We start from the raw sequence: 1,139,326 nt of genomic DNA on the forward strand, positions 1-1,139,326 counted from the left end.
CACACTGCAAATTCCTGGAAGAAAACAAATTTAATTTTCTTTGCCTTTTACCACATTGCTTCATTGTCAAAAGGAACTTCTTAAACGAAGGCTCATGAAATGGAAAACTGTGCCTCTGCATTATCAAATGTCCCTCCATGGAAAAATAAAAATACTTGCTTCTTTCAGTGGTACACTAGTTTCCTTTGCTAGAGAAAGACAAAATTATATTTTTGTTGCTTTTTAAATTAAAGAAAGTCTAAACTGATCTTTCAGGAGCTTGTTTGTAGGGTTGTTTGACAATGGTTTGGAAAACAGAGCCGAGCAATTTTTGCTCAATTCAAAAACTCATTTTCCCAGAGAAATCAGTTTTACAAATACGGCCTGCTCTTGCTGAAAATATGGTTTGGTTTGGTGCCAGACGTTTCTGGGAATAAAAGTGTTTTTAATGTATTTGGAAGAAAGAGACACTTAATTAAAAAAGGAAACTTTAAAGGTAACTCTGCTGAGCACCACATGAGCTTGATGCTAGTCTAAACTGAAGCTAGCATTGGGAGAAAACAGAGGAAATGAAAAAGAATAAGGAAAAATTGAGGGTGGAGTTTATCGTTTTTAATGTCAAAGTCAATTTAAGTGCTAAATAGAAACAATGTCTCTAGAGTGAGAATATAAACAAATGCTATTAGCATAGAGATCTAACAACAAAACTCTTACGGTCTGACAGGAGACAAGAGAACATCTGGTCAGTCCTGTTCTATCTCAGTCACAGATAAAATATATAGTTATAGTATGCTATATAGTTCAGAGTACCTGTATATATCCCATCATCCTGAAGGGACACACTTTTTAATGGTACATCTAAGCAGCTCAACTATGCTTTTAGTTCTTTCCATCAAGAAACAAGCTAAAAACTCAGAGCAGGGTTGACAAAAATCATACATGAATACCAGAATTCCATTAAGCAGCAATCCCACAATGAAGAAAATCTATAAAAGAACTGGAAAAAGCTGAGGACATTTATACCAAAATATAAATTAATCCTCCTGCCTCACCACTGGCACATTATATTGGAAGAGAATGTTCATGGCAGAAGAGCATACCAGGCAATAAATAGATTTTGTGGGTTTTTAAAGACTGAGCAAAAATGAGATGCTCAAAACATACAACTCCAAAACCACCAACATTACTCGTTATACAAGACTAAAAGATCCAAACCACAAAATGGAAAGTGGTGGGATTATTTTGGCTTGCAAAGGTTTGAAAATTCTGTGCCAACACAGACACAATGACTCACTTCAGAGATAGGTTCAAAGCACAAATAATTATCAGAGAGGGGACTAACAGGTGTGTGAAAGTGGCATGATGTGATGGGGAATCGTAATGTTAAAAAATTCCTATTTGTTTGTGAGGAAGGATGAGGTAATTTATCTCAGCTGTGGCTGACATACTTTTTTTGGATATTTGAAGTTCTACAGATCCTGTTGCTCTGCACTTTGAGAATTTCTCACATGTACTCTGCTATAGGTTAATCTTTCAAATTCTTCATGTCCCAAAACTGGGGTGAATAGAGGCCTGGGTGGCTAGTAGATGTAATAAGAAATCTAGAATATATAGATATCTTTGATCTATGAAGCCTCAGAGGGCAAGATCAGAGAGAATGCGAGAAGGAGGGGTGTAGACTGATAGCTTCTAAAGAGTCTTTTTTTGGCTCAGCAGCATTCTACAGAATAATTGTCCATGTCTGGGAAGTATACATTCACAACCCTGCACTTTGTCTGTGAGAGTCTAAACCCAGGGACAATTGGTACAGATCTATTTCATTCTTATGTTACAACACTCCCTACAATGGTGGCAATTAGAGCTAACAAAACTGGAAAATGATGTAATTTATTTATTCACAGTCTGAGAATAGTGAAATTAGTTGTTAATTTATTTGTAGTCTCTTGCCAATGTCAACTCTGATGCTGAAGGTTCAACCCAAGAAAGACAAGGCAGGTTCCATGCTACTCAATAGGTCCAGCAAAGATTACAATTGTCAAGGGATTTTTGTTTGTTTCTTTTTAAATAAAAGTTTAGTCTAAAATTTTCTACCTCTGTACTTGAAGTTAATCAAAGAGCTCTGTACCCAAAACTTAGTCTGAATTCCACTATGCTAAATAAATGTGGTAATCAGCAGCCAGTGGTAGCTGATGGCTCATGAGCAATATTCCACATGCAGAGCACCGCTACTAAGCACTATGAGCCATGACACCTAATAAAATGTATCACGTAATGTCCATGCATCTCCAATAAGAACCATCTTGATTTCAGGCTATGGGGGCAAACGGTTTGGGGAGGGAATACAGGAGCTAACATGAGAAAGACTGAAGATGGGTCTGGCGATAAGAAAAAAAGATAAAATTGCCAAAGTTATTCAACTTTACAGGAAATATATCAGAAAGAAGAAACATTTCTTTTTTTCTCTGTCAAGTGTCTGCTGTTTTGTAGCCACCATGCTATCTGTTCCTTCATGCTTTTAGCCCAACTGGTATTCAGAAAGAAATTCTTTCAAGGTTAAGCAGTGTGATAGATTGATATACAACTCATTATATCATTATGTTCAAGCAGAGGAAAATCATATTTGACTTGACTAACTCTGACTTGTCATCTTGTTTTGCTCTCGCAAAGGTGTATTAGACCAACAGAAAAAAAATTCCAGGTCGATAAACTTGGACAGTAGATGCTCCAAAGATCATGTACTTCAGAAGAAATATCAGTCTTTCCTAATTATTTTTGCCAATGACATCAATATTGTGTGTAAAAACAGAACCTCTTTTTCCCACACGGGCAAGCCCAGTGAGATGTGGAGCTTTTGCTAAGTCACATGGACTGGAGATTAGAGGATCCTGGTGATCACAATGTGAAAATGCTCAAGATTAAGAAAAAAAGCAGATAATCTGATCAAGTTACAAAGGACAAGTAGGACAGTTAACACTGAGATGTAAATTACTAAAGCAAGAACCAATGAAGAGTCAGATCAAACTACAATAGTTACATTAATTTTTTTCCATGAAGATTATGAGAAAAGTGTATAAGCGGCTTTTTAAATCCTTAGTTGAACACTGTAGTCTATTATTTTCTTTGAAATATTTTTGACTGCAAATTCTCATTTTTGTATTGCTGAGTCTGATCAGCAGCATGCCAGTGGTCAGCTGTAATTCTGCTTTTCTAAACACAAACACCACATTTGACAAATTTACAATAATTTTTGTAGAAATTTAAGTAAAACTTGAAGAGTCATCTTTGAATTAAGCAGATAGTTATCTACTTGTCAAATTGGAAGCTTGACTAGGAATTTCCCGCTTGGAACATAGATAAGAAATGACAATTTCGTAACTCAACAATTCAAGTAAAGTCAGAATTAAATACAGCATCCATGAATTGATTTGTTTTTATCATGAGGGTTTTTTCCTTGTCATACCAGGTGATACACATGCCTGTTACTTCCCTAATCTATTGTACTGTATGTACTACAGCCGAAAATAAGGGAAAAGTCGGACACCTAGTCAAAATGATTTAGAAAACAGCTTATCATTTACAAAGGACTATGGATTAAGAATAATTTAAAAAAATAAAAACAATCTATTTTCCCTAGTGATGTAATAAAGATCATCATTCTGTTTCCTAATCGGTGCCTTCAGGTAACAAATACTTAATTTATATTCCTTCCAGTCTATGGTTCATATGCCATTTTTGTATTCCAATCTGGCTCTGCCTTTTATTTCCTTCCATTCTCCTTTCCTTGGTTAGATTAAAGAGGTAGGGTGTTAATGGGGGACTTGATATAGATTGAAGATCTATTTTATCCCCCCGGAGACCAGCCTGATTTGAACAAATTGAAGAGAGTGAAGCAGCCCCTTTGTGTCCTTGGAAAGCCTTTTCCATTTCAGCATTTCCAGCTGGCAGGCATGGTCCCCTTTGTTCACTGAGAGAACAAGAAAAAAGGTGCCTGTACAAGAAGGTTGTGAATAATTTCATATAGCATCATGGAGACTGCAAAAGCTCCTTTCCACTCTCCTTTATGGTTGGTGAGCATGTGTACGTGAGGTGGATCCAGTGAGGGAGTGCAAAGAACTGGTGCTTGAGGCTCGAACTGGGCGAGAAACAAGCTGTTGTGTGCCAGTGCCCAGTTCTGCTGTTGCCACTTCCTCGTTACCCTCTTCCTTGTGGGCACTGTTTTGTGCTGGACACTCAAAATGCACACAGTGAAACACCTGGGGAAAAAAATGAAGAGATAAGCAAAACAATTAACAGTAGCGAAAGTGTGAACAGAACTAAACAACACCTTCAGTGAAGCATGCAGGCAACGTGCCAGTGCCAAAGGGCTGATCCAAGCTAGAATGTTTCATCGTGGGCTTAACAGCCTGTGTTCAGAACCCACAACTGTTAGGGTTGAAACAAATGCGAGTAACAGCCATGTAGGGGGAGAAGGCCTTAGCCGATAAGCCTTTATGTCTGGTAGCCTTTAGTTTGAGGTGCTGAGCCTGAATTCAGTCAGATAGATAGTTCTGAGGCATATGAGGACATTTTGGTGATTTGGAAAAATCCTTTAGTTTGCAAAGCAGCATATCTATAATCTAAAAGCTATCAAATGACAATGAAAATGACTTAATTAAACTCCAGAAAGGCTGAACATCCACATTATCTATGAATTAAAGTGACATTGTAATGCAGATGATGTTATCTCATGACTGCCCTCTACTGTATTCAGCAACACCTCAGCAGATGCAATATTTTGCAGTACACAGAAATACAGGATTTGCCAGGTCCAAGGAGACCATTGCTTCATCAAATGCAGAATTCTGCTTCAAGTAGCAGCCAACAATTGATGTTTCAAGATGTGATCATTGTGCAAGCAGTACATAGGGGAACTCCTTCCAGACCCTGCAGGTGATTATCTTAGGCCCTAAAACAGGAAGATTTCCCTTTCAACATTTTTCACCATATTTCCTAGGTTAGTATAGCTGCTTATAGAACACCTGTTCATGTAGCTATTCAGTGGGTCCTTATAAATGCCACTAAACTGTTTGCTTCAATGATTTTTCCATGACAGTCAATTGCACAGGTTTACCACCAACTGTGTAAATAAATCTTTCCTTCTATTAATTTTAAATTTGCTGCCAATCAATTTCATTGAGTGTCCTCTTGTTCTTCTGTCATGGCACTAGCTGAAGAGGGATGCCTGCTTAGTTTTTACTAATCCATTCATTATTTTGTATGCTATCATGCTTCTTCTTATTCTCCTCTTAAACAGTCCAAAACATTTAAATCTCATCTCATAGCCACATAAACCCACTGAAACCTCTTCAAATCTTAGCTGTCCTTTCCTAGGCCTTTTAAGTTCAGCAACATCCTTTTTGAGGTCAGATGACCAAAACCAAACAAAGCACACAAAGTGTAGACAGATCATTGATTTATACAAGACCAGTATAATATTATCTATTATTTTCTACCCTGTCTTTAATACAATTTAGAATCCTATTAGTCTTTTTCACTGTGACTGCACATTGAGCAGACATCTTCATTGAACTATCTACAGTAACCCCTAGATCTTTTTCCTGAGAGTTGCTAGCTAATTTAGAACCCAACAGCGTGTATGAAACCAAGAGAGCTTTATTCACAGTCATGTTCTCTGTAGCTCTCTTATTATAATTTCTTGTGTCTTTCTTGGTGCCAGAATTCTTGCAATTTTTTTTTGTTGTCTGCTCTGTTATTTTCTCTCCATTTCTAGGTGTGATATATATAATGTTAGCTTCTTTTGTAAACTCATCTCTGCATTTGCAATTGCATTGCTGTGCTGTCTTTCATTAAATAGATTTCTCAAAGACTGTGATTATTTGCTAGGCTTTAAAGTTTTGAAGGTAACAGCCACTGCCATTTTTCTAGCTTCCATTACAAGTATCAGGATTTAAGGGAATGGACTATAACTGATCAATGCATCTTTATAGTACACTGCTTTCCTAGCAAGGTGGTATGGTCAAAATGGGTAGGGCACAGGTCTGGAAATCGAGACACTCCATGCTCCCACAATGTCCTATGCAAATAGAGTTTCTCATTTAAAATTTCATCTTATATTTATATAGTGATACATCTTTTTATACAGTAGCTATTACTAACCATTAGCTGATATCAATCTATAAAATCAGAAAAACTTGTCTCCTAAATTATACCTTTCATTGTTACCATTTCTTTTTCATACCAGGCTGTAATGTTCACCTCAGAAGCTGCCACATTGACACTACTGTGGACTCAAGAGGTGTTTTATTATTGTTTCACTTTAACATATATAGAGCAACACTGCTGAAGAGGGGGGAGTATTCAGAAGAACAGTCCTGGATGTATCAATTCCACTCAGTATTTGATTTATATATGTAACCACAGATAAAGTAAAAACAAACAATGATGCATGTGCTTCTTTATAAAAGCAGGAACCAAGAACTCAGTATTATCCTCTAATCTGAGGATTTCTTGTGCTTCTCTTGGGAAATTTGATGAAGTTCTGGCATCCAAATAAGGAGAGCCAAACTCCCCTACATTTGTTTGAGGACAAGAGGCCTCTTCCAGCAGACATGGCACTGGTCTATCAGGGACATCATCCAAAACTTTCAGTCACAATAAACCAATGACAAAAAGACCTGAGGAGAATAAATGTTCTTTTTTCTTATTTATAAAAAAATAGAAAGACTGACAAGTACAAGGAAAAAAGCCAATGAAAACTTTTTGTATTGAAATATACCAAAACCCAATATTTCATCTGAAATTTATGTTTTTCAATTCTGTCAACAAATGGAAAAAAACACAGGAATGGACAGAAGAGTTTATAATAATTAAATAAAAACATTTACAAAATAGTTCAATGTCACCTACCAACTACAAAAAACACTCAACCATCCACTGCCATCCTGAGAAAAGTGTGGAAAAAACACAGATTATGCTCTAAAAGTCATAAAATCCAAGCTCTGACAGACCAAGTAGGGAAGTACATCCTAGAGTTGAGGACTCCTCATTGAGAACAGGCTGTCAGCAGCCCATTTTGTTTAAAATTACACTGTTTCAATCAAGAAGTCTACTATTTACGGGCAAATAAATCTGGTCATCTGAAAAAGAATGATACACAAGCGGCATGTGCCCAGATTAATTTCAAAGCATGTGCCCAGATTAATTTCCTATGTAACTGAGATAAAATATTCTGAAGGAATAAAATGAAAGGAGCAGAATAATTTATGGCTTGAATATAGATATGATAAAGGCAGGAAGTGAATGGTAAGAATTTTCCAAAGAGCATCTGATCTGATTGATTAAAAGGATGAGGAAGTCATGTAACAAATCAAAAAAGATTTGTGAAAAGAACAGAACAGTAACAACGAGATACTGCTGTGTATCAATAATCTAAACAAACTGGGACACATTAAACAGGGGGAATAAACTGAGTAACATATTTATATACACTATGATAACAGCAGCTTAGATGTGGCATGTTATGTAAAGGAAGGAAGTAGGGACCTAATTCTTCTCTCTGTGAAGTCAATGGGAGTTTGGCCATCAGACTTCAAAGGGAAAAGAATACAATCCTTTAAGAAGAGCAGTCATTGACTTCTGAGTAATAAAAGGACATGATAAAAACAGAATAACAAATTTTGGAAGACTGTGGGAAAAGGCTGGTGAAATCGGATCAAATAAAAAAAAAGAAAAGACCACAGGAGAAATGGGAAGTTTTCAAAAATATATTAATGTATGCCTGCCATCTAGTGATAAGCACAGTAAGAGTAGAAGAAAAATGCTAACATGAATGAACATGGTGGTATAAAATAAAATCAAGACTAAAGGAAGAGAGACAAAGTCGGTGAGATATACGATGTCAAATTCAAAAGAGGATTACAAAGTGAAATTAGTGGAGAGATTAAAAATGGAGGTAGAGAATACAAGAAACTTTTAATAAGAAGTTAAGATAAATGAATGGAAGAGCAATTCTAAGTACATCAGGAACAAAAGGTCAGTGAAAAAGGTATTAGGGCCTCCAAGAGATAGCATTAGGGGAATTTGACAGAAGTAGTAAATTCTGCTAAAAATTTAATGAATTAATTGCCTTATCGTTCACAAAAGATGAGAGCCAGAAGTAGACACACATTTCCCAGAGGAAGCAGATACAATGCTGAAGGAAATCAGGATCATGCTAAATAGGTAATTAAAACAAAATCTAACGTCCAAAGAGTAAAAAAAAAAAAAAAAAAAAACTTTACAGTCACATGCTTATAAAGACCAAAGCTCCAAAGGAAATGGCAAATATTCATGTTCTTCAGACATATCTCAAATCGTTTGGAAACAGGGAAGGTAGTGGCAGATTGGAGAGAAGCTTGTGCAATACCTATAATTAAGCAGGAATCAGATTCTTTATCTTTTAAGACATCTTACTCAAAACATACAGGTGGCAGCCTGGCTTGTACCAGGCTGCAATTCAAATTAGAGCATTCTTGAGCTCATAAGAAGTTGCATATCTTTGTATTTGTGCAACATTTTTTTACTTAATGCTTACTAATACATAGCATTTTACATTTTTTAAAAACATTTTATAAGCACTAACTAGGTAATAATCCTTACACACTTACCTCACAGGTATGTAAGTATTATTTACCCACTTTACAGATGAGGAAAACAGGAAGGAAGAGAGTAACTTGCCCAAAGCCACACAACATGGAAAGGGTAAAGCTAGGATTAGAACACATGGAATGAACTCCCAGCCCCACTGAAATCAAAGGCAGTTTTACCACTGACTTCCATGGGGCCAGAGTTTCATCTACCAGCTCTCAGCTCCTTTCAGGAACAAGGAATCCCAGCCTGCTCACCTGCTAGGTTAACTCCCAGGCAGTCTAACCAGTGCAGCTAGGCCCTAACAGAGCTGCCTGATTGGCCAAACCACCCAACTGCCTGAAGATATCAGCAGACATGCTCTTAAGACCCACAGCAGCAGCAAGGCACTAGCTGCTTAATGCATCCACTCACGGCTGTGATCGCTCCTTAGCCTTCTTGTTCCCATGTTCTAAACTCAGATCCGGCCCTGCTCCTGCCATGGACTCAGCCTTGCCTCACTCCAGGTAATCTGGCTCTGACCCTCAGCTCCAATTCCTGGCCTGACTCATGCTTCAACCACTAGATCTGACTCTTGCTGCAACAACCAGTGTTTACTGCCTATTTCCCAGTCCCTAACTGTTTGATCAGTCCACCAAGAGGAACCCATCAGAGGAAAAGGGGTTCAGTTCTCTCTGGCTTAGATCCCACCATGACAAATGTTTTCCCATCACAGATAGTGGGTGCAGTGTAGGAGCTGCAGGCTCAGATTGCTGCCCTGCAGGTGTAGAATGTGGCCTTGCAAGCACAAGCTGCACAACTTGCAGCTCTGTCCCCTGCTCCCCATGAACCAAAGATTCCACTGCCAGATAAATTCAACAGTGACTGTAGCAAATTCTGTGGATTTCTGAATCTGTGCTGGCTTCTGTTTCTGTTGCAATGAAGAGCACTGACCAAGCCAAAGTAGAATTTATCATCCGCTTGCTGACTGAGGAGGCCCTGGCCTGGGCTTCCCCTGCTCATGGAAAAATCTAGCCCTCTCTTGGGTCAGTTTGAAAACTTTGTGCAAGCCATGGTGGTAATCTTTGATGACCCAAATCACATATGCACAGCAGAGGCTGTGCTTCAAGCATTGCGTCAGGGGAGCTGATTGGTTGCCAAGTTTGCCACAAATTTTCAGGGCCTGGCAGCAGACACAGAATGGAAAGAGGCTTGCAGTGTTACCACTTCCAGCTTGGCTGCCATGAAAAAAACGAAGATGACCTGGCACAGATGGAGTCCTTGCTTGGCCTGGACAGTATAATAGAACTGTGCATTAAGAGTGATCACCGTCTGACGGAGCACTGCCAAGAGTGAAGCTCAGCCTCTTGTGGCCCATTGGTTTTCCTAACCCCAGTTTACTAACCACAGGCTTTGTCCCCACAGACTGCCCATGCCCAGTCCTCCCTTTCCAAGGCTGAAGAAAAAAAAGACATACAAAATGGCAGGTTTATGCCTGTACTGCAGAGAACCAGGACACTTCGCATTGGGCTGTCCTGCCCCAGCAAATTCCATGTCTCAGCCCCAACAAAGATGCCTGGGTTGATGTTCTTCCCCTCCCCCGAGTACTTGATATTGATATTTGTCTGCCAGTACTTTGGCAACAGCTAACCAGAACCTGACACATTTCCGATTCTCCCTCTAACTTTGACACCCCACCATATCTGAGGTCCGCCTAGAAGCGCTGGTTGATTTGGCTGCTTCAGTAATTTCATGGACTTGGACTTTGCATGAGCACATGCAATGCCCATCCAGGTGTGAAAGCTCTCCATACTCGGTGGAGTGTATCGAAGGGACACTTCTCTTGTAGGGCCTGGTTACCCACCAGACTGCCCTCTTGGAGGTTACTATCCTCCAGTTTGGGCTCATCCAAGCACCACACTCTCAGATTATCCTCAGCATGCACTGGCTTGCCACCCACAATCCACATATCCATTGGCGGGCAGATGCAGTACATTTCAGCTCCCTGCATTGTCAGCAATCATGTCTCCCAATACTCAGCCCTGGACCAGAAGATCTCTGTGCTCACTCTGCCTCCTCAGAAAATCTGAGGCCATTAGTTCACAGGGAATCTCTGTACTCTCTGCACCCCTTCCTGCCACCTCAGTGATACCTGCTGAATACCAAGAATTTATAAGAAGAATGTGTACACCTTGCCACCCCATCCACTTATGACTGCTCCATTAATCTTTATCTGGAAGTGGAGATCTCTTTTGGTTATACCTACTCTCTTTTTGAAGCTGCCTTCAAAAGAACCTTCAAAATGATTTCATTCATCCATCCATATCTCTGGCTGGGGCACTGACCTTCTTTGTAAAAGAGGTGGATGGATCTCTAATGCCCTGTTTGGAATACAGCAAGCTAAACAAAGTTACCAAACAGAATTGGTAACTCCTGTCCCCTATCAGGGAATTCTTTCAATGACTTAGCTCTTCCATGGTCTTCACAAAGTTAGACCTCCATGGAGTTTATAACCTGGTAAGGGTTAGGAAGATTGACGAGTGGAAGTCCACCTTCCATACCGGGTAGAGACATTTCAAATAGCTAGTTATGCCATTTGGCCTGTGCAATTCCCTGGCAATCTTTTAGCATTTCATCAATGATATCTTCAGGGACATGCTACACCATTTTGTATTATCTTAATCATAGAATATCAGCGTTGGAAGGGACCTCAGGAGGTCATCTAGTCCAACCCCCTGCTCAAAGCAGGACCAATCCCCCCCAATTAAATCATCGCAGCCAGGGCTTTGTCAAGCCTGACCTTAAAAACTTCTAAGGAAGGAGATTCTACCACCTCCCTAGGTAACGCATTCCAGTGTTTCACCACCCTCCTAGTGAAAAAGTTTTTCCTAATAGCCAACCTAAACCTCCCCCACTGCAACTTGAGACCATTACTCCTTGTCCTGTCCTCTTCTACCACTGAGAATAGTCTAGAACCATCCTCTTTGGAACCACCTCTCAGGTAGTTGAAAGCAGCTATCAAATCCCCCCTCATTCTTCTCTTCTGCAGACTAAACAATCCCAGTTCCCTCAGCCTTTCCTCATAAGTCATGTGTTCCAGACCCCTAATCATTTTTGTTGCCCTTCGCTGGACTCTCTCCAATTTTTCCACATCCTTCTTGTAGTGTGGGGCCCAAAACTGGACACAGTACTCTAGATGAGGTCTCACCAATGTCCAATAGAGGGGAACGATCACATCCCTCGATCTTCTGGCTATGCCCCTACTTATACATCCCAAAATGCCATTGGCCTTCTTGGCAACAAGGGCACACTGTTGACTCATATCCAGCTTCTCATCCACTGTCACCCCTAGGTTCTTTTCCGCAGAACTGTGGCCTAGCCATTCGGTCCCTAGTCTGTAGCGGTGCATTGGATTCTTCCGTCCTAAGTGCAGGACCCTGCACTTGTCCTTGTTGAACATCATCAGATTTATTTTGGCCCAATCCTCCAATTTGTCTAGGTCCCTCTGTATCCTATCCCTACCTGCCACCGTATCTACCACTCCTCCTAGTTTAGTATCATCCGCAAATTTGCTGAGAGTACAATCCACACAATCCTCCAGATCATTTATAAAGATATTGAACAAAACTGGCCCCAGGACCGACCCTTGGGGCACTCCACTTGATACCGGCTGCCATCTAGACATGGAGCCATTGATCACTACCCGTTGAGCCCGACAATCTAGCCAACTTTCTACCCACCTTATAGTGCATTCATCCAGCCCATACTTCTTTAACTTGCTGACAAGTATACTGTGGGAGACAGTGTCAAAAGCTTTGCTAAAGTCAAGAAACAATACATCCACTGCTTTCCCTTCATCCACAGAACCAGTTATCTCATCATAGAAGGCGATTAGATTAGTCAGGCACGACCTTCCCTTGGTGAATCCATTCTGACTGTTCCTGATCACTTTCCTCTCGTGTAAGTGCTTCAGGATTGATTCCTTGAGGACCTGCTCCATGATTTTTCCAGGGACTGAGGTGAGGCTGACTGGCCTGTAGTTCCCAGGATCCTCCTCCTTCCCTTTTTTAAAGATGGGCACTACATTAGCCTTTTTCCAGTCGTCCGGGACTTCCCCCGATCGCCATGAGTTTTCAAAGATAATGGCCAATGGCTCTGCAATCACAGCCGCCAACTCCTTTAGCACACTCGGATGCAACGCATCCGGCCCCATGGACTTGTGCACGTCCAGCTTTTCTAAATAGTCCCTAACCACTTCTTTCTCCACAGAGGGCTGGCCACCTACTCCCCATGCTCTGTTGCCCAGCGCAGCAGTCTGGGAGCTGACCTTGTTTGTGAAGACAGAGGCAAAAAAAGCACTGAGTACATTAGCTTTTTCCACATCCTCTGTCACTAGGTTGCATCCCTCATTCAGTAAGGGGCTCACACGTTCCTTGGCTTTCTTCTTGTTGCCAACATACCTCAAGAAACCCTTCTTGTTACTCTTAACATCTCTTGCTAGCTGCAGCTCCAGGTGTGATTTGGCCCTCCTGATCCGCAAGGATTTCACTGTTAAGCCAAGCTGGTCGCCTGCCATATTTACTATTCTTTAGACACATCGGGACGGTTTGTCCCTGTAACCTCAACAGGGATTCTTTGAAATACAGCCAGCTCTCCTGGACTCCTTTCCCCCTCATGTTATTCCCCCAGGGGATCCTACCCATCAGGTCCCCGAGGGAGTCGAAGTCTAAGTCCAGGGTCCGTATTCTGCTGCTTACCTTTTTTCCCTGTGTCAGGATCCTGAACTCGACCAACTCATGGTCACTGCCTCCCAGATTCCCATCCACTTTTGCTTCCCCTACTAATTCTTCCTGGTTTGTGAGCAGCAGGTCAAGAAAAGCTCTCCCCCTAGTTGGCTCCTCCAGAACTTGCACCAGGAAATTGTCCCCTACATTTTCCAAAAACTTCCTGGATTGTCTGTGCACCGCTGTAGTACTCTCCCAGCAGATATCAGGATGATTAGAGTCGCCCATGAGAACCAGGGCGTGCGATCTAGTAGCTTCTGTGAGTTGCCGGAAGAAAGCCTCGTCCACCTCATCCCCCTGGTCCGGTGGCCTATAGCAAACTCCCACCACTACATCACTCTTGTTGCTCACACTTCTAAACTTAATCCAGAGACACTCAGGTTTTTCTGCAGTTTCATACCAGAGCTCTGAGCAGTCATACTGCTCCCTTACATACAGTGCTACTCCCCCACCTTTTGTGCCCTGCCTGTCCTTCCTGAACAGTTTATAACCATCCATGACAGTACTCCAGTCATGTGAGTTACCCCACCAAGTCTCTGTTATTCCAATCACGTCATAATTCCTTGCCTTCACCAGGACCTCCAGTTCTCCCTGCTTGTTTCCTCATCTTTTCAGAAAATCAGGCCTTTTACAATCATCACGTATGCAACATCCTAGAGGGACTCCTTCAAAATTGTCTGTATGCTAAGCCTGAGAAGTGAGAGTTTGACCAAGATACAATTGAATTCCTCAGGTATATCATCTGACCCAAAGGGATAATCATGGACTAAAGATCATGGACTAAAGAGGCCGTAGGCAACTGGGCCTCTCCAAAGGACTTCCATGGGGTACAGCAATTTGTGGGCTTTGCCAGTTTTCACAGGAAATTTATCAAGGGCTTTCCTAGTTTAGTCACCCTGTGATTGTCCTGCTAAGTAAGGGAGCCTGGTTCACCTGGTCCCTAGAAGCCCAATCCAACTTCAAGCAACTAAAAGAGAGCTTCACTATGGCACCCATACTGACCCCACAAAACTATTTACAATAGAGGCCAAAGTGTCAAACTTTGCTCTGGATGCAGTGTTGTCCCAGCCAGCAGATGACTGCACCCCCATGCCTTCTAGTCACATAAGCTAATTCATATGGAGAGAAACTTTGATATAGGGAAAAGGAGCTGATAGCCATAAAGGCAGCCTTTGAGGAATGGCACCGTCTTCTAGAAGGGCCCAGGTTCCCTGTACAAGTCCTCAGAGATCACAAGAACCTGGAATACCTTTGGACAGTCAGGCACCTTAACCAATGAGAGGTCTGCTGGTCCCTCTTGTTTGCCTGGCTCAATTTAATAATTACCTGTCATCCAGTGTCAAAAAACCTGTCCTGCAAGGATGAGTACCTTGACTCTGGCAGGCGAACTCCTTCAACAGTTCTTAAGGTGTCCAATTTTGTTAATGGGACAACAGACAGCAACCTGATGTCTTCCTCTATTCCTTGCAGCCCAATGACCCATTCACAGCTTAGATCCACCCATTCCTTGATGATGCCGGTACCCAGCCTGTTGCAGAGTTTAGAATACAGGATGATGTCCTCTTCCAGAAAGGCTGTATTCATGTTCTGGGGGGACAGCTTAGGCTTTAAGCCATGAATCACCACTTCTTGGTCACTTTGGCCACTTCAAGACCTGTAACTTGGTGTCAAGGACTTTCTGATGGTTGGGCCTGCACACCTCTGTCAAAAAATGATAAAACACCCTGCAATCTTGGTGCCTGAACCAAGAGCCCATGCTTGAAACTGCTTGCTCTTCTCCAACTCCATCATATCCACTGTGGATCACTATGTCCATGGACTTCATAGTGGAGCTGCCTTGCTCTCAGGGGTACACAACGATCTTGGTTGTAGTTGATCTTTTCATCAAGATGGCACAAATCATCCCGTTTTGTGCCATCCCTATTGCCCCAGAAATGGCTTGCTTTTTCCTAGAGAGAGTTTTTCATTACCACAGATTGCCAAGAAGACCAGGGACCTCAGTTAATCTCCAGTTTCTGGCAGGAGCGTCTAATGCTCCTGGGCATAGAATCCCTCATCTCATCTATATACCATCTGCACACCAACTAGCAAACAGAATGGGTCAACCAGATCCTTGAACAATACCTTTGCTGCTTTTGAACTATCATCAAGACAACTGGGTTTCCCCTCTTCTCTATGTTGAATTTGTGTATGATAATGCCTCCAGCCAACAAAGTCCCTTCTTTGCCAATGATGGGTTTCATCTTTGTTTTCACCCAGATATTCCTGCAAAGTCTCTTGTACCTGCTGCTGCAGATTTAACTTCCCACCTATGTCAAATACACCAAGAATTGAAGGAACACCTGACATCTGCTAAGGAGGCTTAAACCCCATGCCAACCAGGATTGCCAGGCTACTCCCACTCTTGCCATACACTACAAGGTTTGGCTACCCACTTGGAAACTTAGGTCAATGCGCCCGTTGGCTAAATTAGACCACCAGTGTCTGGGTCCAAGATTCTGGAACAGGTCAATCCAGTGGCATTCAGGTTACAATTGCCTGAGTCCCTCTGGATCCACACAGAGTTCCATGTCTCCTTCCTCAAGCCTTATATCAAGAACCCATTTCTGCCCTGGTCCACCTCATCACCCCCACCTATCACTGTCCAGGGGCAGGAAAAATATTTGGTTTGACAGATCCTTGACTCCCGACACATCAGAAGGAAACTCCAGTACTTAGTGGACAGGGATGGTTATGGTCTGGATGAATGATCCTGGGAACAAGTGGAAAATATTCATGCCTTGAGCCTGCTTGCGGGAATTTTACAAAACCTTTCCTGACAGTTCTGTCCCTGATACCCCTGGGAAACGCCCTTCAAGGAGGGGATACTGTCAGGAATAAGGTCCTGCAGCTAGCCTGTTTACCTGCTAGCTTAACCCTCAGGCCATATAATGAACCAGTTGAGCCCCAAGTGAGCTGCCTGATTGGCCAAACTGCCTGATTGGCTGAGGCGATCACCAGACCTACTCTTAAGACCAATAGCAGGGTGCTGGCTGCTCAAACATTTGCCCACAGCAGCTATAGCACCTACACTTGCTTGTTCCCAGACTTGATCCTGCCCTGTTCCTAGCCTTGCTTCACTCCAGCTAACCCAGCTCTGACCCTCAGCTTTGATTCCTGGCCTGACTCCTGCTCAAGCCACTAGACACTACTCCTGCTCCAGCCAATAGGCAAGACTGCCTACATCCTGGTCCCTAACGGTTCCCAGTCTTTTGTTCATTCTACTAGGTCATTCTGCTTCCTTAGTTTGTTGCATTAGTCTTGTACATTCACTTCAACACCATAAAATATAATCATTTTGCCATTTTCACATGTTTTCCAGTAACATGGAGTATGACTGCCAGTTCCGACGGTGTCATGTGCAGCAACATGCTGTTGAAAACCTTAAACCAGTCCTACTAATAATCTAGGAACTATAGATTTGAAATATTAAGCTTCACAGTGGAGAAAAATAATGGAAATGTGAATCAGAGAGAATATGAGAACACCTGGAAAGGTGTGACTTAATGAAGTGTGCATCCATTCACAGAACGAAGATCATGTCAAACAAATACTATATTGTTTTGAAGAAATGAAATAGCTGATGGGGGAAAGGCAAACAGTAAAACTAATTTTTTTTGGTCTTGAAGAAAAGTTTCTGATAGAGTGCAACATGAAAGAGCCAGTTTACGAAGAAAAGTTCAGAATGTGAGTGCTTAACATTTTCTTTCCTGATTTGTAACCATATGTAAAACACGGTACGTTAGCGGCTTTTATGAACTAAGAGATTAAAATAAAAGAAAAAGGACCTGATTCTCATTTACACTAAGGCCCATTTATATTGGTCTGGGAGCATAAAGTGGCCCTAAAATGGATGTAAATTGTATTTGTGGTCTTAAACTTCGTGTAAATATAATTTACTCCCACTTTAGGGCCACTTTACACTGTCAGAGCAGTGTAATAGAGCTGTAGTGTAAATTAATATTAAGTGCCAACAATTAAGGTATATCCAAAAGGAGACAGTTAAAGGTAGATGGAGGAGGCTATTGGGTTAGAGGAATGATTTTACGCACTATACTGTATCTGTGACTTAGACAATTCATTGCATTTCAGTAAATGCAGAGACATTTAAGATATGAAACTCAGGAGAAAACCAAAAAAGATTACAACCTCAATGATCACTGAAGATGTGGGGTAGTAGACAATAAGACTGTAGATCCTGTTGCATATGGCTTTACAAAAAATAAAACAGCGGGATCAAACACTATATAAATAAGAGAAAACTGCTTTGGTTTTTATTGAAGAGACTATTGAGGCTAGCTTTGGAATACTATGCAATGTTCTGGCCATCTTATTATTTAAAAAACAACATAAGGGCTCACATCTTAATACTAGTGAAGAGGCAGGCAATAGGGAATTTAGATGGGATTCTTCTGAGCAGTTACTTAATATATAGCAAAACAACCAAGTGGAGTGATAGGTGCAACTCTCATAATATTGCTCTTGTAGAGTTTAACAGAAATAAAATAATTATTTGGAACAAAGTTGACTTTGGAATACAGTTCTTAGTGTCAAAAGAGGGAATGACCTAAATGGGCACCACGGTCTCTTTCCGACCTTTATAATACAAGCTACAGTGTGGAGAGCCAGAATGTGTAATGAATTTGCACGTACAGAAGGAATTTTCACCCCAGGCAATGTGCTCTACATAAACTACTATACAGCTCCTTAGAAATAGTACCAATTTCTACAGAGAATTGCACTAAAAAGCCCCCTGAGCGTCAGGTCTTAACCAACCTTTAGCTATTGGGGATCAGGATGAAACTTATCCTATGGGCAGAATAGCTCATAAATGCCTATTGCACACTTTCTTGGCCTTCCTCTGAAGTTTCTGATACTGGTTACTGTTGGTGACAGGATACCACTTAAACCGATCTCTGGTTTGATCCAGTACGGCAGCTCCTATGTTCCTAAATTACTGCAAACTTCATTTATGGTTTGCGGAGAATGAGAGTTATCTGCTTGATATTAACCTTCTGAAATGTCAGGAATTAAATCAAAGGAGTCTGTAAAGAATGAAACCCATAGGGAACAAAACAATGGCAAAGAGAAGGCTCCTTGAGGAAACAATGGGGGGAATGATGAACTGGAGAATATCCCGTCTGGCTCCATCCAAACTAGAATGGTTAACTCTTTCCAAGGCTGGGCCTAGGATCAGAGGGGATCCTAAACCTCACAAATGTTAGGAAAGAAAGGAGTGGTTACCCAGGTTGTGTCAGTGAAAGCTGACAGATGGACTGAGGCACACTGATACATAGCCTGTTGCTGCAGGATTGGCTGCTTTTCCTGCCAGAAAGAGAGGTAGGTGGCCTGAGAGGAATTCATAAAAGATGGCAAGGAAAGCTGAAGGTGTAAGACAGATCCATTTGTGTTGGCCTTTTATTGTTTTTAGCCTTTGCTTTTCTTGCTTTTGTACCTTAAAAGGAATGAAAACATAATGTCTTGTTTTAGGTGCTGTTTCTGTGAACGTACAAACGTGCACTATCACATATGCTCCCGAAGAGAAACTCTGACAGGTACAACACCAAGTTGGACCTGTGTCACGAACATGATTGGGAACCAGGGAGATTCCAGACCAGAAATCCAATCTAAGAGTGGTTGGACTGCACTGTTCCTCCCAGAGTGAGGTGCAAGAAGCCACGCCTGTCACCTAAAGGGTGCACTCCGTGAGGAAAAAAGGGGTTTAAGATGCAGTTTTCCCTGTAGGCAGGATACTGTGCCTTTCATTGAACAGCTTTGTAAAACTGGACAAAGTATTCAGTGGTGAAAGTGAAATCAGTTAGAAATAAAAACAAGAAACGGGTATTGGAAATGATCATCCAAACTTATGAAATATTCTTTCACAGATACTCAGTCCCAAAACCAGGACATAATCACAGAGTTGATTCACAGCTTTAAAGTAAATTCTGCATCTGTAGCTCATCTATTGCTTAGTCACAGGAGCTAGTACAGATGAATTTTGGAGGGAAAGGGAATTGATCTAACTTTTATCACCATTTCAGGTGCAGTCTCCAAGACCAATGTAGTGTCACATTTATAATGTCCCCAGAATTCTAATGTTATATGTATAGGAATAAATTTATATTAGTGATCTTTAGTAAAGAGATGACAACCAAAAGAGACTGACGAGTGTAAATATGACAGTCTACATAAAGCAGAAATGGAATAAGCTTTCATGGTGTACTTTCAACAAATCCACGGGAGGCAGGAAGATATTCTGGCTCCAAATTTCGGAGAACTCACTAATGAAAACTGAGCTTCACAACAAGATGTAAATTTTTAAAACATTTTTAGTGTTTAAAATATTTTTGATCTTTGTTTCCAGGGTGTACTTCTTCCCATTTCAGTCTCTTGCTCATTCTCTTTCCAACCTTCTGCTGAGTGTTGGCAGTGCTGATTGCTGATTCCGAAAGGTATGCATGATAGCAACCATTGCCTCAGCCATTTGTACTGACTTGACTTGTGAAATTTCACTCTATATACCTTCTGTTGCCTTGCCTAGGACAAACATCCCCATATAGTAAATAAAATCAGAAATCTTGACTTCTAGTACCACTACAGTTGCGAGAGTCCACCTGAAAGTCACATAATACACTTTACTGATTACTTATTATTATTTGAATCACCCCAGGAGCCCGTCACGGACCAGGACTCTATCATGCTTGGCACTGTACAAACACAGAACAAAAAAGACCCAAAGAGGTTACAATGTAAGCACCGGACAAGAGACAACAGATGGATACAGCTAATTGGCACAGGAGAACAAGACAATATTGATCAACATGATAGGCAGTGGTTTCAGCACACCAGCAGCCTAATCATTGTCAATTTTTTTGAAGGCAACACTGCAAAGGAGAGTTGGAAGGAGGAATCTAAAAAAAAATAATGAAGTGGCTTTGCAGATGTTGACGGGGAGCTCATCCCAAGCATGAGGGGCAACATGGCAGAAAGCCTGAAAGTGCTTGTTTGAAAATTTAACAAGTAAGTGATAGTGGCTGACATCATGGACTGATTGGAGGCAGGAGTCAACCTTACAGTACTAAATAAGAGATGACATGAAGGGTGGGGAGAGACTGTGAAGGGCCTTGAAAGTGAAGACAAACGGTGTATGTTTGATACAACAGAGAAGAGGGAGTCAGTGAAGGGATTTAAAGAGAAGGGTGAGATGGTCACAATGATGGGATAGGAAAACGATCTTTGCAGCAGCATTCTGAATGGCAATGAGTGCTACAAGATAGCACCTGTCAAGTCCAAAAAACAGAATGTTGCAGTAACTGAGACACAAGATGATGAGAGCCTGGATGAGAGCTTAAGCTCTGTCGATGGATAGGAAAGGTTGTATCTTACAAATGTTATACCAAAAACATCTGAAAGACTTAGGCCTTGTCTACACTAAAGGGAAAAGTCGATCTAAGCTATGCAATCTGAGCTATGTGAATAGCAAGTCTTAGAGCCTGGGGATCATGGCATGCCCTGGTGACAAATTGGGGGGCGGGGGGAGAGGGGAGGAACCCACCGTAACTGAAATTTATAAGTGAACTAACTATGCTATCCTAACCAACTAGAACTATCTACAGCAAAACCCAAAAGTACTGCTAAGCCGCTTGATGAAGCAGAGCAAGGGGAAGTTCCAGCTATCGTCACTGGCGGTAAGAAGGAATTGAGGGCCCTTTACTGGGTGCCATGAAGGCACAACTCCAGGAGGTGCCCAGGCTGACCCCACGGATGTTGCTAGGGGAAAAATATTCCAGCTACTGTGCACATGCGCACGCACACACCTGATTCAGAACTGATATGAACAAGTACTCAAAGAACTGTTTCTTCTTCAAGGAGTGTCCCTATGGGTGCTCCACATTAGGTGGCTACCAAGCAGTTCACTCTAAGGTGGGTGTGGTGCGGGGTGCTTCAGAGTTGATTCCAGTACCAAAGAAAGCACAGCCGAGCTGAACACTCAGAAGCAAAGTCATGACTTATTGAGTAGTGTTCAGCAAATGTACGTATAGATGCCCTTACATATTTCAATAATGGGCACATTTTTGAGGAATGCTGTAAAGGTGGAAATGGACCTCGTAGAGTAAATACATATGTTCAAAGATATTTGAATATTACAAGACTCGTAGCAAGAATTAATGCAGAAGGATATCATCTTGGAAAGACTTTGATTAGAGATTACAGACACTTTTAATCTACCAGCAAGCAAGACAAACAATTTCAGGGTCTTTCTATCCAGATGGAAGGCCAGGGCTCTTCTGATGTCAAGGGTGTACAACTGTGCTTCTTGATTATCGAGGGGAGGCATAGGGTGGAAGAATGACAGGTGAAAGAATGGGTTGGTTAGTATGGAACTGGAAGAAATTTTAGGTATAAACATTTTGGATGGGGTCGCAGCATGACCTTGTCCTTAAAAAATACTGTGAAAGGGGGGCATGCCATAAGGGCCCCTACTTAGCCATCACTTGGAAATCAGGAATGTTGTTTTCACTGACAAATGGAGCAGTGAGCAGGTAGCCATCTGTTCAAATGGGGGTTCTTGTGAGGCATTTAGGTATTAGATTAAGGTTCCAAAGAACAGTAGGGTGCTTGACTTGCAGATCAAGGTTCCTCAGGGAACTCGGAAATCTCTCTGTCATTGGGTGGGCAAAAATGGAATAACCCTCCATTGGAGAGTTGAAAGCCCTGATGGCTGCTAGATGGTCTCTGACAGAGTTCAGTGAGAGTACAGAACTTTTTAGTGTTAGGATATAGTCCAGTATATCTGGCAGTGATGAGGTCATCGTTGGAATATATCTGAGGTCACACCAAAAGAGAAATCTTGTCCATTTTTGAGAGTATGTGCAGCGAACAGACACTTTCCACCTGTGTAATAGTACTTTTTTTTTTTTTTTTTTACACTTCCTCTGATCAGGTGGGTCTCTAATCCCATGAACCATCGACCAACCATGCTTTGAGACAAAACACTGTGAAACTGGAGTGAAGGATCTTCCTGCCTTACTGGGAAAGGAGATGAGGAGGGCATGAAGAGTGATCGCGGAGCAAACGGCCAATTATATTAAGTAAGGAATACATGTTAGTCTGGGCCACGTCAGAATTATTAAGATGACTCTGACTTTGTCTCTTTTTATTTTGAGGAGAACATTGGCTATTAGAGGAGTCTGTAGGAATACATACAGGAGATCCGACAACCCAATGAAGGTGAATAACATCCCTCAAGGAACAGTGACCCAGTCTGTCTCTCAAGCAAAACTGGGTACATTTCTTGCTTAACTCTGTGGCAAACAAATCTGAGGAGTGCTGCATTGATGGAATATGTGGTGTAATAAGCTGGGGTCTATTTCCCACTCATGGTCTTTGAAAAAGTGCCTGCTAAGTGCATCCACAGTCACATTTTGAACCTCCAGGAGATAGGCTGCTGTGATGATGACCTAGATGCGTATGCACCAATTTCAAAGCTTGACATCCTTTGCGCAGACAGAGGGAGGGTTCTTGCTCCGCCTTGCCAATTAATATAAAACACGCATAATATGTTGTCTATCATGATCTTTATGTGTTTGCCCCTGATTAGAGGTAAAAATTGGAGACTCGTACCTGACTGCTCTGAATTCCAGGAGGTTGATGTGCAGCGTGGTCTCTTGCAACATCCATTTGCCCAGGGATGTGCAAGCATCTAGATGTATTCCCCACCCTAGTAGAGAGGCATCTGTCATTATGATGACCACTGGGAGAGGATGTGCAAATGGGACTCCTGTGCACACATTGTGATAATCTTTCCAGCAGTTGAGGGATTGTTTTACTCAGGTGGGTATGGAAAGAAGCACATTTTAACTGTGTTTGTTTGGTGAATAAACAGCCTGAGCCTAAAAGCAGTTCTTGACTGGAGTTTGGGAACTGAGTTGCATTGTACTGGCTATGTTGGAAATGGTCACAAACCTGTGCAGAGAAAAATAGGCTCTTCCTGTTAATGAACTGAGATGAGCCCCTAAGAATTCTAAGTTTTGCAGAGTGGTCAAAGTGGACTTTTGAATGTTGAACTGTAGGGCCTATTTGAGGAAGAGATCTATGGCTTTGGAAGTTGCCTGTGACGTTCAGGTAAGGGAATACTAAAATATATTTCCTGCAGTGCTGTGCTGCTACTACTGACATGACTTTCGAAAAGACCCTCGGGGCAGATGACAGGCCAAAGCGAAGCACCTGGTACTGAAAGTGGTCCTGACTGACAGTGAAACATGGGAATCGTTTGTGGGATGGATGGATCACTATGTGGAAATATGCATCCCAAAGGTCAAGGGCTGAGAACCAATCCCCTTGCTCTAGTGATGGAATTAGTAGCCTCAAATCTAGGATAAGTCTCCAACTGCCATTCTTTGCTGGTACCAGAAAATACCCAGAATAAAATCACTTTCATCTGTGTTGCATGGGAACTGGTTTTATAGCCCCCAAGCATCGGACAGAATCTATTTCTCGATGAAGCAAGCTCTTGTGACGGTCCCTGAAGAGCGATGGGATAGGGGGTTTGTTGGTGGAAGCTTAGTAAAGTGGATGGTGTGCTCTGTGGAAATAATCTCCAAAACCCACTTCTCTGTATGATTAAGTCCCCAGCCCACCTGAAGCAAATGGAGGAAAGCAGGTGAATTGGTGCAGCTGGTAAGGAGAAGGAGAAGGATGGTAATTCAGGCCGTCAACTAGCCTGTCAAAATTGCTGCTTGAAGGTGGAAAGAGAGAGGTGGAAGGCTGAGAGGTGGATGGTTTCCTTTTCTGGAATCGATGTCTCTTCTGATGCGGTTCATATGACATCTGGAAGGTCAGGCATTAAGCAAGATGGGATCTCCAAGCCATCTGGGACTTGCTGAGCTTTCTCTTGTGGGCAGGTGTATAGATACCAAGAGAATGTCAGGTAGCCCTAGAGTCCTTTAACATTCACAGAGTTTCAATCGTGCTGTCCACAAACAATGCAGACCTATCAAAAGGGAGGTCCTCCACCTTATTAGAATCATAGAATTGGAAGGGACCTCGAGAGGTCATCTAGTCCAGTCCCCTGCACTCAAGGCAGGAATAAGTCTTATCTAGACCATCCCTGACAGGTGTTTGTCCAACCTGCTCTTATCCCCAGTGATGGAGATTCCACCACCTCCCTAGGCAATTTATTCCAGTTCTTAACCGCTCTGAGAGTTAGGAAGTTTTTCCTAATGTCCAATCTAAACCACTCTTGCTGCAATTTAAGCCCATTGCTTCTTGTCCTATCCTCAGAGGTTAAGAACAACAATTTTTCTCCCTCCTCCTTGTAACAACCTTTTATGTACTTGAAAACTGTTATCACGTCCCCTCTCAGTCTTCTCTTCTCCAGACTAAACAAACCCAATTTTTTTCAATCTTCCCTCATAGGTCATGTTTTCTAGATCTTTAATCATTTGTGTTGCTCTTCTCTGGACTTTCTCCAATTTGTCCACATCTTTCCTGAAATGTGGTGCCTAGAACTGGACACAATACTCCAGCTGAGGCCTAATCAGCGTGGAATAGAGCGGAAGAATTACTTCTTGTGTCTTGCTTACAATACTCCTGCTAATACATCCCAGAATGATATTTGCTTTTTTTTTTTTTTCAACAGCATTACACTGTTGACTCATATTTAGCTTGTGATCCACTATGACCCCCAGATCCCTTTTAGCAGTACTTTAGCTGATGGCTAGACATCCATGAGCAGATGTTAGAGAGATAGACTGAGATTTTAATTTGGATAGAAGAAGACAGCGTAAACAACAAGCACGAGAGGTGCTACAGATCAATCACAACATCGCTAACATGGTAGGAAACTGCTTTTCATGCTTGAAATACAAGCCATGCCAAGAAGCAGAGCCACAGAGTCTTCGTCCAGTTCCACAAAGGCCTTATGAAAAGGTAGGCACTGACTTATTTACCTCGCACTCAAAGGATCATTTAATAGTCACAGATTATTATTCTCTGTATTCAGAAATTTGCACACTGCACAGTACTAATAGTGAGTAAGTGACAGCCAGTGTGAAGGGTATCTTGTCCATACATGGAATTCCAGATGAAGTCTTTACTGATAATGGACCACAATTTTCTAGTGCAGATTTTAGGCAACTTGCAATAGATTGTGATTTTCATCACAGAACATCAAGTCCAAATTACCCCATCAAATGGATTTGTGGAAAGGTCTATATGGACAGTAAAGAGCCTTATGAAAAAGACTTTTGACAGCAGGGGTGATTTGTAGAAAGCTTTACTGGTTTACCAAAGTGCACCCCTGGAGAATGACTTTTCTCCAGTACAGCTGTTAATGGGAAGAAGGATCAAATCTAATTTACCAATTACTGATAACTTGCTGAAATCTCAGAACAATGAAACTATAAGGAAGATGAAATAAAATCAGAAGTGGAAGCAGAAATATTATTTTGACAAAAGTACCCAGTATCCCAGGTGATAGAGTGTGCCTGAGGAATCACACATGGAATATTTGGGGCCAAATGGGTAACATTAAAGAACAGCTGTATCCAAGGTCATATGTAGTCCAGACAGAACAGGGGACACATTTCGATGTAATATAAGGGATCTGTGAGTAAACCTAGAAAGTTCCAACACACTGACAGTACATGTGGACTCTGGTATTTCCCATCTGACTGATCCTTTATTATCAACACACAAAGGAGAAACTGTCAAGGAACAAGAGAACAACTCAGATTCTAATGAAAGAGTGATACTGAGAAGATCAGAGTGGAGATTAAGCCTCCTGAAAGACTCATAGAGACTTGCTAACCTGCCTGGAGAAGTGGTATTTGAGGAAAGTGAGTGGTAAAGACACTCCAGAGTGATGTACTGGTAACCTCTCCTCTTTAGGTAGTTGACAAATTGGGTTTATGGAAATGCACGACATGGGTAGAGAATTTAATGCATGTGTTATTAGATAATTGTTAGCTCTTTTTATATATGTGTATATATATGTGTATATAAGAGTTAATTTGTTTTTCTTTAAGATGAAAGATGTAGAGATGTGTTTGTAGAAGACTATAATTTAGAGACTTTCCCTCATAAGTGACAATATTATGAACATAGGAATTTGGACATGTGCTCTGGAGGCGGGGATTGAGAACACCACATGGCTGTGTGCAGCAGTTTATCAGAGACACTCTCCAGTTTGTTTTATTAAAATTTTATTTCTTTCTCATTCACTGGTTTGTTACTTAATGAACCCCACATTGTTAGTGCTGAAGACAGCTGACAGGCCAAGGACGATGAGGATGGAGTACTGATTCTGAGACTTGTCTAGAAAAAGATAATTTGAGACTTTGGTGAGAGCGGTTTCAGTGGAATGCAATGGGCAGAAGGCAGACTGGAGAGAATCAAGGATGGAATTGAAAAGGAACTCCAGACAGTGATTGTAGACAACACATGCAATGAGCTTAGAGATGAAAGGGGAAGGGGTAGTTGGAGATAGAAGTGGGGTCAAGGTTGGTTATTTTTTAAGATGGGAGAGATTAAAACATGCTTGGAAAGAACCAGACAAAAGTGAGAGGTTAAAGAGAAGATTAAGGGAGAGGATGAGAGTGGGCACGAGAGTGATCAAGAAATGTGTGGGATGGATTCACGGGGCAAATAGAGGGATAGGAGCTGGAGAGCAGATAAACTTCTGCATCCGTGACAGTGGAGGAGGAGAGTTGTCCTGGGGAAGGGAAGGGAAGCTGAGGGGAGGGGGAAGGTCACATTGTATTTTCTCTTGAGAGAAATCAGCAAGATCCTGTGCTGAGAGAGAAATGGAGGCAGGAGGAGCGGAGGGTTTGAGGAGTGAGTCAAAGGTGGCAAAAAGGCAGCTGAGATTGTGGGTGTGAGATTCACTTAAATTGAAGTTGTTTACCTAGGAAGATGGCAGAACTGAAGGAGGAGAGAACTAATTTGCAAGGGAGGAAGTCAGACCAGTCACAGGATTTCCACCAGAGATGCTCTGCAGTGTGAGCACAGGAAGCAGATGTTGGGGGTGGGCTGGGGGTTGACAGAGGAGATCTTGTGATGGCAGAAAGGGGCAAAACAGTCCAGGGTGGAGGAGAGTGAAGCATGGAGAGAATCAAAAACCCCATCAAAGGAAGAAAGGGAAGAGAAGGCTGAGAGCAGGTGAGAAGTTATCCACACTGATGGCCTGGAAGTCACAGAAAGACTGAGTGACAGGATGTGGGGAGTAGGGGGACTGATGGGTGATGCTGAAAGAGATCAGACAATGATCGGAGAAGGGGAACTCAGCAACAGGAGATCAGAAAGAGAGCGGTGCTTGGGCAAGAACAAGTAAAACGAATAGCCATTTTCATGAGTGGGACAATTGAACCGGGGCTGCAGGTCAAATGAGGGCTTGAGGGTGTGGAAACGTGTAGCTAAGGGATCGGCAGGATTGTCAACATGGAAGCTGAAGTCATCAATGTGGAGTGTGGGAGACTGAGAGGAAAGAAAGCAAGAGAGAGCAAAGAGTTGAAATCAGAGAGCATGGCTGATGGGGAGGAGTTCGGTGGATGGTAGTTGACAGTTAACATGGAGGGGGACAGGAGAATAGTGTCGGATGCAGTGTTGCTCAAAAAAGGCAAAAGGGTGGGAAGAGGAGGTGTTGGAAGTGGCATGAATGGAAGAGAAGACCAATACCTTCACCATAGTCTGATCCAGGGAGTGTAAAAATCCTCTGTAAGAGAGGGCAGAGGAAGTGTCTGAATTATAGCTGTATTACAATAATGCTGAAAGGGCCATGAACACAATCAGAACCACATTGTGTGGCTCTGCAAACATACAGGAAAACATGGTTCCTGACCCAAACAGCTTACAATCTAAGACTCTGCTAAGACATACACATGTACTCACTTAACTTTACACATTTTGAGTGGCACCCCAAAGATAATTGCAGAAATAGGGTCTGATTTGAGACAATATGTAATCAGAGTCTCAAACTAGTGGGGAGGAGCAGGGTAACAACAGAAAGATCACATGGTTACATACTGCAGGGTAACTAGTGCACAACTTGATGTTTCTAAATATTCTGAATTAAAAATAAATAAATAAATAAAATCAGCTATCCTGATTACCACACAACATAGTCATTGCTGACTGATTGCTTGGCTCACTGATTTATAAGTAGAATAATCCTATTTATACATGATCGTCTTCTGGAAAATGAGACTTTTTATTATTATTTACAGGGCATCTTAATATTGTGTAATAAAAAAACAAGCGATCAGAGTCTATATTGCTTCCCCAATGCATTTATAATTGTGTGATCATTCCTAAAAATAAACATTTGTATGCTAAGTATTACTTCTAACTTACAGCAATGTTCAACAATGCCATGATGAAGGCCAGACAAACATTTTGGGCTGGTCTACACTACAAAATTAGGTCGGCTTAACTTCATCACTCAGGGCTGTGAAAATATTCACGCACTGTTGTGATGTAATTAAGATGACCTAAGCCCCATTGTAGATACTGCTAGGTCAACGGAAGAATTCTTCTGTCAACCTAGCTACCGCCTCTCAGAGTGCTACAGTGGTTTTTACATTTGGCTGTAAAGAAACCTGTACAGTCTGGAAAGATAATGACAAAGTGACCAAAATACTCTTCATTACTAGATTGCTAGAGCAGCAATAAACATAGGTACATTTTAGGCAGCATTAGCAGTTTACTATGGAAATAGAATGAAATCTGTATATTCAGCAAGAATATAATAGTTTTTCCTCTCTTAAAAACTGTCCCATACCTCATTAGCTGTGTTGTGAGTTCCAACTATTCTGATGAAGGATGCAGGTTGTCTGTCAAAAGTTATTGCTTGCCAAGATCTACAAAAGAAAGCAGAGGGACATACTGTATTAGGCAGAGTCACCATAGGTTGCAGTGAAATACATAAAGAATCCATTGAAGTGACAAAACTGGCTGGCATTTAATGGGACCAGAAGGGGGACACACTTTTCACAGCCTGAATTTCCAGCAGTCTTGGTTCAGTTTAGATTTTTTAAGTGCCTTGACTCTACTTAGGTGTACTCCACACACAATTCAGTGCAAAAATTCATACAGAGAAGTTAAGCTCTAACTATTGTTAAAGACCTTTAAGAAAAATTGTAATAGAAAAAAATATTGGTCAAAATTCTAAAGCTCCTTTGAATAAATTTCTGACAGTATCAATAATAGAAATATACAGGAGGAAATGGATGCTCACATTAACTACCTGTAGAGACCAAAGGAATCACCAGGGCTGGATTAAGGCAAATCAGAGCTGTAGGCACATGATGACATGAACTCCCCACCTCCTGCATGGATCCATCCTGTGGCCTCACCCCCAGTGCTGTGGCCTCATTCCCCACTTCAAATGGCAGTAGTGCCACCCTCCCTTTCTAAAGGCAGCAATATGGTGTCCCCTTCATTCAGCCAGGAGTGACAAGAGCAACTCCTCCCGCTGGGAACAGCAGGCCCCCACCTTTATCCTCTCAGAGGGGCAGGAGCTGGGGTGTAAACATTGGTTAGGTGGGGAAAGACTGAGTTCACTGTACTCTTTTCCTGCCACACACACACTCCTGTTTTGGAGGGTAGGGAAGAAACTGAGATGCATAGGTTCTCTGCAACCATAAGGGCTAGAAACATTCTTCTGAAGTGATCACATGATTCAAGGTGCTGGGGCCCTAATATTGGTCGTTAGTACCTATACCTTTATCTGGCCCTGGGAACCACCCAAGTCTTTCAGGGTATGTCTCCACTGCAATTAGACACCTGTGGATGGTCTGTGCCAGCAGACACAAGCAGGCAGGGCTAAGGCTAAGGGGCTGTTTAATTGCAATGTAGGTGTTCGGGCTGAAGCCCAAGCTCTGGGACCCTCCCACCTTGCAGGATCCTAGAGCCTAGGCATCAGCCTGAGCCCGAATGTCTACACCACAGTTAAACAGCCTCTTCACCCAAGTCAGCCCCAGGTTTTTAATTGCAGTGTATATACACTCTTAGTTACTCTTTGCTTGGTTGTTAAAAGTTTCAATCATTTGTCTGTGCATTTTTAGTGCATCCATGACCATGGTACCTTGGTCCCATAAATCCTTGATTAGTATAATGATTATTGCAGTTTACACAGCATATTTCTAATCAGTATGTTGGCACCCACAACCGTAAAAATCACACAGTATTTTTATCTAAAAGATTTGCAGTCCATAATTAGATTTCTTTCTTCCACATCAGATAGTTGCAGACACATGTTTTTCAGTGATTATTGCTAATTACAAATGAAAGATCAAAAATTATTTATATTTAGATTTATGTCAGTTCATTGTTCTTTGGACCCTTTACTGAATCCTCACTCTATAAAGCAATTTTATAGAAAGAAAAAGACCACTTATTCAACATGTTAACTTAGTACTTATTCTTCATTATAACAAAGTGAAATATATCAGTTATTAAGAAAGGCAAGAGGTAGAAAATCATAGGGTATGTCTAAACTGCAGTTGGGAAGTGTGACTGAAGCACACTCACACATACCGATACTAGCTTTGATCTAGCTATATCAGAGCTATCTCGAGTTAGAATAGAAGCGGCAGTCAATGGAAACAAGTTACTCTCATCTCACTTTTAGGGATCCCACTCATTACAAAATCTCAGAGAGATACAGTTGCCTTAGTATTATGTCAACGGTTTTATATGCAGCAAATTGTGTAAATTGGAACCTTAGTCAATTTATATTTTGTCCTCACTCTTAATCCTGTACTCCAGATGGTTTACTTACAACAATTAATAAAGAAACAATTGCATGCAATAGGACAAATTAGCTCCCATAAGGAAAGAAACTTTGTTTCAATTTTTATGATATACCGTAAAATCATCCCTGCATTGTGATTTTTAAAAAGAAAATTGCTTCCTCAATTTACTGCCTTGAAGTCTGACTTTTACATCATAATCCTTTTCTTGAACAGGAATATTTGATTTGCAAACAGTGTGGGGGTTGTAATGTTGTGTAGCAGACTTTGCATGGGATTGTGAAATCTCTACCTCCTAATAAAATAGAGCTGCATTACCCCAATAAACAAGACGCAAAGCACTCTGATTCCCACCATTCCCTCAAGCTCACATATCATGCTCAAAGTGAAAGAGGAGGAACAGGAAAGAAAAATACGATCTGAAGGTCTCAGTTTAAGAGCAATCTTCCATTATACTGGATTTCAGAGAGACAAGGTGAGTGAGGTAGTATCTTTTATTGGACCAACTTCTGTTGGTGAAAGAAATTTTCGAGCTACACAGAGCTCTTCTTCAGCTCAGCAACACTGCAAACATCATACTGGATTAACACTTAATTGCATTCAAATTTATTTTCAATAATACAACCTGAATGCTAGATACAAAATTAACCTTAATTAAAACTACTGTTACAAAGGGATTTGAATGATAAAAAAGTAATTAATACAATTTGATGAACTTCCCGAAGAGAAAAAAAAATCTGACATTTTCCTGAATTTATTCAGAATAACTTCAAATGTTATTCATAGAAGAAACAAGATAGCAACAGAAAAAGTGACAAGCACATCAGACCCTCCCAGTCCCTTATAACAGCTTTGCTGCTCACAGGGCCATTTGACTTGAACTAGAGTTCTATCCTGATAGTAAACTTTCGATCTCTTCTTCACAAAGATGGTATTACTGTGTCTAGGTTTTACTAGTTTTATTATCATGAGGTTGTATTAATTTAAAGGAGACTATCAATCTCAATCTGTTCCAATTTACACTAGTTTTACTGCATTGACTTCAGTGGAGTTATTTATGATTTACGTGAGATATGAATCTGTCACCTCCCCCCCTCCCGAGGTACAACATCTATCTGCACTCATGGCCTGCACATAATGTATTGTTTATTTGTATTCCTTATGGGGTTTGGGTCCCTCCTATTGTAGAGATCTGACTATCTCTTCATGATCTAAATCAGTGTTTCCCAAACTTGGGACACCACTTGTTCAGAGAAAGCCCCTGGCGGGCCGGGCCGGTTTGTTTACCTGCTGCGTCCGCAGGTTTGGCCAAGCGTGGCTCCCACTGGCCGCGGTTCGCTGCTCCAGGCCAATGGGGGCTGAGGGAAGTGGCGCGGGATGTGCTGGCCGCCCTTCCTACAGCCCCCATTGGCCTGGAGCGGCGAACCGCGGCCAGTGGGAGCCGCGATTGGCCAAACCTGCGGAGGCTGCAGGTAAACAAACCGGCCCGGCTCGCCAGGGGCTTTCCCTGAACAAGCGGCGTCCCAAGTTTGGGAAACACTGCACTAAATGAACATGAAATCAGATAGGACTCTTTCACTGACTATCCCTATCTTTGTACGTCTATGGGAGTGCAAGTATGTTCTCAGTGGGGTATCTTTGCTTCTTGAGTTTGCTTCCCTTATTAGTCTGACAGAGCCTGAGTCAATTAACGTTCAGGGCCTATTGCAAGTCCTACGTATTCACTTATGCTTTTGTATGAGGTGCAAACTGCCAAAGTTGAGTTTCTGTTTTATTTTGGAGAGTTGTGGCACTCTTACTAGTAATAACCCATCACTTCAGTTTGCATTAATGTATGTGCTTGCACATATAGGTATATGCAATTCATGTACTGAAAAATAAATATTTCTTTTTACAGACTGAACACTAAGAGAAGAAAAAGTGATATGGAAAGGCTAAATCTGCCTCTCACCACAGTGATCTGGAAAATATTCTAAAATTATGCTATGTGAAGGTGTTTAAATTGCTAGGAAAAGTTATTAGGAAGGGGCTATGTCTTTGTGGCTTCCCAAGTTAGGACACTTGTAGTTCTGGGACCAGGAAAAAGTTAGTTCAGGGATCCTAGTATACAATGTAAGTAGAAATATATCTATTTATAGCAATTCTGAGCACAGGTCAGATAATAGTGCCATCCTTCAATACAGATTCCCTGCAAAATGGGAATAAGTAACACAGACTGTCATCTCTCAGATGAAGAGGAGACAATGGGGCAGACGCATCCACCCAGTCATGCAGCAGTGGGATATGACTGATATTAAAAGGCATTGAACAAGTGGTAGAAGTCCACTGAAGATCCTTTCAGTGACATTTTATGCAACTGCTTCCTGCAGATACCTCACAACCACTGCCATCACTGGCAGGTAGGAGAATCCTTATTGGCTGCCACAATGCTGTGATTGGAAAAGTACCACAATCACTTCTTTAATCATATTGAAAGATGATGCAACAAATCTGAAGATTTTCTTGAGGATTTGAGATGTGAGGGGAGACAGGGTTTTTAACTTTTTATTAAAGTTGGTCCAGAGCATCTTTACTATTTTTTGGTACATACAACACCTATTTCCATGCTCGTTCAACACTTATTTACAACATTAGAGAATAAATTTCATAGTTATCAAACAACCTCCCAGTATCCACCACCATTTTTCCCCTAACCTACTGACAGACTCTAACACTGTGTGGCTAATTATAACTGGGAGGGCTGGGATAAGGATTCCTCCAAGGTAAGTTACTAATACAGTACAATCACTCAGCAAGATTCAGTTCCAGAACTGATATAAGAATCTGCTGAGCACGTCACCGTGGTGTGTTTCCTCTTTCCTCCTTGTTTTTTAAACTTTATGGAAGTGTTGATCTTTTTTTACTCTCGCACAGTGTCTGACTGGTTGACTCATTTTAGATTTTCTGCTCAAGCTGAGGCAGTCCTGGTCATCACTTTAACAGTAGACATAATCATTACCTCCAGCTGAGGTCTACAGCTTGAAGAAAAGACTAGGGACCAGCAACATACACTGACTTACACTAGGGTCCTCAAGCTGAAAGGCAGCAGTGCAAGTTGCTTGGTCTGCGGAATTCCCCTGGTACCATTTTTAAAAAGAAATTAGCCTTGTTACAGCCCTAAGGTGTTTTATTTAATACTCTACATCTCACCTCAGCCACACACCCCCAACTCTCTCATACTGCCTGACTCCCCTAAGGAGATGCAGTAATTGATAATTAGCATTCCAAAGCCAAGCTTGCATCCTGTGAGCCCGTCATATTTAATTACATTTTAACTATATTCGTCTTCAATAATAGCCCGAACATAATTTAGATAATTATCTCTCACTCTCTTATTCTCTTACTCTGTCTGTCTCACTTAAAGCTCTTTGCAACAAAAATCGCTTTTTCTGCTCAAACACACAAACAGACTCTCAGGCCAAGTGCTTTCATCTCTCCAACAGCAACAGCTGTCACTAGAAAACTCAATGGCTTTGCACATCCAACAATCGACTCAGGAAAAAAAAAATCTTCATGTTTCTTCCTACTTCTTTATTTACTGGGGCAGGTGGGAGAAGAAGAATGGAAGAGGCATTACTATCCAGACAAATTATAGCCTGTATCTCCATTATGGCACTTTACCTCTTACAAGGTGTAATGGCTTTTCTCACTGGTTTAAACTCTTGCCTGGTAAGTCATCTGAAAAGGTGCAGTCTTTCTAATATGATTTATTGTACATAAATAATGACCTTTCCCCTTTTTGTGTTTCCCTCCAGAAGAAAGCAAGTTAAGAAAGAGGGAGAAACATATCTGTTACTGAGGTTTTCTAAGGATCCACTGACACTGTGAAGAGCTACTATATGACAGGATCTACTTACAACACAGTAGTGCTGGACGTGGTTAAAACCCAATTAATTCTTGTAGTGTAGAAAGGACTGAACTATACTTCAGAATTATGCTCCAACCGGGCTAATTCCAAGAGTTTAGCATGACACAAGAACACTTAAAATATGGTTTGGTTCTTGCTACACTGCAAGACCAAACCTATTTTAACTGTGTAAGATACTACCATGTTATAAGGAAGTCTAGCATTATGCTACCTTTCCATAACACAGACAGGGCCCAAGCAACAGCATTAATACACCTAATTTCTACGGATATCCACTAGCACAAATTCCCCTTTAAAACATGAATGAACACAAACTGAATTTACATCAAACAGAGTTCTTTCATGGGTCCAGCTTATTTGCAATCTACGGTGCTAAACTTGAAATCCAAATTCTACTTATTCTCATGGAGGCAGGACAGAGGCAAAAGTGCCAGTCCCCAGGCTAGGTAGCAGTAGTGGGGATGGCAGTTTCATATGCTCTTCTAGATGGTCTCTGGGATCACAGGGAACCAGCCTCAAAAATTTGATGACTGAATCAATGATTGTGGCTGAGGTATGTACAAGTAGCTTCTACTGGAGTTGTGGTAATAGGGAGACTTAATGGCAAAAATGGACAATAGGATGAGTAAAAATTTCAAATGGCCTCCTGTCTGTGCACACATAAATCTGATAATTGCATTAACATTAAATTGGTCATCAAGCACCCAACTAGTATGTGCAAACTGCCATTTGTAAACACAAACATGTGTGTATCACACAAAAGACAAGCCCATTGTGTCTACAGCAAGCAATGCAGCATGTTCTGCACAAGTAATATTCCTCCTGTATTATAACCAATACTATATCAATTTCTACTATGGAACAACTACAAAATTAACATGGATATGTGTATTAAAAATGCTATGAAAACAGTCATTGCAGTTCAACAGCAGCTAATTTTCAAATGTTAATAAGTTGGCAGTTTTTCTTTTCCTTTTTTAAATACCAAAAGAGACCAAACCATTTTATAGACAAATTGCCCGTAAATTTCCAGTTTATAAAGAAAGCTCATTTTCAGATACAGTGGTGCCAAAATAAAATAAAATAAAATAATCCCCAATCTGCCCACCCTGGGAAATCTCTAATTTAGCACTTTAACGTAAGAACAGGGGAGATCCAGCTAGCAGCTGCATGACCACATAAGGCGCCCAAGTTAAGGAACCAGCTCAGTCCTCTTCTCTAGGGGACCAGCAGGGACTGGGTTGGGGCATAGGGAAAGGAGAAAATACTGTAAAGGGACCTGCATAATAAAAGCTAAGGCCATTTTAATTTTATTTTTTTTAATTAAAGTAAAACTCAGCATCCCTTTTCTCCTCACCTCCCTCAGTTAAGGACTATGAGAGCTTCAGCTCAGATTCCACGCATTTGTGATGTCACCGTTACAGTTTTCCAAAGAGCCTGGCAAAATTCTCCCACAAAAAGAGGACTGTCAAACCTAGTACTTCTAAAGGAGCAATAAGGATGCCAGCTCAAGTAGTTGTTTTCCCTCTGTAACTCTCTTTTCTTAGCCTCTCTTTGGTTAATTTATTTTTAATAGAGACAAAGCTAAAAGACATCTAATAGTGCATCTTTGTTACATTTATGTTATATTCCTTGATATGATAGTAATGAACAATGAAGAAAAGTAGAGCAAGAGGACTTGAAATGGCAATAGAAGTCTTTGAAGAAAGATACCATGAAATCTCTGAAGTAAATGCAAGAAGAATAAGCACTACACATTAGTCATGGCGATATCTGTCACATAACTGCAGTATGTATTAACAAACAAACATGTTACCCTCTTTATAAGAAGTCCCTTAACTTTAAAATACATAAATACAAATTAATTAAAAACACCAACAAGACTGGCATTCCAGTAAACATTATACATCATTCCTCAGTGGCACTCCATCCAGGATACCAAAAGATCTATACTCCCTGAAGAGTTACCAATTAGCCTCTCTTTAGATAATTTATTTTTAATACACTTTATCGGACTCATGTATTGAGGCAGCTGTCTGTGTTTAAAATACTCTGACAAACAACACAGGAAACAACGTTATTTATAAATGAACATAATATAAAAGCAGTCCACTAATTATCACTGGAGTATCTTTTCATCCAGAGTTCACTATGGCATTGTGAAGTGAATGAGAATTACTTCTGGGGGAATCCTGTGCCAAAAAATTAAAAATTCTGTGCACAATATTTTAAAATTCTGCATATTTTTGGTCAATATAACACAATATAATCAAGGCGGTTTCAATTATTTTGGTAATTTATTTAAACTACAATACAATGTATGGAGAATGGCAGTGGGGAGCACTGGAAGAAATCCCCCAACTCCCTCTGTCTAATAGTAATGTTGCTAGTTGACCCTTTACTTCTAGTTATTAGTCAACAAATATATGCAGCTATATGCTCAGTGTTAGATCATAGGCAACTGAAGAGCAAGTGAGGGCTGGGGACTCAAAGTCACAATTTATATTGGCTACTGAGCATCTCCAAAAAGGTCAGTAACAAACAGTTCATGGAGCACATTTTGATAGGATATTTTTTCAGTCCAAAAATTTAGACCAGGCTCTAATCACTAAAGAACCACAAGTATTTATAAGGCCATACTGCCCTTTACAATAATGCTCCTTTACACCACTCTAGCAATGTAAAGGGGACTTAAAATTTGTACACCTGTTTTATACTCCTGGGGGAATTCACAAAGACAATGGGAACAATTCCCTACATTCTGCTCTGCCTGAGGGAACAGAGCCTGCCCCACGCCTACCTCTTCAGAAACACTGCCAAGCCCTGCCCCTACACGCTGAGCATGCCGCAATAGTGAGCGAGAGGGACAGTGTCTCTCTCTCACACAAGTATTACTGCCCAGCTCCTCCCCCCATGGTGATTTATGTCTCTACCAGCTGCTCTGGGTGCCCAAACTGACCTGCCTGCACTGCCAGGGAAGCGGTACATGACTGCTCTTGTGGCTTCCCTTTGCTTTCCCGTCAGAAGTAATTTTTCTGCGAAGCACAGAAATCTGTGGGGGCCATGAATTCTACGCACATGAAGCAGAATTCCCCCAGGAGTAGAGAATGATGTGGGATGAGATGTTAATACACTCTGGACCTGGCCTAAAAAAACTGACAATACTGGACCCACACTTCTTCAAATTTTTACTTTTCTGCACATAGACTTACTGGATCCCAGGATACAAGTGTTGTGTGCTACATTATTTACATTTGAGGCTTCAAAACCAGAGGGTAATCACAAAACAGACAACCTAATTTTGGCATTCTGTCCAATATGAACTGGGCTTTCTAAGATTAAGTTACTGTGATCATTTCCTTATGGAGAAAAGCTTCTGACAATCCCCCAAAAGGTTTTTATTCTGAATATTTTTCCCCTGTGGAAGACATGCAATCCTGTAAGCATTTGCACATGTATTTGAAGCTATAACTCCTATATGAATTAAACAAAACAAAACAAAAACATCCCCAACTATTAACAAGGGATCTTTTAATGAACTGATATAAAGTTTTACAATGTGTGATTTATTGTAGTCATAAAACACCAACTTGATAATGCATATTTATTACAATAAAAAGACTGACTTATGAAAGAGATTTAACGAAGTCTATACTGACTTCCTGACATCTTTAAATGCCGCGAATGAAAAAAATACATCTCTTTTTAACGTAATCTCTCCTTTCACAACTTCAGTGTAACATACAACAAAATAATGAATATTACAATAAAATCATAGAATCATAGAATCATAGAATATCAGGGTTGGAAGGGACCCCAGAAGGTCATCTAGTCCAACCCCCTGCTCAAAGCAGGACCAATTCCCAGTTAAATCATCCCAGCCAGGGCTTTGTCAAGCCTGACCTTAAAAAACTCTAAGGAAGGAGATTCTACCACCTCCCTAGGTAACGCATTCCAGTGTTTCACCACCCTCTTAGTGAAAAAGTTTTTCCTAATATCCAATCTAAACCTCCCCCACTGCAACTTGAGACCATTACTCCTCGTTCTGTCATCTGCTACCATTGAGAACAGTCTAGAGCCATCCTCTTTGGAACCCCCTTTCAGGTAATTGAAAGCAGCTATCAAATCCCCCCTCATTCTTCTCTTCTGCAGGCTAAACAATCCCAGCTCCCTCAGCCTCTCCTCATAACTCATGTGTTCCAGTCCCCTAATCATTTTTGTTGCCCTTCGCTGGACTCTCTCCAATTTATCCACATCCTTCTTGAAGTGTGGGGCCCAAAACTGGACACAGTACTCCAGATGAGGCCTCACCAATGTCGAATAGAGGGGAACGATCACGTCCCTCGATCTGCTCGCTATGCCCCTACTTATACATCCCAAAATGCCATTGGCCTTCTTGGCAACAAGGGCACACTGCTGACTCATATCCAGCTTCTCGTCCACTGTCACCCCTAGGTCCTTTTCCGCAGAACTGCTGCCTAGCCATTTGGTCCCTAGTCTGTAGCTGTGCATTGGGTTCTTCCGTCCTAAGTGCAGGACCCTGCACTTATCCTTATTGAACCTCATCAGATTCCTTTTGGCCCAATCTTCCAATTGGTCTAGGTCCTTCTGTATCCTATCCCTCCCCTCCAGCGTATCTACCACTCCTCCCAGTTTAGTATCATCCGCAAATTTGCTGAGAGTGCAATCCACACCATCCTCCAGATCATTTATGAAGATATTGAATAAAACCGGCCCCAGGACCGACCCTTGGGGCACTCCACTTGATACCGGCTGCCAACTAGACATGGAGCCATTGATCACTACCCGTTGAGCCCGACAATCTAGCCAGCTTTCTACCCACCTTATAGTGCATTCATCCAGCCCATACTTCCTTAACTTGCTGACAAGAATACTATGGGAGACCGTGTCAAAAGCTTTGCTAAAGTCAAAAAAAGTAAAGTAAAAATATTTTTTTAAATGCAGCAAAGAATGTTTTATAAAATAGTCAAAGTAGAGCAATAGTAAAACAGAACCAAGTCACTAGGGAGCAGATTTTCAAAGATATTCAGACACCTAAAGATGCTGATAGATGCCTGGTGGGATTTTTCAAAAGTGCCAATGAGAGTTAGGTACTTAACCTGATTAGGAGCTTTTAAATATCTAGTCTGGTGTTTATCTGCATCTTTAGACACCTAAATACCTTTGAAAATCTGGCCCTAAAACCTACGGTTCCTGATTATGTAACTTTGTTAAACAAAACACTGGGAGTCAAATTTTCCAATATTGCCTCAAAACTTGTGCACACAAAACGTACGTATACACCCACTTGGGTGTCTGCAAACACAAACATATAGAGTGAGTATCCATCTGATTGGCACACCCCTGGTGCACACAAATTCTTGCAGGCAGAAAATTTGCAAGCACAATTTTGGAGGGTAAGCAGATCCCATATTGAACATTTTGTTGTATATATTTATTTCCACTATTTTGATGGTTTGTGTACCTGTAGCCCATGGTTGTTCATGTAACCATTAAAAGTAATGAAGGGCTCTAATAAGATCATAATATATGCAGTAACACAACGAATGAACAGGGTGCTGCTTATGACTTTTCATCCAACCCCCACTGTGTGACCAAATCTTGATTATTTAACTTTTCAGATAACTTTAGAACAGAAAAGTTGATTGACAGAAAATTAAATAAATAACATTTTGGTGTGTGAGATAGAATCATGTTCCCTATTAATCAGTTCCTTTGTGGTGTGCAGGGTAACATGATATTTATCACTCTACTCTCACATACTCCTTTGGGGTGTCATTTCATGGCCTACCCATAAAAACTTCACATTTACAGGAACTGGCCCTCTATTACTGTCGATAACATCTAATTGACATGTCAAACTCCAAAGAATGTAGTAAATTGTAGTATCACTTCAAAGATGAAAATAAACTGGTAAAAAGGTAAATCATTATCTGTCTCTCTGTAACAACATACAAACATGCTAGAGATTGATAATTAAGGCAGAAAATTCTTCTTCCACTATTCTCACCACACCGAATTAGCTATTAACCTGATCTTTGGAAACAAGGCCACTCAGCTTGTAATTCAGTCTTGTGCAATTTGAACAGCAAAAACACTGACCCAAGTTCATAGTGATTCAAATTTGAACTATTTTAGACATGAAATATGGCTGTCCAAAAAAATGAGCGCAATTTTTGGTTTGCATCATGTCAGAGAGCAGGGAGATGATAGGTTATCTCCGTATGATTCTGGTGAGACTAAACTTTGAATACTCATTCAACTCCCTGCATCTCAACACCAAAAAGATATAGACATATTGGAGGGAGTTCAGAGAAGATGACAAAAATGATTTAGAGGCTGGAGGGATTGATTTATGAAGAAAGATTAAAAACTAAATATTAGCTAAACTTGTACAACTAAGGTGGTGGGAGAGACAGAATGACTGTCTATAAATATGCTATTTGAAGAGTGTGAAATTCAAGAAAGGAGAGTGCTTGTTTAGTGTGATATAGGGGAAGCAATTAAGTGAAATTAGATAGGCACATTCAGACTGAATATCAGGAAGGATTACTAATGGTAGAAATCTACTAAATTGGGGAGTAGTTACCATCAGAAAGGGGTGAAAGCCCTGTCACTTGAGTCATAGGAAATTGTACTGACTGAATATAACTCTAGCAAATATACTGTAGGGAACAATCCTGCAGCAGCCCCCAAGGGATGAACCTGAAGACTTAATAATTCTGCTCCATCTCTGATTTCTATGATTCATGTATTTAATTTTTCCGGTACAAACTTTACTTGGAATGAATCAATAGTTTAATATTGTGAATGCGTTATAACATTTTGTGCCAGCCAAGTGGTATTTTCAATGCTATAAAAACTACACATGATTTGGTCAGCCAAGGCAAAATTGTGATTTTTCAAGGGTGTAATGAAATTAGATCCTGCATGTCAGCAATCTAATTAGGACAAATCTTTTCGGAAGAGAACAGAAATGCCACCTTTAGCACAAGATACATTAACCTTTGACTTGGTTTGTGTCTGTACAAGTGATTCTAACAGTCACTGTGGTTTAATGGCCACTTCTATAACAAAGGGCAGCTGCAAACACTAGCGGCACCAGGCATGTGAAGAGCAACCTATCACCTAGTTTGTGAACATTCAGACAGTTTCTATTAATTAGATAGCTAAATGACTATCTTATACAACAATCAACTCCACAGCAAATAAACACTACAATCAAATAAGAATTGCAACATTAGGTAGGCCTTCCCTTATACCACAGGGTAATCAACCCTCTCTCATAGGGAATGCCTGATGTTTGGATTATTATTTTGTGGTAACAATTACAATGGCGTTGGTTATGGGGGTATGTGTATTTATTTATATTCAGATGAAAAATATTTATTTTCAGAATACCACAGCTCAGCAAAAGCAGTTTCTCAAGATATGGTTGGCCATGAGATGCCTTACAGATCCAAATTTAGCCAAAATGTCATTATTTAAAATATACAACCATGAAATGGAAGAAGAAAAGAAAAAAGTGTATTCATGAAAAAAGCCAATGATATAAAAAGACTTTTTAGGTCACATCCAGGCCATTGTCCCAGGGATCAATGCAGGATTGTTTCTATTATATTTTCTAGTGTTTTGTCCAGTGTAGTTTTGAAGATATAAGAGCAGGAACTCCATTCAGTACTTTTCCAAACATTCAAATATGGGCAGGCAGTCACCAGTACTCTCCAACCCCTGTTCCACCAACTGTGAGTGTGCCCTTGACAAGGGGATGGGAAGCTGTATTAGTGGAAATGGTGTGTTCAGGTTTCAGGTGCATAGGTTTCAGTAACACGTAGATTAGTTTAGCAGCCTATTAGTATTTGTTAGGTTCACCAGAGTTGGCAATAGTTGCACAAGGTTTAGCAGACATCTCCAGAGCTGCTCGAGGCTGGGAGCCAAACTGAAATGTGATATGTTAAAGGTGCAACATACAAGTCAGTAAGATTCATATATTCATAGACTTTAAGGCCACAAGGGTCCACTGGGATTGTTTAGTCTGATCTATTTTATAGCACAGGTCATAGAAGTTCCTTGAATCTCCAGTATGATGTCATGATAAGTCCATGAGTCTAAGTTTCTAATGTACATACTTAAGGGCCATGTGATGGGGCGCCTGCCCTGCACTGGCCCTGATAGGGTTAAAACCCAGCCTGAAGGGTTGCAAGGAACAGCCAATTAGGGCAGTGGCTAGCACCATGAACAGGGCTGCTAGGGCTTGCAGGCCCAAGGCCCTGGGAGGAGGGTGAAGGAGCCAAAGGCAGGAGCCAAAGGTGTTCAGGCTGTGGGGAAGTGGCCCAGAGAATTGAGACAGATTGCTGGAGAAAGAAAGGAGGGGCAGCGGGAAACTGTTGTTTACAGGCCCAGAGTAGTGGGTGGGCCTGGGCCTTGGTCTCCCCCACCACCGGTGAAGAAGTGGCCAGGCTATGGACTGCCAAGCCACTGTGAGGAGCGGCTAGACTGTTGCAGAAGGAGTCCCCCGGAAGAGGGGAACCCGGATTGTGACATGGCCGGAGGGCTGTGATACAAAGCAGAGGCAGTGAGACTGGAACTGCAGTGGGTCTGCAAGTGGAGACGAGGACGGGAGAGCCACCACCACTGGAGGGCACACCCGCTGACCGGCGCTAATTCCGAAATGGCCAGCAGGAGGCGCCAGTGTGGTGAGACAGGCCCGAAGGTGGTATAGGTCCCTGAGGCTCCTTTACAGTATCTTATCCACGATCTCTAGATTTGGTCCTATGACTGTATTAAACAGTAAGGCAGGTGCAAAAAAACATAGCATGGTGGAATATTAAATTGATGGACAGTTGTGCCCTCTACAAAGCAAGCCCCAATTGAAAAAAGAATTTCTATAAAGAAATATTACTATAACTACAAACAAGAAATCCTGGACTAATGTATAATTCCATTTATTTTCTTTTTACACACAATTTATTGTAAGAATATTACAAATGTTTGATCAAACTGGAGATTGTCAATCACTAGCTATAGAGAAAAGGAAAACTAGAAAACTTTCTAGTTCAGAAAAATAGATCATGTGAGTCCCACGTAGGAGGAAAGGGTAGCTTAAGTGAAAGGACACCACCACAATAGTGGAAAGTCACAGAGGTATGGTACAGCAAGTCAACTAAGTTATGAAAACCAAGAGTATAGTTTTGAATTGGCTTTGGCTAAGGAGCCATCAGCAATGATGGAAGATGGCAAAAATATCTTGTTTCGAGTAATAAGAGAATAATCTGGCTGCCACACTGTGGCATTCCTGAAGTTGGAAAAGTAAGGATTTAAAAAAAAAACATAATGAGGTAATTGCAATAGTTGAAATGAGAGGTAATTAAGACATGAATATAGATTTCTTGTCAGGACTGAATAAGGATAAAATCTGGTAATATTCAGGAGATGGCAACAAGCAGACTAAAGCAGGAAAGATATGGAAGTATAAAAAGGGAAAAATCAAGGGTCCAGGGCTGGGTCCAAGTTTTCTAATTTTGGGAGTAAAGTTAAAGTCTGAGGCACAGCAGAATCAGATACACTGAACAAACAGGATGCTCTTTCTCAGTAGGAAAAAAAAAAAAGCAACAAGTTTTTTAAAGCCAATTTATCCAGAATAAATGAGTCAAGCATCTAATTAATGGCTTTTAGTCAGAGATGGCCACCATTGGAATAACCACAGAAATTAATGATTTAAAAATGTCTGAGATACTAACTTCCTTATCAAAAAAAAATCTTCCATAACAAAAATATAGAAAAGAACATTGACAATGAGGAAGTGACTAGACATTATAAAATAGCTATTAATAAAATGCAATTAGGAAATACGTAGAAAGTTTGAACACATACAGAACTGATTAATTTACACTAAGGCCCCATTTACACCTCATTGACAGTGAGAATCAGATCCATAAAAGTCTGGGTAGTCTATATCCTAAGCTATTAAGCAAGTTAGCAAATAAACTTACTACACACTACTAGAAATTAGTTTTGAAAACTACTGAAAAAAATGGGAAGTACCAAGAAATTGGAGAAAAGCATATCTAGTACTAATCTTCAAAAAAAGAAAGGATTCTAATTTCTGTCTTCAGTAAACAAGGGTAATGGGTGTGGTGGGCAAGGCCCCCTTACTCCCAAATGATTTCTGGGTGTTGAAATGGTCTGTTGGGGTGTCAAGGTTCCTCCCCCACTCTGAACTCTAGGGTACAGATGTGGGGACCTGCATGAAAACCTCCTAAGCTTACTTTTACCAGCTTAGGTTAAAACTTCCCCAAGGTACAAATTAATTTTATCCTTTGTCCTTGGAATATCCACTGCCACCACCAAACTCTAACTGGGTTTACTGGGAAACGCAGTTTGGACATGTCTTTCCCCCCAAAATCCTCCCAACCCTTGCACCCCACTTCCTGGGAAAGGTTTGGTAAAAATCCTCACTAATTTGCATAGGAGACCACAGACCCAAACCCTTGGATCTGAGAACAATGAAAAAGCATTCAGTTTTCTTACAAGACGACTTTTAATAGAAATAGAAGTAAATAGAAGTAAAGAAATCACCTCTGTAAAATCAGGATGGTAGATACCTTACAGGGTAATTAGATTCAAAACATAGAGAATCCCTCTAGGCAAAACCTTAAGTTACAAAAAAGACACACAGACAGAAATAGTCATTCTATTCAGCACAATTCTTTTCTCAGCCATTTAAAGAAATCATAATCTAACACATACCTAGCTAGATTACTTACTAAAAGTTCTAAGACTCCATTCCTGTTCTATCCCCAGCAAAAGCAGCATATAGACAGACACACAGACCCTTTGTTTCTCTCCCCCCTCCCAGCTTTTGAAAGTATCTTGTCTCCTCATTGGTCATTTTGGTCAGGTGCCAGCGAGGTTACCTTTAGCTTCTTAACCCTTTACGGGTGAGAGGATTTTTCCTCTGGCCAGGAGGGATTTTAAAGGGGTTTACCCTTCCCTTTATATTTATGCCATGGGGCCACTGACAGCTGATGTAAGTTGCCCCATTTTATGTCGGGGAGCATCCTAGTGCCAAAACGTCTCCCCAAGTAGAGGCACGCACAGGTGGCTTAAAACCACCATTGTCCAAATCTCTCAAGCTGTGCCAAGTGCTCTTTGGCCACAACTCAGTATTTGGGCCTAAGTGTCCAATTAAAAAAGCTAGAATTTGACATTTCAGTTCATTGAGCCCATACAGAGTATTCTTCATAAACACTCTATAGAACAAGAATTATTCTCCAGAATTATTCAGTGAATATTTCTGAAAAATGATGAATTGAAGATCATAATCTGTTTATGGACTATTTACAAAATGAAGAGACAAAATTCATTTTCTACATTTTTCTATAGCAATTATTCACTCAGATTTCTGATATATTACTCCTAAAAATTAATTCCACTTGGCCTGGAGAAAAACACTATCACATGGATTGGAAACTGGCAAAAAGAAGGTAAACAAACAGTAAATGGCAAAATCTCAAGAATGGAAAAGGTTTCTTATGGAGTACCCCAGAGATCCATGTTTTCTCTGACCTTGTTGATGATCATGGGGTGGACTTTAATAGCATGTTAAGGAAGCTCACAGATTACATCAGTTTGGGAGGAGATGCCAGTACCAGTGATGATCAATATAATACATCTATGGAAAAAATAATGCCACACATATATGTTTCCTGGGAAGGAACAGTGATACCAAAAGAAAACCAGGGGCTTGTCTACACAGCAAGTTACTGTGCAGAAGCATTTCTTTGCTCTTGAAAATGATTTGGTTGCAATTACAATCCATGTGTTGGTTGCATATAAAGAGATCACATCATATAATGGCTCCACACTGCACACTTTGAATATTGCACTCACTCTGGACATCTTGTTAATAAAGATATACTAGCAAATTGGAGAATGCTTACAGAAGAACAACAAAAATGTGGAGCTGGAGGGTTAGATTTTTGAGGAAAGATTTAAATATGCATAGCCTGCCAGAGATGACTCAAGAGTGGAACATGGTAACCACTACAAATATCTGAAAGAGAGAGGAGCTATTATTTAGTATGATATATGGGAGTATAACTAGAAGTAATGGAATGAAGTTAAGAAAGTAAAAAACTTACAGAAGGCAAATTGTATTAGATGACAGAAAAGTCTCTGAATGAGAACTAATGAAAATACCAACACTTAAACACATTTAAAGTAAACTGGCCACTGAAAATAATTCTACATCTTGAAAGACAAAATCAGTGAAAAATCCTGGGCCATAGTCTGATTTTAGTTTAGTTTTGAAAGACATAATTGCTGCCTGCTCATAAAGTGACCTATGAGTCTAATCTGGCTAGCACAATACCCACGAGACTTAGAAGATGTATTCATAATTTATGGTCATCTTCAAAATACCGAGCTGTACATGCCAAAAAGAGTTACGTATCCCACAAAAAATATGTAAAGCTCTACCTGACTGGCTATAGGCTAATATAAAAGGGAAAGAAGTATTCATGATGCAATTTACAAGAAATGTACAATTCCTTCCACCTCCAGATCACAAAGTACACTTCTATGAATTTCATATTTCTCCACAGGAGTGGTCTGTCCAGGTGGCCATATCAGTTTCTCAACATCTTAATTCTTTAATATCTGCAGAAATGGCCATATATTAAATTTCTCTGCTTTGCACCATTTCTTCAATATCCTTAAATATCTTTACCAAACTAGGCATTAAGGTCTTAACTACATTAAACCTCTGAGTAACATCTACAGAATGTTGATTTTAAATATAAGCCTATTCTCTAATGGCCCAGAACTGTGCAATGAGCAATCCTGAGAGTGATAAAGAATTAATCCAGTACTGTAAACCAGAAGAGGTTGAGTGCAGCAACACATTCAGCTGGGAGGGTGAGTCTTTCGCCCTCATTAGCTGATTAAGAAGCAAAATTGAGAGGATTAAATATTGAGGGGAAAGTTTTTTAAAAAAATCTCATACATCTTATTTTCATAACCATGGAAGAAGATCTAAATAATTAGAGTGAGAGCTCATACAGCAAAAAAAGAAAATGATGACTACAATAAGCTCGAAGTATTCTAAAATAGACCATTTCCCTACTCCAGCATTTGTTGCACAGAATATATAATGTTTTGAAAAGCCTGAGAGACTGCTAACAACTAAGTCAGAATCTCTCTGTTTAACGACAGATCAGCTGTACATCTGGCAGTCAGTGCATTAATCTTTCCTTCTCTAATGAACTGTGCATGCTACTGGCCATGATCTCTTGTGTGTCAGCACAAGTCATTTCTGCTTTCATATAGTTCTAATTCTTAGGTTATATTTATAAAATGGGAAGCTGTCTGGCAACAATGTGACATCTATAGCTCCAATGGACACCATTGTGGGAACGCTATATCCATTTCTGCTGAATTTGAACTAGATAAGAATCAGTCAAATATTGGACTGATTAAAACATCAGGATATTTCCTTATTTCTGCAGTAGCTTCTGATTTAAGTTTTTGTAAAATCTAAATTTTAATTCAGAAAAAAATCTACTTTAACCAATTAAACAAATTCTAAAAGGGTGTGTGTGTGTATATATATATATTATATATAAACTATTTATTTATTTAGGAATTTTTAACAAGCTTACAAATTCTTGCCATGTAAATATCAAAAACAAAACAATCATTACAACAGTTGTTTTTGTTTAAAGAAACATTATATAGGGATACAGTCATCAGATCTTTCTATTTAATGAGGTGTTACCACATTACAAAGTGAGCATCATTATGACACATATGTCACTTCAGGGATTTTATTGAGTGAAATCTCAATATACACATATTAACAGAGCAGGCATGTCTATCAAATATTATTATTCAAAAAAATTGACAGGTGTGTTGTGTTTTTTAAGGTGAATGTACTATGTCTGAGTATTGAATAAAAATAACTAAATATTTAAGTATCAATGTCTGTTTTGCTCAGTACATAGTTAGCGTATTAATTTTTCTATAACCACAACCTCCCATATTTTTTGAACCATTCCTCTATAGTTGTACTATTTTTCTCTTTCCTACGAGAGGCTACCAATAGTTGACCGGTTACTAGCAGATGAAAGTAATTTTTCATTTCCTCTTGTCACCATTTCCACTAGCAAGCCCAAAGAAGATTACCAAAGGATCATTCGGTAATAAATATCCAACAATTTGTGATATTTGGTTACAGATTGCATCCCAGTACTCTCTAATGACTTGACATTTCCGCTATATATGCATTAATTCTCCTCTTTCACCACAATTTCTCCAACATGCATTCCCATTCCATCTATATATATATTTAACCTAACTGGTGTGAGATACCACTGAATCAGAATCTTATTATTTTATTGTGCTATCTATTAAAGTTAGCTTTCCGTATAAAAAAGAAAATTTTTTAGAAATTTCTCTCTCTAGAAAGCTAAGAAATATAATGCCTGACTCAAAAGTACTGGAATTGGCAAGAATGGGCCAGTTGTAGCTAGTTTTGCTCTCTAATTAAGTTGGAAAATTTTACTGAATAGCTAGTCAACTGTGAGTGCCCATGATTCTCCCAATCTTTGAAGCTTTCTGGTTTGTGATACGGGTTAAGATGTGGATTATTAGCGGTAGGTGTCACTGGCAAAGGAAAAGAACTGATCTTATTTCTATCCCAAACCTACAGAGTAGCCTTTGTTAAAGGATGTGTGTAAATGATGTGTGGGCATGATTTTTTTTATTAATCCATACTAGCATAGTGATATTTACACTGCCACAATTTTCTTGTTCTATGAAGACCCAGTGTTTGGCTGGGTTAGGGCATTCCCACTCCACTTCTGCTTAGAGCTGGCTGGCTTGGGAGTACCATAGAATATTTGGAAAAGCTAGTCCCCCATGTTTAATGGGTCTGTAAAGGGGAGATATTTGTCATTAAATGTGCTATTGTAATGTTACCCAATTACAGAAACAGATTTAATCAGTAGACAAACATATGTGTTTCTATATAGTTTCAGAACAGCCAGTATTTTCAGCTGAAATTAGACCGCTTTCACCATCTTCCAAAGCTCTGGAAGCTTTATATGTATAACTGAGATTGTTTGATATGATTACGCACTCAAATGTTGAGAAATGTCAAAGGTAAGGTTATATTTGCAACTCTAACCATGCCAAAGAGAATCATGGCATACTCATGGTTAACTAGCTATTCGGTAAAGAAACTTTTCTAACTTAATTAGAGAGCAAACTGACTATAACTGGCCCACTCTCCCCTGGTACCAGTATTTTCAAGTCAAGCATTATGTTTCTCAGCTTTCTAGAAAAGCTTTTTTATACAAAAAACTCAAATAAAGCCATATATCCTCCTGAAGTATTTCCAACAACCTAAGACATACATGAGTAGCATCTTGTAATACCATTCATTCTTGCGTACTTTGCTTTCATTGTCATAATGGTCCAGTGTATCTTTATTGAGTTACACTTAAAATTCTCTTCTCTCTACAGTATTACATTTTAATAATTTACAGTTACAATGTATATGCTTATGCAACTTTAACTACGGCTGCTGCTGCTACATCTGCTAAAATAATCTAAAGAGAAAACAGGTTAAATCAAGAAATGAAAAAAAAAAAACAAACCCAGTATGAAGAGATATTATACCCCTTGAAAGCCTTTTTAACATTTTGATCTTCACTGTGGATACTTCAACTTCAAAAGCCTCATAATTTACATTGCTTAACATTTACAAATATCAAAAGAACAAAACAGAAGATAAAAGGTTGTAGGCTATATTTTCCAAAAGATCTGCTCATGTTGCAAATGTAAAAGCATCAATTATACCTTTAAACGGATGTGTGCAAGTTGCATTTAGGAGTGCTTTTAATTCTCTTCAGGTGACATTTAGTAGTAAAACTACTGTAACCCAAAAGAAGAAAGTAGAAATACGTGTGGGGAGGAGAGGCTGGGAACTGTCTATTTAAACAAATTACATATTTCAACCTTTCCCAACTGTGATTAGTCATTGAGTACCCAAATTTAGTTGAGGCTTCTGCATACATAATTATGATTTATTTAAAAGCACTCGTGGTAATAGTTTGTTCTCCATCACCTACAAATGAAGTTACTGAGGGAGACATTTGATTCTGAAATTGGAAAATGTTTTACTCATTATGATATGTAGTAAAGATAATCAGAAGGAGGAGACCCCCACCCCCTTTTTTTTTGTGTTAAGAGGGCAGTCAGACACTGGGTTATTTAAACTTTCAGGAGAAGAAGTTTCATAGACAGAAATTTGGCAAACTATACTTGATAAATATGAAAAGTTAAAAGTTGATTTGGTTGGAGGGGACTGTTTACATTTTGATATCCCTGTAATTAACGTATCAGCCTCTGAATTAATAAAATCAGGTTTTCACATTGTACTGATTTTCCTTTAGTCACAGAGACACTTGACTGAGTGAAGCGGACACCAAGCTGTAAAAAGTGCAAAGAGGAGAAGCCAAAGATAATCCTGTGGTTAAAGCACAGAACTAGGAATGAGAAGATCACGGACTTTCTGTGAGAAATGGGGTATGTCACAACCTCAGGGTACTTCAGCATGCCCATCTATAAAATGCAGATGATAATATTTACATACCTGACAATGATACTGTGAAGCTTAAGTCATTTAACAACTGTAAAGTAACTTGAGGTCTTCAGGTGGAAGGTGGTAAAAATGGGCAAGTACTGTGTTCTAGTGAGAGAAGAGCAGTGATCAGGATGCAACTCTCTGTGTTAAGTTTTCTTCATCTATTTCTGGAAAAATACCCATGTTACTTCACATATGTATCTGAGCACCAAATATGGGGTCATGTTCTTTAGGCTAACAGAAAAGTATGACTATTCTATATACTTGAGATATAGCCAAGAATTTCTGAATTCTTTTCAACATATTTAAAAAATAAAATCACATTGATATGAAAGACTACAGCAGTCAAATAGCCATCTTTCCATAAAAACTGACAATAGTTAGTTCATTAATAAACATCCATACTTATTTCAGGTCAGTAATAACATAAAACATACTTTTTTAGAGGGAATAAATATAATTTTAAAAATATTCAGGAAGACTCTCCTAGATACCACTTTTGTTAGGGACCAATTAGTGTATGAAACTCATAATTTTATACAGTGAAAGATTAACCTCTTTGCTCTTTTTCAATGAACGATCTTTATTAGCCTCATGTTTGAGAACCTATTGCTCTTTAAAGGAAATGAGACCCTCAAATTTGAGATTTCTTGTTATACCTAAAATTTTCCCAGAATTACAGTTTGTAGATTAAATAAGCCATTTTCTTTGTGATAAAGGGAAAATGTTGCCTGGATGCATCAAGATTCTAACTTCCTCCATAGAAGGCTTTGGCTCTTTCATTTGGCCAAATCCAACAGTCCTTTACTCAGGTCCAGCTCCCAGAGAATTCAAGAGTTTTGCCTGTATGAAGATGGCAGTACTGACAAAGGTTAAAAATCACGGTCCTAACCCTGGAGTGTCTACTCATACAATATTTCAGACTTCTATGAGCGTTTTGTCTGAGTAAAGATTGGAGAATCGGTCTCCATATTTGTTGAAAATGGACACCTCTTCTGCTCTGTGCCTGCACTGAACATATTTTAATAAAAGATAGTTACCTTTTCCATAACTGGTGTTCTTCGAGTTGTGTTGCTCATGTCTATTCCACAATAGGTGTGCGTGCTCACCATGTGCACTGGTGCCGGAAGTTTTCCCCCTAGCAGTACCCATGGGGGGGAGTGCCCCAGCAACCCCTGGAGCGGTGCCTCTATGGCGTGGTATAAGGGGAGCTGTGTGCTTCCCCCACCCTCAGTTCCTTCTTGCCAAACTCCTCCAACAGAGGGGAAGGAGGGTGGGATGTGGAATAGACATGAGCAACACATCTTGAAGAACACCAGTTATGGAAAAGGTAACTGTCTTTTCTTCTTCAAGTGATTGTTCATGTCTATTCCACAATAGGTGATTCCAAGCTATATCTGTTGGAGCTGGGTAGGAGTTCACAAAAATTCTCGGGATGGAGTACAGCCCTGCCGAACCCGGCGTCATCCCTGGTTTGGGAGATGATCGTATTGTGTGAGGTGAACGTGTGAACTGAGGACCACGTGGCAGCCTTACAAATGTCCTGGATGGGGATGTGGGTCAAGAAGGCAGCCGACGAGGCTTGCGCTTGAGTCAAGTGCACTTTCACAATCGGTGGCAGGGGGATACTTGCCAAATCATAACAGGTACGGATGCATGAAGTGATCCGGTTGGAGAACCACTGAGTGGAGATCAACCGACCTCTCATGTGCTCAGTCGAGGCGATGAATAGTTGCGAGGACTTTCTGAATGGCTTGATCCGCTCGAGATAGAAAGCCAGCGCCCGTCGCACATCAAGCATGTGGAGACGGCACTCCTCACTGAATGCGTGGGGCTTGGGGCAGAGGACTGGTAGAAAAATGTCTTGACCCATGTGATAGGTGGAGACCACCTTCGGGAAGAACGCAGGGTGTGGGCAGAGCTGGACCGTGTCCTTATGAAAAACTGTGTATGGAGGCTCAGAGATCAGGGCCCTGAGCTCCAAGACCCGCCTGGCTGACATGATCCCGCCACCAGGAAGGCCAACTTCCACGAGAGGTGGGACCAGGAACAAATGCCTAGCGGCTCAAACGGGGGCCCCCGTGAGATGGCCCAACACCAGATTCAAGTCCAACTGCGGGACCGGGGGCCTAACATACAGAAAAAGACGGTCCAACCCTTGAAGAACCGGCCAATCATAACATGGGAGAATACCGTGTGACCCTGCACCAGCGGATGGAAGGCTGATATGGCCGCCAGGTGCACCTTGACTGATGAGGGTGCCAGGCCCTGGGATCTAAGGTGGAGAAGGTAGTCCAGGATAAGCTGGATTGGGGCGGCCACTGGGGAAACGCCCCGCTCATCCGCCCATCTGGAGAACAGAGACCACTTTGCCAAGTAGGCGCGTCGCATGGAGGGCCGCCTGCTTTCTAGGAGGACGCGTTGAACTCCTTCTGAGCACGTCCTTTCTTCCCTACCTAACCACTGAGCAGCCACGCCGTGAGGTGGAGAGCTGCTAGGTTGGGGTGGAAGAGGCAGCCCCAGACCTGGGAGAGCAGGTCCAGGCGAAACGGCAATGGCCACAGTGGAGCAACCGCCAGGCCCACGAGGGTCCCGTACCAATGTTGCCTGGGCCATGCTGGGGCAATCAGGAGGACCCAGGCCTTGTCCATCTTTACTTTCTCCAGGTCCTTGCTGATCAGTGGGAATGGGGGTAAGGCATAGAGAAACTGGCCTGACCAGGACAGGAGGAAGGCATCAGAGATAGCGCCCTGTCCCAGTTCCCCCCTGGAGCAGAATCTGGGATAGCGCCGATTCTGCCGAGTAGCGAACAGGTACACCTGGGGAGTCCCCCACACTCTGAAAAGAAGCCTGTGGTGGAGAGACCACTCATGCTGAGAGAAGTCCCTGCTCAAGCGATCCGCCCGTGCACCCAGTAGATGGAAGGCCTTTAGGCAGATCGCGTCAGCTATACAGAAATCCCACAGCCTGAGGGCTTCGCGGCAGAGGATCGGGCCCCACCTTGCCTGTTGATATAGAACATCAAGGCTGGTGTTGTCCGTGAAGACCCTGACCACTCTGCACTCTACGCACGAGTGGAAGGCCACTCACGCCAGCCGTACCGCCCTGAGTTCCTTGACATTTATGTGTAGGGTCAGATCCTGAGCTGACCACAGACCTTGGGTCTGAACGTTCCCCACAAGGGCCCCCCAACCCAGGTCCAAGGCATCGAACACCAGTTCCAGTGACAGGGCCGTGTCCCTGAATGGGACCCCTTGGAGCATGTTGCTTGGGGCGGACCACCACCGTACGGAGGCAATCTCTGAGTCAGGTAAGGTGAGGACTTTGTCATCCTGTCCCTGGCCTGGGAGAACTCCGAGGCCAACCAGAGCTGAAGGGGCCTCATCCTGAGTCTGGCATGACAGACCACGTACGTGCACTCCGACATGTGACCCAAGAGCTGGAGGCACGCTCTGGCTGCTGTCACCAGGAACCTTGTGGCCGTGTCGATGAGCCCCTTCAGGGTCTCGAACCTGTCCGGTGGGAGGGAGGCTCTGGCTGACGAGGCATCCAGGAGCGCCCCGATAAACACTATGTGTTGAACTGGGACTAACGTGGACTTGGTGTTGTTTACCAACAGGCCCAAAGCGGTATACGTGGACAGGAGGAGCATCACATGATCCCTCGCCTGCGGCCGAGAGCTGCCCTTGACCAGCCAATTGTCCAGAGAGGGAAAGATCTGGACCCCCTTGGCGCCTGAGGTAGGGCGCTACCACCGACATACATTTTGTAAATACCCTGGAGGCAGTGGACAGGCCAAATGGGAGGACCGTAAATTGGTAGTGTTCCTGCCCCACCACAAAACGGAGGAAGCGTCTGTGCCCCTTGAATATATGAATGTGGAAGTATGCGTCCTGCAGATCAAGGGCAGCGTACCAGTCCCCGGGATCCAGGGAGGGGATGATGGAGGCCAGGGAGACCATGCGGAACTTGAGCTTCACCATGTACTGGTTCAGACCTCACAGGTCCAGAACAGGCCTGAATCCCCCTTTGGCCTTCGGGATAAGGAAATAGCGGGAGTAGTACCCCTTGCCTTTGAACTCCCTGGGTATCACTTCCACAGCTCCTAGACCCAGGAGCGGCCCCACCTCCTGCTCGAGCAGAGCTTTGTGCGAAGGGTCCCCCAGGAGGGACGGGGGCATGGGATGGTTGGGCGGGGAAGAAGTACACTGGAGGGTGTAGCCCTGGGAGATGGTGTTGAGGACCCATCAGTCCGAGGTCAGCTGCAACCGCTCTGGGAGGAAAGCACACAACGGATAGGAGAAGGGAATTTTACTGAGAGTGCATCCCTGATGAGAACTGGCAGGGTGCCCCCGAGTGTCCTGTCAAAACCGCTTTTTCCCCGCCTGCTTGCCCTTGGAGGACCCAGGTTGGGGGGCAGGCCGAGACTGCCTCTGAGGGCGCCTCTTATAGTTCCACGACTTCTTATAGGAGGCCTTGTATTTCAGGTGGGTGGCCTGAGTGGGAGTCTGTTGCAGCTTTAACTTAGATTTAGCCAGAGCTGGAACACAGAGACCCAGAGTCTGGAGAGTCGTGCGGGAGTCTTTCATGCCATGCAGCCTTGTATCCTTTTGTTCCACAAACAGAGCTTTGCTGTCAAATGGGAAATCCTTCATGGAGGTCTGTGCCTCACTGGACAGCCCAAGAGACAGCCCAGTCCCTTGTCATGGACGCCATGGAGGTCATGGACTGCGCAGCCGTGTCTGTTGCATCCAAAGCTGCCTGTAGGGTTGCCCTGGCAGCCACTGTACCCTCCTCCACCAGCGCTTTGAACTCCTTCTTATTGCGCTCCGGGAGTGAGTCCTTGAACTTGGGTAGGGAGCCCCACAGATTGAACTCATACCGGCCCAGGAGAGCCTGGTGGTTTGCTACTCGTACCTGAAAGTGCGAGGACGAATAAATTTTTCTTCCAAAAGAGTCCAGCCTCCATGAGTCTTTATTTTTCAGGGTTGGGGCTGGCTGGCCCTGCCGTTCCCTGTGGTTGACTGACTCAACCACGAGGGAGTTGGGCGCCAGGTGGGTGTATAAGTACTCGTGTCCCTTGGCAGGTACAAACTAGGTGCGTTCCACCCTCTTAGAGATGGGGGCCAACGAGGCTGGTGTTTGCCACAGGGCATTTGAAATTTTTGCCACCCCTTCATGGAGAGGCAAGGCTACCTTGCCCGGTGCCAAAGAGGACAGCACATTAAACAGGGAGTCCAAGGGCTCCTCCATCTCCTCTGCCTGGAGATGAAGGCTTGATGCCACCCTTTTTAAGAGTTCTTGGTGGGCCCTAAAGTCCTCCTGCGGGAAGGAGGAGGGCGGGGCCATAATCGCCTCATCTGGGGAGGCCGAGGAGGCCGGTGCGGTACTCTGGGTGTCCATCGGCACCAGAGTGTCCACCACCTGGTGGGTCTCCAGGCATGGTGCCAAGGATGTATGTCCCACCGACTCCTTCCTCGGAGGTCTGGAGAGGGAGGCCGATGGTTCTTCTGAAGCTCTGGCCACCGGGGGCTGTGTCAGAGGTCACGGTGCCCACTGGTACCATTGGGCCGGCCACTGGGCCTGGTGCCCCTGCACCTGCTGTGGCACCAGCAGAGCCAGTTGTTCAGCCTGGCTGGCATAGCCCATCAATGGACGACTACGAATGGAGGCCGCGCTGACGTACGACCTGCCACTGTCCCTCGACCAGGAGGAGCGGCAGTGCCGGAAGTGACATCAACCACGGGACCATGATCGTGACATGGAGGACCGGTACTGTCGGTAACAGCTGCTCTACGATTGGCTCTGACGGGTGTACCTGCAACGGCAGGACACCGGCGATAGACGCCCGGGGCTGTGGAGGCGATGCCTTGGCGGGATCTTGGAGCGGGATTCCGAGTGGGAATGGCATCAACATCCATGCCATGACTGGCTGCAATAACCCCTCTGAGACAAGGACCACTGGCGAGGTCTGCCTCGGTCCCGTGGGTATTCGCTCCTTGAGGTGGCGTGGTGCCGGGAGACTCGGTCAGACGGAACCCAACCAGTCTGGTGGGAGTCGAGGGCAATCCACGTGGACTTTGCCCTGAACGGTCGCTGGGTGGCCAACGAAGTCGGGAACATTCCCTCGACCGAGACCAGTACTGAGCCAGGGGTGACTGCTGAGATCCCAGCAGCAGCTTGCCTCTGGAGCATGGAGCTGACATTGGCGGTGCTCCTGGTACTGTCATGGACATAACATCCCGGGCAGCCTGCAGGGCCTCAGGCGTGGAGGGCATCCGGACATCTGGGGAGGCCTGCTCAGAATGGGCCAGGCTACTCCATTCGACCTGAGTCGGAGACCTAGAGGCCGGTGGGGATTGAGGACTGCCCGACATGGGTGTAGCCTCTGTCCTGGGTTTACTTCGGTGCTGCTGTGAAGAAGGCATCTTTCTAGCCTCCTTGGCATGCCCCGTGGATGGGAAACAGTGTCAACTGGTCGATGGCGCCGGAAGGTCGCTGCGCACTGATACCGTGGTACCCAGTGCCGACTCGGAGTGGCGCGCTGGAGTTGGGATCAGCGCCGACTCCATCAGAATGGCCCGGAGCCTAATGTCCCCTTCTCTCTTGGTCTGAGGCTTAAACAACTTGCATATCTTGCAACTATCGCTGATATGGGCTTCTCCCAAACAGCACAGACAGTTCACGTGCGGGTCACTCCTTGGCACAGATCGCCTACAAGTGTTGCACGACTTAAAACCTGGGGCGTGGGGCATGCCCTGGCTCAGGTGCTCTAACTAACTGAACTAACTAAACAGCTAACTAACTACAGGTACCAACACTGAATGAACAAGCAGTTCTGGGGACGAGCTACAGAAAAGCTGGAGCAGAATAGTTTCGACGCACCTTCACTGGTGGCAAGAAGGAACTGAGGGTGGGGAGGGCATGCAGCTCCCCTTATTCCGCACCATGGAGACGTCACTCCAGGGGTCGCTGGGGCGCTCCCCCCTTACGGGTACTCCTAGGGGAAAAACTTCCGGCACCTCTGCACATGGAGAGCACGCACACCTATTGTGGAATACACATGAGCGATCACCTGAAGAAGAACCTAATTTATTTTTCACCATATATATTATATATTGAGATTTATTTTAGTGGTCTCTGTATCTGAGGTCTGAATGACTCAACATCTTGGTCTCTCAGCCTTTCACCTTTGCATTTCTTATTGCAGCCATTGCATAAATCAAAGATATCACAGAATAAGTGAAATGATCTAAAATGCTGAGAAGTCTTCCCTCAGACGTAAAGCATCAGAAAGCAGGTTGGATAAAATCCAATGACTTTTTTTAAGTGGGGGAAAGCTTTTATAAATTTAAATAGGATTTTTTAGATTGAAGTTAAACACATTTTCTTTGTAAAAATAAACCTATTTAAAATTTAATATGAAATTATGACAATCTATGTTAAGGCATAATTTTACCTCAGTCTATTAAAATTATTTAAATTGAATAAATATGTAAGATTCAAGTAGTACATGTTTGTTGCTGAAGTTTTAAAGAAAGTCAAACTACTGCGCTGGAGAAAGTCATTGTCTAAGCACCTGGAACCAGAGTTTGTTGAAGAGCTAAACCAGCTTTTGACAATAGTAGCTACTTCTACAGTGCAGAGAGAATATTTTTTTCATTTCAGCTCATAGTTGAGAAACCAATTGGGACTAGGCAATAAAGCTTGTTCTCTTCTTTCCATCTATGAATAAAAATGAGGTGTGAGAGGATGCAATCTACTAATTCTAAAATCTTGGAGGACATGGTGACTAGAAATAATCAGTTCAATTCACTATCTACTGATAACACTTCTTTTGTTTAATAAATCAGTTAGTTTTAAATGCAAATCATGTTTTGATAATCTTGCTTTTTCCCCTTATGTATCACACATGTGTAATTTAGTTTTACATATTTAATTAAAAAAAGTTTAAAATTCTGGTTTTGTGCATTTTTAATTGAATTTAAATTTCCATCCAAATGCAGCCTGACACAAATCATGAGTAAACAAAATCTAATAAGCAATACATCATTCACCATTTTCTAATATAATATAAAAATGTAAAAATCAAGAATCTGAATGAATATATGTTCAGCTATATAATTGCTTAAATAAATGTGTATAGATGTCATGAATCCTTCTGATTCACAAAAAGTAGTACCAATTTAGTATAAAGCCTATATTTAGTTGCAAATCAACATGTTTTAATGGTTATCAACCAGTAAGAATCAATCTTTCTTTTGGAAAATAACTAAAAAGTACAAATGCAAAACAAGATTAAAATTGATTATTTAAATCAATACACCTAATGAGAAAGTAGAAAGAAAATGGAGTGAGGAAGAAGGTGGACATCCTGAAACAGCATAGATAGAGGAGAGTATATAAATTTGCCTAATGTAGATGTGGACAGTATAGTGAGAAGCCTATAATATGGTTGGTATCTCACAGCTACAAACAAGTCTATCTTGTATAAAATCAAAGGCATAAGAAATACAATTGGTGAAGTAGTTTGAAATAAATGCAAATTCCTTATCTTATTTAAGAAAACAGAAGAGAAATCATAAGTCTCATAAAACTAACAAAAAAGCTGTTCTTTAAAAGCACCTGAATTCAGGCGGTCAAAGCAGAACTCTCTGCTGAATTATGAGTTTGAGAGAAAGTATTTAATCCTCACTTCTGTGGACAGTGATTGAGAAAAGTCACTAAGTCTGAAAGGAAGATAATGAGCCGTATACAAAGAAATAATAGAAGGAACAAGTTTGACTCTATAATCCACGATTTTGCTTTAAAAGGTTATCAGCAGAACATGGCCAACTCATACAAATTCAACGGATCAACTACATGTTGGCATAATACTTTTAAAAAGTCACAGGCATCAAAACAGCAGGCAAGAAATCTACAGGAGGGCCATGTACAAGACAGATAAACGACAGCAATGGCTTGTGATGAAAGCACCATGGCATCTCATCTCATCATCATGATTTACAAGACTTACAAGGTAGCACAAAATCAACAATTCTGGCAGCAGCTGGCCTTGTTCAAACCCAATAGGGATAAGTAGTTGCAAAGATGAATATATATATGTGAATGAATGGCTAATGCAGAGTGTGGCTATCTTGTTCTCCAACCCCTGACTATGTCGTAGGGTCTCAGTTGTTTTACAGCTTACACAAAGACATAACACTCCTTTTCTATTGCAGAATAATTCTGTTCGGTGGGAGACAGTTTTTTGCTCAGAAATGCAAAGGGGTGTTTCTTGTTATCCTCCCCAGTTTGCATCAATACAGCTCCAAGATATGTGCTGGGTGCATCAGAACACAAGTCAAACTTTTTCTTCAAATCTGGACTGGCTAAAATGGGTGTCTTTGATCAAATTTGTTTCACTGCATCAAAACCCTTTTGACAGATGTCTAATCAAACCACTTTTTCTGCCTTTGTATTCTGGCATAGGTTTGTAATAGGACCAATGCTGTTAGTGAAACCTCTCACAAATTTTTGACAATAGATCTATGAAAGATTGAACCAGTTTTTATTTTTGGGCCAATTCACAATAGCTTCCACTTTCCCGAGATCTGGGTAGATTTGGCCTCCACTCACCCAATGACCCTGGTTAAGAGATCTTTGCTGACCCCACCATACATTTTGACACCTTCACTGTGATGCCTACCTCCTCAAGATTTCTCAATACCTTTCCCTACTTGTGTTTTGTGTTCCTCTCAGGTGTTGCTAAATAGAGCAATATCATCTATGTAGTTTATAGCAAAGTCCTGGAACCCACATAATATCTGATTATGCCTATGGAATGTATCCCCTGCATCAGTTAATCCAAAGAGTAGTATCTTAAACTCCAAAAGTCCAAAATCAGTAATGAATGCAGACTTTTTCTGTGACTCAGTATCCAAGGGAACTTGCCAAGATTCCTTGGTTAAATCCACAGCGGTTAAATACTTAGCTAAGTGTATCTAACATATCATCCACACAAGCATCTGGGACTGTAACAGCATTACATTTTCTATAATCCACACAAAACCTTACTGTACAGTCTTTCTGTGGGACACTAGGATAATGAAGAAAACCCAGGGGGGCTGTCTGAGACTGCTACAATTTCCATGTCTAGCATGCTGTGCATCTATCTCCCCCTTGATCTCTTCCCTCATCCCTGTTGTCCTGTAAGCCCTACTGGTTACTGGGTGTGCTTCATTGGTGTTAATCTGATGTTCTCTCACGTGAGTCAGGCTAGATTTGTTAGAAAACACCCCTTTCTGACTTTGTAACACACTCATGACTTCTCTCTTTTCTAGTTGGGTTATCCTTTCACTTCAATTAACACTCTCTAACGGGGTCTCCCCCTTACTCTCAAACATTAAGTCTAAGAGAGGCAATACTCTGCAGCCCTCATCTGCATAGCACATCATGTTTACTATAGCCTCCCTATTATATTTTCAGTATGTTAATGTGAGCAGTTTGGGGTAAGCCCTGACGGTAGGTTTCTGTACATGCACTTAATTTAGTCTCTTTATCACCTCAAAGGATCCTCCCATGAGTTCTGCTCTTTTTCAGGGACTAACACCAGAAACAAATCACCTGCATCAGTGGTTCTCTACCTTTCCTGACTCCTGTACTCCTTTCAGAAGTCTGATTTGTCTTACGTTCCTCAAGTTTCACCTCACTTAAAAACTACTTGCTTACAAAATCAGACATAAAAATACAAAAGTGTCCCAGCATACTATTACTGAAAAATTGCTTACTTTCTCATTTTTACCAGTACTGGAAGAAGCAAAGACTTCAGTCCAGAAGTTGACTAATGAAGGCATTTATATTGAATTCTTAAGTGAACAGGACAAGAAGTGTTTGTTAAGACAACTGAAAAAGTACACAGACTTGATTCTTAAAAATCTACAACAGCGACTTCTAGATTCTACTCAACCTCTACGTAGCTTTTACAGATCCCTGTCCTATAAAACGCCGACAGTTGAGTGGAGTGAGGCACTACCAGCAATGGGGCTGCCATGTGCTCAGGACAGAATAGAGAATTTGAACACAGAGTGGAATATCATACGACGAATGAATGAAGATTTGACTTCAACTTCTTTTTTTATCATCACTAGTAGCTTGACCTGATCTTTATGCTATGTTTCCTGGGCTGAAAGAAGTAGGAATTCATCTCTTGCTACTCCCAGTCACAACAGCTACAGTTGAGCGTTCTTTTTCATCATTGAATAGAATTTTGTGTTCTGAAAGAAGTCGCCTTCTGCCTGATCACATGAATGAACTAATGAGCATACTAACTGAAGGAATGGAAGTACTGGACACACGAGAAGCCACCAAAGATTAATGCATTGCATTCAAGAAGTTAATTAACAGAGTTGTGCAAAATTATAACAAGAAACCAAGAAAGATGTAGAGCTTCATAGAAGGCTTGAGTAGCCAATTTTAATTTGTGTGATGATTTTAAAATCTAATAAAATGATCATGAAGCATTTTTCAGTTTTTACTATGGTGCCATACAGCCCACCTTCACCCTCACGGTCTCACCCCTCATCGGCCCTGACCCCCCTGCCTGTAAATCTGAACACCCCCCCCCCCCAATTTCAATTCCTGGGGAAAACACTGGGCTGGGGAATACCTTTCTGCTGCTCTAGTACTAAGATCTGTATTTCCTGTGCCTTCATTTGCCGCTTGTATGTTCTCTCTTCTATTTTGATCGCTGCCATTTGTCCTGTCCCTTGTAGTTGGCCTTGGCTACCTAGGTCGCCTCCATTCACCACTGGTGAACCCGCTCCTCTGCCTCATTGTTGGCTTTGGCTGCCTCGATCATCTCTAAGCACCGTTGGTGATATTCTGCTACCACTGCAGCTTTTCTTTTTTGTGCTGCAGCTCATGCAATCATCTCTCGGATTGTCATCTTTGCCATCTGCACACACAGGCCTCTGTCTCTGTGGAGCTGCAATTTGGCCAGCTCTACCTGCACAGCTGTCTCCTGCAGGGGTTAATGTCTGGCTGGTTTCCCAACCCTGGGTCACCTTCCTCTTCCTCCTCCTGCTGCTGCTCAAAATACCGGATGAACAAGCTTCTCAAATCCTCTGCTGATCTGTCTTGCTCCGGAAAACCATATTTCAAACATTGGCTCCCAAGCTGCTTTTTATCCACTGCGTCCAAGGAATCTGACTCATTTCCCTCCTTCTGTGTTGCATTTCCCTTAACCCAAAATAAACAAAAGAAAATAATAAGCCATAGTTCGTACTTTGCTTCTTCATTTTTGAATCCATTGGGGTCTGCTTAGCAAGTGTTTGGAGTGTGAACCTCAGTAGGCTGATATTGGTGTGCAACTCCTATAATGACTATACCACTATGACATTTTGGAGATCACCCAGACTGGGAACGGTTTTTCATACAGCCTGCCCTGTAACTTTGGAGTTCCTTGGTGCCATGAGGCCACAATTCAACACCCTGACACCAGCAGCCTGTTTACAAGCACAAGGTCTCACCCTGGCTTCCACCAGCCTAGTTACTCCTTGCAAGGTAACACCAACAGCCCTTCCAGTCCCGAGTCTTCCTAAATCCATACTCCCAGAGTTCTTAACTACCAGATACTTGGACCATTCCTCTCTGGTTCATCATTCCTGACAGGGCAAAACCAGTCCCCCAGTTATCAATTCATTTTGTGTCACATACACACACAACATGCAGTCTGCACATCAGAGACCTGTTTCGCATAAAAATAAACAAAAAGTTTATTTAGCAGAAAAACCACAGATCTCAGGTGAAATAGTGAGGGAAAGCAAACATATACATGTTACCCAGAAAATAAACAAAGACGTGACTTCATGCTTTACCACTTTCATATTAGATAAAATCTCTTTTCTATTACAAGTTACTTATTGCCTTAAAACAGTTCCACATTGTACCCACTAGCTATAGGGCAGGATCCAGTGTTCACAGGCAGTGTCCCACTAAGTCTTTGTCTACACCAAGCAGCTTTTAGTGACATGGCTGTACTGCTTATGCCACGCTGCTAAAAGGTGCACAGAATAGCTGCTGTTTGTCAAGCTCTCCTGCCTACAAAAAACTTCCAACCCCCACGCGCGGCAGCAGCTTTGTCAACAGGAGAGCGCTCCTGCTGACAAAGCGATGTACTCACCAGCGCTTTTCATTGGTAAAATTTTTGTTGTTCGGGGGTGTGGTGGTTTTTTTTTTTTAACACTCCCGAATGACAAAAGTTTTGCCGACGAAGTTCCAGTGTAGACAAAGCTTTAGAGGCTGTCCCTCAGTTTCTGGATGAAAACTTCACTTTCAAGCCTCCTTTTTAACAGGATTTCTCCACCTGCACCCACTTTTTTTCCTCTCCAGGTATGGTGACTCAAGGTTATTCAGAGTGGGATAAATTCTCTCTTGAGTTGATAGCCAGGATTTCTCAATGTCCTCCCATTCACTTTAATGGCCCACCGTTGTCTTTTTCTGGGTTGTACGATGGATTGTTACTAGAGTGCAGTTTTGTGTAAATATGTGTCATGCGAAGTGCCTCTCCCTGTCTGGTCACTCATTGCCCTGCCTGCAATGAAGTCGAGCCAAAGATTATGGACGCAGTTCTCTAAATACACAAATACAAAAATTCATAACCACAGTGGGTATACATAACTCAAAATGACCTTGAAGTTCAGAACATTACAAGCTTTCATAAAAGACCTTACTCGATATACTTCCATAGTACAATAATATAGCATTCAATCAATCAGTTCAGCTGCTTATTTTTGGGGCCTAAACCTTCTGTTCTCCCTTTGGGATGTCTGTACTCTGATCATCACAAAGAGTATGCACCTATAAGTACTGCAGACAGATACCAAAGAGAGCAAGAGAGACAAACTCATGCATATTCAAAACATGAAAAATAAATTCCTCACTACTCAAACCAAAGCATTATTATGCTTTATGAGCTAATGTCTAATAGGAAGTCAAAAAAGAGAAGAATGAGGGAGAGGAACAGAGAATGCATTTGTGTATGAGCAATACAATTAGGTCAGTATAACTATGTCTCTTAGGGGTCTGAAAAATCCATACCCCAGAATGAAGCAGTTAAACTGACCTAAGCCTCGGTGTAGACTGTGCTAGGTCGATGGAAGAATTCTCCTGTCAACCGAGCTATTGCCTCTCAGGGAGATGGAGTACCTACACCAATGGGAGAACCCTTCCCGTCTGTGTAGGTAGTGCCTTCACTGAAGCAGCGCAGCTGCACCACTATAGTGTTTTAAGTGTAGATAAGCCCTCAGCAGGCGCTAACTGTGGAGAGAGGGAGATAGTTTGTATTTAAGATATAATCTCTTGTAGTAAAATAAAAACAATAACTTGAGAGTTTGCAGTTTTATCATAGTAGCTGTTGAGCTGATCTTCAAGATTCATACCCCATGAGAGGCAGAAAGTCAAAGCCACTAGAGAAAGTTAAAGCTAGTTTAAGAATGTATAAAATGATTTAATTAAAAACATCTCCCCCTGAATATTTTTACTTTGTTTTTAAATGCAAAACTAAGCATTAGACATGCTGGACATATTTAAACTTAGCAATTTCTCATCAATCTTTGCAAAACATAGATTTAAAAATTCAGAATATTAGATGAAAAAATGCATAAAAATCTGATCTATTTACCACCACGGAAAGCAAGTACAAACCTCTTCTTATCAAAGACAAGTGGAAAACTACCAATTATTCTGCAGTATTACAAACTAAACATCCTGCTTATCCTGTTGCAGGACTACAACTCATTCAGTTCTTCCGGATTCATGTGGCTAAGGTTATTTTTGAAACAACAAAAGTAACAATAATGGCCCGTGGATTGATTCGATATTGTAAAAGCAATGTTGACTATTACCACAGAATATTGAGCTGTTAGAGGGGCCCTGGGGGTTTCACTCTTGTGGGTCCAGAGGAGGAACAAATATCATTTTCCCCAGCCAGTACAGCTGCACTCACCCCAGCATCTTTTTTCAGTGGTGCTGTCCTGGGTAAATAAGTTATGTTCTCCTTTCCTCTGGGATATTAACTAACTAAAAGTTTGCTTTTCGTCATCAAAATGGAGTCCTTCTAAAAAAAAAATTCTGTGAATTTCAGTTCATGCACATTCCTTGTCATGAAACATTAAAAAAAAAAATGCATCCAGCCCACTTTCAGCTGTGATCTTGTCAGATTTTACAAGCTTGTAAGGGTAAGCCCAGGTCAGTGCTTGGGTGAGAGTAAAATCTAATACCTGCAGGAAATTGTATTTCTGATTCAGTCAAGGGCCCTCTTTTCTCTGAGACAATATTGGACCAATACCCCAGCATGGTGCTAGGGTTACTGTGCTGTCTTTCAGAAGAGATATAAAACCAAGGACCTCACTACTTTTAACGGCAATACTTTGCACCTTTATGCTGCCTTTTTATACTGCGCTTGCAGAAAACCCAGAAGATTTTTGTAGCTGAACAGCAGCAATCAAGAGTATTGGGTAAAAGCAGGCAATGAAAAAAACAGCATCTGAGACTGACCAGGGACTGGAAAACCTTTTCCGTAGCCTCTCTAGGTCACTGTTAGAGGACACAGAGAAAAAGAGCTAGATATTAACCACAACTGATTAAAATAAAAGCTATCAAATGCAACTTTAAACACAGAATATTCAGAATTCTGAGTGCCTCCTTAAATACTGAAATGTAATACAGGTCTATTTTTTATCTGTGAAACCTTATTATAGAATACCCTCTCCCTTTAATATACCAGGTACTTGAGGCTGGTACTCATTTTCTTTCCTTTTGCTTCCCTGAGAATCCTTTACAGTGTGAACACATTAGCACAAGGAACAGTAGTTCAGTACTCTATTGTTCAAGGATCTTATGTTCAATAATTAAACAAAGTGACCCCTTTATGCCTATCTGACTTGTTTCAACACAAACACTGCCAGTGGTGTAATGAACAGATTAATGAGAAGACTTTTTTATTCTTGTCAAGTGAGACTTGAATGTAAGCTAAGCACTGGGACAATTTCCCAGCTGTCTTGCTATAATTTGTGCTATATTTTTTTTTTCATTCAACAAACAAGGCTAACAGTGAATCTTCAGAATCTTGGGCAACACATTCTGGAGAACACAATACTGAGGTGAGGATAATTCAATGCAAAAAAGACATAATTATGCTCAAAACCTACAATGTTTGACTCCAGAGGTCCAGGGCAGTTCCTCCTCTCCTGCTCCATTGGACTATAAGCCATATATGAGAATACATAACACACATGCAACACATGACTCTGAAACATGGATATCTGGGCTGTTTGTCTCCCTTTTCTCTGCAGAACAACTGAATTCATCATACCAAGTTATAGATTATAAATGCTTGGCAATTTTTGTTTAGAAATTAAATCCAAAATCCAGTTTTCAATAAAAGATATGTAACTAATAAGTATTTTTTTCTTCTTCTAAATATTTGAACTACCTGAAAAAGGCCAAACCATGTTTTTTGAAATATGGTTAAAAATTATGGCTTTTAGCCACTGACCTTTCTGCATTTCTTGACACATGATGATTTATTATATGGGGGAAAGGACAGAAAAGTGGAACACCGTAGATGGACAGATAACTTCATTGGGAAAAGTATACTTAAATCCCACTCTAGAAAATGTAAACTACAAAAATAATTGGACTTATGAAGTATCCTCCTCCCAACAGATTTTTACATGGGATTCACTGATTCAGTCCTAATGGTGGCAGTACAAATGGCATCTACATAGGAAATGAATGCTGGGAGATGAGCTCAGAATTTGGGAAGTGGAATAGCTATGGTAAGCAGCATGCACATGTTGTAATAATAAAGAGGTCTGGAAACTTTTGAACATGTACCACCACAAAGCACTCTAGTATGGAAGACAAACAAAAGTCAAGTGGGAAAAAAAGGTAAATAACGACAATGTGCCTTTAGTTTTGCAATAATGAAACAGTACTTTCCGTTATGAAAAAGATAAAACTGGACTGAAATAGTCACACAGATAATTGGTGTCAAATTTCTAGGAATTGCATATGCATAAGCCATATGTTTGGTCTTATCTACAAAATAATTCCATGGATAGAATTTTCCACGGGGAAACCGAGCACTATAAAATAAGTACCATAGATTAGAATCCATTTCACAATAACAATACAAAAGAGAACTTCAAAGATCAACATTTCAGGTGATATTAATCTTGGTGATAGTCTGTTTTGTTTTTTTTTAATCATGGTACTTATTTTATCAAAAGTAAGAATCATTAACCCAAGGAATGATTCCTTCTGGCCTTTGGTTTCTTTTCTTTTTAATATGAATTCTAGACTTCTTGTCAGTAAATTCTTCTAACAAGTACACGTCTCTATTGTTCAAAACTAACAAACTCAAGCAAACTTGTCACAAATGTCTGCCCTTTAAAAAAACAAAAAAAAACAAAAAACAAAAAAAACCCCAGAACCTGACTGGTTTTCATTACTGTCATACTGCGTAGAGAAAAACAGGGTTTAGTTTGAAAGCCGAAAAAATTTGCCTACATAGAGCATCTTTAAAATGACAATTACACAATCAGTGTGCATTAATTGGCTCCCATTTAAAGACAGCAAGCGTTCCCTGTGAAGATAACAACACCCCGGCTTCTCTTCCTCGATCCTCAGCCTTTTGAGACTGAGTGAGAGAGAAGAGGTTAGGAATAGCCTGTCACTGGAGGCTTTGAGCACTGAATTACTAATTCAGGCAAAATACTACATTAAAATACCATTACCCTGACCAAAGGCAACACATTCAGAGTTTAAAAGGAATTTTCACACTTGGGTAGACTATCAAATACAGTATATGCTACTTGAACAAAATTCAATTTACTTTCCCTTTGTTTCTTATTATTTTCTTTGACATTCTTACTGATCATCAAAGAAGTCTGCTGAAGTTTGAGTTTGCTACCTTTATAGTTTGTTCTACTCCTCCTGCTGGGAATCCAGCAGGCTAGTTTGGGGACCTCACAATCACTTTCAAGACAACAGTCTACAAAGGATTAGAAATTCAGTACAGGATTAGGCAGACAGACAAGCCAGGTTGCAAGGGAAAAAGCTCTTATCCAAGCACATCTTTAAGAACAGCAACAGGGATACAGAATATCTCTAGCAAAGTAAATTGTTTTGGTTTAAACATTCACTTTTTTTCCAACTCTGCGAGTCTGTCTGTCTCTCTAAAGCTGAATTTCATCCCTAATTCTCCCCATTTTCTTTTGCTATTGCAACATATGCTGCATTGTAAGAGACATCACTCATTTTTCTACGGTTCACAATAGAGAACAGTATTAGCTGTACAACTTGTGCTAAAGACAGTAATTGGAGAATTTCAGACAACCATGAACATAAAACGGTTATATTATATAAAGCTTTCTGTAACTGTTATTCTTTGAGATGTGTTGCACATGTCCATTCCAATGTAGGTCTATATGTGCTCTGAGCACAGCTGCCAGAATTTTTTCCCCTAGAGGTATCTGTCAGGTTGGGTCCGGGGCCCTCTGGTGCCGTGCGCTCATAACACTGGTATAAAGGGCCCTGCTAATCCACTCTTCCTCAGTTTCTTCTTACCAACTGACTCCGATAACAGGGGTTGGAGGTTGGGTTTTGGAATGGACATGTACAACATATCTCGAAGAACAGTTACAGAAAGCTTAATAACCATTTTTTCCTCTTCAAGTGCTTGCACATGTCCATTCCAATGTCGGTGACTCACAAGCAGTTGTACAGGAGGTGGGCTTGACGTTCAAGGACAGGCTTACTGCAAGACTGCACGGCTGCAGCTGGAGTCATTTCTAGCCTGCCGGGTGATGGCATAGCGCATTGAGAATGTTGCTGATCTGCAGATGTCCTGAATAGGAACTTGCGCTAGGAAAGCGGCCGAGGGGGCCTGTGATCTTGTGAAATAAGCAGTCATGTTAGCAGGGGCCAAGAGTTTGTAACGCCCAGATGCATGAAGTAATCCAGGATGAAATGGGAAGGCCCTTCTTTCTCTCTGCAAATGCTATGAACAGCTGAGTCAATCTGTGGAATGGTTTGGTAGTTTATATACAGAAAGCCAGAGCCTGTCTAACATTCAAAGAGTGTAGGCACTGTTCCCCTCTGCTCGCATGCAGTTTAGGATAGAATACTCAGAGGAAGATTGCTTGACTGCAGTGGAATTGCGAAACCACCTTTGAGAGGAACGACAGGTGTGGATTCAGCTGAATCTTATCTTTGAAGAAGATCATACATGGGGGTTCCAACGTAAGGGCCCAGATCTCTGAAACCCTTCTGGCCGGAGAGATGGCTACTAAGAAGGCCACTTTCCAGGAGAGATGTAACAACAAGCATGTTGCTAGTGGCTCAAACGGTGGACCAGTGAGTTTTGACAGGACGAGGTTTAGATCCCAGGGAGGAATGGGTTCTCTAACCTGGGGGTATATCCTCTCCAGGTCTTTAAGAAAACAGATAACCATCTTGTGCGAAAAAATGGATCGGTTGTTGACCTTGGGATGGAAGGCTGAAATGAACCTTAAGTGAACCTTGACTGAAGAGAGGGACAGACCTTGTTGTTTCAGAAGCAGAAGGTACTCCAAAATGAGCTGTAGTGAGGACTGCATAGTTGAATTCTCTGTTGGTAGGACCAGATGGAGAACCACTTCCATTTTGCAAGGTAGGTGGCCCTGGTGGAGGATTTTCTACAGCCCAGTAGGATTCTACAGACTTGCTCCTCATGATTCAGTCATGGAGCTTCCAGGCCACCAGATGAAGAGAGCTAAGTTTCAGATAGGAGCTGCAGGGTTGGTGCATAGGAGTCAGAAAAGGGACACGCCTCTGCTTCTGGGAGCTGCTTGAAGTAAGAGCTGCCTGGAGCCTGCACCCCTGAGCCTCTCCCCGCGCCCTAACACCATTCCCCCAGCCCTGATCCCCCTCCTGCCCGCCGAACCTCTCGATCCCAGCTCGGAGCATTCCCCTACACCCCAAACTCCTCATCCCTAGCCCCACTCCAGAGCCCGCCCCCCTCCCCGCCCCCCAAACCCCTACCCCAGCCCTGATCCCCCTCCTGCCCTCCGAACTCTTTGGTCCCAGCCCAGAGCACCCTTCTACATCCCAAACTCCTCATCCACAGCCCCACCCCAGAGCCCGCCCCCCACTACTGGAGCCCTCATCCCCCCTCCCCCGCACCCTACACCCCCACCCCAGCCTGGAGTCCCCTCCCGCACCCTGAACTCCTCATTTCTGGCCCCACCCTGGAGTCCGCACCCCCTACCACAACCCAACCCCAATTTTGTGAGCATTCATGGCCCACCATACAATTTCTATTCCCAGATGTGGCCCTCTGGTCAAAAACTTTGCCCACCCCTGCTTTAACTAGTACAAAGTATATGCGCTCTGTATGCTTTGCCATAGGAGGGAGGGAGGCAGGGGTTTGCCACAGTGCCCTGACTGGGTCCATAATGGTCTTGTTGAGTGGTAGAGCAACACTAGAGGGACCTGCCGCTGACAACATATCTAGAAGTCTGTGGATTGTCTCCTTGACCACCTCTGCTTGTATACCCGAGTTTGAGGCTCCCAGCTTTACCAAGTCCTGATATGCCTTGGGTTCATCTTGCGGCGGGGAGACCCCTGCTGCCACCATTGCCTCATCTGGGAAGGAGGAGGAAGAGGCGATGACCGGCTTAGGAGCCTCTGTCACTTCCTCAGCGTCAGCCGAGGCCTGCGGGACTTCTTCCTGAAGGTTGGTGTGGATTTGGTACTGGAGTCTGGGTTGGGGTCTCTCAACGCAGTTCTGGGGGTGCCCTGCTCTCTGAAGCCACAGAGTATGATCGCCTTGAGAAGGTGCCCTGGGCCGGGGAAACCCCATGGGTTCCAAAATGGCCATTGCATAGGCACTGGTGCCCATGGACCTGGTGGCCAAGTGTTTGGCGGCACCCCTGTACTTGGGACCACAGTAGTATAGGATTGGTCCGGGGAGCAGTGCACGTGGCTGTGATGATAGGGAAAGTAAGACCACAGTTTGGACTCTGATGAAGAGAATGAACTGCAGTGAGGAGACAAAGGCGGTGCCATTCCCTTCAGTGCCAGTGATCGTCATCATGAAGAAGATTGTGCAGGTGCTGCCAAATGGGGTTTCCTCTAGAGGGCGGTCACCATATAGGGCAAAGTCCAGGAGATGGCTCTCTAGCTGCTCAGCAGGTACTGGCACTGCTGAGTCTTGAACATCCAGGGACACAAATATCAGTAGGGAAAGTAGGTCCATGACCACTGCAAATACCTGTGGAGTCGACAGTACCGCGAACTGGCCAATATATTGTCCGCGTGAGGAAGATGCCAGTGTCAGCGGAGCTTGCAGTGGTACTGAAGCTGAAAGTACCCGCTGCGATGGTGGGGAGGAAGAGCGGTCTGACGTGAGTCTCGCTCTATCCCAGTCCCCCTGCCTGCTTGTCTTTGGCACCGGGGATTGGCTCTTCTCCTGGTGCTTCTGGTGTTTCTTCTAAGGCACCGAAGAAGAAGAATGGTGCCCGGACTCTCAACTGGTGAGAAGAGCACCCAGCACCGAAGCTGAGGTGCTTGATGCTGAGTCTGAGCATGGCTCCAAAGCAAGGCTTAGGGCTGCCTCCATGAGAAGCACCTTCACCTCGCTTCCCGGTCCTTCTTGGTGCAGGGTTTGAAGTCTCTGCAAACCTGGCAGTGGTCTTTTCTGTGAGATTTCCCTAAGCACCTGAGGCAACTCAAATACGGGTCACTCAATGGCACTGACTTGCCACAGGAAGCTTGAAGCAGGGCTTGAAGCCTGGCAACCAAGGCATGCCCCAGCACCGAAATGTGAACAGCCTTGCTGACTAAGTGCACAGGCATTCAAAACTATCTATTAAAAATTATTAAACTATTAGAATTAACTACTAACTACTACAGTACAATAACTATTTACACTAAGAGGTAGGAAAAAGTCACTAGGAGAAATTCCCTGCCCAGAAGTTCCAGAAACCATCACAGGTGGTAAGAAGGAACTGAGGGAGAGTGGGGTCGCCAGCATTATGAGCACATGTATACACCTACACTGAAATGGACATGTGCAAGCACTCAAAGAAAACCCTGCATTTTGCGCATGTGTTCTCTCTCTCTCTGTGTGTATATATACACACACACACACAGAGATTGTGATAGGGTGCTGGGCAAAGGGTTGCAGATTCAGCCCTCTGTCATGCCCACTCCTCATTAGAGGAACGAATTAGAGTGGGCTGGAGGTAACCTGGCCCTTATTGGGGACAGCAGGAGTAAAGGGAAAAGGCAGGGAATGGAAGCAGGGAGATAGCTCTCCCCTCCCACCTGCCTGCAGACGGTGAAGAGTGACTTGTACACGGTGAAATGGTGGTGGAAACAAGCCTGAGAATAAAGTGCACCAGTGATTACTAAACCCAGGCTCTCCCAGTAACTTTGTGAACCTAGCAGAGGCAGAAGCAAAGGGGGCCCTACCAGGCTCTGCTACACGTGGGGGCTCGTCCGGGATCTCCTGTGCCAAAGCAAGTGTTTGGCAGCCCAGAGATGGAGGAGACTCTGCAATAGCTGGTCAAGCAGCAGGAGGAGGTGCAGAAGGCAATGCAATGTTTTCAACAAGTCCACCATCTGGAGAGACAGGCCTTGCTCACCTGGCAGACAGAACAGCAGAAGAGCCTGCAGGACTTCATTTGGGAGCAGGCTGGCATTCAACAACAGCACCTGCAGAAAGTGGTGAATCCCACGGCAGGGGATGGTGCTTGGGCTCCAGGCCAAGGACTATGTAAAATGGGCCCGACAGATGATGCCAACACCTTCCTAGCTGCTGGAGCTGGACGGAACAGGACAACCTGGGCCGGGCAACTGGCTCCCTACATAGCTGGCAAAGCCCAAGCAGCCTACATGGCCCTAAGTGAAGGGCAGGCCAGAAATTATGAAGTAGTGAAGGCAGCCATCCTGGACTGGGTGGGGCTGTCCGCGAAGTACCAGCAGAAGTTCCGGGCAGCGAGGTGAACGGCGGGTTTGCGGCCCCGGGCATTCACCCAAAAGTTAATGGACTGGGCCACCCGCTGGCTGAGGTTGGACACCCAGACTGTGGGGGAGATCACAGACAAGCTCGTCATAGAGCAGTTCTTACAGGGCCTTCCCGAGAACATAAAGGTGTGGGTGAGGAGGCACCAACCGAATATGGTCGAGGCAGTTGTGAAATGTACAGAGGAGTAGATGGAGGCATCCTTTCCCAGGAAGGAAGGATGGCCAAGCAGGGATGTGGAGACCAGGAGAAGGCCCAGAGAAACCCCGCCTGGGAAGGGCCTGAGAATGAACGGGAGGACATGTGAGGGGCTCTCCTGGGGTCCTGACCGGTGGTCTGCTTGCAGTGCGGACAACTGGAACACAAGAAGGGGGACTGCCCGCACATGAATTGTGGATGGGCAGAGTTGTGTGGCTGGGCAAACACTGGAGGGCAGGGAAAGGAGCAGAAGCTGTCCACCATTCCAGTGATGGTGGGGAGGAAACTCCAGCAAGGGCTGGTGGACTCAGCCTCAGCCTGCTCCCTAGTACAAAGGAAGCTGGTGAGGGTGCACTGGTAGATTCCCAGGGCGAAGATGGATATAGAATGTGTCCACAGGGATAGGAGGCAATACACTATGGCCCAGGTGCCCCTTGAGGTTTGGGGCAGGTTTAAGTGGCAACGGGTTGGGGTAGTAAAGAGCCTATCCCATGGTAGCGGGTATGGACTGGGACCCCTTCCCAAAAGGGAAGGTGGGCAGAGGGAGAAGCACAAGACAGGGAAAAGGAGAGATTCCCCTAAGAAGGGGCTAGAAACCCCCGAGCAGAAAACCTCTAGAGAACAGAGCACGAGAAGGAGAGGGAAGCTATGGGCAAGACATCCACCCTAGGGCCCTTGACTGGAGAGCAAGACCCGGTGGAGGCACTTATTAGCAGACCCCCAAAGGAAGAGACGCTGGCTCTGTTGGACAAGCGTGGGGGACAGGAAGCCCTGAGTGTCCAGGAGGGGGCCAGGACCAACCCCGAACCCTGATGGAAAGGAAGGGGGGGAAAACAGGGTAACACCCAAGGGGCTGTGAATCGTGCGAGGACCTGTGGGTCACGGTGGAGCTGTGGGGCCATCCACCCCCATACAATGTAGTTTCTGTGGGTGGGGGATGAAGGAAACCCACATGGAAAGCCCTGGTATTGACCTGAAAGAGGGGAAAAGATCTCCCCATAGAGGGCTCCCCCCTCCCCCAGGAGAGGAAGGAGAGGACATGGAGGTGTGAACCTGGCAGTTCGAGAAGGGGAGGAGGTGTGTGACAGAGTGCTGGGCAAAGGGTTGCAGATTCAGCCTGTCATGTCCGCTCCTCGTTAAGGGAACAAATTAGAGTGGGCTGGAGGTAACCTGGCCCTAACTGGGGAGAGCAGGAGGAAAGGGAAAAGGCAGGGAATGGAAGCAGGGAGGTAGCTCTCCCCTCCTTCCTGCCTGCCTCCGAGTGACTTTGTGAAGCTAGCAGAGGCAGAAGCCAAGGGGGCCCCACCATGCTCTGCTACAGGGATTTACTTATTTTTAAATGTAAATGCTCTTTCAGAATGAGAACTGATATGCCAAGTTTCAACTGAAAGTAAATATTTACATGTAGTTAATAATATAATACACCCTCGCTATAACACCCACTGGAATCCAAGTCTTTTGTTCGTTATAGCCAGGGATTCATTAGACTGAAAAAAAAAAACTATCAAAACGAATGATAAATTACTGGAGTAAGTTAATGAAGTTGCCTTGGATAAAGGCTTTATCATTATTAATTAATTAAGCTAACAATAACCATTTGTGACATGCATCCAGTATTTTGTATTAATTCACTGAAGAACACAGCACAAAAAAACTCAAATCTCAAATTGAAATGGAACATTCAAAACCAGTCAAATATGAAAAATTTAAAAGTGCATCAACAAATTTTCAGTTTTGTTTCAATTCAAAAAATAAGAATGCCAAATGTTGATTTAAGTCTCAGTTCTAAAAAATTAATTAATTTTGCTTTCCTGCGCCGGTTGCATGGAAGCCGGTTGCATGGAAGCCAACATCAGCATTTGATGGAGTTGCAGGATTTTTACTGCCTCAACATCCTGTGTTTACATCAATGCAAAAGCAGTCTCTAACTGAGTTATTGCCTCAGATGCAAGTGGGGCAGGGGATGCTGGTTAGTCTGCCTCATCGATTTCATTTTCTTAGGCATCTGACCTCCCAAACACGTTGTTAATGATGTCTTCATCTGTCAGCATGATGGTAACTGCACACTCATCATCCATGTGAAGCCAGTCATTCACAACAGCTTCAGGATTCTCCACTCCATTTGGCAAATGAAGCGTCTGGACATCCAACAGAAGTTGCTCATTGTCGTCATTTTCTAGTTGGAGCACTTCTGCATCATGATTGACAGTTGGCAGGGAGGACCTTAATGTCTTGTTCCAAATGTTTATGAAATTTCCTGAATGAATATCGGACCACGTGTCAGCTGCAAGATATATCAAATCTTTCAGAGTGAAGGATGTCAAAAAAGTCAGATAGCTTATATTCCTTGTGACTAGGATTTCTCTCAGTAGCCTTTTTCTATACTGCTAATTGAATGCTGCAATTATCCCACCATCCATCAGCTCGATTTTTGACGTTGTGTTTTTAGGTAAGTAGACAATTTTTCTGGCAGATGTCACTAACTGGTGTGCAGGGAGTGCGCTGGGCAGTTGTCCAGGAGTAACAGGACTCTTCCATCTTAATGCACTCAACGTTGACGTTTCTTAACAGTAGGGACATAGTCCTCAATATACCATGGATTAAACATTTCCCATCATTCAGGCTTTTCTGAGTTCTTGTAATTCAATGGAAGTGACTTCATATTAACGTGATGAAAGCATCGTGGCTGTCACGACTTTCCAATGAAAAGTGGGATAATTTTGGAACTTCCACATTTGCATGTTAACAGAACAGAAACATCACCCTTTCCTTCAGAATTCTATATCCCTGCACCATATCTGTTCTCTGGGACAATGTCCTGTCAGGCACACATGTCCAAAACAACCCTGTTTCATCGGCATTGTATATCTCATGGGTTCTCAAACTGGGGTCACGAGGTTATTACATGGGGGGTTGTGAGCTGTCAGCCTCAACCCCAAGCCCCGCTTTGCATCCAGCATTTATAATGGTGTTAAATATATAAAAAAGTGTTTTTAATTTATAAAGGGGGGTCGCACTCAAAGGTTCACTCGCTATGTGAAAGGGGTCACCAATACAAAGGTTTGAGAACCACTGGTATATCTGCTCAAGCATATAACCTCCTTCTAACAAAAGTTGCTTTAGCTTTGGGAGAAAGCTGTCTACAGCCTCATCATCACATGAACAGGACTCACCAACAATTTTCAGTTTCTGAATGCCATGCCTTTTTTGAAATCCCTGCAATTTTTTTTAAAATTAAAGATAATTCAAGGGTTTTTCAGCTCTCCTGTGACTGTTTGCAAAAGAGAACTTGACTAAATGACTGAGTATGCAGGAAAGATAGTGAACATGATTGTACACAATGTCAAATACAAAATAAATTAACCGGAAAAAAAAACCAGAAAAAATATTGCCCCTTCCCCCGTATTTAACTTTTTCCATGTATATTGATGTTAGGAGTTATTTGTATCTATAGTAGGTACAAACATTTCAGACAGAAAGGAGATTTTTCAAGTTGATGGTGTTTCTTTAAATGTTATTAACTCCATTGGATTGTACTGTTTTTGTATCCACTGTGCTTTTGTAAGTTTGAGCTTTAGGGCAGAGACCTTTATTTGTTTAGCACAGATCATTATCAGGGGAGCTGATAGAACTGTCTATACTTAATGTTGCCCAACACTTCCCATTACATGACCTTTTTTTAGTTGATTATACCATTGCCAAACTTAAAATTATTCAGGCTGATATTTTCCATGCCAGGTGTCAGCTTCAGGTTGATGATTTCTTCTGGAAACTTTCAGCAAAAAAGGTTCAGCAGTTTCTGAGCATGAGAGTAGTGAAAAATACCCTGTTTAGCCCACGTTAAAACAATAAATCCATTTTTTGAGAACTTCTAGCACTTCTGTCCTTTGCATCTCGGGCTTGAAATTGAGTGAGAGGGGTGCCATGGAAGTGCCATTTGCTATTTCCATGTTAAAAAAAAAATTCCAAATTTGGCCAAGCTATAAACTTTTTTAAAGCCTCACTTCAAACATGTTCACTAGAAACTTTGTTCAAGTTTGACAGCTAATATATCTGAAGATTCTGCTTGCTCTGACCATGGTCTTGCACAGTAGTAGTTCTTTCCTTGCAATTGCTCTTTCTGGCTGCTGTAGGGCTGCGTGGTGGCACGCACAGAGAATGAGAGCAGAGAGACTGCTTCTTCTGTGCTCTCAGTCTCTCAATGCTTCCCTTGATGGTGATCAAGCAACATGGAGGATGATGCAGCCTGTCATGAATGCAGAGGGAACAAAAGCCAGGCCTGGGAGTAAAGTTGCCAATTTGGTTGGATGTAGTCCTGGAGGTTTCATCACGTCATATAATCTTTAATTAATCCTGGTGGGTTGGTAACCCTAGCTGAGAGCAACAGGTTGGTGGCAGAGGGAGTAGATTGGGATGAGGTACCTGGGGAAGGAAGGGGGGTGGGTAGGTGATAGGGAAAATGGTAGCAGATGGGGGGGGGGAAGACTGGGACTGAGAGCCAGCAGGGAACTGGGAGTTATGAGTGGGGGGAGGAAGGAGACTGAAATCAGATGCAGAACTGGGGGCACTGGATGAAACTGACTGGGAGTGGCTGTGTCCAAGGGGTGAAAACTGGAATGAGGAGCAAGGAGCAGGACACAGGTCTGGGAGAGGGACAGACTTGAATGGTTTAAGAAAAACAGTATGTGATCATGTAATTAAAGACTATCATAATGCATATGCACAAGGGGAGAAAATTAAGGTTGCAAGAGCTTGACCTAGCAACCTTAATATTCTTTCAATGTAGTTTTAAAAATGTAATTTTGGTAGAACAGTAGCTACACTGTAGTTAAAGTTGTGCTACAAAGTTCAGATTTAATAGAAATTTTCAATCTTTATTTCGTAAAAATTGCAGTGAAATGGCAAAAACCTTAACAGAATATAAACTTTGAGCACTATTTACATTTTTTATGGTGATTTGATGAAAAATGAATTGATATAGAAAGAATAATAAAAGTTCAAAAATCACCCTTTTTTTTCCACTGGATTGTTCTCACTTTCACCCCTTTTAGAGGAAACACCACACACTGGGACTCATCCTTTGGCCACTATGTTGCTCCTCATGTGCTCATTCCAAGAATATCATTTATACATTTTTACCTATCACAGAAAATATGTGAGCCAAGGTGAATCTACCAAATTTTAATTTGATGACAAATTTGCTGTAGCATGAATGCTTGCACCCTCTCTCTCTCTCTCACACACACACACAAGTTTCCTGAGCTACAAAAGAGGAGACCAGAAGTTCAGATCTCACTTCTTCTAAATGCTATTCTCATGCAATTCGCTACCCTTATTACTGACTACAGCCATAAACTCTTATCTAGAAGACAGGGAAGAGATGCTGATCTCCCTTCCACACCCTTTTTCAAAAATAAATTAGCAAAGATATTATGCAAGATCACCGCAGGCAGAAAACCCAGGTCTCTAAAATGACAGTAACCAATCTAATCCACTACACTAATCTGCCTTTTAGAGGGACTAAACCAGTTTTAGTTATTCTTTCACTAAACATTATAAATCACATCCTCTATCCCAGAGCCAGGCATAGACTCCAGGATTCCTGATCACCAGTATTCTTCTGTTGACTAGTAAACAGTTATGTAACTCACTGTAAAAGTGTGTGTGAAATCCCCCTACTGTGTTAGGTCTAGAAAGGGTCTAGCAATTACTTGTGTAGCTCAAACAGTAAGGGCCTAAGATAGGGATGTGTAGGTCAAGGAATTCAAACCCTACTGCTGATTTATGTGGCGGGATGGTATGGTTGCATGTGATTCACACAGTGAAAAGGCCACTTTCAAACAGGGGTTGTAATTAAGAACCATCACATGACACGAGCAACATTAAGGCAAAATACTTTCTCAAATGCACGGATTATGGGACAGTCAAATGTGCTGATCTGTTGATATAATTGTTATAAAAACATATGAAGTCACTATCAAGGTGTTGCATTATAGGGTAAATTAGATTAAGCTGTGTATGGCGTATGTGTATCTGTTGGAGCTAGAAATGAAAGCCTATGGAACATTGGAGTGTATTATTGACTGTGTGTAGGCAAAAAGGTAGAAAGGAATGTACCAGTCTATCCCTTTCTTATTTCCATGTGTGACAGATTGTGGATATATCTTTATCAACTTCTAAACTTCAATTTGTTTTGTGAATCCTATTTTGGTTCAGAGGCTCTACTTTGTATTGTAACCTCCCTTGTGTATCCATTTTGTAGCCGGATGTAATGGGGTTTACAAACCCCACAATAGGCCTGAAGGGGTTAAAAGGCAATACTGGGCCCAAGTAGACCTGCTCCTCCAGGCCTGCTGAGCATGCTCCTACTGGAGAAGTGGGTTGAAAGGAGCTGAGAAGCCCATGCAAATGGTGATGGGAAGGAGGATGACTCCTCTGGGAAGCCAGACAAAAGACTGCCTGAGAGGGCACATAGATCGGGTAAGGCTCATAGACAGTGCCTTCTCCAACCACCACTCCCTTTGAGGTCCTGCAGAGCCTTGCTCCTTTGGTCTCTTTATTAACTGATTGACTGGTTCTAGAGGCCATGCCCCAAACTGAAGGGACATATAGGTAGGAAGTAGCTCAGGGCAGTGGACTTAGACTTGCTGCAGGGAGGATCCTGGTCTGGGACCCAGTGGAGTGGGAGGGCCTGGGTCTGGATCCTCCTACCACACCACTTTAAGGTCTGTTGCCCAGATGTGGGTGGAAACCAGGAGATTTCCAGCTTAGAGTCAGGAACCAGGCATCTATACTATCCTGAAAGAGATGCAAGGGGCTGGAGGGCCAATGGCATACCTGCTAGGCTGTCTGGTCTTCCAAGTGACCTATCACACAGGGGCTTGAGACCTTTGTCTGAGAAGCTATGACAGAACAATCAAGGGTCAACAACATAATGACTATTCCCTACTGGGTTTTCTATGGGTAGGGGCCCTGACTCTCAGCCCAGAAGCTGATAGGGGACATGGAGCCTGAAACTTTCCTAGGAAGAAGCACATGGGTAAATGGAGGACACAGGCTGTTTTAAAAGGGTGTTTTTCTAAGCCAGAGGCCAGACCACAATGACTGGCAAGACCACTGGGCTAAGGAGGGCAGAAAGGGCTACCAAGCCTAAGGATGCAGACCAAGCCTCAGACTCATAGGAGGGCATAAGGTCAGGCTTGGGGAGTGTGCTCAGGATTTTGTTGTTTTTCAAAGATCTGTAACTCTCCAGCATGTACTTTATTAAGAAGCAAGTGGTTAAGAAATTCTTTTGCTAGGCCAGTGTTCCTTGCTTTCCTGTACCTGAAGGGCTAACTGAGAAATCAGAGCTCCCACAGCCTGAAGGGATTGTGGGGGAAAGCATCTAATCAAGTGGGAGCTTGGGAGTGTTGTCAGACACAGGGTCTGTTTGTGGGAGTTTGCTGGAGAGACCCAGAGCTAGAAAAGTGATCAGTCACTACCCTGAATAAAGGGCTCTTAGAAACTTAAGAGCCCAGAATTTGGGACCCATTACAACAGACTGTGTCCATCCAGAAAGGTAGCTGGGCCAGGTTAAGACACCTTGCTTGTCAGGTTTTGGGTAGACAGAGTGTGTCCTACTGCAACCTTAACTGTAACTAAACATTGTTTTTGTTTGCTAATAAATATTACATTGCCAAACCAGTCTGGAAAAATGTGGAACTGGCTTGATCGGCAGCATCCACAAAAGTTGGTTTTGGTTTGAAAGAATGTCTCTTCATCTACACTTGAAGTCTCCACTCCCCAAAATCACATTTGTTGGGGTCTAGTCTCAGTTATTTGCAAGTTATAGGTATAATTCCAACCAGTGTTAGTGAGACGTAATCATGTAAATCTCACACAGATCAATGGGATAATAGTTTGCTTAGTTTCTCCCATGGGCAAATAAGTGGAAAAAAATTAAACTCACTTGCAGGAAACTTTTGTTCGATCAGCCACCATCGTCCATTGCTGCTGATTAGTGGAAACCTCAATGTAGTAACTATAGCTCCGATCATCACAGTCCCAGAGAAGTAACCTGGATAGGGAGAAATAGAATATAGAAGTGATCAGTAAAATTACCACTAAACCAAGCTGCTCATTATTTTTTTTTCAGTCTTTTCTATCTTCTTCTTAATCCTTATTTAGCTAAACTCTTTGGTCTACAATGTGCCTCTAACAATCAATGTTCCCTGTTGATACCCTTTTCCTTTCGCACATTATTTCGGGTATTCCTCTGAGTCCCAACTATTCACACTACTTTACGTTAACGCCAACAATCAATCTATAATATATTCCCTATAGTCATTCTACAATATTCATACAGTTTATTTTTAATTTATTTACTAATCTATATATACTCTATTTCAATTGCCAGGTGGAACTGCCAGTGTATCACTGACTTGAAGATCTGTTCGGATAATGTGGCTGTGTACAGAAAGCACAGCTCAAGGGCTAGAAATAAAATAAAGCAGATCCTGATTGTGTGGAATACTGTCTTCTTGCATATATTCTCTTATTGTGGTGCAAACACAAGGATTACTCACTAACAGAGAACTCAAGGCCTGCATATGAAATGGGAATTTCTCATCTCTATGGATCAAATTGGCAAAGAAAGAAAAAGTAAAACTGGCCTATTCAGGTCAGGTCAGGTCTTAAGAAGGACCCCTTCCTCTACTCATACTACCTAATGAGTGTGCTGTCCTTCAGGAAACACATTAAATGCATTGTTAAGGAGCTCCCTTCACCTTATCTTGGTTTTCCTGCAGTGTCCAGGACACAAGGCACCAGGAATATGGTTTAACTGAGCTCCAACTTTATCAAATGAGACATCTGGGAACTATACGGCAATAGCTTGTCCAGAGCAGGTCATCCTTCCATTGTAACCTGTGCCACCTGGAGGGAGGTGGCCTTCAGCCTCCTACTCCTAAAAGTGTCATATGCTACCTCTGTGATTATTTGTACTGCATTTATGCCTCCTACTCCTCTGTTTCATCTGCTGTAGGGCTGTTGTCAGCTTCCGTTAACCTGTCTCGGAACCATTTCTGGGACTCCACTGCCCTTCCCTCCCAATATGAGGTTTAAAGGAGTGGGAAAGAGAGGGTCGTCTCCTCACTGTACCAAACATTAGAAGCCCCATCCCCATTTCCCACCTTCTTTATGAGATGTGGCTTCCTATTTCTCTTCTAGGTCTGGTTTATTAGGTAACTGAACCCCATGCTCAACAATTACCTGCACTGGGCACCTATGAAAAAAAATAATTTTACAATCTAACCTACCTACTAGGTCCCTGGGCTGTTCACAGGGAGATGAAACCACACCCATCTCAGCCCAATCTGGCAGTGAGATAAATTCTTTTCCAGCACTAAAAAGGCAACTAGCATGATGTCTACAACAAGGTCCACAAGCCCAGTCCTACCATAATGCCAAGGGGGGTGAGGGGGTGGAGCAGGAGCCCCCCCACCCCGCTGCAGAATGGTACCCTCAGACAGTAGGAAAGATTTATAGACCTTCCCCGTGGGTGCATGGGAGTCAGTAGGCCTATGCTGAACCCTTGTCCAACCAATGAGCCACAGAGCTCCGCCTCCTTCACTCTTCAAGCCTGAAGGAGCAGAGGGCGTGTATGCAATCCTTGAAGGAGCCAAGGGTTTTCTTTCCCCTGATATTCCAGACAAAATTTTCCCAAGTCTTGAGGTGGAGTCTATGCTACAGGGACTAGTACACCATAGCTATGGCGCCATAGCAATGTCAGCATAATCCTGTAGTGTAGATGCAGGCTACAGGAATGGAAAGGGTTTTTCCATTGCTGTTGGAACACCACCTCCCCAAACAAAGGTACTGAGGCTGCTGAAAGCATTCTTTCATTGACCTACCTGCGTCTGCATTGGGGATTAGATCGCCATAGCTATGGCTCTTGGAGTGTGCTTTTTTTCACAGCCCAAGTACTGTAACTATGTTAACCTAAATTTTAAGTGTAGACCAGGCCTGAGGCTTGGGGGTGGTGGGAGGGAATCTCATTACATATTTTTCTTTAGAAGCAGTGAAGCATTTTTAAAAATTGATTAATAGATGTGATTTTGTTTATATCTTACATAAGTGCCTGGGCTGGCTGTATACCATTGATTAGCAGGGGTTTGGTTTACAACTAATTGCTTTCTTTGCTGTTGTTTTGATACAAAACTCAATAGCAAGTATGTTTTCAAAACTCTTATCTTTGCTGCTTGAGTTAGGAGTGACTGTAGACAAACTCAACAAACTGCACTTCCCTTTCTTCAAAATAATTGCTCTCTCTTCAGTCTGTGAACCAAGTTTTTAAATGGTAATATTCTAATTAGAAAGCCTGCATTATGCATGTTATGGCAAACTAGATTATGCTGAATGTGGTTTTTTTTATCTTCTATTCATTTCCTTAAGGGATTAATTCTCTATCAGATTAAGAGTTACAAAGATTGAAGTCCTTTGCTTATTCACTGAACTGGGTGCCCTTTAAAAGCTCACAGAAAGTGCCTGCTCCATATTGTTTATGCAGTATGCCTAAATTTGTGCAATACACTAGTGTAAATATTTCAGCCTTTGTGATAATTTGGCTAGCAGATTCTTGTCAGCAAATGTTGCTAACACTAAGGCTGGTGCACACTAGGAACTTATGTTGGTATAACTCTGTGGAAAATCCATACCCCTGAGCAACACAGTTATACTGACCTAATCCCTGGTGTAGACAGTGCTATGTTGACAGATCGCTTCTCCTGTTAACGTAGCTACTGCCTCTCTGGGATGTGAAGTACCTATACAGAAGGGAGAAGCTCTCCTGTTGGCACAGATAGTGTCTTCACTAAGCACTACAGTGTCACAGCTGCACTGGTGTAAGTGCAGACAAGCCCTAACTGTAATGAACATTTGGTATATTTTGATTGCACCTGCTGTCTGCTATGAAATCTAGTGGGACCTGTTCCTACCACAATAATCAGAGCACAACTAACCAATCAAAAACAGCTAGAACTACATTGACCATCTAAATCACTATAAGTAGAGCTAAACATACAAGTAAAAAGAAAACTGTGGAATCTAGTTAGCACAATTAACAAAAGGGGCTAGTCAGGGTTCTTTCCTCAACTATGCACAGGAAACCCTTTTCAAACTACAGTGGGTAAGGATTGTTGCCTGTCACTGAAAATATCAAGAAACATCCAAACTGAGCCAGCTAAATTCTAAAAGAAAATAAACTTGGTCACATTTAAACACTTTTCCAGGAGCAAACTATCAAGCTTGTGTGTCTTTAAGGATCTCTTACCAGAATGCTTAAGTCTCATATAATTTCACTCTCCCCAGTGAGACAATCTTTCTTGCTTTCAGTTGCTACCTCTGCTGTGACAAAAATTACTGTTTAAAAATTATTCCACTCTTCAGAGTTAAACAATGCTGCTGGTAGAGAGGTGAAAATGACCTAGCTGGGAGCTGAACAAAGAGCCCTTTTTCTTATGGGAAAATGCTGTCCATAGCTAAGCCTGCCTTGCTTTAGGAATTCATTTACTAGGAATATATGGGTCCAATCCCTGACCCAAGAATAGTGCTAAGGCCTCATGCTTCCATGATCCTGTGCAAATCAGAACCTGGTAAAACTTTAGGTTTAGCATTATATTTCCTATTTCTCAATCTCAGAAAATTTGGGCTCAGGTAGGCTGAACAAACAGATTTTACAAAGAGACTTCAGAATCTCTCAACTCAATCCCAGACCATTAATATTATTAATAAATAATAATTTAAGACACTAAAATAAAAGGCTTCCAAAAGAAGCCTTTTAGCTCTCATTAGTTCTGTCTATCTGCAAATTAAAAATTCAGAGCTGATTCTGTCAAATTCCCAGAGGCATCTTTTCAGGACTTGGTCAGAAGAAAGATTCAGCTATGAGAAATTCTGCTTCCTCAGATCCTCACTCACCCTGCTTTTCTACAACTGTTAAGGTTGTTTGCCAGCTCAAGACAAGACAGACTTCCGTGTTAAAAGTCTGACAACGTAAGGGTAGAATCCTAGATGTGATGAGTACTTATAAACAACAGATACTGAATCTATTTAACAATTTCTAATCGTAGGCTAAATCTTCTGAAGGATTATAAAGAGGGAAAAAGGCAAAAACATATGTAAATTGTTTTCTTTTATAAAGGCTGAAAAAAAAAGTACCTAATTACGTTTTTCAATGGATTTCTTTCATTATTGGGGACTCAATGCAGTTTCCTTGTGCCAGGTCTTCAAAGTTTTGATCAGGAGTTTAAAATTCAAATATTTCCAATAGCACAGTGGTAATTATAATTATTCTAACCGCTAAATGCTCTAATTAAAACACAAGTGGTGTGGATTGAGAGCAAAAGACTAAGTGGACATATCTCTTTTTTTGAGAGTTGCTCTCATCTCAGCAGTACTTGGCCCAGGTTAAACTACTTGAAAGAGGACATGGCTTTGGGTTATCATTAACAAACAGCGTATTAATTTAAGCCACTCCCAAAGAGATTTAACATGAATGATAAAAATAGACACTTCCTCCTTTGGGATTTGTGAAAGATGCAAAATAAGAATTTGGCCTTTGCCTCCACATTTTTTTTAAGAACAAAGAGAGAAAAGAAATACACCCTGTTTGGAATTTATTCGGCAAGAGCTGTCTTTTCAGAGAAAAAAAGCAAAAGCCTGCCAGGCACTTGCATGAATATTCACCAGTGCACACTGGGCACAAGGGCCACTTTTCATGCCACATGCACTAATCCTTCCAACGTATTCCAGGCAAGCTACTAGGGTAAACTTCTATAGAGGAGCTGTACTTTGCTGTGATGAATTTGGGATGGCTGAAAGGAGAATGTCTAACTACAGAAGGCAGACCTGCGTACACAACAGGAATACATCAGTCATGGGCAAAGCTGATGATGATACTGGGGCTTCCCATATTAGAATAAAATGTTACATTAGCTTTGATTAGTAAATCTTGCCCTGTGAGCTGAGAGAGAAATGCTGAGTGAACTGAAGGTTCCTGCAGCTCATTCCTTGCAATAGCAGGAGCATTAAACATTTGTTTCTCTTATATTAACATTCCCAGAAGCCCAAGGCTTCCCCTATTAGTCACTTAACCACTAGTGTTTATTTAAATTACAAATTTGATAACACACTGCACTTTATAAAGTGCATTTAAAATACAGGTAAATATTTCCACGTTACAGGTGGGGGAACTGAGGCATACACAGATTAAGTGATTTGTCCTAGTCCATGCAGCAAAACCAGGTCAAAGCCTGGTCTAGAATCCAAGTGTCCTCTCTCCTAGCCTTGAGCATAGAGTAACCATGTTGCCTATCACATTCAGTAGCCCTGATATTCACTTGCAGCTATATGCAACATTCACTACTGGGTGTCTTAGCAAATGGCATGAGTCTGCTATGCCTTGTCCTCTAGCTCAAGAAATGTATATTGTAAATACAGTTATGCTGGAAGGTGTTAATGGCTGCCACCAAGCAGGCTGTTGATCTACAGACAATCACAGACCTGGTTAAAGCTGATATATATGCTAAGCACCCTTCTCTCAGGAGCCATAAAAAGAGCAATTAAGCCCATTTATGTAGTGACATAGCTGGAAACAGTAGAAGCTGCCACTCAAGGCAATGGGTCCTATGTTATGGCCTGATACTAAACCTACTAAAGGGTTCCCTGATTGCAATTGTAGAGGTACACACTTAGTAAATAAACAGCATTCCACCAAAGAAATAACTGAGTTGTATCATCAATTTCTCCTCCTAATGGAACAAGCGTGCAAGGCCCCAAATATTGGCTAACTATACAGGGCAAAAGAGGCAACGATACTTTTTTTCAAAACAGCTAAAAGTGTCATATGCTACCCCTGTGATTATTTGTACTGCATTTATGTCAGTATTTTACATTGCTGCTGCTCAGATTAAAAAAAAGCTGGGCATGTTTAGTCTTGAGAGGAGATGACTGGTGGGAGACCAGATAACAGTCTTCAAATATGTTAAGGGCTGTTATAAAGGGGACGGTGATCAATTACTCTCTGTGTCCACCAAGGGTAGGACAAATAATGGCCTTAATCTGCAGCAAGCGAGATTTAGGTTCGATATTAGCATAAATTTTCCAACTATAAAGATAGTTAAGCACTGGACTAGCCTTCCAAGGGAGGTTTTTAGGAACTGGTTAGACCAGGGGCGGGCAAACTTTTTGGCCTAAGAGCCGCATCGGGTTTCTGAAATTGTATGGAGTGCTGGTTAGAGGAATCATAGAATATCAGGGTTGGAAGGGACCTCAGGAGGTCATCTAGTCCAACCCCCTGCTCAAAGCAGGACCAATCCCCAATTAAATCATCCCAGCCAGGGCTTTGTCAAGCCTGACCTTAAAAACTTCTAAGGAAGGAGATTCTACCACCTCCCTAGGTAACGCATTCCAGTGCCTCCCCAAACAGCCAGGCATGGCCCGGCCCCTGCCCCCTATCTGACCCCCCCTGGGACTCCTGCCCCATCCAACACCCTCTGTTCCCTGACAGCTCCCTGTCCCAGTCCCCTGACCACTCCCAGAACCCCTGCCCCTAACTGCCCCCTGCCGCCCCATCCAACCGCCTCCTCCTTCCTGATTGCCCCCCCAGGACCCCTGCCCCATCCAACCACCCCTTCTCCCTGACCGTCCCCAGACACCTCACCCCAACTGCCTCTCCACCCCATCCAACGCCCCTCTCTCCTTCCTGAGTGCCCCCCTCCAGGACCCCTGCCTCCATTCAACCCCCCTGTTCCCCACCCTCTGACCATCCCGACCCCTATCCATGCCCCTGACCACCCCCCGAACTCCCCTGCCCTCTATCCAACCCCTGCTCCCTGCCCCCTTACTGTGCGGCCTGGAGCACTGGTGGCTGGTGGCACGGCTGCACCAGGACAAGCAGCCACGCCACGCAGCACAGAGCAACAGGTCAGGCCGGGTTCTGCAGCTGCGCTACCCAGAGCATTGCGCCGGCGGCAAGGTGAGGCTGTGGGGGAGGAGGGACAGCAGGGGAGGGGCCGGGGGCTAGCTTCCCAGGCCAGGAGCCGGGCAGGACGGTCCCACGGGCCAGATGTGGCCTGTAGTTTGCCCACCTCTGGGTTAGACAAACACCTGTCAGGGATGGTCTAGATATACGTGGTTCTACCTCAGTGCAGGGGGCTGGATTAGGTGACCTCTCAAGATCATGAGCAGCCCCATAATTCTGTGGTCCTACACTTCCAATCTGTCAGCTTTCTGGGGAGGGATTTTTGTTCCCTGAACAGTATGTTCTGAGTGTGGTAAATAACTGGGAGCTGAGAAAATACTTAATAATAACGCACCTCACAAGAACATATCCCCTTCTTGAATACCTTAAAGGCAGTTCATGACACACAGATACCAGATTGTAATATGTCCATACAGTATGTGCAGTTTGCTAGAAAACTAGGTGTAGTTCAGAAAATATTCAAGCACAAGGTAACAACACTCTTAAAGAAAAATGTAATGAGCAAGCTTTAATAAACAGAATATTTTCATGGAAAGACACTTAAATTACCTACAGTTTCTGTAATCTCCCTTTCTGTTACTACATTTATTTGTGTTTGAATAGGTTTTCCTGCAGCCAACCAGTCGCTTTGCTGGATCCTGTAGAGGAGCCATAACCCTGCACACTTGTTTTGTGCTAGTATCATCCTTATTTAGACTTACGACTTCACTGCAGGATCAGGAAAGCAGAGAAGATTAGCAGTAAGGGAAGAAAGTGATAATTAGCAAAAATTGCATGGGATAATTGGAAATAGAATACGTGTCTGGGATGATGAAATACAGAGAAAATATTAACAAATTAATTCAAGAACCTTTAATGTCAGAAGGTACTTTGAAGATGAAAAGCACCATATATGTGCCTATTACTATTATTAAAGAGGGACAAGTAGTTAATATATGTTTACAGAGGTATAAAATAAGCCTATTTATTTTAACATGAGGAAGAAATTAAGATGCAGGCAAATACCATATACACTGTTACAAATTATGTACTTGTGGATTGTCTTTTCTTCCCCTTTGGGAAACTGTAGAAAAAAATCTATAGGGTTATCAGCCAAATACGGAACTATAATATCATTAAAATCTCCAATTCAAGGATTGTTACAAGAGAGTTACAGCTACTCAGCTGATTTTGATACTGCAGCACTTTCATTACTAAAAACAATTTTAGCAGCTAAATAGGAAGGCACTTGCATTGCGTTTGCCATGTTAAATACACAATTTACCACATTTCTGCTCCTCATGGGATAACTTTTTTTTTTTTGTTACTGATAAGGACCAACCAGAGGGGAAAATGTGAAAGACATTTTTAGTCCAAGTAGAAAACAGAGTATGAGAAACTGGCTAAAAGGGACGTTTTATGTTCTGCATCAGCTACCTGCTTCAACTATATTATCTGCCACGTGTGAGCCTTAACTTTTTCTTAGATAAACTTCATAAATGATAATTTTGTATTTTCCTATCCAAAATCTAAAAGATACAAATAAACTCATTTTCTTCTTTAAAAAAAATTCAAAATGTTTACAGGTCCTTTGTTGCAATGGCTGCTTACTATGAAAATATTTCTAAGCTTGTAATATTCATTAGAATTTCTTGCTAAATGTTTACATCTGGGAGTAAAGTGCTTCTCAGTTTATAAACAATCATTTGAAGGAGACAAATAAATTAAATCTGCAGTAAATCACAAGCACAAAACAGGTTCCTAAACTGTTTAACCTTCTGCATTTCCAATGCAGATAAGTTTCAACAGCCCTTCTGTTGAATTTAGTTGCCATAGTAATTTGCCATAGTAATTGCCATAGTTGCCATGAATTTAGTTGCCATAGTAATACTTTCTAACCCTGAAATATGACTTTAATGGAATTCCTTCCAGTTTCTGTAGACTACAAACATCTACTATCCTTTTTAAAGAATCACTGTTCTTGATCTCTTTGGATTTACCACATAATCTGAATATAGTAATGCTTATGAAACTCAAAACATATTTTCATTCCTAATCAATAGTTTAGGGCCCAGCCCATTGGTCTAGTAACAAATTCAGCTTCTGAAGGGAGGAGCAATTCACTCTATATTGACTCTCTATAGCCTACCTAAGAGAAGTGCTGCTGAACTTTGGAAGGATCCTCCTCTCCCAGCTGAAAAAATGGGATCACTCAAAGTGCCTTGAGGGAGATAGCTAAAGAAGAATAGACAAAGATTGTGGAGGATCCTCCATCTTTCTCAAAAAAAATGCAGGTTTAAATGAAGGGGAAGCTTAACTGACTGAATCTCTGTACTAAATTCAGCTTAATTCTGGTTTCTCTTTCGGGGACTCCTGATAATAGCAGCACCTTTGACCTTTTAGGTTTTACACTAAGGGAAGCTACTAGACAGCAATAGCAGCTAAACAATATGAGAACGGACAGCAATAGTGTAATGCTGATGTAGAAGAATGGTAACAAAAGAAGGCCCTCCACAGTCTATGTTTATAGTTATAGTATTTAGGGACAAGACACCTTCACTAGTGACTAAGGCAGTATTTTGCTTCTTCAGCATTTGAGACTGAACATTTGTCTGTGGTTGCCTTGCATTACTTTGGGAGACAGTAATTTTTTTCGCACTTGTTTTAAAAAGTCTGATGTTAGGTTTAATGCTGAACATTCATCAAGAGGTTAAAAGGTTTATGAACTGTGAAATAAATGCTGCTGTCCAGGGTGACTGAATGGACATTTCACTGGAGGCTGCTGTTAGGGCTGGTGAATCTTCCTGCAGTAGCAAATGCCTTTACATAAGCTAAACCCATATGTATCTGGTTTTAGTTTGGTCTATAAGGAGGCAGTGTGGTTTCTTTTGTCTTTTAAAGGGGGCGGGAAGATGGGAGGGGATATAGGTGGTGTAGCACTACCTCTTTAACGCTACACTACTCGAGGGTTCGCCTCTCTCAGAGGAATCCCTGGATGCCCCTTTAGAGTAGCTTTCCATCTGGTTTGTTCTGTTGCAGCAGCAAAAAGCTGGCAGAGTCCGAGTTGGGAAACTGATCCCATGTTTTCACAGTTCACTCTCATTACAACTGACTAATAATTTTATAATATGGAATAATATACTTTATATTTTAATTTACGCAATTACACAAACCAATTATATAACCATCATTTTCTGGCCCCAAAAGCTACCATTCATCTAAAACTGTTTAATAATGAGAATTATTAAAATTGGTTCTGCTGGAAGACAATAGAGGGTGGCACAGAGCTTAATTACAGAAAATAGTCAATTTCTTGCACTAACCTGAAAATATTGAAAAGGATATAATGATTAGCCAATTGAAAGATGATAGGCAAAGGAACTATAAACTTAGAAAGTATATAAATTAGTGATTAGTCCCCTAATCTTTTATGTTGTCAGGCCTCTGCAGATTTTTTATTCTTAAATTTTAATGTTTTTTAATTGGTATGAAAATGATGTAATTACTTCTCAATCACCAACTTCTAAGACATTCTGAGTACTGTATTTTTCCTTTTTCTATGTAAGCTGTGATAGTTGGTTGAGGATCTAAAAGCCCAAACTGAAGAGTGTGAACTGTTCACTGTACAAAGGTACTGACCGTAATATCATTGCTCATTGAACGTTCACCAGCAACATCTCTGGACTCAAATTCAGTGCAATTTCTATAGCAGTATTATCATAATTGCTAATGTTATGGTTAAGAATCTGTCAGGGTGTCTAACCCCTACACAGCTAACTTCAGTTTTATAATAGACATAATAGTTTTGTAGTTTCAACTTGTAACAGACACAAGTTTATCAGGAGGACAATAAATATTCCCTGAAATTTATAAGCTGCAGGAGTACTAAACTAAGTGGTTCACCAATTCTGCACTCATCCAAAAATAGCTCCACTTCTAAAAAATGCAAATGTACAGACAGTTAGTGTATAATGTGAATAAGAGGAGGACAGGACACAAGAGAAAATCCTTAAGTCTCAGACCTTTTCCTTGTGCTTTTACTGATATTTTCCTTCAGGTTGGATCAAAGTCTTAAATTTTGTTTTAATTAAAAGAGACAGAAAAAAAGAATCAATTGTTGCAAGGAGTTTCAATCTCACTGGCTAATCAGTCAGGTACCTGTCTTAACAGGGAGAGGGCACAGATCTAGTTTCTAGCAATACATGCCTGACTTTGTAGATCAGGTTTCAGAGTAACAGCCGTGTTTGTCTGTATTTGCAAAAAGAAAAGGAGTACTTGTGGCACCTTAGAGACTAACCAATTTATCTGAGCATAAGCTTTCGTGAGCTACAGCTCACTTCATCAGATGCATACTGTGGAAAGTGTAGAAGATCTTTTTATACACATAGAGCATGAAAAAATACCTCCTCCCACCCCACTCTCCTGCTGATAATAGCTTATCTAAAGTGACCACTCTCCTTACAATGTGTATGATAATCACGGTGGGCCATTTCCAGCACAAATCTAGAGCCTTGGTCTAGTTCAGCATAATCCACTTTGAAAGTAGAATAAGAAACAGGAACAAGGCACTCTTTTTCTAAAGTGCAATAATTATTCCTGAATAACTCCATTATTTTGGAATAAGAGTGCCTTGTTCCTGTCTCTTATTCTACTTTCGAAGTGGATTATGCTGAACTAGACCAAGGCTCTCTTATTCTGGAATAAGAGTGTATGCACATGGAACTATCCCAGAATAGGTATTTGGAATAATTCAATATATAGACAAGCCCTAAGAAAATCAGGTAGTGTTCTTGTATGTTGTCAGGAACTGCATTTGTGTCTTATATGACATTTTATAAGAGAGGTTTCTAAATTTACAGTGCTTGTGGATGAAGCTGGAAATCTTGGCACCCTCAGAGGTTAGCAATAGCTGATCTACAAAAAGAAAAGGAGTACTTGTGGCACCTTAGAGATTAACCAATTTATCTGAGCATAAGCTTTCGTGAGCTACAGCTCACTTCATCGGATGCATACTGTGGAAAGTGTAGAAGATCTTTTTATATACACATAAAGCATGAAAAAATACCTCCTCCCATCCCACTCTCCTGCTGGTAATAGCTTATCTGAAGTGCGAATACAGACTAACACGGCTGTGACTCTGAAACCTATTGCACTTTAAATTCCCACCCTATCTTAATCCAAATTAACTTTCACATGTAGACAATCCCTTCGTGTGAAAACAATCAGCTCAATCGGGTAAATCTACACTGTAGGTAATAGTAAGCCTCCCACCCTGTGTAGACAGAGTCAGGCTAGTGGGGCTTGAGCTAGCGTGCTAAAAATAGCAGTACGGACATTGTGGCTTGAGCTTGAGTTCAGGCTCTCTAGCCTAGGGTGCCAGAATCCATCCTAACTCTGCAGTGAAGACATACCCTAAGAGTGGGCATATAATTTAAAGATGACTCTCTCCTTTCTTCAGTTGCTGCTATCATTTTTATCTAATAACATGTGTATTACAGAGCATCTAGCTGCTCCATAGTTAATGCTGAAACTAATTTTCTGTTTTAATACAGTAGACTTTTTTTCTGCTTTTTATAACTTTTTTTAAATCTTACTTTTGTATTTTGGTGCTATCCATACAGATGTACAAGGCAGTCATTTGACATCATTGACAGGTTTCAGAGTAACAGCCGTGTTAGTCTGTATTCGCAAAAAGAAAAGGAGTACTTGTGGCACCTTAGAGACTAACCAATTTATTTGAGCATAAGCTTTCGTGAGCTCTCAGCTCACGAAAGCTTATGCTCAAATAAATTGGTTAGTCTCTAAGGTGCCACAAGTACTCCGTTTCATTTGACATCATGTAACTTTTACTTTTGTTCTGATATTATATTACTGTATTTTGACATAGAATTTGATAGATGTTGAGAAATTAAACATACTATGTTACATTGGAACAAAAATAAAAAACAAATAGATAAATACTAAAATATCCCCAATGATACAATTACTGACCAGGAAATGTTTCACATTTCAGAGTTGATTTACAAGAAAGCAATTTTATCTGTAAGGCTGCTGAAGCCTCATTGCTACTGGGTCTTTAGAGAAGAAGAATCCCCTTACCGTATTGATCCAATCATGAATGGCTGTGCTAGCTGTACCACAATAGCACCACTGCCTAGCTGATGACACGTGTACCCGGAATCCCAGTCATAATTCTTTGTATCTCCATTCAACAAGGCATTGCGACTTCGACTTACACCCTCAATCACACTGGCACAATCTGCAATTGTTGCAACATTTTCAGCGGGAACTGTAAATTAAAACACAATGAGAGCAAACGTGATCAAATGGACAGCAAATGAGTTATCCAGTGTTAACAATTTTTATTTCTGGTGAAGAATAAAAAATAAGCATAGAATTATCGCTAACACAGGGAGCTATGGATCTGTTTCATAGCATAAATTAAAAACACGTGTGATCTCTGAACCCAAGCAGTAAAATTTTTACAGCACTGATTCCAGCGTAGTCGTGTGACAAAATAAGAATTGATAACTAACATTCGGGGATAACTAACATTTGGGACATCATAGTTGGGACATTAACATTCTGCTTCCTTTCCTGTTGGTGTGAAAGGACCCTGTTGATAGTTTCCGCTAGACAAGCATGCCCAGGCTCAGGTAGCGTGAATGGAATGCCAATAACAGGAGCATTCCCCAACTAATCAAGCAGAGGCAGGTAGGGGCAAAAATAAAATCCTGCACAGAAGTTATGTCTCTTGGCAAGGAGAGGAAAAAAGAGACCATATGGACCTTAACTTAATGAGAGTGGAGGAAAAGAGAGTAGATGCTATTTTCCCTCCTGGGGGTAGTGTTGCAGTATTATGAGATTTTTGTTTTCTTTTTTACACGGACTTTTATCCAAAACTCATTTTGGATCATGTGTCCATTTATATGTGACTGCAAAAATGCCACTGCACCACTGCTATCAAAAAATAAAAGAGTTTACTGGAGAATATGGGGCCCAGCTAATACAATAATTATAATTATTAATAAAATACCTATCTCTTATGTAGTAGAACTGCAATTATTTGAATGTCACAGCAACTGTGAATAAGTTCAAAAAATTGAGGAAACCTTCATTGTAATGAATGGATGACTGAGATGACAACAGAGAGTTTCAGATAATCAAGGTTAGACTGCAATTCTATAACAAACTAAAAGCTGGAATTCAAATATTTTCTGTAATGTTTTTAGAGGTTTAGGAAGCTTACAAACTCATTTGTGTCAGAATAAAACAATGTTTGAGTATTAGGGGCATTTTCCTCTGATTCAGGAAAGACATCTTCTTAGAGATTGTTCCTTTGCATGGACTGGTTCTTTTCCTACTCATTCTATTCTGTTTAGGACTGCATGCTCAGTGGACTCCAATCTGTTTCATCCTTCTGAAACAGCTTCCCCACCTTTCCAGAGCAAACACAGCTCATTACAGTAATAGTTTATTTATGGGTAGAGGCCATTTAAGCAATTTCCCCAAAGATCAAAACAATAATAACGTGAAGGCTTTTAACTCCTCTCGGAGCATGTTGACAGGATGGGGTGGGCTTGTGTGTGCACGGGTGCTTTTCTCTACACTGTGTTCTACAAAGTGCTTTCACAAAAAGCTCTTATTTCTTGAATTCCCCAGTATTTACCTTAAGCAACGGTTAAGCGGGTATAGTGCTCTCTTAACTAGTTCCTTTCTATAATTCATTTGGCCTAAAAGCTGCTGTCAAGTTTTCAAACTTCATCTTGACAGTAAAGAGACAAATACATACACTTTTACATTTATAAAGATGGCAGAAATCCCTTCATTAAAGATACACTATTCAAGTCCAGCACCTTCTTAACAGTCGACACAGGAGTCTTAAGATATTCCTTCTTTCTTTAGCTAAACCTTTCATATTTTTATCTAACACCACTGCAAATGCAAAAAACAATGCTAAAGGAATGCCTGGATTGCAAAATGAAGCTCTCAAGTTTGGAAATGCAAAAATTAAAGTTGTTTGCTGAACCGTAACCATTTGCATGTATGTATTATGATACACAGTTTAATTATATGATAATATATTATTTTTGACAGGGCCATTGCCTCCTTTAGTATGCAGATGAGATATTACGCAGTGAATAAAGCAGCTGTTCAGTTTTTTATTTTATATATATATAGCCTCACTATATGAATAGGTGGTGCCTTGCCTTATTTACTGCACACAAATAACCCTTTCCCTGTTTTGCTACACTCAATCTAACATGTACTGTGAGTCCATATAATCCTGCATCCCTTCATAAGCATTTTCACTTATTATACAGCATGACGAATGCCTCTTTCCATATTCATCTTCATATATTAGTCCTGTCTTCACTGTAGTGTTAGCTCAACTTATCAACACTTGAGATAACTCCTCTTGAGTTAATCAAGCTCAACTGAGAGTGGTCACACTATAAAACAGCACTCAAATTGCACAGTGTGTTTAGATTAGCAGAACAGAGCAATTGTCAGCAGCTCTCAGCTTTAACCCATACTTTCTGAGAGGCCAGCTAGCTCAAGTTTAAAGCATCACTTAACTCAAACTAGAGATTTTTGTATGTGAAAAGGGGTCACCTTAGGGGGCAACATACTGAAGACTGTTCCACTGTATGGAAAAATGCTGGGCTTCTTCACATCCCTGCCTCATTCCACAAGTACCCTCACAAATCGTATTCCATATGTACATACACATTTAAAATAAAATATCTCCACCTGACTTTCTTACATATTCCTGTGCATAAGCAATTGTTCAGAGATCATGTACTGCCTGAAAATTTTCTAATCTGTTTACATACATGTGTATGTGCAGTGCCAATAATAAATAATAGAAAGGATGTGGACATACACAAAATAAACTTTGTTAACTCTTACAACTAAAGCAAAGCAAAACTGACTTTTCTCAGACCTCTAAAAGGCACATCATGACCTAATGTCCCATTCAAGTTCCTTTTTTTTTTTTTTTTTTTACCAGCGCAGGCTGAAGTACTATACCTAAAAAAAAGGGGGAGAAGGGTGAAATGTTTCATAATGGCAAAAGTGTACAGTACTTCTTCAGTACTGAAAACAGTTGAACCATTTTTGCTCAGGCCTTCAAAACAAAAATTCAACCCAACCTATTCCCAATTCCTCACACTAGAACTAAGAACAAATGTGCAAAATTTCAACCCAAAGAGTAAAAACTAAAGTTATGAGCAAATGAAAAAGATCCTTTAGAATTGGACCACTAGTGTAACTATTGTAACACCACAACCTTAACTCTGCCCCACTAGGAATGCCACCTGTTCAGTGCCACCTTTTCCAAATTACCCCCTCCCACCTCAGCCAGGTACTCCCCTCCTCAACTTTCCCTCCAGCATGCTCCTTTCCCTCAAGTATCAGTTCCAAATATTATTAATTGTGGGTGTTTTGTATAGGGGGTACTGGAAGGTTGGTGTCCCTAAGGAGACAGAGTTAAGATTGTGGCTTGTGATCGGTAGCATATTTTAGCTGTGGTGGTACTAAGATGTGAGCTTTGGGCGGAGGAGTAGAGGTTGGCTATCTTTTCATTTCCTTGCTTTTTTGGTTTTGTGAGGTATATTATGTGTGTAGCAACTGCTTAAAAATGAACAGGATCTGGCGAGGCCAAAGTGGCAAGTGTGGATTGTGGTTGGAGATATGAGGAAGGGCAACCCCAAGTATTGCCAAATGCAAGCATTTAACACCATGAAACAGATCCCCCAAAACTCATGAGACTGGATTAAACTGGTAGATGTATATTTATTTATTTTAAATCACATTTTTTGTTTGTTTCCTCTTTTTGAGTTGAGGACTATGTCTTCACTGGAGTGTTAACGCTGGTGGTCAGCACCTGGTCCTAAGTACCCACACTACAAAGCCACAACTGAGTTACTTGTCCTCACTGGTGCTGTGTACACACTTGTATATTGCTAGGATATTTGGGAGGCGTATCCCATGTTACTTTGCACTGCTGCAAGCTCAGCCGCCCTATGATACTTTCTCAGTGAATTGTGGGAGCCTTGTCTGTTTTTCTGGGCACATGAGGGGAATTAAGGGAAGGCAGTGGATGACTATCAGCTCTCAGCTGATTTAGCCTGCATCCTCTCTGCAAGGTGGGCATGTTGCCTCACTTGGGCTTTAACTGATAGCCTCAGATGAGCCAGCAAACCCAGATTGAAAACACCACCAAACTTGGCTGAGAAGGTGTGGTGTGTGGACAGGAGGGGAGGGATCAGTGCAAAACCGAAGTAAAAACTCTGCAGAGAAGACATAGCCTGTAGCGAGAAGTACCCACCCCCAGTGAGTGTGGGATCATTTCAGGCTCAAAAGCCAAGTTTAAATGCATTAACGCAATCCTCCCTGTTGGCTCCTGGAAGGGGGATTCAATTTACTGTCTTCTAATTCTGTCCTTCTACATCCCTTGTCCCTATAACTGGTTTCAGAGTAACAGCCTTGTTAGTCTGTATTCGCAAAAAGAAAAGGAGTACTTGTGGCACCTTAGAGACTAACAAATTTATTTGGGCATGAGCTTTCGTGAGCTACAGCTCACTTCATCGGATGCATTCAGTGGAAAATACAGTGGGAAGATTTATATACATAGAGAACATGAAACAATGGGTGTTACCATACACATTGTATTGAGAGTGATCACTTAAGGTGAGCTATTACCAGCAGGAGAGCGCGAGGGGGACGGACCTTTTGTAGTGATAATCAAGATGGGCCAAGTTGTCAACTGCTGGAAATGGCTCACCTTGATTATCACTACAAAAGGTTTCTCCGCCCCCCCGCCCTCCTGCTGGTAATAGCTCACCTTAAGTGATCACTCTCGTTACAGTGTGTATGGTGACGGTGACTTAAGCCCAGAGGTAAGTGGGGAAGTGGGACACCAGGAGGAAACACAAGGAGGAGGGTGCAACAGGGGAGGCTCCTGATTCATACTGAGAAAGTAGGGCAATCGACTAGTTATCTTAGATGCTTGACACAAGAAGCCTGGGAAACAAGCAGGAAGAATTGGAAGTCCTCGCACGATCAAGGAACTGTGATTGGAATAACAGAGACTTGGTGGGGTAACTCACATGACTGGAGCACTGTCATGGATGGGTGTAAACTGTTCAGGAAGAACAGGTGGGAGAGAAAAGGAGGAGGAGTTGCACTGTATGTAAGAGAGCAGTATGATTGCTCAGAGCTCCAGTATGAAAATGGAGAAAAGCCTGTTCAGAGTCTATGGGTTAAGTTTAGAGGCGAGACCAACAAGTGTGATGTTGTGGTGGGCATCTACGATAGACCACCAGACCAGGAGGATGATGTAAACAAGGCTTTCTTCGGACAACTTACAGAAGTTTCCAGATCGCAGGCCCTGGTTCTCATGGGGGACTTCAATCACCCTGACATCTGCTGGGAGAGCAATAAGCAGTGCAGAGACAATCCAGGAAGTTTTTGGAGAGTGTTGGGGACAACTTCCTGGTGCAAGTGCTGGAGGAACCAACTAGGGGCCATGCTCCTCTTGACCTGCTGCTCACAAACAGGTAAGAATTGATAGGGGAAGTAGAAGTGAGTGGCAACCTGGGCAGCAGTGACCATGAGATGGTCGAGTTCAGGATCCTGACAAAAAGAAGAAAGAAAAGCAGCAGAATACGGACCCAGGACTTCAGAAAAGCAGACTTTGACTTCCTCAGGGAACTGATGGGCAGGATCCCCTGGGAGGCTAATTTGAGGCGGAAAGTAGTCCAGGGTAGCTGCCTGTATTTTAAAGAAGCCCTATTGATGACGCAGGAACAAATCAACAGAATATGCAGAAAGAATAGCAAATATGGCAGGCGACCAGCTTGGCTTAACAGAAAAATCTTCAGTGAGCTTAAACACAAAAAGGAAGCTTACAAGAAGTGGAAACTTGGACAGATGATTAGGAAGGAGTATAAAAATATTGCTCAAGCATGCTGAGATGTAATCAGGAAGGCCAAACCAAAACTGAAGTTGCAACTAGCAAGGGATGTGAAGGATAACAAGAAGGGTTTCTACAGGTATGTTAGCAACAAGAAGGTCAGGGAAAGTGTGAGACCCTTACTGAATGGGGGAGGTAAACTAGTGACAGATGATGTGGAAAAAGCTGAAGTACTCAATGCTTTTTTTGCCTTGGTCTTCACAGACAAGGCCAGCTCCCAGACTGCTGGACTGGGCAGTGCAGTATGGGGAGGAGGTGAAAGAACAAGTTAGGGACTTTAGAAAAGCTGGACATGCACAAGTCCATGGGTCCAGATCTAATGCATCTGAGGGTGCTGAGGGAGTTGGCTGATGTGATTGCAGAGCCATTGGCCATTATCTTTGAAAACTTGTGGCAATCAGGGGAGGTCCCGGACGACTGGAAAAAAGCATATATAGTGCCCATCTTTAAAAAAGGGAAGAAGGAGAATCCAAGGAACTACAGACCAGGCAGCCTCACCTCAGTCCCTGGAAAAATCATGGAGCAGGTCCTCAAGGAATCCATTTTGAAACCCTTGGAGGCAAGGAAGGTGATCAGGAACAGTCAACATGGATTCACCAAGGGCAAGTCATGCCTGACCAACCTGACTGCCTTCTATGGTGAGATACTCGCTCTGTGGATATGGGGAAAGCGGTGGACATGATATATCTTAACTTTAGCAAAGCTTTTGATACGGTCTCCCACAGTATTCTTGCCAACAAGTTAAAAAAGTATGGATTGGATGAATGGACTATAAGGTGGATAGAAAGCTGGCTAGATTGTTGGGCTCAACGGGTAGTGATCAATGGCTCCATGTATAGTTGGCAGCCGGTATCAAGTGGAGTGCCCCAGGAGTTGGTCCTGGGGCTGGTTTTGTTCAACATCTTCATTAATGATCTGGATGATGGGATGAATTGCACCCTCAGCAAGTTCGCACATGATACTAAACTGGAGGGAGAGGAAGATACGCTGGAGGGTAGGGATAGGGTCCTGAGTGACCTAGAAAAATTGGAGGATTGGGCCAAAATAAATCTGATGAGGTTCAACAAGGACAAATGCAGAGTCCTGTACTTACGACCGAAGAATCCCATACATTGCTACAGGCTGGGGACCAACTGGCTAAGCGACAGTTCTTGAGAAAAGGACCTGGGGATTTCAGTGGACGAGAAGCTGGATATGAGTCAACAGTGTGCCCTTGTTGCCAAGAAGGCTAACAGCATATTGGGCTTCATTAGTAGGAGCACTGCGAGCAGATCGAGGTCGGTGATTATTCCCCTCTATTCGGCACTAGTGAGGCTACATCTGGAGTATTGTGTCCAGTTTTGGGCACCCCACTACAGAAAGGATGTGGACAAATTGGAGAGAGTCCAGCAGAGGGCAACGAAAATGATTAAGGGGCTGGGGCACATGATTTATGAGGAGAGGCTGAGGGAACTTGGCTTATTTAGTCTGCGGGGAAAAAGGAGTGGGGGTGGGGGGGATTTGATAGCAGCCTTCAACTAACTGAAGGGAGGTTCCAAAGAGGATGCAGCTAGGCTGTTCTCAGTGGTAGCAGATGACAGAACAAGGAGCAATGGTCTCAAGTTACAGTGGGAGAGGTCTAGGCTGGTTATTAGGAAACACTATTTCACTAGGAGGATGGTGAAGCACTGGAATGGGTTACCTAGGGAGGTGGTGGAATCTCCCCATCCTTAGAGGTTTTTAAGGCCTGGCTTGACAAAGCCCTGGCTGGGATGATTTAGTTGGGGTTGGTCCTGCTTTGAGCAGGGGCTTGGACTAGATGACCTCCTGAGGTCTCTTCCAACCCTAATCTTCTATGATTCTATGATTAATTTATCTGAAATAGAAAATTTTATGTGCCAGCCCCTGATGAAGGACAAACTTTCAGTGATGAAGAGTAATGGCAAAATATTGTCCTTTATGCTAAATATTTATTTTCTGAAACTACCCTCTGCACTAGATCTACTCAAAATTCATTACTTTACCAATTTTGTGTAGCTAATAGTGGGGGGGGGGCTTGTGTCCCCCCCTACCCCCCAAGAAATCCGTTGACTAAAAGGCTAAATGGTCAAAAATAAATTTCTCTTGGAGACCAATTTCAAACACTTCATATTAAAAATGTGTGAAAAGAAACCAAAGAAGAACTACACAGAAAATTCTGAGGGCATAATAAACTAACACTGAAATTTCACATGGAAAGACCACTAGAAGGAGGTAAAAACAGAAATTTATGCTATTTTAAGACCATGTCAGAACATACACAATTATAGAGTTGCAACTGCTGCTTCTATAATGTTCTTTTAAAGTACTGCATTGTTTGAAAATGGTTGAAACACAGTCATGTGAAACTTGAGAACTACTCATGAAACTCTTCAGCTCTAAAAAATCATTGAGATCAATTTTAAATGAAGAGCATCCCTAGAATACCATTTTTACTATACTGCTCATGGTTTTCATAAAAAGGAGTGGGAATATGGCTTTTCTTATTGCTGAGACAACCTACCATATGCTGCCGAGACAAAATCAATCCCTATGCCAGAAAAGCACTGCACTAACCCAATGGTCCATGACAGAAAGCTACCAAGTACCATCTCATCATGTGCCATATCAAAAGCTACCAAGTGACCATACATGATATCCAAAAAACCATCTGGTCCTTAATGCCTGAAAACAGTTATTCACCAAATTTCTGATTTATAAGTAAAATAAATAAAATTGTGGCAAACATTGGAAATGTTTCAATAGGAAGGACTCAAAATGTGTTACTGTGGATAGACATGACAAAGCCTTGGCTGAGATGATTTAGTTGGTGTTGGTCCTGCTTTGAGCAGGGGATTGGACTAGATGACCTCCTGAGGTCTCTTCCATAGAATCATAGAATATCAGGGTTGGAAGGGACCCCAGAAGGTCATCTAGTCCAACCCCCTGCTCAAAGCAGGAGAACCCCCTGCTCAAAGCAGGAAAACCCTCATCTTCTATGATTCTAAGACATGAAATTGTCCTTCCCCCGACAGTAAAAACTGCAAGTGCTGGCACCAAAAAAGAAAGTTCTTTGGCTCTTCTTTCCCCTCCTTGCCTTGCAGACAGAGGAAAGACTTCCTTGGAATTAAGAAAACATATAGACTGCTGCTTTCAGTTTAAGGGGGAAAACTACTGACCTTTAGGTTAGAAAAGGGGTAGTGGGGCAATGCCAGTGTAACGATAATGCTTTCAGTTTGTGGTTTGAGGCTTTATATCCCATTCCTAGACGTTTTGTGAACTGTGCAAGACATTAATTTAGCATTGCACACCTCAACTCTATTCAAAAATTTACTTGCACACACCAAGCCCTACCCTCCCTCTGTTACACTGAATGATTTTTGAACTACTCCACAACCTCCTCACTCCTAAAAAACTATTACCTTGCCAAGCTGAACTTCCCAATAATTGCCCAGAAACCTGTCTCACTACACACCGAATGCAATACTGTGGTCCTTTTTATAGTGGTAAATTAAACAGTGACTCTAACTGCAACACACAGAAGGTGCCATACTGTTTTTGCTCCCAAGGGGAGTCTGCCACTCCCCATTTTGAATGTTCATTATCATCTTTCATACCCGCCTGATAAATTTATTAAAAACACCATCTGGATGGGACTCTGCTCTGTGCAGTATTTTCAGTCTTCTGGCTCTCTTCCTTTTCCCCCCTGGAATTTCTGCCTCAATTTGTGTCATTTTGTTTACAAAAATGCACTGCCAAAAACAACAGTCTAGTTTCTATCTATTTCTGTGTTTCTTTTTCTATGCTTCAGCTATCCAACTATTACAGTAACCCAAGCTGCAAGAAAAAGCAAAAGAGGAATGACTACATGGATGGGAATTACTTTTTTCGCCTTCTGTGCACATAGCAATTTTGCTCAGACAAATTTAATTTGCTGTTATGGAATGCAAAGAATGCATGTTAACAAAGTGTGAGCATTCAGTAAGCAAACAAAGTAAAAAATGACTCTGGCAGTGGTAACAGCAAGAAAATACTTATCTAAAAATGATTTTACTGTTCCCCACTCTTATGTTGCAGCATGGAGTGGTCAACAGCTTGCCAGTACATTTAAGGGCAGTGTTATTTCCAGGACATGAGCTGGGGGCCACCTATACCAACTATGTTTAAAAATAAGACTGACATGTTATTTAACTACCTTCCACCTCCGAGAGAAAGTGGTAGAGAAAAATGTCAGTCAGATATGTATATTTTCCCTTCTTTTTTATTTGGAGGTATTCTTTTCTTAAAAAACTATTTTTAACACTCAGTGTTTTCTGTAGGAAAAACTGGTCCCTAAGGTTACAGTTCTACTCTGAAAAGTGACTTTGCAAAAGTAACACTGTGGATTTCCATATTTATACCTCAGTGACTTCCACAGATGAGACTAAAGCTGGGTTCTTTCCATCTCAGGCATCACCACCAGTAATAAAGTCTGTTAAGGCCAAATTCTACCCTCAGTGAAACCAGTACGTCTTTATTGCCTTCAACTGGCTAGCATGGGTGTAAGCAATTGGTAATTAGCAATGTTGATGAACGAGAAGAAACAGATAGAATTCACCTGATTTTTGTATTGGCTCTCAGGGCTAACAGGAGTAATAAAAACATAATGTAGTTAATAAAATAAGTAGATATGACTCATACCCAGAGAAAGCAGATACATGTAAGAAGGTACCATTTTTATATAATCTATTTTCCTAAGAGAACTCACTTTAAGATACTGCAGACTTTATCTGTTGGACATGTTTCTGATGAAATCTAGGCTTTCCTTTCAACTCAACAATCAGGGTTTGAGGCTAAAAAGTTCAGTTAATAGAATGGATCACTCAGATTCCACAGAATTGTGCTGCTGATTTGCAGTCAGGAAGGTACACAAATGCTAGCAGGGGTTTCTCAGAGACAGTACCTGAATACATTTCAACCCATTGCAGATCTATTATTTCAGTTAAAAGAACTGTATGACTTTATTTCTCCACAGATTGGAAGGACAACAATCAACATCCAATCACACTAGAGGAAAGTGTTGCTTTTTTTTAAATGTGAAGTGACCATTCTTTCTCCTTCCGTTGCCTGTCAGACTGCCCATTTACCTTCCCTCATATCAGTGGCAAAATTATATTTTCTCTCTATTCGGCAGTAGGTTAAAGTTTCCTCACTGGCAAACTACACATGTAAACACTTAATGCTGAGGGCAAAGAAAAAGAAAGGAAATTAGGGTTGCTAACTGCTGTAACCAGTTTTGCTCTTTCCTATTATGTTACTTTAATTTTTTTCCACTTGGCAAACATAGGGATTTTTACCACTATTTTGGGTGGAGATTAAATGAACATCTCTTGTTCATTTTATTAAAAAATAAATAACATTAGGTATCCAGACTGTACATTTAACTACTGTATGAAAACATGTGTTCCTGTTGCTGTCACCCCCATCTTTCCTGACTCCCACAAACAGGATTTTACACCCATCTGTTGTTACATCTGGTCCCTATTAAGATCATAAGCTCCTTCAGGCAGGCACTGGAGGATATGTTTGTACCTCACCCAGCACAACAGGCTCTGGTTGGGGGAGACGACACGCAGCAGTCCCTGGAGGAATTCTGCTTAAAAGCTGTTGTGGCAGATGGAATATATCCAGGACACTGGGAGAAGGTGCTCAGGAACAGCAATGATCACATTCTTTTAAAGGGTGGAGTCTCTATTTTCTCCACCACACACAAACTTACTTCTCAGTAATAGCTGATGCAAAAGAGGCCAGGGTGCTGTCCACATTGTACCCAGCCGTACCCCTACTGAAGTGTGATATGCCATTCTAGTCTGCTTCTTCTTTCAGTCCAGGAATGTAAACACCCAAATTATGGCTGCTTCTGAATTAATTGAAAAATCACTTTAGTGTCAATCAAATTGTTCCTAAGAGAAATTTGATGTGGTCCCTAAAGCACACTTGAAACATACCTTGCAACCACACATGAAAGTGTACTCAAGAGGGAACAAATGTTGCAACCAACATTTAGATTACACTTGCTTAGAGCAAAGTTCAGTACAGTGTGGTCCTCAACTATGCCAGTCTCCATTGTGCAGTGCCAGTGTGAGCAGAGATAGATGGTGTATTAGTCCCAAGAGAGAAGCAGCCAGGAACTTGGGTAACAGAAGGGAGGAACTAGAACTACTGATGCAGGAAGTGAAACCAGATGTTACAGGGATAACAGAAACATGGTGGAATAGTAGTCATAACTGGAGTACAAGTATTGACGGCTAGGTACTGTTCAGGAAAGACAGAAATACAGGTAAAGGTGGTGGAGTAGCATTGTATATTAATGACGAAGCAGACTGTAAAGAAATGAGAAGTGATGGAATAGATAAAACAGATTCAAAATCACTTTGAGGAAGAAAGCTACCAGAGGCTCCCCCAGGAAAGTGCTTGAGGTATGCCACAGACTCCCCCCCAGGATCCAATCTGGATATGGATGGAGACCTCAGATGCTTTTAATGAAATAAATACTACTGGGAATTGTGTGATTACGGGAGACTTTCATTTCCCAGATATAGATTGGAGGACATGTGCTACTAATAATGGTAGGGCCCAGATTTTCCTGGATGTGACAGCTGACAGATTTCTTCACCAAACAGTTACCAAATCAACAAGTGATGATGCCATTTTAGATTTGTTACCAGTTAGTAGTGGGGACCTCATAGAAGAGCTGGCTGTAGGGGACAATGTTTGCTAAAGTGATCATGAGCTAATTCACTTACAAATAAATGAAAGAATAAACAAAAATAGGTCTGCCAAAAGAGCAGACTTAAAAAAATTAAGGGAATTATTGAACTGGACTAGACTGAAGAACTCATGGATCTGAATATAGAGGAAGCTTGGAATTACTTCAAGTCAAAGTTGCAGAAACTATCTGAGGCCTGCATCCCAAGCAAGGGGGAAAAAATTCAGAGGAAAGAGTTACAGACCAAACTGGATGAGCAAGCAGCTCAAACAGGTTATGAAAAGAAGGCCTACAAAGAATGGAAAATAGGATGGATCAGTAAGGAAAGCTACCCCCTTGGAAGTCAGAAAGTGTACAGAAAAAGTGAGAACTGCCAAAATCAGGCAGAGTTGGACCTTGTAAAGGAAATTAAAACAAATAGTAAAAGGCTCTATAGCTATATAAATAAAAAGAAAACAAGGAAGGAGAAATGGGCCCACTAAGCACGGAGAATGGGTGATTAAAGATAATTTAGGCGTGACCCAAAAACTAAACAAATACTTTGCCTCAGTTTTTAATAACTGTAATGAGGAGTTTAGAGATAGTGGCAGGGTGGCTAATGGAAATGTGGATACGGAAGTAAAAATTACCATAGCTAAAGTGGAAATCAAACTCAAACAGCATAATGGGACCAGATTGGGGGCCCAGATAATCTCTGTCCATTAATATTATAGGAACTGGTATATGAAATTGCAAGCCCAAGAGCAAGAATTTTTAATGAATTAATAAACTCAGGGGTCATACTGGAGAATTGCTAATAGAGTGCCTATTTTTAAGAACGGTAAAATAGTGCTCTGGGAAACTATAGGCCTGTTAGTTTGACCTCAGTTGTATGCAAGGTCTTGGAACAAATTTTGCAAGAGAAAGTAGTTTAGGACATAGAGGTCAATCGTAATTGGGATTGTCATAAATATACAGCTAAGGGTAGCATAAAATCCCTCCTTACCTGTAAAGGGTTAAGAAACTCAGACAACCTGGTTGGCACCTGACCAGAAGGACCAATGGGGAAAGAAGATACTTTCAAATCGGGGAGGGGGAGCTTTGTTTGGTGCTCTGTGTGTGTTCTCCCCAGAGACAAAGGGAGAAACCAAGCAAGTAATCCAGCTCCGACTGAAATGATACATCTAATATTACAGAAATAGTAAGTAATAGCAAGGAAATGCGTTAGAGTATCTTTTGTTTTAACTTGTGAATTGTCCCTGTGCTAAGAGGGAGGTTTATCTCTGTTTTTATAACTTTAAAGTTTTGCCTGGAGGAGAAATCCTCTGTGTTTTGAATCTTTTTGTTACCCTGTAAAGTTGTCTTCCATCCTGATTTTACAGAGGTGATTCTTTTATTTTTTTAAATAAATTCTTCTTTTAAGAACCTGCTTGATTTTTCATTGTTCTTAAGATCCAAGGGTGGGTCTGTGTTCACCTGTACCAATTGGTGAGGATATTATTCTCAAGACTTCCCCAGGAAAGGGGGTGTAGGGCTTGGGGGAATATTTTGGGGGAATAGGACTCCAAGTGGTCCTTTCCCTGATTCTTTGTCTTAATCACTTGGTGGTGGCAGCATAGTGTTCAAGGACAAGGTGGAATTTATGCCTTGGGAAAGTTTTTAACCTAAGCTGGTAAAAATAAGCTTAGGGGGTCTTGCATGTGGGTCCCCACATCTGTACCCCAGAGGTCAGAGTGGGGAAGGAACCCTGACAGGGATAAAATAAAACATGGTTTTATAAGAGGTAGATCATGCCAGACCAACCTGATCTCTTTCTCTGAGAAGATAACTGATTGTTTAGACAAAGGAAATGCAGTAGACCTAATCTACCTGGATCTAAGTAAGGCATTTGATACAGTTTCATATGGGAAATTATTAGTTAACTTGGAGAAGATGGGGATTGATATGAGAATTGAAAGGCGGATAAGGAACTTTGTAAAGGGGAGACTACAAAGTGTCATACTGAATGATAAACTGTCAGGCTGGAGGCAGGTTACTAGTGGAGTTCCTCAGGGATCAGTCTTGGGACCAATCTTATTCAACATGTTCATTAATGAATTTGGCACAAAAAGTGGCAGTGTGCTAATAAAATGTGTAGATGACACAAAGTTGGGAGGTACTGCTGATATGGAGGAGGATCGGAATTTCTTGATCTTGATGACCTTGAAAACTGGAGTAACAGAAACTGGATGAAATTTAATAGTGCAAAGCGGCAGGTGCACTTAGGGACTAACAACAATTTTTTTCTATAAGCTGGGGACTTATCAGTTGGAAGCGACCGATGACAAGACAGACTTGGGTGTATTGGTTGATCACAGGGTGACTGTTTCGCCAATATGATGCAGCCAAGAAAAAAGGCTAATTCAGTCCTAAAATGCATCAGGTGAGGTACTTCCTGTAGATACAGGGAAGTGTTAGTACTATTATATAAGGCACTGGTGAGACCTCATCTGGAATATTGTGGGCAATTCTGCTCTCCCATGTTTAAGAAAGATGAATTCAAACTGGAGCAGGTGCAGAGAAGGGCTACTAGGATGAGCAGAGGAATGGAGAACCAACCTTATGAGAAGAGACTCAAAGAGCTTGGTTGTTTAGCCTAAACAAAGGCTGAGGGGAGATATGATTGTTCTCTAAAAATACATCAGAGGGATAAATACCAGGGAGGAAGAGGAGTTATTTACATTAAGGGACTATGTTGACACAAGAACAAATGGATTTAAACTGGCCATGAACAAGTTTAGGCTTGAAATTAGATAAAGGTTTCTACCCATCAGAGGAGTGAGGTTCTGGAACAGCCTTCCAAGGGAAGCAGTGGAAACAAAAAACCTAACTTTACTTCAAGACTGAGTTTGATAACTTCGTGGAGGAGATGGGATTATGAGACTGCCTAGAACGGCATGTAGCTGAGCTGTGACTGCTAGTAGCAAATATTCCCAATGGCTGGTGCTGGGACACTACATGTGGAGGGTTCTGAGTTACTACAAAGAAGTCTTTCTCTGGTGAATGGCTGTTGGGCCTTGCCGAAATTCTCAGGGTCCAACTGACGGCCATATTTGGGGTCTGGAAGGAATTTTCCCCCAGGTCAGATTGGCAAAGACTCTGGGCGGTTTTCACCTTCCTCTGTGGCCTGGGTCACTTGGCAGGTTTAAACTAGAGTCAATGGTGGATTCTCCGAAACTGGAAGTCTTTAAATCATGATCTGAGGGCTTCAATAACTCAGACAGAGGTTAGGGGTCTATTATAGGAGTGGGTGGGTAAAGTTCTGTGACATATAATGTCCAGGAGGTTGGACTAGATGATCATGATGGTCCCGTCTGGCCTTTAAGTCTGAATTTATATCTGTGTAAACTAGATCACACCAATTAAGAGCTCAATGAGACTATTATAAGACACAACCTTTCTTCAGAAGTATCCATTATTACTGAAACTTAGTTTCCTCTAGAGTATCGATAAAGAGGGAGATGTCCAAAAGGCACAAATGGAAGTTTAGGGCCAAGTATCTGATTCCCATTGAATTTCAGTGGGAGTTAGATGCTTAATTCCCATTTATTCCTTAACAAATATCACCCCAAAACCTTACATTGCACTTAATAAAAGGCAGTTTCATTTTGTGGACAGAAGACCATACTCTGTGTCAGGAGACCTGGATTTTAAACCCTCAATGTGCCAGTGATTCACTGTGTGACCATGGGCAAGACACTTACTTCTTTGAGCCTGTTTCCTCATCTGTAAAATGATATTTAACCACCTACATAGAGCTCTTTGAGATCCGTATTAAGTGCTAATTATTATATTAGCAGTGTTTATTAATACTTAGCATGTATGTAACATAAATCCTCAACACCGTTTGAGATAGGTATGTGTTATTTGCCCCATTTCACATGAGAAAAGACACGGAAAGATTAAGATATTTCTCTAATGTTACTCAGTGAGTAAATGGCAGAATTGGGATTAGAATTCAGGAGATCCTGGCTCTCAGTCTTGTGCTTAAGCCAGTAAATAATGTTGACTTTTTAGATTGCCAACAGTCCTTCCTACCTTTAAATATTGAAAACCCAAGGTCTGACAAATTATCTGCTGTAGATGGCAATTTTTATGTTTACCATGACTAGTAGTTAGACAAGCCAGTCAGCACCCTGGGTATTACATGGGAATGTAAATTTTCCCATACACTCCTACGTAGTAGAATTTGCTACCTGGAAGAAAAGAGGGAGGAAGTTAGAATCAATAAGGTTTCTACTGACCTGAGAAAAACTAGTAACACTTGCTAGTGTTGCATGCAGTTGGCTGGTTTAGAATAACAAAAGAGAAGTCTGCTTTTTCTGGTCAATATCTGCTGGGGCTTGCTGTTTCTGACCCAACAAATCAGATCAAGATCATTCAAGTAATTAGAATGAAACAGACTTTTCACTAACACCATAGTGGCTATAGAGCTTTCATTAAACATGAGGCCTTCCTGCAGCCTGCTTTCAGAAACAGCAATTGCTTCAGAAAAACTTAGGAAATGAGCATTGTTTGCCGCAGCATTGGAAACAGGGAAGAAAGAAAACCTAAACCAGTGGAACAGATCTTTAGATCTACAGAGAAATGGGCAGCAGTAAATAAAACTAGGCATGTGGCTGTTTTTTTACTGTAGAGGGAAAAAAATTCCCAGCAGTATTTAGATAATCTTAAAATTTTCATAATTTCCTAAGGGTATGCTTAGTGCAAAGCTGACAGATGTTGCTGGGAAAACCTGTTCAACTTTGAAAAAAAGCTAACCTTTAAAAAGGGGAGCAAGAACAAGATACGACAGCTTTGTGTAGATTTGACATTAAACTGGACAAGAAAACAGCACCTCTCACTGCTTCATCATGGGGGAGAGAGAGTAATATTTCACAAAGCCGAACTGCATTACTAGGAAATTGATTTGGCTATTTTCCCTTTGCTATATGCTTAAATGATTTTTTAAATAACTGCCATTGAGCAAAAGACAAGTGAATGATTATTTATTCCATTTCTTTCTTTCCTTCCTTTTTTCTTTAAAACAATTTCTCATAAGGTACAGGATGGTCTGCAAATGAGGGTTCACAATGATTCATAAGTTTTGAAAAGCATTCCCCAGAGGGTAACCAAGGGCATTCTATCTTTTATATCCATCTCCTACTCTTTACCCATTATTCACTGTTTTCCCCTGTTATGTTATGTAGAAGTAGAAAGATAGGCTGATAAATTGAGACAGGCCTGAAAAGCCAGAGATAAGTACAACATATAATATAGGCTTTTCAGATTGTACTCCCAATGATCTGGACCAGACCTCAAGGTGAGGTGAGAGGTTGCTCCTACCCCCATGCTTGCATAGTCCTTGACATTCCCTAAGCAGAAGATGCCAATAGTGCCAGATTTGAGGATTTCAGTAACTCAGCCAGAGGTTAGGGGTCTGTTACAGGAGTGGGTGGGTGAGGTTCTGTGACCTGCAGTGTGCAGGAAGTCAGACTAGATGATCATGATGGTCCCTTCTGGCCTTAAAGTCTATGTGTCTAGTACAGCAGGGATATTATAACACTGACTACTGTCTCCTTGGACTGAGTTTAGGTGATCAAATTCTCTTCACTTCAAAGCAGAGAAGGGCAAAAGGAAGCTCCAAGACAAGAAAAGACAACAAATGTATAAGGAAGCTCCTGACCTTTTGTAGTAGGCCCTTGTCACGGGGTAGTTAGAGAACTCTAGCAAGGTCATCACATCGCAGGGTCCTGACTCTGCATCCAAACTAGTAGTTCTGTCATTTGCTAAGACACTGGTATATTTTGCTTTACATTTATAAATAAAGTCTCAGACATTACGCTGTTCAAAATTTTTGATGGTGAAATTCATGACAGCAATCACCGTGTCTCTTTTTTAAATTTTATGTTCTTGTTAAGCAAAATATTTATGTCAATACTATAAGGATGTATGTAGGGCTGTTTAACAATCGTATGCATTTACAGACTAACAACATGCCATAAGGAAAATTAAACCTCAGCCCAAACATCTGCATTGGGGAACAATTTCACAAGATCTCATTCATTTATATCACTTATCTTGTTTATCAGGACAATGAATTATAAATTGGCACTAAAACAAGCGGTGCTAGAAAGAGCAATTCCATCTAGCTTTCCCTTAAAACTGCTAGACAACTGCCATTAGAGCTTTTTGGATATTGATTACAGTACCTGTTTTACATCTCTCTTCTCACATTAACTTTTAAATGTCATACGTTGGGAGCTAATGGTTTTGACATGAAAATGTTGTATGTAAAATACAGTGACATAAAATTGCTATTATCAATCTACTATATGAAATTACACTTCACTTTTATTACTTGTTTGCCAGGCTCCTAATCTCCACTTTACAGCGATGGCCATTATGTAGACACTACACACTTGAAAATAATATGTCTGACAAATGTCCCTCCCTGTATGGAAAGCTACCTGATCCAATTGAATAAGTCTAATAAAGAGATTAAATAACATAGACTATATGCAGTTGCATGAGAACCCCCAAAAAGCATCTCTCAGTGACCCAATTTTTTTGTTATTCCTTTGATTGATGCTTTAAATAAGAGGTCCCTTTTGTACCATTCCTGGCAATTCTCCAGGAAGTTGTTAAAGATCACACAGCTCTTCCTAAAATGGCTGTGTCCCCCTGATGGACTAGCCAACATGCATTTTCTCAGTAAAACAGGCTCTTATAATGACTGCATTGTAATCTCTTGTAGTATTTAATGGCTGCCACACTGTCTACACAGTCAATGAAGTAACTGTATCTAAGAGCTAGTCTAAATAAACAGTGCACAGCAAGATGGGGTGTAAATCCACAGTGCACTAGCCTGCCGCACACTAATTGTCCATGTGGACACTGCTATCATGCCCTAAAAGTTCCCTAGTGCACTTTGAGCTACTCCCATATTGAAACAGGAGGTCATAGAATCATAGAATATCAGGGTTGGAAGGGATCTCAGGAGGTCATCTAGTCCAACCCCCTGCTCAAAAGTAGGACCAATCCCCAATTAAATCATACCAGCCAGGGCTTTGTCAAGCCTGACCTGAAAAACTTCTAAAGAAGGAGATTCCACCACCTCCCTAGGCAACGCATTCCAGTGTTTCACCACCTTCCTAGTGAAAAAGTTTTTCCTAATAGCCAACCTAAACCTCCCCCACTGCAACTTGAGACCATTACTCCTTGTTCTGTCCTCTTCTACCACTGAGAATAGTCTAGAACCATCCTCTCTGGAACCACCTCTCAGGTAGTTGAAAGCAGCTATCAAATCCCCCCTCATTCTTCTCTTCTGCAGACTAAACAATCCCAGTTCCCTCAGCCTTTCCTCATAAGTCATGTGTTCCAGACCCCTAATCATTTTTGTTGCCCTTCGCTGGACTCTTTCCAATTTATCCACATCCTTCTTGTAGTGTGGGGCCCAAAACTGGACACAGTACTCCAGATGAGGCCTCACCAATGTCGAATAGAGGGGGACGATCACGTCCCTCGATCTGCTCGCTATACCTCTACTTATACATCCCAAAATGCCATTGGCCTTCTTGGCAACAAGGGCACACTGTTGACTCATATCCAGCTTCTCGTCCACTGTCACCCCTAGGTCCTTTTCCGCAGAACTGCTGCCTAGCCATTCGGTCCCTAGTTTGTAGCTGTACATTGGGTTCTTCCGTCCTAAGTGCAGGACCCTGCACTTATCCTTATTGAACCTCATCAGATTTCTTTTGGCCCAATCCTCCAATTTGTCTAGGTCCCTCTGTATCCTATCCCTCCCCTCCAGCGTATCTACCACTCCTCCCAGTTTAGTATCATCCGCAAATTTGCTGAGAGTGCAATCCACACCATCCTCCAGATCATTTATGAAGATATTGAACAAAACCGGCCCCAGGACCGACCCCTGGGGCACTCCACTTGACACCGGCTGCCAACTAGACATGGAGCCATTGATCACTACCCGTTGAGCCCGACAATCTAGCCAACTTTCTACCCATCTTATAGTGCATTCATCCAGCCCGTACTTCTTTAACTTGTTGACAAGAATACTGTGGGAGACCATGTCAAAAGCTTTGCTAAAGTCAAGAAACAATACATCCACTGCTTTCCCTTCATCCACAGATCCAGTAATCTCATCATAGAAGGCGATTAGATTAGTCAGGCATGACCTTCCCTTGGTGAATCCATGCTGACTGTTCCTGATCACTTTCCTCTCATGTAAGTGCTTCAGGATTGATTCTTTGAGGACCTGCTCCATGATTTTTCCGGGGACTGAAGTGAGGCTGACTGGCCTGTAGTTCCCAGGATCCTCCTCCTTCCCTTTTTTAAAGATTGGCACTATATTAGCCTTTTTCCAGTCATCCGGGACTTCCCCCGTTTGCCATGAGTTTTCAAAGATAATGGCCAATGGCTCTGCAATCACAGCCGCCAGTTCCTTTAGCACTCTTGGATGCAACTCATCCGGCCCCATGGACTTGTGCACGTCAGTGCGCACTAGGTCAGTGTGCACTAGGAAACCTAACATGGTGGCAGGGTCCACACAGACAATTAGTGAACGGCAGGCTAATGCACTGTATATTTACACCCCAGATTGCCATGCATGAACTGTTTGTCTAGACCAGTGGTTCCCAAACTTTTTACCTCACGCTCCCATTACCCCTATCTGCTCTTCTCCCCTGCCCCCAGAGCCGGGGCCGGAGCCAGAAGTGGGGCTGGCAGGGGGGAAGGGGACGCAGACAGAGTTATGGGGTCTGAGGCTGGGGCCATAGTTGGGGGTAACGGGGGAGTGGAGCCAAGGTCGGCAGCTGGGGCCCCAGGCGTCGAGCTGGCAGCTGGGGCTGAGCCAGGAGTGGAGCTGGGTGGCACTCTGTCCCTGACCAGGCCCCAGCTGTAAACCCCCCTCCCCGAAATGTTCCTCTGTGCCCCCCTAGACAAGCCATAACACATTGCTTCTGTAAGATATTTGAGAATGCAAGGTGCTATATGTAACCAAATTCTTTTCTAAACTATCCACTTTTAGCCTTAGTGCCCTCACACAGTTCTCAGAGAATAGTTCTTGTGGGGTCCTTCACACTCTGAGTTACTTGAACACTGCAATATCACTTAGACAAGTGGGAGGCACTGAGAGATCTTCATTAAGCAGCACAGAAAGAGCTAAATCCTGTGCCAGCTCTCCCACCGGCATCACAAAGGCCTGGATCCACACAGGGACTTAGGCGTTACAATGCTGAGCATCAGGGCACGTAACTTTTAGGTGACTAGAAAATCATTGGAACACACAAATTTAAAAAGCCTGAGTCAGATGCCCAGGCTTTTATACAATGAACAGGGAGAGATGAGTGCCGAAGAATGTAATGCACGTAAGCCAGCACGCTAGGTGGAGAGATGCCTAAAATAGCCAATGGGAGATGCTGACAAGAGAGATGTGTCCTCAGCCCCTCCCCCTCTCACAGAGTTAGGCACCTAGCTCCAGGATGATGCCTATCTCGCTAGTGATCCACAACTAGGAACCCCTCCTCTGAAGTCTGGCAGCTTAGGCGCCTAAGCTGTTTCTTGTGAGAATGAGTTAGGCACATGCCTAACTTCACACAAAACACTGGAGGCAGCAGCAGCGACCTCCTTGTAACTTCTAGGCTAGTGGTTAGAGCACTCCGCTGAAAAGTGGGAGAATCAGATTGAATTTCCACCCCTTGGGCTTGATAGGACGAGAGGAGGCCAAAGGATTTGAACAGGCATCTCATATCTCTCAAGAGAGTGCTCTAACTAGAGCCCTGCAAATCCGCGGATATCTGCGGACCATTTTTGCAGATAGTGGATCGGATGCAGATAAAACCATGCAAGGCTCTACTCACCAATGGCACCTGGCCCACGGCATCCGGCTTGAGCAGCCTGGGGAGCACTCGGGGCCAGTGGCCGGGAGGCAGGTTGGAGTCGGGGCTGCCCAACATCCACTCACCATGCCACTTCCTGGCCAGCAGTTCGGGCTCCTCAGACAACACCAGTGTCCCCACCCTGGCCGTGCTCCCAGTCCTGGGCCCAGTCTTCCAGCTCCTGGGCAACAAGGCCCACACCCGGCCATGGGGATTGGAACACGTGGGGCCCCAGCACCCTACCCCTCCGCTCCACTGTGATGCAACACGTACTGCTGCTGCTGTGTGCTGTCGCTCGCAAGCCCCTGGGAGCAGCACAGGATGAGACGCCCCTTCCCCCCAGTTGCCTCCCCCCATGCTGCCCCTTCCCCTCAAGACCCTGCCCCCGCGCTTCCCCTTACCTCCAGTCCTCACCCTCGTGCTGCCTCTTCCTGCAAGACCCTACCCCCACACTCGCTCCCCTCTCCCCCCGCGGTCACTAGCCCTTGTGAGATGGCTTGCTTCTGCAGGTGCGGATACAGGTAAAAGACGGCTAGCGGATCGCAGGTTGGATCACGAGTTGCTACTGGCGGATGTGGATCCACATTTTTGTATCCGTGCAGGGCTCTAGCTCTAACCACTGACCTATGGGATAATTTGATGAGGGTGTTTCTCAGTCTGTGAAAGCTGTTGCACTGTGGATAAATGCCTAAACAGTTATTGAGAGAAAGAGAGAGAGAGAGAGAGAGAGAGAGACTGGCTCTCTAGCCTTGTGATTAGAACAGCTACCTGCAAGGTGCAAGACCCAAAGTCCAGTCCCTCTGCTCCAATCATTCTTTATTTATCAAAAGTGGAACAGCTTCAACAGGAAAGACTGAGAAAGACCCATATCAGAATATCTCATAGCTCAATGTTCAGAGCATTCTCCTGAGCCATGTGGGAGACCCTGTTCAAAAACTGTTTCCCCTTACCTCAAGCAGAGGGGGAATTGAATCTGGGTTTCCCACATCCCAGGTGAGTGCTCTGACCACTGGGCTAACAGTTATACAGTGGGAAACACCACTTCCTCCTCTGGCCAGATATTGAATGGGGCCTGATCCAGTAGGCAATCTCTGAGCCTGGGGCCCCAGACCCTTCTGAGCCTGGGAGATCATAGACAGGACCAGAGGTGGGCTTTTAAATCTGCGATGACATAATCCATGGGCTGTTACCCAGACAGAAGGGGAGTGGGGCAGCTGCAGGGGCAAAGGAAACGGTGTAGTTTCCTCTTCCTCTGCTTCATTTCAAAGGACTGGAAGGCACAATCCAAAAACTTCATAAAATCTGGCCCATGATTTCTGTAATGAGAAGCAGAGGACACATGATTGGGAAAGCATAAAGGAGCAGGAGTCTAAGCCTGTCCCAATGGATGCAGGAGAGATGTATCATCTGCAGAGCCTTCTGACTGAGATCTTACTGAAAATCTAGCCATCTTGAGCTCTGTGTTAAACTTAATTATTAATAAGATGCACAAATAAAAACCATCAAATTGCATTAAGTCACCCAGCTCTACCAAAACACACAACTTAAGTTAGACAGTGAGAGCATGTCCCCACTGTTCCAATAAAGCTTAGAAGAAAGAGTATGCAAATATGATTTAAATATTTCTGATTGAAACTTTAACATTTTTCAATGTTTTGTAATATAATGCATTTCAACAACCCTAAGAGATTCCATGGAAATTTGCAAAACATTAGAACAAATCTCAGGCTTCCTATGGTCAATATAAACATTTACACTTCAATTTATTGCACTTTCAGTTTTGTCTTATAACAGTAACATGGAAAACAAAGTCAATAAAGATCAGGCTAGTTATTCCTGTTATCATCAGGCTAGAATTCAAATAATTTCCTGGCAGAATTCTGTCATTTATATGCTAATTGTATCACAGATAACGGCATGCTTTCGACATACTGTTATTCTTTGCTAAAATCTAACTGTAACTTTAACAGGGTAACTTACCATTTAATGTTGCTATAAAAAAGATATTTAAGTCTTTACAACCTTTAGCAATGGAGATTGAGCAAAACCAAGAGTCTCCACCACTATATTTAAACTGAAATGCAACGGCTTTTATCAGGCACCCATTGACATGCAACTGCTAAAACAGACAAAGAAAGCAGCAACATGTCACACCAGAACTCTGCTAAAACCAAACCAAGCGTCAGAGAGATATTATCTGAAAGACAAGTGAATTAGGATTTAAGCTCACATGTATACCCACACACCTTGACCCCCTTATTTGTTGGTCTGACAAAGTAGCCTTTAAATATTACAGCTCTCACCTCACAAGTTGAAAACAGTGTTACATGTGCCCTAAACTATAGATTAAAAAACCCAAAACAGCACCCTAAGTAATTCTTAAAATCCCAGCTCTACTAATACTATAATACACATGTATCTATTACTGATTTGCACACAGTAATAATATGGCTTTATATGAGTGAGCACAAGATTTCTGCACCTTAAATTAGCTAAGACCGTATATATTTTAAAAGTATTTACTCCAACATGCTGGGTACTATTCTCTGTTGAGTAACTGCATACTCTTATTGATATTGCACTTTTTCTTTAAATGCAATTCCTTCCTACACTGCCTGGATACAGTACCTTGCTGACATCAGATATGAGATTATTTTGTGAACTCCTTAGGGCACAGATAAGGTCTTTTTATCTGTATTATGAGGAGCCCTGCACACTCTTGAACCATGTCAAATAAAATTTAGAAAGACTTAACTTGACCTTTCATATATTTTTGTGACTGGCCCCTTTAAGAAAGAGTGGGTGTCCAGTGCACCTGTGACTGATTAGCTGTTACTCAATTGGGTTTAATTAAGTCAAGGCACATGGGCCTGAGGAGACGGAAGACAGGAAGAGGAAGGGGAGAACTGCCTGGCAGAAGCAAGGAAAGGTGTAGGAAAGAACTGCCTGAGAAATACATAGAGAATAGCAGGTAAGAGCTACCTGGGAGGAGCAAGGGATAGCTGCCTGGGAGAGACAGGAAATTTCTGCAGGTATTACTTGGAAATAGGGAGGAACTGGCTAGGAGGCAAGTGGAAAGGTTAGCCTGCTGACCTTCCTGAGCTGGAGAGCCAGTGATAGGAGGCTGAAAAGGGTTCAGTCGTTGGATTGCGTTTGGGCAGAAGTGTCATGAAACTGGTCACTCTCAGGTGGATGGCCAGGAGACTGGAGCTCTGGAACAAGAGCAGAAAAGAACTGGGAACTGAGTGCTGGTGGACTCAGAGGTGGATGATCTAGAAGTAATCTCCCTGAAAATGGGAATGGAAAATTGTAATACATTTCTATGTTTTACTGTGGGTATTGACAGAACGGTTTTAGCACGAGGATTCTATAGATTATTGCATGTATATGTGAATAAAACGTGCCCACAGGTGGGACTCTGAATTGGACAGTGAGAGGAACTGTGCTCTTATTATGGCTAGACCAAGGGGAAACTGAGACAGCCATACTTGTTCTGCTGCAGCCTGCTGCAAGAGGTCTCCACAGGCAGGGGCTGCCTTCTCACATACTTACAAGCCTAAAAGGAGATTTTAAAAGAGATTTTGTGGTAAATCTTATGAGATGCTGAAGAGTGACTGTGAAATTACCTTGTTTCTCCACAGTACATGGCCAAATAGAGGACTGGAAGACTCAGAGACTAGCTCTTCACAGTCAAATCTCACAAAAGAAATTTAGGAGAGAATTTTTTCCCCCTTTTTTAAAACTATTTTTCCTTCACCTTCACTGCTGCATGCATAAAATTTAAAAATTCTGTGAATCCTGAAAGGCCTCCTCTGAATTCTGAATCTTACTATCCTAAGAGGCACTGAAATATACTACAAGAAGCAGTGCTTCTTGTCTGGTATGGAGCATACAAGACGATTCTTCAAATGTTGTCACACAGCAGCTACAGGAAGTCTCAAATAATCTTTATAAAAGACTATTTTCTAACAGTTACTCTAGTAATTAAGCATAGTAAGTGTGACACAGAGGCCTACTGGTGATTCATTACTGTGTGTCAGGTCTGACTTACTCACTACACTTAACATAGTGTTATCATGATATATACCCAGAAGATGGCATGTGATATATCACTGGAAAACTAATAACTCACTAAGCATTAATATTCCTGCATGATGTATGTATGGGGTGTGTACAAAGAGTTATAAATATGTGCTAGAATTACGTTCCTAAAATGTGTTTGGCAAGCGATGCATAAGCACAATTTGTCCTTTAACCAAAGGAACGAGTATCTGCTTGTCTGTCTAGCCTTGTCATCAGCCAGACACAGTGAAAGTATATTTACATATAAAGTAAACAAAGCTATCAAGCTAACAAGCATGGGAGAAGGCAGCAAGGCATCTATATCACATCAGGAGAGAGAAACTTCATCTAGAGATACACCTCAGAAGAATAAATTTCAAAGGTTTATTGAGTTATAAAGACAGGGCTTTTGAAACGCAACTGATAAGTAATTGAATCAACTGATTGTATACAATATTACTGTATTATACAAGTGTATTGAGTAAGATCTTTTATGAAAGCCTGTGACACACAGTGAATAATATTGTGAAATGTATGCGTTAACACTGTATGAGGAATTATGGATACTAGCTGATATTATGCTTTAAAGTCTGTGACCAAACACAGGGAGAAACAGGTTTTCTCCCAGACAGGAGGGAAGGTAGATATTTACCTGTCTCCAGTGTAAATTAAGCATTATGGAATCAAAACAATGGAACCCCTATTTACATATGAACCTGCAGGGGGATAGGAAGTCAACAGGAAGGGAAGAATAGCAGGTAGCTGTCTCTTGTAACAGGGTCAATGAACTTTGGAAGGTATAAGCAGAAACAGAAAGCCATTGTGGTACCCATCACTTGGGGTATTAAAGGGGCCAGGGTTCCTGAAATCACAGAATGTTGAATCCTTCAGCCAAGGGGCTTGACGTCTCTGGGAACTGAGTTTAGGTGAGAAACCTGCTTAGGCAAAGATTGTAACTTGCTGAAATTAAGTTTAGTGGTAGAAGAGTATTTTTCTTTTGTTTCCTTATAACTTTCTCTCTTTTCCCTTACATTAAGTATCCCTTAATCTTATGTCCCTTTGTTAAAATAAACTTGTTTTATTTTACTATAAAGCAAATCAGTGCTGTGATTGAAATAGGAGCATTTGTCAAACCCCAGTAAAATGAATGAGCTACAGAATATTACCTCTTTAAAGGATCAACAAAATTAACTTCAGTAAGTGTTCAGTGAGAGGAATGGACACTGCAGAGAGACATCTCTGAAGAACTCAGAATTTGGGGCTCACTGTTTGTTACCTGCAAGGTAAGGTTTCAACTGGCAGAGTCCTGAAGAATTTGCTGACAAGACAGACAAGCTGGTGTGTCAAGGAGTTGTCACACAGCTTAGCTGTAGCATAACTCTCATTTTCTGAGGCTTGAGAGGGATAACATATGAGATATTGAACCCCATAATGCTTTATGGGAATATGCTTATGAATGTATATATGACATAACTGGAATATGTTTTATGCTACATATGCCATGTAACATATCTCTATAAAGGTTATGATCTACTGAATATATTCATTCTATTTGTATGCATGTATCATTTTTGTATTCAAAGTTATCAATATTGGCTATGTACTTGTTTAATTTTAAGTAGCCTCAGTGAAGCAGTTGGTCAGCTTCCTGAGAAAAATCTATTCTCAGTAAGTGCCCAATCAAGAAACACTTAAGCTAACAATGAACTTGGAGATGCCAATCCACATGTGAGTTTTCCCAGGAATGTGGCCTAGCTGGTAACGAACTCAATCATGCATAGACATGTGACTCGCCCATGTGACTCCAAAACTCCATCTTGGAGCTGAATTCTGGATAGGAGAGAGGAGGGGGTCTGCATCACAAAAGAAAGTCTAGTTAAGCCCCTGGGAGATCCCTCCATTTTGTCTTCAGCTGGCTCAAGAGGTAGCCTCTCCACCCCCAAAGGATACCTGAAAGAAACTGGAACAAAGGACAGTAACCACAGGGGTGTGAGTGATTGCTGGACCCAGACTAGAAGGAGGCTAGTCTGTAAAAGAAACTTATTGGAACATCTCTGAGGGTGAGATTTCATCTGTAATTACTTTCTTACTGTATTAGGTTTAGACTTGCGTGTTTTATTTTATTTTGCTTGGTAATTCGCTTTGTTCTATCTGTCATTACTTGGAACCACTTTAATCCTACTTTTTGTATTTAATAAAATCATTTTTTACTTATTAATTAACCCAGAGTATGTATTAATACGGGGGGCGGCGGCAAACAGCTGTGCATATCTCTATCAGTGTATGGAGGTAACAGCCGTGTTTCAGAGTAACAGCCGTGTTAGTCTGTATTCGCAAAAAGAAAAGGAGTACTTGTGGCACCTTAGAGACTAACCAATTTATTTGAGCACGGAAGCTCATGCTCAAATAAATTGGTTAGTCTCTAAGGTGCCACAAGTACTCCTTTTCTTTTTAGTGTTATGGAGGGCGAACAATTTATGAGTTTATCCTGTATAAGCTTTATTCAGGGTAAAAGGATTTATTTGGGGTTTGGACCCAATTGGGAGCTGGGCATCTGAGTGTTGGAGACAGGAACACTTCTTAAGCTGTTTTCAGTTAAGCCTGCAGCTTTTAGGTAATGTGGCTCAGACCTGGGGCTGTGTTTGTAGCAAGCTAATGTGCCTGGCTCAAACAAGGCAAGGTTCTGAAGCCCCAAGCTGCCAGAGAAAACGGGCTCAGAGGTAGTCTCGGCACATCATTTAGAGGGTTTCTGTGATCCAACCCATCACAACACAGTAACTCACAATGCTGAGAATCCCAGCAGACAGTCACAGTAAGTCTTTTAGACTTGGCCTCTACTCAAAGCTTGAGGGAGCATAGCTATTCTGGGCAGAGATATGAAAAAAACACACCCCTGACTGACAATTATGGCAACAAAAAGCCCCAGTGTAGACGCAGCCAGAAAAGTGCTTCTGTAAGCACAATGTTCTTTACGGAGGTCATATTCCTACATTCGCAGAAAAATTCCTTCTGTCAATGTATGCTGTGCCTACACAAGGTGGCTATGCAGGCATTGTTATGACACCATAGGCTCTGTAGTGCAGACACATCTTTAAAGTCATGTAGCCAACCTACAATGGAAGCAGACACAGGAATGTTCTTACAAACAAATGGGCTTTGCTTCTACTGGTATGAGTGGAACCCTAGGGTTGCAAAGACAAGATGAGTTCAGGCAATGAACCTGAAATGACTGAGAAAAAAAGTGTCTTTAGTAATTTACATATAGTAGAGATAACTATAGAATTAAAAAACAGTTGTATTTCTTACCTATAAGACCTTTCTCAAGAGTGAAGGTTTTGTTGGTAAACATGCATTCAAATGCCACAATATGGAAAACTTTGTTCACTGTGTTGTGGGTGCCAACTATTCGGATGTACCTAAGAGAAGAGAGAAAAAACAAGTTAAAGACAATGAAGACCCACTTCCCAAGTTACCAATGATTCATTAGGACGCTGTCAGTGCTCTTGCCTTATCAAAGTATTTTGCCCAGCCACAAGAACCGGAGAATTGTTAAGAAGATTATGGATTTGACTACAGATATTGCACCTACTCAGAAATTCTGGCTCCAACAGAGCTTAGAAGAGTTACAGCAAATTTAAGAGCTGTGAAATGTATCAGAATTTTACAGGATTTGGATTAGATTTACCAAGAAAATCAAAACAAGACATCATCCAGCTCAAACATCAACTGTTTGTCCATAATACAACAACATTTGAGAACTAAAAATAGCTGCCTGATTCTACTAATGGCTATACAGGCTAATTGACAACTTTCCACCACAATGAAAGATTTCATACACTAAAAATAAACTCAATAAATCAATGTTGCTTCCCTACAGAAGCCATAAATTCTCTTTTATTATAATGCTGCTTCTAATTCCAAATTGCTAAATTAACTCTTGATACATCAGACACCAACTTCTTTCTTGCAATACCTTTTATTAATTCCAGAAAAGTTATTTGAACAGTCAGGCTTCTGGGTTTCACTCTTGGTTATATAGCTTGCACTTCTGAACGCTAACGCAAAGTCACAGGCAGTGGCTGTTGAACAAAGTGGCCTATTCACCCTCTGCATTACCTTGGAGGCTTCACCTTCTACAAACAAGTATTAACCTTGAATCAATCTGCTCCCCTCATTTTCCAAAGGGATCTGACAGTTCAGAGGTTAATGAACAGTTGAAGTCATTATTATGAGTTCTGGAAAATCCCAAATGGGATACTATACGCTGTCTTGGTGGATCTTAAAAAACAACCAGGAAAATGACTTGAATAGATAGCATTTCTCCAATTATGAATTATCCACACTGAAGGAAGGTGCATATTAAATGAACAGATTTCAATTAAGAGAAAGTAGAAGCTGTAAGACGTTAGCAATATCTTTCCCTCTGCTGTGTAAAATAACCTTTCATTTATCTAATGTAATTTTAGTTCTAACCTAATGGCTGTTCGCTAATACAGTAAGCTTGTCTCACGTTCATCATCACTCCAAGTTAACTAGGTAAAGTAAATGATGATTTTTTTTTAGCCCTTAACTAAGAAAGCTTTTTGTACTTAGGGCTATTTTCCCTTCTAGTTTTATTTAGGTCCCATCTACATACCAAAATGATTGTGTTACAGGCACAATTCTTAAAAACTGCTGTTGATAAATGTTTCAACTAATACGTATTTTTCATTAGTGTAGGCAGAGCGGAATTCTTTAAAATGCTTTTAAAGAAGTGGTTTACGAAATTTTTACTACATCCACAAAGGTGGCTAAACTATGTAAGCTGAAAACATTTGAAAGATCAACTTTTAAAATAAATCTCCTAATGTGATTTTATGTTGCAGACAGAATTTTAGTCTATCTTTAGGCAGTCAGCAAATACATTTATTTATTTTATCTGCTGACTGTTTCAAAGTGTTGACTTACTTAAAATTTATTACTAAATACACTTTTTGGCCAACTTATGTGACATGCTAAATCATACTGAATTTATGAACTTTCTCCAACAGGGAGCTGTAAGCCTCTACCTGCGCTACACATGATGCAGAACATGTAATGTTAACTCTTGTGAATACCACAACTTTGGCTCTTGCTGCTGGCAGTCCTGTAATGACAAAAAATTCAGTCATGTGATTTTTGAGGGAAAGAAACTCCTTCATACAGGGAAGGTATACTATACTGCATGCCTAGAGACCAAAGTTCTAGTCCAAGTTCTTTCACTGACTGCTGTTAATATTTCTGAACCCTTCACAATCCTTATAATGAATCAAGGCTTCATGCCAGTATGTTGGGGGGAACTATCACTCACCCATTTCACAGATAGATACCTGAGAGTACACACACAGCTGGGAATAGAATATAACAGAGCCAAATATTATACACTTTGCCTCACAGCATTTCAGAAGATCTTCTAGTTCTTTAGCTTAAGCGATAGAAGTTCACGCTTTTACATCTAGCAGTCCCAGGTCTGGTCCTTTCAGATTACCCAGAGGTATTGTTACATTTGACTTTGCTGACGACAACTCTCATATCACACTGCTCCCAGAGCCAGAGCCAGAAACCAAAATACTGTTGCACAGAATTTTACTGTAGTCTCAAAAATACTTGCAAAGTGTATGTTGTCTCCCTGTATAGGCTGGTCCCCATAGAGAACAACAGAATGCTCTTTTCCTCCACCAGTTACTCCTAAAGTATAGTAGGAGAGGTCAGTGCTGTGAATCTGAAGGTTGTCAAACCCTGCTTATGACCCATGTGGAGGTGAAAAAAACATATACATATATGTATAAAAGTTAGTGAAACAACCCTGGAGTAACTGCTGGCATGATTTTATATTGCTAAACGTATTTAGAAGTGAATTTGGGTGTTGTATTGTTGTATTTCTGGTGTTTGTATCTTTCCCTTTAAGGATAGGGCGTGGTACTCTTCTGTAGAGTCTTTCAGATTGAGACCAAGGGGCAAGATATTTTGCTGGTGAGTCTAGAGAGGGGAAGAACCTGCCTCTGCAAACTCCAAAAAATTCAGAACTTACAATAAACCTATCTTTCAGAAGGCAAGCATTATTATCTGAAGTGTAACATCAGAACTTATGGGGGACTGAATATCTCAGGGCATTGCTAATGAACAAAGCTCTTCGCTGTTGGTATTTACTGATTTTCTCAAAAAAAATTCCGGGTTTTGAAAAAGCCAGTATTTGGGTTTTACTGATTTTCACCCAAATTTTGGCTTTTTTGGGACCCATAAATGTTCTGTGGAAGAAACACACAGGGCTATGCTGAAGGGCCAGGGTTAGGAGGGTAACGGAAGGCTGCACTCCATGAGTACTGATCCCCCACCCATAGACTGAGGCTGACCCCAGCCCTTCGGCACAACCCTGTCTACTTCCCAGGGCCACGCGGAAGGGCTGGGGTCAGGAGTGGGTGCTGTCTGGCAGAGGAAGCAGATGGGCTCCTTGTGGGTGGTCTCTACTGCCAGGACCACCAGGCTCCCTGCCCATCTCGCTCTCCAGTGGTGCAGGTGCAGCAGCCATCAACTGGCAGTTAACCTACTCTGTGCAGGAAGCCAGCAGGGACTCTGTGAATGGGGAGCTGAAGATAGGACCCTGGAATCTGTGACAGGATGGTCAATGCTTCTGGCCCTTTAGCACAAACCACTCTGCTTCCTCTGTGTAGTGAGGGAGCGAGAAGAGCAGGGAGCCCATTTCTGGCAACTGAGACCACAATCACATCAGTAACCCCTGCCCCAGGCAACCCTTCTCTGCCCATTGCCCTTTGTTTTAGATTACTTACTTTCTCTGTTTTTAAAATTTAGAATAAACACTAATACATTCCCAGGAAATTTTGAAAAAAAATACCATAAATATCCAAAATGAAGGGCCTTACTAATGAGCTACCTAGCCTTTCACCTGCAGGTTGTCAGTTTGAATCCTAATTTTAATTTAATTTAATTTTAACTTTCAAAGGGCAAATTCATTGGTATACCAGAGCACTGCAAAGCAACCAAACTAATTAAGGTTCCAGAGTAACAGCCGTGTTAGTCTGTATTCGCAAAAAGAAAAGGAGTACTTGTGGCACCTTAGAGACTAACCAATTTATTTGAGCATAAGCTTTCGTGAGCTACAGCTCACTTCATCGGATGCATCCGATGAAGCGAGCTGTAGCTCACGAAAGCTTATGCTCAAATAAATTGGTTAGTCTCTAAGAAACTAATTAAGCTGGGTTTACAGCTGCTTCGTATCTCTAGAGAGACACAAAGCTACTGAAATCTACTGGTGAATCTGGCCCTTAATTTGCAACTGACTAAATGTTTGAGAGAGCAGTATTACATACACTGATGCTGTGTGAAAAGAAGGTTGCTCGGTGCCTCATCCATAGGGTCTAATGTCTCTGTGCTTTAAGGGGTAATGTCTCCCTGTTCTCCTGGCTCATTTGTGCTGCCAGTGGACCCAAACTAGCTGGGCCCTGGGGAACCTCCCAGCACTGATGCCCAAGTTACCATACGGTGAAGGAATCTTTAAAGAGCAATGACAGTTGGACAAGCGAGAACTCTTCTCATCTGTTCTGTCTCCCTCAGATCACTTACTGATTACAACCAAGAGAACTGCTGTGTGCAAATTAGCTGAAGATGAAGGGTGGTGATTGGTTGAGCTACCTCTAATGTCACAAAGATCACACTTAAAAGCTACTTAAGCAGTTCACCTTACCCTTTCTGTAGCTTACTTAAAAGCTTTTAGATAAAAAAATCAACAATAACATGGCTTAATTACAACTAAATTTCTTCAAATATAGCCTACGCACAGGATTTCAATTAATTTTAACTAAGTGGAAAGTTTGGAAAGTTATTTCAGTATGAAATAGTGTTTCTTTATGTATGAAAAAAACAGTGTCTCATATATATATATATATACACACACACACACAGTTTTTTTAATACATAAAGAAGCTGAATCCCAGCCTTAAATGCAAAACAGAAGTCAACCTTAACTATGGAGTCACAGTCAGTGCCTCCAGAATACGTACAATATATTATACAAAATTTGGAAAGCTCTTGAAAATACTTCAAAATGTAGAGAGATATATAAATGAAAGATATTAAAGTATATTACCTTAAATGCATATTCATACTACTACACTCACCTACGTTGTGAATATAATACCTATATTGGTCCATGTTTAATTATTCACCTTTAAAATTCACTGTAATCTCAGGAAATTAAAATGTAAAATTCACAAAATGACGTATTTTAAAATAACTTCCTCCGTAAAAATAGATAAATACATCATTAATCCTTCACCAGTCGAACTGACCAAATGGAAAGAATATTTTGTAACTTGTCCAGCAGGAGGTGCTATATGAAAAACATCATCTCCATAAAAGATCAATAGCATCCCCACTGAAATATAGCCAGCCTATACAGCTCAGCACCTGAGATGCAAAATTCATGCCAGATCCCAAGCCTTCATCAAAACCTAAGTCTCATTATCCATTTACCCCTGAAATAAACCCATAGGTAACTCACAGCAATCAATAAAATGGTCTACATTTATTCTTATTATACAATTTACAGTAAAAAGAATGAATATTTTCAAAGCTTTCTGTTCTATGTCATGGCATAGGAACAATGACAACAGATACCACACTTTCTAGACAATTATTTTTGAATGAAAGCTGGAGGTTTCACTTGTTTCTCTTCCCCTTTCAATGTCATTTCTCAAATACATAGGAGGCTGAGATTTAAGCTGATAATAAGGGCACTGCAGATAACTGACTTTATTAAGTCTGTAGAGAGATACTGCTGGAAAAATAGAATGGACGTTCCTCAGTATCTCTAAGGTCCTCTGCAAGAGCTTAGCCAGATGGAAGATAATTAAAACTTAAATAGGGATAGGGAAGATACACATGCAACAAACTGACCACCTCTGATGCAAATGAATGCTAAGGGCATAAATCCTTATCTAGCTATCCAGAATTACATCTTTATCTTCCTCTTCTTTAACTAATTCTACACAATAACTAGGTTCGGTGCACACATGAAGATTAGGGCAGGAAAAGAATACAGTTCAGAGTAGACAAAAAAAGAAAGAGTGGACAGCACTTGAACTTTCAAGCTAGTTTAAATTATGAGGGGCACAACAAAGTGAAAGTTGGAGTATCTAAATCACAGGTCAATCATCCAAAGACACATGTACTTATACTTCTCGCAGCCATATTAGTGGCTGCCCCTTCCCTCCCTTAACAGAAAGCCTCTGTCTATGGTGTGCCATTTTGTAACTTCAGTCCCTGCCTCCTCCATTCATTAGTTTAAGCTCTAACATAAAATGTAGCTTTGCTTATCTAGGATGAAGACTGTGGTTTGGAGCAGCTCATACTTCATTACAGTTGAGATTGTACACAAAGTGAATGGAAAGCAGTGGGCACTCGTACAGATACTGGAAAAGCTTAAGACCCCCTGATCTAAGCACTGGGAGGCCTAGACTACAGGCATCTCTTTGTGAGCCCAACATGCAAGTCCTAATGCAAATGTTATCATCAAAGTCAACATGGAACTAAAAGTGTGCCTGCCCTGCTCTGCACTCAGTAGTAAGCTTCCCTGTAGTCTGGAGGAATGTTTAGCTCTGGGAGTTGTGTTACATTTCTGCATATTAGCTTGAGCCTCTCTCTGGGGAATTACAGGTGCATGTTTTTTTGTACAATCTTGCAAATCAGTTTCTCTCCCAATTCACAAATACTGACACACCCCTTTACACAGGAAATAAATATTAGGACAATTACTCATGAAAATGACTGCCTATAATAATTTAAGTGTTCTGTATTCACTGAGCACTCAACTTAGAGTTCAGCAGTATTAGGGCTTCAATGTGGTTGCAGTGCACTATTTAATCAAACACATAGTCTCAGCAATGTAATCTTATAACCTGCAATCCTGAAGTGAAAATAACTGTACCTACTAAAATGCAATTCAAAAGTGTCACATTTTACATTTAGCTCGTGGAGGGGGAGTAATGCAGCACACTACCAAGCTGAAGATCTAGGTCCAGGGAGTGACCTTGAAATTCTTGTCCCTACGCCAAATGGAGATTGGTATGTTGCAGCTACATCCAACTCTGTCTGTGGGAAGAATGTGGCAATAGGCAAGAAATGAGGCTTGTACAGAATCCTCTCTAGGCTCATCAACAGAGCATTACTAATTGGGATAATCAGAAACCACAGATTCTGCTCCTCTGTTTTAAGAAATCTGGGAAAGGAAATAAACTAAACTAAAATAAGAGAAAAAGATTACATTGACATGAGATACTGCTTCACATAAACATGAAAATCCTTATTCTGTTTTAATTTCGTGCTATATAATATTTATCAAGCAATGCCATTAGTCAAACCTGGCAAAGAAAGGGAAAAACAGAGAAATTTCTTACTCTTTATTTAAAAATATCAACTAAGTAAGCAAGAGAACCTCATACAGTATCATGCCACCAACTTTGAAGAGTTTGAGATAACAGCAGCAGCTTTAATATGACCCAAGAATATTCTATAGAACACAAAATAAATGGTTTGCAGTGTTCTCATTTGACAAGGGATAGGAACATATGTTATAATTACACACCAAAGAACGTATCTTATCTTGAATAATAGCTAAAAGTATTTCACACTAGTGATCATCTATAATAAAACCTATTCCATCAGCTAATAACTATATATTTCTATGTTAATCTTCATAGTTAGATTATTTAAATACTATTATCACAAAAGGTACTTACTGTGGTATTACTACAATAAGGAATTAATAATATAAGAACCCAGCCTTCCTCCCAATAAATCCTGTATTTTTTCCCCTCGGGTTTCTCATTAGGTTAAAAAGCAGCACTATTTCCTGCCTTAATCTTGCATTCTTTCATGTGGTAAGAATTTATTCTAGATATAAAATCATTAAATGCACAGCTTTAACAATTTACTCTAGCACCCTGATTTTTAAAATCATATTTTCACCTGAGGGGTATAAATTAAAGTCTATGTTTCATTTGATCCAAATGGCAAAAAAATGTCATTGCCTGACACTGGAAACATGATCTCCCTCCAAGCAAAGCAGAATGGATTCAGAATGTCTGGTACATCTTGGTAATGGACAAAATAACTATGTCTGAATGATAAATACCAACAATACACAGCTATATTCAATAAACAGATAGGCTTAAAAGCCTCTTATGAACACTTTTCAACCAGTTACACTGAAGAAATTTGCTTTCATATAAGTAATTGTAAACAATTGCCTAAACACTGGAGAGATGGTTCAGAAATACATCAATGATAGTGTGGTAATGCAACCATAGTTAAGGTTTCACAAAGATTTCCATTTTAAGAAGGAAAATTAAATTCTCTAAAATCTATTTAGATCACATTTTATAGTTAAAAACATTATCATCAGTAAATTATGATGCAAGGCAAGAAAATACAGTGGTTTCACATTTTGATCATTTGTCACATTTGGATTGCTCCTGACATACATCATCAGAACTGAAGTTAAGTCATATGGTACTGACAACATAAGTTATGATGACAGAATGTCACAGTTCTTTTTCTATAGGACTTGAAAAGATGCACTTGTAACCCACGCTAACACAGTGGTGGTTTTGGTCCTTTAGCTCAAGCAGTAAAGCTTCAAGTGGGGGATAGGGACAGGAGCTGGGATGGAAGGAGGTGTAATAGCAGAGGGGTGTGAGAAGAATAGCTTAAAAGGATGGAGACCCAATATATAATTTTTAAATTTTATATTTCATATGATAGTTTCATCTTGATAAGCTTTAAAGTAACTTTATCAAGATGTAGATGTCAGAAGATAAGATAGAAAGGTTACTGTAATTGCTTTGTTTCCAAGAATAAGAAACTGGAGGTGATGACACTGATCATAAGTTTGAACTTATTTTTAATTTAATTGATGAATGAATATCGAGTGATTGGATGTATCAGGGTTTTTTCCAATTAGCTATTTTTATAGGATTTTAATATTGAACTTTTCATAAACTGGCAACATAATATTATCTTAAGACCTTTCACTCGATAAGTCCATACTAGCTTCTTCAAAACTGGTCTCATGTATCTGGAATTTTCATATTTTTGGGAGGTCACAGATAGGGGCGTCCACATTCTAGCGGCACCTTACCTCTCTAACTGTGTACAACACAAAGGTCAGCTGTAGGCAGGGGGCGCCCTGAAGATGCTGTGCCTAGGGTTGCATAAGGGGTAAATCCAGCCCTGATGGCACAGTCAATGAAGTGTGCAAACTATAAGGATCAAGGGTAAGGCCAAGAAACTTCACCTACTGGATCAGTGAGCCATGTGAGGGAAGACTGACCTTCTTGAACCTCTAAGGCTAGCCACCTTGTGGAGAAGCAGCCACAACATCAATAAAAAAAGCTCTTGATTTTATTTTTGTGTGTTTTAATAAAAGTTATAAAAGAGATACTGAGTTAATTTCCTATGTTGCTTGATGAAAGAAATGTAAGGGCCTGGGGTGAATGCCAGCTGGTCAACCTAAAAGCCAGACCAGCTCCCGCTAATTAGTCTTTGGTGCTTGTAAGCAATCAGAGACAGGCTTGGGGAACAGGGGCAGAACAATCTATAACTGCTAGAACAAACACTCCCCTCTAGGATCTGGAACTGAATTGCGAATTTCCGAGTCTCAACAATCCCCTGCTCTCAGCACATAGCTGTGAAAGCCACCGGGAAATCGTGTCTCTTATCTACCACTAGTGGCTGCTCCACACAGAGGGTGGCAACCTGCTACCAAATACTCAAATAGCTCAAGTGGCAGAGGTCAGTATTGTAGATCTAAAGGCTCCAACTGGGCTGATAATCTATGCTGGGGTCAATATGGCTCCCCACCCTAGAATTTCAGAGGATGGGTCAAACTTGTTGTTTGAATCTGTGTGTTTTCTTTGTATAATTTCACATTATAAGAATATTAATAGGTTTGCAAAGTCAAGCATTCAGGTTAAGAAATAGAAGAATTAAGGTTGCCTATACAACTTAAATGCCCTCGTACCGCGCCCTTGTGCATATGCATTTAGGATACAGTCTTTAATTAATTATGTGATCATATATCATTTTTTCACAGAATTCCTGCTTCATTTAGTGCACAGAATGGATGTTGCTCCGAGAATGAAATCAGGGTTGTGTTGTGAAGGAAGCTGTTGTCTGTAAATTGGAAAGCGTGTGGTTAATGGGGCAAGGAACTTTAGGAATAGAAAGTTTGGGTCTTGTGGTTAAGGAACTGGAATGCCATCCTGGAGAACTGGAATCTATCCTTGCTTCTGCCACAAATTCCTTTGTGATGCTGGGCAAATTGTTTACATCATTTTTTTTTTTTACTGGTGTCCTATAGTTCTGTATCCTTCATTTTCTGGGTGCTCACCTTGAGACATCTGGAGGCAAATTTGCAGAAATGCTGAGTGCTCACAACTGCAACTAAAGTTGATTAGTACTATGCTTTGAAAATATAAGGGGCTATAAAAATGCTAAGTACTCTGAAAAATCAGGCCCTAAGTGTCTGCCTCAAGTTGGGCACTCAAAATTAGTGGTCACTTTTGACTATTTTAGCTTTAATCTCAATGTGCCCCTGTTCCCCTTATTCTGTAAAACAGGGATAAAATACCCTCTCTACCTTATAAGTGTGTTATGAAGATAAATTCATTAATGTTTGTGCAGTACTTAGATACTATGTTGGGAACATCATAGAAAAGTCCATGAAGAAAATAATGTTGCATTCAGTGGAAGGATCGGATGGTGAGTGGTAAAATAAGGTCAGGGGCAACACATTGAATGACGTGCATAGAAAGAAATACTGAATGTCGACTACCCACTAGGTGAGCATGGTCCATCCTGTGCACTGAAGGAAGCTAGACGTTCTGTAGGGGAAAACAAGTATGTGATCATATAATTATAGATAGTATCAAAACGCATACTCTCAAAAGGGCCCAATTAAGGTTGCACAGGCAACTTTAATTCTGGCATTTATTAATTTTTGAGAACTTGATTTTAAAACCTTTAAAGTTTCTTTTAATGTAGTTTTTTTGTATGTGATATACATATAAGATATACGACCTAACATTCAAATACACTGTCTTGGAAACAAAGTTTATTTTTGCTTAACTTTCGGTATTTCATTGATTTTCTTTTCTGTTTATTTTGGTTGTTTTCTGCATGGAACTTGGAAACAATAGGTGACAAATAAGCAGGGGTGGGAATGTTGGGGACCAATAACTAATCCCTTTTCTGTATCCATTCTGTGCTATTGACAACAAATCTATCCATGTGGGAATACATTAAATCTTTTTTTACTGTTCAAAATATGTTTGAAACAATCTTACCTATTTTGAAGACTAAAAGTAAAATGTAAAAAGTTCAGTATTTGCATTTTTTTAAATTAATTACACTTTCACCAACTTAAGTATTCAGAACAAAAAATAGGTTCAACTTTAAACGAGGTAGCCTTCCCCCAGCTTATCAGATACATGTTTGCATTTGTTGTAGAGTTTTGAACTATAAGAAACACTATATTTTTAATTGATGGCATGGTGCCAGAAGTCTGGGACAGGTATCTTTTATCCTGCTTAAATCAACATAAGTTAATAGGTGTATTAATTATCACCTGTATCCATGCAAACTCATTTTTCTGCCATTCCCCATGCTTGATGTGTATCACTGGTTAAAATTTTCTCTCTCTCTTTGTACACAAGATCCTTGCGTAGACTAACTTGTGCATCCTGAATCATATGTTCCTTTAAAAGGTCTGATTCAAATGAGAATCCTTACACTATGTGCTTGTGTACTCGAGAGTCATGTAAACTTGGGCATAACTGATTTGGTCTATGAGACAGGAATGGTAAAGAATGGAGTGTGCAGCCAAAAACCTGAGGCCAAACTGAATTTGAATGATGTCTCTCTCTTTCAGAGCAATGACAGACACAAACGAGGAGTACAGACACTAAAAACACTACAGGCAGTTTTCCCAATGAAATTAGAAATTGTTCACCTTCCTGTCAGAAATGCAGCATTTACATACAGAACATACTTTCTATAAATCTTCTTGTGGTTCAAGGGGAAAAGAACCACAGTTCAAGGACTGTATTAGTTCTCCTGTCAACTAACACTCCCACCCCCATCCCACCCCAAATACAAAGAAAAAATACTTCCTTATAAAAGGAAACCTGTATCACTTTGGCATTTAAAAGATGTTTCTGTAGTGAAGGGAACTGTACTGAACAACTAAATCTTTGCCATTTGACAAAACATTTAATTTTGCGGTTTGATCCTGTTTGAGAATAATGGATACTTCTAGCTGCCTATAAATTATAAAGGTTTTGCTTGTATTTTTTTCAGACTCCTCTACTCCTAGTTGGTCATGTTCCATTTTTTCCACCAATTGCTATGACAGCAACGCCATGGAGGTCTGCTGTTAAAACTTTCCTTATTTTAATAAAACATTTGTTTCATGTTAATGTGAATACAATAAATAAGGTTTTATTTTAATTGCACAGAACAATTAAAGTGGTCTTCTGGCCACGTGGTAGAATATGTATCCATAAACAACTGAATGGACTACATGAACCGATATACACATCAGTGGTAGGAGGACAATCCCCTCAACTTTTACCTCTCACCCAAAAACTGCACATGCAACTATCATGACTTGCACACTTTATTGCAGATACAAATGCTTCTGATATTTTCCTAAACAACTGCACTGCATCTTACTTCTGCTGCTTTCATTTGTACAGTTGACCCATTTCATTCCCATAACAGCTGCTGCTGAGTACACTATAGATTAATTTAGCTGCAGATACCCTGGAGGACTTCTAATGCCACACTTCAGTCAGCTGCCTCAGAACAGTACTTGGAAAATGTGTACTAAGGCACAAAAATGTACCTATTGTAGATCCCCTTTAATCCTTAGAGTAGTAACAGCAGCAATAAAATGGAGACAAACGCGAGTATTGCTTAGGCATAAATTCTAATCCCCTAAAAACAGTGAACAAGACGACAATCTAAAAAGTGGAGGAATATCTTGCATCAGTATCCCTTTCTAACTTACTGGCTAGTGCACTGAGAGCAGATAAAGTTTTGTTTGCCTTTGACAAAGTGGGTTAATGCCAAAGAAAAATAAATTTGATACATATAAAAAACAGGTCCAAGTCAATTTCGGGTTTCATTTTCCATGCATGGGACAATTTATGGAAGAATGCCACTACCAGGACCTAGCTCTTATCCCTTATAACTATTTAGGAACAAGTAGCATTCACATTCTGATCATTACCTTTCTTATCTTACAAAGCTCCTGCTTCAGAGGTGCTCTTCAGCTTATATCATGTACAGCCCAACAGACAAGGGCATTAAAAGGTCATTGTGTGTTTGTTTCTCACTAGAAAAGGAAACAGTGTCATTCACAATCATCTACACTTCTTTTTCTTGGCAACTCTGTCACATGCACAATCCTTCAAACTCACACAGCTGAACCAACAGACTCATGGCAAAAAGATAAAAGAATATAAGGGGGAAAAAGGCTTACTAGCCTTAAACAACGTGCAAAATGGGAACATCATACCTTAAAAAGGTATGAAGCAGGAACAAATGTGAAAACAATACACTTGGAACAGAAAATCTTAAAAAATACACCAAGTCCATTTTACCTGACTGGAAATCCCTGCTACACAGATATGAAATAGCTCATAATGGCAGCGAACCACATAAAATGCTTACACAAAACTCAACCATTTAACACTTGCAGGCAAAACATATCTAAACCTGTAAACGTTGCACAGGACCAAATATATTTTCATCGAAACAGCTGTTCAGATACAAGCAGCAGTCTAATAGGTGGTTTCATTAACCTATGCATTCCTCCTAGTAGATTCACTACACTGTTTACCCCAACCCTTCATATTGCTGCTGTTGCCTGGATCAGTTAAGGGAATGAAAACATTGATGCAGTTGTGTGACAGATACATACAGTGTGTAGTTGCACAAGAAGCTACACACTGCATTTAACTGTCACCACACACTGTGCAACTGACATGGTTCTGGAGATATTTAAACAACTGAGCATCTGCACAGACAGAAGCATAATTAAGGGACAGAGAGTGGCATGACATAGTTTTCCATTTCCAAGTCAGAATGATGAGCTTGCAGGGAAATACAATTTTTAAAAGAATTCTTCATTTCTAACTTTAGATTAATTTTCTAAATAGAAAAGAATAAACCTGCCAAATACAAGAGATAAGCCCAAATCATGCAATTTGCTCAAAACTGAACTTCCAAATTGTGTGTGAGAGCGTATGCATTGACATTCAAATCCTCAGATCTGAACCTGTCTCTGGCATTTTAGTTTCAGGTAAGATCCCAAAATGGAATGGACCTGTTCTCCTAATAACCTTTGGATGTGGACCAAAGAAGCAGAAGTCCTGTAACATCAGCTGATCTCATGTGACTTTTACCATTTGGGTGCAGAAATCTTGTAAAAGTGGCTAATAAGATCTGTATTTGAATCATAGTTCTGGTTCAGCACTAATCCTACATATAAAACCTCCATAACAGGATGAAATCTAACACAAATGCATCGAGAAGATACATATAAGATAGAAGGTTTTATGTGTGCACCAGCACAAAGTTCATGCACACAAAGCGTATACACACTACAAATAAAATTGATGCATAACAAGTTTATGTGCATGGCACAGAGCACATAAAATTTCTCTGCTGGTAACAGCTGGCACATAAATTTTCAGTTACGACAAATAATGGCTTAAATGACCCAAAATTCAGACATTAAAACCCCCCTACATGTTGCACCATATCTACTGAGGAAACACCTCTCCACTAAATTTTTTCTAATTAGACTTTTTTTTTTAAGATATCAGTAAAAACGAAAGGTTGGATTGCCAAGGACATATTTCAGCCAGAGCCCAATTTTAAAAAAATCCCATTAAAATTATGAAAGTAATTAAATTAAACCTACAAAAAATTCAAAGGGTACAAAAAGTAACACTGTGTGAAATTTCATACTGATTGGCCAGCTAGTGTTGGATGGGAGAGGGGTGCAGGGAGAGGAACCAACCAACCGAAAAAACCCCAACCCTTCCTAAAAAAATCAAATTCCCCTCCCACTCCCTCCAAAAAACCCACCCAAGAGATTGTATCCTATTTTAAGCCCAGTTTTGAATACATCTTAATGATGAAATTGGTATTAGGTTCTATAAAGTTAGGTGTCACTTCACACTAGCCCATATCATGACTGCAAAAAGACTCAGATTATTATAAATTATATTAAACAGGCAATAAAATCTCAGGAAACTGTACCATACTGTTAAGTGACTACAGTTATCAACTGTACCAACTAAAGATGGGTCAAAGTCTTACCATGGACTTGGGGGGGGGGGGGGGGGGAGATGGGGCAAAGGTTCAGCCAAACACATGCTATGAAGTCACACTTTAAATTTACAAATCCCAGAATTTAGAATAGACAGTTGAAAATGAAGTCCATGCTCTTTGATAGAATAATCTGAATTTCCACTAAATACAACCTATACCCTGATCTCTATAAACTTTTTAAAATGTCATTAATTTATTGTATGCAGCGTACTTGTAGCTGTGTTGGTCTCAGGATATACAAGGTGGATGAGGTAATATCTTTTATTGCAGTGTTTCCCAAACTTGGGACGTCGCTTGTTCAGGGAAAGCCCTTGGCGGGCCGGGCCAGTTTGTTTTCCTGCCACATCCGCAAGTTCGGCTGATCGTGGCTCCCACTGGCTGCAGTTCGCTGTGCCCGGCCAATGGGGGCTGCGTGAAGCAGCGCGGGCTGAGGGACGTACTTGCCGCTGCTTCCCGCAGCCCCCATTGGCCAGATACAGTGAACAGCGACCAGTGGGAGCCGCAATCAGCTGAACTTGCGGACGTGGCAGGTAAACAAACCGGCCGGGCCCGCCACAGGCTTTCCCTGAACAAGTGGCGTCCCAAGTTTGGGAAACACTGTTTTATTGGACCAACATCTGTCGGTGGGAGTGAACTAAAGAAGAGCTCTGTGTGGCTCAAAAGCTTGTCTCTCTCACCAACATAAGTTGCTCCTCTAAAAGATATTAGCTCACCCACCTTGTCTCTTTTTTGAACTTGTATGAGTTATATTACTGTTCATAAAGTACATTGCTTACTTATTTTCTCATTTTATAAAGCACTCATGTCCAGGGCTCTGTATTTTCATAATCCCTCCCTAAAACTGTGTATGCTAAGAAAACAAAAACAGTAACTGAGTGCTTGTTTACAAACATAGACACACACGAAATTAGCTATATATAATTTATTTTGGTTTTGCTTTTATCTTTTTACCTCAGCCTTATTTTACCCAAGTTATTTATAAAAGTGTAATACAAATATTAAAACCGCCAAAGTCCTCGTTTCCTATTGGTTGCCATACACCATCTCTGTGATACTGTGTAGTTTAACTCTTTATTGTTTGTTTCTATTTCGTATAGCTATTTTTAAGAGATTGAACTAAAGTTTTCAACTCCTCCAATAACTGCCAGTAAGTACCCTGCTTGATGGCCACTATCTCTTAGTAATTTTTTTTTTAAAAGCCCCAGTGCTGTAACTGAATTTACTTGGGTAAATTCCTATGCCTGTAGAGAGACCCATCATTGAAGTCAACAGGACTCTGCATGAGCACAAAGGTCTACGTGCATGGATCTGATTTTAAGACTAGGGCCTTAGTTTGAATTAGGACAAGAACTGTATCTACCTATGTGTTTGTGCAGCACCCAGCACAATCATTAACCAATCTTGAATGGGCCCTTTGGGAGCTACCCGAATAAATAAATAATAAAATCACAGGGACATAACATTTGTTATTGGATCAGACCAATGGTGAAACAAGAGGTCTCAGACACAGGCCAGAAACATGAGCAGCAGAAAAAAGTAAAAAAACACTGTTAAGGGCAATTTTGGAGTAACCAGGTCGTAGGGGAAGTTCTTTCCAATGCTGGTCAGTCTGCGGCTGTCTTATACTCTGAAGCATGGAGGTTATATCTATTAAGTCAACACATGGAGGGGTTTCACTCATTTAATGGTGGACCTGTTCTGATGGTGGGGCTGATTATGATTTTTGAAAACTTAAAAAACAGAAAGAGCATGAAATTTGATAACTAACATCTTGAGACAATGAATTTATGATTTTTTTTTATAAACTGGCTTCTTTTATTGTTATCAGATTGGATATTAGCAGCTTCATGGAAGAAATATGTAGTTTTGTACAGCTCTCCTTCAACAAAGATTTTTTCACATTTGCAGATGAAAGCTGACAGCAACATGGAGCCACTAAGGAACCTCTTCAGTCCACAGCACTGCAGTTACCAGCCTTATTGACACAAGCAGGATGTGACGAGAAATTTTGTCCCAGAAGTGTGTCAAATACATCCTGTGTTTCCTGGATGAGACCAGGGAGCATAAACCCAACATTGAGATTTCTTAGACCAAAACAACTGTGCTGAAGACTATGTCCTGCCTTAAAAGACTTATTTACAAGCCAATATTGTGACATTTTCATTCACAGAAGATGTCTATAATGCAAGTGCTTATGGTATGTTTCCACCAGCTATTATGCGGATTACCCTGTAAGAAGAATTTTTAGGAGAGTCTGACTGAAGTGTTTCTTGCTTCTAAATTGCCTGAGATGAACTCATTGATAGAGCAAGGTTGGCCTACTTTTCCATGAGGGGAGTAAATGAATGAATAAAAAAAATAAATAGAAATAAAAAAATAAAAAGCAGAGTCATAATACAAAGATTTCATTGTCTCAAAATAGCCTTTCATTCTACATGCAGTTTTAAATTTTCATCTCTGATATGTTTTTAACTACAGAGTAATCTTTTCTTAGAAGTTCTAAGAGAGTATCTTATCCCAGTTTGTAGTTAATAAACAAACCAAAGTCTAGACATTTTGTATGGCCATTTATGGTAACAATGGTAAAGATCTCTGGAAGTTTACAGGGAAGATAGTCATCTAAGATTTTTCTCAATAGATTATTGCTTTGATTTTGTGAACTTTTGCTGTAAATGATCATAAATCTTGTACAGATATAGTAAAGCTTTTTAAAATGAATTTAATACAGACAAATAATTTCACACTTAACGAGCTACAGTGTCTGGAAAGGCTGATCTTGCTTTCCCCTTTGCAGAACTTGCTGCTTACAGGTCAAACTCTCGCTGAAGGTTTTGGGTTTTTAAAACACAAAACGATCCATTAAAAAAAACAACATACTAACCAGATTAACCAAATTTGGTAAATCTGACTTTTGTTTTTTTTAAATACAAGTAGTTTAGAAAAGGATTAACAGAGGACTCAAATATATATGGAAGTATACATTACACACTGTATAAAATGGAGGCAAAAGTCATTATAAGCTATAAAAAGCATCCTTTTCAGATAAGCCAACCTATCTTTAAACTTCCAGAAGTCCTTAAAAATATATAAAAGAAAATATCAATTAATTCTTCTAGAGCTTTGAACTTCTGTGCCTTATGAAAGAAATTTGGCATTATAGCAATTTGTAAAATCATTGGCTACCTGTCTATAGTTTCTATTCCAGTTAATCAGTAAGTGTTTTGTAGTCTGTATTACTTTCCCAGTACACTCAAGAACTAGCTGCTAATTACTGCGGGTCTGAAAAAAGCAGCGCACAAATGACAAAAGGAATACATTATTTAGGGGGTTATTCATCAGATTCAGACAGTGCATTGGATTCAACCTTGAAAGTGTCATATGACCAGTTATTTTTAAATCAAATTGTATTTTACTGGAAATAATAAAGGTGGCATGGCAAAAGAGTGCACTAAATTCACATGAACAGTAGGTCTATATTAATCTGCATCAAACATTTCCAGTTACCACAGCAAGAGCAGAAAGATGGCTGCATCTTCTTCCCAACCAGAAAGATGGCTGCATCTTAAGAGTTTGTGAAGAGCTATATAAAACCCTTCCAAAATCCAACTCCTGGAAAACAAGTTGTGTGTGTTCGTGTGTGTATTATTACACACGATCACATATGTGAACACACACACACACACACGTGTGCGTGTGTATATATATATATAAAATACACACGTACATAATTACGTGTATTAAAGTATTCTTCAGAGCACATATTCAGGAATAACAATTACTTAACATAAAAGACCCTTGTCCTTGCTATTTATTTCTCTCAACTCAAATATCTCTCTTTCTCTGCTGCAATTCCTTTTATCTGTAGAACAAAATCATGTTTATCATCTACAGCTCATCACATTTCTCTTGCTGACTGAATGAAGGGTCAGCAAAAAAAACTAAGTTGATGAATACACAAAGGGAACAATTGGCACTGCCTCACCAACTTAGTGGATTACAATGGATATTCTTTCATTGAGGGGTTACTCACCAGGCTAAAATAGTTTAGTGTTTTGTGTATTGTACATGAGATAATTTTCTTTTGCTAAAATTCAACTCTGTGTCTCTACAACTCTAAAATATTCTAGCATTAAAACCATTTTAACAACATGTAGCAGTGAAACATGCAAGCACAGAGGTAGCCGACTCAAGTTCAGGAAGCACCTATTATCATAATCTGTTTGTATTACAGTTGCACCTAGATGCCAGACTGAGATTGGAACCCCATATTGTGGTAGGTGTTGTATACATTGCAACAAACAACCCCTGTCCCAATGAGCTACTGATCTAAATAGACAAAACCACCAAGGGGTGGGGGAAAAGTTAGTATCATCCTGGTTTTCCACATAGGGCAATTTACCTAATATCTCTGTTCCTCAAGGAAATCTATGCAAGAACTAGGAATTAAACCCAGATCTCCTGAGTCCTAGAGCAGTGCCTTAAGCAAAAGATCATCTGCTCTCTCTACAAGCCACACCAATGTTATACCAACTTCACATGGCCAAATATTCTAAGAAAATGTTTTTAATATGTCATCAATATTCACTTAATTGTGAAGGAAGGGAGAGACCAAAAGGACTATTAATCACTGAAAAAAAGGGAGAAAGAATTTTTGACCAGAACACTCCTGTTTTGTCTGTAATAGGAAATAAATAAATTTCTTAATTTTCTAATCTTTCTATGATTTGTTCACCTGCAGAATAATTACACTCAGTTTGTCCCACTTCAAATGTATATTAACATCACCCAGTCATTATCTAAATAAATTGGTATTGAGAATTAGCCAGACAGTTTCAGTCCGTTAAAAACATGTACTATGAATGAGAAGAGCAGAAGCTGTTAGGTTTTTATCAAAATTATGAAAATTAATGGAATACCTACTTTTGGAAGTCAGTTTGCCCTTGTCTGTGTCCTTGGTTGGCATCTCTTATTTTTTAAACTAATCACACACTTCTATTTGGTACAAATCTGTTGTTGGCCACAACTCAGGTGAAGCAAGACTGAGCATCTTTACCCATAGGTGCAATAAAGCATCAGTGAAATAAATTAAAATTTCACATGTAACGCCACATTAACGTAGCCTCCCTCAAACATTTACCAAAAAGCTTTTACTAACTCTGATAATGCATGCAACTCAACCCCTATAAGCCCATCTGTTACCAAAGGCACTTAGAAAAGGGAGCCGAATGAACAATTCCCCTTTCACTGTCTCTAGGCATTAAACCACAGAATTTCTGTTTGATAGTGTCCCTGTACAGCACTCATTTCCACTGGAAAATCGGGAAGTCTGACATTTCACGGAAGTTACAATATAACTTTGTTCCCTGTAAAAGAGGCTGGCTTAAAGAGTGTCACAAATTATCACCCATGTCACCAGAAAAGAATGTGACTCCTTTGGGGCAAATGCAGTAATTTGTCACTTACACCAATGGTTCCCAAACATTTTAGTACTGTGGCTCCCTAACAGCTATTTTGAAACTTGGTGGCTCCCCAAAACCAAATGCTGGGTTGTGTTTTTTGTTTTTTTTTTACCAACTCACAACATTAGATTCAGGAGTTCAGAACACCAGAGTTTGGATGGTTTTGCAACTTTATACAACTACATACACTTTATTAAATTATATAACCCAATGTATTCGGGTTTTTTAAATTATCATTTGAAAATAAGGATTTTTTGGCATGTTCAGACACAGTTGAAAATTTTAGTGAGAAGAATGGGCCTGTTTCAAACTGCATAATTGCGCAATGTTTGGTTGAATCTCTGATAGCACCACATGCAAGTTGCTTCCCAAGTTTAAACGATGTCTGTGTTTACAGTTCACAAAATCATTACTGAAAACCAAGACACAGAGATAAATGGAAGCAGCACTTTCATAGTGTCATCACAGAGTTCTTTGTATTTTTCTTTAACAGAAATCCAGAATTCCTGGCTTGTTAGATTTGAAAACTTGGTCTTCAGCATGTGATCAAACTTGGAATAGAGTCAACTCTTTGCCAAGAACGGGTTTTTAATCCAATTGGTACCTGGAAAATCCTGTTCCACTCCAGAAAAAATAGTAATCAAAATAGGAATACAATCCAGACAAATGAATTAATATTTGGTCTTTAACAGCATTTCTATCATTTTCACTCTGTTCTTTTAAAGAGGCTGATTACACTGGAAATATCTCGGTAATTCCCTTTTCAATGTGGCACCTCCAAAGCCAAAGCTTCTTCATTAATCCCCCGATTCTCTCTTTCATATCTAGTATATTTGTATTCCTACCTTGAAATTTTACATTCAGCACATTCAGTTTTCTAAGCGTGTCCACCAGGTAAATTAACATACTCAAGAACTCCACATTACACATGTAATCTGTAAGATCTGCTTCCTCCAGGAATAAATTCTGATTTCATCATACAATACAGGATGCATTGTAACACTTTCCTACTAGATAACTTTTGCCTGACTTCACTGAGAAACGGAAGCTGAGTTTGGTCAGAGCCTATCTGATTGTACAACATGCTAAAACAATGTATTTTCACTGCCTGAGAATTTATAAAACTAACAATTTTAATAACTATGGAGAGGGCCTCATGCACTTCAGATTGCAACTTCTTTAATGCCAAAAATTAGCAAATAGTCATATAGTGTGCCCAAATTGCTGCTGGTGCCATTTTCTTACTTGTGATGCAACCTCACTGCTCTTTCTGGTCATGTCTCCTGCCCCATCAGTGCACAGCCCACACATGTAGCCCAGTTTAGACCTTCATCTATCATGAAGATATCAAGGATTTGGTTATTTCCTCACTAGTTGTTTGGGTTGGGATTTCTTTGCAAAATAAGAGTTCTTCAACTATTGTACCTTCTTTGAAAAATCTCACATAACACAGAAACTGAGCTATGTAGGCTACATCTCTGGACTCATCAAGCTTCGCTACAAAATATTGACTTTTCCTAACTTGTCTCTCACCTGGTCCTGGATGTTGTCTGAAGGTCACCTGTGCATTAACAGATGGTATTATTTGACATAGGAATGGTTTTCAGTACCATGGTTACTTGTTTCCCCAATCATAATTCTATACATTCACTGCTGTTAGAAGTAGAAGGGTCTTACCAATGGTGTGTGCTTACCTGCATTTTGGAATTCACATGTCCACAACCTAAAATGCTTCTAAGGCTTTTTGAGGAACAGCTAGTTCTCTAGGTATGACTTTTTTTTTTTTTTTTTTTTTGCTGTTATAATTCTTCTGGTTTCTGAAGGAAAAAATTGTGGCTTTTGTTTATGAATTCTGGGTGCTCGATTTCTAATTGTCTCTGCAGATTCCCTGGCTTCACATTTTAATTTACTAACACCTGAAAACAAATGACACATTGTGGCTTTGGAATTTCTGTAGTAATATCAAAACATGAAAATCCAAACATAATGTAGTTATAATTATTTTGTCTACTTTGTATCCTTGTCTGGTTAACTTTATTACAATCATCATCCTCTTCAGCTGAACGTTTGCTACATACAGACTTAGCATTTGGTAAAAATCATTCCGTTATAAAGATAAGACACACTGGTCTCTTCCTCAGACCCCTTCTCTTAACTCGGGGGCGGTCAAACGTTTTGGATGAAGGGCCACATCTGGGTATAGAAATTGTATGGTGAGCCATAAATGCTCATGAAATTGGGGGTTAGGTGCAGGAGGGGGTGAGGGCTCTGGCGGGGGGGTGCAGGAGGGTGGGGCTGAGGGGTTCGGAGGGCGGAAAGGGGATCAGGGCTGGGACAAGGGGTTTGGGTGCAGGAGAGGGTCGGGGTGCAGGCTCCGGGTGGAACTTACCTCAAGCAGCTCCCAGAAGCAGCAGCATGTCCCCCCTCTGGCTCCTACACAGAGGCACAGCCCAGCAGCTCTACACGCTGCCCTGGCCGCGGGTGCTGCCCCTGCAGGTCCCATTGGCCCCATTGGCTGACCAATGGGAGCTGGAGGGAGGTGCTTGGGGCAGGGGCAGCGTGAGGAGGCCCTGGCAGCCCCTACACATAGGAGCCGGAGAGGGGATGTGCTGCTGCTTCTGGGACCTTGCGGAGCAAGCCCCCGACCTCAGTCCCCGGCAGGAGCTTGAGGGCCGGATGAAAACACCTGAATGGCCGGATGTGGCCCTGGGGCCATAGTTTGCCCACCCCTGTCCTAACTGCTAGTGCTGCCACTGTTGCTACCGGCACTGAGAGGCTCTCTTTGCCCTCTGCACCAGCAGGAGGCTTTCAGCCAACAGACTTTGTGCTTAAAGCTCCTTCTAGCAGGGAGCCTCTGCAGGAGTGGAGAGCACAGTCTCCTGGCCCCAGCAGCAGCATAAGACACAGAAGACTTTTAAGCCTCATTTAATAGTCTCTTAATTTTGGGGGGGGACCCCGAAAACAGCATATTGATTAACAGTTTTTTCTCCAAATACTTATGGCTCCTTGACTTACAGTTAAGGAAGCACTGGCTTACACAATGCCTTTGGGTAGGGTGACCAGATCGCAAGTATAAAAAATTGGGACAGAGCGTGGGGGGTAATAGGCACCTATATAAGAAAAATCCCCAAACGTCGGGACTGTCCCTATAAAATCAGGACATCTGGTCACCCTACCTTTAGGTTACCATAGCCTGACATGATATGCCATAGCATTAACAAAATTTTACAAAATATGTTGCAGTGGAGTGCACAATCAATGTGTGAACCTTTAAAAATAAAATATTACTAGAGTACCAAGCCCAGATAAAAGGAATCAAACTGCATATTTGTGTCAATAATATAAAGAGGTCCACCTTGAATGATTTCTTTAGTACTGCATATTTCAACAGTCTAGCTACACAGTGGCAGAGCCCTATGTAAAATCAAAGAGAACATTAATAAAGAGCCACTACCTGCCTGTACAGAAATATACATACAACTTTAAGGATGATTATGACGACTGCAATGAAATACTTCTGTTTCATGATAACTGAAAATACACAGTAATCATTTCCTTCCTCAGACAGCATAAACAATTAATTCCAGACAAAAATTATATATCCATTGTGAAAGATATGGCAATTTTGTGCAATATCCTGAAAAAACCTTATTGAATTAAAATAAACCTTACTGAATTAAATGTAAGTATCTTTGGAATTCATTTTATTAAAAATGCAAATGTTTATGTATTACTGTGGAATTGTATGTAACATGTTGTGTGGGGGAGAAGACCTGAGTAATGTAAATACTGGGAAACGTCGAGTAGGGCACTATCAAATTCATGGTCCATTTTGGTCAATTTCATGGTCATAGGATTTTAAAAATCTTAAATTTCATGGTTTCAGCTATTTAAATCTGAAATTTCACAGTGTTGTAATTGTAGGGGTCCTGACCCAAAAAGGAGTTGTGGGGTTGGTGCAAGGTTATTGGGGGGAGAGGGGGGCTTGTGGTACTGCTACCCTTACTTCTGCACTGCTGCTGGTGGTGGCCCTGCCTTCAGAGGTGGGCAGCCGGGGAGCAGCGACTGCTGGCCAGGAGCCCAGCTCTGAAGGCAGAGCCACTGCCAGCAGCAGCACAGATGTAAGGATGGCATGGTATGGTATTACCACCCTTACTTCTGCGCTGCTGTCTGCAGAGCTGGGCCCTCAGTCAGCAGCCGCCACTCTCCGGCTGCCCAGCTCTGAAGGCAGCAATGCAGAAGTAAGGGTGGCCTGGTATGGTATTGCCACCCTTAGTTCTGTGCTGCTGTTGGCGGAGCGCTGCCTTCAGAGCTGGGCACCCAGACAACAGCCACTGCTCTCTAGCTGTCCAGCTCTGAAGGCAGCGCAGAAGTATAGGTGGCAATACCACGATCCCCTAAATTAATCTTGTGGCCCCCCCCGCAACTCCCTTTTGGGTCAGGACCCCCAATTTTAGAAATGCTGGTCTCCCCCATGAAGTCTGTATAGTATAGGGTAAAAAATCACTCAAAAGACCAGATTTCACGGGCAGGACTAGATTTCACAGTCCGTGACGTGTTTTTCATGGCCGTGAATTTGGAGGTGCCCTAGTTATGAGCTTCAAAGGATTACTTGAAACAATTTACCAGACAAGAATAAACTTTTAAAGTCAAGTGGGTTTTCCAGAAATGTCTAGTGGGAGCTGTATGCAATTGTAACCCCTCTGGTTCTGCAAGAACTCAACCTTTTAAAGCTTCACCCTGAGGTGGGGACCTTTCTCTGCTGATCACTTGTTATATGAGGACAAGATCAGAGGCACAAACTGTATAAAGGAGTGACTCTCAGATTCATGAGTGTGCCTGTTCTGAGCAAAAGGCGTTATGAACTCATAAGCACAGAAAACTCCTGCGTAGGGTTTGAAGAACTGATTCCTACCAGAGCACTTGTTGGGGGTTGGGTGATTTCTGATAAGTTTATTAGCATGTGTATAGGTTCTTTTATTGTTTTAGTATGTTTTCTCCTGTATTGCTTTCACTTTAAGAATAAATGTTCTTGTTTGAGAAAAGCTGTGTGGTACCTTATAATTGTGGGCAATTACACTATTTATAGCCTCTGAGGAGAAAGCAAAACAGTGCTGCTTATGTGGCTCGACTTGCTGGGGTATTCACAGTGCAGGCAGTGAACTGTGCAGTTTGGAAAAATCCCAGTCAGCAGGGAGAGAGACGTGTGTCTCTATCCAAGAGAGGTGATGGCTAAGGAGCTTGGATCCTAAAAGTGGGTGCCCTTGCTAGACCACAGGGGGGAAAAACAGGTGTAGTTCCCTTAACTGTGACACCCATCACAAAGAGTTCCAAGCAATCAAACAAATTTTGGCAATAACTTTTTCAGATGTTTGGCTAAGAAAGTAGTAATTTCAAGCAAAAGAGGAATGATTAAATTAACAGTGTTTAATCACTCAATACCTGCAACATTTATGACTCTGGAAATCTATATCCTCAAACGCATTAAATATAAGTTTGTTATGATATGACTACTTTGTTTAAGCGAGTAAAAACAGAAATGGCAAGATTCCCTTCAGACAGGCAATGACATCTAATACTGAAAGAATACTTTCGGTAAATTCCTGAGCGGGACAATCTTAAATAGAAAAAAAATCAAACCAAACCCTGTTTAACACAAAAGCAGTAATTTGTCTCAGCTCTTTATTTGGAAATCACAGCTGGAATTTTGTCTGGATGCATACTGTCAAGAAAGAGGGATTTGTAAACAAGCACATAGTAAAAACAAAAACACTGCATAATGACCACATCCTTACTCGGACACCACCCTCCACAGCACAAACCCAACCCTAACATGATAATCTAGTGGAGATGCACTGTTACAATTGTCTTTAATGTGTGCAATGTCATAGGTACAAATAGAGTGTCTCACTATCCACAAAGAACCCTGGGATACCATGCCTGAAATGGCAGCGCTAATGTCACATAGCAGCAGCAGCAGTATGGACACAAGTATACACATGAGCACAGCATTAGAGCTGTGTCCAGCACAACATAATGTGGGGAGCACGCACGAGCATGTGCATGGTCCAACACTTGAGTATGTGCGCCAGTGCAGACATAGCCTAAAAGACTTATCACAAATCTGTGCAAATTTAGAGTCTGTGGACTTCACCTTCATTAACATGTCATGTCTATTTTTCTGAATCTTCTGTATTACTTTTTTATAACCATCCTATTCATTATAGTGAGTCCACAAATTTTAAGTTTGAACTTGGTACTGGTTTATTTCAATATATAGATAAACTGAAGTAGAAGAGTTCTGTGCCTTGTATTCGTGCATATTAATTATCAGAAGACACATTTCAGCGGGCAGCTATTCATTGTTGTTTAATGTTTTATTCCCAGTGGTAATTGATGTCAGTTATGACAAGAAGACTATTATGAGACTACCACTATCTTTTCCATTGGAACATTATTCTCAGCCTAATGAAAAAATCCCTCCTATCTGAGTGCAGAGATACTCAATATTATTTATTGCCATATTTTGAATAGCTAACAATTACAGAATAACACTGGATACATTTCAGAGGGGTTATAAAGTTGTGATCAGATTATTCTTTTACTTCAGAAAGTGGGACCACAGCCCTTCTCTTGCTCCATCAGCTTCTTTGGCTTCCTATCTATCTCAGTGCCAGCTCAAAATTTCAGTTTTCATTTTCTGAACTCTGACTTGGTCTACTCTACTCCTCTGAACCCATGTCCAGTTCCTCTACCCTTGGCTGGTCACTTATCTCCTATGATCTCCACCCTCTCCTCCCAGAATGTCAAGTGTAAAGTAACGATCAAGCAAAGTTATCAAGTATCAAGCATAGATGATATGGTCAGAATGAATTATCTCACATCACCACCTTATATTAAATTTTGAGGTCAGTCTGAAGTTAATGTTTTACTTGTGTACCTTCACTATAACATTTACTAGACCCATTGCCTCCAAATTCAGCAGTTTCATTCTTGCTATGAAACCAAACCAGTCTAGTGTTCACAACTGTATGATTCTACTGTACCCACCTCCTCCTCAATTACCTAATCATAGAACTCTCTCAATCTCCACCAAATCCCTCTGAGATTATATCCATCAGCTCTCTCACTTCCCAATTCCTTTCATCCATGCTTCTAATTTTGTCTCCCTCTATCACCTCCCCATAATGTTTCACATTAGGGTCACTCTCAGTTGTACAGTCACATGTGTTTGGAGATGCCACACAATCCTCTGGCCCAAATGAACCAATTTACCTCTTTAAAATGTCTCATTAACATCTTCCTATTCCCTTTAGTTTTCAAGATGTTTGTAGAGAGACTCAGTTGCAATCTAGCATATTAAACTATACACAAACAAAAAGCATTGTAATGCATAATATTTTTACTACCCTTCTACTGTATTTAACTTCTAGTACTTTGAACTCCTAGGTTCCACATTTTGTATCTTCTGCCTCAATGAACAGTTCCTTGTTATGAAGAATTCAATAAAATATTAAAAAAGATAAAGATTGCTGTCAAATATAAATTCATTTTTTATGTTTTCGGCAAACCCATGGCCCTTCACAAACTGTTCTATTATGTCTTCACTAGAAATTCTATCTAGTAGTGAACAATCATTCTTTTCCAAGTTACGAATTCTTCATAAGTGATGATGCTGGAGTTTCTCTTTGCTGATGAATTAAAATGTGGTTAGGAGTTTTCAAAGTGTAAAATGGCTGTGATCTCATCCAATTTAAAAGGTATAACCTTATAGCCCTTTCTTGATCTAGCTTTTCCTGTAGAAGAGGATCCTGAACATAAATTCCTTTTATTGTCTCTAGAAAATTTATATTCTTCTATCTGAATTGTTGATGGAAACATTTTAAATCTGGTCTAAAGCAAAGATTCTAAAAGATTGATCCATATCTGAAGGGCATATGTCATTGTAAAATTATCTACTCTGCCTGTGAATTCAACAGTACTTGATTTTTCAAGGAGAATCAAGAATTACTTGCGTAGCTGGATCTGGACAAATTTCAACACCAATACTTCTGTATAACTGGAATAGTAACAATCATTTATCCAAAGCATGATTTCTATCTTCTGTAATTATTTCAATTATCACTTTATACAGCAACTACTAAATGAAAATGTTTAAATAAAATCTGATTTAATGGGGTATATCTGTACGTAAGAAGCTCTTTGGGAAAAAGCATTATCCATTCTGCTGCATGTAAGTAACTAAAGAACTAGTGACTGTAATAGACACGTTATCTATTAAAATATCAGAGAAGGTACCGGTCTTCAAAATTCAAAACAAGGAAATAGAATACAAAGAATCTGAAGTGTCAGAAAAAGGAAAATCCCACCAAGACTAAGCTTTGTTACTAATCATGTTTGTTATGGTAGTGCCTAAGGGTCAACCAAGAATGTGCCCCCCTTTCACTAGTTACTGTACAATCACAAAGGGGGTAGACAGTCCCTGCCCCAAAGGGCTTACTATCTAAATAGACAGAGGTGGGGAGGAAAGAGTGAAACAAGCAGAGTAAACAATTTGGTGTAATGGATGTCCACAGCATTCCAAATTTCTCAGTGCCTAGGAGCATAGCTTTTATTTTAAAATACTTATGGTCCATATCATCTTGAGTTTATGTACTTGTCCCTTTCTCAGACATCCTTTCTGATAAACATTCAAAAAGGCTTGTGTTTTAAATGAAATATAATCTCAATGTTCAAAAGTCAATCATGGAAAAAATATTTCCCCCTATTTCAAATGAGATCTGATTTTACAGTCCTCCTTTGCAAAAAGTGACATTTTGTTAACATGTTTGGCTTTAAATTTTCATATGTTTACAGAATTTTGTGAAAAAAAGCCTTTCAGCAGAACTGTTTACCTCCTTTGGTACCTCCATTACCACAATCACCTAACATTTCACATTTTATTTGGTTGGAACCCACGTGCTGCGGGTAAATCACATATGTAGACATTGAAGGGGCATTCCTATACTTCTTTTATTCCTTATAACATAATAAAAACAGTTGTTTTCCTGAACCAGAAACGGAGTATAATTTGTACAATACCTGGACCAGACGTTAACAGTAATGTTTATCTGAGAAGCACTTTAAATATTTTTCTTATTACTTAGAAAAATCTATAGCTATAGAATGATAATTTGTAACAGGGAAAACCCTATGTTGACACTTTGATTTCTGCACCTACTGTTCCAGTTTTCTGCCATCTTTTCACTGCATTCATAGTGCCCATATATAAATAGAAAAGGAAAAATATACGGAATTCCATATAGAAGGGGCATGTGTTTTGGTCCACTATAACTGGAGAACACTGTAACTGCATCTACACTATTGCTCAAAGCTTATATAGTCTTTTTATATGAAAATGCCTATTCTACCCCTAAAACTTCAACCTTGAAATTATGCAGATTCTCATAAATACTACTCCCAAAGGCATGAGAAATATTTAAAATGGAATTCAGAGTAAAACTTTCCTGACTTTTGAAATATTAAAGCGTCGTCATAAAAAATACATTTTAAAAGGGATTACATACGTTTTATTTTATGATGCATCCTGGTGTCCTTTCTAGAGAGTGAAATTCCTGTTTTGTATTTTAGTAAAAGGTTTGAACTATAGATGGAACTTGCTTAAGCAAAGGCTGAGACTGGTAAATTAATGTTTTCTTTGGCCTGGGAATATACCACTCTTACTGATGTTGGAGGTGCAGTCTGAACTGCTCTCAACTGAGGAAGAGTTCATGCCTGACTAAATTGTCTGTCTCCTATTAAAATTATATAGATTAATACCGGAAAGGCTTCTAAACATATTTTGTACCCATTTTCTCTTGTATTTAGAACAGATTTAAGTAGTACAAGAAGACCACCCTCAAATTCCTCACTATGAAAGCAGAAAGAATAAATTTTATTCCCTTTAATGTAGCCAATTAAATATGCAATGTTTGGCTTTTCATCTGCCACGGGAAATCTGTTTTATATCATTCTTCTCTATGTTAGAATGAATCACTGTTACTGTGATGCCGGCAGACCAGGTGCCTGCCAAGGCCCCTAGGTTTCAACTGAACACTGACCAATACATAGCTGTAGACCCGTCTGGCTCACCTTTGTGTTAGCATTGTTAAAATAGATGTTAAGTTTATAAGAATGTGTTCAGTGTTTAGCCGTGATGAAATGCTAGTAGGATGCTGCATGTAGTAATCTCACTTATAACATCTGTACCCCATGTTATAAGGTTATATTGGGTTTTTGCATTGTAAAACTCTAATTGTGTGAGTCATCAAACAGGTCATCAAATGTAAAATGCTGGCTTCCTACAGAAGGTTTAGGTCCTGCCCACCAAGAAGGTCCACTGAAACCAAATGAGCCACTGTGAAACATCAAAGTACAAAGACTTTGCTAGTTGCTCTCTCCCCACATCGATGAAGGGGAGACATACAAGTGAACTCATACCATCAGCTTGAACTCTGGGGAAAGGAATAAAAATCCCTGACAGGAGGAAACTGGATCTCTGTGCTGCTTGGACTTCAGGAGGGCAAGATTTCTAAGCACAAACAAGGGATTCCCCTGCTGCTTAGCCTGAGGTAGCCCTAGAGGACATACAGAGCTTGCATATTACAGCAGCTTCTATCATCTTTTGAAACCTTATGGCTGACTTAGAACCACGCTTCCTCAGCTCTCATCCCCTAATGCCCCTACTCTACTTGCGTTACATTGATGACATCTTTGTCACCTGGACCCATAGGAAGGAGGCCCTTGAGGAATTCCACCAGGGTTTCAACAATTTCCATCCCACCACCAACCTCAGCCTGGACCAGTCCACACAAGAGATCCACTTCCTGGACACTACAGTACAAATAAGCGATGGTCACATAAACACCACCCTATACCAGAAACCTACTTACCGCTATACTTCCCTACATGCCTCCAGCTTTCATCCAGACAACATCACACAATCCATTGTCTACAGCCAAGTTCTAAGTTACAACCGCATTTGCTCCAATCCCTCAGACAGAGACAAACACCTACAGGATCTCTATCAAGCGTTCTTAAAACTATAATACCCACCTGGTGAAGTGAAGAAACAGACTGACAGAGCCAGAAGGCTATATATATATATATGTGTGTGTGTGCTATATATTCTGCTTATTGTATTTTTCACTACATGCATTTGATGAAGTGGGTTTTAGCCCATGAAAGCTTATGCCCAAATAAATCTGTTAGTCTCTAAGGTTCCTCAAGGACTTCTCGTCGTTTTTGCTGATACAGACTAACAAGGCTACCACTCTGAAACCTGTCATTTGTATTATGTGTTTACCTGCGTTACACTTGTAAATAACTCTTATTTATTTTTCTTAGTTAATAAATCTTTAGTTAATGTATCACAGGATTGGCTACATGTGTTGTCTTTGGTATAGGATCTAAGGTGCAACTGACCTGGAGTAAGTGACTGGGAGTAACCCGAATATTATTGAGATTTTTGGTGTAAAGGGACCATCTATCACAAAGGCAAGCTCACCTGGGTGGCAAGATAGAATAGAGTACCCAAGGGGACAGTCTGTGACTCCATGCCAAGGCTGTTATAGTGCTTGAGGAGTTCACACTTGATACTTGGTTGGGGAAATGTAAGTAACACTCATAACCAGTTTGGAGTTTTTGCTCTGCTTCTTAATAGTCTGTCCTGAGGTTGGTACTCACACTTCTGAGCCACTCCAGACAGCATGACAGCCACATCATTAGTTCACAATTAATGCAAATGATCCAATGTTCTTACTGTATGTCAGATATGGTCTGAGAACTAACATTAAAATAATCCCTCTTCCCACAATACTTGGGTAACTGTACAGACTTATAAATATTGTGTACAGCCTTGGAGGTTAGTGTGATATTACATCTTAAAATGATGTCATTCAGGACATTTTATCACAGTTAGAACTCCACCTTCTAAATAGCAAATTCAGATATTATAATACAAAAATGTCCTTATAAAAGGAATCACATTTGCTATTCTACCTTAAAACAGAACATTTACAGAAGATTAAACATATATAAGCAGAGAGAGAAACAATAGTACATTACAGACTAGACTACAACTGTGGCTCACTGTTGCACAGGGTGCACAAGAGCAGGAAGAAGGCTTCTTAAATTCTTCTCCCTTCGAGAATGTAGATTAACTATAGTCTAGCTGTGACAGGTTTCAATTGGTCCACCGAGCCACTGGGGGGTGGTGAGGAGCTACTGCCTCACTGGCAGGCCTTGGTCACACCTTTCTGTCACTAGGGAATTAGCGGACGCGCCGGGGGAGTGCGGGCAAGAGTCAGTGGCACACCCCACAGGCAGGGGGAGTGCCGGCAAGAGTCTGTAGCGCATCCCTCAGGCAGGGGGAGCACCAGCAAGAGTCAGTGGCATTGTCGGGATTCTGCTACCCGAGGCGGGTTGGCCGGGGTAGGGGAACCCAGGCCCACCCAACTCCACTGCGCTCCAGCCCAGGGTTCTGATGCTGCCCTGACTGGGTTAAGGCCCCCCGCCCTTTGTACTTCCTGTTCCATCCCCTCCCCTTCCGGGGGTCGGAGTAAGCTTGGTCTGGCCCCGCCCACTCAGGCTGAGAGAGTGGCTCTTTATCTTCTGGTTTGGAGGGAAGCCACCCTGGCTCCCTACAGTAGCCCACAGACAAGTATCCTCATAAACCACTCAGACTTTGCTCTCATGCTAACAGTAAGGTCCTCAGAATCACCAGATATATTTCTAGTCATATTTCACAAAATGTTCCTGAGTTGTGTTTATTTTTGTTTAAATCACACCACTGGAGATTAGTTTCACTGGGCAATAGAATTGGTTTAATATTTTCCTTTTCATTCTGGAAAAGCTTGATTATGCTCAAAGAGGACTTTTTCAATCTAAAATAAAAAGCTCCTGTGGCTTTAAAAACCAGTCACAAGGACTTGTAAAAAACAACAACAAAAAACCAACAGTCTAAAATCCAAGATGGCATGTGTGAACTACAGTTCCGAACCTAAGGAGTTCAAATGGGAGTGGTAATATTAGCACACCACTCAACTATGCAGTTTCCATGAAAAATCAAAACATAAGAACGGCCACGCTGAGTCAGACCAATGGTCCAGCTAGCCCAGTAGCCTGTCTTCTGAGAGTGGCCAATGACAGATGCTTCAGAAGGAATGAACAGAACAGGCAATCGAGTGATCCAGTCCCTGTCATCCACTCCCAGACTCTGGAAAACAGAGGGTAGAGACACTCAGAACATGGGGTTGCATCCCTGACCATCTTGGTTAATAGCCATTGATGGACCTATCCTCCATGAACTTATCTAGTTGTTTTTTGAACCCTGTTATAGTTTTGGCCTTCACAACACCCCCTGCAATGAATTCCACAGGTTGACTGTGCATTATGTGAAGAAGTACTTCCTTTCATTTGTTTTAAACCTGCAGCCTATTAATTTCATTGGGTGACCTATGATTCTTGTGTTATGCGAAGCTGTAAATAACACTTCCTTATTCACTTTCTCCACATCAGTCAAGATTTTATAGACCTCTATCATATCCCCTCTTAGTTGCCTCTTTTGAAAGCTGAAAAGTCCTAATCTTTTTAATTGCTCCTCATATGGAAGCTGTTCCATATCCCTAACCAAATTAAAAACGTCATTAAAAAAATGATATTGGGGTCTTAATCTTTCTAAAGACCACATGTACGCTAAAGGACATTGGACACGTACAAAAAAAAAAATCCTACTGCATAGCTCTGAGGTCCTGGAGGGAACAAGACTATAATTTTCTCCAGTGTCTCCAATGACATTATATCATCTGACGACATCCTAGTTGTGAAATACAAAATTTTATATTGTTGGTCAGATATTACAGTCAGAGACACATAAGAAATATAGTTAAGATAGTTAGAAATATGGATTACATGTAGGTTTCTCCGTAGTTTCTGAAAAAATACAAATTGGTGGATTCAGAATGCATGAATTTTATCACAGTACAGATGTATTAGTTTCTTCCAAACACACAGGGAGGCATAAATGGCACATCCTTTCATTTGATATTGTGATATAAATGTTATTGCTAGCTAATGTCTAAGTTCAATAAATTCTGAAAGCGTAGATGATGTACCAGAAGACAAAGTAATCAATCACCTTGAGTTTCACATAAGTTAACTCCATCTTCCCCAAAAATATGTTTTGCCTAGACTGAAATCCCAGAGGAGAAGGATCCCTTCATTTAAAAAGAGCATCAAAACTAACAGAAAAGTTTCCAGATACTCAAGCTCTTTGTCTTCCTTCACTCCCACTCACATCTGAACATATCACAGTGAGCCAATTTAAGGATTGTTTACTAGGATTTTTTTTCAGTTAGATGCCTAACAATGAATGGTGTGGTGCAGCTGGACAGTGAGTAAGACTTTAATAGTGTACACTGGGGTGGGCAAACACAGGGCCAGGGCAGGCAGGGAGCCTGCCTTAGCCCCACTGCGCACTGCTGCCACCCCGAAGCCACTCAAGATAAGCGGCACTGGGCTGGAGCCCGCACCCCTCCTGCGCCCCAACCCCCTGCCCGAGGCTCCTGCCACACCCTGAACCCCTCCTGCATTTTGCAGCCCAACCCCTTGCCTTGAGCCCCCTGCCATACCCCTCCTGCACCCCAAAACCCTGCCCTAAGCCCCCTCCCGCACTCCTCCCTGCACCCCAACCCCCTGCCCTGAGCCCCTTCCTGCACACCGCACCCCCTCCCACATCCCGCACTCCCTCCTACACCCCAACCCCCTGCCCCAGCCCTACATGAATGAACATGCATGCAATTTCCCCACCCAGATGTGGCCCTCGGGCCAAAAAGTTTGCCCACCCCTGGTGTACACTGAGATTGATTACTTGGAAAAAAAATGTTCTGAAAAAAGCTAGTGTTAAAATTTAAAGCAGACTCAACTCCTCCAAGTACGTACAGTATACAACAATACATGGAAAATCTTTGTCATAGAAGCAGGACCCAGTGATTTTCAAATCTAAGGAAAAATAGTAAAGATCTTCTGATTCCTGATCTCATGAACAAAGAACATGATAATGATTGGTTCTTTTCAACTACACTTTTTTTTAACCCTACCTTCAACATCAATGTTGTTCTGATTCAATTCAAAGTCTCTGGCCTTCCATAAATAAATAAATAAATAAATAAATCTTTGCACTGCTGAATTTAATTGCCAGAACAGCGTCTGATCCTAACAGGTCAGCATTGATCTCTCTAAACCAATTGGCTCTTTCATTAGAGAGAAAATGAAGCAAAGAGAAAAGGCAAGTGAGCTCTTGCACATGCAGCTGGACTTCATCTTTTTTTACCCAGCTTCTCCCTCATTAACTAGCAGCCAATCGATCAGGAACCTGCTCAGAACCCAGAAAAACTATTCATCACTTCTGACACAGAATGATTTTAACATGTCACTAAAGTAAAGAATATTTGGGGTATCCCAACTCTATCTTTGCAGCCTGCCCCCTTTCACATATTTTTTTAAAGAGAAGTCCAAATTCTATATCCTTTAACAAAGTCCAAATTTAAGCTCAATGTAGCACTCAGAATATGTCCCTATCAGTTAATTGTCCTAAAACAGGATTTTTTGGAGCAGGGCACCTAATCTGAAATCTTCTCTATAGTGAAGAATTCAGTTTAATCAGGGAGAGAACCACATGGGGAAAGGCAAGAGAGAATATTCCTCCACTAACCCCCAAACTCATCACTGGCCTCACTATTCCTTACCTCAGTGCTTCCCCGGAGTGAAGAGGGTCGTGAGCCCCTGGGGGTGGGGGGGCAAAGGACGGGTTTAGGGGTGCTGCAAGTGAAGGATGCAAATTAGGGGTGGCAAGCAGCAGGGCAACTGCCCCAGGCCCCACAACCAAGGGCTCCCACTGCCCTGGGCTGAAGCCCAAGCCCAAGCCCCTCCCAGTGCCTGGGGCTGAAGCATGTAACTTAGGTTTGCAGGGACCCCTGTGGCATGGGGCCCCGGGCAATTGCCCTGCCTGCCACCCCTAAGGCTGGCCCTGAATATTACCCATAATTTACTTAATGATAATAAAGGTATGGGGTCTCAGTTTTTTCAAGTCTTAGTGTGGAGGGGAGGGGCGGAGGGGTCCACAATTTTTTTTAAGTCCAAAGGGGGTCACCAGTACAAAAAGGTTGAAAAACACTGCCTTAGCTGATCAAATTCAAGCACCCAATTCTCACCTGCAAGGCTCTTCACAATCTCACTTCTAGCTACACCTCTGCTTTCATATTCCTTACACTACTACTTGCTCCCTAATACTCATCTCCAATTATCTCTCATCACCACTCCGTTGTTGTTCTTCTACTCCCAGCTCCATGGCTTCATTTATTCTGGCCCCATGCTTAGAAGAGTTCCCGGCATTTTATCTGCTAAATGCTCTCTAATTTGTCAAGTCACTCTTTAAAAGCACATTTCTTCCACAGATTTTACCTACACTAGGATCTTCACCGTTTAAAGCTCTCCACACGCTTTTACTTAAGCTGTTGTCCCATGCTTTGTCTTCTCTATATCAAACTTTAAGGTCTGCAGAGTGTTTTGTCCCTTTCCTGTGTTCCCTAAAGTGCCATGCATATGCATTTCATGCAGTTCTCAATTCATATTCATACCAGCAAGACCACGAGGAGGGGAAAACAAGGAGACTAAGCATAAGATTGTACAACAGGAAGTAAAGGAATCAGGAAGAAAGAAAACTAAGGAAACAAAAAGTGGAGTAAGGAAAGGAGAAGAGAGTACGGGGAAAATAAAGGTCAGAATAGACAACAGATAACAAGGAAAAATGGAGTAAGACCACCACAGGAAAGGAATGCTGCTGTGGATTATAAAAAATTTCCAGTGAAAGAAATCGACAGTGACTAGACTGGGGAATATAGAAAGAGGAGGAGGAATGAGTAAATAAAACCAAAAGAATGAAAATGGAATAAGGCAATGGTTCTCAATTTTTTCTCCCTTTCCACACCAGAACTCCTGCCCTATTTAGCCAGAATATATACACAACAGTCTTCCAATTTAGCAAATAGGAAGGACAGGGTGGTCACGACTCCCTGACACCTGTTCGTCACACTCTACCCCATCCCCAGGTCAAGTGGGAATCTGTAGGATAGAATGGGAAGAAACAGACACTGAAAAGAAAAAATTATAAATAAAAAAACAAAAGAGAGAGAGAGAGACGAGACACAAACCATGTAGGGTAACAAAAATATTTTTGCTTATAGTGTTAATGGCTATATTCCATTGTCTGTCTCTGGAATGCTACCCACATAACTCTATTAATTTTGGGGATCCTGGAGGTGAAAGTATGTTGTCAAACTTCTGTCCCAACTGTTTAGCCTATAACTAGATTTACTGGGTAAATAACTCTCCTCCCTGAATTTTAATCTCTGACAAACACAACAATGGTTTACATCTCATGTGTCTGTAAAGTTCTCTTTTCTGCAATAGAAGCAAAACACAAGAGAGAACAACAGGCCCTTGCTAAAATTACTGAAAGTTCATAATGAAATCAAGCTTTTTACAGTTTTAAAGCCTCCAAGCACTCTGAATGCTGAACATCTGACTGATTTCTGGGAGTAGGCAGGTGATAGCTGGAAACAAGCACAAAGCTGGTACCCATACGCAGCCATGTTTCTTTATTACTATTTTGATCTTCCTTGTTTTTTCCTAACACATCCTCATAATGCACCAAACATTATGAAATGTGCCTTTGAGATCTCTCCAAGGACATATCCACTTTACAGAAAGAAAATGAGAGAGAAGAAAGGGGATGAGGGGAATTGTCCTAAAATGGAAAAATTAGAAAAAGATGAATTTTCACATATTAACCTGTGTGCAATGATTTCCTTTCACTTTTTGTAATGCTTGCTTGGTATTACATCACTGATCCTTTCCACATGCAAGCCCAAAATGGCAAATTGCTTATCTCTAAGTCTAAGCGTATTTGTGCACAAACACTACATTAAATCCAATACCATAAAAAAAAAAAAAACACACACCCAACCCAAACAAAACCAAAAACAAACCCACAACACTCTTCTACAGTATACATCTAAATACAATAAATTCTTCGTCTGTATAGTCTTTCACATAATGGGCCAGCCTGACTGATGCTACCTACTTTAGTTCTGTCCCCAATCACTTATTTTTAATGAGATGTATGTTCTTTTGTTTTGGGCTTTTAAACCTATGAGTGAACCTATGACATAACACTATGTTTAAATAAGTTTAATTCATCCCACTGTGACTCATGTGGATGGCTGAAACATAACAGTGCAATGAATGTGACAGATTTCTAAGCATAAAAAGAGAACTGACTGCTCCAACTAACTCTCAATATTTCTTGTTTGAACAGAGAGTAAGTTATGTTTTCTAAATACAAGGACAGACAGAACTACTGCCATTCACTTTAGCAGAGGTGACATGTCGGGAGGGGGGCAAGCAGGGTCAAGTGCTTCCCCTCCCTCCCCCCCCAGCTGCTGGCCTGGGCAAGGAACGGAAGGGGCAGGATCAGAGCTGGAGCCGAAGGGGCGGTCCAGAGCCTCTTCTGCCCATGCTAGGATGCTGCCCAGTGCAGAGCAGCAGCTGCCTGGGAGAGCACTGGCCACGGCAGGCTGCCCCCCACCCAGGCTCGGCTTCCTGGCATAGCGGCTGAGCAAGCCAGAGGCTCCCCACCCTCCCAAAATGCTCAGCCCCTGTCCCTGGAAGTCAAGCCTGGGCAGAAAGCAGGCTGCTACTGCTGCCCCTCTCCAGCCAGGCTCTCTCCCAAGCAGCTGGCTATGCTGCACAGAGCAACTACCGGGAGCAGCTCTGTCCCACGCCCCTCCTGGGCCTGGTTGCCAGGGAGAGCAGCCGAACATTGGCTCCTGCCCCTCCCGGCCCCCGCAGATAACATGGGGTGGGGTGGAGGTGGGAAGAGCACAGGGGACCCAGGTTGGGGAAGTCATGTGTCCTCCCCTTTAACTGGTGCCCTCCCAGTATGGGGAGGACCAGTCAGCTATGCTGAGTTTAGTATCTATGACACAACTGGCTAACCAATTTAATTTTACAGTCAAGAATTTAGGAGTTGTTCACAACATACCACAGCAATGGTCCATCAAGTTGAGTATCCCATCTCTAACAAAAAGAACAGGAGTACTTGTGGCACCTTAAAGACTAACACATTTATTAGAGCATAAACTTTTGTGGGCTACAGCCCACTTCATCAGATGCACAGAATGGAACATATAGTAAGATAGATATATAGATATATACACACATACAGATAAGTTGGAAGTTACCATACAAACTGTGAGAGGCTAATTAGTTAAGATGAGCTATTATCAGCAGAAGAAAAAAACTTTTGTAGTGATAATCAAGATGGTCTCTTTAGACAGTTGACAAGAAGGTGTGAGGATACTTAACTTAAGGAGACAGAGTCAATATGTGTAATGACCCAGCCACTCCCAGTCTCTATTCAAACCCAAATTAATGGTATCTAGTTTGCATATTAATTCAAGCTCAGCAGTTTCTCGATGGAGTCTGTTTCTGAAGCTTTTCTGTTGCAAAATTGCCACCCTTAAATCTTTTACTGAGTGGCCAGAGAGGCTGAAGTGTTCTCCTACTGGTATTTGAATGTTACGATTCCTGATGTCAGATTTCTGTCCATTTATTCTTTTGCGTAGAGACTGTCCAGTTTGGCCAATGTACATGGCAGAGGGGCATTGCTGGCACATGATAGCATATATCACATTGGTAGATGTGCAGGTGAACGAGCCCCTGATGGCATGGCTAATGTGATTAGGTCCTATGATGGTGTCACTTGAATAAATATGTGGACAGAGTTGGCATCAGGCTTTGTTGCAAGGATAGGTTCCTGGGTTAGTGTTTTTCTTGTGTGGTTTCTGGTGAGTATTTGCTTCAGGTTGGGGGTCTGTCTGTAAGCGAGGAATGCCTCCCAAGATCTGTAAGAGTGAGGGATCATTTTTCAGGATAGGTTGTAAATCTTTGATGATGCGCTAGAGAGGTTTTAGTTGGGGGCTGAAGGTGACAGCTAGTGGCGTTCTGTTATTTTCTTTGTTGGGCCTGTCCTGTAGTAGGTGACTTCTGGGTACTCTTCTGGCTCTGTCAATCTGTTTTTTCACTTCAGCAGGTGGGTACTGTAGTTTTAAGAATGTTTGATAGAGGTCTTGTAGGTGTTTGTCTCTGTCTGAGGGATTGGAGCAAATGCGGCTGTATCTTAGAGCTTGGCTGTAGACAATGGATCGTGTGGTGTGTCCTGGATGGAAGCTGGAGGCATGGAGGTAAGTATAGCGGTCAGTAGGTTTCTGGTATAGGGTGGTGTTTATGTGACCATCACTTATTAGCACAGTAGTGTCCAGGAAATGGACCACTTGTGTGGATTGGTCTAGGATGAGGTTGATGGTGGGATGGAAATTGTTGAAATCATGATGGAATTCCTCAAGGGCTTCTTTTCCATGGGTCCAGATGATGAAGATGTCATCAGTGTAGCGCAAGTAGAGTACGGGCGTTAGGGGACGAGAGCTAAGGAAGCGTTGTTCTAAGTCAGCCATAAAAATGTTGGCATACTGTGGGGCCATGCGGGTACCCATAGCAGTGCCGCTGATTTGAAGGTATATATTGTCCCCAAATGTGAAATAGTTGTGGGTGAGGACAAAGTCACAAAGGTCAGCCACCGGGTTTGCCGTGACATTATCGGGGATGCTGTTCCTGACGGCTTGTAGTCCATCTTTGTGTGAATGTTGGTATAGAAGGCTTCTACATCCATAGTGACCAGGAGGGTGTTTTCAGGAAGATCACCGATGGATTGTAGTTTCCTCAGGAAGTCAGTGGTGTCTCGAAGACAGCTGGGAGTGCTGGTAGCATAGGGCCTGAGGAGAGAGTCCACATAGCCAGACAATCCTGCTGTCAGGGTGCCAATGCCTGAGATGACGGGGCGTCCAGGATTCCCAGGTTTATGGATCTTGGGAAGCAGATCTCTAACATCGGCCAGCAGCCAATGCTTCAGAAGAAGGTTCAAGAAATTTTTCAGGGGATAATTAGAGAATAATTAGCAGCCTACAGGAATAATTCTCTTAACTACATCAGTTAGTAATGGACTTGTGCCCATAGCATGAGGATTTATGGCATATCCATGTTAAATGTTTAATCCGTCTAATGAAATTGTGGATGTTCTCCCTATGCATCTATATAAAGGTCTCTTTTTAACAACTACATTTTTGGACTACAATATTTAATGGCAATGCATTCTACAGGTTAATTATGCATTGTGCAAAAAATTTTCCTTATGTTGCATTTCAACTTCATTAGCTCTGCATTGTCTGCACTAAATGTCAGCCAGCCAGGCATTATCCCAGAGGAAATGGTTTGGCACTTGGTAAGCAAGAGAACTGGACCAACCAGATCCAATGATACAGAATTTAATTTAATTCATATACTGGTGACAATGCTACCCATATTTCCTCACTGACCCTACTAGTGGCCCCATATACAGTAGAACCTCAGAGTTATAGATACCTTGGGAATGGAGGTTATCCGTAACTCTAAAATGTTCTGTAACTCTGAAGAGGAGGTTACGGACTTCAGCCACACGGGGGGTTGGGGCTGCAGCCAGGGGAAGGGGGCGGTCAGGGCTCCGGGTGGGAGGGAGTCGGGGCTTCTGACCCACAGAGTGCCAGGGCTCCAGGCAGGGGGCTCGGGGTTTTTGGCCCACAGGAGCACTGGGGGACTCAGTGCTTTAGACCTGGGGAAAGTGCTGCGGCCTGGGGCTTCAGGGCCGTGGCTCTGCTCCCAGTTTCAGCCTCGTGGGGGTGTCAGGGCTCGGGACTTTAGCTATGGGGGGGAGTGCTGGGGCTGAAACTAGGGCTTCCCTTGTAGCGAAAGCCCTGAGCCCCAGCACCCCATGCGGGGCTGAAGCCAGGAACAGAGCCATGGGGCTGAAGCTCTGAGACCAGACGCCCCCACAAGGCTGAAACCGGGACTGGAGCCATGGGGCTGCAGCCCCAAGGCCCAGCACTCCCCCAAGCCTGAAGCCCTGAGTCTTGGTGCTCACAAGGGTCAGAAGCCCCTCACCCCTCACTCACACTCTGTGGCTGCAGCCTTAAGACCTGAGCCTCGGGCCAGTACAGTAATTGCTGCTTTTTTTGTGTGCATGTCTGCACTGCTGCCTGATTCAGGGCTTCTGGTTCCACAGCATGTCCAGTTGACCAGCAAGTCTGTAACTCTGGTGTACACATCTTTGAGGTACTACTATACATGTTGAGGGAGGAGTAACAGAACGGCAACCTGAATGATACGCCACCCAGGGCAAATGAACAATTGCCCGTGGGTTCTCATAAAAGGAATGGAACCGCTCTTGACGCCATCTACAAATTCATATGCAGATCAACAATACCTCTAGGTCCATAGTAAACAGTACTATAGAAAACTGATAGATCTTAAAAGTAAATAAATAAAAGGTCACCTGATCTTCATTCATCACCACATGAGATCAGGGAATGAAGAGGTATGGGGCAGAGCTGGTAGAAAAACAATTTTGTGGAAAATTTTAGTAGTTGTTTCTGTTCCACTGGGTTTGAATTTATTCTTTTTCTGTTTTTCATTATTTTTTAATATCTGTTTTTATATTTTACAAAATATAACATTTAACAAAAACCTGGTTTTCACTAAGAAAATTCATTTTTAGTACATTAAAAATTTCAATAACAATTTAGAAAATGATTGATAAAATTTTAATGCAGATATGAATATGTTACTGACAGCTTTGTGAAACAGAAAACTTTGATTATGACCATTTTCATTAAAATTTTCATTTTTTTAAAGAAGCCATGTTTCAATAAATCATTCTGTGCTAAAAATTTCAACCAGCTCTAGTAAAGAGGTTTAACAACTTAGTCCAAGTGGAGAAGACTTGGGAATCTTCTCAGTCAACAGAAGACTTAAGAAAGGGGGCAAAATGAGAGCAAGTGGAGCAGCAGAACCTGGTGGCATAATTACTTCAGTTGTAGCTCTTTATAAATGGCCATATCCCCCAAATATGGTTATTGTCTCTCAAGAGAAGAAAAGAACAAATTAATACTGATAATTATTTCAGCATGAACTGAACACACAGGAGTCACGGAGTACAGCAAACAGGAGTACATATCCATATTTTTGTTTTCTACATAATAGACATGAATATAGGAACCATTATTTCATTATTATTTCAGTTTAATGATATTTTCTCTTTTATTTTCTATTTATAGCCATTTACTATCACATCTATTAATTACAAAGTAAAATGAAATTGCTGGAGATGGAGATCTGAACTGATTCTACAAAGTGTTAGTACTTGCTCCCACTTCAATAAACCTCACAGCAGAAGACTAAAATGAAAAATAATGTGTTAGGATATAGATATTCAGGCCCGTCTGCAAAGGCCTGTACTTTAAGAATTTAGGTGTATTCTTATCACTTGGCTAGTTCTAGAGGTATAAAAGAAAGAATCAAAATCATTGTCTGGTGGTGTAAGGGCCTTCTCTTACTGTGACAGTTTGAGGCCCTGTTCGTAGGCTAAGGCCTTTGGCTAAGCAGCAGAGGCAGCCATAAGCTAGGAAGCGAACAGTCACATCCTCACATTCCAAACTAGTCACATTGAAATAAGGTGCTATTGGGCTGTTAGGCACTATCAGGACAGGATTGCATTCCTATCACCTCCAGAGAGAGGGAAGTGCCTAGAAAATGTAAAAGGAAACTTAGTTTGATAGCATCCTGTTTGGCAAGAACTCACTTATCAATAGCTGGGATGTGAAATCCTCACTTCTGTATTGTCTTGTCATTATAGTTCCCACTTTGCTATTGTTTGTCTGTATAATCTCTGTCTGGTTCTGTGATTGTTCCTGTCTGCTGTATAATTAATTTTGCTGGGTGTAAACTAATTAAGGTGGTGGGATATAATTGGTTACATAATGTTAGGATTGGTTAGTTAAATTTCAGGAAAATGATTGGTTAAGGTATAGCTAAGCAGAACTCAAGTTTTACTATATAATCTGTAGTCAATGAGGAAGTGAGTGGGTGTGGGTGGGAGAGATGAGAACAGGGAATGGGGGTAAGGAAATTGGAATAATGTTTGGCTAAGGGCAGAAATGGGAACAGGGACACAGGTGTAAGGCTCTGTGGTGTCAGAGCTGGGAAGGAGGATACTAAGGAAGGAAACTGGAATCATGCTTGCTGGAAGTTCACCCCAATAAACATGGAATTGTTTGCACCTTTGGACTTCGGGTATTGTTGCTCTCTGTTCATGCGAGAAGGACCAGGGAAGTAAGTGGGTGAAGGAATAAGCCCCCTAACATAATAAACATATTAAAAAATACTAAATATAGGAAGTTTCAATGGTGAAAATCAATTATAGGGCCTGATTATTTATTTTAACCCTTGAGTAACTGTTGTAGTAACTCTCCTCAATCCATTAGCACATACAAAACTTCTGAAAGGACAACAGCCTTACTCAGAGACCCCATCTTCTGCATATCATAACAAAAATGGAGCTTGGTCAAGAAATCTTCCATCTGGAGCCTGCATTTTTCATTTAGCAGTTGGTTATTTATTTTTTATTAAAGAATTGCAGCTGTAATTCAGGCCAGAGTTTAGTACGGAGGAAGGTCACTGTCATAATTAGGACACATTTCACTGTGCAAAAATGCCAGCACTTGTTTAGGGATATTTTTCATTAAATAAATTAAAATCTAAAAAGCCCAATTTCCTGGAGTTTTCAGTATTTGTCAGTACTTCACACTATGACTGTTAGCACTACATTACTGCCCACTTTGAAACGGGTTAGTTTATCCAGATTTTTAAGGAAGAATATAAAAACAATCAACAAGCATCTTGTAGGGTATAAACACCAAGGAGGAACTCCTTAGTGGTTTCCACTGAGGTAGAATCAAGACTAATGGAATGAAATGAAAGAAATGAATATATTAATTCACAAAAGAGTTACTAATGGTAAAATCTATAACACTGTACTAGGATAGTCACGAAAGTCCTATAAATAGAGTTATTTGAAACTCCACTAGAGAAAATATTGTAGGAACCAATCCTGATTCAGTCTCCCAGGAATGGGCCAGATGACTTAATGGGTCATTTCCAACTTGTGATGTGAAGCTGAGAGGGTGTAGAAAAGAGGAGCATCAGAATAGGTTTTGAGGAAGAAGAGATGCAGGACACAATGTCTACTGACAGTGATTATTCTTCAGCATGCTGTTACCAGAAATTATCAAATATCAACCTCACACCAAAAAGCTCTGTAGACATTCTACTGTAAGATATGATATCTATTTATTTTTTATGGTCCAAACTAGTTGCTATTATATCTAAATATTAGACCAGATGCTGTTTAATTTCCTGGGACCCAGCTCTATCACTATGTATTTTTTAATTACTATTTTTGCTTGCAAGAAACTGGTGGCTTACACATTCCCTCTCCCATGCCCCTCCCATCTCTACCATCAACAGTTCTTTGTTACTTAATAGTAAGATACTTATGGAATTTATTCAGAATTTGTAATTTTTAAATTTTATATTATACTATCTAGAAAAATAATTTAATATCAGCTGCAAGTAAATCATGAAATCCCTCTTTGTTCAAGTAAATGCTAAACATGTAAATTAGTATTATTTAGGAACAGAGATTGACAATAGTAAAAGTATACACATTTCAAAACAAATGAGAATGGCTATGCCCTGAAGATTACAATCTAGAAGGCACAAACAGGTATAGAACAGATACCAAGAAGAACACATAAAGTATCACTGTGGACTATGTTTCTTTTTAGGAGTGACTTGAAGCACTTACTATTGTAAAGGAGACGTTTCAGTGAGAATCTTCTTCAACCTGTGGTAGTAAAACCTGGCTGTATGAGCCAGAGGTCAGAGCAAAGGACAGATCTATTCTAGATCAACCTGAGACCCTGACCTCAATGTGCAAGACTGGTTTGTGTCAAAAAATTCAAGTGCAACCCAAATGAAAAACTGAAGGAGGAGGTGGATGAAGGGGAGAGTACCTTAACTGAAAACTACATACTGCCTTCAAAATATGCTTTCCAGGGAAATATTCCTCCCCACAAAAAGACACAGAGCACTCAGCTATAAATACCAAGAAAAAATTTCTGCCTGTGAGCAGTTACCTAATCATTTGAAAAACAGAAATAAGCAAAAACAGACCAATCCTGAAAGTCCACCACACTGGCATGGACTACACAGAACAGTCAATTACAATCATATTCAGCAATGATGTAGGTTAACTGAAAGCTCTGGAAAACTCTACAGATGACCTGTTGGCCTACATGAAAATATATTTGTAAAGTTTATCCACCATTCATGACAGAGTTCATGTTTTCTGCCTACAGACTTCATTTTAGGGCTATAGAATGCTGTACTGTATTTCAAATAGTCATTTCACACTTTGCACAATGGTGTTGTATGGCACATTATAAAAAGCTTGTAATAATAATACTTAAAGCGGGTTATTAAAAAAGAGAGGAAATTAGTGGTGGTGAAGTAATATCAAACATGCAGTACCCAGAATGAAACCATTTAGCTATGTAACCTTGATTCATTGTAAAAGAAACCAAACCAATTATGGTCTGGGGAAACTGTTCCCCTTGGAAAAGCCAAGGGTTGGGTGGGAAAAAAAGAGGCAAAGATACTTTGTTGTGTTCATTTGCCTCATGCAAATACCCCCATGTTCTTCTCACTGCAATTTCAAAATTCAGGGGCCCAACTGTAAGGAATGAACCCAAATCCTTGGGCTGTGCCAGTATAAGCAATCATTCCTTTTTCTATGCTTTACAACCAAGAATCGTGGGAGGCTTCACTTTTATTGATGCCACGTAAAAACACATTTAAAACCAGAATGCACTACAACTATTGAGTACCAGCAAATTGACTCTTACATTAAAGTACATCCAAAACATACAAACATATAGCTGTACTCATTTCATGTTAACACATATGTAACATCTGGGAAAGAGAATGGGATGATTATTAATAAAGTAGTAGATAAATAAATAGTAATAAAGGCTACGATTTAGTCATAGGTATTTCTAATAAAAGTCAAGGACAGGTCAAGGGCAATAAACAAAAATTCACGGCCTGTGACCTGTCCATGACTTGTACTATAAATACCCTTGACTAAATCTTAGCTGGAGGGTGACTGCTTGGGGGGTGGGGGGGTGGGTCCCAGCGCGAGCTGCTGCTCCGGGAGGCTGCTACTTGGAGGTGCCCTCAGGGGGCAGCTGCTCTAGGCAGGGTCCAGGAGGCCAGCAGCACCAGCTGCTGGGGCCCACCAAGCAGCAGCTGCTCCAGCCGCCCCCATGTTGCCCACTTGCCATTGTTTCTGCCATCCCAGGGCCAGCTGCCTGGGGCTGCCCGAGTAGCAGCTGGCCCTGGGGCAGCTCCAGCAGCGGCCAGTCCATCTGGGTGTGGGGCTGTCCGAATGTCTGGCTGAAGAGCCGCTCCAGCAGTGGCCAATGTGGCTGTTCCTGGCGCTGCCTGAGCAGCTGTTCCTGGGGCCAACTACATGGGGGCCCTGGGCTCAGCCACACTGGCTGCTGCAAAGGTCACGGAGGTTGCAGAAAGTCATGGAATCCATGACAGACATGGATCCCTACCAATAATGCATTTTCAAACATAGTAACTCCTCACTTAAAATTGTCCTGGTTAACGTTGTTTCGTTGCTGATCAATTAGGGAACATGCTTGTTTAAAGTTGTGCAATGCTCCCTTATAGTGTCGTTTGGCAGCTGCCTGCTTTGTCCACTGCTTGCAGGAAGAGCAGCCCGTTGCAGCTAGCTGGTGGGGGCTTGGAACCAGGGTGGACCAACAGCCACCCTATCAGCTCCCCATTCCCTTAAGTTCCCTGTGCAGCAGCCACCCAGCAGGCTATCAATTGCCAGCAGTTCAGTTGTCCCTCCCCCTCACTACCATGTGCTGCTCCTGCCCTCTGCCTTGGAGCTGCTCCCCGGAGCCTCCTGCCTTGGAGCTGCTCCCCGGAGCCTCCTGCTTGCTGTGCTGTGTGTGTGTGGGGGGGGGGGGGGAGTAAGGGGGGTTAATGTCAGGGTGCCCCCTCCCCCCTTCCTGCACCCTGCTTACCCCATCTTCAATAGAGCAGGGGGGGACACACAACAGAGCTCAGGATGGAGGGAGCTTCCTGGCAGTAGCTGCCTTCTCAGCTTGCTGATTAACTTAAAACGGCAGTGTAGTTAGAGTGGGGTCAGTGTACTTAAAGGAGCAATGCACATCTCTCTCTCACACACAGGGGGTGTGTGTGTGTCTGCCATACCGTCTCCCCTCCCTCCGTTCATTCTCCCTTGTAGAGTGTGAGGCTACATTAAAAACGAGTTAACCCTTGAGGGCTCAGCCAGTTGCTAGTTCTTCATTTAGCAGTAAGGTATCCCCTGGGAAATATCCTCTTGGTTATATCCTTAGTTGAGGTGGTGGCCAACCAAGCTTCACAATCATCATCGCTGTGTACCAGTATTAAATTGTTTGTTTAAAACTTATACTCTCTCTCTGTGAGAGTGTATATTATATAGTCTTTTGTCTGGTAAAAAAAAAATTCCCTGGAACCTAAACCCCCCATTTACATTAATTCTTATGGAGAAATTGGATTCGCTTAACACTGTTTCACTTAAAGTCACATTTTTCAGGAACATAACTACAACATTAAGCAAGGAGTTACTGTATATGTAGAAAGAGAAAAAAATCCAAATGTCAGGTATTAAAAAGGCTGCATACGATTTATGGATGCATAGTGTGTATGTTCTCTATTCATTAACTTATTTCAATGCAAAGATAGTCTGACTCTAAATCGTCATGTCTTAAAACATAGGATCGTCCTCCAAATCCCTAAAATACTGATAAAAATAACAGAATATCACAGAAATTAAAGTATATACACACAAAGTCTGCATTTGAATGAAGTCAACTTAATTTTTCTATTTAAAGTTAGAGTTAAGCATGAACATGCCATATGCTCTGTGTCTGCAGAATGTCCATCAACATTTCTAAGCAATAGCAGACACAGAGAAAAGGAAATTACAGTAGCAAGAAACTCTTTTTCATTGTCATTTCTAACGTAACAATCTTTAATATTGCTTTAATAGATACACAAGATTTATTATGCAACTTTTGCAAAGAAATATTGTACTGTATTTTTTTGTACATAGGTTATCTATATCTGCAAAGCAAAGGCTATAAAAAAGGTAGGCAAACTACGGCCCATGGGCAACATCCGGCCTGCAGGACCGTCCTGCTCGGCCCTTGAGTTGCCGGCCAGGGAGGCTAGCCCACAGCCCCTCCCCTGCTGCTCCCCCTCCCCCGCAGCCTCACCTTGCTGCGCCGCCAGCGCTCTGACCTGCTGCTCCTGCTGGGCAGCGTGGTGGCGTGGCTGGCTCTGGCTGGGTGGCGGGGCTGCAAGCTCCTGCTACTCTGAGCGGCACGGTAAGGGAGTGGGGGGGTTGGATAAAGGGCAGAGGGTCCCGGGGGGGCAGTCAGGGGACAGGGGGCGGTTGGATGGGGTGGAGGTTCTGGGAGGGGGCAGTCAGGGGATGGGGAACAGGGGGGGTTGGATAGGCAAGGGAGTCCTGGGGGGGGGCTGTCAGAGGGCGGGAGGAGGATGGATAGGGGTCGGGGCAGTCAGGGGACAGGGAGCAGGTAGGGGGTTGAATGGGGGTGGGGTCCCAGGGGGTTGGTTGGGGCAGAGGGTCCTGGGGAGCAGTCAGGGGACAAGGAGCAGCGGGGGTTGGATGGGTCGGGGGTTCTGAGGGGAGCAGCAGCCAGGCTGTTTGGGGAGGCACAGCCTTTCCTACTCAGCCTTCCATATAGTTGCACAACCCCGATGTGGCCCTCGGGCCAAAAAGTTTGCCCAACCCTGGGCTATAATAATTTTTAAGAAACTGTAATGTGTGTGGATAGCCTATAATGTGGGAAGAAACAAATAAGCAGGAACATAAGAGGAGTAATTAGAGTGAAACCTGAACTTCGAGTTGTAACCATTTGTCAGTTTTCACATACGATCAGGCCAATTATTTTATACTGAGCAGGCTGATAGCTTAATTTTATGTCTGAACATATTCACGAAGTAAATCAAATACTTTTAGGAAGCTTAAAGTGTAATTACTGAATAATTACTTTTTTGAGCAGAACATTTTTTGTTACTATGATAAATAAGATAATTCCACGTTAGAATTATAAAGTTATTTGTGGTGATGATTTGTGTATGATTTATGAATTCTAGTTGCTATTATGAAGTTATTGCTGTGAAAACTGCTGTGTCATGTAATGCCTTCTGTGTGAATCCACCATGGACTGACAGGACCTAGCATGTATTCACCAGACTAGGGACAATGGAGATATTTAACTTTAATGAACACTTTGACCTGCCAGTAGATATGCTAAGGATATTTGCTGGAACTGGGAGATTTCCCACTTGTCTGCAGGAAGAGGAAAAGGAGTAAGTGGAAAGTTACCAGAAATAGGACAGACAGTGGTGACAATGGAGGGGTTTAAAGAGGGCTCACAAGGGAAAGGCTCAGGGACACACAAAAAACATTAGGCAGGAGAGAAGGGGATGGACCAGTCAAGGTCAGAGAAAGTGAGCTGGGCTAGAGAAGGCTCCATGTTTCATAAAAGTCATGCACTGCAGCTGAAGGATCCTGGATGGCTCCAGATGACTCTGATACCACACCAAAGAATGTGGTGCAGTGGTGAGGAAACTGAGCCAGGGATAATGTGTGTAGGGTTTAATATTTTTGAAGAGAACTGTGTATTTCTTGTGCTATTAAAGCAAGAGAAATACCGTTGTAGAATTTTGTGTGAAGTGCCTGTGCATTTCATGTGTTACATTATTCATGTGCTCCTTGAAGAAGTAGACTGTAGACCCAGAACACCCCATGGCTGGAATTCTGGGAAAGCATGTGTTTAAGTTGGGGGAGGGGGAGGGGAAGGGAAGAAGGGAACCTGAGGACTCAGCACAAGTGCTAGAACTGGGTATGGAGCTGTGTGGTCACAGCTCTCTGCAGGGGGGTACCAGATAGAGGTTCTGCACTCCAAGAGTGTGCCCCGAGGCCCTAAAGACAGTGGGAGTGAGTCGGCTCCATTCAGACGCAGGGGGTTAAAACACACAGGATCCAGCAGAGGGAATCCCCTCACAATAGTCTGGTGAGTGGCCAGAAGAGGTGCTCGGCTGGCTCTTTGACATTTGCACCCAAGAATCCATAGGTTAATAAAAAAAACCCATATGCGAGATTCTTGACCCAAAACCACCGCAAGTGTAAGAGAGACCCAAACCACCAAATATGTAAGATTTTAAGAGAAACAATAAAAGTACACCTAATTGTTCACACATTTAACCAAACACTCTTCAGTGTGTAAAATGAAACTAATGTCTAGAACTTCAGACATGACATACTGTACGCTTACTGGTAATAACATACGTCACAAATAGCAATATATAAAAAAATTCACAGACTAAGATCTCATCTTTTCTTACATTCCTTAGAAAATGACTAAGTACTCATTAGTAAGTCTTATCTTCAAATTACACATTGTATATTGATAGCAATAGTCACAGTAAAAGAAATATCAATGTTTCACTGAATTAATTCCTTCCAACAGGAGGAGTAGTCAATGCTTCTCTTATCTAAAAAGGGTTTCACTCGCTCTGTAATCCTGTTATTTCGTGTTCTCTCCGTCTTCTCTGTCTGGTGCATGAATCTATACATAAATTTCTAGGAACCCAACACAATAAAATGCTATTTAAAAAAATCAAAGCTGTAGAAAAAATGTTTAAACATAAAAATATCTGTTTAATCTGATGGCCTAACAGCCGTGTCCTATACCATAATGAAGTATATCTGGGTTTGTTTTTCTTGCACTGAAGACTAAGACTGCCATAGAGGCATGGTGTTTAGCCCTTGGGAAAAGGTAAATCTTTACATCAGCATCGCCAAAAATATGACTGAGGAGTAACTTTGAAAGGCTTTGAAGGGTAGTCTGTCTAGTCCTCTTCAGAGGGAAGGATTGTTGGTGAAACACACACTGATGTAGGGTGTGGATTTCAAATGAGAATAAGAGAAGAATATCTTTTAGGTTCCATCAGGATGCAGTGCACTACTCAAAACTAAAACAAATTAAAACATGCAGACAAAACTGTTCATCACCTACTTTATTATCAAGCTAAACCTGATAATCCAAAAAACTCTGGTTTTAAAAAGTAAATTACAAAAATTAAGTTACCATTGACAGAGTTTTAAAATAACTGACTCAAGAGTGGTCACTGCTAGGAACTTCAGCCAATTATTCTTATAATAGTAAGTGGAAAGAACAAGATTAAACACTGTAAACCAAATGTCTTAGGCAGAAGACAATCAATATTTTTAGCCAATCAATAAACTGCACCAAAGTGATGCCACAGAAAGAGTTCTGCTGATAGATAAACAAGTCAGCGAAATACATCTCATTAATTCATGGTGTAGAACTTGAGCCAGTCTATATAACGTGTTGCTTCAGCTCAGCTACTAGTAACTGGATCAAAGAGCCAAGACTAGGCTCAACGGACTTCTCAATCAAAACTATAACTAGCACCAAAAGGCATCAGAAACAAATAGTTCCAACCAGGGAGGAAACAACTTAAAAGTTATATTCTGAAATTGTGTCTGAGCTGATTGAAAGTCCAATGGTATCCTTATGCCAGTGAAAAGGCATCAGAGGAAGAATAAACAAATGATGTAACAGACAGGAACAAGTTAGTACAGTGCTGGGGGAGCAAGGAATGAAAAATTCAAGGACAACTTTCAGTACAGATTACTTACAATACAACTCCACTCTGGCACCATCTCGGAGAGCTGGGCATCTTTTCTGAGGGGCCTTAGTAACAGGATGAAGGAAAAAACACCATGCAAAACAATGCTGGGAAAGGGAGAAACACTACCACCCTCCCTCCTCAGAGGGGCATCATTCTGCAAAAATCTCACATTGAGCTGAGATTCTTAGTATTCCAATTCTACTGAGGGTATAATGCAGTTCTGCCAACTGCAAAAGCCAAGAAAGAAGTACAGCACATAAAGCCCAGAACAAAGCATACTGAAGCTCCGCTGGGCTTCACATAACTTTAGTTCAACAGCCCTGAATTTTAAGGTTACCATATTCTATATTTGTTTCATATAATCTTCTACAGAACTCAAATTACTTAAATTTACAGAATTATTCGCATGGAGTTAGCTGCTCCTATCTAGACCATTTACTGTGGAAGTGAATTCTAAGCACAGGACACACATACAATTAGCACCTTCAAGGTTTACACAGTCACTGATAATGAAACTGAGCAAGCAAACAGAAAGAAACTGTCTCTCTTTTCTCTTATTGACTCCTGATCTGTTTACAAGGATCAATTTGCACATTTTGTTCACTGTAACAAATTAGACCAAGCATAGACTTCAACATCTTTTATGACAATGGTTCCCAACCTTTTCAGGCAACCATTAATTTACTAGACTAAAACTTTGCTTGTACCAGCCAGCCAGGCAGCAAGAAAATGCTACAATGATATCACTACTAGAGGAAAAGGGGGGGGAAAAAGCTATGTTCACTAATGAGAACTTGGGACTTAAATCAGGCCAAGAGAAAACAGGGCATTGAGTCAGACATGGAATTCCTACATATCTCTGTATAAATGAAATATAGCAGTTCACAGCAACACATGCATTATATTGGGGCTTAGATGCTAAAGTGACGATGGGCACCCATCACTAGATTAGATAAATAAAGATATGTTTCAGATGAACAATGAAGATTCTTGAATATGATGAATCTGCTGGTCACCCTGATACCTGATCATTTTTCTAGATACATAGATCATTCACCATATAAGGAAATATTTTAGTGATGAATACTTAGCTCTAGCATGATGGAGGAGGTTAATTATGGCACACTAGCATCAGATCAAAGTACACTTTTGCAGATGCGAAACAGCTGGTTCTTACTTCTCAGATGGCCTTGAGAAACTTCTCAGCTGGCCTTTTTTATTATTTTTTATTCCCAGCTAGCTGTTTCTTGCTGAAATGATGAACTCTTTCCTCTTATCAGAGTTTACTAGTTGACAAGCCAGCTGACGGAGCTAAAGTGAGAGAGACGGTCGAGACTGAAGTCATCAAATGTAGAGACACTCAATCTTCCTGAAATTCTGGAAAACTTAGAAGGACCCTGCTTGTCAATGATGCAGCTACCTCAGACTCCTTTTTCCTTTGATTTAAAGCAACAAAAACTCATGAAGGATTTTATGTAAATTATTAGAAAAGAACCTGCAATGAACCTGTCAGTAGTACACAATCCCTCCCCACCACCTTCCACCTTTCCTTCAGTCATTTTGTTTTATGGGGAAATGAGATAATAATTCAACAACACATGCCACTTTTTTTCTCTCTGAACACACACATGAATTTCTCAAGAGAAATCTTAACATGACACGCCTGAACACATTTTACCACTAAGCATTCTCTACACATTTCATAGTCAAACTTCACTCCTTTTCATATATAACATCAACTGAAGGGGCCTGAATAATACACCAACTGTAACATTTTATAAAATAAAAAACATTAAGTAACAAATTAATACCTTAGAGAAACACTTTCAAATAATCTGCTTGACAAAAAGTTTAAAAAGGAAAATCTCTAGAGATGCATTGACATTTTATGGAACTATTAGAGACACCAACCAAGTCCAGACTATTGAATTAAATGATATAATAAGTCCACTCCCTACATGAGATTCTGAAAAGAACTTTATGAGAGTTCGATGTCAGTGCTAAAATGAATAAAATTACCTAGCAAATAACTTGGAAATAATACCCAATTAATACATCCTCTACTGGTCATTTCTTCTTCCCCTGCACCAAACAGGGAAACTGAACAAATTCATTAATAGCCTATCCAGTATTGGGGTTTACTAGTAATATTACCTTTTTAATCTGGAATAAAGTCTATGGCTTTGATGTGCTAAAAGATAGATCACCAATTAATTTCTCTGGTCTGTACCTATCTTAAAGGTCTCTTTGTAATGTCCATCAAAATATCACCTTACTACTGATGCCTAGACAGAGACAAACCAAAGTGTTAATACAAAGTTCATCACACAACTTTTAGCAATAGGTCCCATTTACTGAGTTCCAGAAACACAGTACTTTGTTAAGAGTTTCCTTTTTAACTGTTCTTTCCAGGGAGGGACAAAAAGAAAGCGGGATTGCACTGCTTTTTTCCAAATACTTCTGTATACGTGAAGCTGATCTTTGATCCTTCTTAGTGTTATGTCCCAAAAGAAATTTATTTGTAGCTTCATTGTAGCACATATCTTTAAGCATTTTTAATTGTATTTCACAAGAGATTTCCACCCCCCAAAAACGATCACCTTTTTTTGTGTATATTATTTTGCCCTTACATAAACCCCTCAATTCTGCGAGGTGCTGCTGACATAATAGAAGTTGCTGGACCACCCTCAAACAGTATTGACTACATTGGGTGAAGGGAGACTCAGTACCTTTCAGAAAGTGCTCAGCTCTTCACAGAATCAAGCCTTTTATGAAAGGCTAAAAGCAACATAGGGATGCATAAGACAAACAAAGGATGCATCCACATTGCTGCTATACTGATTTACAGTTATAGCCATGAAACTTTGGTAGAGTTTGCACACTAAACAACAGATTAAATACTTACTTGAGATTTACATGTTAAAATAAGAAGAAGAAAAAAGAATTTCTAAATGTTAAACTAAACTGGTTTATTTTCTGAAGGATATACATTTAAAAAAATCTAATTTCAATGCAGCATTCATATTCATCAGGATATTTCATAAAATCCTATGTACCACCAGAATGATGTGAGGTTAATTGGAAAGTCTGTGGAGAAATTCCATATTTTTTAAAAATATAGTTTGTTATCATGGAATCATAGAAATGTAGGACTGGAAGGGACATCCAGAAGTCATCAAGTCCACCCCTCTGCACTGTGGCAGGATCCAGTAAACCCAGACCATCCCTGACAGGGGTTTGTCCAACTTGTTTTTAAGAACTGGTGGGGATTCCACAACCTTCCTAGGAGTCTATTCCAGAATTTAGCTATCCTCATACTTAGAAAGTTTTCCCTAATATCTGTCCTAAATCTCCCTTGCTGCAGATTAAGCCAATTACTTCTTGTCCTACCTTCAGTGAACATGGAGAACAATCGATTGCCATCCTCTTTATAACAGCCATTAACTTATTTGGAAAGCTGTACTAGGTCCTATCCCCCACCCCCCTCTTCTTTTCTCAAGACTAAACATGTCTGTTTTTTTTAACTTTACCACATAGGTCAGGTTTTCTAAACCTTTTATCATTTTTGTTACTCTCCTCTGGACTCTCCCCAATTTGTCCACATCTTTCTTAAGAGAGGTGCCCAGAATTGGACAAAGACTAGCGCTGAGGCCTTACCAGTGCTCAGTAGAGTGAGACAAGTACCACCCATGTCTTACATATGACACTCCTGTTAATATACCCCAGAAGGATATTTGCCTTTGTCGCAGCTGCATCGCATTGTTGGCTCATGTACAATTTGTGATCCACTATAATCCCCATATCCTTTTTGGCAGTACTACCAGCTAGCCAGTCATTCCTCGTTTTGCAGTTGTGCATTTGATTTTTCCTTCCTAAGTGAACTATGCTGCACGTGTCTCCAATTAATTTCATTTTGTTGAATTCACACCAATTCTCTAATTTGTCACGGTCATTTTGAATTCTAGTCCTGCCCTCCAAAATGCTTGCAACTCTTCCCAGCTTGGTATCATCTACAAATTTTAAAAGCATACACTCCACTCCATTATCCAAGTCATTAATACAAGTATTGAATAGTACCAGACCCAGGACTGACCCTTGTGAGACCCGACTAGATATGTCCCCCCAGTTTGACAGCGAAACATTGATAACTATTCTTTGTGTAAAAAGAAAAGGAGTACTTGTGGCACCTTAGCGACTAACCAATTTATTTGAGCATAAGCTTTCGTGAGCTAAGCTCACTTCATCGGATGCATACTGTGGAAAGTGTAGAAGATCTTTTTATATACAAACAAAGCATGAAAAAATACCTCCTCCCACCCCACTCTCCTGCTGGTAATAGCTTATCTAAAGTGATCACTCTCCTTACAATGTTCCCCTTGTTTTTTCCTACCCCCCCGACGTTCTTGTTAAACCCTGAATTTGTGCTGGAAATGGCCCACCTTGATTATCATACACATTGTAAGGAGAGTGATCACTTTAGATAAGCTATTACCAGCAGGAGAGTGGGGTGGGAGGAGGTATTTTTTCATGCTTTGTGTGTATATAAAAAGATCTTCTACACTTTCCACAGTATGCATCCGATGAAGTGAGCTGTAGCTCATGATCTTATGCTCATATAAATTGGTTAGTCTCTAAGGTGCCCCAAGTACTCCTTTTCTTTTTGCGAATACAGACTAACACGGCTGTTACTCTGAAACCTATTCTTTGTGTATGGCTTTTCAACTGATTGTGCACTCACCTTATAGCAATTTCATCTAGACCACATTTCTCTAGTTCACTAATGAGCATGTCATGTGGAACTGTGTCAAAAGCCTTACTAAAAATCAAGATGCATCACATCTAGCGCTTCTCCCCTATATACTAGGCCAGTAACCCTGTCACAAAAGAAATTAAGTTGGTTAGGTAATATTTGTTCTTGATAAATCCATATTGGCTATTCCTTATAACCCTATTATCTTCAAGGTGCTTTCAAATTGATTGTTTAATAATTTGTTCCAGTATCTTTGTCACTAGTATTCAGTGAATCTGCAGATTATTGTTGATCCTAAGAAAATCTGCCTCATTATATGGCTTATACTCACTTCTCTGTAAGAAAATGTACACAGAAAGCAGAAATAATATGGTAGTGTGTAACAGAGGGAGGGATCACCCAGCTCACTGAATTATGATCTTTGCTTTTTTTATTTTTAAGATATTTCATCTATTTCTGACCTCTTAATATCATAATCCTAAAATTGAAGCAAAGAGTTATTATTCATGAGTATGAGTAACAAGGTATGCAATAGGTGTTAAAGAAAATCTATCACTTCCTCACACTGCTCACAAAGAAATTCCGTAAGAGAAGCATTTCTTCTTTGATCTTTGTGGTAACAGCTCCTCGTAAAGTGGAAATAGCCCTTCCTCTCAGAATTTCCTTTGCTATACCATTTGCTGCAAGTGTAAACTTGTATACACTACCTGCATATAACATCTGTTCTTCTTAATGCCAGAGAGAACTAACACTAATTATGAGAACTGTGTGTCCCCTGCTCCTCCCCACCCCAACAATGCATTGCCTCTGCATACTTGCTACCAGGAGAGTCTACAAGGAGTCTTTAGCTGGATTACCAAAACCAAACTGGTTGTTGTACTTTATGCATGACAAATAACAAAGAGAAGAACCTTGCTGCAAGCCACAATATAAACACTTATCTTGATATTATCCAATAGCCATGGGCTCTCCTTTGATTATCTCTGTACAGAAAAGTTGGCCAAAATGTGGCCACTGGAATTCCAAAATGCTACTCATATTCCTTCATCATTCATGTTGAAATCTAAACAATAAAGACTAAAATCATAGCAACGTAATCTCCATTTTAGGCTGCACTGCAAGTAGGGACCTGCAGTCTCTATTGCCTCAACAGCCGTATAAAAGTAATCTGCTGTTTTATACAAATTAACTGCAATCTTGGCAAATATCAATGATGCCCTTGGTTGAGAAAACTTCAGACATCACTGCTTTAATGCTTCTAGAAGGCATGTTTCTGCTACCCTTATACTTCAAACCCTCTTATTCTGCAGCAAGGGTGACTAATGTGGCAGAATTGGGTCCACTAGGGAGTCACACACTTTGTTGCTACTGTAGGCAAAGCTCCTATCACAAACCAGGTGTTCCGTCATCACTCCATTCTCCTCCATAAGCTCCCTGTGAGCCACCACCCCATCTGCTTCTGTTTTAGGAAGTCCCTACAACCCTGCCCCTCCCCCCACACATTCCAGGTGCTCTGTGTGCCTCCCCATTTCCCTGGTCCCCACTCACCCCCTTATGCCAGGGACTCTGTGTGCCCTAATTTCCCATGTTCCCCATATGAGCGCTCCTATTCCCCCATATGAGGGGGGTCTCTGTGATGCCCTCATTCCCCCACATGCCAGAGTCTGTGTGTGCCACACTTTCCATGTTACCAGGTTTACCATGGTACCAACACGCCGGGCGGGCCCCCACATTTGGAAGGGGCCCATAAAGAGACATCTCCAGCCCCAGCGTCTTGGCCGTGGGTCCGACCCCCAGCTGCTTCCATCACAGACAGGGCCTCGGCTGACCCCATAGAGAGAGAGCCCCCCACCCCGGACTTCTCCACACACAGCTTCCCGGGGCCCCCCAGCCCAACCATCCCAGAACCCCCACAAGCCTAGCCCCACAGAGACCCACTGCCCCCAGCCCAGCCCCTCAGAGAGCGAGCGAGACTGGTCCCCCCACCCCTTCTCCCCACACACCGCTCCCTGGACCCCCCCCAGCCCAGCCCCACAGAGAACCACTGCCCCCAGCCCCCACCCCCTCCAAACAGCTCCCCAGCACAGCCCCACAGAGACCCACCACCCCTAGCCCCACACGAGACCCGCCCCCCAGTCCTCACCTCCATATAGACCCCCCTCACAATTCCTCCCCCCTTGTGCCCTATTGTCCCTGGCTGGCCCCTTGCTCTGGGAACCGCCTCTGCTCCCCCCGGTGCCATGTCCCATTGCCTCCAGCAGGCCCCTTGACAATGGGGGTCCACAAATATGTTTGGTGCCAGGCCCACAAAAGGTTAATCCAGCCCTGACTTTCCCCCATACCAGGGTAACCCATTCTCCTCTCCATCATGGGCTCTGAATGCCCTCCATCAGAGCTCCATCATTCTTTCCCTCATGCATGCCAGGGCTGGGTGCACCTCAGTTCCCCCCCACCCCCCATCTCCCCAAGATAGCTGAAGCAGATAGCTCTGCTAACCAGATGCCATGGGCTTCATGCGTTCTCATTTTTCCCCTCTCTTGGCTTTTCCCAAAATCAATATGGTTCTGCCCATTGAGATCTAGAATGATCCCTGAAAGTTTTGAATTGTTAGGATACAGCATTCTGAAGTTATGGCATTACACCCAGAGAAATGCCATCAAGTTGAGCGTAAGCCTCGCAAGCTCGACCAAGTACTATCACTCACCATGTTTAAAGTCCAGAACAGACCCTTCCCATTTCTTACTCTTTCAGAAGTAAAAACAACTTCAAAATGCACAGAAAAGGAATTAATGCTCAAAATAGTTGAAAACAGTTTGTAGCTACACTTCCTATTCTTTAAAGCTGGCCACACAGAAAGATTGGAAGAGACCTAGTGTCTTACTCTTCTGTCTAGAGCACAGAAGACAGTAGTTCCTGTTTTAGTTTGTGCACTTTCAATATTACACAGAAAAATTCATCAAAGAACAGGATGGAGCTATGGGTGATTCTGGATAAATAATTCTACTAATATAGGGTCAAAGTCAAGCCAATATTAGCATCAAACTGTGCTAAAATGATTCTCCCTCATTTATTTCCTTTTCTCTGAATGGTAGCTCTTCTGAAAAGCTCCTGCCTCAAAAAGACTAACTAAAATGCCAGTGGGTAACAATTTGAAATCCACAGCAGAGAAGTATTACAGTCACATTTAATTATATGATTCACTGCTTCTTCTTTAACATGCAATAAACAAGGCAATAAATTAGAAAATATTTTCTACAGTCTGTTCAATTAAAATTATTTTCTTTTTAAGCTTTGTGTCAACAAGAAAAATTCATTATTTCTATGGCATTTTAGTACTATTGAAACTTGCAAGAATATTACAGAACAGATTTATCTTTCATTGTTATAAATGTTTAACTGGAAACCAGCTGTGTGGATGTCAGTTTTAAGACTTCAAATTTCTGTATTATAGATTTAAAATAAAAAAAACCCTATGTTAATAAAATGTTAAGGTTGAAAGTTTAAACATAATGAAGTCTGGAACTTTTAATGTATGGTCCCCACAGTAATCATAACTCATCCCATTGCATATAGTATCAATCTAATTGGGTACTACTTTATTCTGCATAGAACTATAATGTGGCTGAGTTAACACTATTGTGGGAGCCATAACTTACAAATTTCCTAATTTTTGTGTATTTAAATTCTCAACTTCACTCTGGCATCAGCATACTTTTTAGCACTGAACTATCTTTAAAAGCAACTATGAACAAGAGAAAAGGTCTAGTATATTAAATGTAAAATGAATTCATATCAAAATGTGTGTTCTCCGGTGCCTCCTTGAGGTTTGTACCTGAGGTTGTAGGCCTCATGGGTTACCTATGTTGAACACTTTATGCAAGGAAGCTTAAATTTCTCAAGTATCATGCATAGTATGAGATCATGTCTGTGTCATAATATATATGAGCAAAACAGTCAAATTATGGTTGCACAAGCAACCTTCATTCTGACATTTTCCAACTTCTGACTTTTTCTGACTTTACTAATTTTCTTTTAATACTGTTTATGTGTTCGTAATTTCCTACATTTAAAAAAAATCCTAACTGAAAAAAATCAAATTCCATGATGTGGCATCATATTGACACCCACATGGGTCATCAGCAGGACTGGAACCTTTAAATCCATTGCACAGCACTCCACTGCTTGAACTAACGGATTAACTGATAGCAGCAGTAGGTTATCATCATTTATGTGGACCAGATCTAGAGGCAGATGGGACTGGGAATGCCAGTGGAGTTTCACAGATATTTGCCGAGAGCAGAGGAATTGTGAGACTCTGGGATCTTGGGTTTCATTCCAACCTCCGAAGGGAAAAGCCACATCTGCCATTCCCATTAAGCATGACCTCTTCTGCCCAATCCACTCCACCCTGTCCTTATCCCAGTCTTAGGCCTGCTCTATGGGGTTAGGTCGAATTTAGCCACGTTAGGTCGATTTTAAAATGAATGCGTCCACACAACCAACCCTGTTCCGTCGACTTAAAGCGCTCTTAAAATCAACTTCTGTACTCCTCCCTGACAAGGTGAGTAGTGCTAAAATCGACTTTGCTGGGTTGAATTTGGGGTAGTGCAGACGCAAATCGACAGTATTGGCCTCCAGGAGCTATCCCAGAGTGCTCCATTCTGACTGCTCTGGACAGCGCTTTGAACTCTGATGCACTAACCAGGTAAACAGGAAAAGCCCTGGGAACTTTTGAATTTCATTTCCTGTTTGGTCAGCGTGGTGAACTCAGCAGCACAGGTGACCATGCAGTCCCCCCAGAATCGTAGAACGTTTCTATGCTCTCCCTATCATCTCCGACCCTGAGGTTATCGCAGATTAGAAGGTGAAAAAAACGCACTCGCGATGACATGTTTTCCAACCTCATGCAGTCTTCCCACACTGATAGGGCACAGCTTAATGCATGGAGGCATTCAGTGGCAGAGGCCAGGAAAGAATTAAGTGAGTGTGAAGAGCAGAGGCAGGACATGATGCTGAGGCTAATGGGGGAGCAAACGGACATGACGAAGAGTCTGTTGGAGCTGCAGGAAAGCCAACAAGAGCACAGACCCCCGCTGCGTCCACTGTATAACCGTCTACCCTCCTCCCCATGTTCCATAGCCTCCTCACCCAGACGCCCAAGAACGCAGGGGTGGGAAGGCTCTGGGCACCCAGCCACTCTACTCCAGAGGATGGCCCAAGCAACAAAAGGCTGTCATTTCAAACAGTTTCATTTTCGTTGTGGCTACAATAGGCAATGTGGCCTTGTCCTTCCCTCCTCCCCCACCCCACCCGGGCTACCTTGTCCGTTATTTCATTTTTAAAAAAATTAATAAAGAAAGAATGCATGATTTCAAAACAAATAGATACTTTACTTTGAAGGGGGGAGAGTGGTTGGCTTACAGGGAATTGAAATCAACAAAGGGAGCAGGTTTGCATCAAGGAGAAATACACACAACTGTCATACCGAAGCCTGGCCAGTTATGAAACTGGTTTTCAAAGCCTCTCTGATGCGCAGCGTGCCTTGCTGTGCTCTTCTCATCACCCTGGTGTCTGGCTGCTCAAAATCAGTTGCCAGGCAATTTGCCTCAACCTCCCACCCCACCACAAATGTCTCCCCCTTACTCTCACAGATATTATGGAGCACACAGCAAGTAGCAATAACTATGGGAATGTTGGTTGCGTTGAGGTCTGACCTAGTCAGCAAACAGCACCAGCAAGCTTTTAAACATCCAAAGGCACATTCTACCACCATTTTGCACTTGCTCAGCCTATAGTTCACAGAATCATAGAATATCAGGGCTGGAAGGGACCTCAGGAGGTCATCTAGTCCAACCCCCTGCTCAAAGCAGGACCAATCCCCAATTTTTGCCCCAGATCCCTAAATGGCCCCCCTCAAGGATTGAACTCACAAACCTGGGTTTAGCAGGCCAATGCTCAAACCACTGAGCTATCCCTCCCCCCAGCTGAACTGCTCCTTACTACTATCCAGGCTTCATGAGCCATGGGAGCAAGGGGTAGGATTGGGTAGGTGCGATTGTGCGGTGCTGCCGACTGGGAGAGCAGCCTGAGGCAGAAGCCTCCAGCTCACATGATATTCCAGGCAGGACTGAATCTCCATATGACGAAACTTAAAGAAGAGAATGACCTTGAGTCTCTGGCTCCCATTCGGTGCTCTAAGAGGAGACTAGCCATGTCTGTCCAGGTGCCCCTGATCAACCTCACTGAGGTCTGCCAGGAGCACCCAGGAGACATACGACAGCTATCAGTCCTACTGCATCATCTGCCATGAAGGCAAGGAGCTGCTGCTGTGTAGCAATGCAGTACCACATCTGCCAGCAGCACCCTGGAGACGTACGGTGACAGTGAGCTGAGCGGGCTCCATGCTTGCCATGGTATAGCATCTGAACGCCAGGAAAAGAGGCACGAAACGATTGTCTTACGTTGCTTTCACAGAGGGAGGGAGGGGGGCCTGATGACATGTACCGAAAACCACCCGCTACAATGTTTTTGTTCCATCAGGCAACCAAGAATTCCAATGGGCAGCGGAGACTGCGGGAACTGTGGGATAGCTACCCACAGTGCACCGCTCTGTAAGTTGATGGTAGCCACTGTAGTGAGGATGCACTCCACCGACTTAATGCGTGAAGTGTGGACATATGCAATCAACTGTATAAAAATGGTTTCTAAAAATTGACTTCTATAAAATTGACCTAATTTCATAGTGTAGACATTCCCTTAGTTCTCTTTCCCATCCTGGCTCCTTGTCCCAGTCTTACTTTCTTCACCTAGCCAGTCCCCGTCTCCACCCCTCAGGCTTCTCAGTCCAGTCCCATCAAGTCCTTGTTTCACCCCTTTGGACTCCCATCCCAACCTGGCCCCCACTCTCAGTTCCAGTCTCCTTGTCAAGCCATTCACAGTTTCCTTGTAACCCCTCACATCTCCTTGCCCCCAATTTCCTTACCTGACCACTGCTAGTTACCCCCCAGCCCCTCATTCCTTATCCCCAGTCTAAATCACTTCTAGTTCCAGTTCCTCCCAGCCCTGGCTCTTGATCTGATTCATTTTTCCCAGTCATTCTGACCTCCAGCCGCCCACATTCCTCATCCACACTTGCTCCTAGTCTACCTCTCCATGCTCTTTGTTCTGTCTCAGTGTCTCCCTACTTGACCCTGGCTCTTGTCCCAGTCTCTTTGCATAGCCAGTTCCAGTTCTCCACCTAGTAACTAGCTCCTCATCAAACCTGTGTCCCTCCCCACTTACCTTCTTCCCCCATCTGATCTCAGCCTCCCTCCAACCTACTGGCTTCCAATCTCCTGCACTCAGTTTCCCTCTCGGCCACCCAGTCTCCTTGCCCAGCCAGTCCCAGCCTCCTCCACCCTAGGACCCAGTGTCCCCACATCCTTAACATCCAGTCTCTGTTTTCCCCTGTGCCTCATAGACTCCTTCTCCTGACCTTCCCAGACCCCCAGCAGATCTGGCTCTTGTTACCTCTAAATTCAAATCAGGCAGCTTTTTCCTATGTTTGTCTCACTGTCTGAGCCCCCTGCTTTCAGTTCAGACACCCAGATCCAGCATGGGCAGTAGCAACCCACAGCTGCAATTTCATGGAAAGTCCTGCTCAGCCTTGGGCTGGAACATGCCTAGTGTAGACAGAATCTTCAGTGAATTTAGCTGTAAAGTTCTAGCAAGTCTCTACTAAGTATGGGTGGACTGTGCTTTTTCAAAGGTTTATAATTTGGTCAAGCTTGGGCAGATTTGTATGAGAAGAACAAAAAGCAGATCGCTGACACAAAGGCCACCCCTCTACCAAATTGCAAGTCTCTGCTCCAAAGCATAGGAACTCTAGAGCTTCTCAAACAAAGATTACCAGGATAGATATGAGGAAACATGAGGAAAACATATTTTTTCCTAAACTTGTTCTCAGAAATGACTGAACCATTTTGGCAGAAATTCTCCAAATATTTAGCCTGAAGCAGACACCTAATATGGAATATTTTACCCCAAATGGTTAATTTTCAAAGTTATAAGCAACTGAAAACAAGACCTTATAATTGGAAGTGTTGGGCAACCTTAATATCAGATGGTGCTACCAGCCCCACTTATAACACAGGTCTTTGAATGCAAGAGCTAAAACACGTGTGTCCACATCATTCTGGTTAGCCTAAAAGGTCTTACACAAATGGATGGGAGAAATAACCTCATGAATGAAATCCTGGATCGTGTATGTACATTTCTGATATGTCTATATTATTTTATTACATATATGAGGGGTCATCAGCTCTGGAATAGGCTTCCCCACCGTATGAAATAGCACAAGTCTATTGACCATGCAGTGTACACCGAAATCCTATTTACATGGGCTGCTGCAAAGATGGACTTTTGAGAGAAATCAGAATTGTGTGTTCTGAGGGCAGCTTCTTTTTCTAATTTAGGGCAGGGATGACTAGAGCCTTGAGTAGGATCCTTGTTGTTCTCTCTCTAAATCTAAATAAATAAATGAATGAGAAAGATCATACAGTAAGAGATGCTTCCTTTGTAACTTCAGTAAGGTCACTCTTTGTTTTTAGAGGAAATGGTACAAAACAAACAAAACTGATTTACAAAACTTTGTGTTATTACAGATTTAGATTCAAAATTACCAAAAACTAAAGTATTAATCTTGGGGGGGGTTTTATTTTTGTTTTTTAGGTGTTGCTACTGTTAGGGTATTTTATCTGAATTTTACAAAACTGCTAAAGATAAAAAAAATTGACAATTAAGGTCCTGATCCTGCAAACACTTAAAGAGGTATTTAACTTTATTCCTATGAATACTCCCATTGAGTTCAATGGGATTACATATGTATATAAATGTTTGCAATATCAGGGGCTAAAACTGTATTTTTATTTAAAAACAAAACACTTCTCTCAGTGGCATAAAATTTGGCACCTCAAAACAAAAATGCTTTAATGTTAACAATGAAACATTAGACTTTCAATACATGAACAAAATTACTGTGAACATTTTTAAACAGAACAACACTTTAAAAAATAGAAGCTGAAAATTAGGCCCTTCAGTCCATTTTTAGGCACCTAAGAGTGGGATTTTCAAGGGTACCTAGGTGACTCAGGAGCATATATTCTATTGTCTTGAAACTGCATACCCTGATGCTGGTGTATAGCCTGGTGAAAGCATCACACATTTCTTCACTTCTGGGATTTTAATACATAGGAAGGTGTTGGGTTGTGGTGTTTGCAAATGCAGGCTGGGCTATATGCTTATCAAATTTTATGTTAAGAGTTTGTGTTTTTCTTATAATAAGGATGCTAAAGAGGGCCTGGATTTGTGTTTTTTCAGCAAAAATTAACATTTTATGTGCAAAAATTCTTAGTAGTAAAAAAACCCTACATAAAATCTGAAATTCTATGAACAATTAAAAACTAATTAAAGAAATAAAGACAAAACATCCATATAATCAGTTTGAGACCATAAAATGGCAAGCAGAGAAATAACATGAAAATAAAAATCTGATTTAAATTTAAAAAAATAGATTTATAAAAATAATCTGATTTAAATACGGAATCACAATTTTTAAAAATCAACTACTTTAAATAAACTTCTGCAGGTTATTAAGGCAAATAAGATTATTTTAAAAAAAATCTTAGTAAAAATGTTCATGGAAATAATAGTCAGCCATGAGAGTAGATGGGATAGAAATCAAAGGGCTATTCATACTTGGGAACATACACTAAACACCAACTGGAGTCAAGAAGAAATTCTCCCCATAGATTATTGCAAAATGAGGAACAATGCATGAAGTTTATGCTTTCTTCTGATGGGCATTCTATAGGTCACTGCCAAAGACAGGATATCTAACTAGACGAACAATTGTTGTGGGGAAGCAACTATGAGGTTCCTGTGAAACAGACAGTAACCCACCACCACTTTTAAGACAATAAAGAAAAATTTTACTAGAATAAAATTGCCTACAAATAGTTACACTGCACTCTAAAGAGTTAAGCTAGGCTTTGATCAGATGGTTTTGCTCCTTTATATTAAAATAAAAGAACAGCAATTAGTACGTTATTTAAATCCTGTTTGCCCTGATACTGTCCACATTACTTGCATTTCATGTCTTGCCAACATCTTTACAGAGTAAACTCCAATCTTATCAAGAGACTGGCCCGAGGGGAGGTGTGTGTGTGTGTGGGGGGGGGGCGCAAAGGAAGCCTTTATGCTGAAAATAATGAAAATAACAAAGGAGCCATTTTACTGCTGCAAACTCTGACAATTTCCTCTTTGCATTAAAAAAGATAATAAGTGTCAAGCCTGTTATTAAAGCATATGACAGCTTTTAGAAAAAGGACAGCATACCCAACTCTGCAGTTATTCAGTGTGGACACATGGGAAAAGAGCAAACAGTTTTTCTAACAGATTTTTTTGTATCAATGCCAATATGGCAACTAATATGAAAATGTTATTACTGTACTTTAATTCTTCTTCCAGCCTTTTTAATAACATTTTTCTCTAATTGATTCTGAGAAGCTACTTTGTGGACAAGCAGAAGTGTTTCTAAAAGATGCGGCATTAAGGACAAAACATGAGGTCAAATCAAGCTCTGACAACTTTTCAGACCCTTAAAGAACAGTTACACTGCTCATGGCATATCCTTGGGACTCATTTGCAGTCAGTGTAGCAAAGCACTATTCTTAGGCTATGGAATGCGCCTCCCTGAGGAAATGCCAACCAATCTTGAGGAAGATGTTGTTCCTCTGCTGCTCTAATGTTTTGGGTTGAACAACAATTACAATCACTCCCACTCAATCCCAAAGTCAGGAGAGGACATAGTGGCAGCAAGACTATGGCGGCTTCAGGAGATGGTTCTAGAGACTCATTTCTCTCATCAGCTCCATCATTATGAAGTTCTGAGCAAGGGGGGGAAGTGAAAGGATGAAGAGAAAGTAGAGGTACTCCACCAGCCTCTTTAACAGAGGGTTTTACAGAAAAGTGAGTTAGAGGAATTTCCATTTCCTTTGATAACAAGGCTCCACATATATCATCCCAAATTTTATGTTGCTATTGAAATTCTGGGCTAGCTTTTCCAGTGTAACTGGACAAAAAATACCCCACACCTTCAGAAGCATCAGCAAGTCAAATTCTTCATATGAACTTATATACAGCCTCTATATCACAATGAGGGAGAGAAGTTAGAAAATAAAAATGTAATGGGGTTGTCATCCATTGGAGAAAAGCTTGCGATCATTAAAAAAGGACAGTTAATCTGAGTTTTTAAAAAATGGTTATATAAAAAAATTGACATTTTAAATAGATAGCATACCTGGACAGAGAGAGAGAGTATGTGTGTGCGCACGCATATGCATTTTAAGTTAACGGTTTTTCTCTACACCTGTTTAGAAGGCTCTTTGGGCAGGTAAAAGAGAAACACAAAACAACATATTTAAGGCCCACCTTCTCTCCCTTCCCTTTTATCTCTGCACACAACTATCTGTGCTGCTTGTTTAGTTTCAACTCTGCTGCTCCTGCTTCCAGTGAAACAGGACCTGGGGAAAGATGTGCATCATCTACAAAATGGTGAAAGTGGATATTCACAAAGGAATAGCAAACATACAAAGTAAACAAAAGTGATGAAAGAAAAAATAAAAATGTTCACATCTATTTCACTTCATAAGGTTTATTTGTAACAACAGGTAGGTGCAAAGTTTTCAGATGGAAATGTGATTTTTTTTTAGTTGACTGTATACCTTTAATTAAAAGTAGGGAAAAGTAGATGCTGGACATACACTCACCTCACACACAGCCCCACACCCCTTGAGACATATAATTCATATATCATGAGAAAAAGAGTCATTGGTCAAGTGCTTCAACAGCTAAAGGTGACTGCTTATTCTCTAGACAAAAAGAACCCAAAGAAGCTAAATTAATTTGGTTGTGTCTTGTAGGGAGGAGGCAGGACTGCAATCTGAAGACATTTTCAGCATGGAAAAGCACAACATTAGTCACCAGTTAGTCAGATATGAAACTAGAAAAGTCATACAGTACAGTGAATGGACCTGGGAGTTCATCCTAATAGAGAAGACTAGAGAGTATATGTGAATCATGTCATGAATACTCAGGTAGACTCAGTGGGGAAGGGGGTAGACAGCAGCAAGAGAGCAGCTGCCAATGTGGCATGGATGTGAAAAAGGCTAATGAAACCCTAGGATGCAACAGGCAAGATATATCCAGTAGAGACAGGGAAATGTTAGTACCATTATACAAGGCACTGGTGAGACCTCATTTGGAATACTGTATGCAATTCTGGTCTCCTATGTTTAAGAATAATGAATTCAAACTGGTACAGGTGCAGAGAATGGCTATAGGATGATCAGAAGAATGGAAAACCTCCCTTATGAGAGGAGACAAAGAGTTTGGCTTGTTTAGCCTAATCAAAAGAAGGTTATAGGGAGAGAAGATTGTTGCCCATAAATACATCAGAGGGATAAACACTAGGGAGGGAGAGGACTTATTTTAGTTAAGGCTGGTGTTGGCACAAGAACAAATTGATATAAACTGGCCACCAGCAAGTTTAGGCTTGAAAGTAGATGAAGGTTTCTAACCATGAGAGGAGTGAGGTTCTGGAACAGCCTTCCAAGGGGAGTACTGGGGGCAAAAAACCTAACTGGCTTCAAGAGTGAGCTTGATAAGTTTATGGAGAGAGAGGTGGTATGATTGGACAGTGTGACGCTCTGTACCTCGGGGGAACACCTTACACCCCTATGTTCATCTTTATAAAATGATTGTGTGGTATCCAATGCAAAGTTTGTCATGTTGGGTGTCTTTGGAAGGCTCATGATGCACTGAGCATGGTTATTATAGTGATGTTATAGTAATTGTTACAGTAATGCTATACGTGATAATTTAATGTATGTAGTTATGAAGCCGAAAACATATCCTCATGGCTTAAAATAAGCCCAGGCAAAAATTCTCCAAGAGCAGAGAGGTAGTTCACATCTCATCAGGGCAGGTATGGGACAAACCTAGCCCAGCAAAACAAAAGATGTTGGCCTAGGCACCAACAAAAGAAACTGTTAGACTCTCCAGTGAGTCACCTCCCTTTCCTTTGGTCAGTTTGGAACTGCGATGAGTTAATGCTCACCTGACTCTGAAGGAGGGGAGGCCAAAGCCAAGAGGAAAGAAAGGACATGAAAAAAGGGAGAGACATTTTCCATGCTCTCTCTCTCTTCCACCTACATCTACAGACATCACCACCACCACGTGACCGAAGCACTGATTAAAGGGGAGAGAACCTGGCTGAAGAGCAACCAGCCAGCCTGTGGTGAGAAGCATTTAAGTTTGTAAGGGCACTGAAAGTGTTAAGACAGCTTAGAATGTGTTTTGCTTTTATTTCATTTGACCAAATCTCACTTGTTATGCTTTGAGTTATAATCACTTAAAATCTATCTTTATAATTAATAAATCTGTTCGTTTATTCTACCTGAAGCAGTGCATTTGGTTTGAAGCGTAACAGAGACTCTCCTTGGGATAACAAGCCTGGTACATATCAATTTCTTTGTTAAACTGACGAACTCATATAAGCTTACAGTGTCCAGCCGGCATAACTGGACACTGCAAGATGGAGGTTCCTAGGGCTGTGTCTGGGACCGCAGATATTGGCTAGTGTCATTCGCTTGCAAGTAGCTGGGAGCAATTTACATGCCAGAGGCTGTGCATGAACAGCCCAGGAGTGGGGTTCTCACAGCAGAGCAGGGTAAGGCTAGCTCTCAGAGTCAAGGATTGGAGTGACCTAGCAGATCACTGGTCCATATAACACAGAGGGGAATGTCACAGACAGATGTGGCCAATCCCCAGCTGCTAGTAGTGAATATTTCTGCAGTGGTCAGTGATGGGACACTAGATGGAGAATGCTCTGAGTTACCACAAACAATTCTTTCCCAGATGTCTGGCTGTTGGATCTTGCCGAAATGCTCAGGGTCCAACTCACTGCCGTATGGGAGGCTGGGAAGGAATTTCCCCCTGGGTCAGATTGGCAGAGACCCTGGGAGATTTTCACCTTCCTCTGCAGCATGGGGCATGGGTCATTTGCAGGTTTAAACTAGTGTAAATGGTAGATTCTCTGTAACTGGTAGTCTTTAAATCATCATTTGAGGGCTTCAATAACTCATCCAGAGTTTATGAATCTATTACAGTAGTGGGTAGGTAAGGTTTTGCAGCCTGCAAAGTGCAGAAGGTCATACTAGATATTCATGATGGTTGCCTTCTGGGCTTGAAGTCTATGTGTCTATGCGAAAGGTGGAAAATCACAACAATGGCAATGTCTCTAGGTTAAAGAGAGATTAAAGAATTATAAAGCCCTTTACCGGTGTTTTTCCTGATAAGGTTTCTCATATAATATTTAATGGAGGCAGTTAAAATAACCTCTGATTTTGATATACCTTATACACAAACCTCCAGCTACTGTGGAACATTAATTTCAATGTGCATGCTGGGATGATGCTCGAACAGTCCTTTATGTCAAGGGCTGCTTTTAACTGCAAGCATATTTTTTCATGCAAGGCAGCCAGTATAATGTTGAGAGAAAAACTTACATTTTTAATTTTATGGCAGACTCCACGCACACAGTTATCTGTTGGCGAGAGCTATTGGACACTTGTACATTCAAAGGCCCCCTTTTCTTTAGGCTACCCTTTAACTCAGTCCCTTCATCATGAAACTTTTTCTCTAAGACAGCTTTGAAACTGTTGTCAATACCTCTCTACAGAGCAGGAGGGACAGGGTGTAAGTCGTTTTCACACCATATTTGATATATAGTAGCCTGGAAAATGGTAGCCATGAAGTTGAACCCAGATCTCCTGGGTGACAGTGCAACATACTGTCGTTCTATATAATCAACTTTAGATATCATTTCTTCTTCAGTAAACACTTCCATTACTAGTGGTCCTGTTTATTTTCCTTGATCTAGCTTTGATCTGTTTTAAAGTTCATGACTGGCAAGATGTCTTCAGCTACCTGTTTACAAAACCTTATGTAAACAAAATTTAGGAATTCTTTTCAGCCGTAATTCACTTTGAAATAAATTCATTGTCTACCAACAACTCTTACCAGCATTTAAAAATCTCTTCTCATTTCTACAATAAGAAAACTTGTCATAGAACTTTGATATGTCAAGACACAAGATTTCCAACAGTTGACAAGAATGTCTGAGGAACAGTGGGGCGTGGAGGAGGGGAATAAACATGGGGAAATCATTTTACTTTGTGTAATGACCCATCCACTCCCAGTCTCTATTCAAGCCTAGAGTTAATTGTATCCAGTTTGCAAATTAATTCCAATTCAGCAGTCTCTCGCTGGAGTTTGTTTTTGAAGTTTTTTTGTTGAAGAATTGCAACTTTTAGGTCTGTAATCGAGTGACCAAAGAGATAGAAGTGTTCTCCAACTGGTTTTTGAATGTTATAATTCTTGATGTCTGATTTGTGTCCATTTATTCTTTTATGTAGAGACTGTCCAGTTTGACCAATGTACATGGCAGAGGGGCATTGCCACCTGCTGAAGTGAAGGAACAGATTGACAGAGCCAGAAGAGTACCCAGAAGTCTCCTACTACAGGACAGGCCCAACAAAGAAAATAACAGAACACCACTAGCCATCACCTTCAGCCCCCAACTAAAACCTCTCCAACGCACCATCAAGGATCTACAACCTATCCTGAAGGACGACCCATCACTCTCACAGATCTTAGGAGACAGGCCAGTCCTTGCTTACAGACAGCCCGCCAACCTGAAGCAAATACTCACCAGCAACCACACACCACGCAACAAAAACACTAACCCAGGAACCTATCCTTGCAACTAAGCCCATTGCCAACTGTGTCCACATATCTATTCAGGGGACACCATCATAGGGCCTAATCACATCAGCCACACTATCAGAGGCTTGTTCACCTGCACATCTACTAAGGTGATATATGTCGTCATGTGCCAGCAATGCCCCTCTGCCATGTACATTGGTCAAACTGGACAGTCTCTATGTAAAAGAATAAATGGACACAAATCAGACGTCAAGAATTATAACATTCAAAAACCAGTCGGAGAACACTTCAATCTCTTTGGTCACTCAATTACAGACCCAAAAGTTGCAATTGTTCAACAAAAAAACTTCAAAAAAAGACTCCAACGAGAGACTGCTGAATTGGAATTAATTTGCAAACTGGATACAATTAATTTAGGCTTGAATAGAGACTGGGAGTGGATGGGTCATTACACAAAGTAAAACAATTTCCCCATGTTTATTCCCCCCCTCCACCCCACACTGTTCCTCAGACGTTCTTGTCAACTGTTGGAAATGGCCCACCTTGATTATCACTACAAAAGGTCCCCCCCCGCCCCACTCTCCTGCTGGTAATAGCTCACCTTAAGTGATCACTCTCTTGTTACAGTGTGTATGGTAACACCCATTGTTTCATGTTCTCTATGTATATGAATCTCCCCACTGTATTTTCCACTGAATGCATCCGACGAAATGAGCTGTAGCTCATGAAAGCTTATGCTCAAATAAATTTGTTAGTCTCTAAGGTGCCACAAGTACTCCTTTTCTTTATGGCATGAAAGTACTTCTTACTCCCATAGAGAAAAAATATGTTAAGGTTGAAAGTTTATATCAGTAACTTAAGGCTTAAATACATTACAGGTATGTTCTAGTAATTCAAAATCAAGCACTGCAAATTCAGAATGAAGGCTATACTTAACAAAAATGCAGAATTAAGGCACCCACACAACATTAAACTTTGTCCTGTATTAATGTCATGCAATAACTATGCAATTATGATTAAAGCAGTAGTTCTCAACCTATTAATCATTGTAAGCCAAATATGCAGCCCACAATGTGTTACCCGGGCTGCAGGTTGAGAATCACAGCACCCTTCCTCCCAAAACCTCCCCTCACACCACTATGTCCAGTGCCCCCAGCCCAGAGACCTCCTCCACAGAGTGGGGCCAGGAACAGAGCCCCGGTGGCGGGGCCAGGCGGCAGGGACCCCGGAACCCATTGTGAGAGGCCAGGCGGAAGCCCCGACCTGACCCCAATGCCAGACCTGACCCCAAACGCTCACTGTGTGGGGACCGGGCAGCAGCCCCGACTCTGGATCTTGCTGTGCAGGGCCGGATGGCAGCCCAAACCCGATCCCGCAGCCAACCCTGATTGCTGCTGTATGGAGCTGGGTGGCTGCCCTGTCCTTGACCCCGGACCTTGGTGTGTGGGGCCAGGTGACAGTCCCAACTCCAACCCTGCTGTGCAGGGTGTGTGGCAGCTCCGACCCTGACCCTGCTGTGGGGGGCTGGCAGCAGTCCTGACCCTGGGCCCTGCTGTGTGGCAGTCCCGGCCCTGGACCCTGCCACCCTTTAGCATACAGCTGGGTTGCATCTGTGTGCTAATTAAGCCACATGTTGCCTGTGGGCTGCAGGTTGAAAACCATTGGAATAAGGTATAATAATGTTTATGGCCCAGATCCCTAAGCCCCCATATTTTAGCTCTTATGATATTCCTATATCCATAGTGGGAATTTCCTTATTTTTAATTATTTTTTAAAAACTATCTTACATGAACACCAAACAAGAAACTGAAAGAGAATGTTACCATGCAATATTTCTAGTAATAGGATGATATGTAGTATCACCCTTAAATATTTTTTTCAAGCTTTAAACAGCAGATTCAATGAAGCACTGCAGTGTTGCCAGAGTGTCCGAGCCAGATAAATTGGATTTATAGCTGCTTTGCATTGCCAGTGCTGTGGAAGGTAGCTGAAGCATCTGGCAAATGTGGCCCTTAATATTAATTTACTTATAGATATAGATGGCTACGTTAATTAGCACAATGTGAAGAGAAAACCCCATCTCCAATATGTTTGTTCTTTATGGGTTTCCCCTGCACATCTGCCCCAGTTCCCCCACCACTGCCATCTCAATGCACAGTGGAGCCAAGGCAGTAGGGCCACAGAGAGCCTTCCAAGCACTGATAGTCAAACTAGTATGTGGACACAGAATCTTTAAACAGCAGAGCCAGTTGGGCCAAATAAACTACCAGTCAGTAGTCTTGAAACATGTCCAGTCTCCTCATATGACTGATTCATTACAACCAATAGAAATGTTGCACACAAATAAATTGTACTGAAAGGGTGGCAATTAGTTGAATTACCTCTGATGTCACAATGGTCCCATTTAAGAGTTACCTGAACCAGTCTGTAGCCTATATAACCAAAGCAATTATATACAACAATAATTAATAACTTAGTTTAATTACAACCTAATTTTTTCAAATATAGCCTATGTGTACAATTTCAATTAACATTAACTATATGGAAAATTTTAAGACTCTGCCTTATTATTTTAAGATGGTTTGGACCAAAGGAAAGACTGACAGATGCTAAATTACTTAGACAATTATAACTAAATTTTTACTTCGGGACTAACAAATTTACTTGTAAAATCTCAGACAATTCAATCTGTACCCAGTGTAAGTGCTGTAAGTATGGGGAGGAATACAGTATTTTTCATACAAATAAGAGATCGTATCACTGCTTTAAGTGCAAATTAGAGCTCAATCTTAAACCTGGAGTTGTGCTCAGTGCCTACGTAATAAGTAGTACAAAGTAAATTTCATTACCCAAAAGTTTGGGAGTGAAGCCCCACTCAAAGGAAATTATATCAGTCATTCTCCCTACAATCCCTTTGTGCATTGAAGGCCTACTCATATTAATTTATAGATCTTCTGCATTTCCTCTTGCCCCCCAAAAGGTTGCATCCCACACTTTGGGAAATGCTGGACTAAACTTATACAACATGATAGACAACAAAACAAAACAGCAGTGAAAACTTGGTGGCTTACATAGGCTAGTTCAGAGCTAAATTAACTTGAAAGTTAACTTCCTTATCCCCTGAATTGGAATATTGCAGGGGCACTGCTGGTTGAAAAGAAAGCACATAGTAAATAGATGAATGCTGACTGAACTATTATAATACCAGATAGATAAGGGAACTTATGTAAAATGACTATGTCAATAAACATACTATAGTATTATAATAACAAATAGAATATAATTAAATAATGAAAACAGACAGACATTACAAAATATTACAGATATGTACTTGAAGCTGAAGAAAACATACATGATGTTGTATTGTATTATGTAAGAAACAGCATGTGAAGATACAATTGATGATTGCCTTGTAATTTTTTTAATGTATACATTCAGGGGGGCTTGAATGCTTGTACGTTCAAGCACAGCTTTGGTTTTTCATGATGAATAATTAAACATAGAAACAATACTTAAACATAATATTATCCCTTACCAAAAACTACCACCACCTTTTAGTTTTCCTTTCTTGTTACCACTTCAGTAGCTGTGTATCCTATATCATTTCAGTCCTGATTAAAACATAAAATGACTTTAGGAAATGTTACATCCTAATTTACCGCTTAATTTAATCTTATCGGTCAAACACTGCTAACACTGCATCTCTTAAACAGAACAAACTTATCTATTATCACACACCAAAAACCACATTAAAAGGAACCTTGCACTTCTGACAGAAGATAGTAAAAGCAAGGAAATTTACAGTTAAAGAAGAAATACATCATACATCCTCCTGATACCTAATCGCAATGTGTTGCTTTAAGAGAACCATTACAGTGATGTTCCATAGTGCCTACATATGGGAGGACATATGACAAGTTTCACTCTTATCTTTGCTTTTATTATTTTCTCTCGATTCTACTTAGCAGTCTTTTAATATAAGGGGAAAGAAACACAAAAGGTCGTGCTGCAGTGCCCTGAACTCCTTGATGGGTGGGGAGACTACACCTTCATTGCTCAACAATGACCCCCTGCAGTAAATTAAAGAGTGACACTGATTGGCTCCAAAGGGAGTTCAGTAAAGGAGAACTTGAAAAACAGATGATGGTTACCATTTGCGATCTTGAGAGTAGGGCAAAGGAGGATCCCTGAGAATTCTGATAGGGAGAGGAAAGACATTTACCGGAATGGGTGAGGTCATACCAAAGGTTTCAGCAAATGGGATAATAAAGCCATAGAGCACAGATTAAAAAACTGCATTTGGAAATTAATATGTAATTTGGCGATCAAAGATTCACCTGGAGAGGCTAGAGGATTGCAGAGGAAAGAGCATATGCACTTAGACCTTTAAGAAGATTTATGTTGGGGGGCAAGTTACTGCAAGTAATTTCTTTAAACTTACAAAAAGAAGAAAAAAAGCATTATTTTTACCTCCATGAAGGAGAGCATGCAGTTAGCCAACATTACAGCGTGGATAAAAATCAATGACTTTTAAAAATAAATAAATAAATAAATAAATAATCCGATTTTTTTGATAAAATGCGTTTTGAGAAAAAACCCTATCTAAAGATAGTTTTAATTAAGATACATTATAGCTCAAAGATATCTCATCATGGAATAGGGATTATAAATTTTAATTCTATAGTATGAGACAATATATTCATGTAATGTTTAAGAAAAGTTTTGTAAATGAGTTCCAATAGCTATTAGATTAGGGACCCAATCTTACGGGGTTCCAGAGGCTTCTGTATAGATTATTTAGGTTAATCTTTTTATCTATCCAATGGGACTCAGTGCTCAGTCTACACGGTACCATCAGAGATGCTTAGTTTTGCAGTTCTCAAACTGTGGATTTATGTCTCTAGAGATAACATGTTTGTTAACAGCAAAAACGTTTATAAAAAATTATATATAGAGGTGAGAAATAACAGACTTCAACTCTATTGTCCCTCTACAAATTTGTGTACACAGAGTCAATACCTTACCTCTCTCTAAAAATGCAAAGTTTCAAAAAGTTCAATGAATAGAAGATTGCTGGGGGCGGAATAGATCTGGACAAGGAGTAAAAGTCTGGAGATAAATGTGAGAAGGGAGTGACAGGTAGCAGAAACAAAAGTGAAATTGTTTGAGCACCATATTCCAGATGTCTTGAGGTCTTTTTGAGTGTAGCCTTCTTTGATTTGAGATCTACCATACCATTCTCTCACTAGAAGGGAAAACCTATAATGGCAGCAGGCCATAAAAGAGACCCAGTTTGAGAATATTTTAATGAAGTTCCTCTACTTGTGGGTAAGACAGGCATGCATGCAAAATGCAAACAGTGCAACAAAGAAATGCAAGGCCTACTTGCCAGAATGAAACAATCCTGAGAAGTGTTCCTTCTCAGGAGGAAGCTGCTTTGAAGATGATGAACGGAACATGTCTGAATATGCAGGATCTTCAGGCTGGTAAACTTTTTTTATTTCATACGTCTTTCTTAAGGACTGCCTTTCTTCCTTCTGGAGTATTCTTGAATTCTCATGTTTGAGCCAAAAATATAGTTGTTACTCTATGGTACTATCATTTTAGATGCAGTTGTGATAAAAAAATAAATAGCTGAAATAGGCAGATCTTCCTTTTACAATTTCACCTTTAAAGTAATACTGAGTGTCAGTGAATGCCATGAGTAATACTAAATTGGCAGTATGGTAATTATAATTAAATAACTGCATTGACTTATTTTGTTTAGAAGAATCCATCCTCAACATACAGGATTCTGAAGGCTATCCACCTTCAAGATCACCATCATTTTCTATAGTTTCAGAGTTATTATCTTACTACATGTTCCATTCTATGCATCCGATCAAGTGGGCTGTAGCCCACGAAAGCTTATGCTCTAATAAATTTGTTAGTCTCTAAGGTGCCACAAGTACTCCTGTTCTTTTTGCAGATACAGACTAACATGGCTGCTACTCTGAAAAACCTGCCAATGATAGTGTTTCAGTCACACCATGTATGTCACATAGCCACAGTATATTACCTGTAGCAAAAAGAAAAAAAAATCATTATCCAGAAACAACAATAGATAAGTTTGTGATAAGAACCAGCAGATTACAAAAAGAGATAATTGATGAAAAAATTGCCTGGTTTGTTGATGCAACAAACTCTCCTTTCTGTATGATTGAGAACCACACTTCATTAACATGGTTCAGTCATTAAGACCAGGATACAGTCCACCCAGCAGAGCAGATGTCACAGGCAAATTGCTGGATAAAGTATATGAAAGAGAAATTGAGCAGTGTGCAAAAGGTCTAGAGGGTAAAATTGTTAACCTGAGTCTTGATAGGTGGAGCAATGTCCACAATGATCCTGTTGTATGTGCTTGTGTGACAACAGAAGAAGGGAATGTCTTCCTTACAGAAACAATTGATACATCAGGAAATGCACATACAGCATAATACTTACAAAAAGTAGCAGTAAAAGCTATAACAAACTGTGAAAAAAAATTCAAATGTCTAGTATGAGCTTGGTCACAGAGAATACTACAAATGTATCCAAGATGAAGAAATTTAGAAGAGAGTCCCAAGCTAATAACATATGTTTGCACTTCTCATTTGATGCACCTCCTAGCCAAAGACTTCAGTGTTCCAGAAATAAAGGCTAATGTTGTTGAAATTGCAAAATACTTCCAAAACAACCACTTTGCAGCAGCTGCTCTGAAAAAAGTGGGAGGGACCAAGCTAACTCTCCCACCAGATGTGTGATGAACTCAGTAGTGGACTGTTTTGAGCACTATATCAAGAACTGGCCTAATGTGATGACAGTTTGTGAACAAAATCGTGAAAAAATAGATGGCACTGTCTCAACCAGAGCTCTCAATATTGGGCTTAAAAGAAACGAACACATGCTAAGTACCCTGAAGCCTATTTCTGTAGCCTTGAGCAAAATGTAGGAAAATAGCTATTTAATTGCTGACACTGTTGAAATTTGGAAGGAACTGAGATAGATCTTAAAAAGAGAAATATGCAATGACAGAGTTAAATTACAAGCATTAAAAAAACAAATGGGACAAGCGCTATCCCCAGCTCATTTTCTTGCAAATATTCTCAATATTTGGCACCAGGCTCAAACCTGAACTGCTGAAGAAGAGGAGTTGGCTATGACATGGACATCCAGCAATCATACCTCCATAATGCCAACCCTAATAAACTTCAGAGCCAAGGATGAACCATTCAAGAAATATATGTTTGCTGATGATGTTTTAAAGAAAGTCACACTAGTGAACTGGTGGAAGTCACTTAAGCACTTGAATTCAGAGACTGTTGAAGTGATAATCTCACTTTTAACAGCAGTAGCTTCTTCTGCCGGTGTAGAAAGAATATTTTCTTCCTTTGGACTAATTCATTCCAAACTGAGAACTCATTTGGGACCTGAAAAAACAGGAAAGCTTGTTTCTTTTCCAGATTATGAAGAAACAGGAAAAATGAAGGTGAAGACGACTGAGTTAGCTGCAGAAGCCAATATTTTAAGTTTCTCATGTTGACCTGGCTGACACAGTCTGTCTAATTTTTTTTTTAATATTTCATTTAACTACTTTAGTTTAAAACAATTTTAACAAAAACAAACCTGATTTTAAAAAACTTGAATGTTTAACTAAATTCAAAAATTCATATGCTTGTTTTGTTAAAATATTATATGTTTGCTGTTAAAGAAAAAAATCCAGAATACGTAACATTGTTGTTTTAGTTAAATAAAACAATTTAAATGTCTGTCTGGTGATGTTCCCCTCCTAATACAGCATGGCAAGAAAATCCTCCAAATATTAATGATTAACCCGTTGAATAGGAGATAGTTCACCTCCCAATGACTTCATAAATATCTGCTTCAATTACCTTTGGTAAATGAAATAACTAAACATTCATTTTCTGATATAGCTGTTAAACTAATCTGAAAAGTTTTCAAAATAAATCACTTTAAAAATGTACAGTGTGTACCTTCTAAAAATGAAACCTACATCTATCTCCGAGTTGTGAAGAATATGTATTAAGGTTAACAACAACCAACAAGAATGCACTTTTATGTAGAAATCCATGATTAAATCAAGTCTTCCTGACCAGTGATTTAAATCATGATTTAAATCAATTTGATTTAAATCAAATCCACACTGCCACATTATAATTAATGGTTCCACACAAATAAGCATCTTAAGGATGCAACATTCCTATTGGCTAAAGACTCATATACAAATATGACATCTGTCAAAAATGAAATTTTTAATACAATAGTTATGATCTCCTGAAAACAGGATATTGTAATAGGAAGTGCTGAAACAACATTAACTTACTGCATTTCAAATACCAATACAATGGTCTTAGTTGGCTTCTCTATCACTTGTTTTATTTCACAGGGTAAGTTCAGACATTTGAAAACTACACAGTAAACTGCATTTGTACACCTTATATTATCTGGAATCTGTAACATATACAGCAGCAGCGCTGATGAGGTCTCTAAGCTCTAATGCTAAAGTTACACATTTTGTGACTGAAGAGGACAAATAAAGAACCACCATTGTTGGAGAAAGCAACACTTTATTCCCCTTATTTGGTAGTTACACTAATTTTGATATTTCAGTCAACATAGCATTTGCTTCTGTTCCACAGAAGGAGCACATAGATCAAAAATGTCTACAATTCTGCTTTGCAAAACTAAAATTTAGCAAGAAGGGAGGAAGGGAATCTGCAGTTAATCAACCTCTTCCTGAAATGGCAGCTGACAGTCCACTGAAACAGAATTAGTTAGCAATATAGAAAGGCCTTGGAAAAGGGAAGGGGGAAGGAAGAGAATAATTTATTCAATCAGAAAGTTTATTTAAAAAAAATCTTCAAAACATGTTTAACTTCAAACTTTTTACCCAAATAACCTCTCATTAAGAATGATCACAGAACTAAAACCACTGAGATTGGCTATACTGTTTTAAGTTTAATTAACCACATTAATTAATGCTAAAAACAATGTTAACAGTGTATTATTTTGATCTAGTTAAATAAAGGATTATACACATTTCAGTAAATTATACAACATTAAACATTTAAGTAACTTGCAATGAAGCCATTACTGTCATTCAAATAAGTTTCCACAGTTAAAGGCTGCATGTTATGTATGAACTGATTTGGCATTACAAGAATATGAATCCTTTATCTGCTTAGTGAGAACATGGAATGAAGAGAGAATTTCTGTTCTTGAGTGAGAAGAAGTTTGCAGTTGCATAGCACACTCTAGTGGCCAAAGGTATTCAAGATAACTAAGATCTCTGAAGTAAAATGAATAATTTGTTCACGTTCAGACTGAAAATATTGTATTATTTCTATTGAAGTAGTACCCAAAATGTGTTCGGTGCTTTTCAAACAGACAGGAAGATACCCTCCCTGCAATGCACCTTTTCTGACCATTTCAATACCGAATTCTCAACATCAGCTTTTGTTTTTCTCGGTGAAGGTTTACTAAATTTTTTAAATATATTTTAAACCATTTTTGCTATTTTCTACCAGGGCGAGTACATCTTCCCTTTCAAACCCAGCATAAATGGCAGAGCAGAAAGAATTTGTGTTATTAGAGTTCACATTCCTTTTCTTCATCAAGCAAAAAGCACATGTATAGGAACCTCACTGAACCACTTGAAGACAGCCATGATTATGAACTGGTCTGTTTCCTTCTGATGCACACACTCAGCACTATGAATGAGGTTACAAAAGGTTACAGACTATGAATAAGGAATTGGACACAAATAGGTAACCAACTTCAGCCTTGTAATGTGATTATAGGGTCATAGAATATCAGGGTTGGAAGGGATCTCAAGAGGTCACCTAGACCAACCCCCTGCTCGAAGCAGGACCAATCCCCAACTAAAACATCCCAGCCAGGGCTTTGTCAAGCCTGATATTAAAAATTTCAAAGGAAGGAGATTCCACCACCTCCCTAGGTAATGCATTCCAGTGCTTCACCACCCTCCTAGTGAAAAAGTTTTTCTTAATATCCAACCTAAACCTCCCCCACTGCAACTTGAGACCATTACTCCTCGTTCTGTCATCTGCTACCAAGGAGAACAGTCTAGATCCATCCTCTTTGGGACCCCCTTTCAGGTATTGAAAGCAGCTATCAAATCCCCCTTCATTCTTCTCTTCCACAGACTAAACAACCCCAGTTCCCTCAGCCTCCCCTCATAAGTCTCGTGTTCCAGTCCCCCAATCATTTTTGTTGTCCTCCGCTGGACTCTTTCCAATTTTTCCACATCCTTCTTGTAGTGTGGGGCCCAAAACTGGACACAGTACTCCAGATGAGGCCTCACCAATGTTGAATAGAGGGGAACAATCATATCCCTCGATCTGCTGGCAATGCCCCTACTTATACAGCCCAAAATGCCATTGGCCTTCTTGGCAACAATGGCACACTGGTGACTCATATCCAGCTTCTCATCCACTGTAATCCCCAGGTCCTTTTTTCAAGAACTGCCACTTAGCCAGTCGGTCCCTAGTCTGTAGCGGTGCATGGGATTCTTCCGTCCTAAATGCAGAACTCTGCACTTGTCCTTGTTGAACCTCATCAGATTTATTTTGGCCCAATCCTCCAATTTGTCTAGGCCCCTCTGTATCCTATCCCTACCCTCCAGGTTATCTACCTCTCCTCCCAGTTTAGTGTCATCTGCAAACTTGCTGAGGGTGCAATCCACACCATCCTCCAGATCATTAATGAAGATATTGAACAAAACTGGCCCCAGGGCCAGCCCTTGGGGCACTCCACTTGATACCGGCTGCCAACTAGACATGGAGCCATTGATCACTACCCGACAATCTAGCCCAATTGAGCCCGACAATCTAGTCAGCTTTCTATCCACCTTATAGTCTATTCATTCAGCCCATACTTCTTTAACTTGCTGGCAAGAATACTGTGATACATCATATTCCGTGTGTATATAAAAAAATAGTTATTTCCATTAATCTGCTTGAAAATGCTTTGAGCTATGGAAAGAAGTTTAATTATAAAACAAATTCAATTTGTTTTAAAGATCATCATTTTTCTTTATTAAAAATCATGCTATTGTTGCTGTACACATGATACACAAAAATTGTTTGCCTCATTTGGGAAATGAGAGATATAACACTGCAAGAAAAATAAGTACATTTTCTGATTTCTGCAAGAGTCCAATAGAGGTATCTATCTATCTTCAAATAAAGCCTTGCCTTTTTTTTTTTTTTTTTTTTAAAGGTAGATTTTCAATTGGTGCGCCTCATCTCTGTCATGAAGCTTTTCCATTAAAGATGAGGGCCATACAGATAAAACCCCACATACAGTTTTTAAACGCAAGACCAAACCTCAGTGGCACAATTATGAAATAAATTAAGTCTTGTTCCTTTCAGTCTTTAATTCTAATGCTCTTGAAAATAAGTTTAATATACCTACACAAAACAGAACACACATCACCAGTCTATTATATTCTGTGCTAACTCATTAAATAATGGCCCAAACCTGTTAATTTGCTTAAAGTTTATGGTCAAAAGTTTTCATTTATGATATAATTTTAGCCCAACACCGCAAAATTATACTTGGCTGAAAGAAGCAACTTTTCTGATGGGAAAGCAAAATATTAGGTTTTTTTATTATCACAGTGTAAGAGGGGGGAAGTAGATTTTATACCTGGGTTGATACATTTTCATGACAATTCTGCAAAGGTGCTTTAAACCACACTTTAAAATTTCCAGCCATTTAAATAATTTCTTCTAGTGTAATTAAATCACACAGTACACTCACTTTAAAAATGTAATTTAAAAAAAATAGAATACCAGACATTGTAAGCTTATCTATCTACCAGTGTGGTGGTGGTGGTATTTATTTTGTTTTTAAGGGGGCGGATTTCTCTTTCGAGCCAAATCATATATATTAAGCTGTACTGTCCATAAAGTTCATGGTACAACAAGAAAACCCAAAAAATATAAATCTGAGCTATGAAGGCTGATGAAGAAAACCTTTCCAATAAGACATCAACAACAAGACATATATTCTGTGGACATATTATCCTTTTCAGAAATTATTTACTGAAAGTGAATGTGTGAATTTATTCTCTTGAAATACCATTATGACAACAAACAATAAGAAAAAAGTTATTTCATTCTCTTTTTTGCAGGGTTGATATGGTAGTTTCATAACTTAATCCTGGAAAATGGTATATTTGTAGTATGGTGATGCTAACTGGACTATTACACCTTAAACTTACATACTGGGAAAATAATTACACATCTTGTGCAATCCAGCATTACTTTTCACTTATCTTTATAACAAGGTGCATAATTATAGGCCACATTAGAGGACACACTACGGAAATGCGACCTAATGCATATCCTTATCTGTCTAAAATTCTACATATAAAGATACAACTACAAGGTCATGCCACAGATTGACATGAAGATAGGTTATCTTAAACTAGAATTTTAAGACTAGAGCATACAATTGTGCAGGAAAATCCATGGAAGAGGACAAAATTCCCAGGGAACTGCACAGAGTCTTCTCCTAATGCTCTCCATAGGATAAATGACCTGGGAACCACAGAGAGGGATGAGATGTTGCTTCTTAAACCTCTGAAGACCAGGGACCAGTAATGAAATTTGTTCTCAACCTGTCACCATAGAGCCCTCTCCATCCTGGCAGAAGGGTTCCCTCAAAATCCACACCATGATTGGATTCTGCCCACTTACTGCTGCTTTTACCAACACCGCCTCTTGTTACTGGCCCTCTTCCCATGTTCCCTGCCTCATCTCCACCTATTCAATTACTGTAAGGTGGGTGCATACCAGTTGAAACACTGTACTCAAAGTGTAGATATCAACAGTTCATTGTCAAACTTGGGGGACTCACCTATTGGGATCCTGCAGGGGTCTGCGCTGGATCCAATACTATTCAACATTTTCATTAATGATCTGAATAATGGAATGGAGAGCATGCTTATAAAGTTTGCAGGTGACACCAAGCTGGGAGGAGTTGCAAGCACTTTGGAGGACAGGATTAGAATTCAAAATGATCTTGACAAATTGGAGAACTGGTCTGAAATCAACAAAATGAAATTCAGTAACAGAAAATTCAAAGTAATTCACTTAGGAAGGCAAAATCAAATGCACAACTACAAAATGGGGAATAACTAGCTAGGTGGGAGTGCTGCTGAAAAGCATCTGTGAATTATAATTGATCACAAACTGAATATGAGTCAACAATGTGATCCAGCTGCAAGAAAGGCTAGTATCATGCTGGGGTGTATTAACAGGATTGTCATATGTACAACATGGGAGGTAATGGTCCCACTCTACTAGGCACTGGTAAGGCCTCAGCGGGAGTACTGTGTCCAGTTCTGGGGACCACACTTTAGGGAATGTGTGGCTAAACTGAAGAGAGAAGAAAGCAACAAAAATAATAAAAGGTTTAGAAAACCTGATCTATGCATAAGTTTTAAAAAAACTGGACATGTTCAGTCTCGAGAAAAGACGGAGGTGGGGACCTAATAACAGTCTTCAAAATACGTTAAAGGAGGTTATAAAGAACATGGTGATCGATTGTTCTCGATGTCCACCGATGTTAGGACAAGAAGTAATGGGCTTAATCTGCAGCAAAGAAGATGTAGGTTAGATACTAGGAAAAACTTCCTAGCTATAAAGATAGATAAGCTCTGGAATAGGCTCGATGGGAGATTGTGTAATCTCTGTCATTTGAGGTTTTTAAGAACAAGTTAGAAGGCCTAAATATATGTAGTCCTGCGTCAGTGCAGGGGTGGACTCGATAACCTCTCAAGGTCCGTTCTAGCCCTTCATTCCTATGATTGTATTATTCTATGATTTTATGCTTCCTTCTATTTCCATAGTGGAGAATGTGGATTCACCTCTGCTTCAAAGTTCTCATTCCTCATATAACAAAATAAATAGACTAAACAATAAACTGACAGCAGACAATGGATTATATCAGTTGCTAATGGACATCTAGGATGCTGAACAACTATCTTGTGCACAGCATTCAAGATTATTATGTAAAATCAGAGCTCACTACGTTTCTGGAGGTGCATTTTAATCCTTAAACAAATGTTGGCTACAGCATGCACCCAACTGAAGGTCAAAGCAACAAGTTGTATTGAACATATTTCAATGTTCAGGAGACTGGCAAAATTTGCTGGAAACTATTTTGAGATTAAGGTTTTTTGATTATGATAATTTCAACATTTGATCTTAATTTTGTCAGTTGAAAATATCCTCGAACCCCCCCCCCACACACACACACACTTTAATATCAGAAGATTTGAAAGCACTACAGATTCAACAACTCAGCAATTCTAAATTGTTACTATCACCGTCCACCTTTTGATTATCACAATGTTTAGGAATATATTCTTTTGACAAAATAAAAACTAAGCATCTGACAATCCTTTCTGGAAAAATAGTGGGCTGTGTAATGTACCTATCTTTATTAGCAATTATTTTACACATATTATGCTGAAATATTGAATTTCTCAAGGTAACGGATCTCTTCTAAACTGAAACGTTTTCAACATCTTTTTCCCTCCTTATTAACCATTATGATTTTGTATTTTATTGTACTTTCAAATGGTCTTAACATGCAATTTATGCGTCTTCTTTCCAGTCTGAAGCCTCACTTTTCAAACAGACTTAACATTCATCTTTATTACTTGGTCCTTTATCCTTTCTAATACAGATATTAACTGTGTAAACACTGGGATGAAGTTTGCATGAAATCTCTATCCATAGCTTTTTAACAAATCCTATCTTTATAACTTGCATTATCAAAATAGATATTTTTTAAGGGTCAGTATATGTGTGGTACCTGATTAATTAAATTCTCAACATTCTCAATTTTTTCTTAATTTTGTTAAGTAGATTTTTTGGGAAGTGTTTTAGATTAACACACTGCAATGGGTAAAACAAATTGTTCATTTCACTTCTAAAGAGCCTTTGTTTAGTCTTCCTGAGAATATGTTGAAAAGCCTTATACATTCTTTTTGCTCTCACTGTACATAATGCTCACACATATAGACTATTCTGCATTCACCATAAAAATCACTCTCTCTTGCCAGAAACTATGGGGAGGGGAGAGGAGGGAAAAAAATTAAGAAAAAGAATCAGAATCAATTATGTCAAAATCTTGGGATATTTTAATTCTATGGTCTTTTCTGTAAAACAGTGGTTCTCAACCAGGGGTACACGTACCCTGGAGGTACGCAGAGGTCTTCCAGGGGTACATCAGCTCAACTCATCTAGATATTTGCCTCATTTTACAACAGGCTACATAAAAAGCACTAGCAAAGTCAGTACAAACTAAAATTTCATACAATGACTTGTTTCTACTGCTCTATATAGTATACACTGAAATGTAAGTACAATATTTATATTCCAATTTATTTATTTTATAATCATATGGTAAAAATTAGAAAGCAAGCAATTTTTCAGTATTAATGTGCTCTGACACTTTTGTAATTTTATGCCTGATTTTGTAAGCAAGTAGTTTTTAAGTGAGGTGAAACTTGGGGGTACACAAGACAAATCAGACTCCTGAAAAGGGTACAGTAGTCTGAAAAAGTTGAGAGCAACTGCAGGTAAAACACAATATGTTGCCTTTGGAATATTTAAAATTTAAACCTCATTACTGGACTGTACCACACTACATGGGCCAGCAACAAGTCAATGCACAGCGCATTTAACTCCATTTGTCTGCTTATCCATGAGAGAAGTAACCATTTATATTTCACATAAACTGATATTCTACAGTAGTTTTATAAATGGAATAAATAACTTTTTCATTCCATTTATCTTCCAAAACACCTTAGTTAGAGTAAGCGTATGCTTGGCCCTGTGCAGGTGCAGCCTCCTGTCTCCTTGCATCATGATGAAAGGTCAGGGACCGACACGGTCCTTGCACTCAGGATTACAAGGACTATATGTAGGGCCCTACAAAATTCATGGTCCATTTTGGTGAATTTCACCACAGTCACAGGATTTTTAAAATAGCAAATTTCATGATTTCAGGCATTTAAATTTGAAATACCATGGTGTTGTAATTGTAGGGGTCCTGACCCAAAAAGGAGTTGTGGGGTGGTTGAAAGATTATTGCAGGGGGGGGTTGCAGTACTGCTACCCTTCTGTGCTGCTGCAGGCGGCAGCACTGTCATCAGAGCTGGGCAGTTGGAGAGCGGCAGCTACTGGCCGGGGCCCAGCTCTGAAGGCAGAGCCGCTGCCCACAGCAGCACAAGAACTAAGGATGGCATAGCATGATATTGCCACCCTTACTTCTGCGCTGCTCCCTGCAGCGCTGGGCCCTGAGTTAGCAGCCACCACTCTCCTGCTATCCAGCTCTGAAAGCAGCAGCGCAGAAGTAAGGGTGGCATGGTATTGTATTGCCACCCTTACTTCTGTACTGCTGCTGGCAGGGCGCTGCCTTCAGAGCTGGGCACCTGGCCAACAGCTGCTGCTCTCCAGCCACCCAACTCTGAAGACAGTACAGAAGCAAGGGTGGCAATACCATGATTCCCCCTAAAATAACTTTGTGACCCCTGTGCAACTCCCTTTTGGGTCAGGACCCCTAATTTGAGAAATGCTGGTCTCACCCATGAAACCTCTATAGCTAATGGTAAAATCACACAAAAAACCTCCAGATTTCATGGTGGAAGACTGGATTTCACAGTCCGTGATGTGTTTTTCATGGCCGAGAATTTGGCAGGGTGCTAACTACATGATGCTACCACCAACAGGGATTGAAGTGAGTGAAAAAGAGAGAGGGCAGGAGGGCTAACCCTACTGCTTCCCACCTCATCAGCTAGTGAAGCTCCCTACAGTTCCAGGAAACATTTTTTCAGTGTACTTGCAGCACAATGGCTCCCAAATCTCCTCTTGAGACATTTATAGGCAGTCACAAATGCAAGATTATGCCTTTAAGAGCTCAATCGTGCCTTTATTCATTTTAATTTTATTAGCAAGTATAATAAATTATCACATACACATTCCCTTTTGCTGCAGAAATTCACTGTATACCTACACACTTTACAAACCGTAACAAGTCTTATGACTCTTCTGTAGTCCCATTATATACATCCTGTATTATTGTATAGTCTAAAGAATTCCATAGATTACTTCTGCTTGCAGAGATGCTCTTAAAGTATTTTAATAGGAACAAGAACTTGAAATAGCATGTGATGTCTCAGAAGTCAACATAATATTATATTTACTCACACATCTTTTCCCTACTTTCAAACAAATGGATATGTTACATATGAACTGTCAGAACAACAAAAACTACATCAGTTCTCATGTCTAAACAGCTCTAAAATGGGAATACAGGCATGATGGGACTCTGTAATGTATATTTTTGTATAACACTGAAAGAGTAGCAATTTTTTTATTTGCTATATTCATTTCTAATCAATAAGCAAGTGGTATAAACACAACAGCTTTTATACTCCTAGCCCCTATACTCCTTTCCATGTGACAATGCAAATGGCCCAAGTTCAGCAGAAAACAGAAAGGTGTCAAAGAAAAGAGATAGAAACCCTTTCCTGAGTCCTTAATGAGGTCTCCAGAGCCAAAGGCAAACCAATAACAAATTGTACTTTCTACATAGTGGAGTAGGGGGGGAAGGGGGACGGGAAGGAAAGAAAAAATTAGAGCGAGAGAACCCTGGAGCATGTCATATGAAATTAATTGAACTTAGCCTTGCCAAGAAAACATTGGTAATAAACCCTCCCCACCTAAATTAAGTTTTTACACCAAGAGAAAAATAAAAATTTATGGCAGTAATTTCATCTTGAAAAACCTAGAAGTGCTTGCTGATTTTCTAGCACTCAGTAGAAAAATCCCAGAGGAGCAATGCAGACAGCAATAAGGCAGACTTCTAAAAAGATACCATTTAATTTCTCACTCCTCCCCTTGCATTATTACCACTATCCCACTTCTTTTTAGCTGACTATTAACTCTCTCACTGCAATATGCTTTCGTCAAGTTTCCAGTCATAAAGACTATAACCTCCATGGACTAACAGTTCAAAAAGAAGAAACTATATCTTTGCAGGTTCATCAATCATTCCTGTTATTCCATGAACAGCCAAATTATGCTAGACTTCGGATTAATTTGGGATTAACAAAAGGTATCATAGACCAAAGGCAGGGACTCAAAATATTCTGTCTCAACATGGGCTAGAGGATTACCTTCTGCAGAACATCCGACACCAGATTTCTTAACTGTTTGTTCCTTACATGCTACAGAAACAAAACCATCTAACATTTGTCAGTTCTCTACTTCCACATCTTCATTCCCTTTTTTCGGTCTTGCTTCACCTTTATTTCCTACTTACACAGTATAGCAACCCATACTTGCCACTCTTCTATTTATTAGATGGTTTTTTAGCCTTTGTTCATTTGAGTACTAGAAGTGAGAGTCTCCTTGTTTTGACTTGCTTTGTCTTAGTCTCAGGCAAGTTAGTATCTTTGTACCTCCATTTTTCCCATCTGCAAAATGGGGATAAAAACAGTTACATACCTTTTCGTAACTATTGTTCTTCAAGATGTGTTGCTTATGTCCATTCCATTCTAGGTGTGTGCACGTCCACATGCACAGTCATTGATGATTTTTGCCTTAGGGGTATCCATAGGGTCGGTTATGGCACCCCATTGAGTGCCATGCTCATGCGCTGATACTAGGTGCCGCTGACCCTACGCCCTCTCAGTTCCTTCTTGCCAGCAACTCCGACAGATGGGTAGAAGGGCGGGTAATGGAATGGACATGAGCAACACATCTCGAAGAACAACAGTTACAAAAATGTAGGTAACCATTTTTTCTTTGAGTGCTTGCTCATGTCGATTCCATGCTAGGTGACTCACAAGCAGTATCTCTGGAAGTGGGCTCAGAGTTCACAGCCTAGCAGCTTGCAGCACAGCTCTACCAAAGTCAGCATCGTACTGGGCCTGTTGGGTAAGTACGTAATGGGACATGTGGATGAATGACCAGGTAGCTGCCCTACAGATGTCCTGGATTGGCACCTGGGCTAGGAAAGCTGCTGAAGAGTTTTGTGCCATGGTTGAGTGAGCAGTGACAATCGCCAGAGGGGGCACCTTTGCCTGATTGTAGCAGCAGCAAATGCAGGCAAATTGATCCAAGAAGAAATTCTTTGAGTGGACACTGGACACCCTTTCATCCTGTCGGCCACCACAATGAACAATTGCGTCGACTTCCAGAATGGCTTGGTCCTTTCAATGTAGAATGCTAGTGCCCTCCTGATGCCGAGGGAATGCAACTTACGCTCCTTCTCCGACTTACGTGGCTTTGGAAAAAAAACAGGTAAGTAAATGTCCTGGCCTGTATGAAACTGTAAGACCACCTTGGGCAGGAAAGCTGTGGCCACAGCTGGACATTGGCTTTGTAAAAGACAGTACAGGGTGGTTCTGAGGTAAGCACCCTAATCTCAGAGACCCGACAGGCGGATGTTATTGCAACGAGGAACACGATCTTCCAGGAGAGAGCAGAAAGCCAGAGGTTCAAAGGTAGGCTGTAACAGCACAAGATTCAGTTCCCATGGAGAAACAGGGTCCCTGATGTGAGGGTAGAGGCGCTCAGGGCCTTTGAGGAACCTGGCAGTCATGTCCTGGGTGAAAACTGACCTACCCTCAAGCGGCGGGGTGCAAGGCTGAGATAATGTCCAAGTGGACCTTGATAGATGAAAGGGACAGGCCTCGGAGCTTGAAATGCAGAAGGTAGTCCAGAATTAACAGCAACGAGGCCCACTTGGGCTGAAAGCCTTTGTCCAAAGTCCAACAAGCAAACCGCTTCCATTCGGCCAGGTAGGTTGCTCAGGTGGAGGACTTTCTACTGCCCAACAGGACCTGCTGGACAGTGGCCAACCACTCCTGCTCCTCCACATTTAACCATGCAGCAGGAAGCCGTCAGATGCAGTGCCACCAGGTTCGGGTGCAGAAGACTCCCATGGTTTTGGGACAGCAGCTCTGGCCTGAGCGGTTGCTATAATGGAACAGCCACCAAGAGTTCCAGCAGCATGCCGAATCAGTGCTAGCGCGGCCAAGGAGGATGAGGATCACCTTCACCCTATCCTGCTTGATCTTCATGAGGACTCTGAATTAGCGGCACTGGGGGGATGTGTAGGGAGCAAACAGACTTGACCAACGACCTTGTGTGCTGAGACTGCCCAGGTGAGCTCCCCACCCAGGTCCGAGGGATCACCGACGGGGACAAAGCCGGAACGGGAACTCCCTCCAACAACATGCAGGATTCTACCACCATGTGAGTGACAATAGTACTTGGCCCAGGACCCTGACCAGAGTGTCCATGCTGTGACTGTTGGGGACATAGACCAACACCAGCCACGCCTGCAGGGGCTTGAGGCGGAGCCGCGTGTGCCGAACCACATAAAAGCAGGCTGCCATGTGGCCCAACAATTGCAGGCACGTGAAAGCAGTGGTGAGAGGGTGGGCTTGCATGCACAAGATCAGGTCTGCCATGGCTTGGAACCGAGCCTTGGAGAGGAAGGCTCTAGCCTGAGTTGAGTCAAGGACCGTCCAATAAACTCTATGCATTGCACTTGAATTAAGGTTGACTTTGTCTCATTTATCAATAGGCTCAGGTCGCGACAGGTGGAGCAAACCAGATCGAGATGCCACCGCACAATCCCGGGATCAGCCCTTTATTAACCAGTCATCAAGGTGCAGATAAATTTGCACTTCTTAGCGCCGCAGGTAAGCAGCCACTAGTGATATGCACTTCGTAAACACCAAACGGCAGAGCCATGAATTGGAAATGGTGGTGGCCCAACATAAAATAGAGGAAACGCTTGTGCCCTGGGAAAATGGAAATATGTGTCATTTAAGATGAGGGTGGTGTACAAGTCTCCCGGATCCAGGGAAGGAATAATGGAGGCCAGAGAGACCATGCAAAACTTCAACTTTTGTAGAGAGTTGTTGAGGTGGCACAGGTCGGGAATGGGTCTGAGGCCCCCTTTTGCTTTTGGGACTAGGAAATAGTAGGAGTAGAACCCTCTCCCCTTCAAATCTGGAGGGATCTCCTCTACCGCAGGCATAGGAGGTTCTTGAACTCTTGAATGAGTAGTGGCTCACGAGAAGGGTCCCTGAAGAGGGATGGGGGAAGGGGGTGAGAGGGAGGGTTGATCACGAACTGTAGGGTGTAGCTTGCAGATATTATGTCAAGAACCCAAAGGTCCAAGGTCAGCCACGACCAGAGGGGAACAAGGCAGTTGAGGAAAGAGCCGGGGGGACGGGGTGGATGGATGGATCCTGGGAAGTGACTGGGGCACCATCCTCGGGAGCACCCTCCAAGAACCAGGCTGGGCAGAGGAACAGGAAGATGAAGGGTGACGCCGTTTAAATCCTTTGTCTCTGTCCTCCTTCCTGTAGGAGCTGGACCAGGGGACACCCCAGGACCTTGACAGAGGCTGAGGGGGATGGAATGGCTTTTTAGCCTGCTTAGGGGTGTGTAGGCCCAATGAACGGAGCGTGGCATGGGAGTCTTTAAGGCAATGGAGCTGTGCATCGGTCAGCTCCATAAAGAGCCCTGCTTACTCAAACGGGAGGTCTTGAAGGGTAATCTGCATCTCCTGGGACAGCGCAGAGGACTGTAATCAGGAGCTGTGCCTCATGACCACAGCAGAGGTGACCACCCTGGGCACTGAGTCCGTAGCGTCCCAGGCCATCTGGAGGGTGCCTGTTACCACTGCTTTACCCTCTTCCACCAAGGTGGCAAACTACTGGGCTCAGTCCTGAGGAAGGCTTCCTTGAGCTTGCTGATGGAGTCCCACAGGTTGAAGTTGTACCTGCCTAACTGGACCTGATGGCTAGACATCTGAGCTTGCAGGCTCGCTGTCAAATACATTTTCCTGCCAAACAAGTCGAGCCTCTTGGCATCTTTATTTTGCAGCGTGCTGCTCACCTGGCCCTTTCGTTGACAGTGGACACAAGCAAGGATCCTGCTGGAGGGTGGGTATACAGGTACTCAAATCCATTTGCCGGCACATAGTACTTCTTTTCCACCTTCTTGTAGGTAGCAGAATGGAAGAGGGGATCTGCCACACAGACTTAGCAATTTTTAGGACCCCTGGGTGGACGGGTAACGTGACTCAGGCCAGGGTGGAGGAGGGTATGACATTAAAGAGGTCGTCTGACCAGTCCACTTCCTTAACTAATTCCTTTAATTTTTTTAAATTTTCCCTTTTGAAATCAAGAACCCTAGTTGCAGACCTATTTTTGTTTATCCTTCCATTTAGTTTAAACTGAATTAACTCATGATCACTCAAACCAAGAGTTGTCCTCTTCAACCAGTTCTTCTATGAGGTTCTCGCTACTTACCAATACTAAATCTAAAGTGCCTTCACCTCTTGTTGATTCAGTGACTATTTGGTGAAAAAAATCTGTCAGCTGTCACATCCAGAAATATCCGGGCCCTAAAACCATTAGTAGCATTTGCCCTACAATCTATATCTGGTAAATTAAAGTCTTCCACAATCACATAACTCCAGGTAGAATTTATTGCATTAAAACAGAGGTCCCCAACACAGTGCCTATGGGCACAATGGCACCCTCTGAGGCAGTCGTGTGTGCCTGCAGGACACTGCGCCGCCAAAATGCCACTACGGAATATGCCTGCCGAAGAACCGCCCACCGAAATGCCGCCGAGAAGCGTTGCCGTTTCTCGGCAGCATTTCAGTGGTGACGCTTCTTGCCGCTGCCGCATCTTGGCGGCAGGCTGTCTGGTGCCCACTACAGTCTTCTGGGAATAGGAATATGCAATTCCCACAGAAAGGTTGGGGACCACTGCATTAAAATATTAAAGAAATCTCTATCCATATCCAAATGGGATCCTGGGGTTCTGCAGAAGACCCCAAGGACTATCCCAGTGGAGCCTCTGTTACCCTTCTTCCCCAAAGTGATTCTGACCCAAACAGATTCCATTTTAGCCACCCCATCAATTTTAATTTCTTTATACTCTACCTTGTCATTAATATACAATGCTACTCCACCACCTATACCTTTATTTCTGTCTTTCGTGAACAGTACATACCCTTCAATAGCTGTATTCCAGTCATGACTACCATGCCACCATTTTTCGTTATCCCTATAATGTCTGTTTTTACTTCTTGCCCTAGTAATTCTAGTTCCTCTACTTTGTTATCCAGACTCCTTACACTGGTGTACAGACATCTTAATTGTTTCTGCTTGGCTTCACCCAGATTCTTCACTCGATTAGGTACAGTCATTTTACTATCAGCATCGCCTACCTGACTGTCAGTAACAGCTGTACTGACAATATCTTTCCTCTTGTTCATTCTCCTACCCTCTGTTGTTCCTTTCTCCATCGCTGCATCTTCTAATCAGTTGTGCCAACCTCCATTCCAGAAGTTTATTTCCCTTCCTACTCAGGTGGAGTCCGTCCCATGAGAACACTCCTCTATCTGTGACTGCCTCCCATGCAATGTTCGACCAACATTCCAAAGCCCTCCTTACAGCACCATTGCCTGAGCCATCTCTTGTCCATCATAATCTTGTCTCACCTTCTCTCTCCTTCTCTAGGAACAGAAAGAATCATACTGAAGTTCACCTGAATCTCTATTTCTTAAAGCATCTTCCCCAGCCTAACAGTCTTCCTTGATGTGTTTAGGCAAGAATATAACATTAACATTTGTTCTCACATAAAGGACAATCAGAGGATTCTTTCCTGCTCCCATTAGGATCTTCTTCAGTCTCAGGTCCACATCCCATATTTTAGTCCCCAACAGACAACACACTATTCCATACTCCAGATCAGCTCTAGTGACAGGCATGTCTGTTCTTCTTACTAGGGAGCCCCTAGTCACGGAAACCTGCCTCTTCTTAATAGTGGTGTCATTCTCCGGCCTTCCCGCTTCTGTTTTTTTCTAATTGAAAGTCTTCTTGCCTTTTCTTCTCACTTGCAATCTTCTGTGAGTCATCTTCTATCTTCCTGCAGCTCCAAACTCTGACTATCTCCATGTGTCTTCCCCTTTTCTTGTAGGACTAGCTACTCTTCTCATCTTCCTGGCTCACTCATCTTCTGTTACTGCCTGCCTTTCCCCTTCATTTTCAAACTCAGCAAACCTGTTTTTCAGCTCTATTTCTCCTTCCCTAACTGGTCTTTTCCTCTGCCCTGATCTCATAGTCACATGCTTCCACTGGCCCATTTCCTCATCTAGAGGTCTACCCTCACAGTTATCTGGTCCAGCACGCATCTGCAAGTGTTGGGGTTTCCCTTTAGCCTCTTCTCTTCTTTCCTCCGTCATCTGCTCAAATCCCCTTCGAAACTTAACCATAGTTTCTAGCTGCATTTCCAAACCGCGGATCTTCTTGTCCATCAGATTCATCAGGCAGCACCTGCAAATGAAGCACCTTTCAGTTACCCTCTCCAGAATAATGTACATCCCAGGCCTTCCACATCCAGTCACCTTCACTGTCTCTTCCATTCTTTGGGTCACTACCACTTCTGCCTCTGTAGCTGTCGCACTCTTCCCTTCTAACCTCCCATCAAGAAGGAAAAAACAGAAACAAAAAAACAGCACCCAAAACAGAAACCCCACATATATCCTCCCCCAAACTTCTCCGGTTTTCAGCTCATGTATTACCACAGTGCCTAGAAGGCTCAGTCATAGACTGGGACCTCATTGTGCTAGGTACTGTACAAACAAACAAAGATGGCCCCTGCCTCAAAGAGCTTACAATCTAAGTAGAAGACAAAGACAACAGATGACACAGAGAGGGGTTGGGGGGGCAAGGAAACAATGAGGCAGTACAGGTCAGCATAATAGGCAGTGCTATTAGCGTGTCAGCAACTTAACCATTGTCAAGTTTTTTGTAGGCATCATGGCAAAAGTATTTTAAGGAGGGATTTGAAAGAGGATAATTAGATAGCTCTGCAGATGATTACAGGTAGTTCTTCTCAAGCATGAAGGGCAACATGGAAGAAAGCAAACAGGTGCTGATTTGAAATTTTAATAGGTGGGTGATGGATATAGAGCATTATCAGAACCTCAGTGAACAAAACTCTGACAAAGGCCAGTATTGCATTTTCTTCCTCTAGAAATAGCTCTGCCAACCCAGTCTAAGTTAGACTGACTTTATCCAGGAAATGTAGGACATCAATCTGCAGAGGTAGATGGGTGATGGTAGTGATCCCAAATTTGCCCTTTGAAACCCGACAGAGGTTAAAACACATGGACTACAGTTTTGGGTGGAGCACCACATATGATATCAAATGCAAATTCAAGTGAGCACCCTCAGTTCTCTAGCCTTCTTTCTTCTCATGGTGAACAAACCACCCAACTGAGGAAAGATGGCTAAAAAAGGAGCCTTCTAAATTTCTAATAATACAATACTCAGGATGATGTGTAAATCATGGATAACTGTTAACAAGGTTACCCAGCCTTGCTCCAAATAATATGAACTGCTGATTATGGTCCTTGACCGTTAATGCCTTGGGCTCTAAAAGCAAAACAACTAGAACTGGGAAATATTAATGACCTGTCTAGAAGATGGTTTCTTTCTACCTGGTCTCTATATGCCTAATACAGAGACTGAAGAGCCCAAACACCTGAAAATTGTCCCCTAAATCACCATCAAAGGTAGCTCCACTCAGTCCTGTCTGCCACTGTACAGTGGATATGAAAATCATGTAGCTGGCAGAGTTTAGCACACAAAGACCCCTTAAGGTAAAGGGAAAAAATATAATTACAATAAATATCAGGAGCCTAACTCATACATTCTACATTGTGACAGGATGATGCAGCCGCTGTCATTTACAGCTCCCTGATTCTCTGCCAGGTTCCAAGGAACTGTTCACCAGCTGTGGATTGCTGAAGTGTATTGTCCTCCAGGCATGCTGCTGAGCCCAAACCTCCTTGCCATGACAAATTTCCTGCACCAGAGGGCTGTGGGAAGGATTATATAGGAGTTGGCTCTTTACCCATTGTGGAATCCCCATGTTGGAGGAATCCCAAGCCAAAGGGTTCCAAACACACTCTAATACCTTTGTACTGCTCAGATGACCCAGAAGGACTTATAAGGCAACTAGAAATGTCTTGTTATGTAATTTCCCATTGTACAATGGGATAACGTGGTTTAAGAAGTCTGGAAAAATAAGGGGTTTTTTTTTAGCAGTAAAACAGTAGTTTTTGTGAAAATGATTAATACTTGACTTTTCCCTGAAAAATTACATGAAAGTTTTGTGCACTCCCATTCTTGACTGTAATTCAGAACTCATGAATATGTTTTTGCCTACTGTTGATGATACAATGTTCTCTTATTACTAATCTACAGTATGTCAATCCAGAGTAAGGGATAAAATATATTTATAGTTTTTAGTTTCAGACAAGAGAGAATTATTTAAATTTCATTCATTTTCACTCCAAAAATAGTATAAATTTGCTGTATTGCAACAATTTGTTCCCCCTTCATTCACACGCTTATCTGTGAAGGTGGAATGAAGTATGGTGTTGGAAAACATCTCCCTTTACAGCCTGTTATGCAATAATTTCTTCTCGTCCTTCACTCTATTATAGATTCATAGATATTTAGGTCAGAAGGGACCATTATGATCATCTAGTCTGACCTCCTGCACAACGCAGGCCACAGAATTTCACCCACCACTCCTGCAAAAAACCTCACACCTATATCTGTGCTATTGAAGTCCTCAAATAGTAGTTTACAGACTTCAAGGAGCAGAGAATCCTCCAGCAAGTGACCTGTGCCCCATGCTACAGAGGAAGGCAGTTGTTTCTATTGCGGTTTTCTAATCAGATTTTACCAAAATATATTATAAATCCTTTTTTCTGATCTTTATAAGAAAAATGAAATCTGAACAGAAAGTGGTGCTTTTGTGTACACATATATACAACCTCCCACCCCCATGGTAAACTTAGGGCTTGTCTACATGGTATAGCAATGTGCACTAGAGGAGCATGAATTCTAAAGTGCACCAATGTGTTCAACACTCACTGGCTTGTGTAGACCCTGCTGGTGTCACCTAAAAGTTCCCTAGTGTGCACTGACAAATTAAGAATACTCAAGTGCATTTTTATCAATATAGTGGGGGGAAAGACATCAAGGAAGTCCCCACATTGACATTACACTAAATTAACATGCAAAAAAAGGTCAGTTTATAATCCCTCCCCCGCCAACACTATAATGCCCACACACTCAGCTGCCCAACAGATTTGTTCTTCTAATGATACTACAAGGGGAATAAGGTTATTAAAAAAAATCCAAACAGGTCTTTAAAAATTAGTTTTACCTGGTAACAAACATACTAATACACACGAAAGTATAATTAGTTATTGCCTGGCACCACAGAGCATAGCTAAGTTTGTCTGGGTGCCTTAATACTACATTGCCACACCTTAACATGTTTGGATATGTAAAATTTCAACAGTAACTCTGAATTTCTACAATTTGTAACACTTGTTTTGGGATAATTAAAACACCCCTGTGATTTTTTTTACCTGTATGTTACTCATACATACTTTGAATCTTAACTCCATTTAAAGCAAGGTTTTGTTTTATTTTTGGTTATCTGAGCATATAAAAATAGGACCAAGTTGATTAGGAAGCTAAAATAACTTCCCCCATGTACAAAAATCCTGAAGATTTGGAGAATGAAATGCTGCAAAAATTCCTCTGAGTCTGCAGAGAAATCCTCAAATATGCTGTCAAAAGTTCCTGCAGATTTCTTTTATCCATGATAAAGCTCTCCACATGACTGGTTACAAATAACCAAGAAAAAGCTTTCCCAGTCTTCAGATGAAAGGATAATAAATACACAGGATTTGAAAGAAAAATAATAACGAACTTCAGAATATTCCATTAATTTTTAAGTGATCTACTGTCTCCCTTGCTAATTAAAAAAGCATACAAAATGTACAGCTCAGGTTTTTAAAGACATTGTTACGCAATGTAAGAGGATATATGGATAATCTTAACAGACTGAGGTTGTAGAAAAAATAAAAATCAATAAATCACAGCTCTGTAAAGAACTCCAGAGCATCTACCTTTATAAACAGTGCACTGAATTTATCCAAAGAAATACTCCCAAATCCTGTTTTTTAAACTTAAACATGGTAAGAGTTGTGCTAAGGCTTCCAGTCTCTTGAAGGTCACATGACCACCTAAGTCCAGTAACTTCAGGAAACTTCAGTAGCCAAAGCAATTCTTCAGTTTATAGAGCACCATTAGTGCCAGAAGAAAAATGTCATCAGGTCTACACAGACACTATATATCTTGCTTCTAAGTAGCTACGAAAAGATCTCTTTAGGGCAGCACATAAAAAAACACTGGGTTTTAAAAATGGTCGTGCAGTTGCTTTTTGTATGTATCATTTAAGAAATGTTTCAACATTAGAATCAATTTGTGAGAGCTATGTTTTTAATTGAGTTTCTATAAGCACACACAGAATAGGAATAAAGATATTTACATTATAGCAAATTGAATATATTAAGGCAGCATTGTACAGGTCTTCCATCTAACCGATTAACTATTTTAAAGGGAAAATATACTCTAAATCTTATGTCAATAAAGAGTTCATAAGTTAATTAACCTCTCCATCTTACAACATGATAAAATTCCAATGTACAAATTGAATATTTCAGGGTTTTGTTTTTGTCTTTTTTAAAAAACATGCCTCTTGAATGAAACAGTGATTTTAATGCCAATGACTAGTAAAAAAATCTCATGATCTGCAGTAAAATAAGAGACCAGTGACCCACATTGCCACCTAGTGGAAATATTGGTTAACTAAGAACATTTGAACTGTAGCTCACGAAAGCTTATGCTCAAATAAATTGGTTAGTCTCTAAGATGCCACAAGTACTCCTTTTCTTTTTGCGAATACAGACTAACACGGCTGCTACTCTGAAACCTAAGAACAAAGGAACAGCCTTAGAAGATCAGACCAGTGGTTCTATTTAGTCCAGTATCCTGTTTTTAGCAGTGGCAGGTGCCAGATGTTTCAAAGGAAGGTGCAAGAACCCACTTGTTGACAGTTCTAGAATAACCTACCTATAAACAAACTTTCTTCCTAATGTCTTAGTCAGTGGTAGCTTACATCCTTGAAACATGATGGTTTAGATTCCTCCTTTTAAAAAATGTTTATTTACCTCTACCTTATATAAATAATAACATCCACAACTGCATTAAAGTCAAAAACTTTTCTGAATTATTAGCATCTTATATCCTCAATTATATCTGTGGCCCTGAATTCCACAGGTTATTATGCAATATATTTTTAAAAATCAGTTAATCTTATTGCCATTTAGTTAGCTGAATGTTGTCTTGAACTCATATTCTGAGACATGGCAACTGGAGCACTGATTTATCTTCTCCATGTCTTTCATTATTTTGTACACGGAAGCAAGCAGGCAGCAGCTCACTGGCTGGGAAAGTAGAATAAAGCTCCCAACAACCTCTCCAGCATTCGCAATCCCAAGCATTCAAAAAATAATGTTTTAGGCCCCCCCAAATAGAGTGGAGACAGGCTTAAAATCAGATTATCATAAATAACAAATTTGTGTTCTTTATATTTGCCTTTAGTTTTGAATTTTTATTACAGACTTGGGTCACATATTCAAGCTTGTATCTACAACCACAAGGGCTAGAATCATATATACATCCATTTTATGAAAGCTGAAATCATGCAGTAATAGTATTCCAGAAGTCAGTGTTTTAAGAAAAAAAACAAACATCATGACAAACCTCACAAAAAACAGAAGAGCATTGCATCTAGTTCAAGACCCTTTCTTCAGGGCTAGTCTTATTTTCAAACAAAAGCCCAAAACAAGAGCACAAACTCAAAATGCTAGATGATCATAATGGTCCCTTCTGACCTAAATATCTATGAATCTATTAATCATCTCAGGCTTTTCCAGCTTCCATTAAATGTGAGGAAAAAAGACATGTTCTCTCCCTGTATTAATCCATTGTGGCTAACATGGAGACTTCCATACTAAGACTCTGTGATCCCAAGCCTATCTGTTGCCACTGCCCCAGAAGCAAAGAGCCTGATACTTGGTTTCCTATAGATCACGCTGGATCCTACTCAAGTGCCCTGCAACTACAGCTCCAAGTTTTAAAAGAGAGCAAGGCCAAAACAGGCACACTGAGATGTTCACATGCCCTCAAGGCCCACCGCCCTGTTACAGTATCTATCAGATCTTTTTCTTGCATGGTTACACCTAATTTACTGCCTGTCTACATATGGAGCTATTCATGTACCACTATTCCTGAACAACACTGCGTGTAGACACTCTTATGCTGGAAAAAAAAAAAGGCTTTGTTCCTGTGTAGATTAAACTAAACAGGATCAAGGCCCCGCTGTTCTAGAATAAGAGTGCTAACAGGCAGAGATATTCAGGAATGCCTGTTCCTGAATAACTCCATGTGGCAACAAATCCTCAGAACCCAGTAAAGTATATGAGAAGTTCAAGTTAGTCTTTCCAGTGTGCGTTATGTTGCATATCACCACTGAATTTCATCTGCCATCATTCTACCTATTCACTTAGTTATGCTAGGTCCCTCTGAAGTTCCTCACTGCCTTCTCGAGTCTTAACTAGCTTCAATTTTGTTTGTTGGCCAATTTTGCCACCTCAGCATTCACCCCCTTTTCCAAGTCATTAATAAATATATTAAAACACCAATCCTGCCGAGCATTTCACTGTTAACCTTTTGCCATGTTGAAAGATGACCATTTATTCCTGCTCTGTCTGTCTGTAATCCATGACTGTACTTTATCTCTCACCCCATTATTTTAGTTTACCTTTGTAGATGATTTTTATCAAAGACTTTTTGAAAGTCCAAATTAAGTCAGCCAGGTATTGTTTATCAAGTATATTGTTGCCATGCTCAAATAGTACTATCCTAGAGAAGCACAATTTTCCTTTATATAAATTATTTTAATTTGCCTATTCATATAGAATCACAGAACAGGAAGGGACCTTGAGAGGTCATCTAGTTTAGTTCCCTCCACTCATGGTAGGACTAAGTATTATCTAGACCATTCCTGACAGGTGTTTGTCTAACCTGCATTAAAAATCTCCCATGCTGGAGACTCCACAACCTCCCTAGGCAATTTATTCCAGTGCTTAACCACCGACAGGTAGGAAACTTTTCCCTAATGTCCAACCTAAACCTCCTTTGCTGCAATTTAAGTCTATTGCTTCTTGTCCTATCCTCAGAGGTTAAGAAGAACGATCTTTTCTTCCTCCTCCTTGTAATAACCATTTATGTACTTGAAAACTGTTATCATGTCCCCTCTCAGTCTTCTCTTTTCCAGACTAAACAAACACAATTTTTTCAATCTTCCCTCATAGGTCATGTTTTCTAGACCTTTAATCGGTTTTGTCGCTCTTCTCTGGACTCTCTCCAATTTTCCCACATCCTTCCTGAAATGCGGTGCCCAGAACTGGACACAGTACTCCAGTAGAAGTCTAATCAGCGAATAGTAAAGCGGAAGAATTACTTCTCATGTCTTGCTTACAACACTCCTGCTAATACATCCCAGAATGATGGGTTGTTTTTTTTTTTGCAATAGCATTACACTATTGACTCATATGTAGCTTGTGGTCCACTATGACCTTCAGATCTCTTTCTGCAGTAGTCCTTCTTAGGCAGTCATTTCCCATTTTGTATGTGTGCAACTGATTGTTTCTTCCTAAAAGGGAGTACTTTGCATTTGTCCTTATTGAATTTCATCCTATTTACTTCAGACCATTTCTCCAGTTTGCTTATTTAAGCATGCTTACTTAAGTATAGCAGAAACCCATTTATCTGGTCTAATAGGAACAGGGCCAGATCAGATAATCAAAACTCCAGATAAACCGGAGAATAGGAAAATGCAATGCTGCAGCGCCATCCACCAGCCACAGGAGAGATCACCTGCTCTGGCACTGGAATCCTGGTTGTTCAGTAAATGCAGAGTTAAGGGAGGGTCAGATAAATGGGATTCTATGATATTTTATAGTTCTATTGCTTCAGCACATTTTCCTCATATTGAAATAAGGTTCTCTGGTTTCTTTTTCTCAGAATCACTCCTCATGAGCTTTCAAAAGACAGGTACAACTTTCGTGAGACTCCAGTCCTCTGGAATAGTAGTTGATTTTAATGAGAGATTATATATTTTTGCTAGTAGCTCAGCTACTAGCCACCTTAAGTTTCTTCACAACTCTTGGATGTACCATCCAGACCTTGTGGCCTGTTGCTCTTTAATTTAATCACTTTGTTACAGCACCTCAGTCTCGACAGTGCCTAATCTTTATTACCTGAAAAGAGTTTAGAGAAAATCTCCCAACATTCTGTGTGGCTTTCCATTTGTTTAGGGGTATGTATACTTTGTGATTCATCATATACCAGAATGGCTTCTATAACCTCCTGATTTTTAAAATATCCTTACTTTTGACTGTTAAGTTTTGACAGAGAACATTTGCGCTAGGGGTTAGCACCCTAGTCTAAAACTTGATAGACATGGGTTCAAGACTGTGGAGCCCCCCACCGAGTGGCACCTTCATGGCGCTCTATATATGGTCCTGCCGACCTGACCCCCCTTCAGTTCCTTCTTGCCGGCTATTCAGACAGAGGGGAAGGAGCGTGGGTATGGAATGGACGTGAACACCACCTCTCGAAGAACAACAGTTATGAGAAGGTGAATAACCGTTTCTTCTTCACCTCGATTCCAATCAGGTGACTCCCAAGCTCCACCCCGGAAGTGGGGATTTAAGGAATAGTTGATTGGAGCACCGCTCTACCGAACGCTGCACCATCTCTGGAGTGTTGGGTGATCGCATAGTGCGAGGTAAACGTATGTATTGATGAACATGTTGCTGTCCTGCACATCTCTTGTATTGGTACTTGGGCCAGAAACACTGCTGCTGAGGCTTGTGTCCTTGTGGAATGTGCCTTAATAGCCAGGGCTGAGATTGGTAGACCTTTCATCTGGTCTGCCAATGCCACGAATAGTTGGTTCGACTTCCTGAACGGCTTTATGAGCTTGATATACAATGCTAGCGCCCAATGAACATCCAATGAGCGTAGCCTCTGCTCTTAGGTACTGTTGAGGCTTAGAATAAAAGATGGGTAGAAAAATGTCTTGGCTAGTATGCAATTGTGACACTACCTTAGGAAGAAAGGCTGGGTGGGGTGTTAGTTGCACCTTGTCCTTGTGGAAGACCATGTATAGAGGATTGGAGGTAAAGGCCTTTAACTCTGACACCCTCCTAGCTGATTGATGGCCACCAGGAAGGCTACGTTCCACAATGGATAGAGAAGGGAGCAAGTCACCAATGGTTCGAATGGGGGCCACATTAGTCTGGAGAGGACCAGGTTAAAGTCCCATGCAGGAACAGGCAGTCTAACCTGTGGATATAGCCATTTCAGGACCTTAAGAAAATGTCCTATCAAAGGATTAGCAAATAGAGAATACCCAGACACTCCTGAATGGAAGGCCGAGATGGCCGTGAGGTGTGGATGACGCTGCCAGGCTTTGTTGGTTGAGGTGCAGAAGGTACTCCAGGATGAGTGGTATAGATGCCTGGAGTGGAGGTGTGTGTTGCTGGGCACACCAGTGAGTGAACCTCTTCCATTTGGCTAGATAAGTGGCCCTGGTGGATGGTTTCCTGCTGCCAAGTAGAACCTCCCTTACTGGTTCTGAGCACAGGAGCTCCATGGGGTTTAACCATGAAGCTTCCAGGCCGTGAGATGGACGGACTGGAAGTCTGAATGGTGAAGGCAACTGTGGTCCTGAGTGATCAGATTGGGGTAGAGTGGTAACACGATCGGGGTGTCCACTGACAGGTCCAGAAGCGTAATGTTCCAATGTTGATGGGGCCATGCTGGGGCCAGCAGAATTACCTCTGCTTTGCCCCTGCTGGATCTTGAGAAACACCTTGTGCACGAGTGGTACTGTGGGAAGGCATACATGAGGCAGTCTCACCAGGGTAGCAGGAACACATCCATGACTGAACCCGGGCTGTGTTACTGAAAGGAGCAGAACATTGGGCACTTTATGTTGCTCCAGGTAGCAAAAAGATCGACCTGAGGAAACCCCCACTTTTGGAAGATGGAATGAAGGACATCCAGATGGATGGACCACTCGTGGTTGCAAAACGATCTGCTGAGGTGATCCACTAGTTCGTTCTGCATTCCTGGGAGATAGGACACCTCCAGGTGAATGGGGTGGTCTACGCAGAACTCCGATGGGGGGAGGAACAGGCTCCACCCTGCTTGTTGATGTAAAACATAGCAGTTGTGTTGTCCGTCATCACTGCCATGCACTGGCCTTGCAGCTGGGACTGGAAAGTTTGGCATGCTAGTCGCACTGCTCTGAGCTCCCTGATATTGATATGGAGGGAGAGCTCATCCTGCAACCACAGGCCTTGTGTTCAGAGATCTCCCAGATGCACCCCACAACCCAGAGCTGATGAGTCCATTACTAGGGACAAGGAGGGCCGTGGGCTGCTGAAAGGAACACCTTCACATTCCATCTGACGGTTGAGCCACCAATGTAGGGGCTTGAGTATGTGTCCTGGCACCATCACTACCAAGTCCAGGCTGTCGCGTCCCAGGCAGTATACAGACGTGAGCCATGCTTTAAGGGGCCTGAGCCTCAGTCTGGCATGCTGGACCATGTAAGCGCAACCTGCCATGTGGCCAAGGAGATTCAGGCATCCCTTTGCAGTAGTGGTCGGGTACCGCCTGAGGCTTTGGATAATGTCTGTCATGGTTTGGAATCGGGTCTCCATCAGGAATGCCCTTGCCTGTACCGAGTCCAGCACCACTCTGATGAATTCTGTTCTTTGGGTCGGTGATAAGGTTGACTTGTTCATGTTGAGAAGGAGTCCCAAACTCTCGAAAGTGGATCTGACTAAGTGGACCTGAGATTCCACCTGCTCCCTGGTATGCCCCCTGAGCAGCCAGTCGTCTAGTTAAGAGTATACCTGCATCTGCCTCCTCCAGAAGAAGGTTGCTACAACCAACATGCACTTGGTGAACACTCAGGGGGCTGTTGACAGACCGAAAGGGAGGACCATAAACTGATAGTGTTTGTGGTCAAGTACAAACCGCAGAAATCGTCTGTGCGCAGGCCGAATGGCTATGTGAAAGTACTTGTCTTTCATGTTGAGGGCGGCGTACCAGTCTCCCGGATCCAAGGACAGGATAAAAGAGATCAGGGAGACCATGCAGAACTTCAACTTTACCATGTTCTGGTTGAATCCTTGCAGGTCTAAAATGGGTGTGAAAACTCCCTTTATCTTGGGGATTGGAAAACAGTGGGAGTAGAATCCCTTGACCCTTCGCTCCCAAGGAACCTCTTCCACTGCCCCTATGGTGAGGAGTGACTGCACCTCCTGGATAAGGAGTTGCACGTGAGAAGGGTCCCTGAAGAGGGACGGGGAAGGCAGGGTGGAAGGGAGGGGAGGAGCAGAATTGGAGAAAATATCCCACTTCTACCATGTGAAGAACCCAGTGGTCCGATGTTGTAAAACCAGGCAAGTTTCTAGACAAGCTAATGTACCCCCAAGAGACCTCTATGTATCCCTAGGGGTACACAGACCCCTGGTTGAGAACCACTGATTTAGAACAAAGAATAGAATATAGCAACTCAGAACACAGGCTTCACAACGTTCTTTTGTTCCACAGAAAACATGAATTGCATAAAATTCTGCAAGCTACACCATGGGAATTCTACGCCTGTGAGAGGACATGTCAGATGAAGAGGAAGGATTGTTCAATGGTTAGGGCACGAGACAGATTCAAAAGACCTGAATTCAACTCACCATGAGCCACAGTTTTCCTGGTGTGATCTTGGGTAAATCATTATTAATTATTATTATTATTAAGTCTTTGTACCTCAGTTTCCAATTTGTAAAATGGGTATAATACAGTGGTCCCCAAACTATGGGCCTGCCCCCTAGAGGGGCACAGTGGGTCCAGGCCAGCCCCATAGGAGGCGGGGAGAGAGTGCCACCCAGATCCACTGTACCCCCAGTTCCGCTCCAGACCCATTCCCAGCAGCCCAGACACAAAAAGTCTGGTTACCCACAGTAGGAGAGGCACAATGTAAGTAATAACTGATTCTTTTTGATGAAGTATTTGCCATGTGCTGCTTAGAAAAATATTTACTTTGAGGTGAGAATGGAGATTTCAAAAATAATTTCTTTATGTTTTAAGTCCCAGAAAATACACCACACACTTCCCTCTTGATTATGCACTGCTTTTCTTACCACAGAAACACACAGTACAGTAAGCTGCAAAACCTCTGACACCAGTTCAGCTTTTGTATGTTCCCCACACTACAGAAGAGGGTGTGAAAATAAATCAATAAATTAACATCTGCCAAGAGAAAGAGCCAAGTCAATTTCACAGCATAACTGAATACAGCCAGCTGGGAATGCGGGTGGGTTCTATTCTTATCAGTTCTAAAGGCTTTCAAATGCAAAAGTAGGCCACAATTTGAGTGTATACAACTATGGAAGGAGGTGGAATGATGAGATTTGTGGGATCTTTCAAACTTAAATCCACACTGAAGCTCTGTATGAAAAGAGAGTGTAATACAGATTTTAAAATCAATATTTAATGCACTTACTGTATGCAGGGGTGTCAAAATGGGCAGGGACAGAGCCCTGTCACCTTTTCAGCAGGAGCCTCGTACCCTTCCCCCACGAAGGCCCAGCCCTCCTGGCCAGGCCGGCAGCTGGAGCCCGGGCAGCTGTGGGTCACCACACTGCAGACCTTCCACATGCCTGGGGTCGGGGGGTGGTGAGCAGCCCCCGGCCCATGTCCCAGCCCTGTGGGCCCTGACCCTGCCCAGGACAGGACGATCCGCGGCTCCCCAATTCTGCCCGCGCGCAGCTTTTACCTGGACCCGGTTCCGACTGGGGGGCTGCAGCCCAGCCATGGTAAGAGCTGCACGGACAGCCGTGGGGAGCTACACCGTGGGGAACACAGGCCAGGGACTGCTCTTGACCCCCCCCCACCCCATTCTGGGTAGGTGGAAGGTCCGCGACATAGCTCTTACCATGGCTGGGCTGCAGCACCCAGCTGAAGCCAGGTTGGGGTAAGAGCCAAGAACAGTGGTGGGGAGTCACAGATCCTCCTACCCTGGGCAAAGGGTCCGGGGGGCAGGACATGGGCTGAGGGCTGTTCTTGGTCCCCCACCCTGGGCAGGTGGAGGTTCTGTGACTCCCAGCCCGCTGCACCTTCCACCTTGGCCGGGGATGGGGCCTTGGGCGGGGCCTCAGGCAGACAGGAGGGGTGGGGAGCCATGACCCCTGACCTCCCCCACACTTTTGGGCAGGCTCTGCTGCCCTTGATAGTATGTACAGTTATTCTCTCATGTGAACAATTAAGAATAGTGTACAGTGAAAATTTGTTAAAGTCACTGGTTTAAGTGTTAATAATAATATTCCATAAAACTTCCATAATAATGAAGTGCCTTATAAAAATAAAAGAATGAATTTACCCTCACAACATCTTTATGAAGTAAGAAATTATTATCCTCACTTTACAGATGGAGAAACAGACACAAAGATTAAATGACAAAGGTCACACAGAAAGCATGGCAAACAGAAACTGAACCCAGATTTCTTAAGTCTGAATCCAGTGATTTAACCAAAGATAATCTTTCCACTCCCTAGCAGGATACTGAAAGTACCAAACAAGTTGTTTCCAGTGGTAGTATGGGAAAATGATAAATTGTGCAAGGAAAATTTCATCGCGTTAGCCCCCTCAACTGACCCACCCCCATCTTTAATATTCTATTCCTTTTAGCATTTTTCTGTAACTGAAAGGGTATGTTTTAAGCTAGCCTCGGAGAGGCACTTGCGCAAATCCTCATTATAACTGATTATTTTTGTTAAAGTATTTGCCATGTGTTACTTAAAAAAATATTTACTTCTGTGGTAAGAAATGGCATTTTCAAAACTAATTTCTTTATGTTTTAAGTCCCAGAAAATACACCACACCTGGCCCTCATGATTATGCAGAGCTTTTTTTTTTTTAACGACTTCCTATGTTTCCTTTATGTTCTTCCTTTTCTTCCGTTTTCCTTTCCCACACTAGTTTTCTTCCGTTAGCTGTATACCCCATAAATTTTTCATCCCTTTTTTCCCCATTTCCTAAACACTATAGAAAGGCAAGTCTTATTGTTTTTTTCATTTTTATTTCTCTATCTTTCGAACCTGCTCCTTTCTCTGACTTTTTCAGTGTTCTTTCCATTTCTCTTCTCCCCGTAAATTTCACCATTCTTCTTTATCGTCTTGCCCCTCAATCCCACCTCCTTTTTCTTCCTCTCCATCATTCCACTCACACTCGTTGTCCTCGCCCCAGGGAACACGCACACATGTATTCCCTCACCCCCATCTTCACAACAAAAGATGAATCCTCCTTCTGCATCTGGAGTGCAGAGACATTCAGTTCAGTTTGCAGGCCAGGTGGACTGATTAGTTCAGTCGGCTATCCTTGGTTTAGTCTGAGACAAGAAAGAGTGAGCCAAACTTCAATTACATGCTCAGCATACGTTCTGCCAGGACTAGGAGTGGAGGAGAAAGTTGTGGCAGTAATTTAGGGAGCTGCAAGGAGGATATGGCAATAGAGCCAGTGAGAGGGAATTGCAGCAAAGAGTTTTTTATATCCTCTCAGTAAAGCAACCTTAGACAGTCATATGGTCTTGTATAAAGTGGAGATAGCCCTCTAACCCAGGGGTTCTCAAACAGGGGGATCATGACTCCTCAGGGGGCAGCAAGGTGGTTACATGGGGGTCACAAATTAAATACATTTTAAATTAAATAAAATTTAATTTTTATTAATTTATTAATAAAATTTAAATTAACCCTCCCTTCCCACCATTTTTAATTTAGAAGGGATGTCACACTGAGAGCCTTGCTGTCTGAAAGGGGTCAGCAATACGAAGTTTGAGAACCACTGAGTCTAACCACTACACTATTCTACAAGCGGACATGAAAGAAAGTGACTTGATACTGTGCTAAACCAGACAGCACTACCTAATCTGAACAGAGAAATTAAGAGCAATTGTAGTTTGTCAAATCAGGATTAGACTTCACACAAATGACACTAATGAAATCCTTAGAAAGTTCTGCTTCAAAATCTGTAGCAAGATTATAAACTCATAATCCTGTAGATAGCACTTTTCCAACTTAAACCACTATAATATGATTTTAAAATGCAGCTGATTTTCTATTCAAGGGGAAAACAAACAGTCAAGTTGAAGTTTCTTGGGAGGAAAAAGTTTTGTTGTGTGTTACAATGCATTTAATGTGACACTCCTATTCACCATATTGGTTCTACCTTAAAAACAAAGAAAGGAATATATGTTTATACACAGAATGTGCCCTGACCCTTCCCAACAGGGAACCAAGTTTAAACACAATGGGCCAAATTTACTCCTAGTAATTATATCGTTAATGTCAACTGAATTACACCAAAGATGACTCTGGCCCAACGTTAGTTGACAGCTGGCTTTAAAAAACCTGGATCCTGAAACTGAAGAGCAAATCCACATCAATGTATGCCTCTGTTTTTGCACGTAAGATTTGAATATTCATAACAATCCAGAAATGGAATCGTTATCTGCTTTGCACTTCAAGTGTGATTTTTAACTGTGGTATAGTTTTAGATAAACAACAAACCATACCCATCATCTGTTTAGAAATAAGGAAAAGCATGTTTGCTTTAGACACTGACATTAAACAAATTCAACAGATGGCCCTCGCTGATCAGCCAACTGAAGTAAACTAGAATACTTATGAATCCAGCAAAATAGATTTCCTTTATAAAATTTTTCCTGTAAAATAATTAAATTTTAACAGAAACATCAAAACCTGTGACATACTGTAGAATTCTTAATATCTACAATATGTAAATTAATTCATTGGGTAACTAGAGGTTACTATACAAAAACTGATCATTTTGGTCCATATCACATTTCTTTTTCGGTTCAAATGGTCTAACAGATGCTACATTTTGAAGATTCCCAATGAATGCTCACAATTCCTATGAACATTAGAAATGAAACTCACAGCTTTTCATCATGCAAAATATGTATGGACTACATCATTTATAAGAATAATTATAACTCATTACAGTATAACCTGAAACATAATCAGACATAACAGAAAATAGTCCAACTCTATTTCTTTCCTAGATAAGACCCACCAAGAACTCTGCTGGTTTTAATATGATACCTTGGCCAATGGAAGTCAAGTATTTTCACACCAGCAAATCTATTTACAGACAATCTTATTTTCACATTGAAAGATTAAAATTTTCAGAAAGCGTACAGCCTGGCACATTGACTAGAGCTTTTGATGATCAATATGCAAATTGGTTTTTGTTCCTCCCCCGAGCTGACCATGTGTCAGTAAGAGCTCCCTCTTCTAAAGTATCAGCATAAGTTATGATGTTGGTTGATAAGGGACCTGACAAAGAAATCCTGAAGAAAGTTCTTGGTGATTGTTTTATTAATTATGATCACAGGCTTCAGAGAAATCTTCTTTTGATACCAGTGAGGTAGAAGCAACTCATTTGGAGCAGAAATTGAAAGACCAAGCCAAATATCAAATGTACACAAGAAGTCAGATGAACAAAGATTTTGTAATCAGTGAATACTTTCCTAGTCAAGGCTGTAACTTGCTTGAGCTTGTGGGTGTTTGCAGGGAGTCACTGTACCAGCTTGAGGACTGAGGCTATGTCATCACTAGGGCTCTGCGTCTGTCATCGAGGTCACAGAAGTCATGATTCTGTGACTTTCCAAGACCTCCAAACTTCTGCAGTGGCCAGTGTGGGTGACCTCAGGGCTGCCCAAGCAGCTAGCTCCTGGGCCAGCTGCTCAGGTGGCCCTGGGGACAGCCACTACTGGAGCAGGGCCCCACAGCCAGCTGCACCGACCGCTGCTCAGGCAGCCCTGGCAGCTGGCCCCGGGACTGCTCAAGCAGCGGACAGTGTGGCTGGCCCAGGGGACCACCGAGCAGCAGTCCCAGGGTGGTCTGAGCTGCTGCTGCTCAGTGGTCCGTGGCAGCTGGTGCCATTGGTCTCGCCCCCCCAATCAGTGCCCCCCCGGGCAATATTTGTTTATTGACCATGACTTGTCCATTACTTTTACTAAAAATACCCATGACTAAACTGTAGCCTTAGTCATCACCTTTGTTTTTCAAACTAGTTTTTGCTTTCTTAATGCTGAGATGGCAGGATGAAAAATAATAAAGTACTTACATAGTAGTCAACACATCCAAAGCACTGAACAAAACATAAATTAGTCTTCAAAACATCCATGTTTAACAAGTAATTCCCATTTCACAGATGCGGATACTGAGTCAAAGATGTACTGCCACCTGTCCAAGGCTCCAAGGTGAGTCAGTGGAAGAAAGACAACTTTGGTAAGCCTTTGAAGAAAAGTACAGGATTCCAGTGGCTGGAAAGACTAAGGCAACTGGGAGACGAAGGCAGTTAGCCAGCTGATATCGGGGGACTTATTCTTATTGCTACTGAATTAACTTGGGCAACAAAAGTCCTATGGACATTAATGACAAGCCTTTATCATAAAGCTTTTAAAATCCCTTTGGGCTGTTTTGAGGTCTTAGAGAGCGCTCCTTGCCTGAAACTCCATTCCCATGTTTTTCAATCAGATCACAAATCTTCTAGAGAGGTACTATAAATTAAATCAAATCTCTTTTGGAGTGCTGCATATATTTTTCAAGTAAACACCACTTTCTACAGAAACAAATCACTTGCTGAATGTTACTAGTGCTATATCATTTTGTAGTCACTGCCTTCCTCCCCAAATTCCAGGTTTGTTTTTAAATGCTTATAAAAGGTTCTCTAGTCCTGTGGAATTATTAGCATCCCTCAAAATATACTTAATTTGAACCATTTTCTTAATGCCTGAATATAAATTATCACCACTCTGATTATCCACTAGGATCATTGTACTAAAATTATGTTTGCTATACTTAAAGAGTACGAGAGCCCTAGAGATAAGAATGAAAGTGAAACATAGCTTCTTGAATGATAATTGCTTTGCACTGGCTCCCATAAGTAGAAGGAAAAATGACTGCACTTCACTGCAGTAGTTTCAGAACCTTCTCTGAGGTTGTTTGTCCAAGAACAGAAAGCATGGGGGGGAGGGCAAGGGGGGGGTTACACTTCCTTTCTGGTCCATTCATAAAAGCCACAGCTTTTCACTGGAGGATCTGCACAGTAGATAAGGAACAATTACCTGGCATCCCAACAGTTATCTGCGTTGCTACATAAGTATTTGCATCCCTTTCTATTTTGTTCTCTCATCTTTCTTTTCAAGGCCAGGGGGAGATAGAACATGGTCTTCCACTTAACTCATCTGTTGCAAGGCTGGGGCATAAAATGATTATTGGGGAATAAGCTGTGGAGGCATGAGACAAAAAATTCTTAGTTCTTGTTGGCCCATTTGTCTCATAATAAGGAAAGGAATGGAATTTCCGGTCAGTGGATGGATAGATTCTAATTTTTTAAATTTCAATATTTTAAAATTCAATATTTTGTCAGGTCATTTGCATTGCACCCATTGCCATAGAAGCTAAGTACCTTAATAAGAAAAATAAATCAAGTACTTAATCATATGACATCTCCAAACCATCTGACATTTCAAAAGAAAAATAGCAATATTAAAAGAGATCAAAATCTAAATAAGTTGTCAAAATATGAAACAAGAAAAGCACATTTAAAACTATTTTCTGCAATTACATTATTTTCCACAACTGTCTGCATGCCATCCTTCAGCTTTTGTTTAATAAGGGCTTTAGTTATAGGACAATACCTATATAGAAATAAAGAAAGAATATTTACTTTCAATTTATAATCTGTTAAGCCATGTTTAAAAAAAAATCAGGAAAATGCTCAATACAAAAATGACTATTATATGAATAAGGCAATAAAATAGCAACATGATGGGGAGGAGGGAGGAGCAGGGAGACATCTTTCTACTTAACACAAACCTTTTTGCAGAGTCCAGAATTTCTACAAAAACTACACTATTTTCTATACTGTAAGTTTGTCCACTAGGACAATTACTTTTTTCCACCTTTTTTTTTCCAGTGTAAACTTTATTAAAACCCCCAAGATAGTATTGTATTATGTTAAGAGAAGGGTCTGATAAATACTTCTGAGGATTTCATGCTGCCCTAATCTTCTGTCTCAGCCCTTTCTAATTTCCAAAGCAAGAGGACAAAAACAGAATGATTTTAGAAGGCTCTGAAGTCTAGCAAGGAAGAACCATATACATACAATAGTTTAAATACACTACTACATATACACATTTCAAAGGTTTCTGATCAAAAACAGTAAAAAGCAAACTACAAGTGAAAGAAAAGGTATACGATAGTGACACCATGTGGCTACATTTTGCTCTGAATTATTTTGGGACATTACTCTCAATACATTTGTCACTGTCTTATAGTTTTCTTTTAAAAATCTAAACCCCAACCAAATTTCTTGCAAACCTGTGTGACAGAACAAACTAAAAAAACTTGCTTACAAAACATAAAAATAGAGATGGATTGAAGAAAATGCAATATCTTAAAAGGTGAAGTGAGTTGCTCTGTTTTAATCAAATCATCTATCCAAACTCCAATTCCCAAAAAATTTTGGACCACCATATACGGGATTATAGAAGAAAGTGAAAGTACATTAGTGTTCTGTCTGTATTTTGTATTATTTCCCATATCTATAACTAGGAGATGATTATCCACCAAAACAACAAATACTTACCTTGTATTTTATCCTGACCTAAAGCCTTACTGAGAAGGATCCAGAATACTGGCTACTGACACGTGGCACTGGATACTTTTTTTGCTAGCTTTACAATTAGCTTACTTAGAAAAAGATATTAGGCCATGTGTAGTAATTTGTAAGGTCTCTGGCATCTAATAATAGTTTTTTTAATACTAGTCAACCACTGCACATTGCAGCATGGATAGCAGGTTTTCTTTAAAGGATAAGTTGACAGTTTCTTTGTAGGGGTTACAGGTAACCTCTACTCCCTTTTTCCACCCAGGAAGAACACTGGGTCAGAATCACAGGTGCTGGCCCTGACGGCATCATTGCTTCCATAACTACTGAATGTGAGAAGGCCCTACATTTTTGGAAGAAAGTCATTGCTCCTGGTCCTGTGTTTGGCTTATTGGCCTCACAAGCCAATAAGAATACCCTCAATATAGATCCTCTCTGTGAATGTTGTAACAATTTTTCAAGATGAGATATGAACTGAGCACTGCCAAGAACATGGAGCAGACAAGGACCCTGCCCCAAGGAGCTTCCAATAGAACCAAAACAGAATTCCTCTTTTTTATGTGAATAGCAGCATTGTTTAGGGTACTGAATTAGTAATAAGGTGTGTAATAAGAATTTTGAGGAGAGATATGAAGGAGATAATAGAAACATTAATTTCTCAAGCAGAAAGAATGGATTACAAAAAAGATACCCACTGCACAAGTCTTCATGCCCAGGGATTTCTGCATTCTTTAACTGTTAGTAGAGGGAACTGTGAAACAGGATATCTGGGTTCTATTCCTAACTCTACCATTGACTCTGTTGTATAACTGTGAACAAGTCACTTAACCTGTTTTTCATTTCCCTGTCTTTGTAAAGACCTCACAGATCCGTAGATGAAAATGGCGATGTAAGTGCAAAGTATTATTATGAAATGGAGACAGAGATTGCTTGTTCTCAGGGAGAAGGAGATAGATTATTTAAAACAAATATCCCTATAGTGTATTTCCATTCTTATTTGCTTTTCTGCACAGTAAATGGTACATCTATACCACCTAAGTGAAGGGGATTGAACAAGTAGCAGTTAAGGGGTCAGAAAAAATATAATTATGGCAAAATGAGAAAAACTCAATGATAGTAAACAAAGAAAGCTTTGTATATGGTGACATTTCCCCAGTGCACAATCTGGATAGTTGAATAGCTGCGTACCCTTAATTCTCTAGCCGGTGGTGCCTTTACACTACTTTGCTGTCAGAACACCCACCCCTGGCCTGTTTACAAAGCCTTTAGAATGCAAATTCACTCTCAGCAAAACACTGAGCACTCTGACCAGTCACTCATGAATTACATACAGGGAGTAAATTCTTAGTCCTAGCATTGTCCTCCCAGAAATGTGCATCTTGTACTGCTCAGTACCCTTCTGAATTGTACAAGCTCATAGGAAGTTCATCATTTCATCAAGGGAAAATGATAATGCACAATCCTTGTTATCCCAAATACACTTTCCCACATACTTTAGACCAAACACCCTGGTTAAGATAAAACAAGAACTACAGAAAGATAGATTTTAAGTGATTACAAGTAATAATGCATAAAAGTCAGGATTGGTTACAAAAGAAATTAACAAGTAAAACGCAAGCTAATACCTAACCTAACAAGCTAAGTGAACTTAAGAGCAAAACGTTTTCCTCACCATACTCTGCAGTAAATGTCACAGGTTGGGTCTCTTTCAGCCTGGAACCCTTCCCCTTTACTTTAGTTCTTTGAGAGTCATTAAGGTCATCAGCAGAAATGAAGGGAGAGAGAGGTGAGTTGGAAACCACGGTCTCTCATTCTTATGTTACTCTCCCTTCTTTGAGGATTACCACCAGCTGGGGTGCAGGCAACAAGCAGTTTCTTGTGGACGTGAGATTTAAGCTATCTGTGACACACTGTGCCCCATGTAATGCCCTGTACCCACATATTTACCATTGTAATACGATTATGTTTTGAACAAAAGTATGCCTTGTGAAGTATCATTTGAAAAGTCATACTTTGCTAATCAGCAATGTCCTGTTAAAATGTGTGTATTATTGCATATAAAGTTATGAAATTTTGCTATATATTTGTTACTGGAACATGCTGAGAGTCTGGGAAACACCCACAGACTAGCTCCTTAGAAATAACAAAGGAACTATAAACAAAGGACTTACACATCATCCCCAGAGATACCTCAACTAACACGTAAACAGAAGGCGCAAGCAAGAATTTGCAATTCATATGAAGGAAACTTGGCAACTCACATACGCCATGGAACTGCCCGACTCCCATGACCCAGTAGAGACTTTTCCAGTAAAAGGCTCAGAGTATAAAAGTAGGGGAGAGAAGGGTCTCTAACCACCTCTCTCCTCCACCGTCTGTACTGAAACAAGATTGCTTGAAAGCCTTTGAACTGGTGAGATTGGTCTCAAGTTGGGAAAGGATCCAGCTTGTGTACTAGAAACTGTGAACTGCCCGTTGCTCAAAAGTTCATCTTGTACCCTGGTGATGTCACACTGTCCCTGTGATGAAATGTAAATTTCTTATTCACACCGTCCCCTTGCTGGAGAACGGCCACTTAAGCAAGTGATAGCCCATTAACACCTGGTTGGGGCCAGTGTGTCTTTGCCTCTGAAAAACTGGTTTGTGGGTGTTATCCAGAATTACAGCATATTTCAGTAACAATCATACAGTAGAATCTCATAACTTCACATATAGCATCGCTACACATATGTAGGCATCGTTTACTGGGGGGCCTCTAAACTTAACTGGGAGTGTTTCACTTGGGAAGATCCTTAATGCTGCAATCCAGCCTTCAGGACTACAACTCCCATGTTGCCTTGGGGAAGACAGAGAGAGACTTCCTTTACTAGGGAATGCAGGGAGAGCATGTGATGGGCTCCATTTTGGAGAGGAGCTGAGATTGCTCTATGGAGCTCTGTCCAAACCAGAAGCTGCTGCTAAACTGCTGCTAGAAAGCCAGAAGCTGCTGCTTAGAGTCTGCTAGGGCTTTGATCAAGCAGGGAGCCTCAGAGGCTGTTGATGGGCTTCACTGGAGCCAGGGCAGAGACAGTTGCTGTACCCAGAGCTGAGTGAAAGCAATATGGGTAACCACCACCTTTGTCTGGGAAAGTACTTGCAGAAAAGAGACTTTAAGGAGTTATCTGAGTCTCAGAAGAGGGAAAGAGGTCTTGTCATCTAACCAGAATCAGGGTTGCTGACATCTGCTTAAAACAACTCCAATCTTCAGAGGGGTTGGGCAGCTTGGAATGATTCCAAATTAGAATTGTTCTGCCCCTTGTTGCCTTGGCTGGACTTATTTACTGGACCAATAGAATGCTGACCCCAGCTTCACAATCTTCAAGCACACCCATGCAAGCATTTAGAACTCTGAAATCCAGGGGAGTGTACACTCAGAGGTGGGTAAATGGTGACACTGTAAATGCAAGTTAAATATGTTTATTAATTGATTTATCCAACTGCCCCAGCTGATCTAAATTAGTAGCGACATTTAATCTCAGTCTACTATCCCACGTTTCCTCAAATTATTAAGTAAATGTGTGTTAACTCTAATTTAAGTGTATACTGGGTATATATTGTTTATAATTGGTATTTTAGAGTTAGACCCATTGCACAGATTAGTTTAGGTTTATTCCTGGAGTCTCCAAAGGCTTGCCAGTGAGAGTGTACAGGCCCAGCCAGATGGAAGCACCGCTCATTTTAATGTCCTTAACAAGTAAAAGGACTGCAGCAGAGGGGTGGATAGAGGATTCCCACCTATCCAATATCATCACTGGGATACTCAGGATCTCCTTTACTGCCAACAATATCAGGCATCCAGGCACACAGGTGAGCGTTGCTTGCTCCCAAGTAACCCAGGAAGGAAAGGAGTAGGTTATACATATTTCAACAGTATAATGATATTCAGCAGTTTATGACTTTTCAAATGATACTTCACAAGGCATACTTTGTACAAAATTTATCATAGTCTTGCGAAAGCGGTGAACAAAACAGTATAGACTGTCACACATATATTATATATATATATATATATATATACATACACACACACAAAGCTTCCCCTACTAAAAGAGACTATGATGACCTTCCCTTCACATTAAATGAACGTAAACATCTAAGATGGTGATCATATCCCATAAAGCAAGAGTAAAACATAACGTCTCTGTTTGCAAAAGCATAAGCAAGTTTCTCATTGTAATTTCAAAAAAAGTCACACTAGAGGGTTTGTTCACCATAGTTTTATTTTTAGTATATAATCAAGCTTTTCGTCAGGACAAGCAAAATTCTTACAGACCTAGAAAAACACCTACCATACATGCTTGAGGGAAAACATAAGTAGTTAGTGTTGAATCATAAAAGTATCACTGGCCATATTAAGTTACTAAGATGTCAAAGTATAACCAACCAGTTTGGACACCTCAGTGCACTGCCAACTGAGAGGTATTACGCATGAAGTACAACAGCACCCTTAGTTCACAAGTTAATTTGGATATTTTAAAGTGCTATACAAAAACAATTTCAGGCTGTAATAGAGGCTACAATACATTATAAGTAATGTAATGAATGACTGATGAAGGCTGACTGAATTAGTCTATGTTTTTTGTGAAAAATTGTACATTTAAAAATTAACCTAACCAGAATTTGGGGGATGGAACACACATTCAACACAGCATGCTTTTCTAAATAAGCTCATATGAAGCTGGTATTGATACTGACAATTCATGAGTGAACAGATGCAAACTGAAGATGATGAAAAGTGAGCACAGAATGAAGAAAAATGCAGTTATGTGGAGAACTGGAGAATTTATTCAAACAACATTTACGCATAATGAAAGACTGTATATTTTCTTAAAACTCAGGTATTTGGTAGTCTCTTCTTGAAGAGCTCTCACTTTGCATGACTGATATTTATATGACAGATAACTCAGACAGACAACTAACCTGGCCAGTATTACAAGGTTAATAGTTTCTTTATAAGCTGCATTTTAACAATTTATCTGGTGTATTAGATACAAACATAATGTCCTTCATCATCAAGCATCGTATCTGTGTTGTTCAATTTTTTTTATTTATATATTTTTTGAGAGTAAAACCATAATAACTGCACCCAATGAACACATAACCCCAGTGCTTGGGCTCTTCTCTATCCATCACAAAGCATTCTTAGGTAATAGTGTTGTGAAGAGTCTTGCTCCAAATTCTCTTTTTTAAACCCATTTCAAGACTGTATGAATAAAAGAGTAATTATTGGAGACCTTGTGCAATTGAACTTTAATCCGTTCTGTTGGGGCCTGATATTGATTTTTTTTTCCACTTTAGCGCAAAAGAATACAGAGTCTAACTACTGAAATTTTTAGGTACCACCATTTAATGCATCAGGAACATCCAGCAGAAGCAGACTGCATTAAAGAAAAACTGCAGGCCTTTAGATAAATACTTAATTAAGGAACAGACTGAGTGTTTAGGTTCCACTCTCAGTTGGGAGCAGTGTGCTGCCTAGGTGTCCCTGTCAGGTTCCCTTCGTTTGACCCTTTGGCCCTACTCCTGTCCCTGTTATTTCATTAGTTGTCCCCAGGAAAAAAAAAAAAGCCCTGGGAACCAACTGCTACTCAGAGTATGGTTTACTCTAGAACAGCGTGGGCAGGGGCAGAATAAATTACTGCAGTTCTTACTAACTGACCTCACAGGTGCTCCCCTCTGCAGGAAACTACTCTAACTATTCAACAGGGAGGAGCAGAGCATTCCCCCTGACTCTTTTAAACTCTTTCCTGTTCACTTGCTTGAAAAGGGGAATATCTAGACAGCAGGGGCTGTATTCTGTACCAGACTCATACTCACATTCTGGGTAAGTCTTACTTGCTGAGCAGAGGGAAGAGCCTTCCTCCCTTGCTTGGCTGTGAAAAACAAGGACATAATCTAGCTCTAAATATACTGCATATTAAGAAATGAATTTCCAACACAGTTTCTGAACATGTCAGTTTTTAAACATTTCCAAAAATATAAATCATCCTAGTGCCCAGGAGTGTTTATTTTACCAATACAACGTCAGACTGGATCCCATGTTGAAAGTATGCGTTAAGAGATCAGAAAATGTGGCTCACCATTGGAGTGCACAGGAAAGACATATACTTTTTTCAACTCCACCTTCCATATAAGTAAGGATAAGGCCTTTTCCTGTAGCCATATTGTAAGGCCTTTGTCTGCAGCCATATTAGGAGAGCAGCAGCCAATAGCCAAGAAGCAGAAAGTCACATCCTCACATTCCATCTAAATTACACTAAAACAATGTAATATCAGGCTGTTAAAGAAGGCAGTCCTGTCCTACTAGTACCCACCATCACCAGATAAAGAAACAGATCTTAAGATGCTTAAAGAAAACTTTGTTTGATAGAATTCTAGCATTCTGTCTGGCAAGAAATCACTTAACATTTGTGATTGTTAAATCTGTACTTCTATTATTTTGCCTTTATGGTCCCTACTTCTCTGTTGTTTATCTGTATGGTCGCTGTCTAGTTCTTTGATTGTTTCTGTCTATTGCATAACTAATTTTGGTAGGTGTAAATCAACCATGTTGGTAGGGTATGATTGTTTAAAAAATTGTTTTACACTATGTTAGTATTGGTTAGAAAATTTAATAATATTTTAGTAAAATGATTGGTTAAGATACTGCTAAGCAAGACTCAAATTTCACTCTATAAACTGGAGTCCAAAAGAAAGTTTCTGGGAATCAACTCCAGAACACAGCCCCAAGATCAGAGCTGCCAGATCTCACACCATGCAGAAGCTGGAGTCCTCCAGATGACCTAATCCTGACCGGCCAGCAGGAAAAGTTTGTCTGCCTTATTCGGAGTGGTGAGCATTGTATGCTTAGCGTGTGCATTGTTTTGGTGATTGTTAATAAATAGAGGTTAAGTCGGATATTACTATGTAAGGCTCTTTCACTGGTAAAAGACCCCGTCAACCTCCAAAAGATTAAGCCCTGAGTCCACAGGGAATGGGTGTTTGTTCTGAGTCCATAGGGAATTGGTGTTTACCTGTAGCCCACAGAGGGGTAAAGTTAGGCCTCTTTCCCCTGGAGCCCTAGTAACTGGGAAAGGGTGGGGATGCCTAAATCAACTGGGTTACGCCTTAAGTCCTAGGAATTAGGTAGAGGTGGAAGCCTTGAGCTCCAGGAACTAGGTAGAGATGGGCTGTCCTAGAGTGTGCGGGCAACAAATTTAGGGTAAAGCTAGATGCCTTGTACCTGGAGCCCTAGGAACTGGGAAAGGGTAGGGGTGCCTAGACTAAAAGGTTTACACCTTGAGCCCACGGAAGGGTAAAGGTGGGTACCCTAGAGAGTGTGTGTAATCTTGAATTTTATGAGGGTAACATATAAAAACACCCTTTGAAGTTTTAAATAACGGTTTAAAAATCAAATAATTATTTTTTATAAAAAGTCAGCTTGCACCAAGCTTGAGTTTCTTGTTTTCTTATGCATTCAAACAGCAAGCTGTATTTCCTGTTGCTTATCCTAAATGAGACAGTCAAAATGGCACCTCCCTACTTGATGAATGATTTGGTCTCTTACTAGGCTTCCATTTTAAATTGTAGCCAACCAGTGAGAAAGGGAAGAAGAATAAACTGCACTCAGTGCTACGTCAGCTACTTATTTAAGAACTGAGTTCCTCCTTTCATTTTAACGTTTCTGAAGTAACTGCTGCTTTCTGGTTCAAACCTCCCCCCGCCCCCCAAAAGGACATCAGAGGAGAGGGGGATAAAATACTCTGCTCCCAGAAGAGACTTATGATCCTTCCCGAACACCTCTCAAAACTACATTTCCAGGTTTTATTACTCTACTGTACTTTTTCAAACCTTTTTCATCTGCATCATACAAGAATAGTCATGGGTGCATTTTGGAAACCTGAAATACCTAAGGGGGGGAAGACCCATGTACTTATAGCAAGAGTGACAAATTCAGAGGAGGAAGAAATTATGCTTTTAAGATCTGAGTTTCTCTCAGTATCACTGCCTCTATGGTGTTCCCTACTAAATTGTGGGAGAATGCCAAATGGGAAAATTATATTTTCTTTGAATATGATGCAAATATCTGAACAATTTAACAAAAAAAGTATCTGATAGAGGATAAATAATAAAAGGAGTACTTGTGGAATGTTTCAGATGAAGTTTTATTTCATCTGATTCTATATATTTCTAAATTAGAAAAAAAACACTTTTACAGTAGTGTTTTATCTGCTTTATAAGCTGGACATTTATATACCAACCATGTTTATGATAATTACCCAGTTCCTATGCTGGTAAACTATCTAGCTGTTTCTCAGATTGTTCTTTGACCTAATATGTTTAGAGGACTGTGTCTGACAAGCTTCCAAATTGTGATGGGATTTTTTGGTTTTTGTTCTCTATGTTTTCTTTAGAAAGTTATCACTGATGTTTAATTATGAACATGTAATATAAATAGTGTTAAGCTTTAAAAATTATTTATTGTTTACAATTAGATGCAGAGATTACAATATATTTTGAACAGCATAACCTCACCAATGACTAGGAGACCCACTATGTTACTGGATCTTGCTAAATAGCAAGTGAATAAACAAAAAAACTAAGATACTTCATCACAAAATGTACTTAGTTCATCAGACAACTGAAGTTTAGCTTTAAATATTAATTATATCATAAAAGGAAATGTAGAATTTTTTAAATTAACAAAATCTTTATATAAGGCCTCACTAAAAGTGTGCTGGCTATTAAATCATTATTGAGCAGTGTGGAGAGATTGTTGTTTTGTATACAACAGCTGGAGAGTGTGTGCTAATTAGCAAAGTTCTACTCTATTACATCACAGTTTTGCTTTGAAAGAAAGTTTTCATACCTTTATACAAAACCAATTATTCTTATCCACCTGTTGACAGAGGCAGCTTCTTTGATGGATAAACCACGCAGTCTACTTAAAGCAGTACATCTGCCTTTTGCCAGACATGCATAATTCTTATTAACAAAAATGAGTATCATGTGCTGTGAAACGAGAATATACTCAGACTTAGACAGTAACCTTATTTGGTCAAAAGAGGTTCTCTGTCCATATTTTGAGTCTGTAGTGAAGAACACTGTTGGCCACACCTCATTCAGATGCCAAAGAACTTATTTATAGCTGAGGATTTATTGTCCATGTTTGTTTACTGCATTGCTCTGGGTGTATGGAGAATTGGTTTAAAAACAGAATTTAAAATGAGAAAAAAAGATGAGCAAGGTCTTATCTGTCATATCATCATAGAAGTGCTGAAATTACACAGTAAAGGAATAATCTGCTCCCTTTGCCTGCCAACACAGGATTGCTCCCTTCATACAATACATTTACTAGTATAGCGTCCAATCTGTTTTTAAAAGGTCTCAAACAACTGGACTTCCAAGAGAATGTCATGAATTTTACCCTGATATTTAGCTTAAGTTATCCTTTTCTTCTCCCTTTACATATACATCAAACAAAACAAAGAGAACAGTTATGTGCCTTACAGGAACTGTGGTTTGTGATGTGTCGTCCACAGAGATTCCACTCTTGGAGTTCACGCATCCTGTGCGTGCAAGATCAGATTCTTTTGAAAATCATTGTTCATTAGAACCATGCCTGCATCCTGAATGCCCTCTTGCACTCCAGAGCTGAGAGCATAAAGTGTTCACCCTGCCCAAACCACACTTTCTGTTCCTTCATTGATAAGAATCCCATAGAAGTAGGACTCTGATCAGCAGGGAAGAAACCATTCTCTTCAAGTGAATGTCATGTTGACTAGTCACCACCAAGGAGTTGGGAGTAGGGTGAGACAAAGGGTATTTGGAGCCCTTGGCTGGAATTTTTCTTTTTTTAATTAGCCTTCATACACAGGGGTGCAATGGTGACAGGAATCTGCTAAATGTTATGGGCTGATTATAGGACAGCATCATTGACAGGCAGTGCTAGTTTGCCTCGAGATGTGGTGGGGAGGATATCCACTTGGGAGCATTGGAGCGCCTGTATTTCCTCCAAGGGAACCTATAAGGTCTTGGCTACACTATTCATCAAGTCCTGAAAAACTTTAAATTCAATTGCATAGGATCATAGAGAGGGTCTGATAGCTTCATGTAGAGAAGACTAGGATTTGCTGGAAGGAGATACTTCCTCATTAGCTCTTGGCTGCTATTTCTCCTTGAAGTTTTCTTGATAATGGAGGCTGCCTGGAGAAGAGACTCATCTTGATGGGCCCACTTACAAAAAGACACCCCATAGAACTGGTCACCATAGAGAGGCCTAAGGATTCTATCAAGTCCAGTTTGGTGGGACATAAGGGAATGGAGCAGGACCCCAATACTGCCTGCCAGGGTTGGCAATGACTGGTTCCTGGAATGTCCTCCTCAGGGCTCATAGCTGGGGATGCAGGTTGGAAAGAGAAGGAAATCATGGATAAAGATGCTGGATTCTGAAGACATGTCCTCCACTGCATCCATTGGAGGAGCTCAAGGTGTTGGAACCAGCAGTCAAATTGGTACCAGTGGTCGAATGAGTACTGGCAGTTGGGTAGGCAGTGGCATCTGAATTGATACCAGTGACTGAGCTTTCATGGGCAGGAGCAGGAGTTCTGATTGATATGTTGCGTATATCAATACTGACAAGAACATCTTCCCACATGCAATTTATGCTTACAGCCCTCAAAGGGTGGGGAAGATTGGACAAACAGTCCATGTGACTGGAGGGCTCCAAGGGGAAACAGTCTGGGGCCTGAAAATTTCTTCTGAGTCCTTGTGACTGGAGGGCTCTGAAGGTCCTGAGAACTGTGCTGAACGGGACTGCCTACCGAGAGACTTCTCGGTATGCAGAATGGTAGCAGACCTTTTTGGCAGTTCCTGGCTCTTGGTAACAAAGGAAACTAAAGCCACAACAGTACACAGAGCAGGATGCAAGATTTCCTTACATCTTTATCTCTGAGGCAACTTTTCCCTGTGCTTACAGTTCTCATCAGGGGACTGAGCGCCCCCCACCTCCTTTTTTTTTTAAGACGGTTTGGAGGTCTCAGAGGTTGATCTTAGGTCTTTGCTCACCAGAGCTGAAGCCAAAGATGAGGAGGTCACTGGGATACTCTGCATGGCAGAGGACATGTGGGACCCCAGAAGTCCAGTAAGGAGAAGCTTAAGTTGTCCTCCGTCAGTTTCTGAGATCTGCTCTTAAATCCAGAGAGGCCTTGCACTTTGATGGGATGTGGAACTCTCCGAGGCAGCCAGAATGCCAATGGGAGAGGGGGAAGGACCTATAACAGGTATGAATTCTGGGGTTTGGGGCATAACCTCCAGAAAGGAAGTTACAGTCGAAAAAGGGGCCAATAGATAGGAAGAGCCCAAACCAGGGCTGAAAAATTAAAGAAGGCACAAACTCGCACTGGGAAAAGACGACAAAATTGCTGGAAAAGGGAATGATACTAAAAGAAAAAAAACACACAGAAAAGTAGTGTGTAGCTAGAAAGTCAGCAAACACTGCAATGCTCCGTTTCAATCCACAGGTGATTGAGAAGGAACTGGAATGGTGGCAGGTCCACCCCTCCCTATATATGCTCAGTTCACAGCGTGAGGGAGTCTAGGATGTGAGATTGACCCACATGCACTGCTGAAAAAAAGTCTCCAATCACAGAAACATCGGCACACACACATATAATGTGGAAACAACATCTGGAAGAAGAGCTCTTTTTGTTAATGTCAGCCAGCCAGCACCCAGACTTTCAGGTCCAGGTGCAGGATTCAGCCATTATTCTGCAGGATAAAATCCAGTAGGATCTGCATATTGACAAGTTCATGTGGTCCAAATACCAAAACTATCTGGCCCATGCTGGAACTATCACAATGATCTGACCCGCAGCCTGCTTGAGGTTCCTCATGACTCTGGGTATTGATGGAAAGGTGTACATCAAACCAGGAGTAGACAAAAATGCGAAAGGTGTCTGAGAGGAAGCCCAGACTCATCCCTCACTTGGAGCAGAACCCTGGACAGTTGTCCACCTGTAGGAATCCCAATCTGAAACAGATGTTTAGGAAGACCACGGTCTTGAGGGACCATTTATGCTTTTTGGATAAGTCTCTGTTAAGATGGCCTGCTAGTGTGATGTAGAGCTGCTGGAGTAATGTGATGATGAATGAACCAGTCCCAGAGATCTGTAGCTTCCTGGCACAGAGGAGAGGATCTGGTTCCCCCTTGCCTACTGATATAGTGCATCACTGTGGTGGTGTCCCTAAACACTTGTATTGTCTAACAGATGAGGGGCAGGAAATCGCTACACGCCAGTCAGATAGACTGAATTCCAGAATGTTTGTATATAGGAAAGCCTCGTGGGCAGACCACTTCACTTGGATCTTCAAGTGGTTAAGATAGGCTCCCCATATGAGCACAAATATCTGTTTCTAGAGTCTTTGTTAGTTAAAGCACTGAAAAGTGTACACAACTGCACACCTGGGTTGGATACATCCACCAATCCAATGAGAATAGGGCTTCCTGAGGAGCTGTGACCACCTGATCCACGCTGTGCCTATCTAGTAGTTACGTTGATCTCAACCTCAATCTTGAAAGGGCGAAAGGTGAAGTCCAGCATACTGTATGACATATCAACATGCTGACATGTGTCCCCAGAAGTATGAGTCCAGTCCTCAGTAATGTTATCAATGAGTCTGAAGTTTATTATTAGAACATAATCTGAAACTTGGGTTAAGGGAGGTACACTCTTGCCTATTTGGAATCTAAGAGTGTCCTGATAACTCCACGGTCTGAATTGTGGTCAGTGTGGATTTTTCTTTGAAGTCCTAATCAACAAAGAGGTTTAGTGTCTTCTGAAGTGAATCGATCACTTGTTGGGAGATGGGATGGTAGGGGATTTCCCCCATATCAGCCAGTCACCAGGAGGGGGTACACTTGGATTTCTTGTCTTCTCAGATGGGCAGCCACATATCTAACATGTTGGTGATTACCTGTGGGGCTATGGAAAGACCAAAGGGTAGGACTCTATTGAGAGTATGATGTTCCAACCAGGAACCTCAGGTGCTTTCTCTGAGCCAAATGTATTGAAATGTGAAAACAGGCGTCTTGAAGGCTGAGAGCCAAGCACGCTCCATGGAACGAGAAGAGACCATCACTACTGGGGCATTAGTACAGGACTTCACATTAAGACTTCTGGAGGAGTGAGTCTTAGAAGATGCTTTCTGTTCTGTCTGGAAAAGGGGAAAAAATAAATTGGTGCTTGCCTTGGTCCAGGGAGCAGTGCTCTTTTCAGGCCCTGTCTAAATGCATCACTGATGCAACTGAGGCACATGTGCACCACATGTGGAATCTGTGAGGACAATCACTCAAAGAAGAAACGTACCTGTATGTTGAATCCCTTTCCTCCATCACTTTTTAATCTCTCTTTTAGCAAAGTATGATATGGCTCCATCAGTATCAAGATGCCACATAATTTAAAAAAATTATCTTCAACACCTCTGTGAGGTAGGGAAGCGCTATTATCTCCATAATACAATAAAATGAGTCAAAAAGAGACTAAGTTACTTCCCTAAAATTCATTCAAGAAATCTGTGCAGAGTAGAGAACTGAACAGAGGTCTCCAAGGTCCCAGACTAGCACCTAGCCACTGGACCATCTTTTTTAGAGGTTGTAAACTCTTTGACTGAGGGACCATGTCTTTGTAGGTATTTGTACAGCTCCTAACACAATGGCCTCTCTCCTGCAGAAAAGCTCTACTTGCAGTAGGGAAAAGGAGGGCGAGAATTTTTTAATGAGGTTCCCCTGTGCCCAGTGACCTCTTTCCCTCCATTATCAGGGACATCTCACCACTAAGGGCTGTCTCCTGGAGGGGGGGGAAAGAATCTACTTGCCGAAGCATAAGAGCCCTACAAGAAGGGACAGGCCCTTTTTGGGCTATCATTGTTTAGTTTGCCGTATGGTTCCACTACTTTACTTTGCATTTTTATATACAAAAGAGATCATTTATTAAAAAGATTTACAGTGTATATCATGAACATTTTAAAGCATTTCAAATTTCTCAGCAAATCATAGCTGCTGAGTGCTACTTTTATTGAATGAAAAAATACTAAGAGTCTTACCTCATTGGACTATAACTAGAGGAAGAGAAAAGAATACGCAAACTATTGTTCAACTGTGCTGTAAATATATTTAGAGAGAGAGAAGAGCACCAACGTTTTCAAACATGGTTCCCTAAAGTTCAGCAACTAAATTCATATTTATGCATCTACAGACCTAGTCTGATATTTGTAGATAAGTGACATCCACAACTTTCATTGAAATTACTATCAGATGTGGGTGCTCAACACCTGTGAAAATCAAGCCACTTATTTAGGTGCCTAAGAATTGAAAAGATACGCATATAGTATTATGCATATAAACTAACCTGCAGACACGGGCAGGAAAATACAGCTTCTGCCAGGACCGACAGAGGTATTTAGAATGATCGATCACACGGATCCAGTCTAGCTCATCCATGGACACCTCAATATAGTAGGAATAAGACCTGTGGATTGCCAGAAATAATCATTAGAATAGAAGCAGTCAATACTCGTGAAATAACCTGCTTTCTGGACGTTGGTGTCTATGTAAAAATATATTTTCACAAAAGGAACCCATATTCAGACTTCTGTGAGGAGGCTGCATTACAAATTGCTTTAAAAATAAATTTTACTGTAATCATATGTTAAAAGATATTTTCAGAACTACATAAAATGGCCAAATTCAGAATTCCCAGTAATAAGATGAGCTAAATTTAAAACCAGCACTGCAATTACTTCTACTGAAATATTAACAAGATATCAGAGAAAATTTAGCAGATCATAAATGTCAGCCTGAAACCCTTAACTGGAAAATGGAAGTTTATTTTGCGTCATGACATCTTTTTCATTGATTTTCTTTATCAGTCTTGACCTAGTTAGGTACAGTTGCTTCTCTTTCCATGTAATTTATCTAAGCTTTTTCTGAATTCTACTGTTTTTTTACTTAGCTGGTTCATATCTTGTTACAATTGGTCATTTATGCATTGACTAAAAAGTATTTCTTTAGAAGCTTTAAATCTGTTGACTTTCGGTGTTTCCAAGGGAGAAAGAAAAAAAAACACAAATTCCAGTAGTTCTGAGTTGATGGAACTTTTGCTCAACAATAAAAGTTTAGCTTTTAAACTAACAGATCACTTCTAAAAAAATCAGTATATGTTATTCTGAAAGAACAATAACTGCACTTGAGATTATAAGTGAGTTTATTTTAAAGAATTAGTAATGTTAATATTTTTTATTCTAAAATAATGAAAGTTGGTTACAAAAATCCAGTGGCAGGATGACAATTTACTGACTATATATTGTTAAAGATCTGGGAATAGTTTAACACAAGGATGGTCTACGCTAGAAAATAATATTGAACCAACTACATCGCTCAGGGTGTGAAAAATCCACACACCTGAGCAATGTAGTTAAGTTGACCTAAGTCCCTATGCAGACAACACTAGGTTGACAGAATCATTTCAATGTAGAAAAGTTCATCATTGTTGTATATTAAATGTAATACTCTGTGAAAAACAAAAGGCATGAAAACTTTCCTCTTGCATAACAGAATAAAGATATTTGCAAACAGCTGTATGATCTAGAGAACTATTAATAAAATTAAAAAAAAAACCCTTCCTGATAGCTAATATTAAATTGATATATTTTTGCTAATAGAAAATAAGGCTTGGAATTTCCAAAGTTACAGTGTCACCCAACTGTTAAACTTGTGTGCAATTTGATTCTTTAAGAACACGAAATAGCAAGAATAAAATATGAGGTAGGGTAGTTATATTAGTTAAGTGGGCAGTGATCATTCAAATTTCACACGTCTCCTTAAACAGGTCCCTAAGAACTATATTCATAACTTGGTAATTACCAATCTGGGCAATTTTATTACACATAGGTTACTGTCACAAACCTAACACAAACAGAAAGGTTTTTCATTAAAATGATATTATTTTAACTAAAAGTATTCATTTTAAAATTCTCTTGCAGTATTGTGAACTGAAACACAAAAATATCATGTCACTGCAGGAGAACCAGAAAGTGAAATTGACCAGCCCAGTGTCATTATCTAAGTGCAAATGAGAAAGGTAGACAGCATAAATGGAGAGAAATGAATCACTTGTTTAAAATGATTTGAATAATTTAAGCAGCTATTAGTAAAAGAAGGAGTTTTATATATTTAAAGCATGTGGATGACTAAAATATTATGCATTTTAATACTGCAAAGTGAACGTGACTTGTTACATAAGTAACAAGTATGAAGCAAAAAAACCTCATAAGCCTATTCGAATGTTAAACATTAACATTTAAATTCAAGTTGTCAACGCTATCCCAACCATGATATGCTACTGAAACTGTGCAATTTATAGGCACTTAATAAAAGTTAATAATTCAATATTTTATCATTGAGGCAGGTCGGGTATAATCAGTTTTAATTTCTCTTAAATCAGGGTGACTTGTCACATACCGGCTATCTCTGTCCCAGAGTAGTATTCGTATGTGGTTGACTATCGATGGCTGACCTAGTTTAATTTCAATGCCAGAACGGCAGTCATCATCAATCGGGTGCCGGGAAAAACCATGATCCAAGTCGTAATTCTGTGTGTCCCCATCTAGCAAAGCAGACTTCAGCTCTCCTTTTACAACCTGGGCTCCATATTTCATAGTTGCAATGTTCTCACCTGGTACTAAAAGGGGAAAGAAAGAGTTGCTTACCAGTTATGATTTTACAGCACAAACAAATTAGCAGAGATGATTTGGTGGCTACATAACCCTTCAGGTTGCTTCAGGGCTGTGAGCACCTAATCCAAAGGCCAATGAAGTTAATGGGAATTTATTGGCTCAATGGTCTTTGAATCAGGCAGGGCCTACAACTTGGGCCCCTTGTCTGCCAAAGCAGCAAAATCCAACCTTTGCCACAGAATTGTGCCACAAAATCTAGTCTTATCAACACAGTTGGAGATAATGATCCTTAACTTCATTTGTAAAATACTGAGATATATGGTTGAAAAGTGTTGAGATAAAGTATTGTTTCTTTAACATGTTTCTATCCCTCATAATTGCAAAGAAAATGCTGAAAATATGACCTGAATGCAAAATACTGTGTTGTCTTCCTGATTCTATAGACAGGCTGACAATAGCTTTAGGGTGTACATTTTCCCATTCATTTCAATGTGGTGTTAGGTCTAAAACCTAGATAACGTAAGTTATCATTGACATTTTAAACATTTCATTGACGAACATGTTAGCAGAAACACCCAGCTAAGATGCTGCCCCCATAATTACAAACAGCCTCCGTTGCTTCCACAAATGCCAAAAGTCCCACCTGTCTTTTATCCACCTGTCACAACCTCCAGCTGGACCCACCCCACTCTAATTTTGTACAATAGACTTATTGTCAATACAAATATTTACAAGCATATTGAAGACTAAACATGAGTGGACAGCATAAAAATAAACTGAACTTAGTATAACAGGCTACTGTTTCCAGTATTACTTAAGTTCATATTTAATTGTTCTAACTTGTTAAGATTTAAATGAAGCTGCTGCAGAATCCATGGAGCTTACTGAAAAATTTAGGTCCAGCTTGCTATTGAGTACATGGTGTCTCAGATCATAAGGCTGAAACATAGGTATTTATTGACAGGAGGAAGGCTTGTGTAGAACAAGGCAGCCTCTCCTTTGAGAGAATGTACATGGATCTGTTACAACCGTTGTCTTTCTATCCTGAACTGTTTGTGAAGTTCCTGGAAATCTGCCTATTCTCTGAAAGTAGTAATAATTAAGTGGGCTAACCATACACATTTCATGATGCATTATTTAATACTTTGAAGTGAATAGTTTTCTGATGATAGTTTACAGTTTAATTTGAACTTAGTACTTAAGGAAAAGCTACAGGAATCCAATTCTTAAAATAGCTACATTATTGACAGGGTGAGAAATCATGTGCTTCGGTGCCTGCTATCAAATGCTATCAACATGAATGCAGAGGATCAGTAAGGCCTGTAGTTTCCAAAGTGAAAAATCTGAAGGGACAGCTGCTAAAAAAAGCAGTTTCTCATGATGGAAAGCTCATCCCTGCATGATTTAAGAGATCACAATACAGAATATTCTCTAAGAGTATTCAACATTATTCTCAATTGCAGGGTAAATATTCTGTGCTATGTAAGCATTACTTTATAGCACACAAATGTTTTAATAAAATATTTGCCAACTGTAAAAGGTTAAAACCTAATTCACAAATGATACAAATAATCTAGTACAATGGTGGAGACAGGTTCCTATTACAGCAAACACAAGTGAAATGCTTTCCTCTCTTTTCATACCTAAAATGTAAGCTCTCTGGTGCAGGGACTGATTTTCATTTTACACATTACGTGCGCAAACAATGTAAAGGGGAAAAGAAAAAATCAGATACAGAATATTTTGAAACTAAACAGCAAAACTATTATTTTTATTACAAAATTGGCAATAAAAATCTGACAGATGTCTGCATTAAAGTTTGATTAATTTTTAGATATAAGGTTCTGCAAACGGTTTTTCTTGAGGAAAAATTAAGCATTTTGATAAAAATGCACTCTGCTGTAATTTACATGCTGAAGCAATATCTAGGCTATGTGGAGTTAACATATTTTCCTGATTTCCATTTAATGTTTGTCATCACTGCCATTGCAATTCTTCAGAAAAAGAGCAAATGAAAGTTAGGAAACTATTCCAGTTATATTTTTCATTGCTCTTTCTGCCTCCAGGTCAGATAAAAAATTCACTCTCACTTAAAGCAATTTCAGATATTCCCAAGCATTCCCAAGGTGTTGGTTTAGGCATTTTAATTGTATAGGCATTTTCCAATTAGTAATATACCACCCATTTCTACTGGTAAATTATAAATCCATACATAGGGCCCTACCAAATTCACAGTCCATTTTGGTCAATTTCACGGTCATAGGATTTAAAAAATAGTAAATTTCATGATTTCAGCTATTTAAATCTGAAATTTCACAGTGTTACAATTGTAGGGGTCCTGACCCAAAAAAGAGTTGCGGGGGCCGGGGAGGGGGTGGAATTGCAAAGTTATTGGGGGGGGGTTACAGTACTTCTATCCTTACCTCTGCACGACTGCTGGCGGTGGTGCTGCCTTCAGTGCTGGGCAGCTGGAGAGCAAAGGCTGCTGGGTGGCAGCCCAGCCCTTAAGGGAAAGCCACTGCCAGCAGCAGTGCAGAAGTGAGGACCCCCAATTTCAGAAACACTGGTCTCTCCCATGAAATCTGTATAGTGTAGGGTAAAAACACACAAAAGACCTGATTTCACAGGAGGAAGCCAGATTTCACGGTCCATGACACATTTTTTCATGGCTGTGGATTTGGCAGGGCCCTCGCCATAGAACAGTTGCATTTTGAAAGTCCATCCTCAACAAGTTTAAAAAAATACTGATGCTCACTTAGCATGCCCCTGTAGTTGAGGTCCATGTCCCGACTTTCAGAACGGACTTTAATGGCATCCAGAATGGCATCAGGCGACAGCAATCCAGAAGGTCTTACAACATTTAGTAGCTCTGTCAGACTCATCAGGGGTAAGCGTACTGCCTGCATGATTTCAACATGATTCTCCTTGGGGTTATGTTTACACCAGTTCATCAAAGCCTGGAAAATATCCTTCTCAGGTGCTGCAAATGAATCCCTCAGCACAACATTTAGAAGAGCAGCCTAAGTAGAGAACATCCAAGAAAATTCATGTCTAAAACATAACAAAAATTAACAGATCTTTAACGAGTAAAGCTATAAAAGTTTTCAAAACTTGATTATACTAGTGGGACAGTGACTTTGTAGACAAACACCATAGCCATTAACTGCCATTAAATAGCTTACATGTAGCCAGGGCATTAAAAAGTATTTTACTGAGAAAAGGAATTTTGGTCAGGATGTTGGTTTAATGCCTATCTAGCAGATGGCACCTCTAACAGAGCAACATTCCCAAAGGAGTGAATGCCCTGCACTGTCAGATCAAAGTATAAGCCAAAGTCCTTATACTTGAATCCTAACCTTCTTGGTCAGAGACGAAAACACTACTGGCTCACTATGATACTCTTACTGACCAGCCTCCCTGGCCTTTCAGTTTTTATTTTGAGTATTGTACTCAGTTATAGCTTACTTGCTTTTACTCATTTTAATCACTTATGCAAGAATTTTAGGTTTTCTACTTACATAATAGGTTATGATTGAACCACCACCACCAGAACTAGGCTTAGAGTGTGTAAGTGTCTCAAGCCACTCAAATTAATGGTATCTTTAAATTCTCGGTTCCGATGGGTCAAGGAGTAAATAAAGGTGATTTTTAGATTTGGCAGTATAGTGGGCTGCTAAAGTAAAATTTTGGTAGCACACCTCTGAACTTAGCTATATGATCACTGGCGTGAAAATTAGATGCAGGTTTTGTATCACCCACTCCAAGCTCTTTCCCTCCTCTTTTCTCTTTTGGGGCCAAGCTGGTAACTGCAGAAAAGATTCACGAAACTATCTCCTGGACAGAAGCACAAACACGCATCTATTGCAAAATGAAACCTACCAGAACTGAACAACTTTTTGCATTTTCACTTTGCAGACAGTATAAGTAGGAATGAGCCTTAGAACAAGGAAGTCCTCCTGCAGCACTGGTTATGCCATAAACTCCAGTTACTGAAAGGAGGTAGCATGTTTCCTGGTCAATGGAGTCTGCTGATTTGTTCCATTCTACACTGATGTTATCCCCAGTGCATTCTTAGTTGACATATAATATCTGGCATCAAGCAGTTAACAGTGAGGACTTAAGTGTCAAAAGGGAGCGGAAGCAATTATAGTCTCCTTTGTAACCAGATACCAAGTTAGCTAGCTCTGTAAGGTCTCTGGTCCCTATTCATAGAATAAATGTTCTCATTAAACCTGCCAAAAAAGTCAGTGTATTTTTTAAAGTAAAAGGCACTTGAAATATTTTTCATACACATTTTAATATCCCTTTATAACCACGCATTGAAAGCTTGAAACTGAAACTTGCATTCTTACAAAAAAATTCTGCTACTTCACATGTATGCTGGTTTGAGTGCTGGGTTACTGGTACTGAGTTTTGAGGCAGATGAAACAATATGGGAGCATTTACTGTAGAAGAAAAGACATCTAGGACTAAATCCTCTGGTGCAGTGTAGCCACTTGGCATTGTAACATCGATGTATCCAGCCCAGAAGGCTCACTCTAGTGCAGACAGAACAGGAGTACTTGTGACACCTTAGAGACTAACAAATTTATTTGAGCATAAGGTTTTGTGGGCTACAGCCCACTTCATCGGATGCATGCAGTGGAAAATACAGGACGATTTTATATACACAGAGAATATGAAACAATGGGTATTCCATGCACACTGTAATCATAGAATCATAGAATATCAGGGTTGGAAGGGACCTCAGGAGGTCATCTAGTCCAACGCCCTGCTCAGAGCAGGGCCAATCCCCAATTTTTGCCCCAGATCCCTAAATGGCCCCCTCAAGGATTGAACTCACAACCCTGGGTTTAGCAGGCCAATGCTTAAACCTGAGAGTGATCAGTTAAGGTGAGCTATTACCAGCAGGATTGTAGTTTCCTCAGGAAGTCAGTGGTGTCTCAAAGATAGCTAGGAGTGTTGGCAGTGCGGAGCCTGAGGAGGGAGTCTACATAGCCAGACAATCCTGCTATCAGAGTGTCTGCTCGGGATTCTAGGGGGGTGTCTGTGCGGATTTGCTCTTGTGCTTTTTCAGGGAGTTTCTTGAGCAGATGGTGTAGTTTCTTTTGGTAACCCTCAGTGGGATCAGAGGGTAATTGCTTGTAGAATGTGGTGTTGGAGAGCTGCCTAGACACACCCCTAGAGCCCCGAGCAGGGGTATTCCATCTGCTACCCAAGATCCATAAATGTGGAAATACTGGACGCTCTGTCATCTCAGGCATTGGCACCCTGACAGCAGGATTGTCTGGCTATGTAGACTCCCTCCTCAGGCCCTATGCTACCAGCACTCCTAGCTATCTTCGAACCACCACTGACTTTCTGAGGAAACTACAATCCATAAGTGATCTTCCTGAGAACACTATCCTAACTACTATGGATGTAGAATCCCTCTACACCAACATTCCATAAAAAGATGGACTACAAGCCATCAGGAACAGTATCCCCGATAATGTCACAGCAAACCTGGTGGCTGACCTTTGTGACTTTGTCCTCACCCATACCTATTTCACATTTGGGAAAATGTATATATTAGCAGCACTGCTATGGGTACCCACATGGCCCCACAGTGTGCCAACACTTTTAAGGCTGACTTAAAACAATGCTTCCTCAGCTCTCGTCCCCTAATGCCTCTACTCTACTTGTGCTACATTGATGACATCATCATCTGGACCCATGGAAAAGAAGCCCTTGAGGAATTCCACCATGATTTCAACGATGTCCATCCCACCATCAACCTCAGCCTGGACCAGTCCACACAACAGGTCTACTTCCTGAACACTACGGTGCTGATAAGCGATGGTCACAACCACCACCCTATACCGGAAACCTACTGACCGCTACACTTACCTACATGCCTCCAGCTTTCATCCAGACCACACCACACAATCCATTGTCTACAGCCAAGCTCTAAGATACAACCGCATTTGCTCCAACCGCTCAGACAGAGACAAACACCTACAAGATCTCTATCAAGCATTCTTACAACTACAATACCCAGCTGCTGAAGTGAAGAAACAGATTGACAGAGCCAGAAGAGTACCCAGAAGTCACCTCCTACAGGACAGGCACAACAAAGAAAATAACAGAACGCCACTAGCCATCACCCTCAGCCCCCAACTAAAACCTCTCCAGCGCATCATCAAGCATCTACAACCTATCCTGAAGGACGACCCATCACTCACACAGATCTTGGGAGACAGGCCAGTCCTTGCTTACAGACAGCCCCCCAACCTGAAGCAAATACTTACCAGCAACCACCCACGAAAAACACTAACCCAGGAACCTATCCTTGCAACTAAGCCCGTTGCCAACTGTGTCCACATATCTATTCAAGGGACACCATCATAGGGCCTAATCACATCAGCCACACTATCAGAGGCTCCTTCAACTGCACATCTACCAATGTGATATATGCCATCGTGTGCCAGCAATGCCCCTCCGCCACGTACATTGGCCAAACCGGACAGTCTCTATGTAAAAGAATAAATGGACACAAATCAGACGTCAAGAATTATAACATTCAAAAACCTGTCAGGGAACACTTCAATCTCTCTGGTCACTCAATTACAGACCTAAAAGTCACAATATTACAACAACAAAACTTCAAAAACAGACTCCAAAGAGAGACTGCTGAATTGGAATTAATTTGCAAACTGGATACCATTAAATTAGGCTTGAATAAAGACTGGGAGTGGTTGTGTCATTACAAAAGTAAAATTATTTCTCCATGTTTATTTCCCCCCCCTGTACTGTTCCTCACACGTTCTTGGCAACTGCTGGAAATGGCCCATCTTGATTATCATTAAAAATGTTTTTTTTTTCACCTGCTGGTAATAGCTCACCTTAACTGATCACTCTCATTATAGTGTGCATGGTAACACCCATTGTTTCATGTTCTCTGTGTATATAAAATTGTCCTACTGTATTTTCCACTGTATAAATCGGATGAAGTGGGCTGTACCCAACGAAAGCTTATGCTCAGATAAATTTGTTAGTCTCTAAGGTGCCACAAGTACTCCTGTTCTTTTCGTGGATATAGACTAACACGGCTGCTACTCTGAAATCTAGTGCAGAGGTGGGCAAACTACGGCCCGCGGGCCACATCCGGCCCACTGAACCGTCCTGACCGGCCCTTGAGCTCCCGGCTGGGGAGGCTAGCCCCCTGCCCCTCCCTTGCTGCCTCCCCTTCCCGCAGCCATGCTGCCGCACGGGCAGCGGAACTGGCTCCAGCTGGGCGGCACGGCTGGCAGTCCTGGTGCTCTCAGAGGCATGGTAAGGGAGCGGGGGGGTTGGATAAAGGGGCAGGGGGTCCCGGGGGGCTGTCAGAGAGCAGGGGGAGGTTGGATGGGGCGGAGGTTTGGGGGGGGGGCAGTCAGGGGACGGGGAACAGGGGAGGTTGGATAGGTGTGGGAGGCCCGGGGGGCCTGACAGGGGTCGGGGGTGTGGATAGGGGTCGGGGCAGTCAGGGGACAGGGAGGGCGTTGGATAAGAGTGAGGTCCGGGGGGGGGGGGCGGTTATGGGACAAGGAGCGGGGGGGTTGGATGGGTCAGGGATTCTGAGGGGGGCAGTCAGGGGCCAGGGAGCGGTTGGATAAGCGTGGGAGTCCTTGGGGGGCCGGTCGGGGAGTTGGATAGGGGGTGGGGAGTCGGATAGGGGGTGGGGAGTCCTGGGAGGAGGCGGTCGGGGACAAGGAGCGGGGGGGGAGTTGGATGGGTCAAGGGTTCTGAGGGGGCAGGAAGTGGGAGGGGGTGGGGGTCAGGCTGTTTGGGGAGGCACAGCCTTTCCTACCCGGCCCTCCATACAGTTTCGCAAACCCGATGTGGCCCTCGGGCCAAAACGTTTGCCCAACCCTGTTCTAGTGCATGGGGGAACTCCAGTGGCACAGAGCCACCACAGAAATTCCTACGCACATTCATATACTACATCTAGTAGAATGTAGGGGGTGTGACCAGAGGAAGGGACATAACTACACTGCAATAATCCAAAATTGTGGTTTCAGCCTGTTGGGACAATGAACAGCTGATGTAAACTGCAGCAGCCCAAAGGCTGCTCCAACTTATGCTTGGAGAATGATCCTGAGTGTAGGAGCCCTAGAATCAGGAAAATGAACATAAACTGAGTTTTATGCCATCTTTGCAACTCCCTCCTCCAAACTTTTACTGCGTACACTTTGTCCAGATTTCAAACGCCAGACTACACTGTTTAAAGGACAGTGCAGACTTTACAAATATGTAAGAAAACATACAGAAGAAAAGAAGGTAAATATTTTCCTCCTACCCTTGACAATGTCCTGTTAAGAGTCACGTTTAAGTTTTATAATTGGTCACAATTGACTAGCTCAATAGATATTACATTTAGGAATGATCTTTAGGGTCTCTTTATTACCACAATGTTTATGTTTATAGAATTCTACAAAATATTACTTATTCATCTCATCTTGACTTGAGTAACTCCAGCAATGCAATTTCACTGCTAATTGACCTTACTATTAAAGTCTCTTATTACTTGGCCTATGCTTCTCTTTTCTTCATTTCAGACCACGATTAGCATTTTATCATAGTGTTTTTTGTAGACCACAACCAACATGCCTGAAAGAACTTACAAAGACGCACCTTAGAAAGTGACAGAAATCCTTCGCTGGAGAGCACCTCTTGAGCATTTCTATCCATAAACATACAGCACATACAAGTCAGTTTAGGGAGTGAGTAGAGACTGGCAACATCAAAGGTCATACAAACGTTCTGAATATTAAGTATGGTGCAAAGATATTCAGAGGTGGAATCCTCCAATTCTGGGAATCCATATTTGTGAGCCAGGCTCAGGAAATCCAGGAGTACCTCTTCCTTCTCATCTCTTAATGTAGCACGGCCTGTGTAGATATATTTCAGCAGCATTGTAAATGCTTCTGCAGTGGTATCCTGAAGAGGGATTTCTGCTTCAGGCTGAGATTCTCTCATTCCACCATATAATAATGCTCTAGAGACAGAAAGAAAATGTGAGAAACTTGCACCCTCACAATAAGTGCCTTATTATATATATTTAAACAGTAAAGTAAATAAAGCAAGCATCCAAATGCCAGGTGAAAAAATAAATGAAGGTATATTTGCAATGGCTCCTCAGAAGAGACCACATAAAATGAAAAAGAATGGTCTTGAAAATATGAAACGGAAGCTGTGCAGACAGCTTAAAATTCAGCTCTACTCTGATAGTGTCTACGTAGGAATAGCACTGTGGGAGTCTCTTCATCATTATCTCAATTATTCTACATCAAGTTTAGTCAGTTTACAGGTAAAAAGAATGGGATGTGAGGTGGATTTTGTTTGTTTTTTTAATTTCAGCTCTGAAAATTCACCCTGGGATCTGACAGTTAAGTTAGGTTCTTTCCTACTCACACATCACCACCAGCAGTAAAGAGTTTTCAGAAAAAAATTATGTCCTTAGTGACACCTGCACAGCCCCACTGAAAGTTGAGGAAGCAGAAGTACAGACAGGTGAAATGACTTGCTAATGCTCTTACTATGAAAGAATAGCAGAACTGACAACAGAACCCAGGAGTATCAATCCCCATTTCATTGCTCTATCCACTAACTATGGCATAGGACAACATTGGAGGCCGAGGTGATGAGACTTGAGAAGAATCAAAAAATTTGCAACGTGTTTTCTCTAGATGATAGGTAATTTGTGCATTCTGTACACATACGTCTTAGTTTAATCACTAGCATCTCTGGCATTCATATAAGAGAAGAATTATCTTGAAATTTTACTTGGTACATTTTAAGAATGGTAAGTAGATCTGCTGTGTTAAAATGAGACATGAGTTTCAACGCAATTTTTAAACATACAATATTTTCCTAGTTCATATTGCAGCAGATAGACTCTTTTAAATGAGCAATTTCAGCAAGAAAGGCTAAAACTAAACATTTTTAATAAATAAGTTGTATACAAAATGGGAAATGACTGCCTAGGAAGGAAAGGGATCTGGGGGTCAGTGGACCACAAGCTAAATATCAGTCAACAGTGTAACACTTTTGCAAAAAAAAAGCGGACATATTTATGGGATGTATTAGCGGAAGCGTTGTGAACAAGACATGAGAAGTAATTCTTCCTCTCTACTCCGTGCTGATTAGGCCTCAACTGGAGTACTGTGTCCAGTTCTGGGCACCACATTTCAGGAAAGATGTGGACAAATTGGAGAAAGTCCAGAGAAGAACAAAAATTATTAAAGATCTAGAAAACATGACCTATGAGGGAAGATTGAAAAAAATTGGGTTTATTTAGTCTGGAAAAGAGAAGACTGAGAGGGGACATGATAACAGTTTTCAAGTACATAAAAGGTTGTTACAAGGAGGAAGGAGAAAAATTGTTCTTCTTAACCTCTGAGGATAGGACAAGAAGCATTGGGCTTAAATTGCAGCAAGGGAGGTTTAGATTGGACATTAGAAAAAACTTCCTACCTGTCAGGGTGGTTAAGCATTGGAATGAATTGCCTAGGGAGGTTGTGGAACCACCATCATTGGAGTTTAAGAGCAGGTTAGACAAATACTGGTCAGGGATGGTCTAGATAATACTTAGTCCTGCCATGAGTGCAGGGGACTGGACTAGATGACCTCTCAAGCTCCCCTCCAGTCCTATGATTCTATGATACAAGCATGTTACCTGTATTTACACTTTTACTTTACAGAGGAAACCATCATCATATTTACATCATCCCATTTGTGTTCTGAAGTTTATTTCTTTTTAATCTGTAAATTGAGAGCCCAATTTAATAAAAGTCTAAAACATTATGATCTCATGGCATTTTCCAGCTTTTTACAGTTGGCCACAATGCTTTGATGCACTGGGAAGCACTCACACAAGAAAGGTCATGTTCAGTAAATAGTGGATTATGGAAGTATTTCTCTGAACTTCCTAATGTATATTTCATACACAAAGTTTCCTTTAAGCCTGACAAGAAGCAATACATCACCTGAAATAATGGCATCTGGCAGCCAGAATCACTCTATGTGCAGGAAAACGTTTCTTTTCTACAATAAAGGTAACATCACTATACTCCTCCCCATTCATCAGAGCACCAACATTCTCTGACAAAATGTGAACATGGTCAATTTCCCCCACAGCTGTGTAAGGACGGAGTGGGTGACTATTACTCATCTTGATGAAGTGATGGTATTGGCAGCCTACAGGAAGAAAGAAAAGAACCATAAGCATTTTTAAAACTGGGTACTGAAACTAACTCCAAGAACAAGTTACAATTACAAAAAAGCTAATGTAGATGGAATTTAGACAATTACAAGGGATAACAATTTAGTGAGGTTTCTGTTAAATCAGTTACAATAGGAACCCACCCAGCGTGCTTCAAAAATTATATTTCAGTTTAATTTCAGATATCTCCACCCTACTTTTATTCTGCCAATGCATCTGTTCTAAATCAACAAGATCCCATCAATCAAATCAAAGTAACTGAATGGACTGTAAAACTTCTGCACTACTAAATGATTCACAAAAGACAAAACTCTGTATAAATTAAAATTAGTTGACTGACCAAGGATAGAGAAATCATCATCTGAGTAAACAGGCTTAGTCTAAATACTGAAATCTATGCTAAAGTGTTTTCATCAGTAATTAGCCAGATTATGGGTGTTCATGACATATTCTGCCTGGATCCAGATTAACGAGAACTGAAATAATTAGTGATTCTTAATTACTAACATATGAAGATTGTTCAGGCAGAGATTCTAGTAAATCCTTGAAAGTCTTAGAGGAATCCACCGGGAAGCCATCTCCACCAAGTATATTTTCAGACTGAAGAGGCCTTATGAGAAAAAAGACCTTCTGCTCTTCAATTGCAGAGTCTAAAAGATCTCTTGAGCAGAGAAATGGCATTTACAAGGCATATGGTTTAACTATTCATTTCACTTTGTGTGTGTACCCATGTGGTGTATAATTTGAAATAGCATTCCTTACACTTCAACTGTCACTTGGGGAGAGAAATAACATGTTGTCTACATTTACACAGAAAATATACCTTTGAATATTTTCTTCTTACCTAACAGACCAGAAACCTACCCCACTTGATTCTCTAGCCATATGCTTTACCTCTGGAAATCCACAAGCTTAAACAAAACGTGCAGACAGCCATAAAGGGTGATATGTCCTTGACTATAACAACATTATTATACGAAATTTCAATATTATACCATAAATTAAGTCGGTGATGGCCATTCCATTCTAAGCCTCAATTGTTAGTCTCCTGTAATTTCCACAAAAAACCTGGGGGAGTACATTTGTTATAAATATTCTCAATCATTTTTTCAGAGTTTAAAAGTAAAATGCAGAGCAAACCCAGAAATGGAATTAAGCTCAGATTTGTGCGTTGAGCGTCCTCAACCATCAGGCTTCAGGAAGCATTCAGTTCAGAAATTTTTGACTAAGTTATTTTTCCTCTTTGATACTCTCTTAGAATCGCCCTGTTCACTGAACGTATCCAAGAAAGGGGCAACACAAATACCAGAGTTCTCATTGCAAATAAACACAAGCTGCGATATTTGTGATAACACAGAATGATGTATTCTGGGATACCTTCTGTGAACCAGGAAGTACCAAAATGATTTCACAGAAAGGAAAAGGGAATTTTAGAAATTAAAGTTTATTTCTGTGCAGTCCAGCTTGTGAGGACATGCAATGTAAAATATTGGGGTTTAATATTTATTCTTACATTGCAGTTCACTTAAGAGAAAGTCAGTTCAACGGTTTGACATTAGTGATGCAGATTTTACACTTCAAAAATATTTTCAGACACTTTTTGTGTTCTAGTAACCAGCTTTATTTAAAACGTTAAATTGGGTATGTGTGTGTGACAGGGTCAGGCCAGATGGCTATAGGAGAGTAACAGAAGACAGATATATTAGCCCCAGGCTAAGTAGGTCCATTTTCACTTGGTAAGGTAACAGGGAAGGTTCCAGAACAATCAGGAACCTTCTGGACACAATTAGGACAAGCTGATTAGAACACCTGCAGCCAATCAAGAAGCTGCTAGAATCAATTAAGGCAGGCTAATCAGGGCACCTGAGTTTTAAAAAGGAGCTCACTTCAGTTTGTGGTGTGCATGTGAGGAGCTGGGAGCAAGGAGCGGAGAGTGAGAATGCGAACTGTTGGAGAACTGAGGTGTACAAGCATTATCAGACATCAGGAGGAAGGTCCTATGGTGAGGATAAAGGTGTCGGGAGGAGGCCATGGGGAAGCAGCCCAGGGAGCTGTAGCTGTCGCACAGTTGTTCCATGAGGCACTCTAGACAGCTGCATTCCACAGGGCCCTGGGCTGGAACCCAGATTAGAGGGCAGGCCCGGGTTCCCCCCAAATCCTCCCAACTCCTGGTCAGACACAGCAGTCGTCGACCTGGACCATGAATTCAGAAAAACGGCCAAGCTGAGGGCTGCCGTGAAGCTCCAAGGTGAGCAAATCCGCCAATAAGCACAAGACCCACCAAGGTAACTCAGGAACTTTGTCACAGTGTGCAATCCTCCATGAAAACAGAAGTAATTAAATTCACATACTGCACATATTCATTTCTGTAATAAAATAGTATGAAGTGTCACAAACTGAATGCATTCTCCTAGCTATATATGTTTTATGTGCACATTCTAGTAAGTGTGCAGAGCGAAAAATACAACTGAGTTTAAATAGAGTATTTCTATTTCAATACCATCGAGAAGCTCTGAGAACATAGCCTCACTGTGGTAGATACTGTACAAAAAAAGAGAATCCCTACCCCCAAAAGCTTAAATTTAGACAAGACAGAAAGGGTGAGAGAGAAAAAAGCAGAAGATAGAAGAGGTGACTGACCCAAGGACACACAACAGGTCAGAGTAGCGTGGGGAACAGAATCCAGGTCTCCCATTCTGCCTATTACTTACATTAGGTGAGTGTTCTTGGTCAAACTCACTGCAAGTATAAGCAGAAACAACTCCACTGATACCAAACAAATCGCTTCCACTTATGAAAATTATGAATCTGGGACTCTGAGCCTTTACTTAAATTTGTGATCCTATAGGTCCCCTCCATGATACATCAAAGAGGCTATGGTACTTTCAAGAATAATAAATCAAACACCCCCAAAAACAAAGCTCTCTATATAGTAGACTTTACCATAGTATCAATTAACATACCTTTAGCTGCTGAAAATTTGTAGACAAATTAGTCTTTAGGAAAAACCAGACGCATTTTATCATGTAATACCTTTTTACCAAAAGAACAAATAAAAATCTATAAATTATAACTGGGGCTGTCGATTAATCCCAGTTAACTCGCGCAATTAACTCAAAAAAAGTAATCACAATTAATCGCAGTTTTAATCGCACTATTAAACAATAGAATACCAATTCAAATGTATTAAATATTTTGGATGTTTTTCTACATTTTCAAATATATTGATTTAAATTACAACACAGAAGACAAAGTGTACAGTGCACTCACTTTATATTATTTTTATTACAAATACTTGCATTGTAAAAATGATAAACAAAAGAAATAGTTTTCAGAGTAACAGTCGTGTTAGTCTGTATTCGCAAAAAGAAAAGGAGTACTTGTGGCACCTTAGAGACTAACCAATTTATTTGAGCATAAGCTTTCGTGAGCTACAGCTCACTTCATCGGATGCATATTGTGGAAAGTGTAGAAGATCTTTTTATACACACAAAGCATGAAAAAATACCTCCCCCCACCCCACTCTCCTGCTGGTAATAGCTTATCTAAAGCGATCACTCTCCTTACAATGTGTATGATAATCAAGGTGGGCCATTTCCAGCACAAATCCAGGATTTAATAAGAACGTCTGGGGGGAGAGGGGGAAGGGGGTGGTAGGAAAAAACAAGGGGAAATAGGTTACCTTGCATAATGACTTAGCCACTCCCAGTCTCTGTTCAAGCCTAAGTTAATTGTATCCAATTTGCAAATGAATTCCAATTCAACAGTTTTTTTCAATAGTATTTTTCAATTCAGCTCATACAAGTACTGTAGTTCAATCTCTTTATTGTGAAAGTGCAACTTACAAATGTAGATTTTTTTTTTTGGTTACATAACTGCACTCAGAAAAACAATGTAAAACTTTAGAGCCTAGGAGGCCACATACTCCTACTTCTTGTTCAGCCAATCATTAAGACAAACAAGATTGTTTACATTTATGGGAGATAATGCTGCCGGCTGCTTATTTACAATGTCACCTGAAAGTGAGAAAAGAAAAGGAGTACTTGTGGCACCTTAGAGACTAACAAATTTATTAGAGCATAAGCTTTCATGAGCTACAGCTCACTTTGAAAGCTTATGCTCTAATAAATTCTTAGTCCCTAAGGTGCCACAAGTACTCCTTTTCTTTTTACGGATACAGACTAACTACTCTGAAACCTGAAAGTGAGAACAGGCATGCACGTGGCACTTTTGTTGCCAGCATTGCAAGGTATTTACATGCCAGATATGCTAAACATTCGTGTGCCGCTTCATGCTTCAGTACCAGTCCAGAGGATGGGCTTCCATGCTGATGTCGCTCGTTAAAAAAATAATGTGTTAATTAAATTTTGACTGAGCTCCTTGGGGGTGGGGTGGAGAATAGTATGTCTCCTGCTGTTTTACCTGCATTCTGCCATATATTTCATGTTACAGTAGTCTCTGATGATGACCCAGCACATGTTGTTCATTTTAAGAAAACTTCCACTACAGATTTGACTAAATGCAAAGAAGGTACCAATGTGAGATTTCTAAAGATAGCTGCAGGACTCGACCCAAAGGTCAAGAATCTGAAGTGCCTTCCAAAATCTGAGCGGGACGAATGTGGAGAATGCTTTCAGAAGTCTTCAAGAGCAACACGCCCATGCGGAAACTACAGAACCTGAACCACAAAAAAGAAAATCAACCTTCTGCTGGTGGCATCTGACTCAGATGATGAAAGTGAACATGTATCGGTCTGCTCTACTTTGGATTGTTATTGAGCAGAATCCATCATCTGCATGGATGCATGTCCTCTGGAATGATGGTTAAAGCATAAAGGGAGATATGAATCTTTAGCGCATCTGGCATGTAAATATCTTGCAATGCCGGCTACAACAATGTCATGCAAACACCTGTTCTCGCTTTCAGGTGACATTGTAAACTAGAAGTGGTAAGCATTATCTCCCACAAATGTAAACAAACTTGTTTGTCTGAGTGACTGGCTGAACGAGAAGTAGGACTGAGTGGACCTGTAGGCTCTAAAGGTTTACATTGTTTTATTTTTTAATGCAGTTATTTTTTGTACATTATTCTACATGTGTAAATTCAACTTTCACGATAAAAAGATTGCATTACAGTACTTGTATAAGGTGACTTGAAAAATACTATTTTGGTTTTTTTTTTTACAGCACATATATTTGTAATAAAAAATAAATATAAAGTGAGCCCCGTACTCTGTGTTCTGTGTTGTAATTGAAATATATTTGAAAATGTACAAAACATCCAAAAATATATAAATAAATGGTATTCTATTATTGTTTAACAGTGCGATTAATCGTGTGATTAATTTTTTTAATGACATGATTAATCACAACTAATTTTTTTGATCGCTTGACAGCCCTAATTATAACGTATCACCTAGTGGCAGATCTAGAATCTATATCCCCATCAGGATTTCCACATCCTACATTTTAGGAGTCCCTGCTTTTCACTTGAATTATGACTCTTAAGAGTAGAACCAGATGAGTCTCACCAGAACTGGCATAGATCTTCCTGCTACTTTCTCATCCTCATGGGAAGCTGGGAGATTCATACATGGCAGTTTATGGTGTAGCAGGATATTCGCTTTCCCCCCTCCCCCCCATCTATTTACTTCCATGTATCTGCCCTACACTCTGTTACATCCTCCTTTCCTTTTGACATCAGTGTGTGGAGGGATGTGACCAAACACACACAATGGGTTAATTTTTCTAGGTGTGTTTGAAATCAAGTTGACAGAAAAGATTCATCTGGCTCTCCACTAACTTTATTTCCAACATCTGTAGATGCTGCCTACCCTGGTAACTGAGTGGGTTAAAGATGAATAGCCTTCACCTCAAGTCAAAACAGGTAAAAAACCTCTGGATTAGCAAGTGGCAGTTTGTATTCCTGCAAGAATCAATGTGTAGCCGCAGTACTCAGACTAAGGCTCACAATCTGCAAGTGGCCCTTTAATGTGTCTCCTGCACATATTAAAACCCTATGAGATTTAATTATCCAATCTAAGTTATTAACCAATCAGGACGCTTTTACTATGTTATTAACCAATTGCAGTTGATAAAATAATAACACTTGATCATTTTGCTGTGAGAATTTTATATATGTAAACAAACTAAATATTTCCCATCATACGGTTTAAATATGAATATATAGTACTATAGTAAATGCAACAATGAATTCACACTACTGTGGCTCTTTTGGGTAATGCTGACCGCTAATTTGGCTCCTGAACCACTGAACTCTGATTATCACTGGTGTACAGGATGATAGGTAGAATCTGGTTTGGGGAGTATTTCTGGGAGGCTTCGCCATTTAGACAATAGATGTGATTTGCCCTCTAAAAGGAACAATGTTGTGCTAGTCAAGAGTATGGACTACAACTATGCTGATTGCTGAAGACTTAGCGTTCCAAGAAATGGATTGGTTACTGGTGTGGGAGTTTTTCAAATTCTGTAGCAACGAAGGATTGAGATGACTGATAACTTGATATAGATCAAGTGTTGGGGGTTTAGAATTTACCTTTCAACCTTGACTAGGGCACTGTAGGATACTAAAGCTGGTTTGAAATGGAGGTTCTGGTCACATTCAGTGCATAATCTGTTTGGAATAAGGCCAAATACCATCATTATTTAATCATAAATGGCACTGCCTGATCATGCCTGCATTGCAGACACACTGCAGGAAGTTGCCAATGATGCTATATGGCTGATCTCTGCCCGGCTGGTTACTCCATTAGATATAAATCCAGGCAGGGACAGGGACAATATGTGCCCATACTTTTTAATGTTAAGCTGCAGCGTAGGAGGTGACTCACCCCTGAAAATGAATTTGAATACACCCTAGTATCAAATTAATCTAGAGATCAAGGTGATATACAGGCCACCTTACAACTCTTAAGATTTTTCTCAAAATGATTCAGCTTTGCATTACAGCCATCAAAATTAACAGTCCTAGGAGATGTTACTACCAAGGATGACTCATGTATGCAATTTTGCAATCTCACCACTTGCACAACAGCTACAAGAGTACCCCAGGCAGTTTCAGGCACAAGCTGTATTGGTCAGCACACCTTTAATTTGATATTCAGAATTGGTTTGGAAACTAAGAACATAAGAATGATTGTACTGGGTTAGACCAATGGTCCATTTAGCCCAGTATCCTCTCTTCCTACAATGGCCAATGCCAGACACTTCAAAGAGAATTAATAGAACAGGACAATCATCAAGTGATCCATTCTGTCATCCACTCCCAGCATCTGCCATTCAAGAGGCGGAGGGACCTCCAGAACATAGGGGTGCATCCCTGATCATCTTGTCTAATATCCATTGATGGACCTATCCTCCATGAACTTATCTAGTTCTCTTTTGAATCAAGTTATATTTTGGGCTTCACAGTACTCCCTGGCAACAAGTACCTGCTGCCTATTAATTTCATTGGGTGACCTCTGATTCTTCTGTTATATAAAGGGCTAAAGAACACTTCCTTATTCCCTTTCTCCACAGCATTCACAATTTTCATAGACCTCATATTCTCTCCTCTCTCCACCACCCCCCGTTAGTCGTCTCTTTTCCAAGCTGAACAGTCTCCGTCTTTTTCATCTCTCCTCATACAGAAGCCATTCCATACCCCTAATCATTTTTGTTGCCCTTCTATGTATCTTTTCCAATTCTAATATATCTTTGGGATGGGGCAACCAGAATTGCATGCAGTCTTCAAGGTGTGGGCATGGATTTATATAATGGCATTATGATGTTTACGGTCTTATCATCTATCCCTTTCCTGATCCTTTTAGCTTTATTGACTGCTGCTGCACACTGAGCGGATGTTTTCAGAGAATTAACCAGAATTACTCCAAGATCTCTTTCTTGAGTGGTAATAGCCAATTTAGACCCCATCACTTTGTATGTGTATTTGGGATTATGTTTTCCAATACGCATTACTTTGCATGTATCAACATTGAAATTCATCTGCTATTTTGTTGCCCAGTCACCCAGTCTTGTGAGATCCCTTAGTAACTCTTCACTCTTCTGCTTTGGACTTACAAAATTACTCAAGAAGTTATCATCGGCAAATTTTGCTACCTCACTGTTTAGTCCTTTTCCCAGATCATTTATGAACATTGAACAGCAAAGATCCCACTACAAATCCCTGGGGGACCCTGTTATTTACCCCTCTCCATTCTGAAAACTCACCATTTATTCCTTCCCTTTATTTCCTGTCTCTTAACCAGTTAATGATCCATGAGAAGACCTTCCCCTATTTATCCCATGACTGCTTACTTTGCTTAAGAGCCCGATTCGGTAAAGGACCTTGTTCAAAGGCTTTCTGAAACTCAAAGTACGCTGTACCCACTGGGTCACCCTTGGCCACATTTGTTACCAATCTATTAGAATTCTTTGAGGGTGTCGAGGCATGATTGCCCTTTACAAAAGTCAAGTTGAATCTTTTCCAACAACTCATGCTCATCCACGCATCTGATAATTCTGTTTACCAGTTTTCCTGCTACTGAAGTTAGGTTTACCAATCTGTAAGTGCCAGTATCACCTCTGGAACCTTTTTAAAAATCAGCTTTATATTAATCATTATTTAAATCAGCAAGCAGGAATCCTTGATTTAAATCATTAGTTCTGATCTAATTTAATGGTTGGTAACTGTGATGCTTCTTGGGGTATTCAAGGCGGTGAGTCACTTTGTAACCAACTACCTCCAGTGCTAGGGAGTCTTGCCTATGTTAGCTGGGTATTGGCTGCCTAATACAATTAGTCTGTCAGCCACTCACTCTTCTCTGGGCTACACCAGCTCTGTCTTTGCCTGGCAGGTTGACAATAGATTTACCTCAGCCTCCAAGTTCCTTCAAAGTGTACCCTTGTGGTGTCCAGCCCCTGATCACTGGATACTGAGAGAAATCCCAGATCATCTCATCCCAAAGTTACAGTGTACCACAGTTTACCTGTTTTACCTTAGACCACTGCTCCTACATCACACACAACACTTGAATCCAATTATAAACCAAAAGCGTATTTCTTTAAGAAAGAACAGAGATTCAGATCAAAACCAGTGTGAGAGATGGGAACAAATGATTACATAATAAAACATCATAGCATGCATTCTAAAGACTAAACTAACAAGTTATCAGGTTTCAGAGTAGCAGCCATGTTAGTCTGTATTCGCAAAAAGAAAAGGAGTACTTGTGGCACCTTAGAGACTAACCAATTTATTTGAGCATAAGCTTTCCTGAGCTACAGCTCACTTCATCAGATGCATAACAAGTTATCGTTGTGTCTAAACCTAAGGAAACTGTCTACAGAACTTTTTCTCACCCAAAGCTCTCTCCAGCACTTTCAACCAAGCCTTGCCGAGGTCCCCTTTTCATGAAGCAAACTTACTGCCAGTTTACTTCCTCGGTGAAGGATACCAGGGTCTATTTTTTCACCCCCAAATATACCACAACAGATCTTTGATGTTTACGTCACAAAAGGTACCATCCTCCTCCTCCCCCCTCCCCGCTGTTTACTTTTTCTGTTACTTTTCTTCTGAAGTTTCCACCAGCTCCTCATTAGCATTTGGTTTAGAATGCTAATACAATCCTATTGTATGACATACAATACACAATGGTCCCCACAGGAGATGTGTGTCTCCCACCCCTCTGTCTGGAGGAGTTTGTTTCAAGACACACTACCTTTCAGTGACCTGTTTTTAACTACAGATCTAGAGAACATAACTTTTAGTATAAAACACATAGTTCTGAACATATTTTCCAAACATACATCTCACAATGGCTATGAGGACCTGTGTGAGACATGCTTTAATGTCTTAATCCTTACACTTTCTTTCGTTGAACCCAGAGGATCCTATACCCCTATACACACCAGTGCCCTCTGCCAGTTGGCATCCAGAGTTTCTAGGGTCACAGTAACCGTTAAAACATGTTGATTTGCATCTAAATATACCTTTTCCACTAAAACTGATATATTTTTGCTCACCAGGACAACATACTATAGCTATACATATTTATGCAGTTATATAGCTTAACACACATTTATTCAGGTTCTTAATTTTTACATGTTTTATGATGTTTGCAAATAGTGAATCCTACCTTTTATTTTTTACTTGTGATGTGTCAAGTTGCATTTCGATTGAAATTGGAATTCAATTAAAATGGGCAAAAAATAAGTTTTATTAGTTAAATAAAACTACTTTAAATGTCTGAATATATAAGAAAATAAACTGACCTGATTGTTTCTGGTTACCATATGCCTCAATATTTTAGAATTAGTAGATATCATCTTACAGCACATTTTAATTATATATTGGAAGAGGAAGACAAATTGTCCGGCTTTTTCAACTCCTAATCAGTATGATGGGATAACATGGTTTTGGTAATTAAATATTCATGGTAAACAGGCCCAATGGCCTGTGATGGGATATTAGATTGGGTGGGATCCGAGTTACCCAGGAAAGAATTTTCTGTAGTATCTGGCTGATGAATCTTGCCCATATGCTCAGAGTTTAGCTGATCGCCATATTTGGGATCAGGAAGGAATTTTCCTCCAGGGCAGATTGGAAGAGGCCCTGGAGGTTTTTCGCCTTCCTCTGTAGCATAGGGCACAGGTCACTTGCTGGAGGATTCTCTGCTCCTTGAAGTCTTTAAACCACAATTTGAGGACTTCAATAGCACAGACATAGGTGAGATGTTTTTTGCAGGAGTGGTGGGTGAAATTCTGTGGCCTGCGTTGTGCAGGAGTTCAGACTAGATGAACATAATGGTCCCTTCTGACCTAAATATCTATGAATCTATGATATCTTTGGTATCATCTGCAGTCTATATGAAAACCTTATTATAGATTCATAGAATATCAGAGTTGGAAGGGACCTCAGGAGGTCATCTAGTCCAACCCCCCTCTCAAAGCAGGACCAATCCCCAATTTTGCCCCAGAACCCCCTAAATGGCCCCCTCAAGGATTGAACTCACAACCCTGGATTAGGAATATAAACAAAAATATTGTGTTGGTATACGTGATGTGACACTCCATATTATTTTTAGAAATATGCTTATGATATAAATATGGCAAAACTAAGATATTTTATGCAAGATGGCTCACATAAAATTATCATTGGAAAGGTTATGATTTACTGAATGTGATTATCCAATTTGTATGCATGTATCATTTCTGTATCTGGAGTTAGGAATATTGACTATGTAACAATTACAACTATGGTTATACTTGGAGACGCCAACCAGACAGTAAGCAATCGGCCTTGATAGGTCATTAGGAAAAAAGCTTTGAAGATGTGGATGTCCCATCTTCTGGAAGTTCCTTCCTGTGGACATTGCAAATGTAAGCAGAGTCAGGATGAGCTCTACCCTGACATCTGGTGGCAAGTCATGGTAGGTTGTGGAAAAGAACTTCAGGGGCTGATCTCATTTGCATAGGCACACCCACCCTGCCTAGATGGTCACTTTGGCTGCTGTAGGAGCCCCAGTTTCTCTGTTATAGGGGCAGGAATAAACTGTTATTATCCTGATTATGTGAATCAAGGACAGTGGAACTGTACTTGGCCTTTTGTTATGATGCAGGGACTCACCATCACCTAAGCAGCACTCGCTAGGCAAGGGTCATGGGATCCAAAACCCAGTGAATAGAGAAAGGTTGGGGACAGGTATTAATACTTGGTGGTATGGGCCCCTGGTGAGGGCCTTACATGCTAAATGCACTTCCTCCTCTCACCACTGTGGAATATCAGAGCTAATTTTGATTCCATTAGGAGTCTTGTTAGACTGCTGAGCCAAATTCACTTTGGGCTAATAGTGCACCAGCACTGAGGCTCCCCTACTACAAGCTGAAATCACAAGAGAGCTAAACTTACTAACAGCTGAACTCATTGAGTGTTGTGTTAAGTAGTGGGGGAGCCTGAAGATATATTGGGGAGCAGTTTGCGGGACGGCTGGCAAGCAGAGCGGCTGGTGGAGCGGAGCAGTTTGTCGGATGCCTGGAGCAGCTCATGGGGGCAGCTGGCAGAGCGAAGCCCCATGGAGAGGTGGGGCAATAAGCTTTGGACCGTATAAGGTACCCCTTAACCTCCTCCATCTCCACCGAGGTTGTGAGGTAAAACTCTGCAGATAAACTTTCAAACTCTGGGGCTGCCCTGACCAGGGACAGAAACTTTTAGGTTGTGGGACTTTGGGTGATTTTGGGTTGCTGGACTCAAGAACCAAAGGGAAAGGACACGCCCCAATTTGCTTGGGGTGGGTTTTTTGCTCATAGGTTGTGTTATGAATCCTGTTGGTGGTGTTTCCCCAACATAATGCCACACTGTTTCTCTCTGTTATTAAAAGGCTTTTTGCTACACTCAGACTCTGTGCTTGCGAGAGGGGAAGTATTGCCTCTTGGAGGCGCCCAGCGGGGGTGGTATATATTTGTCCCAGGTCACTGGGTGGGGACTCGAGCCGGTTTTGCATTGTGTTATTGGAATGGAACCCCTAGATACTGAACCCAGCCCTTGTTGCTGCCAACTCTGATGGGCAGAAGGGTTACACAAATAAACCTGGTTTCATGGTTGCTTTGACACTGCAACGTCAGGTGATGTCACCTGGTACAAGGAACCACCTTGGACACTACTGGTATTTTTCCACTGGAAACAAAGGCTTCCTGCCTTATGTAAATTCTATTTAAGGCTGGGGAGTAAGGCAAACAGGCCTCTTCTCCATGCCCTCCTGCCCAAAGAAGAAAGACTTCTAAAAGTACCTGAAGAGACAAAGGAACTGAGCTGTGGGAAAGGCAAGGGCTGAGTCCAAACTAAGACAGGAGTCTAGTCTGTAAAGAGAAATCACTGGAACTCTAAGCTACAGAAACTCTGCAACTTGACTAAAACAACATTTAGGGTGAGAAATTAAATTTTGTTACCTGTTTCTTGAGTATATGAAGCTTAGTTTGCATGTTTTGTTTTATTTGCTCAGTAATCTGCTTTGTTATGTTTGCTATGCCTTATCACTTAAAATTTATCTTTTGTAGTTAATAAACTTATTTCTTGTTTATAACATAACCCAGTTTGTGCAATTCATATCGGGGGGGAGAGGGAGAAAGAAGCTCTGCATCTCTCTCTCTCCATATTGAGGGAGAGGGAGAATTTTTATGAGCTTGCACTGGGTAGATCTTTCTATACAGCGCAAGACAATATTATTTTGGGTGTACTTTCCAGAGGGGAGCTGCACTTGAGTGCTGAGCAATTTCCTAGCTGAATCTTCCCATAGAGAGCTGCTTGCAGACCCTGTGAGTTTCTACAGCTGGTGCGTCCCTACCTGAGCATGTGTGTGCTGTCAGAAGCCGAAGAGCCTGATTCAGCAAAACAGGGAGAGGGAGCCCAGGCTAGCGGAGCAGGCAGGTTCAATGAAACCCCAGTACATCAGGGGGGCGCTGAAAGGGGGGGGCGCGGGGGTCCCAACCCGCCACAGTATAATTATAATTTTAATCAACAAGCAGTAAAAACAGATCAGATTATGTCTCTCCATTCTGCATGTACAGCATATAATTTTATCCTGATACATCCCTGCAATTACCATTAAGGTCAATTGGAGCTGTGCGCGCATAACTGAGGATGTAACTGGCTCTAGCTAATGACAAGTAGTAAATCAAAGTAATCCATATAGTATGTACATCACAGAAGTTAAGACATTCTGAAATCTCCTGATTTCTGAAAATTAATGTAACAGTGTTACAATTTAAAAAAAAATGTTTTTGTTTGCCTTGCCCCCTACTCCCTTCTTGTGGGAGGGGGAAATTAAAAGAAAAAAAGGGATTTGCTCACTATTCTCTCCCCACTAAGCTGCCTTTTGCTGACAAAACTGTGTAGTGTAGACAAGGCCCAAGTGTCCACATGGGGAGTTAATGCGCACTAGTTATTCTGCACTAAATTTACAGCTTACTTTTCTCTGCACTAACTTTCCCACATAGATAAGTCCAGAGCAGCTTTTTCTGAGTAGCAGCTATTCCACAATGTACAGTGGTAATAGATACTTAGACCCTGAAAGCACCTGTTAACATTACATATACACATTGTTCTTTATATTCCAGAAGCACTTAAGAGAGTCCAACCAATGTTAGGGCTCCACTGTGCTAGGCACTGTACTGAATCACAGTAAGCAGCAATTCTAAAGAGTTTGCATTCTAAACAAAGTGCGGGAGAAAGGAATGCAACATGTAAGCAGAAGTTGGACAACTGAGACACAGAGGTTAAGTGCCAAGAATTGAACTCAAGTCTCCCTTGAGTTCCATAACCTTTAGACACTATAGTAATTATATTTATACAATTCAAAGGCAAAAAACTACATTAACATGAAGTTGAGGTTGCACGGTGGTATGTTGATAAATGCAAAATAATGCACATTGGAAAACATAATCCCAACTATACATACAAAATGATGGCATGTAAATTCACTGTTCCGCTCAAGAAAGAGCTCTTGGAGTCATTGTGGCTAGTTCTCTGAAAACATCCACTCAGAATGCAGCAGCAGTCAAAAAAGCTAACAATGTTAGGAACCATTAGGAAAGGGATAGATAATAAGACAGAAAATACCATAATACCTCTATATAAATCCATGGTACAACCCCATCTTGAATACTGCAAGCAGACCTGATCGCCCTATTTTTTAAAAAAATACATTGGAATCGGAAAAGGTACATAGTAGGGCAACAAAAATGATTAGGGGTATGGAACAGCACAATATGAGGAGAGCTTAAAAAGACTGGGACTTGGAAACAAGACAAGTAAGGGGAGATACGATCGAGGTCTATAAAATCTTGACTGGTGTGGAGAAAGTGATTAAGGAAGTGTTATTTACTCCTTCACATAACATGACAACTTGGGGACACCAAATGAAATTAATAATCAGCTGGTTTAAAACAAATGAAAGGAAGTACTTTCTTTACACAATGCACAATCAACATGTGGAACTCTTTGCCAGGAGATGCTGCGAAGGCCAAAACTATAACAAGGTTAAAAAAAAAAAAAGAGAGGTTTCAGAGTAGCAGCCGTGTTAGTCTGTATTCGCAAAAAGAAAAGGAGTACTTGTGGCACCTTAGAGACTAACAAATTTATTTGAGCATAAGCTTTCATGAGCTACAGCTCTCTTCATCAGATGCATTACAGAGATTAAAATTTATGTGAGCATAAGCTTTCGTGTATTTTCTACTGTATGCATCCAATGAAGTGAGCTGTAGCTCACGAAAGCTTATGCTCAAATAAATTTGTTAGTCTCTAAGGTGCCACAAGTATGCCTCTTCTTTTTGAGAAAAAAAAAAGAGAGAAATTCCTGGAGGAGAGGTCCATCAATGGCTATTAGCCAGGATGAGCAGGGATGCAACACCATGCTCTGAGTGTCCCTAGCCGTGGTTTGCCAGAAGCCAGGAGTGGACGACAGGGGATGGACCACTCAAAGACTGCCTGTTCTGTTTATTCTCTCTGAATCACCTGGCATTGGCTACTGTCGGAAAACCGGATATTAGACTAGCTGGAGCATGGGTCTGACCCATTATGGCCATTCTTATGTTGTCCCCCTGAGGGAATGCTCAGTTGAGCAAAACTCAAATGTCTGAAACCAAGGAAATGCACAGTTAAGGCTGCCCATGGAACCTTAACCCTCCCTTCTTGGAGCAGTGCCCCAGTAGGTCTTATTAAGACCCATACCTTTGCTCTGCCAGTACCATAGTTGCTGAAATGTACAAGCTCTTCACCTCTTCTTACAACCAATTCACTCTCCCCCACAGGATTCCATCTAACGCTTTTAAAGGACATAAAAGTATAAGAAAAAGAAAGGAAAAAAAAGGTTGCCCATGCCATATCCTCCCTGGTCCCTTGGAAATGGCAGTAGCCAATGGGAATTATTTGCATATACTCCAGGTACAATCAGTGTGTCAGACATTATGTGTACCTTCACTAAAGAGTGAAAGCAGTAGTTAGGTCCTGTTGGTAAAGGTGTGTTTGTGATAATAAGGACAGGTGTGGATTATCTTGAGGTGTGAGACAGACCTGTGATTATGCTCTGAAGAGATCTCTGTTTGGCACACTTCAGTGTATATGAGCAAAGAGAAGAGCTGCATGTGCACCTTTGGGATCCATTATGCATTATTTCAATACAGAATTATGTAGGTTATGTAAGTAGCAAGGTATAGGGCTTTTATTACAAGGATTATTGTCAGCAGTGAGGTGGAATATGAAAGGATTTTAATGTTATAATGATGGTATAGTGAAAGTGTAGGTTGAGAAGGTATCCTATGAATAAGTGTAAGGAGGTTGCAAAAGGCTGTGAAGTGGTTCTTAAATTGTACATGGGTGGTACTCTTTCTGCAGAGTTGGTTAAGTGCCTGTGTGAGGTCTGGATCTGGAACCTCCTGAATCTTAAGCCAGGTCAACACTACATACCTATACTGGTATAACTACACCACTCAGGGGTGTGAAAAATCTACATCCCTGAGCAACAGGGTTATACTGACCTAACTCCGTGTGTACAGTGCTATGTCAACGGGATAGCTTCTGCTGTCAACATAGCTCCCACCTCTCAGGGAGGAGGGGATTAACCAAAGTGCTGCAGCCACGCAGCTGTAGTGCTGTATGTGAAGACAAGCCTTTCTAGTGCCAAGGGCTAACGTTACTTGTGTCTATGTGCATACTGAGGCACTGCTTGAAGAGGGTAAAGGGAAGGTGGCATGGGCAACCTTCCACTCCCTTTATATCCTTTAACAGTATTAGATGGAATCCTGTGCGTAAGAGTGAATGGGTTGTAAAAGAAGCTGAAACATACATGCTCTTCACCAACTGTTGAAATTGTTCTTAAATACTATTCACTATTTGAGCCACCAAAAACTTAGTAGGGGCCATGCATTACCAAAGGTAAAAACTGACTGAGACCATTTTGACCCACATCACAGCAACAGCTGGATCTCTAGTTCTCCACATACACCAAAAAAACCACCCTAGAAATTAAAAAACCCCCACAAACAGCTATTTTATTCGGGGATTATATCTCCAGAAACCTTGGCTCAAATGACCTCCAATTTGGGTCACTAATCCTACTCTGCATTCCCACAAGGCCCAGCAAATTAAAAAAAAAAAAAAAAAAACATGAAAACATGTGGATTTTAAAGCATTGTCCTTTAAACAGGACAGATAGGGGGAAAGGGCTCCTCTACACATCCATCTGCAGCATATAAGGCTCTGAAAAGCGTGAATAAGAACATGCCATGGAGATGAATACAACCTGAACTAATAATTCAGGCTTGGTCTACACTGGAACTTCATCGGCAAAACTTTTTGTCGTTCGGGGGGGGGGCGGTGTGTGTGTGGTTTTTTAACACCCCTGAACGACAAAAGTTTTACAGATGAAAAGCACCGATGTGAACAGTACGTTGTCGAAAGCTGCTGCTGCTGCTCATTGGGGTGGAATTTTTCTGTATGCAGGTGAGCTCCCTCCTGCCGACAAACAGCAGCTACATTGCTCACCTTTTAGCAGCATGACTGTAGCAGCACAGCCGTGTTGCTAAAAGCTGCATAGTGTAGACATAGTCTCAGACATGAGAACCACTTCATTTATCCCAGTGGTTGTTTCCATGTCCCTCCTAAGTGTTTCAGAGCCTGTGATATGCATTAAGTATGCCCATTCTCAGCTCCCAACACAAAAAGCAAGGACTTCCCTATATCCTGGCTCATATGGGGACAGGAAGGAGATCGAACTCTCCCAAAAGGTCAAGCTGCCCCCATCCCCCAAAACTGGCTCACATGGAGCAGGGTAGGGAGGGGGGTGTCCAACCTCTGTATATGTGCATGGGCCCTGCGGATCTTGGCATACACAGACAGCAAAGAAAGGGGCTCAGTCACCCCAAGAGGAGCAAGCCCCCCTATACCCCTGCTTATATGAGGGGGTAGGGAGGGTAGCTCAGACCCACAGAGAGGGGCAAGAGGTCTCCAGATATGGGAACACACACACAAGGGGAGAATATGGCGCTGACAGGTACCCCAGCCTCTATTCTACACCAATCCTGCTGGCACTCACCCCCATGTCCCCCTTCCCAGTGTCCCACCCCTCCAAAACCCATAATCCCCAAGCCTCCCTCACCCCTCTTCTACTACTCACCACACTATTTATCCCCATCCATTTGCTAAAGATCCAAACCTCTCTCCATCTATTCCCTCACTCCTCCATCCCCTAATACCACTCCCAGGAAGCATTCGTGCTAATTTTTTCCTCCTAAAGACTTTGATTATACCCCCCCAAAAATGGAATTGCCACCACAATTATCCCACTCACAAGTTACACCAACCTTCAATCACTTAACCCATTCACTCCTTTTATCTTACATGGGGACTTATGATTAACTTATCCTGTTATTAGACAAGGTGGGTGAACTAATATCTTTGATTTGCTCAACTTCTGTTGGTGAGAAACAAACTTTACACAGAAGTCCGAGGAAGAGCTCGAAAGCTTGTCTCTCTCACCAACAGAAGAAGTTGGTCCAATCAAAGATATTAGCTCACCCACCTTGTCTCTCTAATATCCTAGGACCTACACAGCTACAACATTAAGTTATTAAGCAAGGGAAGTTATCCTTAGTTATGTTAATTGAAGGATTAGTTCACAGCCAGTCTCAAAGAGGTCAGTGATTCATTCAGTCATTAGTACCTATCAATTTAGCAGTACAAGGCAACAGAAATCTTTTTTGGGGGGAGGGAGGTTGTAACATCGTAACCCTTGCTCAAATGATCCCAAATTTGGATTACTAATGCTACTTTGCACCCTCATGAGGCACATCAAATTTCAAAGAAATGTGAAAAGGAGTACTTGTGGCACCTTAGAGACTCACAAATTTATTTGAGCATAAGCTTTCGTGAGCTACAGCTCACTCACGAAAGTTTATGCTCAAATAAATTTGTTAGTCCTAAGGTGCCACAAGTACTCCTTTTCTTTTTGCGAATACAGACTAACTCGGCTGCTACACTGAAAGAAATATGAGTAACCCTTTGGATTTCAGAGCACTGTACATGCTGTAAGACTCAAAGCTTGTAAATGGTGCCATTTTTCTGTACTGGTGCGTGCATGCTGTAAAAAAAACAAAACCAAACCCCATCTTAAAAACTTTCCTCAATTTGGGTTCCCCACAGACTTAGTAGATACCATGTACCAACTTAAGAAAAACTCAGATTGGGACCATTTTGAGCTGCAGCACATCAATAGTTTGATCTTTAGCTCCAAGCCAAAAAAAAAAAAAAAAAAGCCATCTAGAGACTCTCAAAAACAGCTACTTTTTTCTAGGCTTCTGTCGTCACAACTGCTACCTCAACTGACCCCCAAAATTGGAGTCACTAGCGCTACCCTGCACTCTCCTCAGGCACACTCAACTCCAAAGAAATCCAACTAAATCCATCGATTTTAGGGTATTTGGAGAGGTCAAGCAGAAGTCATAATGCAACTTTAACTAGACTGGCACTGCCAGGGCACTAAAACAAGTGCTAGTCTCTGAAGTGCCACAAGGACTCCTCGGTTTTTTTGCTGATACAGACTAACACGGCTACCACTGAAACCTGTCACACTATGGACGTTGCTTCCCCCGCGCCCCTTTCCTGCTCCCCACTACAGGCCATTTCAGGTGCACTCCCTCCCTCGCACAATAACAGGGTTTCTACAGCGGGCCCCCGTTTGTGCTCCCCAGTGCCGGGGACCACGAATTATCCCCTCACAGCGCTGTGCCGGGGTCGTATTCGCTGGCCCTGACATGGCGGCGGGCGGGTGCCAGCCGCGGCCGGAGGGGAGGCAGCGGCTCGGCCAAGGGCCGGTCGGGACGGAACAGCCTAAACACCGACCGCGGCGTGCAACCCTTGACACACAGGAGAGCAGGCGCCCAGGCCGGGACCGCGAAATCCCCAGAGGACGCACAGAAGCCCTCAGGGGGCGGAGGGGCCCGCCCCCCGCTCACACGCGGCGAGGGGTGCGCGCCCCGCCACCACCCCTTGCCGGGGCTGCGCGCCCCCTTGGTGGGTGGGGACAGAGGACAACCCCGGGCGATGCTGCGCCGGGCCAACAACAACCCCCCCAGGACTCACCGGCCGGAGCGGTGGTAGCAGCAGTTGCACCCTCCCCTTCCTCGGCTCGGCACCGCGGCGTCACTACGTCATCCCCCCTGCACGTTGAGCTCCCCTAGCAACGACAGACGTGCCCCTACGTGCTGACGTACATAGCAACAAGGGAGCCGGCGTGACTGGCTCTATAGCTACGGCCTCGGGACGCCCTAGGCTTGGGAGCTGTGTGTCAGCGCTGCGGGCCCGTTCCCATCAGCCCCGGCGCCCCGCTGGGGTCAGTAACAACCTGCCTCATTGAGCCCGGAGTCGCTGAGCACTTTCCCTCTCTGGTACCCAACCCAGGGGCAGCGGAAACGAGTGAGATCGTGGAGATGGGTGGGGCCTTCTCCTCAGCCCCGCCCCGCGGCTGGGTTCCCCCCCCCAAAAGAGATTTTAGTTTGTGTAAAAATTATTTCCTGATGGTAATTTTCCCTTTACTAAAAAGAAAAGGAGTACTTGTGGCACCTTAGAGACTAACCAATTTATTAGAGCATAAGCTTTCGTGAGCTACAGCTCACTTCCTCAGATGCATATCGTGGAAACTGCAGCAGGCTTGATATGTACACAGAGAATATGAAACAATACCTACTCCCACCCCACTGTCCTGCTGGTAATAGCTTATCTAAAGTGATCATCAGGTGGGCCATTTCCAGCACAAATCCAGGTTTTCTCACCCTCCACCCCCCCCACACAAATTCATTCTTCTGCTGGTGATAGCCCATCCACAGTGACAACTCTTTACACAATGTGCATGATAATCAAGTTGGGCTATTTCCTGCACAAATCCAGGTTTTCTCACATCCCCCCCACCTCACCCCCATACACACAGAAACTCACTCTCCTGCTGGTAATAGCTCATCCAAACTGACCACTCTTCAAGTTTAAATCCAAGTTAAACCAGAACATGGGGGGGGGGGGGGGTTAGGAAAAAACAAGAGGAAACAGGCTACCTTGCATAATGACTTAGCCACTCCCAGTCTCTATTTAAGCCTAAATTAATAGTATCCAATTTGCAAATGAATTCCAATTCAGCAGTTTCTCGCTGGAGTCTGGATTTGAAGTTTTTTGTTTTAAGATAGCGACCTTCATGTCTGTGATTGCGTGACCAGAGAGATTGAAGTGTTCTCCCACTGGTTTATGAATGTTATAATTCTTGACATCTGATTTGTGTCCATTTATTCTTTTACGTAGAGACTGTCCAGTTTGACCAATGTATATGGCAGAGGGGCATTGCTGGCACATGATGGCATATATCACATTGGTGGATGTGCAGGTGAACGAGCCTCTGATAGTGTGGCTGATGTGATTAGGCCCTGTGATGGTGTCCCCTGAATAGATATGTGGGCACAATTGGCAACGGGCTTTGTTGCAAGGATAAGTTCCTCGGTTAGTGGTTCTGTTGTGTGGTATGTGGTTGTTGGTGAGTATTTGCTTCAGGTTGCGGGGCTGTCTGTAGGCAAGGACTGGCCTGTCTCCCAAGATTTGTGAGAGTGTTGGGTCATCCTTTAGGATAGGTTGTAGATCCTTAATAATGCGTTGGAGGGGTTTTAGTTGGGGGCTGAAGGTGATGGCTAGCGGCGTTCTGTTGTTTTCTTTGTTAGGCCTGTCCTGTAGTAGGTAACTTCTGGGAACTCTTCTGGCTCTATCAATCTGTTTTTTACTTCTGCAGGTGGGTATTGTAGTTGTAAGAAAGCTTGACAGAGATCTTGTAGGTGTTTGTCTCTGTCTGAGGGATTGGAGCAAATGCGGTTGTATCGCAGAGCTTGGCTGTAGACGATGGATCGTGTGGTGTGGTCAGGGTGAAAGCTGGAGGCATGCAGGTAGGAATAGCGGTCAGTAGGTTTCCGGTATAGGGTGGTGTTTATGTGACCATTGTTTATTAGCACTGTAGTGTCCAGGAAGTGGATCTCTTGTGTGGACTGGACCAGGCTGAGGTTGGTGGTGGGATGGAAATTGTTGAAATCATGGTGGAATTCCTCAAGGGCTTCTTTTCCATCTGGACCCATGGAAAAGAAAATAACAGAACGCCGCTAGCCGTCACCTTCAGCCCCCAACTAAAACCCCTCCAACGCATTATTAAGGATCTACAACCTATCCTAAAGGATGACCCAACACTCTCACAAATCTTGGGAGACAGGCCAGTCCTTGCCTACAGACAGCCCCGCAACCTGAAGCAAATACTCACCAACAACCACATACCACACAACAGAACCACTAACCGAGGAACTTATCCTTGCAACAAAGCCCGTTGCCAATTGTGCCCACATATCTATTCAGGGGACACCATCACAGGGCCTAATCACATCAGCCACACTATCAGAGGCTCGTTCACCTGCACATCCACCAATGTGATATATGCCATCATGTGCCAGCAATGCCCCTCTGCCATATACATTGGTCAAACTGGACAGTCTCTACGTAAAAGAATAAATGGACACAAATCAGATGTCAAGAATTATAACATTCATAAACCAGTCGGAGAACACTTCAATCTCTCTGGTCACGCAATCACAGACATGAAGGTCGCTATCTTAAAACAAAAAAACTTCAAATCCAGACTCCAGCGAGAAACTGCTGAATTGGAATTCATTTGCAAATTGGATACTATTAATTTAGGCTTAAATAGAGACTGGGAGTGGCTAAGTCATTATGCAAGGTAGCCTGTTTCCTCTTGTTTTTTCCTAACCCCCCCCCCCCCAGATGTTCTGGTTTAACTTGGATTTAAACTTGAAGAGTGGTCAGTTTGGATGAGCTATTACCAGCAGGAGAGTGAGTTTGTGTGTGTATGGGGGTGAGGTGGGGGGGATGTGAGAAAACCTGGATTTGTGCAGGAAATAGCCCAACTTGATTGTCATGCACATTGTGTAAAGAGTTGTCACTTTGGATGGGCTAACACCAGCAGGAGAATGAATTTGTGTGGGGGGGGTGGAGGGTGAGAAAACCTGGATTTGTGCTGGAAATGGCCCACCTGATGATCACTTTAGATAAGCTATTACCAGCAGGACAGTGGGGTGGGAGTAGGTATTGTTTCATATTCTCTGTGTACATATAAAGCCTGCTGCAGTTTCCACGATATGCATCCGATGAAGTGGGCTGTAGCCCAGGAAAGCTTATGCGCTAATAAATTTGTTAGTCTCTAAGGTGCCACAAGTACTCCTTTTCTTTTTGCGAATACAGACTAACACGGCTGTTACTCTGAAACCTTTCCCTTTACTGTTACTCACACCTTCTTGTCAACTGTTTGAAATGGGCCATCCTGATTATCACTACTAAAGTTTTTTTTTCCTCCTGCTGCTAATAGCCCACGTTAATTAGAACGAGCTGTACTTAGGGTACCTTAGAGACTAACAAATTTATTAGCGCATAAGCTTTCCTGGGCTACAGCCCACTTCATCGGATGCATTCAGTGGAAAATACAGTAGGAAGATCATAGAATCATAGAATATCAGGGTTGGAAGGGACCCCAGAAGGTCATCTAGTCCAACCCCCTGCTCGAAGCAGGACCAATTCCCAGTTAAATCATCCCAGCCAGGGCTTTGTCAAGCCTGACCTTAAAAACCTCTAAGGAAGGAGATTCTACCACCTCCCTAGGTAACGCATTCCAGTGTTTCACCACCCTCTTAGTGAAAAAGTTTTTCCTAATATCCAATCTAAACCTCCCCCACTGCAACTTGAGACCATTACTCCTCGTTCTGTCATCTGCTACCATTGAGAACAGTCTAGAGCCATCCTCTTTGGAACCCCCTTTCAGGTAGTTGAAAGCAGCTATCAAATACCCGCTCATTCTTCTCTTCTGCAGGCTAAACAATCCCAGCTCCCTCAGCCTCTCCTCATAAGTCATGTGTTCTAGACCCCTAATCATTTTTGTTGCCCTCCCTAATCATTTTTGTACATATATACACACACAGAGAACATGAAAAAATGGGGGTTGCCATACACACTATAACAAGAGTGATGAGTTAAGGTGGGCTATTATCAGCAGGAGGAAAAAATAAAAACCTTTAGTAGTGATAATCAAGATGGCCCATTTCCAACAGTTGACAAGAAGGTGTGAGTAACAGTAGGGGGAATAAATAAACATGGGGAAATAGTTTTACTTTGTGCAATGACCCATCCACTCCCAGTCTTTATTCAAGCCTAAATTAATTGTATCCACTTTGCAAATTAATTCCAATTCAGCAGTTTCTCCTTGGAGTCTGTTTTTGAAGTTTTTTGCGGTAGTATTGCCCTTTTTAGGTCTAATCGTGTGACCAGAGAGATTGAAGTGTCATTACACTAAGTAAAACTATTTCCCCGTGCTTATTTTTTCCCCTACTGTTACTCACACCTTCTTGTCAACTGTTGGAAATAGGCCATCTTGATTATCACTGCAAAAGGTTTGGTTGTTGGTTTTTTTTCCAACAATTATTATCCTGCTGATAATAGCTCACCTTAACTGATCACTCTTGTTATAGTGGATATGGCAACTCCCATTTTTCATGTTCTCTCTGTGTGTGTGTGTGTGTGTATATATCTTCCTACTGTATTTTCTGCTGCATGCATCCGATCAAGTGGGTTTTAGCCCATGAAAGCTTATGCTCAAATAAATTTGTTAGTCTCTAAGGTGCCACAAATACTCCTTGTTCTTTTTGCTGATACAGACTAACAGGGCTACCACTCTGAAACCTGCCACCTTAATTACTCTCGTTAGAGTTGGTATGACAATCCCCATTTTTTCATGTTCTCTGTATATATCTTCCTACTGTATTTTCCACTACATGCATCTTATGAAGTGGGTTTAGGCCACGAAAGTTTATTCCCAAATAAATTTGTTTGTCTCCTAAGGTGCCACAAGTACTCCTTGTTTTTTAGCGAATACATGTTTTTTATTGGCTTTTGTTAGTTTGTCATGTCAACATTTCAGTTTTAATAATTATTCCCTAAAGGTTTAAATGAGTCCCTGTTAATCTTCAGTAGCTGAGGTGGTATACGACAAATCAACAACAGTTAGACTTTGCTTCTTTCCATGAAGCAGAGATGAAAGCTCTCTCTCCTTTCTCAAATATTCAAGAGTGTGATCTTGCCATCAGTCACCTCAACTACTATTTTAGTTATATTTTCATTTACACATATTAGTCACCAAGAAGCCCAAACCACAGCGTCTTCCCATGCATTTGCACAGAAACAATTGACTAAATGCATGTTAGTTAAAAATCATATTAACTGTCTCTAAACCCACTTATCTCCCACCTCTGCTCATTCAACCCCTCATGTCGTTAAACACTCAACAAAGCAGAGCAAGAAACTGTCACTCATCCCATTTGTGGAATAAGATATTGTTCAGTCGCTTGATTACAGGACTCCATACAAAATTACTCATTCACATTTCCAGTCACACATATACTTTGATATGTAATGGAGTCATCCCTGATGTAATACTACAGAAGAACAGTGCACCTACAATGTAAACTGTGCTCATAAGCATCTAATTTTGAAATATTAACAAGATTTGTCATTTTGACCTTGGTTAGGCTTTCCTTTGACTTTCACTTCGGATTTCTTTCTTTAGTACCACAAAAACTATGTAAATTAGTTCACTGTAGAAAACTCCACTCCCACCACTGGTGCAACTAGTGGACTAAATAATCTCCTAATGCAGTGCTACTCAAAGTGGTGGTCCGTGGACCGGTGCCAGTGTGTGAGCCATTGGCTGCCGGTCTGTGCGCACATTGGAAAAAAAAGATTGCCGGTCCCCCACATCAGATAGCTTGAGAAGCACTGTCCTAATGCACCATGGCAAGCCTGGAGATCTTGGAAATGCAGGAGGAAGAAGCCACAGTTAGCACTCCTACTTCTGTTATTTTACTCAAGACTCATTTAGAGCCGTGTTCTGATCATAGTAGCAGTGTGACAGGCTCTCTCTACTTTGTAATCAGATGTGTGACAACAGCTTGCATAGGCATTCCTGTGCTAGCTTTAATCTAGCTAGAGTGGCTAAAAATAGCAGCAAAGATGTGGTGGTGCAGGCTTCACCAGGGGCTGCACAAGCCTCCCTGGAGCCCTGAATACATGCTCACGCTTGCAACCTGCCCTGGGGTCCATGCTGCCACATCTTCATTGCTATTTTTAACCATGCTACCTATATTAAAGCTAGTGTGAGTATGCATACACCAGCTGCAATCATACTTTTGGTTACAGCGTAGACACACCCAGGAACATGAGTATGCAAAACCACTGATAGTGTGACCAGATCATGCTTGTTCTGTTCAAAAAAAGGACTGAACTTAATTTGACTTTAGGGTGTATATGTTTCAAAAGCACCTAACTCCTATTTTCAAAAATGATTCAGTCACTTACAAGCTAAGTCTTATTGAAAGTTAATGGGACTTAGCTGCTTTTGACTTCTGTCCTTATTGTAAAAAGAAAAGGAGTATTAAGGTGCCACAAGTACTCCTTTTCTTTTTGCGAATACAGACTAACACGGCTGCTACTCTGAAACCTATCCTTATTGTGTTACACCCTATCTCGAAGCCCCATTCTTCTGCTTTTCTCAAAACTGTTTCCATGTTGTTTCCTATGCTTGTTACACACTCAGGTCTACTCTGTCAAGACACTCCCATCATTTCAAATTCCTCCTAAAAACCTTCGGTGATGCCTACAAAATGTGAGGCAACAACTACAGGAAAACATGACAACCACCAAAACGTATTTATGCCCAAAATGACCAATGCTTCCTCTTATTGCTGTAACCCTTATCCTTTTTGGCTACATCCCATTTCAATTGTTTATTGAACACTCTCTTCCCAAAATGCATCAGCCCACTTCTAAAGTTATTTTGTGAGCTCTTCAAATCAGTGATATCTTTTTTAAGTGTGTAAAGTAGTTAGCACAATGATGGGTGCTGTAAAAAATAAAGAAGGGAGTTTCAATTAGCACAGGGGAGGGGTAGTAGGATTGTCTTTCCAAATCCTAAATACTTGTTCCCTATGTCAGAGTAATAAGCGTATGACATAAGATGAGGTTGCCTAAGATGCTTGAGCCCTAATGACTGTTTTTAAGAGTTCTCTCAGATTGCCCTTTCTGCATCTCTCAAAATTAATCTAGAGGATTTGCTTTAAACGTGAACTTTGTGGCCATTGAATTGTTTCCTGGTATAAGGATCTAAAAGTTAACCTGCATTTATTTTTGTGAATATTGTTGAGATTGAAAAGGTAGGCATAGGTACAGTGGCTTTAATAAAGGATATTTTGCTGCATTAAATTTATTACCTACCATCTTGGAATGGGTAAAAATTATTCCAGGCTATTAAAAACTGGGCACATCTATGTTAGGAGTCACATAGCAATTTATAATAGAATAAGTTCTTCCAGATCTGCTGTCTCAAGGACATGCTGTACTTTTTTTATTTTAATTATTTATTTTTGCACCAACAGGGCTTGTTCATGTTCTAACAAGATGAAGTGTAGCTTCTTTCCTCTGTTCCCCACCAGTCCCTGGACAATAATTTTCTATTAAAACTTCTAGACCCAGAAAAGTAAAAGTAATATACAATGTTATATTTCTTAAAGTCACCATTTCATTTTTGGCTCTTCTTACTGTCTCCCACAGTAGAAAGTCACCACACATCTCTGCTTATCTCTTATACAGCCCATAGTTACCATAGTAGCAGAGAATTGTAGAGAGGGATTTTGAAAGTTTTGCAGACACTTTATTTGGAAATAAATATTTTTATCTGAGGCCACAGGGCTATCCAATTTAACAGTCACATCACTCAGGGCTGTTCAGTCCCAACAGGAATTATAAAGTGCTTATAGAACGCACTAAATACCAAGATGGTTTTGTTATGGGTTTTGGGCAGGCAGGGGAATGGGACGGTAAAGTGAGTATTTCAGTGCTACTGAAACACTTTAACATGAAACTGGCTCCATGTAAGATTTATAAACTTAAAGCGTTTTCCTGTTATTTACAACTTCAGTGTAACTGCAACCACTATTTTTTAAAAGGCAGATAAAAAGTTGTCATAACAGCAGAGAGTCATGGTTTCACAAACTACTAGGATTTTAGTTAAACTCCTATATCAAATTGTAGCTTGATATAAAAGATGTTTTAAATACACTATATTTAGCAGCACCCCAGGCATCACACACAATCACAGATAAGTATATCTGCCAGCTCTCAGCCACTGAACAGGGAATCATGGCATTTTCAGCTACTCTTTAGTTGTAAGCTAATTGCTGCATAGCCCTTGATTTTTAGAATAGATGTTCAGATTCTGTGCTCTTAAGATGCCCACTCTTGAGATCACGTGATAAGTCTGCAAACTTCCTCTGCCTACTTGCAGTCAACAGTCAGAGCTGCTCAAATGCAACACAGACTGAACTCTCTCCGTTGGCCTCAATGTGGCACTGCCATTAAGTTTCTAGTCTCAAGCAGCTTGAGTACCTACAAGTTGCACCTGAAAGTCTACTGCTTACTGACATAACTAAATGTACACACAAAGGTCCCAATCCTGCTTCCATTGAAGTCCAAAGGAATTTTGCCACAGACTTCAGTGTAAGCAAGATGTGGCCCAAAAGACTAGTTTAAAGTGTTTTATCCCCTCTCCAAGTTTAACAAACAAAAAACCTGTCACAGGTGGTAGACCTACACGACGTAAGATACAGCAATCTTCCTACTCACATATCCCACCCCCAATATACCAGTTCTCAGGCTGGTTCAAACATAGCTATATTGTGCAGCCAAAATTTCACTAACTCAATCAGCCCCAAAGGGGAGAATATACTAATTTTTGCATAAATGGTGAATGTGCATGAGTGCATTTTCAGAACACAGATGGTATTATATTCTAATTAGAAACAGGAAGCAGTGGCATCACAAAAAAGAAAACAAAAGAAGAATACAAGGGGGAATTCAAGCAAGATGAGGTTTTAACAGGATTGGTAAAGAACTATTTGTGGGTGATGTTAATTTCTGTCAGTCAAGTATATGTCTCATGAATAGTAGAGTATGTTATATGTTTTCAGCCTCCTGGAGAAGGCTTGTACCCATTGTATAGTATGTTACTTTAAAACTAGATGAGGGTCACCATGTGGTTAGGATTCAAAATTTCAATCCAGTAGCCATCAGGATCCTGAATAAATGCAAGTCCTTTCATTTTACCTGCAATAAAAAGATACATATTTTTAGATATAGTTAAGAACAATCTTAATAGTCTTTAAAGATTAAGATGCATATTTTATACTGACAAGAATGACACAGATTTATGGTTTCAAGATTGCCTCGTGTCTTTGCGTGGCAGACAGAGCAGGCAGTTAAAATAATGTGTTCTAGATCATATTTCATCACCAACCGCGAGGATCCAGTTCAGACTTTTAAAGACAGTCAGGGAAGCAGTTTATATGATTAACTTGTGCTTTAAAACTATGGGACAGATAGTATTTGTGCAAGTTTGCTCATTATCATATCATACTTGACATAACTGAAGTGACACTATAACCCTGTCATGTTGTAGTTCAGCTTAACTGCAAAAGTTGGAACCAATGTTATAAAATTGCCATTCTAAAATTGCTTTTTGCTTCACTGCTATGTCATCAGAGGCCTTTTCCAACCTCCTATACAAACAATGAATGTAAAGTCCAAACACTAGCTCTTCCTGGTGGCTGTTGTATTTTTGTGCTTTTGTTTGTTAAAGCCAAAATTCAGCTCACGCTTTTTTCCCAGGCATGGCTGATCCTAGGGTTCCTCCCTGAGGACTATTCAACTCACATCTAGATTCTCCCTTCCCCACTTTCTTTCTGTCCAGGTGATGGTATTGAGTCACCTATCTCAAAGTGAACAGCACCCACTTAAACCTTTCCTAGCAGCACCAACACCTGCTAACAAGGCGGGACGCTTCAGGTAAATACTGCCAGCATGTTATGTACTTCATGATTTTTTTTAAATTTAAGTTTATCAGCAAAGACGTTTAATTGCCATTTGCTTTGACAGAGAAATTGACGAACTAGAAAAAAGGTTATATGAGGTCTCCTTTCAAACTCTTGCTCTTATACTATCTATCAGGGTATTTAAAAAGTTGATTCCCAGCCTCTGCACTAGGGTCACACATACCAATGCTAGTTCCAGCGAAAGAACCATAGGGCTTCAGTTACATCACTATGTGTGATTTCAGAAGATCTCTAGCACAGGTAGAGAGGGTCTATTTCTTCCTATGGTGAACAGAAAGTGGGGGTATCACAGAGACAATAGCGTGCTCTGTGATGTTACACTCCAATTCAGGTAGGAATCAGTGCTCCAAAAGGAGAGCCATTTTCTTCCCCTGTTGGAAAGATGCTATCATGACAAAGTTTTCATGAAAGGCAGTTACTGACAGGAGCAACTAATAGAAGACAGGGAAAGTGAGTTCTGTCTTGGAGCTGTGAGGTCCCTTCATACAGGAATAGGTTTGATAATACAGATTTTTCTTGGTTCCCTGCCAGATTTTTTTTTAAAGCCGATTATGCAATGAGATTCTCTCTCAATATAGACCCCAGAGGAATATTTTAACACTCTCTCCACTGCATGAAATATAAAAGATTATACAATTCAAAGGGAAAAAAATACCCCTCAATAGTCCTATTCTATACCACAATAACTAGAAGACTGCTTAGGTTAGTAATGGATAAAAACAAGTTTTCAGAGGATTTAACAGCAGTAAAAAGAAAAGAAAAACCATAACAGAAAGAGGAATACAGGTAATCCAATTTGGTTCTGTCTGCAGTTTTGGTTACACCAATAAGCAGAGGTAGGCACCACCACGTTGCACGACGAACACTTGACAAAATTACCGGATTTAGTGACAGACATTGGGGGTGGGGAGAATTATGTCATTCAATCATTCAACCCATAAAATAGCACACATAATTTTCCACACTGAAAAAATACAGTAACCTAGCTAGCTAATAAATAATAAATTCAACTCATAATTAATGAAAAAATGTGTGTATACAGTATGAGATTACTACATGAGAAATGAAAATGAGCTTGCTTTAGGATTTTACAAGGCACTTACATCATTTAAACACATGTGGTACCCTGAGTAATAATACTACTTCTTGCAAATCACATAAATAGGGAACCCATGGTCTCCTACCCTCACCTTATTGCAAAGGCACAGGGGTTATTGCTGCCCTAGGGCTGCAGAAAACCCTATGGGAAGAAGGGGATCAATTTATACAGAGGGCTGAAGGGGGAATAGGGGGACTCCCATAGTGCATTAATTAACACTTAATAAATATATAAATACATTACAGAGATAAGAACCTGGAGTGACAGGCTTAACTTTATGACAAGCTCCAGAGAAAGAAGACCCAGAGAGATTAATGGTAGGGGGAATCCTAGGGAGGCCAAAGGGGCTGATAGAGGGAGCGGACAGAACAAGGGTAGAGACAGAGTCACTGCTGGGTTGATCCAGGTCTTCTGGATCTCCCCTGTGGGTGGAAACACTGATAAATATCACTATAGGAGGGAACAACAGAATGGAATGCCCAGAAGAACAAATAACTTGAGGACAATTTCCTGAGGGGATCCTTACTCTTGCAGAGCTTTTCTAGCTCAGACATTTAAGCCTTGTCTACACTGCCACTTATAGCGCAGAAACTTTCTTCGCTCAGGGGTGTGAAATAACTGTAAAGTGCTGAAAAGTGGCAGTGTAGACACTGCTACAGTGTTGGGAGCTGTGCTCCCAGCACTGGTAGCTATTCCCCTTGTGGAGGTGGTTTTATTACAGCGCTGGGAGAGCATTAACGTCGGCTGTGTAGACATTCCCTTACATTTCCACATAGGGTGGTTTGGCCCACAGAAATAAAAATCTGCACATCTTCCATGTGTTTTTAGACCAATGGAGGGAAAAAAAACAAAAAAAAAAAACAGTGACTACAATTCAAGTGTCTTTTAAAATTGCCGATGAAACTGAGTTAACAAAATAAATGAGTTTATAAACAAGAAAATATACTTCAAGTGAAAAAACTGTAAATGGACTTCTTTGCAACGAAACTGTAAGTTTTCTTACAGGAAAAGCCACAAACTGTCTGGAAAGGAAGAGCAGATTGAATTACTTGCCTCAGTGAAGTTAAATTCTCAAACAGAGAATTGTTGTGCCTGTGATGACGACAACCAACCGGGGCTTGCTCACCTGCGGCTTCCCCTCGGAGGTGCGGCCAGGCAGGTCTGCCTCTGCAACTCAGGCACAGCTCCCATTGGCCACTATGGCCAATAGGCTGGGAGCCTCCCAGCCAATGGGCTTGCGGTGGGGGGGGGGGGGGCAAAAGGGGAGATTGTAGGGAGCTCGGGAGCAGGGGGCAGAAGAGCTGTCTCTGGAGGTACAAAGGGGGGGTCTCAGGGTTGTGTGGGTCTCTGTGGGGTGGGGGAGGAGTGATGGAGGGAGCCAGCTGCAGCCCAGGTCTGCTCTGCCGGCGGGGAGGCAGAGGGTGTTGCTTTCGCCCATCCAGGAAGTCCCCTCTGTACTCAGTGCCAGCCCCGGGGTGCCCATTGCTGCTCCTTCCCCCACCCAGACTCCATTTGTCTGTCCCCACAACCCCCCAGATATTATATATGTGTGTGTGAGAAAGAGAGACAGACAGACAGACAGACAGACTGCTGCTGCTTTCTTTCTCTCTCTCTCTCTCCCTCCATCTCTGCCCAGGGGCCAGGGCTGAGCTGCTGCCTGCGGCTCTCCCTTGCCCTCCTTTCTGTGGAGGCGCAGCCAGGCAGCTCTGGGAGCCAGGGAGGGGGGACGCAGGCAGTGTGAGCCGCCCTGCCTCTGCAGAGACTCTCTTCCAGAGTCATTACAATCCACTTCCCCTGCAAGGCTGCTGTTGGAGGAAGATCAGACCCAACTCCAGGTACCTCCCCTGGCTGCAGGAAGCACCAGGGCTGCTGTCTTCCGAGCCCAGCTCGGAAGGCAACACAGAAGTGACTGTGGAAATCTTGCAACCCCCCTACAACAACTTTATGACCCCCTTTTGGGTTGGAACCCTCACGGTTACACCACCATGAAATTTCAGATGTAAACACCTAAAACCATGAAATTGACTATTATAAAAATCCTATGACCGTGAAATTGATCAAAATGGACCATGAATTTGGTAGGGCCCTAATTATCTAGAATTGATACAGCAGAAAGTAACCAGAATGATACAACGAGTAAAGTTTTTTTATTTAAAAAGAGGACAGAGATAGCACATTTGTATCCTTTGGAAGAAAAGACAATTAAGAGGGGACTGTTAGGGTTGCTATGTATGACAAGTTGCGGAACCTTCCCAATTTTGATGGATAGATTATTTCGTTAGGCTTTTGGGATGTTAAAATGAAACAACACAGATGTTACATGTGAATTTGGCACATAGGACAAATGTTCCCCAATCATATGATTGCTGCCATATGAAATTCTATATGGAATAGAAGAGATAACACAACATGGTCAATTGAAGTAGCAACAAAAGTGCACAAACTTTAGCCATAGATAGCTGACCAGATTTCCAGAAGTTACTCTGGGGAAGGCCAAATATAAGTTTTTCCTAGTGTATAAAAGAGAGAAACTTTGATTGGCTCTAGCAAAACCTGAGGATGATGAATGAATTCAAGAAGTCACAGCAGCTATTAAAAACCTATATCACCTAGCCTCCTCCCCTAATAATACATGAAAGAAAGATGAAGTCACAGTTTACTAGGGAAAAAAATCATCAAGAATCAAATCATATTGATAAGATGACTTGGTGAAGACTTACCATCATCTGGTCTCTTCACAAATTTCACTCCCAGCTCTTCAAACCTCTTACAAGCTGCAGCTACATCAGGGACTGCAATTCCAATGTGACCTGTGCAACAGAGTAAGCAGAGGCAGAATACACAGTGCATAAATGAGCAAAAATTACAACAAATGGATTGTTGTTACAGTACCAAAATATGACAAGCACTTTACCCTATGCAAAGAGCTTCCAAGTTAGCTCATCTAAAATGCATCTAAATGTGTTAAAATAATTTACTCAAGGAAAGCCCTGTTTTAGTTTCTGGAAAAAAAAATCTATTAAGGGTACTATCATTTTTGGCATTTTTATCTTCTCCCAGTAACCTAGCTGTTTCATAGGGTCTCAAAAGTTAAAACGTTTTGAAGAATACTCTAGTGACACAGTGATATACACAATAGAATCAGAGTTGAAGAAAAATGAAATTGAAAGGTAAAGGCAAAAGTGTTCATAAAAAACAGTAAGTCCAAGTATCAGGAAGTTTTCTGTATTTACAAAATAGGGTAAGAATTTAAACACTAATATTGTGTTTATAAAGGCAAGTACACTAATCACTTGTTCCCAGGTTCAGGGATCAGTTCAGAAACTCCAAATATCAAATTAAATAGTCTAGTCTAAAAAATGTATTTGATAAATCGTACCAGTGACCTTTCAGACATTCAGAATATCCAGTCACAGAATTCCTCTGCACGTCAGGGCCAAATTTTGCTCTCACCCATATATCTGAGCGAAACTCAATCTTATATTTTAAAAAATTGAATGTTCTTCTAATTACACACAAAGTTCCAACCAAGATCCAAGTTCATGTTCTTTAGCTAAGTCTCAACACTGGGAGCAACCAGAGATAAAATATTATTTTTACTATCTTTTACTAAAATCTTAATGTTAAAATGTCTATCAGAAACAATGATAAAATTGACTCTTAAAGCAAGTGTATGTACAAACTACAACTGTGGCTTATTATTCTTAAGACAATATATTTACCCACAAGTTCTTATTCCTAATTTTCAAGGGTCTGTATATCGGAAAAACAGAGGTAAAAGTCCAGATTTCAAAATCTCTTCAAGTTTCCAAAATGAGTACTTTTTACTTAAACTAATCCACAATGCTAAGTCACTTCATCCACATAACAAAGTAGTAGAACTCTTCCAATAACCTGTACACTTAACTTATGGCTCTATTTTACATATGAACATTTTCTCAATTCAGTGGTCTAACGACTTAGAGACAATCAGACTCTGAAAAGAAGAAAAATGACTGCAGTGCGTAACTTTCTCTAAAACATACCAAATCCCCGAGGATCTGAATTGCCATTGTGGTAAGACTGATTCTCATCATTTTCAGTGCCCCAATTACTATGAGAGAAAGGGAAAAACATAATTAATATAAAAGGAAGAGCAGCATGCTGTTTAAAAAAAAATTCTGAGAAGAATCAAAGAATATTTAGAAATATATGGCATTACCCACAGCCAAGAATACATGATAGTCTAGATCCCTACAGTTCAGGGACAGCTGTCCTCATTCATAGAATAATGCCTATCAGAACATTCTCCCAAAGTTACAGCATTTAGATACTACAGAAATGGATTAATTCAAAATGCATCTATAGATGGAACTCTGAATGCAATTTCCCCGTGTTTGGAATTTGAACATTGTTTGCAGAAGGATAACTTATATTTCCATGTTCTCATTGTGATAATTTAAAATGTTCTCTTTTGCCTCATCTACAAGCCACTTTACACCGCCGCAACTTTCTCGTACAGGGGTGTGAAAAAACACCTCCTCAGCACTGCAAGTTTCAGTGCTGTAAAGTGGCAGTATAGACAGTGCACCAGCCTTGGGAGCTGTGCTCCCAGCGCTATTCCCCTCATGGAGGTGGGGTGTTATTTTTTTCGTTTAGTTTAAAACAAAAAACAAAAACAAAAAAACAGAAAACAAAAACCAGAGCTCTCTCCCAGTGCTGATGCCCCGACTACACAGCCATGTTAAAGCGCTGCCACAGCAGCACTTCAGCATTGCTAGTGAAGACATACCCTAAGATAATTTTTTTGGAGTTTGTGCAATATATGGACTCACACATAGGAACTAAAAATTTTATTAAAGTTAATGTTTAAAATCAAATTTACACAAGTTAAGGGGGAAGGTACTGTACATCTGGGGTCGGGCTTGGGTTATGGGGCATTGCAAGTATCGGTTACAAGGTTCATGAGGTACAAACATATCACATAAATCCAGATTGGGGTGTGGGAGTTTTTAAAAGCGTCAGTGGATAAATGGGCTGGGGTACGCCACCCATGGAATGTATTAAGAGTCCAAATCAGTACTGGTGTAGAGAATAAGTACATGGGTGGGGTACATCCCTTGATTCATCAGGGAAGGAAGGGGTTATTTCCCTGGCTGCCATTCATGGTTACTCAACCTGGTACTGGTGGTGTCCTGTGACGTGTTCTGTGTAGATGTCTCTGGACCACTACACTCATATCAAATAGTATTATATTAATTTAATTATGGTTGTGCCTGAAGACTCCAATCAGAGTTGGGGCCCCATTATATTAAAGTCTGACCAAACACACATTAAGAAACAGATCCTGTACCAAAGAGCTAAACAGTCATAATAGGCAATTCAACAGATGGAAATGGAGAAACAATAATATAAGAGGTCATACAATTATTCAGCTCTCATTTGCAAATCTTGTGGCTTAATACAAATATAAGCTGTAGGATGTTTTATAAGTGTTAACCTTTCACTAATTTTCATTCTATTTCTTCTGGCTCATTGAAACTGAATTCCTGACTGCTTCCTATTACTGAATTTCCCATCTTTCATTGTTATTAGGCAACACTCCTGCCAAGAACACTTAAATATATTAAATCCCTTTGCCCTGCCCTCTCTCCACCATTCAACCATAGGCTACCCTCAGTCACTTTTCCAGAGTCATTACAATCCACTCTCCCAGAATAAAATCCCTTCCCTAGCACATGTTTGCAAATTGTTAATGATGTCATAGGTTGGCAGTAACAGTTCTGGGACTTTGAAGGTGTATTCCCTACACTAGGAGGCAGGCAGACTGAGCCAAGCTTGCTTCCCCACTACTGCTGTGGCTCTAGCTGTGTCTGGATTCTGCTCCTCTCAAGGATTCAGGCTCAACTCTGGAAGGGTTGGGATGGGGCTCTAACCTCATATAGATTAGGAAGAGGGGGTGTTGCAGGGGTCAGCTCTCAGCTATTCACTGGGTGTGGAGGGAAGAGGGACCTGAAATAGCACAACGGGGGAGCACAAATTTGTTTTATTAAGTTTGTGTACTGGTCTATTTGGGAGGTTCTCTATGTCTCTACATAAGTTATCATAGCACCTATCATTACCAGCTGTCAAAACATTTAGGATACATTTTATTTCCATGTCAAAACACATGGTGGCACACTGACAAAATAGTCACTCTGTGTAACAATTGAGACTTCAAGCAAATTTCTCCCATCGCTGTAGTATTACATGATAAAGTGACATTAAAAGAGCCACATGCACTCAAAAAACAAAGACAAAATAATTTTACGTCCCTCTTCTATACCACTTTTAATCCATCAGTCTCAAAGTACTCTATACAGTGAAAACTTAAATAGACTTTTCTAAGGTCACACAGTGAGTTAATAGCAGTGCTGGGGATAGAATCCAGATTGGACTCCCAACTGTATCCTCAGTCCAGTACACCACAACTGCCTCATAGCTGTTCTCTAAAATTCCTTTTCTAGTACACTGGACCCCTTCATCTTCCTTTTCACTGCTCTCCCTTAATTAACGTTTTCCTCAGGAAGCAGTTTCCCCCTCCTTTATGCTATGTTGGGGCTAGTGAATATTGAGGAAAAGCACAGTTCTACTTGTTCAGGTATCCAGCATCCATCTACTTGTCATTTCCAGCATCCAAGCCATACTTTTATGATGATATAAAAGAGGAAGTATTTTTCCACATTACGTTAATTGTACACAACCATGATCAGATAAAACAAAATACAATAATATAACCTAGTGCAAAGCACACAGTTGTAACTAATATCCATTAAATATAAGCAGAAGTGAACTGTAAAAAGCTGGAGTTAACACTTACTGTGTTAGTTCAAGTGTAGCCTTTCTAGAGAAAGTCCAAGCTGTTCTCTCTTTTGTATCTTTTGGGATATCATTTTTATCTTCATAAGCGAAAAAATAAAGTGAAAATTTCATAGTGGGAAAGTCACATTTTTGGAGCAATCTAAAAGGCAACAATTTTAAAAACAAGAGAGTCATAATTGATGGCATTTTTAAAGTTGCAACTAGACTGCAAGTCAACTAAAAAAAAAATACCACAACAAACAAACAAACCAACCCACTTTCTCCCTTTAGAGAATTATGACTATTCTCTTCCCTGCCCTCCCACAGCCCCACAAAGGTGGTTCAGTTTTCAAATGTATGTCATGGAAATATTCTTGAGAGCTATATTCATGAACATGTTTGGAAAATAATCAATTTAAAAAAACCAACTTATGAACCTCTGAAAACTAGTAACTGTAGGTACACTAGAATAAAAATCTCAAGTCTGAGACTGGTATTCAATGCCTTGTGCATGAGAGTTTCCATAAGGGTGCTTATGTCCATCTTCCTTATTTATTTTTTTCACCGAAGACTTAACAGGCAATAAACTAGTAAGAGTATTTATTTTTTAAAACTCAATACAATTAATCTGTTGAACTCATTGCCACAAGATATCACTGAGGCCAGTGCATAGCAGAATTAAAAAAAAAAGAAAAAAAAACCCCACACCCAACAATAACATACATTTAGATGGATGAGAACGTTCACACTTACATTAGACAGGATAGAAAGATAGAAAAACAACAGGATACAGAACCTTCATATTTCATGGAACAAGCCAGCTGCTAGATGCCTTGGGTTAGGAAAGCCTGCCCATAAAGGAAGCTTTGTTTCTTTATTGGCAGTTACAGATATTCATGCACAGTCCTCTGAGGTATTTGGTATTAGCTATTGTCAGACACAGAATACTGTACTAGGTATAGACTACTAGTCTAATCTGGTATGGCATTTCCTGTGAAAATCCATTAGCTTCAAGAAAATAAATCAAGGTTTGTACTCAGAGAATCCATAATCAATTTTATTTGCCTTCCAGCAATAAAGATGTTTTAATGTCTCACTTTTCATACAATACAAAAAAAGCAGTATAGGAAATACCTGACTCAGTATGCCTGTTCACGTCTGTGATTCAATCTTTTTCAGCCAACACTAAATCTCCTCCAAGGAGACATAGGTCACTCAGACCAATATATACTCTGTTTCAATCACTTCTCACTAAGTAACAAATACAGTTTATATGAAATAGCTCAGTCAGAGATATTCATTCACTTCTCATTTCTGATTAAACCCACTGCTTCTTGAACCTTTCACTCATGAAAATATTTGGAAAATATTTTCCTTATTAACTTTAGATGGTGCTTTTTCATAGGTCAGAATGTTTCAGATCTGCCAGAACTTTGTTTCAGGGCCCTTCTGCTGTGCTTGATGTTTGAAATGAATTTTAAGCACAAACAGAATGCCACTGCAGGGCACTAGCCTCCCAGCAACATTCCCCACATGAGTGGGCTGGGATGCCTACCACCTTCTGGGGCAAACACCTAAGAGCCGAGAACACTAGAAAGCTAGGGCAGACAGAGCAGCCCTAGAAATCTTTTAATAGTCCTAAGACTTCAGCTTCTTGTTTATCCTTCAATTAAGTCAGAGTATCGTGCTTAGGACAGAATTTTATTACTAAGAAAATTACTGCAATATCACAATTTCTGTATGATTATTTAACTGCAGCATCAGAGAGGAGAAAGCCTGTAAGCTTTTATATAAGCAGACTTAGCAGAATTCAATTTTTATTTTTTAAAAATAATTTTGGTGGATAATATGAAGGTTTGTTTTAAAGTTCCGGGCCTACCCCATATTTATAGATTTAAATGTTCAGAGTTGTGGGAACTAATGGGGCAGAATCACAAAATGACAGAGTCATATAATAATTAATGATAGTTGATGCTGAGATTCAAAAAAGTTAAATCTGTTTTAACTATTTGTTTTAACCATTAAAACAAATAGTTAACATCACCTGTTAATATACAATAAAATAAAATATACAAACAAAAACAAATCCTTAAATCAAACTCTAATAAAAGTTTCCAAGCAGAATTTTTCTTACTTTGCTCATCTAAATTTCGATTAACATAGACGGAAATATTTTTTCCTCAGTTTGTGAGCATACAGTGAAATTGACATTTACCAACAAAAATCTAATCCTTCCAAGCCTATATATAAGCAAACAACTTTGGCAATTAGCAAAACTAGCAACAAAAAGCTGATAATTTTCCCAGTATAACATTTGATTTAAAACTATTTTGATTTCACCTTTTTGAATTTAAAATGTAAGAGTACTATAGAAATCCTCAATCACGAAGATTAAGTCAAGTGAGTCACCAAATTGGGCACTAGCTGATTAACATGAACCAGGCTGAATCATCAGACTTAAATGCCAAGGTTTGCTTTTCAGATGAATGGATCATTAAAATATATTTAAGACAAATCTTATCTCATGCAATTTTTACTCACGTCATTCCAAGAACTCTTGTATAAAAATCCAGTGACTTCTTAGGATCTTTTATTCGTAACATTGTCTGCTGCAACAGAAAATCCTAGAGAAAAATTATAGTAGTTATGCTACTCAGGAAAGCACATTAAGATGCCAATACAAATACATGAAGTTGGGCTTTTATTGTGAATCAATAATTTAGAAGGATATTGTTAAGATCAGTAGGACCAAAAAGTTATAAACATAAATACATACATGGTATGTCTATAAGTCTATTGCCCTGACCCTGCAAACACCTACAGGGCCTACATAATTATTGATAAAAGATATTAGTCTGTAAAGTGCTTTGCAAATTTACAGTACTGTGCAAAGTAATTGCAAAAAGAAAAGGGAGTACTTGTGGCACCTTAGAGACTAACCAATTTATTTGAGCATAAGCTTTCGTGAGCTACAGCTCACTTCATCGGATGCATACTGTGGAAAGTGTAGAAGATCTTTTTATACACACAAAGCATGAAAAAATACCTCCCCCCACCCCACTCTCCTGCTGGAGTGGTGCTGGTGCAGGAGAGTGAGGTGGGGGGAGGTATTTTTTCATGCTTTGTGTGTATAAAAAGATCTTCTACACTTTCCACAGTATGCATCCGATGAAGTGAGCTGTAGCTCACGAAAGCTTATGCTCAAATAAATTGGTTAGTCTCTAAGGTGCCACAAGTACTCCCTTTTCTTCTGGCGTATACCGACTAAAATGGCTGTTACTCTGAAACCTGCGAAGTAATTGTTTTCCCTCACCAATGATAAATGCTTTGGTATTTTGTTACTTAAATTAAAAACCAAAAAAAGCTAACATACTTTATCTTTGTTTCCATCCCTTTACACATAGTTACTCCATTTGAACCACTCTTGGGGGGCTCAAACTACACCTCTAGATGTATACCTCTTTAAACAGAACATAAGGACAGAAGGGACCATCAGATCATCTAGTATGACCACCTTTATATCACAGGCCATTAAATTTCACCCCGATAATCCTATATTATGCTCTAAAACAGGGATGGGCAAACTATGGCCTGCAGGCCGGATCCAGCCATCAGGGCTCTGGATCTGGCCCGCAGGATTGCCACCCCTGTGGCACCACCGGAAGGCACCACATCCCTCCAGGAGCAGGGGGGAAGGGGGGAGAGAGGAAAGGGGCAGAGGGCTCCGTGCACTGCCCTCGCCTATAGGCACCGCCCCCTGCCCTCGCCTATAGGCACCGCCCCCCCATTGGCTGGGAAAGGGGAACCGCAGCCAATGGGAGCTTACGGGCAGGTACCCACAGGTGAGGGCAGTGCGCGGAACCCTCTACCCTCCCCCAACCCCGCTTTCCCCAGGGGCCGCAGGGACATGGTGCCAGCTGCTTCCAGGAGCAGCACGTAGCCAGGGCGGGCAGACAGGCAGGGAGCCTACCCTGGCCCCGGTGCACGCTACTGCCACCCTGGAGCCCACACCCCAAACGCCTCCTGCACCACAGCCCCCTGCCGTGAACCCCCTGCCGCACCCCAACCCCCTGCCCTGAGCCCCCTGACACTCCTACCCCCTGACCTGAGCCCCCTCGTACACCCTGCACAACTCCTCCACCCAAATCCCTTGCCCTGAGCCTCTTCCTGTACACTGCACCACCTCCCACACCCCAAACTCCTGCCCCAGCCCTACATTCATGGTCCTGCATGCCATTTTCCCACCCAGGTGTGGCCCTCGGGCCAAAAAATTTGCCTACCCCCGCCCTAAGACTTCAGTTAGACCAAAGCATTTCAGTCCACAAGAGATTTAACTGTTGCATGCCCCAGACATAGAACAAGAGAGGCTAAGGTACCACCAGTGCCTAAAGCCCTTGCAATAGCACAGAATTTATTAGGTGAGATATGCTCAGATGATCCCACCAGATGAACCATGACCCATTCTACAGAGGAAGGGGGAGGGGGTGGAACCCCAAACCAAGTACCTGCCAATCTGACCTGGGAGAAAATTTCCTCCTGACCCCAAATCTTGTGATTCTCTGTACCACTTCAGTGGCCTGGTACATTCTATCCCGTTGTCTCTCCAACTGGGACCAATCTCTGATGCTTCAGGGAAAGGTGGCAAAGGGGATCAAAAATCCTTCCTGATCTCTGCAGATGACCACTCAAAGCTCTGAAGCATGAGCTTTAATGTCTGGATAACATAGCAATACCCAGATCCAGCATTTTTCTGTCTCCCTCGGACTCCGTTCTTGCCTCTTAATGCTACTGAGTAGATTGCTTCTTTTTTTTTCCTCTCAATTTCTTCTAATTTGCCAATGCTTTATTTTAAATGTGTTGTCATCAGGCCACAAGGAAATTTCAGTTATTTTGTGGCCATAAGAATTCACTTTTTGATGTAAAATGGAAACAGTCCTTGGGAGTCTAGCCCTAACAAATAATTTACAAGATAAAATTCCATATCAAGAATGGTTCAAATATTATTGCATAGTCCCCTCCAAAACAAGGCAATCATGTAAAACTAGTCTATGGAGTTTTCTCCAGCCAATCCTTTTTCAGAATAAAAGATCCTGTGAAGTACTGTGCTAAACTGCAACAAAGATCTAAAAAGGAGTTTGTCCTAACTTTTACTCAAGGTCCCCCCGCCCCCCCCGTGATTCAAATGCAGCACACTAAGAATATTTGAGCCTTTCTACATCTGATCCTGTTGCTTTGCTATCAGAACTGATTTATCATTATTACTGGCTGCAATTATAAGCTTTAAAATGGGAAGCCGATCCTTTCCGCACTGTCCTTGAGATAAGAAAAGTGACAGGGACCCACGTCTAAAAAGAGAAAGAAAAAAAAGTAAAAAAAAAAAAAAAGTAAAATCGGATAGATTTTTCTGTCAAATGGCTCCGATCCAGCCCCCGAGAAAAGTTTACACCAGCCTTGTTAAACGCAGTGGGTATCAAGGATCGAAGAGTCCCTCTAACAGTGTGCGGGAGACGCCGTCCAACTGTATGCAGACTTAGTTACTCAACTACAGAGAAATCCAGGTGAGAGGGGAAACCACCATTGGGGCTGCATAAGGAGATCCTCCCCTTGCCCCATTAGGTAAGGGCGCCACAGGAATCTGCACTCTCCCGCTGCTCCCTTGAGCGTCTCAGAGGCCAGACTCCCTGTCTCGCTCACTGCACGTTCCCCACTCCCCCTATCACTTCACCTTCCTCGTTACCACGTTCTTCCTAATCCCCTATCTCCCCAGATTGCCTCTTTCATCAGCAGCTTCCTCCCCCAGTCCCCCGCTTACCCTGGTACTGGGATCCGGGTTGGAGCAGACGTGGTAGGCTGCTTCGTCGCTGAGGCCGCTGAGCTCCGGCTGTTCCGACATGTTGGAATTAGAATTGCTGAGCAAGGACTCGGGGCGATTAAGAAACGTATCTGTTACTACAAACACAACGCACGGGGCGTTTTCTCATCAGCAGCCTCTACCAGAGTAAGAAACAGAGGAGCGTCCCAGCCAGTCACTGCAACCATTGCAAATTAGGCACGTCAGGATGATGTAATATTTCCATGAGGGTTGTCTCTGACTCTCTCTTACTACAATTCCCAGCATGCAATGTTTAATTTGCGATTAAACCACCTGAATCAGTCCACTTAAACAAAACAGCAAGTCCCACCTTTCAGTGCTTCGTAGTCGTGTAGCTAATACCGAACCGGGATATGCAATGCTACACTGAATAGAGTCTATTTATATATTGCACAATACATATGTGGAAGAGCTGCACAACCTTTATGGCAGAAGAGAAAGATATGGCAGAAATCAAGATATTTGTCACTGTCCAAAATACCAAGGAGCGTGAGAAAGATATGTCCTCAAACTGTCAGATAGTATCGGGGTTAGCAACGTGTCCGTGATAAAAATTTTGAAGTCCATGGTAATTTTTCAAAAAATTTAATGACTGAATGATATAACCCCCTCCAATGTCCGTCACTGAGTATTGTAATTTTGTCAAGTGTATTGCACAACATGGTGGTGCTGAGCCCTGGATACTATAAATGATTGTCTATCTAATAAGGAAGAAATCAATCTATATTTAATTCAGGGAGAAAGACAGCAATTTTCATGTGGTCCTCCCTGTTAAATGCTTCAGCAGGACCAATACCATCAATGTGGCCACTGAATGCCACTCAAGCACCTCGCAGTCTAAAAAGCAAGAAGTATCTAAAGCAACTCGGGGAGGAAAGAGAGCATATGAAGCATTATGCTATTTAGTGACCTACCACCAAATAAGAATTGGACAATACTACAAAAGTGACACATGATACAAAATTCCAAGCAATAATGCAAGACCCTTTTCCAGGAAAGTGTTTTGTGTGTTCTATCTGTCTCTGAAAGACAACTCTCAGATTTCTTTTCACACATCAGTTGGCTGCCCAGATAGCGAGTGTGAAAAATCGGGACGGGGGTGGGGAGTAACAGGAGCCTATATCAGAAAAAGCCCCAAATATCAGGACTGTCCCTATAAAATTGGGCCATCTGGTCACCCTACATGTCAGTGCCTGTATATAGTAGCTTGTTATGACAATAAACATTTGATTTGGAAATGATAGATTCCAGCATGATGGAACATAGTCTAGCCTAGAATTTGTGACTGGAGTTACCACTGTTGTTAGTTGTCCAACACAACAAACTTGTTTCTCATTAAATAATAAACTTGAGGAATCATGATTTATCAGCATATCAAGATGCAACATAAATTGTTGTTCTAAAATGTCATCATATTGAGTCAAAATGTCATCACATATCTGAAAAGGATATTTCATGGAATCTGAAAATGGTTAAAAATAGGACAAAGTAGGTTGCATTTTAGAACTCTATGAATAATATTTAACCTATGGGAACTGCTAGTTTTGTCTTGCCATAGATTGTGGATTTGGGAGAAGTTAAATATTAATGAAGTGAAGAGAAAGTAGAGAGAAACAACCACAACTTTTTTTCTCAAACTGATAGAGAACAAAAGGAAAGCCAAATATTGCACTAGCAGGTAGAACAAAGGCATACTGAAAATCAGTTGAAATTAGAAATGTTGCTCCCTTAACAAACAAACAAACAAACAAAACAAAAAACAGATTACCATATATCTTCCTGCAAAATATTGTAACAGAACAATTAAAGTTCACAGAGTGTAAATTTGTAATGTATGTATATTTTTATTGCAGAAGTTTCCAAGTCACAAGAGAGCTACCATCCAGTGGTACAATCCTTTTACTGTATGAGTGTTACAGAATATATGCAGAGCATGAAGAAAAATTACAATCTTTATATAACACAAAGTTTGAATATCACTTAAAAATATCCTCATTTTGTCCTGCATATGAATGTAGGCCCCAAACCTGCAAACACTCATGCATGAGCTTAACTTTACTATCATGAAAAATTCCTCTGACTTATATGGGACTATTCAGGGTAGTAAAGTTAAGCATGTGTGTAAGCATTTGCTGGACTGGGGTTGCAGAGTATAGTTCATCTGTCTTATCTTGTTATTAAATAAGTGGGAGGAATGGCCCTGCTTCCTTGCCTTTCCTAATTATTGGCAATGCAAAGAATATTATTCAAAACAGATAAGTGAATTAAAAAAAAATAAGGCCATAAGAGCAAAATTGAAAGACAAAATAATTTGTTATGATACAGGTTGCAAATATATATAAATTAAAGAGGAAAAATAAAATGAAACTGTATTAAAAAATTTGAAACCTAGGAAATGTCAAGTTGAGGCAAAATTTAAAAAACAAACAGATACAAAAATTGGAAAGTACTGTTAAGGTATCCCAAGCATTCCATGTTGTGTATTAGATGGGTACCATATTTCCCTACTTTGCTTTAGATAGTTGCCCTGTTTCTCTGACAGGCTTTAGTGGGTGTGCTAGACAGAGGCCATTCTGTGCAGGTGTGCCAGAAAGAGGCAAGAGCAGCAGGAACTTTGTCTCTACTGTCTAGTATACTTGCATAGGGGACAGCCTTAATGTGGCTGCCACCACTTCAGAAACTGGGCATGTCTATACTGCCACGCACTGCAGTGTATGAATAGCAGTGTGCACCAAAGTGCTGTACTATAACTCGCCCCATGTGGATAATGTGGGCATGAGCTGAAAGATCCCTAGTTCACTATATGGTGCTGCTTGCACAGATTTTATTGCAGGTGTGAAGCCCTAGTTAGTTTCCTTTGCTTCATATAGCAGTCAAGGAAAGAAAAATATGATTAAAATAGGAAAAAGTGATTTTAAATCCACAAAAACTGACTGGGGACTCATGAGCAAGCATAGTACTTGAAAGTACTTTTGACTAATATTTTAAAATTGATTTCAAGTTGACAACGGTCCTTTAATGTTGTTTAGGGACCACTGTTTGACTTCAGGCTTGGGACAAAATGTATGGCTATAGTTAGAATATTTTTGATTTATTTATTAAGCACTGTTACCTTTGATATTCGTACATCACTTTCTGATCTTTGGGTAGGAGGTAGTCCATAAATATTCTTATTTTAAATTATTGTTTTTGGGCCAGACCAGGCCTTAGAGGGCATGTGGAGAGGATGGACCCTACATAATTAAAGGATACCAGGAATGTGAGGGTGCGGTGGTGCTGCACTAAAAAATTGCAGGCAGAGGAACTATATGATTAAAGCTTACTGCCCTGATTCTGCTTCCTTCCAAAAGTTAGGGAAAGGATCTCTGCAAACCTCTCTATACAAGAGCTGTGAGTGGGATCTAAAGAAGAAGCATGTTGTGTATGATTTTGCCTGGGGATATAGCTCATACCACATGCCCTATTCCCTCTGTGGGCAGAAACACTAAACAGGGGTGGGAGGAGGTATTGTTTCATATTCTCTGTGTATATATAAAGTCTGCTGCAGTTTCCACGATATGCATCTGAGGAAGTGAGCTGTAGCTCACGAAAGCTTATGCTCTAATAAATTGGTTAGTCTCTAAGGTGCCACAAGTCCTCCTTTTCTTTTTACTAAACAGGGAGAGACTGTGGAGTATAGTAGGTCACAATACAGGAAAGCAGTAATGCTGCCTTTGCAATGGCTGTGAAAGTTGCACCTGAGCATTTACCCCTTGGGCAGAATTTGGTCCATCAAATGTGCACATTTCTGGTGGTTAATTAAAGAGGGATCATTCAACTTGACAACAGAACAAGTCAGAAAATCGGTTGGCTAATGAAACCTGGCCCTGGGCACATGCAACAGGGGATCTAACCCTGAGACAGTGGAGCACCTACAGGCACAGCAGGAGTTTTCCTCATGGGAAGAGAGGGCTTCTAAGGCTACAGGGGCCATGGTTAGGGAGCAAGTTAGGGGGACGGACAGTGACCTGGCTGGGGCGGAGTTGTGGGAAGGGGTCAGTGGCAGAAAATGAGCTGTTCAGAGACCAGGTACCAGGCCCTAGTGCGACAAGTTAGGGCGCTGTGGATCGCCAAGCGGGGTGGCATCAGAGACAGCAGAGCAGCCGCACGCGCCTGCAGCGTGGCTCCCACCCCCCACGTTGGGGCCGGGCCGCGCGAAGACTGCTTGGCTGGGTCGCGCGCCAACGAGTCTCTCCATAACGGTCTGGTCAGCGGTTGCGACCTCCCCACCCCCTTCCATGTACCCTTCCGCAGCGCTGTCTAGTCCCGGCGCTCGAGCCTGGGAGCAGCGGCAGCATCTTTGGGTTTCGGAAGGTGGAGGGATCCGACGGAACTCATTTCTCTCTCGTCTTGGGAGGGAAACCGTCGGCGCTTGGCTGAGCAGGTGAGTGTCCCGTTTCTCTCGAGAGGTCCGGCAAGCTGCTCGGTACAGGGCCGAGCCAGGTCAGTGAAGGGGGTGGCCTGCGGTGGGGGAGGAGAGGCCGTCACCCACCTGCTCCTCCAGAAGGAGGCGCAAGAGACCGGACACCTCCTGAAAGCAAAAGGAGAGAAAGTTAAGAGCCAGACATACCCTCCCTCCAGAAACCGGCCACCCTCAGTGCCCGGCCCAGGAGGGAGAATGTGAGACCGACAGCCGGAGGCCGCAAGAGACGCCGTTGTCTGTACGCATCACACTCAAACACAGAGTCTGGTCTGGGCGTGGTGGACGAGGCTGAGGCGCCCGCCCGCTTCTAATATTTGGGCTAGACAGCAAAGCCAACCGTTTTCCCCGGGGAAGGCGGAGAGCGCTTCCGCTCCCCTCAGAAGGTGGGGAAAACTAAAGAGAGCCCAACCGAGCTGCAGGGATGAGGGAAAAGGGAGACCCCGACTCCCCCATTGACGGGAGGGGGCCTCCAAGGGGCGGGGAGGAGAGAAACCAACGCATTCGTCTCCGTAGCAATAGAGGGGCCGGCACTCCCTCTAGTTTTAAGGTAGGGAGGGAGTGGATGAAATCCTGTCTCCATTGAAGTCGTCAGGGTTTTGCCACTGAGGTCAGTTGGCCAAGATTTCACCAACTTCCCCAGCCCTGTGGGGAGGGAGGCGCACTAACGCCTTGAATCTAGAAGGAGAGAGAGACTTACCGAAACAGCCCTAGAGAAAGAGAGCAACTGAGAGTCGTACAATTACCCCAGCCACCACTGGAGGTGGAAGAAAAGAGAGACTGATGCCTTCCAGCCCCTGAAAGTGGGGAGGGGGAGATGAAGAGCCTGACTCCAACCTCAGTAAGAGACGGCAAAGGTGGCTTTTTTTGCCATATTAGCACTTCAGGGTTTTGGAGTCTGCTAGTGGTTGGTTTGGCCACTTACATATACCAGGTCTGGTCTATTTGATATTCAGGCTGCAACAGACCCCCAAGTAACTGCTTGGCAGCCCAGAATATCAAGAGAACTGATGCTATATCTCTTCCTCCCTCCTCTGACACATCCCTGTGCCAGATGCTGCAAGACTGTGCATGTCCTGTGTGTTGCAATTCGTGGGTGGAAAGACCTGGCATTATAGCATAAAAGGAAGAAACAAAGTTCAGGATTGGAGTCAGACTCCCCACTGTCATGGAAAAGAAATCCTGACCTCCTACTCCCTAGGGAAGAGGCCATCCTGTGATCCCTAAGAAAGAGACTGACTCTAACCTCTGAAGAAGGAAGAGCATGATTGCACCTATCCCTTGCTCCAGGCAGCATAGGCAGGGCATATACTGACACCCACCCTCAGTGGAGAGGAAGTAAAAATTTCCATTCAGGGGTGCTGGAACAATTTTTTTAGGGGGGGTGCTGAAAGTCATTGTACAAACTGTGCATCCTGTAAATGATGGAAGCCGTGCATCGGGTTGCTATTATTACTTCAAGCCAGGAGGTGTTCCATCCCCAGCACCTCCAGTTCCAGCACCCCTACTTCCACTTAGACCCTGTATGTAGTGAGCACACCCTTGACCCTGTAGTGAAAGAGATATAAATACTCCCCTTCAGGAATAAGGGGAGATAGATCTACCTTCCGGATTCTAGGGTGTAGACAGACTGACCAATCTCAACCCTAGCCTCAAAGAGAAAGAGGGATAGTGATGACCCTGGCATTAGGGACAGACAGTGAGACAGTTGCAGGAAGAGAGACAAAAATGTGGCTCTGTGCTCCTTCCTCCTAGCTCAGGAAAGCAATGAAGAGGAGTGACCATCTCCCCTGCACCCTGTTGGGGGTGGGGAGAGATCCATCAATCTCTCTCCCATCTATAGGAGAAAAGAGATCAAATGAGGTTACCCTCCAGTCCTTGCCCAAGTCAGAGAGAGACTGCCGCTCCTCCTCCCTAATATAAGGGGTGGAGGAGGTAGATAGATACTTCGGCTCTTGGGAGTGGGATGGGGAAGAAAGTGAGAGCGTGTGTATAAGAGACCAAACAGTTCTGGACCCCAGTGAGAGAGTGACTGATCCTTTGGTTCCAAGGGGACTGATGAGGGAGACTAACCCCCTCCTACACATCTGGGCACTAGGGAAGACACTATCTGAGATCTTCAGCTTCATGGGGAGGGGATAGAGAGAGAAATAAACTAGCCAGTCCATTCGAGTGGCAGGTTCAGGTGAGAAAGATTTAACTCTTATCCAACGACCAGCCTTACACCGAGAAAGATCACTGATCCATTCCCCTCAGATACAGATGAGGTGTACTCCCATCCTTAGACGGGGGAAAGATTGAAATGGATACATTATCTGAAACATAAGGATAAAGATTGGGTGTGGGGCAAGGAGCTGAACTATAATCATGGGGTTAGGACTTCTCCCTTCTGATTTTTCTGCATCAGGATTTTTTTTTTAAATGTTCCCATCTCAGGATTTTTCTTTCAAGAAAGAAAAACAGCTTTGGTTCCGGAGGAGGTGATTGTATGTTAGATTCCATAGAACCTCTCAAGGACTGCTGTGTCAAGATCTTTATTTTCAAATTACTCTCTGTACAATGGCATTCTTCAGAAGTTTTTTCTACTGTCTAAAGCCCCCATCACTACAGTATTTAAATGCATCACAATCGTTATTTTGTCACAGCTGCACCTGTATTCCCCTTCTGTTGTCCCTCCAGGTCAACCACTTTAGGCTCCAGCCGTTACCTCTCTTGCATAGAGACCTGTAGCTCTCCTCTTCCTGAGTGGGGTTTTTCCAGGCTGCATACTTCCCTGTTTACACTGATATCCTCAGCAAGCCAGACTGCCTAAATAGGCCGGTGTCTGTGCCTTGGTTTGCTAAGGCTACAAACAGCTGTAATTGCCAACAGTCACAAGTTACCACACAGCTCTTCGTAAGCAAGCACATTTGTTCTTAAGATAAAAGCATCACAGAGAAAATACATTAAACAATAAAAAACGTACAAAGATGCTCATAAAACTTACCAGAGATCATCACTGCCCCCCAGCTCCAACATGGGCTTTGGGAGGAGCCAGTCCTTCAAACCTCACCAAGCATTCTTTCTATGGTCAACTGCAGCTCAGAACTAGTCTACCCCCCCCGAGGAACAGATAAGTCATTCCTTTGTACAGCTTGGGCCTTTGATTTTGAAACTCTGGGAACAGGTAATTAGCAGACAGTGATCCTTTCCTCAGGGCATAGCTTCAGAAGGCTGGGTTTTTGCATAACCTGAGGTAAGGAATTTGCAGTATTCATGTCCCTCTAGAGCAGTGTTTCCCAAACTTTAACAGCCGGCGAAACCCTTTCACTAAATTGTGAAACCTCATGAACCTCCTCCTAAAAATGAATATTTCCAGGGATTTAAGTTTAAATTTCCTCTGCACTTCACACTCTGTGGGGCTCCTGCTGCTGGACCCCGTTGAGCTTGGGCTGCAGGTCCTGCTGACTGCTGGAGCTCGGGGTGCGAGCCCCAACTGCCCAGGCCCGCTCTCCCTGGGGTTCAGGCTGCCAGCTCCCCCACTGATGGGGGCAGGGCTCAGGCTGTCAGCCTCAACTGCCCAGCCCCACTCTCTCTGGGGCTCGGGCTGTCTGCCCTGCAATTGGGTCCCACCTGCTGCCTCCAATGCCTGGGGTCCTCTGGCCACCATTAGTGAAATTTTTCTGGCGAACCCCCTGTAATGTTCTGTGAACCCCTAGGGCTTTGCGAACCCCAGTTTGGGAACCACTGCTCCAGAGATTCTCCAGGCAAACCACTGGTTACTGTTTGAGCAAAAAGTCCATTCTCATCTGGCACATTTTCAGTTTAGTACCTTGAAGCTTATAACACTTCCCAGGGTTCACATCACATCTCCTTTCTAGAAAGAGGGGACATACAGTCCTGGCCCACAATAACACATAGTTTTTGCCTTTAATACAGTTCTTGCCAAAGAAACTTAATACAATAAATTTATTCAAAGATATTGTGGGGAATTGCAATGTTTGTCACATCTATCCCTCAACACCCTTGTGAGCTGGGGGTTGTGATGGTGCCTCCCATAAGGCTTTATGGAAATATACTTATGAATGTATATATGACATAACTAGAATGTGTTTTATGCTACATATGCCATGTAACGTATCTCTGTAAAGGGTATGATCTACTGAATCTATTAATCCTATTTGTGTGCATGTGTTATTTTTGTATTCAAAGTTATGAATATTAGCTGCATACTTGTTTGATTCTGAGTAGGTTTTAGTGAAGCAGTTGGTCAGCTTCCTGAGAAGACTATTCTCAATAAGTGTCCAACCAAGAAGCCCTTAAGCCAACAATGAACTTGGAGACACCAATCCACATCTGGGGTTTCCCAGGAATGTGGCTTGGCTGGTAAGGAGCTCAGTCATGCATAGACATGTGACTTGCCCAGGTGACTCTAAAACTCCATTTTGTAGCTGGACTTCACATAGGAGAGAGGAGGGGGGTCTCCACCCTAAGAGAAAGTCTATTTAAACCCCTGGGAGACCCTTCCATTTTGTCTTCAGCTGGCTAAAGAAAGGGCCTCTCCACCCTCAAAGATACCCGAAAGAAACTGGAACAAAGGACAGTAACTACAGGGGGTGTGAGTGATTGCTGGACCCAGACTAGAAGGAGATTAGTCTGTAAAGGGAAGCTTACTGGAACTGGTGAGGTTTTTATCTGTATTCAGTTTGATTAGACATAGACTTGCATGTTTTATTTTATTTTGCTTGGTAATTCACTTTTTTCTGTCTGTTACTACTTGGTACCACTTAGAGTGTATCAAAGCTCTTGACCTTATTCTTGATATTATTTCTGGAAAACATGTAGTGAATGTTCTACCTTTAAACTTTGATTGGACTGTCTTAAAGGGTTCTATTGATAGTGACAGAATAGCTGTGATGGGACACTCTTTTGGTGCTGCCACAGCCATTGAGGCTCTTAGCAAAGAAGCTAGATTCAAGTGTGGCATTGGCCTGGATGCATGGATGCTTCCTCTAGATCAGTGGTTCTCAAAGCCGGTCCGCCACTTGTTCAGGGAAAGCCCCGGCACGCCGGACCGGTTTGTTTACCTACCGTGTCCGCAGGTTCAGCTGATCGCGGCTCCCACTGGCCGCGGTTCACCGCTCCAGGCCAATGGGGGCTGCGGGAAGGGTGGCCAGCACGTCCCTTACCCGCACCAATTCCCGCAGCCCCCATTGGCTTGGAGCGGTGAACCGGAGCCGGTGGGAGCCGCGATCAGCCAAACCTGCGGACGTGGCAGGTAAACAAACCTGTCTGGTGCGCCAGGGGCTTTCCCTGAACAAGCAGCGGACCAGCTTTGAGAACCACTGCTCTAGGTGATGAAGTTTATGCCAAGGTCCACCAGCCATTGTTTATCAACTCAGAAAAATTCCAGTGGGCTTCAAATGTTCTAAAGATGAAGAAACTTTACTCCACTGGCACAGAAAGAAAAATGATCGCTATCAAGGGATCAGTACATCAGAGTTTTCCAGATTTTACCTTCCTGGTTGGTACCTTTGTTGGAAAGATTTTCAAATTAAAGGGAGAAATAGACCCAAATATAGCTATAGATATAAGCAACAAAACTTCATTGGCCTTCTTGCAGAAACATTTAGGTCTGGAGAAAGGTTTTGATCAGTGGGACGCTCTCGTAGATGGTGACGGTCATAATGTCATTCCCGGAATCAACATTGATCTACCCTCAACTCGGCCTGAATCACTAGAATGAAGAAACTGATAATACCGTGCATACTAAAGCACTTCTTAAGTCTTCAAAAAGATCTTACTTAGAAGTATAGTACTGGTGGCCAGCTACTTCCCACAGCTACAGCATATTTTTTTTCTTACTTATCAAGACAGGTGACTGCGAGGCAGTCTTATTGCACACTGATAAGAGTTGCAGGGGTTTAAATTCATAACAGCCTATAAACTTATTATTTAAAATACTGTAATAAACTTTTACTTTCTACCAATTAAATACTAAATCATTTATTAGATAGATGTCTGGCTCTAAATTAGGAAAGAAACAGTGTTGCCTAGTGTTTACATCAGGCGACTTTCATTCTGGCAAGAGTTTGGGCAAAATGTTTAACCTCTCTGCTCTTCAGCATCTCCATTCTTAAATGGAGAGAATACCTAACCAGCGTATCAGATGCTTTGAGCCCTCCAGCTGTAGAGTGCTACATAAGTACTGGAAAAAAAAAAATTACTAGAATGGAGTTAGCCTAACTTCAAGAATATCAAACGGGAAGCCCTGATTCAGTTTCTTAAGATTCTGATCCCAAATGGAGATATTTTGTAAAATCCATTTCCACCAGCACCACTGGAAGCCTCCTGAGAGCAGTTGTTCTTGGGAGGGTTCCTGTAAGATTTCTGGAAGTTTGGCTTTTCTTGTGAAGTTTCAGTTCCATCTTAACTGCAAACTGAAAGAAGGCTCCTTCTAGTTTTGGATTTGATCCAGGACCAAAATTGCAAGGACAGATTAGGATCTAGGGACTTAAATCACAGTCCTGCCTCCCAAAATTCAAACCAGTTTGGATTATAGGTGCCACATACGGTATTTTTAGTAGTTAATAACTGATTCTGTTTTTTAGAAGCCACAGTGTACAAGCTTAAGCATTCCTGCCATTCTCTAGGAAACTAAAACTGCATACAAATTAGCTGAAATGTTTTCCCTCCATGACAGACAATGGAAGACTAGTAAAATTTCTTGTCAAGATTACAAAGCACATAGAGCACTTGGGTTGGATTTTCCAAAGCACCTAAGTGACACAGGAAGCGCAAGTCCCGTAAAAGTCAATGGGATTTTGCACCTTCTCTATGCAGCTTTTGCCTGCTTTGTAAACATCAGTTGGGGATGAGGCTGATACTGGAGAGAAAATTGAACTCTCAAGGCAATGTAGTCTTCATTTTTAAGAGTAATTATTTTGTCTTTATATACATTTTCCTGCTTTGTACAAATGCCATCTCAACATATTGTGACATGCACTATTACATTTAGGGATGCTTCTTTACATGCAAAGAAAAAGAAATCAGGGAGGGATAGCTCAGTGGTTTGAGTATTGGCCTGCTAAACCCAGGGTTTTGAGTTCAATCCTTGAGGGGGCCATTTCGGGATCTGGGGCAAAAATTGGGGATTGGTCCTGCTTTGAGCAGGAGGTTGGACTAGGTGACCTCCTGAGGTCCCTTCCAACCCTGATATTCTATGATTTTACTTAATTAACCCAGAGTATGTATTAATACTTGGGGGGGGGGGGACAGCTGTGCATATCCATCAATGTTATAGAGGGCGAACAATTCATGAGTTTACCCTGTATAAAGCTTTATACAGGGTAAAACGGATTTATTTAGGGTTTGGACCCCACTGGGAGTTGGGCATCTGAGTGTCAAGGACAGGAACACTTCCTAAGTTGCTTTCAATTAAGCTTACAGCTGTTATGGGACGTGGTTCAGATCTGGATCTGGGTTTGCAGCAGGCTAGCGGGTCTGGCTCAAACCAGGCAGGGCACTGAAGTCCTAAGCTGACAGGGCAGAAAAGCAGGAGCAGAAGTAGTCTTGGAACATCAGGTGGCAACCCCCACGGGGTTTCTGTGATCCATCCTGTCACAGGGGTAATAGTATTTTCCTGGTTTCAGAGTAACAGCCGTGTTAGTCTGTATTCGCAAAAAGAAAAGGAGTACTTGTGGCACCTTAGAGACTAACCAATTTATTTGAGCATGAGCTTTCGTGAGCTACAGCTCACTTCATTGGATGCATACCGTGGAAACTGCAGCAGACATTATATACACACAGAGATCATGAAACAATACCTCCTCCCACCCCACTGTCCTGCTGGTAATAGCTTATCTAAAGTGATCATCAAGTTGGGCTATTTCCAGCACAAATCCAGGTTTTCTCACCCTCCACCCCCCACACCCCTGCTTTTACAGATGGGAAACAGAGAGGCTAAGGTATTTAGGTGCCTAACTCCTATTGATCAGTGGGAGTTAGGTGCCTAAGTACACTTGAGGATCCGGGCCTAAGTGACCAAGATCACACAAAAAGAAAAGGAGTACTTGTGGCACCTTAGAGACTAACAAATTTATTTGAGCATAAGCTTTTGTGAGCTACAGCTCACTTCATCAGATGCATTCAGTGGAAAATACAGTGGGGAGATTTTATATACATAGAGAACATGAAACAATGGGTGTTACCATACACACTGTAACGAGAGTGATCACTTAAGATGAGCTGTTACCAGCAGGAGAGCACGATAGGGAAGGAACCTTTTGTAGTGATAATCAAGGTGGGCCATTTCCAGCAGTTGACAAGAACATGTGAGGAACAGTAGGGGGGGAAATAAACAAGGGGAAATAGTTTCTTTGTGTAATGACCCATCCACTCCCAGTCTCTATTCAAGCCTAAATTAATTGTATCCAGTTTGCAAATTAATTCCCATTCAGCAGTCTCTTGTTGGAGTCTGTTTTTGAAGTTTTTTTATTGAAGAATTTCCACTTTTAGGTCTGTAATCGAGTGACCAAAGAGATTGAAGTGTTCTCCAACTAGTTTTTGAATGTTCTAATTCTTGACATCTGATTTGTGTCCATTCTTTTACGTAGAGACTGTCCAGTTTGGCCAATGTACATGGCAGAGGGGCATTGCTGGCACATGATGGCATATATCACATTGGTAGATGCGCAGGTGAACGAGCCTCTGATAGTGTGGCTGATGTGATTAGGCCCTGTGATGGTGTCCCCTGAATAGATATGTGGACACAGTTGGCAATGGGCTTTGTTGCCAGGATAGGTTCCTGGGTTAGTGTTTTTTGTTGTGTGGTGTGTGGTTGCTGGTGAGTATTTGCTTCAGGTTGGGGGGCTGTCTGTAAACAAGGACTGGCCTGTCTCCCAAGATCTGTGAGAGTTATGGGTCATCCTTCAGGATAGGTTGAATAAAGACTGGGAGTGGATGTGTCATTACACAAAGTAAAACTATTTCCCCTTGTTTATTTCCCCCCTACTGTTCCTCACACATTCTTGTCAACTGCTGGAAATGGCCCACCTTGATTATCACTACAAAAAGTTCCTTCCCACCCTGGTGCTCTCCTGCTGGTAATAGCTCATCTTAAGTGATCACTCTCATTATAGTGTGTATGGTAACACCCATTGTTTCATGTTCTCTGTGTATATAAAATCTCCCCACTGTATTTTCCACTGTATGCATCCGATGAAGTGAGCTGTAGCTCATGAAAGCTTATGCTCAAATAAATTTGTTAGTCTCTAAGGTTCCACAAGTACTCCTTTTCTTTTTGCGGATACAGACTAACACGGCTGCTACTCTGAAACAAGATCACACAGAAAGTCTGTGGTGGACCAGAGAATTGAATGCTTGTCTTCCAAGTCATAAGCTAGTGCCCTAATCATTGGACAACTCCTGATGGTTTAAATACTAGCATCAGCCAATTAGTGAGCTGTGAAGGGCGGCCCTTCAGCCCTTGCTGGGAATTACGTCCTGCAGAGCCTAGATTCATAGGGTTCCCCCATGGAAAGCTAGCCAATGCGTTTAGTGGTTCTAACAAAAAAGGTCAGCAACTCACAATTCCTGTGTTTCTGGGTTCTAGTCTGCCTGGTTGTTACAAAAGTCAGATGAGACTACTTGTGTGCTTATAAGTTAAGCATTTGCATAAGTGTTGGCAAGAGTGGGGTCCAAAAATGTATTTATTTGGAGGCTTAATTGTTTCAGTAAAAATTGGGGAATGTTGTATTTCTGATTTACTGGAAATTAACTTTTAAATCAAATTATAGTATATGTAAGATAGAATTAATCTGCAAAACTGAAACCAACTTGTGTTAAATGTTTTTGCTTTCCTGCATTTATGTTATACAACAACTGTATCAATTTTTTTTTTTTTTTTTTTTTAGTGACTAGTAGTTTTTATCCCATAAACTATGACTGAGTCTCACTCATGTTAATATAGGTTGCTGGCTCTTCATTCTCCACAGTATTCTTCTGCACTGCTGAAAAAACAAAATGAAATCTGTACATTGAAATCAAACTTGTTTAAGTGCTATATAATAAAAATATACAGTAGGTAAAGGTTGAATAAGTTTCAGTGAACTAAACTGAGAAAGTTTCTAAACTGTATCTTCATCTGCACTTGTTTTTGTGCGTTGATTAGCAAAATAAGACTAGTTGTTTACACGTAGTCATTTTCTTAAATTAGAATGACTAGTACAAGTTTAGAAAAGATTCTCTGTACCTGCAGTAGATATTACAGAAGGAAAAAAAGCTGTTTTATTGCTTATGTCAACTATGTACACGATTGGCCAGTATTTCCATCAGTTCAGTGGTTCAGATTTAGATCTCAATTCTACAAACATACACAACTTCATGCATGAGTAATCTCATTGGAGTCAACAGGACTACTCATGTGCATTGAGTTAAATGTATGTGTGATGCTCTGTACCTCGTAGGAACACCCTACACCCCCATGTTCATCTGTATAAAATGATTGTGTGGTATCCAATGCAAAGTTTGTCATGTTGGGTGTCTTTGGAAGGCTTATAATGCACTGAGCATAGTTGTTATAGTAATTGTTACAGTAATGTTATAGGTTATAATTTCATGTATATAGTTATGAGGCTGAAAATATATCCTCATGGCTTAAAGCAAGCTCATGCAAAAACTCTCCAAGAACAGACAGGCAGTTCACCCCTCATCAGGGCATGGATGGGACAAACCCAGCCCAGCCTCACAGGAACAATGGATACTGGCTTAGGCAGCAACAGAAGAATCTTAGACCCTTGAGGGAGTTACCTCCTTTCTTTGGGCAGTTTGGGACTGCAATGAGGTAATGCTCACCTGACTCTGAAGGGGGGCAGGGCGCATGCACAAAGCCAAGAAGAAAGAAAGGACATGATAAAAGGGAGAGACATTTTGCCATGCTCTCTCTCTCCCACCTCCATCTGCATACACCACAACCACCAAGTGACTGAAACGCTGATCAAATGGGAGAGCCTGACTGAAAAGCCAGCCTGTGGTGAGAAGCATCTGAGTTTTTAAGGACATTGAAAGTGTTAAGATCAGCTTAGAATGGGGTTTGCTTTTATTGCATTTGACCAAATCTGACTTGTTATACTTTGAGTTATAATCATTTAAATCTACCTTTATAGTTAATAAATCTGTTCATTCATTCTACCTGAAGCAGTGCATTTGGTTTGCAGTGTGTTAGAGACTCCCCTTGGGAGAACAAGCCTGGTACATATCAATTTCTTTGTTAAATTGACTAACTTATATAAGCTTGCAGCATCTAGTGGGCATAACTGGACACTGCAAAATGGAGGTTCCCAGGGTTGTGTTTGGGACTGGAGATATTGGCTAGTGTCATTCGCTTGCAAGTAGCTGGGAGCAGCTTACATGCTAGCAGCTGTGCGTGAACAGCCCAGGACTGGGGGTTCTCACAGCAGAGCAGGGTAAGGCTGGCTTCCAGAGTAAGGATTGGAGAAGCCTAGCAGATCACCGGTTCAGATAACGCCAGAGAGGAATGTCATAATGTGATACGTCTGGGAGATTTGTGCATCAAAAAACTAAAAATTCTGCATATTTTGTCAAAACACCACAATATAATCATGCTGGTTTCCAGTTGTTTTGGTCATGTATTTAAACTACAATACAGAAAAAAGTAACACACAAAAAAGTTACAACTACTTGGTAACCAATACCCTACCCCTAATTCTGGATTTTCATTTAAATTACATTCCAGAACACCAAGCAGCACAATAAAAATAAAATAGAATGTCATTTGAAATTGCTTACACTTTTACACAAGTCATTTTTGCTAATCATGGTCCTGCATTTCAGTACAATCCAGTATTCTAATTTAAATTATAGTACAGAAAACAAAGCCTTTAAGTTTTTCCTCACTTAGTGATTTCCTTTAGCAGAACGGATCAAATTGTACAGTGAAAAACTCTGCATCTGCAGAGTCTGAGACAGCATTTATGCAATTCGAGGCCAGCATTTATGTGACTGCATTTATGCAGTTTGGAATTCTGTCTTTCACTGAAAGCCAAAACACCTGAGGGCTACAAAAATAGCTGCACTTTAAATAGCTTCAGGCACAATTTTTTCCCCTCTACAGTTTTAGCTCCTGTTCAGGTACCTCAGAAAATGCCAGGTATTGTTTATATCCTGCTATTTTTAAACACGATGAGAATCAAATCTACATGTCTCAGAAAATTCAGATCTTCTTGTCCAAATGAGAAATATTTGTCAATTTTTTCAGAAGACTGATAGCCTCTAAAGAGATCTAGACAGGCAAGTTTTTCCAACAGGAGATAAGTTTTCTGCCTCTCAAAATTTGAAGAACTCTGAGGTGCTTTCTGAAGAAAGGGAGCTCTAGATGTGAACTGAAATATCTGTAGTTCTTCCAGAAGGTCAAATGTGTTAACACTGCAAGGCTTCCTGCTCTCGAATGTCAGATTTAAACTGAGACTTTGTTCACATATCTCTGCTAGAAAAGTGATGTGTACTTTCAACAATGCATACTTAGCTGCGTCATTCTGTGTGAACTATTCAGAAAATGCTGAAACTGGAGAGCTGGTGTTGCACTCTTCATTAAAAACTTTTGTAGAATTGAAAGTTCTTAGATTGATATCGAACAGCATGGAATGAGCTGTTCCTGTGTGTGGGCTAGGAGGCCTGGATGCTTTTCCAGCTGGAGATTCTTGTAGTTTCTGGTTCATGAAATGGAGCTACCTCACTTTTGTACTACCCGAGTTGTAAAGTGCTTCAAAAACGTGTTCTATAAATGTTTCTAAATGCTTCACCAATACCTTCAACAATATGTCAAACAGAGGATATGCCCAGAATTCAGAAACAGTATTATCTAAGAAAAAACATAGAATCAAATGCCTTTTTCATGTAAGTAGTATTGTCAGTATCAATTACTACATTTTCATGATCAATCTGGTACTCATTTACAGCTTTGACTACAGCCTGTGAAACAGTTGAGTGATTATCATCACCTAAAAAACACTGTGTCCACCAAAAAAAGTAAACAAGTCAACTGCAATCAGGTTCTAATGGTGCAAGCAGTACATTCAGAACTGATCTCGCCTCGTCACCACAACATTAAAAAATAACAGCAATTTTCTTGTCTTTAAGCTTCAGTTTTCTTTCAGGTACACTTCAGGTATGTATGTCTCAGTCAGTTGTGTCCAGGAATCGCACACCCCATTCCAGATCCTGCTGTCAAGAAATTCTCTCACAAGTGGATGGTCAGTCTTTGACAGGGGGATGTTGGCACCTGCTAGTGTCTTCACCCATGCTGTACAAATCTGAACGTAGAAGCAGTTAGATAAGTCTTGAATGAGGACAAATGTTTACTACCCATGTAATATTGTTAATCTAAGATTTATTCATATTATATTTAGTTCCGAATTTCTAGATTTTAATTTAGATTTAAAGTATAGTAAATCATATATGTAAATAACATATTTGGTTTATGCCTCTAAGGAGAGGCACACTCAATAACAAAAATGCATCATCAAATCAATCAACTAAAATATCACATGAAAGTGCAAGTTATAGTGTAGAGCAGTGGTTTTCAAACTTCTTTTCTGGTGACCCAGTTGAAGAAAATTGTTGATGCCCGTGACCCAGTACTTCCCCCTGCCTAGGAGCCGGACCTGCTGCTGGCTGCTTGTGGGGCGCAGCGTGGTGTCAGAACAGATAGTGACTTGCCTGCCTCAGCTGGGCAGCACTGCCGCTGGGACTTTTAACAGCCTGGTTTAGTGGTGCTGACTAGAGCCACCCTGACCCAGTGCCTTACATTCCGTGACACAGTACTGGGTCGCAACCCACAGTTTGAAAACGACTGGTGTAGTGTGTATTATTAAAGAGAAAACTGACCATAATCACTTAAAAAAAAAAAGTTAACAGAGCTGTATATTCAAGATCTTATAGCAAGTGAAGAGACCCTATCGCTATAGCTCTTCTAAGCTGCTACTTATATTTCAGTATAAGAACATTTTTTTGTATTTCCATTCACCTTCACGTGTTCTTGCTTCGCCTGGGTTTTGTTTTTCCAGTGTACTTGTAATGGTCTTCTGATGCTTGTTTCTGCCTCTCTCCCTTAATTTTTTTTTTTTTTTGGATGCACAATGATCCACAATTGCTTACCATCAGTCATGATTGAGAACAACATTGCAGGATGTGCAAAATAAATTGTTCCCATCCACATGCAGTTTTATAGGGATTCTTGAGTATGAGAAGCTGGTGCAGCCATTTGTAATGCATGATGTGAAGGCTGTACAGGTTGTGCAAAAGAATGAATATCCCTTTGGTCACTTCATCTTTACCTATTTGGCTACTTTGGGAACTGCTTGGTTCTGACTGTCCTGACAGTTTATTGACTGCTTGATACATATTTTATTTTCCCTCAAAGTCTTTTTTTTTAAATGGGTAAGTAAAATAGATCCTGAGCTGTAATCTAACCCCATTATGCCACTCTGGCACAGGAGCAAAGCAAGAAAGCACATAGACCTTCTTAGCTGAGGATTCCCTTGGTATGAAAGAGTCCTGACTGTCCTATGCCAATCCCTGTATAGGAAACAAGGAGGGCTGGGGAAAGGAGCACAGTCAGAGCATGCTACACTCTTGCCATTGCGAGTTGAACATGGCCCCCTGGGGACCCACTAGCTGGCATATTTTGTGGTAACAGCTTCCATCCTTGTACTCTTTAACCAACCAACAATAAATGTACTGATTGATTTAAAATCAAGCGCATACTTGACCAAAAAGGGGACTTGTACCACTCTAAAGGTCAATAAAGTTAAGCTATCAGCAAAAGTGCCTCAGAATGATCTCTGCTGTTCTTTGATTGTAAACGGTGAATCAGACAAGGATTCAGGTGAATGCTGAGCTGGACGGAGAATAGGAGTGAGGAGCATTGGAGGCAATCCCCAAACCTCTTTGTCTAATAGTAATGTAATTAAGTTTGAGCCTTTATTTCTAGTGATTAGTCAACTAAAAATGAAGCCATATGGTCAGTATGGCATCACAGGCAACTGAAGATTAAGTGAGAGCTGGAGAATCAAACTCCCAGTTTATATTAGCTACTGACCATCTCTAGAAAGGTCAGTAGTAAACAGTTCATGGAGCATATGGACTGAAAACTTTTTCAGGGGTCTGCGTGTGGCTGGCTCACTACAAAAGCAACTTTCCTTCTCCTGGAATTGACACCTCCTCATCAATTATTGGGAGGGGACTACATCCACCCTGATTGAATTGCCCCTCTCAATACTGGTTCTACACTTGTGAGGTAACTCCCTTCTCTTCATGTGTCAGTATAATAATGCCTGCATCTGTAATTTTCACTCCATGCATCTGAAGTGGGGTTTTTCCCGCCATGAAAGCTTATGCCCAAATAAATCTGTTAGTCTTTATGGTGCCACCGGTCTTCTTGTTGTTTTAATAAAAAAAAAAAAAGTTTTATTCTCTGATGCTGCAAACTCCTATGCACATGCTTAATTTGACTACTATAAAGTCATGGTCCTGCTTAAATGTGTGCAGGATCAGGTCCTTAATTTCAATATTATTTTTTGCCTATAGCAGTTTTGTAAAATTGAAATAAAATATCCTACCAGTAGTAGAGTGTTTTTAAAAAATAGCATTTATAATTTAGTTATATGTTTTAATCTAAATTTGCAGTGGTGCACACATTCAAATTTAGTTTAACAAGGCCTTAACTGATTTAACTTGCTTGATTTAAATCAGTTTTTTTAAATTACGTTATTTACCCTGTCCTATGTACCTCTTTATGCAGTGTTTCCTGATATTTTTTTCAAGTGTCAGTAATTTCTATTTGTTTGTCCAAAACAATGTGACTAGACTTAAATATAGTCAGTACATCTTCAGTTGTCTTATATTTACTACTTTGGCAGTGATAGTAATATATGTTTTGTCACAAACCGCTTTACTAGTTGTCATTAGGATAGGTTGGGTTATTGTATATCTTATGGAAGATTAAGTGTTGAACCTCCTGTCTTAGGTGAAAATGAGGCAAAGTGGTTATAAACTGAAGTATTTTACAGTTTTCCATTATTCCTGGAGTATCTTATTTGAGTGAAAGATACATGAATACTGCAACATATGTAATGAGTTTCAGATTTGCCTCGTTATTCTGATTTATGAGATTTTTTCTTCCTCTGTCACATTTGTAGCTTTGTAACTAAGTTGTCCATGTGTCATTTGAATTTTTATTCACAGTTATAGGTTTTATCGCTACTTCTGTCAAACACTGATCAGTGAAGACATAGCATTTGTGTGTCAAAAATGTTTATTCCAAACATACAACCTGTAAGATGGTCACGGTGGGAGACCACACGCCCTTTGCTACAACACTTCCGGAGTGCTTCGGTTCAGGGGAAAATTAGCTCACAGTTAGTGTCCCAGGTGTGCAGTCACACTGAGCAGCGATAAGTCTATAGGCCCAGAGCCCTCAATCAGGGCGAGGCAACACACAGTTAATGGCTCTGGCTTGTGGTCTGGGAGACCAGCAACGAGTCTCTCTGCTCAGGTCCTCAGTCAGGGCAGTAATCCCGTAGGGGCTCTGACCTATGGTGAGTCATGCAGAGCAATAGAGAGCCTATTCCCCCAGCCCTCAATCAGGGAAGGGCAGCACTCAGTTCAGGAAAGGGGCTCTGGCCTTCAGTCCAGCAGAGCAACAGTGGGGAGATTAGCTCTCTGGTGTGAGACTCAGCAAACCATCTAGAAAAGGAGTACTTGTGGCACCTTAGAGACTAACCAATTTATTTGAGCATAAGCTTTCGTGAGTTACAGCTCACTTCATCAGATGCATTTGCCATCCTAGTTCAGGCAGGGTCCAGACCAATGCAGGCCTCCTGACTACAAAGTGGGGATGCTGCCACCCCTGACAGTGAGATGACAGGAGGACACAGGCCCTCCCGCTCCACTACATCCCAGCCCAGTGCCCTAACAGTGGTCCGCCACTGGGTCAGTGGGAAAAATCAAACTGCAACACACTGGCTGCTTGCAATCAGTCACACAGCCAAACCCTATTTGGCTTCCCTAGGCTCCTTCCTACACTCAGTCCAGGTACCTGGGGTTGTTGTTGGTCTTGCTTGAGTAAACAACGAGCAGCAGCCCAAACAGCTCCTTGGTATCCCTGGCGTCCGGCAGCTCCATCCATCCTTCCAGGTCTCTGTAGTAGCTTCTATCAAGTCAAGGCTCCAGCAGCAGGGGAAAGACATGCTGCTACTCTGCACCAACTGAGCTAGAGGGCCGGCCTTTTATAGTTCCTGTTCCTGCTCTGCCCCTGTGCTTCCGGTGGAGCGGCCATGGGTTTGCCAGTTCTGCCCACCAGAGGGCAGTCACGGTTCTCTCCCGGTCTGTCAGGGAGGAAGGCAATGCCCCCTTGCTACACAACCGTATATTTTGATTTCACATGATTTCCATGATAAATGGAACATTGTGGATATTGCTCCACCAATCAAGACTCAGTAAGAGTTTTCTTCTCCAGGAATAGTGCACATGCTGTTTAATCTCATCATATACTGAATCCAGCAATCTTTCAGTAAATATGCACATGCTTCATGTTGAGCACAAGAGTAGACCCAGTGCAGTCAGTGGGACTACTCACATGCTTAAATTTAAGTAGAAGCATAAGTTGTTTGCAAGATAGGTGCCTAAGTCATCAATGAGGTTGTCACAGTCCTCAAATTAGCTGCAACTCTGATCCTCCTGGTCTCCTCCAGTACACACCACTAGGTCTTAGGCCTCCAGCCATCACCTGTCTCAGACCAGGGCCTTAGTTTTCAGATCCCTGCAATTCGTTATGATTTTGCCTGCAGTTCTGATCTCTCAGGGTAATGACAGGGTTATCCAGTGATCAGTCTGTTTTTTTTCAGAACCACTTTTTAAAAAAAATCAATAATACTTTGCTTTATGAAAGCAAACAGTTTATATGCATCCTTAGCTTACCAGGTGTTCACCCATCTTCAACATGGAGATCCTGGTAGGGCTAAAATACTTGAAGTCCTCCCACAGAGCTTGTTTTTGTTGATCACAGTCTCGTGCCTGTCAGTTCTGGATGGTGTCTCTCCCTGGATCAGGGCTGTTATTTTTATAAAATTTGAAGTTCCTTTTCTGCTAAGGCCTTTGAAACAGGTAAAACCAATCAATATGTGTGCTTTTTCCTAAGGGGGTGAAACTTCTGTTGTATGTTTGAATATAATAAGGCATGATGTCAAATAACTAACTCAGTTTAAGTTTTATTAGTAGTTAATACAGTGCTATACAGAAAGGAAAACATGTTACCTACTGTCTGTAATTGGAGAAGTGATGGGAGCTTATTTCAGTTCACTCCTAACTTCCCAAGCTCTTTATATACTAGTTTAGAACACAGAAAACCCTTTCTCGTGTTCTTTTTGTAGGGTGGTTTTGCTGACATTAGTTTATTTTGAATATTTTCTGCTGGTGCTAATCAATAAATTAATGACAGGTTTCAGAGTAACAGCCGTGTTAGTCTGTATTCGCAAAAAGAAAAGGAGTACTAGTGGCACCTTAGAGACTAACCAATTTATTAATAAATGAATGACATCTGTAACCATATTTAGCTTTTAATGACTTAGACATCAATCACTGTTTCCTGTTACACTGATTACAGAATACGTCTGCTTTATCAAATATTTCTTGTCCATTTGGTCAATTACTTAATTTGATCAGTTACAGTGTAGTTATGAGTATCCCTTATCAATTACACCATTTTGTCCATTACAGCATACATCTATAACAGGCATTCCTTTATATGCTATGTGTGTTTACAGAAAAGAGATAAAAAATGACCTATTGCCCTGTGAAGCTTTTTTTAATGATATCTGCTTTACTTAATTGATATGCTAAAAGCACCTTTTGATAGTTTTTTTAAAATTATTATTATTATTATTATTATTATTTATTATTAATTACAGAAAACACCTGCCCCATATCAGTTGCAACTGGTCCCTTTCTGGGCATTTGGACTAGGTCAGTTAAGTCAGAGTAAAAAACAAAGTGGATAATTAAGTACAGTCCTACTGATTACAGACATTTTTGTGAACACTAGTTTAACACAAATCATTAGGGTTAGCTAAAGTTCATTTTAGGTTAATCTTAAATACAAAGAATTATAAACACAAGGCATAGTGGGACTTTGGTTCACCAAGAAAGAATCAAAAGGTTAGGGTAGGTTGAGTCATTTTTACTGTATTGTTTCAGTACTGGAGATTTGCATTCATTATCCCGCATTTTCAGTAGTTTCTGTAGAAAACATTCTTTATTTTATCCATTTAAGCAGGAATGCAATCACTACTAACAAGCCCATAAAGATACATATCATATTTATAAAATTAAAACAATAGTGTTTAAATATTCAGTGATTTCATATCATCTGTCCTAGAGTCAAGACCTTTAACATATATGAAGGAATTTGAAAAATGACAAAAATAAATTTTAATTACAGTAAGCCAACTTGCTTGCTTGTTACTTTACTTCATTTGTCCAACTATACTAGCTCAAATTAATTTAACTTTTTTTATTCGAGATATTAAAGTGCAAAAGGTACTTATTTTATAGTCTGAGCATCTCTACCCATGAATTAAAAATGCAATCAGTATAACAAGAAATACTACAACAACCCCACAAATTAGAATAGAGCCATACAGCTCAAATGAATATATTAAATTCTTTACTTCACAAGACAGAATGAATGTAACTGTCAAGTTCAAAGCTTAGCACCCAAATTGGTGTAAAAGGGCTGTCAATCAATATTCTCTGGACATCTCTACATAAATTATGAAACCCAGCCACTCTGCAATATTTGATATATCATTAATGACAAACTTCTGATTTTCACAAGCATTTAAAAATAGACAAATTCAAATGAAATCGATAAACTGCTCTGATTTTCATTGTAACTCAAAAATGAAAGGAAATAGCATTTACGAACAATTAAGGTTAAATATTTTTCCAAATTCAGTGAAAAGTTTAGCATTTCTTACTAAAAGATCCAGAATATTCAAAATGACTGACTGAAACAGCATCTTCAATTTCATCCTTAGTATCAGCAGCACAATTTTCAGAATGTTATTTGAGACTTGCCACCACATCTTTGTTGCACTTTTTACATCATGCATGTAATTCTTTCTTAACATTGCCAGCACTAAAGAGTTTCTTCAAAATATTTCCAGATGAGATCCTTGTTGCAATCAGGAGACACTGTCCATTTTCACACTAAATATCTAGTACTATAACCTTGTATAATAAAATTGTAAAAATTAAACATTTTTCTGCAAAAATTTATATAAAAAGCAACTTATTCCTAGCTATGCCCTGATCTTGCAAGCACTTATGTATGTGAGTACTCCTATTGACTACAGTGGAGCTACTCTTGCGTAAAGTTACTGACATGCATAAATGTTTGTGAGCGGAGGCCTTTAGGGCCTGGTCCAAAAGCCGATTGAAGTCAATGGGAGTCTTTGATGTGGTCGGCCCGTGTGTGTGTGTTATAAACTGATGGATCCCGTTGCTTTCATGGATGAGTATTCAGCCAGTATTAACTTAAGTTTTAGATTTATTTGTTTTTATGGCTTCTCACATGGGAAGCTCATCCAGTCCTGGATTTGCAGATGCAGTTACATGTCTTGCAAGTGTAGTCTTACTGACAGACCTTAACACATGCTCTCTTCTTCTGCAAAGACCTTACACACTACTCCTCAAAAGTGGACATGGCCTCATATTACAGACCTCTCCATATGGATCTGTCCAGAGCAACTTGTTAACCAGGTTTTAATGTCTATGTTGCATACTTTGAGGCATAGGTGCTGACTCTGTCGATGCTCTGGGGCTGGAGCACCCAAGGGAAAAAATTGGTGGGTGCTCTGCACCCACCGGCAGCTCTCCACCCTGCCTCCCCAGCTCACCTCTGCTTCCACTCTGTCTCTGCCTCCTCCCCTGAGTGTGCCGCCGCGTCCTGCTTCTCCTCCCTCCCAGCACTTGCGCTGCGAAACAGGTGTTTAACGTGGCAAGCACTGGGAGGAGGAGGAGGAACACTGCACACTTGGGGAAGAGGCGGGGGCAGGGATTTGTGGAGGGGTTGAATAGGGTCGGGGGGGGGGGAGTCGGGGCGGGCCTGAAGGTGGGGCGGGGGGCAGGGGGACATGAGAACCCACCGGCGCCAACGAAAGTTGGTGCCTTTGCTTTGAGGTTGGCCTTCAGTTGTCTTTGTATCTGAGGATTGATTGACCTTTAGAGTGGGTTACCATGCTCAGTTGGCTATAGAACACTGCTTTTGGTATATGGGAAAGTCTCCATGCAGACCAAACGTCCTGACCCAGCAAAGCTGAGCACTGATGAGTGTATTCTTGATGCCAGGGGTTTGGCACCTCTCAAGGATTTAAGTGCCGGGGATCCTGTTCTGCTTCTTGATGTTGCAGATGGATCTTAAGCAGCAAAGGTGCCTTTAATTTACAAATTAAAGTAACCAATATAAATTTTAAAAAGCTTCTTTAATTTTTTTAAAAAATGATTGATTTTATTCACCCTGATATTTACAGGTAATTTGATATTGGGTAGAATAAAAGGCTATAATATTATATTTTAATCAATTCCAAATTGTTTAAAATATATGGTAAAACATTACTGAAAAATAAATATAAATAATTGGAAAATACTTTTTAAAATTGTCAATAATCAGATTCATGTAATGTTTGTGTTAAAGAAATTTATATAAGTTCCATAATATGTTATCTTTAACAACTTTGAGAGAACTTGACAGAAATATTAGGATTGTGTATTTGGTAAATGAGTTTAGAGGTCTACTACCTTTTTTTCCTACTCTCACTTGAGGATATAATTAAAGGCGTTTCTAAAGCATTGTTACAATAAGTGAATTGTTTGTAAATTGCAGGCTTCAAGATGGAGGAGGTGCCAGGGGATCAGATGGAAAGCCCAGACACTAGAGAGGAAGCTGGGCCCGGCCCCACTCCGCCAGAGGAAGCTGGGCCCGGCCCCGCTCCGCCAGAGGAAGCTGGGCCCGGCCCCGCTCCGCCAGAGGAAGCTGGGCCCGGCCCCGCTCCGCCAGAGGAAGCTGGGCCCGGCCCCGCTCCGCCAGAGGAAGCTGGGCCCGGCCCCGCTCCGCCAGAGGAAGCTGGGCCCGGCCCCGCTCCGCCAGAGGAAGCTGGGCCCGGCCCCGCTCCGCCAGAGGAAGCTGGGCCCGGCCCCGCTCCGCCAGAGGAAGCTGCGCCCGACCCCGCTCCGCCAGAGAAAGCTGGGCCTGGCCCTGTTCGACAAGTGGCATCTCTCCGTCCTCCCCTAGAGTCGTTTAGCCCTTCTCTGGGTAACCGCAGGATGTCTAAATTTCGTCGGAGTACTAGTGGAGTTCAATCCCTACAAGAAACTTTAAAAGAAAAACAGGTTTAGTATCAACTATTACAACTATAACAATGTAGTTTTCTCTCTCAATGTTCTGTTTCTTTTCTCAATTTATTATATCAATTTTTGTTAGGAATATCTGCCTATTAGAATGTGGCTGACTTTTTCTTGAAATAGTTTTTTGTAATATTTTCTTTTTTAATTTTAAAGTAATGAATAAAAAAGTGCAAAAAACATTCACAAATAACATATACAGATATATAGTTGCAGTCAAGCTATATTTGACTTTGGTCCTGCAAATATTTATGCATGTGTTTAACTTTATGTACTGTTAGTAATCCCACTGAAGTTACTGGTAAGTGATCTTTCTTTTTTTGTATTGGGACAACAATAATTGAAGTAGTGAATTATGGAAGGAGTGTACTAGTCAAAATATAACACACATATAGTAAAATATTCCGGGAGGTAGTTGTGGAGTATACTGTCCATTTAAGGGACGCTCTGTAGCTTACAGCCAAGACAGCCGGGCTGCAGCGAAGGTATATCCTCCATCACTCTTGGGGCTGGGCAAAATAAACAGGAAAAGGAAGGGAGATGGAATCAGAAGCCACACTGAATTATAGGTTGCAGTCCCCCTCAGCACTAGGGCACTATGATGGGGGCCCTAGAGATTTTGGTTTTCTGATTGTAAGTTGGTTGCTCTGACTTTATGTTCTGAGGACTTAAGAACTTCGTTAAACTCCTCCTTCTTTGGCCTGATACCTAAAGAAAAAGGAGAAATCCTGCCTGCTTCCTAGAATAATAAGAGAGAACTGGGGACTCTACTTCTGGGGTTGGCTTGGAGGCTTTCTTAAAAGGGGATGTGATTATTTTTGTTGTTGTTATTAGTTTGGTTTTGGCCTTCACCGTCTTGGATCTTCTACATGTAGCCTAGATGACAGGATCTCTTGGGAGCCCCCTTCCTCTTAGAAGGGTCATGAATGGGAATCTCCAATTATTCCTGCAACAACAACAAACAGAGCAACAGAAACCGCTAGTTCCAGGAAGCACAGGTGGCTGCCCAGCAGCACCTAAAGGAAGCACAGGTAGCAGAGAGGAAACACCAATTTCAGGAAGCATGGCTGGTGGCTCAATAGGAGATGCAGATAGCCACCCAGAAATAACAACAGGATATGGTACATGCCAATCAGGAGTGGAACCACCAGTTTCAGTCAGACATGGCTAGACTGCTCACCCCCCGGTCTGCAGAAACTAGCTGTAGCATACATCTGAGCCTCACCCTGACCAAGCTGAGAGATGGTGATGGTAACCTAGAAGCCTATTTGACCATTGTTGAATGGGTTGATACCCCAGAGGTTCTGCGAGAGAAATACCTAAGTCGTACAGCTGTCCCCGTACATCACCAGGAGGCACAGGTAGCCTACTGCATGCTGAGTGAGGATTAAGCAGGGTCTTATACTGCACTAAAGATGGCTATAATGGATTGGTTCAACCTTTCCCCAGAGGTATGTCAGTGGAGATACTGGGGCTGAGGCATTTTCCACAAAAGCATTCCCATGTTTTGTGGCCCAATGATTCTAGTATCTGGCCTCTTGGTGGCTGGTTCCAGAGACCCAAGTCTGTGGGGGAATTAATGAACCAATATTTGAACATCCTCCCAGATGTGGTGCAAGCCTGGGTCCAGTGCTTCCAGCTGCCATCTGTAGCAGTGTCTGTGGAAATCACTGAGATGTTCCTGGAGGCCACAGCATCTAGGAAGGAAAGTCCAGTCTCATGATGGCCTGCCTCGCTAGGAATGGTGGCAGGAGACAACACAGCTAGTGCCCAGCGACATCTGCCACCACAGCCCCAACCAGGACCGTAATTTTATTAAGTTCACAATCTTTACTGCTCCGTCTAACACTTAGGAAAGTTCTTCTGGCCATGTTTGTTTTGTTCTTTGACCTTGCTTACAAAATCCTTCACCTTGCCAATCATGGAGGCAGTCCCGTCTGTGCCAAACACTAAGACAGTTTTTCCAGTGTAATTCTCCCTCCTCAAGGTAGGCCACTGACACTCTGAAGATTTCCTCCCACATCGTGTGATGTGGCAGTTGTCTACAAAATAAAAAAAATTCTTTTATATAATTTCCATCAATACCTGACATTAGCCAAGAGTTGAGTATGACTTCTGATATCTGTTGATTCATCAAGATGCAGTGCAGATTTTCTGCTTGATTTGATTTTTTTTATCAGACCACAGTCTCAATGTCAGCTAATGTCATCAATGCAGTGACTTATCATATTATCTGAAAGGGAAACTTTTGCAATTTCATTGACTGCATTTTCACCTAACATTGTTCTCACCATTTCTTTGCATGCTGGTGAAATTAATGTTTCTGCGACTCTATGCAACTTTTTCATCTTTGCTACAAACTCAGCGACCAAGTAGCTTGGTTTCAGTGGTTTATCAGAAACTATTACACAATGTTTCATCAGATGCACTTGTTTTTCATTTTGATCCTTCAAATGCTCAAAAAAATATTTGCCTTTGTTGGCAGGGGACAGATGTTTGCTAGTAAGGTGTCGATTTTACTTACTTGGCACCACAGCATGGTTTGAGAGTTTCTCCCCACACATAAGACATAGTCAAAAAGAGTAAGATGGTTCACCTATAAATGAAAATCCAAATTGCAAATAACTCTCACAATAGCACTGGTTCACCACTTTGACTTTCTTATGTTCATGTCAGCTTCATCACTGAAAGTAGATGTGGAGGTGCCAGAATCTCTTTTCCTCAAATATTTGTCCATTTTTGAGTCTTCAATTCAAAATTCACTATTGTAACTTAATGGTTGATAAGAAAACACAGCTACCACATAATACCATGTGAACAGCAAGGTCATTTGAGCGTAGTGTGTGTAATGTCTGTCTCACATGTACACTGAAGAGGAACAGCACAAAACGCAATTTGGTTATGACACTAATTAAAATAAAAAAAACTCTTCTCCACACAAGTGACTTTTCCAAAATTCTGTGGCACACATGTTCATGCTTGATAGCACACCGATGTGCCGTGGCACACCAATTGGGAAACACCGCTTTAAGGGACAGTCTGGCTCTTACAGACAAATCAGCCTGGGTGCATTCAAGGAGCATCCTGCCTCCTCTTGGAGCTGGGCTATATAAAAAGGAAAAGGAAGCTGAGTAAGGGAGGGGGGACAAGAAGCAATGGTGGTAGCTACAGGTTGTGGGCTCACTCAGGCACCAGGACACTAGCTTGACCTAGACATTCAGAGACTTGTTTTTTGACTGAGGACTGGTTTACAGAATAGGATAATGTGCTTTACAGGAGTGTGATTTCTAAACCACACTAACGTGTTGTGCATTAATTGGTCTGATTAGATCCTGAATAGATCCTGCTAGTACCCTTTAATTTAGTACTGTTTGAAACAATAGTATGTTAAAGTGCAGTAGGGAACCTTGAGTGCACACCAGCAGGGTCTACAAGAACTAATAAATAGGGAACACGTTAGTGAGCTTTAGAAATCACACCCCCCGTACAGCGCATTAACTCACTGTGTAGATAAGTCCTAAGTTTGGTTGTTCTGAGGTAAGGGCCTTAGGAATTTGGTTAAGCTGCTCCTTCACTGACATGGTGCCTAAAGAAAAGGGAGAAAGCCAGCCTGCCTCTTGCAACAATAAGAAAACTAGGAACTCTGCAAGCTGGGGTTGGTTTGGAGGCCTTCTTAAAGGGGACATGATTTTTTTTTTTTGTTGGTTTGGTTTTGCTCTTTCCCTTCTTGGATCCTGTATACAGATATTCTGTGTTTGCTTATCCTTGACATTCCCTCAGAGTTGACTTGTATATTTCAATGGTTATTTTTATTTTGTTCTCCAAGTAGTGTCACTGTAGGTACTCCACTTCAGGTGCGCATGGATCCCCGTGTGCCTTTGATTGGAGATTTTCTGTGGTTCCCATTTGGGCCCATGCATACACTTTACACATCCTCAGGCCCTGAACCAAGGATATATAGAGCTGCATGGGTGAACTACCCTTAATTCCTTCTCAAATGCCTTTGGCCTGAGTTGGGAAGTCGAGCGTATCCGCTTCATTTAGATATAGACAGTTAGCTAAACATAGTTTTCTTAGTTGTTTTCTTAGCTCAATTTAGTTATAGTATTTACTTTGCGGGTTTGTTTGTTTCCCTGCCTGAAGAATTCTGGACTTTGATGCTTCTGGGTTATGCTGGGATCCCCAGGTTTTAAGCACTGTCTTTCCTACTGGAAAGCTATCCTGGTCAGTGGTGGACACCCATATACCAACCAAGTGTAAGATTTCCTCCTTCAAGAGAAGATCTTGTAAAAACTGGGACCATAACATTTAAATCTGTTAATGGTGAAACAAACCATAAGTCCAGTCTCCAACTCAGGTTCTGAGAACCCCACTGTGGACTGGCCTCTGAGCACACTTAGTGCCCTATGTGTGGGTCCTGGTCACCGAAAGCCTTCAGCTTCAGGTACCCCATCTGTCTCTGGGTCTCAGTCACCAAAAACATTGAGGGATACAGTGGAACCAAGAGTAAGACTGTGGGTAATGACAAGAGGAGCAGGAGTGGTTGGTCTCTTATTAAGAAGTCTTGGTCACCGACTCAAAAGAATGTTCTGGAGACCTCAGGTCCTAGTAGGAGTGCTACTGAGTGCTAGTCTAGGTGGTTCTGGTACTGTGAGACTGTCGAAGGCTTCCTATAAGAGTCACTCTTCCACTAAATTGAATTCAGTACCAAAGACTTTGCTGGCATCAGGTGGTCATGTCCATTCTGGTAGACATTTCACTTCGAAGAAGTCTGAACTATCCGACTTTTCTATACCTTTGATACCAACGCTGGTATCCCATACTGCTACATCAGTACCACCTGAGTCTGACTTCGGATGTACTCATTCAAAACATTCAGTGTCCACAGCACTGACATTTTTTGGACAGATCTGTGATTTGGTACTGATGCTGGCCTCCACAGGATACTCGTGGAGGAATTCTGCACCACTGTGCAACTGCAGAATTAATATCCCCCACAGATTTTACTCTTTCCCCACAGGTAAATTGAATCACATGCCCCTCCTGGGCTGTGGTCCAGGGATATGGCATCTGGTTCAGGCGTCAGGCGCAGCTGGGGGAGATGCATCCAGGGAGGGGCAAGGCTGGGAACAACCTGGCTGGTGGCTCCCACCATGTGGTGGGCTCCAACAGATAGTTGCACTGAGCTGTGGGAGGGATGAGGACAGCACATCCCCTTCCACTGCACAGGCTGCTCCCAGGGCCAGGTCAGACCCACTTCCAGGAACCTCCCCCGACTGCAGGAAGCTCTGCACCTCCCTATCCCCACATCCTGCCCCCATTGCTCCCCAGCAGTAGACGGAGGGGTCACTGTTTGGGGAGTTGCCCCCTCTGTCTGCCCAAACCCCGTGAATCTGGACCCCACTCCAAATCCCCCCTGATGAGCCCAATCCTCTGCATCCAGACCCCTCACACACCCAGACTCCCTTGCTGAGCCTCAACCCTCTGCACCTAGAACACCCCACTGAGCCCTCTGTATCTGGACCCCCATCCCACTGAGCCCCACACCACCAAGGCCTACTCCCCCAGCACCTGGAGCCCTCTGCTGAGCCCCCTGCACTCAGACCCCTGTGAGCCCAATGCTCCCCCACACCCAGACCGCTCCCTGCCAAGATCCAACCATCTTCTCCTTCACCCTCTGCAGAGTCCCATTCCCCCTGCACCCAGAATCCCCCAATGAGCCCCTGTGCATCCAGATCCCACCCGCCCCTAGACCCACCACTGAACCACCCGCAAGGGCTGACAAGGAGGTAACAGCTCACATAAACATTTCCTTGTCATCCATTACCAGGTTGTTACGCCTTCACCAGCTTTCATGGCAGATGAATTTAGACAATTTCTGGAGCTGTTGAAGTACATCACAGATATGCTTCAAATTCCTTTAGAGAAGCTCCAGGACTCTCCTCATAAGCCCCTGGACGTTTTACATACTTCAGCATCTGCACATGTGGCTTTTCCTGTGAATGAGGCTTTATTAGAGCCTACTACGACCATCTTTGTCATGGATTCAGTTAATGAGCATAGTAGACAATACCATATGAAGTCTACCCCTTACAACAAAAACCAGAAGTGACTGTTTCTTTGGCTGCAAGAGTTACTTGGGGTCTAAATTAGGTGTTACCACTTAAGAAAGAGATCTTGGAGTCATTGTGGATAGTTCTCTGAAAACATCCACTCAGTGTACAGCAGCAGTCAGAAAAGCGAACAGAATGTTGGGAATCATTAAGAAAGGGATAGATAATAAAGCAGAAAATATCATATTGCTGCTATATAAATCCATGGTATGCCCTATCTTGAATACTGCATGCAGATGTGGTCGCCCCAGCTCAAAAATGATATATTGGAATTGGAAAAGGTTCAGAAAAGGGCAACAAAAATGATTAGGGATATGGAGGAGAGATTAATAAGACTGGGAGTTTTCAACTTGGAAAAGAGATGACTAAGGGGGGATATGATAGAGGTATATAAAATTATGACTGGTGTGGAGAAAGTAAATAAGGAAGTTTATTTACACAAGAACTCGGGGTCACCAAATAAGATTAATAGGCAGCAGGTTTAAAATAAAAGGAAGTATTTCTTCACACAACGCACAGTCAACCTGTGGAACTCTTTGCCAGGAGATGTTGTGAAGGCCAAAACTATAACAGGGTTCAAAAAAGAGCTATGTAAATTCATGGAGAATAGGTCCATTAATGGCTATTAGCCAGGATGGGCGGGGATTGTGTCCCTAGCCTCTGTTTACCAGAAGCTAGGAATGAGCGACAGGGAATTGATCACTTGATGATTACCTGTTGATTCCCTCTGGGGCACCTGGCATTGGCCACTGTTGGAAGACAGGATACTGGGCTCGATGGACCTTTTAGGCCATTCTTATGTTCTTATTAAAACAGCTTTCTTGGTGGCCATCACTTCGGCTCGGATGGTTTGAGGCCTGCTGACTTTAATGATGGATTCCCCCCTTTACAGTCTTTTGAAAGGACAAAGTCTTGTTACATCCACATCCTAAATTTCAACCTAAAGTGTCTTCTGAATTGCATATTAATCAGATTATTCATCTCTCAGCTGTTTTCCTGAAATCATATCAGACTAGGCAGGAAGCTGCATTCCATACCTTAAATGTCAGAAGGGTATTATCCTTCTATATGGACAGAACCAAACCATTCTGAAAGTCTCCCAGGTTGTTTTTTTTCATTTGCAGACAGATGCAAAGGATCCACAGTCTCCTCCCAAAGAGTCTTAAGGTGGATTTCTGGGTGTATTGTCTCATGTTATGAATCTGCAAACATTCAGCCCCCTAGAGTGTTAGCCACAAGGTCTCAGTCTACTTCTATGACATTATTCAAGGATGTTCCAGTTGCTAAAATTTGCAGAGCTGCAACCTGGACTACAGTACATACTTTCTCCAATCACTATGCTTTGGGTAATGTCTCTAGATCAGATGCTGCAGCTGGCAGTGCAGTTCTGTATTCAGTATTAGACTCTGCATCTAAGCTCCTTCCATCCTGGGGGATACTGCTCAGAAGTCACCTGAAGTGGAGCACACATAGGGACCCTATTGGAAAAAGGAGTAGAGGTTACTCACTTTGTGCATTAACTTGAATTCTTCAAGATTTGTATTCCTGTGGGTTCTCCACCATCTGCCCTCTTTCCTGGGATTCCTCTATGGGACTTTGTGGTAGAGAAGGGGTATTTGCCTGCATAGCATTCAGTATCCTTGGTACAGGACTTGAGGATATGTAGAACATACCTGTGGGCCAAACAGGTACTGCTACTGAAAATCCCTGCTCAAAGGCACATGGGGGCACACATACACCTGAAGTGGAGCACCCAGAGGGACACACATCTTGGAGAACTCCAATCAAGGGCGGCAGAACCTGCCCCAAAATATGGGGGGGAAGGCAAAGCCAGGGTCCCCCACACCTCCTCTTCTGCCAAGGCCTCGCCCCTGACCAAACCAGAAGCCGGAGTGGGCCAGGAGCCCTGGACCCTCCACCTGCCTGGGGTGGATGGGTCGCGAGCAACCCCTGTCTTTTCCCCTCCCCACAGGCCTCCCACCCAGGGCAGGAGGGTCTGTGGCTCCCCACAGCTACCTGCAAGGCTCTTACCATGGCTGGGCTGCAGCCCCCAAGCTGGAGCTGGGTCCAGGTAAGAGCCACATGTGGCGCGTGGGCAGCTGTGGGAGCCGCGGACCCTCCTGCCCTGGGAAGGATGTCCGAGGGACATGGGCCGGGGGCTGCTCTCAACCCCCTCAACCTGGGCAGGTGGAGGGTCCGCGGCATGGCGACTCACAGCTGTCCAGGCTCCCTGGTCCAGCTCCAGCTGCTGGCCTGTCCAGGGTCGGGGGGAGGCCTCAGGGAAGAAGAGGGGTGGGCCCCTGCCAAAAAGTGCGTGGGCCAAGCCTGTCCACTTTCAAAAAGTGGGAGAGCCATGGCCCTCTGCCCACCCCCCCCCTATTCTAGCACCACTGACTCGAGTTGCTGCACAAGCTGAGTAACGTCCCCTTCTTTTAACCTATGAAAATATAGTTTATTTTTAAGGAGTAATTAGGGGAGTTTCACATAAACAGCAAACTATAATATTAGTTTCATGTTATGGGTCAGGTTAACAAATAATTTTGCAAACACTGCAGTTTTTAGTTTTTTTAAACTTTTTTTTTTATGTTTTAGGCACGATATAGAGATGCAAGAGAAGGTCGAAAAATGAAAATAGGTGCTTCATATAGATACATATTTGAAGTCCTAGGGGACAAACTTGGTTTAGATGCAACAACTGTGGAAGATATGATCTTGGATGGCCCTTCAGTAAGTCTGATTTAAACATTTTGTTTGTTTGTTATTGTAGTTATATGTTGTTACCTAATTTATAAGTAACTTTTTTTTCTTCGAGTGCTTGCTCATGTTGATTCCATTCTAGGTATGCACACACCCGTGTGTGCAGCTGTCTGAGATTTTTACCTTAGTGGTACCTGTAGGGCCAGCTGTGGCACCCTCTGGAGTGCTGTGCTCATGCCAAGGTATGTCAGTTACTGCAGGCCCTAGGCCCTCTCAGTTCCTTCTTACCTCCCATGGTGGTCAGTTGACGTTCCTTTCTTGCTTAGCAAGAACTAGTAGTTTCTACCATTCTGAACTTCGTGCCTTAAGGCTGTTGTATATAGTTCACCAGATCCCCTCGGCGCTACTCTCCGGCATGGGATTGATGCTCCCCTTACTATTACCGGCACCGCTCACTATCTCAACGGTCATCCTCTAGGCATCAGTCCCAATCACTGGCACAGTGGGAACATTCCCCATCCCAGTACTGGTCTCCCCAGCACTGGTCGCATTGGTACCGCTCTCCACGCTACAGTTACCAGTCAGTTATGCCTAGGCAACAGTCACTGGTAGCCATGACCAGGAAACAAAAACAGGCATTGATGGCTCCTCCCGGGTCACCAGAAGGTGGTTCCTCCGGTATGGAGGGCCAGTTTAGCCCATCGCCAACACTTACTGGTGTGATTGGGCGCTGGAGCCTGCTCCCTCATCTGCGGCACCGCAATGGCAACACGTCCAGTGGCCAGTGCAGTGGCCTTATAGAAGCACGTGAGGTGTACCAGTTGTGACAATGCCTCCTTCGCAGCACTCCTTGGTCACCATGATGGAGCATTGGGCAGTGACCCCACCAGCACTGGGCCCAGTACCGGAAGCCTGTTCTGAGGTCGGAGTGGAGGAACCTGTGCTGGCTGCAAAACCTCTTTCTCCAATGGTGGTCGAAACCCTAGCACCCCCAATGGTGGTCCAGTTTTCCTTGTCATCCCCAGACGAGGTGATCACGGGACCTTCCAGAGCTAACTGGCCGGATGACTTTATGGAACATCAAACCCTTCTCTGGTGTGTGGCCGAGAAGTTGGGGCTTGAGGTACAGAAGATGGCAGAGCAGGAGGACATCCTCTTCGTCCTCTCGGCCTTTACGCCCGCCTTGGTCACCCTGCCTGTACATGAGGAGGTCCTCAAGATAGCCACGACCTTTTGGCAGACCCCTCCTTCATCCCACCCACCTTGAAATGGGCTGAGAAAAAGTACTTTGTGCCAGCCAAAGGTTTTGAATACCTTTATACCCACCTGCCCCCGGGCTTGCTGGTTGATTCTGTGGCCAATGAAAAAGACAAGCAGGTTCTTACCTCCTCAACTCCGAAAAACAAAGAGGCTAAGAAACTCAATTTATTTGGGAGAAAAATTTATTCAGTCGCTAGCCTGCAATTTTGGGTGGTGAACCAACAGGCCCTGGGGGCCAGTACAATTTTAATCTCTGGGACAGTCTCAACAAGTTCCAGGAATCCGTCCCTTGAGTTTGGCCCAAGAGTTTGGCACTCTGGTGGAGGAGGGTACTGCGGTGGTGAGATGTTCCCTGCAGACGGCATGGGACATACAGACTCAATGGCAAGGGTGGTCGCAACAGTGGTGATCATGTGATCCAGCTCCTGGCTCCAGGCAGCGGGCCTCTCCCAGGAGATGCAGGCCTCAGTCCAGGACCTCCCTTTTGATGGAGTTGGTCTGTTCTCGGATCAGACAGATGCCAGGCTGCACGGTTGAAGGACAGTAGGGCTACCCTTCGCTCATTGGGCATGCACACACTGCAATCAGCCAGAAAACCCTTTCGGCCTCACCGCCGCCACCAAGAACCTTATAACCTTGTCAGGGATCTGCAAGAAGAGGGGATACCAGTTTTGATCATTGTCACCCTTCTTCCTCCCGATTTCCAGCCCATCCTGGGGCCACCAAACACCCAGGGGGCCAGAAGCAATCATTTTGAGGGTGTGCCTGAGAGCAATGCTGTAGCAAGGTGGTGTGGCTCCCCGCCACTCCGGAGAGGGTCGAGTCCCTCCAGACACCAGAGTGGGCGGACCCAGGAAGCTCTGAGCCCACCCCTCAGAGGGACAGGAGGCGACCTGGAAGTAGAAAGGCACGACCCGGAAGTATAAAGGTGGGCCCTCAGAGCTCACTCGAGGACCAGCCGCAGCCAGCTTAGCCTGTGACTGGGAAAACCCCGCAGCCCCAGGTCCATGGCAAGACTGGCCTGACCTGCCCTGCGCCCGCTATCCAGGGGAGTTACCGGACCTGCCCTGCGCCCGCTATCCAGGGGAGTTACCGGACCTGCCCTGCGCCCGCTATCCAGGGGAGTTACCGGACCTGCCCTGCGCCCGCTATCCAGGGGAGTTACCGGACCTGCCCTGCGCCCGCTATCCAGGGGAGTTACCGGACCTGCTGCCTGCCCATTACCCCGAGGAACCCATGGTGCTGGACCCCCCAGAGAACACCGCCGTGACCCAGGTACCAGAAGGAGGGGAGTTAGGAAGCAGCCCGCAGACAGCCGACCCTAGTCTGGCTATAATTCTGCCAGAACCCATGTCAGTGTGTTGTGGTCAGGATCCTCACTGACCCAGCAGTGGGTCATTCGCCGCTGCTAGGGTCCTGGGCTGGGACGCAGTGGAGTGGGTGGGCCTGCCTCCCCCCTGCCACCCAACTTGTGGGTGGCAGTCTCCCCCTCTTCCAGGTCCTTGGAGGCCTGGGCTAATTCACACATGCTGAGTTGCTCAGCCCTGCCTGAGGGCCTGAGCTATTGACTCTTCGTTGCCCCGCCCTGACCCAGGGCCTGGACTTGTTACCACTGAACTATTTGCTCAGCCCCTGCTTGAGGGCCTGAGCTACTGACTATTTGTTTCCCCTCCTTGACTCAGGGCCTGGTCCTACAGTGCTCATTCCAGTTACCACAAGGGCTGTTGAGGGAGACTCTAGTGGCCGGAAAAATTCCCCAAAGTCAACTGTGTGTAGCAAGCCAGTGTGGCTCTCCGCCGCCCCGCAGAGGGTTGAGCCCCGGCCTAGCCCCTTTACAGATGCCCTAGTCAGTCGACTGGATCCTACCCATCTTTTCCTCAACTGCCTCTCCCTCTTCTGCTCGGCCTGGTCACGGGTTATGTTGGACTGCTGGGTCCTGGATATAGTAGCTTGGGCTATATCCTGCAGTTCTTTACCACCCCTTCTTCCTGCCCTCCCCCCCATTTTCCCTTCCCTCTTCAGGGACCCTTCTCATGAGCAGCTCCTTGTTCAGGAAATAGAGAAGCTCCTGGGCTTGGGAGCTGTGGAGGAGGTTCCTCAGGACATGGAAGGAGGAGGATTCTACTCCCGCTGCTTCCTAATCCCAAATGCCAGAGGAGGCCTCAGACCCATCCAGGACCTGCATGGCTTCAACAAGTCTCTCAAGAAGTTGACATTCCGCATGGTCTCCCTGGCCTGCATCATTCCTTCCCTGGATCTGGGAGACTGGCATGCCGATCTCGACTTAAAGGATGTTTACTTTCATGTCTCCATATTCCCGGGCCATAGGCGCTTCCTGCGTTTCATAGTGGCTGGGTGTCACTTCCAGTTCACAGTGCTACCCTTTGGCCTGTACTTGGCTGCCAAGTTGTTCACAAAATATGTGGCGCCGGTAGCAGCTTACCTGAGATGTTGGGGGGTCCAGATCTTCCCGTATCTCAACGATTGGTTCATCAAGGGCAGCTCTCCGGAGCAGGTGTAACACAGCCTCAGTCTGGTGTGGTCCATCTGCAATGATCTAGGTCTGTTAATAAACATAGAAAAGTCCATGTTAATGCCAGTCTAACACATAGAGTTTATCGGAATGGTTCTTGACTCCACCTGAGTCATGTCCTTCCTTCCAGAAGCGTGCTTCCACGCCATGTCAGACTTGATTGCCCACATAAAGAGCCATCCACACACCACAGCCCACACGTGCCTGTGACTAATGGGCCACATGGCTGCCTGCATGTACGTGGTCAACCATGCCCGAGTTCATCTATGGCCACTGCAGGCGTGGCTGGCCTCAGTCTCTATCCCCAGCAGAGTGGTCATGGACCCTGGACCAAGTGGTCATGGTGCTGAGCCACATCCTCTTGTCCTTGGATTTGTGTCTGAATCCAAAATCGGTGCTGCAGGGAGCTCCCTTCGTGACCCTGTCTCCGTTGCTTACCCTGATCTCAGATGCAATCTGACCCTTCATATCAATGTCAGGGAGCTCAGAGTGGTTCTCCTGGCCTGCCAGGCATTCTTGCCCCACCTGAAGGGCAGTGTGGTGTAGGTTTTGATGGACAATACAGCTCCTATGTATTATATCAACAGGTAGGGCGGCACCAGGTCTTCGGCCCTGTGTTGGGAGGCACTCAGCCTCTTAGACTTTTGTGTGTGGCATGCCATTCATCTGGTGGCTGCCCACTTGCCTACAACCAGGAACTTCCTGGTGGTTCACCTCAGCAAGACCTTGTAGTCTTGACACGAATGGTCCCTTCATCCGGAGGTGGTCAGCCTAATCTTCGGCAGGTGGGGGACTCTCCACGTGGACCTGTTTGTGTCCAGGCAGAAAAGAAAGTGTCACATGTTCTGTTCTCTGTGGGACAGGGACAAGGGCTCCCTGTTGGACGCCTTCCTGATTCCATGGTCAGGAGCACTGATGTATGCCTTCCCACTGGTAACGTTGATCCGCAAGGTACTGTGGAAGGTGAAGCAAGACAGAAGGTGAAGCAAGGTTATCCTCATAGCCCCAGTGTAGCCTTGTCAACACTGGTTTGGCATGCTGCTGGGTCTCTTGGCAGCCACCCTGTTGCAGCTACCTCTTCAGCCAGATCTGCTGTTCCAGAACCATGGCAATCTGCTGCACCCGAACCTGGCATCACTGCACTTGACTGCTTGTGTGTCTGAGTATGGACAAATGGGAGTGCTCTGCTGGTGTCTAACAGGTCCTGATGGGCAGCAGAAAACTGTCCACCAGGGCTACATATATGGCAAAGTGGAAGCGGTTCATGTGTTGGGCCTTTGACCAACACATTCATGTGGAAGAAGCCCCGCTGCAAGGACACCCTGGACTATTTACTGCACCTTAGGCACCAGGGTCTATCGCTATCTTTGATCAAGGTACACCTGGTGGCCATTTCGGCGTTCTACCCTCCATTTCAAGGCTGGTCGGTCTTTGCCCATCCCATGATGGCGTGCTTCCTGAAAGGTTTGGAGTGCCTTTACCTGCATATCCGAGACCTGGTCCCCCTTTGGGAACTGAATCTTGTGCTATCGAGGCTCATGGGTCCCCCCTTCGAACCCTTGGCTTCCTGCTCCCTCTGGCTTCTCTCCTGGAAGGTCTACTTCTTGGTCGCCATAACTTTGGACTGTAGGGTATCCGAGATCAGGGCACTCATGTCACTGACTGTCACTGACAGGATGAAAGATTGCCCAGTGTCAGCACAGAGAATCTTGTCTTGGATCATGGCCTGCATCCTCTACTGCTATGAGCTGGCAAAGGTGCTCCCTCTGGCGATCATAATGGCTCATGCGACTAGGGCGCAGGCGTCAGCAGCAGCTTTCCTGGTACAGGTGCCAATCCAAGAGATCTGTTGGGCCACAATTTGGTCGTCCGTCCACACATTCACGTTGCAGTACACGCTGACCCAGCAGGCTCAAGACAATGCTGGCTTTGGCAGAGCAGTGCTGCAATCTGCAATACTGTGAACTCCGAGCCCACCTCCGTTGATTCTGCTTGTGAGTCACCTAGAATGGAATCGACATGAGCAAGCGCTCGAAGAAAAAATGGTTACCTACCTTTTGTAAATATTGTTCTTCGAGATGTGTTGCTCATGTCCGTTCCGTTGCTTGCCCTCCTGCCCTTCCGTCAATGTTGTCGGCAAGAAGAAACAGAGGGCATAGGGCCAGCGGCGCCTGATATACAGCGGTATGAGCGTGGCTCTGCAGAGGACACCACAGCCAGCCCTATGGGTACTGCTAAGGCAAAAATCTCTGATGGCCGCACATGTGGGTGCATGCACACCTAGAATGGAATGGACATGAGCAACACATCTCAAAGAACAACGATTAGGAAAGGTAGGTAACCATTTTTTCTCCGTCTTGTCTACTATTTGTGTGTATTATTGAATAGTTGCTGTGGTGATTAGTGCTTTGCAAGTCATTCAATAAGTGAAATAAATTAGTTCTTGAAGATGATACTATGGCATAATTCCTGTGAAAATACCAGCAATTGAAGTTTAGGGACTAAAAAAAAAAAAAATCTATTAGGTTACCTAGTTCATCTCCCTGCCAGTGTTGGATAAAGTATTTATCATATCACCAAAACTTTGAACAGATCTCCAATTAAACGCTATATGTTCTTTTAAGACAAATAAAAATGTAGTAATTTGACAGCATTTGATTTACAGTAACTTACTTTTTGATTTAACAGTTACAGGCATTTGATAATTTTTTTGCCAAAGATGGAAGTAGAACTTTGAAATTCTTATATCAAGAAGGAGAAGCACCAGGAGTAGGTACATGCTATTAATTTTTAACAATATTGTTATAGGTGGGGCTTATTGCACTGCCTGTTGTTCAGGTAGTCCATTATAAATCCCTATTTGCAGTTTATAACTTTGCCCAACTTGAACATTTCAGCACAAATGTTTAATATTGTGTATCTGCCTCAGCCTGAATTGTTTTGGAAACGATCAGTCAAAAACAGTTCAATTGTTTTTGACAATGAGGATTGTGATATATTTGCAGAGGATTGAAGTTTGTATTTAGTTACTAATAGCTTCATAAATTGTTCATGAACATTATTAGTTTTCGCCATAGGAAAAAAAAACTATTTAATGATGTAATTTCACAGTTCCTTTTAACAAATTATGTTCATACACAAGCGCTATTAAGGAAACTATCTGGGTTGTGCCTGACATGCACAAAAGGGAAAAAAATAAATAAAATACTGAGTTGCAACTATTGTATTTCACTGTAATAGTTTTAAACATTTTATGATATACATACATTTTAAAATAGTAATGTGCTTAAATTTATTTTCAGAATGTGGTCGAACAATTCCAGGAGTTGTAAAAGGAACTAAAATTATGAGATTATATTTAGACACTGCACCAGACAAATTCAAAGGACTCTGTTTATTTTTTGTTCGTTATAGGAATGACATCCCTCTAAATGCAAAAAGTATACATGAGGTATTCTCATTTTTTCCTGTTGCTTATATTAGTTTTACTCAAAATAAAAATTAAAAAGTTAAGAAATTGTTAATGTTTTGCAAAGGTTCATGTTATTGCCACATTATAATTTTAGTCTTTCATATAAATTTTCCTGAGTGCTAAACTGAAGCACATACCTGTTTTACCATCCTGTTGTTGGGGGGCATTGCACAGTTACAGTGCTCCAAATGAAGCTTCAAAGTGGCATTGTGCCTCAGGAATGTACTATGTCTTTCAGAGTTCAGGTGAGAACAGCAAATGAAACATCGTAAAGGGGGGCAGCATTGTTCTTCCCCCTGTGCTGACCATCTCTTTGCCCCCTCTGCTTTTCTTGAAGAGGTTTAAGCTATTAGCCATGTTAGTGGGATCACTGAAATCTCTGAACTTAAAGGCTCAACAGTTTGTATAGCCCATTGCATGCTTTACACAATTATGAAGGTACCAAACACAATCTTGCCCTTAGTAATTCATGTAGAATGCATGTTTCTGTTTTACAGTGATTTTAGTGATATATGGCCCTGATTTTCATTTACATTAAGGCCCATTTATGGCCTGGCTCTGGCTCTATTAAGGAGCCTTACTATAAATGAAAATCAGGCCTATACTTTATCTATCTATACAAATCTGTTGTGATTTCAAATTCTTAGGACAGGAAATCTGTCATTGCTCTGTTGTAGTGTACTACTATACACACTATGGAGTTACATGAGTAATAAATAGTAATAATTTTGTTCATAAAGTGATAATATTTATACTGTTAGTAAGTTTAGATTCCCAGATATCAAAAGGAATAATGCACCGGTGATGTATAAAATACATAATCTTAACATGGTTAGTAGTCTCAGTTTTGGACCCAACTGTTTTTGGGGGGAATTCCATATTTTGAGTTCATGAGGGGAAAAGGAAATTTATGGGAAGTTCTTCTAAAAATTGGTAGCTTGAAACTGCTTCAAAAATTACAATGATAAAAGTAGACGTAGTTCAGACAGATTAGTGTCAGGGTACAGATGAGATGTTCAAAGCTAGTCAATGGCACTAAGTAAATGTAATTTATTATTCTCAGACACGGTGTCTTAAATGATATATCTTCAACACATATTGTAGCATTTCCCTAATCTTCTGAATGACAGAGAAATTGCATGAATATAATCTACAACCTTTAAATTAAGTGTTTTCAGATATGTTGAATCACTAGATAATGGCTTCTTGACTACCCTATTTTGTTGGAGAGAAAGTTCAGTAACATTAGTAGTATTCTCATTGTGTTTTTATTTTATAAATATTCTCAACTTTTCTTAACTAAAGTTCTGCAAGTAGTTTCCCTATGGGTGCTCCAGTCTAGGTGTGCTAGCGTGCCCTGCACCTTTGATTGGAGATTTCTTATAGCAGTGTCCACTTGGCCTGCACATGCATGCCAGTCAACTTTATGCCTCATGCCATTGTTATACAGCACAGTGTGGGGGAACTGCACTCAGTTCTTTCTCAACTGCTTCAGCCTGAGACGGAGCTCTGGCAATTGTTCCTGTTGAGATGTCCTCAACTTTGTTCTCATTTATTATTTTATTAGTTGTAGTTCTTAGTATTAGTGTAATTAATAAGCAGCAGTAGCTTTAGCTGCCTAGTTAAAAATAAATAAAATTCTCATATATAATTTAGATAGATATTAGTAGATAAGGTAGTTCTTGCCTACTGGGAGGTTATTCCTGGTTCTCCTGGTTTCAAATGCTGTCTGTCGTGCCAGGAGGCAATCCCAGTAAACAACAGGAACTCCTGCTGTGTCTGTTGCCTTGGGGAATTGCACATTGTACAGAAGTATAACTTCTGTCTTGTGCTGAAATCCAGAGCCAGAAAAAAACAGGTAGGTAAAACTTTGGTTGCTGCTGATGGACAGCTCTTTACACCCAGATTCTGACCCCAGCTAAGGGACCATGCCATATGCCACTCTCCAAGCATATCTACAGCCTCCACTATATCTGAGCTGCACTCCTCTAGGGCATATAAGAGGAAGCTGCAAGGCCCCTGTCATAAGTCCTCCAAGGACCATGTTCTGGGATCACCAGGTGGAAAATGTACCTCTAAAAAGCTGAGGTTGTCGGTGTCTTCAGCCACTTCAGCACCATCCACTCTCCAGTTAGGTGCCTGTAGTGTGGCAACTGCCCCACTCTTGGAGAACAGGGATTGAAAGCAGCCAAGCTAGGCTGATTGGGGAAGCAGCCACAGCTGTGGCCAGCTCAATCTGGGCCCAGCCAGCCCTTATAAGAGGGCTGGGGGCCAGGAGCTGGAGCAGTCTCACTCTAGGCCTGGAGTGGGAAGAGCTAGCTGCCTGAGAGCAAGGTATCCGAAGTGGAGCAGTGCTGGGGAAGGGCAAAGGGAGCTGGGGAGCTCCAGGCTGGTGAACTCCCAGGCTGCAGGTCTTGGTGAAGGCCTACAAAAGGTACTGGGGCTGTAAAGAGGCAGCCCAGGGATAGGCAAAGGCAGCATCTCAACAGGAACCCCTTGCCAATGATGAGTGGCCATTACATACTGCAGTCTGCCCCAGTGAAAGGGGGCTAGATGATGACTGGCAGTAGCCACTGAGGCAAGGTGGGGATAGAGGATTGGGGGTTCCCCTGGGACGGGAGACCCAGAGTGTGGGAGTATAGCAGGGGAAGAACCCTGAGGTAAAGGGCACTGGGGTCTGGGAGGGACCCAGGGCCTGAGGCAAGACACCGGCCAGCAGAGGGCGGTCTGAGTGCTGAAAGAGCTAATTCCTAAGACAACCAGCAGGAGGCACTGCACCGGTGAGTGGTCGCTCTGCTACAGTACCCAAGAAGCTGCTGGTTTCTCAGGTACCCAGGGCATTGCTAGACTGAAAGATGGCAAAGCCATGGGCCTGGAGAGATCATCGGTATCGTTAGCAGACCAAGACGGCAAAAAAAGTGCATCCTTTGCTTCCTCAGTACCAGAGAAGCCTGCTTGGGCTCCGACTGCACTTTCCTTGGCTCATCTGAGACCCACAGTACTGTCAGTGGCCTCAGCCACCAACACCTCTGTGCAGACCACCGACTCTGTACTCACAGCATGCTTTGCATTGCAGGCATTCTGTTTCCCCTGGGACCTGGCTGTATCAGAGACTTCCGATTCCTTGCTGCTCAGCTCCGACGTGCTTTCCATATCAAAGACATTGAGAACACCTGAAATGTGCCTGAAATTGATGGTTTCACCTGAAATTTCTCCAGGTGCTCCACTATTCCAGAGAGTTTGTGGAAAAGGAAAGTCTGATTCATAAGCTGCTTAATATCCTTCATTCATTCTCATCTGCCTGCATAGTTAGCTTTGCTGGTCAATGATGCCCTTCTGGACACAGTGAATATCATCTGGCATGCTCCATCTACTATGCCTGCTACATGAAGAAAGCAGATAAGTAGTATTATGTTCCTGCAAAAGACTCAGAATTTTTATTTTCTCATCCTCCCCAAATTCCTTGGTAGTCAACACAGTTAACGAACATGGAATGCAACACCACACCAAAACCACACCCCATGAAAAAGACCATAAGCATCTAGACCTACTTGGGAGGAAATCTTATTCGTCAACCTCCTTATAATTTAGAATTGCCAATTACCAGGCACTAATGGCAAAATACAATAATGTAAATTACATCAAACTGAACTGTTTTGTTGACCACCTACGGGCAGAACATAGAGAGCAATTCCAGACAGTCATTGTGGAGGGACAGCTACTTGCCGGAACATCTCTACAAGCCTCCCTTGATGCCGCTGATACTGCTGCCTGTTTGATTGCTATATTGGTAGTAATGAGAAGGGCTTCCTGGCTCCAGCTCTCCAGGTTTCCAAAAGAAGTCCAGAATATGGTGGAGGATCTCCCTTTTGATAGGTCTAAATTGTTTGTGGACAGCACAGTTGAAACATTGTGAATGTGAAATGACTCTAGAGCTACCTGGCATTTGCTTGGTATCAAAACACCTGCCTACAAGAGGAAGCTCAGCAAGTCCCATATGGCTCAGAGATCCCATATTGCTTAATTCCTGAGCTTCCAGATGCCATATGAACCGCATCAAAAGAGACAGATTCCAGAGAAGGAAACCATCCACCTCTCTTTCCACTTTCAAGCAGCAATTTTGACAGGCTAGTTGAGGGCCTGAATTACCATCCTTCTCCTTACCAGCTGCACCAATTCACCTGTCTTCTTCTGTTTGATAACCATCTTTACTGCTTTAGGTGGGCTGGGGAGTTAATCACTACAGAGAAGTGGGTTTTGGAGATTTCCACAGGGAATACCATCTACTTTACTATGCTTCCACCAACAAACCCCCTATCTCATCGCTCTTTAGGGACTGCTCTCACAAGAGCTTGCTTCGTCAAGAAATAGATTCTCTCCTATGCTTGGGGGCTATAGAACCAATTCTCATGCAACACAGATGAAAGAAAAGGAGGACTTGTGGCACCTTAGAGACTAACCAATTTATTAGAGCATAAGCTTTCGTGAGCTACAGCTCACTTCCTCAGATGCATATCGTGGAAACTGCAGCAGGCTTTATATATACACAGAGAATATGAAACAATACCTATTCCCACCCCACTGTCCTGCTGGTAATAGCTTATCTAAAGTGATTTCCAGCACAAATCCAGGTTTTCTCACCCTCCACCCCCCCACACAAATTCACTCTCCTGCTGGTGATAGCCCATCCAAAGTGACAACTCTTTACACAATGTGCATGACAATCAAGCTGGGCTATTTCTGCATAAATCCAGGTTCTCACATCCCCCCACCCCCATACACACAGAAACTCACTCTCCTGCTGGTAATAGCTCATCCAAACTGACCACTCTTCAAGTTAAAATCCAAGTTAAACCAGAACATCTGGGGGGGGGGTAGGAAAAAACAAGAGGAAACAGGCTACCTTGCATAATGACTTAGCCACTCCAAGTCTCTATTTAAGCCTAAATTAATAGTATCCAATTTGCAAATGAATTCCAATTCAGCAGTTTCTCGCTGGAGTCTGGATTTGAAGTTTTTTTGTTTTAAGATAGCGACCTTCATGTCTGTGATTGCGTGACCAGAGAGATTGAAGTGTTCTCCGACTGGTTTATGAATGTTACAATTCTTGACATCTGATTTGTGTCCATTTATTCTTTTACGTAGAGACTGTCCAGTTTGACCAATGTACATGGCAGAGGGGCATTGCTGGCACATGATGGCATATATCACATTGGTGGATGTGCAGGTGAACGAGCCTCTGATAGTGTGGCTGATGTTAACCTGGATTTGTGCTGGAAATCACTTTAGATAAGCTATTACCAGCAGGACAGTGGGGTGGGAATAGGTATTGTTTCATATTCTCTGTGTATATATAAAGCCTGCTGCAGTTTCCACGATATGCATCTGAGGAAGTGAGCTGTAGCTCACGAAAGCTTATGCTCTAATAAATTGGTTAGTCTCTAAGGTGCCACAAGTCCTCCTTTTCTTTTTGCGAATACAGACTAACACGGCTGCTACTCTGAAACCTGTCACAGATGAAAGTGATTTTATTCTGGGTATTTTCTGGTACCAACAAAGAATGGCAGTTGGAGACTCATCCTAGATTTGAGGCTACTAATTCCATCACTAGAGCAAGGGGATTGGTTCTCAGCCCTCGACGTTTGGGATACATATTTCCACATAGTGATCCATCCATCCCACAAATGATTCCTATGTTTCACTGTCAGTCAGGACCACTTTCAGTACCGGGTGCTCCGCTTTGGCCTGTCATCTGCCCTGAGGGTCTTTTTGAAAGTCATGTCAGTAGTAGCAGCACAGCACTGCAGGAAATGTATTTTAGTATTCCCTTACCTGAACGTCATAGGCAACTTCCAAAGCCATAGATCTCTTCCTCAAATTGGCCCTACAATTCAACATTCAAAAATTCACTTTGACCCCTGTACAAAACTTAGAATTCATAGGGGCTCATCTAAATTAATTAACAGCAAGGGCCTATTTTCCTCTGCACAGGTTTGTGGCCCTTTCCAACATAGCCAGTATAATGCAACTCAGTTCCCAAACTCCAGTCAAGAACTCCCTTTAGAGGCGGCTCAGGCTGTTTATTCACCAAACAGACAGTTAAAATGTGCTTCTTTCCATACCCACCTGAGTAAAACAATCCCTCAACTGCTGGAAAGACTATTGCAGTTGTCCCATTTTCACATCCTCTCCCAGTGGTCATCATAATGACAGATGCCTCTGTGCTAGAGTGGGGAGTCCATCTAGATGCTTTCACAGCCCTGAGCAAGTGGATGTCGCAAGAGACCACGATACATATCAATGTCCTGGAATTCAGAGCAGTCAGATACGCCTGTCTCCAATCTTTACCACTAATCAGGGGCAAACACATACAGATCATGATGGACAACATATTATGCATGTTTTATATTAATTGGCAAGGAGGAGCAAGATCCCTCCCCCTGTCTGCGCAAAGGATGTCAAGTTTTAAAATTGGTGCATATGCATCCAGGTCATCACCACAGCAGCCTATCTCCTGGAGGTTCAAAATGTGACTGTGGATACACTTGGCAGGCACTTTTTCCAAGACCATGAGAGAGAAATAGACCCTAGGTTATTACACCATATATTCCATCAATGGAGCACCCCTCAGATTTGTTCACCACAGAGTTAAGCAAGAAATGTACCCAGTTTTGCTTGAGAGGCAGCCTGGGTCACTGATCCTTGAGGGATGCTATTCACCTTCATTGGTTGTTGGATCTCCTGTATGCATTCCTGCAGACTCCTCTAATAGCCAATGTTCTCCTCAAAATAAAAAGAGACAAAGTCAGAGTCATCTTAATAGTTCTGACCTGGCCCAGACAAACATGTATTCCTTACTTAATATAATTGGCCGTTTGCTCCGCGATCACTCTTCATGCCGCTCCTCATCTCCTCTCCCAGGAAGGCAGGAAGATCCTTCACTCCAGTTTCGCAGTGTTTTGTCTCAAAGCATGGTTGGTTGATGGTTCATGGGATTAGAGACCACCTGATCAGAGGAAGTAAAAAAAGTACTATTACACAGGTGGAAAGTGTCTGTTCGCTGCACATACTCCCAAAAATGGACAAGATTTCTCTTTTGGTGTGACCTCAGATATATTTCACCGATGACCTCTTCACTTCCAGATATACTGGACTATATCCTAATACTAAAAAGTTCTGGACTCTCGCTGAACTCCGTCAGATCCATCAAGCAGCCATCAGGGCTTTCCATTCTCCAATAGAGGGTTATTCCATTTTTGCCCACCCAATGACAGAAATTTCCGAGTTCCCTGAGGAATCTTGATCTGCCAGTCAAGCGCCCTACTACTGTTTGGAACCTTAATCTGGTACCTAAATGCCGCATAAGACCACAATTTGAACAAATGGCTGCCTGCTCACTGCTCTGTTTATCAATGAAAACGACATTCCTGATCTCCAAGTGATGGCTAAGTAGAGGCATGCCCCTCTTTCACAGTATTTTTTAAGGAGAAGGTCACGCTGTGATCCCATCCAAAATGTTTATACCTAAAATTTCTTCCAGTTCCATATTAACCAACCCATTCACCTGCCGTCCTTCCACCCTAACCTTCCCCTCAATAATCAAGAAGCACAGTTGTACACCCTTGACATCAGAAGAGCCCTGGCCTTCTATCTGGATAGAAAGATCCTGAAATTGTTTGTCTTGCTTGCTGGTAGATTAAAAGTGTCTGTAATCTCTAATCAAAGTCTTTCCAAGAGGATATCCATCTGCATTAATTCTTGCTATGGGTCTTGTAATATTAAATACCTTTGAACCTATGTATTTACTCTGAGGTCCATTTCCACCTCTACAGCATTTCTCAAAAACATGCCCATTATTGAAATATGTAAGGGCATCTATACATACATTCTCTGAACACTACTGAATAACTCAAGACTTTGCTTCTGATAAGAGTGTTCAGCTCGGCTGTGCTTTCTTTAGTACTAGACTCAACTCTGAAGCACCCCCCACCACACACACCTTAAACTAGTGAACTGCTTGGTAGTCACCTAATGTGGAGCACCTATACGGACACTCCTTGAAGAAGAAATGGTTCTTCTTTGAGTGCTTGTTCATGTCAGTTCCAATCAGGTGTGTGCACATGCACAGTAGCTGGACGATTTTTCCCCTAGCAGCATTTGTGGGGTTGGCCTGGGCGCCCCCTGGAGTCACGCCTTCTTACCACCAGTGACAGTAGCTGGAACTTCCCCTTGCTCTTGCTTCAGCAAGTGGCTTAGCAGTACTTTTGGTTTTCGCTGTAGATAGTTGTAGTTGGTTGGTGTCAAGGTGCAGGACAAACCCCTGTGGTGCCTCCTACTGGTCTCTCAGGGAATTAGCTCTTCCAGCCTCCGGAGCACCCTCTGCAGGCTGGTGTCCTGCTTGCCACTGCCCCAGTGTCCCTCCTGAACCCCGGTGCCCCTTTTACCCAGGGTGCTGCCCCCTGGCAGTACCCCCACAGATCTCTGGGTCTCCCCTCCCTGGGGAACCCCCACCCACTATCCCCACCTCACCTCACTCTTTGGCTACTGCCAGTCACCGTTGAGCCCCCGCTCACTGGGGTGGACTGCAATATATAAGCCAATCATCTCAGGCAAGGGGGGTTTGGACCTGCTGCCTCTGCCTACCCGTGGGCTGCCCTGTTGCAACCCCAGTACCCTGTCTTAGGCCATCTGCCAGGCCTACAACCTGGGGCTTTTCCAGTCTGGAGCCTCCTAGCTCCTCTGGCCTTCCCCTGCCCTGCTCCACTCCAGGTACCTTGTCAAGCTCCCGAGCAGCCAGGCCCATCTCCCTCCACTGCTAGAGGAGACTCTCTGCTCCTGGCCCACTGCCCTCTTATAAGGGCCAGCTAAGCCCTGATTGGGGCGTGGCCACATCTGAGCCTGCTTCCCCCATCAGCCTGGGAATTGCTTGCTCCCAGCCGCAGCCCTTTCCTGGGCTGCTTTAAGCCGTTTAAGGCTGGAGCGGGTGACCACCCCACTACAGTTAGTATAGCGTAATTAGTTCACTTAAAAGTTTCAGTTATGAGGGGTTCCACCCCACTTTTCTCGCCCGCTTATTTGTCACCGGGGCATGCCGCAATCCCCAGGCTTCAAGACTTTCCAGGACTGCACGAAGCGCATGCCTAAAAGTGACCCCCACACCTCCTGTTTACAGTGTCTGGGCAAGGGTCACCAAAAAGACCGCTGCAAGATCTGTTGGGAATTCTGATCAATAACTCTTAAAGCAGTGGCTTAAAATCCTCAGGGAGGCAGTTCTACAACCTCAGTCAGACCTAAGTGCCGGGGATCCCACTCCCAGTACGTCGTCTTCAGTGTGGATCACTCCAGCACTGTCTTCAAGAGATCTGGCATTGAAGAAAGACACTGCCAAGGAGACTCGGCGACATCATGGAGTCTCTCGGGGGCACTCCAGCCTTTGACACTGGTCCCAATTGCCGGCACAGAAGAAGAAGATAGAAAGAGTCAGATGCCTCTCAGACCAGCCAACAGTTGCACCTCAGTCGGGCCACAGTTCCGAGGCTCAGAAGGGGCTACATCAACTCCTGCCTAAATGAGACAGTTGAGTCCGGGCCCATCGCAGTTGCCGAACCCCTTGGAGCACGTGCCACTCCTGTCCACCCCGGAGGCTTTTGAGGCAGTACAGGACCTGATGAGACTCATGGCATCGTTCTTATCCCCGAGGCAGGAGGATGTGCTGGCACTGCAGCCTCCATCCTGGCACCCCGTTCAGTCAAAGGGAAAGCCAGCGATGATGTCATGCCAAACCCCATCACCTGTGCACCCCCAGACACCAGTGCCTCCATCCAGGGAGCGCAGTCAGTTCCCAGGCTCCCGATGCTCTGTATCGAGAGGTGCAGCAACGCCCTGGTCCTCCTATGCTGAAACATCAGAAGTGGAGTTGGACTCGTACTGCTCTGACTATAGCAGGAGCAGAAGGTCCAACTCAAGGCACTGGAGGGGATCCTGCCTGATGCAGTGGCCCTCAGAATGGCAGAACATGGCTCCGTGGCCCTTTTGGACTCTGTGGGCTTTCTATCAAGGGTAGGGTTGGAGCCAAGGATCCTGCTCGGGAGCTGCATCAGTGGTGTCCGCAACATTTGTTCCGCCATGACCAGCGACTGAGCAGTTACCTCAGGCGTCAACACTGTTGGCGGCAGCACTGTCACCGACATCGGCATTGACAGCAATGCCGCCCTCGACAATACCTTTGGCACCAGAGGCGTCAGTGGCTCAGACTGCTGCTACGGTGCCGGCTGGGCCTTCGGCACCAACGACGCTGGCTGCGACGGCATTGATGAAGACCCCAGTGCAGATACTACACCAGGCATCTACACAGGCACAGGCATGAGACCCAATGTCAACACCAATACCCGATCCCTTCACGCCACTGGGACTGGGCCAACCGATCAAGGTCCCCCCTGGGTCATGAGATCCCTCGGGTGGGGATGGTAGAGAGCAACCACCTCCTCTGGTGGGTGGCGTCCTCCTCCTCTTCACTAGATGAGGCACTGGCGGGCACTTCCATAGCCCCAGCTCTGGAAGACTCCAAGGTGTTGCAGCAGTTGCTGGTGCCAGGTCATGCAGGGTCTGGACATTAAGGTGGAGGAAGTGGTAGATAATGCACACCCTATGGTTGACATCCTGGCCCCCTCTGGCCCTTCCTGTATCACCTTACCATTTATAAAGACAATTACAGATATGACTAAGACGCTGTGGCAGACCCCAGCCTTGCTGCCACCCACTGCCAAGCATAACGAACACTGGCACTTTGTGCCCTCCAGGAGTTATGAATACCCCCATCCTCACTCTCTGGTGGTGGAAGCTGCTAACCAGTGGAAGAGGCGAGGTTTTCAGGGCCCTTCCCCCAAGAATAGGGATGCTAAAAAACTACACCTATTCGCTCGAAAGGTGTACTCAACGGGGAGACTACAACTCCGAATATCTAATCAGCAGGCCATCGTCAGCAGGTACTCCTACAATACCTGCTCGGCGATGGCTAAATTCATGGAGTTGCTCCCCTCGGACTCCTGTGCAGAATTTTCAGCTTTGGTCGAGAAGGGGAGACTGATCTCCAAGGCATCCCTGCAGGCTGCACTTGACAGGGCAGATGCTGCCACCAGGGTTATGGCCACAGGAGTAACTATGAGAAAGGGTTCATGGCTCCAGGTTTCTGGTCTCCTCTATGAGGTCCAGCAGACCATACAAGACCTGCCTTTTGAGCGTGAAACACTTTTTTTTTTTTTGAGAAAATGGACAAGAGGCTAAACAGCCTAAAGGACTCCAGAGCCACCCTCAGGTCCTGAGCCTCTATACACCGTAAACGCAGCAGAGACACTTCTGTCCTCAGCCTTCTCAGTGGTTCGGTCACCAGAACCACCAGGTCAGGTCCAGAGGAGAAACAGGACCGGCAGGAGAAGGCCACATCAACCCTTTGGCCAGGGCTCGGGACAACCAAGCCTTCTGAAGGCACGGTCGAGGACTGTGTACCACACCAAAGAGTGGATCCACCTTGCCTTTCCTCTCATCCCGATTATCCCCTTTCTACTGTGCATGGTCCTGTGTCACCTCAGACTGCTGGGTGCTCCACGTGGTAGAGAGGGAATACTCCATCCAATTCTGTGATATCCCACCCTTTCACCCCCCTTCCCTGTCCCTCTTCAGGGACCCGTCTCAAGAGCAACTCCTTATCCAGGAGGTGCAGTCACTCTTGTCTCTAGGGGTAGTGGAGGAGGTTCCTCTGGAGTACAGGTGTAAGGATTTTTATTCCCGGTATTTCCTAATACCGAAAGACAAAGGCAGCCTCAGGCCCATCCTGGACCTGGGAGAACTCAACAAGTTTGTGAAGAAACTCAAGTTTTGCATGATCTTGTTGGCCTCCATCAGCCCCTCACTGGATCCAGCAGACTGGTATGCTGCCCTCGACTTGAAGGATGCTTGCTTTCATATTGCAGTCACTTAGCCCCGCAGGAAGTCCTTCAGGTTTGTGGTGAACAATACACACTACCAATTTACAGTCCTTCTGTTCGGCCTGTCAGCAGCACTTCAAGTCTTCACCAAGTGCATGGCAGTTGTTGCTGCGTTTCTGTGCAGGCACCAGGTATAGGTGTTTTCGTACCTCAACAACTGGCTGATCAAAGGCCACTCCAGGACCCAAGTGGAAACTCAAGTCAATTTCATCAGGGCCACCTTCGACAACCTGGGTCTCCTTCTAAACAAAGCAAAATTGACTCTGTCCCCCGTTCAGAGGATAGAGTTTATGGGGCAGTACTGGACTCGACCCAAGCCAGGGCATACCTGCCGGAAGCGAAGTTCCAGACCCTGGCCGGTATCATTCGATGTCTCAGACAGTTTCCCACCACCACAGCAATAAGCTGCCTGAAGCTTCTGGGATACATAGCTGCCTGTACCTACGTGGTGCAGCATGCCAGACTCAGGCTCTGACCGCTCCAGTCATTGTTAGCATTGCTGTATCGACCAGCCTGGGACAACTTGGACAGAATCGTGACCCTGCCTTGCCTAGTCCTCGACTCCGTCCTGTGGTGGCTCGACCCTGAGGAGGTGTGATCGGGGTCCCCTTCGCCAGTTCACAGCCGTCTCTTTCGCTAGTGATGGACACATCAGACTTGGACTGAGGAGCACATCTGGGAGACCGCAGGACAAAGGGTCTCTGGTCTCAGGCAGATCTGGCTCTCCACATCAACATCAGAGAGCTGAGAGACGTGCACCTGGCTTGCCAGACTTTCTAGGCATACTTAACGGGACAATGTGTATCAGTTATGACAGACAACACCATGGCAATGTTCTATATCAACAAATGGGGAGGGCACACTCCTCTCCCCTATGCCAGGAAAACTTCATGCTGTGGAAAGTCTGTGTAGAACATTCAATATGCCTACAAGTGTTGTACCTCCCCAGAGTACAGAACAAGCTGGTGCACCACCTCAGCAGGTCCTTTCACAGCCACAAGTGGTCCCTTCACTCGGACATCACAAATTCATTGTTCCAGAGGAGGGGATTTCCCCAGATAGACCTATTCGCCATGCACCGCAACAGGAAGTGCCAGCAGTTCTACTCCTTCCAAAATCAGAGCCCGGGCTCCAGCAGATGCAGTGCTCCTCTCACGGGGAGGTAGTCTCCTGTACTCCTTTCCACGCATCCTGCTCATTCACAAGGTACTCAAGATCCAGAGGGAACAAGCTCAGGTCATATTGATAGCTCCAGCCTGGCCCTGCCAGCACTGGTACACATCTCTCCTAGACATATCCGTGGAAGCTCCAGTCACCCTGCCGCTCTTCCTGGAGCTTCTGACACAGGATCATCTCCAACATCTGAACCTCGGGTTGCTGCACCTCACAGAATAGAAGCTCTGTGGTTGAACCCGGTGGAGCTTTCCTGTTCAGACCAGGTTAGACAAGTCCCTCCTTGGCAGCTGGAAACCCTCTACAAGAACTACCTACCTTGCCAAGTGGAAGAGCTTTTCAATCTGGTCGGCACAGTGCCATTTGTTCCTGACGCTAGCCTCAGTGCCGCTTATTCTGGACTACCTCCTCCATCTGAAGCAGCAAGGGCTTTCAATATCATCAATAAGGGTTCACTTGGCTGCCGTCTTGGCCTTCCGCCTGGGTGTGAAGGGCTGCTCTGTCTTCGCTAACCTGATAGTCAGCCGACTTCTAAAAGGTCTCGACAGGCTATACCCTCATGTCTGGCAGCCTGTCCCGGCTTGGGACCACAACCTGGTCCTTTCTAGACTCATGGGACCACCCTTTGAACCCTTGGCGTCATGCTCCCTGCTCTACCTCTCTTACGAGGTTGCGTTCCTGGTAGCGATAACCTCGGCCAGGAGCATGTCTGAACTTAAGGCCCTCACATTACAGCCCCCCTTACACCGTGTTCTATAAGGACAAGGTTCACCTCAGACCTCATCCTGCTTTCCTACCAAAGGTTGTATCACAGTTTCACATCAACCAGGACATCTTTCTCTCGGTATTCTACCCTGAGCTGCATTCCAGGGGCAGAGAGCAGAGACTTCACTCACTGGATGTCCGTAAGGTGCTAGCCTTCTACATTGAGAGAACGAAACTGTTCAGAAAATTGGTCCAATTAGTCATAGCAGTGGCGGACAGAAAGAAAGGTCTGCCTGTGTCATCACAACGCATTTTGTCATGGAACACCTTCTGTATTCGTGAGTGCTACAACCTGGCTGGGGTTCCTGCACCTCTAATCACTGTGCATTCCATTAGGGCACAGGCTTCATCAACAGCATTCCTGGCTCAGGTTCCCATTCATGGTCCTCCATTCATACTTTCTCCACACACTATGCGATTACCCAGCAGGCCAGAAATGATGTGGCCTTCAGACGAGCAGTGCGCCAATCAGTGGACAACTCCGACCCCGCCTCCTGAACTTGGGCTTGGGAGTCATCTGATTGGAACTGACATGAACAAGCACTTGAAGAAGAAAAAACAGTTACTCGCCTTCTCGTAACTGTTGTTCTTCGAGATGTGTTGTTCGTGTCCATTCCAATACCCACCCTCCTACACGTCTTTCAAAGTTGCTGGAAAGAATGAACTGAGGGGGTGGTGGGTTGAGAGGGCCCTTTATTGGGTGCCATGAAGGGACAACTCCAGCAGGTGCCCAGGCCGACCCATGGATTCTGCTAGGGGAAAAATCTTCCGGCTACTGTGCATGTGCGTGTGCACACACCTGGTTGGAATGGACATGAACAGCACATCTCGAAGAACAACGGTTACAAGAAGGTTAGTAACCATTTTTTACTAAGTCTGTGCAGTAACTGTGGTTCTTAAACATGTGTGTCCCTACAGTTGCTCCACTATACCTGCCCTCTGCTTCAGAGGTCTCTGTTATGATTCTTCGTGGTTGAGGAGGAACTGAGGGTGGTTGAACTGTGCAGTGCTATATAACAACAGCATGGGGAATGAGGCTGACTAGCATGAATATATGGGCTGAACAGGCATGGCTAAGAGAAATCTCTGAGCAAAGATGCAGGGAGCGATAGTAAATCTAGAGTGGAGCACCCATAGGGGGACACATCTCAAAGAACCACAGTTTATGCACAGGGTGAGTAAACATTTCTTTTTGTACTCAGAAATATAATGGATCTATATGGAAGATTTGTATGTTCTAAAAATGTGGTCATGTTTTCAGTATAATTGATTGCATTGCTAATAATCATTCTGTTGTTACATTTACAGGACATATATTTTTGTGTACTGGATGCAACGGAAGGACTCTTACGTGGTACTAGGAACGTGCTAGCAAATATTTTTCTACCAGCTATCCTTGCAACAAATAATTGGGGTGCCTTAAGTCAAACCACACAGGGAACAATTGAAAAACAGAGTTTCATAGAAACCATTAATAGATATCTTTCATTTTTAGACGGTAAGAATCAGATTGAGTAAACAATCAGTCCGCTTAAAAATTACTTTTTAAAAACAGTAGAGTTGTTATAAACATGGGAAAACATTTCTTTACTTCTACAAGGAAGAATAAAAAGATAAAAACCTCAAGTATAAAAAACAAATATATTTGTATTTATTACATACTTGACAAACTTCAGTTTTAGTGATATAAAATTTTTAATGTAGGGGTCTAATTAGATTTCAGAAAAGCATGGTCTTTTGTGTGTGAGCCAGTAAAATGGCTATTATATTGCAAGGCTAATTATTGGCTTATATTCCCAAAGTGAAGTGGTTCACCTTGGTAGAAACAACTGCTGGAGTATGTTCTGTATTTTAATTACTTTATTTTAGGTGCTAGAGTAAGCATAGAGGGAACTGTTGAGTTAAAAAAGATGGATCACATTGACTTTTCTAAACTTCAGTCCTTTGAGGAAGTGACAGCAGCAGCTGCTAATTCTGATACAGTTCATCAACTAGAGGAAGTGCTTATGATATGGTATAAACAGATTGAACAAGTAAGTTGATTTAACATTTATATCCCCTGGTATAGAATTAAGGAGGTGTCTGGAGTCCATTTGTACTAAGTGCTATACAAGCACTTGCTATCTTTGTCACAATCTAATTAGAAACAAGAATTTCTCAACAGTGAGTGTAACAAACCAGTAGAAAGGAGGGGACAGTAGGAAAAGAGAAACAGCAAGGAGGACGTATGTTAACATAGGCCAGCTATGTCTACAGTCGGATGGCTTCAAATCTTTTAATATCTATCTGTCTGATACTAGTAGTGGAAGTGGATGTAGCTTTGATAATTTACACCCTAAGGATCTGTCCCCTGATATTTATCGCATCTTACTAATATTTTTATAAATGAGAAATATCAAGGAACAGATCTCTATTTATATAAGATATTGATAACATAAGATACATATCAGAGGGCACATCCTCTGCTGTTATATATTGTCATTGCTCTGTTGACTTCAGTGGAGCTCTTTTATGATACCAGCTGAAGGTCTTCCCCCTGAAGTCCATATCAGCTATCTACTTAACCGTTATCAGTTGGCAGCTTACTGCAGGTGAAACAGGTATTGCAGCATCATCAAGCTGCAGTGCTTGCAAATGTCCTTGGTACATGAATGCCTAAATCCACCAGATGAGAGGAACCTTTCAAAAAAGTATTACTAATTAAAACAATCTCTTCCTCATTGTTTTCTCTTAAAATAAAAATAAATGATCAGTTATTTTCAAAACTCATAGTCCCTGATTCAGGAAACCACATAAACACGTGCTTTCGTCCATTCTAATTTAGGACAGCACTTAAGCACTTGTTTAAGTCCCATTGACTTCACATCAAACATACGATTAGGTGCTGTCCTGAATAGGGATGCTTTCCTGGATCAGGCCTGTCTGTATGCCATTAGCAGTGTGTGTGGTGTTTTTTTTAGTGTTTGTATTTTTGGAATGTTTGCCTTGGCGCTCTGTGGAATGCCTGATCCGGCCTCTAAAGTAATCATTAGTGTGAAATATAATCTTCAACCTGGCGATGTTTGTGATTCATGCCAGCTGGTAGATGTCTCCATTATGAGAAACCAAATGCATACAAAAAGAGATTTTAGTGTTTCAATTTTAACTTTGGAATTAGAGTATCTGTATAAATAATGCTTAATCTTCAAGTGATTGTCCACATGGATTCACTCTTGATGAACATGTGACCCATGTGTGCAAGATCAAATTTTTTGAATAGAAGTGTCTGTTGGAGTTGTGCCTGTGCCCATTTGCCATCCTGCTTCCTACAGCAGAGGGTATAAAAGGCAGAGTGGCTGCAAACCATGCTGAGTTCCCTTTTACTGCTTCTAGCTACTAGATGAAACCCACAGTATCCACATTCCTTTCTTTGCGAGGAATTAGAAAGTTTTTCAAGTTTAAAGTTTTAGTAGTTAGATTTTCTTTGCTGTTTGACTGGTTTTTGTTTGTTTGTTGGTTGTAATCTTAGTTAGAAGTAGAGGTAGGTTTTCTACTCTGTTCTGGGTCTTTCCTTGGCACATACCTCCCTCTATGAGAGGTTTCTACCTCTCCATGCCCCATGCTCATACTCCCACTGAACAGGGGGCTACCCACCTGTGTATAGCTCAAATGGTAGATCCTAAGTTACTGGGCTTCAAGATCTGGCTGTCTTGTGATGCTGCCATCCCAGTCAATGAGGCCATACTTGGTGTGCCATGGCAAGGGACTTGTTCTGGCACACTGTTCTATCTGTAAGTCCTTTTCAAGGAGGACCCAGAAGGCCAAGGGGTGAAGGTGAAGCTGTTCCTACTGGAATGCTTGATGCAAATGTCCTTTGACTGGGAAGATCCTCAGAGAAAATACTGACACTGGGTCTGCTGCACATGATCAGGACTCCAATTAGCCGTGATACCATCCTGAGCTCCTGTTCTGCCTCATGGAAGTCTTCTGCATCAGCCACACTGGAGATGGTACTGGAGTGTAGCCACAGGGAATATCACTCTAATGAGCAGAGCCGGTAACGACTCCCTTGCGGGGAACAGGGACAGAAAGCCTCTCCTAAGATTTGGGCATTGAGAGGTCTTAAGGTTGATACCCATACCAAGTCCTGGAGATGAATGCATGGCTGTGCAGATGGGGTTGATGTTATGGCTTTGGATTTCTGGATCATCAGGATGCTGTTCAAGGAACAAGAATCATCACTTGATCATTGGCCTGGTTTGTTCATTCCCTTTGAAGCATCTGGCATTGGCCACTGTTGGAAGACAGGTTACTGGGTTAGATGGACCATTGGTCTGACTCAATATGGCCATATTCTTATGGGATGCTGTTCCAGGAAGGAGGACTGCTGGGAAGAGATGGGGTCCTCTTGACTAAGAAGGGGAAGAGCCTCTTCTCACACTGACAAGCCAACCTGGTAAAGAGGGCTTTAAACTAGCTTCACAGGGGCAGGTGATGAAAGTCTACAGGTAGGTATAAAAAGGAGAACTTAACAGAGGGCTAGATGTTTGAGGGGGAATGGAAAATTATGATAGTCATGGGAACAGCAAAAGGGAAAACTGGGGGAATCTGTTAACAACTAGATGTCTGTATGCAGATGCAAGGACTATGGGGAATAGAGATGGAGAACTTGAAGTATAGGTAGACAAGCTAAATTATGACTTAACTGGTATTGCTGAGACTTGGTGGGTTAAATCTCATGCCTTGAATATTGGTATAGAGAAGTATAGCTTGTTCAGAACGGACAGATAGCAAAAAAAGAGGCGATATTGCATTATACATCAAGAATATATACACTTGTTCTTAGGTCCTGAAGGGCGTGGGAGGCAGACCAGTTAAAAATCTGCGTGAAGATAAAAGGGGGGAAAACAGGGTGATGTCATGGTAGGGGTCTACTGTTGACCAGCAAATCAGGAGGAGGAGACGTTTGTAGGACAAAGAACAGAAATGTCCAAAACACGAGACCTGTGTTTTAAGGGACTTTAACTACCCAGGCATCTGTAATAAAAATAATACGGCAAGACCCAAAATATCCAGTAAGTTTTTAGAATGTATTTGGGACAACTTCTTATTTAAGAAGGTAGACTGGATAACCAAGGAGGCGGGCTATTTTAGAGTTGAGGAATTTGCTTACAGCCTTACCAACATTGGTCCATGTTAAGAAAATCTAGGGAAAAAGGAGTTCAGGAGTCCTGACAGTTTCTCAAAGAGACAATATTAAAGGCATAATATCCTGATATGAAGGAAAGAGAGGGAGAATAGTAAGAAGCCAATATGACTCTATCTGGAGCTCTTTAATGACCTGAAAATCAAGAAGGCGTCCTACCAAAAGTGGAAACAGACAGATTGCTAAGGAGGAGTACAAGAGATCAGTGCAAGCACGTAGGGGCAAAATTTGTGGGTATGTTTACACAGCACACTAAGCCCAGGCCAAGTTTAAGCCCTAGCCCCCCTTCCATCCACAAAGAAATCAGTCTAGGATGACCAGATGTTCTGATATTATTGGGACTGTCCCAATATTAGGGGCCTTGTCTTATATAGGCAACTATCCCCCTCTCCCCACCCCCCCAAAAAAAAAGTATCCCGATTTTTCACACTGGCTATCTGGTCATCCTGAATCAGCCTGACTTGGGCCAGTAACCCCTCTGGACTTGGGCCCTTCGACCCTGCTAGGGGGGTTGGTCAGAGACCAAGTTCTTCTGTGATGTGGGTCAAAGCCCAGGCATTTTGCAGCATGGATGCAGCTCAAGTCCGGGTTGGCAGATTCGGGTCTGGAGAGTCTGTCATCACTATCCCATAATCCCCTTAGGTGTGCTTTCCAGCCCTTCCAGCCCAAAACTTCCAACTTGCTTCCCAGGAACTGGAAGCAATTTCTTGATTCAGATATAGCTGCTTGGTCTTTAACTCTTCATTTCCACATGGACTGCTCAATTGGAAACATAGTCAACCCTGACATATATTAGCTATGACCAGCACAAAGATTAAGTCCTGCATGAAGCATGCTACTAGGTGGCCAGAGGGACACAGCTTGTTTCTGGTTAACCTCTGGTGCAAGTTGAGCAAGACATTTGATTTCAGCAAGAACATAAGAAAGGATCGTGTCTTCAAAGCTATATCCGAGTATCTGGAGATGTTGAGGATCGACTGGATAGCAGAACAATGCAGAAAGTGAATGAAGCATCTGAATGTAGACTGCTGCAAAGTTAAGGATGCTAATGGCACTTCTGAGAACTCCCTGTCTTCCTACCTCTTTTATGAGGAATTCAGCTGGGTTCTGGGAACTGTAGTGAGCACGGAGCTCACAGTGGTGCATGACAATCTGCTGAGCAGAGATGGCACTCTTATAGCCCCCCTGCCCTTGGTCACAGGCACTGCTGGAGAAGAGCTAGTCACTGGAGGAAGGGCAAGAAGTGACCCTGATGCTGAGGCTGATAACCAGTGAAGCTATGCTGCTGGGACAGCTACAGCTGGGAAGCAGCTAACTTCAGAACAGGCATCAGAGGAAGAGCCTGGTAAGTTTCTGTCACCATGTTCGTTTTTATTAATATATGGATGTGAATGATTTATGGCTTATGGCCCTATGAAGTATTAATACAAGCCGTGGTTTTAGTGTGCTTCTGGTCAGGGAAGAACCTATGACATTCACTAGTACTCCCTTCTCTCTGACACCATGTAGGGTTCAATATGAACACCACAGAAAGGAAAAGGTTAAGCAGTTATAACATTTTTACTAGTTCCTCACTATTGGGATTCCTTCTGAGACCTTTTTCAGTAGTCTTATCCAGAAATCTTGTCCACTTCTTGGAGAACACTTCATCCAGTTCTCTAGGATCCAAAAAACTCAGACTCCAGATTTCATCACTCAGGTTCCTTTATTTGACATATCGCAAACCTATGCTCAGTTGATCAGACCCAAGCATGGGTGGGTGTAAAATGTGCCACACATCCAACATTACATAGAAAACCTCTTCCTTTTATATACATTTACACATTACATTATGTATGAAATGTACCCTGTGAATTCATCCAGTCCAATTGCAATTCACACATGCAAAACTCACCAGAAAGGCCAAGGAGACCAGGGGGCAGGGGAGACCCAGGAATAGCTGGACATGTCATTTCAGAACATGCACCTTTCACTGTTTTGGCACTGTTTGCTTGTTGTTTGTATGTTTTGTTAGTAGTCAATCTGCCTTTCTGGTTCTTACAGTGATATGTAAATATCTCTATAAAATAAAGCACACAAGGCTACAATAGCAAGTTTTATTATGTGTAATTTAAAAGTGGCACAAATCGTAATGAGTGACATCACATGTACAGTCTCAATAAATTTCATCATAAAAATTTACAAAGCTTCATCACAGCAATCCGTAAACTTTGAGTTGCAATACATTGCCAGTGTTCATAAAATACATATCTCCATACATTTCATGAAAGTGTTTACAAAATTCATAATACGTAATACCAATATACTGAAAAAAAATCCCACAGCTGCCATACACCCATCCGCAGCACAACCTCAAATACCATTTCATTCCCCCTCATGCATTGGACCATGCAAATCCACTATGTAGGAGCACAAAACAACCCTGATTTCTATTGTGCTTATGGATCTAGCACCAGTCATGAGAGGTGCTCTAACTGGCTGCATGTACCAGTTCAAATTAAAAGATTCCCCTTTGTACTTGCAGACATTGTGCAGACTGCACTGGCAACACTAGCATCCAAATGGTTTTAAAGGCAGCACCTATGGAATTTCAATCTGCCAAATGCACATTTCACCACCATCCTACAGCTACTGAGTGTGTAATTGAACATTCTTTGCCAGCTCTTCTGAAATCAGGATACAGTTTCATAAGCTATGGCAACAGGAGATAAGTGGGGTCCCTTAGAATAACAGTCGGGACAGTAACCCCATTTATAACAATGCCATTCAGTGGAAATAATGTCCTAGCTTGTCTTTAAACATAAAATCCTGATCTGTAGAGCACCTTGCAAGTGCATCTCATGTTAGTGTCCATGATTCTGCTCTGTGGTTGACAAGGGCTTGCATAACAATGGAGTAGAACCCTTTGTGGTTTATATACTCATGCAGTTCTTGTAGAGGCCAAACTATAGTCCTATTAGTGGCTCTGGAGCTGTTTGGAAAGCCCAATCTCTCAAAGCCAGCAATTATTTCAGGACCATTTGTGAAGCTCCCCACCTTTGGATATATCATAATCCTGATCAACTCACAAACCTCTGCCATAACAATCCCCACAGTTGATTTGCTAACTTCAAACTGGTTAGCCACAGACATGTAGCAGTCTGGGGTAGCCAGCTTCTAGATGGCTATAGTGATCTGCTTCTGGACCAGCATGGACTCCCTCCATGAAGGTGAGTGTTTTGGTGCAGGATGGTTGATGTAAGCTGATCACAAACCTCCAGGAACGTCTGCTTCTTAATGTGAAAGTTCTATACCCACTGTTGGTCGTACCAGGTCTGGATGATAATGAGATCACATAAGTCTGTGCTTGTAACCCTGCTCTAGAAGCACTGGTTTATGTAGGGGGAATCTGCAGCTAAAACAACAGGCAAGAGCAGTTTCAACTGTGTCACAGCTGGCATGTCAGCATCCCCCTCCAAGAGATGCCTTTGGCAGTTCAGAAACTGCTGCCGAAATGCCCACCAGCATCTTGCAGGACCTCCACCTGATTTCCAAAATCAGTCTAACAGCATGAGGTGGGGAAGTTCTAATTTGTACTCTGCTGTAGGTGCAGTAGCGTCCCTGTGCCTGGGATCGGAGATCTTTGGTAGCAATGCCTGTTGGGCCGCACATGCACTCCTCCCCATCTGACGCCATGAGTGGTGTCTGTGTAGCACTGTGCAGTCCAAGCACTCTCAGTTCCTTCTCAACCACCCTTGGTCTTGGACGGAATCCTGAGAAGAGCCCTTCATACCTCTATAGTACTTTTAGTAATAGTAGTGTTTCCATTATAACTTCGTAGTTATTAGCTGTTTCCCTTATTTTTCTTTTTCCCCCCTTTCATTTTTTCCCTTTGCTCTTTCCTCTCCATTATTCTTTAGATTAGTGTAGGTTTCCTTATTTCTATGCCCTTCCAAAAAGTTCTCCCTTCTCGGGGGGCTATGCCGAGATCCCCCGGGTTTAAGAGGTACTTCTCATGTTGTGAGGCCATCCCCATAAGCAACAGTCAGTCACTCATGGTGTGTATGTTGCTTGGGGTGAGGGGCATGTATCACAAAAGTGCCCCCACTGCCTCAAATTGAAAGCGCTGTCCAGAAAGGACCGTGAACTGAGACTAAAATTTTTATGAATGCGGAGTTCACTGCGACCAGCCTTAGACCCTGGTCTCAATACCTCTCCTGCGCAGTAGTCACCATTGGCACAGTCATTGGCTGACCCCTACATGCCGCACACCACTATCAGAAAATATATGTTCTCCCGCCCAGATGAGAAGAAAGGGGCCCTGAACTCACCCATCAGGGAGCCACCTCAAAGAAAGGCATCCCTTGTGAGGTTGGTAGCCTTGATATCTTCCAGGGCGAGACTTAGCTCTTACGACCACCCACGCATCTCTGCTACTGGCGCTAGGGAGAGGTCCAAGAGCCCTAAATGTGCAGGACCACATATAGTAACACTGTCACTTGGGAACAAGAAGGACTGTTCAAAGATTTTCAAATCAGCACTGACTGCCTCAACTGAAATGACTTTGAGTGCCTTGACACTGACCAAATAATCAGCACTGACCAAGCCGTTTGCAGTGGCCAAGCCCTCCGCACCAGCCAGGTCTTCAGTACCAACCAAGCCCTCAGCACCAATGCAACCCCCGGCACCATCTACTGTTTGCTCTTCTTGGCACCAGCAATGTCCTCAATCTCTGCACAACCACTGGTACTGATGATGCTCCTACTGGTACCATAGAAGTTTCTATACCCAAGAAACCAGATTGTCCCTGACACTCCAGAGTCACTGCTCCTCTGTACCAAGCTCCCCATGGCTCATACCTCTTCCCTGGAGACACAACACCGTTGTCCTTCACCACCAAGGACCACACAACCATTTCTAGCAAGGAGGAAGAGGTGGAGTACTCCATTGCACCTCGTACCCCACCATCATATCAAGGGCAGCCACACAAAGAATAATCTTTTCATCCTTGATACCCATTCCCAGAGACCAGAAGTGAACCAGGTTTCTGGTAGGGACCCCCCATGGATGCAAACCCATATGCCACTTCCCCCACATTGGCCCTATTGGGACCCTTGGGCCGCGTATAAGGCACACTTTCCCAACCTCCCACGAGCAGAGACAGGGACATATACACTCTCCATCCTCATCAGTCTCTAGATTGCCTGGCCCTCAACCAGAATTACTAGAGGAACAGTTTATACCACCAGCCCACTTCTCCTGATGAGGCCATCATGCCACCACCACCAACATCAGCAAATGACTTTAAAAAGTTCCAAGAACTGTTCTGCAGGATTGTGAATTGCCTCCAGATCCCCCTGGAGGAAGTCAGAGAGCAACAGCACAAGTTGCTCAACATCTTGCATGCTTGTACATTGGCAGAATTCACACTCCCGATCAACAACGCCTTGTTGGACCCTGCCACCGTGATCTGGCAGATGCCAACATGAATACCACCCATCTGCAAGCCAGCAGAAAAGAAGCACTATGTCCCCACTAAGGACATGGAATTTCTCTTTTCCCACCCTACTCCAAACTTCTTCATTGTCAATGTGGTGCAAAAGAAGGGGCGACAACACCATTCTAGGACTATCCCTATGACAGGGACTGGAAGAAGCTAGATTTCTTTGGTCGCAAAGCACACTCCTCAGCAACTCTCCAGTTCTATATTGCTAATTATGAGGCACTGCTAGCCAAATATAATCACATCAACTATTCCAAGTTTCAGGAATTTAGCCAACACCTTCCAGAGGACAAAAAAGAGCAGCTCCAGGCACTGGTGATGGAAGGACAACTTCTGGTCCACATGGCGCTGCAAGCCTCTCTGGACACCACGGATGTGGTGGCCCACTCTGATGATTAGATGAGCCTCATGGCTTCACCAGAGAGGTGCAGACCACTGTGAAAGATCTGCCCTTTGAAGGATCTAAACTCTTCGCTGAGTGCATGGATGAGTCCCTGCATTCTTTAAAAGATTCTAGAGTAATGCTGCATTCACTTGGTATACATGCACCAGCACCAGAGAAGACAGGAAGATATCAACATACCCCAAGGTCTCAACCTCCACATTTCACCCCTCAGTAGTAGTATGACACAATGCAGGTGACAGAGACCTCCTCCCACACAGAGACACACACCAGTGCAATGAACTGTGCCCCTCCCCCCATCCAGCTCCAAACAACAATTTTGAAAATTTGGTTGAGGCCCCAAGATGCCTTCCCCTGGTCCAGGTGCTGCAACCATCTCCAATAACCCATCAATTTGTCTACTCCTTGACCCACTTATACTCATCATGGTGACAAATCACCATGGACAAGTGGGTTCTGGAAATTGTCAACAAAGGGTATTCCATTCCTCTCTCTCTGCAGCATACCTACTCGGACACCAGAACACCATGGCAGATTCATTAAGCAGGAGATCCTCACAAGTCCATGAGTGGGAGTTAGACACAAGAACCGTACAATACATATTCAACCACTGGGGATTCCCAAGCGGTTGATCTCTTCGCCTTCACAATTCTGCTCAAGAGTGGGTTTGGGTCACTGATCTCTGGGAGACACCTTCCTCATACATGGGCTGCACCCTTACTCTACACCTTTCCACCCTTTCCCCTACTGCTCATAGTACTTCACAAGATACAGATGGAACAAGCCAGAGTCATTCTCATAGTCCCATCCTGGCCAGGACAGATATGGTATCTTTACCTCATGCACATGATGGTCTGTCCACCAATCACCCTGCAGTTGACTTCACACCTCCTCTCGCAGGATGCAGGCCAAATCCTCCATGTGAACTGAGAACTTTTCCACCTGAAGGCATGGCTCCTTCATGGTTTCAGGATCCAGAGCTGACCTGTTCGGAAGAGGTAAAGGAGATTCTTTTAAATAGAAGACGTGCTACAACTTGCTATACTTATCTACATAAATGGAAAAGATTCTGGACTTGGTGCGATACCAACCATGTCCCAGCAACGAACCATTCATTCTAGACTATATTCTAGAACTTAAAAGATTAGGACTGTTCACAAGCTCCGTTCGTGTACATCTGGCTGCCATTACTGCATTCCATCCCAAGATAGAAGTTCATTCCATATTTATCCAACCATTAACAAAAAGATTCCTTAAGGGCCCTCAAAACCTTTACCCTCAAATCCGAGACCCCACCCCACCTTGGGATCCCGGACTAGTTTTGTGCCGTCTCACCAGCTCTCTGTTTGGACCCATGGCAACGTGCTCCTACATACATCTATCCATGAAAACAGAATTTCTCATCACCTTCACTGCTGATTCCTTGTGACTACATTGATTGGTTAGTCAGTTCACAGCATTTAGTTAGTCCTTGATGTCCTTCTTGGATGAGGTTTAGGATTTTTCCTCTCATTTCATTTGGAAATAAGATGCAGTCACCTTTCATCACAAGTCCACTTGGCTCATTTGTCCACATACTGCAAAGGACTCTTGTCACTTCCTTAATTTCCATTAGATACTTAGGCCACCCACCCCTAATGTAACTTAGAACTTCTTGAAACTATTTCTGTCAATGTTGCTTATTGTAACTGGTATAGTCTATTTTCTGACACTGGTCTTTATGCATCCACAGCATCCACATAGGCCTGTATGTAATTTTCAAGTTCACGGGTAGTTGAGTGTGATGCTGGGGTCCGTGACAGTCTTTTTGCTACTACCACATTTTCCACCAGGAATGTATTTAGCAATTGGGTTAAATTACATTAACTTTATCAGTAGACATTGGCATCTTAGAGGTGTTTGATCCAGGTCTTTTCCACTGATGAAGGTTGTAAGTGATTTATGGTCTGTTATCAGTGTAAAAGCATCCAATCCACACAGACATCTGTAGAAGTTTTGACATACCTATACAGTTGCCACACACTCCTTTTCAATCTATGCATATAGTTTGTCTGCTTGTGCGAGTGTGCAAGAGCAAAATGCAACTGCCTTCTACACAGATCCATGTGTAACCCTTCTGCCCGTCAGAGTTGGCAGCAACAAGGGCCGGGTTCAATATCTAGGGGTTCCATTCCAATAACACAATGCAAACCGGCTCGAGCCCCCACCCAGTGACCTGGGACAAATATATACCACCCCCGCTGGGCGCCTCCAAGAGGCAATACTTCCCCTCTCGCAAGCACATAGTCTGAGTGTAGCAAAAGCCTTTTAATAACAGAGAGAAACAATGTGGCATTATGTTGGGGAAACACCACCAACAGGATTCATAACACAACCCATGAGCAAAAAAAAAAACCCACCCCAGGCAAATTGGGGCATGGCCTTTTCCCTTTGGTTCTTGAGTCCAGCAACCCCAAATCACCCAAAGTCCCAAAAGTCCAATGCCCCAAAAGTCTCTGTCCCTGGTCAGGGCAGCCCCAGAGTTCGAAAGTTTATCTGCAGAGCTTTACCTCCCAACCTGGGTGGAAATGGGACGGGGGTAAGAGGCACCTTACATGATCTGAAGCTGACCGCCCCATAGCTCCATAGTGGCGCTCTGCTCCGCCAGCCGCCCCACGAACTCCTTCGCTCAGCTGCGCTCCGCTCCGCCAGCCGCCCCACGAACTCCTTCGCTCAGCTGCGCTCCGCTCCGGCAGCCGCCCCACGAACTCCTTCGCTCAGCTGCGCTCCGCTCCGCCAGCCGCCCCACGAACTCCTTCGCTCAGCTCCACGGCCCACAAGCAGCTCCTGCCATCCACACACTGCTCCGTGTCGAACTGCTTCACCAGCCATCCCGCAAACTGCTCCACAATATATCTTCAGGCTCCCCCACTACTTAACACAACACTCAGTGATTTCAGCTCTTAGGTGAATTCAGCTTGTAGTAGGGGAGCCCCAGTGCTGGTGCATTGTCAGCCCAAAGTGAGCTCAGCAGCCTATAACTAGACTTCTAATGAAATCAAAATTAGCTCTGATATTCCACAGTGGAGAGAGGAGGAAGTGCAATTAGCATGTAAGGCCCTCACCAAGGGGCCCATGCCACCAAGTATTACTACTTGTCCCCAGCCTCTCTCCATTCACACAGTTTTGGAACCCATGACCCTTGCCTAGCGAGTGCTACTTAGTTGATGGTGAATCCCTCCATCATAACAAAAGGCCATGTACAGTTCCAAGCACAGTTCCCATAATCAGGGTAATAACAATTTATTCTTCCTGCCCCAATAACAGAGACACTGGGGATCCCACAGCAGCCAAAGTGACCATTTGGGCAGCTATGGTCTCATTCTAGGCGTGGTGGGTGTGCCTATGCAAATGAGATCGGCCCCTGAAGTTCTTTTCCACAACTTGCCACACCTCACCACCAGATGTCAGGGTGGAGCTCATCCTGACACTGCTTACACATGTTATTGCAACAGTACACCAGCTATGCCACAGCCGACTGTTTGGAGAATACTGTAGCTCCTTTCACTTTGAGAAGAAAGTCATGCAGTGTTGGGAGGATGCATTTTTCAGTCACAACTTTTTCATTTAGTCTTTTAAGATCCACACAGATTTGTATTTTTCCATTTTTCTCTGTAACTGGTACTGTTGGGGCACACCAGGGTGCTGGCTCAGATTTTCTCAGTTATGCCAATCCATTCCATTCTCTTTAACTCAGTTTCCACTTTATGAAGTAATGAGAATCCTGTGGTGTATGTACACTGTATGATTTAGCATTGCCTTTTACGGTTATTTGTACTGAGTCTCCTTTCAAAAGTTCACTATCACCAAATGTTCCATTGAATTCTTCCACCTTTCTCACTAGGCCCATCATAGCTGCCATGATGCAGCTGGGTAGGTTGTTGGTCTTTGATCTTTTGATCACATATGCTCTGAATACATAGCTTTTTGTCTTTGTAAATTGTTTGTGTGATGAACTGGCTTGTGCAGTTCAGAATATCTCCAGGGCTAATCAAGGCTGAGTCATGATTTCAGCTCTGGGAGGCATTGAAAGTGATTGTAAGTCCCTTCTGAGATGATGGTCACATCTGCTCCTGAGTCAGTTTTAAAGTCAAATAGTCTTTTCAGTTCACTCTCCAGACAGGTTCTGTGTCATCATGGGTGATAGATTACAGAAACAATGGTTCTTGATTGTAATAAGCTGCAAAAATTATATATTCTATGCATGTTTTCCATATTTTACTTTAGTTGGACACACATCTTGAGCTGTGAAATTTTCTACTTCTTGTGTAATTAGTCTAAAATGCTTTTTGCAGTTTGCCTGAAATCTGCCCCTCTTAGTCTCAGGAGTCTTTTGGTAATTACTCTTAGCATCTACAGCTTCTAAGTGTGACAAAGCTCTGTCCTTGACTCCGTGGGTCCCGCGTTTCCTGGCGGATTTCACAAGCCTCAGAGTCTCACTGTGACCCTCCACGTAGCCCTTCTCTCTCTAGAGGCAAGGGTCACAGCCTACTGAGCCATTTTCATCATAAGCCAACAAGGTGGGGTGAGGTGAGGAGAAGCTATCCTCCCTTGCACAGTCTCTGTTGTCTACCAGTCTCAGTGATTAATTGGGGGGCAAAAGAGGAACCCAGGCCCACCCTCTACTCCGGGCTCCAGCCCAGGGACCCTAATAGTATCAGCTATGGTAGCTGACTTTTTAGAAACAGGACGCATACAATTTCCTGGACCACTTCCCCACAGCAGCCCCCACTTCCTCAAGATCCACTTCACCCTTACCTCAGGGCCTCCTTCCTTATGCCTGATATGGTTTGTACTGCTCAGTCTCTCCAACAGCTCGACTTTCTCCTACAGCTCCTGACACGCGCACCCACCTGATTGGCTTCAGGTGTCCCAAACAGCCTAGCTGTCCTCCCTGCCTTCTGGAAAGATCTTAATTGGCCCCAGGTGTCTTAATTAACCTGGAGCAGTTGCCATTTGCTTGTCCTGGTACCAGGGATTTGTTTAGCCTGTGGCTAATATCTCTCTCTCCCATTACTTTACTATAGCCATCTGGCCTTGTCCCATCATATAAGTTAGTTTCAGATTTTTCAAGTTTGAGAAGTTGCCCTTGGTTTTCTGTTTTACTAGCTCAGACTGCTTTTCTGTTTTCTGTGTGTAGGGCCTGTTTTTAATTGTAGCTGCTGTGAAAGGCTTTTGTCTGATAACCCAATAATCAGCCTATCTCTGATATTTACGTGTATTGCATTCACAGAATGACAGTTTTCAGCCAGTGCATACAGAATTCTTATAAAACATTCAACATTTTTGCCTGGTTCTTGAATTCTCTGGTGAAAGCATGCTCTTTCATAAACTTTATTTCTCGGCGGTATAAAGTATGTGTCAAACATTGCCCAAACTCTTTTATAGTCATCTTTATCACAGTCTTCAGTAAAGGTGAATGATTTAAAGATATGCTCTGCCTGCTTCCCCATAGCAAAAATTAAAGAGCATACCTCGCTATATGTCCAGTTTCCTTGTGGAGTTTGTTTGCAATGTGAAATCTTGCAAAATATTGCTTTCAGTCTGTCTATTCTGAAGGTTTTGTCAAAACAGAAGTTCTGAGGGGCACTGAAGAGTGGCATGTTGATGAGATCATGCAAACTTTGTTGCTTTTCTTTCCTTCTGTCTGCAATCTGTGTTGATTTGTTCCTTCTGTTTCTGTTCTCCTCTTGCACTACTTTACTTCTGATAGCATTTCATGTATACCTTGTACACAGTACTGCAGGTCAAGCTTTTGTACCAGATATGGGCTGGCTACAGAGCTTCCTTACCAGGGTCATACAACATAGATGTGTCCATGATAAGATCTTTAATGTAGTGCCAGGTGTGGCTGAGGTTAGCTTAAATAAGGTATGTTATACTCAGTGCTTATAATATTGTTCAGCCTTCCATTTCATCTTGCTCCTGCAGGTATCCAGTGTCACCAGATCTGTGGCTGACCAAGGAGCCCTCTGCAGCTCTGCTGTCACAACCTCACTCTCTCCTTCCCTTGACAACAATGCTGCAGAGGGCTCTCTGAGCTGCTACAAGGCCAGTGACACATGATCCCTGCAAGTACAAGTATGGGGGGAGGCTGCACTTGTGCCTTCTGTTACCTATGGCTGTTTTTTTCATCGATTTCAGTGTTTCAGCTAAAATTGAAGTTTACCGACATCTGTTGATTTAAATTGAAGCCTGCCAAGCCTACCTATGAGAAAAGGTTAAAAAAACTGGGCCTGTTTAATCTTGAGAAAAGAAGGCTGAGGAGGGACCTGATAACAGTCTTCAAATATGTTGAGTACTGTTGTAAAAGACGATAGTGATCAGTTATTCTTCATGTCCACTGAAGGTAGAACAAGAAATAATGGGTTTACTCTGCATCAAGGGAGATTTAGTTTATGTGTTAGAAAACTTTACAATTATAAGAATAAGCAAGCACAGGCTTTCAAGGGAGGTTCTGGAACACCCATTGTTGGAGGCTTTTAAGAACAGGTTAGATAAACACTTGTCACAGGTGCTCTAGGTGTACGTGGTCCTGCCTCAGTGCCGGCGACTGGATTTGAGGACTTCTCAAGGTCTCTTCCAGAACTATATTTCTGTGATTCTATGTCCAGCTCTCTGTCCTGGCTGATTTAAGTTCTCCTTCCGAGGGATTCTAATTAGCAAATGAACTAAGAGTGGGTTGTGACCTTCCCTGCCCTTTACACTCTCTACTACAGGAAGCAGGAGGGTGCTTAGGGTGTGGGAGAACCTCCAGAGGAAGCTGCCATTCCAAACAATCCATTCTCATGTTCATGGGGTGCATACACACCAAGAGTGGAATCTGTGGGGACAATATATCTTGAAAAAACATAGTTATTGTAGGATAAGCAACATTTCTTTACATAGAGTAAGAAATATCTAAACTAGAGATACAAACTTTGTTTTATATTGTGACAAAGCTCTGTCCTTGTATCCTTGGGTCCCACGTTTCCTGGCAGATTTTACTAGCCACAGAGGTTCACTGTGACCCTCCACATAGCCCTTCTCTCTCTAAAGGCAAGGGTCACAGCCTACTGAGCCATTTTCATCATAAACCAGCAAGGGAGGTGAGGAGACGCAACCCTCCCTCGCACAGCCTCTGTTGTCTTCCAGTCTCAGTGATTAATCAGGGAGGGAAGGGGGGAGCCAGGGCCCGCCCTCTACTCTGGGCTCCAGCCCAGGGACCCTAATAGTAGGAACTATGGTAGCTGACTTTTTGGAAATAGGACGTGCACATTTCCCTGGGCCATTACCTCAGGGCCTCCTTCCTTGCGTCTGAAATGGTTTGTACTGCTCAATTCCTCCAACAGGGCAGCTTCCTCCTACAGCTCCTGACACACACACCCAACTGACTAACTGGGAGGCTTTTAACTAGTTTCAGCCAGCCCCTAATTGGCTTCAGGTGTCCCAGTCAACTTAGCTGTCTTCTCTGCCTTCTGGAAAGATCTTAATTGGCCCCAGGTGTCTTAATTGACCTGGAGCAGCTGCCATTTACTTATCCTGGTACCAGGGATTTGTTTAGCCTGGGGCTAATATATCTATCTCCCACTACTTTTCTACAGCCATCTGGCCTTGCCCCGTCACAATATTTAAAGTTATTTTATTGATTGCAGGTTCTTATTGAGAGTGAGCAGATGAGAAAAGAAGCCGACGATTCAGGACCATTGACTGAACTAGAACACTGGAAACGTATGTCTGCTAAATTCAATTTTATTATTGAGCAGATCAAAGGACCAAGTTGCAAAGCTGTCATAAATGTTCTAAATGTTGGACATTCCAAACTATTAAAGGTAATTCTTATTTTGTTCCTTTAAAAACTCCTTTGGTTGCTTTGAGCTAGATTTGCAATATTTATTTTACCTCATGGGTCTTTGAGAGGAGAAGTGGGAGAAGAAAGAGGAAAATATAGGGGAGGAGGTACAGTTCATAGTATATGGAGAGAAATAGCATGGGCTATTAGGCAATGTAGAAATAAATTACAATTACTAAAGCTAACTCAAGATAATTTCAGGGCCTGCCTTGACATTGTTTTTTCTGAATATCATTAAGTTTGAGTGATTGCACGTGTCAAATCTACTGTAGATGTGTGTGCTCCCTGTGCACAGAAGTCAGAGATTTTCCCCCTTCAACGGTACCCATTGGGGTGGCTTGAGTGCCTGCTGTCGCTGCGTGCCACTGTATGCTGGTATAAGAGAGTGGAGTTGCCTTCCTCCCCCTCAGTTCCTTCCTACTGCCAGTGACAGTTGTTGGAACAATTCCAGACTTGATTAAGTCAAGAACTTCCCTCATTCTTCTTTGCATATATTTGTAAGTTAGTTGTTTTAGTCAATTTTACGTAGTTTTAGGGCTAGGTGTCCATTTTTGTCTCTTTTGACCTTTTTTCTCTCTCTTTCGGTACTGGGACCAATACCGGAATGATGTCTCACTTCCTGGGGTTTAAGTCCTGCCAGACCTGCACAAAGCCTATGCCAGTCAACAACTTGTATCCAACCTGCCTGAAATGTTTCAGAGAATCTCACATCAGTGACAAATGTCACATTTATAAAGGTTTCAAGCCTTGATCAGAAAAAGATGGGGTGGCGAGACTTAAGTGTTTGCTTATGGAAGCAGTATTTTGACCCCCCATTGGTGTCATCACATGGGCAAAGCACACCAACTACATCTACTTTTTTACGGGGTGCACCACTGGTGATCTCTCTGGCTCTTTGGTCCCATTGCCTGATACTGAAGAAAAGACTCAAACCTTCCTCAGATTCTGCTTCTTCATCAGTATCCAAGTAAGACAGAGGCAGACACTCCACAAAGCATTTGGGAGAGAGGCAATCCCTAGAACACTCATCATCTCTCATGGGGGATTGCAGCCTCCAGAGCTCGTTCCAGGTCTGTTGAGTCTGTCCCCTGAAGGACATTTGTAGAGCCAAGAGATGGTGCCAATCCCAACAACATCAGAGGCATGTGCAACTGCAAGAGACTTGCTTAGCCTCTTGGTACTGGTATCACCGGCAGTGGAAAGCTTGCAGTCGGTGCTGATGCCTGAGGCTCATACCTCACCGCTCCGAGATCCTGTAGTACTGTGATCCAAACCTCCTCAGAAGCCTGTTTTGTTGATAGGGAAGCCTCCTGTGATATCCCTGCTACCCCCATCCCTGGGCTTGGGCTATCTCTCACCAGTCCCATTGGGATTGGTCCCTCTTCTGTTAGAGGGATCCTCCTCCTCTGACCCAGAGATGAGGTCCTCCCTATTATGTCTGGGAGATGGCACATCCCCCCATCAGATTTGTTGGGAGCATGGGCTGTGCAGCACTCCAGCAATGGTCCCCAACTTAACCATCAGTGGCCCTTTTGGTGACTACTGGGGCATTCCCCCTCCAGCCATGTCCTCCTTTCAACCTTCTTGGGTGCAGTCATGGAGGGTGAACCAGAGACATCAAGAGAACCATTCCCTGGTATATGGTGCTGAGACCGGTTCCAGGCACCAAGATCACCCTTCTCTGGTACAAAGACTAGTACTGAGCAGCCAGAACTCACTTGGGCAGCCTCAGCCACTACCTCAGATATCAGTTGAATGTCTGTCTTCATAACCAGATGAGGCTACAGAGCCATGAAGTTACTCACTGGAGGACTACAGAGCCCACTGAGGTTTAAAAAAAAGGCCTCTGTACTTGATTTTCAGGCAGAAGAGTTGTCTGAGAGCTCTCACAAGTTGGTAGACATCCTGGTGTTGGCAATCCTGGCTAGGGAGGCTCTATCAACTAATGAAGCCATCATGGAACCAGTGAAGGCTCTTTGGCAGACACCCTCCTTCCTGCCCCCCGCCCCCAGCAAAATGAGCCAAGAGGAAGTACTTTGTCCCTTCTAAAAGTTATGAACATTTTTACTATCATCCATCCCCCTCCGGGTTCTTTTGTGATGGCAGCTGCCAATGAGTGGAAAAGACAGGGATAACAAGCTTCCATACCAAAAAGCAAAGACTCAGGGAGGAGGCACAGATGCCAGCAAACAGACCTGAAAACAGGGGAGTTTAAGTGGGAGTTTGTAAGAGGAGTTTGCGGGGGTGTGTGTGTGTGGAGAAACAGTGTGTGGTGTTCTGTTTTTGTTTTGTGTATGTGTGGTTGGTTTGTTTTTCCTTAATGGGAGCTTAGGAGGGAAGGCTGTGATGGCTACAGAGGCAGCAGTGGTAGTGACCCAAGAAATGGAAGAGACGATGAAGATGGCTGGATGTGGAAATGGCGGGATGTACATTATCCTGGACTGGATATCTGAAAGATGCTTTGTATGAAGTGCTGCCTGATAGATCTGATGGAAGAGACGATCTGAGGTTTGGAGGTGCAGGTAGAAATGATGGTTGAGTTTTGAAGGGGATTTGAACAGATAATGGAGGGAAGGAGAGAGGAGGCTGAAGGGAAAACTCAAATTTTGCAGATGCAACCTGGACTGGAGAACTGTGAAGGTAGCATGCTGGATGAGGAAAGTGGCCAGTGGAAGCTTGTGACTGCAAGAAGAAGGCAGAGGAAAAGACCAGCTAGTGAAGGAGAAATAGAGCTGAGGAACAGGTTTGCTGAGTTGGAAAATTAAGGGGCTAAGCGGGCAGTAACAGAAGGTGCGAGGACAAGGAAGAAGAGCAGCTTGTCCTACAGGAAGAAGAGAAGAGTAAATCGAGGTAGCCAGAGTTCAGAACCCCAGGATGTTAGAGGATAACTCACAGAAGATTGCAAGTGAAAACAAAAGACAAGAGGACTTGCAACCAGAAAGAACAGAAGGATAAAGGCTGGAGAATTGTACCAACAACAGCAAGGTGCAGGTCTACATGACTGGGAACTCCCTATAAGAAGAACAGACATGCTTGTCACCATAGCTGATCCAGAGAACTACCAGAGGATGTACTGCCAGGAGCTAAGATGGAGTATGTGGATCTGAGTCTGAAGAGGCTCTCTAGCAGAAGCAGGAAAGAATCCACTGATTGTCCTTCACGTGGGAACAAATGATAGTGCTATATTCTTGCTGGAATGCATCAAGGAGACTATTCCTGGCTGGGGAAGATGCTTACAGAAATGGAGGCTCTGGTGATCTTCGGTGGAACTCTACCTGTCCCTAAAGGAGGAGAGTGAAGGTGAGAAGATTATGATGATCAACAGATGGCTCAGGCAATGGTGCTGTAAGGAGGGTTTTGGAATGTTTGGCCAATGGGAGGCATTCATGGTCAGAGGACTGTTTTCATCTGACGGAATCCACCTGAGTAGAGAAGGAAATAGACTTCTGGAATGGAGGTTGGCGCAACTAATTAAAAGAGCTTTTAACTAGGAATTTGGGAGAGAAAAGTTGGAGATGCTCGTGTAATTGTCACACCTTATTCTAACATTGAGTGGAAGGAAAATCAAGTAAAAGAGGAGACAGCAATGGAGAAAGGAACAACAAAGGGTAGGAGAATGGAAATCAAGATGAAAAATAGTGCCAATACCAATGATACAAAGAGCCAGATAGGTGACACTGGCGGTAAAATGGCTGTACCTAGTTGGGCAAGAATCTGGGTGAAGCCAAGCAGAAACAAGCAAGATGTCTGTATACTAATGCAAGGAGCCTGGGTAACAAAGTGGAGCAATTAAAGCTATTGGTGCAGGAAGTGAAACCAGATATTAGAGGGATAACACAAACATGGCAGAATAGTAGTCATAACTGAACTACAAGTATTGAAGGGTATGTGCTGTTCAGGAAAGATAGAAATCAAGGCAACGGTAGAGGAGTAGCATTGTATATTAATGATGAAGTAGAGTGTAAATAAATTAGAAGTGATGGAATGGATAAAATGGAATCTGTTTGGACCAAAATCACTTTGGGGAAGAAAGGTAACAGAGGCTCTTCTAGAATAGTGTTTGGGATATGATACAGACCCCCCATGTTCCAATTTGGCTATGGATAGTGATCTCTTTAATATTTTTGATGAAATAAGTACTACCAGGAATTGTGTGATTATGGGAGACTTAAATTTCCCAGATATAGATTGGAAGACAAGTACTACTACTAATGGTTGGGCCCAGATATTCCTGGATGTGGTAGCTGACAGATTTCTTCACCAAATAGTCACCGAATCAACAAGAGTTGATGCCATTTTAGATTTAGTATTGATAAGTCGTGAGCATCTCATAGAATAATTGGTTGTAGAGGGCAACCGTGTTTCGAGTGATCATGAATTAATTCAGTTTAAACTAAATGGAAGGATAAATAAAAAGAGTTCTGTCTCTGCCCTTTTGAAATCAAGGACTCTAAACTTTAAATAATTTAAGGGAATTAGTTAGGGAAGTGGACTGGACTGAAGAGTTCAAGGATCTGAATATGAGGAGGCTTGGAATTACTTTGTCAAGTTGCAGAAACTATCTTGATCCTGCATCCCAAGCAAGAGGAAAAATGCATAGGGAAGGGTTGCAAACCAAACTGGATGAACAAGCATCTAAAACAAGTTATTAAGAGAAAGCTGATAGCCTATAAGGAATGGAAGGTGGGTTGGATCAGCAAAGAAAGCTACCTCTTGGATGTCAGAAAGTGTAAGGAAAAAGTGAGAACTGCCAAAAGCCAAGCATAGTTGGACCTTGTAAAGGAAATTAAAACCAATAGTAAAAGGTGTTTTTAGCTATATAAATGAAAAGAATAGAAAAAGTGACCCCCCAGGCACTGAGGATGGAGTGGAGATCAAAGATAATTCAGGCATGGCCCAATACCTAAACAAATACTTTGCCTCAGTTTTTAATAAGGATAATGAGGATCTTAGGATTAGTGGCAGGAGGGCTAATGGAAACAAGGATATGAGAGTAGAAATTAACATATCTGTGATGGAAGCCAAATTCAAACAAATCGGGGGCCATGCACTTAGGGACTAACAACAATAACCTGGGGACTTATTATTTGGAAGTGACAGAGAAGGAGAAAGACCTCGGTGAATTGGTTGATCTTAGGATGACTATGAGCTGCCAATGTGATGCAGCCATGAATGCCAATGTAATGCAGGTCACATTGGCAGAGGCACTGTGGGGTTTTTTGCCTTTCTCTGCAGCATGGAGCACGGGTCACTTACTGGCTTAAATTAGAGTAAATGATGGATTCTCTGTAACTTGAAGTCTTTAAATCGTGGTTTGAGGACTTCAGTAACTCAACCAAAAGTTATTGGTCTATTACAGGAGTAGCTGGGTGAGGTTCTGTGGCCTGCGATGTGCAGGAGGTGTGACTGGATGATCATGATGGTCCCTTCTGGCCTTAAAGTCTATGAACCTATTAGGCTGGATATGTTTGCTTGGAAGCTTTTTTCTTCAGAAAGTGGGTAACTCAGGATTGCAAACTAGCAGACACGCCTGAGTAGATATCACTTCACCCTTTGGGAGATGTGACAGGGTCAGGCCAGATGGCTACAGGAGAGTGTTAGAAGGCAGATATATTAGTCCCAGATTAAGCAGGTCCATTTTCCCTGGGTAAGGTAACAGGGAGAGTTCCAGAACAAGAAGGAACTTGCTGGAACAAATTCAGGCAGGCTAATTAGGACACCTGGAGCCAATTAAGAAGCTGCTAGAATCAATTAGGGCAGGCTGGCTAATCAGGACACCTGAGTTAAAAAGGACCTCACTTCAGTTTCTGGCATGTGTATGAGGAGCTGGGAGCAAGAGGCACTAGGAGCTGAGAGTGAGATGGTGTACTGCTGGAGGACTGAGGAGTACAAGCATATTATCAGACACCAGGAGGAGGATCCTGTGATGAGGATAAAGAAGGGAGGAGGCCATGGGGAAGTAGCCCAGGGACTTGTAGCTATCACGCAGCTGTTCCAGGAGACACTCTAGACAGCTGCAGTCCACAGGGCCTTGGGCTGGAAACCAGAGTAGAGGGCGGGCCCGGGTTCCCCCCAAACCTCCCAACTCCTGATCAGACACAGGAGGAGTTGACCTGGACCCTGGGTTCCACCAGAAGGGAAGGTCTCTGGGCTGTTCCCCGACCCACATGGTGGATCAGCAGAGTCTGCGGGGATTGTTCTCCTTCCTTTTTCCCAGGCTGGCCAATGATGAGGTTAGCTGAGTGAGTGGCAGGTTTGAGCCACTAGCAAAAGTGGCCAAACTGAGGGCTGCCGTGAACCTCTGAGGCAAGCAAATCCTCCAATAAGCGCAGGACCCACCAAGGCAGAGGAGGAAGTTTGTCACAGAGAGCATTAAAAAATTCTACAACAAGTTACCAGAGGACTGTAGACAAGAGTTTTCAGTAAGACTGAAGAGGGTAAGTTGGTCACCAGGACTGCCCTTCAAAACAGTTTGGATAGCACAGATTTAGCTGCTTGAACCATGGTATCAGCCGTTTGTATGAGAAGGTGTTTATGGTTACAGTTTTCTGGGTTACCCTAAGAGGTCCAACAGACTGTCCAAGACCTCCCTTTTGAAAGCCCTTCTCTTTGTTTCAGAGAAGAGGGATGACAGGATTCATAGTCTCATAGATTCCAGAGAGAAACTCAAATTGCTTGGAATCTAAACATTCAGCAATGAAAAGAAAGCAATTTCATACACAGCAGCCATTCAGACACCAAAATTTAGCTTCTCAATTCCAAGATCTACCAAGGGAAAAGGGCAGGGGTTATAGGAGTCTCCCTTCACTGCCATCCTCTTCGGCATCAGTGGGCTCATCCCATCCAACCCTCACTTCCAAAAATACATTTTGAAGGGTTAGCTGAGGATAGTGTACCACCTACTTTAGTTTCTTCTGTTCTCCATCTTTTATTTACCATTCACTTATCCCACTTCCTAAGTGCTCGGTCCTACATAACATCAGATCAGTGGATCATAAGCATGGTGGAATGGGGATATGCCATCCAGTTTATTTCTCCACGCCCCCCTTCCCTGTGTCCTCTTCAGGAACCACTCTCATGAGATTGCCGTGCAATGGGAGATCCAATTTTTTCTTCAGGCAGAGGCCATAGATGTTCCACTGTGCCTCATGTTACCAGCTTTGCCTGTTACTTTGGGGTATGCTCATTTATTAGGGTTACTCTTCAGGGAGGAGGGGCGTTCTGTATGTTTATCAATGTACTTCTTGTATCATTTGTGTTCTCATATGGAGCTCTACTTCTCCCTGCTGCAAGTTCCCTCCCAATGGAGCTATCCTGGAGGACCTAGGTTCCCCAGGGCTAGGTTCTTCCAGCCCCAGAATCAGACTCACACACATTAACAGAGCGCGTCTGAGAGGACCAGGTTAATCAGCACTTCCAAACTGACCCCTTAGATGTCCCTGGACTCAGTAGGCTGGGTCGAACAGAACCTCCAAGCTGATCACACAAATCAGGGCAGAAGGCTATACTTAGAGAGAGGTGGAGGTAGCTGAGGGTCTGGAGTGCTGGAGACAGGCAGAGCCCCCAGCATAATCAGTCAGGAGAAGATGAAGTCGCAATGGAACTGATTCAGATTTTGGATCCAGGCATCAGAACACTTACTTGAGCATGAATAGTGTTTTTTGCGGAGAAACAACAATGGTTCAAGGGAAAACACTAGATTTGTTTATGTGTAAACAATGAAGTATACCAAAGTTGTTTTGTTCAGGCTAGACATGGGAGCTGATCATTCCTGGTTTTGGGCGGTGTTCCTTGGAGGGAGCTCACAATGCAATTAGGGAGCTTCACTATTTTGATTACCAATAAAGGATTTATTACTAGAATTGGTCTGATAACTACTGAGCTTGGTGTGCAATGCAATTGAGGTTAGGGGAGTTTCCTTAATTCTGTCATCCTTATCCCAAGGGTTTAGGTGTGTCTCCCACTGCCTTTTCATAGCTTTTTGTAAGTCTTTTTTCTGATTGGTTTTGGTTCAAGCAGAGGCGGGCGGGGTGGGTCCTTTCGTGAGTCAGACAGGCTGGGTACTGTACCCTGGTTCCCCAAGAACACAGAGCTGCTAGGTAACACTCAGAGGAACAGGCTTCTATTCCAGCTGCTTCCTGTTTCCCTAAGTGGTGAATGGTTGCCATTATCAGTTCACAGTGCTCCTGTTCAGTCTGCCAGCTGCTCCTATGATGTTCACAAAGTGCATGGCGGTGGTGGTGGCAGCCTGTCTTCGAAAATTAGGTGTCCATGTGTTTCTGTACTTGGAGGACTGGTGGATCAGAGATTGGTCTAAGGCTCAAGTCCTGTGTAGTCTATCCACTGTCCTGTCCACATTCTGTACTCTGGGTTTCCTAGAAAATCAAGACAAATCCTGAAAACCCTCCTGGTGGTCACAGATGTGTCTTTTCTGGATTGGGGAGCTCATATGGGGTCCCTACAGATGCAAGGTCTTTGGTCATGTAGGTATCTAGATTCTCACATAAATGTCAGGAAGCTAAAAGTGCTATGTCTAGCCTGCTCGGCCTTCCTTTCCCACATAGTGGGGAAAAAATTGATCAATTCTGACACATAATTCAGTGACCATGTTTTCCATAAACAGACAAGGAGGAACACAGTTAAATCAACTCTTCCAGGAAGCAGTCCATTTCTGAGATTTTTGTATAATCCACCCAAGTGTTTTCAAAAACGGTTTTCAAAAAGAAAATGCCATCAGTTCTGTTCCTGGGGAGGGCTTAGCCCAGGCTCACTGACAGATGTTTTTCTCGTGTCCTGGAAGAATTACCTCCTGCAAGCCTTCTCTCTGATTCCTTTACTGCCCAGAGTCTTATTCAAAATAAAATGAGACCATGCTAGCTACATCCTTATAGTACTAGTGTGGCCTCCTCACCACTTGTATTTGATCCTACTAACCTTGTCGATTGAGCCTCTGTCTCTCCCATTAGATCCAGACATAATCTCCTGTGACCAGGGGCATCTGCTTCATCCCAACCTCCAAGGTCTCTAACACTGTGGATGCTTCATGGCTGATACCCTTTGAAAAGTTCTGCTTGAAGAATGTGCAAAAAGTGCTTCTGAATAACAGAAAACTCTAAGCTAGAAACACTGACTTCACTAAGTGGAAGTGCTTCTCCATTTGGTCTCGTAGGAAAGATGAATCTCCAGAGTAAGCACCCTGCACCTCGTACTGGACTATCTTCCAGGTCTAAAAAAAAGTTTGGCTATTAACTCAATCTGGGTGCATCTGGCAGCTATTTCAGCCTTTCACGTCTGGGTGGATAATAGATCCCTTTTCTCCAAGGCCAGCATCACCTGATTCCTAAAGTATATGGCCAAATTGTACCCTCAAATACGAGACCCCATCCCCCCTTGGGATCTGATTTTACTCCTAACAGAATTGATGGTACCTCCCTTCAAACCCCTTGTAACTTACTTTCTCCTCTGTGAAGGTGGCATTTCTGGTGGCAATTACCTCAGCCAGAAGGGTGGGTTAGTTGAGAGGTCAGGTGTCAGAACCCCCCATATACAGTTTTCCATAAAAATAAAGTTTATCTCTGCCTTCACCTGACATTTCTTACAAAAGTAGTCTCTAATTTTTGTGTTAAACAAGCAATCTATGTATCCACATTTTTCTGAAACGCCATACACTTAGAGATGAGGAAAAGCTTCACTTCTTGGATGTAAGAAGGGCTTTAAGTTTCTACCTGGAGCATGCTAAATCTCTACAGATCCTCTACACAATTCTTTTTAGCAGTTGCAGAGAGAGGTAGGGGCCCTCCAGTTTCCATTCAGACAATCTCACCCTGGATCTCTTGTGCATGGTCATCACTCCACACTTCCATAGAATCATAGACTTTAAGGTCAGAAGGAACCATTATGATCGTCTAGTCTGACCTCCTGCACAAGGCAGGCCACGGAATCTCACCCACCAACTCCTGTAACAAACCTCTAACTTATGTCTGAGCTAATGAAGTCCTCAAATCATGGTTTAAAGACTTCAAGGTGCAGAGAATCCTCCAACAAGTGACCTGTGCCCCACGCTGCAGAGGAAGGCGAAAAACCCCCAGGGCCTCTGCCAATCTGCCCTGGGGGAAAATTCCTTCCCGATCCCAAATATGGTGATCAGCTAAACCCTGAGCATGTAGGCAAGACTCACCAGCCAGACACCCAGGAAAGAATTCTCTGTAGTAACTCAGATCCCACCCCATCTATCGTCCCATCACAGGCCACAGGCATATCTACCACTAATAGTCGCAGATCAGTTAATTGCCAAAATTAGGCTATCCCATCATATCATCTCCTCCATAAACTTATCGAGTTTTGTCTTGAAACCAGATATGTCTTTTGCCCCCAATGCTTCCCTTGGAAGGCTGTTCCAGAGCTTCACTCCTCTGATGGTTAGAAACCTTCATCTAATTTCAAGTCTAAACTTCCTGATGGCCAGTTTATATCCATTTGTTCTTGTGTCCACATTGGTACTGAGTTTAAATAATTCTTCTCCCTCCGTGGTATTTATCCCTCTGATATATTTATAGATAGCAATCATATCTCCTCTCAGCCTTCTTTTAGTTAGGCTAAACAAACCAAGCTCTTTGAGTCTCCTTTCATAAGACAGGTTTTCCATTCCTCGGATCATCCTAGTAGCCCTTCTCTGTACCTGTTCCAGTTTGAATTCATCCTTCTTAAACATGGGAGACCAGAACTGCACCCAATATTCCAGATGAGGTCTCACCAGTGCCTTGTATAACGGTACTAATACCTCCTTATCTCTACTGGAAATACCTCGCCTGATGCATCCCAAGACCGCATTAGCTTTTTTCACGGCCATAGCACATTGGCGGCTCATAGTCATCCTGTGATCAACCAATACTTCGAGGTCCTTCTCCTCCTCTGTTACTTCCAAGTTATGCATACCCAATTTAAACATAAATTCTTGTTATTAATCCCTAAATGCATGACCTTGCACTTTTCACTATTAAATTTCATCCTATTACTATTACTCCAGTTTACAAGGTCATCCAGATCTTCCTGTATGATATCCCAGTCCTTCTCTGTATTGGCAATACCTCCCAGCTTTGTGTCATCTGCAAACTTTATTAGCACATTCCAACTTTTTGTGCCAAGGTCAGTAATAAAAAGATTAAATAAGACTGGTCCCAAAACCGATCCCTGAGGAACTCCACTAGTAACCTCCTTCCAGCCTGACAGTTCACCTTTCAGTGTGACCTGCTGTAGTCTCCCCTTTAACCAGTTCCTTATCCACCTTTCAGTTTTCATATTGATCCCCATCTTTTCCAATTTAGCTAATAATTCTCCATGTGGAACTGTATCAAATGCCTTACTGAAATCAAGGTAAATTAGATCCACTGCGTTCCCTTTGTCTAAAAAATCTGTTACCTTCTCAAAGAAGGCAATCAGGTTGAATTGACACGATCTACCTTTTGCAAAGCCATGTTGTATTATGTCCCAATTACCATTGACCTCAATGTCCTAAACTACTTTCTCCTTCAAATTTTTTTCCAAGACCTTGCATACTACAGATGTCAAACTAACAGGCCTGTAGTTATCAAGATTGTTTTTTTTACCTTTCTTAAAAATAGGAACTATGTTAGCAATTCTCCAGTCATACAGTACAACCCCTGAATTTACAGATCGATTAAAAATTCTTACTAATGGGCTTGCAATTTCATGTGCCCATTCCTTTAATATTCTTGGATGAAGATTATCCAGGCCCCCCCGATTTAGTCCCATTAAGCTGTTCGAGTTTGGCTTCTACCTCAGATGTGGTAATATCTACCTCCATATCCTCATTCCCATTTCTCATCCTACCATTATCCCCAAGCTCCTCATTAGCCTCCTTAAAGACTGAGGCAAAATATTTGTTTAAATATTGGGCCATGCCCAGATTATCCTTAACCTCCACTCCATCCTCAGTGTTAAGCAGTCTCACTTCTTCTTTCTTTGTTTTCTTCTTATTTATACGGCTATAGAACCTTTTACTATTGCTTTTGATTCTCTTTGCAGTGTGCAACTCTACATGGCTTTTGGCCTTTCTCATTTTATCCCTACGTGTTCTGACCTCAGTAAGGTAGCTTTCCTTGCTAATCCCTCCCATCTTCCACTCCTTGTAGGCTTTCTGCTTTTTCTTAATCACTTCTTTGAGATACTTGCTCATCCAGCTTGGTCTACAACTCCTGCCTATGAATTTTTTCCTCTTTCTTGGGATACAGGCTTCTGATAGTTTCTGTAACTTTGACTTGAAGTAATTCCAGGCCTCCTCCACCTTTAGATCCACAAGTCTTTCAGTCCAATCCACTTCCCTACCTAATTTCCTTAATTTTTTAAAGTTAGCCTTTTTGAAATAAAAAACCCTAGTCACAGATCTATTTTTGTTTATCCTTCCATTTAGTTTGAACTGAATTAGCTCATAATCGCTCGAACCAAGCTCATCCTCACTGCTCATGAAAACCAAATCTAAAATGGCATCCCGTCTTGTCGGTTCAGCAACTACTTGATGAAGGAATACATCAGCTATTGTATCCAGGAAAATCTGAGCCCTATTATTATTACTAGCACTTGTTCTCCAGTCTGTATCTGGGAAGTTAAAGTCTCCCATGATCACACAATTCCCATTACTATTTACTTCTTTAAAAACATTAAAGAGGTCTCTATCCATATCCAAATTGGATCCCGGTGGTCTATAGCAGACCCCAAGCACTATCCCAGGGGAGGCTCTAGTAGCTTTCTTCCCCAATGTGATTTTTGCCCAGACAGACTGTGTCTTATCCATTCCATCACTTCTTATTTCTTTAAAGTCTACCTCATCATTGACATAAAATGCTACTCCACCACCTTTGCCTTTATTTCTGTCTTTCCTAAACAGCACATACCCTTCAATACCCGTACCCAGTCATGACTACTATTCCACCATGTTTCTGTTATCCCTATAATATCTGGTGTCACTTCCTGCACCAGTAGCTCTAGTTCCTCCATTTTGTTACCTAGGCTCCTCGCATTAGTGTACAAGCATCTTAATTTTTGTTGTTTGGCTTTGCTCACATTCTTTACCCGATTGGGCACAGACATTCTACTGCCAATATTACCTATTAGATTGATATGTACACTGCCTTTCTGCCTTATGTTCATTCTCCAACCCACAGCTGTATCCTTTCTTACTTTCTTTTCTTCCCTCTCAAAGAGAATCTGGCGTGGAGATTACCTGGACATCTCCCAACCATCTCCCCTGAATTCCTAGTTTATAGTTCTCTTGATCAGTTGTGCCATCCTCTATCCTAGAAGTCTGTTTCCCTTCCTACTCAGGTGAAGTCCGTCCCGAGAGAACAGTCCTCTGTCCATGAACGCTTCCCAGTGGCCATATACATCCCAGTGCCCTCTTTATAGCACCACTGCCTGAGCCATCTGTTGAGCATCATAATCTTGTCACACCTTTAGGAACAGGCACTATCCCACTGAAGATAACCTGACCCTCGATTTCCTTAAGCATCTTCCCCAGCCTGGCATAGTCTCCCTTGATACATTCCAGCAAGAATCTAGCCGTATCATTTGTTCCCACATGAAGGACAAACAATGGATTCTTTCCCGCTCCTGTTAGGATCCTCTTCAGCCTCAGGTCCATATCCCATATCTTAGCACCTGGCAGACAGCACATCCTTCTGTTCTCTGGATCAGCTCTTGTTACAGGCCTGTCTATTCTCAGTAATGAGTCCCCAATCACGTAGACCTGCCTTTTCCTGGCGATGGTGCGATTCTCCAGTCTATCTTCTGTTCCATCTGGCCGCAAGTCCTCTCGATTTCTATTGTCCCTTGCAATCCTCTGCAACCCATCCTGTATCCTCCTGGGGCTCATATTTGGTGTGGTTATCTCCATTGACTCTTGCCCTCTTTCAGTAGGACTATCTGCTCTACTCTTCTTCCTTGGCCTCTCACCTTCAGTGACCACCTGCTGTGCCCCTTATTCATTTTCCAACTCTGCAGACCTGTTCCTGAGCTCTATTTCTCCTTCACTGGCCTGTCTTTTCCTCTGGCTGGTTCTCTTAGTCACATGCTTCCACTGTCCACCTTCCTCACCCAGCAGTATCCCCTCAGAGTTCTTCAGTCCTGCTTCCATCTGAAAGTCTGATCTTTTCCCTTCAGCCTCCTCATGTCTTTGGTCCATCATCTGCTTGAACCCCCTTATAAACTCAACCAGAGTCTCCACTTGCATCTCCAGTCCTCGGATCTTCTCTTCCGCCAACTCTATCAGGCGGCACTTCATGCAGACGAGGAGTGGAGGTACCCCCTCCAGGATCATGTACATGCCACAGCTTCTACATCCAGTCACCTTCATTGTGTCTTCCACTACTTGGGTCACTCCCACTACTGCCTCTGTGTCTGTCATAACCTTCTCACCTAAGTCCTATTAGTTGGGGAAACACAAACCAAACCAAAACACCACCACCCACAGCAAAACAAACCCCCAACGAGCACGAAAAAACTGCCAGAACACCACACACTCTCTTCACTAGCCTGTCTGTTCCTTTTCCTGGCTCTTATTCTTCCCCCCAAACTCCCCTTACAAACTCCCACTGAAACTCCCCCATTTACAGCTCTGATTGCTGGCTCCTGTGCTGCTGCAGCTGTCTGTGCTGCTGACTGACTGGCTGGCTACCATTATAGGACCCCTCATTATGCCAATTCCCATCGGTCCAGAGACAATGGCAGTTTCAGATGGGATGTCTTGCAATAACTGTTAAGATAGATTCTGAACTCAACTCCCTGTGTGTTTGCTTCTGAGTCACTTACAGTGGAATTGACATGTGCAATCACTTGAAGAAGAAAAAACAATTACCTACCTTTCTGTAATGGTTGTTCTTTGAGATGTGTTGCAAGTGTCCTTTTCATGACCTACCCAACCTGACCTCTGTTCTGGAGTCTGTCTGATACAAAGGAACTGAGGAGGACAGGAGTGGCTCCACTCTCTTCTATCAGCACGCAATAGTGCACAGCAACAGAGGGCACTCGAGCCACTCCAACAGGTACTGCTGAGGGAAAAAAAACTCCAACTTCTGTGCACAGGGCACACACACCCACCTACAGTGGCATGGACGTGTGCAATACATCTTGAAGAACAACAGTTATGGAAAGGTAGATAACCATTTTTTACAAATGTGTACATTCTGCACATCTATACATTGGCAATAATACATTGATATGTATGAAGTTTTTGTAGTATTTTTCCCTCTAGATGTGGCGAGAGTTGGATGCCAGAATCACAGATACTGCAAATGAATCAAAAGATAATGTGAGATATTTATACACACTTGAAAAAGTATGTCAACCGCTTTATAACTATGATCTTGTAAGTATACCTTTTGTGATTCTCAGTACACAGTTTAAATAGTCATGTAGAATGCATAGAAAAACTTTAGGATAGAAAGTAGTAGATAGTAAACTTTAGGATAGAAGTAATCTTCTTTGTGGGATGTTCTACTTCAGAAAATGTATTTTTTCTAAATTTTTGTGTAACTTGTTATTTTTAAACCATTAATATATTGGATTAGATGCAATGAAATATTAATTACTGTACCTTTTTGCATAGAAATTAAGTCTAAATTCTTATAGGGTCCAAACATTTTTTAAATTTGTATTTTATTAACAATTGTGAATGTCCATTTTGTCTTTCTTGGAATAGTATATACGTTTTAAGGAGCTAAAAGAGAAAAAAATACATTTATGTACACTACAAAGATCATATAATTAAATTTAGTGGTTTTCATTAAAAATTCAGCATGTGCCAACAATAACCATACAATTGTATCCAAGAAACCACAGTTTCTCTAATACATGATGTGATGGGTTGGATCATAGAAAACCCCTTGGGAACTGCTGACTGATGTGCTGAGACTACTTCCAACCTGTTTTCCTTGCCAATTTGAGCCAGACACGCTAACCTGTTACAAACCCAGACCCAGGTCTGAACCACGTCCCCCACTGAAAACAGCTTAAGGAGTGTTCCTGTCTCTAACACTTAGATGCCCAGCTCCCAGTAGGGTCCAAACCCCAAATAAATCTGTTTTACCCTGTATAAAGCTTATACAGGATAAACTCATAAATTGTTCGCCCTCCATAACACTGATAGAGAGATATGCACAGCTGTCCCCCCCACCCCGCCCCGGTATTAATACATAATCTGGGTTAAATAATAAGTAAAATGTGATTTTATTAAATACAAAAGGTAGGATTTAAGTGGTTCCAAGTAATAACAGACAGAACAAAGTGAATTACCAAGTAAAATAAAATAAAACACGCAAGTGTAAACCTAATACAGTAAGAAAGTGATTTCAGATGAAATCTCACCCTCAGAGATGTTCCAGTAAGCTTCTTTTACAGACTAACCTCCCTCTATTCTAGGCCCAGCAATCACTCACAACCCCGTGGTTACTGTCCTTTGTTCCAGTTTCTTTCGGGTATCCTTTGGGGGTGGAGAGGCTATCTCTTGAGCCAGCTGAAGACAAAATGGAGGGGCTTCCAAGGAGCTTAACTAGACTCTCTTGTGTGTGGAGACCCCCTTCTCTCTCCTATCCAGAATTCAGCTCCAAGGTGGAGTTTTGGAGTCACATGGGCAAGTCACATGTCCATGCATGGCTCAGAACTTTACACGTGGCAGCCATTGTTCACATGCTACTTTGAACATCCTCAGGTAGACTTCTTATGTGGATTGAAGACTTCCACGATCTATTGTCCATTAAGTGTTTCTTGATTGGGCACTTAACTTGCAAATTTCCTTTCTAAAGAAGCTGACCAAATGCCTTACTAAGGCTACTTAAAATCAAACAAGTACACAGCCAATATTCATAACTTCAAATACAAAAATGATACATGCATACAAATAGAATGTATATATTCAGTAGATCATAATCTTTACAGAGATATGTTACATGGCATATGTAGCATAAAACATATTCCAGTTTTGTCATATATACATTCATAAGCCTATTCCCATAAAGCATTATGGCGTGCAACATCACACATGAAATATCTGTTCATTTGTTAACAAATGTTGCAAGGCTGCCTAAGAGTAGCAAGATAGGGGCAGAAAATGGTCCAAGATGGTATAATTTAAGAGGGAGGTGGAGAATTCATATGTGAGCACATACAATGTAATCATCGGAAGAATATAATTTGAAAAGTACCTTTTTTGTTCCCATTGAATTCCAGATTTCTTTCTACTTTTGCAGATTAGTTAATCTTGTTTCTCATAGTAACTCTTTACAGGCAGCTAACACAGTTCTGTGTTTAGAAGAAGAAACAACCTCTGTGCCTGAAACACTCATTTCAATTAACACAGACAAAAGAAATAGCAAGTGATTCTAGAAGATCCACAAGCCTGCTACTAAAGAAATATATTCATCATGTTTGATTCAGTCCCATCAGTTAGTCGGGCAATGAATAAGATTCTCACACCCAAGCAATTTTATTGAAATTCACAGCTTTGCCTCTCTGCCTTTATTCCTTTTTGTTCTAGTTGGCAGGATATGTCAGCTAAGGTATTTGTACAGCCCCCATTATTGTCATATTTGAGCACCTCATAATACTTCGGTGAGGTAGGGGAATATCTGTATTGTACAGATTGGAAACTGGCTTGTCTGAAGTAACACAGGAAGTTTTTGGCAGAGTAGGGAACTGAACCTGCGTGTCCAAAGTTGCAGGCTCGCATCCTAACCAGTCTTCTTTCTCATACACTTTGTGATGTCAGGTTTCCCTCTTCCTCAGACAGCAGGCATGGAAGCTGGTCAGTCCATGTATAAAATTCAATTTCTTCCATGCCACTATTAGAGGGGGTTTTGTCCAACTGTTTGTCCCTTGGGCCCAGAACATTCTAGTTTCTTTTGGCCAAGGAGGTATCTGCCCAGATTCTCCCATTCTGAGAAGTAGGAATTTTTCCTCCTGTACTCCCTAATATACTCATACACAAGCCGGATGCAGGGGTTTCTATCCCATTCTTGTCCTCTACTTCAAAAGAGATCTGCCAGTCATGATTTGAGATAGAAACTCCCAGGTCCACACTTCAGGTTATCCCATATCCTCTGTTCAGTGGACCTAAAAGATACACACCTGCCATCATATCCCCATCTGTTAACGTTACCCAGGTCTTTCAGTGTCTACTCTCATTTAGCTCAGGGACAAAATCAATCACTATGCTATGAATCATGGATACCTAATCAATTGGGAGACAGACAGCATAAGGAAATAATGCATTTAGGAACATAGATAGCAAGGTCTTTCTTTTTCAAGTTTTATCAAACTCTCTTATCTTCTGTAGCCAGGTGTAAGAGGAATGCAAGTGTTCATAAATTCCTGCTGACTCATTGTGATGTGCAGTTTGTTGACTCTACCCAGGATGTAAAGAAGGTGGGATTGTCTCCTTGGGCGAGGTAACTAGGTCTGGGATTAGAGGCTCTATTGTGAAATTGTTAGAAACAATTTAGCCTGGAGGAGAAGGTTTAAATTGAGCTTTGTTTGGTATTATTTTTATTTCAAGTGACAAAAGAAGACATTTAGGAAGAGGGGTGAATTTGGGCATTAATCCAGAGTATGTATGCTCTTTTCTAGAGTGTGGTAAGGACTCAGCTTTTCCTGGCAGGGTCCTTTCCAGTTTCTTCCTCTCCAATCAGGTTGATTTTACAGCTCATGGACTGAGTGAACCTTATCCTGAAGGGTTGTTTTCACCTTTATTTTCTTCAAAGATTCCTCCTTCTTCTGTGGCATTCTTTCTTGAAATATTTCCTTTCTCTCCCTTAGTCTTTCATAAACCAGTTATGTAATGGTGCTGCTCCACTTTGGTTACTATGGTCCTGAGCTTCTTTTCCTACTCATCTGATTGTATCAAAATGATACTCTCATTTTGGTCCCCATCTTCTAATACAAAAAAACATAACTTTTCTTGGTGTTAGACCCAGAGACAGATGATCCTTTCAGATTTGTAGTCTTAAAAAATACTGGTCTTCCAGCACCCCGTAGTCTTGTTTATCACCCTAGCTGAAGTAGCATATGTAAATAGATAGTGGTGAACACCTGGACCCATACTGTTGGACTTCTCCTTATCTTCCCTCTGCATCTGGGTAGAGCCTCACCTTGTTTACATCAGAGTGGTTTAGCTTATGCAAAGAATACTTCATGGAGGATTTCAGAAAAATGGAGCTTACTGCTCCCTGTCTTCAAGGTCATGTGATAGCAACATAGGTCTTCAACAGTTGATTAGTTCACGATAGTTCACTTTTTGTTCTTATATGACCTAGTAATGAAACCTCATCATGTCATAAGTGCTAATAGTCTCAGGGTATGACAATATCTTGGCATGGAACTTTAAAATATCTGTCTTTTATATTTGCAAAGCCGTCAACTTGCTTTGTCTGTTGCTGTAGACTCAGTTTGACTGTTTGGTTTTCCAAGCCAAGTAGTCAAGCCATCCTTTGGGGTAAAAATGTATGTCCATAAAGACTGTTACCAGGGAGAATGGGAAAAGGAGGCACAACCAGGGAAAGTTACTCACTCTTAATCCTGTTTATCTCTGTTCTCTCATGTGATATCCCTCCTTCCTCCCTGTTCTTTTAAGTAACTTACAGTTTTCCTTCTTTTTAAGTTTTCACTGAGAGGAAGTGGGTGGATTGGGGCTTATATACTATCTATGATATCTTTGCCTCCTGTTTGGTGGAGCCATAGTGTTACTATTAAAGGCTGTTGCTGTATTGAATGGGACAAAAGAGGACTGCCGCAAACAGGATTAACAGTGAGCAATCTTCCTTCTGCTCCACAGGGAATCACCAAGTAGTGCCAAGTATCTTGCCTTCAAATTCACAGGTACATGTGAACATGAGATTTAGATTGTCACCGGGGTTTCTTCCCCAGGGTGCCACGTAGGCCCTAGACTTAGCCGCAGCACTCACTCAGGCCTCTGATCTGTGATGGCTGGGTGTTTTCCCATGCCAGGTCCACTCAGAAGGGGTTCAGCCAGAGGGCTGAGCCCCAGATAGTCCACCCCTTCCAGTGTTGTCAGTGAACTGAAGAAGGGGAATTAACACAAATGAATTATCCCATGACTGTGGTAAGATTCTTTTCCTTCAGAGAGCTCTTGTTGAGCTGCAGTCCCCAACTAAGTTCACAGGCAAATATAGAGGAATAGTCACCTCAAAAAATGAATCAGGATCAGACCCTCTCTTCTTTCAAGGAGAGGCTAGTGGGCAGCAGCCATCAGAGGAGCCCCTACCTTGTCAGCCTTCTCTCCAGGAGCTGAGGCCTGGAGGTTTCCTCAGCTTTCCTCCTTGGTCTGCCACCAAATGTGCTGGGATTTCCCCTTTTGAGCTGTTTCCTCCAGGTCCGACATCTCTCATAGGTGTGGTGGGGTGGAGCCACCTGCTTCCACATTAGCTCATTAACCCTAAATTGCCTAGTGTGGTGTTTTGTATACCGCATTACGCTGTTGTAGAGTAGATTTCAGAATGGAAGCCATGTTAGTCTGTATCAGCAAAAACAATGAGGAGTCCTTGTGGCACCTTAGGGACTAACAAATTTATTTGGGCATAAGCTTTTGTGGGCTAAAATCCACTTCATCAGATGCATGGAGTGAAAAATAGAGTAAGCAGTATATAACAGCTCGTGAAAAGATGGGAGTTGCCTTACCAAGTTGGGGGTCAGTGCTAACAAGACCAATTTAATCAAGGTGGAAGTGGCCTATTCTCAACAGTTGACAAGAAGTGGTGAATATCAACAGAGGGAAAATTACTTACCAACATGCCTCCAGCTTTCATCCAGAGCACGTCACACAATCGATTGAGCTCTAAGATCCAACCTCATTTGCTTCAATCCCTCAGACAGAGACAAACACCTACAGGATCTCTATCAAGCATTCTTAAAACTACAATACCTACCTGGTGAAGTGAAGAAACAGATTAACAGAGCCAGAAGGGTACCCAGAAGTCACCTACTAAAGGACAGGCCCAACAAAGAAAGTAACAGAACGTCATTAGCCGTCACCTATAGTCCACAAATAAAATCTCTCCAGTGCATCATCAAGGATCTACAACCTATCCTGAAAGACAATCTCTCACTCTCACAGACCTTGGGAGACAGGTCAGTCCTCGCTTACAGACAGTCCCACAGCCTGAAGCAAATACTCACCAGCAACTACACACCACACAACAAAAACACTAACCCAGGAACCAATCCCTGCAACAAACCCTGTTGCCAACTCTGTCTGTATATCTATTCAAGGGACACCATCATAGGACCTAACCCCATAAGTCGCACTATCAGGGGCTCGTTCACCTGCACATCCACTGATGTGATATATGCCATCATGTGCCAGCAATGCCCCTCTGCCATGTATCCGGATAGTCTCTACGCAAAAGAATAAATGGACACAAATTAGATATCAAGAACTGTAACATTCAAAAACCAGTTAAGATAAAAACCTAAGATAACTAGCTGATTGCCCTGCTTTCTCAGTATGAATCAGGAGGTCTCCCCTGTTGCACCCTCCTCTTTGTGTTTCCTTCCAGTATCCAACTTCCCCACTTACCTCAGGGCTTAGGTCTCCATCCCCTGGTGAACTTAGTTTAAAGCCCTCCTCACTAGGTTAGCAAGACTGCCTGCGAAGATGCTCTTCCCTCTCTTTGCTGGGTGGATCCCCTCTCTTCCTAGCAGTCCTTCTTCCTGGAACAACATCCCATGGTCAAAGAATCCAAAGCCCTTTCTCTGACACCACCTGCATAACCATGCATTTACTTCCACTATTCGATGGTTCCTACCTGTGTAGTAGAAGAATTTTATGTTTGTGTTTTGTATAAATTAGAATGAAGGATAAAGAATAATAATGTAGCATGTATTAAATGTATTGATTTGACCATATTCTGCCAGCCACCCTGTCTGAAATCAGAAAGGAATGGCCTACTGTGCCATTGGTAAAGATGCATCAGCCAGAATCTTGTGTCTGAAGTTGATTTCAAGGCAGTAATAGACCTTTAGGGTCACCACTCTGTTATAAGTTTAAAAATTAGCATTTTGAAATAAGTGAAAGAATGCAATGATTGTTTTCTCCTGCATTGCAATTTGATGTTCCTGTTCAAATGTTCTGTGTAAATCAATCCTGTTTTGTGTGTGAATGAGGAATGTGTGTGTTAGAAGATAGGTGTGAAGGCCATCACTGGACCAGATGTTCTAGGGAGGAATCAAGGACAGATGTAAAGGCACCAGGAGATTGCAACACACCCCATTGAGATGTCAGAGGAGGGCAGATTGATGACTCTAAAAGAGAAGGCAGGCACCTATCAGTGGGGACAAGATAGCTATGATCAAAACCAGCATGGGATAACTCCCTGAGAGACTGATGAAAGAACAAGATAAAGAATAAGAAGAACAATTTAAGAAAACAAGCACTCGTCAAACGGCAATTGATTACAGCATGACAGTGCAAAACTCATTGGTCCCAATGAAGGAAGATCACTATATAAATAGGGTGCTTTGCCATTAAACTTTGGGTTGGTCCTGCCAAGACTTCCCCAGAGCATCGTGTCGCGACCAACAGAACCCGGCTCCTCCCTACCTGCGATCAACCTAGCTGGCCCCTAGGTTGCTCCTGACTCTGGACTGGTAACTATAACATTGACTGGCGGGATAGTGTGTGTGTGTGTGTGTGTGTGATTGAACATATATGCTAATTGTAGCTCCAATAGATGCGGCATATTGCCTTTTCCCCTGAAAAAAGGTCCTGATGCTGCTTATAAACATAACACCTGGGCCTTTTCCTTCAACAGGGAGGATGGATGAGTGCATGACTTACGTCTCAAACTCCTTTATCCTTCTTCCCCAAGCCACATAGTGTGCAGTGACCCACTTAAGGTCATTCTTGTTAGTATTATTGGTGCCCATGTGGAGTAGTAAGAAGGGGTAACAGTCCCAGGGCTTGATCAGTTTCAGCAGACAGCCCTTCACATTCTGAATTCTAGCTCCAGGCAAGCACCACACTTCTTGAGTTTCCCGGTCTGAATGGCAGATGACTCTATCCCCCTCAGGAGGGAGTCCCCGACCACAACCACGCATCTCCTCCTTTTGGGAGTGGTGGTCATGGAACCCCCATCCCTAGGACAATGCATCCCATGCCTTCTAGTTGATGGGGTCTCCTTCTGATCCCTTCCCTCAGATGACTCTTCCAAACCATTCTCCATCGTAGTACCTGTGCAGAGAGCCTGAAAATGGTTTCTTACCTCTATCTGCATTGGGGGTATATGGGATCTCCTCTTTCTTCTTCTGGAGGTCACATGCTGCCAGTTTTCTTCCCCGTTCTGCACTGCCCTCTCTGATTATTCAGCATGCAGTGCCTGCAGTACCAAACGCTGACTTCTGTGCAAGATGTGACAAGTTTTTTAAGACTGATAGACGTGAAGAAAAGTGTAATTTAGAAGTTGTGAATAGGAAACTTGGTAAGGGGAGAGAAGCTCACATAATTTTTTTAAAAATTTCTTTATTTTAGGTGTCTATGGCACATGGAATACAAAATTTGATTAATGCTATAAGAATGATTCACAGTGTTTCAAGGTATTACAATACTTCAGAGAGAATGACATCATTGTTTATAAAGGTAAGCACATTAATATCAAGGCTTCATTTATATAAACCGTGATGAAAGCAAACAGCTCTGAATATGACATTGCAGAAATTCTTGTTTTACTTCAATCAGCAGGATATCTTGGTGAAAAGTGGTAAGGATTTTATAAAGCTGTGATGCCCACTACTAAATATATAACACTTCTGTTGTCATGCTATAAAACAAATCAGGCATAAAGAAAACATCAGGCATTGCAACTGCAATTTATTTCTTATAATATTTTATATAGACTCACAAAGGTCTAGATTATGTCATCTTTATATTTAGTAGTCCCTTGCTCCACAAATACTATTTAACATGCAAAAAGAGAAGGAACTGTAGTGCTTCATGATGGACAAAACAGGTGGCAGGTCCAAGCATGAATGCTGTCTACTTCTTATCCTATAGGTTTGCTACTGTCCTCTAACTTCTCTCTCAGAACTTGTCTATGTCTGGCCAAATGATACCCCCTTGTCAGGTTACATTACCCAGCCTCTCCAGGGCTCTTCCCAGGTTCTTTCACAGGGTTATTCCAAAACTTTTCTTAAACTCTTTCTTTGTGGAGACCCAGAGCCCTGGCTTCTAGTCTCTCTAAACAGGTAGTGGCCTAGAATACCCCATCTAGAACTTCTGAGTTTTACTAGTGTGGCAAAGCTCCGACCTTGTCTCAGTGGGTCCCACGTTTCCTGGCAGATTAAGCTAGCCTCAGAGGCTCACTGTGACCCTCTATGTAGCCCTTCTCCCTCTAGAGGCAGGGGTCACAGCCTACAGAGCCATTTTCATCATTAGCAAGCAAGGGAGGTGAGGAGAAGCCACCTTCCCTCGCAAAGTCTCTGTTGTCTCCCAGTCTCAGTGATTAGTCGGGGAGGGGAGGTGGGAGCCCAGGCCCGCCCTCTACCGTGGGCTCCAGCCCAGGGTCCTGATAGTAGCAGCTCTTGGTATCTGACTTTTTAGAAACAGGATGAGTATGATTCCCTGGGCCACTTCCCCACAGCAGCCTTCACTTCTTCAATATCTGCATCACCCTTACCTTCCTTGTGCCTGATAGGGTTTGTACTGCTCCGTTTCTCCAGCAGCCCGGCTTCCTCCTACAGCTCCTGACACACACACCTCCACCTGACTAACTGGGAGGCTTTTAACTAGTTTCAGCCAGCCCCTGGTTGGCTTCAGGTGTCCCAATCAACCTAGCTATCTCCCCTGCTTTCTGAAAGGATCTTAATTGGTCCCAGGTGTCTTAATTGACCTGGAGCAACTGCCATTTTCCTACCCTGGTAACAAGGATTCATTTAGCCTGGGACTAATATATCTGTCTCCCACTACTTTTCTATAGCCATCTGGCCTTACCCCGTCAAACTAGCTAAAACTCAAGTAGAGAAGACACCACATTTGTTTTCTCAGGACATTGCCCTTCACTCATGGATGTGCCCTGCAGCCACGGATGGAGCCATTTCTAGTTGGAACACTGGATAGCCTCTGTGTATGTATGTTTAAAACATACAACAAACATAGTGTCTTCTATTCTTGAGTTTCTGCTAGTGACATTCTGTGAGTATCTATATATTTTACACATACGGGTGGATGTGGGTATGGTGTGTGTAGATAGATAAAACACACCTGTAAGAATGATGCATGACTTCTAGTGGGGGTCCTGGCTTACATACTACACAGCTACCACATGAGTAAAAATTCTCAGAACTCTGGTAGTTCTGCTTGTCTCATGGTGGGAAACTAAGATCCAGGAGTGAGAATCCTGTTAGAGTGATCTTTTGAGAAGCAGAATTATGAGCAAACATCTTTTCCTTTTATGCCTGAGACTTGTTCAAATATCTGTGTCTAGAAGTATCTAAAATACTGTACTGTACTTAAGTCACATATGTTAGGATATTTAACGTAAATGTGATGGAAAAGTTCCAATTGCAGGTATATAATTTGTTTTTTTCAAGGTGTAATAAAAACAAAATTTTGGAGATCATTAACAAAGTTTGTTTTTCATTTATATGTACTAGGTTACAAATCAAATGGTTACAGCATGTAAGGCATATATTACTGATGGTGGTTTATCTCGTGTATGGGACCAGGATACACCTGTAGTAATTAAAAAAATTCAGGTTTGTATAGTGGTATTTTGTTGTTTTCACTGGTTTAGATCACATTCTGATGTGGGTTCTTATTTTACCTAGTAAGCACCGGCTTGTAGGACTGCACTGAAGTCCATCATTTTTATTAGAAAAGTATGCATTGCTTTGTAATATAAAGTTTTCCAGATTTCATATTAAATAAATTATTCAAAGCTGATTTATTACTGTTAAAAGTAAACATATAACACTATAGGATTTAAAAGAGAGACAGTCCCACTATTTAGAGTGTTCAATCTAAGGTAATCAGTCAAAGAACATAAAAGCAACAGAAAAAGGAAAAAGGATGATATTTAAAACAAGTAAAAATAAGTAATTACAGCATAGGGAGCTAATCATGTAAATTCTGATATTTTTAAATAGAAGTTGGGAGTAGCACAGAATGTGTAACTATCAGAGCCATGTCAATCAAGAGGATTTAGAGGGACAGGATGGTATACAGGAGGAGGAATGTTATTCCAGGAATCAGGAGCAGTATGAGATAAGGCACAAAGGCAAGAGTGACAGCAGTGTACTAATGGAGAAATGAAGCAAGAATGGTCAGAGTGCTGGGCTGATAGGTGATAATGAGATGTAGGTAAAGGGAGAGTTTTAAAAATGATGAGGAGTTCCGATTTTATGTAGAAAGAGACAAGGAGCCAGTGAAAGCACATTAGAAAGTGAATTACATGGTAAGAGCAGCAGGAGAGTAAGGTTATTTTTGCTGTTGAATGTTGGGTAGATTGGAGAGGAGATGGTCAATGGTTTTGATGAGAAAACTATATAGCATGAACCAGAGTTTTGTCAGACTAGGGAGAGATTTTGGAAACGCTAGTGGGAGAAGCAAAAGGATTTGGTGAGAACCCGGTGAGGAGAGAAGGAAAGGGAGGAGTCAAAGAATTTAAAGGTTGAGAGAGGGAGTGTGCATATATGTGGAGGGACTGTGTAGGGCACCAAAAATTTAACAGCCTGTCAGAAGGTTGGGCTCCCTGCTTCATGGTAATAATGTAAGTTTATCCTTTGTAGAAAACCAGTTTGCAGGTTAAGACCAGAATTTCCCTTTATCTTCTGTTGATCCCCTTTTCATGATCAATGATGAGTATTTAATGAGGTGGGACCTAATAGTACTCCAGTCCACTTCAATTTGCATTGCTCTTTATCATTACTCTAAATAATCCTAATTCTTCAGCTCGGTTTTACTCTCCTTTGAGTTGCTGTACACGTATACATTCCATTTTAGGTGTATGTGTACTCAATGCACTTTAGTCAGAGACTTTTTCTAGTAGTACCTTTGGGGTAGTGGATGTGGTCTGGTGTGGTGGGGCAGTGCCCCACCCCCATGCCAGATTGGGCTACAACAGGCCAGAGCGGCTGCGCAAGGTGGCAGCCAATCAGGGAGGGCCTGTTAGGGAGCCAATCAGGGCCAGTATTACAGCCAGCCAATCGGGGCTAGTCTAGTACCTATATAAAGGCTGCCCAGGAAGGGAGCAGGCAGTCTCTCCCAGGCCTTCAGAGGGTGAAGGTCTGTCTCCTGTGTGAGGAGACTAGCACCAGGGACAGCGCAGCGCAGCGCTGGGCAGGTGGGGGTAGCAGAAGGGAACTCCCGCCCGGTATCTGCTGGGCCGTGGGCCCTGAGAAAAAGGGCCTAGCCAGTGCAAAGGGGCCGAGGGGGAAACGGCCCAGGGAGAGAGACGGACAAAGAGAGAGAAGGAAGGCAGGCAGGAAGGCTGCCACCAAAGGGTCCCTGGGTTGGGACCCAGAGTAGAGAGCGGGCCTGGGTCTCCCCCCCTTGCACTTCCACCTGGCTGTTAGGAGTGCCCATCACGGACTGCACCAGACCCCTGCCAAAAGGGGTTAGACTTTGGGGTGTGGTTGGCCATTGTGGCTGGGGCGAAGAGAAGGACTGCTGATAACACCAAACCCCCGGAAGGGGGTGAGACCGGAGCAGTGGGCACTGCCAAAGGGCAGTGTCCTGAAGAAGACGCCGCAAGCTGGGAGCAACGTGGGTCGAGACACCAACCAAGGGCGGGAGACGGACGGGACACCACTGGCAGAGGGCGCTCTGCATGAACTGAGCTAATTCCCTGACTGAGCAGCAGGACGTGCTGCAGTGGCGAGTCCCAACCCCGTCACACCTGGATGTCCTTGTGATGCATCAGAGGGCATAAAGGGCAAGGCCACACTGACTCCCTCTCATTCTTTCTTACTGCCCATGGCAAGTACTGGAGATCTCCACTGCTTTTTGAGCTTTGTCATTTCTAGCCAGCTTTACATATTGAAATTGTATATAGTTGTAGATACTGTTAATAGTTAGTATTAGTTTAGTGTTAATTAATTATATTATATTATTATTATTTTCATTTTTCCTTCTGAGTGTTGCTCCTGGAGTCTCTCTGTTTACAATGCAGAGATCTTCAGGTTTCAAACTGTAAAGTAATGCCTGCAACTGATGGGCATCAAGTTGCTTGTTTTGTTTAGGAGAGGAACATGTTAAAGATAAGTGCTCCAATTGTAAGTCTTTTCTGTCGAGTACGAAGTATGAGAGAGATTCATCTTATGGCGTACCTGTTAGAGAAGGCGATGTGCCCCTCCTCAGAATTTGATGACTTTGTTTGTGAGAGCTGAAATCTCTGCCACCCTGTAAAGAATGACCTTTTGGCTACCTCTTCTGCATATAAGGGAGAGAATGGGGGAAAGAGATGGTTATCTTTGTCCACAATGCTTCCTTGAAACCAAAGATGCTTGCTATTTCCTCCGAGTCAGACTCGAGACCAAAGAAGTTTTCCTTTTCAGCTCTCAAAGGTGAGACATCGGAAGGAACTATACGTTCTCTGGTACTGACTTGGGTGGAACATAAGAACAACGATGACCTCTGGTACTGTTAGAGGTGGCACTGTCAGATCTGGCACTAATGTCTCTGGTGCTTTCGATACTGACACCTTCTTCATCTCACATGATAATGTCAACTCCGCTATTTAATTCTTCAGAACTGTCGAGATCAGTGTTGTATACTTCAGCACCAATACCATCTACTTGGACTTGGGGGCACTTCATTCTATCTCCATACCTACAATGCTTCAAGCTTTCTTAGTTGCTAAGGACTTAATATGTCTCTCAGTACCAGACTTGCCACTGCAGTCAGTACTGGTCGCAGTCATGTCAGCTAACATAGTCTCACTATACCTTTTATGGATCTGCCACCATTGCATGCTCCTCAACAGTCATTGGTACTGGTAACTACTTCTGCATCAGTACTTGCTACATTGGCTCTAATACTGATGACAGTGCTGACAACATTTCTGTCTACATCTCTGGTACCACATATTTCTACCTCCCTTTACTCAAACTGCTATTGCTCCAAAATTTCCAGAGAACTGTAATATGTCTTCATCTAACTCCAGCAGCAGCTGGCCAGCTTCACCTGTTATGTCATTTAGATCTTGCTACTCTCCTGCTCAATCCTCATATAAATGTACTGCAAGGACATGATACTTGGCCACTTCTCCCATGTGCCTTCAGACAAGACTGAGATTCATCTGGAGACTTCTCTGTCTGGTGCTCATCACCTTGGTCTGTGGTTCCCTATAACTTCCCGTCCTGACCCTATTGGGCCACGGGATGCCGCTCAAGATATAAGCTTGGTGTCTGCCTCTTGATCCATATCCAAATCACTGCTCTGTTCCATCTTCTGCTACATAGGAAGCACCTCCCCTGGCTTCTGAGCAGGTGTCCCGCTTAGAGATCTTGGAAGAGGCGAGAGACAGGATGACACCACTGTCTAACTTCCTCTTATCTCATCATCCTCACCAGATGAGGTGATTACATCAGAAACATCCTTGCCACCTAGTGGATTTTTAAACTTTTCAGGATTTGATGAAGTGGTGACATACCCATAATGTGAATGGGCCAAGGTTGTTTAAGATAACCCTCATAAACTCCTGAAAATATTTGAAACTTTGGCTCCAGAATGTGTGGCTCTTCTGATCAATGAAACTCTTCTCAATTCTGCTAAGACTTTATGGCAGAACCTGGCCTCTCTCCTGCTGGTATCAAAAAGGGCTGACAGTTGCTACTAAGTGCCCTCCCAAGAGGGTTATTGTTTTATCACGCATCCTTCCTTGTATTCTCCTGCGCTAATGGCTGTGAATGAACATACCAAAACAGTCACAGACAAAATGTAACCAAAAGATAAAGAATTAATTAAGTTAAACCTGTATGGCACGAAATCCTATACAACAGCCAGTTAGGAAATGGAAGTAGTAGGCTCTTCTGGCAAATATGTTTATTAATTGGAACTCTATCTCAAAATTTGGTGATAAATTGCCTGAGGAACTTAAGGAGCAATTTCTTGCCATCATAGCTATGGGTCACTTAACCACATTGACTCAGCAGTCATGGCTTTTAAATCTATGGCCACAGACATATCTATAAGCCATTCCTCCTGGCTTCAGGCCTCAGGGATTCCTAGAGAATTTCAAAACACAGGTGAAGATCTGCTTTTCAAAGGTCTAAATTGTTTTTGAAGAAAAAACTGCTATGCTTTGCTTACTCCAAAAGACTCTAGGGCTACATTATGTTCTTTGGAAGTCTACTCTCTGCCTCTAAAAAGGGACACTGTAAATCTCAATTTATCTGCTTAGACATGTGTACCCTTGTAGGAGATGCAGTAAGCCTTCGAGGTGCAAGCAGCTGCAGGATCTTCTAACCAGATGTCAGCTTCTTTAAAGCAGTCAATTTGATGGGCATATCAATGACAATTGACCAGTCACTATGTATCTGTAGTGGGGTGGTCACCCGCTCCGGCCTTAAACGGCTTAAAACAGCCCAGGAGAGGGCTGTGGCTGGGAGCAAACAGTTCCCAGGCTGATTGGGGGAAGCAGGCTCAGATGTGGGCACTGGGGTCCGGGAGGGACACTGGGGCAGTGGCAAGCAGGACACCGGCCTGCAGAGGGCGCTCCGGAGGTTGGAAAAGCTAATTACCTGAGAGACCAGCAGGAGGCACCGCACGGGTGAGTCCCACACCATGACAGTATCTTCATACTAATTCCCTTTGAGAACCATTGGTAAAGATGCATCAGCCAGAATCTTGTGCCTGAAGCTGATTTCAAGGCAGTAATATACCTTTAAGGTCACCACTTTGTAGGTTAAAAATTAGCATTTGTCTCTCTTCCTCAGTGCCTGCACCTCCATAACATCAGACAAATGGTTCTGAGCACTGCTTAAGAAGGATATGTCATACGGTTCCAATCCTTCCTCCACTAACCTTCCCAGGGACCCTTTTCACAAGACTGCTTCAGAAAGTGCAGTCTCTCCTCTGTATGGGAACCATATTGAAAGCATCTCTACAACAAGGGGGGAAAGGGTTTTATTCCCACTACTTGCTCATTCCCAGAATAGGCTGGTGTTCTGATATCCAGGTTTTTCCTTAGCTGGATGACTGGCTGATTTGAGGTCAGTCAAAAGAGCAAGTAGTGAGCAGCATTATTCAAATCCAGTTACTGTTTGCTCATCTGGAACTGAGAATAAATGCAGAAAAGTCAACTTTAATCCCAGTCCAAAAGACTGAATTTGTAAAAGCCATCTTCGATACTACTACAAAAAGAAAAGGAGTACTTGTGGCACCTTAGAGACTAACCAATTTATTTGAGCATGAGCTTTCGTGAGCTACAGCTCACTTCATCGGATGCTACTACAGTGACTGCTTACTTATTTCAAGACAGGTTTCTGGCCATTGTCAACTTTTCAAGAACTTCAAAGCCAATCTCAGGACAATGGTATAATCCTGCCCATGACTTCTAGGTCTCATGGCATTATACACATATGCAATTTAGCATGTCAGACTTCACCTCAGGTACATGGAGTCCTGGCTCCATTCCACAGCTGAGCAGACACTCTCTGGACATGCTGATATATGTACTTGTATGAGTGCTTTTATCCCTAGACTGGTGAATGGACCCCAAAAACAGCTGTGTGGAAGTTCCCTTCTTCCCTTCTGTGCCAATTGTCATTGCTGGTTCTGATGCCTCCACCAAGGCCTGGGGTGTCCACCCAGGGGAGTTTCACAACATATACAAATCATAGAGTTAGGGGATACATTTAATGCAAGCAAGTGTTCCTAGCCATAATCAAAAGGCACACAACTCAGGTACTTATGGACAACACCACTGCCATGTTTTACCTGATCAGGCAAGGCAGAGCCAGGTTGGGTCACTTATGTGAAGAATCGATTCATCTCTGAAGTTTTGTGTTCAGAACATTACACTGAAGCCTTCCATCTGCTGGGATGAGAAACACTACAGTGTATTCCTTAAGCAGAAATGTCATTTATCACCAAGAGTCATCCTTGAAGATAAACATATTGGCCATCATGTTCTAGAAATGGGGACCACCCACTGTAGATCTCTTTGCAACAAACCTAAACAAAAAGTGTTAGAGGTGTGTTTCAGGGTGGTTGGAGTCCAGACTCAGTAGCAGATATCTTCCTTCTTCCTTGATCAACCGATCTTCTCTGTGCCTTTCCACTGGTTCATCCTTGGAATCAAAGGATAAGGAAACTAAAATAAGACCACGCTACATTAACACTGATAGCTCTGGCTTGGCTAGGGCAGTATCGCTACATAGATCATCAAGAGCTCACAATCCAATCACCAATAACACTGCCATTTGTTGAAGGATGTTTGTCTCTGAATCAAGATCAGAAACTACATCCAGACCTACAGAATGTGCATTTCTGGGCCTGGATGAGATATGGTTGGACTCCTTGGAAAAATCTTGTTCTCAGGAGATCCAAACCATTCTTATTAACAGAAAGGATTCTATGAGATCTATCTACTTAGCTAAGTGGAAGAGATTTTTCTATCTGGGCTGCTTCTCATCATCTTTGTCCCACTGGAGCCGAAATTCAGGACATCTTGTATATATACAAGACTTTTCAATTAGCTCCATTAGAGTTAATTTAGCCACCATCTTGGCCATTCACCCTTCCATTAAAGGCTTGTAAGTTTTTTGTCACACCTGGAGGTAGTGAGATGTCTTAAAGAGCTTGTTTGTGTATACTGTCCTGTCAGAGATCTAGTTCCATTTTGGGAGCTGAGGGTGTGTGTCTCAACTTCAAGCCTAAGTTGACCTATATTAGGTCAACTTACAGCCACCACAGTAATTACTGCAGTGGTTCATGTCCACACTACCCTCCCTGGGTTGATGGTGCATGTCCTCACCAGGAGCACTTGCACTGACCTAAGAGGGGCAGCATGGGGAGCTGAGAGCCCAGTCTCTCAGCTCTGCTGGCAGCTTCCTGCCAGGAACCTGGCTGCCCTATAGGTTCCCAGGTTCCCAGCGGGCTGTGCTCCCCTCTGCTTCCTGTTCCCTGCTGGGAGTGGGGGGGAAACCCCCTGGAGCTTCTCCCCCATCGTTCCCTGCCGGGAACGGGGGAAGCCGCCTTGAGGCAAGTCATTTAGAGTGTCTCCTAGACTGTTTGTGCCCTACACAAAAAGAGTGAAGGGGAAAGCAATCTCAGCTCAGATATCTTCTTGCATAAGATCCCGTTACAAATTCACAAAAGTAACTTCTCCAACAAAGATAACTACTCACTCTACAAGGGCTCAGGTTACCACAACAGCCTTCCTAAATAATGTACTGATTGTGGATATCTGTAAAGTGGCTACATGGTAATCAATACATACCTTCTCCAGACTATGCCATCAACTCCGGCATTGTGAATGGATGTAGACTTTGGTAAGTCTGTACTTCATTCCCAGTTCAAGTAGGTCCGAAGTCCCACTGCCTGTAAAGAAACCCACAGTGAAATGTACATGTACACAATCATTCAAAGAACTAAAAACCAGTTACTTACCTCTACAGTAGCTGCTGCTCTTCACCATAGGTTTGTGCACACATTGAGCTTGTCTTCACTACTGGGGTAAGTCAACCGAAGTTACTCTACTCCAGCTATGTGAATAACATAACTGGAGACAACATAGCTTAGGTCGACTTACCCCGGTGTCTTCACTGCTCTGCATCAATAGGAGACGCTCTCCAGTCCACTTACCTTACCCTTCTCAGGGAGCTGGAGTACTGGAATTGACCGGAGAGCACTCTACTGTCGAGTTAGCAGGTCTTCACTAGACCCACTAAATTAACACCCACTGCATCAATTGCAGCAGTGTTGATCTCCCAGTAGAGAAGACAAGCCCATACATTCCATGACCCTCCCTCCTTCTCTTCTAGTTTGGAAGTGTTTTCATATTTCTGATGCAAAGGAACTCAGGAGGGTTTTCTTTAATGCCCTTGGCTGCATACACAAGGATATCGTAGGTGCATGCAGTGCCCCGACAGTACTGCTTATAAAAGTCTCTGACTCAAGTATTTTGGGCACACACATACACCTACAGTGGAATGTATGTATGCCCAACACATCTTGAAGAACAGTGATTATAGTAGAGGTACGTATCTGTTTCTTTCACATGACAACGATCATGTGCAGGTCAGTTTTTAGATTAGTTTTGTGAGTTACCTTTTGTAAGAAACATCAAATGCTTTACTGAAACCCGAATATTTTGCTATGTTTCCTCCAGCCACAAATTTTGTAATTCTAAGTGTACAAATCTGGGACAAAGCTGTCGTGTCAGTCTTGATAATAAAGAAAAAATTTCACAAAGGAAAATTATAATAATGTCTCTTTAAAGGCTCCAGCCTTCATGTTTAACATCCTTTAATGCTGTGGCTTCTTTCTAAGGATATGGACCAGGCTTCCCTCACATTGTTTTCACTAAAAAAGTCTACTGCCACACCTGGGCAGGCTTCTTTTGGACCTTATAAACAAAGACAAGAAATCAAAAAGTCTTATTGGAGAGTCTTTTCAAGCAGAATGCAAACCTCAGGCAGAGACGAAGCAATCTTTTCTTCTGGGAGCACCAACCATTTCCACTTCCTGTTTAAATATCTGTTTTGCTGTCAACATGTGTTAAGATGGCTTGCAATCTGTCTCTTAATAACTAGTTGTATAGTTTTTTTTTTTTAAAATAAAATAATGGGAAACCAGGGATGTATTGAAAATGAGGGATCTGTCATGTACCAAAGGACTGGGGGAACCTCCCCTTCCACAAAGGTCTTATTATATATTTTTAAAAAAGGACGGAAGAGTTGGGAAAGAGGGATTCTGGAAATTACTGATTGGTAAACATATAATGGATTGAAAATAAAGCACAAATATTTTTCCATCTGTAAGCACTTGGAGGATAATGGAACTATGGGAAATAAAGTTATTTCTTCAAATCACGAACTGTATGTTTTGATTGATAACATTGGTGGATGTAGGAAACATAGTGGTAATATCTGGACTTAAACACGATATCGTGCCTCACATAAGCTAAATTGAAAACAAATTCAGAATGGCTGTGTTGAAGGCCCCATGACTTGCAAGCTTGGCCTAGATTCTGCAGCTAGATCCTATATTCTGTAGCACTCTGATGAAAATTCTGCAGCTTCTTAAGAACAATTTTAAAAATTGATGATATTTTAGAGAATTAAATATGAAAATGAATAATAAAATTAAAGTAGCTCCTAGGTTATTTATTTTAATATTAAATTTCCATTTATTTTACATTGCCTCCCCCATTTTCAGTATACTGCAGATTGTTATTTTTTAGGTTTCAGCATTAAGAACACTTTAATTTAATGGTGCATTTCAGACATTCTGAGCTATGTTTTCAGGCAGTATGACAACTCAGGAAGACATCAGTACTTCGATTTACATTTGGATCACATTTTCAAGCGTTTCTTTGGGACCACAAAGCCTAGAAACACAATTTTTTAAAATGAAAGCTGAGATCCTGGAGCAGCTTTTTGCAGAAAGCATGACTTCCATAACAAATTCCATTGAATTCCGGAATACATGGGACTTTGGCCATGTCTACACTACCACTTTTGTCAGTATAACTTATGTCATTCAGGGATGTGTTTAAAAACAAACAAACAAAAAAAACCCCACCCTCTTGAGCAACATAAGTTACACTAAAAGAAAAGGAGTACTTGTGGCACCTTAGAGACTAACAAATTTATTTGAGCATAAGCTTTCATGAGCTAAGGTGCCACAAGTACTCCTTTTCTTTTTGCGGATACAGACTAACAGGGCTGATACTCTGAAATAAGTTACACTGAGAGACATGCTGGTGTGGACCGCGCTATGTAGGTGGGAGAGCTTCTCCTGCTAATATAGCTACCACCGCTCATGGAGGTGGTTTTATTATGTAGATGGGAGAGCTCTCTCTCCTGCCAACATAGAGCAGCTACACAAGTGATCTTACAGTGGCACAGCTGCATTGGTACAGCTGTGTTGCTCTAAGCTCGCTAGCGTAGACATGGCTTTAGACTATGATTTGACTGCTGTCACTTATGACCCTAAACAAGGGCTACTGATAAGTTTGTTTTTCCTTCTTTAAATTGGGTTGAGATGACCAACAGAGTGCTTTAAGGGTTTGTGTTGATTTAACATAAAGTATCTATTATAAAACATTCTAGAGAATAAAAGCTTGAACATTTTGATTGAAGACTGGTTTGTTTTTTTTACATCCACTGAACTGGTGCATTAATTAAGGTCTCAATTCAACAAACCACTTAAACATGTGCTTGCAGTTCAACATGTACTTACATGGCTTTTCTGTGGAATTCTACTCCTGGACAGCCAAGACAGGGTTTTTTACGTTAGGTATAATATTTGAAAGAGCTGCTGCCTAATTGCCGTCAACCTTTTTCCTCTACATTTTAAACTGGAAATGCTCATATTGGCATAGCTAGTTTTAACCATGCTGTGCTAATAGTATGGTTATAGGAAGTACTGTTTTCTGTTTTGGCTTCTTCTTGATACAGCCACTGTGTGTCAGAATCGTCTCATCTTTCTCCTTTCCCATACAACTTCTTGTCTTGTTCCTCTCTTGTTGAAGTATTTTTGCTAATTATTATTAGGTCAGTAGGTCTCAGAGGCCCCCCAGCCATCCTTAGCACCCCCTTTTGTTAGGTGCTATACAACACATGGTAAAAGCCTCTGCTCTGAAGGGCTTACAATCTAGGGCCTTGATCCTGCAAAGGCTTACGCACATGCTTAATTTTAGGGGTAATAATAATATTTGAATAATACTTAATACTTCAGCAAGAGGGAGGGAGAAGTCAGTAGAACTATTCAGTGTGGAAAGTTAAGTGTGCTTAAATTTTTGCTGGATCAGACCTAAGACAAGACACATCTAGCAAATGTAAGAAAAGAAATCTGAAGGATCTGAGATGTTCAAGGGTAACACTGATATGGCATTTGGTAAAGATTAGCTCCCTGCAGCAATAGTTTTGAGTCAATTATTCTTAATCATAAAGTAAGATAAATACAGGAAATCCTTATTGGTCATCCATCTAACATTATTAGTTTGGTTTTTCACATTTTCTCCTCATCACTTTCTTCTTTTTGAAATGAGAATAGTAAGTGCTAAATAAGAAAAATTTCTCCATGTTAGTGCAGGACACAAGGAATAGGTCACAAGTCTGGTTGCAAAATTCTGTTTCAGTATCAAAATGATAATGTGGACTAATTACAAAAAATACCATTTTCTAAAATACAGAACAGCCAACAGAAACAACAGATTTTTTTTGTACATAAGAAATATTGCATGTTTCTTTCCATCTGATAGTTATTGCATTTGTTTCTCAACTTTTTTAGGACTGCATTTTTTTATTTAAAGAATATCAAAAATGCTTTCATAAAACAAGGAAACAGATTTTGGAAGCTCTAGGGGAAAAGACATTTGAAGTATCAGAGATGTATATTTTTGGCAAATTCGAAGCTTTTTGTAAAAGGCTAGAAAAAGTAAGTAACATTTTAAAAAAAAGGTAATTGTGCATGTCTTTAATGAGAATTTTTGTAGATTGACTAAAGAATTGCTTAGTGTACTGTATTCTTAATTCAATATGAAAGATTTTTTTTCTTTAAAATGTGGTTGATGTTTTTGGATAAATACGGCATTTCTCTTGATTTCTTAGACCATCAAATTATTATGACTTTCACAAATAACGAAAGCTGTAGTTAAGAGTTGCAACTCACTTTTTTCATTTGCTCATAGCTTGTTAAAAAATTCCGTGTTTGGCTTTCTATGCTTGGTCTCAGCCTAAAATTCAGTTTTTTAAAAGGGTTCAGAAAAATCAATTAATCTGAACCTAAGCTTTGTCTACACTATGCAGCTTTTAGCGACATGGCTGTGCCACTACAGCCACGTTGCTAAAAGGAGCGCAGTGTATCTGCTGTTTGTTGGCAGGAAAAAGCTCTCCTGCCGACAAACTTCCACCCCGCTCAAGCAGCAATGACTTTGTGGGCAGGAGAGCACTCCTGCCGACAAAGTGCTGTTCACATCGGTGCTTTTCGTCAGTAAAACTTTTGTCGTTCAGGGTGTGTGGTTTATTTTTTTTTTCCCAACACCCCTGAATGACAAAAGTTTTGCCGATGAAGTTCCAGTGTAGACAAAGCCTAAGTTAGATGGGCAGAGGAAAAAAAATAATAGATTTACATTTTTGCCAAAATACATAAGGCTTTCCCCCCCCAAAGATTATAAAAAGAAAGAGACCCACCACACACACATTGTACTTCAAATTTTCAAAACATGATGTTTTTATTATTAATTTGTTTATTTATTAAGCTCCCATAGCATTATTTGTGTTGTACACGACAAAAAATTAAGATAATTATGTATCCTAAAGAGTTAATAATCTATCCACACCCCATTAAAGTGAATGGAAAGAGTCCTGTTAATTTAATGGGCTTTGGAACAAACTGTAAAAAATAAAAAATGGAGAAGTAAAGAGTAGGAAACCCAAAGGGAGGATTGTTTTAGAGTTGTTGGTTGCTGGTGTGGTTTGTTTTTGTTTGTTTTTTGTTATTCTCTTCCTATGGGTTTTGTAGAAGTGACATTTTAGGAGGGATTTGAACGTGGAAAGAGAGGATGGTGGATTAGCTCCATGCAGGTGGCCTGATAACTCTTGACAGCCTTTTGTCTTCAGCGCCCTCTGGCAAACTCTTGTGCATGAGTCTTCAGCATTAATCAGTGCATTTACAAAATCAGTTTAGGATCAGTTCCTCCAAATTGATCCCACTTGCACAGAACAAAATCAGAAAGAAGCATTTAAAGAATTCCCTAAGAAACTCAGGCTGGAGACTTTCATATCCTGGGTCCAAGGGTGTCATAAATATAAAGGGAAGGGTAAACCCCTTTAAAATCCCTCCTGGCCAGAGGAAAGATCCTCTCACCTGTAAAGGGTTAAGAAGCTAAAGGTAACCTCGTTGGCACCTGACCAAAATGACCAATGAGGAGACAAGATACTTTCAAAAGCTGGGAGGAGGGAGAAAAATAAAGGGTCTGTGTCTGTCTGGATGATGCTTTTGCCAGGGACAGAACAGGAATGGAGTCTTAGAACTTAGTAAGTAATCTAGCTAGGTATGTGTTAGTTTATGATTTCTTTAAATGGCTGAAAAAATAGCTGTGCTGAATAGAATGACTATTCCTGTCTGTGTGTCTTTTTTGTAACTTAAGGTTTTGCCTAGAGGGATTCTCTATGTCTTGAATCTAATTACCCTGTAAGGTATTTACCATCCTGATTTTACAGAGATGATTACTTCTATTAAAAGTCTTCTTGTAAGGAAACTGAATACTTTTTCATTGTTCTAAGATCCAAGGGTTTGGGTCTGTGGTCACCTATGCAAATTGGTGAGGATTTTTACCAAACCTTCCTCAGGAAGTGGGGTGCAAGGGTTGGGAGGATTTTGGGGGGAAAGACGTGTCCAAACTATGTTTTCTCAGGAACCCAGATAAAGTTTGGTGGTGGCAGTGGAAGTCCAAGGGCAGAGGGTAACAAATAGTTTGTACCTTGGGGAAGTTTTAACCTAAGCTGGTAAAAGTAAGCTTAGGAGGTTTTCATGCAGGTCCTCACATCTGTACCCTAGAGTTCAGAGTGGGGAAGGAACCTTGACAAAGGGCCATGAAGTAACCCGAGGTGGATCAAAGAGATCCTTACTCTCAGATCAATTGATATTCTGTTTGTCTTGAAAGCAAGGCAAGTGAGCTGGAAAATCTGGTGAATGGGCTATCTCTATAAGATAATCAGTTGGTGAACTCTTCCTCAGCTTATTTGGGGGTTATACTGAGCCTTGCAGTCCCTTCTAACCCTATAATTCCACCATCATTGCTACCTGCAAATGTCAGCTGAGATCCTCTGATTAAACCAATAAAGACTCCAGACCCAGATGCTCCCAATATGTTGAAAAGCTAGGCAGTGGTTGGATCTAAGCCTCTTGCAACCAAGGAGGACATATTTCTATTCTTCTGTGCAAAGGGGGTAGACATCATTGGGGCATACCTGTCCTTAGAGCATCTTGTAAAATGCAGAGATTGGCACTATGATTCTAGAGCACTTCTTCAAAACTTTTCACTTAAAGGGTCACAAAGCCTTTTTGTTAGTACTGTTTTTAAAGCACCAACAATGTGCTTAGTGATGAGCAAGATACAAAATTATTACTAGTCTCTGCCGTGAGGACAGTCCAATCTAAAAAATAAATCAGAGAACAAAGGATTCCATGGGAAGCCTAGCAAAGTGAGTAACTTGGACTTCTTTCTTTCTTTCTTTCTTTCTTTCTTTCTTTCTTTCTTTCTTTCTTTCTTTCTTTCTTTCTTTCCATAAACGGATGTAGTGCAATAGATGTGTAACCCAAGGCCATAGGTACAAGAAACAGGAAGAGGGATGTGGGAAATAGAAACACCTAAATAAAAGAGTTGTCTCCTATTATTAAAATAGTGTCTCCTATTACTTAAGACATATGTACCTCTGTGGAAAATGTTTCTCTACCCTGACCCAATGTCTGAGTATGACTGGAGACTAAAAACTGAAGCCTATCCCAAAAACAAAGAAAAGTTGTCTACCCTACAAAGTTTTGTTGGCAAAAGTTATGTCACTTTAGTTAAAACCACTGTTGCATGTCTACACTATGCTCCTTGTGTGGGCAGAGTGCATCCACACTAGCAGCTCTTGCATTGATAGCCATGTGCTGTGGTATCTATCCCACTATGCAACTGTCCGCAGGGTGCTTTAGGAAGGGTTTGCAATGCCTCGTGGGGCAGGTACAGTGTCACATGATGCAGGTTTCTCAATCCCATCGTTCCATGGCACCCTAATAGATTGTCAGACACTTTTCAACTGAAGTGGGCAGGGGTGGGGGAGGGAGAGGAGAGTGGTGTGTGTGTGTGTGGGCGGGGGAGACAGCAGGCTGTCCAACCTATCCTGAGACAGAGGGTGGGGGAATTCCCCCCATCAGCCCCCAGCTCTGCTCAGCACAGCAGTCTCTCCGGAAGCAGCCTGCTCTGCCTGCCTATGGCTCTGTGATTTCTCTAAGAGTTCTCCCACAACCTCCTCAGCTGTCGGAAGCAGGAGCGGCATCCTGCACAGGTCTGTGAGCTCTCCATGCTGAGGAATGTCAAAGCAGCACAGCAGTCCATCCCCTCCCCTCCCCCCCCCCCACTCCCTGCAGCAGCAGCCTGTCTTCCCCTGTGTTCCTAGTGCAGGGCAGAACAGGAGCATTCCACATAAATGATCTGACAGCTGAGCTTGCAGATGCTTCCCAGAAAGGGGAGGGACTCATGCCTGCAGGGCAGCAGAGATCAAAACAGTGAGCAGAGCCCTCAGGCATTGTGTTTTTCCTTGGTAATCATACAGTGCATATACTAGTTCTTGTGGTCTGTCTGTTGCGCTTGGAAATTCCTGTTTGTATATCTTAAACATTGATGCTTCAGCTTTTGAGCCATTCCCCACCCTATCACTCAGATATTAAATGTAATTTAATGTAAAAGTTAACTACAGATAAACCTTCCTCAAGATTTTCTTCCTCCAAGAAAAACAGAGCAAAAATATTGAAACGATTTAGATTAGGTTGAGTGATGGTGAGGGTTGGGGTAAGAAGTTGAGGGAGCAGTGTTTTGTTGTGAGTATTTAGATGAGGAATTCTGAGTGAAATAACCAATCAGAGCAGACTGGCCATTGATCTCAGTCTAGTCTGTTTAGCCCAGGATGTAATTATTCCTTTGTCAACAAGAAGCACCACAAGCAAACTAAATGAATTGAAATAAATTCATAATTTGATCTGAGTGTGAAAAATATTTTTTTATTTCAGATTACAGAGATGATTACTATAGTACAAACATTTTCTGCACTTAGTATGTCTACAATTGAAGGGATAGATATTATGGCAATAAAGTTCAAAAATATCTACCAGAGCGTTCAAAAGAAACAATATGATATTCTTGACCCACGAAAAACTGAATTTGATGTAGATTTTGGAGACTTCATGACAAAAATTGAAAGTTTAGAGGTAAGTAACATTGTTATCTGTAACTTATTCAAGGCCATAATCTCATGATTTTTACATATTCAGAACCCCTTGGACTTCAGTGGGAGCTTTGACTGAAAAAGGACTGTATGATTTGGCTTTATTTGGTGAATGGTAGAGTTTGTTAGGAAAATAATAACAAATTTCACAACTTGTGCAAAGGCTTTTATATTTAACTGATCCTTAAATTTCTTGCCTTTCTTATGGTTATTTACAGATTATTAACTGCAGGAATATACTTGCCTACAGTTTTGTCAATGATATAGGTGTCTGTTTTCCAGATCTCGTGTACTCATAGCTCCCATTAATATTATAGGAGTTATGTTCTCACTTTGGGAAAATGTTTCACAAATGTAAGTTTTGCTATATACTGTGTACAGTGGACACCATTGAAACGGCACATTCATCCCCTGTGGTAGTTAAATTTACCAAGGTATCTGAGGAAGCATTCTAACTATAGGTAAATATTTCAAACATTGTGATAAAGATAAATATGTGGGTGTTGTAAACATTCTTTATTATTGACACCCACTGATGGGCAAGAGTTGGATCTCTTTCTGGGTTGATCTCTTGCCAGAAAAGAGAGGTTCTTCTTCAAGTGATTGCACATGTCTGTTCTACTTAGGTATGTGAACATTACGTGCACTTGAGTTAGAGAGCTTTCACTAATAGTACCCTGTGATTACCTGTGTTTTCAGCTGTGGGTTTAAAGGATGGAGCTGCCCTGACCTTCCCTCAGTTCCTTCTCATCTTCCATGGCTAAGAGTTGGAGGTCCCCATGGACTTTGCTTATGGTTTTTCCCATGAGCTTTTTCACATCTTCTATTTGGTAAATGGTAGTTAGATTAGGATAGTTAGTAAGTAGTTTTGTGTCATTTTGCATTTTTGTCCCTATCTTGGTTTTTCAAGGCCTGAGATGCTTGGTACTGGCTTTAAAAGACAAAAGTCGTCATGCTTTAAACAGTGCCCCTCCAGCCAGGTGGCAATGCCAACAAACAACCCACATACTCGCTGACTGTTATGTCAGGATGAGGGACACATCAGAGAAAAATGCAGCATTAGCTGTTTTTTTTTTTTAAAAGAACACAAACATCCCGGGCAGCATATCTATTCATGCAGTCCCCCCATGCATCTTCTAATGCTGGCCCCTCACAAGTTCTGAGATTTGACTTTATACCAGAGAGGAGTGCTCCCACAGCTTTCTCTATTTCCCACTGTGAGAAGAGGAGGCACTCCCCTTCACCAGGACCTTCTCATAAGATGCCCCAAACTATGACTACTTCAGATCAGTCTCTAGCTTCAAGACCCAGGAAGGGCTTCTTGAGCTACACAAAGGACCCTGGGGATTATTGTGCCTCAGATAAATCATGTCCATACACGTTCACAAAACATTCCACAATAAACAAGGGTTTAAGATTGGACACATTGCTAGGTCTTACAGTGTTATCATCGCTTACACAAGCAATGCTGAAGCTCCTTCTGTCCAATGAGAGAGACTGCTCAACAGTCACCTGAAGTGGAGCACCCACAGGGACACTCTCTTCAAAGAAGAAGAGAGGGTTACTCACCCTGTGCAGTAACTGAGGTTCCTTGAAATGAGTGTCCCTGTAGGTGCTCCACTACCTCCCTACCTCCCCTCTACTTTGGAGTTCAATTTCTGGACTCTACAGTAGAGAAGGAACTGGGGAGGGGGGTCTGGACACATACGCAAGGTAGGTGCCGACAACAGCACAAGACGGGGACAGCACATGCACGACCCAAATGAGCACTGCTGCTGAAATTCTTCAATCAAAGACGCAGGGATGCACATTCACCTGAAGTAGAGCACCCACTGTCTTCACCCATCTTGAAGAATCTCAGTTACTGCACAGGGTGAGGAACTTTCTCTTCCTCATCAAATAAGATCTGGTCACCAGAGACCTCAGGCCCTGAGAGGATTGCTAGTGAGGCTCTGAGCACTTTGGGTACTGTGAAGCACATTTAGACTTCAACTAAGTCCCATACCTCAGTGGTAAAGGGCTTAGTATGAAAGGCTGCTATGACCAAGAGAACGGATTCAGTGGAATCTTTTACCCAGTTGGTACCAACATCAGCACCTCACACAATGGCTTCTGTAACATCATCAGTGCTTTTAGCAAGTTCTTTTGTGCTCCTGGGTACTGCAGGAATTCCAGTACCTGAAAGACCTCAGGATACCAAATGAGCTTGAATCTCCAGTCCTTGTGACCTGAGTACTCCTCTCAGGATTGAGGTCAAGAGGGTCGTTGACTGCTCATGTTTTTGTGAGACCTACCTCTTCTCCATCTTCTACTATCCATGAGGAGGGGTTATTACCTCTGATTCAATATGTGGAGGAGCATTTCGACTCAGTGTCTGAACTTCCTGTTCAAGACTCTCCAATTTATTCCAGGAGATGTTGTTGTTCCCTAATGTGGCTGCAACAAAGACAGGACACCAGACCCCTGTCTGCTAATACTTGGTATGACCAACATTGGATATCTCCCCACATGCCTTACTGGGATTTATGGGCAATGTACTGCCAGTAATTATGAGAGACCTCAACTCAATCCTATAGGGAACACAGAAGACTTCATTCCCCAGTACTATTTATCTCTTCACTCCACTTTAAGAGTCCAAGAAGACCTTTGAGGAGAAAGAGGCAAGGGTGGACAAGGAGGTTACCCGCCTTACAAACATCTCTTTGTCGTCACCTGATGAGGCAGTAAAACCACCTCTGCCATTGTTAACTAATGACTTTTAAACATTTACAGGATCTGATGCAGTGGGTCGCTGACCCATGAAAGAATGACCCATTCCCCTGAAGGAAATCTGGGTTTTCCATCGCAAGCTCCTGGACATAGTGCACAGCTCTTCCTCAGCACTGGTTGCACTGCAAATTACTGAATCCCTCCTTGAGCTAGCTTAGTCCATCTGGTAAACCCCACCTATGTCCTCCACATACGTGCAAGCAAGCTGATAAAAAATCCTGGCCTTGATTCTCTCACCCAGCATCAAATTATTTTGTTGTCGCCCCAGTCAATGAAAGGGGCAGGCAACATACCCAAAAAGCCATCCCTTATAAGGATCAGAAACCTCTAGACATTTTTGGTTGTAAGAGCTACTCGTTGGCAACATTACAGTTGAGGAAAGGTAATCACTAGGTGCTGATGTCAAAATATGACTACCTGAACTATGAGAAGTTTAATGCATTTATTGACCATTTGCTACAGGAACATCCAGAACAGTTCTGTGTCATAATAAAGGAGGGTCAGCTCTTGGAAAAAACTTCACTGCAGCCTTCACATGATACTGCAACCAGGTCTGTTTACAACAGAGTAGGGAGGAGATGAGCTTCCTTCTTTCCATTGTCTGGTATCCCTGTAAAATTTACTATTCGATGGCCAGAAGCTTTTTGCAGATTCCACAAACGACTCGCTTAATACCCTAAAGGGCTCCATGGCAACACTTAAATCTTTATGGATATACACCCCTGCAAATAATAAGTTTAGCAGGTCTCATTGGGCACAAAGATCCTACCCTACTCACTCTTCCACCTTCCGCAGGCCACTGGAACCACCAGCTAAGAGGCTGAAATTTTCAAAGAAAAAGCTGTCAACTACCTAGATTGTCATTCCAGCCTTTAACATTGTCCAAGCACCAGTTCTGATGATTCAGACCACCCAATGATCAGGTTTTCTCTGCTGCAATGCACAACCCCCCCTTCCTCAATGTGAGCACTAACACTCTCTCTTTCATCAAGTATGGGAGGCTATAATATCAGACAGATGGACGTTGGAGGCCATTAGTTTGGGTTGTATTGTCCAGTTTACCTCCATCCTGCCCTTCCAACCCCCTTCTCTGTCCCGCCTTGGGGATCCCTCTCAGATTCATTTGCTGACACAGGAGATTTCATCACTCCTAAGTCTAAGAGGCATAACACCAGTCCCACTTCAACACAGGGGAAAAGGATTCTATTCAAGATGCTTTCTGATACTCAAGAAAAACAGGGATTGGAAGCTGATATTAGATTTCAGACAATCGAAGAAGCATGTCAGACATCTAAATTTCAGGGTAGTGTCCCTAGCAGCTATAATTCCCTCCCTGAATCCAGAGACTGGTTTGCGATCCTCAATATCAAAAGTGCGTATATCCACATAAACAACAAGCAGTCCTTGTGGCACTTAGAGACTAACAAATTTATTTGGGCATAAGCTTTTGTGGGCTAAAACCCACTTCATCAGATGCATGGAGTGAAAAATACAGAAAGCAGTAAAAATATTACAGCACATGGAAAGATGGGAGTTGCCTTACCGAGTGTGGGGTCAGTGCTAACGAGGCTAATTCAAATAAGATGGAAGTGGCCTATTCTCAACAATTGACAAGAATGGGTGAATATCAAATGGGGAAAATTACTTTTTTGTAGTGCTAACAAGGCCAATTCAATCAAGGTGGACGTCACCCATTTCCAACAGTTGAGAAGAAGGTGTGAGTATCAACAGAAAGGGAAAATTACTTTTTGTAGTGACCCATCCACTCCCAGTCTTTATTCAGGCCTAATTTGATGGTGTTTGCAAATTAATTCCAGTTCTGCAGTTTCTCATTGGAGTCCGCTTCGTTGAAGAATTGCCACTTTTAAGTTTGAGTGTCCAGGGAGATTAAAGTGTTCTCCTACTGGTTTTTGAATGTTATGATTCTTGATGTCTGATTTGTGTCTATTTATTCTTTTACTTAGAGGCAGTCCGGTTTGACCAATGTACATGGCAGAGGGGCATTGCTGGCACATGATGGCATATATCACATTGGTAGAGGTGCAGATGAACGAGCCCCAATGCTGTGGCTGATGTGGATGTACAGACTCCAAATAAATTTGTTAGTCTCTAAGGTGCCACAAGGACTCCTTGTTGTTTTTCCTGATACAGACTAACACGGCTACCACTCTGAAACCTATATCCACATAGCAATTCATCTTTCTCACAAAAGATTTCTTTGTTTCACATTCAATCACAATCATTACCACTATCAGGTCCTACCCTTCAGCCTGTCTTCAGTCCCAAAGGTGTTCTCAAAAATCATGGTGGTCGTAGCTCCTACCTCCGTTGTCTAGGAATAACTATCTTTCCCTACCTTGATGACTCACTCCCCAGGGGCTGGTTATATCAGGAGGTAGTTCAACCAACAACTTCTCTATGTCAAAGTCTAGGCCTGCAGGTAAATCTCGAGAATTTGATCTTACCCCCTACACAGTAAATTCTGTTTATAGAAGCATTTCTGATATTGATAATAGGTAGAGCTTACCTCCTTCTGGCTCTAAAGGACTTTATGCAAAGAGTACAGCTCCGTCCTCAAGTTCCAGTTAAGAACATGTCTGTAACTGCTGGGATGCATGGCACTTCCGTTTTTGTGGCATAAAATGGCAGGTTGCACCTTCAAAGTTTCCAGGGGTGGCTTAGGACAGTTTATGTAACTAACAAACACAATCTGCACAAATGGGTATCTGTATGAGTAATGAGTAAAGCAGTCACCTGAGTAATGCAGTCACCTGGTGAAGTAATCTGTCCGAGGTTTGTGGAGGATTCCAGTTCAACCAGAATCCCCCTTTGGTCATGTTAACATCAGACACTTCCCACTTGGGCTGGGGAGCAGGTTTTTTAGATCCTCATACAGTCGAGGGCAAATGGTCACAACAGGAACATCAATCTATTGGAGTTAAGAGTGATCAGAATACTTGGCTTCATTTTCTTTCCCTACTCAAAAACAAGGCCATCAAGATCCTGACAGACAACATAGTTTGCATATATTATATCAATTGTCAGGGCAGAGCACATCCCCCCTCACTCTGCACCAAAGCAGATGAATCTTTAGAACTGGGAATTGGTGCAAAGCCAATCAGATAGTCATCTCAACTGCTTACCTCTTGGGTATACAAAACACCTTGGCAAACAACCTCAGCAGACACTTCCCTCTAAATTACAAATGTGAGTTGGACTCCTGAGTCTTCAATAACCTACTCCTAGCTTGGGGATTTCCAGAGGTCAACCTTTTTGCCATGGCATAAAGTGGAGGAAATTCTGTTCCAGAGGGGGACTCGATCCCCAGGCTCTGGGAGATGCTTTCTTCATTGCATTGACAAAAGGTCTTTTTTATGCATATCCTCCAACTCCATTGCTCTTAAAGGTTCATATCAAGATCGGACAGGACCAAGCCAAGGTAATTTTGATTGCAGCAACACAGCCAAGACAAGTTTGGTTTCCTCACCACATCAGACTCACCTTTTGCCCTTCATGGTGGCTCCCAATCAAGCCTTGACTGTTGTCTCAGGAGGCAGGTCAGATGCTTCACCCCAGTCTGAACATTCTGCAAGATAAGCATGGTTTCGCAAAGGTTCTTGGGACTAGAAGCTGCCGGTTCAATGGAAGTACAAATTGTAGATTCCTTTTAGCTGTGGAAAAGTACAAGACATATTTACTTTCAGAAATGGAGAAGATAATTGTTGGTGTAACCAGTGCCATATTTTCTCCTATCCAGTTGTCTCTTTCCACAATCTTGGATTACTTGTTGGAACTGAAAATTTCAGGCATTTCTATGAGTTCCATCACGGTTCATTTAGCAGTATAGTTTGTAAAGAGACCACAACTAAAACTCCTAAGTCGGATGGTTTCTGATTTCCACCTTAATAGACTTCTGCCTAACTGTTTTCCTAAATCACACATAGAATCATAGACGATTAGAGTTGGAAGAGACCTCAGGAGGTCATCTAGTCCAAACCCCTGATCAAAGCAGGACTAACCCCAACTAAATCATCCCAGCCAGGGCTTTTTTCAGGCCAGGCCTTAAAAACCTTTAAGGATGGAAATTCCACCACCTCCCTAGGTAACCCATTCCAGTGCTTCACCACCCTCCTAGTGAAATAGTGTTTCCTAATAACCAGCCTAGACCTCTCCCACTGTAACTTGAAACCATTACTCCTTGTTCTGTCATCTGCTACCACTGAGAACAGCCTAGCTGCATCCCCTTTGGAACCCCCGTTAAGTTAGTTGAAGGCTGCTATCAAATCCCCCCCCCACACTCCTTTTTCCCCACAGACTAAATAAGCCAAGTTCCCTCAGCCTCTGCTCATAAGTCATGTGCCCCAGCCCCCTAATCATTTTTGTTGCCCTCTGCTGGACTCTCTACAATTTGTCCACATCCCTTCTGTAGTGTGGTGCCCAAAACTGGACGCAATACTCCAGATGTAGCCTCACTAGTGCTGAATAGAGGGGAATAATCACTTCCCTTGATCTGCTGGCAATGCTCCTACTAATGCAGCCCAGTATGCCAATAGCCTTCTTGTTAACAAGGGCACACTGTTGATTCATATCCAGCTTCTCATCCACTGTAATTCCCAGGTCCTTTTCTCAAGAACTGCCACTTAGCCAGTCGGTCCTTAGTCTGTAGCGGTGCATGGGATTCTTCCGTCCTAAGTGCAGGACTCTGCACTAGTCCTTGTTGAACCTCATCAGATTTATTTTGGCCCAATCCTCCAATTTGTCTAGGTCCCTCTGTATCCTATCCCTACCCTCCAGGTTATCTACCTCTCCTCCCAGTTTAGTGTCATCTGCGAACTTGCTGAGAGTGCAATCCACACCATCCTCCAGATCATTAATGAAGATATTGAACAAAACCGGCCCCAGGACCGACCCTTGGGGCACTCCACTTGATACCGGCTGCCACTAGACATGGAGCCATTGATCACTACCCGTTGAGCCCAACAATCTAGCCAGCTTTCTATCCACCTTATAGTCCATTCATCCAGCCCATACTTTTTTAACTTTTTGGCAAGAATACTGTGGGAGATGGTGTCAAAAGCTTTGCTAAAGTCAAGGAACAACATGTCTACTGCTTTCCCCTCATCCACAGAACCAGTTATCTCGTCATAGAAGGCAATTAGATTAGTCAGGCATGACTTGCCCTTGGTGAATCCATGCTGGCTATTCCTGATCACTTTCCTCTCCTCTAAGTGCTTCAGAATTGATTCCTTGAGGACCTGCTCCATGATTTTTCTAGGGACTGAGGTGAGGCTGACTGGCCTGTAGTTCCCAGGATCCTCCTCCTTCCCTTTTTTAAAGATGGGCACTACATTAGCCTTTTTCCAGTCGTCCGGGACCTCCCCTGATTGCCATGAGTTTCAAAGATAATGGCCAATGGCTCTGCAATCACATCCGCCAACTCCTTTTTCACTCTCGGATGCAGCGCATCCAGCCCCATGGACTACTGCTAGTCCAGCTTTTCTAAATAGTCACAAACCACTTCTTTCTCCACCTCCTCCCCATGCTGTGCTGCCCAGTGCAGCAGTCTGGGCGCTCACCTTGTTCGTGAAGACAGAGGCAAAAAAAGCATTGAGTACATTAGCTTTTTCCACTCTGTCACTAGGTTGCCTCCCTCATTCAGTAAGGGGCACCTGAAGAAACCCTTCTTGTTACTCTTAACATCTCTTGCTAGCTGCAACTCCAGGTGTGATTTGGCCTTCCTGATTTCACTCCTGCATGCCCGAGCAATATTTTTATACTCTTCCCTTGTCATTTGTCCAATCTTCCACTCTTTGTAAGCTTCTTTTTTGTGTTTAAGATCAGCAAGAATTTCACTGTTAAGCCAAGCTTTTCACCTGCCATATTTGCTATTCTTTCTACACATCGGGATGGTTGTAACCTCAATAAGGATTTTTTAAAATACAGCCAGCTCTCCTGAACTCCTTTCCCCCTCATGTTATTCTCCCAGGGGATCCTGCCCATCAGTTCCCTGAGGGAGTCAGTCTGCTTTTCTGAATTCCAGGGTCCATATTCTGCTGCTCTCCTTTCTTCCCTGTGTCAGGATCCTGAACTTGACCATCTCATGGTCACTGCCTCCCAGATTCCCATCCACTTTTGCTTCCCCTTCTAATTCTTCCCGGCTTGTGAGCAGCAGGTCCAGAAGAGCTCTGCCCCAGTTGGTTCCTCCAGCACTTGCACCAGGAAATTGTCCCCTGCACTTTCCAAAAACTTCCTGGATTGTCTGTGCACCGCTGCATTGCTGTTTCAGCAGATATCAGGGTGATTGAAGTCTCCCATAAGAACCAGGGCCTGTGATCTAGTAACTTCTGTTAGTGGCCGGAAGAAAGCCTCGTCCACCTCATCCCCCTGGTCCGGTGGTCTATGGCAGACTCCCACCATGACATCACCCTTGTTGCCCACGCTTCTAAACTTAATCCAGAGACACTCAGGTTTTTCTGCAGTTTCATACCGGAGCTCTGAGCAGTCGTACTGCTCCCTTACATACAGTGCAACTCCCCCACCTTTTCTGCCCTGCCTGTCCCTCCTGAACAGTTTATATCCATCCATGACAGTACTCCAGTCATGTGAGTTATCCCACCAAGTCTCTGTTATTCCAATCACATCATAATTCCTTGACTGTGCCAGGACTTCCAGTTCACCCTGCTTGTTTCCCAGGCTTCTTGCATTTTAGGCACTTGAGATAACCTGCTGTTTGTCCTGCTTTCTTAGTATGAAGCAGGAGCCATCCCCTTTCGCGCTCTCCTGCTCGTGCTTCCTCCTGGTATCCCACATCCCCACTTACCTCAGGGCTTTGGTCTCCTTCCGCTGGCAAACCTAGTTTAAAGCCCTCCTCACTAGGTTAGCCAACCTGCTTGCGAAGATGCTCTTCCCTCTCTTTGTTAGGTGGAGCCCGTCTCTGCCTAGCACTCCTTGGAACACCATCCCATGGTCAAAGAATCCAAAGCCTTCTCTCTGACACCACCTGCGTAGCCATTAGTTGACTTCCACAATTCGACGGTCTCTACCCAGGCCTTTTCCTTCTACGGGGAGGATTGACGAGAACACCACTTGTGCCTCAAAATCCTTTATCCTTCTTCCCAGAGCCACATAGTCTGCAGTGATCTGCTCAAGGTCATTCTTTGCAGGATCATTGGTGCCCACGTGGAGAAGCAGGAAGGGGTAGCGATCTGAGGGCTTGATGAGTCTCGGCAGTCTCTCTGTCACATGCCCATAGCTGGCCTTTTTGGTGGCAACAAAGGAGCAACTAACATCCCCAAGACACATTTACATTAGGACTAACCAGCCAGGGGTTGATGGCCCATTAAGGAAAATCTACTCTCCCACTGGATCCCTTCTGAAGCACATAGACAATGGAGGTCCAGTGTCTCGGCAGGGCACATAGCACATACGACCTCTGACTCCATGTTTGAGACAGTATCTTTCCATGCGCATGGATTGGGGGGTATAAATTGGAGTCTGTAACATTAGCCAGGACCTCTCCCCTCCCACATCTATTCTGAAGGCAACAAAACCGCTGGGAAGAAAATGACTTTGAACTGTGGAGTTTGGTCCCAGACTGAGCAGGGAATTCAGCCTGTGTATTAATAACTGTGAATTGCTTAGAACGCAGAAAAACTGCTTGATTCAAATCTTGCTTAGTCTGATATAGCAATCTAAATTCTAAACTTTTTTTATTTTTTATTTCTCATGTAACCATCTCTGTCCTTTATGCCTAGCACTCATAATCACTTAAAATCTATCTTTCTGTTGTTAATAAGCTTATTTTAATGTTTTATCCTTACCATTGAGTTTATTTAAAGTGCTTGGGGAATCTGCTCAGATTACGAAGGCTGGTCATGTTCACTATCTTTTGATGAAGGGGTGAAGTAATTAATGAGCTTGCATTGTTCAAGAGAAAGTCTTGAGCTGCGTAAAATGTTATATTTCTGGGGTACAAGGCTTGGGGGTTGGGGGATTTGCTGGTGTCTCTCTCTGTATAGTTTATGAGTGGCTTAGAGAGCATTCATGCAATTTAGGTGGGTATATCCCTGCATGTTGTTGGCTGAGTGATCACAGCACTTGGAGAGGTTTATTGCTTATCACAGCAAGTGGTGTTGCTCTGCCCCTCCTTAGGAGGGTTTAATGGCTTTAGAATTCTAGCTAGGAGAATTACCTTCATTGATAGGGTGCCATCTCTTTAAGATCAGGACAGGTTGGATACCCTCCCCAGGATATATAATAAAGTTTACCAGAGTTTTGGTGTATGTAAGACTTATAGGTACTGCAGTAATGGGCTTAATAAGGGAACTCAGTTTGGATGTAAGGGTTATGTCTCATTTTGCTGTTATTGCTAATAAACTTGGCTTTGTAGCCCTTGAGTCTTAGCAGTCTTCAGGATCTGGGGTCCAGAAGACCCTATGTTGCACTTCCAGTCACACGTTAGGAGCATGGATACAGGAGTTGAGAACTATTTTATTAATCACTCACCTTTGGAGTATCTGTTGTTACAATTTCTGCTATCAATAAATACTCAGAGAAAATATTCAGAGAAAATTATTTATATGTTGAACGTGCAAATATATATGATTTGAAACTACATAGAAACAGCAATGATTTCTTGTCATGATCTTCCTTATTTTCTCTTTCTAGATTGTCATAGTGGTCTTTCTGTGCTTTTTTATTACATTAAGAAGGTACATTTATTGTAAAATACTCTTATTAAACATGTAGGAAAGCCATAGTAAATTAATACAGAAATATGTAAATTATTAGTCATTAGTCACATCCATAAAATGTAGCTGGAAATATTCAGCTGGAAATATTCATATTTGTCTTAGGTGCAGATACAGACATTTATGAATACTTGTTTTGGAAGAATTTTGTCTTCACAGCATTCAGTTCAGCTACTTCAAAGGTAATGGCAATTATGCTTACAAAATATTTTTAAGTAGTAATGTTAATTTAAAAATGAATGACCTAGTCTACTACAATGCATTTGTGTCTTTATGGACTGTGCAAACTTTGAAAGCCCATGGATGAACACGGGTTTTCTAGCATATTTTAACCATTCCTCTGTTTCTTAGTTTAATGGTAATCTCAGACAGGTTTGGCTAGGACTTATCCTTTGGGCAATTTTTTTTGGTCACACTCTAGTTTTTGCACATTGCTCATATAACTTTATATATCCCAGAGTTTCAGCCTAGATTATTAGATCTGCAGAAACACAGTAAATTAAAGTGTTTTTCCTTTAAATAATATTTGATTATAATCTAATATAGGTTTCAGAAGCTGAATATGCCATGTCTTAAGCAGGAAATAGCACATACTGTTGGTCTTATTCTCCAGCATTATGTAGCAGAACTTGAAGCTACTAAAAAGGTAATTCTTTTTTGTGTAATTAGATATTTGAAATAGTGTGTAAGTATAAAATCTCCAATATTTAAATATATTCTAATCTAAAGAGTTCCTAGTTTATTTTTTAGCCATTTTATTAGTCTTGATTTATTATACTTCTTCCTGCATCCTACCGAAGAGAACATCCTGTCTAAATGTGGGCACACTTTTCCTTTCTAGGCACATCTAGGGGAATGCTCCCTCATGAAAATTTTGCAATTTAAAACAAACCAAAACATTATACTATTATTACTTAGGTTGGCAAAATGAAAATATATAATCATTTATCAATAAACATACCTTGATTTTACACATCAGCTATTAAAATACAAGATCACGTTAGATGTCAAACATATTTTGCCTAGGTATAACGTGATGTTTATAAATCGAATGATCATTTACACAAGGCTGCTTTATACTGTTCTGTAAAGAGCCCTGTGTCACTTTATAGATTAACAGACGTATTGGAGCATAGGCTTTCGTGGGTGAATACCCACTTCTGACAGTGTAGAAGGACTTTAATTATATTTACATCCCACTTTATATTTACATCTGGCCCCTTTACATGACTAAAGTAGTGCAAATGAGCATCGGGCTGTAGGTGTCTAATTGAGTAAACTACTATCTACTACACAGACTGGTTATAATTATTAAATTAGTGTCACTGGTTAGCAATTTGATTGTTTTAAGGCAAACTATTTATGAATCAAAAAGAGCTTCCCAGTAGAGAATTGGGGGTAGGGAAGTCCATCCTTAGTTTGTACAAGCCTAGAAAACATAGAATATGATCAAGTAGGGCCAGATTTTATTTATCTGTAATGTAGCCATGCAGGGATTAAGACTTCCCTCCTTCTCTGCTTTGGCACAAAAGAGAGCATGGACTGCATGCGTAGTACTACCTACAACCAGAAATATGGGAAGTGGTGTGTACAGAGGGCACAGGAGATTTTTGTTATCAGTGCCCATTTGGTCAGTGTATGCTTTCTACTGGTACTGTTCTGTGTCTGAGTTAATGATGACTCAAGATTGTCAAATAACAGGCTCAACTGGAATTATTTAATCAAAGATTACTAATCAGAGATTAGTGCAGCACTATACAGAATACACAAAGAACAGATACATTACCACCCTTTGATGTAATAAAGAACTGGATCTGTGTCTCTTCTTCACTGCAACCGGAGAGATCCGCAGTTTCATCCCTCAACTAAATTCTAACACAAATGTCATTATATAGGGTTTTTAAACAACGAAAACCTTTTTGCCAAAATAAACATATATTCTGGTATAATTTCTATACATTCTCAATTTACCTGATTTTTGTGTGAAGGCATAATTATTTACAGCTGAGAGGACTTTAAGATAATATCTTTCAGGGGGGTTTTCTTCCCTCATAATTATTCTTCCCTGTTGATTCTCTAATAGGAAACATGTACAGTAACAAGACTATCTACAGTTCTATAGACATGGAGATGCCATGGATTATTAGATGCAGCCTAACACACAGAAGTCCTGAATAGGATTACTTTTTAGTCAAGGACCAGTGTTCTGGGCCTTAGAATTCAACATACTCTTTGTTAATATCATAAAGATTCCAGAGAATAGTGGATATATACATGAATCAAATATACAGAAAGAAAAGAACTAAAAGAGTTAATATTTACTAACAGATACTAACACTCCCGACTCTGGTACTGGTTTGGTACGTGGTACCTGGAAATGAGGGTTTATAATGAGACTGAATCCCTTTTACTCTCAGGGAGATTGCATTTTGTACCAAGGTGAGACACGATGCCTCTATCAGTACTGTTCTCTTCCCTAGTACTGTCTGCAAATTTGGGTAAACCTTAAACTAACTCTTTCCCTACTGCTCCATTTCTAGAGTCAGGGGTATGATATTCTTTCTTTGACTCCCAGCATAGTGGACATGCATCATCTGAATATTCTCCCAGAGATCAGCCTCCAGAAGGGGCTCAGATAAATTTGAGGCATTGTAGTGTTCTAGATTTAGGCCCAGATTTTTAAAGGTATGTAAGTGTGCTGTGCTCAGAATTGCAAAGCCTATCTGATTTAGTAGCCTAAATCTCACTTTCAAAAGGGATTTAGGCATTTATGAGCCAAAATCCCATCAACAGTCAATGGGATTAAGATGCCTAAGTGCCTAAATCCCTTTTCAAAGTGAGATTAAAGATTTGTGTACATGGTGCCACAGACCAGTCCCCAACTCAACCTCTGAGGCATCAATTTGTAGGAGGAATTCCTTGGTGAAGTGTGGGTTGTAGAAAGCAAGCTCCCCACAGAGGTGATCCTTTAGGGTCTGAAAGGCCTTCTCACAGGTTTCCATCCAGGAGATCTTTCTCAGGCTGCTGTCGTTGAACAGATTGATGAGAGAGGCTGCAATAGATGAGATGATATCCCTGGCACAAACCAGCGATAGGATCCTGCCAGCCCCAAAACCTGGTTATCAGGGCTGGGGTCTGGGCAGCCTGAACTAGGGGTTAGTGTCAGGCATGGGTCCAGGGACCAGAAGTCAATTACCAGCAATCAGGTTGGGTGGAATGCCAGGAGATCAGAATCAAGGGACCAGCTGGAGGGCAGGAGCTAGAAGGCAGTTACCAAGAGTCAGGCCAAGTCAGGATACTAGAAGTCAGGATCAGAAAGCAGTAGCAGATAAACACTAGACCAGCAGTCCATGGCAGGGTGAAGCCCAGTGTACAACTTCCTGTTTCCTCTTCTGGCTTAAATTCAGAAGCATTAGAGCTCTTCTAATCAGAATGTAGGGCTGGGGCTAGTGTCCCAGTTGGGCTCCATGAATCCCAGTCCCAGCTGCTGTCTGTGAGCTGCTGGGTGGAGGATTGGAGCATGAAGATTCACAGGGCCACTGCGGCCCCGGCTTCAAGACCCCCAGGGCCTGACACTCCTACTTCCTTGAGGTGGCAACAAGGCAGGGCTTCAAGGCCTGTGCCTTGTCTATAAGAAATTGTGGAATGGCCAGATACAATGTATATACCAGGTAAGTAGTTTTGTCTATGCCTATACAGCATTTTGTGGGGTTCTCCTTGAGGGACTGGAGTACAGCAGCTACCTGCTTCACAGTGTCCTCCTAATTCTGGCTATAGAAAGCAACATCATTGAGGTAGGCCATCGACATAACTATTGTGTGGCCAGAGGACCTGGTCCGTTAGACACTGGAACATTGGTGGGGCCCCATGTAGCCAAAACAGCATGGTCTGAAACTGATGTAGGCTGTGTGTGTGGAGGGGAAGGCTGTTTTTTCTCGAGACTCTAGAGTTAGTGGAATTTGCCAGTATCCCTTTGTAAGATCTAGGGTGGTAATATATTTGGTCTCACCTGGCTTGTTGACGTGAAGTGGACCTCTTGAACCCTTGTGAGGGAGAACCCAGGAGGAGCTCTTCTTCAGGCCATTGACACCCCCAGTCCTGCCAGGTTTCCCATTACCTGGAGCCGATTCCTTCATTACAAGGGTTCCTCCATAGATGTTGCTGCATTACTCCTCGTGCTGCTGACAGAACGAGGAGTAATGGTCTCAAGTTGCAGTGGGGGAGGTTTAGATTGGATATTAGGAAAAACTTTTTCACTAAGAGGGTGGTGAAACACTGGAATGCGTTACCTAGGGAGGTGGTAGAATCTCCTTCCTTAGAGGATTTTAAGGTCAGGCTTGACAAAGCCCTGGCTGGGATGATTTAACTGGGAATTGGTCCTGCTTCGAGCAGGGGGTTGGACTAGATGACCTTCAGGGGTCCCTTCCAACCCTGATATTCTATGGTTCTATGATTCTATGATCTGTCCCAGCCACCTTATACCTCTCCATTAATTGGATTGCTTTGGCTACTGTCTTGGGCCAGTGCCGTAAGTCTCAGTCCTTTTTCCACCGCCTGGGTGTAACTGAGTAAATTGTTCAAGCAAAATCATTTCAGCCAGTAGAAACCCTGTCCTTGTCTTGGGTTTTAGCCACTGCTGGCACAAGTCCTGCAGTTTCTGGGCCCCTGAGAAATATCGTTCTTCATGAAATTGCTGGTGGAACGTTTCTGGGATATCCAATGAGTCTAAAATGGATGCTTTGACTTGGGCATTGGGTCTAGTCCATGATAGGCAGCTTCTGTTGTCCTGGTCAAGTGTGGGGCCAGTAAGTCTGCCTATTGCTACAGTGGCCAGTGTGCTGCTCTTGCCACCCATTCAAAAGTTTCAAGAAAGGCCTCTGGATCATCTTCAGGCCCCATCTTCATGAGTTTGACCAGCACCAGGGGTCCCACTGGGTATAACTCCAGCGAACCCATGGAGGAAGGCCCCCAGCCATTTCTCTTAACAATTTGGGCATTTAATTCCATGCAGAAGCTATATCTGTTCCAAATATATTATTATTTTAGTGAAGAAAGCATTGCTGGAAGCTCCATCATCTCCCTACATTTTGGTTAGGGAAGAGATATTAATCTGAAATATTAGAGAAAACCATTTTAATTTTTCAACAATTTTATAGCCTTGCATTTACTAATAGTGAATTTATTTTAGCTTTATCAGGCTCAAAAAGATGACCCTCCTCTTGCCCGAAACATGCCCCCTGTAGCAGGAAAGATACTGTGGGTGAGGCAGCTTTTCCGGCGGATAAGTGAACCAATCAACTTTTTCTATGTAAGTTGATCATTACTGATGTGAGAAAAAATTATATATTTCATAAACAATCCATACTTGGTTTACTTGTGATCCAGTGACAAGACCACCTTTGACTCTGAACTTGTCACTTCTCATGTGTGAAGCAACATCAGTATTTGGATGTAAAATTGCTAGGAAAACACTGGTTCCACAAGAAGCACTTCTGGGGATTCAGGAAGTGGTAGTATTTGACTCAGTATTAAACAAGTGCTCCAGCATCGTGGTAGCAGGCATTGAATTATTGGAAATGCAGTCATAAGAACGGAAGAATCGCCATACTGGGACAGACCAATGGTCCACCTAGCCTAATATCCTGTCTTCTGACAGTTGCTGGTACCAGACGCTTCACAGGGAATGAGCAGAGCAGGGCAATTGAGTGATCCATCTCCTCTCATCCAGCCCCAGCTTCTGGCAGTCAGAGGCAAAGGGGCAGCCAGAGCACTGGGTTACACCCCTGACCATCTTGGCTAATAGCCATTGATGGACCTATCCTTCAGGAACTTGTCTAATTCTTTATTGAACCCAGTTATACTTTTGGTCTTCACAACATCCCCTAGCAACGAGTTCCACAGGTTGACCATGCATTGTGTGAAGAAGTACTTGCTGTCTATTAACTTCATTGGGTGACCCTCCATGTAGCCAGTGGTTCTTGTGTTATGTGAATAACTCTTCCTCATTCACTTTCTCCACACCACTTATGATTTTATAGACCTCTAATATTCCCTCTTAGTTGTCTCTTTTCCAAGTGTGCAGTCACAGTCTTTTTTATGTCTTCTCATATGGAAGCTGTTCCATATCCCCAATTTTTTTTTCTCTTCTCTGTCCTTTTCCCAATTCTAATATATTTTGTTGAGGTGCAGTGACCAGAACTGCATGTAGTATTCAAGGTGCGGGTGTACCATGGATTTATATAATGGAATTATGATACGTCGTCTTATCTATTCCTTTCATAATGGTTCCTAACATTCTGTTAACCTTTCGACTGCTGCTACACAGTGAGCAGCTGTTTTCAGAGAACCGAGTAAATGTTTTCAGGTCTTTGAATGAAGTATTATTTGAAGATATATTTCATCATTCCAATCAATAGCACCTATGAGGCAGGATGAGACCAGTCAGTAAGGAAGGACTTATGCTCTGCCCATCATCTAGCAAGGTGCTATCCTGTTTGGTTTTCAAATAATATAATGAAAGTTCTCAATCAAATTAAAAAAACATAGCACCTTGATATTTGCTTAATAACTTTGTATGTGACATTTTTTGTAATCCAAATTATTTACAATTTGAAAAGTTTAATTGCTTTTCATGTAATTATTTAAAGAAATAATAAAAGTGAAATTTGTGTGTGTTTAGCCTCAAAAATCTCCTTTATTCAGATTAATCCAAATCCTGAGTAGTGCCGAGTATCCATTTCAACAGAAGTTATAAGTTCTTTGCACAATAAAGTTGTCACTTTTTAATGTAGTCTTTAAAAATGCAGAGGTTTTTTTTAATTATTACTTAGGTCAATCTCCTATTGATTTCAGCAGGCCATACATTTGGATCATACTCTACTTGATAGCATGCTTTAAATATAAATTTAATTTGAGATTTAAAGCTTCAAAAATTCATAGTAAATCATTTTAAACAATTTTCATTTGACATCAAGTTAAACTGCTGTTTGATATGTTTATAATTTTAATTTGTAATGTTTTAATAGAAACATTCAGATATCTTGACAAGTCCAGAAGGTAAAGCGGTGGTTCGATTATTCAATAAAATTTCCTATGTATTGGTGGAATTTGAGGTACTTTATCACATGGCTTGGGTGAAGGAAATTTCACAGCTACAATATGGTGAGTAGTTAGGTATGTAAGACTTCTAATAAATGTGTGTAAGTTTTTCACATCAGCCTTGTTCTGCCTGTTATAATGTTTTATTGCAGTTTGTTCTTATATGTTGTTGACAACTGCTAGATTTATAGAAAATCAACTTAAATATGTTTTTAGTATTTTAGCCTTTAAAATGTGCAAATGATAGTCTTGCTCCTGCAAGTATACATGATAGCACAGACCCCTGCCTCCGAATGACTTCAGTGGACCACTGTGTGGGTGAAGAGGTTTACAATACAGAACTACTTGCAGGGTGAGGCCAATGATTGATTTATTTGTAAAGCATAATCAGGGCTGGCCTTACCAGGAGGCGAACTAAGGCAGCCGCCTCAGGTGCCAGACTGTTGGGGGGGGGCACCACTAGGACCCAGAGTGTAGAAAATTATGTCTGCTGCTGGTGCATATGTATTCTCTCTGCTCTAGATGCACAGAGATGATGGAGTGCTGTGTTGGAGGAAGGAGGGCACAAGAGACATAATAGGCAGGCAGGAGAAAAGGCGAGAGGGAATAACAGAAAGCAGCAGGCAGGGAGAGAGAGGAGGAGGAACCTCTTATGCACTTCTCTAGCATCCCCAGGAGCCTGGACTGATTAACACCAGCTTCTCAAGGAGCTTCCTGTTTCCTGCTGCTTCCCTGAACCCACTTGAGGAGAACAGGCAGTCAACCGAAGTAGTAGGAGCCAGTTAGGCCCTTAAGACACTGATCTCTTCCCTCACTCAGCCCCTGCTACCAGCCTGCTTATTTGTCCCCTTCAACTGAGTGTTGAGAGCCACTATAGCTGGCACAGAACAGCAGTCATAAGTGAAAGAAGAAAATGCCTCTCTGGGGCAGCAGTCAGAAAAAGAAAGAAAGCAAAGGAAGCTTTTCTAGCTAAACAGGAAGGAGCTCTCCTGAGATACACAGACACAAATGTTAATGGTGAGCCTTCCGGCCCCAGTGAGGATGTGAGTGGTGAGGAGATGCCTCATCTTCCAGTTAGTCAGAGTGCAGGTGACCTGGCAGCTACTGCAGCATCCATATCTCCATCTCAAATGGATGTAACCACACACACTCCTGAAGAAAAGTGTGTAGATCAGAGAAGAGTGTGGTGGAGGCGCAAGAAACAGCTGCTGCTGAGTTTAGTTCCTTAAGTCTAGATGATCCAGGACTGTGGACCCATTTGAGCAGTAGCCTGAGGGACTTCCTTGTACTGCCTTGGCCACAGCAAGTGAAAAACTTCATGTTCCCCAAAGACAATGAAAATAGACATTTCCATTCAACACATTACTGGCGTGAAATCCCCAATGGTGACAAAGTGGAGAGGCCATGGCTTATGTACTCAGAACCCCAGAATGCTGCATACTGTTTTTGTTGCCAACTCTTCCAGTCTAATGTTCCAGCCACATTGGGTTCTACAGGAACAAAGGACTGGAAAAATCTGGTTAGAAATCTGGCATGCCATGAGAAGGTAGCAAATCACCAGAGAGCATTCCATAGGTGGAAAGAGCTTGAGATGAGACTAAGGTTAAAGGCCACCATAGATGATCCGCCTCAAGAGAAGATTGCATCAGAGTCTCTTTACTGGCAAAATGTTCTGAAAAGGCTCATTGCTATGGTGAGAATGCTTGCTACCCAAAACCTAGCACTGTGTGGCACTTCAGATCAGCTGTATGTGCCAAACAAAGGAAACTTCATTAAAATTGTGGAGCTGATGACTGAGTTTGATGCTGTATTCCAGGAGCATCTAAGAAGAGTCACCACCCACACACTACCTTGGAAAAACAATTCAAAATGAGATCATACAGTTACTGGCAACAAAAGTCAAGCAGAAGTTTGTGTTAGATCCGAAGTCAGCAAGATATTACTCTGTTCTTGTGGACTGCACACCTGACATCAGGGATACGGAACAAATGACTTTAATGGTGTGTTTTGTAACAACAAGAGAACCTAGTGAAAATGTCCTGGCAATGGTGACTGTCAGAGAGCATTTTCTAGAATTTATTGACATTGATGATACTACAGAAGCTGGTATGACAAGTGAGCTTCCTAAAAAGCTGGAAGATATGGGAATTGCGATAGCTGACATGAGAGGTCAGAGCTACGATAATGGAGCCAACATGAGAGGAAAGAACAAAGGAGTGCAGACACGGATCCAAGAGTTAAACCCTCGAGCTTTTTTTGTCCCACACAGTTCTCATTCACGGAACTTGGTGGTCAATAATGCAGCATCAACTTCCAGTGAGGCTGCTGAATTTTTTAATGTAATTCAAAGCATCTATGTATTTTTCTCTGCATCAACTCATCAATGTCAAATTTTGAAGCAACATCTGGGAACATCCTCTCTGACACTGAAACCACGGAGTGCCACACGATGGGAAAGTCGAGTGGAGGCAACAAAGCCTATCAAACACCAAATTGAGAAGATAGATGTTGCCATAGTTGCCATTATGGAGGATAATGCTATGACAGGAACTGTTCGTGGGGGAACAGTGGCAGCGGGAAATGGAATCACCAGAAACATATATAACTTCAAATTTCTGTGTGGCTTAGTGTTGTGGCATGACATACTGTTTGAAATAAATGTTGTAAGCAAGAGACTCCAAGGCGTTGACCTTGATATATCTGGAGCAATGGAACAACTGGACAGAGCAAAGTCATACCTACAGTCTTACCGGTCAGATGAGGGATTTCAAAATGTTTTGAAGAGTGCACAGAAGTTGGCACAGGAACTTCACACTGAAGCTATTTTCCCACGCATTCAAGAATACAAGAGTCACCGAAGAAGAAGACATTTTGATTATGAGACACGGAATAATTCCATAAGAGACCCCAAACAACAATTCAAAGTTGAATTTTTTAACCAGGTGCTACATTGTGCAATATAGTCAGTTAAAGAACATTTCATGCAGTGCAAGGAACACAGCAGTATATTTGAGATGTTGTATAATATTCCAAAACTCCTCACTATACCTGAAGAAGACCTCACCAGCAATGCTGGGCACTAGAGACATTGTTGACACATGATGACGTGCACGATATTGATGCAAGTGATTTAGGTGATGAACTGAAAGCCCTTTCAAGATACATTTCAGCAGGATCAACTTCAAAGGCTGTTCTGGAATATATGTGCACAAATAAGATGATCACCCTCTTTCCAAACGGTTTTGTTGCTCTGGGCATACTTCTAACACTTCCTGTATCAGTTGCCAGTGGAGAACGCAGCTTCTCCAAGCTGAATTTAATAAAAACACATCTACGCTCCACAATGACACAGGAGAGGTTGGTCGGCCTTGCAACCATCTCAACAGAGCATGAGCTGGCCCAGACTGTGGACCTTCAGCAGGAAGCAGTTCAAATCTTTGCAACCAAGAAGGCACGGAAAGCACCACTTTGATTATTCAAACAGATAAAAATGCCAGTGTTTACTATGCAGACAAGAAAAGTTATATTTGCTGTTCATGCGTTTGAAAGTTAAGTGGCAAAGCGTCCCGTGGCACCTTATAGACTAACAGATGTATTGGAACATAAGCTTTCATGGGTGAATACCCACTTCTTCAGACACATGTGAAAGTTAAGTGTTACTTCAAATTTTTGAACAAGGCATTTTAAGTTGTTAGTTCTCCTTTATTGGGGTAGGTAGCAGAGCATACCATGAGAGGAGTAGAACAGGAAAAAGGCAGAATTGAAACGTTTCAAAGTTTTGGCCCAAGCAAGGGGGCATGGGGGCATCATTTGAGCTCCCCGCCTCAGGTGCCAAAATGTTGTGGGCCAGCCCTGAGCATAATTATCTTAGTATTACATTACATTTTTAGTTATGTAGGTTATATTGAATAGGAATTATAGTACAACTAGCTAAAGTAGTAATATGTAAAAGAAAATCTTCCAGATATAAGATAACATGACTTTTTAGCAATTAAAACATTATTATTAATTTGTTTGTTTACCGAGTTTCCAAAAGTGTGTTAGGCACCATAAAACAAACCAGTCATCTCTGAAGAGATTACAATGGAAGGCCCCGATCTTACAAAGACTTAAGCACATGCTTAACCAAATGGATCCTGCTCTGAAAAAGCTTACAATCATATTATAGATATGGTGCAACATGAAAGCAACAATTAACTGGGCTTAAATATATGACTATGAATCAGGGCACCTCAACATACTTTAAATGCCTCTAAACCATGTTGAGGTGTCCTGATTCATAGTCATATATTTTAAGCCCAGGAAGGATCATTGTGATCATCTAGCCCAAGTGTTCTCAATCTTCATTGCAGCATGATTTCCTTCTGACAACAAAAATTACTACACGACCCCAGAATGGGGGACTGAAGCCTGAGCCGTCCTGAGCCCTGCAGTCCCAAGCCCCACCGCCCCAGGTGGGGGAAAGCCAACGCCCGAGCCCCACCATCCTGGGCATGAGCAAAGCTGAAGCCCAAGGGCTTCAGCTTCAGGCAGGGGGCTTGTAACCTGATCCCTGCCACCCAGGGCTGAAGCCCTTGGGCTTTGACCCTCGGTGGTGGGGCTCGTTTTTGGCTTCGGATCTGGGCAGTGGGGCTCAGGCTTCAGCTTTGGCCCTCAGCAAGTCTAATGCCAACCCTGGTGATCCCATTAAAACAGGGTCATGACCCGCTTTGGGGTCCTGACCAACAATTTGAGAACCGCTGGTCTAGCCTGATCTCCTGCATAGCGCAAACAATAGCGCTTCTCTATATTAATTTCTGCTTCCAGTCCAATAGCTGTGCTTGAACTAGAGCATATATTTTAGAAAAACATCCAATCTTGATTTAAACATTTCCGGTGTAGGCTGTTCCAGTGTTTAATTACCTCACTGTTAAAATGTTGTGCCATATTTCTAGTCTGAATTTATTTAGCTTCAACTTCCAGTCATTGGTTCTTGTTATACCTTTGTCTGCTGGACTGAAGTTCACACTATCATCAACTTTGATCATATAGGTTGCTATCAGAGACAGAAAATAGAACAAACCACTGGGCTTTAACTCTGAAAATGGATCCAAGCAAGTAGAATTTTGTGCTCGCATGGAGCCCACAGAACTCCTCATGGAAAAAAGTGCCCACATGTGTGGTCTGATTGCAGGAATGGATTTTTCTATCCTTACATTTTGGGTTTTATTTGGCTTTGTTTTTCCTTAATCTTCCTATCTCAGTATTATCTTCTTCTTGGACTTGTTCCTGCAAGATATTGAGCAACTCCTGAAGGTGCTCAAGTCCTTGCAGGATTGAGCCCATAACTGCTTCATGCCCAATCATTCACATTTTCTCAAGTCTAATAAGGACTCATTATACAATAGAAACAACAGATAGTTTGTTATGAATATTTATTTTAAAATATACTTTAATTTACTTGCAGCATTACAAGCTACACTACTGGTACGTCATCCTGAAACTGGGAAGTTGCTTGTTAATTTTGATCCCAAAATTCTAGAGATTGTCCGAGAGACTAAGTGTATGATAAAGATGGGTCTGGAAGTACCAGAGCAAGCAAAGAGGGTAGTAAAAATGGAAAATATTCTGAAGACAAACAAATTGTATCTGGAGGTAAGTTAAAAAAACCACCATTTCTTTTTAAAAGAAATAACTATTATTGTCTAGATTATAGTGCCATACTCTGCATACTGGTCTTTTAATACCACATTTTGAGTCCTGACTCTATATCAGTAATGTTAATTAAGAGGAGCCAGATTTTTTTTAAAATAGAAAATGGGAAATCTTTCTTTGGCTTATCACCAATTTTCAGGAAAAAGGTTGGTGAATAAGACAGTTTGACAACTGAGGTGTTTTTGTGTTAAGGGGAAATTTGGTATTTGGAAGGTTTTGTCTGCTTGTGTGAGTGGTAAGATTGGGGAGCATATAATTTAATATAGAGAGAATGGATTTGGTGGGACACATGAGTAGGAGGGGGTATTTATCTTCATTCATTGCAATTTTCCAGAGCCTCTTTCTCCCTCTCCTCTATTTTGGTTGCAGCTCCCTGATCTTTCTTACCTTAATTCTGATCTTGGGCCGAACTTTCTCAGTGTTGGTCCATAGTGCACTAGGCTGTGTCATCTTTCTTTGAATTATCAGAGCACTACTGTACTGTGGATTATGCAATACAATCTGGAAAGCTTTATAATCATTTGTACAGTAGCATATGAAGAACACAGTGAGGAATGCCTGCAGACAGGGAAACAGTCCATTCAAGTTTCAGCATTAAGACATCTAGATTTTAGGCCTGAATTAAGGTGAGGATAGGGAAAAAGGGAAGAGATAATAGAGAGCTTTTTCATAGGATAAAAGACTGTGGAGAAGTAGGAGAGGATGCCAGATAGCTGATTTTACTTAATATAGGAATTGCCATTCTGGATAAGACCCGTGGTTCAGAAGGCTATTTCCAATGGTATCTAGTAATGGATGCTTCAGAGAAGGTTCAAAGAACCTTGCCAATAGAGAAAGTTTCTTCGTGACTTTGGTTAGAGTTTTCCTTATGCCCTGAAGCAAGTGTGTGTGTATAACCCTTCTAAAAAATCTTCTTTTGTTTTTAATCCTTACTATTTTAATTATGGGTGTTCTGATTATCCATATAAATGAATAACCTTCTTTTAATCTTGCTAATTTTTTTGCCTCCGTGATATCTTATGGCAGTGAGTTCCACTAGCTAATTAAGTACTGTGAAAAAGTATCTCATTTTATTAATTTTAAATGTGCAGCCTATCAATTTAATTGAATATCCTTCTGTTCCTGAGATTATGAGAAATGATACATAGGCTGGAGAAAATGCCTTCGAGTGAAAGTCTTATGGAGTTCAATCTGTTTAATTTATCAAAAAGAGGATTGAGAGGTGACTTAATTACAGTGTCCAAGCTCCTTTATGGGAGGAAAATACTGGGTACTAAAGGGCTCTTTAATCGAGCAGAAGGAGAGGTAACAAGAACCAGTGGCTGGAAGATGACACCAGATAAATTAACATTAAAAATTAGGCACACATTTCTAACCATGAGGTTGATTAATCACTGGAACAAACTACCAAGAGAAGTGGAGGGTTCTCCATCTCTTAATGTCATCAAATTATGACTGGATGCCTTTTTGGAAGCTATCCCTTAGTCAAACACAATTTATTGGGCTCAGTTTTGGGGTAACTAGGTGAAACGTAATGGTCTCTTGTATGCAAGAGATCAGAGTCCCTTCTGACCTTAAGATCTATGAAAATAGAAATGGTCAGTCAATCTTCTCCATACCTTTTTTTGTTTTGTTTTGTGTACGTCCTCATTGTGATGGATATGGTGATGCTATGTAATAACCTGAAAATACTGAGATGTAATAATTTTATGACTACTGCACATGACTTGTTCAGTGAAGTAAAATTATTGTACATTCACTTCTTCTAGTGGCCTCTACATAATCCCATTCATGGGATGCACTGACTGGTGCTGCTTTAATGTCAGAAACGTAGCTAGCAGTGCCCGTTGGAGCACTTGCGCGCCTTTCTCCTCACTTCTCTGTTCCTAAAAGTTCTACAGGCAAGGCTAAAAAAGACGTATGTGTGGTGCTTCACCTGCTTCAGTTTGTTCCAACTGCTGTCAGTGACTGTTTAGCAAGCTCTCTGGATCATTGGTCCAGATCCTTCTTAGACGAACTAAATGCCAAGTTTTTAACACATCTAGATTTAGTTAGCCTGTATATAGTTACATAGTTAAGATTTTAGATAGGAACCAATACCAGGAAATGCCTATGTGGAAAATACTTCAATGGCCAATCGAAGATAAAAAGACCAGGATTTAAGTGTTGCGCTTCCTTCCCAGTAGCCTTCCTAACATCAGATGCACACTCACAAGGCACGTCTATGCTACAAAGTTAAGTTGACTTAATGTAAATTGAGATCCAGCTGCCACAGTAATTAAGTTGGTTATGTATGTCCACACCACGCCCATTGTGTCAATGGGGTGTGTTCTCACTAGCAGTGCTTGCATCAATGCACAGCAGTGCACCATGAGTAGCTATGCCACAGTATAACTAGCTGCAGGTGGTTTTAGGAAGGGTTTGCAACGCCTCATGGTACCAAAATATTGTCGCAGGGGGGAATGGGAATATGGCTTCAGCCTTCCATGATGCAGTTTCCTTCCTCCCTCCCTCTCTCCCTACCCTGATATCAATGGTAAACAACACATACTTTCTCATGCTTTTTTACAAAAGCCTGGCTTAGCCATGCATATGCCATAGCCCGAGAAGCATGGTCCGCACTCAGCTGTGCACTCTTGTGGTGAGCATTACAAATACCTCACACCTTATCCTGCAGTATTTCCAGAGCTGAGACAGGAACCACTGAGTGAAACATTGCAATGTAATTCAAGCAGTCCTGCTGCAAGCCATAGAATTAAACAATTTCCAGTTGCTGCTGGTAGTTGTACAGCAGCTGAACATGGTGGAGTGCCATTTCTGGTTCTGGGAAACAAGCACTGACTGATGGAATCGCATCATTCTGCAGGTATGGGATAATGAGCAGTGGCTGTAGAACTTTTGAATGCAGAAGGCCACTTTCTAGGAGCTTTGTGAAGAGCTTTCCCCAGCCCTGAAGCAGAGCAATACTAAAAAGAGACTTGCTCTGACAGTGGAGAAGTGAGTGGTGATTGCTCTTTGGAAGTGTGCAATGCCAAACTGCTACCAGTCAGTGGGGAATCAATCTAGAGTTGGTGAATCCAGTGTCGGAACTGTTGTAATGCAAGTATGCAGGGCCATTAATCGACTTTTGCTAAGAAGGGTAGTGACTCTGGATAATGTGCAGTACATAGTGGATGGTTTTGCCGCAATGGAGTTCTCTTAGCTGCAGTATGACAGGTTTCAGAGTAGCAGCCGTGTTAGTCTGTATTCGCAAAAAGAAAAGGAGTACTTGTGGCACCTTAGAGACTAACAAATTTATTTGAGCATGAGCTTTCGTGAGCTACAGTTCACTTCATCGGATAGTCTCTAAGGTGCCACAAGTACTCCTTTTCTCTTAGCTGCAGTGAGGCAGTAGATGGCATGCATCTCCCTGTCGCCAGGCCACCTAGCCAAAGAGTACATAAACTGTACTTGTGGCCAGGGTGGCAGAGCACTTCTCTGGCCCTGTGGCAGTGACTGGGACAGATTGCTCCTCTGCCCCCATGGCCGAATCCATGGAAGAGAGTTCCCGCAGGGCTGTGGCTGGCGCTGAGAGTTCCTCCAGCCCCGGCTGTGGCTATGGCAGAGGGCTCCTGTGGCCAAGGCTGGGGCAGATAGCAACTTGCACCAGTGGTTGTGGCCAGGCCAGAGAGCACCTCAGTCCCACGGCCATGGCCAGAACAGAGAGCTCTCCTGGGGTTGTGGGCAGGGCAGAGCCCTCCTTCATCCCCGGGGTCATGACCATGGGGCCATGGTGGAACAACAGAGAACTCCTCGGCCCTAGGGCTGCGGGGGCAGGGGGAAGAGAGCTCCTTTGGCCCCAGGGCTGCGATGGGGTGGCAGAGCACTCCTCCGGCCATGGGGCCACGTTGGGAGGGGGGAATGGGGGCGAGGGGACCACAGAGAGCTCCTAGGGGCTTCAGATGGGGCAGAGAGCTGCTCCAGGGCCATGGCCAGGGTGGTTATAGCACTCCTCTGGCCGCGGGGCTGTGGTGGGGTTACAGAGCACTCCTCCAGCCCTGGGGCTACATTGGGGCGGGACAGAGAGTTTCTTGGGGCTGCAGTGGGGTAACAGAGCGCTCCTCTGGCCCTGGGGCCACGGACGGTAGACAGCTCCTCCGGTTCTGGGGCCACGGGCAGGGCAGCAGAGCCTCCTCCAGCCCTGGGGCTGTGACTGGATTCTGTATTGTTGTTTTGATTCTGCGATTCCATCCACATTCTCATTCATAAGGCTCTATCTATTGGTGCTCCATGACCCATGCTCCTATCCTCTACTTCAGAGTTCTTAATGTGAGGGCTCCGCGGTCGAGAAGAGACTGAGGATGGTTTGCCCATGCAGTGCTAGTTAGCCTTGAGACAGAACACAAGGAGGAGAGAATGCATGTGTGGGGCAAATGGACACTGCTACCAAAGATCTCTGATCAGAAGCACAGGTCGCAGACACACCTACAGTGGAGCACCTATAGGGACATACATCTTAAAGAACTGTTGTTACTGTACAAGCTGAGTAACTTCTTCTTTTTAAGCATTTTTTTCTATTTAAATTTTCACAGTTGTGGGAAATTATGGGAGGGGTGTCAGATAACCGTACAAGACAGACAATTATTTAATGATAGAAGATGTTAAAATTCAAAAAGTTAAACCTTTGTATCCTTTGAAATACAAATTGTCTACAAAACATAAAAATGTACAAAATAAATATCTTTACATCAAACTCTAAGCTCTCAAGCAGCATTTTTCTTACTTCGTATGTATCTGTAAATTTTAATTACTATCAATGGAGATTTTTTTGTCAGTTCATATGCATATTTTGAACTCAACACTTACTGATAAAAATCTAATCCTTCCAAGCCTCTGTATAACATTTAATGTTAAGAGTTCTGATTTACATTATGGAGTTCTCCCAAATTCAGTCCAGTGCCTTAACCATAAAATCATTCTTCCTCTCCCTTTTTATTGGCCATGCCCCCTGTGCTGCTAATAGACAGGAGGGGAGTAATGCTGGAGTCTGTATTCTGGCTGTGCAGCATCAGAGGATCATCTTTATACTGGGGCCAGATATCCCAGGCTAGTTTTTACTGATTTGGTACTGCATTACAACAGAGTTAAGTCAGTCGAACTCCATTAAAAAACAATCCAGAATGGAGTTGCACTGATTTAAAACTGAAGTAACATAATGCTGAATCAGATCCTAATATCTTAATCTTAACCTGTGTGATAGATAAATAAAGTTGACCTAAATTTCAGGTTGTTTTCAGGTCCTTGCTTGTTACAGGTTTTTTTGTTCAGTAGAACTTTACTTAGGAATTTCTGAGTTTCCTAATATTTGTGGGTTGCTTTTAGAAAACTGAAATGTTTAATTTTTTTTTGCTGAAAAAAAATTGGTTCTTTAAACCAGTACTCAAGGTTAATTAATATTTTTGCTTGGGAATTTCCTTAAATATGTTTAAGGTTGTGTAGTGTCAGAATGCCTTGCAGGCCTTTTAGGGACTCCTACAGACCTGACAAACCATGCATAGACTTCACTGGACCTTTCAGGTATGCATGGCCACTGGTGGATCTTGCTAGCTTCCCAGAAATGAACCCTGTTCTATCCCAGACAACTGCCCATCTCTGCATATTTACTTCCTTCTTCTTGTTTTCCATGTAGACATGCTAATTCCCCGTGTAATTTTTCCCCTTTTTATCTCCTTCTAGACTGGATCTGACAGCACTACAAGTGGTTTCCTACCTGACAGTCCTCCCATATGTGCAATGCATGCTTTGCAAAACATGCGATAAACAGATGCATGCATTACTATATATATTCTTTAAAAGATACAAGTATATACACCTTCATAAAATACAACTGCCTATTCTTTTAGTGGGGTTTTTAAGTGTATATATGTGTGTTTTATATTCTAGTGATATTTAAATATCTCTGCAATCTTTTTGTTTACTTTTTCAAAGGCATTTCTACTTGTTAGGGAGTTTTGGAGAAGCAGTTTGGAATTTTTATGTAAATCTGTTTTAGAGATATCGTGAGCCAAAAATGCAATAGGAAAACCTCTGAAAACTAAATATTGGGAAACCCCTAACTTCTTATGAGATTTGTTTCAAATTTGCCAGAAAACTTCTACCTTTGGGATGAGATGTAGTGTGTGAAATTTCATGATTGTTTGTTTTTTGTTGAAGATGGGGACAGGATGGGAGGGTGCTGAAAATTGGATTGATAGCAGGAAGTGAGTTTTAACTTTACTATATGTAAGAACTAGGGCCTCTAGTTCAGTGTCGGAGAGGGCATGGCCCTGCCTCTCTCTGCTTCCTATGGGGAGGCTACTGCCACTTCTGGTACTAGTCTTGAGCAAGGACTGGTGTTTTGTGCTTCCTAAGCACAAGGACTGGTATTTTGACTGGGACATGTGCATAGGGACTGGAGATGTGAGGTGGGAAGTATCCTTTTTCTTCTTTCTTTCTCTTTTGCACTCACACAGGAAAACACAATCTTGCTGTTTTTCATTGATGATAACAAATAGATAAATATTGTAAGTGTTCATGTCAAATTTTGCATTTAGAAACATTCAGGGGGAATATGTTCTGTACCATTGTCCTGTTTTCTTATGTCCATTATAATGATTTGTTTTTTATTTCTACTGGTTTGCTTCTATGAAAATCTTCAATAAAGAAAAATATTTTAAAAAATATTGCTAATGAAATTGTCATGTTTTAATATTAACAGAATCTTCTCCAATGTTACGAAGATTTGTGTCAGGAAATACCAACAGCGTTCGTAAATTTGATGGCACCAAAAATGAGAAAGGTTGGTAATGCTAAATATATTTTTATTTGAATATACTGGAAGTTAGTGTAGCTTTAGAATTGTTTGTAATTTTCTTAACATTAAGATTCCAAGTTAAACAGTTCTGCACAGTATAATCTTACTGATTCTCACTAATGCCTGGGAGACCCATCGCAGATTATGTAATGTTGTGATTTAGCAAGTGAATAACACAGTGCGCCAGATTCTCATTTACAGTCAGGCCACTTTATACCAGTATAAAGATTGCTTACTCCCACTTTGAGGCTTGTTTAGATTGCCAAAGCAGTGTATGTGTTTAGTATAGGAACATAGGCCTGGAAGGGACCTCCTAGGACGTTGAGTCCAGTCCCCTTATATTGCAGGTGAGATGTGTTCCCTCTAAGCTGCCTGGTTGCGCAGCCGCCCAGGAGTGAATCAAGTGACACACACTTGATTAGCAGAGGCATGTACTGTGGCATGTGTTCAAGTGCCCCTCTCCCAGATCTGCAGCCACATTGCTCCTGCCCTCTGCCTTGTGTGCTTTTACATTATACTATACAGATTTCACTGGGAAGACTAGCATTTCTCAAATTACGGATCCTGACCCAAAAGGGAGTTGCAAGGGGGTCACAAAGTTATTTTAGGGGGGGGTTATGGTATTACCATCTTTACTTCTGCACTGCCTTCAGAGCTGGGCAGACAGAGAGCGGCGGCTGTTGACTGGGGGCCCAGCTCTGCAGGCAGCAGCGCAGAAATAAGGATGGCAATACCATACCATGCCATCCTTACTTCTTTGCAGCTGCTGGTGGCAGCTTTGCCCTCAGAGCTGGGCTCCTGGCCAGCAGCCACCACTCTCCAGCTTTCCAGCTTTTCAGCAGCTGCGCAGAAGTAAGGGTAGCAGTATTGCAACCCCCCTACAAGAACCTTGCGACCTCCCCACAACTCCTTTTTTGGGTCAGGACCCCTACAGTTACAACACTGTGAAATTTCAGATTTAAATAGTTGAAATCATTAAATTTATGATTTTTAAAATCCTATGACACTGAATTGACCAAAATGGACCGTGAATTTGGTAGGGCCCTAGTCATAGACTTCCCCAGCAGTCAGCGCGTGCGCGCACACACACACACAGATTGTTTGTTTGTTTGTTTGTCCCTCTCCCCACACCTATGTACCCCCACGGAGCCAGGGTTGGGGGTGGGGCAGGGCTCAGGAGCTGGAGAGCTGTTGGCAGTTGCTGCAGTCTGAGCCTTCATACACTGTCTCTTTAAGGCACTCACCAGATCTCAGACTTCCCCAGCAGCCAGCATATACACACACAGTCTCTCTCTCACACACACACACACACACACGCACACACACAGTCTCTGACACACTCACCTCTCAGCCCATACTTGTGTTTTGTTACTTCTTGGTACTTCCTGCAATGTACATATATTCTCTGTAATTTTATTCTTTCAAAGTGCTGTTATTTTAGTTTTTTGACTAGTCTATGCATTTCATAGAATCATAGAATCATAGAATATCAGGGTTGGAAGGGACCCCAGAAGGTCATCTAGTCCAACCCCCTGCTCAAAGCAGGACCACCATTTCATAATTTTATTTCTCTCTTATGCTTATTGAGTTCTAAAATGCTTAACCTGTCCTGATTGGAGTAATTATCCCTATGGTAACTTTTAAAAATATATATTATATCTAGGTTTTTTTTTGTTTCTACCGGTGGCACACATCCGCACATTAACTTGATATTGGTGCACCTAACAAAATTCATTCCTCACATGAAAGGAAAAAATTAGCGGGAACATTGCAGGTGACCCTGTCCTATTAATACAGTTCATAAACTGATCAAGCTCCATCTTAAAATTAGTTAGATTGTTTGCCCCCACTACTCCTATTGGGAGGCTGTTCCAGAAGTTCACTCCTCTAATTATTAGGAACCTTATTCTAATTATCAGCCTAAATTTATTCATGACCAATTTATAGCCATTTGTTCTTGTGATAACATTGTCCTTTAGCTTAAATAGCTTTTCTCCATCCCTGATGTTTATCCGCCCCCCCACCCATGTTTTCGTAGAGAGCAGCTATTTCTTCTTCGAGTAGTGGCTCAGTGGGTGCTCCACTGTAGTTATGTCTGATTCCCTGCACTGATGATTGGAGAACTAGCAGTGTCTGTTGGACCCAAGCATGCACTGTCTCTCCTTCTCAACCACCTTTGGCTAGAGACAGAACTTTAGCTGTCCATTCGCGGATCATTAACTCCTTTACAGTTGCTAATTTTTAGTTTCCCTTAAAGCCTCTTTTCTTTATTTTCTTTGTTTTTCCATTAGCCGTGCCTTAAAAAAAAAGAGAGAGAGAGAAAAAGAAAGGACTTTGTTCTTTTATCAACCCTTGGTGTTGGGGGACCCCCTGACCAAGGGTATGCCCCAGCTCCCCGGGCTTCAAGAAGTGCTGCACTTGCAGCGAGGTGATCCCGGTCGCTGACAAGCACCCTCAGTGCATCTGCTGCCTTGGCAAGGGCCATGTCCAACAAAATTGTTCCCTCTGCCAGCAGCTCCAACGGAAATCCCTCAAGAACAGAGAACTGTGCCAAAAATTATCTTCATGGAGGCAGCTCTTCAATCTCAACCTCCCGGCAGTCGTGAGTCTCCCCCACAACCTTCAACCTTGAAGGGCAGTGAATCAAGGAAGCGGACTGGGACTCTTCTCACAAGTCCAAAAAAGAGTCAGAAGTCCCCTCAGCAAGCCTAGGGGTAGCCGCAAGCAATCGCCATCTCGCTCAATATACTCAGCACTGCTGACATTGAGGCCACATGGCACCCTCGCCTCATGGTAACCGTCAATATCTAACCAATGGACCCTTTGGGCATGGGCACCAAATCGTCATCACCAAAAGATAAGGGCAAACATCCTAGAAAGATGTTCCCGGTATGCGAGTCGACCTCAGTACTGTCAGCAACAGGAGTCCACCAGCACCAGAGAGACCAGTGATGGTTTCCTCTCCCCTCTGGCAATGACACCGGGATGATTGGTCTGATGGAATTCCACCAGTACCGGAGACCTCTGCATGCTAGAGGCATCCGAGTCTTCGCTCCTCCATACCGACATCATGGCACTGAGTCTTTGCCAGGCACGGGGGATATCCCCACAATCATGCCATGCCCCTCCATTGTCTAGTGAGGGGTTGGACAGTGAGCCAGAGGAGATCTCACAGTACTCCTCCGAAGCTCCATATGAGAACCACTATCAACAGGGTCCAAGAATGTACTTGCAGATGGCACCACCACCATCTTGGTATGGCCACCCACTGACATCTCCATCAGATCCTATACCACCACAATGGCCATACTGGTACCCTTGGATGGCACCCTGACAGCCAGCCTCGCAAGCATCAAGCATCACCCGACAAGCTTCCTGGCATGCTCCTTCAGCCACAGCATCTAGGGTCTCAAAGCCTCAAGAAATGGAGGAACAAGAAGCTGACACAGAGGAAGACATAACACCGAAGCGCATATCCTCCTCTTTCCTGAACAAAGTGGTCATGCCTTCACCACCATCAATGGCAGATGACTTCTGTCTGTTTCAGGAGCTGGCGAAAAGAGTAGCAGATGCACTACCAGCTCATTGATATCCTCTACTTGTCATACTCCCTGAAGATTGCCTCCCAATTAATGAAGCCATCTTAGTCCCAGCTAAAATGGGTCTAACCTCGGCATTGGTAATCTCGATGTACAAGAATGCAGGCAAGTAATATGTCCCCGCAAAGGAATCAGAGTTCCTTTTCTCCCACCTGCCACCCAACAACATTGTGATGGATGCCATGAATTTCTGTGGCCAAGAACACCATTCCAGTTCAATGCCATACCTCAAAAATTGGAAGTGACTTGATCTCTTTGGCAGGAAGGCGTATTCCTTGGCCACCTTACAATTCCGTGTTGCCAACTATCGGGCGCTCATGGTAAAATACAATTACATGAATTACAGTAAGCTGAATAACTTTATTGTTAAGCTGCCAGAGAGTCACTGGGAATCCTTCAAGGCCATCATTCAGGAGGGACAACTAGTAGCAAAAACATCACTACAGTTGGCCCTCGATGCCACCAACACGGCAGCCAGATCCATCTCCACTGCTGTGGTGATGATACGGGTGTCATGGCTCCACTTGCCAGCATTCCTAAAGAAGGTGCAGACCACAGTAGAAGATCTCCCCTTTGAGGGTGTGAAGCTCCTTACAGAGAAGACTGATGCCTCCCTTCATAACTTGAGGGATTCCAGGGCCACTCTTTGGTTACTGGGAATCTGTACACTGGGGCAAAAGAGACGCTTTAGCTCCCCCAATCCCATCATAGGCCATATATGACTCAATTCCCATCACAGTGCCATTATGAGCCACAATGGAAAAAAGGGAAAATTCCCAAAATGCAAACTGCCCAGTCCACAATCTTTGACGAAGCCCCCTGCCTCTAAGCACCACTTTTGATGGGCAGGTCAAGGTGCCGCAAGACAACTCCCACAAATGACTATGATTATGCAGCCATTTGGCCAATATTCTGCAGTGCCGGGGAGTGCATAATGTCATATAAATGGGTCTTAGAGATCGTCCAATCCGGATACTCCGTGCACTTCACCTCTCTACCCCCTCCACAACACCCTTTCTCATCCCTCTTTAGGGACCCTTCTCACAAGAGTCTATTATGAAAGGAGATTGCTCCAATTAGGAGCTATAGAGCCAGTACCTCAACATCTGAGGCAAAGGGTTCTTCTCTCATTACTTCCAAATACTCAAAAGAAAGGGAGATTGGGGACCCATACTGGACCTCAGAGCTCTCAACACGTTTATCGAAGCTCGGAAGTTCAAGATGGTTACATTATTGACAATTATTCCATCACTGGAACAGGGAGAATGGTTTTCAGCTCTTGACCTACAGGATGCCTACTTTCACATTTCAATACTACTGAATCACAGATGATTTCTCATAGTCTCTCTGGGACATGACTATTACCAATACAGAGACCTCCCCTTCAGACTCTCATCGGCCCCGAGAGTATTTTCAAGTGTTCTCTCAGCGATAGCCTTTCATTTACACTTGCAAAGGATAATGATCTCCCCATACCTGGATGATTGTCTCCTCAGAGCTCAATCGCTCCAAGAGGCTCATCGAGCCATCAACACCACAATGCACTTGTGTACAGAACTGGGCTTTCAGATCAACACCTAGAAGTCAACCGTCACGCCAGTGCCACACCTGGAATTTATAGGGGCTGACCTGGATATTCTACAGGCCAAAGCCTTCCTACCTCAACACATGTTCCTATCCCTGATCTCACTCATAGACACAGCTCAGCATAGTCCGCAAATACCAGATAGACGCTGCTGTCTCCAACTGTTGGGGCATATGGTGGTGGGCACGACCGTGATACCATATGCCAGACTCCACATGTGATACCTCCAACTATGGTTCAGTTCAGTTTAGACTGAACAGGGACAGGGTGGAGAAACCTCTGTCACTATCTACCAGGATCAACAACTCCTTAGAGGTTTCAGAGTAGCAGCCGTGTTAGTCTGTATTTGCAAAAAGAAAAAGAGTACTAATGGCACCTTAGAGACTAACCAATTTATTTGAGCATAAGCTTTCGTGAGCTACAGCTCACTTCATCGGATGCATCCTTAGGCTGGTGGAAGGACCCAGCCACTATGTGCAAAGGGATACCCTTCTTGTGCACGTCACCATTGTTGCTCCTTACTACTGACGCATCACTCATAAGGTGGATCATGCACTTAAACAGCCTCACTACTAAGGCAAATGGTCACTTACAGAGATATCTCTACACATGGATCTCCTTGAACTGAGGGTGGCCAGGAATGGCTATGCCCATTTCTTCCTGCTGATAGCAGCATCACATACAAAGATCCTAACAGACAACATAGCCTACATGTACTACATCAAACACTGGGGCATAGGAAGCCGCCCTCCATGTGTGTGGAAGCAATGAGGCTATGGAATTGGTGCATCTCTCACAACGTCATTTTGTCAGCAGCTTACCTCCCTGGCATGCAGAACTCTACAGTAGACAACCTCAGTCGCAAATTCCTGCATGACCATCAGTGGGAGATGCACCTGTCAGTACTCCACACTCTGTTCACATGATGGGGAACACTGTCCATAGGCCTGTTCATCACTTACCAGAACAAGAAGTGTCTGTGCTACTGTTCCAGCGCTATCTGGGTGATGCTCTTCTCCCCTGGGACAAAGACCTTTTTTACATCTTTCATCTGTTTCCTCCTTTGCTGAAGGCTCTGCTAAAAATAAAAAGGGATGGAGCTCACGTCATCTGATCGCTCCTACTTGGCCAAGTACCCTTATCCGACACAGCTTGCGACATGCCTGACGATCTCTCTTTCGACTCTTCCGCAACTCCTTTCACAGGCTGATAGGCGTACCCTACATCCCAATTTAGGGATGCTCTGCCTCAAAGCATGGTTCCTGCATGGTTCCAGCACTAGAAAATTTATGCTCAAAGGAAGTAGAAGAGGTCCTATTACACAGTAGAAAGTTATCCACACAACATACTTTACCTGCAGAAATTGTCCAGGTTTCAGATTTGGTCTACATCCCAATAAATCTCTCCAACATCAATAATTCTTCCACGTATTCTGGAATATGCCCTGTGCTTTATAAAAATTGGGATTATCCCTAAACACTCTTAGGGTCCATCTAGCAGCTATCACAGCCTTTCACCAACTCAGAGGGATACACGGTGCTGTTACATCCAACCACAAAAGGGTTCCTTAAGGGTATAATAATCCTTTTTCCTCACCTCGACTTCCTACCTCCATGTGGGACCTAAACTTGGTTCTGAAAGGGCGGATTAGAACCCCCTTTGAATCCATGGCCACCTGTTCATTAGCATACCTACAAGTAAAAACAGCCTTCCTGATACCAATCACCTTGGCAAGAAGAATAGGGGAGATAGCAGCTCTGATGGGGCATCCTTCTTATGCAGTATTCTTTCCAAACAAGGTTACACTCAGGCTGCATCCAAAATTCATCCCTAAGGTAACCTCCCCATTTCTAATGAAACAGTCAATTCACCTTCCAGTCTTCTACTCCAAGCTTCACCAAGACAATAGGAAGGCTATACTACATACCCTAGATGTTAGGAGAACCCTGGCCTTCTTCCTTGATAAGACAAAGGCCTTCAGAAAATCCCCTAGATTTTTCCTCTCTGTGGCGGATAGATCCAAGGGCTCACCAATATCAGCCCAAAGACTCTCTAAGTGAGTCTTGAATTGGATCAGACAGTGCTATGACATTTGCAAATTGACCCCTCCAGATTTGATCCATACAAACTCCACAAGATCAGTCTCCTCATCTGTCGCTTTTTTCAAGGTTGTCCCTATCTCAGAGATCTGCAGAGTGGTGCATGGGCATCAGCCCACACTTTTGCAGAACACTGCGCAATCACTGGGGACTCCACCACCAATGCTATCTTCAGCTCCACAGTACTGTCATTTGTAATTGACCCAACTCTGAAGTCCCCACCCTCCAAAAGGGATGCTGCTCAGAAGTTACCTACAGTGGAGCACCCATAGACACACTACTCAAAGAAGGAGAAGAAGAAGTAGTTACTCACCTTGTGCAGTAACAATGGTTCTTCTTCAAGTAGCATCCCTGTGGGTGCTCCACTTTAGGTGAAAGACTCTTTTCCTCTAAAACAGATGAGATCATACATACAATGAAAGACTCTGGGGCCACATTATGTACCTTAGGCATATACACCCCACCTAATAAATGATGCTGATACACACCATATCAAAAAACAAGAATCACATCTTTCCACCACCAACAACCAGTGGCATTTTGACCACAGCCGGAATAAACAATGCCCTCAAAGTCATAGAGCCCTGTAACATCAGGCCTCATCTTCTCTACCATTGACAACCAAGTATCAATTTTGAAGTCTTGGTTGAAGGTCTGAATGACCTCCCCCAAACTATAGCGCTCCTACCCAAACTTTTGGCCACCGCTTATGCCCATTCTGCCACGCTTGGGCAGCTATAACAACGGACCAATGGAGATCATAAGATCTGGTTATGCCATCTCCTTCCTCTCCATCCCTCTTCAGGGACCCCTCTCACAAGCACCTCCTACAACAGGAAGTGGACCACCTCCTACACCTGGGTGTTGTGAAACGAGTTCCAAATCAAAACAAAGGGAAGGGTTTGTACTCAAATTATTTCCTCACCAAAAAGAAAAGCGGTGGATGTAGACCCATCTTAGATCTTAGGAAGCTAAATAAATTAATATGCAACCACAGGTTCAAAATGGTCACAATAATACCAGCACCAGACTGCAGGGACTGATTTTCAACCCTCGATCTTCAAGACACATATTTTCATATCACCATACAACCGGCCCACAGACAATTCATGCTAGGATCCAACCACTACCAATACTGAGTCCTACCCTTTGGTGTCTCCACTGCCCCTTGAGTTTTTTCAAAAACACTCGTGGTAGTAGCGGCACACTTAAGTCGCAGAGGAGTGATGATCTTCCCGTATTTAGATGACTGCCTACTGAAAGGTATGACCCGGGAAGAGGCGACACACATGGTACAAACAACCATAGAGCTATTCCACAAATGAGGGTTGCAGATAAGAACTCTCTAACAAAGAAATCAACTCTAACCCCGACACAACACCTGGAGTTCATTGGAACCTACCTCAACTGCGTACAAGCCAAAGCAATACTACCAAACCACAGGTTTATGACAATGAACACACACATTTCCATGATCACCACCAGTCCACAAACCTCAGTGAGGACTTGCCTTCAGCTCCTGGGGCATATGGTAGTCACAACGTTCGTCTAAAGGCATGCAAGATTCCATATGCGCTGTCTTCAGGGCTGGCTGAGCACTGTGTATATGCCCAGAAAACAAGGCCATCATGTCACTACACTGATGGATGAAATCAGAAAATGTCTTCACAGGGATCCCCTTTCAACAGGACCCTCCATCACTCTCTATCACAACGGACATGTCCCTGATAGGTTGGGGCTCTCATTTGGACCACCACATCACACAGGCAAGTGGTCAGTGACCACTTCACATCAACCTCCTAGAGCTCTGAGCAGTACACAACTCATGCCGTCATTTCCTGCCAGTCATACAAAACAAATCAATTTGCATACTAACCAACAACATTGCATGCATGTTTTATATCAATCGACAAGGAGGAGCTCGCTCTTGCACTCTAGGCACAGAAGCCCTGAAATTGTGGAGTTGTTGTATCTGCAACAACATAAACATCACGGCATCTTACCTACCGGGATGCCAGAATACAACAGTGGGCACACTAAGCAGACACTTCTCAGAGGAACATGAATGGGAAATACGTGACAGTATCCTCAAAATGATATTTCAGAAATGGGGCTACCCATCAATAGATCTATTTGCATCAGCAACAAACTGTATGCATTCCCACCGATACCCCTAATCTTGCGAGCCATTCACAAGATATGGACCAACGGAGCACACATCATCCTGATTGTCCCCACCTGGCCCAGACAGACTAGGTTCCCTTACATGTCGCGCCTGGCAGTGTGTGCTCCACAAATGCTTCCCTTGTGGACGGAACTTCTGTCAGAGAACAAGGGCCGAACACTCCATCCGAATCCAGAGAAGCTCCACCTCAAAGCATGGGTCCTACGTGGTTTCAACATGGAGAACTAGACTGTTCAAAAAAAGTATTGCTAAACAGAAGACAATCTACCAATAGAAATACTTACCTCCAGAAGAGGAAGAGATTCTCGATACGGTGCCAACAAAAAAAGACATGCAGTCATGGCACCTCTACCGACTATATTAGACTATATACTAGAACTGAAACAATTGGGCTTAACCATAAACTCAATCAAAGTACATCTAGTGGCCATTATGGCTTTTCACAATAAGGTAGGGGGGCATCAGTCTTTGCTCACCCAATCATGAGACATTTCCTAGTGGGTATACAGAACATGTATCAGGAAGTTTAACAACCTACACCACCGTGGGACTTGAATCATGTACTCAAATGCCTGACCAGACCACTCTTTGACCCATTAGCGACCTGCTCTCTCCTACATATGTCAATGAAGGTCATGTTTCTGGTGGCCATCACATCAGCCAGAAGGGTGAATGAAATATGGGCACTGATGGCTGAACCTCCCTACAACTAAGGAGAAAATCATGCTATGACCACACCCAAATTTTTTTGCCGACAATAGCTACATCCTTCCACGTAAACCAAACTATACGCTTACCCATGTTTTACCTTAAACCACACAGGGATTCACAAGAGGCTGACCTGCACACACTTGATGTCAGGCGAGCCATAGCGCTCTATTTAGACAGAACCAAACCATTCTGTAAATCACCAAGACCGTTTATCTCCACAACAGAACGATCTAAGGGTCGTGTTGTATCGACCCAGAGACTATCTAAATGGATCTCCACCTGTATTCAAACCTGTTACCAACTACACAATAAAGAACCTCCCTCAGGCTTCAGATCTCATTCTACATGTGATATGCTACCTCAATAACCTTCCTTAAGAATGTCCCCTTAATAGAGATATGTAGAGTTGCCACCTGGGCATCCAAGCACACCTTTGCTAAACATGATGCAATCCCCGAAGTGCTATGTCAGATACCATAATTGGCCTTACCGTGCTCTTGACCACTACACACATAACTCCAAAGCCCCTACTATCCACAGTAGGGCACTGCTCTACAGACACCTAAAGTGGAGTATCCACAGGGATACTACTTGAAGAAGAAGTTACTCACCTTGTGCAGTAACAATGGTTCTTCAAGATGTGTGTCCCTGTGTGTGCTCCATTACCCACCCTCCTTCCCTCTACTTCAGAGTTTTTGCTATCAGACTTCGCAGTAGAGAAGGAACTGAGGGGGTCAGGTCATGCGTGCACTGCAAGAGGCGCCAATGACACTGCGAGACAGCTACTGCATGTGCACTCTCGGACCGAGCACTGCTACCTAAAATCTCTGATCTCCGGTGCAGGAATGCACCGACGCCTAAAGTGGAGCACCCACAGGGACACGCATCTCAAAGAACCATTATTACTGCACAAGGTGAGTAACTTCTTCTTCTTTGAGATGTGTGTCCCTATGAGTACTCTACAACCTGCCCTCTTCCCCTCTGCTTTGGAGTTCTTGTTATGACCCTGCGATAGGGAAGGAACTGAGGACAGTTAGCCTGTGTGCACCAACTAGCGTTGTGGCGCAGCACAAGGAAAGACAGCGCATGTGCGGGCCCAATAGACACTGCTACCAAAGTGTCTGTGATCAGCAGCGCAGGGACACAGACACACCTACGTTGGAGCACCCATAGGGGCACACATCTCGAAGAACCATTGTTACTGCACAAGGTGAGTAACTTCTTTATCTCCTCACTGCCTTCATTTTGCTAGACTAAACAAGCCAAGCTCTTTCAGTCTCCTATGATAAGATAGGTCTCTCCACTCTCCTGATCACCCTAGAAGCCCTCCTCTGAACCTATTCCAGATTGAATTCATCTTTCTTGAATATGGGTGACCACATTGTACAAAATATTCCAGATGAGGACTTATTAGTGCCTTGTACAATGACATTAATACTTTACTATTTCATTGGAAATATCTCATCTCATATATCCCAGGATTGCATTTGTCTTTTTCACAACCACATCACATTGGTGGTTCATAGTCATCCTGTGATCGACTAATACATCCAGGTCTTTCTCCTCAAACCGATTAGCATCCCAGCATATAGCAGAAATTCTTGTTCTTTTTTGAGTAATGTCCCTACAGGTGCTCCACTTCTGGTAAAAGTGCACCCTGTGCACCATTGATCAGAGACTTTTGGTAGCAGTGCCTGTTTGGTCCAACATGCACCCTAGCTATACTTGTGCCTTATACCAAGGGTGTATAGGGCTGTGTTGGATGAATCAGTTCCTTCTCTACTGTGAAGTCCAGCAAGACAAAGACTCCAGAGTAGAAGGGAAGGAGGATGGATAGTGGAACACCTTATGTGGGACTAACGTCTCAAAGAACTCCAGTTACTGTACAGGATAATTAAATTCTCATTCTGTGAATAATGTCTTCATGGGCGCTCCACTTTGAAGTAATACTCCCCAAAGAAAGTGGGTGCTTTTGAGTCCTGTCTAAGACTGCTTGTAGAACTGCAGTACCAAAGGGGGTGACTGCTCTAGAGGCATGTACTACAGCATAATATTTTAAGAAGGTACGGACCAAACCCCACGTGATAGCTTTGCATATTTCTTCAGTGGATGTCTCGCAGTGTCATCAGGGCTATGGAAGTAGATTGTGATTTAGTAGAATGCACTTGTAACAGGTCATGCTGTCATCGCCATGGTGCTTCCAGGAATTAGCTCATCCTAGCCTTGGAGCGTCTCCTTCTGGCCGGCATCTCTCCTGCTGTCGCTATTTGTCTTTCCATTATGAATCTTCACCCACTATATCTCAGGCCCCACGTCCCTCCTGGCCTGCGATGCCCCTTCTCAGGTACTGCCCCGCGGCAGTACCCCAACACTAAGGGATCCTCCCCTACGCCCACCTCGCCTCAGTGACCCACTGCCAGTCTTCATCTAGCCCCTTACTTCAGGAGCAAACCGCAGTCTGAAGTGGCCACTCATCATCAGCAAGGAGGTTGAACCTGTTGCCTGTTCCTCCTCTGGCTGCCTCCCCACAGCCCTAATACCTCTTCCGGCCCTGACAGCAAGGCCTCTGCCTGGGGGTTTGCCAGGCTGGAGCTCCCACAGCTCCTCCTGTCCTTCCCCAGCACTACACTGTCCAAGGAACCCTTTTCCTCTTTCAGGCAACCAGGTCCATCTCTCTCCAAGGTTGGAGAAAGACTGACTGCCTTCCGGCCGTGCAGCCCTTTTATAGGGCCCAGCCTGACCGTGATTGACTGCCTCCCAGCCTTCTCTGATTGGCTCTGAGTCCTCTCCAAGGGCTGGCTTTTAACTCCTTGTAAATCAGAGCGGGGTGACTGCCCCGCTACAGCGCTATAACTAAGGCTGCAAGTCTGTCATGGACATCATGGAAGTCACGGATTCTGTGACTTTCCATGACCTCTGTGACTTCTGCAGCGGCTAGTGCTGGTGCAGGGGCTGTCCGGCTTGGGCAGGCCCTGGGCCAGCAGCAGAAGTTTGGGTGTGTGGGAGGGGGCTAGAAGCAGGGATTCGGGGGGTGTGCTTACCTGTCGGGGGGGGCCTGCAGCTTCGAGGAGGGGGGGCGGGTCTCCGCGCTGCATTCTGCTGGTGCCTACAGACCCCACCCCCACAGCTCCCATTGGCTGCATTTCCTGGCCAATGGGAGCTGCGGCAAGCAGCACTTGTGGCGGGAGCAGCGGAAGAGCTCCTGTCCTGGCTCTTGCCTCTGCCGCCTAGAAGCTTCAGGGACATGGAGCCGGGTAGAAAGCCCCTGCCAGCCCCTTCAATCCTCCCTACCCCAGTACCAGCGGGGGTCCCGGGTCACCTCCCCCAGCACCCGCGGTGCCCCCAGATTGCCCCCCCAGAGCACCCACGACCCAAGTTTTAGTCACGGCGGATATTTTTAGCAAAAGTCATGGACAGGTCATGGGCCTGTGAATTTTTGTTTAAGACCCGTGTCCTGTCCATGACTTTTTTACTAAAAATACCTGTGAATAAAACATAGCCTTAGCTATAACCATAGGAGGGGGCTGAACATTAGCAGTGTTGTGGTAAGAGGGGATACAACCGCAAACCCATTTCAGGAGAGCCTTTGGGTCAAAACAGGGGCCACTTTAATTCTGGCCATGAAAGAGACAAACAGCCCTCAAGGCTTTAGTCCTTTCCAAATAGAAATCGAACACTCTCCTGACATCCCAGGTGTGAAGAGCAGCATCTTCCCTAATCAGATGAAATTTAGAATGAAAACTGACAGCTGAATGACCTGATTGATATGAAAGTCTGAGGTTACTTTAGGCAAAAAATAAGGATATGGCTGGTAAGGAAAGCGAGGATTTTAGAAATAGTATAGGGAGTGCAACAACAAGATTTAGTGAGAAAGTGGATGTGATGAAAAAAGGAAAGGGAAGAGTCAAAAATACTGATTCATATGAGCTCCAGAGATGTGATGTCAATCTGATCACAGTGATGGAGAAGTGCAGCAAAGAACAGGGTTTAGGAGAAAACGTGGACAGTTCATGTTTTGTTTTAGTTAAAGGAAATAACATCCATGAGGAAATGTTAGAGGACCAGCAAGAGATTTGAGACTGGACAGGAAGAGAGAGGTCAGTGGTTGGCAGGTACATTTGAGAATTGTCAGCATAGTGGTGAATATGGCTGTGGTACACATAAAAACCTAAATAAACATCGAGTAAATCACTTCAAGGAAAACTGCAGAAACAAAACATAGATGCAAACTAACAGAATCTGTTTCTTTCAGTAATGAGCACAGGACCATTGTTCATTTTTATAATCATCAGTCCTGTTTGTATGTTATATTCCTAACATTTATTTTTTTCTATATTTAGTTATCATCATTTTTGTTTTGTTTTGTTTGTTTGTTTAGGTAGAATCTGTGTTGAGACAAGGACTTACTATATTAACTTGGTCATCTCTGACATTGGACAGTTTTTTTCAAGAAGTTGATGAAGTTATGAATATGTTTAAGCAGCTTTTGAAAAAGGTATGCATATTTGCCAAATTAATTAAAATGACATTTTTTGAAGAAATTTCAAATACACTTTCATTTGATTTTAGAGTATTTCACAGCAAAAAATAACTTGTGCTTTAAACTCAATTAATGATTTGACTTCTATTCACATGTAAGAAACTTCTTAAGGCTTGTCTACATTACCACTGGATCGATGGGCAGCGATCCATCCAGCAGGGGTCGATTTATCATGTCTAGTCTAGACGTGATAAATTAACCGCTGACCGCTCTCCCGTCAACTCCGGTACTCCACCAGGGCGAGAGGTGCAGGCAGAGTCGATGGGAGAGCCTCAGCCACCGACATACCGCAGTGAAGACAACGTGGTAAGTAGATCTAAGTATGTTGACTTCAGCTATGTTATTCACGTAGTGGAAGTCGCGCAACTTAGGTCGGGCCCCCCCCTTCCCTCCAGTGTAGACCAGGCCTTAGTTAAGATTAACATTAAATTCTTAATAACTTTTAGTGATAACGTTTTGCAACATTGAAATATGTCTCTGTTTTTTTAAAGCAAATATTGTTGTTCACATGCATTTCTTTTGGAAGAATGATAAGGCCCTGGTAGTTTCTCCATATTTACATCCTTGCTACCACCTTTAAACCCTAGATTTTAACCTCTTTTCTTCAAGTTGAGTTTGTATTAGGTCTCACCATTGTTTGTGACTAGCACTCTGATTTCTTGTCAGAAAGGGTCTCTAATTTTTGTCAGTGCCCTCCCCTTCTGGTCTGAAGAGCAAGGTAAGTATTTCTTATTTCTCAGACCACTACTGGGGTAACCGTGCCTGTCTACCGAGGCAACTGCATAATCCTCCCCAGCCTTTTCTAGGTTCCTCCTGCTGAACGTGGCCAATACTGCATGACCCCCAGTCATTGCCTCCATTGGTGAATGAGAAGTATCTTCAGCTCTCCTTCTGGAATCCTTTCTTCTCCAAATCCTTTTTCTCCATGCTGAGAATTGCTTTGATAACTTTGCCTAAGGTTCAGGAATTCCAACTTTTGGTCTAAGCCATTAAGAACAACTTGGGAAGCCTGAATGTCCCAGTTGTATTCCAGCAGCTATTGAAGCTTCCCCCTCTCCAACAACTCTATTCATTGGCCTTCCATTATAGAAAAGAAGTCAGTTCAAGTGGGAGAGTGTGCAAAATCACATGACACTATCAGTTCTTCAAGTAGTTGCAGATGTGTATTCCACTCAGGTGTGTGTATGCCCAGTGCACAGAAGCCAGAGAATTTTGCTTAACAATACTTGTAGGGGTGACACTCATGTCTTCTGGCCACCTAGCCCCTCCTCTGGCTATTTAAGAGCAGCACTGCCCCAACCCTCCTCTGTTCCTTCTCACTGCCCAGGGCTAGAGTTGGAATGCTCAGTGTGCTTCTTACCTTATGCTGTTTCACAGAGTTTTTTTGTATATACACCTCTAGCCCGATATAACGCGACCCGATATAACACGAATTTGGATATAACGTGGTAAAGCAGTGCTTTGGGGGGCGGGGCTGTGTGCTCCGGCAGATCAGCATGTCTGGCTCCGACACGCTGCTCTGAGCGGCGCCGGGCTAGGGCCGAGGGGTTGGATAAGGGGCAGAGGGTCTCAGGGGGTGGTCAGAGGACAGGGAACAGGGGCATTGAATAGAGCGTGGGAGTCCCTGGGGGCCTGTCAGGGGGCGGGGGTGTTGAGAGGGGTCAGGGAGTGTGGGGGAGTGTTGGATGGGTCGGGGGTTCTGAGGGGTCAGTCAGAGGTCGGGAAGTGACTATTAATAAAGGAAATTCTCGAGGCCAAAGCAAGTTCAATATAACGTGGTTTCACCTAACACGGTAAGATTTTTTGGCTCCCAAGGACCACGTTATATCGGGGTAGAGGTGTAGTTGTTAATTGTAGTTAGTTTAGTGGTGCCTATAGGTTTAGTTTTATTAAAAATGGTTGGATAGGATTTTGCCTGGTGTGATGCCCTCGCCAGCATTTGAACACTGCCCATCATGTGGGGTAGTTAGCTCTAATAATGAGAACCGCACACTCAGTGTTTATTGTGCCTTCGGGAAGGGCCCATTAAAGAAAGGTCCTTCATCTGCAAGTCATTCAAAAAGAGAATGCAGGTGGACAGAGACTTTTATTTGAAGCAGCACCCTCAGGAACAGACCATGAGGCCCTTTTCAGCACTGGGGACCTTCACAGATTGTCAGGCCCCTCAGAGGGCATCTGAGCTGGCACAGGCTGCTGTTAGGCCAAATTCATATTCTTCTCCCCCACAGAAAAAAAGAGACAGTTCTTCCTCTGGTCCTCCTAGAAAAATTTATCACAAAATGGACTGGGGCTATTCCAGAACTCAGAGAGATTCCTCCTCCCCTTCCAAGAGGAGTGCAGATCTACATTGTGATTCATCCCGGATGCACGATAGAGCAGGGCTATTTGCTCTCCAGTGCCGAGATGAGAGCAACTGGACTCTACCATTGACTCAGGTACCATCCATGGGGCTTCCTCTGAGTCCAGTACCAACAATTTCAGTGTCAGCACTGACTGTTTCCACACCAGTGGTGTATCAGGCAGCAATGGACTTTCTTTGCCTGGCTGTTCCTGATCCTCCACTAACTGAGGAATGTTCAGCTGTGGAGGCTTCTTTAGTGTCCTTGGTGCTGTCTGGATTGGTTGCAGACCTGCCGTTATTATTGGAATCTTCTTTTGCGCCTCTTCCAATTCAGGGTGCAGAGTTGAGGTCGCCTGCCTTTTCGGTACTGAGGGACTTGTCAACACAGCTACTATCTTCCGTGCTAATGATGATCCCAGCACACTGCATCTATGGGTTCGGTGCCAGCTTCGACTTTGGCACCAATGTCTGCTTCAGTACTGAGTGTGAGTATGAGGCCTGTGTTAGTGGTTAAAGCACCAACTGCTTTACTGTTGTCAGTACTGATGCATCCTGTGAGCAGGACTTTGGATAAGGCTGGATGTTTGTTGGATGGGTGGCTCCTTCATTGCCTATGGACTACTCTGAAGGTTCCTCAGGTTTGGGCTCGGAGACCTCTTCCTCCTCTCCCCCGCCTTCTCAGTATCTCTCTCAAAAGTTGTTGAGACTTCCTGGGGATCACCAGTGGTACTGAGATTGGCACCACATGCAGAGTGTAATACATATCTGCATTAACATCTCAAAGAACAGCAGTTATCATACAGGTAAGTAACAGTTTTTTTATGTAATAGGGCACTTTTGACTCAACTGCCCCCTCCACGTGTACAGAGAAAGCAGTGGTCTGGGTTGATCTCTGTGTATTTAATCTTGTGGGATGCTCCCCCGCAGTGCTGCAGAGTTTCAATGACCTTCTGCAAAACTGTCCATTGGGCTTGCTCAGAGAAATACAGATCTCAGCTTTGGAAGGCTTGCCTTGTGAAGGTCATGAACTCTTCAGTTTAAAGACTGACTCTTCATAGTAGCCTGACATCAGTCCTGGACAAAAAAATCAAAAAGCTGAGGTGGTTTAAATTGATAAAGAATTAAAGGATAGGAATAGAATTATTGCCAGTCAACATAATTATATGGAAAATAAGTCTTGTCAAATAATCCTGATTTCATTTTTTGGATGAGATTACAAGTTTGGTTGATAAAAGTAAGTGCATAGATGTAATATACTTAGACTTGTGTAAGGAATTTGACTTAGTACTGCACAACATTCTTATTAAAATTTAGCACTATACAATATCAGTAAAGCACACATTAAATAGATCAAGAACTGGCTAACTGACAGCTCTTAGAAAGTAGCTGATATTGGGGAACCATCATTAAATTGGGGTGTTCTTTGATTGCTTGCATATGTCCATTACACTGTAGGTGATTGTGTGTCTTGAGGACCAGTGCTGGGGAGTTTTCTCTGATGGTACCTATAAGGGCAGCACATCTCATTGCCAAGCTCCTTGTGCTGCAAGTGAGAATATAAAGGGCTGAGTCCCTCTTTCAGTTCCTTCTTTCCATCTGTGGTCAGAGCATTTGTGTTCCTTGTGAACAAATACTTGATCTACCTAGTGCTGCTAAAAAGTCTTTGGACTTTTATTTTTTTCTTTATTCATTTTATAGTTCTATTTTTATATGGCCTTTCTTTTGGGATTTTTCCAATATTGTGGGTCTCTAGACCCTGCCTGGAACTGAGAAACCTATGCCAAAGTCCCTAGAGTTCAAACTTTCATCGGCTGCAGAAAGCCTCTCCCTGTTAGTGACCCTCATTCATACTGCTGCAAGTGTTTGGGTGAGGGCCAGGTTACAGGTGCTCTCTCTGTTGCAGCTTCAAGACTAGAACTAAGAAGCTGAGGGAGGAGTGCCTCTAATATATCCAGATGGAGGCTGCCCTTAGATCAATGTCAGAGCCTGTCATAAATATAAAGGGAAGGGTAAACCCCTTTAAAATCCCTCCTGGTCAGAGGAAAAATGCTCTCATCTGTAAAGGGTTAAGAAGCTAAAGGTAACCTCGCTGGCACCTGACCAAAATGACCAATGAGGAGACAAGATACTTTCAAAAGCTGGGAGGAGGGAGAAAAACAAAGGGTCTGTGTCTGTCTGTATGCTGCTTTTGCCAGGGACAGAACAGGAATGGAGTCTTAGAATTTTTAGTAAGTAATCTAGCTAGGTATGTGTTAGATTATGATTTCTTTAAATGGCTGAGAAAAGAGCTGTGCTGAATAGAATGACTATTCCTGTCTGTGTGTCTTTTTTGTAACTTAAGGTTTTGCCTAGAGGGATTCTCTATGTTTTGAATCTAATTACCCTGTAAGATATCTACCATCCTGATTTTACAGAGGTGATTCCTTTACTTCTATTAAAAGTCTTCTTGTAAGAAAACTGAATGCTTTTTCATTGTTCTAAGATCCAAGGGTTTGGGTCTGTGGTCACCTATGCAAATTGGTGAGGATTTTTACCAAACCTTCCCCAGGAAGTTGGGTGCAAGGGTTGGGAGGATTTTGGGGGGAAAGACGTGTCCAAACTACGTTTTCCCAGTAAACCCAGATAAAGTTTGGTGGTGGCAGTGGAAAACCAAGGGCAAAGGGTAAAATAATTTTGTACCTTGGGGAAGTTTTAACCTAAGCTGGTAAAAGTAAGCTTAGGAGGTTTTCATGCAGGTCCGCACATCTGTACCCTAGAGTTCAGAGTGGGGAAGGAACCTTGACAGAGCCCCTTCAGTCATCTGAGGGAAGGTCTTCGAAGACTCCTTCCCGAAGTGTTCCTTTGGATGTATCAGCTAAAAGAGGCCTCAGAAGATCCCTTTCTCTGGGACTGTCCTTTTTAGGCCCAGAGAATCAGAGTCCCGGCCTCAAAAGCAGAAACAGAAGTTGGCATTCGGTTCCTTGAAGTTTAGGATACGGGTATCTGTGATGTTTCCTGGGGTACCCAGAGTTGCATGGCAATTCATACCACTCCCCCTTAGCATGAGAAAACCTTGTCTGTGCCTGCCAGGAGGTCATCTTTCCAACTCCACTGGCCACGGTTAACACAAGCACTTCCCACTGCTGTTTCTCTACATGTTAGTGACGGTCAGATTACAACTGCTGAGCCCTCTGAACTTCTCCTAAGCGGGTCCAGCCCCTGTTCCACTGGACATTCAAATTATTCATAGATCCACTGCTTCCAAAGAAACAGAACACTCCAGCTGATCAGTTCCACCCCAGATTACCACTCTGCTTAACACACAGCACAGTCCAATCTCCCACTTTGTCATCAAGCTGTCTGTTGCTCATGGCTGAGGGATGCCTTGGCTCTTGTTCAGCACTGCAAGCTTCCCTGGAAATGGTGGACTCTGCAGCTAGGGCCATGGTGACAGTTGTAATGATGCACTGAGCCTCCGGGTTGCGTTCCTGGTTGCATACTGTTCAAAACAAAGAAAAATCCTTTCTCATGCTCCATCTTGTTTTGAATCAATAAGTCAATGATATTTGTAACTAATTTATCACTACTATCACATCTGTGACCACAATTAGGTCTTAATGCTTAGACATCAATCCATACCTAATTGTTTTGCTGACACATTGATTATAGAACACACCTGCTATACCACATGTGCCTTGTCTATTTTGTCATTTATTAAGTTAATCAATTACAGAAAATTTATGGGCATTCCTTATCAGTTACACATTTGGTTCCCAAATACATACACCTATAGCAGTGTAACCGTTCTGTCAGGTGGAGTTGGCAGCAACAAGGGGCAGGTTCAATATCTAGGGCAGGGATCGGCAACCTTTGGCCTGCCGCCCTCCAGGGTAAGGTCCCGGCGGGCTGGTTTGTTTACCTGCTGTGTCCGCAGGTTCATCTGATTGCAGCTCCCACTGGCCGCAGTTCACTGCTCCAGGCCAATGGGGGCTGCGGGAAGTGGCACGAGCCGAGGGATATGCTGGCCGCCGCTTCCTGCAGCCCCCATGGGCCTGGAGCGGCGAACCGCGGCCACTGGGAACTGTGATCGGCTGAACCTGCAGACGTGGCAGATAGACAAACTGGCCCAGCCCACAAGGTTGCCGATCCCTGATCTAGGATTTCCTCTTAACAATATAAAACAGAACTGGCTTGAGCCCCTACCCAGTAATTTGGGAAAACTTACCACCACCCCTAGGTTCCTCTGATAAGCAATATTTCCCCGCTCACAAGGACTGAGTCTGTGTATAGCAAAAGAGAAGTTTTATTAAAAGGGAAAGGGAACCCAGCATGAATTTAGGGGAAAAACGGTTATTAACCTTTTCATAGCTCTTGTTCTTTGAGTTGTATTGCACATGTGCATTCCAATGTAGATGTGTGTGCGCTCCAAGCACAGTTGCCAGAATTTTTCTCCTAGTGGTATCCATTGTGTCTGCTCAAAGGCCCTCTTGTGCCGTGTGTTCAAGGTGCCAGCATAAAGGGCTCTGCCAACCCCACTTCCCTTCAGTTTCTTCTTACTGACTGCCTTTGATAAAAGGGGACGGAGGCTGGGTTTTGGAATGGATATGTGCAACACATCTTGAAGAACAACAGTTATGGAAAGGTTAGTATCTGTTTTTCTTCTTCGAGTGATTGCACATGTCCATTCCAAGGTAGGTGTATAGGAGATGGGTTTGGTGTTCAAGGACAGGCTGACTGCAAGACTGCATGTGTACCGACAACAAGGTTGCTGCTCCGAAGATGTCTAAAAAGGGACTTGCACTAGGAAGGCGGCGGAGGAGGCCTGAGATCTTGCCGAATGAGCTGTCAGATTAGCTGTGGGCAAGATGTTTGTGAGTTTATAACGTGCTCAGATGCATGAAGTAATCCAAGATGAGATTCTCTGTGTGAAGATGGGGAGATGCTTTATTCTCTCTGCTATCGCTATGAACAGCTGACTAGATCTGCGGAATGGTTTGGTCCTTTGTATATAGAAAGGTAGGGCCCATCTAACATCCAAAGAGTGAAAGGGCTGTTCCTCTCTGTTCGCATGTGGTTTTGGGTAGAATACCATCAGGAAGATTGCTTGACTACAGTGGAATTGTGAGGCCATAGTATCTACATGGTGAACAAATTTAATAATGGGCTCTTCAATCTAGTAGAGAAAGGTATAACATGATTAAATGGATGGAAGTTGAAGCTAGACAAATTCAGACTCAAAATTAGGCATAATTTTTTGACAGTATGTGTAATTAATCATTGCAACAATTTATCAGTGGTTGTGGTGGATTCTCCATCACTGACAACATGTAGATCAAGATTGGATATTTTTCTAAAAGATATGCCCTCGGAATTATTTAGGGAAGTTCCGTGGCCTGTGTTATACATCAAGTTAGACAAGATGATCACAATGGTCCCTTCAGATCTTGGAATCTATGACTCTATGAAAGATCTGGTCCATGATTCTTGACCTGATCATCAAACTAGCTGCTTCCTTCCTGATGCAGCAGATGCTGATTCAGATGATAAAGAAAGTCTCTTCCTGGAGTATTGCAGCTTCTTAGATGGTTTATTAGATCTTTGGTATCGCTTCTGGACCTGAAGGAAGACTTCCTCTTTCTGGCAGATGTGCAAAGTGCAAGGAACTGCAATCTTGTCCTGGAGTCATCTACAGTATTCATAGATTCATAGAGTTTAAGGCCAGAGGGGACTGTGGTCCCCAAATCTTTTTCAGAGTCACTGCCTCTGAGGATAGAATCCCCAGTCCTGTAAGTATGGCCCAAATGCTTTGTTCCTAGATGTATATATTTACATTTAACCATATTAAAATGCATATTGTTTGCTTGTGCTCAGTTTACTAAGCAGTCTGTATCACACTGAATCAGTGTCCTGTCCTCTTCATTATTTACCATTCCTTCAATTTTTGTGTCATTTGCAAACTTTATCATTGATGATATGTTTTCTTCCAGGTCATTGATAAAAATTTTAAATAGCGTAAGGCCAATCCCTTTGGGACCCCATGAGAAACATTCGTGCTCGATGATGATTCCCCATTTACAGTTATATTTTGAGACCTATCAGCTAGTCAATTTTTAGTCAATTTAATGTGTGCCAGGTTAATTTTATATCATTCTAGTTTTTTAATCAAAATTTTGTGCATCACCAAGTCAGATGCCTTGCAGAAGTCTAAGTATATTATGTCAACACTTTTATCTTTATCAATCAAACTTGTAATCTCATCAAGATATTCAAGTTAGTTTGGTGACATCTATTTTCCACAAATGCATGTTGATTTGAATTAACTACATTAGCCTTGTTTAATTCTTTATTAATGAAGTCCCATATCAGCAGCTCCATTATCTTGCCTAGGATCGACATCTGGCTAAGATGGCGTATAATTACCTAGGTCATCTCATTTACCCTTTTTAAGAATTGACACAACAGTAGCTTTCTTTCAGTCTTCTGGAACTTCCCCAATGCTCTAAGACTTATTGAAAATCAACATTAACAATCCAGCATGCACCTTGGCCAGCTCTTTAAAAACTCTTGCAAGTTGTCTGACCCTGCTGATTTAAAAATGTCTAAGTTAAGTAGTTTCTGCTCAACATTCTCCAGAGATACTACTGAAATGAACAAAGTGTTAGTATAATCATTTGATGAGATTATATCATCTGTTTACTCAAATAGAGAACAGAAATATTTAATGAACACTTCTGCCTTTTCTGCGTTGTTAGTGATACTGCTACCATTTCCATCCAGAAATGGACCAATACTATTGTCAGGAACTTTTAATTTGTTATAACTCTATAGTCTATTCCTTTAAAAACTCCTTGTCCTTAACTCTGTTGTCCACAGAGTTCTCCTTGTGTCCCTCTTCTTCCCTTATCAATTGTCTGTAATTCCTGACCTGTGATTTATATTAATTACTATCAACTTCCCCTTTCTTCCAAATATATCTATCTCTGTATATGGCTGCCTTCACTTCCCTTCTAAACCAGATTGATTTTTTAATGAGAGTAGCCTTCTTCCTCAGTTGTAGGACTGTGGCTTTTTGGGCATCTAGTAAAGTGTTCTTAATTGATGCCCAATTATCATTCCTATTCTTCTGATTAAATTCTTTCTCCCAAGTGATTTGGTTTATATTTGTTTACAGCTTTATAAAATTAGCCTTATTATAATACGAAGTATATGTATTATTGTTCTGGACTTTATTCTGCTTGCACATGTGATCAAGTAATGATCACTTGTACCTAAGCTACCATTAACTTTTAGTTCTGTGGTCACTTCTTCTGTTTCTGTTAAGACACGGGCTAATAAGGAATCTCCTGTGGACTGCCTTACTTTTTTGACAAGTACCTTTCTTTATTTCCTTGCTGCATTGAGAGGGATTACCACAACCAGATTCTCAATAAGCAAACAAGATTACACCATCCAATTCCACTCCATGATGTCTTCCATCACCCTTCATGGTCCCCGTCAGCTGTAATGTGGGTAATGTGGGATGCTCATCTGGGACTCTTAAAGACATAGAGCTGCAGAAAACCTCTACTCCCAAGAATCCCTCTGTAAAAATGTCCCGGAGCTCCATGAAATCTGTCTAATTTAGAAGGTATTTTTAAATCAAATGTTGGGCCTCTCTCTTCACAAATCTTGAGAGACAACACCACTATCATATATCATGTCACATAGCAAAGGAGGGCATAGTCAGCTCCTCTCTGCCTTGAAGCCTCAAGATTTTAGAAACAGTAGATGACAGCTATAGCTCTTATCTGGGCAATGACCTGGCCAGCAACCTCAGCAGACAATCAGCCCACTATGTGTGGACCTCAAAGCATTTCTCAGGAGCACCAGGAGCACTTTTCCCTCAGCCCCCTAGAGAATTAGGCATGTCAGCACCCCACCCACAAATACACCCCATCTGTTGGAGTAAGTATCCGTTTGGGTCTGTGGTCTGTGCCCATTGTATTCTTCTCTTGCTACACATCAATCTTTGGTGTGGTTTTGCCAGGCCTCCCAGAATAGTGGGTCTCAGAGTAAAACCTCCTTGAGATCTGTGGGAGAGTTCATATGTTTCAGAACTATTATTTCAGGTTATCTGCAGACTCAGGTAGATATTGCTGTTTTGGTTACTGTGATAGGGAGCACAAACCTCACACTGTCCAGGATAGGTTTATCTTTCAGGGTTGTAGCTGTCCATACTTCTCTTACCCTTAGTTTATTATTATCCCTTGCTGTATTGTCTTATTTAATGCCTGATTCTGCAAGATGCTGAGTACCTCCTGAGAGAAGCTGTGTATTAATTTGGCTCTTATTAAAGTCAATGGGAGTAGAGGGAGTTCAGCATTTCTGAGCACTCAGCCCCTTGTAGGCTCAGCCCTTACATTGTAGATTCGGGGGGGCAAGGAACTGACAGTATTTGTCTGTAAAACCCAGGGTATACTGATGGCATGATATAAATAATAATGGTGCATAACACTTTAGAGGTATAAATGTAGTGTTAATTACATTTTGCTTTTCTTTAGGTTAATGACTTATGTGAAATGCAGATTGATTTAATAATGAAAGACATATCAAATACTGTTTTAATTGTCCTGCCAGAGGATGGTCCTATCAAAATGGAGGATATGCTGGCACGTAATGAGGTATACATCATTTTACATTCTAAGATTGTGAATCCTTGTGTTTTGAGTACATTCGAAAATAATGATTAAATAATACTTTTTTTTAATCTAGAAGAGGGATTTTCCCTCTCTGGAGCAACACAAAATAATGAATATTGTTATTTTTAATAAGTCTTAACCATACTTGTATTTTCTTTCTGATTAAAATATTTCATTTTGAATAACTTTGCCCGTTTTGCAAAGGTAAATATATTCTTTTATAGTTATAGTCCTTGGTCTATGTCTTTGATCTACTGAGATTACAATATTGCATAGAATTTGAATTTATTTAACTATCACTAGTATATGGCATGCATAAACCTATTTTTTATTGAGGTCTACAGCTACTAGCTTTGTCAACTTAATTATTTTTGTCATATGTCTGGTCTTCTCCACCTTACAGTAGAATCCTTACATTAAATATTATTTCAGTTATTGAGACACAAAGAGGGGCAAAGTCTTTCAATCAAGTTTTAAAAAACCAGACTTATCACTTTCCCTTTAGTCTTTTTACTTGTTCTTAAAGTACAAAGCCCCTATCAGTTCTCAATTCTAATTTTACTTCTACTTTTTTTTCTTTACTGTTCTGTAGTTAGATGTGAGAAGAAAAGAAGGCAGATAATAGAAGAAATGGTAGCATGAGGCAGTTACAGCTCAGGCATTTTAGCAGTACAGATTATTTCCTTGCTAGATCTGCAGAATCCTGAGTTGTTAACTGGAAGTTCACTGCATTAAACCTCATGTTGCCATTCCTTCTTTATGGCAAACCCATGCTTCAGATTTTGGTGCCTGTGAAAAAGTTGGTGTTGCTGCTACTTGTAATGATGGTTTCTGTGTAGTTGGTGTTGGCATGAGCTCTGGCAGTAAAGGCTCTCTCTTATCTCCACATTGGTGTATCATTCTTCAGGCCTGCTTGAGATTGAGACACACTCAAATTGGAATGATTAAAACTGATTTTTTTTTAAAATACAAAAGACACTAAGTATTCATAGATCAGAAAATATCCTTATGGTAAGAGGACAACAAGCATATCTGGCTTCAGTTTCTAGAATGGATCACTGGAGTCACTGGCTTTTCTTTATTCACTGTCAAGTAGTTCCTCCACTGAATATATTTGCAGTGCCTTTGAACCCTGTTCTGGACAGGTTGGTGAAAGAGATATGGCAACATCCTCATTCCATCCTGGACAGAGTAAAGGCAGTTGAAAATAATTATATTTTACCTATAGATACCTCAGCCCCATGAAAATTTAAGAATAGCCCCTTTCTGTGAGGCATTAATGCCTTTCAAGGATAGGCACACTAAGTGCCTTCCATGTCTAGGAGAAGGCCACATTGACAGGTGCTCAATTTGTAAGTCTTTCTCAAAGAGAACACCAAAAGCTAGAGGAGCACACCAGAAGATGTTTTTGATTGAGAAATCAATTCATCCATCCTCAAGCCCTGGAGTCACTGGGGCTGAAAATCTGGAGCAATTGTCTAAAGTGCTCCACATCAAAGGACTGCACTGATGAAGTGACAGGAAGTCATTAAAATAAGCTTCCTCCTCAATTGGTAATGACTCGCGGTGCATGGGAATAAAGAAAAATTCTGACAGCTAGATCTCTTCCCTTAAGTCTCTCTCACAAGACTCTCAAAAAAACAGAGCTCCCGCTTTGGCCTTGGAGAAGGATATCACGAGGCCCAGAAAGGGTCCCTTTGCAACTCACTCAAGCTTTGGACACTGAACCTTCGTACTGGTCTCCTCAGAGTGTAAAAAATTGCCAGGTACCAGTCGTGTGGAACTGAAGCACATGGTACTGATGCCTTCAGTACTAAATTTTCAGCCAAACCTGCAAATGAGAATTGCCAATTAGCAGGCATTATTGGGCAAATATGACTATTTTAACTATGACAATATCTCCAAATTCACTGTTAAAGTCCCACAGGACTGCAGGAAAGAATATTTAATTTCAGAAAGTCAACTAGTAGTACATCCTTCCCTTCAGGCAGCTCTTGATGTGTTGGATATAGCAGTGTTGATCTCCATGGTACAATCATTTGGCTCCAAGCTTCCTGCATTCTTAGGAGATACAGGTTATGGTGGAAGACCTGCTGTCATAAATATAAAGGGAAGGGTAAACATCTTTAAAATCCCTCCTGGCTGGAGGGAAAACCCTTTCACCTGTAAAGGGTTAAGAAGCTAGGATAACCTCGCTGGCACCTGACCAAAATGACCAATGAGGAGACAAGATACTTTCAAAAGCTGGAGCGGGGGGAGAAACAAAGGCTCTCTCTGTCTGTGTGATGCTTTTGCCGGGAACAGAAAGGAATGGAGTCTTAGAATTTAGTAAGTAATCTCTCTAGATATGCATTAGATTCTGTTTGTTTAAATGGCTGAGAAAATAGGCTGTGCTGAATGGAATGGATATTCCTGTTTTTGTGTCTTTTTGTAACTTAAGGTTTTGCCTAGAGGGATTCTTTATGTTTTGAATCTACTTACCCTGTAAGGTATTTACCATCCTGATTTTACAGAGGTGATTCTTTTACTTTTTCTTCTATTAAAATTCTTCTTTTAAGAACCTGATTGCTTTTTCATTGTTCTTAAGATCCAAGGGTTTGGGTCTGTGTTCACCTATGCAAATTGGTGAGGATTTTTATCAAGCCTTCCCCAGGAAAGGGGGTGTAGGGTTTGGGGAGAATTTTGGGGGGAAAGACATTTCCAAGCGGGCTCTTTCCCGGTTATATATCTGTTAGACGCTTGGTGGTGGCAGAGATAAAGTCCAAGGGCAAAAGGTAAAATAGTTTGTACCTTGGGGAAGTTTTAACCTAAGTTGGTAAAAATAAGCTTAGGGGGTTTTCATGCAGGTCTCCACATCTGTACCCTAGAGTTCAGAGTGGGGAGGGAACCTTGATACTTGCCTTTTGAGAGATGTAATTTATTCAGTTCCAAGACTGATGAGGCCTTACATTCTTTGAAGGACTCCTGTGCAAGTCTGAGATCATTGGGAGTATATATTCCTGCTTCAAAGAGGAAGCCAGCTTGACACCACTCTTATCCAAGTGAATCTTATTACCTGCAACACAAATCTTCTAGCTTTCCAAGAAAGCTTCAGAGGTTCTAGAGGAGAAAACCCATCAGCATTCTCTGTGTCATCTGCACATCCAGCTATGTCCTCAAGGCAGGAAATTTGACTTGTCACTCAGGAGTTCTGTGCAACTTTGAGTAGACCTACCTGTTATTTCCCTACCTTTTGGGAACTGCCTTTTTCATTTTCATGGGGTTTGGATTACCATAACGACAGACGGTTGGGTTTTGGAGATAACAGAACTGGGATATTCCATTCAGTTTCACACCTTTCTCACCTCCCACTCCTCTTTCCCCTTTTTGAGAGCCTCTCTACAAAAGAATCCTATATCAGGAAGTATGATAGCTTCTAGCTCTTGGTGCAGTAGAAGTAGTTCCATCAGAATTTAGAGGGGAATGGTTTTAATCCTGTTTTCTGATACCAAAGAAATAGGGGGTCTGGTGTCCAATTCTGGATTTGAGACAGCTTAATGGCTTCATCCACAGACTCAAGTCCAGGTAACTCAGGCTTCAATAATTCTTTCCCTGGATCCACAGGACTGGTACTCTGTTCTCTATATTCAAGATTTATATTTTCATAGTACTACTTCCATCCTGCCCACAGAAAAGATATCTGAGGTTTCAAGTCAGCAATTCCCATTACCAGTACAAACTTTTGGATTACGCATAGTAATGAGAGTATTCAACAAATGCCTGTAGTAGCAGACTACCTAAGAAAGTGAGAAGTCAGTTTATCCATACCTTGGTGACTGGCTCCTCAACGGGTGGTCAACATCATTTAACAGATGCTTAATTTTTTTGTCTCCCTGGGAGTAAGGATCAACCAGGAAAATTGATTCTAGTCCCCATTCAAAAAATACATTTCATAGGAGCAGTCCTGGATGCAACAGCAGCAAACACTTACCCGCCCCAGGAGAAATTCCATGATTTAGGAGATTTAGTCTTTGGCGAGCAGATGGATCTTAGAGACTGGGCTCTAACCTGAGCCTGAATGTCTACATTGCTATTTTTAGCCCTGTAGCATGAGCCCGGTGAGCCCAAGTCAGTTGACCAGGCACTGAGACTCACATCCACTAATTTTTTGTTTGTTTGTTTGTTTTCAGTGTGGGCATATCCTTATACTTTAAGGGCAGAAGGGACCATTAGATCATCTAGTCTGACCTTATGTATATCACAGGCCACCTGTGTATTAATACCTGTGTATTAATCTCAACAACTGAAATGAGACCAAAGTAATACAACCCACAGGAGACTAGACTATTACGTGCCATAGGCAGATAATAGGAGGTACTGAGGTGCACCAGTGCCCACGGCGCTTGCAGTGGCAGGGAGATTAAGTGAGATACCCAGATAATCCTGGCTGGTGACCTGCACCCACATGCTGCAGAGAGAGGCAACCCCCCACGCTCCCAGGTCACTGCAAATCTGACCTGGAGGAAAATTCCTTCCTGACCACACACATGGTGCTCAGTTAGACTCTGAGCATGTGAGCAAGAACCAGCTAGCCAAGCCCTTGTTTACCAGGAAAGATCTTAACACAGTCCTTGAATTACAGTAGAGTCCTTTAGAGTAGAATTATAGAGAAAGGTGAGACCAGTAATCAGTGGATCAAAATTGGTGTGTTGGAAACTAGGTTTCACTTGTGAACAGAATAATGAGGGGATAGGCTGTTCCATCTACTACCTGTTTGGGATCCTCAGGAAGAGACTTTGGGGGAAAAGCTGGCTCCACAGTGCTGTCTGTTAGAATCCCAATAAGGGCAGTTAGGGCTAAGGGTCAAAGCAGGGGCAAACCTGAGGCTAGGAGTAGCCGAGGGGTCCATACACAGTTCCAGACCAGGGTCTATACCAAGCATCAGAGTCGAAGTCAGGTTTCAGGGTCTGAGTCTTGAAGCGAAGCCTAAAACAAGCTGATGTTAAGCTAGTAATTCAAGAACATAGAATAGGAACTGTCATTGCAGCTACAGAAGCTCCATTCTGTTGTCTGGATGCTTCCTGGAATGCCCCTTGGGTTTATATAGGGCAGGGAGCCAATCAGGGGCCATGGGGCTGCTCCCCACCAAACCTTTGAAGTGGAACTTCCCATGATCTCTGTCCACAGCAAGTCATGGGATGTAGCACACAGATTGGGTACAGCTGCTGCTGGTTAGTAGCTTGGAGATGTTAACTGCCTTGTAGCTCTATAAACCTGGGTCCTAGATCTATGGGGCCTTACACTGGATGGGGAAAGAGTGATCTTTATCATTATATCTGCCACCCCCCACCCGTCTTTTGGAACCATCTTAACATTGTCGTGCCTTTATCATTCTGATTCTGACCAAACTGGGCCAGAAAGAGGGGGAACCAGATGACATTGCCATCTTCACTAATGTTGACTAAATTCTGAACAACACTTGGCATGTGAGACTTTGTAACTCACAGTCTGCTCCCAGTGTGTCCTTTCCCCACACCTTATATCTTCTCTTTCCTATCCTTCTCCTTTTGCCTTCTGTCTAATAAGAGTCTGTCTTAGCCAGCCAGGACCTTATATTTTGCAACACTCCTGTAAGCTTCTGACTAGAGAAACACAGCTAAAAGCAATGACCTAAACACCTCAATACTGGAACAAGTTTGCCATGTTTGAGTGGCTAATAAGATCATGTGCCATGCCTGTTTCTGCAGGAGTAAGGTTACAAGTAAGAGTCAACACCAGAAATAGTAGCTGCATTTTCTATCTTTGCTGTTCTTTTCTCTTCCCTCTAGTGTGTATTTGTCTTGTTTTGTCTTCTAGAAAACAGGATCAGACTTCAACAACAACAGCAATGACAACAGCTGCAGCCCATCTGAACTAACGTCTCTTTCCTTCCCAAAGGACACCTATGACCATCATTAATATAATCTAAGAGACTGTTAAATAAGAGATTTTTTTCCTTCTAAAGACTCTTTATAGCTGAAGGGAATGGGAATAAAGAGATACTGTTAAAATGAAAGCCTTACTTAATACTTTACATTTCAAATGCTTTAACTTTTTCCTTTTTTCCCCTATATTTTTAAATATGTTTGCCATGGTACTAAGCAGGCTGAGGTCTTGGTATATCAAACCCCGAAACTTGTTTAGCACTGTTTAATATTGGACAGTAAGAGAGTCATGTTAACACCTTTAATTCTGAGTCCCTATAATCCACATACATTAATACAATTTCTTTGAGAAGTATGCCCTTAGCAGAAATATGTAGGATGACTACTTTGCATTCAATACATATATTTACACAGCCATAGTAGAAATATTGCAATCTGAAACTTGTTTTGGCCTGGCCGTCTTACATGTTTAGGAGGATTAGGTTGCTACTTGTGACTCACCATCAATGAAATATATATATTGGGCAAGCACTCAAAGAAGAAACTGTTACTTACCTTACAGTTACTGTGGTTCTTCAAGATGAGTTGTCCATATATATTAGATGAACCACCTTTTTGCTTGCTACTGTGGAGACTGATTACACCTGAGAGGGTTCAGAGATGAGCCACAGGAAAGATTTGAGAGCTGGGAAAAAAATCTTTACATCAGTGTTCTCTAAACTTTAGAAAGCTGAGAAAATTAAACCAATCACAACCCCTTTCAGCCCTGACATGGCTTTAATGACATAGCCATATTTTAAGTCTTTGTAATATGATGCATCCTCTCTTTTCTTACATGCTTTGAGCAGTGAAATAGTAAACAATGTTGATACTTAAAATGTCATCACTGGCACCTAAGTTAGCATTCATTAAAAGCAATAGGGCATTTCATGCCTCAGAACTATTATTCCAGGCTCTCTGTAAATTCAGGCACACATTGTTGCTTCCTTTACACTCAAGATCTTGTTTTTAAGGTTTTGTCTGCAACCATAAAAGCTAGAGATTAAAAAAACTGAAAAGTGAAACTCTGGAGAATGCATAAGAGGCCTTGTTTGGATATCTTTAGGCAGGTATGCCTAATGCTTTGGGGAGCACTGCATTTCAATTAGATGTTTAAGGAGCACAATTTATTTAGTTTATAAAAAGAAGGTCAAGAGGTGACTTTGTCACTGCCTGCAAGTACCTACACAGAAAAAAATGTCTGTGTGCATTAACATTAATGTAAAGGATTGTGTGATACATTCAGTTCAGGGATCAGTAATGTATTTATTTATTTATTTTGAGATTAATAACAGCACATGAAATACTGTTTAAGGTGTGATTTTTTTTTCCAAGGAGCTTACAGGAATCAGGAGCCCAAATTAAGTTCTTTTAAAAGTCCCAACCTATATTTAGTAGAAATCCTTACATTAAAAGGTGCATATATTACAAGTAACTTTTAGTTCTAGCATATAGTTAGTATTTTATGATGGAATTAAGTTGTTTTGTTATCCAAATTTAATAAAGTATTTCATATTTCAAACAGAACATGCTCTGGTAAATATGAGGATTACATTTCTCCATCCAATCACTTGATTTCCCCCTCAAACCCTAGGGAGGATCCCTGCAGATCAGGGTTAAGGCACATGACAGTCAATGAAGAGAAGCTTGCACTGCTATACATACATTCTTGTTTTGTAAAAAAAGAAAAAACTCTCCAATCTCTGAGGCTTTCAGTTGGCTAACATTCATTAGCAGTAAATACACTTTTAAAATATTTTCCTATTGCAATAGCACCTTTTAGAAAAGATGATCTGAGAGCAAGATCATTAATTTTGTGTGTTCCTTTACCCTTATTAAATTCATATTCAGTGTACTAAACATATGTCCAAGTAACAATCTGTATTAAGGTAACTGACTGTGTATATTTTAACAGACTTACACCAAAGAATGGGCTGAAATATTGAACCACAAAAGTATGCACATAGAAGATGCTGTCCAGGAGCTGATATCTATATTTGAGACGATTTATGAAATTAAAGATTCTAAGAAAACTTTAAAAAAGTATTCATTGCCAGGTACTTATTAGTATGTGTACTTATGTTAAGCAATTTCTACTCTAAGTTTTTGAGAAAAGAGAGTATCTGACAGTAGAATTTCTTTCCAGAAAAGAGGGTTATTTTAGACCTCTGCCTTCAACCCCTTCTTCTGTTGCATGGCTTCTCTTCGCATTCCTCACTAATGAGTTAATGTCCCCCACCTATTGAATTCAGATGCAGTCCAACATTTTTGCTCGGACTCCAGGACTAAGCCCCACCTTTCAGTTCAGACTGCCATACAAGTCCTTTCAAAACTGGAAATACTCCAGCAACCTATTATTATCATTAAGACAACAACTTGATATATTAATTAATGTTAAAACAATTATATGTCTAAATCTTCCTTTTGAGAAAAAAATCAGTTTGTATTCTGATTATTTACTGAACTACCAGGGTGGGTTGAATGAAGAGAGAAGCTGCTAACAGAATAAGATATTTCTTACTTGATAATTTTCTGTCTACACAGCTTCTTTCCTCATTCATCATTAATGGTAAGTAGCATTGAATCACAGAGCAGAACCTTGGGCATTTTGCATTATTTTTTTGTGAAAAGATCTATTTCTGGGTGCCTTAGACAGCAATTTTTTTTTGTCTTTTTTCAGGGACCATTCTTATATTTCTTCCCCATCCTTGTTGAGATGATCTGCCAAATATTGTCTTTTCCTTCTAGATCAGGGGCGCGCAAACTTTTTGGCCTGAGGGCCACGTTGGGTTTCTGAAATTGTATGGAAGGCCGCTTAGGGGAGGCTGTGCCTCCTGAAACAGCCAGGCATGGCCTGGCCCCTGCCCCCATCTGACCCCTCCCTGCTTCTTGCCCCCTGACAGCCCCCCCCCAGGACTTCTACCCCATCCAACCCCCCTCCCCGTTCCCTGTCCCCTGATGGCCCCCCTGGGACCCTTACCCCATCCACCCTCCTTGCTTCCTGTCCCCTGACTGCCCCCGGAACCCCTGCCCCTGACTGCCCCCCCATCCCATCCAACCCCCCCCCCCGACTGCCCCGCTGGGACCCCTGCCCCCATTCAACCCCCTGTTCCCCACCCTCTGACTGCCCCAACCACTATCCACCCCCCTGCCCCTGACCACCCCTCCGAACTGCCCTGCCCTCTATCCAACACCCCCTGCTCCCTGCCCCCTTACCACGCTGCCTGGAGCACGGGTGACTGGTGGTGCTACAGCCGTGCTGCCCAGAGCACCAGGACAGGTAGCCGTGCCGCCTGGCTGGAGCCAGCCATGCGACCACTCTGCAGCTGCACTGCCTGGCAAGAGCTCACAGCCCCACCGCCCAGAGCATTGTGCTGGCGGTGCAGTGAGCTGAGGCTATGGGGAAGGGGGAACAACAGGGGAGGGGCTGGGGGCTAGCCTCCTGGGCCAGGAGCTCAGGGGCTGGGCAGGAGGGTCCCACGGGCTGGATGTGGCCCGGGGGCCATAGTTTGCCCACCTCTGTTCTAGATGGAATGCTATGCGTAAATGCTGTGATGAATGCACCAGTCCTATTATATAATAGCCTCCTTGCAGAACTGTAAAGAATGAGCTCCTCCCTGTTTGTTTATACAGAACATAGCTACTGCGTTGTCACTTACTACTTCAATTACTAAGTCTTGTAGGTGAGGTAGAAAAGATTTGAGACTTTGTTAGACTGCCCTTTGCCCCACCATGCTATGTAGATATTTCTCAAAGTGGTTCCAATGACTGTGTTTGCTGAACTGACCACCCCATCCTAAGTTGAATACATATGAAGTGATAGTAGCTGATGGAGTGGAGGATTGAATGACACGCTCCTCAGAATGTTGCTTCTCTGTATCCACCATTTAAATGAAAATAGCATTTCTTTTGGAAGAGACAACTTTATGCAAATGACTTGGCTGCTAATTTCTTGCTAGCCAATGCTGTAATAATCTCATTCTGAAGTGAGTGTATAGAGTTACAAATGTTGCTGAAGCCCTGAGGCCCATCAGTCTGAAGAGGAACATATCTATCTGGTTTGAGTCTCTTGGAGGTTCATTGGCACTGAATCTTTAGGAAATTTTCTTCTGGAGGGAAGGCTCTTCCAATTTGGGAATCTAAAATTGCTTCAATGAAATGGATCTGCTGTGTAGGAAGAGATGTGACTTCTTCCAACCTATTCTGAGATCTGGTTTCTCAAAAAGAATTAAAGCACAGTCCATGTTGATGGTCAGGGATTCTTTCAATTTAGGAAGAAACAATCAGTTGCACACATACAAAATGGGAAATGACTGCCTAGGAAGGAGTACTGCAGAAAGGGATCTGGGGGGTCATAGTGGATCATAAGCTAAATATGAGTCAACAATGCAACACTGTTGCAAAAAAAGCAAACCTCATTCTGGGATGTATAAGCAGGAATGTTGTAAGCAAGACCCGAGAAGGAATTCTTCCACTCTACTCTGCACTGGTTAGGCCTCAACTGGAGTATTGTGTCCAGTTCTGGGCACCACATTTCAGGAAAGATGTGGACAAATTGGAGAAAGTCCAGAGAAGAGCAACAAAAATGATTAAAGGTCTAGAAAACATGACCTCTGAGAGAAGATTGAAAAACCTGGGTTTGTTTAATCTGGAAAAGAGAGGACTGAGAGGGGACAGATTACAGTTTTCAAGTATGTAAAAGGTTGTTACAAGGAGGAGGGAGAAAAATTGTTGTTCTTAACCGCTGAGGATAGGACAAGAAGCATTGGTCTTAAATTGCAGCAAGGGAGGTTTAGGTTGGACATTAGGAAAAACTTCCTAACTGTGAGGGTGGTTAAGCGCTGGAATAAATTGCCTAGGGAAGTTGTGGAATCTCCATCATTGGAGATTTTTAAGAGCAGGTTAGACAAAGGATGTCAAGGATGGTCTAGATCAGTGGTTCTCAAAGCCGGTCCACCGCTTGTTCAGGGAAAGCCCCTGGCGGCTGGGCCGGTTTGTTCACCTGCTGCGTCTGCAGGTTCGGCCGATCGCGGCTCCCACTGGCTGCAGCTCGCTGCTCCAGGCCAATGGGGGCTGTGGGAAGCGGCGCGGGCCAAGGGATGTGCTGGTTGCCCTTTCAGTAGCCCCCATTGGCCTGGAGCAGCGAACCGTGGCCAGTGGGAGCCGCAATCAGCCGAATCTGTGGACGTGGCAGGTAAACAAACCGGTCCGGCCCGCCAGGGGCTTTCTCTGAACAAGCGGCGGACCGGCTTTGAGAACTACTGGTCTAGATAATACTTAGTCCTGCCATGAGTACAGGGGACTGGACTAGACAACCTCTTGAGGTCTTCTCCAGTCCTATGATTCTATGAAATGAAGCTATTAGCGAGTGAGTCATCCACACAGAGCTATATGTGAATCTTGCAATCTTAAATGCTCTGCCATGACTGAGAGGCATCTTGATACCTGACGAGCAGTAGAAAGGTCATAGAGGAGGATCCTGTACTGTTAGCGATCTTCCCCTTCCAGGAAACAGAGGTATTTGCGATGTGGAGGTATGATCAATGTATGAATATATGCATATTTGAGGTCAAGAGTGCTGAACCAATCTAGGGTGGATAGCGAAGGAATTATGGATGCAAGGGTCACCGTGTGGAATCTGAACTTCATGACGAAGGAATTAAATGTTCTGAGGTCTAAGATGGGCTGGTCTGCCTTCCTTCTTCGTATTAGGACACATATTTGGGCTTTCTGCATTCTAACTTCTTTCCCAGTTTGAGACATATCCATGTTATATCTCTGTTGCAGCGTATCCTGGAAGTAGATCAAACTTCTCTATGAAGGCTCTGGGACTTGGCCACACGATTATCCACTTCCAGACCAGTAAATGAGGTCTCCTTCCTTTCCTTTCCATTTCCCAGCTTTTAAAGCCAAACTCTAGAAGTAGTATGCAGCATCACTCTCTTTGCCTTTTGCCTTTTCTTGAGGCAATTGTTTAAAAAAGGTTCTTTACTTGAACAAAGTGGAGTACCTTTCTTCCATTTTCATCACCTTGCCTGGAAGCAAAAAATGATAAGGTGCTCTATCTGTGAGGAGATGAACTCAGGAGCTCCAGCAGGGGAGCTCTGTCACAACAGATAACGACCCTGCGTTGCATACGAGAAACTGAGGATTTTCTGGACAAAACTCAGGATAGGCTTCTAGGGGCACAAAGCTCTAAAGATATAGAGCAGGTTGCACAGAGGAGCCAAGAGGCCAGTGAAGAAGCTTGGCAACATGTGACCTCCAGAAGAGGTAAGCGGAATGTCCAGGTTCCAGTAACACAGACACAGGTAACTAACCGCTTTCATGTTCTCTCTGCAGGTACCATTGCGGAGAGTGGACCAGATGATATGTCTGGGGCGAGAAAGCAGAAGGAGACTCCGCTGGTTGGAAGCCATGAGATGCGATGTCCTGAGGTTGGGGGTTCCACGACCACCACTCCCAAGAGGAGAAGGCGGGTGGTGGTGGTCGGGGACTCTCTCCTCCGGGGGACTGAGTCATCTATCTGCCGCCCTGACCGGGAAAACCGAGAAGTCTGCTGCTTGCCAGGGGCTAAGATTCGCGATGTGACGGAGAGACTGCCGAGACTCATCAAGCCCTCGGATCGCTACCCCTTCTTGCTTCTCCACGTGGGCACCAATGATACTGCCAAGAATGACCTTGAGCGGATCACTGCGGACTACGTGGCTCTGGGAAGAAGGATAAAGGAGTTGGAGGCGCAAGTGGTGTTCTCGTCCATCCTCCCCGTGGAAGGAAAAGGCTTGGGTAGGGACCGTCGAATCGTGGAAGTCAACGAATGGCTACGCAGGTGGTGTCGGAGAGAAGGCTTTGGATTCTTTGACCATGGGATGGTGTTCCATGAAGGAGGAGTGCTGGGCAGAGACGGGCTCCATCTTACAAAGAGAGGGAAGAGCATCTTTGCCAGCAGGCTGGCTAACCTAGTGAGGAGGGCTTTAAACTAGGTTCACCGGGGGAAGGAGACCAAAGCCCTGAGGTAAGTGGGATACCGGGAGGAAGCACAGGCAGGAATGTCTGTGAGGGGAGGGCTCCTGCCTCATACTGGGAATGAGGGGTGATCAACAGGTTATTTCAAGTGCTTATATACGAATGCACAAAGCCTTGGAAACAAGCAGGGAGAACTGGAGGTCCTGGTGATGTCAAGGAACTATGACGTGACTGGAATAACAGAGACTTGGTGAGATAACTCACATGACTGGAGTACTGTCATGGATGGTTATAAGCTGTTCAGGAAGGACAGGCAGGGCAGAAAAGGTGGGGGAGTAGCACTGTATGTAAGGGAGCAGTATGACTGCTTAGAGCTCAAGTATGAAACTGTAGAAAAACCTGAGTGTCTCTGGATTAAGTTTAGAAGTGTGTGCAACAAGAGTGATGTAGTGGTGGGAGTCTGCTATAGACCACCGGACCAGGGGGATGAGGTAGATGAGGCTTTCTTCTGGCAGCTCACGGAAGCTACGAGATCGCATGCCCTGATTCTCATGGGTGACTTTAATTTTCCTGATATCTGCTGGGAGAGCAATACAGCGGTGCATAGACAATCCAGGAAGTTTTTGGAAAGCGTAGGGGACAATTTCCTGGCGCAAGTGCTAGAGGAGCCAACTGGGGGGGGGGGCGCTTTTCTTGACCTGCTGCTCACAAACCGGGTAGAATTAGTGGGGAAAGCAAAAGTGGATGGGAATCTGGGAGGCAGTGACCATGAGTTGGTTGAGTTCAGGATCCTGACGCAGGGAAGAAAGGTAAGCAGCAGGATACGGACCCTGGACTTCAGGAAAGCAGACTTCGACTCCCTCAGGGAACGGATGGCCAGGATCCCCTGGGAGACTAACTTGAAGGGGAAAGGATTCCAGGAGAGCTGGCTGTATTTCAAGGAATCCCTGTTGAGGTTAAAGGGACAAACCATCCCGATGAGTCGAAAGAATAGTAAATATGGCAGGCGACCAGCTTGGCTTAATGGTGAAATCCTAGCGGATCTTAAACATAAAAAAGAAGCTTAGAAGAAGTGGAAGGTTGGACATATGACCAGGGAAGAGTATAAAAATATTGCTCGGGCATGTAGGAATGAAATCAGGAGGGCCAAATCGCACCTGGAGCTGCAGCTAGCGAGAGATGTCAAGAGTAACAAGAAGGGTTTTTTCAGGTATGTTGGCAACAAGAAGAAAGCCAAGGAAAGTGTGGGCCCCTTACTGAATGAGGGAGGCAACCTAGTGACAGAGGATGTAGAAAAAGCTAATGTACTCAATGCTTTTTTTGCCTCTGTCTTCACGAACAAGGTCAGCTCCCAGACTGCTGCGCTGGGCATCACAAAATGGGGAAGAGATGGCCAGCCCTCTGTGGAGATAGAGGTGGTTAGGGACTATTTAGAAAAGCTGGACATGCACAAGTCCATGGGGCCGGACGAGTTGCATCCAAGAGTGCTGAAGGAATTGGCGGCTGTGATTGCAGAGCCATTGGCCATTATCTTTGAAAACTCGTGGCGAACCGGGGAAATCCCGGATGACTGGAAAAAGGCTAATGTAGTGCCAATCTTTAAAAAAGGGAAGAAGGAGGATCCTGGGAACTACAGGCCAGTCAGCCTCACCTCAGTCCCTGGAAAAATCATGGAGCAGGTCCTCAAAGAATCAATCCTGAAGCACTTGCATGAGAGGAAAGTGATCAGGAACAGCCAGCATGGATTCACCAAGGGAAGGTCATGCCTGACTAATCTAATCGCCTTTTATGATGAGATTACTGGTTCTGTGGATGAAGGGAAAGCAGTGGATGTATTGTTTCTTGACTTTAGCAAAGCTTTTGACACGGTCTCCCACAGTATTCTTGTCAGCAAGTTAAGGAAGTATGGGCTGGATGAATGGACTATAAGGTGGGTAGAAAGCTGGCTAGATTGTCGGGCTCAACGGGTAGTGATCAATGGCTCCATGTCTAGTTGGCAGCCGGTATCAAGTGGAGTGCCCCAAGGGTCGGTCCTGGGGCCGGTTTTGTTCAATATCTTCATAAATGATCTGGAGGATGGTGTGGATTGCACTCTCAGCAAATTTGCGGATGATACTAAACTGGGAGGAGTGGTAGATACGCTGGAGGGGAGGGATAGGATACAGAAGGACCTAGACAAATTGGAGGATTGGGCCAAAAGAAATCTGATGAGGTTCAATAAGGATAAGTGCAGGGTCCTGCACTTAGGACGGAAGAATCCAATGCACCGCTACAGACTAGGGACCGAATGGCTAGGCAGCAGTTCTGCGGAAAAGGACCTAGGGGTGACAGTGGACGAGAAGCTGGATATGAGTCAGCAGTGTGCCCTTGTTGCCAAGAAGGCCAATGGCATTTTGGGATGTATAAGTAGGGGCATAGCGAGCAGATTGAGGGACGTGATCGTTCCCCTCTATTCGACATTGGTGAGGCCTCATCTGGAGTACTGTGTCCAGTTTTGGGCCCCACACTACAAGAAGGATGTGGATAAATTGGAGAAAGTCCAGCGAAGGGCAACAAAAATGATTAGGGGTCTAGAACACATGAGTTATGAGGAGAGGCTGAGGGAGCTGGGATTGTTTAGCCTGCAGAAGAGAAGAATGAGGGGGGATTTGATAGCGCTTTCAACTACCTGAAAGGGGGTTCCAAAGAGGATGGCTCTAGACTGTTCTCAATGGTAGCAGATGACAGAACGAGGAGTAATGGTCTCAAGTTGCAGTGGGGGAGGTTTAGATTGGATATTAGGAAAAACTTTTTCACTAAGAGGGTGGTGAAACACTGGAATGCGTTACCTAGGGAGGTGGTAGAATCTCCTTCCTTAGAGGTTTTTAAGGTCAGGCTTGACAAAGCCCTGGCTGGGATGATTTAACTGGGAATTGGTCCTGCTTCGAGCAGGGGGTTGGACTAGATGACCTTCAGGGGTCCCTTCCAACCCTGATATTCTATGATTCTATGAATTGTTCTCAGCTTACGGACCCTGGCATCGCTGGGACCCTTGCTTGGCTTAGCTCAGAATCTGGAGATTTGTGGAGATCTTTGTGTCTTCCAACACCAGCTGATACTCCTCCCATGAAACTGCCACAAGGACATAACAGTTCTCCTCAAGTTAGGGAGGAGTGTCAAGGCCATCTCCAGTCAGAAATCACTGGGGATTCAATTCCCTGAAAACTTTTTTTCCCCCTCCAACTTTAAGAGAATAATATCCATAGTCCCTTCTCAAGTTGTTAAGTGGGTATTAAGAATCACATGACAAGGAGCCTGGTCTTCCCCTGTTTCCAGCAGAAGGATTTGGATCGGTTCAGGGGGAAGCCTATAGGTGGGCTTGTTGATGGACAGGTAGAAGTACGGTTTGGGGTGAAGGTCATGGTTTCTGTAGTTGACTATACCTGCATGTATTGCAAAAATAAAAGGTGCCTTTAGTCTTTGTTATGCAGGAGGTCAGAGTAGATGATCACAGTGGTCCCTTCTGGCCGTAAAATCGATGTCCTTCTGTATTTCATTTCAACAAGGGGCACATTTTAGGGAAGAAGGAGGAAATATTTTGGTGGCAGGTTAATCTTTTAAAAATGGTAGTTGTTTGATGGGATTTGGAATATTAAAATAAGCCCTAAGGAAGAAGTTTAGAAGGCCAAGGGCAGTGAGGCAATCAGAAATTTATGAAATTGCTCTGTAATTTAGCAAATGGACATCACCTCACTTCAGTGTGATGGCAGACCAGTGTGTATGTATGTGTGTACATATATGTATATGTTGCCCTTAAGCTAACAAAGCACCATGTGCCATAGGTGTGAAGAGAAAATCAAACACCTGTTCCAACTCCCATTAAAGTGAATGGAATGATTTCCATTGACTCCAGCATGCTCTAAAGCAGAATATAATCTTCAAGTTACAAGAAATACAGTTAAATAATTTAATATTTGTTATAACTCTAGTCTATTTTAGTTTTATTGTCTTCTAATTGTTTTTTATTTACAGTAAAAGGGAAACATGTGGCATTTGGAGGTGATGGAGAGGAGGGAGATACTGATGGTTCTTCAGGTATTCTTAGTGAGGATGCTGAGGACAATGAGAAAGAAGATGAGTTTAGAAAGGTACTTCATTATAAAAAGAGAAAATGTATGAATTTCATAACAAAAGTTTTTAGAACTGAACAGAAAATGCCTAATTTTTAGTAACTGAGTAACTGAAGCCACCACACAACTTCTGAATGTAGTTCATAAGGTTAAAAATGTCTTATCTTTCAAAGAATGTATTATATGCTGCAGCATGGCTTTCATTAATCAGTTTTTCAGTAAGTAAGGGAGCCAGAGATGTACTGGTTGGGCAACAGCACAAGATGTTGTGCTATAATAAGAGGCCATAACAGACAGGCTTCCTCTAGTGCAGGCAAACACACATTCTCCTCTTCCTCACAGTACAACCAACTACCCATCCTCCTCTTCATTTCCCCACTGCCTCCTTCATTTCAGAAAGTCCACCCCTATATTTTTCTGGCAGACAGTGCAGAAAGGCACCCACCTTCTTTTTCATCTCCCACTGTGAAGGGAGTTGAAGCTTAAGTGCTAACTTAAATGCTAATGATAGTTCCAGGAGTTACAGCTGCTGGGTGCAGGTGAGTGGTAATGTGTTGTGGTGAATGGTGACTGGGTTGTGTACAGGTGCATGGCGCTCATGGGTCCTGTGGATTGAATGATATTTTTCTATGAACTTCTTTAGTCCAGTACTGTTAGACTTTCCTGCCTTTGTTCCTTTCTTCAGAGATCGACACAAGATTCTTGTGATTTTTATCCCCAAAATGAATGCTGGCTCCTCTTGATGGCATCTTACTTACTGCAATCATATTGGGTATGTCTACACTGCGCATTAAGCCCAGGTCTTTGACATGTGGATTTGGTGTTTCCAAGCTTGCATATGAGCATCCAGACTACTTTGTAGACTGTGTTTTCAGGTGCTGGACACAGGTCTAAGAGCTGTGCTAATGTGTCCATACTGTGCTATGGAGACCTTCTGACTCAGGTCTGCTGCTTGACCTGTGTCCAGACTGCAAAGTGACAGTGCTTGGATTTGAATCACAGCAAGACTGAGTTTCTGACTCCCCGCTGCCCTGCAGAGTCCTAGTACCTGGGTTGTGAGTGCTTGCTGACCAGAGTCAGAATGATTTGTGTGTGAATGGAAGGGGGGCTTAGGCTCAAAACTGAGTCAGAGCCCGGGCTTAGTGTGCTGGTTAGACATACCCCATTTAGAGCCTGTTCTTATCAAGGCAAACTGAGTTTTCTCAGGGATTTATCTGTGTGCCCTCTTCCAAGCAGGGTGGGTGGGATCTTTCTGTGGGGGTGTAGCAGGGGAGGACTATTTCTCTCCTTCTAGCTCTGGCCTAGCAGCAGTTCTGGAAGGGAGAGGCTATTTTGGAAGGCTTTCAGGAGACCAAGGGAATTCCTAATATTAATGCTTTCTGTAGCTCAGCATCTCCCACTTTTGTGGTACATATGGGCTATTCTTCTTTGACGGTTCACACTTATTCCACTCAAATAAGTGCATGCCCCAGAGCTGGAGAGTTTTCTATAGTAATATGCGTCAGTGTGGTGCATGCACTGTGTACTTCCTGGTGGTCCTTTCCAAGGCTATTTAAGCACAGCACTGCTTTGACCCCTCTCAGTTCTTTCTCACTTCAAGTGGCCTGAGTCACTCCCCATGCGGTTTACCTCATGGTTACTATGCAGTGAGAAATTCTCTTTCTAAATCTGCTACTGTCATAAATATAAAGGGAAGGCTAACCACCTTTAAATCCCTCCTGGCCAGAGGAAAAAACCCTTTCACCTGTAAAGGGTTAAGAAGCTAGGATAACCTCACTGGCACCTGACCAAAATGACCAATGAGGAGACAAGATACTTTCAAAAGCTGGGAAGAGGGAGAACATCAAAGGGTCTGTGTCTGTCTGGGTTAGGCTTTTGCCAGGGACAGAACAGGAATGGAGTCTTAGAATTTAGTAAGTAATCTAGCTTGATATGCGTTAGATTATGATTTCTTTAAATGGCTGAGAAAATAAGTTGTGCTGAATAGAATGAATATTCCTGTCTGTGTGTCTTTTTGTAACCTAAGGTTTTGCCTAGAGGGATTCTCTGTTTTGAATCTAATTACCCTGTAAGGTATTTACCATCCTGATCTTACAGAGGTGATCCTTTTCTTTTTACTGTTTCTTCTATTAAAATGTTTCTTTTCAAGAACTGAATGCTTTTTTTCATTGTTCTAAGATCCAAGGGCTTGCAAATTGGTGAGGATATTTACCAAACCTTCCCCAAGAAGTAGGGTGCAAGGGTTGGGAGGATTTTTTTGGGGAAAGACGTTTCCAAACAACGCTTTCTCAGGAACCCAGAGAAACGTTTGGTGGTGGCAGTGGAAAACCAAGGGCAAAGGGTAAAATAATTTGTACCTTGGGGAAGTTTTAACCTAAGCTGGTAAAAGTAAGCTTAGGAGGTTTTCATGCAGGTCCCCACATTTGTACCCTAGAGTTCAAAGTGGGGAAGGAACCTTGACAGCTAGTATTGTTAGTTTTTCTAGTTTAGTAATAGTTTATAGTAGTGCATGTAGTTAGTGATAGTTTGGTAACTTTTGTTTTTTAGAAGAAGATAGTGCCTGGTGGCATTCCATCACTGTCTTCAAACATTGCCCATTGTGTGGGGTGGCTATCCCAAACAGTGATCCAGACATGCTCTGTCTCTTATGCCTTGGTGAGGGGCATATCAGAGAGAAGTGCGGTATTTGTTGCTCCTTTAAATGAAGAACACAAATCTCTAGAAACGTGTGCCTCAAACAGCACCTCAAGGAGCAGGTAGTATGATCTTCTTTGGCACTGAGGCATATGGCAGGTCATTCAGCCTCACAACTGGCTTCTGAATGGTAACAAGTCTCAGACAGGCCTCTGACTCAGACTCCTCTCCACAGAAGAGAAGGGATCAATCCTCCTCTACAGGTCCTCCATGAAAGAGCTCCCATAAACTAGACAGGAGCGATGCGAAATCCAAGAGACTTTCATTCTACCTAAAAGAGAGATTATTGAACACTGCTAAAATTCCTCTGGTGCATAGGGCAGAACCCGGCCTTCATCCCATGTCTCCTTGGTTCCAAGGTGGAACCATACCAGTACTATACCATCGACTCCGACACTGTTACAGGGATGGCAGTTGAGTCCAGTACCGATAGACATGACTCCAGCACTGGTCCTTTTGGTGCCACCGCCCCCACAGCACTTTCAAGTGACAACTGGCCTGCTTGGCCTATCCCAAATTTTCCAATGGCACAAGAATATAACTTAAGATCTGCCTTCAGCCATTCTGGTTCCATCCAGTTCTGCAACCTCTACACACAGTCCACCAATGGTACCAGTACTAGTTTCTACACAGAGAGACAATAAAAATGCTTCCTCGGCACCAACTTCGGTACCACGGTTTACCAGATTGGTACTGTCTCTGACTTTGACTTCTGTGTAAAGTCTACTTCTCATGAGGCTTCAACTTAGAATAATTAATTATCAAGCACTTGCAAAATATGACTTCCTGCTGTGGGACAGACTCCCACCCCAATGGACATGTTCCCTAAGGAATATCAAGAGCAAGTAAGATCAACTATGACTGAGGGTCAACTCAACAGCAGAACAACACTCCGGACAGTGATCGATGTCTCAGATATGGTGACAAGGACCACAGCTATGGCTGTGACAATGAGGCAGTCATCCTGGTTCCAGATTTCTGGCATCCCTTGTGAAGTCCAAGTGACTATAAAGGACTTAGCATTTCAGTGGAATGATCTTCTCAACAATATAATTAATTAAGAATTATGTTATCTGAAAAATTCCTGCATGACCCTTTGTTTACTGGATTTCCATGTTCCAGCTCAGAATCACAAGCAATAGCAACAACAGTGGCCTCAGTTCTCATTCAGATACAGGCCTCAACAGTTTCAAGAACATCTTTCAGAGCCACTGAGGAAGAGACAATGATTCCACTAAAGGCACTCGTTGTTCTGCCCCTCGGCAGCCCCACAACAAGGGCAAGTGCCCAGAAACAGTACTGATGTGATTCTCGAGAGCACAGCTGGAGCATCTATGGATATGTCTCCTTCTACTCAGTTTGGCAACTGCTTGTTTTATTTCAAGTAATCTTAGGTTGAGATTACCTTTGGCCAGTGGGTCTTCAAGATTTGTGAACAAGCGGTATCCCATCAAGTTTCAGACTGAGGCCATGTCCTTCTTTCCTCCCTGTCCCAATCTCTCTTCAGGGACACTTTTGCAACAAGAAGTCAACTCCTTACTACAGCTGGGTGCAATAGAGGTGGTACCTCAAGAATTCAGCTGGAAAGACTTTTACTTCCAGATTCTTAACCCCAAAGAAGAAAGGGGGATTTAGACGCATCCGAGACCTTTGATGTCTTAATCTCTTTATTCATAGTTTCAAATTCAGGATGGTTGCCTTAGCCTCTGTTATCCCCTCCTTGGATCCTTTGGACTGGTTCAGGGCTCTCATCTTGCAAGATGCCTGTTTTCACAGCTCAATAATTCTGGCACACAGAACATTTCTAGAGTTTATGGTAGAGATATCTGAGTACAAATACAAAGTCCTACCCTTTAGCCTGTCCACCATTCCAAGGGTGCTTACCAAAGTTCTCCATGATTGAAGCCCAGCTAAGAAGGCAAGGAATCCAGATTATTTTACCTACACAACTGGCTGATATGGGGCACATCCCTGCAGTAGTTCACTGGCTCCATTCAAAAGGCTCTCAGAACCTCTTTGTTACCCTAGGTCTTGAGGTCAACAAGGACTAGTGGACACAACTGGATCAGGTATGCACAGATGTTCTGTTCTTCTCATCCCTTCCATCGAAGACCCTAATCATGAATGCCTACACCAACTTCAGGTTCAGTGGAAATGGCTGATGCCCAAGACTTCCCTTCTCATCAGTATGCTTGAACTCAGAGCTCTTTGGCTGCCCCTCCTATGGAGACTTACCAAAGCAGTGCCTACAGACAATAAGATGGCCGTGCATTACATGAATAGGCAAGGAGGAGCCTGGTTTTGCCCCGCAGTGTAAAGAAACCTTTCTTCTGTGAACTTGAAGTATTCGGCCTCATATCACCCTGACAGCTTTCCATCTTCTGGGTCTTCAGAACACTATGATAGATTGGCTCAGCAGAGACCTCTCAGAAAACCCTGAATGATCCCTCAAATTTTGTTGTCCAAAGTTCGTTCCACAGAAGGGAATACCAGGCGATAGTTCTATACATGACATGCCACAACAACAGATGCCAGAGGTTTTGCTCCAGAGGAGGTAAGTGCCCAGGATCCCTCACAGATGCCTTCCTCTTCCCTTGGACTGCAGACCTCATGTATATTTTTCTAACAATATCCATGATCTCCAAAGTCTTGTGGAAGCTTGGATAAGACTCAGACTGTCAATCTGATAGCCTCATCTTGGGCCAGGCAGCTCTAGTACTCAGACTTGATGAGGCTTTTGATTTAGAAGCCCATCACTTAACTGGCCTTGCTTGACTTACTGTTTCAGGTCTACTGTCAGGTCCTCCATTCAGACCCAGACTCTATATGTTACAGCCTGGGTCCTGACTGACTGACCTCTGCTGAAAGGAATTGCTCAATGGCAATCCTAAACTTCTTGCTTCAGAGTTGGAAGCCTTCCATAAGACAAATTTACTAATTCAAATAAGACCTTTCTCTGTGTAGTCTGAACAGCAGCACCTACACTTCTGCAAACAATGGTCCCAAATATATTGAACTGTTTACTCCTCACTGAAACAGTCGGGAATGTCTCTTAGATTGATTAAGGGTCATCTCCCTGCTGGAGGGACACACATTGTTCTCTCAGTCTACTGTACTGAGATTTCTTAAGGGACTGACTTATGCCTTTCCACCAGTCAGAGAACCCCTTGCTCCCTGGGATCTCAGTGTAGTGCCAACTTGCTTAATGGTTCCTCCCTTCAAGCCAATGGCTCCCTTCTGATACTATCACCTTTCCATGAAGACATCTTTCCTGTTGGCCATAGCATGGGCCAGGAGAAAAGGGGAAATTCAGGCCCTCCTGGCAGAATCCTCCATACAGTCTTTCACAAGGATAAGATCACCCTGAGGTCTCATCCTAAATTCCTGCCTAAGGTGTCTCAGACTTTCACATTAATCAATCTATTAATCTACCAGCCTTTTTTTCCCCACAGATCTCATTCTTACACGACCAGAGTAAAACTTCATACACTAGATGTGTTTAGAACATTGTCCTTTTCCATGGCCAAGATTAGGTTAGTTAGACCTCACCAAGACTATTTGTTGTATTTGCAAAATGGAAGGGGGACAACCAAGTTTTTCACAGAGACTATCCAAATTGGTTTTGGACTTTATACATTCTTGCTATGGATTAGTGAAGCAAGATTTACCTGGTCACATAAGGTCTTATTCAACCTGTGTTCAGGCAGCCTCTGCCAGTCTTTGACCAATGTTCCCTTGACTGAGGTTTGTAGAGCGGTAATTTAGAAATCAGTCCATACTTAGACCATTCACTATGCCTTGGTACAGGCCTCTAGATCAGACGCAAGCTTTGGTAGAGTGGTCCTTCAATTGATATTTCAGTAGGACCCCTCTTAGACATGTCCAAGAGCGGTGTACTGCTTGCTAGTCACCAAAAATAGTGCGGATAATCACTCTAGAAGAAAGTACAATTATTTATATCACAGTAACTCTGGTTCTTTGAGTTCTTATTCTTATTCTATTCTTATTCTTATTCTATTCTATTCTATTATTTATTCTATTTATATCTATTCTATTCTATTCTTATTCTATTCTTATTCTATTCTATTCTATTATTTATATCACAGTAACTCTGGTTCTTTGAGTTCTAATTCTTATTCTAACTGATAGGCAGTTGAGACCACCCTGCCCTTTATATCCTCAGCTGGTCACAAGGGCTGCCAGAGTGCAGGAATGGCCCAAAGTACACTGCTATCTCAAAATAATCGAATCTCACACACGTTGGGTGCATCTACATCAAGAGTGGAATCTTATTTTTATTTTGTTTTAAGTGGTTTTGTCTTCATGGACTTTAAAGTAACTTTTTTTTATCAGATGATTCTGGTGATTCATTTTATCAGATGATTTTTTTATCCAGATGATTCTGGACTTCAAGCTCTTTGACTTATAGACCAATTCCCAAATAGAAAAATTACTGTAAATCCCTTGTTTTTGAGAAGGAACTGGAGGTGTTGAAACTAATAACTGATAATAAGTTTATTCAAACTTACTTTAAATCTTGCTGATGGATGAATGCTGAGTGACTGGTTGTTGCTAGATTTCTTTTTCAGTTAGCTATTTTTGTAGGACTTTTATGACGAACATTCTGCAATCTTGTGACCCAATGTCATCTCAGGTCTTTCATTCAGATAAAACAATGCCAGTTTTCTCAAAAGTGGTCTCATGAATCTGTATTTTTGATATTTTTAGGTGTTCACAGACATCAGTCTCTATGGTATTCAAAATACCAAATATTTTTAAATTGCTGATTTAATCAGGACTTTTCCAAATCTAAAGATGACCTAATTTGAATCAGATTAGACCAGCTTGCATGGCTCCAAGATAGCCTTGCACCAGATTAGTTCAAATATCTTGGAGGGAGGTGCTGCAAGGTGGCATAAGCAAAGTTTGCAAGTCATAAGAATCAAGGATTAGGCTGAGAAGTCCAGCCTTTTCGGTCAGTAAGTCACATGAGAGGAGACTGATGTTCCAGAATCTCCGAGATCTTGAGGAGAGGAAGTCACAACATCAACACACAGGCTATGCCAGCCTTTGACCAATCTTCCTGCAGCTGAAGAAAGTCTGCTAGTGAGAAGCACTGTGCCAGCAGAACATTACTGTCTGGCTTCTTGACTGCAGTTCTAGCTCTTCCTCTATGAGAGACCAGAAGACTGAGAGAACAGAAGAGGTTGCAACCCCCTATTATCTTAAGTATCTTAATTTTCCTTTTTCTATTTTTATTAGTTAAGAAACAGCCCAGCCATTTTATATTCTTTAATTTTAGGATGTGAAAGTGTAGTATGTACATGCACAGGCCCGCCGACAGCAATTCTGGTCCCCAGGGCGGAACAGTCAGTGGCCACTCTTCCAGCAAGGCCAGGGCTTCCACATGCCACTTGGCTGCCTTCGCTACTGCTGATACCACTCACTGATCGGGAGGTGTGGGGAGGGAACAGGAGGCTCTGATCGGCCGGGCTGCAGAAGGGTGGGAGGCACTGGGAGCAGGGTGGGGGAGCTGATGCAGGGGCTGCTGATGTATTACTGTGGCTCTTTGGCAGTGTACATTGTTAAATCCTGGCTCCTTATCAGGCTCAGGTTGGCCACCCCGCATTAAACCATTTGCTTTCAGTATTAAACTCTTGACCTGTTTAAACCAAAGATCTGATAGACTTTAGTGTAAAAATCTTTAGTTGGGATTTATAACCAAATATTCAACCACCTTTTTAGAATCCTCTTTAGAATTTATAAGCATTGATTTTGATATTCATTTCATTTAATTAATTTGATGGTTAAATTCCAATCCAATACTGAATCTAATTTATTGATTTGATTTTGATTTAATTGTTGTAATGTTCCATTTTTAGTTTAATATTACTATTAACAGCTTAGCTTTGATTGTTTTGTTGATTTTTCTTTTGTTTAAATTTTTAAATAAAATGATATTGAACCACATTTCTTTCAATAAGCAGTGTTGGTCCAGAACTTTTGAGGATCTTGTTGGGTGTTGGCTAGTTAAACTAAAATCCTGACCATAATTCCCCATAATTAGTCATTGATTCTCAGCTGGTGTAAGGGGGGACCGAAATGTCCCATTTCTGGCTGAGGTAACATTTCTTGTGGTATAGGCATTGCAGACGAAATTAAAAATGCAGGTACAATTATTTCAGATCATTAAAATGAGAATTTTTTAAAAAAAATATTACTTCATTGAGTGACTTAGAATAATTTTCTCTCCTTTATTTTACCTTCTCCAATTTACTTCTTTTACATTTCTTTTAACCTTTGGATTATATGAATAAAGGATCTAAATATTTTTATTTGTTGCAGGAATGTAAAGAGATAGTTGCATATTTCAGTCATCAGTTATTAGACAGTCTGTTGAAAGCCACCCGGCTATCTTTGGATACTCTTAAAAAAAGAATGTTTGTTTCAAAGTAAGTTGCAAGTGAAGTAGTACTTCAGTAAAACAGCTTAGAGAGTAATACTGAGGTAGTATTATGAAAATCCATTTGGTTTCTTTATCTTTGTTACCAAGAATTTATACGAAAGACTAAGGGGAAAATGCATTTATGTTCATTGATTGTAATTCTTTTTTTCTAGTACCAACAGATGCTACACATCCTTTTTTCATGAACCAAAGCCTTCTGCCTTTTAATATACCTTCCTGTTTTCAATAGACAAAATAAAGGGTTTTGGCAGTGTAACATGTTTCAAATTCATTATTTTTTGTTCATTTTTTCTAGTGGCACTCCCAATACACTAGGTGGTTTCCGGAAATTGGAGAAAGAATTAACCTTGCTTTACATAGCTCACATTCTAACAATGGATAAACCGATTAACAAAGGCTTTTTCCTTCAATCCTTCAACCAAGATTTTCCTTCAATCCTAAAGAAGGTCATCCTGGTGACAGTTTTGATAGCAGATGTATCTGTGAATGCCATGTGCTTTGACTTTAGAATAGTGAACTCAAACTCTGAAGCCAAGTGCTAGATCTGATTTCATCCACAGATAGCGAACAAACACTCTAAGCAAATATTTTGTGCTTCCAAGTTCAAAGAATCCCTACTTTTCTGAGAAAAGATGGTGAAACAATTGTAGCTTACAATGCCCCAACCCAAAAAGTTGCTTCCTCTCTCAGCCAACAAACCAAAAAGAGAATAAAAGTTTTCCTCTACGCAGAGTCACTCCTTTTGCTCATACTCAGGGCAAAGGAGAAAGGAGAACACTTGCAGTGTGTTCTTGGATTGCAGATGCAATCCTTGGAGTAAAGTCTAGGATTCCAAGACTAGAGTTATCTCAGATGCCCCCTAGACATGGCATCAACTATCCACAGAGATTTGGGCCAGTTCTGTAATCAGAGCAGACACTTTGGGGAAACTGTCCTTGCTTAGGAGATTGGTCCTTCCCCACTTCATGCAGCAAAATGTGGGAAATATCCCTTTGGAAGGACTGGAGTTGTTCAGTGAAAAGACACAGCACTCTAGAAATTAAAGGATTCCTGATCAATCTTGGTCTGTCTACCAATCTTCCTATGGAAGACCCTTTTCCATTTTCAACGTAAGGGACAACAGTAATAGTAGGCTATGGTTTGGTACACAGTTTCCTCAATGAGACAGTCGTTTACTAGAAGATAAAGGTCTAGACATTAGAAAAAAAAAGTCTTTATATGGTTCAATTTCTGAATCTTCCTCCAAGATGCAAATCTAAGGACACTCTTGAATTTTCTAAACTTCTGGATTTTAATTTCCCTTCCATTTCTTCTTGAGGAATCATGATTTTTTTCATGATGGCATGGAGTTGAACCTCAGACAAATGGATTTTGGAAATTCTCTGACGAGGCTGTGTAATCCAACTCCTACACATAACATCTGGCCACTGCCTACCTTCAGAGATCTTCCCATTGTAGATATATATAAAGCAGCTACTCTTCACATTTTTACAAAGCATTGTTGCTTGGGTTTGGCTTCAAGTTTCAGGTTTCCCATACCCAAGATTTATTTCCAAGGTAGGGAAGTCCAAATTCTCGCTATAGCCCTACCACCACTGCCAAGAAAATAAAAATTTTCAGGATGCGCTTTTTCTTATTTGACCAATTTCCTTTCAATATATTTTTTTCTTTCTAATTACTGTCTCCTTCTACAGACTTTAATGTATCTAGTTTCTTGTGTTGGACGTTTAAGAGGTGTTCTATCATTGTGCTTATTGCAGCTTTATCAATTTCGGGGGGGGGGAAGGAATGGGGGACATGATTCATACTTTTGTCTGCAAAGTGAAATCCTGGCCCCATTGCAGTCAATAGGAGTTTTGGCTTTCACTTCAGTGGAGCCAGAATTTCAGCACAGATATCCTGCACAGTTGGAATCTTGAGAGAAGGAAATTACTTAGTAGTTTTTCTGGTTCACTAAATATATCATTTTGCAGAATTCTCACTCACCTAGCCACTGCATTTTAGGATTTGTAAACTGTCTGTTTTAACATGTCCTGATTCTTGCAACTTGTTTTCACTTTTTTTTGTCTTTGGGGGTATGTTTTAATCATGTGTTGATCATTTTGTAATGGTTTATCATCCTGGAAATTTCACTTTCCACCCTATTGAAGGACCTGATTGAAATGCTTGGTGAGCAGATTTCATTATTTTTGGAGAGCCTTCTGTCACACTTAAACAAGTACTGACTGGAAGGCTCTGAGGGCAGTGTCTAGGTCCAGGGTGACATGTGGCTATCTTTGGTGGGGATGGTGGTGCTCTTGGCTGCTACCACTACCCTTAGACATTAAAAACTTTTAGAACTAGGGGCATTCTGTCTGTCCTGTGTTACAGATCCTGGGGTGAGAATTCTCCAAAGTGATTTCAGAGATGCCAAATTTCAAGGGAAGTAATTTCCTTTTATAGTAACTCAAATGATGATGGCATGATAATTAAAAAGTTTTATGGTGAAGTATATATAATGTATTTCAATTTTATTTTCGGCACCAGCACCTTTGGACGAACAGCTTTTTTTGCTCAGGCAAGCAAATCTGAAGAGGTTGTTTCTTTCCTAAAAGCTGAAGTGCATCTTGCTATTCCTAATGTGGTAAGCACTATGTGATATTATATTTAGCAAAGTAAGAAGATGTTATCTAAGAATTACATTTCCATATCCCCACTTGTGAGATGTGTGATACCTGTGCTGACCTTGAAACCATCTAAAAGAACAGTGACTGCTGGGGCAAGGCAGGTGTCCCTTTGGTAAAATGTGTTCACACCCCGACATCCTCAGTTCCCTCTTACAGTGGCTAGCTGCAGGCATCAGGACCATTTATAGAGTGTTGTAGTATTTGTCAGCAACTATATTTCCTATTTGTTCATTTCTGTTCTTTTTGATTATTGTAGTTGGCTGTTAATTTCTCCCTTATTTTTAGTTTTTGAAATGTTAGATTGGTTCTTTTTTATATTGACTCTTTGGCTGTTTTATGACTTTAGCCCTTGGTGTGGTTATGTGATTGTGTTGATAGTTTTTGTTGTTGTGGTGTTTTTGTCATGGCCACCATCTTTAAAGGCACATCACCTCACTTGTATTACGAACAATGGAAAATGGTGATCATTTGGAAAAAGAGAAATTCTTTGTAGGTTTCTCTGAAGTTTTTATGCACCAGCCTGTGCTGACAGATAAACTTTGTTATGAAAATTAATGCCAAAAATTGCCATTAATATTAAATACTTATTTTCAAAAGTAATCCATTTCACCAGATCTATTTAACAGGGAAGGTAGATGGGAGTTGCAAACTAGGGTGTCTGCATGTGGGTTTTTTTAGAGATTCATGAGGAAGGTGGAGACTGGAGTATGAATATATAGGGAAGTTTAAGGAGGTGCAACAGGTAGGGGAAATTTGGAGTAAAGGAGGGAAGGGGTATACTCTCTAGCTGCTTTGCAGTGATCTGGCTAAAGAAAGTGGCTTTAAATCCTGCATAACTGGACAAATATGTTCAGGCTGTTTTATGCTACTCTAGAGTGGCATAAAGCAGCTGGAGCATACTGGTGAATCTAGCCATGAAAATTATATATTTAAAACGTGATTTGAGATTGATACTACTTATCTTAAAATCTCTAGAAATGTCACATGGTAGTATTCTTTGAATTTCTTATGTAGTGTTAATATATGAAAACTGTAATTAAAACCAAAAATTTACATTTTCTGACAAAACTGTGTTGAGATGGAGTTAAATACATTACAGGGATGTTGTAATTATCCCCAAACCAAATGTTGTTCTTTGAGATTTTTTTTTTTTTTTTTTTGCACATGGATCTTACTTCAAGGTGCATGTGTGCTCCATGAACATGAGATTGTGGTTTTTTTGATCAGCGGCGTCCACTGGAGTTGCACCTGCACCCTACATATTGTCCCTCACTTCTTTTTTTTTTATCACCCATGGCAGCTGAGACGGAACTTAGGATATGTCCACCTGCTTCCCCACAATCCTTTATTATAGATTCAGTGTTTTGTGTAGTAGTTAGGTCTTTATTACTAGTTATGCTTATTGTTTTACTTTTATATAGCCAAAACCCACACATTTTTATTAGGTTTTAGTTAGGGCCAGGACCTTCTCAACACCAAGACCTTTCAGCCTCATGGCAGAAGCTAAGTACCCATGTTTTAAATCTTGACCACCTTCTTCAAGTGCTTGGCTATATATATTTCACTGTTGGTGTGCATGCGCCCAATGCACCTGAGTTCAGATTCTTTTGGCCAGCAGTGTCCGTTGATTCCAAGATTCTGACTTGTGTCTGTCTATACAGCTGGCTCACAGGAAGTACATGTGATTCCTAGTAGGAAAGACTTACTACCAGTGCAGGTTCACTAAGGGCCTTGCAGTGGTGGCAACACATTTAAGAAGGCGCAGCACACAAATTTACCCATGTCTCAATGACTGGTTGATCAGAGAGAAATCACCTAATCAAGTAGCACAGTTCAAACATTCTTCAGTCTGTTCTCACTGGGGTTCAGAATAAACAAGGCCCCCATTCACTATAACCCTTATCATAGAATACATAGGGATGCTGCTGGATTCAAATTCAGCAAAAGTGTATTTCCCATGGTAAAGATTCCAGACTATAGTGGACTTCATTACCCAATTACAGGCTCACCAAAACATCAATAAGGATGTGCCTCAGGCTTCTGGGACACATGGTCTTCTGAACATACATGACACAGTTTGCTAGACTTCACCTATGTTCCATACAGGGGTAGTTAAAAATCAGTGTATTTTCCCAGAATCACATGGACATGCATGTGACCTTTGCAAATGAAGTTATCTTCTTATTAGACTGGTAGAAAGACCCACATCAAGTGGAAAAGGGGTTCACTTCTCCTGGCTTCTGTCTACCAAGAATCTAGTGACAGATGCCTCCATTCAAGGATGGGAAGCTCACTCAGATTACCGATAAATATAAGACCACTGGTAGTTTTAGCATATTATTTCAATAGAACTACCAGTTTTAGGAAGTCATTTTGGTTATTTGTTTCTTACACTATGACCTTTATGATTCTTAGTATTTCTGCCCAGACTTTTTCCAGGAGTGTTAAACAATGTATCATTTAATGCTATGAGTGAGCAGTAGTCCCTGTGGCACTATTGTAAGGTTTCATTGTACTAGGGCAGTGACAGTGTCTTTTGCTTGCCTTAAACATGTTCCTATTGAAGAAATCTGTAAATCTGCTCCTTGGAAGTCAGTCCATATCTTTAATAAATATTATGCTTTGGATTTGCCTTCAAGAGCAGATTTAGATTTGATGATGCTTCAAACTTTATTTAATTAGGACTCTTTCTACATCCTGAGTTTTCAGCACTGCTTGCCATACTACTCACAAGTGGGAATATGTGGAGCCACTCAAAGAAGAAATGAAGGTTACTTACTTGTAACTAATATTCTTCTAGATGACTCTGCATATTCACCCTTCCCTCCCACCTTCCCCTCTTTCTTAGAGTTATATAATGGTTTCTCTATGTTGGCAGTGGAATGAACTGAGGCAGAAAACATTGCAGAGCCCCTATATAGACTCACCCTCAGAACGTTAAGGTACACTGAGGAGAGAGACAGGAGGGGGCATATGTGTGCTCTAATGGGTGCTGCTTGCAGACGGTTCTACCATTACCCTGCAGTGGACAGCACATAACCCGTAAGTGTGAATGTGCAGAGTAATTGTGAAGAACTCCAGGTATTAGTAAATGAAGGTTATTTACTGCAATTTAAGTAACCTCTTTATGAATCCAACAAATTTAATAAATATTAAATTTAAAAGAAATGCAAACATACCCAGATATGGAAATGCACATTTAGGGCACCCAGACTACCTTAACTCTGCCTCATAGTGACACTATGGTGGGGAGGGGAGGAGGAGGAGAAAAATCTGCGTCTTTAAAAATAAATTTAATCTAATCTGTGACCAAAAACATGAATATGCCTAAATCATAATCATATGATTATTGCATTGTGACACTACAGGACATTTTCAGAAATGGTCTTTGTCAAGGTTCCTTCCCCACTCTGAACTCTAGGGTACAGATGTGGGGACCCGCATGAAAGATCCCCTAAGCTTATTCTTACCAGCTTAGGTTAAAAACTTCCCCAAGGTACAAACTTTGCCTTGTCCTTGAACAATATGCTGCCACCACCAAGTGATTTAAACAAAGAACAGGGAAAGAGACTACTTAGAGAAGTCTTCCCCAAAATATCCCCCCACGCCCTACACCTCCTCTCCTGGGGAAGGCTTGATAATGATATCCTCACCAATTGGTACAGGTGAACACAGACCCAAACAGTTGGATCTTAAGAACAATGAAAAATCAATCAGGTTCTTAAAAGAAGAATTTTATTTAAAGAAAAGATAAAAGAATCACTTCTGTAAAATCAGGATGGTAAATACTTTACAGGGTAATCAGATTCAAAACATAGAGAATCCCTCTAGGCAAAACCTTAAATTACAAAAAGACACAAAAACAGGAATACACATTCCCTCCAACACAGCGAATTTTACAAGTCAAAAAACAAAAGAAAATCTAACGCATTTTCTAGCTAGATTACTTACTGACTTTACAGGAGTTGGAAGGCTTGCATCCTTGATCTGTTCCCGGCAAAGATATCACTCAGACAGACCAAAACTTTTTTCCCCCTTCAGATTTGAAAGTATCTTGTTTCCTCATTGGTCATTTTGGGTCAGGTGCCAGCGAGGTTACCTTAGCTTCTTAACCCTTTACAGGTGAAAGGATTTTGCCTCTGGCCAGGAGGGATTTTATAGCACTATATACAGAAAGGTGGTTACCCTTCCCTTTATATTTATAGGTTTCAGAGTAGCAGCCGTGTTAGTCTGTATTCGCAAAAAGAAAAGGTACACCTTTTCTTTATATTTAAGGCATTCTTGGTCCTGGTAATGGTGCTGAGGAAGTTGAGGTCAGCTTTGCAAATCCAGAAGTGAAGGTTTTTGAACCTGTATCTGTCTTTGTCAGCTCCTTCAAGGATTCCAGTCAGGAACCTTGGATAATTCAGCTTCTCTCATGGCTTCTCCTGAATTAGAAGGATCTGAAGCCTAGCCTGTCAATCCTTGCAATCCATAGGTGTTAAGGTCTGACAGATCTCACACTGGTTGGGGGGATGAGCTTCCTCAGACAGAATAGTTAGCTGGAGACGGCACCCAACTTCAGAAATATTCCTGGGCAGGAGGTGCAATCCTTTAATTTTGGGGGGAAGGGTCAGCACAAGCAATGGCATTGAGTAGTTGGACACAAGAAAGGTAATATTCTGTGGCTGGCAATGGGGCAATGTCACACATATCCATCCCTGAGTAAAACAGAGCTCTGGACAATTGTGATTCAGAGGGGTGCTTCTGAGTCACAATTATTTTGAACTCCTACTGGGGTGGCACAGCTATGCAGCACCCTTAGCAAGGACTATAACGAAAGGCTCAATGTAGCCCTTGGAAAATTAGGTTATGGTGCATTTATTTAAACAACATTTTTTATATTTTGTGCAGGTAATGGTTCCTAGTTTAGATGATATACAGCAAGCCATCAATCGCATGATCCAATTAACACTGGAAGTAAGTCGTGGAGTCGCACACTGGGGACAGCAACACTTACAAAAATCTAGTATATTACTGAACAGAAATGTACCTCTTGTCTCCTCATCACCCAGTGTGGTAGCAGGGAAAACAGCCAAAAAAGAAGAAAGTAAGGTTTTTTGCTTACTTTAACTTTTTTCTTCTAATAAAATGTCTTTGCTTCTGAATATTTCATGATTATTCTCATTTGGTTTGAAAGGGACCTAGTGTGTATTCTTTTGGATTATCTTAGCTATTTTTACTTTAATTTAGTCAGTTGTATTTAACAGAAGTGCGTATTTCATACTCATGAAAGTAGTAGTAAACTACATAATAATCAGATAAACTACTGCATTATGTAAATATTGTCACAGTATAGGTTTCCCCTTTAACTTCAAGTAACATAAACTCGTTAGTGGTACCTTTATGTACTGCTCCTACTTTCTTACTACTGAAGAATGTAGTACATCATGTTATTGGATAAAATAAAGAGTTATGCAAATTTCATTCACTGGGTCGTTAACATGGGAAAGAGAGGCAGTGCTGTTGTTAGGATTCAGGATTCACTAACATTACAATTGAAAGATTTCATTATTATCTGTATTCCTAAAGTGGACATATGCAGAATTGTTCTATTACCAGTGTCAAGGTTCCTCCCCCACTCTGAACTCTAGGGTACAGATGTGGTGACCTGCATGAAAAACCTCCTAAGCTTATCTTTACCAGCTTAGGTCAAAACTTCCCCAAGGTACAAAATATTCCACCCGTTGTCCTTGGACTGGCCGCTACCACCACCAAACTAATACTGGTTACTGGGGAAGAGCTGTTTGGACGCGTCCTTCCCCCCAAAATACTTCCCAAAACCTTGCACCCCATTTCCTGGACAAGGTTTGGTAAAAAGCCTCACCAATTTGCCTAGGTGACTACAGATCCAGACCCTTGGATCTTAAGAACAATGAACAATCCTCCCAACACTTGCACCCCCCCTTTCCTGGGAAATGTTGGATAAAAAGCCTCACCAATTTGCATAGGTGACCACAGACCCAAACCCTTGGATCTGAGAACAATGAAAAAGCATTCAGTTTTTTACAAGAAGACTTTTAATAAAAAATAGAAGTAAATAGAAATAAAGAAATCCCCCCTGTAAAATCAGGATGGTAGATGTCTTACAGGGTAATTAGATTCAAAAACATAGAGAACCCCTCTAGGCAAAACCTTAAGTTACAAAAAAGATACACAGACAGAAATAGTTATTCTATTCAGCACAATTCTTTTCTCAGCCATTTAAAGAAATCATAATCTAACACATACCTAGCTAGATTACTTACTAAAAGTTCTAAGACTCCATTCCTGTTCTGTCCCTGGCCAAGACGACTACAGACAGACACAGACCCTTTGTTTCTCTCCCTCCTCCCAGCTTTTGAAAGTATCTTGTCTCCTCATTGGTCATTTTGGTCAGGTGCCAGCGAGGTTACCTTTAGCTTCTTAACCCTTTACAGGTGAGAGGAGCTTTCCCCTGGCCAGGAGGGATTTCAAAGGGGTTTACCCTTCCCTTTATATTTATGACAACCAGCATTATTAAGAGAGAGGAAGGATGCTAGAGTGGTTAGGGCACTGGGTAGGATTTATGAGACCGGGGTTCAGTAACCTGCTCCACCACAAGCTTTCTGTCTGTGCTTCAATTCTGCATCTGTAAATTCAGGACAGCAGTACTTCTGTAACTCACAGGAGTGTAGTAAGGATAAATACATTAAAGATTGTAGGATGCTTGGATGCTGAGGTGATGGTGGCCATATAAGTAACTAAGATAGGTGACTAGATTGTCATTTAAATCACGAGGAGCATATGTTGCACAGAATTTTTAGAGTTCAATTAATATGCTATGATATGAGAGAATGTAGAGATGCATAGAGCATTACTGGCAGGGCTGGCCTTAGGGCAGGGCAATGTGGGCACCCACCCAGGGCTCTGTAGTCAGGGGGCACCGTGGTGCATAGGCCAGGGGCTTGGGCTTCCCCTTGCTGCCTGTGGGGTGCAGCCTGGCATCGCAGGAGCGTTGCGTACACTTCCCTGCTCTTGAGCGAAGGTCACCTGCTCACTGCTCCATGTGGTTTCCCAGCCTGGCTCCAAGTCGTGCCTCCACACTCTGTGACTGCGAGCCAGGCTCTTCCCCGCGTCCTTCCCCCAGATTGTCCCAGTCCAATGGAAGGTGAGTGGGGTGTCTCGGCCAGCCAATGGGAGCTGGAAGTTGCCAGCCTCTTCCAGGTTGAGATGGAAAGGGAAGAGACTGGGAATTAAAACTGCAGGGCAGAGAGATCAGTAAGTCTTAGGGGGTCCTGATTCCGTGTCCCAGGTTCCAGCCCCCCACAGCTCCCAGGGGACCCCCTCTCTATGCCCCCATCTACAAGCCCTTCCATCTCCTGAGGGCCCCTTCCCTGTGCTCCCAGCTCCTAGCCCCCCCCAGCTCCCAGGGGACACCTCCATGTGCCCCCAGCTCCCAGCCCCCCCCCAGCTTCCAGGGGCCTTCCCTGTGCCTCGATGGTCCCAGCCCTCCCAGCTCCCAGGGCTCTCCCCCGTGCCCCAAGAGCCCGAGGTACCCCTCCCTGTGCCCCTAGCTCCCAGCACCCCTCCATGCCCACACATCTCCCAGGAGGCACCTTCTTCTGCCCCACCAATCCCCGCCTCCCAGTTCTCAGCCCCTCCTCACCCCATTCTCCCCAGTTTTCAGGGGGTCCCTCACATCTTCAAGGTTCCCCTCCTGAATGCCACACTCTGACCTCACAGTTCCCCATGCTCCCCAGCTGTCATGGACTCCCCCTTTTTCTTACTCATCCCAAAGGGAGGTATTAGTGCAGGTGGTTGGGGATATTTCAGGAGCCAACCTTCCGCCATCACCATCCACCCTAGCTACCGTCAGTGGACTGGAGCATTTTAACCTCTCCCTCCCACAATAAGCCACCTTCCCTGGGGCTGAGGAGGGGCACTTCAATATTGTGGATGCTCAGTATTGGGGTGGGGAGAGATCTGCCCTTCTGGAGCCCCCATGTCACCACAACATTGTGATTCCATCTGTGCAGCTCCAGTTCCCTCCACCCTTTCTGGGACTCTCAGGTCACCATGCTACTCTGCCAACACCAGCCTTCTGGTGCCCTTTTGTGACTGCGCCTCCCCTTGGGCTGCCAACCCTCTGGGGCTCTGGCAGAGGAGCTGGATGCTGTGTTGAGTGGGAGAGTTTGGGAAGTGCAGGAGAGATACGACTCTGCCCCAGAGCCCACTCACTCTGTGAGAATGCGGAAGACTGCCTACTATATTGTCTTGGCTGTCTTGCTCAATGACCAAATGAGGGAATTCCTATAACACTTGCTGGGGGAGTCAAAATGACTTCTGTGGGGTTTCCTATGATGCCCATCACCATGGCATCCAGATGTGAATCACTGCAAGGCAAGACCGGCCCTAAGTGTGGGCAATGTGGGCAGGGGCGGTGCTGTGGTTAAGAGGCAAGAAGCAGGGTGGGCCTGAAGTGTGAGGTCATAGAAGGGAGTTTGGGGTAGTGAGGGGTGGGGGGAGAGGCAGTGGGGGCAGGGGCGATGGGGATGGGGTAGGGAGCCTGGGAAGGCAGCTGGGGCCAGAGGCGGCAAAATACAAGTTTGCCCAGGGTGCTATTTTCCCTAAGGCCAGCCCTGATTACTTTCTGAAAATATTTTTGACTCTTTTAAAGAAAATGTGAGAAAATAGCATAAAAATAATTGTCAACAAAAATACTGGGAATCACACTTTTAAAAATGTGTTGAATTGTATGTAAATTAGGGCTGCAGATTAATCGGAGTTAATCCATGTGATTAACACAAAACAAATTAACTAGATTAAAAAATAGTTGTGATTAATCACATTTTTAATTGTACACTTAAATAATAATAAAATGCCAATTTAAATTTATTATAAATATTTTTGGACTTTTTTGACATTTTCAAATATATTGATTTCAATTATAATACAGAATACAAAAGTGTATAGTGCTCACTTTATCTTATTGTTTTTGATTACAAATATTTGTACTGTAGTGTAATCTCTTTTTTTATCATGAAATATCTTACAAATGTAGAATTATTATTTTTTACATAATTGCACTCAAATACAAAACAATGTAAAACGTTAGAGCCTACATGTCCATTCAGTCCTCCCCTTTATTTAGCCAATTGCTAAGACAAACAAGTTTGTTTACATCTATGGGAGATAATGCTGCCCGCTTCTTAATTATAATGTCACCTGAAAGTGAGAACATGCATTCGCATGGCACTGTTGTAGCGGGCGTTGCAAGGTATTTATGTGCCAGACATGCTAAACATTCATATGCCCCTTCATGCTTCGACTTGCAGGCTCTAAATTTTACATTGTTTTGTTTTTTGACTAAGGTTATGTAAAAAAGCCCTACATTTGTAAATTGCACTTTCATGATAAAGAGATTGCACTACAGTACTTGTATGAAGTGAATTGAAAAATACTGTTCTTTTCTTTATCTTTTTTATAGTGCAAATATTTATAATAAAAATAACATAAAGTGAGCACTGTACACGTATTCTGAAATCAATATATTTGAAAAGGTAGAAAAACATCCAAAATATTTATAATAAATTTAAATTGGTATTCTATTATTGTTTCAGTGCAATTAAAACTGCAATTAATCACTACTATTTTTTTAATCTCACAATTAATTGTAATTCTTTTTTAAAATCATTTGACATCCCTAATGGACTTATATGTACTAACCTCTCACATGTAGAAATTGAAGTTAAAATGTTTCTCTTGGGCGACAAGTGACATTTACGGATCCTTAAACTGCATATTTTGACTCAATTGGATGTCTGCTTAGAAAAGAGTCTTTCATGGAATAACAAGGGTGTAACATATAAGAGATAAAATACCTCATACTGTTTGAGAGAACTTGTATGGTTAAATATTTGAAATGTATGGTTTTAACAAACCTAATAAATATCACTTTACATAAAGTAACATCAAAACTGTGCTAGGTGTCCACTCTACAAGAAGAATGAAGACAGAGTCCCTGAAAATTTAAAATGCAAATGGGCAATATATAGATAGAGGAGAGGGGAATGGGATGCAACAACCCAAACAGTAATGAAGTACAGGTTACAGGTTTTGACACTTCCACAATTTTTGGTTTAACTCTTTTGTCTTCTGTTTTGTTAAAAGTATATTGGGAGATGATTCTAGTTTTATGTTTTTGGAAATCTGAAGGGGGATTTTAATGGTTTGTTAACTTTTATGTAAATTGTTTATTTTACAGAAGTACTCGATGACAGCATTCCTGTAAGAAAGCTAAGAAATTTTTATCCAGGTGTTGCAGAACACAAAGATATTTCTAAATTAGTTGTGCTCCTCTCCTCGTCTGTAAATTCTGTAAGAAAAGCAGCTAGTGAAGCACTGCAAGACTTTCAGAAATATAAGGTTCTGTGGACAGAAGACAGAGATGCTAAAGTTCAGGTAAATTTATTGATGAGCATTTCTAGAGGAGTATCATCTATAACAGGGGTACACAAAGGTCTTCGAGGGGGCATGTCAACTCATTGAGATTTTTGCCTAGTTTTACAACAGGCTCTAGAGCCATGCAGTGGGACAGGGATCCCACAGGTACCACCGGACCCACTGCCATAATACCAGGAGCAGGATAAAAATTCAACAAACAAGGCGGGAGCGGGTTGAAGTGGGTATTATGGGGTGGAAAGGAAGCAGGATTAAAATAATAGTGCTCCCTTGCCACAAACAACTTGAACGCCCCAGCCAGCAACCATTGCTTTCTGGTTGCCCAGTTCTGAAGGCAGTGCCGCTGTCCGCAGCAGCGCAGAAATAAGGGGGGCAATACCATACCACTGCTATCCGGCCGCCGAATGACAAGGCTCACAAGTGAAAAACAGGCTTAATATCACACTGAAATGTAAGTAAAATATTTGTATTCCAGTTGGTTTATTTTATAATTATATGGCAAAAATGAGAAAGTAAACAATTTTTCAGTAATAATGTTTTTTGACACTTTTGTAATTTTATGTCTGATTTTGTAAGCAAGTAGTTTTTAAGTGAGGTGAAACTTGGGGTACACAAGACAAATCAGACTCCTGAAAGGGATATAGTAGTCTGGAAAGGTTGAGAACCACTTCTCTATAAGTCTCTTCATCTTCTAAAATAAGAAGACAACTGAAGAAGATTGGAGGAAAAGGATGTGGAAATAAATTGAATAACAGCTGAAAGAAATCACTATGACCTTCAGCAACAGGAGTAAACTATATATACTGTATTTTTCCTAAGCAGGAGCACCCCACAAGTGAGGTGAATTAGGGTATATTTACACTGTGATTAAACCCACCCACGACTGGCTTGTGTCAGCTGACTCAGGCTCACAAGGTTTGGGCTGCAGAGTTGTAAAATTGCGGAATAGACGTTCAGGCTCAGGCTGGAGCCTAGGCTCTGGGACCCTCCCCCTTTGCAGGGTCCCAAAGCTTGGGTTCCAGCCATAGGCGGCAACTTCCCCTCTTCCCTGTGAGTGCTCGATTCCCCTCCCTACCTCCAGGCCCCGCCCCCACTCCACCTCCGGCAATTTGGCCATCCTGATGGCAATGGGGCAGGTTCATGCTGTGGAACGCCTATTCTGGGCCTGTGAAACAAGCACAGACTGGTGGGACCACATAGTGTTGCAGGTCTGGGATGATTCCCAGTGGCTGCAAAACTTTCGCATGCATAAGGGCACTTTCATGGAACTTTGTGACTTGCTTTCCCCTGCTCTGAAGCACAATAATACCAAGATGAGAGCAGCCCTCACAGTTCACAAGTGAGTGGCGATAGCCCTCTGGAAGCTTGCAATGCCAGACAGCTACCAGTCAGACGGGAATCAATTTGGACTGGGCAAATCTATTGTGGGGGCTGCTGTGATCCAAGTAGCCAACACAATCACTGAGCTGCTGCTAGCAAGAGTAGTGACTGTGGGAAATGTGCAGGTCACAGTGGATGGCTTTGCTGCTACAGGATTCCCTAACTGTGGTGGGGTGATAGATGGAATGCATATCCCTATCTTGGGACCGGACCACCAAGGCAGCCAGTACATAAACTGAAAGGGGTACTTTTCAATAGTGCTGCAAGCACTGGTGGATCACAAGGGATGTTTCACCAACATCAACGTGGGATGGCCGGGAAAGGTACATGACGCTCGCATCTTCAGGAACTCTGGTCTGTTTCAAAAGCTGCAGGAAGGGACTTTATTCCCAGACCAGAAAATAACTGTTGGGGATGTTGAAATGCCTATAATCATCCTTGGGGACCCAGCCGACCCCTTGCTCCCATGGCTTATGAAGCCATACACGGAGCCTGGACAGTAGTCAGGAGCTGTTCAACTATAGGCTGAGCAAGTGCAGAACGGTGGTTGAATATGCATTTGGATGTTTAAAGGCACGCTGGTGCAGTTTACTGACTCAGGTAGACCTCAGCGAAGCCAATATTCCCATTGTTATTACTGCTTGCTGTGCGCTCCACAATACCTGTGAGAGTAAGGGGGAGACATTTATGGCGGGGTGGGAAGTTGAAGCAAATCGCCTGGCTGCTGACTACACGCAGCCAGACACCAGGACAGTTAGAAGAGCACAGCAGGGCACGCTGTGCATCAGAGAAGCTTTGAAAATCAGTTTCATGGCTGAGCAGGCTACTGTGTGACAGTTCTGTTTGTTTCTTCTTGATGAAAACCCGCCCCCTCGGTTCACTCTACTTTCCTGTAAGCCAACCGCCCTCCTCTCCCGCCTTTGATCACTGCTTGCAGAGACAATAAAGTCATTGTTGTTTCAAATTGATGCATTCTTTATTAATTCATCACACAAATGGGGGGAGAACTGCCAAGGTAGCCCGGGAGGGGTGGGGGAGGAGGGAAGCACGGGGTGAGGTGGGGTGGGGGAGGAGGGAAGGACAAGGCCACACTGCACTTCAAAACTTATTGAATGCCAGCCTTCTGTTGCTTGGGCAGTCCTCTGGGGTGGAGTGGTTGGGTGCCCGGAGGGCCCCCCTCCCCACCGCATTCTTGGGCATCTGGGTGAGGAGGCTATGGAACTTGGGGAGCAGGGCAGTTGATTACACAGGGGCTGCAGTGGCAGTCTGTGCCTTTCCTGCACCTCAGCCATACGCTGGAGCATATCAGTTTGATCCTCCAGTATCTTCAGCATTGCATCCTGCCTCCTTTCATCATGCTGCCGCCACCTCTCCTGTTGCTCCAGCCATCTGTCCTCATGTTCATTTTGTGCTTTCCTGGACTCTGCTATTGTCTGCCTCCATGCATTCTACTGGGCTCTTTCAGTTGGGTGGACTGCATGAGCTCAGAGAAAATTTCATCGCAAGTGCATTTTTTTTTTTGCCGCCTTATCTGTGCTAGCCTCTGGGATGGAGATGCTAGTTGCAACGTTGAAACATTTGCAGCTGTGGGAGGAAAAAAAGGAAAAAAATTGAAAAAGACATATTGGCCATTTAAAAGGAGGGGCTGATGTTTTTGGGTTAATGTGCAGCACAAACCCAACTAACCCCCCCCACCCACAATCCTCTGGGATGATCACCTGCCCCCCTCCCCCCACCGTGTGGCTAATAGCGGGGATGATTTCTTTCCAGCTACAGGCAAACAGCCCAGGAGGAACGGACATCTCTGAACGTCCCCCGAATAAAATTCCCCTATTTCAACAAGGTGACCATGAATGATATCACTCTCCTGAGGATAACACAGAGAGATAAAAAATGGATGTTGCTTGAATGCCAGCAAACACCGGGACCACACACTGCCATGTTTTCTTATGCAATGATTCCAGACTACGTGCTACTGGCCTGCCATGGTAAGGTGTCCTACCATGGGAGATGCAATAAGGCTACCCTCCCCAGAAACCTTTTGCAAAGGCTTTGGGAGTACCTCCAGAAAAGCGTCACTGAGATATCCCTGGAGGATTTCCGCCCCATCCCCAGGCACGTTAACAGACTTTTCCAGTAGCTGTACTGGCCACGAATGCATCTCAAGTCTTCAGGGCAAAGTAATCATTAAACACGCTTGTGAGCTGTAGCTCACGAAAGCTTATGCTCAAATAAATTGGTTAGTCTCTAAGGTGCCACAAGTACTCCTTTTCTTTTTGCTTTTAAACCGTGTATTATATTTACAAAGGTACACTCACCAGAGGTGTCTTCTCTGCCTTCAAGGTCCGGGAGCCCGGGTTGGGAGGGTATTGGATACAGGGTGATAAACAGTTCCTGGCTGTCGGGGAGAACGGTTTCTCCGCTTGCCTAGCGTGTGCTGTCTTCAACATCCCCCTCCTCATCATCTTCCTTGTCCCCAAAATCCTCATCCCTGTTGCGTGAGACACCCCCCCTTGCAGGAGTCCATGTACAGGGGTGGGGCAGTGTTAGGGGCACCCCCTAGAATTGCATGCAGCTCATCATAGAAGCAGTATGTCTGGGGCTCTGACCCTGAGCGGGCGTTTGCCTCTTGGGTTTTTTGGTAGGCTTGCCTAGCTCCTTAGGTTTCACGTGGCACTGCAGTGGGTCCCTGTTATAGCCTCTGTCCTTCATACCCTTGGAAATTTTTTCAAATATTTTGGCATTTTGTCTTTTGGAACGGAGTTCTGATAGCACAGATTTGTCTCCCCCCTACAACGATCAGATCCAGAACCTCCAGTTCGGTCCATGCTGGAGCTCTTTTGCGATTCTGGAACTCCATGGTCACCTCTGCTGATGAGATCTGCACAGTCACCTGTGCTGATCAGCTTGCCACACTGGCCAAACAGGAAATGAAATTCAAAAGTTGCGGGGTTTTTCCTGTCTACTTGGCCAGTGCATCCGAGTTCAGAGTGTTGTCCAGAGCTGTCACAATGGAGCACTGTGGGATAGCTCCCGGAGGCCAATACCATCGAATTGCATCCACACTAACCCAAATTTGACCTAGTGATGTCAATTTCAGCGCTAATCCCCTCATCGGGGAGGAGTACAGAAATCAATTTTCGGAGCCCATTAAGTTGACAAAAATGGCTTCGTTGTGTGTACGGGTGTGGGGTTAAATCGATCTAACGCTGCTAAATTCGACCTAAACTCATAGTGTAGACCAAGGCTGATAATATGGTGAGCAGCACTAAAAAATGGCAATTTACTGCAGCATAATATTCTTATACCATGACATTTACTTTTACAGTTGCATTTTCTATTATTTATATTTAGAATTAAAAATACCTCAAATACTGCAATTAATTAAACTACTCTGAGTAGTTAATGTCCAGAATTTTGTGGCACCCAGCATATTTAATGTTAGAGAAGGATATATATTTCTTGATAAAATAACATTTTGTAAGGATGTTTCTTGAAAACAGCACAAAAGTGGGAGCGGCTAAAGAGAGGGATATAAATTAGACTGAGCTGTTATTGTTTCTGCTTTGTGTATTGCGAATATGGGCTCCTACTTAGGGAGACAGATGCTTCCAGGTGCGTTCAGATAGAACTCTGGAAAGTGCAGTGCCCTCTGGAACTATGAATGTACCTAGCCCCAGCTGTCATTTAGTTCCTCCTCACCTCCATCAACTTAAGGTCAGAAGTTCCAGTCTTCACATTCAATCTTTCATTGGCTTTTCATTTTAAAAATCTCCAAAATAATCATTTATATTGAGCTATTTTTTGTGTTTTCTCTGTTTTTATAATTGGGCTAGATAGATTTAGGTAGTTCCACACTGTTGCATAAGTCTCTGCAGTTGTCTTTGGCGCTATACCCTGTTATATGCTGGCTTGTTAACCCTATTCTTCAGTTCTTCTCCAAGTGCTGTCTCTGTGGGTGCTCCACTCTAGGTGTCGGTGCATCCCAGCACTGTTGATCAGAGATTTTGGTAGCAGTGCCTGGTCGGGACACAGGCGCTCAGTTGGTATCTCCCGTCTCATTGGAATCTTCCTGAGTGCCTGCGTCCCGCACCCCCCTCAGTTCCTTCTCAACCGTCCCCGGCTGAAGACGGGACTCGGGGCAGTGCTACTTCTCTTCCCTGGTCTCTGTAGGAAAAAAATAACAAAGAATATAGAAATAGTTACATCCCAGTTGTTTCCCTTCCTTTAGTGTAGTTACATAGTTACTTAGTTAAAAAACAAAAACAAAAAAACTTTTCGCTTCAGGCTTGTCTCCTGCTGAGACACTCTCCGCTGCCATTTCTAGTTCACAATGCCAGGGGCTTCAGGATACAAAAAGTGTGTTTCCTGTCAGGACTCCATGCCACGGTCCGATGGGCACTCACATTGTGTGAAGTGCCTTGGGGAAACCCACATTCCCGCAAAGTGCCTCCACTGTACGAGCCTGAAGTCAAGGGCTCGTTGCGACAGGGACCTGCAGCTTAAAATGCTTCTGGTGGAAAAATCCCTGCAGCCGCTTTCGGAGACAGGGAATGTTAAACCCGCTCCTACGTGCTCCCTGGCCAGATCCGAACCAATGGGGAGCATTGCTTCACCCTCTTTGGAACAGAGGCAAGAAGCACAGCAGTCTCATAGGAGAGACTCTGACAAGGGTAAAGGGTCTCCCGTGAGATCCTTACCCTCTGTGCTAGAGCGCCACAGGCAGGCGCCTCAGCTCTTTCTAAAGCCTCAGCCACGGCTCCTGCAGACTGCAGAGGCAGGACCTGACCTCCCGTACCGGGAAGGTTTCCACGGCACCGAGTGCCTCAGTGCTAAAAAGAGCTGCGGTGCTGGCTGTGCACTCTGCCCCAGTGCCGACAAGGACGTCACCACCAACCCCCTCCACGTTTAAAATAGCCGCAGTGCTGACTGCACGCTCTGCCCCGGTGCCGGGAAGAATGTCGGCACCGAGCCTGCCTCCTGCCCCAGCACCAGCAGCGGACCCCCTGCAGGGAACCTCCAACAGACCCATGCACCGCTGACACTTTCACTTTCACTTGCTAATGCGCTACAGCACAGTCCAGGCTCAGCGCAGCCCAGGGAGGAGGAGCAACAGTTCCTCACTCAGTGTATCCTCTCAGTGCCACCTGAGCCTAACTCTCCGCTCCTGGATGGACAAGGCTCACTCTTCTAACAGCCCCTTTTACCACCTGGACTGGCTACCTTCACTGACAGTGAACCCGATATACAGCAGCAGGTGGAGTTCTCTCCACCTGCCTCTCCTCCTCCACTGGACCCTCTTCCACCTCAGGCTATGGTCCACAGCCACCAGCCTCAGTTTCCCTACTTAGTCCCCGTCCCCGTCCCCCGTGGACGGCACCTGGGTTCTCCTACCCTATGCCTTGGCCCCAGTGGTACCCTTGGCCACATCCTCCTACCACTCATCCTCAGACCTCTTCCACGAAACCACTACCTGCTTCTGTGCCTCGATCTCCAGCTCCGTCCACTTCTAGAATACCAGAACCTCTTCCTGAGAATGTAAGCTATGAACCATCTCCTGACTCACTGAACCCTAATTCTCCATCTGCTCCAGACGGAGCCCTCTCCCCCTGGTCTCCACAGAACATGGACGACTGTAAACAATTTCAAGAGCTTTTCAAGAGGGTGGCACTCAGTCAAGACATTCCCCTAGAAGAGGTTCAGGAGACACAACACAAACTCCTCAGAATCCTTCAACCCTCTGCACCCTCAAAGATCGCACTCCCTATAAATGAAGCACTCCTGGAACCAGCTGACACTCTCTGGCAAACTCCAGCTTCATTATTACCTAGCTGCAGAAAGGCTGAACTTAAATACTGTGTTCCTGCTAAGGATGCTGACTTCCTATTTTCTCACCCACAACCGAACTGTCTCGTCATAGATACAGTCACACAAAGGGCGAAACAGCCACAATATCCGCCCATCCTGCAAGACAAGGACCTTAAACGCCTTGACGTCTTGGATCACAGGTTTACAAGTCCTCCACTCTACAATTCAGGATTGCAAACTACTCTGCACTCCTCGCCAGCTACGACTTTGATAACTACAATAAATTTTTTGAATTTGCCTCCTACATTCCAGAGGATAGGAGAGCGGACTTTAAATCAATTCTGAGCGAGGGCCAATTGATTTCCAGAATGGCCCTACAAGCCTCTTTAGACACGGCGGACACAGTAGTCCGTACTACTGCAACTGCTGTGGTTATGCACAGATCTTCATGGCTTTCTACATCTGGCATCCCTAAAGATCTGCAGACCAAAGTGCAGGACCTCCCCTTTGATAAAGACAAACTGTTTTCCAAAAAAAACAATGAACTACTTCACGCTATGAAAGATTCTAGAGCAACACTGCGCAGCCTGAGTATTCACCCATCTCTTCCCAGGAGACGACGATACCAACCTTACCAAAGACCACACACACAACAATACCCAAACCATATGATGTAAATAGGAATTGCTCTAGCCCCCTAAGCGCAGACAAAATCAAGCTCAAGCAACCACCTCCCACCCATCCGGGAATAAACAACAATTTTGAAATGTTGGTCGAGGGTCTGCACGACCACCCCTTGATTCCACAGCCTACTTGCCCATTTGGCCACCGCTTCCAGAGTTTCCAACATGCCTGGCAGCATATTACACAGGATCGCTGGGTCCTCGAAATAGTTCAGTCCAGTTACTCTATCCCATTCATATCCTATCCTCCTACTCTTCCCCCTTCCCCGTCCCTCTTCAGGGACCCCTCTCACTAGCACCTACGTCATGTAGAAGTGGTTCATCTTCTCCAGCTAGGCGCAGTGGAACCTGTGCCAACGCAACATCGAGGGAAAGGGTTCTACTCCCATTACTTCGTGACCAGAAAAAGACCGGGGATGAAGGCCTATACTAGATCTATGCCAACTGAACAAATTTTGAGGATACAAAAATTCAAGATGGTCACACTGGACACAGTAATTCCTGCACTGGATCAAGGGGACTGGTTCACAGCCCTCGACCTACAGGACGCTTATTTTCATATATCAATTCATCCAGCTCACAGATGCTTCCTATGATTCACGATCGGTCATGACCATTTTCAATACAGAGTTCTTCCTTTTGGCCTCTCCACAGCGCCGAGAGTCTTTTCCAAAACTCTAGCCGTGGTCATGGCTCACCTCCACAAACATGGAGTCACACTTTTCCCCTACCTGGACGGTTATCTCATCAAGGGCAACTGCTATGGCGAGACACTTCAAGCTACCCGTTTCGCCATCTCCCTCTTTCACAGCCAAGGCCACCAAATAAATATCCAAAAATCCACCCTGACACCTACACAACAGATTGAGTTCATTGGAGCTCATCTCGACTCAATCCAGAGCAGAGCCTCACTCCCGTATCACAGATTCCTCGCTATCATGCAGCTCATACACACGCTCTCTATTCGTCCCAAGACACAGGCAAGAATCAGTCCACAGCTCCTTGGTCACATGGCAGCCACCACCTTCGTGGTCCAGTATGCCAGGCTACACATGAGATATCTTCAGGGCTGGTACAATTCCAATTTCAAACCCAACAGAGACACCTTAGGGATGCTGCTAACTCCTCCTCCCAATGTTCTAGCTTCCCTACATGGGTGTACAAGACCAGAAAATCACTGCACAGGGGTTTCCTTCCAGCAACAGCAGCAGGGGGAGGCACTATGGGGTGGGTCTGATCTCCCCCTGAGAGAGGCCATGCCACAGAAGGATAAGTCCTGCCCCTCCACAGCCCAGCGGGGACTTGCAGCTAGGAGCCCTTGGCTGGGCGCTCCCAGCAGCATGGCGGGAGATCAGATTTCACAGGGAAGGGCTTATATCACAGTCTGAGACATGTTTTTCACAGCCGTGAAATTGGTAGGGCCCTAACTATATGACTGCCCTGTCCTTTTTATTATTTACCAATTCCACCAATCTTTGTGTTACCTGCAAATTTTATCAGCAGTGATTTTATATTACTTCCAGATTGTTGAAAATATTGAATAGCAATGGACCTAGTAGCAATTCCTGTGGAACTTCACTAGAAAAACCCAAACTCCATGATTATTTGCCATTGACAACTACTTTTTGAGATCTGTCAGCTAGCCAGTTCTTAATCCATTTAATATTTTGTGACAGGATCACCCCTGAGCTGGTGGCAAAGCGCTGCTGGGTCCTTGGGCAGATGTACAAGACAAAACTATTTTATTTGACTGTCATGCCCTTCTGGTGGGTACCGTCTGCACCAGCTGTACTCAGCAATAGCATGCAAGTCACTAGTCTTAAATCAAAATTATAATTCCATATGAGTCATACCTTCCCTCAGGAGGATCTCACAAGCAGCAGTCCTTCAAGCAATTCTTGACCATACCCAGGCATCTCTCACAGAGTGAGAGCAGGAGGTCTGGTCTCCCTCTCATCCACCTCCCAACCGATCTGGGTTCTCCCCACAAGCCTGACACTTATTGCAGCATAGTTGGGTTGGGCTGATTGAGTCCACAGAAGTGGCCAGGATGGAGATTTTATATCCCACCACATATGTGCTTAACAGAAATTGTACGGTGCTATGTTTTTAATCAGAATATTATGTGGCACTAAATCAAATGCCTTATCTTAGCAATATTTCTGTCTTTAAATGGTGATTATCATGATGGAGCAAGATGTTGATCATGGATTAACATTCCTAGTATTTGAGTTAAGGTTATTCCATATTGGTACTCATTAGGACCAGTTAGTCAAGGCTTAAACTCCTTCTCTTAGAGAAAGTTTTAATGAAGCTACCTACCGTTAAAAAGCCTGTATGTTTAGAGTTAGGGTTAATTTAGAGCAACAAGACTATTTTGAAGACTAACTCCAAAAAGTCTTCAGGATTGAAGAAATCCAGAGGCAGTAGAGATGAGCTGAATTCAGTATTAATTACTTCTTCCTTGGTGTTGAAGAGGAAGTATGATCATTGCTCTGAGACTTGTTCAGAAAGCAAGAAAGCTTATGTTTTATAGTAAATTGACTGCTTCACTTTAAAGAGACTCAGTGCTGAACCTCCTTTGCTTTGAGCGGGATTGGGAGCAGAAGTGTGCTTTGATATTCACTTTGGTTTCACCCATCCTAATAGTGTCCTCTTGTTAATGGAGTATCCAGTACCCAATGACTGTGGGTCACTTCCCTTGGAAAACATTCTGACTGTGAGGACAAATCTGATTAGGAAGATGTGGGTGCTGATCCTGTCCCAGATAATTGACTGACATTAATTTGTCAACATCCCTAGATGAGGATGTAGCTATATTCTCAGTTTTTCCATTTGATGACCAAAACCAATTTCACTAGATGTCATCTAGGGTGGCAGAATGATTTTAGTGTGTCTCTTCAGGAGAAGACCCATCTTTTACTTGATGTTCTGGGATTCCTAGATTTACAGAATACAAGGTCATAAAGGACCACTATGATCTGACCTCCTGAATAATACAGGCCATCGGACTTCCCTGAATTAATTCCTGTTTGAACTAGAGCACATCTTTTAGAAGAAACGTGCAAACTTAATTTAAAAATTGTCAGTGATAGATAATCCACTACAACCCATGGCAAGTTGTTCCAGTGGTTAATTAACTTAAGTGTTAAAACTTTTCTATTTCCTTTATTTCCAGTTTGACTTTCTCTGGCTTCAACTTCTTCTTTGAGTTACTGTCCCTGTGTGTATTGTATGTGTGGGTAAGTGTGCGCACTGTGTGCCCAAGCCTGGAACTTCTTCATAGCAGTGTCTTTCGATCTGCATATGCACAGTGACTCTCCTTGTGCTCCCAACTGAGGGTATAAGAGGCAGTGGGGGGTCAATGCTTCTCTAGTTCTTTCTTACAGCTGGATGGCCTGAGTTGGAATCATGTCATCCTTCGTTATTGCAGAATCTGTAAAATTTAATTGTAAATAGTTTATATCTTACCTTAGGAATTTTAGTTAGTGTATAGTTTAATATAGAATAGAAAACTCCCCTTCCCCTCTCCCCAGTTGAGGTGAAATCTTTCCTGGTCCTGAGAGTATGCCCAGGGTCCTGGGATTCAAGAACTGTGTCTCCTGCCCTCACTCCTTCTCCATCAGCGACGAGCATCACAGGTGCCTATACTCTCTAAGTGAGGCACATATCTTTGTGAAGTGCAATATCTGTAAATCCTTCTTGCCCAGAGCTAAAGATGCCTGAGAGCTGTGACTGAAAGTCTCTGATGGAAGAAGCTATGAGGCCCTGCTCTGACACAGGCCTGAGAGACCCCCTGTACATCTGCTTCAGCTGACCAGCAGTGCCTCTTCAAGCACAAGCATTGGAGCAGAGCCCTTAACAAACCAAGGGCTCATCACACAGGACTCCCCAAGAGAGTCAGAGACACTTGCATGAGCATAAGGACAGAACCCTGCATCGGATTGTCCAGGAGAAATGTGTTTCCTCCCCGAACTGGTCCAGGTTGGGTGAGACATTGTGTATGGAACCCTCAGAAGCAGCTCTGCTGAGACCCTCAGGCTGCAGGGTAAGGAGTGGGAAAAGAGGGATTCAACAGTGACTGACGGTGACCGGGGCAGAAAGACAAATACTTTCCAGTCCTATCTACGAGTGCAGGTATCATCTCATCATTCCAAAGTCCGCCTGGCTCTGTCCCATGAACTGGGCCCTTTAGGCATTTGTATTGGAACTCCTTGGACTCTGGGCCATACAGAGACCTTTGTAATGCTGGAGGATATCTTCCTTCCTTACCTGCAGTCTCCACTCCTTTTGGGCCCTGCCCTCCTGAGAGACGTCCTTACCTCGGAGGAAGAACGGTTGCTGTTGTCTCAGGAGAGGCCTGTTTTCGATCCATTGGGCAGGAACTCCTCAGTACCAGCGGTACCATTGCTACCAATGCAACTGTCCTCAGAATTGGAGGACTGGAGAAGATAGCTGCACTAGTATCTCTGCAAAGGCTGAAGAGTCCTGACAGACAGCCAAGGCATTATTATCCCTCCAGTTATGAACCCCCACCCCGGGACACTTGGTATTGGTTCCTGCGGGGGGGTCCACCATGACCTATGGATTCTTCCTTCTGGCCTTATTGGGGCTCCCTGGTAGGAACTTCTCAGGAGTCATACCGCTTCTCCCCCTCTCATCAGCTGGTTCTGTCAATGTGTGAGGAGGAAGAACCAGACCTGGTTCCACTGGTACTGCTGGTTCTGATGGGGGCTTCCTTATAGTCTCTGGACTCTGCAACCACTCCTTCATCATCCTCTCCACTGGATAACCACTGGCAATATCAGGAATTGTTGCAAAGGGTCACTAATGATCTACATATCCTGCTAGAGGAGGCTCAGGACCCTCAACATTGATTCCTGGACATTTTATAACCACAGGGACCAACCAGGAGGCCCTTCCAATCAATGAGGCCATATTAGAACCGGCCAGAGCATCTGGTACACACCAGGATGTCGTGCTCCTATGCCAAAAAGAACCAAAAGATGCTATTTTGTGCTGGCCAAGAGTGCTGACTTCTTGTTTTCCCATCTGCACCTAAGTTGTTGGTGGTACAGGCAGCTATGGAGAGAGCTTGGCCACATTACCAAAAATCTACCCTGCCAAATAAAGGGTCAAAGAGACTGCACCTCCTGGGTAGGAAGGTATTCTCCTTCAGAGGCCTCCAATTTCATATAGCTAATTACCACACTTTATTAGCAAAATACAATTTTAACACCTACAGAATGTTGCAGAATTTAAAGACAAACTGCCCATGGAAGACTGAGCCCAGTTTCTATCATCTCTGGACAAGGGGAAATTGGTAGCAAAGGTGGCTCTCCAGGCTGTGGTAGATGCTACAGATACAACATCCAGATCTTTGGCCAAAGGATCATGTGAAGGGACTTGTGGTTCCAGTCATCCCAAGAGAGGCCCAAAATACTATACAAGACCTCGCCTTTGATGAGTCCAACTTTTTAAATGAAAAGACAGATGAGTCTCTACACTCTGTCAAGGACTCAAGATCCACCCTGCAATCCCTGGGGATTTACACTGCAGCCCACAGGAGAAAACACTAGAAACAGACCTTTAGACCACGAATACCCCCATTTGCATACCCTGTACTACCAGTGTCTACCTGAACCTCCTCGTACATGACAAAGGATTTAGCGGTCCCATTTCTTAGCTCCCTCCACTGCTACACTCTCCAAACACTCCCAGCAACAGACCAGAGGCCCTTTTTTTGGCATGCACATCAAGACCCACGTACCACCACTGATGCCACCTACTTCTCTGGTCATCTTTCGAGACCATCTTACTTTATTGCCCACAGTTGGAACAAGATCACCATGGACACTTGGTTTCTGGAGATTATCCATGAGGGATACTCTATAGAGTTTCTTTCTTTCCCACCACACAAACCAGCTTCCCAATGCCACTTCAGGGACCCCTCTCACCAACTCATTCTTCACAGGAAGTGGAATCCCTGTAATGTCGGGTGTGACAGAGAGTGTCCCACTTCAATACCAGAGGAGAGGTTCTATTCCCCATATTTTCTAATCCCCCAAAAAGACAGAGGGTGGAGACCCCTCTTGGACCTTCAGCAGTTGAACATCTTTATCCGAAAGCTGAAATTCAGGATGATTACTCTGGCCTCTATAATCCCCTCCTTTCAGAAGGGAGTGTGGTTCACAGCTCTCGACATGAAGGACACATATTTCTGTCAATTAGCCACTTTTTAATCCATTCAAAGTGTGCCATATTTTATATCATTCTAGTTTTTTAATCAAAATGACACATGGTACCAAGTCAAATGCCTTATTGGTTTTCAGTTATCTGGTTTATTCTCCTTTCAGCCTGAGTGTTTGTCTGTAAGGCTACAGATTTGACAGGATGTTTGAGACCCTCAAATCAGCCATTGCTCCTGACCTTCTTATGGTGATCGGCTATCACAGTTTCTTGTATCAGGACATGGAATTAAAGGATTTTGGGTCCTAGAAACCATGATGTGTGGCTACTCAATCTAGTTCCACTCCCTGCTTTCTCCCAAGATATCTCTTTTAAGGGATCCCTCTAATGAGAAAATGTTGAGATCAAGTCTCTCCCCTCCTGAAGATAGTATCTGTAGAAAACATTGCAGAGGAGTACAGAGGGGGAAAAATCTATTCAAGGTACTCTTTTTGCTAAAGGATAATGGTCTTCACCCTAATCATGGACTTTGGAAAGTTAAACAAATACATCAAGAGTTTTAAGTTTCAGATACTCACTTTGTCTTTCATAATCCTTTTACTTTCCTTGTAAGATTGATTTGGGATTTTCAGTTTGAAAAATGTTTACTTTCGTATTGCAGTCAGGCCATTCCACTGTCAGTACCTCAGATTTTATAGAGTCATAGAAATGTAGGGCTGGAAGGCACCTTGAGAGGGACCCTGTATGTGAGGCTGAACCAAGTATACCTAGACCATCCCCGACAGGTGTATGTCTAACCTGTTCTTAAAAACTTTCTATTATGGGGATTCCACAACCTTCCGTGGAAGCATATTCCAGTGCTTTACTATCCTTATAGTGAGAAAGCTTTTCCTAATAGCTAACTAAATCTCCCTTTCTGCAGATTTTACCCATTACTTCTTGTCCTACCTTCAGTGGACATAGGGAACGGTTGATCATTGTGCTCTTTATAGCAGTCCCTAGCTTAGATGAGTAATGAATTCAGCCATTTTGAAAAGTCTTAAAAGCCTCAGCAGAAGGAACTTGCAACCTATTTCAATCTGTGAATCTCCTCATACATTGAAAAAATTCTCAACGGTCCCATCCCAGGATCTCTTTAATTAGAGCCATTCTGGGCTAGATTCAGGCCAACACCTTCCTTCTGAAGTAAAAGGATTTTGAACCTCTCAGACCATATGTACTCTGTGTTGAAGCAGAACTCATGTCAGACAGTGAAATTTTGCCTTCAGTTGCTGGGTCTCATGGCCTCCATGAAACATCCTTTGCTCAACTTTGGATGAGGCCACTTCAACACTTGCTAGTTCAGAACTTCAGAGCCATTGTGGAATGTCTGTGAGCTTGACAATTACATCAGAAATCCTCTGGGTCTTCTTCAAGTTGGTTGTACATATATATTCCATTTGTGGTGCACATGAGCTGCGTACACTTGGGAGCAAAATCTTTTTGATCTTGCATATGACCTTATGCATTGTATTGAGGTTGTAAAGGGAAGAGTGGGCCCAGCTGCCCCTCAGATCCTTTTTACCATCCATGGCTATGAGATGGAATCCCAGCAGTCTCTTTTGTCTTCATGCACACACTAAATCAGTTGTTGTGTATTTAATTTTAAATACTAATAGTTTATGTCATAAATATAAAGGGAAGGGTAAACCCCTTTAAAATCCCTCCTGGCCAGAGGAAAAATCCTCTCACCTGTAAAGGGTTAACAAGCTAAAGGTAACCTCGCTGGCACCTGACCAAAATGACCAATGAGGAGACAAGATACTTTCAAAAGCTGGGAGGAGGGAGAGAAACAAAGGGGTCTGTATCTGTCGTTATGCTGCTTTTGCCGGGGATAGACCAGGAATGGAGTCTTAGAACTTTTAGTAAGTAATCTAGCTAGGTATGTGTTAGATTATGATTTCTTTAAATGGCTGAGAAAGGAACTGTGCTGAATAGAATGACTATTCCTGTCTGTGTGTCTTTTTTTGTAACTTAAGGTTTTGCCTAGAGGGATTCTCTATGTTTTGAATCTTATTACCCTGTAAGGTATCTACCATCCTGATTTTACAGAGGTGATTTCTTTACTTCTATTAAAAGTCGTCTTGTAAGAAAACTGAATGCTTTTTCATTGTTCTCAGATCCAAGGGTTTGGGTCTGTGGTCACCTATGCAAATTGGGGAGGAAGTGGGGTGCAAGGGTTGGGAGGATTTTGGGGGGAAAGATGTGTCCAAACTACGTTTCTCAGTAAACCCAGTTAGAGTTTGGTGGTGGCAGTGTAGATCCAGGGACAAGGGATAAAATTAATTTGTACCTTGGGGAAGTTTTAACCTAAGCTGGTGAAAATAAGCTTAGGAGGTTTTCATGCAGGTCCCCACATCTGTACCCTAGAGTTCAGAGTGGGGGAGGAACCGTGACAGTTTATTTATTCATATCATTAGTGTAGTTTTGCCTGTAGTCCCACAGATTTACTCCTTACTATTTTTGTTTTTTAATTGTTTTGGTTTGAGAGGAAATATATTTCTCTGGTACCAGGATGTAGGAATGACTGAACCAAAGTCTCCTGTGTTCAATGCTTCCCCTTCTGTGGTGAGACTATAATGTTCACAGGAGAATCACATAAGATTCCTCTTTTGCCTCGGAGAGGAGCATATCCCCAATAAATGCTTCATTTGCAAGTTTTTTTCAAAAAGGTAAAGAGAGGCTTGTCTCAAATTATTTCTCTCTCAGAGGGCTATGTGGCTCTCATCAGACCTGACCAAACATGAAAGTCTGAGGCCAGAAGTGCCCTAATGAGCTCCGGATCAGCTGCTAGCTCCATAAACAGATGTAGCCCTGACTATGGACAGTGGTGGATTATCGCATGGGCCTGTGCCCAAGGGCCCCAGCCAATTTGGGGGCCCCGCAGGAATGGCGAGAACTTTGCCCCCACTGCCCTGCTCCTCATGTCCCCCCTGCCCCGCTTCTCCTCTGTCTTCCCCCTGAGGCCATGCCTCCAGCCCAGCTGGCAGCCTGTGGAATGGCTAGCAATCCATATTTCTTCCACCCCCAGGCAATGCTGGCTGAGCAGCTGAGGTGGCCCGAGTCCATTCGTGCGACGTGCTGTGCCACGCTGGACGAAGCCCCATACATCCGACTGAGCATACAGAGAAAATTTCTGAGGAGGAACTTCCTTCTGTGGAGGAATACACTACGCCAGCTGTCATCTCATCATTGTCCCAGACGAAGCCGTGGTTTCATGCACACCAATCCAGTTGGATGACTAAGACCTTTGAGGACTTAAACAGTCATATTGAGGAGTCTCTGGAAACACCTGTGGACGTACTAGAAAAGAGCTCCCACAGTCTCTTTGAAATACTGCATATTTCCATGCCTGGTCAGCTACTGCTTGCTCTTAATGACAAAAAACATCTGGCAAACTTTGCAAGTGTTGCACCAACCTCTGAGAAAGAGGAGAAGAGGTACCAGGTGTTGTCCACTGGACTTGTATACCTGTCTGCGCACATATACTTGGTTCCATGGTGGTTGCAGCAGCACAGGAGAGGAACAAACAACATCCAAAAATGACACCATTGAACAAGGAGCCCAAACAGCTGGATTTTTTTTGTGAGAAAGAACTATTCACAGCCACTCTGAAATTAAGAATTGCTAACTATCAAGCACTGTAAGAGAGGTATGATTACTGAAATTGGCATAAGTTCTCAGACTTCATTAACAGACTTCCTCAATAATAACAATATCTACCTCTTATATAGCACTTTTAATCAGTAGATCTTAAAGTACTTTACAAAGCAGGAGTATTCAAATCTTTGATTACTGAAGGGCAGCTTATAGCTAAGATGACTCTCTAGGCTTCATTAGACACCTCTACCACTGTGACTCAGTCCATGGCAACCTTGATCACCATGAGGAGAGTATCTTGGCCTCAGTATTCAGGCATCCCAACGGAGGAGAAGATGAGAATTTAAGACATCCCTTTTGAGAGTTCTAAACTCGTAAGCAGAAAGATGGATGACATTCTGCATTTGTCAAAGGACCCTTCTAGAAACAGTGACAAAGCTCTGTCCTTGTCTCTGGGGGTCCCACGTTTCCTGGCGGATTTCACTAGCCTCAGAGGCTCACTGTGACCCTCCATGTAGCCCTTCTCTCTCTAGAGGCCAGGGTCATAGCTTACTGAGCCATTTTCATCATAAGCCAGCAAGGGAGGTGAGGAGAAGCAACCCTCCCTCACACAGTCTCTATTGTCTCCCAGTCTCAGTGATTAATCGGGGAGGGGAGGGAGGAGCCCGGGCCCGCCCTCTACTCTGGGCTCCAGCCCAGGGACCCTAATAGTAGCAGCTATGGTAGCTGACTTTTTGGAAATAGGACTTGTACAATTCCCTGGGCCACTTCCCCACTGCAGCCCTCACTCAATATCTCCTTCACCGTTACCTTAGGGCCTCCGTCCTTGCGCCTGATATGGATTTGTACTGCTTAGTTCCTCCAACAGAGTGGCTTCCTCCTACAGCTCCTGACACGTGCGCCTCACTGACTAATTGGGAGGCTTTTAACTAGTTCCAGCCAGCCCTTGACTGGCTTCAGGTGTCTCAATCAACCTAACTATCTCCACTGCTTTCTAGAAGGATCTTAATTGGCCCCAGGTGTCTTGATTAACCTGGAGCAACTGCCATTTGGTTACCATGGTACCAGGGATTTGTTTAGCCTGGGGCTAACATACCTGTTCCCCACTACTTTACTATAACCATCTGGCTTTGCCCTGTCACAAAACATATACATTAGCTCCTAAAAGGAAGCAGGGATGATTACAGTCATATTCTAGGCAGAGAACATTCTTGAATGCCTTTTACCATCAGTGGCTCTATAAACCTCCAAGAGGCAGTGCTTCCAAAACAGGAGACCTCTGACATCTACATCAGCCACCTATCATGCTGTGACCACTTCAAAGCAATCCTTTTGGTGTGTTGGTCGACGGTTGTCCAACAATCAGTCCACAAGATCTTTACCATTTCTTCCTCCCATTTGGGGATTGCCTTTATTATTTTGAAGGAGCATGAAGCCTTATAACATCAGACTGCTGAGTTCTAGAAATAATCTTGGTGGGGTAGTTGTGTACACTGCCTACCACTCACCCCCTTTCCCTGCTGTGATTCAGGCATTCTTCTCACTTCAATAAGTGCAATGCCTTCTTGATCTAGGAGCAAGAGAGGAATTTCCATTTCAGTACAGGGGGAAGGGTTATTATTCCAATTATTTTCTAATACGAAAGAAAAAGGGGATAGCATCATATCCTGGATTTGAGGTGTCTCAATGCCTTCTTTTGCCACTTCAACTTCAAAGTGGTAACTATAGACTCCATAATTCCATTGCTAGATCTACAGGACTGGATTCTAACTCTTGCTTTGCAAGATGCATACTTCTATATCTCCAGTCACACCTCTCATGGAAAATGCCAAAGGTTTCAAGAAGGAGAGCCTCACTACCAATTCAGGGTTCTACACTTTAGACTATTGACAGCACTGAGCATCTCCAAATGCTTATCAGTGTTAGTGGCTCACTTCAGAAATGAGGCGTAACAGTAACCCTGGTCCGAGGGAAGTAACATCAACAATTGGAGAAATTCCATTCATCAAATTTTCTGACACTTTGTTGAGTTAGGCCTGAAAATCAACAACAACAAAAATTCCATGATAGAATCATCAAGGTCTGATGCTTCTTTTGGCAGAGTGGTACTACAATCTTTAAGTAGATTCCAAGCACCCATCTCCTTGCATCAGGTCACTGCTTATGAGACACCAAGAGCAGACTATATGTGGACAAGCACTTGAAGAAGAAATGGTTACTTTCCATACAGTAAGTGTCATTCTTAGATGTGTTGTCAATATATATCTCCTACGACCAGCCATCTTTTCTCTCTATTGTGAAATCCTGTAACACGGGTTCTGTCTTAGCAAAGGGATTGGGGGGCAGTTGGGACAGCTCCATCCTTGTGTCCTTTTGTACCCATGGTACAGGACACAAGGACACGTCAGACACTGTATGACCCTGTCATAAATATAAACGGAAGGGTAAACCCCTTTGAAATCCCTCCTGGCCAGGGGAAAGCTCCTCTCACCTGTAAAGGGTTAAGAAGCTAAAGGTAACCTCGCTGGCACCTGACCAAAATGACCAATGAGGAGACAAGATACTTTCAAAAGCTGGGAGGAGGGAGAGAAACAAAGGGTCTGCGTGTCTGTCTATATGCTGGTTTCTGCTGGGGATAGACCAGGAATGGAGTCTTAGAACTTTTAGTAAGTAATCTAGCTAGGTATGTGTTAGATTATGATTTCTTTAAATGCTGAGAAAAGAATTGTGCTGAATAGACTAACTATTTCTGTCTGTGTATCTTTTTTGTAACTTAAGGTTTTGCCTAGAGGGGTTCTCTATGTTTTTGAATCTAATTACCCTGTAAGATATCTACCATCCTGATTTTACAGGGGGGATTTCTTTATTTCTATTTACTTCTATTTTTATTAAAAGTCTTCTTGTAAGAAAACTGAATGCTTTTTCATTGTTCTCAGATCCAAGGGTTTGGGTCTGTGGTCACCTATGCAAATTGGTGAGGCTTTTTATCCAACATTTCCCAGGAAAGGGGGGGTGCAAGTGTTGGGAGGATTGTTCATTGTTCTTAAGATCCAAGGGTCTGGGTCTGTAGTCACCTAGGCAAATTGGTGAGGCTTTTTACCAAACCTTGTCCAGGAAATGGGGTGCAAGGTTTTGGGAAGTATTTTGGGGGGAAAGACGCGTCCAAACGGCTCTTCCCCAGTAACCAGTATTAGTTTGGTGGTGGTAGCGGCCAATCCAAGGACAAAGGGTGGAATATTTTGTACCTTGGGGAAGTTTTGACCTAAGCTGGTAAAGATAAGCTTAGGAGGTTTTTCATGCAGGTCCCCACATCTGTACCCTAGAGTTCAGAGTTGGGGAGGAACCTTGACAGACCCCAAAAGTGCCTGTGCACCAAGTAAGGAATTTCTACAACTCACTGTCAAGGATGATGTCCTTGAGAAGAAGCAGGGTTGTGCTCAGCCAAATTAACTCAAACAGTTCTAAAACAAAAGGAGTACTTGTGGCACTTTAGAGACTAACCAATTTATTTGAGCATAAGCTTTCGTGAGCTACAGCTCACTTCATCGGATGCATACTGTGGAAAATACAGAAGATGTTTTTATACACACAGACCATGAAAAAATGGTTCTCTCCCCACACCCCACTCTCCTGCTGGTAATAGCTTATCTAAAGTAATCAGTCTCCTTACAATGTGTATGATAATCAAGGTGGGCCATTTCCAGCACAAATCCAGGTTTTCCCCCACCCCCCCAAAACCTACTCTCCTGTTGGTAATAGCTTATCTAAAGTGATCACTCTCCTTACAATGTGTATGATAATCAAGGTGGGCCATTTCCAGCACAAATTGGGGGGCGTGGAGGGAGAAAACCTGGATTTGTGCTGGAAATGGCCCACCTTGATTATCATACACATTATAAAGGAGAGTGATCACTTTAGATAAGCTATTACCAGCAGGAGAGTGGGGTGGGGGGAGAGAACCATTTTTTCATGGTCTGTGTGTATAAAAACATCTTCTGTATTTTCCACAGTATGCATCCGATGAAGTGAGCTGTAGCTCACGAAAGCTTATGCTTAAATAAATTGGTTAGTCTCTAAGGTGCCACAAGTACTCCTTTTCTTTTTGCGAATACAGACTAACACGGGCTGTTACTCTGAAACCAGTTACTAAAACAGTTAATAGTGTACTGGATCTCACAGAAATGCAGTCACCCAGAAACAGATTTGTTTGTCATCAATATTTATGTGAAATGTTCAAGAATATGATCGAGGGCATGATGGACATACATTTTCTCTCAGTAATTTTCCTTTAAAGTTGCAACAAAGCCTTGATTATTCAAGTAATTGGGAAAACAAAACAAAATAAAGCCAGAGTCCTTTTGGATACATCTTCACAGGCTGTGGCAGCCTGCAGCGTTGATCTTGGAAGTCAACAGCAAGCTGGCATATTAACAGACTCATGAGGGTTGTGCTACAATGCAAAAAATAGTTGTGTAGACAGAGCTTTTAATTTGTGACATGGGCTGGAGCTTGTGCTCTGAAGGCCCCCTCTAACCTTCAGAACCTAAACTGCAATATCTACACACCTGTTTTTAGCACTTGGAGGCTCACTGCTGCAGCTTGTGTAGACATACCCTTTGATTGCACCAGGTTGGGCCAGACATTCAGTGTTCACAGAACTCCAAAAGCTGTCTTGAGAAATGGCTATATCTCCTTGTATCTCCTGTTGACTTAGTCTAATTCAACATTTCAATCTCAAATCTCTTAATTTAACTACTAAGACCATGGGAGTCTAACTTCATCTGCCTTGCTTGTTCTGCTAATGTACAGCTTATACTTCTGTGTGGAAAATCATCTATATTAAAATGCTACTTTCAAAAATACAAAATATTCTGACTCTGATTTTTCAATCCTAGAATATATGCTTTACCTTAAATTGTTAAGTCTTTCCATATCATGAATTCATGTGCTTTTCTCAGCAATTTCTGTGTACTGTTTCCCTGTGGGCTGATGCTGTAAGGGTCATCGTTGATAGAATTTCTTCAAAGAACTGATCAATCTTTCCTCCATTTAAAGTCCCTATTTTGATCTGGGATCTCAGTCGAATCCTCACGAGGATGAAGAGGGATAATTTGAGCCCTTGAGAGAGATCTCTCTGTGTCACATGTCTCTAAACAAAGCTTTTCTCCTAGCAACTGTATCTGCCAAAAGATTTGAGCGTAGTGCAGGCTGACTAATCTTCCTTTCACGGACTCAGAGCTCACTCCACTAAGGCTAAGGAAGATTCCATGGCCTGCCTTTGTAACATCTCTACTAAAAATAGGTAGGGCTGCTATTTTGAGTTTAATACATGCTTCTACACCACTGTCTTGACTTAGGGTATGTCTGCACTGCAATAAAAGACCCATATCATGACCACAGCTGGCCCAGGTCAGCTGACTTGGGCTTGAGAGGCTTGGGCTGTGGCTCTATAAAATTGCAGTGTAGATGTTCAGGCTTGGGCTGGAGTCTGGGCTCTGAGACCTCGCAAGGGCAGAGTCTCAGAGCCAGGCCTTCTGTCTCAGCCCAAACGTCTACACCAGCAGTCCCCAAACTTTTGAGGGTCATGTCCCCCCTTACCCCGTCTATGCCCACCCCAAAGTTGGGCCGGGAGTGGGGCCGTGGCTCCAGGGGAATGGGGATGCAGGGAACTGAGGCTGGGCCCCAGCTGGGAAGTGGATCTGGAGCCAGGAGCACTGCTGTGGCCAGAGGCTGGAAGTGGGCACAGGAGTGGAGCTGCAGCTGGGCTGCTGTGGGGGCTGGTAGCAGGCCTGCAGGCAGGTGTGGCTCCACTCCCAGCTTTGTCCCCCGCCTTGGACCTGGGCCAGGAATGGAGCTGTGGCCAGCAGCTGAGGCTGGGGGCTGGCATGGGGCTGGGTGGCACTCTCTCCCACCCCCACAGGGGCTGGTCCGGCCCCTCTGTGCCCCTCTGGACGTTGGTCCATGTCCCCCTAGGGAGGCGTGCCCCATACTTGGGGGACCTTGGGTCTACACTGCAGTTTTATAGCTGTGCAGCCTGAGCCCTGTGAGCCCAAGTCAGCTGACCTGGGCTCTGAAACACAGTGCAATGGATTTTTAATCACAGTGTAGAACATACCTTTAGTTCCCATGATAGATGTTTATTTTGGGAGGTGAGTTTTTAGTCTCCATTCAACTAGTACTTCTCCACCCACCTCTTCTTGTGGTTTGTACTGCTAGCTAAACTCTCACAAGTAGTGGGCACATGCAGAGGGCGCTATGCAGAAGAAAATTTTAGTTTACACTAGTAACTGGAGTTCTCTGAGAGTGTTGCCTCTGCATATTCACACTACCAACCCATATCCCCATCTTCCTGACAGTTCTTAGGTGAGATTTGAACTCTGAGATTTAGCAGAAGGAAATGAGATAGTTGGGGACTGCATCTCTTATATATAACTTCAGCCCTGGATATTTGGTAATGTGAGAGAGAGTTCATGTAGCACTCAATGGACACTGCTCTTTTAGAAGGTTCAGAAGTCCTGCAGCATCCAAGGACACATCCCACAACTGTGACTGTACAAAGACAACACTCTCAAAAAACTCCAATTATGATTAAATAAACTGTTATTCAAAAGACAGCACCTCTGTTACTTGTGATTGACTATTCTGATTTGAAAACTGAAAACAGAATGGAAGCAGAATGGAAGTGCAGTTAAATTTATATTCCCTTTAAATAAAACTGATACATTCTTTTTCTTTGCTGCAGAACATTTATCCTTATGACACTTTTCAGTTTTAAGTTATTAATTATAATTAAGACTGTCCAGTTTCCTAGAATAGATTGAAGGGAGCTATTACTAGGAAATACAATGAGTTTGGGTTTCTTTCAGTGGCACATTGAGCACAGTTGGGACTGTTGCTCAGAGACAATCCTAACTTGCTTCATATCAATCCTGCTGGGAACCATTCCCGGTTCATGCAGCTTGTCTTCTCAATATGTCCAGCTTCCCCTCACTGCCTGTTCTGTATGCATTCTCATGCAAGGAACCTGCGAAAGAGAGGTGTCAGACATATGGAGAGTGTATTGAGAAAGAGAGGCTGGCATGGAGCCTAAAGTTGGTCTATACTCAGATAAGAGACTGGGAGTGGAGAGAGGAGCTTTCATTACTTGATACTCAGTTGAGACAGGGGAGGGAAAAGTGGGACACTCAGCAGTGGGAAGGAGTTGGGGCCACTTCAAGAGAAGAGTTGGAGTATGGTTGTCCTCAGGACTCTAAAAGTAAAACCTTTCAAGCAGAATTTTTTGCTCAAATGTGACATAACAGTGTGGTGTACAATGGCTAACACTGAGTTATTTTATAGCCTCACCTTGTTTTTTTTCCTTTTTTTAACAAAACAGTAATTATATGTCCAGCTGCACATCAAAAATTACATCTTTACGTTTTGTAGTCTAAGAAGAAATATTAGATAATACATCCACAACAACAATGAATATATAATTCGCTATTTTAGTGTACTGAGGGCCAAATTTTCAAAGGCCCGTATAATGATAAAACCAAACACATAGACAATTGTGGGGCAAAATCCTATAGGTGCATGTACATACTGATACTTGTGCATGGAATTACTCAATTTGTCCATACAGTTGTGGGAAGTACACATATATTTGATGCAGCTCTTTCATGGTGTGGTTATGATGGGGTGTTTATCCCTTACCAGTCCTAAAGAAGTAAAGGGGCCCAATAGGGGCCAATTAAACTAGAAAACTCCACCTGGAGGGACACTTAGGCTTAACTGACAAGCACTAATTGAAGATATAGCCCATCTGAGCAGGAGTAGGTGAGGCTTGTATAAAGCCAGGAAGTGAGAGCAGAAGAGAGCTTCAATGTGGAAGTCTGCAATCACTTTCTTTGCCTAGTGAGGAGAGAAGAAGAAATCTCATGGGGGAGCAGAAACTCTGGGATTCTGACCCTGAGGGATGGGGGTTTACCCAAAGGGGTGGAGAAGGAAAGCCTGAGAAGGTAGGGTAGGAAGAAGCCCAGGGAAACAGCTGCCAAAGTCGATACAATCCCCATCTTGGCAGATGTTTCCCTGGGCTTCTTTCTATCCTGCTTTCTTAGGGTTTCTTTCCTCACAACTTCTCTGGGGTTGACCCTTCTTCCAAGGCTTAGATCCCAGGGCTTATTTTCCACATTGGGTTTCCTCCTCCCCACCTCTGCTCCTGGAGAATGACTTCAGACTCTCTCCCTGCATCCTCCTTCTATTACAAATCTCCTCTAATCATTTTCCATCGTCTCCCTCAGCTGGATGTCATCTGCAATTAGTAATTATAATTCCCTGAGTCTCCTGTCAGGTGCAACTGTAGAGGTTAAGTGTCCCCTCCTTGACCACCTTAACCCCTTCAGGGCTAATGTGGGGTGAACACCCCATTACAGCAGAAATTTCAAAATTTGGCCTTTTAGGTTAACAACTTTGACACATTAAAAATGTGATATATAATATTAAAGTTGTTTCACTGATGAGATAAAAAAGACCATTTATTAACTGAGAGTTTAAACTACCCACAGCAATTTCTGGCTAGCAGTCCCTCTCTGACTGAAATCAGAGCAGAAATTCTTCATTATGCTACTTTTGAACAAGAGATTGAGGATTTAAAACCTACTATTATTGTGGGTCCAGTTGAATTACATACAGGTATGAACATTTCTCTTTTTTCTTTGTACATAATATGATATAATAAATTAATATAATATTTATATTTAGGGCCCTGACAAATTCATGGTCCATTTTGGTCAATTTCACAGTCATAGGATTTTAAAAATCATAAATTTCATGATTTCAGCTATTTAAATCTGAAATTTCACAGTGTTATAATTGAAGGGGTCCTGACCCAAAAAGTAGTTAGGGGTGGGGGAGGTCCTCAAGGAGGGATTGTAGTATTGTTACCATTACTTCTGTGCTGCTGCTGGCAGGGCTCCACCTTCAGAGCTGGGTGCCTAGCCAACAGCCACCGCTCTCCAGCCATCCAGCTCTTAAGGTAGTGCAGAAGTAAGAGTAGCAATACCAAAAAAAGCAAGGCGAACTCTTGTCATGATACCTGGTTCTCTAGGCTTGAAAAGATGTGACTCCTGCTGTGATGCAATGCCAGTCTCCAATGGCCACTCTATATGTGTCCGATGTTTGGGGGAGACACATATCCCTCAAAAATGTGCCCATTATAGTAACTTGAAAGCCAGGGCGTGATGCAACAGAGACCTTCACCTCAAAATGATTCTAATGGAAAAGTCCCTTCAGCCTACTGATATGGGACCAAACCCAACATCAGCAGATGGCTCCCCAAGTAAAACCTCTGCAAAAGAAAGTGCTCAGTCTTCCTAAGTTTCTAGGAAGTGATCTGCGACCTCCCCTCACAGGGACACGCAATAAAAGAAGAGGTCCCCAGTGAGGTTGCCGTCCTCTGTGCTGAGCTCAGCTAGAGTTAGCATCTTTGAGGCTCCAGGCACCTCTGGCACTGTCCCTTCATGGACCCCTGCTGAACCCCGCCACACCGATAAAGAGTTGAGGCACAGACCCACCTTCTCTTCTATGGCACCAACCACCCCAGTGTTTGACACAGTACCATTGGCAATGCTGCCAGCAGCGACGGAGTCATCGGCACTGACTGACAGACTGAGAATGGCACCGACTGTCCTGATGAAGGCTACATGTAAATCTGCACAGCACTGACCAAATCTACAACAGTGGCACCGTTGACACCAAAACAGGCAGCTCCGCAACAGTTTCTGCACCACAGAGACATTGCTGTCTCTTCAGTGCCACAATCATCCATGCTCAGCACTGATGGATCTCCAGGCTGAATATTGGAGCAGATACCCCGTTACCTGCTCCCCCACCCATCTCCAGTAATGATGATGGTGATTTTCATGGGAACCCCTTCGCCTCCGAACACTCCTCTCCCATGGAACATGGACCTCTATGGAAAGCCATGAAAACTAAGACCCAGCAGAGTCATGAAATGCAGCAATGGTATGGGCAACCCTGGATCTGTCCATCAATGCCCTGTCCTATGCAGTGCCCCCACCCCCCCGGGACTCATGAGTGGTGTATAGGGCTCACTACACCAGACCGCTGACTCCAACCAGGGTGAAATCCGATCACCTCCACCATCCCCAAGCCAGGAGACATCGGAGGCACCAGAGGGCTTAGCAGAAGAGAGGGAAGAAGACACAGACCAAGACAGCATTTCACCTACCCAAAACTCATCCTCTTTCCCCGATGAAGCAGTAATGCCACTGTCTCCAACCACGCTGAAACAATTCCAGGAGCTCTTTAAAAGAGTAGCCATCAGCCAAGACATACGACTGAAGGAGATGCAAGAAATCCACCACAAACTGCTGCAAATCCTACACACATCTGCATAATCTAAAATAGCACTACCAATAAATGATGCAATAATGCTACCGGTGGAGAACATTTGGCAGAGGCCTGTGTCATAAATATAAAGGGAAGGGTAAACCCCTTTAAAATCCCTCCTGGCCAGAGGAAAAATCCTCTCACCTGTAAAGGGTTAAGAAGCTAAAGGTAACCTTGCTGGCACCTGACCAAAATAACCAATGAGGAGACAAGATACTTTCAAAAGCTGGGAGGAGGGAGAAAAACAAAGGGTCTGTGTCTGTCTGTATGCTGCTTTTGCCGGGGACAGAACAGGAATGGAGTCTTAGAACTTTTAGTATGTAATTTAGCTAGGTATGTGTTAGATTATGATTTCTTTAAATGGCTGAGAAAAGAGCTGTGCTGAATAGAATGACTATTCCTGTCTGTGTGTCTTTTTTGTAATTTAAGGTTTTTCCTAAAGGGATTCTCTATGTTTTGAAACTAATTACCCTGTAAGGTATCTACCATCCTGATTTTACAGAGGTGATTTCTTTACTTCTATTAAAAGTCTTCTTGTAAGGAAACTGAATACTTTTTCATTGTTCTAAGATCCAAGAGTTTGGGTCTGTGGTCACCTATGCAAATTGGGGAGGATTTTTACCAAACTTTCCCCAGGAAGTGGGGTGCAAGGGTTGGGAGGATTTTGGGGGGAAAGACGTGTCCAAACTACATTTTCCCAGTAAACCCAGATAAAGTTTGGTGCTGGCAGTGGAAATCCAAGAGTAAAATAATTTTGTACCTTGGGGAAGTTTTAACCTAAGCTGGTAAAAGTAAGCTTAAGAGGTTTTCATGCAGGTCCGCACATCTGTACCCTAGAGTTCAGAGTGGGGAAGGAACCTTGACAGCCTGCGACAATACTGCCTACCAGCAAAAGAGCAGACAGAAAATACTTTGTCCCAGCTAAAGGGATGGACTTCCTTTTTTCACATCCGCAACCTAATTCCCTAGTTAAGGAAGTCGCCAACCACTGTGGCAAACAACCCCAATATTGATCCACTCCCCAGGACAAAGAACATAACCGTTTAGACCTTTTTAGCCAAAACATATACTCGTCAGCTATACTACCATTCCAGGTTTCCAATTACTCAGCCCTCCTAGTCAAATATATCTTTAACAATTATGGTAAGCTGCAAGAATTTATTGAGGACTTACCAGAAGAAAAATGACCACAGTTCAAAGCTATAACGACGGAGGGACAGCTAATTGCCTGAAAAGTCCTACAGGCCTCTATGGACTTAGCGGATACAGCTGTGAGAATGATGGCCATGGCTGTAGTAATGTGCAGGGCCTAATGGCTGCAGTCCTCAGGTATCCCGAAAGAGTTCCAACTGAAGGTTGAGGATCTACTCTTCGATAGGGAGAAAGTTCTTTCCACAAAAATGGACGACACCCTTCACTCAGTGAAGGACTCACGGGTCCTTGCATATTTTAGGTATATACACGCCACTTACCAGAAGGTGTCAGTACCAACCGTACCAAAAGGACAGGGACACCTAATTCCACAGCCCACAAAAACGGCAGTTCGAACCTAACAGGAACAAATAATGCCTGCAGAGATGCAGGACCCCTCAAAATCAGTCTTCGACTACACAACCAAATAACAGTTTTGAAGTTTTGGTCAAGGGCCTGAACAACCTCCCCCGCAACATGATGCTATCAATTACTTCCTCCCACCCTTTTGGCCACCACCTGCACCCATTCTACCCTGCTTCGGAAGCATTAACAACAGATCAATGGATATTGGAGATCATAAGATCAGGCTACACCATCCACTTTCTCTCCCATCCTCCTACCTTACCCTCTTCCCCATCCCTCTTCAGGAACCCTTCTCATGAGCACCTCTTACAACAAGAAATGAACCATCTTCTACAACTGTATGCTGTGGAGCAAGATCCCATGCAATACAGAGAGAAGGGCTTTTACTCCCATTATTTTCTCACCAAAAAGAAAAATGGTGGATGGAGACCCATCTTGGACCTTCGGAAGCTCAACAAATTTGTGTGAATCCATGGTTTGAAAATGGTCACACTGGCCGTGATTATACCAGCGGTTAACAGAGAGGATTGGCTTTCAGCCCTCGACTTCCAAGATGCTTATTTTCATATTACCATACATCTTGCGCATAGGCAATTTCTATGATTCACAGTGGGAACCAATCATTACCAGGACAGAGTGCTACCCTTTTGCCTCTCCACTGCTCCACAGTTTTTTTTTCCAAAATCCTTGCAGTAGTGGCAATCCATTTGCGAAAACTGCGGGTAATGATCTTCCCGTACCTTGACGACTGACTACTGAAAGGTATGACTCAGGAAGAAAAGACAAACATGGTGCAGAATACCATCACTTTGTTCCAGACTCTGCAGTTGCAAATAAATGTACAAAAATCAACCCTGACCCTGGTGCAACAACTGGAATTCATTTGGGACCTATCTCGATTCCACACAGGCTAGAGCATCGTTACTCAGCTCCAGATTCTAACACTAAACAACTTCATCACAACAGACACCAGCCCTCAAATGTCTGCCAGAACCCTGCCTAGAACTATTAGGTCACATGCGGCCACAACATTTGTGGTAAGACATGTGAGATTGCATATGCATTGCCTATAGGGCTGGCTGAAGTCAGTATAAATCCTCATCAAATACAATCTAAACAAAAGAGTAATGATACCATCAAGAGTCATATCCCTAAAGTGATGGACGAAACCAGAAAACGTCTGCACAGGGATCCCTTTCCAACAGGATCCACCATCACTAATAATTATGATGGATGCATCATTGGTAGGCTGGGGTGCTCACCTGGACCAGCACACTGTACAAGACAGGTGGTCACCAATGGAAGCCCAACTTCACATCAATCTCCTAGAGCTCCTGGTGGTACACAGTGCATGCAAACATTTCTTCCAATCATATGGAATGAGTCAATCCGGATACTGACTGACATGTGTGTTCTATATCAATCACCAAGGAGGAGCTTGCTCCAATTCATTATGCACTGAAGCCATGAAACTATGGAATTGGTGCATACACAACAACATAACCATCTCAGCATCTTACCTCCCTGGGTGCCAAAATATGACAGCGGACATGCTAAGCAGACATTTCTCCAGGAACACGAATGGGAAATACATGACAGTGTCAACCAATGATATTCCAGAACTGGGGCTTTTCATCTGTAGACCTGTTTGCATCAGGAACAAACCACAAGTGCCCCCTTTATAGCACTCTAGTCACTAGGGGATGACTTCGTCATCAAATGGGATGCAGCACTCATGTATGCATTCCCACCGATACCTCTAATCTCGCAAGTCATTCACAAAGTATGGACCAACAGGGCCCATGTCATACTGATTGCTCCAATGTGGCCCAGACAGACTTGGTTCCCTAACCTGATGTGCTTGGCAGTGTGCGCTCCATGAGCTCTTCCCTTGCAGGTGGATTTCCTCTTACAGAACAAAGGCCGGACTCACCAACCAAATCCAGAGAAACTTCACCTCAGAGCATGGCTCCCACATGGTTTCAACACGATGAATTAGCCTGCTTGGAAAGAGTGAAATGTGTTATTAAACAGTAAGAGATCCACTACTTGCAATACTTACTTCCAAAAATGGAAGAGATTCTCACTATGGCACCAACAAAAACAGTTAACTGCAGTCACGGCACCTCTCCCGATTGTAATGGACTACATATTGGAACTTAAAGAATTGGGCTTATCTATAAGCTCAATTAAAGTACACCTAGCGGCCATCTCAGCCTTTCACCATAAGTTGGATGGAACATCAGTCTTTGCACACCCAATCACTAAATGCTTCCTCATTTGTATACAAAACATTTACCTGGAAGTCCGACAACCTACACCCCCATGGGACTTGAACCTTGTACTTAAATGCCTCACCAGAGCCCGTTTTGAATCTTTCACTCCTCATATGTCGATGAAAGTTGCGTTCTTGGTTGCGATCACCTCAGCCAGATGAATCAGCAAGATTGGGGCACTGATGGCTGAGCCCCCTTACACCGTGTTCGCTAAAGACAAGGTCACATTGTGACCACATCCAAAATTTTTGCCTAAAATATCAACATCCTTTCACATAAACCAACTCATACACCTTCCCACGTTTTACCCAAAACCACGCGGGAACTGACAAGAGGTCATCCTACTTATGCTCAATGTCAGTGAGCCATAGCGTTTTACTTAGACAGAACCAAGCCCTTCCAAAAATCTCCAAGGCTGTTTATTTCCACAACAGAACACTCCAAAGGATGCACAATATTAACCCAGAAACTGTTTAAGTGGATCTCTACATGTATCCAACTTTGCTATTGGCTGCATAACAAGGAACCCCCACAAGGGATCCCATCGCACTCCACACATTCCATAGCTACGTCTATAGCCTTCCTGAATAATGTCCCTCTGATAGACATGCAGGGCTACCACCTGGGCCTCTAAGCACACCTTTGGAAAACACTATGACATCACCCAGTGTTCTATGTCAGACACTATATTAGGCCTTACTGTGCTCTCTGCAACAACTCATGCGAATCTGAAGCCCCTTCTGTCCACAGTGGGGCACTGCTCTAGAGTCACCAGAAGCAGAGTACCCACAGGGACGCTACTTTGAATCAGAAGAGGAAGTTACTCACCTTGTGCAGTAACGAGGGTTCTTCAGATGTCTGTCCCTGTGGGTGCTTCACTACCCACACTCCTCTCCTCTACTTCAGAGTTCACTAATTGAGCTCAGTGGTAGAGAAGGAAATGAAAGGGTTGGGTTGTGCGTGCACTAGATGAGGCGCCAACGGCACTGCGAGATGACTACTGTGTACATGCGCCCCAACTGAGCACTGCTACAGAAAATCTCCGATCTATGATGCAGGGATGCACCAACACCTGAAATAGCACACCCACAGGGATACACATCGCAAAGAACCCTTGTTACTGCACAAGGTGTGTAACTTCCTCTTTGGTAGTAATTTGTCATGAAACCTGGCAAGGTTTTACTTCAGTAGACCCTTGAAGAAAGTATTCATACATTCTTATTTTCAAAGCTCACCAGAAGAATCTTGAATTTGCCCTCTGTAAAGAATACTAATAGTATTCCTTTTTTCTGTTCAGCCTTGAAAATGTTCTGATTATGTGTCATGCAGTTGGCTGCTACCCAAGCACCCCTTATGATCAGAGGTCTTTCTGCAGTGCTTTGCCCATGTTGTCTCCTTCACCTGGTACCTTAAACAAATTCAAGACAGTCCAAAGGAAATTAAAATATTCCCCACCTGGGGTCCAATTTATTCACTCTTTAAGTATATGCTGGCTGGGCAGGTCTCGACCCCAGTTCAATGTCTCTCTCCCCTTAACTGGTGGATTCCTAGTCCTCTTTCCCAGAGCTGGGCACAGTTCAAAGTCTCTGCATGTGCTAATCTTGCTCCCTGAAGCCGTGTCTGTTCCAGCCAGCTATAGCTTCTCAAGCCTCTGTTCCTGGACATCCCCCAGCATTCTGCAGCAACCTGCTGCCCTTTGTAGGGAGTTTCCTGATCCTACTCAGATGGGGCTTAACCTGTCATCAGGGTTGGCTTAGCCCCAGGATCTCTGCCTATGGGGCAAGCTACCCTGTTACATGGTGGCAGCGATAAAACCAAGGCTCAAGTAATCCCATATTTAGATAACTATCTGGTGAAAGGTTCAACGGCCACAACCACTTAGGATGCAGTATATCAAGTAATTCTTTATCTCTTCTGTATGGTATTCATGATAAACTTAGAATTTACTGAGCCCTTTCCAAAATTTCTCATTTGGGATCCCTCTTCAGCAGTCTCATGGGGGGAAGTTCATCTGAATCAGAAAAGGATTGAGAAGATAATTATCCCATACAGTATTCTGTTTTGTGGGAAAACTTCAAAGCTTTAATATATTAGCAGTTCTTTAATTTCTAGGGCTAATGTTTATTTGAGCTGGTTGCTTAACTGAGACTGTTTTCCTTGATACTTCTCCATATTTTAAGGTCTTAGTGGGATCAGTTTCCACCCTTTTGCTCATCCCTTTTCTCTTCATATTTTTCTTTTCAATGCTGGGGTAACCAGATCAGCGTATTCACAGAAGCATAACTATGCACAACATGCGTAAACATCAAATGTATAAAGAGAAAATGAAACAAAATGCTGATCAAGTACACAGAGCTTAGAGAACATAACTTTGAAGCTGGAGATCTCGTCTGTGTTGTCAACACAGAAGTGGAAGTAGTCTAGAAGTAGGTTAGAGAGCCATGGGGAAGACACAAGGTTTAGGAATTGTCTGAATCAGAAGTTGAATCTGATTCCATTGCTTAAATTGTTGGTGTAATATTTAAATTAAAGAATTCTCTGCAACCTATGACTCTGCTTTTTCAGGAGTACTATCATAGATGTCAGTCTGAAAGATGGGGGAGCAACACTGAAAGCATGTTTTGGACACATCACCCAACAGGAACAAGAAGCAGTTTGCTGTGCCCTTTTGTCACTAAGGTCTGGATTCACAAAATCAGTTAAGCATATGCTTAATTTTAAGCATGTGAGTAGTCACATTGAAGACAATCTGCTTAAATGATTTGCTGACTAAAATCCTGAAATTTCTGGACATGATTCAGCCAGCACTGTGGTTGTGGCATATGTAAATTTAAGGAAGAGATATTTAGAGAACCCTTGGTTAGAGAGCTGTTCCACAGTCCAGTTAAATGGACAAGCAAGAAAAGCTGAGATTTTTACACCATTGCAGACAAATATTATTTTAGAGATATTAGGATGCACAAACCAGAAGACAGAAGTCGAAGTCCAGAGGTAACGCCTGAAGAATATGTATCGGAGAAGGCAGAAGATGCAACTCTAACAGTCACGCTGCTTTTAATTTTCAAAAAGATCAGATAATATTTTCCAAGGGGCAAAATCCAACCAGCATCTTGGAAATCATTAAGGATAGTCATTAATTCTCTCTGCTGTAACTAATAAATGTCATCTCCTCACATATACTGACCAACCCAGTTAATGGAGAAACAATGAAAGTCCTAATGGTATGTCACTTGTACGTTGTAGCCATAGAAAATGTCTCAGCACTAGTTTTCAGGCATTTATTCTGTTTTTTTTTTGTATGCCCAAGAAAAAAGTTAAAATACAGTCTGTTCTGGACTTAAAGAAGCTGAACCTGTTCAGTAAAGATCAAACTAAGAATGGAATTATTAACTTTCAATTCTTCTCGTCCCTTGAAGACCTGGACTTCACAGATGATCTCGCTCTCCTATCACATACCCAACACCATAAACAAGCAAAAAAAAACCTGACTCAATACATTCAGCAAGCAAATCGGGCTGGGAATCAACTGCAATAAGACAAATGTCATGCACTATCACCATCACCAGTATGGATAGAGGATCACGTTTTCACCCAGGTAGAAATATTCACATACTTGTGCAGAACCATCAGCCAGGACAGTAGAACAAGCCAGGACATCCGGAACAGAATCAATAAAGCCTGGAACACCTTCAGGAGCTTAAATATAGTCTGGCAATCATCAACAACACACCAAAATCAAACTCAAGATTTATCAGAGCTGCATGCTTTCAGCACTATTTTATAGTGCAGAATGCTGGGGAATAACAAAGTATGACATGTCCAAACTGTCTTTATTTCATACAAACTGCCTCAGAAAAATTCTCTGTATCTTTTGGCCCAGAACAATCTCAGACCAAGACCTATGAGCAACATCATTGCCAGGAGCCGTTGGGAGATGGATTGGCCATGTGCTTTGGATGGAAACTGATTCCATCACCAGAAAAGCAATAAGATGGAAACCTGAAGGCAGTAGGGAAAGAACCTTGCTTAAAGGTTTCTTTCTTCAGTAGGGAAAGAACCTTGCTTAAAAATCAGGTAGTCTTTTCAGGACTTAACTCGAGTTCATAGGGTGAGAGGCAAATTTCTGCCATGGATCAGAAACTGGCTAAGAGAAAGAAAACAAAGAATAGGAATAAATGGTCGATTTTCATCATGGCAAAAGATTCTCTGTGGGGTGCCACAAGGTTCCATATTGGCACTGATGTTTTTAAATATATTTATTAATCTGGGAAACAGGTGAGCAGTGAGGTGGCAAAGTTTGCAGACAACAGAAAATTATTTACGTTTATGAAGTCTGAACAAGAATGTGCGGAACTTCTGATGGCACAGGTGAAATTTGCTGTTAAAAAGGGTGAGCTAATTCATAAAATGAGAGAAATAATTTGAACTACATGCATTCTTTGCTCGGTTCTAAATTAAGTGTAACTGTTCAGGAAAAAGACCTGGACATTTTGGACAGCTTAATGAATCCTTCTGCTTATATAATCAGCAGCAGTAAAAGGAACCTAATAAAATATCAGCATGCATGAAGAATGGGATGGAAAATAATACTGAAAACTTTACAATGGTGTGTATATATAAGTCAGTGGTAGGCCTCACCTGAAATATGGTCTTGAGTTCTAGTTACTCTACTTAATATATGAGGTGGATAAGGTAATATCTTTTATTAGATCAACTTCTGTGAGAGAGACAAGCTTTCCAGCTACACAGTGCTCTTCTTCAGGTTTAGGAAAGGTACTTCGAGCATCACAACTAAATACAAGAGGGAACAGATTGTTTAGCATAAGTAGTTAGCTCATATTCTAAGGACAATTCAAGGTACAGTGAGCTACCTTGTCACTCTAAGGTCCTGGGACCGACACGGCTATAAATACACTACACCATACACACATATATATGTATATAATATAGCAGAAATAGAGGAAGTGAATGATTGGGCAAAAATAATGAATTAGAGACCTGGAAAAAAACTTCCATATACAGAGAAATTGAAAAATTGGGTCTGTTTATTTTAAAGAGAAAATGAACAAGAAAGGACAGGAGAAAGATATAATGAATGGTTGGAATAGAGAAGGTAGATTGGGCACTTCAATTCATCTTTTTGAATAAGGGATATTCAGTTAAATAGAAAGATAGCAAATATGAACTCATAAAAGAAAATATTTGTTGCACAATGAGCCTGAGGAACTCGTTGTCACAAGATATTATGGAAGTTAATAGCTTGGTAGGATTAAGAAAAACCTGCAATATGTATGGACCATAAGAACATTCAGCATCCTTGGTTCAAAAATGTAAGCCTCTTTCTAGAAGTTTTATCTATGATCATCAACATGCTTTTTCAGTTGTTTAGTGCTTGTATTAAAACATTTTGGCAAACATAATAGAAGAAGTAATTTATGTGCAATTCTTGTTTTATGAACATAATGATTATATTAGATTAGCAATTACTTATGTTCTATCACTAGAGTTCAGAAATGTTGTTTGTTGAAATTCTTATTGTTCCAAAAATAACCAGTAATAGAAAGAGTCGTTGGCTCCTCTGCTTCTCTTTTGGGTGTGTGTGTATTATCTGCTTATGATATGATATAACAATTCAAAATTTTAGTTGTGGCATATTCCAGATGCAGTCATATAAAGGAGTACAGGCCCAAGATGCCAAATTCTCAGATGATGTAAATCAGTTTAGCTCCATTGACTTTAATTAAGCTATACTAATTTTACATGAAAAGAGGATCTTGTCTGTGAATTTGAAATGATGCAGTATAAGTGAATAATTTTCTCCTTCTGTTAGTTGTCTTATACATTTGTTCTTTTAGTGAGATAAACTTATAAAGATGCTTTAAAGCTGATAAAATTTATAAAGCAACCAGAGATTAAGTGAAATAACTTTTAAATGATTATGAAACAATAGAATTAAGTAATTCAATTCACTTTACATAGTAATTTTTCTGACTATAATTCTATTTTAAAGATATACACATGATTGTTTTGTATAAGTAGTGTAGTTGTCTTCAGAGCATTAAAATTTAGATGCAATTAAGTGTTGGGGTTTTTTAAACCAGGACCATTGAAACTCGCTTTGTCAATTGAAGCCAAAGCATGGAAGATGCTACTCTGTCGTTACTTAAATGAGGAATATAAGAAGAAAATGACAGACATGATATCATTTATAACTGAATATTTGAAGAAATTATCTCGACCTATTCGTGACTTAGATGATGTCAGATTTGCAATGGAAGCTTTGTCTAGCATACGTGATAATGAAATACAAATGGATATGACCTTAGGACCTATTGAAGTAAGACAGTTCTTAATTTTTTTTGTTTTGAAATAAAATAATTTATTTAAAATTTGGGATTTTTAAATAAACTTGGAGAACCCTAATGATGAGTATATGTTCCTTCAGTCTCCACTTTGAGGGGTGGGAAACAAAATACTTATTTCTTCCCTTTTAGCTCCCTGCCGCAACACTTCTGTTGTTCTTGATACTCACCATCCTAGTCCTACCCTTTTTTGTATGCATAGATAGAGCCTTCTGCAATCTTATCTTTCTGCCTTCCAGATTCCCTGCACAGAGCCACTTTTCATTTAGTAAGTCACAGTACATTGTCAGAGGAATATGCATAATTTTTCTAGTGTAAGTTCTTTTAGTTTTCCCAGTTCTTTTAATTTCTTTTTTTTTTAATTTGTCCATCTTTTGTGGAAGGAGGGAAAAGACTAAACGCTAACATTCTCCATTCTGAAGACTGGTTATACTACCATGATACCAGAAAGATAGTGGTTAAATATTTCAAATGATTATAAAAGTACAAAAAGAACAAATATAAAGGCAAAGGCATAGTCAGGAAAAGCACATGCCAATGTAACAAAGTTCAATGTGCACCTGGTGGTGTACCTGGTGTTGTAATTTTGTCAGATAAAATAGACTGAATCTTTCTTTCATTGCTTTCTTTGATGTCAGTAGTTCTCTATGTTGGATGTCACTGACATTAAAGAATAAGAGTAATAAGAATTTTCTATATTAGGGAAATTTGCATTAGCATAATTGCATATTGTGTTCACAGTGAAAACCTAGTATTGCACCAGTACAGTGTGTCTACACTTGAGGTTTGTACCAATGTAACCATAGTGATGCAGTTACACTGGTGCAAATTTCCCTAATTTAGACAAGCCCCGTTTTTCCTAATTTAGACAAACGCTGTGTCTGTTTTTCAAATTAGGTATACGAGTCTGTCAAGGTTGAGTCCCCAATCTGGCACTTTGAGTGCAGAAGGTGGGGTTCCGCAAGGATTCTAAAAAATTAATACTGGCCACTTCAGGCTGCATTAACCTCCCAAGGTTATAGCTTTTCTCTGACCGTGGATGGGTATATGCTGCCCCCAAATGCAACCTCGGGAAGGTTATTCTTGATGGAGCACTTGGGAATTCCTTCCTGTGGGGTACCCTCAAGCCCTTTCACCCCCGCTCCGGGGAAGAGCTGAGAAAGAAAACAGAGGAAATTAGCTGTTGCCCCCAGCTAATTAAACAACATATGCACAAACTTCTTAGGACACCAAAAATCCAATCCTGTTCTTAAAAAAGGTAAATTGTATTAAAAAACAAAAAGAAAGAAAATACATTTGGCACTTAGGCTTTTGCTAGATTTAAAAAACCCACTTACAAAAATTAAACATCAAGAATAACCTTCCTGAGGTCCAGCTTAAAGGTTACAAGCAAAACAAAAAGCATTTGGGGTTAGCACAGAGGAGTCTACAAGCCAATAAGAAAAAAACATAAATAAACCTAATTGTGTCTTTCTAAACATTCCTGATCTACTTACATATCTGCATTGTTAAATAAGTAGTTCTAGATATGATTTGATGATTTCCATATCTGGCCTTAAGCTTCTCACAGCATAACTGCTCCCTGTTCCCCTCTTTTCCAGAGAACCACAACACACAGACAAAGGGAAGTTTTTTCCCCATTTTAAAAAGTTCTAACCCTCCCATTGGCTCTTTTGTTCAGGTGCCCACTCCTTTCCTTTTACCTGTGGGCTTGTTAACCCTTTACAGGTAAAGCAAGTAGAGAAGAGCACCAAGAGGGGTTTTATAGCTAACTGGCTGGCTGGGTGTCCATAAAAGGAAGCTCCCCCCTCCCTCATTTATCACTGAGTCATTCATGGTCCTTCGTGTCATCCTGGTGGGCCAAGATTCTTACATTCTTTTCTAATGATCCATTATCCATGAGTTCTAATCTATTTCAGATATGGAATTTCTGTTATTATAGCAGCCCAAAACGTATCTACTGTGAGAAAAGTTGTCTCATCCACACAGCTCCCTGATGAATTTAAGCTAGCAGCACTAATAGAAGCTGTAAATACCACCAACAGCAAGATTAAAAGAATAGGTAGAGTTTAGACAAGAGAAGTATGTGCACAAGTGGAGACATGGAACAGTATCTTCACCAACAGCAGTAGTTTTAGGAAAGTATAAGCCATCTTGTTCCTTAGTGGGAATCTACCATGCACCAACATCCAGTCTACCAGTTCTTGGGATTCTAGTACAATAATAAATTCTGATAGTAGCAGCAGTGTTCAACATATCTTCTAGTATAGCCAATTCATGTTGTTATAGATGTGTAGGGAAAATGTTACTGAATCTGATGAATATTTATTTTATTTTATTTTAATAGCTCCATATGTATCCTACGTACTTAGAGAGGGGTGTAAGGATAAGGTCCTGACCCAAAGTGTTTACAGTATATACTATAGAGCAGTGGTTCTCAAACTGGGGGTCAAGAGCCCTCAGGGGGTTGCGAGATTATTACACGAGGGGTCGCGAGCTGTCAGCCTCCACCCACCCCCCGCTTCGTCTCCAGCATTTATAATAGTGCTAAATATAAAAAAAGTGTTTTAAATCTATAGTGGGGGTCGCACTCAGAGGCTTGCTATGTGAAAGGGGTCACCAATATAAAACTTTGAGAACCACTGCTATAGAGTTTCCTAACATTTGAGTTCCACTCATGTCAGTGGGATTACTGACATGAGTACATCACTTTTAAATATAAATATTTTCAGGATTGTGCCCTAAGTGGAAAACATATAAACCAGGAATGTGATAAAAACCAGGATATAGAGTAATGATAATTAGCAAGTTACTTGTTAGTTCCATGTTTTTGTTTGATTTTTGTCCCCCTTACGCCCTCATTGATTTAATTAATGCTTTGTTGAGGGGAGGACTAGTTTTCATAAGCCTTACTGAAGTGTGGGTTAAGGGAATACTTAGAAGAAGAGATGGCGTAGGCTTGGGCTGAGATAGGAAGAGGTTTCCGAGCATAGAGGGTTGCAGGAAAGAAAGAACTATGTATTCACAGGCAGTCGTAAGCTGTAGTGAATACACGCTACAAGTACACAACAGCAGGCAAATGACTTACATGCTTCACTCAGCCATTTGTTTTAGTTGGTTATAATTTTTAGTATACAATTAATAATCTACTTTGAAAAAATATAGATAGTATACAAGATAGTATACAATTAATAATCTACTTTGAAAAAAATGTAATTAGCATGAAAAACATGTTATATAATAATACATTTTAGGTGGTTCTGTGAACATTAACACAGACAATGTCTAGTGTTTCTAAATTTGCCTCTAATATTTCATATAGCTCTGCTCATTACAAGATTAGCTGTATCTGTTGTGCTCAGAGACTGGCTCTTCTTCATCCAAACCCCTTTTTTTAAAAAAACCCAACAAAACGTATATTTTGGGCCTAAACTAAGTTGGCTGTATTCTTTTAAAGTATATTTTACAAACTTTGTATTCCTGCAAATAAATTATTTTTTCTTCTTTTATAGGAAGCCTATAGTATTTTAAATAGATTTGAAGTTGAGGTGACAAAAGAGGAATCAGAAGGAGTTGATACACTTAGATATTCTTTTAACAAATTACAGACCAAAGCTGTAAGTATCTGAAACTGTCCTTTTGCTACTATTTATTAGAAGATAATATGAGTCATTAGGCTTATATGAGAGTAAGGGATTAATACATAAACTGTACTACTCCAGGAGTAGCCAGTGTAGGAATTGGTCACCTCTTACAATGATAGTGAGAGAAGTAAGTTACTTCCCACATTTCATAGTGTCAGAATGCAGCTGAATCCTATCCTTTTGTTTTGTTCTTCCCTAATGCTTTTTAAAAAAAATCTCTGAATATGAACGATGTCCAGGTTTTGTTGTGTAGCTAGTTAGTTAAGTTTAGTTTGTTTTGACCACTCTGAATTTTCTAAAGATGAGGAAGTTACAGCATCTTGTAAGAGAATAATGCCTTGAAGGTGTTTGGATTTTTTGTTTGGATTTTTTTTAAACATTGTTTTTATATTTAGCTGTCTGAATAAAAAGCTATTTTTTGTCCAATGCTTCTGTAGTTTTTTTAATGTAACAAATCAACTTGATTATATAGAATTGACATCCCTTTCTTTATTACTATTTTTAAAGAAATAACTTTATTTCAATAATTTATTAATAAATGGACATTCATTTATATTTTAGGTCAGTGTTCAAGATGAGTTGGTTCAAGTTCAGCCAAAATTTAAGAGTAATCTGTTAGAGTCCGTTGAAATTTTTCGTGAAGATGTGGCAAACTTTGACACATCATATGACACGGTAATTAAGTTATCTGTTGGGCTTGTGGTTCAGTTCCTCGGAATATATGGCTTGCAGCAGTTGGGTGCCAAAATTTTGATCTGCTGAGTTGTCTCTGAGTTCCTGAGGGCATGGTAACCCAACAGACCTTCTGTCATAGTTACTAGGTCAGCTGTGCTTCAGATCCCTTTTAGTCCTTCTTAAGTGTACCCCTCAGATGATAAACCCGCCTTCATTAATCTCTCTCGAGGGTTGAACCATGCAGTTTTACCACTCCTAATCTTCATCTCTGTGCTGCAGCCCTGCTATTTCTCAATCATGTCTATCTGACAGACCAAACTGAGTTTAGCACCTGTAAGACTTTTCTCTGGGAGCCTGTGACCAACAAGCTGATTAATATGACTCAAAAACAATTTATTCAAAATAAAGTTTTATTTATTCTTTCACCCAAAGATATAAAATAAAAAAGGCCTATATGCATTTTCAGACAGCTCTTGTTCCTGGACACCCACCCGGCTGCTGGGTTTGGGTCCCACATCCCTGGGCCCCGTGTACTTTAAGCTTCCCTTGGTCTGAACATGCTGCAGCACTGCCTCTTTCCTTGGTCTCAATGGCACACTTCCTGTGCATAGACTCTCTGTTATCCCCTCTTGGAAATGTATCTTTGCAGCCCAGCTAGCCTCTGCCCCAGGATTACTGTTGTGTCTCCTTTCCTCTCCCACAGATTCCCCAGTAGTTTAACCACACCATCTCCCAGAACTCCAACCTTATGGGCATTCTGGGCTTATAATTTAACTCTTTAGGGACATGTGATAGGTGAAGCATATAACACAAACAAAGGTTTCTAAACACAATTACTCCTTGGTTTAGATAGCAGAAAAGCTATACAGATCCAGTCATAAATAATAAATCCCTACACGCATTTCCTCACTTCATTTTCATTACCACTCGGGAGCATGATCTGGGTTTAGGTCAGACTTTCTAGGGTGTTCAGAATCCCCTTCCTGCAGTTCATGGCTTCCCCTCCGAATCCTGGAGTCCCTCTGTCTCTCTTCCAGGTCAGCTTCCTTTGATGTTGGCTGGTCCCATACTCAAAAAAGTTCTCTGTTCTATGAAAGCATGCTCAGTTCACTTCTGCTCCTTGCCTCAAGCTTCCTGAGTGTAATCTGTGAGTTCTCCTGGGTATATAAATCCTAGCATTAACATCTGGCTTCTTAATTCTGTTGTTTAGGAATTTTCCAGCCTCCAAGCCCTCTCCCAGACAAACATAGACTAATTGGTTTCCCAGTTCTGGTAATCCTCCTTAGCATACCCGTTATTCAGTCAGAGCACAGTTAGATACGTCTTGATGGAGCATCTTCCAGATAACATGAAACGATCGCTAAGGGTATTTTCTCAGCATTCTCTCCAAGCATTTTCTGATGCTTCTGACTCCTTTAGCAAGTTCAGTGGAGACTGCAATTATGCTTCATTTGTGAAGCTACCCTGATTTTCACTAACTAAAGATCAGGCGCTAAACCTTTTATAAATGATTGATCTTAATGATCAGCTCATTTTTTCTCATATTACTGACGGTAACATTTTCAAAAGCACCTAAGTGCCTTAGGAATAGATCGCAGTAACATTTTCTGAGATGAAAAATGCAGATCATGGCAATGAAAATGCTTTGTGAATTTTTGTTGAATTTGCTGAATTGTTTTGGTCAGGAAAATAAAATTTGGAAAAAATCAAAACAATTTCTTTTGAAATGTTCTGAATTAAACGTTATGATTTTTTGAAACAAAACTACCTTTGTTTAGAAATTTACTTCAATTTTGTTTTAAAAAGGTTAGAAAAACTTAAAAACAGAATGAAATATTTCATTTTGGATCAAACAAAATGTTTTGCTTGTGGTGAAACAATTTTTTTTTACTACTTTGGTACACTGAAAAATGTAAAAAAAAAAAATGTTCATTTGCGTCAACCTGAAGCAATTTTTTGTTTTGTTTTTTGATATGACCAACAATGGAAAAGTCAGTTATTCACACATTTCTGTTTAGGGGCCTATGTCCCACTGATTTCATGCAAGGGCTTTTGAAAATTTTACCGTCAGTCTCATGGATGGGTCTCAAAGGAGAAATATAATTCTAGCTCTTTGAATATATTGCCTTCTTTGTTCTCCTTGCAAACTTCAGAAAAGTGGGATTTAAGTAGTGGAAAAAATGAAGGATGTTGTGTCACTAGAGCCCTTTGTTTCTTTGCTTTAACAGTCATGGGGGATGCTTTCACAGCCCTAATGGGCACTGCTTTTTTTTGTGATTCCAAGCTCTGTGGCACAATGGGTTTGCATCCCATAATGCAGATCTACAGAGTCAATATACTTGAAATACAGTTACTGGTATGTTAATCTTTCTATCTTCCTCCCTTCCACTCCTAACACCTCAAGTTATACTTAACAAGAAATTATGTGCAGTTCTATAAATACCAGTGAAAGTAAGCTCTGTGAAAAGAAAAGCAATACATGGCAGATTGGGTATTCTGTAACTTTGATTGTACCTTTGATAAAAGTAAAGAGTTGCCTCAAGTCACTTTTTGGGCATTCTCGCTTTATTTTTGACAGGATGAAAATATGTAAAACCTGAAAGTATATTATCTACTAATACTAAATTTGATTAGACTACAGAAATTTCTATTTTATCTAAAATATTTTTCCTTTGATACACTTCTGTAATTCTTTTGGCATTAGTGGGATTTATGGACACACTTCAGTGATTCATATACCCCTTACATATATCCCTTGACTATTTAAACAATTTTGTACATGCTGATGGTTTGTAAATATACAATTTGCCTTAACACACTTGAAGAGTTAATATTCACTTTGTTAACAATTTGTTTGCTTTAGGAAGGACCCATGGTTCCAAATACACCCCCACAAGAAGCTAGCAACAGGTTACAAATATTCCAGGTAAGAAAAAAGTAATTTTTGAAATGTTAAATTGAGAGTCATAGTTGTGAATCAAAGTGAGTTTAGAAAAAGATCCATTACTATCTATGGAACACGGGAATTGATGGATAAGCTTGAGCATTACACTGTAAATTACTTAGATCATAAACTCTTCAGAGCAGGGATTGTCTCTTACTGTGTGATTATACAGCACCTAGCACTGTGGGCCCTATGTTCAACTGGGACCTTGAAACACTGCTGTGATGCAAATAATAACAACAAGAAGAAGAACTTAATTTGTTCAGTGTGTTTTCTACAGACATTTTCTGCATTAGAAACAGAAATTCTCAGGGGATTTTAGGGATGGATTTCTGCAGCAAAGATACACAGTTGGTATGTACCTTTGCTTCATTCTGTTAGTCACAGTCAAATGGCCGTATGTCTTTTCTTCAAAACCAACACCTCTAGCTCCCTTTAATCTTTTTTTCCTCATTAGACACTTGCTGCTGAGTTTGATAGTTTCCTAAAACCAATTTTTGGTTTATGCAACAGTGTTCCTATCCATGTCTGCTTGAATTATGGTAATTTTGAAACTAATATTTTGAGAAACTGTACCTGCTACTCCACTGCCCTGTATTTTGTATAGTCATTTGTGTCTGTGAAGAGTGAATGCAAATTGCACATAATGTGCTTCCAGATTGGAAGAGTAATGCTTTATGTTCAGTCTGCACAGATACAAATGACTCTACAAGGTAGAGGCCCACTATATTTAATGCTTTTGTAAAATTCAAGTGTATTATGTTGGCCACTCTTACTTCTTCTGTCTACATTTGTTGTGCTGTCAAATAATGCAATCAAGGCTCAAATATCACAGTGATGGTATCGTACTTACTATAGGTTGAGTGATTTTTGTTTGGCCAAGTTTGTTGTTCATTGGTTATATGCTAAATATTTAACTTTTTTGCCATAATATTGATTCAATTATTTTTCTAAGGAAATAAGTTATAGTTATTGTGATAATCAGTAGACAGGCTGTCCTTTGTGAGACCCTTTATAAGTCCCTTGATTTATCCCTTTCAAGTGGTAGGCCCATTCATCAACTTCTCTTTGAGGAGGGATCCTGCTAAGCAACCACTCTCTGACTGGCCTCCAGCTTACAACACCCTGGTTGCCAGCTAGGGTTGCCAACTATCTAGAAGCTGAAAACTGAACCCTTGCCCCACCTTTTCTCCTGAGGCCCCGCCCCCACTCACTCTTCTTCTCCCCCCTCTCCCCCATCGCTCGCTTTCCACACACACACACCCTGCTCATTCCCCCGTCTTCTGGGACTCACCTGCTGCCTGCAGAGCCGGGCTGGGAGGAGCTGATGCAGAGCCTGCCTGCCTGCCAAATTGGGGCACAGCGGTCAGACTCTGGCTCAGGAAAGGAGCATAGTTAGTGCATACTCAGCCTTTTAACATTCTTTCTCTTTCAATGTACAATTGTATTGAGCTTTTCCTGATTTCACTTAATATCCCCCATTGACTTATAATTAAATTAGAGCCTGGTAACATAGTACACAGGAAAATGAAGGTGAGATTTTATTGTTTGATTTGATCTGATCTGTGCAATACCATTTGCATAAACTGTGACAAAGCTCTGTCCTTGCCTCCGTGGGTCCCGCGTTTCCTGGCAGATTTCGCTAGCCTCAGAGGCTCACTGTGACCCTGCACATAACCCTTCTCTCTCTAGAGACAAGGGCCACAGTCTACTAAGCCATTTTCATCATAAGCCAGCGAGGGAGGTGAGGAGAAGTTATCCTTCTTTGCATGGTCTCTGTTGTCTCCCAGTCTCAGTGATTAATCAGGGGGCAAAGGTTTGGGGGGGGGGAGCCCGGGCCCACCCTCTACTCCGGGCTCTAGCCCAGGACCCTAATAGTATCAGTTATGGTAGCTGACCTTTTAGAAACATAACATGTACAATTCCCTGGGCTACTTTCCCCACAGCAGCCCTCACTTCCTCAAGCTCCACTTCACCCTTACCTCAGGGCCTCCTTCCTTGTGCCTGATATGGTGTGTACTACTCAGCCTCTCCAACAGCACAACTTCCTCCCACAGCTCCTGACATGCACACCCACCTGACTAACTGAGAGGCTTTAACTAGTTTCAGCCAGCCCCTGATTGGCTTCAGGTGTTCCAATCAACCTAGCCTTCTCCCTGCCTTCTGGAAAGTTCTTAATTGGCCCCAGGTGTCTTAATTGACCTGGAGCAGCTGCCATTTCACTTATCCTGGTACCAGGGATTTGTTTAGCCTGGAACTAATATATCTATCTCCCACTACTTTTCTATAGCCATCTGGCCTTGCCCCTCACAAAACCCAAGGTAGAGCATAGAATCATAGAACTGGAAGGGACCTCAAGGTCATCTAGTCCAGTGCCGTGCACTCAAGGCAGGACTAAGTATTATCTAGACCATCCCTGACAGGTGTTTGTCCAACCTGCTCTTAAAAATCCCCAATGATGGAGATTCCAGAATCTCCCTAGGCAATTTATTCCAGTGCTTAACCACTCTGACAGTTTGGAATTTTTTCCTAATGTCCAACCTAAACTGCCCTGGCTGCAATTTAAGCCCATTGCTTCTTGTCCTATCCTCAGAGGTTAAGAAGAACAACTTTTCTCCCTCTTCCTTGTAACAACCTTTTATGTACTTGAAAACTGTTATCACATCCCCTCTGTCTTCTCTTCTCCAGACTAAACAAACCCAGTTTTTTCAATCTTCCCTCATAGGTCATGTTTTCTAGACCTCTATTCATTTTTGTTGCTCTTCTCTGGACTTTCTTCAATTTGTCCACATCCTTCCTGAAATGTGGTGCCACAATACTCCAGCTGAGGCCTAATCACTGTGGAGTAGAGCAGAAGAATTACTTCTCATGTCTTGCTTACAATACTCCTGCTAATACATCCCAGAATGATGTTTGCTTTTTTTGCAACAGCGTTACACTGTTGACTCATATTTAGCTTGTGATACACTATGACCCCCAGATCCCTTTCCGCATTACTCCTTCCTAGGCCATCATTTCCCATTTTGTATGTATGCAACTGATAGTTCTTCTTTGAGAGATGTCCCTGTGGGTGCTCCACTGCAGGTGTCAGTGCGCCCCTGCGCCGTCGTTCGGAGATTTTTACAGCACCCATACCGGTTGCGCATGCGCAGAGCCTGCCTTACATTCCAGTCTTGTCTTAATAGTGTGCATTCACGGCCGATCTCCTCTGTTCCTTCTCTACCGTCCCTGGCTGGATTCAGAGCTCAGCAGACTCGTTAAAAACTTTTTCTCTTACTCATTCTACATACTCTTTTCCCTTAGTTTAGCACTCTAGTTACTTGATAAGTTCATCCCTAAAAAAAAAAAAAGTTCCCTCTTGTTCGTGTCATCCTCCAGCTGATGCTAATATGCCTGGCTCCCCAGGATTTAAGCGGTGCACTACATGCAGGGACGCCATCCCTATCTTGGATGGTCACTCCCAGTGTATAAAATGCCTGGGGGGCCCCTTCATGGTGGCCTCTCCACTGAGGCTGCCTTGGATGGGGTTGGTTTAGGAGGCAATAACAATGGGAATTTTTGCCTCACTAGCAATGGGACTAAGCCCTCCTATTCATTTCCCAGTTCCCTGGGGACCCTCAGAGCTCCACCCAGACTTCTGAGAACCTTACTGGAAAATTGCATGGAGCAAGTGGGCTCTGAGCCATGATCCAGCCACTCGTCACAGTAATGCTTAGCACAGATCTAGTGCTTCACTGCCAGGGATCTCAAAGTACACTGTAAATGGAAGTGGATATTGCCATCCTCTTATGGAAGGGGAAACTGAGGCACGGAGCAGCACATGATTTGCTCAGGGTCACCCAGCAAGTCTGTAACAGAGCTGGGATTAGAACCCAGGAGTCCTATCTCTCAGTCCCTCTGCTGTAACCACTGGCCCAAACTCCCTTTCCAGCACGTGTGTGACCTATGCCCTTCCAAAGTATCCTGCTCCTAGACTGCAATCCTGCTCCCCAGGAAATCAATTCCCTACAGATGCTTACATGCCATCCTTGGGCTGGGGTCTGCCTTTCAGGGAGCTTTCCCCTGCCTGGTGGCTTGGTCCCTGGGACGCTAAGTGTGGACACAAAGCAGCCTGGTGAGCACAGGCCCTGTACGGGGCTCAGCCAGCTTTAGGAGCCAAGTGTGCTTGGCCTTTGTGGAGCTATAAATGAGTCAAGGCCACTTTTTCGGTGTGGCTCGTGAGCTGGAATATGGTGACAGGGGGCAGGGCCCATGAGCCACGGGACTTTCTTGCCGGGTCAGCAAAGCAATCCAACTGCAGAGAGCGGCTGGGCAGCCCAGGCTCTCTGCTGCCTCCTTGCCCCATGTGCAGCTTTGCCTGTTCCCCCCTCCTTGCCCTGTATATTGCCCGCCTGCTACCGCTGCCCCTCCCCACCTGTTGCTTGCCCCCTTGCTGCCCTGCATGCTGTCGCCCCTCTCCCTGCCCCACCTCTTCTGGAACACCTGTTGCCTGGGCTGTTGCCGCCCTCTCCACCCCTCTTGCAGGTGCCTGGGCTGTTGTCCCCCATCCCTGCTCTGAGTACCCCCCCTTTCTTGCTCCGCTTGTTGGAGTCCCGGAATCCAGCTCACCATCAAGTGACCCAGCCAGGTCACGGCACTCGCGTCTCTCCAGACACTGCTGGATCCTCAGCAGGTCTGGGAGCAGAGAGCAGCTCCTCGTGGCTCCAGCCACAGCTGCTGCTCTTCCTGCCCCCTCAGTGGAAGAGGCCGGTTACTACAAGTAACCGGACTTAGAGCACAGCTGTCTGGACGCTGCCAGGTTCCCTTTTCGACCGGGAGTTCCAGCTGAAAACCTGATACCTGACTCTATTGCCAACTGTGTTATTTATTAGCAATCCCTGGCACTTTGCAAGAGTTTTCCTTCAGGAGCCTGTGAAAAGCAACAATATGCAGTGAGACAGAAGCAGTTTCTTCAAAAAAAGTATGGTTTATTTGCTAAAAGATTCACATCACTCAGAGAAAAAAATTTAAAATAACAGATCTCTGTGTATACTGTGTTACCTGTGCTTGGCATTCCCTTCAAGCCCCTAGGTGGACATGGGTTTGCCTCAGTGTCCGCTCTTCTCTTGAGGACCAAATTACAGTTTGTCTGCTGCAGATCCCTCACTCCCAGTCCGTGTATCTGGGTCAACCTGCAGCTGCTGAAAACTCCCCCCACCCCTCCTTCTCTGTAGGGCATGTCTTTTAATAGACCAATGTTTTGATGTTCAGATTCTCAGCTTTGGCAAACAGTCACATTGCCAGGGTTGGAGCTGAGAAGTCCCTCTTCATGGCTATAAACGTAACTATTGTGTGTGAGGGGATGCTTCTTATCTAGGCTATGGGTTATCCTTTTCTACTTTCCTTCTCTACAGCCCCTCTTGATCTAACTACGCATTCAGGCACGGTAATATCACCCAGATAAACTGAAAGGCGTATGTTAGTTATAAAAAGTAATACAAATATTTTTCAATTCTCTATACTTGTGGAATGGTAATTGTCAGAATCACTTATCCTTCCTTTTTTAAAATTGATTCTATATTTGCTTTTTACCAATCTTCTGGCAGTACTCTTTGCTTGACAAGTTATATAATTCTGTCTCTATTTAATGGTTTTTTCTAGTTGTGTCCACACCAGCTAATACAATGTTTAATTTCTCCTGACTGGATAATATAATGTGGCTTTAAGTGCGCATCCTTTTTTATAAAATATTCCTTCAGATCTTTGTTGTGCACATTTTCTCTGTTTAGCTGGAGCATATGTAATATTAAATGAGACAGTGTTTTAAAAAAATCTGTTCAATTGTAATCTGCTGCTATTGTGGCATTCCTTGTTGACACTAGAAAAAACATTCCCCACTGTAGGTAGAAATTGAACAGGATTTAAAATCAAATGTATGTCCTTTGGAGACCAAAAGATGTTATTAGATATTTCTTTGTATACATACTGCAGACTTAAGATAGCTTTATAATTGGACAGCAGTTTATGATAATTAGAGGATCTCTTAGTTACCAAATGTATATCCTGTTTGCATTTTTAAATTTTAATTTGATCAGGCCAATTTTGATGAACTCTGGCGGAAATTTGTCACTTATTCATCTGGTGAACAGCTGTTTGGATTACCTGTCACAGACTATGAAGTTTTACATAAAATCAGGTAATGGAAAATAGAGCTATCTTCAAGAATATGTTAAGTACTTTAGAAATGCTGTAGTGAATTGAAAAAGGGCATTTGTACAAAAGAATATGTACTTATCCCATCATTTCTGGCAGACCTTATGTGGTATAAAAGAGCAGGGTGCCTGCAACTCTTAGCAGAGGGAGGAGAAAAAACTGAGGTATAGGAAGGAAGGTGAAGACCAGCTGTGGTCTGGAATTAGAATGGAGTTGGAACTGCAGAGTCATGGCTGACTGGGTGCTCTGTCCATGAAGTGGGACTCGCTGGAAGTAAAAACTGCAATTGGGCTCTAAAGTGGTACTGACTGGAGCCAGGAAGTGGTGTTTCAGTTGGGGAGTGAGGAATGACCAGCATCTGGAGCCAAGCAGCAGGGACTAGCTGGGGATTCAGAGATGGAGACAATCTGAGGGTTTGGGGAATTGGTGTAACTGGGGAAATGATATAAGTATTACATGTACTCCAGGAAAAAAATTTGCATGCCTGTCTCAGAAACAGTTGAACAGTATTCAAGCTTCCTCTGGATGGCTCACAGAGGTTTTTGCAGCTGTAGGCTAAATTAAAAAAAGCAAAACAATCCACAAAGGGAGATTAGAACACAGAATCTTTGTTAACTTGCAGGTAGGATTGTGCAATTGAAGAAAAGATACACCGTTAAACGTATCTGGAAAACCCCAAAGTATTAAAAACCATAGCAACTGAAAACTAAAGTTAGGCAAACAATTCTGCCACTATTTTTAACACTCAGTACATATACACAGACCATTTAACATCGAAACAACTTTAACTTTGATCCTGTATCAAAATACAGAGGATCAGATCCTCAGCAAGTGTGAATCAGCATAGCTCCTTTGAAAGATCAGGTCCAGAAATTTTAAAAGTTTACCCTTATTCATATAATTGTTCTAAAAAGTTGGCCTTTCATAGAATTCTAATTATAGTATATAATGAGTGAGTATATATATAGTGGGTATGAACTCACTCATTTCTCTATGTGTTTGCCTATTTGATATTTGTACAATATTGTATTGTATTGTCTTCTATTTACTCATTCCTTTATACTGGAATAATATGAGAGCAAGGTATTTTGTTTTTATTTGGGTTACTCTACCTAGATAAATGTATTGGTATGATATCATTTAAATACTAAATATAAATATTTCAGTCCTCCAGCTTTTTAATAATTTTTGTTAATATTCTATGAATTCCATCCAATTTATTGAAAACTTTCTGGTATTGAGACAGCCAGAACTATATACAGTATTCTAACGGTTGTCCAACCTCAGCTATATAAAAAGCAACAATCATTCTGGTCCATGATACAATGCCTATACAAAGGCATCCCAAAATTAATTAGAAATTTTATTAATATAATCTTGCAAACTCATGTCAAACCCATTGTCCCCTGCTAAATCCATTTCTGCTATACCTATTCAAGCATTATTCTATAATTTGATAGTCTTGGGCATCCCCCTGCCTCTCATATTCCACAGCTTTTTGGTCAGAAGTTCATTTATCTGGCCTTTCTGTACAAACCAGTTAAGCATTTCCTCCAACTTAAACCATTTCAGGAGGGAAATGCATCTTCAAATAAAAAGGCATCTTCAAATAAAAACTAAAATGTGGGCAATACAGGCTTGTCTACACAGGGGGGTTAAACTGGGTTGAGTTGAGCTAATATGGTTTGAAAACACTTTCATGCACAAACACCATTCATTGTGATGCACTAACTGCATTTATCAAACTCTGGAGTCCTCTTTCAAAGTGAACTAAGTTTGATAAGAATTGTGTTAGTTCAGTCTATTGTTTATGTTCATGCACTGCAGCTGCGCACTACTTTGGCCGTCCTCCAATTGCTATCCCATGCTGCTTTGTGGGTGACCATCACTGGTTTGTCCATATACCTGTGTGCCCTCCACTGCTCTGGTGTCAAGTTGGCTGGATGTCCCCATTTGCTCCTTAATTCAAAAGTATCTGCATTGCTGTCAGATTGCCTTACAACATTACTTGAGCAGCTGCCTGGAGCTATACTGAGACGCTCGATCTTATCCACAATCTGGGAAGAAGCATCAATGCAGGAAGCTCTTGTGGCCAGGCACTGGAATAAAGAAGATTTTATGTACATTGCTAAGCAGATGTCTGCAAGGCACCAGAACCAGATCACCCACCAATGCAGAATAAAGACCAAACAGCCCAGGAGAATGTACATTAAAACCAAGGATACCAGGAAAAGTCCAGCAGTGGAAATGTGATCTGTCTATTTTTGAGGAGCTGGACACAATTTTGATCCATTACACCAGAAGTCGGCAATCTCCGGCAGGCAGCACATCAGGGTAATTTGCTGGTGGGCCATGCGACATTATGTGCTGACCACCGCTTCCCGCAGCTCCCATTGGCCGGGAACGGCGAACCGCGGCCACTGGGAGCTGCGTGGGGCTGTTCCTGCGGGTGGTCAATGTAAACAAAATGTCTTGCGGCCCACCAGCGGATTACCCTGATGGGCCGCATGCCGAAGGTTGCCGACCCCTGCATTACACCACTACTGAAACTTACCTCCCCCTTTCCTGCCCCACTCCAAGGATGAGCAGCAAGAGTCATTGGAGGATGAACATGAGGAGCCTCCTGAAAAGCTGTCCCCAGCAAGCCAAGATGTGTTCAGGAGTCAGAACTTTGTTGCCAGGTAGAAAGTGACCCTGATTCCTGCCCTGCAGGAACTGAGCGTGATTCCTAGCCAGTTTCTAGCCTGAAAAACAGGCCAGGGTTGAGGAGGCACATCCTATTGAGGAAAACTTGTCACGTATCTAACTGTTTTTAAAATGTATTATTATTATTATTATTATTATGCTATACTGCCATGCTACCTTCTGTTCCGGAAGCCTAATGGCCACAGCCATTTTAGGCAGATATGAACTAGGAGCCTTTCTGAGTCTCCAGCCCCCTCCTCAACTCCCTTCTTCATCCCATACATTTGGCCTCCTCCTGCCCCCCACCAATACATGTTTTCAAAATAGAAACTGCTCATGCCAAAAAACTGACCTGTCTCATGTTAAAGCCCTGATTATCGACCATTTTGAAGCCTACACCATGACCTATCTACCTATGTTCCTTTTTCCTCCCCACATCTGTCCTGCCTGGTGAACTCATGCTGCAGTATATCAGGTGCTGCCAGCCCATGCCCTCTCAGTTTCTTCTTACCGCTAGAGTGCAGGCATCCTCTGCAGCCTTCCTTGCTCAGGTTCTGATCCAAGAGTTTGTCGGGCCGCCACCTGGTCGTCTGTTCATACGTTTGCATTGCACTACGCACTGATCCAGCAGGCATGAGATGACGCTGGCTTTGGCAGAGCAGTGCTGCAAGCTGCATGACGGTGAACTCCAAGACCACCTCCATTGATACTGCTTGTGAGTCACCTAGAATGGAATCGACATGAGCAAACACTCAAAGAAGAAAAAACAGTTATCTGCCTTTTGTAACTGTTGTTCTTTGAGATGTGTTGCTCGTGTCCACTCCATTACCCACCCTGCTGCCCCTCTGTCATAGTTGTCAGCAAGAAGGAACTGAAAGGGCATGGGCCGACTGTGCCTGATATACCACAGCATGATTGCGGCACTCTAGAGAGCACCACAGCTGACCCTATGAGTACCACTAAGGCAAAAATCTCTGACGGCCGCGCATGTGAGAACACACACACACACACACCTAGAATGGAATTGACATGAGCAACACATCTTGAAGAACAACAGTTACAAAAGGTAGTTAGCTGGTTTTTATGCACAGTATCTCCTAGTGGCTGAACAGTATAGTACAGTTCAGCATTCCATTACAACTCCTTAAAGTTTCTACATTCTTATCATTTCCAAAATATATACTTAGGAGAGGCTCATATACCAGAGAAGTGTACCTTCTGTCAAAAATTGAAGGCAAGGACAAGAAAGAGCTGTGAACTGAAGCTGAGGCTCCTGATGATGGAGAGTTCTCTGAGACCAGCCACTGACCCTAGTCCTTGGACTCCCCCAGAGCAACAATCCCCGATGCAACCATCAACGTCCATGGCACATCATACTCTGGTGGCATCAAAGAGGAAATCTACTGATTCCTCTCACAAAAGCTCAGAAAAGAGAGCTATTCTCAGATTGAAGAATTGACCAGGAGAAAGAGATCCCTGGCAAAATCAGTGACCTTGGTACCAACAGAGCTGCAGCGCAGTACCCATGAGACATTAGGCTCCTCAACTACCAGTACCAGCACTAAGCCTAAAAACCAGAGGGGCACAGCTCAGTAGCATCAGTACCATCTGACAAGAGAAGTGGTAGAGACCAGAATACCTCTTCTAAAACGGCACCTCTGGAGGCAAGGAAAGCCGTGGTACTGATCACTTCAATCAGAGACCTCTTCTGGCTGATCATCAGACAAAAGACTACAGCTACCACTGACTCCTTGATACTCATTGGCCATTCTAGACAAACTTTGTTGGTACCAATTACCATGGCAGTACCACAGGAATTTCGTTTCTCCAAGCACCTCTTGGTTTCAGAGAAACTCGAATCCCTGCTGCTTGGTATCGGTGGTGCGGTGCAGTACTGACCACATCTCGGTCTCTGGAATTCCCTGTGGTACTAGGACACTCACCACCAGCCTCTATCAAGTGAAAAGGAAGAGGACAATGATAACTTATCTTCGGTCTAAGTGCAAAGTTTCCCAGGGCAATGCTAAGGGACCAGTCACCTAGAACCATGACAGGACTGACAAGGCCCACCCATTTGGTATGGATATTTTTGTGTACCATCACCCAGGCCCTTCACACCATTCCAGTGGCTGTACTGGGACTCATGGGTAGCCTATAGACACCAGTCCTCTAGGACCTCAAGTGTCTCCCATAGGATTAGAGTAAGATGATCTTCCTCAGCTTCCATTTCTAGACTCCCTGATCCCCAAGAGGAGACCTTTGAGAAGCAAGAGGCAAGGCTTGATCAAGAAATTACTCGAGCAATAAACATTTCATCATCCACTCCAGGTGAAGCTGTGATGCCTCCTCCACCATCTACGGCACATAACTTTGAACAATTTTTAGACCTCACTAGGAGAGTGGCAGAGACACTTCAGATCTGCCTTGAAGAAGTAAAGGAGTTGCAAAACAAGATGATGGACATCCTCCACACATCCTCACCAGCACGTATTGCATTCCTGATCAACAAGGCTCAACTAGACCCAGCCAAGGTCATCTGGCAAACTCTGGCCATGATAACTCCCACATGTAAAAGGGCAGACAAAAATATTATGTCCCCTCAGTGATTGTGGACTTTTTATTTTCCCAACCACCCCCAAATTCCCTTATTGTATATACTGTAAACACACATGGCAAACAGCACCATGCTAAATCAACACCCTACTACAAGAACTGATAATGACTGGCCTTATTTGGCAGGAAGTCATATTCATCAGCAACCCTACCATTTCGGATTGCTAATTACCAGGCTCTATGGTGAAATATTATATCAATTATGGAAAACTTAATGCCTTTATTAAACATCTCCCAAATGATCAAAGAGAACAATTCCAAGCCATCATTGCCAAGAGCCAGTTTCTGGCAAGGACAGCACTACAGACTACATTAGACGCTGGAGACACAGCTGCCTGCTCCATATCAATGGCAGTAGTGATGAGGAGAGCTTCCTGGTTTCACCTTTCCATTCTCCCAAGAGAAGTCCAAATGACCGTGGAGGACCTTCCATTCAAAGAATCCAAACTCTTTGCAGAAAAGACAGATGCCTCACTACACACACTGAAGGACTGAAGAGCCACATTATGCTCTTTGGGGAGCTACACAGCGGCACAAAAAAGACAATACAGTAAGTCACAGACATCACAAAGATCCTGACCAGCCCAGTTTCCTCCACCTCAGAGACAATACAAACCCCAGCAGAAGACAACAGGTGCAGAAATGAAAGCCGATGGTTCCCCAAACTTCAAGTGTACAGCCCTCAATGTTGAAACATCAGTTTTGATACTTTGATTGAGGTCCCAAAGAACCACTGCCATCATCAATTGCTGCAAAACTCGAACCATCTACATCCCTTTGGACACTGCCTTGTTCTTTTTCAACAAAACTGGGAAAAGATAACATCAGACAAATGGGTACTGGAGATCATCTCCAATGGTTATTCAATCCATTTTGTCTCCCTCCCTCCTACCCATCCTCCCTCCCCACCCTCTTCAGGGACCCTCCTCATGAGAGCCTATTATGTCAGGAAATAAATCATCTCCTAAACCTTGGTGCTATAGAACCAGTTCCAAATGAACACAGATGGAAGGGTTTCTATTACAAATACTTCCCAATATTGGGGAAAAAACAGAGGATGGAGGTCCATTCTCAATCTGAGAGCACTAAACAAATATGGAAAGGCACAAAGATGGTTACACTACCAGCAATAATTCCATCTCTAGACCAGGGAGACTGCTTCTCAGTCCTTGACCTACAAAGATGCTTATTTTCACATTGTGATTCAACAGAAGGTTCCTCAGGTACACTTTTGGTCAAGACCATTTTCATTACAGAGTACTTCCATTCAGCCTGTCACCTGCACCCAGCGTGTTCTTGAAGGTCCTATCTGTGGTAGCGGCCCACCTTCACAAATCAGGAAACATGATGTACCTGTATCTAGATGACTACCTACTCAAGGCATGATCCTTTGATGACACCCAGTGGCCATGCAAAAGACTATAAATGTATTCACACAATGGGGACTACAGCTGAACACTCAAAAATTGACTTTGACTCCTGGACACCATCTGGAATTCATAGGAGCCTATCTCGATGCGGTGAAGGCCAAAGCCTTCCTCCCACTACACAGATTCAACACTCTAACTGTCTTAATAGATACCATTCAGACCAACTCCCAGATCTCGGCCAGAAATTGCCTTCAACTACTTGGGCACATGGTGGCAGGCACACTTGTGATAAGTCACATGACACTTCACATGCATTGCCTTCAAGCATAGCTCAAAACGGTATACACACCAAACAGAGACACATTGAATAAACAAACTACTGTCAACAGTCAAAGACTCTCTCGAGTGGTGGAAAGATCCTCAGAATGTCTGCATAGGGGTCCCCTTCACACAGCCACCTCCAACATTGAAACTGATAACAGACACATCTTTACTGGGCTTGGAAGCTCATCTAGACAGTCACACAATTCAGGGCAAATGGTCCCGCATAGAATCAATGCTCCGTATCCACCTATTGGAGCTCAGACTGGTCAGGAATGCTTGTGCACATTTCCTACCATTTTTGATCAATGACGAACATATAAAGGTCATGACAGACAACATAGCATGAATGTTCTACATAAGCACCAGGGAGGAGTGAGATCACCATCCCTTTCTGCAGAGGCAATGAAATTGTAGAATTGATGCATTCGGCACAGCATCATTATATCAGTAGCCTGCTGGGTGTACAGAATATCTTAGTGGACACCTTTGTTGCTTTTTTTCCCTTCTGTTTGCAACCTTTGTTGCTTTTTTCCTCTTTTTTGTTCTCCTTGGGTACTTGTTTACTTCTGACACCATGTCATGCTCCTCAACCAGAAATAGACTGACTACAGAACTGTCTTCTGAGCAAGATTCACACCAGATACAAGAGCCTTTAATGTTCTGCCTGTATGGCTCAAATAAGGTATGTTGCCACAATGCCACCTAGTGGCCCAACAGTATAATACAGCTTATCATTCCATTACACAAGTGGCCTTTGAATGGCTTCATTAACCAGGGCAGCAGAGGATAAGATGGGTCTTCCAGGATAACCAGAGCAATCTCCACACCATTAATGTCCACAGGGAGCAAATTGCCCTTTCTCCATTAATTTAAAAATAGTACTGAGTTTCAAAAGATCCTAGCATCATGCATCCTTCCAGACCATCTTGAAATTATGTTTGTAAACCTGCTATGGTGGTCAACCAGCCCTTGGAACACTATGGAGAAATACCCATACATTTCTGTTTATTAATTCTGAGCCTTGGTGTGTGTGTGTGGCAAATAATAGGCACATGTAAGGCCATCAATTGCCTTACTACACCTTGAGAACCCTATATAGTCAAAGTCATCAATAATCTCTTGATCATTGTCATGGTTTGTAAACCAGTGCAATGGTACCTTATGTATTGCATCACACGCCTTTGTGACAATGGCCCCAACAGTTCGCTTTCCTATGTCTATTTGGTTGACTACAGACTGGTAGCATTCAGGGATGGCAAACTTCTATATGGCAGTGGCAACCCACTCTTCCGCAGGTAAGGGACATCTCATGTTGGTACAGTGCTGCTACAGTTCTGGTGCTAGTTCAGCACATATCTAAAAAGGGTTGCCTTCACTATCCTGAAATTCTCTTGCCACTGTTAGTCATCCCAGGTCTGCAGACTGATCCATTCCCACCAATTGATGATGATTCCCTGAACCCAGAAACAGTGCTGCATGGTGTGAGGCTGCTCCAGGAACAGCTCCTGGAGTAGCAGTTGCTCAGCATTATCCTCTTCTTCCTCATTGTCATTTGGCTTCCTGTGCTGCTGTGGAAGCTCAAGCTTCTGTTGATGCCACATCATGCTTGGTGGTGCACTGGGCAAGTCGAAAATCAAAGTTATCCAGCTTCAAAAGCTGAAATACAGCCAAAGCAGCTTTTGCATATTTATAGTTGCCAACATAGTCTTGTGGAGCATTGTTGGATCCATACTGGCCAACAGCAATTTGAAAATGGTGCTAGCATACCCAGAAATGAAGCACTTGATTTTTATAAATGTGAACCTACTGGGCTTCTGCTATGCATCCCACAATGCATAGCAAGGAAAAATCCCAGAATGCACACTGCTGAGCGGCGAAGCAAAGGACCATAAGATATCCTCAGAGAATGCCATGTGTTTAGTACACAGCAAGCTGCTACCATGTGAATGCAATGATACCAATTGAAAGAGGGCACAGCTGACTTGTGTGCATGCTATTAAAGTGCGGCTTGCCTGTTGCATGTGAACTAATGCGCGTCAAATCAGTCTGGTTTGTCCCCCAACATCCCCCCACATAGCAAGCCCCGAATTAGTCTACCTGAAACTTTTGCAATATTGTTATTAATATCAAACAACTTGATTATTGGGCTATTCATACTAGTACTTCACATTGTTTTATTACTTGATTGCTGTTATTGTTCTCTTCGCTAGAGTACATAGACACAGCTTTCTATCCCCAAAGGCTTGCATTCTAAAAAGATTTTAGTTATTCTTCTGTACTCATAATAAATGAACAGAATTTATTACACTGTCTTTCAGTAGCTGATTCTAATGGTTGATATGATTTTTATCTTGTAGGAAGGAGCTTGGCTTGCTTCAGAAATTATATGGATTATATGATACTGTAATGAACAATATCAGTGGGTATTATGAGATACTTTGGACAGATGTAGATATTGAAAAAATTAATGCTGAACTTTTGGACTTTCAAAACAGGTATTTCTCCTAATATGAACTTTTTAACAGGTTAAATTTGAATATAAATAATGATAATTGCATTACAAATAACTTAGTATCTTTAAAGCATCTTGATATATAGATAAATTTGGAAAATTTGTTAATAGTGTTTGTCAAAGGGTGACTGGCTCCTTTGAGGGGATATGAGTCCCAGCCCCAACTGTTACTAATCAGGTGCCTCTTTGCTGAGGTTGTGGGGCTAGGTTCAGGTGACAACTGGAAGATTACCTGTTCTTTATAAAGACCAACAGGAGCTTTGTGCTGGAAAACAGTAGGGGAAAGAACCAAGTTATTAGGTGATTTCTAGACAGATGGCTTAGGGAGTGAACTGTAGGGAGTAGAAAAGCTGCTGCAGAAATCCCTGGCTCAGGGCAAGGATGGGGAGAGACCGAGAGAGGTGAGGGAAAAGCCACTGGGAACAGTAAACAATCTTGGGTGAACTATATATTGGGGTATTTTGCCCAAGTTTTCTGTTTAATCAAAAAACTGTGCCCAGAGACAAGGACCTACAATAGACTCAGGTGTTACTTTGATCCTACCTGGACTAGTGAGCTAGCTCACCGGCTTACAGTATTGACTATAAGATTAAAATTTGAGAATCTCTTGAAACATTGTATACTATTCTTAAAATATATAGGCAACCTAAAATAACTTGAGAAACTGAACACCTTTTACAGTAGGCGTTCCTGTTATATAATTAGTAGGTGTACTACTCCAGTATTCTTGAAAAATTTAAAATATTTTGATACTTTGAAGTCTAATGAGTTATAGTTTGCTCACAAAAAAGTTTTCTAATTTTTTTAATTTATTTTATTCTTAGTGCTTTAGAAATTAGCTTCAGTATTATGTGAGGAAATATATAGCATGGAAGATGGGGGCTAGGTTTATTGGACAGAATAGATTTTTTTTTTGTTCAGCATAGCTTCTTTCCTCTGTCACCACTAATGGGTTAATGCCCCCCACCTGTGGAATTTGTAGGCAATCCAAAGTTGTTCCTGGAGGCTCCAGGACAACGCCTCATCCTTCAGCTCAAGCTACCAGATGTCCAGCCTCTGGTAGCATAATAAATTGGTGGTTCAGTTTCTCCTGTGCACTTTGTTTTATAACTTTAATTTGTATTTGTTGTTGTGCAGCAGTAATTTATAATCTTTCTTCCATGTTCTCTTTCTCCCTTGGATTGGGTATTTGATAGTGTGATGGTTTCAGTCACCTAGATCTGTCACTGCTGTGCCTCCTTTCTGGGATTCCTCTGCCCGCCCTCCTCACAGGCAGTGCTCTCCCACAAATGTTGGGCTAAATCTAAGTGGTGTTCCCTATGTGAGGCAGCATGTACTGGCACTAGAGAGGGCAAATTATAGCCTACCTGTTCATAGCTAGCCAAACCTTGCATAGCCAGGGCACAAGGCTCAGAGTTGAACAGATATGTCAGGACATCACGTTCTCTCAGGAGCTGTGATTCCAATATAGAAAAGCCTGGAGGTTCTGAATATTTTGGGAAGAGGGAGGAGAAGGATGTTATCTGTCTAACCCAGAGGGTAAGTCCAGCATCAGAACTGGGCTGGAGTACAAAACCTCCTGAAAGGATTCAAAGTCGTATCTCTACTCCACCCCAGTATTGAAGTGGGTACTTAGTTCCCTAAGGAAAAAAGCAGGCCTTCTACAAAGCCCTTTTCCTCCCATGATGAATCAGGATTCTTATGATCCTCAGGGGTAAGGTGAAGAAATGGGTTTTCTTCTTCAAGTGTCCTCTGCATATTCCCACTCTGTAGATATGCACCGACTGGTGTGGTTGAATGGTGCAGGCTTCTATTAGTAGTGCCTGATTGTTTATGTGCCCTTCTCCGCCCCCGCCCTCAGCATCTGATCATGTTTTGAGGGCATGGCTGTAAAAGGGGGCATAGCAGTGGTTACCAGTCCCACCTCAGTTCCTTTTAACTGCTGCCTGGATGGATGTGAGCCTTCTTTGGATTCAATAGGTGCCATGTTTATTATTTTTAATAGTTAGATAGTTAGCACTTAGTGTTAGTATTAGTTACTGTTTGTTATTGCAGATCCAAAGATCAAGAAGCATGGTTTTAAAAGATGTGGATTATGTCTGGCAGTTTTTCCAGAGTCAGATGCCCATGCTTGCTCGCTTAGGAGCAGGACATTCTCCTTGTTGTTGCTTGATGTATGTACTTTCACACCATGAGCTAGGAAGGACAGGTAAAACAGATTCCAAGCTCTCCTTATCAGTTAAAACCTCCAGATCTGAGGTGTCTAAGGTTTCAGATAATAAAAGCAAGAGGCCTGGTTTGGCTCCAAGTCCTTCAAGTTCCACAAAGTCTTTTGTGGTTAAACCACAAGGAGTCCAGTGGCACCTTAAAGACTAACAGATTTATTTAAACCGTCAGTCTTGGCAATGAGCTCCAGTTCCAAAGTCCTCTGACCTGGCTGCAAAGAAGGTACCAGAGTCAAGGAAATCAGGTTTGGAAGATAAATGACTTATGCTTGAAAATTCTATGGAACTAGGGCCCTCAGTTCTGAGGAAGAAAAAAGCCAGGTCAGAACACCTTTCCAGAGATTCATTGATTCCCTCAGATCATGAACATTCAGATCTGAGACACAAGGAAGGGGATTCTAAGAACACTGAGCACTTTCATTGGACTGTTCTAAGGAAATCTGCAGCCCAGATGTTATACCAGCACTGATAGCATCTAATGTAGGGTCCCTACAGGTGTCTGAAGAACTGTACTCCTCGGGTACAGTTGATATTTCTATAGCAAAGAAAGACTTGGATAATGATCTGTCTCCACACACTCTTTCTGAGAAGAAGAGGAACTTAGATGACTCCTTGGTTATGTTGCCTCCACCTCCCAGGACACCTTGGCTCTCCTAGAAGAACGATATCTCCTGTGTCAATGTTAAGAATACAATGTTAAGAACAGGCTCAGATCCATATTCAGAGGAAGAACTGACTTCAATGACAGGACCTTTGTTAGACACAGACTATTACAAGCACATCTACCCCCTGACTCTCACATACTACTGGACTGGACAAATTGGCAGGACTGGCAAGTACCTTCCTGGATTCCTTAGCTTTATTGGTCAGCTCTGGGCCTTCCATACAACCTTCTTCCAAAGTCATGCCTCTGGTTCAGCATCAAACCAGAGAGGTTTTTGCGGGTCTACAGCATTCAGATCTAAGTTACACAAATTCAAGACACACAGACTTGAAGGAATATTCTGATCAGAGATGTTTGGATCCTACACTAATGGATCTGAAAATGAGACAAGTCCCCTATTCTAATTCAAGATGTTTTATATGATGAGGAAGAGGAAGTTGAGGTTCCTGTACAGACAAATATTTTGCACAACCAGGACTTTATGGGCATATCCTCTCCAGACAAAAACATTTGAATTGCCTAAGCTGCTTCACCATCTGAGGATGCCATTAAATTCCAAGAATTAATCAGCAGAATGGTTTCTATGTTGAAATTGCCTTCAGTTTCATTGGAGGAAACTTTGTACTCTGTTTTTGACATAATTGAAAATACTTCTTCAAACAAGGTTTCTCTGCCCCTTTTGAATGGTTTATGGCAATCAGCAAAATCAAAATGGAATACCCCATCTTCTTGACAGCCAATTGTAAGAAAGGTGGATACGCTTTACCAGATTCCGTAAGAAGGGACCAGGAATGGAGAGCAGTACAGCATTGCACAGACCACCCAGAAAGTTTTTGGAGAGTGTTCGGCACAACTTCCTGGTGCAAGTGCTGGAGGAGCCAACTACGGGTCATACTCCTCTTGATCTGCTGCTCACAAACAGGGAAGAATTGGTAGTAGAAGTGGGTGGCAACCTGGGCAGCAGTGATCAAGAGAAGTCGAGGTCAGGATCCTAACAAAAGGAGGAAGGGAGAGCAGCAGAATGTGGACCCTGGACTTCAGAAAAGCAGACTTTGACTCCTTCGGCGAACTGATGGGCAGCATCCCCTGGGAGGCTAATATGAGTGGGAAAGGAGTCCAGGACAGCTGGCTGTACAGTAACTCCTCACTTAAAGTCATCCCAGTTAACATTGTTTTGTTGTTACATTGCTGATCAATTAGGGAACATGCTCATTTAAAGTTGTGCAATGCTCCATTATTACCTTGTTTGGCTGCCTGCTTTCTCCACAACTGGAAGGCTCCCTATGCCGCCCCAACACCCCACAGCGCCTCCCGCCCTCCGGCAGACCCCACGGATCAGCGCCATCCCCCTCTTCCCCCCGCCTCCTGCCCGTAGCAGTCAGCTGGCTCGCGGTGTTTAGGAGGCAGGAGGGAAGGGAGAGGAGCAAGGACTCGGCGCGCAGACTCCCCCACCCTCCCCTGTCTCCTGAACACCACAAACCAGCTGATTGCCCTGGGCAGGAGGTGGTGGGGAAGGGAGTGGGAGCCTGCGTGCCGAGTCCTCATTCTTCCCTCCTGCCTCCTAAACACTGCAAGCCAGCTGATTGCCCTGGGCAGGAGGGAGGGAGGAGGAGCGAGGACTCGGCTTGCCACCCCCTTCCCTCCTGCGGTGGCAATCAGCTGGCTTGCTGCATTCAGAAGGGAGGGGAGAGAGGGGGGAGGAGCGACGACGCAGAGTGAAAATTAAAGGGGGAGCAGGTGGGGGGGGGAGAAGAGGAGGGTCAAGGGTAGAGGCTTGGGGGAAGGGGTGGAGTGGGCGGGCTGAGGGTTGAGTGATGACGATCCTGACAGGGAATGCAGCTCCAAAGTGATTAGGGTAGTTGGTCACCTAATGACTTGCTATAAAGAAATTTACCAAGAAAAAAAAAAGGAAAGCAAAACAACAAACTCTAGATTTGTTTTTTCGAGTTCAGAAAGTTCAGCAAGAGGAGCAGCTGGACAATCCACCCTCTTCCACTGTCTGACTCCACCATCTCAGCCAAGCTTCATACTCAGCAATGATGATTGTAGTGTTAAATTGCTTGTTCAGGAGTCAATGACCCGTATGACTGCCAGTGCTGAAAGCCGAAAGGAAGCCACTGGCATGAAGAATGAAGTGCTCAACCCCAAGACAAAAACCAAACTTGTTTTTTGGAACGTACGGACAATGTACGAAACAGGGAAGCTAGCTCAGGTCACAGCAGAGATGAGATGCTACAGCTTATACATCCTGGGTGTCAGCGAGAGCAGATGGACAGGATCAGGAAGATTAACAACAGCCTTGGGAGAAACTTTGCTGTTTTCTGAACAGGATGATGGAGAACACCATGAGGGTGTTGCCATCCTTTTGAAGAAGGGAGTGAAGCATTCCCTGCTTGAATGGAAAGCCATCAGCAGCAGACTTATGAGGGCCAGACTGAAAGGGAAACATAATATCACTCTGATTCAGTGCTATGCTCCGACAAATGACAGTGATAAAGAAGTAAAGGACAAATTCTACCTTACACTATAAGCGAAGTTAGAGTGACTACCATGCCATGACCTAACTATCGTCATGGGAGACCTGAATGCCAAGGTCGGTAAGGACAACACAAACAATGACAGACCAATGGGAAGACATCGGTGTGGCACCATGAATGAAAACAGAGAAAGTGTTGTTGATTTCTGTAACATGAATGACTAGTCATCAGCGGAACCCTGTTTGAACATTGTGAAATCCACAAGCTCACATGGTGTTCTCCAAATGGCAGAGGTAAGAACCAGATTGATCATATCATGATCAATGGCAAATGGCGACGCTCACTGACAGATGTGAAAGTGAGAAGGGGTGCAGATGTTGGCAGCGACCACCACCTTGTGACAGCCTCCATCAAGCTAAAACTGAGAAGTGTGGGTCCACCAAACAAGGGACATAGACGTTATGATATTGACAAGCTAAAGTCCCTTGAAATACAGAAAGCCTTCGTTCTGCAGTTAACTAACAGGTTTCAAGCACTTGCAGACCTTGATGAAGAGGAGGGGAATGCAGATGAGGAGATTAACAAGAAGTGGGACAAAGTAACAGCAATTTATAAACAGAGCAGTAAAGCCTGTCTAGGTTACAGGCAGAAGAGAAGGAAGGAGTGGATTACACACAGCACATGCAATGCCATAGAAACCAGATGAGCCCTGAAGAAAAAAGTTTTAGACACAAAATCCCAGAAGCTAAAGGATAGCAAGACACATCAGGAGGTCAAATGCCATGTGAGAGCGGACAAACGGCATTATATTGATAATCTGGCAACACAAGCAGCTGCTCGTGGTGAGCAAGGAGCTGTCTACAAAATGATGCGGCTTTTCAGTGGTAAACGCCAGACACCAACAAATACTCTCATCAGGAACAGACAAGGACACCTACTAACAACCGAAAAAGAACAAGAAATGCGCTGGACAGAGCATTTCAAAGAATTGCTGAACAGGGAGCCACCTAAAGAGGAAACAAACATCCAGGAGGCAGAAGAAGATCATGATATTAACATAGACACCTCAACTAAGGAAGAGATCATTCAAGCCATCAAATCCTTAAAAAATGGGAAAGCTCCTGGCAAGGATAACTTGAATGCAGAAATGTTCAAGGTAAATCCTAAATTAGCAGCATCTATCCTGGCCCCTCTATTTACATCAGTCTGGGAAAGGGAAAAAGTGCCAGATGAATGGACCAATGGGGTTATAGCGAAGATACCAAAGAAAGGAACTCTCAGTGATTGTAATAACTGGCGTGATATCACACTTTTATCTGTGCCAAGCAAAGTACTGTGTAAGATCATAGTCCAGCGTATATCTGAGGCAGTTGATAGTATTCTTAGAAAAGAGCAAGCTGGTTTTCCGAAAGGGCATGGTTGCACATACTAGATCTTCACTCTACGAAACATAATAGAACAGTGCTTAGAATGGCAATGGCAACTCTACGTAAATTTCATAGACTTTGAGAAGGCTTTTGATAGCATTCACAGGACCAGCCTATGGTGCATTCTGTGTGCATATGGAATTCCTTTCCGTATAATCAATGTCATCAAAAGCTTCTATTTCAATTTTACATGTAGTCTTGAACACAGTGAGCTCAGTTTTGAAGTCAAAACAGGAGTACGTCAGGGGTGTGTCATGTCTGCAATCCTCTTTTCTCTAAAGGGAGAATTAGACAGACATATTTGCTTGACAATTAGCTGTAATATACCAAGTATGTCTTAATGCTACTAATGAAGTTGCTGAAATGTTTCTACATCTTTGGAAGAATATTACTGATTACCTGAATTGAAGGATTAGGTTTAGTTCTGAAGCATTCAGCAATTATATTGATCTCTCTCCAAATTTCAGATTAACCCATTAGTAATGAATGAGGGTAGAAATGGCTAAGAGAAAATTATCAGATAATAAATCTTGCACTTGCATTAGAAGATTACTTTCTTGGAGTTCTGTTTAATCCACCACCTGTGTGAGAGTGGGATTGAAGGGATAACATTATGCTTTTTAGAACGGTGCTTACAATGATTTTTGCAGGAAAGATAGACACTGATATTACTGGTACACTATTTAAATGAAATTGATATAAGTCAACAGACTAATTGTTCAGCCATTGTTACTGAGAAAATAATTTTGGTGAAACAATGGTGTCTGTTTTAAATCGCCTATTTTTTTCAAATATACATTAAAATATTTCAAGGTCCTTTTTGATAAAATATTAAATCAACAATATAAGAAGTGTACAAATGTATCAATTATTATTATTTACTGAATTAAAGGTGCCGCAAACTTCCCAAAGGACTTAAAAACTGGCAAGCATTTTTAGACCTCAAGAAAAGAATAGATGATTTTAGTGAGTCATGTCCACTGTTGGAAATGATGACTAATAAAGCAATGAAGGAGAGACATTGGAATCGCATTGCTGAAACAACAGGACATCAATTTGATGTGGAATCAGATTCTTTTTGTCTTCGAAACATCATGGAAGCACCACTTCTTAAACATAAGGATGATATTGAGGTAAGTGCATACATTGCTTTTGATCCTTCAATTTATATTTTCAGGAAAGAACAAAATATTAATTGTATAAAAGTTATATTTATGATGCATTTAAGGACTTTTTGATTATGAAATAAAACACTATTCTGAAACAATGCATGGTATGTTAAATAGTTGTTGTCCATTATAGAATCATAGAAATGTAGGGCTGGAAGGGACCTCAAAGGTCATCTAGTCCAATCCCCTCTGTGCTGAAGCAGGTCCAAGTATACCTAGATCATCTCTGACAGGTGTTTGTCTGACGTGTTCTTAGAAACCTCCAATGACTGGGATTCCACAACCTCCCTTGATAAGCTATTTCAGTACTTAACTATCCTTGTAGTTAGAAAGTTTTTCCTAATGTCTAACCTAAATATCCCTTGCTGCAGATTATACCCATTACTTCTTGACCTACTTTCAGTGGACATTGAGAACAATTGATCACCATCCTCTTTACAACAGCCCTTAACATATTTGAAGACTGTTATCGGGTCCCCCCTCAGTCTTCTTTTTTCAAGACTAAGTGTACCCAGGTTTTTAAACCTTTCATGTACCTTTTATCATTTTTGTTGCTCTCCTTTGGACTCTCTCCAGTTTGTCCTCCTCTTTCTTAAAGTGTGGTGCTTAAAATTTGACATATTAATCCATCTGAGGCCTGACCAATGCCAAGTAGAGTGGAATAATTAACGCTTATCTCTTATATGATGCCCTTGGTAATGCACCATAGAATGACATTTGCTTTTTGCACAAATGCATCACATTGTCGACTCCTATTCAGTTTGTGATCCAGTAAAATCCTCAGATCTTTTTCAATAACAATGTTATTAGTGTGCTGCTTTTCCTTTGGTCTGCCTGCCCCTCTAAGGGTGTCTTCCAAAGTGCTAGTTAACACTGTTTTCCTCTGGCAAAAAGGGTTCATGTATACCAACGTTGAGATTGCCTGCTCAGAGCACCATTCCTGGAAAAGGCTCACAAAGCTGCGGTCCCACAGCTCAGATTCTGTTCTGAAGCAACATGTATTTATCATCACCAAGAGCAGAATGACACCACATGGGTCAATATTACTTCTGGGAATAATCAGGTGTCAACCTCCACATATGTTTATTTCTGTCAGAGAACAGGATTCAGAAGCTGGTGGCCACAGGGTGCAAAGTCATTCGATCTCCAGTCACATCTGTCAGGGCTCTGGGATCAGAATGATGGTCACTTGCACCAACATACTGCTGGGTCTTGAGAAATTAAATCTAGCTACATGAGATCTGAGAGGTAATAATTAATATAGGTTATTCAGATGCTTTTATCATATCTTTAGCCTTGAGAAAGTATACCCAGGGCCTGGTCTATATGTAAGGCTGTATATGTATAGAGAGAGAGCTAAGTTATTAACATATAAGGATCCAGTCAAGACAAGGGCAAAGCTTTTATTTCTTTCTATGTTTTTTTTTTTAATTTTTATAGTAAGTCTTAATATGAGCCAAAATCCTCAGACTTTAAAATCCAGATAATAAACATTTCCAGCTCACTAGAAATGCAAGTGGGTGCAGGATGTTCCTCTCTTCCGGACATAAGAATTCTTGGAGCTGCCTCACTTCTAATCTCTACACCAATGAGGAGAATTCCCACTTGGGATTAAAATCTTGTATTAAAAATCCAGATGAAGCATCCCTTTGATCCCTTTTCAGAAGTGCCCTTAGACTTTTTAAAAGGCTTATCTCCTTTCAGTCATTTCAGTAAATAGCGTTTTCAGAAGTTAAGGTCTTATTGGGGGACAGCGGCTGTTCACCTCTTCATGAGGACAAAGATGTACTGAGAGTTAATTCTTTATTCCCAAAATAAACCCAGTTACAAAAAATTATTTTCCCCATCACTTTTGCCCCCTATAAAAAAAACCTTTAAAAACAAAACAAAAAATGAAACAAAAACCTTCCACTCTTTTGGCATACTCTTGATGTCAAAGGTCTAAAAATCAACATTGAATGTAGTACCCAATTCAGAAAAATCTCTACTTCTCTTGGTCTGTATACACATCATAAACAAATGAAAAACAAGCAAAGAAAAACAGAAGAAATATTGCAGGTTTTTTATTAGTTGGCTAAGTTGGTGCATTTCAGATGCTTTCAAAAGTAGAAATCTTTTTTTCCCCTTGAAAATTTGTGCTTATTTATTCAAAGTAATTGAAGATTCTTAAAAATAGGTTCCTAGCTCCCCGCTCCCATCCAGGCTGCTGCTTGGGCTCTCAGCTCCCTGCTCCCCTCCAGGAGCCTGGCTGCCCCCCTGGGCTCCCCATTCCCCACTGGGAGCACAGCTGCGCCTAATGGTGAGCTCCACACCCAAAGTCTGCTGCTGTGCTCACAGTGGGGAGTGGGGAACTAAAACCTCGGGGTGGGGAAGGGCAGCCAGGCTCCTGGTGGGGAGATCTGAGCCTAGGGTGGGGGGAGCCAGGCTTCCGGAGGGGAGATCTGCGCCCATTGTCCAGTCAGCTGCCCTGTTGCTGGCGGGGAGTGGGGAGATGGGCGATCGGAGGGGAGCTGTGCACAGAGCTGAGAGCCCTGGCTCTCAGCTCCCCACACTGCTCCTCTTAAGTCAGCGGAAGAGTTTCTGGTGAGGACACACACCACCAACAGAAGAAGGGCAGTGTGGACATGAACCACTGTAGTAATTATTGCAGTGGCTGTAAATTGACCTAGCATAGGTTGACTTAAGTTTACACTGTAGACATGCCCTCAGTCTAAGCACTCCTCTGCTTCAGTACCACAGAAGACAGCATCGTTGATTCTGGTCCGTAGGCAGGTTCCATCAACTCCAGAGCCAGAAGGAGCTCCTGTCACACCTGTGGCACCTCACCATACCAACACTATCTCAGAACCAATCACACGGGAGGCAACTGTGGCTGCCAGGGCCTTCCTGCATGTTAGGTTGATGTAAGCTACATTGCTCTGAGGGGGTGATTTTTTGAGACCCCTGAATGATGTAACATATATCAATTTAATCGGCAGTATAGACCAGGCCTCAGTCGTCTCTCCTGTGTTAGTGTCATGACCTACAGGCCTCAAACCTGGTCCACAGGCACAGTCTCGCAACACCCCTCTACTGGGCTGCCTGCTAACAACTGCTTACCCAGGACCCATGAAGCCCAGCCTCAGTTTGAGCCTCTACCCCTGATGTCCCATTGGCACAGTCCTGGAGCAGCTGATTGGCCCTTTGGCCTTACTTAATCCAGCAACAGGAACAGGAAGCTGTTCAAACAACTGAGATCCACCCTGCTCTGGACTGTGTATCTTGTGCCTCCTGCTCCTGCTCCTCAAGCTTGACTTCCCAGCTTCCTGACGTGGCTTGACTCTGGACCTCTGACTTGTGGTTCTGACCTCTGATTTGTCACCTGCCTCTGTCCTCCTGATATCCTGATTGGCTTGACTGTGATTACTGTCTTGTGCTTCTGATCTCCAGTCTGTCTCTGGCTCCTGTCCTCCTGGTATCCTGACCCAGCAGATTCCTGACTGTTGACTCCAGCTCTGACCAGTAGGTGTCACTGCCCACTACTCAGGCCTCACAGTCAGGAAGCATTTACCTATGGGAATTTTGCATAGCCCATTCACTGAACCTTGAGGCCCGTTACCTTCCAGGGGTACAGAATGAGCTAGCAGATTGCCTGCTCAGGTCTTTCTCCAGTTACCAGTAGTCCCTTTGCTTGGATGTAGCCATATGCATTTTCCAGCAGTGGAGGACTCCCCAAATAGACCTATTTGCAAACAAGTACAACAGAAAATGTCACCAATTCTGCTCCCTACAAGGCTACAGTGCAGATTCCATCACAGATGCTTTCCTGCTACCCTGGATGGGAAATGCTTTTTATTATGCTTGTCCCCCAATCCCACTCCTACACAGAGATCCTACTAAAGATCAAGTGGGCCAACGTCTATGTTTTGTTAATATCCTCAGCATGGCTCCACCAACTGGTTCTCCATTCTACTGGACCTCTCAGTGGTGACTCCAATCTCACTCCTGTTGCATTTGGATTTGATGTCTCAGGATCATGGCTGGCTGCTCCACCCAAACCTGTGATCCCTTCTTTTAACAGCCTGGAAGCTCCAGGAAATCCCAAAGAGCAGGCTTGTTTGGAGCAAGTTTGCCAAATCTTACTAGGTAGCAGAAAGCCCTCCACAAGGGCCACCTATCTGTCAAAATGGAAGCCGTTGTCTCTCTGGGCTTGTCAAACCAGAGTCTCACCAATGCATTTGTCCATCCAACAAATGCTTGATTATCTGATGTACCTGAAACAGCAAGGCTCACTGACTTCCTACTTCAAGGTTCACCTGTCAGCAGTATCAGCTTTTCACCCTGACGTGGATAACTCTTTTTTTTTTTTCTAATGACATGACAAATTACATTCCTTGAAGGCCTGGAAAGATTGTACCCTCAACTAAAGAAGCACATTTTTCCTTGGGACTTGAACTTAATTTTGTCTAAACTTATGGGACCACCATTCTGAGCCTCGAGCAATGTGCTCCTTTCTACACCTTTCGTGGAATATGGTTTTCCTAATTGCTGTTACTTCTACCAGAAGGATCTCTGAACTGTGCACCCTCACATCTGAACCATTGTACACAGTCTTCTTTAAAGATGCAGTGTATTTACACCCTCATCCGAGGTTTCTCTCTAAGTTTCAAATTTTCATATCAATGTACTTACTTTTTTTTACCCAAAGCCACCTGCAAATACAGACAAGCAGTGGCTACACACATTGGATGTTAGACGAGCACTGGTGTTCTACATAGACAGGGCCAAACAGTCCACTCAACTGTCTGTGGCCTGAGGGGACAGAATGAAAAGTCTTCCAATCTCCAGGCAGAAAATTTAATCTTGGATAACTTCTTGTATCCGCATGTTATGATCTGACAGGCTGCCAGACAAACTGACGGACAACTCCGTAAGATTGCAAGTGTCCTCAATGGCATTCCTAGCACAGATTCCTATCCTGGACATTTGCAAAGCAGTAACCTGGTCATCCATGTACACTTTTTCCTCCCATTACACCATAACTCCTGGGAGAGTGGAGTGGGGGGAAGGGGGGAAGATTTCCAAGTGAAAAATGGCAGGGTTTTCAGGAGTAGGTAACAACCCCCACTCTTCTCCCAGCACCAGAATAAGAACCTGGGGGTAAGGGTTCCCAACTGTTTCAACCCAGGGAGCCTACTCTTGGCTCAAAGCTAACTATATTCTTTTCTTTCTTCTCTCAGTTTACTTAATTTGCTGCTAGTAGCCTGTACTTTAAACTGACCTCACAGGGTTAATTGGTTTCTTTCCACCTCTTCCTCCTCCTCTCCCCCTGCCTTTCCACACTTTTGTTTTTCTAAAGTTTTAATGGAGGGTACTTTGAATACTTATGTAAAATGTTTTTGGTTTTTTGAACAAAGTATGACAGAGGTCTGCTGTATTCCTCTGAAATTTTTTGGAGTAAAAGATCCATGGGCATCCATAGAGACAAATGTTTTACTGCCTTTTTGAACAGTCTCAAGGTAAAGACAGCACAGGTTAAGGTAGCTGTGTGGCAAAAATTGTACTTGGTGGCTAAGTTGTTACAAACAAATTGCACTACCTTAAAGAACTAAATGTAGGAGTAAGTGATTTAAAGAAGTAAGTGAAAAGTTACAAATACCTTTTACAAAAATTGATAATACAGGGTTTGGAGAAAAGTAAACATTTGAAAGTTGTAAAAATGGTAAAAGGTAACTATTGTAAAAATATTAAAAGGGTAACAGTTGTGGTGTTACAAAAAGGAAGTTTTTGGTTTAATAATAAAATCCAGTTATATAAATGTAACTGTATGTGCAACTCTGTGCAGTCACAGATGGATGGAAGCTTGGTAATTAAATTATACAAATGGGTCAGGTAGAGTGGCTACTACCACCACTCACTATGCTTCTGTCCCCAGAAGCCTTTACAGCTATTCTGAGAGAAAATGGGCCCTTTTCCCACAGAAATGGTCTTTAAGGGACTGCTGCAGGCAGCAGGCAAAAAAAAATCTGTTCAAAATTATTTAACTATTGGGTAATGTAATCAAAATTACGAAAGGAATGTAAGGGGTTTCTATTAAAACTTAACTTGGCTGCCCCTGGCTGTCTCTAGTTGTACAAGATGGAAGTATAAACGGGGTACAGTTGTGTAGAAAAAAGTAATCGCTGTGCAAGGGATGTTATTCAAAAGAAAATTTTGTATGTGTGCACTGGAAAAAGGGGAACAATGATGGGAACACTGAGCCTTGGGGTGGGTCTTAGGGATCGGACTCAGAGTAACAGCCGTGTTAGTCTGTATTCGCAAAAAGAAAAGGAGTACTTGTGGCACCTTAGACACTAACCAATTTATTTGAGCATGAGCTTTCGTGAGCTACAGCTCACTTCATCGGATGCATACCGTGGACTGTCGCTTTAGTGTGAGTCTATGAAAACTCTGTGGGCACGGGGGAGGCGGTTACACCTTGTGTAAAATTAATATGGCTAATATAATGTTATGGAGGTTAAACTATGGAAGGAATGTGCATTTTCTCAGGACGTGTGCAGTGTATATTGGAGAAGGGGTAAAAGAAATGCAAACAAAACATGGTACTTAATTAAAATCCTATAAGAGCTCCAAAAGGAGCCATGTCCTCTGGAATGCTGGCCGAAACATGAAGGGGCATATGAATGTTTAGCATACCTGGCATGTAGATACCTTGAAATGCTGGCTACAAAAGTGCCATGCGAATGCCTGTTCTCACTTTCAGGTGACATTGTAAATAAGAAGTGGGCATAGAATCATAGAATATCAGGGTTGGAAGGGATCTCAGGAGGTCATCCAGTCCAACCCCCTCCTCAAAGCAGGACCAATCCCCAACTAAATCATCCCAGCCAGGGCTTTGTCAAGCCTGACCTTAAAAACTTCTAAGGAAGGAGATTCCACCACCTCCCTAGGTAACACATTCCAGTGTTTCACCACCCTCGTAGTGAAAAAGTTTTTCCTAATATCCAACCTAAACCTCCCCCACTGCAACTTGAGACCATTATTCCTTGTTCTGTCATCAGCTACCACTGAGAACAGAACCTCTTTGGAACCCCCTTTCAGGTAGTTGAAAGCAGCTATCAAATCCCCCCTCATTCTTCTCTTCCGCAGACTAAACAATCCCAGTTCCCTCAGCCTCTCCTCATAAATCATGTGTTCCAGTCCCCTAATCATTTGTGTTGCTCTCTGCTGGACTCTCTCCAATTTTTCCACATCCTTCTTGTAGTGTGGGGCCCAAAACTGGACACAGTACTCCAGATGAGGCCTCACCAATGTCGAATAGAGGGGAACGATCACGTCCCTCGATCTGTTGGCAATGCCCCTACTTATACATCTCAAAATGCCATTGGCCTTCTTGGCAACAAGGGCACACTGTTAACTCATATCCAGCTTCTCGTCCACTGTAACCCCTAGGTCCTTTTCTGGAGAACTGCTGCCGAGCCATTCGGTCCCTAGTCTGTAGCGGTGCATGGGATTCTTCCGTCCTAAGTGCAGGACTCTGCACTTGTCCTTGTTGAACCTCATCAGATTTCTTTTGGCCCAATCCTCTAATTTGTCTAGGTCCCTCTGTATCCTATCCCTACCTGCCACCGTATCTACATCTCCTCCCAGTTTAGTGTCATCTGCAGACTTGCTGAGGGTGCAATCCACACCATCCCCCAGATCATTTATGAAGATATTGAAGAAAACTGGCCCGAGGACCAACCCTTGGGGCACTCCACTTGATACCGGCTGCCAACTAGACATGGAGCCATTGATCACTACCCGTTGAGCCTGACAATCTAGCCAACTTTCTATCCACCTTATAGTCCATTTATCCAGCCCATACTTCTTTAACTTGTTGGCAAGAATACTGTGGGAGACAGTGTCAAAAGCTTTGCTAAAGTCAAGGAACAACACGTCCACTGCTTTCCCCTCATCCACAGAGCCAGTTATCTCATCATAGAAGGCAATTAGATTAGTCAGGCATGACTTGCCGTTGGTGAATCCATGCTGACTATTCCTGATCACTTCCCTCTCCTCTAAGTGCTTCAGAAATGATTCCTTGAGGACCTGCTCCATGATTTTTCCAGGGACTGAGGTGAGGCTGACTGGCCTGTAGTTCCCAGGATCCTCCTCCTTCCCTTTTTTAAAGATGGGCATTACGTTAGCCTTTTTCCAGTCGTCCGGGACTTCCCCCGATCGTCATGAGTTTTCAAAGATAATGGCCAATGGCTCTGCAATCACATCCGCCAACTCCTTTAGCACTCTCGGATGCAGCGCATCCGGCCCCAGGGACTTGTGCTCGTCCAGCTTTTCTAAATAGTCCCGAACCACTTCTTTCTCCACAGAGGGCTGGTCACTTCCTCCCCACGCTGTGTGCTGCCCAGTGCCGTAGTCTGGGAGCTGACCTTGTTCGTGAAGACAGAGGCAAAAAAAGCATTGAGTACATTAGCTGTTTCCACATCCTCTGTCACTAGGTTGCCTCCCTCATTCAGTAAGGGGCCCACACTTTCCTTGACTTTCTTCTTGTTGCTAACATACCTGAAGAAACCCTTCTTGTTACTCCCAACATCTCTTGCTAGCTGCAACTCCAGGTGTGATTTGGCCTTCCTGATTTCACTCCTGCATGCCCGAGCAATATTTTTATACTCATCCCTGGTCATTTGTCCAATCTTCCACTTCTTGAAAGCTTCTTTTTTGTGTTTAAGATCAGCAAGGATTTCACTGTTAAGCCAAACTGGTCGCCTGCCATATTTGCTATTCTTTCTACACATCGGGATGGTTTGTCCCTGTAACCTCAATAAGGATTCTTTAAAATACAGCCAGCTCTCCTGGACTCCTTTCCCCCTCATGTTATTCTCCCAGGGGATCCTGCCCATCAGTTCCCTGAGGGAGTCAAAGTCTGCTTTTCTGAATTCCAGGGTCCGTATTCTGCTGCTCTCCTTTCTTCCCTGTGTCAGGATCCTGAACTTGACCATCTCATGGTCACTGCCTCCCAGATTCCCATCCACTTTAGCTTCCCCTACTAATTCTTCCCGATTTGTGAGCAGCAGGTCAAGAAGAGCTCTGCCCCTAGTTGGTTCCTCCATTACTTGCACCACGAAATTGTCTCCTACACTTTCCAAAAACTTCCTGGATTGTCTGTGCACCGCTGTATTGCTCTCCCAGCAGATATCAGGGTGATTGAAGTCTCCCATGAGAACCAGGGCCTGCGATCTAGTAACTTCCATGAGTTGCCGGAAGAAAGCCTCGTCCACCTCATCCCCCTGGTCTGGTGGTCTATAGCAGACTCCCACCACGACATCACCCCTGTTGCTCACACTTCTAAACTTAATCCAGAGACACTCAGGTTTTTCTACAGTTTCATACTTGAGCTCTGAGCAGTCATACTGCTCCCTTACATACAATGCACTCCCCCACCTTTTCTGCCCTGCCTGTCCCTCCTGAACAATTTATATCCATCCATGACAGTACTCCAGTCATGTGAGTTATCCCACCAAGTCTCTGTTTTTCCAATCACATCATAATTCCTTGACTGTGCCAGGATTTCCAGTTCTCCCTGCTTGTTTCCCAGGCTTCTTGCATTTGTGTATAGGCACTTGAGATAACTCGCTGATCGTCCCTCTTTCTCAGTTTGAGGCAGGAGCCCTGCTCTCTCTCGCGCTCCTGCTCATGCTTCCTCCTGGTATCCTACTTCCCCACTTACCTCAGGGCTTTGGTCTCCTTCCCCCGGTGAACCTAGTTTAAAGTCCTCCTCACTAGGTTAGCCAGCCTGTTTGCGAAGATGCTCTTCCCTCTCTTCGTTGGGTGGAGGCCGTCTCTGCCTAGCACTCCTCCTTCTTGGAACACCATCCCATGGTCAAAGAATCAAAAGCCTTCTCTCCGACACCACCTGCGTAGCCATCCATTGACTTCCACGATTCGACGGTTTCTACCCAGGCCTTTTCCTTCCACGGGGAGGATGGATGAGAACACCACTTGCACCTCAAGCTCCTTTATCCTTCTTCCCAGAGCCACGTAGTCTGCAGTGATCCACTCAAGGTCATTCTTGGCAGTATCATTGGTGCCCACTTGGAGAAGCAGGAAGGGGTAGCGATCCAAGGGCTTGATGAGTCTCAGCAGTCTCTCTGTCACATCGTGAATCCTAGCTCCTGGCAAGCAGCAGACTTCTCGGTTTTCCCGGTCGGGGTGGCAGATAGATGACTCAGTCCCCCTGAGGAGAGAGTCCCCGACCACCACCACCCACCTCCTTCTCTTGGGAGCGGTGGTCATGGAACCCCCAACCCTAGGACAGTGCATCTCATGCCTTCCAATCGGCGGAGTCTTCTTCTGTTCCCTTCCCTCAGATGTATCATCTAGTCCACTCTCCGCATTAGTACCTGTGGAGAGAACATGAAAACGGTTACTTACCTGTGTCTGCATCATTATCTCCTGCAAATGTAAACAAAGTTGTTTGTCTTAGTGATTGGCTGAGTGAGAAGAAGGACTGGGTGAACTTGTAGGCTTTAAATTTTGCATTGTTTGTTTTTTGAGTGCAGTTATGTAACAAAAAAAGTCTACATTTATAAGTTATACTTTTATGAAAAAGAGATTGCACTAGAGTACTCGTGTGAGGTGAACTGAAAAATACTGATTCTTTTATCATTTTTACAGTGCAAATATTTGTATTCTGTGTTGTAATTAAAATCAATATATTTGAAAATGTAGAAAGCATCCAAAAATATTTAATACATTTTCATTGGTTTTCTATTGTTTAACAGTGCGATTAAAACTGTGATTAAATTTTTTTAATTGCAATTAATTTTTTGAGTTAATTCCTTGAGTTAACTGTGATTAATCAACAGCCCTAAGTAGGATTACAGAAGCATGGTGGAATAGCACTCATGACTGGAATATAGGTATTGACAGGTATGTGCTATGTAGGAGAGATTAGCGATAATGATAAAGGTGGTGGGACAGCATTGTACATTGACAAAGTGGTAAAGTGTAAAGAAACAAGAAGTGATAGTATGGACAAAACTGGATCTGTTTGGCTCAAAATCACTTTGGAGAAGGATTGTAAAAGAGGTTTTGTTGGGATAGTGTTAGAGGTCTGCTGTAGCCCCCAGGGTCAGACTTAGATATGGATAGAGATTCTTTAATATTATTACTATTGGGAATTGATTTGTAATGGAAGACTTTAACTTCCTGAGTATAGATTGGAGAATAAATGTTACTAATACTGATAGGGCTCAGTTATTCCTGTATGTGATAGAAGACAATTTTCTTCATCAAACTGTAACCAAACCAACAAGAGGTGATGCAATTTTAGACTTGGTTTTGGAAAATAGAGAGGACATCATAGAAGAGCTGGTTGTAGAAAATAGCCCTTAGATCAAGTGATCATGAGTTCCTTCATTTTAAATTTAAATGGAAGGATAATCAAAACCAGATTCATCGACTGTGATTCTGGGTGTGAGAAAACCTGGATTTGTGCTGGAAATGGCCCGACTTGATTATCATACACATTGTAAGGAGAGTGATCACTTTAGAAAGGCTATTACCAGCAGGAGAGTGGGGTGGGAGGAGGTATTTTTTCATGCTTTGTGTGTATATAAAAAGATCTTCTACACTTTCCACAGTATGCATCTGATGAAGTGAGCTGTAGCTCACGAAAGCTTATGCTCAAATAAATTGGTTAGTCTCTAAGGTGCCACAAGTACTCCTTTTCTTTTTGCTAATACATCTGTGTTTTCAGTGGTAGTACAATATGACTGAGATTAGCTATCATTTTATCTATATTTAAGAAAAGGGAAAAAAGGTGATCTGGACAATTACAGATCTCTTATTCTGACCTCAGTAGCATGCAAGGCTTTAGAACAAACAGTGAAGGAAATAAAAATTAAACTTATGGAGGTAATTGGTAAAAGGGATGTAGTGCAACAGAGATTTACGAAAGGTATATCATTTCAGAATAACCTGATTTCTTTCTTTGGAAAATAATTGATTTTTTAGATATGGGAAGTGTAGTGAATCTAATATATTTGAATTTCAGTAAAGTATTTCACATGGTACCTCATGGAAAATTAATAGTTAAATTAGGGAAGATGTGGATTAATACAGCACTGTAAGGTGGATAAGGAATTTGATAAGGGGGAGAAAGCAATGGGTTATGCTGTAAGTGAATTATCAGACTGTAAGGAGATTACTAGTGTAGTTTCTCAGGGATTGGTCTTGAGACCATTCTTATTCAATCTTTTTATTAATGACCTTGGCACACAGAGTAGGAATGTGCTAATGAAATTTGCCAAGGACAAAAAGTTGGGAGATATTATCAATACAGAAGAGAATTGGAGCATTATACAGGAAGATCTGGATAATCTTGGAGACTGGAGTCACAGAAATGGGATGAAATTCAATAGTACAAAGTGCAAGGTCATGCACTTAGAATCTAATAGGAATTTCTGCTACAATCTAAGTGCCCATCAGTTGGAAGCTATAGAGGAGGACAGAGATCTGTCTGTGTGGGTGATCAGAGGATGACTGTGAGCTATTAATGAGATGTGGCTGTGAAAAAAGGCACAGGGCACTGGTAAGGTAAGTTCTTGTTTGGAATACTGTGTACAATTCTGGTCACCCATGTTCAAGAAAGATGAATTCAAACTGGAACAGGTACAGAGAAAAGCTATGAGGATGACTGGGGAATGGATGATCTATTTTATGAGAAGAAACTGGAAGAACTTGGCTTGTTTAGTCTAGCAAAAAGAACACTGAGAGGGGATGTGATTCATTTCTCTCTATAAATACATTAAAGTGTTAAATACCAGGGACAGTGAAGAGCTATTTAAGCTAAAGAATGATGTTGGTACAAAACAAATGGATATAAACTGGCCATGAACAAATTCAGGCTGGAAATTAGAAAGTTTCTAACCATTGGAAGGGTGAGGTTCTGGGAGTTGTGGGGGAAAACAACCTAATTAATTTCAAGAGAGAGCTGAGCAGATTTAGAGTGTGATTGTATGACAGGGTTGCTTGTGATGGTAGGGGGCTGGACTCAGTAGCCTTGGGGCTCAATTCCCATTTATATTGTATGTTCGTTAAGCTCTTGCTTCAGGCTTTCCACCAACAACCAGCAGGTGTCTGGAAGGGATTCTCCCCAATTTATTCTTTTAATCTCCTTCCTCTGAAGTGGCAGTGATGTCCATGGCTGGAGCTGAAACACTGGGCAGCATGTGCCAGGGCTCTGAGGTGGCACTGAGCATTCTCTATTTCAAATGCTTGGCTTGTCTAGTTCATGCTCACCTGCTCAGGGTCTAACTGATCACCATATGTAGGGCTAAGAAGGAATGTTCCCAGAGGTGAGATTTTTAGTAACTTTGTGGATGGGGTTCAACTTCCTGTGCAGCATATGGGTGTGAATCATTTGCTAGGATTATCTGTGTATATCTCATTTAATCATTTCCCTGCCATTGCAGGGGCTTTGGGCATTGATGCATCTTGTCTCTCTCCCTCCCCACCCCACCCTCCTTTTCAGATAACACAGCTTTTACTGTGTTAGGAAAGGTTTCACATCTGGATACTGAAGATTTAAAAACTGGTTTTTTTTTTACTTTGCAGGATATCTGTATATCTGCTATAAAGGAAAAGGATATTGAAGCTAAATTGTCTCAGATAATTGAAAGTTGGGGAGGCCAGAATTTGAGTTTTTCACCATTTAAAGCAAGAGGAGAGCTACTGTTAAAGGGAGCTGAATCAGCAGAAATTATTACACTTATGGAGGACAGTTTAATGATCTTGGGCTCTTTACTTAGTAACAGGTAATTCTTAAGTGAATTTTTTGTGGATTTGCTAATTTTTGTAAATGTTGATAATAAACACACCATAATTAAATTTTCAACCATGTTATTCGAAGTGGCAAAGAGTCCTATGACACCTTTTAGACTAACAGACATATTGGAGCATAAACTTTCGTGGGTGAATACCCACTTTGTCCGACGAAGTGGGTATTCACCCACGAAAGCTTATGCTCCAGAAGTGGGTATTCACCCACGAAAGCTTATGCTCCAATACGTCTGTTAGTCTATAAGGTGCCACAGGACTCTTTGCCACTTTTACAGATCCAGACTAACGCGGCTACCCCTCTGATACATGTTATTAGATTGACACTTAATCAGCAATAAACGTGGATGAAATGTTACTGTATTGTGTAGATGTTGGTACATTAATAATGTTACTACAGATAACTTCTTTCAGCTCACAAACATATAGCAATCTATTCTCTTGATACATTTGAATAAAATTAAATTTGTTTATTCAAGTTTTTAAAAGATCATTTTTGTTCTCTAATTTATCCATATTTTGTTTCACTCCCTCTATAAATATTTTTCTTTATACTTTAATTTAAAGTTATTCTTATTTTTCATCCCTGGTTTTAGATATAATATACCATTTAAAAAAGATATTCAGAACTGGGTGTACAAACTGAGCACCTCCAGTGATATCATTGAAGAGTGGTTGGTGGTTCAAAACCTATGGGTTTATCTTGAAGCTGTTTTTGTTGGGGGAGATATTGCAAAGCAATTACCTCAGGTAAATCTATAATACTTACTCATATTTATATTGTAAAAACTTAACTAAATACCAGTTTACAAAAGAATGTGTTACCGTGTTGATTTAAATTATGCTTAGGAAGCAAAACGTTTTCAGAACATTGACAAATCATGGATAAAAATAATGCAACGAGCTCACGAGAATCCTAATGTTGTTAACTGTTGTGTTGGAGATGAGACTATGGGACAGCTTCTGCCTCATTTACATGAACAGTTGGAGGTGTGTCAGAAATCACTTACAGGGTAAGAAATTTTTTTGAATACATGATTACGTTATACAGTTATATAAAGTCAGTAATGTTTTATTTTAATTACAAATCAAAGAGCTAAAAGTGTTAAAAGTAGAAGTTATTTTTATAAGGTTGTCACACACATTAATATACTGTAGTCTGTCTCTAGAAGAGCAGTATTGCAATCTTCATTTTATTATTTGTATTCAAAACTCCTTCAGCAATTGGGTGGCTAGATAATCTCCCAAGAATAGGAATCTGTACTAATAACATTCAAAGGAGAAAGTGTTACTACAGTAAGTATAGATATTCAGATAGGTTTAGACACCCAAACTGCCTTCCCACTTCTTTGAAGTATCATACATAGATTCTGATGTAAGGAACTAAATGAACACAGGACATTAGCTCTTGAAGTCCTGAATTCAGTTTAAATGATTTGCTGCACTGGGCCTGTGATCCTGTTATAAGTATTCTTTGTTGCCAGAAAGGCATGTGTGTGATCCCAGCAGTCATGGGGTATGTCTATATTTGGAGTTGAAGGCGACATTTCCAACTTGCGTAGACATCCTTGCTCTAGATGTCATCGAGGTAGCCCACTAAAAATAGCCTAGCCACTTTATCACAGGCAGCAGTGAGCGGTGACATGGAATAGCCACTCTAAGTGCACATCTGCCTGGACGCGGTAGGTACATACTTGTGGCTAGCCTCTGCCACTGCTCTCTGCCACCCATTCTACCACAGCTGCACTACTATTTTTAACATGCTGACTTGATGAAACCTACTTCTAGGATGTCTACACATCTGCAAAGTCGGATGGGAATCACACCCCTAGTTCCAAGTGTGGACATAGCCACAACTTTCCATATGTTTCTGACTTCAACACAGAGAGTATGTCTACACAGTAATTAAACACCAATGACTGGCCCGTGTCAGCTGACACAGGGTCTCATGGCTTGGGCTGTGGGGCTGTAAAATTGTGGTGTAGACATTTGGGTTAGGGCTGTAGCCCAAGCTCTGGGACCCCTTGAGAGGTGAAAGTCCCAGAGCCTGGGCTCCAGCCTGAGCCTGAATATCTACACCACAGTTTTACAGCCTGAGCCCACTAGCCCGAATCAGCTGACCCAGGCCAGCAGCAGGTGTTTAACTGCAGTGTAGACATACCCTGATGGTCCAGTTGTGCCCAAGAACAAGAATCTGTACAACAGAATTTACTCAAAGAACTACAGTTATTGGTAAGCATCTTTCTTTCTAGGCATTAGCACAGAGCAGGGTGGAAAAAATTCAATTATGAAAAAATTTAAATCTTATTTTTAATGGAAACACATTTTTCTTTCTAAAAAACCCATTTAAAATTAAATTTGAAATTGTCAACCTAAATCAAGATCTAAACTTAATAGATTATAGTAAAAGCATTTACATTAAATAAAAAATAATATTCAAGCAGTATGGGTTAGCTGCTGAAATTTTAAAGAAAATCAGACCACTGAACTAATGGAAATCACTGACAAAGCACCTGCAAACAGAGTTTGTTGAAGTGTCAAACCAGCTTTTGAAAGAAGCAGCTTCTTCTGTAGGCACAGAGAGAATATTTTCTTTATTTCAGTTTTTTTCAACTAGTTCAGTTCAATGACTAGTTCAAAGATGAGAAACTGATTGGGTGTTGAAAAAGCAGGAAAACTTGTTTTTCTCTTCTGGACTGTGCATGGAAGTGTGAGAGTATGAGATCTACTAGTTCTAAAGTCTTGAATGACCAGCTGACCCGAAGGAATCAGTTCAATTCACTTACTACAGATAATACTTCCTTTGTTTAATAAATCAATTTAAAAAACAAAACAAGTTTTGATAACTTACTGGTTTCTAATCTATCTAGCACATTTAAGGTAGTTTTATTCAACTGATAAAAACAATTTTAAATGCTGCTTTTTAAAAAATTAATGGAACTTCAGTTTGCATCCAAACACAGCTTGACACAAATCATGAGTAAAAAATTAATCTAGTAAATAACAAATGTGTCATTTGCCATTTTCTAACATAATAAAAACTGTAAATATTAAGAATCTGAATAAATGTATGTTAAACTCTATAATTGCTAAATAAGTGTATAAAATATAATATCCTCCTGGTTAGCAAAAAAAAAGCACCAATTTAGTGCAAAGGCTGTATTTAGTTGCATATCAACATGTTTTAATGGTTGCCAACCAATAAGAATAATCCTTTCTTTAGGAAAATAACTAAAAAGTAAAAATGCAAAACAGGATTAAAATAAATAATTTAAATCATGATTATAATTGGTGATTTAAATTACTTTGCTTTAAAACAGTTCACCCTGGCACATAGTATTGTGGCAGTGAGCTATGGCTTTTGATATTTTAAGCCCTGATTTGTGAAAGCTGCCCTATTCAGGACAGCACTTAACTATGAGCTTTAAATTAAGCATATGCTTAAAGTGCTATCCTGAATAGAGGTATACTCAAGCATTTGTTTAAATCTTTTTCTAAATTGAGTGTTAGACTGATAGGTTTAGGAAGGATGAAGAAAATGGTGGGTTTTTTTAAATGATGTAATATTTCACAGTCTGATTCACAATTTCATGTAGAATACATTTTGTAATGAAAATCTTGCACAATATTTAAGATATTTAGAGAAGAAAAGGCTACTGTTTCCCAGATTCTTCTTTATCTCTGATCCTGCCCTTCTTGAAATTCTTGGACAAGCAAGTGATTCACACACCATTCAGGTAAGTCTTGAGTGACTATTATAAAGTTAGTATGCTACCAAAAAAAGCTTTGAAAGAAATATTTAAATAAATAAAATATGCAAAAAGCAAAGGCAAAGTAAACTGTAAATGTAACAAATTCTTCTTGAAAACCTCATTCAGAGCAAGATTTTCAGCTGCTTCTCAGACTTTAGATTTTACTGTAAATTTTACTGTAAAACAAACGCACAGAAAGTAACTTAAAATTCTACATTTAGTGCATAATGACATGATCCTGCTACATAATCTGTGCAGTATAAAACTCCATTTGTGAACTTCCTTGCAGGATCAAGTCAATAGTTATTTTTCTTATATGTCTGTTAATATTAAATGTTTACATTGAATTACTTTCTAAATTATCCTTCTAGCCACATATGCCTGCCGTATCTGACAATATAAATGAAGTGGAGTTTCACCCAAAGGATTATGATCGCATAATGGCAGTCATATCAAGAGAAGGAGAGAAAATTCCAGTAATACTGCTAATTTCTTCTCAATTTATCATTAATTTTAAATGTTTCATTGTTTATTTTTTTCAGTAACCTTATTATATGAGAAGCCATTCTTTTGCTGAATGCACAGAAGTAGATGGTTAAACTAAGTTAATTATGAATTAATAGTTAATTACATGATTTCTTTAAAAAAAGATCAGAATAAATTCTACATATTTGGTAATATGTTTATTGATATTTAAAATCAAAACAATAACTATATAACATTTATAACACAATAATAAATAATAGGGATTTGGTAGCTACATATAATTGTGTACATTTCACTTCTATTAAATTTTTCAGTTGGACACTCCAGTGAATGCAAAAGGACCTGTAGAACTTTGGTTGCTAGATCTGTTGCGCATGCAACAGTCTTCATTACACTGTGTAATTAGGGCAGCATATTATCAAATTAGTGACCCAGGATACCAGCTGCTTAACTTCCTTTATCACTTCCCAGCACAGGTAAGAACAGGGGGGGAATGTATATGTCTATGTATGCATATATGTATAGATTAGAAGCAGCCTTCTGAGAAAAGCAGAGGTTGTACAATTTGTGGTTGGCAATTTTATCTGTTTGTTTCAGGTAGTCCTCAAAATGTGCTTGGTGTGATACAAACATAGTCCCTGACCTCAAAAGTTTATACTCTCAAAAAGTTGAGATGATGATGATGATGATGATGATGGGCGATCACTCGTTACCGGGTATGATCATCTTCCATGGGAGTTATGGGTCCTCAGGTGGCTAATAAAGCCAAAACGATACCCTTTTTTCAGCTGAGAGAACATAACCTGTTTTGGGAGGCAATGATATGGATTCCGGACAATGTGACCAGTCCAGGGGAATTGCTGATGGATGATCATTGCCTCGATACTGGTGGTCTTTGCTACTTCCAGAAGACTAATATTGGTGCACCTGTCTTCCCATTTGATCTTCAGAATCTTATGAAGGCAGTGTTGATGGTGCCTCTCAAGGACTTTCAAGTGGTGTCTATAGGTTTTCCAAGTTTTGGACCCATACAACAGTGCTGGGAGAATAATGGCTTGATAAATAAGGAGCTTGGTGTCTGTTCGAATGTTGTGATCTTCAAAAACCCTGTGGCGTAAACGAGAAAAAGCTACAGTGGCACAGCTCAGGTGATGTTGAATTTCTGGATCAATATCTGCCTTGGATGAAAGATGATTTCCAAGATAGAGGAAATGATCAACGTTCTCCAGTGCTACCCCATTGATTTTGATAGATGGGGCATGTAATACCTCATTTGGAGAAGGCTGATGGAGCACTTTAGTCTTCTTGATATTAAGAGTGAAACCAAGACATACATAAGCATCGGCAAACACATTCAAGATAGTTTGAAGATCTTCCTCAGAGTGGGCAAAGATTGCGTTGTCATCAGCATACTGAAGTTCTACAATAGATGTTGTGGAAATCTTACTCTTCGCTTTCAGCCTGCTAAGCCTGAACAGGTTTCCCTCCATTCTGTAAATGATTTCAACACCAGCTGTAAACTTCCCAGAAATTAGTTAAAGAATGACAGCAGTAAAAACCACAAACATGGTTGGAGCAATGATACAGCCCCGTTTGACTCCTGTTTGTACTTTGAAAGGTTCACTCTGGGAGCCAGTGCTGCTCAGAATAGTCACTTTCATGTTATCATGAAGCAATTTTAGGACATCAATGTATTTATCAGGACATCCAATCTTAGAAAGTACAGTCCAGAGGGCACAACGATTCACTGAATGAAAGGCTTTAGTTAGATCAATAAAAGTCATATATAGTGGTCAGTTTTGCTCCTGACACTTTTCTTGCAGCTGCCGTGCTGTGAAGCACATATTCACAGTTCCACAGTATGGTCGGAAACCACTCTGTGACTCCAGTAAGATTTCTTCTGATAGGGGCAGAAGGCAGGTTGCAAGGATCTGCGCCAGAACTTTGCCTGCAAAGACTAGGAGGGAGATACCACAATAATTTCCATAATCCACTTTATCCCCTTTCTTGAAGAAGGAGACAATCTCCTCCTTTATCCAGATTTTAAGGATAAGCAGATAAAGCTGCCAAATTAGCTCTGGTCCACCATTTTTAAAGATTTCAGCAGGGATCCCATCTAGACCCGCTGCCTTGTCGTTCTTCATCTGCTTGGTGAAATTGTGTACCTCATATAAATTGGGAGGGTCTCCGAGCTCATCCCGAAATGGTCATTGCAGGATTTGCTCAAAGACTTCATCTGTAACCATAGAATTACGGTTAAGGAGATCTTCAAAATGTTTTTTCCAGCGAGCATTGATGGCTTCATTGTCCTTCAGAAGTGTGGTTCCATCTTTAGAGCGAAGAGGATTCATACCATGACAAATTGGCCCATAAACAGCTTTCGTGGCACTAAAGAAACCACATGTATTGTGGATGTCCATGAGATGTTGGAGTTCTTGCGCTTTCTCAGTCCACCATTTGTTCTTTAGTTTTACATTGTATTTCTGCCCTAACCTTGGCATGGGCTTCTCTTTTTATATTACAATTTATGTTGTTCTGCCAAGTGCGAAATGTCATTTTCTTCTCGTTGATGAGTTGCTCAATTTCAGTATCATTCTCGTCAAACCAGTTCTAATATTTTCTGGTTTGGTAGCCTGTGGTTTCCTCACAGGCATTAATGATTACTGCTTTCAACTGGATCCAATGTTCCTCAATTTCTTCTGGAAACTCTGATGGGAGCTTTTCTTCTAAGACTGCTTGGAAGTGGTCATGCTTAATAGGGTCCTTCAATCTTGAACCTTCAACTTGCGCCTGACCTGCTTCTTTTGCAGCATCCATTTGGGAGCAATCTTAATTTTCATTGTGGATCGAATAAGGCGATGATCAGTGCAACAGTCATCAGCACTTGTCATTGTTCTTGTGAGAAGTACGCCACTACAATCTCGGGCACGAACTCTCGAGGAGATGCCAGCGCTTTGACCATGGGTGTCTCCAAGATGTTTTGAACTTTTCCTTTTGTCGGAAAAGAGTTTTCATAATAATAAATTCATGTTCAGCACACTTGGTCAGGAGTAGAATTCCATTTGAATTGTTTTTGCCAACTCCTTCTTTCCTGATTGTTCCTTTCCACAGGTCTGACTCTCGTCCAATATGTGCACTGAAATCCCCCAGAAGGATGATCTTGTCTTCTGTAGGGGTCTCTCATAAAATAGTCTCCAACTGAGAATAAAAATCTTCCTTTACATTCTCATCGGCATCCAGTGTTGGTGCATAGGTGCTCACAATAGTTGCCTGTTGATTTTTGGTGAGCCTCAGAGTGTCATAAAGTGCTCAAAAAGAAAAGGAGTACTTGTGGCACCTTAGAGACTAACAAATTTATTTGAGCATAAGCTTTCGTGAGCTACAGCTCCATGCATTTGATGAAGTGAGCTGTAGCTCACGAAAGCTTATGCTCAAATAAATTTGTTTGTCTCTAAGGTGCCACAAGTACTCCTTTTCTTTTTGCGAATACAGACTAACACGGCTGCTACTCTGAAACCTGTCATAAACTGCTCATTGATGCCAGCTGTTACCTCAGAGAGGCACCTTTCAAGCTTGTTCTTTATAGCAAAACCCACTCTATGAAATCGGGGTTCATCTACAGATTTTCCCTTCCAGAAGTAAGTATAGCCTCCTTTTTCCTCCCTCACCTGTCCTTCATCAGCTCTTCTAGTTTCGGACAAAGCAGCAATACTGATGTTAAACCGACTCAATTCACAAGCAATAATGCCTGTACGTCACTCTGGTTGGTCACTGTTTGAGTTGTCCATCAGGGTATGTACATTCCAAGTTCCAAAGTTGAAAAGTTTCTTTCATTTTCAACTGTTGAGGTGGTAATCCTGCTGGATGCAGCTGTTCAGCCAGGAAAAACAAAGGCAAGACAATTTTTAGGGTACCTTTTCTAACCTCCTCCCCATGTGGGGTGAGCAGAGTGGATCTTAAAAAGGACTTCTCAGTCATGGATGCAGCTGCTGAGATGCTTGACCTGCCTCAATCCTCGAGCAAGATGACTGTATCACACACCCACCTCCTGTGTGTGGGTCTGTGACTAGGAACTTCTGGATTTCACTGTCCTGTTCCCATCATCACTTGCCTATCGCCACTGGACTTTTGACTTGTGCAAATGTTGTTTTCCCCAAAACTGGAAGATGCCTGTGTGGGACTTCTTTTAAAGTGGTGAGACTGGTGCACAACTATCACCACACTATCCTTGACAGATAGAGGACCTGAAACCAATGGCATGGACACCATGACGATTGGAGATCCTCTATCTGCTGCAGCCTTCGTCCACCTTCACAGCTGTTGTAACATTACACAACAGTTTCATCTCCATTGTGCATTTATCCTCCGTCTGCTCTGCTGCTAGGGACTTCTTGGATCACACTCTGTCTGGAACCTCACCCTTGACTGTTCTGCCATGGGTGACCCTGAGGGAGTACATGACTCCAGGCAGCATTGTTCTCGGGGTCATTGAGACACACAAGCCTCTCCACCACTACAAGGTGGTGATCCATGGAGAGGGTAGGGAAAAGGGGAAAAAAATAAAGTGCGGTTATAATAGGGTGATCGCTACATCTTAATGACACAACAATTTAATAAAACAATGGTTTTATATATGTAAAATAGATTATGTGTAAAATAGATTATTCAAAACTATGCCTTTATACTTACATACTTCATATTGGAGCTAGTGATCTTATCTCTTGTCATGAATTCTCTCACTCCTTATGTTAATGTTGTGACATGGACATTACAGGGACAGATATTTTCAAACAAAATCTCACCCTAGCTACATGAAGCAGCTTTCTCCATCTGTTTGTATGAAATAATTTTTTGTTGGATCTTGTTCTCGGGGTCATTGAGACACACAAGCCTCTCCACCACTACAAGGAGGTGATCCCTGGAGAGGGTAGGGAAAAGGGGAAAAAAATAAAGTGAAGTTATCATAGGGTGATCACTACATCTTAATGACATATGGATACTGCTGGCCAAAATACTCCAAATTTGAGTGCATGAAGTGCAAGGACACCTGTCAGCTGTGATGAAACCAGCCTTGTGCAGAAGTTCCACTTCATGCTGTCTATATCACTTCTTAACCTGGCCAACAATTGTTCAAATCAAATTAGCAAGAAAAAGGCAGAGTCTATAAACATAAAAAAGAGTCTTTAAAAGGCTCTTGATTATCTGAGCTTTTATCTTCATTTACCCCTTTGCCCCCCCAAAGGGGTTACTAGTCTCTCAGAGGCAGACAGGTGGAAACTTCTTTGGGTGGCTGGTAGAAAACCGTTACTCCTTAGCAATCCCTAGTTCTTCTGCTCCTTTTCTTACTGTTTCTCCCTCTTTGTAGTTGGGCTTGCCATCATTAGTCATGCAGCTGTGGGTGTCTCTCCATAATTGGCATTTCTCACAGCTGAGCTGGGGTGTAGTTTGGCAGTCTGCTGGCAGGGAAGGTTCTTAATCCTTTCCTGCCTGTGTTTTGTGTAGGGTCTGTAGATCCCTTCACAGCATCCATTAATGAAATGTGCATATGGGAAACACATATTTAGTCTTGAGAAAAGAGTAGGGGGCCCTGATAACAGTCTTCTTCACAATCTAAACAGAGAAAGAGATCCTTCAAACCTTGGATGAAGACTAATGTAATCTTTGTCAAATGTTAGCTCACAGATCTGACATAAGGATTGAGAGGTGCAAATCAATCTGTGATTTACCTGCTTCCTAACCCTTTGAAGACCATCTGTCTCTTTTCTATGGACAACTGGATTTTAGAGATAATAAAGGAAGGTTATAGCATTCAGTTTGACAACTTTCCTCTTTCCAACCCTCCACCCCTACTTCTCCATTCAGGGACCCCTCTCAAAAAGGGGTGTTAAGAGCAAAAATCCATGTTCTAATACAAGCAGGACAATAGAGGAATTCCTGAGAGAGTTCAGAAGCCATGGTTTTTATTCCTGCTATCTTCTGATATCAAAGAAAGATGGAGGACTTTGACTGATGTTAGATTCAAGGAAATTAGACACATAGCAGGAAATTCCAGGTCGGAATGTTAACTCTAGTATCTATTATCCCTTCCCTTTCGACTCTAGTTTGGTTTTGCAACCATCAGTCTGAAGGATGTATATTTCTATAATATCATCACATCACAAGTATCTTTGGTTTACACTCAATCAAAACAATTTTCAGTACAAGGTTCTACCATTTGGTCTTTCCATGGGACACAGGATCTTTATGAAGTGTCTGTCTGCATTAGCAGCCCATTTAGGAAGGCATGGTATTTTCGCCTAACCCTGTGTCTGGAACTGCTTTCGTTGACTGGCACCCCATCTTGGTGGGGTGTGAACATAAGAATGGCCATACTGGGTTATACCAGTGGTCCATCTAACCCAGTATCCTGTCTTTCAACAGTGGTCAGAGCCAGATGCTTCAGAAAAAATGAACAGAGCAGGGCAATTATCAAGTGATCCCTGTCGTCCAATCCCTGCTTCTGGCAGTCATAGGTTTAGAGACAACTGAACAGGGGGTTACATCCCTGACCATCTTGGTTAATACCCATTGATGGATCTAGCCACCATGAATTTATATAATTCTTTTTTGAACCCAGTTATCATTTTAGCCTTCACAACATCCCCTGTCAACAAGTTCTGCAGACTGACTGTTCGTTGTGTGAAGAAGTACTTCCTTATATTTGTTTTTAAACTGCTGCCTATTGATTTCATTGGTTCATGTGTTATGCAAAGGGGTAAATAACACTTTTACTCACTTTCTCCACAGCATCCATGATTTTATAGACCTTTATCACAATCCCTCCACTAAGTTGTCTCTTTTTATGAAGCTGAACAGTCCCAATCTTTTTCATCTCTTCTCCTAGGAAGCTGTTCTGTACCCCTGAACATTTTCTTTGCCCTTTTCTGTACCTTTTCCAATTCTAATATACCTTTTTTGGGTTGGGGGAACCAGAACTGCACACAGTATTCAAGGTGTGGGCATACCATGGATTTATATAGTGGCATTATGAAATTTCCTGTCTTATCTTCTATCCCTTTCCTAATGATTCCTAGCATTCTGTTAGCTATTTTGACTGTCTCTGCACACTGAGCAGGTGTTTTCAGTGAACCATCTAAGATGATTCCAAGATCTCTTTCATGAGTGGTAACAGCTAATTTAGATCCACCATTTTGTATGTATAATTGGGATTATTGTTCCCATGTGCATTATTTTGCACTTATCAACATAGAATTTCATCTGCTGTTTTGTTGCCCAGTCACCCAGTTTTATAAGATCCTTTTGTAACTCTTCTCAGTCAACTTTGGACTTAACTATCTTGAGTAATTTTGTATCATCTGCAAATGTTATGACCTCCTTTTCACCCTCTTTTCCAGGTTGTTTATGAATATGTTGAAAAGTACAGATCTTTCGGGGACCCCTCTATTTACCTCTTTCCATTATGAAAATGGATGATTTATTCCTACCCTTTGTTTCCTGTCTTTTAAACAGTTACTGATCCAGGAGAGGACTTTCCCTCTTATCTCATGACTGTTTACTTTGCTGAAAAGCCTTTGCTGAGGGGACCTTGCTGAATGCTTTTTGAAAGCCCAAGTACACTACATCAGCTAGATCACCTTTGTCCACAGGCTTGTTGACACCCTCAAAGAATTCTAATGGATTGGTGAGGCATGGTTTTCCTTTACAAAAGCTGTGTTGACTCTTCCCCAACATACTGTGTTCATCTGTGTGTCTGATAGTTCTGTTCCTTACTGTAGTTTAAAACAATTTGCCTGGTATTTAATTTAGAATTACCAGTCTTTAATTGCCAGGATCACCTCTGGAGTGTATTTTTAAATATCAGCATTATATTAGCGATCCTCCAATAATCTGGTAGAGAGGCTGATTTAAGTGCTAGATTACATATCACGGTTAGCAGTTCTACAGTTTCATATATGAGTTCCTTCAGAACTTCTAGTTGAATGCCATCTGATCCTGGTGACTTCTGATTACTGTTTAATTTATCAGTTTGTTCCAAAAGCTTCTCTATTGACACCTCAGTCTGGGACAGTTCCTCAAATTTGTCACCTAAAAAGAATGTGTCAGATGAGGGAATCTCCCTCACATCATCTGTAGTGAAGACTAAGGCAAAGAATTCATTTAGTTTCTCCGCAGTAGCCTTGTCTTCTTTGAGTGCTTATTGTTTTTGTGTCTTTTGCTAGTTGCTCTTCATATTCTTTTTTAGCGTGCCTAATTATATTTGACTTTCCTGAGTTTATGCTCCTTTCTATTTTCCTTAATAGCATTTGACTTCCAATTTTTACAGGACACGTTTTTGTCTCTATCTGCCACCTTTACTCTGTTGTTTATCCATGGCGGTATTTTTTTTGGTCCACTTACTAATTTTGTTTGATTCTGTTATGCATCTAGTTAGAGCCTCTGTTATGGTGGTTTTTAAAAGTTTGCAGGCATTTCACTCTTTTGATTGTTCCTTTTAATATCTGTTTAACTAGCTTCCTTATTGTTGTGAAGTTTCCCTTTTTGAAATTAAATGCTACTGCGGTGGGTTTCTTTGATATTTTCCCTCCTAGAAAGATGTTAAATTGAATTATGTTATAGTTGCTATTACCAAGCAGTTCAGTTATATTCACCTCTTGGACCAGATCCTGTGCTCCACTTAGGACTAAATCAAGAATTGCCTCTCTCCTTGTGGGTTCCAGGACTAGTTGCTCTAAGAAGCTGTTATTAATGGTGTCTAGAAATCTACCTCTGTATCCTGTATTGAGGTGACATATACCCAGTCAATATGGGAATAGTTGAAATCCCCCATTATTACTTGGTTTTCTGCTTTTGTAGCATCTCTAATCGCCCTGAGCATTCACAATCACCATCCTGGTCAGGTGGTCAGTAGTATATTCCTACTGCTATACTCTCATTATTCAGCATGAAATTTCTATGCATAGAGTTTCTATAGTACATTTATAGTACAGTTTGGGCAAGTCTAACTCAGTTTTCCCTCTGAAAACTCAGTAATCCCTCTGCTGGGATTAGTAGGGGAACCCAGGCCCACTCCTCTTGGTTCCAATACATGAACCCTATATGAAGTAGTTGGAACTACTCCCTATCCTTCCTGCTTCCTACTACACCTCTATTGTACGCTATTTTGCAACTCATGCTCTATGATCCTCTTCATCTGGAGGTCCAGCTACCTAGGCAGCTTCTCGACAATCTGTTGCTGAAGGATCCTGTTCTCAATGGTTTCTCAGATTCCCTGGGAGCCATGGCTCCCTCCTGACCTAGAGCCTTTTTATCTCACTATCTGTTGCAGGGCCACCAGTCCTTCCAAGCTAAGGAGGCAACTCTTCATTTAGCAGCTGGGACACTATGGGGTCTGGTCACCTCATGACACCTTATTTGGATGGTTGACTTCTCAAAGCCAGCTTGGGTCTTATAAAAGACAGAGAGGAGGGAAGCTCAAAGAGGGGCAGCAGAAGCGAGCAGATGGCCATTCTTAGGGGAAAGTACTGCCCAGGAGCTCATTGCTTGAGACCTACCACCACAGACCTTTACAAACATACAAAGGAGAGGCCGGTGACTGAGCTTGTGGGTCAGAGACTAAACTGAAATGATTTGCTTTGGGAAGCCAAAGGAAGTTGGGGTAGGAAGTGGTCCTGGAGGACCTGGAGCTGCTTCACATCTCACTGTACCAGTTGGAGCTGCCCAACATTGGACCCTGGACCAGAGCCCAGTGAAGAGGGTGAACCTGGCTTACCTTACCCACTCCAAAAGGACGTTATCAAAAGAGCCTTCACCTAGGGTGAGAGGCCAGCTGGCAAAGGCTTTGACTGTTCAGGGGCCCAGCCCCTCAAATTCCTGTGCTAAAGGGGATGACTGGAAACCCTTAGGGTGGGGTGTTGAAGGACAACACTGTGTTTCAACTGGGAGATGACCTGCCAACCTGTTTTTAATTTCCTAGACCACATGCTCATAAACTAGATTACATAGTTTGCATGCTAAAAGGGCATTGTCCTACTACTTGAATAGGAAAAAGGACTTCAGAATCCCTCCTCAAGTGTTAATTTCTTTTGCTGAAAATTGTAAGGGCTGGGCTATTTCTGCTCAGTCATTGTCTACATAGGTCTGACAATGTATAGAGAAGCATTATAAAACTTCAAGTTCTCCCCCTGATAGAATTAAACCACACTCTACCAGAGCAATGGCTGCCACTTTAGCATGTCTTAGACATGTCCTGCTTGTTGAAATTTATAGGGCTGCAACTTGGAGATTGAGTCATACTTTTACTAAACATTACACTATAGATTTGGGATTTGATGCTTATTTTGGGAGAGCAGTACTTCAGTCATTTTTTAATTAGGGCCCTTAGTCCCTCCATCCATTAAAGAATATTGCTCGCCAAACTATCTCAAGTGTGGGAATATACAGAAGACACTTGGAAGAAAAAATGGCAATTACTTACCTGTAACCAGAGTTCTTTGAAATGGACTCTGCATATTCTGCTCCCCATCCACCTTCCCCTCTTCTGTGGAGCCCTAATTAGCTCCTGTGGTTTCTGGGGCTGTGAGGGGGACTGCAGGTGGACAGCAGAGGTGGAGTGATAGTGTGTGAACCATGGATGCGGGGCGGGGAGGAGCGTTGGACTTGAGTTAATCACCAGAGTACCAGAAGAAAGTGAGCGATGCACCCTGTGACAGTACCACATCCCCTTCAATAGCCTTGCCCTGAAACATACTCAAATGCTGAGGAGAAGAGAAAAGGCTGGGTGCTTTAATGGGCCCTGCGACCAGAAGCTGCAGTGATTGGCATATCTCAAGCATGTGAATATGCAGAGTCCGTCTCAAAGAATCCTGGTTACAGGTAACTAACCTCCATTTTGCTTATACTTGGGATATGAATTAAAGGTGGTTTTAAATCATATAATTCCTTTGTATCCTGAGGCTGTGCAAGGGCCTTTGTTGTAAGTTAGAGCAGCCCTGAGGCTGTAATTTATATTGTTTCCTATGGATTCTTATGGTCCTAGGGAAGAGAAAATAATTGTAGCGCTGTACACTTGAGCCATGCACCCAAACATCTCCCCAATCCATCCCCTCCACTAGGGGCTGGGAGCAGGTCTGGTGTCAAATCCTTACACTAGATCTGCACTGCCTATGAGATAATTTCACAGTACCATTTCTACCCATTTTAAAGCCAATTTATGCTTATGCAGCCAGAGCAGCATAAAAGGGCCTTAAATGTAACTGAGAATCATGTCAAATATATCTGTGTACCTCACTATGTGACTGAGATTATGGTAAAATAATGTATACATTTATTTCTGGGTTTCCTTGAATGTTTGTGAAATATGATTTGATAGAAAAGTGCACCCTGGAAACCCTCTATTTGTCTTTCTATTGAAACAGGGAAATCCTTAGTGAGAAATCACTTTGAATCCCTCCAGTAAGTTACCCTAAGATATACTTAGAAAGTAAGGTACCAAAGTCTTATAAATCTTGGTTTACAATAAATGTTAATTAATGTGTCAGTTTACTTGTTATATTTTATAGGTAGGGTTACTGGGAATTCAGATGTTGTGGACACATGATTCAGAAGAAGCCCTACACAATGCAAAAGATGACAGGAAAATCATGCCAGTAACCAATCAGAAATTTCTGGATATACTAAATACACTTATCAGCCAGACAACACATGATCTTTCCAGCTTCGACAGAGTGAAATTTGAAACCCTGGTTACCATTCATGTGCATCAGAGAGATATTTTTGATGACTTGGTAAAGTACAGATTTTAATTTCTGAAAGCCAAATATAGTTTCTGTCACAATGATACCTAGTGCTTATAATGACTACATAGTGCTTTTATCTGCAGAATCCCAAACTGCATTTGTGTGTGTGTTAATATGGTAACATCATTATTCTCTCTAGAGTTAAGATTGTATTTAGATTTTTGCTTGTGGTGAGACTTTTGCTTAATACAGGACTAAAATCCATCTGTTTTACACTCATTCTAATGATTGAATTTAGTCTCCAAATTTTTATTCTTTCTAAACTATTTGATTCTTCTTCGAGTAGTGTCCCTAATGTTGTGTCCCTAAGCTCCACTTTAGGTGTCTGTGTGCCCCTGCACCTCTAATCAGAGTTTTTTGGTAGCAATGTCCCATTGAGCCCGGGCATGTGCTCTCCCTCCTGCCTCGAGGCTATTTAGCACTGCCTGGGTGAAACCCCCCTCACTTCCTTCTCTACTGCCTTTGGCCTCTGACTGAATGAGCAGTTGTCCCTTCCTTATCTGTGTCATTAGCATAAGTAGTGTTTGTTTTGTTACATTTGTTCTCCCTAAAAGTACTCAGGCTAGTGTCTATTTTATTTTATTTTATTTTATTTTATTTTATTTTATTTTATTCCTTTGGTTTAAAAAGAGGAAAAGAAAAAGAACTTCACTTTCCTTTCCTGTCTGGGGGCATTCCCTCCTCCCCAGGCATCTAGTAGACTCATAATTATTTTCTTTTTCAGATAAAAAAAAAAAAGTAAAGACTATGTTCTGCATATTCCTCCCTGCTAGAGGATGACAACCCCCTGCCCAGGGGCTTGCCTGGCTCTCTCTGCTCCAAGCCCTGCCTCTCCTGCCAGGAGTAATTTCCTGTAATGGCCAGACACTCACTGTGCCTGGGAGACCCTCACAGAAGTGCTTTACCTGCAACACCAAAAACTGCAGCCTCACAGGAGCTGGGAGCTGAAGTAAAAATTCCTCCCTATAGAGGAGGGAGGGGACTCCGGTGGGTGTTGACCCCGGATCATCCCTGGAGCCTTCACTTCAAAAGGGATCGAGTGGTGAAGGGGGAGGAGGGGAGGGAAGCCACCAGCAGACTCCCCCTAGAAAGGCTCCTCCGAGCAACTGGCCAGCCAGGGGGGTGTTCCCCAGTGCGGCCATCTCCGCACTGATCCCCGAGCAACTGGCCAGCCAGAGGGGTGTTCCCCAGTGCGGCAATCTTGGCACTGATACCCGAGTAGCTGGCCAGACAGTGGGACTCCCCAGAGCGGCCACCTCAATAGGACAATACCAGTAGAGGAACCTCTTGCTGTGAGCTCAGCTGCCACTCTGGTTTGGCACAGAGCTTCCTGCTGTGAGCTCAGCCGCCGCTCCCCTTCCACACGAGGGCTTTCTGCTGTGAGCTCAGCTGCCGCACAGTTCTGCACCTAAGCTCTGGAAGCTGAAACCTGAGAAGGGGCTTTCTGCGCTGTGCTGCTCTGAGCTGTACTCTGGGCAACTACTGCACCTAGAGGGGATAAAAAGAAAAGGAGGACTTGTGGCACCTTAGAGACTAACAAATTTATTTGAGCATAAGCTTTTGTGAGCTACAGCTCACTTCATGGATGCATTCAGTGGAAAATACAGTGGGGAGATTTATATACACAGAGAACATGAAACAATGGGTGTTACCATACACACTGTAAGGAGAGTGATCAGATAAGGTGAGCTATTACCAGCAGGAGAGCGGGGACAGGAAAAAACCTTTTGTAGTGATAATCAAGGTGGGCCATTTCCAGCAGTTGACAAGAACGTCTGAGGAATGGGGGGTGGGGGGAATAAACATGGGGAAATAGTTTTACTTTGTGTAATGACCCATCCACTCCCAGTCTCTATTCAAGCCTAAGTTAATTGTATCCAGTTTGCAAATTAATTCCAATTCAGCAGTCTCTCGATGGAGTCTGTTTTTGAAGTTTTTTTGTTGAAGAATTGCCACTTTTAGGTCTGTAATCGAGTGACCAAAGAGATTGAAGTGTTCTCCGACAGGTTTTTGAATGTTATAATTCTTGAGGTCTGATTTGTGTCCATTTATTCTTTTACGTAGAGAATGTCCAGTTTGACCAACGTACATGGCAGAGGGGCATTGGTGACATGTGATGGCATATATCACATTGGTAGATGTGCAGGTGAACGAGCCTCTGATAGTGTGGCTGATGTGATTAGGCCCTATGATGGTGTCCCCTGAATAGATATGTGGACACAGTTGGCAACTGGCTTTGTTGCAAGGATAGGTTCCTGGGTTAGTGGTTCTGTTGTGTGGTTGCTGGTGAGTATTTGCTTCAGGTTGGGGGGCTGTCTGTAAGCAAGGACTGGCCAGTCTCCCAAGATCTGTGAGAGTGATGGGTTGTCCTTCAGGATAGGTTGTAGATCCTTGATGATGCGTTGGAGAGGTTTTACTTGGAGGCTGAAGGTGATGGCTAGTGGCGTTCTGTTATTTTCTTTGTTGGGCCTGTCCTGTAGTAGGTGCCTTCTGGGTACTCTTCTGACTCTGTCAATCTGTTTCTTCACTTCAGCATTGTGGTTGTAAGAACGCTTGATAGAGATGTTCGCAAAAAGAAAAGGAGGACTTGTGGCACCTTAGAGACTAACCAATTTATTAGAGCATAAGCTTTCGTGAGCTACAGCTCACTTCCTCAGATGCATATCGTGGAAACTGCAGCAGGCTTTATATATACACAGAGAATATGAAACAATACCTATTCCCACCCCACTGTCCCTTGGGGTGGGAATAGGTATTGTTTCATATTCTCTGTGTATATATAAAGCCTGCTGCAGTTTCCACGATATGCATCTGAGGAAGTGAGCTGTAGCTCACGAAAGCTTATGCTCTAATAAATTGGTTAGTCTCTAAGGTGCCACAAGTCCTCCTTTTCTTTTTGCGAATACAGACTAACACGGCTGTTACTCTGAAACCTGATAGAGATGTTGTAGGTGTTTGTCTCTGTCTGAGGGGATAGTTACCTTACCATCTCTAAAAGAGAGACACAGAGAAGCCCTGCTGTCAGCTCTGCTTCCGCATGGAGACACCAGAGGCTTCCACCCCTCATGCTCTGAGGCAACTGTACCATCCCCTAAGGAGAGGGGACAGTTACCGTAACATCTGTAAAAGAGCGGCATAGAGAAACCCTTTTGTACCTGATGCAACAAAACTCCCATCTAGGAAGTGTTCTGCACCTTCCCAACCATTGATACTGACTACAGACACTGTGGTTCCACCTGAGCCCATGCTAACACAGGTGCTCTGATACTCTGGAGACCTGTGGCCTCAGTACCCAGGGAGAGACAATTACTAAACCATCTCTAAGAAAGTGGCACCAACAAACTTTTTGTACTGGGCAAACTCTCATTTAGGTAGTGCTCTGCCCAACTATTGGTACTGACAATGTACCACGGACCCTCCTCTGTGGTACCAAATGAACCCATGGCTCTGCATGGGCTCTGGTACCCTGGAGACCTGATGATTGGGGAAGAACCACAATCCTCATTAGTTGGTAGCAGGACCCCAATATCAAGCACATCCCGGCACCCAGAATCGCTCGTAGCACTGGGCTGTATACTGCCAATACCCTATTCAGTGGCACCCTTACACACTGACGAATCTGACACTGGCCAGGAGATCATTCCCTGGCCCCTCATGGTGGCCCACCACCACACTACAAGGGTCATCCCCAATTCCATCATGCCAGCCGCCCATGCCCGCCTTCCTGCCTCTCCCTCCCAAGGCCATATTGTGACTCTTCAGCGATACATACACACACATGGCGCGACTGTCTCCGGTGTCTCTCAGGGAGAGTCCACCAGATGGTTTGCTACAGCCTGGCACCTGAGCCAGGGCAGGAGAGCACCTGAGCCAGGACAGGAGAAAGCTTTTTCAGAACAGGAAAGAAGGGGGGGGCGAATGAAGAGGAAGCTACCTTTTCAGCACACTTCTCCTCATCTCTCCCAGATGAGACTGTGCTGCCCACCCCTCATCACTAGGTGAAGATTTAAGAACTTTCTGGATCTTACCAAGAGGGTGGTAGACAAGCAGCAGATTCCCTTACAGGAGGTGGCAGATACACATCACAAGTTGGTGGAAATTCTGCACACTACCTTCTCATCTAGAACTGTCCTCCCAATTAATGAGCTCTTTCTAGATCCTACCAAAGTCATCTGGCAGAACCAGCCTCCATCGCACCAACCAGCAACGGAGTGTAAACAAAAACAACCCTATATCTCTACCCAAAGAGGCAGACTTTGTTTTCAACATTCGCAACCCAATTCCATCATAGTGGATGTGGTTAATGCATGAAGCAAGCAACATAATGCCAAGTCAACTCCATATGATCAGGCTTCGCAAGATGGCGTATTCATCAACAACATTACTGTTTAGAGTAATAAATTACCAAACTGTTATGGCCAAAACAATTTTTTTAATGTTGGGAAACCCAGGATGTTTCTGAAACATTACTGGAAACACAAAAAGAACAGATTCAGACCATTCTTAGCGAAGGTCAGTTAATAGCCAGACTGGTCCTAGAGACACCATTGGATGTAGCTATTACAGCTGTCTGCCCGGTCTCCATGACAGTGGTACTGAGGTAGGTTGTGGGTTTGTTTGTTTTTTGTTCGCTCCACCTCTCTAAATTGCCCAAAGAGCTAGAGACTTCCAGTTTGGAGGGCCAAACTCTTTGCGGAGAAGACAGATTTTCTCTCCACATCCTGGAGGATTCTTGGACCGCACAATACTCCTTAGGAATCTACACTGTGGAACAGAAGAGAAGATATACCTCTCAACCACACCACAGATCACAATCTTCTCAATACTCATCATCTCAGTGCTGTTATGAACCATAGTGTAAGAGGTCCAGGGCTCAAAAGTGAGAACAGTCTGCACCCCAGTCCATGACCTCTCAAACTGCCTCTTATAAGCACTTTGATGAGCTGGTCGGGGGCCTGAATAATGGTACCTTACAGCATCAGCTGCCATTTATACACCTATCATGCCACTCAAAAGCCACCTTACCTTACTTCTCAGCAGTTAGGACCAGCTCTAGAGTAAAGAGATTGATTTCTAGCCCTGAACCTACAGGGTGCCAACTTCCATATCTCAATACAACCATCGTACAGATTTCCTACTGCTTACCTTTGGGGCAGGATCATTATCGGTACAGACTGCTCCACACAGGGTATTCTCCAAGGTTCACTTCATTGTAGTGGCATACTAACCCCAGTACAGTGACTGGACTTCATCAGCACCAACCTGATGCAGTATGAGCGAGAGCGCTCCTCTCACTACCCACATTCACCACCATGGGACATGTCTCCCTAATATTCTGGGGAGCTCACCTACACAACAAGATTCAGGACAAATGGTCTTCCACAGAAATGACCTGTATGTTTTGTATAAACTGCCAAGGAGCTGCCAGATCTCCCTCCCTCTACAAGACAGCATTCAGACTTTGGAATTGATGCACCTATCACAGTGTGCTCATCTCAGCTGTCTGTCTACAAGGGATACAGAATGGGACAACCAACAGTTTCAGTTGGAATTTTCTCACGACAGTGAGTGTATACTGAATTCAGAGGTGCTTCAAGATATAGCCACCCTTTGGGGAACCCGGCCTATGGATCTCTTTGCTACTTATCGGAACAAGAAAGGTCCTTGTTACTGCTCCAAGGTCTGTTTGGGGAAACATTCACTTGCAGTTGCCCTCATCTTCCCAGCAGACAGGGCCCACTTGTATGTCTTTTCCCAGTTTCCTACTCTATGCAAGATTCTGTTGAAAATTCAGTGAAACAAAGCGAGAGTTATTATGATTGCCCCTCTTGACTATGACAAGTCTGGCTCCCTTACCTGATGCAGATGGCAATATGCCCTCCTGTTCCTCTGACATCAGCCCATTCCCCACCCGCTCTCTCAAAACAATGGGCTGACCCTTCATCCCAACCCATGGGTCCTCCGTCTCCAGGCTTGGATCTTTCTTTGTTCCAAGGCTTAGAAGCAGAATCCTCTGACAAGCTGAAACACGTGTTGCAAAACAATCACAAGTTGACCACTCCACATACCTATCTACAATATGGAAACGATTCCAAGTTTGTACGATTCCAAATGCACAGACCCAAACTCATCTTTCCTCCCTCTGATTTTGCACATTTTAAACTCTCACTCAGCTCCTTTAAGGTAAATCTCATGGCGAAAATGGCTTCCACTTGGAGTTTGGTCAACCACTAATGCATAGATTCTTTAAGGGCACTGGGACTCTCTTCCCCCATGTAACACCACCTGCTCCAGCCTGGGACTTTAATCTAGTTCTCAGGGCTTGGACTAGACCTCCCTCCAAGTCCAGGGCAACTTGTTCTCTCTTACACCTGTCCATGACGACAACATTTCTAATTGCCATCACCTCAGCTAGGCACATAGGAGAAATAGCGGCCCCGATGGCACACCCGTCATTCATGGCCCTTTTTTTTTTTTAAAGACAAAGTAACTCTAAGCCCATATCCCAAGTTTCTCCCTACTTTTTCTGCACTTTCCATATGAATCAACAGATCCATCTCCCTGTTTTTTCTCAAAACCACATTGTGACAACTGGGAGACAATTGTGCATATGCTAGATATTAGAAGGACATTAGCATTCTACTTGGACAGGACTAAGGACTTCAGGAAATCCCCTAAACTCTTCCTTTCATCCACAGAAAGATCCAAAAACTCTGTGATATCTCCTCAAAGACTATCCAAATGGGTCTCTAGTTGCATTAATCACTTAGCAAGTGTGCAACTTGCTTCTGTCCATATGCACTCCATAAGATCAGTTCTTACCTCAATCGCATTCCATACGGATACCCCTATCTCCCCAATCTATAGAGCAATGATTGGGGCCTCTGTCCATACTTTCGCAGAACATTATGCGATCACTGAAGATTTGGCCGCTGACACCATCTTCGACTCCACAGTACTCTCTGTAGTAAAAGACTCCGCTCCGAAGTCCCAGCTTCCAGTGGTGGGTACTGCTCCAGAGTCAGCTAAAGTGGAGCACCCATAGGGACACTACTCAAAGAAGAAGAGGAAGTTACTCACATTGTGCAGTATTGATGTTTCTTTGAGATGTTTGTCCCTATTTGTGCTCCACAACCTGCCCTCCTCCCCTCTACTTCAGAGTTCTCTGTAGGGCTCTGTGGTAGAGAAGGAAGTGAGGGGGGTTCGCCTGTGCAGTGCTAAATAGCCTCGAGGCAGACCACGAGGGAGGGAGAGCACATGTGTGGGCTCAACAGGACACTGCTACCAAAAACTCCGATTAGAGGTGCAGGGGTACACAGACACCTAAAGTGGAGCACCCATAGGAACACACATCTCGAAGAACCATCGTTACTGCACAAGGTGAGTAACTTCCTCATCTTATTTTTCTCTAAAAGATTTAGAAATTTTGGCAAAAGCATGTTTAGAATGTTCCTTTTTGGAATTGGGTTCTGACACACTCACCTTTTGTTTGTGATGGAAAATCTGAGCTGGGAAGGGGGATTGGATGGGTGTGTGGTGATGGTAAAAGAATAGTTCAGTTTGTATTTCTGACCAGCTTCCCTTGATTCATCACAGGGGGAATTCTTATTTAATGAACCAAAGGAAGTTTGAGAGAGACAAGGTAAGTAAGTTAAGACTTTTTAGTGGACCAACTTCTTTTGGTGGAAGGTACAAGCTTTTGAGCTACACAGAGTCTTCTTCAAGTTTGGAGAAGGAAGTGGAGTGTCTGAGCTAAATACTAGTCAGACAATTCGTTTTCTTCCCCAGAACTGAAGCAGAGCTCTGTCTAGCTTGAAGGCTTGTACCTTCCACCAACAGAAGTTGGTCCAATAAAAGGTCTTACCTCACCTACCTTGTCTCTCTGATATCCTGGGACCAACATGGCTAACCCACTGCAAACCAAGATGTTTGTCTGACTAGGACTGCAGCTTTACATTCCTTATGAAGCTGGTGGGAGCCCTCAAGGGGATTTGGGTGGGGAGGGGGAAAAAGAGAAATGTTGCTTTGGGAGGGGGTTCAGACAGACTTGGCGGTAGGTATAGTCGCTCCACAACACTCCATCGCTCATGGGCTACTTCTTCCTCTCCCCAATTCAATGACTCTCTTGCTCATTGGCTTCTGAGGGCTTCTCAGCTTTCTGCAGTATTCTGCCAATGAAACAGCAGAGTTCTTGGGCTTATGGAGATGGAAACAACTAAGGGAGCAATAGGGCTGAGAGTGCTGGGAAGAGATTGGGCAAGTGAACCAGGATCTCAGGAGCTGGTGAGCCGAGAGGGAATAGAAACTGGAGGAGTGGAGGAACCAGGGGATGGAAGGAGGGAGACAGAAAGGGCTACTTTGCTTCTACCCCTTCCATCAGAGTTCCTGTACTTCCTACTCCCATAAGGCTGCTACTGGCCTGACAAGGGCAGTCAGTGGCAGTCCCAGTCTTATGTATGTTGGTTTGCCAGAAGAGGATCTCTTCTTTGATGAACTATGGGAAACGTATTCGAGTGGGATTGCTACTTTGTCTTTATAAGGCTAGTGGAAGTTTTGAGGGGATAAGGAGAAAAAACAAGATTGTGGTAGGGGAAAGGAGGAAGAAGAGAAATTGGGTGAGGTGGAAAGGCAGGCTGGGCTACTGGACCCCTGCTCTTGGTGTTCCCTGCCCTACAAAACAAGAGGGCCCATAAGTCTGGAGAGACTGACAGGTAGCCCTCAGAAGCAAGGAAGAGAGTTGACAGTGGACTGAGTGATATGAAGAACCAAGGACACTGGTGATCAGAAAGCTAAGGGTCACAACAGCTGGTGGGTCAGAGAGGAATAGATAGCGGGGAGGCATAGGAACCAAAGAGGGTTGAGGGGTGGGCAAGAACCAGGTGAAGGAAAAACCTTTAACCATGGAGCCAGTGGCTTAGGTATAGCTATGGAAGACAGGACTCCATGCAGTCCAGCCTGCCTTCCCCACATCACCAGCACCACTTATTTCTCCCCACCGAACACAATACCCAATGATCCTTCCCCTTCCTCCCCAAACTCTCTGGCTTTGCAGTGTGGCTGGTGGTAGACTCACCATCTACAAGGACAACTTATACTGCAAAATGGAAGTGTTTTTGCTTTTGGGTTTGCCAACATAATCTTTCTCCATGAGACACCAATCCCTCATATGCTTGCACATCTATTTTTCGTAACCTCTGGTTTGTCGCTTAGTTCATTAAATACTTACATGGGTGCTATCTCTGCACATCATCCACCAATTCAAGATGGTCACAGGGTGGCTGGCCCCGTGTTGAAAATAGATCCAGCTCCCTTGTACTAGAGTAGGTGCTTCCAGATGAGCTAATTGAAAGGGTGGGTCTATACCTATATTATAAAGAGTCAAAGGGAGTTTCAGTGAGGGCAGAGTTAGAAGGGGAACTGTGAAGTGAAGCTTCAGGGGGTGAGAGAGAGCGAGAGAGAGAGAGACTCCTGCAGTGGTTCCAAGAAAGGGAGCTGTGATTGAATAAGAAAACGCAGCTGAAAGTTTGTTTTGTTCTTCCTTTAGGAGAAGGCAGGCAGTCCAGGTCTTTGCATCTTCTCTAGATGCTCAGAGAGCAATAATGGACAGTACCCTTGGGAAGAGGGGCAGTGCCTAACTTAAGGCTGGGTGGAATTTTTTTTGTTTTTGGAACTTTGTTAACAAAAAACAGACCCCAAGAAGGGCTGTGATTGGATGAGGGAGACTGTGTGGCTTTCTTAAGTGGCCCTGAAGAAGAAATTGAGGCAGGGTGCTGCAGAGCAATCTCTGATGTCTACAGGGTGCTCAGGATGCAGCCAGCCATGTTATAAAGACCACAATGTTTTGTTTTTGTTTTTTATTGTTTTTTTATGTTAAAATGTTTGTGAAAGGTCTTCTGAAAGTTTATTTTCCCCCTCTGATAAGACCACTTTCTCCATATTGGAATCTTAATGTGGTACTTACCAATTTGTTGGGACCTCCATTGGAGCCATTAGCCTCATGCCCATTACTCCAGTTGTCTATGAAGACAGCAGTCCTCATTGCAATTACATTGGCATGCACGGTTTATGATTTGAAGCTCATGTGAACCCTTCATATACAATTTTTCACAGCGATAAAGTTAGTGTGACCATAAATTACTTTCAGAAGAAATTCAGGGTATGATTTTCATTTAAATCAGTCCATTCACATAGCTTTTCCCCCCAAAGACTCATACAACCAAGGTTGAGGCTGTGTTACAAACTCTGAATGTTCTCTGAGCTCTGAATGAGTGAACAATATGCTGCAGTTGTGAAAAAGGCTAATATTCTGGGGTGTATTAACAGGAGTGTCCTATGTAAGACATGGGAGGTAATTGTCCCACTCTACTTGGCACTGGTGAGGCCTCAGCTGGAATACTGTGTCCAATTCTGGGCATCACTCTTTAGGAAAGATGTGGACAAATTGGAGAGAGTCCAAAGGAGAACAAAAATGAGAAAAGGCCTAGAAAACCTGAATTATGAAGAAAGGTTAAAAAAACCGGACATTTGTTTAGCTTTGTGAAAGGAAGACTGAGGGGGGGCAGAGGGAACCAGATAACAGTTGTCAAATAAGTTAAGGGCTGTTATAAAGGGAATTGTGAGCAATTGTACTCCATGTCCACCGCAGGTAGGGAAAGAAGTAATGGCCATAGTCTGTAGCAAGGTTAGATATTAGGAAATAGTTTCTCATTATAAGGATAGTTAAGCTCTGGAATAGGCTTCCAAGGAATCCTCAGCATTGGAGGTTTTTAAGCAGATTGAACAAATACCTGTCAGGGAGGGTCTAGATTTACTTGGTCCTGCCACAACACAGGGGGCTGGACTTGATGACTTCCGGGTCCCTTCCAGCCCTGCATTTCTATGATTGGTTTTGTGCTAGCCAAAAATAAATAAATAAAATAAAAATTCAGGCAGTCCCTAGGCTATTAACTATGAAGAGATCCAAGGTTAGGCAGCCTCAAATCAGAAAATCTTGAATTGGATGTCACAGTCTATAAAGTCATGTGGTGGCCAGTTTAGAACTCCCAGATCATGTTATGTCACATTCTGCCAGAGCACAGGCCTCTTCTGCAGTCTGTTTTAGGGGAATGCCCATAGCTAGTATATGTAGGGCTGCTACTTGAAGTAGAATACATATCTTCACTAGCCATTACTCTCTCGTTTAGGCATCTCATTCAGATGCCCAATTTGGGAGTGCTGTGTTGCAGTCTTTGTTTATTTAGAGGAGGGTACTGCGAGTCTATCTATTACATTCTGCTGGAGAGTCACCAGAAGTAGAACATGTGTAAACAAGCACTTGAAGAAAAAAATACGGTTAGTAAATGGAGTTCTTTGAGATGTGTTGTTTGTGTTCGAAGACCTACCATCCTTTCCCCACATCTGCTGAGTCCAATAGCCTGGACTTGATAATTGCACAGGACCTGATGATTGGTTTGTTGCTCTGTTCCCTTGTGGAGGGAGAGGCTCGAGGACATCAGGAAGCAGGTGCGACCAACAGACACTGCTGGTTAAAGTGTTCTGATCTCCAGTGCATGAGGTGTATGCACACCAGTAGTAGAACACATGTAAACAACACATCTCAAAGAACTCTGGTTACTTAAGGTAAGTAATTTCCTTCTTAATGAGAGAGAAGTGGTGTGTGGCTGGGGGACAGCAGAGAGCATTCATCACTTGTGCTCTACTCTCTGGCACTGCCAGTCTCATGGGTTCCTACGTTGCATGTTTTGTGGCTCCCCATCCATTGTTTTTCAGATCTCCAGCACTCCTGCTACACATAGAGCAGTGGGGCCCATGGGGATAGGGACAAGGCTGAATGAGGACCATGTGCTGTGCAGGGAAAACAGGAGGCTGAGGAGAGGGAGTACTGGGAACACAGTGGGTTGGAAATCCAGGGGCCACAGGAGCCAATGGACTTGGGGGTTAGCAGAGATGGGAAGCAGAGGACCCCATGGCTTGTGGGGAACAGTGTCCGTTTAAAAAACAAGGAAATTCACACAAAATGTTGGTTCAAAACAGATAAGGCTACCAAAATGATGCATGGCTCCTGAATGCAAATACACAAAAGCATAGAAATATGAAAGTAAGCCCACACACACATGGTATACAAAAACACATATACACATATTCTAGATACTCATTTTTTGAGGAGGATAGTGGAAATAAATCTATTTGAAGGAAAAATGCCAATTTTTAAACAGGGCTAGCACCAAATGAGTGGGGTTAGAAAGTTGAAATTTGAGCATTATTTCATTCAGTATGCATCTATCTGCTGTGTGAAACAAAGTATTTATACACACAAAGGTCAGTGTCAATAGAATATTGGTATACAATTATTTTAAAAAATTGTATCAGTCTTGTATCCAGGCTAATGTTGCAGTAGAGATGTTTTTTAAATTCTTATGTCTGAGACCATAAAAAACCCACACATTTTAACTATCTCTATGCTATGCCAAATGTAAAGTTTTTGATCCCTTCTGCTGAGAACCTAGAACTGTCATTCAATTTTGTTATAATGGCAAAAGTTGGGTTTTTTGCCTTGTGGGGTTTTACATTCTTTTTTTATACCCATAAATGCCTGCACTATTTGTTGTTGTTTTTTTTCAAATTATTGGAACATTGACTGAGGTTTAATTTTTCTGTTTTCACAAAATGATATTTTGGACTAGAATATTTAGGCAATTTGTATATTCTTGTAATATTTACAAGAAAAAGTTTAAAATCACAACCTTAACCATAGGTATCTGTTTGTACTCCACCTGTGTATACACAAAATAAACCTTGATTATCCAAATGTCTCACATGATATCTGAAAACTTTAGATAACCATTTCAGTTTATGAAATAAATATTTGTGATGAAGAAACAAATGTTGGATAATCCAAAATTGAGATAATCAGTCTTCAATAATTGTGGTTTACCTATGTATATATTATAGCACTACTAAGAATGTTAATTTTGGAGGATTCCATTTATAAGTAGACTCTCTTCTAAGACTTGAATAAACTTGCTTAGTAAGATTGTTACCCCTTTTTTACCCAAGCATTTAGCTAATTTTCATGATCTAGTCAGTTTCCATTAGGAGGAGAAATTAATGTAGAAGGTATTTTGATGCAATCCTGTTAATTTATAAAGAATATACAAAGTCCTGTTTCCATGAACATAGCAGATATCATACAGGAGATAGTTTCTTTGCTCATATTTCCGTGCCTTTTTCAGCCAGGACTTTACCCAAGAAGTCTCTTAGCGTTTGTTCCTCAGTGTCACTTTATCAGGACTTCTCTGGCTGTGTCTGGGGCTTCTTTGTTCTGTGTCCTTCTCTCTGTTTCTGCTGTTCCTCTCACACACAGATGCACAGAGCTCACCCAATCAAAACAGCAGCCCCTGTGTTTGCTATATCGGTCACCAGCAAATAGCTTTGGGCCACATGGTTCAGCTTCTACTCAAATTTCGGAATTTCATTGTTTCATTTAAAATGAATGAAAGGCAGCAGTTACACCTACCAACTTCGGTGAGGTTTTGTCCAACCCTCCCCACCACCAGCATAACAATATGTTGTAAGTCCTCTGTACCTGTGTGGGCTAGCCTGAAGTATGCTGCTCCTCTGGCATGAACGATTTGTAAACCCATTTTAACAGGCCCACTTACTGAGGGGATTCTGCAGTGGCATGAAGCTGACATAGGGGCTCTTATACCATTTAGGGTGTATCTGCACTGCAATCCAAAGTGTGGTTGCAGCTACTGAAGCTCATACTGCTGCGTCTACACTACTATTTTTATCCATGCTAGCCCAAGTAAAGTCAGGGATGCTGGGTGCAGCAGCACCCCGTGGCTTGAAGTGGTTTCCATCATATACAGGGTTTACAGTTTTGTTCAATGGCTTTCAGCACCCCCACTATAAAAATTGTTCCAATGCCATTTGGTAAAGCTACTGTGTAAGTGTGCCTAAGCGTTCTGCAACCACACTTTGGATTGCAGTGTACATATGTCCTTACTGTTATTACTGTGCACATAGCAAGAGGAAGGAAAAAAGCATCTCTGGAGAAAAGAGGTGTAGGCCAAAACATCCCTGTGTCACACTGACCTCCTGCTGTATTTTGGCCCTTATGACAGTTGCAGCTTGGCCTTCAGACTGTTCTGAAACAATGCAAGGGGAATGGACATGCACAGAGCTAATGACAATTTTTTAAGCCAGTTATACACATCAGCTGCTGATTTACGATATCAGTATTTTGTTTGTCCCTCATCGTCTTGCTTTGTGTGTTCCTGTTAAAGCAGTGGGAGCTTTACTGTACGTGAATAATAGGTTTCGTATATGGATTCAAATTATCAGAACATTTTCTGAATTATAAACTTTAAAAATAAATTCTTTATGAGTTTTACTCCTACCAAAGCTTGAAACAGGTGATCATGCAAGTATAGTGAAATGTTCTATCTTTATTATTCTAATGCAGTTACTCGTTATATAAGACATAATACTGGGATACTGTGCATCTGTAATTTATGGCTTATTTTTCGTTTTGTTTAAGGTAAAAATGCATATCAAGTCAGTAACTGATTTTGAATGGCTAAAGCAGAGTCGATTTTATTTTAAGGAAGATGTGGATCAAGTTTGGGTATCCATTACAAATGTTGATTTTATTTACCAAAATGAATTTCTGGGATGCACTGATCGTCTGGTTATAACTCCTCTGACTGATAGGTGAGAAACAATGTTTTTCTTGAGGTTGGGGGAGAAGCCCAAAAAATGTTTAACATGCAGAGTGGCTTCTTTTATATAATATCTCCACAGAGTCATACTCTGGACTGCTGTAAATGTAAAATTGTACATTGTGTTCCAGAACATGTAATGAATGTCTACCTGTGTGTTTAAATAGGCATCCACACCTCTTTTTCGTTTAATAAAATAGACTCTCCCTAATCTACATACTTTATAACTCCTACAGAAATATGATGTCTTCACTCTTCTCAACAATGATTTAATTAACAGCAGAAATGTGTTTATATTAGTATAATATGTTATCATTTAGGAAGTATTATATTATATAATGATAACTTGATGGTAGAATTGGTATTTGAGGCCCAAGAGACTCCTAGACTTGGCTCAACAATTTGATGTGGGGGACCTAGAAATCTCTTCTTCCTTCTTGTTACTTCCCTATTCACGGTCAGCAATTTTTGTAGCTTTCTTCCAATACTCATGATTGTGCACCTGCCTGTCATGAAAACTGGTCTCTCTCTAAGGTCCATTGATATCTGGTCCATGTACTGAGTCTTTGGCCTCCTCCTTGGTGATCTTCCATCCATGATCATTGCAAGGATCCTCCTACCAATGTAACTTTTGGGTCTTCACTGGATATGTCTATACCAATGTATTCTCAGCTCACTCACCTGTCTTCAATTGGGACAATCTGCATTAGGCACCTCCCAACCTCATTTCATTTTTTATCACAGAACATTGAACCATTTGACCATCTCAACATCTTAATTTCTGTGGTGGGTGATTCCTTTTCTTGTGGCTGGCCACGTCTCTGTTCCATACATTAGAGTGGGTTGAATTACAGTTTTACCTTCATGGACATCTCTTTATTACAGAGAACTGGGGTCAACTCCCACCATTTATACTGTGGCTTTGAAACAATGCTAGGCATCACTTAGGAGGACACCACTGTTACCAACCACTGATCCTAGGTATTTCAGTTCTTTCACTTTTCTAAGCTCTCTGCCTGTAATATCCTTTTATTGTGGGTCCTCCTGCCTAAGCTATCATAGCCTCAGTCTTACCAATACTCACTCTAAATCCTCTCTACTGAAAACTCTGTTGCCACTGTTCAAATTTGATTTGCAGGGTCTAGCAATCTTCTGTGCACATCACTAAGTCATCAAGATAGTTAAGACCAAAGCAGACTGTGAAGAACTTCAAAAAGATCTAAGTGATTGGGCAACAAAATGGCAAATGAAATTTAATGCGGATAAATGTAAAGTAATGCACATTGGAAAAAATAACCCCAACTATACGTACAATATGATGGGGGCTAATTTAGCTACAACTAATCAGGAGAAAGATCTTGGAGTCATCGTGGATAGTTCTCTGAAGACGTCCACACAGTATACAGCGGTAGACAAAAAACCAAATGGGATGTTAGGAATCGTTAAAAAAGGGATAGAGAATAAGACAGAGAATATCTTATTGTCCTTTTATAAATCCATGGTACGCCCACATCTTGAATACTGCGTACAGATGTGGTCCCCTCATCTCAAAAAAGATATGCTGGCATGAGAAAAGGTTCAGAAAAGGAAAACTAAAATGATTAGGGGTTTGGAACAGGTCCCATATGAGGAGAGATTAAAGAGGCAGGACTTTTCAGCTTGGAAAAAAAGGAGACTAAGGGGGGATATGATAGAGATATATAAAATCACGAGTGGTTTGGAGAAAGTGAATAAGGAAAAGTTATTTACTTGTTCCCATAATGTAAGAACTAGGGACCACCAAATGAAATAATAGGTAGCAGGTTTAAAACAAATAAAAGGAAGTTCTTCTTCACTCAGCAAACAGTCAACCTGTGGAACTCCTTGCCTGAGGAGGTTGTGAAGGCTAGGGCTATAACAGGGTTTAAAAGAGAACTGGATAAATTCATGGAGGTTAAGTCCATTAATGGCTATTAGCCAGGATGGGTAAGGAATGGTGTCCCTAGCCTCTTTTTGTCAGAGGGTGGAGATGGACGGCAGGAGAGAGATCACATGATCATTACCTGTTAGGTTCACTCTCTCTGGCATTGGCCACTGTCGGTAGACAGGATACTGGGCTGGATGGACCTTTGGTCTGACCCAGTATGGCCATTCTTATGTCCTTATCAACGAACAGCATAGTCCATGGTGGTTTCCTTTGAAGACAACTACAGACAAAAAACCACAATGCTAACCCCTGGGGCAGGCCAATATCGACTAGAAATTCTCTGCTGTAGCTCCATTTGGTTTTGACTACAGTAGTCACCATTATACATATCCTCAATAAGATGGACATTCAGCAAGCTAGTTCTTTTGGTACACAATTGTATGCCTTCTCCAAATCCACAAAGACCATGCCCAGTTGCTGTTTCTTTTCTCTGTGCTACTCCATGAGGATTCATACAGCAATTATGGCATCAATTGTACTTCTTCTTGGCACAAATCTAGTCCAATCCCCTGCTCAAGGCAGGACCAATCTCCAACTAAATCATCCCAGCCAGGGCTTTTTCAAGCCTGACCTTTGGGTGGTATGTGTGGTATGTTTCCAATAAAGCACAACAATTCATTGAAAAACTCCTCTTACCTTTTGATCATCTCCTAACTGTGGTGCATACCCATTTACTGTGTGGATAGTCACTTCTTCTCACCACAGTTTAACACTCATCGGTCATTCTGGTAACGTCTATCACATGCCTCTGCATAGTTTCATCCAAAATAACTCCAACACCATTTCAGGAGGTTGAACTCACTGAATAGTAGATTTTTGTAACCCTCCTCCAGCATCTGAACTTTACAATCTCTCCATTTAGTCTCTTGTTCACATGTCAGATTTACTCTTCTCTAAGACCTCACATAGCTCCAAACTTCTTCCAGTTAGCATTTCCATGGTCCAACTTGCATAGCTCAGCTTACTCACTTCTTTAAATTTAGTAGCCCTAGTCCAGGTTACAAGTCAGGTAAGGCTTTTGTACATCACCTGCAGAGCTCACTCTGAGGTACACTTGACCTGGACATTAGTTCACATGAGCATATCTATTGGACAAGCTTTATGGATCACCTTCCCCTTCTTCTAGCTGAGCTGCCTCCCTAGGTTAGTGAGCTCATCTGCCCCAGCAAGACTTATTTTAAGGTGATCTTTAATCACCTTGATGTCCTTTTCATAGGACCAGTGTGGTATTTCATGGAAGGAGCCACTCCACCAGAGACCCAACACATCCTGCTGTGAGATGCCTCCAGTTGTTCTGAGACTCCTTATTAGGATCTTTGCAATTGTCTGGCATATGCAGGGATGTTCCCCTAGCTGCCACCCAGGGATGTGCCTGATGGGAGTTGATCACTCCTTCACAGGGTATGGGACATAAAAATCTAAAGGAAAAATACATCTTTTCATTAAGTTACAGTTTCCAGCTCTTTTGCTTGTGAAGATTACCTTGAAAATGTAAACCAATATGAATTGATATAAACCCCTCACTACAGCTGAAGACTAGTTACTGATTTTTTCTAAGAATCATAAATGTAGGCCTGGAAAGGACCACAGTTAGGTCATTTAGTCCAGTCCCTTGCACAAGTATTATCTGGACCATCCCCGACTTGTCTACCTGTTCTTAAAAACCTCCAATGACAGAGATTCCACAACCTCCCTAGGTAATTTTGTTCCAGTGCTTAACTACCATTACAGAAGGAAGTTTTTCCTGTTGTCTAACCTAAATCTCTTACTGCAATTTAAGCCCATTATTTCTTGTTCTGTCCTTGGTGGATACGGAGAACAATTTTTCACCCTCTTCTTGATAACAATCTTTTATGTACAGTTGACTCGTTTAGTTTGTGATCCACTATGACCCCCAGATCCATAGGTGCCAACTCTGTGGGTGCTCCAGGGCTGGAGCACCCACGGGGAAAAATTAGTGGGTGCTCTGCACCCATTGGCAGCCAAGCTCCCCGCTCCTCTCCCTACCCCAGCTCGCCTCCGCCTCCTCCCCTGAGTGTGCTGCGTCCCCGCTTCTCCTCCCAGTGCTTGCTGCTGCAAAACAGCTGTTTCGCAGCGTAACAATCTGTGGGAGGGAGAGGGGAGGAGTGGGAATGCAGCGTGCTCAGGGGAGGAGGTGAAGAAGAGGTGGGGACAGGGCGGGGATTTGGGGAAGGAGTCCAATATGGACAGGGAGGGGGCGGAGTTGGGGCAGGGACTTTGGGGAAGGGGTTGAAATAGGGGAGGGGCAGGGGTGGAGCCGGGGATGCTGGGGTTGTCACCTATGCCCAGATCCTTTGCTACAGTACTCTGTCCTAGGCAGTCATTTGCCATTTTGTATTCGTGCTGTTGATCCTTCCTAAGTGTAGTATTTTGCATTTGTCCTTTTTGAATTTAATCCTATTTATTTTAATTGGTTTCTCTGGTTTGTCAATCATCATTCTGAATTCTAATCCTGTCTTCCAAAGTGCTTTCAATTCCTCCCCACTTGGTATCTGCAAACTTTATAAGTGGACTCTCTATGCCAGTATTCAAATCATATATGAAGATACCAAATAGAACCAGACCCAGGACAGATCCCTGTAGGACCCCATTTGATGTGGCCTTTCCACTTGACTCTGTACCATCGATAACGATTCTGAGTATGCTTTTCCAACCAGTTGTGCATCCATCTGAGTGCTATTCTACCATGTTTCTATAATATCCGGTTTGACCTACTGCACTAGTTGTTCCAGTTCCTCCATTTTATTTCCCAGACTCCTTGCATTCGTGTACAAGCATTGAAGTCACTTCCCTTAGTCACAGAGTTTTCTAGCTCTTGGTATTCCATTATCCCTTGCCATATCTTTAATTAACTGATTTTCCTGCTCCTGTGACTTGAAATCAGGCATGAAAGACATGTTTCAAATTGTTGGAAAAACTGAGGCCTGTTAGTGCTTAGGTCCATTATGTAATCTTACTTTGAACATCCAAATCTGTGAGAGGGCATCTGCACAGCCCCTTCCTGATAAGTGGTTCTGATGGTACCGCTCCCAAGAGTGTGAAATTGCAGTCAAGTATTCTCCTGGAACTCCAGGTACATAATTATGAACTAAACAATAAGAAAATTGCACATTGGTGCCAATTTGGGTGGGGAAAAAATCTCTTCCTGAATTTTAAACAGCTTTGTGTCAACAGATTTATGCTGGATCTTTCTGAAGAATAACTTAGTGGTAGAACTGAGCCCATTTAGAGGTTTTATTTGTTTTTCTGGTTAGCTATCAATTTTTGAAAAAATTCCTAATAAGCAGATTTGTTATGTAATGACTTAAGTGAAAGGAAACAAACTTGATTATATTATTCAACACATTGTTCAGTAGTAAGCAAAAAGGAGCATTTTGGTATCATGTTGAAGACATTAATTTCAACTCTTTATATACAAAACATGTAATTAATTCCACTCCCCCATCTAAATACTACAAAATTAACAGAAATGTATCTTTCCGTGTTGTTGATGCTTTCTCAATGCTACTAATATTATTGTATGTTCTGCCATAACTATATTGAATGATGTATCAAGCCCATAATAATATGAAAGGTTAACCCACTAACAATCCAGTATTCAGCAGCTGACTAGAATGTCCTCTCCATTTGTATCCTCATCTTCGTTATCTGAACTGTCCTCCATAGTGTCACATCCATGTTATCACACATTTGCAAAATATGTGCTAGAGAGCATTTGAGTCCATGTGTAAGGCACTGGCAATCAGGTAATTTGCATTCTATGATGCATTTACAAGCTCTCAGCTGCAAGACTACCTCAGGGGCAGGCCAGCCTTTCATCCATTCTGTTGTCAGCTCACCCTTCTACATGAGACAGTGACCATGAGATTGTTGAGTTCAGGATCCTGACACAAGGAAGAAAGGAGAACAGCACAATACAGACCCTGGACTTCAGAAAAGCAGACTTTGACTCCCTCAGGGAATTGATGGGCAGGATCCCCTAGGAGAATAACATGAGGGGGAAAGGAGAGCTGGCTATATTATAAAGAATCCTTATTGAGGTTGCAGGAACAAACCATCCTGATGTGTAGAAAGAATAGTAAATATGGCAGGCGACCAGCTTGGCTTAACAGTGAAATCCTTGCTGATCTTAAAAACAAAAAAGAAGCTTACAAGAAGTGGAAGATTGGACAAATGACCAGGGAGGAATATAAAAATATTGCTCAGGCATGCAGGAATGACATCAGGAAGGCCAAATCACACTTCGAGTTGCAGCTAGCAAGGGATGTTAAGAGTAACAAGAAGGGTTTCTTCAGGTATTTTAGCAACCAGAAGAAGGTCAAGGAAAGTGTGGGCCCCTTACTGAATGCAGGAGGCAACCTAGTGACAGAGGATGTGGAAAAAGCTAATGTATTAAATTCTTTTTTTGCCTCTGTCTTCACGAACAAGGTCAGCTCCCAGACTATTGCACTGGGCAGCACAGCTTGGGGAGGAGGTGACCAGCCCTCTGTGGAGAAAGAAGTGGTTCCAAACTATTTAAAAAAGCTGGACGAGCACAAGTCCATGGGGCTGGATGCACTGCATCCGAAGGTGCTAAAGGAGTTGGTGGATGTGATTGCAGAGCCATTGGCCATTATCTTTGAAAACTGATAGCGATCAGGGGAGGTCCTGGATGACTGGGAAAAGGCTAATGTGTAGTGCCCATCTTTAAAAAAGGGAAGAATGAGGATCCGGGGAACTACAGGCCAGTCAGCCTCTCCTCAGTCCCTGGAAAAATCATGGAGCAGGTCCTCAAGGAATCAATTTTGAAGCACTTAGAGGAGAGGAAAGTGATCAAGAACAGTCAGCATGGATTCACCAAGGGCAAGTCATGCCTTTATAACCTAATTGCCTTCTGTGACGAGATAACTGGCTCTGTGGATGGGGGGAAAGCAGTGGACGTGTTATTCCTTGACTTTAGCAAAGCTTTGGATATGGTCTCCCACAGTATTCTTGCCAGCAAGTTAAAGAAGTATGGGCTGGATGAGTGGACTATAAGGTGGATAGAAAGCTGGCCAGATCATCGGGCTCAACAGGTAGTGATCAATGGCTCCATGTCTAGTTGGCAGTCGGTATCAAGCGGAGTGCCCCAAGGGTCGGTCCTCAGGCCAGTTTTGTTCAATATCTTCATTAATGATCTGGAGGATGGCGTGGATTGCACCCTCAGCAAGTTTGCAGATGACACTAAACTGGGAGGAGTGGTAGATACGCTGGAGGGTAGGGATAGGATATGGATACAGAGGGACCTAGACAAATTGGAGGATTGGGCCAAAAGAAATCTGATGAGGTTCAACAAGGACAAGTGCAGAGTCTTGCACTTAGGATGGAAGAATCCAATGAACCGCTACAGACTAGGGACCGAGTGGCTGGGCAGCAGTTCTGCAGAAAAGAACTTAGGGGTTACAGTGGATGAGAAGCTGGATATGAGTCAACAGTGTGCCTGTGTTGCCAAGAAGGCTAACAGCATTTTGGGTTGTATAAGTAGGAGCATTGCCAGCAGATCGAGCGCCGTGATCATTCCCCTCTATTCGGCATTGATGAGGCCCCATCTGGAGTACTGTGTCTAGTTTTGGGCCCCACACTACAAGAAGGATGTGGAAAAATTGGAAAGAGTCCAGCGGAGGGCAACAAAAATGATTGGGGGCTGGAACACATGACTTATGAGGAGACGCTGTGGGGACTGGGGTTATTTAGTCTGTGGAAGAGAAGAATGAGGGGGGATTCGATAGCTGCTTTCAACTGCCTGAAAGGGGGTTCCAAAGAGGATGGATCTAGACTGTTCTCAGTGGTAGCAGATGACAGAACAAGGAGTAATGGTCTCAAGTTGCAGTAAGGGCTGTTTAGGTTGAATATTAGGAAAAACTTTTTCAGTAGGAGGGTGGTGAAGCACTCGAATGGGTTACCTAGGGAGGTGGTGGAATCTCCTTCCTTAGAGGTTTTTAAAGTCAGGCTTGACAGAGCCCTGGCTGGGATGATTTAGTTGGGGATTAGTCCTGCTTTGAGGAGGGGGTTGGACTGGATGACCTCCTGAGGTCCCTTCCAACCCTGATATTCTATGATTCTATGACCCAGCCATGCCCCATGGTATGGCTGGTTATGACTGGATACTTCTCCAGGCTCCTACACTAGACAGCAGCCTCATAACTGGCACAAAACATTCAGGTAGAGGCAGTCTTTGCACAGAGGAAGCAGGCCATATTCAACATCTCCCTTCTTAGCAGTTCTGGTATCTTAGCTCATTTAGCTCTGTGATATTTGACTTAGCAACATACATTGTACAGGTGAATTCCTGAAGATGGTGTTGAAAGGTCTTTAGATAAGACCTCTGTTACCCTAACTCTGCCAGTGCTCAGTAAATGTACTCTTTTCTGGTGATTTAACTTTACACCAATATCTTTCCCACATCTTGCAAATGTGCTAACAGAATCATACCAGTGAATGCATGCATTCCCAACAGGGCTGAGCAGACTTATTTTCTTAGTGATGTGATGCCAAGTTTGGTTACATCTATGTACCTTATTTGATTTTTTATGTCAGATCTGGCATAGATTTTTGCCAATGTTTCTGAAGAAAGCAAGGGTAAGAATTGGCACATCAGTGTCCTCAGATACAGTAATAACTGATTTCATGGTTCTTTGATGCATGCTTTGCATGTAACATTATCCGTGTGTGTGATTTTTGTGAAGAGGACAAGTCCAGAAAGTTTGGTAAGCTTGTTATACAGTACTCCTGGTATGTCATATACATTATCTCACCTGTTTTTTCCAGGAAATAAGGCTTTTTCCATTCATCACATAAGAATTTGATGAAAGAAGTCTTGCTGGTAGAACATTCAGGAAAACACCTCCAGTGTTTGTATCAGGCCAGAAGATCCAATATTCTTCAATAGAACTTCAGGGTCTGCTCTTTTATTTTCCATCTCTGAATTTTTAATGGAGATGTGTGGTAGGGTTTACACACTCCACACTAAGATTGAGACAGGAGAAGGACCGGAGCAGGACTGGGCTAGGAAAGCTCATCCCCTCAGGTACTGCTGAGCATGCTCCTGAGGAAAAGACCAGTATAAAGAGAGCTCTGGCAGCCAGGGATAGGGGGTGGGGGAGAGAAAATACAGAAGCCGTTTCCTGAAGGAGCACTACTCTGCAGCAGCAGGAGAAGAAACCGCTACTGTGGGGGTTCAGCTATGAGTCTTCCTCCCCACCCCTTGACACTACCCAAGAAGGAGGTAGAATGCGAGGCAAGGGCAACAGAGGGCTGCAGTCATCAGTCCTAGATGGTGGGGGTTTGAGGCAAGGACTGCAACCATATGCCAAACTGAGACACAAGGTGTGGTAGGACGTGGCCAATGGGCCAAATTTTGAGGGGCTGATCTCAGGCCATCCCAAGCTTCAACACTTTTAGGGCCCTGGGCTGGGACCCCTTATACCTGGCCTCCAGAAGGGCAGGGCAAGGGGTTACAGGTAAAGAGGCTGGTCCAGCAGGGACCTCAACCAAAGGGCCCAAGTCATATTGAACTGAGGGAGAGACTGAGGTTGGCAGCCCAGACCACTAAATCTACTGGCTGACTAAACCACCCCACTAAAAGTTGTAACTGAACATATTGGAGATCACATCTATCCTGTCACTGTCAGTTGTAGTCTTCAAGGCTGACACATTCTCTGACAGATCACCATATGTTTTGTTCTTAATATTTATTTTGTGTATAAGACATTCCATCTATGGTGTAAGCAGATGGGCTAGGGATTATGCCAACTCTTTTCCTCAAGATTCCTTGTCAGGGCTGCTTTATTTGTCTTCCTCATGGTGCCATCAAAGATGGTGAGAGCCTGGGGCAGTGGTCCTAAGGGGTGCTGCAGTACTTCCCTTATGTCCAGATTCCTATTTGATGCATGTGGGATATGTGATCCACCTTTAATATAATTTCCTTATTTGAGACTTTTGTTTTCCTGGATTTCTTTATCACTGAATGTCTTTTGTTTTTGCTTTGGCAGCCTATCACAGGAGTTCTGGGTTGGCTGCACAGTTTCTAGTCTGTTATGTCTGAATGCTATATATGCACCTTCTTTTTTCTCCTTTGCATGTAAGAGATTGTGACAGGGTTGGGGGGAAAACCCGTCAAGTGCGGGGCAAGTGTGTCCCACACAGCCTCCTAAACCAAAGTCAATATACTCACCCTAATAGCTGGGCAGTGTGGCCCAATGGCCAAAGTCAGTAGGTTCTCCCCTCTTAGCAGGCAGTAAGGTCCAGTTATCAGTCTATAGTGCTGACCCTCCTAGCGGGGCAGTAAGGCCTAGCAGCTACAGTCAGTAGATTTGCCCCAGGGAGACAGGGGCAATAAGGCCTAGTGGCCAGTCAGTAAATTCACCCTTGTCAGCAGGGCAGTAAGGCCTAGAGGCTAGGGTCAGCCAAGATGGGGGCCACCACGCACAGGAAAGGGGTAGGGGTGGCCTGGGTAGGGCGGTCTGGACCCTCCCTCTCCGCCGGACCCCAGCCCAGGGCCCTGGTCATGGCAGGGGTGCATGCCACTGAGTCGGAGGGGGAGGAGGGGTTTCCAACCAAAACACACTGACTCAAAAATTCCAGTTCACTAATCAGGCCCCTATCCAGGGGCAGCCCTAGACTAGCTGCCAGCAACTGGTGCCTTAGGTGAACCGTGCAATCGGCACCCCCCACCCCCAAACCCAAGGGCAGATTTAGGCTGAGGTTTTTAGTAAACTGGGAAATATTTTCCCCTTTTTTTCCTTTCAGTGTTTTTAACCGTTTTTTTTTTTAAACAGAGGGTTAATTATTCGGTTTGTCCATCCGTCTGTCCAGCCAATGTTTCTGAGATCAGATAAAATAGAGACACGACATTTTCAGAATAGATTTGTACACAACAGCTAGATGATAGTTCAGTGTGATTTCAAATAAAAATGCATTAAAATGTTAATTATAATTTTTATTACTACAAATCCAAAATCATCCATTACGCTATCCTGCTTTAACTGCCATTACCACCACATCCAATATAGAAAGAAATAAGAAAACTCTTCAATGAACTTTAACCTGTATTTACAAAACACTCCAAATAAAAAACACTCTGTGCTCTTAAAACATGGCTTTTCTTGCTTTAAGTTTTGAAAATTCAGTCGCTAGTTCTTTTAGATCCAGTTTTCCAACTATTTCATGTTCTATTGACATTGTGGCAAGTCCAACAAGTCTCTCTTGCACCATTGTTGAACTCAGATATGTTTTTATCAATTTTAACTTTGAGAAGCTACGTTCCCCACTAGCTACGGAAACCGGCAAAGTTAAAAGAATGTGTAGAGCTATAAAAATGTTTTGAAAGCTGTCTATGGGTTTATTTTCACAAACAAACTTCAGTACTTCTTCAGGAGTGGAATGTTCCTTAAGTCATCTTGAAAAAGCCTGAAGCTCACTACACATCTGTAGCATCAATGTCTTTTGAATTTTCATGAGTCAATGCCGACTCCAGTTTTATACAAAATTCTCTTATCTGTTTTGCTGTTTCTTTTGCAAGCTGTGGATATCATATAGAAAGCCAAACACTAACTCTGTCTGCTGCATCTGTTTTTCATCAAACAAGTGAATAGCAGTATCAAAGACTGCAAAGTAGAAATTCACTTTGAACCTTTGTTTTGGTAGTATGATCAGAAATTTCAGTTAGGACATCATAAATGTTTCCAAGTTCATAGCGAAGAGGCTACAAAGCATCAATGTGACTCTCCCATCTTGTCTGATCAAGTGGTTTCACAGTTAGAGAATTCACATGGCGAGTCAGAATCTCCCAATGGCATGTTGAGCCTGAGAAAAACATATAAACGTGTTGCACCAGGTCAAAGAAACTGCTTGCCTCCAGACAGCATCTAGCAGCATCATTGACAACCAAATTCAGAGAATGCGCACTGCAAGAAACAAAAAAGGCCCTAGGATTGATTTCCATCATTCTCCTTTGCACACCATTGTCTTTACTCTTCATATTACTTCCATTATCATAGCCTTGGCCATGTACGTTTTCAATAGATAATGATGTCGTTTCAAGGTCTTGTAGAATAATTTTAGTCATAAATGCTCCAGTCGTCTCCTTCAGTGGTATGAAACCCCAAAAATGTTCCTTTATGAGCACTTCAACATTATCTTCATCTGCAGAGTTTCCAAATCAAGAAAATGAATGATCATCGCTATTTGTTCAACATGACTCACATCTGGTGTACAGTCCAATATTATTGAAAGGTATTTTGCAGAATGGGCAGCTTCTACAATTTTCTTTTTAATGGCATTTCCTAGGATTTGAATCAGTTCATTCTGCATATTTTTTCCTAAGTAATGAACCTGTGTTCCATGATCAGTTATTTTACATAGATGCTCCTTCATGACTGGATCAAACAAAGCTAGGTATTCAACAAATTTTAAAAATTTTCCATTACCTGGAGTGTATAATTTTTCATTTCTACCACAGCCGCGGAATGCTAAATTTTGCACATCAAGAACTCTCACTACAGCAATCAGACACTCTAATATTTGTTGCCAATATTCTTCTTTTTCCTTGATCACATGTAAATTTTGATTGATAGTTTTTTCTTTTTTCAATTGTAATTCAAGTTCTTTCCAATTTTGAAAAGATTCCAAATGTTCTGTACTTCTTTCATGTGAAGAGAGAATTGAAGATATGTTTTTCCAGTTCTTCGAACCATTTTCAGTAAGTGATATACCAATTGTTTGATTTCTAAACAACTTGCAGCAAAAGCAAAACACAGAGTCCTTCGACACTGAATATTATAACCAGTTTTGATGAATTTCTTCCCCATTAATGAGTTTCCTCTTGTAATGCTGAGCAGAGAATTTTCTTTTATTTCCATCCTCAGGGAAGGGAAATTCATGAACTTGTTCGGGTCCATTTCCACGAGAATTTGCTGCACACTGTCATCACATCTGGACCAGGAAGCTGGGTCCCCATACTGTAACTTGTTCGTAGCTTCCTCATCCTTTCTTCCTTCTACTTCATTTACTTCAATTTCTTCATGTGTCTCTGAAGGTGAATAAATTTTCTCCACTTCCATATCAGTCTGATGCTCTGAGCTGCCTTCATCTAGAAGTAAGTTTCTATCATGTTGAATTTCCAAACTCCTTTTTGTGGATGTGAGCTACCCTCATCTCAAAGTGAAATTCCTTCATCTGGATGCTGTGAACTGCTTCCTTTTTTATTTGGATTAAAGAGAAGATATTTCAGGAAGGATCCCTGCTGTTTTGCTTGGTCCTTTTCCTTCTCAGCCTTTCATTACAATACTCAGCTTCTGAGGGTTTTCTTTTTCCTGTTTCTGCCATGGGGCATTTGAATATTGTTATGTACTGTGCTCCTGACTGCAAGCATTATAGCGTTAAGGATGGCTGACACACCCACCATGTGGTTGGCAATTTAAACCACAGTGCAGCCATCCCAACACGTCTTTTCACTGCTTAAAGGTTCAATGAGTAGTAACATACACTCACTTACCTATTAAAACAGTTAGCTACAGCATTTACACAGAAACAAAATGACCTTTTTCTACATTATAACTTGACACCAGTTGTTTGGAAAGAAATCCACTTCCTCACGGTTACCCGCTTGGAGTGTGATGACATCACTTTCATAGTCTATTAAGCGTTAACGCTGTTACTTTTCTTTTATGGACCTTATTTATTACATGTGAACCAGTTATAACAAAGAAAAATTCATAATTATACAGTCCGATAATAACGCTAAGGTTTAAGAACACTTAAAGATACTCACTCACATTTTGGATATATAATGCTGAAAGATGTTATTCTTTATTCTTTGGCACCAAGAAACACAATTTTCTACAGTATTCGCTCAATTCTTAACCATCTACCTGTGACATGTGTTAAAATGACTGTTTGACATGTATCAACTCGCAATATCTCCGTTCTACATGAATTTCCAGCTATGCAACCTTGATGTATATTCGAGTTAGGTGTCACTGGCGTTGCAGCTCTTGCCACTGGCAGATGTGTTTCATTGTGGCTGAGTTATTGCTAATCAAAATTGCAGAGTGGGTCATCTTGACCCTACATCACAAATTGAAAAAAAAATTCGGTAAAATATTATTTACTTTTGCAGTAAATAAAAGATTTGACATATTAATAAATTCTCAAATGTAGAGAAATGAATTATAATTCATATTTCCTCTGTATGCACACAGGAATTGAAATAATGAAATCTTCGTTATTTTATTTGTATTTTTTTTCACCTTTTTAATTTTTTTTTTATTTTTTCGCTCAAATTTGGTGCCCCATTTAACTTGGCACCATAGGTGACCACCTAGTTCACCTATATGGATGGGCTGCCCCTGCACCTATCAAATTCCGCTTGGCTGCTTCCTACCATAGTTCCCACTATCCTGGTCTGGGCATCTCTGTTATTGCCAGATTCTCTGTCTGTGCTGTCCCTGGTGACTCTGGATGCAGTGAAGTCTCCATAGGTACCTTGGTGTCTGCCTGGGTTGCGGTGTCTTGGGCTCCCACGGCCTTGGGCATCAGCTGATCCTTGGCAGGAGCCAGCAAAATACGTCCTTCCTCCCCAGCAGTCAGCCCCAACTGAGGTGAGCTGCTCTCTTTTATACCACTGCACCTGGAGCATGCCTAATAGAGTGAAGTGGGCATGGTTTCCTCAGCCCACAATGTAGAGTTAACCCTTCAGCATCCAGTGCAGAGCGAGTGAGCCCTGTCACACAGATCCTTGCTAACATCTTCAGGAGCTACAGAACAAGTGAAGAGACGGACTAATTAATTTAGTTCTACAAAGGGATTGACCCAGGTCTTCTCCAGTGTATCTGTCAGTGACTGACGTCATTTTCATCTCTCTCTAACCTGGGTGGCTCAAGATCTGCATGAGATATGCCAGGTGTCTGGACCTGTACTGTTTGCCTTAGTTTTCTAAAAATAGGTATCTCTGCACTCCACAGTTAGGTAATACCTGTTCACTGCCCCAGACTGAGGACTTAATTCTTTGGTCCCATCTGTTATCTGTGTGTCCTTATTGACAGTCTCCTGAATGGCCTGATCTACAGGAATTTTTCCAAAGGGTTTCATTACTCCATCTGTACAGAGAAGCTTCCGATTTTGAAATGATCACACACCTCAGGATGTTCTATCTCCAACCATGCCATTTGTATGAAGAACACTAGCAGATATCTTGTTTAATTCTGCTTGTCATCAGCCAAACCACTAAGGTATCATGACTCCGATCATGGTTAGGTGAAGAAACCCAGTCACCTTCTCTGGATGCTTGAGAAAAAGGCCAGGAACCACAACAACCATATCAGTTTAACTCATCCAGAATGTTGATAAGTCGCTGTTTTCATTACTCAAATGGTTCAGGTATGTGTTAAAAAGCTGAAATCCAAACACAGGATGAATGGTTGAGGATATCATTCAACTGGTTTATGTTGCCATATAGCTTCTCCATCCAGATTGTGTCATTGAGGATTTGTAAATCAATCAAGTGGTGGTCCTCCATCCAGGTATAAATGCCCTTCCTGACTAATCTCATCAGGGCCTCCTACACTGATTTGAGTAGTCTAACAGCTGAGTGGTGCTTGGGTCCTTCCAGTACATCCCAATGGAACTTTCAGCAGTAATACTGGACTCCTAAATCATTGGAATCTTTTCCCAGTGATTGACATCATATTGCATATTTTATGAAATGCTCCCATTCTGATAATTATAGATTGGAATTTTATCATTTTTTTCTCATTCTTCCACAGTATCTCTGCATACAATGCCTCGTCAAAGACACACACTTCGTAAAATATAAATTGATTTTTTCCCAGTATTTTCAGAGTCTAATTAAGGAGTTTTTAGTCTGTGGACATCTAAAAGATTTTTTAGTCAGTGGTGCATTCATGACTGGCAAATATCCAACCTTGTCCTGAGTCATACTGACCTTGTTGCATGCTTGGATACTGAAGTCAATCCAGGAGCTGATTGGTTATTTACATCTGTTTGCCTGAGCAGAGACCATACTTCATTCTTAACATGAGCATTGTGAATGGCCCCTTCATAGTGTACCTCCACTGGTTCCATCCAGAAGGGCCAACTCAGTTACCAGCATTATAAAGAGTAAGCAGTAGTGGTGGAGGAGTGATGCTGTTGTTTTTGACTTTCTCTGCATATGGAGGCATCTTGGCTTGTCCAGTAGTTCATATCTGAGGCTACACTGCAATAACATTTAATCTTTGATGTCCCTGAATCACTGAGTGTGTCTAATCAAGTCTGTTGCTGTTATCATATGCCAAAGTTGTAGAGATGCAGGGCAGAATGTTGGATGGTATTGACAAACCTGATTCCTCCTCATTAACCAGCTTCTGCAGACAGAGGTGAGTGTCCATTTCCTCCAGCTGACTATAAGATATCCATGATCTATTTGGTTGAGTGCCTGAAACAACTCCATATTGCTTGTGGGGGATATCCTGTTACCATGAGTAGTGAAGTGCTTTGCAGGGTTCTGCAAACTTCCACTAATGTCATATATATAATGTTGGGGAAAATAGACTGTATGAATCTTTGTACTCTCTTTTGTGTCCCCTGTTAACACCTGCAGGAAGTCCATGAGAGATTTTTGGCATTGGTGCGTAATAATTATCAAGCCTCTCTGGCTGTAGATGCCATAGAATCATAGAATAGAATCATAGAATATCAGGGTTGGAAGGGACCTCAGGAGGTCATCTAGTCCAACCCCCTGCTCAAAGCAGGACCCATCCCCAACTAAATCATCCCAGCCAGGGCTGTGTCAATCCTGACCTTAAAAATATCTAAGGAAGGAGATTCCACCACCTCTCTAGGTAACGCATTCCAGTGTTTCACCACTCTCCTAGTGAAAAAGTTTTTCCTAATATCCAACCTAAACCTCCCCCACTGCAACTTGAGACCATTACTCCTTGTCTGTCATCAGCTACCACTGAGAACAGTCTAGTTCCATGGTTAATCAATCTTGGATTCCTTCACATTTAACTGCATGATCATGGCACATTGCTTCGAAACCTGATCCTAGTCTTCTGTCAAAAGTGAATCCAGTTCAGAGGCCATTCTTAGATTCTCATTGACTAACATTGCCTTAGATAAATTTTCTGGTATCACCATAAGTTTGCCATTATCTGATATCTCCAGGCTATGACTGAATTCTGCTTCCAGTGTTCTCCAAATGTTTGAGACTTGATTTTTTTTTCAATACCTAGAGAGTTCATATTGGCCACCAATTTCTCTGGCATGTTCACCACTAATACAATATGAGGCTTTGAAAACAAATTAGGCTATTCAGTTATTCTCACTATCATATGTTTTTTCTTTCATAAAGTATACACTGTCATCATCTTCACCTTGACAAAACTTCTGCTTTTCTGATGGTCTTATGTAGGCTCTAACAAGATATGTGATCGTATGCTTCTGCTGCTACCATCTCCCTTGATGTAACAACCAATATCTTTCTCTTCTCTTCTCTTCTCTTCTCTTCTCTTCTCTTCTCTTCTCTTCTGTACATTCCTGTTTGACCTGAGATCTACTGCTCGCCACGGTGACTCTCAGGACTTGGTCCCTTTCACATAAATGGATACCTTTGTCATAAAATATACAGACTTTTTTGTATGCTCTGGTGGATGATGCTCCCATTCCCCTTATTGATTTGCATGATTCATGACCAATTTCTTAACTACAGGTTTTGCCTCTTTTTCATGCTGTTGCAGAGTTTTCTTGTGTATAAAGATCTTTCTGCAGTTTAGGTGATAAAATGTGTGTTGCTTCATTGGTGTCTTTATAGTGCATAATGGTGGCACATTTTTGGATCTCTGTCTCTTAAAAGATTCTTTCATGATTCCAGGTCTCTTGGTTTGGTCAGTCCTGTGAAAGGAGCCTCCACATCACATATCAGACACATGTTTTTAGACCTTTTACTCAGTTTGTGAATGCTTTTTTGGGAACCTCTGAATCAGATTAAATTGTTCATTCAGTAATCACAATAGCATCACAGTCAAATCTGAAGCAAACAGTACCTTATTTTATACAAAAACTACCAAAAATTGATTTTAAGTCGAGAAATCTGTGCAGAATCAAATAATTTTTCATGTGAAGCATGACCTCCGTTATTAGGTATTTGGTAGTTGCCATGTTAATGATTATGCAAATAAGACAATTTTTCATAGTATTCATTATTGTAATGTAAAAAAAGTAATTACCCAAAATTGGATGAAGATGAATTCATTTTTAGTCAAAATATTGCCTATACCCATTGTTCACCCAGTGTTTCTGCTTAGTAGTACTGTTACTGTGGAAACAGGCATACCTCCACCTTTAAAATACCATGCAGAAAGGTCCACCACATATTTATGTAATATGTATGCAAGAATATTTTTTAAAGTGGGAATTTGCCCACCCAGGTGGTACCAAAAAGTTGTCTGGCTCATGGACTAACACGCCAGTAACCTACTTTTGTCCCTTAATTGTTCAAATGTCCTATATTTTCTTTATCTCAACCCTAGAGAGTTCATGGAATCCTGCTCACTTGGATTTAGATTAAATTTTTAGTCTTGGCCCTGAGCAAGGGTGATTTATACCTAACTGCTCCTCCATAGGAGTAGTTTTACAAAGGAATTGTGATTCAGAGAGGCACAGTCATTCCCTGGCCTCTGTGTAAATTACTGCAGCCCTTGAAAAGGTGCATCTTATTTATTTCTTGTGTATGGATACCTGTTCTGACCTAAGGCTTTGTTCACTCTGTCTCTCTCCACACTTTCCCATCCATTGTCTCACTGAGAGGAATATCCAGAGAACAGGGGTTGTGCTCTACAACAGACCCAAGTCTGGGTAAATCAAGCAGTGGGGTTGGGTGGCCTCCTTACTCCCCGTGAAGTGTAACTTGGCCAAGCAAAGCAAAGTCACAAGTTAGCTTTTTATTTAAAAAAGGTTGGATTGTGTCTTTAACTGCAGTTGTCCCAGGAGGCAGTGTGGCTCAGAGAAATATCTCTGAGGCTCAATTCCCTCCCTGCTCCCCCTTTTCCTGGAAGTGGGGGAAGGGTAGGAGGATAATAATTTACTGTTGTCCTGTACTAGCCACAAATTACAACACCCCCTGAACTGTGCTGGCTCAGATATGCTGACTGGCATATTGACGGAGCTGAGCCAAGACTTTCCATTCCTCACCCATCTGCTTTGGAGGTGGTTCTTAATCCCTTTTTCTCCTCTGCATGGGCATTTAGTCAAGTCAATCTAGCCTAATGGGACTATATACCTGTGAGGTACTGCTTAACATGAACAACCATGGCAGAATCTGCTCTTCAAAAACTATCTGCTATGATAATTGATAATGAACATTCTTTATTGTGATACTGCAGGTTGTTTACTGCTTCTTTTTTAGGTAGCATACATTGTACCCCATCTAATACCTATAGTCTGTAGGTGAATCAGGTTAAGATTTATTTATGACATTAACATTTAAAGGCTATATTCTGCCACTCTCACTCATGTAGAGTAGTACCTTATCATGTGGGTAGTACTACTGTTATTATTGGGACTGCTCTCAGAGTAAGGTACAATTCAATGTGAGGGTTATAGCCCATACTTATTTCTTTGTTATACGCATGTAGGTTTTATTTCTCACTTTCATCTATAGTTAATTATACATTTGAATTAACATTTACAGATGCTATATAACCTTAGCTCAGGCTTTGGGAATGAACATGGGAGGAGCTCCAGCAGGACCAGCTGGAACTGGTAAAACAGAAACTACAAAAGACATGGGAAAGGCTCTGGGAAAATATGTAGTAGTATTTAACTGTTCTGATCAAATGGACTTCAGAGGCTTGGGTAGGATTTTCAAAGGTAAGATTTTCCATGTTGCATGTACTGAGAAACAAAGAACAAATTACTTTTTTATTAAATTATAATAGTCAAATAGGATAAAATTTTACAAGCACTTAACCCCCATTTTCAATAGTGCCTTAGGCACTTAGGAGTTCTACTTGCTCCTAAGAGCCTAAATCACTTGAAAATGGGTAGAAGTTCACTACTAACCTGTGACTGCCTCTGAGCATAGGCTTTGCTGCCTCCCTGTGGGCATCCAAATCCTACCTCCTGCCTAAGCCCTGGAGTGATTCACAAACCAGGGGAAGATGGGCATTCAGCAGCCTAACTCTTCTGAGGGGCCAGATCCGATAGATGTGTTCAGAGCAGAGGCAGGCAAACTTTTTGGCCTGAGGGCCACATCAGGTTTCCAAAATTGTATGGAGGGCTGGTTAGGGGAGGCTGTGTCTCCCCAAAACAGCAAGGCGTGGCCCGGCCCCGGCCTCCTATCCAAACCCCCCACCCCACTTCTTGCCCCCTGACGGGTCCCCCAGGACTCCTGCCCCGTCCACCACCCCTGTCCCCGACGGCCCCCCTGGGACTCCTACCCCATCCACCACCCCCTGCTACCTGTCCCCTGAACACCCCCAGATCCTCCACCTCTGACTGCCCCCTGCCGCCCCATCCAACCCCCCCTCTCATTCCTGACTTACCCTCCGGGACCCCTGCCCCATCCAACCACACCTTCTCTCTGTCCCCTGACCGCCCCCGGAACTCCTGCCCTTGACTGCCCCCTGCCACTCCATCTAACCCCCCCTCCTTCCTGACTGCCCCCCCAGGACCTCTGCCCCATCCAACACCCCTATTCCCTGACCTCTGACCATCCCGACCCTTATCCACACCTCCACTCCCTGACCACCACCCCCAATTCCCCTGCCCTTTATCCAACCCCCCCACTCCCTGCCCCCTTACTGTGCTTCCTGGAGCACCGGTGGCTGGCAGCACTACAGCCGCGCCAGCCGGAGCACCGGGTCAGGCTGCGGCTCTGCAACTGTGCTGCCCGGCCTCCCAGAGCATTGTGCCGGCAGTGCAGTAAGCTGAGGCTGAGGGGGAGGGGGAACAATGGGGGGGGGGCTAGGGACGAGCCTCCCAGGCCAGGAGCTCAGGGGCCAAGCAGGAGTGTCCTGTGGCCTGGTTGTGGCCCATGGGCCGCAGTTTGCCCGCATCTGGTTCAGAGCCTGCCTACTGGATCAGGCCCCAGTAGATGAGCTTACACAAAATAGCTGGAGGGGTAGGACCTCTCTCATAACTTTTAGCGCAGTGGTTAGGGTGCTCACTTGGGAGGTGGGAAAGCCCTGGTTCAAGTCCCCTCTTGAACCAGGGATTTGAACCAGGATCTGCTGCCTGTCAGGTGACTGCTCTAACCATTGGGCTATAAGTCTAATATAGGGAGTCCTTCGATCTCTCCTGTTGAAGCTGTTGCATTGTGGGTAAATAATATATGAATCATTGGAGCAGAGGGATTGGATCCTGGGTGTCCCATATCCTGGGTGACTGCTCTGTCAGGCTATAGAATCAACCTTTTGCTTGTATTCTCATTTTCACTTTCTTAGTCATTTTAAATAGTAATGCCTAGCCATACAAATATGCTTTCCTGAGGTAAATACTCATTTAGTCTTTTTCAATAATAGATGTATTACACACAAAGTTAAAAGAACATTATCAGGGTTGCAAAGTCAAGAAATCAAAGCTAAGAAATGCCAGAATTGCCTGTGTTCAGCTCCTTGAGTATGCATTATAATCTTTAATTACATGATCACAAGTTAGCTTATCCCAGTTATTGGTGACCTGAGATAACTGCAGTGAAAACATGCAGTCACAGCCAATCCGAAGTATCTGTACATGTTAATCTTCCAATCCCTTCCCACTAGCCCCCTGAGTCCCACTAGCCCCCTGAGCATTTAGTCCTGTGTGCCATCTACCCATACTTTGACCCTTGACTGGAAGATGTCTACCTTCATATGCATCTGCTCAGCTCCTCTGTCCCATTGTTTGTGTATTTTCTGAAGCTTCATCCATCAACCACTCTAAGAAGAAAACATGATTATTTAGCCCTATTGTAGTAGTACTTCAAATTATGGTTCACATGTGTATTCCACCACCTACCCTATCTCCCCTCTGCACTGGAGTCTTCAGACACATTTCCAATGTAAAAGAACTGAGGGTATAAGGGGAGAGGGGAAGTTTGGGGTGGCACCACACTTATATAGCCTTAGAAGGGGCCATGAGGAGGTGCAGGGTGCCTGTGCCACCTTGGTGGGTGCTCTAACAGAAAGCTCTCTGACTCCAGCTTGCTGGGGGTGCACACATTCCTGTGTGGAATACATAAATGAACCACATCTCAAAGAACAATAGTTGTAATACAGGTAAATAACCATTTTATCCTCTTTGCTAGGGCAGTTCTCTAAAAAGCGTAAATGATTGGACCACTCTTGATCTCCAAATCCGAAAAAGAAGACTGCTTCAACTTTCTCAGAGTCCTCAGTGTGAGATTTTTCTGCCCAGAGATTAGCCACACCTTTTGGCTTGCCACTCCCTGGTACTACCCCATACTGGCTCTCATAGAGCATGGCCTTTGACTTCTGTACCCATTCCAGGATGATCAAGACTGGCTACTTCATCAGTGGCAACAGTGGATCCACCATCGCTGCTGTTGGATGGTGCAGTGGACATTATTGGTACTGACCATGCCAGAGGCCTATATAGCTGCAAAAAATCTGCTCTTCCTCTTGGTAACACTTCACTGCTCATCCAAACTAACGGCACCTTGTCAGGACTGTCACATGCAGTGCAGACATCAGCACTGACATTGGGGTCTGTTACAGCAACTGTGACCACAGGTCAGATACAGTCTTCCTCAGTCTCCTTCGCCCAGACTGCAGGTTGTGCTTTTCCTCAGTGCACGGTACCAATAGCTTGGAAGCCCCTAATGTTGCCACTGGTATCTCAGTCCTATCATATTTCACTGTCCTGATCTCTGATGACACCTGCTGATACCATACTGCCTTTGCCTTTGGAGCATTCTGACCCTTCTTGGAGTGTGAAGTGGGTTCCTATGTCTCCCACTTCAGGGAGTTCAGGGCATCCTCCAGGCCTTGTTCCTGCTCTCACAAACATCCTGCCCAGAGCAGGTTGAAAGACTAGAGTGCTTGGTCTAGGCACAACTGGAGTCTGATACCATATCAGCCCCATTATTGGCCCTAATGGGTGCCTTGAAGAATGCCTCCAGTGACAAGGTCTGCTTCCTCATTACTCTACAGAAACAAATCGCCAAGAAGGGAGGGTTTCCCACCTGGTAGAGAGAAGTCGCTTTCGATCAGTACAAAGCAGCTGCCATACACCCAAGAGCGGGACTTTCCACAACCTGCTTCAGACTTGCCATCTATATTTGTGGTGCAAGATCAGCCTCTGGAGTTTTCTACCCTGCCTTCTTTGAATATCTCATCCTTGTCACTGGATAAGGCTCTGGTGTTGAAGTGTCTTCTCTGGTACCAGATGACATTAAGCTCTACCCAAAGCTCCTGAAAAGGATGGATACTACATCGGTTGGTATCCAGATGGAGCTCATGGAGCAGAATCCTCATAATCTCATGGGAATTTTACACCCAGCTATATCATGGAAAGATGCCCTTCCTGTAAGTAAGACTATAATGCAGCTCATTAAATCCCTATTGCAAACCCCTTCATCAGTCATGCTTGTGGCAAAGTGCATAGAACATAAATGCCAAGTTCTGTCCCAGACATACGGACACTTCTATCAACTCCTCCATGTCAGGCTCTCTGGTAATGGTAGGTAGTAAATGAAAGACCACAACAAAGGTAGAGCAAAAGCTTCCCTCAAAGAAAAGGACAAACAAAAATTATTTTTTTAAAAAGGTATTATTCAGTTGCAGGGGTACATCTGCATATGGCTACCCATCAGACTCTCTTATCCTGATACAACTATTCAAATTTGGCTGCTATGTTCAAATTCCTGAACAAGCAACCTGAGGACTGTAGGAACAAGTTTCAGTTCCTTCTGATGGAGGGTCGTTTGATCTTCCAGGCTGCTCTTCAGACTTTCCTTGATGCTTCAGACTTAGCTGCAAGGGTCATGGTGACAGCCATAGTCATGCACCATTTGTTGTGGCTTCAGTTGTTGGGGATTCCTGTAGAGGTGCAGCAGACTCTTGAAGACCTCCTCTTCGAAAGCTGTGCTTTATTTTTCTTTAAGACTGATGAGGAAGTATACATACTGAAAGTCTCCGGGGCTGTGCGAAAGTCACTGGTCTTTATATGCCAGCCTGGGAAAGCACTATGTTTCGGTATCAGTTTCAGCTGAAACAGCAGTATTACCCACCCAGACACCTGGACCAGTCCAGGTACAAACACAGACAACTTATAAGGAGGCCTACTCCATCTACCTCTGTGGTCATTTTCATCCAGACAGCTGCAGGCTTCAAAGGAACTTGTTTGACTCCTCTGTCAAGGATAGCCTACTTGTCAGATCAGATCTCTGTTTCTCCTACTTCCTATGTGCGTAGCAGTCCATCACCTCAAACAAGTGGCTGCTAAGAACAATGGAAAGTGGATATACCCTGAAGTTTCTTTCTTTCCCCTCTTTGGCCCCCCTTCCCTGTCCCTTTTCAGGGACCTATAACCAACTCTGTACTAAGACAAGTGCAAACTCTTTATTCCTTGGGAGCTACAAAGGAATTGACCCCTCAGTACCAGGACAAGAGTTTCTACTCCCACTACTTCCTATAACCAAAACAAAACAAGTCTCAGGCCAATTCTAGACCTTCAGAACTTGAACAAATGCATCAAGAACCTGAGGTTTCTTGTGGTTTTCCTTGTACCTATTATCCCTTCATCAGAGCCAAGTGATTGGTATGCTGACTTTGATTTGTGAGATGCATATTTCCTTGTGGCAGTCTACCCAGGCCACAGAATATTCCTAAGGTGCATGATAGAAAGAGATCACTTCCAGTTCACAGTTCTACCCTTTGGCCTATCATTTGCATTGAGAGCTTTCACTAGATTCATGGTGATAGCAGCTTGTCTCCACTATTGGGATGTCCAAAGGTATCCGTACCTGGATGACTGGTTGCTATGGAGTTGTTCCTGTCAACAAGTGGAAGGAAGTATCTATTGGATGCTCTCTCTATTCCAATACCTAGGGCTGGAAGTGAACAAGAGACATTGATCCTCAAGCTCTCCAGAGATATAGAATTTATTGGGACAGTTCTGGGGATTTCAGCTCCAACCCAGGTTGTTTCTTCTTTGAGACCCCTGTGTGCCATTCAGAAGCAGTCCCCAAATCTCAGTGAGGAACTATCTCAGGCTCCTGGGACCTATGGTAGCATGGACTTGTGACCTCTCCCTCCCCTATTCCAGACTGCATCTCAGAGGCTTGCACACACAGCTCAGATCAGTTACTGCCCTCATATGCACTATCTGGACAAGCTAGTGTTTATTCCAGGCAAGGGGTTGGTGGATGAATCCTGGCATGTAGGGGAGTCCTGTTCTCACCAACTCTCCCCTCTATGATCAGATGATGGATGCTTCTACCACGAGGTGGGGAGTGCATTTGGGTGATCTGAAGGGTCATGGCTTGTGGTCTCTCACGAGGTCCAATTACACATAAATGTTCTTGAGTTACGTGCAATATCCAGAGTGTGTTAGTTTCTTCCACGCATACAGGACAGAATCAAATCAATCATCCTGGTGCTCTCTGACAATACCACAGTAGTGTTTTTATGTGTACAAACAGGAGGGTGCCATATCAGGCAACTTGTCTCAAGAGGCAATCAAGCTGTGGGTTTCTACGTATGGATATGGGTTTCTACATTGCTAACTCTCAAACCATCTCACCTGCCAGGAGTCCAGAATGCCCTAGCAGACTGCCTGAACAAGTCATTCAACTTGGATCACAAATGGTCTCTCCAGCTGGCTACTCTAAGATCAATTTTTCAAGTAGGGGTTGTTTCTACAGTAGATTTGTTTGCAACTCTCCAGAACCGAAAGTGTTCCTGATTCTGTTCAAGTATAGGTCACAGTCCCAAGTCCATCTCAGATGCATTCCTCTTCCCACTGGACAAGGATCTGCTGTACATGTAGACACCAGTGCCTCTAATCCCCATGGTTATTGTCAAGCTAAAGCAAGAACAAGGCAAAATTATCCTCATTGTTCCAGATTGGCCAAGGACATTGTGGTACTCCAATCTACACAAGCCATCCCTTCAAGAACCTACTTCTAATAAAAAAATCTGATATCCTAGAATCATGGGCAGGTGTTGCACCTGAATCCTCAGTCGCTGTAGCTCATGGCCTACTTCCTCAGCAATTAAACCCAGAGGAGGTGCACTGCTCAGTACCAGTTTAGAACGTCCTGCTCAATAGTAGGAAACCACCCAAGAGATCTACTTGCCTTAGTAATTGGAAGTTTCTTCTAACTGGGCAGCTAGTCATGGTGTGTCTCCTACACAATCTACAATTCAAAAGATTTTGGATTATTTGTTACACCTTAAAGGTCTGGCAGTCCTCTCCATCAAGGTACATCTGGCCGCAATACAGGCATAAAATGCTGAAATTGAGGGCAGGACTGTATCTCTAACCCTATGACTACCAGCTTCCTAAAAGCTCTAGAGAAGTTGCTCCCACCATCAGAGATCCTACTCCACTGTGGGTCTTGAATTTAGTACTGTCAATTCTTATGGGACCTCTGTTTGAGCCTTTAACCTCCTGCTTGTTGTTACACCTCTCAGCAAAGGCGGCCTTTTTAATAGCCATCTCCACTGCAAAGACAGTAGGGGAACAGTGTACCCTGACAACGAATCCTCCATTTATACAAGGACAAGGTGCAGCTTAGCTCACACACTAAGTTTCTTTCCAAAGTAGCATCTGATTTCCATCTCAATCAGTCAGTGTACTTATCTGTCATCTTTCACATGCTCACAAAGATGAACAGAAGCACCACACTTCGGATGTTCACCGAGCCTTGGCTTATTACTTGAATAAACCAAAGATCTTCCAGGTCTTTTCTAAACTTTTTTTACTTTGTGCAGAATGAATGAGAAGCCATCTTGTCACCAAATGGATCACCAGCTATGTTGTCATGTGCTACACTGTCAAGGGTACTGTGCTCTTAAGAAGCTGTTAGAGCAATCATCCCCAAACTTTTTACCTGTGCCCCCCCATTCCAGTCTGTGCCCCTTCTCCCACCTCCCCCAAGCTGGGGCTGGGAGGGGGGGGATGTGAACATGGGTAAGGGGGCCAAGGCTTGGTCCACAGCTGGGGACAGGAGCGGAGTCTTGGCTGAGGGCCAGGGCCCCGGCTGTGGAGTCAGCAGCCGGGGCCAGTGGCAGGGGCCAGGAGCAGAGCTGGGTGGCTCTCCTGCCCTCCATGGGTGCTGGCCCGGGACCCAGCTGAGCTCCCCGAACATTCATTGGCACCCTCTGGGGAGGGCAGTGCCCCCCAGTTTGGGGACCTCTGTGTTAGAGCATTCATCTAGAGCATGCACCACCTCCTCAGTGTTTGTGGGGAAAGATCCATATCGTGGACATCTGCAGAGCAGCGACATAGTCCTCAGACCACATATTAGCTAGATACTGTATAATTATTGAGGCATCAAGGGAAGATGTGAATGTGGGCAAAGTGGTCCTGCAACCCCTCTTCCAATTATACTCCTAGTCCCCACTCCATTGAAAATGGTTTAGGAGTCCCCTACAGTGTAACAGACATATACAATCACTTGAAGAGAAGAGTTACCTTTTTGTGACTATTGTTCTTTGAGATGTGTTCCATATATTCATTACCCAACCCACCTTCCTTCCCCAATGCTTTGGAATCTAATTTCTAAGATTCTGGTATAAAGGAACTGAAGGATGGGCTAGTCGGCTCCACCCTTTATCCCTTCAACTCGGAGGATGTGGGATGCCGGGGCACAGGGTTGGCCGCCCTGCAGGTACTGCTAAGGAAAACTCTCCTGCACATCCCTGTACATATGTACAGTGTAATGAACATATGGAACACATCTCAAAGAACAACACTTATGAAAAGGTGAGTAATCTTTTCTTTTCCTTTAACCTTATTCTTGGAAATGGCTGAAATCTTCTTAAATAGTCAGACACGCAAACACCCAGCCTGGAAAATTTCAGCCCAAACAAATTAAGGTGTGGCAAAGTTGTAAGCAACTGACAACTGGGCCTTTACAGTGTCTGCAACATTAATAATAGGTGGTGCTACCAGCCCTGCCTATAATAATTTTGTTTTGAAAGCTTCATAATTAGGATGTTAGAGTCTTGTCGTTTAATGGAAAAGTGTCAAGATACTGTCTTTTTGGAACTCCGTGAATATTGTAGAGAGAGAGATTAGTAATTTTTTTTTAAATTACAATAGCAAAGGCCAGGAGGAAGTGTGTGAGAGCTGGAGAGAAAACATTCTTGGCTGAGGGGATCTGGGTATGGAATGAATTTCCACAGGAGATTAGGTGAATCTAAAGTGTTGCCAGCTTTAGGAAATACTGCACAATTTTCCTCTTCCAAAACCATATCTACTGTAGCAAGAATGACATTCACAACATTGACACCCTCATCTACCCAAACACTCTGCCCACAGAAAAAAAACACCCAACACCCTGAAACAAACAGATAAATAAAAAAATAAAATGAAAATGTCATAGCCAAAGTAGAGATTTTACCCCCAAAAGAAGAGTCAGACTCCAAGAAGTCCACTAGGAATTTCAATATTGGTATTAATTTAATATGGAAGGTACTTAGATATTGCAGTAATAGGCAGACATATAAAACCCATAAATAGATAACATACAATTTAAAAAATTTCATTTACAAATCTATATGAAGTTATTCATGGTGAAAGTCTGAAATTTGGGAGCGGTGGTTACAGAAAGGGAAAGTAAGAGGACAGGAATACTAGTAGATACTGAGGAAGAGGGAAGCCATGTAGCTGTAAAAATGTACTGTTCAGTTTCTGAAGTTCTGATCAGAAAAAAGATGCAGAAAGTGTGACTGAGTGATTTTAGAAAGATAGATTACATACCAATAATCCTGATTACACGGTCCACTTTTTTATTCTCACAATTTTATCCTGAGTCTTGCGATTGTGTTCTATTTAAAGTCCCAGATACTGGAGACAAGTGATTACATGAGAATCTTAGCTTTAACTTAAAAAAAAAGTAGTAAAAGTTTCTAGACTTCATGGTTGCAGAGGAAAGCTTGAAAGTGTGACCCAAGTGCACACTGAAGACTCAAAAAATAGAAGGCAGATAAAAAGAACCCAAATCTCATTTTTTTTTAAATTAAGAAACTAATCTTTATACTGAATTATGGGTCCAACTGTAGGAAAACCTGTATCCAAGACCTGGCAATTCCCTGAAGAATTAAAAACAATTATTCTGATTGCGTTTCACTGTTAAGAAATTTGTATACTGAAAGAACTGCCTGCAATATTTGCAGGAAGAGAGGTGCCGACCAAATAGCTTAGGCTTGTGGGGGAATCATTTCCAGAAACCGTCATCAGCCACATTTTCCTTTTCCATTGTAGGTCTTGCGCAGTCAGGTTCCTGGGGATGCTTCGATGAATTTAACAGAATTGAATTACCTGTTTTATCAGTTGCAGCACAACAAATTTATATTATTTTAACAGCAAGGAAAGAAAGGAAAAAGCAGTTCATATTTTCTGATGGAGATATTGTAGATTTAAATCCAGAGTTCGGAATTTTTCTTACAATGGTAAATATACGAATGGAAGAGTGTAATTTGGTAATCCTTGATAAGAGAAGACAAATTATACAAGTTAATAACATAGTAACTTGAAAACAATGCATATTGTTAATTACATTGTGGTATGTACATAGTACTGATTTTGCAAACAATAAGTATACAATTACTTACCACCACACTATCTCCTGAAAATGTTGTTTGAACTTTTTTTCAAAACAAAGCCCAGATATTTTTGCGTAAATGAATGCTGCTTCCTTCCGTATAATGAATCATGAATGTGAATTACCTATTAATGTAGTAATAGTTTTGTTCCTTATTTCATGATAGTGATGGCTAGTCCTCTAAAAAGATTGCCACAGATCTTGTGTGTGTGGGGGGGGGGATGGGGTGTCTTAATTTTTAATAGAATGCAATAAAATATTCTTGACGTGCTTCTCCATATATATTCTGCTTTTGGCATGCATACATCCCGAAGCACTCAAGATTGGAATAGTTCGTTGGGCCAGCAATGTCTGTTGGGCTGTGCATGTGTTTTGAGTGTCCTCATGACCCTTTCTTCTCCTCACACACACACACACACACACACATACACACACACACAGCTGAGGGCATAAAGGTCAGAGTGGGGCCAAACAACCCTCAGCTATCTTTTACCTCCCATGGCTGCAAGATGGAACTGTAAGCCAGTGTTTCTTTGTCTTGTGCACATGCATACAGTAACTCCTCACTTAAAGTCGTCCTGGTTAACGTTGTTTCGTTGTTACATTGCTGATCAAGTAGGGAACATGCTCGTTTAAAGTAGTGCAATGCTCCCTTATAACTTGTTTGGCAGCCGCCTGCTTTGTCCACTGCTTGCAGAAAGAGCAGCCCGTTGCAGCTAGCTGGTGGGGGCTTGGAACCAGGGTGGACCGGCAGCCTCCCTATCAGCTCCCCGCTTCCCTAAGTTCCCTGTGCAGCAGCCACCCAGCAGGCTATCAATTGCCAGCAGTTCAGCTAACCCTCCTCCCACTGCCAAGTGCTGCTCCTGCCCTCTGCCTTGGAGCTGCTCCCCGAGCCTCCTGCTTGCTGTGCGGGGTGGGTGTGTGTGCGCTAATGTCAGGGTGTCCCCCTCCTCCTTGCTCCTGCACCCCGCTTACCCCATCTCCGTAGAGCAGGGGGTTATGCAACAGGACTCAGGGTGGAGGGAGCTTCCTGGCAGCAGCTGTGGTCTCAGCTTGCTGATTAACTTAACAAGGCAGTGTTCTTAAGAGTGGGTCAGCGTACTTAAAAGGAAAATCCGCATCTCTCTCTCTCTCTCTCTCTCTCTCTCTCTCTCTCCATTCCTGCTGCCTTCTAGAGTGTGAGGCTACATTAACAACGAGTTAGCCCTTGAGGGCTCAGCCAATTGCTAGTTCATCATTTAGCAGTAAGGCATCCCTTGGGAAATATCCCACCCTCTGACTTCATCACCTCAACCAAGCTTCACAATCATCATTGCTGTGTACAGTATTAAATTGTTTGTTTAAAACTTATACTTTGTGTGTGTGTGTGTGTGTGTGTGTGTGTGTGTGGTCTTTTGTCTGGCAAAAAAATTTTTTCCTGGAACCTAACCCCCCCATATATGGGGAAATTGGATTCGCTTAACATTGTTTCGCTTAAAGTTGCATTTTTCAGGAACATAACTACAACATTAAGTGAGGAGTTACTGTATCTAAAACAAATTCATTGTATATAATTAACACTTTAGAATAGTTTTAGTAGTTTAGGATTACTATAGGTTTATTGGTTTCAGAGTAGCAGCCATGTTAGTCTGTATTTGCAAAAAGAAAAGGAGTACTTGTGGCACCTTAGAGACTCACAAATTTATTTGAGCATAAGCTTTTGTGAGCTGTTACAGGTAAATTTTTTCTGGTTACCTGCTACCAGGATTCAGCCTTTATGGATGAGCAAAACCTCAAATAATGCCTCTCATGTGAGGCAACTGTATCCCTCAGTGATGGTCATATAAGTTGTCCATTAGACTTTTTGAGAAAAAAGTTTTATGAGGCCTGCCTCTGATCCAGATATGCAGGATAAACCCATATCTGAGCAGTCTTCCTGAAATGCCCTGCAGCCAGCTTCTGGACTCCTGCTCCCATGAAACACACTCCTTGGCTGCTCCTGTTGTTAAGTATTCATCACTGAGTGTTAGTGGTAGGACACGGAATACTTCTTCTAAAGCACAAGGTCTCTAATAAAAGAGGCAGAGTTTGCCTCGTTCCTCCTTAGTCAAGGGTAGTAGAAGGCGTAAATTCAATCATTCAGACACTCATAAAGACTCTAGTTGCTGTACTTCAATATTAGCCATTGTCTCTGGCACAAGCTTCACAGCTCTCAATACTGACATCGGAGCTCACTCTAGAAGTACCAGCTATATTGTTATCATCATTGTCAGCAACTTCCACCCAGTGCTGTCATCCTCAAAATGTTGTTCACAGTACCAGCTGTCTTGACACTGAAATTCACAGTAGTGGGTGAATCTAGCAGTATCCACCCTTTCTGAGTCACCACTATTGTCTTTGGTACCAGATACAATCCTTGGTACTGACAAGCATTCTTCATCAGGCCCTGGAGCTCCTACCAAATCAGATCCTCCACTGGTAGAGAATTAGTACTTTTCCACATCTGCTTCAGACTGCAGTTGTGGGAGAGAGGTCTCTCACATATTCCCCAAGATCTTAATGCATCTCATAGAGATTCCAGAGCACGAGGCTACCCTAGTAGACACAGGAGATATAAGATGGACATCTTCTTTGGTATCCTACACCAGAGTCCCTCATTCATTTCACTTCTGGCTCCCATGCATGGCCATACTGGGCACCACAGGGTCTTCAACATGAAAACCCACCTCCTCTGTCCTTTCCAGGGCTAGATCTGCCTCCCCTTAGGGTTCAGCAACAACAATCCCAGATGTCAGTTGCGAATACTTAGCTATTACAAATTTCTGATGAGGAATTCCATCTGCCTACTGAACTCACCCTTGTTGCCATTTCATCATCATCACCTCATGAGGCTGTGGTCCCATCTACTCCATCACTTCCTGATGGCTGCAGGGCATTTCAAGACCTCCTTTGATGAAGGGCTGTGACATCAGAAAAAACATTTGATGTGGTGCACGACAAATCTCTCAAATTGTTAGCTACCATGCACTTCTCAATGCCAGCAACACTGGCTATGCTAATCAATGAAGGACGGTTAGAGACAACAGAGCTCTTGTTGAAGAACCCCCATCTATTCCACTGCCTTTGAAAAAGGAAGAGAACAGGTACCAGACACCATCATCAGGATTTCAGTATTTTTATACTAATCCACACCTAGATCTCTTGTCGTTACCACTGCCCAAGAGCAAGCAAGGCAATACCTAAGAAAAGGGAACTCAAGTGAATGGATCTCTTTGAAAGGAAAAACTACTCACCTGTCAGGCTCTAGCTTAGAATTGCCAACTACCAGGCACTCCTTTCCAAGTATGATTTCTTCAACAGGCACAAGGTATCAGACTTTACTGACTGGTTACAGCAGGAGTCTAGAGAGGAATTAAGTTCCTTGATCTCTGAGGTCTGATTGGGAGTACTGTGTGGCGGGATTCAGGGAGGGAGCACCACCTCCACCACCTGACTCATCTTAGTAGGCCACACAGCCTGTGGGTCAGTGTCAATATCTGCTGCAGCTGTGCCGATTTCTGCTCCCAGCAGCCTTCGTGCCCAGTGCTGGCTCTGCCCCCAGAGGCTTTGGCCTGTGTCTTCCCCCACCCTGAAAACCCGAGGGGGAAGGGACAGGTATTGTGTCTATTTTTGTCTTGGCTCGGGGTGGGGGCACAACCAAAAATTGTAACTTAAATGGGGGGGCTCAGCTCAAAAAGTTTGAAAACCGTTGCTCTAGGTATTAGAAGAGCATTGGGTTTTTACCTGGACTGTTCTAGGCCATTTATCTCAACTCTTTGTAACCATTTCAGATAGAGTAACAGGCCAAATGGTCTCCACCCAGAGGATCTCTACCTGGATTTCCAGCTTCATTAATTTATGTTACTAATTGGCCGATGTTACACCTCCAAATAGAGTGATGGTGCACTCAAACAGGTTGAGAGCAACTTCTGCAGCCATTCTGGCTAAGATTCCCATTCTGGATATTAGTAATGCAGTTACCTGGTCATAGAATCATAGAATATCTGGGTTGGAAGGGACCCCAGAAGGTCATCTAGTCCAACCCCCTGCTCAAAGCAGGACCAATTCCCAGTTAAATCATCCCAGCCAGGGCTTTGTCAAGCCTGACCTTAAAAACCTCTAAGGAAGGAGATTCTACCACCTCCCTAGGTAACGCATTCCAGTGTTTCACCACCCTCTTAGTGAAAAAGTTTTTCCTAATATCCAATCTAAACCTCCCCCCCCTGCAACTTGAGACCATTACTCCTCGTTCTGTCATCTGCTACCATTGAGAACAGTCTAGAGCCATCCTCTTTGGAACCCCCTTTCAGGTAGTTGAAAGCAGCTATCAAATCCCCCCTCATTCTTCTCTTCTGCAGGCTAAACAATCCCAGCTCCCTCAGCCTCTCCTCATAACTCATGTGTTCCAGTCCCCTAATCATTTTTGTTGCCCTTCGCTGGACTCTCTCCAATTTATCCACATCCTTCTTGAAGTGTGGGGCCCAAAACTGGACACAGTACTCCAGATGAGGCCTCACCAATGTCGAATAGAGGGGAACGATCACGTCCCTCGATCTGCTCGCTATGCCCCTACTTATACATCCCAAAATGCCATTGGCCTTCTTGGCAACAAGGGCACACTGCTGACTCATATCCAGCTTCTCGTCCACTGTCACCCCTAGGTCCTTTTCCGCAGAACTGCTGCCTAGCCATTCGGTCCCTAGTCTGTAGCTGTGCATTGGGTTCTTCCGTCCCAAGTGCAGGACCCTGCACTTATCCTTATTGAACCTCATCAGATTTCTTTTGGCCCAATCCTCCAATTTGTCTAGGTCTTTCTGTATCCTATCCCTCCCCTCCAGTGTATCTACCACTCCTCCCAGTTTAGTATCATCTGCAAATTTGCTGAGAGTGCAATCCACACCATCCTCCAGATCATTTATGAAGATATTGAACAAAACTGGCCCCAGGACCGACCCTTGGGGTACTCCACTTGATACCGGCTGCCAACTAGATATGGAGCCATTGATCACTACCCGTTGAGCCCGACAATCTAGCCAGCTTTCTACCCACCTTGTAGTGCATTCATCCAGCCCATACTTCCTTAACTTGCTGACAAGAATACTGTGGGAGACCGTGTCAAAAGCTTTGCTAAAGTCAAGAAACAATACATCCACTGCTTTCCCTTCATCCACAGAACCAGTAATCTCATCATAAAAGGCGATTAGATTAGTCAGGCATGACCTTCCCTTGGTGAATCCATGCTGGCTGTTCCTGATCACTTTCCTCTCATGCAAGTGCTTCAGGATTGATTCTTTGAGGACCTGCTCCATGATTTTTCCAGGGACTGAGGTGAGGCTGACTGGCCTGTAGTTCCCAGGATCCTCCTTCTTCCCTTTTTTAAAGATTGGCACTACATTAGCCTTTTTCCAGTCATCCGGGACTTCCCCGGTTCGCCACGAGTTTTCAAAGATAATGGCCAATGGCTCTGCAATCACAGCCGCCAATTCCTTCAGCACTCTCGGATGCAACTCATCCGGCCCCATGGACTTGTGCACATCCAGCTTTTCTAAATAGTCCCTAACCACCTCTATCTCCACAGAGGGCTGGCCATCTCTTCCCCATTTTGTGATGCCCAGCGCAGCAGTCTGGGAGCTGACCTTGTTAGTGAAAACAGAGGCAAAAAAAGCATTGCTCTCTATGTTTGCCTCTGACTATGCCATCTCTCATCAATCAAGGGACAATGCCAGATTAGGCCAAGTTGTCCTTCAGTCCATGTTCCGGTAGTTCAAATTGCTTGTGGGTCACCTACAGTGGAATGGACACTTCCGATCACTCAAAGAAGGAAAAACGGTTCTTCTTTGAGTGCTTACTCATGTCCATTCCAATGTAGGTGTACACATGCACGTGCACCGTCGCCAGAAGTTTTTCCCTCAGTGGTGTCCATCGGGTCAGCTCCTGCACCCCCTGGAGTGGCACCCTCATGGCATGGTATATAGGGGCCTGCAGACCATCTCCCCCTTCAATTCCTTTTAACCGCCCATGACAGTCGCTGGAACATTACTGGTCTCTTGGTCATGCAAGTGCTTCCTTCAGTGGACTTTTGTAAATAGAAAATTGTATATAGTTATTACATTAGTTGGTAGTTAGAACAGTAGTTAACTGAGTTAGTATAGGTTTAGTTCCCCGCACACGGGGCTCACCTGCTCCGGCTCCAGGACATGCCTCTATCCCAAGGCTTTAAGCCATGTGCTCCGTGCCACAAACTGGTGCCGGGGAGTGACCCACATGACAGTTGCCTAAAGTGCCTCGGAGAGACACATTCAAGAGAGGTGCTGCATCTGTAAGAACTTTACACATAGGACCAAGAAGGAGAGGGACAACAGGTTAAAGTTCCTTCTGATTGAAGTGGCACTTCATCCCCATACAGAGCCACAAGGGGAATTGGCACTGACCGCCTCAGGGTTGGTTAGGAGCGCCCTGGCGTCCCTTGTCACAACTTTGCTTTTCCTCCTCTGCACCAAGGAAGGACACTGAAAAGTACTGCTGGCCCTGTTATTCTCCACCAGTGCACAAGAAGATGATCCCTGCACCAACTCCTCAGCACCGCTCACCATTGCTGGTGCTGAAGAAGAAACAGCATAAGATGAACCATGGGCACTTGCTGACCCGAAGGCCTGAGGGCCATAGGTGCTCAGAGAGGGTGTAACCCGCACCAGGCCACTATGATGCAGCAGTAGAGTGCAATATTTCGTTGACTCCAGTGCCAGGAAGGGCATCATTGAGTCCAATGCAAATGCTTTCCCCGCTGAGGGAGAGCCACTGGGGAAACTCAGCTCTGGCTTTACCATCAACACCAAAGGCATTCCACGCAGTGAGGGACTTACTCTTCTTCCCGATGCCACCATCTCCAGTGCAGCATGAACAATCAACAGCAACCCCAGCACCGAGAGAGGCTATGGCACCAAAGCAAGTGCGTACCAAGGGCAAGCCGGCTATGATGCAATGGCACAGCTCTTCCCCAAATGGCACCACTCCACCTCGTGGAACCGATACACTTCACGACATTGGTCTATGTCGCAGCAGTGCTCTACCCTGCGACACTGTTCTACTTCCCAGCACCGACCCACTTCGGCACCGCACTGCTCATTGCCCCCACACCTCTGCTCGTTGGTGCTGACTGGCACCGCACCACCGTGGTCACCCAGGAATGACTTTCCTGAATCAGAATCAGACTTTCCTGAATCCTGTGCCTCAAGGGGGAATAAACATAGTTGGGCTACAGACACCGAGTGTTAGACATGGTTTAAGAGGTTGACATCAACACCATAGCCACCAACTCAATGGCAAATACCTATGCCGTGGCCAATTTGGAACCCGTGGGCATTCCAACAGCTCCAAGGGCCCCATTCAGAACACGCATACTTGGCGACTTTTAAAGGGTGAGCTCCCCCACAATCCCCCTTGGATCAGCAGTTCCCGGTGCCGAGGTCAGTGCAGAGGCTGGTGGTGATACACCTTCACGGGACCCATCTACAGAAGAGACGGTTCCAGGTCTGGTCCCTGTACCGGCTTCATCATCCTCCTCCCAAGATGAGGCACTAGTGGGGGCTGCTGTGGTGCCCACCGAGGATGACTGTAGGGCACATCAGGAGCTTCTACACAGGATGGCCCAAAACTTGGGCATTCAGGCAGAAGTCGCTGAGGCTGCTCACTCCCTTGTGGACATATTGGCACCCTCAGGGCCGTCGTGAGTTGCCTTACTCCTGAATGGGGCTATTCTGGAGCTGATAAAGAATCTTTGGTAAACCCTTATGTTGATACAAGTAAGAGAACAGAGAGGCAGTATTTCGTTCCTCAAAAGGGTTGAGTTCCTATATACTCACCTGCCACTGGGCTCCTTGATTGTCTCTGTGGCGAATGAAAAAGAGAAGCAGGGACAGCAGGGGCCATCCCCAAAAGCCAAGGATGTAAAAAAATTGGATTTATTTGGAAGGAAAGTCTATTTCATGGGGGGCCTCCAGCTGAGGATAGCCAACCATCAGGCCCTCTTAGGCTGTGTCAAGGTTCCTTCCCCACTCCGAACTTCAGGGTACAGATGTGGGGACATGCATGAAAGACCCCCTAAGCTTATTCTTACCAGCTTAGGTTAAAATCTTCCCCAAGGTACAAACTTTGCCTTGTCCTTGAACAGTGTGCCACCACCGCCAAGCGTTTTAAACAAAGAACAGGGAAAGAGACCACCTGGAGACGTCTTCCCCCAAAATATCCCCCTCAAGCCCTACACCCCCTTTCCTGGGGAAGGCTTGATAATAATCCTCACAAATTGGTACAGGTGAACACAGACCCAAACCGTTGGATCTTAAGAACAATGAAAAATCAATCAGGTTCTTAAAAGAAGAATTTTAATTAAAGAAAAGGTAAAAGAATCACCTCTGTAAAATCAGGATGGTAAATACCTTACAGGGTAATCAGATTCAAAACATAGAGAATCCCTCTAGGCAAAACCTTAAGTTACAAAAAGACACAAAAAGAGAAATATACATTCCCTCCAGCATAGCTTATTTACAAGCCATTAAACAAAAGAAAATCTAACGCATTTTCTAGCTAGATTACTTACTAACTTTAAAGGAGTTGTAAGGCTTACATTCCTGATCTGTTCCCGGCAAAAGCATCACACAGACAGCCCAAACCCTTTGTTCCCCCCGCCTCCAGATTTGAAAGAATCTTGTCCCCTCGTTGGCCATTTTGGGTCAAGTGCCAGCGAGGTTACCTTAGCTTCTTAACCCTATACAGGTGAAAGGATTTTGCCTCTGGCCAGGAGGGATTTTATAGCACTGTATACAGAAAGGTGGTTATCCTTCCATTTATATTTATGGCAGGCTGCTATGGGTTTAATTCTGTGTCTGCCTTGGAAAAGTTCAAGGAGCTCCTGCCTCTAGAATTGAGGGGTGAGTTTGCAGCTTTATTGGAGGAGGGGAAAGCAGTAACCAAGGGATCCCTCAAGGTGGCTCTGGATGGGGCAGATGTGGCTGCCTGAGTCATGGCCTTGACGTTGGTGATGAAACAATGCTCCTGGTTACAGGCCTTGGGACTTCCATATGAGGTCCAGAAAACCATCCAGGACCTACCATTTGAAGGAGGCTCCCTCTTCTTTGGGCAAATGGCCTTTTGAGGGTACACCTGGGGATGGCGTACCAGGACGTTACCTGGATCATATCTTCCCTTCATTTGTGGACCGGGCACGGTCCCGCATTACCACTGACCATTGGGTGTTGTGCACAGTAGAAGTGGGATATATCCTAAAGTTCAGTTGTTCCCCTCCTTTCCACCCATCCTCTTCAGGGATCCTTCTCCCATGAGATTTCTGGCCCAGGAGGTGCAGTCATTTCTAAGGGCAGGAGCAGTGGAGGAGGTTCCTCCAGAGCTAAGGAGCAGAGGTTTTATTCCCATTATTTCCTGATCCCAAAGACCAACAGTGACCTAAGATCCATTTTGGATCTGTGTAACCTCAAGAGCTTCAAGTAAAAGCTTACATTGAACATGGTCTCATTGGCCTCGATTTATCCCCTCTTTGTATCCAGGGGACTGGTTTGCCACCCTCAACCTAAAGCACACATTTTCACACTGTGATATTCTGAGGACACAGGAATATCTACAGTTTGTGGTGGACCAAAACCGTTATCAGTTCAGTGCTACCCTTTGGCTTATCAGCAGCACCAAGTGCATGTCAGTTATGGTGGTCTTCCTGAGGAGTTGGGTGCAAGTATACCCCTACCTGGCTGAGTGGCTGATTAGAGGCCAGTCCAGGAACCAAGTCGAAACTCATGTAGAACTGATACAGTTAACCTTTCAAGACTTGGGGCTATTGATAAACAAGTAGAAATCGATATTTTCACCAACCCAAAGAATAGAATTAATTGGCACGGTCCTAGACTCCACCTGAGCCAGGGCCTTTCTTCTGGAGAGACACTTTCAAGCAATAGGGATGCTTATAGAAGAAGTGGCAGAACACCCCATTAGTACAGTAAGGACGTCCTTGAAGCTGCTGGGTCACATGGCGTCATGCACTTATGTGGTGCAGCACACAAGGCTGAAGCTAATGCCGCTCCAGTTATGGCTAGTATCAGTATACACATCAGGCCACCATCATCTGGACAGGGTGGTCTCCCTTCCCCCATCGATAATTTCAACGCTTCGATGTTGCAGGACCCAGAGAACGTGTGTGCGGTTGTTCCCATCTCAAGACCTGCTCCCATGCTGTCCCTAGTCATGGACGCTTCGAATGTGGGATAGGAAACCCATCTGGGGAGCCTCAGGACCAAGGCCTTTGGTCACAAGAAGAGCTGGCTTTGCACATCAGTGTGAGGGAGCTAAGGGTGGTGCACCTAGCCTGCCTGGCTCTCAGAATTTGTTAGTGGGAAACCAGGCAGCGATCCTCATGGACAACACAACACAACAGACTGACAGGCCCCCCGTTCGAGCCACTGGCAATCCTGCTTGTTAGGATATAGATATTCAGGTCTGCCTGTAAGGGCCTATACTCTAAGAATTTAGGTGTATTCTTTTCACTTGGCTAGTTATAGAGATATAAAAGAAAGAAAGAATCAAAATCACTGTCTGCCGGTGTAAGGGCCTTCTCTTACTGTGACAGGCTGAGGCCCTGTTCGTAGGCTAAGGCCTTTGGCTAAGCAACAGGCAGCCATAAACTGGGAAGCGATCGTCACATCCTCACATTCCAAACTAGCCACATTGAAAGAAGGTGCTATTGGGCTGTTAGGAATACAATCCTGTCCTGATAGTGCTTATCACCTCCATAGAAAGGGAAGTGCCTAGACAATGTAAAAGGAAACTTAGTTTGATAGCATCCTGTCTGGCAAGAACTCACTTATCAATAGCTGGGATGTGAAATCCTCACTTCTGTATTGTTTTGTCATTATAGTTCCCACTTTGCTATTGTTTGTCTGTATAATCTCTGTCTGGTTCTGTGATTGTTCCTGTCTGCTGTATAATTAATTTTGCTGGGTGTAAACTAATTAAGATGGTGGGATATAATTGGTTACATAATCATGTTACAATATGTTAGGATTGGTTAGTTAAATTTCAGGAAAATGGTTGGTTAAGGTATAGCTAAGCAGAACTCAAGTTTTACTATATAGTCTGCCATCAATCAGGGAGTGGGGGTGGGTGTGTGGGTGGGGGAAATGGGAACAGGGAATGGGGGTAAGGAAATTGGAATCATGTTTGGCTAAGGGCAGGAATGGGAACAGGGACACTGGTATAAGGCTCTGTGGTGTCAGAGCTGGGAAGGGGGACACTAAGGAAGGAAACTGGAATCATGCTTGCTGGAAGTTCACCCCAATAAACATTGAATTGTTTGCACCTTTGGACTTCGGGTATTGTTGCTCTCTGTTCATGTGAGAAGGACCAGGGAAGTAAGTGGGTGAAGGAATAAGCCCCCTAACACTGCTCATTACTTTATCTGTCATGGAAGGTGGCATTCTTGGTGGCTATCACCTCAGGTAGAAGGGTCTTGGAGATTCGGGCATTCACCTCTGAGCCATCATACACAGTCTTTTTCAAGGACAAGGTGCAGCTACGACCCCACCTGTCCTTTCTGCTAAAAGTGGTCTCTCAATTCCATAGCCATCGAGATATATTCCTTCCAGTCTTCTACCCAAAGGCCCATGCTAGCAGGGAGAAACAGTGCTCCATTCATGGGACATTTGATGGGCACTCGCCTTCTATTTAGAGAGGACCGAGCCCTTTAGGAAGACCATGGAACAGTTTGTGGTCATCGCAGAGAGAATTAAAGGCAACCCAGTCTCAACACAGAGAATCTGATTGTGAAATCCATACTTGCTATGAGTTGGTGGGGGCCCAGCTCCTAAACTGATGGCACACTCTACAAGGGTACAAGCGTCATCAGCCACGTTTGTGGCACAGGTCCCGAAACAGGACATCTGTAGGGCAGCGATATGGTCATTGGTACACACGTTCGTGACACATTATGCTATCACTCAGCAAGCCAGAGATGATGCGGGCTTTGGCAGAGCAGTAATCCAATCAGCATGTAAATGAACTCCAAGCCCTCCTCAAATGTAACTGCTTGGGAGTCACCTACATTGGAGTGTACATGAGCAACCACTCTAAGAAGAAAAAATTGTTACCTTTTGTGTAACTGTTCTTCGAGATGTGTTGCTCATGTCCATTCCAAAACCCCCCCACCTACCCCTCTGTCAGAGTTGCTGGCACTAAGGAACTGAAGGGATGGAGGATCAGCGGGTGCCACTCCAGGGTCACAGGAGCTGACCCGACGGATATCACTGAAGGAAAAACTTCTGGCGACGGTGCACACGTGTGCACACACTTACTTTGGAATGGACATGAGCAACACATTTTGAAGAACAACAGTTACAGAAAAGGTTAGAAACCGTTTTTACCTACCTTTCTGTAAATGTTCTTTGAGATGTGTTGCATATGTCCATGCCACAACCCACCCACTTCCCCTCTCTATCGGAGTGTTTTTGGTACTAACAACTGAGAAGGGACGGGGGCAGCGTAGCCCTTTATGCCTGCAGTGGTACAAGGTACCAGAAGGAGCTCAAGTTGCCCTGACAGGGACTGGTAAAGGAAAAATCTCCAACAATATGTGGTGGAATGGACGTGTGCAACGCATCTTGAAGATCAACAGTTACAGAAAGGTAGTTACCAGTTTTTTCTCTTTCAAGTTCTCAGGCAAAATTCTGTGACAACATACATTCTTGTGGTATTTTGACACCAGAGGTTCTTGCAACAACTACCCAAAATATTTCAGCACCCTTAAAAGTATTTCAAACCGAAGAGGAAGATGTAGGATCTAGATCCATTCCTTTCTTAAGGCATTGCTTCTGATTAGGGCTATTGATTAACCACAGTTTTAATCTAACAGTTAAACAAGAGACTACCAATTGAAATGTATTAAATATTTTGGATGTTTTTCCACATTTTCAATAATATTGATTTCAATTAAATATAGAACACAGAGTCTGTGTTATTTTTATTACAAATATTTGCACTGTAAAAATAACAGAAATAGTATTTTTCAGTTCACCTCATCTAAGTACCATAGTGCAATCTCTTTATTGTGAAAGCACAACTTACAAATGTGATTTTTTTTTGTTACATAACTGCACTCAAAAACAAAACAATATAAAACTTCAGAGCCTACAAGTCAACTCAGTCCTACTCCTTGTTCAGTCAATTGCTAAGAGAAACAAGTTTGTTTCTATTTACAGGAGATAATGTTACCCACTTCTTATTTACAATGTCACCTGAAAGTGAGAACAGACATTCACCTGGCACTTTTGTAGCTGGCATTGCAAGGTATTTACATGCCAGACATGCTAAACATTTATATGCCCCTTCATGCTTTGGCCACCATTCCAGAGGACATGCTTCCATGCTGATGACGCCCATTAAAAAAATAATATATTAATTAAATGTGTGACTCCTTTGGGGAGAATTGTATGTCTCCTGCTCTGTGTTTTACCTGCATTCTGCCATATATTTCATGTTATAGCAGTCTTGAATGACGACCCAGCATATGTTGTTCATTTTAAGAACACTTTTACTGCAGATTTGCCAAAACGCAAAGAAGGTACCAATGTGAGATTTCTAAAGATAGCTACAGCACTCAACCCAAGATTTAAGAATCCGAAGTGCCTTCCAAAACCTGATTGGGCCGGGGTGTGGAACATGCTTTCAGAAGTCTTAAAAGAGCAATGCTACGATGCAGAAACTACAGAACCCGAACCACCAAAAAAGAAAATCAACCTTCTGGTAATGGCATCTGACTCAGATGATGAAAATGAACATGAGTTGGTCTGCACTGATTTTGATCATTATCTAGTAGAACCCATCATCAGCATGGACACATGTCCTCTGGAATGGTGGCCAAAGCATGAAGGGGCATCTGAATCTTTAGTGCATCTGGCACATAAATATCTTGCAACGCCAGCTATAACAGTGCCATGCAAACGCCTGTTCTCACTTTCAGATGACATTATAAACAAGAAGTGGGCAGCATTATCTCCAGCAATGGAAACAAACTTGTTTGTCTGAGCAATTGGCTGAACAAGCTGTAGGACTGAGTGGTCTGTAGGCTCTAAAGTTTTACATTGTTTTATTTTTGAATGCAGTTATTTTTTGTACATAATTCTACATTTGTAAGTTCAACTTTTATGACACAAGGACTCCTTGCTGTTTTTATGATAAAGAGATTGCACTACAGTACTTGTATTAAGTGAATTGAAAAATACTATTTTTCTTTTTAAAGTGTAAATATTTATAATAAAAAATAAATATAAAGTGAGCACTGTACGCTTTGTATTTTTTAATCACTTGACAGCCCTACTTCTGATGCTTCAGCTTATTTAATCAAGGTACAGGCACTCTTAGGTTTTCCATAGCAGTATTATATGAGATCAGACTGAGATAAGCTCAGTATATTTATTTATATTAGGGCTGTCAATTAATCACAGTAAATGCCAGCGATTAATGCAAAACAAGTTAATTAGATTTTTAAAAGTTGTGATTAATTGCAGTTTTATGAGTTACTGTTAAAGCAAATGACTGCAGTTTCCATGCAGCATCAGTCAGGTGTACCGTGACTCCAAGATAGCTGTCATTGCTCAAGGACGTCCAGTGATCATCAGTCAAAGCAACCACTAGTGCATTTTTCAGAAGCTCCAACTTCATAATCATGTTGTGATATAGGTCATGTATTTCTGATGTAATGGTTCCTCGGGAGCACAAGGTGTATGACTAACTGGCAGGTGCAGTTTGAATAACATCCCTTAGCCCTCTGTGTTTACAATGTTGAGTGGTCTGCAGTCCATAGCTATACACTTTCTAATAGCATTGGTTAAGCTGTTGCACTTAGTTGGATCCATGAGCTTGTAGTGATCCTGAAACTCTAAGTGTACTCTGTTGCAGCTGGTGAGATTCATTTGCTGTCAGTGGGTTATCCGTAGCAGAAGAACTAGAGGCAAAAGCATGTTTAGCGCATAGGTAGTACTGCAGACTTGAAGTATTTCAATGGTATTGGAACTCAGCCTCGCAAAAACTACAGATAACCATCTTTTTATCCAGAGAACCATCTGGAAGTTTTTTTAAACTAAACTTCCCATTCAAAAGACCTGAACTTTTGCTGCTTTGCTCCATTAACTTTTTCTGATATTTAATCACTCCAAACCATGAGAACATAATAAAACTGTGCCAGTATCCACCAAGCAATGAAGTACAGTAAGTGAAGAGGGTGAAAACAGAGGTGTATGATTAATGATAGTTTAAAAAACCATTAGTTTGTTTTGTGTTAATCGCTTGCATTAAATGCAATTGACAGCCCTAAAAAAATAATTTTACATTTGTAAATTGCACTTTAATGATAAAGAGATTGCAATACAGTACTTTTACGAGGTGAATTGAAAAATACTATATTTTTATCTTTTTTACAGTGCAAATATTTGTAATAAAAAATAATAATATAAAGTGAGCACTGTATACTTTGTATTCTGTGTTGCAATTGAAAACAACTTAGTTGAAAATGTAGAAAAAGATCCAAAATATTTAGAGTAAATTTAAATTGGTATTCTAGTATTGTTTAACAGTGCAATTAAAATGACAATTAATCATGACTATTTTTTTAATCTCGTGATTAATTTTGATTATTTTTTAATCATTTGACAGCCTGAATTTAGATTAATGTCTAGTAATTCAAAAGTTGCTTTATTGCATATATTTGGAGCGCCACAATATAGTACTGTACCTTCTGAACAGTAGAAAAATAAATACAACACATAAATTTCTCATGCTTTCAACTTCTCTTTTTGAAAATTAAATTTCTCCAAACAAGTAAAGGCATTTGTGTTTTTGGCAACTTAAATATCCATTTTTCAATTATCTAAATGGAAAAAATGAATATTTTCTTACATTAGGAAAAAAGCACCTTTGCAAATTTATAGAACTCAAATATTGGATAGGTTTTTATTAAATTTAACTAAAATATTCTGGAGTAAGGCTAATGAAGAAAAAGTTTTGCCCAATATATATTTTATTCCATAAAATCGTATGCATTTGAAAACTGGTTTGTAATGAAAATGCATTTTCAACCATAACTATAGCAATGCTTTTACAATTGTAGCTGTTGGTCAAAATTTCTTTCATGATCTTTAATAATTAAACAATAAACTAACTGATTCTGATCTCACCATAATCTACAGTAATCTGGATCAGAATCAGGTCTTAAATATTTAAGTCATCATTAACATTCCTTAAGTAACTGTTCTGAACACTAAAAACATTTATTGTAGATACTGTAAGTAAGAATATTGTACAATATATGTTTCATGTATAGAATCCTGGGTATGCCGGCCGTCAGGAGCTACCAGAAAATCTAAAAATTCAATTTAGAACTGTGTCCATGATGGTTCCAGATAGACAGGTAAAACTAATTACTTGGCTAAAGAGAAACAAAATATTTTAAGTTTATTTGAGATACATTTTTAAAAAATATGTGCATATTTAAAAAAAATTAGCCCATTTTCCCTTTTTTCCTTTCCTTCCAAAAATTTCAGAAAAATTAATCAAATTCTTAATGCTATGTTATATTTCAGATAATTATGAGAGTTAAGCTTGCAAGCTGTGGGTTTATTGATAATGTGGTCTTAGCTCAAAAATTCTTCGTTCTTTACAAACTTTGCGAGGAGCAGCTCACTAAGCAGGTGTGTTTCCTAGTCTTACAGTATTTACAATACGATTTTTCCTTTAGGTTTTGATCTGAGCACATCTCTATTGGAATATAAATGTTATGTTTCTTTTAAAGTTGAAATATATTTCAAACAAAAAATCTCTTTATAAAGTGTATAGAACCTTTGAGCAAAGAGCAATCTTATTTTTCTCCCCTTTAAACAGATTTATACATATTTTGTAATAATTGTTTATCAGTAATAATTTGTAATAATTTGGGTTCTTCACTCTCCTTAAGTCTCCTGCACAGATTCACACACATGGATTTGATGCTGGATCTGTGCGTGAACCAACAAGAAATTATTAGTATTTTAGGTTAATATCTTTATTACAGTAACACTTAAATGCCTCAACTAGGTTGGACCCCATGTGCTAGGCATTAAATAAGTATTATAGTGGTGCACCAGTTCTGCTATGTTTGGGGTTGTCTAGTACGTCCTGTTTAAAGGACAAAGCTTTTAAGTGCCCTGAAATCTGCATGCTTACTCATATTGTGTTGAAATGAGCTCTGCCTTATGTGGCATGGGATAGGGTTAGTGATCTAACTTTGGGATCAATTGAGCAATGTGTTCCCAAAATAAAGCCCTCCCCAAAAATAGCATTTCATAGAGTGCCCATATTCTACCAATTTGTTTTGCACAAACATGTGGCTCCAACCATGACTGTCATCACAGGACAGGACGGAACCTCGATAGGTCATCTAGTCCAGTCCCCTGCACTTAGCCTGTCTCGATTAGCCCATGCTAAACACTCATGCACATGCACCAAACAGATTGCAATGCATATGTCCAGAGAGAATAGCCAAGAGGGTTTCCAGCCATTAAATTTTCACATGGCCTGGATGGCTCCATACTACTGATCAAGGAGGCTGTTTTCAGCCCTATGAAGCTGCTGTGGCAGACCCCAGCATCCATCTCTCTGACCTGAAAACACAGTGACAAAAAATATTATGTTCTGGCGAAGGATGTGGAATTTCTATTCTTGCACTAAGAAAAGGAGTACTTGTGGCACCTTAGAGACTAACCAATTTATTTGAGCATAAGCTTTCGTGAGCTACAGCTCACTTCATTGGATGCATACTGTGGAAAGTACAGAAGATCTTTTTATACACACAAAGCATGAAAAAATGGGTGTTTACCACTACAAAAGGTTTTCTCTCCCCCCACCCCACTCTCCTGCTGGTAATAGCTTATCTAAAGTGATCACTCTCCTTACAATGTGTATGATAATCAAGGTGGGCCATTTCCAGCACAAATCCAGGGTTTAACAAGAATGTCTTGGGGGAGGGTAGGAAAAAACAAGGGGAAATAGGTTACCTTGCATAATGACTTAGCCACTCCCAGTCTCTATTCAAGCCTAAGTTAATTGTATCCAATTTGCAAATGAATTCCAATTCAACAGCCTCTCGCTGGAGTCTGGTTTTGAAGTTTTTTTGTTGTAATATCGCAACTTTCATGTCTGTAATCGCGTGACCAGAGAGATTGAAGTGTTCTCCGACTGGTTTATGAATGTTGTAATTCTTGACATCTGATTTGTGTCCATTTCTTCTTTTACGTAGAGACTGTCCAGTTTGACCAATGTACATGGCAGAGCTTAGGCTCAAATAAATTGGTTAGTCTCTAAGGTGCCACAAGTACTCCTTTTCTTTTTGCAAATACAGACTAACACGGCTGTTACTCTGAAACCTATTCTTGCACTCCAGCCCAAATTCTTTGGTGGCCAATGCAGTACAAGAGAGAGGCCATCAATACCAATCCTGTGCTAGTCATCCAAACAGATTGGAAACACCTAGACTTATTTGGACACACAGCATATTCATCAGCAATGCTCCAATTTAGAATCTCCAGCTACAAAGCTCTCATGGCTAAGTGTAATTACTTAAATTACTCTAAACTGGAGGAATTCTGCCATGACCTGCCGAAGGCTAAGAAAAAGCAATTCCAGTCTTTTATATAGGAAGGACACCTTCAAGCCCGAATAGGCCTATAAGCCTTGTTAGACTCTGCAGACATTGCTGCCCAGTCCATCACGACTGCTGTGGTCATGAGGCAAGCATCATTTTCCTAAAGAGACTTTCCTAAAGAGGTGCAAACCACAGTAGACGATTCTCTACACTCCAATCTCTTGGCATTTACCCACCTGTGCTGAAGAGATGCCTGGGTAAATATCATCTCCCCCCACAATCCTGACCACAGCAGTACATCCCTCAATAACACTATGACAGTCAGTGCCCAAGACAAAGGCCAGCTACCAAACGTAGGCAGCCCACTCCTCGAGGGGCTACCTCTCTCACCCCTCAATGAAGTAACAATTTTGAAGGAGTGATCAAGGACCAAAGAAGCCTCCCCTTATTTCAGTCATTCCCACCATCTTTGGCAGTCCAACCATTTGGCGACTGACTAGCTCTGTTTTTCCCATCTTGGAGACTAATCACCTTAGACAGGTGGGTTCGAGAGATAATCAGAGAAGGATACTCCATCCCCTTCCTATCCATCCTGCCCTGTGACCCCCTCTCCATGTCCTTCTTCAGGGACCCCTTTCATGATTCCATTCTATAGGGAGAAATAAACCATCTTAAGCAACTGAGAGCCATAGAACTGGTTCCTTCTCAGCACATGGGACAGGGTTTCTGCTACCACTGTTTCCAGATCCAGAAGAAATCTGGCAGCTGGCCACCAATCCTGGACCTTTGCAATCTAAAGAAGTTTGTCAAACTGCAACACTTCAAGATGGTTACCCTCTCCAGTATTATCCCAGCACTGGAAGAGGGGACTGGTTTTCGGCCCTTGACCTCAAAGATGCATACTTTCATACTACAATACACCCTGCCCACAGGCGATTTCTCTGATTCATCATGGGTGACAACCACTACCAGTATAAGGTACTGCCTTTTGGACTGTCCATGGCATCTCAGGTGCTCTGCAAGATCCTTGAGGTGTAGTTGCTGCCTACCTAAGGAAACAAGGAGTTCTCATCTTTCCATACTTGAACGACTGTCTCCTCAAGGCCCCATCCGAGACTGATGTTCTCTGAGCTGTCCGCATAACAATAGATCTGTTCACAAAGCTAGGCCTCCTTGTGAACCAAGAAAAATCCACTTTTAATGCTGGTACAACAACAAGAATTCATCAGTGCACAGTTGGATGCCATACAAGCCAGAGCCTTCCTACCACCTCACAGATTCTTGGCTATAATACACCTGGTATCCAACATACAAGTCTGCCCCCAGATCTCTGCCAGAACATGCCTCCAACTTTTAAGCCACATGACAGCAGCCACTTTCGTGGTCATACATGCAAAACTACACATGTGATATCTTCAGGCATGGCTCTGTACAGTATATCTCCCCCACAAACACAGCCTCCACAAGCTCTTATCCATGCCGATGAGAGTCAAGTACTCACTGCTTTGGTGGGCACAGCCCAACAACATCTGTGTCAGAGTTCCTTTCCTCCAACCAACACTGATCATGATCCTAACAACCAATGCCTCTCTAATCGGTTGGGGAGCACATCTCCATGATCACATAGTGCCGGGCCAATGTTTGTTAACTGAATCTGCCCTACACATCAGTCTCCTAGAATTACACAATGCCTGCTGACATTTCCTCTCTCTGCTCAAACCCTACCATCAGAGTCATGATGGACAATCTTGCCTGAATGTATTACATCAACAGGCAGGGCAGAGTGAGGTCCCACTCTTCATGCTTGGAGGCATTCAAACTATGGAACAGGTGTATCAAACACATCATCACCATTTCAACAGTGTACCTCTCTGGACACCAGAACACCACTGCAGACACATTGAGCATGAAGTTCTCCCATGAAAACAGGTGGGAACTGGACATGCAAGCACTTCAGCACATCTTTAACTGATAGGAATACCCCACCATAGACCTCTTTGCCACACAGCACAATGCCTGCTGCCCTCAATTCTGTTTCAGAGTGGGACTGGGACACTGATCTATGGGAGACGCATTCCTCATAATGTGGGATGCACCACTTCTTTATGCCTCTCCCCCTTCCCCTCCTATTCTGAATACTTTGCAAGATACAGGAGCGCCAAGCTCATGTCATGCTTATAGCTCCAACATGGCCATGACAATTCTGGTATACTTACCTCCTCCACATGATGGTATACCAACTGATCTCTCTTTCTCAGGATGCATCTTCCATCGCAATCCACAGATGCTCCATCTCAAAGCCTGGCTCATCTGTGGTTCTAGGATTCAGAAATAACCTGTTCAGACACAGTCAAACAGATATTTTTGAATAGTAGGTGTGAAATGACTAGACACACTTACAAATGGACTAGATTTCAATGCTGGTGCGCCCCCTTCCAAGTCGATGCAGCACACGTTCTGCTACCACTTATTCTGGGCTATATATGCTACACCTTAAACAATCAGGGTTATCTATCAGCTCCATTTGTGTACACTTGATAGTAATAACTACTTTTCACTGCCACATAGACAGTCATTCTGTCTTCACACATCTGCTCAAAAAACGCTTTCCAAAGGGTCTTCAAAATCTTTATCCGCACGTACGAGACCCAAACCCTGCCTGGGACCTCATCCTCATCCTACTTCCTCCGACTAGACCCCTGTTTGACCAACAGCAACCTGTTCTTACATGCATCTATAACGAAAATGGCCTTCCTTGTTGCCATCACTTCTGCCCGACAAGTTGGTGAAATTGCGATCCTTATGGCATATCCACTATACATACCCTTCTACAAGGATAAAGTTACGCTATGCCCACACCTTTCCATCTCAACCAAACAATACACCTTCCTTGATTCTTCCCAAAGCCTCACAGTAACCAGCAAGAGGCAGCTCTACACATTCCAATGTGAGACAAGCATTAGCGTTTTACCTGGACAGGACTAAACCTTTCTGAAAATCATCGCAGTTATTCCTCTCCACTGTCACACCCCCATGTCCCCCCCAATCAGAAGGTTCCCTGGGAAGGCAGATCAGCACTGTATGTTGCTAATGCTGTTGTAGGCATTGCAAAGTATTCTGGGAAGGGTGAAAGGTGTGCATGGGGAGTGGAAGATTCTTTTGCAGGCTGCAAGAGTCCAAAGGGTGAAGGAGAAAGAGAGCAGAGAACGGGTTAACTCAACACTTCAGCTAGCTCGGTCCAAAGATAAGATGCTGGCTCCAGCTCAAGGCCACAGCACACAACTGACACTCGGTGGCCTGCCAAGAAAGACGGGACGGACCTGGATTCCAACTCAGACCAGCCGCAAAAAAAGAAGATTCAACTGCATAAACCTGCAGCAGCTGGAAAACCGAGTGAGACAGTGAAGGCCAACGAGGGGGAAAACAACTGATGTAGCATCCCTAAAGCCAGAATGTTTGGGGAAAACCAAAGAAGCCACAAAAGGCCGGCTCAGACCAGTACAAAGAGCACGGGGGGGCAGAAGTCCCAGACCCAGATGCCCGCAAAGAACCCTAAGGTTTAAAACCCTCCCTTGAGCTAAAGCAAATTGGAGTTTGGCAGCGCACCCTGGATGACCTGTGCACACACAAGAGAACTCCTGTGCACCCCTCCCCCTCTTCTTCTTCTGTTACATCCAGGCCTGGCCAGCCTCGGCTACTGTGGGTGTGAGTATGAAAGTGGGTTAGGGCTAGGGGCACTAACGCTTTCTTCCTTACTCTGAGTTATGTGGGGAGCACCCATCGCTCTCTGCTGTTATTTTATTATTTTCTTAATAAAGCTTCATAACTTAGACACTTGGTGTGTTCCATCATCTCCTCCCAAACAATCCTGCGGCTTCAACCTGATCACCTGACGCCTCAGGCAGATTGGTAACAGAAATCTGTCACACCACCACCAAAAGATCTAGAAACACAGCCATACCTAAACAACACCTTTCAAAGTGGATTTGGCAGTGTTTATATTTATCTTACGAACTCCACAATAGACAACCTCCTACCACAGTCAGAGCACATTCCACACATTCATTATCCACCTTGATAGCATTTCTCAATAATGTCTCTATTGCTAAAATTTGCAAAGTGACCACATGGACATCAACAGACATTTTTTGCCCATCACTAATCTAGTACACATGATGCCACCATGGACACTCCTCATAGACTCATAGATATTAAGGTCAGAAGGGACCATTAAGATCATCTAGTCCAACCTCCCGCACAACGCAGGGCACAGAATCTTACCCACCCACTCCTGCAATAAACCTCTCACCTATGTCTGAGCTATTGAAGTCCTCAAATCATGGTTTAAAAACTTAAAAGTGCAGAGAATCTTCCAACAAGTGACCCGTGCCCCATGCTACAGAGGAAGGCGAAAAACCTCCGGGGCTTCTTCCAATCTGCCCTGGAGGAAAATTCCTTCCCGACCCCAAATATGGCAATCAGCTGAACCCTGAGCATGTGGGCAAGATTCACCAGCCAGATACCTGCCTCTACTTTTCCTACTGCTGGCAATGCCCTCGATCTGCTGGCAATGCCCCTACTTATACATCCCAAAATGCCATTGGCCTTCTTGGCAACAAGGGCACACTGTTGACTCATATCCAGCTTCTCATCAACTGTAACCCCTAGATCCTTTTCTGCAGAACTGCTGCCGAGCCATTCGGTCCCTAGTCTGTAGTGGTGCATTGGATTCTTCCGTCCTAAGTGCAGGACTCTGCACTTGTCCTTGTTGAACATCATCAGAGTTCTTTTGGCCCAATCCTCCAATTTGTCTAGGTCCCTATGTATCCTATCCCTACCCTCCAGCATATCTACCTCTCCTCCCAGTTTAGTGTCATCTGCAAACTTGCTGAGAGTGCAATCCACACCATCCTCCAGATCATTTATGAAGATATTGAACAAAACCGGCCCGAGGACCAACCCTTGGGGCACTCCACTTGATACCGGCTGCCAACTAGACATGGAGCCATTAATCACTACCCGTTGAGCCCGACAATCTAGCCAGCTTTCTATGCACCTTATAGTCCATTCATCCAGCCCATACTACTTTAACTTGCTGGCAAGAATACTGTGGGAGATGGTGTCAAAAGCTTTGCTAAAGTCAAGGAACAATACGTCCACTGCTTTCCCTTCATCCACAGAACCAGTTATCTCATCATAGAAGGCAATTAGATTAGTCAGGCATGACTTGCCCTTGGTGAATCCATGCTGACTGTTCCTGATCACTTTCCTCTCCTCCAGTTCCTTCAAAATGGTTTCCTTGAGGACCTGCTCCATGATTTTTCCAGGGACTGAGGTGAGGCTGACTGGCCTGTAGTTCTCAGGATCATCCTTCTTCCCTTTTTTAAAGATGGGCACTACATTAGCCTTGGGCACTGTAGTTCCCTGGGTTCTCCTTCTTCCCTTTTTTAAAGATGGGCACTGTATTTGACTTTTTCCAATCATAGAAACATAGAATATCAGGGTTGGAAGGGACCTCAGGAGGTCATCTAGTCCAACCCCCTGCTCAAAGCAGGACCAATCCCCAATTAAATCATCCTAGCCAGGGCTTTGTCAAGCCTGACCTTAAAAACTTCTAAAGAAGGAGATTCTACCACCTCCCTAGGTAACACATTCCAGTGTTTCACCACCCTCCTAGTGAAAAAGATTTTCCTAATATCCAACCTAAATCTCCCGCACTGCAACTTGAGACCATTACTCCTTGTTCTGTCATCTGTTACCACTGAGAACAGTCTAGAGCCATCCTCTTTGGAACCCCCTTTCAGGTAGTTGAAAGCAGCTATCAAATCCCCCCTCATTCTTCTCTTCTGTAGACTAAACAATCCCAGTTCCCTCAGCCTCTCCTCATAAGTCATGTGTTCCAGTCCCCTAATCATTTTTGTTCCCCTCCGCTGGACGCTTTCCAGTTTATCCTCATCCTTCTTGTAGTATGGGGCCCAAAACTGGACACAGTACTCCAGATGAGGCCTCACCAGTGTCGAATAGAGGAGAACGATAGATCTGCTGGCAATGTCCCTACTTATATTGCCAGGAAAGAATTCTCTGTAGTAACTCGTATCCCACCCTATCCAACATCCCATCACAGGCCATTGTGCCTATTTACCATGAATAGTTGAAGATCAATTAATTGCCAAAAACATGTTATCCCATCATACCATCTCCTCCATAAACTTATCAAGTTTAATCTAGGACATGCTGTCCTATCATTGACAGTAAATGTCACTCCAAAGCCCCAGTCTTCCAATTAGGGACACTGCTTTCTAGTCACCTACAAGTGGAGCACTCATAGAGGCATTACTCAAAGAAGAAGAGAAGGTTACTCACTCTGTGCAGTAACTGAGGTTCTTTGAGATGTGTCCCCCTATAGGTGCTCCACTACCCGCTCTCTTTCCATCTGCTTCATAGCCAAAAAAAGCATACTCTCTGTGGCAGAGAAGGAACTGGAGGCTATTGGACATACACCGCTATATATACGTCACATGCACTGCGCAAGAGAGGGGAGGTGTTCATGTGTTGTCCGATGTGCATGGCTGATGAAGATCTCCAGTCCCAGATGCAGGGGGTACTGCCGCACCTACAACTGGAGCACCCAGAGGCGGACACATCTCGAAGAACCTCAGTTACTTCACAGGTTGAGTAACCTCATTTAATAGAACCAGACCCAGGAATGACCCTGCAGGACCCCACTAGGCATACCCTTCCAATTTGACAGCAAACCACTGATAACTACTCTTTGAGTACAATACTCCCCTATACTAGACTTTGGGGAGAGATAAGTGCATCAGAGGGAGCAATCTGAAGTATAATCTCACTGGTGCTCCTCCTGAATGGCATGGTTCTGTCCTGCCCACTAGGCAGGGCTACAGTGTAAGTACCATAGCCTAGCCTTAGAGATTATGAACACTGGTGAAATCATTGAAGCGGCACCAATTTACACCAGAAGAGAACTTTGCTGAGAAGGCCTAATTCTCTTTTTTTAATTATTTAAATGAAATCATTCTTCATTTACACTAATTTCGGTGAGAGTAGACTCATGCTATAGTCATTGTGCATTGATTGAGTCAGATAACACTAGTTTGACTAATTTTTTTAATAGGCCCAGGCCTGAATGGCTTAGCACAAAACTGAGTATAGATCTATTGAGGAAATAAATCTGGAGACTTCCAATTATTGGTATGTAAGCTATTTTTCCCCCTTTTTAGGTTCATTATGACTTTGGGCTGAGGAATATCCTTTCCGTATTAAGGACTCTTGGAGCTCAAAAGAGGGCCAGACCAGATGACAGTGAATTGAGTACTGTTATGAGAGGACTAAGGGATATGAACCTCTCTAAACTGGTGAGAATCTGTCAGTTTAAGATTTCAGTAGTGTATGGGTGAATGTCCTGCCTTTTTTCACAGTTGACAGTTTTTATATGGTTTTTTAAAAAATCTCAAACACTCCTAAACTTCATTTTTAAAATTCAGACTGGCAAGTAGCTCAATGAGCAGAATGTGCTTATCAAATTTGAAAACAATGCTTAAAATGCTTGAGATCATAAACAAAACACTACTGTGCTGTGCATGGGCAGTATGTTGTTTTCCTTACTAAATTAAGTGTGCACGAGGTGATGAACGTGGTATAAATGAACAGATTAACTTGAGTGCTCACTTAACTAGATTGCTCTTTATAGTAAGCCTGCTCAATGATGCATACTTGTGTACATGGGTACACATCTAAAATATACATAATTAGGCATACTCAAAAGTTGGTGTGCATCTGCTTAAATGATGTTCCTTCTTTTTTGGTAGCCTGAATTTAGGGGCATAATCAGCATGTTATTTTGAAATCAGCTACTAAATTGTTTAATGCTCATTATTGTAACATAATGATTCATTTTGACTTATGAGAAAAGAAAACTTTACTATGCCTAGTTGTGCTTTAAATTTTTTTCATTTTTTCATTTTTCAGGTAGATGAAGATGAGCCCTTATTTCTTAGTCTCATCAATGACCTCTTCCCTGGGCTACAGTTGGACAGTAGTACATATGCTGAACTACAGGCTGCAGTATCCAACCAGGTTGAAGAGACAGGATTGATTAATCATCCACCTTGGAATCTTAAGCTTATTCAGGTAGAGCATCTTATCTCTCAAAGCCTTCAGACAAGCTATAGATCGTAATAGATGCTCTTGAATTCTGTATGTGAATAATCTATTTTTGCACATCGCATTCTCCTCAGTTCATAATGAATGGGATATGCCTCTTCCTTGTGGAATTTGGAAGTAGTCCATAGTTCTTTCTGAGGGCTCTAGGATTAAATTGTGCCTTTCTGATTCTGAGCCTGTGGGTTCTCAATCTGTCAGGGAATAGGGATCTGTGTCTCAGAGGTGAGAAGGGTCATTGACCCGTTTTCATTAACTGAACAGTTGAGCACAAGGAGTATATACTCACAACAGAGCCACAGAAGGGCTCCATTTCAATCTAGTTATACCATAATTGGTTTATACAGAGATAAGTAAGAAATCCTTTTCTGCAGCCCAGCATCTCCAGCACTTCTCAGATATATGGGTCTATTCCCCTCCTGTCTCCTGTTTCCAGGATCAGTTCAACACTGTAACACAGCCCCAGCTGATCACTCCCCCTTCTTTGGTTTATATCTAGATCTTCTGCCTCCACAACAATTCAGTGATATCATGGGCAGTGCATATCGTAGGCTGGGGGAGGCTAAGGTTCCCCAAACAGCCCTGCCCACACTCTGCCCTGAGGCCCCCTCCTGCTTGCTGCTTCTCCCTTGGCCCCAGCCCAGACAGGCTGCTCCTCTTCCCGGAAACATGCTGAGGCTGGGGATGGGACAAAGGCAGATGGCTGGGAGCCGGGACTTGGGGTGGCTGGGGCTGCCCAGTGCTGGGGGGCCCCCAGGCACTGGGGCTGCACTGCCCGGCACTCTGAGGCTGGGGGCGCTGGAGCTGTGCTGCCTGGCTCTCAGGCTGCCCTGCACTGGGGCCGCAGATCCCACTCCTCTGGGGGGCTGGGGCCACAGCAGCCGGCGCTCTGGGGGCTGGGGCTGAGGTGCCCAGTGCTCGGGGGGAGGGTGGGGGATGGGGGTGCTGGGGCTGCCCACCCTTTGCTCAGGGGAACTAGGGGTGCTGAGGCTGGAGCTGAGGTGCCTGGGTGCTCCAGTGCTTGGGGGGACTGGAGGTGTTGGAGCTGTGCCTGGTCTGTGCCTGTGGGGGCTGGGGCTGTGATGCCCTGTGCTTGGCTTGGGGGCTGGGTCCATGGCACCTGGCACTCGTGGGGGGGGGGGTTGGAGGTGCCTGGGCTGTCTGCCCTGTGCTCGGGGATGCTGGGGGCACTGGGGCCGTGGTGCCCAGGGCTCAGGGTGCTGGGGCTGCCAGCCAGGTGCTCGGGCCACCCAGCACTGGGACCTCAGTGTCCAGGGCTGGGGCCGCGGTGCCCTGTGCTCGGGGGGGCTGGGAAGGGCTGGGGCTGCAGTGCCCTGTGCTCGGGGGGCTGGGGCCGTGGAGCACTGTGCTTGGGGGTGGGGGAGGCTGGAGGCGCTGGGGCTTCCTGTCCTGTGCTTGTGGGGCTGGGGGTGCTTGGGCAGGGCAGCCCGGGGCTGGGGCGGCAGGGCCAGTAGCCATGGGGAGCAGGGAGGGGAGCTGAAGGGGCGAGGAAGGAGGCAGAGGGGTGGTGGGGCCTCTGGCAGAAGCAGCGGGACCGGGGGATAGCATACGACAATGGCAGGTCACATGTTGCCCATGAGTGATAGTTTGCTTTGCTCCCAACTATTCCTATGCCAGCTTTGACTTTAATATATATTTTTTGGAGTAGTTGTGTGCAACCATTAAATTTCCGTTTCTCCTCCTCCTCTCCTGGATCATATAAATAGCAGTCTGGTGGTATCAGCCACTCAGATGCATTACTTCAGGACCTCTGTACTGGACTCCTTGCCTCCCCCCGTCTCCCACCCTGGCATGGCATAGCTCTCCTGGAAACACCAGGCTAAATCAAAACAATGTTCCATGTGTGAGGCAGGAATTATGGGCTCTTCAGAGGGTGAATTATACTCTGCCTGATCACAGCCGGCCAACTCTCACAATGCCAGAGCAGGGTCTTAGAGTCGGATTTGTTGCCTTCCCACAAGGAGCCACAACTCCAGTGCAGAAAAACCTAATCAGGAAATACAGAGCATGTCACAGAGACAATCCAAGGATGAGGAGGACACCATCTGGCCAGCTCAGGGGGTATGTCCCAGGGCAGAGGTGAGCTGGAAGAAAAATAACCTTAGGGGGCACCATGTCCACCCTCCCACCAAAGTACACAGCTCCCTGGGGGAAAAAGCAGGGTTCCTACAGAGCTCCCCTGCTTCCCAGTACAAATCTGGGGACTCAAGTAATGAGATTCCCATCCCCAGACAGGGAAGTGGGACCCTGAGGGGGAGGACACAGTTGGAGATATATCCAGAAAGATCAAGACACTAAATAAAGAGAGATCCTATGCAGTCGCAGCCAAGTGACAACTCCTGCAAAGTAGGTGAAAAAGTCCAAAAATCCCCAAAAAGAATTTAAAAAGTGGGGGAGGGACAAATCTAGATGGTATTTATCCTCTGACTCTGGAGCCATCTCCTCTGCTGAGGAAGGAGTACTCTAAGATTCTAGCTCTGAGCAGGCCATAGAAAAAAGCTGCAAGGTTTTTTTTCTCCCTGATAAATTTGAGATTATGTACAGAAGGTTGTATCTGCCATTTAGGCACATGATGACAGGACTAAGGGTAAATACCTGCCTTCCAAATCTCTGCATGATATAGCCATCTTGCTGCACCCCGCCTTTGTGGGCATAATCAGTGAGGAATGAGAAACACCTAGTGGGATAAACACTTAGATACTATGAAATGTAAGAGCTCAAACAAGCCATCACAGAATAAACCAAAGGTCAATACTGTAGTGACATCTTTAGCAAAAGATACGATAATCCCATCCAAAGCGGGATTTTTTCCCAAAGAAATAACTGCCAAAAAAGTGAGAGCCACTCTGAGGCTTCCTCAGCCACCATTAGAGCATCCCTGGCCATTAGCTGCTTTGCGAGAACCACAGAATTCAAGCCGGATGACCTTAAATCAATGAAAGACAAGGGCCATCCTGACTTCTAGCCTACCCTGAAGAAAATATCCCTAGCAACAGCCTTTGTAGTAAATGCCTCAGTGGATGCAATGAGATTCTCAGTCAGGGCCACAACTTCCAGCTCAGAAGCCAGCAACCTCATTTGGCTACACCTCCAGACTGCAGACCCCCATGACACTCACATCCTGTGCTCATCCAAATTCAAAGGTGTCATGTTTTGGGGTGCAATTCAGACAAATGAGATGTTGTGTCACTGCTTGTCCCATAACTCCGAGTTCCTTAAAATGATCTGCTGCTGTAGTTCCTTGCCTGGATGCTCACAGCCAGCACACAAGCATACACTGAGGGTATGTCTTCACTATCCGCCAGCTTGGCAGGTAGTGATCGATTTATCAAGGATCGATTTATTGCGTCTCGTCTAGATGCGATAAATTGATCCCCGAATCGACGACTGTACTCCACCTCGGCAGGAGGAGTAAGCGGAGTCAACAGGGGAGCCGCCGCGATCGACTTACCTCCGTGAGGACGGCCAGGTAACTCGAATTAAGATACTTCGACTTCAGCTACGCGAATAGCATAGCGGAAGTTGCGTATCTTAGTTCGAAACCCCTTCCCCGCCCCCAGTGTATCCCAGGCCTAAGTGTCTGTATGTTAAGCAAGCCTGGTTCAGCAAAGCTGACTCCAGCAGCCTGCTTGTTACACCACAACCAAAGTCTGGTCTCCACCAGCCTTTGTTACTGCTAGTCAATTGACCACATCACACCCCTAGTCCCAAATTTCCCCCAAATTGTCTGCCCTGAAATGTCCAGCCCTTTCCTGGAACTTTCAGAGGAGTAATAAGTTCTATTCATCCTTTTAAAGAAACAAAAGCAGTTTATCACTTTAAGTGGAGTTAATAATTACTTCAATTCAAATACAGCACTGCGTTGTTTTAGATCAAAGTTAAAAAAAAGTTTATTAACAAAAAGAGATGGGGCTTTAAGGGAGTACAAGAGATAAAGACAAAATGGTCACAAGCGAACAAAAGTAAAATACACTTTCTAGTGCCTAACACTTTACTCAACAAGCTGCAGCTTGGTTCTAGGTATATTTCTTACCAGTCTCTTTTTTCTTTCTAGCAATGTCTGACTTTCTCTTAGTCAGGTACTTACACAGAAGTATAATGTGCTGGTTTTCCTTGTCTTTCTAAGTGAAAGATCTTTGCCTTATCTGGTTTCTCACCTATATTCAGTTCTCAGAGACTTCATCCCTGCAGCTGAAGAATCCATCTTTCTCAGTTTTCAAGAACTCTGACCCCTTGTGTCTGTTCAGTGATGGATTCCAGGATGATTTCTTCTTCTTGTGTGTGCAATTCAGCACTTCTTCGAGTGCTGTCCCTGTGGGTGCTCCACTCCAGGTGACGGTGTGTCCTTGTGCCACTGATCGGAGATCTTCGGTAGTAGTGCCTGGTCGGGACGCACGCGCTCAGCTTCTGTCTCGCGGTCTCGTTAGGGTCTGCCTGAGCGCACGCGTCCCGCACCCCCCTCAGTTCCTTCTCAACTGTCCTCAGCTGAAGACAGGACTCAGAGCAGTGCTGAACCTCTTCCCTGGTCACTGAAGGAAACAAAAAGTACAAAGACATAGAAATAGTTAGTTAGAAACATCACAGTTATTTCCCTTCCTTTGAACAGTTACCTATTTGAAAAAAAACAAAAACAAAAAAACCCTTTTTTCCCCAAGTTCATCTCTCATTCAGACACACTCCCCTGGCATTCCTAGTGCAATAATACCAGGGTCTTAAGGATTTAAAAAATGTGCCTCCTGTCAAGAGTCTATACCACGGTCTGACAGACATTCACGCTGTGTGAAGTGCCTCGGCGAGACACACGTCCCTGCCAAGTGTGTCCATTGTACCAGCCTGAAAACCAGGGCTCGTCGTGACAGGGACCTGTTGCTGAAAATGCTCCTGATGGAGAAATCCCTACAGCTACCTGTGGAGATGGGCAATAACAAACCCTCTCCCTCATGCTCCCCGGCCAGGTCTGAACCGATTGGGAGAGCAGCTTCACCCTCTCAAGCAAAGAGGCAGGAAGCCCAACTGTCTCCATCCAGAGACTTTCAAAAGGGTAAAGGATCTTCTGCGAGATCCTTACCCTCAGTGCTGACAGCGCTGAAGGCAGGCGCCTCTGACTGTCCCAGCACTTCAGCCACAGCTCCCGTGGAGTGCAGTGTCAGGGACCCAAATTCCCTTAGCAGGAAGGTCTCCTTGGCACCGGTCTCCTCAGCACTGAAAATAGACCCAGTGCTGACAAGAACGTCGGCACTGAGCCTGCCTACCATTCCAGCAGCTGGAGTGGACCTCCCGCAGGGTGCCTACAAACAGCCTGCGGCACTGGTGAAAGCAAAACAGAAGTCAGTACGGGCTTCTGAGCACATATCACGCTCAGCAAGATCACAGCCCAGGGAGCAGCAGCAATTCTTAAATCAGGACATCTCAGTGGCCCCTGAGCCTGACTCTCCGTTCCTTGACACACCGTGCTCACTCTTTGACCAGCTGCTCTCCCTACCTGACCCGGCTACCTTCACTGACAGCAATCCCGATATGCAGCAGCAGGTGGAGTTCTCCCCGTCTGCATCTCCTCCTCCACCGGAACCATTTACACCTCAGGTCATGGCTCACAAGCACCAGCTTCAGTTTCCCTACTTTGCTCCCCTGTGGGCAGGACCTCACTTCTCTTATCCCATGCTTTGTCCTCAGTGATACCCTTGGCTGGCTCCTGCTGCCACTCGTCCTCATGATTCTTCCACCAGACCACAAGCTTTTTCTGCGCCCCTATCTCCAGCTCCGTCTACTTCTAGAGCGCCTGCACCCCCCCCCCCCCGAAGAGGTGGGCTATGAACCATACCCTGATTCACCAACTCCTAACTCTCCATTAGCTCCAGACGGAGCCCTCATACCTCATGCCACAGAATGTGGACAACTTTAAGCAATTCCAGGAACTTTTCAAGAGGGAGGCACTCAACCAGGACATCCCTTTAGATGAGGTCCAAAAAAATGGATGAAGTCCTTCACACTATGAAAGACTCTAGAGCAACCCTGCGCACCCTGGGCATCTACCTATCACTTCCCAGGAGACAATGGTATCAACCTTATCAGAGTCCACGCACACAACATCACCAGCCCCAGCCCAGACCATACAATATAGCCAGGAATTGCGCTAGACCTCCTTGGTGCAGACAAAACCAGGTCCAACCAGCTACCTCCCACCCATCGGGAAACAAACAACAATTATGAAGTGTTGGTTGAGGGTCTGTGCAACCACCCCTTGACTCCACCACCTATTTGCCCATTTGGCCACTGCCTCCAGGTTTTCCGCCATGCCTGGCAGCAGATCACACAGGACCATTGGGTCCTGGAAATAGTTCAGTCCAGTTATTCCATCCCTTTTATATCCTACCCTCCTACCCTTCCCCCTTCCCTATCCCTCTTCAGGGACCCCTCTCACGAGCACCTACTTCACGCAGAAGTGGTTCTCTTCTATAGCTAGGTGCAATGGAACCTGTGCTGACACAACATCGAGGAAAAGTGTTCTACTCCCACTACTTTCTGACCCAAAAGAAGAGTGGGGGATGGAGACTGAACATATTCATACATGTACAGAAATTCAAGATGGTCACAACTGGGCACAATAATACCCACGCTGGAACAAGGGGATTGGTTCACAGCCCTCAACCTACAGGATGCCTATTTTCACATATCCATTCATCCAGCACACAGACACTTCCTGCGATTCACACTCGGACACAACCATTTTCAAAACAGGGTACTCCCTTTCGGACTCTCCACAGCACCGAGAGTATTCTCCAAGACCCTAGCTGTAGTTGTGGCCCACCTCCACAGACACGGAACCATGCTTTTCCCCTACCTAGACGATAGCCTCATCAAAGGCAGCTCATACGATGAGACATTACGAGCTACCTGTTTCGCCATCTCCCTCTTCCACAGCTTAGGTCTGCAAATAAACTTTCAAAAATCCACCCTGACACCCACAGAGCAGATCGATTTCATCGGAGCTCACCTGGACTCAATTTGAACCAGAGCCTCACTCCCACACAACAGATTCCTTGCTATTACACATCTCATACTCACACTGTCCGTTCGTCCCAGGATACAGGCAAGAATTTGCCTCCAGCTTCTTGGCCACATGGCAGCCACCACCTTCGTGGTCAAGTACACCAGGCTGCACATGAGATGTCTTCAGGGTTGGCTCAACTCCAACTTCAAACCCAGCAGACACAGCTTCTGCATGATGCTAACTCCTCCAACAAATGTACTAGCTTCCCTACGATGGTGGACAAGACCAGAGAACCTCTGCATGGGCATTCCCTTCCAGCAGCACTCCCCAGCACTCATGCTCACCACGGATGCTTCCCTGATCGGATGGGGAGTGCACCTGGGGGGACACACGGCACAGGGCCTCTGGTCCCTGTCAGACGCATCTGCACATAAATCTCCTTGAGCTCAGAGCAGTCAGACACACCTGCCTTCACTTTCTCCCCCTCATAAAGAACAAATCTATCTGGGTCCTTACAGACAATATAGTATGTATGTTTTACATCAACAGACTGGGGAGCACGATCGAACTCCCTGTGCATGGAGGCCATCTGGTTATGGAATTGGTGCATACAACACCACATAGAAATTACCACTTCATACATACCCTGATGTCACAAAACAACTGCCAACACACTCAGCAGATACTTCTCTGAGGAACACAAATGGGAATTACATCCCATGATACTATGACAGCTCTTCTCCCACTGGGGCACCCCATCGATAGACCTCTTTGCCACAACCCAGAATTGCAAATGCCACCTATTTTGCTCCAGAGCGGGACTCTGGACTGCATCCCTAGGAGACCTGTTCCTCATCCCGTGGAACAACTCCTTCATGTATACCTTTCCATCGATTCCTCTGATACACAGGGTTCTATGCAAATTCAGAGATGACAAGGCCTAGGTCATACTTATTGCCCCAGCTTGGCCAAGACAGACATGGTATCCTTACATGCTACGCATGTCCATCCATCCTCCATGGTCTCTCCCCAACAGACCAGATCTGCTTTCTCAGGACAACGGCTGGCTTCTTCATCCGCAGCTCCAGAAACTCCACCTGACAGCGTGGTTCCTTCATGGTTCCAAACTAGACTGTTCTGAGCAAGTCCGGAATGTCCTCCTGCACAGTAGAAGAGACTCCACTCATAAAACTTACTTGAAAAAGTGGAAATGCTTCTCCGTGTGGTGCTCCCATAAACGCTTGACGCCCCACATCGTGACCCTCCCTAAATCCTAGACTACCTTTTGAAACTAAAACAGGACAGTCTCTCGCTCAGCTCCATCAGAGTACATCTCGTGGCCCTCACCACCTTCCATGATTTGCTGGACGGATAGTCACTCTTTGCCCACCCCACAATAAAACGCTTTCTCACGGGCCTGCAAAATCTCTACCCTGAGATTCATCCATCGGCAGCCGCCTGGAATCTCAACCTAGTTCTTCACGGTCTTATGAAACCTCCCTTCGAGTCCTTAGCTACCTCATCCCTTCTCCACATGTCTTTGAAGGTAGCTTTCTTGGTTGCCATAACATCAGCAAGGAGAGTAGGGGAAATAAGCACCCTGATGGCCTACCCTCCCTACGCAACCTTCTCTAAAGATAAAGTTACCTTGCGACCCCACCCTAAATTTCTCCCTAAGGCGGTGTCCACCTTCCACCTTAACCAACCGATATACTTACCTGCATTCTAGCCCAAACCTCATAAGACTCCGCACAAAGCTTCTCTACATACCCTCGATGTCATACGGGCAATCGCCTTTTATCTAGACAGGACTAAACCGTTTTGTAAATCCCCTTGGCTATTTGTCTCCACTACCGAGAGATCGAAGGGTGCGGCTATCTCTAAGCAACAACTTTCCAAGTGGATCTCTGACTGCATCAGATTCAGTTACCGAACTCAGAATGCCCAACCATGTGAGGGCATCAGAACTCATTCTACTCGGGCGATGTCAACATCCGTTGCCTTCCTCCATGACGTACCTATTACTGATATCTGCAAGGTGGCCACATGGACATCTGACCACACATTTGCCAAACATTATGCTATCACACAGGATACCATGGCAGACACCATCGTAGGCCACACAATACTGTCTACAAGGTCACTGCCACAACTCCAAAGTCCCACCAGCCATAGTGGGTACTGCTTCACGTTCACCTGGAGTGGAGCACCCACAGGGACACCACTTGAAGAAGAAGACAAGGTTACTCATCTTGCAGTAACTGAGGTTCTTCAAGATGTGTGTCCCTGTGGGTGCTCCACTCCCCACCCTCTTCCCCTCTTCTTTGGAGTACGATTCTGACATCTCCACAGTAGAGAAGGAATCGAGGGGGGTGTGAGACTCTAAAGAGACCGCGAGACAGCAGCTAAGCACATGTGTCCTGACCAGGCACCGCTACCGAAGATCTCCTATCAACGGCGCCGGGACGCACCGTTACCTGGAGTGGAGCACCCACAGGGACACACATCTCGAAGAACCTCAGTTACTGTAAGGTGAGTAACCTTCTCTTCTCTCTCCTTATATCTTCCCAAACTCGCTGATTTGTCCCCAGACTCATGACCTCATGCTATTCTTCCCTTCCTGTAGACTTCCCATTCCCCTGTTGATTTGTATGTAAATGAAGCTTCCAATGTTTTTGATCACACCTTGCTTAATTTAAGTGGAGACAGACAGATAGATAGCTGCCTTCCCTCCTGTCTGGGAGGAAACCTGTTTCTCCCTTTGTTTGATCACAGACTTTATTCCTCACATATGATTAATACATTTTTACAGTAATATTAATCGCAAATGTGTCATTAGATTTCACAAAAACCTTACTTGATACATTTTTATAATACAGTAATATTGTATATGATCAGTGGATTCAATTTCTTATAATTTGCGGTTCAGATCCCCGCAAAAGGCTAATCTCCCTCACTTGCTAGATTGAGGGCTCTGTTTATCATTTCTGTAAATGTGCCTTCTTTTTCTCTGCCTGACAGCAAGCTGGTCAGCCAAGCAAATACACATTCCATTTTCTAGGGCAGACTGGATTTATGTATTGCTTGCTGAACATAATTCTAATGCACATCCATAACTCTTTGTACACACCTCCAACATACATCATGCAAGAATAGTAACAATCAGTGAGCTATTAGTTTTACAATGATATATTACATGCCACCTTTTGGGAATATATCATGACAAGCGTGTTAGGTATAGTGAGTATATCAGTACTGGCACAAGTTGCTGACATAGAGTAGTGTCACAAGAGGCTCTCTCCTGTTTGGGGAAAAGTTGTGTAAGATGATGGCAGACAGTGCCAAACTGAAGCAGTGCCTCCACACCCCATGTAGCATATCAAGGAGAGTCTACAAGCTCACTAACACAGAGAAATATTCCTTTTGTCCACCCTCTTCACAAAAGTATCAGAGGAAAGACAGCAGGCTCTAATTTCACTGGGGAAAACCCTGGAATCGCAGATCAGAAAGCAAAGCCAGAAGTGGTACCACCACTGCCTAGGGTTTATTATGAAAAAGAGTAAATGTGCTTCTGCCCAGATCTGAATCTAGGAGGTAGAATTTGCAGCTTCTCAGGAGAATGGTCTGTATTGACCACACACAAATGGCTGAGAGAGATAATGAGCTGCCAAAGGACAGATTCCAGAAAATCTAGAATCTGATATCTATGTTGGTAAGGAACACAAGGTCATCCATAGCTTAGTGTCTCCAACTACTAGGCCTTCTGGTTTTGTGCATAGGATTCACCCCATGAGCAAGGTCCCATATCCGGTGTCTCCAGGCTTTTATCCTAAAAGTAAGGATCCAGTCATTGAAACGTATGCAGTATCAGGTGCTGGTCCCAAGCATGGTACTGAACTCCCTCAACTAGTGGTGAATCCCAGAGAATGCCTGCAAGGGTCTCCCCCTGTGCCTTTGACAACCACAGGTACTCAAAACAGGTGCTAGGCTAGTGGGGAAAGGAGCACACCTGAGACACAGAATAGCACAAGGCAATTGAAGCTCCATTGAAAGGAATCAGACCATCAAACTCTAGGAGCACAGAGCTGTCAGGCTAGCCATATGAAGGTTCCAGAGCTACCATAAAGGCCCAGGACATTTTGACCCAGTCGGACAACTCTACCACTGTGGTATACCTCATCAATCAAGGGGGAACTCAGAGCTCTACTTGGGGTGTAGAAGCAATTGAGATAAGATGGACTGTGCAGAGAAGAATCCCTCTTCCATAAGGCAATACACATCAAAGGAGAACTGAACCAGAAGTCAGACTGGCTCAGCAAACATGCTGTCAACAATTCAGAATGGTGTCTGAATCAGGAATTCTTCAACCTGATCTCACAGAATTATGGCCTTCTAGTGGTCAACCTGTTTGCCAGTCACAAGAACAGAAAGCTGCCAAAGTATTTCACTGGACAAGCAGATCCCAGATCACTGGGGACAGAGGGTCTCTCTAACAGGGCTTGCTTTATACATTTCCACTTCTTATACTTCTAGAGAAGGTGATTCAGGAAATAAGATGAGAAGAAGGTAAGGGTTTGTCTCCACACTGGCTGAGGAGATCATGTTACTCAGATCTGGTAGACCTGGCAATGGAATCCCCACTGTATCAGTCAGTGAGACTGGACATCCATTAGCAAGGTACTATCTTCCATCCAAACTCAAACCATCTCCAACTAACAGCATGGCTATTGAGAGGTAAGTGTTGATAGCCAAAATAATTGGGACTGTACTGTCTTCCAGATTATTTTTGATGCTAAAGGCGTACTCCTATATCTGGTCTAGGTTTAGCTCAGGGTGCCAAGAAAACAACAAAAATTCTGGTATTCAAGCTATTCTGGATTATCTTTATGATGGTGTGAACAAGGAGCTCCAGCCCAGCACCTTTGACTGGTGTTGGCCACAAGTAGCATCTTTATATGCAGGGTCCTCTGGTTCCTTGGCAGAGGATCGTCAAATCTCAAGATTTCTCAAGTCAATAAGACTGGCTATACCTGCAGTCAGACCAGTCTTTTCTAAATGGAACCTACAACTGTTTATTGGTTGCTATCATGCTTCCTAGATGAGTTTAGGAGTCGGCAGCTTTATCCATGCAGGAATCTCATTATGTGTACTATGACAAGGGGGTAAAGACTTTCTTGCCAAAAGTGAATGCATCTTTCCATGCCTCTCAGGAGGTCAGGATGACCTTCTCTTATTTTGTCTAAAGCCACAGCATTGTACCGAAAAGCTATGGCATAATCTGGTGTTCTTAGACCACTAAAGATCTATCTTAAGCACATCATCTTGACAAGAAGATTGGGCTTCTTCTTTGCCTTCTTTTATCCAATGTGCCAAGTGCTCTGGATATCCAAACTGTTTCTTTCCTTCCCAATTCACATAATTCACTGCTCACTGCTTTTTATTTGTCACAGATTGTGGGGGATACTATGTGCTAGAGTGGAAATTTTCTTACCCAATAATTTCCTCTCTAGTGGTAACATCCCCCATGATTAAGTAATTGATTCTTTTTTTGGAGTATGAGTTATGTATATAGGTAAAAGTTAGTTCAATTTTACGGTTAATAATGTTCTTAACTGACAGCTATATGAGTATCTCTACAGTTTGGGAATAACTCTCCAAGAGGCCTTGGGAACAAAATTGTACCACTGCCAAATTCCACAGGGAAAAGGGATAGCCTATTCATAATGAATTGTGGGAGATGCTGCCACTAGAAAGTAAATTATAGAATAAGTAATTTTCCCTTTCCCGGCTCCTATGGGTAGCTATGACTGAGACTACCTCACAGAAAAAGTCTCCTTCTTGAGATTTTTAGGTAGCCTCTTAAGGAAACAGGCAAAAGGACTTGAGTCCCAGGCAGTTTATGGTGTCTCAGATTCAGTATTTACAATGTGACTATGGCTATGATAAAATATCTTTACTGGCTGTTTAGTTTGACCTTTGGCTCTGAAGTTCAGGCCAGGATTTTGGCTAGGTCTTTAAAAGAGTCTTATTTTAGTACCAAGATGGATGACACATTGTCCTGTCTTAAAAAGATTAGGGCTAAAACTAAGTCTCAAGCAATGAATGTTACCCCACACAGAATATCAAAAGGTAAACAAGTATTCAGTTAATATTGATGATATAAGGGCTAGTATTACCATCATGTGGTATATCCAAATCTTGGGGGGGAGCGGGAGGCGTTTTGGTTAAATCCAACTGTTTTTGCCATTGAAATCTCCCTGTGATAACAGAAATTCCTGTGATCATCAGGATACAAAACTGGAGGTATTCTTTGTTTATGTGTACTTTACACATTTACATTATTTAGAACTGCAGTGGTTAACTATTCTCTTGCTATACCTTGTTTGTATTCACATTCATTTTTCTCTGTGAATAGCATTAAATTTCTTTTAAAAATATGTTATAGTAAAGTTATTTTTGAGCTGCTCTGAAGATGTCAGACAGGACTCCCCTCAAGAAACTATGTTTCACAATAAACACATTTGGTTTTCATCAGTTTAGGAGCTACAGGTTAGTCAGTAGCATTACACAAAGAGTAGCAATTACGAATGTATTTGACAGGTTTCAGAGTGGTAGCCGTATTAGTCTGTGTCAGCAAAAAGAACAAGGAGTACTTGTGGCACATTTATTTGGGCATAAACTTTCGTGCGCTAAAACCCACTTTATCAGATGCATGCAGTGGAAAATACAGTAGGAAGATATATATACAGAGAACATGAAAAAATGGAGGTTGCCATACCAACTCTAATGAGACTAATCAATTAAGGCAGGCTGTTATCAGTAGGAGAAAAAAAAACTTTTGTAGTGATAATCAGGATGGCCCATTTTAAACAATTGACAAGAAGGTATGAGTAACAGTAGGGGAAAAATTAGCATGGGGAAATAGTTTCCCCATGTGTAATGACTCATCCACTCCCAGTCTTTATTCAAGCCTAATTTAATGGTGTCTAGTTTGCAAATTAATTCCAGTTCTGCAGTTTCTCGTTGGAGTCTGTTTTTGAAGTTTTTTTGTTGAAGAACAGCAACTTTTAGGTCTGTAATTCAGTGTCCACGGAAGTTGAAGTGTTCTCCGACTGGTTTTTGAATGTTATAATTCTTGACGTCTGATTTGTGTACATTTATTCTTTTGCGTAGTGACTGTCCGGTTTGGCCAATGTACATGGCAGAAGGGCATTGCTGGCACATGATGGCATATATCACATTGGTAGATGTGCAGGTGAACGAGCCTCTGATGGTGTGGCTGATGTGATTGGGTCCTATGATAGTATCCCTTGAATAGATAAGCCTTTTAAAATAAGAATGAATTTTTCAAAATTATTCACTTTTTTCTTATTAGTTATATGAAACTTATAAAGTACGCCATGGGCTGATGATACTTGGACCCAGTGGATCTGGAAAAACAACAGTTATAACTATGCTGATGAAGGCAATGACAGAGTGTGGGCATCCTCATAGAGAAATGCGTATGAACCCAAAAGCTATTACTGCTCCTCAAATGTTTGGCAAACTCGATACTGCAACTAATGACTGGACAGATGGAATCTTTTCTACACTGTGGAGGAAAACACTAAAAGCTAAAAAGGGTATGCAAATATATTGTATGTGATATGATCAAAATATCTCATCCATGCTGTGCTGAAAAAGTATCTAATATTTGCAAATGTGGTAACATACTCTCTCTTGAATGAAGAAATATAGTTATGATGAGGGATTTGAGTTCAGGTCTGTTATTAATAAGAGGTCAAATAATCAGGCTGAATCAATCTTTGATTAATAATCTTTGATAAATATTAATACAGCACAACACAGAAAGGAAGGCTATAGTTACCAAACCTATCTGGAGACTGGAAAAGTGACTGCAGCTCTGTTCATTCCCAACTCACTCCCAGGAACTCTGCTTTTTATATACTGCATATTCCTATTTATCCGAAACCCTATTATCCGAACCTCTGCATTATCCAAATCCCTTCCTTGTCTCCCAGCATGAGATCCATGCTGCAGAGGACATGTGGAGGTTGGGATAATAGAGCAGGGGCCTCCAGCTGGCAGTGCGAGGACGCAGGGGATGAGCCCACCGGCTGCAAGAGAGGCCACTCTGTTGCTGAATAGCTCCTGCAGCTGCACAGGGAACCCTTTGCAGCCCTGTTGACATAGGAATGAGTGAATAGGGTCATGACAATGGAGCTACAGAGGGCTTCAGAGGCCCAGTCACTCCAACTTTCCAGTTCAGCACTGTTAATATGAATTATGCTTTGCTTTTGTAAAATTATAATCAAGATTTGTATGGATTAGTTTTTAGTGGCTTTAAAATAATGTATTTTCTATTTTAATGTTAATTACTTTGATAGAATATATGGTTGCAAAATTTCTATTCCTAATAATATGTTTTTTGATCTCTAATTGAAACTATGAAATATTTTTGATGGAGGAAGGGAATCTTAGTTTCTGCAACTTTTGTTTTAAAATTTGGAATTAACGGTGTCTGAGAAAAACACAGTTCTCACTCTTAGGTTGGGTGCAGCAAGTCAGATACACTTTATTATCTCAAGCAATTGCACAGAGGGATAGAGTGCACAGGGTTTCCCCCACCTAGGCAGGTCTCTCTAAAGATAAACAATTAGAGCAAGTATTTATACCTTTATTACAGACAATAATAAGCAACAGCTGCATATTGTTTATACATATTCCTTCATGATATCTTATTTTTCTCATATAGTCTACATTCTGTTCTTATCTAATACAAGGTCACAACAGCCTCTTTCACAGTTCTTTTCCAGTTGCTTCACACTATCCCCGCTTCTACACATCTTGCATTATTAAAGCTAGAGTTAGCCTGACTCCTGTTCTTTCCAGAGGCCTGCATCCAAATTCGCTTTATCTACTTCCACAATGGTAATATCATAAACAGAATTACAGGCCAACATTTTCAAGCTTGGGTGCCTAAAATTAGGCACCTACATCCATATATATTCACCTAAATAAAAGTGGTCCGATTTTTTTAGAGTTGCTGTTCACCCACAGCTCTTGTTGACTGAAGTGGAAGCGGTGAGTAATCCGCACCTGTAAAAACCAGGCCACTTTTATTTAGCTGCTTAAATGTAGATAGTTTCCCCATTTTAGGCACCCAAGTTTGAAAATTTTGGCCTTTAGAACTATATAGGATATTATATGAAGGCAGATACTTGGTTTTGGGAGAAAAGTGTTTAAATCGCTGTTGATTTACAGTAGCGGTGCTTCTCAGCCAAGTTCAGGGAGTTCAGTGCCATCCAGTCTGCTACAATGGAACTGTGGAGGCAATGCCAGAAGAGAACAAGGTTTCTTACTTACAGTAACTCTTGTTTGCTGATTGTATTCCTCTGGTGAGCCACACTGACCCTTGCTTTTCCTTCCCTTTAACTTCGGAGCCCAACTCCATTGGGCTTCAAGAGGCAGAGAGGAACAGTTTAAAAAGTCTGGGTTATTTATAATTGCCTTTGTGATGTGGGGTTAGAAGACATGCATCTATCCCCCAATGGCCAGCTACTGCTTCAAAATTGGTTCCCTGGATAGGTATTCAACTCCTACAGTGGGGCTTTGTCGAGTCAATGCTACTGGAAGACAAGAGTTCTCCTTTTACTGATTTTCCATATGCATATTCCACTTATGGTGTGCATGCATCTCATACATCTGACATTGGAGTCTTTATGGCCATGAGTGCTCCTTGTGGCTGAACATCCACTCCAAGTTTCTTGATGCTCCACACTGAGAACATGAAAGGTCAGAGCAGGCCAACCATTATTCAGTTACTCTTACCACCTCCTGGCTTCGAGACAGAGCTGCTCAGTCTGTTACAAGAAAAGGAGTACTTGTGGCACCTTACAGACTAACAAATTTATTAGAGCATAAGCTTTCGTGAGCTACAGCTCACTTCATCAGTATGCATCCGATGAAGTGAGCTGTAGCTCACGAAAGCTTATGCTCTAATAAATTTGTTAGTCTCTAAGGTGCCACAAGTACTCCTTTTCTTTTTACGGATACAGACTAACATGGCTGCTACTCTTAAACCTGTCAGTCTGTTACTTCAGTGAACTCCTATCCCCTTTTCTCTGTCTTTGTATATACATTTTATAATCAGTAGTAGTTAGCTTGTTGCCCATTTCGTACGTTATTTGTATTTAGCTTGGGTTATTTTTTAAGGAAATTATCTTTACTCTTGATACTGAGATGGCCTCTTTTAAGTCTCTCAGTTTTAAGTAATGCTCATGAATGATGAACATTGAGAAGCTGGATATGAGTCAACAGTGTGCCCTTGTTGCCAAGAAGGCCAATGGCATTTTGGGATGTATAAGTAGGGGCATAGCCAGCAGATTGAGGGACGTGATCGTTCCCCTCTATTCGACATTGGTGAGGCCTCATCTGGAGTACTGTGTCCAGTTTTGGGCCCCACACTACAAGAAGGATGTGGATAAATTGGAGAGAGTCCAGCAAAGGGCAAAAAAATGATTAGGGGTCTGGAACACATGACTTATGAGGAGAGGCTGAGGGAACTGGGATTGTTTAGACTGCAGAAGAGAAGAATGAGGGGGGATTTGATAGCTGCTTTCAACTACCTGAGAGGTGGTTCCAAAGAGGATGGTTCTAGATGATTCTCAGTGGTAGAAGATGACAGGACAAGGAGTAATGGTCTCAATTGCAGTGGGGGAGGTTTAGGTTGGATATTAGGAAAAACTTTTTCACTAGGAGGGTGGTGAAACACTGGAATGTGTTACCTAGGGAGGTGGTAGAATCTCCTTCCTTAGAAGTTTTTAAGGTCAGGCTTGACAAAGCCCTGGCTGGGATGATTTAATTGGGGATTGGTCCTGCTTTGAGCAGGGGGTTGGACTAGATGACCTCCTGAGGTCCCTTCCAACCCTGATATTCTATCATTCTATGACTCCAAAGTGCTTATTTTGTTTGGGAGAATTGCACATTCCTGGCAACTGTACAATTTGTAGGTCCTTTACTCATAAGAACTGAAAATCTAGGGAGGCTCACCTACAAATATTTTTAATGGGCAGATCCATGAAACCATCTTCAGAACTGGGGTCCTTTGACCCTTCTATTTATGACCTGGTAAGTTATAGGAGTGCTCCAGGGAATAAGAGGTCTACAACATCTGAAATCCCATCAGCTGCTTCTTTAGCCCAGAATCTGAGAAAGACTGATAGTGTTCCTGCTGTGAAGAAGGGGCATGGGGAAAATATGAGAGGCAGCTCTCCAATCAGGCTCTCCTCAGAAAAGAAAGTGGCTTCAAATGCACTGTTCCACTCAAGAGAGATTTTGCTGCCCCATGTGGCCTCAGCACTGAAATACCAGGCGAAAACAGTGTCTAGTACAGTGTCATCTCATGTTTCCTGCTCTCCGAGCTTGTTACCAACTACTGTAACTCCAACTCTGGTGCTATCTACTTCTGCTGCTCCAGTACTGCAGCCTTCATCACTTGCTCCAGTACCACTGTTTATCCTAATTAATGTGCTTTACATTAATAACAATATACCTGGCACTGGAGGATCTACCCATTTTGCAGGAACAGGCTTCTCAATCTGAGATCCTACTATGGAGTTGCCAATCCTTTCTGCTGACTTATTGGGACCTACCATAATGATGTTGTCTTCCTTGGATGAGGCTGTGCTTTCTCCCATTATGCTACAGATAGATGATTTCAAGAGTTTTCAAGACTAGTTAAAATCCATTTGGAAGAGGTTCAGGAGCCTACTCATAACTCATTGATGTTATCCAATCCTTGTCTGCTGTTTCCAATTAATAAGTTGTAACAGGGAGCCATCTCTGATTAGTATGCTGCCCTCCTTTCCAGGGCTTGTCCTGTTGGCTGGGAGAGAGGAGAGACTTGCTGCACCCTGCAAAACAAGAATCCTGGTCCCAGAACCTAAAAGGAGCAGAAGCACAGGATTTTTCCCATACACTAATTGTTCCTCCAGGACCACTTCCTCTCTCCCAGGATCTGATTCTGCCATTTCATAGGCCCTCATATACATCCATATTCCTGTCATACAATGGAACAGGGGTTCTCTGAGGGTTCTACTACCCTCAAAGGGGATGGACCATCTCTGTTTCATGAGGCCATTATAGACCCTGCAAAAATTCTTTGGCAGATTCCCACTTCAGCAGCTTCAGTGTTCTGAAAATCAGACACATATCACATTCCCTCTAAGAGAGATGAACTCTTTTATTCCTACCTGGTGCATGGTTCCCTGGTGATGACAGCTCAAATGAGAATTCCAGGCAACAATTCAAAACCACGCCGAAAGACTGGGAGCCAAAGTGATGAGATTTCTTTAGTCAAAAATCTTATTAGTTGGCCAGTTTACAGTTTGGGACTGCAGATTGTCAGTTTATGTACTATATGACTGGCAGATAGATAATGTGACACCAATTTTTGAAAAAATCGCAAGAGGTGATCCTGGCAATTACAGACCAGTGAGCCTAATTTCAGTACCAGGCAAATTAGTTGAAACTATAGTAAAAAACAGAATTATCAGACACATGCATCAACATGATGTGTTGAGGAAGAGTCAACACAGCTTTTGTAAAGAGAAATCATTCCTCACCAAACTATTAGAATTCTCTAAGGGGGTCAACAAGCATGTGGACAAGGGTGATCCAGTGGATACAGTGGACTTGTAGTTGCAGAAAGCCTTTGACAAGGTCCCTCACCAGAGGCTCTTAAGCAAAGTAAGCAGTCATAGGATAAGAGGGAAGGTCCTCTCATGGATAAGTAACTGGTTTAAAGACAGGACAAAAAGGGCAGAAGTAAATAGTTTTCAGAATGGAAAGTGATAAATAGTGGTGTCCCCCAGGTATCTGTACTGGGACTAGTGCTGTTCAACATACTCATAAATGATCTGGAAAGAGGGGTAAACAGTGAGGTAGCAAAATTTGCAGATGATACAAAATTACTCAAGATAGTGAAGTCCAAACCTGACTGCAAAGAGTTACAAAGGAATCTCACAAAAATGGGTGATTGGGCAACAAAATGGCAGATGAAATTCAGTGTTGATAAATGCAATGTAATGCACATTGGAAAATGTAATCCCAACTATAAATACAAAATGATGGGTCTAAATGATCTGTTACCACTCAAGAAGGAGATCCTGGAGTCATTGTGTATAGTTCGCTGAAAACATCCACTGAGTGTGCAATGGCAGTCAGAAAAGCTAACAGAATGTTAGGAATCATTAGGAAAGGGATAGATAATAATACAGAAAATATCATAATACCACTATATAAATCTATGGTATGACTACACCTTGAATACTGCATGCAGTTCTAGTCACCCCATCTCAAAAAAGATATATTAGAATTTAAAAAGATACAGAGAAGGGCAATAAAATGATTAAGGGTCTGGAACAGATTCCATATGAGGAGAGATGAAAAACACTGGGACTTTTCAGTTTGGAAAAAAGATGACTAAGAGGGGATATGATAGAGGTCTATAAAATCATGAATTGTGTGGAGAAAGTGAATAAGAAACTGTCATTTACTCTTTCACATAACACAAGAACTAGGGGTCAACCAATTAAATTAATAGGCAGCAGTTTACAACAAACAAAAAGAAGTACTTCTTCATACAATGCATAGTCAACCTGAAGAACTCATTGCCAGGTGATGCTATAAAGGCCAAAACTATAACGGGGTTCATAAAAGAATTAGATAAGTTTCTGGAGGATAGGTCCATCAATGGCTATTAGTCAAGCTGATCAGGGATGCAACCCCATGCTCTGGGTATCCCTAGCCCCTGAATGCCAGAAACTGGGACTGGAGGATACAGAATGGATCACTCGATGATTGCCGGTTCTGTTCATTCCCTCTGAAGCACCTGGCAATGGCTACTGTTGAAAGACAGGATACTGGGCAAGATGGATCATTGGTCTGACCCTATATGGCCAAAATAAAATAACCTAAGAGTCTTCTGACTCAAACACTTCCTCCTCCACTGAGGAAGGGGAGCTCTCAGATTCAGGCTCTGAGCAGACCAATAAAAAATATGAAGCAAAAGTTTTTTCCCTCCAGAAATGTTTGAAACCTGGTGCAAAAATGTTGCATAATCCTGAGTAAGTTGTAAAGGACAAGCCTAAAAGCAAGTACCAGCATTCTAAATCCTCACCTGAGATAGCTGTCCTGCTGCATTTATCCTTCCAGGATGTGAACAGAGAAGAATGTGAAACCTCTGGGAAAGGTAAACGAATAAGCAGATATGCAAGTTGTAAGAGCACACACAGACTACATCTTTGGTGTATGCAGGGCTGGTTATGGTATGTTACCATCAAGCATCATCTGGATATGCTTCTGTGTGTACCTCCACTAGTACTCTTCTCCCTGAAACTCACAGTCATACCAAAGGTCAACGTGAGGCCTACTCCTCCATCTGGACTAAGTTAACTAATGGAATCAAGAACACAACAAAATTGCTAAGGATCCTGCTATTCCACTTTTTTTTTTGGACTTTCTTCAGGGAAGGCATAGACCAGGATATTCAGCCCAGCTTCATAGCACCAGTAGTATCCTATTTGCAGGATCCTTCTGGTTCCTTGACAGAGAACCTTGAGGTATCCAGATGTCTCAGACCAGTCAGACTAACTAAACCTGTGGTTAGATCTATCTTTCCTAGGTGGGACCTACCATTGCTGTTAAAAGCCCTAACCACACACCATTTTAAGCCTCTGACATCAATATCTCCATTCTACCTATCCATCAAAAACTGTTTACTGGTCGCCCTCACACCTGCTAGATGAGTTTCTGAACTGGCAGTTTTATCCATGCAGGAATCCCACTGTGTGTTCCATGATGACAAGGTGATGCTAAAAATCCCAGAATTGTCCTTGCCTAAGATGAATTCACCTTTCCATGCCTCACAGGAGTCGTCCTCCCTTCATTCTGTCCAAAGCCATAGCACCTGACAGAAAAGCTGTGGCACACTTTAGAAGTTTGAAGAGCACTAAAGATCTATATCAAGTGCACCTAAGTGATCAGAATATTGATCTTCTTGTTTGGCCACTTTCATCTGAAGTGCCAAGGGCTCAGGTTATCTAAGCTATTGGTAGCTAAATGGATCAAGCCATGCACCATAGAGTCATAGAATGTGTCAGATGCTCTTGTTCCAGACAGCATCAAGGCACACTTCACAAGATCCGTGGACACTTTGTGGGAAGAAAGAGCTTATGCTTCCACCACAAAGACCTGCGGGGCAGCAACATGGTTGTTGGTTTATATCTTTATTACACACTGTACAGTGGACATTTTGTCCTCTGCAGAGGCCTCCTTTGGCAGGAGGATGCTGCAGGTAGTGGTCTAGTAATAGCATTGCCATTTTAGGCAATTAACTCTGGGGGTCTTTCCTGTCTCATTCCGTTTTTCTTATCCCTCCCTACTTCTTTTCACTGCTCGCTACTTCTCATACATATCAAAATTATGGGAGATGTTGGGCTGCAGAATGGTAAATTTCCTAATTTTCTTTCCCAATTCTACCCTCCCTGCCTGGCTTCCTAGGGACAGTATTTAATTTTGATAGTTTTGCTTTAGTCCATAGCTTACTGTACATAGTTCTCATTGAAATTAATGTTACTAATCATAGTCTGTCGGTTTTACACAGCTTTGGAACGAATCATCTGGCAGCAGGCTGGAGAAGGGGCATGGCTGGCATTAGCTGTGCTACAGCTTTGAATTGCCTCTGGAAAATGTAGACAGGAGGAGACTAGCCCGTATGTATCACAATTGTGGCAGACATTGCGAGTAGAAATAAAATGACTAAGTAAGAAATTTACCTATCTCACTGTGTGAGAACCTGTTTTGAAGTGGCCAAAGTGGAACCTCCTGCTTCTCTCAGAACTCACTCCACCAGCCCTCAGGCAGTCTCAGCAGCATCTGTGAGGAATATTTTGAGTATGCATATACGTAAAGCAGTCACCTGAGGTTTTATTCATACATTTACGATGCATTATGCAATCACTGAAACCTCCAGATCAGATGCTGCATTTGGTAAGACTGTTACAATCCCTATTCTCCTAAGACTCTGAGCCTCACCATAAGTAGAATATGCATATGGACAATCACTCAGAAAAGAAAGGAAAGTTACTTACCTGGGTAACTGGAGTTTTTCAAGTTGTGATGACCATATCGATATTCCATGACCTGCCTTCTATTCCCTTTACCTTGGAGTTCTGTATCACTAGGATTCTGCAGCAGAAAGGAAACTGTGTGGTGATTGACCCATTCTGTTCTTTTATGCCCTTGGTGTGGGGCATGAGGACCCTCGGCATATATGTGTGGCCATAACAGGTACTGCTGGCCAAAAGACTGATCAACAGTGCCTGCACATCATAAGTGGAATATGCATATGGACAGCACATCACAAAGAATTCCAGTTACTGTATAGGTAAATAACTTTACTATAGGTAAGTAACTCCTTTTATACATATAGCTTAGCTATTTAAAATATCCTCCTTTGAATATATTTTGTTCCCATTTTGATGTAAAAATGTGAATTATTTCTGTTTTGATTGTTTCCAGGTGAGAATATCTTTCTGATTTTAGATGGTCCTGTGGATGCAATTTGGATTGAGAATCTAAATTCTGTTTTGGATGATAACAAGACTCTGACTCTAGCTAATGGTGATAGAATTCCTATGTCTCCTACGTGTAAACTGTTATTTGAGGTTCACAACATTGAGAATGCCTCTCCTGCAACAGTTTCTAGAATGGGCATGGTCTACATCAGTTCTTCAGCCCTCAACTGGAGACCAATTTTACAAGTAAGGTTAAGACGGAGGGGAAGGGTATTACTTATTAATTTTATTTTGTTGTACTTTGTATGTAGACAAATTTTATGTTTTTTTATTTTATTTTGCAGGCATGGCTAAAGAAACGTACACCTCAAGAAGCTGATATTTTACAGAATTTATATGACAGAATCTTTGAAGCAGCATATACATACATGAAACTAAACCTTAATCCAAAAATGGAGCTTTTAGAATGTAACTACATTATGCAGGTAGAACAGATATTGCCATCTAAATTATTTTCAAAAAGAAAAGGAGTACTTGTGGCACCTTAGAGACTAACCAATTTATTTGAGCATGAGCTTTCGTGGGATACAGCCCATTTCATTGGATGCAAAGAATGGAACATATAGTAAGAAGATATATATATATACACATACAGAGAATATGAAAAGCTGGAGTAAGAGGCTAATTAATTAAGATGAGCGATTGTCAGCAGGAGAAAAAAAATTTTGTAGAGATACTCAAGATGGCCCATTTAGACAGTTGACAAGAAGGTGTGAGGATACTTAACTTAAGGAAATAGATTCAATATGTGTAATGACCCAGCCACTCCCATTCTCTATTCAAACCCAAGTTAATGGTATCTAGTTGGCATATTAATTCAAGCTCAGCAGTTTCTCGATGGAGTCTGTTTTTGAAGCTTTTCTGTTGCAAAATTGTCACCTTTAAGTCTGTTACTGAGTGGCCAGAGAGGTTGAAGTGTTCTCCTACCGGTTTTTGAATGTTATGGTTCCTGATGTCAGATTTGTGTCCGTTTATTCTTTTGTGTAGAGACTGTCTGGTTTGGCCAATGTACATGGCAGAGGGGCATTGCTGGCACTTGATGGCATATATCACATTGGTAGACGTGCAGGTGAATGAGCCCCTGATGGCGTAATTAATGTGATTAGGTCCTATGATGGTGTCACTTGAATAAATATGTGGACATAGTTGGCATCGGGCTTTGTTGCAAGGATAGGTTCCTGGGTTCGTGTTTTTGTTGTGTGGTGTGTGGTTGCTGGTGAGTATTTGCTTCAGGTTGGGGGGGTGTCTGTCAGTGCGGAGTGCTCTGTCTCCCAAGATCTGTGAGAGTGAGGGATTGTTTTTCAGGATAGGTTGTATGGGCCAATAATTCTTTTATTATGTATCCACAGTGGAACAGCTTCAACAGAAAAGAATGGGGGAGCCCTATATCAGAATATCCTATAGCACAATAGTTAGGGCACTCACCTCAAATGAAGCAGATCCTAGTTTAATTCTCTTCTGCCCCTCAGGTAGAGGGGGGACTTGGACAAAGGATCTCTCACATCCCCGCTGAGTACTCTAATCACTGGGTTAAAAGTTATTAGATGGGCATCACTACCACCTCCTCCTCGCCATCTGCCTGGGCTTCTTGCTGAAATGGGGTAGGTGCCTAAAGCCAGAACAGGGTTTACTGCTGAGCATCCCAAGCAGAGGAGGTGCCTTTCTGCAGCCTGACCTTAGGTACCCATCTCCAAGAGAAGGGTGAGGCTTAGCACACCCTGTCTTAGGCGTGGAGCTGCATAGCATGCTGGCTTTTGTGAATCCTATTCGGAGATGCCTGTCTCTCCTCATACATTGTATAGGGAGCCTAGGTGCCAAACTCAAGCTGTCATAAATATAAAGGGAAGGGTAAACCCCTTTAAAATCCCTCCTGGCCAGAGGAAAAATCCTCTCACCTGTAAAGGGTTAAGAAGCTAAAGGTAACCTCGCTGGCACCTGACCAAAATGACCAATGAGGAGACAAGATACTTTCAAAAGCTGGGAGGAGGGAGAGAAACAAAGGGTCTGTGTGTCTGTCTGTATGCTGCTTTTGCCGGGGATAGACCAGGAATGGAGTCTTAGAACTTTTAGTAAGTAATCTAGCTAGGTATGCGTTAGATTATGATTTCTTTAAATGGCTGAGAAAAGAATTGTGCTGAATAGAATAACTATTTCTGTCTATGTGTCTTTTTTGTAACTTAAGGTTTTGCCTAGAGGGATTCTCTATGTTTTGAATCTAATTACCCTGTAAGATATCTACCATCCTGATTTTACAGGGGTGATTCCTTTACTCCTATTTACTTCTATGTCTATTAAAAGTCTTCTTGTAAGAAAACTGAATGCTTTTTCATTGTTCTCAGATCCAAGGGTTTGGGTCTGTGGTCACCTATGCAAATTGGTGAGGATTTTTACCAAACCTTTCCCAGGAAGTGGGGTGCAAGGGTTGGGAGGATTTTGGGGGGAAAGGCGTGTCCAAACTATGTTTCCCAGTAAACCCAGTTAGAGTTTGGTGGTGGCAGTGGTTATTCCAAGGACAAAGGATAAAATTAATTTGTACCCTGGGGAAGTTTTAACCCAAGCTGCTAAAAGTAAGCTTAGGAGGTTTTCATGCAGGTCCCCACATCTGTACCCTAGAGTTCAGAGTGGGGGAGGAACCTTGACACAAGCTTTGTGAATCCCAGTGTTTCTCTAGTCACCTAAAAGTTAGGTGACAAGATTTCTTTGTGAATTTAATCCCCATAAATACCTTTAAAAATCTAGCTGATTGATTTACAGGGAGACAGTCACTTTTGAAAATGAGACTTGGGCTCCTAAGTCACTTAGGTTCCTTTGAAAATTTTACCCATGGTTATATATATAGCTTTACTCTGTATTTCCTTGTTATAATTTTGAGTTTGACATTGTCCTTTAGCAACCTTGACTGGTTTTCAAAATGAGTTTTTAATGTCTGAATATATATGAAGCTAAAAATTGACTGTCATATTTTCTTAATGCTGTTTTTTGTATATTTCCAGTCTATTAATCTTTTGGAGGGTTTGATTCCCTCAAAGGAAGAAGGCGGTATTTCATCTCCAGCACATCTTCATAAATTGTTTGCTTTTGGATTAATGTGGAGTTTAGGTGCTCTTCTGGAGTTGGATAGCAGGGATAAACTGGAAGCCTTCATTCGAGCAAATGATAGCAAATTAGATTTGCCAGAAATCCCTAAAAACACCAATCAAACAATGTATGAGTTTCATGTTACTGATTATGGTAAGAGAAAACACATTGACATTCTTTTTGATAATTAATGACATTTTCAAATAAATAAGGTTGGTTCAAAATATAAAAGTACTCTATAATTACATATTATTTGGTCACATGGTCAGAGCTTTCCTTTCTTGCTAAGACCCTATTGGAACACTAATCTTATGGAATCTGAATGCAAGTTATGTATGTGGAGGTATACAGTGGGGAGGAGTTGAGGTCTTTTCTGGATTAGTAATAATTTTTTATACCTCTTGTTTTTAATTTAGTTTTCATGGATTCTTTCTATTGAGGTACCTTAATTAGTCTACAGCATAGGTAATTTTTGAGCATGTTATTTCTGTTAGATTAATTTTACTTTATCTTTTACATTTTTTCTAAAATAAACAGTATTGGTTCTCCTTTGACTTATTGTGCACATATACATTCCACTGTAGGTGTATGTGCACCCAATGCATTCGAGTCAAAGACTTTTGCTAGTAGTACTACTAGGCAATGCATATGCCACTTCCTCATGCACTGAGATGAGAGTATAAAAGGGGTATGTCCACCCACTCCCTCTCAATTCCTTCACCCCCATGGCAAGAGTTGAAGCCCACCCATAGCATTTGCTTTGATTAACTAGCATTTCAAAATTCCTGTAGCATACATAGTTATAGATAGTATTTAGTGTAGTATAGTTAGGTTAATTGGTCATAGTATTTAGTAGGTAAATCCACCAGGTATTTCCAGCAGTGTGGAACGCATAGGGCTGTTTTCCCTGTTACAGAAAGGCATTAAAGCGGCTTGATTTGCTTTTGTGAGGACCATGTGAGGGACAAATGCTCCCTATGGCGCACCACTCATGGCAGGTGGATGGCGCAGGGCTTCTGAAAGTGTGCTGGGCTTCCTGGGCAGCTCCTTACCACCACCCAGCTTTTGGACAGGCCAGGAGGCAGGGCCATGGTGGAAAGGGGAGGCAGAGAGGGTGGGGCCCCATGACAGGGGGGATGTGGAGGGCCCAAATGTTCTTTGTGCATAGGGCCCCAATAAATCTTAATCCACCTCTAGTAAAGGGGCATATAATTGCTCCATCCATTGAGCCTGAAGGAGGGTGGTTATCACACCCATCAGCTTTTAAGGGGGGTTGTGACCTTCTAGCTGAAAGATCCTCTTGATGGCAGCCATTAACACCTTCATAAAAATACAAAAGGAAACCTGAACATGAGGTCCAATTGGTTAAGCAGACAAACAGTAGATCTGTTGGAATGATTCCTCAACCAGAAAATATTTTATCAGATCTTAGACCAGTTGGGCGATGTGAGGCTCTGTCTATTGGCAACAAATAGAAATATCAAAGAACCAAGAAGCTAGCCAACCCCAGCTGCAAACTCCCATTCCAACAGTGTAGGGAACACATTTAAAAATGTAGCATTTTAAAAGTTATTCCTTTCTCCAATCATAGCTTCAAGTTGCTGCACCAAGAAAGAGTTGGTTAGCTCACCATCTCCTTTTGGTTTGTGGCAGAGACATGGAATAAATTTGAAGCCTTCCTACATACCCTGCATTTCCTTATTCTCTTGGTAGGAGGCACAGAAGTTAAAGGCTTCTCTTTGAGTCTGACAACTTCACTCCTCAGACAGCTCCTTCTGCTACTGAACTACCTGCTGCTGAGCTGTCTTTGGGTCTACTGCAGAGGGGAGAAAACACAATATTTTGACTAGTGGAGCTACTAAATGCAGACAGAGTATTATTAGGTACTATATTCTCCATTTGTTGCTCTCTTTAGGTGACTGGCAACATTGGAATAAAAGAGTTCAGGAATACGTTTATCCAACAGAAAGTATCCCAGATTATGCATCTATTCTGGTTCCAAATGTAGACAATGTCAGAACTCAGTTTTTGGTAGAAACAATTGCTAAGCAACACAAAGTAAGTACACTATTTCTTATTTAATTGCAAAGCTAATATATATGGCGTAACATAAAGAGGCTTCCTGTCATAAAACAGGGATGTGATAATCCGTCTTTATATTCTCTGTCTCTACTCAGATTTGGTCAGGTTGTACATTTATTTAATTGTATTTACATTATTTTCATTATCTACAAATTTGCCACTCACAAGCGTCTCTTCGTCCACATAAAACACTTAAAATAAAGCTCATTATGTAAAAGATCAATAGAATTAGTCATACACACACAAAAAAAAATGTTAAATATAATCCAAATAATCCCTGCCATTTTTTCCTCTCAGGAAAAAGGCTAAAGGAGATTTTACCATCAGTTTCTCAGTATCAACAGACTAGTGCTCTCTTAGATGAATTGGGAAGGTGGATTTCAGAGTCAAGGGACATCTGCTGAAAACACCTTACCACCACCTTTGGTTATATGAAGTTCTTTCAATGGGAAAGCAATAGCTGATCCCAACTGTCATGAAAGTACAAAGGAAGAGAATGCTTCTCATTTAGTAACAATCTAAACCAGAAAAAACTTTCAAGAGCAAAATCAATACCTTGAACTACACCTAGAAATAAATAAATATTTGGAGTAGTAATATGGTTTATTTAATTTCAATGTGTAAAATGCACTTATCGTACACTCTGAGGGTTTGCAATAATAGTACATGCAGTTCATAACAAAAAGATAAACCAGGCATTGATCCAATGCCACTGTGATGGGTTGTTCACTCCACATCAGCCCTGTAAGGGTTAAGGAAGCTGAGAAAGGGCCAGTTAGGATAATATGCCACACATGAGTGGCTTAGGGCAGAAAAGCAACCCCTAATTGGAAGATGAAGCTCATCTAAACAGGTGTGGGCTGGGCTAATATAAAGCCAGGAAGCTGGCAACAGAAATGGGGGCAGTGTGGAAATCTGCAGTCATTGTCTGTGCATTAGAGAGGAAAGGAGGGAACCTAGGGAAAGAGTTAGAACCCTGGGAGCATGGCCCTGAGGATAGAGTGTTCCCAGGAGAGAGAAAGATGGAGAAGAAAGCCTGTGGGAGGTAGATAGGAAGCAGCCAGGGAGAGAGCAGCAAAGCTGGGGACTGAGCAGACCTTGGCTGCATGTTGTAGGGTCTCTGGGTTGGAACCTGGAGAAGTGTGTGGGCCTGTGTACTCCTACCAGCCACTGACAGAGTGGCAGTGCCTGGACAGTGAGATTCTACATCTTGGAAGGGGAAACGCCATGGTAACCTGCCCGGAGGGTTGCAGCTCCTGGAGTGAGAAAGGGGCCACATAGTGACAGAGAGGACAATGAGAGGAGAGACCGCAAGAGGAGGTGTCACACCTGGAAGAGAGCTGTCAAGGTTCCTTCCCCACTCTGAACTGTAGGGTACAGATGTGGGGACCTGCATGAAAACCTCCTAAGCTTACTTTTACCAGCTTAGGTTAAAACTTCCCCAAGGTACAAACTATTTTACCTTTTGCCCTTGGACTTTATCGCTGCCACCACCAAACGTCTAACCTGTATATAACTGGGAAAGAGCCTGTTTGGAAATGTCTTTCCCCCCAAAATCCTCCCACACACACAGGTGGCCAAAATCCTGCACCCCCTTTCCTGGGGAAGGTTTGATAAAAAATCCTCACCAATTTGCATAGGTGAACACAGACCCAAACCCTTGAATCTTAAGAACAATGAAAGAACAATCAGATTCTTAAAAGAAGAATTTTAATAGAAGAAAAAGTAAAAAGAATCACCTCTGTAAAATCAGGATGGTAAATACCTTACAGGGTAATTAGATTAAAAACATAGAGAATGCCTCTAGGCAAAACCTTAAGTTACAAAAAGACACAAAAACAGGAATCTACATTCCTTTCAGTACAGACTTATTTTCTCAGCCATTTAAAGAAAACAGAATCTAACGCATATCTAGCTAGATTACTTACTAAGTTCTAAGACTCCATTCCTGTTCTGTCCCAGGCAAAAGCATCACACAGACAGAAAGAGCCTTTGTTTCTCCCCCCCTCCAGCTTTTGAAAGTATCTTGTCTCCTCATTGGTCATTTTGGTCAGGTGCCAGCGAGGTTATCCTAGCTTCTTAACCCTTTACAGGTGAAAGGGTTTTTCCTCTGGCCAGGAGGGATTTTAAAGGTGTTTACCCTTCCCTTTATATTTATGACACGCCCCCCCAAATCACAGATAGGGTGAAACGCTGGCTGTGATTTCTTCCTGGAGCTCTAGGAAAAAACAGAGTTAATAAGACACATGCACCTCTAAAAATACTACCAAGTATATAAAGACTAACAATATTTTCCACATCTCAAGGACGAATTTAACCAGTTGATTCTGGGAAACTTTCACGGGAGAGTGCATCAGCCATTTTGTTAGAAGCTCCTGAGATGTGTTGGATGTCGAAATCAAAATCTTGGAGAGCTAAACTCCACCAAATAAGTTTTTTCTTATTTTCCATGGCGGTATGAAGCCACTGTAACGCAGCGTGGTCGGTTTGCAGGTGGAAATGCCATCCCCAAACATATGGGCGTAGCTTTTTCAGAGCGAAGATAACAGCGTAACATTCTTTTTCACTGACTGAGCAGTTGCTTTCCCTCTCAGACAGCTTCTTGCTGAGAAACACCTCAGGGTGGAATTCTTGATCTGGTCCTTTTGCATTAAAACTGCTCCCACACCATGCTCGGACGCATCTGTTGTTACTAGGAACGGTTTGTCAAAGTCTGGGGCCCTTAGTACAGGGTCAGACATGAGTGTCTCTTTAAGCTGGTTAAAGGCCTTCTGACACTCTTCAGTCCACTGAACGGCATTTGGCTGTTTCTTTTTGGTTAGGTCTGTCAGTGGGGCGGCAATTTGGCTGTATTGCGGTACAAATCGTCTGTAATAACCAGCCAAGCTTAAGAAGGATTGAACCTGTTTCTTTGACTTTGGGACAAGCCACTTTTGGATAGCATCCACTTTGGCCTGTAGGGGGTTGATAGTTCCTTGACCGACCTGGTGTCCAAGGTAACTCACTCTGTTTAGGCCTATTTGACACTTCTTAGCCTTAACAGTTAGTCCTGCCTCCCTTATGCGCTCGAAGACTTTTTGTAGATGTTCCACGTGTTCTGCCCAGGAATCCGAAAATATGGCCACATCGTCAAGGTAGGCGACTGCATATTCTCCTAATCCCGCTAGGAGACCATCTACAAGTCTTTGGAAGGTGGCGGGTGCATTCCGTAGCCCGAAAGGGAGTACATTAAATTCATACAGCCCGACATGTGTGGTGAAGGCTGACCTTTCCTTGGCGGATTTATCTAGCGGTACCTGCCAGTACCCCTTGGTTAAGTCCAAGGTAGAGATGAACTGGGCCCGTCCCAGTTTCTCTAATAGTTCATCTGTGCGTGGCATTGGATAGTTGTCTGGGCAAGTTACAGCATTTAGCTTACGGTAGTCCATGCAAAAACGTATCTCCCCATCTGGTTTGGGAACTAGAACCACTGGAGATGCCCATGCACTTCCAGAGGGGCGGATTACACCCAGCGTATCCTGGATCTCCCATTCTATAGCAGTTTTAGCTTGAGGAGACACCCAGTAAGGTTGGACTTTAATTGGGTGAGCATTGCCTGTGTCAATGGAGTGGTATGCCCATTCAGTCAGTCCTGGAGTGGCTGAGAATGTCAGCACGTAGCTAATGCACAGCTCCTTGATCTGCTGTCACTGTATACACCCAAGGGTCATGGAGAGGTTCACCTCTTCCACGCCACCAGCACTTTTCCCTTCGTAGTAGACACCTTCAGGCCACTCAGGGTCATCTCCTCCCTGGGCTGTAAACTGACAAACCTTGAATTCTCTGGAATAAAAGGGCTTTAGAGAATTAATATGGTACACCTTAGGCTTTCGGTTGGAGGTGGGGAATGCTATGAGATAATTAACAGCTCCCAGGCGCTCTTGGACCGTGAATGGCCCTTCCCATGACGCTTTCATTTTATGGGCCTGGAGCACCTTTAAGACCATGACCTGGTCCCCTACTTTGAAGGAACGCTCTCTGGCATGTTTATCATAACAGGCTTTTTGTTCTTTTTGAGCATCCTGTAGGTTTTCTTTAGCAAGGGCTAGAGAGGTTCGGAGGGTGTTTTGTAGGTTGGTTACAAAGTCCAGAATGTTAGTTCCTGGAGAAGGTGTAAATCCCTCCCATTGCTGCTTCACCAACTGTAATGGCCCCTTAACCTCACGGCCATATACAAGTTCAAATGGGGAAAACCCTAAACTGGGGTGTGGTACAGCTCTGTAGGCAAAGAGCAACTGCTGCAACACTAGGTCTCAATCATAAGGAGTGCTCATATACGAATTTACGTATCATGGCTCCCAAAGTCCCATTAAATTTCTCCACCAGGCCATTTGTTTGATGATGGTAAGGGGTGGCAACCAAGTGATTCACCCCATGAGCTTCCCAAAGGCTTTCCATAGTTCCTGCCAGGAAATTAGTTCCTGCATCTGTGAGGATGTTGGAGGGCCAACCTACCCTGGCAAAAATGTCTGCTAGTGCCTGGCACACACTTTTAGCCCTGGTGTCTTTTTTGGAAAAGGACCCAGAATATCCACAGCTACTCACTGAAATGGAACTTCAATGATGGGGAGTGGCTGGAGAGGGGCTTTGACCTGGTCTTGGGGTTTTCCCACTCTTTGGCATACCTCACAATACCGGACATAGGTAGAAACATCCTTGCCCATTCCCTCCCAGTGGAGTGACCTCTCCAAATGGTGTTTGGTCCTGTTCACCGCAGCATGGCCACTAGGATGATCATGGGCTAAGCTCAAGAGCTTGGCCCGGTACTTAGTTGGAATTACCAACTGTCTCTGAGGATGCCAGTCTTCCTGGTGTCCACCAGAAAGAGTTTCCTTGTATAAAAGTCCTCTTTCTACAACAAACCTGGATCGATTAGAAGAGCTGAGAGGCGGTGGGTTGCTCCGTGCCACCATCCAAGCTCTCTGGATGCTTTCATCTGCTTCCTGTTCGGTCTGGAACTGTTCCCTTGATGCTGGAGACGTCAGTTCCTCATTGGATTGTGGACCGAGGCTTAGTCCCTCTGGAAGCAATGTAGGGGATGGGGCTGTTTCCGTTGACTGTGAACCGCTCTCCGCTGGTGCACTATGTTGGGGTTCAGGCTCCGGCTGAGGCTCTTGTGTTGGGTTATGGGCTGCTGCCGGTTCAGGTTCAGTGGGGCCCTCTGGTGTTGGGGTTGCAAGTACTGGGTTCAGTGCTGGCAATGGGTCTGGTGCTAGTTGTTCCGCTGTTGTGTTGTGTCCCAGATATGCCCCCTAGCACAGCAGGTTGGCATCTGTTGTATGTACTTCATGATCTGGAGGGCAGATAGAAAGACCCCTGTGGATATTCCCTGGGATTGTCAAACTCAGAGATTTGAGTACCTGGTTTGGAATCAGCACCCAATCTTGCATGTGTTCTGGTGAGTGGTTCCACACAGAATTGCTTGAGATGGATGACTGGATGACCACTTGTCTGTGCTTGAGAGAGACAATTCTTTAAATGGCTGAGAAAATAAGCATATAATTAGACATGCATTTGGATTTTATAAAATGCAAGAGACAACAAATGACATCACAGAACTATCCAATGTAGATGCTACATTGGTATCATTTATGAAGAATATTCTAATCCCATTGGAAGGGAATTTTCACAAGGACACAACAGTTAGAAAGGTGGAAGCCTCCCACAGGATTTATAGATTTTAATGTCAGAAGGAACACTGTAATCATCTAATCTGACCTCTTGCATAACAGAGGCCATAGGATGTCTTCAGAATAATTCCTGTTTGAACTAGGGCATATCTTTTCAAAAAACATCCAATCTTGATTTAAAAATTGCCACTGATGGAGAATATACCACAACACTTTGTAAGTTATTCAACACAACAGAATGCAGAGCACGTGGACCTCCAGAGACAGGAACAAGAGCATCCACTTCTTCAACTTCAAAGTGATAAAGAAAGTCCTCCAGAGGTTCCAAAGCCACCTTCGGGAGGATCACATTCTGCTCCAGTCAGAAAATATCATGACAATGGCATACATCAACGACCAAGGAGGAACTCAGAGCTCAGTCCTGCACTTGGAAGTGAGGGAGATAATAGAATGGGCAGAGGGGAACCTGGCTACCATAAGAGCAATACACATGAAGGAAATCTGAATGCAGACTAGTTTAGCACATGCTTAGTCAACAACTCAGAATGGTATTTAAATTAGGAAGTCTTCAATCTGATCTCACAGAAATTCAGCCTCCTGGCACTCATTCTATTTACAAGTTGGAAGAGCAGAAAGCTGGCACAATACTTGAGCAGAAAAACAGTTATCAAGTCACTAAGCACAGATGTACACAGGTGGCCAAAGGACTTGCTCTACACATTTCCACCTCTTCCACTTCTAGGGAAAGTGATTGAGAAGATAAGGCAAAAGCAAGCAAAGGTGATAGTTCTGGCTCCACACTAGCTGAGGAGACCGTGTTTTTCTAATCTAGTAGACTTGGCACTGGAATCTCCAGTGCATCTGCCAGTGAGACTGGACATCCTTCACCAAGGTCCCATTCTCCATCCAAATCCAGGCCATTTCCAACTGGCAGCATGGCTATTGGGAGGGAAGCAATAATTATACTGCGGTTATCCTCCAAAGTGACTGGGACTCTATTGGCCTTCAGACAAACTTCAGCGCTTAAGTCCTACTACTCTGGTTGGTCAAGGTTGATCTTATGTTGTCAAAAACTAAACAAAATCAGAAACCTCAACAATCCCTGGAATTCTAGCAATTCCTGATTTTCTTCAGTATGGTATAGACAAGGGACTTTGGCCCAGCACCAGAGCATGTCAGGTGTCAGCCACAGCAGTGTCTTATATTCAGAGTCCTCTGGTTCCTTATCTGAAAATCTTCAAATCTCAAGATTTCTCAGAGCAACCAGGTTAGTCTGGCCAAAGGTCTAGTCAGTCTTTCTTAAGTGGGATCTATCACTGGTGCAAAAAACCGTAATCACCTATTACTTTGAACTGTTAAGAGTTACACCACTCTATTTATCTGTCAAAACCTGTCTCTTGGCACATCCATTAGATGGCTTATGGAGTTAGCAGCTCTGTATATGCAGGTTCTAAGGACTGCAGAATCTTTCTTACCAAAAGTGAATTCCTCTGTCCAGGCATGACCAGCAGTTATTTGCCCACTATTCTGTCCAAATCCACAGTATGCTACTGTAGAGCAATGGCATAATCTGAATGTATGTAGTGCACTGAAGATCTACCTCAAGTGCACCAGCTTAAGAAGAAGATTGTGCTTCTTGTTTGTTCCTTTTCACCAGAAGTGCCAAGGTCTTCAGGCATCCACGCTATCTCTGGCTCATTCAAATAATGTGAAACATATTCCTGAAGGAATCAGAGCCTATTGTACTAAATTTCTAGCCACATCATGAACAGAAAGAGCATGTGCTTCAACTAAGGAAATTTTCATGGCAGCAAGATGGCTTCTATCAAAACCTTTATTAAACCTTATAAGGTGGATTTAATATTCTCTGCAGGGGCATTCTTCTGAAGGAAGGAGCTGTATACTGTGATAAAAAAATAACTTGTTCTTCAGGCATTTACTTTCAGGTGGAGAATTCTTTATCTCAGTCTGTTTTTTTGGTTCCTCTGTACTTACATTTCACTGTTTGCTATATCCCACACACAACAGACTTGTGGGAAATGTTGGGCTTCAGAATGGAAAATTTATTGTACAATAATTTCCTTTCTTCTAGCAGCAGCTCCCACAATTTTACATCCCTGCTATGAGTTCAGTAGTCATAGCCAAGGGACAACATTTATTTTTATGTCTACAAGTTTATGGGCCTGATGAGCCCTACTGGACATAGTTCACTAGCTAACATTAAGGTTATTGTTTCTTATCAGTGTCTGGAGAGGGCAGATGGACCGAGCTGCAGGGGGTGGAGGGTCAGCTGGACCAGCCAGATAGCTTCTCTGAAGCCCATGGAGCTGCCCCTGGCCAAGCTACTCGAGACCTGGAGCTTGCCTCCTATTTGCTGTGCAAAGCCAGGCGTGGAGGCACTGATGTTGGGGTGTCCCTCTGTCCCCACCCATGTACTTGGTCTCTGCTGAGCTGTGGTGGGGGTCAGGAGGAGCATGTCTGTGCTGTTGCCTCGGGGTTGGCAGTGGGTGCTGTCACCACTGCTGTTGAGGCTCCTGAATGTTCTGCTTAAAGAGACAGTGCACTGACACACTCAGATACACTCACATTCCCCCCAACACACACACACACACTCCTGCCCCAATGTACACACTTTCTCTCACACACACTCCCCCTAACACACACATACACTCTCACACACACACGTGCACACACACTCCCCCAACACACATTCTCACACACACGCTTCTCCAACATACTCTCTCACACACACACACACACTCCCCCCAACACACTCTCTGTGTCACACACACACATACACACACACTCCCTGTAACGAGGCTGGTTCTGGTGGACCCCGACTGCGAGTGCCAATTCAGGACAAATTGCTTCAAGCAGGGCAGTTACAGCCCAAGGCTGGGGCTTCTGTGCACACCAAGGCAAACCAAACCAAACCAGCCAAACAGAGAAGACTTTGATTTTACCCCACGAGCTAACCACAAGTCACACAAGCAATTCCCTTAGACACTCCAGTTTCCCAGTATCCCCACCAGTGCCAATCGTTATGGGGACAAATGGTTATGAAAACCAATACCCCAGTAAAAGAAAAAAGGTTCTCTTGATCCCAAAGGACCAAGCCCCAGACCTAGGTCAATATACAAATCAGATCTTACCCACAAATCACGCTGTTGCCAATCCTTTGGAGTCTACCATCTAAAGGTTTATTCATAAAAGGAAAAAAATATAGATGAGAGCTAGAATTGGTTAAATGGAATCAATTACATACAGTAATGACAAAGTTCTTGGTTCAGACTTGCAGCAGTGATAGAATAAACTGCAGGTTCAAATCAAGTCTCTGGAGTACATCCATAGCTGGGATGGGTCATTCAGTCCTTCGTTCAAAGCTTCAGTGTAGCAAAGTTCCTCAAGAGATAAGAAGTGGGATTGAAGACAAGATGGAGGAGCTGCAGCAGCTTTTTATATTCTCTTGCCATGTGGTCTTTCTTTCTTTGTTCCAAAGACAAGCTGTCCATCACATGGCCTGGAAAAATCTAAGAGGTCTGTCCATAGGCAGGTCCCTGCATATCTTGCTGAGTCACAAGGCATGTCTGCCTTCTCTCAGTGGTCACATGTATAGCTGATGGTCCTTAATGGGCCATCAAGCAGGCTAGGCAGAGCTGACACCAACTTGTCTGGGGTGTCACCCAGAATCATAGCATAAGTTTGGAATACAGACAGTATAGAGCCAATACTTATATCTTTAAATACAAAAATGATACATGCAAACAGATAGCATAATCCTAACCAGCAAACCATAACCTGTCTTAGATACCTTATTTGACCCCCTTTATACAAGATTTGGTGCCACTTCAGGACCTTGGTTGCAACAATGTTCTATACGGTCCCAGTTCAAGTCAATAACGTCACACTCCCTCAACACACACGCACTGTCCCTCACACACACACAGACGTTGTTGTTGTTGTTACTTCTTGGTACTTCCTGTTGAAATGCACAAGGGATTTATAATCTCTGTAATTTTATTCTTTCAAAGTTCATTAAGGATTACAGTATTGATATTTTAGTGTTTTGACTGGTCTGTGTATTTCATAATTTTATTTCTTGCTTATGCATAAATTTAATTCTTTGAGTAGTGAGTTCTAAAATGCCTTACCTGTACTTGCTGTAGTAATTATCATTATTACTTTTATTGCCATATTGTACTTTGTCATTCATTACTTAAAGCGGTACAATCAAATAATAGTATCCTTTTAGAATGTAAATTTTGCTTGTACTCACCTTAGCAATGCCAGTTTAAAAAATATTAGCTAAACACATAATTTTAGACACTGTGCAGATGAAGGACGCTTATTTTAAAATATTATTTTTAGTTATATCTGTAAAATAACTTAATATTCGTACAAAAATAAATGTGATTCCAAGTCTGATACTAATATTAATGATGGAGTCAAATGTTAGTGAGTCACACACATGATTGTGATCAATAAACATAAATGCCAAAATAATTAGATAAATAAATTCCTGTTCTTAATAAAAGAGAAAATAAAACCTTAAATGCATATGTTAAAATTAAGTAAATACATTTTTAGTGGAGTGAAAAACAATTGACTAAAATAAAGTGGGAGTAACACAGATTGTTACTGAAATTAAGCAGATTTTATTTATTTCTCCTAAATATAGTGTACAAAGTATCAAACTTGTGTTTCTGATATCTATGTTAAAGCTCCAGAATTGATACCTCAAGGTTTGGGATTGGGAATATTTTGCTGTATTATCTCTTGCTTGTTCTAAACTTACATATAAACTTAATATAGGGCTTTAATTGGTGTTTCGATATATGTTTTCTTTCTTTATATAGGACTTAGATGCAGTGCTCCTGTCAGCTAATTTCTAAATTATTATCTGCAAAAAAGTCTAGTTTTCAGGTTAAAGTTGTGCCCCCCACCAAATCTGAAATGGTGCTCCTGGTGAGCCAAGAGTTCCCAGAGGGCTGCAGGATGGCCATGGGTTCTGGCAAGATGCAGCCCTCATGTGACAGCACAGAGCCTGCCTTGAACTGCAGGCTGAGCACCAGGCATCACAAGCCGCAGCAACAGTGTAGAAATAAGAGTGGCAATACATCATATACCATGCTACCCTTACTGCTACGCTGCTGCTGGTGGTGGCGTTGCCTTCAGAGGTGGGTGGCTGCCCAGGCAGTGCTTAATTTGTGCTGGGGCTGAGCTCCTGCAACTCTTTCAATATAAATTAAGCACTGGGAGGAGGCAGCAGGGCCAGAGGTGTTGTGTGGGGTAGGGCACCTGAGGAACTTTTGGAGGACAGCGGAGATGGAGGGTAGGGAGCCATGGGGGCACCCATGGGGGCTAGAGGTGTCAACATATAAGTTTGCCCAGGGTGCCATTTTCCCCAAGGCTGGCCCTGACTGCTTTGACTAATCCAGTGCTGTCCTCCCCACAGCCATTTCTTGGAGGTTGAACTGCCCATTTTAAGGAGACTTTGGCAATGATCGTATCAGAAAAATGGGATAAACTGAGACTACTGGATAACATTTGTAAAACTTTCTCCAGTACCCTTTTCCCTTCATTCCTTCCCTCTAACAGCCGAACTTCAGTAGTTAATTTGTGTCAGGGAAACCAGAAGGGACAGAAACCTAATAGTTTGTCAATTCATACAGTAGCACAGACAGGCCGCCAGCTTAATTACAGTAATAAATCAATACCGAAGTTTATTGTTTTTAAATATCCTTTGCTTTAAAATAATTTTCTATACAGTAAGTCATTTAATTAGCAGTTTTATAATATCTGTCTTTCTAAAATTTTTATTACAGGCAGTTTTGCTCACAGGAGAACAGGGAACTGCAAAGACTGTAATGATTAAAGGTTATTTGAAAAAATATGATCCTGAAGAACATTTGTCAAAAAGTTTAAACTTTTCCTCTGCCACAGAACCATTTATGTTTCAGGTAAGATCATAGATCTTACACAGTACTAGTGTATTTTTTTTGTATAAATATTTAAAATGTACTTCAAAGTTCTGATGATAAAGGCTAGGATTTTCAGACGCTCCTAAATGATTTAGGAATGACTTATGCTGTAGGAATTATTTTGGGGAAGTTTCTTGGCCTGTGTTACATAGGAGGTCAGACTACATGATCACAACGGTCCCTTCTGTCCTTGGAATCTATGAAAGTCAATGGGTCTTGTTCTCCTAAATCACTTAGGGCTTGTCTACAGTACTTGCTGCATCGGCGGGCAGCAGTCTATCCAGCAGGGTTCGATTTATCGTGTCTAGTATAGACGCGATAAATCGACCATTGAGTGCTCTCCCGTTGACTCCGGTACTCCACCAGAATGAGGAGCGCAAGTGGAGTCAACAGGAGAGTGTCAGCTGTCGACTTACCGCAGTGAAGACACCGTGGTAAGTAGATCTAAGTATGTTGACTTCAGCTACACTATTCATGTAGCCGAAGTTGCGTATCTTAGAGTGACCCTGCACAGTACTGTAGACAAGCCCTTAGGCACTTTGGACAATTCCACACCAAATCACTTTTACAGTAAATTGATAATTCTGCTGCACAGGTTTCTTCATTCTTCATGAATGGGCTGTGCTTCTTTGCTGTGGAACTCTGAAACCATTTGCTGTTTTCACTAGGGGCTCCAGGACTAAGACCCACAGACCACTAGAAAATCCTATAGAAAAACTTAATGGTTTTGTTTCTCCCAACCACTTTGTTTTCTAACTTTATATTTCATTAATTTTTTTACAGTAATGATCTAACTTCAGCCTCTAGCTCTTCTCTCCTTTTCCTCAGTTGAGGAATCATTAGAGCATTGAGACTCAAATCTTCTGGGTCCTCTGGTGCAGCACTGCTCTAGCAGACTCCCTTTGTTCCCAACCATAGCTGCTGATAAACTATGGAAGCATAAAATCAAGTTCAACAGGTACTGCAGGGAGCATTTTAGGTGCTCAAGAGGGCAAATGCTAGGCAAGCCACTGACACCTGCACTGCCAGGGCAACTGCCAGAGCTGAATTAGTTAGCTGGTGCTGCTGTCTCCGTGCTCAAAGCAGTGACACCATGGTGGAAAGCCTCAAATAGGAGCAAGGATTCCCCTTCGAAGGGTTCTTGAATGGAAGGGGATGCCAAACAGCCTGCTCCAGGGGTCAGTCTTGCAAACTCCATGGGCTCTGGTCCCAGAAAAGCCAAAATTAAGCACTCTCTTTTAAAGACCTAACTCATAACTTTAATGAGAAAATGGTATAAAAGTCAGGGTTTAGATCTTTTCTTCTTTACTTTCCCATACTGAAGGAATGCATATAGGATACTTTCACGGTACTCTGTATCAGGCTCTGTGGCCCTGCAGTCTGTCTGGGTATGTAGAGAAGGCTGTTATTTCTGGGAAGTCCTGCCTCAGGTTCTCAGCTCATGGACCCCTGCTTTGCCAGAAAAAGTGGCTCAGATTTCAGGCAGCAGTATAATAGGAATTATGCCTAACTGGTTCTCAGTCTCAAGGACCCTCACTCAGCCAGGGGTGCAGAATCTCAAAGAGGTGAAGGGTCTCCTTACTGCTCTTCCTCCTTTCTGGGAAAATCCCTAAGTGGTACATATACCAAGATTAGCAGCATTCTGTGTCCAGGCACATTGGACTTCTCAATTGAATATTCACAGGTGTCAAGATTCATCAGAATGGCCAGATTAGACAAGACTGTGGCCTCTTTTTCTAGCTGACATCCCCTCCAAAAGGCAGGTTTCAGAATTAATACTTCTATCTAAATAAAAACTCATGTTGCACTTCTAATGAGGAAAAGTTTATCCTTATGCATCTAAAAATCCTTTTGGCTCAAAGTAAATTCTTCTTGCTATGCTTCTTGGAAAATAGTTCTCCTGTCATTTTATCCAATTCCCAAGCATCTTTTGGAAAGACTGGGGCATAACTGAAAGTTTGTAGAGCTCTAAAGATATATCTCAAGCATACAGAGTACACATGCTGATCATAACCTGTTTCTTATTCAGTCCAAAATGGCAGGGCCTTTGGGCCTCAAAGTTGCTGCAAGCAAGATGCTAAAATCCTGTGTCATTTGGCTTACTAGACATCTGGGAAATGTTCCAAAGGGAATCCAGGCACCCCCTAGTCTAATGCGCTGGAAATAAAAATGTGTGAGCCTCAGGGTAAATGTGTAGAGTGGCATCATTATCTTCAGAAAATGCATATATCAAACTCTGCGAAGTAAGTTTCCATTCCTCTGCATAGACATCCTTTGGGAAGAAGACGCTACATGGGTTCCCAAATAATTCCCTAATTTAAAAAGCCTTTGCTTTATAGAGGCGTAATTGTATTTCTTCTTCAAGAGATGTTGCTGTGGATGCTTCACTCCAGGTCAAGGTGCATCCCTGTGCCTTCGCTCAGAGAGTTTTACAGCAGTGCCTGTACGGGCCGCGCACGAGTGGTGCCTGCCTCGCACGCTGTCGGTGCCTCAATAGCGCATGCGCAGGCCAGACTCAGTTCCCTCTCTACCGTCCCGGCCTGAGATGGAGCTCAGCAGTCCTGCTCATTCTTCCTGGGACAATGATGCCCTATTGGAGTCCCTGGGGTTCTTACAGAAGACATTACAGAAGTCATCCCAGCCCACACAAGGAGGATGCTCAATCTTCTCCTCCACCTTCACACACTGCTATGGCTGTACAGGAGGAACTTACATTTCTACAGGGAGAAGATGTCGCACCCAACACCTCTCTACCCAATAACAATTCATCTTGGTCACCAGACGAGGCTATTATGCCGCTGCCACCAACAACGGCAGATGATTTTACACATTTCCAAGATTTATTTAAAAGAGTCACTAACAAGCTAAAAATCGCTCTTGGGAAGGTGCCAGAGACTTAACACAAGCAAACCGACATTTTATAAACCTTTGCTTCTTCCAAGATTGCATTGCCAATCAATGGGGCTATCCTGGAACCCACCAAGACCATATGGCAGACCCCAGCCATGATACCCCCAATGTGCAAGAGAGCTGACCGTAAATACTATGTCCCTTCTAAAGGATTCAAATTCCTTTTTACACACCCAGCACCCAACTCACTGGTAGTTGAAGTGACCAATCAATGAAACAAACAGCAACATTTTTGGTCCACTGCATCAGATAAGGACAGTAAGAGGATGGACTTATTCGGCCACAAAGTTTACTCGTTTTCCATGTTACAAGTTAGAGTGCAGTCTATGCGACTGTATTAGCCAAGTATGAGCACAGGAACTATGGAAAAGTCATGGAATTATTAATGACATTCCTGAAGAAAAACAACAACAATTCAAAGCTGTGGTCTCTGAGGGGCAGATGATATCTCGTACGGCTCTCCAGGCCACATTTGATTACTGCTGATACAGCCACAAGCTCCACCGCTAAGTCAGTGGTCATGCATCGAACCTTATGGTTGAGCTCATCCTCATTCCCACGGGAGATACAGAACGCCACAGAAGATCTCCCTTTCAATGGCGAGAAGCTGTTTGCAGCCAAAACTAATGAAGTGCTGCACACCATGAAAGACTCACGTGCTACACTGAGGTGTCGGGGCATCCACACACCTGCCACAAGAAGGAGACAATACAGATATCAGCCTTATTAACACTCACAATATCCGGCACACACACAACAACATCAAAGGCCATCAGCAGCACCAACGCCAGAGAAATAGATCTCAATGGCACGACCCCCCAACACCAGCAGCGTCTCAACCTCCTCCTCCTAATAAGCAGATTTGAAGCCTTGGTCGAGGGTATAGAAGACTGTCACGGGGCAATGACTCACCCCTGTGTTCCTGCTGCTGGCTCTCTGGGAAATAGCCCTTTTTACCAGCTCTGGAGCACCCTCTGCCGGTGTCTTGCCGTCGCTGGCCTCCGTGTCCCTCCCAGACTCCGGTGCCCTTTTACCTGGGGTGTTTCCCCTCCAGGCAATACCCCACCGATCTGGGTCTACCCTCCTCGGGGAACCCCCCAACCTCTATCCCCATCTTGCCTCAGCCTATGGGCTACTGCCAGTCACCATCTAGCCCCCTTTCCCTGGGGCTGACGGCAGTCTGTATAAGCCAGTCATCATAGGCAGGGTGGGTTTGGACCTGCTGCCTCCGCCTATCCTTGGGCTGCACTGTTGCAACCCCAGTACCCTGTCTTAGGTCGTCTGCCAGGCCTGCAGCCTGGGGCTTTTCCAGTCTGGAGCCTCCCAGCTCCTCTGGCCTTCCCCAGCCCTGCTTCACCTCAGGTACCTTCGTACGCTCCCCAGTCAGCCCCGCTTTTCCTTCTCTGCCACAGTCCTCTCCCCGGGCTGTTTTAAGCCTTTTAAGGCAGGAGTGGGTGACCACCCCGCTACAAAGACCTCCCACCTACTCTAGCACTCATATAAACCATCCACCCCTTTGGGCACTCTCTGCTCCCATTCTGTGCCAACTGGGTAGCTATCACTGCAGACGGATGGGCCCTAGAAGTCATCCGCTCTGGCTATACAATCCCCTTCCTGTCCATACCCCCCACCCACCCCTATCCCTCTTCAGGGACCCCTCTCACGACCTCTGACAAGAGGTTCAACATTTTCTGCAATTAGGTGCTCTGGAGACAATGCCAGCTCAGCACAGAGGGAAGGGGTTTTACTCCCACTATTTTTGATACAAAACAAAAGTGGGAGCTGGCGACCCATTCTTGGCCTCAGCCGACTAAACATGTTCGTCAAGAAGCAACAATTCAAGATGGTTGCCCTAACAGCAATAATTCCAGTGCTGGAGCTGGGAGATTGGTTTTCAGCCCTCGACATGCAAGACCCTTATTTTCACATCACTATGCACCCTGTCCGCAGATGCTTTCTCAGATTTGCCCTGGGCTCAGACCATTACCAGTACAAGGTTTTACCCTTTGGCCTCTCAAAGCACCCCAGGTCTTCTCAAAGGTTCTTGCGGTGGTAACGGCACATCTCAGGAAAAAAAGGGATAATAATCTTTCTGTACCTGGATGATTGCCTGCTGAAGTCACACACCTACGAAAAAGCCATCCTATTCATGCAGATGACTATTGACTGCTTCCAGAATCTTGATCTGCAAATGAATATAAACAACTACATCCAACCCAACAACTGGAATTCATAGGCACACACCTAGACTTGATAATGGGGTTCGCATCTCTACTGTCAGACTCTACACCATAAAGAATCTTGTTGGCCAGTTGAGGATCAGCCCATGGGTGACAGCCGCTGACTGCCTGCAACTTCTAGACCACATGGCTGCATGTACTTTTGTTGTCAAGAACGCACGCCTGTACATGCAGTGCCTACAAGGTTGGTTGGCCACCATCTGCAAACCAAACGTGCACAGACTAAACAGACTACTAACTATGCCGCCAAAGGTCAAGTATTCACTAATATGGTGGACTCTACCACACAACATGTGCTCCGGGGTCCTGTTCTCGCAGGATTCTCCCTCACTTATAATCATGACAGACGCCTCCCTCACTGGGTGGGGGGCACACATGGGACATCACACGACTCAGAGCCTATGGTCCTCTACAAAAACCATGCTACATATAAATCTTCTAGAGCTCTGAGTTGTCCAAAATGCCTGTCTCTACTTTCTCCCACTCCTCAAGAAACAAAGAATCAGGTGATGACCGACAACATCGCATGTACGTTTTACATAAACAGACAAGGGGGAGCTCGATCCCATTCACTATGCACAAAGGCTAGGAAACTTTGGAATTGGTGCCTCCAACACAACATACATATCTCAGCCTCATACCTGTCCGGGTAGCAGAACACCACAGCAGACAAGCTCAGTCAATCTTTTCCCCTAGACCACGAATGGGAGATAAACAGTACTATCTTACACGGCATCTCCCACAGTTGGGTTATCCTCAACTGGATCTATTTGCAACTGCGACCATCACAAAATGCCCCAGATTCTGCTGCAGAGTGGGTCTGGGAAAGGACTCCATGGGGGACGCGTTCATGATCACATGGACCGACAACTTGTTGAATGCATTCCCACCAATACCACAGGGTGATACAGAAGATATGAACAGACAGGACCACGGTCATCCTAATAGCTCCTACGTGGTCCAGACAGGCATGGTACCCATTTCTAACACAATGTCCGCTTGTGCCCTGATCTCGCTCCCTCCCCTTCCGGACCTATTATCTCAACGCAGGGGCTAATTACACCACCCCAATATAGCGATGCTCAACCTCAAGGCATGGCTCCTCAATGGTTCTCTACTGAACCCAACAAGATTGTTCCCAACAAGTCCGAACGGTGCTGTTACACAGCAGGACACAATCTACACATACTACCTATCTTCATAAATGGACTAGGTTCACCACGTGGTGTTCCACCAGGCACACCTCTCCTGCTTCTGCCCCTCTCTTACTTATACTGGACTGTCTTCTAGAACTTAAATTATCCGGGTTTTCCTTTAGCTCAATAAAAATACATCTAGCAGCAATCACAGTGTTTCACCAAAAAATCGATGACACAGTGATCTTTGCCCACCCTATCACAAAGAGATACCTCAAGGACATCCAAACCCTGTATCTGGACATTAGACCACCCACTCAGCCAGGGGACTTACACTTGGTCCTCAAAGCCCTGATGCACAAACCTTTTGCACCACTAGCAACCTGCTCCCTACTGCACCTATCCATGAAAGCTGCATTTTTAATGGCAATTACATCCATGGGAGAACTTGGAGCACTCATGGCTGAACCTCTGTACACTATCTTTTTGAAAGATAAAGTCACGCTTTGAACTCATCCTAAATTTCTCCCTACGGTGCATTCGTCCTTCCACCTCAACGAACCTATTCATCTACCAGCCTTCTTTCCTAAACTGCATGTGAATCCTTGTGAAGCTGCAATGCACACCCTTGATGTTTGCAGGGTGTTATCTTTTTATCTGGATAGAAGTAAGCGGTTGAGAGCTTCCCCTAAACTTTTTATCTCAATATCAGAACACACTAAGGGCAAATCAATATCCACCCAAAGAATATCTAACTGGATATCAGACTACATCCACCTATGCTACCAATTAAAGCACATACAACCTCCAACTTCAGTCAAGGCACACTCTACTAGATCTGTGTCATCCTCTATAGCATTTCTGCATAACATCCCACTTGCAGACATAAGAACATAAGAATGGCCATAATGGGTCAGACCAAAGGCCCATCTAACCCAGTATCCTGTCTTCCAACAGTGGCCAATGTCAGGTGCCCCAGAGGAAATGAACAGAACAGGTAATCATCAAGTTATCCATCCCCTGTCTCCTATTCCCAGCTTCTGGCAAACAGAGGCTAGGGACACCATCCCTGACCATCCTGGCTAATAGCCATTGATGGACCTATCCCCCATGAATTTATCTAGTTCTTTTTTTAACCCTGTTATAGTCTTGGCCTTCACAACATCCTCTGGCAAGGAGTTCCACAGGTTGACTATGTGTTGTGTGAAAAAATACTTCCTTTTGTTTGTTTTAAACCTGCTGCCTATTAATTTCATTTGATGATCCCTAGTTCTTGTGTTATGAGAAGGAGTAGCTGACACTTCCTTATTTACTTTCTCCACACCAGTCATGATTTTATAGACCATATCCCTCCTTAGTCGTCTTTTTTCCAAGCTGAAAAGTCCCAGGCTTATTCATCTCTCCTCATATGGAAGTCACTCCATATCCCTAATAATTTTTGTTGCCCTTTTCTGCAAGGCTGCCACTTGGGCTTCAGAGCACACCTTTGCCAAAAATTACGCTCTCACACAGGGACCCCTGATGGACACTCAGGTGGGATGAGCTGTGCTGTCAATGGCTTTTTTACCAGATCCCAAGTCCCTACCATCCTCAGAAATGCTGCCTTTAAGTCACCTGGAGTGGAACACCCACAGGGACATCTCTCAAAGAAGAAGAGGAGGTTACTCGCCTTGTGCAGTAACTGGTGTTCTTCGAGATGAGTGTCCCTGTGTGTGCTCCACTACCCACCCTCCTCCCCTCTACTTCGGAGTTTGGAGTAGGCTCTGTTGTAGAGAAGGAACTGAGGAGTCCAGGATGCACACACACTATTGAGGCACCAGCAGCACATTGGGCAGACACTGTGCATGCGCGGCCCGTATGGGCACTGCTGTAAAACTCTCAGAGCGAAGGCACAGGGAGTGGAGTGGAGCACCCACAGGGACACTCATCTTAAAAAACATCAGTTACTGCACAAGGTGAGTAACCTCCTCTTTGGCTTATTATTCCACTGTAATTTATAATTGAAATTCTAGTTTATTCTTTCTCATCTTGCTTTAGTGATTCCTTACTCTTTATTGCCCATTAGTGAATTTTGAGAGGAGAAGCTGTGCACCAGAACTGAAAATGTCTTAGTTGATCATTTTCTTTTTGTTAGCAATTCCTCTCCTCAATCTACCACCCTAGTAGTTTGTTAAATGACCAAAATACAATTCAAAACTAATTGTTTTTTTCTCTAAAGGGAGACCTCAACACACCTTAAGGTTCATTAATATAATTTGAGATTATCATCTTAATGCTAATAATCAGTTGTTAGGAGTCTTTTTACGTCTTTGGAAAAATTCTTCTGGTGGCATGAGGTAATGGGGTTTTAGTCCTGAATCTTCCAGGAATAATTCCAGACTACCTTTGAGTTCCATGAGGGAGAGAGACAGCCTATTTGCGAAGAATGAGACAAGAAACTGCTGACAAAAAGAAAATTCTCAGATAAGAAATTTTCCATTATCTCAGGCAACACGCAGTACATTTTAAAAAAACCCTTTCCAAATATAAATATAAAATGTTTAAAAAATATGCTGGTATTGTAGATACTAAATTCAAACTTTTTCTTTTTTCTTCAGAGGACAATAGAGAGTTATGTGGACAAACGCATGGGAAGTACTTATGGACCACCAGGCGGGAGAAGAATGACCGTGTTTATTGATGACATTAATATGCCAATAATTAATGAATGGGGAGATCAGGTATAGAAGAAAACTTCATATAAGAAGATATGACTAAAATATATTTTGTAGTATTTAACAAAAATATTTGAATCTCAGATTTTATAAGTCAGATTTTTTCTCATATACAGTAAACATTTGACTCCTTTTTACAATGCAGTGTTTTTATTAAACTGTAAATCATAGAAAAGTCATATGATTATGGTGTAATTATTAAATAAACATCAGGGAGTAGAATAGATATTCTGAAGATATATCTTGGACTTAGGAGTCATATTTCATATATTATCCTTAACTTTGTCATATTTTTAAAAGCTCTAATGAAAGCAGTATAATCCCCAAAACAGCATGTTATTCAAATGTTCAGCCTGACATTAAATTGACAGGACCAGTCAGTTTTAGTAAACCATACATTTCTGCAAAAAAGTTCTGTATTATTTGTGGGAAAGCCATATGGTATCTTGTACACAGACAAAGTAGTTCTTAGTATTGCTCCTAGAGTTATTTAAAATAAGAATATTCCATTCCACTTTTCCCTAGATATTGTACTCTCCTCATTCTACTGTGCTTATCCAAAGCCAGTTCACACCACAGAAAACAGATGGCATGACACAGATGTGCAAAGAGCACAATTAATCTGTTTTCCTTGAACACACACATAAGAAAGACCCACAGCCTAGTATGTCTCTTGGCACCCTAAAAGCAAAGGAAAGAAGTCATGGAAGTTTCCATAACCAGATACGTAAGATATTGCCTTGTGGAAACATATAGGTGTTAGGAAACTCAGCTCCTGAGGGGATTTAGGACACACTCACTTCCCAAGGTCACCAGTAACCTATTGGATGGATACATTTCCTCATCAATGATTAATGGAGAAATTATGCTGGGGAATACTAAATATACTCATCTAATAATTTCCTTCTATTAATCTTTTCACCAGAACATCCCAACAAATGGGAAGACCAACTGATATAAATATTAGCATGAAGATATTTCATGGGCAGTATATGTAGCTAATTTTAACCTTATTGTTTGTATTATGGTAGAGCTTAGGTCTCCAGACAAGACTGGATCCACTTGCTAAGCACAGTACATTCATATATTTAGAAGCTGTCTTTTCCCAAAAAGCTTATAATCTAAATAGACAAGATAGAGAAAGGTTGGGAGAAAGCAAATAGCAGTATTTTCCCCATTTTTCAAAATGAGAAACTGAGCCATTGAGAAATTAAGTGATTTGCCCAAGGCCACACAGAAGTCTGCTGCAGAGTTAGGAACTGAACCCATCTTCTCTGACAGGTTTCAGAGTAACAACCGTGTTAGTCTGTATTCGCAAAAAGAAAAGGAGTACTTGTGGCACCTTAGAGACTAACCAATTTATTTGAGCATGAGCTTTCGTGAGCTACAGCTCACTTCATCATCTTCTCTGAGTACCAGTTCAGTGCCTTAACCACAAGATAATACTTCTTTATTTGGTCAAAGTGAGTAAGACAGTGTTTTTATTACATTTAGTAATATCTTAAAGCTCTGAAAAAAAATTTCTGGTGGTTTGCCATGTAGGAGGTGCTGTGGTCTGTATCTAGACTAAGATAAAAACAAATTTCTCTGAGGAGTAGAGGAGAGATTGCAAGAAGAAAGAAAATTAGAAGATGAGCATATTTCCATTTTCTTCTTTTGAAATGGTAATTAATATTTGTTTTATAATCTTGTAGGTAACCAATGAAATAGTTCGTCAGATGATGGAAATGGAAGGAATGTACAGTTTAGATAAACCTGGAGACTTCACTACAATTGTTGATGTACAGTTAGTAGCAGCTATGATACACCCTGGAGGAGGCCGTAATGATATCCCACAGCGTTTAAAAAGGCAGTTTACTGTGTTTAATTGCACACTACCATCGAATGCATCCATAGACAAAATTTTTGGTATTCATATTTTTTAGTTATTTTGATTTATTTTACTGTAGACTAATACATGTAAAATTTATAAACTTGTGTCCTGATTGTCCTCTTACATGAATTTAGATCAGGAGTAACTCCAATGAAGTAATTGGAGTTGTATTAGTATAAAATTGTGCAAGTGGGAGGAGAATTGGGCCTTGCATTAGAATGAGACAGTCAGATTCATTTGATTTGTGACTTAAAGGTGAATTAAATACTACTTCTAATTTTAAATACACAATAAATCTTTTTAAAAGTTTTCCGTTCCCAAATCAGTTAGAGTGAAATTTGTCATATTGGAAAGGGCCCATTCAAGCTCCAGTTCACTTCTTAAGTCCCTGGTGAAGACCTGGTGTAGGCCCTCTGAAATTAGGTGAGTTCCACCCTAACAAAATATATGTGTAGGCTTCTGAATTACGAACAAACATATGTTAAGAAAAGTTAACAGTTAATTAATGCTTTCCTCTCTGACCTCACAATACATGACCAATATAATTTCCTCTAAAATAGTTGATGATATTGCTAACATCAAAAGCCATGTAAGGAGCATAGCTCCCTGCACTGGTGCTGTTCACAACAGGCATCTTAGCTCCCAGTGCACTGGATGGATTACCCCCTGTGCGAGGAGCATCACAAGGAATTAAGTTCTTGCTGGTGTTCCACGCAGCCACCTATGCAGGAGGATTCGAGATGCAATTTACTCTTTGGTTTTTTAAACCAGTGGTTCTCAACCAGGGGTACACATACCGCTGAGGGTACACAGAGGTCTTCCAGGGTGTATGTCAACTCATCTTGATATTTGCCTAGTTTACAATAGGCTATGTAAAAAGCAATAGCAAAGAAACTAAAATTTCATACAGACAACTTGTTTATACTTCTCTATATACTATACACTGAAATGTAAGTACAATATTTATAATCCAATCAATTTATTTTACAGTTATATGGTAAAAATGAGTAAGTACGCCATTTCTCAGTCTTAGTGTGCTGTGACACTTTTGTATTTTTATGTCTGATTTTTGTAAGCAAGTAGTTTTTAAGTGGGGTGAAACTTGGGGGTATGCAAGACAAATCAGACTCCTGAAAGGGATACAGTAGTCTGGAAAGGATGAGAGCCACTGTTTTAAACTATTTATTATGGGCTAGATTCTGCCATTTATGCTTATTTTGAGTCACGCCTTACTTTGCAATTAGTCTCATTGAAAAAATAAATAATTAAAAAATAGAGAACCCTGAACTCAGGACTTTGCAGGTAAACAGCCTTTTAAGTTAATCTAAATAATTAAATTTGAACCCAGGATTTTAATTGTTAAAGTTTTTAATTCACTAACTCATAATTCTATTTACATCTGAGCATATCATTTTTAAGTTGAGCAATGCCTTTGTCTTTTAGCAAATTATCTGTCCTTTTTCCACTCTTTTCCTTTCCAATTTCTCTCCCAGTCAAATGTCTTCAGCTGAGTTAGAGGTTCTGTACCTATTATTCTCACCAAGCGTCCCTTTTCATAGCTGTCTGGATTTGGCAGGTATGATCTGGTTGTGTCATTTGTGGAATTTGTTTGGGTAGGATACAGAATAAATTTCAGATCTCAGAATAGAATTTAGAATTACAAAAATGAAAATTGCATGTTAACAAGAAGGATTCTATATTATACTTTTCAAAATCTGTTTATTGAAAATAGACTTGCAAACAGTCATGATTTTCATCTTTCCTTCTGCCCCCATAAATCCCTACTAATTCACATGAATAGTAGAAAAAAAAACAGTAGACCCAACTTTTCTTAGGATGCAAAGGGAACATAAGGCCAGCTTAACAGGCTACTTGGGAAATCCTCCAGCCTAGGGGGACTCTCTGAATGCAGGTGCATTGGCTCTGCACTTCAACACTGTGCTACCTCCAGCATAGGGGCATGGCTGGGGGTAGAGGGTTTGCAGCTGGAGTGTTTCTATACTTCAGCTGGTTTTGGCTGCTTGAACAGCCCATTGAGGCCATAGATAAATGGGCATAGGTTAGAACAGTCCTGAAGTTGCACTGATTAAGTTAGGATTGAATGGGCCCCAGAGCTGGGGTGCTGCAAAGGTAGTATAAAGCCAGCTTTGCACACTACACTCCTACTCTGTGGGTCATGGGCCAAACTTAGTTCAGTTGGATCCAAGAATCAGGACCAGTGATGTTAGCAAGGCTATTGCTAGACACTTTATTGGGGTATTACAGTCATTCTATTTCTGTGCTCAACAAAGCAAAATGTATACTACAAAGACTGCTCACTAGGGCAAAGAAAGTAGCCAGGACAAAAGAGACACTGAGTTCCATTTTTTCCTTGGCTCTGGAAAATTTTACCCTTCAGGGAAGTTACTCCTGCAAGTTCAGCTCCCTCAGCTCTGCTATCTTCTGCTGTGCTTTTATTTGGTGGGCTCCTATATTATCTTATTTTTAACATTAACTCTGTCTCCTTAACATCACTTATCTTCCTCTTTCTTTATGACAACCTTTATGTTCATTATCACTTGAAAGAAACTTAAGGTTTTCCTGTTGCATATATGAATTAAAAATAAGGTAAATAATACATACATACTTGTGGGCATAATTGTAAGCTTGTGATTAGTCCCATTTAGGTCAACAGGACTACTCATGTGCCTAATGTTAGGCATGTATAGAAATATTTGCACGACTAATTGCTGTGTTTGTACCTATTTTTTCTTCTTCAAGTGATTATCCACATGAATGTCACTTCGTGTGTGCATGCACCCCATGCTTCTAACATCAGATTCTTTTGGACAGCAGTGTCCGTCGGGGCTGCACTTGTGCTCTGAGTGCTCTTGCATCCCCCCCCCCCCGACCTGAGCGCATAAAGTGTGGAATGGACCCAACTTTCCCTTAGTTCCCTCTTACCACACATGGCTGTGAGATGGAACTCCTACAATTCCACTCCTCTGCACTCTGAGACTTTACTGATTTTGTGTATATCTATCTATCAATCGATACATAGATATAAGTAAATAGTGATATTAGTGCAATTAGTGTAATTGTTTTCTTTTCTATACCTGTTTGCTATACATACATATATAAAAAAGCTTTTTATGAGGGCTAGGAACTTCCTTGGTACTGGAATTTAGCCACTATGATTGAAATGAAGTCCCTGAAGTTCAAAAATTTTCCCTCCTATGATGCGGTTATTTAGCTTAATGATGGGACTTGAAGTGCCATTTTTATCTTGGAGAGGGGCATATCCCTGATAGATGCTCACTCTGTTTCTCCTTCTCCAAGAGAACGTAGAAGGTGAGAGAGGCCTATCATATACTTTTTCTTCTGGAGTGCTCAATGAGATCCTCCTCAGAATCAGAGAAAAAAGAGCCTACTGGGCCTGAACAGGCTTCCTTGGCTAGTACTTCTGTGAATTGCAGCTCAACTCCAGGCTCCTTGGCTCAATCAAAGAAACAGTCATTCACTGAGACTGGCAGCACAGCTATGTTCTCCTTCACCCAGTCATCTGAAAAGGGTAGGATGGAACATCATTCCCAGAGTGAGCACAGGCCTAGGTCACCTTTCCTGGGATCCAGTAAAAGGAGCCAGAGATCTCCTTGGGCTACTCAGCCAAATGGTGTTTCATGGCCCAAATCAGGTCCCTCTGATACCCTGATAAAACCCAGTCACCAAACATGTATGGTAGTGTCTCAGGAAGAGGTCTGCACTTAGCTGTTACCAATCTCTTGGTATGAACACACAGTGCCATGATTCTGGTACTTACTGCTGTGGTACAGATGTTTTCAGCACCAACTTTCTGAGCATTGACTTTTTTTTGGTACCCAGTGATCTTACAGTGACTGGACAACCTGAGTCACTATTATTATCCCCACCTGTGAGAGTGTCCTATATGGCACAAGTAACCAGAACTATTACGATACTGGTCACCTCTCCAGTTCTGGTGGTGGGAGAGATTCAAGCTTACTCCAGGACTCTGGTTAGGGTTGCCCCACCATCAGAGAAGGAGTGCTCTTACTCTTCCTCCCCTTCTGAATTGTAGTAGGGAGGTATCCCCCACCACTCTCCTCATTCCCATTCATATTACCATGCTAGTCTGATTGGAATCTAGGAGCTGTCACTGTCAGCATAGAGACCTATGGACTCTAGGAAAGAACACCTACCCTGGGATTCACCCCATGGCCCCAAGTCCCTCACCCCTATAATGTGCAATCTTGGCCCTATTGGGCCTCTGGAGGGATGCAACCAGTGAAGAGTTCTACCTCTACAGCTCTCTCTAGGGTTAAATCTCTCCTCCTTTCAAAATTCATACAGTTGCTTAAGAGGAACAGGTGGCACAGACTCTCACTGTATATCAGAAAGACCAAAAAAGTGAGAAAGAACACCTGCAAATGGAGCAATACCTGATATCAGTAGCCATCCCCTCTTCCTCACTAGACGAGGCAGTAATGTCCCCTTCTTCCATTCAACTTGGTGTTTTCAAAATGTTTCAGGAACTTTTGCATCAAATGGCAGATACATTAGAAATGCCTGTGGAGGTAGTGCAAGGGAAATCACATAAGCGTCTAGACCTTCTACGCTTTTCTATGCCCCAAATATTACCCATGTGAATTAATGAGGGGCTATTAGAAGCAATAAGAAATATATGGCAGACCCTGTCATCTGTGACACCTATCTCTACAAAGGCAGACGGGCTCATCAAGTCCCTTAAGTTTGGTATGAATATTTTTATGTGCACCAGTTCTTCTTCGAGTGCTCGTTCATGTCGATTCCAGTCAGGTGTGTGCATGTGCATATGCACATTGGCCGGAAGATTTTTCCCTTAGCAGCATCTGTCGGGTTGGCCTGGGAGCCCCCTGGAGTCACGCCCTCATGGCACCTAATATATAGCCCTGCCAACCCTCCACCCCTTCAGTTCCTTCTTGCCGCCAGTGATGGTGGCTAGAACTTCCCTTGGCTCTTGCTCAGCAAGTTTCCTCTCTCTTCCATTGTATATAGTTAGTTATCAGTAGTGTTCCTGTTAATAGTTTAGTGTAGTATAGTGTTGTTGGGGGTTTTCCCCCACTCCGGCCCCAGCGCCGTGGCGTGTTGCGGTCCCCGGGCTTCAAGAACTGCATGGCCTGCGCCAAGCACATGCCGAAAAGTGACCTGCACTCGTCGTGTCTTCGGTGCCTGCGGGAGACCCATCAGAAAGATCGTTGTAAGGTCTGCTACAAGTTCTGCCCGAGAACACTTAAAGAAAGGGAACAGCAGCTGAAGGTGATCCTCATGGAGGCAGTCCTATGCCCCCACTCCGACCCGGGCTGGAAAGACCTGACCCCTACAGTGTCGTCCCTGACGCAGAGTGCCCTGGTGCTGTCGGCAAGTTCAGCACCAAGGAAGGACTCCTCCACGGACACCCAGCACCACCATGGTTCCTCACAGGACCCGTCATGGGGCCTTTCTGCTCCCACTTGCCGGTGCCTCAAAAGAAGAAAAAGCCAGCAACCATTCTCCTCCAGCTAAGCCTCGAGATGTGTGACCCCAGGTGGGCCACTCCTCGACATCTCCTTCCGGGGCCGTGTCGACTGCTGCCAAGCTGCAGCAGTCAAGTCTGGCCCCACCTCGATCACTGGTACCTACGCAGCAGCTGCAGCTCCTGTCCATGCCGGAAGCCTACCAGGCTGCTCGAGACCTCCTCCACCTAACAGCACCATTCTCGCCTGCCAAGGAGGAACCCTCAGTGCTGACGGAGCCGCGTCCTCTGGTGCACTCTAAAGGGAAGCCAGCTATGATGTCGAGGCGCACACCTTCGCCTTGTCCATCGGTGCCTACTCGCTCCGACAGAGAGCCTTCCTGCTCCCCGAGTTCTTGACGTTTGAGGCATCAAAGATCAGCTCCGCCGTGGTCTTGTGTCTGAGACCTCAGAGTCAGAGCCCAACTCCTATCGCTCGAGTAGGAGCAGAAGCCATAGAGAGAGGTCGGGCAGAGACAGAAGGGAACATCATGCGTGGCCTCCGCAGTGGTAGAATCCGCCTCAGTGGCCCTTCTGGACCCCCTGGTCTTATCACCTGAGCCAGGGAGGAACCCAGGGCCCTCAGTCAGTGGCATCTTCAGTGGCCTCCACCACTTTTGTACCGCCTTCCACTACGCATCTGCCCCTGGCGCCTACAGTCCCAACGCCTTTGCCTCTGGCCCCGTCGTCAACCCTGGCACAACCTCCTCAAAGGTTCCAGCAGCAGAACCGCCAGGACAATTCCACATACCTGGCCAAGTGGAAGATATTTTCAGTCTGGTCAGCTCAGCGTTAGCCCCAGTGCCCCAGATTTTGGATTATCTTTTCCACTTGAAGCAAGAAGGTCTCTCCTTGTCTTCTATAAGAGTGCACCTGGCTGCCATCTCGGCTTTCCATCTGGGGGTACAGGGCCGCTCAGTTTTAGCTAACCCCCTGGTCACCCGCTTCCTGAAGGGCCTCGACAGGTTGTACCCACCTGTCCGCCAACCGGTTCCTGCTTGGGACCTCAACTTGGTCCTCTCTGGGCTCATGGGGCACCCCTTTGAGCCTCTAGCAACATGCTCCCTGCTCTACCTTTCCTACAAGGTCGCGTTCCTGGTGGTGATAACTTCAGCCCAGAGGGTGTCTGAGCTCAGGGCTCTAACATTGGAGCCGCCCTACACCATATTTTTTAAGGACAAGATTCAGCTCAGACCCCCATCTGGCTTTCCTCCCGAAGGTTGTGTCGCAGTTCCACATAAACCAGGACATTTTCCTCCCAGTTTTCTACCCCAAACCTCATGCAAGTAGCAGGGAGCAGAAGCTCCACACTCTCGACGTCCGCAGAATGCTGGCCTTTTACATCAAGAGGACAAAACCATTCAGGAAGTCGGTACAGCTCTTTGTCACAGTAGCGGACAGGATGAAAGGTCAGCCTGTTTTGACACAGCGCATTTCATCATGGATTGTGACCTGCATTACTGAGTGCTACAATCTAGCAAGTATCCCAGCGCCCCCAATAACGGTGCACTCTAAAAGAGAGCAAGCTTCATCAACAGCTTTCCTGGCTCAAGTCCCCACCCAGGAAATCTACAGGGCAGGTGACTTGGTCATCAATACACACTTTCGCTGTGCATTATGCGATTGCTAGACAGGCCAGAAATGATGTGGCCTTTGGTAGAGCAGTACTCCAATCAGTGGACAGCTCTGACCCCACCTCCTGAATTTGCTTGGGAGTCACCTGATTGGAATCGACATGAACAAGCACTCGAAGAAGAAAAAACGGTTACTCACCTCTCGTAACTGTTGTTCTTCGAGATGTGTTGTTCATGTCCATTCCAATACCCACCCTCCTACCCCTCTGTTGGAGTAGCTATGAAGAAGGAACCGAAGAGTTGGCAGGTCGGCAAGGCTATATATTAGGCACCATGAGGGCGCAACTCTAGGGGGTGCCCAGGCCGACCGAATAGATGCTGCTAAGGGAAAAATATTCCAGCCAACAGGCACATGCGCATGCACACACCTGACTGGAATGGACATGAACAACACATCTCGAAGAACAACAGTTACGAGAGGTGAGTAACTGTTTTTTTCTTGATCTGTGGTAGTAGCATCAATGCAAGAAAGGTCATGACAGCAGGGATGCCCAAAAACAACTCCAAAAGATAATGATTTGAAAAAAAATGTATTTAGCAAGAAAAAATACTCATCAAATCTGCAAATTCATATTGCAAATTACCGTGAGCTCCTAGAAAAGTTTGATTGTCTTAATAGGGACAAACTATCAGAATTTATTTAAAAACTCCCTCAATAAAATAGGGAGAAACTGAAATCTTTGTAACTGAGGGACAATTGGTGACTCATACATCACTACATAGCATTAGATATGTTGGCCACTGTAGTACAATCAATGGCTACATCCATCGCCATGTTCAAGATTTCATGGTTACAATTTTCAGGCATACCAAAGGAGCTTGAGATAAGTGAGGACTTCCTATTAAAAAGTTGTTACCAGTCCAACGCTAGAACCAATGAAGACCTGCACTCTCTGCGTGATTTGAGAGCCACTCTCAGTTCCTGGCAGTTTACATGCCAGCCCGTAGAAAGCAGCCAGGTCACAAAGTTACTCTAGATAAAGACCTATTATTACAAACCACTAAAATCATCAAAGCCATTGGGGAAGAAATAGAAGGCCCTCTGTCTCTTCCTCTGCAGCTGCACATCCCATGTCCACCTCAAAGCAGTAAGTTTGATGCCAACTTCAAGAGCCATGCGGAGACTTTTGAGTATCTATACCCTTCCCTCTATTTTTTTGACACCAGCTTTTGAATTTTTAGAAAGCCTGGAATTGAATTACCTTAGACAGTTGTGTTTTAGGGGTGATCAGTGTGGGGATTCTATTCAATTTCAGTCTCTTCCTATCTCCTTCCCCCCTTTCCTAGCCTCTTTGAGGGCCCTCTCATGAGATATTATTAAAGTAAGAAACATCTCCCTTCTAAATCTCATCACACTGGAAGACCTGCCTCTGCAGTTCAGAGGGAAAGTATTTTACTCACATTACTTTCTTATCCTGAAGAAGAAGGGGAGCTGGTATCCAATCCTTGATTTGAGGTTTATCAGCAAGTTCATCTACCATTTTTAATTCAGGAGGGTAACCCTAGGCTCAGTATCCTTAGATTTCTTAGACTGGTTTGTGGTTCTCAGTTTCTAAGAAACATACTTTCACCTATCCATTCACTCAGCACACAGAAAATACTTGAGATTCTAAGTGGGAACTTCCCACCACCAGTATTGACTTCTGCCCTTTGGTCTTTCAGCTGTACATACCAGAGAATTTGCCAAGTGCATGGCAGTCATGGTGGCCTATATAAGGACCTAAGGGAGTCAGATATACCCAGACCTCCATGATTGCCGTGTTCAAGGAAGTGAATGTTCCATTCACAAAATCCTACATCTTTTCACCACACTGGGTCTCAGGAAAAACAAAAAAAGGTCATTATTGCTGTTGACCCAGAAAAGAGAGTTGATTGAGGTAGTGCTGGTGGATTCCACATCAGCTGAGTTTATCTGCCATAGGGAAGACTCAAGACCATACTAGATCTCATCAGCCAGCTGTAGGCTTACCCACAAATGTCTGTAAGTGTATGCCTTAGACACCTGGTTCATGTGGCCTCTTAAGCGTACATTATACAGCATGCTAGACATCACCTACATTCCATGCAAGGGTGGTTGAAATCTGTGTATCTACCCAATAGACATCACATGCACATGAGGGTTCAGGTTCCTCAAAAAGTCTTGTATCATTAAACTGGTGGAAGGACCCTTTCCAGGTATGCAAGGAGTACTGTTTTCTCCTCCCTCCCTACCAAGAAACTGGTCACAGCTGCCTCCATACTTGGGTGGGAAGTTCACCTAGACTCCTCACAGACACAAGAGTTCTGGACTCCTGCAGATACTCACCTTCAAATAAAATTTCTGTAACTTAGAGCTATTTGTCTAGTGTGCACAACATTTCTTCCCATGGTACATTGACTAAAAGTCCAGATAATGACAGACAACACAAAACAATGTTTTATGTCAACAGACAGGGAAGAGCACATTCCTTCCTTCCTCCCCCCCACACCCACCCACACATACACACTTTGCCAAGAAGTTGTTCATCTCTGGAACTAGTGCATTCGTCACCGAATCACACAAGTAGCTCTGCAACTACCAGGCTTGCAGAATGTCATAATGGACCAGCTCAGCAGGCAATTTGCAAATGACTGCAAATGGACTGTCAAAGACACCATCCTACTGAGCAGCTTTGCAGGTGGGGATACCTGACAGTTGACCTGTTTGCTTCAGATTGGAACAAGAAATGCCAAACATGCTGTTCAAAGGAAGGCCTGAATCCAGGCTTCCTGTTGGATGCTTTGCTTGTCTCATGGTCTCTGTTTATCCACCAATTTCTTATCTACCATCCCTGTTAATACTTAGGGTACTCAGCAGGACTCAGCAGTAGTGATTGTGCTAGCCCCAGCTTGGTCCAGACAGCTAATTAACCTGTCAACTCACCCTCTGATAACATTACCTGTCTTACTTGATATGATCTGATCTTCCAGAACAAAGGTCAGATCCTTCACCCAAACCCAGCATCACTGCATCTGACAACATAGATATGGGCTGATCAATTACTGTCAAAAGAAGCTGCTCCTGCTGATATCCATGATACTGATACACAGCAGAAAGGACTCAGCTAGACTGACCTATTCAGTCAAATGGAAGAGATTCTCTCTTTGGCTCTATAATGCCACTTACCTCCCTTAGAAGCCCCGTACCTACTATTCTGGGCTGTCTGCTATCACTAAAGCATTTAGGGCTATCCATCAGCTCCATACGTATATATTTAGCAACAATACCCAGTCACTGTCCTCCACCATATTTTATCACCTTATAATTGCTTAGATTTCTCAAGGATCTTATTCGTACATTTTCCGCAGTCCAGGGGCCCTCTCCTTCAGGGGACCTTAATGCAGTCTCAGCAGAACAATTTGCTGTCTATACTGTCTATCCATGAAAAGGGCCTTTTGTAGCTATAACATCAGCTCAATGGGTAGGGGAGATTCAGGTCCTCATGGATGGTCCACTTGACATGGTGCTCCTTGAAGACAAAGTGACCCTGAAGCTTAACCCTAAATTTTAACCAAAGGTTGTTTTAGATTTTCATCTGAATCAGATGATTCACTGTCCAGTTTTCTTTCCAGGCCTCACTTAAACAAGGGGACGCCAAAGTTCACACCCTTGATGGGGTTAGGGCTCTTTCATGTGATCTTGACAGAACAGGACCTTCAGGAACTCTCCCATGCTGTTTGTAGAATTTGCTGATAGGATGAAAGGTCAGACAATATCCACCCAAAGACTATCTAAATGATATCTAACTGTATTAGATCGTGCTATGAGTTAGCAAAATTAGCCTAGAGCCCACTCCACCAGGGCTCAGGCAACTTCTGCGGCTTCTTTGGGAAGCATATCAATTTCAGAAATGTTCAGGGCAGCTACATGAGAATCAGTGCACACTTCTATCCAGCACTATTCCTTAGCTGAGACCTCAAGATTTGACGTCCTCTTAGGCAGACCTGTCTTGCAACCATTATTAAAATAGGACTCCTAGCACTCACTTTCTGATTATGAGGTCCTTGCTTGCTAGTCACTAGAAGTGGAATCCATGTTGACAATCACTCAAAGAAGAAAAAATGATTACTTACCTAACAGTAACTGCAGTTCTTTTAGATGTATTGTTCCCATTGATTCTCTGACACACCTTCCTTCTCTGCTACTTCAGAGTCCTATATCACTTGAATTCTGTAATGGTAAAGGAACTGAAAGATGGTAAGGTCCATTCCACCCTTTATGTCCTTCTAGGGTGTATTTGCAAGGCCATCTAGAGCACAGCCACAGCCCCAATAGACACTGCTGGCCAAAAAAATCCAATCTCACATGAATGGGGGGCCTGTGCACCAGACCAGAAGTGTAATCTATGTAGACAATGTATCTCAATGAACCATGGCGACTGTAAGGTAAATAACCTTTCTTTCTTAGGAAAGAATGAATTATATCTTACAATCATTGTGAACTTGTATATTGCATCTTATTTTTCAGGAATAATTGGCTGTGGATACTTTCATCCATGCAGAAAATTCAATCCTGAAATATGTGACATGATAAAGAAATTAGTTCCAGCAGGCAGAATATTGTGGCAATGGACTAAGGTACAGAATACAGGAAATAATGGAGTTGTATTCACTATTTATTAACAGGGTGCCTATTACCATAAGTTAGGTGCTTATTTCAAAATTTTAAAAACATATGTTTCATAAAACTACCCACAGTCGTTACCCACTGTGATCAGCGGTTAATGAGGTGAGAAAATGTGGGTGATGCTCTTCCAAACTATGCTCAAAAATAAGATCAACCCACATGAGATGCCACTCAGAGTAGATTACGCAAATGTTCCAAATGTGATCAAGAATGCTTGCTGGGCCCTTTGGGCTTGGCTTTCCCAAAATGGGATCTGCTTGCTCTGCTGGGCTCTTCGTACTGGGCTTTCCCTTGGTGAAACTCATATGCTCCACTGGGCTTCATGACCATGGCTCCTCTTAGAGGGGTCTCAGATGCTCCACTAGACTGTGCTAGGCTCTTTGGGTTAGGGCAAAGTGGTGGGGGAAAGTGGTGTTACTCCCCAAGTCCACTCACTCATGGCACCAATGAGCTGTTACTCACAATAGATTATGCAGCTCTTTATAATTTTATCCTTCCTCTTTTTTCTTGGGGCTTCTCCACACACAAAAGTTGTACCATTTTCACTATATTGGCATAGTTAAAGCTGTACAACACTGCTAGTGTGGACACAGTTATATCAATATAAAGGTATTTTACACTGGTATAGCTATTTTGGTTAAAAAAAATTAAGTTATCCCTAACTAAAATCGTGATACTGGTACAAAATTTGTGTAGGTCAGGCCAAAAGTACTGACTTTCACTGCTTATCAAAGAGAAAGTAAACATTCTTATATTGAGCATCTGAGTTAGCACCCATTGAAATAAATGGGGTAGTTCACACCTCTAAAAGTTATTTCAGATTCTGCAAAAGCAAGTATACATCATTGCATCAGTTATACCCTGTTCACATTTTCAAGACACTCTCAGCAACCAAAAGATCTAGAAACTTACTTTTTTTAAAATTAAAGCTTAGTTCTAGTAAGAGACCAATATGGCTCCCTCAGGAGCTCTTTAATAACCTGAAAATTAAAAAGGAATCCTACAAAAAGTGGGAGCAAGGACAAATTGCTAAGGATGAGCATAAAAGAGTGGCACAAGCATGCAGGGACAGAATCAGAAAGGCTAAGGCACAATATAAGTTACAACTGAGAAGGGACATAAAATGCAATAAGAAGAGGTTCTATAAATACATTAGAAGTAACAGAAAGATGAAGAAAAGTGTAGGTCCATTACTTAATGGGGATGGAGAGCAAATAATAGATGACACAAAGAAGGCTGACATCTTGAATACCTTTTTTGCTTCAGTCTTCACTATAAAAGCTAATTGTGATCAGATGCTTAACGTAATTAATATTAACAAGGGGGAAGGAACACAAGCCAGAATAGGGAAAGAATAGGTTAAAGAATATTTAGATAAAATAGATATATTCAAGTTGGCAGGGCCTGTTGAAATTCACCTTATTATATCTCTGAAATACTTCACGATTATCTTTAGAACTCAGACAAGTGAGGTTCCAAAGGACTGAAGGATGGCAAACATAATACCTGTCTTAAAAGGGTGAAAATAGAGGACCAGTGGAATTATAGACCAGTCATCTTAACTTCAATACCTGGAAGGGTATTGAAAAAATTATTAAACAATCCACTTGTAACCATCTAGAGAATAATAAGGTGATAATTAATGGCCAACAAGAAAAATCATGCCAAACCAACCTAATTTCATTCTTGACAGTGTAACCAGACTAGTGGGTAAGGGCAAAGTAGTAGACATGACATACCTTGACCTTAGTACGGCTTTTGACACATTCCCATTCTGATCTGACATTCTCATAAGCATATAAATACCATTAATATGGTATAGATTAAATTAAACTGGGAGGACATATCAAACAGGGTCACACAGGGGTCTGTCCTGGATATAGTTCTGTTCAACATTTTGATTAATGACTTGGATAATGGAGTGGAGATTACATTTATAAATTTTGCAGATGACACCAATCTGGGAGGGATTACAAGCTATTTGTAGAGCAGGATTAGAATTTAAAATGATTTTGACAAATTAGAGAATTCGTCTGAAATAAATAAGATGAAATTCAATAGGGACAAGTGAAAAGTACTACATTTATGGAGGAAATCTCAAATACAAAATGGGCAATAACTGGGTAGGCAGTGGTACCGCAGAAAAAGATTTGGGTGTTATAGTGACACACATTGTCACTCTATCCCCCACAAAGAGTCACAAATTGAATATGACTCAACAATGTGATACTTCTGTGAAAAAGGTAAATGTCATTCTGGGATGACCTCTAGGGCACTCCTGTGGTGTGAGGAAAGGAGCCTCTCTCATCACAGACTTCCTTCTCTGCTGTCTGGGCTCCGAACCTCATTGTGTCTGAAGAAGCAGGCTGAGCAACTTGGTTTCTAAACAAAAAGGAAAAACAGAGTAAAGTATGGTTTCAGAGTAACAGCCGTGTTAGTCTGTATTCGCAAAAAGAAAAGGAGTACTTGTGGCACCTTAGAGACTAACCAATTTATTTGAGCATGAGCTTTCGTGAGCTACAGCTCACTTCATCGGATGCATACTGTGGAAACTGCAGAGCTAACCAATTTATTTGAGCATGAGCTAAGGTTCTGCAGTTTCCACAGTATGCATCCGATGAAGTGAGCTGTAGCTCACGAAAGCTCATGCTCAAATAAATTGGTTAGTCTCTAAGGTGCCACAAGTACTCCTTTTCTTTTAGAGTAAAGTATGTCCTTCTGCTTCTCCAGAAGATCCAGCTTGCAGACGTTCTTCAGCCATTCTCCCAGTAAGCAGCCCCTGCTCTCTGAATGCGACCCTTTACTAAACTTGGATCATCCCATCTCTAGGTTTGGCAGGTTTCACATGTATGCCAGGTTGGGATTGACTGTGCCCAGAGGAGCTTTTTACCCTCTTCCTGACTGTGGTGGGAATCCATTAACAACTGTTGTAAGACACGGGATATAATTGTGCCAATCTAGTTGGCACTGGTGAGGCCTCAGCTGGAGCATTATGTCCAGTTTTGGGCACCACACTTTAAGAAAGATGTGTACAAACTGGAGCGAGGCCATAGGAGAGCAACAAAAATGACAAAAAGTTGGAAAACATGATTTATGTGGAAAAGTTGAAAGAATTGGTCATGTTTAGTTAGAGAAGAAAATGCTGAAGGGGGACTGGATAGCTGTCTTTAAATATAAAAGATTATTATAAAGAGGATGGTGATCAATTGTTCTCCATGTCCACTGAGGGTAGGCCAAGAAGAATTGGTATAGTAAGCAGCAAGAATGATTTAGGTTAAATGTTAGGGAAAAAAACGTTTTTCACTGGAACAGATTATCTAGGGAGATTGTGGAAATTCCCATCATTGGGGGTTTTTAAGAATAGGCTAGATAAACGTCTGTGAGGGATGGTGCAAGTATATGTCAGTGCTGGGGAATGGACTAGATGACCTCTTGAGATCCCTTCTAGCCCTACATTTCTGTAATTCTATAATTCTGAAAGATAAGAAGGCACCATGAAAGAGGGGTCAATATGTGATAGAGGTCGAATCTGTGCCCTGATTATGATATACCTTCATCGCTAAGTCATTTCCATTTTCTTTGTGGGCCAGATTCTACTCTCATATGCTTGTACACAGAGTTTTTCAAATACATGACAGTGTGAACTGGAAATATGCATCTGAACTCATTAGAAATACTTTTAATAATAAATAATAATAATATTATTCCTAAATCTTTAATAGATTTTGTGTATGTTTGAAAATCTTTCCCTCTTTCTCACCTGCCAAGATGTGAGTTCAGATTTCTATTTTTCTCCTGTTGGAGCTGATTGGGTTTCAGACATCTGAAGCCTTATAAGGAATGCAGTTGCCTTTTTGTAAATGTGTTTTATATTAACAAACCTTTCAGGAGAAACAGAACCATGAACATGCCACCTTGGCAGTCAATGAATCTTTGGGCCTATTTCTGACCTTGGTAGTACAAATGTAAATTCTGTAAACAAAAGAGTAATTTAAGAGGGATTCGGTGATTAGATCTGACAACATTCCACCCAACTCTAATACTAAAAAGCAAGACAACAGCAAGTTATGGGACACAGTTTCCACTGAGTAACAGGCAGTATCACAAGGAACTTTCTTCTGCCTCCAAGCCAAATGATAAGGAAGCCCTTCAGATAGCATGTTAATCTCTCTCACAATATAGCACACAACCTTAATTACATCCTCAGCAACTTTAGCAAATATTCAGTATCCACATATGTGCACAAGTTAAGTGTGTAGTGGGTCATGTATTTGTGGGGGCAGCATGAGTTGTGATTAAGGTTTTGCATTATATTGTGAGGGAGATTAATGTGTTCTGTGCAGTGTGTCCCTTAGCAGCTGGAGGCAGAAGGAAGTTCCTTATGACAATGTCGAGTTTGTTTTTTATTGTCTTATTTTTTCTTAATGTGGAACTGTGCTGTGTAGGCATTGTGGTACAGGTAAGAGGTGTCTCATAATTTGGTATTTCTTTTTTCTTTTTCTTTTCTTTTTTTTTTTAAAAGCTTTGCCTTGTGACAGGAAATATGACAGAGTGCTGGGAATCAGCAGCTGAACCAGCACTCTGGTCACTGGTTAACCAGTTAGGCCCCAGCAAGGGCCTAATTAATGAGAGAAGTTACTGATTACCAGATTGGATTGGGACTGGGATGCTAATGGGCTACTTAGCCCTTTAACAAGGAGGCCGGATAAAAGAGCACAGGAAGGAAGCCCAAGAGGTTGGGTGGGAGGAAGCAGAAGGAGGTGGGTGGTGGCAGGGAGGGAGGGACTGACTGACAAAAGGGAGTTCTCTGGGCAGAGACACCTTTACTCCCTTTTTAGGAGAAGGGGTAATGAAGCTGGATAGCATTGTAAATACCATGACTGCCCTGGTATATAAAGGTGGTGGTGTGAACCACGATAAATAAATTGCTTGGTGGTACCTACAAAAGGGAAGATTTCTGAGCCATTTGTGTGAAGCAAAGAGGATGGGAGTGGAGGAATTCTATCACAGGTGGGAGCTTGTCTGGGATCCAGCCTTTATCTGGACAAACAGAGAGTCTGATGGGGAAGCTGGTGTAAAGGTTCAGCAGGCTGGGAGATGGAGGAGGCATTGCAGTGGCTGGTTGAACAGCAGAAGGAAATGCAGAAGGTTTTCCAGACCTTCCAGCAGTCCCATCACGTGGAGAGAATATTCTTTCTCACCTAAGCTGAGCAACAAAAAAGTCTTCAGGAATTTATAAGGGAGTGAGCCCAGGTACAGCAACAACTATTACAAAATGGTTTGAGCCCTGTGACGGGGAGCGGTAATCGGGGTGGAGGGTGGACCTCAGCAGGATTGGCCCTGTGAATAACCCCAATGCATTTTTAGTTACTTTCGAGAGTGTGGCTGTAGATGCAGATGTAGGGACAAGGGAACCTGGGTCCTACAGCTAGCGCTCTAATTAACAGGGGAGGCTCAGGTCACCTATATGGCTCTCAGTGGCAAGCAAGCAAGGGATTATGAAGTTGTTAAGGCAGCCATCCTAGACTGGGTGGGACTTTCGACAGAAAAGTACAGGCAAAAATGTCCAGCTGCAAAATAGACTGGGGGTTAAGGTCCCAGGCATTTGCCCAAAAATTGACAGACTGAGACACTTGTTCACTGAGGCCAGACAGTCAAGGTGTGGGCAATATTATGAATGTTGTCATTCTTGAACAGTCCTCCTCTCCCAGAGAATATCTGGGTATGAGTCTATCAGCATCAACCCATTACCCTACATGCAACAATTAAACTAATACGACAGTTTGTAGATGTGGACTTCGCTACCAGGGGGTGAGGGGGTGGCAGGTTAAGAGGATGGATCTAGGGAGGAAGACTGGAGAAATTACATTCGGAAAGGCTGCCAAGAAGAAGGAGCCCAGGGGAACACTGATGGAGTCTCAGGTTCTTGCGTGTTACCACATGGGCATCAGGGACATATAAAAAGAGACTGCCCATACTTGGACTGTGGGTTTACAAAATTCTGGGTTTGAGCCAGGACTCCGAAGAAGGGAAAAAGAAGGAAATTACTTACCATTTCTGTAATATTGGGGAGGAGGTATCAAAGGGATCTGGTAGACACTGCCATCTCAGCCTGTTCATTAATCAGATGAGAGCTGGTGAAACCCCACTGGATATTTCCTAGAGCAAGAGTGACACCCGAATGTATACATCGGGATAAGAAACTCTAACCTATGGCACAGATGCCCCTGGATGTTCACTGGAATTTAAATGGAAGTGGCTTGGGGGGAGTAGATGGGTTGCACCACCCCCTTGTGTAAGGCACTGGCTGGAACCCCTTCCCACTAGGTGAGCAAAAGGGGCATCCCAGGGGGAAGGAGTGAAATTCACAGGAAAGGGAGAAGAGCTGTTAAATTTAGAAGGGTTGGAAAATATTATCCAGAAGAACACATGCTAGAGAGAGAATAAAGAAAGGGAAATTAAGGGAGAAGGAAAACAGAAAAACAAGGAAATGGTTTCAGGGAATGAAAATAACCCCAAATTTGTTAATAGTGGTCAAGCAGTTTCAGATTTTCTGCTTTAGAATGACAAAGGAAGGGACCCCAAGAGCAGTATGGAGTTGTTGGGAGAACAAGTGACCACAGGTAGCCAGGAGGAGCAGTAGCACAAGCAGACCCCTCCACAAAATAAAAGGGGCGAGAACGAAAAACCTGGCCCCCCAGGTTGCCCCCAGTGCAAGGACCTGTGGGCTGAAATGGAGTTATGAGGGCAATTTCCATCCACCAAATGTGATTTCTGTGGGTGGAGAATGCACACCCCTTACAAGGGGACTCTAGGTGACTATCCTGGGAGCAAAGAAAGATTGAAGCCAAACAGTGCCTCCAGTAAAGTGAGGAGAGCGAAGGGAATGAAACACCTTTCTAACAGGCAAGGTGCAGAGGTGTGTGATAGAGTGCTGGGAACCAGCAACTGAATCAGCACTTTGGTCACTGTTTAATCAGTTAAGCCCCAGATAGGGCTGATGTGGGAGATTAATTTGTGATTATCTGATCAGATTGGGGTTGAGAAGTTAACGAGCTATCTACTCCATTAACAAGGAGACTGGATAAAAGAGCACAGGAAGGAAGACCAAAAGGTGGGTGGACAACAGAAAAGAAAGAAGGAAGGAAGAGGTTAGCAATGCATAAGAAAAAGGCGTTCTTTAGGTGGAGATACATTTAACCCCTCCCTCCACCCTTTCAGGAGAAGGGGTAGTGAAACTGGATAACATAAATACCACAGCTGCCCTAGTATGTAAAGGTGGTGGCGTGAACCACTATAAATAAACTGCGTGGGGGTATCTACAAAATGGAAGGTCTCTGAGTAGTCTGAAGCAAAGAGGATAGGAGTGGAGGCGCCCCATCACAGGAAGTCACACTTAACCAACCTTAAACCTTTTAAACAAAGTTTTTGTGTATGGGATTTCCTGCAGTTTTAATACAGCAAGTTTAGGGGTTCATGAAATTGAGAAAGAGATCTCCCCCTACTTTCTCTAAGGTGTGTGAGGATATGAGAGTGTGGGGATGTTTGAGGTAGGAAAAGAGACACAGCAGAATGGAGAGGGAATGGAAGGGAGCTAAGTGTTTAGAAGGGCTCAGCAAATCCATATCGACCCTTAATGACTCCAGTACAATGATGCATTCCTGGGACGAGGGTGCTCTTCAGTGTAGTGTATTTCAACTGAATCAGGTTCCTTGTATGGGGGAAAAGGTGAAGTGAACAATCCCCCTCAAAATATACTTTAGCTGAATTAAACATGCAGTGTGTTGAGAGCCAGGAGACCACGAGTTCAAATCTTACCTGTTCTGCTCACTATTGTTTATATTTCTGTGCACTTCACAGCCTTGATTATTGAGCATACCTATACCTTAAGAGGAGGTCAAATATCAACTACTCCATTTGACACATTTAACTAAAAGGATGCACAAAGTAATTTATAGTAGAGCTGGGCATAGATACCAGCTTGCTTATATGGCCGACACTACACTGGTTCTCAGAAAGAAACTGTCAAACCTCTGTGTTTCTCTATGTAGTCTATAGCTACTGTTCTAACCACTAGACTACACTCCTCTCTGACATCCAAGAACAGAACTCAGGTTGTTCTTCGAGTGATTGTCCATATGTATTCCACCTCTGGTGCATGTGCTCCATGTATGTAAGATCAGATCCTTTTGGCCAGAAATGCTTGGGGCCATGCTTGCACCCCGAGTAAACACCCCCACCAATTACTCTGTGCCCAACCATTATTCTGTTTCTTCTTACTGCCCATGGCTGTGAGATAGAACCCTTAGCAATGTCTGTTTCTCTTGCAGACTGCGTAACCCAGAAAATTTTTCTGTAATACTTAGTTCTGTAAATTAGGTCTTAATATAATTAGGGTAGTGTTTGTCAGTTAGTTAGTGTAAATAGTGTAGGTATACACATTGGTTTTAACAAAAGAAAGAAAAAACCCTATATGTTTCTTCATAGTTTTAGGGAAATTTTTCCTGGTATTGGGATTTAGCCCTTGTGACTCAACCAAGGACCCCTGGGTTCAAGAATCGCCCATCTTGTGAGGCATTTATGCCACGAAACAACTGTCACTCAAGATGCCTTTTTTGCTGTGGGGAAGGACATATGCTCTATCTGCTGTTTTTTCTCAAAAAGAATGCAGAAAACGAGAAAGGCTCGCCTTAGACTTTTTCTTTTGGACTTTTTTTTTTAGGCCTACCTCAGAGAAAATAACTCCCTGGGCCTGAACAGCCTTTGTGTAGGAATGCTCCTGCTAGTTCTGACTCAACCCCTAGTTCCCAGGCCTTTTCTTCTAAGAAAACCTTGGCTTCAGAGACTAGCAAGACTGCCAAGTCCTCCTTGGCAAAATCTTCTGATCGTCGTAGGAAGGAGCACTGTTCCTCTGTAGAACATAAGTGCAAGTTGCCTTTTCTGGGTCTTAGTGGGGGGAAAAATAGCTCACTTCACCTCACTCCCTCTAAGGCTGGTTCATGGCCTGGAATGTGTCCCACTGACACCCTGATGAAGACTGGTAGCTGACTGACAGTACTATTTCAGGATAAGTTCTAGGCTGTGCCTGGTACCAGTTCTGTGGTACTGATGTCAATTCACTCTGTATTGATGACCTTCGGCAACCATGACACTGTGCTGATTATCTCTTTTCCACTCCTCTCAATTCTGACCTTCTCGGCACTGAAGTCATTTGTGGTACCAACTGACCTAACAGAGCCAACTATATTGTGCCCTGTAGTAAAGGTTCCTCCTATGGACCAGCGACTGCCATGGTACCCAGCACTTCTTCACCACTGACGAGATCACTCTTTAGTCCTCCTCCATCCCTGGAGGAGGAATATTCCTTTTCTTCAGTCTCTGAACACAGCAGTGAGGTGTCCCCTGTCCACTCACCAAGGTCTCACTCATATTACCTCTGTTGGTCTGTGAGGGAGTCTAGGGCCTGTTATTTTACGCACAGACTTAGGATCATGGATCCTGAAACATTCATGGGCTAGTCTCAATCACTGGGAGTCTACATGCCAGTGCCTAAGAGAAAGCAAGCCAGGCCTCAGAGTTATTCCACAGAGTCCCTCTGCATATTAATACACTCAGCAGAGAGTCTCAGAGCCACCAAGGAAGAGACAAAGATTTCAGAGATAGAGACCTTCTGCCTCTGTGTTTTCTGCTACAAACCCTGCATCCACTTTGAAACAGCAATTTTGATACTGTGGTCAAGAGCCATTCTGTAGAACATCTGGAAGATCTATATTCTTTTTTGCCCCCTTTTGGAGACTGCCTTTGTTATTTTCAGGGAGTCTGGGACCCCATCATCTCAGACGATTGGGTCGTAGAGATTTTCAGATTGGGGTATTCTTTATCATTTCAGATTCCCTACCTTCACTCCACTTCTCTGTCCTTCTTGAGAGACCTCTCTCACAAGAGACCTACTCCAAAGGGTGGACAGACTTCTACCTCTCAGAGCAGTGGAACATGTTCATTTGCAGTTCAATGGGTGGGGTTTTTACTCACGCTGTTTTCACAAAGAAAAAAGGGAGATGGTGCCTGATTCTAGAATTGAAGTGCCTTCATCATCAGCAATCTTAGCCTCTTGATGAAGGGAATATCTACCTTTGGGTGGAGAGGTTACCTGGATCATCATCAAATATGAGGAACTATGGACCTTTGAAGAATGCTTGTGCATAAAGGTGTCAGAACTCAGAATGATTTGTTTGGTCTGCCCAGCATTTCTTCTGATGATACAAGGACTGACAGTATGGCAGACTCTATGACAGTGATGATCCATGTGAACAGTCAAGGAGAAGCTCAGTTGTCCCCTCTGCCAGGAATCTGTTTGCCTTTGGAACTGGAGTGTTTGGCATCAAGTCATCCTGATAGCTCTGTATCTGCGAGGACTATTCACAACCAAGACATTAATCAATATATTTTAGAAGTTGGATTGAGATGTCTTTTGTAAGTTATCAGTTTTATTTAATGAAAACCAAAAAATATATGAACTTTTGGTTACATGTTCTAAGTGTTGACATTTTACATACAGGGCTCAATCCTGCTCCCACTGAGATTTTTGCCACTGATTTCACTGGGAGAAGGAGGAGGCCCAGATTGCGATATATGAAAGCAAGTATCATTATTATTTTCAGTGTGTATTACTCTTCTTTCCTTTTAGATGTCTTTGAGTTTGAACAATAACTATATTTTTGGCTTTAGGTAAAGATGCTGCCCACACCATCCAAGTTTCATTATATCTTCAATCTTCGAGACCTTTCCAGAATTTGGCAAGGAATGTTAACTATCAAAGCAGAAGAATGTGAGGATGTCACTACCCTTATGGCACTTTTTAAAAATGAGTGCAATAGAGTCATTACTGACAGGTACAATAATTCTATAATTTTGTATGTATTATAATATTTCGTACTATTGGGAGACCATTAATTCTTTTTGCAGAAGCTCTCCATCTGATGTCAAGGAGAGCTCTGCACAGAGATCCATGTTAGAGTATGTCTTTGGTGTTGATTTAATAATTCTGTAATTTTATATATTTTACAATATTTAGTAGTATTGGGAGACCATTATATTTATGGTCATATACTCTTGCTCTTTCTTCAGGGATGAAAATCAGCAATATAGGGCCAAGTTTAAAGATGTTTTATTTTTCTGCAACCATCCTGCCTTGTGCTTTTATCCCAACAAATATCAACTTAGGTCTAAATGGGCTAGGTCAGTAATTGGATTGAATAACACCAAAGAGCATATTCTAACTTGGATCTCAGTGCAGACCTCTCCTTGACATCAAAGAGAGGGCTGGTGTGAAAAGAAGGTAGTATGATGACCTACATTTGTACACTGGCCCACAGATCATAATTTAAAATGTAATTTAGTCCTCTCCACAGAATGAGTTTGACTGCCCTGTAATAAACCAATGGCCCCTTTCCCCCTGGGCATGTTCAAATGATTCATAAAACAGAGGTCTAGTTATTAAAGGTCCCATGGCACTATTTTCAAGAATAGGAGCATTAGCTCAGTATAACAAAGATGTGTGGCCACCCTCAGCGATTGACAGTGAGGGACGGCCAGATGCCCCCTGGTGAGTGGAACCAGGAAGGCCACACTCATCACGCCGGAAGCAGAGGTGTGGGACAGGAACAGGAAGAGTAAAAGGCAGGCCCTATAGCTCAGCTGGGAAGCAGCAGCCAGAGGAGACGGATGCATTCTTCCCACTGCTGATGCAGAAGACTTCAGTTACCCTGAGGACTCGCACAAGCTACCAAAGCTGCCAGACCCAGCCAACACTGAGGAACTGTTGGGGTTGCCACTGGCGGTGTACCCTGAGGAGACACCAGACACTCACCACACTGAAGTACCATACCTGGGGAGAGTAGGAAGTAGCCCAGGGAAACTAGACAACCCTCTGGTAGAGTGCTGGCCTGATACAAGCTCAGTGTGTTGCAGGTTGATCCCCACTCTTCCACTGTTAGGGCCCTGGGCTGGGACATGGTGGAGTCGGGTGGGCCTGTCTCCCCCTACCCTCTGCCACCCCACCCTTGGAGGCCCGTGTCAGTTTACTGCCTGAGTCCTAGACTGTGTTTGGTGCTCACCCCTGCCTAAGGGCCTGGGCCTTGGACTGTTCACTGCTCTGCCCTGCCTGTGGGTTGGAGCCCTAGAGACAGCTAATTTCCCCCTTGTACAGACTGCCATTCCAGGTGCGTGACAGCAAAGAAGCGTGGCCTCCCTCAGAGATTGACAGTGAGGGACAGCCATGCACTCCTATGTGCCTACACTCAGGAATCATAGTAAAATTGTAGCTAGAGCAGAGGTGGGCAAACTACAGCCCACGTGCCACATCCGGCCCGCGGGACCGTCCTGCCTGGCCCTTGAGCTCCTGGACGGGGAGGCTAGCCCCCAGCCCCTCCCCTGCTGTCCCTCCTCCCCCGCAGCCTCAGGTCGCTACGCTGCCAGTGCTCTGGCCCACTGCTCCTGCTGGGGAACGCAGCGGTGGGGCTAAGAGCTCCTGCTTCTCTGAGTGGCATGGTAAGGGGACGGGGAGTGGGGGGGTTGGATAAGGGGCTGGAGGTCCCGGGGGCAGTTAGGGGCAGGGGGTCCCAGGGGGCAGTCAGAGGATAGGGAGCAGTTGGATGGGGTGGAGGTTCGGGGAGGCAGTCAGGGGACGTGTGGGAGTCCTGGGGGGCCTGTCAGGGGGTGGGGGCGTGGATAGGGGTTGGTGCAGTCAGGGGACAGGGAGCAGTGGGGGTTGGATAGGGGGTGGGGTCCTGGGCAGGTGGTTAGGGGCGAGAGGTCCTGGGAGGGGGCAGTCAGGGGACAAGAAGCAGGGGGGTGGGGGTCAGGCTGTTTGGGGAGGCACAGCCTTCCCTACCTGGCCCTCCATACAGTTTTGCAACCCTGATGTGGCCCTCAGGCCAAAATGTTTGCCCACCCCTGAGCTAGAGTATAGTGATCACAATTAAAAATCAACATTTACCCACAATTACTACTGAGATCTCAGATAATGCAGGTTTCAGAGTAGCAGCCATGTTAGTCTGTATCCGCAAAAAGAAAAGGAGTACCTGTGGTGCTGTAAGTACTCCTTTTCAGATAATGTAGTTGTTTCCTATTCTAATTCCCGAGGGAAATTCTTTCATATTTCAAATACCGTAGGTTAGTAACTATGAATAAATGTTAACTTTTTATAAACAGTTGTATATATGTTGTATTTCTTCATGTATATATTACAAAGTGAAAGTAGTAATGTTTTGCTACAGACACAACAGGAAACAGTGTGTAATAAAGAATAAACTCTGTCTTGTCTTTCTTTCTAATTAGTCCTAAACTCAGAGGTCTTGAAATGGTACATGCCCTGTATCTTCTTTTGTACATTTATCAGCCATATTTTCAGATCATATCTTCATAAGATGAATTTATCTATGCTAAAGTGTTGGGTATATAAACATTACTGTTCAGCACAATAGATTTCACACACTGCTACATACCTACTTCCACTCTGGCAAAGCCAAAAGTATAAAAAATCTATTTCTTTCTCTCTCACACACACTTAGCCTGAGTCAGTGTAAGAGTTTCTGATGTACAAAAAACAAGATTCTTCTTCAAGTAGTGTACCTGTGGGTTCTCCATTTCAGGTGCACATGAGCCCTGAGCCTTTGATCAGAGATTTTTGGTACCAATGCCTATTTGACCTGTGCATGCTCCCTACATGTCCTATTAGCCTGTAGCTAGGCTATATAGGGCTGTGAGGGTGAATGGCCCTCAGTTCCATCTCATCTGCCTTCGGCCAGAGACAGAGTTTAGTGTGTGCCTGTTTACTCTTTATATTAGTAGTAGTTCTTTATTAGTAGTAGGTTTAGTACCTTATAGTTATTGGAATGGTTAATTTAGCTTTTTCTTATTTCCCCAAAAAAATTATATACATTTTTTGTTTTTCCCCTTTGAGGGGTTCAAACAAATTTTCTTCTGTCTGGGATGCCAAGCTCCCTGGGATTTAAAAGGTGGCTCTCTTGTGCAGAAGCTGTGATGAGCATTCCCAGTGCATATGTTTTTTTGGAGACGCTCATCTACTCAGCAAGTTCAAGATATGCACTTCTTTAAAGGGAAGATCCCATAAGAACAGGGAAATAACATACAGGCTCTTAATAACGTAGCAAGCCCTAAGACCAGCTTCAGGTGCAGAGAACCCCCCTCTACAGGGATCCTCCTCTTCTGTCAGTGCCCCGTTGAAGTCAAGGTCATGGTCACCAAGACTTTTCAAGGTAAAGAGAGCAGCAACGTTCTGGTCTCTGATACTTTCCATGAGTCAGGCCGATAACTGCACCAGCAGTACTGAGAGCTTCCTGCTCCAAGTCTAAGAAGGGGGATAAGAGGTGCAGAACAGAGAGTTCCTCCTCAAAGAAAACTCAGTCACTGGAGACCTCAGGCCCTGAGAGAGGTGCTAGTGAGGCTCTATGCACTTTGGGTACTATGAAACACTTTAGGACTTCAACTAAGTCCCATACCTCAACGGTAAAGGGCTCAGTACTGAAGATGACTGTTACCAAGAGAGCAGCTTCAATGGAATCCACAGTCCCCTTGGTACCGACACCAATGCCCCAGACAACAGCATTGGGAACATCATTGGTGTACATAGCAAGTTCAGTTGTGCTAGTACCACAGGAGTTCCCATATCTGAACGACCTTAGGGTACCTAATGAGCCTGAATATCTCCTCCTTGAAACTTCCAGACACCTCTTGATCCTAAGGCTTGCTTGGTCACCAATCACTCCTGTTTTGTGAGACCTGTCTCTTTTCCAGCTTCTAGTATCCAGGAAGAGGGATTTTCACCTCCTGTACAATATGTGGAGGAGTAGTCCAGCTCAGACTCAAAACTTTCTGTTCAAGGCTCTCCAGTTTACTCTGGGAGACATTATTCCCTGATGCAGATGCAAGAAAGGCAGAATATCAGATCCCTGCCTATTAACACTTGAGATGACCAACTCTTGATACCTCCCCCCATGCCTTATGGTCTCCTCATTGTCTGTACTGGAATCCATGGGCAATGTACTGCCAGTAATTTCTCAGGGCCCCAATTAACTCCTATAAGGAATAAAGAAGGCCTCGTTACCCGGTATCATCCATCCCCTCCTGCACTGTGAGTCAGCAGAGGAGACCTCTGAGGAGCAAGAGGCAGGAGTGAATACAGAGGTTATCCCCCTTACAAATATATCCTTCTTCATTAGCTGATGAGGCAGTAATGCCACTACCGCCATCAATAGCTGATGACTTTTGCCAGTTCCAGTACTTGATGAAGCAGGTTGTTGAGACCCTGCAAATTCCCTTCAAAGAAGTCCAAGATTCCCATCACAAGCTGCCTGACATATTGCATGCTTCTGCTTCAGCTTGAGTGGCACTGCCAGTTAATGAAGCCCATCTTGACCGAGCCAAGACCATCAGGCAAACTGCAGCAACAGTCCCCACTACATGCAAGCAAGCTGATTAAAAAAATACTACATCCTGGCCAGGCATTCTGAGTTTTTGTTTTCTCACCCAGCACCAAATTCTCTGGTCATGTGAATTAGGCAGGCAACATACCCAAAAAGTCACCCCATAAGAGCATAAGTGCCATTACAGTTCAGGATAGCTAATCATCAGGCACTGATGTCAAAATATGACTACCTGAACTATGAGTTTAATATTTTTATTGACCATTTGCCACAGAAACACCAAGAACAGTTTAGTGCCATAATAAAGGAAGGTCAGCTCTTGGCAAAAACATCTTTGCAGGCTTCACTTGATGTGGCAGACACTGCAGCCAGATATATTTTCACCACAAGAGCAATGAGACAAGTTTCCTGGCTTCAGTTGTGTGGTTTTCCATTGGAAGTGCAATCCACGGTGGAAGATTTACCTGTTGAGGGTCACAAGCTCTTCACAGATTTCCTGGACGATTTGCTTCATACCATGAAGGACTCTGGGGCAACACCTGCAAATAAGAGAAAATTGGCACAATTTTCTGCCTTCCATAGGCCACCAGAACTACCAGCTAAGAGGTCAAGATTTTCTAAAAAGCAGCCTGCAACTACCTTGGCTGCATCATCTCAGCCATCAATATTGTCCAAACTCCAGTTAGGATGGTTTGGTCAAGAGTCCAAACCTCCCAATAATTAAGGTTTCTTGGCTGCATGACACAACTCCCCTTTTTCAGTTTGGGCATGGGAGGCTATAATATCAGACAAATGGGTTTTGGAAGCCATTGCATCAGTTTATACTAACCAATTTACATCCATCCTACCCTCCCACCCCCATCCCTCTTTAGGGACCCCTCTCAGAATCATTTGCTGTCACAGGATATCTCAATGCTCCTAAGTCTAGGGGCCATAGAACCAGTTCCACTTCAAGACGGAGGACAAGGATACCACTCAAGATATTTAGTGATACCCAAGAAAAAGAGTGGCAGAGGCCACTATGATATCTCAGACAACTGAACAAACATGTCAGATATCTGAAATTCAGAATGGTGTCCCTAGCAGCTATAATTACCTCCCCAAATCTGGGGCCTGGTCTGTGACCCTCAACCTCAAAGATGCCTACTTCCACGTAGAAATTAATCTCTCTCAGAAAAGATTTATTTGTTTCACATTCAATCACAATCATTACCAATACTTGGTCTGACCCTTTGGTCTGCCTTCTGCCCCAGGGGTGTTCTCAAAAATAATGGCTGTTGTAGCTGCCTATATCCTCATGTAGGAATAACTGTCTTTCTCTACCTGGGCAAGTGGCTCCTCAGAGGTTGGTCTTATCAGGAGGTGTGGTTGGCAGTTCTAACAACAACTTCACTATTTCGAAGGCTAGGCCTGCAGATGAATCTCAAGTAATCAATCTTGACCCCCTATGCAGAAAATACTCTTTACAGGAGCATTTCAGGATTCAATAACAGGCAGAGCATATCTCCCTCCTGACAGGTTCCTTGCTCTAAAGGATCTTATTCAAAAAGTGTAACTCCATACTCAAGTTCCAGCAAGGGCATGTCTGCAACTGCTGAGACACATGGCAGCTTGCATTTTTGTGACACAAAACACCAGGTTGCACCTTCAGTGTCTCCAGGGGTGGTCAGGACAGTTTGTGTATGAACAAACACAGTCTATACAAGCAGGTATCTATACCCAGCCAGGTCCTACAGTCACTCACCTGATGGAAGAATCCTTCCAAGATTTGTGTAGGAGTCCTGTTCAGCCAGAATCCCCCTACCATCGTGTTATATCAGACACTTTCCTTTTGGGATGGGGGGGCTCACTTGGATCCTCACACAGTCCAAGGCAAGTAGTCACAATAGGAACAATGCTGCACATCGATCTGTAGGAGTTAATAGTAGTCAGAAATGCTTGAGACCACTTTCTTTCCCTTGTAAAAAACAAATCCATCAAGATCATGACAGACAACATAGCTTGTGTGTATTATATTAATCGTCAGGGTGGAGCGTGTTCCCACCCCCCGCCCCACTCTGCTCTGAAGGGATAAAACTTTGGAGCTGGTTCATAACCAACCAGATAGTCATCTCAGCATCTTACCTCCCAGGTATTCAAAACATCATGGCAGATGACCTCAGCAGAAATATGTCCCTAAATTACATATGGGAGTTGGATTCAAGTCCTCAACAAAATATTTCTTTTGTGGAGATTTCCAGAGGTTGACCTTTTTGCCCCAGCAGCCAACACAAAGTGCAGGAAATTCTATTCCAGAGGGAACTCAATCCCCAGTTTCTAGCAGATGCTTTCCTCATTACAAAAAGTCTTTTTTATGCATATCCTCCAATTCCTTTGCTTTTAAAGATCTTCATCAAGATCCGACTGGACCAACCCAAAGTAATTTTGATTGCACCAACTTGACCAAGACGAGTTTGGTTTCCTTACCTCATCATACTCACCCCTCACCCTCTGTGGCAGCTCCCCTACCAAACCTCGGCTGTTGTCTTAGGATGCAGGTCAGATGCTTCACCCCAGTCTGAACATTCTGCAAGTACAAGCATGGTTCCTCAGTGGTTCTTGGGATTAATGGCAGCCTGTTCATCAGGAGTACAAAATGTACTTTTAAGTAGCAGAAAGGAATCTACAAGACACACTTACCTTCAGAAATGGAGACTATATCATCTCTGGTATAACCGGCTTCATCTTTCACCTGTCGTCATTTTTACACTGTCTTGGATTAGCTGCTGGAACTGAAAACATCAGGCCTTTCTATGAGTGCCATCAAGGTTAATTTAGGGCCTATAACTATGTGCCTGTTGCTACATCTGTCTCTGAAGATGGATTTTAGTGGCCATTAACCAAACTATTCACCTTTCTGTTTTCTTTCTTGAGCTGCATCAGTCTACACAGGAATCTGTCTTTCATGCATTACATGTTAAGAAGTCATTATCCTTTTACTTGGACAGCACTAGGGCATTCAGGAAGTCTCCTAGACTCTTTATTTGTATTACAGATAGGTCTAAGGGAGCCTCTGACTTCATTTTCTCACTGGATTTCTGGATGCGTTTATTGCCTATTATGGTTTGGCTGAGGTTGCACCTCCTCTACAAGTGATTGTGCATTCTACTAGAGCACAGTCTACAGCATTTCCCTACTTAAGGACATTCAGTTGCTGAAATCTGCAGGTCTGCAGCATGATCCTCAGTGCATACATTTTTCACCCATTATGCTTTGGTTCACCTGCAAGATCACATGCTTCAGTATGCAACACAGTTCTTACTTTTGTGATAACCTCTGTTCCAAAATTCCCACCTCCGTAAGGGGTTACTGCCATGGAGTCGCCTGAAGTAGAACACCCACAGGGACACTACTCAAAGAAGGAGATTACTCATCTTGTGCAGTAACTGGAGTTCTTCAAGATTTGTGTCACTGTGAGTGCTCTACTATCCACCTTTCTTCCTCTCTGTTTCAGGGTTTCCTCTGTGGGACTTTGCAGTAGAGAAGGAACTGAGGGTGGTTTGCCTGCACAGCCCTATATAGCCTCAGTATGGGACACGAGGATATGTAGGGTACAAGTGTGGGTCAAATGGGCATTGCTACCAAAAATCTCTGATCAAAGGCGCAGGGTATCTGATGTGGAGCACCCACAGGAATGCACATCTTGAAGAATGCCAGTTACTGCACAAGGTGAGTAACCTTTCCTTCACAATGCTTGCCTCTGGTAGTCAAGTGGAGGCAGGCTCTAATTTTTATATTCCAATAATCTTCTGGTATAAGGAAGGCAATAAAGTTATAAAAGCTGGAGCTTTCCAAAATACTGACGACAGGATTCTGGTAATATGGATGAAGCAAAAACAGGCTAAATATACATTGGCATGTAGACTGCAGCAAATGATAGCTAAAACACACACAAAAAGTTAAAAGTTACACATTGAGCCTCTCTTTCCCCCATTCCCTCAGCCTGTTTTCCTTGTGTCCCTATTCACAGAGCCTGTCCCCTTTCTCTCCCCTGGTCCCTCTTGAGTCCACGCACCAGGCTGTCCTTCTGACACCCATCTCTTCTCCCATCCCATTTTCTGAACCTGTTCTCACTTGAACTGATCCCTCTAATAGTTTCTATCTAAAGCCCCTTATATAGCAAGCATGCTTCACCATGAGTCTCTGTCTCTGCCAGAAATGTCCTGAATCCATTGGCTGCTGCCTCTCCCTTCTCCCTAGGGAGCTCCACACTGTCTGAATGTCAGCAAGGGAGAACTCTGGGTGGAGGAAGGCAGACAGTTTCCCTGAGCTCAGTGCTGGTGCCACAGTAGCTCTTAGGGGGTAGGAGGAATCACTTAGTGGAAAAACCTGCTTAGTTCCTATTGCCCCTCTGGATGCACAAGATTCCAGCAGAGTTGAGGGAGTTCATAGAGGAAATCTAAAATTCTATGCAGCAATTTGCATTTTCTTAATTTTCTTAATCTCAGGATTATAAATGTAACCCTTCTGCCAGGCCAAGTTGATAGCAGCAAGGGCCGGGTTCAGTTCAGTACGCAGGGGTTCCCTCTCATCAAAGCAAATGCAAAACTGGCTTGAGCCCCCACCCAGTGATCTGGGAAAATCTTACACACCCCCTGGGCACCTCAAAGAGGCAATACTTCCCCTCTCGCAAGCACAGAGTCTCGGTGTAGCAGAGAATCTTTAATAACATGAGGTAAACGACATCAGCGTTAAATTGGGGAAACACCACAACTAGTGTTCATTAACTAAACCATGAGCAAAGACCCACCCCAGCAAATTGGGCCACATCCTTTCCCTCGGGTTCTTGAGTCCCAGAACCCAAATGTCTCTTGAGTCCAGCAATCCACAAATCACCCAAAGTCCAAAAAGTCCAGCCTCAGAGTTCAAAAGTTCATCTGCAGAGTGTTACTCTCCAGTCTGGCTAAAAATGTGCCTGTGTGTGGGGGGGGGAAGAGGTAAGGGGCACCTTACGTAACCTGAAGCTGACTGCCCCACAGGGCTCCGCTCCTCCACGAACGGCTCTGTTCCGCTCTGCTCTCTCACGAACAGCTCCGCTCTGCACAGCTCCGCTCCGCACAGCTCCACTCCGCCGTCTCACAAACGGCTCCGCTCTGCACAGCTCCGCTCCGCACAGCTCCGCTCCACACAGCTCCACTCCGCTGTCTCACGAACGGCTCCGCTCTGCACAGCTCCGCTCCACCCTGCCCAGCTCCGCTCCGCCCCGCCGTCTCACGAACCGCTCCACCGTCTCACGAACGGCTCCGCTCTGCACAGCTCTGCTCCACCATCTCACAAACTCTCCGCCAGCCTATCCATGAACAGCACCACTGCACTCTAGATCTTCCAGCTCCCCACTACTTGACACAGTGCTCAGTGATTTCAGCTCATAGTAGTGGGAGCCATAGTGCTGGTGCACCATAAGGCCAAAGTGAATACAGCACAGTACCTGTAGCAAGACTCTTAATAGACCCAAAATTAGCTCTGACATTCCACAGTGGAGAGAGACAGAGGTGCAATTGATGTTTCACGCCCTCACAAAGGGGCCCACACCACCAGGTACTAATACCTGTCTCAAGCCTCTCTCCCTTCACAGAGTTTTGGAACCCATGACCCTTGCCTAGCGAGTGCTACTTAGTTGATAGTGAGTCCCTCCATCATAACAAAAGGTCGAGTACAGTTCCAAGCACAGTTCCCATAATCAGGGTAAGAACAATTTATTCTTCCTGCCCCAATAACAGAGACACTGGGGATCCCACAGCAGCCAAAGTGACCATTTGGGCAGCTATGGCCTCATGCTAGGTGGGGTGGGTGTGCCTATGCAAATGAGATGGGCCCCTGAAGTTGTTTTCCACAACTTGCCATACCTCACCACCAGATATCAGGGTGGAGCTCATCCTGACACTGCTTACATAAATGGAAGTAAGACAAGAGTTTCCTGCTCCAGCCAGACACTCTCATTGCCCCCATAGTATGAGAAAGACTACTCAACATAAATCAATTGTAGAGTACATTATCTGTTCATAGATTTCTTTGTGCCCTAAATTATGCTTACCGCTGCACATTATGAGAAACAAAAGTATATATTTGTACAGACATTAGTGCCTTGTTTAATGGAAGAAGAAAGATGACACTCAATTTGAATTTGAAGTCAGGACCATATCCATTCATAAATGCCATGAAGCTTCAAAATAAAACCCTTTTAGAGAGAGCCAGCTATAAAGCGAAAGACTTTACGTTTGGCATGCAATTTATGTGATATCAGTTTACTGAATATGTTCACATTCTGCATTGATTGGACAATACCAAAGTACATAAAGGGACATGAAAGATGAATGTATTTATATAATGTTCATGTATTGTCTTCTCCTACCCTGCTTTGGGTTCAACACAGCTAGTGTTATGGTGCCATCTGTCAGAATGCTAGTAGACTAATAATGAGATTTAGGGGTTATATACAGGCTGACTCCACCCCTCAATTCTTCAATATTTTTGCCTCCTCGTCCAAAAGCACAGAGCTTTGCTCACAGCTGTCTGATTTGGGGTTGCCCTGTTCTTTCCACCCCCCAATATTTCATCTCTGAGAAGGAGGAGAAAAGAAGGCTGTGAATATCAGCACATTTAAATATCTGTGATTCAGAGTTGTTCTTAGCTGCCCACTTTTCCCTTTTCTAGAACCTCTCACACTCTTATCTACCACCACTGAGCAGAGTGTTCCTAGCTGTTTCTTAAGAAATCACACTCCCTCTACTAAAGTAACTGCTTGCTAATTCTGTTAGCTTGTTTGAATCCATATGCAGGATAGAATCAAAGGAGAAGGTTTAACTAGGTAAAATTCCTCATCAGTAACTGTATCAGTGTTCTCTGTTTTCTCCCATCCTGCATTCCTCCCTTCCTCTCCTCTCTATTCTTTCTTCTTTGTTTGCCTTTCCTCTGCTATTTGTGGATTTTGGTGTAAGAGCAGTCTGAAGGAACAAGTTGTGAAATCAGCCTACACAGGTATATCCCCTCTTCTTTTCACTATTTTTTTGTTTCCTTGCTGTCTGAGAGGTGGCATCATGACTTTAGATGTACTGAATCCCAAACTAAGAGGGTAGAAAAGGTAGGGCTTTGATTAAGCACAGCTATCAGTGAATCATTTCCCCTTATTTAACTGATAAATTAAATGTTCTGTCCTAACTGGATGAAAGTCAGAAAGCTAAATTATTCTGTATTATAGAGATATGACTACTGTACTTGTAAAACATAGTGGCACTTAAATTTCAGTGGCTATCATTATCTAATTTGTGTTTTGCTAAAGTTTTACTTGAGTCATTTCAGTGTTTAACTATTTTCATTCCTTTTTAGCTAAAAAGTTTTTCCATTCTTTTAAATTGTATTAATCTATGTCTTGTAGATTTGTTAATGATGAAGATGTAGCTTGGTTTGATAAAGCCACTACTAAAGCAATTGAGGAACATGTGGATCCAGGATTAGCATCAATTCTCCAGGCTGAACCATATTTTGTAGATTTTTTACAGGATATGCCTGAACCAACTGGTGATGAACCTGAAGATTTTGTATTTGAAGCACCAAAAGTTTATGAAATGGTATTTTATTTTACACCTTAAAAATTAGGCATTCAAGGGGTTTTTTTTTTACTTATTAAATGTACTATATTGTTGGGATCATATTGAAAGTTTTATCAAATAAATGCACAAATTTTGGTTTAGGGAATACATTATTAGGTTGGTCAAATTAGTTTACAGTTAATCATGTAAATCTACATCTTTAAAAAGCAATTTAAAATGTGGTAAACAATCCACCTGATATAAATATAGGCTGTTCATTCTCTTCCACTTCACTCCACTGTTCTCCAGTCTTAATGACATATTTCGGCTACACAGAATTAGTGAAACAGTTTTAAGAACCAACAGGATTGTGTGCTCCTGTGCAGCCCGCAGCATGCCCTTTAAGACAGCACTGAAGAATATCAGTGAAATTTTAAATCCTGAAGGATAAATAGAGGATCTAAAATCACTATTTTCTTTTGGGGTTGGTACAAACAATTTGAGATTCTTCTTTCATGACATACAAGATAATGTTAATTCAGGAAGAGCAGCAGTGGCCGCGTGTTTTACTTCATTTGTAAAGAAAGTCATTGTCAAGGTCAAACAGGAGGTTGGTGTTGAAGCGCGAAGTGAAAGGTACCTTCTCAAGCCTTGAAGCAGTCACTGCAAGACCTTCTAAATAAAAGGATGCTCAGCCTCCTTTCCACCTCAGTTTTACTTTTTTTTCCCCATCTGCCCATGACTTGGAGCTACTTGTGTCTGATGCTTTTTTAATGTGTTATAGTTCAAATGTAACTTTTCTTTGTTGGTTTTAAGTACATTTTAATTATTAGTATAGTTTATCTGTGTTTGGCAGCAAATTTTCTAGCTGGCATTTTTTCCCCTGCTAGAAAAAATTGACTTAGCAACTTTTTGTGGTAGCTTCCATTAGACAATGTAAGTCAGTTTGAACTTCTATGGGAAATATTTTCACGCAAGGCTGTGTTTTCAAAATAATGTGCCTGAATGTACATGTAAAATAGGCAATTGTATACCAATTGGGCCCTAAAACTTTTTGATTAAGTGGCATTTAAGAGTGTAAAACCAATCATACACCTAAGTGAAAGGAAAATTACAGGCAGGCCTGAGGGTTGACCATGTATTGTATGCACAAATAAATTTTCAACATAATTATGGGCTGAAACTGTGATATTACACTTAGGTGATGGTTTTGCCCATTTAAAGAAGTAATAAAATAAGATCCATTCTGGAAAAATGCAAACATACTACATCTGGGGAAAATAATCCAATACACAGATCCGTGGGGGGAGATTCTTGAAAAACAGTAATGATGAAAGAGACTTGGGTTGACAGTAGACTGCAAATTTACTTGTGAGATGCCAACATAATTTTTTGCAGTATATAAAGAAACCTCACATCTCAAAGCAGAGGAGGCATTTGTCCCTTTCCATGTATGGCTGTTGGAACTGCACCTAAAATACTGTGTTCTGTTTTGGCAATCTAATTATCATTAAGTTGTTGAAAAAATTGAATCAATGCAGAAAAGAGCACTATAAATGTAGGGATTGATTTATGAGGAAAGATTTTAAAAAAATACATTTGCATATGGTTACTTTGGCCAACAGACGGAGACAATATAGTTGTGCATAAGTATTTGAAGTGTGTAAACCCCAAAGAAGGAAGTGGATTCTTTTGACTCATACAAGGAGCTATAATTAGGAATTATAGGTGAAATTAAGCAAAGAAATTTTAGATTGAATTTCTAGCAAATGTCTGATTCCTAACCCTTCTGTAGTGTGAGACATTTTGGTTGTACCTATCTTCCTGAAACTGGTGGACCACTTCTGTGCCAGTGATCTTTCAGCATTCTCCGTATCCTTTGCAATCCTAACTTTTAATGCTAATATTGGGGCAGCAACAAGAAAATTATTTCCCCTACTCTCTGTTCTCCTTTAGGGGACAACATTTTTGGGCTTTGTTCTTCAAAGAAGATCCCCCCAACAAGTTATTTTTCTCCATGTATTCTCCCTCCCCCATCATGGTGGAGCAGGTCAAATGGAACAAGCCAAAGGTTCAGAGTTGTTTCATCTGTAATGAGACCTTCTCAGAAGCCATGAAAGGGGAATACTGCCATGATTGTTTCAAGCTCATGTTTGCCATTTTTTCTAGCCATCAGTCTGCCAGAACAGGGGGTTGAGAGTTTAGATGAGTTGTTGGTCTCTGCATTCCTCTACACCAGCTGAGACCACTCCAGAGACTCCTCCACAAAGACGGGTTAGTCTTCTTCAACTCTGTGACTCAGCAAATTGAGCCCCTAAGATGTTTTAAATTACTTGCAGAACTGTTTCAATCCACAACTGTCCAAGAATCAGGGGAGCTGAAAACGTGGCTTTGAGCCACCTTTTCGTCTTACTTTCCTCAATAGTGCAAAGTGTAAATTCAGCACAGCTGAGAATCTGTCCCAATATAAATAAGCCACAAGCAAATAAATCCTGAAGGAACTAATAAGAATACCAGTGTTCTAGATATAAGAACAAGTGAAAAAACCAGGAACCGACCGCAGGATTCCTTGTAAAGATGCAGTTTATGTGCCATGTCAGAGCCTGCAAGCCTATTTTAGTTCTAAATGCTGTTAACAGTTCCTGATTATATTATGAGACACAATTCTAAAAGAGAGAGTCTATGGATGCAGCAGATGCATTGATCTCAGGTAACTGGGAAGTAATTCAGTGAAGGAGTTTGCCAAAAAGTTTGTCTACATAATTTTATTCAGATAAGTGTTTTTACCTCTGTAGTTACACTAATATGCTAGGACTATCTATAAATATTGTTATTTTTCTTGCTTTTTTCTCTCTCTTTCAGATCCCAAGCTTTGAATTTCTGTGTGAAAAATTGCAAATGTACCAGAGGCAATACAATGAAGCCGTTAGGGGATCATTTCTTGATTTGGTGTTTTTTAAAGATGCAATGACACATCTTGTTAAGGTTTTGTTTATACAGCATTTAATAATACATTTAATTTAGGTGACTGGACCTCATGAGTTACATGAATAGTAGAACTAAACTGACCATTTGAATTTGGAATTGTCAGGTAGGGGAAGGAAGCACTGAAGGCAGATGTATTATACAATAACAGTGAGTTATGGTTTCATTGTTTGCAAACAGCAAAAATGGCAGTCTTAGGGCTTGTCTATATGGGAAAGCTATTGTGAAATAAGCTAGAGGGTGAATTTAAACCACAATAGCTGTTCCATACTAACTGCCCATGTGTACACTATAGTACTAAGAGTGCCATTTTGGATAAAGCTAAACTGCAAAAAGGCACTCTTGGGCAATATCTCCACTGGCCAGAGCCTTTCCCACTGCCTCCCACCTCCAAAACCTCTTCCCACTGCCTGGAAAGCTACTGGCAGCTCTGCACTGCAGGAGTCTTTTCCTGTGGAAGGGAAAGGTTGATGCTGCAGGGAGTTGCCAGAACTTTTCCTGGTGTTGGAGCCCTTCTCTGCTTTAGGGAAAGACTCCAGCAACAGGGAGGCAGGGGGACACTACATTGCTAAAAATAGCAGTGCAGATGAGGGAGGCACTGCTTTGATGAGTAGGGTACATACGCTGGTATATACCCACAGGATTCAGGCATGTCCTTACTCTACTGACCTAAGCAGTGCCTCACCATCAACACTGTTCCCATGCTAGGGGTGTGGATAGTGTATGTACTCTACATACCACCAAAAGCAGAGTGCAGCATAGATGTACCTTTAGTGTGGAATAAGAGTGTCCACATGGGGAGCTAGTATGGAATAGTTATTGTGAAATAATTATTCTACAATACCTATTCTGGGCTATTTCCCTATGTAGATAAGCCCTTAGGATAGAGTCACAAATTAAAACCTTTTATCATGCAGACTAGATGCTACATATTATGTACAAAAGCTTACAAATGGAGAAGCATTACATTAGGAATACATGGACATTTATTTCAACCCACTATGCAGTACAACCTATGTAGATGCAATCTACTGCTACTGGTACACAACCTTAAGTGTGAGCCTGATCTGTTGGGCAAATTTCAATTGAAAATATAGAAAACTATTATAATCACTTGTGAGATACTTTGACAATTAAGAATATGTGATGTGAAAATATTTTATGTTAGTATATTGCAAAATTTCGATATTTACCATTTTTGCCACATGCTAAACAATTTCATTATTTCTGGGGAAAAAGTATTTGCCCATGCAAAACTAATAATCATCTTTTAATACATTGTCATTTGTTAGCTTTTTGTTAAACACCGCATTAAGGTATTGAAATTAACTTAAACAGTACAAACTATAGTCATGGTCATGCTGCAGTGTTTCTGGAACTGTGCAAAAAAATGACACCTTTTCATGTTGGGTATCCTTGTTTCACCTCACCTACTGGCTTATGATATCTTTTGGCAGTTCCACATTATACCTCATCTAAATGTACATAATATAAGATTTTAAATTATATATAATGTCGGTGTGTGTAGGGTGGGTACTTTAAACTCCAAAATATGGCCCTTTTTGGAGAATTACCGCACACCTATATGGACAGACTGTAATTCTTGAAAGCTCATAACTTGGTCAAAGGAAAGCGAGTTTTCACCAGAGCACTGAAAGGCTCTTCTTTTCAGTGAAAGATATTTCCATACTCTATTTTCATTTCTCTACCTTTTAATCAAGAGATGTTTTTAGAAAAAAAATTGCAAACATTTCTATAAGTGTAGATGTGTGGGTTTTTTCACTCTTCTGCTAATTAAAAGTGGCTTTTGTGGTGTTGTCTTTTAAAGTCCCACTCATTAGGAGATTAAGCTTGGAAAATTTCAATCTTAAATCTACAATTAAACAGAAATCCTAAACATATTTATTTTAAATCCCACATGCAACTCATAAATTAGAAGCTATGTTCTTAAAATGCAGCCCTTTCACTTAAGTCACATGAATCTCTTCAGATACTATTGCTTTATTTGGAAGAAGGGGCCTTATTTTTCTCTATGGGAAAGGTCTTCAAAAGTACTCTCCCAGATAATATTTGGAGTAAAACAGATATATAACTCTGCTAATCTTTTATAACTAGCTAAACACAGCACAGATTACTTGTATTTTTTCTGTATAGATTTCACGAATAATTCGGACTGCATGTGGAAATGCTTTACTTGTAGGAGTTGGTGGTTCTGGAAAACAGAGTCTTTCAAGATTGGCCTCTTTTATAGCTGGATACAGAATATTTCAGATAACTTTAACCAGGTAAGAAATGAAAAAATATTGTGTTATTTGTCTCTCCAAAACTAGAACCTGATGTTTTTGAGGAAATGTAAGTATTTTAATCTTTATTTTAAACACTGTCTTTAAAAACAGTAAACAAAAAAATTGTTACACTCTGATTCATTTATGCATCAGTGGCTACTCACTAGGACCCTAATTCAGCAAATCATAACTACCCATCAAAGCTCTGAAGCACGTGCTTAAATGCTTTCCTGAATTGATCCTGAGTCTTTCAGTTTATTTCACGGGGAGATGGATCTTCCCCTCTCTGAAGTGTGTGGATATTATAGTCATGATTTGTTCTACAAATTATATATTAAATATAATTTGAAAAATTGCTAAGATTCTGTATTGTGTATTAAGCAAATTTGTAATTTCTCTTTTTCCTCATAGATCCTATAATGTTTCCAATCTGACAGATGATCTGAAACTTCTATATAGAGTAGCGGGTGCAGAAGGAAAAGGCATCACTTTCATTTTCACTGATAATGAAATAAAAGATGAAGCATTTCTGGAATATCTTAACAATCTGCTATCTTCAGGAGAGGTTAGATCCTCAAAATGGCAGTATACTTTAGCAGTAAAAAATTTCAATATTTGCTCTTAACACCTGATTGCCATTGATTTTTGTAATAATTAATGGGGCTAGAAAGGATTTAAATCCCAAATATCTCAAATTTGGGACATTTGGGGCCCCAACCGAATCTCAATATAAATTTCTGGATTTACGTCAGTACTCTTGCAAGAATACCTTTTGATGCTCATAAAAGTACAGTATTTCCTCATGCAGCCATGCTCCAATGTGAAATTGATTTGGACAGATTATGTAAGCATTAGGGAGAAAATAAGTGAAGAGGGTATTTAAAAGGCCACCATTACCGAAGGGTGTCCTTGCTAGTTTAGGGCTTTATTTTTCCCTAACATCCATTGTCTTTAATGAAGTTGCTCAGGGTGTAAATCAGGGAAGAATTTGGCCCTTAGTTCATCTAAATTGTTTCTGTGTGTGTAGAGACAGATAGATGGAAAGATAGATTACAATTATAAAATATATTATCATTCAGTTAAATTAATGCAATTTCTTTTCTTATGCATTTTGGTTTTGTACAAAGATTTCCAATTTATTTGCTCGGGATGAGCTGGATGAAATTACACAAGGATTAATATCTGTGATGAAAAAAGAGCTGCCTCGATTTCCTCCTACATTTGATAATCTTTATGAGTATTTTATATCACGGTCAAAGAAGAATTTGCATGCTGTTCTCTGCTTTTCTCCAGTGAGTTTTCTTTTTGTAACTATCTTGTTTATTTCTGTGGGTACATTCCCATATAAAACATGATGTGATCATTCAAGGTTTATAATTTGAAGAGTCAGGGCATATATCAAGCAGTGAATGCAGTTTTTCAGTATTTTAGGTTTTACTGAAGTCCTTGTTTGTTGCTGGAAAAACAAGAGCCCTCAAAGCAGGTGTGAGTGGATGTCAAGCTTTTAATTGAAATTAATGTACAACTAACTGAAGTTTTAAAACACTAAGTAGCATTCATCTTTAATATGAGTTTTTTTCTAATGTTTTATTAATTTTATTGAGGATATCAAGATAATAAAAAAGAATAGGATGCAGATACAGGGTAAAAGCTATGCATGATGTTATAATGGTAAAACAGAATGAGAAAAAAATGCTTAAATTTTATGTACATGTTAATGTTTTGGATAAAATCAGATATGGTATCACACACACTATATTAAGCATTGTTTTAAAACTGTTACTTTTGTTAGGTTGGTGAGAAGTTCCGCGCACGTTCTTTGAAATTTCCTGGTCTGATATCAGGCTGCACTATGGACTGGTTCAATCGGTGGCCTAAAGAAGCCCTTGTTGCTGTAGCCAGTTACTTCCTTTCAGAATTTAATATTGTTTGTTCTTCTGAAGTTAAAGCACAAGTAGTAGAAACTATGGGCCTCTTTCATGATATAGTTTCTGAGAACTGTGAGAACTATTTCCAAAGGTAACATTTTGTACAAATTTAAAAATTGAGCAACCACAAAAAATATTATTACTATTTATGGAATAATGTTTATGGCATTGTAATATATGAAGAAATAGTTGTCTTTTACAGTTTATTAATACAGAAGTGAAGTTGGTATTTGATAAATTCAAAAGCCATCCATAATAATCACAAGTATGTGGCAACTTCATTACCCTATTCCCATTGTAGGATAAGAATAAAAAATGGTACAAGAAATTTTAATATAGCTTGTGTGGATAAGGACAGATGTAATTGCACATAAAAGGTGACATTAAGTATTATCGTTGTGAAGGGATGCTGCATTTTGACTGCATGAAATGCTTCTCTTTCCATATAATATTTGCTGTCTGTGTTTTAAAAAATAATTCAGTTGAAACTGAAGACCTGGACACTAGTGCGGCTATTTAGATCTCCAATGAATACTATGTGAAAGTTATATATTAAATTATAATTTTCTTAAATTTCTGCCTTTCAGATATCGACGAAGAGCTCATGTTACACCCAAATCTTATCTCTCTTTCATAAATGGTTACAAAGATGTTTATTCTGAAAAGCTAGGAAACATTAATGAACAAGCTGAACGCATGCAAATAGGTAAGATGTATAGGGAATAAAAATAAATCTTAGATATGGTCCCAGATGACCTCTGTTTTATGGTTGGGCTTCTCATTCACAGATCATTTAGGATCACTCCCTTTTTGTATCACAGTCAAATAGCCCAAACCTGAAATGTGTATGTTAAACCTTATAATTCAAATGATGGTTACTTCAGAGTACTGTATGTGGTAGTAACGTCAATTGGCCAAGTCCCTTGGTATGATAAGAGTGGTACAAATACAGCATTAAAACTAGTTTAATCATCTATATGAGCATTCCCTCTATTAAACATAAATATTTAATATTCCCAAATTAGCTTTTATAACAGAAAAGGGAAGTTGAAAATGTCTAGAAAGAACACCTGACTGATTGGCTTGAGGGTCGAAGAGGCAGCTCAAAACCACTCCAATCCTTTCTCTGAAGTTTCTGCATTAGCAGTGAGAATTCGGCATAAACTGTCAGTTTGCCTCCTACCCTAGTACAGTGTTGAACGTGGCTGGAGAAGTGGTTGAGACAGGCAGAAGTGTGAGGGAGGTTACATGCTTTTTATGCCTGAACCTAGTGCTTGTAGTATTTTAAAAAAGAAAAAAGAAAAGCCATAAGTTCATTCAATTGGAGGTTAGACTAGATGACCCTTGAGGTCCCTTCGACCCTATGATTCTATGATTACTGTAGGCAGAATTGGCAGTGCTGCCTATTATTAAGGTCGCCAGACACTTCCCATTATAAGACTGTGTTTTTAGTTTCTTATAATTTTGCCATACTTTAACTGTTTGGGCAGAAATTTTCCATGCTGGGTGTCTGCCTCAGTGTGACGGGGTGCACATGCCCTGCACTGTACAAGAGGGGTTAACCCCATACTGTGGGCAAAGAAAGCCACTCCCCTCGCCCCTGCTGAACATGCTCCACTTTGAGAGCCAGTATAAAAGGAGGTAACCCAGCTCAGTCAGGAGGGATTGGTGAGGAGAGAGGAGACACATTGCAACCTCCCACCCAGGAGCTGCTGGAGCCCCAGACCAGGGGGCCTAAGCCTGCTGAGACCTGGGTAGATACCCAGCTACCCGTGGACACCCAGGAGGCATTGGAACGGTCAGAAGCTCCACAGGCTGGAGACCCAGGAGACACATGGACCATACCACTAGAAGACAGGGTAGGAAGTAGACTAGGGGGAGTAGTCATTGATCCAGTTGTAAGACCTAGACAAATTAGACAAATTGTAGGACTTGGACAAATTAGAGGATTGGGCCAAAAGAAATTTGATGAGGTTCAACAAGGACAAGTGCAGAGTCCTGCACATAGGACAGAAGAATCCCATGCACCGCTATAGACTAGGGACCGAATGGCTAGGCAGCAGTTCTGCAGAAAGGGACTTAGGGGTTACAGTGGACCAGAAGCTGGATATGAATCAACAGTGTGCCCTTGTTGCCAAGAAGGCTAATGGCATTTTGGGCTCTATAAGTAGGGACATTGCCAGCAGATCAAGGAACTTGATCATTCCCCTCTATTTGACATTGGTGAGGCCTCATCTGGAGTACTATGTCCAGTTTTGGGCCCCACACTACAAGAAGAATGTGGAAAAATTGGAAAGAGTCCAGCAGAGGGCAACAAAAATTATTAGGGGACTGGAACACATGACTTATGAGGAGAGGCTGAGGGAATTGGGATTGTTTAGTCTGTGGAAGAGAAGAATGAGGGGGGATTTGATAGCTGCTTTCAACTACCTGAAAGGGGGTTCCAAAGAGGATGGATCTAGACTGTTTTCAGTGGTAGCAGATGACAGAACAAGGAGTAATGTCTCAAATTGCAGTGGGGGAGGTTTAGGTTGGATATTAGGAAAAACTTTTTCGCTAGGAGGGTGGTGAAGCACTGGAATGCGTTACCTGGGGAGGTGGTGGAATCTTCTTCCTTAGAGGTTTTTAAGGTCAGGCTTGACAAAGCCCTGGCTGGGATGATTTAGTTGGGGATTGGTCTTGCTTTGAGCAGGGGGTTGGACTAGATGACCTCCTGAGGTCCCTTCCAACCCTGATATTCTATGATGACCAGGAACTAAGTCAGCGTGTTTCGGTTGGATCCCCGCAGACCCAGTTTTGAGTACACTCACCTCTGACAGGGACTCTACCCCGGCCACACGCCTCCCCCACCCCCGACCATTAGGCCATCCAGCCCGGTGAGAGAGGGCAGCCATACTGAATATGGCCATTTGGCCATCCAGCCCTGCAGGAGAGGGCAGCCATATTGATTCTGGCCATTAGGCCATCCAGCCTGCAAGAGAGGGCAGCTGTAAGGACTCTGGTCACTAGGCCTTGCAGCACTGTGTAGAAGGGCAGCCATATTGACTCTGGCCATTAGAACATCTACCTCTGCAGGGAACAGCAGCTGTATTGATTCTGGCCATTAGGCCATGCAGCCCTGTGAGGAAGGGCAGTCATATCGACTCTAGCCACTAGGCCATACCGTCCTGAGGCAAAGGGTGGTCTGGTAGAGTCAGCCGCGAGGCTATAATGCCCCTTCCTCCACCCCAAAGGAGGGACAGAGTGCACTTGCCCTGTGACACTCAGATTGAACTTTTTGAAAAGTTATAGTCAAAATGGGTCCACTGTTTGCAAGAATGAGATTAGAAAAAATAAATTATTTTGCCATATTAAAAAAATTCTTACAACTATTTCATTGAGAAGATCTAGTCCCCCATGCTTTGGAGTAGGGATTTGAAATTCAGCATGTGGAGTTACATTTGTATCAGGGATGTGCCCTTTGCTGTTCCCATGAAAAGTGTCCCAAATTGGGTCAAATTATAACACTTTGAAAAAACATAGTTTGCGTATGTTTAATAGGAATTTATTAGAGCTTTGCTGCTAAAATCTCTGAAGATTCCAGTTGCACTAACATGCTCCAACCTATCTCAGCTCCTGCATGTAACTGAAGTGTGCATTTGCCATCCCTGGGCTACTGGGGGTGAGCAGGACTTTCCCTGCAATTGCAGCTCATGGCTGCTGAGGCTGGGCATTGGAACTGACAGCAGGGAGAGTGTCTCTTCTGTTCTCTCAATGTCACCCCATTGGCATCTAGACAACGTAGAGGAGGAAGGTGCCCGACTTGAATGAAGTGGGGACAAGAGCCAGACTGGGGAAAGGTGGGAGGAGCAGATTGAGAAAAAGGCCCTAGTGCGGAGAAGAGACTTGAAGTGGAGTCTGGCAGGGTGCAAGAAACTGGGACCTGGGGTTGAAATTGGCTGGGCAAGAATACATGGACTAGGAGATGGGGGAGGAGAAGAGAGGGCATTAGGACAAGGACCCTGAGAAGAGTGAAGGGGAAGGAGACTAAGATTGGATGAGAAGCCCAGGGTAGGAGACTGTGAGCTAGTGGGCAGGTGAATGAGAGAGGGGAGTAATTGGAGGGTGGTTGTGAGGGGGCAGATTGGAGAAGAGTTAGAAATTATCAAAAATATAGCATTATTCTCCACCTTTCTGAACTGCCATGATTATCTTATATTTGATAGGTCTCGCCAAGCTGATGGAAGCCAGTGAATCTGTTGCCAAACTCTCTCTGGAATTGGCAGTGAAAGAAAAGGAATTGGCTTTGGCTTCTGTAAAGGCAGATAAAGTACGTACTTATTTGCTAAACATATTTGTGATCTAGATTCACTTTAATGTCCACTGGTGGCAAAAAAAAAAAATAGTGTGGGAGAACTGTAGTAGTGTAAAAGGTCCACAACATCCTCTTTGTCAAGGAACTTGCAGGAAATGGATGTAACCCAAAACAGCCTGCTCCTGTGCAAGGAGGAGATGTGGCAAGGGCAGCTGTGTATGCTGCTTCAGCACAGGCTCCACAGTAGCCCTGCCAGTGAGGCTCCTGAGGAGCCCCAACGGAGACTAAAGCTGCCCTGGTGGAACCCACTGGGGAGGGAGATGGTGGAAAAACTATATAAATGCCGGGCCTGGCTTTCCCTAGTTTCTTTCCTCTGTAAGCAGCAGGTCTCATTGCTTGTTTCAGTGCTCTTTGTTGTAATAGAGCTTGGTTTGAGAGTTATTCATAGTTAATTTTTAGTTAAGTTATATGTATTAAATTAAGATAATTTGTTAATATTCAATAGCTGGACCTTTTTAGTGTTAGTCAATTCTGTTTCATTGTGTGGTTTGTCTCAGCTTTAATATAGGAGGTCCAGAAAGAAAAATAAAAGTTTGAGTGGTTCTTGTTTTGCAACAACAAAGTAAAGAGTCCCTGTGATCTTGCACAATGCTGGTCCAGTGGGTTGTGCATGTAAGCATAATTTTAAAAATGATGCTCAGCAAAGAGACCACAGAGGAGCCTGATTTGACTTTAATGAAAGTGTTTCTATAGGGAATCAAATTATTCTGGCGTAATAGCAGATGTAGCATCTTCTCTTCTCAAGGACACTCTACACTACTTATCAGCCTTGGTGATGGTCTCTTGGAAACTGACGTTAAAGAGGAAGGAGAAGAGGAATATGTTGATGATTCTAAGGCTGTTTCCAAAGCCTAGGCCCTCTTCCTCCACCTCACAAGACAACAGTATGCTTCCATTGCTTCCATTTAACCACCAGATAATTATAAGATTTGTGGAGTTTGCAGTTCAGGAAAAAAATTGTACAGACTGTTTGACATTTTGGAGTTTAAATGTAATGGCAAAATATTTCTCCCACAAACCAAGGGATACTTGTGGAATTGGCAGTCTTAGATAAGTCAGAAAAAGGAACTATTTCTGATCAGTGTCTGGAGACAGAGAATCCAGAAGGTTGGACTATCTAGGATACAAGAACTACTCTTCTGCAGTATGGTCTTCTGTTTATCAAATTAGCCCCATTTTTACCTCTCTGCAGTCATCTTTCTTTACTCCTTGCCTTATTTTCTTCACTGTCTCCTAGCCACAGAACTAACCATGCATGTGTCTGGGGGGTGGGGATGAGGCATATGTGTGTATAAATAAAAAAAACACCAAACAGAAAACAAAACAAAGCTCTTTGAGCCCAGGACTTCATTTTTTATTTGTCTATAAAGTGATTTGCATATATAAGTATTATAGAAGTAATTAAGATAATAGCACACAATAATGTCCAAGTACAATTTCTACACTTGGGATTAGATCCCTGGAACAGCTGCCTGAAGAAAAACACAAGGTCAGTATGCCTTTCATTTCCTTAGAGAGACATGATGGGTGAGGTAAAATCTTTTATTGAACTGAATAAAAGATATTACTTGACACCTTTTCTCTCTAATATCCTGGGACCAGCATGACTACAACACATTGCATTTCATTGTATAGTCTGATTCTGTTCCTGGGGAAGACCCAGAGCTTGTGAGATTTGTAGATAGAGTCTGGTTAAGGCCAAGCAAAGAACTACTGAGTCCCTATGACAGTTTTGTGAAACATCTGCAAAAGTGGAGCGACTTTTGGGACAGACTGAACTTTATTTGGCATGAGAGGGAAGTGGAACATGAGAGAAAAAGAGAGAAGCTTCCTCAAGACCTCACTCTGCTGCAATATCTGTCCCTCTCCTCAAGCGCTAAACATGTCAGAGTTGATGTGACATAATCAAATGCCTCCTTTGGATGCAGACATATTCTGTCTGGATTATGTCAAAAAACAAAAACAAAACCCCAAATCCAACTCCATTATCCCCAAAAAAATTTGTTCAAGACTGAGGATAAGATTTACAGCAGTGATCATCAGACCTCAATGGTTCAGTAGCAAAATCAGCAACAACATTCACAAAAGAGCCACAGTAGTGTGAATTCATTGTTTCATTTACTATTTATATATATATATTTAGTCTCACAGCAAAGTGACTGACCAAGTATTCTACAATTGGTATAGAAGGTGCAGCTGCCCCACCTCAGAAGAGCAGGGGTTAAAAGCAGCCCTTGGAGAGGGCTGTGGCTGGGACCCAGTTAGACAAGTGATTAAGAGCAGCTGAAAGAGGCTGACTGAGTAGCTGGCCTCAAGTGTAGCTAGCTCAATCAGGGCACAGTGGGCCCTGATATAAGGGCTAAGGGAGGTGCTGGGTCAGTCTCACTCCAGCTTTGGAGTGGGAAGGGCCTAGCTGCCTGGGAGTACAAGGGTACCTGAAGCAGAGCAGTGCTAGAGAAGGGCAAAAGCAGCTCCAGCCTGGCAACTCCCCAGGCTGAGGCCTTTGTAAAAGCCTAAAGAGGTGCAGAAGTGCAGCCCGGGGATAGGCAGAGGCACCTGGTCCAACCCCCTTGCCAATGATGAGTGTCCATTAAAAACTGAAGTCTGCCCCAGGGAAAGTGTCTAGATGATGACTGGCAGTAACCCCTGAGGCAAGGTGGGTATAGAGGGATGGGGGTTCCCCTGGGAGGGGAGATCCATGGTGTGGGGGTACTGCTTTGAGCAGAACCCCAAGGTAAAGGGCACCAGGGTCTGGGAGGGAAAGAGGGGGCCTGCAGCAGGCAAGTCACTGGCCAGCAGGGGGTGCTCCAGGTGGTGGAATTGAGCTAATTCCCAGATGACCAGCAGGAGGCACTATGCCGGTGAGTCAGCGATCTGCTACATATCCAAATCCCAAATTAATCCATTTTACCCTGTATAAAGCTTATACAGGGTAAATTCATAAATTGTCTGCCCTCGATAACACTGATAGAGAGATATGCACAGGTGTTTGCTTCCCCAGGTATTAATAACTTACTATGGGTTTACTAATAAACAAAAGTGATGTTATTAAGTATAAAAAGCAGGATTTAAAGTAATAACAGACAGAACAAAGTAAGTCGCCAAGCAAAATAAAGCAAAAACACGCAAATCTAGGTCTAATACATTAAGAAACTGATTACAGGTAATATCTCACCCTCAGAGAAGTTCCAATAAGCTTCTTTCACAGACTAGACTCCTCCCTAGTCTGGGCCCAGTCCTTTCCCCGGTATAGTCCTTGTTAGTTCCAGCAGACATCTCAGGTGGTAAGCAGGGGTTTTCTCATGATTGGCTGGCCCTTTTGTCCTGCTCCAACCCATTTTATAGCTTTGGCACAAGGCAGGAATCTTTTGTCTCTGTGGGTCCCCACCCCTCCTTCTAAATGAAAAAGTACCAGATTTAAGATGGATTTCATTATAAAGTGACATGGTCACATGTCACTGTAAGACCCCTAGTTTCCATTCCCCATGTACTGGCCACACATACACAGGAAGGCTTTCAAGTAACTAAGGCCATTTAGAGCTGATTGTTTCTGGAGCACCCTTAATGGCCTCCACTTAATATGTTTACATCAGTGATACAAGTTTATATCTTATTTTCCTAACTCCAGATCTAGAAATAATACATGCAAACAAATAGGATGAACACACTTATTAGATTACAAGCTTTCTAATGACACCATACAAGGGATATTTAGTGTAAAGCATATTCCAGTTATGTCATATTCATAAGCATATTTCCATAAAGCACATGGACTGCAACGTCACAAATATATACACCTGTTCTGAGGTCCAGAAGGATGTGCGAGGCAGATCAGTTGAAAGTCTCTGTATGAAGATGAGGATAGTTAAACTCTGGAATAGGCTTCCAAGGGAGATTGTGAAGTCCTCATCATTGGGAGGTGGGGGTTAAGAACAGGCTAGACAAATATCTGTCAGGGATCGTCTTGGTTTACTTGGTCCTGCCTCAGCAGAGGAAGTTGGACTAGATGATCTCTTGAGATCCATTCCAGCCTCACTTTTCTATGATTCTCAGATGGTGGCTGTTATATGGCTTGTCACTTGGTGTGACTGTTTTTTACTGTGTACCCTCTCTCTGTTATTTTCCTGCTTGCCATTTCCCAGTAATTCTCTCCAGATTGTAAGAAGGGCCATTCTATGAAAGTAGATCAAGTTTATCTTACCTGTTAATTGGAATGACCCTCTGCCAATTCAGAACAATCCTCCTTTGTGTGTTTTTCTTAATTATATTTCATGTTATTATTATTATTATTATCATAATTTCTTAATTATATTTCCAGCATTGGAAACTTTCTCTGGAAGTTTTAGTGACAAGCTGGCTTTTGTGGACCAGTGGCTGATACCTGGACATAGAAATGTGCATACTCCTGCCTCTAAAAGCAGTTTGGCAGAAAATTCCACTTCGGGTGTGCATGCACCCCAGGCGTTTGAGATTAGAATCTTTTGGTCAGCAATGTCTGCTGGGGTAGTGCCTTCTGTGTCCTTGTGCAGCTCCCTCCTCCCCCCACTTCTAATGCATAGATAGAGCCCTGCACAGATACAAAATTAGGATCCGCATCAATCCGCAAACATAGTCTGCGGATATAAAACGGATATCCACATATTTTCAGGGCTCTATGCATAGAGGGCGGAGCAGGGCCAACTGTTGCTCAGTTCCATTTTTTACCAACAATGGTTATGAGACAGAACTTCTAGCAGTGTTCTCTTGTGTATTTTGCAATTTAATCTATCTAGTTGTATATTTGTTAGTATTAGTGTATAGTATATGTGTAGTGTTAGTATTATTCCCATTATTTTCTAATATCCAAGAAAAAAAGGATGATGGTGCCCAATTCTGGACTTGAGATGGCTCAGTGCCTTTATTTGTTGATTCAAATTCAGAATGGTAACCCTGGTCCCTATAATCCCATACCTAGGTCCACAGGACTGGTTCATATTTCTCAACTGCAGAATGTGTATTTTCATATAACTATCCACCTGGCATACAGGAAATACTTGAGGTTTCAAGTGAGGACCTCCCCTTTTCAATAGAGAGTCCTATTGTTTGATTTGTCCACAGTACCAAGAACCTTTACCAAATGCAGTCATGGTGGCTAATCTAAGACAAGGAATACAAGTTTATCCTTACCTTGGTGATTGGCTCATTTGAGAGAGTTCACCTCAGCAGATGAAAGATTCATTTAATTAGTTCTGTCAGCTTTTCACCATCATCAACAACAAAAATCATCATTAGTGCCAACCCAGAGGATAGAATTCATACAGGCAGTTCTAGATTCTACTACATTACTACAGCAAGAACATACCTACCTCAAGATAGTTTCAAAGTTGTGACAGATCTTGTTATGAATTATAAAACTGTCCTCAAACTCTGGTAAGAATGTGTCTAAAACATTACATGGCCTCTTGCACATATGTAACACAGCATACCAGACATCACCTTCACTACATGCAAGGGTGGTTGAAATCCATCTACCTTCCAAACAAACAGCACATTGACATGAGAGGGCAGGTCCCTTGAGAAATCCTCTTATCATTAAATTGGTGGAAGATCCCACTCAGATATTACAGGGGAATATCAATTTCGTCACCTCTACCCATGAAATTTTGCTACTTTACATTCCATAGTAAAATTATATATGTACCGTGTGTAGCTAATATTAACCAAGAAACAGCCCTTTTGTATTCTGATTTCATTATATTTGCAAATGTATTCATTTGTTCTCATATTTGCATATTTTTACATTTTATTTGTTTATATATTTATTGTTAATGCTAGGTGCTGGCAGAAGTTACAGTAAGTGCTGAGGCATCAGCTAAAGTAAAAAATGAAGTCCAAGGTGTGAAGGACAAAGCACAAAAGATTGTAGATGAAATTGATTCAGAGAAAGTGGTAGCAGAGACCAAACTGGAGGCAGCTAGACCAGCATTAGAAGAAGCAGAAGCTGCATTGAATGTGAGTAAAGTTTGTAGGTTTTCATCAGTCTACCAGGTGTTGTCTTCTATGATTAAAGAATAGCTAATACCAGCCAGACAAGGGTTCACCGCATGTTCATAGCCATCATTTGAGCTTGTCAGTTTTAGTACGCAAGCCTTTTGTTAACAGTTGTGGAGTCCATATTTTACTTCCAAGTGCATCCATATCTCGCTTTAAGAGAGAGAAATAAATATCCCTTCAGGTCCTGCTTCCATCTAGTCAGTTAACAAGTATAAAGGCTTAGATGTAAATCTTCCCAAAAGTTCTTTGAGTGATTGCACATGTGCATTGCACTCTTGATGTGCGCATGCCCCACGCAGTCAGAATTTTTTCCCTCAGTGGTATCCATTGGGACAGCTCACCCTTTGAGCCTCTAGCAACATGTTCCTCCCTGCAACTAACTCTGAAGGTGGCTTTCCTAGTAGCTATCACTTCAGCCAGAAGGGTGGCCAAGCTGTGTATTCTGACATCCAAACCATCTTATACAACCTTCTTTAAGAATAAAGTATACTTTCCCAGTCATCCAAGATTTTTCTCTAATGTGGTGTCTAATTTTCATATTAACTAGTCAATTTACTTACCTACTTTTTACCCAAAACCACACACCAATAGGGAGGAACAATGCCTGCACACCAAAGATATTAGGAGACCTTTGGCATTCTACATGGACAGGACTAACCAGTTCTGTTTGTCAAGCCAATTATTCATGGCCATTGTGGACAAGGTGAAGGGTCACCAGGTCTCAACACAAAGAATTTAGTCTTGGATAACTTTCTGCATTCGTATATGTTATGATCTGGCAGCAGTGTGACAGCACATTACACAAAATAGCAAACAGCCTCTGTGGTGTTTCTTGCTCATGTCCCAGTCCACGAAATTTGTATAGCAGCAACCTGGTCTTCTATTCACACCTTCTCATCACATTACGCCATCACTCATTACTCTAGAGACAGTGCTAAATTTGGATGAGTTGTACTCCAGTCTGTGTGTACATGATCTCCGATCCTTCCTCTTACTTTATGACATGTGAGTCACTGAGTGTGAAATGCACATGTGCAATCAATCAGTGAAGAAAAATGGTTAGTAACCTTCCATTGTTGTTGTTCAAGATATGTTGCACATGTCCATTACATGACCTGCCCTCCTCTGCATCAAAGTTGTCCAGCAAGAAGGAACTGAGGGAACTCGGGAGTGGCTGGGCCCTTTATACTGTCATGCTGTAATGCATGGCAACAGAGGGCACTCAAGCTGCTCCGATGGCTACTGCTGATGGAAAAATTGCCCACAATTCTGTGGGGGCACACACACACACACCAAGAGTGCAATAGACATGTGCAACACATCTCAAAGAACAGCAGTTATGGAAGGTTAGTAACCATTTTTTTAAAGGTGTCAGTAGAATCTAGAATGCCTTCCAGTCTGACTTGGAAAGTATTCTCTTAGTGTGAGAATAATGGCTTTTCATTATCTTGTTAGATCACTGACATCTTTCCATATTTCCTTAGCAAAAGTGGAGTCTGAAGGATGGATGCTCCCTCTCCCATTAATGGATTTTATGTATATTTTTCTGGAACTAAAGAGAAAGGAACAAAGTAGGTCAGAGGGATCATAAGAAGAGAAGTTAACAAATGACGAAGCATTACTGCATTTCAGATCTTAATTGATTTGTTCTGCTGTACTCTGAACAGTTGTCAAGCAGAGAATCATGGAGAAAGGAGGAAGTGGCGTAGAGAGATAAAAGCATCAGTATGTCTTATTGATTCAATCCATCTCCTGCTCCAGTTACTAATAGTTATACCAAGAGAAGGGTTCAGTCAATCACAAGCAAGAGAAATCAAGCATTATCCACTCAGAAACATTGAAGTCCACATTGGTGATAGGAAGGGCCAGACTTTCAAAACTCTTGCATGCATCTTGAAAATTCCATTTTGTAGATGTAATTACCTCTTTGCTTTGCAAATAGCAGCATGCATATATTTTGTTGGCACAAATTAGGCTGCTGGTTTTGATATGTTGACACAATATTTGTCTAATCACATCACTTCATTTACAGATAAATATTTATTCAAATGAGAAATCTATCTAAGCAGTGGTCTCAAAGTGACACTAATAGAAAGCCAAAGAGCAGCAATACAGGACTTTAATGCCTTCTCAATGACTCCATTTACCAAATGCCCACGCAAGCCATTTTCTTGCCTTTCTATATTCTTCTGCCGGGAACATTACACTTTAAGTTACACCAATTTACAATTCATTTTTCATCACTGTTAAATATAACAGCTTAATTCCATAATGCCTGTATTATTTGTATTTAATTTTGATTTTCACAGGGGGATGGAGAAAACAGATAGGTGTTTAGTATATATTTCTTTAAATCAGCTTCGGGGCATAGAACTATAAAGTTTAGTAAAGTAATCCCAATAACTCATATATACTGTATGTTCATAAATCAAACTTCCCTCAAGCACAAAAATGAAAATTGGAATAATAATAATAATTAATATGATATTGAATGAAAAAATCTATGAAATGGTACTAAGCAATAAGTCCACTTTCCCCCCCCCCCGATATAGACTATCAAACCAGTGGATATTGCTACGGTTCGGAAACTTGCGAAACCCCCTCATCTAATCATGAGAATTATGGATTGCTGTTTGTTACTGTTCCAAAAGAAAATAGACGCAGTGACACAGGATCCAGAAAAGGCTTGCTGCAAACCATCCTGGGGAGAGTCACTAAAAGTAAGTAGAATGTCCAGGCAGCAAGTCTTGAACATTTTCTAAAACAATAAAAAAAATGAATATCAATGTTTTATGGTGCTAAATCTTTATTCAAAATAGGGACATACATCCTTAAAACATGAACACAAATATAAGCTTTTAGAGCAGCATAAATATGCAAACAAATTCTGCTTGATAACACAAATTTTGCTATGTCCTTAGTGGCAAGTGTGTTGATTAAAGTTTTGATGAACAGACACATAAAGGGCTTTGTTCAATCCTTCAGAGTAAAACTGCAAGAAAGAATAAGTGAGGAAATGTAGTATTTCTGTAGCTCTAATTTTGTCTGACATTGAACCAGTTAGTTAATTTTATTGGGAACTCTAGGTGCTTCGCACCTCTGAAAATCAGGGTATTTTTATTTAGGGCTTGTCTACAGACAAAAGTTGAACTGCTTTAGATGTTCAGGTATAGTTAAACAGATACAGCCCCCCTAGTGTGAATGCAGTTATACTGGTATAAATGTGTATACTGGTAAAGTTTATTCCCACATGGAAAGAAGCTATACCAATATAAGAAACCTTTATGTTAGTATAACTGCGTCCACATTATGGGTTTTATCGGTATAACTATTTTGGTTAAAAAAATAAATAAAAACCTAACTGACATAGTCAGATCAGTAAAAAAACTTTGTGTAGACCAGGTCTAAGGTACCTACATTTGAAAATGTTGGCCAATACCCTTGCCCTGGAAGGCTTACAATATAAAATAGGAATGAAAAGAGAACAGAGAGGAGTTTAAACTGGTGTAAACCAGTGTAGCTCTATTGACTTCCATGGAGCTATGCATACCAGATGAAGATTAGGTTTACTGGAAGAACTAAACATCACAAAGCATGGGGGAGGGAATGGATAGTATAGTTGACCTTATGGTTGAGTCATGGAACTGGGAGCTGAGAGATCTGAACTCTGCTCCTACTTATTGAATACATTGGACCAATAGGTTTTTTCATAGCTGTTTGAACATGCTAGACAAAATGACTAGTCATCAGCTTCAAAGATACTGTCTCCTTGTCCAGCTGCACTCCTTCTCAGACTGACTTCTATGCTTTCTTCGGTTTATCTTCTGCCTTGGTGCCTCCTGAAGAGGTCAACCATTTTTATGAGCAAACAGTAACATAGATAATAGAATCATAGAACTGTAGGGCTGGAAGGGACCTCAAAAGTTCATCTAGTCCATCCTCCCCATGCTGAGGCAGGATTAAGTATACTTAAACCATCCCTGAAAGGTGTTTGTCTAACCTGTTCTTAAAAACTTCCAAAGATGGGAATTCCACGTCCTCTTAACCTGTTGCAGTGCTTAACTATCCTTATAGTTAGAACGTTTTTCCTAATATCTAACCTGAACCTCCCTTGCTGTAAACTTACCCTCAGTGTACATGGAGAACAATTGATCACCATCTCCTTATAGCAACCTTTTACATATTTGAAGACTGTTATTATGTCCTGGCTCAGCCTTTTCTTCTCTAGACTAAACATGTTTTTCCTCAAGTTTTCCAAACTTCTTATCACTTTTGTTGATCTCCTTTGGACTCTCTTCAATTTGTTCATGCACAAAACTGGACACGCTATTCCAGATGAGTCCTCACCAGTGCTGAGTAGAGCAGAACAGTTACCTCTCATGTCTTACATATGACACTCCTGCTTATAAATCCTAGAATGATATTTGGCTCACACTGCATCACACTGTTGACTCATATTCATTTTGTGATCAACTATAATTCCCAAATCCTTTTCTGCACTACTGCTGCCTAACCAGTTGTTTGATTTTTCCTTCCTAAGTGTAATATTTTGTAGTTGTTTTTATTGAATTTCATCCTATTTATTTCAGACCAATTCCCTAATTTATCAAGATAATTTGGAATTCTAATAGCTGTGCCCAGATTCTTTCAGTGGTAGACTCATGATGCTAAAATTGTGATGCGTCCAACTCATCCTTGTTCTCTCTCAAGGCTGACAAGAAGCTCCCTTCCCTTTTAAGGCAGGCATAGTGGTCTCTTATAGCAAAGTCCATGACAGTGGCACCAGACTGGGAGCACTAGTTCCCCGTTGTCTTGGGCTTTAGCTACTGAGTTCATTCCCTTCTGCCCAGCTCGTGATTTGGTCATCATTAGGAGCCCAGGTTTCTGCTCCCTGTTCTCTCAAGGCAGGTACCACTTCTGGCAACTTCTCCTGAGCCTTGTTTAAATGTCCCCATTCTACTGCACAGCATCGCTCCTCATTTCTCACTCATGAGTAATGCCACCCACCTGTGGAATTCAAAGGTGGTACAGTGTTGTTGATAGAGGTTCCTGGACTAAGCTCCATCCTTCATCTCAGTCCACCAGAATTTTCTGCCTCTGGCAGTTGACCAAATTCGAAATTCAGATTCTCATGATCATTTTAATACTTTAAATTGATAATTCAGTTTAATACTTTAAATTGTATTAGTTTTCATGCAGTAGTGACTTCATTTTGGCAACTAGCTCTTCTGTTCCTCTCCCAAGGTGAGGAATTGCAGAGCATTGAGGCTCTAACCATCTGGTTTCTCTGGTACAGCCAGAAGCCACCAACCCTTGCTCTTCCAAGGTGTGAGATTTGATACCAAGACCTATGTCCTGTTACCATAAGATGCTGATCCTCGCATTGTCAGGGCATGGGGCTTTGAATTAGACAGGTGTATAGTGACTTAGCTCCCACCCAAAGCAGAGACTCCACAATGGTAAGGCTGTGGTTTCCAGACCTTCTACAACTATTACAAGGAACCTGTCTCTCCCCATAACCACAGATCCAGAAGAATGGTCAGATTTCCCACCCAGACCCACAATATCTTCAGGTGACAATATGAGCCATAGGGATCTGACAGACCTGGAAATATCCTTCTAAATGCCAGAAACAGTCAACCCACAGATGCTATGACCTTAAATGGAAAAACTTTTCTGTCTGAGCAAATAATATGTATGCAGTGTTGTTGTAGCTATGTTGGTCCCAGGTAACATAGACCCAGCATTAGTTTCCATCCATTCTATGTTGGAGTATCTGCTTTATTTAAAATCCATAGGACTGTCTGTATCACTTGTAAAATGACAGGTTTCAGAGTAACAGCCGTGTTAGTCTGTATTCGCAAAAAGCAAAGGAGTACTTGTGGCACCTTAGAGACTAACCAATTTATTTGAGCATGAGCTTTCGTGAGCTACAGCTCACTTCATCGGATGCATACTGTGGAAACTGCAGAAGACATTATATATACACACAGACCATGAAACAATACCTCCTCCCACCCCACTCTCTTGCTGGTAATAGCTTATCTAAAGTGATCATCAAGTTGGGCCATTTCCAGCACAAATCCAGGTTTTCTCACCCTCCGCCCCCCCCACCCCCCACAAACTCACTCTCCTGCTGGTAATAGCCCATCCAAAGTGACCACTCTCTTTAAAATGTGTATGATAATCAAGGTGGGCCATTTTCTTATCACTTGTAAAGGTGCACTTAGCAACTACTTCTGTGCTCCATGTACTGATAACAAGACTATATTCACCCATGACAGAGTTAAGAGATTCATGAAGGTGCTAATGAATGTTACCCTCCAGTTGAAGAACCAAGCAACATGGGATCTCAACCTTGTACTTACTAAGATCATGAAATTCCTTTCAAAACATTGGGAGAATGTTCCTTATTTCACCTTTCAGTGAAGAAAGCTTTAATTGTGGCCATTACATCTTTTGTAAGAGCAAACAAGCTCTTATGAATGACCCACCGTCTACAGTCTTCCACATAGATAAGGTGGTCCTATGCCCACACCCTACATTTATTCCCAAGGTGGTAACAGAATTCCATCTCAACCAATCCATTAATTTGTCAGCATTTTTCACAGACTTCAGTCTCATTCGAGTGAGACAAAGTTACACCCTTAGATGCCAAGAGAGCTTTAGCTTTCTTTTTAAATTGGTGCCTGGAATTTAGGAAATCATCAAGATGCTTTATCTCTTATTGGGATAATAATAAAGGACAATCAGTTACATCACAGTGTCTGTCTAAGTGGGTTAGGTTTTGTATAGAGGAAAGTTAGAAACAAAGCTCAGTTCTTGCTTTTACAAAACACTACTCCCTAAGTCTGACATCCAGATTCGCTCTCAGTTTAGTAAGGCACTGTTACAGTAGTTGCTTAACTAGACTCAGGGTCCCACTATCTGGAGACCGGAGTACTGCTTATCACACTATTCCAAGAGTGGTAATGTGCAGAGGCATTGAGGAAGAAATGACTGTTACTCACCATTAATCAGAGTTCTTCAAAATGGATTCTGAACATTGACACACCCTGCCCTCCTTGCCTTCTTTCTTAGAGTCCTGTTTGTAACTGTAGATCTGAGGAGGTGATGGAAGGAAAGGAGAGGGCCAGGGCACTTCTCCTTTTATAGCCTCTCTCTCAGAACATCCATAGAAATGTAGGACTGGAAGGGACCTTCTGAGTCATTGAGCCAGCCCCAAGCTTTCACAGTCAATCATATCATATAATCATGTTCATAACCTTATCAAGCTCCATCTAAAAACTACTTATTTTGTTCAGGAACAAGGAGTAGATGACTGCTCTTGTGCTCCAGCTGTCCAACAGGCACTACTATGAAAAGGTTCTATTGTCCAAGCTGCACCGCCAGTACATTCCCAGAGTGTGAATGTGCAGAGGTCATCTTAAAGAACTCTGGTTATAGGTGAATAACCTTAATTTCTTCAAGAATTACTTCTGTGCATTCACACTTTGCACCCACTGTCTCCTGTACCTTGGAGTTCTTCATATAGACAAATCTCAGTGGCTCAAGAGAAGGAGTTGAGATGATTGAGGCACTGCACTTACTTAAATAGATGGGGGTACCAATCGCTCACTACCATGAGGGATCACTCATGTACCCCCCAAAAGCCATGTCTTTGAAGAGAGCAGTTTGAGCTCATCACCAGGGGCCACTGTCCCACAAGCTGGATTGCACAGAGGTGACTCTTGAGGAACAGTTACTGGAAAGTAACCTCTCTTAATTTTAAAACAGTTGAAAGACTAGTTAAATAAAAATGTAGGAGGAGTTAGTACAATAAAGTTTCTCCTCTTCATATTAAGTGCAACAGATTGCTCCTTCTGTACTTTAGGGTCATTTTCCAAACATTACTCAATCATGAAAGATTGAACTTTTCAATGTAGAATATCAAATAGTTACTAAAGCTGATTTTTGTTTTGTTTTTGCAGCTTATGAGTGGTCCATTCCTGCAGAGTCTCCAACAATTTGCTAAGGATAGTATCAATGAAGAAACAGTAGAATTACTACAGCCTTATTTTAACATGGAGGACTATACTTTTGAGAATGGTAAAAAGGTCTGTGGTAATGTGGCAGGACTCCTGTCTTGGACACTAGCCATGGCAACATTTTATGGAATTAACAGAGAAGTGTTACCTCTTAAGGTAAAATATAATCTTTGGTTTTGATACTTGCAATTAGTGAATTTAAATACATATACTGTTTTATTTTGTAGCAGAAATATACTATCAGGGTTGGTCCATTAAAAATGGCATATCAAGAGTTGTTATGAATAAGAAAAAAACCTTCTAAATTGGCTGAAAATAGTCATGTGTTGAATAAATGGATTTTCACTCTCCCTCCATCAAAGACCCAGAGTAATCTTAACCTCCCGCATGAAATTGTATCTGCTACATGCCAGGGAGGTCTCTGAAATGTTAAAAACTCTAATATCCCACAGGGTCCTAGAGCGCAGGCTCCAGCATGAGCCCGGGATGTCTACACAGCAATGAAACAGCCCTGCAGCCTGAGCCCCATGAGCCTGAGTCACTGGCACAGGCCAGCTGCAGGTTTTGCTTTGCTGTGTAGACATACCCTATGAATCTTGGGACTGCTGGATTTTCAAAAGAAATTGTTTCTTTTCTCCATGTTTCCTTCAAAATAGGAGGAAGGCTTTTTCTTGTTTATTTCTTAATTTAATTTAACTGAATTTAGTAGTGAGTAGCCAATTTTGTTATTTTAGAAATCTTAATTTCTTCAGACCTATTTGTCTTTAGACCATTATAATTAAAAGTGATAAGAAATCAGGATTTGAAAGGTGCATTTTATGCATGCAAAATTTCCCTGACAAAGAACACAATTTATGTTTGGGATGCCATGACACTCCCATAGTGGTGGTTTTCTTTTGGCTTTGAGGGCATTGAGAAAGAAATTTCAAAATCTTCTTTATAAAAGTGACTTTAGGCATGACATTTGTGTGAGCGATTTTGCTTTTTCTTGTTTTAATCATGGATCCCAGATCATCTTCAAAAACATCTGAAAAAAGGAAAAGAAGTAATTTGATTCATATCACATTTTTGGCAGAGACTACAGAGCCCTTGTCAGTGACAATCCTGAACTAATATGCTACTTTAGCATGATCCTTTCCTTGATCAATGGCCTTGATATTTAGCATCAGTTTGCTGAATCAGTTCCATCTCTTTTGAACAATAGGGTTTTCGTTTGACTTCCCGCATGGCATAATGTTTGGTCTAGCTTACAGAGCAAAATCATTAGTAATCTTGATCCAATCCAGGCCTCCAGTCAGTCTGCTCCCTAGAAGTTTCTTTCATTGCTGTAACCAGTGGCACACAGTATCAAGCGCTTCTGCTCCAAAAGCTTTAGTATTAAGCACCATCTCAGTAAATTAAATTAAAGTTGCCTGTTTTTACTGTGCTCCAGCTATAATACTAAAGCCAGAAACCCACAAGAGGAATACTTTAAAGCTAGAGACACAAGACAATAACTACAGGTTTCAGAGTAGCAGCCATGTTAGTCTGTATTCGCAAAAAGAAAAGGAGTACTTATGGCACCTTAGAGACTAACAAATTTATTTGAGCATAACCTTTCGTGAGCTACAGCTTATGCTTATGCTCAGATAAATTTGTTAGTCTCTAAGGTGCCACAAGTACTCCTTTTCTTCTTAAGACAATAATTGTAATCAGGCAAAATGGGGGAAAGAATGTCATATATATCAGCAGGGAATTTAAGGAAAGAGTGTTCTTTTTTCCAGGGGTTGAGATAGGCAAGGGAAAAGCTTCTGGTGCCGCAGCCCTCGTTGATCAGAGGAGTTACTTTATTTTGATGTTACTCTTGAGTTTTGTGTTTGAAAAATCAATTGTCCCCTGAGGCAAGGACCTGAAATGGACTTGGGTGTGAGACTGGTTCCTTTCTGCGCCAGTGAGATAGCTTACCAGCTTACAGGTCTTCTTTTCTAAAAATTCTTTAGAATCTAATATGGAGGGATAACTGCACAGTGATTTCAAAACTTCAGCAGTAATCTTGCAGTCATTGATAGAAATATCACATCCGGGAAGAGCAACAGTATATTGCAGGCTGATAATCTAAAGAAAAATGACTAAAAAGTTTCCCTGTCATTAGTAAAAATATCTACTTGGCCACAATTGAGTGGCTTATTGGCCTACGGCTATGATTCTCAAGAATGTTAGGTTATCCTTGACAAATCTCCTAAACTCATGATTAGCTGCCATTGCAGAAAACATGAATTATAAAAATAAAGTAAAACAGAGCTGAACAACAAAGCCCCAGGGATGTTCTCTTTTCCAGGAGTCTGATTGTAGTGCTCTTTTCAACATGCCTCTGTCTTGCTCAGTGAGGCATCTGACATCTTCCCAGACCAGAATATTATTTTAAAATTGGCACCCTGGAGCAGGAAGCCAATTTCTTACATTATTATGCTAATACAAATATCATAAGTAGAGATTTAAAAATATGGATTTAAGTGACATTGTTTGGAAAAGGAAATAATTTAAAATACATATTTCATGGTGTTTATTTAATAATGATATTGTGCACAGATTTGTATTCCTGTCCCGGTTGACTAACAATGGAGTAGATTTGAAATAACAGATTTTCTGTTGTATGCCATTATTGTCTAACCATGCTTTATTCTTAGTCTAATTTAGCAAAACAAGAAGGACGTTTGAAAGTAGCTAATGAAGAGTTAGCCACGGCTCAGGCATTATTAGATGAGAAACAAGCTGAACTGGATAAAGTACAGGCAAAATTTGATGCAGCAATGAAGGAGAAAATGGTGAGATAAAAATATTGTATGAATATAAAAAATGGTTTGCACACTGAAACTTTAAAGCGTTATATAGTTTGTGTTTACTGGTTCAATCTTTTCAGAATACAATGAAAGATAAATTGGAGAATAATGTGTAATTACTACAAATGAGCTTCATTTAACCCCTCTTCTTTATGATGCAATGGCTCAGGAACTACTTGCCCTTTATAGAAAGGTGATTTTTAATGCAACAGCATTTTGCTTATCTTAGTTTAATTCTGAAGGTTTTAAAACTTAGCTAGGAAACCTGTTTATTTTAAAAGCCACTTGTGTGAAACACTGGGACCAGGAACCAATAAAAGCTGCATGTTCATTCAGGGTCTAGTGCCTTCTGAAGATCCAGTAGGGGACTCAGATCTCGACTTCTTCAGTTTTCCTTTTTTTTTTTTTTTTTGGTTGATCTCTCCATGCATAGGGTAAGTATTCTTGAGAAAAAATAGTTTATAAATTTTGTAAATATAGTAAAGGTCTTTGAATAATAGAATTTGAATATTTAATGAGACTGGAAAACTTGTCCAATTTTAGGACCTGTTGAATGATGCAGATGTGTGCAGGAGAAAGATGCAAGCAGCCTCTGCACTTATAGATGGATTGAGTGGAGAGAAAGTTAGATGGACTCAGCAAAGTAAGGAGTTTAAAACGCAGATTAACAGGTATAGTATCTGTTCAACAAAAGAGCAAGATGTCTATAAAATACAAAGACACTATTTGGCAATAAAATACCCTTCCATAGGTAATTTACACTGCACAAACTTTGTTAGTTATATGCTGTATATTGCATGGAAATTCCAGGTGTCTGAGTGTTTTCATTCTGAATTAGAGCAAAATCTCAGGCCTTGGAATGTCCCACGAAAGGGAATATTCTGATTCAGGAATGTACTAATGCCACAGCCCATCTCAGTCTCCCTGTCCCACATTGCTGCTCTTTCCTCCTATGTCATAAGATGGGAGGAAGAAAGAAGAAAAACCTTTGGGCTGACAAGGGGGTGGGAGGGAAACTCCTAGGTTAATGATGGAAGAGGATGGGGGTGGAAGGAAACCCCCCCACGTTGATGATAGGAGTGTGTAGGGGGGAATGGAGGAGGGAAACCTGTGAGTGGTGACAAGGGAAACTCCTGGGCTCTAGACCAGTATCTCTCAACCTTTCCAGACTACTGGACCCCTTTCATAAATCTGATTTGTCTAGCATACCCCCAAATTACACCTCACTTAAAAACTACTTGCTTACAAAATCAGACATAAAAATACAAAAGTGTCACAGCACACTATTACTGAAAAATTGCTTACTTTCTCATTTTTACCATATAGTTATAAAATAAGTCATCTGGAATATAAATATTGTACTACATTTCAGTGTATAGTACATAGAGCAGTATAAACAAGTCATTATCCATATGAAATTGTAGGTTGCACTGACTGTTCTAGTGCTTTATATCTACCCTGTTGTAAAACTAGGCAAATATCTAGATGAATTGATGTACCCGCTGGAAAGCCTCTGTGTATCCCCAGAGGTCTACGTACCCCTGGTTGAGAACCACTGCTTTAGACAGGGGGCTGCCCAGAGAGCCTCAGTGTAGGGAAGCCTGGGAGCAAGGCAGCTTGGCAGTCTGTGAACCAAACAGCCCAGGGAGGCTGGAAGTTTAGTGGACTGAAATAGTGCGTGACCATGCAATTAAATATTGTATCATAATGTTGTCTGCTTAGGCAACCTTAATTCTGGCATGTCCTAACTTTTGAGTTCTGATTTTGCAACCTTAATGTACTGTTAAAGTAGTTTTTCAGGATGTAATTTATGTATAGGATACCAAGATATAACGGCAATAGGTACATTCGGAAAGCTTAGATTTAAAATAAATGTGGTGGAGACTTGCTTATAATTGGAAGAGGCTAATAGAGTGCACGCTAGAACCTTATTGAAATTAAAATTCTCACTGTCTTTCTGGTCAGTACACCAGCAGGCACAGGTATCCAAAGGTTATGAATCTATGGAGAAAATTATTTCTTATGGAAATAAAAAATGTAATCAACTAACTACACAGGATTAAAACTGTTAATGAGTAGCAATAGGCTTATCCCATTTATTTGATATGATCATTCGATTGAGTAATGAAAATCTAAGTCTTGTTCATGACATTATCCTTCCTTTCTCTCTCATGTTATTTTACATAAAACAATTGTAAATAGTTCACAACTAGTTCAGATATTTATGTACAGTATACACTCAGTCTTAGAGTAAATTTTAGAGTTTTTCAGCTGTTTGTTGATCTTTGCTGTTTTGGGGTCTCATTAGACCTTACCTTAAAGTGGTGGTTTCATCTCTGAAAATAGGATATAAGAAGTGTTCCTTTTGTGCAGCTGTGTTCCTTGCTGTAGATGGGCTTGAAAAATGCCTATTATGCATTGGGAAGAGGCTCTCGGCTAAAAGTTTTGAAGTATGCTGCTGTACAGCTTCTTTCCTTGTTCATCACTAATGTGTAGTGCCTCCCATCTGTGGAATTCAGAGGTGGTCCAGTATTGTTGCTGGTGGCCCCAACATTAAACCACGAGATTTCCTGCCTCTCACAGAAGAACACATTGACAGTTCTTTTTCTCCCAACCATTTTGTTTTTATATTTTTAATTTTTATTTGTTTCATGCCATTCTGATTTCACCTTCAAACTTTATTAGATACATGGTTTCCCATAGACACCTCCTTTGAGGACATCGTACAAATTAAATGAGGACTTTTGATTAAAATCAAATGTTAAATATAAAGAGATTTCATGAGTTATGGGAGTCTCAGATTGGTGCAGCAGTAGCTCCAACCGTGAAAGATGTAGTCACATCTTCATATTCCCACTTATGGGTATTGCACAGTCTAATGGTGCCTAATGGTAGAACCTTTTTCATGTGTTGTCCATTACAGTGTTCTCATACCCCACTCTCCCCTCAGCACTTCTGAACATAAGGCTAGATAAGGGGATGAAGCACCCTTTACCACCTCAATTCCTTCCAAGTGCTTGCCTAGATGGAAGTGAAGCGCTCTGGTCCATTCAGGTCCGTGTTTTTTTCCTTCAATCATAGGGTTGTACTTCAGTAATGAGTTCAGGTTGTTAGATCAGTTCCAGGTTATGGAAGAACCAGAGAAGAAGAAGCTGGGATTCCAGAGATATGCTTCATACCCTGCTGTCTTCCTGACATCTGATGTCCACATTAGGTGACTCAAGTGCTTGGGAGAGGACCACTCTTTTCTGGGTGTTCCATCTGCTGGACTTTTATACCCAAAGCTCCCTAGGACAGGCAGAAGAGATTACAGGTGCTTCTCCTTAAGGAAGTTCTTGAAGCTAAACCCTTTGGATCTGGGCAGTCATTGGATCCAAGGTCTAGGACACCAGTTTCAGCTCCTGTGACTTCTTCAGTAAGTCAAAGCAGTTTAAGGGTTCCAGGAAATCAGAACCTTTGTCAGGTCCAGCTGCAGTTCCCACTGCTCCAGCAGTCAGGCCTTTGAAGCCGCCTTTGTTGGAACCAAGGGCCACATTGTCATCTCTGGCTGTCTCAGTACCAAAGGAGAAGTTGTCTAGGGAAAAGACAACCACTGTTAGCAGTGCCAGATCCCACAAGTCAGATTTATCAGTTACATCCAATTCTGACAGAACCTCTACAGTCACAAAAACAAGGTTGGTTCTGGTCTCAGTTTCAGGAGTCAATAAGATGGATTTGGATATTTAATTGGATCCTGTGCCATCCAAAGTCTTTGGCTCTGGCCATAATCCTTGCTCTGGTTCTGGGTCCATCTTCTAGTTCTGAAGAAGACTTTTACTTTAGTAAAAGTGCACTGTTCAGCTTCTGGGTGCACTGTTCAGCTTCTGGGTGTTCCTTGGATCTGAGTGAGAATCCGAGAGTCCTGATAAAGAGATAAGCTTTGCCAGTTCTGAGTTTGGCATCTCCTTTGCCTGAGAAAAGAAGATCAGAAGAGATAGTTTGCCTTTCTCCTGGTTTGCCTGTACCTCGTCCTAAGACTCCTATCCATTCTCCAAGAAGAGTTTTCTCTGTTTGTTTCTGCCCTCCCCCTGGGTCTGTTGTCTCTTGTGCATTCCGTTGTGGATCTGAGGCCAGATCTGTATCTAGATAGAATAAAAAGATCTGTTTCCTCCTGGTTCAGCACTTCTTTTGATCCTGCACCTGCAGGTTTGTTCCCAAATCCCAGTTGCTGGGAAGACTGGCAATCCTGGAATCCATGATCTTATTAGGGGTCACCACTGGAATTTTTCATATGTCTTCTGTACGGATGGAGAGGTGATGTTTCATCTGTAAAGGATCCAGTGATGGAGAACTCCTAGATCCGATTCCACCAGCTGCATCTGCATCTCAGATAGTGGTGCCTGGTATTCTGTCTGAAGAAGAGGATGAGAAGATAGCGCCTCTTTTTTCGTACAGGAGTATGCTGATGGAGACTATAATCCTGATTTGTCACCAGATGAGCATGTGGGAGTGGCTTCTGCTTCCTCCTGTTCTGGGAACACTCTGCCGTTTCATGATTTAGTGGACCATATGGTATCCACTTTGGATTTGCATTCAGTGCCTGGAGGAGACATCTCATTAGGTGTTTGACATTCTTTGGGGCTACTTCCAAAAATATGATGTCCTTACCAATGTTTTATCCAGCCTGCTAAGAGGCAGGAGTGGATGAAACAGTCTTATCAGCCTACAGCCAAGAAGGCAGACAAATTATTTCAGATACTCTCTGAGGGGTTTTCATATGTTCATAGACACCCTGCACCAATTCACTGGTAGGGATTGGTGCGAGCAGCAGGTCAAGATCTGGACAGGCACATTCTTCCCCTGCAGACAGAGCGGGGAAGATTGATTACATAGGTAGAAAGGTGGTTCTCTTCTTCCTCTCTTGGTATTAGGGTGGCAAATTACCAAGTTATTATGGCTGGCTATCAGTTCCACCTGTGGGAAAAGATGGCACCATTCGTACAGGATTGCCAGATGACAAACAGAATTTGGCAAATGCAGTTCCAGTGGAGGATCAAAATGTGGCAAAGAACTCTCTCTGTAGTTTGTTTGACACCTCAGATTCTTTGCTAGAACACTGGCTTCTGCAGTTACTCTGAGGAGACATGCTCTGCTTCGTTCCTCTTCTTTGGCTCTGGATTCTAGAATTAAAGTGGAAAATCTCTTCAAAGGGGATGGTCTTTTCAGTGAAAAGACAGATGAGTTGCTGCTGGACAAGCTGGAGAAGACAAGATTGTTGGCCTGCTTTTTGGGCTTGATTACTTTTACTGGGAGGAGATCTTCTACCCCTTTCTGTTATCAGAGACAGTATTATCCACAATCTCCTTTGGCTTATTTATTGTCAATTCAGAGGAGTCAATAACAGCCCCAGCAGGCTATGTCATTCCAGAGCCTGCATAAAAAGAGATCTTTTAAATTGAGGTCTAAATCTAAGCAATCTGATGCCTCCCTGTCATCTTCATTGCACACCAGGCCTCAGATATGATGTGAGAATTGAGAGTCAAGAACCAATCAGCAAGGCCCTTTCCTTTGTCTGCTTCAAGACAAGCTAGCTCATTTATCAGCCAAATTAAGGTTTTTACCTTGGACAGTGGGTCCTAGAAATTATAGAAAATGACTATGCCCTTCAGTTTGAGAAGCTACCTCGTTGGTGCAGAATGTACTGCTTAATTCTAGAAAGCTGACTACCAGGTGGTACCATTTGAAATGGACCAGATTTATGGCTTGCAAAAGGGGAAAATCTGATTCTCCTGTTTCAGTTCTATACCCTGTATTTTAGAATATTTGATACACCTAGAAATTGAGGAGTTATGTAACTCACCTTTGAAAGTTAATTTGGAAGCTATCTCTGCTTGCCACTTTTTAGTTAATGCAAAATGCTGTTTGTGCATAATACAGATAAGAAGTCTATGAAAGGGCTATCTAATATGTATCCCCCTTTGAGAAATCCCATCCCTCCTTGGGATCTTAGTTTGGTTTAGGTGCCACCTTTTGAATCTTTGGCTGAGAGTTCTTTATATTATTTATCTTTTACGATGGTATTCATTATTGCTATAACTTCAGCCAGAAATATGACTGAAAAAGACTTTACCCACTAGTAACTGTTGATCTTTGAGAGTCCCCTCTGTGCATTCACATTACCCACATGCCTTCTTTTCTGCCTCAGAGTTTATTAATACATCAGAATTCTGTGCTCAAGTTTGAAGGAACTGAGATGATCAGGGAATGAACTCACATATAGTGTAGAATGATGATGCCACTCTCATGCAAGACTGTTTATGCACCCTCCAATGGACATGTATTTTCAAAGCAGTTCCTCAGCTCAATGCCAAGGGAACTATGTCCCAAAAGTGTGAATGCACAGAGGCAGTTCTCAAAGAACAAATTTCTGGTAAGTAACTGTTTTTGATATACACATTTCAAAATGTCATGGTTTAACTGCATGGTATACAAATGGTACATTATCTCATAATTGTGATTTTATCCCTTTTCTAGACTTGTGGGAGATGTTTTACTCTGCACAGGTTTCCTTTCATACTGTGGCCCTTTTAATCAGATCTTCAGGAACCTTTTGCTTAAAGATTTATGGGAAGTAGAGCTGAAAGTCCGGAAAATCCCTTTTACTGAAAACTTGAACCTCATTTCAATGTTGGTGGATCAACCAACAGTAAGCTTTATACACTGTTGATTTATTTACTACTATAAAAATAAGATTATTCTCAAACCTTGCATGCAAATGGACACACAGCTTAACATTTTTCTTTGGAATTTTTATGTCCAGTATTGGTACAAATAATTCTTAATGTTGGAGAAAGTGTAGTTAGGACAGAAGTGTAATCACTGATGCTTGTTTCTCTGTTATTGCTCATCAATATGGTACAGCTTGACAAAGTTGTTACTGGTTGGTTCCTCCCATATATCACAGTACTGAGTAAGGCATAGACGGATAAATTAGACAGACCTATATAGTAGACAACTAGAAGTGATAGACATTACTGACAAGTTGGGTATGGGTGCTGTGATGGGATGTTTCCTCCACCCATGCCTTGAAAGTGTGTCTGGGTCATGGGGGCAGCTGCCTTTTATGGGGAGTTAGGGCCTAGTCTGCATGTGACTGCCTTATGAAGGCCCTGCATGTGACTGCCTTACCTGGGAGTAATTGACTGCCCCAGGTGTCTGATTAGTAAACTAGCATCTAGGCTGGACCTAATAAAGGTTACCCAAGCTCAATTAGAGGGAACCCCAAAGGTGAGATCGGAAGATCCTGTGGAGAGGAGCTCCTAGGAGAGGCCTGAACAGGAAGTCTAGAGGATGAGCTCTTTGGGGAACCTATCACAATGGAGAGCCTGAAAGAGGTGGTCCTAGGAAGGAGAGCTTACTAGATGGGGGCTGGAGTCAGTGGCCATCCAAGAGGGCCTTGTCTGAGCCAGTGGTCTTCCAGACACTGGCCAGAAACCCAGCCTGCTAAGGATCACCTGCTGTTCCTGGAGAAGTGGATGGACATCCCCTGAATCCAGAGAAGGCTCTTATTCCAGAAGAGGCAAGAAGCCTAACACCAGGGGCAAAGACTGGAATGGAGAAAACCCCTGGGAAGGAGCCTGTGTAGAGACAAACACTTGACTCATTTGGGGAACAGATGAATTAATAATGACCCAGTCACCCAGGTGAAATGTTGGGGTGAAAGTTTTGTTTGTGGGTTGCATTGGCTTTTCTGTTAATAAATGAGATGCTCCACAAGAATGTGCTCTTTAGAGTCTAACATTCCATTTAGACTTGTTGGTACCGTGGGTGAAAGAAAAATCAAGTAAGGGCTGATCTGCAACATATGCCTGCCTGCAAATGGGCATGCCAGGGCAGCCTGGAATGATGACAGCCTGAGAGACTAGCCTGCCTTCTCACATTTGGAAGGTGGGCCAGGACTAATTAGAAATAAAGCCCAGCTGGGGGAGATCAGAGCTTGTTTCCATCAAGAGCTGGGTGAGCCCAGTTGGGAGGAGTAAACCCAGAAAAGAGAGGGTGGGCAGTTCCTTCTTTCTCTGAGAAGCAGCCTGAAGGAAGGTTGAGAAGGAGAAAGGGGAGAACACCAGGGAGGCCTCCAGCTCACAGCTAGAGAAGCCTAATTGGGGTCTCCTGAACCCATGAGTAAGGAGAAGAGTGAGCCAGCCCCTGGATTTTGGGCAGGGTTAAAGCACAGAAGGACAGTCTACCTCAGCAGATTCATGCCTGATGAGATGGTGCTCGCTTGGCTGAAGGCTTGTTTTTTGTACATTTTTTAGTACTCTGGGAAAGGACGTTGAGGCCCTAAAAGAGGCAGGACTCTATAAAGTGTTCTAACCAGAGGGCTACAACACTTCTGTGGCTTGAATAGGCTTAAGGACAGTGAGGAAAAACTGAAGCAAAAGTTGTTGCAATGCCACAGCTAACCAGCAGTGGATATGTTGGAGTATCAACTTTGCCACAGTCCCATATCATCCTGATGTGAATGTTTCACAGTATCATTGTACTTACAGTATTGTTTTATTGGTAACTTTTGGTCATGACCACATTGTCTGGCTGTGGATTTCTGATCCCAAATCTATATTTAATACTGGTGATAACATGTCTGTGACCAAATAGTACAAAAAATAAGTATATTGTGCTGAAATGTCAAGTAATGAAAGTCAACACCCTGTCATTTTTTATTTACAGTGGAACCTCAGAGTTACAAACACCTCGAGAATGGAGGTTGTTCATAACTCTGAAATGTTCGTAACTATGAACAAAACGTTATGGTCATTCTTTCAAAAGTTTGCAACTAAACATTGACTTAATACTGCTTTTAAACTTTACTATGCAAAGAAAATTTCTGCTTTCCCAGGGCCAGATTTCCAATTAGGCACAGTAGGCACATGCCTAGGGTGCTGGCGTTCTAGGGGTGCCTAAAAGTAAAAAGTGGATTAAAAGTTTCATTTTTTAAAGAAAACATGAAGGTCAGCTGTAGGCAGCGGGAACACTGAAGATGCTGTGCCTAGGGGCTTGTAAGGTGTAAATCCAGCCCTGTGTTTTCCCTTTATTTTTTATTAGTTTACATTTAACACCGTAGTTTACTGTATTTGGTTTTTTGTTTGTTTGTTTTGTCTCTGCTGCTGCTTGATTGTGTATTTCTGGTTCCAAATGAGGTGTGCAGTTGACTGGTCAGTTCGTAACTTTGGTGTTCGTAACTCTGAGGTTCTATTATACTAGAATTTTCATTACAGGTGCAACATAATTTCATAAGAAAGAGGTTGCATAGTTGTAGTCAGTTTGTGCAAGTCAAATTTGTATAATGTTTTTCTAATTATAAATTATTTTCACTTAATTCGGTTTGTAATCTTGTTGCAGAAAAATACAGTTTAAAAATTAGCTAAAAAGGTGTTTGGGGAGAAAAACTGTGTAAGAGCCCAGTCCTTAGGGTAGAGGAGAAATTATTGTTTATAGTAGTGTGATTGTCTCTGCCCATGTTGGGAATCCATTACTGTTGGGCTTCAAAGTGACCCATGTCCATTACTGTTGGCCACAGATAAAGCAATATCACGTGAGATCCTCAAAGAATGGATGCAAAGGATTCCCTGTGAAAATGTCATGTCCATTGTGCCTTGAAAACCCAATTTTTTTACATTTAAAGAGCATAATAAAATGTGAAAAATGGTAGTTAAAGTGCAAAGTTTCCCAACCAGCTGATGCTGGTTTGCACATTGAAATATTTTTGTCAGCACTATACGATATCTCTAGGCTAACCCATTATCCCCATATTTGTACATTTGGCCCAAAGTTTCAGAATTAATTACGTTATGTTGATTATTTTCCTTTACCCAGATTAGTGAATGGAATCTGCAAGGGCTGCCAGGAGATGAACTCTCAATTCAGAATGGTATAATTGTTACTAAGGCAACCAGATACCCACTTTTGATAGACCCACAAACTCAAGGAAAAACCTGGATTAAACAGAAAGAAAAGGGTAACGAATTACAAGTAAGTAATAAAGTTTTAAATAAATATAATTGTATCATTCTCCCTCTACCCTTGTCATCTTAAACTGTAAGCTCTTTGGGGCAGGATGTGTATCTCCACATATGTTCGTATGTACATAACATAGAACAGTCAATTTCTGATGGGGCTTCTGAGAACTACAATATAGAATATTGAATAAATACTAACACAGTCAATGCAGGATAAAATAACTAAGCTTCTAAATATACAGACTGAATATCTCCCTGTTTACTAGGAAAAAGATTAGTTGCCCACAAAAATATCTATTCTGGTAGATTCCCACCCTTTATTTCACAAAGCCCCAGTGGGTGCTCCCTGTGCTCAAAGTTCTGGTACATGCTGCTCCTGCTGATGTGTCCAGGCTGCTTACAGTAAGTATTTAGTTAAGCTGGTTCATTTTAAAACAGGAGTTGGAAATAATTGCAGAAGAATCCGGAAATTAAAGAGAAAGTAAAAAGAGCAAATCACAGAAGTCTTAGCTGTCTGGGTAGGAGGGAGGGAGAGTAGTAGTCTATAAGGATGCACATCTTTACAGAACAATGATGGGTAAGCTTCCTTCTTTCAAATATACCTATCTGGACATATTTTTGGTCTCTTTACTCTTTTCAGAATATCTCTGAAAGGAAAACAATCAAAAGAGAAAGAAGTGCATGATTTTTAGTTTGTTGATTTTATTTAAATAGTACTATGCTAGACATTATGCAGACAAATATAGACAGAGTAATGGGGGAAAAAACTAATAACAGAAAAGGGGAGAGAGAAAGGGATACACAGATTAATTTACAGGATTACTGGGAAAGCACACTACCAACACCATGTTGATTCCTTTTTTTAAATAAACCCTTTTGGGTTTTTTTAATAAGGAGTTAGTATGGTATACAAGATCAGAGAGGTAATTCTATGTTGAGGGGGCAGCATGGTGAAAGGGGTAACAAAGGAGTGTGAGAGAAGCAGTATTGGCAGAGGATAGAGTCTGAACAGAAGCAAGGTAGGCAGCCTTTGAAGAGATATGGGCAGAGGTAGAATTGTGCAGAGCCTTGAAAGTGTAGACAAAATGTTTAAAACTGATGCAGAAAGAGATTTGGAGCCAGAGAAGGAACTCATAATTAGAGCTGATGTGGTTGGAGTAAGTTGAGGTCAAGGTGATGAGGACCAGGCACACAGGCCAAGGACCTAGGTAGCCCAAAGTTATTAAAATGTAAGTCCTCAAGCTAAGATGTCAGTTTATCAAAAAACATGAAAAGTAATGTTGATCACAATGATATCAAAGCTTAATATGAAACAATAGCTAAGCAAAGTAAGCTGAAGTAGCTTGGGTAGGGAAGCCAGTGTTTTTAAAAGGCTTAAGCTAGTGTTGCCAACTCTTACAGTTTATTGAGTTTCCTTATTGTTGCCACACTTAAGGGCTAAAGCAGAGAACCTAGTAAGGGGGCACAGAATAGTGACGCTGTAGCAGAGTTGAAAACAAACAAATGGTTGGGTGAAACATGGTAACAACTTAATTCTTCAATTATCTGCATCAGACTTATATTGGTGACCTAGTAGTGAAAAGAAAAGGAGTACTTGTGGCACCTTAGAGACTAACAAATTTATTTGAGCTAAGCTTTCGTGAGCTACAGCTCACTTCATCGGATGCATGCTATGGAAAGTACAGAAGATCTTTTTATACACACAAAGCATGAAAAAATGGGTGTTTACCACTACAAAAGGTTTTCTCTCCCCCCACCCCACTCTCCTGCTGGTAATAGCATATCTAAAGTGATCACTCTCCTTACAATGTGTATGATGATCAAGGTGAGCCATTTCCAGCACAAATCCAGGGTTTAACAAGAACGTTGGGGGGCGGAGAGGGGTAGGAAAAAACAAGGGGAAATAGGTTACCTTGCATAAGGACTTAGCCACTCCCAGTCTCTATTCAAGCCTAAGTTAATAGTATCCAATTTGCAAATGAATTCCAATTCAACAGTCTCTCGGTGGAGTCTGGTTTTGAAGTTTTTCTGTTGTAATATCGCAACTTTCATGTCTGTAATCGCGTGACCAGAGAAATTGAAGTGTTCTCTGACTGGTTTATGAATGTTATAATTCTTGACATCTGATTTGTGTCCATTTATTCTTTTACGTAGAGACTGTCCAGTTTGACCAATGTACATGGCAAAGGGGCATTGCTGGCACATGATGGCATATATCACAGTGGTGGATGTGCAGGTGAACGAGCCTCTGATAGTGTGGCTGATGTTATTAGGCCCTGTGATGGTGTCCCCTGAATAGCTATGTTGCGATATTACAACAGAAAAACTTCAAAACCAGACTCCAGCGAGAGACTGTTGAATTGGAATTCATTTGCAAATTGGATTCTGTTAACTTAGGCTTTAATAGAGACTGGGAGTGGCTAAGTCCTTATGCAAGGTAACCTATTTCCCCTTGTTTTTTCCTACCCTCCCCCCTCAGACGTTCTTGTTAAACCCTGGATTTGTGCTGGAAATGGCCCACCTTGATTATCATACACATTGTAAGGAGAGTGATCACTTTAGATAAGCTATTACCAGTAGGAGAGTGGGGTGGGGGGAGAGAATACCACTACAGAAGGTTAACACCCATTTTTTCATGGTTTGTGTGTATAAAAAGATCTTCTGTACTTTCCACAGCATGCATCTGATGAAGTGAGCTGTAGCTCACGAAAGCTGATGCTCAAATAAATTGGTTAGTCTCTAAGGTGCCACAAGTACTCCTTTTCTTTTTGCGAATACAGACTAACACTGCTGTTACTCTGAAACCTAGTAGTGAAAAGCTCCATATCCCATTACAACCAATCTCTTGAATCATCTTCATTAATTCAAAGTTGTATTAATACATTTCACTGTATACATGACAAAATATTTTTACCACAAGAAGACTGATTGCTACACTAAGCCAAATGAACATGTTGCTGTCTTTTAAATGCAAAAGCAAGCAAAGCAATTTTGCTAGTAAATCCTGTGGTTTTCGAAAAGAACTTTGAACACATAATTCTGTATTTATAATAATGAACTGTTTCCTTTCAAAGGTGACAACTTTGAACCACAAGTATTTCCGCACGCACTTAGAGGACAGCCTTTCATTGGGAAGATCACTAGTGATTGAGGATATAAGTGAAGAGTTGGATCCAGCACTGGATAATATATTAGAAAAGAATTTCATTAAATCAGGAACCTCTTTCAAGGTTAGTTACCTAACAGAAGAATTATAATAGTGTTTATTTTGTGTTGAATAATATAGTTCTTTATTTAGCTTTCTAAAGCTTTACTAAATGGAACATATTTTATTTTCTATGGGGTAATAAAAATTCATTAAAAACAGCAAACTTAAATAATAAAATGTGATGTTTGAGATGACATGTTGATCTAGTAGCAAAGTAACATGATGGTGTATGAGGAATCTGAGTTTAATTAGAGGTCACTCCTGAGGCTTCCAAGTCAGCAGTGAGTTGCATTAATCCTATTGAATGGGTGTGCTTTCTATTGATTTTTAAGTGATGCCCAACTAGCCTCCACTAAGAATAGAATTAACAGGTGTCAGGGTTCCTCCCCACTCTGAACTCTGGGACCCACATGAAAGACCCCCTAAACTTATATTCTACCAGCTTAGGTTAAAACTTCCCCAAGGCACAAATTCCTTTCCTTGTCCTTGGATGGTATTGCTGCCACCACCAAATAATTTACACAAAAATTCAGGAAAGGGTCACTTGGAATCCCTATCCCCCCAAGCCTCTTCACGCCCTTTCCTGGGGAGACTTGAGAACAATATACCAACCAATTGCCTTAGCAACGGGGGCACAGACCAGACCCTTTGTCTTCAGGACACTGAAACCAATCAGGCTCTTAAAAGAATAACTTTATTTATAAGGAAAAAAATAAAAGGATCACACCTGCAAAATCAGGATGGAAGGTAACTTTACAGAGTAAATAAAAAGATTTAAAACTCAGAGGATTCCCCTCTGGCTCAGCTTCACAGTTACAAAAACAGGAATAAAACTACCTCTGTAGCATAGGAAAATTCACAGCTAAAACAAAAGATAACCTAACTCATTTCCTTGCCCTACTTACAATTTCTGTAATTTTAGATGGAATATTGCAGGTATATTTTCAGGAAATGTTGTACCTGCCTGGCTTCTCCCTGTCCAGAGAGGGAACAAACAAAGAGAACAACAAACAAATCCTTCTCCCACCCCCAGATTTGAAAGTATCTTGTTTCCTCATTGGTCCTTCAGTACAGCTGCCAAGGAGGGATTTTATGCTATTCTTTCCTCTATATTTATGACAACAGGCTTCAGAAGAAATGACATCTAACTATCTTCATCAGTGGGGTGATCATAACGATGCATGACCTTTAACTTTTTGGAGTGTGCTTTACTAGTAATAAGAAATATCTGTCCTCCTCTTGTGTCTTTTTATTCTTGTGCTCAAATGACTCGTGCAGTTCTTTTCCCCTTAATTTAGTTATATAACAGCACAGAGAGACCATTTTGATTTCCTAATGGAAATGAGGGAAGTGTCCATCTACTTTGTTCTAGCATACATTATAGCTACCATTTTTCCTCTGCAGTTCTCCCCACCACTGCGACTTTCTCTAGACCAAGAAAATTACCTTTATAAACTATAAAAGGAGAAAAAATGGAAGAATCCCCAACTAAAATAATTGTATCCTGTTTAATCTTAAATGACCAAAACAATTTGTCTTTGGGGTATTTTTATCTTTATTAATTTTCAATGTAAGTATGTATAATTACGTTGGAAGCTAAAGACTACTTGACAGAGGCTGTAGTCCAAATTATTGGTGGTAATGAGAATTGTCTCCTATAAAACTGTTTAAACATTCTTTGCTGCTATTTTGATTGAGTTGCCAGAGCAGGGTAGGCAATAGTGGTGAGGTGGAGATACCTCCTCACTAACCCACTCTCCCCAGGGTTAGTGTTTTTGAAGTAGCCCAGGTAAGCCTATGTGTGCATGACAAGGGAGCTCATACCCACTGCTTAAACTTCCTTGCACTTGTACACACACATGCAGTTTTTAGGGAATTTTGGAAATGACTTAGAACAACGCTTCCTCAGCTCTCGTCCCCTAATGCCCATACTCTACTTGCGCTACATTGATGACATCTTCATCATCTGGACCCATGGGAAAGAAGCCCTTGAGGAATTCCACCCGGATTTCAACAGTTTCTACCCCACCATCAACCTCAGCCTGGACCAGTCCACACAAGAGATCCACTTCCTGGACATTACAGTGCAAATAAGCTGTGGTCACATAAACACCATCCTACACCAGAAACCTACTGACCTCTATACATGCCTCCAGCTTTCATCCAGAACACATCACATGATCCGTTGTCTACAGCCAAGCTCTAAGATACAACCGCATTTGCTCCGATCCCTCAGACAGAGACAAACACCTACAGGATCTCTATCAAGCGTTCTTAAAACTACAGTACCCACCTGGTGAAGTGAAGAAACAGATTGACAGAACCAGAAGGGTACCCAGAAGTCACCTATTACAGGACAGGCCCAACAAAGAAAATAACAGAACGCCACTAGCCATCACCTTCAGCCCCCAACTAAAACCTCTCTAGCGCATCATCAAGGATCTATGACCTATCCTGAAGGACGATCCCTCACTCTCACGGACCTTGGGTGACAGGCCAGTCCTCACTTACAGACAGCCCCCCAACCTGAAGCAAATACTCACCAGCAACTACCACACAACAAAAACACTAACCCAGGAACCTATCCCTACAACAAGCCCTGCTGCCAACTGTGTCCACATATCTATTCAAGGGACACCATCATAGGACCTAACCACGTCAGCCACACTATTAGAGGCTCGTTCACCTGCACATCTACCAATGTGATATATGCCATCATGTGCCAGCAATGCCCCTCTGCCATGTACATTGGCCAAACCTGACAGTCTCTATGCAAAAGAATAAATGGACACAAATCAGTCATCAAGAATTATAACATTCAAAAACCAGGGGGAGAACACTTCAACCTCCCTGGACACTCAACAACAGACTTAAAGTGGCAATTCTTCAAAAAAAAAAAAAACCCCTTCAAAAACAGACTCCAATGAGAAACTGCAGAACTGGAATTAATTTGCAAACTGGACACCATCAAATTAGGCCTGAATAAAGACTGGGAGTGCAAGGGTCACTACAAAAACTAAAAACTAATTTCCCCAGACTAATTTTCCCCTACTGTTACTCACACCTTCTTGTCAACTGTTTGAAATGGGCCACCCTGATTAGCACTCCAAAAGTGATTTTCCTCCTGTTGATAATAGCCCACTTTAATTGAATTGTCTCATTAGAACTGACCACCCACTGGTAAGGCAACTCCCATCTTTTCACGTACTGTGTATATATATCTTCCTACTGCATGTTCCGCTCCATGCATCTGATGAAGTGGGTTTTACCCCACGAAAGCTTATGCCTAAATACATTTGTTAGTCTCTAAGGTGCCACAAGTAGTCCTTGTTGTTTTTGCTGATATAGACTAACATGGCTACTACTCTAAAATATACTAATTGCAATCTTTGTTATTTCAATGATGTAAATGTTTCCATGGTTTGTACACAGTCAGTCAATTAGCTTTACTGGTTAAAATCAAACTCATCTGCTGTCACTTGACACTTGTGAACTTTTTCTTCAGGTGAAAGTTGGTGATAAGGAGGTAGAGGTGATGACTACATTTAAACTGTATATTACTACAAAACTACCCAATCCTGCTTTCACACCTGAGATCAATGCTAAAACATCAGTTATTGATTTCACTGTTACAATGAAGGGACTTGAGAATCAATTACTGAAAAGAGTAATTCTTACTGAGAAACAGGTAAGCTAGCAAGATGAACAAAGAACTGCAATACTAATTGTGCAATAGTGGTACTTGTTTAGCTAACTTTAATATATGGGATGAAAAATGCAAGTAGAGAAGGGCAAACTGTCAATCTTTTTTAATGTTTTAGTAAGTTTCAGAAAGGAAACTTCTAAACAGAAATACACAGTTGTGAATTTTCTCTTAAGAGTGAGAACTTGTGGAAAAGAGGCCTGTCAATGTGCTAGTATCAGCATTAGAAATTGTATACTGCAATTTGGCATTTATTAAGATAATTGAAGCTGGATAAACACAGGAAAAGCATGCTACTCAAACAAAGAAATAAAAAACGTTATAGAAATAACATTTATTTAAATGGGGAAAATATAAAATAACTGAAATAAAATATAAGCTCTAGTATGCTGCAGTATGGACAAGTGCTTTTTAAATATGATGCAGTGGTATAGTCAATAAACAGTTGTATCATTTTCTTGATTTCTGACACTAGGAGTTGGAGGGAGAGCGAATTAAACTCATGGAAGATGTAACTTTTAATAAGCGGAAGATGAAAGAATTGGAAGACAATCTTCTCTATAAACTAAGCGCAACTAAAGGTTATATATTAATGAATAAAAACAGGGATTTTTGTGGGGAAAGTAAAACTAATCAGTGTCAATATGGAAGGGCCTTTATGTGAACCATAAACAAAGCAAGAAGGAGTATATTAAACCACACTTACCTTTTATCAAAAGCTCATCTAAGGAAAGTGGAAGAAGGTGACTAGTCTAGCATTTGATATGAACCCTCTAGACATGCTTGTCTATATATGTATGGGCATGAACTGGTATAGTTCCACTGGGGAGAAGCCGGATCTGGTGAAGTCACACAGGGGATCTTTACCATCTTGCACAGAGTAAAGTTTCATAGAGGTATGGTTTGGTGAAAGGGAATATGAGGGAGGTCAGAGAAGGAGAAATCCAAAGATCTGCCATTGAAGCTGGTGTTGATGCTGTGGAATAGTTTCGGTGTTGAATCCTGCCCCAGAGGCCCTGGAACATCTGTATCTCCACTCCAGGGAGATCCTCCTCACCCAAATAAATTAATGAGGCTGTGGAAACTCTTTTGGCTCTGTGTACCATACATGGGGACTAGTTTCCCTTTTTGTCCTATTGCAGGACCTGTTCTCTTTAAGTCTGAAGGAGTGTTACAGCTAAATGAGGATCACCATATCAGAACCCTGACTCCTTATCTGTTGTGCTTCAGTATTGTATGTAGATGAAGAATACAATTAAGTCTTAGTGGTGACTTGGTAGGAACATCAGTAGTGTGTGTGGTGCTTATTATAGGTGTCTCTTTTGAGGGAAGATAGCTCTTCCATAAAGGAAAAAACTGTTTAGCTAGTATGTCACTGCCTCTATTGAAGGAAGAAGTCACTTTATATTGCTCTCGTAATCTAAAGGCATCTTAAATGGGGTATAATCACTTGCATGCCTTTTAAGGTCCCTTTACATTGCTGGAGAAGTGGGGGTTTAACACCTACAGTGCAGTTATAGCAGGAAGAGAGACAAAACTACTTCAGCTAGGTACTCAGCTGCTGAAACTGGTGTAGCTCTGGAGTTAGTGCAACTAGGCACATTTATACCAGTCCATTGTGCAATAAAAACACAGGATTATGGAGCAGCTTTTTAAAATTTCTTTAAAATACCTGTCCTGGTTGGATATAAAAGCCAAAATCATTTTTTAGACTCACTATGCACATGTATCTTAGTGGATTGACTCTCCTGGGAGTTGCCAGCAGCATGTCCCACTCTCCTGATATCTGAAAAAGAGAACAAAGAGAAAAGGACATTGAGCCCTTGTCTATAGGGGAAAGGATTTTTTAAGTATATCTTCAGATTATTATTTGCATAAACTGCCTTGCATCCAAACACAAATGATATTTTGCATTATCTTGTGTCTTATCCCACTATAATTAATCTTCATGGAAGCAAGTTGATTCTAGTTCTAAATGAGACATAGTACTGAAAACTTCATATAGGTACATCACCATTTCCTAACAGCTGTGGCACTGCAGGTAATCCTTCTACTGCCCTTCCACACTGCTTTGAGGACCTGGGGAATTACAGACCAGTCAGCCTAACTTCAATACTTGGAAAGATCCTGGAACAAATTATTGAAGAATCAGTTCGTAAGCATCAAGAGGATAGAGTGGTAACTTATGTCCAAAATGGGTTTGCCAAGAACAAATCAGGCCAAGCCAACATAACTTGCTTTGATAGTTACTGCCTAATGAATAGAAGGAGAGCAGTAAACATAATATATTTTGATTTTTGGTAAGGCTTTTGACACAATCTCACATTACATTGTCATAAACAAAATAGGAAAATATGGTCTAAATGAAATTACTGTAAGATGGGTGCACAACTTCTTGAAGAACCTACTCTGAGAATAGTTATCAGTGATTCACTATCAAACTGGGAAGACATATGTAGGGTCTGTCCCTACAATACTTTCATTGGTGGCTTGGATAACAGTGGAGACTATACTTATAAAATTGGCAGATGACATCAAGGTGGGTGGGTTGCAAGATCTTTAGAAGACAGGATTAGAATTCAAAAGGACCTTGATAAATTGGAGAATTGGTCTGAAATCAATCAGATGAAATTCAGTAAAGACTAGTACAAAGTACTACACCTAGGAAGAAAAAAATCAAATGCATAAATACATATAACTGGAATAACTGGCAGGGCAGTAGTAATACTGAACAGGAGTTGTGAGTTATATTGAATCACAAATTAAATATGAACCAACAATGTGATGCAGTTGTGGAAAAGGTTGATATCATTCTAGAATGTATTAACAGGAATGTTTGTAAGATGTGGGAGATAATTGATCTACTGTACTCATTACTGGTAAAACCTCAGCAGGAATACTATGTCCAAGCCTGGGCATCACACTTTAAGAAAGATGTGGACAAATTGGAGAGAGAGAGAGTGTGCAAAGGAGAGCAACAAAATTATAAAGGGCTTAGAAAAGCTGACTTATGAGGCAAGGTTTAAATAAACTAGGCATGTTTAGTTTTGAGAAAAGAAGACTGAGGAGGGACCTGATAACAATCTTCAGATATGTTAAGAGCTGTTATAGAGGACAATGATCAATTGTGCTCCATGTCCAATGAAGGTAGGACAAGAAGTAGTTGGTTTAGTCTGCAGCAATGGAGATTTAGATTAGATACTCAGAAAAATATTGTAGCTATAAAGATAGGTAAGTACTGAATAGGTTACCAAAGGAGATTGTGGAGTCCTCTCATTGGACGTTTTTAAGAACAGGTTGATCCTGCCTCAGCACAGGAGCTCTTGAAGTCCATTCCACCCTTACATTTCTATGCTTCTGTGATTGCTTCTCATTTTGATTGGTCTATTAGGTTACCTGTGCACTCTCTACTGCTTGGGGTCCACTTGACTGGATGTCCCCACTCTTTAAATACCAGCACTCACCTAAGTGCATCTCTTTGCAAATCCAGCTTGTGACAAGTTCACAGACCCCAAAGCCCATTATAGCCATCATGCTTGTGTGTGCTTATATTAGGAGATCCTGCTGTGACCTCTGGAGACAGATAAGGACCGAGTTCAGTCTTTCCAATAGTCACTGGAATACAAAGAGCTACAGGTGTTTAGCAGAGCAAATATAGGCGGAGTATTCCCAGGATGCATCAAAGACAAGGAGCTAGGGCAGAATTACAAAATCATACCTCTGTAATGCTCCTAGTACACTTATATACTGTGAAATGCTTCCGCAGAATATTGAATCAAATTCAAGGTCTTGGGTCTTATCTTCAAGGTGCTGCATGGCCTGAGCCCAGGTTATATAAAAGATTGCCTTAAGCTCTGGGATGAACATTCTGGTTGACAACTTCATTTCTCTGACACAATGGAACTTTCTACGATAAGGTTAAACCTTGTCTGTTCAGGAGATGAGAACTTTCTCAGGAGCCATTTCTTTTTCCCTGCCTTCTCTAGTATACATAGATAGTTTTGTGTGTGTGTGTGTGCCACATTGCTCACTGCACCAGTGGAAGGCATTCAGCTACTACAATGATAAGTGCAATATAAGAACTAGAATAGAATAGAACAGATTTTTACCCAAGAGGCCACAACAAACTGCTGGTAAATGTTGGACAGTTTGGTCCACAATGAAGCAGTCACCTTTGGAAACCACACAGGCAACCATGGATCCCAGCCAGGAGCATATTCCCCTGGACAGCTACAATCTCTTCAACGCTCCTTACAGCCAGTCAGAGACTCAACTGCAGACACCACTAGAGACCTAGCTGGCGAGCCAGGTTGACAGTACTGCAGAGAGAACCTCATCCAGTAAGTATTAAGTGCTACATTAAAATAATCTGTCACATTAGCATCTACTGAGGTGGATTTAGAAACTTTCTTCTGGGCACTGGCTGCACATCACCATGTCTGGTAGATATTACTACAACAAGCACCTTTAACACAAGACAGGTATCTCTCAGGGGTCTTCAGCCTTGTCATGAGATTCCACCTTCCTTCTATTCTTCCAAATGCATGCTCTGTAGTCGTTATGCTGCTACTCCAGGTATAGTTGAACAGCTCCTTTCTCTTATACAAGTGTCCCATAAAAGGCTTCATAAGTCAGAGAAGCAGAGGGTAAGCTTGGCCTCCCAGAACAACAGCTGGAACCACCCCAGTAATGTCCATAGTGGTTTGGGAGCAAAAGTTCCATTTTTCATTACATAAAACATAAGTTTCAGAGTAACAGCCGTGTTAGTCTGTATTCGCAAAAAGAAAAGGAGGACTTGTGGCACCTTAGAGACTAACCAATTTATTAGAGCATGAGCTTTCGTGAGCTACAGCTCACTTCCTCAGATGCATAAGTGAATTTCCCCAAATCCCAGCATTATTGACCTTTCCAGACTACGCACATTAATGTTAGTGAACTTGCTAGGGTGATAAATTTCTAGGGCTTATGTGGAGGAATACCCCTTTCTGTTGATGAACTGCAAGATCTGGTAGGATGATGGCCACATGCTTCTTCATATTTTGGGGAACTTGCATGTTGTTGGTCCAACACTGAAGCTCTGGGGTAAGCTCTGTGCAACTTTTCATGAAAGTGACTGTTCCGTGCTAGGCCGCAGGCCTATCAGGAGTGCTCTGAAAGAACGAGGCCTACATGCAGCAAAGCAGTGAGTTATTGGCTTTAATGAAGGTAAGTGACACACCCGCAACGGGGACTCCAAGTGTTGCTGTCATGGAGGCGGGGAACCCAGTGCACTGGAGCTCTGCCTGGAACGGAATCCAACACGTTCTGGCATTGATATATACGGGTGCGGAAGTCACCATCTTGCACTCCACGCAGACCCAGGGCCGAGCCACTGTCGTAAAAGGCCTCGGAGGAGCGGAGACCCCGGCATATGAGGTTATTGTCACCCTTACCCTGGGGAAGGCTCCTCCGTTCCAGGCCATGGTTCTGGCAGCTGCTATTGGAGAATACATACTGGGCATCGACGTCCTGTGGGGTTGTTCTGTGGATAACCAGTACGGCCTCTTCGCGTTTGGACATCCCCAGTATGTAAGCGCGACTTGGGTCCGGGAGGTACGGGTGTTGATGATCCTACAGGGCGCCCCCCATTGGGAGCCCGTGGTGTTGCCTCCCCCCACAGCTGTAGTATCAAAACGACAGTATCGCCTCCCTGGAGGGGAGGAGGAGATTACCCAGACGATTAGTGCGCTGTTAGAAGCCAAGATTATCCGGCCCATCTTAAGCCCATACAATAGTTCCCCGTGGCCAGTGTGGAAACCAGATGGGACTTGGCGTATGACAGTTGACTATCGCGAGTTGAATAAGGTCACCCCTCTGCTGATGGCTGTCGTGCCGGACATGGTGACCTTAATAGAGCGTATCACGGCAGCTGCCCTGCCCTGGCATGCCATCATAGACCTCGCTAATGCCTTTTTCTCCATCTTCATTGCTCCTGACAGTCAGGAACAGTTTGTGTTCTCGTGGCAGGCTCGTCAGTACACCTTCTGTGTTTTGCCGCAGGGCTGGAAGCACTCCCCAACGATTTGCCATCAGTTGGTGAGTGCAGACCTTGCCCACCTAGGGCTGCCAGACGTGACCCGGTGTTATCATTACATTGATGATGTGATGGTATCTGGCCCCTCCCGTGAACTGGTGGCGGATACGTTGCACGCAGTCGTTACGGGCCTGGAGGCGCGCGGATGGACTCTGAACCCGCATAAAATCCAGGGCCCCACGCAGACGGTAGTCTATCTGGGTATCATGTGGGCGGGGCCAGAGCGGCAAATTCCCCGGAAAGTACAACGAACGGTGCAGCGTTATCCCCCACCCCAGACAAAGAAAGAGTTGCAAGCCTTCCTTGGTCTACTTGGGTTCTGGCGTGCCTTCATTTCCCATTTAGCCTTCCTTATGCAGCCCTAGCAGGCCGTGGTACAAAAGGCGGCGCCCTGGCAATGGAAGCAGAGCCATCAAAGTGCCTTTTGACCCTGCACGCTCATGCTCGGCTCCACACTCCGCAGCCTGGGGTCCCCTTTGAGCTCGAGGTCACCACGGTGGCAGACGTGGTTTCGTGGGGGTTATGGCAGCAGGTAGCGGCCCAGCAAAAGGAACCTATCGGGTTCTGGTCCTGTACATTGAGGGGGACTGAACCCAGATACACCTCCCTGGAAAAGCAGATCCTGGCAGTGGTCTGGGCGTTGCAAGATACCGAGCGCATAACAGGCCCCACACTGGTCATTATGCGCATGCCCATTCCTCTGGGGCACTGGGTATGGGCAGAGCCAGCCCAAATGCAGACAGGGGTTGCACAGCTCACAACCCACTTTAAGCAGAAGCATTACTTGCAACAGTGCATGCTGCTGGGCTGGCCCTCCCTCTCCACCCCACATGCCCTGTTATTGGGGGCTGTCACTTTTGAGCATGTACCCTCCCGCACTGATGAGCTGCCCCCAGTGGAAGACCCCGTGCCCTCCTCCCCAGTAGGGGAGGTCCCCCCCGGTGGACCACGTGTCCACCGAGAGCAGGAATATGTATGGTTTACGGACGGATCAGCCTCCTATACAGCTCAGGGAACCCGGCAGTGGTGGGCCATAGCCTATACCCCCTATGCAGATATAGTTGCGATGGCTTGGGGAATGGCCGGCTCCAGCCAGTGGGCCAAACTGCGGGCCGCCACCCTTGCGATTGAGGGCGCCCCACCATGGGTTTACCTATATACAGACAGCTGGGTACCGTATAAGGGTCTCCAGACCTGGATAACTGCATGGGAGGCGAAGGGTTGGGAAGTCGCAGGCCAGCTCCTATGGGGAGCTCCGCTTTGGCAGCAACTGCTACGCTACACCCGACAGGCCCCTCTGGCTGTGCGACATGTGGACACCCACACTAAGGCGAAAACCTCCGAGGCCCACTGGAATGCGGTGGCTGACGATATGGCCCGAGGAGAGGCCTTGCAGCTAGCGGAATGGTACCATGTGGAGGGAGGCCACCGAGGAGCCCGAGCAACGCAAATTACAGCCCTCCGCCAAGGCGTCTCCCTACCCCTGGCGGCGTGTCGAACTGTCCATGCCAGTTGTCCGGTCTGCTCCCGCTTGGCGCCCATCGCCCTTTTGGGACCAGCCGGTAAAATTTATCTAGTTACTGGCCCCTGTCAGGATTGGCAAGTGGACTATATCGGCCCCTTGCCTCAAGAGTGACGCCAGCAGTATGCCTTCACAGCTGTCGATATATATACTTGCCTTTTATTTGTGTATCCTAGTGCAACCGCTGCCGCAGCCACCACGTTAGCTGCGCTGCAGCAATTGTGCTCCCGCTACAGGTCTCCACGCACTCTGCAGAGTGACCAAGGAACCCACTTCACGGCCCAGGCAGTGCGAACCTGGGCTGCAGACGCAGCAGTGGATTGGCACTACCATCTGCCCTACACGCCGACAGCGAGTGGCCTTATCGAACGCCTGAAAGGGCTCTTGAAGGACCAGATCCGTCACCTTGCCCCCACCCATACATTCTGCGGATGGTCTGGGGTGCTGGAACAGGCTGTCTGGCTACTGAACAATTGCTCACTAGGTAGCCAGACACCCTTCCAGCGGCTGGTTTTTCCCCCTACCATACCTACCCTCCTACGGGTAAATTTGATACAGGCACGGGGTGTGATTGACCCAACGCCGGGCCTCATAACCCTATATGCACCACACCCCTATACCCTGCAGGCTGGACAAGAGGTGAGCCCTTGGCCCGCCCAAGCGCAGTTACAATGTGAGCCACCATGTCTGGTTTTCCTTACACCCGTTGGTTTCCGGCATGAGATTCTATCCCCCGTATTGGTTGAGTTCGGACTGCTGGTTAGGCGCCCTCTCGTGCGCCAACGTGGTAACAGAACCAGTGCACTGGGAGTGAGGGGAGGCCCTGTGTAAACTTGTTCCTTTACCTCCCATCGGTCTGGAAACCAGTGTCCTGAGCGAGGCCGAGTGGCACATGCTAACTAGCATGTGGTGGACGTTACCGCAACGTGAACCACAAGCCGCCGTCGTCTTCACCACTGGGGAAGGATGGGTGTACATACTCCCAGAGGGAGAAGACCATCTCTGCATGGTCTAGCTCTCCCGCTTGTCGCAGCGCTTGTTATGAGTAACACAGCTGGAGGAGCTGCCACCTCAGCCATGAACGCCTGGTTGGTACTAGCCCAAAGTGCTGTGAACGCGACATCGTTTTGTCTACTGCGTATATATGCCATGGGAGCCTTGATGGAGACCTGTTTCATTGGCGTCTGTACCGCACCGGCCCTTGTGCAGCACTACTCCTTACTTAAGACAATGAATAAGACTATTACTTATACGGATTTGTATGCCTTGGGTCCAGCCCAATATGATTTAGACACGTCCATGTATTCTTTTCGCCTTGCCAATGTCACTTTTGCCTCCTCTTGTATGTCCTTTGTGAATGCCAGGCATGTTGCAGCAGAGCATACGAATATGGATTTGATTTGTAATGAACGTACTAATGTTTCATTTGCATATGAGCATATGAAACTGCCAACAGGATGGTTTCTCTTATGTGGCAAGATCGCTTATACCTACATCCCAGCCAATAGTTCAGGGGGCCCCTGTGCTCTTGGCCGAGTGGCCCCCCTCATCTTTCCACACCCCTCACAGTTCCCTGCCCGCCACAGGAGAGATGCCATCCCCCTTGACTTCACGTGTAAAGCTGATGTAAGGTTATTTTCCGAGGCCGAGGCTGCGGCTCTTGCTTTTTCATTGGTTGTCATTCCTGGGTTGGTGGCGCATAATTATCATGCGGTGGAACACCTTGCTTGTACGGTTGCGAAAGCCATCAACCTGACCTCGCACTCCTTTCACACGAGTTGGGAGAGGTACGTCAGGGAATGCTGCAGAACAGGCTAGCTGTTGATTATTTACTGCTCCAACACGGCCATCCATGCCAGGAGTTTCCTGGCATGTGCTGCTTTAATGTAACGGACACAGGGCCTTCCACTGAAGCCGATTTACAAAGCCTCTGGCAGCTGGTGGAGGGCATCCGCCAGCAGCAAGGGGACGCCTGGCTTTGGTCCTGGCTCTCCACTTTACGGGGTTGGGCCGCCCATCTTGTCCAAGGTCTCCTCCTTGGCCTTATATGCCTCCTTGGCTTGTATTTTTGCTGTATTTGTGGCCGTAGTCTAGTTTCCCACTGCTGTGCACGGTCTCCCCACCGCACCGTGTCCTCATGGTCCCTGATGTTGCTCGAGAAAGCGAGGGGAGGAGTGTAAGGGACTGCGGAAGACTTTGTTACAGCCTAGTTAGGGAACTTCTGCTTTCTCGGGGCCGCCAGGTCACTGTAGGACATGGAAAACCGGCTATAACCAGCTTCAGGCCAGTTTTGTCTGCCCTGCATGACCTTTTTGGAAAGTCCCTAATTATATATTCATGAGCTGTTTTTGAGTACTGCTTATTATGGCTCGCTGGTTGCCCCTTCGGACTCCATCCCAGGCAGAGCTCTGGTGCGCTGGGTTCCCCGCCTCCGTGACAGCAACGCTTGGAGTCCCTGTTGCTATGTAATACTGCATCCTGGAATATCTACCCAGAGTGCTGTGTGGATATTTCTGAAAAAAGGAGCACTTTGTGCTATAACTCACAAGGGATGTAGCTTAAGTCACTTTATACAAACCAGCATGGACCTACTCTTTTGGTTTAGTAATACCTGTATAATTATAGTGAGAAAAACTTTCAAAAAAGTTTTCCAGTGTAGACAAGGCCTTAATTAAATATTACTCTGAATTTATCTGCTCTAGGGACTGCAGAATAAGGGGCAACATTTTAAAAGTGCCTAACTAATTTAGGAGACTAAGTCTCATTGATTTTTTTCAGTGCAACCAATCCAGAGAACCTGAAATTCTTTCAACGAGTGCTGTGTGTAGATGTAGTAAACTGTATGCATGTGAAAGCAGACACACTGCACAGTTGTAGCTTGCATGAGTACAGTCAAATCTTCAGCATCAGCATCAGTGCAGTTCTCTAACATACTAAATACAAAACTAGGTATTTTGACGTTTGTATTTGTTTTGCTCGACCTGCATTTTTTAAAAGTTGTGAAACTCAATAAATCATTTCAGTTTAAGTAAATAACTTCTGTAATTTTCATTTTTGAGTTCTACATATAGAAAAATCTAAAATCTATTCTAAATATATTTCATATTTGCCCTTTTAGGTTCTTTAGTAGATGATGAATCTTTGATTGGTGTACTGCGAATAACTAAGCAAACAGCTGCTGAAGTATCTGAAAAGTTATATGTGGCAGCAGAAACTCAAGTGAAGATTAACACTGCACAAGAGGAATATCGACCTGCTGCTACTCGAGGAAGCATTCTTTATTTTCTTATCACAGAAATGAGCATGGTCAATAACATGTACCAGACTTCACTGGCTCAGTTCCTAAAGTTATTTGATCAGTCCATGGCCAGGTAAGAATATATAAATTTCTCTATCTTTGAAATTTTTCTCTTTCCATTCCAGTTAACATTTATATTAACTACATTATTGCTTTGTATTTTGTTTTCCTGCTTTAGATCTGAAAAGTCTCCTTTGCCGCAGAAAAGAATCTCAAATATTATTGAGTATCTTACATTTGAAACATTTACATATTCTGTCAGAGGCCTTTATGAAGACCACAAATTTCTTTTTACCCTTCTTCTGACACTAAAAATTGATCTTCAGAGAGGGCAGGTCAAAGCCAAAGAGTTCCAAGCACTTATTAAAGGTAAAACATTAAAAAAGGTGTTGTATTTAAAATAATAATAATTTGAATTTCCTTTGGTGAGTTATTGGGCTTTTTAAACTTATAAATAGTAGAAAGTAAACTTTGTTTTTATCTTCTGATTTACATTATTTCAAAGTGTGCTCTTAGGTGCACAGCTTCTACCATGATTCTTCACAACTGGGCTTTGCCTGTTCCCTGTGATATTTGAGGTGGTCCCTGGTTGTTGTGAGCAACTCCAAGATTAAGCTCTATCTTCTGTTTTAGGCTATCGGAAGTTATGTCTCTGGAACAAGATGGTAGTTCAGCTCTTCCTAACCAGCTTGTATAGTTTTTATTTGTTTCTCAAGGAGTAGCAATCTCATTTTACCTCTGGCTCCTCTGCCCCTCTTCTCATATAGGAAATTGCCAAAGCATTGAGGCTTTCCTCTACAGTGGCATAGTAATCATGCAAGCATCAAGCAAAGTCTAAGAGGTACTATAATTTTAAGACCATTTTTGAAGAGACCAGGAGTCCTAGGCATAGATGCCCTGTGGCTTAGTCGCCAAAGGGCTTCCTTTATGCTTTTCCCCAGTGCCTCTCATTGCCAGGGTAATACAGAAAATCAGAAAGGAGGAAGCTGATGTGATCTTGGTGGTCCCACACTGGCCCAGGACACCTTCATTTCTTGATTTTGTGAATATGTCAGTGGAGCCACCATTGTTCCTGAATCCAAGGCCAGATTTGTTATCCCAGGGTCCAGTTCTTCACCAGGATCCAAGCAAGTTAAATCTATCAGTTTGGGATTTGGGAGAAAGTTTCTAGAACCAAAGGGTTACTCTGTTGATCTCATTGAAACTATGTTAGCATGTAGGATTAAAATCAACAAATGGGGCTTACTCAAGGATCTGGTCTAAATTCAAAGCCTGTTGTAGAGACACTCAGCATCATATAGCCAAAGTACCTCATGTTTTTACAAGATGGTTTTGACCTCAGTTTGCAGACTAATATCTTAAAAGTACATGTTTCTGCACTGTTTGCAATTTTGAGTGTATCCAGAAAATCTTCCATTTCCCACCAGAAGGACAAACTATTGCATCCTCCTAAGTTGCATATAGTTCCATCTTGGGATTTGAGCATTGCGCTTGATGCCTTAATGCAGGTGCCCTTTGAACCTGTAAAATCAGTTTCACTGTATTGCTAGACTATCAAAATTATCTTTTTGATCGCTATCGCTTCACCACGAAAAGTGTCAGAGTTGAGCGCTTTGTTAGTTGTTCCATCCTGCTGCATTTTCACAAAGATAAAGTAGTTTTGAGAATGGATCCCATCTTTATTCCAAACATAAATTTAATTTTTCATCAATCACAAGAGTTCTCATTGCCTTCTTTTTGTCCGCATCCTTCACACCCAAAGAAGCAGCTATGGCATTTACTGGATGTAAGGTGGGCCTTAAAGTGTTATCTGAAAACAAAAGAGAACATAAGAAAAACAGCAGCTTTGCTGGTTGTATTTCAGCCAAAACAAAGATGTAATAATGCATCTAAATCATCAGTCTCTCGCTGGACACATTGATGCATTGCTGAGGTGTATAGAGTAAAAGAACTCAATCCTCCAGAGCTCATTCAGTACGAACAGTGGTTATATCATGGACTGAGAAATGGCAGGCCCCTTACAGATGAATCTGTAAAGCTTCAACTTGATCATCCCTGCATACATTTACCAAGTTCTACAAGATAGATAGTCATCAGCCACTGCAGCCTTTGGCAAGTGAGTCTTGCACGCTGTGGTGATTCCTTAGAGTAAAGGAATCCTTTCTCTGACAGACAATTTGGTCATTTCTCTGCTGACAAAATCTCACACTGAGGCTTGGTGGACCTAGCTCTGTGAGAGAATGGGAGCATTTGTGGTTGCTTATCTGAGAAGTTTTGCTTTTTCGAAGAGATCAGTCCACAGATCCAGCACTTTCCTGAAAAAGGGAGATCTGTTAAACTTATTTTTGCAAGGTGCTGATGCAGGACAAGAGATTCATTTTGTGTTTCACGGTCCAGAGGGGCTAGCTTTGGAAGCATCTCAAAACTAAGGTGTGGAGGTCTCCAGAAGGTGGGGTCTAGTCCCTCATCAGCTGTTCAGTCAGCTTTGATTCTGCCCCCTATAGCCACAGACGTATCCCTTCAAGGAAAGGAAAATTTGCAGATAAGTAATCATAAATTTTCCCATTCTCGTGGCCTAAAGTGGGGGATAGAGGTAGTTTTTGAGCCCCTGAGCAACAACAGTGGAATACCTTCAAAATCTACAGAGAAAAAGCATTGCACATTTATGGAAAATCAAGGAAGAAGCTGCTAACAAAAAGGAAATCATGGTAAGAAATTATATTCTGTATCCTGATCCCTCTCCCAGTCTGTAACAATTGGGTTGTACCACTTTTCCTTCAGTTACATGTCAAATAGCCAGGAAATAATAAACCCTCCTTATCTGGGCCTTATGTTGATCTTCATGCAGGATTAGGCTCTTCAGGATAGTCTTTCTTCTACCTTTGCAAGTTTCTTCCTCCTTCCCTGGCTTTCCTGTAAACTCTGATGGATTAGTTGGTTAATGTCTGTACTTTGAACATGTAACCACTGCTGGTGAAGGATTGTTTTTGACATTATAAGATTCCATTTTATCTTTACTTCTATAGTAGTCACAAAAAGGACTGTCTTGAGAGAAATTCTTCATAAAGGAATATTTCTCTTCTTACAAGTAAATGCAAAATCTACACTGCATCATCATAGATAAAAGGGAATTTTAATTATTCAAAGAATTTCCTGTGCACTAAAATAATGTTAGTGCAATAAATCATTTTGTAATAAAATAAATATTCAAAACAGCAAGGTGCAGGGTACCCCTTGTAAAAAATTAAGAAAACTGATGGTAAATTCTAGATCTGAAGGATTGTGACATGGATCTAAGAATATGTCCTATATATGAACAAATATTTCAAGTTAATTATACAAAATTAATATTTAAAACTAAGTCAATTGTCTTTACAGCTGGTGTCAGCTCTGGCTGTGTACACTTACTGTTCTGCTCTGGTTGTGGTAATAGCTACATTATATTGTAGTGAGTATATAATAGTCACTCTTGAAAAATTTCTTTAATTTGAAAGATACTACTTGTTTCAAAGAGCAGTTCCCTTTCTTAACATAGGTGATATCTCAAAACAGAGATAACTTCTTAAGTGCAACCACTATATATTCTTGTTCAAGAGGTTGAACAGGGATAACATTTTTGATTGCTCATCAGTAACAATACATACTTTCTTTAGGACTTAGCAGGAAGTTCTCAGATTTAAGGGCATGAGCTTCCAAAATAAATAATTTCATACTACGTTACCAACATATACTTTCAAACTGAACTGGTGAATATATTAAAGGGATCCCTGCATTCAGAAAGTGAGATATAGAAATTTAATCTGCAAGTGAACATCTTGGAGGAGTGAACATAGCTGCTCACATTTAAAACATTTAGAAATCTTAGATGATATCCTCCTCTTCCAATCTAAAAAGAAGCAGGAGAGATGTGAGCAGAAAAACTCTCCATCCCTTTTTTCCTCCTGCACTGCAATAATAATTCTCTGAGTTCCAAAGCATATTTCAGCACAATAGAACAGAAATATCAAGCATGATTCATGTGTATTTCATCACAACAATATTCTGTTCCAGGAGGTGCAGCGCTGGATCTGAAAGCTTGCCCTCCCAAACCATTCCGGTGGATTCTTGACATGACATGGCTGAATCTGGTGGAACTGAGCAAACTTCCACAATTTGCAGAAATTATGAATCAGGTGGTGGTGGTGTTGTTACAATTATTTATCTTTATTGTATTAATACCCAAAGGTCCCAGTCAGGATTGGGGTCCCATTATCCTAGATGCTGTATAGACCCCTAAGACATGATCACTACCCTGAAGAACTTATCTTCTAAAAAGACAAAAATAGAAGAAGGCTGGGGAAAGGGGGCACAACATAGAAGCAAAGTGATATGAATAGTGATGGGCACATTGATTCTGTCTTTCCCTTTTCAAAAATATTCATTTATTTTTACTTATTTTTAATATTTTTGTATATGGGGTGTAAAGTTGGAGTGAGAAGGGATTGGGGGTAAAGGAAGTAATGGAAGGAGGGATATAAAGGATGAATGTCGGAGGAAAGAAGAAGGAGAGGAGGAGGAGGAAGGCAGAGGCGCATGAAGGCAAGAAGTATGAATCTAGCAGTGAAGGGATTATAAGGGAGATGTGGAAGGTGGTTGGGGCAAACAGGAAACGTGGAGAATTCAAATTTTAGAAAATAGTCTGCTACCTTTGCTGATGTCTTTGGGCTGTGAAGATCTGAGGTGGAGATGGGGACCTTTCCCTGTCCTGCTGCTACTGCTCCCATCTGTTTCTGGGAAAGTACCTGCTGTGCCTGGAAGGCTTACTTCATGCCCAGAATGTCATGCTGAGGCAGGATGGTGTCTGGTACCATTAGTGGGGATGTCCAGCCCTATAGTTCAAAATTTGGGGAAGCAGGGACCCTATTCTTTTCCCCACTACTACTACTTCTAGATGTGACTGAGAAACAACCATGTAATATTTAGTATTACAAACAGGGAGAGATTAATTCAGAGTTCAATTATTTGGTTATAAGATCTGCATTTCTCTGGCTTACATGGCAGTTACATACACACAGAGCTATTTCTGAGCTGTTGTTAAACTTCTGGTTCCAGGCAATGCCAGATTGGGAGGGGCCCCCATAAGGACAAGAGTTATGCACATTTGCTCCTCACTCCTCCTTTAGTCTGTATGAGTTATGAGTGAGCAAGCTGTGCTCCCCCTGCCTCATGGAGATACAGTACTTCTGAAGTTTGAGACTGTCCAATGCCTAGTGAGCCAGCCAGACCTTTCTTCATATACAGTATATATACAAGTCTCAGCATGCCTCTTGTTTTCCTTGCATTGATCTTAGAAGCTTTGCTGTAGAAGACTTCACCTCTCAGGCTATGTCTACACTACACACCAGTGTCAGTGGTATGTAGTGTACACGTAGTTACATGATGCAGTGAAAAGCAAGCTGTGTGCACGTGTCTGTGAAAGACTTCATCAGACCCCTGCTGCTGGAGCCTTTCACTACATTGAGAAAAGTCTCTGGGAGCAGGGATGCAGTGGGGATTTCCCCTCACCCTCACCAGACCCATTCCCCTCTACTGCTGTCTTTCCCTGTGGTGGAACAGGGCTCTCGCAGTGGGCAGCTGGTGGAGCTTTTCCCCGCTGTCTCTTGCTGCTTGAGTCTTTTCCTGCAGTGGAGGAAGGCTCCAGCAGTGGGGAGCTGCCCACGCTTTTCCCTGCTGTCTCCCCGCCTGCCAGAGTCTTTCCTTGCTGCCAGAAACTTTTCCTTTTACCGGTAAAGACTCCAGCAGGAAGGAAGGAGCAGGACACTACTCTGCTAAAAATAGCAGTGTAGACAGGGAGGCATGGCTTAGATGATTAGAGTAAAGACACGCCTGAAGGCTGTGGGAATGTACGCAAGTACATAGCTGAGTAGAGAGCCCTGTAGGGTATGTACTTGTGTACATTCCCACACCCTTCAGGCATGCTTTACTCTACTTGCCTAAGTTGTGCCTCACTGGTTACACTGCTATGTCCAAATGTACACAACACACTGCCAAAAGAAGCGTGCAGTATAGACGTACATTTAGTCACTCCATTCAGATCCCAATTCTGTCTCTGTTTTTTAGGTTTTTATATAGCGACCATCATCGTGGTCTTACTCTAGCCTTTATATCTCTTGACAGATATTTTAGGAGAGGTTTGATCACTCACTGGTCAGACTTATTCTCAGTTGGCATTTCAAAAGCTGCATAATATGCTGGCTGTAGGTTAGCATCAGCTGTTATTTTTGACTTGGGCATCTTTGACCATTTGGCCCATAGTGGCACATGTGACAGTTTTAGCTATTATCTCTTAGTATTTTATTATTAAGAGAGACATATCAATTATAATACTCTTCTTCCTTCATGCTTGTAGCGTAGAATCAGCCTGCTGAACAGATGAACTTCCTAGCTTCCTACATAGAATATAATTCTCTGTTTGGGTAGTAATCTATTCTAAAACAAATTATTTGAAGACTATATCTTAATATCACAATATTTTATTTCTAATATCTTAATATTAGATTATCACAGTGATCCTTCCTAGCCCTGCAATCCATTAATATTACAGTATACGATTTGGGAATCTGTCTATACAATTTATGAATTCTGGTTGACATTATGAAGTTATCATGAGTTACTATCAAAACTGCTGATCATGACTGCCTCTCTCTCTCTGTATGTGTATCCACTATGCCTTACCTGCCTGAAAAGCATGTCTTCCTCACACTGAGAATGATAGGAAAGTATTTAACTTTAAATAATTGTGCTTTGACCACAGTAGTTATTTGAAAGAGTAACTGCATCCAAATGGAAAAGATACTTCCTCCTTGTCTGAAGGGAGAGGGGAAGAGGAGAGCAGTAGAAAGTTACCAAAAGACAGAATAAAAGAAGCCAGGTGTTAGAAAGAGGCACATAAACTAGGGAAATACACAAGAACAGGGAGCATTAGAGGTTTTGGCCCTTTTGTCTCTAACTCAAGAGGAGAGAGAAGCACTGCAGCATGTAAGGGCCTACATATGGCAGGGACTTTGCCTTCCTTCCTAAGCCAAGATGCTCTCCCAAGGGGCACTGCAGTTAAGATGTTCATTGTTTTCTAAATGTTCTGTATTCTCTTGTGTTCAAAAGAGAAATTATGTTAAAATCCTGTGCAAAATATGTATGTGTTATCCGCTTCACAGTTACTACAAAAGTCTCGTGAGAGAGTTAAACAGTAAACAAGAAAATTCACACCTTGAGATGGAGTTCTGTGAGAGGGTGTCTTTAAAATATGGGAGAGTCCGAAGGGTCACCATTGCATCCAGGGGCTTGGCAGCTGAACAGCAGATTCCAGTTCTCACCTTTGGGTGATAGATAAAGGGTCTGTGCCCCCAAGAATGTGTCTAGGGTCCCCAAGATAGGGGTAGTGGCTGGATTCCATTCATGCCTTGTAGGTTTAAAATATCTAGTGATCCAGGGACCCAGAGGCTTGTATTCCCCTCACAGCAGTTTGGTGGATGGTCAGCCAGGGTAAGCTCAAACAGATCTGTCACCAACATCTTAATATCACAATACATATATCTCCAGAAGTACTACAGACATATATGTGACATATATTCTACTTAGCATAATAATATGAAGGATATTATTAAAACATAACTTTCTAAAATTACTGTGTACATTTTCTTATCGGCAAAGTTTATTTATGTGTTTACTCATGTAATAAATTTAGATATCCCGTAATGAGAAGGGGTGGAAAAGTTGGTTTGATAAAGATGCTCCTGAAGAAGAAGTTATTCCTGATGGATACAATGACTCACTAGATACCTGTCGCAAACTTTTGCTTATCAGGTGAGAATCATCATAGATTTTGGAGCACTGTTCATTACTGAGATAAGTTTCTTAAAACCATTGCAGAAAATATTGAAGTGTATCATTGTGCTGTAGTTAATAGAATATGCACTGTATAATGTTTCTATATATGGTATGCAGTAATATTTAACTATTAAGATTCACTGACTTTACAGCCACTCACTGAAAAAGGAAACTCTTTGTTTGGAATCATCTACTAGTATATAGTTTATAGTTTTCCAGAAAATACCTTTCTTCAACTTTACCTTCAATATTAAGGAAGGATCACCATGCTAAACAGCAATAGGAAGAGAACTCTAGAGCTGGAGAATACAGCTTATGGAACCCCCCCCAAAAAAAATTATTGAAAATGTTAAAATAATTTTCATTGTATATATTTTCAAAATGATTTTTTTTTATTTTTGTGAAAATGATCATAATTTTTATTTTTATTTTTTGTTTTCAAAATAACTAATTTTCAAAAATGAAGGGTTTTTTGATTTTAAAAAGAGATGGGGTTATTAAAAATACCATTATCTGACTACACTGATTAATTAAAACTGCCGATACAAAACATAAACCTAAAAAATAGGGTGGATTGCTTTAAATAAAAATCACCAATTTTAATCATGATTTAAATCAGAAAGCAGGAAATCTTGATATAAATAATCGATTTTAATCGTGTTTTGTATTTGTACTTTTTAGTTATTTTTCTAAAGAAAGGTTGATCTCATTAGTTGGTAAGTATTAGAACGTATTATATTCAAATAAACACAGCCTTTACATTAAATTTTAGTCCTTTGGTAACCAAGGGGATACAATTTATGTATAGACATCTATTTAAGCAATTAGGATCTTAATGTTTATGGTGAATGTTTAATGGTGAATGATGTAGTTTGTATTTACAAAATAATGTTGTGTATTGTGTCAAGAGCTATTTGGATGGAAATTTAAATTCAATTAATGCACCAAAACAGCATTTTAATTGTTTTTAGTTTATAAAACTACCTTAAAAGTACTGGATACACAAGAAAAAACTTTATCTAAACATTTATCAAAACATGTTTTACATTTAAAATTAATTGATTTATTAAACAAAGGAAGAATTATCAGTAGTTAATTAATTGAACTGATTGTTTCTGATCATCATGTCCTTCAAGATTTTAGAAGGACAGTAGATCTCAGCCTCTCACATCTAGTGTGATTAATAGATTGAAAGAGGAAAATAAGCTTTCCTGAGTTTTTTCAACTCCAAATTGGTTTTGTAACTTTGAATGAACTAATTATTGAACGGAATTAGCTGAATAAACTGAATGAAAAAAATACTCTCTGCACCTGCAGAAGAGGCTATTATTGACAAAAGCTGGGTTTAGCACTTCAGCAAACTGGTTCCAGGTGCTTTAAAACTGGGCAGCAAATATGTACTGCTTAATATTATTCTTAATTTAATTTAAATTATTTTAATATATTAGAATAAGCTTAGGCCTTAATATAGTTTGTCAGTTTCATATTTAATTTTAAGTAGGTTTAGTTTTTAAAAATAAAACCATATTTAATTTAAATTAAAAAAAGATTTAATTTTTTTAAATCTGTTTTTTCTAAAATAATTAATTTGTATCTATCCTATTAAGAAAGAAAGATTGCAGCTCAACTCAAAAAATGAAAGGTACAGTGGTAATAAAAGAAGGATTCAGTGAGCAACTCTGAAAAAAGAAAAGGAGTACTTGTGGCACCTTAGAGATTGACCAATTTACTTGAGCATAAGCTTTCATGAGCTACAGCTCACTTTATTGGATGCATACTCCTTTTCTTTTTGCGACTACAGACTAACACGGCTGTTACTCTGAAAGTGAGCAACTCTGTTAAGTTTTATGTACTATTTTATTTGTTCAAAGCACCATATTCCCATTGGCATCAGTTATAGCTGGGAGTGTTCAGCACTTGTGCTCAAGTTGGGCACCCAGAAAATGAACTAACATTTACTGACCACCTGTGAAAAGTTTGGATTAAGTGACTTGTCTTGTAGTACATCGGAGCTCTGTGGCTAAGGGAGGGATAGTATCCATTTCTCTGGGGCAGTATTCAGGTGCTTTAACAATGAATCCAGCCTTTCTCTACATACAATCCACTGTCTCATTCAATACATGCCTTCCAACTTTTGCAGCAGCTGGGGCAGGTATCTTATAAACAACAGCATTAATGACACAACCTCTATTCACCCCCAGAGACGGTCCATCCTGTGCAGTGAAGGAGGCAGGGGTGCTATGGAAAAATAGTATGTGACAATCTAATTGAAGATTGTATCATAATGCATGTGCACAAGGGGCCAAATTAAAGTTGCTTAGGCAACAAACTCTAACAAATCCCTATTGAGCATATGCAAACTTTTTTCAAAGGCTTATACAGTAGAACCTCAGAGTTATGAACACATCGGGAATGGAGGTTGTTCGTAACTCTGAAGTGTTCGTAACTCTGAACAAAACATTATGGTTGTTCTTTCAAAAGTTTACAACTGAACATTGACTTAATACAGCTTTGAAACTTTACTATGCAGAAGAAAATTGCTGCTTTTAACCATCTTAATTTAAATGAAAAAAGCACAGAATGTATCCTTACCTTGTCAAATCTTTTTTTGAACATTCCCTTTATTTTTTTAGTAGTTTACGTTTAACACAGTACTGCACTGTATTTGCTTTTTTTGTTTTTCGTCTCTGCTGCTGCCTGACTCCATATTTCTGGTTTCAAATGAGGTGTGTGGTTCACCGGTCAATTTGTAACTCTGGTGTTCATAACTCTGAGATCTACTGTAACTTGGCCAGATTAGGATGCTTTTTTTGTGAGAACAGTAAAAAGCACCCCTCTGACACAAATAGAAGCTGCTCTACTAAATGTCAAAGCATGCAGGCACTTCAGTTTCTCAGTTAAACAGTTTTAAGATTTGTTTTAATATGAGCAAAACAACTTATTTTCCCCTAATTGTGTTCTTGGACATGGCTGAACTGCTTTTGCTGAAACTTTCAAAAAAAAAAAAAAATCAGCCTGAGACAGTTACCCAGAATGGAAAATTTCAGTCCATACAGTTAAAGCGTGCAAAGTTATGAGCAACTGAAAACAGGGTCTTAGAATGGAAAGTGGACAACCGTAAATGTAAGCAGCACTGCCAGCTGTGCCCTGTATAAAAACGTATACATTCAGGAGTATTATATATTATGTAGTATGAGTCTCTACACAATTAAAGTTGCGTTTCTCATTATTAGCGAGTTCTTGACACAGCTTTAGTTTCACAACTGAACCAATCCAACTGATACAGCGTGTAGTAACATGGCTTCAGTATATCTAGTCTGTTTACTATGAATGGAGCAGTGCTCTCTAGTATATCACATTTCTTGTTCCACTTCGACATTGAGGAACTTGTAAATGCAAGTTTAATGGGGGGGGGTGTTAAAAAAATTTTTTTTACTAATGACTCCTCTGTCGCTGAGTTTGAAAACTTAACCATTTTTAAGGTCTATTAAAAAGAACTAGTTCAAAGTATTTTGGAATAGAATATTTTAAGTTATTTTACTGTCAATGTTTCCTTAACATGTTTTGTCTCCTATATAATCTCACAGTCTCAAATTTCCCTCCATAACCTTGAAATGAAATAAAATAAAGGAAAGAGATACTGAATTTGTAGCTCACTACATATGTGTATTCCCAGGTCTTGGTGCCCAGATCGCACCCTTTCCCAAGCCAGAAAGTATATTGCTGATTCGCTGGAAGAGAAATATACAGAACCAGTCATTTTAAATTTAGAGAAGACTTGGGAAGAAAGTGATACACGAACACCCCTTATCTGTTTCTTGTCTATGGGGTCTGACCCAACTATTCAGATTGATGCCTTGGCAAGGAAACTTAAACTGGGTATGAACATAGTTATTCATTCTCATCATAAAAAGGAAATATAACTTCGGGGATTTTATTCTAGAAAACTGCTTTGTTAAACCTGCCTTACCATTAGTTGTCCCTGAACTTTCTCCTAGAGATGGAGAAAGAAAGTAATCAATAGTTTAAATAAATACTGCAGTGCTGAAGATCATTCTTCAGTAATATGTTCTCAATGTTTACATTGCTTATTAGTTATCTTCCTTCCAATCCATGACATTATTCATTCTATAATTGTAAGTATTTATGATAGATACCTACTCTGTCTTATGGCTTGTCTACGCAGGATGTTACTGCGCAGCAAACCAGGGTGTGAATGTACATTGCATTAGCTTGCAATGCAGTAACATCCTGTGTGGACACGGCTGTAGTGCACTAGAAGTTCTGTAGTGCACTTTGATGTCCCATCATTTCAAACAGCAATATATCCAAGCACGCTATACAGAACTTTTAGTGTGCAATAGCAGTTTCTACACAGGGCATTACTGTGTGGCAAGCTAGTGCTCTGTAGATTCACACCTTGGCTTGCTGCGCAGTAACATTGCATGTAGACAAGCCCTTGAGTTTTGCACAGCTGAGAGTGCTGTCTCTTGATTGTACAATTCTAAATATTTCTTGCTGCAGATAGCAAGATAATCTGCCATTTTTTTTATTTTCATGAAATTATTTCTGTAACAAAAAGGTACTTTAAAAAAATTCTAGACTTTTGTGTATATATTGTGTCTACAATATGTGTGATATTGTACATACAAATTGAGTAGTTGCATGGACAAGTGGTTAAATACATTTATGCTAATTAGTCACATTAGAATGTGCAGTTACTTGATTTGTGTGGACAGTTGTAATTTTGCCTGCAAATCTGGTTGCTAGTTGCACATCTAAACTTCTTGAAAATCTTGCTTTGCATGTCATTAGGAGAAACTATTGTGTTCAAATTCCCATTGACAACAGTAATATGAGCCATATTTATTCCATTATAAATACATAGTATGTCTGTTAAATATACAGTTTCAAGTGCTTCATTAGACTTTTAATATTTATAAAAAATTACGCTCATATTGAGAAATAATTAAATATTGAAGGCATACAAACTGAATAAACAGGAATAAAATGTATATATTTGTATGTTAAAATAGTGCTCCATTCCATTTTTCAGGAGTTTTTCCCAATATCATTTTGAACTAGTAATTTTAATTTCACTTGTTCTTAGCTGAAGAAGCTAACATCTATACATTAATTAACAACATGGTGTTCCATCTGTTGTAGAATGTAGGACTATCTCTATGGGTCAGGGACAAGAAGTTCATGCACGCAAGCTAACTCAGATGTCAATGCAGCAGGTATGAAAGAACACTGAAATGCCAGTTAAGGTTCTGTGTTGCTTTTTCATGCCCTTTATACCCGTACCCTTGTATCCTACAGTTTCTGTGTAAAATTGACTCTGGGTTTTACATGCTCATCTCACGGTCAGAAATATTTAAAAGTCCCACATCAGTTTAGTGTATTTATATCCAATGCTGAAAACGCAGTGCAGCACTAGACACAGAAAATCAGCAATAGCAATAGAAAACTTCTGAAAATCAAACCAGTTTTATCTAGGGAAGGGACCATCTTTTGTGTGTGTGTTTGTATAGTGCCTAGCACAGTGAAGTCCTGGTCCATGACTTGGGGTACTAGATGCTACAGTAATACAAATAATAATAATAATTTAGAAGAGTGACAGAGTTTAATTAAGCATCTTCCTCCCAAACTAGTAGAGACTTCTTAAAAGAAAAGAAATATATTTAATTATTTTCACTGTATTTCAGTTGGCCAAAATATATGAAATGGTGATAAATATTTTAATTAAATTTATTCATCAAATGTTCATTTGTATGTAAATGAACTAACACAAAATAGCAACTGTAACATTATAAATTACAATAAAACCCATGTAGGTCACTGGAATTAATTTAATAATCTCAGATATTTGTATTAGGCTTCTTTTTCTTCTTAACAAATAACACAGTTGAGGCTGAAAAGACTGATTATTTTAATTCACAAATAGAAGAAATTCATTCCTGTGTAGGTTGCCAACCCCTGAAATACAGCTTTTGTGGTACTTAAGGGATCCATAGGATTTGGGCAACCTTCTGCACAAGGCTGAATTTCATCCAAATGTTCTTACTGGAGATTAATTTAGGTTATCAGTGAAAATGTTTAATCTTTCCTCATCCTCTCTACAGTAACGTTAGACTCTTTAACTTACAGATAATTAAAAAGAAAAAAAGATGTGTGTGTTGGGTTTCAACTGGAATATTTTCACTCTTTGGAGACTTTTTGAACTGATAATGCAGTTGAGTCAATAGAAGTTTCTCTGGGTTAAGGAATGCCGGGTTTGGCTTTCTGTTATTTACTTTTGCCACTTGATGGCACTGCTACTTTACTTTTACATTGTGTCCAGTTATTTTGTTTTCTGTCTGAACTATAGCATATGAAAATAACTTCAAATTTATTTTTGCTAGCTGTTACATCTATGTCAATATCCAAATGGAATGATACTGTGTTGCCAAAAAACATACCAAACCTCTACAAACTCAGAGTAATTAGATGTATGTGACCAAATCTGATTCTAACGTAAACATGGTGTTTTTTCTTTTTTTAAAAATCACAAGATGGTTTACTGACTAAAAATTATTTCATAAATTATTTTTATACAGGGGGGCTGGGTGTTACTTCAGAACTGTCACCTAGGCCTGGATTTCATGGATGAACTACTGGAAACAGTTATTACTGCTGAGATTCCTGATGAGACCTTTCGAGTTTGGATAACCACTGAGCCACATGACAAGTTCCCAATTACACTGCTACAGGTTTGTTCAATACTTAGTTAGACCTAATATCATTAAGTGAATTTATCTAAATTAGGTATATGAAAATGAAATAATTAGTCAAACAAAATTCGAAGCTAAAAATATGGCACTGGAATGGAAGTTATGTTGCAAAATCTGAAGCATTCTCAAAAGTCACATGTTAACATTTTGAAAATACTGTACATCCTAGGACTTTAAATTACTGGTTCCAATATACATTCATTTTGTGTAGTTTCTGATCAGCTGAACTCAGCTACACATGTCTTGATTCTATGACTCATAACTTTACAAGTTGCAACATTTTAGATAGACCCTTGTTTTATTTTAAGAAAGTAAATCTAATTGTTTCACCATTTTTACATGACAGATTTCTATAAAGTTCACAAATGAACCTCCCCAGGGTGTACGTGCAGGTTTGAAAAGAACGTTTTCAGGAATTAATCAAGACCTGCTAGATGTCAGCAATATGCCTATGTGGAAACCTCTGCTTTACACTGTAGCTTTCCTACATTCCACTGTCCAGGTATTTCATATAGGTTTTGCATTCAACTTCATGTTAAGTGGAGTCTTTTTCACTGAGGTTCCTGATAAAAAGTAGATATTTGTATCTTTATTGTAATATGAAAGTCTCTTATTTCATGTTCCATGTGCATCCATTTTGCAGGACTGGGGACTCCTTTTCAGATGTACCTTACTGATTTAGTCTCTTAAGATGCAGGCATATTTTATATTCTGAGAATTTAAAACCTTGTTTGCTTTTATTAATGTCAATAGACATTTTCCTCCATTGACTTCAGTGTGAGCAGGACTCGGCCCATGTTGTGTAATTTAAAGATATAGTAGTTGTGAGATTTATATTCTAACGTTTTTCACTTTCTGAGTATAGATCCTTTTATCCACAGATCTCAAAGAACTTTATAAACATGAATTAAACCTTAAGGTCTCTTTTGAAGGCTCATCTACACTTACAGTGCTGCAGCGGTGGAGCTGCTCTGGTGCAGCTGCACCTCTCTACCGTTTAGTGAAGACTGTGCCTTCCTCCCATTGGTGTAGGTACTCCACCACCCTGATAGGCGGTAGCTTTGTTGAAGGGAGAAGCCCTCCCGTGGACATAGTGCTGTCTACACTGGGAGTTCTGTTGGTATAACTGCATCCTTTGGGGTGTGGATTTTCCACACCCCTGAACGACATAGTTATACCAATATAAGTTTGTAGTGTAGAACACAGCTAAGCTGCTGATATTCTTGCTGTGGCACATGGACGCAGTTTTTAAAGGTCCCAATCAGGGAGGCAGGTTTATGCACGTATTTGCTCCTCACTCCTCTTCCAGCTCATAGGAACGCTGAGTGAGCAAGCTATGCTGCATGCTGCCTCATGGAGATACTGTACCTGTAGTGCTGGAGTATCCCAGGCCTATTCAGCCAGTGGAGCGGGAACTTTTTGGTAATACTGTAGCTATTCATCCATCCAGATGAGGTATTTAAAGAGTGTCAGTCACCATATTTATATAGGCACTGGTCTGTGTTTAAACTCACTATCCGCTGATCCCACAACGGTTCCATAGATAAGTATACTGTACTCAGTAATTCAGGAAAATTTACAAAGAACCAGTATACTCATTCTTAAACTATTATGGGTTAATACTGCCTTATTTCCTCATAGTAAATAATATCTGACTTAAGAAGAATAGAAGGAAAATTGTTTGCAACCCCAATTGTTCATTGAGGTTATTTGCATATTTCACAGTTTCAGTGGTATCTAACTGTTCTTTCAATCCTTAATTCACATACCTGTCCTTGCAACCTAAAACACAGGGCAAATTTTGCTCTAAGTTACTCTGCATAAATCTGGAGTGACTCTAGTCAATGGACTCATTCTAGATTTACTGAAAGTAGAATTGTAAACAACTATGGAAACCCTTTTTGTGAGCTTCAACACAAATGTTAATTAGATTAAAATGTGAACATTTTCTCCACAAAACTCCTTTAATTGTTAATATTAAAAATAAGTTTTCAAAAGTGAAACCTCTGAAAGTCACATATATACAATATCAGGATAAAAGAAAATGCCTTCTTCTTGCCTGTCAGTTTTTTCAATAAATAGGATTATTTCAAATGAAAGTCTATCACCAAATTATGTGATTTCTAAGACATTCAGAAAAAGCATTAGTCATCTTAAATAAATCATAACTCAGTAAACAAAAGCATAACTTAAACTTGACTGCTTAATTATGTAACTAGTTATGCTGAAAAATGCAGCTATATTTTTAAATAGATTGTCAAACCCCCACCCCCACAAGTTCAGTTTGGTGTTTTGACTTTTCTGGTGCACGTTTCCTCTTCTGCATCTTAAAACAGAAGGTATCCTGACAGACATTATATCTCCACCTATTAGGAAGCAAGTAGGCAAAAAGAACTGTCAGACATTGCAAATAAGGATCAACCTTTCAATGTTCTTTCTCCTCAATATTTTGCTCTTTCACATGGAAGCATAGAGCAAGTATCTTAGTCCTCCAGTTTTAAGCCTCTCTTTTTCTGTTTCAGAGTAACAGCCGTGTTAGTCTGTATTTGCAAAAAGAAAAGGAGTACTTGTGGCACCTTAGAGACTAACCAATTTATTAGAGCATAAGCTTTCGTGAGCTACAGCTCACTTCCTCAGATGCATATCGTGGAAACTGCAGCAGGCTTTATATATACACAGAGAATATGAAACAATACCTACTCCCACCCCACTGTCCTGCTGGTAATAGCTTTTTCTGTTGCATAGCTTCTCTCCTCATTCATTACTCTCAGGCTAATGCCCCTAACCTGTGGAATTCAAAAGCAGTCCAGTGCTGCTGCGAGAGGCACCAAGATGAAGCTCCACCTTTCAGATCAGGCCACCAGACTTTCTACCTCCAGTGGTAGAACAAGTGGGTGATTCAGTTTTTCCCAACCATTTTGTTTTTAAATCTTTACTTGTATTCGTTTTTGTGCAGTTGTGGTTTATAATCTTCCTCCTCTTCCTCCCCTGGATCAGGTAACTAGCAGCTTGGTGCTTTCAACCACCTGGATCTGCCACAGCAACATCTCCCAGGTAGAATCCCCTGCCCCCACTCAGGCATGGCAGAACTGTCCTGCAAACACCTGATTTAAAGCAGTGTTCCGTAAGTGAGGCAGCAATTACAGGTTCTACAGAGGGTGAATTATATCCTGACTGTTGCCTGTGAGCTGACCTTTGCCCTGCCAGGGCATGGGGGTTCACATTCTGACCAGCATGTCAAGTCCTCACCCTGCCCTGAGGAAAAACCCTCACTCCAATACAGAAAAGCCCTATCAGCAGCTTCTGAGCTTTTGGGATGGAGTCTAAAGGATGAGGAGGAAGCTAAATCCCACAACAGACTTGGGTTGGAGGGACAGGCAGATCCTAAAAGGATCCAGAGACTCCATCCTCATCATCACAGATACTGGCGTGGGTCCTCAGGTCCCTGGGGAAAGAAGCAAGGATCCTACACTTCTCCCCTTCCTCCCAGTATGAATCAGGGGATTTTCATGATACTGAAGGGTAAAGGCCTGCAAATCCCAGAGATGCCCGAAAAGGCTAAAGCAAGTGTGTCCATCGCAAGGCAGTGAAATTCAGGGGTTTGATCCCTTCTCCTTTACTGCCTCCATTCCCTGAGGCAGTATTAGCTGGGTCTATTCTCCAGAATCTCTCTCTCAGTGCTGTGTGTCATAGTTCCTGCCCCACCCCCAGCCCCCCACAATATGTCTGGGCATGCAAAGAAGCCCGTTCTTCCTGTGCAAGTCTGCTTCAAGCTGCAGGTGACTGGAAATTTGGCCTGTCTGGCTTTCAATTTGAGGACCCTCACTCTGCTAGGGAGAGAACTCAGATTTGAGGCAGCAGCAGAATGAGAGTTGTGCCTTCTGATCATCATCCATAAACCCTCTGCCAGGGAAAGGGGCTCAAACTCTGAAAGATGAGAAAGGGTCTCTGTCTCCACTCCTCCTGTATATCATAGGCTGGCTCCACATTAAAGCCTTAGGAGCACTTCACGCAGTCTGTGACCAAAACAGAGGCACATGATGATTTCACTCCCCATGAAGGAGCATCATCGTGGGATTACAGGGAGGTAAGTGAGAAATCCCTTTCCATGTTCAAAATAATCCTTATTTACTGAGTAAAGCCCTGAGTGGTACTAGATTGCTCTTACTGTACTTATTTGTGTGCTAACCAGCCTGTGGGAGTAGGCAGGCAACCTTTCAGGCTCCTGGGGATATCTACGAAGATACTTCCACAATCAGGGTATGTGTACCAGTACCCCTCCTCTGAATGTGTAGTCCTCGTGCCAGGATGAATAGTATATTACTTCATCCCCTGTAAACAGCCAGGGGAAGAAATACCACACACATATGAATAAAAAAAATTAAACCGACAGGACTTTTCCAGTACAGGATGTCAATGGCTTGCAAAGAATTCCCCATCAAGCGTTATCAGATACATGATTTCCTGTTGATGCTTCCTCTGAGGGCATCATAGACTCCAAGTGAGGGCACCTGATTAATCCAAATGTTAAACTAAAACAAAAGTTATAAATGTTGGGAGTGTAAGGTTCATGCAGCAGTAGCTCCACCAATGAAAGACATAGTCACACTTTCAGAAAGGGACTTCGTTCCAAAACACGCCATAGACCATAGGACTGATGACAAACTGCACAGCAGTTTTAAAGCCTCAACTTTAGCCTTTCAGATGAAAGTGTTTTGTTTCATATATTTAGTAAAGAAAACTTACTTTGTGGCAAACAAGTGCCTCATTGTCGAGAGAGGTATGATCCTTGCTTGTAGTGACATGTCTCATGTTCTGTCCTGGTCAAACCCTTAATGTGATTTGTGATGAGCAATGGATTCCAACTTGGTGGCTACAAGTAAGCCATGTTACACCTGTGAATAGACATCACTCATCTTAAACGTATATTTTGTCCTACTCACACTTGCAGGTGAGCAGCTATTGGGAGAAACATTAGAGAATTACTAGCTATGATTGCAGAGAGGCCTCAGCCCTCACTGTCAAAGCTAGCACAGCAATCCATTGGTTGCTACCAACACCCAGGGTATTCAAGAAGGGACTGTTAACCTGGCAGAGGGAAAAATCTGGAGCAGATGCTTCCAAAGAAACACCGGTATATTTTCCTCCAAACCAAAACAAATCCTCAGCATGATAAAGACAAAGAACATTTGTGTAGAAGAGCACCCTATCGCTGTGTAAGAGTCTGCCTTCTGATCCACTCTTTGCACCAAGAAACTTAAGTGGCTGGTGATCATCACAGCAAAGCACTGGTTTCATGCTACAGATCTACACTCATGCATAGATAACATGCCAATCAGTACACTGTCCAGAGAAACAGACTTCTTCATAAATGAACAGCTGCTGAAAAGGATTCATAGCCACTGGTTCTTCAAAATCAAGAGTTTTTGAGTTCAATATGAAGGATTATTCACCCAGATGCCAAAACAAACATGGATCTGGCTGTAATTTTACCATAATGATGAAGATTTGCTGTCATAAATAGAACAGGGGGGATTTCTTTATTTCTATTTACTTCTATTTTTTATTAAAAGTCTTCTTGTAAAACACTGAATGCTTTTTCATTGTTCTCAGATCCAAGGGTTTGGGGTTGTGGTCACCTATGCAAATTGGTGAGGCTTTTTATCCAACATTTCCCAGGAAAGGGGGGGTGCAAGTGTTGGGAGGATTGTTCATTGTTCTTAAGATCCAAGGGTCTGGGTCTGTAGTCACCTAGACAAATTGGTGAGGCTTTTTACCAAACCTTGTCCAGGAAGTGGGGTGCAAGGTTTTGGGAAGTATTTTGGGGGGAAGGACGCGTCCAAACAGCTCTTCCCCAGTAACCAGTATTAGTTTGGTGGTGGTAGCGGCCATTCCAAGGATAACGGGGGTAATATTTTGTACCTTGGGGAAGTTTTGACCTAAGCTGGTAAAGATAAGCTTAGGAGGTTTTTCATGCAGGTCCCCACATCTGTACCCTAGAGTTCAGAGTGGGGGAGGAACCGTGACATGGTGGCACAGTGGTGGGATTAACCTGAAATCATTTTGAGATCCAGTTGAGATTTTTTGAACTAGAAATACAGATTTTAAAAAGGAATTTTTAGGAAGTCCAGAAGGCAGCTTTGAAACTGAAAGCAGCTTGGTTTCTCTCTGCTTTGTGGCCAAGCAGAGACAAAAGGGGATTATCTTGTGAATTGCAGGTTTTCTTGCCTGGAGGCAGAGTACTTAACTCCTGCAGGGAAATTCACAGTCTTCCAACCCAGAGGTTTTTTTTTTTTTTCTTTTCTTCCTAAAAGTAAATAGGGGGTGTGTGCTCTACCCATTTGCCTGGAGACAAAAGTGGCAGGGTTTTTTTTTAGGATTTTGATTTTTTTTTTTTTTGTTTTACAAGGAGCACAGGTTTGAAAAGAAATTTTTTTTTTTCTTTGGGCTGGGTAAGCAGTTTTCCAAGTAGTTGGAGGTTTTTTGCTTTAATTTGGGCCCAGAGCAGAGACAAGGGAATTGTCTTTTTCTGTAGGCTGACAATCACTATCAGAGAATAGGTATTCTATTCCAGCACAGCAAAATTTTACAGCCAAGTTTTGTTTGTTTATTTCTGAACCTCGGGTGTAAAGTTAGTTAAAAACAGAGAGGTTAGAATGGGCAAATCCTCAGCTCGACTACAGCTGGAATTAGCCAAATTTCAGGCTGAGGAAAAACAAAGGGAACATGAAAGACAGATAGAACTCATGCGGCTGAAGGAGGAGGAGAAGGAAAAAGAGAGGAAGCATGTGGAGGAGATGGAGAGGATAAAGGCCCAGCAGACTATACCAACAAACCCTAGCAATCCTTCTCCAGGTACCACTTCCCATCCCAGAAAGTTCCCCACCTACAAGGCAGGTGATGATACTGAGGCCTTCTTAGAAAACTTCGAAAGGGCCTGCCTTGGGTACAACATCTCTACTGACCAATACATGGTAGAGCTGAGGCCGCAGCTCAGTGGACCCTTAGCTGAGGTGGCAGCTGAAATGCCTAAAGAACACATGAACAAGTATGAACTGTTTAAATCCAAGGCGAGAGTCAGAATGGGGATAACACCCGAGCAGTCTCGTCGGAGGTTCAGAGCCCTAAGGTGGAAACCAGACATGTCATTTACCCGACATGCCTACCGCATTGTGAAACATTGGGATGCCTGGATATCAGGAGCAAGTGTTGAATCTCCAGTAAATTTGCCCTTCCTAATGCAAATGGAACAATTCTTAGAGGGTGTTCCTGAGGAAATAGAAAGATACATCCTAGATGGGAAACCCAAAACTGTAATTGAGGCAGGAGAGATTGGAGCCAGATGGGTGGAGGTGGCAGAGAAGAAGAAAACTGGTCGCAGTTGGAGCGGAGACCAGAAGGGACCACCCCAGACCACACCCTATTACCGGGGGCCGCCCAAAGCCCCACCTACCTCCCAAAGAACCCTCCAGACCCCTTATCGTCCCACCACCCCGTTCTCCAGCAACCCTCCTCGCCCCAGTGACCCGTCAGCTGGACGATGTTTTAAGTGTAACGAGCTGGGGCATGTAAAGGCCAACTGCCCCAAGAACCCCAACAGATTACAGTTCATTGCACCGGAATCACACCAGAGGTCCACAGGCCCAGATACCTCCCAGATACCCTTGGAGCGGAGGGAAACTGTGAGTGTGGGTGGGAAGAAGGTCACCGCGTGGAGGGACACCGGAGCTCAAGTGTCAGCTATCCATGCTTCCTTAGTGGACCCCAATTTAATCAACCCAGAGATCCAAGTGACGATTCAACCCTTCAAGTCCAACTCTTTCAATTTGCCTACAGCCAAGTTGCCTGTCCAGTACAAGGGCTGGTCAGGAATGTGGACTTTTGCAGTCTATGATGATTATCCCATCCCCATGCTGTTGGGGGAAGACTTGGCCAATCATGTGAAGCAGGCCAAGAGGGTGGGAATGGTCACCCGCAACCAGGCTAAACAAGCCGTGAGGCCTAGCTCTGTTCCGGAAACTTCTATCAGGACCCAGTCAGAGGTGATGGACCTGGACCCCAGGCCAATGTCTGCAACAGCAGTAGTGGATCCAGTCCCAGAGACCCAGACGGAACCAGTCCCAGAACCGGAACCAGCCGAACAACCAACACCAGACCCCGTGTCAGCACTGAATCCAGTACTTGCAACCTCAACACCAGAGGGCCCCACCGAACCTGAACTGGCAGCAGCCGATAACCCTACACAAGAGGCTCAGCCGGAGCCTGAATCCCAACATAGTACACCAGCGGAGAGCGGTTCACAGTCAACAGAAACAGCTCCATCCCCTATATCGCTTCCAGAGGGACCAAGCCTAGGTCCACAATCCCATGAGGAACTGATGTCTCCAGCATCAAGGGAACAGTTCCAGACCGAACAGGAAGCAGATGAAAGCCTCCAGAGAGCTTGGACGGCGGCACGGAGCAACCCACCGCCTCTCGCCTCTTCTAATCGATCCAGGTTTGTTGTAGAAAGAGGACTTTTATACAAGGAAACTCTTTCTGGGGGACACCAGGAAGACTGGCATCCTCAGAGACAGTTGGTAGTTCCAACTAAATACCGGGCCAAGCTCTTGAGCTTAGCCCATGATCACCCTAGTGGCCATGCTGGGGTGAACAGGACCAAAGACCATTTGGGGGGGTCATTCCACTGGGAGGGAATGGGCAAGGATGTTTCTACCTATGTCCAGTCTTGTGAGGTGTGCCAAAGAGTGGGAAAACCCCAAGACCAGGTCAAAGCTCCTCTCCAGCCACTCCCCATCATTAAAGTTCCATTTCAGCGAGTAGCTGTGGATATTCTGGGTCCTTTTCCGAAAAAGACACCCAGAGGAAAGCAGTACATACTGACTTTCATGGATTTTGCCACCCGATGGCCGGAAGCAGTAGCTCTAAGCAACACCAGGGCTAAAAGTGTGTGCCAGGCACTAGCAGACATTTTTGACAGGGTAGGTTGGCCCTCCGACATCCTCACAGATGCAGGGACTAATTTCCTGGCAGGAACTATGAAAAACCTTTGGGAAGCTCATGGGGTAAATCACTTGGTTGCCACTCCTTACCATCATCAAACAAATGGCATGGTGGAGAAGTTTAATGGAACTTTGGGGGCCATGATACGTAAATTCGTAAATGAGCACTCCAATGATTGGGACCTAGTATTGCAGCAGTTGCTCTTTGCCTACAGAGCTGTACCACATCCCAGTTTAGGGTTTTCCCCATTTGAACTTGTATATGGCCGTGAGGTTAAGGGGCCATTGCAGTTGGTGAAGCAGCAATGGGAGGGATTTACACCTTCTCCAGGAACTAACATTCTGGACTTTGTAACCAACCTACAAAACACCCTCCGAACCTCTTTAGCCCTTGCTAGAGAAAACTTACAGGATGCTCAAAAAGAGCAAAAAGCCTGGTATGATAAACATGCCAGAGAGCGTTCCTTCAAAGTAGGAGACCAGGTCATGGTCTTAAAGGCGCTCCAGGCCCATAAAATGGAAGCATCGTGGGAAGGGCCATTCGTGGTCCAGGAGCGCCTGGGAGCTGTTAATTATCTCATAGCATTCCCCACCTCCAACCGAAAGCCTAAGGTGTACCATATTAATTCTCTAAAGCCCTTTTATTCCAGAGAATTAAAGGTTTGTCAGTTTACAGCCCAGGGAGGAGACGATGCTGAGTGGCCTGAAGGTGTCTACTACGAAGGGAAATGTGCTGGTGGTGTGGAAGAGGTGAACCTCTCCATGACCCTTGGGCGTATGCAGCGACAGCAGATCCAGGAGCTGTGCACTAGCTACGCGCCAACGTTCTCAGCCACCCCAGGACTGACTGAACGGGCATACCACTCCATTGACACAGGTAATGCTCACCCAATTAGGGTCCAACCTTACCGGGTGTCTCCTCAAGCTAAAACTGCTATAGAACGGGAGATCCAGGATATGTTACAGATGGGGGTAATCCGCCCCTCTGAAAGTGCATGGGCATCTCCAGTGGTTCTAGTTCCCAAACCAGATGGGGAAATACGTTTTTGCGTGGACTACCGTAAGCTAAATGCTGTAACTCGCCCAGACAACTATCCCATGCCACGCACAGATGAACTATTAGAGAAACTGGGAAGGGCCCAGTTCATCTCTACCTTGGACTTAACCAAGGGGTACTGGCAGGTACCGCTAGATGAATCTGCCAAGGAAAGGTCAGCCTTCATCACACATCTCGGGCTGTATGAATTTAATGTACTCCCTTTCGGGCTGCGAAATGCACCCGCCACTTTCCAAAGACTTGTAGATGGTCTCCTAGCGGGATTAGGAGAATATGCAGTCGCCTACCTTGACGATGTGGCCATATTTTCGGATTCCTGGGCAGACCACCTGGAACATCTACAAAAAGTCCTTGAGCGCATAAGGGAGGCAGGACTAACTGTTAAGGCTAAGAAGTGTCAAATAGGCCTAAACAGAGTGACTTACCTTGGACACCAGGTGGGTCAAGGAACTATCAGCCCCCTACAGGCCAAAGTGGATGCTATCCAAAAGTGGCCTGTCCCAAAGTCAAAGAAACAGGTTCAATCCTTCTTAGGCTTGGCCGGTTATTACAGACGATTTGTACCGCACTACAGCCAAATCGCTGCCCCACTGACAGACCTAACCAAAAAGAAACAGCCAAATGCTGTTCAGTGGACCGGAAAGTGTCAGAAGGCCTTTAACAAGCTTAAAGCGACAGTCATGTCTGACCCTGTACTAAGGGCCCCAGACTTTGACAAACCGTTCCTAGTAACCACAGATGCATCCGAGCGTGGTGTGGGAGCAGTTTTAATGCAGAAAGGACCTGATCAAGAATTCCACCCTGTAGTGTTTCTCAGCAAAAAACTGTCTGAGAGGGAAAGCAACTGGTCAGTCACTGAAAAAGAATGTTATGCCATTGTCTACGCTCTGGAAAAGCTACGCCCATATGTTTGGGGACGGCGTTTCCACCTGCAAACCGACCATGCTGCACTAAAGTGGCTTCACACCGTCAAAGAAACTAACAGAAAACTTCTTCGGTGGAGTTTAGCTCTCCAAGATTTTGATTTCGACATCCAACACATCTCAGGAGCTTCTAACAAAGTGGCTGATGCACTCTCCCGTGAAAGTTTCCCAGAATCAACTGGTTAAAATCGTCCTTGAGATGTGGAAAATATTGTTAGTCTTTATGTACTTGGTAGTATATTTAGAGATGCATGTGTCTTATTAACTCTGTTTTCCTAGAGCTCCAGGAAGAAATCCCAGCCAGTGTTTCACCCTAGCTGAGATTTGGGGGGCGTGTCATAAATATAAAGGGAAGGGTAAACCCCTTTGAAATCCCTCCTGGCTAGGGGAAAGCTCCTCTCACCTGTAAAGGGTTAAGAAGCTAAAGGTAACCTCGCTGGCACCTGACCAAAATGACCAATGAGGAGACAAGATACTTTCAAAAGCTGGGAGGAGGGAGAGAAACAAAGGGTTTGGGTGTCTGTCTGTAGTCGTCTTGGCCGGGGACAGAACAGGAATGGAGTCTTAGAACTTTTAGTAAGTAATCTAGCTAGGTATGTGTTAGATTATGATTTCTTTAAATGGCTGAGAAAAGAATTGTGCTGAATAGAATAACTATTTCTGTCTGTGTATCTTTTTTGTAACTTAAGGTTTTGCCTAGAGGGGTTCTCTATGTTTTTGAATCTAATTACCCTGTAAGATATATACCATCCTGATTTTACAGGGGGGATTTCTTTATTTCTATTTACTTCTATTTTTTATTAAAAGTCTTCTTGTAAAACACTGAATGCTTTTTCATTGTTCTCAGATCCAAGGGTTTGGGGTTGTGGTCACCTATGCAAATTGGTGAGGCTTTTTATCCAACATTTCCCAGGAAAGGGAGGGTGCAAGTGTTGGGAGGATTGTTCATTGTTCTTAAGATCCAAGGGTCTGGGTCTGTAGTCACCTAGACAAATTGGTGAGGCTTTTTACCAAACCTTGTCCAGGAAGTGGGGTGCAAGGTTTTGGGAAGTATTTTGGGGGGAAGGACGCGTCCAAACAGCTCTTCCCCAGTAACCAGTATTAGTTTGGTGGTGGTAGCGGCCATTCCAAGGATAACGGGGGTAATATTTTGTACCTTGGGGAAGTTTTGACCTAAGCTGGTAAAGATAAGCTTAGGAGGTTTTTCATGCAGGTCCCCACATCTGTACCCTAGAGTTCAGAGTGGGGGAGGAACCGTGACATTTGCAAAGATCAAAACCTTCATTGCATCAATCATTTCCTGAGAGGTCATCACTAGCCAATTATTTCCAGTGGCTAGGATTGCTGGTGCCATGCTTCAGCTTCATCTGCTCCAAGTGGATTTCTCAAAATGCACCTGCTGAAATTACTTTTGAGGACCTAGAACCATGAACTTGATGCAATGCAAAATTGTGCGTCATTCTTGGATAACATCCAATGCCTCTTTTTAGGTAGGTAAATTAAAAAAAATCCAACTTTGACTCTGGATCCTTGAAAAAACAACGAGGAGTCTACCCCTCTGAAATCTAGAACCTTGCATACTCACTGTGAAAGAAAGCTTCCCTGGTAGACAAATTTCCAGAATCTCATTGTACACATCCTTTCAGTTCATTTCAATACCTCTGTCAGAGTGTATCTTAAGGGAGCAGAGGGAGAAAGGAAAATCCGCAAATGTGGCCATTTGGGTTTGGACCAATGGTCCACTGAGTCCAGTATCCTGTCTATGACGGTAACTAGTACTATCTGCATCAGTGGAAAGTACAAGAAACCACATAGTGAGCAATTATGGTACTTGCAGAGGCATGAGTGTTTATAACCCTTCTGAAACCAGGGTGTAACCAGGGGTCAAAGCTTCTCATGGCAGTAGAAATAATTTCCTGGGTACAGAAGAATTTACAGCCTTTTTAAGACAACTCACCGAAAGGACACAGAAGAGAGTAAAAGGGAGAGTTTGTGATTCTACTCTTAGTCCTTCACTGGCCCAGACGGCCTTTAGTACTTGCTAGATAGCCAAGGACGCCACATTATCTGCAGAAAACACCAGACCTCTAGGAGCATGGACTCATACATCAGACCGGGAACACCTACAGTTAACAGCATGGATTCTCCACTAACCTCTGATACAGTTTGGTATCCAGACAGAACTCAGCCAGGATATTCATTTACGGATATGGTCAAATTTACATTTCTGGTGTGAGCGGAAACAGAAAGGTCTTTGGGACAGAGAATGCCTCTTTGTGCTGTGCCCAGCACAATGGGGACCTGACCTCTAGATACTATTGTGATACAAATATTATAATAATCCCAAAGGTCTGGTAATCTCAGCTACACTAGAGTTTCTGCAGGAGGTTTGGCTGGAATCCTGTAACCAAGCACTGTAGAAACGTGGGTACCAACCATAGCAACATTTTGTAGTCAGGCAAATTGGATCCTCCATATGAGTGTCATGTGTTAAATTTAATCACATTGACCAATTAGAAAACCCTATGGCTGGCCTTTCTGGTTGCCATGACTTCTGAACGGCAAGTTTTGGAATTAGTTCCTATGTCCGTACAACCATCAACACTGCCTTTGTCATGTGGAAAAGGTTATTCTTGTAGCTCCAGAAATCTTTCAGTTCAAGATAAGTTCCTCTTTCTGCAATTCCTAGGAAATAGTTCTCCCATCATTTCTTTCTAACCCTTGGAAGGTTGTGGCATAAATGGGCATTCCTAGAGCTCTAAAGATATATCTCAAGCATATGGAGTACATATGATAATTGTATGCTGTTCATCTCATTCCAAAATGGCAAGGTCTTAGGGCCTCAAGGTTGCTGCAGGCAAGATGTAAAAACTTGGCACCAGTTGGCATGCCAGGCATCTGGGAAACTATTCACAGAAGTCCTTAGAAGCACTAGGGGAAAAAGGCCTCATCTGAGGAAGACTTGCAAAGTAAGTTTCCATTCCTCTGCAATGGTATCCTTTGGTAGGAAAATGCTACTGGGTTGGTTCCCACATTGTCTCTTAGTTTATAAAGCTCTTGTTTTATATGGGAGAAACTTCCATTGCTGCATATTATTCTACTATAATAATTAAATTCCGCTTATACTTTCCCTCCCTACTTCTGGGATTCACTGCTCGCTACCTCCCCTGAGTAATGAATGAGGAGAGAAGCTGTGCAACAGAATTAGAAATTCCTTAGCTGATTATTTTCTTTCTGTTAGCAGCCTCTCTTCAAATTCAGCCCACTGTGGTAGTCTTGTAAATAACATGTCTATAAATTGAAATATTTCTCTAAAGGGAGAAATTATCATAAGGGTAATTTAATACATTATATCAAGTTGTTTTAATGCTAATAATTGGTTGCTGGAGTGTTTCTATAGCTATGGAAGAACTCTTCTGGTGGCCTGAGCAGAAGAGCAGAGCGTAGTCCTGGGCCTCCTGCACAATATTGGGCCACCTTTGAATTCCACAGGTGGGGTGCATTAGTTCATGAGTAATGAATTCAGAGAGAAATTGCTAGCAGAACAGAAATGTCTTATTTCCCTTTAAGCTCTAAACTAAACTGTTAGAAGGAGAAACTGCTTACTGGGCTCTGTTTAGGCTCTACTCAAAACCAATACTCTTCTTAATCTGAAATCTTGTGATTTGTAACCCTGGAATTGTCCTCTCTCTTTGCTATCATTGCTGAAATTTTCTTCTCTGCCCCATCCTCATTCATTTACACTTTTTGGGAGTTAATGGTTTTGGAACCTGGAACTTTGCCTCTGAGGTTATGACATAATTTTCTATTCTAAACATCACTGTAGTCACATTTAGAGGTGAATCTAAGTCCAAGGGAAGCAAGAATTAGTTTAAATTGGTGTAATTTATACCTTCATTCAGAGAATGCAAATCACTTTGCAGCGTATCTCAGCCCTGACCTCAGAGGGACCATCTCTAGGAGTGTGACAAAATCCATAATTTCCTATCTGAGATTGACAAAAATCAGCATTCTTGTTGACAATGTAGGCCATAATTTTTTGCTGGGTGAATATCTGTCCACTATAAACTAATCTGAGACTACCAGTTTGTTACTTAGGCTAACTTCTTTTGGTCACAAGTGATCTAAGGAGAAATTCGTATTAGTGACATGAAGGTGAAAGTCTGATGTATCTTAACAAATTGCCTTTTCAGTCTAATCCCCTAGGACTAGTTCTTTTATACTGACTACAATGGGAAGCAGGGCCGGCCTTAGGGAAAAGGGTGCCCTGGGCGAACTTGTATTTTGGCGCCATTTCTTTGAGTCCAGGTGCACGGAGGTTGGGTGGATTGGGGGAAGCTCCCCCGGCAGTGACTCCTCCCCCTGCATTTGCAATGGGGGCAGGAAGCAGGGCGGGGGGTGCAGAGCTTCCTGCAGCCAGGGGAGGTTCCCCGAGGTGCAGCCCATGCAGGGGAAGAGGAAGTCCTGTCCCCCCCCAGCCCAGCTGGGACTAGCAGCTATAGCCCAGTGCACAATAGGAGCCTCTGGCTGGGGTTCCCCCAGCCCTATCCCTCCCTGGCTCTGAGCCCAGCACTCGGGAGTTAAAGGGGCCTTGGGCTGGCTGTGTTTGGAGTTGGGGGGTTGATCACAGCACACACACACCCCGACCACAGTTCCCTGGAAAGTCGCCCCTGTCACCCACCCTTAAGGCTGGTCCTGATGGGCAGCTCTTTTGTCCTTATTATGTTCTGGTCATTGAAGACATACTGCTCTCTGCTCGAATGCTATTTTACTGTAGTACTGAAAGCATAAATAGACTCTAGTAAATACAATGACTGATAATTATTTATTTTTTCACAGCTATTATGTGATGTCAGTTGAAAATTGAAAGCATGTGCAACTGCAATTGAATGAACATTTAGATGTTGTTTTAATATTCTATACAGATATAGCTATTTTAGAATTTAGTCCTATGTATAGTTAACACTTACTCTCATGATGAACTTTTAAAATAAGGTTGTACTTTGAAAGTGACTCTGTAATAATGGTGGTATGAAGTTTATCAACATTAGCTTTTTTGACATGTTCATTGTCTTTCAACAGTTTTCATATTAAAGTTGTTTAGATTACATATAAAAAGATGGTGTTTCTAACCTGCAGAACAGCAGATTCACCCCGAGGATTGAATGTCAGGCCATTGTCTTTTTGGTTATACAACATCATCAGTGAGAGAGATTCCATAGCTGTAACTTAGTTAACAATAACAATGAGGAGTCCGGTGGCACCTTAAAGACTAATAGATTTATTTGGGCATAAGCTTTCATGGGTAAAAAACCCACTTCAGATGCATGGAGTGAAAATTACAGATGCAGGCATTATTATACTGACACATGAAGAGAAGGGAGTTACAGGGCCAATTCAATCAGGGTGGATGTAGTCCACTCCCAATAATTGATGAGAGGTGTCAATGCCACGAGAGGGAAAGTTGCTTCTGTAGTGAGCCAGCCACTCCCAGTCCCTATTCAAGCCCAAATTAATGGTGTTAAATTTGCAAATGAACGTTAGTTCTTCAGTTTCTTTTTGAAGTCTGTTTTTGAAGGTTTTTTGTTCTTTTAAATCTGTTATAGAATGTCCAGGGAAATTGAAGTGTTCTCCCCCTCTGGCTTTTGTATGTTACCATTCCTGATGTCCGATTTGTGTCCATTTATTCTTTTACGTAGAGACTGTCTGGTTTGGCCAATGCACATGGCAGAGGGGCATTGCTGGCACATGATGGCATATATCACATTAGTAGATGTGCAGGTGAATGAGTCCCTGACAGTATGGCTGATGTGGTTGGGTCCTCTGATGGTTAGTCAACAATGTTATGAATGTGTGTGCAAGCCATAAAAGAATTCAGCTGACTCTCCCATAGCTACTTTGGCTTTGCTGTGTAAATGGGATTAAAGTGAGATAAAAATGTATTTGTCGTGTGTAGCTAGCAATCAATACTAAGGCCTCCTTTTCACTCCACACTTGAATTTACAGGCAGACACATGAACAAGAAAGAAAAGTCTCCTGCTACAGGGGGTCTGTGTTATTTAATGCACCCTGGAACTAGTTTCCATAATGCTTCAGTGAGAAGCAGATATTGATGTATAGTTCTTTTTAGGAGCGCCTACCTCTCCCTGTTCCCCCAAAATGTCTGGAAACCATCCCTGAAAAATCAGAGAAAAAATATGAAGACATTTACTGACAGCTCTGTCTTCCCTGATCAGCTACAAGAAACAGAAGTTCTTCTGAGTGATTGCACATGTACATTCCACTTCAGGTGTTTGCATGCCCAGTGTACCAGAATTGGAAATTTTTCCCTTAGCAGTACCTGTCAAGGTGGTGCCTCATGTTGCTGTGCAATGTGTAAACGGCCAGAACCGCCCCAACCCACTCAGTTCCTTCTTACCAGCCGTGGTCGGAGGTCAGAACATGGTAGCTTGCTTTTGCTACTGTTCTCCCTTTTGGTAACATTGTTCTTCTTGTATATAGTTTGGGACTTGTTCATAGCTTAGTGTAAGTTTCAGTTTTGGTGGTTTGTTTTTCATAATTCAGTTCCCACTTGTTCTGGGTGCCAATGCCTGGTACCAGGGAATGCCTTGGTTTCCTAGCTTTAGCCTTGCACTGGCTGCAGGAAATCCATGCTGGTGAGTGACCTCATTCTCAGTGTCTAAAGTGCCTTGGCGAGGGTCATGTCCAAGACTGATGCCAAATCTGTGAGCCCTGGCCTAAAAAGGCTAGGGAGCTGAGGCTATGTCACCTTCTCCAGGAGGCTGCCCTGGGTCCACCATCATAGCTTTCCTGCTCGAGGCAGGCACTGTCCACTTCTGCTTCATACAGAAGTACCCCTCCAGGCATTGCCACTCTCTTTCCCTGGTACCAAAAAGAAATAGCAGGGTACTTTGAAGGACTCATCCTCTAAGATATCAAGGTCCCTAGTACTGTCAACCAGTAAACAGTCTGGGAAGCAGGGTAGAGTATCTTCAGAGAAGAGCCATTCCTGGGTGCCACTGGATCTCAGGCAGGATCATCAATTCTAGCATGTGTGCCTCTTCGATTGAGACTGACTGCTGCTAGCAGATCAACCCATTCTGCAGTATCAACGTCTTTAATGCAACAGCAGCATACAGGGGACCTCTCAGTACCAATAACCCCAGAGGCATATGGGTGCCTCAGAGTATCAGCATCTCCAGCAGTAAAGGATACATCTCACCTGGTACCAACAAACACTCAGTCTGCATCATATCTACATGCAGGTAGAGGCCAGCTTCTGGTACCATAGCCACCTTTGGATATCCCTGCACCGCCTTGCCCAGTGCCATCCAGAGGCAAACCCACCGTGCTCCCCTTGATACTGTCATCTCTAGAGTCTCAACAGCAGTCTTCAGCACCAAACATGACCACACATACCACCCATCCCACACATTAGATGACTCAGGCTCATTTTCAGAATCAGAGATTGCTGATATGTGTCTCAGTCCCAAGATAGGAGGCATCGCTTTCCATTCTTGAGGAGTTTTCACCCTTGGTGTCCAGCAGAGGTTCCAGATTGGTTGAGGGACATGAAAGAGGCCTGTTCAAGGGATGCACAAATGACCTCCCCCACTGCAACTTGAGACCATTGCTTCTTGTTCTATCATCTGCCACCACTGAGAAAAGCCTAGCTCCATCCTCTTTGAACCCCCTTCAGGTAGTTGAAGACTGCTATCAAATCCCTCCTCACTCTTCTCTTCTGCAGACTAAATAACCCCAGTTCCCTCAGCCTCACCTCGTAAGTCATGTGCCCGAGGCCCCTAATAATTTTTGTCCACATCCATTCTGCAGTGGGGGGACCAAAACTGGACACAGTACTCCAGGTGTGGCCTCACCAGTGCCAAATAGAGGGGAATAATCACTTCCCTCTATCTGCTGGCAATGCTCCTACTAATACAGCCCAATATACTATTGGCCTTCTTGGCAACGAGGGCACACTGCTGACTCATATCCAGCTTCTCGTCCACTGTAATCCCCAGGTCCTTTTCTGCATGTGCGACACATCTTGAACAGTTACAGAACAATTAGTGACCATTTTTTCCATGTGTGTCTGAAATGTGCAGGGTTAGACTTCCAGCCAAAGACCCAGCCAGCAGCAAGGTCTAATAAGGTAGATAAACTTTCTTTTTATCACAAATATGCTGTCTCCCTACAAACCCACTGTGTCAGTTGCTTCCTCTTCCACAGCCACTGTGTGTGTCCTCTAGATCAGTGCTTCTCAAGCTATCTGATGTGGGGGACCGGCATTTTTTTTTTCCAATGTAAGAGAAGACCGGCAGCCGATGGCTCACGGACCAGCATTGATCTGCGGACCACCACTTTGAGTAGCACTGCTCTAGATTCAGCTATTGCTTCCGCATGCTACTCTCAGCCATCTGACAGTGTCCCTGCTTGCTTTTTTTTTTTTTTTTTTTTTTTTTTGCCTTCTTAGATCTGGTATTGGTAGGCTGCCTCAACAAGGCCCTCAGGCCACAGAGGCTAGTCTCCCTCTAAATGTTGTAAGAAAACTAGTGACAGAAGGATGGAAAGAGCCATGATTGGACAGTTGATGAGCTGTAACTTCTGGTTTTCTGCTCAATTCTGTTCATTTTCTTATTGCATCCTCCCACCATTCCCCAATCTATTTGTTTTGACCTCCTGTTGCATCTTCTCTGTTATTTAGATTGTGAGCTCTCTGGGGCAGGGACTGTCTTCTTTATTACATGTCTGTATAGTGCTTGGTACAGTGAGGCCCTGATCCTTGATTAGAATCCCGAGTTATTATGATAATACAAATAATAATAGTATTATAATAATAACAAGGTGTTTCATTTAGGGGGTAGAGAATCCAGAACATCTCTAAAGCTTCTTTGTCATTTGGTTGAGAAGGCACTGACCATGCAGGAGAAAATTTAAATAAATACATAAATAAATAAATTCATGCCATTTTAACGAATGACTTTGTAGCTGATGTTACAAATACTGTGGATATTTCAAAATTTGTAAGCGGCCTGATCCAACAACTCCCATTCCAATCAGCTGGAGTCTTTTAATTTATTTTAATGGAGTTGAATCAGACCCACCGTTTGTGTCCAGTGAAGTGGTGGCTCACATAATTCTCTGGCTTTCCCAATGGATTGTCAAGTTTCAGAATAAAGAAAAGGTTCTCTTCCTTGCGTTTTTGGGGAGTTGGACTTTTTGATAATGACTTAGATAAAGCAGTAAGAGGTTTTCTTTCTAACTGGAGTCTTTTTGTCAGCAAAGTAAAGAAAGTCCCAAATTCAACACTTCTGTTCAGAACCAGTGAGTTTCTTCAGACAATCATACCAACATTATACATCTAACATTTGCAGCTCAGGGAACTATATATAAATATCAGCGGGACAGAGGTCAGAAGGCTTTTGGAAGGTCCTCATCCTAGTAAATCCACACTGATTTCCTGCTGCTCTCTGAACCCATTCATTCTTTTGGGGACAGAATTATCCTTTTTTTTCAGAGTGGAAAAACATACCATTAGACAAATGGATTCTGTCATTCTAACTGTTACTATATAGAATATGCCTCACTTCTCAGGAAATGTTATAAAGAGTGATGCTAATATATTTATCATCTACAAGATATCTATGCCTTTCTTCCTTTCCCTTCAGATGAGCTGAATGAAAGCACTTTCTCTGCTGTTGTTTTTAAGTGCCCAAGCATTCAGAAGACTTCACAGAAATCTTGACTCTCAAATGGCTTAACTGGCTTTTGGAGCATAGCAAATTCAAGAAGGAATTTCTTTAGTGTATAATAGAAGCTGTGCAGCAAAGAAAAGTTTTAGTATCCACAGTTGTGCGATACTCACATCTCCATATAAGTACTGCTACATTTGTCAGAAGTATCCAACATTTAAGATCAACAACCAAAATTTTCAGTACACTGTCCTCCCTTTCAGCCTTGGTATGGCCTCAAAAATTTCCTCAAAGATTCTGATTGCAATAGTGTCTGCCCTGGGATGTTCATGTTTTTCTATATTTAGACGATTGGCTGATAAATGATAAATCTCTTCCAAAAGTTCAGATTGTGGTTACAAATGAATTATTGGGGTTTATCATGAATCTTCAAAAGAGTGTTTTAGAACCATCAAAGATTCTAGTCTATTTGGGATCTTACCTCATTACACAGGAGAGTTATGTGAATTTGTATCAGAAAAGGTTTCAGAGGATTGTTAAGCCACGGGTCTGTGCAAGACAAAGTCAGGGAATAAAAAAGACCTTTATATTAGCATATTGGAAATGGAAGCTGTTTACTTGGCATGTTTACATTTCAAGACAGATTTTTCAGAATCCAGTTTTGTCTGTTCGGACAGTTCTGAGGTGAGGTCTTATCTCAATAATTAATGAGGGACTGAGAACATAGCCATACTCAGAAAGATGGTACCCATCTTGAAATGAACAGGAAAAGAAATGCTTAGTTCCCAGCACAATCCATATTTGAATTTTGGGAAATTCAAAATCATAGTAGGTTGGCTCAGCCACTCCAGTGTGCATCCTAGGGAATGTAGCATTAGCCCAGAAATATTTCATCTGATTTGCATGATATGTGGAGTAATAGGCTTATTTAACACAAGCCACAGCTGCAAATTACTTCTCTTCTACAGTAACAGGGATCTACTAGGAATAGACACAGTCTGTTCCTTGGAATTGCAGAGTTCTCTGTGCCTTCCCTTCTTTCCCCCCTCATTCTCAGAATGCTGTGAAAAGTATGAAGAGAAAAGGCAAAGCTGCATGGTTGTGGAGAAGCTTTCTTGTGGTCTTCTTGACCCTATTGACCTAAGCAAAGCCCATGAACTCTACAGCAACTTGCTGCCAAAAAGTGATTTTTTCACTACCACTAGTAATCCATACACTTACCTGATTACTATTATTTTAACCAGTTCCACTAGTGTGTTAATTCTAGGCAAATTGCTTTTGGTTCCAGTGTGCACTAACAACATTTTCATCTAATTCATTTTACTGATGTCATTTGTCTGTCAAAAACAACAAGGAGTCCTGTGGCACCTTAAAGACTAACAGATATATTTGAGCATAAGCTTTCATGGATAAAAACCTCACTTCTTCAGATGCATGGAGTGAAAGTTACAGATGTAGACATAAATATACTGACACATGAAGAGAAGGGAGTTACCTCACAAGTGGAGAACCAGTGTTGACAGGATCAATTTGATCAGGGTAGATGTAGTCCACTCCCAACAATAGATGAGGAAGTGTCAATTCTAGGAGAGACAAAGCTGCTTCTGTAATGAGCCAGCCACTCCCAGTCCCTATTCAAGCCCAAATTAATGGTATTACATTTGCAATGGTGTTAAATTTGCAAATGAATTTTAGTTCTGCTGTTTCTCTTTGAAGTCCTGTTTCTGAAGTTTTTTTGTTCAAGTACAGCTACTTTCAAATCTGTTATAGAATGTCCAGGAAGATTGAAGTGTTCTCCCACTGGCTTTTGTGTGTTACCATTCCTGATGTCCGATTTGTGTCCATTTATTCTTTTACGTGGGGACTGTCCGGCTTGGCCAATGTACATGGCAGAGGGGCATTGCTGGCACACGATGGCATATATAACATTAGTGGACATGCGGGTGAATGGGCCTCTGATGATGTGGCTGATGTGGTTGGGTCCTCTGATGGTATCACTAGAGTAGATATGGGGACAGAGTAGACAATGAGGTTTGCTACAGGGATTGGTTCCTGGGTTAGTGTTTCTGTGGTATGGTGTGTAGTTGCTGGTGAGTATTTGCTTCAGGTTGTGGGGGCTGTCTGTAAGCGAGGACTGGCCTGTCTCCTAAGGTCTGTGAGAGTGAGGGATCGTTTTCCAGGATAGGTTGTAGATCGTTGATGATGTGCTTGAGAGATTTTAGCTGGGGGCTGTACATGATGGCCAGTGGTGTTCTGTTATTTTCCTTGTGGGACCTGTCCTGTAGTAGGTGATTTCTGGGTACCCGTCTTGCTCTGTCAGTCTGTTTCCTCACTTCCCTACGTGGGTATTGTAGTTTTAAGAATGCTTGATAAAGATCTTGTAGGTGTTTGTCTCTGTCTGAGGGATTGGAGCAAATTCGATTGTATCTTACGGCTTGGCTCTAGACAATGGATCATGTGATGTTTCCTGGATAGAAGCTGGAGGCATGTAAGTAAGTATAGTGGTCAGTAGGTTTCCGGTATAGGGTGGTGTTTATGTGACCATCACTTATTTGCACTGTAGTGTCCAGGAAGTGGATCTCTTGTGTGGACTGGTCCAGGCTGAGGTTGATGGTGGGGTGGAAATTGTTGAAATCCAGGTGGAATTCTTCAAGCGCCTCCTTCCCGTGGGTCCATATGATGAAGATGTCATCAATGTAGCGTAAGTAGAGGAGGGGTGCTAGGGGGCAAGAGCTGAGGAAGCGTTGCTCTAAGTCCGCCATAAAGATGTTGGCATACTGTGGGGCCATGCGGGTACCCATAGCGGTGCCATTGACTTGAAGGATAAGTTGTCCCCAAATCTAAAATAGTTGTGGGTGAGGACAAAGTCATGAAGCTCAGCCACCAAGTGTGCCATGGCCTCATCAGGGATACTGTTCTTGACAACTTGTAGTCCAGCTTGTCTGTCAATCACCTGTAGAGAGAAGAGAAGCCATGGATTAGTGGTCTCTCAGAAATCCATTTCAAGGTAGAGAAAATTCCAGTTAGGTCAATATATATAACTCTCAGTACACATAGGCAGCAGATCTGATAAGTAAGGTACCAATTTTTACATAGTTTTTTTCTGACCATAACCACACTTCAACGTATTAGGTGACTGGCATGTTGAAGTCAATAGGAGTTTTGTCCATTAACTTCAGTGTGGCCAGGGTTTTACCCATTTACTGTTGCTAACTGGGAAGTTATGTTGTTTGAGATGCCTAATAAATGTGCTATCTCTGATTTTAAAAAATGTAAGTACAGTATTCCACAGCTCCGTCTTTATCTTGTTGTATTTCTTTGCTTCTACATTTTTGACAGTTTTTAGAAGGAGCAAAATAGCATGCAACAGCCATTTACAAGGAGGGCACAAATGTACATGTTCACACAAAGGAATAAAAATAACAGACTAATACATATCTGAGATTCCTAGGAGCCATATAAGAAGATTGTCAGCAAATCACAGGCCTACACCACATGAGGAGTTTAAAATGTGGTTGTGAGGGATGTGAGGCTGTTCAGTGTTTTATAATGCCTTCATTCTAAGGATTACTTCTCCATATTTTAGAGATAACTATTTTTCTTTTTACGGGTAGATTTACACTTACATTTACAAAGAAGCATACAATGTTAACCTGAAACATTAATAATGAAGGATCTGAGATAACATAAGGGAGGTAGACGGGTAGCCATACCATGTGTAAAAGTGGTAAGAACTTTGAAAGGCATCAGAGAAGGAATTAAGGCAAAAGGGACAAGCTAAGTGCACTTGAGCAACTCAGTGTCATAATATGAAACTGAAAAATTAAAACTACCTTTAGCAAATAGACCATATATAGAAAAAAAGAAAGATTATATCCTGATTGGCAGATGTGCTGAGTCTATTGAAGTCAGTGGGAACTGCAAGTGCTCATCATGTCTGAAAATTAGGCCAAGTATAGTACTTAACATAACAAACTCTATCATCCTGATCTAGCAATAGAGACATAGGAGATTTTAAAACCCAGGGCTATTAAGATGATTGGGATGGGTAGTGATAAATGTTTTTGTTGTTTTTCCTTCACATGTTGTTCCAATATGCTGCACCTGAAACCCATTTTTAATTATTAATGCCACAAAGGAATGCATAATGGGGTATTTGGACTGGGTCATTTATTGACTATAATCTTTAATTCCAGTTTAATTTAATCAGAAATAATAATGAAACAACACAGTGAGTAAATTTAAAGAAAACAGACTGACTATTTATTTTCAATGGTATTCTTAAGGAACGACGCAAGTTTGGCCCTTTGGGTTGGAATATTCCCTATGAATTCAACTCTGCTGACTTTACAGCCAGTGTTCAGTTTATACAGAATCACTTAGATGAATGTGACATCAAGAAAGTGAGTCATATTTATGTGAACAGTATCTATAATTGCTTCTAATTCATATAGTTCTGTTTATATTGTGAAAAATACTTACTCTTTCAGTCATACGAATAGTGACCAAAATGTCAATTCTGAAGCACAGTCAGTCTAGTACGGACACTATTATCCACATGAAAACTGTAGCAAAAAAAAAAAATTAAAATTAATTGAAAAAGCATTAAGTATTTTCTCATCAGTCACTATAGGTCAAATTCTGCAGTTCTTACTCAGCCCATATTCCCATGGACTACAATATGAGTTCTGGTTAGAGACTTCAGAATTTGATCTTGCAATTTCAGCATTCTATTTAAAATATGACTGCCTTTGAACAATTACTGGTTAATGTTGATTTCTGTTTTTAAGTATATTATATTACAGAACATAAAGAAACTATGCAGATAAACTACATGTCTATAGTTACTTGCATTTCAGTCAAATTGGTTCAGTTTGTTCATAATAAAATTAAAAATGCCATTTAAGACTTCATCAACTGAGTATTTCTAATATTTCCTTTGATTCATAGTATCCAACTTTTTCATCCGTAAGGCCTACCTTATTGTTTCAAAGAGAGCAAGGGCAACAGTTCAGGGTAGAATCTCTACCATGCTCTGCTCCTTTTGTGATGCTTAGGCAGTGAAATCATCCACAAATCCCCTGCAGGGATTTTCTCTAGCACAGAGGAGTCTCTCGCATGCATAGAGCATGTTTGTTTCCTACACCTCCCTCTCCACAGTCTCTTGGATAGAAAGGGGGAATAGTTAGAGCACACTGAACTCTGATTATCCCCAATTTGTATATAGTCTCTTGGGGACTACAGAGAGCCAGTACAAATAAGAGCAATCCTCAGACTGCTCAAATCTGTGATGGGATTGGGGCAGAGAATCCAGGAGCTATAATTGGTTATTGTTTCTCATCTTCTCCTATTTTGCCCTCTCCTGGGGTGCTGTGGATGGCTGTGTCAGTGAGGGAAACCATCCTTTGCTGAACATTCCCTTAGGTTCTGACAAGTCAAACTTCTATCCTGTTCTCCTTAGGCTCCCAAGGTGTAGTGCACAGAAGCAGGTAGTGGAACAGCCATCTTCTGCAATGCATCAGGAGGCCAGTGGGAGAGTGGCTGAGAAAGGAGGAAGAGACCACAGCTGTTCAAAGGGCTTCCAAACCACACCATATCTGCTTTTAGGACTACAAAGGAGGTGGTGGGAGGTTTTTGGGGAGGCAAAGCCTCCATGTCATGACAGGACCAATTCTAATACTTGAGTTTAAAAATTATAGGACATGGTTCAGGGAATATATTTGAAATTTGTGATTAAATTTTATCTTCTAAACACAGTCATTCTTGAGGGTCACAATTTAGAGCCTCAAGGACTACCAGGGTCCCCCAAACCTACTGGTTGGACACCACTGCCATAGATGGATATTGATTGTAACTACAGTATTTTATTTTATTTGTATCTAGGGTATATCATGGAGCACAGTACGATACATGATTGGAGAAGTGCAATATGGAGGTCGGGTCACTGATGATTATGATAAGCGTCTTCTTAATTGTTTTGCAAGAGTAAGAGAGCTTGAAAATACAGTTTTGTCATTATAAAGAAAATCTGGCAACAGTATCAATATTCATTTTTACTAAAATATATAATGTGATTTGTGATTTTTGCAGTTAGATTTCATGAAGTGAATATTTAAGTCAATATTGCAATTACATTATATGAAGAGAATCATCTAGAGTGTCAGAACTCTTGTTTCTGGTGGGTTTTTATCTCTTCAACACTCTACTTTGTAAAAGCCTTGCCTTGTGGGTAAAGTATACAAATTATCCTTCCTAGCCCATGAGATCCTCCTCCTTGAATAGCCCTCTTAAAATAGGAGCATGCACACTTTTTAATAAAGAAAAATAATTTACCCAACTTGAACTCAACTTTTGAAGGAATCACTTTGTAATGACACAGCCTTATTTTTGTTTTAGAGTAAAATGACTGGTTTTAGCCCAACTATAATTCTAACTTCTCAAGAAGACTGAAGAAAATAAATGCAAGGTGAAATAACTGTATGAAATGGCAAAGTTATCCAAAGTTTTGATTTCTCTAAGTGTGTCTTTTCTTTATTTTGCACAGGTGTGGTTCAGTGAAAAGATGTTTGAGAGCACATTTTGTTTCTACACTGGATATAAAATCCCAGTATGCAAAACTCTGGATCAGTATCAGGAGTACATTCAGACCCTCCCTGCCATGGATAGCCCAGAAGTCTTTGGTCTTCACCCAAATGCTAACATCACGTAAGTGGGTCTCAAACATTATGACGCTGAGGATTTTTCTTTTAATTTTTGAAAACAGTCAGAGCCCTATCAAATATATTTGAGTAAAAGCATACATTTTGCAGGGAAACTCTTGGGCTTGCGTGGAGTCCACTGCCTAAGGAAGCTTTTATGGACTCTTTGAAAGCCACAGTTTTCAATTTAAAAACATCTTTTTCAAAATACCCCCTGTGGTAATGTACATATAGACTGAGAGCAGTCTAGCAGCTTTATGGCTTATCTCTAATAACAATTTTACCTATTCTTTTAAAGCAATCACTTCCTTTCAAAAACAATGAAAGTAAAGTCATAGAAGTCTTTTTTGAATTCTGCTAACATTAGCCAACCTGTGTATTGTAAAATTATTCATGTTTATATTAATATGTGCATTCACTTACAGATACCATGCAATTCAATAATAAAAAGTTGGTAATGTTTGCATTCTGCTGCTCCATGCTTCCAATTCATACACCTTTTTTGCTCCTATACACATTTTTGCCAAATAATTCTTTGGGTGACACTTTCTTTACAGTATGCCTTTTGATGTAACAGTAACCTTTGTTGCCATCTCTCTTGTATATTTCCATAATTCCATTATTTAAAAGTGGCTTTTTGGCATCACTTAGTACCCACTCAGTTTTAATTTTTGTCTTTCACTTATTCCCTTTTTGATTCACAAACAATATATGCAACATCTTGATTTTTATTTTCTTCAACTAATATCATATGATCTCTAACAAGATATAATGAATCATCATTTTTCCTTGCAGTTCCTATAATTCTGTCATGAATTATGTCGTTTGCAAGATATTCATACTCATTGTTTCTAGGGCTGTTATAAACTGCTCAAATGTTTCATTTTCATTTTTTAAGAAGTGTTAAACACCTGGTATTCAAATGTGATCTAGTTCTATGAACCCAATATTGTCTAGAATTTTTGTTCAGGGCATGGTTTTGCACATTTCTTTATCCTCCGTTTTAAGGTGCAGATTCTTAGCCATTTTGTGCAGTCACTGAAGGCACAAATATGCACTATTGTGATTTTTATATGGTCCCATCACCACAGTATATCACAGTGCCAATATCACAGGAATCCTAGGAGAATGGCACACCACCTTAGAGTCCACTGATCCAGGTACATCTATAGAAGGAAAGGAGCTGGAAGAGAAGCAGCTATCTTCCTCTTTCATTCCTGCTCCAATGCATTCAGACCCCCTACAACTGGATAAATGGTCCACCAAGATGAGTTGTGATTTACTCCAATCCAGAGCTGAAATAAGTCCTGGGGAGAACTACTTTGGATTTGTAATGGGGGAGTTAAAGAGAACTCACTCAGAAAATGAGCATTGACTCTGGTGCTGCTAGAGGGATTCCTAGAGAGACCTAAGCTGCGTATAGCTCTGTTCTGGAATCTTTCACTTCTCCCCAGCACTGGTTTTTATCCTCCTCTTGGTGCATCTTTTTCTTAGAGACTCCAACTAGCAGAGTGAGTGAGCATCAGCCTCTGGTGACTTACCTTGTAAAATTTGGTATATAAAGATGGATAAGGTGATGCTGTGGACCAATCTGATATTTTTCTTCAAGGTGAAGTTGGAGTTGCATCTTAATGAGTTTATTACTTGGCCTGCATTCGTTCTATGCCAGCATCCCCTTCTTCATAATAAAAAGGTCCTTGGGGCTCTCTTTGGGGCAGATTAGAGTCTTTAGAAAGTCCACCCAATTTTTTGTTTCTTATGACACCGATTTGTTGGGCAGTCCCAGCACTGCCCAGCAAATCGGTGTCATAAGAAACAATGGGAGATGTTAAAATAGATGTCAAAATGCATCTCCAATTATTATAACCTGGCCAGCATGAAATAGGGAATGGCCAGTTTAAGGCTTACGCAATCAGAGGCAAGGCTGTCACTAATACTGCATGTCCTAGGGATGTCTCCATTGCAGCAACTGTACAACAGCAATATGGTCCTTTCCTACTAGGAGGCTGTCCTGATTAGTGATGGACAATCTTGGTGTTGCTGGTGTTTGGGAGACACCCATGTGCTGGCCAGGTATAAGATCCATTCCTCACCAACTTCCATGGGACATGAATTGGTACTGCAGGAGTTTAGATATTCAAATGATTTTGTTGTGTCAGATCAGCCAGAATTTCCATTATGTACTGCTTCTACCTTTCCGCATCAAGATCTTCTGGGTCAACCTCCTTCTACCCTGATGTCGACCATTCAGGGTGAACAGTTATCACCCACCCACCCACACCCGGAATTTGATGACAATGAATCTTCTGATTTATAGATCTTAATTCAGGGTTCTCCTGTCTGTTAGGCAAGACAGCATTCTCCTACCTATTCTGAGAGAATGGAGGACAGATGACATTGTCTCCCATCTACCTGGGGTGACCAACAGTGGATGCCTCCTCCCTTGCCTTATGGGCCACCCTAGTGGTCTTATTGGGACCCCTATGCACCACCAAAATTCCTAAGAGTGCCAAGTCACTCTCACAGGATGCATAGGCAGACCCATTCCTCTGAGCCCTCATTCCCAGTTCGCCAACAAGAGCCAGTGGAGGAGATCTTTGAGAAGCAGGAGGCAAGGGGTGACAGGGAAGTAATACCTCACCCAAGTATTTCCTTGTCATTACCAGGTGAGTCTGTAGTGCCATCACCACCTTCCATAGCAGATGACTTTAGACAATCCCAGGAGCTGATGAAATGTATCACAGATACACTTCAAGTCCCTCTAGAAGAGATCCAGGACTCTCATCATAAGCTCCTGGACATTTTACATACTTTAGCTCTGCACATGTGGTGCTCCCTGTGAATTAGGTTTTACTAGAGCCTGTTAGGTCCACTAGTTTTGATGGCTTGATTGAGAGCCCGAACCATCCACTCCATAGGAATCTACTGCTGCACTATCCTCCCTCCTTCCTTCCTTTGGATACTATCGTTCCTATTTCCAACCTCCATGGGAGAGAATACAATCTGACAAACATGTTTTGGAGGTCATAACATCTGGTTATTCCGTCCTTGTCACTGCCATTCTCCCCCACCCCATCCCTTTTTAGGGACCCTTCGCACAATCGGTTGCTTTTTTCCACATTTACTGGTCATAGAACCAGTTTCAGTTCAGCAGAGGGATCAGGGTTTCTATTCCAAGTACTTTCTGGTCCTCAAAAAGACTGGAGATGGAGACCAGTATTAGAACTCAGACATCTAAACAACAGCATGAAACAGCAGAAATTCAGGATGATGACCCTTGCAGCTATAATTCCCTCCCTACTTTCCAGGGATTGGTTTTTGACTCTTGACCTTCAGGAGGTGTATTTTCATGTCAAAATTCATACCTCTCACAAGAGGCATCTTCATTTTACGGTTAACCATGATCACTTCAAGTGTCATGTGCTTTGTTTTGGTCTCTGCTCTGCACCAAAGGTACTCTCAAAGATCATGGTGGTTGTTGCTGCCTACCTACGTCAACTCATGATTGTCTTCCTTTATCTCTATGATTGGTTTCTCAGGGATCAGTCTTACCAAGAGGTCCTATTGGCAGTACAAATGACCTGGTCTCTGTTTCACAGTTTAGGCCTCCAACTCAATGTTAAAAAGTTAAGTTTGACAGCAGTATTTCACAGGAGCTTCTCTGGATGCTGTGACAATCAGGCATTACCTTGCTACGGACAGGTTCATATCCTTAAAAAAAAATCTCATTTCAAAGAATCAGATAAGTTCTCAAACCTTGACAAGAATTTGTCTTCAACTATTCGGTCATATGGCAGCTTGTACCTTCATAACCCAACATACAATTTATACCTTCAGTGCTTCCAGGGATGGCTCAGGACAGGTTGTGTACAGAACAAACACAGTCTGGACAAACAGGTGTCCTTGTTGGGTTCTGGAGTCACGCAGTTGGTGGAAGGACCTCTCCAAGGTTTGTATGGGAGTCCCTTTTGTTCAGGCTCCTCCTACCATCATTATAACATCAAATTCATCCTTCTTGGGATGCGGGCTGAGGCTGATGAATCTTTTTCCACAGATTAGAAAGCTTACTCCAATATTGGACTTAAAACTTGTCCTTAATTGCCTGAAGAAACATCCTTTCAAACCATTAGCTACATGTTTGTTGCTGCACCTATCCAGGAAAACAGCTTTCTTGGTGGCCATCACTTCTGCCTGGTGGATCAGAGAAATGGGGGCTTTAATGACAGATCCCCCTTTTTACAAAATTCTTCAAAGAAAAGATCACATTACAACCACATCCTAAGTTTCTACTTAAAGTGTCTTCTGAATTTCATGTTAACTAAACTGTCATCTCCTAGTTTTTTCCTGAAACCACATGAGACTAAGCAGGGAAATGCCCTCCATACCTTGGATATTAGAAAGGCATTAGCCTCTTATCTGTACAGAACCAACCCGTTCCAAAAGTGTCTCAAACTGTTTCAGTTGTGAACAGATCCAAAGCATCCACTGTCTCCACCCAAAGACCTTTGTGGTGGATCTCTGGGTATATTATTTCATGTTATGACTCTGTCAACATTCAACCTCCTTCTAGAGTGTTATCTCATTGGTCTCAATCTACTTTTATGGCATTATTCAAGATGCTCCAGTTGCTGAAATTTTCAGAGCTGCAACCTGGACTCCAATGCATATTTTTTCCAAGCATTATGCTTTGATTCATGCCTCTAGATCAGAGGCGGCAGTTGGCAATGCAGTTCTGTCATCAGTGTTAGACTCTGCCTTTCAGCTTCCTCCTCCCTGTGTGGATACTGCTTGGGAGTCATCTAAAGTGAAGCAGCCATACCTTATTTGAAGAAGGAAAGATTGTTCAGTAACTGGAGTTCTACGGGATGTGTTTCCCTGTGTATGCTGCACTACTGGCCTTCCTTCCCCTCTGCTTCAGAGTTTCCTCTGCAGGATTTTGCAGTAGAGAAGGAACTGAGGTTGGGTCACCAGTGCAGCCCTATATAGCCTCAGTACAGTGCATGAGGATGTTTTAAGGCGCATGCGCAGGCCAAACAGGCACCACTACAAAAAATCTTCGATCAAAGACGCATGGAGCTGTCGATCAATGGTGCATGGGAGCACATACACACCTGAAGTGCAGCACCTGTGGGGGACATGTCTCTAATAATTCCAGTTTCTGCACAATGTGAGTAACCTCTCCTTTTGTTTTGATTTGGGGACGGGACATATTTTTATATTTTTTTAATTTTTATATTTGCAATGTATTATATTTTTAAAATATTTTTTGAATTGACATCATCAGAGCTTCATCTTCCATGCATGTAAAGGAACTGACTGCAATGTTGGGATAGTGGTACTTATAACCTGTTAGGAATGACATATGACGTCCTGACTCATACGCTAACCTTGTACCACTACTCTTAGGAGTCAGAATTCTTTAAAAACTTGCACTAAGAATCTAAGACACAAAAGTAAGTATTTCTGTCTAAATGATATCTTCAGAAAAACAGAATAACAAGTAATTCTCCTAGTTTTTCTCATTTATAGACTTTTTAAATTTTATTCACAAACTGTTTATGCTGAACTGCTATAGCTATTTTCTCCAATGTTATAATTTCTAAAAAAGCTTAGCTGCTTTGAGAGTTCACATACATCCATCTTTCAGCACAATCTTTAGTTTTATTTCTTATATAACTATATATGAGACAAACTAGTGGATGGAGATGGGTGTCATCTGAAAGTGGATAGGCAAAACTGACATGTAAAGTTATGCTCCGAGTCAGTGTACAAGTTCATGTGTATTTGACTTGGAGGATAGGCAATGGCAGCCCTGCAACACCAGGACAGACTTCTCTTGGTAATAAACTGGTTTTATTCAGACTCTCTCTTGTACATCCTTATGACTACGTAGCAGTATAACAAAAGTACTTCTGTGACTGTACTGGTGTTGTAGGGCTGGCATTGACTACCTTCTTTTTGGATCAAATATAGCATATATTTATTCACTTCTTTATATTGTCTCAAAGCATAACCTTACACTAGCACTGCACATGCTGTATCTATTCTGTAGATAAGGGATTTTAATCGCCAGTGTTGTAAATCCAGAAATTTTTACCATCAATCCTGTAGTGCCTTGTAAAAGAATGGATTTACTATTTAATAAGGGCCTTTACATCTAGCCTTGTGTAATGGGAACAGTATGCATAGCTCTTCCCCACCTCACTCCCCAAGAAGCAGCCTGTTAAGGTTCCTTCCCCACTCTGAACTCTGGGGTACAGATGTGGGGACCTGCATGAAAGACCCCCTAAACTTATTTTTACCAGCTTAGGTTAAAAACTTTTCCAAGGCACAAGGTATGCTGCAGGGAAAAGGACCACTTGGAGTTCCTCTTCCCCCAGCTATCCCCCCAAGCCCTTACACTCCCTTTCCTGGGGAGGCTTGAGAATAAACAAGTTGAGCACAGACCAGCTTGCGCTTCTTAGGACCCTAAGAACCCAATCAGATTTTTTAAAAAACAGAACTTTATTAGAAGAACAAAACAAAGATAAAATAAACACTCTGTAAAATTAGAATGGAAGATAATCTCACAGGCAGTCAGATTTAAAACATTTCTCTAGGCAAAACCTTAAGTTACAAAAAGACACAAAAACAGGAATACACATTCCCCCCAGCACAGCGAATTTACAAGCCAAAACAAAGAAAACCTAATACATTTTTTAGCTAGATTACTTATTAACTTTACAGGAGTTGAAGGGCTTGCATCCCTAATCTGTTCCCGGCAAAGGTATTACACAAACAAAAGCCTTCCCCCCCAAATTTAAAAGTATCTTGTCCCCTTATTGGTCATTTTGGGTCAGGTGCCAGCGAGGTTTTCTTAGCTTCTTAACCCTTTACAGGTAAAAGGATTTGCCTCTGGCCAGGAGGGATTTTATAGCACTGTATACAAAAAGGTGGTTACCCTTCCCTTTATATTTATAACACAGCTCAAGGACAGTAATTCTTGGCCACAAATCCTTCCCTTCTTCAAGCCAGCACATTGAGGGAAAAGATTCAAGGCTTTGCTCTCTCCTTACCCTCTTGTTAACAGAGTGGAATAATATCCCTGTGGAACCTGCTGTTCCTCCTATTCCTTACGTAGAAATCTGAGGTCACACAAAGGTCCCCTACCCTACTGCATGCTCAGTATGCTCAGCACTGGAAAACAATCTCTACCCTGAGGAGTTCACAATCTAGTTGATAACCTAATAGGTGTTTTCCATTTTCTACTTCTATGATTCTACAAAGCATAAAGTTTAGCTGTAAAGAAGCTATGTAATTTATGAAATATTCTTAATGATTTAATATTCCTCTCAGATATCAGAGTAACACCGCAGCCAGTGTTCTTAACACCATCACTAATATTCAACCTAAGGAAAGTGGAGGTGGAGCTGGAGAAACTCGTGAAGCCATTGTATTCCGATTAGCTGAAGATATGCTGGGCAAACTGCCTCCTGATTATATACCCCATGAGGTAAACTAGTCTGTTTTTTTTTTATTTCTTCTTCGAGTGATTGCACATGTGCATTCCATTCTTGGGTGTGCACATGCCCTGCACATCGTCACTGGAAATTTTTCTCTTAGTGGTACCTGTCTGAGTGGTTCAAGTGCCCTCTGCCATGGGCGGCGAGTTTTATGGGCCCGTGGTGCCTGGGCACCAGAAATATTCCTGACCCGGGGCCCGGCTCCAGCAATGTCTGAGGCCAGGTCTCTCCCTCAGCCCCGTCTTCTGCCCCACGTGTCCCCTGGGCCATTTAAAACAGCCCGGGGCCCTCACTCACCACCAGCAGCGCAGCAGATCTGAGCGGTGTCCTGCCTGCTCGCACCACGTGGCTACTGGCCCCGCCCTGCAGCCCCTGGATGGGGTGGGTCTGTGCCCCGCCCCCAAGTACCCCTGAAGCCAATAGGAAGCTGCGGAGGCGGTGCCTGGGGGTAGCAGCACATGGAGACTCCCAGCTCGCCCTGCCTAGGAGCCCCAGGTAAGTGTCGCACCCTCCCACCTCTGCACCCAAACTCTGTCCCAGAGCCTGCACCCCTCACCCTCTCCTACACCCCCACCCCTTGCCCAAGCCCAGAGCCTACACCCAGACTCCATCCCAGAGTCTAGACCCCCCACCCCCTCCTACACCACCAGAGCCTGCACCCAGCACCTAAACTCCATCCCAGAGCCTGCACCCCAGACCCCTCCCCCACCAAAACTCCATCCCAGAGACCAACCTCTCACCCGTCCTTCACCCCAAACCCCTGCCTCAGCCCAGGGCCTGCATCCCAGACCTCCTCCCCCACTCAAACTCCATCCCAGAGCCTGCACCCTCACCTCCTTACCACACACCCTCTCCTGCCCCCAACTCCTTCCCAGATCCTGCACCCCAGCCCTCCGCACTCCCTCCCAGAGCCTGCACCCAAACTCCCTCCCAGAGCCTGCACCCAAACTCCCTCCTGCATTCCCAGAGCCTTCACCAAGCACCCAAACTCTCACCCGTCCTGCACCCCAATCCCATGCCCCAGCCCAGGGCCTGCACCCCAGACCTCCTCCCCCACCCAAACTCCCTCCCAGAGCCTTAGGCAGGTGGGGGGCGGAGTTTTGGGGGGGCGGGTTCTGAGCACCACCAGAATTTCTACAAACCTGCCACCCCTGCCCTCTGCTGCTGCATGCTGCTGGTGCTGATGTAAAGGGCCCAACCAATCCCGAACCTTCTCAGTTCCTTCAGATCACCTGTGACAGTCACTGGAACTGCTCTTCTTGTTTTTGCAAGTGCTCTCAGTGGACTGTGTTCTCCTGTATTTTATTGTAAATAGTTTAGTGTTTGTTTAGTTAGTTCAGTTTTTACCCCATCTGAGGATTTCGGTTGGTTCCTGGAGCCGAGGGATGCCTTAGTTACCAGGCTTTAAGCCCTGCATTAAGGCTATGTCCAGGAGTGACCTGCACTCAAGTTGCTTGAAGTGCCTCAAGGAAACTCCTACTGGGGTAGTGTTGCCAAACTTGTAGGGACTTTAAGCCGCACACAAAGAGAGACTGTGAAGCCAGGTTAAAGTTTCTACTCATGGAGGTTGCCTTGAGCCCCCCATTTGAGCCAGGTTGGTCAGATTCGGCACCAAGTGCCTCCTATCATGTTTGAGTCCCAGCACTGCTCACCATCCCCAGTGCCTAATAAGAGGCATAAAAAGCAGACTGACAAAAGGGGGAGATCCCTGACACTGAAGCTAGGCACGGGGACAGGAGTAGATTGTGGTGGTAAAGCACTCCTCTGCTTTGGTACCATCGAAGATGGCACCATTGACTCCAGTGCCTAGGCACGTTCCATTGAGTCTGGAACCAGAAGGAGCTCCTTCCACCTCTGTGGCATCACACCATACTGACACTGTCTCGGTACTGACCATGCTGGAAGTGTTTGAGGCTGCCAGGAACCTCCTGGCTCTGTTCGTGCCTGTATTGCTGGCAGTACAAGAGTCGACACTATTAGTGCCAGTGCACACAGGAGAACCAGCAGAATCACTACAGCACTCAGAACCATGCCAGCCTCACGTACTCCTGATGGCTCATTCTTCGGTACCATCAAAGGGAAAATCTGTAACGCCCGCCTTCTCTGCAGGCCTCTCTACCAGTCACCAGCACCATCTGGAATGGTGCCTCCAGGGCCAGCAGAAAGAGAATCATTGTCTTCCAAGTCAGAGGTCAGGTCCTACATTTCCTGTTCTCAGAGCCACTCTCACTACCCCTCCTCCAGAAGTTTCTACCCTTCAAGGGATCTGGTCAAAGGAGTACCATCAAGCGGTTGGCCAGGAGGTCATTGGGTGCCTATGCCCTATCCAGTGGCCTTTTGGAATTCAGGGGGCTTTGAGCCTATTTCCAGATCCTATTCCAAGAACTCCTATTTAGTGGCATTGGAATGGCGTGCACACCTACCCACCAGGTAGCAACTGTCCCTGACTTTGGTACTGAGCCAAGTACTGGACAGCAAGAGCCAGCTCAACAGGACCGTGAAGATCAAGAAAGGGAGAAAGGGCATCCACAGGCAGTGCTGGCCTCCTCCTCCTCTTCCCTTAAAGAAGCAGTCTCGGGGTGGGGTTGGGGGGAACATGTTGCCTCCCCCACATGACTATAAGGTGCACCAGGAATTGTTAGAGGGTTTCCTTAAGGATATACATACAGGCGGAAGAAGTAAAAGAATCCTCTAATTTCCTGGTTGATATTTTAGCCACTGCAGGTCCTTAAAGAGTGGCCATGCCTTTCAATGAGACCATTATGGACTCAGTTAAGGTCTATGGCAGACTCCTGCATCCCTTTCCCCAACTTCAAAAAGGGCCGAGCACAAGTATTATGCACCTGCTCAAAGTTATGAGTTCCTTTACTCTCATCCCTGTACACCTTTCCCTCTTTCCCCCGGTAGTATCTGCTACCAATGAGAGAGAAAAAGCCTGGGGCATCTGGGCACAACCCTAAAATCAAAAGATTCAAAAAAGTTAGGCATGTTTGATAGGAAAGTTTGTTCTGTTGTGGGGTTCCAGCTCAGGATTGCAAACCATCATGCACTTTTGGGCTGGTATGACTCTAACATATGGAACTCCATGCTAAAATTTAAAAACAAGCCCCGAGAGGATGCTAGGCAGGAGTTCTCCTCACTAGTGGATGAGGGAAAGTCAGCGGAAAGGGCCTCACTATAAGCTTCTGTGGATGTGGTTGGCTCAGCAGCCAGGCTTATGGCTTTCTCAGTGGCCATGCATAGGAGCTCCTGGTTACAGTCCTCTGGGCTCCTGCCGGAGGTCCAACAGACTGGGCAGGACCATCACTTGGAGGGATCCTTGCTCCTTTTGGAGCAGACTGATGCTAAGCTCCATGGGATAAAGGCTTTGAGGGCAATATTAAAGTCCCTTGGGTGCACATCCCAGTCCCTTCCAGGAAGCAATTCAGGTCTCAGCAACCCCTTCAGTATTCTGCTCCAGCTGTCCAACAGGATCTGCAGAAAAAGAAGAGTAGAGGTTATAAGCATAGACTACCTCCTCCTTCTACTTCTGCATCAATGCCTGCCCCTCCTAGACATCCAGTTTGTTCCAAGCAGGCATTTTGATGGAACACTCAGAGATGCTGTACCAGTTCCCAGGATGCCAGACCCCATTCTTCTTTTGTCTGTAAACCACCTTTCCCATTTCCTCAGTGCTTGGTCCCATATGTTGGGGGTTAAGCACTGTGGAAGTGGGATAGATCTTCCAGTTTATTTCTATCCCTCCTTCCCAGTCCCTCTTCAGGGACACCTCACACAAAGAATTTCAGGTCCAGAAGGTTCAAACTCTCCTTCAGGTTGAAGACATAGAGGAGTTTCCACAGAATTTAAGAGGGAAGGGTTGCTACTTCCATTATTTCCTAATCCTGAAAGCCAAGGGATCCCTCAGATCTATTTTAGACCTGTCTTGGCTCAACAACTATCTCAAAAAGATAAAGTTTTGCATGGTCACCCTGGCATCCCTTATTTCCTCTCTGGATCCTGTTGACTGATATGCCACCCTTGATTTAAGAGATGCATACTTTCAAGTATCAATATACCATGGGCAAAGAAAGTTCTTCATATTCATAGTGAAACACTGGCATTACCAGTTCTTGATGCTTCCATTCAGCCTGTCAGCAGCACTCGAGTGTTCACAAAACGTATGGCTGTAGTATCGGCATTCCTCAGGAGACTAGGAGTACAGGTCTACCATTACCTGGATGACTGTCTAGTCACGGGTCAATCCAAACCTAAGGTTATATCCAGCATGGCACTGTTACCACAAATCTCCAATTACAAGCACAGGATGTCAAGCCAGCTAAAGTGGAGCACCCACAGGGACAGCCATCTTGAAGAACCTCAGTTACTGCACAAGGTGAGTAACCTTCTCTTCAGTCATGGCTTCAGCTATTGGACTGTATGAACCCATGTGCTTCACTGTCTTTGCTTACTTTCACTGTCACAAATGTTCCCCTTCCTCAAATTTCACCAGGGCCTTTTTGCCTAACTTCCTGCTTTGCAGATCTAAGAAACCATATCTTGATGATAACTCAGCCATCTAAGGAGCTGTTACAAGATCCTTGATTATTTCTTGTCAGAATCTGAATCTCTTAGAAAAAGATGGAGTCAATAAGAATATTTACTGACTTCCCTTGCGTCCCCCTTCCTCCTCCTAAAAATCCCACTGGGTTGTGTTTCCACAATCCCAAATCACAGGCCTCTCATTTATTTTTCTCAGTACTAAAAAAGCATTAAACTACCATATACAACAATACTTGCAAAACTTCAAAATGTAATTGACTTGTTTTCTCTACACTTCCTATATTTTAGGTGAAAGCCCGTTTAATAAAGATGGGACACCTTAATTCTATGAATATTTTTCTTCGTCAAGAAATTGACCGAATGCAAAAGGTTATTACAATACTCCGAAACAGTCTGAATGATCTTAAGTTAGCCATAGAAGGAACCATTATTATGAGTGAGGTGAGTACATGCGTCTTTCTCATAAAAAAGTACTCATTTTATAACTAACACATTTCAGCTGTTACAGGTAATTCATTTATTATTATTTTCACTTTTTCAGAATTTGAGAGATGCACTTGATAATATGTATGATGCTCGAATTCCTCAACTGTGGAAAAGGGTATCTTGGGATTCTTCAACACTTGGATTCTGGTTTACTGAACTCCTGGAAAGAAATACTCAGTTCCATACCTGGATATTTGAAGGGAGACCAAATGTGTTTTGGATGACTGGGTTCTTTAATCCACAAGGTGTGTACTGTCAGGATTTTGCTCATGTTTATAGTACAGTGTATTATGTTTAATCACAGTTTGATGCATTTCACTACATATGTAATTGAATGTGGTAGATGAAATAATGAGTAGTTGTTTTCTTCAATTCAGGAGTCTGGGTTATGGACCTAATGTAACAAAAATTGATAACATAGCTTCCAAAGAAAATATATTTTTATTTCCTGGTTTCCTTATGACTTGTAACGTTTCATCTAATTTTAAATTGCAAGTTACAAGTACTGGAGAGTTGCATTCTGCCGCAACAGGTAATTTAGCAACTGCACAGTAGCAAAAACAGATATGAGTACATTGTAAGGGAACCAGTTTTGTACATCGTAGAGAGATGTTATTTGTTGGCTTGTTTTGTTAATCTAGATCAGATTGGTTCATTATAGGTAGGAGGTGGAACCCTCTCTCTTTCATTCTAAGCTACCACTCTTACAATGTAAACTCTTTGAGTCAGATAATATATTTTACTCTCTGATTTGTAAAGTGCCACATACATTTGCAATATTACATAAATAAACAGTAGTAATGAAAACCTATTATGTAAATATTCCACCAGGGACAAATCTTTTCTTGACTTCTCAGTCAAGGCACCTTCAACCACTATTGGCACCTTCAACCACTTCATACATCTTGATATCCTGTCCTCTATTGGTCAACTTCTCGCGAGGACATTGTTGCAAGCTTCACTAGATGCCACTGACACAGCTGCCTGCTCCATCTCAACAGCAGCGGTGCTGCAGGGGCTTCCCAGCTTTACCTTTCTGGCTTTCCAAGGGAGGTCCAGTCCACTGTGGAGGACCTTCCTTTCAAAGCATCCAGATTATCTGCAGAAGAGGCAGATGAATCCCTCCATACACTAAAAAAATTCCAGAGCCACTTTGCACTCGCTGGAAGTTTACACACTTGCACAAAAAAAGGAGCTATAGTAAATCCCAGATGGCACAGAGATCCCAGCTGCCTCAATTGCCTCCTCCCAGGGGATGTACGTCCCTTCTCCCCTTCTCCCCCCTTGAACACCGCGGTCTCAATTTACACACAATTGCTGGCCTTGTTGGAGACTCGTACTGTTCGAGGGTACATACGTCACATGCCTGATGGAGGGTGCTCTGTCAGGACGTGCAATGTTATGTGCAACGAGGAAGTGGGACCACCAGTTCACACTGCCTACCGCTCACGTACCCAGCCAGTTCTGGGCTTAACTCATGGCTGTTCGCTTGCTGGTGGTTTGTCCAAGTGCTCCATAACACAGCCCTTAGTTAAACAGTATATAACCCTCTGATACTCGTCTCCCTTCCCAACTGGTACCCCTTTTTAACCCCTATGCTTGGATTACGTGTGTCTAGGTTCCTTTTCACTTAAATTTTAAAAAGCAGGAGCAAAATGTGTCTAAAAGGGATGAGAGACTTCTATCCCTAGCCTAATGAGGTGGTAAATTCAACATACTAACCTCTCTTTGGATGTCAGTCTCTGGCTCCCAATCAGTTCACAAACTTGCATCCCATCCTCATCGTCATCTGAAGGAACAGAAATGGACACTGTACAGAGTCAAGCACAAGGGTTTATTACGCACAGCACTGGCAGAGTGTCACTTTGCTTATCAGGCTCAGCGAGACACTGCTAAACAATTGATTACAATAGATTATATAGGGTGCTTATGGGCGGAGAGAAGAGATGGGGTGGGAGTTCCCGAGCCCCTGGATAGGTTCTAGCAGCCAGACAAGATTAGCACAATAAACCAATAGTCTAAAAGATTACATAATGACTCCGCCCATAGCTCAGGTTAACATGTTGCTAATACACAGGTGTTTTCCCTCAAACTTTTCCTATTGCAATGTGTAGGTTAAATCCTGATTTTTGGGGTCTATCGGAATGAGGTAGTTCTTCTGGTTGGCCAACAGGTACATTCCTGGGGGTTTAAAGCAAAAAGACAGTGAAAAGCACAGGCAATAGATATTATCTTAGGGTTCACCATTTTGTTTCTGAGAACTAGAAGTGGCATCTGTAAGGGAGGATACATCTGTGGAAGGGAGGATGTCATATTTCATACTGACATGTTAGGCCTCTCCCTGAACTCTGGTTGGCATTTGGGGAGTTTGTCTGTATCTCCTTCCTGCACCGGGGAGTAGACTTTGAGGCTCCTCTCAGTGCATTGTGTGCCTGTAACTCATGATAAGGACACGCAATTACTGCTCACCATCTGGTGTTATGCTGACTCTGCTTATCTAGTTGAAACAAAGCAAGGTTGCCTCCTGTTCACCCAGGTTTTCTTTAGCCATATATTGTTCATTGTTAGCTAGGCCCCAGGCCTCTGACCAAGCTGTGGTATTTGGGCCTATATGAAAAGTTCTTAACAGAGACTGTGGTTAAGATCTTACATACATATTAATTCGGGGTTAGCCCTTCAGATACAATGCTTTAAGATGGTTACTTTGGCAGCAATAATCCCGTCTCTAGGCCAGGGGGTCTAGTTCTTGGCCCTTGACCTATAAGATGCTTACTTTGATATCACAATCCACTCATCCCACAGAAGGTTTCTAAGTGTCACTCTGGGACAAGACCACTTTCACAACAAGGTGCGCCCATTCTGTCCATCATCTGCACCCAGAGTGTTCTCAAAGGTCTTTTCTGTGGCACTGGTACACGTTTGCAAACAAGTAATTACGATATTCCTATATTTAGCTGATTGCCTGCTCAAAGCACACTCCTTTGATGATGATTTGAGGGTCACACAAAAGACTATGGACCTATTTCTCCAACTGGGACTACAATTAAACATCCAAAAGTCCACATTAACTCCATTTATCCATAGGGGCCTACCTAGATGTAGTAGAGGCCAAAGCTTTCCTTACCTCACACAGATTCAGTACCTTAGCCAACTTAATCTCAACAGATCAGACCAGACCTCAGCCAGAAACTGTCTTCAACTGCTGGGACACGTGGAAGTGGTCACCTTTTTAATAAGTCACATAAGACTCCACATGCACTGCCTTCAAGGATGGCTCAGAACAGTGTACGTACAAGCACACACAGCTTAAACTTTTATCGATGCCCTTGTCAGTCAACACCTCCCTCGACTGGTGGAAAGACCCTCACAATGTCTGCGCAGGTGTTCCCTTCACTCAGCCAACCCCAATGTTAATATTGACAAAAGATACATCCCTATTGGGATAGGGAGCCCACCTGGACACCCATGCTATTTAAGGCAAGTGGTCCCCACTTGAATCCACACTACATATCATTTACTGGAACTCAGAGCAGTCAGGAATGCCTGTAGACATTTCCTACCACTGATCAGGGTCAACATATAAAGATTATGGCAAACAACATCTCATATGTTTTACATAAACCACCAGGGAGGAGTAAGATCACCTTCCCTTTGGGCTGAGGCAGTGAAACTCTGGAATTGGTATATCTGCTACCACAGCAACATCTCAGCAGCTTACCTCCTGGACATAGAGAACATTACAGCAGATGCTTTCAGTAGGAAATTTCCCAGGATCATGAATGGGAAATATACTCTATCATTCTTCACAGCATAGTTCTACGTTGGAGAGTCCCAAAGATAGACTTACTCGCTGAAGCCAGAAACAAGAAGTGCTCCCAGTTCTGCTTCAGGGCTGGCCTGAGTTATCACTCTCTTTGAGATGCCTTTCTCCTACACTGGAACACAGGTCTCTTCTATGCCTTTCCACCAATTCCTCTAAAATCCAAGGTCCTTCTCAAGACAAGAAAAGAAAGAGTCAGGGTTATACTTATAGCTCACATGTGTTCAAGACAAACATGGTTTCCATACCTTACTCAACTGGCGACTTGCCTACCAATCACTCTCCAGCCTGTTCCTCATCTCCTTTCTCAGGATGCTGGTCGGATCCAGCACCCCATCTACAGTTTCTCCGACTCCAGGTGTGGCTCCTCGATAGTTCCAAAGGTAGGAAATGACCTGTTCTGAGGATTTAAAAATGGTGCTGCTACATAGCAGGAAACAAACTACTCATCACACGTATATTCAAAAGTGGAAGAGATTCCAACTCTGGTGTGAGTCAAGACACATTACTCCTACATCCTCTCCACTACTGCTTGTGTTAGAGTAAATCCTAGAACTAAAAGGGTCAGGATTATTGCTAATCTCCATAAAAGTGCCTCTCACAGCCATCACAACCTTCCATCATAAGATAGATGGTTATTCTGTTTTGGCCCATGCTATAACAAGAAGGTTTCTCAAGGATATGAGTAACCTCTTCCCACAAATCTGGTGCCCTACTCTGGCATGGGACCTCAGCCTTTTCCTCAGGTGTCTTATGAGGCCTCCCTCTGAACTCCTGGCCACCTGCTCTCTTCTACACCTCTCGACGAAAACTGCATTCCTAGTGTCCATTACGTCTGCTCAGAGAGTGGGAGAAATAGGTGCTCTAATAGCAAAGACAAGGTTACATTACGACTGCACCCCAGGTTCCTACCAAAAATATCTTCAGACTTCCATATACATCAGCATATCCACCTTTCAGACTTTTCTCTGAAACCGCACCGGGACAAAAGGGAGGTGGCTTTACATACACTTGATGGCAGGAGAGCATTAGCCTTCTATTTGGCTAGGAGTAAACCCTTCAGGAAATCTCCCAGACTATTTCTCTCCATTGCAGACAGATCAAAGGGATCCTCATCTCTAAGGGTATGTCTACACTACCCGCTGGATTGGCCGGCAGCAATCGATCCAGCGGGGGGTCGATTTATCGTGTCTAGTCTTGATGCGATAAATCGATCCCCGAGCGCTCTCCTGTCGACTCCTGTACTCCACCGCCACGAGAGGCGCAGGCTGACTCGATGGGGGAGCTGCTGCAGTCGACTCACCGGGGTGAAGACACCATGGTAAGTCGATCTAAGTACGTCAACTTCAGCTACATTATTAACGTAGCTGAAGTTGCGTAACTTAGATCGATTCCACCCACCCCCAGTGTAGACCAGGGCTCAACAAAGACTCTCTAGATGGATATCGGACTGCATTACCCATTGCTGTTTCACTCACAACCTTCAACCTCCCTCTAGAGTTTGAACTCTCTCCACGAGATCTCTCTCCACTTCCTTAGCCTTCCTCAAGGACATTCCAGTCGCAGAAATATGCAGAGCAGTGACTTGGACTTCTGCTCATACATTTGCTGAACATTATGCAGTCACCCACGACTCAGCATCCGATGCCATATTTGGCTCCACTGTTTTATCCTCAATCCTAGACTTGACTCTGAAGCCCCACCCTCTATTAGGGGCACTGCTGCAGTCACCTAGAGTGGAGCACCCATAGACACACTACTCGAAGAAGAAGAAAAGGTTACTCACCTTGTGCATTAACTCTGGTTTTGCAGATAATGTGTGTCCCCTGTGTGTGCTCCACTACCCATCCTCCTCCCGTCTGCTTCAGAGTTATTACCAATGAGCTCTGTGATAGAGAAGGAACTCAGGGTGGATTGCCTGCACAGTGCTATCTAGCCCTGATGAAGGGCATGAGACTGGGAGAGCACATGTGCAAGCCAAATGGATACTGCTCCCTAAAATCTCCAATCTGAGGCACAGGGGGTGCAAATACACCTGGAGCGGAGCACCCATAGGGACACATATCTCAAAGAACCACAGTTACTGTGCAAGGTGAGTAACCTTTTCTTCTGCCTGGGTAATCTTATCCATTCTCACAGGTTTGACTGCTAACTCTAAGCCAGTGATTCACAAATCTATTTTTCTGGACTGTTGACCTTTTCTTCCTTTATTCTGGCTGCATTTCAACCTGCCTCTATGACATCTCCATGTAGCTGTCTCACTGGTAGTATAAACCAAACATGGCTAAAAGTTTTCATCTTTCCTTCCAAACTTTTCCCTGTTCTTCCATTCTTAGTAACCTTTGACAACACTGCCATCCTTTTAGGAACTCAGGGCAGCTAACTTGGTAGCTATTAGGATGTCATGATACACTCGTGATAGTGCATCCAGACTTACAGCTGAGGAGTTATTGATGGAAACATTCAAGAAATTAATAGCTGAGACGACAGAGAGGCTTCAACTCTCTCATTGTCAAAGCCATCACAGCAGTCCATTGGTTGCTACCAACACCCAGGGTATCCAAGAAGGGACTAAGTACCCTGGTGGGACAGGAGGGGGGAATCTGGAGCAGAAGCTTCCAAGGAAACTAAGATAAATTTTCTATTCTCCCCTCTCCACCCAGAGTCTTAGGTGTCTGGTAGTAGTCACAGTAAGGCACACACTGCCACAACCCAGATTCTGAATCTCCTCCATGTGCATGGCTTTGCAGTAACACAAGGAAAAGCTCCCTGATTCACCTGAGAAATGTAATTCACCTGGGAATGGAGACAGACATTTTGGTGACAAAGATCTACCCATCACTAGACTGATTCCAGAAGATCCAGGATCTAATATCAATGCTGGACAAGTGAATGAAGCCAAACATAGCTCAATATCTTTAGACATTAGGCCTTCTGGTCTCATACATATGAGTCTCCACATGGGTAAGATCACATATCAAGTGTGTTAGGGAGCTTATTCCTTCACCCACTTCCTTCCCTGGTCCTTCTCGCATGAACAGAGAGCAACAATACCCGAAGTCCAACGGTGCAAACAATTAGATGTTTATTGGGGTGAACTTCCAGCAAGCATGATTCCAGTTTCCTTCCTTGGTGTCCCCCTTCCCAGCTCTGACACCACAGAGCCTTACCTGTGTCCCTGTTCCCATTCCTGCCCTTAGCTAAACATGATTCCAATTTCCCCACCCCCATTCCCTGTTCCCATTTCCCCCCCACTCCCATTCCCTGTTTCCATTCCCCCCCCCACACACATACTTCCTGATTGACTGCAGACTATATAGTAAAATGTGAGTCCTGCTTAGCTATACCTTAACCAATCATTTTACTGAAATTTAACTAACCAATCCTAACATATTGTAACATGATTATTTAACCAATTATATCCCACCACCCTAATTAGTTTATACCCAGCAAAATTAATTATACAGCAGACAGAAACAATCACAGAACCAGAGATTATACAGACAAACAATAGGGAAATGGGGGCTACAGTGATAGAACAACGAAGAAATGAGGATTTCACATCCCAGCTATTGATAAGTGAGTTCTTGCCAGACAGGAAACTAAGTTTCCTTTTACATTTTCTAGGCACTTCCCTTTCTCTGGAGGCGATAGGCATTATCAGGACAGGACTGTATTCCTAACAGCCCAATAGCACTTTATTTCAGTGTGACTAGTTTGGAATGTGAGGATGTGACCGGTCGCTTCCCAGCTTATGGTTGCCTCTGTTGCTTAGCCAAAGGCCTTAGCCTAAGCACAGGGCCTCAGACTGTCACAATAAGAGAAGGACCTTACACTGGCAGACAGTGATTTTGATTCTTTCTTTTATACCTCTATAACTAGGCAAGTGATAAGAATACACCTAAATTCTTAGAGTATAGGCCTTTACAGACAGGTCTGAATATCTATATCCTAACAGAGTGTGTCCCGGCCTTTCTTCTGAGAGTGTGGGACTCTGAGGAGCTGCACACCCTGTGGTACCAAATCATGATTAGGTGGCTGGATCATGATTCTCCTCCATCTCTAGAGTCCTCTGCAGGTGGTGGCTCTGGCACAGTGGTGGTCTCCTTTCCAGTAGACAGTAACTCAGCCCTCTGGCCAGGTCACAAGTTGAGTCTGCCCCCTTCTGGTGATGGTGGGTTAACAGTCCAACAAAATATGTAAGTCCAACATCCCCAACAAAAGAGCCTTCAGCCTACATACAGGGTTCTGGGGGCTGCACACCCTGTCTCAGAGCTTACAATGTCTCTATCCCCCTTAGCTCAGGGGCCCTTTGCAGGAAATGAATTGATAGGGGAGTTCAGGCCATCCCTCCCAACTAGGCTCCAACCCAGGAGCCCTATGAAAGGCAGTGATATCGAACACCCAGGAGTGCTTCAGAACTGCCTCCTTTGGTCACTTCCTGCAGCTTACCCACCGAGTCCAGGTTGGGGTCAGAAAGCCTCACAAATGATTCACCAGACAATGGAGTGAAGGGTTCCGTAGGGCTTAGGGAATGGCTGGTCCTCCCCTAGGGGCTGGGGTAGCTGTTGCCTGTAGACTTCACTCCTGCAGCTGGGCCCTTTCTCAGGAATTCCCAAGGTAGGACCTATCCTGTCTGCCCCCTTCTGAGCTATCTGGCTGTCTTTTAAGCTCCCCCTCCAACTGGACCAACTCTGCAGGTGTGGCAGGGTGGAGCCACATGGGCCCAAACTGCTCCTTTACCCTTTCTATTCCAGTGTAGGGTTTATATAGCTCATCACAGGGACCATTCCCCGGAGTGAATGCAACACCAGGTGCTGGTTCCCAACCTGATGCTGGATCCCCTAAGATGATGGACAGTTCCACAGAATGTCCCATATGCCTTCCAGGTCTGCAGGTTGTCACAACCACACACCAGTCTGAAGGAATAGGGAGCACTTCTGGGACCCAGAACAATATTGAGTATCTGGAGCTCCAGGAAAGGAACCACAGCATCAAGTTCTTGGAGGTCACAGCTGTCAAACTAGCTCTGCTAAGATTCCAAAGCTGCCTACAGGGCAATCCCATCTTGGTCCAACCAGACAACATGTCCATGGTTGCATACCTAAACAACCAAGGGGGAACAAGGAGCATAGCTCTACATGCAGAAATAGTGGAGACAATGGAATGGGTAAACGAGACTCTCCCTTCCTTAAAGGTGAGACACACAAAGAGAGAGCAGAAACAAAAGGCAGATGGCTCAGCAGATGCAAAATCAACTACTTGGAGTAATGCCTGAACCAGGAAGTCTTTACTTTCATCTCGCAGACTTTCGGTCTCCCCTATCAACCTTCTTTGCCAAATGCAAGAATGCAAAATGGCCAGAAGTCTTCACCTGGGAAACAAACCCTTAGTCCATGGGGACAAAAGCTTTGTTGCACAGATGGCTGCAAGGCCTGCTATATGCCTTCCTGCCCTTCCCTCTCGTAGGGAAGATGATCCAAAATACAAGGTGAGAAAAAGCAAGGGTGATAGTGCTAGCTTCATACTGGCCAAGGAGACCCTGGTTCTCTTATCTGATAGAATTCAAGATGGAACCACAGTTAGATGATAATATCAGACATGTTTTTTCCAAGGCCCGTCCTGCATTCAGTCCCAGATTGTCCTGCTATTGAAAGGAAAGTGTTAGTTGCACTTGGCCTATCTTTCAAAGTGATCAGGACTCTGCTCTCATCGAGGAGAATTTCCATGCTAAAAACCTATGGACCAAGTTCAGTCTGTGGTGCCAAGAGAACAACACTGATCCAAGGGATCCTGGAATTCTGGCCACTCTGGCTTTCTTCAGGAAGGTGCAGATAAAGGCCTTCAGCCAGCACCGTAGCACACCAGGTATTAGCCCTAAGTATTATACTCTTTGCAGGATCCTTGGGCTTCTTGGTAGAATCCTCAGGTATCCAGATTTCTCAGAGCAATCAGACTGGACAGACCATTGGTCAGACTGATCTTCCCTAAGTGGGACCTACCACTGCTGTTGAAAGTTGTAACCACCCATCCTTTTGACCCTAAGACTTCCTTCATTCTGCCCACAGAAACAGCACCCAGCCAAAAAGCAGTGGTGCACCCTAAATATCAAAAAAGCACTGAAGACTTACATCAAGCATACAAAATCCACAAGGAGATCAGGCTCCTTTTTCATTTCCTTTCAGCCTGAGGTGCCAAGGATTTAAAGTATCCAAGCTGTCCAAAGATGCTGTCATTTGAATATGAGACCTATGATTGCCCTTAACTGTGTGCCATCTGTCAACACCTCCAGGAATCCAGGTTGTTTTTCCATAGATCTGTATAGCTCTTGTGCTGTCTAAGAGTAAATTGTGTGTGTTTAGAAATTCCTTTTTAGAATCTGTATGTTATTTGCTCATTCTGTCCAATAATCCCCAAAGAGGGAAATAGTGAACCAAAGGGTCCATAGCTTTGGTGGAACTTTGTGAGCATGCAACAGCTACTGCGGAGGCTTGAGAGAACTGGCACTAGTTTCAAGACCTAGGCAGAGCCTCACTGCCAAGAGGGGTGTCAAACATAGGGTCTGTACCTGATGTGTGTCCCTAAAGGCCCAGAGCCAGTGCCTAAATTCTGCCTAGCCCCAGCAAGCCAAGAGCAGATGTGCCACGTTTGGGTCCAATCCAGTAGCCTGGGGAGTGTCCACTAGGTGGACCCCATCCACCTTTTTGTCAGTTCTTTTGCTCAGATGAGTTACACTAAATCCTGTGGCTTGACTTTTCAGGATTCCTGACAGCAATGAGACAAGAAGCAACTCGAGCACATAAAGGCTGGGCATTAGATACAGTTACAATACATAATGAAGTTTTAAAGCAATCTAAAGAAGAAATCACAACATCCCCTGCTGTATGTATGACATATGAAGATATTTTTGTATTCAATTCTGTATTTAATATATATTTTTTCATACTTAAGGCATTTCAAATGGCTAGAAGAAAAGTTGACACTGTACTCGCCTCACAGTATTTATCCATTTTACAAGTTAAAGACAAATCACAGAAAATGTGAGGATTCTTACTTTCTCTTTTGCAGCTTATAAATATAAGTTTTATTAAAGAAATATTCAAATATTCACACTAAGCTACACTAACTATCTCTTGTATTCGGTGTTGAACTGAAATTGAAAACATCTGTGCTATTTGCTAAAAAATGGGACAAAGGTGCACCTATCAAAGTGTATCTATTCTTCAGCCATGGAATAATTATGGCATATATTTTTATCATTTATGTAAAGTACTTCAGAATGAATGTTAGGTAGTATCTTCTATTTGGTGAACTCACTTACTCAACTAACTAATCTCCACTCATTTCAATCACATTATTCTCTGAAGGTTTTTCAAGTTATTTAATGTTAAATTATAAATTCCCTTTTTTCTTATTGCAGATCCTTCTAACTATAATACACAGGCTTATTTTGACAGGTTTAAATTAATTATTCGTTCTGTAAGTTAAACCAGATAACATATATGCATAACATATCTGCTCACTCTCCACACAGGAAGGGGTTTATATTTACGGACTGTACTTGGATGGAGCAGGCTGGGACAGACGTAATAGTAAACTCACTGAACCTACACCAAAGATTCTCTTCACAATACTCCCTGTGGTGCACATATTTGCTGTTAACACAACTGGTCCCAAGGATCCCAAACTCTATGTTTGTCCTATTTACAAGAAACCCAGGAGGACGGATCTGACCTACATCACTGTGATCTATTTGAGGACAACCGTATCTCCAGATCACTGGATACTGAGAGGAGTGGCACTCCTGTGTGATATCAAGTAAACCCTGTCCTTCAGACTATGACAGAAACTTTATAGACTTTGGCACATGTAACCGTTATACCTATCCTAAGCTGCCTTTTTTCTAATGGTTTAATAGTTTGCCCATTTGCCCATTATATTAAATCTTTTAAATGAATAATTTAAATGCAAGTTCTAAGAATGATTCTTTTCTCCCTAAGTCTAAAGAAGTAATTGAACTGGTGATGGAAATTATTATTTCACTGGTGATGTTTTTAAAGTCAAGTATCTCAGTAACTGTAACATTTGAGAGTTTGCATAACAATACTTAAAAGCAAAGTAAAGATCGTTTTAAATAATAAAATTAGTGGAAGATGTTATTAAAAAGAAAAACATACAGTTGTTTTCTCATTATTTCTGCTTCCTGTTATTCAGATCAGGTTTCAGTGAGATTAGAAGAAAACAGACTGCAATAGAAAACATTACAAAATGAAGCTTTATTTTACTCCAGATACAAGTTTTAAAAGCAACACTAGACAGCAAATCATAAATTTGAATATTAAACATAAAACTCTTCTGTCTAATGTAGAGAGAACTTGACCCATACTTTCTGCAGGGATGTTTCATGGTTCATTGCTCAGTGCTAAACAATGTAGATGTAGCAAAACTGCACTCTGAGTGTTTGTAAGCGATCCTCATGCATTTCCCTTTGGGCCATTGGACAGTGAGCAATATGTCCTGTATTCAGTTTAGCTGATATATGTATTAAGAAAAAAGGAGTCCTGATATGTGTAGAAACAAACCTGAAGAATCAGAGTAGAGTGCAGATTGGTTTACTGTCAGTGCTACTGTAACTGAAATACTGGGCCAAATTATGTACAACTACTGTTACCTCCCTTCCTCCATCCCAGTTTAACACTTTGCTGGTGCATAGACCAGAATGCTTGGAGTGCAGATCACAGTGTTCCCTCCGCTGCCTGGTGTACATACATGAGTGCAGTTAACACTGAGAGTAAAAAGACCATCAAGATGTCCAATCTAACCAACCCATTTAATAACCCAAGCAGATTTGTGCTTGCCCGTAAGACTTTATTTTGGCTTGCACAGCTTCTTCATTCATCTTCCACAAATGTGCTATTATCTCTTCCCTATGGAATTCAGGGGCAATCAGGTGCCATTGCTGGGGGCTCTAGGACTAAGTCCCACTTCTCATAGCAAGCCACCAAAAGTTCTGCCTGCAGTAGTGGAACATTCTGGCAGTTCAGTTTCTCTGGACCAGTTTTTTTTATCGTATTAATTTTTTGGGGGGGTTGACAATGGCAATCTCATTTCAGCTTCTGGCTCCTCTCTCCCTCCAGTCAGCTGAGGAATCGCCAGAAAACTGAGGCTCTAATCTTCTCTGCCCTCTAGTATAGACCCTCTTTTGTAGGCTTCCTATGCCCCACCCCTGCAGTAGCAATGTAGTCCTACAAACATTGAACCAAATCCAAGACATGCTATATTTTTAAGGCAGCTTTTCAGAAGCTTCTGAGGATGAGCTATACACTGACTGCTGCTAGTCAGCCACCTTTGCTTTGTCACAACACAAGGCTTTGAGTTCAACTGGCATGTTGGGACCTTGTCTGCTGGGAAAGCTCAACCAAAGGAACCAGAATTCCCAAGGAGACGACCCTACACAGCCTGTTGGGGGGTAAAATTTGCAAAACTCCATAAATTCTAGGTCTAAAAAGGCAAAAGCAAGCAATCCCTTCTTAAGGGGCTGTTATGTGATTTTATTCAGCTAGTAATATAAAAATCAGGTTTTAAATAATTTCTTCTTTGCCTTCCCACCCTGAAGGGCTGTTTGCTAGGTGTTTTCTCTTGCACAGGGACTTTCTCTCGGTACTGTCAGGTTCTCTGCCTCTCCACAACTGGCAGCGTGTCTGGACATCAAACTGTCATCAAACACACACAGTCTACTGAGGACTGTTGTACCAGCCACAGTGACCACAGTTGATGTAATTGCACCAGGCATCAAGCAGTGAAGTTCCCAGATCTGGCTCAATCCTGCAAATCCATGAATCTCTGGGGTTCCCGGGAGAGTGGTGCCAGGTAAATTCAGGGCATGCACCCCTTTGAACATCAATGTAGAGTTTGAGAACACAGTATGTTAGGGTGTTCTTCTCTATTTTAGCAACATGGCCAAAGAGCATGTAACACCACTTTTGAGTATAATGAACGACTGAAGGAATGTCAGATCTCTGCGAGACTGAAATTTTGCACAAAGTGAAACCACTTTCTGCTTAGAATTTGTTGCTGACAGCACCGGTGGAATGCCTCTAGCCACTCCAACTCTCCCTGTAAGAGGGATCCATGTTTCTGATCCGTATAGCAATACAGGTTTGAATGATCCTTAACTTTGTCTCAGCACAAAGACATTTTTGCATCATCACCTCCTGCTTGAGGTCCATGTCTTACTTAGGGGCATCAAAGAAGCACTTCAATTTAATGGTTGCTATCTGTGAAGACAAGGCTGATTCAAAGCACTCTGTCTCCACCCATGTCTGTAGCCTAGGTGAACCTACTGTAAAGTGGGTGTACAACTGGCTGGAAAAGCATGTTCAGAAAGTACTTATCAATGGCTCACAATCAAGCTGGAAGGGCATATTGAGTGGGCTCCCACAGGGATCTGTCTTGGGTCCAGTTCTGTTCAATATGTTAATAAATGGTTTGGATAATGGCATAGAAAGTATACTTATAAAGTTTGCAGATAATACTAAACTGGGAGGGGTTGCAAGTGCTTTGGAAGACAGGATCAGAATTCACAATGATCTTGACAAACTGGAGAAATGGTCTGAAATAAATAGGATGAAATTCAATAAGGACAAATACAAAATACTACACTTAGGAAGGAATAATCAATTGCACAAATACAAAATGGGAAGTGGCTGCCTATGAAGGAGTACTGCTGCAAAGGATCTGAGAGTTATAGTGGATCACAAACTAAATATGAGTCAAGTGTGTAATGCTGTTGCAAAGAAAGCAAACATCATTCTGGGCTGTATTAGTAGGAGTGTTGCAAGCAAGACACAAGAAGTAATTCTTCCACTCTACTCAGCGCTTATAAGGTCTCAATTGGAGTATTGTGTCCCGTTCTGGGCACCACACTTAGGGAAAGGTGTGGACAAATTGGAGAAAGTCCAGAGGAGAGCAACAGAAATTATTAAAGGTCTAGAAAACATGACCTATGAGAAAAGATTGAAAAAAACAGGTTTGTTTAGTCTGAAGAAAAGATGACTGAGGAGGGACATGATAACATGACTGCAAGTAGAAGGTTGTTATGAAGAATAGGATGATAAATTGTTCTCCTTAACCACTGAGCACAGGACAAGAAGTCATGGACTGAAATCGCAGCAAGGGAGATTTAGGTAAGACATTAGGAAAAATTTCCTAACTGCAAGGGTAGTTAAGCACGGGAACAAATTATCTAGGGAGGTTGTGGAACCTCCATCATTGGAGATTTTTAAGTATAGGTTAGACGACCAACTGTCAGGGGTGATCTAGATAATACTTAGTTCTGCCTCAGTGCAAGGGACTGGACTAGATGACCTACTGAGGTCCCTTCCAGTCCAACATTTCTATGATTCTATGAAATCCTGGCCCCATTGAGGTCAATGGGAGTTTTCACCCATAGTTCCCATAAATTTTACTTATATAATTTTAAGGTGTTTTTTTTTAAATAGATGTAATGCATGGCTAGAAAGGGTTAAACAACTTGCAGGCTGAATGACCCAAAGCCCACCTTTAAAGTCATGTTAGAAAGGTATGCGAATGATAATTAGGGCCACTCATGCTAACTAGGCTAGAACTTTGAAATGCAAACCTATATTGTTAGAAGTAATACTAATTGTCAGGTTTCAGAGTAACAGCCCTGTTAGTCTGTATTCGCAAAAAGAAAAGGAGTACTTGTGGCACCTTAGAGACTAACCAATTTATTTGAGCATGAGCTTTCGTGAGCTACAGCTCACTTCATCGGATGCATACTGTGGAAACTGCAGAAGACATGATATACACAGAGACCATGAAACAATACCTCCTCCCACCCCACTCTCCTGCTGGTAATAGCTTATCTAAAGTGATCATCAAGTTGGGCCATTTCCAGCACAAATCCAGGTTTTCTCACCCTCCGTGCCCCCCCCCGCCCCACAAACTCACTCTCCTGCTGGTAATAGCCCATCCAAAGTGACCACTCTCTTTAAAATGTGTATGAAAATCAAGGTGGGCCATTTCCAGCACAAATACAGGTTTTCTCACCCCCCACCCCCTTTTTTTCAAAAAAACACACACACAAAAACTCACTCTTGCTGGTAATAGCTTATCCAAAGCAACCACTCTCCCTACAATGTGCATGATAATCAAGGTGGGCCATTTCCAGCACAAATCCAGGTTTTCTCACCCCCCCACCCCCATACACACACAAACTCACTCTCCTGCTGGTAATAGCTCATCCAAGGTGACCACTCTCCCTACCATGTGCATGATAATCAAGGTGGGCCATTTCCATCAATCCTGGGCGCCCCATCATCTCAGGCATTGGCAACCTGACAGCAGGATTGTCTGGCTATGTAGACTCCCTCCTCAGGCCCTACGCTACCAGCACTCCCAGCTACCTTCGAGACACCACTGACTTCCTGAGGAAACTACAATCCATCGGTGATCTTCCTGATAACACCATCTTAGCCACTATGGATGTAGAAGCCCTCTACACCAACATTCCACACAAAGATGGACTATAAGCCATCAAGAACACTATCCCCGATAATGTCACGGCTAACCTGGTGGCTGAACTTTGTGACTTTGTCCTTACCCATAACTATTTTACATTTGGGGACAATGTATACCTTCAGATCAGCGGCACTGCTATGGGTACCCGCATGGCCCCACAGTATGCCAACATTTTTATGGCTGACTTAGAACAACGCTTCCTCAGCTCTCGTCCCCTAACGCCCCTACTCTACTTGCACTATATTGATGACATCTTCATCATCTGGACCCATGGAAAAGAAGCCCTTGAGGAATTCCACCATGATTTCAACAATTTCCATCCCACCATCAACCTCAGCCTGGTCCAGTCCACACAAGAGATCCACTTCCTGGACGCTAGAGTGCTAATAAATGATGGTCACATAAACACCACCCTATACCGGAAATCTACTGACTGCTATTCCTACCTACATGCCTCCAGCTTTCACCCTGACCACACCACACAATCCATCATCTACAGCCAAGCTCTGCGATACAACCGCATTTGCTCCAACCCCTCAGACAGAGACAAACACCTACAAGATCTCTATCAAGCATTCTTACAACTACGATACCCACCTGCGGAAGTGAAGAAACAGATTGATAGAGCCAGAAGAGTTCCCAGAAGTCACCTACTACAGGACAGGCCTAACAAAGAAAATAACAGAACACCACTAGCCGTCACCTTCAGCCCCCAACTAAAACCCCTCCAACGCATTATTAAGGATCTACAACCTATCCTGAAGGATGACCCAACACTCTCACAAATCTTGGGAGACAGGCCAGTCCTTGCCTACAGACAGCCCCCCAACCTGAAGCAAATACTCACCAACAACCACATACCACACAACAGAACCACTAACCCAGGAACCTATCCTTGCAACAAAGCCCGTTGCCAACTGTGCCCACATATCTATTCAGGGAACACCATCAAAGGTCCTAATAACATCAGCCCCACTATCAGAGGCTTGTTCACCTGCACATCCACCAATGTGATATATGCCATCATGTGCCAGCAATGCCCCTCTGCCATGTACATTGGTCAAACTGGACAGTCTCTATGTAAAAGAATAAATGGACACAAATCAGATGTCAAGAATTATAACATTCATAAACCAGTCAGAGAACACTTCAGTCTCTCTGGTCACGCAATCACAGACATGAAGGTTGCTATCTTACAACAAAAAGACTTCAAATCCAGACTCCAGCGAGAAACTGCTGAATTGGAATTCATTTGAAAATTGGATACTATTAATTTAGGCTTAAATAGAGACTGGGAGTGGCTAAGTCATTATGCAAGGTAGCCTATTTCCCCTTGTTTTTTTCTCCCCCCCCCCGACGTTCTGGTTAAACTTGGATTTATGCTGGAAATGGCCCACCTTGATTATCATGCACATTGTAATGAGAGTGGTCAGTTTGGATGAGCTATTGCCAGCAGGAGAGTGAGTTTGGGGTGGGGGTGGGGGTGAGAAAACCTGGATTTGTGCTGGAAATGGCCCACCTTGATTATCATGCACATTGTAGGGAGAGTGGTCGCTTTGGATAAGCTATTACCAGCAGGAGAGTGAGTTTTTGTGTGTGTGTTTTTTTGAAAAAAAGGGGGTGGGGGGGTGAGAAAACCTGTATTTGTTCTGGAAATGGCCCACCTTGATTTTCATACACATTGTGAGGAGAGTGGTCACTTTGGATGGGCTATTACCAGCAGGAGAGTGAGTTTGTGTGTGTGGTTTTTGGAGGGGGGTGGGAGGGTGAGAAAACCTGGATTTGTGCTGGAAATGGCCCACCTTGATTATCATACACATTTTAAAGAGAGTGGTCACTTTGGATGGGCTATTACCAGCAGGAGAGTGAGTTTGTGGGGCGGCGGGGGGGGGGGGGCACGGAGGGTGAGAGAACCTGGATTTGTGCTGGAAATGGCCCAACTTGATGATCACTTTAGATAAGCTATTACCAGCAGGAGAGTGGGGTGGGAGGAGGTATTGTTTCATGGTCTCTGTGTATATCATGTCTTCTGCAGTTTCCACAGTATGCATCCGATGAAGTGAGCTGTAGCTCACGAAAGCTCATGCTCAAATAAATTGGTTAGTCTCTAAGGTGCCACAAGTACTCCTTTTCTTTTTGCGAATACTAATTGTGTGTATCTTAGATGCTACCCATAAACAGACAGTTCTTGTCTGTCATTATAACTATTGATTCAGAGATCAAAAGGGAATATTAACATTTGGATGAATCTTGGATAAAATAATGTCATTCTCTATATGTCTCTTTGAAGTTTGTAATAGACTGCCTAATGGATAAATTACCCTATGTTAATTTGTGTAACTAATTACTGATGGTGTTTAGAAAGCAAAAGGTTACATCAAAAGCCTATTGTTTAACCAGGACCGTGTGGTCAAGTGGATGCTAGAACACTGTATAAAAAGACCCTTGGGTCCTGCTTCTGTCATCTCAGATCTGCTTAGGCTTCATCCGGGGAAGTTTGAGTCACAAGACTAAGGTCCTATTTATGCTGATATGGCCTGAATATGATATTCGGATATTGGACTATAACCTATGAACTATTTCTGAAATAACTCTTTGCAACTACAAAGCTCACCATCTATGCTATGAATCTGCACCTCAATGAATTGAACTCATGTCTGTATGTATATTTATCTTTTAACCATACTCTCTCTCTCTTGTTTTTTAATAAATTTTAGTTTAATTAATAAGAATTGGCTGTAGTGTGTATTTGGGTAACATCTGAAACATTCAGTAACCTGGGAAGTAATGTGTCCGATCCTTTGGAATTGGCAGAACCTTTTGTTTTATATGATGAAATAAGATTTACAGAAATTTTCATCATATTTGATGTGGATACCTGGATGGAAGCCTGAGACTGGATCACTTTAAGGGAACTGTGTTGTTTGGACTTCTGAGTAACGAGTAAGGTAATAAAGAAGCTGTTTTATGCTGTCTTGGTAAATCTAAGTATTGGGATATCCACCAGCTTTATGGGGATTGCCTGACCCATTCTTTGCAGTTCACCCTAATTGAGTCGCCATAGCTGGCTCCTCACTAGGACCCTGGTCACAGCAGATAACCAGGTATTGGAGTGTTTTATAGGTTTGGATGCACTATTGTGGCTGGCCTGCAGTGAGGGACAGGGCTTAGTCCTGGAGCCTCACAGCACCAACACTAGACTGCCTCCAAATTCCATAAGGAAGAGAACGCTCATTTATGCTGAAACAGACGAGATGGTATTAACAAAAAGGACAATTATGTTAAGAATTTTTTCAAACTGTGGTGAAAGCACGTTGTTTCCTGTTTTCTTCTATGTTTGTCCACAACTTTTAATAAGTTTCCATAAATATGTCTAAACATAACAGTGGCTGTCGTTCGATATCCAGATTATCTTTAGCGTCCAAACCCTCCAGGATAGGAGTGAATGCATTTTTCAAAGTAAGATGACTAAAAATGATTTTTAACAATTTTCTTGTTTCTAAGATAAGGAAATATGAGCTTCATGTTGAAATTAAGTATTTCCTTTGAGCTAAATCTTGTCCTCTATATTGCCATTGCACAGAATAAGTTTCCCAATGTCCACAGGCTACAACACCAGACACAGCCATTCACATTCATTATATAATTTACAAAAGTGTAATATAAAACCTTTATAGTCATTTCTTTTCTGTCATCAAGAAATGCATGGCCAAAAGAGTACAACCCATATTGTCTGACAGTTGGCATTTGAAATTCTAAACCATCCATCTTGCATGAGTACCATTCATTCATTCCTTTGACATATAGAATACTTAACATATTGCCAGTCTTCTAGAACTTGAGCTGCAAATTATCAACTAATCATGCTCATTCATTCTAAAGTCTGCAACAAGGTTTGTGTGCTCCAGATTATAAAAAAAAAAAAACAGGACGATTTCAGCTCCTGCACTGCTACAGTGTGTAGCAACAGATATAAGAACATTTCATCCAAGGATGATAATCTCCACGAAGTGGCTGGATAACTTTATAACTAATCATTCTATTGATAGTTAGGAATATTAAGATAAGGAGTAATGAGATTTCATGCTTCAGGGTATAATGCTATCATGACCAGGATCAGAAAGAAATTTCCCCCACCCCCACCCTAATGCATTTCACAATTGTCCAGTTACTTTAAGGGTTTGCTCCTTCCTTTGCCATTTGAGATATTACCATTGTGTGAGGCAGGGTCAGGAACTTAGGAGTGACATAGGAGACAGGAATCATTGCTTAGAGGGTTTATTATAATCCTTATGTGTTTATTGCAGCTGGATTTTAAAAACATAAACATTTTTATCTCCAATGTTTTTGTCTCCAAATGTCATGAATGCTATATAAATAATAGATACCCAAAATAATAAGTTGCTAGCTAAGTCACAGTCCCCAAAAATCCAACGTTTGAAGCTGAAATTCAGACCATTTGGTTTCCAAAGTGGAAACCTCTTCAACTGTGGAAAACTGTAACAACATCCCCTGGAGCACTCCATGGCCCAAAGAAAACAGTCGCACCAGAACCTAAAGACCAATGGACTTGTAATAATAAAAATTGAAGTTTACTCATTCTATGGGACACTTATTGTATAGTATTGCTATGAGCTACATTTCTCATGCAGATGTGCATAAAGATTTGGCTCTGCTGAACTTGTCTCACTTAACAAAATATCAGTAAGAACCAGACAGTCTCCCCAAAACCCAAACCCAGTAATGATGATTCAACAGTAAAATCCTTCTGCTTCAGTTCGTAAATATATATTTCAGTTCTCTAAATGATTTGAATAGCTTCAGTAATGTGCCCCAATCATAGGCCATGGCTCCCATATGAGGTGTAATGGCATTTAGGGATCTTTGAGAGAACTGGGCATCATGGGCAGCGGGTGAACCCCTGCTTTGGGGAGGCTAGCCTGATGGCCCTACCCCTTCTGTCCAAGGCCCCGCCCCCCCACCCTGTAAAAGAAGAAGCCCTGACTCTGAGGGGGCCCTGCAATGGATGGATGCACTACAAGGTGGGTAGAAAGCTCAACGGGTAGTGATCAATGGCTCCCGGTCTAGTTGGCAGTCGGTATCAAGTGGAGTGCCCCAAGGGTCGGTCCTTGGGCTGGTTTTGTTCAATATCTTCATAAATGATCTGGAGGATGGTGTGGATTGCACCCTCAGCAAGTTTGCAGATGATACTAAACTGGGAGGAGTGGTAGATATGCTGGAGGGTAGGGATAGGATACAGAGGGACCTAGACAAATTGGAGGATTGGGCCAAAAGAAATTTGATGAGGTTCAACAAGGATAAGTGCAGAGTCCTGCACTTAGGATGGAAGAATCCCATGCACCGCTACAGACTAGGGACCGAATGGCTAGGCAGCAGTTCTGCAGAGAAGGACCTAGAGGTGACAGTGGACGAGAAGCTGGATATGAGTCAACAGTGTGCCCTTGTTGCCAAGAAGGCCAATGGCATTTTGGGGTGTATAAGTAGGGGCATTGCCAGCAGATCGAGGGACATGATCGTTCCCCTCTATTCGACATTGGTGAGGCCTAATCTGGAGTACTGTGTCCAGTTTTGGGCCCCACACTACAAGAAGGATATGGAGAAGTTGGAGAGAGTCCAGTGAAGGGCAACAAAAATGATTAGGGGTCTGGAACACATGACTTATGAGGAGAGGCTGAGGGAACTAGGATTGTTTAGTCTAAGGAAGAGAAGAATGAGGGGGGGATTTGATAGCTGCTTTTAACTACCTGAAAGGTGGATCCAAAGAGGATGGATCTAGACTATTCTCAGTGATAGCAGATGACAGGACAAGGAGTAATGGTCTCAAGTTGCAGTGGGGGAGGTTTAGGTTGGATATTAGGAAAAAAATTTTCACTAGGAGGGTGGTGAAACACTGGAATGCGTTACCTAGGGAGGTGGTGGAATCCCCTTCCTTAGAAGTTTTTAAGGTCAGGCTTGACAAAGCCCTGGCTGGGATGATTTAGTTGGGATTGGTCCTGCTCTGGGCAGGGGGTTGGACTAGATGGCCCTTCCAACTCTGTTATTCTATGATTCTATGACCAGAGGAGCCCCAGCCCACCCACCGCAGCCATATCAGGCCGATCCGCTGCTGCTGGCCTCTGCCCCTCCAGCCCCTCTCCGACCACTGCCTCCCTGCCAGAGTCAGGTCAAACTGCTGGCCTCCCCCAGCCCCAGGCCAGGCCGAGCTGCCAGCCTCCCCCAGCGCCGGGCCGAACTGCCGTTCTCCTCCAGCACTGGACAAGGCCAAGCCGCCAGCCTCCCCAAGTGGTGGCCTCCCCCAGTGCCAGGCCAAGCCACCAGTCCCCCAGGCATCTGAGTGTCTGCTGGGCTGGGCCGCCAGCCCCCTAGTGCCAGCTCCTCCTGCCCCTGAAGACACCCTCCCCGTCCACCGAGCCGCCAGCCCCAGCCCCCAGCCAAGTCTGCTCAGTCCACTGGCTGCTGGCACTCCACGTCCCTCCTTCTCCTCCGACTCGAGTAGGAAGGACACGGTGAGCAGCAGGGGCCGGGGGGGGGGGTGGGGTGGAGGAGACAGTGGGGTCTTGGGGAAGGACCGGGGCCACCGCGCCCCAAGTGTCGTGTGGTGGGTCAGCGGCAGAGCCAGGGAGGGAAAGGCCTTCCATGGCCTATTATACCCACTGCCCATACTCTGCATGTAGTTCTAGTTGTCTCTGCAAGGACTGAATTGAGCTGAAATTCACAATCATATGATGCTGCCACAGATGCCAATTACAGAGCATGAGATTTTTCTTAGTATCAATATGAAAGCAGCTCCATCTGAAAGCTCCAAACAGCTAACACTATTTAAAGCACCTGGGCTACACTTTTAGAGCCACTGCTTGGGACAGCAACTCCCTCACCCCCAAATTAAATCCTTTGGATCTAGATGGCCTGCAGCTTTGCACTCGGCAACCTCAGAAGTATGGATTGTCGGGTTGCGGTGGGGGTGGAGGTGAGGGTGCGGGAAGGGATGTAGTTTAAGAGTTTGATTATCCATTTGTACTGTGGTAACACAGTGGTTCTCAACCAGGGGTACGCGTACCACTGGGAGTATGCGGAGGTCCTCCTGGGGGTACATCAGCTCATCTACATATTTGCCTAGTTTTACAACAGGCTACATAAAAAGCACTAGCGCAGACAGTACAAATGAAAATTGTTGTACCAATAAAATAAAAACCAGCAGGATCTTATTAAAGGGAAAAAGGCAAAATACCACATTTATTGTGAATACAGAAAGAATCATAGTAAGCAGTTAGTTATAGTTATAACATTCCATTCAATCTCATATTTATTCACACATTCATTCATACAAACACACACACACACACATACACACAGGTTCTGCAAGGTTGTTATCATAGTTACCAGCCTTAGAGTTGCTCATGCCAAGCCACTGGCCAGGTGGCCTGGACATGAGGAGGGAGCAGGGCCTTGTCAGATGCTCATCTGATGCTCCTGGAAGTTGGTTTGCAGAATCAGACCCCAAAGTTCTCACTTTTTAGAGTCTATTTTTATAGGAATTTCTTCCTATGCCAGTCTATGGGAATTGTTTCATCATGCTGTTGCTGAATCAATCAGCAGATAGCACATTCCTGACGGCTCCAAGATGTTATCTTGTTCTTTGGTTCTCCCATCCTTGAGGCTGTTGGGTGGATTCCAGTCTGCCCTCCAGGGGGGGGTCCTCTGGTTATTTCCAATTGACGCCTTCTTCAGCCGATGGACACTGGATTCTTAGGCTGGCACCTCCCTGATCATTCAGTTATTATCCACACCAAGCATCCATCCACATACATCCTCTATCTCTATTTTAATCACAATTGTTAATACAACAAAAGGGTGGGGAGTCTCTGGGTGCTGTTTCTGTTACAGAGTATTGCTTTGAGTCTCTCTCTCTTGTGAATTGCTTTGAGAACAGACTCTGTCTTAGAATGTACTAACACAATTAGCAGCTTGCAAGTTTCACACATAGAGGGAGAGAAACAGTACCAAAAACCAAGAGACCTCTTAATTAGTAATACCCTGGAATTTAAACTCTGGGGAATCAAACTCATTTGTGATTTTAATACAGAACTTCTTTAATATGATCCAACATAATGTCATACAATGACTTGTGTATACTGTTCTATATACAATACACTGAAATGTAAGTATAATATTTATATTCCAATTGATTTTATAATGACATGGTAAAAATGAGAAAGTAGACAATTTTCAGGAATAGTGTGCTGGGACACTTTTGTATTTTTAAGTTTGGTTTTGTAAGCAAGTTGTTTTTAACTGCAATAAAACTTGGGGATACACAAGACAAATCAGACTCCTGAAAGGGGTACAGTAGTCTGGAAAGGTTGAGAGCCACTGACCTAGAGGAACTGACTAGGTTGGGACCTCTTTGTGTGAGGCCCCATACAAACATACAGTAAATGAGAAGGTAGTTACAATAGCAAAGACAATGTCATTCTTGCTCCTTTTTGGTTGTAGATACTTTACATGCCACTCAGGAGCATAATATACTTGATTCCTAATGGAAACAAAGAAGGATAATTAGTATGTTATTTGGGGAAATGTCTGCCATCCAGCTAAGGTCATAGTAATGCCACAGTAATGCAGGTTCCCTAACAAATAGCAATTTCCTTTTTTTAGGAGCTTTTTGGGGTGAATGTGGAGAACTTCCTGTGGAATAAGTAAGTTGGATAAAAAATTTTCCGCTTGTTTGTGAATGCACTGAGGTTAGTGCTCACTCTTATTTCAACTGGTGTTGAGCTTTAGAGCCTGCGAAAGCTCTAGATTCTGTGAAAGCACAGGTTTCAGAGTAGCAGTCGTGTTAGTCTGTATTCGCAAAAAGAAAAGGAATGCATCCGATGAAGTGAGCTGTAGCTCACGAAAGCTTATGTTCAAATAAATTGGTTAGTCTCTAAGGTGCCACAAGTACTCCTTTTCTTTTTGTGAAAGCACAGTCTCTCTTATATTCAAGAATTTCATAAGAATGGCCATATTGGGTCAGATCTAGCTTAGTATCCTGTCTTCCAACAGTGGCCAATGCCAGGTGCTTCAGAGGGAAGGAACAGAACAGGGCAATTTATCAAGTGATCCATCCCATGTCATCCACTCCCAGTTTCTGGCTATCAGAGGCTAGGGACACCCAGAGCATGAGGTTATGTCCCTGACCCTCTTGGCTAATAGTGATTGATGGACCTATCCTTCATGAACTTATCTAATTCTTTTCTGAACCCCGTTATAGTTTTGGCCTTCACATCATCCCCTAACAATGAGTTCCACAGGCTGATTGTGCATTGTGTGAAGAAGTACTTTCTTTTGTTTTCAACGTGTTGCCTAGTAATTTCATTGGGTGACCCTTGGTTCTTGTGTTATGTGCAGGAGTAAATAGCACTTCCCTATTCACTTCCTCCACACCAGTCCTGATTTTATAGACCGCTGTCACATCCCCTCCTAGTTGTCTCTTTTCCAAGCTGAACAGTCCCAATCTTTTTAAGCTCTCCTCATACAGAAGTTGTTCCATATGGTTGCCATACTCTGTACCTTTTCCAATTCTAATATATTTTTTCTGAGATGGGGTGACCAGAACTGCACGCAGTATTCAAGGTGTGGGCATATCATAGATTTTATATAGTTGTATTATGATATTTTCTGCCTTATTTTCTATCTCTTTTGTAATGGTTCCTAACAGTCTGTTAGCTTTTTTGACTGCTGCTGCACACTGAGCAGATGTTTTCAGAGAACTATCCACAGTGACTCCAAGAGCTCTTTCTTGAGTGGTAACACCTATTTTAGACCCCATATTTTTGTATGTAATATTGGGATTATGTTTTCCAATGTGCATTACTTTGCATTTATCAACAGTGAATTTCACCTGCCATTTTGCTTCCCAGTCACCCAGTTTAGTGGGATCCCTTTGTAACTCTTCACAGTCTGCTCTGGACTTAACTATCTTGAGTAATTTTGTACCGTCTGCAAAAGGTAACTTGGAAAAATTAATGTTTCATTTGTTTGTGAATGTGCGGTTCGTGCTGCCTCTTATTTCAAGTGGTGTTGAGCTTTAGATCATGTGGAAGTTCTAGATCCTGTGAAAGCACTGTCTCATATTCAAGAGCTTCCCTCTACTAGTCATCAGCTATATTATTCTCATGACACATAGTTGTTGTGGATGCTGAGGCAATTTCTCAGACAGCAAAAGCTGTTCCTGTGCAGATCTTTGAATATCAGGACTAAGACCTTGAATTGGACTTTGTATTCAATGAGAAGCCATTGCAGAGTAGAGCATTGAGGTGATACTTTCATGGCAACTGGTGTTACTTAGCAGATGGGCAGCTGTGCTTTGTACCAGATACAGCTTTCTCAAGATGTGTAGTTTTATTCAAAATTATAATGAGTTACAGTAATCAAGCCTGATGTCCAGATCTGTCTTTGAAATGATGGGGCACACTCTTCCGGCTAGTCACAGATGAAACAAAGTGCCGAGTCCATGGGTGCTCCGTGGCTGGAGCACTCATGGGGAAAAATTAGCAGGTGCTTCGCACCCACTAGCAGCCAAGCTCCCCCCGCCCCCTCCTCGCCTCCTCCTTCCCCGAGCATGCCTCCTCCCCGCTCCTCCACCTACCTCCCAGTGCTTCCTGTGCAGCCACCACCAAACAGCTGTTTGGCAGCACTTTGGACTTTCCGGGCGGGAAGGGGGAGGAGCGGGGAGGAGGTGGAGAAGAGGTGGGGCAGGGGTGGAGACTTGGGGGAAGGGGGTGGAATGGGGGCAGGGATTTTGGGGAAGGGGTGGAATGGAGGCGGGGTGAGGGTAGTGCAGGGGTGGGAAGGGGCGGGACCAGAGGTGGGGTCGAGCACCCACCGGGCAAAGGGGAAGTCAGCGCCTATGTGAAACGGGGAGGTTTTCTTATAGCTATGGCTATCTGAGCATCCAGTAGCAATGAGGAGACCAACATGACCCAGAAGTGTGAAATGTGAGTCTGTGGGCAGAGGTTGATGTTGTAGAGGAGGTGAGTTCATGTAAGCTTTTCCCTCTTTCTACCAACACTGCTCTCGTGGTGATCGGATTCAGATTTAGCCAACTACTCTTCATCCAAGTGCTAATTTTGCCAAGTGGTATTTATGTCTGTGTGACAGGGTATGAGGACACTTGATAGTGCAGACCCTAAAGAGTGAAGGAAGCAACCAATTAAACCTGGCATACTGGAGGGAGCAGGGAAATATAAAGGGCTGCCTGGGAGGCAGCTAGGTGAGCTGAAGCCTTGGCCACAGGTCTGTATGGGAAAACGGCTGGTTGCAATTGGTATTTGTGTTTTGTTTCTGCTGGTTTTTGTTCTCTTTGAATTCTTTATAAGTTCTCAGAAAGATGACCCTGGGAAGAAGGGACCACAACTAATTGAAGGCTGCCTGACTCTTTTATTTCATTGGCTAGGAAATCAGTGCACCAGCTTACAGTCTGACATAGAGGCAATGTAGAATAGGCACAGATGACATTTCAGCCTGTGTTTTGTCACCGACTTCCTCAATGGTTTCATGTAAACATTGAATAAGAGAGGGCACGGATTCTCAAACTTTTTCATGTTATGGACCATCAACTTGCCCATTCATAACTGCGTGTACTATCTCCCCTCTTATTCATGATGCCACATCCTCATAGCAATTACAGCAATTGCCTGCATGTAAAAGTAATAGGAACTAGCACCATGTGACAAGCCATCTCTCCACAGCACATCCCTGAGTTTTTAATGGACTATAAATCTGAGATAGGAGACAGGCCTGAGCCCTGTGGAACTTTAAGGTGGATTCTGTGAAGATGAAAGAACTGCTGTTGACCATCACAGTCGTGGAGGTGCAGTCTGAGTCAAAGGGCTCCAGACATTTGAGCACGTTTCTGCAGCGGTTTTACAGCCAACTGGGTGTTCAGTTTTGTTACTGAATGCAAATGAGGATTTGCTAATTAACACAGGTCTGAACTGGATTCCAGATACTGATCCAAGATCTGATCTCAGAAGGATCAGCAAAGTTTATATCCCTCAGGCATATATATAGGCAAGACCAAACCACCAGATTAAGAACTGCTTTCCTTACAAAGGATAGCTGTCTTGAGTTTTACTCTGTTCTAATTTAAATGTTAGAGATTTTACATTACATGCCACTTTTCCAATACAAACACCTACAACTGCTTTCCAGTTGTTTCTTAACAGAAGACATTAACATATCTATTGTCAGTGCAAAACTGAAGCGATACCCTCCTCCCATCATAAATCTTAAGAATTTTGAACTAACTCAATATTCCACTCAAGAGGGAAAATATTGCATCTGCCCAAAAGACTTCAATTATTAGATCATATTTCTCAAATAAAACTAGGAAAGGGCCACCTCATCATTCATTTGGATATTTTGATCAATCTTCTGTATCATTTTTCCCAGCACAGCACAATGCATCATCTCTAATGCTTCATTTGGATCTCCTCAATAAAGTTATTCTTCTTCCCCTTACAATAATTCTGATGTGAGAGATTAAGTTAAATTTCTAACATCAATAAATCCAACAATAAATGCAGTGAAGCTCTAACAGAAACATCTACTCCCACCCCTTTAGAGATGTCTTTCATCACTGCCTCCCAAAAGATGTTTATTATTGGACAGGTTCCTTACCATTTGTAGGAAAACACCCTCTGTTGTACCATGGTGATTTAAGATAACTGGATTTGTGCAGTATTCTGAAATTGGATAAGGGTTACTCGACGAACATAATAAAATGTAGCTGTTAGTGTTTAATGTTATAAATAATCCTTTTAGCTATGGTGAGTCAAAACATGTCATCTTTCCTCACACCATCTTCCACATCACTTTCCTATTTTCTCCATATTTTCCTAAAGGATATCCATTATCCAACAATAAATACTCATAAAATTCCTTTCTCTTTCAAATAACTAATTTACATAGTCTAAATGCTGACAAATGGAAATAAATTTACTGTTTCTCCAGCAACACATACTTTATTTGAAAATGAATTTAATTGTAGAGATTCCTTTTTTCCTAGCTGATGAAAAGATTTTTTTTCCCAAGTACATGCAACATACATCTCCAAGAACAACCGGTACCACATTTACCACATCAGAAATTGTATAGCTGGAAAACTGGATTATTCCAAAGTGATCTTTTGATGGATATTTTGATTTATTTTAAATGTGTATATACAACAGCAATTGTTTTGTTAATTATAATTTATTAATTTATCTATGTTTATATTGCTGTAGCACTGAGAAGAATCTGGGCTCCATTATGCAAACAATATTTAGCGTTTCCTTGTGAATTCTATTCGTTTTTTGAATGCTCTATTCCTTTTCTTTTAAATACTGTATCTAATCACACCAAACTTGGCTGAGTCAATAATGGTTTCTGCTTCTTCAAGAGGTTGCACCTATGTCCACTTCAGGTATGTGTACGCTCAGAGCACAAAACCAGAGATCTTTTTCCCAAATTGGTACCTGTTGGGGTGGCACATGCACCCTCCACACACTCATCCTGTTAGCCAATAGTCTAAAGAGGTGGAGCTGCCCTGCGTCTCCCTCAGTTTGTTCTCACCGCCCATGGACAATAGTTGGAACCTGTGTGCCTACTCGCTCAATCTGTCTTTTCTTCTCTTAGATAAACTTTATAAAATGTAGTAAATAGTTAGATTAGTTGTTTTAGTGTTAGTTTGGATAGCAGTACTCACTTTTTATAATTTTTTGTTTTGATTGTTGGACTTGTACTTAGCATCATCGACCTTCGATACCGGGGCATACCTAAGTCCCTGGGCTTTATACACTGTTCTGGTTGTAATAAGTCTATGCCAGTCAATGATCTTCACTTCCATTGTTTGAAGTGTTTGGGTGAGGGCACATTTGAGAGAAGTGTCCAGTTTGCAGGGGGTTCAAGACTAGGACCAAAAAATTTAGAGAGGTGAATCTTCATCATATACGGCTGGAAGCTACCTTGTGGCATCCCTCGGACCTAGATGCTCAGTGTGCAGACCCATGGGCTCTGCTCCATGAGGGAGCATGTCTGTGGACATTGCTGTTTCCCCATGTATGAAGGATTCAGAAAGGAGGCATCATTCTTCCTCCACAGTACTGCACAAGAGAGAGAAAAAACAAATCATCTACTTGCTTTGAAGTCAAAGAGATCTTCCTTGTCAACAAGCCTTGATCCCCAGGGGATCCTTCCATGAGTAAGTCATGTGCAAGAGTAAGGGGCCCAACTCTAGCTAGGCGCTCCCCAGTAGCACGTACTGCCTTGGCTGCTCAGATAGAGTAGTTCTCTCCAGCACTGTCCTCAGTACAGTTGAGACTGACTCCTTTGCCAGGGCTGTCTAGGACATCATCACTCCAGCATGTGGCATGTGGCGCTCTTGATACCAACAATGCTGGAAGCATATGCAGCAGCCAATATTGGGTTTACCATGGTGCCAGTGGCACCATGGCACCAGTCCCAGAGTCAGGAGGGGCCCCGGCCAGCCTGATCCCTGGCCCCCGCCCCTGCTCCGCCCCAGCCCCGCCCCTGCTCACTGGAACTGCCCCGCACCTCTTGGGCTGATGGCCATGGTGTCCACCTGTAGGGTTTCAGGCTCCACTCCGGCCACAGCAGCCATCAGGTGTCCCAAGGGAGCCCAGCTAGCCTAGGGCTGGTGGGTACAGCGGCGGTTTAGGGGGAGGAGAAGCCCCAACCCCAGCAGAAGCTGTGCTGGGGGGGGCGGGGGGGAAGGGAGGAGGAGAAGCCCTGACCCCAGCAGGAGCTGCGGCGCTGAAGCCCCCAGCTGTCCTAGTGGCAAAAGCTGCAGAGCTGAAGCCCTGACCCCCCTCTGTGCAGAACTGGCCTAAGCCCCTCTCTCTCCTGTTTCCCCCTGTGTGGAGCTGGCTCTCATTCTCAGGCTGTGGAGAAATTCAGCCCAAATCTACCAACCTTGGTATATTCATTTCTCCCATCATGACACAGCCATGAATGGATTTAGCCGAAGAGGCAGGGTCAGCATTAGCCCCGTTTGGCAGGTGGGATCTAGGGCTGGGATCCAGAGGTTAAGTGACTTTCCCAAAGCTAAGCAGTGAGTCTGTGACAGAGAACCAAACCCAGAACACCTGGCCCCCAGGCCTGTGCCTTAACCACCCACTGGCAAAACCAAAAGTCATCACCTACGATGGGATGGGGAAGAGTAGGGGATAGGGGAAGTGGGGGCCCAGCATGCGGATTCCCTTGGCAGCAGCTGGGGCTCCCCTCTTAAGCAGGGCTATCAAACCCTCACCCTGACAAGCCCCAATTCCTCTGCATCTATACCACCCTGATGAGCCCCCCCAGATACCTTCCCCACTGAGCCCCAACCACCTACACCTGGACCCCCACCCAAATGAACCCCACCTCTCCTGCACCCAGACACCCTCCCCCCAACCCCCGAGCTCCAACCACTTTCACTTGGCACCACTGTAGACTCCCATTGCCCCTTCACCTGGAACCTCCCTGTGCATCCACATCCCCCACTGAGCTGCCCGCACCTAGACTGCCCCACACCGAACCATCTTACCCCCATCTGGATCCCCCCACACTGAGTCCCTCTGCACTTGGATCCTGCTGCCAGGCTGAGCCACCCTGCCCACATCTGGTGTGCCTGACACAAAAGGAGCAGGGCCCCAGGGTGTTTCTGTGGCAGGCATGGCCCTTGTGCTGTATCAGGGTCAGGTTCAGCCTCACTGCCAAGTCCCTGTCCCGGGGGCAGGGGAGGCTTCAGGGTATTCTCCCACTGCAATGGCCTGTGCTCCCCACTGTGCACCACCCACATTTATTTATTGTAAAAAAAAAAAAAAGCAGAATTTTAAAATATTATGCACAGAATTTGATGCAGAATTCCCTCAGGAATATGGGGCGCTGTACAGCTGTGATGGTGGGACTGTGAAGGGGGTCCTGGACAGTAGGGGATCTTTGGGTGTGGGAGCTGGGCAGGGGGTATGGTGTGCAGAGTGCTGTGCAGTTGTGGTGGTGGGGGGGGTCAGTGGGAAAGGTCTTTGGGCAGAGGGTGCTGGGCATAGAGGCCTGGGTAGAGACCGTCGAATTGTGGAAGTCAACTAATGGCTACGCAGGTGGTGTCAGAGAGAAGGCTTTGGATTCTTTGACCATGGGATGGTGTTCCAAGGAGGAGGAGTGCTAGGCAGAGATGGGCTCCACCTAATGAAGAGAGGGAAGATCATCTTTGCAAGCAGGCTGGCCAACCTAGTGAGGAGGACTTTAAACTAGGTTCACCGGGGGAAGGAGACCAAAGCCCTGAGGTAAGTGGGGAAGTAGGATACCAGGAGGAAGCACGAGCAGGAGTGCGTGAGAGGGCAGGGCTCCTGCCTCAAACTGAGAAAGAGGGACGATCAGCGAGTTATCTCAAGTGCCTATACACAAATGCAAGAAGCCTGGGAAACAAGCAGGGAGAACTGGAAGTCCTGGCACAGTCAAGGAATTATGATGTGACTGGAATAACAGAGACTTGGTGGGATAACTCACATGACTGGAGTACTGTCATGGATGGATATAAACTGTTCAGGAAGGACAGGCAGGGCAGAAAAGGTGGGGGAGTTGCACTGTATGTAAGGGAGCAGTATGACTGCTCAGAGCTCATGTATGAAACTGTAGAAAAACCTGAGTGTCTCTGGATTAAGTTTAGAAGTGTGAGCAACAAGGGTGATGTCGTGGTGGGAGTCTGCTATAGACCACTGGACCAGGGGGATGAGGTGGACGAGGCTTTCTTCCGGCAACTCACGGAAGTTACTAGATCACAGGCCCTGGTTCTTATGGGAGACTTCAATCATCCTGATATCTGCTGGGAGAGCAATACAGCGGTGCACAGGCAATCCAGGAAGTTTTTGGAAAGTGTAGGGGACAATTTGCTGGTGCAAGTGCTGGAGGAACCAACTAGGGGCAGAGCTCTTCTTGACCTGCTGCTCACAACTCGGGAAGAATTAGTAGGGGAAGCTAAAGTGGATGGGTACCTGGGAGGCAGTGACCATGAGATGGTCGAGTTCAGGATCCTGACACAGGGAAGAAAGGAGAGCAGCAGAATACGGACCCTGGACTTCAGAAAAGCAGACTTTGACTCCCTCAGGGAACTGATGGGCAGGATCCCCTGGGAGAATAACATGACGGGGAAAGGAGTCCAGGAGAGCTGGCTGTATTTTAAAGAATCCTTATTGAGGTTACAGGGACAAACCATCCCGATGTGTAGAAAGAATAGCAAATATGGCAGGCGACCAGTTTGGCTTAACAGTGAAATCCTTGCTGATCTTAAACACAAAAAAGAAGCTTTCAAGAAGTGGAAGATTGGACAAATGACCAGGGATGAGTATAAAAATATTGCTTGGGCATGCAGGAGTGAAATCAGGAAGGCCAAATCACACCTGGAGTTGCAGCTAGCAAGAGATGTTAAGAGTAACAAGAAAGGTTTCTTCAGGTATGTTAGCAACAAGAAGAAAGTCAAGGAAAGTGTGGGCCCCTTACTGAATGAGGGGGGCAACCTAGTGACAGAGAATGTGGAAAAAGCTAATGTACTCAATGCCTTTTTTGCCTCTGTCTTCACGAACAAGGTCAGCGCCCAGACTACTGCACTGGGCAGCACACCATGGCGGGGAGGTGACCTCTGTGGAGAAAGAAGTGGTTCGGGACTATTTAGAAAAGCTGGACGAGCACAAGTCCCTGGGGCTGGATGCGCTGCATCCAAGATTGCTAAAGGAGTTGTGATTGCAGAGCCATCGGCCATTATCTTTGGAAACTCATGATGATCGGGGGAGGTCCCGGATGACTGGAAAAAGGCTAATGGAGTGCCCATCTTTAAAAAAGGGGAGAAGGAGGATCCTGGGAACTTACAGGCCAGTCAGCCTCAGCTCAGTCCCTAGAAAAATCATGGAGCAGGTCCTCAAGGAATCCATTCTGAAGCACTCAGAGGAGAGGAAAGTGATCAGGAACAGTCAGCATGGATTCACCAAGGGCAAGTCATGCCTGACTAATCTAATTGCCTTCTATGACGAGATAACTGGCTCTGTGGATGAGGGGAAAGCGGTGGACGTGTTGTTCCTTGACTTTAGCAAAGCTTTTGACACGGTCTCCCACAGTATTCTTGCCAGCAAGTTAAAGAAGTATGGGCTGGATGAATGGACTATAAGGTGGGTAGAAAGTTGGCTAGATTGTTGGGCTCAACGGGTAGTGATCAATGGCTCCCGGTCTAGTTGGCAGTCGGTATCAAGTGGAGTGCCCCAAGGGTCGGTCCTTGGGCTGGTTTTGTTCAATATCTTCATAAATGATCTGGAGGCTGGTGTGGATTGCACCCTCAGCAAGTTTGCAGATGACACTAAACTGAGAGGAGAGGTAGATACGCTGGAGGGTAGGGATAGGATACAGAGGGCCCTAGACAAATTAGAGGATTGGGCCAAAAGAAATCTGATGAGGTTCAACAAGGATAAGTGCAGAGTCCTGCACTTAGGATGGAAGAATCCCATGCACCGCTACAGACTAGGGACCGAATGGCTAGGCAGCAGTTCTGAAGAAAAGGACCTAGGGGTTACAGTGAACGAGAAGCTGGATACGAGTCAACAGCGTGCCCTTGTTGCCAAGAAGGCCAATGGCATTTTGGGATGTATATGTCAGGGCATTGCCAGCAGATCAAGGGACGTGATCCTTCCCCTCTATTTGACACTGGTGAGGCCTCATCTGGAGTACTGTGTCCAGTTTTGGGCCCCACACTACAAGAAGGATGTGGAAAAATTGGAAAGAGTCCAGCGGAGGGCAACAAAAATGATTAGGGGTCTGGAACACATGACTTATGAGGAGAGGCTGAGGGAACTGAGATTGTTTAGTCTGCAGAAGAGAAGAATGAGGGGGGATTTGATAGCTGCTTTCAACTACCTGACAGGGGGTTCCAAAGAGGATGGCTCTTGACTGTTCTCGGTGGTAGCTGATGACAGAACAAGGAGTAATGGTCTCAAGTTGCAGTGGGGGAGGTTTAGGTTGGATATCAGGAAAAAAATTTTCACTAGGAGGGTGGTGAAACACTGGAATGTGTTACCTACGGAGGTGGTGGAATCTCCTTCATGTCAAGGTTCCTCCCCCACCCTGAGCTCTAGGTACAGATGTGGGGACCTGCATGAAAACCTCCTAAGCTTACTTTCCCCAGCTTAGGTTAAAACTTCCCCAAGGTACAAATTAATTTTATCCTTTGTCCCTGGATCTCCACTGCCACCACCAAACTCTAACTGGGTTTACTGGGAAACGTAGTTTGAACACGTCTTTCCCCCCAAAAATCCTCCCAACCCTTGCACCCCACTTCCTGGGGAAGGTTTGGTAAAAATCCTCACCAATTTGCATAGGTGAGCACAGACCCAAACCCTTGGATCTGAGAACAAAGAAAAAGCATTCAGTTTTCTTAGAAGAAGACTTTTAATAGAAGTAAAGAAATCACCTCTGTAAAATCAGGATGGTAGATACCTTACAGGGTAATTAGATTCAAAACATAGAGAATCCCTCTAGGCAAAACCTTAAGTTACAAAAAAGACACACAGACAGGAATAGTCATTCTATTCAGCACAGCTATTTTCTCAGCCATTTAAAGAAATCATAATTTAACACATACCTAGCTAGATTACTTACTAAAGTTCTAAGATCCATTCCTAGTCTATCCCCAGCAAAAGCAGCATACAGACAGACACAGACCCTTTGTTTCTCTCCCTCCTCCCAGCTTTTGAAAGTATCTTGTCTCCTCATTGGTCATTTTGGTCAGGTGCCAGCGAGGTTACCTTTAGCTTCTTAACCCTTTACAGGTGAGAGGATTTTTCCTGTGGCCAGGAGGGATTTTAAAAGGGTTTACCCTTCCCTTTATATTTATGACACCTTCCTTAGAAGTTTTTAAGGTCAGGCTTGACAAAGCCCTGGCTGGGATGATTTAGTTGGGGATTGGTCCTGCTTTGAGCAGGGGGTTGGACTAGATGATCTCCTGAGGTCCCTTCCAACTCTGATATTCTATGATTCTATGATTCATAGCAGGTCCTGGGGCATTGGGCATAGGGATCTGTGGGGGAAGTCTCTGGGTGAGGGGGTGCTGGGCATACGGGCAGAGCACTAGGCAGGGGGGCAGTGTGGAAGGGGCATGCTGGCCGTGCAGGGCTGGGCGGGCCAGTATGTGTCTAGCAGTTGTGAGTTTGTAAACAGTGCCCTTGTGCTGGGCTGAGTGGGGCCACTCCTTCTGTGCTCGCCTCATTGCCCCCAACCAGCCCCTCGCTCTGTGGACCACCCCCCATCACATGCCCTATTTCCCCAATGGGGGCCCACAAATATGTTTGGCGCTGGGCCCACAAAAAGTTAATCCGGCCCTGGCAGCAGCTAAAGACTTATTTTGCCTTTTAGTCCCAGACTCCCTGATTTTACAGGAGGTTGAGTTATCAGTTCCAGCTACTTCTTCAAAAACTCCAGTACTGTCTACATCTTTGCTGCTGTACCACTCGACTCTGGCTTTGGTGCAGCAAATGTCAGTACCAACAACGAGCAAGACCTATGTGCAGCTGCAACCTAACTGTTTGGTACTCTCCCTGGATAAGCCTCTGATGCTTCTCCCTGTACCCACCACATCTGATTGCAGATCTCAATTGCCAATCCGTTCTACATAGCCTGGCACTGCACCTCCATAGCCCTCTGACTATTCCTACTCTTCTTTGGAGTCAGAGTTGGGATCATACACAACCCAGTCCTGTTATAGGAAGTCTCATAATTCACTGTCCCCCTCGTGGAGATCTAGATCTTGGTACTGACGCTCTATCAGGAGCAAGTCTAGAGACAAGGGCCCATAGGATATTTTTAACTAGGATCCAGTACCTTATCAGTGGACATTCTGGAACCCATGTGGGGCATGTCACCAGCTTCCCATGTTTCCCTGGTACCTTGCTTGGCTAAGTTACCCCTGAGGAAAGGAGGGATGCCGATCGAATTCCAGAGCTCTTATGGCCGGATCCAGGCCCAGCTGACTGAGCCTCATTGCACTCACCTGCTTAACAGGGGAGCCGTAGCTGCTGCCAAGGGGATCCGCATGCTGGGCCCCAGCTTCCCCTATCCCCTTCTCTTCTTCATCCTCTCTGCAACAGGGTCAAATTGTCATTTTCAATTCAGGATGATTATAAGACATACTGTAAATGGGGTGAGCTACCCTTATGCCCCTCCTCATGGCCAAGTGTGGCCCTGTCTTTTCAGAGAATATCCTTCTGGATTACATCCTGTATCTTCTTATGCTATGAGACTGCTAAGGTTTCCTCAAACTGAGAGTTTCAGAACATTTTACAAGAGCACAAGCATTCTGGGTTAGGTGATGTTTTCAGGGCTGTAACCTGGTCATTGGTACATCTTTTCACTAACAATGTGCTATCTCCCAAGCAGGGGCAGCTCTACCAATTTTGTCGCCCCAAGCTGTCGCCGCCGAATTGTCGCTGGCCCAGAAGAGCGGCGGAGCTGCCGCCGAATTGCCACGGGGGGGACACAGGCTGCCGCCCCATTCTCAGTGCCGCCCCAAGCACCTGCTTGGAAAGCTGGTGCCTGGAGCTGACCCTGCTCCCAAGCCTCAAGAGATTATGCCAGATTTGGGAGATCTGTCTTGCAGTCCTTGTGCAGGTAGACTCTGAAACCCTCCACCTTGTCAAACTGCTTGGGAGCCACCTGAAGGGGAATGGATGTGTGTAGGACATCTCAAAGAACAACAGTTACAGCACAGGGTTTTTCTGTCTTCTCAGTCAATGCAAACTGAAGAGGTAATGACAAACATTCAAACAGAATGGGCAGGAAAGTTACACCACCCTTCTGCTAGGTAAGGAAACTCTCAAGTCTGCAAAGACATACACTGGGACTACTCATGTACTTAAAGTTTAGTCTGTGCCTGAGACTTTGTAGGATCAGAACCCTAGGTCAGGATAGAAGTATAACTCCAGTGGTGCAGATAATAAACCAGTAATCACATATACTGTAAAAAATTCAGACCTAACACAGCTATAATGTGATGACCGACAAAAGAAGGCGCCCAACCCAGCCAAGGCGAGGGCGGAGTTTCTGAACAGAGGGAGGAGCTTTGCTCTTACAAGGTGAAGGGGAAACAGTAATAATTTATGCTGATGGTTTACAGTCAAACGATTCCCCCTGGTTAACGAAACGACCCGCCCGGCTTTACTACGCTCCACCCACGAACTCCACGCTCCGGCTTCGCGCTGCGGAGCCCAGGCGACTACAACCAAGCGCCTCGTTTCGGCCTCCGCAGACTATTGGATGGACTCGCGGTCACAGCCCAGTGCGCCCCGCCCCTTCATTCAGCGGAGTCGCCGCCCGGCAGCCGCGCACCGCTCTCGCCCGCTGAGGAGCGCGCCGCTGGGTGCGTGTGGGCTGCGGCAAGCACCCGCCGTCCGGGGCGAGCCCCGCTCCGCAGCCTGCGCCGAGGCGCGAGCTCCCTCCCCTGGGCTCGCGCCAGCAAAGGCTCCCCGCGCTCTCGCTCCAGCAGCCGCTGAAGTTCAGTCCAACTCTGCCGCGCCTCCTGCGGAGCCCGGCCGGCCCCTGCGCCCCTCGCCGGGTGGGCTCCCTCTGCAGGCGCGGCGCCCCGGTCGCCTGCTCCCCGGCGGCCCCCTGCAAGGGAGCGGGTGCTGCCGCGGTCCTCCCTCCACCCCCAGTCTCTCCTCAGCCCGGCCCGGCTGGGTGCTGCGGGACATGAGCCTCTCCTCGGCGCCGGCTCCTTTCGCCTTCGCTTTCGTGCTGTGCTTGGCCGCGGGGCAGTCGGTCCCCATGAGACAGGTGGGTCCGTCCGCGTCCGTCCGGGCCAGGCGCCCCCACCGGCTGGGGCAGGGGGCGCGGGGTTAGCTGCAGGGCGGGGGCTGCAGGGGCTCTCGGCCGCCCCCTGCCCCCCGGGGTATTCGGGGACCCAGCTCGTGGGGGGGTCGCGTAGTTACAGTTTCTTCCCTGTTCCTTTTGTGGCCCCCGCCTCAGAGCGGCCACTTGCTGGGGGGATGTGGTGCGTCAGCGGGAACGGGGGGGCTCTGCTTTCAGTCCCATCCCTTTGCTAAGCTGCCTGAGTGTACACAAGGAGTCAAGGGTCCTTCCCTGCATCCCCGCCCAGGGCTGGCCCTAGACCAAATGGTGCCGCCCCCCCCCCCGATTTGTTAAACTTTTGAATACCTTATTTTTATTGCATTCATGACTTTGATGCATGCTTTACATGCATGTTTTAGCCCTGTCATATAAGATGATAAATTTCCCTTTTGTCGCTAGCAACAAAAACAGCACCCTGAGCCTAGTATCCCAGATGGTCGCCTGCCCCTAAATCCAACCCTGTCCCAGCTGCTTGGTGCCCCTTGATTCAAGAGAAGAAGCCACATCGTTTCCTTCAGCCATTGGATGGCAAGGAAACCCGACCCCTCTGCTTCTTAGCTCAGTTCTGACTTATTCACCACTCCCTTGGTTTTTCCAGAGCTAGCTTTCCATCAAGTTTTGTACATTCTTCCTTGTGACTGCGTGCATTGCGATGTGCCTGGGCTCAGTGTCCACAGACCTAAGCCTGGCTACTAAGGAATGACTGGGAGGTGGAAAGGAAGGTGAGTGTGGAGTATTCTGCCTTTTTATCCAGTGGAGGAAAACTTTTAGCGGTCTCTTGGGGCTTGTCTTGCAAATTGGAGTTGAAACAATTAAATAAATTGTAATTCACACCTCTAGTTATTTTGGTGCTAGTCTCCCTGAGGACACTCTTATTTCAGATTAAGAATGCCAGCCGTATTTCAATGTAATTTAAGTAGGTAACAAAATTGATTTAAATTATATTTAGGCTTGGAAGGATAAGATTTTTATTATCTGTGGTGTTCTAGATATGTTGGTCCCAGGATAGTAGGGCTAGTCTACGCTGGCAATGCTAAAGCGCCGCTGTGGAAGCGGTTTAGCGTGCCTTGTGTGGTCCGGGCGCAGCGCTGGGAGAGAGGTCTCCCAGCGCTCTTCTAAAAAAACAAAAAAACTCCACCTCAACGAGGGGTGTAGCTCCCAGTGCTGGGGCACTGTTTACCCTGGCGCTTTACAGCGCTGCAACTTGCTGTGCTCAGGAGGGTGTTTTTTCACACCCTTGAGCGAGAAGGTTGCAGCGCTGTTAATTTCCAGTGTAGACAAGCCCTTAGACTTTATCTACACTGCCAATTGAACAACACAACTTCTGTTGTTCACAGGCGCTTAAAAAAGCGCCCCCCCCCCCCCCCAAAAAAAGACACAAGTTTTGCTGTGGCAAGGGGGCAGTGTAAATGGCTCGTTGTCGGCAGGAGTGCTCTCCTATTGACAACGCAAACCCCACTCATAGGAGGTGGAAGTATTTTGTCTGAAAAAGTGCCGACAAACCACTTTTACACTGCCTGACTTTTAATGACGCGGCCATGTCGCTAAAAGCTGTGTAGTGTAGACAAACCCTTAGTTTCCCAGACCTGAAGGAAGCTTATCTCTCTCACCAGCACAAATTTTTCCAATAAAAGATATTACCTCACCCACCTTATCTCTAAGATTTTTACCAGTAAGCTTCAGTAAATATCAACTTCGCCACGCACACAGACTGATGAAAGTATATTTAATTATCAAAATGTACAGATAAGAAATAAATTAAAAAATGTAGCTTGAGAAGTTATTAGTTTGATTTTAAGGCTATTTACTTTGCCAGTGTCACATGCCAAAATACATAAATTTGTGTTGTAACGGTTATAAAACTTTAACTTTTTAAATGTTATCATCCATTATTTTAAATGTTATCATCCATCGCACTATTGTCTGGCTGCACAAAAAATTTTTAACCGTGAAAATGTAAATAGATAAAAATGCTTAAACATAAGCATTGATATTATCCATTGAAATTATAAAAGAAATCAAATTCTGTCAAGTCTAATTATATTGTAATAGGTCACTCTTAATCTGATATACAAGTGCCCAAACACAAATTCGCACCAAAATAACTAGAGGTATGAATTGCAACTGATTTAATTGTTTCAGTTCTAGGTTGCGTGTAGATAAATCCTTAATCCATCTTTATAGCCATAATATAGTACTCCTATTGTGACATAATTGAAAAATAGCTCCTGTTCAGATTGTAAAAAGGCAGGATCGGAACACAGGATAGGAACAAGTTATATTATTACCTTATTTGCACAGTCCCAATGTTGTATTTTACAGATAAAGAAAAAGAAGATCCAGGTCCTGACAAGCTTGCAATCTAAATGGGGTGAAAGAGATGTAACAGAGAAGTAAAATGACCAAGTTAAAATCTTGTTAGTCCCAGGGTAACTCTTTATTCCACCCTACTCCTGGATTAAATATATGTTTATGTTGTGATATGAGCTAAATTAAACCATTAGCAGGTGATGCATGAGAGCAGGGCTGGATTGTTAGTGGTGGAAGGTCCTGAAATAAGTGAGTTTTACAGAGGGATGTGGTGGAGAATGAGACTGCTTGAGATACTGGAGGGTTTGGAAAATGCAAGTAGGAAGCTCTCTCCCTAATGGTGAGGGGTGGCTGTGGCACTGGGCCTGTGATTGATACATATCTCAAATATTTTTCTTTAGAAAAGAAAGTGTAGCCATTATGTTAGAGACCTGACAATTGACCTGATGCAATGCTGTCTTCCTGAGTCTCCAGTCAAATTACTCTAGCTCGTCTTCTGGCAACAGCAAAGTGAAGTGGGTGAAGTTCTGTTTGGTTTTGCTGCTGATGTTTAGAACCCTATGTGCAGCTGTGAAAATGACGATCATGTTAATCTCTGTTCCGTGGAACAGCTCTGAACAGTAGTTGGGGCGGGCTCTGGAGCTCGGTACTGTGGTAGACCCGGTGTAGGCAGGACCTGCGATATGCGGAACTCTGAAAGTATGGATGAGGAATTAATAAAATGCAGAATAAAATGAGGCAAGTGGTGGGACAAGAGAGCAGGAAATAGGGGGTGATATTATTGAAGTGATGAACAGAATAAATTACTGCAGCATGTTGAAGGGACAACAGAGCGGGGAGAAGAGGCTGGGGAGAAGAAGGCTTCAGTAATTCAGGTGACAGAACGAGGGCATGTTAGCAGTAGGAACATAAGGGATACAGTTGGTAAGAGGTTGGATGGGCGGAAGAGGAAATGAAGATGAGATTGTGAGCATTCATGGTAGGGAAGAGTGGAGAAGACTAGAAGTAAGGAAGCTGCTTTGGGATGGAAGATGTATGCATTTACTGCAGCTACTCAAACTAAGTGTGGGGCTTTTCTTCAAAGCAGAAACTGAAGGCTCTGTGCAAAACAACTCTCTCGCCACCCCAGCAATTGGATTGTCCTGGCCATTATTTAAGGCTTTCCCCCTAATGAAAGGCTGTATGTAAACACACACACGTGTATTACACATGTGTACATGTGTAACTTTTCTCTGTAATCTGTAGTAGCAACTGAACTTCAGTTTTCCTCTCTAGTCCTCCTACATCCTGATACAGTATTTGGCTGCTGCTAGCACGTAGTACAGGATGAGGGAATTTAGTGCATAACTGCAATACTCCGAGAAATGAGAGAACTCGTAATGCCACAGGGCAAGACTGAGCTTGTGAGCAGGACATAGATGGTAGAGAGGCAAAGTGAAATGTGTGGTTCCTGCAGAATGAGTCAGAACAAATTCTCATTGGGCTGGAAAGAAATGGGGTTGGTGTGGGAAACCAGGTATCACTGGTTTCCTCTTGGTTGCCCTTCAATTTTAAGGTTAGTAACATTGTCTGTCAAAACATGCATGTTAAAAACTTAAGCCCTATTGGGTTCCATCTGCTCTGACCCAAGGGCAATGCAGGATATTTTCTGTTGTAAACTTCCTCATGTTGTGTCCAGTTCTAAATGTCCACAACTGTGTGGCTTTCACAATTTTCCTTGGCAGACAGTTCCATTACCTAAGATTTTGCTGCCATGAATCTTTCCTGATTGATATCTGCCATGAATCTTTCCTGATTGATATTCAGTGGAAATGTTCTCTTTAACTCCATCCCATTACTCAGTTATTTTATTTTGGTAGTGCCTAAGGACTGACTGAAAAGGGGTGTCTGAGAGCTAGACATTGTACAGACACAGAGTAGTAGGCAGTGCCAGTCCCAAAGAGCTTACAATGTAAATAGACAAGATAGACCCAGGATAGGGAGACTGAGCAATTTGATGGTGCAATCATCATGGCAGTGTCTTTGTTTATTTTTTAAGCTCTTCTTGGTTGGGGTTTTGTTAGGAGGGGGATCAGCTAAATGGCAAGATGAGAGAGGAGGGAACAAGGGGGATAGTACAGTGGAGAACAGAGAGGAAGCCTGTCCACTACCCTAAACGCTTTCTCGCCATCTTATTCTTGAGACCTGTTTACTTTTTTTCTGTGGCATTGAATGTAGTGAAACAGTAAGGAGCTGGTACTGAGCTTCTGCTGTGAGTGGCCACTTTGCTATCACGTACAATCCTGCATCACCTGCAGATCATTGCTGTCTGAGCAGATTACAGATTCATAAAGTCACAAATAGTTTGTGTCCTGAGTCCTTCAAAGACCACCTTCTCTCCCCAGGTAAAACCAGGTGAAGCCAATGGTCCTTTAGGGGCAGGGCATCTTCAGGGAAGTGTCTTTGACTCTGGCACACACTTACCTGTAGATTCACTAGAGCCCAGATCGGGGGTGTGGGGCTGGGAACAGGGCAGGAGGGCTATACTGCAAAACCAGGCTTTTTTAGGGATGGGTGGTAGACTGGGTGGGTCTCGGACCTGGACACTAGTTTCCATTTGTATATATTTGACAGATGCTCTCGGTTCTGGGCAGGGATAGATCAAATAAATGAAGTGAGAATATTAAGCAAATGTCTTGAGGAAGCAGAAGGGGAAACTGTGGCACTAACATTAATCCTTTCCGTCGTCCTTTTCAGTCAGTGATTCTGTGCTTCAACCCATCCTGGCATCTGTATTTGTAACATTTAAATGTGTTTGTAAACTCCTGGAGAGATGCATGTAAACACACAGTATAGTTCAAGTGAAAGGTTACAGATCTTGTTCTCTTCTCTGCTCTTATTCCTGAGGCTCCTTATGCTGAAACAGACAGGCATGCTGCGTTAGTATCAAGCTCCACATTGCCTTAGTAAGTCAAAACTCTGCACATGATACCTGTTGTTCTGCAGCTCCTGGGATTTCTAAGCCTGATGTCTGGTTTGGAGGACTGAGCAGCACCTGCTCAGCACCAGTATGGCTCCATGAAGAGACTGATAGTGGGTGCAGAAGTGGTTAGTGCTTGCCACTCATCCCTCCCTCCCCCCCCCCCCCCAAAGACCACCATTTAAACTATGATCCAACAGCTTGCTAACCCAGTGAGCACCATCCATCTCTGCTTTAACTGCAGTGTAGGTTTCTAGTTGCAGGTAGGTTTTATGAACATCCCCTCTCTAAATCTTGACATTCCACTGGTAGAGATGCAGCTTTTAATGAAGCTATTTAAAAGTTGCATTGGGATTTGATTTGGGCAACACTTGATGCAAAAATCCCAGTTGTACACTTGCATGAGTTCCTGAGTTCTGTCACATTCACATTTACCTTCCCTCCCCGAGAACTGGATAAGGAGTCTTCCCTTCTCTGTGTGGATAAGTAAACTTCTCTGATTGCAAGACACACTCCTGCCTGCTGCTGGTTCCTGGATGGATGGATGGATGAGCTGGTCAAAAACCAGTAAAAGGGAGTTGGAGTGCATGGGCTGGAGATGGGGGAGGGTTTTCAGGAGCAGGAACAAAGTGCAAGACTTGCTCCCAGCAAGAGCCTTGACCAACCCTGTCTCCCCCTTGGCCAGAATCACTCTACACTAGCAATTTTCTTCAACTCCCACACTGCAGCCTCACTAGTGCTAGTGTACACTGGTAACCAGTGCCTTAATTATTGTGGACTGGTCTACAACAGTGCTCCCCTAGTTACTACCATCAGTAGAGCTACATGTTGGCAGTGGGGCAGTTTTGAAGAAAAAAGCTAGGGTGAACCAGGCAGGGTGGATAAAAATTAATCATTTTAAAAATGTATTTTTTAATTTTAAATTTGACTTTTTTGGTTAAAATTTAAATACAAGTTTATTTTTTAAAAATCAACCTTATATAAAGGACTACATTTACTATTAAAATCCCTTCAAATACAAAAATAACATTAAGCAGTGTATGTTTGCTGCCAAGTAATAAAGAAAGTCAGACCACTGAACTGATGGAAGTCACTGATTTATCACTTCAACAAACGCTGGTTCCAGGTGCTTAATCAGCTTTTGGTATCGGTAGAGAATTATGCAGGTACAGGGTATATTTTCTTCATTTCAGTTTATTCAGGTAGTTCAGTTCAATGACTGGATCATTCAAAATAAGAAACCAATTAAGAGTTGAAAAAGCAGGAAAACTTGTTATCCTCTTCCAATCTATGGTAAAAACTAGGCGTGAGAGGATGAGGTACACTAATTCTCAATCTTGAAGGACATGGTGACCAGAAACCATCCAATCAATTAACGAATTACAGATAATACTACTTTTGTTTAATAAATCAGTTAGTTTTAAATGCAAAATATGTTTTGATAAACATACTTTTTTCTTGTGTCCAGCACATTTAAGGTATTTTAATTTTTATTAATTGTAATTTTAAATGTGTTTTGTGAATATGTAATTGAATTTGAATATACAAATCCAGCTTGAGACAAATCACAATTTAATCTAGCAAATAAGAAATGCATCAATTATCATTTTCCAACACAGTACAAAAATTTAAAAATTAAGAATCTGAATAAATGTAAGCAAAGCTATATAATTGTCCAAATAACTGAATATGATTATAGTGTTTCCTCCTAGCTAGCGAAAAGAAGCTAAAGTTTAGTGTAAAGGCTATTTTAGTTACAAACCAATAGTTTTTAATGGTTACCAACCACAGAGAATCCGCCTTTCTTTAGGAAAATAACTACAAGTACAGATACAAAATGCTATTAAAATCAGTTATTTAATTCAGTGTTTCAAGGTCTTTGATACTCTCATGTCCTGTTTCTTACTTATCTATATCTAAAGAGCCAGTTCCTGGTTGATGTTCCTCCATGGAACCAGGCACTTTCTTGGGAGTTAAACATTCTTTCACATTAAAGTATTTATATAACGTTTTTAGTCAGTATAAATCTGATGGTACTGTTACTTACAAATGACAAATCCACATATGAGTTAATGCATGGCATCCTGAAAGAGAGTTAACTGAAACCTTTATGCTGAACCTTAACGTATTCTTTATCTCACTTTTTTACAGAAACTATATTTTAGTGATGTTTTGGAGAATTTACAAAAAATTACCAACAGCATATTTGTGCCGTGAGGCCAGGTGCTTAAGAACCACAAATTCAATTTGTGTAGGCCTCAAAGAGCAATTATAACTTAATGTTTTAGAAATTTCTGAAATTGCCTGAAATAGTTTTTCTATTGTGACTTTTTAAAAAGAAACTCCTGATATCTTGGGTCCTACAAGGATTAGAAGCAAGTGCAGTGTTTCCTGTAGGAGATCTTGAAATTGCCCTGTTCTGTTGATATCTATCTCCCATTTCTAGTCCTAATGAGTAGCAAGTTATTGTACTCTAAATCTGTCACAGGATCAGACCTGTATTTCCCATCCTGCTACTTGGATCTGTGTAATGAGTGAAAGAAGTAGCAAATGCTTTGTATGTAAATTGGCAGGTTCTTAAAGCTGTTCAGAAGTTGGACATGTTAGAAGTAGTCCTGTTTGAGATGAACTAGTGGGCAAAGTACAGGTGATAAATGTACCTTCTGCAATGGATTACATGGATATTTCCCTCCTTTATATAGGAGGTATGTATTTTGGGGAAAGGGTTCTTTCTGAATGACGGTGGAAATGAAGTTTTGATGGATTGAAACCTCCTGCTCTGGGAAGAAGCTATCGGTTCAGCTGCTGTATAGTTTGGCTAAGCAAACTGAGTCTGAGTTACAGGACAAGTATAAGGGTTGGTTACTGATGGCTGATTAAGTTTTAAATGGTCCTGTATCACGTCCTGTTCCTGTGAGCCAGATTAGCTAAATGAAGCTTTAATTTGCTGTGTTGATGTTATGTCCTCCAAATAGCTGGCTATTCAGTAGGAGCTGTTATCTCTGACATCACGGCATCTTTATTTGTTTATTGCTCAGGGCAGTCCTTGGAAAAGGGAATGTTTCCTTCTGCAATGTCCTAGGTTGCCAACCCAATGAATTAAAGTATTCCATCTTTGTGTTCAGTGTTTATAAACATATAATGGTTTAATAGAGATGGGGGTATGGAAATTTTATTAATAGGTTGTCTCCATGCGTGGTATCTTGAGGCAAGGTATTAGTTCCATTAGTCTTAGGCTTAATGCAGGTAACTTTACACAGTGGCAAATACCTTGTTGCTAGAGGGAAAAGGTGGATGAGGTAATATCTTTTATTGAACCAAAATCTGTTGGACTAAAATCTGTTGAGAGAAACATGCTTTCAAGCTATACAGAGCTCTTCTTCCTACCTGGGAAAGGTACTAAGGGTATGTCTATGCAGCAAAGGAAAAACACATAGCTGGCCCATGCCAGCCGACTCGGGTTTGTGGGGCTCGGGCTACAGGGCTATTTCATTGCTGTGTGGGCTTCTGGGCTCCAAGCTCTAGGACCGTGTGTGGTGGGAGGGTCTGAGAGATTGGGCTCCAGCCTGAGACCAGAAGTCTACACTGCAATGAAACAGCCCTGCGATCCCAAGTCGACTGGCATGGGCCAGTTGTAGGATTTTCTTTGCTGCGTAGACATACAAGATTGAACAGATAGAATATGTGCTAACTACTTGGTATAAGGGACCATTCAAGGTGAAGTGGCCTGTTAACACCCCAGTAGTTTAGGGCAAAAAGAGGGTTAGTGGGTTACAGATGTCTGTAATAGAGACACTGGATTTATGGCTTAAGACTGTGACTTTTAGTATCTAGCAAAGTTGTGAATTTACGCTCCCAGGCTCATCTTTTGAAAGTGTTTGTGCAGGTTTTCTTTGAGGATGTGGACTAGTAGGTCAGATATAGAGCGATCACTTTGTCAAAAGAAAAGGAGTACTTGTGGCACCTTAGAGACTAACCAATTTATTTGACCATAAGCTTTTGTGAGCTATAGCTCACTTCTATAGCTCACGAAAGCTTATGGTCAAATAAATTCCTTAGTCTCTAAGGTGCCACAAGTACTCCTTTTCTTTTTGCGAATACAGACTAACACGGCTGTTACTCTGAAATTTGTCAAAAGTGTTCACCCACAGGTGATAGTGGTGTTTTTTTTAATTTTAATTTTTAAATCATTTTCCTATGTGAGTTCATTATTGCTAGGAAAACTAACCCAGTCAAAAGCTAACAAAAACTGCATCTCGGAGACATCCTGCATTACCTGTTAGTGAGTGATGCTGAATAGTGTTAAATTCAGCAGCTGAACCCTAACTCTGCTGCCCAGGGAAAGGTCTAACCTCAAGACTTGCATTCCAGATGCTCTCTGCATATCCCACTTCTAATGTCTTCAGTGACCGTATAAGAACACACAAACTTTGCCCAGTCAAGTACTGAGGGTGCTTCTTGCCACAAGCCAGAGGTCACACTTAATTTGCATGCAATGGAGTAGATTGCAGCTACCCTCATTTTAAATACGGATTTTCAGCCTGAGATGAGGATAGGTCCTGATGTGATACTCCATCTTGATTGGAATAGCCTCTGCTCAGCACATGTGTCAGAAACCGTAGGTTGTACATCTAGGTGTAAGTGAGGGCAAATGCAGACTGCACTATAAAACTCTGAGCTACATTTGGTTCGTAGCTGCACTGTAGCCATCCCTGATGTAAATATACAGGACAGGATATAAAGAATATCATGAATTTTTAACAGATGAAAATAAACTTATAGAATATGGGTTTGGTACTTTTTTTTTTTTTTGAATGCACACTGGTTGGGTTGCTTTGCTCTGTATTTCACGTACCTCGGTTTGGAAAGCTTTGCTTTCACATACCCTGAACAAGGAAATTAGGTGACCCCACTTTCAAATGTGCCCCCGGGTGTCTTGGTCTGAATCTCCCTGGTTTTTGCCTCACTAGCAAAAGAAAAAAGAAACCTCCACCCAACTCTGTGAGGAAAATGTCCAGTATTCAATAGCTTGATGAAAATGGAGCAACCCATAAAGGTATTGCTTTGAAAGACCAATTCTTGTGCTGCAGGTATTCTCTCCGGTAAAGGCAAGCTGATGCTTATCAATTCTCCATTCTCTGGGGTTACTCGCCTGGTTATTTTCTTTCCATCTAGCTGAAGTTTGGTAAGTCCTGATGCAACTCCTTATTAGTGTGTGTGTTTTGTCTCCATGGAAGTTTTTAAAGATGTTACATTTTGAAGTATAGAGCAGCAACAAACACCTAATACAGACTTTTCTTTCAAATAGAGCTTACTAGGATGGCCTTGTGAGCTACTCCCCCAAAGTTTAATCTGTCACTTACATGAAGGCTCAAATAAATTGGTTAGTCTCTAAGGTGCCACAAATATTCCTTTTTCTTTTTGGTTAGGGATAGTGGTTGCACAGTGTAACACAAGTTTAGTTCAGAACAGTGTAGTGAGTACAGAGCTAAATAATGGCGGATAGAGAAACTGTAAGTTGCACATGTGGGAAAGGAAAGATCCATTAGCTACTTATTGCCATTTGACTACAGTCTTACTGCAATTGACCATTGATTGATTTTTTTTTTTGCCTGTTCACTTCTCTCTGCTATAAATTGACTCCTATCTCCTTGCTATTGATTACATTTCATTGCTACTATTTATCCCACACTCATACACAATCTGCCTCTTAGTTTTCCCACTTGAGTCTAGACCTCCCTGTTCTTTGCTGCCTCTGTACTGTCACAAGACTTTCACTTCCAAACACGTCCCAAACTGATTTAGGCATTGCAATGTTGAGGTCTGTTAATGCAATTACATTGCTCTGCTACATGAGACGTACAGAATGTGGCTTATGGCTGAGGACCGAGAAGTGCAGCTAAGCCAGGAGGAAGCTCGCTTGCTGGAGCTGCTGTTGGCTGAGCCGGGGGGCCTGTGGTGTGGTTATTGTACTGGATGTGTCCCGGAAGGAGTTGGTCCACTTCATAAAGGACTCCACTGCAGAGTGAGCCTGGCTGCTTGGTGCCTGGGTGCGAGCTACCACGCTGCAAAGCCGTACCAGAATTCCTGTCTCGCTGGTGCTGCACTTGCCTGTGTATGTCACTGGGACTTCTGGGGGCATACCTCGTAGTTCTTAGTGCTGCAGTAAGATGAACTGCTCTAATTCTTTCCCACAGAATTGTGGGAGAACTTGTCCGTCTTCTGGGCATGTGTTGGCTGGAGGGAGGAAATGTGGGAAGGGAATGGAGGGCTATCCACGCTGAGTGATTTAGCCTGTGTCCACACTGCAAAGTGGGTGAGTGTCATTCAGGCTAGTAACTGGAACCTGGGCTCTAACCTGTTTCCCTACTGTGCCAGCTAGCCTGGGTTGAGAGGGATTTTTTTGGATGGGGGGAGTAAGGGGCAACACCTGAGTATGAGCCCAGGCTAACTCTGCACTGTAGACACTGACATACCCTAAAGGGTGATAGTTCTCTGGAGAATCTGGCCTCCTGCTGGCAACGATGCCCTATACAATGAAGTGCAATTTTCTGTTACATGATCGTTATGGTGGCAGTTGTGCCTGGCTCTGGCATGTTTCAGTGTGGTTTTGATTGCTTCATGCTGTTCTGCTCAGGTAGCATAGTGTCAGGGGGTATACTCATTCCTTGCATTATGTTCCAATCTGGAACTGAAGCTGCCTCTCTTGCTATACCACATATTGCTTTATTTAATTTCAATCAGATTAGTTTAAATTAATCAAATTGTAAATGTAGCCTGAGAATTGTACTGTTTGCTGTCCTGAAAAACAAGATTTTCATTTACGCACACAACCCCCAAACCCTAACTTGGCTGATCACACTCACAGCAAATGCTGCAATGTTCTGAGCGTAAATAACCTTGGACTCTGCAATGACACTGTGACCAGGGTCTGGGAGTGGGAGGCCCAGTTGGGTTACTCAGTTAGGTCAAACTGCAAAGAATGGAGCAGACAATCCCCAAAGCTGGTGGTTACTCCAATACTTAGATCTACCCAGTTAGCCACAAAACAGTTTCTATAATACCTTATTGGTTATACAGAAGCCAAAACACAGTTCCCTTAAAAGCAACCCAGTCTTTGGGCTCCCTCCCAGACAGCCAAGTCAAATATGAAAGTTCTACCAATCCCAAAGGATTGGACAAATTACCTCCCAATTTAATGAATATTCCAGATTTTACCAAATACCTGCTTACAGCCAATTCTTATTAACTAAACTAAAATTTATTTAAAAAAAAAAGTGTATTGGTTAAAAAATCAATATACATACAGACGTGTACAGTTCTGAGATCAGTTTCATAGTAGAGCTGGTGAGTTTCGTAGTTGCAAAGTTATTTCAGAATTAGTTCATATGTTATAGTCCAATGTTCATATCCAAGGTGATCCAGATGGGACTGGAGATCTGTCTTATGACTCAAGCTTCCCCTGCATCAAGCAGATCTGAGATAAAAAGGATCAGGACCCAAGCAACCTTTATACAGTTCCAGGCCTTGTCTTGACAGCACAAAGTCCTTAGGTGAACAATAGGTAATCATCTAGACTTTGAAGTAGACCTATTTCTTAAGCATCATCAGTAATTAGCTACACAGATTAACATGAGGCTTTTGCCTGTTTTCCACCATTTGCAGGTGATCTGCTGTATACTTCAAAGAGAAATCAGTACAGTGATATCACTAAATTTACAGTTCATTTAAATGTTAAAATCTCCTTTTGGTCTCTGAAGTAACAGAATACAGCAGAGACAGGAACTGTTTGATTACATTGTCCATCTCTAACACGTTATATATAAACAACACACACAAACACAAACCTCTACCAATATGTCTCTAAAGTTTGAATTTAGGTCACTTATGCAGGATGCTTAACCCTTTCTGGCCATGTGTCAGACACTGGTAAGTTGTTTGGGACAATTACTGAAGTATTGTAGCATATACTTATAAGGAAGGGGATGGAAATATGTAACTCTAGACATTAAAGTATATCCTGACCTTTTAGTCACTATGACTGGCTGAGCTAGGCCCAGAGGCCCTTTGCTGGAGGACTCAGGGTTCTGCCACACTTATCCCAGGAAAGGAGTAGTGGACCTAAGACCTCCAAGCTGCCTAAAGAGACTGTGAAGGAACCAGCCAATCAGAGGGTTGCAGGCTAGTATAAAAGGAGCAGCAGTGCAGACCAGAGTCAGAGGACTGCAGGTGGTGCTCCTGGCTGGCCAAAGGAAACTGTAGCACCATGGACTGCTCAGCACTGGCAGGGACTGGGGGGGAGAGAGCTCCTGGCTGGCTGCTGGGCCTGATTACAGAAGAGTCCTGAGCCCAGCTTCTGCCCTCTGAGAGGAGGGGAAAGAATGTAATAGAGCATTCTAAGAGACGGCTGCTAAAGCTCTTCCCAGACCTTCTGAGTAGGAAGATGGATGAAGACCTGTAACTCTTTTATACATGGTTCAGATGTTTAGTAAGAGAGGTGGGATAACCAAAGAAGCAGCTGCCTAGGGTTCCATCTAAGTGGCTCCTCAGTAACACTGGGGCCATCAGGGCTGTTTCCTTATAAGACAATTTGAAAATCTCTCCTGTTTCCAGCAGCTTCTATCTAACTGGTTTCATCCCTATTCCATCACTGCCCTCAACTGAGCAGATGGGAATGCCTTTTCAGGAGGAGGAGATGGTAAGAGAGAGGAAGGAAGCAGAGCATGACTGGAGGATTTGTGCGCATGCCAAGTCTCCATCTAATGCCCCAGTTCGCAAGGGGCTGGGTCTCATGAGAACACCACTGTAACAGCAATCCTATAATGGCAAAAAACTTGAAAGGAGAGGCTCAAGATCCATCCTTGCTCTGCCTGAACTTCCCGGTACAATGGGATCCGGAGAGTAATATGCTGTTCCATGACCTTTGCCTAACCTGGCCAAAATTAACAATGTTTTAGCAATAGCTGTTTCCTCATGTTAGAGGGTGTGTGTTAGACACTTAAAACATATGCACACACTCAAGGTGACATTATCACTGCTCCTTCCCTGGTTGGGTGAGGGAGTATGTTGTTTTCTGTTTTTAATGCTGGAGAGAAAAATAAGGGGAGGGATTGTGGGGACAGAGGACCAAAATAGAGTGAGTGTGTGTGTGTGTGAGAGAAAATGTGGAAATTATGGTGCACTGAAGACAGGATAGCACCTTTACAATGGTGGTGTTATGCACATTATATAACTGTTCAGTGCTCAGCTACCAAGGTGACAGGTGCCTTAGAAACACCTGATAGCTAGAGTGAGGAAAGCAGAGAGCACTGGGCCCCCTTGCTGAGTCACAGCAGAAAGAGCCCCTGGCTTGTTTTCTGACCCTGATCACAACACCAGACACTGTAAAGCCAAGCAACTAGTGAGTCAACAGACCTCCAAATCCATCCTTGGGAAGCAGCTCTGCATATTTCACTATCCCATACAGCATTCAGTGGCACTTTTTTAGTGCAAACCTCTAAACAAGGAAACAACTAATTGCTAGGCACTTTTTAGTTCAGAATGTAAATCCTGTACTGTTGTCTTCACCTGTCCTTTTCCTGTTTTATCCCTTGGCTGTGGATTTTGTTGAAGAGTTCTGCATCTTCTCTCATGTGGTGGCTCTCTTCTCTGCACTATAGTGTCTAGCTCAGTGGTTCTCAAACTTTTGTATTGGTGATCACTTTCACCCAGCAAACCTCTGAGTGCGTCCTCTTCTTCCCCCTCCCTCCCAAAATTAAAAACACTTTTAAATATGTTAAACACCATTATAAATGCTGGAGGCATAGCAGGGTTTGAGGTGGAGACTGACAGCTCATGACCCCCTGAGGGGTCCCGACCCTCCAGTTTGAGAACCACTGGTTTAGCTCAGTGTTTCTCAAATGTGGCCACCAGGGGCTTTTTGTGTGGACACAACAGCCTTCTGGGCAGTGATTGGGAGGGAGGGGGGAAGCAGCAGCCCCGCCCTCCTTGTTGCTCCTGGGTGTGACACCCTGTACCACCTCTGGGCCACCAAAAAATTTGTTGAGAACCCTTCTAGCTATCATTTTCAATCTGTCTGGAACAATGTAAGCATGCGACAGCTTGTGATCTAGCCCAGAAGCATTCCTTCCAGTCCTCTTTACTCTAGGATCTCCTATTCTGTCTGGATTGCTTTGTGTAATACTTGGTTTAAAAAAGAAAAATTGGAGCATCTAAAAGCACTTTATAGAGAATGAGCCTCCAGCCCTCTGAGGTAGGTACATAGATATCATACTAACTTTATGGCTAAATGATATATCTACTAGTCCTTGGCCGAGCTGGGAAAAGTACTTGGGAATTCTGACCTGTAAGAAGAGAATGTGATCTAGTACTTGCTCAAGCTGCACCCAGGCAAGATGGTCATTTCCTTAGTGATGCTATTAGGTGCCTTGCACTGTGGGATTTTGGTCCTGGAGTAGGGACCCTGGGCTTTAGGTAATATAAATAATGAGAGGAATAATAGGTGGCCTTTGTGTACGCTTTACAACTACATCCTGACTTAGCTCTTCTCTCCCCCTGCTCCTTGCTGAAATTTTTGGAGGAAAAGCAGCTGTTGGAAAGTGAACACAACAGTAGTTTTTGTTACACTGTTGAGATTGTGTGCCTGCTCAGTGAACTGGGATCACCACAGAGGAAAACGTTTTAGTCCTGATTGGACAAACTGCTGCCTACTGGGTTCTGAGAAGATCTGAAAGTTGCTGCTACAAACCCTGTTCAGTGTCTGAACACTGTCAAGTACATATTGGTAGGAAATGAAATGCTTGGGTTCCAACTATAGCATTAAATCAGCTGCATGGTGCATACTGTATGTTTTATGGTGCAAACTGGAAATCTATCCATTCAACCAGGATTGGAAAGCATTACTGTGTGATCTTGGGCAAGCCACTTTACCTTTCTGTGATTCCTGTTTTTTCTCCTCCCATCCTTTTTCTGCCTTATTTATTTAGGGTACAGCTGGTCATAAACTTTCCAAAAACTTCCAGACTGAAAATAAGGTGTAAATTTTTGACAGTGTGGGTAACTAACCATTGGCACAATTTACCAAGGGTTGTGATGGAGTCTCCATCACTGACTATTTTTAAATCAAGATTGGATGTTTTCCTAAAAGCTCAGCTCTGGGAATTACTTTGGGTAAGTTCTGTGGCCTGTGCTATACAGGAGGTCAGACGTGAGGATCATAATAGTTCCTTCTGGCCTTGGAATCTGTGAACAGAGTCACAGAAGCCTGGGCTTAGAAGGGGCCGCAAGGGTCATGTAGTCTAACCCCCCCCACCAAGATGCAGGTTTGACCCTTTTATTTCTGGTTAATAGTCAACAAATATATGCAGCCATATGCTCAGTGTTACATCATAGGCAACTGAAGAGCAAGTGAGGACTGAAGAATAAAACTCACAATTTATATTGGCTATTGACCATCTCCAGAAAGGTTAATACCAAACAGTTTATGGAGCACATTTTGATAGGAATTTTTTTCAGTCCAAAAATTTAGGCCAGTTCTAATCACTAAAGTACCATAAGAATTTATATGGTCATACTGTCCTTTACACCAGTGATTTTCAAACTGCGGGTCGTGACCAGTACTGGGCCATGGAATGTAAGGCACTGGGTCACGGCAGCTCTGGTCAGCACAGCTGACCAGGCTGTTAAAAGTCCCGTCGGCGATGCTGCCCAGCTAAGGCGGGCTAGTCCCTACCTGTTCTGACATGATGTGGTGCTCCGGAAGCAGCCAGCAGCAGGTCTGGCTTCTAGGTGGGGGGGCCACGGGGCTCCATGCGCTGTCCCCACCCCAAGCACCAGCTCTGCATTCCCATTGGCCAGTTCCTGGCCAATGGAGCTGGGGGGCTGGTGCCTGTGGGCGAGAACCATGTGGAGCCGCTTCCGCGTGCCTCCACCTAGGAGCTGTACCTGCTGCTTGTCACTTCTGGGGCACAGCGCAGTCTGTCATGCTAGGACAGATGGGAAGCCTGCCTTAGCACCCCCACTATGCTGCTGACCAAGAGCCACCCAAGGTAAGCCTGTGCCCCAATCCCCAGCCCTGAGGCCCTGCAAACCCAGAGCCCCTTCCTGCACCCCAAACCCCTCATCGCTGGCCCCACCCCAGAGCCAGCACTCTCAGCCCAGATCCCTGACCCCCCCCATGCATCCCAAACCCCGCAGCCCTTGCCCCTGCCCCCCAACCCTCTGCCCCATCCCTGAGCCCCTCCCAAACCCCTCATCCCCAGCTCCATTGGGTTGCGGGCATCAACAATTTTCTTCAACTGGGTCGCTAGAAAAAAAAAGTTTGAAAACCACTGCTTTACACTACTCTGGCAACATAAAGGAACCTTAACTTTTACACCTGTCTTATAGTCCTGGGAGAATTCACAAAGAGAATGGAAACAATTCACGAAGGCAGGCTGGCTGCTACATTCTGCTACGCCACCCGCCTACCTCCTCAGAAACACCCCAAAACCCTGCCTCTCCATACCAGTCATGCTGCAATAGTGAGCAAGAGAGTCTCTTGACTGCTCAGCCCCTCCCACCCTATCCCAGTGGTGATGTATGTCTCTACTGGCTGCTCCAGGTGCCCGAAGCAATCTGCCTGCGTTGCCGGGGAGGGGCATGTGACCCCTGCTCTTGTGGGCTTCCCTTTGTTTCCCCATCAGAAGTAATTTTTCTGGGGGGAACATTAATTCTGCGCATGTGCAGAGACACAGAATTCCCCAAGGCGTATGAAACCAAATTGCATTTGCTTCTCTTTTTGCAACAGCATCTTGTTAACTTATGTTGAGGTTGTGATCCACCACAGTTCCCAAATCCTTCTCAGCAGTGCTGCTGCCAAGCTAGTTATCCCCCCTTCTGTATTTGTGCATTTGGTTTTTTCTTCCCTAGGTGTAGCACCTTACATTTGTCTTTGGTGAATTTTGTTTTGTTGTCTATAGCCTAGTTTTCCAATTTATCAAGATCCCTTTGAATTTTAGTTCTATCCCCCAAAGTATTTGCAATTTCCCCCACATGCCCAGCTTTGTATCACTTGCAGATTTGATCAGTATGCTCTCTATTCCCACATCTAGGTAATTAATAAAGATGTTAAATAACATTGACTCAGAACAGATGGCTGTGGAACCCCTCTTGAGGCCTCGTTCCAATCTGACATCATTCCATTAATAGTCACTCTTTCTTTGCAGTTGTTTAACTAATTATGTATTCACTTAATGGTAGTTCTACTGAGCTTGTATTTCTCCAGGTTACTTATTAAAATGTTATGTGGAACTGTCAAAAGCCTTGCTAAAGTCCAGGTATATTATGTCCATCGCATTTCCCCAAGACACAGACCAGTTACCTTGTCAAAGAATGATATCAAGCTGGTTTGGCAGGATTTGTTCTTAGTAAATCCATGCTGTCCAGGAGAGATCACCCCTTCATCCTCCAGGTATTTGCAAATCGAATATTTTATACATTGCTCTAGTAACTTCCCAGCTATCAAAGTCAGGCTGACTGGTCTGTAGGTCCCAGGCTCTTCCTTTTTCCCCCTTTTATTAAAGGGAGTTAGTTCTCTGTTTGAAAATGCTTAGTTACCAGAATAGAAAGTCTTTTATTCCGTTAAAAATTGAAACTTTCAGCCAGCCACTAGGCAGGCTGCCTGAGCTTCCCCATCAGCAGGCCAGCTCCCTGCCTGGAATATTTTGAAAGACTCCAATTCTGTGGGAAACTTCATATTTCTGATTTTTTTTTGTTGCTATTTGGAATGAAAAACACTTCAGAAACATTACATTTCGTGCATAAAAAAAAGTCCTGTTCCCACACATATGTAACTTAGATATAAGATTTTAGGGTAGGGACTGATGCTTACTACGAGTTTGTACAGTGCCTAACTGTGATGGTATCAGGGTTGAGAGATCTTGCTACCGCCTGCCCTGACACAAGGAAGCTTTGTCTCTGCCTGCCACAAGTCCGCTCCCCAACTCCACCAGCCATGGGTAACACAATGTAGAGACCAAACCCAAATGATCCCTGTGCCCTTTGCCAGTTGGCACCAAGAGGTCCCTGGCTCATGCTTGCACAATGAGGTCCTGATCTCAGGGCCTCTAGGCCCGACTGTAATAGTTTTTGTTAATAATGAACCATATCCGTGATGTGGAAGATTCCAACAGCGGCGTTAACTCAGCATCTTTTCACTTCCAGGTCTTAACTATGCAACCTTATTGTTGTGGTGACATTTTTTGTTCATTTAATAAATGATCGTCGTTATGCTCTGTTACTGCTGATATTCTACCAGGATGATCTGAAGAGGGGCTTTTCCGTTCAGGGGTTGGAAGCACATCTTGCCTTTTCTCCCACCTGTTGCTTCCATTGTACATTGTGAACTGGGCTGTAGACTCTGAGGCTCTTGATCACATGTTTGTCTCCTGTGCTTGAGGTCTCCTGTAATGTTATCCAAATGCTATAAGGAACGTTCAGGGTGTGAAGGAGGATTCCATGCAGGGGCCTTTGTGTGTTTCCTTGGAAATATCGGCTCCTTTGCAAATAGTAGGTTGGGTGGTTTTGGTCAGTCTCCCCCCCCCGACCCCGCCCATTCTCTCTCTCTCTCTCTATTACTACGTGTGTTTCATTCTTAGTGGAATTAGGATTGGTCCATTAAGTTCAGGACGTCTGTATCTGAATTGCCCCAAATTGGTGTGGGTTGGTCCAGATAACCAAATGGTTTCATCTCTAAATATTAATTCATATAAGCTATTATTAAAGCCTTCCTAGGATGAAATGCTTGGGATTTTTCCTTCAAGTGTTAAAGAGATCAAGCATTACAAATAAGTCTGGGAATATTCCTGGCTACCTCTCAGGCTGAAAGCAAAAGTTTGGGCTCAGTGAGACTGAATAATGAGAGGAAGAGAGAAGCTGTCCAAGTAAATAAATTAAAATAAAGCAAACAAAATCTCTTGCAATCATATTGCAAGGACATCTCCCGGACAGCACAGTAGGGATCGGTCTTGAGGCCAGAGTTGGAGAGTGTCTGTTTAGGACTAGAACAAGTGGCCCGTGTTTCTGTATATGATGCTTATGGAAAAAGTTCTCTCTCTCAAAATAATATATGTTGTATGTCTATAGCACTCATAAAGTATGATGAAATACTCATCATAACACATGCTAAATATTATTCACAGTGTCACAGGTATGTATGGAGGAAATGAGGCAGAGGGATGTAACTTTCTAAGGGTCACACAGTGAATGAGTGATAGAAGTCCTGGCAGACTTCCAGCCCGATGATGGAACTAGTTTCTCAGTGTTAATGCTTTTGTGTGAATAGAGCTAATGGCCTCTGCTGTTGTCAGGGTGAATAAAACATGTTTGGTAATTTGGCAAATTAAGTCCCAGAAGTGCCTTGCTGTGCTGGCTAGCAGGAATACCAAATAGAACTTTCTGATTAAATCAGCAATAGCTCTAAAAGTATGAAACAGAACCTGCCATTTTTCTGTGGGCAAGAGGGGCTGATTGTCATGTGTTCTCCAGGTGAAAAGAGGGGGATAGGGACTAGAACATCAATGATGGGAAAACCTGGGCTGAGGCAGAGGAAAGTGCAAAGAATTTCTCCAAGTCTATATTGCAGCTGTTACAAGCGGAGACTCCTCTCCACCCGCATCGGGACAGCCAAAATGTGCCCAAAGGTGGAAAAGTGCTTTACGTTCTAGATTGCCTACTGTCTACCGCTGAACAGGACACCCCTAACTATGAGGACTTGTCATATAACTTGCTGAGAAGATCACCTAATCCATGAAAGTTTTTAGAGGTGTGGACTCAGAGATCATATGTAGGGCCAGTATCACAACAGTGTCCTTTATAGAATTTCCTTTATTCACATAATAGAAAGTACTGAATATACTGAAGGAAACACAAGCCGTGAGCTGATGATGTAAAACTGAAGGAAGAAAATTAGTGAAATTGAATGGGAGGAAAAAATTTAATATAAAACTGTCAATAATTGGGCACTGTTATAAGAATGCAGAATTCTGGGGCATCTAATAAAGCAATCTCATAAGAAGGCTTCTTAGGTTAAAAACAGAAAATGCACTTTCATTTTTTTTATTTTTATATTGTGACAAAGTTCCTCCTCTGCCTTGGTGGGTCTTGCACTTATTGGCGGATTTGCGTGTCTTGGAGCTTCACAGCAGCCCTCAGTTTGACCGTTTTCATGAACCCACACTCCAGGTCAACTCCTCCTGTGTCTGACAAGGAGTTGGGAGGTTTGCGGGGAACCTGGGCCCACCCTCTACTCTGGGTTCCAGCCCAGGGCCCTGTGAAATGCAGCTGTTTAGAGTGCGTCCTGGAACAGCTGTGCAACAGCTACAACTCCCTGGGCTACTTCCCCATGGCCTCCTCCCAACACCTTCTTTATCCTCACCATAGGACCTTCCTCCTGGTGTCTGATGATGCTTGTACTCCTCAGTCCTCCAACAGTATGCATTCTCGCTCTCAGCTCCTAGTGCCTCTTGCTCCCAGCTCCTCACATGCACACCACAAACTGAAGTGAGCTCCTTTTTAAACCCAGGTGTCCTGATTAGCCTGCCTTAATTGATTCTAGCAGCTTCTTGATTGGCTGCAGGTGTTCTAATCCGCCTGTCAGTCTTAATTGTCTCCAGAAGGATCCTGATTGTTCTGGAACCTTCTCTGTTACCTTACCCAGGGAAAAGGGACCTACTTAACCTGGGGCTAATATATCTGCCTTCTATCACTCTCCTGTAGCCATCTGGCCTGACTCTGTCACAATACATACATACATATATTAAATTTTAAAAAAGGATTTTCAGATTAAGTAGGGAAGTGAAAGTAGCAACTAAAATAATTTTACAAACCCAATATATAACATGTTGGCTCTCAGGAGTCTGATTTGTCTTGCGTACCCCCCAAGTTACACCTCACTTTAAAAACTATTTGCGTACAAAATCAGACATAAAATTACAAAAGTGTTGCAGCACACTATTAGTAGAAAAATTGCTTACTTTCTCATTTTACCGTATAATTATAAAATAAATCAATTGGAATATAGATCTTGTACTTACATTTTAGTGTGTAGTATATAGAGCGGTATAAACAAGTCACTGTCTGTATGACATTTTAGTCTGTACTTTTTTAGCTAGTGCTTTTTTATGTAAGCTGTTGTAAAACCAGACAAATTTCTAGATGAGTTGATGATGTACCCATTTAACACCCCTGCATACCCCAGGGGTATGTGTACCACTGGCTGAGAAACATTGATACAACAGTGGAAAGATGGGGAGGTGTTAGCCGACGGCCAAGGATGTTTGGTGAGGTGCCAGCTATGCCCGTTTATACCATCCGTGACTTTAACCGCTAGGACGCACTGTCCCTTCGCGGCGGGCAGCCCGGGCTAGGCTGACAGATGCCCCAAGGTCCTAACCACCCGTGACTTTAACTGCTAGAGCTCAGAGCTCCTTCGCAGCGGGCAGTCAATACTGACTGACAGGTGCCCCAATGGCAGCACTAAGAGCCTCTCCACACCCGTGACTTTAACTGCTAGAGCTCAGAGCTCCTTCGCAGCGGGCAGCCAGGATTGACTGACAGGTGCCCCAAGAGTTTGCCCCGTGGAGGCGGCACAACTCAACGCTAGGCTCTTAGTACTCTCACCTAATGGCCAGGCTTTAGAGCCAAAACGGCTGAGGTTCTTTAATTGTGTTGGCTGCTTTACAGTAAACCAGAGAAAACAAGTCAGGCTTATGCATAAATGGTTACCAAAATTTATTAAGCTAGATTCTAATCATGTGGTTACAAAATTGCTAGTGCCTGCTTATTTAAATGTAGAGATGTTACACACACAAACAAGTTACAAAACTGAAGCCACAATCCCAAAGAAAGAAAACAAAGTATAGAGCTCTATTTCAAAATATGTGTACACTAAAGATAGGAGATCAGGTGTGGGTGCTTCTTACCCTCCTTGCATCTCTCGATTCCAGCGGTGCCAAGCCAGGATCGGTCACTCAATTCCGCGGAAAGACGAATAAGGGACAAGGCATAGGGACCCTCTTAGCTGCAGAAGCCTTGGGAGGCTGTCACTTATCTGACCAGCAGATAGATAGTGAAAAGCACTCAAAAATCATGGTGCTGTAGGTCCCCTACTTATACCTCTGTACTCCTTTATTCTCTTTCTCCTTTCTTATGCCAAATTGAGGCTGGTCTGTCGGGGTGATGCCAGCTTTCGCAAGAGTAGTTTACACTTGCAAAGGAGAGAAACAATAAGTGTCGACTACTGGACATTTCTTTTATCAGGGTAAATATTTTCCCAACTAGGATGTTGGTGTGTGTGCATCACGCTATTTAGGAGGGGCTAACAGCCATGTCTGTCACAGGGCCTCTGCCTGCTGTGAGCTTAATTGTTGTATCTGTTCCCAGAGGCACATTGTAGCAGCACACCTGTGCTTTCACAGCTTCAAAGGCTGTGCTGGAATATATGTTAAGTGCCCTGTTCCTGCTTCCTCCTGTGTTTCCAGCAATGCTGGTCTGGGGGGGGGGCTGACTGTCTGGCTACAGGAGGTTGATAGTAATGAGTACTAATTGGCAGTTAAGAAATGAAGACAATTGATGGCAAAATTATCAATGGTGATACAGAAAAGGAAAAAGTATTTTAATATTTCTGTTCTGTATTTGGAAAGAAGCAGGATGATGTATTCATATCTTACTGTGACAAGATTCTATTCCATCAGTAACTACAGAAGTTTAATATCCTTCTAAAGTGTCAGAATTGGATAACTTGCACTCAATCCCTGCACAATATCCACATGCTTCACTCAGTAGTTGCCTAATCAGATTTAACCTTGCACTGTTCCTTAATAAAGGGACACTTTTCCCCTTGATCCGACTTTGTATTGCAGTTTCCTCAGTTGTGTGATTACTAAGAGAGGCAGGAGGACATAGGAGCATGGCAAGGGTTCTGGACTCTACTTTGCAGGAATCAATCTGCAGTGTCTCAGTAGACATTATCATTGAGTGATGATGCAACTTGTGCATTGATTGCCAGGATTACCTGACAGGACAGAAATAGGCAGTAATGTCTGTCTATTGTATATGCATGTCTATGGTGCAATTGTGGTGATTGGTCACTGGGGTAACATCACACAAGAGATTTTTGGGAGTTGGGTTTGCGGGGTAGCCAGCTAACTTTCATACAGTATACTGACAACTGGGGTGTACCTTTTTGCTGGATTTACACCTCGAAATGAAAGAGTTGAGAGGCACTTGTTGCAGAACATGTTAACTCAGGCATTTGTAGCTAGGATTGATGATATGAGAACTATAGACTTATTGCGTATGACCACACTGCACAGAAAAACCTGCAGTGTCAATTGGCTTGTGGCTCAGGCTGCAGGGTTAAAAATAGTGTTTGTAGACATTTTGGGCTTGGGGTGGAGTCTAGGCTTTTGAGCCTGGCGAGGAGGAAGGGTTATGGAGTCCCGGCTCTAGCCTGAGCCTGAATGTCTACACTGCTATGTTTAGCTCTGTGAGCCTGAATCAGTTGACCTGGGCTCTGCTATTTGGTGCTGCGGGGGTGGTTGGTTGTTTGGTTTTTTTGTGTAGACATACCCATTAGGGGCAGCTAGTCAGGCTTTTAGGTTGAGCAGATGGTATCCTCCACCCCAGGCCCTCAGAGGCTCTAGACCCACATTGATTATTTGAAAAAAACATTACTTCACTAAACGTCAACAAAACTCTTCTTAATTTGATTTTATGGGGTATTTTTAAGAAAATAATATATTACCAAAGTTAAATTAATATTCAACTAAAAATAAAGCCTTGTCAAATGGGAATCTAATCAAGATCAAAACAAACAGGTGAGTCTCAATATTAGATTGGAGTTAAATCATCCAATTAAATAGTCAAATTTAATTAAACTGTCAAACTAATACAAAAATAATCCATCCTTAAATTCTTAGATGCATTCTAAAAAGGTGGCTGGCTGTTTGGTTGTAAATCCCAACTAATCAACTCTATAACTTAGGAAACTATCTGAATATTGAAACAGAACGATATCTAGATTCCTATTTTTGAACTAGACTACAGATCAAAAACAGATTCCAAGAGAAGCGATCTTGATAGAAAAGTTTTATTTTAAGGCTTATCATTTGAAACCGAGTATTTTAAATATTCTTTAAGCTCTATATATACATGTGACTTCAGGGAATTGATGTTGCATTTATCTCTTAAGGAACACACACAAAATAGCGGTTTGGGAGTCAGAATTCCCAGATTCCATTCCCCTTTCTGCCACTTACTGTGTGACCTTTGGCAATTCCCTTAATGTTTCTGGGCCTTAATTTAGCCCTCTATGAAATAGGAATAATATTTATCTATCTGACAAAAAGGTATTGTGAGGCTTCTGTTTGTAAAATGCCTTGAGATAGGAATTCTGACAAGTCCTAAAAGCCCAAGTGGTCCCCGTTGTGATGCTGCTGCCCAACACTTGCTGCACGTAAAGTCCTAGGGTGAGGAAAGCCTGTGGGTCCATTCTGACTTGTCTATCCTTCCTCTAAGCCACTTCATGCAGCGAGAGGTGCTCTAAGGGTATGTCTACACTATGAAATTTGGTCAAATTTATAGAAGTCGGTTTTTTAGAAATCGGTTTTATATAGTCGATTGTGTCCCCACACAAAATGCTTTCAGTGCATTAACTCAGCGGAGTGCTTCCACAGTACTGAGGCGAACGTTGACTTCTGGAGTGTTGCACTGTGGGTAGCTATCCCACAGTCTCCACTGCCCATTGGAATTCTGGGTTGAGATCCCAATGCCGGATGGGGTAAAAAACATTGTCCCAGGTGGTTCTGGGTGCATGTCGTCAGGCCCTCCCTCCCTCCCGCTGTGAAAACAACAGCAGACAATCGTTTTGCGCCTTTTTTCCTGAGTTACCTGTGCAGATGCCATACCACGGCAAGCATGGAGCCTGCTCAGTTCACTGTCACTGTATGTCTCCTGGGTGCTGGCAGGCGCGGTACTGCATTGCTACACAGCAGCAGCAATCCATTGCCTTGTGGCAGCAGACGGTGCAATAGGCCTGAAAACCATCCTCATTGTGTCCGAAGTGCTCCTGGCTTCCACGGTAAGGTCGGTCAGGAGCACCTGGGCAGACATGGGTGCAGGGACTAAATTAGGAGTGACTCAACCAGGTCATTCTCTTTAACCCTGCAGGCAGTCCTACTGTACTATCTTACGGTGAGCAGGCAGGAGATGAGGATGGCTTGCAGTCCTACTGCACCGTCTGCTGCCAGCCAAAGATGTAAAAGATAGATGGAGTGGATCAAAACAAGAAATAGACTAGATTTATTTTGTATTCATTTGCTCCCCCCCCCCCGGTGAAATCAACGGCTGACAATTGTTTTGTTGAGGTCTCTCGGGCACCTTGAAAACTTTAATGGAGATTCAGTCCTGCCTGAAATACCAGAGGGAGGGATAGCTTAGTGGGTTGAGCATTGGCCTGCTAAACCCAGGGTTTTGAGTTCAATCCTTGAGGGGGCCATTCTGTGTGACAGCTGTTTTTGTTTCTCCTTGATGTAAAGCCACCCCCTTTGTTGATTTTAAGTCCCTGTAAGCCAACCCTGTAAGCCATGTCGTCAGTCGCCCCTCCCTCCGTCAGAGCAACGGCAGACAATCGTTCCACGCCTTTTTTCCGTGCGGGCGCCATACCACGGCAAGCATGGAGCCCGCTCAGATCACTTTGGCAGTTAAGAGCACATTAAAAACCACACACATTATCCAGCAGTATATGCAGCACCAGAACCTGGCAAAGTGAAACTGCGCGAGTAGGCGACATCTGCGCTGTGACAAGAGTGATGAGGACATGGACACAGACTTCTCTCAAAGCACGGGCCCTGGGAATGCGGGCAGCATGGTGCTAATGGGGCAGGTTCATGCAATGGAACACTGATTCTGGGCCTGGGAAACAAGCACAGACTGGTGGGACCGCATAGTGTTGCAGGTCTGGGACGATTCCCAGTGGCCGCAAAACTTTCGCATGCGTAAGGGCACTTCCATGGAACTTCTTTTCCCCTGCCCTGAAGCGCATGAATACCAAGATGAGAGCAGCCCTCACAGTTGAGAAGTGAGTGGCATTAGCCCTGTGGAAGCTTGCAATGCCAGACAGCTACCGGTCAGTTGGGAATCAATTTGGAGTGGGCAAATCTACTGTGGGGGCTGCTGTGATCCAAGTAGCCAACACAATCAAAGATCTGCTGATATCAAGGGTAGTGACCCTGGGAAATGTGCAGGTCATAGTGGATGGCTTTGCTGCAATTGGATTCCCTAACTCTAGTGGGGCCATAGATGGAACCCATATCCCTATCTTGGCACCGGAGCACCAAGCCGGCGAGTACATAAACCGCAAGGGGCACTTTTCAGTAGTGCTGCAAACACTGGTGGATCACAAGGGACATTTCACCAACATCAACGTGGGATGGCCGGGAAAGGTACATGACACTCGCATCTTCAGGAACTCTGGTCTGTTTCAAAAGCTGCAGGAAGGGACGTTATTCCCAGACCAGAAAATAGTTGTTGGGGATGTTGAAATGCCTATCGTTATCCTTGGGGACCCAGCCTACCCCTTAATGCCATGGCTCATGAAGCCATATGCAGGCAGCCTGGACAGTAGTCAGGAGCTGTTCAACTACAGGCTGAGCAAGTGCAGGATGGTGGTAGAATGTGCATTTGGACGTTTAAAGGCGCGCTGGCGCAGTTTACTGACTCAGTTAGACCTCAGCGAAACCAATATTCCCACTGTTATTACTGCTTGCTGTGCGCTCCACAATATCTGTGAGAGTAAGGGGGAGACGTTTATGGCGGGGTGGGAGGTTGAGGCAAATCGCATGGCCGCTGGTTACGTGCAGCCAGACACCAGGGCGGTTAGAAGAGCACAGGAGGGCGCTGTGCGCATCAGAGAAGCTTTGAAAACCAGTTTCATGACTGGCCAGGCTACGGTGTGACAGTTCTGTTTTGTTTCTCCTTGATGGAAACCCCCCACCCCTTGGTTCACTCTACTTCCCTGTAAGCCAACCACCCTCTCCTCCTCCCTTCGATCACCGCTTGCAGAGGCAATAGTCATTGTTGCTTCACATTCATACATTTTTTATGCATTCGTCACACAGATAGGGGGATAACTGCCAAGGTAGCCCGGGAGGGGTGGTGGAGGAGAGAAGTGCCAGGAGGGGTGGGGGAGGAGGGAAGGACAAGGCCACACTGCACTTCAAAACTTATTGAATGCCAGCCTTCTGTTGCTTGGGCAATCCTCTGGGGTGGAGTGGCTAGGTGGCCGGAGGCCCCTCCACTGTGTTCTTGGGCGTCTTGGTGAGGAGGCTATCGAACTTGGGGAGGAGGGCGGTTGGTTACACGGGCTGTAGCGGCGGTCTGTGCTCCAGCTGCCTTTCCTGCAGCTCAACCATACGCTGGAGCATATTAGTTTGATCCTCCAGCAGCCTCAGCATTGAATCCTGCCTCCTCTCATCACGCTGCCGCCACCTTTCAGCTTCAGCCCTCTCTTCAGCCTGCCACCTCTCCTCCCGGTCATTTTGTGCTTTCCTGCACTCTGATATTGTCTGCCTCCACGCATTTGTCTGTGCTCTGTCAGTGTGGGAGGACAGCATGAGCTCGGAGAACATTTCATCGTGAGTGTGTTTTTTCACCTTCTAATCTTCACTAGCCTCTGGGAAGGAGAAGATCCTGTGATCCTTGAAACACATGCAGCTGGTGGAGGGGGAAAAAAAAAAGGGACAGTGGTATTTAAAAAGACACATTTTTATAGAACAATGGGTACACTCTTTCACAGTAAACCTTGCTGTTAACGTTACATACCTAGCACATGTGCTTTCCTTACAAGGTCGCATTTTGCCTCCCCCCTCCCCTTGGCTAACAGCGGGGAACATTTCTGTTCAGCCACAGGCAAACAGCCCAGCAGGAATGGGCACCTCTGAATGTCCCCTGAAGAAAAGCACCCTATTTCAACCATGTGACCATGAATGATATCTTACTCTTCTGAGGATAACACAGAGAGATGAAGAATGGATGATGATTGAACGCCAGCAAACATACACTGCAATGCTTTGTTCTATAGTGATTCCCGAGTATGTGTTACTGGCCTGGAGTGGTAAAGTGTCCTACCATGGTGGATGGAATAAGGCTGCCCTCCCCAGAAACCTTTTGCAAAGGCTTTGGGAGTACATCCAGGAGAGCTGCAAATGCCAGGGCAAATTAATCATTAAACATGTTTGCTTTTAAACCACGTATAGTATTTTAAAAGGTGCACTCACCGGAGGTCCCTTCTCCATCTGCCGGGTCCAGGAGGCAGCCTTGGGTGGGTTTGGGGGGTACTGGCTCCAGGTCCAGGGTGAGAAACAGTTCCTGGCTGTCGGGAGAAGCGGTTTTTCTACTTGCTTGCTGTGAGCTATCTACAACTTCATCATCTTCCTCATTCCCAAAACCTGCTTCTGTGTTGCCTCCATCTCCATTGAAGGAGTCAAACAACACGGCTGGGGTAGTGGTGGCTGAACCCCCTAAAATGGCATGCAGCTCATCATAGAAGCAGCATGTTTGGGGCTCTGACCCGGAGCGGCTGTTTGCCTTTCTGGTAGGCTTGCCTCAGCTCCTTAAGTTTCACGCGGCACTGCTTTGGGTCCCCGTTATGGCCTCTGTCCTTCATGCCCTGGGAGATTTTGACAAATATTTTGGCATTTCAGAAACTGGAACGGAGTTCTGATAGCACAGATTCCTCTCCCCATACAGCCATCATATCCTGTACCTCCCGTTTGGTCCATGCTGGAGCTGTTTTGCGATTCTGGGACTCCATCATGGTCACCTCTGCTGATGAGCTCTGCACTCACCTGCAGCTTGCCACGCTGGCCAAACAGGAAATTGAAATTCAAAAGTTTGCGGGCCTTTTCTTGTCTACCTGGCCAGTGCATCTGAGTTGAGAGTGCTGTCCAGAGCAGACACAATGGAGCACTCTGGCATAGCTCCTGGAGGCCAATACAGTCTAATTGTGTCCACAGTACCCCAAATTCGACCCGGCAAGGCCGATTTCAGCGCTAATTCCCCTTGTCGGGGGTGGAGTAAGGAAATCAATTTTAAATTGGAAAAAAAGGGCTTCGTCGTGTGGACTGGTGCAGGGTTAAATCGATTTAATGCTGCTAAATTCAACCTCCACTTCGAGTGTAGACCAAGGCTAAGAGGGTGTTGCAGGCTGGAGGGACTGTGTAGAAGCTGTGAAGCAAACTGACATAGAGGGCTCTTTTTGTTTTTAATCCTGATTGAATTTGCTGCTGTCCTAATTTTGACACAACAAGTCTTTGGGGTGTAGAAAATGTAGCCGTGTGGGTTGCGTGTTGCATAGTGTAATGTGAAAAGGAGTACTTGTGGCACCTTAGAGACTAACCAATTTATTTGAGCATGAGCTTTCGTGAGCTACAGCTCACTTCATCGGATGCATACCGTGGAAACTGCAGCAGACTTTATATATACACAGAGAATATGAAACAATACCTCCTCCCACCCCACTGTCCTGCTGGTAATAGCTTATCTAAAGTGATCATCAGGCTGGGCCATTTCCAGCACAAATGTGCTTGCCTGTAAATTGTAAACGCTGCATGCATCCAAACATGTGAAATCTAGTGTACGTGCTCCAGCATATGCAAAGCCTGGCCAAGAGTCTGCGATGCTGTTCTGCCTTGCTTGCAGGTACAGTAAACTCATGTCACTATATACTGTAAGGGCTAGCCTGCACTGTTTTTACATTGAGGAGAAGTACAGTGGAAACATCCAAGGGGATACTTCTCATTAATAGAACCAAGAGTTTGAGATGAGTGTAGTTTGGAGAGTTCTGGTCCTGTGGGCTCAATTCTCAAGTCTCAATTCTACTCTGAAACAAGTCTGTCTTGTAATTATGTTCTTGGCTGAAAATTTACAAAGCCACTGCATATAGACAGTCTTGGGAGAGGGATGGTTAACAGGGTGTGATACAGGAGGGCCAGGGAGTAGTGGTAGAGTGCTAGAGGGGAAATATATAAACCCAGGGCTATTTAAGGCTTGGTTCCCTGTAGACTAGGGAGGGTGGCTACTGGTTAATTGGAGCACCTGTATTTCAATTAAGGCCCTGTCAGGAATCTAATAAAACCCCATGCTTCAGGCAGTCAGGAGGAAGGAGAGAAGACTGGAGCTTGGAGGCGTGCTGTGAGACTTGAAAGATCAGAGAATTGAAGTAAGGGAGACCCTGCCCCAGCTGGTACCCCACCCAAGGGGGAAGAAGGTAAGAACCCACAGGGGTTGAGAGGGTCTGGGGCTCAGAGTGAGGAGCAAACCCAGACCCCTCCCCCGCTTTCCTCCTCTACCACCTTCCGGGGCCACTAGCGGGGACCTCGGTGGCCCACGGGCAAGGGGTGGTGTCTTAGCCCCCCTGCCAAGAAAAGCGCAGGACCCACCATATTAACATCAGCCATCTTGTCCCAAGGAAAAGGTCAATACAGCAGATAGCTGGACAGTGGACCTTGAATATGGTGACAATGAGCTGCTAACGAGTTACACTGCTATTGGTTAATTAAAACAGAAGTAACTAGTTTCCCTGAGTTGGAACTCTAAAAACTATAGAGGTAATCGCATTCTTCTCTTGAATTCAGTTATGATTAGGAAATGCAGGAGCCATGAAATTATGTATCCGATTTCTTGAATAGCTTTGTGATTATTATTTTACTGTCTCAAATCACTTGTTTATATTGGAGACTAAGTTCATATCAGTGTATCTGAGCATACAGCAACAAAGGGTTGAATAAAGTGTTCCTATCAAAACTGGTGACTCAGCTCTGAAGATTCACTCTTGTTTTTAAGACAAATGTGGCGGTGTCTATTTAGGATGGTGGAGGGGTGTTAAGGTTTTGATGTGGGTGTGTTTTTGTTTTGTGGCTTTTTTTTAATCTTTTATCACTAGGGATATAACTGTCTAGAAATACCAGTAAAAGGCTGAGACCTGGTTTCTGTTCCTGGTTCTGCTGCTACAGTCTTGGGCAAATCACTTAACCTCTGTGCATCCCTTCCTCTGTCTGTCTAAATGGGGATATTGCTTATCTTACAATGGTGTTTGTGAGACTTAGCTAACTAATGGTTTGTTAGACTGTTTGAGACCCCTAATAAATTGAGGGCCCTTGTTCTGTTAAATCACCTTAGGCATCTGCTGCGTGGCCTCAAGGTGTCAGTTCTTGGAACTGAGATGCATGTTGTCTCCTAAAGGAGATGCTCTTTTATTCTTGAATCTTAAATATCTTCAAGGAATCTTCCCTGCCCCACACCCGATGTCCCAGTTTCATAACTACAGGGGTTGGTCTGCAGCACATCATTTTATATTCCTTATCTGTTCTTGTTTTGCCTATTCCCTGGTGGCCGGCCTACTCGCCTGTGTCACTTTACAAATGAACTAATCAGCATAGAGCTTTTCTATGTCCATGAGTGAGGTGCTTTAAATATACCTGGTTCAGTAGGTATTGGGTTAGATATTTCCCTGGTGTATGTCCATGGAAGTCATCCGGGGTTAATTTGACTCACCGCATTTTTAAACCACAGCAAAAAGAAACAAAAATCCTACTTGATTAGGTGAATCCTTCCTTCTCTGTATCACGTGAAGCTGCTGACCTCTACGTCACAGATCTCTGCACTTCACAGCACCTCTGACCATACGAGGTTCATCAATCTTTTCCCTTTCTCCCTCTTCCCTTCCTCACCCCTTGAAAGATTCCATGTTATAACACCCCTTCTTCTGATAGAGGGCTGGGTTCACCTCCCTCTGGTGTGTTTGTGTGAGAGAGACTTAAATTACAGCTCTCCTAACCTCTGACGGCCCTGTCAAGTGAATTGGAGTAGAGGTCTGATTTCTCCCCATCTTCTTCCACAGTTTTGCTAGCTGTACTGCCTTGGGCCAGCAAAACTATGCAACTCATTTAAAATAAGAATTACAGTGCTGGTAAAAAGAACAGGTGTACTTGTGACACCTTAGTTTGTTAGTCTCTCAGGTGCCACAAGTACTCCTGTTCTTTTTGCGAATACCGACTAACACGGCTGCTACTCTGAAACCTGTCATAGTGCTGGTAAAGTACTCCATAAACCTTGTCTGTGGATAGCATTACTGAGCTGCACATGGCAGTATAATCTAACTTATTTTTATACAGAGTCTGTATCATCTTGGTCTCTCCCCCTTTTGAGAAGAGTGCCACAGAATTGTCCAGCACTCTGCTAGAATCATGGGGCTACTTCCTGATTTGGAGTTCTTTTGTAGCTGTGGCTGCATTTTTATTTATTTTATTTTTTTAAACTGAGCCTTTTTGTCACCAGAGTCCCCCAAGGAAGGGGGTTTTTCTTTGTGCCTTTGCTTAGGAGCATAGTTTTCTCATGCTGGATTTGTAACTGACCCAGGCAGTAAGTCCTGCGCAGGAACATTTGTCAGAACAGATGAAAGAAGCTGTAATGAAAAGAACATTTGATAAAATGGCTGTCAAACTAAATCTGTGTCCACTTGAGCTGGAAGCATATTGACTATTGGTTCCCACAATGACCAGTGGGCAGAGCTCCATCCCAACCTAAATGCTGGAGGACATTTCAAGGAGCAGGAGTAAAGACTGCTGGTAATTCTTCTCCATCTCATCCCTATCTGTCACTGAGGACAGGTGTAATAGAAAATGCCACTTCCCCAGTACAAAGCCACATAGGAGAGGAAAGCCTTTTTACAGCATCTGACCTACCAGAGGAGAAGCATTCCATGCATCGATTGCTAGAGCATCTCTCCTAATTCTAGACACTGCTGAAACTGAAAGTGCAGTTAATAAGATAATGCTTTACTAATGTGCCATTCCCGCTATGGCCCAGCAAACTGGTTCAGGAAAAATAAGAATGATGCTGAAAACTGAAACTGAACGTTGGTTGGTTTGGTTTTTGTTTTGTTGAGAGTCTTAGCGTTCCAGATGTGTTGTCCCTGATCCACCAACTAATCTGGGACCAGGAGATAGATCCCATGGCAAAGGATACCTCATGGAGGCCCAGTGTGCTAGGGGAGGAAATAAAAGACTAAATACTGGAGAAATGGTGAGCAGCTGCTGCTGCTCAGAGAGAGGCCAAATGGCAGGTGTGTGCAGGAAGCTGCTGCAGAAATCTCTCAGTAACTCCTGCAGTGCTTTCCCTCCATGTGTTCATCAGTTACTGCTCCCAACGAGAGAAGGGAGGAAACTTAAAAAGGGAGAACGTTGGGGGGGGGGGGGAAATTTAGCTCTCCAGACTGTTGAGTAATTTTTTCTTGGTTACTAACGAACCAGAAACGTTGTGTAAAACATTCTTGAAAGCTGGCAGTAAAGACTTTTTTCTCTGAATGAAGGGCTGCTCTGATTCAGTGTTTGCCATTTCCGAGGGGTTTGTCCAGAATGACCCAGCTGCCAACCGAGTAACTTGTAAAATATGAGTTGGGAGGCATAATTAAGGCGAGCTCATTTGATCAGTGAAGCAGTTGCCAAGGCAGGGTAGTAATAATTACTTCATCTCAGAGGGGCACTGCGGCTTGCCTAAATCAAGAAGACCACGATAAATTGGAGTGAAAATTGAAATTGGGCAATCATAACTCCAAGTGGAAAAAAAAACTGAAGGAAAGTCAAACTTGGGGAAGAAGGGGAAATAATAAACTGTGGAAAACTGTTTTCTAAAATGAAAATATGCTTTAAAAGCATATGAAAACATGGAAAACCACAGTCTCACAAATGCCCTTGACTCTGCCCTGTATCATCACCCGAAATGAAGAGACAACGTAGTCCTCCGACAAAACATCTCTTCAACACACAAAATAAGAGCTACAGGACTGCACTTTATCAATGGAGTGTCCCATAGTGGATTTATTATCTGTGTCTATAGGGCACCCTGTGATCCACCTTCCATCTGCAAAAGGAATGTGAAATTTGGCATATAACAAGTCCCATGAATGAGAGCAAAGTGGTCAAAGTATTGCCCTCCCCAATACCACTTCCAGAAATTCATAGATTCCCAGGCCAGAAGAGATCATTGTGATCCTCTGGTATGGCACAAGCCATAGAACTTCCCCAAAAATAATTCCTGGAAAAACATCCGATCTTGATTTTAAAAATTCAGTGATGGAGAATCCACCGCGACCCTTGGTAGATTGGTCCAATGGTTTATTTCTGTCACTGTTCACAGTTTACACCAGATTTCCAATCTGAATTTATCTAGCTTCAACTTTCAGCAATTGGATTGTGTTGTACCTTTCTCTACTAGATAGAAGAGCCCATTATTAAATATTTGTTCCCCGTGTAGATACTTATAGACACTAATCAAGTCACCACTTAACCTTCTCTTTGTTAAGTTAAATTGTTTCTAGATGAATACATTTACATTTAGCTATATTAAAATGCATATTGTTTGCTTGACGCAGTTTACCAAGTGATCTAGATCTCTCTGAATCAGTGACCTGTCCTCTTCATTATTTACTACTCCCCCAATTTTTGTATCTGCAGACTTCATCTCTGAAGATTTTATGTTTCTTCCATGTCATTGCCTCTTTTGGTTTTTCTCAGACTTTCAAGACCTATTATACCCTGGCAGAGGAGCACCCTAACCAATTCTCAGGGATTCTGGGTACCTTTTCATGAAAGGTAAAGATGTGGAGGCAAAATCTGCCTTATTACTGAAATTGGAGGTCAGCCTTACCTATGCTGTCACTACAGTGTCTTCAGAAAACACCACTGCCACCTTGATTTCTCTTTCAGATAAATTTTAAAAATCTTGAGAGAAAAATAATAATCTTCAGGTCTATATGGGACAACACCACATTAGAGAGAAACTGAGAACTGAGTCAGAGGCTGACTCGGGGAACTAATAATGGCATGCTGACACTCTTGCTTTCAAACCACTGGATTCAATCCATTATATCCCAGTAGTGACTAAAAGCTGTTACTGGCTGGAGGTTGTTTGGTGCTCTGTGTGAAATGAGTTGGAGTGAGGAGGGATGTCAATCCATGTCCTGGGCAGACAGACACAACAAAATTCCCCCACAAGATGGACACTTACTGTGACCGTTATCTGAGAAGCCATAGACAGAAAAGAACCAGAGGATGAATCACTTCCATGCTCAAAGAAGCAATGTCTACGTCTGGGCTGAGGCATATTGTTGGATGAGGAGCACTTTGAGGGAAGTTTGCGCTAATGCTGATGTGTCTGAGCCTGGTCTGTGGCTTGAGGGACTGTCACCACCAAATTCACTTAAACTTGAGAACTAAAATGAAACCTGGCAACTGCCCTCCCCAGAGAGAGGAGATTCTCACCCCTTGTGGATACAAGGTGATAGTTGTTTACAGAGGACTTTCTGGGGTTTCAGTGCTGTACTCTGCTCCTTTAGGGCTATGATCAGAGGACAAAGCTCAGTGTTGTAAATTCAAGCCTATATCTGTTCATGGAATCAAATTGCCCATCCCGGGGAGTGGAAGCTTCTCTAATGCAGACACTTAGTTTAGTGACCCTTTCATTAGACTCTTTATTCTGGCCCGTCATTCTTTGCCTCTTTTCAAAACCTAACTAGTAATAGGCCAATCTCTAAAAGGCTTTCAGATAAGATCCTCAGTCTCCCCAAGCCTGGGATTCTGATCCAGAGCAAAATAGCCTGGAAATTAGGCATTGCTGGGAACCAATTTTCCTGGAAGGGTAGTCATATTACTACTGATTTATTATTAGCACTTCACATCTACAAAGAACTGTAGGAGCATAATCCTATATGGATCTACACACCCCCACGGTGACGTAAGTACGATATTGTACCTGTGTCATGGAGAAACTGAGGCAGGAAAGTGAAGTTACTTGCCAGAGTCATCTGGGGAGTCACTTTGGGAGTTGGGATTAGAATTTGGCAGTTCCTAGATCCTAGTCTTTGTCATCACAGTTGATTAGATTTCCAGATCATAAGGGACCAGTGTGATAATTTAGTCTGACTTCCTACATAAAACAGGCCATAGAACCTACTCACAATAATTCCTAGAGCAGATCTTTTGGAAAAACATCCAATCTTGATTTTAAAATTGTCAGTGATGGAGAATCCACAAGGATCCTTGGTAAGTTGTTCCTATGGCTAATTACATTGTTACACTTGGACTGGAAATAAAGTGTACAATTTTATCTAGTTTCAGCTTCCAGCCATTGGATCATGTTATAGCAATTGAGTCTTTGGTGATAAACTGGGGACATTACATATTCTGGAATGGGACACAGCTGAATGGATTGGGCAAGCTGAGGCCAATGTAGAAGGAGACCTTTTGTTTTCACACATAAGGCTGGGGTAGGGGAATGCATGGACAAGGGAGGTAGCTCAATAGGGTTCTGAGAAACAGCCACATTTTTCCAAGCTGTATCAGAGACTGGGAGAGAACTTGCCACGTGAGTTCTGTGAAGTTCTGAGCAGCCTCCGCTTCCACTGACCTCCATGAGAAATGAGGTGGTTGAGCACCTTGCAGTTTCAGGCTCTCGTGCCATGGAACAGCACTTGTGGAGCAAGGATTGCGTTGGGGTCAAATAGATTAAATTACCTGGTATTACAGGAGTAGCCTCCAGGATATAGGAAAATAAGTGCTTTTTTGTGCAGTGAAAACTGCTAAGATAGTGTGAGATCATGGTAAAGATTTCATATGAAGGTGTCGCTGATTTCTAAAGAAGTCTTTCCTGAGACTTTCTGAATGGGATAATTTATCACCAGAGATTAATTGCACTTAATTATATTACTACAATGAATGGCTCACTGCACTTGTCTCTTTTTAATTCTCCTGAATCCATTTCAGGCCACCCAAGCTGCATCTCTGCTTGCCTCCTTTTGTGCTTCTCCCACTTGTGCCTCATGCAGCCCCTCGTATGCCTTGAAATCCCACCACCTCAACCTAATCTGCCATGCCTCCGTCTTTCCTTAGTACACATCTCTCCTGCAGGGAGGCTATTTACCTTTTAGTGCGTCTCCTCTCACTGCTCAGTACTTAGCAAAGAACTGAAAATAATCATTGCAAGATGGCAACAAACTAGTGATGAAAATCATGATACTTACAAAACGTGCTTAACTACACTATTTGTTTGAGTTACTTGTTGCCTTCCGCAACGCCGCCTCCTGCCTATGGATCGTCCATTTAGGTGTAAGCCCTTGGGAGCAGGGGCCTTGTCATGTTTACCTGTGTATAAAGTGTCTAGCACACGGACGCTATACAAATAGTAGTAATCTATTCACTAACTTAGTGTCTGTAGTTTGAGTAATTAATTACATTGCCCATCTATCGTGCTATATAAATCATTGATTATTGTTCACCTGGTATTAAATCCCTTCGTAAAAGGGTAGGTGGAATGTATAAAGTGTACATCCGATGACTAATTTGGTATTCACCTGAGCAACAAGAAATGGTATTCAGATTAATCAGATTATAAACTGCTGAGTGCATAGAGCAATAAAGATACTGTACAATCGATTATGGGGGTTTTTTTTTTTTTTTTTTTTTGCAGCAGGATATTGGTGGTAAAAGTAATCCCTCAAATGAGTCTTCTTCACTAAAGAGAACATGTCTGATTATTTTCCTAATAATAGTTTGCTAATAATTGTATTACAGTTGCCTTAGCACAGGATGAGAAATCATTGCAGATAGAACATCTACTTCTGATTAAACAAGTGGACAGAGATTTCAGTTTTCCCAGTCATTATTAAAGGCAGTTATTCCTATATGGCTATTTAAATCTGGTCAGGAAAAAAGACACCTTTTTTTTCTTTTCCAAATTTTTTTTTTTAAACTAGTGTATTCTGGAAAATCTAATGACCTTAATGTGAATAATCTTGGGTTTATATAATTGACTACAGCTAGGTTTTAATTAAAAAATGACTTACACATGTTTTTCAGTACAGTATAAAGGGGTGAATTTGGTTTGCTGTGATTTGTGGGGGGTCATGTTTACTAAATATTCCATGAAAATATTTGTGAATCCAAATTTAGGGCAAAGGATTATTGTCCAAAAGCTTATCCTGGACGTGCTACTTTTTTTACTGTTTCTAAAACGTTTCCCATGCAGTTGGAAAGAAATAAAACAATACCGTGTGACTTAAGTGGCCAAGCATACAGGAAGAATAGTGACTGGTTACAATGAACAACCTGTAAACAACCTATAGTCTGAAAATGACTCGTTCAGCAGGTTATATGGTGAATATTCAGGAACAATTAATCCAATTGAAGAAAATGAGCGTTGGCTTGTGAATGACTTTCTAACCTAATAAAGGAGAAGGCTAGATTTTTTTTGACTTTAGGCACCCAAATAAGTGGTCTGATTTTTTTTCCAGACATCAGGAGCATGTAAGCTCCCTACAGGCTTCTGTGTGTTTATAGACACCTGTATAAAATATGTTTGAGTTCTAGTCCTTCAGTCAGGACTATGGGTGAAATCTGACTGGCAATGCAGCCCTAGTTAGCAAGATGCAGACCAGAGTGCTTTGTATCAACTAGACAAAGACTGTAACTGCTATTAAAATCTACACTTAAATACAGGCACTTAATAAATGTCCATGTTGTGTTTAGGCAAGTCAGTCCCACTCCTCATTAGGTCTCCTGAGAGCATCTTTATGAATGAACATGAAGATGATAGTGTTACTTGCTGCTCATTTGGGCTTCTGGGACATTTGTCACAGGAGAGTAACTCATTTGCTCGTCATCAGAAGCTCAGCCTGATCAGCATTTTGCTGGTTTTTGTCATGAGCTCTGATCTTCACAAACCTTACTAATATGTTAGTCAAGAGCAGAGGAGCACCTGGAAGCATGCGTTGGCCAATAAGGTCCGCAGGCCCTCACATAGCTCATGTTTGTGAGAGCAATATTGTCATGCTTGTATATCTGAGCATGGTTGTGATGTGCTCCCATTAGTGACCCCTATTTTGGGTGGGTTAGTTGCTCAAGGCAGAGGCTTGATGTGCAAATTTTTCTTCACAAACATTTTAAATGTTTCAAATTATTGGAAAGAGTACAGTGCTGGCAGGGGGACCCTTAAAGCTCCGTGTTCAAGAAATATAGGGTCTAATTCTGTTCATGCTTACATTCGTGTAAAATGCACGGCAATTGAATGGGCTTCAGTTGAGTCACGTTGTAATGGAAAGAATCCAGCCCAGTTTTCTTTAAACTCTTGTATAATTAAAAACGGCTTCATTTTTTATTTTATTTTTTTTGCCAGTTTAAAATGATACTTTGTAGGCCCTTGGCTTCTCCCCACCCCCACAAAAAGGATTTAGGTATATGAAGGGATAAAAAACAACAAAAGGGGCAGCTAAAGCAGCTAGGATAAAATTACAAGGGTTATTTAATCTTCATGCTTCAAAGCATAAACATCAACAGCTGGGGTTAGATGACTTTTTCCCCCACCGCATGTTAGAGTATTGCACAATTAGGTTCATGCTGCTGGTTTTATGCCTTCTGAAGCATCCATGCTGGGCCATTCTGAGACAGGATGCTGGGCTAGATGGACCATTGATCACTTATAGGATGGTAATTCTTATGTTCATAATTCAGCTTTTGCTAGTTTGATGTTTTTAAAAGACCACAAGGGAAAATGCAGGCAACAAGATGGGCCTGTCGGAGCCACCTAGGATGCCTACTACTTAATTCACTTGGCTTCACTATGGTCACATTAATCATCAGTGACCAGATGTAGAAACTTCTCTTCCTGAAACTCTGAGTAGCTGGCAGTAAGTGTCTGTGCAATGTGCAGAGGCAGATCCTTGCCTTCTCACCCCCCTCCCCCCAAGAGAAGTGTGCTAGATGTTGGAGCAGCTGCCACCCACAAGAGGCAGTTAACAAGGGGAAAGTTTAATCCCTGCTTTGGAGGAACACTTGGACCGTGCCAGCTGAATGCGCTCGGTTTTCTTGGCCTCAATTTTGGGATCACAGAAGTTGCTGTTGGCTAGAAGTCCTTTTCCAAGGAAGCTCACTGATGTCCCAGCTCATTGAAAAGGTTTGTTTGGAGGTAATGAATCAGATAATGAGCATCGCTCGTGACCATGACCTTTTCATGGAAAATCTCCATACCATGTCAGACAGGTTGTGTGTTTTGCATTGGCCACGTCCTTGGTTGTCCGGAAACAAGCATGCAACATATGCTCTTTATGATCATGAAACTCTGTATTTCCTTCTTCCTCTTTATAGGCGGTCTTGACAGGGCTGTTCTAGTACTTGCAGCTGTAGCCCAGTTAGATCTACCCTGCGTTTTTATTTATCGAGGGTGTCTGTGAAGCAGCTGGTTTGGCTCTTAAAGTACCTGAGACCTTTCTCTTGCAGAGCGCATATGGGTCCCTCGCTGAAGTGATGCAGAGGTGGAAAGAATATCAGCTCCAGTGCCTGAAGTATCTCTATGAGACGCCCCCTCTTGTGGCAGGTAAGCCTGCTCAGCAGGAATGGGATATCTACTTCTGCTAACTGTGGCAAGGAACTCTTATGGGCTTGAAAGTCCTCCCTCTCCATAACTCCATTTCCATTCTCTCCAGCTCACTGCTTGTGTTGGGCTGCTTCCTGGGATAACCGCTTTCCATGCAGGCAGTGGGAGAGGAGATTACATGGAATGGATCAGCTATAAAATCATTCATCTCTATGGCCCAAAGTATCTTCCAGTGCTATGGTTCATCTTTGGTTCTAAGGCAGGTGGTATCGTCAGTGCAGCCTGCAGGATGAATGCCACCCACGGAGTTCTGCAATGTGCCCTGTAGCCTTTAATGTGGAGGAGCAGCCCGAGGGAGACTATAGGTCCTAGCAAGGAGTGTTCTACAGGGATCTTCAAGGAGAGTCCTGTATTCAACATATAAGTCCATATACATTCGGTCCCTTTTAATTTACACCCATTTTAAGGGCCCTTTATCTGTCAGAGTGGTGTAAAGCGGCCTTAGTGTAAATGAGAATGCAGTTCATGGTCTCTATAGTCTGAAATCTTCTGTTGAAGATAAGGCCAGCTGCAATCTGTTCAGAGTTATGCTTGGCAAATTGCTGAGACTTGCTGACAATGCAGCCCACAATTGAACACAGCCTGGGACCTCCTAGAGTGCCTCTGTGCTACAGTAAAGCTCTGAAACGGACCACGCAGGTCTCAAATTACTTTTATAAAACACTGTTTTTAAAAATGTTGTTTGTTTCCCCATAGCTGCCTCTTGTTAGTTGTATTGCTACAATGGAGTGTATATTGATAGCAGTAGTGGGAGGGAGACATTAATCTCCTTTTGTGCTATTATGCATAGAATGACGCCCTCCAAGACTGACGGTTTAATAAATGTGAAGCTGTAGCATTAGCACGTTTATGGTCATTGTGTGGGTATATTAGCAATGTATCAATGTATTTAGAATTTACAATGTCATGACAGCAACCAGTTCTCAGGGAAAGATTATCTACAGCATTCATAACAAGAATGAGCTGCTGAGAACCAACATGAGCGACTGGGCTACACAAAGGCAGAGAGATGAGAAGGATACCTGGCACCAGGGCAGGATGGAAGCCTCTGGCTGCAGGTATTGTGGCATCATGGCGTAAGATCTTTGCAATGTCATCTCTGCAATCATCCTGCCCATTTATTCAGTCAGTGAGAGAGCAGCCTGGCAGGTTCAGTCCCTTTCCTTTATTCTTATAAGGGGTGAGGATAAATGGTATTTTTTCCCCTTCCTAAAATAAAACAAAACCTTTTACAGTTATGTGGTGCAGTTGCTTCACCTTCATTCCTCCTGTTTTCCAATGGTTGCTCTTCACAGTCATCATGGTTCAAGGGCAATGCTTGATCCCATTCTCCATCTCTCTGCAGAAGGCAAGTTCTGCAGCAGGACATTGGATGACTATGCCTGCTGGCCTGATGGGCTACCTGGGTCCTATGTGAATGTAAGCTGCCCTTGGTATCTTCCTTGGGCCAGCACAGGTAAGAGTCTATCCTTTCTGGGCAAATCCAACCCCAAATGTGAGATGTTTGCCTCTCAGCAGCCTGTTTAAACTTACGCAGCCATTGCATGGCACTGGGACTGTGTTGTGATCACCCTGTGATAACTTTTATGGCTGCTAAGAACCAAGGTATGACTGGCCGCCTGCAGCACACACACAGATAAGAGTGACATATGCTGGAGGCTGTTTGTGAGGAGCAAGGCATTGTAAAGGGCACCCCAGCTTACAGGGCAGGGGTAACACAGCTACTCATTACTCTGGATTGTACCCCGGTATGCCACAGCAACCCACTACATGGCAACGAAAATAATTTGCAACTCTGGGCTGTTCAGGCAAATGGAATGGAATCTGATCACATCTCCCCACCCCTCTTCTGGACAGTATGAATATGTTATATCCGTTATTCCTATAAGGGTATAATATGTGGTTACCCCAAAGGGAGTTACCCAGATATTTCAGCTTGAACGTACTCTATTTGATTAAAACAAGTTTTAAAATTTCTTTGTAGTTAATTAGTACAAGTAAAGAGGTATAAATGTCAGAAACGGTTATAAGAAAAATAAAGAGAACGCTTACTGGTGCCTAATTTAACACACTACATTTAGAGTCAAAGCAAAGTTTTCTCACCACATGCTTTCAGCAGTGTTATTGACCAAATTCTTTGTCAGGACCCCTCTCCCAGAGTCCAACACCTTCCTTTGTCTCTTCAGGTGCGATGAATGTGATAGGAAGGGGGAGGGAGGATCCCTAGGAGTGTTCGTCCTTCCTTTTTATAGTGTCTGTTCCCCTTGTAGAAAAACATTTCTAGCTGAGAACAAGGAGTCGCAGTCTATGTAGAAAGATATTCCCTGCTGTTTTTTTTTCCACCTGTTTGAACTTTGTTTGTGTTCCCTTCCTGCTTGATGATGACAGTGTTTACTGCTTAAATGCAAATTAAGCAGAGCACACATTCCTTTGTTTAGGACAGACCTGTTTGCCAGCTTCTGTTTGGGCCGGACTGTGGAGTTTGAAACATGTGTTGTTAACACCATAAAGGTGAATCTTAGAACTTCACATACAATGTTGCCACACCTATTTTACAGGACAATACTGATCAGCAAATTGAGTTTTCAGATGATACCTTAAAAGGCATACCTTATACCAAGATTATTACAGTAGAGGTATATTGTCACAGCTGCTCACTCCTTTTTCCCTTGCTGTCTGGAATGACCCTTACACTTTTCACATTACTCCTTTACCAGTACCTTGCTCACACTAAATACCCATGTTGGAGATAATTTTTTCCAAGATGTATGTTTTGCATTTGTCCAAGGTGAATAACATTTTTGTTACACTCAGTCTATATTTCACTTTTGTATTATTTCTCTGCTGTTGGTAGCAATTGTCAACTTGATATCATCTGTGAATTAATATTCTTTGTTTATCCCCTCCAGATCATTAATAAAGATATTAAATCTTTCAAGCTATTTAAAGATTTTCTCTTACTAATGCACAAATGTATTTTACCTTCCAATTACTTGACCTAAAAGCCCATCAGATGCTCCAGAACTCTTTCCAATAACTCTAATCTTTTTGGATATCTAATAACCTACTTATAGGATTAAACTCCTTCCCTCCAGCAAACCCATTTATTTTCAGTCTTTAAGACTCTACGTGCAGTCATTTGACTGCTAACAACACTTGAAACCATCACTGCAAGAGAGAGTCAGAATTTAACGCAATACTGTGGGGTACTAAGTTATCAGAATGTGCAATATCTTTCATATACTTTTGCAAATAAGTAAAATGAATTGCCCTGAAAGCAGAGTATTTGAGTGAAAATAATAGCAATGCTTTGGACTTCTATAGAGTATTTGCCAGGAGGATTGCAAAAGCAGTTTAGACACAAATTAAGCCTCACAATCTCCTTTCCTCTTCATTGCTGGTTAGACCCTATATTGTCCCTATTTGACATAAGGGAGTTGGGGGAAGGAAGGGAACAAAGAAATGAAGTGATTTGCTGAAGATAACACACAAAGTTACTGTGAGAGCTGGAAATGTAACCCAGGAGTCTGAATTTCCGTGGCCTGACTCATCACTGCACTGCACCTTGTGGAGTCATTTACACCACTGCCAAGTGGGTATAAAATGCTGCCAGACTAGATGAGTTGCAACCTTACACTGTCTTTTCCCTGGAGGAAAAATCTTTCAAAAGATGGAGCACAGCAATGAATTGAGCCTCCAGTTCCCTTCTATAACCACACTCACATTGTTTGTGTGTTCTTACATAGCAATGCATTCCCATAAATCCAAAATAGGCTCTGACACTGCTGGGTGTGGACCCCTAATTTTCTATTCTACACATGCTGAAAAGGGAGACAAAGTTACGAATGAGGCTTTGTTCAGGAAGTATCTCGAAAGCCTCTTTGGTGAGGTCTGATGTTACTGAGTGGGAAGTGCAACAGTTAAACGTAGCTTGAGAAGTGTGACTCTTAAGCTATGTCTTCACTAGAAATGCTGCCGTGGCACAGCTGTAGCGTTGCAGCTGTGCCCCTGAAGTACTTCAGTGTAGACACTCACTACAGTGATGGGAGGCGTTTTCCCATTGCTATAGTTGATCCACCTTCCCAAGAGGTGGTAGCTCGGTCAACAGAATTCTTCCATCAACCTAGCACTGTCTGCACTGGGGGTAAAGTCCAGCTTAAGTACATTGCTCCGGAGTGTGGATTTTCACACCCCTGAGTAACATACCTGGGTTGACCTAATTTTTTAGTGTAGACCCGGCCTTAAGAATATGCTTGACTTCCTGCCTGGGGGTCATCCCATTGATAGAGGTTAGGATATGCCTACACTTAAAATGCTACAGTGTCACAGCTGTGGTACTTCAGTGTAGGCACTCACTACAAGGACAGAAGGGGCTCTTCTGTCGCTGTAGTTAATCCACCTCCCTGAGAGGTAGTAGCTAGGATGGAAGAATTCTTCCTTTGACCTAGCCCTGTCTACGCTGTAGGTTAAGTCAGCTTAATTAAGTCTTTAGCGTGTGATTTTTTTCACACCCTGTGAGATATAGCAATGCCGATGTAACTTTTCAGTGTTGACCGCCCCTTATGAAGTAACTTCTCTTGTCAACAGGTCAGTCAACTGCAGGATTTTCTGCATCTTCCTCTCAACATCTGCTATTGGCCACTGATCTGGTGTAGCAATTCCTGTGTTCCCAATTTGTGCAGTGAGGCTGTAGCCATTGCAGATGCTGTGGAGAGTGTGACCCGCCGCTCCTGCTGGGGGTAGAACATAGAAAGCAAAGTAAATGGAAAAAACCTGTTGTACTGTTTGGCCTGGATAGTTATCACATTAGGGCTTGGGATAGATGATGTGTGTGTGGTGGTTTTTTTCTTCCCCCAAGTAATTGCTTAATATGATCATTTTGTGTTAAAAGGTAATCAGATTCCATTTAGCCAGTTACATTAACAAGCCTGAACTGGTGCCAGTTGGATTAGAGGGCTGGAAAAAGAGCCCATACTGTGAGTGCTTGCAGTGAGAGATTTTGTAATGCAGGAACTCTTCTTGTTCATACGGCAGACTTGGCCAGCTTTGTATTTGAGCAGCTACTTTGTCTTTCTCATTCACAGGTCTCATTCTCCCTCACTCTATTCTGATGGGCTATCAGTCTTAGCACCAGCCTGACTCATGGCTTTGCTGACACATGTAGCTCCGCAGGGTGACTAGCAGGACAGGAAGCTGAAAATGATTGTTTTTTCATCCACTTAGCTATTAGTCCAATCCCTGATGCTGTCAGCAGTCTCCCCTTCTCTCTGTCTGCAGCCACCAACTTTTCTCAGGGAGGTATAACTGTGTCCCACAGTGTGTGGTAGCTTCTGAAACTCTGCCTGCATCAAACTGGTAGCCTATGCTTTAGTGCCCTGACCAGGGAGGGTCCGAACAGGCTACTCTCCTATTCTAGAGTAAACAGGAGAATTTTCTCTTACTCCCCCTATCTTTGAGGGGAGGCAAACGCCTGCATTTTCAAATCCATGTGCTTAAAATGAAGCACTTAAATTCATATTTAGGCATCAAGTCAGGAACTTTTGAAGGAGCTGAAGAGAATTAGAAACCCAGTTCCAGTGAATTAAATAACAATGACATGAATCTGAGAAGTGCTAAGTCATACTTCATATCAGCTTTTTGTCCTCTGCCAGACTTAGACGAGCGGTTCCCCGCCCCAAGCTGTCTGGGCTGACATGTCTGTTGATCAGCTAAGGTCCTGGTTGAATCTGCTGTAACCAATAGCAGGGGGTTTGTCACTCATGGTCCTGAGACCAGAGGAAGCACTAGCCCTTAGGGTTTAGTGCTAGTCAGGGACTTGGGAGATCTGGGCTCTAGTCTGTATTCAACTACAGACTTCCTGTGTGACTTTAAGCAAGTCATGCAGGCTTGGATCCACAAAGGGACTTAAGTGTTGTGACACCCAGTGTTGCAGTGCCTAGAAGATCACTGGTACAGTACTGTAATCTGCAAAGCCTGAGGTTCCCATACAATGAATGGGGAGAAATTGGCACCTGAAAATGCAATCCACCGTAGCCAGCATGCGAGGCAGGAAGTCACCTAAGCTAGCCAATAGAAGATGCCAACAAGAGGGGTATGTCCCAAGCCCTGGACCTCTCAGGGTTTGGCATCTATCTTTGCTTTCAATCCCCAACCAGAAACCTCTCTCCTGGAGTCAGGTGGCTTAGGTATCTAGTTTCTTGGGAGAAGGAGTGAGGCACCTGTGTCATGCCACACTAAATGGGAGGGGGTTATTGATGCTTGCCTTGTGACTGTTAGCCCAGTGCTTGGCACACTCACCTGGGATGGTGGTGAATCCAGGTTCAATTCCCCACTGTCTGCAGAAGTGGGAGAAAGGGTTTGAACAAGGGTCTCCCACACCTGTAACGAGAGCACTTCAATCACTGAACTATGGGATACTCTGAGGTGGGAGGTTTAGGTTAGGTATTAGGAAAAACTTCCTAACTGTCAGGGTGGTTAAGCACTAGAATAAATTGCCTAGGGAGGTTGTGGAATCTCCATCATTGGAGATTTTTAAGAGCAGGTTAGACAAACACCTGTCATGAATGGTCTAGATAATTAGTCCTGCCATGGGTGCAGGGGACTGGACTAGATGACCTCTTGAGGTGCCTTCCAGTTCGGATTCTATGTGGTGCTCCCTCAGTCTCTCTCGTTGAAGCTGCTCTACTTTGGATAAATAATTAGTCACTGGACCAGACAGCATGCAAATGACTCTATAGCTTGGTCGTTAGGGTACCCACCTAGGAGGTGGGAGACCCAGGGTCCAATTCCTCTGCTCCAGGAACTGTTTAATTATTGACACACAGTGGAACAACTTAAACGAGACAGTTTGAGGGACCCTGTGTCAGAGTATCCCATAGCTCAGTTGATTAGGGCACTCTCCTGAGAGGTGTGGGCTTCTCCTCTTTGAGTCCTTTCTCCCTTTCAGGCAGAAGGGGAACTGAACTTAGATCTCCCACATCCTACCTGAGTGATCTAACCACTGGGCTACAAGTAACAAGGAGGGAACTACCACCACCTCCTCTGTCTCAGGCTGCATTCTGAATGGCCCTGACTCAGTAGGTGCTCAGGGTTCACTTACCAGACTAGTTCCCCCAGGAAATGTAGGCATTTGCCTGCCTATCTTCCCCTGGTTTGCGCATAGCTCTTGAGCTTAGGTGGGAGATAAGTGTCTGGATGCCTAGAGTGAAGCAGCCGTGCACATGTGCATACTCAGAGGCAGAAACTTAGGCACCTAGGGAATTTTTACAGCTGGAATTTAGGTGCCAGGTGAGTTTAGGCACCTACAGGCTTAGTTAGCAGGTGAGCAGGGGCATACTGGATCACAGTGGAGCCTAAAACTGGAACTTAGATGCCTAAGTACCTTTGTGAATCTGGGCTGTAGTGTTTCTATACCTGTTTCCTATTGGTAACATGGGGATGGTAGTGCTGCCCTACCTCCCAGGAGGCTTGTGAGGATTAAATGCATTAGATTGTGAGGGGGTCAGATGTGGTGACGGAAGCCATACAAGTTGTCAAGGTTCCTTCCCCACTCTGAATGCTGGGGTACAGATGTGGGGACTTGCATGAAAACCTCCTAAGTTTACTTTTACGAGCTTAGGTTAAAACTTCCCCAAGGTACAAACTATTTTACCTTTCGCTCTTGGACTTTCGCTGCCACCACCAAACATCTAACCGGTATTTTTTTATTAGGAAAGAGCCCGTTTGGAAACGTCTTTCCCCCCAAAATCCTCACCAAAACCTTGCACCCCCCTTCCTGGTGAAGGTTTGATAAAAATCCTCACCAATTTGCATAGGTGAACACAGGCTGAAACCCTTGAATTTTAAGAACAATGAAAAAAATATCGGTTTCTTAAAAGAAGAATATTAATAGAAGAAAAAGTAAAAAGAATCACCTCTGTAAAATCAGGATGGTAAATACCTTACAGGGTAATTAGATTCAAAACATAGAGAATCCCTCTAGGCAAAACCTTAAGTTACAAAAAGACACAAAGACAGGAATATCCATTCCATTCAGCACAGCTTATTTTCTCAGCCATTTAAACAAACAGAATCTAATGCATATCTAGCTAGATTACTTACTAAGTTCTAAGACTCCATTCCTGTTCTGTCCCCGGCAAAAGCATCACACAGACAGACCCAGACCCTTTTTGTTTCTTCCCCCCCTCCAGCTTTGAAAGTATCTTGTCTCCTCATTGGTCATTGTGGTCAGGTGCCAGCGAGGTTATCCTAGCTTCTTAACCCTTTACAGGTGAAAGGGTTTTTCCTTTGGCTAGGTGTGATTTTAAAGGGGTTTACCCTTCGCTTTATATTTATGACACAAGTACCTTAGCTAGACACTGTGGTTTAGAGCAGTTCATTCTTCACTGCATGTTGAGTGGGAGGTGAGCAGCTGCTGTGCACCACATCCCAGCAGAGAGGCTCAGCATCACAGTAGGGATGAGCAGGCCAGCGTACCAGTCACTAAAGTACTACCATATTCCCGTCCTCATTATATGAGGTACCAAACATTTGCGTCCCCTGGTACTTCAGCACAAGCTGGCACTGTGTGTGTACTGCAGTTGTTTAGATAATGTTTCCAGGACTGCATCTGGCAATGACCGCAAGATGTACTTTGGAGGGTACTTACCTGTTTTCTGTTCTTCTTGTGGGCAAGTCTCAGGGCATTCTGCTATGGGGAGCATTTGCTGATTGCAGCATTTCAGTCAAAATACTTTAAAGATGATGTGAAAATTATTTTTTCCTGTTGAGGCTGTGTAGCAAATGTGCATCTGATTCACATGAAGCAGGCCTTTTATATTCCTGCTGCATAAAGTTCAGATTGGGGAACCTGACACCATATTGAAGTCCTTCTACCTAACTGTTTAGTTGCTTTGATAACCCAGAACCATTTCCATTGCCTCTCTGCCTTAAGTACTTATATGTGCTTCATCACCACAGCAGCTGAGCACCTCGTGATCTCTAAGGGAGTTATCCTCACAATACCGCTGTGCCCCAGGGAAATACTATTATCCCCATCTTACACATGAGGAACTGAGGCACAGAGAAGCCAAGGTCACACAAAGTCTATAGCAGAGCAGGAAATTGAATCTAGGTATCTCAAGTCCCAGCCTAACATCCTAACTGCTGGACTATCCTTTCTCCCTCCTGTCATTCATTTTCAGTGCTCGTGAACATGACCTGTTCGTCTTTTCAGGAGCCCAGTAACACAGTGCTTAGCGAGCCACTTCAGATAAAATAAAGCCTAACCTGAACTGGTGCTCAAAACTTAATCTTCAAAGTCTGAGGACACTGAGGTACATGTTTCTGTTTTTTATTTCCATAGTAGTCTCTGTATCTCCTGGTCTCAGACAGGGCTGTGTTGGAAATGTTGGACAAATGTGAAACAGTTCTGTCGTGATTTTCCTTAGTCCTGACAGATGTTCTAGAGGACCTGTTCCCATGAAGTTTCCAGCCTACTTTTAGGCCAACTCTAAAGCCCAGAGAAGCCAAAGTAAAGGCTTTCAGTGACTCCAGTAGGCTTTGGATCAGGTCTTTTGTGAACACAAAGGCTTCAGAGGAACTTCTGCCTTTCTGTCTGAGCCAAAGCTTTTGAGATTTGCTCACTAGTAAAACTACAGAGTGACGTTTTGCACTCAGTTACGTACAAGTAACCCTGTGGAAATCTGGTAACCATAAAATATGGCTGAAGATATTGTGACTTTTTGTATGCACTGAAGTCAATGTATTTAAATAGTTGCCCTCAATTGCACCCATGTACCTCAATGTACCATCAGTTAGCAATATTAAAGGAAAATAGCAGTGCCCCTTTGAGAGAAAGCATCCAGTTACTGTCACTGGCTATGCATCTCAGTATTGTTACTTTTTTAAAATTTAAGGCCAGTTGCCAATAATTCTGTGTGGACCTGGAAAGCTTGGAGCAGCTACTACAATTCATTTTACACTTATGTCCTTTGGGGTTCTGATATTTTATTGTTTAATGGCACTAAATCCTCTTAAATAGAAAATCTTCCAGAGATAGTGGTTCCAAACACGACGTATGTGCACAGTAACCACATCAGTTGTTTTTATGTATACTGGGGCATATAAAGGTTAGCTGCAGCCTGGTGGAGCATAGCCATAGCTCAGTACCCTATGACAGCTAATATGTTCCCTCTCTTCTTATTGTTTCAGGTAGCTCGGAAGTTAGTGGCTGTGGGGGGTGTGCGTCTGTTGATTTAAATTACATTATTTGAAACATAAGCATTAAGTAGATTATAATGAAACACCATATCCAAGATCTTTGGTTGCTACTGATACCCACATTTAGTAGCTATAAATAGAGATGACACCAGCTCACAAAATTCAGATCTGGCGCCAAACTCATCTGAAGTTTGTGGATGTTTTGTGTCCAGGGTTTTGGTTCAGGATCCATCCATAGCTGAGGTACCTGCTGTCTGATTCAGCTGGCCTCCTAATCCACTATGATCCTGGATAACTTTCACTTAATTCAGTGGGCTGCCCAGTGGCCTTGTAACCAGTCAAGACAGTGGTCCCCCGCCCCGCCCCCAGTAATAGAATCTATCCATGCCCTCCCCCTCCCCCCGTGAGCTGGGAGCCCAGCCACAGCCATGCTCAGGACCTAGGGCATGGAGCTGAGCCGCGGTCCGGGCTGGGAATCAGGCACCCAGGCTAGGGTGGGGGCATAGCAGGGCTGGGTGGTACTCCCTTCCCACCTGCCATGGGGGCTGGCCTCACCCCCCTGAATGTTCCTCTGTTCCCCCCCCCCCCCCAGATGGGGCGCACCACAGCTTGGGGACCTCTGAGTCAAGATGATGCCATAAAAACAGAACTCTCACACAGTCCCTGTTAGGTTTCTACTGCATAAAAATGTTCTAACAGATTCCAAATTGTGGGATTGAAAGGAGCAGGGTAATTCCCCCAGAAGTTTCTTTGGTTTAGGCCTCCACAGCAGTAAGATCTCCTTCTTTATTACATAAACATCCTCTAAAAGGAGTTTCATTTAAAATATGGTATAAAGTAAAAGTTGGCAAGAGGGTTCACTACACTTTCTTTCCCTCTTACACCAAAATTAAAAGTTTGTAGTAGGCTTTCAAATGTTAACTTGATCTTGAACGGGGCCAGATTATCTCCCCAGAAGAGATGTTAATTTGCATTTGCCAACCCCATTAAAGCAATTCAAATTTTAAATTTCCTTCCCTGGACTAAAAGTTGTCTCAATCTAATCAACAAATTCACTTTGCAAATAATATGAAAACTCACTCACTGACAGGAAGTTTACCTCTGACTTTATCAGCCTACATCTGTTTATAAGATGGTAAACTCTAGAACATATGCCACTCTTGTTTCAAGGACAAAAATATGGACTGTTGGAATAAACAGTCAGAAATTTCATTAGGAGATACACAATGGAGGTATATATGTGTCAAGCTCAGGGCAACTGTCCCAGCTTGGTGTGTGTAGGGCATGGGGAGATGTTGAAATGTCAATACTTATATACTTGGTAGGACTGTGTTGTTATCCAGGATTTATTTATTTATTTAATTTATTTTTGGTCAAAGTGGCCTTTCCAGTTAAAATAAATAGAAATATATTATAGTTATTATATTATATAGAAGTACAGCTCCCCACCGAGGTGTTTTTTCATTAGAAGTCTCAGGTGAAGAAATATATAGCATCTCATTACAGGGGACTTTACATCTTTTAATAGAAACAAAGTATGCTCTTGCTAAGTATTGATGAAAGAGAATGTTAATCCAGTCATTACTTAGTAACTAAAGTTCTGAATTAAGCATTAATCTTGTATAGCAAGTGTTTTGCTGAAAAGGGACTAAGGCTATTATCTGAAAGTTACCAGCTAGTTGGAAGATTCACATTCCAAGCCCCAAAGACTGGATTTTTTTTTAATTTAGGTAAATTTAGTATTTATCAGCAGTGTTTCAGTTTACACTATTGAATTCTAAGAGTTTGTCTTCCTCTGAGTCAGACAGACAGAGACACACACATTCTAATTCTGATCTCTTTGGTGTAAATAAGAAGTACTGCCATTGAAATCAGGCAGAGTTACATACATGTAAGAGCAGAATCAGACCCCCTGTGAATATAGATTGCCAGGATTGAATGAGTTTGGAACTCTTTGCCTTTTTTATTTATTGTGTTGTTCATCTTAATTTTTGGATCCCTTACATATTAGTATATAATATTTATTGAAAAATACAAAGATTTTCTGAGACCAAATTTCACTTTTCATAGAAAGATGTACACAGACTTATATGTATGGACAGTCTAGGACATCCTAGTAATAGTTTTATTTTATAAAATATATATATATATTTTAAAAATCCATCCCCCTTTCATTTCAAAACAGTTTCACAAACAGTTTTAACTTTAAAAGTGCTAGGCTGTGCAAAATGGCTGCAGTTTTCCTTTAATCTCACACATAGACTCTCTTGTTTATCTGCATTGTTACCCTTTCCCTCTAATTTGTTGCTGTGCACTTCCCCCTGAGAGTTTTCTGTGATAGCCAAATCCTCCACCTCCCACCCTCCAAGAGATCCTGTCGCTTATTCTGGAATTATGGCAAATAAAAACTCATCCTCAAACACGCTCCAAATGTTGACTTATAGAATTTGTATTCATCACCTTAAATTTTGTTTGAAAAAGAAAAATTTTGTTTGTTTGTCCTTATGGGTGGCATGTTTATGAGAACCCAGTTTTATGGCTCCTTCCATGAAGATAATGACCGTGGTGTTGGCTTGTTGCCAGCCTCATTTTCCCTTTCTGGAGCTAATTTAGTCTGCTTTCTGACCATCAAAATAACAAGAGGTGAGTTAGGGAAGAACAGGAGCAAGTGCTCAATCAGCATAATTGATCCTACAGGAAAAACTGACTTGCATACACAAAACCTGCTTGATGACTGTCCCTAGAGCTTAGTGAAGTGGGGCAACAATCGCTGTCAAGTGAATACAAATGGAGACACTCCTGTGAGATTGTCCTCACCCTCATTGTGGATGGGTGACAAAGGGCCCTTCCAAGTTTATACACATGAGCAGTCAATTAGCTGTGGATTTTGATGTTTAAAGAGAGGATTTTAACCTCAGCAGGAGAAGAGGAGCTCTCAAACCCATAAAGAGACTAGTTACCTACAGACAGTGAAGAACACATGAGAGGAAAGGCAGAGAATGTGGGATACACTGACTATAGAATCTTTTAGGAGAATCGAATCTTAGGATTAGGATATAGGATGGAAAACTTCAGTGAGATAGGTTTGAGTGTAGTAAAGTTGGGTTGGAAATTAAGTTTGTAATGGATGTGTTAGTACCTGTCCATAACTGTAGTCAGCCAAGGTAGCAATACCTACGGTTAAAGTTGCTTGATGCTTCCGAAGATCCGATATTCAATTGTTTCTAACTTTGCCAAACTTTAACTGTTTGAGCTGAAATTTTCCATGCTGAGAAGCTGCATAAAACTGAATTATTTTTTGTAAGTTTTAGCCAAAAAGCTTCTGCTTCTTCCCATATTGAGATTAAGGAAAATGGTGTTTTGCCCCTATTTTAAAAAAAAAAAAATAAATAAATAAAAATCTGTACAAACTTTTTGGTCAGAAGCTTTAGCATCTCCCTGCTTTAGAGGATGGAGTTGAAATTTGGAAAGGGGTATTTGTCCTGTCGTCAGATGTGCTTTTTGCTGATCCTGTGACAGACCATGAGACCTCTGCCTGCTTCAGCGCGCATGATGGATGGTATTCTGGGAATTAAATCAGGGTTGTGTAGTGAAGGACACTGTTTGTAGGACCCTACTTTGCTTACTGCAGAAGTTGGAAGGTGACTAATGAATGAGGCAGGGGAGTGCTGTAAGAGAGAGGACAATCTCATGGTTTAGGCAGTTGAATGCTGCAGTGGAGAACTGTCTGTACCACAGAGTTCCTAGGTGATGCTGGCAAGTCACTTCAGCCAAAATGTTCACAGGTGACTGTTCATTTTCTGGGTAACTGAATGGGGGTGAAGATGATGCAACCTCACTTCACTGGGGTATTGTGAAGGTTAATGCATTGGTCTTTGTATAGAACTAAGATACTAAATGAGAGCACCATAAACAAGTCCATGAGGTAATTACTAATTCTGTGTTCAGTGCAGAGGTTGTATGGGGTGGTTAAATAAGGCCTAGAGCCACACACTGAGTTGTAAGGATAAAAGAAATATGGAATAGCGACCTATTTTGTGAGCACTAATCATCCTGGGCACTGAATGAGGCAGGGAGGGCCTTGTGGAAAAATAGTGAATGATCGTGTAATTAAAAATTGTATGATGATGATATATGGACAAGGGGGCTGAATTAAAACTTTGCATTGGCAATCTTAATGCTGGCATTTCCTAATTTTGAAGTGCTTGACTTTCTACCTTTAATGTTCTTAATGTAGTTTTTGAGTATAATAATAAATATTGTCTGCACATATAAAATACAAGATCCACTGAGGAACCAAAACTGCATCCTGACATAAAGGGAGTTTGATGTGCCATTTATGGGGAACAGGGTTAGTACAGTTAGAAGCTTACATAGAACAGAGAATGTTCCAGCATGGAGCTCCACGGAACTGTGGAGGCGGCACTGCTATCTTTTATCCACAGCAACCTCCTCTTGATTATGCAGCACGATTCCTTTCTGCCTGTCACCCTCCCCTTCGGAGCAGAACTTTATTCTGTCTGTGTATTGTAAATAGAATACAAGATTCAGGGGAAAACAAATGCTTACTGGATATTTAAAGCCAGAAATATGTGATGGGGAAATTCCTGATTGGTTATATGATCAGTTGCACCTCTGTTGACCAGTGGAAGATTGTTCCTCTGCATCTGTTCAGCCCAGTTTTAAATATCCCTGGTGCAGGAGCTAAGAATATAATTTAGGATACTGTGGTGATGAACCTACTGTAAATATATAGCTGGGTAAATAGGTTTGCAGGAAAAGCTGGAACCCCCCCTTCCCCAACAAGTTGAGACTGCTCATGGGTTTCATGCTGCCAGCTGCAGTTTGTACTTCAAAGCCAAACGTAAGATTCCTGGACTTAGTACATGTTTGTTGTAAAGAAAACCAAGTCTGGGAGTGAGACATTTAAACATTAACTTCCCCAGCAAAGAACTGACCGCATAATCCAGCGAGCTATGTGCTCAGGCTACACTGAATGATAAACTCAGCTAGGAATGAGCTGAGATGAGCTCTTCAGAGGAGGAGGAGAAACTCCTCCATTAAAATGCATTGCCTTCCCCATTGAAGGTCAAGTCACTTGATCAGGGAACACATCAATCTGTGGCAGCAAATCATTCTGTTGGTATTCATTCACTACAGAGTCACTGCTGCCTTCAAGAGAAAACTGTTACCTTTTCCAGAACATTGGGAATTAATGAAACTGGGTAATTCTAGAATGTTACATTCTTAATGGGAGTTTAAATAATGAAAGGCCTACTCTGCAGTTCAGAAGTGTGATTCCTCAACCTGGGTAGGCAGATTCACATGAGCTCTGCTTGAGCTAGTATGCCAACGTGAGTGTGTACGTTGTGGTATGAGTGGCCCACCAAGGTAGCCTCCTGAGGTTGGGTTCAGAGGTGTGCATGAGCTTGGATGCAGGCAACTAGCCCATGCCACCACCAGTGCCACAAATGTCCATACTGCTATTTTTTTAGTGTGTTCCCGGCTGCAATGTAGACATACCCTTATTGATCTTAAATTCTATATAATTAATTATAGTACAAAAAAACTGGATCCTGAAGAAGCAATAAGGGACTGTCATTTAGATCTAGCTTTTTTTAAAAGATAGTATATTTTGCTTTGGGTCAAGGCTGATCATTACAGACTTGGTTTCATAGACTCTGCATCCCCCAGCATGTGGTATTAAAAACAAGAGGCACCTGGGCTTCTTTGTTGGACTCCTTAGCCTCCTTTGGCCTGTGGATGCATCTTGGTCACCCCACATTTTAACTCCTCATCTTGTAAATGGTTTGGGTAGAGAGTTTTACAATAAGCCAGTGAGGTAGACACACTGCAGCTGAAGTATGAAGGGTCGTATGGTCCAGATTGGCTTATTGCTGCATTTTGTTTTGTAATATTTTAAAGATGAACTTGTAGCATCTTAAAGGTGAACTGCTAAGCTGGCCTTTCATTTCAGTCCAAGGTTACTAACGTATTCTGGGTAGATTTCAAAGCTTTCCTTTATTTCTGCCATTATTCTGACTTCTGGAGTAGATTTAGTGGCTCTAACATTAATGTTCTCTGCAGCAATTCAGCTGCCTAATGTGTCATCCACTAAATCTTGAGAAAAATTAACACTTTATGTTCACTACTGTTCACCTAACAAGCAATCTCTGGCAATGCAGCAACATCCCCTACAGTTTTTACAGGTTATAAATAAAAGGAGTGAATGATGAAGCATTCAAATAAAGTGGTTAATGAATATGAAATATATTATATGCACAGGCCTCCTCTTTCTTTCTTTTGTAGACACAGAGAGAGAGAGACACACTAACTGAAGAAAATTCTCTACTAGCTTATAATTTTATAGAATAATATAACTATAATACTAAAAACAAAGTACTAAACCAATTACCTATTATGGAACACCAATTACCAACAAGCAAACCAGTTACCAATTTCACTACCAGTTGTTAGGGGGCTTATTCCTTCACCCACTCACTTCCCTGGTCCTTCTCGCATGAACAGAGAGCCACAATACCCGAAGTCCAAAAGGTGCAAACAATTCAATATTTATTGGGGTGAACTTCCACCAAGCATGATTCCGGTTTCCTTCCTTAGTGTCCCCCTTCCCAGCTATGAGACTACAGAGCCTTAACTGTGTCCCTGTTCCCATTTCCCCCCCCTTAGCAAAACATGATTCCAATTTCCCCACCCACACACTTCCTGATTGACTGTAGACTATATAGTAAAACTTGAGTTCTGCTTAGCTATACCTTAACCAATCATTTTACTGAAATTTAACTAACCAATCCTAACATATTGTAACATGATTATTTAACCAATTATATCCCACCGCCTTAATTAGTTTACACCCAGCAAAATTAATTATACAGCTGTCAAGGTTCCTCCCCCACTCTGAACTCTAGGGTACAGATGTGGGGACCTGCATGAAAAACCTCCTAAGCTTATCTTTACCAGCTTAGGTCAAAACTTCCCCAAGGTACAAAATATTACACCAGTTATCCTTGGACTGGCCGCTACCACCACCAAACTAATACTGGTTACTGGGGAAGAGCTGTTTGGACGCGTCCTTCCCCCCAAAATACTTCCCAAAACCTTGCACCCCACTTCCTGGACAAGGTTTGGTAAAAAGCCTCACCAATTTGCTTAGGTGACTACAGATCCAGACCCTTGGATCTTAAGAACAATGAACAATCCTCCCAACACTTGCACCCCCCCTTTCCTGGGAAATGTTGGATAAAAAGCCTCACCAATTTGCATAGGTGACCACAGACCCAAACCCTTGGATCTGAGAACAATGAAAAAGCATTCAGTGTTTTACAAGAAGACTTTTAATAAAAAATAGAAGTAAATAGAAATAAAGAAATCCCCCCTGTAATCAGGATGGTAGATATCTTACAGGGTAATTAGATTCAAAAACATAGAGAACCCCTCTAGGCAAAACCTTAAGTTACAAAAAAGATACACAGACAGAAATAGTTATTCTATTCAGCACAATTCTTTTCTCAGCCATTTAAAGAAATCATAATCTAACACATACCTAGCTAGATTACTTACTAAAAGTTCTAAGACTCCATTCCTGTTCTGTCCCTGGCCAAGACAGACACAGACCCTTTGTTTCTCTCCCTCCTCCCAGCTTTTGAAAGTATCTTGTCTCCTCATTGGTCATTTTGGTCAGGTGCCAGCGAGGTTACCTTTAGCTTCTTAACCCTTTACAGGTGAGAGGAGCTTTCCCCTGGCCAGGAGGGATTTCAAAGGGGTTTACCCTTCCCTTTATATTTATGACAACAGCAGACAGAAACAATCACAGAACCAGACAGAAATTATACAGACAAACAATGGGAAATGGGGACTACAATGATAGAACAATACAGAAATGAGGATTTCACATCCCAGCTATTGATAAATGAGTTCTTGCCAGACCGGATGCTATCAAACTAAGTTTCCTTTTACATTTTCTAGGCACTTCTCTTTCTCTGGAGGTGATAGGCGTTATCAGGAGTGTATTTCTAACAGCCGAATAGCACCTTATTTCAATGTGACTAGTTTGGAATGTAAAGATGTGACCGTTTGCTTCCCAGCTTATGGCTGTCTCTGCTGCTTAGCCAGAGGCCTTAGCCTAAGAACAGGGCCTCAGACTGTCACAGTAAGAGAAGGACCTTACACCGGCAGACAGTGATTTTGATTTTTTCTTTTATACCTCTATAACTTGCTAAGTGATAAGAATACACCTAAGTTCTTAGGAGGCTAGGCCTTTACAGACAGGCCTGAATATCTATATCCTAACACCAGTTATAATACCAATTTCCAATTACAATACTTATTACAATACCAGTTACCAAGGCAATTAGTAGTTACAGTGCAATCACTAATTATATTATTTTGTATTATAAGTTTAAATTTTTAAAACCTAATTTTAAAATCAAATTGAAAACTGAAACATTTTGGTTTTATCAGAACACTTTGATTAACCCCAAATTATTTGTTTTTGTTAATTTTGTTTTACAGAAAATGTTGACTTTATTTTCCAATTTGGAACTTAACTTTCTTTTTTTAAATGTCAGAATTTCCCACAGAACAGAAATTTAGAGTTTCGATCTGCTCAAATTTGTAGTAAGCAGGAAACTGGTTGGCTCGGTATATTAGCAACAGGATATAGGTTCAATCCGGATCAAATTGATAGTGAAAGCTGTAATAAAAAGACTTTTTGATGACTTATGTAAAATGAATTAATGCTCTCAGGTCAGTTTCTAGTGGGTACGTGTCCATGTCACACTGCTGTCTCAGCAAAGGGCAGGAGCTGAATTGGCCATGGTGATCTAACTATGGTACCTTCTCAACCAAGAGGTGGTTTAGATAGAGGCTGAGGCATGTTAGCAAGCTACAGTGTTTGGGAAGCAGTTTGAACTGCTGCTGTACCTGTTTTGTGGATAAGTGTTGAGTCTCCAGCATGTTTGCATACCATAATGAGAAAGTATATTCTAAATACATGGATAAGACTTTTACCAGCACAAAGTTCCCTGTACTACAATGTATCTGAAAGCTCCCCACTCTGCCTACTTTTATTTTGCTGGTTCAGTATAGTTCTGTTTTATTTTATGCCTTTTAATCTTTTCCCTTTTCATAGCACTAGACTTCTAACAGCCTCTAAAGGGCTCTTGATTTGTTGTTGGTTTTACTCTCTTTCTGTGAGTAAAAAATGTGTGGGAAGCTTAGAGAGATTTGTGCTCAATTTTTAGAGCAGAGGTTTGTCTAAGCATACACATTTTTGTGTGCTCATCTTTGTATACCCTTCTTGAGTGTTCCCTGTTACCACTCTTACTAATTTTGGGACTAGTATAGGCAAAGAGAGGAGGGTATATGTGGTCTTTGTGTTCCTCCATCTCCTGAGCAAATATGGGTATTTGCTTACATTCCTGGTAAGGCAACTTTGCCTTTTGTAATGGCTCAGCTTACAGGGAGACTTTGGCAGGAACCTGCACATATGCATACCTCCTACAGATGAGCTTAAGTCACAAAGTTCAGGATCAAACTTTCCTAAAGTTCTGGGGTGTTTGAATCTGGGCATTCAGTTTAGATCCATTTCTTCTCCTAACAAAATACATGCAGTTTTCTCACCAAACAGAGGTTTGTTTTCAGCCACAAACTCTGTGGGTTGCTGCTGCTGCTGCTGAACAGTTGGAGTGCTCTTTGGAGTACTTTTTGTAATGTTGTTCTTGGAAGCCATACATAGTTGGCTGTGAGAATGAATGAACTGAAGTGTTTGTTACAGGAAAGGAGCAAGGTGAAGAACAGCTGTAATAAGGTGACAGGTGAGGGGAGAGGTTATGCTAAGCTTCGCAGTTGTTCTGTTCTTCTCCCCTGTAAGTCTGTGTTCTTTCCCTCCTTGTCGTTGGCAGTGCTCCATGGACAAGTTTACCGTTTCTGCACTCCTGAGGGCACTTGGCTGCTGAAGGAGAATTCCACCCTGCCATGGAAGAACATTTCTGAATGTGAGGCATCAGATGGGGTAAGGGGAAGAGGTTTTACCTATAAAAAACTGTAATAAGTCAACACTTAAATATTATTCCTACTGAAATCAGCCTTTTCAACCTGATCTCTCTAACTGGCCCCAGTGAGCATTCGTATTTTTTTGAAGAGACGTTATTAAGGGCACAAAAAGCAAATGATACCAATGCATAGGAAAGTTAAGAAGTATGGTAAGAGGCCACCTTAGCTTAACCAGGAGACCTTCAGTGACCTGAAACTAAAAAGAGAGTCATTCAAAAAATGGAAACTAGGTCCAAGGATGAATATAAAAAACAACAACACAAGCATGTAGGGACAATATTAGAAAGACCAAGGCAAAAAAATAGATTAAACTAGCTAGGGATATAAAGAGTAAGAAGAAAACATTTTACAAATACATGAGAAGCAAGAGGAAGACCAAGGACAGGGTAGGCCCATTATTTAATAAGGAAAGAAAGAGAACAGAAAACATAGCAATGGCCAAATGCCTTTGTTTTCACTAAAAACGTTAGCAATGATTGGATGACAAATATAGCAACATCAGGGAGGTGGTGGAATCTCCTTCCTTATAAGTTTTTAAGGTCAGGCTTGACAAAGCCCTGGCTGGGATGATTTAGTTGGGGATTGGTCCTGCTTTGAGCAGGGGGTTGGACTAGATGACCTCCTGAGGTCCCTTCCAACCCTGATATTCTATGATTCTATGATTATGATCAGTGTAAATGGGGTAGGATCTGAGGCTAAAATAGGAAGTGAACAAGTGAAGAATTACTTAGATAAGTTAGATGTCTTCAAGCTGGTAGGGCCTGATGAAGTACATGCTAGACTACTTAAGGAACTGGCTGAAGAGATCTCTGAGCCATTAGCTGTTATCTTTGAGAACTTGTGGAGGATGGGAGAGATCCCAGGGGACTAGAAAAGGGCAAATCTAGTATCTGTCTATTAAAAAAAGGGAATAAGGACAACCCAGGGAATTATAAACTGGTCAGTTTAACTTTGGTACCCAGAATGGTAATGGAGCAAATAATCAATCTGTTAAGCACCTAGAAGAAAATAAAGAAATAACAATCAACATGGATTTCTCAAGAACAAATCATGTCAAATCAACCTAATATCCTTCTCTGACAGGGTATCAAGCCTTGTGAATAGGAGGGAAGCAGTAGATGTGATATATCTCAACTTTAGTAAGCCTTTGATACTGTCTCACATGACCATCTCGTAAACAAACTAGAGAATCCTAGCTTAGATGAACCACTATAAGGTTGGTGAACAACTAGCTGGAAAACTGTACTCAGAGAGTAGTTATCAGTGAGCCACAATCGAGGCAGAAGAGCATATTGAGTGGTTCTTGCAGGGATCTGTCTTAGGTCTCCTTCTATTCAACATCTTCATAAATGATTTGGATAACAGCATAGATAGAGAGTGCTCTTATAAAGTTGGCAGATGGTACCAAGCTGGAAGGGGTTCCAAGCACTTTGGAGGACAGGATTAGAATTCAGAATGACCCTGGCAAACTGGAGAAAATGTCTGAATTAAACAGGATGAAATTCAATAAGGACAAGTGCAAAGTATTACACTTAGGAAGGAATAATCAGTTTTACAAATACAAAATGGGAAATGACTGCCTAGAAAGGAGTACTGCACAAAAGGAGTTGGGAGTTATAGTGGCTCACAAACTAAATATGAGTCAACAATGTAATACTGTTGCAAAAAAACCATGCATCATTCTGGGATGTATTAGCAGGAATATTGTAAGCAAGACCTGAGAAGTAATTCTTCCACCTTTATTCGGCACTGATAAGGCCTCCACTGGAGTATTGTGTCCAGTTCTGGGTGCCACATGTCAGGAAAGATGTGGACAAATTGGAGAAAGTCCAGAAGAGAGCAACAAAAATGAGTAAAGGTCTAGAAAACATGACCTACGAGGAAAGATTGAAAAAACCTTGTTTGTTTAGTCTGGAGAAGGGAAGACTGAGGGGGGACATAACACTCTTCAAGCATGTAAAAGGTTGTTATAGAGAGGAAAGTGATAAATTTTTCTCCTTAGCCACTGAGGACAGGACAAGAAGTAATGGGCTTAAATTGAGATTTAGGATTGACATTAGGAAAAACTTCTTCTGTAAAGTTAGTTAACAAATTGCCTAGGGAGGTTGTGGAATCTCCATGGTTTTTAAGAACAAATTAGACAAACAACTGTCTGGGATGGTCTGATAATACTTGTTCCTGCCTCAATGCAGGGGACTGGACTCGATGAACTATTGAGGTCCCTTCCAGTCCTACATTTCTATGATTTATGCTCTTTGTCTACTTTAGCTGAACTTGGTCAGCAAAGTTAGACTGGTCAATTTCACTTCCTGGCTGTAATGCACTAGACCTTGGGAGAAGTTAAGAGCTCTCAACATGCTATAGGACTAGCCCTTTGCCTCTGACCTATTTATTGAGTGCACAGTCCCTGTCTCAAGGAGCTCCGTGCTCTAGTATAGACACGGACAAACGATTCAGATATAGGAGATGCCCAAAACTGTCAGGGGTTCCTGTTCTCCTAGAATTCCCTGTTCTGCGATGCCACAACCCTTCATAGGGAGCAGGAAGATTGTAAATTGGAAAGGGCTGTGAAAGGGAAGAAGAGAAATTCAACATATCTGAAGGAAAGTTTAGGAAATGTAAGCAATCCCCTAACTTGCAGCCCCACCCCTTGTCCCACTCCTTCAAAGCTCTGTGGCATCAAGAGAGCTTTAGCCTAACACAGACTGCATGCCTGGTCATTTTTTATTCCACTTGCAGTTTAAGGCTTCTTCCTTAACTATATGTTGAGAGCTGCTAAGCAGACAAATGCCTTTTGGCAGCACTTGGCCATTTGATACATATCTCATTTCCATAAAATACAGTGCTTCGGGGGGCAATTATGTTAAACCCTAAATACACTGTGTCACCTCCTGATATGGAAATTGCTTGCCATGTTTCTTTCTATTTTCCACTTTAGCAGATGCAGAACTCCTAATTGCTTGCTTTTCAGATATGTTTATGCATTTGTATTAATGTAGATGGAATATATGGGCTAAAGGTGTTAACCCAGTCAATGTCCAACATTAAACTGTGTTTAAAGAAGGCGTGGGTTTGGTTTGCAGAGACCTCAGTCTGCTTAATACCCTGACAAACACATAATTAAAAATCATTTTTACCTCTTATTGGAGATAAAGAGAAGAAGGAAAAGCAATTAAGGCATTTGAAATGTAACGTATTAAGTAAGACTTTTATTTTAACAACATCCCTTGTTCCCTTTCTCTGTAGCTGGAGAGTGTTTAGAAGGAAAAACCCTCTTGTTTGACACTCTTAGAGGGTATCAGAGATTGTAATAACAGTCCTTCTGGGGAAAAGAGAAGAAGTTAGTTGAGATGGGCTGGAGCTGCTGCTGCTGTTGTTGGGAATCCTTAAGAAAGGGATAGATAACAAGACAGAAAATATCATAGTGTCTCTGTATAAATCCATGGTACGCCCACATCTTGAATACTATGTGCAGATGTGGTCACCCCATCTCAAAAAAAGATATAATGGAACTGGAAAAGGTTCAGAAAAGGGCAACAAAAATGATTAGGGGTATGGAACAGCTTCCATATGAGGAGAGCTTAAACAGACTGGGACTTTTCAGCTTGGAAAGGAGGCAACTAAGGGGGATATGATAGAGGGCTATAAAATCATGACTGGTGTGGAGAAAGTAAATAAGGAAGTGTTATTTACTCCTTCTCATAACACACAAACTAGTGGTTACCAAATGTAATTAATAGGCAGCAGATTTAAACAAACAAAAAGAAGTATTTCTTCACACAATGCACGGTCAACCTGTGGAACTTCTTGGCAGAGAATGTTGTGAAGGCCAAGACTGTAACAGGGTTCAAAAAAGAACTAGATACAAGTTCATGGAGGATAGGTCAACCAGTGACTTTTAGCCAGGATGGGCAGGGATGGTGTCCCTAGCCTCAGTTTTGCCAGAAGCTGGGAATGGGTGACAAGGGATTGATTATTTGATGATTACCTGTTCTGTTCATTCCCTCTGAAGCATCTGACATTGGCCAATACTGGGCTAGATAGACCTTTGGTCTGACCCAATATGGCCTTTCTTATGGTCTTATGTTAAAGTCCGATCCTATTTCATATCAGATGGTGTTTGGGACTCTGCTGGAGCTGGTAAGGGTGGCAGTGTCATCTGAGTCTTTCTCTGAAACCCAGTCTGGTCAGGATCTCTCTCAGGATCAGGAGGATGAAGGCATGGGGTCCCAGGAGGTGGTGACGGTGATGGTGAAGCTCACTCCAGTAGCTCATTTTTCTTCCCAAAGTCTCTTTCTTAAGGACCCCACCAAGGGAATGGTGGGTGGAATAGCCTATCCCCTCATTATTTTGTCCACGAGTTAGGCATAGTTTCTGAAACATGAGTTTTGGTTCAGATTTTTGGTTCCATGCTTTTCTTGTTTACCAGGTATGATCTTAACACAATCCTTGAGTTATATTGGTATGCTTTTTTTGTTTGGACTAATTCAATCCTTCTGTCTCCCTTTGATACCTTTTCCCATCTGTACGTGGTGTTATAGGTTATTGTGACATCTTATGAACTTTTATGTACTTTTTACAGTTGAGCTCACAATTAGGTTAAATTTTTAGGCCCAATTATCACAACATGTATCCAACTACAGGGGGTTTAGTTTGAGTAAAAATCACTGTGTCGTGTTGTGGGCATCCCCCAAACACAAACCCGCTAGGAATGTCTGAGGGAGGCTCTGCACAAAGATCACAAGGAAATAGTGTTTTGCCATCACTCTAAGGTTTGTTTTAATGTAACATCCTCCAAGATGAGAGAGAAGGCATCATGTCCTTTAAACATTAAACACCAGTTTGGGCTGCGTTGATGTTTCAAACTGTTGAGTCTCAGAAGTTGTGCCAGGCTGTGACCCTGACAGTCTCTCCTCCTGGACTAAGCAGTCTTCAAATCCTTCCTTTTAAAACACTATTATTCCACAAAACCTGTCAGCGATGGCCTCTGCGCTCAGTCTGAATCCTCACATGCTGTGCTGTGTGCCTGTGAATGGTTTTACCTATTTCTGAAGCTGGGAGAGTGTCGTCTTTGGTATCGCACAGTGCACATTGCTCAGTAATTGTAGTGTCATCAATCCAAAGTGGAAAAATAAAATGGATGAGTCTTGGAAATAGGTTTGTGATTAGAGGTGAGCCAGAATCAGAATGCAGGATCTAAATCCTGCCCCACAACCCAAACATCATGATTCAGGCCTATCTCTTATCTATTGTATGTTCTACAAAAATCTTTTCTCCCCAAGATATGTACCAAAATTTTCAAACTTGGGTATGAAAGGAGCCACTAAATATGGCATTAAGGAATATAGCTTTAGGCATCCCCGGTTGAAAATGCTGGCTTCAGAAATTTTATCTGCTGTTGCAGAACTAATGTGTTGATGTGTCTGTCTGTATGGCAATCTAGATAGGAAGGACAGTGTTCCTTGCATTTGGAATTCACTCCTTTCTCCACTCCCTTCAGCCTTGTTCTGCAATAGCCCCATTTTATTGACTTTCTGGACTTGCTTCAAAGCCCTTGTATTTGAATGGGAAGTTGGGGTGGGATTTTTGTTTGTCTTGAGGAATGTGAAAAGTGGAAGATTCTGATTTGTAATGTGGGCCTCTGAGCACCTAATAAAGGGGTGGAAAAATAGTAGGTTTCATCAAAGTAGGGTTGGCGGGAAGGTGATGGGGAGATGGGAGGAGAGAAACAGGTCCAATGAGTGCTGTCTTTTCTTTCCTTCTATGCTGTCAGGACGCACCAGAGGAACAACTCCTCTACGTGTCGGTCATCTACACCATTGGATATGCTCTTTCATTCTCTGCCCTGGTAATAGCGACTGCCATCCTTCTTGGATTCAGGTAATCCTGGTGCAGTTCAAAGCAGAGTGGAAGCAGCCATGCTGTTCTCCCAGTCTAAATAGCATCAGACTTTGAAACATTCAGCTTCTCCCGTCTACCATCTCCCCGTTCTACTCCTTTTATCATCTCACCCTTTCCTGCTCCCTTCTTACACCTTATCTCTCCCAAACATATTTAGATTCTAAACTACTAGGAGCGCTAGTTGAAATATTTTTGACAAAATGAAAATTTGTCAAATTATGCCGTTTCAGTGAAGCTGAAATGCTTTGTGGAGGCGTATTGGTTTGACAAAATTTTCATTGGAAGGCAGGGAGAGGACAGACTGACTCTGTCATACGCTAGGGTGGTGAGGGCATTGGCATAGGAGGTAGGAAACCCATGTTCAAGTCCCTGTTCTGCCTGATTCAGAGAAGAGGAGTTTCTCATCCCAGATCAAAATGAGATCAGAATCAGGGACTCGAACCTGCCAGATCAGCCTCCCCACATGAACACCTCAAGGTTTTGATCTGAAGATAGATACTTTAAAGCAATTCCATTTTTGCCAAAATATTTGAAAGATTTTTGTTCTACTGTGGAACAACCCTCCCCCCCCCCCAAAAAAAAACAAACAAACGAACAAAAAAAACCTGCTAACAATGCCATGAACAGAATTGCCATCCTCCAGTCAGCTCTCTCTATTAGTTCCTTCTAGGTATGACTCCATCAAATTCTGTGGAAGGGCATAGAAATTAACAGAGTCTGGCGACTGAGAAGCCATTGAAAGGACCCTGGAACATACGTTAGATTGCTTAGGTTTGATCAAAAAATGCTGGCAGCCTGATCTAGATCATACATCTCTGCATAAATGCACCATACATGCCTGCTACAATTTAATTGATTCTAGCTTGGTTTGTCTGAATTTTGGGGATTCTGAGCACAGCAGGTGCAAATAGGGGGGCATTCAGAATGACATCTAGAAAGTGCAGGAAATGCAGAGATGTGATCCTGGTCTATTGTATTCTATCTTTTTCCAGCTGAGAAACATGGGACCAGTGACTACTCTTTGCATGCCAAAGAAGACTTACAATGACTACCGCTGAGTTGAAATTTGTGGGAAACCCAGAAAGACAAGATCTGCCTCAGTCAATGCCATGGGAGTATTATGATGATTCACATGTTTAGGCATTAGTACAGATTAGGGATTCAGAGTCACTGCTCTCTGGCTACCACTAAATCACCCCTGCTAGAGATGACTTCTCCCCAGAATTCATAAAAATACTCCTGAGGAGCAATTTATTTTGCTGTGGAAATGGCGCAGATTGAGACAAAATGGCAGGTGTTTTCAAAAACTTCCTGGAGGAAGATGTCCAAAACTCCCAACCACAGTTCAAATCCCTGCAGCTGAGCACCGTGTTCGGCTGTCAATCCAAGAACAAATAACTTTAGTATCAAAAAAACAGTTAAGGTGTTAAGTGACAAATGTATTTGCCTTTTGCCTAATTTATAAAACCTGAGCACTGTAACATAAGAAAATGAAAAATTGAATAGCATCAATGTTAGAGGTTTCACAAAAACATCAAAAAGGAGCCATTTTAAAGTCCTTTAATTTTAAAAAATGTTTGACTTGTTCATAATTATCAGGACAAATTCTAGTTGTCAGAAGGACTTAACCCTAAACATTTGGAAGCATGATTTTTCTTTTTCCTTGTAGTTAACAACTGCATTGTAGTTGGACTCTGACTGCAGCCTCCGCTTCTAATTATCCATAGCAACCTTGCATGCTTGCAGAGCTGGGAGTAGAAACCTAGTTCCAAAACAGATTTTCCACCTTGAGCTAAAGGAACATCTCTGTTAGCTATAGATTATCCTTTATATTAATTCTAAGGTGCAACCAGCCAACAGAGGGCAACATGCTCATAAACAAGTAGTGCCCAGTCCTGCTCCCACTGAAGTCAGTGGTAGAAACCTTCTGTATTCAACAGTGGAAACAGGATAGTCCCCATACCTCCCATTGAAATCAATGGGAGCGGTATTGGGCACCTAAACTATCCACGGTGGAGATAATCAGTAACTGTATTTACTTACAAACTGTTTTCTGGTGTATGAATTTTCAGGCAGATTTAAGAATATGGAAAGTTTGCAGGGGTAGCAACAAGCTAGTTTTGAGATAGAGGGTGACCAAAGTTAAACATGGTTAAATTGTGAAATGACCTGTAACTCAAAAGTGGCTTAATGAATCTTCTTCAGACTTCGCAGAAATATTCTTCTTTGCCTTCTGAATAAATCTAGAAAATTTCAGGGCAAATCTATTTCCTAAGCCAACGTTGCAGGGCTGAAAAGTTAGGACTTTAAAATATAGGTACAACTGTTTCTCTGTAATATGCTCAGTATATTTTTTTCAGAAATAAAAAATAATCACTTGCAGCAGAGCGTAGTTTAATATGAATTTTCCAAGTGGCACTGCCTACTTTCTTGATCCTAGCTGTGAGAATGTGTCTGTTTAAATGGAAAAACAAATTAATAGATTTTCCCCCATCTCTCCCCTCCGCAGCACGTGTGCTTCTGCTTACATGTGGAGTTTGTCACAAGCTGAGGGAGGAAATATTAGTGGGAGAACTTCGGTAAAATATTGACAGCACTTCATTGCCGAGTTTCAGTCACACAACTCCCGTTTGCTTTGCCCGCCCAAAACACATTTTGACAGGTAGCAATTTTGTTGTCTGTGCAGCTGGCTATTGAAATTCACGAAGATGATGATCTTTCGTCATTGTTTTTTATCATCATCACAAAGGTGAAAATCATGTTTCTTTTAGACTCATGGAAGATGTTTGCGATCCTCTCAGGATGCTGTTGATGAATGTAGTCCTCTCTTGTTGTTGTTTAAGTGATAATTAATATGTATGGTAATTTCCCTTCACGGCGACTGATACTTTAACATAGTCTGCTGCTGTGCTGCGCACCAGCACATGAACCCTTCCAAAGTATTCCTGTTGCACTCTTGTTTTCTTTGCTGAAGGATCACTTAAATAGTTTAGACGGAGCATTATGTAAAAAGTCCAGTCCTTTAGATCCCTCAGCTGTGATCACTGTAATTAAGGTTGTAAATCATGTTTCATTATAACTCCCTATTTTTCACACACTCCAATTATTTTTCTGAAATATGAACTTTTTGGGCGGAAATTTTCCAGGTCAGGTTTCTGCCTAAAGATGAATATTTCTTACAGAGAGTTTCAGATCCCCACAGCCATTCGCAAGTAATGAGTTTCCAGTGACTCATCTGAATGGGTATCCACTGATTTTGAAAAGAATCTATCAATTTCACTCTCATTGATACTCGTGGTATCATTGCAGCCTACACGCACTCACTGACTCAAGCTTTGCTTTTTTCTTACAGGCATCTGCACTGCACTAGGAATTACATTCACCTGAATCTCTTCACTTCTTTTATCCTACGTGCTGTATCTGTCTTCATTAAGGACTCTGTGGTGAAGTGGATGTACAAAACAGCTACGCCTGAGCACCAGTGGGAAGGACTCATCTCCTACCAGGTAGGGGCAGGAGTCATGCTGCTTCTGAGGTCAGTGGTCCATCAGCTGCATGAAACTCTGCAGTTTCACTTTCTACTGGGGTTTGTCCAAAATATTTTCTTCACTTCCACAGGGTTTTCCTTTGAATCCCTTGGCACACTTTATACAGTTCTAGTCATGCAATCCCAGTTTTGTTACCTATGAATAACTGCTACCCCATTTAAAAGAAAAGGAGTACTTGTGGCACCTGAGAGACTAACAAATTTATTTGAGCGTAAGCTTTCGTGAGCTACATTCGATGAAGTGAGCTGTAGCTCACGAAAGCTTACGCTCAAATAAATGTTAGTCTCTCAGGTGCCACAAATACTCCTTTTCTTTTTGTGGATATAGACTAACACGGCTGCTACCCTGAAACCTGCTACCCCATTGTGTTTCTTGTCCTACTGGAGGTTTGTCCCCATGGGGCAAAGAAAACATCAAGAGAAGGGGTTTTTTTCCCCCTGCATGTTGGTAAATGCTTAATACCTCTCCCCCTCACTACACACTCGCCATTTCCAGTCATGACAACAAAATATTCTGACAGATGTTCCACTGCAACAGGTGACATTGTCCAGCCAGTCAGGTGATCCAGTGAGCTGGTCATTCTTGGCGTACTTTATAGTCCTGCTAACTATGGTGATTTGATTTGAATGCAAGTCCAAATCTGAAAGGAGCTCTACAGTAACATGTCACTTAGTCTTTAGTCTGAATATAGAAAGTATGCAAATATTCTGTGACGATGGTGAAACCAGAGAACTGCTTTCTCTCCCCCCTTGAGTGCTGGTATGTAAAATGTAACCAAGTTGTGGGAGACAGTGATTTGGAAATTTTAAATGGGAGTAGATACTTATCTGCTGTGATTCTATGTGATATGCAGGGGGTTAAAGTCACTGGAAAATGTAAAAATCAGGAAGGCTTTTTAATCTGTCTTTGAGCACTGTGATAGGAACCTTAGGCATTTTTCACCTTCCACTGAAAGGGGATCACCTGTTGGGATCAGATGGGTGCATCCCACATGATGATCAGTTTCTTGTAACATGCAGACTTCAGGGTGCATCAACAAGCTGATATAAAATCATAAATGTGAGGATTGGCAATGACCTCCTGGATTGTCAGTCAGTCCCTTCTGTCAAGCAGGGAGGGCTGAGTACTTCTGCATAGTGTGTAAACGGTGCTGTGTAATTCAGATTTGTTTCATGATTTGATGGGCAAATGAATTAGTTAATTGTATTTGTTTAGATTCCTGATTGCTTGTAAAATTCAGAGAAATGGCCAGGAGGGTTTTGCAGTTAGATATGATGCATCAGGGCAATACTGCTCTGGTATCACACATCACTTGCCTTCGAAGAATTGGCAGCATTGTGGCATCAACTGTGTGTTCTGGAGTAGTGGAGTTCTTATCTGTAGAATACAGTATCTGTGGACCTGAAATTTTTCATTGGCTGATTTCAGTAACTGGAGACGATCTTGTAGCTACTCTTCTCTTCTCTTACCTTCTCCTCCTATACTGTACAGGCAAACTACCACTTAAGGTGTACACGGGGGAATATACAGAGCAGTAGATGTGTAAAGAAACAAGGGAAAATGTTCTTTTATACAGTTCTCTGCTGTGTTTTTGAAGTACAGTAGCCGATCCTTTGTTATCCCAATGGTTAGGTGTGATCTGTTTAGTCGAGATATTTTTTGACTGGTAAGAGGGGCGTACAGTTAATCCTGTTCTTCTGTTTGTGTTACTAGAACTTCTGTGGGGTGTTTTTTTTTTTTGTCTCCCTTTTTCACCACCTCTGCTACATTCACTGACCTGTATTTTCTGCTCTCTCAGGAGTCACTCAGCTGCCGCCTGGTTTTTGTGATGATGCAGTATTGTGTGGCTGCAAACTACTACTGGCTGTTGGTGGAAGGCATGTACCTGTACACACTGCTGGTCCTGTCGGTCTTTTCTGAACAGAGAATTTTTCGGCTTTATCTCTGCATTGGCTGGGGTAAGTCAGTCTCATGTTTTTTCTCATATTATTTACAGGTTGCTGAGTGCATTTGCCTGCACAGTCACTGTGGTGACTATCCTATCTCATACTTTGGGACAGGTGAAATAGGAAAAGCTGTCTGTTTAAGCATATTCTCTTCTGTAACTGTTGAATTCAAGTCCTGCTTCCCGTTCCTTTTCTGTTCTTAATATCTGACCCAATGCTTTTAAAATCCTTTATAGATATTATGCTATTTTAGTTTCTTATATGAGAGCCTTTAGCTGAAAACAATGACTATGTATAAATCTCGTAAATGCATACATTAGGCTCCATGGGACATCTGTATAACTCCATAAACTCACCGAGACCCTGCAAAATATACTAACACCCACAAACTTCTGTAAACTGGATGACGGGCACACAGTGCTTTACCACTGTATGTTAGTTGCTTGATGTGAAAGACCTTTGCGCTATATAAGTGTAATAAAATGGAACAGGGCAATCCAAGAATAGCCCTCATATCAAGCATCTCACTTTACATAACAGCTGTTTGTCATCTGAAAACAGCAGCACCTACAGGAGGAAATGCTAGCCACTCCTGGGTGCAAATGAGTGTATTTCCTTGTACGTACAACGCAGGGTTATAGATTTTGATTGCATGAGCTATGTGGAATATTACTGGGGCTGCTAAATGAAGGTAATGATAGGTCAGCTCTACCGTATGGGCAGAACAATTGGTTATCTTCTGGAGAGCGATGGAATGTTCAGTGACTATTGTGCATGTGCGTGAGAGATTAGGGGTTGTGATGGGTTGGATAAGTTTCAGTCCCTTGAGTCCGAGCTGTCTGTAGTAGAAATGCTAAAGCTCTGAATCTTTCTCTCTCCAACTAAGCTTCTTTTTGTTAAACTAAATAGATTGAGCTCCTTTTGTCTGGCACTGGTAAGGCATGTTTTCTAATCCTTTAACCATTCTTGTGGCTCTTCTGTGAATCGTCTCCAATTTATCAACAGCTTTGATTGTATTACATAGGAACAAAGAACTGGAAGGGATCTCCTGGGTTACTGAGTCCAGTCCAGTCCTCTGCTATCACAAGCAGCCCCATCATGTACTCCTGTTCATAAATTTATCAAGCTCCATCTGAAAACTGATTAGGTTGCTTGCTCCCACAACTGCTGTTGAAAGACACTGTTCTTCCCCATTTTCTGCATTTGCCTTCTGTGAATATGCTAGCAAATATGTTTACTGGTAAAATTCATATAAATGATCCATTGCAAATTACTAACTCACCTGTATTGAATACGTAGTGAGATATGAATGGTGAAAAAGTTCTGATGTGTTAATGGGAATAAATAAATATGAGGAATAACAAATCTCTGCTGGAATGTGCTAGCCAAAAAAGTGCTGCTGTAACCCTTTCTCTATCATCTTAGTGTGCATAGCAAGAGCAGCTACATGCTGTGTAATCATTATTAAAATCATACATAGCTCAAATCCTATGAGCAGTCCTGCCCCTCATAAAACTTATAAGGCATCCAACTCACCAGGGAGCAAAACAGAACAGAAATAAAAACAAAATTATATTCCGCAAAATGCCAAAATTCCTGTATAAGAAATAGTGGAGAGGGGTGGTATTTTGTCCGAAAAAGTTCAGCCTCTGGTAAGAACAAAAGATGAAAATGATGAAGAAAAATGACACAGTCCTGTTTGTTCTCCCTCATCTTTCAAGTTTTACTACTGTCAATTTATTTAATTTTTGAGTTTGTGAAAATGACTGGCAATGCCAGAGTCTGGCATGCAATGTCGAGGCATCATCCACACTTCCTGCCAGTACTGTTGACTCCTGACCTGCGAAGTCCCTTACTATTCCAACCCTGAGTACTTGCACAAAACACTGCCAATGCACCTTCATTCTCAAATACAGCAGCCTCTACGACTCCTATCCTGGGAAGTGCCCTCAAAAGTGTTCATAACTCATTCCTACATCAGACTTAATGATTGTGAATGTAACTACTGGCAAAATGAAGTAAGAATAGCTTTTCTTCCTGTCTCTCTGTCTTGCTCATTATTCTTTTTTCGTGAATATGTAACCCTGGTTCAGATCTCTTTATGCCATGAATGCTCAGAAGGTCTTCTGAATAGACTGATTTTTCTCAATGTAATGTTCATGTTTGCTCCAATGAAACAAGATGCTCCTGTTCTAGGTGAAAGAGTTCTGTAGCTTGAAATAGTTTCAGTTGTTAAAAGATCACCACCCTAGCGACAGAAAGGAATTAGTGGATTGAAAAAAAAACAAAACACAGAAGTGACGTGTTCAGTTGCTAGTCCCTCATGTCATTCATCTAACAATGGGAAGTTATGGACATGGGTCATGGACAGGCAAAGGCCTCAAGGACAAAGATCTCAAAGGTTGCCATTATCTAGCAGTACAGTGCCCATTGCATATGATGAATCACACCTGATAAAACTGGTTTTTACCAGAGCTGGCTGAATAATTGATTTGACTTCCACTAATTTGTTCACCACTTGCTATTGTTCAATAAATGTTTTTACATCAAATTTCAGTTTGTTATGAATATTTGTTTATTAACTACTTCTCCCTTTTCTTTTGTTATAATTGAGCCATTTGATTGGTCACAGAAGCCTCACGGTATTGTTTCTGCTTCCTGGTTGGATAACACTAATTTTTCTATGTGTGATCACATGTATATGGGTTTGAGCTTCTCCCAGACATCCACAGGAACAGAACCATTGGAGTGTTTATGAGCAACCACTGTATCCAGCTTGCTGGTTTCGTTCCCCTGAATGTTTGCAAATGCTCGTTTTTGCAGCATTTGCCCTGCTGTAGTTGTTGTGCTTGGCAGGTGCTGTGCATGAAGTCACAGAACAAGTAAGAGCTAAATAGGCTAGGCCAAATTCATCCTCACGCATATGAAGATAAATTTGACTGGCAATTTAGGGGCCAATCCTCAGCTAGTGTAAATGGTTGTAGTGAATCTGCCCCAGATTTTAGGCCTAAATGCTGAGCTTTGTTAAAATTTGTCGTAAGGTGGGCAGCAGCAGCTAACACACACACGTTGTTCCCAGAGATGTACTGACATGAGTCAGCGAGGATGATTTGAAACCCATGCAATTTCTGGGTGATAATATAAAGAGGTGGTTGTTAAATCAAAACTACCATGTTCGTTTAGTTTCTGTTCAAAACCTGGGGGGGTGAAACTGCTTTTTTTTTTCACCCCATTTGGAAAGCGGTCTCATTGGGGTGTTTCTCTGTTGTCTCTTGGCAACATTAACATATAACGGAGTAAAATGCTAAGTTACAAAATATTTTAAAAGAATTTTCCAGGTACATTTTAGCTAAAGATTAATAATTGACTATTATGTAGATGGATTATTATTGTTACTATTTCTATTTATTAGGATGTACTCCATTCACATCAATGCACATTTGAGTTTATTTTTCTTTTGCAGTAGAAATAAATAATTGATTTTTAAAAATTCTGTTCAGTTTATTTTTATAAAAGAAATACCCATGTAGCAAAACTGGAAAAAATGTAAAAACCTTTCCTGAATGATGTAAGTAAATTAATGTAGGGCAAAATTTCACCCCGTTTCACAAATCAGGAGTCATTTATGTGAACATCAGTTTTATATTCACAGGATTCCACAAGCATCCCTGGATTTTTTGGTCAGGAATCTCCATTTTTTTCTGGCTACATCCTTGTAGAAAATATTGGGGAAAGTGGAATATGTGGAGAGGGCAGTGTTATATTTTTGCTTGTTTCGAAGAATTATTATTATCCGGGTTACCTTAGCACCAAGGAGCCCCAGTCATGGACCAGAACATGGTGCTGTACAAACACAAAACAAAAGACAGTCCTGACCCCAACGGACTTACATTCTGAGTTGTGCAAAAGGTTTTGTGATTTCACACAGGCACGCATGTAATGTATTGTGCATGCTATGTAAACCAAAGCCCACATCTTCCCTTGTTGCCAGCATTTGCAAAGCTGCTAGGAAAATTATACTGTATCCAGAACAGAAACAGTGGCAACAACAAAAGAGGCCATATTGGGCAAATGGCAGGGCAGGTAGATGAGTTACTCCCTTCAGTCTAGAGTAGCTAAGCAGAATATTGACTCAGAAGGAGTGGGCTCATTTGCAGTGGAAAAGAGAATGTTGTCGCTATTTATTTCTTATACTGCCCACAATGAGCTGAATGCTCCACAGATGTTAGAGCCCCAAAGCACTCTTGCTCCTCAAGAGACAAAACAGACATGGAATGCAGGGGGAAAGGAACACCACATGTAAAGTGGTCATGGTGATAAGACATTGGTGGTTTTTGTTTCTTAAAATACATAGATTATTCCTAGTTACAGCATTTAAGGCAGCAAGGCATTGTTGCTTTAGTCCGAGTCTGAGAGAGCAGGCACTGAACCCAACTCACCCCAGCTAACTGCATCAGCACTGTATAAAATAGTCTAGTCTCTGAGAACAGCAGATTACACTTCAACCCATCCATACGCCCACCAGCAGCTACGGGAACAGGGAACTTTTTACATCCTGAAGAGGAGGAAAATGATGTTTGAGCAACATCCCACAATTGCAGTGTGCAGGGAGAATGACACAACTGGGCAATGAGCCGCACTCAAGACTAACAGGAATATATTAATAAAAAGCCAGACCGATTCTCTGAGCTCCTACAGCAATTTTACACCCAGCTGTGCTCACAGCGGGAAGCTGCCAACCAGAAAAACTGACAGCCCAAACCTCCTCCAAGGAAGAAAGAGCTGTAGGAATGGAATGAAGCTATCAGTGTCTAAAGCCAGATTGCAAGGAAGATCCAGGAAGAACACTTTCTTTCAAAGTCTTGTATAGACTCGGTGTAGCAATTAGATGTGTTCGTTCCATTAGCCATTTCATTTTTAACTTGCTTCTTCAAGTAAAAGTCTTTGTTAGAACCAGGGATATCAAGAGCCTTACTAAAAATACTGCAGCATTCTACACTAGTGGCCGCAAGCCCTGCGGTACATACCGCTGTTGCAAGCTGCTGCGTTTTGGACCATTCCTCTTGTTGCTTCAGACTTTCCAAACAGATATGGGGATTGAGGCACATTGAAGTTGTGTGTGTCTAAATCCCCTGGTTGAGTTTGAAACTCTCAGCCACTGGTGGTTGTTTTTTCTCTACCCAGAGTAATTGGAAACTTTTGTATCAGAAGGGCCTTTGTTTTAGATTAAGGGCATGCCTACACTGACCAGGGATGGCCAGGGATGAGGTGCTATGGCAGAACTGTGTGTGGAGCCCAGGAATAGAATAGCTGGGGTGGGTGGGAACGTCAGGCTGAAAGTGGATTGGTGGAAGTGTGCGTAAGAAACTTTCATAGCTTAAAGCGCTTAGCACAATGGTACCTGATCTATTACTGGGGTTCCTAGGCTACCTGGTAATATAAATAAATAACAATAATACTCAACCCCATGCTATAAACCCCTGTTTCATGAGCACCAAATTGATGGAAACAGTTCAGAAAGAAAAATTAACTGTGTCAAATGTGGTTAAATTATGAGGTCTATTTTGGGAGAAAAACTTTTGTCTGTAGCAATGCAGATGTCAATGTAAAGTGTAACCATGAATCTAATAAAAGATACCATTGACCTTGTTATCTCCATTTTAATATAATTTGCTGTCATCTTATCCTGTGGCTGCCACTTAAAAAGTCATAACATTAGAGATACCATAGTTTTTCCTCTGAATTGAGAATAGATGGTTGGTAAATGTTGATTTGCTGTCATGGCGTACTGTGATGCATATAATCTTAGAAATGTGTGGATAGAATTAAAGATCTGCAATTTTTAGATCCCTGATCCCAATGGATATGGGGGGGGGGAGGAGAGGGAGAAAAAGATATGTTCCCTGTGTTAATACATTACCAAACCCTGAACTCACTTTGACATCTTTTCTTAGTCTAGCCAAACCACTGTACATACACCAAAATACATTATGGGTTTGTTTGACAAGGAAAACCTCTCCATTGGGTAGAGGTTTCTAAATCATGTGAAGTTATGGTTCCCTCCTATGAACATGCTCTCTTGGTACAGTACACAAAAGTTACCCTAGACTGAGTCTTAGAGCAAACCACGCATGCTTGGGGTGTGTCTAGACTAACATTCACAATCATGTAAATTAACTCAGGTTAATTAGCAATCAAGACCAGGATCACAAACTCTTGACCAGATAAAGCCTTTGTGATCTTTGAAAACTAAATCCTTTAGGAGATGCTGGAGACATTGCTGTTTTTTTGTGCTATAAATCACAAGAGAGACATTACTTCAGATTATACAGTCCATTGTAAACAGGATTTATGTGGATTAAGTAATGTCGTGGGGACATATCCTGACTAGATTCCTGACCAGGACGTTGGAACAAGGGACTCTATCCCTCATAGCCCTGCTACCCTGAGAGTCTGTCCCAGATTATATACTGAGCCTAGCACCTCCTGGAACAGAACTTTTGAAGTTTGGTCGGTGCTGCATGTATATTCATGCAGTACAGACTATATCAATTAAAACTCATAAATTTCCACAATGCTGTCAAATCTCAGGGCCTTGGATTAAAGTGCAGTGACATGAGACGTGACTGATGTAGCAGCGCAGGCACTGGATAGCAACTGGGAGGAGGAGATGCCAGTCACCATGTTACCCTTAATTCATTTAGTACTTTCTAATCAGAATACTGAAGTTGTTCAGTAATGACAGGCTTTGTCTAGTTTGGCCCTTTTAAAATATATCACTAATAATTTGAATCTCACTGAATCAAAAAATCAAGTAATGCAATTAAATATGGAGAGATTGCTGATGTATCCAGGCTATGGAGATCTCCACAAATCATAGCACTTATCTCTCTAAACATCTGTTCCTTTCCTGAAATATATCGTGTTCATGTTTCATCTTGTAAATTTCATATTAGGGTGACTTTTAATCCAGCCTTAATTCCCTGCAAAGTCAAGAAGGGAAAAATTCAGTCTAATTTAATAGCTTCCATGAATCAAAGACTCATTTGGGATTGAAAGTGATCTGCAGTGGGTCGCCTAAGACACTTCCTAGGCGTCCTAGCACAACTGGGAGCTTGTCTACCTGGCCCTGCAGTTCGGACGGTGTGAGTGTTAATTGCATCGTACACTAGGGTGCATCACTGTAACTCCCCGATGTGAATGCTGTGCGTGCAAACGAACAGGTACCTAGCTTACATTAATGCAGTCCTGTTTGAAGAGGACTACGTTAATGCAAACCAGGTATCTTGAGTTTGTGCCCGCAGCATCCATAAGGGGAAGTTACAGGACAACACTTCAGTGCACACTGTAATTCACCCCCCAGTTGTCTGGGAGGTGCTCTGTAGCCCAAACTGTGGGGCCACATAGACAGTTCTCACTAGCCCATTCTGATAGATGGCTGCGCGATCCGAGGATTGAATACCTCCAGTGATGGTGATTTGGCAACCTCCCCCTGACCGGCTCACTCCATTGTCCTTATGATTAGTTATAAAACGCTTCAGAAAGTTTCCTTGCTGTTGCTGCCTGTTACTTCTCATTCTGTCCTTACTGACGAGGGAGGATAACTGACCCTTTGTCTCTTTGTAACAGCCTGCTCTCCTAGGTGGCTGTGAAAGAATACAGTACAACACAACTGAAAGTTATTACAGCATAATTCACATTGCAGATACTGTTTTGAGATTTCCAGACCACTGCAGATCATAACACTTTTATTACTTTCACACACACCCCCCACACACATCCCTTTAAATACACTCCATGGATTGTACACCATCTTACTTGGCACTAATGTGGGTAAAGAACCTGAAAGGGTGTGCAGGGAGGGACAGATTCACAGAGAAATTATGGAAATGTGACACCTTGTTTGTTCTTGGGACAGTGTTTCATCTCGCTCTGTCTAATGAAACATTCCCCCCTTTGCATTGTTTCTGGACATTTCCAGCACTATCAGTTGACAGATGCACTTTTTAAGTGTAGATTTAAATGTGGGCGAACGTAATGCAAGTGAAGGATGTTGGATTGATGGACTTGAGTCTGAATAACAACAGAACTGCAAGCTTCCCCAACACAACACCTCCCACTCCTCCCTCACTGTGACCTAGCGGGAGCTCCCGAATTCGGTCTCCATGGCCCATTCAATGAAAGCTGCCAACAAGAGGTTCAATTAGTGCCAGTTTTGGAGGTGTTTTTTGTCACATGAACACCTATCCACTTGGAACTAGACTGATCCCCGTAACTCATTTTATATAGGCCACTAAAGGATGGTAACTTAGCAGCATTGTTGACCTGGAACTGTGTTTGGTAGGTACACTGGATGGGAGCTGCAACCCTGTCACTGGCTGGCTATGTTGCTCGTAGTCGTATGATGTTTTAGTCCTTCTTGCTTTTCCTTGTTTCTGATTGTCAGTATCTATCTTGTCTCCTCTCTTCTCAGGTGTACCAATGCTGTTTGTTATCCCCTGGGGAATTGTCAAGTACCTTTATGAAGATGAGGGGTTGGTTCAGTTCTAATATCTAGCTGATATTTCATTTGTGGTGCGTGTGTGTTGGGGGGTCACTTTTGTTCGGTTTGATTGCTTTGGCAATGGCTGATGTGCTGAAATCCTATGTAGTTGCTTGTGTTGTGTATGATGCTCTTGCATAACATTTCTGAAAGGCACACAAGCTCATTCCTGGTCAGAATTTTCCATATGTCTAAGTTTATCTGTTCCTCTGCAGGTCAAAGAGAGGTACATTTGTATCTCTTTTTCAGCAGCTACCATATCCGTTGTAGAGGTTGTCATACCTTATCAGACTATCTTTGATAGTCTGCCTCTGGCAGTAGCCTCTCCAGGATTCTTCAGAGGAAGACAAAAACCTCCCACAATGTTCTCTGTTTGTGTTATTCCTTCCTGACCCTTGTTGTGATCGTCTTATGCCTTGCAGCAGAGATCTGATTATCCATTCTTTTCTTAGCTTCCATTATTCAGTCCTTTATAAAATACAGCCATGTTCTCTGTCTGGCTGTCCTTGCATTGCAGAGGATTGCACAGGTTGACTGCATTGCATAAGGAAATGCTGTAGAACTTGAAATACTTGTTTTCTGTTAACTTTCACCATAGTGGCTGATTTGAAAAATCAGTGGCATCATTTAATCTTACCAAAGATTATTTCTAGCAACAGGCTAGTAGCAGCTTTCCTCTAATAGGGACTGGCTGGGAGCATGGAAATAATGTAATGCATGGCCAACATCCTTTGCACTGATAAACAATTCTACGTTATTTATTTTTTATTCTGTTTACCACCCATTGGGCCCTGTTGCCACTCAGCGTACACACCCTGCTGGCACCTTCCTAGAAAACCCTGTTTAAACACAGTCCTTTGCTAGCGAGGTACCAATATGGTGTGAAAATTCACTGTAGTTGGGCCCAACATTGTATCAACTCTCCCCTTGACAGAGTAATCAAAGGATGGGATATCGGGAATCAGTTTTTATTTGTGTCTTTCATAATACAAAATGGTTTGCTCAAGTCTTCTTCTTTCCAGGCTAAAATAATCCTAGGGTTTTCTGACTGTTCTGTCCAGGTCTGTCTCAACTATATTCTGTAATAAGTAAGACCTTGGCTTATCTGTTGCAAGTTTTGTCCAGATGATCACTATAGCTTTAAAGAACTTGAACAGTCAGCGCTCCACAGGCCTATCTTTCCGTTGGTGTGGAAAATGTATTCAAAATGCTCTCCCTCAGCCTTCTGCATTATGCAATGCTCAGAGCTGACTTATGATTTCTATTAAAGAAAACTGTTTCTTGCTGCCTTCAGCAGACCCTAAAAGGGGCAATTTTGCATCTTATTAGGTTTTCTAAATCTTGTATAAATATTTGTAAAATACTGTAATAAATCACCTTGTGCAGTTTCCTCTCTGAAGGGCAAGATTTCTATGCCTCGGGCCTCGGGATGGCATTTGTTAGTGCGTCTAGGGATATCTTTCATGCCATTTGCCATAGTGCTGCCGCTGTGGATGTGCAGAAGGCTGTAAATTTCATTTGTGACTCAACTATCTCCCCAGTTATGAGGCATAACTAGAAATAAATAAGGTCAGGGCTACAATGGCTCAATGTTCTAGGCAATCCTGAGAATGTAACCACTCAGAATCAAGGATTGTAGCCTGCAAGGACAGGTTGTCTACTTGCAAACTGTCTCCTTCCTGCCTGACCAGGATTGCCACAATTGTGGCTTCAACTGTGAAGTTCCCCTAAAAACTGCCATTCATTAAAAAGAATTGATGTATTACAAGAAGACCTTTTCAGCTCCCCTGTTTTTTAAAATCTATCTCTCCATTTTTGTTGGTCCAATTATATATGGGTGGAAGTGAAGACAGATTGTTTCTTAGTTATAGGAATGCACCCACAAGTCTGGTACTAACATTCATCCCCCACACTCACGTCTGCACTATCAGTTAATTGCAGATGCAAAATGCAGGGACTGGTTTGCAGCTTTTTTTTTAAAATCAGACTGTTCAGTTGCACCAAACCAAGACAGAAGTGCACTGAAGATGATTTTTTTTTAAAGGAATACAAACTTGGGATGAAAAAGCAGAGTTTTTACAGCGGTATTTGGTTAGTTGGATAACTTCCCCACTAGGGACCGAATGCTGAGAATTGCTAAACGTGGTCTGAGAGGCAGTGAGCATACTCAGTTGCCAGTGAATAGATCCAGGTCACAATAGATGGTGATGTTTCTATTACTGTAACAACTCCAGAAAGTACAAATAGACAAGAAATCACGTACCGATGTCAGTTTTATTTTTTGGACACTTTAATTGTGCTGGTACACTAATTGCATTGTCATCACTAGGAACTTTAAAAAATGTCTCTGTTTCTACTGCAGTTACTCAGAGAAATTAAAACTGCTTCTAGTCATGTCTCAGAAGTATCCACATAAAATTAATTTTAAAGGCTACATGAAGTTGGTTCCCAGTCACTCATGCCAGTGAAGTGGTTCTCCTGTTAACACCGTATTTTCATCTGTTGGGTTTGATAAGAACTGGTGCCTTTGAATAATGTTGAATGGTTTGATAGGAGATTAATAAAGTTATTAATTCCAGTTTATGCAAATGTTAGGAATCCTGCATGCTACTTGCTCATAACTTTTTCTTTAAAATTTCTTTGGGACTGAAACCTACATATATATTGAAAGAACTGGATATGCCCTTTTTCCTGATCTCCGTTAAATAGCCCAGGTTGGAGTGAGTGAACAGGTGCTTTTAAAATATAGATGCTTAATCTTAACACTGAGTGGGGGGGAAGTGAGAGAGAGGCTGGGAATCTGACCAACGCAATGCAGTTCCCTTCTATAGCAGCAATTCTCAAACTTTAGCAACCCGAAGGCCCACATTTTTATTTAAATTTTTTCAGGGACCCCCAAGCCCCCCACCTATGCTCAGCCCCAGGCCCCGCCCCCACTCCATCCCTTCCGCCAAGGCCCCACCCTCACTCCATCCCCCCTCCCTCCGTCACTTTCTCTCACCCACCCTCACTTTCACCAGCCTGGGGCAGGGGGTTGGGTTAGGGACAGGATGTGGGCTCTGGGAGGGAGTTTGGGTAAGGGATGGGATGTGCGGTACGGGCTCTAGGAGGGAGTTTGGGTGTGAGCTCTGGGCCGGGGGTTGGGGTGTGGGTTCTGGCTGGGTGGCGCTTACCTTGGGCAGCTTCCGAAAGCCACCAGCACATCTATCTGGCAGCGGTTCCTATGCGGGGGTGTTCAAGGGGTTTCCGCGCACTGCCCCTGCCCACAGGCACCGCTCCTGCAGCTCCCATTGGCTGCTATTCCTGGCCAATGGGAGCTGTGGAGTTGGCACTTGGGGTGCAGGCAGTGCACAGAGACACCCCCCCCCCAAAGGGCTGCAGGGATGTGCCGGTCTCTTCTGGGAGCCACGCAGAGCCAGAGCAGGCAGGAAACCTGCCTTAGCCCCGCTGTGCCATTGGACTTTTAGTGCCTAAAATCTCTGTTTTGCTTCAGTAGCCTCTGGGAGATAGAAGGAGGAGGAGAAGGAGTTGAGGGAGGGAGAGGAGTTGATCAGCAGAGCCTGTGGATCCCAGTTTGAGAAACGCTGTTCTATAGGATATTCATAAACAGCCAAGTAACAAGATTTGACTTCGGCACTTATAAGATTTAATAAAAAAAGTTGAATAGAAAGATTAGGGTAGCTACCATGTGGGCAAAATATTTGATTTTTTTTTTTAACGAATTCTTGCTCAGCCAGATGTCATATTTGGACCGTTGATTCAATTCTGTAAATCTTCACAATGACAGAAAATTATGTAGGGGGATTAGTCATCAGATTGCAAGAGAGACAGGCTAACAGCATCCAGTTGGGTGCTGTAATTTAGAATGAGGCATTCAAATGTTTCTAAAAACCACAAGTAGCAGCATCTGTTTCCATGTCAGCATGATGTGCTTTTCTGGTATCTAGTTCTCATCATCTGCATTGCTGAGACGCGTGATGAGAGAGGAGAGACTTCATGCATAGTCTTAGCTTTTTGTTTTGTGTTTCACCTCTCTGCTGCCTCCCCAGTTGCTGGACCAGAAACCAAAACATGAATTACTGGCTGATCATCAGACTGCCCATTCTAATCGCCATTGGGGTGAGTGACCAGGAGCAGATACAGGGATTCAGCATACATGTAATGAGACAGATGGAGAGACCAGAGCAGTCAATGCTGGAGAATATACTTTTGCTTAACAAAGCTATCATACAGCAGCTCTGCTCTTCACATGTAATAATGGGGAGAAAACTACAAGGAGAGTTTGGGAGCCAAAGCCGAGAGATTGCATGGTGGATGAATTAATGGTAGAGACAGAATGTGAGAGTCCGTATGAAAGATGTAATGGTGATGGCCACTGTCCTATAGGAAAACTGGGGAGTTCCTGGTCCTCACTTGAGTTCAGAAACATGATCATGTGAAATCAATTCTGTTTCTGGCAGAAAAAACAATGCCAGACACCTGGCTACAGCAAAATGACAAATTCCATTGTATTTTAAAAAAATGCTAGATTCCTGAGTCACAGAATTGTGGAGACCACAGGGCACCAATTGGGATGAATAGGACCATTTATACTACTCAGAACTCCTGATTCCAGTTGTCTGCAGACTCAGGCAGGCATCACCTCTTTGATTTATGCTCAATTTACCTATTAAAGGTGAACTATCCAATCATAAAAGCTAGAAACAGATTCTGGAGCATGATTCTGTGGCAAGAGCTGAATTCCATAGCAAATTCTGCAGCTGCAGAAACGTGGAATACACAGGGCCCTGTCTATAGACACCTTGACACAATATATGTTCATCCATATGTTTTGTCTTGCAAATATACTTCCTGATGATTATATCAGCTACTTCTTTCTTTTCTCCAGGTGAATTTCCTGATCTTTATCAGAGTTATATGCATCATCATTTCCAAGCTGCAAGCAAATCTGATGTGCAAAACTGATACAAAATGCAGGTAAGTTATTTGGTGATCTAGCACTTGCTGTGTCCTTTGAAAAGGGAGACACAAGCAGGAGTGGCGTGCCATAGGAGATTAAAGATTTCAGGCACTGGGTGGTATGTAGGAGGCATTGCACATAACTATGATAGTCCAGAACAACTGACCACAGATGAAGCCCGCTGGTGGGTACAGAGCTTATGGTAAACCTGCCCTATCAATGCCTTTGTTGTACCTGTTCTATGGATTAAATGGAGGTCTTGGTCTTCTGGGGCTGTCAATCCAGAATTTACCATGAGCACTGAAACAAAAAATCCATTAGGCAATTATTTTTAAGAAACAGGGAGAAAAACACTGTTGTCCTTGTTTCCATCACTGCTCTTACTTCCCATCTCCACTAGTTACTGTGCTCTCTTATCATGACCTATGTGTCCTAAGTTTTCTGAGCATATTTGTGTGACTCTTTGTCTGGTACAGTATGTGAGGCTTACTGCATGAATTTAATTTTTACCTTGCAGACTTCGTTGCATGTGGACTGTTCGTGGCTCACCTAGACAGCTGTTCACACCACCAACATTCATGGGCATATTCTTCATCCCTTGATTTCTCTGTCTTTGGGGCTTTAAGATCCTTCCCCCAGATGAATCTTGGTCGACACACAAAGTTGTCCCACCTAATGCTGTGCATATTGTGACACTGCATTGGTGCATGACAGCTTGGGTCATCACAATACCCTGTGACCCACTGTCGTCATGTTTTGGTGGAACAGTATGATGCCTTGATTCAAGGGCCCAAAACAAGGACCCACTAGTCTGGATTTGCTCTGGTATGTCACAGACACCTTAACGTAAGACCCTCACCTCCACTTACAGAGGACTCTCTAAATGTTGATATGATGGGTAGCTAAGTCTAGGACCAAGGGAACATTAAAACCTTGCCATTGTTAATCACATTTTGTTCTGTCTGTTATAACAAATTCACCATAGCAATCGCTAATCTCTGCCTGTCTTTGCACATGAAATAATGGCTGTCTAATGGGTATTTGGTGCTCAGCATGGGAGAAGGGGGCTCCTTTTGGAGGGTTGAGAGAGATAAGATGGACGTGGGTCCACTTTATCTCTCGCTATCACAACCTCTGTGACCCTCATGATAGGGAGGTTTATGAATCTTGAACTTTGATACAGTGGAGCCCTCTCTGAGTGGTGGTTGGTTTTGTGGCAACACACCCCAAAAAGCTTCACTATAAGCAGAGTTTCACTCTAACAGGAGAAGACTTGCCTGGCAAAAGATCCTCTCCTTTTCACCCAGAAATACTGAAGTCCTGTAGCCTATCCCTGCAGCTCGAAGGGCATTGACAGTTGTTAGGTGGGAGCCCTGAAAAGTTCCATCTTCACTCCAAGAGCCTAGAAAGATCAGGCTGGCTCCTGTGATGAGAACAAAACTGGAGGCCAGGGATTCCTCTCCACTCTTCTCCAAGAAGTTAGTGGTAACTTCTCCTTTCTGATGTTTCCTGAGGAGGTGGGGAGGGAGTGAAAGGCATTGATGCAGTTCGAAAGGTCTCGAGCTTTTGCTGTGTTCTTTATAGCTGTTGTTTGGTAGTTAAATACACCAATGCTAGGTGCCCTAGAAATGCACTGGATTAGATTCAAAAGTATTTGGAAAGCAATTGAGCCGATCTGTGCTGGTGTCAGGCAGGATAGGTTCTCCTTATCCCTCTCAGTACTTTCTCTCTTGTTGATGGAGATCTTGATGGCACCAAATCCCTTTTCCTGTGTGGAGGAGTTGAGGTTGTTGGGAAACTTCTTGCCTGCCTCAGAGAATTTTATCTTGGGAGACTGGCCCTTTATTCCCCACAAGGGTATTTCTCCCACTTTTGCAAGACCTTCTGAGTAGAGCCATGTTGGGACTCCTTTCTGAACCCATTAGCACTGTTGATATGCCAACCAGAGGGGCTCTGCACAGCCACACGAGGTGCCTCTCCCTTTCCCCCATGAGTGTCCCCAGAGCAAGTTGAGCTTCTGCTATATGAGGAAGCAAGAGGCTGACCCTGGCTTCCTCAGGTGGCAGTGGAGAGCACTAATTGCAAGGCAAGTGTGGCTGCTAGATTTCCTTTTTAAACCACCCTCTCAGCCACTCCATAGAATCCCCTGCCTAGGTCCATTGGTGATCCTGCATCTCCCACTTGCCTGTAAGTGCACACTGATGTAAATAGCTGCTTTGGTTCTCCATCTCTCTGCTTGCATATCACTTTGAAACACAGCATCTAGGGTGCCAAGCTAATCAAGAGCCTGCATTCAGTAGACTTTGAGAGCCTTGAGACTCCATTGGAGCCTCTGCTTCCCATTTACTGGAGGAACAACTTGTATCTTGTCTGCAAATGACAACTCCTCACGAGATGCTGATAACATGTTAGCAGGTTCTCTGGCCCCAGGCAGCCTAGGAATTCCCATCTTAGGGATCTGGCATCTTTCATTACCAGGTTGTGTTGCTCAGTGCCTTACTCCTCTCATCAGTGTTAAGAACCTTTGTTTTGGGAAGCATTCTTCTCCTCCTGTGTATTCATATCTCTGCTCATTGCTCTTGCACTGGGTTTTGCCCTCACTACCCAGGTCCCTGGTCTTTGGAGCTTGCCTTGAAAACATCAGCAATCATTCCCTTTTACTTTACGTTCACGTCTCTCATTTGACAAAGCTCAGTGACTTACAGTTATAGTGCTTTGAAGATGTAATGTGCTATGTAAGTGCTAAGGAATACTCAATAATCCTTTGGCCTTTGCTGGCGCTTTCAGTCCAGTGATCTCGAAGCGCTGTACAGTCAGCACTCCTCTTTATACAGTAATTTATAGTATATTTACTATTCTATAAATATACTATACTATAGTATATTACTTTATACAGTAATTTATAGTATATAGAATTTATAGTATTCTGCATGCCTACAGTGCCTTTGAGCCAGCAATCTGAATGTGCTTTGCAAACATTATTGAATTAATCCTCACAACCCCATATTGTCGTGTGGAAACATCATCCCCCTGCTGTCCATGGGGGAAACTCCAGACACACTGTGGTAAAATAACTTGCCTGAGGTCACCCGATGACTCCGTGAGTCAGAAACAGACTAAGGAGTCCTAACTTCCAGATTTCTGTGCTAAATCAGTAGCCGCTATACTGCCTGCTATGACTTCCCTTTCTTTATTACTTTAGATTGGCCAAGTCTACATTGACTCTGATCCCGCTGCTGGGGACCCATGAGGTCATCTTTGCCTTTGTTACTGATGAGCATGCCAGAGGAACGCTACGCTTTGTGAAGCTCTTTTGTGAACTGTCCTTCAACTCCTTCCAGGTAACACCCAGGAAACACACATTCAGCCCAGTTTGTATGTTAAATGCTGCTGGAAACCAGTTTCTTTCATGGCAGGTACCCTAAATTTCTTTCCTAATTCAGCTCTTGATGTTAGAGGATTATGAACCTAGGAAAAGTAGGGTAGCCAGAGTGCTAAAATCAGGTGGCCAGTCCTGGTCCTGGCATGCCACACTCTCTCCTTTTTAGTGCTTCCTAGATCTCCAGCAGTGATCTGGCCCTTGTATCTGCATGTTAATTTCTGCTTTATGTGCAAAACCTAAAAATAAAAGTTGTCCATGGTCTCCTGGGAAACTATAATGGTGTCACCCAGGGCAAATTATATGGCTTCTACGATGCTTTTTTGGAAATCTGACCCTTGAAAGGCACATCTGTAGGACTATAACTGTGCATGTGGGGAGGTAGTTAAGGAGTATGGATAGAAAGGATATGGGGGATTCTGTAATGATTCTTTTTCAGCTGTTGTCTCACATGACCTCTTTTATAGGAATTTCCCCATTTGTGGTGGGTGACCATTATTCTTATAAACTTCCCACAGGCTTTTCAGCCTGCATTTCAATGTCCCCATGAATTGCTGATGTATGGAGTAATTATAGGTCAGGGAAAGGGGAGAGTTTTAAGGCGCAAGGGTTGGCGGAACCTAAAAACGTTTTTGTCCTGTGGGAGCTGTTTGGGGTCATGTCATCAAGATTTTTCTCAGCAGAGAGGAATAAACTCTCATCCACTTTTCTGTTTCTTCCTCTAACTATGGAGCATTCCATGTTGGAATGAGATTCTCCTCCCCCTGCAGGTTTGACTAGCAAAACTTGGAGCATTTCTGTGGGCTGTTTTTCTGACTGTTGTTCTGTTGTCTTGGTGGATTTCAGGGACTCATGGTGGCAATTCTCTACTGCTTCATCAACAACGAGGTAAGAGACACCAAAGCAGCTCCAGCTTGCCATATCACCATCCACTGCAGAAAAAGAAATCGAAAATGGTCTCGAACTATTAATTGTATCAGTCAGTTCAGGTTTGTTCTAGGGTTCCTGCATACAGTAATGACCCACTGGAGGAAATTAGAGGGTGATTTCTCATCACACAGACTATGGGAAAGGATTCAGGCTGCATAATTCAGGGTTAGCTGCAGGCAGAGTCCTGCGAGTTTCTTTGATTCAACCTTTTCATAGATTCCAAGGCCAAAAGGGACCACTGTGATCATCTAGTCTGAACCCCTGTATAACACAGGCCATAGAACTTCCCCTAAAACAATTCCCAGAGCAGATCTTTTAAAAAAACATCCAGTCTTGGTTTAAAAATTGTCAGTGATGGTGAATCCACCACGACCATTGGTAAATTGTTCCAGTGGTTAATTTCTGTCACTGTTAAAAATGTATGCCTTATTTCCAATCTGAATTTGTCTAGCTTCAACTGCCAGCCATTCGACTGTGTTGTACTTGTCTCTGCTCAGTTGAAGAGCCCATTGTTAAATATTTGTTTCCCATGTAGTTACTTAAAGACTCTAATCAAGTCACCCCTAAACCTTCTCTTTGTTAAGCTACATAGATTGAGCTCTTTGAATCTATAACTATGGATAACATTTTCTAATACTTTAATCATTCTTGTGGCTCTTCTCGGAATTCATCAGTATCTTTCTTGAAGTTGTGGACACCAGAACTGAATGCAGGATTCCAGCAGTGGTTGCACCAGTGCCAAATATAATCTGTCTACACCTACTTGAGATTCCTTTTTACGCATTCAAGGATCACATTAGCCCGTTTGACCAATGTCACACTGGGGAGCTCATGGTCAGCTGATTATCTGCCATGACCCCCAAATCTTTTTCAGTCACTGCTTCCCTGGATAGTGTCTCCCATCCTGTAAGTATGATCTACATTCTTTGTTCCTAGATGTGTAGTTTTACATTTAGACATATTAAAATGCACATTGTTTGCTTGCACCCAGCTCACCAAGCAATCCAGATTGCTCTGCGTCTGTGACCTGTCCTCTTCATTATTTGCAGCTTTCCCAATTTTTGTGTCATCTGCAAACTTTAGCAGTGATGATTTTGTTTTCCTCAACATTATTGAGAAAAATGTTAAATAGCGTAGGGCCAAGAACAAATTCCTGCAGGATCCCCTAGAAATACAACTATTCAATGGTCATTCACCTTTTACAATGACATTTTGAAACTTATCAGTTAGCCTATTTTTAATCCATTTAATATGTGGCTTGTTAACTTTATATCATTCTAGTTTTTTAATCAAAATGTCTTGTGGCACCAAGTCATACACTTTACAGAAGTCTTGATATATTACATTGACACTGTTACTTTTATCAATCATATATTTTTTGATAACATTACAGGTACTGTTTGATGTGATCTCTTTTCCATAACCCCATGTTGCTTGGCATTAATTGTATTACTGTCCTTTAATTTTTTATTAATTGAGTCTCATATCAGCGGTCCCGTTATCTTGCCCAGGATCAATGTCAGTCCGACAGGCCTATAATTATCTGGAGCGTCCTGTTTACCCTTTTTAAATATTGGTACATGAGCTTTCTTCCAGTCTTCTGGAACCCAGTGTTCCAAAACTTATTGAAAGTCAGCATTAATGGTCCAGCATGCTCCTCGGACAGCTCTTTTAAAACTCTTGGATGTAGTTATCTACACCTGCTGATTTTTAAATATCTAACTTTAGTAGCTGCTGTTTAACATCCTCCTGAGCTACTAGTGAAATTGAAACAGTGTTATATGGTATGATCACATTGTGTTTTTCCCCTCAAATACAGAACAGAAATATTTATTGAACACTTCTGCATCATTGTTGATACTTTTCTGCATCATTTTCATCTAGTAATGGACCAATATCATTGTTAGGATTCTTTTTGTTCCTAATATATTTAAGGACTATAAGAAGGATGTTTTTAACAATGCTGACCGTAGATTTCTCCTTGTGTTTCTTTGCTTTCCTTAGCGATTTTCTACAATTCCTAGCTTCTGATTTATTATTCATTACTATCAACTTCCCCTTTCTTCCATTTGTTATATAATGGAAATAAACTGGCCATCAGGAAGTTTAGACTTGAAATTAGATGAAGGTTTCTAACCATCAGAGGAGTAAAGTTCTGAAATAGCCTTCCAAGGGGAGCAGTGAAGGCAAAAGACACATCTGGCTTCAAAACTAAGCTTGATAAATTTATGGAGGGGATGATATGATGGGATAGCCTAATTTTGGCAATTAATTGATCTTTGACAATTAGCAGTAAATATGCTCAATGGCCTGTGATGGGACACTAGATAGGGTGGGATCTGAGTTACAACAGAGAATTCTTTCCTGGGTGTCTGGCTGGTGAGTCTTGCCCACATGCTCAAAGTTTAGCTAATCGCCATATTTGGGGTCAGGAAGGAATTTTCCTTCAGGGCAGATTGGCAGAGGCCCTGGGGTTTTTTTGCCTTCCTCTGCAGCTTGGGACATGGGCCACTTGCTGGAGGATTCTCTGCACCTTGAAGTCTTTAAACCACGAGTTGAGGACTTCAATAGCTCAGACATAGGTCAGAGGTTTCTTACAGGAGTGGGTGGGTGAGATTCTGTGGCCTGCCTTGTGCAGGAGGTCAGACTAGAAGATCATAATGATCCCTTCTGACCTTAAAGTCTCTGAGACCCCCATCAGTTTTCCTTAAACAGTGTCTCTGCTTTATTTTGAGGAATTTGGAAGCAGAACCATTGCCTTTTTGTTCCAAAAACTCAGTTAACGTGCAATTGGTACCTCAGAGAACAACTCTTTTTTAACTAACCCCTCTAGTAGGTTTCTTATCCTCTCTGTGGCCCAGGCACTAGAGGACAACATGACTCATTCAGACACACTAGTCAAAACTAGTCCATTACAGTGGACATGGGATGGCGGGTTTCATGCATGCTAAGCTTCCACATCTGGATGTGCCATATTCTGGTCCCATGCTTCTATTTAAGATATGACAATTAACTGATGTATGAAGGTACTAGGCACAATGGTTTATTTTATGCAGATAGATTTTTATGCTTAACTGCAGTGCATAATCAAAGGTACTGTATAATGTCCTTCAATATCTGGTGTAATGCTGTTTGGAAGGACACGGTCAAGGTATTTTTCATCACTGGCATTTTTCTTTAACTCACTATTGTTGTCAAGAACCTATTGGAAGCGCAAAACTCAGATTAGGGTTTCTATTGAATTTATCCTTTATGATGCAATTCTTGAGCCTGCTGTTTGCTGAAGTAAATAGTTGCTATTTCTTTGCCTTGTGGAATGAACATGTTGAAAATCCAAAGGTCCAAATTCATCCAAGATGTAATACCACTTAAATCAATGGAATTACACAGGGATGAATGTAGCCTCAGATCTTTAAGTGTTTGCAGTCATAAAACAAGGATGGAAAGTTAGCTCCTGGTTTACAATACAAACTTATGTCAGTATAACTACATTGCTCAGGGGTGTGGAAAATCCACATTGTTATACCTACCAAACTCCCTGTGTCGACAATGGACTTCTCCCTTTGACATAGCTACTGCCTCTCAGGGAGGTGCGGTACCTACACCAAGCAAGACGCTCTCCCATCAGCATAGGTAGTCTTCATTAAGCGCTACCGCGGCGCTGTAAGGGTAGACAAGACTGTGGACACTTTGGCTGTGTTTGCATTAGGAAAGTGTATTCATTGCTGACAATGGGTATGTGCAACAGTTGCTGCTGAATTGGTGCTAAAAACTAACTGCAAGTAAGGACAGGGCCAGACCATATTTAGAACAGTTTCAGAACTGCAGATGAGCACTGCTTGGAGCAAGGTAATATAGACTAGGCTTGCTGGTGCTGGCTGCGTAGCATAAACAGGTTTATTTATAGAGATAAGAGTAAGTGCTGTCATTATTTTGCCTATGAAATAATGGTGTGATGGACCAATAAGGTAATTAGGGAGACTATTTGAAGCAATAATAAGGGAGCCTTAAAACCTTGCCAGTGTCCTTCAGTGTGATACGTTATATTTTTTCCTGTCCCAAAATGGGATTATTTCAAGACTTGATTATTTCCTTATTAAATGCCTTTGTTTCCTCCTTTGCTTGTGTAAGGTTCAGACAGAGTTTCGGAAAAGCTGGGAACGCTGGAGACTGGAACACTTTTATGTCCAGAGAGACAGCAGTATGAAACCACTGAAATGTCCAGCCAACAGCCTCAGCAGTGGCGGCACAGTGGGCAGCAGTGTCTATGCTGCCACTTGCCAAGCCACATTCAGCTAGGATTGCTACAGATTGCCCAAACTGAACTGTAGGAGGCACCTGAAGACCCTCAAATACCCAGGCACGCAGCTTAAAAATGTTTGCTGGACCCAGAGACTTAACCTTCTATTGCTCGTTGCTGGAGGCAGCTGGACAAGGCTTTCTAAGGAAAGCAGTCTGCTAATGTAATCAACACATCAGAAGATAAATTGAGCATGTCTAAAGTAAGTTTTAAGAGTTTGTTCCTGTTAATACACGAGGCCTCCAGGTGTCCAAAACTTAAGCAGTGCATTGATCCAGTCACAAACCACAGGGTCAATGGCTTATTATTGTAGGTGGGCGAGCTGAGATCCACTGATTAAATTACAAGAATACAGAACATGACTATTGACAATAAACCATGTTTGTACTTTTACTGGGAAAGGTGAGGCTGATATTCACTATTTTTAGAAAGAGACATTAGTGGAGTTTGAACATATTTCTTTGTGGCACAGTCACTGGGCCACAACAGTTAAATGGAAAGAGCATCCCTAAATCAAGGTTGGAGGTCTGCTTCACTGCTTGATGCGAAGGGGCAAATATGGGGCATTCATAAAGCCTATAACTAGAAACAGTAATGTGCACACTACTGATTATTTTTTTTTAAGCTTCATTTGGAGAAGTATGTTCTTTGTATATCAGGGGCCTATCCTCCCGTTAATGAGTATGGGTTCTTTGGGTTAACGCTGATAGTGTAACACATGAACATTAATCTTTTACACAGCACTCTGCACTGTCAGTTGGCTGCACAAATATTAACATGGATGGAAGTAATGAGTTGCACCTCAGAGTAAGTGGCTGACCGTGGATGTTTTCTGTGGATGGTATGCTCCGTTTCTTGGATGTACAAACATGCAAAAGTTATACTGTGGCCATTACACATCTTGCAAAATTTTCTTCACTTTGAAATAACAGAATTCTTGGAGTTCGCTCGTGTACTCTCTCAATTTCCTTGTCTCTTGCCTTGTTTGTTTTCTTTTGGCATGATGTATCTTCAAGGCTCTTTTCTCATGATGCCAGGAACTAAAATATTGTTCTTTGAGTTTATTTGGTAACTACACTTTTAGCACTGAGGACAGCTCCCTGCTGTACTTTCTCTTCTGTGCTGGAGCTATTTAAATGTATACTCTTAATGAGCCTTTAAAATGTCACCATTTACAATGTTGCAAGATGAAAGGAAATATTTATGTAAACTCAAAAGTTTTTTCTAAAAATGAGTGAATCCAGTCCAGAGGACCACTCAAAGTGCTAATTGCTCTCAACTCCTGCTGAAATCTACAGGAGCTGAGTGTGCTCAGCACTGTGAAGGGCAGAGCCTACATAAGAAGATTAAGAGAAGCTATATACCCCTTGCCCCAGTTGCTTGGGCTAGAGCTACACTACACACTTCAGTATAACTACCTTGCTCAGGCATATCAAACCTCTGAACAACGTATTTATTATAACAACCTTAACCCCCCACCCCTCCTATGTAGACAGCACTATGTCAGCAGCAGATCTTCTCCTGCTGACATAGCTACTGCCTCTTACAGAGGTGGAGTAACTAAGCTGACAGGAGACGTCTCTCCCATCGGCTTAGAGCATCTTCAGCAGAAGTGCTACAGCACTGATGCAGCTCCACCAATGCAAGTTTGTAGTGTAGACCTGCCCTTAATGTGAAAGGACTTACTCCTGTGGTCCTTATTCAGGCAAACTGCCCAGTGAAGTCTGAGAACTTTGTGTAAGGACCAAAGGATCAGGCCTACTGTTTATAGGATTCAAATAGTCTAATGACTTATTTCACACTGTACTACTCGCAAAATACTCTTCCTCTCCCTACATACCACTCTGATTGGTATTTCTCTGTCTCTTTGGGTGTAAATAAGCTTTGGTTGTATTGGTTAAGACCAAAACTTTGACTCCTAGTTACCTTAGAGGCCTGCCTCTCTTCTCATGTTGTTTACTCCTAGTGGAGTTCAGCCAAGGTACTCAACCTAATACCTATCTGGTGTAAATGTCCTGCAGGGCCTTCTCAATCTTTGAGCTAGAGTCACAAGGGGAAAAGTAGTAATAGTAATAGAACCAGCCCCCCATAGTCTTTATTGCAGTGGTTAGAGCTCCTAGGATGCTAGAGACCCAGGTTCAAGTCCACTCTGCCTAATTGTGGAACTGAGTCTCCAACTTCCCAGGAGAGTGCCTTAGCCACTGGGCTACAGAGTCATTTTCTCTTTGGTTCAATGACTATTTATTTAAAAAGTGGAACAGCTTCAACAAGACAAGTTCAGTGGTTCGGGTACTCAGGGTGGGAGACTCAAATTCAAATCTCTACTCCACATCAGGTGGGGGAAATCAACTCTAGGTCTCCCACAGCCCATTAGTAGCCTGGGAGCATGTGGGGTAGCTGGGCTCCCAGCAAGAAGCTGCCAGCGGAGCTGAGAGACCAGGCTTTCAGCTCCCTGCACTGGCCCTCTTAGGCCGATGAAAATGCTCCTGGTGAGGATTTGCAGTGTGCACCACTGCAGTAATTACTGAGGTGGTTGTAAGTCGACCTAATATAGGTTGACTTAAGTTTTTAGGGTAGACATACCCTCTGTCTCTCTGGTTGAAGAGGTTCCACTGTGTATAAATACTCAAATATTCATTGAGCCAGAGAGGAAGAAAAAGTGAGAGAATGAATTTGTAGGTTGGTGGTTGGTTAAGCCATGTTCCTGGCATATAGGAGAGTCTGCTTTAAGACTCTGTTCCAATAAATATTTAATTAATAAAATGAAATGGAACAGCTTCAGCAGGAGAGATTGAGAGAGACCTATCCCAGGATATCCAACAGCCTTGTGGTTAGGACACGTACCTACAATATTGCAGACCTGCATTCAAGTCCTTGCTTCAAATCAATCAGGCAGAACAGGGATTCAGAGCTGGGTCTCCCACCTCCTTGTCCATTGGTCTGTTTTGTATAATGACACACAAATATGCCTGGCAGCCACAACAATGCTTTGAACTGTTGACTCTTTTTTATGCAAGGCCTGAACAACTGGTAGGCATGCACCTAATTTGAGAATCCCACCAGAATTAGGCATGAGCCAGAGTGTCAAGCAGCTCAGCTGTGTCATGATTTTGGGGGGGGGGGGGGTTGCATATGCTCACCGGTAGAAATGTAGGTACTATGGGAATTTAGGCACTTACAAGTTTAGATAGCAGCTGGTTTGTGAATACCATTGGGACCTAAAGTAGCAGTTAGACACCTATGTCCTTTGTGAATCTAGCCCTTAGACTCTGCTTTCTCTCTCCCTCTGCTTGTCTGCAAACCAGAGTCTGTTGAGCTCAGGACACGCTGGAAGGCCCATATATTTGCTTGGACTTTTTCCTGAGGTGGGAGTAGTTCAAGGAAGTGGAGGTCTCTTCTGTGGTGGGTTAGTATGCTAACCACTGGGCTAAAAGTTATAAGTTTGGCTGCTCTTCCTGTTCAGATTCTGAATGGGACCTGATCTGGTAGGCAGCTTCTGGCACATGTACTGAATCAGGCCCTGCATGCGACTAATTTGGCCAGATATTTGCCTGCCTTGGTTTGTAAATTGTTCTGGTGCTTAGCTGGGGAGTTAGGCATCTGGACACCTAGAAGGAAGCAGCAGTATACCCACCCTGAGGCTGAACCTTTTGGTATGTACATGTTAGAAGTTCCTTAGGCACCTAATGAAGGTATGCCAGTGTTTGGTGGCTTGCACTGGAACCAAAACTGGGCCTTAGGCACCTAAGTCTCCCATTTAGGCACTTACCTATGTGAAAGAAATTAGGAAGGGCTAGATTCACAAAGGTATAGTTATTAGCTTACATCATGTGGTAATAGGATATATATAAACCTTTTTTTAAAATCTTATCCAATGTAATTGGTTATTCCTATAAAAGCTCAATAGTATCTTGTGAGCATCAGTGTCAGAAATTAATTATTCACTATCCGTTTTAAATTTGTTGCTTTTCTGTGTTACTGCTCTTGTATTGAAAGGGTAAATAGAAGCACCCACTCTACTTACTGTATACCTCTGTCATGTCCCCTCTTATTTTAATTCTCTGAAAAGTGGGGGATTGTTTAGTTTTGAATCTCTCCTCATATGGAAGGCCCACCGTGCCTTATTTTCATCACCCACTCTAAAAGCCCTGTGAGGAACCTTAGAGACCTAACAAAGGCTCTGGTTCAACAAAGTGCTTGCTTAAGTGCTTCGATAAACAGGAACAGATTGACATGAAGGCCAAAGCTGTAGGATACCAGTGAATGGGCAGCATCACAATAGGTAAAATTCATGATCAGCTGTGCAGTATCTTGCATTTGTCAAAGGGATAATTTACCTACTCTCAGCCATGGCTGGGTTCTAATTTAACTGTTATGTCTCATGATAAAACTTGGCTATTATTATGGACAGCTCAATGAAGACTTGAGCACATTGTACAGAAGCCATTTAAAAAAAAAAAGTTGGGACATTTACAGAGTAGGTAGAAAAATTGTAGTAAAAAATGTTATAATACCATGATCTAATTCAAGAGCTGGTCAGCTGCCTTGAAAAATACATAGCAAAACTGGAAAGGGTCAAGAGATGGGTGAAAGTGATTACAAGCATGCAGAGATTTGTGTTTAGCGCAAAAGGATGACAGACAGTTGGAAGAAATGTGCTTCATCAATTAAGGGTTGAAAGTATCACAGACACTTCTCTTCCTGTTGCCATTAAAGGGAGCACTCCAAAAACCCCAGGAATACCAGAAAGCATGCCTAATACTTTTATGGTAAAACACAAACAAGAAAAATTAATTTTGGAGGAAACTTTCAAGCATCCTCTTATTTGCCATAAAGTAGTAAAGAAAAATACAAGTTCTCTATCCTTCACCTCTTGTGCAGATCATCTTTCAGAGAAAAAAAAAATCACTGCGGTCAGATACATGAAGTTAGTTTTGTGAGAAGCTGCTGGTAAAACAAATTACGATAAAAAAAATCCTGGTTCTCAGTGACCCACTATGTCAAAATATTTAGGCTAATTTATTCAATCCTGCCTTTGGAAAAAATAAACATTTTTCACACAGGGCCTAGAAGACAGTTTTCACACATTTGATCAGCATCTTCAATAAATCCTTTTGCTGTCTGACTGCTAACTATGCTTCAGAATTTGCAGTATCTTTTTAACCTGCATTTGTGAATGTGTATTTTTGTGCCTTGTAGCAACATGCTCACTCACTGTGATAATTTATTTCAAAGTGTTTGGAGCCAGACTTTAAATGCACACATAGCAATTTTAGTGAGTGAAAACTTTGCCTATTTTTGCTGCTACAAAGAGTATGTACTCTTTCATGAATGTTTAAATGTTAATATGTATTTGAATGTGATTTCTTTGCATGTAAAAACAAACAGGCAGCTATAGAAGATGTATATGTAGACCATATATGCCCCCTGTACCCATTAAATGGATGTGTAGTTTCCTTATTTCTCCTTGGAATGTAATTCCCTTGACACATAAATCTGTTGTTACTGGTGTGGTTTGTTTCTTCTGGCTACTTTTTACAGTTCTTGGTGGAATATTTTCAAGGAGACTTAAGTGACAAGTTATGATTCACTCAAAGAAACGGAGAGTTTGTCCTCAAGCAGTCTGCCTAAAAACCATCTTCTACTTCTGTAGTGTTAGCAACTTTCTTGATCACCCTCATAGCAACAGCTACTCCCTTAGAATACCTGGTGAACAGTAGGACCCCCACTAGAATCAGACTGGGCATCTAAATTAGTGTTTTGAACAGATGACTGTCCAAATCAGAAAAGATGTTTTACTGGGTATGTGTTTAATTCTTTCTAAGAGACTGATTAGATTTGCATGAAATTTTAGTGGTACCTCAGTCTTTAATTATCAAAGCAAACCATCTGAAGCTAGAAGGCTAAGCAGTAGCTGGAGAGCTGCATAAAGATCCTCAGTAGATCAAGTATGATTGATATCCTTACTAATATTGTCCTTTCACTTTGATTAAGTCAGTAAGAGCATCTCACTATCTGAAGCACTTCTCTATCTATTCCCTTCCCACTTCATGCTGGTAACTTGGACTGCAAAGTGTCATTTATATATCATCATTACACAAAGGGAATAAATTACAATCACACTAAAAACATTTGATTTTTTTTTATGGGTATGATCCCATCATGATACAATACATTTGAGGAAAACCTACTAACATTAGTCAGTATTGAAAAGCCATGGCACAGGTTAGCGGAGTAAACCCTTCCATGGAGACTTGTACTAGAGAAACCTCTCACAGTTTAAAGTATAGCATCTGCCAGAGGCAAGAACCTCCAACAATTCAAGTTGAATACCCAATGATGATAAAAGTTGTCTGTCCAGCCAGAAACCAAAATGGTTTCTTGGAATAGGAGTTAATTATACATATTCAATAACCAGGACAAAATAGCACTGTATTTTTTCCTGTATTAGAGCTCACCTATCTACAGCTGTGAACAGCTCAATAACTATAAAGAGATCACTGCTCATTAAGTAGGCAGTCTTGGCAGAGTTTGAAGCTCTAATGATTATTTTTCATCTCCTGAAGCCTACATTTTACCTTGAAACCGGAATAACTCTTGGACAGGATTCTAAAGCAGGATAATTATTTTACAATAAATCACATTCCCATAAGGATTAAGTAAGAAGATGGAAAATCAAACCTTACATTACAGGCTGTAAACTTAACTTGGCTGAGTGCAGACTATAACCCATCCTCCATGCAGCATTATAAAGGAGTTTACTGGACCAGTGGGGTGCTGGGCTCAATACCTCTTCTGTTGAAGAGTTTATTCCTTAATCTGCATAATTAGGAATATTATGAGAAAATTATGGATTCCAAGTCAGCTGACTTTCCCTCACCATCTCCAGTTCTCTGCCTCATTTATCACAATCATCTCTTTATAAATGGCAGGACTAGCAGCCTGCCGAAGTGCAATTACAGTGATAAGGGCGAGGAAAAACAGTTATTAATCATACTATTAAAAGCCTCACTAGAGCTAAATAAGATTCTCCAGCAGCTAAACTTACCCCTTGCTGCAAAACTGCGTTCCCAAATTTCAAATTTCATTTAAAAAACAGATTTGGTTTTGGCAGAAAGAACCTTGAAACCATAAACTGAATGTAGCTCAGAGGTGTAAAATACCCTATTCATTACAATCAGGGCCCTGGGGACTCTGCAGTCCTGTAATCTGGAATTTTTCCCCAATATATATATACCACTCAGCATTTTTCCTGGGGAATTTGCTTTGCTGTTGCAGCCAGGTGCCCATACGACATGCCTGCAGCTTCCTCTTGATCTTCAGCTTTCCCCACAACACAGAAGTAACTGGATTATAGTCCATGTTCCCTGCACTGTCCCATAGACTCGAATGCGCTCAGTCCATGAAGAACTGTTGGTTTTGAAGTGCCAGGAGGATACAGTTCACACCTGGCTTGAGGAGTGCGCCTAAGGCAGGGCAGCGAGCAGGGGCAGGACAGGGGAAGCGCAGGCAAAGCAGCCTGGGGCGGCGCCAGCTCCCGGAGCGGGAGGCGCGCCCACAGCTACTGCGAGGCAGGCTGCGCCCCCAGGTCCCTGGCGCCAGCCGCTACCTCCCGGCCGCGGGTCCGTAGTGTAACTCTCGCTCCAGCTGCTCCGCGGTGAGCGTGCCCTGGATGGGCTGGCAGCCCGGGTTGAAGACGGAGTAGGCGCTTCTCTCCCCCGGCCGCCTCTCGCCGGGGCCTCGCGTGCCGGCGTAGAGCCAGTAGAACAGCGACAGGACGAAGCAGGGCAGCCCGAACTGCAGCTCCGCGGCCAGCCCCAGCAGCACCAGCCACAGCAGGAACTTCAGCAGCGCCGTGTGGGCCAGGAGCGCCCGGGCGCCCCACGGGGCGGTGGCTCCAGCAGCCACGTCCCGCGGGGGTCCCGGCCTGCGCGCCGCTTCCTGAGGGGCAAGAGCAGGCGGGGTGTGTGGGGGAGGGGCCCTGCGCCGGGCTGCCCCGCTCCTCCGGAACCCCGCCCCCGCCCCCGGCGGCCTCCCAGACACCGCCCGCCTCGGACCGGCGGCGGGTACGGGGGTCAAGGGTCACCCCGCTGGAGGTCCCCAGGAGCACGAGCCACGGCACGTGGTACCGGCAGCAGCGCTGGGGTCCCGGCGCCACCCCGCGAAGGGCGGCGCGGGGCCGGGCAAGGCTGGGCGCGGGGCCGGGCAAGGCTGGGCCCGAACCCCCTCCCCCCACTCACCTGGGCGGGGCGGTCCCGCGGGCCGAGGGCGGCCTCCGGCCCTGCTCGCTGCTCGCTAGCTGGAGCCGCCACCGCCTTTGCCGGGGCCGCTGTGGGTTGGGGGGCGCGGCGCGCGGCTCGGAACTGCGCCAGCCTCCGCTCCATGGAGACCAACGGCCCCGGCCCGGCCCGGCCCGCGCCGCGGCTGCACGTCCTGACGCAACCGGCCCCTTCGCCCACAGGGCCCCTACGTCACTGAGCGCTCGGGGGAGGAGCCACCCGCCGCCCCGCCCCCAGCCGTAAGGGGCGGAGCTAGGATTCCTCTTCTCCGGCTCATTCACGCTAGGGGGCGGAACCCAGCACCCGAGGGGGAGCCAGGCTCACTCACTGGGGGCCAGGGCCAAGGGCTGTTGCCTCAATCGAGGCCGATTTAAGGCCCAGCCACAGACTGGCAGGGCCCAAGTGCCCTGATGCACAGGGGTGGCGCAGATGAAGGACCCTCCCGAGGGGAGGCGGATGGATGTGAGCAGAGGTGGGGCCCATCCCCTTCTTCTGCAGGGGCCTGGCTGGCACTCAGCCCCACACGTTTGCAAGGGGGACGGGGCACCTGCAGCTCTGATCAGGGTTTGAGTTGAACTAAGCTGTTTGCCAGAGGGCGAGCGCCATGGATTAGGCTCATTCCTTTGATGGGTTTTACAGTTGTTGCCTTTCACTGATAGACCCCGGGCTTTATGGTATGAGACAAGGCATAGGGGAGGTTAGCCAAAGCCTTTCTTTTTGTAAGGACTAACCTTACAAACTTCATTTCAGGGGGAGGGGAGTGGGGATGTTTATACAAATGCCATTTTCTTTTAGTAGTTCTAGTTTTGCTGCATACATTGTTACCCATAAAAATATTAAAATAATTGCGTGTACTTACATTGTTAAAAAGATCATCCTCGCTCTCTCCATCCTCAGTGGTTTCTATTGCCTCACTGTGATACATTCCAATGCTGAACTGTTGAAGCATAGCCTGGTATGGGACAAAAAATTGGAGCATAGGCTATGTCCAGTGGGCAGGCCAGAAAGTTCACAAATTTTGGTGTGTTTTCTTAATTGACAGAGTAGGGATAGAAGGATTCTAAAATGCTAAAGATGCGCATGTACATTGACCCTCCCGTCAATCACTAAAAATACTCCTACAGCCATTTTTAAACTATAACTTTGTGTTCAAGACACCTATAACAAAAAAAAAACCCACCCAAGTAAGCGACCTCCAAATAAAACAATCCTTCGCCTCAAAATATTAAAGCAGCTTTAAACAAACAAAAAAACCAAGCCCAGTTCAACTGGACTTCGTCTTGGAAGAGGGCAGATGCTCATGGGATGCAGCCTTCTGCTCCTCTCCTGCTCCAGTAGGGAACGGAAGGCTTCTTCGACTTCCTCATAGTGCATACCTTCCTCCCAGTGCTCCCACAGATACTGCATCCTTCCAGCCCAGGCCTCCTTAGAAAGAGCGGGGGCATGCAGGGGACATGAATTTCCAAAGGGGCTTAACAAAAAAAAGTTTGGAAACCACCAATCTAATGAGAAGTGCCCCTTAAATGCCTGGAAGTGATCACAGCAAAGGGAGAGAGAAAGACAGTAAGATATAGATGTTAATTTAATAGCAGCTTCCTCTATCCAGTGGATACTGGAACAACTGAAAACAACACTTGTAGTAATAGGTATTAAAGAGAGGCCCTTTAAATACTTCAAAAACAGAGTTTGAAACACAGCTTTTAAGATAGAAAGCAGCGTGTAGGCATGGGCAGCAGGTATAGGCCAGGGGAGGCTAAGCCTCCACAAACAGGATGCAGCGCACCTCCCTTTGGAGGCACACCACTAGCCTGCCACCTTTGGAGCACCACTGCCAAAAAGGCGCCTGTGGCCTTGCCCAAGTTTCGCTCCAAAACCCCGCTCCTGCAGCCCGCTCTTCCCCGGTAGCCCTGCCCACACTGCTCCTCTTCCCACCCCTGTCTGCCTCTTCCCCCCCCGAGGCCCTGCACTCACTCCACCTATTCCCTTATACCCCCCACCCACCCGTGCTTCTTCGCCAATTAACTCCATGGCCCCCTGCTCCCACCTCTTTGCCCCTTGAGAGACAGAGAGGTGTGGATGGTGGGTGGGGGGGGCCAATCGGGGGAGGGAGCAGAGAGGCGGCAGGTGTGTGGGGGGGCAAGCGGGAGTGGGGCCTAAGATGGAGTGTGAGCAGGGCCTCATGGGGAGGAGGCAAAGCGGGGGCAGGACCACAGTCTGGGCCCTGGTGGCCGCCCCTACTTCTAGGGAGCTTCAGGCCATCAGGCCCAGCCTCCTCAAATGCAAGAGTCACGCACTGCCCATGCATACAGGTTACGCATAAATGGCAGCAAAACTATTTTAATTGACGGAAGCCTATGGGATTACAAGACCAATTAGCACTGTCTACAAACTGACTTTTTAGACCTAGTAAAATCGAGCTAGCCTTTTTTTTTTTTTTAAATACAACTTAACAGCATGGAAAGCTGGGTCAGTCATTATTTCAACTTTCTGCTGCTGTCATTACACCTCTGAAATACAAACTAGCTTATAGTAGGTGGCTGTGGGTTTATTATCGCTTTGGCAGTAATGCTCTGGTTACCAATGAGATATCACTTCCATGCTATTCTGTAATTTCCAGTTCCTTATAGCTCTTTCAGAAATGACCTGGGGCGGGGGTGGGGAGGGCTGAAATTTCTCATGCTCAGTGTTTGGAAAATTAAATACAAATCCCTGGTGCTGTTTTTGAGTTATTTTAGGGTGGGAACATTTTTTATTTCTCAACTAAGACAGTTCTCAGCTGCATATTTTACACTCAATTACAGATCAATTTTATTTTAAACTTTAAGCGTCACACCTGTGCCATGATGAATCAAAATGTTTCCCTTGTTTAAATAAACGTGGTCTGGAAATAACATTCCAAATGTTTTAAAAAAGCATGCATAGGACATTGGTTTGCTGCCTGATGTATCTAGTATGCGGGATAAAATGCCCTTCTGGTGCTGATGAACATATCAAATAGAGCACACTTGAAGCACTGACGTTCGGACAAAACCACAAGCACTTAAAGAGATGAGTCCACACGTACATCAGCAGTAAGTGGTTAGTATGAGAAAGACACATAGTAAAGATTAATTATATCTGTACATATGACTTACGAGTTTGGTATTGAATTTGTAATCCTTCCTGTCAAATTCTTCTCAAAGTCTATATAGTATATTTGTTATGCTGTGTTCTGTTGATATGAGGCAACTCACTTTTCTGACTGTTAAAGACAGAGGTAAGGGTGCTATGAGAACCTTAACTTTGAATGTCTTAACTTTTGTGCAATTGTAACTTCATTCTTAACTGTATATTACAAACACACAGACTTAATTCAATCCGTACGAGTGTCCACCCACGCTACGTGACCATCCCTAAGTAGCTCTTCAATGTGTCCAACAACTGCTTAAAAATAGTCCCCATGGCAAAACAACCTGGGCCACGTCTATCCACAGTTATAATGACCATATGGCCTGTGCAGCCCAACAAGCCCTAACACTGGATCCTCAGGCAGGTTCATTTAAAGCAAGAAGCTGATATGTAGACTTGCCAGAAGCTGGAGCATTGTTGCTGGGAGCTTTGTCAGTTTCCATTTAAAGTCCAACATGTTTATAAACATAATCTGATTAGCTGTTCAAAGTAAACTAAGCATTTTTAAAAGGCTACTCCTTTAAGAGACTTAAGAATAGTTGCTTAATATCATTTTCAAAGTATGCTTATGCTATACACACACACACACACACGCAAGCATGGCAAGATATGATCAGGCTATGTCTGATTTAGTTCAGTGTGAATCTCTTATTCTTGCTGCAATCAAAGGATCTGTTTTTAACTTAGTTTCTTGGCTCCTGTTCCTTTCTTATATCTTTGGCATGTCATTCTTAATAGCAACTGTCACATGGACAGATCAGCTCAGGCCATCGCTATAGGCCAATTCATTTATATGTGACTATCAAAGGAGTTAAATGTATTAGTATATGTTCAGGCCAATTCACTTGTGTGTTAATAACAGCTCAAAGGAGACGTTAATTGTATTGTTTTCACTATCTCTAGCCTGTTGTTTACTATTACATTATATTTACATTATGCATGCCTGGTAATTAATAGCGTGTGTTAATGTAAGAGTGTATTCAGGTGTCAGAACTTCATGAAAACTAATGGAACATTACTTGTGTTGTTTTCACTTATCTATTCCTATTATAATGTAATGGTAGTCATTATGTATATCCCTGTGATTACATAACTCATCAAATGGAAATGAAGAGGAGTGCTAAATGCAAAGCAATTGACCATTGTGTAAGTACAGACACTTGTCAGCTTGTTGTCTGTGAAAAGAAGCTAGAAGTACTGATTCAAAGAGCTCCTTTGGCTCTGGACTGTTTGGATTCTAACAGGACAGAATAACTGAACAAGAAAACAGAGATCCCAAAGTTATTCTGGGTAGCCCGGAGAAGACTTTGGGGAAACTGGCAGATTACTAAATCTCTGCTGCCATTTTGGACTTACAAACCTTGACTTATCTGTTAACGTACCTGCTTTAACCTCCCAATAACTCTAATTTCTTTTTCTTGGTTAATAAACCTTTAGTTTACTAGAGAATTGGCTGCCAGCATTGTCTTTGGTGTGAGATCCAGAGTACTAATTGATTTGGGGGTAAGTGACTGGTCCTTTGGGACTGGGAGAAAGCTGATGTGGTGTGATTTTTGGTTTATGTGACGATTATCACTAAGTCCAGTTTGTCTGTGTGGCAGGATGGGCAGAGAGTCTAAGGGGACTTTATGGTAAAACTAGTATAGTGATCCAGGAGTGCAAATTTGTTACTGGCATGGTGAAATCTAATTATAAATTATACCACCAGTTGGGGGTGTCTGCCCTGTTTCCTGGTGAGACACTGCAGACAGCGTGACAGCTACAATAATATATGACAGTCCATCTGCATTCAGAAACAGCAGATCATTGTAAGAATTTGGATTTTACTTAGCTTTGTGCCAAACCATGACTGCTGTGTCCTATAAATGCAAAGCAGCACAGTTACTGATTTATTTTTGTCCAGGCAAAAAACAAGTGAAATAGAGGAGACTCTCTTATTCTTCAGACATTTTCAACGCTCAGAAATTCTGCAGGATACCTATGCCCCTAACCAAGTGTGAACATCTTCATACCTATGATGTAAAATAATCTTTACAAAATCAGAGTCACATAGGTCATTAGAACAGGTGGGAAACTGGCTGCATTTTGCTTCATTTTCCCTCTTCAGGAACTTCTAAAACTAGCACCATGCGTGGCTTTGGACATCATATACAATCTGCAAAACAGCAGGAATAAATTCTGTGATGTAAAGATTGACAAAATAAAAATCTACTCCAATTTGTGTCCAAAATGTAAAATGAATCTTTAAGTGATTGCACAAGAGTCATTTATTTTTTCATTTTCACAAGTCTGCATTTTTTAGTTCCTTCTGGAAGCAGAAGGGCTAGAAAATGAGTTGAAAGGCTATTCTTGAGGTATTTTGAGATGACTGGAAGCAGGACGCAATAGAAATTTCACCAGAAAAACCTCTTCTTAAAAAATTTGTATCCTAATTTAGCTGACCTAAAGGGATAGAGAAACATTCAACCCCCCTGGGCACATATTAGATGTGATCTTTCTGAAATTGGCACATCACTCAAACAGGACCACCACACCACAACCCATTTCTTCAATAATAAAGCCTTAATCAGAGCTTTTGTCCAATAGAAGTCAAATTTTAATGGAAATGCTGCTCCAAAGCTCTTTCAGCCTCACAAAGTGTCCATTCTATCCATTTTTGTGCATGCCATACTATTCTGAAATAATATTGATGATCAAATTCCATTAATTCTCTTGAGTACAGATGTATTCCTCTCATTAATTGATAGGAACTTTCTCTTTCATGACATTAACATCCACTCATACGGACTAGCTAAGTGCCATTAATTCAGGCAAAGGATTATTAATGTAATGATCTGACTTCATTAGTTCTATGGAGCTGAGGGAGAAAAGGCTGCAGTAGCTTTAGTTTTTGAGAATGTGTATTAAATGGAATGGAGTGGGTAGACTTGGACTTGTCTAATTCCTTACAGAGGTTTTTGCATATGTTATTTAGCGCTGATTAGTAAATGGACAGAAGAGACACTTGTTTTGTTAAACTTGTAATTTAGATTAATTTTTCCTCCTAAAATTCTAACATTGGAGAATTAACTTTTAAAGACACAGAGTGAATATTGGTTCCTTTTTATTAGATTAGAACAGAGGTCTCAAACTCCTGGCCCGTGGGCCATCTGTGGCCCAAGAACCTTCCCAATGTGGCCCACGGGGCTCCAGCAATTTTGGGCAGGGTCTCTCCTTTGGCCCCGCCTGCCGCCCCTGGACGCTCCCCACCACGCGCGTCCCCCAGGCAATTTACAATGGCCTGCTCACGCCACGTGTCTGCCGACCCCTCCCTGCAGCCTCAGGGCGGGGCAGGGCAGTGCCTCCATACACTGCCCCCGCCCTGAGTGTTCCTGCAGCCAATGGGCAGCTGTGGGGGTGGTCCATGCGGCGGCAGCATGTGGATGCAGCCCAGCTTAGCCCTCCCCACCTTGGAGCCTCAGGTAGGAGCCACACACCCCGACCCTCTCGCAGAGCCTGCACCCCAACCCCCTCCCCCCAATCTCTCTTAGAGCCTGCATCCCCTCCCCACACACCCCCTCCTGCCCCAAATTCCCTCCCAGAGCCTGCACCCCTCTCCCTTTCTCCCTCCCAGAGCCTGCACCCACACTGCCTCCCCCAGCCCAGAGCCTGCACCCAGCACCTAAACTCCATCCCACAGCCTGCACCCCCTGACTCCCTCCCTGACCCAAACTCCCTCCCAGAGCCTAACCTCTCACCCGTTCTGCACCCAAACTCCTTCCCAGAGCCTGAACCCCAATCCCCTACCCCAGACCTCCTCCCCCACCCAAACTCCTTCCCAGAGCCTTAGGCAGGTGGGGGGGAAGGCAATATATTCATGTAATGTTTAAGAAAAGTTTTGTAAATGAGTTCCAATAGTTCATGGATTAGGGGCTCAATCGTATGGGGTTCCACAGGCTTCTGTATAGATTTAGGTTAATCTTTCTATCTACCCAATGGGACTCAGTGCTCAGTCTAGAAGATACTATCAGAGATGCTTAGTTTTGCAGTTCTCAAACTGTGGATTTGTGTCTCCAGAGGTAACATGCTTGTTAACAGCAAAAATATTTCAATAAATAAATAATATATAGAGAAATAACAGACCTCAACTCTATTGTCCCTATGCAAATTTGTGTACATAGGGGATTGACTCTATCTCTCTCTCTAAAAGTGAAAAGTTTCAGAAAGTTCAATGAATAGAAGATTGTTGGGGGCAGAACAGATCTGGACAAGGAGAAGAAGTCTGGAGATAAATGTGAGAAGCGAGGGCTATATGCTTTTTTGTTAAAATATTATGTTTGCTGTTGAAGAAAAAAATCCAGAATACTTAACGTTGTTGTTTTAGTTAAATAAAACAATTTAAATGTCTGTCTGGTGATGTTCTCCTCCTAATACAGCCTGGCAAGAAAATCATCCAAATATTAATGATTAACCTGTTAAACTGGAGATAGTTCACCTCCCAATGACTTCATAAATATCTGCTTTAATTATCTTTGGTAAATGAAATAACCAAACAATCATTCATTTTCTGATATAGCTGTAAAACTCATCTGAAAAGTTTTCAAAATAAATCACCTTTAAAAAATGTATAGCGTGTACCTTCTAAAAATGAAACCTACATCTATCTCTGAGTTGAAGAATATGTATTAAGGTTATAATAACCAACAAGATTGCACTTTTATGTAGAAAACCATGATTAAATAGAGTCTTCCTGACGAGAGATTCAAATCACATCTACCCTACCTGCTGTGCTCTTGGCCCTGGGCCCTTCATTCCCCAGGGGGGCCCACAAATATGTTTGGCACCAGGCCCACAAAAAGTTAATCCAGCCCTGAGTATGGCAATAGTAAAAAGAACAAGATCAGGGCCAAGCTGAGCCTCCTCCTAGCCAAGTCAGCAGCAGCTGTGTAAAGTCTTATACAGAAAAGAAACTCTTTTAAAGTAAACCTCTGTAGATGGTTTTCCTGCCATTTAGTTCTAACATCCCACCTATGTACAACAAAATACAGATCTCTCAGATGCTACAATATGTATGTCCACAAGGTGGCAGTGGTGGAGTATTATTGGCAAGGAAAGTCTGGTTAAGAGTATCTCACAGAATTTCAGAGCCTGTTCACCAGACCGAGAAAAAAAAAAGTTGCTTACCTTCAAGATGTGTTGCTCATATTCATTCCAATTAGGTGTGTGCACACCGCGTGCACAGTTGCCGGAAGGTTTTTCCCTAGTACAGGGGTGGGCAAATTATGGCACGTGGGCCGGAGCCATTTTAAGCCGGCCTGCGATCTCCTGCTGGGGAGCGGGGTCAGGGGCTGTACCATGCAGCTCGGCCCCACTCCTGCCAGGGCAGCACCCGGCTGGGGTGCTGGGTTGGGGCCACGCCACAAGACTCCCAGAAACTGCAGCATGGCCCTGCTCCGGCTCCTACACGCTCCAATGGCCCCCTCCAGCACTCCAATGGGAGCTACAGGGGCGGTGCCTGTGGATGGGGCAGCATGTAGAGCCTCCTGGCTGTGCCTCTGTGTAGGAGCCGTAGAAGGGACATGTCACTGCTTCTGAGAGCTGCTTGAGGTAAGTGCTGGTCGGAGCCTGCACCCCTGAGCCTCTCCCCCTGCCCCAACACCCTGCCCCAGCCCTGATCTCCCTCCTGCTCTCCAAACCCCTCAATCCCAGCCTGGAACTCCTCATCCCCAGCCCCACCCCAGGACCTGCACCCCCAACCAGAGCCCTCACCCCATCCCACACCCCAACTGCAGTTTTATGAGCATTCATGGCCCACCATACAATTTCTATTCCCCGCTGTGGCCCTCAGACCAAAAGGTTTGCCTACCCCTGCCCTAGCAGCACCTGTCGGGTCGGCTGGGAGGCCCCTGGAGTTGCATCTTCATGGTGCCACATAAGACCCTCCAGTTCCTCCTTGTGGGATACTCCGACAGAGGAGAAGGTGGGTTTGGAATGGATATGAGCAACACATCTCTAAGAACAACAGTTATGAGAAAGTAGGTAACCGTTTTTTCTTCTTCGAGGGCTTGCTCATACAGATTCCAATTAGGTGACTCCCAAGCCTTACCTAGGAGGTAGGGTCAGAGTTCATAGAATCACTGACTGAAGCACAGCCCTGCCAAACACTGCATCATCCCTGGCGTGCTGAGTGATGGCGTAATAGGAAGTGAAGGTGTGAACCAAGGACCATATTGCCGCTCTATATATCTCCTGGATCGGGATGTGGGCCAGGAAGGCTGCTGAGGATGCCTGAGCTCTGGTGGAGTGTGTAGTCAGAACGGGGACAGGGACCTTTGCCAGGTTGTAACTTGCCTGGGTACAGGACGTGATCCATGATGATATCCTTTGCGTGGACACCGGGGCGCCTTTCATCCTGTCTGCCACCGAAACAAACAGCTGGTTCAACTTGCAGAATGGTTTAGTTCATTCAATATAAAAAGCCAGTGCATGCCGCACGGCCAGGGAGTGGAGTCTCTGCTCGCAGCTATTGACATGAGGCTTTGGGAAAGACTGAAGGGAATAGGTCTTGCTTGGCATGGAAATGTGAGACCACCTTTGGGTGGAATGCCAGTTGAGATTTCAGTTGCACCTTGTTCTTGTAAAAGCTGGTATATGGAGGGTCGGATGTGAGGGCCTTGAGGTTGGACACCCTCCTGCCTGACATTACTGCAACCAAGAAAGCCACCTTATAGGGGAGAGAGAGAGATGGAGAGAGTGAGCATGTCGCTAGGAGCTTGGACGGGGGTCCCCGTCAGCCGAGACTACCAGGTTAAGGTCCCAAGCTAGGGTGGGCCACCGGCTCTGAGGATACAGTCTGTCCAACCCTTTGAGGAACTGTCGCACCATTTCGTTAGTGAAGATGGAGTGGCCATGTTCTCCTGGGTGAAAAGCTGAGATGGCAGCCAACTGAACCTTTATCAAGGCGTGAGACAAGCCCTGCTGTTCCAAGTTTAGGAGCCCTGATCCCCCTCCCAAGATAAAGGGAATGGATGATTGTGTTGGAGGGATACGGCTCTGCGAGCACCAAATAACAAATCTTTTTCACTTGGCCAGGTAAGTAGCTGTGGTTGATGGTTTTCTGCTACCCAAAAGAACCTCCCTAATGGGGTCTGCGCATGAGAGCTCTAGTGGGTTTAACCACGCAGCTTCCAAGCCGTGAGGTGGAGAGATTAGAGATTGGGATGTTGAAGATGGCTGTGATGTTGAGTGATGAGGTCTGGAACTAAATTGTAGAGTGATTGGAGTATCCGCTGACATCTCCAGTAGCATGGTATACCAGTGCTGATGTGGCCAGGCTGGTGCCACCAGGATCACAGAGGTTCTGTTGCACCGGATCTTGAGGAGGACCTTGTGAACCAGCGGAATAGGAGGGAATGTGTAGAAGAGGTTGTCCTTTCATGGAAGAAGAAACACATCTGCAAATAAGCCCAGGCTGTGGTTCAGGAAGGAGCAGAATTGCAGGCATTTCCTGTTGCCCCTTGTGGCGAACAGATTGATCTGGGGAACGCCACAGCATTGGAAGATATTGCTTATGTCTGGGCGAATAGACCACTCATGATCGTGAAAAGACCTGATGAGAAAGTCTGCTAGCTGGTTCTGAGACCCAGGACAATAGGATGCTTCCAAGAGTATCTAGTGTGCTATGCAGAACTCCCAGAGCTTGAAGGCTCCCTGACATCTGTTGATATAAAACATTGCTGTTGTATTGTCTGTCTGGACTTATACCCTCCAGAAAAGGCCAAAAAGTCTGACATGTGAGCAGGACTGCCCTGAGCTCCCTGATGTTGATGTGACATCAGTTCTTCTGGAGACCAGAGGCCCTGAGTTCTGTGCTCTCCGAAGTGCATCCCCCACTCCATGGCCAAGGCATGGGTGGTCAGACATAGTGAGGGGTGGGGTTTGGAAAATGCGATCCCTGAACACATCAAGTGCGGGTTGAGCCACCACTGAAGAGACTTGAGAACCCCCAGTAGAAGGGTAACTACCTTGTCTAGGCTGTGCCTGCTTGGCCGATACACAGATGCTAACCAAGTCTGGAGAGGTCTGAGTCTGAGCCTTGCGTGTTGCACTACATACATGCAAGATGCCACGTGTCCTAGGGGTTTCAAGCAACTCCATACCGTGGTTATAGGTTCATCCGAAGTCCTGTATGATGTCGTGAACGGCCGGGAAGCGGGACTGAGGTAGGAACGCTCTGGCCTGTCTCGAGTCTAGCACCACCCCTATGAACTCTATTCTCTCTAGTAGGGGTGAGGGTTGATTTTTGAATGTTTAGGAGAAGGCCCAATGCATCTACAGTGGATCTTATGAGGGTGACCTGTTAATCCACTTGTGTCCTGAAGCGGCCCTTGACTAGCTAGTCGTCTAGGTATGGGAATACCCGAACCTGCCTTTTCTGCAGAATGTCGGCCATGAGCGACATACATTTGGTGAACACCTGAGGTGCCGATGATAGGCCGAACGGCAGCACTGTAAATTGGTAGTGGGTGCCCCCAACTACAAACCTTAGGAAGCGCCTGTGGGGCAGGAATATGGAAATGTGGAAATATGCGTCCTTCAAGTCGAGGGTGGCATACCAATCTCCTGGATCCAGAGAAGGGTTAATAGTGGCCAAAGAGACCATATGAAACTTTAGTTTCTTCATGAACCTGTTGAGATTGCACAGGTCCAAGATGGGTCTGAGGCCCCCTTTTGCTTTCGGTATTAGGAAATACTGGGAGTAAAACCCCTTTCCCCTGAGCTCCAATGGAACCTCCTCCCCAGCCCCTGTTGATAGGAGGATTTGTACCTCCTGGATTAGATGTGAAAAAGGTCCCTGAAGAGGGACCGAGAAAGGGGATGGAAGGAGGGGGTGCAAAGAGAATTAAAGGGAATATCCCATTTCTACCATGAGGAGGGCCCAACGCTTTGAGGTGATTTGAGACCACGCCCAGTAGAAATGGGATAGATGTGCTGAAAAGGGGAAAGAAGGATCCAGTTGATAGGTTGGTATAATGCCCTTGGGCACATCCTCAAAAGGTTTGCCTAGGGCCTGGTGGTTGCCTGGACGACGCAAATCACCGGTTGTTCGGGGGTTGGGGTTGGCGATGGCTGTTTTGATTTCTGGGTCGTCTGCAGTTCTGGTCCTGTCCAGACTGCCCCTGATATGGTTGGGATGTGGGCTGAGGCCTAAATTGTCTATGCTGGGTGGCAGGAGTGTGCAGCTCCAGCGATCTCAGAGTGGCTCAAGGGTCTGTCAAACTGTGGAGTCTCAAGTCAGTTTTCTCAGAAAATAATGTGGTGCCCTCGAACGGGAGATCCTGGATAGTCTGTTGAACCTCCCCGGGGACGACCTGGCCTGCAGCCATGAGCAACGGCGCATTGCGATGCCTGAAGACATAGCTCGCATTGCAGAGTCCACAGAGTCTAACACCATTTGCAGTGATGTCCTGGCGACTGTCTTGCCCTCATCCATGAGAGCTGAGAATTCCGGCTTAGAGTCTGGCAGGACAAGGTCTGAAAATGTGGATATTGCACCCCATGATTTAAAGTTATATCAGCTAAGGATTACCTGCTGGTTTCCAATTTGAAGCCGGAGCTCTCCGTTGGAGTACATCTTCCTCCTGAAGAGGTCCAGCTTCTTCACATCCTTAGCTTGAGGGGTAGGCCCTTGCTGCCCTTGCCTCTCCCTCTGACAGCTACACCCACCAACGAGTCTGGAGCCAACCTGGTGGGTCCTGCCGGGGATAAAATGTCCACCATTGGGTCTGACACCTCGGTGACCTCTTCCATCTGTATCCCAAGGTTCTGAGCGACCTGCCTCAGGAGTTGAAGGTGGGACTGATCATAGCACCTGTGCCAGATGCCATGCTGGTCCTGCTGTCAGTGGCAGGCATGGTACAGACGGTGACGCTAGCGGCGGTACCAGTGGCTGATGCTCAAAAGAGATCCCTGGCCCTGGACGCAGTCCTTCTCTCGGAGGCGACCGAGAAGGAGCATCCCGAGACAGACCCCTGGGACTAATGGTAAGCCCACTGGGTCCAGAAGGGCCACTGTGCCGGCATCTGGGCTGGTACCGGCCATTATGCTGGGCATGGCACCGGGGGAAAGGTCTGCATCATCCCCACAGTCTGAGTGTCAGCAGCTACAGTGCCAGTTCTCTGAGACACATGGGAATCCATCTCGGATTCAGACTCCGAGGAGTCTGCGCGTGGAGACAATGGCAGCGCTGTGTCAGTCAGTGCTGGGGAGATGGAGATCAGTGCCGAGTCATAGCTGGCTTTCCCCTGGACTGCATAGATGGCCTCTGTGTTGCCTGGATCCTCGGCCAGTGCACTGTCACTGTGATCGGGAGAGTGCAGATCTGTCAGAGTTATCAGGTCCTGGGCCACCTCGTAAGTCTCAGGTGTGAAGGAAGGTCTAAATACTCCACCTGAATCTCCTCTGGTGGTACCAGACTCAACGGCCCCTCCTGTGAGTCCGGAGTCAACAGTGCTGGCTGTTGAGCAGGAGGGGAGGTGTGGTACTGCAGAGGTGACCCTCCCTTGGGCAGCTCTCATTCCGCTGTTTGGGACAGGGAGCGCCCCCGTCCATCTTCCTGTGCTTCTTCCTTGGCACAGGAGACTGATCAGTGCCGTGACTGCTCCCATGCTGTGGTCTTTGGTGCCAGAGCTGAGGGTCTCTTACCTCAGAGTCCTTCCTTGGCACCTCCTGGATCGAAGCTGGTGCACTGCGCACCAATGCCAAGGAAGCATCCAGGCCAAAGTCCTTTTACAAATTTTCAAAGGATGGAACAATGAAGTGTTTTTGGAATGTAAAAGTGATTGTTTAGGTCTACCAGGGTCAAATGCTCCTTTTGCTGGGAAAAGTTTACACAAGAGAAAGTTACAGCAGAAGTTGTGCATCTTAAGAACTTCCAAATTTCTGCCAAGAAGGGGACTTCTTCCTTGGGAAAGGAGTAGTTCAAAGACCATGGCAGGGACAACGAAAAGTGTCTTTTGTAACTAGAGACGTCTTAAAATCCACTAGGAGATCCTTTCATACTGCTCTTTTAGCCCCTTTCTCCCCTATCAGTCCAGTTCCCTAGGTACATTGTTAGATGTACTGAAAGGGGCTGTTCCTGTAACAGGCCCCAGTGTTTTCGGGGGCCTCTGGCCTCACAAAGGGTAAAATCAGTCCTATGAGGCATTTTGGAAAAGGTTAACAAAAAGAGCAGGACTGAGCCAGTTCATGTTGCTCTAGAGGCCCCACGGTTTCTGCAGAATTTAAGCTTTCATTTTAAAATAGTTAGTTTCTAGTCCTTGTGAGTATGAAGATCTTTCTCTGAATTGGACAAGTGACTAGGCTGAACCTGCAGACAGGAACAAAACCTCTAAAGAGCTCTTGCCTCATCAAAATGGCCATGATTCAACTGTGCAGCATGGGCAGGCAGTGCAGGGGGATTCCGAGGAGTTTGGTGCACAGTTGTCAACTTTCACGCAGTAAATAAGCACCCCGACTTTCACAATAAGCTAAAAATCAAGCTAATCACATTTCAAAACGAGGCCAAAACAAGCCAATCCCTTAGATCCCCCCAGCATGCAGTCTGGGACTGTGGTGGACCCACTGTGCACCCTTGACTCTCTCCCGCCTTGGCCCTGCTTGCCCATTTGCCCCCCCCCTCCTTGCCGGGAGCCAATCAAAAAAAAAAAAAAAAAGCAGCAACAGCAAGCTACAACAAGCAACTCACAAGCCAATTAAGCCAAAAACAAGCTCAATTTCTGCATTTTTTTCACGGGTTTGGCATATCTGGTTTGGTGGCATGGCAAGGGCAGTGCTAAGGAGTTCCTAGTTGATCCACCGCTACATGGATCCACAAACCTGATCCACGTACCTAACCCTCCCTGCCACCTCCAATACCACCTGGGGCATAGTAAAATCCCAGCTACTATTAAAGCTCAATAGAAGTGGTAGTATGCCAAGCTGCTAGGTTACAAATAGGTTGGTGTAATTCACACCCATGCTTCAGCCCCTTAGTGTGTAAATTACATCATCAAGTTGGACTTTTTTAGACCATCTTACCAATTTGCAACTTACACCCCATATAACCCATCTCTGAATTTGGCCCTTATAGTTTATCGGAGGGTGAAAGGGGTGGCCGTGGGGGGTAATTGTTAAGAACAAAATATGGTTGGTTCAAAAGCAAAACATTCAGAAACTGTCCTAAGCCACCAGATACGGCAATCCAAATGACACCTTCCCTCCCAGAGGCCATTTGAACGTTTGCCTTACAGGCAAGGCAGAAATCACACACTTTCGCTGACCTTATCAGGGGTAGTATTTTCAAGTAATTCTTGAACAATTCTCCAGTGTATAACCACAAACAGGCCTCTCTTGAACATCAGGCATTCCAGGCTTTCTTCACATATTTACTTTTTGAACAAACCCATTTTATCTGGCCTATGCAAAAAAAAATCTCTGGTTCTTTATGCCCCTTCTGCAAATAGGTACATTTTGCTGCATGTGCCTTTCCCCAGATAAATAATGTAAAGAAGACACTCTCAAACACCAGTCTCTGTAGCAGTCCCACTTCCCTGCTATAGGATCTGTAGTCATTCATCACTGCTCCCTCGCACTTTGGTTATTAACCCAGCTCTTTCTCCATTTTAAGATTTCACCATCAAAAGCATGATGTAATTAACCTCTAATACATTTATATGGTGCTATGTCAAAAGGCTTCCTGATGTCTAATAAAAGTGAGTCTTCTCTGGTCACCTCTTCAAAACTAGTGTCATTTGTTATACACACGTTCTCCCTGGGAAGACAGGTAATAGGGTATGGAGCTTTTAACCTCTGACATGCTGGTTTGACTCTAGCCTTCTTCAGTTGCTACAATCTGATGGCTGTTTGACCATCTAGCCACCAGCCCAACAGGAACTAGCATGTCCCCTTGTTAGCAATCTCAACACAGAGACCAAGTAACTGGAGACTGAAGATAGATGAATTCAGACTAGAAATAAGGTACACAATTTTTAACAGCAAGCATAACTTTTGGAACAACTTACCTATGGAGGTAGTGGGTCCTCTCTCACTTGAAGTCTTTAAATCAAAACTTGATGTCTTTCTAAAAGACGTGCTCCAACTTAACCAGGTGGAGAGGTTACTTACCTTACAGTAAGGTGAGTTCTTCAGAATGTTTTGTTCCCGAGGCTGCTCCACTGTAGGATGTGCATGGACCTATGTGCTTTTGACTAGAGATTGCAAAGTAGCATTCGCGGGCCTGCACAGAACAGCACCTCAATGTTCTGAACAAGGGCATATAGGAAGGTGGAAGCCCGCCGCCACTCAGTTTCCTCTTGACCATGAAGCCTAACTGCACAGCAAAGTAGTAAGTAATATCTCCTTTGAGTATACATCCCGATGGATGCTCCACTGTAGGAGACCCCCCCGAGCAGTAACTCAATGAAGAGGTGGGTGCTGAGGAAGTAAGACCTGGACAGTTCGAAGGATTACATTACCAAAGGCAATAAAATCTCTGGAAGCAGGTAAGATGGCATAGCATTTGGCAAAGGTAGGGATTGAAAACTAAGTAGCAAACCTACAGATCTCTGCTATGGGAACATCTTGTGGACTGAGCTCTAGTAGAATGTGCTGTCACTCCTTGACGGGGGTGTATCCCTGCATTCTTGTAACAAGTCCTGTTACAACCCAAAACCCACATGGGACAGCCTTTGTGTGAAAATCAGTTGGCCCTTCATCCTATGTGTGATTGATACAAATAGTCTAGGAGAGGCATGGAATGGTTTAGTCCTGTCCAGGTAGAAGGCAAGGGCCCTCCTGACATCCAAAGGATGAAGGCTTGATTCTTCTCTGGAGGCATGGATGTTTTGGGTAAAAAACTGGTAGGTGAATTTTGTTGTTAATGTTATGTTCCAAGGAGACCTTTGAGAAAAAATGAGGATAGGTACATATTATAGCCTTGTCTTTGTAGAAAGTGTATGTTGTGGGTCCACCATAAGTGCTCCCAGCTCCTACATTTACCTTGCTGAAGTGATGGCAATTAGAAAAGAAATTTTGAGGGAGAGGTGGAGGAGGGAGGTGATCACCGTCAGTTTGAAGGGGGGTTTCCTTTGGGTGTTCAAAACAAGGTTATGGTCTTTCTGGAGGGCCAGTTGTTGAATAGAAGGAAACAGGTTGTATTGTCTGGAAGGTGTTGCAGAAGATGAAGACATAACCAACCAAAAGACATAATCTGTGATAGTGCCAGGGGAAAAAAGCACCCATTATTGGGTGAAAAGCATGTCACCCTTTGGTCTCATCAAGAGGGTGCACTCTTTGAAGGGGCAGGGGACTAAAACAATTGAGGAAGCTTTTGAGGACATCTTCTGGGGGATAGAGAAGCTCTTGTCAGAGTATAGAATAGAGCTGAAAAGCCCAACTGTCTCCGAACCATGCCCCTAGGAAAGTTTCCCTCCTGTTAAGGCAATGGCTAAAAGAGGTGCTGGATAGGTTCATTGGTCTGGGAATAGAAGTGGAAGAACCAGCACAGTACACTCATTGGACATTGTATGTGTGGGTGGAATGCTTCCTTTATGTATAGGCCCAAAAGAAATTAATATGTAAAAAGAGAACATTTTCCACTACCAATAAGGGAGACATTTTTGGGGAGATGGCTGATGCAAAATATAGGAGCTCAGCAGGGCTGGTATAGTTAAGGTTGCAACATGGCTTCTGTTTAAAGGCTGACCTTTCTAAGTCCTCTAAAATTGACATGCTTAGTTGGCTTCCTTTGAAATTCGATGTGCCTCAGAAGGGTGCAGGGTAAGGTTAGTGACCCAATTTGGGGTGGCTTGATGCAGCGGTTGGAAAGATATAAGCCCAGAAAAAATTAATTTTTTTTCCAAAGAGTTTCTAGATTTCATTTTATTTTATTTCTGCAAAGAGCTAGAGGTCGAACTATTGATGTGACATGGGTCAAAATGGTCTCAGTCTGTCAAGTTTTACCCAAGATAGTCCATGGCACCAAATAAATCTTTGGGGGACCCACATTGAGAATGGTATTTAAGAAAATGTAAATTTTACAGTGTTTATATGCTGATACAGAAAAATGGCCAAAAAGTTTCCATTTCACCATTTTATATGCTTTTAAATCTAAATGGTTAATTGGATTTCTTTGAAATTTAGCATGCCTTATGGGATAGCATTAGTGATCTACATTTTCGGTCATTTGACCAAGGGGGTTCCTGAGTTACAGGTCTCCACCCCAAACTATTAACCTGAGAGGTACCAAAGACTGGATGAATTAGATAGATGGGTGAGTTCACCACCATCAAGTTATCACAAACTCCCATCTAAAGTAAAAGGAGTTTTGGACATAAATTGTTGGAAGTTGTTAAAATTTGAGAGTCATGGGTGGCAATTTTATGGGGGTGGGGGGGGATTATAAATGTAATCAAAGTTTTGGGGAGAAAAAATTTAGTCATCTGAATGTTTCCTGAGAGGAGGGGTTTGGGAATGTAGCAAGGAGAGAGGGATTGTGGGGATGAATGGAAGGGGTGGGAGGCTTTGCACATCCAGCTCTGCCTGTGCACACCAATCCCCTGCACCTCCCAGTTCTGCCCGTGCATGCCAACCTTCCTGCACACCACAGCTCTACCAGTGTGCACCCCAAGCCCCCTGAACTCCCACCTTCCTGTACCTCACAGCTCTACCAGTGCACCCCAGCTCATGCACAAACCCTGCTCCCATCCACCAATTCACTTGGTTGTGTGCTCTTTGGGGCAGGGACTGCACCACTGTAGTTAAGTTTGTATCACAACTTCTGTGTAAAGGCTCATGCAACTGTACCTCTGCCCTCTTTCAGCAATGCCCCAATATGTCTCAAACACACACACCTTCACTCTGCCAATCCCATAGTTGCTGAAATGCACAAGCTCTCCACCTCCTTTTACATCCCATTCCCTCTTGCCCATAGGATTCCATCTAACATTATTAAAGGAGAAAAAGGCGGGGAAAGATTGCCCATGCCACCTTCCCTCTGCCCTCTTCAAACATTGTCTCAGTGTGCACATAATCACATTGGCCCTTGGCACTATAAGATTCAGGAGGTTCCAGATCCTGACGTATACTCCCTGACCCACTTAGCCAACTCCCCAGAAAGAATACCACGTGTACAATTTAAGAACCACTTCACAGCCTTTACAACCCCTTTGCACTTATTTAAAGGATACCATCTCAGCCCTACATTTTCACTTAACCATCATTAGAGGATTAGAATCCTCTCATATTCCACCTCACTGCTGACAACAACCTTTGTAATAAAAGCTCTGTGCCCTGCTACCAACATAGCCTACACAATTCTGCATTTAGAAATTATGCTTACTGCATCCTGACAGTACATGTGCATCTCTTCTGTTCTGTCACACGTGAAGTGCAAAACATAGATCTCCTCAGATCACAGTCACAGCCCTGTCTCATACCTCAGAGTAATCCACAGATCTTGCAAACATACCTCCACCAAGCAGAGCTAACCACTGCCTCCACTACTCAGTTCCTGACACAGAACACACTCACTTTACCTGGAGTGCATGCAGACAATAAATGACTAGACTGCTTGCTATTGACAACATCCTTTGTAATAAATCCTATGCCCTGCTAATTGTACAACGTACACAATTCCGCATTGAAATGATGCGTACTGGATCCTGAAGGTACACATGCAGCTTTTCCCTTTGCTCACACACATCAGAGGGCGTAAACCACAAATCTCCTCAGATCATAATCACAGCTCTGTCACACAGCTCAAAGAAATCCACACACGTCATTGGGGACTCACAGGTGTATAAAGGGACAGATAAAGCAAAATAAAAAAAAACATAATTTGGGGTCCCAGGAGCTGCCACCACTTCATGAAAATGATGCTGTGTACCTCTCTGATGGGAAAAAATGGTTGTTAACAGCAGTGGTGTCACAAGAGGTTGCCCTGCGGCCATATGAGGCTCTCACCCCAGACAGAGTCATACTATGGAGGAATAGGTGACATCTTCTCCAAATCACAGAAGGGAAGGAGATAAGGAGCACTGAGTCTGCTGTTTTGCCTGAGAGGGTCTCAGACAAGCAACCACTACAGCAGGTTGAGGTAATGGAGGGACATGGAACCACAAAAACAAGTGGACTCGCTGCGTCCTGACAGCAGTAGTGCTGAGGTTCCAGGGGAGCCCTCCAGGTCCAAACGATAGCTCAGGGCACCTCAAAGGCTCATAGAATGTTATTGAATTTAGTGATTGGGCTGGTTATAAAAGTGTTTGTAATTATGTGCTATATGAATATGGGGTTGTAAGTGTTTTTGTTATTAACGTTTGGCTTGGAAGGGAAGATGTGGTATTGGGGACTTTGCCTTTAAAGGCTGAGCTGCCCAGACAGAGTCTGGGCAGGGTGCTGTGAAGCTCTTGTTATTATGCACAGCAAGCTGGAACAGGACACAGGATAAACCAGATCTCTCGCATGCTCCCTGAGCACTGAGTGATCATATGACAGGACGCCCCAGGAAGCCCCTGCCAGTCTTATGTTCTGTGTTCCTAAAGGTGATCTCTCCAAATCAGGGCTGAGGCATATAGGTGGAGTGGTGTAGCTGGGGGAGGGTGCAGGGAGGGGAGATTGCTTTGTTATTGCCTGTACTGTACCTGTTCTGTGTTAAATAGAGGATTTTATTCTCCAGGGCTACCAAAATCCAGTACCTTTTCTTCAGCAGCAATAAATTCACATGCATTCTCCAGGACTGCATCCCTCTCCCTCATGATAAATCTGCAACTGACAGGTCTGTACCTCCAGCTGTCCCTTGTTCTTGTCACTAATTAATGCTGTCTGCCCTTTCCCACTACGCAGGGCAGGAGTACAGGTTTGTAATTGCAAGGTTGTCCTTATAAATGCAATGCAACCTTGATCAGCTGACACCTGAAGCTTTTGGCTAAAAAAGGATTTGGAAGAATAGAGGCTGGCTCTGAGTGTAGAATTCGCGATCTGCAGAGCCTGCTCAATTAACTGAGCAGAACCAAGCAAGCTTTCTAAACAAATGAGGAGAGGAAACAGAAGGATCTAACATTGATTAAAAGGCCTTTAAGGGTTTAGCACAAAACAGGAGAGGACAACAGTTGAGCCAGGTGGTGCCCTCTGCTCCCCCATGTATGAAGTTATAGATCACTTCTCTTGGTTTCTTCATTTGCCATCTCTTTTAGGCCTGTGGGATGCAGGCCATGTTCTATGGGAATTCTCTCTCACTAGTTGCTCTGATGTCTTTTTCACCTGCTGTGTGTAGGACCCTTAGTTTTAGTAATTCATTTTCTGTCCTAGGAAAATGTCTTTTTGATTCTGGCAAGTTTCCCCTACTCTTCCTAGTGAGTTTTGAGGCAAAGAAATTTTTCAGTTTCCCAGCATTATCTGCTTCTTCCATGACCAACTTCCTCTCTTTTCCCCTTGGCTCTAGCAGTCTCCCACAGACCTTTTGTTCCAGCATAATTGTAAAATAGTTTGTCTTCATGTGTTTTGTTGCCTTTCCATCATTTTTGCTCATGGCTTTGCTGATTGTTCTCTGCCCCCTCCTACCTCAATGCCTCCCCTTCCCCCCCCCCCCTCCACCCCACACTCTTCTCTAACTTTGTGCTTTGATCCAGTTCCTGTTGTTCATATATTTTACTGTGTCTTTGTGTTAACTCCCTGCTCAACCCCCACCCCACCCCCAAGGTAATTGGTCATTTTTTTGCTTGCCCAACATTTCCATCTTGATAGTAAACATCTTGACCTCCATGTAATTTACCTTTTCAATGTTTTCCATTCATTCCAGTTGCACAATGTGTTGCACACAATAAGGCCTGAAACCTATTCTCAAAAATCAGAGTAATGTTTGTGTATTTGAAGGCAGAATTTGGCAGCTTTACATTCATTTTCCATAGTACTTTGTGGAAGCATTAGCTCTTTGTATTTCTATTGTGAGGACTTTGCCTGAACCTAATTTTAACTATAATTAGATTAAGGACACTTATTATTTTAGTGACATGGGCTTTTCTATTTATTCAGATTATTGAAAATTCCAAAATACTTATTTTCTTGTGAAATCAAATCCTGCTTGCATTGAAATCAATGAGATTTTTACTAGGAAGATTTAGGGGGTGGTGGTTTGAGAATTTTGCGCACTGCTATCTTGAATATCTGATCTTGTCTCTCTTACCAACATTCTGATCTTTAGTGCAACACTAGATATTCAGAGATATACTGAGACATTCAATATTTTACTTTAGAGCACATAATTAAAATCTTACCTGCATTTTTACATGAATGACAACATTTTGTTTTAAAAAAGCAAATTGTCTAGTGACAAGGACTGGAATCAGGGGTTCTGGATCCTGAATCTGGCAACACCTCAATGTGAGACACTCGGAACACTTTAGAAATGTGAAAGATTAGTTTGTAAAGTGCTTTGAGATCCTCAGCCTGTCTCTGCATCAGACCTTCCATCTGAAGAACATGGGGAAAATCTGTATTATTTTTATGAATAATAGGCATGACTCAGTTTCACCCACTAACTTTTGTATTGTTACCTACTGGGATTGAAGGAAAGGGTGCTGGAACAGGGGCTAGAGGGGTATGGCCCCATCACTTTTTACCGGCCGTAAGGGCAAGCGGAGGAGGAGAGGAGAGGTGGTGTGAGAGCAGGGCCTCAGGGAGAAGGGGTGGCATGGGGGGACAGGGACATGGTTCGGCCACCACTGGCCCCCCACTTTCAGGGAGCTTCCATTGCTCCTAATTGAAGGGTTTAATGTATTTCCTGGGACAGGGAAATAAGAGGGGTTTTGGTCAGATAGTTCATACCAACCTCAGACATGCCTATCAAGAACATGTACATGGAGGTACCTTGAAGAGACAATGGAAGACTATGCCTGAAGAGACAATGGGAGCTTTTCTTGACTGCTGCTCACAAACCGGGAAGAATTAGTAGGGGAAGCAAAAGTGGATGGGAATCTGGGAGGCAGTGACCATGAGTTGGTTGAGTTCAGGATCCTGACGCAGGGAAGAAAGGTAAGCAGCAGGATACAGACCCTGGACTTCAGGAAAGCAGACTTCGACTTCCTCAGGGAACGGATGGCCAGGATCCCCTGGGGGACTAACATGAAGGGGAAAGGAGTCCAGGAGAGCTGGCTGTATTTCAAAGAATCCCTGTTGAGGTTACAGGGACAAACCATCCCGATGAGTCGAAAGAATAGTAAATATGGCAGGCAACCAGCTTGGCTTAATGGTGAAATCCTAGCGGATCTTAAACATAAAAAAGAAGCTTACAAGAAGTGGAAGGTTGGACATATGACCAGGGAAGAGTATAAAAATATTGCTCGGGCATATAGGAATGATATCAGGAGGGCCAAATCACACCTGGAGCTGCAGCTAGCAAGAGATGTCAAGAGTAACAAGAAGGGTTTCTTGAGGTATGTTGGCAACAAGAAGAAAGCCAAGGAAAGTGTGGGCCCCTTACTGAATGAGGGAGGCAACCTAGTGACAGAGGATGTGGAAAAAGCTAATGTACTCAATGCTTTTTTTGCCTCTGTCTTCACGAACAAGGTCAGCTCCCAGACTGCTGCGCTGGGCATCACAACATGGGGAATAGATGGCCAGCCCTCTGTGGAGAAAGAGGTGGTTAGAGACTATTTAGAAAAGCTGGACGTGCACAAGTCCATGGGGCCGGACGAGTTGCATCCGAGAGTGCTAAAGAAATTGGCGGCTGTGATTGCAGAGCCATTGGCCATTATCTTTGAAAACTCGTGGCGAACGGGGGAAGTCCCGGATGACTGGAAAAAGGCTAATGTAGTGCTAATCTTTAAAAAAGGGAAGAAGGAGGATCCTGGGAACTACAGGCCAGTCAGCCTCACCTCAGTCCCTGGAAAAATCATGGAGCAGGTCCTCAAAGAATCAATCCTGAAGCACTTACATGAGAGGAAAGTGATCAGGAACAGCCAGCATGGATTCACCAAGGGAAGGTCATGCCTGACTAATCTAATCGCCTTCTATGATGAGATTACTGGTTCTGTGGATGAAGGGAAAGCAGTGGATGTACTGTTTCTTGACTTTAGCAAAGCTTTTGACACTGTCTCCCACAGTATTCTTGTCAGCAAGTTAAAGAAATATGGGCTGGATGAATGCACTATAAGGTGGGTAGAAAGTTGGCTAGATTGTCAGGCTCAACGGGTAGTGATCAATGGCTCCATGTCTAGTTGGCAGCCGGTATCAAGCGGAGTGCCCCAGGGGTTAGTCCTGGGGCCAGTTTTGTTCAATATCTTCATAAATGATCTGGAGGATGGTGTGGATTGCACTCTCAGCAAATTTGCGGATGATACTAAATTGGGAGGAGTGGTAGATATGCTGGAGGGCAGGGATAGGATACAGAGGGACCTGGACAAATTGGAGGATTGGGCCAAAAGAAATCTGATGAGGTTCAATAAGGATAAGTGCAGGGTCCTGCACTTAGGACGGAAGAACCCAATGCACAGCTACAGACTAGGGACCGAATGGCTAAGCAGCAGTTCTGCAGAAAAGGACCTAGGGGTGACAGTGGACGAGAAGCTGGATATGAGTCAGCAGTGTGCCCTTGTTGCCAAGAAGGCCAATGGCATTTTGGGATGTATAAGTAGGGGCATAGCGAGCAGATCGAGGGACGTGATCCTCCCCCTCTATTCAACATTGGTGAGGCCTCATCTGGAGTACTGTGTCCAGTTTTGGGCCCCACACTACAAGAAGGATGTGGATAAATTGGAGAGAGTCCAGCGAAGGGCAACAAAAATGATTAGGGGTCTGCAACACATGACTTATGAGGAGAGGCTGAGGGAACTGGGATTGTTTAGTCTGCAGAAGAGAAGAATGAGGGGGGATTTGATAGCTGCTTTCAACTACCTGAGAAGTGGTTCCAGAGAGGATGGTTCTAGACTATTCTCAGTGGTAGAAGAGGACAGGACAAGGAGTAATGGTCTCAAGTTGCAGTGGGGGAGGTTTAGGTTGGATATTAGGAAAAACTTTTTCACTAGGAGGGTGGTGAAACACTGGAATGTGTTACCTAGGGAGGTGGTAGAATCTCCTTCCTTAGAAGTTTTTAAGGTCAGGCTTGACAAAGCCCTGGCTGGGATGATTTAATTGGGGATTGGTCCTGCTTTGAGCAGGGGGTTGGACTAGATGACCTCCTGAGGTCCCTTCCAACCCTGATATTCTATGATTCTAAGACTAAGGACTGGTCACTAATGACTGCCAGCCAAGAGAGACGGAATGTGTGAAACCAGAGTGACCGCTACTTGAAGTAAAGAACTGAAGCGTGAGCAGACTTTTCAATCCTAGACATTTTGGGGCAAAAGAGGCAGGTTGTTTTGCCAGTATGTGCAGACATGTAAGCTTTCTTTTTCCATTCTAAGCAGAGAAACCTACATACTGTATTCCAGTTGACTAACATAAATGCTGTCGACTTTACAAAGACTGTTCTCTATCACAGCAAACATCGGCTGATTGCATTGTTTCTAAAGAGGTAAAGTCTCCAACAGGGATTCAAGCTCTTTTGTACTCACTGAGGGAGCCATGGTGAGAAACAAACAGGAGTGTTGAAGCCAGAAGTCCAGTCTCAGAGTAGCGAGCATAGACTCCCCCTTGCAAAAAAGTGCAGGCCTCAGACCTATGACTAAAAGGGGTGCCCCCCAGAAAGGCTGTCAGAGGCAAGTTAATCCTGTGTATCGGTGACAGGCTGCTATTTTCTTTTCAGTTTAGACTAGACTCTCAGGAGAGACATATACCGTGCTCTCTCCTCAAGCTTTACTTTTGCATTTTCTTGTTTTGCTATTCTCTAGTTGATTGTGTTTCTGTTCAGACTTTACTCAGTTTCACTTGCAAGTTCTCATGTATAGAAGGGTGGACTCATGACTGGCATGCTACCTCATAGCTGGGCACAGCCTAGCAGCCCCTCTCTCTTGCACCTCCTGCGGACAGTCCATCCAATCCCATGGTGGTATGACTTGGCCCTTCGAGGGTAACAGAAAGTCCAACCAATAATTTGATGTCCATACAAAATATCTTTCACCCCAATTCTGACCTCATGGACTTTATCCCCTTCTCAGGGTCTTCATGCCACCTTACCAGTGGGTGTTAGGGGAACCCAGGCCCACCCTCTGCATTGAATTCCAGACTAGCAACTGCAGGATAAGCAGTCAAGGTTCACTCCACCAGACTCCTTGCTGCTACTTTCCTGTTCTCCTTTCTAACAAGCCTGTGAACAGCCCCCTCCAAGTTCACCCTTCTTTCAGGGCTAGGACACATGGGGCTCACTCTGGGAATCCCCTAATAAATCCCAAATCAAAAGGGTAACCTTAAACCACTTTCTGCCCCCCTCAGGCTTGCTATTTCATCCCTTTCTATTCCTCAGCTGAATGCCTCCCAGAGCTCTCTCCACCCTGGTGGCTTCTCTCTGACGCTCCTGGCTTCTTACCAGACTTTGCTACGCAGGAGAGGATTCCAGGGCCAACTTTCCCTAGGCTTCTTCTTTGACACCAGTCTCTCCACATACTAATCCCAGAGCATAACTGTAAAATTCTTCCCTCACCCCTTCTGCCCCAGACTCCCTGCCTTTATAGCAACCACACAGCTCTTCTCCCAGCTGGGACTCATCTTTAATTGGGGCTGATCCGTATTCCAGGTTTAACCAGATGGGTTAATTGGCCTCTCAGCCCACATTAATCCCTTTTAAAGCCAGGATGGGAGTATATACCCCGTCAGATAACCCAATGTTGCCATGCTTGTGTTCCAAATACTGCAGGGGATATTGATTTTTTTTTTTAATAAAAGTTTGTTAGAATGAAAAAAACCCAAACATTCCTATTAGTTTTAGGTTTTGTAAAATCTTGTTTTTACAAAACCAAAATGTTTCTACCTAGTGTGACCTGACAGAGTCACATAACGAAGTATCTGTGACTGCTCTGGTTTCTTGTAGAGCTCAGTAGTTATTGTATTTCTATAATATTCTTTTCTGGGACTCCTTGAAACACATGCTAGGTCAAGTTACTAAGAAACACCTCAACAAAATACAACAACCTTATTTTTAGGTGAAGTATTATTTGCCCATCCAGTAAAGACAAACAACATTGGAATGTACACAAACCTGGAGTGAAATGTTCTTATCTACCCTGTACTGTGACCAGAATTTATATTTAGAAACAAGAAATCATGACTGAGATTACAGAAAGTGCTTCAGAATTGTGACAACATCCCAGAGAACATGTACAAAGCCTTAGTCCTACTTGAAAGAAACGTGCTAATGGTCGGGGTCAAATTCTCCCTTGCACAGGAAAAACCTGAATAGGGGACAGGAAACTCCATGAGCTTCAATTCAGAGGCTTCCACCTTATCTTTTTATTGGAGAGGGTGAAGACACTTCTTTGCCCTCTATCTATGGATCTTGGGACACTGAGCCTGTACCTCATAATTGCTTCAGGAGGCATGCTCTCATGTGGTCCCTAACAGCCACTGCCCCCAGTTTCCTCCTCAGGTGGATTTACTTAGAATAGGATACAATAAAATTAAATGTTGGATGGGTCAACATGATCTTATGTAAATTACCCCCACAGAGCTAAGGCCAGGGGTGAAGGTGAGGAATAATGTCTCAGAGAGCAGCCATCCCCGCACCCTTGGAATTTGAAATCTGCAATGCATTCTTAGAGGAGTTTCCAGAGGATTACAGAGTAAGTATTCCTCTCTTCCACACAGCTCAGATGTGCCAGGTCTGGGTTCTGTCCATGCACAGAAACACAGGAAACACTCAGGCCCCAGCTTTTTATAAAACAGGGCACAGAAAAGCTACTAAAAACATGAACTGTAATGGTAAGGAGGTTTCTATTTGGGGTTTCAAAAAGCTTGCAAACAGTTGAGACACAGTTTTCAGGAAAACTACTTTCAGCAGCACAACCCTATGTGCAGGATATTATGATAGTGAGGGGAAATCATTCCATGCCTAGTGTCCTAAAATGGTATAATGAGGTGCTTTTTAGCCTGTAGTCCATGGACCCCCAGGAGTCCGTAGACTATTTCTAAGGAGTCCATGAAAGGTTGTTGTTACCATAGAACAGTGGTTTTCAACCTGTAGTCTGCAGACCTCTGGAGGTCCATAGACTATATCTAAGATTTCCAAAGGGGCCTGTACCTCCATTTGAAATTTTTTAAGAGTCCACAAATGAAAAAAGATTGAAAAGCATGAGTATAATGCAATATTTTAATGTATTCTGGGATACCTTTCCATCACTGAAAATGACTGAGATCCAGTGAGATATTAGCCAAACGTCCTAAGTGTATTAGTCAATACTGAGGAACAGTTCAGTCAGCCACATTTTTACAGACTGCTCTGTTAACTATCCTGAAGGCAGCAAGAGGTATTTGAATGACAGGATCCCACTTCTGAATCCTTTTGAATGAACAAAACTTCTTTGTATATGAACATTTTTTCCCCAAAGACTCCAGACGTTTTCCCGGGTTGTTTATGGGAATGGGTAAAAGGTCAAGTTTGTGTTGACAAAGAGTCTTGCTTGTTTTCTCCCAAATTGCCACTTCTTCAGTTCACAAGCAGCAGTAATATTTTAAGGGAACTCAGTTTGTTTTGCATTACATAGGGCTTGCTTACACAGGGGATTTTTGCACCAGTGTACTGCATCACTGTGGCTACACTAGTGCAACCTTGAGTGTAAATGCACTGCTGCGGTGTAATAAGTCACTTGCACTGGTATGACTTACCCATACAAGTCACTTTTTACACAAGTGCAGGGCATCAATGCTAGGGGGTTGCGCTGCTGCAGCTTGTTAGTGTAGTACGCTGGTGAAAAAATCCCCAGTGTGGACAAGCCCTTGGAGCAGGTTGGGCTCATGCATTGCTTGGAGGGTTGATGAAGTTTGAGGAGCTAGTTGTGGATTTACCATGATGCTGGGCTTCAAAAAGCTTGTTCTTTCCTGTTATTCCCCACTCCCAAGCCTCTCCTGAATCTCGTTGCTGATTTCCAGCTTGCCTTTACAGATCTCTGCCTGAAGAGGCAGAGATTAACTTAAACCTATGGACCTAAAATCCCCAGACCTTTGGTGAATTTTGGACCCAGATCCAAATCCAAACATTGCAAGCTCTGGCCCATTTTTACTGGGAAAAAAAATAGCAAAAAACAGTGGCACCAGAGATCTCTTAATGAAGATCAGCACTGCAACCCAACTTTGTAAAATTTAACCGTTTTCCCATAGCGTATGCAACACAAACTCTGCCACCTGGTGCTACACCTGAAGACCCAGAAAGTGGAACTGACTAGTTATACTGCCCAGCTAAGTGAAAGGCAGAATGCCAACAAACAGCACAAAAGGGTGACAATGAAATTCATTTTCTAAACATCAATAATCTCAGATATGAATAGCACGTTGCTACTAGGCCTTGACAACTCACCCTCTGCGCCTACCATGTCCACTTGGAACTTCAGGGTGAATAGAATTCAGATCCGCCTGTTCAAAACAAACCAACCGTATACACCGAAACCCAATTTATAACACTTAAGCAAAAAGAGACTCTCCATTCGCTATTTGCAATATAGCGGCTAACATTTATGTAGTTCTGAATCTAGCCCAAAGAGGGCAGCCACTCACTATTAGTTCATTACAGTATAAATATGATTTATAAGCTCTGCTGCTAGCATTAATGAGATACTGATTTTAAATGTAATTTTAAAACCTTGTTTCCTTGATATGCCAAAGAAAGTAGGCTTCTAAACATACATTGTTCCAAATAAAGACAAAAACCAAAGAGAATCTTGTCATCCCCAGGGAGGAACTCAGGAGATTAGACTAATTGAGTAAGGTCTCATTTTTCACTTAGCCTTTCACTGGAGGCAGCTGTTTTCCTCACTACAACCTCAATTACCCTCTGTGCTCATCATTTACTTCTGAAGCTTTTAGGAAAAATAGCCAAAGCACCAGACAAATTGCTCCCCCTAGCAGGAGACTGAGCATCTCCCCATGACAACATGAAGTCCCACAGGCTGAAACTAAGCAAGAAGACAAAGGAAGGCTAAACGAGTTGGGGATCTACCATAATTTCAGACCCTTCCTCAAAATTTCACTCCCGGAGAGATTTTCCCTCCTCGTAACCCCAGACCTATGGGGACCCTTGTTTAGGATGACCAGATAGCAAGTGTGAAAAATCGGGACAGGCGGTGGCGAGGTGGGGGGTAATAGGAGCCTATATAAGAAAAAGCCCCAAATATCAGGACTGTCCCTATAAAATCGGGACATCTGGTCACCCTACCCTTGTTATCCTTCCATTCCTAAATCCTCAATCTTCCTTCCATGTGAATCAGCCCACTCATTCAGCCCCTGGCAGCCAAACAGCCTGCTACAATCTCTGCTGCCTGATAATCAGTCTCTGACTCAGTGCTCACTCCAGGGCCCCTCTAACCTTGAGGCCTGGATCCCAAGGATCCTACTTCAATCTGCCCTTACCCCCAGGATTGCTTCCACTCATTGTGCATCCAAGTGCTTTTCTTGGACAACAGTTGGAACTCCCAGCCTCAGGGACTCATCACTGATGTAATCTCTGAAAATATTTGCAAAACGCCAGAGATGTTTTGAATTCTTGGTGCCTGAGCAATCCAACAGCTATTGAACCATCTGTGCAGAAGTATCTGCCTAGGCTGGCTCAAGCTTTAATATATTGCTAGAACCACAGTAGGTTTATTATTATTTGTATTAGAGTAGCATGTAGAGTTCCCAGATGAAACCCCATGTGCGAGGTCCTGTACATAACACATTAAGAGTCAGTTCCGACCCCAAAGAATTTACAGTCTAAATAGACAATAGTTGGGAGTGGAAACTGAGAGGAAGGGACTTGCCTAAGGCCACATAGCACATTGGTGGCACAGCTGGGAATAGAACCCCTATTTTCTGAGTTCCAGCCCAGTGCCTTATCCACTAGACTATGCTGCCTTTCCATGCATTTACTAATATATCAAGCAGACTGGCAACGTGACTGTCATGGCAGAGTGAGGAAGTGGATTTGGTGAGCTCCCACTCTCCCCGTCCTTCATCACCTGCAAGCTTTACAATGAAGCCCCCAGCTAGACCCTACTCCTCCAACTAGACTCTGTTGCGGTATCCCTGAAGAGCAGAAAGCTGGTAAGAATAAGGCAGAGGGGCAGGAGCAGAGAAGCTGTTAAGAGCCTCCGACCCACTATGAGTACAATGTCAGAAGCAGGCTGGCTGAGAGGCCCATCTGCCTCAACACTGGTGTATACATCGCAGTATTGCCAACCCCAAAGGCTGAAAACTCATGAAAGTAAAAAAAAGAAAAAAGGAACCAAACACAAAAAATAATCTTATCTTTTGATGTTTGAACTCCCCCCTGTCCCTCACAGTGTATGCATGTGGCCATTAGCGTTGCCAATGCTCCCAAATTTGTTAAAGTGATTTTGGCCTCCACTGCAGGAGATCTCACCCTCATATCTGCCTATTCTCCCACTCTCCACATCAGTTCTGCTCCCACAGCCTCACCTCCGCTCTTGCAGCTTCAGGGGCTCTTCACCCCTCTTTTCAAAGCCTGCAGGGATGGGATTGTAGGCAGTGTTGCCAATGTCAAGGCTGGAGTTTTGGCAAATTGCATGAGGAAAATAGCTGCTAAAGTAGCCAAATGACAGATATGGTGAAAATTTGGGCTTTTTGAACCATTCACAATCTTTGCGTTCCAGACACTATCCAGCAGGAGGGTGTTCATTTGTGTAAAGTAAAATACTGATATTAGAAATTTAAAAATAAAAAACAACAGGAATATTTCTATCTGCCTCAGGTTTTATAAATATCTTTCTTTTATTAAATGTAAGTTTGGAGGCAAATGTAACCTGACAGGGCAGCCATTTAAATCATAGCTACTGACAAACTCAGGGTCTGCCTCATCATGGTGAAGGCCCCGGCCGGGGGCTGCAGTGGGAGGAAGGGAAAGGGGCCAACTGATCTGTGCTTCTTTTCAACTCCTGGCACTGGGTGAGGGGAGTCCCTTGTCCTTGCGCTTCCGAAAATCACTCCCTAGCAGCACCCCCACAAATGCTCTTTAACCCCCAGCATACCCGCCCTTGTTCCCCGCTTCCCCAGCAGGGCCCCCCTGCCCCACACCACCCCCAAGTAGGGGTCCCCACTTGTACTTCAGCAGCTCCCACATCCCCTCCCAACAGCGAGCTCTGGCTGCTCCCTGATGCCAGCCCTCAACAGGGTGCCCGACTGTCACCCCACTATCCCTTGCCAGGCACCAGATGGCATATGGAGTTTGAGCCCCCTCATATCAGCAGGGTGTGGTCCACAGGAAGGGTTACCCCTAGATCATATGATGAAACCCCTTAAAAAGCCAGTCCAGGATCTCACAGAGGAGGGGGGTGCGATACCCACCATGTACTCCTGGAGCTCATTCGCTGTTTCCGGCTTTGCCGCCCCACCTCTCGTCATCACCACAGAGACAACGCACACTGCTCACTTCTGCTCTCTGCTCCATCCTGTCAGACATGGCCCAGACCTGGCTGCACTCTAAGATGGTGCTGCACTGTATCTGCCCGCTATAGACCCTGCTGGTGTGCTGTAAAAGAATCTGTTACAGTCATGTGAACGTGGTCCCCTTACAGCACACCAGCAGGGTCTATACGGGGCAGTTACAGAGCAGCTGAACATTAGGGAGGGGCACGTAGAGTGGTCTGACACACAGCTGCTTTGTTGCCACGCTGCTGTGTAGACAAGCCTTAAAAATTGCCCTAATTTTGGCAGAGGCAACAATTTTCACCCCCAAAAGTCACCTGTTGCTGATTCCAGAGATTTTCTTGCTGAAGCCTTTCTAACTGTCAAAAATCACCAAAGGTTGGGAACACTGGTTGCAGGGACGAGGGAGGAGCAGAACAGCCATACCTGTTAGTCTTGGGAGGAAACGTGCAGCTGCCCTGAGTAACTGGGCTTTTTCTGCTCCCTCTTCCCCCATTCCCTCCTGTGACAATAGTGTCAGCTCCTGATTGCTGCAGTAACTCTGGTTGGCTGCTCTTCCCCAGGAGGCCAGACAGTAGGGAAAGCAGCCAATCAGAGGGGTCTCTCTCCCAGGCAGGTCTGAAATTTGCCAGAAGGCTGGAGCCTCTCGCATCATTGGGAGCTTGACTCCAACCCCTCCTGAAATCCTGTGACTCATAAAGAAATCAGCAGAGCTGCTAGCACTGATATAGTGAAAGGCAGTGGTTTTACACACACACTTCCTTCCTGCTCTGCCTTCCTGAATGCACTGTCAATGTGGCAGCAGGAGATTGACTATGCTTTTGACACAGCCAGAAAGTTGAAAGAAATAAAAGTGGAGAACAACCAAAGTAGTCTCATGTTAGATTGCTTTATAGGTGTACAGAGGAGAAGGGCTGAACTGCAGAAGTCCACAAGCAGCTCCACAGGAAAGAGATACTTTGATTTGCACAAATATTCCCAGTACTGCTACAAATATATCAGACAATTCAAGCCACTTTTTCTACAAGCTGGGGGAAACCCAGACGTACCTGACTTCAGTACTTGAACCAAAACTAAGTAAACCAAGAAGTAGTTAGACTGATGAGACTCAGAGCTGAGAGCTAATTATCAGGGAAGGGGAATGAAAATACAGTGATTATTTGTTGTAAGACAAATGCTGCCTCAGCAGAAGTTTAAACAATCATTTTTTTAAAGTCTATGAAGCTATTGCTAAGCAATAGTTTTCAACAAATCATGGTACATGATGATACATGTTAAAGTCTGTCTATTAATAAAGGATACCAGAAAATATAGTACAAAGTATAAGGAGAAAGTGAAAATTAGAATGTTTACAATGGTTTAAAGTTTTATGTTATAATTAGAGATATTAAATATAAATGTAGGGAAGCTGACAAATACTGTATAGATTCAAATATCTGGGGGCTGTGAAACATATCACATGGTAAAGACAATACTAAATATTCTAAGAAATGGGTGAAAAAAAAGAGAACCAAGAACAATCTCGTGCTCCTGGAACATCTGGGTTGTGTCAACATAGCATTTTGGAGTAAGTCTCCTAGCCTGGGTCGACAGACGTGGGCTAGCCGGGCATACAGCTGTATAGACAGTGCTTTGAAGTCGTGACTCAGGCTGGAGCTCAGGCTCTGAAGTCCATCCTCCTCTCTAGGCTTGAGAGTCAAAGTTCCAGCCCAAGCTGCAACTTCAAAGGACTGTATATATAGCTTTATAGCTGTTTTTAGAGTGCTAGCACGAGTCTGGGAGGTTCACTCCAGAAAGCGGTGTAGACATACTCTAGGGGACTACACCACCCAATAAAACTGCTTTAAAAAAAAAAGGAGAAGGTATCAATGGCAATGCTTCAGGAAACCTAAAACAAAACAAAAATCCAACTTAAAAGGGAGTGGGCATCCCATGTGTACAGAACGTCTTTCAGTTCCCATAAGAGGAGTGTATGTATACTAATAAGAAAACAAGTGCAGGATAAGGTAGAAGGATCAAAAGAGATTTAGAGGGCTTACTGGTTTGTTGCAGGGATGTACAAGTCTGTTATACTACATGACATATGCCCCAAATGAGAAGGATACCCTTTTCTTCAATAATATTTTTTGAATGATTGCAGAGGTCCAGAACTCATAGGTAACTGTGGCAAGTCACTTAATCTGCTGTAGGATGGTCTACCAGAGAGGCAAGAAGCTCCAGGTTATTTTAAAAAAAAAAAAAAAAAGCTCAGAATACTGGAATCAGCAAATACAGAACAGGACATGATGGCTATTTGGAGGTTTGCTACACTCTATTGGGAGGGACTTCATTTTTTAACCCAATCTGCCAAAACATGTCATAGAATAGTTGCTACAGTAATACAACAAAAACAGATTTTTAAATCAAGAGCCTTCTACACAAAATCCTTAATGTAGGAATTTAAATAATACATATCTCTGACTATGCACTTATATTCATGAAAATATAGTCCAATTCAGGATGAAGACCGAGAACTGGAGATTTGGTAATATATTGCTAGAAGACAAATATTTTGTGAATAAAATGGAAAAACATATTGATGATTATATTAAGGACAATCCCTTATAGGATATATCCCAGGGAACTAGGTGGGAGGCCTTTAAAGCAGTAGCAAAGGAACATTATCTCATACAATGGTTATTTGGGGGGGGCAAGGGAGGAACCAAAGGCAAAAAACAGGCAAACTTAAAGAAACTAACTTATGGTTTGCAGAAGCAATGCAACATGACTAATAACATAGATCTGCTCCAAGAGATTAAGAATGTGAAAAGAGCATTAGAGCCACTGATAACAGAAAAACCCAGCCAGCTCTCCTATTTGCCAAAGGAAGGTTGTACCAAGGGTTGTGATGGATTCTCCATTAATTTTTAAATCAAGATTAAATGTTCTTCTAAAAGATCTGCTCTAGGAATTATTTTGGGGAAGTTCTATGGCCTGTGTTAGATGGGAGGTCAGGCTAGATGATCATAATGGTCCTTTTCTGGCCTTCGAGTCTATGAATCAAATGGGGGCACAAGTCGGGCAGATTACTAACCAGACTGATTTCTAATAGAAGACCCAGAACAGCTATGGGCTACCCAAAAAACCAACCCAAAAAACCACAACAAAAACACAAAAAAACCAACCAAACAAAAGAATTTACAAGATATTAACTAAATAATTTTCAGAAGATATATAATTAGCTGATATGTAAACACAGAATACTGTACTGCAGGATCTTAAACTGTCCAGACTCACACATAATGACAGAGAGCTACTAGGTGGCCCATCAATACAAGAAGAAATAGAGATAGCGATTTCATTATTGAAATCAGGGAGCAGTCCTGGACAAGATGGATACATCTCTGAATTCTGTGAAGTATTTAAAACATAGGTAACTCCCTCATTAGTGAGTGCACTTCAGTTTGAGGCAACAGAGTGCTTATGGGACAGCTTATCAGGCAGCTGTAGGTTTGCCACCTAAACCAAATAAGGATTTACCAGTTCCAACATCTTATAGGCCTCTCTCTTTAATAAATATAGATAGTAAGGTTCTGACTAAAATACTGGCATCCAGATTAGTGACAATATGCCTAAATTGATGAATCAAAATCAAACTGGCTTTATAAAAGGAAGAAACCCCTTAAGTAGTATAAGAAAACTTCTACAATGTGGTAAGCACTCCAGGAGCACTAATAACAAGACCTACATTCTAAGCATGGATACAGAAATGGCTCTTGACTCAGGAGAACACCCATTTCTATTCAGAATGTTGGAGAAATAAGATTTTGGGGAACACATTCAGAAGTGGATCAAGTAATCTATAGAAATCCTAATGCATGTAGCTGGCAAAATGTTGCAAAGAACTGAGCTGATACCACTTTGCAGAGCAACAAGACAAGCATGTCCCATATTACCTTTGTTATTTGTTTTGAATTATTGAACCATTATCACAAAAGATCAGAGACACTGAAAGCATTCAATGAATAGGTGTATTGGAAATAGAAAACAAAGTATCCTTTTATGTTGACAACCTTCCACTTTTTATACAAGATATACATAAAATATGGCCATTATTACAAGAAATAATTGAAGTTTGGTCAGGAATCAATGTACAGACTAAACTACTCTGAAATCAGATACTATGGCTCAGCTCCAAAAGATCCTTATAAGATGATAAATGCCTACTGAAAGTAATGGATAATAAAATTAGGTACTTGGGCATTAACGTATCACCTGTAATGGGTGAGCTGTTTAAATTAAATATTGAGCCATTAATGAAAGCTATTTACAATGACTGAGACAGGAGGACATTATTGCCATTAGAAAGACATGGGTGAGGTAATATCTTTTATTGGACCAACTTCTGTTAGCGAGAGAGACAAACTTTCGGGCTACACAGAGCTCTTCTTCAGATCTGGGGAAGGTACTCAGATTGTCTCAGCTAAATAATTTAGCATATCTGTTTGATCTTGTATTGGGACTGCCACAGCAACAATAACGCTGAATACATTATTACCATTGACATCAATTAGTAGTACTTAATGAATGTCCTGCCCAGGTTCTCTGTCCTTTCCTTATGACTCCCTAGGCGCCAACTTTCAAAAAATTTAAAACAATTATTCAAAGATTCCTATGGTCAAATTGGAAACCAAGAATCAAAACAGAGTGGCTGTAACATCCAGCTGAGATGGGAGATAGGCACTACCAGATTTCAAGAGATACTATAGCATGGCACAAATCATACAAGTACTAGAATGGATCACTAATAGAGAAAAGCCATTGTGCATACAGAGAGAATAGAAACTGGCAAACCCAATTATGTAATTATGCAGTTAAATGTATGTTAGACCCATATTCCACAATTCTGGACTCTCTGAAACATCACATGTTACTTACAACTGCAATTATTAATTAGACATATGCGGGGCACTCAACCAAAAAAACAATCTCAATAATTTCAAAAATAAGAAATAATAGTGCTTTCATACCTGGGCTAAATAAGTACTTATTAAGATGTAAGGGCAAATACCACTATAATAAGTGGAAGGAAGGTTGGAAAATCTTAAAACAAAGCAGATGTAAGCAATATATTAAAAGAAAAGTATAAGCTTATATTGCACAGATTGCTTATTTTACTTAAACAAGCTTCCAGAAAAGAAACAAAACCACCTGCATTAAAAAACATTATACAAGGGTTTGAAGTTTCAGCAATAAAGATTGTGTCTAGAGTGTATAATTTCATGGCTCTCTTTTTAAAAGACAAACTGCATAAAGCTATTAAGTTATAGTGTAGAGACTGTAAATATGAAAACAACAAAAGATTGCTGAGCTGTTCTGTCTGGTTCACAGAATGTATGTTTCTCCATTTCTGTATCATGAAAATACATATCGCCTAGATGTTTGTATAAAATGCAACACATCCAGATCCTCTTTCATGCTGGATGGTAGAAACATTTTGGAAATCCCTCCTAAAAGAAATAAAAAGCACTAGAGATAGAACTTGAACAAGACTTAAAACCATGGGTATTGGGCATTGGTCTATTAAAAAGATCTGAGCTGGGAATAAGGAAGCTACTTTTATTCTTGCTCTTTATAGGGGTGGGGAGGGGAGGGAGGGAAAACGAACAGCACTCCTAAAGCTGTGGACCCAGGCAACACTTTTTACTCTTGCTCCTGGAAAAAACTGTTAGTGGACTATTCAGTAATGAAAGACAACATATTTTGTGAGAAAAATGCCAGACAAACTTCACCCTACCCTCTCCACGCTCCAAAAGGGATAAAAGTAATAGTGTACCCTGCCCAGGAAAACACCACAATAGAAATCCTGAAGTCATTGAAATGCTTTGATATGGGCACAATAATTGAGAAGGGCATACACAGAGGACATCAAAGAAGGAGGAGGATGTAATTCAGTTATGTTTTCATACTTTCTATCTTCCCCTGAAAATGGTAATCTTCACAATAAAGATTTTAAAAAGTGATTGTGACTGTTTAAATATACATATAATCAAATTATGGTTGTTTAAATACTTTGAAAAGAGGGGAAAGGGAAATGATATAACAATATATAGTCAATAAAGAATATTGTTAATTTTATAATAACTGGCTTATTGTACATGTCACAACAACGTATCAAAAATATTTTATTGTAAATGCCCAGAAATGTCAAAAGTCTTTTCCCTATCAATAAACAAATTAAATAAAATCAAGCTGACTGTGCTTTCATAGGACTTACATTATGATTAACCCACGTTTTTATTAACAACAAGGCCTGGCTTTCTCCCCAAAATACTCAGGTTTGTCACAAGGTGAATATATTATCTGACCACTAGTTGGCACTGTTACTTCACCAAAATACATAGCTTTTAAATGAAGATAGCGGAATAATATAAATAAATTAAATAAACAAACTACTTCCTCAAACACTTTTGAGGCTTAGATTTCATTCAGCTACATCTAGGTTGAGGGATGTGTGTGTGAGCACAACTAAAATCATCCTCTTCCCCTACCAACCTGTTTCAGTCAACTAATCAACTCGAGCAGGTAGGCCAAACAGTGTTTGCTGAAGGAGAGAGGGAAACAACAGTCCCAGGTATAATTTGTCAGGAGTAGTATAGTCAAAGGCACTGAAGAGGTCAAGACCAGGCTGGGAATCCAGGCTCTGGAGATCTCTCTAGGCCAGCGAGCTTAAATGGCAGCAGTATTTTGTTTTCACTCTCAGCAGTTCATCGTGTACATTACCCTGGAGAGCTACTTTTTCCTGCCACAACCTCTCACTGCCAGAGAATACAATATTTGAATATTTGCTACTACCACCAAGATCTGCACCTGCAGCGGCTCCACCCGGGCCCGCGCCCTAGGCTTCAAGGTGCACTGCAGCGGCCCTCCTACTCGTCGCGGCGCAGCCCCCGCGGCTCTCATTGCCGGCGACGGCCGGGTATGGGCCCGACACTCCAGCACCATCCATTTTCAGGACTAGTTGATTCGGCAGCTGAGTTGTTACACACTCCTTAGCGGATTCCAACTTCCATGGCCACCATCCTGCTGTTTATATCAACCAACACCTTTTCTTCGGAATGGTGCTCGCTTATCTCTTAGGACCGACTGACCCATGTTCAACTGTTGTTCACAGGGAGTCCTTCTCCACTTTGGCCTTCAAAGTTCTACAATAGAGACTCTCATCCTGTTCTGACTCTTGTAGAGTCTGCCTATAGCTATAGGCAGATGCCACTACTTTCTCCTTTATAGAGCTTCCTCCATCCAACTCCATGGAATATGCATGATGTCTGACTTCCCCACCCTTCCCAAATCTATGTGGATCCCCAGTGGTCACTCTGAGGCACAGGACATCTGGACAAAGGCCGCGTGTCTCCATACTGGCTCCAAGCACCCATGTTAGCTCTCTGGCAGTCACACAGGACCTTATTAAAGGATGCATGTAGTGAGGCCTAAGGCTGCGTTAATTTTTTTGGTTGATTCCCTGTGAGGCTTGGAAAAAAGGACATAAAACCCCCTGGTTCTGCTGCCCCTGGCTCTTCTCCGCATACTGATCCCCTGAGAGACCCTACACAGGTTCTGGGGTAGGAGATGCCATGAGAGATCTTCCACATAAGAAGATGGACATCCAAGAGTGGAATACGCCCTCCACACCTAGTTCCTGGGGTGGAAATTTTCACCCATAAGAGTCTAACTTCTGTGACTGATCCTTTATAGTGAATATCTTAGTCCTGCTTTAAAGAAAATTCACTGTCAGACAAAATTGGGGCTAACATTTTAGTTGCATAACAATAAGCTTTCATGAAACCTAGAACCAATAGAACTGTTTTCACGATCAAAAGAAAATAAATAGAAATGGAAACAAATTTTAAAATAAAAACAAAAATATACACCCCCTGCAATATTTCCAGTACTGTAACCCTTATGGTTGTCAACCCTCCAGGATTGTCCTGGAGTCTCCAGGAATCAAAGGTTATGTCATGTGATGAAATCTCCAGGAATTCATCCAACCAAAGTTGGCAACCCTAGTAACCGTGGGCTACTGCATGAGAACCATAAACTGAAATTGACTGTAAACTAGAGTGAGCATCAGAATGGAAATCAGAAAGTTCTATATTTAAATCCTGTCTGTGCTACTGGGTCACCATGTGGCCTTGAGCAGGTCACATCACCTCTCCATGTTTCAGTTTCCCCATCTGTAAAATATCATCCACCTTGTGTGGCTCTGTTAAAATTTAACTAATTATAAAATGCTATATAAATGCTAATTATAAGCAAAAGTTGGACTGGCTTGTCTATTTTCATGACACAAACTGGAAAAATATGAAAAAAGTAAACAAACAGCATAACTGGTAGAAAAATCCTTCCATTTTAATAACCTAATTTGAAGAGTTGTTTGAAGTAGAGAAGAAATTCGTTTTTGAAGAGTGCTTTTAACCTGACAGCATCTGTTTAAGAAAGTACTTTAGGTTGATCTACAGGAACCTCATACAATTAAACTTTATGTGATTGCTTTTTACATGTATTTCATTGGCACCATTTTCAAAGATTCAAGATAGCAAAAGCTGATCCCAAAACATCCAGGGTTGTTTTAAGCTATTCACACCACTGATTGGGTAGATATTACACCAAAATGCTCTCAGTAGTTTAGTGGCCACTCTGATCATCCACTATCATCAGATCTCTTTGGGGTTGTTTTCTTTTGAAGATTCTCACCATTAAACAACTTGACGCACTGGAGGAAACAGATGTAAAGTTGCTTTAAAACATATGTAATATATAGAATAATGTCTCTTGTTTCTTCACACTGTAAAGCAACTGAAGACTGGATAACATCTCCAAGTTTGTAACAGAGATTGCCTCATGGTATTCAATTCACTTCATTATCACAATCTACAGAAAGCCTGTCCCTTATTCCACATGAAAAAAGTTTCCATTCTTTAAAGATAAATCAGATTAACAAGCTTTTAAAATTGGTAATGATGTAAGGCTTGAGGAATATCCTTCTGTGCAGCATAAACAATGACTCTGCTAATATCTCATGCCATTGAGGAAGAAAGATCACTAGCAGACCTAAGCCAAGATGCTGTGGGAAATAAATAGAAGACAACAACAGCTGGAAATATTTGGCTCCTATAGTAAGGCTTTGCAACCCTTTGGACGATGGGTTTCAAAGCCTAGTTTCATGCGAACCATGTAGTTAAAGCTTGCATGAGAAACCAAATTAGTAGCATCAATGTATGCAACTATATACTGCGGGACTTGGTTATTCTGTCACCTGAGATGAAATGTATGAAAAACAAAATCTTCCCATAAACAAGTTAGTCTCCCTATCTGTAAAATTCACAGATGACAGAGAAATGCAACTCAGCTCCAGAGTTAACGTTATATGCATGGATCTGAAATGTAGATAGCTACTATACTGCAAGAGCGTTCTTGTTCTGTTCCAATGGTTCCCAACTTTTTCCAGCATCAAATCTATTCACTCACACATTGACATGACCACATCACCACATTAAGGTGGATAAGGATAGTGAACAAAATTATTTATTATTTGTATTGTGGTAGCACCGAGGAGCCCCAGCTACAGATCAAGGCCCCATTGTGCTAGGCACAATACAAATACAAAATGAAAAGATATTACCTGTGTCAGGTCTTTGAGACAGGGACTATTTTACTTGCCTGTCAAGAAAAAACAAACAAATTTTTATCTGGAGTAAATGGGTGCATAGAATTTTGCAAGGGTGTAATCATAACAACAGTTCAAAATACATAGGCTCAAAAGTGAGAAAAATAAAGTAAAAAAAAAAAGTCCCAGTAGTTAGCAATGAATTTTCCTACCTGAGCCTAGAGCATACACACTAGCAGGCCAAAGCAAGTACTTTAACCAGTTGTCTCTATAGGAAAAAGGAACTGGTCATCACTTACTAAGATTATATAAATTGGTAGATAAGTGGATGATTACAGCTCTATGAACTATCATTGAGTTTTGCTAGGTAAAACTGAAAAGCTGAATAAAAAAAGCACCTAGAGAGGAAATGTGTAGACTAACTATTTCTGCCCCTTCCTTCTATTTTCTATGAAGGATGGTCAATCACAGTTACTCAAAGAATTTCTGCCATTATGGTTGTGTAATGCTAGGATACAACGAATATTTAAGAAATCCAGAGAATGTTCTTCTCCCATGGTATCATTTGATGAGAGACTTTCAGAAAGTTGGAGAGAGGAATAACTGAAAGAAAATAAGCTGTTTGTATTCATTTAGTACAGCATGGAAATTGGTAAGTAGTGCCCCAGACCTTTACTTGAATAAACAATTATGTGTCTCATTAAATGTTCCAAACAATAAAATAAATAGTCTTTTAAGAAGTAAATCATCTGTGTAAACAGGGAATGGGAAATGCTACTGAATTGCCAACCATTTTCTGAAGAAAAGAAAAAAGAAATGATCAAGAAATCAGCTTCTTGTGCTGTTCCAGAGATCCAAATACAAACATAACCTAGGAAGTGCATTGTAGACTCAGGATGGTGAATGGCTGTCCTGACTCCCATCTCTACATATGGAGAAATGGGTTTGTGGAACATTCTAAATAAAATTAATCAACAAGAGCCAGACACAGTAGGCCAGCTTTGGAAATGTAGCTACCAATATACTGGGCTTTTCCCTCTCTGACCATCCTCTCACACCTTCTTTTCCTCACCATGGGCAAACGGACTTCTCCTACTAAACAGAGACTGCAAAAAAACCCTGGGTATTACTTTTCTTATAAAGAAAGAGAGACAGATGCACTGACTTTCCCAGTGGAAGGGAGGTCGTGGTCATTTTGTGCTGCTGCCGCCTTCCCAAATGGAGACTTTCCACTTTGGTAGTCTTGTGTTTGGGGATGTTTTATCCTTTTAATGTCTTTACTGTAATATTGTTCAGTGCCCCAGGCATTTGCATGGTGAGGTTGGTGTCTAGAAATAAAATATTATTTTATTTTGCTTTGGGGTGGTAACATTTTACAAAAGAACTAGAGGAAACCCATGTTGCACTCATGAAGCTATCAGACAATGGGGCCAAATTCTCCCAGACCTGGTCTACACCTAAAATATATATTAACCCAGCTACACTGTTCATGGATGTGAACAATTCACACCCTGAGAGAGAGACATAATTAAGCCAATCTTAGCCCCAGTATAGACAGTGGTAGGCTGGCAGAAGAATTCTTCTGTCAACCTAGCTACCACCTCTCGAGGGAGTGGATTTACTACAGCAAAGGAAAAATCTCTTCTACTGCTGCATTAAGTGTCCATACTACTGCTGTACCACTGTAGCGCCTGTAGTGTAGACACAGACTCAGTTATATGAATGCTATCTCACTGACTTTGATGGAGTTGCACAAGCATTAAGTCAGAGGAGAGTTTGCTCCAAAGAGAAGTGCGCGAGACACTGAATCCAAGAACTAGCTGAAACTACTAAACCACCACATATGCAGCTAATCTGGGATCGGATAGTGCTTCTGAGCACCTGTTGTGCTTTTTCTGCTCCATTATGGGCCTTCAGAGATGTATGCAATATTCTGTGCCACTTTGTAAAGTCAACACTGAATGTGTGATTAGCACACAGCCTGATTAAATTGTTTCACAAGATTTAAGGATTACAAAAGTACATGACTCACTCTGTAATGGGACATTAACATTTAGTGGCTCACAATAGGAGAGATTCTTGTGGTTGCATGTAAATTGGGAGGGGGAAAAGGCAAACAAGTTAAAACTGCCAAGAGGTAATCATTTCTGCAAGCAAACAAGTGGCTATTCCCACTACAGAAGAGGGAAATATACCTTTTTTATCCCCTAGATAAAAGCACTGTTGGAACAATTCCAATTATTGCAACAATCAGCAGGCACAGCAATGATACAGAATGAGAGAAAAGTGCAGAACTCTGAGATTTGTGTCACCAGTAGGATTTGTATTAGATCCTCTTTCCCCGGTTAGGGAAAATATTATGCGGGACAGCTGACTTTCTGGGTCAGTTTGCAACTGAGCTCATTCCATCTAACTACAATACACTTAAGAGGGTCGATGACAAAACACTGCTGTCTTGATTACAGTAAAGAGTTATGCAAACTAGGGGTGGTCCAATTTATCAGACCACCAAAGCAGCTTCTGGAAATGAACATGCATCTGTTTGCACAGGACAGTGAAAACCACCGGGAGAGTATGGCAGATACGGGCTCATACATACCCCAGCTCCAAAATTAAACCAAAAACCTTTTTGCATTGACATTTTGGCTCAGTGATTGATAGCTGTTTTCCCTCTTCCTGACCTTTGGTGGACAGGTGGGGGGTGATTCAGTGGGTAAGAGCACATCATTGTTCAAAGTGTATTAAAGGAAAGCAAGAGACTCCAAAGGAGCTAGCTACCATCTCCATGGTGATCTTGAACATTGCCATGAACCTCAGTACAGGAATAAAATACAAGAGGCCAGATTCAGACCGTGTGTAAATTGGCACAACCCCATTTAAGTCAATGAGTCAGAGCCCAGAGATGCACCAATTTATATCAGCTCAGGATCTGGACAAAGATTAGAGAGTCTTGGCGGGGGCGGGGGCGGGGGGGGGGGAATCAAGGCAAACAACATACACTCCATTTTTAACAGTTGTGCGAGATGTGGAATGGAGTGTGTCTGCCTTAAAGATCCTAACTTGAATGAGACTGACTAAGGGTACATCTACACTGCAAAAAACAGGTCAAAAAAACAAAAAACAGGGCAGCTCATCTCAGAGCCTAGGTCAACTGACTTGGGCTTGCATGGATTGGGCTATGGGGCTAAAAATAGCAGTGTAGATGTTCTCACTTGGCCTAGAGGCTAAACTCTGAAACCTACCCAACTCACCTGGTTTCAGAGCCCAGGCTCCCACCTGAGTGGCAATGTCTACACTGCTTTTGTAAGCCCCATAGTTTAAGCCCTGTGAGCCCAAGTCAGTTGACCTGGGCTCTAAGACCGACTGCTGCCGGTTTTTGGTTTGGGTTTTTTTTTTTTTTCCTTTTTTCTTTTCTTCTCTTCAGTGTAGACATACCCAGGGATGTAAAGTCACAGATGAAACAAATGTGTGACAAACAAGAAGATCTGAACAGCCAAGGAGGAAGAAAAATGTTAAGGTCATAGGAATTCCTGAAAGCACAAGAGGTAAAAACCCAGTGACATTGTTTGAATGCCCCCAGCACAACAAGATCAAAGATTGAGAGAACTCATTTTATAGGATATCAATATGCAGACTAACGACTGCCAGTTGCCAAGCTCATACACACACTTGTAGTATTGTATCCCAGTAAGGAATGAATAATTTGATTAACTGATTTCAGAGTAGCAGCCGTGTTAGTCTGTATCCGCAAAAAGAACAGGAGTAGTAGCTCACGAAAGCTTATGCTCAGATAAATTTGTTAGTCTCTAAGGTGCCACAAGTACTCCTTTTCTTTTTTTGATTAACTGAACTGTTCATTTTTGGATTTTTGTTTTTTGTCGTTGTTGGGTAAGTATGCAAATATATAAAATGCAGGAAGCAAATTTCCTGTAAAACAACTCCACTTAACTTCAAACATATGCTGCAACTCACAAGGTTCTCCAGAGAAACATGTAGCTTTTCCACCCCTCAAAAAGATTAACAATCAGGAGCATACCAGAGACATTAAACTAAATGCAGAGAAGGGCTGGAAATAAATTTTTAGCTTTGTGTCACTCTTAAACCTCAGACACTCCCTGTTTCTGGAACCTGACAGTGCAAAGTAAAAGTGATGTGTCATAGGATGCAAAGGATTGCTTTTAAATGAATGCAGATACCTAATTGTCCACAGCCTACAGACAGGTAGTGACCCAACAGTCTCAAAGGCTCTGTTGTGGCTTTTCACCACAGCCTTATTTTGGGGATGATGCAGAACAATCCACCTGAAAGGGAGCCCTGGGAAGCATAATGCCTCTTAGAGCAAACTGGTTCACAAGTGAAGTGTGTCTGTGTTGCACCGGTTATCCCTTTCAACCCAAGTAGCCAATCATCAGGATTTTGCAAGTTGTTTCCAGTAGGAAGAGAAAAATTGTTGTTGGAGTCAGGCATTTCTTTGATGCAATCCTGTTTATTTACAAATAATATACACAAAGTCCTGTTTCTCTGAACACAGTAGGATTCATACAGCAGGAGACAGGTTCTTTGCTCACAGTTGCAAGTCTCTTTCCAGCCAACACTCCACTCAAAAGCTCTCTTTGTGAATGGTCTCTCAGCAGCATGCTATAAGTGCTTCTCTGGCTGTCCCTAAGCTTCCTTCTATGTATGCTTCTGTGGTGCTGCCTCACTATAAAACAATATCCACCCCCCCCGCAGCATTTGTATTCAGCCCCCAGACAAAACCTCCACCCACATAGCTAAGATTCCTCAATGGCCTTGCATGTGGCCTGTGTTTTGGGTGGTGGCTCCTAATGTTTCAGTTATCTGTTCTATAAAGGGGGAGGGATAGTTCAGTGGTTTGAGCATTGGCCTGCTAAACCCAGGGCTGTGAGTTCAATCCTTGAGGGGGCCATTTAGGGATCTGGGACAAAAATTGGGGATTAGTCCTGCTTTGAGCAGGCGGTTGGACTAGATGACCTCCTGAGGTGCCTTCCAATATTCTAAGATAATTGCCTTTTTACATTTATTCTGAATGAAGGGAAGTTATGACCAGAGCTGGAGAAATAACTGATTTTTTGGTTTGCTGGCAGGTCTGACCAAAAAAAAATATTTTAAAAAGATCAGTTTGACCCAAATCAAATCTAAAAAGTTACAAAAAATAATAACAGGTTTCAGAGCCATAGCTCACGAAAGCTTATGCTCAAATAAATCCGTTAGTCTCTAAGGTGCCACAAGTACTAGTTTTCTTTTTTAAAAAAATAATAATAATCTAGCAAATTGAAACAAATCCATATTGGGTCACATGAATTGACTCTGAATGGATTCTTCTGGGTGGCAGTGACTTTCCCTTTATTACTTTTAGCTCAATGGTTAGAACACTTGCCTGGAATGTGGGAGACCTCAATTCAGTTTCCCCTCTCTGCCTGATGTGGAGAAGCCATTTGAACTTGGGTTTCCCATATTTCAGGACAGTGGCCTCACCACTGGGTTAGAGAGTATTCTAGGGAGGAGCTCTCTCCATCTCTCCTGTTGAAGCTGTTCCACTTTGTAAATCATTAAATAGTCATTGTGGGAGACCCACATTCAAGACCCAGATCCAACAGCTATTTAATTATGTATACAAACTGGAACGGCTTCAACAGGAGAGCCGTCTAGTGTGGCCAGTGGAGAGTGGGCTAGGGCTATGTCCCTCCTTCCTCCCTTGGAATGGCTCATGCCCCAGGAGCACTAGCAAGGATCAGTCCCTGTTCTCAGGAGGGAGCGGGGACCATGACTGGCCATTGTGCTGGGATGCATGTGCAGGGCAGGCTTCTTGCTTCTTCTCCTTCCACTGTGCTCTTGCACAGGGGTCAACCTTCAGGCTCAAAACACTGACATGGATGGAAGTAAAGATGGGCCCAAATAAAATAAATAAATTAAATAAATAAAAATACCAACTCCAATCTTATCATTTGGAACCAACTGTAGACACAATATCTTAAGGTAGTGACATGCAATAAAACATTTAAAGGTGCTCCAAGCACATGCCAGAGTTCTCTGATGGGAATTTCCTACATTTTTATTTTTCCATTTCCTTACATTCAAATATCAAAGAATACATCTTAAGTGTACACAGCTTTGAAGAAAGCAGCCAAGCAAGGAGTTAACTATGAAAGAACACACAGCCATCTGTAATGTGACAATTACATTAAATCCTCTGAGAATTGGTCTTTTGTATCCATACTCTGTTGTGTTGTTGTTGTTGTTGTTTTTCTTACCAGCCAACAGTAATTACCAAAGGAAAAATAATTCTTGGGAAAAATTATTTTATTAATCAGTCAATGTAACATTTAACTCAGTTACAAGCTTAATGTTTTACATTGCAATACCCTGTGGTCTGTTGTGATCCAAGCGCTGGACATGTATTCCACAGGAGACTCACTCCCCTAGGACTTCTTGGGTTGGAAGAAAAGGCATTTCTCTTTGTGGATGGAGTTACTGATAGACATACAGCATTAAGGTCAAGCTCTGGCAGTTAAGAATTTGTTATTTATATTTAGAAATCAAAACAACAAAGTGCCTCTCCCTGCTGCCCTAGAGGCCCTAATGCCAATTAAAATATATATTTTTAAAGCATTAAAGACATTCCCATTCAGCAAACCCCAACAAAAATAATCAATCCAATCAAAGCAACAAACCACAGAAGTCCTCCATCATGTAGCAGAATCTATTCTCTCCCTACCCTCACCATCTCTAAATGCCAGGGTAGCAGTTGATGGCTATTTCAGACCAAGGTGGGAAGTGAACTCTAGAGTCAAAGGGTCCTCATGCAGAGTGCTCTTCAGAAAGTGCCTAGTGTTTTAAACTCAGGAGGCTCCAGCTCAAGCACCTTCACTGACTGCATCTGTGGCAGAAAGGCATTGCAAAGAGACAGTCTCCAAGGTACGCCAGTGCCAAAACCAACATCTCAAGCTCCACCTGGAAGCCAATAGATAGGCAGATCAGAGTGGGATACCCCCATCTAAGCTTCCAAATCAATTTAAGGAGTAACCCTATGTAGGGTGCATTGCAATAGTCTAACCTCAAAGCATGCATGATGGTGCAAGGTCTGAGGGAAAACGTCATACTCTGCTGGCTCCACATAGATGGGGGTGGGTGGAGGGAAAGAGTGACTACAGATGCTTCTGGCAAAAAGATATGTTAGAAATGGAAAAGATACAGAGGTGGGCAACAGAAATGGTTAAGGGTATGGAATAACTTCCATCTGAAGAAAGATTTTAAAATTTGGGACTGTTCAGCTTGGAAGAGAGATGACTGGAGAAGGAGGGGGAAGATGATAGAGGTCTATAAAATCATGAATAGTGTTGAAAAAATAACCCATTATTTACCCATTCACATAACAAAAGGACCAGGGTCACCAAATGAAGGTTTAAAAACAAACATAAGGAAGTACTTCTTCACACAATGTAGGGTCAACCTGTGGAACTCATTGCCAGGGGGTGATGTGAAGGCCAAAAATATAACTGGGTTCAAAAAAGAATTAGATAAGTTCATGCAGGAAAGGTCCATCAATGGCTATTAGCCAAGATGGTCAGGGATAGAACTCATGATCTGAGTGTCCCTAAGCCTCTGGTAGCCAAATGATGGGACAAGGGAAGGACCACTTGTTAATTGCCCTGTTCTGTACATTCTCTTTGAATCATCTGGCCCTGCCCACTGGTGGAAGACAGGATACTGGGCTAGATGGGCCATTGATCTGACCCAGTATAACCATTCTTATCTAAAAGAACCTGTTGGTCTAACTAGGTTACCAAATTGCAAACTTGATTAACAAACAATGAACTGAACAGTCAACTTGACCTTCACTCAAGGGAGGCATTAATATAATCACAAATTCCATTTGCCTGACTGAATATACCTGCACAATTTCAGAGCAGCACGACTGACTTGGTTTACTGTCCTTGCTTTTCAAAGAGATGTGGGAGAGCAAGCTGGATTGTACTTTGTGCATCATCATCAAAACACTACTTGCTGATGGTTGTATGGCCACAACTAGGCACTGCAGGATTTGGGGGTAGGAAGAAGTCCTCTGTTTGCATGCAGTGTGAAATGGCAACTAAAGTAAAAATGGGTAAAAAAAAAATCTTTCCACTTTTCAGAGTGTTTCTAGTGTTTGACCTATTTCCATATTAAAGAAAAACAATTTTTTTAAATTTCAGAAAACTTAGTTCCTAGTCTGAAGTGAAACTGGAGTCCTGAATGTCTTCTCTGATCTTGGTCCATCAGTAAAAGGGATTTCAGATGTATGTTCCTAACAAATGTTTTGATGGGGGTAACTTCCATTATGAATTCAGAGCTTTAATGTTTTATCTCCATTAGTGTGTCCCCTTTAATAAAGTTTTAAATTAAGTAAGCAAAAATCAGGTCACAGAACTCTATAAATAAATTAGCCTCTTCACAGAAATGTTTCTTCACTTAGCAAGACTGCTGAGCGTATTGAATCAATGGATGATCAATAAACAGAAGTTGGGGTAATTCTTGCTTAGGTCAATTGTCCCTTTCACAACAACGCCAGTGGGATGTTATTTCGATGTTGTCCTGTTATCAGAATGGTGCATCTTTTTTTGCTAAGAGTTTGAGTGTGAAAAAGGTGCATTTGCTGCAAGACATGTACGCATACTCATCCACTGCCACAAGATATATCCCACTGAAAAATCAACCAAGCAAAATTCAGCAGCGTTTATGGGTCAAGTTCTGCTCTCATAAAGACTGGTCTGAATTTGGAGTAAACTGGCATGAGCCAAAGCAGAGCTTGGCCCTCTGACTTAAAGGAAGAGACTTTTTTTTTCTTTTTTTTTTTAAAGCATAAATAGTCCTTGGCATTTAGCAGTGTATTGTGTCTGATTGCGCACATTAGCAAGTAACAACAAATTTGTAATGCAGTAATTTCTCTTCTGTGCTCCTTCCTTGCCCAGTTTGTCTCTTATGATGCAGTTAATCAAGTTTGCAATTTGGTGATCTAGTTAGACCAACAGGTGCTTTTAGATAAGAATGGTCATACTGGGTCAGATCAATGGCCCATCTAGCTCTGTCTTCCACCAGCGGGCAGGGCCAGATGATTCAGAGAGAATGTACAGAACAGGGCAATTAACAAGTGGTCCTTCCCTTGTCCCATCATTTGGCTACCAGAGGCTTAGGGACACTCAGATCATGAGTTCTATCCCTGACCATCTTGGCTAATAGCCATTGATGGACCTTTCCTGCATGAACTTATCTAATTCTTTTTTGAACCCAGTTATATTTTTGGCCTTCACATCACCCCCTGGCAATGAGTTCCACAGGTTGACCCTGCATTGTGTGAAGAAGTACTTCCTTATGTTTGTTTTTAAACCTTCATTTGGTGACCCTGGTCCTTTTGTTATGTGAATGGGTAAATAATGGGTTATTTTTTCAACACTATTCATGATTTTATAGACCTCTATCATCTCCCCCCCCCTCCAGTCATCTCTCTTCCAAACTGAACAGTCCCCACTTAGTAGAGCACAGGAACTGCCATACTGAATGCCATATCGGATCAGATCTAAGGTCCATCTAGTCTAGTATCCTGTCTCGGACAGTAGCCAGTGCTCCATGGTCAGAGGAAGGTGTAAGAAATCTGCAGTAGGCAGCTATGGGTTAATCTGCTCCTCACATTAAGTCTCATCCTGATCTCGAATAGAGATTGGGTTAAGCCCTGAAATATGAGGTTTAATGTCCCTTCCACAATGTTTGTTAGCATTAACTATTATACCTCCCTCCTTCAATGTCACCCTTCCCTCCTCTGGGCTTGTCTTGGCACAACCAAGATGGCATACAGCTATTCTACAGGCAACCCCCTTACTCTGGAGATATTCCCTGTTGTGATGATCTGGCTGGTATCCAGTCACTGCAGTAGCATAAAGGGGCGCATGCAACCCAATTGTGGCCATTATTGTAAAACCTCGCTGTCAAGATTCATGTGTATTCTGGCAGTAGAGAAGAGGTTAATTGTAACAGCCCTGGAGCGTGTGACCCCATGACTGCAGCTCTAACAATTAAGCCCACTATAAAATGTCTCAAAATATTTCTTGTGACTTTCTCATCTTTGGGTTGGGGGGGGGGAAGGTTACTCCCCTTGTATGCAAAAGAAAATAATAGCTCCAAGCAAAACTTTTCCAAAGGAGAAAGCTTCCTGACCATCTGTTTTTAACTGCATTAAAAACATCAGTTTTGCTGCCGAATATCAACAACATCCTTAGTTATAATTTCATTCAAGGTTAAACTTTCATTTCCCTCACCCCCACCCAACCCGGCACCTGCTTGGAGCTGCAGTATTGTTCTGGTGTAAGCTGGTAGTTTTCCACTGTCTTTAAAATAGTTCAGAAGCTACATTTTTTCTTCAAAATATACAATTCATGACTTTCCAAATGGAGGGTCTCATGCTGTGTAGTACCCAGTACCTAATCCTGGTTGACTTGAGTGGGAGCTGCAGGTATTCAGCATCTCTCAGGATGAGATCCTGGATGCATATTTATTCAACTTGTCCAAGGAAAAGAAGTCCTTTAAAGTAACTGACCCCACCTCACCCCTACAGCCTCTTACAGAGATTAACGTTCAACCTCTCCTGTAGGTATCAAAAATGCTGCCATGTTCATGTGAAGTCATAAGAGAATGACTACCCTGCACTTTCGATTACACACAGGGGTCCCATTAAGAAAATATTTTCAGGGACAATTCTTAAATAATATGTGGTTTTGGGGGCTGCAAATTCCCAGATGCTATGGGGAGAGGAATGTTATGAGCATCTTGGTGAATTTGAGGCAATTCTCTCCATAGAGGAGAAGGACAGAGAAAATAACTTTAATATTAAATTAGACACTTAATCATTAGCATCCTCTAAAAACCCTGATTACTTAAAAAATGTCCTGTATCTCAAAACTTTTCACCCTTCCCCCACCACCAACTCCTTCACTTCTTCCCTTCCATCTCTAACTTCCTGTCTCAGCCAAAATGTTTACCCTGCTTTGCTACTCACCCCCACCAAGGGTCCTCCTTGTATTTTTCCTGATACTGTTTTCCTCCTCTTCATTTGCACAGAGTGTGGACTCAGTCAGCACAAGGTTCTGGTAGCATGGCTCTCAGTTGCACATAGAGGGTCTAGTTCATTATTGTATGCACTCTGCATTAGTGTAAAGGACTATACAGGCACAGGGGAAAGTTGGTATAAGGAGCTACCAGATCAGAATGGTTTGTTTTGCACAGATATAGCTGACCGCACAAGGTGCAGAAAAACAATTAATTGGGTGTAGAAAAAAGTAAGGGATTCTCTTGAAATCCCAGAATTTAAAGTCATTGAATGATGTATTTTAATGGACTTCTCCTAATGGTATGCATTAGATAAAGTCAGAAGACAGAACCAGCAAGCTTCAAGAGATAGTCAGAGGGGGGAATTTTTTATTATTTTTTTAAACTAACCTGTCAAGGTTCCTTCCCCACTGAACTCTAGGGTACAGATGTGGGGACCTGCATGAAAGACCCCCTAAGCTTATTCTTACCAGCTTAGGTTAAAAACTTCCTCAAGGTAGAAACTTTGCCTTGTCCTTGAACCCTATGCTGCCAACACCAAGCGTGTTAAACAAAGAACAGGGAAAGAGCCCACTTGGAGACGTCTTCCCCCAAAATATCCCCCCAAGCCCTACACCCCCTTTCCTGGGGAAGGCTTGATAAAAATCCTCATCAATTTGTACAGGTGAACACAGACTCAAACCCTTGGATCTTAAGAACAATGAAAAAGCAATTAGGTTCTTAAAAGAAGAATTTTAATTAAAGAAAAGGTAAAAGAATCACCTCTGTAAAAATCAGGATGGTAAATACCTTACAGGGTAATCAGATTCAAAACATAGAGAATCCCTCTCGACAAAACGTTTAGTTACACACAAAAACAGGAATATACATTCCATTCAGCACAGCTATTTTACCAGCCATTAAACAAAAGAAATCTAACGCATTTCTAGCTAGATTACTTACTAACTTTTTACAGGAGTTCTGAGCTGCATTCCTGATCTGTTCCCAGCAAAAGCATCACACAGCCAGACAGACCCTTTGTTCCCCCCAGCTTTGAAAGTAACTTGTCTCCTCATTGGTCATTTTGGTCAGGTGCCAGCAAGGTTATCTTTACAGGTGAAAGGGTTTTGCCTCTGGCCAGGAGGGATTTAAAGGTGGTTACCCTTCCCTTTATATTTATGACAAACCTTTAAGGTATTTTTATTGTGAATGCCCCTTGCAGTCAGGTTAGAGGGGGCATTCAGAACAGAAATCTAAGTTTAACTTCATTTGTATATTTCCTTTGCAATTTACTGTTAACATCTTGCGTCTTGACAGAGAGATAATTTCCTCTCCCTGTGCCTTTGGCTTCATTGACTTATTTTGCCACTAGACCCTTTTTCCTGGCTGGCTCCATTCTTTCATTTAACCCAAGTTACCCAACACTGCGAGGAAAGGTTAAACTACTGCTTCTAGTCTTTCTGTACCATCATCTTAAGGCGTGCCCACTGCCAGAGAAAACTCACAGTTCAGGGGCTTGTCTATCATGTGCCTCTCTTCTGGTTGTAAGGATCCAGCCTAAAAGCAGCACGTGCCAGTGAAAACAGATTCAGACCACAGTGACAGTACAATGGAAATCTTGGGTAACTCCTTTCAACTTCAACGGAGTAAGTCCAGATTTGTACCAGTGTAACAAAGCAGAACTTCACTCTTTCTTTGTTCTAATGCAGAGGAACAAATTTACAATGATTTTTTCCTCCCTTTTTACTCAAAATGGTACTTAAAACCCAGATAAATATTCAGAAGTTTGAGACACTAAGAATCCACGTTGGAAGGATTTGGGTTTATATCTACTTTTAACAAACATTTGTTCTTAATAGCCCTCCATGGAATTCAAATTTCTAAGATAGCTGCTTATTTTCTTTCCTTATCTGGAAAAGGTGGCAAGGAATTTTGCCGTCCAGTAGGCCTTTCCACAAAGCCCTTTGCAAAACACCAGGTATTCTCCCCAGGTCAGAAATAAGGGCAGTCCAGGCCTGGTACAATATGGCTTCCTGCACATCATGATTGAGGTGCATCAGCAAAGCTGTATGTAGGCCCATATTTGACTAGGGTGTGTATGGAGGGCAAGGGAACACCAGTGTGTAGGTAAGGATATGGATGTTCTGTCACAGCGGCATGGAAGTGTTCAGCATATCTCCTAGTTCTCAGTCTCACTTGCATGAGCACAAAGTATTTATTTATTTTTAAGAAAGAAGCGGAGCCCAAACAAAAAGCCTGGTGCCTGCAATATAGACACATGCCTGCACAACAGTCTAGAGCACTGCTTCTCAAGCTATCTGATGTGGGGGACCAGCAATTTTTTTTCCCAATGTGTGCACAGACCAGCAGCCGATGGCTCACGGACCAGCACCGGTCCACGGACCACCACTTTGAGTAGCACTGCTCTAGAAGGCTTATTAATACTCCCAGATCAATTAAGTACTAGGAACTACTCCACCCCCGGTCCCCCCTTATTTAATTGCATCAGCTGTTCATGAACTGAGAGTGGGGCTTTCTCCTCACTTAAGAAATTGTTTCCTGGGAACAGGACTCTGATCTGGAGTCAATCTAGTGTGGCCCTCTCTCATTCCTTAATCAGAGGCTCCCACCTCCTCCCCCAGCCCCTCTGCCTTGGAGAGTCTGCCAGCCCATTCGGAAGCGTAAGGACACTTATGAATGGCAACATACTGCAGTTCTAACATTGTGACTGCTGACAGAGGTGGGAGACAGACTTTGCAGAGTCTCATGAGAGGTGCACAAAACCTGAACCAAATAATAAATTACATGACATCAGGAAGGTTTGGGCTGGCTCTGAGTTCAGAGCCATGGTCCCAGAATTCTAGCACTTTATTAATGATGTATTAATTTTATTACATGATTTTTTTATACAACTACATTTTTGTGGGAAGATGCGAGAGTTGTTTTTATCCAATGAAGTGACATCACTGCTATAAAACAAGGGGTCGTAATGTCACAGCTGGTAAATCTTGAAACAATCATAACAAAATATTTTTGAGTTGCCAGTTCAAAAGCTCTGCATTGCTAAAGAAGTTTGCACTGAAATGAAACTGCCCAAGATAGTTGGCTCAAGGTTTTTCTGATGAGAAAGCCCGTCTTTCCATGGATTTGATATCAAGATGGGATTTCTAGAAATCAAAACTGGCATGTTCATTAGCAGTGAAAACAACCATACTAATGGCATCACTTCATGAAAGATCAGCATCAGAGACTGTAGCCCACTTCCATCCAGCTCTAATGCTGGGAACAATCAAAGGCAGAGCTATATTATTACTGCATTGAATATGTTCTTTACACTTTTCAGAGTACAGATGTTTTTCTTTGTGCATGTCTGTGAAGTGCTGGTGAACGGTGCCAGTCTATTTCATGACTGAGATTGGTGAGGGAAGGGCCACAGAACCCAGACATTAACAGAGTACAGGGGACAAAAGAGAAGAGCAGGGATAACTGCAGGTCACAGGACCAAAGTGAGGGAACCAGAAAGGAGCACTGAGCAAAGAACCTCAGACAACACTCACTACTATGAGAAGGGGTTGAAAGAGATAGTGGATGCAGCACAGAGGAACTGCCCTCATGTGTGCACAAACAAACAAGTGATGGGAAAAAGGTCCTGTGACGGGGTGTGCATACCCCACACTAGCCAGGACAGGGTTAAACCCACATTATGGACAGTAGAAGTCCTGCTCCCTAGGGCAGACTGGGCATGCTCCAGATGATGCAGCAGTTCAAAGGGAGGAAGCCCAGCTCATTTGGGGCTAGATTTTGGAGGGAAGGACCTGTATGGGGAGCTCCCACTGAGGACCCTGTCTGCAGAGACCAGAGGACCCAAGGACACGCTTGGACCCCTGTGACCAATGGAGCCTTAGGAAGTGACCTGTGCGGTGGAGCCTGGAGACCCCAAAGCCGCATGGACTGCCACACGAGACAGTGGTAGGAAGTAACCCAGGGAGGGTAATGGCGTGGTATCTCCTACCCAGGTAAGCTCAGTGTGTTTTGGTGGGATTCCCCACTGAGCCAGTAGTGGACCACTCTGCCACTGCTAGGGCTCTGGGTCGTGGACTGGAGGAGTTGGGTGGGCCTGGGCCCCCCTGCCTGGACTGCCAGTGCCCTGACCCCTTTGCTGGTGACCCCTTGGGTTCTGGCCATTAGGCCCCACTGCCGCTCTGCAAAGGGCTGCTCTGTTGACTCTGGCCGCTAGGCCCCGCTGCTATTACCTTTGCTCTGGTCCTTAGACCTTGGGGTAGTGAGGTTGGTGATAGACAAGCAGACTTAATAGCGGTGTCCACATACTCCCTGCACCCCCTTTTTGGGACAGGGTGTGCATACACTGCCACAGGCCCCATCACTGTAAAAAAAACAAAAAAAAAACACATTTAGCTTCTTCCTCCTGGACTTATAGATGGCCACTCTGGCCAATGCCAGGAGGAGGCTGAGGAGAAGTCTTTGGATTTTTTTGGTGCGATGGGTGAACAGCATGCAAGAAAACAGGTATGGGGGAGATGTACTGCAGAATGGGCAAACATGAGCTTCTCAGACACTTTCTCCTGCCAATGCACCTCAACCTGGCATTGGAGGAGTTACTTGAAAGGGAAAGTTTAGCCTCCAAGGCATCATCTGTCCAAGTCTTGTCCTCTCTGCTGAGCTTACCAACAAGGGGACCAGTTATGAGGATGGTTTTGTGATACTGTCATCTACCTACTGCAGATATTGAATTCCACCACCAGATTCAAACCAGATCCTTATAGGTCTACAGCTTCTTATCTCATTACCAAAGTCTGAACCATCTAGTCCTCCTAAAATTCTGTTTCTGACTAAAGCTCAGCTTCTGAGATTAGAAATTTTCTGGAAATCATTGACACTATATCTACATTAGAAAAAAAAGTCACATTCAACCTTGAATAGCTCAGACTCCTAGAAAAGCCTCCAAAGATCGCGCAAAACCATATTTCCTGTAGGATTTAATGTTCCAGCTCAATCAATCTGCAAAATCATGGATAATTATTAAACAGGCAGGAATACTACTGGAGAAATTTCAACATGACCCAAAGGAGGAAATGTGCAGTAATTACCCTCACTCAAAAAAAAAAACAAAAAAACCAACCGTTTATGTGGAAGACAAAAGGCACTGGAGCATTTAACTTTAGGGGCAATCCCGGCTGTCTGAAGAACAGAGGGGAACATTCGAAAGCAGGATGGTATTGCTGCCACTCACTGTCCTTTTAAACCTTAACTGTGTGATCTCACTGGAGTTAATGGTGCTCATCACTCCACAGCATTAGAGCCAGTTTGTGTTCCCCACAGACCTCCATCTGCTGAGTCTCTTTTTAATTCTTCTAAATTTTGATATCATAACGGTGAAGCTAGTGCTAAGAGACCCTGAAAGTTTGTCAGTTTGGATGGGATTTAAGTACCCAAAGCTGGGCAGCTGAGAAGTCCTCCTTACTCCTTTTGATGGGGCCATGTTCTGCTCCTGTCCTCTGATGCTCCAGAAACTGCTATGACCCATTTTTGTCTTGTGGGCAGGCTGTATTTTATTCTAAACCCATCCTTCAACACCAGTACTGTGCAACCTCAGTTTTAACTTCTGCTTCTTTCAGCCCTTCTTGTTAGGGCCCTAGGAGGAGAGGAGGCCTCCCTCTCTCTAGGGAGCACCTTTATTCCAGGCTCAGTTAGCCCTGTCCTCCTCCCTCTAACATTTCCTTCCTGGCTTCTTCTCAGATGGGCCAGCTGAGGGCTAATTAGTTGCTTACCTCCCCAACCTCTCCTCCTGATTAGCTAGTTATTCAATCAGCTGTTAGTGGGGAAACCAATTGAGGCTACAGTGATCAGAGTGCTGACTCACCTGCCAGACCTTAGCATCCTGTCACTCTCCTATTCCTGATCCTTTTCCAACAAACTACTCTTTCTCCCTTCACCTGAAGTCTTGTAGTTCTTATCTGGATCCTGTCAGAGTAGCAAATCAGTTTGTATGAGACCCTTGAAGTGCAGACAGAGTCAGGATCCAGAAGTTTACTTTCTTTCCTTATAAACTTAAATGCTCTGTACAAAGTGTTCCTCTCGTATCAAGACCTTGGTATGTCAGGTACTGTACATAGACACAGGAAGAGCAATTTCCCCCCTCTCCAAGAGCTTACAGTGTAAATAGGCAAGACAAAAGGGTCAGAGGAAGGAAGCATCATTATCCCACTTGTACAGCCAGGGAAATGAGGCACAAAGAGGGTAGGTCATAGACAAAGTTTGTGTCAGAGCTAGGAAAGGAACCCCAACCTCTCAAGTCCCAGTCCAGTGGCTTAACCATAAGCCCATTCTTGTTCTCAACACATTTCCTCTCCTCTGGCAGGAATGTTCATGGGGAAGAGGAAAATGTGGGCATCATGACCCACCTTGCATATTTGAGATAATTCTGCCTAGTGGATACACTTTAAAGGAGGATTATCAATTTAAATACTGCATTTTCTAAAACTAATAAGCTCTAAAGTCTAGCTTTTAAAAGATATTTAGGCATTGCTGCTCTCAGCATTGAAAGCCAAGCTGATTTAAGACCTAAATCTCACTTGCAAAAGGGTGTTAGGGATTTAAGAGCTTAAATCCCATCAACTGTCAATGGTATTTAGGATCTTAAGTGCCTAAATCACATTTGAAAATAAGATTCAGGTTCCTAAATCAGTTAGGGTTTGCAATGCTGAGAGCAGCAGTGCCCAAATATCTAAAATTCTGGACCTCAGACCCTATGATAAGCTCTGATACACAGATCTGTGTATCAGCCAGCTGCCCTCAGCCCAGGTAAGTTTGTTTTCTGAAAAGAAAGTGGGGGAAGACATGGTTACTTCAATACAGCAGGTTATTCAGAAGAAGCAAAAGAATATTTAGTTTCAAAAGGCCATTCTCCTAGTATAACAGTATTACACTGTATTAGAAAATATACCCCTTGATCTGTTACATATTTTAAAAAAATCTGAAGTTGTGCAAAATAGCTAAGACATATGGGAGCCGGGACATTGAGCCTCTGAACAATCCCCTTTTCGTCAGTATCCACAATGGGTTTTCACAAAGCTGTTTGGAAAATGCCTGGCTATTTCTGTTCTAGAGCAATTCAGTCATGGAAAGTTTTCCATGTACCACAGCAAGGCCATAGAGCAAACAATTTATCATTGCACGAACCGAGCTTGCACAATAAAAACAAACAGGGAGTGATACATGACAAAACCTTGAAAGCAGCATTTTCGTTCTTAATTACCTGGTTAGAAGCTCTCTGTGGAGCAGTTTGTGGGGGCTGATAACTTTCCTGTTTAGAGAGTGAGAATAACTGTGACCATAAAGCAAACTTTGTGTGGACTCTAATCTTGGTTTTCTGAGGGGGTGGCTATCAATGGATTTTTCCTCTGGAGTTTCTATTTCTCTATATAGAAAAACAGAAATAATCCATTTCATTTTCTTTTAAGACAATCCTACATGACTTAGCTGCTTCCTGTGTGGTAGATTTGGTGCTGAAGATAAAGGGATTAATTCTCTGTTATATTAATGTCCCTTTATGCCATGCAGGCACCATAAGGGGCCTTGAAGTGGGAAGAACAAACCCCCTCAGAATACCTTCTCCACAAAAGGCCTCCCAGATGGTGTAGAACTGGCCTAAGGCCTAGACCCTGTTGGTCCCACTCCCAGCCTTCAGTTCAAAGGACAGATCGAGGGTGGGGCAATAGAGCTCTACACTATAGTTACTCTCTGCTTCTCAGGATTATAGGGCTGTTGGACACAGAATGTAAGGGTATGTCTAAACTGCCCAAATTACAGCATGGCTGCGCTGGGACATGGGTAGTGTAGACATGCTTTGTCACTGGGGGAGAGCTCTCCCAGCAATTTAAAAAAACAAACAAAAAAAACCACCCACTCTGAGGTAGCGATGGTGCTCCCGGTGATAAACCATGGTCCGTATTGGTGCTTTTCAGTGCTAAAACTTTTGTCACTTGTGGGGTGGTATATTTTTCACACCCATGGCCAAAAGTTTTATCGCTGAAAGTGGCAGTGTAGACACTGCCTAAGTTAGAGCAGTTTTAACTTTTACTGGGGCACAGATAGGCCTCTGCCTGGCCCCAGAATACAGGGAATGCAAATGGGGCTTGCCCAGCTCCACACTCCTCTCCAAAAAGAAGTCACCTACTACAGGACAGGCCCAACAAAGATAACAGAACACCACTAGCCATCAACTTCAGCCCCCAACTAAAACCTCTCCAACTCATCATCAAGGATCTACAACCTATCCTGGAGGATGACCCATCACTCTCACAGATCTTGGGAGACAGGCCAGTCCTTGCCTACAGACAGCCCCCCAACCTGAAGCAAATACTTACCAGCAACCACACACCACGCAACAGAACCACTAACCCAGGAACCTATCCTTGCAACAAAGCCCGTTGGCAACTGTGTCCACATATCTATTCAGGGGACACCATCATAGGGCCTAATCACATCAGCCACACTACCAGAGGCTCGTTCACCTGCACATCTACCAATGTGATATATGCCATCATGTGCCAGCAATGCCCCTCTGCCATGTACATTAGTCAAACTGGACAGTCTCTACATGAAAGAATAAATAGACACAAAACAGACGTCAAGAATTATAACATTCATAAACCAGTCGGAGAACACTTCAATCTCTCTGGTCACTCAATTACAGACTGAAAGGTCACAATATTACAACAAAAAGACTTCAAAAACAGACTCCAACAAGAGACTGCTGAATTGGAATTAATTTGCAAACTGGATACAATTAACTTAGGCTTGAATAGAGACTGGGAGTGGATGTGTCATTACACAAAGTAAAACTATTTCCCCATGTTTATTTCCCCAACACCACCACTGCTCCTCAGACGTTCCTGTTAACTGCTGGAAATGGCCCATCTTGATTATCACTACAAAAGGTTTTCTTCCCCCTCCGCCCCCGCTCTCCTGCTGGTAATAGCTCATCTTAAGTGATCACTCTCCTTACAGTGTGTATGATAACACCCATTTTTTCATGTTCTGTGTGTATATAAATCTCCTCACTGTATTTTCCACTGAATGCATCCGATGAAGTGAGCTGTAGCTCATGAAAGCTTATGCTCAAATAAATTGGTTAGTCTCTAAGGTGCCACTAGTCCTCCTTTTCTTTTTGCGAATACAGACTAACACGGCTGCTACTCTGAAACGCCTCTCCAAGTGGCTTGCGCTGCTCCAATAACAGCAATGGAGTCACTGAGAATCAGGTGCAATATTCACAGGTGACACATTAAAACCTTTCCATGCATTCTTTTGGTTTTGTCATCCCATCTTCACTGAAATATCCAGGAAAGGGCCATCTTTTATCCCATCATAAACATTATCTGATACTTAAGACTTCGTCAAAGCAGCACACACACTGGACCAAACCCAAAGCATCTCACCCAATTATGATGTGGTTAGTCCCAATGGAAAATATGCTGGTGGAATGTTTACTACTGCTGGGTGAAAGGGGGTGGTATTCCTGACATTTTGTTCCTGTCGTATCAAACGATGTTTTGTAAATGTGCCTTCAAATTATTATTTTCTCACCAAGAGCCCTTTGGCTATTCAAAAATAGGGATGTTACTTATTCCCACACATTCAGCATCTCCATGTCACACACAGATAATTTCAGTTAGTAGAAAAAACAAGGAGTACTTGTGGCACCTTAGACTAACAAATTTATTTGAGCATAAGCTTTCGTGGGCTAAAGCCCACTTCATCAAATGCATGCCAGTTAGTAGGTAAGCTATTCCACTAAACCTACAGGAAACAATATCTTAAAGAGCAAAACTGTCTATGACTTAAAGCTACATACAGTGTCAAAGATGATGGCAAGCTGGAAGCACACACTTAGTACAGGGTAGTCTATCTTGCTGTAGTGAAGGTGCTTATGTTTAATTTTATGTATTTATTTCGGTAAAAGAGCAGACTGTGTTTTCTAACAAGCCATGAACAGACTATGAATACTAGGCATTTCAGGAGCATCTTTCATTCAGAGAGCTGAAAACACTTCAAGTCAATCCCTCCTCCCTGTCAGGTCATTCATGATCCCCATTTGAAAGGACTGGAAGCTGAGGCAGCAAAAGTTTAGGTGATTTGCAGGAAACCAGAAGCAGAGCCACGAGTAGAACCCAGGAGTCCTCAAAGGTGTTTCTTTTCTCTAACCACAGTATCAAATGCATCTTTTATAAAAGGAGGGCAAAACCAAAACACACACACACACACACACAATTTCTATGTGGAACGGCCCTCAAACTCCACGGTCACAAGGAAATACACAAACCATGACTGCTGAGCAAATACTAAAACATTTGGAGATTGTTTGACTAAAAATCCAAAAGGCTTATGTTGTGTTATCCTGATTTCCAGAAGTAAGGGTAGCACTTCAGCTTTTGAAGATCATTCTAAACAGAACCTTCAAATATTTGGAGATAAGAACGGTCACTGTGAAAACAGAAGTGAATCTACAAAGCGCATCATGACTGATTTTGTCCAATTAGGGTTTTAAGAAAAATGGTAGAAACATTCCCTTGTGGGTCATTTCTAACCTGGCCTTCCTAACACAGAGTAATATTGGAGTCTAAATCCAGGAGAGCAAAAGTCAGCTTGTGGCTTCACCAAAGTGCCTTCACTCTGGCTAGTCTCCAGAGGGCAATCTCTTGCATTAGACTCATGGAGTGGTAAGGTAATTTTTCATTAAACAGTTTTAAAAAACTGCTTGGAAAAGCACTAGAGGGAACAATCCCACACTGGCCCTTGGTTTATTTGTTTGTGATCATGAACCTGAGTACCCACTTCATGATTCATGATTTCCTGGACTTCAGGAAAGCAGACTTCGACTCCCTCAGGGAACGGATGGCCAGGATCCCCTGGGGGACTAACTTGAAGGGGAAAGGAGTCCAGGAGAGCTGGCTGTATTTCAAGGAATCCCTGTTGAGGTTACAGGGACAAACCATCCCGCTGAGTCGAAAGAATAGTAAATATGGCAGGCGACCAGCTTGGCTTAATGATGAAATCCTAGCGGATCTTAAACATAAAAAAGAAGCTTACAAGAAGTGGAAGGTTGGACATATGACCAGGGAAGAGTATAAAAATATTGCTCGGGCATGTAGGAATGTTATCAGGAGGGCCAAATCGCACCTGGAGCTGCAGCTAGCCAGAGATGTTAAGAGTAACAAGAAGGGTTTCTTCAGGTATGTTGGCAACAAGAAGAAAGCCAAGGAATGTGTGGGCCCCTTACTGAATGAGGGAGGCAACCTAGTGACAGAGGATGTGGAAAAAGCTAATGTACTCAATGCTTTTTTTGCCTCTATTTTCACTAACAAGGTCAGCTCCCAGACTGCTGCGCTGGGCATCACAAAATGGGGAAGAGATGGCCAGCCCTCTGTGGAGATAGAGGTGGTTAGGGACTATTTAGAAAAGCTGGACGTGCACAAGTCCATGGGGCCGGACGAGTTGCATCCGAGAGTGCTGAAGGAATTGGCGGCTGTGATTGCAGAGCCATTGGCCATTATCTTTGAAAACTCGTGGCGAACCGGGGAAGTCCCGGATGACTGGAAAAAGGCTAATGTAGTGCCAATCTTTAAAAAAGGGAAGAAGGAGGATCCTGGGAACTACAGGCCAGTCAGCCTCACTTCAGTCCCTGGAAAAATCATGGAGCAGGTCCTCAAAGAATCAATCCTGAAGCACTTGCATGAGAGGAAAGTGATCAGGAACAGCCAGCATGGATTCACCAAGGGAAGGTCATGCCTGACTAATCTAATCGCCTTTTATGATGAGATTACTGGTTCTGTGGATGAAGGGAAAGCAGTGGATGTACTGTTTCTTGACTTTAGCAAAGCTTTTGACATGGTCTCCCACAGTATTCTTGTCAGCAAGTTAAGGAAGTATGGGCTGGATGAATGCACTACAAGGTGGGTAGAAAGCTGGCTAGATTGTCGGGCTCAACGGGTAGTGATCAATGGCTCCATATCTAGTTGGCAGCCGGTATCAAGTGGAGTACCCCAAGGGTCGGTCCTGGGGCCGGTTTTGTTCAATATCTTCATAAATGATCTGGAGGATGGTGTGGATTGCACTCTCAGCAAATTTGCGGATGATACTAAACTGGGAGGAGTGGTAGATACGCTGGAGGGGAGGGATAGGATACAGAAAGACCTAGACAAATTGGAGGATTGGGCCAAAAGAAATCTGATGAGGTTCAATAAGGATAAGTGCAGGGTCCTGCACTTAGGACGGAAGAACCCAATGTACAGCTACAGACTAGGGACCGAATGGCTAGGCAGCAGTTCTGCGGAAAAGGACCTAGGGGTGACAGTGGACGAGAAGCTGGATATGAGTCAGCAGTGTGCCCTTGTTGCCAAGAAGGCCAATGGCATTTTGGGATGTATAAGTAGGGGCATAGCGAGCAGATCGAGGGACGTGATCGTTCCCCTCTATTCGACATTGGTGAGGCCTCATCTGGAGTACTGTGTCCAGTTTTGGGCCCCACACTTCAAGAAGGATGTGGATAAATTGGAGAGAGTCCAGCGAAGGGCAACAAAAATGATTAGGGGACTGGAACACATGAGTTATGAGGAGAGGCTGAGGGAGCTGGGATTGTTTAGCCTGCAGAAGAGAAGAATGAGGGGGGATTTGATAGCTGCTTTCAACTACCTGAAAGGGGGTTCCAAAGAGGATGGCTCTAGACTGTTCTCAATGGTAGCAGATGACAGAACGAGGAGTAATGGTCTCAAGTTGCAGTGGGGGAGGTTTAGATTGGATATTAGGAAAAACTTTTTCACTAAGAGGGTGGTGAAACACTGGAATGCGTTACCTAGGGAGGTGGTAGAATCTCCTTCCTTAGAGGTTTTTAAGGTCAGGCTTGACAAAGCCCTGGCTGGGATGATTTAACTGGGAATTGGTCCTGCTTCGAGCAGGGGGTTGGACTAGATGACCTTCTGGGGTCCCTTCCAACCCTGATATTCTATGATTCTATGATTCTTCAGTGGAAGAATTCAGCATCACTGTCCATTATCCCTGCCTTTGGTCTGATGATTAAAGTCTTGGAAAACATATCCTCCTGAGCAGTTTCTGTTTCGGAAGCTTATTGCAGCATGTTATAATGAGGTTGGTGACCTGTACCTTCCCCCAGAGAGCTCAATGCCCCTTTATTCCAATCCTTGGTTGTTCAGTTATGCTAAATTTATGGATGCCTTTGCATAAAGTTAATAGACTCATTGAGCCAGATCTTCAGTTGGTGCAAATCAGCTCCATGAAGCGAAGCTAAATTGTAGCAGCTGAGGAGCTGGCTTTACAGATCAATTATTTGCATTTCATCATTTTTGTTTTTTTAATAATTGTGATGTGTTGTCACAGGTGATGGAAAAGCCACACCATGTCACTTGTGACAAAACACCTATTGATTTCCATAACTGCCCCATGTACGCATCTAAAAGGAAAAAACTACATTATATATAAGCAAAGGAACAAATGTCACACCAGTGTTAATCTGAAGTATTTCCATTGACTTTACTGGAACAGCTCCAATTTATGTAGGTGTGTGATTTAGTCCATTGCTATAGTAAAGACTATGACAGCCATTTCTTGTGAACATTGCTCTAACAGGTTTCAGAGTAGCAGCCGTGTTAGTCTGTATTCGCAAAAAGAAAAGGAGTATTTTCAAACCCTGAAGAAATGGGTTTGAATGAACAGGAATGTGAGGAAGACATTCTCACACTTGCTTCTAAAAATGTGCTACAAAAATTACAAGCAAAGCAGACCATTCATGTAAACCCCTGCACATGGGCCTACAAATCAGTATTTGTTCTGTTTTTATGGACAAATTCAAGGCAGATAGAGTGTATGCAGATAGAGTGCCACCAATGTCGGCAGACACAGGACTTTTAGAAGCCTGGTTTAAAAATAAAAACACTCGGCAAAGCCCTGACTAAGGATTTTTAAAGTGTATTGTACAATATTAGTTTCCTCTTTCCTCGCCAAGTTAGGATCTACATGGAAGATCCCAGCTGTAAATTCTGGTTTCCGTACATGCCTTTTAGGCAATCTCTAGACTATGAAAAGACATTGTGCTTTAAGATGTGTTAGCAAACACATTGTAACCAGCATGATTTACACAAGATTATGCACCCAGGGGGGTTGATCAAGACCAGCTGACTCTTTTAAAACACAATTTATCCTATTGACATTAGGTGCAAAGTCAGCTATAATATTGTGTGAGTTGTGAGCCAGTAGATTTTAAAACATAGCATATTTTCCTACTTTAGCCATGGCCTCAGATAAAAGTACACGTGTGGGAGACAGAACACTGGAGTTGAGATCCACTCTGTGGTTCTGAAAGGAGGATGTTGGCCTTATGTTTTGTTTAGCACCAGCGGTGTGCGGAACGGTGTTCAAAACGCAAAGACCAAAACAATACCTGCCCCCAAAATCTTCCATTCAAGCATACAAACACAGAGGAGACACAACTATTTTAATTTGTTGTTATGAACTCACTGCTTGGGGGGCATAGGGAAGAAGTGAGTTTTTAGAAAGGATTTAAATAATACAACAAGGCATAGATTATCCAACAAGTTTATGGAATACATTTAAATCAACTTTTTATTACAGAAGGTGGATAAAGCAACTAGGGGAGATGCTGTTTTAGATTTAATTCTGACAAATAGGGATGAACTGGTTGAGAACTTGAAGGTGGAAGGCAGTTTGGGTGAAAGTGATCATGAAATAAGAATTCACAATTCTAAGGAACAGTAGGAGGGAGAATAGCAGAATAAAGACAATGGACTTCAAGAAGGCAGACTTCAGCAAACTCAGACAACTGGTAAGTAAGATGCCATGGGAGACAAGTCTAAGGGGGGGTGGGTTGGGGAGGAGTCCAGAAAAGTTGGCAGTTTTTTAAAAGATACAGTACTAAGAAAACATGCACAAACTATTCAAATTCTTATCTTTCCTATGTATCATAGTAAGAGGCCACCCTGGCTTATTCAAGAGATCTCAAATGATCTGAAACTCAAAAAAGAATAACACAAAATGTGGAAATGAGGTCAGATTACTAATGAAGAATGTAAAAACCAACATAAGCATGTAGGGATAAAATTAGAAAAGCCAAGGCACAAAATGAGATTGAACTAGTTTGGGATGTAAAAAATTAAAAATAAATAAATAAAAAAACTTGACAAATTCATTAGAAGCAAGAGGAAAACCAAGGACAGGGTAGACCCTTTACTCAATGAGGAGGGAAAGACAAACAGAAAATGCAGCAGTGGCAGAAGTGTTAAATGCCTCTTTTGCTTCAGTTTTCACCAAAAAGGTTAGCAGTGATCGGACAACTAAGATAGTGAACATCAATGGGGTACAATCTAAGATCTTGTTTCACTGCCACTTTACAGCGCTGCAACTTTCTCGCTCAGGGATATGTTTTAAAAAAAAAAACCCACACACCACACCCCTGAGCACCGCAAGTTTCAACGCTGTAACGTGGCAGTTGACAGCGTGCACCAGCGCTGGTAGCACCTCCCCGAGGGGAGAAGTGGTTTTTTTTGTTTTGTTTTGTTTCTTTTACAGCACTGGGAGAGCTCTCCCCCAGCGCTGGTGCCGCGTCTACACAGCCATGTTAACGCCCTGCCACAGCAGTGCTTTAAGGTTGCTAGTGAAGACATACCTTGAGGCTAAAATAGGAATAGAACGATTCAGCAGGGCCTAATGAAGTACATCCTAGACTACTTAAGGAACTGGCTGAAGAGGTCTCTGAGCCATTAGTGATTATCTGTGAGAACTAGTGGAGGATGGGAGAGATCCCAGAGGACAGGAAAAGGTCAAATATAGTACTTATCTATAAAAATGGGGAATATGGACAATCCAGGGAATTATAGACCAGTCAGCTTAATTTCTGTACCTGGAAAGATAATGAATCAAACAATCAATCTGTAAGCATCAAGAAGAAAATAAAGTGATAAGTAACAGTCAAGAACAAATCATGTCAAAAACCAACCCAGGTTTGGTTTGACAGGCTAACACTCCTTGTGGATAGGGGGAAGTAGTAGATGTGATATTTTGGTCAGGCTTTTAATACTATCTCACATGACCTGCTCATAAACTAGGGAAATATAGCTTAGATCAGGGGTCGGCAACCTTTCAGAAGCGGTGTGCCGAGTCTTCATTGATTCACTCTACTTTAAGGTTTCGCGTGACAGTAATACATTTTAACGTTTTTTAGAAGGTCTCTCTCTATAAGCCTATATATTATATAATTAAACTATTGTCGTATGTAAAGGAAACAAGGTTTTCAAAATGTTTAAGCAGCTTCATTTAAAATTAAATTAAAATGCTGATCTTATGCCGCCGGCCCGCTGAGCCCGCTGCCAGCCTGGGGTTCCGTTCACCTAGGCTGGCAGCAGGCTGAGTGGGACCTGTGGCCAGGACCCTGGCTGGCAAGGGGCTGGCAGCCAGAACCCCAGACCGGCAGCGGGTTAGAGTAGACTGGGTACCTACCTACATAGAGTGGGTACCTACCTTCTCCCTGGTTCTAGCCTATTCCCTTCCTCTCTTTCTCTGCACTGAGCTGAGGGTGGGAGTGCACTGAGCATAGGGCTGGGGGTGAAGGAGCAGGCTGGGGGTTGGAGTGTAGGGTCTGGCCAGGAGCTAGAATCATAGAATCATAGAATATCAGGGTTGGAAGGGACCCCAGAAGGTCATCTAGTCCAACCCCCTGCTCCAAGCAGGACCAATTCCCAGTTAAATCATCCCAGCCAGGGCTTTGTCAAGCCTGACCTTAAGAACCTCTAAGGAAGGAGATTCTACCACCTCCCTAGGTAACGCATTCCAGTGTTTCACCACCCTCATAGTGAAAAAGTTTTTCCTAATATCCAATCTAAACCTCCCCCACTGCAACTTGAGACCATTACTCCTCGTTCTGTCATCTGCTACCATTGAGAACAGTCTAGAGCCATCCTCTTTGGAACCCCCTTTCAGGTAGTTGAAAGCAGCTATCAAATCCCCCCTCATTCTTCTCTTCTGCAGGCTAAACAATCCCAGCTCCCTCAGCCTCTCCTCATAAGTCATGTGTTCTAGACCCCTAATCATTTTTGTTGCCCTTCGGTGGACTCTCTCCAATTTATCCACATCCTTCTTGTAGTGTGGGGCCCAAAACTGGAATGAGGGAGGGGGCTCAGGGTTGGGGTTTGGGTGTGGAGTGCTTACAAGGGCAGCTCCCATTTGGTGCAAGGGGTGCAGGTGGGAATGTGGGGGGTGCAAGAGTCAGGGCATAGGGTGTGGGGGGCTGCGTATGTGTGGGGGTACTGGAGTCAGGGCAGAGGGCTGGGGGCATGTGTGGGTGGTGCTGGAGTCAGGGCTGAGGTCATGGGATGGGTGCAGGGGTCAGGGCAGGAGGCTGGGTGTGTGTGAGGGGGGTGCAGGGATCAGGGCAGAGGGCTGGGGATGTGGACTAGGGTCCTGGGGGTGCTCCCAGCCCCCTGCCCAGAGCGGCTCAGTGGGTGGGGCTGGAGGGGATATGCCCTCATTCCACACACCCCCTTCCCCAAGGCCCTGTCCCCACCTCTTCTCCACCTTCTCCCCGGAGCAGCGAGCATGCTCAAGCTCTGCTTCTCCCCCTCCCTCGCAAGGGCCATCAGCTGATCAGTGGCAGGGAGGGAGAGGAGGAGGGGGCAGGAACCCAGCATGCTGAGGGAAGAGGCGGGGGAGGGGGGAGCTTGTCTGCCCTGCAGCAGCAGCCAGCAGGACCAAGCTTCTTCACCCTGCCCCCACGGGAGGGGCGGGGAGTGGAGAAGAGTGGGCGGGGTGGGCAGGATTTTTAATGGCATGCTGCTGCCTACCGGGGTCCCAGCCGCCGGCCCCGCTCAGCCAACAGCCGGCCTAGGTTTGGCAGCAGGCTGAGCGGGGCTGGCGGCTGGGGGCCGGCAGGTAGCAGCATGCCATTAAAAATCTGCTCGCATGCCGTCTTTGGCACGCGTGCCATAGGTTGCTGACTCCTGGCTTAGATGAACCTAGTATAAGGTGGGTGCGTAACTGGTTAGAAAACCATACTGACAGTAGTTATCAATGGTTCTCAGTCAACCGGGAAGAGCATATCAAGTGCAGTCCTGCAAAGATCTATCCTGGGTCCAGTTCTATTCAATATCTTCATAAATGATTTGGATAATGGCATAGAAAGGACACTTATAAAGTTTGCAGATGATACCAAGCTGGAAAGGGTTGCAAGTGCTTTGGAGGCCAGGATTAGAATTCAAAATTATCTTGACAAACTGGAGACAAACTGGAGAAATTGCCTGAAATAAGTAGGATGAAATTCAAAATGGACAAATGAAAAAAGTATTACCCTTAAGAAGGAATAATTCATTGAGTAAATACAAAATGGGAAATGACTGCCTAGAAAAGGATCTGGTGTCAGGAGCTTAATGTGGATCACAAACTTAAAAAAAATACAAGTCAAAAATGTAATAGCTGTTGCAAAAAAAAAGCAAACATCATTCTGGGATGTATTAGCAGAAATGCTGTAAGCAAGACAGGAAAAGTAGTTCTTTTACTCTACTCAGGATTGATAAGGTCTCACCTGGAGTATTGTGTCCAGTTCTGGACAGCACACTTAGGGCAGGATATGGACAAACTGGAGCAACTCCAGAGGCGAGCAACAAAAATGATTAAAGGTCTAGAAAACATGAACTACGAGGAAAGATTGAAAAACATGAGTTTGTTTAGTCTGGAGTAGAGAAGACCGAGTGGAGACATAATAGTCTTCAGGAATGTAAAAGGTTGTTATAAAGAGGAGGATAAACTGTTCTCCTTATCCACGGACGACAGGACAAGAAGTAGTGGGCTAAAATTGCAGCATGAGTGGTTTAGGTTAGACATGAGGAAAGCTTCCTGGCAGAGTAGTTAAACACGGGAACAAATTACCTAGGGAGGTTATGGAATCTCCATTAATCCAGGCTTTTAGGAACATGTTAGACAACCACCTGTCAAGGATGGTCTAGATCAGTGCTACTCAAAGTGGTGGTCCACGGACTAGTGCCGGTCCGCGAGCCATCGGCTGCCAGTCTGTGTGCACATTGAGAAAAAAAATTGCCAGTCCCCCACATCAGATAGCTTGAGAAGCACTGGTCTAGATAACATTTAGTCCTGCCTCAGTGCAGGGGACTGGACTAGATGACCTATTAAGATTACATCTAGTCCTACATTTCTAGGATTCTATTGTGCGTTTGCAAGTAATTTCCCCACTCTGTGCCTCTGTTTCTCAATAGAGAGGCTTAACTCCTCATTGCTGGTAAAGTGCTTTGAGATCCCTAGAAGGAAAACATTAATGAAATGCAAGTCCTACTCATAAGATTTCATCTAACTAGCCTTCCCCATACAGTAGCAGACAGGTGGATACATCACAAAGTTGTTTTCATTTTGTGGGAGAGGAGCTGTACAATGTCCCAAGCTGATTCAAACATGAAAGGATGTGGGGAAGGGAGGAGGAAAAAACAACTGGAAGTTCTAGCTTATTTCTCCCCTTTCCTCCACAGGCACGTTTACTAAGCCATAGTGCAAAACTAAACCTTGGTCGGGTGCGTGGGCTCTTTCTATCTAAGAGTGCAATGGTCCTGTGGGGAAAGGAAAGGGAAGACAAGGAAGCATATTTCTCTGAACACTCACAGGATTCCACACTGGGTGCTTTGTGGTACATTTTTCTACACATTTCTAGGAGAGGCTACAAATTTGTCCAAGCTCATTTATATAATGTTCAGTGCAAATTACTATGCATAGTGCCAACTGCCTGATTGGTTTTACCAACATCATCTGGTTTAAATCTACTGGTAACTTCTGGAGGCTGGTCAAAAAAATCAAAATGCAGGATCCTTCCTCTTTGTTGTTTTTATTATTATTTTAAAACTTTCATCTCCTCTGGGAATTCACTGTGGTTGAAAGAACTGCCACTGTGGAGCCAAACTACATCATTTATAAAATCAGATTCAGTGCATTCTCCATTTCCTTCTTGAGAACCACAGCTTAATTATTAAATCAAGAGGAAATTCATAAGGATATTGTGCTAATTAATTTGAACTTCCTCTCACTGTTTTAACAACTGCAGAGCTGAACTGGCCTGTCATTGATACTAGTGCCTGCATGCTTAACAAATGACATGCAATGGCTCTAAGAAAAAAAAACAAAAAACTGCCATCACATTGTGTGTGTAACCAATATAGTTTTTTGCTTTAATGGACATACAGGCACTAATAATCACGTTAGCCTGATGGACTCCATGAAACCTTAGTAACTTTTACTAGACCATGAAGGCAGCTTGGACTGTAGTAGGATATAAAACAAAATTTAAGTATTTTCAGGTGTTGATTTATAGCAAAACTTCCAATGGCAACAAGCATGTCAGACTGTATAGTAGTCAAGGCATGGACATGGCATTGTTAGATCAAGAGCTGATGATAAGAGTGTCTCAGAAAGAGGAGACCTGAAAAGGAATGATGGCAATTTGCTAGCAGAATAACTGAAGGGCTATAAGGATCTTGAAACTCTGTCTCTTCTGGTCTCTTACTGACTAGGAGATTCTGTTCTGCAAACACTTGAGGAAATGAGGTGGAGGATAGATTAAATTTAGGCATAAAACATCCCTTATAAAAGGAAATACTACAGTATTCTGCAGTTATCACACTACTGTCACTACTGTAAGCTGCTATGTTTTGAGACAGGACTTTAGAATGCTGCAGTCGCATTTTACAAGGAATTATGTGTGTCTTTAAAATATAATGTGTTACCAGTAAATCAAAATACTCTCTTGATAGCCAAGTGGGCAGTTTTACAATCAATCTCTGCAGGTCCAGGGGTATAATCTTACATATCCCAAAACCATAAACCACTGCTTGTTCCTTAAGATCCCATCTAAAAGAAAGCTGTGCACATCGGCATCAAGACTTACTCTTGGAGTCTGATCTAGTGAATCAATGCCATCCAAACAAATAGGATTGATGAAAGACTGTGCAGGGACTGGCATCCTAGGAAGATTTTGCAATGAGTCCCCTGAAACACAGAAAATAGCTGCTGTTTAAAGCAATCTGACAGGTTTCAGAGTAGCAGCCATGTTAGTCTGTATTTGCAAAAAGAAAAGGAGTACTTGTGGCACCTTCGAGACTTACAAATTTATTTGACCATAAGCTTTGGTGAGCTACAGCTCACTTCATTGGATGCATTCAGTGGAAAATACAGTGGGGAGATTTATATACATAGAGAACATGAAACAATGGGTGTTACCATACACACTGTAAGGAGAGTGATCACTCAAGGTGAGCTATTACCAGCAGGAGAGCAGGGCGGGGGGGCGGGGGACCTTTTGTAGTGATAATCAAGGTGGGCCATTTCCAGCAGTTGACAAGAACATCTGAGGAACAGTTGCGGGGGGGGGGGGGGATGGGGGATAAACATAGGGAAATAGTTTTACTTTGTGTAATGACCCATCCACTCCCAGTCTCTATTCAAGCTGAAGTTAATTGTATCCAGTTTGCAAATTAATTCCAATTCAGCAGTCTCTCCTTGGAGTCTGGTTTTGAAGTTTTTTTGTTGAAGAATTGCCACTTTTAGGTCTGTAATCGAGTGACCAGTGAGATTGAAGTGTTCTCCAACTGGTTTTAGAATGTTATAATTCTTGACATCTGATTTGTGTCCATTTAGTCTTTTATGTAGAGACTGTTCAGTTTGACCAATGTACATGGCAGAGGGGTATTGCTGGCACATGATGGCATATATCACATTGGTAGATGTGCAGGTGAACGAGCCTCTGATAGTGTGGCTAATGTGATTAGGCCCTATGATGGTGTCCCCTCAATAGATATGTGGACACAGTTGGCAACGGGCTTTGTTGCAAGGATAGGTTCCTGGGTTAGTGGTTCTGTTGTGTGGTGTGTGGTTGCTGGTGAGCATTTGCTTCAGGTTGGGGGGCTGTCTTTGTAAGCAAGGACTGGCCTGTCTCCCAAGATTTGTGAGAGTGATGGGTCGTCCTTCAGGATAGGTTGTAGATCCTTGATGATGCGTTGGAGAGGTTTTAGTTGGGGACTGAAGGTGATGGCTAGTGGCGTTCTGTTATTTTCTTTGTTGGGCCTGTCCTGTAGTAGGTAACTTCTGAGTACTCTTCTGGCTCTGACAATCTGTTTCTTCACTTCAGCAGGTGGGTATTGTAGTTGTAAGAATGCTTGATAGAGATCTTGTCGGTGTTTGTCTCTGTCTGAGGGGTTGGAGCAAATGCAGCTGGATCGTAGAGCTTGGCTGTAGACAGTGGATCGTGTGGTGTGGTCTGGATGAAAGCTGGAGGCATGTAGGTAGGAATAGCGGTCAGTAGGTTTCCGGTATAGGGTGGTGTTTATGTGACCATTGCTTATTAGCACCGTAGTGTCCAGAAAGTGGATCTCTTGTGTGGACTGGTCCAGCCTGAGGTTGATGGTAGGATGGAAATTGTTGAAATCTTGGTGGAATTCCTCAAGGGCTTCTTTTCCATGGGTCCAGATCATGAAGATGTCATCAATGTAGCGCAAGTAGAGTAGGGGCATTAGGGGACAAGAGCTGAGGAAGCGTTGTTCTAAGTCAGCCATAAAAATGTTGGCATACTGTGGGGCCATGCGGGTACCCACAGCAGTGCCGCTGATTTGAAGGTATACATTGTCCCCAAATGTGAAATAGTTTTGGGTGAGGACAAAGTCACAAAGTTCAGCCACCAGGTTTGCTGTGACATTATCGGGGATACTGTTCCTGACAGCTTGTAGTCCATCTTTGTATGGAATGTTGGTGTAGAGGGCTTCTACATCCATAGTGGCTAGGATGGTGTTTTCAGGAAGATCACCGATGGATTGTAGTTTCCTCAGGAAGTCAGTGGTGTCTCGAAGATAGCTGGGAGTGCTGGTAGCATAGGGCCTGAGGAGGGAGTCTACATAGCCAGACAATCCTGCTGTCAGGGTGCCAATGCCTGAGATGATGGGGCGTCCAGGATTTCCAGGTTTATGGATCTTGGGTAGTAGATAGAATACCCCAGGTCGGGGTTCCAGGGGTGTGTCTGTGCGGATTTGTTCTTGTGCTTTTTCAGGGAGTTTCTTGAGCAAATGGTGTAGTTTCTTTCGGTAACCCTCAGTGGGATCAGAGGGTAATAGCTTGTAGAAAGTGGTGTTGGAGAGCTGCCTAGCAGCCTCTTGTTCATATTCCGACCTATTCATGATGACGACAGCACCTCTTTTGTCAGCCTTTTTGATTATGATGTCAGAGTTGTTTCTGAGGCTGTGGATGGCATTGTGTTCTGCACGGCTGAGGTTATGGGGCAAGTGATGCTGCTTTTCCACAATTTCAGCCCGTGCCCATCAGCGGAAGCACTCTATTTAGAAGTCCAGTTTGTTGTTTCGACCTTCAGGAGGAGTCCACCAAGAATCCTTCTTTTTGTAGTGTTGGTAGGAAGGTCTCTGTGGGTTAGCATGTTGTTCAGAGGTGTGTTGGAAATATTCCTTGAGTCGAAGGCGTTGAAAGTAGCATTCTAAGTCACCACAGAACTGTATCATGTTTGTGGGGGTGGAGGGACAGAAGGAGAGGCCCCGAGAGAGGACAGATTCTTCTGCTGGGCTAAGAGTATAGTTGGATAGATTAACAATATTACTTCAACAAAAAAACTTCAAAAAAAGACTCCAACGAGAGACTGCTGAATTGGAATTAATTTGCAAACTGGATACAATTAACTTAGGCTTGAATAGAGACTGGGAGTGGATGTGTCATTACACAAAGTAAAACTATTTCCCCATGTTTATTTCCCCCCTACTGTTCCTCAGACGTTCTTGTCAACTGCTGGAAATGGCCCACCTTGATTATCACTACAAAAGGTCCTCCAGCTCTCCTGCTGGTAATAGCTCACCTTAAGTGATCACTCTCCTTACAGTGTGTATGGTAACACCCATTGTTTCATGTTCTCTATGTATATAAATCTCCCCACTGTATTTTCCACTGAATGCATCTGATGAAGTGAGCTGTAGCTCACGAAAGCTTATGCTCAAATACATTTGTTAGTCTCTAAGGTGCCACAAGTCCTCCTTTCCTTTTTAAAAACTGACAGTGGATGCTTTTGGTGTTACACTGTAGCACAAATACAAGCAGAATAAACCTATGCACCAGCAAACAGAATCACTCCCACTCAATGTTCTCAGCAAAGGCAGCAAAAGTAAACAAGGGTTTGATATCATAAGACAGTCATTGTTTGTTCTTGGATAAATTTAAACTCTTTGGGCCTGATGCTGAGAGGCACTGAGGATTTTTAGCTCCCCTTAATTTAAGAGGGAGTTGAAGGCACTCAGCATCTCTCAGGGAGGTGCTCAACAACCCACAAGATTGATCCCTTTGATTAGTATTTTGCCCCTTCATTGCCACTGGTGTGGGCATGGGTTTTGACAGCAGTTTTACAAACAGCTCTGTGGACTGGCCATTCAACTGCCTGGAATGTCAAGGGCAGGCTGGTTCTCTCCAGATAAGTGCACTCAGTAAGGGCTTGGAGTTGAGGGCGCCCGGTGCAGGGCCGAGCTCACTGGCTCAGGCCTGAGAGACACGTGAATTGGCCCTGGTGTGATAAGTACTGTGCCCAAGTAGGGCCTGAGCATGGAAACAGTTAATGTGCAGCCTCAGTAACAGTAATTGATATAGAGCATCATAAGAACATGGCACCTGACTCTATTTACTGTAAGTAACATGGCAAGAGACAGATTGTAACCACCCAATAGCCACATAATGTGCAATTTGGCATTGACTCGAGAACAGTTATTAAAAGCTGTTTCACCACAAACAGGAACTTAGTTTCTGCCACCACAAACTTGCACTCACTTTCCAAAACAAGGGATAGTTGCACAGTGACTGTGCTCTCATGCTGGAGAAGATGGGCCTGGCCTAATGGCCTGTCCACTTTTTGCCATGGGCCCAGCCTCCTGTCCCTCCTCTTCCCCTGAGCCCCGCGCCCTGGCCTGGTTGGAAGCTGGAGCCTGACCTGGGTAAGAGCAGCGCAGGGAGCCTGGGCAGCTATGGGGAGCTGTAGACCCTCCACATGCCTGGGGGGGGGGGGCGAGAGCAGCACCTGATCTGTGTCCCCACCTGCCGGGTCCCCTGCCCAGGGCAGGTGGAGGGTCCCTGGCTCCTTACAGCTGCCTGAGCAGCTGTTACCATGGCCCAGCTGTGGCTTTTCGTCCCCCAGGCCAAGCCAGAAGCTGGAGCCAGGTCAGGGTAAGAGCCGTGTGGGGAGCCACCAACCCTTCACCTGTCCAGTGCAGGGGGCCCAGGGGCAGGGACACAGGTTGGGGGCTTCTCTCGGGGGGGCCCCCCACTCTGGGCAGGTGAAGGGGCCTGGGCTCCCCAACCCAGCTCTGGCTTCGTCTAGGGGTGGGTGCTTCGGGGGAAGAGGAGGGGCAAGGCCATGAAGGGGGCAGGGTCTCATGACCCCCCACACTTTTAGAAAGCGTCCGTTGCCTCTGCTGAGACCCCCCCATTCCAAATTTACTAGTTTGGTCTAATTCCAGTTGTTGGGTTTTGTGTGAAGGTGGAGTTAGTGGCCTGTGATATACAGGATATCAGACTAGATCAGTGGCTCTCAACTTTCTAGACTACTGTACCCCTTTCAGGAGTCTGATTTGTCTTGCGTACCTGCAAGTTTCACTTCACTTAAAAACTATTTGCTTACAAAATCGGGCATAAAAATCCAAAAGTGTCACAGCACACTATAATTGAAAAATTGCTTACTTTCTCATTTTTATGTTATAATTATAAAATAAATCAACTGGAATATAAATATTGTACTTAAATTTCAGTGTACCGTATATAGAGCAGTATAAATAGGCCTGCGGACAGCAGTTCCAGGCCCCAGGGCCATCCCTAGGGGGTGGGGGCAGAAGTGACAAATTCGTCACTTCTGGGACTGACAGCACTGGTTGATCGTGCGGGCCCCTGGGGCCCTGCAAAGCACAAGGCCTGGAGCAATCATGCACGCCTAGGAGCCCTGCAGCCCACCCGAGCAATTTAAAAGGGCCCAGGGCTCCCGGCCACCGCTACTGTGGCAATGGTCAGGGGCCCCAGGCCCTTTTAAATTGCCCGGGCCCCTGGGTAATTGCCCCTTTTGACCTCCTCCTGTTGGCGGGCCTGAGTATAAACAAGTCATTGTCTGTATGACATTTTAGTTTGTACTGACTTTGCTATTGCCTTTTATATAGCCGGATGTAAAACTAGGCAAATATCTAGATGATTTGAAGTACACCCTGGAAGACTTTTGCGTACCCTCAGGGGTACATGTACCCCTGGCTGAGAACCACCTAACTAGATGATCTGGTGGTCCCTTCTGGCCTTTAACTCTATGGGCTTGTCTACACTGGCAAGCTTTTTTCGATGAAACTAATGTCGCCAAGGAAAAATTGACAAAAGCAAAGTCGCCAAAGTATGTCTACATTTTCTCCCTCTGTCGACAGATCGTGTCCACATTTGGGGCACCTTTGTCGACAGTGAGAGCAATGGACTGTGGGTATGTATCCCATAGTGCCTGGTGACACCATCAGTCGCTGGGTGTTGTGGGAATGAGGAAATGGAGCGCAGCGCATTCTGGGATGTGCAAAATGTACCGTCATGCACTGCTTTGTGTCCCACCCCTCCAAAGGTCTCTGGCTTCCTTTCGCACCATTTTTCCAGCTGTCATTCTTTTGTAGTGCGTGCCAGCATCTGCAGTGAGAGAGGATGGATCCCGCACTTCTCTCCCTGTCGTGAGGACATCGCTCATGGCAGCACAGTTACTCACAAAGTTAGCGGAGGATGAATCACAGGTACCCGAGTGGGATATGGACGGCAGCAACTTATCAGTGCTTTGTGCATTCACAGAGCAGCTGCATATGGTAGAGCGTCGCTTTTGGGCTAGGGAAACAAGCACTGACTGGTGGGATCACATTGTCATGCAGGTGTGGGATGACGACCAGTAGGTCCAGAACTTCAGGGTGCGTAAAGCAACCTTTATGGAGCTATGTGCTGAGCTGTCCCCCGACCGGCGATGCAAGGACACCAGATTGAGAGCTGCCCTTTCAGTAGAGAAGCGTGTTGCAATCACTGTGTGGAAGCTGGCGAATCCAGACTGCTAGATTGTCACAGTCGCAAATCAATTTGCAGTAGGAAAGTCCACTGTTGGGGCTCTATTACTCCAAGTGTGCAGGACAATAAACCACATCCTGCTGCATAGGACGGTGACTCTGGGAAATGTGCATGAAACAGTGAATGGATTTGCAGAGATGGGTTTCCCTAACTGTGGCGGGGCAATTGATGGCACGCACATTCCAATTTTAGCACCAGACCACCTTGTCTCTGAATACATCAGTAGGAAGGGATACTTCTCCATGGTGTCGCAGGCGCTTGTGGATCACCGGGGCTGTTTCACAGACATCAATGCAGGCTGGTCTGGAGAGGTGCATGACGCATGCATCTTCAGGAACCGTGGCCTGTACAGAAAGCTGCAGGCAGGGGCTTCCTTTCCAGGCCACAAGTTCACAGTGGGGGATGTGGAAATGCCCACAGTAATCCTGGGAGACCCGGTTTACCCCTTACAGCCCTGGCTCATGAAACCTTACCCAGGGCACCTGGACAGCAGCAAGGAGTGTTTTAACAACAGGCTGAGCAGGTGCTGCATGGTAGTTGAATGTGCCTTTGGCCGTTTGAAAGCTTGCTGGAGGTGTTTAAATGGCAGGCTAGATCTTACCGAGGAAAATATTCCCGTGGTCATAGCTGAGTGCTACACTTTGCATAATCTGGGTGAAATGTTTGCTCAGGTGTGGAGCACTGAGGCAGAGCGCTTGGTTGCACAGTTTGAACAGCCAGATGCTAGGGCTGTCAGAGGAGCCCAGAGGGCTGCTATTAACATCAGAGTGGCTTTGAGAAACCACTTTTACAATGAGGGGCAGTAACACGTCTGCTTTGGAATTGCTTCCCTGATGCATCCATGCACAATTTCGGGGCCCAAGATCCATGCAACACAATGCTTTAGAAGCCTGTTCCCGAGAGTGAATTGATCGCTATATGCTTTTATAGAACACAGAATAAAAACGCTGTACCATTAAATACCTTTTAGGCTTTATTTATTGTGTGTCGCTCCAGCTATGATTGTGCAAGCTGTGAGAGGGGGTGGAGTGATGGGGAAACTCAGGAGTGCTGTGGAGTGAAAAGGAATGTGTAGGCTTGTGGGGGGGCAGGGGGGGCGTTGGCAAAGAACTGTGCATTTGCTGCAGTGGTGCTCGAACTTGGATCTGCTCAGTCTGCAGCTGTATCAGAGACTTGAGCATCTCTGTCTGATCCTCCATCACTATTATCATCCGCTCTGTCACTTGCCTAGCAAAAGCAGCAGTCTCTTTTCTGTCCTGCCTTTCGGGTTCCCAGCACTCTTTCCGTTCCCTGGTCTGCCTCTCATCGCGCTGTAGCACCTCGTGGAACATCTCTTCTTTGCTGCGCCTAGGTTTTTTTCTTATCTGCCGCAGCCGGTCCAGGGTGTGTGTGTGGTGTGTTCCTCAAGGTCTGTGCTGAACAGAAGAGGGATTGTCACATTTCAGCAAATGACTGAAACATTTTAGTAAAAAGGGCATTTTGCTAATAGAAATCACTTTCTCTCTGAGACTCTAGGCAGGCACACAGTTCCACGAGCACCCCAGTCATGGTGAGTTTCGGGAGCCGGGGAAAGGCAGTTGTGCGTACGGACAAAAAGCTCACAGCTTGCAGGGCAGCTTTTCAGGGAACTCATTCTAAAATTGTCCCACAATTTTTCACAGACAGCCAACCTGCTGGCTGACATCTCGCTGCTGAGGGTGACCAGAAAAACCAGGGCTCAGCTGCTGAATGCTTGTGGCTTTCACCCCAGTCTATAAGCAGCTCAGCTATGTGCCGCTTTGGTCCCAGCTCCAGTGATTGCTAAATGGCATGGTACAGTTTCTTACAATGGGGGAACTAACAAGGCTGCAATCCCTTGGAATCTGCGGCAGAGGACTAACAAGTACCTCTTGGAAACTTTCCAGAGTCTCTCTCTGGAGTATTCCCTGCAGGTCTTGATGTCCATCAACACCCTGCTTGGCCATGCAGATTAGCTACATAGGGCAATGTCCAGCTCACAGAAAACACTACCTGCCTCCCACTTTTCGATTCCCTACACAAGCCACACCACCTTACTTGGATTCTCATCTGCTTCCTGTTCTCTGTTGAGCACTTCTGGAGTGGAGAAAAATTCCTGGCTGCTGACCCCGCTGGGAGCTCCACATCCTCTTCTAGCTCAATTTCTTCATCCACAATTTCAGCCTCTGGGTTACCTCCTCTTTCAGCTGCATTGTGAAAGGGCAATGGAGGTGGGGTCACCACCGAGGATAGCATTCAGCTCCTTATAGAAGCGGCAGGTGTTAGGGGCATCACCGGAGCAATGGTTCGCCTCCCGCGCCTTATCGTACGCCTTCCTCAGCTCCTTTATCTTCGCTCTGCACTGCTGTGTGTCTCGAGCATAGCCCTTTTCACACAAGCCTCGAGAAATTTGCCCCTGTGTCCCGATTCCTACGGGTCACTCACAGCTGCAATTGAACAGACCCCCCCTCCCTATATACTGATCAGATCCAACAACTCAGTGGTGGTCCAAGCGGGAGCGCATTTGGTGCGATAGCCAGCCATGCTCACCTGGGAAGCTCCTCTGGAAAGCCTGCAAGCAGGAAATGAGATTGAAAATTCCCAGGGCTTGCAAGCGGGTGGGGCGGGTTCGCTGCAGGGTAGTGGAGTGCGAACCGCTGACCAGAATTGTGGGATACTTTCTGGAGGCCCAATAAAATAAAAAAAAACCTCTGGTGTCTACACGGGCTGTTTGTTGACAATAAAGGGAGGGGAAAAGACAAAAGTCTCTTGCAGGGGTGGACGTTTTTTGTCATCAAAACTGGGCATTTGTTTTGAAAAAAGTCACATTGCAGTGTGTATGCTATCGCTGTTTTGTCGCCAAAAGCCAGTTTTTGGCAACAAACCTTGCCAGTGTAGACAAGCCCTGCGACTATGACATTCCAGAAGGCTCTCTTTAACAAAAGCCACCTTCAAAATGACTTTGGGCAGCCTCCATTCAGCCTATGCCTAATGTACCTTAATCTGGGGTGTGGGAGGTATGACTGAGAAGAGTTGCATTTTAGGAGAAAGTCAGCCAGCTAGAGCAGGGGTTCCTTAGAAGATCCCTGCCAACAGTGGAATAAGGACCATCTGAACATAGAAGATTTATGTATTCCTGGAGCTACTCTCCAGAGTTGGAAGAGGCGGGGCCAGAAGATTCTGTGCCCCGGACTACATGCTGGGAGCATGGGATGTAGGTAGAGGCTACCTGTTTAGAAAGCATGTACCCTGCTCTTGTGAGGGAGAAGGGAAGAGAAGGGAAATGACCTATGGTTGGGAGCCTGCCTTCTTGATATGAACGGGGCACCAAAAATATATTCTTGGGCACCAACTGCAGCTACCATTCTTCTTGGACTATTTGTTGTCTTTTCTTCTTGCAGCTCTTCCCATTTCTGCCTCTTGCCACTAAATGTCTCCATGGCGTGGGTATTTAATTTCTCTCTTCCCCGCTAGTGATGTGTTTGACTTCTAAAATAGTCATTTCCTCCTTTTGCCCCCACAGAATTTACAAAACAATTTGTGGTTCTCTCTCAAACCTTCCCAGCATCCCACACATGTGCATCCAGAAACAATCTGACACCCACTGATTTTTTTTTATTAATGCTCTCCTCCTACCCACCCCATCACATGTGAATTTGTTTCAAGCAGCTGACCTTGAATTTGCAAATAATTCTTAAACACTTCAAAAATAGCTTTTCTAAGTGGTTTACTGCTGGTGAAAGCTGCTGGACTGAAAGCATTGTCGAGAGTGAAGGCTTCTGGTCATCCAGAGACTAGGTAGACCATGGGCAAGCAGTGCAAGCTTCTCTCTCTCTCTGACACAATGTGCCTTATCACAGAGGGATCAGTTCAAAGGATGAGAGTGGAGTTTAGACTCTTTTTTAATCCTCTGCTGAGATGCCCAGCAAGGGGACAAACTCGTGTCAGTTTTGTAATTTGGACATTTGTCCACCGCAGACTGGATTAAAACCACAAACTCAGTCACACAGGGTGCCTACGAGTACGTGTACACAGCCGGCGGCAGCGAGCCTCAGCTTGGGCTAACAGACTTGGGCTCATGCTAGCACTCTAAAAATAGCTGCATGGACAGCGCTTTTGAAGTGGGGACTTGGGCTGGAGGTTGGCCTCTGAAACCCAACTGCCACCCTTGGCTTCAGAGCCCAAGCTTGAACCTGATCTGCAACTTAAAAGCGCTGTCCACACAGCTATTTTTATCATACTAGCACAAGTCCCGCTAGCCCAAGTCTGTCAACCTAGGCTGGGAGACTCGCTGCTCTAGGCTGTGTAGACGTATGTTAAGAGTCAGTGCTTTCAGTCACTACTGACCTGGGTTATGTTCAAACTGGCTGCTTCCGTTTCTGTGAGAATGTTTGTTCACAGCATTATGGGTCACCTTTTCTTACTGCTTAGTGCTGATTTCTGTCCCGAAGAATGGACTAGAGTAATTTCTACAGAAATGACTGACTTAGCATATCATCATATTATGAAGAAACCCACAAGCAAAAAATATCTTTGTGGTTTATTTGAGCAATGATCTGCTCTGGGCCTTATTCTGTGTTTCCTCATGGAGGCAAAACTCTCATTGCAATCTTCCCTCCTCAGTCCCTTCCCTCCCCTTCAGTGGGAGTTTTGCCTGCATAAGGATCATGGAGCTTAAGTTTTTTAGGGGGGATTTTTTATTTCCAGAGTAGCAGCATTGCTATGGGGAAAGTCTGTAATAAGGCTGGTCAGACCAGAACTTGTGAACTTCATCACTCAACCAAAGGGCATTAAACAATAATTTAAAAGATTCAAAACCAGGGTATATAGTAAAAAAAGAAAAGGGCCTCTTACCTGACCCTTATGGACTGGCTCCTTTCTACAGTGGGGCCTAATGATGGCTTTGACATCACAGAACAGTGAATTCTGCCGCATCACAGTAGAGATGGAGACACACCCAGCATGATTTTTGGGAACCTATGGGGTTAAAATTAAAGGTAAGCTTAGAAAAATATTCACAAACCATAGCTAGTGACAGTAAAGGTCGTGGCAGGACACACCGCTTCCAGCCAAGAACTTAAAAGGGATCGACAAAGAGAAAAGCCTCTGGCATTCCTTCCACCTTCACATTGCCTACAATGATGTCAGTAACACTCCAATGCTCTACATAGTTTTCATTTTTATCTCCAAGAGATACCCAAAGAATGCATACCCATGATCTGTCTTTTCTGGGAATGACCAGCTGCCTTCGGTCTGTAAGGGTATGTCTACACTGCAATTAAACACCTGTGGCGGGCCTGTGTCAGGTGACTTGGGCTTGCAGGGCTGTAAAATTTTGGTGCAGGCATTTGGGCTCAGGGTGGAGCCTGGGCTCTGTGACCCTCCACCTTCATGGAGTTTGAAATGAACTCACATGAAAGCTAAATGTGTTTCATGAATGGATTCTGCCTCAATGGGCCTGACGGGCTAAAATGGATCTTGGTCCCAGAAGTATGAGTCATGGTAGACAATATTTATATTACGTTACTGCCCAGTTTCCAAAACGTGCTGTATTTCACACTGTTCTCCTACAAAGCAGAGAAAAGCTACAATCTGCTTCCGAAATGAGCCTATTATTTCAACAGAGGAAAAAGCCCCTGTGAAAATATGGAGACATGCACAATGTCAGGAAATAATATTCAGGCAATTAAATCCTCAAGGGTGGGCATGCTGGAGATTGTAAAGCCATCTTGTTATGAAGAATTCTGCTGTGACATAAAGTTTGCATATGAAGAAGTCACTTTGCATTATGTGAGAACTTGTTCTGGTGTGTAATGGAATCGGACAAATTCTCTCTCAGTCAGGAGCTTGTCTTGTTTCCCACAATAAAGAGGAACTATTGCTGCAAACACTTTCTATCTAGGATCAGAGGGGAACAGAGCAGGAAACTGCCTGGAGTGGGGATGCTTGTTTGCTTTACCTACTTTGCAAAGCCCTGAAAATTACACAGAAATGTTGACAAGAAGGGCAGGTAAACACAAAGTAGATGGAATTTTCTTTTTATCTGCAAGGACCAACAAGAGTCGCCAAAATCAACACAAGGAGCAGTTTTTAGTCATAGAAATCCTGAGACTGTTTCAGTGGTTCGGGATTTTTTTTCCTTCTCCCTCAGATTTTTACCTTAGGCACTTGCAAGTAAAGGAGCAGGCATACCTGGGCCAGATCTGTTAAGCAGTTGGAGGACTATGAGTAGCATTCTAGTTTTATGTTTCCACACATCTCCATTCACATCTATACCAGAGTACAACCCTGCTGTGTACCATGCAAGGATTTGCAGGGCCAAGATCTCAACGGGGATTGTGGCATTAATCTCTAATGAGAGCTCATTCGTCTTATGTAGGATTGGGATCCTAAGACAATGGCTACAAGAAGAGGAATTGGCTCTGTTTATATTAAAGGGGGATAGTGGTAGGGCTTGTCAAAAATTTTTATGGAAAATTGGGTTTTTGATTAAACCAAAAAAAAAAAAGTGTGTGAAAGAGAAGTGTCTGGTTTCCATGGAAAATTTTGAGTTTTCAAAAATATTTCAGCTCCAAAGCAAAAAACATTCAGATTTTGAACTGAAGTTTTCATTATTTTTTTTTAAATGAAAAGCTGAAATATTCCATGGAAATTTTTGATAAAAATCATTTTAAAAAAAAGTTTTTGTTGACATTCTCAGTGGAAAAAACTCCTGTTTTGCAACCAGCTCTAGCTCCTAGCACTCTTATTTGCAAGAGGCTCTAACAAAGCTGTCCTGTTTTCTCTGAACTGCACAGCTTGGGTTTGTGCCACTTCAGTAGACAAGCCCCATGCAAAGCTAGAGGGGAGCCAGAGCTGAAAACTGAGACCTCAGGGAAGTATTTGCATCTCTCTGACCTACGTATTGGCCACAGTGGCACTAGTGCCAGCTTGAAATGGATAAAGATTAATCTCCCACCCTAAAAATTGCTGATTATTGAAAAGAAAATATCTCAGATGTTGATGAGATTATCGGTCATTAAGGTCCATTGAATACCACATTGTGTAGTTGGGCCCAGACTAGGGAAGGTAAGAGCACATAGAGAAGTTATTGACTCAGTAATGGAAGAGACACTGACAGAGAGTTGCGATCTTGCATATCTTAGCCTCACAGAGCTGTTCAGATTCTGGTTTGAAGATCCAATTATGTAGTACACTGCCACTGATAATGCAGAAACACAAGGTGGGGGAGGTAATATCTTTTACTGGACCAACTTCAGTTGATGAAAGAGAGAAGCTCTGTGTAGCCTGAAAGTGTCTCTTTCACAGGGGTGAAAGTAAGGCGGTATGGGTCGGTACAGTGTACCGGTAAAAGGTAGCCGCCGGTACCGGCCCGTACTGCTGAATTTAAAGCGTTGCCGCAGCAATGATTTAACGTCGCTGCCCCTTTTGCCTCTCCCCCGTCGGTGGCTGGAGGGGGGAGGGGGGGCAAAAGAAGTAGCTGCCCCAGGGCCATGATTTAAAAGAGCCCAGGGCTCCAGCTGGCGCTGCTGCAGAGTGCCAGGCCCTTTAAATCACCACTGGAGCCCCAGGTGGCGCGGGCCAGGGAGCGCAGATGAACTGACTGGGAGACACTGACCCCCCCAGCCCCGCCCCTTCCGCCCAAAGCCCCACCCCTTCCGGGGAGACCAGAGCTTCCCCGTATCGGTAAGAGCTCCATTTTACTTTCCCCCCTGCTCTTTCACCAACAGAAGTTGGTTCAGTAAAAGATATTACCTCACCCACCCTGTTTCTCAACTATTCTGACTACATGACTACAACAAAACTGCAAACAGTACTAATGCATTGATTACAAAAAATGGAACTCACCTAAAACCCCTCAGAAAAGAAAGTTTAATCAGGATAGGTTTATTACTGAAAGGGAGCAGGGACATTGGAACAGATGAGGAAGAAGCATTTATACTACCATATTGTGCATAGACTATTCTCAAAATATACCAAGGACATCTCATTTTATTATTTTACTTTCCATGCATGCAAAACTCTAAAGAACATTGATCAAACCCATTCCCACATTACTAATCTCTGAGTTGCTGTCCTCTCACAACCCCACTGTAGGGAGCATGGCAGAGACAGAACCACAGAGCGTTCATAGTGCGGAGTGTTATGAAGATCCTGTGCCGTAGCCCAAGACAGACTGAGGTCATAAAACATCTTTGTTCCCCACTCCCTGGGTTATAACTCCTATAGGGCACCGTACCAAATCTCTCTAATTTTAAAGAAATGTATATCTGTATTATGCTGGATCCCCGCTGTATATTGCTGCGATGCAAATATAACTCATAGCATAGCAGCATTTGTTGGGAACATATTGTTCAGCCAGAAACTTGTATGCTTGAATTTTAACCTAATATCCTTGCCATTTCAATGCTAGGGATGCAGTGATGAATCGTTATTAGCTCATTTTTTCCATTATGTTTTGGTCTGTCTCTTTAATACATTTGGTGCAACATTGGTAAAAGACAACAATGAAATCACTCAGAAACAGTCAGTGTTTACAGATCTGAGACAAAACCAGTGCTTCAGTCATTCCAGAATCAGATACCACGCACTTAGGGACCCAGTTCTCTGAGCTATTGAATGCACTCAACTCCCACTAAAGTCAGTAGCGCTCGAGGGCACTAAGCACCTAACAGGACAGGATCCTGGAAGGGATCCCACAATATTTTGGACCAAACCTATAACTGCCCAATAAAAAACAAAAACTTGCACCGAAGAACAATGGAGGAATAGTCTCATTAACTCCATGAGCTACAAGTACATGTATACACGTTTACACTAATATTTTAGGGTTTGGGGACGGATATTTCAGGGTTTGGGGCACCCCTCACTACCATCCTTACTCACAGTTTCATGACTGAGCACTACTCCTCATGAGTCAGGCCCCTCATGATGTTTAGTGGTAATCAGCTGCTGCCCACCTCCATTCGGTGATGTTTGATCACAAAACTGAGGGTTGGAGGATGTAGGACAAAGCATAGACAGTTAAATAGGGAATGGTGGGCACTGGCTTTCTTAGTATCATGAACTGGCACTGGTGTCCCAAAAGGTGACGAACAAGTAGCATAGACTATTCCTGGACCACTCACTCTTACTGTAAAGGTTGAATCATCCCCACCGCTAAGTAGCATTTGTCATTTTTTTTCCAAGTCTTCCTCAGCCATTGTGTTTCATCAACAGTGGGCTTGCTTGGATTGCTTCAGTGCAAAGTATAATCCAACTTCTTCACAGTGCCCAACCATCATTCTTAGCATTTAGCCTCCTTCAGAAATAGACGCTTTGAATGAAAACTCTGTGTAACTTCCTGTGAGATGAGTTTTCAGACTTGCAGTTCTTAGAGGAATAGTAGTCTGGGTGAATTAGACTTCAATTTCCTAGATATTTTGAAAAGATAATACAAGTTTCTTTCTCAAGTTCTTAATGGTGGAGAGGGATCTCATCTGCTGAAGGTGACACATGGAAGAGTTGTATGAAGTCTTGTTGTAGCTGTGCTGGCTCCAGGATGGTAGAAAGACAACGTGGGTGAAATAATATGTTTTATTGGACCAAATTTTTGAGAGAGACAAGCTTTTGAGTTTACACAGGGCTCTTCTTCAGTTGGTGCAATAACAGATATTATCTCACCTACCTTGTCTCTCATGGAAGAATTGACATATCCTGTCTTTGGATTCCTTAACCTTTTCACACTGTTATACAACTGTTCTTTTAAGTTTTAAGAGTCATCTAAGGACAGAGCACTTACTCTTTTTGAGCTTTTTATGACTCAAAGCTTTTCTTGTAACAGATTAGGAATACTCAATTAAAAGAGACAATTTCAGTTTCTTACCTATTCTGTTTTCAGGCTGGCCTAATTATTTGGTACAGGTCCAGCAAACTACATTCATTCCCTAATTATGGCAGAACTTTACAGCAGTATTTTCTAAGGGCTCTTCATTCCATGTGGATGTTTACACAGTAAAACCACATTTCAGATAGAACCAGTTGGGAATTTGGCAAAGTGTTTTTCCATCAGACAATTTGTCAAAATCAAAACTTTTCATGGGAAATGATCAGTTTCAACAAATATTTCAACTCATAAAAGTTTCAAAGTGTTTTGTTTCTAAGTTTTCAAAATAAAAAAAAATCAATTTTTCTGGTTCAAAATAACTTTGTTTTGAATTTAAGCTAAAATAGTTTATTTTAAAAAATGAAATTGCAAGTACACATTTTGAAATTATTGAAATGAAATGTTTCATTTGACCTCTACTAATTTCCCCCAGATTTTCAGTGTGAGTATTTTTGAGATTGACTTGTCATCCCGAATTAGGACAGGACATTTTTTTGATATCACAAAAATGTACATAGGATTGGAAAACTGTTTTTCACCCACCTCTAATTTCAAGCTAGATCCAGCAATTCCATCTTTTAGTTTTATTTCAGGTTTAAATGGCTTTCCTTCCGAATAGATACAAATCTGGTCTTTGTTTTAAAAGCTTGATAGCGATATTTTTGGCTGACAAAATTAGTCCCTTGGACAACTCCACTGAAGTCGCTGGAGTTACACTAGGGATGAATTTGCCTCATTTTTTTGAGTTGGCCAGTTGTTAGATTAGGGGGTTGCGCGGGTGGGGGGGGGTGTCACTCCTGTGGTCTACTCCTGGGTCTGGCACTGAAGCGCTGTGTAACCTTGGGAAACCTGCCTGTGTCTCTTTTACTCTAAAATGGGACTAATAATGCTTACTTATAGGGGTGTTCTGAAGCTTCATTAATGAATATTTGTAAAACACTTGTCCATCCTTAGATGAAAGGTGATAGAGAGAGTCAAAGCATTCAAGAACTTTGCATTCTTTCTGTCTTCTGCAAAAATGCCTGCACCCTGCATAAACTGGTTACATCTGTGAGTTGAAAACTTTGTCTGTCTGATAACACTGTGTTAACCATAGACATTCTCCGCTGCAGTGTGAGATATCCATATACCCACTTCCAGGCTTTTCTTTGTTTAAACTAGTGATCAAAAGGCACATTGTGCTGTCACCATGCTGTGAATCACCCTCACCACAGAACAACCACTCTTTCCATCTGGGTGGAAATAATATATTCCTTGGAAGGGAGTGAGGTTTCTCTACAGTACTTAGTGAGTTGAAGGAGGCTATTCTATATTGAGGAAGGAGAGGAAAGAAGGTATAGGCATAGATGATATTTATCTATTGTCATTGCATTACTAAGCTTACAGTGGAAGTTATGCTCTAACTTCTTCTTCCAAAGCAGTTGCAGAATGGGCAGGGGGAAAGTGCATTAGAATGGGAGGTACCAGTCTACCCTGCAAAACACATATTGCTCCTCTCATCTCTAGTAAAACAAATGGAAACCTCTCACATGCATCTTCTTGGTCCTTACATTGCTTCATTTTCCAAAGTAAGAACTTTTTCCATTAAAACACTGAACTGTTTTTATTTTTGTTTTTTGTAAAGCTTAGGGGCAAAAAATCAGTAAAAATTATATTTTTCCTGATGGCAATTGTTTTTGACTCCAGAGGTTGTGGGGAGGAGGGGAGTCACTCAAGCTGCCTGTCAGATAGGTCTATGATTAGTTGCCTTAGAAATGCCACAAGAGAACTCACATTGCAAAATTCAGATCTGGATTTCAAATAGTCCAGTGTTTCAGGGGGGGTTGGATCTGGGGGTTGGGGAGTGGGTTCGTAATCCTGTCATAGAGACAGGTGTCGAGTGAAAAGTTTATATCCAGATTTTAACCCATCCAACTCAAACTTTAAAGGGAAGGGGGTTAGGAACCAGTGTTTTGGCTCAGGCCTATCTCTGTGCATAACGTTAGCTAGCTTAGCCTGTTAGCAGTCAGGCTGGAGTTGACCTTGGTGACTTTACCTCATGATAAAAGTGCCTTGTCTTCGCTGTGATTTTAACTTGGGATCGTTCACGCACGTGAAGATAGGTCTACACTTGAAACTATGCTAGTGGCAAGGTGTCTTAACATGCTGTTGGCTTGCAATGGTAATGAGTGCCTTCAAGAATAATTTCATGGTAATTTATATTTTGGCTGGAATATGGGTTATAGTTACCTTTCTCATTAATGATTTTTAATAAAAGCTGCTGTAAAGTGCCGCTTTGATTTTTTTTTTCCCCCTCCCCTTGTCTGCCATTTTGAACTGATCACTTGGGAGCGGTGGATAGCAGGGAGGGCTGTAATGGTGCTGAGATGAACCAGCACCTAGGGCTGTACGGTAAGTGCCTAACCAAATATTTTGTAATATCCTTCATAACAACAACAATAATGGCAGCCTCCATCTTACCAGCCTGAGCTGCTGTCTTCCAGTGCTTATTCAGTTTGGGAAACCTCCACCACACCGTGCTCTGCCCGGGTCATCAAGAGGAACAGTTCCTATGAATTGGGGACAAGCTCTTCTCTGGGACTAGTGTCTCTTCCACCTTTCTTCTCCTTCTCCCTCTCCCTGCTCGTTGTCCAGGGCAGCCTGGGTTGGATCTTTGCAGACATCCAGGTTGTTAACCCACACTCCACAGATGAGTCCATACTGAAATGGGACTCTGCGCTCATGGGTTCTCGGAACACAGTCCAATTAATCATATAAGAAACAGGTTGTTGGGGCACCCCTGGTTCTCTTATTCTTATCCTTGGCCTTCTACTAGCTCGCCTTCAGCCCCTTTAGCCTCTCCCTGAGATGCTGTGCATGTCCACTTGATCCCTTGTTCTTCCTGCAGCTTTTTAGATATACCTTCCCACAATTCTTTGTATTGTTAAAGTCATGGATTGTGCTCACGTTGGCTCAAAGTTGCCCCAACTTTCTGGTGTTCTTATAGTCAGGTGGATACACAGTGATAAACAGTCTTATCAGGGGCCATTGTTCTGGTGCTTCAATGACTAGAGATGGCCAAGCCTGGAGAAACTGCAGGCAGGGTGGGACTGTGACATCAAGCAGAGGGATATAACCACTTGGTCAGAGGCAGAGCCCCTAAAATGGATCATTCAACTATGTTTTTTTTCCCTTTTCCCTTAGAAATATTTGTAATTGTTTCTACTTTTTATGGGGGGAGGAAGTTGTTGGATAATCTCATCACCAAGTAAATCTTTAACCTGGCTCTGTTATTCACAGTGGTTACTTGGAGGCTTGTCTTTCTCCCCCCACACCCGCCCCTTTTAAAAAAAATGCTTTCATTACACAGCACTGCATGTGTCTTGGGTGTGGTGAAGGAAACATCAGATTAAAAAGAGCACATTGTGTTTCATTTAATTGCCATTGACGTTCAATATTTTACCACTGATTTGCATATGAGTGCTTCCTGGAGGAAGAATAAATTTCAGCAAATAAGGGCATGTTACTTATGAATGAGAGCATCCACACAGGACTTTCATGTGATTTAATTTATGTGCCTTAACTTCCACACTTTTAGTTAATTCATCTTAACTTTCCTGCATGGCTCCATGTAGACAAGCCCTAAAACATTTGCATTGTAACCAGCGGCAGGCACTTATTTAGATCAAGGACCTGTGTACTCTGCCACAAGCTGAATCTAATTTCTGCAGCAAGGTACCTGATTTCTATAGCATACCAGTGCAATAGATGAGAAAATCCATCCGCAGATCAGTTCAAAAAATTGGAGATCTTTACTGAAATCTAAAACTGATTTTATGAGTATAATATTGCCTGGGCCATTTAATTTGATATTCAATTGGTTTTATACTGCCCCTACATTTTAAAATTTACAGACTGCTAAAGAGTTTTGTATTGAAAATACATAACCACATTGCAGAAGTTATTAGAGTGGAGCTAGAGGCTTTGGCAGCTGTCTAGTTAACAAATGGCATTTCTGGCACTTGTGGAGGCACGGGAGGCAATTTGGGATTGTGGGATAAGCGGATTAGTTGGAGTTTGCTGTTAAAGTGATCAGCTGCAAAAAAAATAACAATGGAATCTTTGTCATTATTAGGTTCCAAAGTCAACATCCCTTTGAGATGAATTAGGCAGCTTTCACCACCCTGCTTGCTGTTTTTCTGGTTGGCAGACAGTTTATACTCAGTTGACATTTGGAAAGTTTTCTTTGTAACCATAAAGGCTGGAAACAATTTTTTAAAAAATGAAAGCTCAACTTCTGGAGCATGTTCAGTGGCAAAGGGTAAATTCTGCAGCAAATGGCCACTGAATCATGGAGTACATGGGACCCTGACTTAGATGATTGCAAAAGTCTTCCTGAATTACCTGTACTTTTTTGTTTGATGACAAATTTGCCTTTTCTTGAGAGGTAATGTTATCTAAGTTCTATTGCAAGGTCTGCCACTGACTTGCTTGACCTTGGGCAAAACATTTAACCTCTGTGCCTCTGTTTCAGTATCCACTTTTGTAAAGTGCTTAGTTATGCAAAGTTTTACTGTGATTATCTCCTGCTCTCTTCTATTCTCAGCATGAGCACACACTTCACTCTGTGGTTCCCAGCTTTACTCAAAGCATTAGTTTCTAGTCCTGCTCCTGTGAGTTCTGTGTAGGCACTTCTCTCCAGGAGTATCTATAAAATACACAAAGATATCAGTGAAGAACACCTACAGTCCTCCTACCCTTCTCTGCATCCCTCCTCCTTCCCCATTCTCTGTTACTGCCTGTTTCCACAACCCCTAGGCTCCCTCAACAAGGTATTACCATGCTTGAGTCCTGCTGCCCCATGCCCAGAGCCACACCCACTCTAAGGGCCTGTCTACACTGGGAAATTGCATTGTGCTAGAACACAGTCTTAAGGAGTTCTTATAACGACAATGATGTTAAACACACCATGGCACTCAGCATGACATGTACTGTTGTGTTTAACATCATGTCAGCTGGTATGATTAGGGTGACCAGATAGCTAGTGTAAAAAATCGGGATGGGGGTGAGGAGTAATAGGCGCCTATATAAGACAAAGCCCCAAATATTGGGACTGTCCCTATAAAATCGGGACATCTGGTCACCCTACCTGGGATTAACCATGACCAGGGGAGATGATGTGAAACACAATGGTCCCTGTCTACACTGAATGTAACATCATGCTAGTTACCGTGACTCCTCAAAGTTGTGTTCTACCATGATGTAATTTCTCAGTGTAGACAAGACCTGGAAGGCTTTCAACATTCCATAGCTATTCCTGAAAACCTGTCCCTAGCAGGACCCAAGCATGGCCTAATCCCTCTTTTCCTTAATCTCTCCCCAAACAGTCTTTTTACATCCCATTCCCTTCACTAGTTCTCAGTGAACCACCACTGCCATGCTCCTGGAATGCTATAATCTGCCTTCTCTCTAATCTCTCCTGGCTGGGGATCTCTCACAGCCTCTGCAGAGAGAGACTATTCAAACTCAGAGTTGCTGCACCCAGCAGCTGTCCCTTTTATGGCTTTCTCTAGTTCATTCAGTTGCCAGACTTTGGTTCAGACCCAAAATCATTAGTCTCTCTCCTTTTCCCTGTTCTCAAACTATAAGAAAACAAATAATCAGTTAGTGAACAGAAAGCTCTCTGGTGCTTTTTGTTCTTGACGGAAGGTAATCGGGAATGTACTCCCATGGTAGGAGGGAGCTTTATCAGTTTGGAAAATGACCTTGCTCAATTCCATTGAAAACACAGCATTGTTTTATGTCCATCTATTGTGAAGAGTTTGTTGAAGAGCTAAACCAGCTTTTGACAGACTTAGCCTCTTCTGCAGGTGCAGAGAGAATATTTTCTTCATTTCATTTTGTTCAACTAGTTCAGTTCAATGACTAGTTCATTCAAAGTTGAGAAATCAATTGGGAGATGAACAAACAGGATAGCTTGTTTTCCTCTTCCCATCTATGAATAAAAATGAATGTGAGAGGATGAGATCTTCTAGCTCTAAAATCATGAAGGACATAGTGACCAGAAACAATCAGTTCAAGTCTATAATATCTACAGATAATATTTCTTTTGTTTAATAAAGCAGTTCATTTTAAATGCAAGACATGCTTTGCTAAACTTTTTTTTATGTATCCAACATGTTAGGTAGCTTTTATGTAACAAATGAAAAACAATTTTGAAATGCTGTTTTTGTGCATCTTAATTGAATTCAATTTCCATGCAAATGTAGCTTGACACAAATCACAAGTCAAAAATAAATCATCTAACAAACAAGAAATGCGTCATTCCCCATTTTCTAACCTAATAAAACAGGTAAATATTAAGAATCTGAATAAATGCATGTTTGGCTATATAATTGCTTAAATAAATGTGTATCGTTATGGTGTATCCTCCTGGTTACCAAAAAGAAATACTAGTTTATATCAATCAATGAGAATCAGCCTTTCTTTATGAAAATAACTAAAAAGTACAAATGTAAAACTATACTAAAATTCATTATTTAAATCCTGGTTTCCTCCTTGATGATTTAAATCATGATTAAAATTGGTTATTTTAATCACTTTGATTTAAATCACTCCATGCTGGTGTGCTTGCAGGTAAGGAGTGATACAGGACCCCACCTAAAAAATTCATCCACAGTTACCCCATGAACACTTCCTCTGGAAGATAAATGGCAGGTACACACCATATTTAAACTAGCTGTACAGTTTATGGTGGTAAACTCACTATCTAGCTATCATTTTTATGGTGCCTATCTGTGCTGACATAGGGGATGAAGAAAACTACATAAGTTTTCTAAAAACTGTTACTTTATTTATTTCCTTTCCAATATCATCTTAAGAGAAACCATATGAGGCTGCATAGTTACACCCAAGGCAGATGAGTTCCTTTTTTAAATTATGAGATTACAGTAAATAACTAGGGAATTAACTGGCATTAGCTTCTCACTGTTGCAAACATTTTATACTAACAAACTGTCCCATGCCATAGTCTGTTTCTTTTTACAGCATATCTTATATCTGGGAATTGTATCTAGTAGACATGGCCCCAAACCAAAAGCTAGGATCCAGAAATGCTTCCAAACTTTGCTGTAGGGTGGGAATGGACAGAGCTTTCAATCTGAACTGGGATCTGTCTTTTCACAAAAAACAGTGTCCTAACCCCTGTTATGTATACTCACGCGATTCTACTGTCAACTTAAATTACCCGTGTGGTTTCACATGGATAAGAATATCTGCTTTCAGTTCTAAACCGCTGTGTACTGTTGCTGCAGGCTATTAAATAGCAGCTGCATTCCACTCTAGGCACTTCATTTCAGCTGTGAGTGCAGTGATCCAAGTGTACAGTTTGTTAAAGCACTTTGGGATCCTTCAGGACAGAAAGTGCTATCTACAATTATTGATCTGTTCTCACATACATCTTGAGTCATGCAGGTCATTGACCCAGATCTCTCTGTTTTACCATCACATTAACCAGTAGGACTGCATTATGCAGACAAAGGAACGAAACAGTATGAAATATGACTGGCAGTTAGGTCTCACCAGCCAGCAATAATCTGTTCCTAACTAGCTTGTAATCAGACCTCACTATTTCAAAAAAGACCCACAATTTTTCTCTTGTCGAAACCTGAGCAGGGTTGGGGGAGGAGCAGTTAAAAACTTCCTTGTTCCATCCCACGACAGGGAAATGAAATGAAGGCTATAACAAGTGCCAGGATTCTGAGGACATCACACCAGTTGAACCAGGCTTTCTTCTCAGGATTGTCATTCCGGATCCCAAGAGAGTGATCTCATAGTGGACAGCTCTCTAAATCTCCTTGCTCTCTCTGTCTCTCTGACACATGATTTTGAAAAGCGAAATTATTGGCGCTGTTGCCCTCATTGCTTCTTGTAGTTATACAGGATTCCAGAGGAGGGCAGACCGTTCCAAGTGAAGAGTTTATGCTTGATATGAGACTGCGAGACAAGGTGGGTGAGGGAATAGCTTTTATTGGGCCATCTGTTGGTGAGAGAGACAAGCTTTTAAGCCACACAGAGCTCTTCTTCATGATCAGATGAGTACTTTTACTTGCAGAATTGAAACTCGTGAGTTAGCTTCTCAGAGTAATGGAATCACATGGAAGGGGTCACTTTTTCTGGGGGAGGCATTACTTCTTCCCAGGAAGATGACAGAAGCATAAATGTTGGGGAAGTCTGGAGATGGATCTGAATTCTGTGTGAAAGCCCAGCCAGCTCTCCTTCCCCTACCCTGCAAAAATTGCCACCCAGTTGGAAAATTCTCCACAGCTCCAGTAAGTTATTGTGACAGGTGAAACTGACAATTCTGAGCAGTGAGCAGTTTCTTGAGGCAGGTTTTCTCCAGTACTTGATGGAGAGGGCACCCTCT

The 1,139,326-nt window shown here is 42.7% G+C and overlaps 5 protein-coding genes and 1 pseudogene across 6 annotated transcripts; 3 read left to right on the forward strand and 3 right to left on the reverse strand.

The window, feature by feature from the left end:
* Positions 1 to 576: 576 nt before the first annotated feature.
* Positions 577 to 292,219, reverse strand: BTBD9 (BTB domain containing 9). The gene is made up of 11 exons (XM_084623356.1): positions 292,050 to 292,219; positions 271,687 to 271,897; positions 269,333 to 269,696; positions 263,433 to 263,697; positions 260,463 to 260,682; positions 258,352 to 258,471; positions 125,968 to 126,077; positions 96,081 to 96,270; positions 82,932 to 83,039; positions 29,185 to 29,263; positions 577 to 4,232 (listed from the first exon to the last, which is right to left on the reverse strand). Exons 2-11 carry the CDS (start codon positions 271,869 to 271,871, stop codon positions 4,038 to 4,040), a joined length of 1,836 nt encoding a protein of 611 aa, XP_084479482.1. The 5' UTR covers positions 271,872 to 271,897; positions 292,050 to 292,219; the 3' UTR covers positions 577 to 4,037.
* Positions 292,220 to 299,423: 7,204 nt separating this feature from the next.
* Positions 299,424 to 316,000, reverse strand: GLO1 (glyoxalase I). The gene is made up of 6 exons (XM_084624648.1): positions 315,718 to 316,000; positions 312,447 to 312,529; positions 309,925 to 310,065; positions 307,112 to 307,179; positions 305,807 to 305,896; positions 299,424 to 301,202 (listed from the first exon to the last, which is right to left on the reverse strand). Exons 1-6 carry the CDS (start codon positions 315,796 to 315,798, stop codon positions 301,114 to 301,116), a joined length of 552 nt encoding a protein of 183 aa, XP_084480774.1. The 5' UTR covers positions 315,799 to 316,000; the 3' UTR covers positions 299,424 to 301,113.
* A 3,847-nt stretch (positions 316,001 to 319,847) lies between these two features.
* Positions 319,848 to 909,033, forward strand: DNAH8 (dynein axonemal heavy chain 8). The gene is made up of 93 exons (XM_084624647.1): positions 319,848 to 320,200; positions 342,177 to 342,682; positions 351,400 to 351,534; positions 357,986 to 358,070; positions 358,600 to 358,748; positions 374,000 to 374,189; positions 374,561 to 374,724; positions 391,435 to 391,611; positions 406,897 to 407,010; positions 415,180 to 415,287; positions 417,300 to 417,401; positions 429,109 to 429,255; positions 433,597 to 433,794; positions 445,436 to 445,512; positions 445,877 to 445,976; positions 450,519 to 450,638; positions 452,356 to 452,491; positions 457,875 to 458,062; positions 464,859 to 464,943; positions 479,516 to 479,628; positions 490,534 to 490,653; positions 498,529 to 498,670; positions 507,591 to 507,706; positions 516,728 to 516,834; positions 519,375 to 519,471; positions 524,408 to 524,603; positions 529,779 to 529,975; positions 556,218 to 556,344; positions 567,998 to 568,233; positions 571,771 to 571,875; positions 572,464 to 572,577; positions 575,441 to 575,503; positions 581,596 to 581,696; positions 591,063 to 591,200; positions 598,903 to 599,143; positions 612,776 to 612,975; positions 613,594 to 613,747; positions 613,847 to 614,010; positions 616,632 to 616,734; positions 617,121 to 617,225; positions 617,550 to 617,711; positions 628,794 to 629,018; positions 643,573 to 643,745; positions 663,448 to 663,626; positions 673,191 to 673,378; positions 689,921 to 690,007; positions 690,180 to 690,287; positions 699,457 to 699,591; positions 700,205 to 700,366; positions 714,784 to 715,030; positions 723,993 to 724,234; positions 724,333 to 724,473; positions 727,042 to 727,279; positions 729,042 to 729,184; positions 740,703 to 740,837; positions 749,742 to 749,864; positions 751,553 to 751,766; positions 763,379 to 763,488; positions 774,266 to 774,429; positions 786,398 to 786,590; positions 789,414 to 789,536; positions 791,691 to 791,821; positions 792,233 to 792,386; positions 792,949 to 793,113; positions 793,614 to 793,840; positions 794,337 to 794,455; positions 797,955 to 798,058; positions 803,918 to 804,094; positions 806,689 to 806,856; positions 812,107 to 812,319; positions 814,830 to 814,967; positions 815,526 to 815,653; positions 821,496 to 821,667; positions 824,835 to 824,990; positions 828,052 to 828,207; positions 831,691 to 831,873; positions 832,364 to 832,469; positions 842,602 to 842,854; positions 842,960 to 843,150; positions 846,832 to 846,953; positions 850,505 to 850,623; positions 854,324 to 854,526; positions 855,814 to 855,887; positions 857,247 to 857,399; positions 857,767 to 857,922; positions 882,381 to 882,497; positions 883,978 to 884,079; positions 884,639 to 884,799; positions 892,128 to 892,284; positions 897,125 to 897,277; positions 897,378 to 897,567; positions 907,903 to 908,024; positions 908,677 to 909,033. The coding sequence occupies exons 2-93, from the start codon at positions 342,185 to 342,187 to the stop codon at positions 908,962 to 908,964; spliced, it is 14,262 nt and encodes a 4,753-aa protein (XP_084480773.1). The 5' UTR covers positions 319,848 to 320,200; positions 342,177 to 342,184; the 3' UTR covers positions 908,965 to 909,033.
* LOC311518877 (platelet-activating factor acetylhydrolase pseudogene) lies at positions 321,911 to 326,057 on the forward strand (annotated as a pseudogene). Its single transcript has 3 exons — positions 321,911 to 321,935; positions 325,007 to 325,231; positions 325,570 to 326,057. The product of its transcript is annotated as a platelet-activating factor acetylhydrolase pseudogene (transcript).
* A 27,085-nt stretch (positions 909,034 to 936,118) lies between the features above and the next one.
* On the forward strand, positions 936,119 to 1,038,163 carry GLP1R (glucagon like peptide 1 receptor). The gene is made up of 13 exons (XM_084623759.1): positions 936,119 to 936,533; positions 978,243 to 978,339; positions 979,745 to 979,855; positions 998,523 to 998,632; positions 1,004,447 to 1,004,553; positions 1,007,927 to 1,008,080; positions 1,009,921 to 1,010,080; positions 1,018,542 to 1,018,602; positions 1,022,660 to 1,022,729; positions 1,023,499 to 1,023,587; positions 1,026,773 to 1,026,911; positions 1,027,796 to 1,027,837; positions 1,032,011 to 1,038,163. The coding sequence occupies exons 1-13, from the start codon at positions 936,450 to 936,452 to the stop codon at positions 1,032,176 to 1,032,178; spliced, it is 1,392 nt and encodes a 463-aa protein (XP_084479885.1). The 5' UTR covers positions 936,119 to 936,449; the 3' UTR covers positions 1,032,179 to 1,038,163.
* A 143-nt stretch (positions 1,038,164 to 1,038,306) lies between these two features.
* SAYSD1 (SAYSVFN motif domain containing 1) lies at positions 1,038,307 to 1,040,658 on the reverse strand. The gene is made up of 2 exons (XM_084623758.1): positions 1,040,420 to 1,040,658; positions 1,038,307 to 1,040,120 (listed from the first exon to the last, which is right to left on the reverse strand). The coding sequence occupies exons 1-2, from the start codon at positions 1,040,561 to 1,040,563 to the stop codon at positions 1,039,785 to 1,039,787; spliced, it is 480 nt and encodes a 159-aa protein (XP_084479884.1). The 5' UTR covers positions 1,040,564 to 1,040,658; the 3' UTR covers positions 1,038,307 to 1,039,784.
* Positions 1,040,659 to 1,139,326: the final 98,668 nt, after the last annotated feature.

Source organism: Lepidochelys olivacea (assembly GCF_965140295.1).
Source record: "Lepidochelys olivacea isolate rLepOli2 genome assembly, chromosome: 3".
NCBI lineage: Eukaryota > Metazoa > Chordata > Testudines > Cheloniidae > Lepidochelys > Lepidochelys olivacea.

Coding starts and splice junctions, on each gene's coding strand:
- GLO1 (XM_084624648.1), bottom strand. CDS start 315,798: ATGTCGGAACAGCCGGAGCTCAGCGGCCTCAGCGACGAAGCAGCCTAC. Junction 312,530..315,717: donor ACCCGGATCCCAGTACCAGG/GTAAGCGGGGGA, acceptor ATTTTTCTCTAG/GATTTTCTGTTGCAGCAGAC. Junction 310,066..312,446: donor ACAAGAGTTCTTGGAATGAC/GTGAGTAAAAAT, acceptor GTTGCCTTTTAG/ATTGCTCCAAAAATGTGACT.
- SAYSD1 (XM_084623758.1), bottom strand. CDS start 1,040,563: ATGGAGCGGAGGCTGGCGCAGTTCCGAGCCGCGCGCCGCGCCCCCCAA. Junction 1,040,121..1,040,419: donor CGCGGGACCGCCCCGCCCAG/GTGAGTGGGGGG, acceptor CTTGCCCCTCAG/GAAGCGGCGCGCAGGCCGGG.
- GLP1R (XM_084623759.1), top strand. CDS start 936,450: ATGAGCCTCTCCTCGGCGCCGGCTCCTTTCGCCTTCGCTTTCGTGCTG. Junction 936,534..978,242: donor AGTCGGTCCCCATGAGACAG/GTGGGTCCGTCC, acceptor TTTCTCTTGCAG/AGCGCATATGGGTCCCTCGC. Junction 1,018,603..1,022,659: donor TACCTTTATGAAGATGAGGG/GTTGGTTCAGTT, acceptor CTGCCTCCCCAG/TTGCTGGACCAGAAACCAAA.
- DNAH8 (XM_084624647.1), top strand. CDS start 342,185: ATGGAGGAGGTGCCAGGGGATCAGATGGAAAGCCCAGACACTAGAGAG. Junction 445,513..445,876: donor TCAGTTCAGCTACTTCAAAG/GTAATGGCAATT, acceptor AATCTAATATAG/GTTTCAGAAGCTGAATATGC. Junction 846,954..850,504: donor TTGCAGAAATTATGAATCAG/GTGGTGGTGGTG, acceptor TAATAAATTTAG/ATATCCCGTAATGAGAAGGG.
- BTBD9 (XM_084623356.1), bottom strand. CDS start 271,871: ATGAGTAATAGTCACCCACTCCGTCCTTACACAGCTGTGGGGGAAATT. Junction 263,698..269,332: donor GATTTCTGTCACTTTCTAAG/GTGCGTCTTTGT, acceptor TTCTCTACTTAG/GCTGCTCTTCTAAATGTTGT. Junction 29,264..82,931: donor CGAACAAAAGTTTCCTGCAA/GTGAGTTTAATT, acceptor TTTCTTTTGTAG/ATCTTGGCAAGCAATAACTT.